This window comes from Canis aureus, chromosome 35, assembly GCF_053574225.1.
Source record: "Canis aureus isolate CA01 chromosome 35, VMU_Caureus_v.1.0, whole genome shotgun sequence".
Classification (NCBI taxonomy): domain Eukaryota; kingdom Metazoa; phylum Chordata; class Mammalia; order Carnivora; family Canidae; genus Canis; species Canis aureus.
Genome location: NC_135645.1, coordinates 1,996,538 through 3,016,183, shown reverse-complemented (window position 1 = coordinate 3,016,183; position 1,019,646 = coordinate 1,996,538). Strand labels below are relative to the sequence as shown.

At 43.2% G+C, this 1,019,646-nt stretch overlaps 15 protein-coding genes, 11 long non-coding RNA genes, 1 other non-coding gene and 6 pseudogenes across 94 annotated transcripts; 12 read left to right on the top strand and 21 right to left on the bottom strand.

Annotated features, from left to right (window-relative positions):
- The first annotated feature begins 5,422 nt into the window (after window positions 1-5,422).
- On the top strand, window positions 5,423-7,391 carry LOC144305315 (uncharacterized). The gene is made up of 2 exons (XR_013372366.1): window positions 5,423-5,532; window positions 5,615-7,391. It is a non-coding gene; the product is annotated as an uncharacterized LOC144305315 (long non-coding RNA).
- A 9,338-nt stretch (window positions 7,392-16,729) lies between these two features.
- Window positions 16,730-27,227, bottom strand: LOC144305317 (uncharacterized). Its single transcript, XR_013372367.1, has 3 exons — window positions 26,877-27,227; window positions 19,100-19,253; window positions 16,730-17,512 (listed from the first exon to the last, which is right to left on the bottom strand). It is a non-coding gene; the product is annotated as an uncharacterized LOC144305317 (long non-coding RNA).
- A 6,051-nt stretch (window positions 27,228-33,278) lies between these two features.
- Window positions 33,279-39,040, bottom strand: LOC144305148 (cell division control protein 42 homolog pseudogene; annotated as a pseudogene).
- A 573-nt stretch (window positions 39,041-39,613) lies between these two features.
- Window positions 39,614-109,413, bottom strand: SNX4 (sorting nexin 4). The gene is made up of 14 exons (XM_077884336.1): window positions 109,240-109,413; window positions 94,681-94,802; window positions 88,315-88,450; window positions 88,088-88,237; window positions 87,563-87,610; window positions 81,338-81,393; window positions 77,025-77,097; window positions 70,842-70,903; window positions 54,771-54,836; window positions 50,994-51,083; window positions 49,602-49,701; window positions 47,243-47,388; window positions 45,443-45,557; window positions 39,614-40,796 (listed from the first exon to the last, which is right to left on the bottom strand). The coding sequence occupies exons 1-14, from the start codon at window positions 109,378-109,380 to the stop codon at window positions 40,749-40,751; spliced, it is 1,353 nt and encodes a 450-aa protein (XP_077740462.1). The 5' UTR covers window positions 109,381-109,413; the 3' UTR covers window positions 39,614-40,748.
- A 256-nt stretch (window positions 109,414-109,669) lies between these two features.
- LOC144305095 (hydroxymethylglutaryl-CoA synthase, cytoplasmic pseudogene) lies at window positions 109,670-119,979 on the top strand (annotated as a pseudogene).
- An 11,104-nt stretch (window positions 119,980-131,083) lies between these two features.
- On the bottom strand, window positions 131,084-212,740 carry OSBPL11 (oxysterol binding protein like 11). Of its 2 annotated transcripts, XR_013372110.1 has the most exons (14): window positions 212,404-212,740; window positions 184,726-184,794; window positions 176,391-176,566; window positions 175,470-175,549; window positions 173,662-173,838; window positions 170,741-170,942; window positions 166,625-166,770; window positions 161,389-161,529; window positions 153,404-153,902; window positions 150,114-150,300; window positions 144,431-144,613; window positions 135,500-135,653; window positions 132,459-132,773; window positions 131,084-132,339 (listed from the first exon to the last, which is right to left on the bottom strand). XR_013372110.1 is itself a non-coding variant. In XM_077883764.1 (13 exons), exons 1-13 carry the CDS (start codon window positions 212,595-212,597, stop codon window positions 132,708-132,710), a joined length of 2,274 nt encoding a protein of 757 aa, XP_077739890.1. In that variant the 5' UTR covers window positions 212,598-212,740; the 3' UTR covers window positions 131,084-132,707. The 2 variants fall into 2 exon arrangements, 1 of the variants encoding a protein (XP_077739890.1); XM_077883764.1 differs by having other exon boundaries at window positions 131,084-132,773.
- Window positions 212,741-214,926: 2,186 nt separating this feature from the next.
- LOC144305073 (uncharacterized) lies at window positions 214,927-238,550 on the bottom strand. Of its 3 annotated transcripts, XR_013372114.1 has the most exons (6): window positions 236,594-238,544; window positions 235,973-236,034; window positions 224,776-224,952; window positions 221,885-222,127; window positions 218,215-218,320; window positions 214,927-215,152 (listed from the first exon to the last, which is right to left on the bottom strand). It is a non-coding gene; the product is annotated as an uncharacterized LOC144305073 (long non-coding RNA). The 3 variants fall into 3 exon arrangements; XR_013372113.1 differs by having other exon boundaries at window positions 218,215-222,127; window positions 236,594-238,550; XR_013372115.1 differs by lacking the exon at window positions 214,927-215,152 and adding an exon at window positions 215,180-215,596 and having other exon boundaries at window positions 218,215-222,127; window positions 236,594-238,550.
- Window positions 225,626-275,174, top strand: LOC144305074 (uncharacterized). Its single transcript, XR_013372116.1, has 3 exons — window positions 225,626-225,707; window positions 226,222-226,365; window positions 274,919-275,174. It is a non-coding gene; the product is annotated as an uncharacterized LOC144305074 (long non-coding RNA).
- On the bottom strand, window positions 273,622-363,742 carry LMLN (leishmanolysin like peptidase). 3 transcript variants are annotated; one of them, XR_013372111.1, is made up of 18 exons: window positions 363,508-363,742; window positions 350,435-350,532; window positions 349,312-349,342; window positions 348,359-348,441; window positions 347,751-347,868; window positions 344,026-344,204; window positions 340,332-340,437; window positions 336,771-336,865; window positions 333,243-333,360; window positions 330,378-330,485; window positions 326,474-326,550; window positions 309,195-309,305; window positions 301,775-301,907; window positions 299,571-299,730; window positions 297,402-297,532; window positions 289,697-289,907; window positions 281,693-287,171; window positions 277,572-281,464 (listed from the first exon to the last, which is right to left on the bottom strand). XR_013372111.1 is itself a non-coding variant. In XM_077883766.1 (17 exons), exons 1-17 carry the CDS (start codon window positions 363,724-363,726, stop codon window positions 275,616-275,618), a joined length of 1,995 nt encoding a protein of 664 aa, XP_077739892.1. In that variant the 5' UTR covers window positions 363,727-363,742; the 3' UTR covers window positions 273,622-275,615. The 3 variants fall into 3 exon arrangements, 2 of the variants coding, with proteins under 2 accessions (XP_077739892.1, XP_077739891.1); XM_077883766.1 differs by lacking the exons at window positions 277,572-281,464; window positions 281,693-287,171 and adding an exon at window positions 273,622-275,632; XM_077883765.1 differs by lacking the exon at window positions 281,693-287,171 and having other exon boundaries at window positions 363,508-363,741.
- LOC144305055 (ubiquitin-like FUBI-ribosomal protein eS30 fusion protein pseudogene) lies at window positions 315,570-320,323 on the bottom strand (annotated as a pseudogene).
- LOC144305658 (small nucleolar RNA SNORD48) lies at window positions 331,715-331,777 on the bottom strand. Its single transcript, XR_013372671.1, has one exon. It is a non-coding gene; the product is annotated as a small nucleolar RNA SNORD48 (small nucleolar RNA).
- A 3,267-nt stretch (window positions 363,743-367,009) lies between the features above and the next one.
- RPL35A (ribosomal protein L35a) lies at window positions 367,010-370,220 on the bottom strand. The gene is made up of 5 exons (XM_077884639.1): window positions 370,132-370,220; window positions 369,433-369,477; window positions 369,087-369,239; window positions 367,888-368,032; window positions 367,010-367,090 (listed from the first exon to the last, which is right to left on the bottom strand). The coding sequence occupies exons 2-5, from the start codon at window positions 369,441-369,443 to the stop codon at window positions 367,067-367,069; spliced, it is 333 nt and encodes a 110-aa protein (XP_077740765.1). The 5' UTR covers window positions 369,444-369,477; window positions 370,132-370,220; the 3' UTR covers window positions 367,010-367,066.
- DRC9 (dynein regulatory complex subunit 9) lies at window positions 369,695-416,755 on the top strand. Of its 5 annotated transcripts, XM_077884637.1 has the most exons (13): window positions 370,469-370,579; window positions 370,743-370,790; window positions 370,973-371,128; window positions 374,691-374,759; window positions 376,106-376,379; window positions 381,112-381,326; window positions 384,296-384,424; window positions 393,032-393,113; window positions 404,027-404,188; window positions 405,796-405,870; window positions 413,950-414,081; window positions 414,743-414,844; window positions 416,275-416,755. In XM_077884637.1, the coding sequence occupies exons 4-13, from the start codon at window positions 374,752-374,754 to the stop codon at window positions 416,410-416,412; spliced, it is 1,317 nt and encodes a 438-aa protein (XP_077740763.1). In that variant the 5' UTR covers window positions 370,469-370,579; window positions 370,743-370,790; window positions 370,973-371,128; window positions 374,691-374,751; the 3' UTR covers window positions 416,413-416,755. The 5 variants fall into 5 exon arrangements, with proteins under 5 accessions (XP_077740762.1, XP_077740763.1, XP_077740761.1 ...); XM_077884636.1 differs by lacking the exons at window positions 370,469-370,579; window positions 370,973-371,128 and adding an exon at window positions 369,695-370,376; XM_077884635.1 differs by lacking the exon at window positions 370,973-371,128.
- LRCH3 (leucine rich repeats and calponin homology domain containing 3) lies at window positions 414,714-538,252 on the bottom strand. Of its 12 annotated transcripts, XR_013372625.1 has the most exons (22): window positions 537,964-538,252; window positions 487,275-487,419; window positions 485,074-485,200; window positions 482,374-482,479; window positions 476,655-476,791; window positions 475,400-475,509; window positions 464,297-464,390; window positions 463,159-463,279; window positions 458,244-458,392; window positions 456,189-456,265; window positions 452,308-452,359; window positions 451,767-451,916; window positions 448,918-448,968; window positions 447,353-447,406; window positions 442,565-442,636; window positions 438,746-438,794; window positions 438,154-438,261; window positions 436,359-436,477; window positions 435,628-435,765; window positions 427,162-427,239; window positions 424,001-424,155; window positions 423,369-423,508 (listed from the first exon to the last, which is right to left on the bottom strand). XR_013372625.1 is itself a non-coding variant. In XM_077884633.1 (21 exons), the coding sequence occupies exons 1-21, from the start codon at window positions 538,217-538,219 to the stop codon at window positions 414,731-414,733; spliced, it is 2,199 nt and encodes a 732-aa protein (XP_077740759.1). In that variant the 5' UTR covers window positions 538,220-538,252; the 3' UTR covers window positions 414,714-414,730. The 12 variants fall into 12 exon arrangements, 11 of the variants coding, with proteins under 11 accessions (XP_077740759.1, XP_077740752.1, XP_077740756.1 ...); XM_077884633.1 differs by lacking the exons at window positions 423,369-423,508; window positions 424,001-424,155 and adding an exon at window positions 414,714-414,736; XM_077884626.1 differs by lacking the exons at window positions 423,369-423,508; window positions 424,001-424,155 and adding an exon at window positions 417,665-420,641.
- Window positions 538,253-542,629: 4,377 nt separating this feature from the next.
- On the bottom strand, window positions 542,630-572,963 carry FYTTD1 (forty-two-three domain containing 1). Of its 3 annotated transcripts, none has more exons than XM_077884543.1 (9): window positions 572,927-572,963; window positions 567,175-567,303; window positions 556,886-557,034; window positions 552,110-552,222; window positions 550,901-550,997; window positions 550,429-550,490; window positions 548,882-548,956; window positions 547,324-547,450; window positions 542,630-545,081 (listed from the first exon to the last, which is right to left on the bottom strand). In XM_077884543.1, exons 1-9 carry the CDS (start codon window positions 572,946-572,948, stop codon window positions 544,983-544,985), a joined length of 873 nt encoding a protein of 290 aa, XP_077740669.1. In that variant the 5' UTR covers window positions 572,949-572,963; the 3' UTR covers window positions 542,630-544,982. The 3 variants fall into 3 exon arrangements, with proteins under 3 accessions (XP_077740669.1, XP_077740667.1, XP_077740668.1); XM_077884541.1 differs by lacking the exon at window positions 572,927-572,963 and adding an exon at window positions 571,488-571,694; XM_077884542.1 differs by lacking the exons at window positions 548,882-548,956; window positions 572,927-572,963 and adding an exon at window positions 571,488-571,696.
- RUBCN (rubicon autophagy regulator) lies at window positions 571,819-636,553 on the top strand. 15 transcript variants are annotated; one of them, XM_077884539.1, is made up of 22 exons: window positions 571,819-572,264; window positions 598,289-598,442; window positions 607,046-607,132; window positions 608,722-608,881; window positions 610,495-610,601; window positions 611,836-611,992; window positions 612,625-613,158; window positions 614,493-614,537; window positions 616,593-616,688; window positions 617,392-617,507; window positions 618,436-618,646; window positions 619,285-619,389; window positions 622,001-622,075; window positions 627,973-628,033; window positions 628,743-628,875; window positions 629,521-629,666; window positions 630,251-630,315; window positions 630,805-631,043; window positions 631,593-631,654; window positions 632,110-632,263; window positions 632,991-633,084; window positions 633,316-636,553. In XM_077884539.1, exons 2-22 carry the CDS (start codon window positions 598,404-598,406, stop codon window positions 633,492-633,494), a joined length of 2,865 nt encoding a protein of 954 aa, XP_077740665.1. In that variant the 5' UTR covers window positions 571,819-572,264; window positions 598,289-598,403; the 3' UTR covers window positions 633,495-636,553. The 15 variants fall into 15 exon arrangements, with proteins under 15 accessions (XP_077740665.1, XP_077740655.1, XP_077740654.1 ...); XM_077884529.1 differs by lacking the exon at window positions 571,819-572,264 and adding an exon at window positions 582,313-582,598 and having other exon boundaries at window positions 607,049-607,132; window positions 619,288-619,389; XM_077884528.1 differs by lacking the exon at window positions 571,819-572,264 and adding an exon at window positions 582,313-582,598 and having other exon boundaries at window positions 607,049-607,132.
- An 11,117-nt stretch (window positions 636,554-647,670) lies between these two features.
- LOC144305094 (activated RNA polymerase II transcriptional coactivator p15 pseudogene) lies at window positions 647,671-652,647 on the bottom strand (annotated as a pseudogene).
- A 1,770-nt stretch (window positions 652,648-654,417) lies between these two features.
- LOC144305512 (uncharacterized) lies at window positions 654,418-662,512 on the top strand. The gene is made up of 3 exons (XR_013372518.1): window positions 654,418-654,612; window positions 660,682-660,812; window positions 662,092-662,512. It is a non-coding gene; the product is annotated as an uncharacterized LOC144305512 (long non-coding RNA).
- Window positions 662,513-666,950: 4,438 nt separating this feature from the next.
- On the top strand, window positions 666,951-678,891 carry MUC20 (mucin 20, cell surface associated). Of its 2 annotated transcripts, none has more exons than XM_077883733.1 (4): window positions 666,951-667,074; window positions 673,203-674,552; window positions 676,791-676,882; window positions 678,534-678,891. In XM_077883733.1, the coding sequence occupies exons 2-4, from the start codon at window positions 673,262-673,264 to the stop codon at window positions 678,600-678,602; spliced, it is 1,452 nt and encodes a 483-aa protein (XP_077739859.1). In that variant the 5' UTR covers window positions 666,951-667,074; window positions 673,203-673,261; the 3' UTR covers window positions 678,603-678,891. The 2 variants fall into 2 exon arrangements, with proteins under 2 accessions (XP_077739859.1, XP_077739858.1); XM_077883732.1 differs by lacking the exon at window positions 666,951-667,074 and adding an exon at window positions 668,936-669,096.
- A 7,102-nt stretch (window positions 678,892-685,993) lies between these two features.
- MUC4 (mucin 4, cell surface associated) lies at window positions 685,994-711,323 on the bottom strand. Of its 2 annotated transcripts, XM_077884245.1 has the most exons (24): window positions 708,345-711,323; window positions 707,878-708,027; window positions 706,754-706,887; window positions 705,761-705,925; window positions 705,354-705,509; window positions 704,285-704,415; window positions 702,987-703,075; window positions 700,865-701,044; window positions 700,550-700,675; window positions 699,517-699,636; window positions 699,076-699,284; window positions 698,390-698,471; window positions 697,890-698,057; window positions 697,462-697,563; window positions 696,846-697,079; window positions 695,599-695,736; window positions 693,818-693,999; window positions 692,203-692,362; window positions 691,530-691,709; window positions 691,262-691,335; window positions 690,052-690,116; window positions 689,730-689,968; window positions 687,460-687,622; window positions 685,994-686,597 (listed from the first exon to the last, which is right to left on the bottom strand). In XM_077884245.1, exons 1-24 carry the CDS (start codon window positions 711,190-711,192, stop codon window positions 686,390-686,392), a joined length of 6,303 nt encoding a protein of 2,100 aa, XP_077740371.1. In that variant the 5' UTR covers window positions 711,193-711,323; the 3' UTR covers window positions 685,994-686,389. The 2 variants fall into 2 exon arrangements, with proteins under 2 accessions (XP_077740371.1, XP_077740372.1); XM_077884246.1 differs by lacking the exons at window positions 706,754-706,887; window positions 707,878-708,027; window positions 708,345-711,323 and having other exon boundaries at window positions 705,761-706,056.
- Window positions 704,282-708,050, top strand: LOC144305430 (uncharacterized). 2 transcript variants are annotated; one of them, XR_013372455.1, is made up of 4 exons: window positions 704,282-704,403; window positions 705,658-705,945; window positions 706,147-706,179; window positions 707,055-708,050. It is a non-coding gene; the product is annotated as an uncharacterized LOC144305430 (long non-coding RNA). The 2 variants fall into 2 exon arrangements; XR_013372454.1 differs by lacking the exon at window positions 706,147-706,179.
- A 668-nt stretch (window positions 711,324-711,991) lies between the features above and the next one.
- LOC144305432 (uncharacterized) lies at window positions 711,992-716,681 on the top strand. The gene is made up of 2 exons (XR_013372456.1): window positions 711,992-714,055; window positions 714,971-716,681. It is a non-coding gene; the product is annotated as an uncharacterized LOC144305432 (long non-coding RNA).
- A 45,147-nt stretch (window positions 716,682-761,828) lies between these two features.
- LOC144305210 (uncharacterized) lies at window positions 761,829-773,759 on the bottom strand. The gene is made up of 3 exons (XR_013372273.1): window positions 773,603-773,759; window positions 764,328-764,468; window positions 761,829-762,766 (listed from the first exon to the last, which is right to left on the bottom strand). It is a non-coding gene; the product is annotated as an uncharacterized LOC144305210 (long non-coding RNA).
- A 4,863-nt stretch (window positions 773,760-778,622) lies between these two features.
- TNK2 (tyrosine kinase non receptor 2) lies at window positions 778,623-821,733 on the bottom strand. 18 transcript variants are annotated; one of them, XM_077884121.1, is made up of 16 exons: window positions 821,429-821,733; window positions 796,671-796,851; window positions 795,540-795,610; window positions 793,381-793,602; window positions 792,503-792,655; window positions 791,747-792,024; window positions 790,168-790,294; window positions 789,629-789,775; window positions 789,450-789,544; window positions 784,349-784,543; window positions 783,011-783,102; window positions 782,354-782,473; window positions 780,346-781,700; window positions 780,149-780,244; window positions 779,849-779,976; window positions 778,623-779,436 (listed from the first exon to the last, which is right to left on the bottom strand). In XM_077884121.1, exons 2-16 carry the CDS (start codon window positions 796,831-796,833, stop codon window positions 779,430-779,432), a joined length of 3,249 nt encoding a protein of 1,082 aa, XP_077740247.1. In that variant the 5' UTR covers window positions 796,834-796,851; window positions 821,429-821,733; the 3' UTR covers window positions 778,623-779,429. The 18 variants fall into 18 exon arrangements, with proteins under 18 accessions (XP_077740247.1, XP_077740258.1, XP_077740244.1 ...); XM_077884132.1 differs by lacking the exon at window positions 821,429-821,733 and adding an exon at window positions 809,835-809,962; XM_077884118.1 differs by lacking the exon at window positions 821,429-821,733 and adding an exon at window positions 805,780-805,909.
- LOC144305343 (uncharacterized) lies at window positions 803,346-810,376 on the top strand. 2 transcript variants are annotated; one of them, XR_013372381.1, is made up of 4 exons: window positions 803,346-803,572; window positions 804,851-804,959; window positions 805,794-805,880; window positions 806,185-810,376. It is a non-coding gene; the product is annotated as an uncharacterized LOC144305343 (long non-coding RNA). The 2 variants fall into 2 exon arrangements; XR_013372382.1 differs by having other exon boundaries at window positions 803,347-803,572; window positions 805,794-805,862.
- An 11,341-nt stretch (window positions 821,734-833,074) lies between the features above and the next one.
- On the bottom strand, window positions 833,075-864,702 carry TFRC (transferrin receptor). The gene is made up of 19 exons (XM_077884243.1): window positions 864,574-864,702; window positions 857,862-857,920; window positions 856,693-856,903; window positions 855,119-855,332; window positions 853,489-853,638; window positions 853,208-853,313; window positions 851,000-851,113; window positions 850,255-850,353; window positions 849,546-849,685; window positions 847,614-847,771; window positions 846,728-846,847; window positions 845,532-845,617; window positions 843,987-844,050; window positions 843,027-843,094; window positions 841,081-841,139; window positions 840,788-840,869; window positions 839,030-839,251; window positions 837,060-837,200; window positions 833,075-836,122 (listed from the first exon to the last, which is right to left on the bottom strand). The coding sequence occupies exons 2-19, from the start codon at window positions 857,895-857,897 to the stop codon at window positions 835,880-835,882; spliced, it is 2,313 nt and encodes a 770-aa protein (XP_077740369.1). The 5' UTR covers window positions 857,898-857,920; window positions 864,574-864,702; the 3' UTR covers window positions 833,075-835,879.
- A 35,347-nt stretch (window positions 864,703-900,049) lies between these two features.
- Window positions 900,050-900,783, top strand: LOC144305504 (S-adenosylmethionine decarboxylase proenzyme-like; annotated as a pseudogene).
- A 10,675-nt stretch (window positions 900,784-911,458) lies between these two features.
- LOC144305131 (uncharacterized) lies at window positions 911,459-925,847 on the bottom strand. 3 transcript variants are annotated; one of them, XR_013372148.1, is made up of 6 exons: window positions 925,406-925,847; window positions 919,521-924,328; window positions 918,825-919,410; window positions 916,353-917,627; window positions 914,576-914,698; window positions 911,459-912,299 (listed from the first exon to the last, which is right to left on the bottom strand). It is a non-coding gene; the product is annotated as an uncharacterized LOC144305131 (long non-coding RNA). The 3 variants fall into 3 exon arrangements; XR_013372146.1 differs by having other exon boundaries at window positions 917,364-917,627; XR_013372147.1 differs by having other exon boundaries at window positions 917,381-917,627.
- Window positions 925,848-928,551: 2,704 nt separating this feature from the next.
- Window positions 928,552-930,222, bottom strand: LOC144305454 (uncharacterized). The gene is made up of 3 exons (XR_013372466.1): window positions 929,838-930,222; window positions 929,534-929,723; window positions 928,552-928,990 (listed from the first exon to the last, which is right to left on the bottom strand). It is a non-coding gene; the product is annotated as an uncharacterized LOC144305454 (long non-coding RNA).
- Window positions 930,223-951,459: 21,237 nt separating this feature from the next.
- ZDHHC19 (zDHHC palmitoyltransferase 19) lies at window positions 951,460-961,886 on the bottom strand. Its single transcript, XM_077884290.1, is given in 8 exon segments — window positions 951,460-951,537; window positions 951,540-951,645; window positions 951,981-952,066; window positions 958,843-958,948; window positions 959,657-959,829; window positions 960,603-960,742; window positions 961,211-961,332; window positions 961,662-961,886. Coding segments are annotated over 8 exon segments (936 nt in total). The 5' UTR covers window positions 961,787-961,886.
- SLC51A (solute carrier family 51 member A) lies at window positions 960,827-988,145 on the top strand. Of its 9 annotated transcripts, none has more exons than XM_077884283.1 (11): window positions 960,827-962,113; window positions 962,551-962,867; window positions 970,815-970,886; window positions 971,493-971,587; window positions 981,478-981,632; window positions 983,125-983,198; window positions 983,605-983,763; window positions 984,336-984,447; window positions 984,740-984,886; window positions 986,968-987,073; window positions 987,755-988,145. In XM_077884283.1, exons 3-11 carry the CDS (start codon window positions 970,849-970,851, stop codon window positions 987,928-987,930), a joined length of 1,062 nt encoding a protein of 353 aa, XP_077740409.1. In that variant the 5' UTR covers window positions 960,827-962,113; window positions 962,551-962,867; window positions 970,815-970,848; the 3' UTR covers window positions 987,931-988,145. The 9 variants fall into 9 exon arrangements, with proteins under 9 accessions (XP_077740409.1, XP_077740408.1, XP_077740411.1 ...); XM_077884282.1 differs by having other exon boundaries at window positions 960,827-962,416; XM_077884285.1 differs by lacking the exon at window positions 962,551-962,867.
- On the bottom strand, window positions 977,433-978,481 carry LOC144305450 (high mobility group protein B3 pseudogene; annotated as a pseudogene).
- A 1,491-nt stretch (window positions 988,146-989,636) lies between the features above and the next one.
- Window positions 989,637-1,019,389, bottom strand: PCYT1A (phosphate cytidylyltransferase 1A, choline). Its single transcript, XM_077884280.1, has 8 exons — window positions 1,019,269-1,019,389; window positions 1,006,169-1,006,268; window positions 1,001,289-1,001,405; window positions 999,898-1,000,049; window positions 997,678-997,756; window positions 996,905-997,047; window positions 994,820-995,008; window positions 989,637-993,943 (listed from the first exon to the last, which is right to left on the bottom strand). The coding sequence occupies exons 1-8, from the start codon at window positions 1,019,383-1,019,385 to the stop codon at window positions 993,737-993,739; spliced, it is 1,104 nt and encodes a 367-aa protein (XP_077740406.1). The 5' UTR covers window positions 1,019,386-1,019,389; the 3' UTR covers window positions 989,637-993,736.
- Window positions 1,019,390-1,019,646: the final 257 nt, after the last annotated feature.

Genomic DNA, 1,019,646 nt, shown 5'->3' with positions numbered 1-1,019,646 from the left:
ACCCCTATGGCCTTGAACAAGCTCCTTAACCTCTTTGAGCCTTAGTTTCCTAATCTAATAACACAGCTGATAAATACAACAGTCATCTAATACATACTTAAAATTTTCTAATATATGGAATCTATGACATAGTAACTGGCACTAGCTCACATTAACACAGGTGACAATATCTTTATAAAAATAATACCTTATTTTTTTTGGTCAGGTTTATTGAGTTAATGTGGTGACAGTAAATTCATTTTTTTAAACTGTATAGTTCAATGAGTTTGGACAAATGTACACAACTGTGTAACCACATACAATCAGGGGATCAGTTCCAGTGTGCCCCCAATTCCCTCTTACCCCTTCATAGAAAAAAATCCTTACTACATTGATCTACTTTCTGTCCCTGTCTTTTTCTTTTTTTTTTTTTTGTCTTTTTCAAAATGTGACATAAATGGAATCACAGAGCGTGCGGCCTTTGAGCCTGGTTCTTTACTTCCATAATGCTTCTGTGATTCCACTCTGATTTTGCATGCATCCCGGTAGCTTTATTCTTTTTTATTGCTGAGTAGTATTCCATAGTTGAATTGTACCACAGTGTATTCATTTACCAGCTGACAGCCTTTGGTTGTTTCCAGCTTTTTGGCTATTTTGAATAAAGCTGTTATAAACATTAGCATAAAAGTCTTTGTGTGGACAGGTGCTTTTAGTTCTCTTGGAATAAACCCGTTTAACGCCAAGCATGAGACTTCTGGGTGCTATGGTGAGTGTACGTTCAACTTGGTGAGAAACCACCAAACTTTTCCAAAGTGATTGTACCAAGTCCCATCATTGATCTGCAACCTCTACAAGCTAGCTAGCACTTGGTGGTGTTGATTTTTTGTTTTGTTTTGCAACTTAATTTTTGTTATCCTAGAAAGTAGGTGGTGGTATTGTGGTTTTCATTTGCATTTTTCCTAATAACTAGTGGTGTTGAGTTCCTTTGTTTTGATTTCATTTTACAACATACAGACCATTTTGGATGCTTTAAGTCTCACAAAAACTATATTAGGTAGGTAGAAATAAAACAGCATGTTCATCCTGAGCAGAATTAAATGTATGCCTTCTCTCCACCCCACCATCTCCAAAGGGACTGCTTCCTCATTTCCCATAAGAAAAGAAACGTCTGGTTTTGGATACTCTCTAGCAACCTCGAGCTGCGGCCAATCTGCGTCATCCTCACTGTGTAATTAGAGGCTAGGTGCCCACGTGTCTCATTTTTAGGATCCTGTGGGCTACACTTGGCCCAGATTAGGTTATACTTTAGGCATTTTGCTGCATATCTCTTCTTTCTCCCTCCATGTTCCATTTCTCAGAAGGCACTTCAAAGAACAAATAGATCTGGGCTGGAGTGAATGAAGAGTCCCACTCTCTGAGGATGGTGGGGTGATAGAGACCTCCATCGGGCACATTCTCGAAGTAGGGAAGCAAAGAAAAGCAAAACCCACCAGCCCACTAGGGCGCAGGGTCCTGGCCTCAAAGCCAGCAAGAGCAAGCTGCCTTGCACCCTAAGGTCGTCAATCCATGGGGATTCCGCTTGTTTCTCTAGGTTGACATTGGCGTGCCCTCGGTGTCTGTAGTTCCTTCTCCGCCTTCTCACATAGAACCCCCCCCCCCGGTTATGGTTTGCCAGAGAAAAGCCAAGATTTGCAGTTAAATTCCAATTTCAGATAAACAATAGATAATTTTTTGGTGTAAGTATATTCCCTGTGACATTTGGAGCTTTCCTTCACTGCCAGTGTTGGAGAAGTTAGCATATTTTTATGAAGGAAGTCAAGCTCTTACTTGGGGAGAGAGACAAGCACCTATCTGATTTCTGTTAGACCTATGTTTGTTTCTGTTTTGTTTTGTTTTTTAAAGATTTTATTTATTTATTCATGAGAGACACACACACACACAGAGGCAGAGACACAGGCAGAGGGAGAAGCAGGCTCCATGCAGGGAGCCCGATGTGGGACTCGATCCTGGGTCTTCAGGATCACGCCCTGGGCCGAAGGCAGACACTCAACCGCCGAGCCACCCAGACATCCCTTGTTTCTGTTTTGTATTTTCTTCAGGGGCAGGTTCTATAAACAACTACTTATGGTCCCCACCACCGCATCAGTCATGACACTTCAGAAGCAAAAAGGACCAGAGCTGAATAGCAGTGACCTACCTTTCATTAACAATTCCTGTAAAAAGGCAAAAGAGCAAAGCTACTTCTGGGCTGGCTCTGGGTAAAGTCAGATGAACAACTGACTACCCTGCCTGTTCGCCTCACGCGGCCAGGGAGGGAAGCAAGCCGACCTCTCCGAAAGGGTCACTTAAATTCATTCCACCAATCGGCCTGATATACATTCTATTGCTTCAACATTAAACTTTTTGAGTTATTGCACTGCTTGCGTCCCCACTAATAGCAAGCCTCCCCTACAGAGAGGGCACAAGAAAATTCAAGCTCACCAGTGTCTCACACAGGTTAACAGGAGGATAAGTGCAAAGTGCAAAAAAAAAAGCAAATCCAATGAGCATAACTTTTAAAAAAATGTATCCGCTGCCTCCTATGCCCAAGTTCGTCTGTGCATCGTCCAAATGCATCCAATTTTACTGAACATACTTAGGAGTGTGTGTTATACAAGTCTGAATAGTTTAGTAATTCCCCCCAATGCTAGTGGAGTAGCTTGGATTTGAATTAGGATCAGTGTCATTCTTGAATTGGGTCCCCCTCCTAATCTACAAGCTCCTAGGCCATAATTAACTAGGGGAAAGAAAAACGTCCTAGTAAAAATGCTCAGCAGTGTTGTAGGAAAGACCTCGGTTGGTCAGCCCCATCGCACAAAGCCCGTGATTCCACCAAGTAGGCAGAGGCCACCTATGTGGCTTTGACAGTGACGTGAAAGATGGGTTCCAGGTGCCACGGCCATGGATTGTTCAAGAGGCAACCCTGGCACTCCCGTCAAGTGTCAGGACTAGATACTGAGCGGCCAAAAATCATTAACACAAAGGGAATGAAACTATCCTACAGTTTCCAGAGACCAGAGCAGGGAGGAAATGAGGAATCCAGGCAGGCAGGAAAATCCAATCACGTTTCTAGCCACTATGAGGTGACTGTGACTCTGAGGTAATGTCTGGGCCAGCCACGGCTTGGTCAGGGACCGGGACCCGTGTCCTCAGGTGTGGGTGCCAACAATAACAAGACTTACCGCTTACAAAGCACTCTGCAGGTGCCAGGCTCTGCTGCCAGCACCGAACATCTATTAACCATTTAATCCTCACAACGACCCTTTGAGAGAAGTCCTCTTATTCTCTTCCTTTTGTCCATGAGGAAACTGAGGCAGAGAGAGGTTAAATAATTTGTCCAAGATCCCACAGTAAGTGATAGACCCGGGATTCCAAGAGGATGGTCTGGCTTTAGAAAGTCTACGCTCTTCACCAGCCCCTGCTGCCGTGTGCTACGTATCTGCACCTGGCAGGAGGCGGACCCAGGGGCCCTGAGAAGGTCTGCAGAAAGGGGTGAAACTATGAGTTGGAATCAGCTTAGCAAAGGAGGGCACTGAACATGGAGGAGAAAGTCAGTGGAGAATGGCCGTGGTTAAGGGAGGGATAGAGAACGGGAAGCCACTGAGATAGAGAAGGAACCAGCAGAGGGGTGGGGAGGACATCAGGATTGTGTGCTAGCAGGGGAGCAGGAGGAGGAGGAAGCTTCGGGAAGAACGGGCATCTATGGTGCCCAGTGCTACAGGGAGCTGAAGAACAGTAGGGTGTGAGAAAAGGACCCTGGGATTGGCACTTTGAAGAAGTTTGCATCGACACGATGAGGCTTATTCTGTAAGAATATAGATTTGACAGCTGTCATAAAGGTCAGACGACAGTGTCAACTGTATTTCGTCACACAACAGGCCAGCATAAGGAGTTCAGGGCTGGGGCGCATGGGTGGCTCAGTGGGTGAGCGTCTGCCTTTGGCTCAGGGCGTGATCCCGGGGCCCTGGGATCCAGTTTGGTGTTGGGCTCCCCGCAGGGAGCCTGCTTCTCCCTCTGCCTCTCTCTCTGTGTCTTTCATGAATAAATAAATAAAATCTTTAAAAAAAAAAAAAAAGAAAGAAACAAGGCTAATAAGGCCATGCCGCCTTCGTGGGGACCCATGCCCCTTCCCACTTGTTTTGCTCTGTCATCTTGAGCAAATGGTCTCTATCTCGGGTCTGAAATGACAGTTCCCACTGTCCCTCCACAGTCTAGCCAGGAGGAAGGTAAAAAGGAAAGGGGGATAGCACGCCCCTTCCTTTCAAGGGGTGACGGAAGAGGAAGACGGCCAACTCCTGGGACACGAGTCTCTATGACGGAGGTGCTGGGTCACTCCTGCAGTTAGATGCATCTACGGGGGGTTTGCAGGGAGCGGATGGGGTGAACCGATAGAAGAAAGTGCCCCCCGAGGAGCTGGGGCGCCGTGGAACCAGGGCAAGTGAGGGGAATCTGAGGAAGAGCGGAGAGAGAGGGGGGCTGAACAAAAGGGCCAGAACTAGGTAGTGAGTGGGAAAAGGGGGGGGGATCAAGAAAGAAGAGAAAGGCCAGCTGCTGGAGAGGGTGCGGACAGCTGGAGAGGTCACGCGGACTCGCTCTCTCTGAAACCAGAGGGCAGGAGAAGGCCATGAGGGAACACAGAGACATCCTAATGTGGGGAGCAGGGAGGTAGCCCGAGCTGCGGCTCGGGTGGCCCCAATCCCGGGCATGAGGGTCCCGGCATCTGCTGGCATCACGCTCCATGGGCCCGACCACATCTGGTGGCTGGAGCTGCCCCCCCTACCGAGTTAGAGCCCTGAGGGCCCTGCTCCCCCTAACCCGGGCGGCTCGCGGTTGGTCTCAGCTGCTGCCTGCTGACCACGGCACGCGGTGCTCGCCCAACCCGGGAAGACGTGATCCACGCCCGGCCCACGGGCCCACACCTCTTCAGCTTCCCCGACTCCGCGGTTACACTGGTTCAGGGCACGCAAGTTCTCCTCCCAGCAGAGTAATTCCTGGCGGGCGGAGTCTGTCCCGGGAGATTCCACTTCCAGGCCTGCTCCCTTCCTCCCTGAAACCGGAGAGTGCGACGTTGGAGACATTGTGGATTTCGCCGGCTCGATCTAGGTCCTTTGCTATGACAGGATTTGTGAGGACCCACTCGAGGTAGATGTCGGCTCCCTCCAGTGTGATAAATAGCATCGGGGCCCCTGGGTGGCTCAGTGGGTGGGCGTCTGCCTTCGGCTCAGGTCATGATCCCGGGTCCTGGGATCGAGTCCCGCATCAGGCCTCCTGTGTGCTTCTCCCTCTCCCCCTGCCCCTCCGCCCCACTCGTGTGCACGCACTCTCTCTCTCAAATAAATAAATAAAATCTTAAAAAAAAAAAAAGAAATAGCATGAATAATAGGTGCGGGGTTTTTTTCCCCCTAAAAGGAAAATATCCATTCAGGGAAGTCCTTTGTGTGTATTTGTTTCCAAATGCCGTCCGTCCCCACGTTTGAGATGTCAGGCAAGCCAGGACAGAGCTCAGGAATCCAAGTACTGCAGACACGGAAACCACCTGCCCCAACCCCTGCACCCCCGGTTTATGTGTTCATTGTTTCTTGTCTCTGTATTTCAGGATGATGAAGTTCGAGGAAGAAAATCAGATCAGATGTCCCCTTGTCAGCCGTCGAGCCCCCAAAACCAGAAAGCCTTTTATTATAAGGTGATTTTCTGTGCTGCTGTATTCAGGACCCAACAAGACGACTGGGAACTGGGGCTGCCCTGAGTCGGGTCAGCCTGGGGTCAGAGGCCCCTCCTGGGGGACGCTCGGCCCCACGACCCCGGGGGACCCCGGCCCCCCCAGCCTCTCCCCGACACAGGCCCTTTCTGCGGTGAGATGCAGAAGAACATGCTCGCTGCAGAGAGACGCTCTCCAGGTCCAACTACTCCAACTGCAGAAATCACGTCATTTCTGACCACCCCTCGTCCCTCGGCCCGAGGCCAGGAGGCAACGGCGTGCGGCTCTGCCCCCACCCTCGGACGGACCAAGCCGCCTCGGCCTCTGCCCTCCGTGACCCCTCTGACCTCGCCTCCAAGACAAGGCATCTTGAGAGTACCCGCTAGGCCCCGACCCGCTGGTAGGAGCCGACGACAGGTGTGCGGGCGGCCAGGCCGCCTTCTTCTGGCTTCTCGAAGAAGAGTGACTTCTGAGCCGGTGGCTGGGCCACTGCCTCTGCTGCTCGGGGCCTCCTGCAGCCCCAGGCCCCGCCACTGTCTGCGGCCACCGACACCCACTATTGGTCTCAATCCCTTCCCGCCTTCCAGAGTGTTCCAGGAGCGCCGGGCCGGGCACCCCCCAGTCGCCCCATGTCACCTCTGTTTGTCGCCAGTCCGCACTGCAGAGGGACCCACGGGGTTCCTTCTGCCCCCTGCAAGGGGAGCACTTTCTTACCTTTGCTCTTCGTTACTTTCCACCGACGGACCCCCCTCCTTTTCCGTATTACAGAGACAAGGCACAGAGCAGACCACCCGTTTTCAGGATGTTGACTAGCAAAACTTACAGGGGCAATTGAACCAAAACTACAAAGTGGTAGTTATGTCTAATCCTTGGTACCAAATTGGCGCTAAATCTCGTCTGTCCTTCTCTGACCGCACAGTTCTGGCCACTGGAGATCCACACCTCCTGCAGGCCCCTGCCAGGGTCTCCGCTGCCCCAGCCTGCACCCTCCCGCTCCCCCCCACCCCCAAATCACAGAGAATCCTTGGTACATCTTGATACTTTGTGATACAACAAGGGGTGTTTCACGGCCCTTGCTTGGCTCTGGGTGTCACGTCGTGAGAAGTACATTGACAAATTTTGATAGTTTTGAGGGATCTGGAAACCATCTTACGCCGAGAATGTCAGAGAAACTGAGGACGTGGGCTAGAGAAGAGGGCACATGGGGAGTGGGCCTGGCTGGCACAAGTGCCCCGACACTGCAACAGGGCAGACGTACAGCTGAAGGGGCGTATTTGCTGTTTTCAGCTCAACCCAAGGGTGTGTACACTAACCAGCCACAGGGGTACAGACTGTTCCAAGAAAAGGTAAGTGCCTCTTTATATAAATTGTCCCAGCAAGATTAGCTGACCCTCCAGCAGAGATGTTCCCGACACCATCCTTTTGTCGGGTGAGGGCTTGGCCTTCCCAATCCATAATTGTTTATTTCTATGAAGAAGATGGAGAGAGGGCAGCCCGGGTGGCTCAGCGGTTTAGCGCCGCCTGCGGCCCAGGGTGTGATCCTGGAGACCCAGGATCGAGTCCCACATGGGCTCCCTGCATGGAGCCTGCTTCTCCCTCTGCCTGTGTCTCTGCCTCTCTCTCTCTGTGTGTGTCTCTCATGAATAAATAAATAAAATCTTAAAAAAAAAAAAAAGATGGAGAGAGAGTCTGGAGGTTTTGGGGTAACCATGAGCCCGTCAAACCTTGCTGCCTGCTTGCCTCTAGACATCAGTCAGCTTTTACCTATTATTATTATCCTTTGAAAATTCTGACACGCTCTCCAGGAATTTAAAATATTCCTTTCTGCAGGATGACACAGCTTTGCCAGCTTTAAATTTTAAACTTCAAATCTGCTTTGGAGCTAAAAGTTTGCTTTTATAGTTTTTAAAGGTTTCTAGCCACAGGAAAGGTGACTTGAACTTTGGAAATTTGCTTTTGAAACTCAGACCTATCGACCAACGTACTGGTGAGCCTGAACGTCCCCCTGGCATGTACACGTAGCCTGTTTGACTTACCTTTGCCCTCCGACAGACTAGGCCTGCCTCCCACGTAGAGCAGTGGTTCCTGAATCTGGCTGCGCATCAGCATCACTGGGATTTAAAAAACAAAACAAAACAAAAAGGTAAAGTAAATGACCAGGACCCCCGTTCAGAGCTACTGGCTTAACTGAGCGGCATTGGACTTGGGTGTGGGTAATTTTTTAAATTCTCTGGCCCATTCTAATGTGCAGCCAGAGGTGAAAAGCCGTTCTCAACAGTTTGGGGGCTGCCATTTGAGCCCATGTTCCTCTCAGACATCCCTTCAGATCAAGCCGGTTTGCCTGGATTCTAGAAGCTTAACAGTGCCGTCATATTCCAAGACACTATCCAGGAATGAATGAATTCCTTAAATCTGTTGCTTTGATCCTTAGTGGACCTCATGCCTCAAGTCCAGCAGACCCAACTATGATGGTGGAGGGACAGTGGGGTGGAGGCTGAGGGATGTTTTTACGTCTCTAATGACAAAATCGATGGGGTCAGCATCAAGCTAAACTCAGCTACCAGTGTTCTGAGAGTTTCTCCTGCGTCCCCCTTTGCCAGCACAGAGTTTCCCGATGCCTGGACGAAAATGTCTTTCTCTGAAGCTTCAAAGTATCAGACAAGAGAAAGCATTCCTTTAAGGAAGCTTTTTGACATGCTGATGCACAGCTGTTTATATTCAAGAATAGCTATCCACTCGGAAAATCACATCTGTGCTGACTATCGGAATAGAGCTGCCCATGGGAGCTGATGAGCCAGCAGGACCCATCCTTTTGGATGGTACTAAATCCATATCATCCCCACACAAAAGTAAGCTCCACAGACCTACAGAACTCACAGGTCTTCCCCACTTTTATAGAACAGCACATGACACAAAGAGGGTGCTCAAGAAATTTATTCAACGGATGAATATGTGAATAAATGAATCAAATCATAGTCAAGGCCCAGAAAGAACTCCAGAAGCTATCAAGATTGCTTAAAAATAAATAAAGTATTGATTTCCAAATTCTGGTTTCCCCAGAGCTTCACGGAAATGCTCAGGTCCCCGCAGAGCAAGACCTGAATGACTTCACATGTTAACTTGGAGAGCAACTGGGTGGCAGGACAAACAGGGGTCAATCCATATGAAGCCTTGGATCTACCTCCAAATGCTCAGCCCAAGCTCTGTCCTTGTCAGAGTTTTCTAGCCCCTATCCCCATTGGCCTGAGTATCACAGAGTCCCCCTCCACAGAGCTGCCTCCCTCACCCCAGGCTCCCTGCTATTAACTATACTAACTAACCCGCTCCACTCCAGGGGTAGCCCCTCTCAAATCTACTTCCTGTGCCCCAGGTCTCAAACCCATACCCCCACACCCTTGCACAATTCCAGTTTTAGCAGGGATAGAACACTCTGCCCTGCCCAGCTGGGTGATGCATCACCAAGCCCTCCTCAGAGAAAGCAGATTAGAAAATCTTTTTCTTTTTTTTTTTTTTTTTTTGTACCTCAAAAAATTAGAACTAGGCTTGTCCGGCCCTGGCAGTGTTAGCAATCATGTGCTAGAGAAGCATACAAATTTGAGTAAAAAAAGCCAAGCAGCTGCATTCTCTCAATCCGCGGGGCCCCAGCACACACCCCATAGAGAGTAGAGATCCTTTCCTGGAATATGGAATGTGGGACTCAGTGGAAAGATCCTGACCTAACCACCTTTCTCCTGAGCTTTCACATCATCCACCTAGAAGAGACCTGGGCATAAAGGGAAATGTTCACATCCGGTGCTTTTTAGTTTCCCTGTCGGCCCGGCCGCTGCCCACATGACTGGGCTGAGCCGAGCCGTCCTCTGAGCCTCTGACTGGTACAATAAGGAACCTTCACTTTGAGGCTCGCTCAGCTTTCTGATGAAAGGAAGTCACTCTGTCCCCGTGGAGGTGTTGCCCGTGTCATGTGCAGTTGGAAAAATCAGATGCTTGGGCCCAAGAGTTAACGCACTGAATCTCTTCTTGTCTTCGTCACACTCTCTGTTGAGGTTCAAAACGAGGGACTTAAATGCTGGCGACCTAGGCCCTGGCATTACCGGCTTCACAGATGTCCCCTCCCCGCCGCACCCGTCACACTGCGAAGGCCTGTGAATCTTAATCGAAGAGGGAAATAGTCCAGCAGCTTGATCCGTAACAATAACCTGCGCTCGCGAACTACAGGTTGTGGCCCACGAGGAGCAACGTTCAGATTTCTACTCAAGGGGCCCTTGTCACTGGGGACCGTCATTCCCTCCCCGCTGGTGCCCCGCTCTGGGCCGCTCGGAGGGAGGACGGGGGAAGCGCCCCTCTGTCTGCGGCATCCTAACCTCGGAGAGGTCGGGGCCCTGGCAGGCACCACATTGAAAGTAGCATCTAGTTAGCAGCCGCCTGAGGTAGCTTTCCCCAACTCTCCCCTAAAATACACAGAGACACGGAAAGAGATTAAAACTCTAAGTCATCCAGTCATTTAAAAAATATTCGTCTGGCAAGCACTGAGTAAACAGTCGCTGCTTTCAAGGAATTTCTGGTCCAGTCACTAAACCAAACTCTGTCTTCCTAACGATTGCTGTGTAACAAACTACCCCAAAACGTAGGGGCTTAAGACAACATGTATTTTCCCACAGTTCCTGTGGGTTGGAGTCCAGGAATGGCTTAGCTGGGTGCTCCGGCCGTAGGTCTCTCACAAAGCTATAGTCACCACCCCCCCATTTTTTTTTAAGATTTATATTTTTCTTTCTTTATTTATTTGAGAGAGAGAAAGAGAAAGAAAGCACACAGAGGGAGAGAGAGAAGCATACTCTCCGCTGAGCAGGGAGCCCAACATAAGGCTCAATTCCAGGACCCTGGGATCATGACATAAGCCAAAGGCAGGCACTTAACCAACTGAGCCTTCCAGGAGCCCCAAAGACATAGTTATCTTAAGACTCAACAAGGAAGGACCCACTTCCTCACTCATGGGATTGTTGGAGGGATTTGGCTCCAACAAATGGTCGTTGGACTGAGGATCCCTTGGGTTCTTGAACCAAGGATCCCTTGGGTTCTTGAAACATAAGCTTCCCCACAGAGCATATCACAGCATGGCAGCCTTTGAGGAGTTTAAGATGGAATGGAGTAAACCTGGTGACAAGCAGGAGCACTTCTAGATTCCCCACCCATCCCTGCTCACTGCTGAGATTTAAGGGGGGGTCTTTAATATCTCATGCCTACCCATCGGCATCTAGACTTTCTTCTTGTCCCTTCCCTCTCTGATTTTCCCATTCAGGTAATGTCATGGGCCTCTCTCTCTCCGTACCAAGAACTATTGTAGGCAGTGAGTGAACAAAACACATTTCCAATTCTTAAAGAGTTTACATTCCCATAGAGAAGATAGATAATAAATGAAAAATGTGTAGTGGACCAGAGGATAGGCGTTGTAGAAAAAATAAAGCAGAATAAGTGGGGAGAAAGTGCTAAGGAGTGTGTGTGTATGTTATGGGAGGTTTTAATGTGAGAACTGAGCAAAGCAGCACAGGAAGGTGCAGGTCTCGGGGTGGTAGGGTGCTTGGCATGTTCAAGGAACAGCAGTGAAGTCAGCGGGGCTGGAGCCAAGTCAGCGAAACATAATAGACACAAGGTCAGAGGGGTAGGTGGGTCATGGAAAGTAGTGGAGTTCACTGCACAATACTTTGAAAGGCTTCATAAACCACATTAAGACTTTGGATTTTCCTCCAAGATGGGACACAATGGGCAGATTTGGAGAGAAGCAGTAAATGTGATCTATGTAAGACCGCTTGGTTGCTAGGTTTGAGAACAAACAGTAAGTGGGGCAAGAATAGAAGCCAGAAGAGCAGTGGCAAAACTACGGAAATAATCCAGGCAAAAGTGGTAAGAAGTGATTGGATTCTGGATATATTTTAAGGAAGAACAAATAGGGTTTAATGAAAGACTGACTATGGGATGTGAGAGGAAAAGGGGGCATTAAGGACAGCTCTAAAGCTTTTGGCCTGAGCAACTGGTGCCATTTATAGGGAAGAGGAGCACTGGAGGGGGAGCAAGATGGGAAGGATTTAGAAATCAAGAATTCTGTTTCAAATATGTTAATTTGAGATGCTTATTAGACTTCCAGATGGACATGTCAAGTAGGCAATTGGATAAATTAATCTGGCATTCAGGGGAATGATTCTGAGCTAGAGATAGAAATCTGGGAGTCATCAGTTTACAGACATTATTTAAAGAAATAAGGCTTGATGAATTCACTAGGAAGTTAGGGTAGATAGAAATGCAATCTGAGAACTGCTCCCTGGGGCACTCCGACATGGAGAGGAGGATGACGGGAAAGCAGCAAAGAAGTAGCTAGGTGGGAGGAGAATCGAGAAACAGTGGTGTCCTGGAAAACAAGCGGAGAAAGTATTCCAAGTTTTTGGATCTTCCTTTTGTTTTTCAAATCTAATGTGCATAAAAATCACTCTACAGGGTTTGTACACAATGCCTTATTTACTTATTTTGTGGGAAATTTAAAGGATTTTCAAGGCACATTTTGACTTGGCTTGATCTTAGCTTGATCCCCATGTACTGGAAGGGCACAAGCACTGTGTATTAGAGTCAAGTGTCAGGAGGCTAGTTCATTGAATGTCTTTGGATTATTGCAATTTTTTAAACTGTTCACTGAAGAGAATATCAGATGCGGAAAATTAGCAGGCTAGTATAATCATATAAAAGCCTCTAGGGTATTCCTTTTTAAAAAAAATATTTATTTATTCATTCATTCATGAGAGACACAGAGAGAGGCAGAGACATAGAAAGAGAAGCAGGCTCCTCACAGGGAGCCCGATGTGGGACTCGATCCCCTGACCTGGGATCAGGACCTGAGCTAAAGGTAGATGCTCAACGGCTGAGCCACCCAGGCATCCCCCTCTAGGGTGTTCCTATCACCCAGTTCAACAATGATCCATTCACGGCCAATCTTGTTTCTATTATATTCCATTCACTACCCTACCCCCAATACCATTTTTTCCCAAAACCTTTTGAAACAGACTCTCAACAGCCTATCATTTTGCCTATAAATATTTTAGTATGTAACTTTAAAAATAAAGACTTTTTGAAAAAGATTTTATTTATTTGAAAGGGAGAGCACAGTGGGGAGGAGCAGAGGGAGAGAAAGAAGCAGGCTCCCTGCTGAGCAGAGAACCCTACTTCCAGGCTCCCCACCCCATCCCAGGACCCTGGGATCACGACCCGAGCTGAAGGCAGACACCCAACCAACGGAACCACCCAGGCGCCCCCAAAAATACAGACTTTTTTTTCCCCATTAACACAATATCATCATCAGCCAAGCAGTTAATATAATTTCTTAATATTGTAGGAAATCCCATCAGTGCTCAGATTCTCAACCGTCTGATAAATATGACTTTTTAAAACAATTTGACTCAGGATCCAGGCCATACATTGGGGATGTGTCTTTTTAGACCCTATACTTTCTCCCTTTCCCATTATATGTCCTCTGGGAAGTTATTCGTTGAGGGGAGAGGGGAGAGCTTCCCTCAGTCTGGATTTTGATGATCGCATCCTCGTGTTGGTGGTGGTGAGATGTTTAACATGTTTCTGATCTTCTGAATTTCCTGTAAAAAGGGAATTGAATCTAGAGGCTCGATCAGGTTTGTTAGATTTTCTTTTTGGCAAGACTACTTGATAGATGCTGCTGTTTTCGTCCACCAGGAGTCCCTTCAGGTCTGCGGGCATCTCTTTTTATGCGATTGTTAGCAGCTGCTGGTGATTGAAGTCTAGATCCATTATTACATTACGGGTCGCAAAATGATTATAATTCTATCTTTCCTTCTTCATTTATTGACTGTAATGCTTCTATAAAAAGAAATTCTCTACAATCTGTATTTGGTTTCTCAGTGATACAGTTCATACAGGAAAGGCAATATAAATGCTTGATTTCCTACCTTGATTTAAAATAATGAGTTGGTCTCTAGCACCCTCCCACAGAGACCAATCAGGGCTTGGAGGGGGCGGTAGTATCGTGAACTCATGGATTTAATTATGTGATGTGTTTCCATCCATTGCAACTATCTTGACAGAGGTTCAAATTATCCGTCACTGGCATTGAAAGCCCCTTCGAATCAGTTCCTGAGTCCTTCGGATGCATATAACCTTCACTATCTGGTATGACGAGAAGTTCAGGTTTATTTTGTATGTTTCCAACCTAGACCTGGAATCAGTGTTTTCCCCTAGAAGCCTTGGTTCCTTTTCATGGAAAAGGAATTGAAGTTGTTATGTACCATATGGGGTCACAGAATCAAAGAGCCAGGCAGTAGGTGTTGAAGATGTCACCTCAGTGAGCAAAGCTGTACTAGAGTCCTCTAGAACTCAGAATTTGACTGGAAACTATTCACACCAACCTCCTCTCAAGCTGTTGATCTAAGAAAAGGATGCTATTATCTCCCAAGCAAGAGATAATTGTTTCATTCAATCCAAGTAAGTAAAAAGAGAAAAAAAATGGAGCCTATGAAAAAATGCTACTGAATAAGAGAAGGGACATATCCCTTCCTCCCTAACTAACGAACAAGAAGAAGGGACAAATTCCTGAAAATGCAGGCTACTGCAGGATGAAAAAGAAAATAGAGGGAAACTGTTTAGCATCCTTGATACAATGGAGGAAGAGCGGTCTTTCACAAAACATGAGCAGACAGCCACAGGATGAAAACAAGCTGAGAAGAAAAATAACAGAATAAATAGAAAGGTAGACGCAAGAGTATAAGAATTCTCAGGGAAAACTAAAAACACAAGAGCAAAACCATGATCAGACTCCCTGTATGCACTACTGTCATCCTCACCTAACAGTGTATGAGAAACATCTTTCCAAATGTCACTGAATATTTTTTTTTACCGTGATATTCCTAATGACTGGACCGCATGGGTAATTCAATATACGAAGGGTCATACTTCATTGAACTTATCCCTTCATGTTAGAAAATTAGGTATTTTCTAGGTTTTTCTGCCATTTTGAGCAATGTGAAGAGGACACATCTTTGCATGTCTTTCCATGTATTCAGTAACTGTTTACCGAGCATCTAATGATGGGCTCAGGGCCAAATGCTAGCGCACATGGTGGTGAAAAAGATAGACATAGTTCCTGTCTCCATGGACCCTGCAGTCCAACAGGGAAACAGGGCAATTAAGAAATTTCAACAGTTTTACAATAAATCATAGAGAAATTTTATAGTCATAACGAAGCACATGGCCAGGATGCCTGAACTACTTTAGATTTTCCTGAGAAAGTGACATTGAATCTGAAAGCTGAATTATGAGAGGAAGTAAGCTAAGGAGAGTGGTGTAAATAATACCTTAGAGCAAAGGAACAGCATGAGTGTAAAGAGAGTAAGGCACACTCGAGACAAAAGAAATTCAGTGGCAGGTCACAAAGGGACTTGTCTCTGAAGGACGTTAGGCAGGGAAGTGTCACGGTCAATGTTTTTGTGATAGAAGCAGCACTCTGGAACACCGTAGACACTGGGTTGTAGTGTAGCGTGACTAATGTAGGGAGGCCATTTCCAAAGCTGCTCGGCAGGCCAGGCAAGAAAGGGCAAGTGGGCTTCCAAAGAAACAAATGGACTTTGGAAAACATTTAGGAGAGGCTGGTCCATTTGATGTGGGTGCTTAAGGGAGAAGGACTCAAAGCTGGATCCCAGATTTCCAACTTTAGCAGCCAGGTGGTACCACTTTCTAGTAGCAGGAAAAAGAAATGGGAGAAATGACAGATTCAGTTGGGCAATGTTGAGTTTGAGAGTCCTACGAAATTCCGAAGTAGAAATGTCCAATATGCAGTTGGACATACAGATCTGGAGCTCAGGATCTCTCCTGAGACCAGGACTGGAATTCTAGATTTGGGATCCATCAGCATGTGAGTGATCATCAAAGCTTTAGGAGTGTTTACAGAAAGAGAGAAAGAAAAATAATCTAGGACAGACCCCCGAGGAAGAGTGCCAACATTTAAGAGATGGGCAAAGGAAAAAGATACTTAGAAAGGGTAGGCAGTGGGATAGGAAGAAAACCAGAAAACATGCAACTTTATATAAGCCTGTGTCAAGAGGAAGGATGCGGCTAATAGCACCAGATAGTTCAAAGAAGTTAAGAAAGACAAGGGCTGAAGAGACTCCATTGGGTTGAGGGACCATCTACACACCACGACAAGGGGAGAGTCTGGGGCGAGTTGGATGTGGGAGCTAGATTTCACAGACATGAGGCAGCTGAAGGTGACGAAGCAGTCAATCTCACGCATGGCTTCTGGCCCAACTTGAGAATCACTGTCTTTTACTCAAGGCAAGCTTAACCCACCCACGTTTATTGTCCTAATGGTTTTGTTTGGGTTTGCATCTTTCATTTTGTTTTATGCTTTCTAGTTCTTATGTTCCCTTGCTATATCGTTTCTATTTTTTTCTGAGTACACCATTGTGTTTACTATTATCTCTCAGAGTAAACTTTTATTTTTTTTTAATATTTTATTTATTTATTCATGAGAGACACAGAGAGAGGCAAAGACACAGGCAGAGGGAGAAGCAGGCTCCAAGTGGGACTCGATCCCAGATCTCCAGGACCCGGGCCGAAGGCAGGCGCTAAACCGCTGAGCCACCCAGGGATCCCCTCAAAGTAAACTTTTAATTCTACTCAGTAGGGGAATGAGGACTTGAAGCCAGCCAGAACCCAGCGGAACCAGAATCTAGGGTCGAGTCCTGGCCACTGTGTTGTTACACTACATCTCTTGTGACCCAAAACATCCTCATACACAATAGCAAATTAATTTGCCCTTGAGAATCGTTACACCAGAAGGGGAATCATTTCACTTCCAGAAATATACGTTCAAGAACAAATCAGAGGTTTATGCACATAGGTATTCATTGCAGCATTGTTTATGATAGCAGAATAAGTGAATGTACATAGATTTTCCTTTTTTTTTTTTTTTAAAGATTTTATTTATTTATTCATGAGAGACACAGAGAGAGGGAGGCAGAGACATAGAGGGAGAAGCTGGCTCCATGCAGGAAGCCCGATGTGGGACTTGATCCTGGGACTCCAGGATCACGCCCTGGGCCAAAGGCAGATGCTCAACTGCTGAGCCACCCAGGCATCCCAGATTTTCCTTTTTTAAAAAAGTAATATCCAAAAAAATAAAAAAATAAAAAAAATTAAAAAAATTAAAAAGTAATATCCATCAGCTGTTCCTCTTTAGTGCTTGACTTGTCTTTTAGTCTGTGTTCATGGCTTTTTGGTCTTACACCTGAATTCTGGTTGTAAATTGATCCCATCCTTTTTAAAGCTGATTGAAAAAAAAGATTTTCATTATAATTTGTGCCCCACTCTCTTCCTGAGTAGGCTGTTTCCAACACCAAAACAAGACTTGACGTATAGGACAGGAACAGCTCAGAGTCCATCTGAAGGTGGCAGAAGGAGCAGGCATTTGCTGGCATCAGAGTTGAACATATTATAAGATCTAAGAAATTTGGTTTTAAGATTTCTGGCAATGAAGCAAAAAAGAAACACAATAAGTTACATAATTTTCATTGTCCAGTATGACAAAGAATTCTAACGAATTCTTCTGTGGAGGCAGCTTTCTCTGGGGTCTAAGATCAAGCAGCCATTGATTATGCAAATCCCCAGGTAAAGGGTATCGAAGCACCCTGCAGGCTATCTGTGACGATGTAATTCATAACAGGAAGTGTATATTTGGTCTTCATCCCCATTCCTGGCTCAGAGCTGCCCAAACCTTTGGAATTTCCTGAACTGGAAGAGAAAGAAGAGCATGTTTTGTTGTAATATTTGGTCTCTTGTCCTCAGTTTCTGAAATCACTTCAGTCAGAGCCAAGGGGTGAAACGAGGGTCTTGTTATTCACAACAAGTCCCTTTCAACCACAACCGACTTTATGTTACTGCGGTGACTTTTGGAAATCACCTAAAGATGGGGGGCTGGCTACCAAAGGAGCCAACTATCGGGGGAGAGCTTTTAGTCCCACCTCCCGACCTCGAGGAGGGGAGATGGATGGAGGGTGGAGCAGTTGCCAATGGGCAATGATTTAATCAGCCCTGTCTGTGTAATGAAGCTTCCATAACAGGTCAGAAGGACAGGGTTCGGAGAGCTTCTGAGTTGGTGAACATTTGGGGATCCAGGGAGAGTGGTTTACCCAGAGAGCATGGAAGCTCCATGACCCCTCCCATCCCTTGTCCTCTGCATCTTTTTCTCCTGGCTGCTCCTGTTCTATCCTTTCATAAGTAACCAGTAATCTAGTAAATTAAATGTTTTCCTGAGTTCTGTGAGCCGTTCTAGCAAATTAATTGAATCCAAAGAAATATGGGCAGCCCGGGGGGCTCAGCGGTTGAACGCCTGCCCTCAGCCCAGGGCGTGATCCTGGAGTCCCGGGATCCAGTCCCACGTCGGACTCACTGCATGGAGCCTGCTTCTCCCTCTGCCTGGGTCTCTGCCTCTCTCTCTCTCTCTCTCTCTCATGAATAAATAAAATCTTTAAAAAAAAAAAAAAGAAAAAAAAAGAAACTAGAAAAGGGGGGATCCCTGGGTGGCTCAGTGGTTTAGCGCCTGCCGTAGGCCCAGGGCATGATCCTGGAGTCCCAGGATCAAGTCCCACATCGGGCTCCCTGCATGGAGCCTGCTTCTCCCTCTGCCTGTGTCTCTGCCTCTCTCTCTCTCTCTCTCGAATGAATAAATAAAATCTTAAAACAAACAAACAAAAAAAAAAAAAAACAAAGAAAGATAGCTGGAACCTCCAATCTATAGCCTGTTGGTCAGAAGCACAGGTAAGAACCTGGACTTAACCTGGGCTAGTGACTGAAGTGACAGGATTGGGGGTGCAGGGTGGAAGGGTTACAGTCTTGTGGGACTGTGCCCTTATCTTATGGGGATCTGACACCATCTCCGGGTAGATAGTGTCAGAACTGGGTTGAATTGTAACACCCCCAGCTGGTGTTGGAGAATTGCTTTTTGGTAGGGGAAACATATCCCCTACACACCCACCCCCCGGAACTGGATGCTCAGATCCCTTACTATCTTTAAACAGTTTATTTTTTTTATAAGATTTTATTTATTTATCCATGAGAGACACACACAGAGAGAGAGGCAGAGACGCAGGCAGAGGGAGAAGCAGGCTCCATGCAGGGACCCCGAAGTGGGACCTGATCCTGAGATCCCAGGACCACGCCTTGGGCCAAAGGCAGGCACCAAACCGCTGAGCCACCCAGGGATTCCCTCTCTAAACAAGTTATAAAGAAATCCTGTTAAGCCCATTTGCCTGAACGGCTCTCTATGAACCTGCCATAAACATACAGGGCAAGAAAGCTGCCCTAACCTCGGGAACGTACTTATGCGAACAGCTGAGAGGCAGGGTGCAGGTGTTTTGTCTTCTGGTCATATTTTGTCTTCCTCCCCAACGTGGAGCTCTACCACCAGCAAGGCACTTGCAGATCCTGTGCTTCTTCAAGCTTTGCCATGAAAGCACCCTCACGTGAAGACGAGCTGGGGGTGGGTGAGAAGAGGTTGTAGCCCAAAAGGGCCAGCTGTAAGCTAAAATTTCTTTGAAGATTTGCAATTTATATTTAAAATTCATGTGAATTTTACAGTCTGTTTCATAATGTGTTATACATAAAAATGTGTTTCCCCCTTAAAAGTTCTAACAAAATTGGTGCTCTGGGAAGATGGGCTATATTTATCCTATTTGAGGATCCCTTGCCATGCTCCCCACCCTGACAGACACACCATTATTTTAATTTGATGTTGGGCCAGTGCTCTGAGAGTCTAGTAAACTGTTTCTTTCCAATATTAGATGTCTCAGAACAGAACATCATAGATTTTTCTCATATACAAAGGGTCTATGTACATTCTACTTGACAGGTGTTTTTTTAAGTTGACAAAACAAACAAACAAGGAGCTCTAACGAGAGGTCTAGGCCTATGTACTAGTTGTAAATTCTTCTCTATTTTTTGAGGGTTGATTGCATCCACCAAAAAGATAGGACCAAAGGGAGGGTCCTAGCCCTCTCAGAGTGTGATCTTATTTGGAAATAGGATTGCTGCAGGTGTAATTAGTTAAAACGAAGTCACGCTGGAGGAGTGTGGGCTCTAATCCAATATGACTGGTGTCCTCATAAGAAAAGGGACACAAAGGGAGGACAACCATGAGAAGATGGAAGCAATTGCGTTGATGCTGTCACAGGCCAAGGAACAGCTGGGTCTCCCAGAAACTGGAAGAGGCAAGGAAGGATCCTCCCCTATAGACTTTAGAGGGAGCACAGCCCTGCCAAGACCTTGATTTTGGACTTCCAGCCACTGGAACTGCTAGAAAACAAATTCCTGTTGCTTTAAGCCACCCAGGGTGTATTACTTTGTTGCAGCAGCCCTTGGAAACCAACCCATCAATTATCCTCAAATTGTCAAGAAAGTTTCATTGAAAGTTTGTAAGAAAGAGCTAACATTACCCTGTGACTATTTATGACTTTTGGACTTCCTATACAACCAGCAGAGCAGGCCAGCGTTGCACACAGTACAAACATCAAGAATGACCACGCTGGGCAAGAGCCAATACTTACTTCTCAAGAAGGGGTTTTTAATCTCCAGCATTGGTGATTAACCATGACCTATCCGAAGTCCCAAGGAAAGGATGCCTGGGTGGTGGACACTTGGTGGAACTGACCTCACTAGAATAACAAGGCTCTAATGAGAGAGTGGAGATCTCCAGTTGGCATAGGTTTTTTTTTTTAAGAATTTATTTATTTATTCATGAGAGACACAGAGAGAGAGAGTGAGAGAGAGAGAGAGAGGCAGAGACACAGACAGAGGGAGAAGCAGGCTCCACGCAGGGAGCCCAACGTGGGATTCGATCCCGGGTCTCCAGGATCACGCCCTGGGCCAAAGGCAGGCGCCAAACCGCTGCGCCACCCAGGGATCCCCAGATTCTGTCCATTTCTTGCACAGAAGAACTTCAAAATGGCTTCAGCGGTACAGCTCTCCTAAGAAAAATTTCCTCTCAATGAACCATCAAAATGAGTAAGCTACAAATTGCACCCCTAAAGAGCTAAAAGACGGAGCTGTTGGGTACCATTTTTAAAGGGTCATTTAAACAGGGTCGACACCAATCTTGAGCCTACACAGGCTGGCTGGTGGAAAGCCCCAGCAGGAGGGAAGGTTGGATGCTTGGTCTCCAGAGCCCGCCCTGCAGGGCTGTTGGCGACCAGCCGCTGCTTGTCTTTACCTAAGGTTACTGGTCAGGGTCCTATCAAGTAGGCCTCTCCTGCAGCTAGGCCGCAACCCCAGTTCCGGCAACTACTGCGTCTGCTGCCACTTCAGGTTGGGGCTGGTAAAGCGGGCCTGAGATGCTTCACCCTCCCCTGTTGGTTTCTGCTAAGCAGGAGCAGGAGGAGGTCAGGCCCGTGGCTGGTTCTGTCGCAAAAGTCTCCTCAACGTCTCTTCTGTCTACGTCATCTTTCCCCTGCTGGGCCGCTGACTCCAGGGCAGGCCGATGAGGCTGCCACCAGGTAGAAAGTGACTAGGAAAAAAACCCCACAGAGAACTGTACCTTGTTCTTAGGGCTTCTCCCTGCAAATGACACTTCTGTCCGTCCTTCACAGATCAAAGCAAGTCACAAAGTATCAGTCACGTGTTGCTGTATAACAAATAACCCCCAAACTTAGTGGAAAACAAGAAACATTTGTGGTCTCAAACTGTTTGCAGGGGTAGGAATCTGGCAACAGCTTAGCTGGGTTTTTCTGGCCTGAGGTCTCCCACGAGACTGCAGTCAAGACGCCAGGGCTGCAGGTGTCTGGAGGCTGGACAGGGCCTGGGGGATCTAAGGTGACTCACTAACACGCCTGGCATTGGTTGTGGGCGGCACACCATTGTTCCTTGCCACATGGGCCTCTCCAAAGTGCTGCTTGAGTGTTCTCCTAACATGGCAGCTGGCTTCCTCTGGAATGAGCAAGTCAGGAGAGAACCCAAGAAGGAAGCCCACAAGCCTTTGTTGAACTAGTCTCAGAAGTCAGATACCATCGCTTCCAGAATATTCTGTTTGTTCTAAGTGAGTCATTAACTCCGGCCCATACCATATGGGCAAAACTAAGCCCTACCTCCCAAAGGGGAGAGTGCCAAAGAACATAGGATGTTTTCAAACCATCACCCATGCCTGCACCTAACTGTGGCCAGATGAAGCACAAAGATTGGGGGAGGGTGCCAATGACTAGAAGCATCCCAGGAGATTTTATTGGCAATTTAAGAGTTAAGAAGAAGGGATCCCGGGATGGCTCAGAGGTTTAGCACCTGCCTTTGGCCCAGGGTGTGACCCTGGAGTCCCGGGATCAAGTCCCACATCAGGCTCCCTGCGTGGAGCCTGCTTCTCCCTCTGCCTGTGTCTCTACCTCTCTCTCTCTCTCTCTGTGTCTCTCATGAATAAATAAATAAAATCTTAAAAAAAAAAAAAGAGTTAAAAAGAATCTGGATCCAAGCTTTACTGTTATGTTTATATGAATATATGAATCCTTGCTAGATGAATCTTGGGGTTATGGTATTGAAATATCATTTGAACCCGATCTGGACATCCTTCGGAGTGGGGAAAGGGGCAGTGCGACATCCACACTTCCTTGACACGATGTCATTGCCAGGGCGGATCCCCTCTGGGAGGAAGAGGTTCTTCAGCTAAGAAGATGGATTATTAAATGAGGCCCTAGGCAGGAGGAGGGGGGAATCCACTTTTCCCCCAACCAGCCTCATTGTCTTGACCTCAGACTTCGCAGGTAGAGGTGGCCGAGGTGGCCCAGGTGGCATCCACCCTCCCAGCCAGGAGGTCTGGGATCAGAGAGGAACTTCTGGAGAGTCACAGGTCCGCTCTGCCTGGTGAGCCAGATGGCTGCTCCCATATTACTCTGTTCATTTCTCGTGTGTTCGCCCCGAGCTGTCGGCAAGACCCGTTCCAGTGGGCGAGGCGTGTCTCAGCTCCCGGATCGTGAGCGAAGGGTGACGGATGGATCCACAGCGGGGGCATCAAGGGGGAGCTGTGCGCGGGAGGCGGGGGCGCTGCTCCTTCACTGGCAAGAGCGTCTGCTCTCGTGAGGGGACCCTGCAGCTCGGGCTCGCATCGCACTACCGTGGCCGGCCTTCCCGGGCCACCGCTGCCCTCGCTGGCCCCGCGACCGCACCGTCAACCAGAGGCCCGGCCGGGGCCACTGAAGGCCTTGCCCCGGCGCGCAGCCCAAGGCCGGTCGGCGACAGGTGAGCGCCACCGAGACCCAAGGCAGAGAGAGACAGACCTCCGTGCCAGGGCCGCAGGGCCACAGGGTCGGAGGCAGTTTTTTTTTTTTTTTTTAAGATTTTATTTATTTATTCATGAGAGACACAGAGAGAGGCAGAGACACAGGCTCCCTACGGGGAGCCCGACGTGGGATTCGATCCCGGGTCTCCAGGATCAGGCCCTGAGCCAAAGGCAGATGCTCAACGGCTGAGCCACCCAGGGATCCCTGGAGACAGCTTTTTGATCTGATCGATCCCACGCCCGACAGAGAAACAAAAACCCTTTCTACCCCGAAGCCTTGCCCAGGACGCGGGTGAGCTTGCTGGGGAACTGCTCCTCCCCGCCACCCGCTCCCCCCCCAGAGCAAGGTCAGAGGAAGAACCTCCTGCGGGACACTTTGAGCCACGCGGGCCCCGCTGTGGCCTTGGACTGCAGGGTCGTGGCCACGTTCCAGCTGTGGAGCAGCGGTGTAGACCCGCCGTCTACCCTGGGCTCATCGTGGTACCACTCGCTGATTGTATCTGTAGGACGGACAAGCTTGGTTTGTGACTAAACTGGGTTGTTTTTTGGGTTTTTTTGGCCTCCCAGTGCCCTTTAAGCTTCTCTTCTGCTACAGGATGAAAACGGAGCCGCCTGAGCCCCTGTGCGCCCAGGTGTAGGCGAGACCCCGCCCGCAGTCCTTAGCCCTGAAGGGCATCACCAGGAGTTAGAGTCCTCCCCCCTCTCAGCAGCTGGTGCCACTGCCTCTGGGAAAGGCTCCTTCCCTGACCCACTCCGTCGCCCCCACCTCGCCGGGGGGCCCATCAGCAGATGAAGGAGAGGGCGGAGGAGGGAAGCGGCGGTGGCTCGCTGGGCACCTGGGCACCCTGGCCCCCGGCACCTCGGGGCTGGTCTAGAACAGACCTGCTGCTGCGGGTGCTTCTATGGGTCCTGCAGAGACTCTCACCCCAGGACCCTCCTCCCAGAGTTCCCTTGACCCGCAGGTGCATCTGCACCCTGGGTGGCCTCTTGTGCCATCTCACCTCGAGCCTCCCGCTGGGACCCCGTGGGCTCCCTCCTGCGTGGTCGCTTCTGACCCGCGGGAAACACTCCCGCTCGCCTGGATGATCCTGACGCCAGCAAGCCCCGGGTTCTGCCTCCAAGCCCTGAGCCAGCACGACTGTGTACCCCACTGCAGAGCAGGGGGCAGCTCCAGGCTCCGCACACCCCCTGGGCTCCAGAGGCCTGGCGGTGTGGCCGTGGCCCCGTCTACAAAGATGCCACCATCTGCCTTTGCACGCGGCCCGCTCGCCCATCCAGCAGAGGCACCTGCTCGCCTGCCAGAATCTGAGCTGGCCTGAGACTGCTGCCCCAGCAGCATGTGCTGGAAGGGACCCTGTGGGCTGGGCCCCGAACCGGCCTGGCAGCCCCCTTCCTCCCTGTGGGCGCTCGGCCTCCATGCTGTGAGGAAGCCCAACGCCACACGGAGAAGAACCCGAGCCCCCAGCCGACAACCCGGCTGACCCCCCAGCCAGGGCTCAGCGCCAGCCCACGGCCAGGTCACTGGGTCACTCTGGAGGCGACACCGTGCAGAGCAGACTGTCCCCCCTGAGCCTGGCCCGGGCTGTAGGATCACGCACAAGTCAACGGTCGTCATGGTCCTTCGGAGGCTCTGGTTTTTGCAGCGCTTTGTTTTACAGCGACAGGTACAGAAGCAGCAGGTGCAGGTGACCCCACGGAGCCTTTGTTGGAGGTGAAGTACCCGGCACCCCTGGACCTCCCGGGCGGGATGAGGGACTGGAATCCCCCCTCCCCACCCATCCGCCTGGGGAGTCCTGGGAGGTGGGGCCAGTCTTCCAACTTCTTGGTGGATCCCCAGAGGTGGAGAGAGCTTTCCCGTGAAGGCCCCGCGGAGGGAGACGCGCAGCTGGGGGCGCTGCGGCCTCGCGACCCCGGAGCCCGCACCTGGGCACCTGGGCACCTGGGCACCTGGGCACGGCGCTGCGGCCGGCAGTGGTTCCGCCCCGGCCAAGCCTTAGCAGCCCGAGCCCGCTGAGGCCGAGCCACCGTCGGGGAGGGAGTGGGGTCCACGCTGGGGCCCCCCAAAGCCACGCGAGTGCATCTGCCTCTCGGATGCTCACGCCGCTGCGGACCTCACAGGCGATGAGCCGGGCGTACCTGGCGCCCCACAACCGCGCCCCCGCCCCCCGCCCCCCGACTTGCCGGGGAGGGGCCTGCGCGGCGGCCTGGGGGCGGGGCTACGGCCGACGCCCCGCCCCCTCGGGCCGGCCGCCAGGTGGGGGCGGGGCCGCGCTGCCCGGCCGCCAGGTGGGGGCGCCCCCCGCGGGCCCCCGGGCTGGGCGCGCCACGGAGCCCACGGGAAGCTCTCGCCGACGGCTTCAGGGCTGGAGACCTGCGGAGCCGAGGGGTGAGCCGGTCGCCTCCCAGCCCGGCCATCGGGACCCCGCGGCGGCACAGGTGTCTCTTCCCAGGTGCAGAGCTCAGCTCCGTAGGGCGCGGGGTCACACGCACTCCAGCAGGAACACAGCACCGGGACGAGGGCCAGGGTGCACCCCCTTGCTCGGGCGCCCCCCGACCCCACCCTGGCCCCGGACACCCAAAGCCAGAGCCGGGACGCGGGCCTGTCTGGGGGAGGTCCCCACGCTCGGCCACAAGCTAGCGCCGTCCCAGGTCTCAGGGCCGAGCCCCTCACCTCAAACGGCTCAGGGTCCCTCGGAAGGTACCAGGCGGGGTGCCACCCCAAGAGCGACAGGTGCACGGAGGGCGCACGGAGGTGCACGGAGGGTGCGCGGAGGGTGCACGGACGATGCACGGAGGGTGCGCGAAGGGTGCACGGACGATGCACGTAGGGTGCGCGGAGGGTGCACGGACGATGCGCGGAGGGTGCGCGGAGGGTGCACGGACCGTGCGCGGAAGGTGCGCGGAGGGTGCACGGACGATGCACGGCCGGTGCACGGAGCAACACATTTCTCCCAGGCTTCTTGCCCACGGGCCTGCGGCGAGCGCCCCGGGCAGCTGGGATGCCCCCCAGGAGCCCCAGCCCGGCGCTGATGCCCTCCTTGCTCACCTGCGCCCCCGAGCCCCGCGACGCTACGTGGTCCTGAGCTGCTCCGGGTTTCAATACAGAAGAGCACCCCAGGGCGGGGGCGGCGCGGAGGGGTCCGGCCCAGCCGGCAGCACAGGTGTGACCTCCGGCCTCGGCCCCGCCCCCCAGGGCTGCGGGAGGCCCGGTGCGGCCTGCGCCCAGGCAGCTGCGGGGGATAGAGCGAGACTGTGAAGTTCCCGGGTCCTCGCGCTCCCCGGTTGCGTGATTGTCCCGAGAGCAGTTGCAGACATTTGCGCTAATTAGTTAATTTGATTGTATGCGCGCCTTGTTAGGGCCCAAATTCAATCTACAAATTCCTGGCAGCTCCTATGCAAATGAGCAGAACTCACCGTCCCCAGCCTTCATGGTTTTGGTTTTGGTTTTTAAGCAGCCCCCACAGCCCATGAACCTGCGCGGGGTATTTCCTTCTCATCTTCAAAAAAAAAAAAAAAAGAAAAGAAAAAGTGCTTCTGATTCATTAAGCACCTAATTGCACAACTCTTGAGGAACTCTTGAGGGAAGTTCCTACTAAAATTGAAAACCAGCATCCAGTGGGCCCCTCATCACTTCCACCCTCATCAACTGCTCACGCAACACTGTGCAGGGCTGACTTAACTGCCCTGCCCTGCCCCCTGCCCCTGCCCTTCGCTCTTCCTTGCAATTTCACTGTTCTCCCTGGGCCCATTGCGTCTGGGGAAGGGGTTCCAGGCTGGGTGTCAGGAGTGTGGGCTCAGCCCGATGGCTGGCGGGAGGGGGGGGGGTAGTGGGCAGCCACTTACCTCCCTCAGGCTTCCCTTCCCTCATCAGAACTTAGAGGCAACAGGACGGCTGTTTCTCCCGAAGGGAATGGGCAGGAATGAGGGTGGCCCTTAGGCCTGGGAGAGCAAGAGCCTCCTCTGCAGTATTAGGGCCCCCACTTGGGTTTTGGGAGGGCAGGGAGCGCTCTGGTGATGCGGGTGAGTTGATCCTGCCTAGAGGAGAGGGTTCCTAGCATCACTGGGCTCTTTTTTTTTTTTCTTCTGCCAGCAGGTGCAGCGAGGGAAAGTCCCAGCCTGGGGGAGGGGGGGGCTTCTCTTCCTGAGCTATGGGGGAGACTAGCACCGGCTGCCCAGGGCCTGTGTGTGGATGAGCTCAACGGCTCAGTCTCCCCGAAACACCGGCTCCGGGGAGCCCACGCTGCCCGGTGCTGCCCGTCCTGCTGCCCGGAGAGGACTCCTCGTCCCAGTCCCGGCCCCAAGAAACCCCTGCGGTGAGGGAGGCAGGCCTCGGTGGCCCACGGCTGCCCGAGGGGACGCAGCCTCACACTCGGCTGCCGGCCACCTCAGCACAGCCACTGAAGGGTGGCCCCTTTGACCTGCTCCCATCTTCTCAGAGGTCAAGTGACCAGGACTGCGAAGCACCCCGGGGTCTCCGATTGGTTTCCTACTATTAGTGTAGGATGCTCTCCTTTTTAAAAGAGTTATTTATTTATTTATTTATTCATTCATTCATTCATTCATTCATTCATTCATTCATGAGAGACACACAGAGAGAGGCAGAGACCCAGGCAGAGGGAGAAGCAGGCTCTATGCATGCAGGGGCCCGAGGCGGCACTCGATCCCGGGACCCCGGGGTCACGACCTGAGCCGAAGGCAGATGCTCAACTACTGAGTCACCAACAGGCATCCTTCTTTTTTTTTAATTTTTGATTTAAACATTTACCTCTTGAAAACTTTATTAAAGTACATTAGACAAATAAGGGGAAGGCACTCTTAATACGTAGTGTATTGGCTGCTTGGAATCACTGATTTGCGCCTTAAAAGATAGAGTCTTATTTTCATTCAAGCTGGTAAAGCAAGACATCTAGTTATTTGAGAAAATTAGACTCTCTTCTTCCTTCTGAGCTGGTATAACAAAATACCACAGACTAGGTGGCTTATAAATAACAGAAATTCCTTTCTTACCGTTCTGGGTGCCAGCACGGTCAGATGCTGGGGCAGACCCTCTGCCTTCAGGGTTGCCAACTGCCAGCTCTTTGCTGCATCCTCGCCTGGCAGAAGGGGCAAGGGAGTTCTGTGGGGTCTCTTATATAAGAACACTAATCCCGGGTCGTCTGGGGGGCTCAGGAGTTTGGCATCTGCCTTAGGCCCAGGGCGTGACCTCGGGGTCCCAGGATTGAGTCCCACGTTGGGCTCCCTGCGAGGAGCCAGCTTCTCCCTCTGCCTGGGTCTCTGCCTCTCTCTCTCGGTCTCTCATGAATAAATAAATAAATAAATAAATAAATAAATAAATAAATAAAATCATAAATAAATATATATATACACACACACACATATAATATAAGAGCACTAATCCCTTTCGTGAGGGCCCCAACCTCAGGACCAGCAGTGTCATCTCCTAATTCTGTCCCGTGGGGCATTAGGACTTCGATCTATACATGAGCTGGGACACGACACTGAGACCATGGCACAGACTGCGATGCTCTCTGTGGGCGCAGCAGCAGCAGGGGGCCGTGATCTCACGCTCTCCCTGACTCCTTAAACTGAACCACAGCCAACGTTACTGAGCACTGAGGCCGGCGGGCCGGGCACGTCCTAAACATCTGACGTGCGCTACTGTGTCTGATGCGACATCTCTGCACAGTAGGTGCTATATTAGCCACACTCTGCACCGAGAAAGCGGGCTCGGCCCCCTAGATAGATGACCTGAAATCACAGAATTTCTAGAAGGTGGAGCCAGGGGTCAACCCAGGCCTGAAACTCCACTTCAGAACCCCTGGGCTGCAGCCTAGGGCCTGCCCCCGCCCCCCCAGAGCCCCCAGCAGGGACACCCTTCCCCAGGCACGAGGCGGTGGGCCGCTCACAACCAGGGACTCCCCTGGGAGCAGCTGGGTGCCCAACCCTGGACCATCCGGGCAGAACCAGCATGTACTGGAATGTTAACAACATCCCTGTTATGCTCTATTTCTGTTGAAATATAGTACAGTTTGACAATACGAGCGTGTGCTTGTGTTCAAACGGTTTGAAAAATATGCTGCTGATCAAGCGGGGGAAATCAGAGAGCAAAACCCTCAGGCTTGTTCAGGAACTCTAAAAAGAAAAAAATTCAAAAAAAAATTTTTAAGGATGCAGAAAAATCTCAAACTGTAACTGGAAGGCTGGGGAAATGATTAGAGGGGGTTTGTGGGGTCTTAGGTCAGAAAGAGGCAGGTCAGGACGCCCGGGTGGCTCAGGGGTTGAGCACCTGCCTTGGGCCCAGGGCGTGACCCCGGGGTCACGGGATCGAGTCCCCCTCCCTGCAAGGAGCCTGCTTCTCCCTCTGCTTCTCTCTGCCTCTCTCATGAATAAATAGATAAAATCTTTAAAGAAAAGAAAAAAGAGAGAGGCAGGTCCTTCCTCCCAACCATGGATGCTAGTGCGTGGGGATGGTCTCCCGAGATCTGCGAACCCCCAGGAGGGCCCAGACCAGAGGCCCGGGTCCTAGCCCCCCGCCCAGGTGGGCCCTGCAGCCTCAATTCCTGCCGAGGTGCGTCGGGGTCGGGGTGAGGGGGGCAGCAAACAGTGGGCAGAAAATTAGGGCGCATCATGCAGGTGCGGATAACTTAGGAGCACTTTCCCCTAAGGGATTTTATTGATGAAATCTGGGCTAGAAGGGTCCAAGTTCAAAGGTCTGTTTATTATATGTTTTTTTTATCCCGAGAAATGTGGCTTCTGGGTTAATGTTTATTCTATTGAATAATCCAGTTTTAAGCATGTCAATAAGAGCCGGTGCTGCTTTGACCGGCTTGGGGGGGGAAAAGGCAGCTTTGCCCTGGGTTCAGGTGGCGGCGAGCGCCTGGCTCGTTGGGCACACTGCCACCTGGCGGCAGGTGCGCGCGGCGCGGGGCGGGGCGGCCCCTTAGGGCTCCTCTCTCTGATTTCCAGTTTCTGCACCTTCACATGGAGACCCTAATACTTACCCTGGGGTGTGGGGGCGGGGGGCGGTGTGTGATGATCAATGAGCTAACAAATGTGTAGTGCATAATGCATAGTACATGGTTTGGGGTTTTTCAAAGATTTTATTTATTTATTCATGAAAGACACAGAGAGAGAGAGAGGCAGAGACACAGGCAGAGGGAGAAGCAGGCTCCATGCAGGGAGCCCGATGTGGGACTCCATCCCAGGACCCCAGGGTCACCACCTGAGCTGAAGGCAGACACCCAACCACTGAGCCCCCCCAGGTGCCCAGTAGATGTTTAATAAACTGTAACTTCTTTAGTCTTATCGGAAAAGAGCTTGATATCCCCATATGAGTCTCTTCTCATCACTTGCATCCTGACTCCAGGGAGAAGCTGCAGAGGCCACGGAGCCCACCTTGGTGGCAGTCGCCGCCAAATCAGAGGCTGAGATATTGGCAAGTTGGAAGGGATGGGCGAGTCTAACAGGCGATGTTTAGCAGAGATCATTAAAGTTCTCAACGACGTATGTTGTCCACTAAGTGCACAGACATGAGGGATGCCCGGTTGTCAAAGACCAAGCCAAACACACTGAGGGATTTTAGGAAAAGATAGTTCAATGAGCGTCCGTTGGGTGATTTTGCCCTGAAAATTCTAATTTGACCCACAGCTGTGAAGAAGCAACACGCATGGTAAGTCATTAAGATGTTCGTATGCCATGACTTGGTAATTCCACTACTAGGAATCTACCCAGGGGCAATAATCAGAAATAACTGTATACAAAGATGCTAATCGCAGTATGATTTATAAAAAGTGAAAAACTGGAAACAGTAAATGTCTAATAATAGTGGACCAGTTCATTAAATTCTGATTTCTCCATATGGAGTATCCATATGTGTCCTCAAAATTTTCCAAGGGAACGTGCTCATTATATAAGTTGAGGGGGAGGGGTAAATCAGGATATAAATGAAAATAGAGGATCATAACGTGTGGATAAACGTTTCAATTCAATGAAACATAAGAATTAAAAGCCTGCCTACGCCTAATGGGATGGCTTATCAACTTGTGTAATATATGAACCAACAAAACTATAAGGATGAGTTGGCAAGTCCCACAGTGAAGTAGATTTTAATACGCCTTTCTCAGAGGTTGACAGATCAAGCAGATTGAAAAAATCAGTAAGGAAAAAGGTTTGAACCCCGCAATTTAAAAGCTTAATAAAATGGTCCTACGTGGTGTACCACACACGACAGCTGAAGAAGGCACGTATGTTCTTTTCAAACGCACCTGGGACATTCCTAAAACTTGGCCACACACACACCGAAACCACTAATTTCAGTGCCTGGTGCTAAATTCTAAGACGGGGGAGGAACAGGCAATTTTAGGAGCCAGAGGCTTTGGGGTTAGAAGCTCAGAGACCTCCCAGAGGTTACGGCTAAGATGGGTTTGCGAGGATGGTTCTCCGGGTGAAGGAGATGGAGCTGGGGCTGAGCCCCCCGCAGGGAGCAGCAGCAGCAGGTCCAAGGGCACCGAGACTGCCCGGAACATCCCTTGCCCTCCACGGAGCCAGGCTCTCTGAGCCCGCTTCCAAGCAGCGGCCCTGGCCTGCATATCCAGGGGCCTCACCAAGAGCTTGGTTCAGTTTCCTTCTCTACCAGGAGGCGGGGGTGGGGGGGCTTCAGTTACCTCCACGCTGGGGCACGTCCCCCGACAGGAACATGAGCTGAACGCGAGAAGAGGCCACCTGGAGCTCAGGTGTCGGGCCGGCTGGGTGAGCCCACAGCAGGAGGGAAGGTCACCGGACTCCCGAGGCTCTGCCAGCGACGAAGCCCCCCTGGCCCTCCTCCCCGGGTACCCAGCGCGCCTGCCAGGGCTCGAGGCCGGTGTAGCCCTGCTGTGCCACCCGGCGGGCCCGCGGTCCCCGGGCTCAGGCCACCTGTTAAACGCAGGCATCCCTGGCTTCCTGCTTGTCGCACCCAGGTGTCGCATGCCCAGGCTCCTGTTAGGCAGGGACTCCAGCGGTGTCTGCGACAGTAACTGTCCCAAGTCCCTGGATGGTTGACATGCAGCGTTCATCCCAAATCCTCTTTTCTTTCTTTTTTCTTTTTTTTCTTTTCTTTTCTTTTCTCTTTTTCTCTTTTTCTTTTCTTTTCTTTTTCTTTAAAGATTTGTTAGAGACTGAGAGAGCGCCCGGCAGAGGGCAGGGGCCGAGAGAGAAGCGGGGAGCCCCATCAAGACCCCAGGACCCGGGGTCACCCCCCCCCACCGCAGGCGGACACTCCCCGGCTGAGCCCCCCAGGCCCCCCTGGAAACTTCGTTGCAGCCACCTGCATTCCCAGCCACTCAGGCCCACAGGCTGGGGAGACAGGGCCGGGCCGGGCCGGGCACGCTCGGGAGGGAGCCCTGCCCCGAGGCTGCAGCCGGCGGCGGTGTGACTGCGAGCACGTCCCTTCCCCTCTCTGGTCCTCTCTCCTCATTTTCAAAATGAGACAAAATCATCTCCAAGCTCATTTCCTTTTTCTTTTTCTCTCTGTAAGTTCATTTCTAACTGAAGATTCTGGGATCCGATCGCTGGAAGACCTGGGTCTGTTCTGAGGGTCAGTGGGCAACACCCTTAGCCAGAGCACCTCCCGCCCTGACCACGGGAAGGAAAGGAGGGCGCGGCCCTGACCTTGCGGAGGCTTCACAAGGGGCCGCTGCCACCTGGAGCAGCAGCCCCCCCCGCCCCCACCAACCAACCAACACAGCGACGCGAAGGGGACACCGGGGTTTCCCTCAGGCTGGACATTTGCGAGATGCGAGGAAGTCCTACTGCGAAGCCAGGCCTCCGGGTGCGTCTATGATGCGCCCACCCGGAGGGAACCCCGACAGGTGTGGAGGGACGTGCACACCTGTAAAGGGCTGTTTCTAGAAGGACACACGGGAAAGCACAGCAGCGGTTCCCTCCGTGGGGAAAACCAGGGAGAGCGAGGGGCGGGAGGTGAGAGGGAAGGACGCAGCTTCTCTATGTAGGCCTGTCGCACGATTTGGAAAACAAATTTTTTTCTTTTTTTACCACTTTAATATATTAACTTAAAAGACATGTTAACACTGTGGAAATGTCAAGTACGCATCTCACGATCTGAAAGGGACGGTCAGGGATCCCCGGGTGGCGCAGCGGTTTGGCGCCTGCCTTTGGCCCAGGGTGTGATCCTGGAGACCCGGGATCGAGTCCCACGTCGGACTCACTGCATGGAGCCTGCTTCTCCCTCTGCCTGTGTCTCTGCCTCTCTCTCTCTCTCTCTCTCTCTCTCTCTGTGACTATCATAAATAAATAAAAAATTAAAAAAAAAAAAACAAAAAAACTTTGAAAGGGACGGTGAGCCATGCAGCACATTCTGATTCTCTTCGTGCAAGACGTTTCCCGGGGCCTCCTTGAAGGTGGCAACAGCCTGTTTCCGTTGCTCAGTCTTCCAGCTGCGGCCGCGCCTGCCCCACTCGCGGGCCCCAGGCGCGGCACCTGCACCACGTTCGCGAGGCCCATACCTCAGCCACAATCCAGATTCTTTCCGGGTGCCCTGCCCCTGAGCCCCCAGCTGCGGTCAGCGGCCGCCCGGAATTCCTCTTCACCGCACCCTGGGCGTCCTTGTCATCGTCTTTATGTTAGATCTCCTGTATCCCGTACCCCATGGCTTCCTGATCCTCGGTCTGTGTTCCTGTTTTATTTTTATTTTTTTTTAAGATTTTATTTATTCCTGAGAGACACAGAGAGAGAAGCAGGCCCCATGCAGGGAGCCCAACGCAGGACTCGATCCCGGGTCCTCAGGATCAGGCCCTGGGCCGAAGGCGGCACCAAAGCGCCGACCTATGGGCCGCCCCACGTTCCTGTTTCAGTGAAACATCCCTCAGTAGCTTCTTGAGGAAGGGTGCCGAGGGCAGGAATTGTTTTAAGAGCCCATATTCAGAAGTGTCTTTGTTCCTCCTCCCACTCCACCGACAGTTTGGCCATCGGGTTGGCTACCGTGTGTCCCCAGAACTCTGAAGGCATCACTCTATTCTTTCTTGGTGTCCAGGAAATTTTTCTTTGGAGAAGTCTGATGCGACTCTAGTGGCGATTCTTTGCATCTATTAACTGTTCGCCCGGATCATTTCACTAATGTGGGGTTTCACAGTAATGCGCAGTGGTGGCCCCTCGAGCATACGCAGGAAAGGTCAAGACCTGGACGCACAGCTTGCCGTTTCGTTCCCTAACTGGAAGCCCCTACCCCCCACCCCTTCACCCACCTTGCCCATCACCCCACTCACTTCTCTGACAACCATCAGGCTCTGTTTCTGCTTTTTGCTCACTTATGAGCTTTGCCTCGTAGATGCCACGTATGATCTAATTGCTCCTGCTGCAGACGGCCAGCCAATCCTTTCCTCGCCCTTTTTAACTTCACTCAGATCCTTCTCCCTAGTAGGCCCATTTCCTCTAATTCCTGAGTCTCTCTGGGATTCAGTTGTGTAAATCCGCTTGTTTCTCAGTAGTAGCCTCGGCTGCCGGCACGGAAGTTTCAGTGGCCACCATTTTGCTGAGTCTTTTTATCTTACAACATTTTGTGAACACTTATTGTACACACTTGTATTTTCTTCCATTGCCTTGAATGGTACTTTAAAACAAAAAACTTGGGCACCTGGTGGCTCAGGTCATGATCTCGGGGTCCTGGGATTGAGCCCTGCTCAGCTTCTCCCTCTCCCTCTGCTGCTCCTCCTGCCTTGTGTTCTGTCAAACAAATAAATAAAATCTTTAAAAACATTAAAAACAAAACAAAACTCCTTACTATCATCTTAGAAAAATTTCAAGAAGGCATGAAGAGAAACTCATGTCTGAATGACTGTATTAATGAGAAGTCTTCCATGATACTTGATGAAAGCCTCTGTAGTACTATGTTGGTTATTACCATATTATTTTCAGTCTTAATTTTTTAAAAATATTTTGTTTATTCAGTCTTAATTTTTTATCATTATTACCGATCTACACATCTTTATATCATTAAGGTTTCACATGTTTTAAATTTAGCTTTTGATATAAACTCGTAAACTTGGAATTAAGAAATCAGTGTTGCCTAATTTTTTTTTATTTTTTTTTATTATTTTTTTCTTTTTGTATAACTGCATTTGCTAAATAACTGTACCTAAACAGGTCTGGATTTGGCCAAACCATTAGCTTAATAGCTAGTGATATTTCACATTTTATATCTATCTATCTGTCTCTCTATTTGACAGCTGGCTACTCAAAGTCTGACCAGGAGCACTAACGTTAGCTGGAAGCGTGTTAGAAATGCACACCGAGGCTCCACGCCAAACTACTGAATCAGGAGTCTGCGTTTTACCTAGATTCCCCCAGCGATTCACCAGCACACGGCTTAGGTTGGAGAACTAGTCTAGTATTTCCCCGCAGACTGCCCCATTCTGTTCCCCCCTCCTCTCACACTCCTCGTAGTGCCGAAGGTACTTTCTTGTCAAATATCTTGCAGTTTGAGCATCATGAAAGTTACCTTTCCTGTCCTTCCCCCGCCCCTCATGGGTCTGTCCCAGAGCCTCTCTAGGTATCTTGACACTAAAGTCCCCTGCTTTTCCAAAAGAGGAAAAAAAAAAAAAAGCTCCAGAAAGTCCAGGCTCTGAATCCATGCTAGTCGGGTTCAAACTCTGGCTCTCCCGGGTACTAGCTGGGGGACCTTAGGGAAGTCACATCACTGCACTGTGCCTCAGTTTCCGCTCTAGTAGTAAGCATTTGATGCATGTTAAGCTGTGTCCTCTGAAATCAAGACCTTACTTAGCAACTGAGTTTTTAAGATTTTCTCCTTGTCTTCTGCTGAGTGGTGCTTCTGTCACATAGTTACATAAAAGGGATGTTTTATGCATTTGGGCTTTTTGCCGCTGAATCAACTAGTTTCACCTTCATCTGGGGATGGTTTTATGATTGTCTTCTGAATCAATAGATGCGCTAAACCTTCTGGACTTGGGATTGCTCACCTGGTGAACACAGTCTCTGAGCTTCAACGATGGGGCATCCATCAGCTTCAGAGTTCAACAAATATTGAGGAAAAGGATCAGCAATGAGCATAGGAAGCAACAGGGGATGGGGATAGTTTCAGGAAGGTTGGGGTGAAAGCTGGACAAATGTCAGCAATGATGGGACAGACGGAAACGGGGACATATACCGTGTAGTGCGCTGTCCTGTGATGGACTTGACGTTCCCAACATTATAGATGTTAAACTACAGCTTTTCCACAGGTGCCCTTTATCAGAGTACGTTGCCCTCTATTCCTAGTTTGCTGAGTTTAGTTTTTTTTATTGCAAAAACGATTTTTTTTTCGAATTTTAATCCTTAATCTTTAGTGTAACATTGCTCTTGGTACGATGCTGACGCCAGTTGTGCAGAAAGGGCTCCGGAGAGATGTGCACAGCAGCGCACAGCTGCGGCTCTTCTTCGGTCTGGAGGCTCCAGGGCAGCCCATACGGCTCCGTCAAACACACCCTCTAGGCCTTGTGTGTGAGGGCGGGGCGCTCCGCTCCTTGACGGCCTCAGGCCCCGGGCCAGCTTCTCAGCAGTCTCTGCAGGGACAGGCTTCTGTGTGTTCTTGGCAAGTTTCTCAGTCGTAGAGGGGTCATCTCGGAGATCAATTTGGGTCCCGACAAGCAAGAAAGGAGTCTTTGGACAGTGGCGAGTTACCTCAGGCACCCACTTTTCCTTCACATTTTCAAATGAGGGTGGAGAGGCCCCTGAAAGGCTAGAAATACGTCTGTTTGTGGCTAACTCAGCGGTTGTGATCTGCCATAATCCTCTTGCCCTGCAGGGTCAAAGTCCAAGGGTACATGGCTCTCACCAATCCTGTGACTGCATAGTTGACAAAAAAAGTCGGTACACACTCAAGACGGAAATTTGCGTGTTGTGTAGGATACCAGGAGACATGTTTTACCAACGGCACCATCGCCCACGACGCACTTAATTGTCTGCATTGCTGGAACAGTTGTGTATCCACTTTAAATATCTCAAATTCGATGATGACCTCAGCTTCTCTGCCGGGGCGTTTGGCAGCACTGCCAGTTTGCTGAGTTTTAAATCATAAATCAGGGTTGAATCATTTTTTCTTACATACATTAAAATGATAAAATACTTCTCTTTATTCTGTTAAGATGGTAGGTCACAGTCATTGACTTTCAATGTTAAACCAACCTTGCATTCTGAGATAAACTCTACTTGATCATGATGTGCGATGCTCCGATTGCTGGGTACAAGTAGCTCATTGTTTAACAATTTCTGTGTCTATGAGGATATTGATGTGTTACTTTCTCTTCTTGAGAAGTTCTTTGGCCAGTTTTGGTACTGTGGTAATAGTGTCCTCATTAAAATAAAAGGGGGGGAGGAAGTATTCCCTTTTCCTTATTTTCTGAAAGTTTGAAGCTTTTCCTTCCCTAAATGTTTGATACAACTCATCAATAAAGCCATCCAGACGTGCACTTTTCTTTCGCAGGAATATTTTTTATAATAAATTTCTTCGGCATAACGTTATTCAGATTTTCTATTTCATTTTGTATCAGTTTTAGTAAGCTGTATTTTTAAAAGGAATTTGTTGGCTTCATCTGATTTGATTTAAAGTTGCCCATAATATTCCTTGTTATTCTTTTAGTGTAAGATCTGTAACATCTCCCATCTCATACTTGATAGGAATAATTTGTGCTTTTTCTTTTTCCATTGAGGTTTGCTAGAGGTTTGATTTTATTAATCTTTTCAAAGAACCACATTTTGGCTTTATAACTATTTTAATGCCTTTAATTTTGCTCTTCCTTTCTTCTATTTACTTTGGATTTAATTTGCTCATTTTTTCAATAGCTTATTCCTTCCTTTTAAATATATAGGCATTTAAAACTATATAATTTAGGAAGAAAGTATAATATCACGGATTTTACCTTTTATTATTTTATTTCTCTGGGCTACTCACCCTTGAAAGAAATTCCCAAATCTTTTTTATAGGGAAAACTTTTTATGAGAAATCAGTAAACTCGACCCAGGGGGAGAGTATGCATATAAATCTAAAGAATGATTATAAGGATATAAAAAGCCTAGCATTCTTGTTACATAACTCTTGGTTTTTCGTTCCATTCCAAGCTGGGTGTGTGTTTATTCTAAAGATGCTTGAATTTTAAGAACCCGCAGTTCCTGTTTTGGATGCTATGTTGTAATTACCAGTGACTCATTCAGACATACTCAAGTTTTGGATGTAAATGAAGGTTAAGTATGACTTCAGTTAATTTTAATGCTTTGACTATACCAACTGCATCACTAGTGCGCTGTCAAAATGAAATCTTCCTCTGTTACTATTTACATTAATGTAATGAGTCATTTTTCTTCAGTCATCGCTTTTATTTTTATATTTAGCTTTGAAGATTTAAAGCTCATCCTTCTTTAATAATTCATTTTAGCATTCTGATTTTTAAATAGTGAAAAGGGTTATTGCAGATTATTTTCTTTATATTTATTCTGCATAGTCCCAAAAATGATCTCCATCATAAAATTTCTTGAAGAGTTTGTTTGGGGGGGTTGCCTGGCTGGATCAGTCGGTAGAGCATGCAATTTTTTTTTTAAAGATTTTATTTATTTATTCATGAGAGAGAGAGAGAGGCAGAGACACAGGTAGAGGGAGAAGCAGGCTCCCTGCAAGAAGCTTGCTGTGGGACTGGATCTGGGATCTTGGGATCGCGCCCTGGGCCGAAGGCAGATGCTCAACTGCTGAGCCACCCAGGCATCCTGAGCATTCAACTCTTAATCTCAGGGTCATGAGTTCAAGCCCCATGCTGGGCATGGAGCCTACTTAAAAACAAAACAAATAAAAGAACAAAAAACAAGTTTAAGAGAGTTTTTTTAGGTTGTTTTAAAGAATGATTTGTGCTGGGGATCCCTGGGTGGCTCAGCGGTTTAGAGCCTTCCTTTGGCCCAGGGTGTGATCCTCGAGTCCTGGGATCGAGTCCCACGTCGGGTTCCCTGCATGGAGCCTGCTTCTCCCTCTGCCTGTGTCTCTGCCTCTCTATGTCTCTCATAAATAAATAAAATCTTTTTTTAAAAAAAAGAATGATTTGTGTTATCAAAGGAAACTTTTAAAAAAATAAACCCAAGTCAAGGTATTGCTAAATAAACATACAACCCAAGTGAATATTTGCATGTTTTAGAAAAAATATTTTTCCTAATCCATCTTTTAAAACATAGGTAACAATGGCCTTCTCAAATTAAGTTAGCTAGTAGAAAAAAAACTAATACATTTTACATTTAGTATAAGGTTAGTTTCCGGGAGAAGGCTTTTAATTTTTTATTTCATGAGTTGTGAGATGATATAATTCAATGGAGTGAAATGAGTACCTGCAGATGATCTTTGCTTCTAACAATTTTTTTTTAAAGCAGTAAAATTTTAAAAATTGAATCTCTTTTCAGCATCTTATTTTTTGAAAAACCCAACGTTTTGGCCTAAGATAAATGTACACAACCAAACACTTCAAAATAAAATATGGCATGTATTATTTTCTCACAGGGCATCAGATACTAATATATATAGATCATTTTGTTAAAATAAAAAAATCACATGAAAATCAGCACAATACTTCATTTATTTATTGTATAAGTTTGGCAAACAGCACAAAAATCCAGCAACATTTTAAACGTGTAAAAAAGTCCAATGCTGAACAGTACTGGGGCTTTTTCTTACATAATTAGTAATAATGAGAACCCATTTAAAATACTGCAAAGCTAGCAAAATGAGGCGCTTGGCTTCTGAACATATACCGCAAACATACACACACATACGCACACACATACACAAACAATATAATTTATCTTTACAAAAATTACAGCCAAGCAATAGAAAAGAAGGATGTTAATAATGAAGATACTAACACATATGTTCACTACATATATCTTATACATTGAAATGCTACATCTTGTACCCTGAAATGCCATGTGTAGAGAGCCAAGCAGAGTAAATTTAGGCTCATCACTGAGGTTAAGAATTATTTGAAAAGAATTTAGTGCTTATAGGTAACATATTCAATTAAAACTTTCTATATAGCAATTCCTGGATCATAACAATGTGTTCCACTATATATCTGAGAAGTTGAATCTTCTTTGTTGGCAGTATAAAATTTCTGACCAGTATCAAAATTCTGGTTAAACCCATATTGAAGGCATTTTCTAGTGTATGCAAATGTTATAGGAGGCATCAATGAATGTGGGAGAAAATCTTAGATTTCACACTAAGTTTCTGCTGAGCTTTGTCAAACCAAACAGCTCAACTATAAGGCAAGAAAAAATAACCCCCTATAACAGATTAGTGGGTCTTACCAAGTAAAGATAGGAATTCAATCTTAGGGAAAAACTCCCTACATAAACAGATCAGAAACAATTGGCATTGAAACAAACAAATTACCTAACATCTTAACATTCAGTCATTGGTTCAGAAGCCTGACAAACAATCTATTGGTATATATTATCAAATTAACTTTTTGGAATCAGCACCAGTCCCCAAAACCTCAAATTATAATATTTAATATTCATTAAAATACATCCTTTTTTGTGCTATATGAACACAACTATAATCAAATTAAAGAAAGTTGAATCTATTCAACTTCTATATTTTTGTGTATACTGGGTAGCAACTTAAGTTTTTTTTAATTTACTTGTGCTTCTGTTCTGGGGCACTTTGATTGAAGAGAAATTCGTTTCACAGGATTACATCTTGCTAAAGCATTCCTTAGCATTGGTCCAAACTTGAATTCCCTTTTAAAAAAAATTTAAAATAAATAAGTAAACTTTATTTTATTTTTTAAAAATATTTTATTTATTTATTCATGAGACACACAAAGAGAGAGAGAGAGAGAGAGAGAGGCAGAGACACAGGCAGAGGGAGAAGCAGGCTCCATGCAGGGAGCCTGACATGGGACTCGATCCCGGGACCCGGGGTCAGGGCCTGGGCTGAAGGCGGCACTACACCGCTGAGCCACCCAGGCTCCTCAATAAGTAAACTTTAAAATAGGATTTTGGACGAATTCTGAAAGCCAGAGTATTTGGCTTCCTGGTATAGTAAATTTCACTTTTTGGAGTAACTAACAAGTCCAGCAAAGATGGCACTATTTTTCTGGCAATGGCTAATATAAGTCAATGTCTAATGCTTCTGAAAAAAGTAAGAGAATCACTTGCATAGCCTATCTTCAAAATGAGAAAGAGCTACAACAACTTCTTTTTTGGAAAACTGAGTTTTTCAAGGTTCATAACATAAATTTATTTACTCATATCATGTTTGCATCATTTCTATTTGTAAACCAAACAAGTTCTCAGGCACTTTCCCTATGTAATACTTGAAACAAAAGAAAAAAAAAACATTATTAGTTCAACAATAAAAATGAATAGACTTAAAAAAAATTAATGGCTTATTAAGTTTTTAGTCTAACAACTAATGTTTTGATAAAAACCAGTAACAGATTAACTTATCAAATCCTTCTCAGTGGTCTTAGCAGGCTTTAGCACAAAGTTAATATGATTGATATAATATACCTAATATGCCTCAACAACATAAAATAGTAAAATCTAACGAAGTGGTAGAAACAAAGGTATTTTTTTAACAAACAAGATTCTCCAATAACTGCTAATTTATGAACAACATTTTAATACTTAAACATTAAAGTACGTCAAGGCTTCAAATATTAGAAAAAAAATCAAGAATGTTTTTATTTTTTTCCTCCTGATGAAATACAAAAAGCAAATTTATAAATGTCTCAGACTGGCTCAAGTACTAATAGAGTATCCGTTGTCAGAAAGGATAAGAGATCTTATGCGCTGCCATAGGAAGACACCCACGAGACATCAAATGAGCAAACGAAAACAACACACTAGCACGTAACACAGTCCTGTTTCGGTGGGGAAGAGAAAAGTGTATATTTTCTAAACGATTGTGAATGTATAGAGGGGAAGAATTTTCACCTAATATGCTTTTGAATTTTTTAAATTTTTGCAATGAGAGTATGTTATTTTTGTGATAATTTTTCTGCTCTTTTCTTCTACTAATCTTGGGCTTTGTTCTTTCTCTAGTCCCTTTTGATGTAGTTAGATTGTTTGAGATTTTTCTTGTTTCTTGAGGTCGGCGTCTAACACCATAAATTTCCTTCTTTGTTTTTTTTTTTTTTTTTTTTTAATTTCCTTCTTTGAACTGCTTTCACTGTGTCTCAGATTTTGGACCACTGTACTTTCCTTTTCATTTGTTTCCATGTATTTTTTAATTAACTCTGTGATTTCTTCACTGACTCACTGGAGGTTTGGTGACATGCTGTTTAGCCTCCACCTATTTTGTGTTTTTCCAGTTTTCTTCTTGTGATTGATTTCTCGTTTCACACAATTGTGGTCAGAAAAAAATGGTATCATTTCAGTCTTCTTAAGTTTTATTGTGCTTATTTTGCGGCCTAATGTGTGATCAATCTATCCTGGAGAATGTTCCATGTGCACTTGGAAAGAATGTGTATTCTGTTGTTTTTAGATGGAATGTTCTATATATATCTGGGGCCAATGTGTCACTCAAAGATACTGTTTCCTTAATTTTCTGCCTCAATGACCTATCCTTTGATTAAGTGGGGTGTTAAAATCTCCTACTACTATTGTATTACCATCAATTTCTCCCTTTACGTCTGTTAATATTTACTTTATGTATTTCAGTGTTCCAGTGTTGGGTAAATACTTAAAATTGTTATTTCCTCTTGTTGGATTGACCCCTTTAACATGATATAGTGTTCTTTTTTGATATAAGTACTGCTACCCTGAGTTTTCTTCCCATTTCCACAGAATATCTTTTTCCATGTGATAATTTTTAAAATTTAAAAAGATAAAATAGCTTAAAAATCAATCAAGTATTTCTTAAAAGCCTCAGTCCTCCTTGATTTAACAAATTAGAAAATCACTATCAAAAAGGTTGATGAAAATAACTTAGAAGTGATCCTGACTTTTAAGTGCTGATAATAATACTTTTTATATAAAATATGTTTTGGTTTACTACTACTACAATACAGCCATTTGATTATATTCAATTACCACTTTGGATAGCTGACATTATAACAAAGTATGGCATATTTTAAAAGTTAATATACAAGTAAAATAAACAGAATATAGATACCCACATTATTCTGAGAAAAACTAATAATCTTATCTTCTTGTACTTAATTTTAAGTTTCTAAAAAATAATAAAAAAAAGAATACTGCAGATTTTCAAATATAAAAATCTTTTCAACTTAAGGAAAAGAATAAACATGATGAAACTTTATAGTATTGTTCTTGGGAAATAAGGTATACACATTTTTCTAATCTCATGTGAGTGAAGTATGGTTTACCATGGTTATCTTAGGACACGAGGAGACAAACAAGACATCCAACAGTATATCCAAATACACCTACAACGGTATTTTTTTATTCAGAAATCAATTTCTAGCACTCTCAACCATCCTACCCTAAGTAAAGTGGGGAGAATAGTTCTTTGAGCCACTACATTCTACTTTGGAAAAGCAGCAAACAGAAGATCACAAGGGACTTAGATCACAAGACTCTTATATAAGAGTCTTTTATAAAAACAAAATAAAAACAACTCTAAAAAAAACTTGTCTTATCTGATCTTTTAGGCCTCCTGAGATTAAAAAAGGCAGGTTAGAAAAAAAAGACAAAATGTGGAGCAATCTGTGAATCAGGGAGGCAGCAGGAGTTGGCAGGAAGACAGTAACAGATAAAAACATTATCAAGTTGCGGGGCTCTGGGTGGCTCAGTCGGTTAGGCGTCCGACACTTGATTCTGCCTCAGGTCATGATCTCGGGTAGTGAGATTGAGCCCCACGTCGGGCTCAGCACTGAGCATGCTGTCTGCTTAAGATTCCCTCCTCCCCTGTGCTCTCTCTCCCTCTCCAAAGAAAAAATATGGGGGCACTTGGGTGGCACAGTTAAGCATCCAACTCTTGACTTTGGCTCAGTTCATGATGTCAGGGTCATGGGATCAAGTCGCATGTCAGGCTCTGTGCTCAGCGTGGAGTTGGCCTGGGATTCTCTCTCCCCCTCTGCTTTTCCCCTCCCTGCTTGCACACTCACTCGATCTCTCAAATAAATAAGTAAATAAAATCTTTTAAAAAAAAAAAACACTATTAAGCTGTTACAATTATACTCACCTGTCAGCAAGTACAGACGGATCAGTCATGATTTTAACTTCTCTTAACTAACTCCAAAGATCCACTATGTGAAGTAACTTAAACACTTTAACTGAGGCATAAATATGAATTTGCTCAACACAAAAGGAGCCCACATGACCTAGAGTCTAGTATTTACATCTTAAAATATCTTTGTTCGATATGCTATTGCTGGTGATACCAAGTGGAAAGGGCTAATAGGGAAGTGATGGTGCCTAACCAGTAAACACACATTTTGGTTGAATTAAATCACAGATTGTTTATAGGAGTATGATTTTTCCCTCTAAGAAGGTCTTCATAACTGAAAGAAATAATCTTGCTATATATGATTTACTGAGATAATGCATGTTAAATCTCTTGGTAAGTTGTGAAGTGCTAGACGTATGTAAAGCACTGGTACTAACGAACAGACACATACAGGCAGATCGTGGGCATAAAAAAGGAATTAGAAAAAGATTTAATTATCGATTGATTGATTGGTTCATCAGAGAGAGAGAGAGAGCAAGAGCGAGAGTGCACGCGCGCACACAAAGGGGGGAGGCAGAGGAAGAGGGAGAAGCAGACTCCCTATTGAGCAGGGAACCTGCCTCAGGACTCGATCCCAAAACCCCAGGGATCATGACAACCTAAGCTGAAGGCAGACACTTAACTGAATGAGCCACGTAGGGGCCCCAAGAAGGAATGTTTTATATTTTGTTCTTACATCAGCATTTTAAAGATTTCAGCATTATCAAAACACATATTGAAACAGGATAAGCCTCCATGTTCTTATCATCTACTACGGATATCAGTCATATGAAAAAGACTTACGATGGCAACAAACCATATCATAACCACATTTTCCCCCAAACAACGTTTAAGGTATTTTCCAATCAAAGTACTACATATCACTGTTAGGACAGTATCTTATGCCCCGTCCAAGAACATCATATAATTTAAGTAATGTTGTTGGTATGTATTTTCAAATACAAGATACAATAAACAGGGCATACAAATTTGGAACGTTAGGTGAATGAAGACTCAGTAATTAACATTCTGGTTGTAATATTCTTTCAAAGTTAAGAAACCAGAAAATATTCCAAAGGATGGGGGAGAATTTTTTTTTTTCTTTTGAGAATGGGTTCTAAAACAAAAATAAACACCCTGGTTCAAATAAGAGAAATTAGTTTTAAAGGAATTTGTAAGCACTTTTGAATATACTTGTACCTTCACGTACCTTTTTGCACATACTGATCTGCATGACTGCATAGCTTATGAGGGCTTCCTTTAAATCATGGTTCTTTTGTTCTTTGAAGCGTTCAATATCAGCCCAAGCATTTTTCACAAATTCTCTGAAATAAAATGCATAATTACTATTACTCTTATTCAAATTAAGAGGACTATATATTATAAATTCTAATAACCAGTTCTCATTTGCATTGGCTTTTATTTATCTATATGAAGGAAAAAGCTATCGTCTGTATAAGATAGTTCTATTTTTCCCTTGCTAACAATTATACCACAAGAAGAAGCAGAGAGACAGTCATATATTCATCTACATTTTAATAATCAATATTTTTGCCACAAGAATCCCGGCTTCAAATTATTCCTATAAAACAGCTGTCGATGGCTCTCTGAACCGGCTCACAAGCCCAACAGATGCCATGTGAAGTTGCCTTCCAAGGGTCACTGGAAAATATACTTTTTGACAACACGGATTATGTATCACAATTATTATACATCCGCTTTAAATGATAACTAGAGCTTTAAAAATTGTGAGAGGCATTTGTCTTTTTAATTTCATTCATAAAAGTTTACTTCTACTTATTTGTTGCCAGCAGTTCTAAAACTTAACAAAATTCCTCAAAACCAGTGAAACATTCTTGGTCTGCCTTGACCTACTCATTATCAGATAAAAAAACAACAATAAGAAAAATAAGCCAAACAGTAAATTTCTAAATTCAGAAATGTTTATGGAACAATTACATGCCAAGCCCAATGCAAGATGTTGAAACATAAAGATGAAAAGACACAGCACTGACTTGGAAGGGCTCTTGGGTTAGCCAGGGACAGTCACAGAGAACAAGCCACCACCCACAACAAAACTACCCCATGCTCTTGTAGCATGAATCAAGTGCAAGGCTAGGAGTAAGCCTCACAGAGGAAGTAGCACAAGAGCTGGGCAATGAAGAATGATCAGGCTTTCGTTAGGTGATGGAGAAGAAAGGACGAAGGGAATGTGCAAAGGACAGAAATCAGGAGAAGCGCAGGAAAATAGTATTATAAAGTTGAAATTCTTTCTTCTTACTCTTCCCCCCCATACAAAAACTGTTTTTATATAACATGATTTTTAATAATTGAAATTTCTTAGGATTCAATCACTATATTTATTTTATTTTGTTTTTTTAAGATTTTATTATTATAATAATTTATTAATAAATAAATAATTAATTATATTCACGAGAAACACAGACAGAGAGAGGCAGAGACACAGGCAGAGGGAGAAGCAGGCTCCATGCAGGGAGCCCGACGTGGGACTCAATCCCGGGACTCCAGGATCACACCCTGGGCTGAACGCAGATGCTCAACCGCTGAGCCACCCGGGCTGCCCGACTATATTTTATTTTAAAAATTGACTGATTGAGAGAGAGAGAGAGACTCAGAAGCAGAATCTGCACTCAGTGCAGAGCCTGATGGTGCTCAATCCCACAACCACAATATCATGACCTGAGATGAAACCACGAGTCTGATGTTTAACTGCATCACTTAGATGTCCCTCAATCACTATGTTTTAGAAGAACCAACAGAGGGGCTCCAGGCTGGCTTAGTCAGTGGAGCCTGTGACTTTTGATACCACGGATTTAAGTTCGGGCCCCACACTGGGTGTAGGGATTCCTTAAAAATAAAACCTTAAAAAAAAGCCCTAGGAGAATAGGCTATAATGCAAAAATGTTAATGAAGATGGGAAATGGTATTAAAAAACAATCTGCCATGTAGTACATATGTGTAGCTTTGTTCAACATCTCAGCATTTTTACCTGCCTTCCAGATTTTTAGACTTTAACTGCTGTTCTCCTTCATTTATTTGTTCTTCTAGCACCTTTATTCTGGCTTCTCTCTGCTCTGGAGTTTCTTGACCAAAGAGCTTAGTGGTCATTCCCTTCAGAGAAAATGTTCTCACAGTCTAAAAAGGAAACAGAAACAGGTGAGTGGATAAATAAAATACGGCACATACATACAAAGAAATATTATTCAGCCTGAAAAAGGAGGAGCATTCTGACACAAGCCACAAGGATGAACCTGAGAACATTATACTAAGTGGAAATACAAAAGTCACAAAAAAACAAATATGATATGATTCTACTTAATTTACGCTTTCTCAAGTCAGAAAGACAGAAAGTAGAATGGTGATTGACAAGGGCTGGAGGGAAGGGACATAGCTGACATCTAATGGTACAGTTTCCGTTTTCAAGATGAAGAGAGTTCTGTAGGTTGGTCGCACAACAACATGAATGTATGTACTACCGAACTGTACCCTTCAAAATGGTTAAGATGACCTTTAGTATAACCATTCATTAACCTACGCCCTCAAAAAATTGCTCTTAATTTATATCAATGTAAATTCAATAGCTATACTAAATTTTTTCCCACTATTTTGTAAGTCTGAAATTGTAAGAGCAAAGATTATTTTTTAAACAGAAAAGTAGGAACACCTGGCTGGGTCAGTTGGTAGAGCATGTGACTTGATCTCAAGGTTGTGAATTTGGACCCTGCAATGGGTGTAGAAATTACTTAAAATCAACATAGATGGATAGATACATATATTCATAAACAGAAGAAGGAAAAGAAAAAAACAGGTTAAAAAATGGTTAAGATGACCAATTTTGTTATGTATATTTAAACCACGATTAAACTTTTTTTTTTTTTAAGGTAACAGAAAACTTTTGCCATTTCCCCCCTACCTCAGATAGAAGCATTGTAAGTCTTAAAACCAGGGGGCTCCTAAAAATGATTACTAACACTGGAATAATATAGAATAGTCAAAAAGAAAAAAGAAATTCTAATCAAACTTCTTAACCAAATGGAAAACTTCTGGGTGAAGTTATTAGGCAAGTTATTTCTTTAGAGGTCATATTTTTTGAAATTTCTCTACAACATTAAAAATAGGTAAAATTCGGGATCCCTGGGTGGCGCAGCGGTTTGGCGCCTGCCTTTGGCCCAGGGCGCGATCCTGGAGACCCGGGATCGAATCCCACATCGGGCTCCCGGTGCATGGAGCCTGCTTCTCCCTCTGCCTATGTCTCTGCCTCTCTCTCTTTCTCTCTCTGTGACTATCATAAATAAATAAAAATTAAAAAAAAAAATAGGTAAAATTCAACAGGTCACAAAGGAAATAGACCAAACTAAAATAAACAAAAAAACATTAAAATCTGCATAACACACACTGAAATTTGAGTATCGTTCAATAAAATAGGATGCTTTCCCTTGGAAGGAAGCCTCCAGCATCACTGCCTTACACTTCCTCACTCTCTAGAGTTTACTGAGAGAAACATTTTTCCCTTCACATGTAGGAGTACAGAACCATGCTCTTTGAAAATGGCCTGGAAATTTCCCGAGCTCTAAAAATAAATCAAGCCTAGTGCATACATGTTTTGTGGTCAATGGTCTTTTCCCACATGTATCTGTGACTTTTTAGGCATACCAAAATACTTGTTAACTATGAAGTGACTGATAAATGGTGGCACTGTCACTATTTCATTATTTCCAGATTGTATATTCTTAATATAATAGCTACTTTATTCCAATAAAATGGTTGGACAGTAGAAAGCTGATTATAAAAACAATCTAAGGTTCATACCATAAGATACAGAATTTTCTTCGCAAGGATTCACGGTACACCAAAAGCTCCTTCTTAGGAGAGTTGCACTGATTCTAACTGGGTAAGGCTTTTCAAAGTAAGCCAAAATTTTTATCATATACTTTGTAAAATTAAACCTGACAAAGGTCATTATTTCAATCACAAAGAATGTTTTTTCATCTGGACTTAACATAAATGAAAAGACATTTACTACACAGAGCAATGTTGGCAGAATTGTTTTGCTTTAAGATTTTATTTTTAAGTAATCTGTACACCCCATGTGGGGCTCAAACTCACAACCCCAAAGTCGAGTCACAAGTACCACCAACTGAGCCAGCCAGGTGCCTCGGTAGAATTTCTTCCAATGCTATATAATACAATGTTTACTGGCCTATGTATTTATATAAAGATCACAACCCAAAGAATTATAAATTATTACCCTATAAAAGCTACAGACATCTTGAGTATTACAGCTGCAACTCACTCCTTGTATGGCTTGCTGCAATGATATGCACTGAGACCTAAATGGAAACACTCACCCCTGTTGCCAGTTCCTCACATTGCTGCTTTTTGGATGCTAAGTCCTGAGCAGCCATCTCCAAGTCATACTGCATAAGCTCATGTTTCCTGCATACAGCCCTAGGATGAAAAAAAAGTGCTACCATTTAATTTTTGTGGTTTCTCTTTTAACATATTAAAAAAAAAATTTAGGGATAGAGGGGTAGGATTCACAATGTCTTAACAGGCTGAGAACTTGTGCACACAGGATTTTCAGGTTTAAAATGGAGTAGCCCAATATAAAAATTAAATCTAGCATGATGCCTGGGTGGCTCAATGGTTGAGGGTCTGCCTTCGGCCCAGGGCATGATCCTGGAGACCCGGGATCAAGTCCCACGTCAGGCTCCCTGCATGGAGCCTGCTTCTCCCTCTGCCTGTGTCTGTGCGTGTGTGTGTGTGTGTGTGTCTCATGCATAAATAAATAAAATCTTTAAGAAAAAGAACTATATAGAATCCACTGTATTCAGCAACTTTCTTTTGCTTGGTAACTTGAAAATACCTTGGTGAAACTCCTGACTACTCAGAGAATGAACAAGGCTAACAATGTGTGGATGTTTTTACACCAGTTACTAAACAGCTAAAGGAAAACAGGTACTCTGCTGTACTAACAGAATTCTTACATTGCTTTTAAAAGTGACAGGAAAATAACCAAAGTGGCTGTGACCAAAAGCCATCTATTCCAAGAAAATTATTCATTTTTCAAAATTGGGCAGAAAAAGTATACTAATTTCTTCTTAAATAGAACTGTGTACCAGAGAATGTTTGGCTCCGTAGGAGATACCATAAAAAGAGAAGACAAAGTGCTGATATTAAGAACGAATACAACCTTAAGAGGATAAGCAGATGTGGAAAAAACCACAGAATAAAAATGGCAACATATTGCCTAGTGACAGGGCTACATACACTCAATCTGTATTTTGCAATCAATCTTCAAACTTAAAAAAGTAGAAAGAACAACATACAGATAGACCTGGAGACTGACGAGTTTTATCAAAATTATGTTTCAAGAACAGGGCTTGTCTTTTTTTTTTGTTTTTTTTTTAAGATCTTATTTATTTATTAGAGAGACAGAGAGAGAGAACAAGCAGAGGGAGAAGCAGGGGGAGAGGGAAAGACAGACACCCCATTGAGCTTGAAGGAGGGAGGCTCAATCCCAGAACCCCAAGATCATGACCACCCAGATGCCCCAAACAGGGTTTGCTTTAAATATCTATGCTTAGCACTCTGCAATACAGAGGAATACAATGAGACCTCATTCAATACCTGGGGGGTGAATTCACTCAAAAACCACCTTACTATCTTTACTTTCTGGAAATGTATGAAGAGAGTGGTGACCAGCCACAGGGCTGCATCTGAACATTTACTATACTTACCGCAATGCTTCTGCATAAAACAGATACTCCTTTAACTGATCTGCATAATGTTCTTCATCTTCCAAAATATCATCTATAGAAGATGCATACCTATTTAAAAAACGATGCACACAAACTTTTATCACAATACAAAGTATTAATGATCAGAAGAAGTGCTATTCAAAGTGTGGTCCACAGACCATTTGCTACCCATCAGTAACAAAAGTAAGTACACAAAGTGAGAATAGCATTCAGAAATATTCATGGCAATGTTTAATTACCATAAAAATTTTACTGAATTTTACCAAAATGTTTTAATCAGCAATGGCTTGGAAATAAAAAACAAACAAAAAAAGGTCCTTCTTACAGGCAGCTTAAGAAGCACCATAAGACTATACTATCTTTTGTTCAAAGGTATTTTATGAAAGGCCTACAAAACCTGTAGAAAAAATAAGAGTTTAGGATAATTGGTGCTCAAATGTTCCTGGCAGCAACTATATACAGTAATGCCAAAAGCTACAAAAAGGAAAAATAGAGTAAAGAAGATTACAAAAAACTTGAGTAGTCTTATTTTATACTAATTTCCAATAGCAACTTCTGTTTTGACACAGACAAACCCCTCTTTATCATCCCATTCTCGTTCCTGGACTTGACTGAGTTCTTCCTTGTACAGAAAAGTGCAACTCTCCACCCTGCTTCTCCAAATCTTACAAGGACATATCTCAGCACCTCTAGGAAATCTTCCCAGACTACTTAAGTCCTTAGTCATCACTCCACTTTTAATCTTTTATTTTTTAAAGATAGTTTATTTATTTGAGAGAGAAAGAGAGAGCACACACACTCCCATGAGTGGGGGTGAGGGACAGAGGGAAAGGAAGAAGCAGACTCCTTGCTGTGCAGGGAGGGCTCAGGTCTCGATCCCAGGATCATGACCTGAGCCAGAGTCAGCCACTTAACCAACTGAGCTACCAAGGTGCCCCCCACCTTCCGATCTTTTATCAACAATTCAGAACCTAAATTTTATCACATGTCTCATGAGTTAGTTTTATTTCTTCAATCATATTATAAATTCCTTAAGGACATGGGTTATACCATGTACTACTTCTGTATGATATAATAGGCAACTTTTTTTTTTTTTCCAAATTAATTCTGATTTGTTAGCATGGGAAGAAAAGAAAAATATACCCTATGTCTCCACACCTGCTTCATCTTCTCTAACACTAACTCCCCAGGAGTTCTTTTTTTTTAAAAAATATTTTATTTATTTATTCATGAGAGATACAGAGAGAGGGAGAGGCAGAGACACAGGCAGAGGGAGAAGCAGGCTCCATGCAGGGAGCCCAATATGGGACTCGTCTCCAGGATCACACCTCAGGCTGCAGGCGGCGCTAAGCCGCTGCGCCACCGGGGCCGCCCTCCCCAGGAGTTCTTATCTTTTGATAAGCAAAATGTTTAATTTTGATAAAGAACAATTTATCACTTAAAATTTTTTTTCTTTTCATGTTCTCTTTAAGAAATCTTTACTAATTTGAAGGTTGCAACAACATTCTCATGTATTTTCTATTAAAAGCTATACTTTTAGGGATCCCTGGGTGGCGCAGCGGTTTAGCGCCTGCCTTTGGCCCAGGGCGCGATCCTGGAGACCTGGGATCGAATCCCACGTCGGGCTCCTGGTGCATGGAGCCTGCTTTTCCCTCTGCCTGTGTCTCTGCCTCTCTCTCTCTCTGTGTGACTGTCATAAATAAATAAAAAATATTAAAAAAAAAGTTTTAAAAAAAAAGAAAAAAAAAAAAGCTATACTTTTAGCTTTTATACTTATGTATGTGATTCAAATTGCATTAGTTTTTTTTTTAAGATTTTATTTTTATTTATTTGACACAGAGAGAAAGAGCGAGCACACAGTAGGTGGAACGACAGAGAAAGAGAGAGGGAGGGAGAAGCGGGCTCTATAAGCAGAAAGCCCAGTGCAGGGACAGATCCCAGGATCCCGGGATCATGACCTGAACCAAAGGCAGGCACTTAACAGACTAAGCCACCCAGGTGTCCCTAAATTGCATTAGTTTTTAGTAACATATGAGATATAGCTCTAGGCTAACTTTTTTTTTCCCATGTAGATAATTCCAGAACCCATTTCTTAAAATGCACTATTTAAAAAAAATTTTTTATTTATTTATTTATTTGAGAGAGAAAGAGAGGAGAGAGTATGAGCAAGAGGAAGACAGAGAAGCAGGCTCCCCACTGAGCAGGGAGCGCGATGCAGAGCTCAATCCCAGGACCCTGGGATCATGACATAAGCCAAAGGCAGACACTTAACTGGACTGAGCCACCCAGGCACCCCGAAATGTACTATTTAAATGCCAGTCTATTTTGGGACTTTATTCTGTTCCATTGATCTGCTTCCCTTTATGTCAATACCTATCTTGATAATTGTATCTTTATAGTAAGTCTTGAAATCAGGTAAGATATTCCAGGTTTGTTCTTCTTCAAGACTATTTTGGCTACTCTAAGTCCTTTAAATTTCCACGTAAGTTTTAGAATTAGTATACCAATTTCCATTAAAAAGTTATCAGAATTTTGATTGGGACTGCAGTTTGGGAAGAATGGACATATTAACACTACTGAGTCTTCCAACCCATGAACACATATATTTATTCTCTTCATTTATTTAGGTCTTTAAAACTTTCTCTCAGTAGCAGTTTTTTTTTAAAGATTTATTTTTTCATGAGAGACAGAGATAGTGGCAGCGACAGAGGGAGAAGCAGGCTCCATGCAGGGAGCCCGATGTTATTTATATATTAAGTCTTCAGTGTAGAGGTGTAGAGGTATTTCACATCTTTCATGAAATTAATCCGTAATATTTTGTTTTGATGCTATTATAAAAAGTATTGTTTCCCAATTTTTATTTTCCAATTATTGTTGCTAGTATATAAAAACTTGTTTTTATATATTGATCTTGTATTCCGCATCCCTGTTAAATTCAGTTGTTAGGGGCAGTCTGGGTGGCTCAGCGGTTTAAGCACCTGCCTTCGGCCTGGGGCATGATCCTGGAGACCTGGGATCGAGTCCCACGTCGGGCTCTCTGCGTGGAGCCTGCTTCTCCCTCTGCCTGTGTCTCTGCCTCTCTCTCTCTCTCTCTCTCTGTGTCTATCATGAATAAATAAATAAAATCTTAAAAAAAATAATTCAGTTGTTAGTTCTATAATATTTTTGGCTGATTCTTTATGATTTTCCATGTAAAAGATCCTGTTAACTATAAGAAAAAAAGATACTTTTAATTCTTCCTAAATTTATGCCTCTTATTTGATTTTCTTGCCTCTTTCTTGCCTGACTAGGACCTCCAGTACAATGTTTACTAGCAGTGGTAAGAGCAGACAACCTTGTCTTACTCCTTGATCTTAGGAAAAAGCATCAGTATTTCACTATTAAGTACAATATTATCTATAAGTTTTCAAAATTTCACTATTAGGTACAATAGTAGCTTTAAGTTTTAAACTGAAGAAATTCCTTTTATTCCTAGTTTGATGAGAATTTTTATTATGAGTGGATGTTCAAATGTTTTTCTACATGTATTGAAATAAATATGCATGTTTTCTTCTTTATTCTACTAATATATGAATCGGACTGATTTTTGAATGTTTTAAATTAACTTTGCATTCCTGAAATAAACTTGTGTAAGTCAGATCTGGATACATAGCGTATAATGTAAAAGTCAGCGAACTTGATAAAAACAAAAGAATCACTAACATTTCACCACTAAACTTTACCTTCGGTTTTACCTTAAATGCTCTAGGTACTTACACATCCATATGGTGACCAGCACTCTGCAGTCCATCCCCCATTTCTTTTTCTATGGCACTCCACTCACTAGGGGAAAAAAAGATAAAACCAAACAAACCATGAATTAGATATGGAATATTATTAAATGGAATATTTCATAAGGTTTTTTCTTTCTAGCTAGCTTTTAGACAATATTGGATTTGGATTTATTTTCTGTGACCCAAATATGTTGCTTTCCCCTTAAGTCTAACAACTAAATGCAGGTGAAAGCTTTAAATTGTTAGTTCAAAAACTGCTATCTGCTGCTGCTAAGTGCAAAGTATCACACAAAAACAGCTTCTGCTTATAGACAACTTTCTCAGCTAGGGTGCCTGTTTAAGTCAATTGTAGAGTTTAAGAAACTATGCATGCTAATCTTGCTCTTGATCTACTTAATCAGAATCTCTGGGGGTATGTATACTTTCTAAAGTTCCATGGATGATTCTGATGAATGCATTTCAGCTAACAACAACAAAAAAAAAATTGTCCAGAAACATTAGATACGCAGTAAAGCTTCAGTAGTTGCACTAAAATTGATGAGAAAGTCTACTAAAACCACAGATCATTTTGTTGTCATTTCTTTAAGATTTTATTTATTTATTCCTGAGAGACAGAGACAGAGAGAGAGAGAGAGAGAGAGAGAGAGGCGCAGAGACACAGGCAGAAGGAGAAACAGGTTTCATGCAGGGAGCCTGACGCAGGACTTGATCCCGGGTCTCCAGGATCATGCCCTGGGCCAAAGGCAGGCTCTAAACCGCTGAGCCACCCAGGGAATCCCAAGATTTTTTTTTTTTTTTTTTAATTTTTAAGTAATCTCTATACCAAACGTGGGGTTTGAACTCACAACCAACCCCAAGATCAAGAGTCACATGTTCTAGCAACAGAGCCAGCCAGGCACCTCTTGTTGTTATTTCTATGGAATGCTTCTCATAGAAATTCTTTTTGGGGAGTTAATTATGTATATTATAGTAAACTAAAAAAAATAAATCTGTATCCCATATCCCAAGAAGTTACATAATTTGATATATTTCCTTACAGTCTTTTTATTTACTCATTTTAATTGGCTGAGATCATATGATATGCAATTTTGTATCATGCTTTTTTCTATTCAGTGTTTTCCCATATTATTAAAACAATTTATTCTAACATTGTTTCATATGGCAACTCAATTTTTTAAAACCATTTCCTAGTATTGCAATTATTTGTAATTTTCCTCCTACCTAAAAATTACATAAGCCTCTTCAATTGTACCATATCAAAGAAAAAAATTTAAACACTATTTTGTTAACATGTAGTGTTTAAACACATTTTTGTTGCTGAAATACCAGATTATATACTTAGTGTTAGAATGCAGAAAATCTCACATGATTTTTAGTATTGTCAAAGCAAAACAAACATAAATCACCTATGCACAATATTATGGTTATGATTAAATAACAAAACAGGTAAGGCTCCCTCTAATAATGTTCTTTCCTTATATGTTTGTAACTATTCTCAAGACAGTAATAGCAACCTTTTTTTTTTTTTTTTTTTTTACTAAAGCCACATTTATAATGCTTACAGGACAACTCTGTTTTTATATACCTCTGTCATCTCAAATTCAATATATCCGAAGCCCTGTTATTCACATGAAAAAGGAGCCTATTCGTTTTGGCAGATGACAAATATAACTAGCCAAATATGAAATGCAGCACAGTAACTGTAGGTTATATGTAAGATTCTCTCTCTCCCTCTTGCTCTGTCCCTTTCCCTGTCCCTACCTCCCTCTAAAAAAAGAGAAAATAAAAAAGAACTAAGAATAGTCCAGATCAAATGTCTACTGGATATCCCACAAGTACTTCATTCATCTAATTAATCTTTGAACACCTTACTATGCACAACCAACTCAAGGCCAACATAATCAAATTTAATTCCTTTGTTTACCAAACAAGACTAAAAACTAGTTCAAGGAAGACAGAACTTACACTTTATCACATATGTATGCCTAGTAATTTATACCTAATAAATACATATTTACAGCTTGTAGGTAAAATGAAAACAATAAGTGAATTAACAAATGTGAAGAGGGAAACATGCTGGATTCTGTGTATTAGCACAAGGCCTCTCCCCTCAAGGTACATATAGTCCTAACCCTCTGCTACTCAAACTGTGGTCTAGCAATAGCATCATCTAAGATTTCATTAGAAATGCAGGATCACAGGGGTGCCTGGGTGGCTTCATTGGTCAAGCATCTGCCTTTAACTCAGGTCATGATCCCAGAATCCTGGGACTGAGCCCCAACTCAGGCTCCCTGCTCAGCGAGGAGTCTACTCTCTCTCTCTCAATAAACAAACAAACAAACAAATAAATAAAATCTTTAAAAAAAAAAAAGAAAAAGAAATGCAGGATCACAGAACCAATTCCAGATCTACTGTATCAAAATATTCATTTTACATACCTCTATCACCTAAAATTCAATATATATAACTCAAGATAGTTCTCCAGGTGATCGGTATGCCCATTAAAATGTAAGAAGCACTGCTAAAAAAAAAGATTCTTTTTTTTTTTTGAAGGATTTTATTTATTCACGAGAGACACAGACACAGGCAGAGGGAGAAGCAGGCTTCAAGCAGAGAGCCCGACATGGGACTCGATCCCGAGTCTCCAGGATCAGGCCCTGGGCTGAAGGTGGCGCTAAACGGCTGAGCTACTCGGGCTGCCCTAAAAAAAGATTCTAATCTGGGGTTCAAGGTTATGTCTAGGACTGGAAATAGAAAACGTTAACCAGTTTATTGGGGAGAGGAGGAAATCACTAACATACAAGGAACTATTAAAGGGTAGTTGACTTAGCATCAACATTATAAGAGGAATAAGGAATGCCCGGTTGGCTCAGCGGTTGAGCACCTGCCTTTGGCCTGGCGCGTGATCCTGGAGTCCTGGGATGGAGTCCCACATCAGGCTCCCTACATGAAGCCTGCTTCTCCCTCTGCCTGTGTCTCTGCCTCTGTGTGTCTCTCATGAATAAATAAAATTTTAAAAAACCGGGATCCCTGGGTGGCGCAGCGGTTTGGCGCCTGCCTTTGGCCCGGGGCGTGATCCTGGAGACCCGGGATCGAATCCCACGTCGGGCTCCCGATGCATGGAGCCTGCTTCTCCCTCTGCCTGTGTCTCTGCCTCTCTGTCTCCCTCTGTGTGACTATCATGAATAAATAAATAAAATCTTTAAAAAAAAAAAAATAAATAAATAAATAAATAAATAAATAAATAAATAAATAAATAAAATTTAAAAAAACCGAAACCATAATAACTGAATCTTAAAGTGGTTTAATGAGTAATTGTCACAGATGAACCAACCGTATCAAAAAGGGTCTTGGATCTTTTGTACAATCTGAAGACAATTATGGACTTTTTCCCTAAGAAGGAAAAAAATCATAAACACAAAATTTGGAAGAAACTTCTGACAACCTGAAGTCCATCTTCACCACTTAAGGGGCACCTAGCTGGCTCAGTCAGTAGAGCATGCAACTCTTGATCTTGGAGTTATATACTCAAGCCCCATACTTGGTGTAGAGATTACTTAAAAATAAAGTCTTAAAAAAAGACTTATGAATTATAAAAACCACCAAGGCCCCTCCTACTCCAGCACTTTACAATTCCATTAAAAGTAAGAAAGAAAAAGACTTCAAAAATGCCCAAGCATCAAAATTTAGGACAAGAATTGAAAATATTATTTTAACAAAAATAAAAAGTTTAGAAATAAATCTACTCACCCAATCAGATTTTCATTAGGGATAGAGGTACAGAGGGAAAGTCACCAGCCTAAGCAGATCTATGGTTAATAGGTTTGATGTTTACAGTGCTATAGAAGATTTCATGTAAACATAAAGTTCCATACATACTAAGAAAGGATCTGGAAATCACTCCCTATGTAATCCCAAAATTGGATATTTAAAATCAGGTTCAGAGATCTAACACTGATTATTCCAAGTCAGGCAGCTGTTCAGACGCAGACCTGAGACTAGAATCAACTGCCAATAGTGTTCTATTAATCCCAAACTATGACATTTCCTTTTTTGTTTCCTTAATCAAAAGAATTCTTTACCCCCCCACAATGCATACAACCAAAAAATTAAAAATACATGATCATTAAATTAAATAGATCCTGTGTCTGTGAGCATGCATGACAAGTGCATGACAAGTTTTGTGTATCCATGATCATGTGTCTTTGCACATGGCTTTTTGAAATAAATTTCCCAGAATCCCTTGTAAGGAATTATACCAATTAAATCTGAAAGAGATTTTTTTTATCGCTTCTATATGGATTTATAATCTATGAATTAAGACGAGTATTTTTAAAGGTTCAACTAATAGAATCCACCAATTCAGGCTATGAGCTCCTAACACCTTTCATTAGCTACAAATGCAGTTACCAGGACTGAAAACTCTTTCCCCTCTTTTTTCTAAGTCTTTTTTTTAAAGATTTTATTTTTTCACGAGAACACAGAGAGAGAGGCAGAGACACAGGCAGAGGCAGAGGGAGAAGCAGGCTCCATGCAGGGAGCCCAATGCGGAACTCAATCCCAGGTCTTCAGGATCACGCCCTGGGCGGAAGGCAGACGCTCAACCGCTGAGCCACCCAGTTGTCCCTTTTCTAAGTCTTTTGGAGAGTGAATCCCACCTATGTATTCAGTCCAATTCCGAACAAGTGGATCTGAGTGCTCACTTCGGCAGCACTGAGATCTGGAGTGGATCTTGGAGTTATATATCTGAAAGTTCCTAGCTCAGTCTAAAACTAGTGAAAATAAATGTAAGTCCTATAAAGCACCTGTGGGGAATGGCCCTTTGGCCTATCCTATATCAGATCAAGTGCTGTAATGCAGGGAGAAGCTGTAAAAAGGCCAGGAACTCAAGAAGAGCACACAAAGAACACCTGACCTACAAAAAACAAAACAAAAAACAACAAAACAACAAAAAAAGAAGTTAACAGCAATGTATGACAGAAAATATTATAAAACTTTCCCCATTTCCTTTCTGTGCACCTAATTCCTGCTTATTTCTTCCACATATTTTCACATCAAGTGCATGTAAGTCAAATAAGTGTATGTCTCATCAACTGTCTTAACCTGGACAGTCTTTTTCCACTCACAAAACAATGCATCCTGTTAGTCCATCCTCTCACTCCAATCTCTCATTTAGCAACAAGCCATAATTTTATAAAATTACTTGAGATACAGGTTGAAAAACTTTAATTAAGAAACAAAGCGGGATCCCTGGGTGGCGCAGCGGTTTGGCGCCTGCCTTTGGCCCAGGGCGCGATTCTGGAGGCCTGGGATCGAATCCCACATCGGGCTCCCAGTGCATGGAGCCTGCTTCTCCCTCTGCCTGTGTCTCTGCCTCTCTCTCTCTCTGTAACTATCATAAATAAATAAAAATTAAAAAAAAAAAAAAAAAAGAAACAAAGCTTAGGGCAGCCCGTGTGGCTCAGTGATTTAGCACCACCTTCAGCCCAGGGTGTGATCCAGGAGACCTGGGATCGAGTTCCACATCAGGCTCCCTGCATGGAGCCTGCTTCTCCCTCTGCCTGTGTCTGGCTGGGCCTCTTGGTGTGTGTGTCTTTCATGAATAAATAAAACGAAACGAAACGAAACGAAAAGAAAAGGAAAGAAAAGGAAAAGAAAAGAAACAAAGCTTATGAGGGGAGGAGGGAGGGCACCTGGCTGGCTCAGTGGGTAGAGTAGCAATTCTTAACCTCAGGGTTCTAAGTTTGAAGCCCACATGGGGTGTAGAGATTACTTAGTATCTTTAAGGGGTGGTTCAGTTGGTTAAGCACCTGACTTGTGATATCAGCTCAGGTCTTGATCTCAGGGTTTGAGTTCAAGCCCCACCTTAGGCTCCACTTAAAAAATAAAGGGATGCTTGGGTGGTTGAGCATCTGTCTTTGGCCCAGAATGTGATCTCAGGATCCTGGGATCGAGTCCCACATCGGGCTCCCTGCAGGGTGCCTGCTTCTCCCTCTACCTATGTCTCTGCCTCTCTCTCAGAATAAATAAAAATAAATAAGTAAAAAATAAAAAATAAATAGCCTTAAAAAAAAAAAAAGAAAGCTGATGAAAAGCAGCTTTATATTTCTTCCCTTCTCAAATTTCAAACCAAAAATAACAACAAATTAAGTTTTTTCCCAATTATTTAACACTCAACTTGAATTTTTTCATTACTCTTACAGGTCAGTGGCATTGAAAAAGATAAAAAACATTCCCCTATCAACTGGCATTACTCAGAGATCCTCTCTCACATTCCTGAGTAATACCCCAAACAGTGCTTTTCAAACTGGGATACTTCATAATGGATATTTGAAGCCATACGATAAACATGGCACAATTGTTCTGAAGAATGAATTTTACTTTCACATTTGAGGAGTGGAAAGTTTTACATATATATGTAAACAACTGTAGATGTTTTATGCCATAAGATGCAAATTTAGCATGTACTGATATAACTCAAGCCTTCAAAGAGATTATGCTCTTGCCACAGGTCCTTCCAGCCAATCCCCGGTGAAGCTGGTAAGGGGAAGTAAAGCATGGTACACCAGAACCTGTGTTACCAAGTTTAAGACTTCTCTGCATTTGAGAGAGACTGCTCTGTATCACTCCCCTCGAGCTTTCTAACCAAAGAATCACCTGACTTGTTCTCACCAGAGACACCTGCTTCACTGAGACAGAGGCCAGCTAATGTTGCCTCCTACAACTTAACACTCCTCTGCTTTAGGAACTCTGTATCTTCGCTGTCTTCTCTATCTACCCTTCCCCCCCGGATCCCCCATGCAAAACACAACAGGTTCTGTTTCTCCCCTTCAAGAAAAACCCCTTAAAAGTCTAATTAGTAACTTACTGTCTTCCCTTCCTTAATACTTTCCTTATTCTTAGAATTACTACAATATAACATCATACCACTTAAATAAATTGCTCTCCAAATTAACACCAAAGATTTACTTACCATTTTCCCTTTTTATCAGACTCAATTCCTCTACAGTAGGACTCTAATTTTTTTCTTTAAGCGTTCCCTTCACTTGCTTGACACTGCACACTTCTAGTTCCTCACCAATTTTCCAATGTCTCCCTCAATGGTTCTTTTTCTTTGCCTGATCCCCCAGCCCTCCCTTTTTAAAAAAAAAAAATAATCTCTATACGCAGTGTAGGACTCAAACTCACAACCCTGAGATCAAGAGTTGCATGCTCTACCAACTGAGACAGTCAGGGGCCCCTCTAACATGATCCTTGAACACAAGAGGTATTTCCCAAGGTTTGGCCCTGAATCATTCATAGACTTACTCTAAACCCTTAACATTATTACCTAACTCTACAATTTCCAATATCACTCTATTAAGATTCATCCTTTATACATAATTCATATTCTCACCAACCTCTTACACTGCAGATCCAAATTTCTAGTTGCTTGACAGAAATCTTTTTGACAGAAATCTTTAATTCAAATGCAATCTATCCAAAACAGAACCCTTTCATGGATCCCTCAACCGTGCTATTTCTCCTATATTTTCTATCACAATCTCTCTAGTCACTCAGCTGCTCACAAGTTAAATATTAGTATCCCAGCACCTACCATGGTAGCAGGAGTCCAGCAAATACGTCTACTAGCAACCACTCTGGTTCAGGCTCTTGATCACCTGTTTAAGTTACCTCAACCGTCCTGGTCTCTCTGGCTCACTTTTCATAAAATATTTTAGATCGAAAATGGTTTTCTATTAACTTATTGAGTTGGAAAAAAGACCAAACTGTACAACATTTCATCATGAGAAATTAATGCAAATTAATCTCTTTGAAATTTGATTCAACCAAGTGACCTTTTATCCACTTGTTTCTCAAATTAATACAAGTCCATTTTTCTAGTATAATAAATGTGCTAGCTTTGGGAGTATCTGATTTATGTTAAATTTTTTTTCTTGCTGGTTTTATTTTTTATTTTTTTTTAATATTTTATTTATTTATTAGAGACAGAAAGAGAGAGAGAGAGAGAGGCAGAGGGAGAAGCAGGCTCCACGCAGGAAGTCTGACATGGGACTCAATCCAAGGTCTCCAGGATCACGCGCTGGGCCGAAGGTGATGCTAAACTGCTAAGCCACCAGGGCTGCCCGCTGGTTTTATTTTTAAGCAAGCTCTACACCCAATGCAAGACTCAAACTTACAACCCATGCTCTACGGACTAAGCCAGCCTGGTCCCCCCTATTAACTTTCAAATGAGGTTATTCCCAAGCTTAACTGGAGTTCCACTCTGGGATTATTTTAAAAATCAGGGTGGATGCATGTGCATAAGTCCAAATGCAACTGTAGATAAGTCAAACATAATGAAGAAGATGACTACTATCTATCTTTCTTCCCATTATGCTATTCCTTCACGTTTAGCCATATATTCCTGTTTACATGTTTATAGTATCAATACACTTCTCTTCATTAAAAAATATCTCTTCAACAAATGGCATTGGGGAAACTGGACAGCTATATGCAAAAGAATGAAACTGGACCACTCTCTTACACCACACATAAAAATAAATTCAACATGGATTAAAAAAATGTGAGACCTGAAACAATAAAAATCCTTGAAGAGAGCACAAACATTAGTCTCTGATGTTGCCATAGCAATATTTTTCTAGATAGCTTCCTGAGGCAAGGGAAATAAAAGCAAAAACAAACTACTGGGACTACAACACAATAAAAAGTCTCTACACAGAAAAGGAAACAATCAACAAAACTAAAAGTCAACTGTCAGAATGGGAGAAGAGAGCTGCAAATGATATATCTGATAAAGAGTTAGTATCTAAAATAAAGAACTGATACAATTCAATACACAAAAAAACAAATAATCCAATTTAAAAATGGGCAGAAGACATGAACAGACATTTCTCCAAAGAAGACATACAGATGGCCATAGACACATGAAAAGATGTTCAATATCACTCAATATCAGGGAAATGCAAGTCAAAACCATGATGAGCTATTACCTTGCACCTGTCAGAATGGCTAAAATCAAAAACATAACAAACAGCAAGCGTTGGTGAGGATGTGGAGAAAACAGAACCCTCTGGCACTGTTGATAGGAATGCAAACTGGTGTAGACACTCTGAAAAACTATGGAGGTTCCTCAAAAATTAAAGATGGAAATACCATATGATCCAGCAAATATACTACTGGGTACTCACCCAAAAAATACAAAAACACTAACTCAAAGGAATATTGCAGCATTATTTATAATAGCAAAACTATGGAAGCAACCCAAGTGTCCATCAAAAGATAAATGGACAAAAGAAGACGTGGTATATATATAATGGAATATTATTCTGCCATAAAAAAGAATGAAATCTTGCCATTTGCAATGACATGGATAGAGCTACAGAGTATAAAGTGAAATAAGTCAGTCAAAGAAAGACAAATATCATATGATCTCACTCATATGTGGAATTAAGGAACAAAACAAATAGGCAAAACAAAACAAACAAACAAACAAACAAACAAAAAGAGACAAACCAAGAAACAGACTCTTAACTATAGAGAACAAACTGATGGTTACCAGAGGGGAGGTGGGTGGAGGGATGAATCAAACAGATGATGGGGATTAAAGAATACATTTCATGATGAAAAAAAAAATGTCATATAATCCTTTTTTTAAAAAAAAGATTTTATTATTTATTCATAGACACAGAGAGAGAGAGGCAGAGACACAGGCAGAGGGAGAAGCAGGTTCCACGCAGGGAGCCCGATGTGGGACTCGATCCGGGGTCTCCAGGATCACACCCCAGGCTGCAGGCGGCGCCAAACCGCTGCGCCACCAGGGCTGCCTGTCATATAATCCTAATATTGTCCCAACCTGCATTTAGTTTCAATGTACTGATCAACCAAAGACTTATGGATAATATGCTACTCTCATAAGTTAAATAAATTTGGCTCCATATCTCGTATCTGACATTCAAATAAATTTCAGACGAATCAAAAATTTATGAAACCACAAAAAACATACAAGGAATGAGAAGTAGTTTTGTAATCCATAGTGAGCAAAACCTCATTAAGACATACACAAAAACCAGAGGCTATTGTTTTTGAAAGGAGAAAAATTAATCATCTATATGTAATTGAATGTAATTAATATATTTCTGTATATCAAAAGTCACCATAAGAAAAGTCAAAATACTGGGATCCCTGGGGGGCGCAGTGGTTTAGCGCCTGCCTTTGGCCCAGGGCGTGATCCTGGAGACCCGGGATCGAATCCCACATCAGGCTCCCGGTGCGTGGAGCCTGCTTCTCCCTCTGCCTGTGTCTCTGCCTCTCTCTCTCTCTGTGTGACTATCATAAATAAATAAAAATAAAAAAAATAAAAAAAATAAAAATTAAAAGTCAAAATACATATGACAAAAGTAGGGGAAAAAATTGCAAATCATTTCACAAAGTTCTAATTCTCCCAAAAGATAAAGAACTCCTATACACCAACTAAGAAACCAATTAGCCCATCATCACTCTCAGTGCAGTATGCTTGTCCCTCTCCTTCCTCCTCCTGCTCCTCCTCCCATTCGTGCTCTCTCTCAAATAAAAATCTTAAAAAAAAAAAAAAAAGAAAAGAAACCAGCCCAATAGGAAAAAAAAAAAAAAAAGAGAGAGAGAGAGAGCAAAAAAGATAAGTACAGGCAGATTATAAATTTTTTTAAAAAGTTTGACTGCATTCATAATTAAAGAAACGCAAATACAACTACAGTGAGAAATCATTAAAAAAAAAAGCGAGAAATCATTACTCATCATCTGTCTGGTAAAGACAAAAGTTTGCTAAAACTCTTGAGTAATGGTGTAAGAAAACAGATACTAATACGTTGCTGGTGAGAGGTTAATAGCTTTTATACAGGTAAATTTGGCAATATCTACCAAAACTACAAATGCAATTACCCTTAGAGCCAGTAACAATACCTGTAGAACCCATAGAATTTTATCATACAAATATGCTAATACATGTAGAAAATGACACGAACAAGAATATTTATTGCAGAAGACTAGAAATCATTAACAAAAAGAAATTAGTTAAGTAAATCATGATCCTCCTTCTCCTCAATAAAACTCAATACAGTTATTTACTGATAACAATCTATCTTGCAGAGCGATTCTTAAGGAAAAAAAATAAAGCAAAACAAGTGAACATAGCAATGTATACAACATGCTCCCTTTTCATTAAAAAAAAAAAGAAAATGCAGGTGTTTGTATATTAATATATTTATAGTTTTAGATTTTACTAGAGGGATACATAAGAAACCAAAAAACTAGTATTAGCTGTCTCAGAGGAGACCTGGATGATTAGCAGACAAGGGAGATTTTCCCCTTGAGCTTTTATTCCTGTTGAATTTTGTGCCATATGAATGTATTACTTATTTAAAAATGTAAAATGGATCATTTTTAAATTAATTCAATCAAAAGGACTTATAATGGAACTTTAACAAGGACATTTTCTTATAAAAAAGATTCGGATAACCACTTCTTAAATGTCACCACCAAAATAAAACACAGAAAAAAATCGCAAAAAGAAAGGTTCAAAAATAACCAAAATATGTAAGCACTATACACAAGTAGATATTCTAAATTACTTTACACTAAAATTACCCCAAGATGGAAAAACTCATCTTGCAAAATCCTTCAGAAATTATAAAGTAACACCAAGAAAGAAAAAAAAAGAAAATCACTAATTCTATAAAACAGTGATTTCTAATGAAATCTTCTTGGGAATTCTCCCAACAAAGTAAAGAGCACTGGTCACTGCTGCAGAGTAGTTTCATTTTTATCTGCTCAAAATATTGGACTTGTGTTTTTTTACACTTTTAAAAAAAGATTTTATTTGTTTGTTTTTTTGTTTGTTTGACAGGGAGAGAGAGACAGAACAAGCACAAGCATGGGCAGGGGGCTGGCAGAGGGAGAGAGAGAAGTAGGGAGGCTCCCCACTGAGCAGGGAGCCAGATGTCCTGGGATCATGACTTGAGCTCAAGGCAGACACTTTGACTGAGCACCTACACGCATCAAGGATTACTTTCTCTTTTCTTTTTTTTTTTTTTTTTAAGATTTTATTTATTTATTCATGAGAGACACAGAGAGAAACAGAGAGAGAGAGAGAGAGAGAGACAGAGGCAGAGACACAGGCAGAGGAAGAAGCAGGCTCCATGCAGGGAGCCCGACGCGGGACTCGATCCCGGGACCCCAGGATCAGGGCCTGGACTGAAAGCATCACTAAACAGCTGAGCCACCCAGGCTGCCCCAGACTTCTTACTTTTTATTGAAAGAAATACTTTAAAACAAAAACTTTAAAAACTACTACTATAGGACATCATTTCAAAACAAAACTCTGATTTTTATATCGTAAAGAGCTAGTTATTTGAAAAGACAGAACTGGTATATCTTTAGCGAGACTCAAGAAAAAAGAAAAAAGAGACTCAAAATCAGAAATGAAGGAGGAGAAATAAAAACCAACATCTCACTCACTCACACACACACACACACACACACACAGAAATCAGTAAGAAAAAATTAGTATAAATCAAAACCACAATGAAATATCACCTCATACCTGTTGGAATGTCTAAAATAAAAAACACAAGAACTAACTACAAAAAACCCCCAACACCCCAGGTATAAAAAGAATTATGAGAAATTATGAAAAATCATATATGCCAACAAATTGAACCTAGGAGAAACTAGAAAATTCCTAGAAACATAGCCCTCCAAAACTGAATAAGAAATAGAAAATTTGAACAGATTATTAGCAAAGAAAATGAAACAGTAATTTTTAATAATCCCAACAAACAAAAGTCCAGGATCAGATGGCTGCACAAGTGAATTCTATCAAACACTTAAAAAAACAGCTAATACCTATTCTTCTCAAACTATTCCAAATAAATAAAAGAGGAAGGAAAACTTCCAATTCATTCTATAAGGCCAGCACTGCCCTGATACCAAAACTAGACAGATACTTCCAAAACAAAACAAAAATCTGGTATCTCTGATGAACATAGATGCAAAACCCTCAATAAAACATCAGCAAACCAAATCCAACAATACATTAAAAGGATTTTTCCCCACAATCAAACAGGGTTTATTCTAGAGATACAAAGGTAGTTCAATATTCACAAATCAATCAACATGAAATATCATATTAACAAGAGAAAGAATAAAAACCAAGCAATCATCTCCATAAATGCAGAAAAAGCATTTGACAAAGTATTACACCCATTCTTGATATTCCCCAGAGAGTACGTTTTTTTTTTTTTTCCAGAGAGTGCGTTTAAAAGGAACATACCACAATATAATAAAAGCCATATATGAAAAATCCATAGGTAACATCATACTCGACACTGAAAAACTGAGATCTTTCCCTCCAAGATCAGTAAAGGAACAAGGATGTCAACTTGTACCACTGTTACAGTACTGGCAGTTCTAGCCACAGCAAGCAGACAAGAAAAATGAATGAAAGTCATCCAAAGGTGCCTGGGTAGCTCAGTCAGTTTTGTCTGACTTTGACTCAGGTCATGATCCCAGGGCCCTGGGATTGAGTCTCACATTGGGCTCTCTGCACAGTGGGGAGTCGGCTTCTCCCTCTACATCCCCACCGCTTGTGCTCTCTCTCTCTCTGAAATAAATCAATTTAAAAAAATAATAATAATTTTAAAATGTTTTAAAAGTCATCTGAATTGGTAAGGAAGAAGTAAAAATTTCACTATTTGCAAGTGACATGACACTATACATAGAAAACCTTAAAGACTACCACAAAACTACTAAAACTGCTAAATGAATTTGGTAAAGTTGCAGGACATGAAATTGATATACAGAAAACTACTATATATTTTTTAAGATTTTATTTATTTATTCATGAGAGACACACAGAGAGAGGCAGAAACACAGGCAGAGGGAGAAGCAGGCTCCATGCAGGGAGCCTGATGTGGGACTTGATCCCAGAACTCCAGGATCACGCCCTGGGCTGACGGCAGATGTTCAACCGCTGAGCCACCCAGCATCCCGATATACAAAAAGACTACTTCATTTCTATACACCAATAACACAGCAGAAAGAAAAATTAAGAACCATTTGTAACTGCACTAAAAATAATAAAATACCTAGGAATGAACTTGACCAACAAAGTGAAAGACCTGTCATCTCTGAAAACTATAAAACATTAATGAAAGAAATTGAAGAGGACACACAAAAAAGACATTCCCTATTTATGGCTTGAAAGAACCAATATTGTTAAGATGTGCCATACTACCCAAGCAATCTATAGATTTAACACCATCCCTATCAAAATGTCAAACAGTAGTTTTTCATGGAACCAGAACAAATAATCTGTAAAATCTGTATGGAACCACAAAAGACCCCAAATAGCCAAAACAATCTTAAGAAAGAAGAACAAAGCTGGAGGTATCACAATCCCAGATTTCAAGACATATACTATAAAGCTGTACTAATCAAAACAATATGGTACTGGCAAAAAAACAGATACATACATAGACCAATGGAACAGAAGCCCAGAAATAAACACACACTAATATGGTCAATCTGCAATAAAGGAGGCAAGAATATACAATGGAAAAAAAGACAGTCTTTTCCACAAATGGTGCTGGAAAAACTACATAGCTACATGCAAAAGAATGAAACTGGACTACTTTCTTTCACTATCCACAAAAATAAACTCAAAATGGATTAAAGACATAAACAGGAGACCTAAATCCATAAAACTCCTAGAAGAAAACATAGGCAGTAACATCTTTGACATCAGTCAAAGGAAATATTTTTTTCTAGCTATGTCTCCTCAGGTAAGAGGTAAAAAAAAAAACTAAAATAAACAATTGGGACCACACCAAAATAAAAAGCTTTTGCACAGTGAGGAAAATAATCAACAAAATGAAAACTCAACCTACTGAGAGAAAATATTTTCAAATGATATATCTGATAAAGGGTTAATATCCAAAACATATGAAGAAGCTATGCAATCCAACAGCAAAAACCCACAAATAATCCAATTAAAAATAAGCAGAAGACTTGAATAAACATTTTTTCCAAAGACACAGATGGACAACAGACACATGAAAAGATTCTCAACATCACTCATCATCAGGGAAATTTAATCAAAAGCACAATGAGCTATCATTTCACATCTGTCAAAACGGCTAAAACCAAAATGACAAGAAGTAACAAGTGTTGGTGAGGATGTGGAAAAAAAGGAATCCTGCACTGTTGGTGGGAATGCAACTGGTGCAACCACTATGGAACACAGTAGGAAGGTTCCTCAAAAAATTAAAAATAGTATTACCATATGATCCAGGGATTCCACTACTAGGTATTTACCCAAAGAAAACAAAAACACCAATTCAGAAAAATATATATGCACCTCTATGTATATTGCAGCATTATGTATAATAGCCAAGATACGGAAGCAACCCAAGTGTCCCTCCATAGATGAATGGATAAAGAAGATGTGAGCTAGATATATATAAATATAAATACAAACCTAGCTCACACAATGGAATATTACCCAACCATAAAAAAGAATGAAAACTTGCTACCTGCAACAACATGGATGAACCTGGAGAGTATAATGGTAAGTGAAATAAGTCAGACAGAGGGAAACAAATACTATATGATTTCACTAATATGCGGAATTTAGAAACAAAACAAAACACAAAAGAGACAGACAAAAGAAAACCCAGACTCAAATGCAGAGAACAAACTGATAGTTGCCAAAAGAAGGTGGGGGTGGTGGGAAATGGGTGAAATATGTGAAGGGGATTAAGAGTATACCTATCAGATTAGCACTGAAAAATGTAAAGAATTATTGAATCATTACACTGTATACCTGAAACTAATAATAATACTGTATGTTAAGCTTACTTGAATAAAAAAATTAAGTAATTAATTATAACATTACATAAAAAAATAAATAAAAACTAAACTTAAACATTTCAGACCCAGAAATTTTCAAGAATTATAGTTCTCAGGCAAAAAGCTAATTAAAGCTAATCATTATTTTAAAAGTTTATATAATGCTTACCTGAAAACTCGTCCATAATTCCCATGCACTTTATATACACCATACAGTCGATCTGCTACTCGCTGGAATAAATTTTTAAAAGAAATTACTATTTGGTCAAAGTTATATACAGATTACTCTTTTAAAAAATCATCATTAAAAAAATGCTTAGTACAATAAACTTGGAAAATATGAAAAACTTAAATTTCCCAAAGTCTCATCATGGGGGGAAAAATACCTACTGCGGTCATCGTATTTATGTAATTGCTTTCATTCACACACACAAACACACATACACATATAAATACATACACATATATAAAAATAAAGAACATATATATATAAACATGTTTTAATTATTGTTTTAGAATTTCCTATATGAAAAGTGATAATATTTTTTATCTAGCAGATCAATATTATTTTTAATAACTATTACATTAAATAGCTGCATAAAAATCCACCTGGCAGTGTAAAAAATATATAAGCACTCCCTGTTGGATATTTAGCTATCCCTAATTTTTTTAGTATTATAATGTCATAATAAATATCTGAGAGTAAAGTTTTTTCTAAATTTCACATTGTTTCCTTATGATAAAGTCCTCAAAGTGAATTTACCAAGGGTAAAAATAAACATTTTCAATTTTATTGATATTTTTATACATAAATGCTGAATACATACAACATACTTCTATGCTACTTTATCAAGATAACTCCTAACCAACACATTAGATATTTTAATAAAATTAGAATTATAATTTAGATCAAGATGAAATATACTTCCTAGCTATTCACACAAATTTTACAAAAGACAAACACCACATACTCTCTTGCAAAGTGCTGTGGACATGAACTGAAGACCAAAAGGTAACCCCACATAAAACCCTAAACAGTAAAAAAAATTCCTACTATGCAAAATAAATTCTTGGTACAGTTTCTAAATGTAAACCCTGAGGAGAAATTACATCCCTGATTCCTTACTCAAATGTGAATAATCTGAGGAATTAAGCATTAACCATACAACAAATCCTACCACTTTCAATACCGTAACTTAAAGTGAATGAACCAGCATTATAAATACTTGGAACAGGTATAAGAGGAACATAAAATGTTTTCCATCCCTCCTTGGTTTGCTCTACAGGAACATATACCTACTAGACCAGAGAGCAGCACACTACAGGACTTCAGCTTGTTTCTATAAAGCATTATAAGAACATTCATATCAGCATGCTTGCTGATATGGCTGCTTTCATAGCAGAGCTGAATAGATTTAACAGGAATCATATGGCCCAAAAAGCTGAAAATATTTACTATCTGGCCTTCAGTAAAAGTCCTCCCATCCCTGCACTAGACTAGGGACAAAGCTCATAGTCTTCATTCTGCTCGAAACACTCCAGAGTTGTCCCCAGAGCTCTCAACTGATTTCGCTAGGATGTTATTTCCCAATTATTTTTTGAGTCCTATACAATGTCAAAGGTTGTTTCTTTTAAAGTTGTTTGCCAAGTAAGTCTGGGAAACACTGAGATAACAAAATTTAATACTTTTCTTTTCTGGAGGACTTTTTAGACTTTAACACCATATATGAATCGTGACTATTCAGAGAGAGATGGTTAGCACTAGAAAACATCATATAGGACTGGCATTCCACAGAATAGAAAATAGAAAATGCCATTCTACACCACTAACTTTTCTAGTTCTTTGTACTTTGAAGATCAAACCTCTTCTTGAAAGTTGAGCATTTTATCATCCACTAAGATATTAAGTATGGAAGAGAGGGAGAGCACTTATTAATAATAACCACCTAAGAACAGAAACTACAAGCAACTTAAGTACAAAATGCAGATCCAAAACAAATGGTCAAGACAAAGTTTGTAAATCCCAAGGATTTAACAGTTTATTCCTTTAAAGTATATCTATCACTCCTGGCACCTGGTAAAAGAGGAGCTTCTACCATAGTAACTAAAACTCTGAAAAATAATTTGGCCCACAGAGCATGCCCAAAAAAGGCAAAAGTCTTCCTACACCGAAAAGGTGAGCTACCTACCCAAGAACTAGACAACAGACACTCAGCAGTGGTTATGAGACCAGCAATATTTCTGGTATCAACTATTCAAGGAAACAAATGCATCTAACCAACTAAAACATGAAATGACTTGTACCTAGATCATTAGGCAGTGGGAAGGAAGATGAAACAAAGAAAAAAGTATAACCAAAAATTATCATTTCTAGAGAAAAGGAAAAGCAAAAATGGCAGAGAAATAAAACAGGAATGATTAAAACCTAAAACCAAATTAATTCATTAGTCATCGGTAATCAAGAATACTGGTATCAGGGTAAAAGTGCTGTACTCAATGGTTTAGTCCAGACTGCTACTCAATTTCATTTCTGTTGACAAGTCTTTCTTTTTGAAAACTGATCATCTGACAACTGACAGGGAAAAAGTGACACCTAGCAAATTCTATGACAGCAGAAGAAATATGACAGATTCATCCCATCATTCTACCCAACTCAGAATCATTTGGAACTGTAGGAATGCCTTTTCTATCCTCACTGAACTAGTAGCTGATTAAATATTAAAAAGGACAGTTTCCGGACATTCTATTAGATGATTCTGAAAATCTAGACATGCATAGCTTTTTCTTTCTTTTGAACTATTCTCCTAAGGATAGCTCAAGCTATCTTTAATGTCAAAGTTTCTGAAGCCTGTTCTCATAAAGTTTAGGATGGGGTGCCTGATTGGCTCAGTCAGTAGAGCAGTCGATTCTTGGTCTCGGGGTTGTAAGTTTCGGCCCCAAGCTGGGTGTAGAGATTACTTAAAAATAAAATCTTAATAAAAAGACAAATAAAATCTTTACTCCTATTTTTTTTTCTTTTTTTTTTTAATAAAATCTTGAGTGCCTGGATGGTTCAACTGGCTACGCATCTGCCTTGGGCTCAGATCATGATCCTGGGGATCATGGGACTGAGCCCTGAGCAGGACTCCCTCCCTGCTCAATGGGGAGTCTGTTTCTCCCTCTGCCCCTCCTGCCCCGCTTGTGCACTCACACACGTACACTCTCAGCTACCTCTCTCAAATAAATTAATTAATTAAATCTTTAAATAGATAAATAGAATCTTAAGCAAAAAACAAGCCAACAAAAGGCTTGGGCTAAATATCTATACACAGAATTCTCTTACTTAGGTATTACAAACTCGTTGATGACAAGGTTGTTTTCTTCAAAGGTTCTTTTCGCATATAAATTACCCACCAGCTCTCCCTGGTTGGTTATAAATTCAAGAAACAATTTATCTTAACTATAGAGAATAAACTGATGGTGTTGGGGGGGTATGGGAGGGGTGAAACAGGTGATGGGGATTAAGTAATGCATTTATCCTGATGAACACTGGGTTATGTTTGGAAGTGATGAATCAATATACTGTACGCCTGAAATTAATATAACACTGTATGTGTTAACTAGGGGCACTGGGTGGCTCAGTGGTTGAGCATCTGCCTTTGGCTCAGGTCAATCCTGGGGTCCTGGGATCCAGTCCCACTTTGGGCTCCCTGCATGGGGAGCCTGCTTCTCCCTCTGCCTGTCTCTCTGCCTCTCTCTCTGTCTCTCATGAATAAATAAATACAATCTTTAAACTAAACTAAACAAAAACACTGTATGTTAACTAGAAGAAGCAATTTAACTGTTTTTTCAGATTTTTTTTTAAAGATTGTATTTATTTATTCATGAGAATACACAGAGAGGAGAGAGAGAGAGGCAGAGACACAGGCAGAGGGAGAAGCAGGCTCCATGCAGGGAGCCTGACGTGGGACTCGATCCCGGTTCTCCAGGATCACACCGTGAGCTGTAGGCGGCACTAAACAAAACCGCTGAGCCGCCGGGGCTGCCCTATTTTTTTCCGATTTTTTAAACACAAAAATGTCAGCATATATATTCATTTGTTCACTCATTCAATGAATTATATAGTGAGTGTCTACTAAGAGTTGGGCATTATTCCAGGGATTTAGCAGTGAGAAAACAAAGCTGCTCTTGTGGAGCTCACATATACTAGTAGGGGAGATAATGAACAAGTTAATACAGAACACATCAGATAGTGCTGCTATAAAGACAACAGCAGTGACAGACTATGACAGAGGAATGCAGAAAATGATAGAAAATTGCATCTTATTTTATATAAGACACCCAGGAAAGATTTCTCTGAGGGAGGCATTTTAGGTGAGAAATGAATGACAAAAGAGAATAGGCTAAGACAGGTTCTTGAAGGTGAGGCATGTAGGAAAAGTGATACGGGCATGAGGAAGAGCAAATAAAAGTCCTAGGGCAGAAACAAGTTTGATATGGTTAAACTTTGCCATAATCTTCAAATGTGATTAAATATTAATCACATTTAAAAATATACTTTTAACAGAAAACAAGACATAATCACCATGGTTATCTTGCCTTGTAACACTTTTCTCACTTGTTCTATGAAAGCAATCATGTATACCTTCCTTCGAGCTAAATTATCTGTAACACAGTCTCACAGTAATGACAATCATGTCTCCTCTGGGTCTCACTTAAATTTACTACCTATACTTCACAGATTTTGTGAGTGTTTAACTGTTACACTCTGTTCAATTCACCACTCATCTTGGAGATTTCTAATAAATCTGATTCTAGCAGGTTTGCTGCTTTGTCCTTTAGTTTTCTTCTGGGTTGGAAAAGCTGTTTAAGGACCTCTCAATAAAAAAAAAAACAAAAAAAAAAAAAACAAAAAAAAGAACCTCTCAATAGCTGAAGTTAGTCATGTGAGTGCAAATACTACACCTCTCCCTACTCCAACTACCAGAACTGTTAACCTTCCTGCTAAACAAGGTTTTCTACAGTGTTCTCTGCTCTTCCCTTTGGATGAAGGCCTTTAAAAAGAACACAGCCAGGGATCCCTGGGTGGCGCAGCGGTTTGGCGCCTGCCTTTAGCCCAGGGCGCGATCCTGGAGACCCGGGATCGAATCCCATGTCGGGCTGCCGGTGCATGGAGCCTGCTTCTCCCTCTGCCTATGTCTCTGCCCCTCTCTCTCTCTCTCTCTGTGACTATCATAAATAAATAAAAATTAAAAAAAAAAAAAAAAAAGAACACAGCTTTCATAATCAGCCAGACCTCTAATTTTAAATCGATTCTCCAAGGTTTCTAGCATAAAAGACAAAGCTGAATGAATTATTCGTCCAGTCTTCTGGGGGTATCTCTGCCCTCCTCTCCCAACTTTTGACAACAACTGTTGTCTAATTACCTTATCAATCCAGTTTCCCAATATCCCACTCTTGATTCTAGCCTACTAATTCTCACAGGTACCTTTTCTTTTATTAGAAAGTATCTCATAATTTATTTAGGGAGTCTAACAGTATTCTGATGGTTAAACAGGAGACTGAGCCAATAAAGATACACAAAAGGATTTTTCCCCTTATTTTTTTTATACTTTCTATTATAGAAATCTTCAAAAAAACAAAAACAAAAACTGGAACACAGTAGAACATACTTCCATTTCCAACACGTACCTTCAACAATTATTAATTATATGGCCAATCTAGTTTCATCTAAAACCGCCCACTTTCCACTCCTCACCAGTAGACACTCTCATTAAAGCAAATCCCAGATAATATATTTCAAGAGGATTCCAGTCAGTGTAAGTTGTGATCCTATTCCTGGTATGCTGGTGTCTTTCAGTCTTTAGTACAGGCAAGTTCTAAGGGTTCCACGTCTACCACAGCCAAACCATATGACTAGTCCAGTGATCAGGCCTTGATTTCTAATTTTTGTCATGGCAAACCATTACCCTAAATAAGTTTATTTAGGAAAAATTAAGAGCACAGACACAGGATAGCCTAACACATATAAACTATTTCACAAACCTTTAAAAAAAAAAAGAAACCTTTAAAGTAAAAGGGTATCATTACATGTAGATCTAATCTCCCATACTTACTTAATTATATTCCAATACTGAAATGGTAGGCCTTTGACAAGACAACAGAGAAAACAATAGGCTAAAAACTTTCAAGTTGTGTATACCAGAAAACACTCCACATTTTTTTTTTAAATGCAGTTTGGATGAACACCACACCAAATCAGAATGCAATAATCAGCTATTCATGATAAATGCCATCCATTATTTAAAAACACGATTAGGTGAGAAGCACTTCCTTATAAATGTGCGTCAAAAAACTCCTGGGGACCACTTACAGCTCTGACTCGAAGAAGATGTGAGATGACAGACTGTAGTTCATCACTGTAGTGTTTTAGTTCTGTAAATCTCCTAAAAGAGGGAAAAAATAAAACATTATTTTTTCTCATGAAAACAATCAAAAACCGAAAAACAAAACAGTAGTACCTGACAATAATGAAACTGATTCTACTGAATCATACGCTGGCCTTAGTACACTCCAATAAAAATTCAAAAAACTTTAAAATAAAACAATCATACTGTCTTTTGATATTTGTCAAGATAAGAAAAGATGTCCTACTTCATAACTTTTACTGTGGAACTGAGCGATAAAACTTGTTTTATGAAAAATTACTTGAAAATATTTATGGTGCTAAACTCATGGTCTCTAAGCTCAATCAATCTGCATGCAGAGGTGAAACCGCTCCCTGTCACTCTCCAACCAAGCTTCACATATTAAACGCGGCCATTAGTAAGATCTCCTGCCAATAAATACATCTACACCTGGTGTTCCTTCTTTGCCCGAGGACCCTCCTTCTCATCAATACTCTAGATTCTACCCAACTCTCTCCCATATTCCTAACTTCCTTTCTCTGTGCAAGCTCCTTCTCGTTAGCGTATCAATTAACTCTCCTATATTAAAATTCATACACACATTCCCCTGACAACACCACCCACCTGTTAACACCTTCTCACACTCAGCCCTCCCACAGGTACAATTTGGCAAGGCATTCTCTCAACCAACAACCACCTCCCATTCACAGTGTAACCCAGGGCAATTTAGATCTGCCTCCAGCATCAGAGTGGAGAAATCCTCCTGACAAACTCACTAACTAGTCTCATGTTGCTAAAATCCAACGATATCCTTTAGTCCTCAGTCTTTCTTGGTCCTTTCAGCAATGTAACAACTGATCTCACCCTCCTCAAAAATGTGTTCCCTTGACATCAGTTTTATTTTCTCAAGATTTTCCTTTTACTCTCTGGATATGCCTGGTCTCTTCTGCAGTACTCATTTCCTTCACCCACCTACTATACCTCCAACTTTAGTGTGCAAAGAACCCCTGAAGTGTTTGTTAGAAACACTACAGAGGGCCTCTCAGCAAGAGCAGGGTGTGAACAAGCAAAACTGTACACAGAAGCCCTAGTGGAACTCAGAAAGCCGAAGGTTTAACAAGCTCAACCTGCAGGATTCAAGATGCTACTGATCCTCAGATTACACTTTGGAAAACACCCTCAAAGTGATAGCGGCACTCCTTAGGGTCCAATCCTGGGTCCTCAGCCATCTTAATAATCAATCTTTCAATCTGTACACTCTTATGTATTCATAAAGCTTCACAATTATAGCATACATGCTACTGAATTCCAAATTTCTACCTTCCGCCCAAATATCTCTCCTAAACACCAGATCTACAAAGCCAACTGACTAGCACACGTTTCTACTGGCTTACATACCCAAAGCTCAACTTATCTTCCCCTATCCCTCCCAAATCTCTCTTCCCCTATGTTCTCCAGCACTCTAAAGAATGAAACCTGGATGCTACCTGTATTTTCTGGCCCTCTCTTTTGCCCCATTCATTCTACTAATCACTCAGTCTACCTCCTAAATATTGCCAAATATTGTCTAAATATTGCCACATAAAAGTAGAAGACTCGGGGTCCATCTCCAAACTGCTCTTTAACTGTCTAGTTTGAAGAAACATATTTAAGTTCTTTTTTTTTTTTTCAGTAATCTCTACACTGAACGTGGGGCTCAAACTCACAACCACAAGATCAAATGTCGCATGCTCGTCCAACTAAGCCAGCGAAGAAGCCAGTTTGAAGAAACATGAAGCTAGTTATCATTTTGGTAAAATGATACTCAAAAAATCTTTCTAGTTTTCTACATTTTAAGAAAGGACAGAATAAAAGTATTTTAGTGCTACAAAATATTTTAGTAATGGTATGAATAATATATACTGGGCCAACTAGACCCAGTATAAAAAATATATATATAACATATAACATAGCTGGACAGAGATTCTGTAAATGAAGAATCTGTTTTAACAACGAATGATACAGGGGTGCCTGGCTGGCTCAGTTGGGAGGAGCATGTGACTCTTGACCTTGGGGTCATGAGATCAAGCCCCATGTTGGGTGTAGAGATTACTTAAAAATATGTAAATTGTTTTTAAAAACCCAATGAATGATATAGACAATCCCCTTAACTACAATTTATGGCACACAAATTCCATTGCTAATTATACATTAATTACACACTTAATAAGAACAGGAGCAAAAAACTGCCTTGGTTATATTATTGGTCATATCAACTTTAAAATTTTATATATAATATGGATATTAAAGAAAATTTTACAATCCAAGAACCTGGTTTTGACCAGAGAAGAAAAACAACATTCAATTGATAATATATTTTTCAATTTAATTGACAAAATATTAATTTAAAAAGTTTCCTCTACATGCTTGTTCCTCTAATGAATGTACATCCACCAAAGTCATAAAGCTAGCTTACTAGGTTTTTCAAAGCTTTATTTGGAGTGTGACTTAAAATTGTAGTTCTTTACCTAGAGAACATCTCTTATATATCATGCATGTTATTATAACCCTTAGAGTGGAACCTTAAATGCCTATTATTAAGTGAAAAAAGCCAATCTGAGAAGGCTACCTAGTGTATATGACATTCTAGGAAAGGCAAAACTATGTAGATCACCAGTTGCCAGGGGGTGGGAGAGAAGGATAAATACACAGATCACAGAGGATTTTTAGAACAGTGAAAATAGCTTGGGGTTTTTGTTTGTTTGTTTGTTTTAAGTAGGCTCCCTGCTCAATGTGGGGTTTGAACTCATGACCCAGAGATTAAGGGGCACATTCTCTAGGGAGTGTGCCTGCCAGGCGCCCCAGGACACTGAAAATACTTTGCATGATACTATAATGATGAATACATGTCATTATAAATTTGTCAAAACCCATAAAATATACAACACTAAGAGTGAACCCTAATGTAATGTCTTTAAGTAATAACAGTGTGGTCAATATAGGTTCATCAATTGTAACAAATGCACCATTCTGGCAGGAGACGCTAATAGTGGGGGTGACTGTGCTTGTGTGGGGGCAGAGGGTATATATGGGACCTCTGTGCTATTCACTCAATTTTTTTTGTAGAACTAAAACTCTAAAAAAGTCTATTAAGGGGCACCTGGGTGGCTCAGTTGGTTAAGTATCTGACTGGCTCAGGTTGTGATCTCAGGGTCCTGGGATCAAGCCCCGCATTAGGCTCCCTGCCCAGCAGGGAGTCTGGCTCTCCTTCTCCCCCCCTCCCTCTGTCCCTATCCCCACTCACGTTCTCACTCACTCTCTCTCTCAAATAAATAAAATCGTTTTAAAAATAAATAGGTCTATTAAAAAAAAAAAAAAACCTCAATGGTTACCGTCACAATTACCTGATCACCAAAACTTTATTTACTTGTATTTTACATTCAAAATTTATATTAAAAACCAAAGGCATTATGTTATTGTGTTCGGATTTATAAAGTCAGGCATAATATGTAATGCAAACCTGGCCTCTGGTAAGAATTTATACCACACAGAAATTAATGCTGAAGGCTTAACTAAAGATATTCTAACAGCCCTCATGAACTTGGTAGCCAAAAAGGGAAAACCTCATCTGCCTGAGCACTTTTCTAACTGAAAAAATTAGCTGAATCAAAGGCAAGGCTAGTTACAGGTCCATTACTGAAGAGCCTGAATTATCCACATAATTCAGAGAATAAGTAAAACCAAATATTAAGAAATGCCTAGGTTCCATCCTAAGGAAATTTTTTTCTGAATTCACAGACTTCTTTTATTATAGAAATGGTCTCACAAACACTAAACTGACATTAATGAAGTCAAGTAATTATCATATAAATATACCTCCAGAAATTCTTAGTATGCATTTATCTATCAAGTTTTCCTGGTATACAAAGTAGATTAGTATCAAATACATGCATAATACATAATCTTCCTGAGCTTTGGACATATTTGACAGGTAAAGCCTATTTCATATTTAATTAAAATCATTTCTCTCATTTTTCTATCTTCAACAACATTTTAATAAATCTTTCTAGGAAAAAGCAGTGGTTTAATTTTCTAAAACTTTAGTTACTTCCAATCTTAAACTCAATTAAGTTACCAAATCTCAAAATCAGTTTCAGACTGTAAGAGGATTTCACTAAATGTGAATTACTATTTAAAATAGTTAGCAAATAAAGTGCATACATTCAGAAATGAAAAATTAAATACATTGATAGGCACCATTCAAAACAACATTGTAACTGTTATTAAAACAAAACCTTACTTGTCTGGGTTTTTCACTCTGAATGTTGCATTAAGCGCTTTTAACCTGGAGTCTGCCTGGAAAAAATAATTTGTTTACTTAATACAATTACATTTCAGGGTACAAATCCAAACAATTTTACTTTCCCTTTAGAATTAAGATGCTTAATAAATATAGTTTTCTTCATATCATTTGTGTCAAACACAATAAACATATCTTAAAAACAGCTTACTTTTTTAAAATACTACAAAAACAATATTTTAATAAATTAAACTGAACACATGCCATTCAATAATACCAAAGTAAAACAATTATAAACATCAACACACTAACAGGTGTCTATGTATATATACACATACACATATACATATATATATATAGTTCTGCAGTATCACAAGTCAGAATAGGTCATGTGAAAAGTAGTTTACCTTTCTCTAAATCAAGAAAAGCAATGATAAACTAAATAAAACTACTGCTCTAAAGCAAACGCATTACTGCAGGTAGTTCTCAGATGGAATCCAAACCAAATATACACTGTTTTTTTTTCACTGTCATGATCAGTACTTAAAAAAAATATATGGAAATACCTGTACTAAATACTGTAGACTGAAGTAAACCAAGAGGACTTCAAATTACTTTCTAGTTGAAAGAAAATGTTACAAGACAACATAACTTTTTAACTATCTTTTTTCAACTTTTCAATTATTTTTACTTATTCTAAGTAATTGCTCTCAGAGGAACAGAGGGATCAGCATGAAATAATAATTGCATTTTATAAAATTTGAACTTAATAGATCCAAATCCTATCCTAAGTTCTCACAAACAAAACCAGTGAATTCTGACTGGGCACAGAAACTACAGTGTTCATAAAAGGTGGCTCAATCAGGAATTAATTTTATAATGTAGTCTGAATCTCCCAATCAGCTTGAAAATTTTAGATTATTCCAACTTCCAATCCATAATTACATAAACTCCCAAGTTAATAAAACAAACAAGACAAAACAATCCTAGGACTCCTCAAATTACTTGGCAAAGAAAATAAAAACAAATGCAACAAATAAGTTACTCCACAAACTCAGCCTCTTAGAACTTCAGATCACAAGAAATTCAAAAACCTATCAAGAGTATCTATAGAACTTGGGGCAGCCCAGGTGGCTCAGCGGTTTAGCGCTGCCTTTAGCCCAGGGCCTGATCCTGGAGTCCCAGGATGGAGTCCCACGTCGGGCTCCCTGCATGGAGCCTGCTTCTCCCTCCGCCTGTGTCTCTGCCTCTCTCTGTGTCTCGAATGAATGAATGAATGAATGAATGAATCTTTTTAAAAAAAGCATACCTATAGAAACTTAATTTATCACTTATTTCTTGGGATCCTCTTATTTCTAAAATCAGTATTTCACCAATTCTTAACCTTTCTCACTTCTCAAGGGCAAACAAGCTAGTGCATGTGAAAGTCCTTACATATAAAAATACCCATATATTTAAGGTATATATTACTCCTTCATGTTCTTTTAATTCATTAAAATAACTAAACACCAAGTGTTAAAGACTCTATATTCACATACAAAGGTTACTCTTTAAATGATGATGAAATTACATAAAAACTATGAGTAAAGAAGGATATTTTCATCTGTACCTTTTCTGGAATCTCAAATTCTTAACCGCACCAATTTATTTTTTACTTTTAATATCAACAGTTTACCAATTTAGAAGTCATATAAAATGTTAGACGTGAGCATCCTAACCTTTGCTTACCCAATATTCTGTTAGGTCAGGTCCATCAGAATACTCAACTCACAATGAGGGGGGCACTTGACGGGATGAGCACAGGGTGATATGCTATATGTTGGCAAATTGAACTCCAATTAAAAAAAAAATTAAAAAAAAAAGAATACCCAACTCAGCACGCTCACCATTTCACGAGATTTCACAAACCGGAAAGTTGCCTAAAATGTCCCCAAAGCCAGATCTCAAAAAAAGTACCTGGACTATTCCAAACCTAACAGTTTACCAACCCTCTTTCAGATTCCTCATTAAATACCTAAAGAAAACCCCGGTCCATCATTGTTTCATAGAACCTTCCTTTCACTTCCTTTAAAACAGCACTACACCAGGACACCCGGGTGGCTCAGCAGTTGAGCATCTGCCTCTGGCTCAGGGTATGATCCCAGGGTTCAGGATCAAGTCCCACATCGGGCCCCCTACTTCGCCCTCTGCCTATGTCTCTGCCTCTCTCTGTGTGTCTCTCATGAATATATATATAAATATTATATATATAAAAATGAACACTTATGAATTCTCATGAATATTATATACATATAAATTAAAAAACCAGCACTACCTGAAATAAACTTAGTTGTTTACTTGTCTCTTAGTTGTCCACTAGAACATAAGAGCCATTAAAAAGCACAATGTGAAAAAAAGAAAGCACAATGTGTTGGGGCACCTGGTGGCTCAGCTGGTTAAATGTCTGCCTTCAGTTTAGGTCACGATCTTATTCTCAAGTTCTCCTTTAGTTCCCACTTCCTTTTCCTCTCTGGTTCCTATTCCATATTTCACTTTCCTTGTCCTGGATCTTGTCTCCCCTTGGTTATTTCATTTTCTGATTCTTCTCTTCCCCCAAACTTTGCCTAGTAAACCACCACCCAGCTTGGGCCTCCAACATTACTCTTCCCTGGCTCCCAAGTTGACTCCTCTGCACGTTTCTTACTCCTGCCTCAGCTCAAATGTTATCTCTTCAACCATGTGACCCAATTTACCCAGGACAGTGCTGGTTTATGCCTGTTGTCCTAGACTCATTAATAATACTGCCCCTTTTTGCTCTTAAAAGTGTCCCCATTTGGACAGTAAGTTTTATGGTCACTTATCTCAAAATAATCCCTGGGGAAAAAAATCTCTGCTGTTATACTCTTTAACATAGATGATTTAGAACTATTTTAAAGGATATTATTTAAATGTTAATTTAAGGTCTCCAACTACTAAAATATAAGCTCCATAAGAACATGGGAGTTTACGAAGTTTTTCTGCTCATTCATTACTGTTTCCACAACACCTAGAAAAGCACCTGATACTCTGTAGGCACCCAGCATGTGGAGTCACTACAATGGCTCTCTCAGTGTTTCTGTGTAAAACAGAGATTAGCAGAGATTTTAAATGTCCAGACTGTGGACATCAGCATCTCTACTCCAAACAACAGACAGGGTTCTAGATTCCTCTGAGTCAACCTAAAATCATTTACAGTTTGGGTATATGGATGACACTTTCATGTAAGTAATTTATTGAGTTAATGGGAGTTAAAACAATATAATCTTATACTAAGGTAATTAATTTAAATGTTCATTACTCTAGATAACTCTTTCCTCTTTCACTAAATTGGTTAACATGAATATTTATATAAATATTCAAGACAAAAAAAACACCAATGTAAAGCAGTGATGAAACAGTTGTTGCTCATGTTTATATTAAACAAAGCATTGATAAAAAAGAAACTAGAGGGACGCCTGGGTGGCTCAAGTGGTTGAGTGCCTTTGGCTCAGGTCGTGACCCCGGGTCCTGGGATCGAGTCCCATATCCGGCTCTGCATGGAGAGCCTGCTTCTCCCTCTATGTCTCTGCCTCTCTCTGTGTGTCTCTCATGAATAAATAAATAAAATCTTTAAGAAAAAATAAAAGAAACTAGATTTTTGGGGCACCTAGGTGACTCCGTCAGTTAAGCATGGGACTCTTGGTTTCAGCTCAGGCCATGATCTCAGGATCGTAATACTGAGCCCCACATTGGGCTCTGCACTCAGCAGGGAGTCTGCCTGAGTCTCCCTCTCCCTCTGCCCCATTCCTCCAATCTCTCTCTCTCTCTGAAATAAAATCTTAAAAACAAAAAAGGAAACTAGATTTGTACAATTATCTTGCTGGGTATAATAATTACTCTAAAAAAACTTAAGAAATATCTAGTAGGCCAAAACTATATATTAAATTAAACGTGTGAAAAAAGGAAAATTAAAGTAAGCTGACATTTCAGTTTGAGAATGATAATCCAAAAGCTAGGGCCAAAGTCAATTTTTTTTTTAAGTAGACTCCATGCCCAGCACAAAGCCCAATGCAGGGCCTGAACCCACAACCCTCAGATAAAAACCTGAGCTGAGATCCTGAAACAGACACTTAACTGACTGAGCCACCCAGGTACCTGCCAAGGTCAAATATTCTTATAAAATATAAGTATTTGGCCTAATTCAGAACAATCTCATTTTCACAAAAATAGTTTCCAATATTCCCTTTATTTTTTAAAAAGATTTTACTTATTCATTTGATAGAGAGACAGCATAAGCAGGAAGAGCAGAAGGCAGAGGGAGGAGCAGGGGGCTGGATGCAGGGCTCTATCCCAGAACCCTGGGATCATGACCAGAGCCAAAGGCAGACGCTTAAGTGACCCAGGCATCCCTTAATACTTCCTTTACCAACCATTTTTACATACATTAATTACATAATTTATAAACAAAAAGAGAGGTAATATGGGATGGTAACATGTATGTACATGACTCTTATATACATGTTTGCATGTATGCATGTATTTACATACAAGTGTGAGGTTGTCTAAAAAAGATTCCATTTCACTGATGAAAGAACTTAAGAAACACCCACAACAAAATAAGGAATACCATAGGACTCAAGGATTTCCAAAGTCTCTTCATACATCTTATTTCTACTCTATTTCATTAAAAGTCTGGCTTTTCAAATTATTAATACTGCACGTTAAGTATTACCTTTCAAAGGCTTTATAAAAGTGAAACTGAGATTTCACCATAAGGCAACCCAAATATGAAGTATTTTAACTAAACTCTTAAATATCACCTATAAACAAGATTCAAAGCACTCAGTGAATAGCATAGTCTATATAAATGAAGAAACTCAAGAACTTTCTCAAGGTCACCAAAATCATGGTCAAAAACTGGGTTCAAAAAAAAAAAAAAACTGGGTTCAAAGACAAACAACTGTTAACTAAACTAATGTCTAAATCGATGACTATTACATAAAGAGAAGTCACCAAAACAACTATGCTTTACTTTTCTCTTTTCCTTAATATTAGCTCCTAACATCTTGGACTAGTGCCTAGAAAATCAAAATATAAACATTTTTTAAAGTTTTGAGTTACTTCAAAACCAAATCTAAATTGAAATTCCAGTATTCTGTGTGTCATTAAGTAATGAATTATAGCCAATTCTAATTTTTTCATACAACCTGTCAACAAAATATTTATATATTAGAATCAGCTTGACAGAATTAAATACTTGATTATACTTTCCATGCAGAAACAAAATTTTCTCTTCCTAGTTTTTTTGTGCTACGTTTCAAATACCTATGTGCCAATATATAAATCTCTACGGGGTGTTTCAAAACTATTGTAAAGGCATTTTGTTCTTGTTGCCTAGGTCTATTAAACTTTTGTTACTGTATTACCATGTGAATTCTTTATTGATTTATACATCAATTTACATCACGTTTTTCTACTTACCTGTTCAGTTTACACAAGAGATTGAAAATTTTCAAAACCTTACCAACAATTTAGGTTACATTACTTTTGAGGACAACAGGGAGGATAGACAGGAGTTAGGGTAGCCATCACACCATACAATGCTTTTCAATTTTTAGATAACAATTTCATTCCCAAACATGAATTATAATGATTAAATTTGAAAAGCTACATCACTAACAGACACTAATTCAAAATGACTCCTATGCCCACTCAAAGCTGATCATTATGACCCAGTAGACAGAAGAATGACACATGCCTCATCTTTCAGTCTGCTATGAATGGGAACCCTAAGCTCAATTCTTCAGAAGTGTCTTTCATATCTGATAAAGAATGAGCAAGTGTGTGGGCAAGAATGTGAGTGGGAAAAAAACAAAAAAAAAAGAATGTGAGTGGAAATGGTAAAGACGGAGTAAAAGAAAGATGTAAAATATATGAGCATACTGCAGAAAAAAATCTACAGCTCGTGTCTAAATTACTGTTTCAAAATGTTCCTTCCAAATAGAATGAAATTCATAAATATAGCCTCACTAAATTATGTAAATCCAAAGTGAATTTACAGCGTTTCTTTGAAAACCTTACTAATGACATTAGACCCAAAGTCTATTTCAACATTCACGCATTCAATAAATATTGAATACACAAGTATGCACTAAGTGTGTGGAACTGTGCTAGGAAAGGAACTTGTATAAAGGAACTTGTCAAATTATTTCATACAAATATTCTCACCTTCAGTTGAAACCCAGTTTCATTCACAGTCTCCTTCCAGTTACCTTCCTAAAAAAAAGTTAAAGTTAATTTTAGAAATCATTGCAAAATAAACCCATGAGGAATACCCAAATTAAATAAACTACATATCTATCATCCTGTTTTGTTTCAGGGAAAATGGGAGAAAGGTTAAAAAGAAAGAATTCATGTCAAAATTAAACATATAATCCAGATTCCAAGATTACCAAAAGACAGACCCAAGATTTTATAGATCTGGGCTTCAAAAAACTAAAGACTAACTTTGATTATCATTTAAGGGATGCCCCAAAATACCATCTTTAGTATCTTTAAGTATAAAAATGTTAGCCGGGTGATGTCACTCAGTAATTCTGAAATTTAAAACAGATTAAGAAACACAATTAAATGCATATACATTAATAAAACTGCTCCAAAGAGATACTTAAGCCAAAACATTCTAGAGTTTAAAAGGAAAAAAAAAAATCAAATGAATTTTTTAAAAAGACTATAAAAATAAAAGAAAAATACCTGTGTTAAAAACAAATAGAAGATTTTGTCTCTACAAAGGATGGGATGCGAGGCAACTCTCAAGAGAAAGTTTTCTAAACCAATCCTTCGTCTTTCCACAAAATCCGGGTCCATGTTGTCAGCAGAGAGTTTATGCCAAACAAATTCTGCCTAGGTAAACAAAACAATCATGAAGACTAGTCTCAAGGCTAAATACTACTGAACTATACTGCTATTTCATTTCTTACCCTTTTTTCTGGTAGAGGTGGCACAACAACATGTGGATAGTAAACTAAAAGGTAGTTTCTCAACAATTCAAATTCACTATACCGCCTCCATAGTGAGTCTGTTAAGACACTTTGGCCATCAGTGTGATCAACTGACCTGAAAAGGAACAGCAAAAGATCTCTGTTACTTTTAAAAAATACAAATATATGCACACAACCTCCATTAAAATTTGTACTCCGTTTACTAAATGCTTATGAATCAGGTACTCAGTAAACAACCTTTTCTAGATTATCTTTTTTAATCCCCTTTTTAAATTATTTATTTATTTATTTATTTATTTATGACAGTTACACAGAGAGAGAGAGAGAGGCAGAGACACAGGCAGAGGGAGAAGCAGGCTCCATGCACCGGGAGCCCGACGTGGGACTCAATCCCGGGTCTCCAGGATCGCGCCCTGGGCCAAAGGCAGGCGCCAAACCGCTGCGCCACCCAGGGATCCCATCTTTTTTAATCCTTATAACCACCCTGTGAAGCAGGGATTATTATCCCATTTTGCAGATGAGGAAGAGCCATTCTTGCTACAATCACAAAGATCTCTGGATAAAGCACTCAAATCTATCTGATTCCAAAGCCCTCACTTCTACCCACTTTTCCTTCTGTTGCAGAAAACCTATTTGTTGAACTCCAGAGAAATAGTCCTTTTAGAAACATTCTAAAAGCCTCAATGTATAATAATTCAATTTGTGTATAAATATTGATTTTACAATACAGTAAAATCTGGCTTAGCTACTATTTCATTAAATAAAAACTATTTTTAACTACACTTCTGCCACAATGAGCCAAAAACATTTATGCCACAGTCCAAGACACTGCAAAAACCTCGATTCAAAATTATAAATGCATCAGATGCATCCATGAACCTGGAAATATCCTCAAAGGCAAAACGTTAACTCAGAAAGGGCAGGGGAAAAAAGATTTGTAAAAATTCATTTCTAGTCTTATCTTTAACATAAAGAACTATAGGCAATGCCATATGAAAAAGTTCAACTTCCAGTTGGGAGAAAGTTTGCTTAAAATCACACCAAGGACATTTGAAGTTATTTTGACTTTATTTTGACTACTTAACATTTCTATTAACATAATCATTGTTAGAAAATATCAGTCTTCTAAACATTATCAGGGCCTTCTTACTTTCTAACTGGTTGCTTGATAATCTCAGGCCCTCCAAAAAATACACATATCACCACAATGTACATTTGTATACTAGGGCATAAAGGCACAGAAGCTAAATCAGTCTTAATGTAGTCTTAAGAAAGTATATACATCATGCCATGCTAAGCACAATAGATGTTTAGTGTTTTTATCATTTATATATTAAGTTTGCCACTAAATTTCCTCATTGCCTATCAATAAAAAGGAAGCAAAATATGACATTCAAACTGTACAAATGTCTCCCATGGCACATAGATTATTAAATCGTAATTCTTTTTTTTTTTTTTCGTAATTCATTTTAAAGAATTAACCCAAACATTAGCCAAAACTAATACTATTCCAATTCAGATTCTCAAACGTTAGCTCAAAAATATCTGGGTTAATATCAAGTTTCAAATTATTCAAAATTATTATCAACAGAACCCACATCTTACTAATAAGCAAATTAATGTAGATTAATATATAGAAATACACCTATAAGGCTGTTAGAAGACCTGCTTAAGTGATTTGGTTTTCTTCAAAGGCCATTTAAGGCAGTCTAGCCATTGGAGACTGATTAACCTCATAAAGAAGGCTTACTCTAGACCCTAAAAGTAACCCATTTATCCAATCATTCGACAAATATTTAATAGCACATAACTGGTTTTACATGTAGTATTTAACGCTCACAATACACTGTATCACTAGCCCCATTTTACAAATCAGAAGACTTAAGTAATGACATCATACTGCCTCCAAACCATCAAGGCATTCTTACCTATTCTAAAAGAGGCAAATTTTTTTTAAAGATTTTATTTATTTATTCATGAGAGACACAGAGAAAGAAGCAGAGACACAGGCAGAGGGAGAAGCAGGGTCCTTGTGGGGAGCCTGATGCATGACTTGATCCTAGGACCCCAGGATCACGGCCTGAGCCAAAGGCAAACGCTCAACCACTGAGCCCCCCAGATGCCCTAGAAGAGCCAAATTTTTATCTACCTTAAAACGGTTTCAAAAAAAAAAAAAGGGGGGTTCATATTTAATGAAGAGAAAAACATAAAATCTCTGGAGAAATTAAAAACCAGTGACTTTAGCCTTATTAATCTTAGCCTACAAAACTGTAACACTATGGACTTTCTACTTCTACCTAAAGAGTAGGTAGGTAAGCTAGATGATAAAGTTGAACTTTTAAATATCAAGGCTCAGGGATGCCTTGGTGGCTCAGTGGTTGAGTGTCTGCCTTTGGCTCAGGTTGTGATCCTGGGGTTCCGGGATTGAGTCCCGCATCGGGCTCCCTGCAGGGAGCCTGCTTCTCCCTCTGACTGTGTCTCTGCCGCTCGCTCTGTGTCTCTCAGGAATAAATAAATAAAATTTTAAAAATATATCAAGGATCAATAATATTCATATCTGTCCAAGATTATCTGCATAAGAATCCTATGTGATTAAATTCAGAAATTTGGGGCAGCCTGGGTGGCTCAGCGGTTTAGCACGCCTTCAGCCCAGGGCCTGATCCTGGAGTCCCAGGATTGAGTCCCGCATCAGGCTCCCTGCATGGAGCCTGCTTCTCCCTCTGCCTGTGTCTCTGCCTCTCTCTCTCTCTCTCATGAATAAATAAAATCTTTAAAAAGTAAAAAATAAGAAAATAAAAAAAATAAAAAAATAATAAATTCAGAAATTTGAGGATTCTGTAGTTGTTGAAGGTCAGTCAACCATAGGGATACTGTACTTATAAAATAATCTATTCAAAAACCGTATTTCTCAAAGTGAGTATCCATATTATAGGAAATAGGCAGAATTTCTTAAAATAGGGAAACGACAAATCATAAAGAATAAAGATAAATTTGGCTATCTTGAAATATAAAGCCTCTGTACTTCAGGCTCCCGGCATGGAGCCTGCTTCTCCCTCCTTCTGTGTCTCTGCCTCTCTCTCTATGTCTATCATAAATAAATAAATAAAAATAAATCTTAAAAAAAAAGATAATTAAAACTATGATCCAGGACGCCTGGGTGGCTCAGCAGTTAAGCGCCTGCCTATGGCCCAGGGCATGATCCTGGGGTCCTGGGATCGAGTCCCACATCAGGCTCCCTGCATGGAGCCTGCATCTCCCTCTGCCTGTGTCTCTGCCTCTCTCTGTGTCTCTCCTGAATAAATAAATAAAATCTTTAAAAAAAAAAAAAAAAGTATGATCCATGGTCTACCTGTATAAAAAACATCTGGAGCTTTGGTTAAAAATGTAAATTCCTGGACCTTACTCAAAACCCTGCAGCTTAAAAATGCTTCAAGTGATTCCTATGTACTTTTAAGTTTAAGAATCACGGTCTTAAATTTATGATTTCATGAAAAAAATTGTGGAAGATAAATAAATTTATAATGAAATTCAATGGTGAAAGTAAACCCAATAATTCTCCTGTGTACCACACATTTACCAATGATCCACTTAAATATTTATTCAGAGGATAGCTACATTACTCAAGTATGGTCACTTCTAACCCTGTTATAAATTATGATGCTCTATTCAGTTCAAAGTCAAAAGTGAACAATTATAAGTCATTCTAGAGTATTCAAATCAAGATTCTCTTCCAGCAGTAAAAGTAATCAACAGCTAATTTCATTGCTCAATTGGGTGATAAAATAACACTAAAAATAAAAATATCCTTTTTAGTTTTATATTTAAGAACTTATAGAACAGTGACTACAGTTAATACTGTATTGCATATTTAAAAGTTGCTAAGAGAAAATCTCAAGTTTTCATTACAAGAAAAAATTTTTTATAACTATATGGTGACAGACATTAAGTAGACTTATGATCACTTCACAATACATACAAATACTGCAATGTAATGTTGTGTATCTGAAACTATTATGAAGTTATATGTCAATTATACCTCAAGAGTAAAAAGAAGACAGGAAAAAATAATTTACTGAGAAAGCTAAAGTTAACACTAATTTCTAAAGTATGATTTTTTTCAAATGGCTAATTTAACTTTAAGAAAGAAAAAGAAACAAAACCCTCTAATAGGACCAAATTTTTTTAAATCACTTTAAAAATCTCTGTAAGGGATGTCTGGCTGGCTCAGTCAGCAGAGCATGCAACTCTTGATCTCAGGGTTGTAAGTAAAGCCCCATCCTGGGTGAAGAGCCTACTTAATTAAAAAAAAATTTTTTTAAATCTCCGTGACACACATATATAGATACATATGTCACAAAATGACCTAGTTTTGGTAGCAGAATGTGTTAAATAGGTGATTTAGGAGTGCACTTGTGAGGAGCACAGGGTGATATATGGAACTGCTGAATCACTGTATTGTATACCTGAAACCAACATAACACTGTATGTTAACTGGAATTTAAAGAAAAACTTAAAAAAAACAAAACAAAACCAAAAGTGACCTGATTTTAAAAAGACTGACCTTACCTCTTACTGTTCCCAAAGTTTCTATTGTACATAAATTTTCTCTCGTTTTGGGAAGATTCTTTCTCTGTTGTTTTTTTATCTTTTTGGTGGAGGAAGGAAAACTACACTTACAAAGAGAACTTTCAGAACTGCTTATAGGTTAAACATTTACCAAGATTTTAACTCTGTGTAGAAATACAGACCTGGAGAAAGCCTTAAAAAGTCACAGTGTTCAGCCTTAAGACAAGCTCAATTACTTTTGGTAAATCCATGGAAATGTGGGGCTTAAAAATTTTTTTCCTTTAAGAATGTATTCACATTAAAACATGGTTATATCTATCTATATCTGGTAGTTTTATTTTATTTTATTGGTTGTAAAAAAAATCTCACATATGTCTATATTTTAACTGAAAGCATTTTTGCTCAGTCTCTGCAGAGAGAAAGGACCAGTTAGTATACAACCTTTACATAAACTGTTTATAACTAGCAAAATAAGGGATCCCTGGGTGGCTCAACGGTTGAGCGCGTGCCTTCGGCTCAGGGTGTGATTCTGGATTCCCAGGTTCAAGTCCCACATCAGGCTCCCCGCATGGAGCCTGCTTCTCCCTCTGCCTGTGTCTCTGTTTCTCTCTCTGTCTCTCTCATGAATAAATAAATAAAATCTTCAAAAAAAAATAAGAGTCTTATCTTGACTTTCTCTAGACAAAACAGTCTAATTCCTTTAACTTTTTCCTTATGAGGTAAAAGACAATTTTCCTGGTGAGTTTTGGTTTCTTACTCTACAATTTACTCTTTTCAATTTTATCCCAGTTTAAAGTTCTAGTCTCAATCAATTCTTTCCTGTTAAATTCTTAATGACTTAAACCATAATCTCTCCTTCTCTCCTCCTAAACTTCTCTGCTAACCATCTTACTTACCTAAGTCCACTTCATGCATACCTGGGAACCTGGTCTCCTTTCCCAAAACTGTTATATCTAACAACAAAAATTCTACCAAAGCATGTGTCAAGTAACATTTCCGATCCCAAAAGTATTCTACTAACCTTCTCTCTACCTCCAACACAAGTGCATTAAAATACAGCTATCAAGAATCCTCTACCAAAAGACACAACTGTTTACCTGCTATAAAGTAAAGAAACAGGGGTGCCTGGGTGGCTCAGTTAAGAATCCATCTGCCTTCAGCTCAGGTCATGATCCCAGGTCCTGGGATCAAGCCCCACACTGGGCTCCCTGCTCAGCTGAGCATCTGCTTCTCCCTCTCCTTCCCCCCACTCATTCTCTCTCTCACACAAATAAATAAAATCTTAAAAAAAAAAAAAAAAAAGTAAAGAAACAGGGGCACCTGGATGGCTCAGTCATTTGGGTATCTGACTCTTGATTTCAGTTCAGGTCATGATCTCAGGATTGTGAGATTGAGCACCTTGCCAGGCTCCACACTCAGTGTGGTGGGATTCTCTCTCTCTCCATCTGCCCCTTCCAACTCAGATGCTCTCTTTTTTTTTAAAAAAAAAAAAAAAAAAAAGAGGGGGATCCCTGGGTGTTCAGTGGTTTAGTGCCTGCCTTTGGCCCAGGGCGCGATCCTGGAGTCCCGGGATCGATTCCCATGTCAGGCTCCCAGCATGGAGCCTGCTTCTCCCTCCTCCTGTGTCTCTATATCTATCATAAATAAATCTTTAAAAAAAAAACAATATCTAAAAAGACAATGACCTATAAACAATTCCATTATATAACATAATCTGCATCAATAGCTACCAGACAAAACTTTTTCTATCTAAATCTAGGCCTAATTCTTATCACCTACCTTGTTTCAATGAGGTAAGCAGTATATGTTTCCTGCATGTTCATGGCATTTCTTCCAGTTCGCTTTTCTGCTTCTGAAACACTAATTTCTATCTTCTTCAACCAAAAATTATTTTCAGTCATCTGGGCAAAAACAAATGGAAGAACAATAATAAAACTTTAAGACAGTATTTGAAAAAAAACAGCGACTGTAATAAAATCATTATTGGTAGGTATTTCAAGCAAATTTCTTCTATTTCTTGAGTTGCAAAGTCTTGCTAAATGATAATAGCAAATGATATATATCTCATTAGCAGCATTTTGTAGCATATCAAACTCTTCTAAAAGCTATTTTAACATGTATTACATATTTAATTATTAAAACATAAACATTTTGTGTGACCAAGAATCAATCAAAAAAAAAAAATCAATCAATATAGAAGTGCCTAAGAAAAAAAATCTAAAAACATTTTATACAAAGATGAATAATCCTCAATACTAAAATCTAGGGATGGATTGGTGGCACAATGGTTAAACATCTGCCTCTGGCTCAGGTCATGATCCTGGCATCCTGGGATCAAGCGCCACATTGGGTTCCCCCAAGGGAGCCTGCTTCTCCCTCTGCCTGTGTCTCTGCCTCTCTGTGTCTCTCACGAATAAAGTCTTTTAAAAACAAATTAAAATCTAATTTTCAGTTTTACCAAAGTCGAATCTCAATCTCTCAAAAAGAAAACACTATACATGTGCCAAAAGGCAAGATTTTCAGATTAAATTTAAATACAAAAAAAATAAAATAAAATAACAGAAGTCATTTTAGATTCAACTTTAGTTTTATTTTTTTATTATATCCAACTTTAAATTCGCTAAACATTTTGGCAGTGGTTAATAAGCTCCAACTGTGAGACAGCAGCAAGTTTAAGAGCAGACCCCTTTCTATTCCTGCTAAACCGTCCCCAGGCTTATGCTGACGAACCAAAAAGAACAATACACATACCCCTATTGGTTCAAAGGCTGTTATGTGTGCAAAGTGTGCCACTGAGGAAGGTTCTTAAAAATGCCAGCTAACTCCAAGTATAAACAAGGAAGACAAAATGAGACCATGTGATAACTGCTCTTTGGGTTTTTTTTCCCTTTGTTCTCTCTCAGAATTCAGAGGTGGGTTTTAATAAAAAATACTGCACTACATTCTAGCTGGGGGCAATTTGTAAAGACAAACATGAAAAACTGATATGAATGGAACCATTTTAAAAGGGAGCCAAGTGACCACTACAGAGAAATGGCCTTATTCCTCTGTTTGTACCAGGCAAAAACCTTTGGACTAGGCAAAACAGTAAATGTTTTAAGCAACTGCTTGATATGTCAGCAGGAGAACAAGTCCACAAGATTATGGACTTTCTGAAGACAGAATCTGTAGTAAATCTGTATCTGTAGATACTGTAGAATCTGTAGTAAAATAATGTATAATTAAGAGTTTAGCCCTTTTTTTCTCTTAACTCACGTACCTGCCCCCATCCTTTCTTTTTTCTTATAAAAGCTCCTTACTTTCACCCTAGAAGCAAGATACCATTTGGGTTTCTACTGAAACTGTATTCCCCAACTGCAATTCTTTGATCCCAAAAAACACTTGTTTGCCTCCCACTGTGGCTCTTTATTATCAGGTTAACAAGAGACAGAAGTAGAAAGATGGATGCATCAAAACATAAGAGAAAAAACTATAATAAAACCCATGGTGATGATTTATACAGAAAATTAAACCCATGTGCTATATAAGGAGAGAAAAAAGCTATGTGATACTATAAAAAATTAAATGATGAATAAATTAATGATTTAAGTGCCCCCAAAATGCTGAAAAAAAAGTGAGAAGATAAAAATGCTAAACGATGATAAAAAGGACAGAGAACTAAGAACCAACCCAATGAAATTATTAGTTGAAAAACAGAAATCACTCAGTTGTCAAGTAAGACATTTTTATAAAGTATAAGCTGTATGTTTAGGTACTGAGAGAAAACAAAGAAGTATTTCCACCAAAAGAAATTTCAAGGGGCACCTGGGTGGCTCAGCTGGTTAAGCATCTGCCTTCGGCTCAGGTCATGATCCTGGGTATTGGGACCAAGCCCCACATGAGGTTCCTTGCTCAGCAGGAAGTCTGACTCTCCCTCTCTCCCTTTATCCTTCCCCCCAGGCTCATGTGCGGACTCTCTCAAATAAATAGAATCTTTAAAAAAACAAAAGAAAGTTCAAGAAATCATATAAGCACAAAACACCCAACATCATGTTTATGAAGCCCTCGATGGTTGAGATACACATATAATTATAAATAATAACTTTGGCCCATAGCCAAACACTTTGATTTACCACCATCTACTCCAGTGAAAAATCCCTCCAATATTGTAAACACGACTGATAAAGCAAATTATCTCTCCAGCCAAAAAGATAATGCATATGAGTCATGAATTTACCCTCATGCCATCCAATTACAGAGAAGGAAAAAAAAAAAAGAATAAAATCAGCTAAAGAATGAAAACAGGAACACAACAATAACAACGTTAAGGACTTGGAAGATGATATAAATTGCTTATCCTCTCAGTAAAGCGCAGAAAGTGCCAAGAATAACCCAACTAGAAGCATAATTGTTAGGATACATTCAACAAATTTAGAGATAAGACTGACGACTGGAAGATGAGCCAAGGGACATGTTTTAAAGAGAGACAGAATCAGTTTAGATATATTCAAAGCAGATTTCTCATCAGAGTAAAGAATATCATTCAAGAAAGAGTGATGCTATACTCTGACTCAAGGAATAATGTCCCAAATGTAGATGTTTGACATGTGAGTCACTACTTTCTACCTAAGACTAAATAAATAAATGTGGAAGAGGGACATACTTAAAAGACTAATGAAATTCTTTATTTCCAACTCAAAGAATGAAAATGAATACAATCCATTTAAAGTTTTAAAAATGTTGCAAACCATTAAGAAACAAACAGTAAAAAGCAGATAAAAGTGATAAAAAAAAAAGTGATAAGAACTATAAGAACTATTAATTCAATACCATGTACCATGCCAGTCATTAGCAATGGAAAGAAACTTGATGCCTGACACTTCAGGAGTTCACGGCTTGCATGAAGAATTCTTAGCCCGCATAGTGACCTTCTTTAAGATTAAAGACAAAATGAAAGCTAACCTTTAATATAACTTTATGGATTAAATATTAAAAGAGTCAGTATTTATAGCATTTGATTTAATTTTATTTAAATCACACACTAAAAAAATGTTTATTGTTACATTGAAAATTACAGGAAAAAGATAAAACCGGCAAAAAAAAAAAAAAAAAGGCCAGTTGAGATGGAGGTTGAGCTAATCAGAAAAGAACAATGCAAAGAAAAATAAAATATATATCTGGGCAGTAAAACTGACAGTGCAAGAAATCAAGTCAGTAAAAATATGACATAGTTGAGAAGCTTCCACAGAATGGTGATGGAAAAAAAAGATCCAAAAACAGGTAAAAATGATTTAAAACAATTAGAAAAACCCCAAAGAACCAACATTTAACTCATGTTGGCTCTTAAAGAGAAATTAGAAGACAAAGAACAGAAATAATGATCACCAGGGTAATTTAAAAGAAAAAGAAACAAGCAAACAAAATCTTTCCTGGACTGAAATAAAGTTCTAAGTTTTCAAACTGAAAGGCATGTGGTTCATGTAGAATGAACTGGAAAATTTAAACATCCCAACAAGACTAAGGCAGAAAAATAAGAAACAAGACCACCACAAAAGAATAAATATCAAATCTGCCTTAGACTTCACAATAAATCCCAAATGACAAAGGAGCATCATGCACAGGACATGCTTGAAATCTTTAAACATATTAACATACTGTTCCTTCAAAAATCCTAGCAGGATTTTTTGTAGAAACTGATAAACTATTCCTAAATTTATATGGAAATACAAAGGATCTATAATAGCTAAAACAAGTTTGGACAAGTTGCAGGACTCAATTTCAAAACTTTTTAAAAAGTGAAAGTAACCAAGACAGTGAGTATAGTACTGGCAAAAGGAAAATCAATGGAACAGAACTGAGAATCCAGAGATAAACCCTTACATTTAAGGTCAATTGATTTTTTTTTTTTTTAGGTCACCTAATTAAAAAACACACACACACACACAAAGGCAAGTCAGTAGTGAATGGAGAGTCTTTCAACATATGGTGCTGAAACCACCAAAGGTCTATATGTCAATAAAGGAAAAAAGGGATTCCCTGGGTGGCTCAGCGGTTTAGCGCTTGCCTTCGGCCCAGGGCGTGATCCTGGAGTCCCAGGATCGAGTCCCACGTCCGGCCCCCTGCATGGAGCCTGCTTCTCCCTCTGCCTGTGTCTCTGCCTCTCTCTCTCTCTGTGTCTCTCATGAATAAATAAATAAAATCTTAAAAAAAAAAAAAAAAAAGGAAAGAAAGAAAAAAAGATTTAGGCCATTTAACTCACAGTATAGGCAGAAATTAACTCAAAATGGCCCAGATATAAGAGCTAAAACTGAAATTTCTAGAAAAAAATCTAGGATTTTCTAAGAGAATCTGGGAGATTTTTCTCCTAGAAAAAAATATCTTTTTTCTCCTAGAAGAAAAATCTTTGTGATCTTGGGATATGCACAAGTTCTTAGATATAATACCAAGAGCACAATCCATAAAAGAAAAAAGGGATATACTAGACCTCATCAAAATTAAAACTTTTACTCTTCAAAGGACACCATAAAAGAGGGGTACCTGGGGGGCCTGGATGGCCAGTCAGCTAGGCATTACTTCAGTTCATGGTCTTGTGGTCCTAGGACTGAGCATTACATTGGGCTCCCCACTCAGCAGGGAGTTTGCTTCTCTTTCCATCCCTCCCACTGCTCGTGCATAAGCACACTCTCTCTCTCCCTCTCTCTCTCAAATAAATCTTTAAAAAAAAAAATTAAAAGCTAAAGCAAATTTCATGTTGTATGTAGAGATTACTGAAAAAAGAAACTAAAAAACCAAACATAAATTGACCACATAACCCATTAATTACACTCCTACAAATCTTAACTCCAGAGAAATGCAAACATACGTCCACACAAAGACTGTATATGGGGGGCAGCCCTGGTGGCGCAGCGGTTTGGCGCCGCCTGCAGCCTGGGGTGTGATCCTGGAGACCCGGGATCGAGACCCACATAGGGCTTCCTGCACGGAGCCTGCTTCTCCCTCCACCTGTGTCTCTGCCTCTCTCTTCGCTCTCTCTGAATGAATAAATAAATCTTAAAAAAAAAAAAAAAAAAAAAGGCTGTATATGGGTGAATGATCACAGTTCAACTCAATTCATAACAGCTAAAAACTGAAAACAACCCCAATATCCATATAATAGTGAATAGATTAACAAAATGTGATATATTCATACAATCAAATATTATACAATATTAAAAAGGAACTCATATATGCTATAACATGGTTGAACCTCAAAAATATTGTAAATATAAGCCAGACTCAAAAGACAACATATTGTATGATTCTATTTGTATGAAATACAAAAAAACCCAAATTTATACAGAAAGCAGACAGTGGTTACCTATAGCTAGGAGTGGGAAAGGAGATTAACCACAAAGGAAAGAGGGAATTTGGGGGGATGATAGGAATGTTCTAAAACTGGATTGTGGTGATGGTTGCATAACTCTAAATTTACTAAAAATTACTGAATTAGATACTTACGAGTGAATTTTATGGTATATAAACTATACCTTAATAAAGTTATTTAAAATAAAATCTGAGTCCACTGAAATAGACAAATAGAAAGTCTGATGAGGAACAAGATATTTTCAGTTCCAATGTATGTCCTACAAAATATTAATTACAAAAGGGTCAAGAGAAACTTGATATTGAAGATGACTGGAAATAAAAGTGATTCCAAAGTACTGGGCAAATACAAATCACGTGTGAAACTCCTAAGATGCAACCAGAACACAGCATCACTTTCGTGGCAATTTCTGCAAAAGCAGCATAACCTGAATTTAATTATAAGAAAACATCAAGCAAACCCAAATTGAGAGGCATTCTACAAAATAACTGGTTTCTAATCTTCAAAAGAGTCAAAGTCACCAAAGCAAAGACTAAGAAACTCTGCCAGACTGAAGGAGACTAAAGAGACAACACAATTAAATGCAATACATGGGTCTGGACTGGATTATTTTGCTGTGAAGAAAACTACTGGAGCAACTGGCAAAATTTAAACAAAGTTTGAGGATGAGATAGTAGTCATTCATCAATGTTATTTTCCTGATTTTTGATGGCAGTATTGCGGCTACATAGGACAATGTCCTTGTTTGCCCCTAAATACAGAAAGGTTTTTAGTAATCTCTATACCCAACGTGGGGCTCAAACTCACAACCCCAAGATCAAGAGTAGCAGGTTCTACTGACTGAGCCAGCCAGACACCCCTCATACTGAAAGTTTTGGGAATGAGATGAGGGAATATGATACTGGTTCACTATCAAATAGCTCATGGGAAAAAGGATCTTCATACTGCCCTTGCTTATAAATTTGGTGACACTTCTGTAAGTTAATTTCAAAAGTTTTAAAATAATCATTTTATGCACATAATTTTTATTTCAGTTATGTTTGGGGGGAGAAAAAAACAAAGATACATGCCTTCCAAATCATTACGGAGGATAAAACCAAAGAAATTATCGCCCACAAAGGAAAAACGCAAAAATAAAACCAAAATAAGAAAGTATGAAACCTCAGAGAAGAAAATCAACTAAAAATAAAGCCAGTTAGGATAATGCAAATGTTTTAAATTCCCTATGGTAAAAGAGAGAAAGATCTAAAATATAACACAAGGCATAAAAATTACAACATGGACACACACGAGTAAACTGAAATCAAAAGAAATCAGTGTAGCATCAGACCAAGTAAGTAATCAAAATAACTGGAAATCAGAAAAAAATAAAAGTTGATGATTAGAAGAGCCAAGAATCAATTCACCCTCAGATTAAGGGCCAGTTTGCCAGAATTTGAATCCCATCTCAGCCACAGATTAGCTGTGTAACTCTGGGCTAATTTTTTAATCTCTCTGCCTCAGTTTCCTCATCTGTAAAATGGGGATAAGAGTACTTACCTCATAACATTAGGAACATTTAATGAGTTAATGGAGGTAAAGAGTTCTAAAAGTTGCCTGGGTTTAAGTTTTTTTAATTATGAAAATAATATACTCTTAATGTATAAAAATTGAAAAATAAAGGAAAAGTTACATAAATATTAATCATTTGTATCCCACAACCCAGCAGTAACCAGTTAATATACTATTGTTGGTGTACTTCCTTACAATCTTTTTTTCTAGATTTGATGCTTCTGTGTTACTGAAACAAATCAAAGATCTTAAGTTTAACAGCTACCCAAAGAATTTACTTTCCTTGGTTAGGGTATCCATCTACAATGGTCAAATGTAGCAGGTAATATGTTAAAAATAATGTCTTTACTTAGCCTAAGAGTAAAGCTTATCAGTTATAGATACTAAGAAAAATACAGTTAAAATACATGACCTGTTTTCTTGTGCTTTTTTATCTATAAAAATATGTATTTTAAAAACAACAATGGGGATGCCTGGGTGGCTCAGTGGTTGGCCCAGGGCCTGATCCTGGAGACCCGGGATCGAATCCCGCATCGGGCTCCCTGCATGGAGCCTGCTTCTCCCTCTGCCTGTGTCTCTGCCTCTCTCTCTCTGTCTCTCATGAATGAATGAATAAATAAATCTTTAAAAAAATATAACAATAATTTATAAAACATTAATTTTTATTTAAAATAAAATATATAAGGGGCACATGGGTAGCTCAGTCAGTTAAGCATTTGTCTTTGGCTCAGATCATGACCCCAGGGTCCTGGGATGGAGCCCCGTATCAGGCTCTCTGCTCAGCAGGGAGCCTACTGCTCCCCCTTGTGCCCTGCACCCTCTCTGCCAAATAAATAAATAAAAACTTTTTTAAAAAGAATAAAATACATAAGGCTGAACAATTTTCCAAACTGAGTCACAATACATTCATGGTTCATGATATCAATTTGTGGTTTGTGATCATTATTTCTTTTTAATAATAAATAGAAGAAGGGATCCCTGGGTGGCGCAGCAGTTTAGCGCCTGCCTTTGGCCCAGGGCGCAATCCTGGAGACCCGGGATCGAATTCCACGTCGGGCTCCCGGTGCATGAAGCCTGCTTCTCCCTCTGCCTATGTCTCTGCCTCTCTCTCTCTCTGTGTGTGACTATCATAAATAAATAAAAATTTAAAAAAATAAATAAATAATAATAATAATAAATAGAAGAAGGTCAGAGGGTACTACATGAAGTAATGATCAAGTATTGCCTCCTGGAACAACACTTACATATAGAAGGATATGTATGTGATTAGGATGTAGAAATTGTATTTTGAAAAAAAAAATAAAAAATAAATAAATTAAAAAAAAAGAAATTGTATTTTGTACTGTGAGTCACCTTTGAAAAAAATCTGCGTTAAAAAAAAATCTGAGAGCTACTGAGGGTAGAAAATGAGGAAAAACTTTTTTTTTTTTTTTAAGATTTTATTTATTTATTCATGAGAGACAGAGGGGTGGGCAGAGACATAGGCAGAGGGAGAAACAGGCTCCATGCAGAGAGCCCGACGCGGCACTTGATCCCGGGACCCCAGGATCACACCCTGGGCTGAAGGTGGTGCTAAACCACTGAGCCACCTGGGCTGCCCGAGAAAAAAAGTTCTCGAATGTGATTTAATCACCTGCTACTGAACAGGTATATTCTGTAACTACGCCTGTATATTTTCTTTTCCTTTTTCATGCTATTCTCACCCGCACAAGCTTCAAACCTTGCTCACACTCAGAACTCTCTGCCGCCAATGGTGAAGATGTTGTGGCACCAGTTGCACAAGAACTCTTTGCCCCCACGGGTACTCCCAGGCCTAGAGTGCACTCCCTGAAAAATCACTCATGACTCCCTCAGGCAATGAATTTTCTCTGGACAAACACTTAACTCTCAATGCAATGGAATCTTCTGGCCTGAAAAAAGTTCTCTTGCTTCCATTCCCTTGCTGTTTCATCCCTCTTCTGCCAGGACTAATTGCTACTTTCTTGGAGGTTGGATTCCTCTCTCATTTTTCCATTTTCTAAATTATTTTAAATAGACTGACAATACTTTAAAAGAAATGCACTCTTCCCGACAGGGGAGAAAGTATGAAAGGAAAAAAAAGAGACTTCTCATCCAACAATGGAAAGGAAAAGGACTGAAGGACTCACAGAAAGAAAAATAAGACTACAGAAGAGCTGATAGCAGAATTTTAAAAGTCTTGATTAGTGACATTTAAAACCAAAGTAGATTTGAGATTCAGGCAGTGATTGTTTCTATTACATCTTTGGGTTTTCAAAGTTACCCCTCGGGGCAACTGGTATAAATTACTGCTCAAGTCTGTAGTCAAAAATAATTACGATGAGGCAAGCTTTCTGCATCTCCACACACCATCTGCACAGATATTTTTGTGGTACAAAACTGCTTGATAAATCCACACATCTTTCACCCTTTTTCTCCTTAAAATTGCAACTTAAACTAAAACACTTAAATCCAGTATCGAAGCAATGAACAAATCTATTTTTAACTTTTTTTCCTTGGAATGAAGCAGCATGGCTTACTGGAAAGAGCACTGATTCCAAAGCCAGGACGACCTGGGCTCAAATCCCAGCCATACCACTGACTCACTTGTGACCTTGGCAAAATTACTTCTCTCTGAACCTCTGCTTCCCCATCTTTATCTGTCTTTGGGGGTAATTTACAGATTTTTTTTTTTTAAGATTTTATTTATTTATTCATGAGAGACAGAGAGAGAGAGGTAGAGACCCAGGCAGAGGGAGAAGCAGGCTCCATGCAGGGAGCCCAACGTGACACTTGATCCCGGGACTCCAGGATCATGACCTGAGCTCAGGTTTAGACCGCTGAGCCACCCAGGGATCCCCAAATTACAGAATTAAATGAAAAGTAGAGCTTACTGTCCATTGCACACACAAACAACAAATCTAACTTATCTTTCTGCTCAGACCACAGTCCTATCAATAACAGCAATAACATGGTAAAGGTTATTGCAATACTTCTCAACTGGAGAAGAGGAGATAGAAGAGGAAAGAGTAGGGGCGCCTGGCTGTCTCAGTTGGTACAGCATACCACGGCTCTTGATATCAGAGTCATGAGTTCAAGCCTCATATTGGGTATGGAGATTACTTAAAAATAAAATCTTAAAATAAATTTTTAAAAATTAAAAAAAAAAAGATGGAAAGGGAGTAGATGACCCTCTAGGGGTGGACTTGGGGGTTTTGACAGGAAGGAGACAAAACATACAGTATAAGTGAATGTATGTGTTTAAACTCAATTCTGAAATAATTGATTCTGAAAATATTCGTCCAAATGGACTAGACAAATCCATTTAGAATCACTAAATTAGGGCAGCCCCAGTGGCGCAGCAGTTTAGCACCGCCTGCCGCCCAGGGCGTGATCCTAGAGACCCGGGATCTCTGCATGGAGCCTGCTTCTCCCTCTGCCTGTGTGTGTCTGTGCCTCTCTCTCTCTCTGTGTCCTGTGTCTCTATGAATAAATAAAATAAAAATCTTAAAAAAAAAAAAATCACTATAGGGAACTGCTTTAAGAAACCCCATATGGGTGGCTCGGCAGTTTAGCACCACCTTCGGCCCAGGGTGTGATCCTGGAGCCCTGGGATGGAGTCCCATGTCGGACCCCCTGCATGAAGCCTGTTTCTCCCTCTGTCTGTGTCTGTGCCTCTCTCTCTGTCTCTCATGAATAAATAAATAAAATCTTAAAAAAAAAAAAAAAAAGAAAGAAAGAAAGAAAAGAAAGAAAAGAAAAGAAAAGAAAAGAAAAGAAAAGAAAAGAAAAGAAAAGAAAAGAAAAGAAAAGAAAAAAAGAAAAGAAAACGAAACCCCATAGGTTGGGGCGCCTGGGTGGCTCAGTGGTTGAGCATCTGCCTTCAGCTCAGGTGGTAATCCCAGGGTCGGACCAGAGCCTGCTTCTCCCTCTGCCTATGTCTCTGCCTCTCTCTCTGTATCTCTCATGAACAAATAAATAAAATCTTAAAAAAAGAAAAGAAAAGCCCCAGAAGTCTGGTCACTGATGAATGGTACATTTACAAACATTTTCCTAAAATGTCAGGTAATACAATTTTTACTGTAGGATAGCATCTTTGGGTTTTCAAATATCTTAAAGTGAATATACATAAGTTTTTTAATGAGGTATTTATAATCACTTTTAAATTAAGATAAACGGAGTTTATACTACAGTTGTGACTTCATGTTAATTATCTAAAGGCTTTCACCAAAAAAAATTACCAAAAAAAAAAAAAATCTTTAAAAAAATGTTAAGTAATCTCTATACCCAACGCGAGGCTCGAACTTAGAATCATGAGATCAAGAGTCACATGCTCTACCAACTGAGCCAGCCAGGTGCTCCAACAAAATTTTTATCATCATAATCAAATCAAAATTAAACTCATGATGTTGTCAACGAAAGATGTGATCCTTGCCTTTTTAAACAATCTAAAATTGCTTTTCCATATACCCAAGAGATTGGCAAACATTTTAAGGTCTGAAAATATTAAGTATTGATAAAGACAGAAAGCATCAGGCACTGCTGATGGGAAAATAAACTGGTAAGGGATTTGGTATCACCTACTAGAGTCGAATGTGCTAATAACCCACAATCCAGCAACCCCACAACTAAATCTATATTAGACATTTGCACCCAAGACATATGGAAGAAGTTAACGATAGTAATTTTTAGAAAAAGCAAGGATCTTGTAATCATGTCTGTAAACACAAAAAGAAATCAACTGCAGAATATCTATAAAATGGCAGACGACAGAGTTGTGAATATAAATGAATTAAGCCACATTTTGGATGAATCCCAAAAACATTTAGAGCTAAGAGGAAATAACAAAAAAGTTGTATCACTTACGTAAATTTCAAAACCAAGTAAAACTAAATAATATGTTGTTTAGGGATGCCTGGGGGGGATGCTAAGTGGTTGAGTGTCTGCCTTTGGCTCAGGTTGTGACCCTGGGGTCCTGGGATCGAGTCCCGCATTGGGCTCCCTGCATGGAGCCTGCTTCTCCCTCTGCCTGTGTCTCTGCCTCTCTCTCTCTCTCCGTGTCTCTCATGAATAAATAAAATCTTTAAAAAAAAAAAAAAAACGTTGTTTAGGGATATATATGGTAACATATATAAGAAAAGCAAAAGAATCAGTTAATACAAAATGCAGATTACAGGTTACCTCTGTGGTGGAGGGAGTAAGCTGTAACCCGGGAGAACACAGGAGGGCTTCAGTTATTTTGTGGAATAATTACTTATTATTTTGTGAGATACCTTCTCTGCAAGGATGATGTACTTCACAATAAAAGTTCTTTGTTTTGTTTTGTTTTGTTTTTTTAAGGGGAAACACAAAAACTAAGTCACAGATGGAAATGCATAAAGAGCAAATCACGGGGATGCCCGGGTGGCTCAGCAGTTTAGCACTGCCTTCAGCCCAGGGCCTGATCCTAGAGTCCTGGGATCGAGTCCCACGTCCGGCTCCCTGCATGGAGCCTGCTTCTCCCTCTGCCTGTGTCTCTGCTTCACTCTCTGTGTCTCTCATGAATAAATAAATAAAATCTTAAAAAAAAAAAAAAAAAGGCAAATCATGTAGGAGCCGAATTTATGAACTATGGAATAATCATACTTCTCTCACATTTAATATGCAATCCTGACCTTTCCACAAATAATTCTACATTTTGGGGGGAAAAAAATTAAATGAAAAACTTAAAATTCACCCAAAAAAGTTTTCATGGTGACCTATATGCACCCACATTTCCCCCAAGAAGGCCAAATCTTCTAACTACTATGTATGAAGTTCCTGGTTATCTGGTCTCTATAAACTTTTTAAGAGTCTTTCTAGGGCAGCCCAGGCGGCTCAGCGGCTTAGCACCTGCCTTCAGACCAGGTCGTGACCCCGGGGTCCCGGGATCGAGTCCCATGTCGGGCTCCCCGCATGGAGCCTGCTTCTCCCTCTGCCTGTGTCTCTGCCTCTCTCTGTGTCTCTCATGAATAAATAAATAATTTTTTTTTTTTTTAAAGAGTCTTTCTAGTTACATTCAGCAAACGAGTGCAAGTCCCCTTTATCCGTCTACCGTAAGAACGGGCGGCCTCGTCACAGCTCCAACACCTGCTCCCGGGGCCAGGCGCGCACCCGTGTACCCCGGCCTACCTATCCCGCGTTCTGCGTGCAAACACCCTCGCAACCCAAGCAGCCACAGACACAAAATGCTGCGTTTTCTCGTCTCCTCACCCAAGGAACACCGTAGCTGCCAGGGGCTTCCCAGGGCAGGCACAGGGCCACGGACGACCGGCCTCCACCGGGAAGCACCGGGAAAGGCGGCCCCGGCCTCCAGCGAGGAAACTGCGGGCAAACGCGGAGTTTGTTTAACTTGTGCCTCTTCTGGAATCCGACAGTCGCTTAATTCCCTGGCGGCGGCGGCCCCGAGCCCACCAGCCTTTTCAGGCCCCCACGTGGTCCGCGGGCCCCTTCCCTTCCCTTCCGCCGCCTCCGCACGACCAGAGCATCCCCGGGCCCGCGCTCCGCCGCCGCACCTGCTGCAGCCCGGCCGGCCCCGGGGCCTCCACGCGGCCGACCCTTCCTCCGTCCCGCGGCTCAGGGCGCTCCCCGAGGCCCCCCCAGCTCCCCACGGAGCCCCCCTGCTCCCCACGGAGCCCCTCTCCCCGAGGGCCTTGCTCCCCACGGAGCCCCCCCTCCCCGTGGCCGCCCTCCCCATGCAGCCCCCTCCCCGAGACCCCCTGCTCCCCACAGAGCCCCCCTCCCCACGGAGCCCCCCCGCACTCCACGGAGCCCTCCTCCCCACGGAGCCCCCCTCCCCGAGGCCCCCCCCGCTCCCCACGGAGCCCTCCTCCCCGAGGGCCTTGCTCCCCACGGAGTCCCCCTGCTCCCCACGGAGCCCCCTCCCCGAGGACCCCCCCCGCTCCCCACGGAGTCCCCCTCCCCACGGAGCCCCCCTGCTCCCCACGGAGCCCCCTTCCCGAGGACCCCCCCCGCTCCCCACGGAGTCCCCCTCCCCACGGAGCCCCCCTGCTCCCCACGGAGCCCCCTCCCCGAGGACCCCCCCGCTCCCCACGGAGTCCCCCTCCCCACGGAGCCCCCCTCCCCAAGGGCCATGCTCCCCACGGAGCCCCCCTGCTCCCCACGGAGCCCCCCCTTCCCGAGGGCCTTGCTCCCCACGGAGCCCCCCTGCTCCCCACGCAGCCCCCTCCCCACGGAGCCCCCCTCCCCACGGAGGCCCCTCCCCGAGGCCCTGATCCCCACGGAGCCCCCCTCCCCACGGAGCCCCCCCTCCCCGAGGCCCTGCTCCCCACGCAGCCCCCTCCCCACGCAGCCCCGGCCCCGAGCACCCGGCCCCGCCCGGCCACCGCGGCCTCCCCGGCCGACCCACCGGCGCAGCCCGCTAGGCCCCGACACCAGGCCCCGCGCCGCCGGCCGCCCGTCCTCCTCACCGTGCCGTCCGCGGGGCCCTCCTCTCGGGCCCCCTCCTCTTCCTCGCCGGCCGCGGCCTGCAGCCCCGCGTCGGGGAGCCCCAGCGGCTCTAGGGGCGCCGGCTGCAACTGCCGCGGGGCGTCGGGAGGTGCCTGCTCCATGGCTGCAGGTCGGCGCGGCGGCCCCACTGCGCCTGCGCCGCCGCGCCGCGCGCCCCGCCCCCGCCCTCCTGGCCCCGCCCCTCGTGGGCCCGCCCCCTCGTGGCCCCGCCCCCTTCCCGGCCCCGCCGCTGACCGCCCGCGGGCGGAGAGGCTCCCGGGGCGGGAGCTGCTCGGCTGCGGAGCAGGGGGGCGGGGGGGAGGGGTGCGGAGGGAGAGGGGGTGAACACCGAGGGCAGCCTGCACCCATCGCGGCTGAAATGGGATCTCAACAGAAATCGAGGCCGCGGAAATGGGATCTCAACAGAAATCGAGGCCGCGGTCTCACCTCCTCGCCCTCCGCCTGCGTCTCCCGCCCGGCCGGTTCCAGCTGAAAACTTGTAGCAGGTGGAGTAACACGTTCAGCAAAAAGGCAGCGCCTGCGAGTTTTTGGAGACAAGTGAAGAAGCGGAGCGCTTGGCACAAGCGGTGCTTGAAATCTGTTGAGCTTCATGAAGCCCTGGAGATCTCTGATCTTTTTCTTTTTTTTTTTTTTTTTAAGATTTTATTGATTTATTCATGAGAGACACAGAGAGAGAGAGAGAGAGAGGCAGAGACACAGGCAGAGGGAGAAGCAGGCTCCATGCAGGGAGCCCGACCTGGGACTGGATCCCGGGACCCCGGGGTCACGCCCTGGGTCGAAAGCAGGCACCAAACCGCTGAGCCCCCGGGGATCCCCCCTGAGCATCTTCTATAACCATCTCTTACCGAATTTTCAGAACCCACTTCCTTGACAAGCACTCACCATGGTTACCTAAGGGGAAATGCTCACTGGGTGCACCAGGCTGTGTGGTAGCTCGGGTTCCTTCCATACCAAGTCTGGTCGTCAATTTTTCAAGGACAGAAAGTGATCTTTCTGCCCAAATCCTTAGCTGTTTCAAGCTGTGACATTCCATTTGCTCTTCCTGGATTGCTTTTTCTGCCCCATCCCTCCACCCGGCGAGTTTCCCATTCATCCCTGAAACCTCAAGTCATAAAGTCCAAATGCTAATATCACTTTGTTAATAAATGGGTAAAGACCTTTCTCGTATTATTTTACAATTTATTTACATGTCTATCTGCCCCAACTGGAGTTTGGACTTTTTTTAAGGCAAAGGACCTGTCTTTTTTTTCCCACTCTCTGGCCATTTACTCATCTTTCAAATGGCATTTTGTCAGTTTATCAAGGATTACTCATGCTAGGCAAATTCTCAGGAAACTTTTTTTTTTAAAGATTTTATGGGGATCCCTGGGTGGCTTGGCAGTTTGGCGCCCGCCTTTGGCCCAGGGCATGATCCTGGGGTCCCAAGATTGAGTCCCATGTCAGGCTCCCGGCATGGAGCCTGCTTCTCCTTCTGCCTGTGTCTCTGCCTCTCTCTCTCTCTCTCTCTGTGTGTGTGTGTGTGACTCATGAATAAATAAATAGAATCTTTAAAAAATAATAATAAATAAATAAAAATAAAAGATTTTATTTATTTGTGAGAGGGAGAGAGAAAGGGCACACAAGAGTGGGGAGCAGCAGAGGGAGAGGCAGACACAGGCACCCCACTCAGAACTCTGGGATCGCTACCTGAGCCAAAGACAGATGCTCAACCAGGTGAGCCACCCAAGGCACCCCAGGAAACATTTTTTTTAAGATTCTATTTTTATTTATTTATGATAGACATAGAGAGAGAGAGAGAGGCAGAGACACAGGCAGAGGGAGAAGCAGGCTCCATGCAGGGAGCCGGACATGGGACTCGATCCCGGGTCTCCAGGATCACACCTTGAGCCGAAGGCAGATGTTCAACCGCTTAGCCACCCAGGCGTCCCAAACATTACTATAATTTAACATTATTATTCTCTATAGTTATAAATTTTAAATATTTTATTTATTTATTTATTTATTTATTTATTTGAGACAAAGAGGAAGAGAACACAGGTAGAGGGAGGGGGACAGAGGGAGAGGAAGAGGGAGAAGCAGACACCCCACTCAGCAGGGAGCCTGATGTGGAGCTTGATGCCAGGACCCTGGGATCACGACCTGGGCTGCAGGCAGATACTTAACCAACTAAGCCACCCATGTGCCCCAAGATTTTATTTTTAATAATTTCTACACCCAACATTGGACTCAAAACCCCGAGATCAAGAGTTGCATGCTCCACTGACTGAGCCAGTCACACATCCCTCTATAGTTACCAATTTAAGTTGATTTCAAGCTTTACCTTTATAAACAACACTGCCATGACCATCCCTCTATATAATATCTTTGTGTACCTAAACTATTAGTTCCTTAAGCTAAATAGGAATTGGGAGATTTTAAGAGAAATTGTATTTAAGCTTTGATAGTGCATGAGGAATTATTTCTGCTCTATTATAAAATACAATATTCCTCAAAAATTATTATTTGTATCCACTAGATAATATGTCTCACCTTTGGGGCTGCCTATAAGCTAACGCTCTTTTTGATAGAGATAATAACTAGTGTTTAAAAAGCCTAGGGTAGGGACGCCTGGGTGGCTCAGAGGTTGAGCATCTGCCTTTGGCCCAGGGTGTGATCCTGGGGTCCCGGGGATCGAGTCCCCACGTTGGGCTTCCTGTGAGGAGCCTGCTTCTCCCTCTGCCTGTGTCTCTGTGTCTCTCATGAATAAATAAGTAAAATCTTAAAAAAAAAAAAAGTAAAATCTTAAAAAAAGCCTAGGATAGGAGAAGAGGTGGTGTCTGCAACTTCTTCACCATCTTTTGCACAACCTGCCATGCAGTTTTATGGGTTTTTTTAATTTAAACATTTTCTTAAATTTTTATCTTATTTTATTTTAAAATAAAGCTCCATGGGCAGCCCCAGTGGTGCAGCGGCTTAGTGCTGCCTGCAGCTTGGGGCGTGATCCTGGAGACCTGGGATCGAGTCCCACATCGGGCTCCCTGCATGGAGCCTGCTTCTCCCTCTGCCTGTGTCTCTGCCTCTCTCTCTGTGTGTGTCTCTATGAATAAATAAATAAAATCTTTAAAAATAAATAAATAAATAAATAAATAAATAAATAAATAAATAAATAAAATAAAGCTCCATGCCCAACGTGGGGCTTGAACTCATGACCCTGAAATCAGGAGTCACATGTTCTACTGCCTGAGCCAGGTAGGCACCCCTGGCCTGAAGCTTTTTTTTTTTTTTTTTTTTTAATGTATATGGCATTTTAACATACATTTTCATGATGCTCCTTGCAAGAGAAACATTATTTCCCCCATTTCACAGGGAAAGAAAGCAGGCTTGGGTAAAGTTTGACACACAGCGATCAGATAAGGGGAAGACCTGAGATTCAAACCCAGACTTATAGGACATCAGTATCCAAGCATTTGGGCCATGCTGCTCTGCATGGAGGAGAGGAAGAAGAGAGACTCTTCTGGGAAAGGAGGAAAATAATTGGCAGAAATTGAGGTTTGATTTCTTACCACATAACCTAGAGGTAGAAGTATATTTCTTTGGAAGATAAAGGAAAAGTCACTCTATTCTGGCTGATACAGGGAAAGCCCAATGTTAACTCTACAGACATTTTGGATACAGATGCTCCCTATTCTTCAGATCGACAGAGTAAGCATAGCCACCCCCCCACACACACCCCTTACTGAGGGAGGGCTTGAGGTTATTCCCTCCAGGTGAATGGGAAAGGTCTCAGGAGGAGGGATGACTCACCAGGCTGGCCCTAAGGATGAGTCAACCTCTGTGGGGACACATTCCCCACGTCATCCAGCCAGAGGAACTTCAGTCTCCTTCTATCTGAATGGTGTGATCTATACTTCCACTTTGTTATGAATTTAACAAGTATGTATTGAGCTCCTGTGTTAGCCAAAGAACACCATGGAACACCTATTCTCTGCTCCTCACCATCCAGGTTCGGCTACCCACTCCCCGAGATTCCCCTGCTATCTTGCTGGCCACCCAGGGTTTCTGAAGGTCATGTTCTTCTTCCTCCAAAACTACAAACAACTTCTCCTTCAACCCTGACCAGCAACCAGCCCCAGCCCCACCTCATCTCTCACTTTAGTGTCAGTGTGGATGACATTCATCCTTGCTCACAGCATAAAATCTGATTTGCCCTTTCCCATTAATATTACCCCCTTCCTTTCTAGCAAACTCCCCATTGTGTGAAGCCTCCTTTGGGAACCAAGTCTTAGTATGTTCCTTCCAGGCTCTCACTGCAGTTGAAGAGCTCCGACTCTTCTTTTGCTACCTGTGGGCAAATTACTTCAACTCAGCCATTCGGATTCTGAAAGTCCCGGAACTTTGAATCTTGGGTCAAAAGGGATGCTGGAGATTAGAGTCACCATCGGGCCAGTCATGGTGCAAGGGTCACATTGTTCTCAAGCCATGAATTTCCTGTAGGTTCTGTGCCGAGTCTCCAGAGCTACCCTGATTCTAAAATTTTCTACCCCCAGATCACCTGCCTTAATTCTGTGAGTTCCTGATCCTTTTCAGGATTTTCTCTGTTTGATGTGACTAGTATTTGGTTTCTGTTTTATGCAGCATAGAGCCACGACTGACAGAGTGAAGCTCCTATCTATTCAACTAAGCACGCAATAAATATTTATTAGACACCTGCCCAGGCAATCTCATTGTCTGCCAAAGTGATCATCTAAACTGATTCATGGCTGTATGCCTGTGGAGAAGATTGGAATATACATGCAAAACCTATAGAACCTACCCTAAACCCCTATGGCTTGAAAAACTCCCTGAAAATTCTACAGCAAGCCAGGCACTAGAATTTTCAGCAGCTAAAAATCGTGAAAGTTGCCATGGGATAAAAATATTTCTCCCCAGGGCATCTGGCTGGCTTTAGTCAGTAGAGCATGAGACTATTGATCTCAAGGTTGTAAATTCAAGTCCCACACTGGACGTAGAGTTACTTAAAAATAAAATATTGGGAAAAAAATACTCCTCCCCCCCTCAGATTATTTTTCTATAAAGATTTTGTTTATTTATTCATGAGAAACACATAGAGAGAGGCAGAGACACAGGCAGAGGGAGAAGCAGGCTCCATGTAGGGAGCCTAGCTCGGGACTTGATCCTGCAGGCTCTAAACCACTGAGCCACCCAGGCATCCCCCTCTCAGATAATTTAAATACACTTTGATATAGGTCTTCTGAAGCAAATAGTTGTTTACAAGCAGGAAACTGAAACCAAATAGGTTGAAAGGGAGCTCTGTGGCAGGTCATCGGCCAAGGCGCTTTGGCATAAGTGAATCTAATGGTGTCCATCAGCTAATATGGGTAACAGCCTATCTACAGGGTAAATAGGATGTTTTGCAAGCTCAGAAGAGCCTGGTGAATGACTCTAGAAATGGAGGGGGGGGTTATATTCATAAGCTATCAGACCACCCAATCTTTATTTGAAATCTAGGGCTTCCTAAAAGTTCCTAAGGATTTATTACCTGATTCTGAGTGTGTGTGTGTGTGTGTGTGTGTGTTTTGGGTTTTGTTGTACTTTCTTTTTCAAAATCATACATCAATCGATTTGGGTGTTTTGTTTTTGGAGATTTTTTTATGACTTCTTTATGACTTCTTAGACAGAGGTCATAATTATTCCTCTCCCCACCATCCCAAATAAATGTGTAGAGAGTCTGCTCTGAGAAGAATAAAATAGATCCCATTCAGGGGAAATTAGCCTAGAGGTTGCAGCATTGCCGCCAGAACAAAATCTCATCCAACTATGTTTGTTTATTCTGAACAAATTTAGTAGGAGGAGAGATCTAGGTACATGCATATGTAGCCACTGTTGTAACAGCAGGAACTGTTTTATATGGTGAGACATGCAGACACAGAAACGAGTGCCATCAAAGAAATTTTTTAATGCCACAGATCCCTAAAAACAGGAGGCACAGCAATCCCAGGAATAGGGACCAGAGAGAGGCAGAGTTAGGGGGAAACACCTAGGAGCCTTTATTGTGGTATCTGTGGGAAGAAATGCTGCCGCGGAGTATAAAAAGGTTTAGGATTGGCTAGCTTAAATAAATTCAGAGGGCTCCGGGGCTATAGGGGTTTCCCTAGTTGTCTGGCAGCTGGCCCTGGGGTGGTTAGGTAGGAGAACCGTGGCCTGGGGTATAGGAGCCCATAAAGGAGATGTTTGCGGTACGGGCTCTGGTTTGGTTGGTTTGCCTTGAAGGGTAAGCTAGAAATTGGCTAGCCCTGGGAGGAGCAATCTCTCAAGGATCAGCAAGGTCCCCACGATGTTAAAGCACTAAAAATACAGAATAAAAAAGACACTATTTTCACAGACACACAAAGACACAATACATTCACAGACACACAGACTTGCACTAACATTTACAGAGTCATAGGGTTACATACGTAGTAACTTATCGGTCTACAAAAACGTAAAATCCCAATTAGATTAGAAGGAAGTTCAGAAGAAATCAAGTCCACCTTGCTCTCTGATGATACACTTCCTGCCAACAGGAAGGGTCCTGCCACCATAGGGCTATCCAGACTAGGGTTGGTAAACACCACCATGGACGAGAATTGCACTATTTCTTTTGATCATTAATTTTACTCTTGCTTCAGAAACAACATCATTTTTAAAATTCAGGATCTCAGTCAGTTGAGCACCCAACTCTTGATTGCGGCTCAAGTCATGATCTCAAGGTCAGGGAGTCCCCTCCTGTCCCTCTCCCCCTACGTGGGCGTGTGTGCATTCTCTCTCTCTCACAAAAATAAATAAACCATAATATCAAAATCCAGAAACAATCACTATCGCTATTTTTTGAACAGTCTTTCCCCACCATGGACATGTACACAAATAAAATCCATAAAAATAAGAATAGGTCTTGTACAATGTTTTGGGGCATCTGGGTGGCTCAGTCAGTTAAGCATCTGCCTTCAGCTCCAATCGTGATTCTGGAGTCCTGGGGTCGAACCCTGCATGGGGCTCCCTGCTCAGTGGGGAGTCAGCTCCTCCCTCTGCCTCTCCTCCTGCTCATGCTTAAATAAATAAATAAATAAATAAATAAATAAATAAATAAATAAATAAATAAATAAATCTTTTTTAAAAAATAAAACAATAAAAAGTCTTGCATAATGTTTTGTATGAAATCTTTTTTTTTACCCTTAATACTGTGAACACTGATACTCGGTCTTGCCCTTTGCCCATATAGGAAGCTGGATCTAAGAACAGAGGGTGCATAAATCCCCACTTTTTTTTTTAAATCTTTTTTTTTTTTTTTAATTTTTATTTATTTATGATAGTCACACAGAGAGAGCGAGAGAGACACAGGCAGAGGGAGAAGCAGGCCCCATGCACCGGGAGCCTGATGTGGGATTCGATCCCAGGTCTCCAGGATCGCGCCCTGGGCCAAAGGCAGGCGCTAAACCGCTGCGCCACCCAGGGATCCCAAATCCCCACTTTTAACAGACATTGCCCAAGTATCCTCTGAACGGTTGTATATATTGTGTATCTTGAGCTGTCTCCAGAAAAACTTCAACCACTGTTAGCTTATATTTTGACAGATCTATTTATGTAGCCTGCATTTATATTCATAAAGGATATTGGTCTAGAATTATCTCTTTTTTTTGTAATTTCTTTGTCAAGTCTTGATATTCAGGTACTACTGGCTACACAAAATGAGTTCATAGTGTTATGTTCTCTATTTTTCAATAAAGTTTGTGTAAGATTAGTGTTATCTCCTCCTCAAATTTCTCGTAGATCATCACTGAAACAGTAGGTGCGTGGAGCTTTCTTTGTGGGGAAAGTTTTGATAATTAATTAAAATTCTTCCATAATAGATATACGGCTGTTCAGATTTTGTCTCATTTTGTGTCAGTTTGGGTAAAGTTCTACTTTTCAAGGAATTTGTTTCATCCAAATTTTCAAATTCATCTGTATAAATTTATTATATTTTCTTATCCTTTTAATGTCTGCAGGATCTATACATAACTCCTTTTTAGTTCTGATATTTGTATTCTGTAACTTATATTCTCTTTTTTTTTTTTTTTTTTCTTGGTCCATGAGGTTAGGGCTTCACAACTTTGTTGGTTTTTTCAAAGAACCAACGTTTGGCTTTGATCCTTTTCTCTCTGGTTTCTCTATATTCATTTCTGTTCTTTGTTATTATTATTGTTACTAATTAATTTATTTTTCTTGTCTTGGGTTTACTTTTGCTTTAGTTTCTTGAGGTAGAACCTTAGGTCATTGATGATAAACATTTCTTCTTTTTTTAGTAGGTTCTACACCCAACATGGGTCTTGAATTCACAGCCCCTAGATCAAGAATCACCTGCTGTACCGACTGAGCCAGCCAGGCACCCCAAACCCTTCTTCTTTTTTAATATAAGCATTGAAAGGTAGAGGTTTCCTTCAAGAACTACTTTAACTATATTCTACAAAAAAAATTTTTTTAAGCAATCTCTCTGTCCAATGTGGGGCTTAAACTCATGAGATCAAGAGTCTCATTCTCTACTGACTGAGACAGCCAGGCACCCCTTATATTCTATTAATTTTTTTTGATCTATTAATTTTTTTAAAGATCTTATTTATTTATTCATGAGAGACACACAGAGAGAGAGGCCCAGACACAGGCAGAGGGAGAAGCCGGCTCCATGCAGGGAGCCCGACGTGGGACTCGATCCCAACAACCCGGGATCTGATCTGAGCCCAAGGCAGATGCTCAAATGCTGAGCCACCCAGGTACCCCTAAATAATTTTTTCTTAAGTATGGAAAGTCACCCTTTGGTATCCTTCCAAGTGGGAATGGGAGTCGGTGGGAGGAACGTTCTTTATATACTCATCTCTAACATTTGAAATGTTACAATGAGCATCAGTTGGTGTTTCCATTAAAAAGCAAGGCATTTAAAAGAAAAAAAGCGGGCAGCTAAAGCTGGTGGCAGAGGGGAGGCCCGCGTACTGCCCTTTCATGGCTCGCTCCCTTTCTGTGGTCACGGTCACGGTCACGTTGGGTGCCTGGAGGAGGAAACAGAGGGACAGACGTGGAGAGCACAGTGCTTAGTCGTCCCACAGCTCTCTCACCACGCTGGGCCCTCCCTTTGAATGCAGAAGCCTGCTGGCCAAGAGCAGTGGGAACTGTTGCCTTGGGATATATTTTCCTTCCAATATATTGATCGAGCAGAGTTGGAAAAATATGATGGTGTAGATGCTAGAAAGTCTACCCTCGGCTTGGGCCAGGCCAAGCTGGGCTTCTGCACACACAGAGAAGCTATCGGCTCTCTTTGCCGGACTGTGGTTCAGTCGTACGGAGACCCACAGCCTCTCGTAGGACTGCACTGGGCGCTGAGAAGTTGGAACAGAGAGCATCATCGACAGATCAAAACCCGTGCAGGCTAGTTTGAGGCAGCCCTTAGAGGAGTCGGGGAGCACAGGTACAGAAGGAACATAATGCGTGCGGTGGAGGCGCAGCTGCGGTCTTCAGCGCGGGTAAGTGGATTGGGTGCAGCTCCTGGATGGACGGTAGGCCCTGGGGGTTGCGGAGATGTTGCTGCATGTGCCCCAGGACGTTAGACCCACAGGTGGAGTGGGAGCTGTTGCTCGGCTCGTCGGGCCAAATGGGCCTTTAATCTTTGACCGAGGACTTGGTGGGACCCACGCAACATGCCTATGACTTCCACAGGCCTGACGTGTTTCCGGATTATCGGAAAAGTGGATGGGAAACTCCCCATGCAGCGCTACCCCGGCGCCCCGGACCGCTGCTGCTGTGTCTACCGCCAAAAGATCCAGGGGCAGAAGGAGGGAAATGATAAAGGTTCTACCTTGAATGATTTTGGTCTCATGATCTTCCCCTCACCCTGCTGTAGGCTGCTCCAGAAGCCTCTCGCTCGGCTGCTGCTGAATGACTTCCTTCACGACCAGAACAGAGATGACAATCGTGTCGCCAGTGGCCTGGAAGCCTTTGGGGATGTGAAATTCGCAGATGCCTGCCCCGACGGAGACGTGGCAAAGGCCTCTCTGGAGCCCAGAGCTGAGCCCCTCAATCAGAAAACAAAGGCATCTTTGCTCGTGTCCAATCAAAATGGAAATACGGACACATCGTGTTTCTGGCTCCCTCGGTTCAGTTCCAGCTCAGCCCTCCCCTCAGCAGCTGGCAGGAAGGAGGACTGGTGTGTTCTCTCACGGTTCTGCCTTGGCTGCCTCCCTGTGTCCCCTCGGTCACGCAAGATGCCACACCCGGGGCTGCTCTTGATAAGACAACAGCCAGTTTAGGTGACCTCAAATCGGGGCTTGGCTCAAGAACTTGTGGGGCAGCAGATGTCTTTGCTGAGAACACGAAGCTCGGGGAGGACACTCGTCACCTGGTCAGGGGTCAGCAGACTCCCTCTTCGAAGGGACCTGGTACCTCGTCGGAGTGGACGGAGGCACCTATGCCCGGCGTCCCTCGCCCAGTGGCGATACTCTGGGTGAAGGACGAGGGCCCGGACGTTCCAGCGCAGCCCCTGAGCACATCCACGTCCTGCCGAGAAGGTGCCAGGCCTCCCCGCCCGGCAGCACAACCCGGAGCCGCCGTCCCTAGGGAGGCCTACTTCCACCTCGGCGCGGGTTGGGGTCGGGGTCGGGGTCGGGGCACCTGTATGGGATCAGTTCTGGGAGCGGGACGTCTGGGGACAACTGTGAAGGATCACGTGTCGTGTAGCTTTTATGTGACTGACATGAAGCCTGGAAAACTATCGTGTTCTTGGCAGAGTCTCTGCCCAGTTTGCTCGCCCGCTTCCTCCTGTGGTCCAGCCGGGGCCACACGCTCGGGAGTGATGCTGAAGGGCTCCGCGGCCTCCTCTCCGGCCATTCGTATGCGTGAAGCTTAGCCTCCAGATGTGGTGCCTCCAGATGTGGTGTCATGAACCGTGTGCTTCAGGCGAAGAAAGCATCAGACGTTTGTATTTTGAACCAACAAGCTTACTGAAAGTACCTGTGGTTTTTGGAAAAAAAAAAAAAGTTTCTAATTTAGGGGATGTAGTCTTAAAATGTGCTATGCACATACCCTCTTTAAAAATGGCAAAAAAATAAAAAATAAAAAAATAAAAATAAAAATGGCAAGACAAGCACACTCTTTTTTTTCTATAATTTATAAATCTTCAAGAGGGAGAAGAGTTGGGATGGTAACACTGCTTCTAGAAACTGGAATGCTGCTTCACATGCAGGCCGGCAGTGTCGAGTTATTGTAATGACCTCTGAACGGGGAGATGCCAGCACCGAGCAGACGTCTGGTACAGACAGTCGTGGTACACGGACTGAGGACGCAGCTCTGGGTCTGCTTCGGGCTCGCTGGCCCAAGGTGGAGATGGCACTGCAGCGGTGTAAGGAAGTTGTTGCAATCCTTCTTTGCGCCATAAAGAATAAATAAAACATTTTTTTCTGGCTGTTTTTTAAAATTTTAAAACAAAATAGAAGGATGGGGTGCAGGACATTATTAGGTTACCTGTAATGCTTCAGTGCTCTTTTCTGGTATCTTTTCAATGAAAAGAAATAGAAGGGGCAGCCCAGGTGGCTCAGCAGTTTAGCGCCTCCTTCAGCCCAGGGCCTGATCCTGAGACCAGGGATCAAATCCCACGTCGGGGCCTGCTTCTCCCTCTGCCTGTGTCTCTGACTCTCCCTCTCCGTGTCTCTCATTAATAAATAAATATTAAAAAAAAAAAGAAATAGAAGGACAACCCAAATTTTATATAGTATGACCAGCCAAAAAAAGTATTCCATTTCAAGGTTTGGGAATAGGATTTATAAAGCATTTTTTCAGACTTTCACCTTAAAAAAAAAAAAAGACAACAAAAACCATCACATGAAATGAATAAGAAGACTGGTTAGACAGTTTTGTAGATCTTTTTGGTGCTGAACTACGACATGAGCCTTATAGACTGTAAAATAGAGATAGCTGGAACTAATGCACAGAACTAAATTTTTTAAACTTTATTTGCTGTTAAATTCTGTGAAATTTCAGTTATCTAAAATAAACATACACAAACATGAACTGTAATGTTTCAAAGGGCAAGGTAATACATAGTTTGTAAAATACTCTTGTCTAATATTAACTAGTGGTATTTTGATTTGTACAGGCATAATTTCTTAAGATGACTTCATTTTAACATCCACTGATGTAGATTAATAATATAAGTTCACATTTAAGATTAATGGGAGGGATCCCTGGGTGGCTCAGAGGTTTAGTGCCAGTCTTCAGCCCAGGGCGTGATCCTGGAGATCCGGGGATCGAGTCCCGCGTTGGGCTCCCTGCATGGAGCCTGCTTCTTCCTCTGCCTGTGTCTCTGCCTCTCTCTCTCTCTCTCTCTCTCTGTCTCTTATGAAAAAATAAAAATTTTAAAAATCTTTAAAAAAATAAAAAAAAATAAAGATCAATGGGAAAATGGTGCATGTAATACTTTCACAAGTATTGCGAGTTTGGTATGTTTCAAAAAGAGTAATTTAACTTTTGGGTGTCAGGAAATGGGTTTTCCTCAAAATCCATTCCCAGCAACGGGCAAGCCTCATAATATTGGCACAGAGCATTAACTGTACACCTTATTAACAGTGAGGTGAATAACTTTGGATAAAGTTTTAGAGAAATAAAAAAAAAAGAAAAAAAGCAATGATGATATTATGTAATAAGCATAGGAACACAGAGGAGCCCTCATCCAAACAGGAATGGTAGCAAGAGAAGGAAGAGGGAAGAATTTACGTAGGTCAGGAGGTGGAGTGAGTGGGGTGTTAAGGGTCATGGAAGCACCGTGGGAGAAGCACTAAGGCATGAAACATATATTTTGGGCAAACATGATATTATCATGTCCCAGAGTACGAGGACGAGTCATACCGGGAAATGATGGAGAGATGGCAGGAAATAAAAGAGATGGCAGGAAATGATCCATTTAAGCACAACCATTAGGCATGGTCCAGGCTCGCTGGTTATCAAATATTTAGCAAATAATATTAACTGAATTATATAGGACAAGTCTCTCCTTTTGGCCTCAGAATTCATACTCAGCTGCACGCTTCAATTCACCTCCACTATTTTTTTTTTAAGGTTTTACTTATTTACTCATGAGAGACAGAGACAGAAAGAGAGAGAGAGAGAGAGAGAGAGGCAGAGACACAGGCAGAGGGAGAAGCAGGCTCCATACAGGGAGCCTGATGGGGATTCGATCCTGGGACTGCAGATTCGTGAGCTGAGCTAAAGACAGACACTCAACCACTGAGCCAGCAAGGCATCCCTGTCTCATTATCTCCATCTCTCTCTCAAATAAATAAAGTCTTAAAAAACAAAAAAAGGTAGTCCTTTAAAACAAAACAAAAATGGCTTCAGCTTCTCAACTCCAGTCCCTAGCTTTCCTACTACCTTGAGCCAACCATGATAGGATTTTTCCAGAATTGGAATTACTTGTTTTTAGAAATATTTCAGCCTGGTATCTGGGCTGCACAATATCATCCCAATTTGGAAGAATCTACATACAACGCAGGCTACCTAAAGGTCTGCTCAGCAGAACAGGTCTAAAGGGAGTAAGTATAAATTTTCCCCAAAGCTCACCTAAATGGAAAATTCAGTTTCAAATGTTTAAGAGAAATGCCTATTTTTAACAGTAAACTTGATTAAAATTATAAAAAGTCAAAAGTTCTGATGGGCCAGACCTTACAGCTAAGAGCTTGCCCAAAGTAATAGAGTAAATACTGAAACCTAAGATTTCTGACTCCCTGCTTAAGTACTCTCTCCTTTATTGCACTTGAGGGTAGTTCTGAAAACCAGGACAATTGGAAAGTAATCATGGGGTCCCCAGGTAGCTCAGTTGGTGAAGCGTTTTTGGCTGAGGTCATGAGCTCAGGGTTACAATTTCAAGTCCTGGGGCTCCACTTGGTGGGGAATCTGCTTCTCTCCCTTTCTCTCTGTCCCTACCCCAGCTCGTGAGCCGTCTCTCTCTAAAATAAATGAATCCTAAAAATAAAAGAGGAAAATATAAAAAAATTAAAAAAAATTATAACAACTGTGAATGGAAATATAAATCTCAAGTTACCACTGCTTTTAAATAGCCCAGGGAACATGGATACTCTAGCTCTGAGCCCTGTTTAACTAGAATCTTACTATAACAAAAATAAAGTTTTTCAGAGTACATTCTCTATGATTACATTGTATGAAGTCCAAGATAAGCAAAACTAATATTCTGTGATAGAAATGAGAACAGTTACCTCTGGCAGGGTGGAGGATTTGACTACAGGGGGGCCTGAGGGAACTTTCGGAGTTAAGGGAAAAGTTCTTTTTTTATTTTTATTTTTAAAAGATTTTTTATTTATTCAGAGTGACACAGAGAGAAAGGCAGAGACATAGGCAGAGGGAGAAGCGGGCTAAGAGAAGAGTTCTATATCTTGATTTGATGTGGGTATTACATGGGTACATACAATTGTCAAAACTCACTGAATTGTACACTTAAGGTACATACACTTTATTAATAATACATTAAACCTTGATTAAAGAGAACTTGAATGAAATTCATTTGAAAACCAAGTGAAAATTGCTTACTCTGAGATGCAACTTTTGGCCTAATACAGAGCCAACCATTCGTCTACTTTAGTCCTTTGAATACGTATGTGATTGGTTCACCAGTGATTCATTATTCACCAAAGGAAGGAAGGGCTCAATAAATTTGGAGACCTGGAACATCTTTGTGTCATTTCTTCAGTACGTCTGGGCTTTGCAGGAATTCATCAAGCTTTTAGCAGTGATCTGCTCTCACAGTTGGCATGCTAATACTTTGTATATTTGAGAGATGATTTGCAGTTAAAGCATTTATTCATCCATCACCATGCTGAGCTTCAAAACACCTTATATAAGGCAGGTAAAATAAGTTTTGTTATTCTTCCTTTTACAGTTTGTGAAAGTTAAATAAAAAAGATCCCACAGCTATTATTTTTTTAAATTCATAATCGTCCCTTGTGTCCTCCCCCACACCCCCACCCAGCTATTAAAAGACAGAGCTGAAATGTCAAGTCAGGTTCAAGGAATTTGAAATTAGATATGTAGAATTTTTTCCACTATTTCATTGCAGAAAAATCTAGGTCTCTCAGAGTAAGAACTAGATTCAGAATGACAATACTGTGACTTCCAGGAACACAGTGAATTCAGTATCATAATGCAGGCAAGCAAGGTACTCAGGGTGCAAAATTTAAGAAGGTATCTCTCAGGTTAGGGCACGTACCAATCCTTCTTGGATGTTAACATAATCTTGTTGTTACCAATTTAAATATAAAGAAACTCTTAGAGGTAGGTTAGATGACTAATGTCTCATAAATGGAAAATAGCAGAACAAAACATTAAGAAGGGGACTTTAGGGAGCACCCAGGTGGCTCAGTGGTTGAGCATCCGCCTTTGGCTCAAGTCGTGATCCCAGGGGGGTCCTGGGATTGAGTCCCGCATCGGGCTCCCTGCAGGGAGCCTGCCTCTCCCTGTGTCTCTCATGAATAAATAAATAAAATCTTAAAAAAACAAGGTAGGGCTTTAAGCTTCAAATTCTACTAGGGCTACTCTTCAATAATGCTTTGTGATTTAGCCATAAGGAGGATTAAGACCATGAGGTTTTTAATTTATTATACTTTTAATAAACAATTGACCAAATGGCTTTCAAATTCAAATGCAAACTTGGGCAACAATAACCATCCAACAATTCCTTTATTTTTTTTATTTTTTTATGATAGTCACACACACGGAGAGAGAGAGGCAGAGACACAGGAGGAGGGAGAAGCAGGCTCCATGCTGGGAGCCCAACGTGGGATTCGATCCCGGGTCTCCAGGATCGCGCCCTGGGCCAAAGGCAGGCACCAAACCGCTGCGCCACCCAGGGATCCCCATCCAACAATTCCTGATTAAAAACTCTCAGCAGGGCAGTCTGGGTGGCTCAGCGGTTTAGCGCCGCCGCCTGCAGCCCAGGGCCTGATCCTGGAGACTGGGGGATAGAGTCCCATGTCAGGCTCCCTGCATGGAGCCTGCTTCTCCCTCTGCCTGTGTCCCAGCCTCTCTCTCTCTCTGTGTCTCTCATGAATAAATAAAATCTTAAAAAAAAAAAAAAAAAAACTCTCAGCAAAGTAGGAACTGAATTTCCTCAAACTGATACAGTTTCTATGAAAACTCTACAGCTAATGTCATACTTATTAAAGACTGCTTTGCTCTAAGATCAGGAACAAGGCAAGATGTCTGCTCTCTCTACTTCTATTTCATTTTGTACTGGAGGTTCTAACCAATGCAATAAAGCAAGAAAAGCAAATAAGGCATTCAGATTGGAAAAGAAGAAAAAAAACTGTCTTTATTCAAAGATGACGAGAACTTCTATGTAGAAAATTATAAGGAATCTACGGAAAAGCTATGAGGGATAATGAGTTAATAAGCAAGGCTGTAGGATACAAGCTCAATCTACAAAAATAAATTGTACTTCTTGTATATATTAGCAACAAACAAAAACTGAAAATGTTATTTTATTTTTAAAGATTTTATTTATTCATGAGATACATGGAGAGAGAGGCAGAGACACAGACAGAGAGAGAAGCAGGCTCCAGGCAGGGAGCCCGACATGGGACTCAATCCTGCGTCTCCAGGATCACACCCTGGGCTGAAGGCGGCACTTAACAGCTCAGCCACCCACGCTGCCCTGAAAAAGTTTTAAAATGTCATTTATAAAATTAAAAAATATAAAACACTTAGAGATAACGCCAAGAAATGTAAACCTGTATAATAACCACAAAATATTGTGAGAGAAATTAAAGAAGACTGAAATAAATGGAGAACTACACTGTATTCACAGTTCAGAAGACTCAATGTTGGTAAGATGTCATTCTCTCCTAATTGACCTATAGACTCAAATAGCAACAAAATCCCAGCAGGCTTTTTTTAATAGAAATTGACAAGCTTATCCTAAGATTTATATGGAAACACAAACTAGAATAGCCAAAACAACTTTGAAAAAAAAAACAAAAACAAAAACAAAACTGGAGGACTTAACACTATCTGACTTTAAGATTATGAAGCTAGGGGCAGCCCAGGTGGCTCAGTGGTTTACAGCGCCTTTGGCCTAGGGCCTGATCCTGGAGACCTGGGATCGAGTCCCACGTCGGGCTCCCTGCATGGAGCCTGCTTCTCCCTCTGCCTGTGTCTCTGCCTCATGAATAAATAAAATCTTAAATAATAAAAAGATTATGAAGTTATAGTCATGGAGATAGTGCAATATTGGTATAAAGAGAGACAAACCAATTTGATGTAACAAAATAGGGTCTATAGTAGACCCACACATTTATAATCAGTTGATTTTAGACGAAGGTGTAAAGGTAATTCAATAGATAAAGGATAGTCTTTTTTTTCTTCAAATATAATTGATATACAATATCCTATTAGTTTCAGATGTCCCTTATACTAATACAGTATCTTTTTTTGTTTTGAAGTTACTTAATTCAGTTGCTTTTCTCCTCTGATGTGTTGCTCGGGAATGTGCTTTTAATAGCTTCCAGAAAAGGAAGGACAAAATTGTCTAGGACAATTGCTAGGACAAAATAGTTTTAAAATGTTGCATGTCAGTTTTGTCTTTTGGCTGGGGATAAAATTCTAGGCAAAATTAGAGGTATTTTCCTTTTGCTTTTGAGCTTTCAGTAATGTTGAGAAGGGTTCTCTTTATTTTTAGCATTAGGAAATTTCATTATGATGTGCTTTGGTTTGGGCTTTTTTTTTCCTAGTAGGCTTCATGCCCAACATGGGCCTTGACTCATGACCTTGAGATCAAGTCACATGCTCTACCAACTAAGCCAATCAGATATTCCTGTTTTATTTTTCCCTTACTGTGTAGGATATTCATGGCATTTTCATCTGGATTCATGTTACCCAGCTCTGGAAAGTTTCCCTGCCTTCTACATATATATGATTTTTCAGTATTTTTCCTTCCATTGGTTAATTCTTTGAATCTCAGTTACTAGCTGTAGGTTAGAATTCCTGGATTGCTCTTCTAATTTTCATATTTTTCGCCTATGTCCAGCATTTGTCCTTTTGTTCTCTTTGCCGAGAGCTTTTAATCTTCTAGAACTTCTGTTGTGATTAATTTGAACTATCATATTTTTAATTTTCAAGACCTGTTCTTATTCTCTCAATAGTCCATTTTATTTTTAAAAATTATTTTTGGTGGGCAGCAAAGTTTCTGGAGTGATAGTCAGCAAAGTTTATTAAGAGTACAAAGCTCCCGGGAATCCCTGGGTGGCGCAGCGGTTTAGCGCCTGCCTTTGGCCCGGGGCACGATCCTGGAGACCAGGAATCGAATCCCATGTCGGGCTCCCTGCATGGAGCCTGCTTCTCCCTCTGCCTATGTCTCTGCCTCTCTCTCTCTCTCCCTGTGTGTGACTATCAAAAATAAATAAAATTAAAAAAAAGACTTATAAAAAAAAAAAAAGAGTACAAAGCTCCCGATGAGGGAGGGGACCCGAGAGGGTTGCCCCTGAACAGTCCCCTTTAAAGATAGTATTTTGAGAGGTGGCTAGGTGGCACAGTTGGTTGTGTCCAACTCTTGATCTCAGCTCAGGTGTCAATCTCATAATTGTGAATTAAAGCTCGACATTGGGCTCCACACTTAATGTGGAGCCTACATAAAATATTTAAAAAGATAACATTTTACTCATGTTTCATAGAAGTAAGATCATCGCTCAAGTCAGATTTAATTTTTTCTGAATTTATTTCCTACCATTTTCCAAATTGTTTCTTCAGATTTTTTTTCTGTTTAACCATTTTTATTCATGTTGGAATCTTTCCTCAAATGTCTGATTATTAGCAGTTAAAATGAGATGTCTAAGTGTCTATATATACAGTCTTTTGGTGGGAAGATGGATATGTAGTTTCTTGGTGAAAGGGTAGAGGATTGTATCTTAGGAGCTGCTGACTTGGCTTTAATTAACAGGGTTGTCAGCTGAGAATTTTTTTTTTGTTAGTGGGCCCTCCAAATATATCTGTAGGACTTTTATCTGGAGTTGTGCTCCCCAAGAGTATTTTAATATCTTGCCTAAAGGTATAAAGCCTGACTGCCAACATTTTGGGAATAGGACAGGGGAAGGGTCTGTGAGGTCTCATCCTTCAGCATGTAGACTTTAACTTGTTCCTCATTTTATCAACTTATGTTCCTGAATTGGAAACCTCTCTGGTTCACTCTCTCTAGTCTTATAGGGTAGAACAAGGGTTAGTCACCTAGTTGCATTGTTTGGGGCTTCTTAGTAGACTTTGAGCTAAACCCCCCCTTTTTAAAAAAAAAATTTTTTTAAAGTAAGCTCTACACCTAATGTGGGGCCTTGAACTCATGACCTCCAAGATCGAGAGTCGTATGTTCTACTGACTGAGCCAGCCAGATGTACCGCCCCTCCCCACAACCTCTCATTTTCACTTCAGTGATCAACTGCCTTCCAAAGTCTCTAGGTACCATGGTGCCTTTCTGGGATTTGGAAAGACCAGGTAGCCTTGCCCATGTCAACAATACATTCTCAGGAACTTAGGTTTTGGTTTCTTCCTTCACCTAAGTCTTAAGGGTAGGGGTAGTATTTGTCACATCGGAGTCCAATGCACTATCTGGCCCCAAAGGAACACTTAACAGATGTTTGTTGAAGGTCTAGCTAAGTGAATTGAAGTGAGTACAACTTTCCAAGCAATAATCTCTTCATCTGCAAAGTTGGCACAGTCATCCCTGACTGTAATTTCACAGTGTTACAGTGAATATCAAATAGAAAAAAACATATGAAAAGGCTTAGTAATAATGTAAAAAAAAAAAAAAAAAAAACAATGTAGCTTGGTTTTTGGACCAACAAGGGATTTTATGCCACTACAATATATATTTTATTAGAATTTTCATTTTCTTATTTTTTTTTAAGATTTTATTTATTTATTCATGAGACACACACACACAGAGAAAGAGGCAGACACACAGGCAGAGGGAGAAGCAGGCTCCATGCAGGAAGCCTGATGTGGGACTTGATCCCAGGTCTCCAGGATCAGGCCCTGGGCTGAAGGCAGGAGCCAAACCGCTGAGCCACCCAGGGATCCCCTAGAATTTTCATTTTCTTGTATAGGAACTTGCCTTTTATATCCCCATCTGGGAGAATCATCTTTTCTTTCCTCTTCCATCATATCTGGTGAATCACCACTCAGCTTCCAGTCACTGTAGTAGCTCTAAGGAATCCCTCCCAAGTATGGATTCCAGAGTGATCACACTGATTTATCTTTCTCTGGGGGAGCACACTGAACAGAAGTTAGTCTTCATCTTAAGGCAATATTTTAAATAAAATTTCATGCATATTTAATTCATTAATAAATCCTTTAAGAATTCATCTATAAAAGCTGGTTCATCAAGTATCAGATATTTATTATCGAGAGTAAAGAAAGTATTTGTACTAGAATTATGGAGTGAGAAATTCAATACTTTTATTCATCTTCTTTTAGGGTGCAAGTAAGCATTAGAGGTGATGTTGGTCACAATGGAGTACGATAAATTGATAAACAGATGCCTTATCTTACCCAATTCATAATCTAAAAATTACTTTTTAGGGCTTATAAACTGTCTACTTAAAATGCAACTGATTAGAGTGATTATGGACCTTAAATAAAAATATTTGACAAAAGGTATAAGGTGGTGTTGTCACCACGGGAAGAAATAAAGAGAAAAAGTCCAAAAACATGGCCAGAACATTGTCTTTCTGTCACTTCTGCTCTTGGACTTCTTACCACACAATTCCTTTTTTTTTTTTTTTTTTTTTTTACCACACAATTCTTAATAGCCAGAAGAAAAGTGCACTTTGAAAACGTTGACCTAAAAGAAAAAGATACAAATAAGTAGCAATTGCTACAAAGACTGGCCAATTATTAACATGTGTAAATAAAAAATGAAACAGAAAAGGCCTCTTTCTCTATCTGGTAGATAAGCTGCAGCAGGAAGTGAAGAAGAAAGAGACAAGGTAAAGTAATTACCCAAAGTACTATTAGTGCACTCTTTTTTTTTTTTTTTTTTTTTTTTTTTTAAATTTTTTATTTATTTGTGATAGTCACAGAGAGAGAGAGAGAATGAGGCAGAGACACAGGCAGAGGGAGAAGCAGGCTCCATGCACCGGGAGCCCGATGTGGGATTCGATCCCGGGTCTCCAGGATCGCGCCCTGGGCCAAAGGCAGGCGCCAAACCGCTGCGCCACCCAGGGATCCCTATTAGTGCACTCTTGTCAAAGAATCCACCCAATAATTTCAATTACTCATAAATGTATTGTTTTCCTGAAGAGTTTTTAAAATCATATTTCAATAATTCTTAGAATGGTCAATAATTCAAAGAAATAAATGGGTATTCAAATGGTCCAAAGAACAAAAATCTCTAGTTTTTACATTCTTGTTCTATTTCCTGTATATTTAAACATTTTCATTTTTAAGAATTCTTATTAAATTTACTTCCTTTTTCTCTCTAGGAGATTCCTGAAAGTAAGAATGTAAAGAGAGGGATGCCTGGGTGGCTCAGGGGTTGAGCATCTGCCTTCAGCTCAGGTCGTGATCCCAGGACCCTGCAACGGGCCCCTTGCATGGAGCCTGCTCTTCCCTCTGCCTATGTTTCTGCCTGTCTCTCTTTCTCTCTCATGAATAAATAAATAAAATCTTAAAAAAAGAAAAAGGACAAATATCAACATCCCTCTCAAATGAATAGGGTGCTAATTCCACTAATTATAAACTTTCTATTTCTCTCCATTCATAAAACAGACAAAGGCATTATTGTTCTCTAGTTTTATTATTTTTCAATCTTCCCAACACATGTACTATAACTCATTTTGAGATTCTTTTCAGTGCATTTCACGGCAAAAATGAACAAGGGAATCATTAAAATGGTTGTACATAAACCAGTTATTTTCTTATAATTTACAATTTGTTGAAAAAAGTTATTGTTTTGCTGTTTTCATCCTATTAACCTCTTCAATAAAACACAATTTATCAGAGCACAACGCTTAAACTTCTTATGATGATGAAAGAGATACAGCCACCTACATGGCTGATGAATAACAGGTATGTTACACACAATGATTGGAAGACCACATCAGAAGAAACAGAGTAAGGCACCACTCTTGGAAAATTAAGGTAGCTTGCAGTAACAAGTGTTGAGCACCATAAGTAGGTGCTCAATAAATACTTGAATGAATGATGAAAGCCATAATTAGCACTATCCTTTTAATTGCCAGCAATTCTTCAACTTCAATAAAATACTTACTGAAAAAAAAAATCTGTACCTGAATACAACTTCCTGATATCTTATTTCATATTCTTTCTTCAGCATTTGAGTTTCCTTGAAAAGAAAAGAGAACCATACCATACATGCACTCAGCCATATATGTAACTTCTGAATTACTGACAAATATGAATAGTTGTTTTAAATTTGAGTGAACAGAGGTAAGATGAAGCATACTTATCCAGAGGGATAGCACATAATACTGGATATTAACCTACAAGTGGAAAAAAAGGTAAGGAAAAAAAGTAACAGTTTTATTTTTTAATGTCTGCATGTTCTTTAATGCCTCAGTTTTTGAGAAAGGCCAAAATCTCATCATATTGACATGAACACATTTTAAAAAATTGTCTCTCAAGTGTAGTATTTAATAAAACTAGGTATTGAAAAATGTTCTGAAATTTTTCAAGTCAATGTTGTTTTCAAGTATATTAAAATGCTCAGAAGAAAAAATTCTCCATGGTTATAATTCTAATCAATTTATAAATATACTTTTTAAAAGAGAGTTCCAACAGAGGTGGATAATGGATAAGCTCCTCAGACACAGGCACACAGTCTCTCTGAAGGAATAGAATGCCTTGTTACTACAACCTGGTTGACTCTTTTAACACTGATTTCAGGCACAATGGCTGAATCCACTTCTGGGTCATCGTCCTCCTCCTCCTCTTGGTTTGTTTGTAAGAGTAGTGAATACTTCAGTTACTGACAGAAAGCAAAGCACAAACTCTGAAAGAGACTTCACTTTTCACTATAAAGAAATAAAAAAATCACTGAGTTCTCGCTGTTGTGTGTATCTGCCACCCCCATGTGAAAATGGGGGGTTCAAACTTAACTTTAGGAGCAGGGACTGGATAAAAGATTAATCACCTAAGAATTCACGTGAAAGGTTTTCAGATGATATTGCTCGTATCACATGAACAGATTGGTGAGGCCCATCGTGCTTCTTCAACACTTTGGTCTGCTGCAGTTCTACGGTGCCCTAGTAGATACATTCGTGTTTAGCTAGATTGAGTCTGTGCAATCAGGAAGCAGGTCACTCAGTGCAATGACTCCGTTCTCAGAGGGTTAGGGTAAACAGAGAGGAAGTTCATTTGGTCGAGTCTTAGATAGTGGGTGTCACTCTGCTGGTTGTGTTGTTGGAATTATTTTCCACAGGGGTTTATGATAAACCCAGCCATCACCCTGAAACAAGTAGAAAAGTAAATTAAAGAGCTAGCTGTTTAATACCTTCACAATCGGTAACCCAAACTAGAAGCAACACCTTCACTAGCGTGGAATTCTACTCTCACACTTAAGTTTTTTGTGACAGGGGAAAAAAAAATCTCTATGCTTAGGACATTAAATAATGCCATTGGTTTAGCTAGGATTAGGGGAGAAGTTCTGGTCTGGGGGCACCTTAGTCGATGCCCCATGATCACTTTTTTTGCAATAGTCATTTGTAGCATTTCTGCCAATTTTGCCAAGACAATGCAGCCTGAGCCTCACCCACAGAGTGACCAGCAGAAGGCAAGTGGAGCACAAAGAAACGGTCATCAAGGTACCAGCTGTTCCCTCCACCTCATCTGGCATCACTAGTATCTGAATATTGTTTTCTAGTTCGTTCCTGACTTTACTCCCCTCAGTTTTCCCTGGCTCCTGTGAATAGAAGGATACTGCAAGGAATTAAAGTTAGAGTCAGAGAATGAACTACAACCAGGAGAAGACCAAGTGAGGAAAAGAAACGCATGAAGCCAGATCTTGGGCTGCAGGACTTGATACAAACTGGAGTTCAGTCTTCACTGGACTAGGTGAACAAAGTCAGATCTGAGCCTCTCCTTAGCTTGTAGCTCCTTCAATTTATTTACATTAAAAAAAATATATATATATATATATGATTTTATTTATTCTTGACTAGGCCTCATACATGGCCTACTGAGCCCAATTTTAGCAAAGAATCCTAAGCCAGTTTACCAAGAATCTCCTCTACCCCAAATCCTCAATTTCAAAACTCCTCTTCTCCCACCCTTGATATTTAGTAAGTTCCTCTCTCCCCACCCCCATCCTTGACATCTAAGATTCTTTTTCACCCACTCCCTCACATTTCCATTTGTCCCTCTGCCCAGAGCTGAGTTCTATCCCTCTTATCTATTACAAAAGTCCTAAATGAAGATTTCCTTGATGTTTCTAAGAAGTATCAAGAGAATTTTTCTTTAATAATAGCAACCATAAGGTTTATATTAAATCACCTGGCTGATAATTCTTAACTCCTATAGTACTGATCTTTGAAAAAAATGTCACCTAATCACATCACAGAATGCTAGACTGGTAATGTTCTATCTGTCCAAGAATAAATGAGAAGTAGCAACTTTAAATGTCATGCTATTAGCAAGAATTGGGGTGCCTATTTTATAAAATTTCATAAATTGTATCTTTTTCTTTTTTTAAAAGATTTTATCCTTAAGGAATTTCTGTACCCAACGTGGGGCTGCACCAAACTGAGCTAGCCAGGCACCTTCCTATCTTTCAGCCATTATAGCCTCCTGCTCTTGGACCTCAGAATTCTCTTCTAATGATTTACAGAGGTCCTCGCTTAGAAATTCTTCTCCTAGAATCTGCTCCTGGTACATCTGCTTTCTTCAAAATGAAAAACTCCAAAGTTACCAGACTATAACTTTGAAAAATCATTAAGAAGTTTTATTTTTTCATATGAAAGAGTAGATATGTAAAGTACTTTCCCTTTATTATTCCTACCCATGAAAATGGCCAGTATTTGTAAAACCCAATGATTAGAAAAATGAAGGTAATGGAGCTACTATAATAAACTACGGATTTTTAAGGTTAATAACTATGCAAAAATCAAGATCAAAATACTTTTTGCAAATTCCTTCCTAATAGACCACTACTAAAACTCAGTGGGCTCTTTTAGACTTGGCTATTGACAAGAAAACCTTTTTATCCTCTTTAAGTAATCTCTATACCCAATGTGGGGCTTGAACTCACAAACCCGAGATTCAGAATTGCATGCTCTTCTGACCGAGCCAGCCAGATGCCTCTGACAAGAAAACTTTTCTTGACATCAGCTCTGGTCTGCTATTTCACCTTACTCTGAATTCTACCAGAAAGTAATAACCAAAACAAATATCTTTATATTTAGATAATATTCCAGAAATTATTTAGTCCAGCTGCAAAATCAGTGCATCAACGCCTTCGACATAAATCATGGTCTCATACAGGACTAACAATGTATTACTATAAAATGTACTCCCTTATTATTATTGGGTATTTTTGACTGTTGTACAATTTCTTCTTATGCTAAGCTCAAAACTCCAGGTAGGTTGGACCTACCTCGGGACTGCTACAATCTGATAAAAAATTTCTACATGATACAGCACACATATCCAAAGGTCACAACAAATGGCCCTAATTTTTTGTTTCCTAGGCTAAACATCCATTTTATTCTTTTTTTTCTTTAAATGTTGCAAAGAGTCTAGCCACTTTACTACTCTTTGTGTAGCTAATTAAGTTTCTTGTCTCCCTTTAAAATGTGTTCTCTGGAAGTGAACACAGACTTTCAGTGTGGTTCAAAAGACAATAAATTACAAATTGTACATTCTATTACTGTGATTGGAGACTATGTTAGTTTAGCATTTTTCTTTGTGGCCAATTTAATCCCGAAATCTACTTCATCTGAACTGCTGGTAAAGGATTTTACTTTGGCAAATTGTGAAAAGCTCATGAAATAGCACATGGTTAAGCTGGACTTATTTTAGAAATAAAGATGTACAAGTGATAACAATTCAAGAAAGCCAAATTAAGACTTTCACACCAACTAGAATGGGTATAATGGGTATAAGGCAGGCAATAACAAGTAAGCTAATGTTTTCCCTAAATAGATACTGAGTTTTAGTCTGAAGACCTGTAGAACAAACCTCTTTAATAAAATATTTGGTTTTCCAGGGTGTGCCTGTTTCAGTCCGATGCCTTTCTTCGGTCCTCTGGCGCTCTTCCAGGGTACGTTTATGCTCTGTGGCTTTATCAATCTCAGATTCCCTCAGAGAGTCTGTTACATTTTTCCACAATCGCCTATAATTAGAAATACCACACATCTTATAAGCATTCTTTTAAAAAAGATAATTAAATAGAACTGATACCCTTGAAATTAACAATAATTTTTTAAAATTATGTTCCTGAATCAGATATATAATTTCATATTTATGAGTTATAAGAACACTGATACTATGGTGCTGATACTAATGTCCAAGATGCTGCTGCCTCTGCTTTTTCTTTACAAATTAAAAATAGGGCAGCCTGGGTGGCTCAGCGGTTTAGCACCGCCTTCAGCCCAGGGCATGATCCTGGAGTCCGGGGATCGAGTCCCACATCGGGCTCCCTGCATGGAGTCTGCTTCTCCCACTGCCTGTGCCTCTGCCTCTCTGTTTCTCATGAATAAATAAAATCTTAAAAAAAAAAATAGCTTGTGTTTTTCCAAGTTATAGAAAGATTTTTATTTTTAAGAAACTTAGGAAGTAATAAGCAAAAAGATAAATACATTTTTTAAAGGCTGAAAGGTAAAAGAGACAACTTCTACTTTTGGACATGATGAGATAATAGGGATCACACTTACCCTCCTGCCTTTAATCAGCTAGAAAACCAGACAAAATATATTGAAATGACAGAAGCTGCAGACAGTGAGCAAAAGGCAGCATAGGACAGTGATTCCTTGAGTAGGGAAATAAATGAGGGGAGTTCTATGGGTGTTCCAACTCACTGGCCAGAGTTTATAGGCACAGAAGAGGGAGGAAAGCTCAACTAACCCCAAGCAAAAGAAAACGAAGACAACTCTTTAGGAGAAAGAATAGTCTGCTCAACAAATGGTGCTGGGACAAATGGATATCTACAAGCAAAAAGAGGAACTTAGACCCTTACCTCATAATAAAACTTTTACAAGAAGATATAGGAGAAAATCTTTGAGTCTGGATTAAGCAAAGATTTCTTAGGTATAACATCAAAACCACAATCCATAAAAGAAAACCATGGCTATTTCATATCACAAAAAAATAAAAACCTTATACTGAAATAAAACACTAAAAAAATTTTAAAGTGAACACAGGCAAGGAGGAAATATTTGCAAAACACATATCCAATAAGGGATTTGTATCCAGAATTCATGAACTCCAACACAAGACAATCACACATTTCACCAAAGAAGATACAAAAATGGGTAATTAATTAGCATGTGAAAATATATTTGATATAATTAGTCATTTGGAATATGTGAATTAAAACCATAATAAGACTTTCACACCAACTAGAATGGGTATAAGGGGTATAAGGCAGGCAACAGCAAATGTTGATAAGGATGTAGAGAACTGGGACACTTACACACTGCTGGCAGGAATATAAAATGGTATAGCCATTTTGGAAAATAGTTTGGCAATTTCCTGAAAAGTTAAATGTAAAACTTCTGACAATCCAGCAATTGCACTTTCACATATTTACCCAGAAAAGGAAGACATATCCACCTAACGATTTGCATGAGAATATTCATAGTGGTATTAATCATTATGTCCAAAACTGGCAATGTCCATTAATTGGTGAATGGATAGAGAGAATGTGGTTCTAGTCAATGGAATACTTTTCAGCAATATAAAAAAAAAGAACTACTTATACATATCATATCATAGATGAACCTCAAAAGCATTATGCTAAGTGAAAGAAGCCAGGCACAAGATATCACATATTATATGATTCCATTTATCTAAAGTGTCCAGAAAAGGCAAATTTATAGAGACAGAGAGTAGGTTCCCTGAGACTGGGGGAAGAGGAGTGGAAGGGACATTAACTGTAAATAGGAATGAGGGATCTTATGGCAGGATGAAGATTGTGAAAAACTGATTTAAGGTGATGACTGCACTGCTCAGAAAAGTTGCTAGAAATCACTGAATTACACACTTGAAACAGGTAAATTTTATAATATGAAAATACCTCTTGATAAAGCTTTCAAGTGGCAATTTTACTATTAAAGTAGAATTCAAAGAACTATAACCAGGGATAATGAAGGTCATTTCATAATGCCATGTGTCTGTGCATCAAGAGGACATACAATCCCAAATGTACATGCTCCTAATACAGGTTTCAAATAACATGAAGACTTCTATAACTACAAAGAGAAATATTCAATTATAATTGGTAATTTCAATAACTCATCTCAACTGATAGAACAAGTACACAGAAAATTAGTCATGACACAGAGTTCTAGAAAAATACTATCAACCCACTTGAGCTAACTGAGGTTTACACAATACTGTCACCTAACATCAACAGAACAACATTCTTGTCAAGTGCACTTGAAACATTTACCAAGACAGACAGAATGAATTCAGAGTCATAAAACAAATCCCAATAATATGAAGGATTAAACCACACCAAGTATATCCTTTGAACAAAATTAAATTAAACTAAAAATTAGTAACAGGAAGATATCTGGAAAATATCCAAATATTTGGAAATTAAATAATACATTACTAAATAACTTCATGAGTCCAAAAAAAAAAAAATCACAAGGAAAATCAGAAAACACATATCAAAAGTTCAAAAGTTGTGAGATATAAAGCAGACTTAGAGAGAAATATATTAAATATTTATATTAGGAAAGAAGAAAAACCGAAGGCCTCATCAGGGGTCAAACTATGGCTGGCTACTCATTTTTGTGAAAAAATTTTTATTGTAACATATGTTAGTTGTATCCATCTATCCTTCCACTGTCTGTGGCTGCTTTCATCTTCAGTAGCAGAGTAGCTGTGGTAGAGGCTATCTGGTCCAATAGGCCTAAAATATTTGCTCTCTAGCCTATTAAAGTTTGCTGATCCCTGACCTAAGCTTCCCTTTTAAGAAATTAGAAAAAGAAAAAGCAAATAAAGAGGAAACAAAAAAGAACAAATCAATGAGTAAGAATATAGAAATACAGAAAAAGCCCAATGAAACCAAAAACTGGTTCTTTGAATAAAATTAATTATTTAATCCTTTAATAAATAATCCTTAATCAAAACCTTTAATCACATTAATCAGGAAAAAATATTACCAACATAAAGAATGAAATTAGGGACATCACTAAGATCCTACACATGTTAAAAGAAAACTAAGAGAGTATGATAAACTATATGCCAATAGATTTGACAAATTAGATGAAATGAATCAATTCCTTAAAGACACACTACCACCTTTTACTCAAAAAGAAAGACAATCTCAGTATCCTTATCAAGATACTGAATTGTAGTTAAAAATCTCCTCAAAGGAAACAGGCCGATATCCCCCGTGAATGTAAATATAAATCCTTAATAAAAAATCCAGCATTCTCTCTTAAACATTTGTCTGCTTTAATAATAGCTGGATTCTTACAACTGTTTCTACATTAAATTTGTTCTATTATTTTAGTTAAAGTATATAAAGAAAATCTAGGGCCACCTGGGTGGCAGTGGGTTAAGTGCCCCAATAAAAAGAAATCTTAAAATCTGGCCTCAGGACGCCTGGGTGGCTCAGTGGTTGTGCATCTGCCTTCAGCTCAGGGTGTGATCCCAGTCTCTGGATCACGTCCCACATCGGGCTCCTTGTATGAAGCCTGCTTCTCCCTCTGCCTATGTCTCTGCCTCTCTTTCTGTGTCTCTCATGCATAAATAAATAAAATCTTTAAATAAAGAAAAGAAAATCTGGCCTCACACCAAATACACAGTTGGAGAAGAGGATATTTTAATCTATTTTTCAAGTAATTTCATTCTTTGGTATTATATCAGATTTAGCAGGTGGTATGTATGCATGTATTGAGAGAGAGAGAGAGAATATCTTAAGCAGACTACTCTGTGTGCCGGGTGGAGCCCTATGCAGAGATCAATATCACAACCCTGAGATAGTGACCTGAGCAGAAATCCAAGAGTCCAATGCTTAACTGAACTAAGACACCCAGGTGCCTCAGGCTGTAGTTTTTTAAAGGTTGCCTGCAATGTGGAAACTGAAAGATATCAATGAATTTTTTATATTGTGCTACATGGAAATTCGCTGGACTAATTGGCATCCTGACTGGATTTTTTTTTTAATTTAAATTTTAGGTAATTAACACACAATGCAGTACTGGGTTAGAATTCAGTGATTCATCACTTAATTAACAACACCCAGTGCTCATAACAAGCACCCTCCTTAATACCCATCATTCATCTAGCCCACACTCCACCAACCTCCCTCCACCAAGTCTGCTGGCTCTGTTATCGTTCTGTCCCTTATGGCATGTTTCCCTTTCTCCTTTTCTTTTCCCCCTTCCTGTAAGTTCATCTGTTTTCTTTCTTAAATTCCACATGAGTTAGAGCATATGGCATCTTTCTCTGATTTATTTCACTTAGCATAATACACGCTAACTCCATCCACATCATTGCAAATAGCAAGATTTCATTATTTATGATACCTGAGTAATGTTCCATTATAGATATCTACTTAGATAGCTGGATATCTATATCACATCTTTATCCATTCATCTTGACTAGATTTTTGAAGGGATCTTGAATGATTCTGTAACATCATTATTCACTTGAAAAATAATCTCTCAAAAAGAAAGGAAGGAAGGAAGGAAGGGAGGGAAGGGAGGGAGGGAGGGAGGGGAGGGGAGGGGAGGGGAGGGGAGGGGAGGGGAGGGGAGGGGAGGGGAGGGGAGGGGAGGGGAGGGGAGGGGAGGGAAGGGAAGGGAAGGGAAGAAAGAAAGAAAATCTCTTAGGAGATCCCTGCGTGGCTCAGCGGTTTAGCGTCTGCCTTTGGCCCAGGGCATGATCCTGGAGTCCTGGGATCGAGAGTCCCCTGTCAGGCTCCCTGCATGGAGCCTGCTTCTGCCTCTGCTTGTGTCTCTACCTCTCTCTCTCTCTGTCTCTCATGGATAAATAAAATCTTAAAAAAAAAGAAAAAAGAAAAATAATCTCTCAGATGTTGACATTTTATTATGTAATATTAAAAAAAAAATCACATTCATTACTATCATCACCAATTTCACCAGAAAACTTTACTTGGGAAGCTTTCATACTCATGTGGCAGATACAAGTTCTCCAAAAATCTGATTTTTGCCTTGAAGCTTAAATAGTTTTTCCAGTTTAATTGAGATATAATTGACCTACAGCACTGTTACGTAAGTTCAAGATGTACCGCGTAATAAGTTAACTTACATATACTGTGAAATAGCTACCACAGTGAGTTTAGTTAACATCCATCATTACATACAAATACAAAAGAAAAAAGTTTTTTCTCCTTGTGATTAGAGTTCTTAGGATCTACTCTTCTAACAACTTTCAAATATACCACACCGCAATGCTAGCTGTAGACATATTGTACACTATATCCTTCAGTACTTGTTTATCTTATAACTGGAAGCTTATACCTATTGATCATCCTCATCCAATTCTTTCAGTCTCCATCCCCTATCTCTGGTAACCTCAAATCTGATCCCTTTTCCATGAGGTTTTTATTTTGCCTAGATTTACACATAAGTGAGATCATACAGTATTTGTCTTTGTCTTTGTCTGACTAGCAGAATATCCTCAAGGTCCATCCATGTTGTCACAAATGGCAAGATTTCCTTCTTTTTAAGGGTTGAATAAAATTCCATTGTGTATATATACTACAACTTTTTTTTAAGTATAAAAAATTTTTTTAGTAGTCTCTATACCCAACATGGGGTTCGGCTTACAATCCTAAGATTAAGGGTCACATGCTCTTCCAACTCAGCTAGCCAGGCATCCCTACATACTACATCTTCCTATCCATTCATCTGTTGACAGACACTTAAGCTATTTCCATCAATCCATCCATCCATCTACCCACCCATCCATTTATTTATTTTCCACTTTCTCCCCTCTTCTTCCTTTACTTTTTAAAATATTTTAAACTTTATTTACTCATCATGGTAAGTTTACTCTTTAATCCCCATCCTCTATTTCTCTCTGCTCATTTTTTTAAATATTTATTTATTCACGAGAGACACAGAGAGAAAGGCAGAGACATAAGGGAGAAGCAGGCCCCTTGAGGGAGCTTGATGCAGGGTACCATCCTGGGACTCCACGAACATGCCCTGAGCCGAAGGCAGATGCTCAACCACTGAGCCACCCAGGCATTCCTGTTTTGCTTCTTAAATTCCACATATAAATGATACCATATGGTATTTCTTTTCTCTTACTTTGCTTAGCATTATACGCTTCAGTTCTATCCATGTCATTGCAAATGGCAACATTTCCCTCTCTTTTAGGCTTAATAATATTCCATTCCATTTTGTGTCTCTGAGTGTGTGGTGCGCACACACACACCACATCTTCTTTATCTATTCACCTCATACTGGGTTGCCTTCATAGTGGCTATTGTAAATAATGGTGCTATAAACATAGGAGAGGCATTTATCCCTCTGAATGAGCATTTTTGTATTCTGGGATAAATAATCAGTAGTGCAATTACTGGATCATAGAGTAGTTCTACTTTTAATTTTTTGAGGAACCTCCTTACTGTTTTCCATAGTGGCTGCAGCAGTTTGCATTCACACCAACAATGTAAGAAGGTATCTTTTTCTCCACATCCTCACCAACACTTGCTGTTGTATCAGTTCTTTACATATTTTGGATCCTAACCATTTATGAGAAATGTTTGCAAATATCTTCTCCCATTCTGTAGATTGCCTTTTAGTTTTGCTGTGTGAAACTTTTTTTATTTTGATGTAGTCCCCATAGTTTATTTTTGCTTTTATTTCCCTTGCCTCAGGAGACATATCTAGAAAAATGTTGCTACAGCTGATGTCAAAGAAATTTCTATCTGTGCTCCCTTTTAGGATTTTATGGTTTCAGGTTTCACATTTAGGTCTTTAATCCATACATCATTTCCATTTGAATTTTATTATTAGCAAAAAATATCATCAATTGTTTCCTTGAACTGCCATGTTCATGTGTTTCACTTGTAAGAAAAATGTCTGCCATATATAGAAATTAAAAGTTATGCTTTGTCAATCATTCTTTTTTTTTTTTAAAGATTTTATTTATTCATGATAGTCACAGAGAGAGAGAGAGAGGCAGAGACACAGGCAGAGGGAGAAGCAGGCTCCATGCAGGGAGCCCGATGTGGGATTCGATCCCGGGTCTCCAGGATCACGCCCTGGGCCAAAGGCAGGCGCCAAACCGCTGCGCCACCCAGGGATCCTGCCAATCATTCTTTTAAGCAGAAATGGTGTCTCATGAAAAGAGCAATTAGTTCAGCTTGTAATTCAAACAACTACACAAGTGCTTTACCTCCAGATAACCACCATATTTTTTGGGATCTCCCACCAATGCTTTATACATACATACTACCAATTTGTCATGTAGAATATTAAAAAGATGAGCACTCAATAGTGCAGATTTAATAAAATTAACAATATATACTTTTTTAAAGATTTATTTCCTTTATTTGAGAAAGAGTGAGAGCACGAGTAGGTGGGGCAGAGGGAGAAGGGATCTCAAGCAGACTCCACACCAAGTGCAGAGCCCCAACACCAGGCTCAATCTCACAACCCTGAGATCATGACCTGAGCTGAAACCAAGAGTTGGAGGCTCAACTCACTGTGCTACCCAGGTACTCCTGTACTGTTTTAAGGACATTTTAAGAAAAAACTTAGCATCTTAAGGGGTGCCTGGGTGGCTTAGCACTTGAACATCTGCCTTCGGCTCAGGGCATGATCTGGGATTGAGTCCTGCATCAAGCTCCCTGCAGGGAACCTGCTTCTCCCTCTGTCTGTGTGTCTCTGCCACTCTCTGTGAGTGTCTCTCATGAATGAATGAATGAATGAATATTTAAAAACAAAACAAAACTTAGCATCTTATACAAATACACGTACATGGACAGTGAAGAATACAATGACTACCTGTACAGTTGTAAGCTACTGCCTGATTACTGCTAAGCTCAGCAGTGCTACCCACCACTGCTTATGCAACACCAATGCAAGTGCCAACAGAGTGAAAGAGCAAATAACATCTTAGCATTATTATGAAAATAAAATTGAACTTGCAAGCCTCCTGAAAATCTCAAGGACAGTTGAGGGTCCACAGACCAAACCTTCAGAACCTCTCCTTTTGATTCACTGTACGGTACCTAAAACTCATTTTGCATTCTATGTTAACCATACTGGAATTAAAATAAAATAAAAAGAACGTATCCTTTAAGATAAATCCCTATAAGAAGAATTTTCCGTAATCCTTACTGTTTTATTTCTTGATGATCTGAGTCTTTGGTTAATGTATATTTAATCCCTTTACACATATAATTATAAATGGTAACTTCTAGTTGTATTATCTTATGTTCAATGCTTCGTTTTTATTCCCCCCCCCCCCTTTTTAATTGATATGCTTGGGTGGCTCAGGGGTTGAGCATCTGCCTTTGGCTCAGGTCATGATCCCAGGGTTCTGGGATCGAGTCCTGCATCATGCTCCCTGCAGGGAGCCCGCTTCTCCCTTTGCCTATGTTTCTGCCTTTCTGTATCTCTCATGAATACATAATTCTCTTTAAAAAAAAAAAAAAGAATAATTTGTCTTACTGTTCAGTTTATATTTCTTTAAATTCTAATTACACTGAATAATTTTTCATTCTTAGTGGGTAGTTTTTTCCCTACTTTTGAATTTCCTCTTTATGTTCTTTGCCCATTTTTCTATTGGAACGTCTTTTTGTTAATAATCTGTAAGCTTTTATGATAAGGATAGTAATACTTTGACTACAAACTGGGGAAGTGACTTGCTAATAAGGTTGCAAATTAGTGAAATGGCTTAGATTAAGATCCAGAGTTTCTGACTCTTTCCTGGATAGATGTGAGGATGACATACCTGGATTCAAATGGATCTTGCTTCTCCAGAGGTCTTACTCTTTTCTTTGTTACTGCCAATTTAGTCAAGTCCACATACTTTGTCTCTCCATTGCTATAAGTGAACTCAAGAACACTATTCCATTCGCCTTGCACTCTGCATACCACAGTATTGGTGATGTTGTGCTTTACTTCACCTGTAACCCTAGAAGCAGGTAAAAAATAAAGATATGCTCTAATTAGTGAAATTAGGCTTTTTTTCTTAGCCTTCTGAAACCTAAAAATTCACCTTCTGAATCCTCTTTAAATGGTTATCCAGCTTACTTCAGCTTGTCAGTGCCAAAGTCAGACTCTGTAAGTCCCATGACAGCATACTAGGTAATTTTTTTCAAATAATGTCAACTTTAATCTTTTAGAAAGAATACGGGGAATAAAACTAGAGACTAAATTACCATAAATGATCACAAAGTAATTTTTAAATGCTTGCTACAAACAAAACTGCAATATTAAAACTAAATAGAAATATGAAAAATATTAACATTTCTTTTTTATTACAGTTTTTAAATGTTACAATATTACAATTTAACTTTTTAAAAAGAACTAGTCCTATTTACTTAAAAGTCTGGAGTCCCTATATTTGAAGTTCTGGATATACTGATTCTGTATAAAAACCACATTAGCCTAATTTTAAATATAGAAACAGCTAAACCAGTAAGAGGTAGAAAAATTGAAAAAAAAGTATTAATATTCTCTTGCCAAAATAGAAAAATTAGGAGTACTGGTATACAAAAATTATCATCATCAACAGAGAACTCAGAGAGAACTTAAACACTACTGTTGTTGACATTTTAATTAAGAATAAGTCGTCTGGCTAGTTTATCAACAGACAGGATGCAGCTCAAATGAAGATCAGAATAAGAGGTCTAAATATTTTTTTTTTAAGATTTTATTTATTTATTCAAAGAGAGAGAGAGAGGCAGAGACACAGGCAGAGGGAGAAGCAGGCTCCATGCAGGGAGCCCGACGTGGGACTGGATCCCAGGTCTCCAGGATCACATCCAGGCTGCAGGCGGCGCTAAACCGCTGCGCCACGGGGGCTGCCCAGGTCTAATTATTTTTAATGAAGCATTTTGTGTTCACTGTGGGACAAAAATAACAACAGGGTCAGGTAAGAGAGAGGTTCAGGACTTCGAGAATGGCAGGCAAATGTTAGTGTCTAATCAGTGTGCCACTGACTATGGTTTATCTGGATTCAAGAGGCAATCCACCGGACCAGAGCCCACTGATTTGGGCTACAGGAAGCCTAAGTAGTGTTTGTCAGGTATAAGCCCAGGGCCTAGGAACCAGAGGGAGAAGTGAAATTTAGGAAGCCCATCTATCATTTTTAGTCAGGAGAGGTTAACGAAAGGTCTGCAAAGTCAGAACTCAAGGCAGAGATGTAGGTGCCAATAAGCAAAATGATCTGAGTCAGATTCTGCAGATCGAGGTAAGAGGGGTTTGGAATCTAAGAGCAAACTAAACATCCAAAATCAAAAGTTATATGTAATGATAGTTCACTGGACACAAGGAATACCAAGACTACCAGTCTGCTTGATTACAATACAGGTGGGAACTCAATTATACTTCAAAGCATATGAATTTATTACAATAATTCTACTGTGAAGAGTTTCTTGCCTTACTGAATGTTTCTTGTGATGTCCATGTTTCCTCTCTGACCCCACTTGACAACACTGTTCCCTTTTTTAAAAATTTGTTTCTAACCAAACAGGATACGAGGAGATGACACTAAATACTTATCTCTTCCCTTCTCCATCCACACATACCCAGAGCCAAATTCTAAGATTTAGGGACCATGTTCCTCACTTGATCTTTTACTCACAGCACAATCTCTCAAGTTATCATCTCCCTCACATGCCTTTCCACTGAAAAAGAGCAAACCCAGGCCCCTGTCATGCATGCTGGGCTATGTGGGGTTTTTGTTGCTTAGTGCAGCTATACAGCAAGAGCAACACAAAAACTGGAGCAGGGAACAAGAATCACACATACCAGAGGTATGCGACGAGGAATATGAAAAGCAACACAAGGAAGAGGAAGGGGCTCACCTCATTCTGTTTATAATAATTCTTCCTTTTTTTAAAAAAATATTTTATTTATTTATTCATGACAGACACAGAAAGAATGAGAGAAAGGCGGGGCGGGCAGAGACACAGGCAGAGGGAGAAGCAGGCTCCATGCAGGGAGCCTGACGTGGGACTTGATCCCGGGATCTCCAGATCACGCCCTGGGCTGGAGGCGGCGCTAAACCGCTTAGTCACCAGGGCTGCCCATAATAATTCTTCCTAATAGCCTAATGCAGTGTTGGCAAACATCTTCTGTAAAGGACTGGGAAGTAAACAGCAGGATTTGCAGGCCAGACTGTCATAACTACTTAACTGTCACCGCGGCATGAAACCAAGTATAGCCGATAAGTAAACGAATATCTAAATATAGGACAAGCATGGAGATCTAGAGGCGACTAGATGGCTCAGTCAGTTAAGCATTTGACTCTCGATCTCAGCTCAGGTCTTGACCTCAGGGTCATGAGTTCAAGCCCCGTGTTGGGTCCCATGCTAGGCATGGAGCCTACTTAAAAAAAAAAAAAAAAAAAAGGAGGGGGCATATAGATGTAGATTTTGTATCAACCAATAACACAGGATATGTGCCCCTTAAGATACGAAGTAAAGGCCTAAATCCTAAGTTATCATCCTACTCATCTGGTAAGTAAGCATTCTCTCACTTCCTAAACAAATGATATCAAGCCTTTTAAATAGTCTAGAGTGTCTCTACAGCTATTTGAATACCAGAAAAATCACTGGATATATTAACTTGGCTTCAACAGAAAGTTTTCGTTGATTGGGGAACCTGGCTGGCTCAGATGGTGGAGCATGCAACTCTGATCTCAGGACTGTGAGTTTGAGCCCCACATTGGGTGTAGAGGTTACCTAAAAGTTAAAAAAAAAAAAAACCTAAATAAATATGTAAAGTTTGGGGATGCCTGGGTGGCTCAGCGGTTAAGTGCCTGCCTTCAGCCCAGGGCATGATCCCAGGATCCAGTCCCACATCGAGCTCCCTGCATGGAGCCTGCTTCTCCCTTTGCCGATGTCTCTGCCTCTCTCTCTCATGAATAAATAAATAAAATCTAAAAAAAAAAAAAAGCCACTATATAAGGATACCTGCAACAAATCCCTTTAAAATTTAATAGCAAGAAAATAGTTGGTCTCTCTTGAAAAAGTGACAGGCTTCCTTTTATCAGACAATGAGAAGTATGTTGAGCATCAGGTTTCTTTTTTTACTTTAACACGAGTCAGGGGCAGCCCCAGTGGCTCAGTGGTTTAGCGACGCCTTCAGCCCAGGGCGTGATCCTGGAGACCCAGGATCAAGTCCTGCATCGGGCGCCCTACATGGAGCCTGCTTCTCCCTCTGTCTGTGTCTCTGCCTCTCTCTGTGTCTCTCATCAATAGATAAATAAAATCTTACAAAAAAAAAAAAAGTCAGAATTAATTTTTATTTTCAGGTATAATAATTACCTAATCATTTTTATATTGCTATGGTTATTATAATAATAGACTTTTATTATATATAGTATTTTTTGTAAAAGCCTTACAAACATTTCCAAAATAGGGTGCTGGATTCTAATACTATATTGAAAGCTTCTTGGAGGCAGAAGTAGTCTTTCTTTCTACTCTGTACCTCCAGTATGCAGGAAAGTGTGTCACTTAGCAGACAATTCACATCTTAATACCATACCACTAGATAGACAGAGTGCTGTATCTATTTACATATAATGATAATTCTGACTTCACTTTAGGGTATTCTATAAAATCATCAGCATCCTAAAGTAAATGTGGAAAATGGGATTAGGACACAGACAGGAGCATGAGGAATAGTTAAGTAAGCTCACTTGGCTGCATTGGAGAGAGTTGTGGAAAATGAGGGAGTAAGGGGAGACAAGTGGAAGGTAATATATTCATATCAAATGCAGACAGCAGATAATGTGTCTGCTCTGATTGCAGATAGCAGTAAAAAACTAGGCTGTCTGAGGAGAGAGGCATGGCCATTAATAAAGATGTGAAAGAAAAAAGCCTTCATTATAATATTCTGTAAAATCTGAAAAGATATGAAAATTAGAAAAGTCTCTATCTAATAGTAATCTTTTAAATGACAAATTAGGTAAAACTACCGGTCTTGGGAGAGATTAGACTGGAAAAAGAGGATACGTTAGAGTCAGCTAAAAGTATCTGTTCAAGGGATCCCTGGGTGGCGCAGCGGTTTGGCGCCTGCCTTTGGCCCAGGGCGCGATCCTGGAGACCCGGGATCGAATCCCACATCGGGCTCCCGGTGCATGGAGCCTGCTTCTCCTTCTGCCTATGTCTCTGCCTCTCTCTCTCTCTCTCTCTGTGTGTGACTATCATAAATAAATAAAAATTAAAAAAAAAAAAAAAGAATAACCTCCTCCTATATTTAAAAAAAAAAAAGTCAAAGATGAAAGAACACACAATATATGATTTCATTATAATATATAGCTCAAAAACAAGCAAAGCTAATCAATAGTGTTAGCAGGATAGTGGCTACCCTAAAAGGGAAGGAAGTGTGTATGTTTGTGTGTGTGTGATTGTAACAGGGCATGAGAAGGGTCTCTAGGAAGCTGGTAATGTTCCATGTCTAGATCAAAGCACTCAAATTTTTACTTTGTGAAAAACATCAACAAGAGATGTATTTTTCAATTAGGAATTATAAACAGAGATAATGATCCCAACTTTAGGGACAGTCAGAATAGATATGAAGGGCTTAAGGAAGAGAGTCAGTATCCTTTTGAGGATTCTATTAGACAACTTGTCTCCATGCAGTTTGGATGATCTGGACCAGTGCTGAAGAGACTGACAGAAGCTGAGAAGGGGGTATAAGAACTGGCCATTTCCTAGACGAGATGAGAACAAAGCCACTATTCACAGTATTAGTACCTAAACCCAGTGGCTTCCCTCTTTGTGCTGCCTGAACTACTTCATATGATTAGATATATTTTCACACTAACTTCTACCAACAGGTGCCTTCACTGAGGCCTGGATCTAGTCTGAACCTCTTTAAAGACAGAAATTGGGCCACCGACCAAATGTTCACTTGTTAGGAATTCTACTCTACATCTTGTTAGGGATCTGTCACTTTTAAAAACTAGATCAGGATGGGGGAGCACCTGGGTGGTGTCTGACTCTTTGTTTCAGCTCAGGTCAGGATTTCAGGTTGTAGGATGGAGCCCGGCATTGAGTCTGCTTGTCACTCTCCCTTTGCTCCTCCCCACCACTCACTCTCATTCTTGATCTCTAAAATAAATAGATAAAATCTTTAAAAAAACTGGTTCCCCTGAGTGACTCAGTGGTTGAGCATCTGCCTTTGGCCCAGGATGTGACCCCGGAGTCTCTGGATTGAGTCCCACATCGGGCTCCCTGTGTGGATCCTGCTTCTCCCTCTGCCTAAGTCTCTGCCTTTCTCTCTCTGTGTCTCATGAGTATCTAAAATAAAATAAGCCTGAAGCAGGATGTCCAGAATGCCTTGAAAAAATAAACATAAATAAAACTCCAACTCCACCCACATAAAGCAGAAAAATAAGGAGTTATAATACAAGACCAAACTGATAGAATAAGAACCAGGTATCATTAAAATGTTCTTACCGGTGTAGTTTGCCACCATAAAATGGCTTAGTATGAAAAGTGATGCTGGCTGAATATCCAGTTTTTGCACAGTTGACACTGACTTTACCACCCAGTTCTACCCAAGGAACAGTTAAAATTGACCGGGCATATGCACAAGGTAGGGAAAATGTATACTCTTCTCCATGCTCCAATAGACTGAGGATACCTGAATGTGAAAACACAAAGGTGGTTAACATCTTTTTTTTAAAAAAAGACAGTATTAAAACATCCATATTTTTTCTCAAGTCTAGTAAATAAACATTATTTTGCTGTGTTTTCATTTAACTTTGGATTAAACTAATTTCACTTACAATTGTATTTGCTAACATTCCTGGTAATAATGAATCTAGGTTACTTTCATTATGACTTTGCTATCCCTCTGGGGTTTATGGGATGAGAAAATATTACAGTGGAAATAGATCAAGATTTCCCTCTAATAGACTTAAAAAAATAAAACATTAAGTCACATCTTAAGAACATGTTATACTGCATCATGCTATGGCCTGATCATTAATACTAATAATTTTTTCAGTTTGGGAATAAATGTCAAATGCTATACAGTCACAGAATTTAGTTGTTGTTTTTTTTTTTTTTTTAAGATTTTATTTTATTTATTCATGAGAAAGAGAGAGAGGCAGAGACACAGGCAGAGGGAGAAGCAGGCTTCATGCAGGGAGCCCGACGCAGGATTCAATCCTGGGTCTCCAGGATCAGGCCTGGGCTGAAGGTGGCACTAAACCACTGGGCCACTGGGGCTGCCCTAGTTTAAATTTTTTTTTTTTTAAGATTTTATTTATTTGAGAAAAAGAACAAGTGGAGAGAGGGGTAGAGGAAGAGAGGGGGCAGAGGGAGAAGCAGACTTCCCACTGAGCAAGGGTATATTTTAAGAGTTTAATAGTAATTGCTGATTCAAGTTAGAAAAGATATGTTTTTTTTTAATTTTTTATTTATTTATGATAGTCACACAGAGAGAGAGAGAGAGAGAGAGAGAGAGAGAGGCAGAGACACAGGCAGAGGGAGAAGCAGGCTCCATGCACCGGGAGCCCGATGTGGGATTCGATCTCGGGTCTCCAGGATCGCGCCCTGGGCCAAAGACAGGCGCTAAACCACTGCGCCACCCAGGGATCCCGGAAAAGATCTGCTTTGATTACTTTTCTAAAAATATGTCATCTTACAACCTAGGTTTCTGATCTCTGATGTCTAAGAATACATTTAACATAAGCATTACATACAATATAATTTAAAGTCTGAAGAATTTAAAAATCAGTCAGTTTTTAATGTATATGAGGATAGACTAGTTAGGATAACAAAGACAAAGAATTCTAAAACCTCACTTATTTCATCATTAAATGGAATTTTTCCCCAACAAATAAAAACAAAACATGGCTATAGAACAAAATGAATTGTTGTAAGTCTCATTGCCTGATTTTATTTATTTTCTATTGAGGTGACTATAAAAATTTGATTTTTAAAATCAAATTAAAAGGCAATCCATAAATATAAAATTAGCACATAAATACTAAAAATTACCTATTTTATACCTCCTTCATGATTAATGCAAGGTTAAGATATGAATGCTTATCCTTACTTCCCAACGTATTTCCTTTCTGAAGAGAATACTATTACCAGATTTTCAGTAAGAGCTAAGGGTCTTCAGGAACAGTATGTTAAAGGAGGAAATTCTAAATCTGGCTATACCTTAACTTTTGTGACCTTGAACAAGTCTCATTACCTCTAGACTTTTTTTCATATATAAAATAAATTACTTTATGATGATCTTAAAGCTAATGTTATGAAGCTTATAACTGAAGATGGCAAACTATTTTTAGTCACATTGTTGCATTTTTAAATTTTTAAAAATTTTATTTCAATTCAATTAATTAACATATAATATATTATTTGTTTCAGAGGTAGAGGTCAGTGGTTCATCAGTCTAAAAAACACCCAGTGCTCATTACATCACATGCCCTCAATGTCCATCACCCAATTACTCCATCCCTTGCCCTCCTCCCCTCCATCGACCCTCAGTTTGTTTCCTCTGATTAAGAGTCTCTTATGATTTGTCTCCCACTGATTTCATCAAACTTTTTTCTTTTTAACTATTAAAACATGAGTACTTTCTAATGTTATAAAAATTTTGATTAACTGAAAACATTTGGAAATCAGTAAGACTCATATCACAACATATCTTAAAAATGAGGAAAACTGAAAAGGGGGGTAAAGTATTTTCATCACACTACATACAGTAACACTCAAAATGTTAGTATCATAGGCTTAATTATGCCAAATTTACATTGTAATTTTACAGTTTGAACAAATTATTCTGTGCATAAGAGTTTTCCTTTAACATTTAAATGGTATGGTTTTTTCTGCCATTATATTTTCATTAACTCTGCAATGATTTCTTTAAAATATTAACCTGCTCAGGAAATATAAATGATTAAGCTAGAAGATATTTCTATGTATTATATCTCTTTAGTTTAGTACTTTTTATATAATAATGAAAATATAAAAACTTCAATATCTAAAGAGAGGAAGCAGTTAAATAAAAGATGGTAATTATCTCATTTCATAGGACATTATACACTTACCAAAACATCTCTTAAAGTACTATGAATGAGAAGGGGAAAATGAATATTTATTGCAAACAAAAAAAGGAAACAAAACTAGAGAGAGAGAACTAATCCCAATTTTACAAAACAAAAATAAAAGTATGAACATATACACAATAGAAAAAATATAAAATGCTAAATTTAGCCTTCTCTAGATGGAGGTATTAGAGATGGTTTATTTTCCCCTTGATACTTTTCTAAGTTTTCAAATTTTCTATAATAAAAAAACTTTTTTTAAAATCAGGAAAAAAATTTAAAAACATAATTTGTATTTGTTCATAAATATGAGCCGCCTTTCCCATCATTCTGGAACATCCTAAAAAATGGAACAGGGATACCTGGGTGGCTCAGTCAGTTAAGCATCTGCCTTTGGCACAGGTCATGATCCTAGGACCTTGGGACTGAGCCCCACATCAGGCTCCCTGTTTAGCAGGGAGCCTGTTTCTCCCTCTCCCTCTGCCTACAGCCCTCTCTGCCTGTACTCTCCCTCTATTAGATAAATGAAAAACCTTAAAAAAAAAAAAAAGAAACAAAAAATAGTAGCACATACATTTCAAATTTATAATATCAAAAAACCACAAATTTATAATATCTAGTTTCCCCAAATTTAAGATTATCATTTGGTATTAAAAATTAAAGAACAGTTTTTCTACTTACCTTCTCCAACCATTGTCACGCCTATCGACATGCCTAAAAATTTGCTTTTAGTCCAAACATGTGCATTTACACACATCTTCCTCTCTGCACATTCTGCATAAAATCCTGAGACTGGAGGATGATGGGAAACCTGCTCAGCAACAAATCTGACTGTATAACAGTCTGATCCCACCTGGCTCAAAGTATCCTCCAACAGAGGAGCATGATTTGTGACTGCCTGGGTGGAAGAGCTGCTGGTAACACTGGATGACACCTCGCTTTTTGGTATCCTCCAGGAACAGTGAAATGTTTCTCCAATGATAGGATTGTACGGTTTCTTAGCAATGGCTCCCTTACGGCCTTCATGAAATGAGGTAAGGTAGTACTCAACGAAGCGAATCATTCTGTCCTCAGCTGTGGCTCCGTTAGTGATGGCTATAAATAGGTCTGGGTGAGACATAAAGTCTGCATACATTTCCAGCAAGGAACGCTTCTCTAGGATAAATGTAGGAAGCACCACCTGAAACAAAACAAAACAAAAAAAAAACAAAACAAAATCAACCAAAGAGGGAAATTTTAATCCATGTATATCTGTAAAAAACTATTCTTACCTTTCCAAAAACATTTCATTCTTGATGAGTGTTAAAAACAAAGTCACAAAAGTATCTGGTTTCATTAAAAAATAAGCATGCTTAAAAGGAAATGAAAATCAAGTGGTTAAGATTAAATACCAATTCAGTATTTCAAGAGGGCCAGGTAGAAGACATTCTTTTTTTTAAGATTTTATCTATTTGGGGATCCTGGGTGGCTCAGCGGTTTGGCGCCTGGGTGCGATCCTGGGGTCCCGGGATCGAGTCCCGCGTCGGGCTCCCAGCATGGATCCTACTTCTCCCTCTGCCTGTGTCTCTGCCTCTCTCGCTCTCTCTCTCTCTATCATAAATAAATAAATAAACAAACAAACAAATAAATCTTCAAAGAAAATTTTATCTATTTATTCATGAGAGACGAGACACACACACAGAGGGAGGGAGAAGCAGGCTCCCCAAGGGGAACATGATGTGGGACTCAATTCCAGGACCTGGGGATCACACCTTGAGCCAAAGGCAGACGCTCAAAGACTGAGCCACCCAGGTATCCCGGCAGAAGACATTCTTTAAAAAGTAAATAAATAAATAAATAAATAAATAAATAAATATCTCAATCTTAAAAGAAAAAACTCACCTAGACTGGATAAGAGTATCATCAGGGAAATGGTGGTAAAACTCAAATGCTAGTCATGCCTTTTTTCCTTTCCTACTTTAAAAATAAACAACAGATGCCTGATCAAGATATGACATATCCGCAGTTCCTGGAAACAGACTGAAGAGATCACTGACCGAAGCAAAAATTTTAACCTACACTTAATTTTAAGCACAAGAAACCGGTTTTCAAGAACAGAATTTTTGTAAGTAGGCTCCACACCCAACAAGGGACTTGAACTCACAACCCTGAGATCAAGAGTCCCATGCTCTACTCACTGAGCCAGCCAGGTGCCCCTCAAGAAGGAAACTTGCTTTTCACGAAGATGGTGCCAAAGGCGAAGAAGGAATCCCGTTCCCTCCCACCCCGTCCCCCGGCCATCAAAGCAAAGGCTATGAAGGCCAAGAAAGTCATGCTGAAAGGTGCCACAGTCACAGGCCCAAAAGAAGAAAATGTGCATGTCACCGACCTTCCAATGAATCAAGACACTGCATCTTTGAAGGTAGCCCAAATATCCTTGAAAAGGCGCCCCCAGGAGAAACAAGCTTCACCTCTATGCCATCATCAAGTTCGCCCTGACTACCAAGATAGCCATGAGTAAATAGAAAATAATATGCTTGTATTCCCTGTGGATGTCAAGGCCAAAAAGCACCAGATCAAAACGGGCTGAGGAAGCTCTATGACCTCAAGGTCACCACCCTAATCAGGCCTAGTGGAGACAGGAAAGCATAAGTTTAACTGGCTCCTGATGCTTTGGATGTTGCTGACAAAATTGGGATCATCTAAACGAAATCCAGATGGTTAAATCTAAATTCTTCCACTGAAAAAACAAAAGAAGGGTACTTTTGACCCTAAAGTCAGGTAAGTGTAAGGAAGATTTGCTTTTTTTTTTTTTTTTTTAAGATTTTATTTAGAGCAAGACCATACACACACATGGGAGAGGAAAGGCAAAGGGAGAGGGAAAGACAAATCTACAGCAGACTCTGCACTGAGCACAGGAGTCAGATCCCATGACGCTGAGATTGTGACTGGTTTGAACCGAAATCAAGAGGCTGATCCTAAACCTACTGAGGATTAGTAGGCGCCCTGTGGATTAGTTTTCTTTACAGCAGAATTAGAGGCCCTGCAAACTGGTTCAACAAATTGAGAAAGCAGTGCGCAATATTTTTCAAGAGCTCAAAGATGTTCATATCCATTTAGCCTAGTATTCATTCTTGCAGAAATAAGGCCTTAGGAAAGAATATGAATAAAGAAAAAGAAATGCGAAAATAAAATTAAAACCTATGCTTTTGGGGTACCTGGGTGGCTTAGTTGATTAAGCAGTTGCCTTTGGCTCAGGTTATGCTCTCAGGGACCTGAGATTGAGCCCTGTATTGGGCACCCTGCTCAGCTAAAAGCACAGGCTCCACCCATATGTTCAAAAGTTAAAATCAAGTGTTTAGTTTTCCCACACTTAATCATGTGCAGAAATCCAAGAAATGTGGGATTGCTGAAAAAATCTCTAATTAGGAATACAAAGACCAAAATTAAAAAAAAAAAAAAAAAAGACTTGGAAGTAACAGAAATCTCACTAAACAGGAGGAAAAAAAAATCCTAAAAATAAAAATATCTTCAGAGACTTGAGAAGACATTAGATACATGAAACAAGTATGTTTTTTGAAAAGCAAAAATTTAGAAGACTTTAAAACACGGTAACAAAAATTAAAGATCAAGAGAAGGATCAGAAGATAAAATAGTGAGATCTCACAACACATAGGAGACAGAGAAAAGAAGGTAAGAGGGCCAGACAAGGAAGTCCAATAACCATGAAATGAAGATTTCAGAGAACAGGAAAAAATGTTGGAGACAAAGTCATCAATGAAAAAATTCAAGGGAATTTCAGAGAACTGAAGAATATATGAGTTGTCATACTGTAAAGGCCCACCAAGTGCCCTGAGACAATTTCAGACTTCTGGGGACAAAGGACAGATTCTAAATTTCAGAGAAAAAAGAAATAGAACAAGTCACAAGCAGAAGATGATGAACTGGAATGACATCACTCTTTTCATCAGAATGCTGTAGCAAGGAGGCAATATTCTAGAGGAAAATAACTGCAAGTTAGAAATTCTATCTAAACTAGCAATCAAACATGAGAACAAAATAAACACACATTTCCACATTTTGCCTCCCACAGATCTTTCTCAGGGGTTAAAGGAAGATGTGCTCCACAGAAATGCCTCTCATTCACCAGAAAAGAAGAAAGGAATACAGGAGACAGATCTTGCATAGGATGACCATGAAAGGACATCCCAGGAAGAAAGCTGTACAGCAGACACAGGGAAACTGGTCCAGATCAGAGTGATGTGATTTGAGAGACAGACATGGAAGACTGTCATCCATGCGCTCCATTATGCCTCTGTTACCATCTTTTGAAACCTCGGGGCAGAAGCCTCTAGGGAAACAGGTCCCATCTGCACCTGTTTTTGGCTTCTGGTAAGCATCTGCTGAAGTGCCAACTCTCCTTTCCATGCTGTGCTGTCCGGGCTGGCTAAAGATCTTCATTTCACCTAAGCACATGTTCTGGCTTTAATCTACTGCTGAGACTTGGATGTGGGTCATGGTTTGCTTCGTGGTGGAAAACACTAAGCAGATTCTTCCCTCTGCCCACAATCCTGCTAAATGGCCAGTATCTGGCTCACACCAAATGCTCTAACTTTGTGAGTCATATATTTCACAAGACTCACTCAGAATTATGCATTCTTATTTCTTCTGAAAGGGCTCTTCTCAACTTTCTCAATAATCTATACAAAACTGAAGCCAGGGACTCTGTTTAGCTTATCTTCTCCTGGGAGCCTTCTTCTATGAATGGTAACAGAACCCTTTCTTTATACAGCTAAACTTGTGCGAGCTATTCACTTTTTCCTAAAATAAAGTAACATATACAGGTGGTAAAACTATATATATATAAAAACCAGGCAGGGAGATGACTGACATGAATGTCAAGTAAGTGGTTACATCTAGAAAACAGTAAGCAGGGCAGCCCCGGTGGCGCAGTGGTGTAGCGCCGCCTGCAGCCCAGGGCGTGATCCTGGAGACCCGGGATCGAGTCCCACATCGGGCTCCCTGCATGGAGCCTGCTTCTCCCTCTGCCTAGGTCTCTGCCTCTCTTTGTGTGTCTCTCATGAATAAATAAAATCTTTAAAAAATAAATAAATAAATAGATAGATCGATAAAACTGAAACAATCATTAGTTTAAAAATAAAAAGAAAGAAAACAGTAAGCAGTAGGGGACTATAGCCAGGAAGGGCCCACAGTGAGCTCCCAAGGTCTGGAAACGTTTCACACCTGGTATGTTGGTACATGTTTCACTGTCTTTACTGTGGTTCTTTAAACTGTTTATATACATGGAAGACTGTGTGTATAATGTTTCGCAAAGAAAGAATACTAATTGAAAAAAAGGAAATGTAACAAAATTGGAAATAAACTATATTATATGAACAAAGATTGAGAGGAATTCTCAAAACTTAGTGTTGTGTTGTTAGGGTAATGAAATCATAGATTTTTTTTCTTTTATTTTCCAAAACTTTCTGTAAACTGTATAATTCTACTAAATTCATAATATTATTTAAAAAGGAACAAAGTGAACAGTTATTACTTATTCACAACACACAGGCTAGGACCCCGGTTACCTTCTTTGAGGATATAGTCCCAGCACCTAGCACAGTGTCTGGAATATAAGAGGGGCTCAAAAAATATTTGTTCTGGGACGCCTGGGTGGCTCAGTGGTTGAGTGTCTGCTTTGGCTCAGGGTGTGATCCTGGGGTCGCAGGATCAAGTCCCGCATCAGGTTCCTTATGTGGAGCTTGCTTCTCCCTCTGCCTGTGTCTCTGACTCTGTCTCTCATGAATAAAATCTTAATAAAAAAAATTCTGTTCCACCAATGTTATTGTTATAAAAGAAGGTAGATGTGATGGCAGTTTAGTCACCAGATTTTTAAATGTTGCTCAAAAAATACCATTATTTTCAACATTTTGTGAATGCTCATAATGCATGGTTGGTCATTGTTAATGATTTTATATATAAATACTATATACGTATTTATATCTTTAATTAACAAGGAACAAATGTGGAGAAGCTATATTATATATGGTTACCATGCCTAGAGAAAGCTTTACCATCTGGATTATTATCACAGCACATTCTTTTCAAACGGTCTTATGCCTCACAAACCTGTTTTTATGTCTTATAAACCTAAATCTACTAAGGAACAGCAAACACCAAAATAACCAAACCAATCTTTCATGTCATTATTCATTTTAGCTGACTTTACAACTACTAGTCTTTTCTCAACCACTAATATGAAAATACTTCTAGAATAGAAATGATACAAAAAAAAAAAGAATAGAAATGAATAGAAATGATACCCAGTTGAAATATTATGGTTAGATGAAAGAGGAAAGGTTAATGGGTTTTTTTAATAATTCCTAAAATGTCTGTTTCTTAGCAGGCTTTTAATTCAATTCATTTTAAAAAAAATTCAATTCATTTCCTTTTAAACTCCCTTGTAATCACTCTAAGTCTAAGTAAACAAAAAAATATGTTTTGATTTTGAGATGATTCAAAGTAAATGCTAAAGGCAAAATGCTTTTCATTTAAAAGTTACATTTAAAAAAAATAAAAACAAAAGTTAGAGTTTAAGTCACTTTTAATCTACATTTTCACTATCTTCAGTAACAACAAAATCCTTAATTTGCAATATACATCCTGCTGTCAATTCTGAAATTCCATACTAATGAAAAGTAGTGTCAGCAGTAATTCAAAGTACATAATCCCACAGTAGTAATATCTGACATACATAGGTTTTTTTTTTTTTTTTTTTTTTTTTTTAAGATTTTATTTATTTATTCATGAGAAACACAGAGAGAGGCAGAGACACAGGCAGGGGGAGAAGCAGGCTCCATGCACCGGGAGCCCGACGTGGGATTCGATCCTGGGTCTCCAGGATCACACCCTGGCCGAAGGCAGGCGCCAAACCGCTGAGCCACCAGGGATCCCCCATACATAGGTTTTGAACCTAATTTCCTTTTCAAATTAACATCATAGATTGATTGCTAAAATAAATTAAGACATGCTAATTAGATAAACTGGAAATGGAAAAGACTGGCCTAAAATTAAAAATTACTGTTAGGGGATCTCTGGGTGGCGCAGAGGTTTGGCGCCTGCCTTTGGCCCAGGGCGCGATCCTGGAGACCCGGGATCGAATCCCACGTCGGGCTCCCGGTGCATGGAGCCTGCTTCTCTCTCACTGTGACTATCATAAATAAATAAAAATTAAAAAAAAAAAAAATTACTGTTAGTATTTCTCAAAGTTTATATATGAACAAAAGGCATCTTATTAAAATGTAGATCTGAGGGGGGGGAATCCCTGGGTGGCTCAGCGGTTTAGTGTCTGCCTTCGGCCCTGAGCATGATCCTGGAGTCCCGGGATCGAGTCCCACATCGGGCTCCCTGCGTGGAGCCTGCTTCTCCCTCTGCCTGTCTCTGCCTCTCTATGTCTCTCATGAATAAATAAATAAAATAAAAAATTTAAAAATAATAAATAAATAAATAAAATCTTAAAAAAAAAAAAACATAGATCTGATCCTCTATATTTGGGGTTAGGGGCTGAGATTCTGTACTTCTAACAAGTTCTCCAGCAATGGTGATGTTACTAGTCTTCAGACAATATTTTGTTTTCCAGTTTTACTAACGTATAATTGACAAATAATATTGTAAGATATTAAAAAAATATTGTAAGATATTTAAAGTGTATATTGTGGTGATCTGATATATGCGTACATTGTAAAAGAATTCCCACATCTAGTTAATTCAGACCACACTTTTAAAGTAAGCAAGGCGGGATCCCTGTGTGGCGCAGCGGTTTAGCGCCTGCCTTTGGCCCAGGGCGCGATCCTGGAGACCCAGGATCAAATCCCACGTCAGGCTCCCGGTGTATGGAGCCTGCTTCTCCCTCTGCCTGTGTCTCTGCCTCTCTCTCTCTCACTGTGTGCCTATCATAAATAAATAAAAAAAAAAAATTAAAAAAAAAAAAATAAAAAAAATAAAGTAAGCAAGGCTACAGACCAGGGACTGCAAATTATGGCCTTTGGGGAAAATCTGGCCTCTGTTGTTATAAATAATACTCTGTTGGAACACAGCCATGCCCAGCCCAACATATCATCTATGGCTGCTTTCATACTATAAAGGCAAAACTGAATGGTTCCATCAGAAACCTGCATCCACATACCCCAAAAAATCTATTACCTGGCCCTTTACAGAAAATGTTTGCTGACCTCTGTTATATATTAACACCCAACCTACATTATGCAACATGTGAAGAGTAAAGTAGAAGTATCAAGTTTTTCATGGTTTTCTGGGATTTTATCCTTTCCTTTAGATTCTCCAGTTCAGTATACCAATGAACCTCTTTAATTTGTACTGAAACAAGATTATAGGTGTTTACTTGTCATGTGACTTCCTGCTACGCAAGATAATTGTCACATTTTTTTTAATGAAATAAGAAATGTTAAGAGACTAAGAAACTAGGGGCACCTGGTTGGCTCAGTCCGTGGATCTTGGGGCTATAAATTCGAGCCCCCAACTCAGGGTAGACAGATTACTTGAAAAATAAAATCCTAAAAAAAGAGAGAGATTAAGAAACCAATTCATAAAGAATAAAAAGCCCTGACAACAATTACAGGTAGTCCTGACCTAGTGATCTCCAAAGCTAGTTTATCTCATTTACTTACTCTTGTTAAATCCATGCCCAGCTTAAGCTGTGACAAGAGATGTAGGATAACACTACGTTGCTCTTCCACAGCTCCCAGGTCATCTTCCTTATTGTCACACATATCCTCTACCTCATCATCTGCATTTATTTCTTCAGGTTCCTTGAAGTAAAACAAAGCAAAAACCTAGTGTTAGAAGTGCTTATTAATATCCATTAAGAATAAAAGTCTCGGGGCGCCTGGGTGGCTCAGCGGTTGAGCGTCTGCCTTTGGCCTGGGGCATGATCCTGTGGTCCCGGGATGGAGTCCCACATCAGGCTCCCTATGGAGGCTGCTTCTCCCTCTACCTGTGTTTCTGCTTCTCTCTGTGTGTCTCTCATGAATAAATAAATAAAATCTTAAAAAAAAAAAAAAATAGAATAAAAGTCTCTTTTCTGTCACTGTTTCTTTGTGCAAGAAGACTCTTGTGTTTTCTTTCTTTTCAATATAGGAATCAGATTAAATAGCAAGCTTTGCAAACAACAGACAGGAATGCTAATTACAGGACAGACTTCACAGTTACCTCAAAAAAAGAAAAGTATAAACAACATACTTGAAGACATTTATTTTTTTATTATTATTATTTTTTAAAAATATGAATATACCTCTGAAAAGGTACCATTATATTTGGAGTCAGAACCTAGGACACAGATTAGTAATGCAAATATAACCTTAACATTAGTATATGATACCAAGTTTACTTTGTAGTTTGGAACTTCCTCTAATGAAAATAATATTAAATAAATATAACATAATGTGGTAGAAAAATTATTTAAAAGATTACAGTTTTTGTTTTTACAAAAGTGGTCATTATTTATTGTAATAGAAAAAAAGGAATGCTATTAATTATTTACTGATTCTAAACCTTGGTGTGAATGTAAGAAGTTGGAAGCTCTCCTTTTTCTTTTTAAAAGATTTTAGTTTATTTTAGAACGCACATAAGTGTGTATGTACACAAGCAAGGCGGGGGGGTGGGGTGGGAGGGGGGCAGAGAGGGAGAAGCAGACTCCCCACTGAGCAGGATGTTCAATGCAAGGCTTGATCCCAAGACCCCAGGATCATGACCTGAGCTGAAGGCAGACATCCAAACAAATGAGCCACCCAGGTGCCTCTTCTTTCTTTTTGAAATGTCTCTTTTTAGACGTCATCACCTTTCTTAAAGAAAAGCTTAAGATAAAAGCATTACCAAAATTCAAATGAATGTGCTTGAATATATAATATCCCTACAAACCCAGAATGGTTAGCAGACAGTGGCAAGAACTCTTGAATTTCTAGGAATTCATATTTGGAGACTGCAAGGCAAAGGGAAAACACCAGTATTTCACCAAACTCATATTAATTCCACCTCTGTCCTTCTGATTTCTGACATGGCACAAAGGAACTGTGTGGGCTTCATTGTAGCCTTATTAAGATTTACTTTTCCATCACTTGGCAGCAAAATCTCCACTACTATATGTCTGTCTCCAGCTTGCATTAACACTCATATTTCAAGTAGGCAGGTATGAAATTTTTAGAAAATTCAGGTCTATTCTGATATACTTGAGTAGAGTCTAGTGTCTTTTGTAATTAAAAATAGTACCTATGTGCTTATTTCTTTCGACTTACACTAGGTGATATTTCTGGTCTATTCACTACTTCAAAAGATTTGGAAATAAATCACAATGTTCTCCTCTGCATCTCAGTGTCCTACCTTTAACTTAATGCCTCTCTAACCCCCAATATGCTTTGTATTCTCATTGAGAAGAGTGAAGATGTTAGAGTATATGACTTACAGTTTGCGATTTTCACTTGGAAATTATATCTCTAGTCTTAATCTCGCTCCAAAGCTCTGGTTTCATTATTTCTAATTGTAAACGTAATATACGTTTACAATTATATATCCTCCTCTCACATAAAATTCAACATGGTCAGGGGTGCCTGGCTGACTCAGTTGGTACAGCAGGAGACTCTTAATCTTGAGGTTGTGAGTTCGAGTCCCACAGCGGGTGAAGAGATTACTTAAAAATACAATCTTTAAAAATTCAACAAGTTCATAAACCATACCAAACCTTTCCTCTGAAAAGACTCTTTTGGGACACTCAGGTGGTTCAGCGGTTGAGCATCTGCCTTTGGCTCAGGGTGCTGCACGGAGCCTGCTTCTCTCTCTGGGTCTCTGCCTCTCTCTCTCTCATGAATAAATAAAATCTTAAAAAAAAAAAGACTCTGTCTTCCTAATTTTCCTAACTTTGTGAATAGCACCCCAATTCTACCTATAGTTGTTTAAGCTCACAAACGTGGGAGTTATCTTTCATCTAACCCAACAGGTATTCAATCACAAGTCCAACTGATTTTCATTTGAAATGCGTATTACCTATTCATTTGTCTTCATTTCTACCTCCACAGCCTTCTATCAACACTTTAATTCTAGGTCGTATCATATATATCAATCTTAAACATATCCCATGCTCATGATTTTATCATCTATTACATTAATACTAAATTCTTCTGTATGATTTTTATGTTCTTTCGAGACACAGTTTACACTATATTTTATGGAGCACTGGCTCCAGGGATTATCAATCCCCAGAGAATGCAGCACAAATGGTTATCTGGATTTGTAAAATCTAACCATCCTGTGATCACTTTCCATAAACCAGGTGCTCTGCTAAATTCATTTTATGTTCATAACAATCTTTATAAGATATTACTATCTCCACTTTACAAATGAGAAAATTGAAGCTAAGTGGTTAATTATTGGTCCACATGTCAGTAAATGACAGGATCTGGGTTTAAAATAATCAAGCAATGGGGGATCCCTGGGTGGCGCAGCGGTTTGGCGCCTGCCTTTGGCCCAGGGCGCGATCCTGGAGACCTGGGATCGAATCCCACGTCGGGCTCCCGGTGCATGGAGCCAGCTTCTCCCTCTGCCTCTCTCTCTGTGTGTGTGTGTGTGTGACTATCATAAATGAATAAAAAAATTTTTTAAATTTTTAAAAAAAAAATTTTTTTTTAAATAATCAAGCAATGGGATGCCTGGGTGGCTCAGTGGTTGAGCACCTGTCTTTGGCCTAGGGCGTGATCCTGGGTGCGGGGATCAAGTCCCACATCGGGCTCCCTGCATGGAGCCTGCTTCTCCTTCTGCCTGTGTCTCTGCCTCTCTCTGTGTGTCTTTCATGAATAAATAAATAAAATCTTAAAAAAAAACAAACCATCAAGCAAGCTTTCACCACAATAAGCATATATGCTTTAGTATCCCTGCTCTGGTATTCATCCATCCTGAGAGTATCCTACTACTCCTCTTTTCTCTTTAAATCCTGTCTTCTTTCAAAGCCTGATTCCAATTCCATTTCCTCTCCAAAGCATTCCTTATCCACTCTACTGAATACACCTCTCTTTCTTTCTCAGAATGCCCATATCCTAACACCCTAAGCCATAGCAATTAAGATGGAAAGCAAAATGCTGCTTCATGTTTATCCTCTCATTGTTTTGGTCTATATGTTATTGTGACTCCAAGCAGATTATAAGTCTCTTCAGTGAAAGAACTATGTCTTTGATTTTTTACGTCTCCTCTAATACCTAACATTGGACTTGTCTGTCATACACTAAATAGCTTAATAAATACTAGCTACTTGACTAGAAATGAGCTGGTCAAAAAGTTACAGGAGGGAAAAAAAAGCATTTCCTACTGTTTTTTTCTTCTCTCCCATCTACACTGCTGCCATTGCCTGCCTCATTAAACCAAGGTTTTGGCCAATTTTGGAAGTCTCTGTATCGTGTATCGTGTATTTTTCTTTTCTTTTCTTTTCTTTTCTTTTCTTTTCTTTCTTTCTTTCTTTCTTTCTTTCTTTCTTTCTTTCTTTCTTTCTTTCTTTCTTTCTTTCTTTTTCTTTTCTTTTCTTTCTCTCTCTCTCTCTCTCTTTCTAAGATTTCTTTATTTATATGGGGGGGAGGGGCAGAGGAAGAGAGAGAATCTCAAGCCAACTCCCTGCAGAGCACAGAGCCAGAGCACAGATCCAGGCTTGCTCCCAGGACCCTGAGATCATGACCTGAGATGAAATCAAGAGTTGGGATGTTTAACCGAATAAGCCACCCAGGTGGCCCCATGTACTTCTTTGAAGAAGTAATTTGCAAATATATAAATAATCATAAGCTGTGTGTTATTCTTGACTCAGTAATTCTACTTGGGACTATAACCTCAAGATATAACCCAAATAAAGAGGAAAAAAAAATAGACAAGATGATACAGTGTTATTTATAATAACAAAAAATAACAAAGAGCCTAGATATTTAATAGCTTATTTCAACCTGTAAAATTTTAATTATATAGGCCAGAAAAAATGCTTATGAGAAGTTTCAAATAAAAAGAGCTTAAAATAAAACTACGTAATTATGATAACCATAAAGATAACACAATAGGCAAAAAACCAATATGATTTTTTTACAGTGGTGGAACTATGACTAGAATAAAAAATGCTTTAGCATCTGAGAAATGTGGAATAAATAATACTTATAAAAACATAAAACCCTGAGACTATGCTATTTTAAGTAGAGTAACTTAAACTGGTTTGGTAGTGCTTACAACAAAAAAGACTTAATAGTAAATTTTTAAACTTGCAAATTTAATAGTAAACATCAAATAAATAATGTTACATTAAGATTTAAGATAAATAGGGATCCCTGGGTGGCGCAGCGGTTTGGCGCCTGCCTTTGGCCCAGGGCGCGATCCTGGAGACCCAGGATCGAATCCCACATCAGGCTCCCGGTGCATGGAGCCTGCTTCTCCCTCTGCCTGTGTCTCTGCCTCTCTCTCTCTCTCTCTCTCTGTGACTATCATAAATAAATAAAAAAAAAAAAAAAAAAAAAAAGATTTAAGATAAATATATTTCTTATCCTGCAAATAATTACAAATCTTATATTGCAAATCTTATTAGATACGTTATTCTCTAGAAAAATAAAAATATGCAAATTGCAACTTTTCAATACAGTTTTATCAAGCAAAAGTGAGCCCAAACTACAAAAGGCACATAATTTAACCTGAAAAACACAAAACATGCAAGTATTATACAACAGACCTCTTCTAAAGCCACTGCTACTTAAATTAGAAAAACAATATCTAGAGTCTGCAAGAATGTTGCTCTGGTGTTAGAATGACTTGCATGCCCTGACAATGAAAAGAGAACTGAACCTCCTTAGTGATTCCTAATTTTTACATCAAAACTGTATTTTCACATTACCTTACCCTTGCTAATGGTCCAGATTCTTCAACACACTGCTCTTCTGGGACCGCCACTGGTTTACTTTGCTCAGTTGCAAAAGGCTGGTCAGCTCCATTTTTATAGTGGTTTGATAAAGGTATCTTTGGTTCTAACCACTCGATTGTCGTTCCTGATGAAGTAAGAGAAAACTTTCGCTGAAACTTGCTCATAATCTGGAAAGTTCAGCAGATGTGGATTTTATTAAACAATTTTGTTTTGAGCCCACAAGACTAAAAGCAATTCAACCTGTTAAGAGACTCTGCAAAACAGCCACTTGTATCTCATTAGCATGAGCATCATGATTGGGTATGTTACAACAGAGCAAATTGCGACTTGAAATCAGATACCTTTTAAAAGAATCAACCCTAAATGGAAATGACCTTCTTCTTGGGAAATCTGTAAATGATAATGTCTTCCCACCCTAATAGTTGATTTGCTACCTTTTCTGTAAAAACACGGTCCTTCTTCCTAATGATCAAAAAGTATGCAATTAGGCTTTAGGGAGCCACACAATTACAGGAGGAGCCTGGGATTTTGAAACAGTAAAAATTTCTTCATTTTTGGAATTGAACCTTATTTTCAGTAGCAATTTTCTAACCATTCTAAATAGCCATTTTGGCCTAATATAAGTACTTTACATTAGGAATACATGTCCATTCTTGTTTTTTAATCATGTAAAGAGGTGCAGATACTTTTAAACTGAAAGGCTTTTTTCTACTGAATAAATTATAGGTGACCTAGTGAAAGACAGTGGTCACATTTAGAGACCTGTCATCTTCTCAGTTAATGACTCAAATGTCTCTTATTACCCTCAACTAGTTTAACAAAGTGGATTCTATGCCTAATCAATAATGGAAAATGTTCCATTTGATTTCAGAGGCTGATCTAGGTTTCACAGAAGCCTGGTTATTAGAGTGCTACAATAAGGGATGCTCAGACTACTACAGCAGAAATTACAAAGAGTAGGTCATTCACTCAATCTATAATGAAATGCCAGACTTCAGTATAGTGATAAATTACTAAGTACCCACCAGACTACCAGAGCATCCTGCCTCGCCACTCAGGCCAACTTCTCAGGGAATGCCCTGAGTAAGTTCAAGAGGCCAGTTTCAAAATTCCATAGAAATGAAAACATTTTGTTCCTACCTTAAAATGTTCATTCTTAATATCAAAATCTAGATGTCTTTACTTCTATTTTTTAAAAAGATTTTATTTATTTACTTGAGAGAGGAAGAGAGCAGAGAGAGTAGTTGTGGAGTGGGAGCCGGACTCGGGGCTCCGGGGACCATGGGATCACGTCCTGAGCTGAAGACAGATGCTTAACCAGGTGCCCCCAGATCTCTTTATTTCTAAAAGTAAAATACTCTTTATCAAACCAATCATCTGGTCTCATGATCCCTCTAAATCAATGATCCTTTGGATAACATACATTAAGAGACCTCATAGGACTAAAAACTAATTTAAATTTAGATTTCATTTCTTGTGTCACTTCAAAATTTGAGTGAAAGGTAATTCAGTTTCCTTTTCTAGTTATATTTTTATTCTCAAATGACTGAAAAATACATTTCTACAGACCTAATTTGGAAAATGACTATTTATAGTAAGAAATACCAATACTAGCTAATCAATTCCACCAAATACCCATAAATCTATGCCCTAAAACATAGTAATGAGGAAAAACAGCTTTTACTTTAAACACGTCTGTAGTTTATAGTCTGTACCATTTTTTAATTTGAAAAAATACAAATTTATACATGCTTGTATATGCTTCACTAAGCATGCAGCCAATCATTTAAAAATACAATCATTTAAAGATACAACTGTGTATTCTAACTCCACAAATGAAATTTTAAGAATTAGAAGAATTATATATATTTAATTAACCAAGTATTAAGTATGTAGTATTTAACACTGCGCTACTTGATGTGCTTTGTAAAAATTAAGTAGCATTAACTAAAATCAAACTTTCATTTACCTGACAACATTATTATTACAAACACCAGAATTAACCCAAATCTCAAAGTTCAAGGTAACTCATCCAATGTTCAACAGGAGAACAGTCAAGTAAACCAAAGACCTATCCCTTCAACGGAATATAATGTAGCCAATAAAAACTGTGTTTACCAAAAGCATAACAGAAGTTGGAAAATATTCTTGATATTACATGAAAAGTATAAGATAAAAACATATTTTCTAATAATAAATGGGGTTAAAACAAAAACTAGGAAGGAAAGAAAATCTGGTGGGGTATGTACTAATATTAACAGTGGCAGTTTCTGGTTAGTAGGATAATGCATGATTTCTTTTTTTGTTCAACTGTATAATAGGTCCTCAGTTTTTTATAATAGCATATGTTGCTTTATTTTTTTTTTACGCAGGATTTGAACTCACAACCCTGAGATCAAGACCTGAGCTGAGATCAAGATTTGGATGCTTATCAGACTGAGTCACCCAGGCATCTCAAGTGTGTGCTGCTTTATAATGGGAGAAAATTTATATACTACCTACAATTCCTCCAAGGCCCTGGTCCACGTTCACAACTCACAACTTATGCCAGTCTATCTCTTCCAAGCACACTCTCCTCTCTCTCCACTGGCTTTTGGAGCTTTTCTAGGCCTTTTTCCAGACTTTTTTTGTCAGAAGTATTGGTCCATTCATATATTCTCCCAAAGTATTTTGTTCCCATTGTAAACAGTACTTTCCATATTACAGTTAAGTTTATATGTTCATTCCCAAGTGGACCATGAGTTCCTTACGGGAAACATGCATGGCTTACTAGCCATTAAACATAGTTAGCTTGAAATATTGATTTAGGTAGGCATACATGAGGACAGAAGCCATATTATATCCACATCAAGACTGGACTATGGTAGGGGGTGTGTAGGTGACTCACACTCTTAGTTTCAGCTCAGGTCATGATTTCAGGGTCATGAGATCAAGCCCTATGCTGCGCTCCCCACTCAGCACACACTCTGCTTGGGATTTTTTCCTCATCCTTTTCCCTCCCCTTCTGCTTTTCCTCCAGCTTGCATATACATGTTCTCTCTGTCTCTCTCTCTCTAATAAACAAAATCTTAAAAAAAAAAAAATAGATCGGACTATGGCAAACTTCTTCCTGGGCAGACACTCAGTATCTTTCTAAATTAACTTTCTTCACAAGCGGGGTTAGTTGAGTAAGAGGACAATGAATTGGTATGAACTAGTAAGTTACTACTGTTAAAACAAAGCGATGGGAATGGGAGAATCGAGATGTTAGAGGGTGCAAAGTTACAACTAGAAGATGAATAAATTCTGGGAATCTAATGCACATCATAGTGATTACAGTCAACAATACTGTGTTAAGTACTTCAAAGCTGCTAAAAGACTAGATCCTCAATGTTCTCACCACAAAAAAAGTGATAATTATGTGATCATCATATTGGTGGTAATCATATTGCAACATGTGTATGTATCAAATCAATATGCTATACATCTTAAACTTACAGAGTTGTAGGTCAATTATATCTCAAAATGAAAAATGTGATGAGTTTACTTATCTCATTAAATAGAAAAACTCATTTTTTGTCCTCCCATACAATGGCACTATTTTCCTTGATGGATTAATTTCAACAAGTCAGTGCTCTCAAATACTGTATGTACACCGTATTTTTCAAACTGAAAAGTGACTGATCGACTTTAGTATCTCTAGCTTAAAGTGCATATAGTGAACAGTGGACTAAACCATAAGAACTGGTTCCAATATTTCTACTAAGGTCGACTGGATGAATAACAATGCCACCAATTTTAGCAGAAATGTAGGAGATGTAGGTTTTGAGCTGAGTTTTCAACATGTGAAGTTGAGGTCCCCAAAGGGATATTCAATTATATTAAACATTGGGCCTAAAATCATTTTAGATTCAAAAAAGGACAAAATAAGAGTTTAACATTTATGTAATTAAAAATCAAGAAGCTCACTGGTTTTCTTTTATATTATTATTATTATTATTATTATTATTATTATTATTATTATTAAGATTTTTTAGGAGTTAGAATTACAACAGACACAACCTTTCCATGCTTTGGCCCTTAATATTAAGTCCTGCTTTTAATCTGCAACTTACCGGAAGACAATGAGCCCTTCTGATGTGATGCATGCTGCAACTGGAGAATATGAAAGCAGTCGTTTAAGCAGTTCATAGTTGCCATGGAAGTAGCTTTGAGCATTAAGAGATCCTGGTCCAAGGAACTAAGATGGCCAGAAGCAGGAAGGCATTCAATTCGCCTAATTAAGTCTCTCTGTTGTCCTTCAGCATGAGACATCATCTAAGGAAAACAACAGTTCCATGTATCCCACTCATGATTTCTGTGTATCATGCATACATAGTTTTCATTCTCATTACCCTATTAGCTTCTGAACCATTTTTAGGATATATTAGGCTTAGAAATCTATTTTATGTTTGGCTATTCTCAATTAATGAGCACTATTTAGTAGTGCTTATCAATTGTGCAAAAGATGGTGTCTTTGGCAGCTGCACTTTTTCTTTGGAAGCAACAAAGCTCAAAAGCCTTGACAAATCTTTTAACAGTATACATTTGTACAAGTCATTAAAGAACATCCAAGATCATCTTCAACAGCAACATTAAATATTTCATTACAAAGTAAAATTAGTCCCCAGTATGGGCTCTTAACCTCTTTCTTCTCAGCACCTCTGGTCAGGCTCAATTTGAACCTACACTGAGAACATGATGGTTCTCCTGCTTCCTTTTCTCTAATCTAACTTTCTGGTCCCATTAGTCTGATTTTGTAGCAAGTACTGGATATAAGCTTTTCAGGTTAAAAGAGTTTAATACATCCTGCTTTGATCAAGAGTTCTGTTCACTTTTCCTAAGAGAGCCAACAGAATAACAATGCTTGATAAGCAACCCAAAATTTTAAAATGAAACCTGAATTTATTGTGCTTAATTACTTTATTGAATTTATTATGCTTAAATACTCAATTGTGAGCAGAACAGTCTCAGACTGCCTATCTTTTAAGCCACTATTTTAATTCACATAGAAACTATAATGAAGAGACTTTTAGCTTTCCGAGGCACTGTTCCAATTTTTTTTTAATTTTTATTTATTTATGATAGTCACAGAGAGAGAGAGAGAGAGAGAGAGAGAGAGGCAGAGGCATAGGAAGAGGGAGAAGCAGGCTCCATGCACTGGGAGCCTGACGTGGGATTTGATCCCGGGTCTCCAGGATCGCGCCATGGGCCAAAGGCAGGCGCTAAACTGCTGCGCCACCCAGGGATCCCCAGGCAATTTTTAATACGATTCATCAAAGGGCTAGTGAAAGAAAGATGCAATTATCCTACCCAACAAATCAAGTGTGTCATACATTAAAGAGCCCCTGAATACAGGTCATAGCAATGGATCGAACATTCACCCTTACCAGAGAAAAGGTTTTTAAATGAAAAGTGTGGATATGAAGATAACTATATGTACATATTTATACATGCATATATATGTGTGCTTTGTGTATATAAAATGTTTTGTATATAAATGTTAGGACTAACTTTCAGTAATCCAAACTTACGAATAGTAAAACCACTCTTGCCAACAGTTAGACAGTATTTAGCAGAGTTAAATATACAGGGTTAAATAATTATAATCTACAATTGAACAATTATACTCTTAGGTATATAACCAACAGATATGTATATATGTGTTTAGCCCCATCTGCCAACCTCTAGGGAGGAGAAAGGGGCTGGAGGATGAATTAATCACCAATAGCTGATGATTCAGTCAATTGTGCCTACCTCATGAAGCCTCCATTAAAAAAAAAAAAAAAAAAAGAGAAAGTTCAGAAGCTTCTGGTTGGTGAACATTTGGAGGTACTGGGAGGGTAGTAGACTAGAAAGTACATGGAAGCTCCATGTCTTTCCCCCTTATCTGGCCCTATGCATCTCCTCTTACATTGGCCTGTTCCTGAGTTAATTTATACCAGGTTGGTCAAAGGCACAGGTGACAACCTGAACTTGCAGCTGGTGTCTAAAAGGGGGGCAGTCTTGTGGGATCCAACACTATTTTATGTAGATAGTGCCAAATTGAATTAAATTGTAGGATGCACAGCTGTTGTCCACAGAGAATTAGAGAATTGCTTTGCGGTGGGAAAACTCCATACATTTGATGACCAGAATAAGAATACAGAAGCGTACAGTGTTATAGCAAAGCAGAGGAGAAACACAGGAGTGTTTTGCATTATAGAATGACTGTTAGAAACTAAAGATATTCAAACTTGGCATTTCCTAAAAATTAAATAAAACAAACCTATCACTTCAAAACAAACAAAAAAAGACAACAGTATTTATTGCCAATTATAAAATCTGAGCTTTATTTTTTTTTATTTTATTTTTATTTATTTATGATAGTCAGAGAGAGAGAGAGAGAGAGAAGCAGAGACATAGGTAGAGGGAGAAGCAGGCTCCATGCACCGGGAGCCCGACGTGGGATTCGATCCCGGGTAACCTGAGCTTTAAAATAAAAAATAAGGGATCCCCGGGTGGCTCAGTGGTTTAGCGCCTGCCTTTGGCCCAGGGCGTGATCCTGGAGTCCCATAGCTGGACAACTTCCCAATACTGAAAGCCTTCTCTAAAGAGATTGGTGAAGACGTTAATGAATGGGAACTTTTGATACAGTATGATAAAACAGATCAATATCTCCAAGACCTGCATAACTCTGTGAAATGATATTTTCCAAATGACTAATGTGTAGAGTCATAAAATGATGCATAGATTAAAGATACTTTCTAATTGTAAGACAAATCAACAGATTTCCATGCAACAGAATATGAAAAGTTCATGAAAAAAAAATTCATGGATTATATATTAGATTCCACACTGCATCTAATTTCTAATTTCAGAAAATGCTACTATTAAGTTTTCATGCAGTTCTCTGAGGGCCCTAGAAGACACAAATAAGATTTCAAATTCTTTTGTGACAGAACCAAGCAAGTTAGACAATTTTGTGCATTTTAATTTGACTTTAATTCATACTCACTTCTCTGACTTCCACAAGATGGTCTGGAGGTAAGTGAGCTCTTTTGTTCACTGATTGTAGTTTGGAATGTCCAACATTAAAAAAAGAAATGGCATTTTGACTTGGTCTCCTCTGGGATATAGGAGAATTACCACTAGATGCAAGTGAGAAGCTTCGTGATTTCAGAGGAGGATTATTCTATTAGACAAAGAAAATAATTTGTTTTCAAAAAATTTAGGCTAAGCCTCACATATTACATATATACTTTAGGTCTACACCATGAACAGTTTTAAAAATTAAATTCACCTCAGAACTGACTACAAGAACATTCCTGAAAAAAATGCTAAAATTTAAAACACTCAAAGTTTAAACATTTGACACATCCAACAGTAAAGTTGTAATTTATTTAGAAAATTGATTATGGGTTTGTGCTGTTGAGAATATTTTCTCACATTTTACAAATATTAGAATAAGACATTTCTAATTTCAGATTTTTAAACACCATAATTGAAGCAAAAATATGCAGTATAATACATTTTCTAATGTAACATGCAAGTATCTTTGGAACAACTAGTACCTTTTGATCACTGCCAATGACTACAATCCTGCAGTAGGAGTAAAACTTTTGTTATGAATTTCCTGAAGACTGGGCAGTAGGCCTAAATCACAAACAACTTTTTAAAATTTACTTATGGAGAAAAAAAAAACAGGAAAAAACATCATTTTTTAAAGTCAAGCTATCACAGAGGTATGGAACTCTTGAACTATACCTCTTGGATGGTTTTTAGATATCTCTAACTCAGATTTCAAGTACTCAGACCATCCTTTCCACCTTAAAAAAGAAAAAACATTCCAAAAAAGATATACAAGTGATCAGTAAGCATAGAGAAAGATGTCCAACATTATTAGTCATTAGGGAAATGAAATCAAAACAACAGTGAGATTCCATTTTACATACACAGGATGCCTATTACAGTTAAAAAAAAGTGGCGGGGCAGTAACAAGTACTGGTGAGGATGTGGGAAAACTGAACCCTCATACATTGCAAATAGGAATGTGAAACAGGACAGCTACTCTGGAAGACAGTTTGGTGGCTCCTCAAAAAGTTAAACAGAGAACCACCATATATGGCTCAGTAGTTCCACTCCTAAATACACACCTCAGTGAAATCATGTGTTCACACAAAAACCTAGACATAAATGTTATTCATAATAGCCACAAAATGGAAACAACTCAAATGTCTGACTGATAAATGAATAAACATGTGGTGTATTCATACAATATATTATTTAGCCATAAGAAAGAATAAAATGATCCATGCAATGACATGAATGAACCCTGAAAATACTATGTGTACATAAAAGACTAAAGAACAAGTAAAATTGGACATATAATAAAATTTGCTTCTAACTCTGAAAAACATCATGTGGAGTCTAAGAAGCCAGAAGTAAAACCTCATTTTGTATGATTCTATTTATATAAAAGGCTGAGAGTGGACCAACCCATAGAAATAGAAAATGGATTGGTGTTTGCCAGGGGCTTGGAAATAGTAAGTGACTGCACATAGATACGGGTTTTCTGGAGGGTGATGAAAATGTTCTGGAACTAGATAGTTGCAATGGTTGCACAATCTTGTAAATATATTAAAACGAATGTAAATAAATAAATAAATAAATAAATAAATAAATAAATAAAACGAATGGAACCACACACCTTAATAGGGTAAATTTTATGGTATGTGAATAGTCTTGCAATTTAAAAATATAAAAAGATAATAAGTAGTCTTTCCCTCATTTTTATGCATTAATATCATATAGGAATCCACATACCTTTCCGATAGCTTCAGTGTGATGTTGTGTACATATCTGAAGTCTGCTAACCCAATGTTGTCGCTCTTTAGCATCTGTGGCTGATAAAAAGAACCTAAAAGTTATTCACTTTTATATTTATTTTTGAAATACAATTGTATACAGCATGAAGAACAGATAATTGAAAACCAGAGATTGTTCCTACTCTCCCTAGAGCAAATGTCCCCCCTGGAGGGAGGGAGGGAGGAAAAAGGCCCAAACACCAACTTTGTTAGGTAACACAGTAGCTGGATATGGATGGATATTTCAGAAGGAGGATAAATTATATGCAGCTAGACAGGGATATGAGACTTAACATGTCCTAAGTTTCTCATAAAAATATGCTGTTACTTAAATCATCTTTATTAAGCATTTGATGTGTACTCAATATTTTCAGATCTCTTACAACATGCTCAGTTAGGATTATCATTATACTTTATATGCATTAATTAAATGAAAAACACAAGTTAAATTTACCTGAACAAAAGTTATATTTTAAAAATGAATATGCAGATTTTAATAAATCCCAACGATGTGAATTAGTCACTAGAAACCTCAAAAGAGGGCATGCAAAACAAATCAAGAAAAGAGGTAAAATACAAATCTGTGGCAGACACAAAAAATAAAATTTAAAGCTATGTTCTTAGATTTTTCAGTAATCAGGTTTGTCTACACAAATATTTTGCAGGGGCCAAATGTAAATACACTTGTTTATTGTGCCACTTGAGAAAATTTATTTATTAAAACAGATTTCATAAACTCATAAGCAATTCTACGATTTAGAATCTTACCTACATCATCAATGACAGTATGTTACCAAAACTCAAATGAAAGCAGAAAAGTACATCAACTACTCAAGGGAAGAAGAAAATCACACTATTAATTCTCATATCTTGATCATACCTCTAAGTTTATACTGTTCCCCACTGGCAGCATTTACAGTGAAGGTGTGGGAGTCCTCATCACTAGGTGATATTACAGCTCCTGCAAGCTGCAAAGTACCTCTGGGTTTTTGATTTCTAGATTGTTCATTCACAAAGTACTCCAATAACCCAGCTTCATTGTTTAAAACAAAAAACCTGTAATGATTCAAAAAAGAAAGTCATAATTTTTAAACATTCCCCCTTGTCAAACTAAATTTCAATCATCATCACACTTTGGAGTTTTTGCTACTAAAAAACTGAATTCCAGATGTGCCTGGGTGGCTCAGTTGGTTAAGTGCATGACTCTTGATTTTGGCGCAGGTCATAATCTCAGAGTGGTGAGATCCTCTCTCTTTCCCTTTGCCCCTCCCCTTAAAAAAAAAGAACCAAATAAATAAAATTCAAAAGGCATTCAAGAATTGGAAACACGAAGGCCAAATTTCCTTGCAATAAAGCTTATTGAAAAATTGAACGAATTTAATAATGACATAAAACCTTCAATGAGGCAGGCACTTAATACAGAAGAGGCATACCAGATAATGCAAAAAGGAAACAAAGAGTATCCTTTCAGAGGAAGATTTCTCTCCAGAATTCACTAACAGGAAAGGTAAATTACTCAAACACAAACTGTAGTGAGAATTTTTATTTAAAATTCATTGGAGGGATCCCTGGGTGGCGCAGCGGTTTGGCGCCTGCCTTTGGCCCAGGGCGCAATCCTGGAGACCCAGGATCGAATCCCACATCGGGCTCCCGGTGCATGGAGCCTGCTTCTCCTTCTGCCTGTGTCTCTGCCTCTCTCTCTCTCTCTCTGATGACTATCATAAATAAATTAAATAAATAAAAATTAAAAAAAAATTAAAATAAAATAAAATAAAATAAAATAAAATAAAATAAAATAAAATAAAATAAAATAAAATAAAATAAAATTCATTGGAAACAGGGACACCCGGGTGGCTCAGCGGTTGAGTGTCTGCCTTTGGCCCAGGGCATGATCCTGGAGTCCAGGATCAAGTCCCACATCAGGCTCCCTGCACACAGCCTGCTTCTCCCTCTGCCTGGGTCTCTGCCTCTCTCTCCCCGTGACTCTCATGAATAAATAAATAAAATCTTAAAAAAAAAATTCACTGGAAACAAATCAAAACATGAGCTCTGAGGAGAACTAGATGCTGGGTTAAGAATCAGTGAAATACACAATGAGAATAATGTCAGGGTAGAAAGATTTTGTGCATGTATCATTAAATAGGTCACAACTAAAGATTACTTTTCCTGTTTAAAAATGTAAAAGCTGCAACTGGAGATGGAGAAACATAAGGAACTTGAAACTAAATGATGAAATACTGATACGCTTTGGAAAAGAATTTGATGTTATGATTTGGTTCCAGATTAACTATTTTATTAAGATTCCAAGTGAAGTAGTTTAATAGTTCTTTTAAAAAACTCTAAAACGTTTAAGTTAAAAAAATTAATGTTTGGGTTAGGAGTAGTTTGGCGTTCTATATATTACTGAGTTCTAGAACACTAGACCATTTGATCCAGTTCACAGTCCTAGAAGATATGGTCTTAAGCAACAGGCAACCATATCCTATCAAACTGGGAGAAAATGAAATCAGCCTTCTCTTCAAGGAAAGAAAAACTGCTAAGAAGCAAGCAAAAGTTGAAAGTGATTGCCTGAGAAGGCAGATGGGAAAGCAAAGAACTATAGTTTTTCTTGTTCATCTTATAGTATGCTTCTGACTTTTAAGATTATGTTCCCATATTTAGATTAAAAAAAAATCAGCATTTTGGAGAGCTTTTAAACTTCCATTTCATTCATTACTAGAAGAATCATACACTTTTTCACGTGTTTATTGACCATCCATAATTCTATTTAGTGAACAGCTCATCACATTTGGCACATTTTTAATTAATAGGCTTATCTTTATTTCCAAATTATTTGAAGAGATTATTTGAATTAACACAAGATAGTCACCGACATCATCGTCAATTTCTAAAACATAAGCATAAAGCACAAAATACATATATGAATCTGCTATGGTCCAAATGTGTCCCCTGCGAATTCGTATGTTGAAATCCTAAACCCCTAAGGGAACAGAGCCTTTGGGAGGTGATCAGGTCATGAGGGCAGAACCCTAAGGAGTGATGTTAGTGCCCTTCTCAGAGAGACCCAAGACCTCTTCCTTGACCCTTGTTCTGCCATGTGAGAATGCAATAAGAAGTCTATGATAGGAAGAGGGCCCTGACCCAACAATGCCAGCCCCATGAGCTTAAACTTCCAAGCTCCAGAACTATGAGAAAGGTTTATAAGCCACTTAAGTCTGTAGTATTTTGTTATAGCAGCCCTAAAGGACTAAGAAATGAATCTACTATAAAAAAAATTCATCTAATAAACAGAAAAATAAACAGAAGGGGTGGGTTAGTAAGACAGCTATCTCATCAGTATACTGAAAACCATTGAGTTGTACACTTCAAGTGGGCAAACTGTATGAAATGTGCAGTATATTTCAGTAAAACTGTTAACAAAAAGAACAAACAAAAATAGAAGGAAAGTAAGAAAGAAATCTCTTTCCACTGTTCTAAATTGTAAGTACATTACAAAAAGGCAAAGGAAAATGACTGGTTTCTTCTTGTAAAAGTAATCAAAGAAAATTTAGAGTACGATATGTTTGGAAACCTCAAGTTTGCTGTGAACACATATTTCTTCTTTTTTTTTAATTTGTTTTTTTGGGGGTTTTTTTTGGTTTTTTTTTTTGGTGTGTGTGAACACGTTCTTATCCCAAAATCATTACCATAAATTTACAATAGGAGAGGCATTCACCTAGATATACAGAAAATAACGGCGAGGAGTGACTGGTGAAATCATAGAAATAGTAACTGAACAGCATAGTGTTAAGTTGATATCATTAAAAATACTGTATTACATATTTGAAAGTTCCTAAGAGAAATCTTAAAAGTTCTCATAAGAAAAATTTTTTGTAACTATGTATGATGACAGATGCTAAACTTATTGTGGTGACCACTTCACAATATATACAGATACCAAATCTCTTACTCTGTTCCCCTTCTGAGAGTTTCTCGGTATTATTCAGTATTAGATGAATGACAGTTGTTGGGTGTTGGGGGAGAAAGTTAACCTATCTTCCTTTAAGAAAGAGAACAAAATATAGTGCTAAGCCCAAAGTGACATAAAAATTTTAAAAATTAATATTCTGGGGGCACCTGGATGAGTGGCTCAGTCAGTTAAGCACTTGGACTCTTGATTTTGGCTTGGGTCATGATTTCGGGGTCGTGAGGTCAAGCCTCATGAAAGGTTCTGCAGGGGTTTTTTTTTTGCTGGAGATTCTCTCTCCCTTTGTCCCTCCTCCTGCTCACTCTCTCTTTCTCTAAATTAAATATATAAAATCTTTTTTAAAAGTTGATATTCTGGGGAACGCCTGGGTGGCTTAGCGGTTGAGCACTTGCCTTCAGCCCATGGTGTGACCCTGGGGTTCTAGGATCAAGTCCCACATTGGGCTCCCTGTGAGGAGTCTGCTTCTCTCTCTGCCTATGTTTCTGCCTCTCTCTCTGTCTCTCATGAATAAATAAATAAAATCTTTAAAAAAAATTGATATTCTGTATGTCATCTGAATATATAAGCCTTCAAAAAATTTCAAAAACCTGAAGTGAAAAACAACATGAAAAGACTCCCTTGACTTTACTTCTTTTTTTTTTTTTTAAATAAAAGATGGGAACCCTGGAGAACTGCCCTTTTTACTTCAATAGGGATGATTTCCTTCTAAGTTTTCATATCCAGCTTTGACCTGTCAAACAATCTCCAACTTCCTGTATATCACTTTTATTTGGATTACCTGATGTACTTTCAACTAAACACAAACCAAACTGCCTTCTCAGTTAAACGATCACATTTTTATCAGTGCTTCACCTATTCTTTTAAATCTTTTTTTAATAAATTATGTCCCATTTTCAAATTGTTTAAGGGAGGAAAGCAAATTCAGCTCCTGTTATTTTGTTGTGGCCAAAAGTAGAAATGTCCAAATGATATGTGAATTAGAAGCAGTATGATGATAATGTAAAAATATAGCCTTTGGAGTCAGAACTGGCTAGATTCAATTTCCAGTATTATTATTTTTTAAGTTTAAAACCAACAGTGAGATACCACTTCGTACCTATTAGGCTATTATTAAAAAACAAAAAACAGAAAATAACAAGAGTTGGTGAGGATATGGAGACGTTAGAACACTTGTATACTGCTGGTAAGAATGCAAAATGATTTAGCTGCTATGGAAAACAGTATGGAAATACCCCCCCAAAATTAAACATAGGATTACCATATGATCCAGTTAATTCCACTTCTGGGTATATACACAAAAGACAGGAAAGTTAAGACTTGAACAAATATTTGTACAGCAGTATTCACAGCATTATTCACAACAGCCAAAAGGTGAAGCAACCCAAGCATCCACTAACAGATGAACAGATAAAGAATATGTGGTACACACATGCAATAGAATATTAAAATCTTAAAAAAAAAAGAGTATTATTCAGTCTGAACAAGGAAGGAAATTCTGACACATGCTACAACATGGGATGGACCCTGAATATGCTATGCTCAGTGAAATAAGCCAGGCACAAAAGAACAAGTATTGTATGATTTCACTTATATGAGATACCTAGAGGAGTTAAAGCACAGAGAAAGTAGAATAGTGGTTGCCAAGGGAGAGGAGAAATAGGGAACTATTATTTAATGGACACAATTTCATTTTGAAAAGATGCAAAATGTGCTACAGATAATGCTACAGATAGTGGTGATGATTGCACGATGAATGCATTTAATGCCACTGAAACAAACACACATATGTGGTTAAAATGAGAAACTTTATTTTGTGTATATTTTACCATTATAAAAAAAAATAAGTTGAATCCCCCTACTTCACAACTACCAATTCTACCCTGACTTTGCTCCTTACTGACTACTTGTGTGACCTTAGACTGTTATTCAAACTCTCCAAAGTCCCAGAGAAGTTTCAGAATCCTGAGTAAAATAGGCACCTAAACACAAGTTTGTTTGTTGCCTCCGAACAACCGTAAAAGCCTAATAACTACAAGTATTTTTAAAAGCCCAGGGCAGGTGAACAAGTAATTATAATCTTAATAGTAACTTTTGTCTATTGTCAACACTTCAGAAAGTGTTGGGGAAACTGGACAGCCACACACAAAATAATGAAACTAAGACCACTTTCTTACACCATATACAAAAAACACAAAAATAAACTCAAAATGGATGAAATTTCTTCAAAAAAGACATAGATGGCCAACAGGCACATGAAAAGAGTTAGTACCACTAATCAGAGAAATGCACATCAAAACCACAATGAAGTATCACTTCACACCCGTCAGAATCAGTAGAATTACAAAGACCAGAAATAACACATGCTGGCAAAAATGTGGAGAAGAGGGAACACTTGTGTACTACTGATGGGAATGCAAAGTGGTACAGTGACTATGAAAAACAGTATGAAGGTTAAAAATAAGAAAACAAAACTGGAGGCATCATAATTCCAGACTTCAAGTTATACTACAAAGCTAGAGTAACCAAAATAGTATAGTGCTGGCCCAAAAACAGACACACAGGATCAATGAAACAGAACGGAAAATCCAGAAATCAACCCACAATTATATGGCCAATTAATCTTCAATGGAGTAGGAAAGAATACACACACACACACACACACATGCAAAGAACATATATATGAATAGAATATATATATGAATATATCTATGAATAGTATATGAAAGAAAATATATATGCCAAGAACATATATTCTTTCCTCCTCCCATTTTATATATATATATATATATATATATATATATATATATATACACACACACACACACACACACACACACACACACACACTGGGAAAAAGACAGTCTCTTCAACAAATGGTGTTGGAGAGACTGGACAACTACATGCAAAAGAATGCTACTGGAGGGATCCCTGGGTGGCTCAGTGGGGTTTAGTGCCCGCCTTCTGCCCAGGGCATGACCCTGGAGTCCCAGGATCGAGCCCCACATCAGGCTCCCTGCATGGAGCCTGTTTCTCCCTCTGCCTGTGTCTCTGCCTCTCTCTGTGTCTCTCATGAATGAATAAATAAAATCTTAAAAAAAAAAAAAAAGAATGCTATTGGACCACTTTCTTACATCATCTATAAAAATAAATTCAAAATGGATTAAAGACTTAAATATGAGACTTGAAACCATAGACATCCTACAAGAGCATAGGCAGTAATTTCTCTGACACTGTGTCTATCATGAATAAATAAATAAATAAATCTTTAAAAAAAAAAAAGAACTGATACAACAAGTTTTGGTGAGGATGTGGAGAAAAAGGCACTCTTTTGCATTGCTGGTGGAAATGCAAACTGCTATAGTCACTGTGGAGAACAGTATGGAAGTTCCTCAGAAAACTAAAAATAGAACTACCCTATGATCCAGTAATCACACTACTCGGTTATTACCAGAATAAAAACACTAAATACAAAGGGATACATGCACTCTATACGCTTACTGAAGCATTTTTTACAATAATCAAATTATGGCAGCAGTCCAAGTGTCCATCAACAAATGAAGGGATAAAGAAGATGTGATACAGGGGAACCTGGGTAGCTCAGTTGATTAAGGGTCTGCCTTTGGCTCAGGTCATGATCCCAGAGTCCTGAGAAGAAGCCCCTGCACAGCAGGGAGTCAGTCTCTCTCTCTCTCATTCTCTCTCTCTCTCTCTCCATCCCCTCACCCCCACCCCACTCATGCTGCTCTCTTTCTCTCAAATAATAATAATAAAAAAAAAAAAAAAAAAAAAAAAAAAGAGGGCAGCCCTGGTGGCGCAGCGGTTTGGCGCCACCTGCAGCCTGAGGTGTGATCCTGGAGACCCGAGATCAAGTCCCACATCGGGCTCCCTGCATGGAGCTTGCTTCTCCCTCTCCCTGTGTCTCTGCCTCTCTCTCTCTCTCTCTGTGTCTATGAATAAATTAAAAAAATCTTAAAAAAAAGAAAAAGATACGGCATACACATACACACACACACACACACACACACACACACACACACATTTTGGAGTATTATTCAGCCATCAAAAAGAATGAAATCCTGGCAGTAGCAACAACATGGATGGAACTAGAGAGTATAATGCTAAGTCAGTCAGTCAGAAAAAGAAAAATACCTTATGACTTCATTCAAACAAAACAAAACAAAAAAGAGAGAGACAAACCAAGAAACAGACTCTTAACTATAGAGAACAAACTGATAGTTACCAGAGGAGAGGTGGTTGTAAGGGTGGGTAAAATAGGAAAAAATTAAAATTAAAATTAAATAAAAATAGAACTACCATATGATCCAAAAATTCCACTTCTAGGTTTCTATCTGAAAAAAAATGAAAACACTAATTTGAAAAGACACATGTACCCTACATAGGGTCATTGCAGCATTTACAATAGCCAAGATATGGAAGCAACTAAATATACATACTTATAACTTTTTAAAAATTTATCTAAATTCGACTTAATTCACATATACTATACTATTAGTTTCAGAGGTAGCTAAACGTTTCTTGATGAATGGATAAAGAAGATGTGGTATAGATATAGATAAATGCACGTACACACAATGGGTATTACTAAGCCATAAAAAAAGAATGAGATCTTGCCATTGGTGACTACATGGATGAATTTAGAGGGTATTATGTTAGCTGAAATAAGTCAGACAGAAAAATAAATACTGTGACTTCATTTATGTGTGGAATCTAAAAAATAAAACCAACACATAAAAGAGAAACAGACTCATCGATATAGAGAAAAAATTGATGGTTGTCAGAGGAAATGAGGGATGGGAGGATAAACAATATAGATAAAGAGGACTAAGAGGTACAATCTTCCAATTATAAAATAAGACAAAAGGATATGGCATAGGGAATATAATCAGTAATACTATAACAACTTGGTATGGTGACAGATGGTAACTGGACTCACTGAAGTGACCATTTTGTAACATACATAAATACCAAATCACTGTGTTATACACCTAAAACTGTATGTCAATTATTCTTTAATTAAAAAAAATACTAACTTCTGAGGCATTTGGAGGATGCCATCTGAACAGACAGCAATTCTTCTCATCCTCTAAAAAGGAGAATTCATCAGACTCTAAATAACTGTATATCATTCTTCCTATCCATGTTTGTACAGAAGTAATATCAGAATATAAAATTATCAGCCGTATTTCTGGTCTCTTAGGAGAGGAATGTGACATAGATCATCACTTACCTGTACTGCCACCCAGTGACAAGGTTGGTGTACTTCATTAGGTAGCCATATACATTTTCCATGTGATCACTGAAAAAGATCAGAATGCACCGGTCAATGGAAATTAGAAGTATCAGGAAATTAACTCAACAGTTTTAAAAATAGCTGTAGACACATGTGTTCTACAAATGCCTCAAACTTTCTTCATAAGTAAAATTTATAGGTTAACAAAGAGGTATTTAATCCTCCAAAACTGCTATCCATAGGTCTTTATTCTACCAGAGTTCTTCAGAACAAGTATAAACTCCTGTAAGTTATATACAATATTTCAAATATAAAATCATTATATAAATATAAAACTACATAAATATAAAATGAATGCACTACAATTATAAATAAAAATATTTTATAATTCAATACTAAAGAAATAAAAGTTTTATGGTTCTAGAAAGCCAGAAAAGGTCTCTAAATTGAATAGTGCCTCCTCACTCTGGTGGGACACACAAGAGGTCATTCTGTTCTGTTTCTGATTCCTTGGGCTTACAAATAAAGGTCCTGTTTTTGATGAGATTTAAGTTTTGCCACCGGAAAAGATTTTGAGGCCTATATCATTTGCCTCTATTACAGTTGAGTTTCTCTACCTCCTACTCCCCTTTTTTTACTTACTACACATAGGTTCTACTATAGTAGGTCATACAAAATGCAACGGCTCATTGATATCTCTTTTCCAATATTTTAAGGTTCCTTATACTTATGAAAAGATCTAAAGTTAGACCTACACTGACATCTTGTTGATATATTCATTTTTTAATTTTATAATTTACATTAGAATTCCTTTAAAACCCATCTAAAGTTTTCACTTTACACTATAAAATGCAGTGGATAGTTACCATTAATTTTCTTTGCTATCCCTAAGTCACAGAACATACTTGGCAAAATTTCAGCTGAACAGCATGAAGGAAACCAAGTAAGTGTACAGTAACTGGCAACCTTTAAAACATGGATGTTAAACGCAAAGAGCAAGGAAGAGCTGACACCACTAACAGAACAAAGTTCAAAACAGATTCAGGTTGATCTCAATGACAAAACGGGCTCAAGGTAATAATTCTGTCAGGAAAATGAAATGACCTGATTATAAGACTAGCAGTTATTACTAGGGAGAGGGGAAGGGGGATACCTTAGGAATAAACTGTGTCAAGTGTCTTTCTCATATCATTTCTTCCAAGTACTTGAAAATAAAAGATCAAATCTAAACATAAAGAATTGATCCCTGGGCAGCCCCGGTGGCTCAGCGGTTTAGCGCCGCCTGCAGCCCAGGGCATGATCCTGGGGACCCGGGATCGAGTCCCATGTCGGGCTCTCTGAATGGTGCCTGCTTCTCCCTCTGCCTGTGTGTCTGCCTCTCTCTCACTCTCACTCTCAATGTGTGTCTCTATGAATAAATAAATTTTTTTTTAAAAACTCACATGCTCTACCAACTGAGCCATCCAGGCACCCCTAAGATAAACTTTCATTAAAGTATCACATATTAAAAAAAAAAAAAAAAATGATCCCTTAACTACGTTATTTTTTTTCTGTATCTTTCATTCTAAAACTAGCAAGCAATACTGTTTATTAAGTGAAACTACAAGCCCTTTGGGTTTCATAAGGTCACTAATTTTTTTTTTTTTTTTTAAGATTTTATTTATTTATTCATGAGAGACACGGGCAGAGGGAGAAGCAGGCTCCACGCAGGAGGCCGACGTGGGACTTGATCCCTGGACTCCAGGATTACTTCTTGGAACGAAAGCAGGCACCAAACCTCTGAGCCACCCAGGCGTCCCATTTAAAGTCACTAATCTCAAGACAACGGCTGTCCACTTCGAAAATGCCAACTCCAACTTCTGATAGTTATATATTATGTCATGTTAAAACTGACAGTACCAGTTGAGTTCTCGTTTCAGTATTTTCTAAAGCCCACATCTAGAGGAAAGAATTCTTCTCTCGAAACCCAGCCCCTTGGGTTTTTGCTAGAGTTCCTCTAGGAGCAGCCCCAGGTCACAGTAAAGCTATTTCTTTCAGTTCTACTGGTACTTAAAAAAGCACGAATATATTCTTCTTGTCTAGCTCCCACATCTTTCCCAGGCTTCAGTACAGTAATGTTGTGTGTTCAATTTTTAAATGTTAATATTTTGTTGATGCTTATATCTAAAGATTTAACTTTCTCACAGAAATTACAAGGGCAATACTGATATGGCTTATTTGACCATAAAGTAAAGGCAGCCCCAAAAGAACTAGAAATTCACATGCAATTAATTATAAACTGTTGCCCTGCATTTACTTCATAAAACAGACATCTAAGACTAAAAAGAATCAACTTAAGGAACATCTTATTCTTTGAAACAGCTGGTTGGCACTGTCCTGCTTTCTGTCATCCTTCCCTTTCCGCAGTCAGTACAACCAGCAGATGCGGAACAACTGTACCATCTGGTGGTCAGTATAAAAAGTTGTGTGAGCAAACATCTTTTGTTCACTCTTCCGTTTCTCCTCTCCCTCCTTATAACTGATTCCTCATATATTACCTCTAACCCTCATGCATTGCTCCCATTTAAAATGTGTGAATCTGGGACACCCGGGTGGCTCAGTGGCTAAGCGTCTGCCTTTGGCTCAGGGAGTGATCCCCAAGTCATGGGATGGAGTCCTGCAAGGGGCTCCTTGCTGGGAGCCTGCTTCTCCCTCTGTCTGTGTCTCTGCCTTTCTCTCTGTGTGTCCATCATGAATAAATAAATAAAATCTAAAAACTAAAAAAAAATTTTTTAAATAAATAAAAAATAAAATATGTGAATCTAAGAAAGGTAAGATGGCAGGAGTAAGGTCACCCCAAGCTTGTCTCCTCCCTCCAACACAGCTAGATAAATATCAAATCTTTCTGAACACCCAAGAAATTGATCAGAAGTCCTAAAGAATAAAGCTGCACTTCTACAAACAAGAAAAATAAGGGAGGGAGTTTGTCAGAGAAAAGAGCCATGGGCACCGCCTTGTGGAGGGAGCCCTGACAGTGGTGGGGAGCAGTGAGAGAAGAGGAAGAGAAAGAAAGCGCCTCCTGGAAAAGGAAGAAAAAAAAAAAGTAAAAACACGTGCTGAGAATTGCACAAGAAAACTATTCTCCAAAACCACTGATAGTGAAAAAGGAGAAGTTTACAATACTGCCAGCTTTCTATAAACACTGATGCACGTTTCAAAGTTTCAGGGGTCTAAGACATTGCCCGGTTTGCCCCTAAGGAACTGAGTGGCGCTGCAGTGGGAAAGCAGCGTTGAGCCCCAGCAGCAGGCAGCCTGAGGATCCCTAGGGTCACACGGGAAGAAGTGGTAATCCTGCCTGGAGTACATTTGGTAAAGGTGACAAGGTGTCTCCACAGGCAAAGGACCCTACAGGCACCACCATCAAGGTGTCCGACTCACTAGTACAAGAGCAAAGACTCAAACTGAGGGCTGCAGAGCCTGGCACTAGCTGTTTGTCCCAATCTACCATAAACTGAACTGCTGGGAGACTGTGCAGCTGTCTCTTGCAACAAGCTGACACTGGCCACAATGCAGGGAAATCCTCCCCTAGAGGATCAGTGTGGGTCTGTGCCCCGAGGGTCTCTGAAGGGTGGGGCTTTGTTTTGTTTTGTTTTGGAGGGTGGGTTTTTGAAACAGCCACGCCTGAGATAAAACACAGGAGTGCTGAGCCGTTTGGCAGGAAGACAGCTAGTATACAGGGTGAAGGCAGGAATCTTGATGGAAACCAGTAACACAGTCAGGGTCACTGTATGGGCATCTGTGAGGGCTTAGGCATTTCCCGGCTCTGAAAGAGGAGAGAACAGGTTAAAGTCATTTTCCTCCTCCCCTTCCCCTGCCAGCTTGATCCATCTCAGTGAGCTGAAACAGCATCACCGAGTGGAGAACGGAACCACTACACCAAACCCTGGCCCCCTTTGTCCTACAGGAGCATCTCCACTACGGCAATTCCACCTGAGAATCAGAGCAGCAGGCCCCTCCACCAGAAGACCAACACAAACACCCCTCACAAACCAAGTCTGATCACAGAGTGCTGCAAAGCTTCAGTGTTAAGGCAAACAGGATCTAGCATCCTTTGGGTTTTGTTTCTTGTTTTTGTTTTGTTTTACAGATACAGAAATAGCATTTTTTAAATTTTATACACATTTTTAAATTTTTAATCTTTTTGTTTCTTTCTACCTTTTTAATTTTTTTAAATATTTTATTTATTCACAAGAGACACAGAGACAGACAGAGACCTAGGCAGAGGGAGAACAGGCTCCCTGTGGGGAGCCGGATGCGGGACTCGATCCCAGGATCCTGGGATCACGACCTGAGCCGAAGACAGACGCCCAACCACTGAGCCACCCAGGCATCCCTCTTTCTACCTTTTTAAAAAAGATTTATTTATTAGAGAGAGAGAGAGCATGAACAGGGAGGGGCAGAGGGAGAACGAAAGAGAATCCTCAAATAGATTCTCTGCTGAGCACGGAGCCTGATGCTCGGCTCCATCCCAGCACCCTGACTGAGATCATGACCTGAGCTGAAATCAAGAGTTGTCCATTCAACCAACTAAGCCATCTTTTTTCTATCAAGCTTCTCATAACAAGTAGATCAAAACATATCTAGGACCTAGGTTCCTTTATTCCTCAATTTTTATTTTTATTTTCCTTTTTCTTCTCTCTCCAAAATGACAACACAGAGGAATTCACCTCAAAAGAACATGAAGAAATGATAACCAGAGATTTATCAATGTAGACATAAGATGTCTGGACTAGAATTTAAAACAATAATTATACAGGTACTAGCTGAGTTTGAAAAAAACATAAAAGACACTACAGAATCCCTTACTGTAGAGATAAAAGAACTAAAATCTAGTCAGGCCAAAATTAAAAATGCTGTAACTGAGATGCAATCCTAAATGGAGGTTATAAAAATCAGGATGGATGAAGCAGAGGAGCAAATCAGTGATATAGAAGATAAAATTATGGGGAAAAAATGAAGCTGAAAAGAAGAGGGAAAGAAAGGTAATGGAGGACTTCAAAGGTAGAATTAGGGAACTCAGTGACTTATTAAAGTGTAATAACATTTATATCATAGGAATTCCAGAAGATGAAGAAAGAGAAATGGGGGCAGAAGGTATATTTGGATAAATTATAATTGAAAACTTCCCTAAATCTGGGGAAGGACACAGACATCAAAATCCAAGAAGCACAGAGAACTCCCATTAAATTTCATGGTCAAATTTACAAAATACACAGACAAGCAAAGAATCCTGAAAGCAGCAAGGGAAATAGTCTTTAACCTACAAGAGAAGACAGATCAAATTTGCAGCATGTCTGTCCACAGAATGTGACAGGTCAGAAGAGAGTGGAAGGAAACAGTCAGCGGGCTAACTGGGAAAAATATGCAGCCAAGAATTCTTCATCCAGCAAGGCTATCATTCAGAAGAGAAAGGTCAGGGACAAAGACTTTCCCAAGCAAACAAAACTAAGGAGTTTGTGACCACTAAACCACTAAACCAGCCCTGCAAGAAATATTAAGGGAGGACTCTCTGAGTGGGGAAAAAATGAGGGGTCAATCATTCAAGAAGATCTAGCAATTATAAATATTTATGCCCCTCATGTGGAAGCAGCCAACAGTATAAATCAATATTAAACATAAAAAAACTTCATCGATAACAAAACAACAATAGTAGGGGACTTCAACATCCCAGTTACAAGAATGGACAGATCATCAAAGTATAAAATTAACAAGGAAACAAAGGCTTTGAACGACATACTGGACCAGATGGCCTTAACAGATATATTCAGAACATCTCATCCTAAAGCAGGAGAATACATATTCTTTTCAAGTGCATATGGAACATTCTCCAGAAGAGATCACATACCAGGTCACAAATAAAAATGATCAAGATCATACCATGCATATTTTCAGACCACAACACTAAGAAACATGAAGTCAAACACAAGAAAGAAGTTGGAAAGACTTCAAATACATGGAAGTTAAAGAACATGCTACAAAAGAATGACTGAGTTAACCAGGAAATCAAAGAAGAAATTTTAAGAAATATATGGAAGCAAATGAAAATGAAAACACAACAGTCTAAAACCTTTCAAATGCAGCAAAGGCAGTCCTAAAAGGGAAATATATTGCGATACTGGCCTACCTCAAGAAGCAAGAAATGTCTCAAATACACAGCCTTTCCTTACATCTAAAGGAAATAGAAATGGAACAGCAAATAAAACCTAAAGCCAGCAGAAGAAGAGAAATAAAAAATAGAGCAGAAATCAACGATAAAGAAACAAAAAAACCCACAGTAGAATAGATCAACAAAACCAATCACTGGTTCTTTGAAACAACTAATAAAATTGACAAATTCCCACCCAGACTTACCAAAAACAAAAGAGGACTCAGATAAAATCATGAATGAAAGAGGAGAGATCAAAACCAACACCACAGAACTACAATTGTAAGAGAATACTATGAAAAATTATACGCCAACAAACTGGGCAATCTGGAAGAAATGGTTGAATTCCTAGAAACTTACCAACTACCAAAACTGAAATAGGAAGAAAGAGAAAATTTGAACAGACCCATAACCAGCAAAGAAAAAAAAAAAAAAAAAGAAACTGGACCACTTTCATACACAAAAACAAATTCAAAATGGATGAAAGATCTAAATATGAGATAAGAAACCATCAAAATCCTAGAAGAGAACACGGGCAGCAACCTCTGTGACATTGGCCATAACAACTTCTTACTAGACACATTGCTGGAGGTTTAAGGGAAACAAAAGCAAAAATTAACTATTGGGACTTGAGATAAAAAATTTCTGCACAATAAAGAAAACAATCAACAAAGCTAAAAGACAACCTATAGAATGGGAGAAGATATCTGCAAATGACATATGTGATACAGGGTTAGTATCCAAAATCTATAAAGAACTTATCAAACTCAACACCCAAAAAACAAATAGTCCAGTTAAGAAAATGGGCTAAAGACATAAACATTTTTCTAAAGAAGACATAGAGATGGCTTAGACACATGAAAAGATACATCACTTATCATCAGGGAAATGCAAGTCAAAACCATGAGATACTACCTCACACCTGTCAGAATAGCTACAATGAACAATACAAGAAATAACAGGTTTTGGTGAGGATGCAGAGAAAGGGGAACTCTCTTGCACTGTTGGTGGGAATGCAAACTGGTGCAGACACTCTGGAGAAGAGTATGGAGGTTCCTCAAAAAGTAAAAAAAATAAAATTACTTTATGATCCAGCAATTACACTACTAGGTATTTACCCAAAGGATTAAAGAATAGATTTGCACCCCTATGTTTATAGCAACATTATCAACAATAGACAAAATATGGAGACAGCCCAAATGTCCATCAATTGACACTGATATATGGATACAAAAGATGTAGTATATATACACAATGGTCATCAGAAAAAAATGTTATCTTGCCATTTACAAAAATGTGGATGGAGCTAGAGCATATTATGCTAAGTGAAATAAGTCCATCAAAGAAAGACAAATACCATATGATCTCACCCATCTGTGAATTTTTTTTTAAGATTTTATTGATTTATTCATGAGAGACATAGAGAGAGAGGCAGAGACATAGGCAGGGGGAGAAGCAGGCTCCCTGCAGGGAGCCTGATGTGGGACTCGATCCTGGGACCCCAGGATCATGCCCTGGGCCAAAGGCAGATGCTTAACCAATAAAACCCAGGTGCCCCTCATGTGGGGAATTTAAGGAGGAAAACAGATAAAACATATGGGAGGGGGAAAAAAGAGAGAGGGAAACAAACCAGAAGACACTTCAACAGTTGAAAATAAACTGAGGGCTGATGGAGGGAGGGAGGTGGGGAATGGGGTAGATGGGTGATGGATGCTGTAATGAGCATTGGGTGTTGTATATAAGTGATGAATGACTCAATTCTACCCCAGAAATCAATATTGCACTATATGTTAACTAAGTAAATTTTAAATTAATAAAAGGGGGTGCCTGGGTTCAGTTGGTTAATTGTCTGCCTTCAGTTCAGATCATGATCCTAGAGTCCTGCAATCATGCCCCACGGGGAACCTGCTTCTCCCTCTCCCTCTAAAGCTCCCCCTGCTTGTGCTCTCTTGCTCGGTCTCGAATGAATGAATGAATGAATGGGCACCTGGGTGGCTCAGTCAGTTAAGCATCTTAGTTTCCGCTCAGGTCATGATTTCATAGTTGTGAAATTGAGCCCCACAGGAGGCTTCACACTCAGCATGGAGTCTGCTTGAGATTCTTTCCCTCCTTCTCTCTCTCCCTCTGCCCCACCCCTCATTCATGCATGCTCTAAAATAAATAAATAATTAAATCTTTAAACAAATAAAATGTGTGATGTTTTACAGGATATTTTTAATGTATCTGTTAACATGAATAAAAACTAGTTCAAGTGGGAACACACATGTCTGATTATATCATATTACTATTTTGTGTTCTTTGAAGTAGAAATGATGGTCCCAAAGACTAATACACTGAAAAACAAGCTGTGAAAAGGTTAATTTCTTTCTCAGTCCTTCAGGAACCATACCACTGAACAAACTGGGTATATTCTGATCTTTTAAACTTGTTAGCATTCCATTTCAATTAGTACTAGAGGCTGATAGTCTATAAAAACAACTGATTAACTGAACTATGCCAAGTGGCATTATTGTATTTAATGTGAGCCTCATCTTCTCTGAAATAACTCAATGATTATTTCAATTCCTAAGTCTTCATTACTATAATACACTTATTTCTTCCCCCTTCTTGATCATACATAAAAGCTTTTAGAATTAAGCGACTTTCCGTCTGAAATCCTCATTTCAGTTCAGCACAATTACTCAGTACCTTCTAAATGTCATGCATTCTGAAAATCCACTGAAAAGGATGGGAAAATAAAGAAGACAATTTCTCTCCATCCCCAAAACATAATCTAAGAGAAATATCTCTCCTTGAAGAAAAAGACAATGACAAAGTCTCTTATTGGAGGAGAGACACATTGGGACTGTTTTCAGCTGTCATACAAATTGGAAAGTTATTTCATTAAAGACATAGGATTCACTAAACAAAGACACAGGAGTCAATAGTGACTGAGGCTGAAATGACAGGATTTGACTGACTAGATGTGAAGTGAGAAAGAAATGGGAGAGTGAAAATAAGGGTGAGACAGAAGGGACAGAGCCAGCTGGAACAACTGTAGAAATACTAATACCTTCACTGGGAAGTTTTGGGTTTGTTCCAGTTTTACATGTTGAATTTCAGGGATCTGTGGGACATACATATCCAATAAGGTAGCATGATTTGGGTGGGATGTATAGATTTGGTAGTGACCAGCATATAAGCATGTAACTGATTTTGAAGCCATTAGAGCAAATAAAATCACCCAAAAAGGATTATAAAATGACAAGAGATGGAACAGAGTCTAAGAAAGAATCCTAAGGAAAAGTTTTAAAGGCCAAGGGAGGGACACCTGGGTGGCTCAGCAGTTGAGGATCTGCCTTTGGCTCAGGACCTGATCCTGGGGTTCCAGGACTGAGTCCTGAATCCGGCTCCTGCATGGAGCCTGCTTCTCCTTCCTCTGCCTATGTCTCTGCCTCTCTCTGTGTCTCTCATGAATAAATAAAAATACTAAAAAAAAAGAAAAAAAAGCCTACAGGAGTGCAGAAAAGTGATAAGAAGTAGCTGAGTAGCAGGAAGAAACCCAGGATCAAACTTAAGTAAGTTTGTGATCAAGCATGTTCAAAGCTACCGAGAGGTGAAAAGCCGGTGCCTGTCAAGCCACAGATCAAAATTCCTACTTTCTGCTAAGCAAAAACTGTCCTCCAAAATTAGCTTAGTTGTGGTTCACCCTTTTGATAGCATAAATAGCATGATGAAGGGAGAGAGCAGCCTGTTTAGCTAAAGAAAAAGTAACTGACAACAGATGGGGAGCAACTGCAACACATGTACCTCCTTCTGCTGTAAAGACATATTCTGCAGAGCAGTGACTGCTTCTTACTCATCCTCATATTCCTTGCAGCACCTAATGTATAGCCTGGGATATAACAAGTGTTCAAGAAATCTCTGTTTAATGATTTAGGCAATGAGAAGATAGAAGCGGAATATTTCTATAAAACCACAACACAATTCTGAATAGCTGGAAAAAAAAAATCAACTCACAGCCTGTATACTCAAATCAATCTCATATAAAACAAATTCTAAATCCAACTGTGTTTTAGTCTATACCTGAAAGTATAAAGTCAAGTTGAAAGGTACTCCCTTCCTGCTAAGAGCCTTAAAAACATTAATGCTCTTTGCACTGCGTAATATAGAAAATTGCTGAATCACTATATCATACACCAAAACTCATAACACTTTATGTTAATTATACTGGAATTAAATTTTTTTTTAAATGTCAACGTTCTTGGGCCCAGTATTTTACTTCCAGCCATCTGGTCTAAGAAAACGATTAGAAATGTAGACAAAGATAATATGCAACTGTGTCCACTGTAGCACTATTTACAATAATTAAAATAATAATAATAAAGACAGAAAAAAGGAAATGGAGAGGAAGACAACAAGCTAAATGAATGACATTAGGAGAATGATTAAGTATCATAGATTACATGATATGTTAACTCACTGGAATTTAATACTCTAAAAAAATAAAAAGAAGTATCCTAGAAGAGTATTCAGCAAGTAAAATGTCTATGAGTTTTGATCATTAAAACTACCAAATTTTACAGGCTACCAAATTTTATATAGCCTATAAAAAATCTGCACAGAATAAAACTATACAAAATAGAAACTATGGCGATTACCGGATGGGAAGAACCATAATTTTACTTTACTTGCTTTACTGTTTCATATTTTCCAATTTTTGATATCTTGTTATTTTTATAATAAAAATATTTTAAATGTTCAATTCTCTTGAATAGGTGGCATAGTTCAGGCATAGAGCTATTTCCATCTATTATTAGATATAGATTACATTTTTTAAAACGTTCCACTATGACCATATGACCTTTGCTCTTTTGGGTTATAGAACTGTGTTTCCTATAAGTACTTACTTCCCAAATTAAGTTACACATACCCAAAACGGGGCTGGGTGCCTGGGAGAACAGGATAAAACCAGACTACATTCTAGAGCAAATTCAGGTGACTACAAGAAGTTAAAGCATTTTTAATAAAATTCTCATGTATGTTAAGAAAAATCTTGCTCCCTCCTGACATATTTTCATGTGGAGAACTTCTCCAGGGAGCTGCTGTCCTCCCCTCCCCATCCTTACCCTGACACCTTCCACAGCTTGGCATGAACAGCGCACTCTTTCTGAGCTCTTTCCTTGAATCTGCCTCCTACCCAAAAAAGACAAATTCTCCTCTGCTCTGACAGAGGTAAGACCTGAATATTCCAAACTGCCTGTGACGAGGTAAATAAATGTGCCCAACATTATTTAAATGTGCCAACAGAGTGGAAATAGCACACCTACTTGACCACGTTAACTGCTGCTGTTTTCTTCAGTGAGCTTTTTCCAGTAATAAACTATTTCTTCACATCATAGGATGTCTATTATCAAAACCAAAAACAAACCAAAGACAGAGACAACAAGGGTTGGCAAGGAGGTGGAGAAATTGGAACCCTTCTGCATTGCTGGTGGGAATGTAAAATGGTACCGCTGCTGTGGAAAACACTAATGGTGGTTCCTCAAAAAATTAAATGTCAAATTACTATATGACCCAGCAATTCCACTTCTGAGTACATACACAATAGAATGAAAGCAGAGACTCAGACAGATATTTGTATACCAATCTTCACGGTAACATTACTCATGATAGCCAGAAAATGGAAACGCAAAAGTACATCAACAGACGAATGGATAAACAAAATGTGGCAAATACGTTATTTAGTCTTTAAAAGGGAGGAAAAATAATAAATAAAATAAAATAAAATAAAATAAAATAAAATAAAATAATAAAATAAAATAAAATAAAATAAAATAAAATAAAATAAAATAAAATGGAGGAAATTGTGACACATGCTGCCACATGGATGAAACTTGAGGACATTATGCTAAGTGAATTAAGCCAAACACACAAAGTGACAAATATTGTATGATTTCACTTATATGAGGTACCTAGAGTAGTCAAAATCATAGAAACAGAAGATGGAATAGTGGTTGGCAGGAGGTAAGGGCTGGGGTGGGGGAACGGGGAGTTTTTATTTAATGGATATGGAGTTTTAGTTTGAGATGATGAAAAATTCTAAAGAATAGTAGTGACTATGGCACAACAATGTGACTATACTAACTGTACACCTAAAAAAATAGTTTAGATGGTAAATCTTACATCTATTACAATTTAAGAAAAAAACAATAAAAAAAATTTAAAAAAGGGATCCCTGGGTGGCGCAGCGGTTTGGCGCCTGCCTTTGGCCCAGGGCGCGATCCTGGAGACCCGGGATCGAATCCCACATCGGGCTCCCGGTGCATGGAGCCTGCTTCTCCCTCTGCCTGTGTCTCTGCCTCTCTCTCTCTCTCTCTCTCTGTGACTATCATAAATAAAAAAACAATTTAAAAAAATTTAAAAAATTAAAAATTAAAAAATTAAAAAAAAACATTTAAGAAAAAACCTAACAATTGTGTACTGATTCTTGTGTCCTCTTTCTCAAGTGGTCCTGAACTTGGGATATCATTTACTGACCTCTTAAAGCAACATTATACAGAATATAAAATCATCATGAATTCTGAATACAGAAAACTCTCATGAAAGTTATACCAGACAAGGACTGCTTTAAAACACATGCTAGATCCATTTAAGGTGCCCACTATCTTCTATGGTTAAAGGAGAGTTCAGAACTAGAGGCAACTGGGTGGCTGAGTAGGTTAAGCATCTGACTTTAAAAAAAAAAAAGATTTTATTCATTTATTCATGAGAGACACAGAGAGAGAAAGAGAGAGAGAGGCAGAGACATAGGCGGAGGGAGAAGCAGGCTCCATGCAGGGAGACCAACGTGGGACTCGATCCCAGGTCTCCAGGATCAGGCCTTGGGCTGAAGGCAGTGCTAAACCGCTGAGCCACAACCCTGAAATCATGACTTGAGTTGAAATCAAGGGTTTGGGCTCCATGCTCAATGGAGAAATCTGCTTGAGATTCTCTCCCTCTCCCCATCTCAACTCTCGCTTGTGCACGCACATGTTCTCTCCCCCGCCCCCCAAAAAAGATTACTCAGGAAGAAAGTTTGAGAAACACAGCTATAAAATATTTGCCTATATAGACCAAAAAAAAAAAAAAAAAAACCCTATGCATAATTTGATTGCTATAGACAACTAAGAAATCCCTCATGCAGATAACAGGTCATTTGACAACAGAGCTTCAATGAAGATGGGACAGAAAAAATTTCTAAATGGAAAAGTAGAAAGTCCTCTAGCACTCTGAGAAAGTTAGAAAGCTGTTTATTATAACAGAAAAAAATATGGCTTAGCACCAAGCAATATAAGTATGAACTCCAATGTGACCTTAAGCAGGTAAGACCTCTGGTCTTGAGTTTCCTCATCTGTAAATGGGGATAAGAACACATATCTTGCAGATTTATAACGAGGAAAGAAAAAAAAGAGATAATATATTTCAACTCCTTTATTACTGAAGTGTATTTCAATATGGTTAATGCTCAACAAATACTGGTTCTCTCCCACTGCTGGAAGTCAATTCCTCCATAGGCAAATTCCTTTGATCTAGGCTCATTTTCTAGATCGGTATTCTAGATCTGTCTTATCTTCTTAAACCTGACATTATCAACTCAGAATGACAGGACGTAAAAACAATTACTGTATTTTCCAGTACGTATCTTGTGAAGAATAATGAAGGGTCTGAGCTGTTACCTTACTTGCAAGCTACCAAGTTAGCCCAGTTTCATGGATGCAGGCAGAAGGTGTGTGAGACTCCTGAGTTACAGACAAAAGACTTCAGTAGCCACAGCAATAGTCCCCATCACATAGAGCAACACAAAGAGGACCAGAGATGCCTGCACATGCAGGAGGTTGTGGTACAGATGAGGAACCTCGTGTACAGGGAACCTAGATCTTCTATTGGACAGTAAGTCAGCCTGACCTCTGCAGGAGGGAGACCTTATCTTTATTATACTGGATGGTAAATAAACCTGACTTCTGTTTACGAGGGAGATACTCTAGCTTCCAAGGCTGTTCGCTATATAAATTGAGGGGGGGGTGGGGAGTAAGGAACAAAGGGAGAATTGTCTCCCAATAAGTATTACTGTGTATTACATTATCAACCCTGTCTCCCAACCACCAGTTCCCCTCCTCAGAGATAAGGACTTCTCTCAATTTCTTGTGTACTTCTTTGGAGATATTCTATGCACCTGTAAGTGCGCACAGACACACACACACATTTTATTTTTTAAACAAATGGCTGCAATTATACACAGTTCTGAACCTTACTTTTCTCAGTTTTCTTAGAGATGGTTTCATACTGACACCTATGGCTCTAGCTCCTTCCCAGCATCTGCATGGTAATCCATTTCATGGCAGTATCATAAGAGTTAACCAGTCCCCCTACTCACAAAGTTTTCTTTCAAGGCTTTTATTATTACCAATAATGCTGCAACACAGTTGTACATATCTCTATATACATTTGCTAAAAGTGAAATTGCTAAGTTTGTTTTTGTAGGGGTTTTTTTTTTGGGGGGGGGGGGTAGAGAGGCAGGAGGAGCAGAGGGAGAGAAAAGAATCTTAAGCAGGCTCCAGTGCAGAGGCTGACACAGGGCTTGATCTCACAAACCTGAGATGATGACCTGAGCTGAAATCAAGAGTCAGATACTTAACTGACTGAGCCACCCAGGAGCCCCTGTTTTTAGTTTTTATAGATATCACCAACTTGCTCTCCAAAGGGGCTACAACCAATTGAACTACCATCTTTCTTTTTCTTTTTTTTTTTTGAACTACCATCTTTCAATGGAGAAAGAGGACCTATTTGCTCACCCCAGCTGAAGGCAAAAATTACTTGCCAACAAAAATAAGGTGTAGCTTTAACTACAACAGGACTTTCAGACATTACTAGTAGGTTTTTCAGTACCCCTTATTAAGGTTCAAAATTAAGTTTCTGAAACGTATTTCAAAAGTTAGTTTTGCAAGATCCCTGGGTGGCTCAGTGGTTGAGCATCTGCCTTTGGCCCAGGGTGTGACCCCGGAGTCCCAGGATTGAGTCCCACGTCCGGCTCCCTGCGGGGAGCCTGCTTCTCCCTCTGCCTGTGTCTCTGCCTCTCTCTGTGTGTCTCTCATGAATAAATAAATAAAATCTTAAAAAAAAAAAAAAGTTAGTTTGCAAATAAAGGCCACATTATATTTATAATTAAAAACTTTTTAAATAGGGATCCCTGGGTGGCGCAGCGGTTTAGCGCCTGCCTTTGGCCCAGGGCGCGATCCTGGAGACCCGGGATCGAATCCCACGTCGGGCTTTCAGTGCATGGAGCCTGCTTCTCCCTCTGCCTGTGTCTCTGCCTCTCTCTCTCTGTGTGTGACTATCATAAATAAATAAATAAAAATTAAAAAAAGAAAATCCTTTAAAAAAAAAAACTTTTTAAATAGAAAGCTTTTCTGAAATAAAAAAAAAAAAAAAAAGAAAAGCAAGCAAGCAAGCAAGCAAGCTTTTCTGGGGCAGCCCCGGTGGCACAGCAGTTTAGCGCCGCTTGCAGCCCAGAGTGTGATCCTGGAGACCCAGGATCGAGTCCCACGTCAGGCTCCCTGCATAGAGCCTGCTTCTCCCTCAGCCTGTGACTCTGCCTCTCTCTCTCTGAATAAATAAAAATTAAAATCTTAAAAAAAAAAAAGCTTTTCTGGTACAGTATTTCGTTCACATAGTAGTGTTTTCTTATCCCTGAGATACCTTCAAAAGATCTTCACAGCAGCCATTTCAATAAGACCAAGTCACCAGAGACCAAGAGAATACCGAGGACGTAGAAGCCTCACTGCCCTCCTCCCTATTTACATCTACTCTCTCCTTCTATTTTCCCATGTCTCTCTCTCTGGCCTTTCCCAAATACACTTAGAATAACATTTAATTTTTGTCTATAACTGCATAATCCAAGAAATGAATATAAAGAAATGTTTTGCTTCCTTCAGACCAATTCTTTCTAAATTGAAAATAAAGGGATCCCTGGGTGGCGCAGCGGTTTGGCACCTGCCTTTGGCCCAGGGCACGATCCTGGAGACCCGGGATCGAATCCCACGTCCGGCTCCCGGTGCATGGAGCCTGCTTCTCCCTCTGCCTGTGTCTCTGCCTCTCTCTCTCTCTGTGTGACTATCAGTAAGTAAGTAAGTAAGTAAATAAATAAATAAATAAATTGAAAGTAAAAAGAAAAAGCAGAAAAGGACTTTTCTTCCTTCATATTTGAACAAACAAGGAAAAAAAAGGTGACAACTACACAAGCCACAACAAGCAATGTTTGCTTTCATACATTTATTACCGGACTAAAAGTTCATTCTTCTTTGGAAATTTCAAATTTATGATCCAAGTAACAGCAAATTCAAATACTCAAGTATTTTTCCCCTCACAGTACCTATAAATATCAATTATTTTTTAAAAGTACAGAAAATAAAAAAGCTCTTTTATTTCAATAAAAGAAAAATCTCTTGGGATCCCTGGGTGGCACAGTGGTTTGACGCCTGCCTTTGGCCCAGGGCGCGATCCTGGAGACCCGGGATCGAGTCCCACATCGGGCTCCCGGTGCATGGAGCCTGCTTCTCCCTCTGCCTGTGTCTCTGCCTCTCTCTCTCTCTCTCTCTCTCTCTGTGACTATCATTAAAAAAAAAAAAAAAAAAAAAAAAAGAAAAAAAAAAAGAAAAATCTCTTGATTTTTTAAAATAAGTTTCAATTTTTCGTAGCAATACATACACACAGACTTTCAAACTCCCCATTACCAGGAAGTAGATCCCCTCCTAGTTATAAATATCTATATAATCAAATGATTCCATAATTTGTTTATCTATAAAATTATGTAAAATTTTTAAATATTACCTTAAAATACACATTGTACACTCTAAGATGAAAGCATATCCCTGAATTACCAAGAATCTAACAATAACCAAAAAGTTTAAGACAATTGCTTATTTTTAAACCTGATTCACTATTTACCATAATGGCAAAACAGGATAAAATCCCATTCAAGGAGCGCCCAGGGGCTCCGTGGTTGAGTGTCTGCCTTTGGCTCAGGGCATAATCCCAGGGTCCTGTGATCGAGTCCCGCATCAGCCTCAGTGGGGAGCCTGCGTCTCCCTCTGCCTGTGTCTCTGTCTCTCTCTCTCTTATGAATAAATAAAACCTTAAAAAAAAATCCCACTCAAAATTTTATGCTAAAGCCTCACTCGTAATAAGACAGAAGCAAATTAAAACTACACTTGAAACACCGTTTTTCAACCTAACAAATTTTTACATTTTCTCCAATCTAATTAACCCATTACACCGGTAAGGCTGATGGAAAGTAAGCACTCAGACACTGGCACTGTACACCCCAATAAAGAGAAATCTGACAATAACTATCTGAATCACAAACTAACTCAGTAATAACCACCACTGGGTATTTTCCTCACAGATACATTTATATGCTTGCAATATGACCTTATGTATAAGCCCAGGGCCCTTTATGAGGGGATTAGTGCCCCTTTCTCTCATTTCCTTCCTCCCTCCCCTCCAAGTGAGGACAGAACAAGGAGGAGGCCATATGCCAGGCCTGGAAGACAGACCTCACCAGAACCCAACAACGCTAGCAGCACCCTGATCTCAGGTTTCAGCCTTTAGAAAAGGTAACAGAAACAGCCTGAATTTTGTTAGAGCAGCCTGAACTAACACATACAGTATTTTGCACAGTATTTTGTTAGAGCAGCCTGAACTAACACATACTACTAAGATACCTTCTATGGTAAAACTAAAAGTGCGGCAAAACATAGATTTTATTTGCTTAATTCTTTAAAAAAAAAATCTCTGGAGGGGCACCCAGGTGGTGCAGTCAATTAAACGTTTGATTCTTTGTTTCAGCTCAAATTGTGATCCCAGGGTGATGAGATCGAGCCCAGGGTGGAGTCTGTTTAAGACTCTCTCCCTGGGGCACCTACCTGGGTGGCTCAGTGATTGAGTGTCTGCCTTCCACTCAGGTTGTGATCCCGGGGTCCTGGGATCGAGTCCCACATTGGGCTCCCTACAGGGAGCCTGCTGTGTCCCTGCCTCTATCTGTATCTCTCATGAATAAATACATAAATAAAATCTTTTTTTAAATATTCACGAGAGAAACAGAGAGAGAGAGAGAGAGAGAGCAGGGACACAGGCAGAGGGAGAAGCAGGCTCCATGTAGGGACTCAATCCCAGGTCTCCAGGATCACGCTCTAGGCTGAAGGCGGCGCTAAACTGCTGAGTCACCTGGGCTGCCCAAAATCTCTTTTTTTTAAAGATTATATTATTTATTTATGAGATACACAGAGACAGAGAGGCAGAGACACAGGCAGACGGAGAAGCAGGCTCCATGCAGGGAGCTGGATGCAGGACTCGATCCCAGGACCCCAGGATCACGCCCTGGGCTGACGGCAGGTGCTAAACCGCTGAATCACCCAGGGATTCCAAATAAAATCTTTATATATAAAAAACTCCTCTCTCCCCCTGCCCCTACCCCACCCTCTCTACCTCAAATAAATAAATAAATCATTAAAAAAAAAAAACCCTGGAAGCACACGCAAGAAGCCATTTTTAGGTAGGAGGAGCCTTGAACCAGTAGAGGATGGGAAGAGATTTTTCATTGGACACCTTCTAATTATTTTTTTTAATAAAGTGAACATATTACCTATTCCAAAAAATTACATTTAAAAATATGCTTTTCATTTATGTTAAAAATGTGAAACATCTGCAAAACTGATAATAAAGTTTTCTTTGTAGCGTTGAGGGTTTACAAGCTCAGGCAGCACTTTAAAAAGGCCTTTATCAAGGTTAAAGAAAGCTGTTTCAGAAGCAACTACTGGGGGCATTTCATCTCACTATTTACACCATTGTCATTCCCTCCCTCTCTCCTTTTCTTTCTCTCCCTGTTTCTATCTCTTTGCTCTGTCCTTTTTCTTTCCTTATTTTCCCTCTTGCTTTTCTTTTTCTCTCCCTTCCTTTTGACTAGGGCTTCCAGATGCATCCAGCAGCAACCAGACTTCAGTTTCTCCCCTCCAGAGCCCTTCCGACCAATCTCAAGATCAGCAATGGAGGGCGCCTGGGCTCAGTCACTTAAGCATCTGCCTTTGGCTCAGATCATGATTCCAGGGTCCTGGGATCAAGTTCCACATCAGGTTCCCCACTCAGCAAGAAGTCTGCCTCTCTCTCTGCAACCCCCCTCCACTCGTGCTTTCTCTGTCTCTCTCTCTCTCAAATAAATAAATAAAATCTTAGAAGAAGAAAAAGAGCAATGGAGGTAAATGGCAAAGGCAGCCAGAACTCAAGTACAGGGACATACTGAGTGGGAAATCATGCTTTGTTAAAATATCTAGTAAACCCAAAAGAAAATTCTTTCACCACCAAACTAAGTTGTTTTAAAACTCAAATGGTAATGCCAAAACAGTAATGTAACTATTTAATCATGTCATTTAGTTTTAACTTTAACCTGAATAATTCTGGACACAAATCATTTTATTAAACAAAATCAATCAATACAAGGGAAGATTCTCAGCTAGGGAAGATGTTCCCTCAAACAAGGGAACCAAAAATGTTCCCTCTGCAAAGCAGTACAATTACATCAAGAATACTCCCCACTATTTTCAAAAACAATAGTCTAAAAACAAGAGTCTAAAAAGACATAATTTCCACAAATCTATTTGCCAAGCAATTTCTTCTGGAACCTACACTATGCAATTTATTAAAAAAGAACTAAAAATACTAATTTGCATGTTCTAACATTAATCTGTTTGTATAGTTTTGATACAGTATAACTTTTTTTTTTTTTTTTTTTTTTTATTTATGATAGTCACAGAGAGAGAGAGAGAGGCAGAGACACAGGCAGAGGGAGAAGCAGGCTCCATGCACCGGGAGCCCGACGTGGGATTCGATCCCGGGTCTCCAGGATCGCGCCCTGGGCCAAAGGCAGGCGCCAAACCGCTGCGCCACCCAGGGATCCCTGATACAGTATAACTTCTAAGTAAAATATGAACTCAAGGGACTCCTGGGTGGCTCAGCGGTTGAGCATCTGCCTTAAGCATCTGCCTTCTGCTCAGGGTGTGATCCTGGAGTCCCGGGATCGAGTCCTGCATCAGGCTCCCTGCATGGAGCCTGCTTCTTCCTCTCCCTAGGTCTCTGCCTCTCTCTGTGTCTCTCATAAATAAATAAATAAAATCTTAAAAAATAACAAAAAAAATAAAATATGAACTCAAATGCACTGTATATTTAGACGTATAAAGCTAAATATAAAACACCAAGAAATCAAAGCATACCATAATAAACCAAACCTTTTTCCTCAAGATTTGGTATAGCTCTCACTAGATTTTTGGAACAGTAGTTTATGGTTTTTAGTTACATGCCTCTAAGCAGCCTTTCTCTTATTTTTACTAGCACTGACAGCAAATTTCAGATGAGGAAAACAAAAACTAGGATACAGATATATTCAACTTTTAACCCCAACAGAGAAAAAAATCAAACCCTCATGATTTCTTGAAATCAAACTCCAAAGAAGTGGTCACACCCTGAAGACAGTAAATGTTAGGTTATATGTAGGCAGATCTTTCTCCATTTGCAAGTAAGTACTTTTCCTTGTAACAAGAGTATTCACAGCAGTAAACACCAGGTCTGATCATAAAAATTATATTACACATTTGTAGACTTCTATCCATTTAATGAAACCCATAACTATTTGCTAACAAGGAAGAGACCTGCCTGTTTGTTAGTAGTTTCAAATCTAGATGACTGATGTCAATTTTTACTTCCTTCCCTCACTACAACTCTCAATCCAATCAATCACCAAGTTCTGTCAATCTTCCTCTAACAGTTTCCTTCTTTTCCAGCCTACTGCCCATTCCCTGTATTATGTCTAGATCACTGCAACTGATCTTCTAATAGCTCCTCTTATTCCCTGACAGATTCAGTCCCAAACCCTCAGCTTTAACAACAAATTTCCAATTGCCTACTTGTCAAATCTATCCCAACAGAAGATGACAATCTTTTTTTTTTTTTTTTAGAAGATGACAATCTTGAGTCTATTTATACTAACTCTGTAATAGACACCTTCTTGCATGGCTCCCAGTGATCCCCAGCTGCTGGTTTTCACACCTTGTTGGGCTGACCGTCCTCACTTACTTCTAATGAATACTAAAAAGTGCCAGGATTTCTCTTCCATGTTTAAGTTACAAAGGACTGTGACTTCCATCTTGATAGCATTCTCTTGCTTTCTCACTTCCCCACTCTGCTGAAACAAGCTGCCAAGTAGTAAGATGCTCTGTGGAGAGGCCCATGCAGCCAGGAACCAAAAGAAGCCACCAGCCGTCAGTTTATAAAAAACTGAGGTCTTTGTCCAACAGGCAAAGAACTGCACTCTAGGGACGCCTGGGTGGCTCAGCGGTTGAGCTCCGCTTTTGGCTCAGAGCATGATCCCGGGATCCTGGGATCAAGTCCCATGTTGGGCTCCCTGCAAAGAGCTTGCTTCTCCTTCTGCCTATGTCTCTGCCTCTGTCTCTCTCATGAATAAATAAATAAAATCTTTAAAAATAAACATTTCTATAATCCAAAGTGAAAGTTAAAAATACGTGTAAGAGTTCTGATTTATAAAAGTTTTTTAGGGATCCCTGGGTGGCTCAGTGGTTTAGCGCCTGCCTTTGGCCCAGGGCGCGATCCTGGAGACCCTGGATCGAGTCCCACGTCGGGCTCCTTGCATGGAGCCTGCTTCTCCCTCCGCCTGTGTCTCTGCCTCTATGTCTATCACAAATAAATAAATAAATCTCTTTTTAAAATAAATAAATAAATAAATAAATAAATAAATAAATAAATAAATAGATAAATAAATAAATAAAAGTTTTTTATATGCCTGAAAACATGTAATAAATTAAAACACAGCCAGGAAAATATTTGTACCAAGTTTAACAAATAGTTTAACTACATAAATTTAAAATGTTATATGTATGTGCATATTTATTACATAAAGAACTAATATAAATTTCTCTGGAAGTACATTGAAAAAAAATCAGTAATACATAGTGACTCCAGGAAGGGAAACTGAGTGGGTGGGACAAGTATGTAAAGTAAGCACTTCACTGTATATATTTCTTTTACCTGCTCAAAAAAAAAAAGCAACAAAATATCTTTAAAGTAATATTGATAGTAAAAACTAGAAATATCCATTGATATGTAATACTTTTAAAATATACTTCAAGTATATATTAAGAAAAATACTGAGAAAAAAATTAATAGAAAAATGAATAAAACACATAAGCAGATAATTCACAAAAGAATATAACTGATCATTAAAAAAAAAACCTCAAAATGGATCAGAGCCCTAGGATATAAACTCTTTGACAAAATCATCTGCATAAATCTTTGCAATCCTGGACTTGGCACCGGTTTCTTAGATGTGACACCAAGCATAAGCAAAAAACTAAAAGATTGATGGGGTTCATGAAAATTAAGCTTTTGTGCTATAAACAATATTAAGAAAGTGAAAAGATACTCCATAGGAGAAAATATTTGCTAATTATGTATCTGATAAGGGAAATGTATCCAAAATACATTAAAAAAAGCTCTTACAACTCAATAATAAAAGGACAAAGAATCCAACTTAAAAATGGACAAAGGATCTGAATAGACATTTCTCCAAATAAGATATACAAATGGCCAATAAGTACATAAAGAGATACTCAATGTTATGAGACATCAAGAAAATGCAATTCAAAGCCACAATGAGATACCATTTCTCAACCACTAGGACAGTCAAAATAAAAAAGACAGACAACAAGTGCTGATAAAGATATGAAGAAATTAAAACCCTAATAGACTGCTGGCAAGAATGTAAAATGGTGCAGGTGCTTTAGACAAGTCTAGCAGTTCCTCAAGAAATTAAACATAAAGTTGCCATACCAGCAATTCCATCCTAGATATATACCAAGAGACTTAATAAACATATCCACAAAAAAACCATATCCACACATAACCTGAACACAAATGTTCAAAGTAGCATTATTCATAATAACCACAAAACAGAAACAACCCAAATGTCCATCAACTGATGAATGGATAAGCAAAATGTGGTATATTCATATAACAGAATATTATTCAGCTATAAAAAATGAAGTAATGATACATGTTACAGAATTTATAAACCTTGAAAACATTATGCTAATTAATCTTCTAAGTTTGCAAAGCCAAAGCCCAGGATCTGAATCATAAGGTCTTTACTGGCTTTCAACTACTCCATAAGTCATGATGAAAAATCTCCATTTTAAAAAATAGGATAGTAGCAAACTATAGGTAGAGAGGTGGATGTATTGACTCCCAAATTCCAGAAATAGCTGAGGCTATGGAAGAGAATGAGATACGAACAGAAAACATGCATCTTAAGGAAAGATGATGGAATATCACACCAGGTTTTCAGGGAAAGGAGACAACCAAAGATACTGAGAAAGGTACAGAGGGATTAAGGAGAAACCAAGAGAGAATAACAAAGTCAAGAAAAGAGGGACAGCTGGCTGGCTCAGTCAGTGGAGCATGTAACTCTTGATCTCCAAGTTTTGAGTTCTAGCCCAACATTGAGTGTAGAGATTGCTTAAAAATAAAAATCTTGGGATCCCTGGGTGGCGCAGCGGTTTAGCGCCTGCCTTTGGCCCAGGGCGCGATCCTGGAGACCCAGGATCGATTCCCACGTCGGGCTCCCGGTGCATGGAGCCTGCTTCTCTCTGCCTGTGTCTCTGCCTCTCTTTCTCTCTCTGTGACTATCATAAATAAAAAAAAATTTAAAAAAATATTAAAAAAAAATAAAAATCTTTTAAAAATTTTTCAAGAAGAGTCAGAACAAACACACTAACAGAGAAATAAATGGGAATAAATATCTTTAAAAATTCATCATTTTTCACTCATATCCCTGGTGAGGACCGAGCCAACTGTCTTGAGTTGAGCAATAAATGAGGAAAAGGAGGCAGTTGAGTGTAAATGTCCTTCAAGAGAAAAGGATTAGGCTAGGTTTTATTATTGTTGTTGTTTTTAAAGTCTAGAGACTGAGTCTCAGGGGAAGAAGCCAGGAAAGAGAGAGCAACACAAGACAATGGAGAAAATGGCTTGATCAATGTACTAAAGGACAAAGGGACAAATGAGGCTGAGAGCTAGGTTGAAGGATTAGCCTTGGACAAGCCTCATTAAATAAAAATATGTATGTAAATGTGGTAATGCATTACATATCTGCCCCCATGGGGAAGAGCTTCATATAACTGCATTTTCCAGATATTGAAGCATCTTTTTTCAGCTATTTCTTTTGAAATTGTTCACCACTGCATCATACAGTTCTCTGCCTTCTTAAACACACGTGCTCTCCTGAATGACTTAGGTCATTGTGACTGATTACTGCACTAGGAAGTACTATCGCTGACTCTGCATGTTAATTTTTCAAATCTTCTTGGACTGTCCTACAATGCCAGTTGCCATTTTCATTGGTACATTTCCTGAGATAACCTTGTGCTTACAACAGATTCTAGTTTCAAAATTACATAACCATTAAATAATACCCTAAGTAAGGGATGATATGTTCTGAATCAAAGTACAGGAGTAAAGTATGCCGTTGTACAACTCTCTCCAGGACTAAGAGACCTGTTTCACTTTTCAATTCAATTGAGACTAGGTTTCAAAGAGTTGAAGATTTCAGAAGACCTGACTTGGAATATTACTTTATTGTGCTTCCTAAAGTCATATCAAAATATCCCTACCAAGTAATTGATAATTTTATATGATTAGTCTTAAGCCATCAAAAAAAGAGAAGATCAGGCTGATTCCCAAAGTGAGCCTCAACATCTCACAGTAACTAAACATACTCTCTTGCCCTATAATCACTAACCAATAAAAAGTTATAGTTTTCTACGTTTCATTGCTGTATGCTAATATAGGCATGTATATTTCACATATATGGATATGATTCATGATAAATGTGTATCCTTCACAAAATCTTGGCTTTAATCCCAAATTTCACACAAATTTCACAACTACAAACAGCACAGGCCTGAAAAGGACCAGAATTAGGTACACAGTTAACCAAAATTTAAGAATTCATTCCTTTGGTTTCAACCATGAAACAGACTGATTTCATTCATTCTTAAGATTCTGTGATCCAGCAACTCCATTTCTAGGAATTTATCTGGTAAAAAAACAAAAACAAAACAAAACAAAAAAAACATTAACTTGAAAAGATTATCTGCACCCCCATGTTCAGTGTAGCATTATTTATGACAGCTAAGACACAGAAGTAACCTAAGTGTCCATCAAGGGACAAACGAATAAAGAAAATGTGGTATATAAAATGGAATATTACTCAGCCACAAAAAAGGAAATCTTGCAGTTTACAACAGCATGGATGGACCTTGAGGGCATTATGTTAAATGAAGTTAGACAAAGGCATGCAAATACTGTGTGGTCTCACTTATTTGTGGAATCTAAGAAAACAAAAAAAATAAATAAATAAAATGAACCCACAGATAGATTGATTGGTAGTTGCCAGAGGGGGTGGAGGGGTGGAGGGTGAACTAGGTGATGGTGATCAAAAGGTACATGCTTCCAGTTACAAAATAAGTTCAGAGGATATAATGTACAGCATAATGACTGTAATTAATGATACTATATTGCATATTTAAAAGTTTCTTAGAGAGAAACCTTGGAAGTTCTCATCACAATAAAAAAAATATTGTGACTATCGGTGTGCCTGGGTGGCTCACCACCGACTCTTGATTTTAGCTCTGGTCCTGATCTCAGGGTGGTGAGACTGAGCCTTGCGATGGGCTCCAAGGACTCCAAGCTCAGCAGAGAAGTCAGATTTTTCTCCCTCTCCCTCCTGCTGTCCCTCGGCTCACTGGTGCTCCTACACTCTTGCATGTGCATATGTGTGTGTGTGTGCTCTCTCTCTCTAAAATAAATCAATCCTTTAAAAATACGACGTAATGATATACGCCAGATGGATGCTCACTAGACTTACTGTGATCTTTCCAAAAACACATACAAATAGGCAATCATTATTTGTATGCCTGGATCTATTAAGTCACATGTCAAACAGATCTCAAAAAGATTCCGGATGGCTACATCCCCCTATACTTTACGCATCAAAAACAAAAATAAAACCACCTTTATTTCTCCCACTCTCTTGCCTATTCCTTCCAACACTTCTCTTTCGTGTTAACAACAACAACAAATCAACAAATGTAGAATTTGGGGGATCCCTGGGTGGCGCAGCGGTTTGGCGCCTGCCTTTGGCCCAGGGCGCGATCCTGGAGACCCAGGATCGAATCCCACGTCAGGCTCCCGGTGCATGGAGCCTGCTTCTCCCTCTGCCTATGTCTCTGCCTCTCTCTCACTGTGTGCCTATCATAAATAAATAAAATAAAATAAAAAATTAAAAAAAAAATGTAGAATTTCTCAAGACACAGTTTGCAAATGGCCTGACCAACTCAAACTGAAACATCTCCAGGCTGGGTTAGAGTATGCTATTATGGGGGATCCCTGGGTGGCTCAGCGGTTTAGCACCGCCTGCAGCCCAGGGCGCGATCCTGGGGTATCCGGATCGAGTCCCGCGTCGGGCTCCTTGGGTGCAGCCTGCTTCTCCCTCTGCCTGTGTCTCTGCCTCCCCGCATCATGAATGAATGAATGAATGAATGAATGAATGAATGAATGAATGAATGAATCTTTAAAGAAAAAAAAAAGAGTATGGTATTATTAGGGCATTGGCATCTGTACCTTTGCCCCATACTCAAATTATTTATGTCTGGTCTCCCCTTCTAAGTCAGAAACTGAGGGCAAGAATCTCTTCTTATTCAATAAGGACTCCGTTCAATCGCTGGACAAAGAAGCTGGGCGCACCTAGCACTTGCTAGCCTCGGGGGAGAGCCGAGTTAAGCAGCTCCGGCCCTTCACGGTCAAGCAGAAGGAGGCAGGCAGGCAGGCCTGGGGACAAATTACAACAGAGGCAAAAACAACAACAACAAAAAACAGAAGTGAGAACGGAGAAATTAAATCGGATGGGGGGGGTGGGGGGGGTCCCTGGGTGGCTCAGCGGGTTGGTGCCTGCCTTCAGCCCAGGGCGTGATCCTCGAGTCCCAGGATCGAATCCCATGTCCGGCTCCTTGCACGGAGCCTGCTTCTCCCTCTTGCTTCTTTCTCTCCCTGTGTCTCTCGTGAATAAATAAATAAAATCTTAATCGGAGGAGGGACTGACTGTAGGGATGCAGAGGAAGGAAGTTCAAGGATCCGCTCGTGTGTTGTCCAAAAGGCCCTTCAACGAAATACCTGTTGAATGGACGCAGCAGTGAATGAGCTAAAGCCTTGCTAAGGAGAGAGGAGAGATCCCGGGCCCCAGGGAGGTGCAGACTCGTAGCTCCTGGAAGTCGGTGGTGGCTTCCCCGGTCGGTACCTGCAGACCTGCACCCTCCCGGGGTGCGGGGGGGGGCATCACCTTGCAGAAGGTGCCGTACCTGTACTGCCAGCCTTTGGCACTGCCGCCGCGGCTGCTGCTGCTGCTGCTGCTGCTGCCGCTGCCGCCGCCCGCCCCGCAGCTGCTGTTGCTGCTGTTCTTGTTGGGGGTCCCCGCCGCGGCCGCCGCCAGGCCCTCCAGCTTCCCCTCGCTCTCCGAGACTTTCAGCGCCGACACGGGCTCGCCGCCCTGCATCTTCGCTCCCGGGGCCGACCCCGCCGAGGGGCGTCCGGACGGGGGCGGGTTTAGGGTCTGCGCGCCGGGGGGAGGGGGGTCCAGGGGCTGAGTTAGCGGAGGGTCATCGGACGCGGCGGGAAGGGGCCCGGCAGCAGCGGGGGGAGCACGAGGACAGGGGGGAGGCGGCGGGGGCAGCCGGGAGGCCCGGGCGGAGGGCGCGGCCTCACCTCTTCCCCGGCGGGGCCGTCCCGCCGGCTCCACGGTTCCCGGAGCGGCGGCCGCGGGGCAGGGCCCGGGAAGGAGGCCGCCGGGGGCGGGACGCCGGCTCCCAGGGCCGCTCTGCCCCCGCCCGCGGCGCGCCTCTCGGGCCCACGTGCTCCGACGGCCCCGGCCCGGCACCTCGACCCGGGCTCCCAGGAGCCGGCGAGTCCGTTACCCTCTCTCCGGGCCCCGAGCGTGGGCGCCACAACCGCGGCCGCCGCCCCACCCACGGCCCCGCGGCGGGTCACCCGCCCGCCCACCTGCCTTCCCTTCCGGAGCAGTGTGAGCTCACTTCCGCCCGGAGCAGAAGCGCCGGGCGCCATCTTGGCGCAGGGCACGCGGCCCTGAAGGGGGCGGAGCCTCGGGGCGGTGGTGCCAGGGCGGTTGCCCCGGAAGAAGGGAAAGGGCAGAGGGGGCAAGGCGGTGGGAGACTTCCGGCCTTCCTGGCTGGGCCCTGTCTGGCATTTTAGAAAGCCGGCTTAGAAAAATAATGTCATAAGTAAATAAAATAATTAATAAATAAATGAATAAATAAATAAATAAAAATAAATTTCTATAAGAAATTACAGCCCCTCCAAGGAAACCATTTGAGGGCCCCTTCCAGGCATTTTAGAAAGCAGCCTTAGAAAAATAATGTCATAAATAAAGAAAATAATAAATAAATAAATAAATAAATAAATAAATAAATAAATAAATAAAAATTTCTATAAGAAATTACAGCCCCCCCCAAAAAAAATTTGAGGGCCCCTTCCAGGCATTTTAGAAAGCAGCCTTAGAAAAATAATGTCAAAAAAAAAAAAAAAAGAAAAATAATGTCATAAATAAATAAAATAATAAATTAATTAATTATTTATTAATAAATAAATAAATAAATAAATTTCTATAAGAAATTACAGCCCCCCCCCAAAAAAAGGAAATTACCCAAAAACTCCTCTTCATTGTAGTAATTCTGCAAAACACACATGACATTGGAATGGGGCAAATCAGTATGGAAATCAGAACTCTCAAAAATCAAAGCTGGGTACTCTTTCTGACCCCAGACAACTCTTAAACTCTTTAGACTTTGTTTTTTGTGTGTCTGTAAAGAGTAATTGGTCTTGACAGGTGATTTTTTTTTTATATCCTAATTATAAATTCTAGTTTCAGAATTAATTATAAATTCTAGTTTCTAATAACATGATTTGTGACTTGAATGTGTATACAATCACTGTAAACATTGAATGTTTACAGTATGCAAAGCACTATGGAAAATGCAAAGAAGTATTAGTAAAAAAAGTAAAGTGGTAAAATAAATGCAGGTATAGAGACAATTAAAGCTATGAAGAAAATTATAGGAGATGATATAAGAAATGAGTGAGATGGGATGGAGAATCTACTTTAGGAGAAAAGTTGAGAAAAGTAGTCTATAAGGAGATAAAATTTAAGGTGAGAAATGAAGAAAGATGAGGGAGCTAAAGGAAAAGTAAACTTCATTTGTTCTGCTAAATGGGAGACCGGGCAGCATGGTGAGCAAGAGAAAGCTGCACAAAATGAGAGTGAAAAGGAAGGTAGAGAAATTTGGATTTTATTGTAAGTGCAAAGGAAAGTTAAAAGCTTTAATCAGAGAAGAGTTGTGATCTGATCTATGTTTTAAAAAGATCTCTCCAGTCTTTTCAAAAAATAGTGCTAGGTCAACTGGTTATCTATATAAAGAATCAAATTGGACCCCTACCTCAATATTACACAAAAACTAATTCAAAATGGATCAAAAGCATCAATATAAGAGCTGAAACTATAAAACTCTTAAAAGAAAAACAGAGGAGGAGGGCGGATTGGGGTGGGAGGGCAATAAAAAAAATTTTTTTTATTTAAAAAAATTTTTAAAGAAAAACAGAGGAGGAAATCTCCATGACCTAAAGTTAAGCAAAGTCTCTTAGATATGACATCAAACCATAAGAAACAAAAGAAAAAAGTAGCTAGATTAGGGTTCATAAAAATTAAAGCTTTTGGTGCTACAAACAATACCACTAAAAAAGTGAGAAAAAAGAAACAATCAGACAATAGGAAAAGAATATTTGTAAACCATATATCTGATAAGGAACTTATATTTACAATATGTAAAGCATTCTTAACAACTCATTAATAAGAAGATAAATAATTCTATTTAAAAATGGGCAATGGAGGGATCCCTGGGTGGCGCAGCGGTTTCGCGCCTGCCTTTGGCCCGGGGCGCGATCCTGGAGACGCGGGATCGAATCCCACGTCGGGCTCCTGGTGCATGGAGCCTGCTTCTCCCTCTGCCTATGACTCTGCTTCTCTCTCTGTGTGTGTGACTATCATAAATAAATAAAAATTAAAAATAAAAATAAAATAAAAATGGGCAATGGAGCTGAATAGACCTTTCTTCAAAGATGATATACCAAAACTCAGTAAGTCTATTGAGAGAGTCTCAACATCATTATTCACCAAGGAAACACAGATCAAAACTACAATGAGGTGGTTCTTCACAACCAGTAGGATGGCTATAATAAAAAGGTAGACAATAACCAATGTTGATGAGGGATGTGGAGAAACTGGATTCCTCACACGCTCCTGGTGGAAATGTAAAATATGATATGTCCATACAATTGAACATTATTTGGTCATCAAGTGGAATGAAGTGCTGATGCATGCTACAACAAAGACTTTGAAAGCATTCCACTAAGTATCAGAAGCAAGACACAAAAAGCCACATGTTGTGCGATTTCATTTATATGAAATGTCCAGAATCAGCAAATCTGTAGAAGCAGAAAGTACATTAGTGGTTGATAGGGGCTGAGAGGGAGGAGGAATGGGAAACGACTATTATTAGGTATGGGAATTTTTGAGGAGTAATCAAAATGATTTAAAATTAGACACTTTTGGGGTGCCTGGCTGGCTCAGTCAGTAGAGCATGCAACTCTTCATCTTGGGATTGTGAGTTTGAACCCCATGTTGGATGTAGAAATTACTTTAAAATAAAATCTTATGAAATAAGACACTTGCAACGGTTGCATAATTTTGTGAATATACTAAAATCCACTTGATTATATATTTTAAATGGGTCAATTTAGGGTGCATGAATTGCATCAAAATAAAGTTCTTTTTTTGAAAAAAATTCTCTAGTTGCCATATAGTGGATTGATTTTTAGTGGGAGAAAAAGAGGAAGCAGGGAGACTCGTTAGGAGACTTTATAGAAAATGAAGTGAGAGTGATAATGGCTTGGATTAGGGTGATGGAAAAGGGGATAGGGAAGTAAGTGGATCCAAGCTGTATGGGTGTGGTAAATGTGCTGCCGAAGTGAGCACAGCTGTGCGGGTGTGGGATGACTATAGCACTGAAAGTCAGTTGACATTGAATTTGAAATAGTGCAGTAATATTCGTACAGACCTCTCAATGCCAGTCTGTTCTTCACAACTCCACTCCTGCCCCTTTGAGGGTTTTGTTGTTGTGGTGGTTGTTGTTTTTAGAGAGAAAATGTGTGGACAAGTGGGGGGAGGGGCAAAGGGAGAGGGAAAGAAAGAATCTCAAGCAGACTCCCCACTGAGCATGGGGCCTGATGTAGGGCTCCATCTCAGGACCCTGAGATCACGACCTGAGCCAACATCAAGAGTTGGACACTTAACTGACTGAGCCACCCAGGCGCCCCAAAAAAGTAAGTTAAGGCCAATTGTGCCCTTTTGAAAATCAGAACCCTTCAAAGACCTTTCATTATTTTTGAAATAAGTTCCAAACTCCTCTGTCCAGTAAGAAATGGTAATCACTATAGGATTTAGAGTTAATCGTTTTATAGTCTGATACTCTTTTTCTTTTTTTTTGTAGAAATCTAGTCGAAAAATTTTTTTTAAGATTTTATTTATTTATTTAAGAGAGAGAGAGAGAAAGCATGAGTTTGGGGGAGGAGAAGAGGGAGAGAGAGAAGCAGACTCCCAGATGAGCAGGGAGCCTAACATGGGGCTCAATCCCAGGACCCCAGGATCATGACTTGGACTGAAGGTAGGCGCTTAACCAGCTGATCCACTGAGGCACCCCTCTAGTCCAATTCTGATCAAGGTGAAGATCTCTATATAATCAATGAAGTCAGCCAGCTGTAAAAGTAAGCCACTCTAATCAATGATCATCCAGATTCCAATCAAGGAAAAGTATTGTGAATGTATACCTTCATTGGATCAATGGCTGGTGTGAAGAGGAACATGCTAAGCCAAGGACAAGAGACAACATGGAGTCTGGGAAAGTCTTCAGTTTTGGAGACCCAGGAACTATTTTGTCATTGCTCCCAGGGTGATTAAGATTTGGGGACTAGCTCATCTAACCAAATCCACAATAGATGACATGTAGCAACTGGAAAGACAAGGGTTAATAATGAAAAATGCAGTCCGGAGTGTTCAGGTTTGAGTATTTACACTTTTTGTGCAAGACACTCAACAGGATAAGCTAAATTTTTATCAGAAGTTTACATAATGTTCATGGAGTCAGAGTCAGGAAAGTTGATTGACAGATATTTTGTTTTTTAAAAGCAAAAACCTTTGCTGTACCAGAGGGTCTGAGTTTATTTCATTCAATGTCTAAAGAGAAAGGAGAGCATATGATTTGAACACAGAAGATAAGTGCACTTTTTTTGAAATCCTTCAAAAAAGGATGTGTTCATCTCTGTGAAGAGTTGAGTGTACATCCTTCACATGGAAAGAAGCTGCATAGCATAGTGATCAAGAACATTTTATTAACATTCAGCTTAAAAAGTTTTACACCCAGGGGCACCTGGATGGCTCAGTCAATTAATTGTCTGACTCTTGATCTCGTCTCAGGTCATGATCTCAGGGTGGTGAGATTGAGCCCCACACTGGGCTCTGCACTGGATGTGGAGCCTGCTTAGGATTCTCTCTCCCTTCTCTCCCTCTGCCCCCCACTAGTGCACACTTTCTCTTTCTCTTAAAAAAAAGAAAAGAAATTTGGAGATGGGATCTTTGGAGATAATTAGGTTTAGACAGACTCCATGATGAAATCAGTGCTCTTATAATAAGGGACATCACAGAACTCACATCCTCCCTCTTCCTGTCTTTTTCTCTACCACGAAAGGACTCAGGGAGAAGGAGGCTGTCCATAGGGTAGGAGGAGAGTTCTCAAGAGAACTCAACCATGCTGGGACCTTGATCTTGGACTTCTAGCCTCCAGGATTGTGAGAAAATGAAGTTCTGTTGGTTAAGGCACCCAGTTGAGGGTATTTTATTATGGCAGCCAAAGTTCAGACAATCTTCCTTTGGAGTGATTGTCAGCATGGAATGAAATGACACATGTAAAACCCTTAAACCCATATCTGACGCATGACATGGTAAGTGCTTGGCAACTGTTACCCATTGTCATTGGAATAGGGTTTACCTGCCAAGGAAAACGGATGGTGTTGTTTGGTGAGAGCACCTTTCTTCTGGACAACTCTGACAACATGGCAACCAGCAGATTTCTGAAGACATATTCCAACGTATTTCTGTGAAAGAATGCCAGGTTTGTCTCCCAAAGGAAATGGACTTCTCCAGAGGTACCCTGATCAAGAGAGATCTGCCAGCGTCTGTCAATACAGAGTCCCAGGGACATTAGCTGGAATCACCAGCACGGGGGTGTCAGTGAGAAAATGCAGGAGCAGAGGGGGATCCCTCTTCCAGTGGAATCTCACAGAGGCCTTCCCTGACCCCTCTGGGCAGAGGAGCCACCCCTCCCCACTTCATTTGATCCTGTTACCCTGTTTTAGTTAAACACCTGACCTTACAGGCTTTGCTGTGCATTTTCGGTCTCCTCACTGGCGAGGCAACTGCATAAGGAAAGACCTAGTCCTTTGTTCCCGCTCCTGTACCGCCAGGACTTGAACTGCCTGATACACCCGTCAAAGGAATGAATGAATTCACTACCGTGGCCGATAACATGAATTTGGGCCTCAGCCTTCAAATCTCAGCTCTGGGCCACTTAGTGTGTTTGACTGTGGGCAAGTTACCTTGGTGGGCTTCAGCCTTCTCATCTGTAGAATGGAAATAGGATGAAATAGGAAAATATAAAGTTTTTAGCACAGTGCTGGTATCCAGTCAGCACGGAACTGGCTATTTTCTTGTTCTAACCCTGACCTCAGGGGAGGGAAGGGTGATTTATTCCCCTGGAGCAAGAGACGGCTTTCTCTGCGAGCCTGCCACTGTGGACCAGCCACGAAAAACGGGGCAGGGCAGAGGGGAGAGGGGCAGTGCGAACAGTACTGTTCCACGGTCCCACGATAGGCACCATGAGAAGAAGGCTGCAGACCCACCCTTAAAAAAAAAGGGGGGCACTTGGGGCTCAGTGGATGAGCATCAGCCTTCGGCTCAGGTCGTGATCCTGGGGTGCTGGGATCGAATCCTGCAACAAGCTCCCTGCAGGGAACCTGCTTGTCCCCCTGCCTGTCTCTCTGCCTCTCTCTCTCTGTCTCTCATGAGTAAATAAATAAAATCTTTAAAACAAACCAAAAACCAAAAAATTAACAACAACAACAAAAATAACCAAAAATGGCCAAGAGGCTCAGGGGGAGGAAGGAAAAGGAAGGCGAATTCTGAGAGGACAAAGTGTTCACACTCAAAATAGATGTTACTAAAAAAAAAAAAAAAGAAAAAAAAAAGATGCTACTGCTGCTGTGGTGAAACGGACTTTCAGTTCAGGCAGAAACCATTTTGCAATTTCCCACTCCGCTGGGGGTGATTCTGCTAAGGGCGCCGGACGCGAGCAGTTCACTGGACACACTCCCCTGCCCAGCTCAAAGCTCGTAGTGGGAGTGAAAAACAGACCCGCTCAGTACCTTTGAGAGCAGGAGGGAAGGGGGTGGGGGGAGAAGAGAATGGAGCAGCTGCTGTGCTCACATTTTGTTTTTTGTTTTGTTTTGTTTTTGTTTTTGTTTTTGTTTTCACATTTTGATAAAATGAGATTTTTTTTTCCTCTCCCATTCTTTGGGTCCTGAATCCTGATTGAGCGTACAAGTATTTCACTTAAATACCCAGCAGATAGTAAAATTAGCTCTTAAAAGTAAAATGCTTCATTATAAAATGAAGCATCGGGGCACCTGGGTGGCTCAGTGGTTGAGCGGCTACCTTTGGCTCAGGGGTCCTGGGGTCAAGTCCCGCATCTGGCTGGCTCCCCGCATGGAGCCTGCTTCTCCCTCTCCTATGTCTCTGCCTCTCTCTGGGTGTCTCTCATGAATAAAATAAAATCTTAAAAAAAAAAAAAAATGAAGCATCTGCCTTCAGCTCGGGTCATGATCTCAGGGTCCTGGGATTGAGCCGCCCTTCCTGTCCCCCGCCCCCGTGCTCTCTCTTGCATTCTCTTTCTTTCATAAATAAAAATATTAACAACCTGTATTATAAAAGCACACACGTCCCTTCAATGTGATATGTTCATCTCGTCCATTTTTAGACTCCCTTGGCTAGTGCAGGTAGTCTTTTGCAGGCAGCAGCCCATAAAAGTGCACAATCCACTGGAGTCACATGTCCTTTTCCATCGCCAATAGTGAATGCCATAGGAAAGGAGAGTTTCCATCACCAACTAATGCTCTAGTATGAAAATCACCTAGGCATGAATTCTGGAGAGCACTCATGTGGGTCAGCGTGCAAATTTTTTGTTCCCATCAAATGAATCAGTTGAAAGGAAAACAGTGATCTACCTGACAGGACATACACCAAATATCTCTTTTGAAAAAACCATCCCATCACCAAAAGAAAGCAAAAATGAGAGTAGCGCTTTTCAATTTGTGCTCCACACAATATTGCAGGACATTAATCAGTGTTACAGGATTTAAATTTTTTCTTGCTACGATTAGATAAAATTGAAAAACACTGATTTTTTTAAAGTTATTTATTCATGAGTGACAGAGAGAGAGAGAGAGAGAGAGGAGAGAGAGGCAGAGACACAGGCAGAGGAAGAGGCAGGGTCCACACAGGGAGCCCGATGTGGAACCCAATCCCAGGTCTTCAAGATCACACCCTGGGCCAAAGGTGGTGCTAAACCACTGAGCCACCCCGGTTGTCCCAGACTGAGCTTCTATCTGGACCTAAGTACAGCTTTGCCTTGAATTAGGTTCTTAGGAAGCCCTATTTTCCATTTCACATTGCTGGATTTCAAGTAGAAAGCTCACACCTGGATCATGTGTCAGTCTTGCAAGCCATAAGATACAGACACTTCCAGCAAGGAAATCTTCCCTTGATCACTATATGAGAAGTGAGTGGTGTGTCTTTGTGGGGTTTATTAGTATTTCTCCATTTCCTGACCCTTGTTTGATCAGAAAGAGGCATGGTGAACTCTCTCTGAGTTCTTCTCTTTCTCCTGTCATCCTTAAAGTGCTATGATGCAACCATACATACAACTTTGAGAAAAGTTGCTCAATACAATAGACATGGCATCAAGGGACATTCTGCTCCTTCCTCCCATCTTTTGAGGAAATGCTGGCTTTGTCATGAGCTGTTCTCTTTACAACTATGATAGTTGTTCGTAGCTCTTTCACTTGCAACAAAATCTGCTTTAGCTCTTCGGAACTATTCCAAATGTTTTAGAATTTAATCAGATTTTAAACCAATTTCTCCTATGTTCTAGGAGGAGAACACATTCTAGGAGGTGAAGACATTTCATGCAGACTGTAGTTAAATAGCATCAATTCATCTCAAGGAAGCACCTCAAGAGAGATAGTGTCCTCAGCCATGCAGGTGTGATTCTGTGTGCTTTCCATCCTGGAGACTTCAAGCAAGAACAATTTCTTTGTTGTTTTTGGCAATTTGCCTTATCCTTTGTGAATGCAATACTGTAGGCAGGCCAGGATGCTAATTACTCGGAGCATCTGGTCAGGATGCCAGAGGCCAAGATCAGCTAGCCCTCTAATCTCCTGTCTTCAGCCTTCCCCAAACCTGAGTTCTCCATGCTCCTACAACCTGTTCTCATGATAACATGCTCCCAATTTCACACTCAACTTTTCATCAGGATCCAAAGACCCAAATGTGATATAGACTTTGCTGGTTGAACAAAAGGCAAAGAAAAAATGAAACTTACATACCTCTTCCCATTAAGGGGAAATTCTGTGGTGACCTTCTGCGAGGTAAAGAGAGACAGATTTTTGGCCTTTTTCGTTGACAAGAATCACTGATACAGATGCTGAACAGGGTCAGTAAATGAATGCAGTAGTCCAGGTAGGGACAGTAGCAAGTGGAGAATACATGCCCCATCTAAAGAAAGGACCACTTCTTTACTCCAACAGACTATTACAGGGAAGGCCCATGAAGCTGAATCTTCTAGTTTTCTAAGAGAAGCCAGAAATATGGGCTTCAATGTGAAAGCTCCTCAAGTTTCAAGTATTCACTACTATATTAAATTTTTTTTTAATATGTGGGGACCCAACAGAGCATGTTTGTAATTCAACCTGTTTGGGTCACCAGTTTGGGATCTGTGGTGTGAAGTTTGTTCTAACAGCAAAAATCTTCAACTAGGGATCCCTGGGTGGCGCAGCGGTTTAGCGCCTGCCTTTGGCCCAGGGCGCGATCCTGGAGACCCGGGTGCATGGAGCCTGCTTCTCCCTCTGCCTATGTCTCTGCCTCTCTCTCTCCCTCTCTCTCTCTCTCTCTGTGACTATCATAAAAAATAAATAAATAAATAAATAAAAATCTTCAACTAAAGAAAAAGTTTCATGTTTCTGAGAAGGATGGATGAAATCTAAGGATAAATCCTACCAGTATCCTTATAATTTGACACTTTTTTTGAGAGAGAGAGAGAGACCAAGTGAGTGGGGCAGGGGTGGAGGAGGGGCAGAGGCGGAAGGAGAATCTTAGGCAGGCTCCACACCCAGCGTGGAGCCTCATATGGGGCTCAATCTCAGGATTCTGAGACCATGACTTGAGCCAAAATCAAGTCAGACACTCAACTGACTGAGCTACCCAGGGGCCCCTATAGTTTGACATTTTGGGAAAGAGGTTTTCATAAACAAAATCTTCCATTCCTCTTTTCCCTGCCATATGTGAGGAGATGTGAAAATAGCAGGTCTACAGATCTGCTAGGGCTGCTGTAACAAAGTACCATGGACTAGGTGGCTTGGACAACAGAAATCCATTTTCTCACAATTCTGGAGGCTAGAAGTTTGAGATCAAAGTGTCGGCAGGATTGGTTTCTTCTGAACCAACCTTGGATCGCAGAGGGCCATCACTTCTCTGTGTCTTCACAGGTCTGTGTCCTAATTTTCTCTTTTTATAAAGGACATCATTCTTATTGGATGAGGCCAATATGACCTATTCTAACTTAATTACTACTTTTAAGACCCTCTCTCCAAAACCACTCACATTCTAAAGTACTGGGGGATTAAGACTTCAACATATGAATCTTGTTGGGACACAATTCAACTGTAATAGCAGGTTCTCTCTTCCATGGTCTTCCCTGGAGCGGCGCATTTTTCCCATTGCTGTCATTTAATGGAACTGGGTAGCCTGGGACAAGGATGTATTAACTCCCACTTGCCGCCCTTGTGGGAAAATTCAAAGAAAAAGAGATACAGAAACACAATCTGAGCAGAAAAAAAGCTTGGAGATCAGAGTTCTGCTCGGATATCATTTTATATCTGAGAAAATAAGACTCATAGGGGTCCTGTGACATGCCAGAAGGACAAGGCCACAGCCTCTCTTAACTGGAAGGAGTCTTGGCATCATCTATTCTATTATTCTCTGAGGGATGCCTTCCTCCCAATATGTGCCTGCCAAATGGCCCACATTCATCCCACATCTGTATGTCAGAGCTCCAGCTATTTCAAGGCAGAAGTCATGTCACCATTAATATTTTTTCTTTTAGATAAAAATCTTTGATACTAGGAAAAATAGGGAATTCCTTTGACCATTCCTTTTAAGACATGATTTCAAGTGCTTTTACTGTCCTGTGTATACCCTAATATTTGTTTTCTTACAGGGTGTGCCTAGAATCTGAGAAGTAAATTTGTAGATGTGGCCACACTAGTATCAAATAGATCAGGTCAATCACCTCCCTTACTGTTGACATTATGCTTCTATAATGATAGCTTTTATTCATCTTAGTGCATTTCTCTGTTCATGTACATGAACCTATGCTTAAGTCCTTTACATGTTTCCTATGAAAAGTCCATCTTCTCAAGCCTGTGTACTTGGCTTTTTTTGCCTGTCAACTTTCATCTTGCCAGATTCTCCCCATTGCTCCAGCCTATTGAGCTCCCTTCAGATTCTGGTTCTGATATCCTCTCTATTTACTATCTCCTCTGGCTTCACATCAGCTACAGAATCATCAGGTTATCACTATTGTACCCATTCAAGTCATGGGCATAATTTTGACCAGGACTGAGCCTGAGTAGAGTCTGCCCTCTGGATGCACATGGATCCAATCAATCAGAACTCTGGTGTGGCAGATTATATCCATTCTCACCCGGTTTGTATTTCTCTACCTATTTCTGAAGGTTTTTTTTTTTTTTTTTAAGATTTATTTATTCAGGGATCCCTGGGTGGCGCAGCGGTTTGGCGCCTGCCTTTGGCCCAGGGCGTGATCCTGGAGACCCGGGATCAAATCCCACATCGGGCTCCCGGTGCATGGAGCCTGCTTCTCCCTCTGCCTGTGTCTCTGCCTCTCTCTCTCTCTCTGTGACTATCATAAATAAATAAAAATTTAAACAAACAAAAAAAAAGATTTATTTATTCATGAGAGACACACACACACAGAGAAAGGCAGAGAGACAGGCAGAGGGAGAAGCAGGCCCCATGCAGGGAGCCTGACATGGGACTCGATCCCGGGTCTCCAGGATCACGCCCTGGGCTGCAGGCAGCACTAAACCACTGCACCACCAGGGCTGCCCTCTGAAGGATGTTTTTAGAAATTTGGCTAAAAGCCCATGGCTGTAGCATTTCTCTATCCTATGGCCTACCAGCCTTAATGTTAAATACTCACCCAACAAGTCAGTGGCTGAGCTGAAACAGTATAGTCTTTGCTGTTCCAAATATCCCAGCCCATGTGGAGATATGAGAGACAGACAACTGGAACACAGTCAAGAGGACTGGGCTCTCCTCTCCTCCATCGGTCAGGAAAAAAATAGATGTAAGAAGGGAGGGCTTCAGAATGACCTGTCTGTGAGAACATAGTTGCAAGTAGATTAAAATCTCTGGCTAAATCTGCTTTGAGTATACCATTGTCCTTTCCCATGATTTTTCTCTTCTGCAAATTAGAGAGAATGATATCTTCTTGGGGCATCAGTTGGTGGAGTATGCAACTCTTGATCCCAGAATTGTGGGTTCAAGGCCCGTGTTCAGCATAGAGATGACTTAAAAATAAAATATTTTTTTAAAAATCTTTTTTTCTTTAAGATTATATTTATCCATTCATGAGAGACAGAGAGAGGGGGAGAGGCACAGGCACAGGCAGAGGGAGAAGAAGCAGGCTCAATGCAGGGAGCCTGATGTGGGACTCGATCCCGGGACTGCAGGATCACGCCCTGAGCCAAAGCAGGTGCCAAACCGCCGAGCCACCCAGGGATCCCCTAAAAAATCTTCTTTAAGTATGGGCTGGTAGTCATTTGAAACAGTCAAACATGGATCCTCCACTATGGTTTTAAGATACTTCTTAGGAAACTTCTGTCTTCTCAGGAAAGAGAATTTTTAAATTATATGACTAGTCAGAAGAACTAGCCATTACTACATCTTCACATACTAACCTACTAGATATGAATCTTTACAGACAGTTCTAGTCTAGCCCAAGGCTCAAAAGCTTCTATGCCTGTCTTGAGTTCCATAGTCTGTGATGTCATAACTTTAGTATCACAACTGACCTCCTGTCCTTAGCCTTGTCTTTAAGATTTGAATGACGAAAACCTATCTCGGCTTTAGGTGGGAGATACTGGGGTTTATCCTTGACTATGAAAGTATGGGGAATCCTAAGATGAATCTATAAGGAAGATACTGGGAATTCTTTCCCCCTGTAGGGCTTAGGCAGAGAATTAATACTGATCTATCTACAAAACCTGAGGAAGGTGTGACCTCAAACAAATCTGACCTCTAGCCTCGTAAGAGTTTCAGTTTTTTTTCTTTTAAGATATGTTTATTCATTTTAGAGAAAGAGAACACATACATGCAAGCCAGGGGAGGGGCAGAGGAAGAGGAAGAGAATCCTCAAGCAGACTCCCTGCTGAGCATAGAGACCAATGCAGGGTTCGACATGGGGGTTTCGATTTCAGGACCCTGAGATCATGACCTGAGCTGAAATCAAGAGTTAGACACTTAACAGACCGAGCCACCCAGGTGCTCCTAGGATTTCAGTTTTTTTGAGAGGTGCTACAGAAAGAATAAAGTGGAAAGTGGTCATTGTTTTAAATCAATGACCTTCTATGATCTACTCTTGCAGCCTGCCTACAGGAGCAATGTGGTCATTTGGTGGGACACCACCTCCTGGATGCTGCCTGGACCATCAGCTTCATGGGCTGCATTGCTCTGAAAGGCTTTTCCACTTAGACTGACTTCCCTTCTTTATCACCAGATTCCTCTTGAGGTACAAGCCTTCCTAGGAAAAATATATTGCATTTCTATCACATATGCCTGGGCTTAGTCATATTTTGGCTGATATTAATTGGGCCTAAAGTAACGTTAGAGTTATCAGCTTATCCATCCTTTAATGCTCCAAAAATCTATTTAGTCATGCCAAGAAGATGGGAATCTGGTTTTCTTAAAGACTATATTGAGAAGTAATCTTTTTTATAAAGCAGTTTATTGAACATCTGTGCAAGCATATTGTTAATAATGAAAAAAATTAGAAACAACCTAAATATCCATTAGTAGGATAATGTGTTGTTCCTGGAATAGTTTCTGTATTATTTAAATTCTGGATAATGAAAATGCTTTCATATTACTTGTGTCAGGTTATCACTATAGACTTCCAAGTAGTCCCTTTCCTTTACTCTTGCCTTTTATAATTGGTCTCACTGCTTTCTCAGTGATTATGAAAAATGCAAATAGGATGGTGGCACTTTGGGAATTAAAGCTTTCTTGTGGTTTATGCCTCATTATCTATTCATTAAGTGCCAAGCTCCCTGGCATGTGTACTAGCCCTCATGATCTCTCCCTCTTCTCCTCCAAAGCCTCAGCTCCCATGCCTGTGTTCTGCTTTCCAGCCACATGTGACTTGCATCAATCCTCTGAACCTATCAGTTTCTTTTCTTTTTTTTTTTAGATTTTATTTATTCATTCATGAGAGACACAGAGAGAGAGGCAGAGACACAGGCAGAGGGAGATGCAGGCTCCATGCAGGGAGCCCGACGTGGGACTCGATCCCGGGTCCCCGAGATCACGCCCTGAGCTGCAGGCGCTGCTAAACCGCTGAGCTACCCAGGCTGCCCGACCTATCAGTTTCTTTCACAGCTACATAGCTTTGCACTTACTCTGCTCTCTGCTTTCAGTACCTCTGCCTTTTTCTCAAAATCAAATTTGAGCATTGCCATCCCCCTCTACCCTCAGAAAATGTAAGCCTGCTTGTTTCAACAGCCTCGATGGGCTCTTAGGACACTCTGCACAAAGCTATGTTCACATCTGTCTGCCCAAATAGAATGAATGTTCTTGAGAGCTGAGAGGTGTCTTATCTCATATTTACCACTGAAGCACAGGCCCTACTGGAGACTGAATAATAATAAATAGATGAATGAGTAAAGTAATGTATTAACAAGTGTACAATTCTAATGCTGTATCTATTAGTTGGTGTTTTTTTAGGCTGTACTTGATTTCTTAAAAATATTTTGTTTATTTATTTATTCATGAGCGACACAGAAAGGCAGAGACATAGACAGAGGGAGAAGCCAGCTTCCTATGGGGAGACTAATATGGGACTCGATGCCAAGACACCAGGATCATGACCTGACCCAAAGGCAGACAACCACTGAAACACCCAGGTGCCCCTGTACTTGATCTTTCAAGCCATATTCACATATATGAAAATGTTGGGTTAGGGGAAGAGAGGTCCCATGTCTAATCTCGGGCTCAAACCCCACTAAAGATGGTCCTGCTCATAATAATAAAGACCATCTACAGTCCTCAGTTCCACGAGACCTTCTGTGACATTTGGAACACAGTCAGGTACTTCAGCTGGGATATCCTATGTCTTTGGGAGATCAGAGTCATCTCAGGATTTGAGCCCAATCTCAGTACTTCGTTTTTGCCCCAGGCTGGAACAGGTGTGAAGGTTGGTATATGGTATAAACCTGTTGCCAAGACAATTTTGAAATATGAAAATATACTGAACATGATGGAAATTTGTTCCCCTAGAATGCCTCATCTGCATATGTGTGTGAATTTGCCTTAGGAATAATAGCTGATGCTGACCAAAGCAGTGATCTCTTAATGTCTCCCATGCTTCTAATGCAGCACCAATAGTGCCCTTTCAATTGGTCCCCTACAGTCCCCACTGGAAAGTAAGTCCCACAGAGCAGCTAGGTTTCTTTGATATATAGAAAATAATATATAGGAGCACCTGGGTGGCTCAGTTGGTTAGGCATCTGTCTTTAGCTCAGGTCATGATCTCAGGGTCCTGGGATCAAGCCCCATGTCGGGGCTCCCTGCTCAGTGGGGAGTCTGCTTCTCTCTCTGCCCTTCCCCCTACTTGTGCTCTCTCTTTCTCTCTCTGACAAAAGGATAAAATATTTTAAAAAAGAAATTTTATACATATTATATGTGTATATATAAAACATATATGTAAGTTATGGAGCATAGCACTATTTCTTGTCTTTCTAACCTATTGCCTGGAGAAATATGTAGCGCAACAAATATATGTTAAATATATGAATAATTCTTTTATGAGTAAGAGAACCAGAAAGACTGGCATCTCCCCGATAAAATGTCCATCAGTGGTCAGACAGGTGAAGGTATCGTTCTAAGATCGCCCCTATTAAATCTATGAAAACCAAATTCTATTCTACTTTCTAGATTTATTCTCTTCCTTTCAACCCTTTGTGAGTTCAGTAGCGTGACTCCCTCATAAAGCTGTGCGGTGGAGGTGACACAGTGTGGTTGAAAGACCATGGACTGAACTCAGACAATTCTGAGTCTGAGTCCTGGCTCTGTCATTCTATAGTTGCTCCACCCTGGGCAAACTACATACCATCTCTACAGATCAGTTCTCTAACCTATTATAAGTGGGTTATGAATACTTATCTACTCGAGTTACAGGGGATGAAAAGAAAATAACATCTCATGTCAATTGATTTCTCACATTAGGAGTGCCTGGGTGGCTCACGGTTAAGGATCTGACTCCATCTCCGCTTAGGTCATGATATCAGGGCCATGGGTTTGAACTCAGTGTTGGGCTCCACATGGATGTAGAGCCTGCTGACCCCCATCCCCAGCAAAAAATCTCACATTATTTCAAGTTAAAAAAAAAAAATCTGTTCTAAATATTTCCAGACAGGAATAATCCGATCTCCACTATTGATGGCATACTGGGAAGTTGATTAAAAGTTGTATTTGTAAAGGGTCCCCATGAGCCTGTAGGTTTCTGCTCCCCTCCTGAATTCATGTACCTTATCAAACCTTTCTTCTTACTACCTTTTTTATTATTTTTTTATTTTTTTATTTTTTTTAAAGATTTTATTTATTTATTCATGATAGTCACAGAGAGAGAGAGAGAGGCTCAGAGACACAGGCAGAGGGAGAAGCAGGCTCCGTGCACCGGGAGCCCGACGTGGGATTCGATCCCGGGTCTCCAGGATCGCGCCCTGGGCCAAAGGCAGGCACCAAACCGCTGCGCCACCCAGGGATCCCTACCTTTTTTATTTTTAAAATATTTTTTATCTTTAAGTAATCTCCATACCCAACGTGGGACTGAAACTCACAAACTGAGATCAAGTCACATTCTCTACTGACTCACCCAGCCAGCCAGCCTCATCATTACCTTTTAGTTCCATTTTTCCTTGTTGGCTTTACATTGCCTTTTACTCTTAGTGGCAGCTAATTCCTACACATAGCATCCCTGGAATCTTGTCTTTCACATATTATTGTTGAGTCACTTTGGTTTTCCCCCTGGATTGAATCCTAGAGACAAATCAATAGGTAACTATGGCTCTCTCCCAGACAGTAAAAGAAAATAGAAAAAAAAAAAAAAAGAAAAGAAAAAAGAAAGAAAGAAAAAAGAAAAAGAAAAGGGAATCCCCTGTGGGGTAACATCTCAGTTTATATTAATGCCATGTTTTTATATTCTTTTCAAAAGTACACACCATACATAATTCAAGCAGTTCAATTTGGTTCTGTACAAGCAGTCCTCACTTTTAGAATAGCCTGTGTAGTCCAAAGTGTATTTGTAAAGCCAGTTGTGTAAAACTCACAATGCCAAGTGTCCAGAGAAATGAGGTTACCTTGGGTCATCAGGTTCTCAGGGCAGTCCCCCAAAGTCTATCTAATCCTGAATGTGGCCAACCTGGCACACTATTCACCTAACTCCAGAACTCTGCACAGCCTTGATTCTGCAAGAGAGGGAGAGAGAGCACTCTGTGTTCCACCTCTGGGTGCTGGGGACATACAGCCCTCCTCTACTCCCTACTTGGCCGGGTGTGCAGCTAGGGGTAGAGCTGTGCCAGGGAGGAGGCTGGGAGAAGGGCAGAGAATCCTGGGCACTAGCACAGGAAATCTGATTCTCTGTCTCATGACATGTCTCCAGACCTTTTGCTTGCAGGAATTCTGAATAAGGAATAATAAGAATAGTAATGACGTTCATAGAGTGCTATATAGTTTATAAATGACATACCTTCATCCCTAATATTTCACTGTCTCTTTGGTTCTTTTTTTTTTTTTTTTTTTTTAATTTTTATTTATTTATGATAGTCACAGAGAGAGAGAGAGAGAGAGAGGCAGAGACTCAGGCAGAGGGAGAAGCAGGCTCCATGCACCGGGAGCCCGATGTGGGATTCGATCCCGGGTCTCCAGGATCGCGCCCTAGGCCAAAGGCAGGCGCCAAACCGCTGCGCCACCCAGGGATCCCTTCTTTTTTTTTTCTTTGTCTCTTTGGTTCTTAAAACAAACCTCTTGAGTTATTGTTGTAATCTTTATTATAATAAAAATTTATTAATTTTTATTGGACAGATAGGAAAACTGAGGTTCAGAAATGAAATGATTTTTCTAAGGCGAGTGCAGGGGAAAGATATAAAAAGAAGCTTAACTGGCACTCCAGCATGGTTGCTTCTAACTAGGTCTCCTCCCACACACCCTTGGCTATATTTTATTTGCGAAACATTTAAATTGTGTTTACTAGGTGTCAGGCACTGTCCTAAGTGTTCTACAAATATTAGCTCACTTAAAATGGCTCAGTCTCAAGTTACAATTTACCTTCTTTTTTTACTCTTAACCTGTCACTATGTAATCATCTTGACATGGATGGTGACTTTAGCAACGTTAACTCATGGCACATTTTTTATTCAGAGGCGTTTGGGTTATTTAGGTGATCTCTGACTCTCATATTTCCATTATCAGTTGAGTTACTTTCAAGAGTCAACTTCTTGGAATCCCTGGGTTGCGCAGTGGTTTGGCGCCTGCCTTTGGCCCAGGGCATGATCCTGGGGACTCGGGATTAAATCCTAGGTCGGGCTCCCGGTGCATGGAGCCTGCTTCTCCCTCTGCCTGTGTCTCTGCCTCTCTCTCTCACTGTTGCCTATCATAAAAAAAAAAAAAAAAAAAAAAAAAAATCAACTTCTTGGCCAAATAGTTTGAATATGATCTGAGATTTTATATTCTCAAATCCAACAGGTATTTCCACCACAGCTTTTCTTATTTTACGACAAAATAAACTGCCTCTAGCCAGAGCTAAAGTTTCAGCCAATGGAAATTGCCTCTTAATAAACTCTCTATTAAATATGGCATCTGAGTCTGGCAGTTTTGTGCCTGTCAGCTCCTAGAGTGCATTGGACCAGCCTGAGAGGAGAGTAGCTTTGCAGTTACCAGAAAGTGCTCTGAAAATAGACCTCTGGCTTTGAATTCTGGCTCTCTCTGTTTCTATTTTGCCCTGTCCATGCCTCAGATTTTCTCATCTTTAAAATAGGGAAAATGGGTCATCCGGCTAGCTTAGAAGAGTGTGCAACTCCTAATCTCCAGCTCATAGGTTTGAGCCCCACGTGGGGGGTAGAGATTACTTAAATAAAACAAACACACACAAAAAAACACTTCACACTATAAAACTGTAAAAATTCCTATATTATAAAACAGGGATAATAATATTACCAATCTTGCAGTGTCATTGTGAAGATTGTCCCATTCTACAGATGAGGAAATGGAAGTTCAAGAGTACAAGGCAATACAAAGGGTTTCCCCAAGACAACACAATTAGTATGTGCTGAAGCTGAACTTTGAATTTAGAGCTGCCTGTTTCCCAAGTCCATACACTACCAACTGCAGGAATGGGTTCAGCTCTTAGCCAGCTGATCAATCAAATATGCCATGTTGAGAACAACTTGAGACTGCATTGGCGCTGAATGCGAAAGAGTCTAGACACTTAGGCAGCATCTGCTGTAGTCACAGAAGGGGATATGTCATCCCCACTTGGCACAAGCACTGATAGACCCAATATGATATGTTGATTATAGTTCACTTAAGTCATTACAGTGAAACAACAGCCAGTTTACCCAACCTACCCTCTTTCTTTCTTCTGTGCCTACTCACTCTTCCTCTACTGCCCATTACAAAAGCAAATAGGTATTACCTTAAGGGTGAGAGTTTAGAAATAATATCCTTTTCTTGAAACAGAATCAGTCTGGGACCATTGATTCTGCTTTATTTTTCCTTCCTGATTTGTTTATTAAAAAAAATTTTTTTTTTTTTAAGAAGGCTCCACACACAACATGGGACTCAAACTTACAACCCTGAGATCAAGAGTCTTGGGCCAGGCACCCCCTCCTTCCTGATTTACAGAGTGGTGCAAGTCTGGAGTGTTTATTATTTCATGAGAGTCTAGGTAAAAAAGATCATGTGACTTTCATATGAAAACTGTTCTCAAAAAAACAAAACAAAAGAAAAGAAAACTGTTCTCATCTACTCAGGTGCAACCCAGTCTGAGTGCACTCTGGAGACCATTCACTTAAGAGAGTTGTTTCTTTGGACTGAAACCCTAGGATGCATCCTCAGAAAGAGGCATGTAGCTACCATCTTTGTCCTTAAATCTAAAATGGTGTTTAGGGATCCCTGGGTGGCGCAGCGGTTTGGCGCCTGCCTTTGGCCCAGGGCACGATCCTGGAGACCCGGGATCGAATCCCACGTCGGGCTCCAGGTGCATGGAGCCTGCTTCTCCCTCTGCCTGTGTCTCTGCCTCTCTCTCTCTCTCTCTCTCTGTGTGTGACTATCATAAAAAATAAATAAATAAAATAAATAATAAAATGGTGTTTATCCAGCAGCATGAGGAGACTGGCTTAGTGGTTTTTGATGATGAAAGCAAGAGACTGGGACAGTTAACTTCTTAAACTCTTTTTTAGCTCCAAGAAAAAAATTATTGATCATGTCCTATTAGCCAGATGCTATGCTAAATGCTTTTACAAGCATTGCCTCATTTAGTTCTCTTAACTGTTTTACAGAGGAGGAATCATTCCCTTCTTGTGAAGATAAAGAAATCTTAAGATTCTAGAAGGTTGGGCAGCCCTGGTGGCTCAGCGGTTTAGCACTGCCTTCTGCCCAGGGCATTATCCTGGAGACACGGGATCGAGTCCCATGTCAGGCTTCCTGCATGGAGCCTGCTTCTCCCTCTGCCTGTATCTCTGCCTCTCTCTCTCTCTGTGTGTGTGTCTCTCATGAATAAATAAATAAAATATTAAAAAAAAAGGGTTAAAAAAATAAATATAAATAAATAAATAAGTAATAAAGGTTCTAGAAGGTTAAGTGATTTGCCCAGTTTGCATAGCTAGGTTGCATAGTTTAACCTCATCTATTCAATAAATGTTTATTGAGCCCCTCCTATGTTCCAGGCACTGGAATAAACTCTAGAAATACTGAAATAAATAAGCAGCATCCCTGCACATAAGAGCTTATAGCTCAAAGACAGAGTTGCATCTCTAAGCAGGTTATAGAATCAGATGTGGTAATGGAGTTGGAGTGGTAACTGTGGAAAGGGCATCATGGGAGCACAGATAGCTGAACTTGACCAGCCTGGCAGTCAGTAGAGTTTAGAAATAACTCATCTCCTGGAGGAGATGGCGCCTAAAAGGATCTTATATGATGAGTAAGCATTAACCTGGTGAAGGAGGATTGAAAGGAGATAAATTGCATCCCAGGTTTTGGTAAAAGACAGTACAAGCAAAGACATGGAGATGAGAAGCAGTATTGTGAGTGTGAAAACCACACAGCTGGGGACTGCTGGAATAGTATAGGCATGGAGATGGGGCTGGTGTAGTAGACAGGGGCCAGTCCAACGCAATCCTTGCTGTTGTGTTTTCCCTGTGGCCTCTACTTCTCTCCTTGAAGCGTATGCCCTATGAAAAAAGAAGACTGTGGGATGCCTGCATGGCTCAGTCTGTTAAGTGTCAGAATCCTGGTTTCAGCTTAGGTTGTGATTAGGGTCATGAGATCAAGCCCCGTGTAGGGCTCTGCACTTAGCGGGGACTGTGCTTGAGATTCTCTCCCTCTTCCTCTGCCCCCTGCCCCTGCTCACATGCTCTCTCATTCTAAAATAAGTAAATAAATCTCTTAAAAAAAAAAAAAAGAAGAAAAAGGAAAAGAACACTGCGCCCAGCTGAGAATCCAAAAATGGCCCTGAACAATTACTCTTAGGTGAAGGTTTAAATCAGGTGGTCTACTTGTAGGGAAGAAGACCTGTTGCGGCAATCCGGGAAATCATTTCACCTCTAATAGGCTCCTGGGCCATCTCCCAATGTACCAAATATCTAAATAAACAACTGAGAGCTAGGAACAGGGGTTATAGTCAGTGTGTAATAGTGGGTGATTCTCCTGAGGCCCACACCTCCGCTGAATGCAGCAGTTAACTTCGACTTCCTGAGTCTCCCTAGCTTCTCCCATTCTGGCTTTCTGCTCTAGACTATCTATGCATCTCTGCTCCGTTCCTGTGTTTGTCTTTGCTGTTCCTTCTTGAGTTTGCATGAGATGCTTGTCAACACTGAGATGAACCAAATGTATGAGGTTTGACCTCCAGAATAGTGTTTCCTAATGGATCTACAGCTTCATTGGATCAGCTGTATAAGTCCTCTGTCAGGGACCCAGGATTAAGAGAGGATGAGATAGGGCAGCCCGGGTGGCTCAGTGGTTTAGTGCCGCCTTTGACCCAGGGCCTGATCCTGGAGAACCAGGATCAAGTCCCATATTGGGCTCCCTGCGTGGAGCCTGCTGCTTCCTCTGCCTGTGTCTTTGCCTCTCTCTGTGTGTGTCTCTCATGAATAAATAAATAAAATCTTTAAAAAAAAATAGAAAAAAAAATAGAGGATGAGATGAAACCTTCTAAGTGGAAAATATGGCAGCTAGATCAGGGTACCCAAAGTGTGGTCTATGGACCACTTGCATTTGAATTTTTATGATAGGTAGAGTTTTAAGGATCCCAGCCTGGCCCTATTGATTCCAAATATCTTGGGATGCAGCTAAGAGTTTGTATTTTTAAGAAGCCCCCTGGGAGATCTTTGAGTAATATAGTAAGAACAATTGCATAGAAGAGGAGTCACAAAATGGCAGCAGTAAGTCAAATTCACTTGCAGATACATATTGTTTGAGCTTTACAGTGATTTACTCTTTTTAAAGATTTTATTTATTTATTTGAGATAGAGAGAGAGAGAGAGAGAGAGAACATGAGTGGGGTGGGAGTGGCAGAGGGAGAGGGTGAAGCAGACTCCCCACTGAGCAGGGAGCTCAACTTGGGGCTTGATCCCAGGACCCTGAGATCAAGACCTGAGCCGAAGGCAGACACTTAACTTGAGTCAATCAGGCACCCCAGTCTCACAGTGTTTTAAAAAATCAGAATATTTTACTCAAAAATCTAGATTTCTGGCCTCTCTTGAAAAAATCTTAAGGAGGCAGCCCTGAGCCAATATTCAGGCAACAATCATTTACAGCTGCAGTAAGGACCATCACCTTTCAGCCAGCATGCCCTCGGTCCCCAGAGCCACAGGAGCCTTCCTTGGAGTCTCGAGTCATGTCCCTACCTTTTGACTTGAGCTTCTCTAGGACAGACACCAGGTTTTAGTCATCCATGAATCTTCAGTTCCTAAAACCAAATTTACAGAAGAGAATGAAGAAATGCGTGCTGACGGAATAAATGGGCACAAGCAATGAGGTTTCTCTCGGCTTGGATTACTTAACTGAAAGATTAAAAAAGAAGAAGAAGAAAAGAAAAGAAGCTGCTCTTAGGCGTAGGAGACCTGCTGTCTCCTCCTGGTTCTCCCGCTGATACATTGGGCTGTATCAGTCACATCTCAGAGTCTAATTATCTTAACTACAAAAAGAATTAGGAGGATGGGTTTGTCTCTATTCTCCGTCTCAATCAGTGTGGCTCCTCGGGTTGCGGGGGGCACTAGGGCTCCATCCTTAAGGTGTAGGCCGAGAAGACGCTACTGTGGAATCCAGTCGCATCCGTCTCTTCCTCCAAGCCCCACACCTCAAAAGGCCATCTGCTCACCCGGCAGCTTGGAATCCTAGCGGACCTGGGGAGGTGGCTGACTCACCGGGACCGGGCCCGGGTCCCTCTGGGAAGTCATCCTCACCACCTTCCTGTCCCCTTCTCGAAAGCCCTTAACTTTTCCCTGTTTCCCTCCTCTTCCCTTTACCTTTGCTTCGTTACATGTTCCTGCCATGCCTCTACCACAGGGCTCACTCCTTGGTATGCATGTTCCCTTCCTAGACTGTGATGTCCTTGAAGGCCTAGAAGAATCTAGGACACATCACAGCAGCACAATCATTGCACGTGGAGTGAAGGCTGAGCAGCCCTAAACCCCAGATCCGTTGAGATGAGTCAGAGAAGAGCTGACCCTTGTCCTGGGCATGTTCCCCCTTCCCCGCCCCACACACTTCTGCATTTTGAGATGCAGAGTTCCCTGCTGATATTTAGAAGGACAGATGATGTTTGCCAGCAGCTGAGTATCCCGGGTCTCCGCATCAGTGCTGCACAACGACATGGATTGCGGGGATCATGGATGGGTAATTTTTTGTGCGTAGCACTTAACCATAACAGCATGGTGTGGGGCCACGTTGCCTAAGCTGTTATGAAGAATCCTTTAATACTCTTTTGGAGAATGTAAATAGACACCGCATTAAAAAAGTAATCTGGTCCAAAAAGTTTGGGAATGTCTGAAAACTATATTCAAGTCTCAGAAAGAAATGCTACATATTAGCATGTGAAAGACTCAGAAGTCTGGTGGTAAAGAACATGGTTTAATTTTGTTTCTCCTGGTGCTTCCAAAGCACAGTGCTCAGGAAGGAACACTGAATTAGAAGTGAGAAGGCCTGAGTTCTCATTTCCCCTCTTTCACTAACGCAAATGTGTGATCTCCAACCAGACACTTCCCCCTTTTTTTAAATTATTTTTTTAAAGATTTTATTTATTTTTTTATTCGAGAGAGAGAGAGACAGAGAGAGAAACAGAGAGAGGGAGAGCAAACAAGCAGGGGGGAGCGGCAGAGAGGGAGAAGCAGACTCCCTGCTAAAAGGGAACCCGACATGGGGCTTGATCCCAGGACCCTGAAGGCAGATGCCCAACTGAGCCCCCAGGCACCCCTAGACAGTTCCCCTTCGCAGCCTTAAATTCCTCATTTGCAAATTGAAAGAATTGAAAACGAAAATCTAAGTGACATGACTGGGTTAGATGATTTCCAGCAGCCCTTCCGATCCCCACTTTCTCTCCTGCTCCAAGGGAGGAACCACTCTGGCTTTGAAGCCTTTGCTAGGACTAAAAGGTTCGCACAATGGGTCCTTAGCAACTCGGTGCAGCTCTGCCCTGCTCCACGCAGGAACAGCTGGGCAGGAGCTTGGGGGTTCTCTGACCACGGCTGTTTCTGTCACGTGGCCAGATCTGAAGGAGAATTATCTGGCAGTTCTGAGCTGGTTGCGCCAACTCCAGGGTGACCTCTAACACCGTAAGAATCAGCCGTCCACTTTTGCTAAGTTGGAAGACTGTGATTGGCATTAGGTTGTTTAAACAGTGAGACGTTTCCCTAATGGCCTCAGATGGGCTGGGCCAAGGGACAGACTTCATTTTGTGGATCCAACATGTGAACTGACTTTCCCCATCTCAGGACTTGCGCTGGGCATCACGGCAATGTCGTGTATACAGTACAACTTTCAATAGGAGTTGGGTTCAAAAGTTAATGTTTAGAGCAAAAATCAAGTATTATCAGAATTATCTTTGAAGATATTTAAAATCATCTCTGGGGGTGGTGAAATGGTCCCACTCTGAGAAGCACAGGACAGTTGAGGGACCCGGGTTTTAACTGAGGGATTATGTCATTCGCCCTACGTTTCTCCAGGCCATTGATCGACTCGTTATGTGGATCAGAGTCTTGTTTTGTTTTGCTCTGTTTTGGCTAAAACTGAATTTGTGTAAGGTAAGTATGTGTATGACCCCATTCGCTGAAATACATAGAAAAAGTCTCTACGTTCATTCTACTGATAGAGGTTACCCCCTGGGTGTGCCAGAACAAAAAAAAGGATCAAAGAGAACTTCCCTTTTTTTTTTTTTTTTGTTATTTAACAAGGAAAATGAATGTATTTGTATTTTTCTTGTGTAACATGAAAAGATCCCTGACTATAAGTCACTCACCCATTTTCAGGGAAAGACAAGCATGAAAATTAAAAAAAAAAAAAAACGATTAGATAGTGAGAGCAGTAGGCTGTGGGAGGGTGGGAGGGCTCAGGGTGGGGGAGTAATAAATTGTTCCCTGCTGCTTAGTCTCATCTCTGTCCCTTTGTTCTGTGCTCAGGGAGACGTGGTTGGATGAAGTTTTGCTTATTCTGCTTCAAGGTGACCTAGATAAGGCTTGGGCAGTTTGGCTTGTCTTGCCAGGTCCCTCCCCTGCCCCAGGGAAGGGCAGCTCTCTTAGTGTATAAGTAGGTGAGGAGCATTGACCCTACAAGGAGGCTTCTGCAGGAGTTTCCAATCTGCTATTTTCTTTTAAAGATTTATTTACTTATTTGAGGGTGGGGTGTGGGAGGAGGAGAGGAGGAAGAGGGAAAATCCACCTCAAGGGCACAGCCCTACATGAGACTCAATCTCAGACCTGAGATCACGTCCCGAGGCAAAATCAAGAGTTAGATGCCAAAAAGACTGAACTACCCAGGTGTCCCCAAATCTGCTATTTCTTTTGCCACAACGGGGATGTTGCTGAGAGGGGCCTGAGAGTGGATCACTGCAGTGTGTCGGCTCACCCGCAGACTCACCATTGGCAGTGCATTCACCTCCTCCTTGTCCTTGGTGAGGTGGAATGAACTGGAATTATTATTCTCATGTTACAGTCTTTGGAACAAAGGCATAAGACTGAAAAGCAAAGGTATATACCCAACGCTGGCTTGGTCAGCCGGCCAGTCTAGGGCTCTGTCCATCTACCTACCTTTCATGTTCTACTGACCATCTCAGAAGGCAGTTATGGATCATCAGCTGAGTGTAGAATCCTGAATCGACAGTAACAGAACCACAGAAAGCCCACTGGGTGAATATTTACATCATTTTCCTGACACAGCCTGTAGTGTGAATTCTGTCTCGGGCCTAGGGGGAAAACTCCACAACTTTTTTTCCTGGGAATGAGGATCTTCTCAGTTGAAGGTTGTGCTTGGTATAGTAAAAATTGCAGGCTCTAGACTGAGATGGAACTCATTGCATTTTACCTGTAAGATACTGGACAAGTTCCTCGACCTCTCAGAACCCCAGCTCTTTGTCTGTTGAATGGGAAAAATACTACCCACTTCATTGGATGACTATGAAGAATGAATAGAAGCCCGATGCTTGGCCCCAAGCAGGCACTCATCATACATTAGCCCCTCTCATTCTCTGGGTCTTTCCTAGCAGGGTACTGGCCATAAACATGTGGTAGGACCCACTTCGTTTCATGAGTTAGCCTAGTGGGAACAAGAAAATGTCAACTCATTTGGAAAATTAAAGTCTGCATCCATTGAGAGACTCTTCACCCAAATGTGCCTCTTTTCAGGCTAAGTGGGGCCTATAAGAATAGAAGGAAGAGGAAGAGGAGGAGGGAAAGAAATAAACTTGAGGACATTGTTTTTTGTGTGTGTGTGTGTTTCTCTCTCTCTCTCTTTTTTTTTTTTTTTTTTTTTTTGTACATGAAGAGAAATTAAGATTAGTTAGCCAGGGCTGTGGACATCCTGTACTCATCTTTTCTTTGGATACATTTCAAGAAAGGATATGATGCTTCTTTCAGTGCTTGATGTTGGAAATGACCACGTGGTGCAGTTTTCATAGACTTTCTCCCAGATGAAGGTGTTTGATGATAGAAGATTTTGGTCATCAAGATTTTCAGGTCTCTGGCTCAGCAATAAAACGAGATGAGGAGCATGGCAGCATTCATATTAAATGGTTTTCCTCTAGTGTTAATACTAGAGCTCGCTGTTCCCCGAAGATCTTTACTTACAAATTGTCTGAAGCCTTTTGGACAAAACAAAATTCAATTAAAGTTGGCCGAGGGGAAAATTGAGAATTTTATGTATATGTATGTTAAAAATGATTAAAGAAAACAATTTACATGATCCAAACAAACATTATTTAACACTTCATGAAAAAGTAGTCTCTATTCGCAGGGATCCAGAGAACTGAAAGACAGGAAGCTTTTATAGGATAAAGAATAAAGAAAAAGCAGGAAAAAATAGAAAGTATCTGATTGGCTACAGCCACATAGTTATACTCGTTTGGGGCAAAAAAGAAGGAGGAACTAGGGATCCCTGGGGGGCAGTTTAACACCTGCCTTCAGTCCAGGGCGTGATCCTGGGGACCCGGGATCAAGTCCCACATCGGGCTCCCTGCATGGAGCCTGCTTCTTCCTCTGCCTGTGTCTCTGCCTCTCTCTGTCTCTCTCTGTCTTTCATGAATAAATAAATAAAAATCTTTTAAAAATTAATAAAAAAAAAAAGGAGGAACTAGAGCCTAGAGTTGGCTTGGTGTTTGCAAATCAGCTGACTGGATATACTGTCTTTCTGGTCAAGTGGAACATTTACAGAGACATGAAAGTTATTTAAATTCCGTTTGCTGACACAGCACCCCGGCCAGGAGCAGCTCAGCTCCATCTTGGGTCTAGAAATTTATTTCAACATGTACATTTATATTCTACATACATATTCATGTAAATGTGTGTTCTATGTATGTAAATTATGTGTAAGAATATGGATAGGGCTATCTGGTGAAATTGGAATCCTAGAATATAGTAAAGCTTCAGGAAAGGACTGGAACAAGGAATTGCAAAGCCATTGGAATATCTCCTTGCAAATCTGGTGGGTTCTTCTCTCCTCTCCTCCCTCTCCCCTGGTGGAATATGGCTATTAATTAGCCTCCTGAAAAGTGATTGATACATGTCGTTCTAATAGTTTCTGAGTCAGGGCTGTGTAGATCACAAATCCCACTTCCTAACTTGGGCAATTGTCCATCCTGAGCCAATGAGCTATGACAGCCAACAGAAATGTGATACACAGGGCAGACACAGCTGCTGGAGCCCAACCATTGCTAACAAAGAAGACACAGTCATTACAATTTATGACCGAGAATTGGAGACCCAATGTAGACGGCATCAATGAGGCATAAAGAGGGATGCCTGGGTGGCTCAGCGGTTGGGTGTCTGCCTTTGGCTCAGGGCGTGATCCTGGAGTCCCGGGATCAAGTCCCACATTGGGCTCCCTGCAGAGTATGCTTCTCCCTTTGCCTGTGTCTCTGCCTCTCTCTCTCTCTCTCTCTCTCTCTGTGTGTGTGTCTGTTGCTCATGAATAAATAAATAAAATCTTTTTAAAAAATGAGGCATAAAGAAAGCAAAAATGACCAAATATGAGCAAATATAACCAAAAGGACCGGAGTCATGACTGAGAAGGATAAACAAAACAGGGGCCTTGCCTCTGGGTGAGATTGAGACAGAGAAAAAGAAGCAAAGCTTGATGGGGATAAAGGAAATAGGGCCCAGAGAAATCTTGAGTGTGATACCTGGAGGTTAAAGAGCAGGACAGTGCCACTGAGAGCAGAAGGGAGAAAGGACAGCCAGGGCCCTGACTCATACCATGGAATAGAACCTCCCTTAACTACTCCCACCTAAGTATTTTGTAATCTCTTCCCTTTCTAACATCCTGCTTCTAAATTGGGTCTGTGTCTCTGGTCTCCCATCTTTTTCCCTAATTAAAGGAAAGCATTAAAAACAAAATTGTGATGGCAAGAATCATAGCTTCCACTTACTAAGAGCCTCCTCTACCCCATCTGTTTCACATAGTTTCTCTCTAATTTTCACAACTTTGTGAGTCGAACATTACTGTCCCCATTTTATAGACATGGAAAACGAGTCTCAGCGTGATAAAGTAACTTGTCACAAGCCACAAAGCTACAAAGCACGGAGCACAGAGTCAGACCCAGGTGTGCTGATTGCTGCCTACCATGCCAGTGTCCTTGATGGAGGGATAAGGAACTGTGCTAGTTTCCTATTGCTGTTGCAACAAATCACCACAAACTAAGTTCCTAGAACAATGCAAACCTATTATCTTTAAATTCTGGAAATCAGAAATCCTAAAGTCAAGGGGTTGGCAGAAATGGATTTCTTTCAGAAACTCTAGGGAAGGGATCCCTGGGTGGCGCAGCAGTTTAGCACCTGCCTTTGGCCCAGGGCACAATCCTGGAGACCCGGGATCGAGTCCCACGTCGGGCTCCCGGTGCATGGAGCCTGCTTCTCCCTCTGCCTGTGTCTCTGCCTCTCTCTCTCTCTCTCTTTCTCTCTCTGTGACTATCATAAATAAATAAAAATTAAAAAAAAAAAAAAAAAGAAACTCTAGGGAAGAATCTGCTTCCTTACCTTTTCCAGCTCACAGGCCACCTGCATTCTTTGACTCATGGCCTCTTCTTCCATCTTGAAAGCCAGCAGTGCAATGTAATCAAATGTCTGAGTGACTCTGCTTCCTTCATGACATCTTCACTCACTTTGATCCTCTTGCCTCTCTCTTGTAAGGACCGTTGTAATTGCATTGGGCTCACCAAATAATCCGGAATAACCTCTCCATCTCAAAATCCAGTCACATCTGTGAAGTCCCTTTTGGCATGCAGTAATATAACATACTCACAAGTTCCAGGCTGAGGGCGTGGACATCCTTGGGGACCATTATTCTACTTCTGTATGAACAACATCCATCCCATTGACTGCTATATCCCCAGTACCTAACACAGTGCTTATTGCATATAAGTGTTCGAGAAATATTTGTTACATTGACGAGTGAGGAATAGTAAACCAGATCAACTCCAAATCTTATCCTCTGCTTTTGTTTTCATTTTTATTTTAGTTTTTGGTTCATCTATCTTAACATATGATAGGATCAGAGGGGCCAACTCCATGGCCAAGCAATCTATTCTTCCAGTTGGTCCTGACTTTAAAGATAGGCAGCCCTGGACACCAGAGTTTGTCATCTAAGGCTGAGTGGAGCTCTAGGTTGTAAATAAAATCTTCGAAGTGCAGACTGATTGCTTGTGACCTACAGTGGTGAGGGCTTCAAAACTTTAAATTAGGGACACCTGGGTGGCTCAGCGGTTGAGCATCTGCCTTTGACTCAGGGCGTGATCCCGGGGTTCCGGGATCCAGTCCCACATCAGGCTCCCTGCATGGAGCCTGCTTCTCCCTCTGCTTATGTCTCTGCCTCTCTCTGTGTGTGTGTCTCTCGTGAATTAAATAAAATCTTTAAAAAAAATTTTTTTTAATTAAAAATAAACCCTGAATAAACAGCCAAAAATCTAAAAATGGGCAAAGGACTTCTTTCTTCCAAAGAAAACAGATAAATGGCCAATAAACATATGAAAAGATGCTTAACATCATTAACCATCAGAGAAATACAATGAGATTACTTCTCCTGTACCATGATGTTTATAATTAAAAAAAGAAAAGAAGTGTTGGCAAAGTTGTGGAGAAACTGGAACCCTCATACACTGCAGGTGGGATTATAAAATGGTACAGCTGCTGTGGAAGACAATTTGGCAATTATTCAAAAAGTTAAACACAGAATTCCCATATTACCTAGCAATTCTGCTCCTGAGTATGATGTACAAAAGACATTAGGATTCAAAGCCAATGGCCAATAAAGAACTCTTGAGAGGTCTTTGGCGCAAAAAGGTGGTTTTATTAAAGCACGGGGACAGGATCCACAGACAGAAAGAGCTGCACTGGGTCTTGAGGGGCACAGTGATTATATACCTTCAAGTTGGGAAGGGGTTAGGGATAGTCTAAGTCTCTAAGGAATTTTGGGAAAAAGGTTTCCAGGACCTTGACGGGGCTAGCCATTGTTGGGGAAATGTCATTTATTACATTCTAATAAAACCTTAGTCATGTATATCAGTGGGTTATATGCTTGGGGGATGATTGCCAACACATATCTTGGAGGGGATAAAGGAAATTTTCAAAGGAATTTTTATATGTTAAAAATGGTTGGGGGAAAAAAAATAAAAAAATAAAAAAATAAAAATGGTTGGGGGGGAGGGTATTGTGCTAAATTGCCTGTTGCCCTTAGTGAAGTGTCAACATCAAGGCAGTTGAGTCCCTAGAGGAAGGTCACTTTGCTTGTTTCAAGGACTTGTCAATGGGCTGTAAGTAGTAAGGAAATTTAATAATTTTGCTTCTGTCTTTGTTTACCACATCATACATATCAAAAGAATTGAAACCACGGATTCAAACAGGATGTTTGTACGCCCACATTCATAGCAGCATTGTTCACAGCAGTCAAAATGTGGAAACAACCTAAATACCCATCAACAGATGAATGGATAAACATGTGACATATACATGCTATGCAATATTACACAGCCGTAAAAAGGAATAAAGTTCTGATATGTGGCACAACGTGGGTGAACTCTAAAAATATTAAATGAAATAAGCTAGACACAAAAGAACAAATACTGTGTGATTCCACTTATATGAATTATCTAGAATAGGCAAATTCATACAGAGTAGATTAGAGCTTACCAGGGGCTGGGGGAAGGAGAGTTGGGGACTCATTACTTAATGGGTACAGAATTTCTTTTGGGGTGATAAAAAGTTTTGGAAACAGATACTGGTAATGATTGCACGTTGTGATATACTGCATGCCACTGCATTGCATGTGTAAGAATGGTTAAAATGACAGGATTGAGGTTATAAATATTTTACCACCATTAAAAAAAAAACAGTAAAAAATAAGTGAATAAATCATAGACCTTTTTGTCGGGGAAAGAAGGGCTTTCAGTGAATCTGCCACAGGGTAAAAAAGCATAGGTTCTTTGAATCTCGAGATTCATAAAGGACAGAATGTGTAATTACAGGGGCTTGATGGAGGCAAAGACTCCAAGGCCTTTGTAGTGTAACATAGGGAGCAGTTAAACTGGTTTTATCAAACCCCCAGGTGGGGGACCTGGATGGATACACACGGAACTGTTTCACAATTAAAGCGATTTTAGAGTTTAATGAAACAAAGCAGGAGAAACAAAATTAGGAGGATCTTAGCAGGAGCTAACTTGAGTGGGAATATAGTGTGCTCGGGATGATAGGATCGTATGAGAAAATACTAAGGGGGGACTTTCTTTTTTATTTTTTTTAATTTTATTTATTTATGATAGTCACAGAGAGAGAGAGAGAGAGAGGCAGAGACACAGGCAGAGGGAGAAGCAGGCTCCATGCACCGGGAGCCCGATGTGGGATTCGATCCCGGGTCTCCAGGATCGCACCCTGGGCCAAAGGCAGGCGCCAAACTGCTGTGCCACCCAGGGATCCCTAAGGGGGGACTTTCAACGAGGATGTGGCAAACAGAACTGCAAAGGTCTTTGAGGCAAACAATAGAACAAGTTACATGCAGAGTCCGGAAAAATGAGAAGACCAGGTTTTGGGTCCACAGTCTGGCCTGGAAACTATCACTGGCTCTGAGAGGTTGGAGGGCTAGGTGGTCTGCAGGTGCCCCCCTGACCAGCAAAGCAGGCTTCAATCACACCACATCTGTTGGAATAGCACCAAACTCCCAGGGCCAGTCCCTCCTGAAACACCTGGCTCTTTAAAATGAAAACTGTTAAACATAAGAACAAAACAAAACACAAAACTATTTGTTTTGTAGCCGAATACATTTTCTCTGATCTTGGGTAAGGAAAAACTTGTTTAATTAAACGTTAGTATTGAAAGAGGACTTCATATTCCTCCATTTTGACCTCTAACTTCTGAATTCAGTTATTCCCAGCTTATCAGTTGAGGCAAAAGACTGCAGGCCAAGCATCTCCTGAAGGGAACTGAACCTATCCCCTCTGGCAATAAGGACTGCCCAGAGCCAGCAAGATCCCGCCCCTGACAATGACTCATTTGACCTTCATGGCCCACCTACACCACCCACCGACCTTTGTCTCACATTTTCCTTATATAAATTTGGAACTGCACTTTGCAGACAGTCTTTGGGATGCTACTCTGCTGTCTTCCCAGTGTTGGCCTCACTGAGAAAAGTTCCTTTCTTGCTTCACCACCACTCCTCTCTCCTTTGGATTTTGTCAGCAGCAAGTGGCCAGACTAAGTCTGTTTGGAACCCTTGGAGCAGGCGCTCTTGTACCCTGGGTGCCCCAGCTACAGTACGTTGTATTCTTGTAGAAAACAAAGGCAAAATGAGGGCCAGGCTGGAAGCTTTGAGAGGGCAGGGACTTGTCTGCTTATTTATAGCTGAGTCCCCCATGCCTAGAACATGACTGATGCTCATACATTCAGGAGGAGGGAATGAAGATAGAATGTGGTCTGCAGTAACCAAAGCATTCATAGGAAAACAGAGCAAGGTAGCCTTTAGGGAACAGTGCATGAAGAAAGAAAAACACAGAAGCACAAAATTTTCTGACAGGTGTCCTTGATTTGGGGGCAGGAGTCCACAGAGATGTGAGTCATGATAGTGAACTGAGCTGGACTTAAAACTCTGCTTAAAAAAACAAAACAAAACAAAACAAAAAACCCTCTCTGCTTACTAAGGCACTATGGCAAATAATAGCATTTCCATGAAGAATTTTAGGTATGTGGGGCAAAAAGGGAATATAGATAAGTAAAATCCCACATACTTGTATGCTTTATAAAATATCCTTGGTAATAAAATAAAAATTACTCTGGGGATCTCTGGTAATGGAGTTGTCTCAAAGTTTCTCTTGGATTTGTAGGGCAGGCCACTCCAAGATGGGCTGCTTTGACATAGATTATTTTGAGTTAAAAGCAATAAAAAAAATAAAAAAAAAAGCAATCAAGACGGGGCCCCTGTCTGGCTCAGTTGGTAGAGCATGTGACTTTTGATCTCAGGGTTGTGAGTTTGAGCCCCACGTTCAGGGTGGAGCCTACTTTTAAGAAACAAACAAACAACAACAACAACAAAAACAGCTAAGATCCAGCAGATTCAGGTAAAGTTCTTTTTCTCCTCCCCACCCCCCAACTGCTTAAAAAAGAATTTAGAAAACCTGCTCCAGGAAGAGAGCTACCACCACAGGTAGTAACTACATTATGATATGAACAGGTACAGCAGACAGAAAGGAGCCTAGCAAGCTAGTAAGGCCTTTTTGAGCAAAGTCCTCTCTAATGTGGAGAACAAAGAAAGGTAAAAGAAAAGAATGAAGTTTCTTTACAACTTACATTCCATTGCCAAGTACTTGAGTCGGGCCCAGTGACCTTCCTTGAGGGGCTTTAGCTATCCCAAAGTTAATACTTTGCTAGAAGCAAAAGGCAACCTCAGCTTGATATTAGCCTGACCTCCAGAATCCTGTAAAAATCCCTGTGGAGGGGCACCTGGGTGGCTCAAGGTCATGTTCCCAGGGCCCTAGGATTGAGCCCCACATCAGGTTCCCTGCTCAGCGAGGAATCTGCTTCTCCGTCTCCCCCCCAGCCCCCGCCTCGCCACTTGTGTATGCTCTCTGTCAAATAAATAAAATCTTAAAAAAAAAATCCCTTTGGAAACTTGCAAAATATATGTTAGTAATCATCCTCTAAACGTCTGGCGCACTGATATACATCTGCAGCATCTCATGACTAAGAGTTTGCTGTGCTTCAGGATTTTTCTTCAGTGCCTGTGGTTCTTGCTGACACCACTTTGAAGAATGAAGAGGTAGACCAGATGAAGACTGGTGGGCGGCAAAGTCTACCGGTGACAGGACAAAGCTCCCAAAAAGGGAGGGGACCCAAGAGGGTTGCCACCAAAAGTTTCTAAGTCTAGGGGTTTTATGAGAATGTTGGTGGGATATTTTAATCTGATTAACTCTCAATGCACCTGTCACGCAGTCACGTTTTTGTCCACGCGCCCATCAACCTATCAGGTAGTTTGTTCACGTGGAAAAGGGTGGAGGGCTCCTTCCAGGGTGGTGTAAAATCCTTTTAAGGGGAGTTACCTCTTAGGATGGGTGCCCCTTGTCCCTGCCTGCCTTTCTTCCGACTATCCTTCATTTATGTGATAGAGAAGGGCTACTGTAGGTCTGAGATTATGCGTAGGCTCAGTTGTCCAATGACTCGGGGAAACCAAAGGAACCCCATGAAAAACCGCTCTCTTCACTCCTTTCCCTGCTTCCATTCTTGCTAGGACCTACACCCCTGCCTTACACGTGCATTACAGAACAGATAATGTTATGGACTCTTTGGGAAGGTCAAGGAGTTAATGATCTCTTTGGAATCTTCCAGCACAATAGATAATATCTAAGGAGTGACTGGGTGGGGTTGTCATGAATGTTTTCCAAGACCATTGACTCATCAAGACCCCTGGCTCCAGGGTATATGTGACTTACGAGAACATTTAAACACTCCTTTGTTCCTGGATGCCTGAGAAGATATGTGGACCAGACCACAATCCTCAATGAAAACCTCAGACCCCAAGCGAAGATGAGACTCATCTTTCCTTTCCAGGTCTCCCACACACTGTGCCTGGTCCCTCTCCATGTCTTCAATAAACTCTGCTCTCACTTCCTCTCACTTCATGGTTGATTTCTATTCAGTCCAAAGCAAAATATCCTCTTGACTCATCCTGTGGTACCTCTTCTGGATCCTTGAACCTGGTCAACCTGCATCATCTAGCATCTAGTATCTTTTCTCTTTCTCTTTTCTTTTCTTTCTCTCACTGCTTATTGCTCACACTATTTGAATAGCACTGTCTCACCAAGACTGACCCAAGCTCCATTTTGACTGATGAGTTTAGGGTTTGAGGGCCAATATGACCAACATTTTACAAGTCTAAGGGCCAACCAGTGCTCCCAGACTTTTCTTTTTCTGGTCATCCTCCTTGCATTTAAAAAGTTAAACCAAGAAATTAGCTTTGAACGGGGTCTTGAACACCTGCAAGTTTCACCCTTGTAACATAAACAATTGATAGAGGCTGCCCTGAGAGTCTGGCCGCACAGTCCAGAGTGAACACTCAGACTTTAGAGAGCAGAGTTTGGTTAATTACTAAATTGTTTCTTTTTTTTTGTTAATTTTTATTTATTTATGATAGTCACAGAGAGAGAGAGGCAGAGACATAGGCAGAGGGAGAAGCAGGCTCCATGCACCGGGAGCCCGACGTGGAATTCGATCCCGGGTCTCCAGGATCGCGCCCTGGGCCAAAGGCAGGTGCCAAACCGCTGCGCCACCCAGGGATCCCCTAAATTGTTTCTTGAATTATTATTGTTAAGCACCCATAGTTTAGGTATTAGGGAGGTAAGGGTGAACTTTAATAGTTAAAGGGTCTGTCCTCATGGAACTCATGTGCTGTTAAGGGTGTGGGAAGGAGGAAAAAAATAAATAATGATGCTTGCCACTGTCTTCTACAAATGGCACTTTTCAGATTCTAGTGTGCAGTCCAATTGCTTGGTGAGCTCATTGAGGCAGATTGCTGGGCTCCATGCCCAGAAACTTATTCAGTAGGTTTGAGGTGGGTCAGAGAATGTGCAGTTCTAACAAATTCTCAGGTGATACCACTCAAAGTGTAGTTTACACAAATCATAGGACTCCAAAGTCACTCACTACTTGTAAGATGAAGGATTTAGTACCTTGCTTGTTCCTCTAAGTGTGCTTCTCAGGACTCCCTGGTGATCTTTACAAAAACTATAGAAAGAAGTGAATTCTCGGTTCTTCCCCTAAAGGGAAGTTGCTCAGTTAATAGAAAAGAAGGAATTAATAATATATGGAGAAATGACAATGTGCTGCTATGTTAAAATCTTGAAGGAATTAAACGCCAGTGAGAAATAATTTTGTTGGGATGCGGGGCAGCCCGGATGGCTCAGCGGTTTAGCGCCGCCTTCAACCCGGGGCCTGATCCTGGAGACCTGGGATTGAGTCCCACGTCGGGCTCCCTGCATGGAGCCTGCTTCTCCCTCTGCCTGTGTCTCTGCCTCTCTCTCTGTCTCTCGTGAATAAATAAATAAAAATCTTAAAAAATATTTTTTTTGTTGGGATGCCTGGATGGCTCAGTGATTAAGCGTCTACCTTTGGCTCAGGGTGTGATCCTGGATTCCCGGGATCGAGTCCCACATCAGACTTCCTGCCTGGAGCCTGATTCTCCCTCTGCCTGTGTCTCTGCCTTCTCTCTATGTCTCTCATGAGTAAATAAATAAAATCTTAAAAAAAAAAAGAATTAAAAGGTGTTTATAATAATAATATTCAGTGTTATAGAGTTCTTACATTATTGGCATGAGCATAAAGGGCAATGTGTACCAAAAGCCCTTAAAATAATGCTTTTAATTCAGTACTTCATCATTTGAAATTTTATATTAATAAACTAGTCATTGGTGTGCATAAATTTTTTCACTTTAAAAAAAAATTAAGCCACTGTGTTTGAGATAACTGTAGATTCACATGCAGTAAGAAAAAATAGGTCTCATATACCCTACTCAGTTTCCCTCAATGGTAACATCTTACAAACTATAGTACAATATCACAACCAGGATACTGACATCAATATAATTCACAATATTGTTCAGATATCCCATTTTACTTGTACTCATTTATGCATGTGTATATGTGTATGTGTTTATTTATATAGTTTTATCACAATGAATAAGTTTGTGTGTCTATCACCAGTCAAGATACAGAACAATTCCAGGCAACAACCTCTTTGACCTTGGCTGCAGCATCTTCTCACTAGACACATCTCCAAAAGCCAAGAGAAACAAAGGCAAAAATGAAGTATTAGGACTTCATCAAGATAAAAAGCTTGTGCACAAAGGAAACAGCTGACAAGACCAAAAGACAACTGACAGAATGGGAGAAGACACTTGCAAATGACATATTATATAAAGGGCTAGTAACCAGGGCACCTGGCTGGCTCACTGGGAGGGGCGTGCCACTCTTGACCTCAGGGTCATTAGTTCAAGCCCCACATTGGATGTAGAGATTACTCAAGTAAATAAAGAGCTAGTATCCAAAATCTATAAAGAAGTTATTAAGCTCAACATCCAAAGAACAAATAATCCAATTAAGAAATAGGCAGAAGGGCAGCCCAGGTGGCTCAGCAGTTTAGCGCCGCCTGCAGCCCAGTACCTGATCCTGGAGACCCGGGATCGAGTCCCACGTCAGGCTCCCTGCATGGAGCCTGCTCCTCTCTCTGCCTGTCTCTGCTTCTCTCTCTCTCTGTCTCTCATAAATAAATAAATAAAATCTTTTTTATTTTTTTTTAATCTTTTTTTAAAAAGGTAAAGAAATAGGCAGAAAACATGAACAGACACTTGTCCAAAGAAGACATACAAAGGGCCAACAGACACATGAAAAAATGCTCAACATCATTTGGCATCAGGGAAATACAAATCAAAGCCACAATGAGATACCACTTCATACTGGTCAGAATGGCTAAAATTAACAAGTCAGGAAATGATTGATGTTGACAAGGATGTGGAGAAAGGGGAACCTTCTTGCACTGCTGGTGGGAATGCAAGCTGGTGCAGCCACTCTGGAAAAGAGTGTGGAGGTTCCTCAGGAAGTTGAAAATAGAGCTACCCTATGACCCAGCAGTTGCACTACTGGGGATTTTCCTCAAAGATACAAATGTAGTGATCTGAGGGGTACCTGCACCCCAATGTTCATAACAGCAATGTCCACAATGGCCAAACTATGGAAAGAGCCCAGATGTCCATCGACAGATGAATGGATACAGAAGAAATGGTACACACACACACACACACACACACACACTGGAATATTACTCAGCCATCAAAAAATGAAATCTTGCCATTTGCAAGGATATGGATGGAACTACTAGAGGATATTATGCTAAGCAAAATAAGTCAATCAGAAAAAGACAAGTATCATATGATTTCACTCATATGTGGAATTTAAGAAACAAAAAAGAGGATCACAGGGGAAGAGAGGAAAAAATAAAACAAGATGAAATCAGAGAGGGAGACAAACCATAAAAGAGTCTTTTTTTTTTTTAATTTTTTTATTTATTTATGATAGTCACACAGAGAGAGAGAGAGAGAGAGGCAGAGACACAGGCAGAGGGAGAAGCAGGCTCCATGCACCGGGAGCCCGACGTGGGATTCGATCCTGGGTCTCCAGGATCGCCCCCTGGGCCAAAGGCAGGCGCCAAACCGCTGCGCCACCCAGGGATCCCACCATAAAAGAGTCTTAATCATAGCAAACAAACTGAGAGTCACTGAGGGGAGGGGTGGGGGGGTAACTGGGTGATGGACAGTAAGGAGGGCACGGGATATAACAAGCCCTGGGTGTTATATAAACTTGATGAGTCATAGAACTTGCTCTGAAATCAATAATATATTATATGTTGATTAATTGAATTTAAATAAAATTTAAAAAAAGATACAGAACAATTCTGTCACCACAAAGTTATAACATTTTGCCATTTTATAACCACATCTACCTCACAATGTCATAAAAATTTAGCTATAAGGATGTTTCTTGCAGTAACCTTTTTAATAGTTAAAAAATTAATTGACTTTGGGGCCCTGGATGGTTAAGCGTCCAACTGTTGGTCTAGGCTCAGGTCATGAGTTCGAGGTCATAAGATCTACCCCATGTCAGGCTCCAGGCTCAGTGCAGGCTGTTTCAGATTCTCTCTCTCTCTCTTCCTCTCCCCTGGCCCCACTTGTGCATATTTTCTCTCTCTCTAAAATAAATGAATAAATTTTAAAAAAAGAAATAACTTTAATATTTGCTAATAGGATATTGATTAATGTATGTCCATAAAATAAAATAACACATAAACTTTAAGTTTTGTAGCATGTTATCCAGTGACTTACAAAGATAGATATATATGTTTATTTATAAGATATATATATTTACAAGATATATTTATAAGATATATATATTTATAAGATATATACAATAGAATATTACTATATATACTATATAGTATATACTATATATATCTATACTATACTATATATGTACTATATATAATATATATATACTATATACTATCTATAAGATAAATATTTATATATTTATAAGAGAGAGAGAGGCAGAGGAAGAGAGAATCCCAAGCACAGAGCCTGATGCTGGAGCTCCATCCCATGACTCTGAGATCATGACCTGAGCAGAAATCAAGAGTCAGATGCCCCACTGACTGAGCCACCCAGGTCCCCTAAGGTTTATAATATATTAAGTGAAAATCTTGGAAGTGTATTTTTATTTTCTTCTTTTTTTTTATGTGTTCTTGTTTTCTAAAAGTTCTAGAATTACCATATATTATTCAAAAATTGTTTTATCATGGTAAGATACAAATTTTTAAAAAGATTTATTTATTTATTTATTTATTTATTTATTTATTTATTTTAGAGATGGAGAGAAAGAGAGAGAGAGAGGGAGTATGAGTGGAGAGAGGAGCAGAGGAGAGAGACAAGCATACTCTGTGCCAAGGGCAGAGCCCAATTTGGGGCTCGATCCCACCTCCCCAAAATTATAACCTGAGCTCAGCAGGACACCCAACTGACTGAGCTACCCAGGCACCCCACATAACATTTTGAGTGTACAGTTTAGTGGGATTAAATACATTCACACTGTTGTGAAGCTGTCACCAGTACCCATCTCTAGGACTTTTTCATCTTCCCATACAGAAACTATGTCCCCATTAAACAATAACCCTCCATCCCACTGTCTCCAGATCATGGTAACCACTGTTCCAGTATCTGTCTCTATGTATTTGATTACTCTAGGTATCTCCTATAAGTGGAATCATATTGCCTTTCTGTGACTGGCTTACTTACTTCATGATGTCTTCAAGGTTCATCCGTGTTGGGGCATGTATGTGATGCCACACTATTAATCCAAATGTAAAGTCACTTCTAATAAGCCTCATATTTGTGAGATGTTTGCACATTTGTAACCATGAATTGCAAAGCTAAAGGTAAGTCTGAAGTACCAAGGCTAAAGCATCTTTTGGACTGAATTTGGTGGGGTTGCCCTGGAGGAAGACAGGCTAGTTTAGGCTGGAGAAATGACATTCACAAGGACAGAAAAGTGGAGACCTATGCAACACATCTGGCGACAAGAAGCCAACTCATCTGGCTATGCTCAGGTGCCTCAGTAGGGAAATACTGAGAAAAACAGAAGATGCTACGGTTTGAACATTTGTATTACCTCCAAATTACTGTCTTGGAGATCCTAATGCCTGAAGTGATGGTATCAGGATATATCCTTTGGGAGGTGCTTAGGTCATGGGGGGCGGAGCCCTCATGATTGGGATTAGCACTCTTATAAAAGACATCCCAGAGAGATCCCTCATTCCTTCTGCCCTTTGAGGACACAAAGAGAAGCCTGTGACCTGGAAGATGGCCCTCCCCTATCATGCTGGCACGCTGAGCCCAGACTTCCAGCCTCCATAACCATGAGAAATAAATCTCTGTCATGTGAGCCATCTAACCTGTGGTACTTGGTTGTAGCAGCCCAAATGGACTGGGACAGATAAGGACAAAGATTGAGAGACAAAATATACATATAGAGTTTCAATGTAATAAGAGATGGCGTTTCAAGCCAGGGGGAATTGAAGCTGAGATGAGACATATTCAAATTATTGTTTAGAGAAAGAAGCACTGCTGATTTTTGTAGTCTGGATGTCAGGAGGCTGGGATGGGTATGCAGAAGAGGCACAACCTCTCCAGTTGGGTTCAGATGGGCTCAAACTTGCCCTGTAATGCTCGTTGATGCACTCACACTCTACCGTGCCAAGCAGAATTTGTTGTGTAGACTGCATGCCTAATTGAGAGAAGAAAACTGAATGCAACAAAAAAAGGAAACTGGGAAAACGGAGCAGTCGGGGGAGGTCAGGGTGAAATATGGTTTGGGAGGGCTGACCTAGAGGCAGGGTAGAGAGAACCCTTTCTCAAAATGTTTGTCCAGAGTTCTGGGGCTCCTTGATTTCACTCTGGTCTGAACGAAAAGATAAAGCCTGGAGAATTTAGGAGAGAGAACCTTGCTTCTTATGGCCGTTGCTAGGGATGGAAGCCTAGCTGGTGAGTCACTCCCTGAATTCCCACAGGAGTCTAGAGGCTGGCGCGGGAGTTTACCTGCCTAATCTTGTTTCAGTTCTTAGATATTGTATTCACTGTTGTGCAAAAACACAGTAAGAGAGCTGAGAGCAGATGTGAAGAGGAAAGGCTGGTGGGTAAAGGATCCATGGGGACAATGGGAAGCTCCCCTTTTGTTTCACCCCAGCCAGCACAAGGATATCATTCTGGATGGGGGATAGCTATCGAAATGGATAGGGAAAGGCAGACCCAGATGAAATATTTCTTTCTGTTCCCATTGGGTGACTTTTGTTTCCTTTTGGGTGACTAGGCACCTCTTTCTTGTTCTCTGTCCTTTTCCTACCTTTCTCCCCATGCTTAACCTCAGGAGCCCCTCAGCTTCATCCTACCATATTATCTGTATTCAGGCCAGCAGGGCCCATCTGCCCCTTATCTCTGAGATTGCCAAGTCCCCTTATCCTGGTCCTCATATTCTTAAGAGCAGAAGGGCCATTTTATTTTATTTTATTTTTATTGTTATTTTTTTAAAGATTTTATTTATTCATGAGAGAGAGAGAGAGAGAGGCAGAGACACAGGCAGAGGGAGAAGCAGGTTCCATGCAGGGAGCCCAGTGTGGGACTCGATCCCAGGACTCCATCTCGGGACTCCAGGATCACTCCCTGGGCTGAAGGCAGGCACTAAACCGCTGAGACACCCGGGGTCCCCCTAGAAAGGCCATTTTAAAAGATAAGGCTGTCTTGCTAATGTTGCTTAGGTAAGGAAAGTAAATTAGGACCCAAATAGTCTGAAACGGGGGCTCTCCAGGCTAAAAATAAAAGTGCTAGATACACTAAAGTGTATACTATTATTTAAGGCACTATTATGAGTTCAGGTCTCTGGTGGGCTCAGAGGGGAATCACAAACTCCTGTTTGCCATCCGCAGCCTTCAGTTTTCATATTATTGGTGCTGGGAAACCAGGTTTCAAACAGGTCCAAAATGAGTAGGATAGGATTTCAGTAAGTCTAGGGTCATTCAACAGAGGTGCTAGTATGTACACATTTGAAGCTCAGCGAGCCATTTCCCTACGATTCCCATAGCAATTGGATGTATCTTTTTGCTGAAATTCTCGTCCTCTGGGCAGGAATGAGAATGCAAAGAGCAAGTAGATGAGATGGATGGAGAACCCCAAATGACTGCACCCACAAAGGGCAAAAACTCTAATCCTCAAAATTTCCTTATGTTCAGCAGAAACCCACTTCCAATGGATCAAGTCTGCACTTTGAAGCCCAAAGAGAAAGGACCTTCTCTTCCCAATGACAACTCTTAGGCTTCTGTTCTAAAAAAGAAAAATCCCTATTTTCTTTATAATAAATATATATGATCATTCTACTAGGCCACTTTCCAGGCCTCCGCCATCCTGATCATTCTGCTCTGATTTACGCAAGCTTGCCAATATACTTTTTAAAATACGCACTGGGAATTGAGAGCATTGAGATGATTGAGATTATTTCCTCAGAAAAGAGTAGTCATGTTGCACATGCAATGTCTGAACAAGGCAGGAGACAAGAAATGGAAGTGCTTTTAAGGAAGTGAGCTTGAGGGCTAGAAAGATGGTATTGAAAAACTGCATAGTGGTTCAGATGTAAGATAATTTAGGGGTGGCTGTATTTCCTGGTGGGAAATAGGAGATACGAACCTGACAGGAGACAAGATTAGGGTCTTCAGACAAGATGTAGGCAATGGTAGCAAATCCACTGAGGAAGGGGGAAAGTCCCATTTGTGGAGAACAAGGATGACCAGACTGTGGCAGATAATTTCCCAGTGTTAATAGCATCTTCCCTTCACAGTTTTGTAAGATGGGAATCAGCCCTCACCCACAGGAGGGTGAGGCTGAAGAAAGTTAAGTAACTTGCCCAAGGCCACTGAACCATTAAGCGAAAGGGCTGGGACTCCAACCCAAGGGAGTTGAGTCTCAGGGAGTGAGTCTCAGGGAGTGTGATGAGAGCTTCAAGAACTTCTCCCCCTCCCCACCCCCCTCAAAAAAAGAACTTCTTCCCTAACCAATGGAGTCAAGTATGAATCACTGAGGAGCGCTAGTGCATGAGTTTCCCAGGTGGCCTGTGAACAGAGTGCAGATTTAGTGCTTATGAAATAATAAGGTCTACAGTTTGTTGGGAGGCTGGGTGAGCACAGAGCTTAATGGTTAGGAACAGGCTATAAAGAGACTTGGCTTCAAATCACAGCTTTGCCCCTCGTGTGTTGTGTGTTCATGAGAAAATTTCTCCACCTTTCCACCTTTAGTTTCTTTGTCTGTAAAATGGTATGAGTAATACCAACTGTAGAATTGTTACAAGGACTAAATGAGATCGTGTTTGCAATGGGTATGTGCATATATCTATGTAAGTAAAATATATGTAAAGGGTATTAAGAGGGCAGCCCCGGTGGCTCAGTGGTTGAGCGCCTGCCTTCGGCCCAGGGTGTGATCCTCGAGACCCGGGATCGAGTCCCACATCGGTCTCCCCACATAGAGCCTGCTTCTCCCTCTGCCTGTGTCTCTGCCTCTCTCTCTCTCTCTGTGTCTCTCATGAATAAATAAAATCTTAAAAAAAAAGAGTATTATGAGAAACACTCAAGTAGTAAGCATTCAACAAAATACAGCTATTTCTATGTAAATTATTCATTTGTCCTTGATACTCAACAGTGAGCCTTTTTTATTATTTAAAATATTTAAAAATAAAATATTTTTTAAAAAATATTTTATTTATAAGCAATCTCTACACCCAATGTGGGGCTCAAACTCATGACCCTGAGATCAAGAGTCACATGCTCTACAGACTGAGCCCGCCAGGTGTTCCTTTTTAAAAAAAAATTATTTATTATTTATGATAGACATAGAGAGAGAGAGAGGCACTGAGAGAGAGAGAGAGAGAGAGAGAGGCACTGAGTCACTCAGGGATCCCCACTGCCAGCTGTTCCTTGAACCTCTTTTTAAAATGGAGGATGAGTGTGATAGATTACAACGTGTCACTTGGCTTACATTGAGTACTTTCCCAAAATTCCCTTCCATGTGTGTTTCCAGTTAGGATGATCCATGAAAGATTCTTGTGGCAGATTCTTGAGAATGAGGGCAGACGTGAAGGAACGGCCATTCTGTAGCTTACACACATTGTCCTTTATTTGTTGGCTCACCTTGCTGCTGTGAGGAAGCAGCTAGGCCTAGGCCTACAACGGCTCCAGCTTCCCTGGTATCCTCCTCCAGCATCTCTGGCTTCTGGGCCAGGTGTGTTTAGCACTCTGATGAAGGGTCCCAGCTTCTGCAGGACATCCATACCATCAAGGGCAGAGCCAACAAGGGCTGTTGCAGTTTCATCTTTTGGCTCCAAAATGAGCTTGCTCTCTCCCACCTTAGATCCAGCTTCTCTTCCCCACTGCCTGCCTACTGACTGTATATACCTCTGAGTTAGCATTGTCAGAGTTAGCAAATAAAAATATGAGATGCGGGATCCCTGGGTGGCTCAGTGGTTTAGTGCCTGTCTTTGGCTCAGGGCAAGATCCTGGAGACCCGGGATCAAATCCCATATCAGAGTCCTGGCATGGAGCTGCTTCTCCCTCTGCCTGTGTCTCTGCCTCTTTCTCTGTGTATCTTTCATGAATGACATGTGTCTTTAATAAATAAAATCTTTAAAAAATAAAAATAGGGCAGCCCTGATGGCCCAGCGGTTTGGCGCCACCTTCGGCCCGGGGTGTGATCCTGGAGACCCAGGATCGAGTCCCACATCAGGCTCCCTGCATGGACCCTGCTTCTCCGTGTGCCTGTGTCTCTGCCTCTCTCTCTTTCTCTGTGTCTGTCATGAATAAATAAATAAAATCTTAAAAAATAAATAAATAAAATAAAAATAAAAATATGAGATGCTCAGTCAAATGTGAATTTCAGAGAAACAGCAATTTTTTAGTATATGTTTCTCTGTTAATTCACATTTGACTGGGATTCTGGCTTTCTGTTTTGTTTTGTTTTTTGTTCACTAATTCTGGCAACGCTAAGGGTGGAAGAGTAAGTGACTAGAGAAAGAAGATTGCTGGGAAGAATCCCGTTGAGGATAGTGACTGAGTTTATAATGACATCAATTAATACCCAGCTGAGTGCTTTTCTCCTGCAGGGTTCAGCTGCCCAGGTGCAGGTAAGGCCTAGATAATTGGGTTCCTCCAGAGTTAGCATTTTACCAGGTGGATGCTGGTAAAAAGCACAAGAGCGTTTAGGGCAGAGGTTGGCAAACTTGAATTGGCCACAGCATCACTCAGAGGATTTTGTCAGGATGCAGATTGCAGGGCCCCACCTACCCCTGCAGTTTCTGATTCAGTAGGGCTGGGTGGGACCCAAGAATGTGCACTTCTAATGAGTGCAGCACTTTAAGACCCACTGGAGTAGAATGAAATGGGGGACCATGAGATTGAAAGTAGACAAGGGGAGGGAGTGACAATGGAGGGGCTGATGGGACAGTGTATTCTCTGCCTTCACAGTGAGGAGACTGGGATGGTGACTCCGAGGGGTGGTGTTCCTTCAGTCTGTTCTTGGCTGTATAATTTTGGGCTATGTGTGTACTATCCCTGTCCTTCCCTAACAGTGGCGTCTGCCTCCCTTCTAACCAGAGAATTTTTGAGAACTCTGGTGTCACACGCTGGTGTCCAGTGTGACCTCTGAGAAGCTGGACATTACAACAGATGCACCGATGGAGGCAACATCCACCACAGATGTGCAGAAGAGAAGGTCACAGGATCACAAGGGGACAAGATCCTGCATGGAAGATGTGCAAGAAGAGAGGATAAGAGAGGAAAGAAAACGGAGGAGGGATGGAGGAGGACATGCAGGGAGCATAATGCACAAAAGACAGAATGCACAGAGAAAAGAAAAACCCAAAGAAAACTACACAGAGGTACGAGAAGTACAAATTTACGAAGGTTAGGAAAGCAAAGGGGTTAACTGCCTCAGAGAGTCATCCCAGAGGGACTGGGTGAAGGAGAACAGTAGGGCATCATGAGCCATAGGGATGATGAATAGAATCTTGTCATCTAAAAGGGGGTATTCTGGGAGTGTCTGATCATGTCTCATGTACTCATCCTATATCCTACTTAAAAGTACACCCCGGAAAACAAAATCCCCAAATTGAGGGGCTACAAGTGCGGGTGCAGGTGCATCATTTTTGATTCTTCAAAATGAAGTAATGAGCTTCATTACTCATGCTGTTTTTGCTTTTGCATGTCTCATCTACAATGGCCTGGAGAGACGGTGAGAACCATCACCAACACCATCATCATCATAGTAAGAATAACACAATAGTGACAATAATAGCTGCCATATGCCAGACACTCTGCTGTTTCACATATATTATCTCAGTCAATCCTTCCTTCCTTTCACAAACCTATGAGATTGGTAAATCATCTTCCTTCTTCAGATGAGGGTACTTGCCAGTGATGGGAAGTGAAGCGAAGTCTCCTCCCTGTATCCTGCCACCTACCCAACACTAACAGTTCAGGGCTAAGTCAACGTACTTGTCTCTGTTTTGATTACATTTCTGAAAAGGGACACTTCCACGTGAGAGGTAAAAGGAAAGGCTGGTCTGGAAAGCCAGGAAATGTGAGGTTGGGGAGTGAGGAGAAGGAGAAGTGGAAATTACTCATCTTACCTCAAATTTACTCTGATTTTCCACATTCTTCTCTATGGTGCATAAATGAGGAGCAAGGGAAGACTTTTAAGGAACTGCTCAAACCCCCTGCTTTGAAATCACTGTGATAGAAGACTGTGGCACAGGGGAGAAAGCCCCAAGGGGGTACAGAACATAAAGCAAGGGGGGTATTGGGGTGATGGGGTCAGGGCTGAGGAGGTCTCAGAAGAGGAAATCTCTAAAGGCAGATGTCAATGATAGGCAAAGGGTTCCTAGTCCTAATATGCATAACGCACTTACTTACTTGCAAGTCAGTAAAAAAAAGGAAAACACTTCTAATGGAAAAATGGTCAAAATTGAATATGCATGTCAAAAGAAGAAATATGGGGGGTAGGCAAGATGGCAGAAGAGCTGGGGTCCTCAACTCATCTGGCCCCACAAACTTACCTAGGTAACTTTCAAAACTGAACAACTACGAATTTGACCTGAGATTTAAAGAGAGACCAGCTGGAATGCTAGAGAGAAGTTTTTGCTTCTAACAAGGTAGGAAGGCGAAAAATAAAAAATAAAAAAGAATCAAGTGGGGGAGAGGCCCTGCGAGGAGCCAGGCTAAAGTGGGGCAGACAGGAAAGCCCAGCCCTGGAGAAGTGGGAACTTTAAAAATCTGTGCCAGAGTTTTCCCAGCGGGAAAAGTGCTTAGCAGGGAAATCAGGCAGGATCACAGGAGGGGCAGGGACGCCTCCAGATTCTCGGAGTCACTATAAGGGGAGGGCACCTGGAGTAGAGCTCATGGCACACTGCCGCTGATCTCGGTAAAGGGCTGGGACACCGCAGCCCTCGGGGCACCGGGGAGAAGCCGGTCGGTCAGGCCGGCTGGCTCCGGAGCTGCCTTTACCCCAGAGGCTGGCAACGGGCAGAGGTGGCTGTACTCTGTTCCCTGTTGGGAGAGGCGGCCCCCCGGGAGCGTGGGTCAAGTGGCACAGGGCCCCGGATCCCAAGGCACCCAGGCAGACACAACTGATGATCCTGCATTCCCCGGGACAGACAAGCAGGGAGGGCACAGGACAGTCAGAACCCTCCTGCCGCTGGGCGTCCCCCAAGCTGTGCAGGTCAGTGTACCCAGGCCTGACCCCAGGAGCATCCAGGCCATAGCAGACTGGGAGACTGCGGTTAGGCACTTGTGGGGAGCTGACTCCAGAGCTGGAAATCTGGCCACCATTTGTGTTTTTCCTCTTTGTTTCACTCTGTGCCTGGGAGAGGTGAGGCCGCCACGGAACAGAGGACTCACAGGATAAACAGCCCCCAATGAGCCCAGCACCTGGCAGGGGTGGGGCATCTCCGACCAGGCACAGACACCTGAGAACCAGCACAGCAGGCCCCTCCCCAGAAGAATGGCTGGAAGGACAGGGGAAGAGCAAGTTTACTGAACAAGCAGCACTGGAAAGCTCCAGGACTGAGGGAAAATAGTATATAGAACTAGAGGGTCCTTTTTCTTGTTCTTTTTTCTTTTTCCATTAGGACTCGTTTTTTGTTTTTTTTTTTAATTCCTTTTTTAAAACATTTTTTTAAATTTATTTATGATAGTCACAGAGAGAGAGAGAGAGAGAGAGAGAGAGAGAGGCAGAGACACAGGCAGAGGGAGAAGCAGGCTCCATACACCGGGAGCCCGACGTGGGATTCGATCCCGGGTCTCCAGGATCGGGCCCTGGGCCAAAGGCAGGCGCCAAACCTCTGCGCCACCCAGGGATCCCAGGACTCGTTTTTATATCAGACTAAAAATTTCCAATATTTTTTCTTTTTCCACCTTAACTACGATATTTTACCAACTCATTTTTTTTCCCCTTTTGACTTTCATATTCCTACAATTGCATGTCTTAGATATATTTTTCACTTCTGGGTTCCCTTCAACATATTCAATTTAATTTTGGTATATATACAAGATACGGTTATTTGTGTTTTGTTTTTTTCTGCCTTGTTTTGTTTTACAATGGTGGAAGTTAGTAGCTACTAACACACGACCAACATACACCCAGAACCAAGTGGAACACTGTGTTGGTTCATTCTGTGAGATTATATTCTCTCTTCTTTCCCATTCTGCCCCCCTCCTATCTTTATGTTTTTGTGGTCAATGTTGGAGCTTTATATAAGTATTGCTGGCTTATATAAATTTGGGATTGAGCATCTTCTAACATACAAAACAAAATACACTCAGAACCAAGAGGATCACCTTCTAGGACCCCTCAGGTAGACTACATTGTCTCTCCACTACTACTTCCTCACCACCAACATCCCTCCACCTTTTATTCTCTTTACTTTTTTTCTTTTTTATTGTTCTTTTTGTTTTTGGCTTTTTATTTATTTTTTATTTTTTATTTTTGTTTTTTAAATTTTTATTTATTTATGATAGTCACAGAGAGAGAGAGAGAGAGAGAGAGAGAGACATAGGCAGGGAGAAGCAGGCTCCATGCACCAGGAGCCCGACGTGGGATTCGATCCCGGGTCTCCAGGATCGCGCCCTGGGCCAAAGGCAGGCGCTAAACCACTGTGCCATCCAGGGATCCCTTGGCTTTTTATTTTTATGACTTTGTTTTAAATTTTGTTTTTCACTGTAGTGGTCCTTTTGTTTTATTTTGTTCTGTTCTTCTTTTTCTTTTATTTTCTGGTCTCTGACTTCTTTGGAATCATCTAGGGTCTATTTTACTTAGGTCATGGTTGATATTTTTGACTCAGCTCACTCATACAGCCACTCTGCACTGGACAAAATGACTAGAAGGAAGAATTAACCACAAAAGAAAGAACCAGAAACAATACTCTCTGCCACAGAGTTACAGAATTTGGATTTCAATACAATGTCAGAAATTCAATTCAGAAAAACAACTTTAAAGTTACTGTTGGCTCTGGAAAAAAGCATAAAGGACTCTAGAGACTTTATTACTGCAGAATTGGGATCTAATCAGGTTGCAATTAAAAACAAATGAGATGCAATCCAAATTGGGTGTTCTAACTGCTAGGGTAAATCAGGTGGAAGAGAGAGTGAGTGACATAGAAGGAAGACAAGTTGATGGTAAGAAAGGAAGCTGAGGAAAAAAGATAAAAACAATAGCCCCTAAGGAAAGGCTTAGGGAAATGAATGATAGCTTGAGAAGGAAGAATATACGTCTAATTGGGGCTTCAGAAGAGACTGAGAGAGAAAGGACCACAAAGTATGTTTGAACAAATAATAGCTGAGAACTTCCCAAATCTGGAGAAGGAAACAGGCATTCAGATCCATGAGATAGAGAGGACGTCGCCCCCCGCCCATCAATAAAAACCATTCAACACCTCAACATTTAATAGTGAAACTTGCAAATTTCAAAGACAAAGAGAAAATTCTTAAAGCAACTCGAGACAAGAGATTCTTAACTTATATGGGGAGAAATATCAGATTAACAACAGGCCTCTCCACAGAGACATGGCAGGCCAGAGAGGGCTGGCATGATATATTCAATGTACTAAATGAAGAACATGCAGCCAAGAATACTTTATCCAGCAAGGCTGTCATTCAGAATAGAAGGAGAGAGAAAGAGCTTCCAGGATAGGCAGAAAAAATATGTAATCACCAAACTGGCTCTGCAAGAAATATTAAGGAAGACCCTGTAAAAGAAAGAGGAAACCCAAAGAAACAATCCACAAAAACAGGAACTGAATAGGTAATAGGATGACACTAAATTAATATCTTTCAGTAGTTATTCTGAATGTGAATGGGCTAAATGATCCCATCAAAAGATGCAGGGTATTGGACTGGATAAAAAAAGCAATACCCAACTATTTGCTGTCTACAAGAGACTCATTTTAGACCTAAGGACACTTCCAGCCTGAAAATGATAGGGTGGAAAACCATTTACTATTCAAATGGTCCTCAAAAGAAAGCTGGGGTAGCAATCTTCATGTCAGATAAATTAGTTTATCCCAAAGACTGTAGTAAGAGATGAAGAGGGACACTATATCATACTTAAAGGGTCTATCCCAGAAGAAGGCCTAACAATCATGAATATTTATGCTCCTAATGTGGAAGCTGCCAAGTGTATCAATCAATTAATAACCAAAGTAAAGACATACTTAGATAATAATACACTACTAGTAGGAGACTTCAACACAGCACTTTCAGCAAATGACAGATATTCTAAGCAGAATATCACCAAAAAAAACAGGTCCTTAAATGATATACTCGACCAAATAGATTTCACAGATATATATAGAACTTTCCATCCAAATGCAACCTAATACACATTCTTCTCAAGTGCATGTTGAACTTTCTCCAGAATAGATCACACACTGGGTCATAAATCAGGTCTCAACCAATACCAAAAGATTGGGATTGTCCCCTGCATATTTTCAGACCACAATGCTTTGAAACTAGAACTCAATCACAAGAAGAAATTTGGAAGAAACTCAAACACATGGAGGTTAAAGAGCAACCTACTAAAAGATGAATGGGTCAACCAGGAAATTAGAGAAGAATTAAAAAGAACATACATGTACAGGATGTTCCCAGTAGAAACAAACTAAATAACAATACATCAACACATCAATAAGGAATTGGTGAAATAAATTATGCTATTGAAGTACAATGGAACACAATGCAGCCATTAAAAATTACAATGTTCATTATGTACACTATCAAGAAAACATGTCCATGATCTATTTAATGAAGGACAAAGATGATAAAAATAGGATATCATGCCTCTATTATATAAAACTGTGTATGTGGGATGCCTGGGTGGCTCAGCGATTGAGCGTCTGCCTTAGGCTCGGAGTGTGATACTGGAGTCCTGGGATCGAGTCCCACATCAGGCTCCCTGCATGGACCCTGCTTCTCCCTCTGCCTATGTCTCTGCCTCTCTCTCTCTCTGTTTCTTATGAATAAATAAATAAAATCTTAAAATAAATAAAAAGTAAAACTGTGTATGTATGTCTGTTGTACTTCATTTCTAGAAAAAAAATAAATACTCAGATCCCTAGTTGAGGCAATGTCTTGTTTTACTTGATTAGGAAATATATTGTCCCTTTGGCATAGAAAAGTGAAATTTCCAAATGTATTTGGTTATGCAAGGCAGAATGTCTCACCTGTTTGTCATTTGAAATACAGTCAGAAATACCACCGGTGCACCTGGCTGGCTCAGTTGGAAGAGTTTGTGACTCTTGATAACAGTGTCATGGGTTCAAGCCCCATGGTGGATGTAGATATCACTAAATAATAAACTTAAAAAAAATCTACTTCTGAAGTAATATGATAGCAATTATATCACGTTGGTTGACTAGAAATGTCTTTCTCTCCTCTCCATCTACTGTTGCATTATTAGAATTTGAATGAACTGTAATAAAATGTGATGTTGCAATATTCTTTAAAGTGCATAGGTTGGTTATATTGCCTTTAATTAACTTGGAAAGCATTTCTTCCCATGTTGGGTACAGTGTAACCAGGAAAATAATGTTATCTCACTACAACATTATTATAATGGCAACAAATCATATCTGTCTAGGAGGGAATGTGATAGTTTTGTTAAAAATGGATAAATACCTCTGTTCAACGGAGGAGATATTCACTGTATTTTTTTTAAGGAAATATCAATGTTAGGCTCAAATTTTTGTGAAATCTTGGGTCCATTTGTGACCACCTAAGATCAGTCTATTTATTTCCTAAGCATATTCTGCAAATGCTATCTCATTTCTATACATTTTATGAATAGTAGACATACTTTTATTTTTTTATTTTATTTTATTTTTTTAAAGATTTATTTAATTTATTTATTTATGATAGTCACAGAGAGAGAGAGAGAGAGAGAGAGAGAGAGGCAGAGACATATGCAGAGGGAGAAGCAGGCCCCATGCACCAGGAGCCTGACGTGGGATTCGATCCCGGGTCTCCAGGATCGCGCCCTGGGCCAAAGGCAGGCGCTAAACCGCTGCGCCACCCAGGGATCCCGTAGACATACTTTTAAATCTATACTATCAACAGAAATTTTACTTGAAAATGTCTTTTGTTATATTTTAACTTATAAGATGAATTCCCAGTATATGTATGTATAAATTGTATATGAATTTTAGTAATGAAAGAAATCAAATCATATACATTTGGAAAAATTAGCATTTACTTTTTATCAAATGTAATAAAACTTTTAAACTACTCTGATGTGACTTTTCTGAGCAAAAGTATTAAACACAACAAAATAAAAATTAAAAGTAGTTGATAAAAATAGGATCCCACGACCCATTGTGGAAAGTTGTGTGTATATATGTACGGATATAAGTGTGTAGATTTAGAACAATAACTGAAGGGATGTTTGGCAAATTAAATGTGAGTTTTCTGAGTGGCAAAGTTTTTGTTTTCTTTATTCTTTCCCTCCTTTTTTTTAAAGTAGGCTCCATACCCAATGCTGTTGTTGTTGTTTTTAAAGATTTTATTTATCCATTCATAGAGACACAGAGAGAGAGGGGGGCAGAGGCACAGGCAGAGGGAGAAGCAGGCTCCACACAGGGAGCCTGACATGGGACTCGATCCAGGGTCCCCAGGATCAAACCCCGGGCTGCAGACGGCGCCAAACCGCTGCACCACCGGGGCTGCCCCAATGTTGGGCTTGAACTCATGACCCTGAGATTAAGAGTCCCATGCTCTGCTTACTGAGTCAGCTGGATGTTCCTCTTTCCTTTGTTTAAATTATCATAATGTGCTCTTTATTTTTATATTTGGGAGGGAATAATTTTCTTTTGCAGGGGAAAAGTGTGACTCTAAGACTAAAATGCTTTTGAGTACTTCCTGAAACCACCAAAGTTTTTTAGCAAAGCCATCACTCTACCCACTTCTCTCCTGAGAAGAATCCACTGAAATTCTTACCCATATTCCTTTGTTTGACTTAATTTTGAAAGAACCATGTCATGTCTTCTATTTCTTCACTCTCCTGTTTTTTTCTTCTATTTACCTTTTCTTCCAGGGTGGGTTCTAGAATACTGAGACCCTGGGGGCTGGATTCATAGATACCCAATGCTGTCTTCTGTTGGGACACATTTTTGCCAATGTATTCTTCAGGGATCCAGTGATTCTTTCCCCTTTCCTGGAGAGCTATGGTATGATTTCATTACTACTTCACATAGTTTGGGGGTGGTGGTAGTGCAGGGTAGTGTGCAAAGTAGCCTTCTGGCTGAATACTTTGTATTCAAAAAGGATAAACACTTCCAGAGGACAGAAGTCCTAATGGGAACAGAGTCTCTGGATAGGTTGAGGACCACAGTTGTGTCTCTTGGTGGGAGTGTTTGGCTTAGCTATGAAATTCAGCCTGGGCTCTCAGCCAATTTAGAGAGGAGACTCACTTAATGGAAAACTTAATGTACTCTCTAGTCACTTTTCCATTTTTATGGCAATCATACTGAGGAGAGGTTTTGCCACCTGCAAAATATTTATGATGTGTTTCCATGATGCCTGGGGGGTGCAGAACACTATGGAGAGCTGGGACCTACTGGTTCTACGTCTGCCAGGGACCATAGTTGGGAGGAAAAAAAACAAAAACAAAAACAAAGCTTCCCTTTTAACAATAATAGGAATAAAGAAGAATTTTCTATTTTATGTTTATTAACCACCTCTCCATATGCTGGGAATAAAAATAACAGTGTTATTCAGTGTTGTTCACAGCATAAGGAGGAACACAAACTATCAAATATATGATGGCCATCCAGCATGAGAACAGAGAAGGAGAAGCCTCCATCCTACACTACAGTAAGGAGGCCAACAGGCCAGGGAAGGCTTTCTGCAACATGTGATGCCTGGGCTGAGACTTGAGACAGACTTCAATTTGGAAAGTGTGGGCTGATAGAGTGGAGTAAGGGCCTGCTCCCTGCCCCTGTTGTAATAATGCTCCTAGAGGCGCCTGGGTGACTCAGTTAGTTAAACATCAGACTCTTGATTTCAACTCAGGTCACGATCTCAGGGTCATGAGATCAAGTCCATGCTGGATGTGGAGACTGCTTAAGATTCTTTCCTTCTAAAAAAAAAAAAAAAGATTCTTTCCTTCTCTCTTTGCCCCTTCCTGCCCTCTAAAAAAAGATAATAATGCTTCCAAGTATTTATTGACCACTATGCCCTTATTTACAAATGTAGGCAATATTTACATACATATTTCTGAATGCACAAAACCCCCACAGTTTGAATTTGGTTACAGGATGGAAAGCTCTTTTCTATTGTTTTGACCTGAGTTCCTTTTGTGATTGATAGTCTTATAGTGAAGTTGTGCATATGGATTAGATTCATCATCTAGAATCACTCCTATAGAGCTGGGAAGGAAGAGATCACTTTGGATGCCTGGCTAATTTTCTGCAAGAAAATTTTTTTAAATTTTTATTTATTTATGATAGTCACAGAGAGAGAGAGAGAGAGAGGCGGAGACATAGGCAGAGGGAGAAGCAGGCTCCATGCACCGGGAGCCCGACGTGGGATTCGATCCCGGGTCTCCAGGATCGCGCCCTGGGCCAAAGGCAGGCGCCAAACTGCTGCGCCACCCAGGGATCCCCTCTGCAAGAAATTTATCATGGAGACGTGGGGTGTTGTTAAGCAGCGCTCTACCATTGTGCCTGGCAGGAAGGACAAAGTTGCTGTAGTCGTAGGAGCAGTTTCCTGATTCTCTACCTTCCCTTCCTTGCGAAAGAGACAGCAGCTCTGATGGAGCCAAGTTCTCCAGGTTGTTCTAGAAGACATTCTTACAGTACTAACACAAAGCCCCCTTCTCCAGCTCTTCCAAGTATAATGTAAACACCTCATTCCTATATTAAACCACTCTCAGTGTTAAAAAGTGGTTCCTGCTTCTTGTAACAATTTTGATAAATATTTAATGAACATTTTCCCTACTTTAGAATAGAGGCTATTAACTCCATTGAGAGAAAGATAAATTTTTTGAGCTACCATTTTTTTTTTTTTTTTTAGGAGGGGGACAGAAGAAGAGGGAAAGAGAATCTTTTTACTTTTAAAAGATTTTATTTATTTATTTATTCATGAAAGACAGAGAGTGAGAGAGAGAGAGAGAGAGAGAGAGAGAGAGAGGCAGAGATATAGACAGAGGGAGAAGCAGGCCCCCTGCAAGGAGTCTGATGTGGGACTTGATCCAGGATCCCGGGATTAGGACCTGAGCGGAAGGCAGACACTCAACCGTTGAGCCATCCAAGCATCCCAAGGGAGACAGAATCTTAAGTAGGCTCCACACCCAGTGCATGACCCCACAAAGGGCTCCATCTCACAACCCTGAAATTGTGACCTGAGCCAAAATCAAGAGCTGGACACCTAACCGACTGAGCCACTCAGGCACTCCTTGAGCTACAATATATATACAGAAGGACTCCAAGTCACAAAAAACTTACTCGGTCTTAAAGCCAGATCTCTCTGCTACCAAAGCCTTTGCTCTTATTTACCACTTGTTAAAAGACAAAACTCAAATGAGTAAATTTGAAGATCTAATTGGCTTTCTTAAGCAATTCATGAATCTGGCAGCGTCCCATCTAACAACTAGAGGGGAGTTCATGAGAAGGAAAATTATTAGCAAAAGATAAGGAAGGACTGTTTTAGGCAAGATCACCTTCTCGGATGGAGAAGGGCAGGAGGTCTTACCATGCAGATGACTTCATCTTCCTTTTGGGGGATGGAGAAGGTAGAGACAACAGATGACCTCATTGGTGCTTTTTGGAAAATTCCCAACTGACTAGTTAAAACTTTTCCTGGGGAGGTTGGAATTGAACTTAGGTTAGGTATTAAACTCTAGTTTGGTGACTTGGCCTAGCTCAAGAGGCACCATTTTGGGTCTGTGGTTTTCTTTTTAACACACCTTATGTTAACTACCAAAAAATTCACATATTACACTACTTCACATAATCTCTGCACTGGTGGATAGCAGGTTCAAATTGTCTTTCTTTTTCAGGTTTCCTTTGTTTGTCTCTGTTTCCCAAATATGCTGGGAGGGGAAGCCAGCTAGGGCATTCAGAGTATGCCTGAAGAATCACCCAGTACATAACAGTGGATAATTCGCAGGGTCAGCCCTTTAATCTAGTGTAACCACTACCAAAGGGTGCCAAGGCAGAGCTGAAGCATGCAGACCTATAGGATTAGGCCAATCTCAAAGCCATGCTGCTTTCTAATGATGAGAAAGGCATATATGAACCTGGGAAGGAAGTGGAATAATTTCTGGGAAGGGGTGAATTTTGGATTTTTATGCTTGAATTCTTTTGCACATTGGGCCATTTTGCTTTCTTTTCCAGGGAAGTATCTTCCATGACCCTTCAAAAATCTATTCCTCTTTAGAGTAGAAAGAGTTCAATAAATGACAGTAGGGACGCCTGGATGGCTCAGTGGTTGAGCATCTGCCTTTGGCTCAGGTCATGATCCTAGGGTCCTGGGATCGAATCCCACATCCAGCTCCCTGCAGGGAACCTGCTTCTTCCTCTGCCTATGTTTCTGCCTTGCCTCTCTCTCGGTCTCTCATAAATAAATAAATAAATAAAATCTTTTTAAAAAATGACATTAGAATTGTACTTGGAAAAAAAACTAAGTTAGAATCCTTCCCTCAGGCCAAATGTCAAAATTAATTCCTGTTGGGGCACCTGAATGGCTCAGTCAGTTAAGCGTCTGATTCTTGGGGGATCCCTGGGTGGCGCAGCGGTTTGGCGCCTGCCTTTGGCCCAGGGCGCGGTCCTGGAGACCCGGGATCGAATCCCACGTCGGGCTCCTGGTGCATGGAGCCTGCTTCTCCCTCTGCCTGTGTCTCTGCCTCTCTCTCTCTCTCACTGTGTGTCTATCATAAATAAATAAAAGTTTAAAAAAAAAAAAAGAGTCTGATTCTTGATTCTGGCTTAGGTCACGATCTCAGGGTTGTGAGATCATGCCCCACACTGGGCTCCATGCTGGGCATGGAGCCTGATTAAGATTCTCTCTCCCTCTCTGCCTGTTCCCCTTACTCCCCAATGCACATTCTCTCTCTCTCTCTAAAAAAAAAAAAAAAAAAAAAAAAAAAAATTCCTACCATATTAAAGAACAAAATATAAAACTTAAAAGAACCAGAATAAATAAAAAAAAAAAAGAAAAGAACCAGAATAAAATATAGGTGATTAAATAAATGATGCCACATTCATAATGAGTACCAAAATTATTATAAACTATAAGGTAAACCTAAGTTTAAAGACCTGGAAAGATTACTGTGTTGAACCAGTAAGCAATTACTGTTTTGGGTAGAGGGAGTAGAGGGATACCACTTTTATTTTTAAAGTTACATACCTAGTGTACATTTATGCATATATATAATAGTCAAATTTGAAAAGTGTTAGAAAAGAAACAACAGGCCCAAAATGAGGTAATTTGTGCTAAGTCTCACAACAGCAATACCAACCTAACCTAACTGAAGTTTCAACTTCTCTCAGGACTATAACCAACTAGTCAATCTGAATTACCTGGTCAGCACTAGTGAGGTAATCCATCTGAGAGACTCCCATCTTTCCTCAAAGCATTGTGACTTTGCCTCAATCCACTCTTTGCTAGAAACTTCCTTTCCACCCCCTTCTCCCTACGAAATCCTTCCATTTTGCACAGCTTCTTGGAGCTCCTATTTGTTAGAGGGGATGTTGCCTGATTTATGAATCTTTGAATAAAGCCAATGAGAGCTTCAAATTTACTCAGTTGAATTTTGTTTTTAGATTTTTTTTTTAAAGTAATCTCTACACCCAACATGGGGCCTGAACTCACAACCCTGAGATCAAGTCACATGCTCCACTAACTGAGCCAGCCAGGTTCTCCCTGAATTTTGTTATTTAACAAAGGATATGTACCAAACTGGGGACCTTTAGGTACCTCTGGAGGGATAGAAATGAAGGGCCCAGAAGAAGGAGGAGCACATTTACTTCTTTCTCTACATAATATTTTAAAGAGTGAAAACTATAAATTATTTCTATTATTTAAAAAAATATTTGTTAGAGAGAGAGAGAGAGAGAGCATGTATGTGTGTGTGCATGAGCACACATGAGGTTGGGGAGGAGTAGAGGTAGAGGGAGAAGTAGGCTCCCCAGCCAAGCAGGGAGCCCAATGCAGGGCTTGAGCCCAGGACCCTGAAATCATGACCTGAGCTGAAGGCAGATGATTAGCCAACTGAGCCACCCAGGTACCCCAAATTATTTTTATTATTTGTGGTCAGTAATTCTCCAAATAAAAAATCTAAACAATCTTTTAAAGTGGAAAAAAAATCCATGTAATAAGGGTAAGGAAGTTTTTCTAAGCATAACACCGAAGACAAAAACCATAGGGGAAATTATTTAAAGAGCTAAAACTCTCATCTAACAAACAATAAAGTTGTAAAAAAAGTGTTTGCAACACAAGATTGTGGTAGATACTGAGTTAGCTCTCTCAATCTCCATTCCTGCATCCCTTTGTGTACAGAGTATATAAAGCTTTAAACTAGATTTCTGACACTCCCCTGCAGTTAGGATTCTGTATGTAAATTAGGATCTGCCAGTTGGATGCACTCACAGTATTTTAGAAGCAGACCTGAAGCAGCGCCCATCTTTCTGCTGCTGCAGCTATTAGCAACCGAGATTTTTTTTTTTTTTTTAGCAACCGAGATTATGGAGACCCAAGTCCTTAGAGGCAGCTGCAGTCATACCCAGAGGTCCAGTGTCTTATCTTAAGCTTTGTGGATACTGAAGGCAGCTTTGGCTCAGGAAACAGAAAAGTAAAACCACAGAAAAGAGAACAAAAATGAAAGGAGCATAGGGACAAGAGATGCTGTTGACAACACCTTAAAAAAGACAGTGGGCAGAAATGAGAAAAGGACAAGGAAATAAAAAATTAAGGAGTAGAGAAAAAGTGCTAATAATTGAAGACAATACGTAATATTCCTAAAAGAGGAAAACTGAAAACAGTAAATAAAAAGATGAAATTAAAAAAAATTATGTGAAATAAAAGATTTGATTCTATGGACTGAAAAGGCACAGACTGTCTTCCAGGAAACAGGGACCCAGAACAGTCACTACCCAAACATAGCTCTTTGCAAAAGCTTAAGCCTTCAGTATTCTTCAAATCTCAAACCCCATTCACGGCAGACGAGGACTTCCTTTCTAGAGCCAGGGACCTAGCTTCCAGCCTCCAGACCTAAAAATGTGCTCCTGCTTCCCTCCATGTCCCATCTTACAGTGGACGATATACCTTATGGGCTGCTCTCAGTTTTTCTTTTTTTTTAAGACTTTATTTATTCATGAGAGATACCGGGAGAGAGGCAGAGACACAGGCAGAGGGAGAAGCAGGCTCCCTGCAGGGAGCCCATGTGGGACTCGATCCTGGGCCTCCAGGATCACGCCCTGGGCTGACGGCAGGTGCTAAACCGCTGAGCCACGCGGGCTGCCCTGCTCCTAGTTCCTATCTTCTCAGAGCCTGACTTTACTGCTATCTCAGTCTCCTGTATCTTCAGCCTTGCTCTCGCCCTGTCTCCCATGCTTTACATTTTATCTTACCAACTTCAAGCCTATACTTCCCTGTAAATGCTTGTTCAGTTGTCGCCATCCTTCACTGGCTCCAGGACAAAGACCATGTCTGTTGGTTTCTTGTGGACCACGGGAAGGCCCAGTAAGTGCCTGCCTGACACAGTTGGTGCTAAATGCAAGTACCCAACAAATGGTATTTCAATGTTCTACCACTAGATTCAGTTTCTCCACTGTGCATCAGAAGGCACTCTCAGTGCACGTACCCCTGGGAGTCCAGATAAAAGGCAGCCCCTTCCCATCCAACACAATGCAGTCTGCTCAGTCTGCATTTACTCGTTTCTCTTGTCCTGTTTCCCTAATCTTTCACTAATTCCAGGACTTCTTTTTCCCCTATAGATTCACCTTCACTGTTTCTGCCTCTGGACTAAATGACTTCTGCATCTATGCCTTTCGCTTACCTACCCTCCCTGGAGTTGACCCACCGTGTTCCTCAGCTCAGTGGATTCCAGTCTGCTCATTCTCATTACTATGCCTCCTGGGCCACGGTGCATGGGCAGCCACACCAGACACTGTCATTCCTGATCTGGAAACTGAATAGTGGCATGGAAATCATAAAATAGCAGGAACAGACTGAAGGGGCATAGGAGTTTCTGGTTTCCACCAGGTTAGTAAATTAGTGAGGGCTGCTGGCTCCCTCAGTCTCAGTCTTTAAGAAATGATGGATGGATGGGACCCCTCACTACCGCTCCCAGGCAATGATGCCACCAAAGAGATATGTACATATACTTGAGAAAATGGAATGTTTTAAATTGATGATGAGGAAGCAGGAGGCATGGTCCATATGCTTGGGTGGAGTGAGAGGATAAATTAGACAAAAATGGAGAAAATCCCCCATCTGTGGAAATTCAGAATGGTGCATAGTGCTGATACAGAGGTTCTGGGGCAAGATCCTAATGTGGCAAAGCCACTAACTTACCTCAGTCTGAGCACTGACCTGCCTCAGACATTTCATTTCTTCATTTTTCTTTCCACTGTGAAGATACTTATCCCTAAAGGTTATTTAGCATCTATATAGCACTTACTGGCTCCTTCTTCACTCCTTTGTCAAACCTATGATAAGAAATGCAGATTTTACAGATTTTATTTACTTCATAGCAAGCATACAATTTCACAACTAACCAAATCATTTTATTTATTTTTTTAAAGGTGGCTCCAAGCTGGGCCTCATGAGCCTGAGATTAAGATCTGAGCTGAGATCAACAATCAGATGCTTGGGGCACCTGGGTGGTTCAGTTGGTTCAGCATCCGACTCTTGATTTCAGCACAGGTCTTGACCTCAGGGTTGTGAGTTTGAGCTCTCCATGCCCAGCATGAAGCCTACTTAAAAAAAAAAAAAAAAGTTAGATGCTTAACCAACTGAACCACTCAGGGTGTCCCTAAATCATTTTAGAATAGTGGCATAACCTGTTTAAGATTTAAGACTCTGGGGGGATCCCTGGGTGGCGCAGCGGTTTGGCGCCTGCGTTTGGCCCAGGGCGCGATCCTGGAGACCCGGGATCGAATCCCACGTCGGGCTCCCGGTGCATGGAGCCTGCTTCTCCCTCTGCCTGTGTCTCAGCCTCTCTCCTCTCTCTGTGTGACTATCATAAATAAATAAAAAAAAAAAAAATTAAAAAAAAAAAAAAGATTTAAGACTCTGGGGCTTGGGGTGTCAAACTATGCTGAGACATGTGACAATAGAGCAAATTCTATTCTTTGTGGTTATCTTGCTTACATTACATTTTCATGACCTCAAGCAGATAAATCAAAATCTTCAAAATATACACATTCATATGTGTGAATGCATGTGAAAATCTCTTCCAAGTTGGTTGTAGCCCTCTTGAAATGTCACTATGAAACCTAATGGGGTTGGGGAGAGGAAGCCAGGGGGTGTTCACATACTGTGACTTGAGTATTTCCAAATGTGATAATGTCAGAAAGTTGTTGAGTCACTGTTTCTGTCTAAATTGAAAAAATTAACTATTAGTGGCATTGAGTGTTAAAGTGGCATTGAGTCTAAGATACTAATGTCTATGAATAAAACCTATGAAATAAGCTATATTTTATGAACATACCCAAAGATAAATAGTATAATATACAAGATGGAGACAGCTTTATCTTCAGTATGCTATGCAAATAATACTGGCTTAATTCAGCTACTTGAAGTAATTTATTACATATAGTTTTAGTTGCTTTTAGGAGATATTTAAAGCTTAAAAAATCTAAATATTATTAAAATTTCCCACAATCAGGTCACACATGCTATGTTTAATCAACTTCATATGGGCAGCCCTGGTGGCTCACTGGTTTAGTGCCACCTTCAGCCTAGGGCCTGATCCTGGAGACCCGGGATTGAGCCCCTCGTGAGGCTCCCTGCATGGGGCCTGCTTCTCCCTCTGCCTGTGTCTCTGCCTCTCTCTTTTTCTCTGTGTCTCTCATGAATAAATAAGTAAAATCTTAAAAAAAAAATCAACTTCATAAAATGTTTGGGTCTATGCCACTGGACGGAATGGCTCCAAGTGCACATGGTGAAAGCATGTTCAGGAGATAGATTCTCCTTTCTCAAACTACATTCAGGTTATGAAGAAGAATCACACTCCAAGACTAAAGCCACAATCTACTTGCTGCTACTCCAGAGTGTGGTATGTGTATGTGCCAGGGTGGTCATGCAAGGAGACTCATAGTCCACAGCATAAAACAAAAGCAACTGGAATAATCTGCAGCCAGAGAAGCTTGACTTGAATTGTTTTAATGTGCTCCTTTTCCTACATAAGTACTTGAGGAGGGCTACTCACTATAGCTTTACATAAGATCTGTCCCTATTCTCTAAGTAGGATAATTTACTCCATTTAAAGTAGAAATTGAATTATTTCACAATAAGCTCCTCATCTTCCCCAAATAGTGCGCATGGCTTGTGTTCTTCATCCAAGTTTTTAAAAATTGATGGTAAGTAAAAAAAAAAAAAAAAAAAAAAAAAAAAAATTGATGGTAAGTAAAGACAAGATACAGATTGGTTTCCATTTTTATTAAAGTTCTGTTTTTTTGTTTTTTGTTTTTTGTTTTTTTTTTTACTAAGGAATACATTACACGTAAAGTTCAATAACACAAATAAAGATTAGTTCTCAAATCTATTTCATTTATCAAAAATGTAAACATAAAAGAAAATAATTTACCATTCCTTTCCCTATCCTGACTGTATTAAAAAAAAAAAAAAAGTCATCCTTTCAGGTTATTTCTTTCTTCAGAATGAGTAGCACAGACGTTATTAAAATATATTCGTCCTCCAGCCAGGGCTGCAAGGACATGGCATGAATGACTAGTGCCCACTGTGAAAAGGGTCTGTGAGGCTGTCACTGACCACTGTCCATCTCCTCTACCAGGACTGCTCAAATGCCCTCAGAGATGGCTCTTCTCTCACCACTCAACGTCCAAGGACACGGACAGCGCTACGGCACTGAGCACAAGACACTGATGAACATGATGTGCAAGCTGGCATACTCCAGGACGCAATCAGAGCCAGCAATGACCTACCGAGTCTGGATGAGCGTTAGTCATAGAATATTAGAGTTGAAAGACTCTGAGAAAGCAGCTAGTCATTTTACAGTTCATCTCATTCAGTAAGTCTTCTATAATATTGAGGAGAATATTGACTAAATTTTATAGAATACTCAGGTATATTTATATATCTTCCTAAAGTCACTTAAACTTCATTAATTTGTTTCATCTTCAAATATTGATAAACTCTAAGCCAACATACTAGGCTGAAGCTAATTTCAAGCATAATTTATAACATTTTAAGAATGTCTATTTGGACTTAACAAAAATAAATATCCTTAAGAAGTAAGTAAGGGAAAAGGACGTTCTTCAGGAGAATATTAGAGGGGTCTACATTAAGACTACCCTAACTGCTTGCCAGTTTCTTTAAAGCTGTCAGCTTAAGTCTGCCTACATGGCTTTTGCTGCCTTCCTGTAAATTCTGTTCTTGAAAACCTGAGAAACAAATTCATTTGTTATTGACAACTGGGACATTAATACTATCAAAATGAACCTAAATCTGAACTGAAAACTGAGGTAGTCTAGTCAGTTTTTATATGCACTCCACACTTTTTGAGTCAGAGACTCTACTGTCTGTCCCCAGATCAGCCACTCCTCCTTCTCCTCCCACCTCACTTCCACCAGTGGCCGCAGTCTGCTAGTCTTCTCAGTGAACCACTTTTGTTAACATAAAGGGCATCCTGCCACAGGATACCAACATTTAGGCCATTTCAAATTCTTCAGTTCAAAGATGAATTCTAGCCTACTAATTCTGCATTAAAATCTCAGATTTTAAGTTTGTTTTTAGAACATGGTCATATTCTAAGTGACTCAAATGTTCCCCTTAATATTTCTTACAGGTTCAGTGGCCTTCTAAGTCTTCAAGGAGTACACTAGGAAGAATCGGTGATCAGCAACCACTCTCAAGACTCGTTGAAGAGGAAGGAAGACACAGGAGCCATTAGTTACCCTCAGAAAGTCAGGATTTCTTAGCCTCGTACTTCATCAAATCCCTTATTTGTGCAGAGAAAACACTAGGGTATCAGATTCCAAGCTTAATAAATATATATAGAAAAAATGTCATCTATAATATTTTCTTCAGAAAGTCATTAGTGCAAATATAATTATATCAATAAAAAATAAAGCAAAAATATATTTCAAGTATAAAAAGCACCATGCTCGGAAACAATACTACCTAAATGGCATTACTGCACAACAGTCAAAATATAATCAAACCTACCACTGTGAATCTCAAATATATTATCCATTGTATTTTTGGTGAAATTCTTTATACAACTTTGCAGGATGATTCATCACAATAGATATATAAATTTAGAGTTTTAGGATTTTCTTTAAAAATACACTCTACACTTTTCTCTGACTTTTAAAGTAAGTGTGACAAAGGCAGAAAACTGAGCACTGGCCTGACACCATTACTATTAGTTTCTCTTTAGCTGAAGTTGTCTATGCTCGAGACTCCCAGCTTTTTTTTACAAATACCTCCAATTTAAAACTGCATGCAAATACATATTTAAAATTTATGCATTAGAAAAAAGCGGCTTTCCTCTATGCTGGGGTGGTAGTTTGGCTCCAATACCAAATAATCAGTTGGAATTACCTTTTAGTAATTATACTGCTTGCTCACTTAACACAATCTCTTAAATGGAGCGCTCAATAACTATATGCTGAGTTAAAGAACCAATGAATGAATGAATGAGTGAAAAAAATCTTGTCCAGGAATTATGTTTATAATGCTGCAGGATTTCATTAGCTGTATAGAGAACTGGGCATTACTAATCATTAATAAATTTCAAATTGGAATTACTAAGAGGGAGTGGTAAGCTCTAGTACCAGAGCAGAATTGCTTCTGAGGATGAGAGTCTACGTGGTAACAAGAGGAGTGTCAAAAGAAGGAAGCAAAAAATTATCATCTCCTTTTACGTTGTTTGTTTTTGCCTGCCAAATCCAGTCCCTTGTCTGTGGTTTCGCTGGATAGTAGGTAGTGACAATGGGAATCTTGTTCATCCATTCATAAATGTTACTAATGAGATGACAGGGCAGTTGGCTACCTTACCAGAGTCATAGTTACTACTGCCATTTACCTGTGCTTCATTGAACTTCTTCATTTTGACATTCAGAGCACTTGGCAGAAATCACACTGAATCAAGAACATCACTTCCTTTTAAAGGACAGGCAATTTTCTGACTTCTGTCGACTGAGTTTTATGTTGTGGGTAAAGGCAGCCCTACTGAATAGGCCCTACACCCAACCTGCACTTTGCTATTAGTAAACAATTCAGACCATCTTGTTTTGACTCATATTTTTCTTCTTATATATGATTTTCAGATAGTAGAAATTCTTCTGTAACAATTTCTTAGCATACTTGCAAGTAACTGCGTATCTCCCTATGTAGTACCATAATTTATCTTCATTTGTCAAAAAGGAATAGTTCTGTTTTTGCTGGATTACAGTTGTCATAATTATTATCTGAAAAACATACAATTATGTTTTCTTCTGTTTGCATGTCTTCAATGTTCTTACAGGGCAGAGTATTTTTCTCTCTCTGCTCCCACAGTTTTTCAAGTCATTATTAAACTACTGGAGAATACACTGAAGGGTCTACCAACACATAATGGTTCAGTAGTAAACTGTCACATAGCTGGTTTGAAAAAGGCAAGCATGGTTAAATCATAAGATGAGCAAAACATAATAAAAAAAAAGCCTCTTAGAATAATGAGGACAATGTTTTAAGTGTATCATGCACAACTATTAAATTCAATATAGGTACAGCAGTGATGTAGAAACCCAATTCAATTACTATCTGTAAGTCAAAGGACAATTTATACTTTTGAGGATAGGATTCATAACTTATTATCTTGTAATAGCTGTTTTTTAAGTTGCTGCAGTATTGATGAACTTTCCCAACATTTTAGGTTAATGAAAATGCTGGGGTATGTAATCACTCTGAAAATTTCACCAATTATCCCATTTTCAAAGGCAAACTTCAGGCAGGTTATATATCTTGACAGATAAAGACATGGTGACTTAGAATTCCTTCTCCTCCTCCAACCTCTGAGGCTGTTGGGCTGCTGCTGAAGAGTGACTGCTGTGAAGTTCTGCTTCAAGGTCCGACTGTGGTCAACACTTCCAAGCCAAAGTCAGGAACATCACTTCTGCCATCTGTACAGGCTGGCACTCACCCAGATTTTGTGCTTTGTTCGGAAGAACATGACACAAAGGAATGTCTTGAGAATTCACTTTTCCACTCCTAGTGCCATGCACACAGAAGAAATCCAGCCAGCAGAGGAAAGAGATTGCCTAGCAGAAGCCAGAGGGTGGCTACGAGGCTAGAGGAACGGGAACAGAGATCTAGGGTAGAAAACAAGAAATTGACTTTCTGGAGACATTTCTGGAATAAATCATACCAACTAAAAACTGACAGATGAGTACAGGTGACTATTAAAAGGTAAACAAGGACCACCTTGGAAAAGAGAATCAAAATTAACTTCCTGAAACCTAGATATGCAAAGTCATTTTTATACATTTATGGAAAAAGAACAAAATATTTTATGGAGGAAGAAAAGATGATGTACCCACCATATCGAAGTTAGGAGCAGCACCCCCAAAAAGAAAGAAGTCTTCAGGAAATATCCCAACAAAGCCTAAGATGCTATAGAGGAAAGTAAATAGTGTTGCAATAAATTTCCCAAGATACAGTCACTTGTGCCAGTGGTGCAATGCCAGCAAACTGAAACTTAGATAACTTTTATGTTCCTCCACTTGACCAGAAACGCAATACCAAGTAAGCTAATCTTCAATTGCTAAGCCAGCTCTGGGTTCTGTACTTATTTCCTTTGTCCTTCATCTTTCTATATAAGGTCAGATATGCCACCCCAGCCAATCAACTTAACCCGGGTACTTGTTTCCTGCTTGCAGTTCTTTTCCCTTATTTTGCAGTTCTCTGTACTCTTGAGAGTGGAGATTGTCTGCTTTATGAAATTTGCTTAGATCAACTAAATTTTCTTTCTGATTAACACAAGGGAATGCGCTATTAACAATTATACCAAGACCATAAGCACATGCACTGTCCAGGTAAACATACGGCCCTGATCTCTAACTACCTACCCATCTATCTGTATCATGCCAGGCTGATACGGAAATGGTAGAAGATTCTATGGTCTTGGGCACTAGGAATAAATTTTAATTTAGCCACAAGTTGTTCTCAGGGCTAAAATGACTTCCTGAAATAATTCTCAGAATGGAAAACATTTTTATTGCAGTCAAGAGAACAGGTCAGCCTGACTTTATTTTAGAATGAGTTGTCCTTTCTAATATTTCGATCAACGAAGAATAAACCAAGATTCAAGTCTGACTTGCTTAAAAGGTGAGAAAAATAATATCAAGGCACCGGAGCTTATTCTTCTGGGCACTAGGCAGTGTGGATGAAGTATTTTTTAAAAATTGTTTTCCTGCCTATAAGCCAGGTAAATCATGGGGAATCTCTATTCTTCAATGGAATCATGCTGGTATTTGTTAAATCTTTTAAAAAATCCCACTTAGTAAGAATGGTCCTTCTCAAAGTGTAGTCCTTGTGTCAACAATATCAGCATTACCCTGGAACTTGTTAAAAATGCAAATTTGCAGGCTCCAACCCAGATCTTTTGAACCTGAAATTCTTGATTTTAACATGATTCTGATGCATGCTAAAGTTTGAGAACTTCTGACTTAGGACTTCACTATCTAATATGGCAGCCGCAGCTGTATGTGCTACTTAAATCTAAATTAATTAAGATAAAATAGTTTCTCACATTAACCACACTTTACATCTTCAACAGTCATATGTGACTAATGACTATTGTATTGGACAGTGCAAACTATGGAACATTTCCATCAACCCAGAAAGTCCTATGGGATAAATTCTGGCTTAGAGCATCAGGTAGAGTGGTTCTGGCTGCATTAAGGAATGGATCCTAGAGAGACTAACAACACAGGCATATTCCTTTATCTCTTGATTTTCAATTTGGCCCAAAGGAAACAGGAGAACTATCATTTCTCTACTGTTGGTACTAAAATTTAACAAGCTATTAAAACATTAATGGCAGTTCTGGAACATTTGTTCTTCAAAAACACTGCACTTTCTGTGCAAATACTAATTGAAATTAAAAGATTCAAATAGAGGGTTTCAAAATGAATTAGAGACAATAAGATCTGGGTTTTTATCTGAACTTCATTATTTATTAGTTCATGGATAATACATTATTTAATCTCTTTATTCCTTAGTTTTCTCATGTGTAAAACAATAATTCCTACCTCATTAGATTTTGTGACAGTTAAATGCAATGTTATAGACATAAAGCACTTGGCAAAGTGTCTAGCATTCAATAAATGGAAACAAAAACAACCCCTAAGATCTAAAGAGACTAGAAAGAAGTCAGAAATAAATCTTTCATAGTCACTAATGGAAAACTCTCTTAGGCAATACAGAACAACTATCTAGTCACACTCTAATCACATTCTAGCATTTAGAAATGACAACTAGAGAAAAGGAGAGAGAAAACAAGGAGTTCTACGTTCTAAGAGAAATTACAAATAAAAGAAAAGGTTATGTGAACTAACACCTAAGAACAACAACAATCAGAAGAATTTAGGGAGAAGAATATTTTTTACACTTCCTCCAGAATATTAGCATGTTTAATGTTTTAAAGGCATGTCTAAAAACTTAAAAACTTTCATAAAACAAATAGATTAGGGGTGATCATTTGTTTAATAAGCTTCATCATAGGTTAATTCTAATTATTAGAATTAAATGTATTAGTATTTCTCATACAAATACATTTAAAGCATCAAAATATTTTTAGAAGTTTGGGGGGTCATAAAAAAGTATTAAACAGAAACAAACTATTTACCTGAAAGAAATATCTGTCATAGTTTCTTTTTTTTTTTTTTTAAGATTTTATTTATTTATTCATGAGAGACACAGAGAGAGAGGCAGAGACACAGGCAGAGGGAGAAGCAGGCTCCATGCAAGGAGCCCAACGTGAGACTCGATCCCAGGTCTCCAGGATCAGGCCCTGGGCTGAAGGCAGGAGCTAAACTGCTGAGCCACCTGGGCTGCCCTCTGTCATAGTTTCTGACACAATGAATATTCAGTAAAGGCTCAGGATGCTCCGTGAACACATTAACAAATATGGTAAGTCAGGATATTTTAGAATTTCAACAGTGATGTGTATGTTTAAAAAGTAAGGCCTAAGGGACGCCTGGGTGGCTCAGTGGTTGAGCATCTGCCTTTGGTTTAGATCATGATCCTGGGGTCCTGGGATCAAGTCCCACTTTGGTTCCCTGAGGGGAGCCTGCTTCTCCCTCTGCCTCTGCCTCTCTCTCGGTATCTCTCGTGAATAAAAAAAAAAAAAAAAAAAAAAAAAAGCAAGGCCTAAAATAATCTATTCTTGTAATAGTTATATATTTTTCAAAATTGTAGTAGTGGGGGCATCTGGGTGGCTCAGGTCACGATCTCAGGGTCCTGAGACTGAGCCCAACATGGGGCTCCCTGCTCAGCAGGGAGTCTGCTTCTCCTTCTCCCTCTGCCCCTCCCCATACTTGTGCACACTCTCTTTCAAATAAATATAATCTTTAAAAAAATTGTAGTAGTGATTTGGCAGTTGCAACACTCTTCTGAGCCTCCTTCCTCATAGAAATGGGTAAGTTAATAGGGAAATCAAGCACATCCTAGCAGCACCATATCAGAAGGGTGACTGATAAGCAGGGAGCAGAATAAGCAGAGTCTAAGGTGCAGACTATGCAGGTGGAGGGGTGGGTGGTTTGCCATCTTTACCCCCCACCTTCTTTTAATAGATTCACTTGTCCAAGAAGGGGAAATAATTATCTCATAGCCTCTTTACCTGGTCTGGATTTCCCCTCTTTCCCAGACATTTTTCTACAGTACTCCTAAGACTCTCACCCCTGAACCAGCTGGGATAACTATTTCAACTCTAACTGCCAATGGCTCAATATCTGCTCCTCTCTTGGACAATGAAATGGTGATAGATCTTACAGTTAACTGAGATCAGGCCTGAGGATGGGAACTCCATCAGAACCACCTAACTTGTGGACTGTCAGCCCTCTTGTTCCAGCCAAAGCAATTTGACATTTACAACAAAATTAAGTCATCCTATCAGCTTCATATTAAAAGCTGGGACACCTGGGTGGCTCAGCGGTTGAGCATCTGCCTTTGGCTCAGAGCGTGATCCCAGGGTCCCTGGATCGAGTTCCGCCTCGGGTTCCCTGTGTGGCGCCTGCTTCTCCCTCGGCCTATGTCTCTGCCTCTCTCTCTCTGTCTCTCATGAATAAATAAATAAAACCTTTAAAAAAAAAAAGTAAAAGTTAACTAAGAGTATTGAACACTATTTGTACTATTTACCACACCAAAAGTACCTAAGATCTTATATAATTTCAAATAATTCATTGTGTTATTACTATTACAACTGTAGAAAACAGCTAATACCCAAAGTTCTTCTTTTTTTTTTTTTTTAATCCCCAAAGTTCTGTGAAGAAAAGAGCTAACATAGAAGGCCTGAGATTGCCATCCTTCAAAGTCCTACTTGCAAGGATGGCTTTTAGCTGGTGTCTGAGAACAGGTTCCCGCCCAACTTCACAGTAGTGGCCTCTTTCCCTTTGCTGACTGTGCCCTGTATCTCTTCACTATAACAAATCTTAGCCACAAGTACAAAGACAGCCTGAGTCCTGTGAGTCCTAGAGAGTCACCAAACCCAGAGGTGGTCTCAGGCCCCCCGGGGCACCCCACATGAACCAGTCTCCTAAAACTCACACTCTACTTATCAGTTCATGTCTGTAGAAAGCCCCCAGGGGGGATCCCTGGGTGGCGCAGTGGTTTGGCGCCTGCCTTTGGCCCAGGGCGCGATCCTGGAGACCCGGGATCGAATCCCACGTCGGGCTCCCGGTGCATGGAGCCTGCTTCTCCCTCTGCCTGTGTCTCTGCCTCATTCTCTCTCTCTCTCTGTGACTATCACAAATAAATAAAAATTAAAAAAAAAAAAAAAAAAAAAGAAAGCCCCCAGGGTTGGGAAAGAAAGGAAACTAAATCTTAGAGGTGGAGAAAGTCTGAGGTATAAATGAATGTAGCCCTCCATTTTCAACCAGACTGTGGAACAGGCAAAGGGCTACACAGTTCCATTAAAAAAAAAAAAAAAAAAACCTCCAACTGAGAAAATGAAATTGTGCATAACATCTTTATTATTCACTTCTAAAAATGTCAGACTATGATAAAATCACATAGGTCATTTAATTAAAATCTCAGAGTTATTTAATTAAAATCTCATAGATCTTAGGTCAGAGCTTTAATTGAGAATTCATGAATTCTACTTTTATAACTCTCAGAAACGGGCCATCAGTCTTAGCTTACACATCTTCAATAATGGGAAATGCCCCATTCTCAAGGCAGTTCTTTCCTTTACTCTCCTGGACTAATGATTGAAAGGATTTAACTGAAATATGTCTCCCTACAACTTTGTTCTGTTAGTCTCAATTCTACTCTAGAGTCTGAGACAATGAGAAAAAATATACCTCAGTGAAAACCACTTTGCCTCTACTAGCCCATCTTTCTTTATCACTTTGTGCAGGTGTTTTTGTGTCCCTGCACCTTTCTCTTCTTTGTGTACCGGTATGTGAATCCCTTCTTTAAGTATCTTTTCCAGTGTCTTTTCCTTTCTTCTACCTCACCTACTCGTAACACAGGCATACTTCCGAGATATTGTGAGTTCGGTTCCAGACCACCACAATTAGGCAAGTATTGCAATAAGGCAAGTCAAATGAATTTTTTGTTCCTGGTGGATTTAAAAATTGTATTTACACTGTACTGAAGGCTATTAAATGTGCAATAGCATATGTCTAAAAAAATGTACAGACCTTAATTTAAAAGTACTTTGTTGCTCAAAACTTCTAAGCATTATCTGAACTTTCTAGAAGTCTTTTTGGCTGGTGGAGGGTCTTGATTTGACGTTGACGGCTGCTGACTGGTTAGGGTGGTAGCTGCTGAAGGTTAGGGTGGTTCTGGCAATTTCTTAAAATAAGACAACAATGAAGTTTGTCACATTGATTGACCTTTCCTCTCACAAATGATTTATTTCGCTGTAGCACATGATGCTATTAGATAGCATTTTACCCACAGAACTTTTTTCAGAATTGGAATCAATTCTCTCAAACTCTGCCACTGATTTATCAACTAAGTTTGATAAATCCTTTGTTGTCCTATCAATAATCTTCACAGGAGGTGCACCAAGACTAGTTTCCATCTCAAAAAACCACTTTCTTTCCTCATCTGTAAGAAGCAACTCCCTCATCCATTCAAGTTTTATCATGAGATTGCATCAATTTAGTCACATCTTCATGTCCGACTTCTAATTCTAGTCCTCTTACTGTTTCCCCCACATCTGTGCTTACTTCCTCCCCTGAAGTCTTGGACTCTCAAAGTCATCCATGAGGGTTGAAATCATCTTCTAAATTCCTGTGAATGTGGGTATTTTGACTTCTTCTCCAGAATCACGAATGTTCTTAATGGCATTTAGAATCGGGAACCCTTGCCAGAAGATTTTCAATTTACTTTGCTCAAATCCATCAGAAGAATCACTATCTATATCTTATAAAATATATTTCTTAAATAGGAAGACTTGAAAGGCAAGATTACCCCTTGATCTGTGGGCTGCAGAATGGATGCTGTGTTAGTGGATATGAAAACAACATGAATCTCATGGCTCATTTCCCTGGAGCTCCTGGATGACCAGGTGTATTCACAACGAGCAGTAATTTTTAAAAGGAATCCTTTTTTTCTGAGAAGTAAGTCTCAATAGTGGGCTTGAAATAGTAAACCATGCTGCAACAGATGTGCTGTCATCCAGGCTTGTTTCATTTACAGAGCAAAGGCAGAGAGGATCTGGTCTAATTCCTAAGGGCCCTAGGATTGTCAGAATGGTAAATGAGCACTGGCTTCAATTTCAAGTTCCTGCATTAGCCCCTAACAAGAGAGCCAACCTATCCTTGGAAGCTTTGAAGCCAGGCCTGACTTCTCTCTAGCTATGAATGACCTAGATGGCATCTTCTTCCATTGGAAGCTTCATCTACATTGAAGATCTGTTGTTTAGTATAGCCACTTCCACTACATCTGAGCTAGATCTTCTGGATAATTTGCTGCAGCTAATACAACAGCACCTGCTGCTTGCCCTTACACTTTTATGTTACAGAGACAGCTTCTTTCCTTAATCTCATGAAACAACCTCTGCTAGCTTTCAACTTTTCTTCTGCAGCTTCCTCACTTCTCTTAGCCTTCCTAGAATTAACTGAAGAGAATTAGAGCCTTGCTCTGGGTTAGTTTGGCTTAAGAGAATGTTGTGGCTGGTTTGATCTTCTATCCAGATAACTCGGACTTTCTTCATATAAGAAATAAGGTTGTTTCACTTTTTAAAAATCATTCCTGTTTGTATTCACTGTAATATCATTTTTCATTTCAAGAACTTTTCCTGTGCAATCACAACTTGGCTAACTGACATGACTAGCTTTTGACATGCCTTCCTCACTAAGTTGAGTCATTTCTAGCTTTTGATTTAAAGTGACAAACATGTGATTCTTCCTTTAACTCGAACACTTAGAGGACATGGTAGGGTCATTAATTGGCCTAATTTCAATATTGTATCTAAGGGAATAGGGAGGACTGAGGAAGGGGAAGGAAATGGGAATGCTGGTAGATGGAAAATGTCAGAACACACAGAATTACCAATTAGGTTCACTGTTTTATGAGTGTGGTTCCTGGTGCCTCCCAAAGAACACACTACAATAATAACATCAAAGATCACTGACCAGAGTTCACCATAATAATAATTAAAAAGTTTAAAACGCTGTAAGAATTACCAGAGTGTGACACAGAGATGTGAACTGAGCCAATGCTCTTGGGAAAGTGGTGCTCAGTACTGGCAGAGCTGCTGACACAGTTGGCACACACCTTTCATTATATTTATTTGAGAGAGAAAGAGAGAGAGTGTGCATGAGAGAGAGCATGAGCAAGTGGAAGGGAGAAGCAGACTCCCTGCCGAGCAGGGAGCTGGATGACTTGACCCCAGGACCTGAGCAGATGGCAGACACTTAACCAACTGAACCACTCAGGAGCCCTCCATTTGTAATAAGTGCAGTATCTGTGAGGTGCAATAAAGTAAAGAAGAATAAAATGAGGTATGCCTATATAACTGAAATACATTTAACTGCTTTTTGCGTTTAATGAGAATTTTGTTTACACTTGATTTCAAAATGAATGGTGGAAACATTATTTTTATAATCTTGAATGAATTTTATTTATTTATTTATTTTTTTTTGCAAATCAGAGGATCTTTAGACAGAAAAGTTCCTTATCCTTGCTCTTACTGAACAGAAGTGTCATATTTACTTACCTTCAATTTCTAACAATGTGGGAAGGAGGCTTTCTCAAAACTGCAATTAGAAGAGAAGATGCTCCACCTGTTTTAGAGTTTCCTTGAAGGGAATTTCCAACATTATATAAGAATAGTCCTGGTCTTTACTCCAATCACAGAGACTACTCACCTAGTGGCAGAGCTCGGGTCAAGTTAGCAGCTGGAGGATCTCTTTCTGGAGGACAGAGCTCACAGAAGTCCCAACAAGATGGGCAGAGTAGGTTACCGTCATGAATCCAGCCATTCATCTGAATACTGACGGGGAGGACCTGTCCAGCTCGACTACACAAATATGAAGTGTTCTGAACCCAAACTGTCAGACCTTGAGGAGAACAAGAAACCTTTAAATAGGAAAAGAAAAAATCAGGTCAATAAGATTCTCGTATATGATATTATGAGCCTTTTTTCACCTACAGGAAAATACATTAGAATTTACTAAAAATGTTGACTGACTATAAAACACAATTTGGGATATAGGCATATCTTTAATCTCATATAAAGTTAAATTATTCAGGTCTAAAAGAACTTTCACTCTGGGGTAGCAGTTCTTAAACTTTTACTTTAGCACTTTCAAAAAAATCTGAGGAAAGCTATGGACACTTTTCTGTAAATATATAAGACAACACACAACTTACAATTTGGATTCATAGACCCCTGAAGCCAAGCTGTCAAGAATAACATTTCTGTAGGGGCACCTGGCTGGTTCAGTCGTGGAACATGCAATGCAACTCTTGATCTCAGGATTGTAAGTTTGAGTTCCACACTGGGTGTGGAGACTAGTGAAATATAAAAAACTTACAAAAAAAATAATAAAACCTTAAAAAAAGCATTTCAGTAGATTATAGTATCCTCATTATACTTCAGCTGAAACCTTTGTGAAAGAGCCATTATTCAGTATGTCATTTTCTCCACACGTCATAAATTTTGTAAATCAAATTTTTATTAGTTATTTTAAATTATAAAAATAATATATGCTCATTGTAAAAAAAAAAAAAAAAGGTAATACACAGAAATGTGCATAGTAAAAGTTTTTTACTCTTTTTCACTATCCCAGATCTGCTCAGGTATAAAAATGGTCCTAGTGATTATACATGGATTGGTAACATCTTTAAAGGTAAGACTCAGGACACCTGGGTGGCTCAGTGGTTGAATGTCTGTCTTTGGCTCAGGGCATGATTCTGGGATTCTGGGATTGAGTCCTGCATCAGGCTCCCTGTGAGAAGCCTGCCTGTCCCTCTGCCTGTGTCTCTACCTCTCTCTCTCTGTCTCTCATGAATAAATAAATAAAATCTTTTTAAAAAATAAATAAATAAAGGTAAGACTCATATCTTAACTGCAAGGGGTAACTAATAAAGTCAATTTTATTTTATTATTTAAGACTTTATTTATTTATTCATGAGAGAGACACGTGCACACACACACACACAGAGGCGGAAACACAGGCAGAGGGAGAAGCAGACTCCATGCAGGGAGCCCGATGGGGGACTCGATCCCGGGTCTCCAGGTTCACGCCCTGGGCTGAAGGCAGTGCTAAACCGCTGAGCCACCTGGGCTGCCCTAAAGCTAACTTATTTTTTTTTTTTTTTTTTTTTTTTTTTTGTTTTTTTGTTTTTTTAAAGCTAACTTAAAAAAAAAAAAAAAAAAAAGAATTTTTCTTTTCTTTTCTTTCTTCTTTCTTTTCTTTCTCCTTTCTCTTTCTTTCTTTCTTTCTTTCTTTCTTTCTTTCTTTCTTTCTTTCTTTCTTTCTTTCTTTTTCTTTCTTCCTTTCCTTTCTCTCTCTCTCTCTCTCTCTTTCTGAGATAGGGAGGTGTACAAGGGACAGAAGGGGAAGGGCATGGAATCTGGAGCAGACTCTAGGTTAAGCGTGAAGCCCAAAAAAGGGCTCCATCTTATGACCATGAGATCATGACCTGAGCCCAAACCAAGACGATGTTTAAACAACTGAACCACCCAGGTGCTCCCATTAAAGCTAACATTTTTTTTTAATTTAAGATTTTATTTATTTATTCATGAGAGACACACAGAGAGAGGTAGAGACATAGGCAGGGGGAAAAGCAGGCTCCCTGAGGGGAACCTGATGCAGGACTCGATCCCAGGATCCCAGGATCAGGATTCGAGCCAAAGGCAGATGCTCAACCACTGAGCCACCCAGGCATCCCTAAAGCTAGCTTTTTTTTTTTTTTTCTAAAGCTAACTTTTAAACAATTTTAAATGTCTTCTTCAAAGGTGTTTCTTTCTTCTTCTTCTTTTTTTTTTTTTTAAAGATTTTATTTATTTATTGAGAGATACAGAGAGAGAGAGAGAGAGAGGCAGAGACACAGGCAGAGGGAGAAGCAGACTCCATGCAGGGAGCTCTATGCGGGACTCGATCCTGTGATTCCGGGATCATGCCGTGGGCTGAAGGCAGGTGCTAAACCACTGAGTCACCCAGGGATCCCCATTCAAAGGTGTTTTCTTTTTCTTTTTTCTTTTTTTAAAAAAATATTTTATTTATTTATTCATGAGAGACACAGGGAGAGAGAGGCAAAGACACAGACAGAGGGAGAAGCAGGCTCCATGCACTGGGAGCCTGATGTGGGACTAGATCCTGGGCCTCCAGGATCACGCCCTGGGCCAAAGGCAGGTGCTAAACCGCTGAGCCACCCAGGGATCCTTCAAAGGTGTTTTCTAAAAAGACTTCTCACTAATTTCAATTATGCTACTTCACTTTAAATATTTCTGGAACTTCTCTCCTGGGCCTATCTTCAAACCAAGTGTGTGATTCTGAGTAAGTCTGATGGTGGCAAATTTTTACTTTGTAAGTCAATGTAATTTTTAGAAATACTCCAAAATTGCCCAGAACCAACTTTGATAAAGGTAGTTGACTAAACTAGTTAACATTAAGTTAATATGGGTGTGATGCAAAATACTACATTTGATTTTCTTAGGAGGCTATTAAACTATTACTAAAGGCAATTTCAAAAGAGGGGTTCCAAAAATGTATTTCAACAACTGAGTCATTTTTAAAATGACTCTAACATCAACTAAGTTTAAATATAATACTAATTTGGAAATTTAAGTTCTAATAAGCTCAAGAAAACAAAGTGTAACCTCTTCCGTAAGTCTGTCCCACATCTAGTTAGCACTGCCATAACTACAGTGCAATGTAATTATTCTTTTAAGTGAGAATTGCCTGAATACTGTGCTCAGTGGCCAAAAAGGATACCAAAGAAGCCCATGACACAGTGCCTGTCCTGTAACGGCTTTAACTGAGGCAAGAAGGGTGGCATATGAATCCCCCTTGCCCCCAGATTTAATAGTGTCAGACTGTTTTATGATTAAGAGTCAATGTTGGAAGGTGAAGGGACTGTAAAGTATCCTTCAAACAGAGAAGGCACTGTGAGACTGAAAACTGAAGCAGGCATCTCCATACACTTTAATTCAGGGAGGATTGGGCAGATAGTGATCTGGACAGCTGTGTAGCTTTGCTCTTCTCTGCAAAGTGCAGACTTCAGTCTTCAGATTTTATAAAGCAAGGTGACAAGCAGAAGGTCATGTAGTAAGATCAAAAGGCTCACATGCACTTCAAAGATTTCACAAGCATCCAACAGAACACTGATCTTTAATAAACCTGCGGTGCCTGGACGCCTGGGTGGCTCAGTGGTGGAGTGTCTGCCTTTGGCTCAGGGTGTGATGCCAGAGTCCTGGGATGGAGTCCCACATTGGGCTCCCTGCGGAGAGCCTGCTTTTCCCTCTGCTTGTGTCTCTCCCTCTCTTTCTCTCTGTGTCTCTCATGAATAAATAAATCAAATCTTAAAAAAAAAAAAAAAAAAAAAAAAGACCTGTGGTGCCATCTGTGAGTCAGGAGGAGGAAAGACTACGTTATCTCTAATAGATTCATGGAAGGCGAAAGCAAGCCTCCCTGCATTCCAGCCTTGGCAGGCATTTCTAAGGTATGTATATTAATCTCCAAGGGGCCTGGAACACATAACCCCAAGAGAGTTCATCAATCAGACATGAACAAGGTGGAGGGCTAAAGATGGAATCAGTATTGTCATTACTCTTACAATCAAAAAATGGTAGAAACAAGAACAATAAAGCTTAGAAAGTTTAATAGAAGAAAGAGCATTTATATCCTAAAGATGTGCATGGAATTTGGGTTGCAGTGAGGGAGAAATGTGACCTGGTGAACTGTGTTAGAATCGGGGTGGGTAAGGATGGTAGTAATCAGGTAGAGACGGGAGAAAGTGAAAGGGATGTGGACAGATCTAATAAGCACACTGAGGACAAAGAGAGCCAAACTTCCCCCCTGAGAAAGGAGTTATAAATATGGAAAGGGAGAAAACTAAGCTGAACCCTTTAGTTTTGGACTGGAATTAAAGATACTGGTACAAACTCATGGTTATATACATACACATACGGGTATATATACAAATTACACACACACATATATTTCCTATATCTGTTTACCAAGAGGGCATGGGGAGTAGCTATACCCCAGTGGCAATGAACAGTGTATCTAACAATTGATCTTAGTCTCTTAAATACCACACTCCATTAAACTAGAGCTCCTTGAAGAATTAGTTGACACAAGAGCTGGGGCAAAGAAAGTAAAGATAAATATAGAATATCTTATGCCAGAAAGCAAGGAAATATTCAAAGAAAGATGAGGAAAGGCCAAAAGGACACAGAAACCAGCCTAAAGGGGCTTCCTCTAGCTAAATCTGGGGGAACTTAAGTATCAAAATAAATAATAATAGTAATGGTAATACCTTGAATAAAATGGAATCCATGACCCACTGTTGATATAAATATGTAAATTAATAAAATGGAAGTTTGATAAAAAAAATTCATTGACATAGTTCTTTTCTACAAAATACTTATTAATTACAAAGAAAATTAGTAAGAAAAGAGTAACTGATAGTGAGGAAGCCTATTAGACACCAACAAGTTAACATCAGCAGTGAAAGGACAAATCAAGAGTGTACCATCAGAAGGACATGAGCATCACTTCTGTGATATTACTGCCCAAAATACATGACCTCAATTCTATTATGAGGAAATATCATACAAACACAAATGAGGCACATCCTAGGAAAAAAATAGCTTATAATTTTTTTAAATGTCAGGGTTATAAAAGTTAAAAGACTGAGGAACTGTTCCAGACTGAAGGAGACCAGAGACATGACAACTATGCAACATTTGATATTAGTCCAGATCCTATTGCTATAAGGACATTATTGGGACAATCAGAAAAACTTGAATAGGATCCAAGAATTAGATGTATCAGTGTTAATTTTCCTCCCCTCCCCTCCCCTCCCTTCCCCTTTCCTTTCCCCTTTCCTTTCCCCTTTCCTTTCCTTCTTTTTCTTTGATAGGATTGTGGTTATGCAAAGGGATGTCCTTGTGTATAAGAAATATACAAAGTACTTGGGGAGGAGGGTGAAACATGTCAGCAATTTACACTTAAATAACTCAAAAAAATTTTATAGCATTCTTCCAACTTTTCTGTCAAAAGAAGTAAAACAGGGCAGCCCAGGTGGCTCAGCGGTTTAGCGCTGCCCTCAGCACAGGGCCTGATCTTGGAGACCCGGAATGGAGTCCCACATCGGGCTCCCTGCAAGGAGCCTGCTTCTCCCTCTGCCAGTGTCTCTGCCCCTGCACTCCCCGCCCCGTCTCTCATGAACAAATAAAATATTTAAAACAAAACAAAAACAAAATAAGTAAAACAACAAAAAACAAAACAGCTAATCCATGTTAAGTGTTTGGAGATTATACATATTTTCCCATATAAATGGTGGTTGGTATTAAATTAACAAAATTAACTGACAACTGTAAGTACAGGGAAGCCAAGTACATTCAATCTTTATAGATGGTATTGCAAATCTGCATAATCACTTTCTGGTGCTGTGATGTTGATAAACTACTAAAACAGCCTGAAGATGGGATGCCTGGCTGGCTCAGTCAGTAGAGCATATGACTCTTGATATCGGGATCATGAGTTCAAGCCCCATGATGGGTGGAAATTTTACTTAATAAATCAAAGAAATAATAAAACAAAATAGCCTGAAGATGTCATCCTCCTATTATAGTCGCCACTGTTTTAGCTTTATCCTTTTTAATATTTTCACTTAAGGGAATTTATTTCAAAAATTATCTTTTTGTAAATGTGCTTATAAAAGCATATTTTTATCATGAAAAGTGAAAATTAATTCGATTATATAACAAGGAAATGATTTCCTTAATTATGATACTTTAAAAAGATGTAATGTCTTATGGCCACAAGGAATAACAATTATTCCTGGTTGGCTCAGCCAGTAGAGCATGCGACTCTTGATTTCAGGGTTGTGACCTTAAGCCCCCATTGCTGGTAGAGTTTATTTAAAAAAAAATAAAAAAGAATAGTAATTTTTATTATTGGAAAAATCTGGAAGAGGTGTTTTGCTCCACATAAAAAGTACGAAGTGAAGGCAATAAAACAAAATTTTATGTTATGTTTACAACCAGGTCAAAACTATGAATTCAATAAATACATAAATCTGCAATGGAATTTATCAGAAAATGGCTGCTGAATTATAGTTGTCAGATTATAACTGAAAAGTATTTATTTTGAATTGTCTTTTATAAGATTTCCAAGATGATTTTAAATGAATTGTATGATATATGAATTATATCTCAAAAAACTTGTTACCAAAAAAAGTTAATTTCATAAGTAACTTTAAAAGTAATAATTAAATTCCCAGCTAAAGAAGTCCATTTAGGTCTTCCAGCTGCAGGGAACCCTGGGAGGCTCGGTGGTTGAGTGACCTGCCTGCCTTTGGCTCAGGTCGTGACCCCAGGGTCCTGGGATCGAGTCCTGCATCAAACTCTCAACAGGGAGCCTGCTTCTCCCTCTGCCTGTGTCTCTGCTCTCTCTCCGTGTCTCTATGTCTCTCATGAATAAATAAATAAAATCTTAGAAAATAAAAAACAAAATCAGATGTGCAAATGAGACAATTAAGAAAAAATAGTTTACAACCTTTGGATTTCTAATTATAAAGGAGAAAACCTATTATTAATCTGTAGTTGATTTATTAATTCTTAAATCCATGCTTTACTCAGACCTTATGAAATAAATTGCAAATATTTTCTATGATAAAGTAATATTTGTTCAAAAAATTACATATATTCCATTATTTCCTTGGGATATATGCCCAAAGTAAAAGTACTTTTTTTAAAGCTTTTAAAAAATTTTTTATTTATTTATGATAGTCACACACAGAGAGAGAGAGAGGCAGAGACACAGGCAGAGGGAGAAGCAGACTCCATGCACCGGGAGCCCGACGTGGGACTCGATCCCGGGTCTCCAGGATTGCGCCCCGGGCCAAAGGCAGGCGCTAAACCGCTGCGCCACCCAGGGATCCCCCCAAAGTAAAATTATTATAAAACTTGTTGATAGGGATCCCTGGGTGGCGCAGCGGTTTGGCGCCTGCCTTTGGCCCAGGGCGTGATCCTGGAGACCCGGGATCGAATCCCACGTCGGGCTCCCGGTGCATGGAGCCTGCTTCTACCTCTGCCTGTGTCTCTGCCTCTCTCTCTCTGTGTGACTATCATGAATAAATAAATAAAATCTTAAAAAACAAAAAAAACAAAAAAAAAACTTGTTGATATATAACAATTACACATTTTTTTAAACAAATGGAAAAAGGTACTTTCTCTCAAAGAAATGACAATATTTTCACAAAACATAAGCATCCAAACTAATATTTACATAAATAATTATCAGTACATTACATTAAAAATATAAAATGTATTTTAAAATATAAAAACCACTGATAACAAGACAAGTTTATATAACATTTGATCATATAGTTTACCTGATAACACCCACTCCCCCAGTCTGGGTAACTCAGCTTCCTCTCACACTTTTCCATGACAAATGCTGATTTCTGAATTAGACAAACTGAATGAGGTCCATACTTTTCAGCACCATAGTTTTTAAAAAGATCTGAAGCAAACCAGAAAGCATCTCTTAAAAATTGACTTTTGGCTCAAAGAACAAGAAACTGAAGCATCCCATTCTTGTGGTTAAAAGTTGCTTTAAAGATCAAACATGTTTAATGGAAATTTTCATTAAAAAAACTCAAGGGGTCAAAAATCAAACTGGATTCTCAATAAAGGACTTAAGTGGGAGGAAATTATTATATCAAAAACCGGAGATAAAACTGGGCCTAAAGTATCTAAATTACATAAATAGAGGAAATAGCACTAAGAATCATCTTTACTGGTAGTCTAAATAGGAGTCACCCCCCAGATGACCCATGACAGATGAAGCTAACTGATTTATATAATGAAGGCTTTTTTAGAGTGTTGCAAAAACTTTTTGGAAAGTTTTCTTGTATTTTCATCTTATGCTATGTCCTAGAGGCCCCTATATAACATGCTCATCCAGTTTCAGATTAAACACAAGCATGCAGAGGTACAGGATGGATTAAAGGACTTCTAAATAGCTAATAGATGAGGGATGAGGCTCTTAAGCCCTAGTGATAGATTGTTTTCTTTACACTTAATATAACTTTCATCTTTTGAAAACACAGAGTTCTTAAAGATAGGTATTTTATGTCAGTTTTGAAAAATCTGAATTATGTAAGTTAAGAAAGAAAATATAATACAGAGTAAAAGAACTTTTTTTTTATTATTCAGGGTAAAAGAACTTAAAAAAAAACTTTTCTTTGGTATTTATGAGTATTTCAAAGTTCTTGAAAAACAAAGTGATCATCATCAAAAAAAGAAAAGGGGATGGTCAGCAAACTACAGCTCTCAGACCAAATCCTGAAGGCTACCTGTTTTTATAAATAAAGTTTCATTGGAACACTGCGATTAATTTACATTGTCTATAACTGCTTTCACACTGTAATAGCAGAGTTCAGTAGTTCCAACAGAGACCGCATGACCTACCTACCAAGTCTAAAATATTTACTATCTTTCTCTTTACCATAAATGTTTGCCAACTCCAGCCCTAAAACAATAAAGTGTGATACCATATCTTTGGCAAACCCATAATTGACAGATGTCTACATTTCTCAGCTCTAACATGGAATTGCTGAGTAGTTATAAGTTTTTAGACATTTATTAAATAGGTGAGTGATGAAAAAAATGACTGTACAAATCTAGTTAAAGCTACCATGTTTAAAAATAAAAGGAAAAATCATATGGTTATTTAAAATGTAAATAACAGAGTATGTAATGAAGTATGGAATAAGGGGGTAATAAAAAGGACCAGGTTAGAAATTTTGATGACCACAGAGTTAAAAACTACCTATTGCTCTTTATTAACATACCAGGTGTGATAACATTTTGTTTACAAAGGTGAATACCGAACTGTCATAGAGTTTATGGGTTTTAAAAGGGAATAAATAATATGGCAATACATCTTATTAGCCATGGGATAACAGTATTATTCTGGTATCTGGAGAATGACATGTTACTTATAATTACATAAAATGTACACTCTTTAGAAGAGAAAAAATAGGATACCTAATATGATTTAATAAAAAAGAGCTCTGCATTGGAGGATCTTACACTGGCACCAATTAACTGTATTACTTAGTGTCTCTGCTCACCTGTGAAATTCAATAATATGTTCTCTGTCTCTCACATCAGGGTTTTAGAAGACTAAAAGGAAATGATAAAAATAAAAGTGCTTTGCAAGTCAAAAGTGTCATGCAGATGTAAGGTACAACCAAAACGTAGCATGTGCACATATGTGCAAATGTATCTAGACAACAATCCTTGTTATGTGTCATAGTTCTAAGCATTTGCTATGAGAATTCATTTATTTCTCACAAGTACTCTATAAGACAGGTATTATCACCTTGGTACAGAGGAGGAAACTGAGGCACAGAGAAGTTAAGTTACTTCTAACAAATGGATACCAGTGGGATGACAACAGAAATTCAATCTGGCTCCTGGGTCTGTGCCCTTTATCCCTTTTTATATTGTTGATATGTAATTTTACACAACATTTCATTTCATAGACTACTAACCTGGTTGATTTTCCAGTATTCTACAATCTGAGCTGCGCTGATATTCACCACTTAAATGCCAACTGAATTCCTGACTGAAAGGGCAGTAGTCAGCAATTTCTACTGAACCACCATAATAAGGCAAATCTTCTGCAGGTATTCCGCTTAGTTCATCGAAGTACTACAAAAAAATTATTAGGAAAACAGGAAAGTAAGAAATATTTTGTATAATCAAAACAAAGTCCACAATTTATAGCAACCCTTTAAGGCTGCATAATATAAAAAAGATATTATTGTACTTTTCTTCATATATAATAGAACATAAAGACAGTAATATACAACCTGTGGGGTATTTCGAGGTTGTTATAGTTACTTTTCTTCATATATATTAGGACATAAAGACCATAATATACTACCTGAGGGGTATTTCGAGGCTGTTATGGTTTTAGAAATAGGCAAGGTAAGTATATTGGTCTAAGTTTTTTAATTAGATGACAAATTTGACTAATGTTTTAACAAGATAAATAGGAAGATTTTCAAGAGTTAACAAAACACAAAACTAATCCAGAGAATTAAGATATTTTAAACATAATGTACTTCAAATGTTTTTAGAAGACTTAATTTATGTGTTTTGACAAACCTGAAAAAATAAAACTGTGATAAAATGAATGAGATCATACTTAAAAAATAGTTTGGGGGTGCCTGGGTGGCTCAGTTGGTTAAGTGTCTGCCTTCAGTTCAGGTCATGATCTTGGGGCCCTGGGATAGAGCCCCACACTGGGCTCCCTACTGGAGGGGTCTGTTTCTCCCTTTCCCTCTGTCCCTTTTCATCACCCCTGCTCATGTGCATTCTCTTTCTCTCAATAAATAAAATCTTTAAAAAAATACTTTGAACACCAAAAGAATAAGTCATCAGATAAATTTTAAAGATTTCATATTTATACCAACTCCATGAATTATATTACTATGCCTAGAAATACAGTTGCTATCTTATGGTGTCTGGAAGCATTCAGTGGGGTCATAAACACAGATAGGAAGCTCAAAATTTACCAGCTATCATTTTAAATTATCTTCTGAGATACCACTTCTGACTACAGAATCCTTTTTTTTTTTTATTTTTTTTTTATTTTTATTTTTTTATTTATGATAGTCACAGAGAGAGAGAGAGAGGCAGAGACACAGGCAGAGGTAGAAGCAGGCTCCATGCACCGGGAGCCTGATGTGGGATTCGATCCCGGGTCTCCAGGATCGCGCCCTGGGCCAAAGGCAGGCGCCAAACCGCTGCGCCACCCAGGGATCCCTGACTACAGAATCCTTTTAAATGGCAGGCAGAAATGAGGCGTTTTAGAGATGGCCACTGCAACAAAAAACTTAAAGGTCCAATGAGAGATTCAGACTGAATATGTGGGACCATTTCCTTCACCATTTTTTTTTTTAAGATTTTATTTATTTATTCATGAAAGACACAGAGAGAGGCAGAGACCTAGGCAGAAGAGAAGCAGGCTCCTTGCCCAGGGAGCCCAATACAGGACTCAATCCTGGAACCCCGGGATCACATCCTGAGCTGAAGGCAGACAGACACTCAACAGCTGAGCCACCCAGGCGTCCCCCCCTACCCCCCATTTTTTAAAGAGACAGAGAGAGAGGAGGGACAGATGGAGAGGGAGAGAGAATCTTAGGCAGGCTTCATGCCCAGTGTGGAGCCCAACACTGGACTGTGTCTCACAACTCTGAGATCATGACCTGCGCTGAAATTAAGAGTTGGACGCTTAACTGAGCCATGCAGGTGCCCCTCCTTCATCTTACAGATACCATGAGTTAAACCTTTTCTAATGCAGGACTTCCAAGACTTCTAATTAATTGGATTAGAGTACCTCAGTTATTTTCTTTGAAAAACCTTGTTTTCTGTGTAAATTAGATGAAATCAAAGATGAAGACTTTGGAAACAATTAGAAAAAAAATACAAACCACTTAAAAATAGATCCAATAAATATTCTAAATACCTTTTACCATTACTATAAGGCATTCCTGGATATTAATTGTTGTTGATTAGCTTATTGACTTTAAAGAATTCTAAGATTTCTTCATTTTTTCTAACTTACAGAAAACAAATGGAGCCTTTCACAAGTTGAAAAACTTGAGAATTCATTCTTCTATTTCAAAATGGAGACTTCCTCTTAAAAAGTTGAACTGATTTCTAAAATAGTGCCCAAAACAAGTGTTACCTGGTACTCTTGAGGTAAAGGTTTTGAAAATTTCTGCAAATTACACACTGCAACTGCTCTCTGGTCCTGTCTGCAAGTTAACTGCAATGGATTACTTCTGAGTGTGTCACAGAAAGGGCTCAGCATCTGCCTCCTGCACACAAAGATAAACACCACTGTATCAGAAAATATAACAAATCCATTTTAGACCTTGTCTTTTCTATTAACATTGCAGTTTGTTTTAATAGCTTAATACTAAGTGCTGAATCAGGTTATAAAGTTATTTTTATTTATTTTTATTTATTTTTATTTTTTATTTTTTAAAGATTTTATTTATTTATTCATGAGAGACAGAGAGAGAGAGAGAGAGAGGGAGAGACACAGGCAGAGGGAGAAGCAGGCTCCATGCCAGGAGCCAGCCGCGGGACTTGATCCTGGGACTCCAGGATCGTGCCCTGGGCCAAAGGCAGGCGCCAAACCGGTGAGCCACCCAGGGATCCCCATAAAGTTATTTTTAAAAGGGTAAAAAGAAATACTTAATATAGATATGAAAGATTAATGCTACATGCATTTTAACATCATTCCACCATTATTAAACACAATTCTATTTATCTCTTTCTCCACTTTTGCCAGGAAAATGGAGTTCTGCAGGCATGATCTGCAATGTTTAATGAAAAATAATGAAATTCCTGATGCTGCTTAGAAATGCAAATCTTCATAATTAATATAATGGAGTCTCAGAAAGAGATGGAGGTGATGCCTTTCTGTCCTGCAACTACAAAGAGTGAAATTTTTGCTATGCCTAATCTAGTTCAAAGACTCTTTTTTGACAGTTTGTTAAACTGAAAACATTCACAAGACATCTTGTTTTCATGTACAAAATGAAGACTGTATATTGTATATTCCTAATTATTACAAGTTGTTCTGTTAAATCTAATCTTGAAAGTACAATTTGGAAAAAGATGTCTTGTAATTTTTCAAGGACATTGGAATCTATTGCATTGTTCTATATAAATAATCTTCAAATTAGTCGCCTTATTGATAACTATAATATAAATTAATGTCATAACAATAATGTTATAAATGAAATTCCAGTATTTTTTTTTAAATTCCAGTATTCTTAAACAGTATAAATCCTATTAAGACTAGCTGCCAAATTGTGATAGGATTACTGCTATTTTTCCTCTTCTCCCACATGCTTGTTAAGGGAAAAAAGCCTAGGATAGATTTCTATTTTAAAGAAAACTGGTACTTGCTTCATTTAAGTTAACATAGTATAGCAATAAAACATCTCTAGGGGAATTACAGCTCCTTGAGATAAAATGTGTAAAAGACCTGCCACAGTCTTTGGTAAACTTGAAGCAGCACAGTGTAATAGGAAAACAAAGGTCTAGAAGTCTTCACACAGGTCTAGAAGTCTTCACACAGGCTTGGTTTCAAATACCAGCTTATTTGATGTTTACTTAATTTTCCTGAGCTTCAACTATAAAGTACGCAGTGTCTAGCACATACAAGTTAGTCAATAAATGTAATTTCACTGTCCATATCACTTTTTATAAAATCTTTATATATGGCAATTTTATAACTTTCTATGATGAAGTTTCCACTAAATATGACAAGTAGTTCTTACTCACTCTTTTTATTTTTATCTAAAATAAAACAATATATAATTAATTAAAATATGAATTTTGGCTGAATGGATAAAGAGGAGTAAGGAACTTAAAAAATACTGATTTAAAAAGCTCCAAAGTTAGAGTTGTTCAAGATTCATGGGATATGATTCTACAGCAGAATGCCTAGTAGAACTTTCTGCAATGCAGCTATGTTGTCCAACACACTAGCCACTAATCATGTAGTGGCTATTAACCTCTTGAAATGGAACTAGTGCAACTAAAGAACTGAATTTTAAATTTTATTTAACTTTAATTAATTTAATTAATTAAATATAATTAATTAATATATAATATATAAATTAAATAATATAATAATATATTAATTATTACATAATTATAATTATAATTATATATTATAATTATAATAATATTATAAAATTATATTATTATATAATATATAATATTAAAATTATATAATATATAAATTAATATAAATTGATACAGCTACATGTGCCTAGTGGTATCATACTGGACAGTGCAGCTTTAGAGCTGATAACAATGCCAAATAAACTAGGAAGAAGAGTTAGGTAATAATACACAAGTTGTCTTAAAACGCAGAAAGAACCTTATTTTGTGTATACATAGATTCAGATGATTCAAATGAGTAAGGCTCTGCCAATGCCCAACTGTTCCCTTTTCACACCAGTCACCCAACAATAAAAGAGGAGAGGTGTCACAGCTGAAGTTAGGCACCAGTCCCCATGCTCAGTAATGGTCACACTGGAATCGAAGACAACTCAGGGATATAGCCTCACTGAGCCTACAGAGCCAGAAGCTGGCTTCTGTACTGTAAGGACTTCTGAACATCGACATTTCAAAAGTGGGACATTTGAATGCTTATGACAAGGATTAGCAAACTTTAACTAAATTCTAGGCCAAATCCTGCCCTTAACTGCTTTTTTGGTATCTGTGTTTCTCATTACAACCTGCTTTTGTAAATAAAGTTATTACTGGAACATGGCCATGTTCATTCATTTTGCCTATGGCTGCTCCTGATATACAAAAGCAGAGTTGAATAGTTTTAACAGAGACTGTTCAACTCTGAAGAACTAGGAAGAGGAGTTAGGTAATAATACACTAGTTGTCTCAAAACATAGAAAGAACCTTATTTTGTGTGCACAAAATATTTGCTAATAGGCCCTTCACAGAAAAGTTTGCAAACCTCTGGCTTATGGCTGAAAGGACAGAATTCAGGGGACCAAAAGTTTTACTTTTGGAGAATGGAGAAGAGGAAATTCCCTTCAGTTTTTGGTTTTAGGTAATCCTATAATCGGGACCCAAAGGGGAACAAAGTGGCAGCTGTAAAAAGAAAAAAAATCTCTAAGCTCTTGCAGCTGCAATGTTAATTATATATTTCCTTTATCACAGTGGAATGGCAGTTCTCAAACTTTGCTGCAAAGTGAAATCATTAAGGGATCTCTAAAAACAATACCAATGCCTGGTTCCCACTTCCAGACATTCTGCTTTAATTGGGATGGGCTGTAATGTTGGCATAGAATTTTTAAAAAAAATTCTAGATGATTCTGATGTGTGGCAAAATTTGGGAACTACACTAGCAGACAAAAGTTGTAGTGCTGGATATAACTACAGCACTGTCCTCAGAGTGGCTGCAGGTGCTTCCTGATACTCTTTTCACAGCAGTATTACAACTCAGATGTCAGACTCCTTAGTAGAAACTAATGCTTTGAGACTTAACCCAGGGGAGAAAAGATAAGAATAACACCTTCACAAGAAGTACCTGTGATTTAGTGGATAAGGCACTGGACTTGGAGACAGAGAAGCTAAAGTCCCTCAGCAGTTATATGACCATAGGCAAGTAACTTGTTTCAAACCTTTTAAACTATCAGTAAAATGAACAACATATTGAGATTCTAAAGACATGCTGAGAAGGAAATTTATAGCATTCAATATATATATTAGAAAGATACAGCATCTCAAATCAATAATCAAGAACCTAGAAAGAGAAGAATAAAACAAAAATGAGCATAAGGAAGGGTATAATACAAAACAGAAATATACTGGAAACAGAAAAACAATAAAAGACATCAATGAAACAAAAAGCTAGTTCTTTAAAAAGACCAATGAAGTTAACAAACCTCTAGCAAAACTGAAAAAGAAATGGAGAAGATGCAAATTACCAAGATGAGGAATGAAATGGGATCTCGCTATACCCTTCAGACATTAAAACAATAGTAAGGAACTACTACAGACTACTCTGTACACATAAATCTAGTAACTTAGACAAAATGGACAAATACCTGAATGACACAAATTACCAAAGTTCATCCAATATGAAATAGACAAATATCAATACACTGTAAATGTTAAGGAAGTTGAATTAATACTTTAGAAATTCCTGAAAGAGAAATCTACAGTCACAGGTGGTTTCACTGGAGAATTCTACCAAACGCTTAAAGAATTAACACCAACTGTATACAAATCCTTCCAAAAAACAGAAGTTGAAGAAATACTTCCAGATTCATTTTATGAAGCTAATATTACCTTGATACAAAAAAAACAAAGATAGTACAAAAAGAAACAAAAACATATTCTTCATGAATATATACAGAAAAAAGCCATAATCATTTTTTTTAAGATTTTATTTATTTATTCATGAGAGACACACAGAGAGAGGCAGAGACATAGGCAGAGGGAGAAGCAGGTTCTCTGCAGGGAGCCTGATATAGGACTCGATCCCAGGACCCGGGGATCATGCCCTGGGCCAAAGGCAGACGCTCAACCGCTGAGCCACCCAGGCATCCCCATAATAAAATATTTGTATGTGGAATTCAGAAATACATAGAAATAATTATATACCATGACTAAGTGGGGATTACTTCTAGCAACACACAACTGGTTTCATATTTGAAAATCAATCAATGTAATCCATCATATTTATAGGCTAAAAAAAAAAAAAGATCACGAGTATATCAAACAAACCAGAAAAAGCTTTTGACAAAAGTCAACATCTATTTGTGAAAAAAACTCTCAGAAAGATAGGAATACAGGAGAACTTCAACTTGAAAAGGAGCATTTACAAAACACCTACAACTAACATTATACTTAACAATGAAAGACTAAATGTCCCCCCCCACCATTGTGTTGGGGGTTAAAAAACTCAACAAAGCTAAGATCTCAATTCTCCTAAAATTGCTAATAGATTTAAAACAATTCATAGAAAAATCTCAAGAAGACTTTTTTGTAGACAAGGTTATTCTGAAATTTATATGAAAGGCAAAGGAACAAGAACAGTTAAGATGATTTTGAAAAAACAAAGTGGGAAGAATCAGTTTACCCAATTTTATTTTATTTTATTTTATTTTATTTTATTTTATTTTATTTTATTTTATTTTATTTATTTATTTATTTATTTTTATGATAGTCACACACACAGAGAGAGAGAGAGAGAGGCAGAGACACAGGCAGAGGGAGAAGCAGGCTCCATGCACCGGGAGCCTGATGTGGGATTCGATCCCGGGTCTCCAGGATCGTGCCCTGGGTCAAAGGCAGGCGCCAAACCGCTGCGCCACCCAGGGATCCCAGTTTACCCAATTTTAAAACATAATATAGCTGTAGTAATCAAAGACTGTGCAGTATTAATAGAGTGCAGACTCATAGATCAATGGAACAGAATGGAGAACACAGAAATAGATCCATATAAATACACCCAACTGATTGACAAATGCAAGAAAGCAATTCAATGAAAGAAAAATGGCTTTTTCAATAAACAGTGCTGGAGCCAAATGGACATCCATACATCAAAAAAAAAAAAAATTAACCTTGACCTAAGTCTTCCACTTTATATAAAAATTAACTCAAAATGGATCCCAGACTGCAATATAGAACATAAAGCAATTAAAGTTTTGAAAAAAAAAAAAATACAAGAATATCTTTAGGATTCAGGGCTTCACCATTGATTGACCTGAAAGTACGACTCCTAAGAGGACATACTGTTAATTTGGCCTTCACCAAAGTTAAAAACTTTTGTTCTATGAAAGACCCTATAAAGAGAATAAAAAGAAAAAGTACAGATTAGGAGAAAATGTGTGCAAACCACATAACCGACAAAGGCTAGTATTCAGAATATATAAAAAACTCTCAAAATTCAACAGTAAAAAACCCAAAATAAACAACCCAATTAAAAAACTGGCATAAGACATGAAGAGATATTTCACCAAAGAGGATATATAGACATCAACAAGCATGAAAAGATATTCAACATCGTTAGCCATTAGGGAAATGCAAATTAAAACCACAATGAGATATCACTACTATCTTTCAGAATAACTAAAATAAAAAATAGTGACAACATCAAATGCTGACAAGGATGTGGAAAAATTGTTATGACTCATACATTGCTGGTAGACTACAAAATGGTATAGCCATTCTGTAAAAGAGTCCAGCAGTTTCTTAGGGAACTAAACTTGTAACTACCATATGACACAGCAACTGCACTCCTGGGCATTTCTCTTGGAGAAATGAAGATTTATGTTCACACAAAAACCTGTACACAAATGTTTACAGCAGGTTTATTCATAATAGTCCCAAACTGGAAACAACCTAGATATCCTTTAGCATGTGAATGCTTAAACAAACTGGTAAGTCCATGTCATGGAATATTACTCAGCCATTAACTTGAGCAAACAACTGACATACCAACCACCTGGATAAATCTCCCAAAAATTATGTGGAGTGAAAAAAAGCCAGAACAGATTAGTGGTTTCCAGGGGCTTTAAGAAGGGCTAGAGTGGGAGGCAAGTGGGTATGTCTGTAAAATGACCCTTGTGGTAACTGAAATGTTATGAATCTGATTATATCAATGTCAATATCCTGGCTATGTTTTTGTACTATAGTTTTTATAAGATGTTAACAACAATCAAGAAAACTGGATAAAGTGGACAGGGAATCTCTGAATATTTCTTCACAACTGGAGTGACTCTATAATTATCACAAAATAAAGTTAAAAAAATATATTTATAAGGCCATCTGGCTGTCTCAGTCCATAAAGTATGAGGTTCTTGATCTCCAGGTCATGAGTTTGAACTCCGCATTGGGCACAGAGCTCACTTAAAAAAGTGTGTGTGTGTGTGTGTGTGTGTGTGTGTGTGTATCTCCCAAACTTGAAGAATGTATTTTTTAAAAAGTTTGCTAGGTGGGCAGCCCCAATGGCTCAGCAGTTTAGCGCCACCTTCAGCCCAGGATGTGATCCTGGGGACCTGGGATCGAGTCCCACGTCAGGCTCCCTGCGTGGAGCCTGCTTCTCCCTCTGCCTGTGTCTCTGCCTCTCTCTCTCTCTCTCTCTCTCTCTATGTCTCTCATGAATAAATAAATAAAATCTTAAAAAAGAAAGTTTGCCAAATGATTTTGATATTTATCTAGATCTGAGAACCATTATTCAAAAGTATCTTCATGTTTTTGGATACTGAATAAGCAGCTGCTTCTATGTTTATATGAGTGCATTCTCTGATGAAAACAGTAAGAATGATAAAATATGCTAATTTTTATAAAATATAAGTTAATTATAAACTAAACAGGAATGCTTATGGTTCTAGTTCCCACATTATAGATTCTTTTCATATATGATTTAAAACAATATTGTAGTTACTTATTAGATTACCATGAAGCACCATAGATGGTTTTCTGTATATTTTGAAACTGAACTGTTTAGACCACATTTTCAAAATAGGAACAATTTTAGACTCAGGATAAAGAATAAAATCAGAAATCAACTGTGTTATGAAAGATATTATTAGGAAATGTGTTCTTACTTTTGTTTCTGCTGATCAATCCAGAATTTACAGCTCTTCCTGACAAAGTCACAGCCCATTCCTCGGCCCCAGTCTAGCTTCTCGGCCATGCTGTAATTAGCCTTATACCAGCTGTGAAAATAATTTAAGTAAAGCACTTTGTATTACTGTTATTTTAAAAACAATTCTAGCATACCAATGATAAATCTCACTAATGAGCAAACTAGGACCTCAAGACAGAGGAGCATTTAAAAGCAAAGCCTTTGCTACACAGGAATTGCTGCGTAGAGTCACTATAATGAAGAGTAGGAAACTTGTCTTATGCTGAGGGTATTATCTGAAACAAAAATCAAAATCAAAATAGGTTGTCAACTGTAATTTTCAAAGATAGTAAAAGTCAGAGTAGAAAACAGTTACGGTGTGAGACAAAGGGATTAAGAGACAAAGAAACAAAAGAGAATGAGAGAAAAAGACAAGGGAGTAAGTCGAGGAAGAAATAGTGCAATTACTAGTTGGATAAACTTTACCCAAAATGATTCAGTTGGCCCTAGTTTCTTGCTTCTCTGGCCTCTGCTTGTGACTAAAAACAACACCGTTATAATAAGACATATGAATATTATGTCTAATACTTTAAAAATGTTCTAATTTCAGGAAAAAAACCCCACATTTATTTGGTTTCCTAGCAAATTTAAACAAAAACTTGGAGCCTACTTTTATTGGTTTTTCTTCTTTATTCTTAAAAATAAGATTTTGGGCAGCCCTGGTGGCTCAGTGGTTTTGCGCCGCTTTCAGCCCAGGGCCTGATCCTGGAGACCTGGGATCGAGTCCCACGTCGGGCTCCCTGCATGGAGCCTGCTTCTCCCTCTGCCTGTGTCTCTGCCTCTCTCTCTCTCTCTCAGGAATAAATAAAATACTTAAAAAAGATTATTTTGTAAAAATTATAAAATTATAAAAAAAAGTTTAACCTTTTAAAAAATAATTGAGAGAGAATGAGAGACACAGGAATGTGTATGTGTACACTAGGGGGTGGGGCAGAGGGGTAAGGAGAAGGGGGAAAGAATCTCAAGCAGACTCAGTGTGAGCCTGACACGGGGCTTGATCTCATGTTCCTGAGACCATGACCTGAGCTAAAATCAAAGTCGATGCTTAACTGACTGAACCACCCAGGTGCCCCAGATTCTAACCTTTTTGTATTACACCTTGTCCCTTTAGCATTACCAAAACAGTAAATAAAAACATAGTCTCAAAGGCTGAGGGAATGACAAGACTTATTCCCTTCATTACACCTACCATCCCACAAAATCAAACACAAACAGAAATATGTGATACAGAATCTTTTTTTTTCTTTTTTTTTTTTCAGAATCTTTTAAAACCTTATCCCTTAAAATTTTTTTTAAAAGATTTTATTTACTTATTTGAGAGAGAGTAGGAGCAGGGGAAGAGGGAGAAGCAGACTCTCCCTACGCAGGGAGCCCAACCCCAGGGCTCGATCCCAGGACCCCAGGATCACGATCTAGGCTGAAGGCAGATGCCTAACCAACTGAGCCATCCAAGCACCCCTCAAAATCTTCTTTTTGTTAAAGGACAGAACTCTCTGAAAGAGAAGCTGAAGACATGAATCTCAGCACTCCACTAACCGAAATGCCTGCAACCTCTACAGCTTATAACGTGACTCATGTTAAACAGCTCATGTATTCTCACAGCAGGTCAAGTTGTCTAGGTAGTAACAGATCAGTATTGCACACTAGCAATTATTTTAGCAGTGCCTAGGTTAGGCAATCCTTCTCCCTATGGACAAAATGTAAAGCAATTAGATTCCCCTGGGAATTACCATATCTAGTCTAGACTGAGTATAGAGCATAGTATCAGCACTATGTCACTCAATCACCAACTAGGCATTCCAGCTACATTTCGTGAAAGCTTCCTGACACCATCTTTGCAGCTCTTCCTATGAGTCGACAGTTATTAAGCACTTATTAGGCACTTTGTTTAATGAGAAGGCTACACCAATGAATAAACAGAGTTCCTTCCCTCATGAAGATTAAAATCTAGTGGGGAAGGCAGATATTTAAAAAAAAAGTTACAACTGGGATGAGGGCTACAGAGGATAAGTATAAGGTGCTAACAGCAGCATATTAATAGGGAAATCTAAGTCTGGGGAATTAGGAAAGGTTTGTTTGAAGAAACATCTTTTAGTCAAACCCAAAGGATGAGCACAAATTAGCTGAGGGAGGAGGCGAAGCACTGGAAACAGAGTTCCTCAGTGGCACTGGAGGTTTGTGAAGTCAATTTACTGTATCTTAACATTTATTTCTCTTTCTACTAAAATCAATAGAATAGAAAAAAAGGACTGCATTGTTGGTAGTAGGATAAATATTGTTCCATGAACTTTGGTTCGGTTTTGTATACAAGAGCTAATACCTTAGTTGGTACTTACATGTGCAAACACTGTACTCCTTACATATATTAACTAAGTAAAGTCTCAAAAACTCTATGAGGTAGATATCTCATTTTATCCCTATTTTACAGATGAAAGAACTGAGGGAAAGATACAGCAAGTAGCAAAGATGGGATTTGAATCTCCGGTTCTGGCTTCAGTGTCAGTGTGCTGTATCAAAAAATGGAGATACAATTCACATCCTATGTATGAATTGTAGACAAATACACCCTTATAGTTTGTGTGATTCAATGTCTTTAATACATTCACAGGGTTGTACAACCAATACCACGACCGGCATACCTCATTTTCTTGCATTCCACTTTACTACACTTTGCAGATACTACCTTTTTTTTTTTTGTCATAAATGAAGGTTTGTGGCAACCTAGGGTCAAGCAAGTCAACTGGAACCATTTTGCTAACTTCCTGTCTGTGTCACACTTTGGTAGTTTTCCAATATTTTAAACACTTTCGTGATTATTGTATTTGTAATGGTGATCAGTGATCTTTGATGTAACTATCATAACTGGGGGCAACAGGCACCACACGCTCAACAACAATAAACGTCATGTGCATTCTGACTGTTCCGCTGACTGCTCCTGTCTCTCTCCCTTTTCTCGGGCCTCCCTATTCCCTGAGACACAACAATACTGAGATCAGGCCAGGTAATACCCTTTGGTGAGGGCGTCTGGGTGGCTGAGTCGGTTAAGTGTCCAACTGCTGATTTCGGCTCAGGTCATGGTCTCAGGGTCCTGGGATCAAGCTCCATGTCAGACTTCAGGCTCAGTGGGGAGTCTGCTTCTCCCTCTCCCTCTGCTCCCGTCACATAGCTCTCACTAAATCAAAAGCTAGAAATGATTTAGTTTAATGAGGAAGGGATGTCAAAAGCTGAGGCAGGGCTCTTGCACCAGTTAGCCAAGTTGTGAATATAAAATAAAAGTTCATGAAGAAAATGAAAAGTGGTATTAAAGTGAATACATGAACAATACAGAAAGTGAAACAGCCAGCCAGGCACTCCAACCAATAAAGTATTTCTAAAGATTTTATTTACTTATATTTTAGAGAGAGAGAGAGAGTAGCACAAGTGGGGGCTGAGCACAGAGCTCGACGTGGGACTTGGTCCCAGAACTGCAGGATCATGAGCTGAGCCAAAACCAAGAGTTAGATGCTTAACCCACTGAGCCACCCAGGCATCCCATATTTTTAAATTATGGTATGTACATTGTGAGGAGCCTGGCTGTACAGCATGCAACTTCTTATCTCAGGGACATGAGCCCCACATTTTGTGTACAGATCACTTTAAAAAAATAAAAAGGTATGTACATTGTCTTTTTTTAGACATAATGGTATAACACACTTAATAGACTATAGTATAGTATAAATGTAACTTTTACTGGGAAACAAAAAAAATTCATTTGATTTGCTTTATTCCAGTGGTCTGAAGCTAAACCTGATTTCTAAGGCATACCTGTATCTAATTTCAGAACATTTCCATCACCCCCTAAAAAACTATGTCCCCATTAGTAATCACTAATCATTATGGTCACTTTGTACCCATAATTAGTCGCTAACGTCACTAAAGCATGACCGGTAGTCCCTTGCAACCAGTAATCTACTGATTTGCCTATTCTGGACATGTCATAAAAATGAGATCTAGTCTTTTGTTTCTGAAGGCAAAATAAAATGAGTCACTTTTGTCAACGGTTTTTACTGTAAGCAATTTTTAAAAAAAGATTTTTATTTATTCATTTGAGAAAGGAGAGAGAGAGAGAGAGAGAGAGAGAGAGAGAGAGAGAGAAAGCATGAGTGGCGGGATGGGCAGGGGGAGAAGCAGGGAGCCTGACATGGGACTCGATCCCAGGACTCTGGGATCATGACCTGAGCCAAAGGCAGGTGCTTAACTGACTGAGCCCCGCAGGTGCCCTGTCAGGGGATTTTAAAATGAAGCCAGGAGGCCGTTAAGGACATGGGCTTTAGGGCAGCTCCGGTGGCTCAGCGGTTTAGCACCGCCTACAGCCTAGGGCGTGATCCTGGAGACCCGGGATCGAGTCCCATGTCGGGCTCCCAGCATGGAGCCTGCTTCCCCCTCTGCCTGTGTCTCTGCCTCTGTGTCTGTCATGAATTAAAAAAAAAAAAAAAAAAAAAAAAAAGGAGATGGGCTTTATGCACATCCTTACTGGGTGGAACTATGAACTTCTGAACTGGGCCAAAAGGCAAACACTCTAGGGATTCTGCATAAACACTCATAACTTGCAACAGTCAGCAACAGCCTGAGCAACCAGTTCTGTTCAGCCAAGGTTTGTTTTCTGCTGCCAAAAGTAAACAAAATTCTTTTTATGAAACTTGTACATGCATTTACTTTTTATTTTAAAAATACTTGACTTCTGCTCCCTACCAGGACACTATTTGGGTTGCTGTCCAATCTGTGTACTCCAAATTGCAATTTTTTTATCCCAAATAAACACTTTTAATTACTGCCTCCTGACAATTTTAGGTTGACATGTGTCTGTTCTCTTTCACTTAGCATAATGTTTTCAAGGTTTATACATGTTATAACATGTATTAGTCCTTCACTTCCTTGTTTAAAAATATTTTATCAAATTTTCTGAGTACAGTTGACATACAAGGTCACATTAGCTTCAAGTGTACAACACAGTGATTCAACTTCTCTATACATTATACTCACTGTAAGTGTAGCTAGATTTTATTTTTTAAATTTTATTTTTTGAGAGAAAAAGAGAGAGAGAGAGAGAGAGAGAGAAGGAGAAAGTATCCCAAGCTGACGGCACACCCAACAGGAAGCCCGATGCAGGACTTGATCTCCTGATCCAGACATGATGACCTGAGCCGAAATCAAGAGTCAGACACTTAACCAAGTAAGCCACCCAGGCTCCTCTAGATTTTATTTTTTGGTGCAGTTTTAGGGTCACAGCAAAACTGAGTGTGAAGGGCAGAGTTCCCATATATCTCCTGTCCCACAACACATATACCCTCCCTCACTATCCACAAAGTGCTACGTTATTACAATCAATGAACTTACACTCCAAGACATAGTCAACATTAGGGTTCACTTTTGGTGTTGTCCATTCTATAGGTTTGGACAAATGTAGAAGATGTATTCTCCATTACAGTATCATGTGGAATAACTTCACTGCCCTTAAAATCTTCTGTGCTCTAATTACCTCCCCTCCTCTTAACCCCTGGCAACCACTGATCTTTCTACTGTGTCCATAATTCTGCCTATGGTGGAATCATACAGCATGTTAGCTTTCCAAACTGGTTTCTTTCACCTAGTAGTATGCATTTAAGGTTTCCTCATGTTTTTCATGGCTTGATAGCTCATTTATTTTCAGCTTTGAATAATATCCCACTGTCCAGATGTACCACAGTCTATTTATTATCTATTAGCATACTGAAAGACAACTTGGTTACTTCCAAGTTCCAACTTTACTTCCAACTTGGAAGTAAAGTTGTCTTTTATGAATAAATATAAATTGGCAATTATAAATAAAGCTGCTATAAAATCCATGTATAAATTTTTGAGTGGACACCAAGTTTTTAATTCATTCGATTAAATACCAAGAAGCACAACTGCTGGGTTGTTATGGTAAGAGTATGTTTTATTTTATAAAAAAAAAAAACAAGGGATCCCTGGGTGGCGCTGCGGTTTAGCGCCTGCCTTTGGCCCAGGGTGCAATCCTGGAGACCCGGGATCGAATCCCACATCGGGCTCCCGGTGCATGGAGCCTGCTTCTCCCTCTGCCTATGTCTCTGCCTCTCTCTCTCCCTGTGACTATCATAAATAAATTAAAATTAAAAAAAAAAAAAAACTGCTAAACTGGGGCACATGAATAGCTCAGTTGGTTAAGCATCCAACTCTTGATTTTGGCTCAGGTTGTGATCTCAGGGTCATGAGATCGAGCCCCGCATCAGGCTGCTTCAGATTCTCTCTCCCTCTCCCTCTGCCCCTCCTGGCTCATGCTCTAAAATAAATAAATCTTAAAAAAAAAAAAAAAGACAAACTGTCTTCCAAAGTGGCTGTACCATTTTGCATTCCCACATCTTTAGAAGCATTTGGTATTGTCAGTGTTCCATATTTTGGTCATTCTAACAGGTGTGTAATAGTATTTTATTGTTGTTTTAATTTGCATTTCTCTGATGACATTTTTAAAAAAATTTATTTATTTATTCATGAGAGATACAGAGAGAGAGGCAGAGACACAGGCAGAGGAAGAAGCAGGCTCCATGCAGAAAGCCCGATGTGGGACTCGATCCCAAGACTCCAGGATCACACCCTGAGCCAAAGGCAGACGCTCAACCGCTGAGCTACCCAGGCGTCCCTCTGATGACATTTTTTCCCCTGCTTTTTAATACAATTGCTATCTTACATGATATATTGTTAGGTGACTTCTTAATAGCATCTAATTTACTTTTTTTGTTGCACCAGTCAGCATCCTAGGGTAGAACTCTTATTACCACTCATGTTCACAGAGTACTGTCCTTAAGTACAGGATAGCTAACTCATGGTTGGGCCATAATTAATGGGTAGTGGTATTTTCTAAAAATGGATTAATGCAATCATCCAAACCACATTAAATTTTCAACTTAAGAGTTCATACATAGTCCATTTCCTTCCTTTAGCTGCTATTACTTCAAAATGTAGTTTTGAAATCCAAGAAGTGGGAAGAATGTCTCTTTGTTGTTGATGCTTCTTTGTTTTCCTTCCTTCCTTTCTCTTCCTTCTCTCTTATTCCTTTCCTTCCTTCTTTTCCCTTTTTATTTCTTTCTCAATAAGAAGATGAAATGAAATGGTTTATTAAGGAAATCAAAATCTAGTAAACATTAAAAACTTACAGAATGGTCACAAACTATTTTTGTATTGATGTTATAATTACTGACAATATGTTTTTGCATTAAAATATGGAGCATCTTTTCATATGCTTATCTATATATCTTTTTTGGTGAACGGTCTGTTTAGATCTTTTGCTAATTTTTAATCAGGTTATTCATTTTCTTATTGTTAAGTTTTAAGGTTTCTTCATATATATTTGGGTAATAGTCCTTTATCAGATGTGCCTTTTACAAATATATTCTCCCTGTTAGTAGCCTATCCCTTCATTCCCTTGACTTCATTCCATTTAATGGCTGAATAATATTCCATTGTGTGCATACACCACATTTGGTTTATCCATTTATCAGCTGATGAATATTTGAGTTGTTTCTACATTTTGATTATGATTTAAAGTTGCTGTGAATATTCATTTACAGGTTTTTGTGTGGACATGTTTTCAATTCTTTTAGATATGCAACTGGGAGTAAAACTGCTAGATCATATAATAAATTTGTTTAACTTTCTGAGGGACTACCAATCTGTTTTCCAAAGTGGTTGCACCATTTTACATTCCCTCAAGCAGTATATGAGTTCTAATTTTCCCACATCCTCATCAGTACTTGCTATTGTCTTTTTGATTACGGTCATCTTATTGGGTGTGAAATAGCATCTCATTGTAGTTTTGATTTGTATTTCCCTAAGGCCTAATAATGATGCTGAGAATCATTTCATGTAGCTAGGGGCCATTTCTGTATTTTCTTCGGGAAAATATCTATTCACATCCTTCGCCTATTTTTAAATCATGCTGCCTTTGTATTGTTGAGTTATAAGAGTTCTTTGTATTTTCTGGGTATACTAGACCTTTATTAGATAGATGATTTCCAAATATTTTCTCCCGTTTTGTGAGTTGCCTTTTCACTTTCTTTTTTTAAAAGATTTTATTTATTTATTCATGAGAGACACAAAGAGAGAGGCAGAGACACAGGCAGAGTGAGGAGAAGCAGGCACCATGCAAGGAGCCCGATGTGGGACTTGATCCTCGGAATCAAGGATCACACCCTAAGCCAAAGGCAGATGCTCAACTGCTGAGCCACCCAGGCATCCCAGCCTTTTCACTTTCTTGATAGTGTCCTTTGAAGCACAGAAGTTTTCTTCTTTCTTTTCTTTCTTTCTTTTTCTTTTTCTTTTTTTGGGCTGAACTAAGTGGCTTTATTGGGGAGAGCCAGGATTACAACAGACTTAAGAGTTGGCATTGGGGCCTTTCTTCTGACCAAAGGTGGGCACAACATTGACAAAGCACCAGTAGTACTGTATTTGCCACTTGGTTTGGCCTGTCTTCTTTCTCTTTTTCTCTGTTTGGCCACCTTGGGAGTCTTCCCTCTTACTTTCCCAGCACAGGCCAGGGAACCATGGACTTCACCCTTCCAAGCATGCAGCTGGCTACCTCCAGGGTGGAGACACCACACTGACCTAGAGTAGCCTCATCCTCTAGGGGCAGGCCTGCCAGCAGCAGGACTTGATCTTCTGGAAAGATGCCCTCCAGCGAGGCTACATGAGCCTTGATCTGGGTGACCGGCCAGGAGATCAAGGTGTGTAGCTCCTGATTGACAAAAAGCTGCATTTTGGTGCTGAACCACAGGCACCGCAGCCACTGCCACAAAGATCGAGTCGAGAAATAGCCAGAAGTTGTTGTTTTTTTTTAAAGATTTTATTTATTTATTCATGAGAGACACAGAGAGAGAGAGGCAGAGGGAGAAGCAGGCTCCATGCAGGGAGTCTGATGTGGGACTCGATCCTGGTACTCGATCCTGGGACTCCAGGATCACACTCTCGCCTGAAGGCAGGCACTAAACCACTGAGCCACCCAGGGATCCTGAGCCAGAAGTTTTTAATTTTGATGAAGTGTAATCTATCTAATCTTTCTTTGGTTGCTCATGCTTTTGTTATCATATTTAAGAAATCACTGCTGGGTCTCCTGGGTAACTCAGATGGTTAAGCATCTTACTTTGGCTCAAATCATGATCTCAGGGTCCTGGGATCGAGCCCTGCAACAAGGAGCTCAGTGGGGAGTCTGCTTGTCCCTTTCCCCCTGCCCTTCCCCATCCCTTGCATGCTCTCTTTCTCAAATAAATAAATAAAATCTTTTTTAAAAAAAATCACTCACTGCTTACCCCAATATCATTAAGATTTACATGATTTATGATTCTGAGTTTTTAAAATTAAATTCAATTAATTAACATATAATGTATTACTAGTTTCAGAGGTAGAGTTTAGTGATTCATTGCATTCCCTCTTTAATGTCCATCATCCAGTTACCCCAACCCCCTCAGCAACCCTCAGTTTGCTTTCTATGATTAAGAAACTCTCGTGGTTTGTCTCCCTTTCTGATTTCATCTTGTTTTACTTTTCCCTCCCTTCCCTTATGATCCTCTGTTTTGTTTCTTAAATTCTATATATGAGTGAGATCATAGGATAATTGTCTTTTTCTGACTTACTTTTATTTAGCTTATGCTAAATACCCTCTAGTTCCATCCACGGTGTTGAGAAAAGCAAGATTTCATTTTCTGATGGCTGAGTAGTATTCCATTGTGTATAAATATACACCACCTCTTCTCTATCCATTCATCTGTCGATGGACATCTGGGCTCTTTCCATAGTTTGGCTATGTTTGTGGACATGCTGTTATGAACACTGGAGTGCAAGTGTCCGTCGATCACTACATTTGTATCTTTGGAGTAAATATCTAGTAGTGTAATTGCTGGGTCGCAATTTTTCAACTTTCTAAGGAACCTCCATACTGATTTCCAGAGTGTCTGCACCAGTTTGCATTCCCACCAATAGTATAAGAGTGTTCCCCTTTGTCCACATCCTTGCCAACATCTGTCATTTCCTGACTTATTAATTTTAGCCATCCTAACCTATGCAAGGCGGTATCTCATTGTGGTTTTGATTTATATTTCCCTGATGCCAAGTGATGTTGAGTATTTTTTCATATGTCTGTTGGCCATTTCTATGACTTCTTTGGAGAAATTTCTGTTCATGTCCTCTGCCCGTTTCTTGATTGGATTCTTTGGGTGTTGAGTTTGATAAGTTCTTTATAGATTTTGGGTACTAGCCCTTTATCTGATATGTCATTTGCAAATATCTTCTCCCATTCTGTCGGCTGTCTTTTGGTTTTCTTGACTGTTTGCTGTACAAAAGCTTTTTATCTTGATGAAGTTCCAAGAGTTCATTTTTGTCTTTGTTTCTCGCCTGTGGAGGCATGTCTAGGAAGAAGTTACTTCGGCCAAGGTCATAGAGGTTACTGCCTATGTTCTCCTCTAGCATTTTGATGGATTCCTGTCTCATTTAGGTCTTTCATTCATTTTGAGTCTATTTTTGTGTATAGTGTGAGAAAACGGTCTAGTTTCATTCTTCTGCATGTGGCTTCCAATTTTCCCAACACCATTTGTTGAAGAGACTATCTTTTTTCCATTGGATATTCTTTCCTCCTTTGTGGAAGATTAGTTGATCATAGAGTTGAGGGTAATATTTCTGGGTTCTCTATTCTGTTCCATTGATCTATGTGTCTGTTTTTGTGCCAGTACCGTACTGTCTTGGTGATTACTGCTTTGTAATAGAGCTTAAAAGTCCGGAATTGTGATGCCACCAGCTTTGGTTTTCTTTCTTTTTCCTTAGTCACGATTTTATTTATTTTTTAACTTAAATTCAATTAGCCAATATTTGGTACATACTTAGTTTTAGATGTAGTGTTCAGTAATTTATCAGTTGTGTATAACATCCAGTGCTCATCACATCACATGCTCTCCTTAATGCCCATCACCTAATTACCCAATTCTCCTACCCACATCCCCTGCAGCAACTCTTACTTTGTTGCCTATAGTTAACAGTCTCAGGGTTTTTCTCCTTCTCTGATGACTTCCCATTCAGTTTTCCCTCCCTTACCCTATGATCCTCTGTGCTGTTTCTTATATTCCACATCAGTGAAACAATATGACAATTGTCTTTCTCTGACTGACTTATTTTCCTCAGCATAATACCCTCCAGTTCCAACCACATCGATGTAAATGATAAATATTCATCCGTTCTGATGGCTAATATTCCAGTGTGTGTGTGTGTGTGTGTGTGTGTGTGTGTGTGTGTGTCTACACCATATCTTCTTTATCCATTCATCTGCTGATGGATATCTTGGCTCTTTCTACAGTTTGGTTATTGTGGACATTGCTGCAATTCTACCAAACATTTAAAGAAGAAATAAAACCTATTCTTATGTAGCGGTTTCAAAAAATAGAAATGGAAGGAAAACTTCCAAATTCCTTCTATGAGGCCAGCATTACTATGATCCCAAAACCAAGCACCTCATCAAAAAGGGAAATTAAAGACCAATATTCCTAATGAACATGTATGTCAAAATACTCACCAAGATACTAGCCAATAGGATCCAACGGTACAATTAAAAGGATTACCACAACCCAGTTTTGGTTTTCTTTTCCAACATTCCTTTGGCTATTCAGGATCTTTTCTGGTTCCATACAAATTTTAGGGTTATTTGTTCCAACTCTGAATAAATTGCTGGTATTTTGATAGGGATTACATTGAATATATAGATTGCTCTAGGTAGCATAGATATTTTAATAATGTTTGTTCTTCCAATCCATGAGCATGGAATGTTTTTTCCATTTCTTTTTGTCCTCCTTAATTTCTTTCATGAGTGTTCTATAGTTTTCTGAATACAGATCCTCTGCCCCTTTGGTGAGGTTTATTCCTAGGTATCTAATGGTTTTTGGTGCAATTGTAAATGGGATCAACTCCTTAATTTTTCTTTCTTCTGTCTCATTGTTAGTGTATAGAAATGCAACTGATTTCTGTGCATTGATTTTATATCCTGCCACATTGCTAAATTCCTGTATAAGTTCTAACAATTTGGGGGTTCTAGCAATTTGGGGGTGAGTCTTTGGGTTTTCCACATGAGTATCATGTCATCTGTGAAGAGTGAGATTTTGACTTCTTTGCCAATTTGCATTTTATTTCTTTTTGTTGTCTGATTGCTGAAGCTAGGACTTCTAGTGTTATGCTGAACAACAGTAATGATAATGGACATCCCTGTAATGTTTTTGACCTCAGGGGAAAAGCTCTCAGTCTTTCCCCATTGAGAATGATATTTGCTATGGGCTTTTTATATATGGCTTTTATGATACTGAGGTATGTTCTCTCTTTCCCTACACTGTGAAGAGTTTTAATCAAGAAAGGATGCTGTACTTCGTCAAATGCCTTTTCTGCATCTATTGAGAATATCATATGGTTCTTGTCCTTTCTTTTATCAGTGTAGTGTATCACACTGATTTGCAGATGTTGAAACACCCTCAAAAACCAGGAATAAATCCTAATTGGTCATGGTGAATAATCCTTTTAATGCAATGTTAGATCCTATTGGCTAGTACCTTGGTGAGAATTTTTGCATCTGTGTTCATTAGTGATATATCCTTTTTGGTGGTGTCTTTGTCTGGTTTTGGGATTAAGGTAATGCTGGCCTCAAATGAAGAGTTTGCAAGTTTTCCTTCCATTTCTGTTTTTTGAAATAGTTTCAAAAGGAAAGGTATGAATCCTTCTTTAAATGTTTAGTAGAATTCCCTTGGAAAATTATCCAGCCCTGGACTCTTGTTTGTTGAAGATTTTTTTAAATATTTTATTTTTTAAATTTTCATTTATTTATGACAGTCACAGAGAGAGAGAGAGAGAGACCCAGGCAGAGGGAGAAGCAGGCTCCATGCACCGGGAGCCCGACGTGGGATTCGATCCCGGGTCTCCAGGATCGTGCCCTGGGCCAAAGGCAGGCGCCAAACCGCTGCGTCACCCAGGGATCCCTTGTTGAAGATTTTTGATTACTGCTTCAATTTCCTTGTGGTTATGGGTCTGTTCAGATTTTCTACTTCTTCCTGTTTCAGTTTCGGGAGTTTATACATCTCTAGGGATTTCTTCCAGATTTCTAATTTGTTGGCATATAGTTGCTCATAATAAGTTCTTTTAATTGCTTGTACTTCTTTGGTGTTGGTCGTGAGCTCTCCTCTTTCATTCATGATTTTATTTATCTGGGTTCTTTTTCTTTTCTTTTTGATAAGTCTGTCCAGGAATTTATCAATCTTACTAATTCTTTCAAAGAACCGGCTCCTCGTTTTTTTGATCTGTTCTAGTGTTTTTTTATTTTGGGGGGAGTTTTTGCTTGTTTTTGTTCTTTTGGTTTCTATCTCATTGATTTCTGCTCTAATCTTTATTCTAATCTAACCTAATTCTCTTCTCCTCCTGGGTTTAGGTTTTATTTGCTCTTCTTTCTCCAGCTACTTTAGGTATGTTAGGTTGTATATTTGAGACCTTTCTTGAGAAAGGCTTCTATTGCTATATACTTCTTCCTTAGGACCGCCTTTGCTGCATCCCAAAGGTTTTGAACAGTTTTCTTTTCATTTTCATTTGTTTCTATGATTTTTAAAAATTCTTTAATTTCATGGTTGACCCATCCATTCTTTAGTAGGATGCTCTTTAATCTCCATCTATTTGAGTTCTTTCCAAATTTCCTCTTATGATTGAGTTCAAGTTTCAAAGCACTGTGGTCTCAAAATATGCAGGGAATGATTCCAATCTTTTGGTACTGGTTGAGACATGATTTGTTGACCCAGTATGTGATCTATTCTGGAGAACATTCCAAGAAGAATGTGTATTCTGTTGCTTTAGGATGGAAGGCTCTGAATATATCTGTGAAGTCCATCTGGTCATTCAAAGCCCTTGTTTCCTTGTTCATTTTCACTTAAATGATCTGTCCATTGTAGTGAGTGGCATGTGAGGTCTCCTGCTATTCCTGTATTATTATCAATGTGTTTCTTTAATTTTGTTATTAATTGGTTTATATAATTGGCTGCTCCCATGTAAGGGTCATAAATACTTACAATTGCTAGATCTTGTTGGATAGACCCTTTAATTATAATATAGTGTTTTTCCTTATCTCTTATTGCAACCTTTGGTTTAAAATCTAATTTGTCTGATATAAGGACTGCTACACCAGCTTTCTTTTGATGTCCATTAGCATGATAAATGGTTTTCCACCCCCTCACTTTCAATCTGGAGGTGTTTTTGAGTCTAAAATGAGCATCTTGGGCAGCCCAGGTGGCTCGGGGGTTTGGCGCGCCTTCGGCCCAGGGCTTGGTCCTGGAGTCCTGGGATCGAGTCCCATGTCGGGCTCCCTGCATGGAGCCTGCTTCTCCCTCTGCCTGTGTCTCTCTCTCTCTCTCTGTGTCTCTCATGAATAAATAAATAGAGTCTTAAAAAAATAAATAAAATGAGCATCTTGCAGACAGCATATTGATGGGTCTTGCTTTTTTATTCACTCTAATACCCTGTGTCTTTTGATTGGAGCATTTGGCCCATTTACATTCAGAGTAACTACTGAAAGACATGAATCTAATGCCATTGTATTACTTAGAGTCAGTTTCTATATATTGTCTGTTTCTGGTGTATGTTACTTTTGGGTTCTTCCTTTGCTTAAAGAATCCCCTTTAATATTTCTTGCAGGGCTGATGACAAATTCTTTTAGTTTCTATTTGTCCTGGAAGTTTTTTGTCTCTCCTATTTTGAATGACAATCTTGCTGGATAAAGTATTCTTGGCTGCATATTTTCCTCATTCAACACTGATATATCATGCCAGCCCTTTCTGGCCTGCCAGGTCTCTGTGGATAGGTCTGCCGTCAGTCTAATGTTTCTACCCTGTAGGTTATGGACCTTTTGTCCTGAGCTGATGTCAGGATTTTTCCTTTTCTCTGAGATTGGCAAGTTTCACTATTATGTGTTGAAATGTTCACCTAGTTTCATTGATTTTGAGGGGGGTTCTCTGTGCTTCCTGGACTTGAATGCCTGTTTCCTTCCCCAGATTAGGGAAGTTCTCTGCTATAATTCGTTTCAATATATCTTCTGCCCCTCTCTCTTTCCTCTTCTTCTGGGATACCAGTTATTCTAATATTATTTTGCTTTATCTCAAATTATCTCAAATTCTTCCCTCACGACCCAGTAGTTATTTATCTCTTTCTCAGCATCTTTATTCATCATCATTTTGTCTTCTGTATCACCAATTCTCTCTTCTCCCTCATTTATTCTAGCAGTTAGAGCCTCCATTTTTTATTGCATCTCATTAATAGCCTTTTTAATTTCAATTTGATTAGATTTTAGTTCTTTTATTACTCCAGAAAGGTATTCCCTAGTATCTTCTATGCTTTTTCCAACCCCAGCTAGTTCTTCATAATCATTGTTCTGAGCTCTAGTTCTGACATCTTACTTATATCCATGTTGATTAGGTCCCTGGCTGTCAGTACTGCCTCTTGTACTCTCTTTTGAGGTGACTTTTTCCATCTTTTTCCATTTTTGCAGAAAATGGTCGCTTTTCTATTTGTAGAATTGCAGCAATTCTTTTCTTGATCTCCAATTGAGTTCATACGTGTTCAGAATCATTTGATAGCTATCTAGCTGAATTCCTGGGACCAGACAAATCTAAGGTCTCCTACTCCTCCGCCATCTTGGGCTCTTCAATTCTAAGAGTTTCATAGTTTTTGGTCTTATATTTAGGTCTTTGATTCATTTTGAGTTAATCTTTATATATAATCATATGTAGTAGGGGTTTATTCTTTTGCATGTAGATACCCAGTTGTCCCAGGAGTAACTTTTAAAACTATTCTTTCATCAGTCAATGGTCTTGGTACCTATATCAATGTCTTTGCTCTTAACCATTATATATGTATGTGTGTACTTTGGTCATGATACATATCCTTCTTACTGTGTGAGACACTATACAAAAAAAAAAAAAAAGGAAACTTCTCAAGAATACTTGCGCAGAATATGTGAAAGCCTTTGGGCAGTAGAAAGGACTATTTAAAATGCAGGGAGACAGATAAGAAAAAGCTACTACAGTAATCCAGGCAAAATATAATGGTGGCCTTGATAACGGCAGTGGTGACCAAAAAAGTAGATAGATTCCTGGATAACAAAGCTAAAAAAAATTTTTTTTTTTTTTTTTTTACAAAGCTAAAAATTACACAAGACTTTTGATTGACTGGATTAAGAGGTGTCGAGAGGGAATTGTCAAGGATAATTTCCAGGTTCCTGGATAGATAAATAATAATGTTTTTTACTGGGAGAAGCAACTTAGTTAACCTAAACTTAAGTCTTATGGGTTTCTGAAAATTAATTTCCATGTCTATAACTTTAAAATACTGTCAGATATTTAGAAACACCTTGCCCATGTTACTGCTGTGTTGCCCTAGAAAAAGGAATAGTGGTATAAAATTCGCCAGTGCCATGATTTCACAAGTTACTTTACAAACTCCACAGTGTTTCTGTACCTATTGGTATCTTAAAGAAACTAGCATTGTTTAGAGTCATTTTAAAACAGCATCCTACTACTTTACCAGAAAGCTCTACTGCTTTAAAAACGAGGAATCTACACATCATCAATTTCATTCACAACTTTAAAGATTTGTTTAGTCTTTCCTTTATAGTAGCGTGGCCTCTAATGCAAAATACTCATTACAAAATAAATCTCACAATGCTTGGAATTTTGTTCTGTTCATTACTATACCTCAGGGCCTCGAGTATTTATTAAATTAATGAGTAGAATTGGTATAGGTTATGATAGCTAACTGCACAAAATTCAAATATTTTATTTCAGTGTAAAAAAAAATATATATTTTAAAGATTTTATGTATTTTATTTATTTGACAGAGAGAGAGACAGAGAGAGCACATGCACAAGTAGGCAGCAGAGTGGCAGGCAGAGGGTGAGGGAGAAGCAGACTCCCAAAGGAACAGGGAGCCTGACTCAGGGCTCAATCCCCGGATCCTGGGATCAGGGCCCGAGCCAAAGGCAGATATTTAATGGCTGAGCCACTCAAGTACTCATATATTTTCTTAAACTAATACTCATTTCATCTTAATATTCAACTTAATGTTTGTATCATTTTAATAACAATTCATATAATATTCTTACAGGTGTCTTACCCAGTGTCTTCCATTAATGCCAGAGTGATTCGAGAGAAGACTCGGTTCTGGGTGTGAGAACCAGTCATTGCTTCATTCTGAAAATCAACAGATTTTAAATTAGAAAACTGGACTTTCTAAAACTCCTAATAATTCCCATGATTACTTTGATATATATGTAAAATGTCTCAAGTATAAGAGGCTGACTTATTCACTTAAAGTAGTGAAATATATAAGCCTTCTTTAAAGTGACAATGATGCAGCTCAAAACCAGATCTGTTTTCTGTATTGTATTGTATACAATTTCCTAAAATGGCAGACTACCAGCATTTAGAACTCTGATGAAATTGAGGACAAATATATGGAAACAGAATACTATAAAAAATATTACACTATCCAGACAATGTAAAATGAGTGGTTGAGACAGATGCCCATAAAATATTTGAAGGGTTGGTTATTTGCCTAAATTACAAATAAATAAACAAATAAATAAATAAGTAAATAAATAAATAAAAATCCAATTTTATAACCCTCAACCTTAGTATCACAGAAATATACATTAATATGCAAATCAAGTATTACAGAATCATAGGATCAAAGGAGTTACATGAGGGACCTAAAATGTCATCAAAGTCTACTATCTACCCAGTGTTACAATTCATATCATAAAATTCCTACAACAGCTCTGATTATTTTTCAGATCCTTATGGTGAATGCTAGATGGTCATCTCAAGTACTTTAATATCATTTAAAAAAGTGGTTCAGGGACACAAAGTTGATTTCAGAGAAAGGCAGCCATTAATGAAATTAATACTGTCAAGTCTCTACTGTAAAGTAAATAAATTTTCATATGTGACTAACCTACAGTTTTCCAATGGGAATCACTTGGGAAAACTGCTTAAGGAAAATTAAAAAACTGAAATTTCCATGGGAGAAACAAATATAATGTGCCTTTCATAAGTTCCCATCACTATTTCTTTGTGGTTACCTAGATAAGAACAGACTGTAAAGCATTAATGTTTTACACTCAGTGAAGCATTAATCTCACTCTTCTCTAAGTATGAAACTGATTTGGAATTTTTTCCTATGTGCACTGACTCTTATGGGGATGTCCCTTATACAGATCTGGAATTTATGTCTATGGAACTGTTAGAAAGAAAACATATTAGTTCTCATTTGGGACATAGTATTTCTAAATCAGGCTGGTTCTTGTTTTTTTAATACTTTATTTATTTTTAACTTATTTATTCATAGAGACACAGCTAGAGAGAGAGGCAGAGACACAGGCAGAAGAAGCAGGCACCATGCAGGGAGCCTGATATGGGACTCGATCCCCGGTCTCCAGGATCACGCCCTTGGCTGCAGGCGGCGCTAAACCGCTGCGCCACCGGGGCTGCCCAGTCAGGCTGGTTCTTAAGCCCCTCTGTTATGGCCTTATGCTCCTGTATTTGAGCTGGAGTAGGGAAGGGAAGAGGCATGGATGACATCCCCTACACTGCTATGTGGAGCATGAGAAATGCCTGAATTTTGCCAGGCTCCAGGCTGTGCATTCTTTGTTGTATTCTTCCAAGTACATTTTTCTTTTTTGAGATTTATTTATTCATTCATTCAGAGAGAGCGAGAGAGAGGCAGAGACCCAGGCAGAGGGAGAAGCAGGCTCCATGCACTGGGAGCCCGACGTGGGACTCGATCCCGGGTCTCCAGGATCACGCCCTGGGCTGCAGGCGGCGCCAAACCGCTGCGCCACCGGGGCTGCCCCAAATACATCTTTCTTCAATGCGGCTTGTTAGGTCTTGTGAATTTGAATGCTTATTTAGTTGAACCTAAGAACATCCACTGAAATGCCAATCCTGAAAGGCATCACGAATATAAATAAATTGCTCATCACATTTTTAAAAAAGATTTTATTTATTCATTCATGGGAGACAGAGAGACAGAGACAGAGACACAGGCAGAGGTAGAAGCAGGCTCCATGCAGGGAGCCCGATGTGGGACTTGACCCTGGGACCCCGGGATCATGCCCTGAGCGGAAGGCAGATGCTCAACCGCTGAGGCACCCAGGTGCCCCTCATTACTTTTTTTTTTTTTTTTTAAGATTTTAAAAAATGTATTCATTCATGAGAGAGATAGAGAGAGACAGGCAGAGGGAGAAGCAGGCTCCATGCAGGAAGCCTGACATGGGACTAGATCTCGGGTCTCCAGGATCACACCCTGGGCTGAAGGCGGCACTAAACCACTAAGCCACCTGGGCTGCCCACATAACAACATTTTTAAAATAAAAAATTTAGGGGCCCCCGGCTGGCTCAATCAGTAGAGTGTGCAACTCTTGATACCAGGGTTGTAAGTTCAAGACTCACGCCTAGTGTAGAAATTACTTAAAAATATAATAAAAATAAAATAATTAAAACACAGTTGTTCAGTAACACAAGATTGTTATTACATTCACATAATACTACGTAGCTGTTAAATCATGTTGGTTTATAATGACTTTTCCCCGGATTTTAATATTTTGTGCAATGGAGCAATAGCAGCTAAATATAAAGTACACTAAGACAGGTAAACACAGCAATAGATAAATGCTGTCCTGTGCATTCATTCCATGTTCTTCCACTTGGTTTAGTATGGCCAGAGTCTGTTTTAAAAATGCTAACTGCATGACTCCAATTTTTACATTTTACTCTTGCCCTCATTAATTAGTTTATAAAATCTCTCTTCTGACTACCATCACTTGTTGTTGTTTAAGAAATATTAGAGTAGGGATCCCTGGGTGGCGCAGCAGTTTAGCGCCTGCCTTTGGCCCAGGGCGCGATCCTGAAGACCCGGGATCAAGTCCCACATCAGGCTCCCGGTGCATGGAGCCTGCTTCTCCCTCTGTCTATGTCTCTGCCTCTCTCTCTCTCTCTGTGTGTGTGACTATCATAAATAAATAAAAAAAAATTAAAAATATAAAGAAAAAAAGAAAGAAATATTAGAGTAGGGCAGCCCAGGTGGCTCAGCGGTTTAGTGCTGCCTACAGTCCAGGGCATGATCCTGGAGACCAGGGATCAAGTCCCACGTCGGGCTCCCTGCATGGAGCCTGCTTCTCTCTCTGCCTGTGTCTCTGCCTCTCTCTCTGTGTGTCTCTCATGAGTAAATAAAATCTTTAAAAAAAAAAAGTTCTTAAAAAAAAGAAATATTAGAGTAAATATAGGAGGTTATCTATTGGAAATATGTTTAAAATTGAACTAGTACTTTTATTATGACTTACTGCTTTAGTTAGTGGTATAATGTTTTGTTTTTCCCACAAGTCTTCTTATTTTTAGTGTTTAATTTTGAAGAGATTTTTTTAGGAAAGCATACATTGCATTATCACAGGAGCCCTATACTGCTTGGAAAGATATCTAAGACGCATTATTAAGTGGAAAATAGTTGCATAAATGTATAAATCCATTAAAAAAACAGTGTATTGGTATGTATATCTCTACACATATACAACATTTCTGGAAGTGATTACATCTAAAAGTGGATCTGGAGCGATGAAGGGGAATAGGTACAAGAAGTCCCCATATGTTTTTAGGTTTATGTAGGGTCCATCTTATGGAAAAGAAAGGGAAGTAAGTTGGAACGAGAAGCAGTACTTATTTTAGGGACTGCTTATCAAACATTGGAGTCTTAAAAAGAGGCAAGGAGTTAACAAACAAACAAATAAATAATAACCAAGGAGGTCAGGTAAGATTCATTCTAGTTCACTATTGACCTGAATTTAATAATGAGAAATTGCTTGTTAAGAGAAAAAAAAAACACACACACACAAAAATAAAGAAAAATAGTAATTTTACTTTACAATCCATTATACTGTTTGAATAATGAAGAATTACTTTTATTAAAAAAGAATTACTTTGATTGAAGAAAAAATATGTCTAGTAAGATTTAAAAGTAAACTAACCTCTAATAACCTCTTTTCCCAGTGGTTGAGCTCAGTGCCCATACCACCTTGATTTTCGAGTTCCATTCCCTCCAGAATTGGACAGTTAAAATGTTTTCGGGCTTCATCCTAAGAATCAGAAAAAAAATAAATAAACCCTACAAAAGTACAATATGATAATGACATTCTTTTTATATAAATATAATAATCATTAAAGAATTACATGGTGAGAAGTGAGGACATCCATTAAAAATATGATTTTTAATATAATTAAAATATTTTGATACTATTACACTCTTCGCTGCTAGTAAATTACTATTTCTCTTGATATTTTTTCCCTCTATTTGAAGAGTTTGGCTTTAAGTCATATATATTTCAAAAAAGCTATAGCCTGGGACACCTGGGTGGCTCAGCAGTTGAGCATCTGCCTTTGGCTCAGGGCATGATCCTGAGTCTGAGGATGGAGTCCCGCATTGGGCTCCGTGTGGGAAGCCTGCTTCTCCCCGACTCTCTCTCTCTCTATGTGTGTGTGTGTCTCTCATGAAAGCTATAAACTAACATGACTACCATCTGTAAAAACATTATATCAACAATGTTTTTAAAGAAGGCATAAACTGCTTTTAGTTTAGATACAGTCTTTTAAACAAAAATAAGTTTTTCATTAGAATACAATTTTGCTTATTTTTTTTTTTTTTCCTGTTCTTTGTTTAGAAATTTCCAGTGATGGGAAATACTCCAAGAGCAGTCCAAAAGTTCAGAAGGCAGGGGCACTGGCTTCGGTCAGTAGAGCATGTGACTCTTGATCTTGAGGTCTTTTTTTTTTTTAATATTTTATTGGAATCCTTTTAATAAAAACAAGTATTCATATTAAATAAGTCTACTTGGTCTAAAAGTATTTAAGCATCTCAAAATTTCTGGGCAGTTTCTTTCCTCCAGTAAGTTGACAGCTGCTCACATAGATTAATGCAGGGAAATTAGATGGAAGTTCCTAGGATCTGCCCAATACCAATCAGATAGGAGGTATCCTCTGCATGAACAAAACCCATATTAGCCAAGGAAAAAGGACGTGACTCTTCACAGCCTGCAGGTTCGAGTGGCACGAGCCATTCCAAGGGTACAGACACCTCAACGGCACTGATCCAAGAGTGTGAATTACAAACTTCAGCCCTTCAGTATCTGATTAGTACCTAACCTTTGAAAGGGCACTGCCCCAGGTAGGCTTCCAGAATAATCAAGCTTGAATCAAGGGTAACAGCGGCGGAAATCTTCAAACACCTAATGGGGAATCAAACAGGGATTCATCACTAGTAAAGGTTTCTGGGCCCTCCGCTTTCTCCCCAGCCCAGCGGTGGGGGGTTAGTCAGCTTGCTGCAGTGATGGCGTCAGTGAGACACTCAGAGTCACTGGGGTTCATCATCACTCCCTCTTTTTTTTTTTTTTTTTTTTAAAGATTTTACTTATTTATTCATGAGAGACACAGAGAGAGGCAGAGACACAGGTAGAGGGAGAAGCAGGCTCCACGCAGGAAGCCTGACAGACTCAATCCCAGGACTCCAGGATCACGCCCTCAAAGGTAGATGCTCAACTGCTGAGCCACCCAGGAGTCCCATTGATCCTGAGGTTTTAAACTTGAGCCCCACATTGGGGGCAGCGTTTATTTTAAAAATAAGAGGATGGGGTGGTTAATTTTATGTGTCAACTTGGCTAGGCCACAGTGTCCAGATATTTGATCAAACATTATTCTGAATGTTTCGGTAAGGGTGTTTTTGGGGGAGATTAATGTTTACTTTAAGTATAGCAGATTACCCTCCAGAATATAGACAGGCCTCATCCAATCAGTTGAAGGCCTTAAAAGAACAAAGACTGACTTTACCCAAGCAAGAAGAACTTCTGCAAGCTTACTGCCTTTAAACTCAAACTGTTAGTTACTCTTGCCTCTGAGTTCCGGCCTGTCAGCTTATGAGAGTTTGGGCTCTCTAACCCTCCAAAACTGCATGAGCCATTTTCTTAAAATAAATTTCCTTCCCTTCCTCAATTTCTCCCCCTTTTTCTCAGTCAACACATTCTATTGGTTCTGTTTCTCTGGACAACCTTGACTAATATAGACTGCATGATCAGCAATTATGCAAATAGTAGCAGTGATCTTAAGAGGTATGACAGTAGAGGAGCACTTGTTTACAGTAATGAGTCGAATGGAGCCAGGAAGAGTTATTACCAAATTTTTATTTATTCAGATTTCTTTTGGCTTGTAGCTTCACTGTACTGCCTTTATATTGGTTTTCTTATTATAGGCTCTAATCTTAAATTTTCCTTCCTTCCTTCCTTCCTTCCTTCCTTCCTCCCTTCCTCCCTTCCTCCCTCCCTCCCTCCCTCCCTCCCTCCCTTCCTTTCTGATTTTATTTATTTATTCATGAGAGACACAGAGAGGGAGAGAGAGAGAGGCAGAGACACAGGCAGAGGGAGAAGCAGGCTCCATTCAGGGAGCCCGACGTGGGACTCGATCCCAGGTCTCCAGGATCACACCCTGGGCTGAAAGCAGCAAGCGCTAAACTGCTGAGCCACCCAGGCTGCCCAAATTCTTTTTTTAAAAAAATTTATTTATTTGAGAGACAGAGAGACAGTGTGCATGCACAAACAGGAGGAATGGCAGAGGAGGAGAGAATCTCAAGCAGACTCCACACTGAACACAAAACCCTATGTGGAGATCGATTCCATGACCCAGAGATCATGACCTGAGCTGAAACCAAGAGTTGGACATGTAACCAACTAAGCTACCCAGGTGCTCCTGATCTTAAATTCTTAAGCAATAGTGATTAGTAAAGAAAGAACTATAAGAAAGAAAAAGAGCAGATGGCCCAGGAAACATGAAGCAGTTTTGTTACGTACGACAACACGAGGTGTTACTAGAAGATACACAGTGTGAGGAACGATCTTATTATCGCGAACATTCCATAATCTCTCCACTTTTCGAACTACTTTATCACTCCATTGATACAATCCAAGACTGTAATTAAAGAATAAAAGACAGTCATTTTACATATTCACCACAACTTTAAACAGTAAAAGTACTTATGAAAATCAGTATGAAATTAAAATATTTGAGTTACTATGCACCAAGTCCTTTGCAAGTATTTGCCATTTTCTAATTTAATCTTTTCAACAATTTTATGAGATTATCATCACTATTTTGCAGATAAAGAGACAGAGGCTTAGAGAGATGAGTAACTTGCTTAAATTCACATAGCTAATACGGTTCAGATGACAATGAATTAATTCCTTTTAATAAGTTTATTGGATAAAACAAAAGCAAGTCCAGGGACATATCCAAGGATATAAAGAAATTTAATAAATAACAATAACAAATGGCATTTTGTTTTTGTTTTTGGTATTTTAATTTAGTACAGAAAGTACAATTTACTTAATAACTGTGCTATAAAACTGATTATCCATCTATGAAAAAAGTCAAATCCCTTTATCATCCCATACATAGTAATAAACTCCAGGAAGATATTAGCAAAATAGCAGTCCTCTGAAAATTCTCTGTTCATGAAAGCAATAAGGAAAGTGGCAAAATGCCTAAATCAACTTTTTTCAGAACTTTGGAAATTAACTAAAGACTTGCAGCAAACCAGGAAGCATTTACTTTTTAAAAGATGGATAAATTCATTAAGAACATAGCAAGCTTTGTGGCATTTTCCCATGTCCCCTCTCCAATTATGTGGCAGCCCTTAATTAAATTAAGCCCACAATCATGGTGAAAGCCAGCAGCCTGGCAGCCTGGCTTTCAGGGCATAGAATGGGGTGGACTGCAAGAATGCATTTTTTTAAAAAATCCCATAATCCAACTATGTCTATAAGAAACAAAGTTCAGACTCAAGGACACAAATAGGTTGAATCTAAAATAATTAAACAGATGTACCAAGCAAACAGTACTCAAAAGAAAGCTGGAATGGCTAGATCTTCTGTATCAGACAAAATAGACTTTAAAACAAAAATTGTTTATAGAGACAAAGAGGGAGATTTTATAATGTCATATGAAGAAAGGCTCAATCCACCAAGAAAATATAAGTTATAAACATATATGTACCTTTCAAAAGAAGCCCAAAATACATGAAGCAAAAATAAATTCTGAAAGAAATTAGAGCTATGAATGTAAAATATTCAAATAACAATTTACTAGAAAACATTTAGAATATTTTTATAATCATTGGAGGGCAGAAATTTCTTAAGCAACAGACAAAAAAATAGATGAATTTAATGATACAAGATTTTAAAATTTTTTGTATGAAAAAATATGATAAATGAAGAAAACTAAATGAGATAAATAATAATATCCGTAAATCATAAAGTACTCTAACAAAACCATTAGAAGAGGAAAATAATCTAGGACTGGCCAAAAAATAGGCTATATATAAAGAGAAAATTCAAATGGTTGAAAACTTAGTAGTAGTCCTAGAAATACAACAAGATACCACCTTTTACCAGATTGGCCTAAAAAAAAAGATCTATACTATCCAGTACTGGTAAAGTAAGCATTCATATATCATTGGTAGGATATAATGACATCAGTTATAATGGACATCAATTTTGCTTTTTCCGTATTATCCATATCACTTTTTTTGTTTTTCCTAGATTACTTCTATCATTAACCCTATGAACCTCTCATTTTCACCCATAAAAAGAATATAAAGGAGCTATATTTTTCCTATTGTTTTATGAAAATTTTAAACATACACAATGTTGACAGAATTATAAAGAGAATACCTGTATATCCCCCATAACCATCACTCTGATTGCACAATTAACATTTTGTTAGATTTGCTATCATACATCTGTTCATCTACCCATGCCTTGAAGATGTTATTCTTAATTCCTTTATCTTTTTCCATGGCAAAGTAATGTTTAACCATCCATAGTGATCAAAGGCAGCCAGAAAATAAACAGCTTTTATCTTATTAATAACTCCCAATATCCTCTATACTATCGACATGTCAAGACAAATAGTTTCTCCAAATAGATATGGTAGGAACAAATCCAACTCTTCGTATGTCTATCAGTGGAATTTCCTATTATTCTATTACCTCCATTTATACTGTAAGATTTCCTGCTTTTGAGGAATGTCCTGAATACACAAAAGCTCTGCAAATTATCAGCTTAACAATAGTTCTTCATGTGGCTGTCTCTCTCCTCCGTATGTACATCACTATGTAGATGATGCCTATCTCACCACTTAGGTTTCCCATAAAGACCACAATTTTTAGGAAAGACCAGACTCTTACATTACCAAATGAACACAAACTAAGATGGAAAATATCTATTTCTAATTAGAATTTGTTTCTTCACATGTACTATAAAAATATAATAAATAAAATATTATCTGCATCAGTATTTAATTTTAGCTATTTTAATAGAGATCTCTGTAATTAAAGTAAAATATATATAAAGTGAACAAATTTTAAGTGTAAAGATTGTTTATTTCACATCCATATACCACTAATCTGATAAAGACAGGGAACATTGTCAGTGCCCTTGGAAGGTTTCCTTGTGCCCTTTCCCAATCTATACTCACCTTGTATGCCATTTAACCCCTTGGTCTTTCAAGTAAAACCACTTATCCTTTCATCATTGCTGTTTTTTAAACTCCATACAAATGAACTATATGACTTCTTTTTCTCAACACTGTATCTGTGATATTCATATATGTTATTGCATGTAAAATTAGTATGTTCTTTTTTAGTGCCTTGTAGTTTTCAATTATATGAATATATCATAACTTATTTAGCCATTCTTCTAATGATGGATCTTTGGATAGTTTCTATTTTTTGGCAATTAATTACAAAATTGCCAGAAATATTCCTGTGCATGTCTTTTTGTGGACATATCCTCTTAATGTAGAGATTTATTCTTTATATAAATGTATGCAAATAGTTACAGTTCTGTAATTTGATATAAAAAATTCTTGATAAATTTTTTTAGTGTTTCTTAATATTATTTTAGGCCCTGAACCTATACACTGCTGCTAATATGCTATACTAAATACAGTATCAGTTCACAGGTAGATGTTCCCATGATAGGCAATAATTATTAATAAGCCAAAATATAACTAACCCACATTTTCCCATTGCCTAACTACATTGCATAGTAACACAGATTACAATGTGGTGGAAAACAGCTCTGCTGGCAAGAAGAGTCCTGGCCTTTTGGGCAAGTCACTTAAATTTTCTGCATCTTAACTGCTTTGTCTCTAAAATGGAAGGGTAAAGCTAAAAGACTTCTTTTATCCTGTTTTAATAGCTACAGTTTTTTTAGGCTAGGCATGAACCCACTGTTATTTATGGCACCTACCTGCCATGATTCTCAGATGATAGTCTTAGCACCCTCCCAAAAAAGAACAAGAACAAACATAACAAATACCTATAATTAAAAGGTGGGAGACCATCTGCAAATCTTGAAGTTAGAGGATTTCCATCTTTATCATGGTAGAATGCAAATAGGCCAGCAGAGAAACCCTATAAAAAAAGTTCAAAATGTCTCAAAGTAAAAAATATCAAGTCTGATTATACACATCATAACATGCTATCAAAAGAGAACACTTATAGAACCTCATAAAAGCACTTGGTGAATACTTCTACAGGAATTTGCCATATATTAGAATTGAACAAAAATTCAGGATTCCATCTTATGAATTTAAATTTCAATTACTTGAGATAATTGTAGGTGAAGAAATCCAAAGTAACAGTGACAACATTCTTTGGTACTGGTATGAATAGAAAATATATGTGTTTAAGAATGTATTTATCACAGTTGATCCTCTTCACATGAACTTATTACTACATAAACTCTACAATTGCTTCCAGGGAATGTTACCACTGAGAACAATTAACAGTAGAGTTTCGAGTAGGGTGAGCAATCAAGTGTGCTCCTAAGTGCACTCATAAAAATACAAAGTTTTTGATTCCAAAGTCCAAATTTTAAAAAAAAGATTTATTTATTTATTTATTTATTTATTTATTTGTTTATGATAGACATAGAGAGAGAGAGAGGCAGAGACACAGGAGGAGGGAAAAGCAGGTTCCTTGCCAGGAGCCCAACGTGGGACTCGATCCCGGGACTCCAGGATGGCGCCCTGGGCCAAAGGCAGGCGCCAAACCGCTGAGCCACCCAGGGATCCCCCCAAAGTCCACATTTAATATATATCTGTACTTAGCAAGACTAGAAATGTGTGTGTATGAACACTTAGGAAAAAAATAATGGAAACATATATCAAAATGTTAGCTGTGATTCTTTTGATGGTAATGTGTAAAATCACTCATAGCGTCCCAGTTTTTTTGCAATGTGAATTTAATATAGTCACAATTTAAATACTATTTTTAAGAAGTCTTCAATTTTAATGAGATAATACATACTTCACATAAAGGTATTAAAATTCCCATTCTCTATCCTTCCCCTCCCAAAATAGATGAGAAAATGGGTACACATACAAAATATTATTGTCATTTGATATCTCCTATTTCATTAGTAAGATTTCCTTTCTTGCTGTCTTTCCTAATCTAGTAACTAAAACAAAGCACTTTTGTAACTACTTCTTTATGTATGTTTTATATATTGAGAATATGCTATAGCTCATAACTAAACAATCACAAATGATCACTTAATTAACGAATTTCTTTGGCAAATTTCTTGCTTACACAACTGGGGCCTCTGTGTCACTCAAGGCTTGCCAAAATGATTAATGGAATCCAGATTATTCTTTTATTCCTGGATTTCTTCTTCTTTTTTAATCTCTGAAGATGCAAAGGATACTTGATTGAGTTAGCTAAGAAAATCTGAATAGTTCTTAATATACAATTCACTGAAGTTATACAAAGCTTAAAATAGTATAATTTGCCTCATCCTTTATAACATTCTAAATACACATATTTTCCCACTCTATCAGCTTCAAAATTCTTCTAAACACTCACATCTCAGAAAGCTTATTAGGTATTCAAAGTCCCATAGGTAACCGTCATTGATAGCTATGAGAACAGACAACTTAATGGGGAATCTGTGTTAAACATTTAATTCTTAGCATTGTCCAGCATGGTTTTTGAGACTTAAGCTAATATTTAAAACTTCTTAGGTTTTTATAGTTTTCAAAATAATTCAAATATAAAAAAAGTAAAAAAAAAATCTTTAAGAGTATTTAAGATGTTAATTTTACCTTATTTTCTTCAAACGTTTAAGAAATAAAACACTGCAGAAGCCCCATTACCTAACTCCTTTTCCTCCCTCACTTCCCAGAAGTAATCACTACCTTGAAGTCAATGTACATAACTTTCATACATACTTTTATAGTCAATGGTATGCATCTAGCTTTAATTTGAGATTCCTTGACTGCTAATGTAAGTGTGAATACTTTCTCATACATCTCTTAGTCAGTTGGATTTTTCCTTTTGTGAATTGCCTAATTTATCTCATGCCTGGTACTTCTGCATTCATGTTCACTTATGTACTATCCTTAAAACCTATTGTTTTTCTTTGTTTCTTTCAACATCAAGTATTTATAGTTTTTAGATATTACTTAAAATGATCCTTGCCTTTCACCTCAATTAGCAGTTCAGCTTAATTTTTTTAAATTATAAGAAAAAGAGATGATTCATTTTATTTTATTCTTATTTATTTTTTTAAAAAAGATTTTATTTATTTATTCATGAGAGACACACAGAGAGAGAGGCAGAGACACAGACAGAGGGAGAAGCAGGCTCCATGCAGGAAGCCTGATGTGGGACTTGATCCGGGGACTCCAGAATCACACCCTGGGCTGAAAGCAGGCTCCAAACCGCTGAGCCACCCAGGGATCCCGAGATGATTCATTTTAGAATCCTCTTACTTAAAGGACATAAATACTGTCTGATTACACTCAAGTTTCACTAAGTATTCAATGCTGATTTTAAGACTAAGGCTTGCATTCTAAGGTCATACATGACAGCTCACTAAGACTAAGAAATAGTTGCCACTAATTCTATTACACCTTACTATGTATATAGCACAGTGAAGGGCATTTCTGTTTTATCTTATTTAATCTCCAAGAAAAAAAAAAACTATTATGTACTACTGTTACCTTCATTGTAACAAATGAAACTAAGGCTTACAAAGGCTAAACAAGTTGCACAATATCCCAAAGATTTCCAGTGGTAGAACTAAGAAGATTCACACCTAAATCTCTGATCCATTCTCTCTCAATTACCGCATTTTACTGCCATCTATTTTCTAAATACATAAATGGCATTAAGAGAACATTCCCTAGGGTCTTAGGTAACTTTATTTAATTTTCTGGATATATCATAAAAGTTTGCTATTCTGGACAAATTGGGAAAAGGAAGGAAAAGTTCTGAATCAGTATATTTAAATTTTAGAAAGCCTAAGCAGATCAAGAGGCCTTTTGAAATCAGATCTCTGTAAAACATAAGAAAGATCTATAATTAGCATATCAATTATCACTTTAGAGAAAAGTAAATTTTTCTAAATTGCTAAGTTTTTTTTAAGTAATCTTTTTCTCAAAACACCTATATCCCCAATGAATTTACTCGTTTATTTATTTTTTTAAGACAATGAATAGTTTATTTATTCACGAGAGACACACAGAGAGAGAAGCAGGGACACAGTCAGAGGGAGAAGCAGGCTCCCTGTAGGGAGCTCAATTCGGGACTCCATCCTGGATCCCTGGATGGCGCCCTGAGCTGAAGGCAGATGCTCAAACACTGAGCCACCCAGGCCTCCCCTGAATTTACTTATTTAATTATTTTAGGTAATATAACTCAATCTAGTCATTATCCTGATCATTAAAAATTCTCTTTGGCAGACCTAATCATCTAGGTTTTACTGACATAAATCTAAGAATCCAAAAATTTAACATATACATCAACATGAGAGCATAGTAAACAGAAAATCAAAGCACAAAGAAATTAATTAATAGTAATTAACAGTAAAATTTACCAGGGCATGAATAATCTCATGTTTTACTGTGGACAGCATTCCAATAAATTCCTGAGGCTGGGTAGAGATCATATTTGGACACAGGTTAGCATATCCTGCTATTGGCCTGTTAAAATAGACATTGAATTTTTTATTATATTCCAGAAAAATATGGATTATATTTACTAACCTACACTTGTATTTCTCCCCTCCCCCAAGATTTTGTTTAAATTACAGCTAGTCAACATACAGCGTAATATCAGTTTCAAGTGCTAAACTATACATTTCAATAAAAAATTAATAAAGGTAAGAAAACTCTTTTGTTAAATATCAAATGTCATTTTATACCATAACATTTAACTCACTATCTTCTACTTTTAAGACCTATACCTCAGTTTTCCTATGGTGTGGCTAATTAGCACCTGTCCTCACAGAAGGAAAGTTAATATAAATTACACTTCAGTGTGAATTTATAAAAGATGTCAGTATTATCAAAAGGTAAAAATGGACCAAGACACTTAAATTCTAATACTAGTTTGCTTGCAAAATCCATTTCTGACTTCAGCATTTCATTATATTTATAGGCACAGGGATGAGCAGGTCAGTAGAGAGGGCAGTGAGATATACAATAGGACAATGAGCAAATCATTCAGGTTGCTTTCTGATGTCCATCTTGCTATTCCCTTTCTCCTGCCATAACGTTGCCCTCATTCACATAAAGATTTTTTTTTTAATCTTCCCATCATCTTCTTTCATAGTCTATACTTTCTAGAGTCTACACAATTCCATCACTTTCTGAGCCTAGAACCGAAGCGTCCACGAGCTTACTAGCACATAGCATAGTTCAGTCAGTTCCACCAAGCACCCACCTGTCTTTCAAAAACTGTGGCAAACAAAACAATAAAGAACTCCGAAGTCCTTTCTCTCACCACTACCTTAACATTTTTACCACTTAAAATGTAATCACATTTTACCAAGTAACCTTTGCCTTATTTAAGTAAGAAACACATGGCATATTTTGTTCACACTTGAGAACAACAGCCTTACATGTAAAAGTATGAATGTAATTCACTTACCAAAACACTGCCACACTGACCTCTAAAATATAAAATGGATGTCACTGCATGCCTTAAAACCCATCAGAGACCTACAGCATTTAAAATAAAATAGCCCTGTCTCTCCAATGCATCTCCTTAAGCTCTTATCTTCAAACACAGTGTCCACAGAAGTGGCTTATAACAGCAACAGGCAAACATGGATTTTCCTAACATAAGTCTTTTTCAAGCTCTTTATTTGGCTGAAGCTTATCAATGTTCAGGTTGAAGTTTCACTCTTTCAAAGAGGCTGTCTCTGTCATAATTTAGATTATGTTTCCCCCTTTTTTCTCTTTTATGTTACAGCACCCCTTTTTTCCTACAAAGTATTTATCACATTTTGAAATCATTTATTTGTAAGTATATTTAATATTTGTCTCCCTCTGTAACTTGTATGTCCCGTGATGCAGGTACATGTGTCTATTTTGTTCACCTAGTCTGCTGGTAACATATTAGGCACTCAAATATTCATGGAATGAACTAATATGGCAGTTTTGAAGGTAAGTTTCTATATCATCTTAAAAAATTAAAAAAGAAAAAAAAATTAAAAAAGAACCACTGAAGATACTTTTTCTTCCAACACTGACATCAAAAGAAACCAAATTCTTTTCCCAGATGGAGAAGACATATATGAGTAGCTTCATATTCACTGATAGAAACAAAATACTCTTTTACTCAATTATATAAAATGTGAACCACAAATTAAAGTGTTTTAAACAAACATACTAGCAGTTCAAAGAAAATGAAAAAGCCATTATACAGCCTCATCTGTGTAATGGTTCCTATGTCGGATTTTCTTACCAAAAGACAACTAGATACTCTAGGTATATTCAGCATTGTCAGATGCTGACAGGAGATGAACTAGTCTAGACCTGTCTCAACATGGGATTTCATATTCCTCCCCCGACTTTCCTAAGGAAGCCATTCTGTTCCTAATATATAACATAAGACTTTAACATGTCTCTTATTAAAAAAAAAATAAAAGCTCATTGTGAAAAGGTATAAATCCAAACATAGAAATGTATATAGAAAAAAAGAAGAAATGTACAAAGAAAAACATGAAAATTCTGTTTTATATAAACTTCCCCGCTAATTCCACTATCAGAGGTAACTGCTATCAACAATTTGGGGTGCTTTTAGTATAACCAGTCATTTCGATCTGCCCAAGACTGAGGGGTTTCCTAGGATATGAGATTTTCAGTGCTAAAACAAGGCAATTTAGTTGGGATGGTTGGTAACCCTAATGATTTCTTTTTCCTTAGCACATTCAAGTACCTATACAAACTTTAAAAAAATATGTAATCATATCACATATATGCATGTAAAACACTGTTTTTACAATGTTCTTTAACACTCAACAGAACAGAATATTGAAAATGAGATTGTGTGTATGTGCACAACCCATGTAGTTTAGTTCAAATTAAGATAACCATGATTTTGCAACACTCCTTTTTTTTTTTTCAGCACTACTATTATGAAGGTGTATTTCACATAGACATCTACATTAAGAAAGTATCTCATTTAATGAAGTAACTTATTCATTTAGCACTCTACCACATTTCCTTAATACTGAGACACCATTAATTATAAAATATAAATTTCATGACAACTTTTCAGGGAAAAAGGAACACTCTATTAAATATATGTATTTTTACTAAACAATTCTACACACACACACATATATATACATACATATGCAAAAACATATAGCACTTTCTTTTTCAGTAATACAGTAAATCATTTGACTCTAAGCTTTCCCAACATTTAGAAGCTAAAGATTTTTGAGTAGATTTCACAGATCATCAGTTACATAGCATCATGGTAACAGATTGTTTTTCATAATTCATGATGCTGATTTTGACCTTTTTGCCACCTTTAGAACAGTATAATTCTAAAGTATATACCGGTGTTTCCTTTGTATTGCCTACGTGGTTCTTTAAAGTCATTTAGTCTTGACAGATAGATGAAAGTTCAAGACCTCAGCAATGGTCCTAACATACATGTGAACCCTTCATATTAACTCTCCTAGATTTAAGAGTGTTAATCTATCTTGGAATGTGGCAATTTCTACTACTTTTGATTAATTTGTTTGGAGTGTGACAGGCAATCTTCTGCATATACAGTAACACTTCATTTCAAGCCTGCCTCACTGGGCAATTAAAAAAAAATCTTTTGTAAACATAAAAGAGCCTCCAAATGTTTAAGTGATAATTTAAGCGAAGGACATAGCAAATAATATGACAATTAGATGAACAGTTATTTTTAACATCTTAGATTTAGCAGAGGTGCTAAAATCCAAGTTAAAATAGTTTCATTAGAAGTATTTACTTCCAAAGAAAATTCTCTCCATAAAAAAAAAAAAAAAAAAAAAAAAAAAATTCTCTCCACAGTATATTTTCCTTGGAGTTGTTATTGACATTGCCATATGAATGACAGTTCTATCACCTGACACTCTCCCCGCCCCCATGCCCTACTGTCCCCACTCCCCAATCCAAGCCGTATACACAGTTTCTTACTACTGGAATCAATCTGGAAAATGCAAACTTCTTGTACTCTACACACTTAAGACCTAAGAGTTCTTATATTAGATCTTGGGAAATAAGTCTCAGGGGAAAGTTTACCTGTCCATTTTTGCTTCCTGCTGGCAATAGGCTGCATAAGAGATGATGTTTTCATGGCTGCACCTCTCGGTGGCCAGAGCACCAACATACAGAACAAAGTCTGCATCCCGGACGCCCTCTTGGTCTTGCACACCCACTGCTACACAGGACCACTTACCCCCACGGCAGACCCTGCATCGCTGCGCCCATGGTGGGCAACAGAAAATCAGACCAGAGACAAGGTTAGCTGTAGGGACTTTTATTTTATAGTGAATCCAGACTCTAAATTTGTATGATTTAACATTTGTTACCCTTTAACTTTTATCAAAATCCATTCCTACCTCTACTCTGTTCCTATCTCTAATTTTGGATTTATTTATTTTCCTAAAATTTCTACTTTATAAATGAATATAAATCTATAATCTTAATTAAAACAATCGTTATTTTTAAGGGCAGTCAATCAGGATGCAAAAAAAGACAAATAGAAAAAATTTAAAAATTTTAAACTTTGAAACTAGGTGAAAATCACAGTGGACCTTCTTTTGTGTGTGTGTATATATATTGCATATTCCTATGAACCTATAATTATTTCAAAATCTACAGTTATTTCAAAATTAATCTAGTTATTTAAAAATCAATTAACCTACAGTTATCTAAAAATTAATTAATAAAAAGCTTTTTATCTAATGGAAATATATTTTCTATTATAAAGTAATTCATGTATTTTGTCAAAAATTCATATAATACAAACACATACAAGGTAAAAAGTTAAAGTCATCTTTACCTTTTAAAGACGAGTTTACAGGGTAAAGTTACCTCACCATCCCCCTTATTTCTAGTTTTCTAATTGAATCTTTGCCCTTGTAACATCTGCTTTTTAGAGAACTTCTCTCAAAGCAATTGTTTTAACAATTATAATCTCCAAATTATAAATTTAAAAATCAGTAAATTGTGATTTAGGTGTAAGAGATGCTTTTATAGAGAGAAAAAACAAAAATCCTCATTTCATTTCATTATTTACTCTTGTTTTTCTAACACATGTATTTATAATTTTTCAGTTCAATTACTTTTTAAATAAAAAAATTTAAAAATTGATAGTTGGTAACTTGTAACCTATTAATAGTTGGTGTAACAAAAAGTTTTAATTTTCAAACATTCTTTTTCATGATCTCTCTTTAAAAAAAAAAAATCAAGATACCCCCCTCAATCCATCAAGATGTAAGAAGCAGAATTTGGAAAAGCCAAGCAAATTAAAAACAAAAAATATCTTAGAAAGAAAGCAAAGAAATGTGTTTGTCTTTTTTTTTTAAAGATTTTATTTATTCTTGAGAGACACACAGAGAGAGGCAGAGACAAAGGTAGAGGAAGAAGCAGGCTCCTTCTGGGGAGGCCAATGTGGGACTTGATGCGGTGACCCCAGGATCACGACCTGAGCCAAAGGCAGATGCTCAACCACTGAGCCACCCAGGTGTCCCAAGAAATGTCTTTTTTGAAATGATTTTATTTTTAAGTACTCTCTACACCTAACGTGGGGTTCAAACTCACATCCAAGAGATGAAGTCACATGCTCTTTTGACTGATCATCATGTGCTCCAAGAAATATATCTTAAAAATTCCTCTAAATTTCTTGGGAAAAAAGCTGGATGTGTAACTAACAAATTGTTTTAATTTTTAAATGTGTCCCTAAAGCCTTTTATACATTCTCAAAAAATCTGAGAAAAGAAATGAAAGCTGAGTTAGTGGTATTAGTGCCAATAATATATATATATATATATATATATATATATATATATATATAGGTGTCTAAGAGCCACACTGAACTTCATATAACTTAATAAAAAAAATTACAAAGTAAACTTTATCTAAACATATTCTTAATTTTGGTTACAAAGTAAATGTTCAGTAATATATTCATTTTCTAGAAGTAACCAGAGAACAGAGTTCAATAAAGAAAAACAGCTAAGGCAATAATATTTTCAAATATATATGCATAATAAATTGGTTTTCTGGTACACATGTTTAAAATTTTTTTAAATTTTTATCTTTTCCTGATAAGTAATATATGCTTAATATGAAAAATCAGAACATTATAAAAATACATAACTTAGCAACAAAAAAAGCCCCCCACACTCCAACTCTTAAAGAAAGCCATTAATATTTAGGTATGACTCCAGATTCTTTAGTATGTGTATACCTTCAGATTATTTTTTATTGTGTATATAATACACTTTTTAATTTTCTTGTTTTAATTTCAGTTTTATTAAGTTGAATTATTAATTCTAATTCTTTTTTTAAAAATTAATTTTGGGCAGCCCCGGTGGCACAGCGGTTTAGCGCCGCCTGCAGCCCAGGGCGTGATCCTGGAGACCCAGGATCAAGTCCCATGTCCGGCTCTCTGTGTGGTGCCTGCTTCTCCCTTTGCTGTGTCTCTGCCCCTCTCTCTCTGTCTCTATGAATAAATAAAATAAAATCTTTAAAAATAAAAATAAAAAATAAAAATCTAATTCTTAAATAAAATAGGCTAACTACACATACTGGTTTCCAACTTTTTTTTAAGAGCTTAAATATCTTTCCAAGTCAGTATATAGAGATCTTCATTCTTTTTTTTTTTTTTTGAGATCTTCATTCTTTAACAGCTACATAGTATTCCATTATAGGATTATACCATAATTTAATACTAATATAGGCATATCTATAGTTTTGCAAAGAATATCCTTGAACATAGATTGCACAGTTCCAAGTACTTTTATGGAACACATTTCCTTTTTTTTTTTTTTTTTAATTCAGAGGCGGAGACAGAGAGACGCAGGCAGAAAGGCAGAGACACCGGCAAAAGGAGAAGCGGGCTCCATGCAGGGAGCCCGATGTGGGACTCGATCCCAGGTCTCCAGGATCACACCCCAGGCTGCAGGTGGCGCTAAACCACTGCGCCACCGGGGCTGCCCTATGGAACACATTTCCAAACTGGGTTGAAGCATACCATACGTATTTTTTACTTTAGGAAATAATGTCAAATTGCTCTTAAAAAATACTGAATATAGGGCACCTGGGTAGCTCAGTTGGTTAAGCAGCTGCCTTCAGGTCAGGTCATGATCCTAGGGCCCTGGGATTGAGTCCCGCATCAGGCTCCCTGATGAGCAGGGAGCCTGCTTCTTCCTCTCCCTCAGCCTCTCGCCCTGCTTGAACTTGCTCTCTCTCTCTCTCTCTTTCTGTCAAATAAATTAAAAAATAAAAATTCTGAGTATATATCTACTAAAGGTTGTTTTGGAAGACAAAGATGAAGTTCTTAGCTAAAATGATTCAGCAACCCCCTCAGAGATAAAGTGAAAAAAGAAAAAAAGAGAGGGCAGCCAGGGTTTAGCGCCACCTTCAGCCCTGGGTGTGATCCTGGAGACCTGGGATCGAGTCCCCCGATGGGCTCCCTGCATGGAGCCTGCTTCTCGCTCTGCCTGTGTCTCTGCCTCTCTATCTGTGTCTTTCATGAATAAATAAATAAAATATAAAAAAAAAATTATCCAATTGTTAAAAAGAAAAAAAGAGAAGGTATCAATAAATTCTTTTGAAAACCAATGAAAGAATAAAATCAGCTAAGATTACTTTTTTTTTTTAAGATTACTTTTGATAGAAGAATGAAGCTTTTGAATTTAAGTCTATAAAAACTTCTTGGTGACATTCACAGATTCAAAATCTCCCTCTCTTAGTTTATCCTAAAGAGTAAAAACATTGCTAAGAGCAAGGTGAATTACCTGGAGGTGCTCCTCAGGCACTATAACAGGGCCGCATTTTGTGTGCTCTGCAAATTCCCCGGTACAGTATCTATGGGGGTCATTTTCCTTCTGTAAGTATCGGTTTGTTGCACGTTGTCTTCAGTTCATTTGTATATCAAAATTTAATTACAAAAAAAAAAAGAAAAATAGTTCACATCAGTTAACATTTTAAAAGACTAGCAGCTACTATATTAGTTCATTAATAATGATTACTATTTTTGTTAGAAAAGTAGACTAAGAAAAAATTTTGGTTTCATGGAAATTCTCCTAAGCTAGGTTTTCAGACACTCAAATACTTCACAAGTCTCTGCTGTAGACACATGAAGGGAGGAAGGGGATGTGGGGAAGAGGCAACAAGTACACCCTAGGAAAAGATCTAGCAGGTCACATCATAATGGAAAATCAGGGAAAGAATGATTACATAACAAGTGCTTTCTTATTCCTTTTAAATATCTTTCAGTTTGGTCTCTAAGGACAAACATAATAAAATATCCTAGTATGAGTTTCATAATATGCCACACTGACAGAATGGGGAGGTCAGAGTACTGAACACCTGAAGAAAACGACCTGTATTGAATGTAACATACCTGCTAAGTAAGATAGTGCCCGCAGGTCTACGAACCTGAAAAGTCTTCTCTAAATAAGAAATAGCTTGTGGAAAAAGTTTGTTCTAAACAAAAATTGGAAAAAAAAAAGTCAGAATTATAATTAAAGGACAAATATATTTAAAACAAGTAAGCACAGGATATTAATGACTGAAGGGAAAAAAGGAAAAAACCTTACAATCCTGGAATACAGGTGCTAGTCAAAGGTTGTGTGGCAAGAGAATGAGCCTAGGAGCAAAAGAATTTTCTTATTTTCTTAGTTGAGTTTGGGAAAAGAGAATTAAGTGAAAAATTCCTTCCCTATCTCCACTTAAATAGAATATTAGCATATATAAATCTCAACTATTAATCTAAATTATTTCAAATTTGGGACTGCATTAGATGATTCGAACATTAAGGTAAGTTATGTTAAAGAAAATCTTATGTTTAGAAGATCCACTTTAATCTCCCCAATTTCTGTGACCCATAATGAATAGGTTCAATGTATATGTGTGACTCTGTAAAGCTAAGAAATTGTTGAAGTTAGGACCTCTATAAACAACTTTGGCATATCATATAATCAGATAAATCCATTTCCAGGAGAATGACTATTTCCACAAGACAATGGTGTTCTCAATGTATTTCAAAAATTGTCTTTTTCACCGTCTTCAGCATGTTCTGCTCCCACAAAACAAAGAGAATAAGAAAACAAGTAGACTGATTTACTATTAAATTGTAAAATGAAAAGATTCATTTAGCATCAAATAAGGACAAAGTTTTGGTGAATGCATCAGAGATGCCTTTGAAGAAAAATAATAAATACATTCACTATCAACATCTTTTATTCATTCATTCATTCACAGTCATGCATATATTTTCTTTATTGAAGTACAATTTACATAAAGTGCACCCATTTTAAAAGCAGCAAATTCAAGCCATGAGTATTTATTACATACCTTTACAAGGTATCTTTTCTCAGGGAGCAATCTGAAAATGAAGACATAAAACATAAGAATTGCCATGATGGGCAGCATTGTCTCATTTTTTCAGAATATATCTGGCAGGAGCCCCAAGGAATGCTTTGTGGAAGGATCTAGTATCAATCCCCTAAAATCTCAATTTACCTCAATGAGCATTTGAGTTTACCCTGTACCAAAGCACAATGCTAGGCATGACCATGTTATCTCATTCATTTGGGAAATTAAGGAGAGGGAAACACAAAAATTACTCCTAATAGCTCTTCATATATAACCACAGACACATAATTTATCTATTTTCTGGCCCTCTCTTACACTAAATGAAAGATTAGACTATCATTCACTAAATGAAAGATTAGACTATCATTCCTCTGGCTAACGATTTTATAAGTATTCTTATTGTATATAATAGTACTTCCTTTTATTTTTCCTCCACATACTTATTGAGGATGTGCCTTCCAGGTATGTTATGACCACATCCAAGTAGATCCATACTTGTTCTGTTTAAATTGTTAATGATGTATAGATTTTTTTAAAAGATTTTATTTATTTGAGAGAGTGAGAGAGCGAGAGAGAGAGAGGGAAAGAGGGAGAGAGAGAGAAGGAGCAGGGTGAGGAATATAGGGTGAGGAAGAAGCAGACTTCCCGCTGAGCAGGGAACCTGATGCAGGGCTCATTCCCAGGACTCTGGCAGACGAAGACGAAGGCAGACGCTTAACTGACTGAGCCACCCTGGTGCCCCTATGATGTACAGATTCTAATCATATCCCATAGTCTTTATCTTTCCAGACTAAGAAGTATTTTTAGCTTAATTCCATCTTGAAGATGCATTAACATGTTGCTCCATCTATGGATCTTCAGGTAACAGATGAAAATATCTTTAATATTTGGATTCTTAATTTTATTTATTTGAGAAAGAGAGAGCACAAATGGGGGGTGAGGAGGGAGAAGCAGGCTCCCCACTGAGCAGGAAGCCTGACATGGGGCTTGATCCCAGGACTGCGAGATCATGACCTAAGTAGAAGGCAGAGGCCTACCTGACTAAGCCATTCAGGCAGCCCTGATTCTTAATTTTAAAAACACAAAATAATGTTGTACTTACTCGTCAATACTTTTATCATACACAGTCTTGATTCTTAAATGTTCATCAACATCTCTTTTTACAACATGATTTGTCTTAAGATGAACCTTATTTATGACCTGAAAAAAATAGATTTGAAAAAAATTTTTAAAGGTGTTGTATAGATTAGCCAATTCAGATTCTAACCTAAAATTAATGAACTAAGTTTTAAGTGTAACACCCAGAAAATAATGAAAGAACTAAATAAATGAAGAGACATTTCACATTCATGGATAGGAAGACCCAATATTATCAGGATGTTGGTTCTTCCCAATTTGATCTATAGATTCAAAGCAATCCCAATCAGAATCCCAGCAAGTTATATTGAAGATACCAAACAAACTGATTCTGAAGACAATATGGAAAGGCAAAAGACCCAGAATAGCCAACACAATGTCAAAGGAGAACAAAGCTAAAAGACTGATAAGACCTGACTTCAAGATTTACAGTGATCAAAACATGTGGTAAAGCTACAGTGATCAAAACATGTGGTACTAACAAAAGAGGAGTCAAAAAATTTATTGCAGCATTATTTAAAATAGCCAAGAGGGCAGCCCGGGTGGCTCAGCGGTTTAGAGTCTGCCTTCGGCCCAGGGTGGGATCCTGGAGACCCGAGATCAGGTCCCACAACGGGCTCCCTGCATGGAGCCTGCTCTCTCCCGCCCCCCACTCTCTGTGTGTGTCTCTGATGAATAAATAAAATCATAAAAACACAATAAATAAATAAATAAATAAATAAATAAATAAGTAAGTAAGTAAGTAAGTAAGTAAGTAAGTAAGTAGCCAAGATATGGAAGCAGTCTAAGTGCCCATTGACAGATGAATGGATAAAGAAGATAACGTATTACACAATGGAATATTACTCAGCCATAAATGAGAGCAGGAAATCTCACCATTCATGACAACATAGACTTAGAAGGTATTATGCTAAGTGAAGTAAGTCAGAGAAAGACAACATGATTTTACTTATATGTAGAATCTAAAAAAACAAAAACACAGGGGCGCCTGGGTGGCCCAATCGGTGAGCATCTGCCTTCAGCTCAGGTCATGATCTCAGGGTCCTGGGATCGAGTCTCTCTCATTGGCTTTCTTGCTCCACAGGAACCTGCTTCTTTCTCTGTCTCTGCCTCTCTCTCTCTCTCATAAACAAACAAACAAACAAACTTAAAAAAACAAAATAAAAAATAAACAAAAACCAAAAAGCAGACTAAAAAATACAGAAAACAAACTGGTGGTTGCCAGAGGAGAGGGAGGTGGGGAGATAGGCAAAATAGATGAAGGAGATAAAGAGGTATAGACTTCTAGTTATATAAACAAGTCACAGGGATAAAAAGTACAGCATAGGAAATATAGTCAACAATGTTGTGATAACATTGTATAACGACAGACGGTAACTACATTTATCCTGGTGAGCATTTTATAATGTATATAATTGTTAACTCACTATGTTGTACACCTAAAACTAATATTATATATTGACTATACTTCAATTAAAACTTTTCAAAAAGGAAAAAAATAGACCAATAGATCAATGGAACAGAAAAGAGAGCCCCCAAATAGGCCCATATAAATACAGTCAACTGATCTTTTACAAAGAAGTAAAGGTAATACAATGGAGCAAAGAAGTCTTTTCAACAAATGCTACTGGAACAACTGGACATCCACATTAAAAATAAAAAAAGAACCCAGAGACAGACCTTATGCCATACCTTCACAAAAATTGACTCAAGATGGATTACACACCTAAATGTAAAATGTAAAACATAAAACTCTTAGATGATATCATGGGAGAAAACCTAGACAATGTTGGGTACGGCAATGACTTTTTAGATACAACACTAAATGGGGTGCCTGGGTGGCTCAGTCAGTTAAATGTCTCACTCCTGATTTCAGCTCAGGTTATGATGAGCAACAAGCCCAGCATCAGGTTCTACCTTAGTGGGGAGTCTGCTTGAAAATTCCCTCCCTCTACCTCTGACTCATACACATGCTTGCTTGCTTGCTCTCTCTCTCTCAAATAGATGGATCTTAAAAAAAAAAAAAAAAAAAAAAAAGATACAACACTAAAAGACTGATCCAAGAAAGAAATAATTGATAAATCTGAGTTTATTAAAATTAAAAACTTATGCTCTATGAAGGATAACATGAAGAGAATGAGTTTATTAAAATTAAAAACTTATGCTCTATGAAGGATAACATGAAGAGAATAAGAAGATAATCCACACACAGACTGGAAGAAAATATTTGCAAAAGACACATCTTGGTAAAGGACTATTACACAAAATATACAAAGAAGTCTTAAAACTCAGTAAGAAAAAAAAAAAAACTCAGTAAGAAAATGAACAGTTCAATTAAAAACTGGGCAAAATATCTAAACAAACAAGCATATGAAAAGATGCTCCATATTATGTCGTCAGGGAAACGCAAATTAAAACAATGAAATTCTACGGCCCATTTATTAGAATGACCAAAATCTGGAACATGGACAATATTAAATGCTGCCAAAGATGTGGAGCAACAGGAACTCTCATTCATTGTTGGTGGAAATGCAAAATAGCACAGCCACTCTGGAAGACAGTTTGGCAGTTTCTTACAAAAGAAAATATCCTCATCAGTACAACTGAGCAACTGTGCTCTTTGGTATTTACTCAAATGAGTTAAAAATTATGTACAAAGACATCTGTATACAGAAAACCTACATACCAATTGTATTTGTCCCCCATCAAGAAATGTATCCCATCAAGAATGATCATAATGTGAACTATGAATTCTGGGTGATTATAATGTGCCAATAGAGGTTCATCAATTGTAACAAAAGTACCACTCTGGTTGGGGATGTTGATAATGGGGGAATCTGTACGTGAGGGGGAACACGGTGTTTGGGAAATCTCTATACCTTCTTCTCAGTTCTGCAGTAAAACTAAAACTGCTCTAAAAAGTAGTCTTTAGGGCAGCCCTGGTGGCGCAGCGGTTTAGCGCCGCCTGCAGCCTGGAGTGTGATCCTGAACACCCAGGATCAAGTCCCACATCGGGCTTCCTGCATGGAGTCTGCTTCTCCCTCTGCCTGTGTCTCTGCCTCTCTCTTCGCTCTCTATGAATGAATGAATAAATAAATCTTTAAAAAAAAAAAGTAGTCTTTAATTAAAAAAAAAAATAGAGATCAGAAGACAGTGGAACAAATAGTTAAAGTGCCAAAGGAAGTCCATATACAATGAAACTACCCTTCAAAAATGTAGAGGACATAAATATATTTCAGAAAAACAAAAATTAAGAGAATTCATCATCAGCACATTTATTTCCCACACTGTAATTTTTTTTTTTAAATTTATGTATGATAGTCACAGAGAGAGAGAGAGGCAGAGACACAGGCAGAGGGAGAAGCAGGCTCCATGCACCGGGAGCCGACGTGGGATTCGATCCCGGGTCTCCAGGATCGCGCCCTGGGCCAAAGGCAGGCGCTAAACTGCTGTGCCACCCAGGGTTCCCTATTTCCCACACTATAAAAAATCTAAAGGAAGTTCTTCATGGTCATGCAAATGACACTAAATGGTATCTTGGTTCTTATTTCAGGCTGCTATAATAGAATATCATAATCTAGGTGGCTTATAAACATCGGAAATTTATTTCTCACTACTTTGAAGACTAGTAGGTCCAAGATCAACGTGTTTGAAGATTGGGCGTCTGGTGATGGCCCCCCACTTGTTTTCTAAGGCCATATTCTTACTGTGTCCTTTGGCACAAGAGGCAAAGGAGCTTTCTGAGATCTCTTTCATAAGAGTATTATTAATTTTATTCATTATGGCTCTGCTGTCATGACCTGATTACCCCACTTCCTAATCATCACAATGGGAGTTAGGATTTTAACATATAAATTTTGGAGGGGACATAGCATTCAGTCTTTTGCAGATCTTGGAACATGAATGGTAATCAGTTCCCTACATTGATATAAAATTTCCCAAAGTGATAAGATAGGTTCATTGTGCCTAAAGTATTAATAGAAACAATATAGTTTATGCTGAACACTTGTTTACTCTTCAGAGTGAAATTTTAGTGACTGAAATTATGACGTGCCAATCTCATACAAAAACCCTGGACTCATAGGCTCAGATGAGCTTCCTTGTCAGACAACATTTTGTGCTTGCAGTTAAAAGTTACAGCTGAAGGAATTAAGCATATCCTACATGACTCAACTAGGAGAGGACTCTTGTAAGCCTGTGCCTGCTTTCCTCCAGTCTTTGCTCTATGAGCTTTTTCTCTTTGCTGATTATGCTTCGTATCCTTTCACTGTAATAAATCTTAGCTTGAGTACAACTATGTGTCAAGTCCTGTGAGTCTTCTAGCAAATCACGAAACCCAAGGTGGTCTTGGAGACCCTCAACATAATAATACACATACTTATTTTCTTTTTTGTTTAGAGACATTAACTTTTCAAAATTAAAATTGGAAAATTGTAATTTGAGATTTATAATATGTAGAGGTAATATATAACAATAGCAAAATGGTGAAATCTAACCAAAAGAAAAATGATTAAGCAAATAAACAAAAAGCAGAATCAGACAGGGGCTCCTGGGTGGCTCACTCAGTTAAGCATCTGCCTTCATATCAGGTCATGATCTTGGGGTCTTGGAATCAAGCCCCTCACTGGACTCTATGCTTGGCAGGGAGTCTGCTTCTCCTTCTCACCTCCCTCTGTGCTCTTTCAAATAAAAAAATAAAACCTTAAAAAAAAAAAGCAGAATCAAACTGATGAGCCAGACAGAAAGGGGGTGAAGAGATGGGCAAAAGGGGTGAAGGGGAATGGGAGATATAGGCTTCCAGTCATAGAATCTATAAATCATAGGAATAAAAGGTACAGCACAGGAAACATAGTCAGTGATATTCTAATGTGTTGTATGTGACAGATGGTAGCTACACTTGTGGTGAGTTTAGCATCAGGTATAAACTTCTTAAATCACTATGTTGCACACCCAAAACTAATGTAACACTGTGTGTCAACTACACTTAAATTAAAAGGGAGAACCTGGCTGGTTCAGTCAGTAGAGCAGGCAGCTGATCGCACAGTTGTTGAGTTCAAGCCTCATGTTGGGTAGAGAAATTACTTAAAAATAAAAATCTTAGGAAAAAAAAAAGCAAAATGACCACGGTGCAAATAAAACTATAGTATTTTAAAGTTCCTAGATTTAACATGAATATTAACTTTAAGTAGATGCTATAAATACAAGACTACTAATCTAATCATGAGTACAAATATATCGCATCTTATTGTAGTTTAATTAAGCTTCAAATTAAAAAGTAGAGATATAACTAAAAAGTCAACAGAAGAATCAAATTAGAATATTAAAGGAGAACAGAGAAAACAAAAAGGTGAAATAGAGAAAATAAGTAGCTAAATTGCAGACCCAAATTCAACTATGTGAATAATCCCATTAAATGTAAATAGACTTGGGACACCTGGGTGGCTCAGTGGTCGGCCTTTGGCTCAGGGTGTGATCCTGGGTCTGGAGATCAAGTCCTCCATCAGGCTCCCTATGAGGAGCCTGCTTCTCCCTTTGCCTATGTCTCTGTCTCTCTCTTTCTGTCTCTCATAAATAAAAAAAATATTTTTAAAAAAATGTAAATAGACTGAACATTCCCATTAAAAAGCAGAGATTGTTAGAGTAAGTAGCAGAGCAAGATCCAACTATTTGCTATTTTTAAGAAACCTATTTTAACTATAAAGACCTAAAGGGGTTGAAAGCATAAGAATGGAAAAATACACATCATAAAACATTGATAAAAAGAAAGCCAGAATATTATTAGACAAAGTATACTTCAAAGAAAGGAATATTATCAGGGATAAAGAGAGACACAATTCATATTGCTAAATGGGTCAATTCAACAAATCAATTAACTGGAAAACTAAAAGATAACAGAGAAATCAATAAAACTAAGAGCTAATTCCTTGAGAAGACTAATATAACTGATAAACCTCTAAGCAGACTGACCAAGAGAAAGAGATAACACCAACTGCCAATATCAAGAATGAAACAGAAGACATTACAGACTTTACAGACTGTGATAGTGTGACTTACAATAGGAAATATTTTTGGTTCTTGTCCCATTTCTGGCACAGAGCTCTTAAACTCTTCAAATTTCCTAAGTTATAAGAGTAATAAAGATGTCTTAAAAAAAAAAAAAAAAAAGAGGGATCCCTGGGTGGTTCAATGGTTTAGCACCTGCCTTTGGCCCAGGGCGTGATCCTGGAGTCCCAGATCGAGTCCCACATCAGGCTCCCTGCATGAGCCTGCTTCTCCCTTTGCCTGTGTCTCTGCCTCTCTCTGTGTGTCTCTCATGAATAAATAAATAAAATCTTAAAAAAAAAAAAAAAAGATTAAGAAAAAAAACGATTTTCTTTTTAAAGTTGAGAGAGAGAGAGAGAGAGAGAGAGAGCAAGCATGTGCATGAGTACAAGGTGGGAAAGGGCAAAGGAAGAAGCAGACTCTCCACTGAGCAGAGAGCTTGATATGGGTCTTGATCCCAGGACCCTGAGGTCACAACCTGAGCCAAAGGCAGATGCTTAACTGACTGAGCCACCCAGGCACCACAATAAAGGTGTTTTTTGTTATGTGAATGAGGTGACTTTTGGAAAGCATCTGAGGATGGGACTAGCTGCCAGTGGAGCTAACCATGTGATCAGAGAGTTGGAACTTTCAGTCTCCACTCATTCCATCTCTGAGGAGAGAGGGGTCATAGATTGAGTTCAATCCCTAATGGCTGATGATTTAATCAATCATGTCTAGGTAATGATGACTCTATAAAACCCAAAAGGATGGGGTTTGATGAGTTTCCTGTTGGTGAACATTGTTACACTCAGAAATAAAACTGCTGGTTATTCTTCCAGCAAAAATGGGTTTATTTGGGAATAGCAGAGAATTGCAATCCAGGACAAGCATGCTACAAGAAAACCATAGGCAAGTCTGAAGAACAAAAGAGGAATACTAGTCTTTTATAGAGTGGAAAAGGAAACTGGGAGGGTGTTATAAGCAAAATGTCCACTGGAATAAACTGGAAGTTTGAAATATAATGGCTTTCCATTGGCTTAGTTGTAACAATCTCTCATTGGCTGGACTATTGCAAGGCAAGGAGGAAAAACATTCTTCTTCCAGCTGGGATAGTAAAGTAGTATCCACATGCAAGGCCCATCACTCACTACCTGGTAGGTCTGCAATTGCCGATGAGTGCTAGGACATGAGAGCTCCCTCTTGCTGACCTCCCTGCTCCATTCTAAATGAAGTTTCCTTTTATTAATTTTCACATCACTTGAAAGAGATTCCTGGAGAACAGAATGCTCTGATGGGGGGAAACTCCTCACCATTTCTCTATACCTTGCCCTATGCATTTCTTCCATCTAGTTGTTCCTGAATTATACTTTTATAATAAACCAGTAATCCACTAGTAGATTTTTTCTCTGAGTTCTGTGAGCTGCTCTATCAAATTAATCCAACCCAAGGAAGGGGTTACTGGAAACTCTAAAGTCATTTGATCAGAAGCTCAGGTGACAGTCTGGATTTACAATTGGTGTCTGAAATGGTGGAGTGGGGGCCAGTCTTGTAAACTGTGGAATCTGATGCTATCACTGGGTTGATAAGTGTCAGAACTGAGTTTCAGCTTGTGTAGGAGAGTTGCTTAGTGGTGTGTGGAAATCCCCTCATACACTGGAATTGGTACCAGAACCCTTTGTAGACATTTAAAAGATAAAGACAATATTAAGAAAAACTTTATATCCATAAATTTGTTAACTTCAATGAAATGAAATTATTTGAAAGATATAACTTTTCAAAACACAATCAAGGGATGCGAGGGTGGCTCAGTGGTTGCGCATCTTCCTTTGGCTTAGGTTGTGATCCCCGGAGACAGGGGACACAGTCCGCATCTGGCTCCCTGGGGGGAGCCTACTTCTCCCTCTGCCTATGTTTCTCTCTTTCTGTCTCTCAAGAATAAATAAAATCTTAAAAAAAAAAAAAGAGCAACTGTTGCCTGGAGTATCTGGATGAATGGGAGACTGGCGCAGGATGGGGTAGGGATCTTTCTGAACACATGGAAATGTTCTATATCATGTGATTGCAAGTTTCACATGGAAGTACATGATTGCAATTATTGCATTTCAATATATGTAAGTTTTACCAGAAAACTTTTAGGGGCACCTGGCTGGCTCAGATGGTAGAGCATACCACTCTTGATCCTGGGGTTACGGTTTAGATCCCCATGTTGGTCATGGAGATTACTTCAAACAAACAAACAACCTTTTAAAATAATATTTTTTTTAGAGGGGAGAGCGGCAAAGGGAGTGAGAGAACCCCAAGCAGGCTCCACTCCCAGCAGAGTCCCATGTGGAACTTGATCTCACAACTCTGAGGCTGTGACCTGGGCTGAAATCAAAAGTCAGACAAGTTATTAATCACCTGAGTCTCCCAGTGTGGGACCCAGGAAATCGAACAAAATCCCCTACCCCTGGACAAGCAGAGCAGGACTGACTCTATTTTGGACTGCACCCACCTTGTGCTGACCTGCTTATTACTTAGGGCACTGCCCCGCCCTAATCAAAGACCAGGGCACACCCTAACCGGAAATCCGGCTCAGCGGACCAGCCTGACTGTGCAACTCCTGTGTATCCCATGGGCCACTGGCCCCTATACAGTTGCTAAGCCTCTTAGTCTCGGGGTCCAAGTCCCTGCTCTGCTGCGTTGGGTGTACTTGGACCCAGGCTCGAGCTTGTAAATAATCCCTCGTGTGATTGCATCGGTGTCGGCTCCTTGGTGGTTTCTCGGATTTGCGATCTTGGGCACAACACCCAGGTGCCCCAACAACAAACTTAAAAGTAACAATAACAAGTGAGAGGATGGAGAATGGCTGGAAGTAAACAAGAATGAGAGAATAAAGTAAGAGTTAAAGCTCGGTGATAGGTCCACGGGAGTTCATTATACTATTCCATTTTTTGGTTTTAATTAACATGATTTAAAAAACGAAACTTAGAGGTTTTAGTTGAAAACAAGTTAAATGTGTCAAAAAAAATTTTTTTGAGTAGGTTCTAGATCTAACATGGAACAACTGAGAGACCAAGAGTTTCAAACTCTACCAACTGAGCCAGCCACCCTCACCTCCGTATTTTTTTTCAACATGTTTTGTACTTCCCATCACAATAAAAAAAAAAAAAAGTGAATTTCTTATAGCATTTAACAGAAGTGTAGTCACTAGTAGGAGTACAATGAAGAATTCTTGCTTATACTTTTTTTTTTTTTTTTTAAGATTTGGTTTATTTATTCATGAGAGACAAACCGAGAGCGAGGCAGAGACCCAGGCAGAGGGAGAAGCAGGCTCCATGCAGGGAGCCCGAGTGGGACTCGATCCCAGGTCTCCAGGATCAGGCCCTGGGCTGAAGGTGGCGCTAAACCGCTGAGCCACCCAGGGATCCCTTGCTTATACTCTATATTTAGGTAAAAGCTAAGGCAATGGTTAGAGGGACTTGCTATTACATAGTCTATGAAGTACTAGGAATATTTACTAAGGATAAGAAGTCTCAAAAAGTACCTAATAGATTGCTTTTAATATCTGAAGCACTGTCACTATTGAATTTGTTTAGCCAAGAGGCATAAATAGGAATAGTGGGTGGAAGTTTCAGGAAGAGTTTTCAGCTCCATAAAAGAAGAACTTTATACTGATGATCTTCAAAAAGGAAAGGGGCTGTCTCTGGCAATAATCTCCCTATCCACGGAGATATTCAAATATAGATTGGAGTTTTGAATGCCGGCAACCACTAGAAGCAGCAGCTATTTAGGTTCCCTCTAGTGGAGAGATTTTGCAGTTCTTGGAATAGATTTCTCTTACCGTAATCTAAATTCAAAGAAAGCAGCACAGGGTTTTGCAGGAATTTTTTTTTAAAGATTTTATTTATTTATTCACGAGACACACACAGAGAGAGAAAGAGGCAAAGACACAGGCAGAGGGAGAAGCAGGCTCCATGTAGGGAGCCCGATATGGGACTCGATCCGGGGTCTCCAGAATCATGCTCTGTGCTGAAGACTGTGCTAAACTGCTGAGCCACCCGGGCTGCCCCCCTTTTTTTTTTTTTAAGAATTCATCAGGGATGGAAGAATTGGGGATATATTGTTTAAGGGTACAAACTTGCAACCAGTAAATAAATAAGCCCTGGAGTAATATATAGCATAATGACTATAGCCAACAATACTGTATTATAAACTTAAAAGTTGCCAAGGGACTAAAAATAAATAAAATTCAGCCAAAATGCAGTGTCATGATAAAAGCTGGAATACAGCTACAAGCTCCAAACTTAATATTTTGGCGCATATGGTTATGAACAGTCATGTATAGAACTTTTTGTAAATTACACAAAAATGAGTGGTCTTGGGTTTCTGGGCTGAACTGGAAATTTCTAGGTCAGTCTTTCTGGATAAAGTAATAAGATAAATCATAAATTCAATCAGAACAGGCTGCCTTGCCCTAGAGACTCTATCACCTTTCCTCAAAGAACACTGATTATTATGGGCTACATACTGTGGAGGAATCAAAGACATAAACCACCTCTGAAGGAACCTTACAGTTTGAACTACAAAAGCAAGACTACAAAGAAATGCATGAGAAATACCCCCCCTCTCCCCAGCAGTGCGTGGTCAAGCGCCAGAAGATAGTACAGGTAAGACACACTAGGAAGGGTTTAGAGCACTCCGCTAGAGTCTTGAACGTAGGGAACTTAAGTGAGGACTGAAAGGAGGTAGAGAGGGAGGCAAATGGAGTGTAAGGTGGTCAGCACCTGCAGGGCAGGAGAACAGGTAAAGCTGGTGACGTGGTCAAGTAACTTGAAAACAAGCCTGAATTTTGTCTTCAGAGAACCCCCGATATCCTCTCCATGCCTGTAGCTCCCCTATCAACTTCTTCCCGAAACTTTTGATCAGTAAGCCCCAAAGTGTGGTCTCTGGACAAGTTATCATCATCAACTCCCTGGGCAGCAAGTTATGGTCATCAGCTCCCTGGACAAGTTATCGTCATTAGCTCCCTGGACAAGTTATGGCCATCAGCTCCCTGGGCAGCAAGTTATAGTCATCAGCTCCCTGGGCAGCAAGTTATGGTCATCAACTCCCTGGGGAGCAAGTTATCGTCATCAGCTCCCTGGGCAGCAAGTTATGGTCATCAGCTCCCTGGGCAGCAAGTTATGGTCATCAACTCCCTGGGGAGCAAGTTATCGTCATCAGCTCCCTGGGCAGCAAGTTATGGTCATCAGCTCCCTGGGCAGCAAGTTATGGTCATCAACTCCCTGGGGAGCAAGTTATGGTCATCAACTCCCTGGACAGCAAGTTATGGTCATCAACTCCCTGGGGAGCAAGTTATGGTCATCAACTCCCTGGACAGCAAGTTATGGTCATCAACTCCCCGGGCAAAAAGTTATGGTCATCAACTCCCTGGGCAGCAAGTTATCATCATCAGCTCCCTGGGCAGCAAGTTATCGCCATCAGCTCCCTGGACAAGTTATCGTCATTAGCTCCTTGGACAAGTTATCGCCATCAGCTCCCTGGGCAGCAAGTTATCATCAACTTCCTGGGCAAAAAAATTATGGTCATCAACTCCCTGGGCAGCAAGTTATCGTCATCAGCTCCCTGGACAGCAAGTTATCGTCATCAGCTGTCTGGGCAGCAAGTTATGGTCATCAACTCCCTGGATAGCAAGTTAATCGTCATCAGCTCCCTGGACAACAAGTTATCCTCATCAGCTCCCTGGGCAGCAAGTTATCACCATCAGCTCCCTGGACAGCAAGTTATGGTCATCAACTCCCTGGGCAGCAGGTTATCGTCATCAACTCCCTGGGCAGCAAGTTATGGTCATCAACTCCCTGGGCAAAAAGTTATGGTCATCAACTCCCTGGGCAGCAAGTTATCGTCATCAACTTCCTGGGCAAAAAATTATGGTCATCAGCTCCCTGGGCAGCAAGTTATCGTCATCAGCTCCCTGGGCAGCAAGTTATCACCATCAGCTCCCTGGACAAGTTATCGTCATCAACTCCCTGGGCAGCAGGTTATCGTCATCAACTCCCTGGGCAAAAAGTTATGGTCATCAACTCCCTGGGCAGCAAGTTATCATCATCAACTTCCTGGGCAAAAAATTATGGTCATCAGCTCCCTGGGCAGCAAGTTATCGTCATCAGCTCCCTGGGCAGCAAGTTATCACCATCAGCTCCCTGGACAAGTTATCGTCATCAACTCCCTGGGCAGCAAGTAATCGTCATCAGCTCCCTGGACAAGTTGTCATCATCAACTCCCTGGACCCGCCAACTCTGGGCGCCGCCGCAGACCCCACGAGCCCGGACGGAGGGGCTGGGCCCGCGATGTGCCGTGGCGAGTCCCTCGCGCCATCCCGACGCCCCGCGAGACAGACCCACCGGGGCACCAGGGTCCGCACCGGCCGGCCGCCGCGCTGGCGGAGGGGGGCGAGGGGCGGCTTCCAACCGTACCCGCGGCCGGGCCCGGAGGAAGCCCCGCAGGAGCACGGGCGCTCGCTCCCCGCAGCTGCAGCGGCCTCCGCTCGGGCTGCCGCCGGCCGCACCGTCCTCCGCCGCCTCCGCCAGGGCGCCTTCCGGGACAAGTAAGGGAAGACCACGGGCGTGACCCACGTTCCCGGGGGAGCAGCCCGCTCTAAGTCGTCCTCACTTCAAGAGCGGCCTGGTCCCCGCCTGCGGACGACCGCCAAAGACGGAGCGACCCGGGGCCAGCAGGCTGGGCTCCTCGGCGCGCGCTCGCCTCGGGAGCGCACTGGCCCTTTAAGAAACTTTCCGGCCGCCGCCGCCGCCGCCGCCGCCCAACTGGGCCGCGGGCCGACCCCGAGTCCCCAGCGACACCCGGGAGCGGCCGGGTCGCGGCCTCGGGGCCCGAGGCAGCCCTCCAGGAGCGCAGCTTCCGGGCCGGCTTCGCGCTCCACTCCCCCCAACGTGTTCCGGCAGCTGCCTCCGCCTCGGCCGCGCCCGCTCACCCCACCCTCGCGGCGCCCGCCGCCGCCCCTCCGCGCCCTACCTCGGCCTCCGAGGGGACGTGGTGCCGGCAGGGAGGGGAACTGTGCAAGGAGACAGGGACAGACGTGGAGCTAGCCCAGAGGCCGCCCAACAGGAGTAGCACGCCTCGGGCCCACGAAGACCGGCGCCAGCGCCGCTGGCTAGGGCCGGGCCCCGCGCCGGAGGAACCGGCGACTCCCTCCCGCCCGGCCGCCATCTTCGGGCCGAGCGTCGTTACCATGGAGTGCGTGCGGTCTCCGCCCCGGCCCCGCCTTCGCGGAAAGCCGGCCCTCGATTGGCCAGCATGGCCCACAGTGGGCGGGGTCAGAGCCGCGTCACGTCCGCCGCGTCTCCGGGCGAAGCCCGCCCCTACAGGCCGCCTAGCGGCACACGTGGGTTGGGCTGGAGACGACTGGGGGTGGGGTTGGAGGGACGTCACCTTGGATGGGCATCCGCTAGGTGCCGGGTGGCTTAAACTGCGGGGAATCCTAACGGTTTAGCCCTCTGTACGAAAGATGAGTGGAATTCTCACTTTTACTTTTTACCCTCAGTCACCAATTTTAGGCCCATTTCTTAACTAAAGTCATGTTATAAAATCAAAGTTTTCCTTTTCAACTCCATCCCTTAACTTCTATTAAAACAATTAGGGATGCTCAGCCGGCTCAGTCAGTACGGCACACTCTTGATCATACACATTGGGTGTAGAGCCTACAACCCTGCAAAAAAAACAAGAATTGAAACTGCATTTAACCCAGGAACGGACCAGGTGGCTCCTTGACATTAAGGAAACTACCTTCAAACTAGGCCAGGAGTTAACTATAAAACATCGAATATTGGAAAATTTCCTCAGGCCCATTAAGCTAATAAAATTAGTGACTGGAAGCACTGAATTGGAACAGTTGTTTAACCAGAACTGAATACTATAAATTACTATATTAGGAACTGTGGGGATAGGAAAGAAAGGATAGCGCCAAGATTGCACTGTTCAGAGCTCCTGGGTAGGGCTCGGTCGGTTGAGTGTCCGACTTTGGCACCGGTGGTAATCCCAGGAGTGGTGACCCCAGGATCATGGGATGGAGTCCCACATGGGGCTCTCTGCTCATCGGGGAGTTGGCTTCCCCCTCTGCAGCTCCCCCCAGCTCATGCTCTCTCAAATCTCAAAAAAACATATTGTACAATTCATTGGTAAAAGATCATGTACTCAAATTCAAGGGTGGGCAGTCTACCAATTAAGGCTCATTACCTAAGAAGTCTATCATTCCACAACTAGTGGAAATTGGGATCCCAAGCCAAATTTATCACTTTCAGGATGTGCTTTTTCGACTACAAGACCACAAAGAAACTGAATTCTGAACACAAACCACCACCGGTCAACATCAAGCTTAGTTTTGACAGTAGTGTCATACTGGGGCTGTTTCATGACCCAGCCAACCAACTGCTAACCAAGCTCATTTCTCTGAAACAGGATTCTCCAATGGTACCTTTGGCTTCAGGACTCTCACCAAAACTCATGGCAAGAGAAATACATAAAGCACCCTCTCCCAAGTGCTGTACTAAATCAGCTGAAGAGGATGAATTTGTGTGCAAGGCTGTATTGCCTCTGCATTTACTCAAGTCATAAGGAGTCTCAGCCTTCTCTTCTCAAATGCCCACCACTTCCTGTTTATCTACCTCTATTACCCTACCATCATCCTACTCACTTAACTCCCACAAAGGTTACAGGCTTTATGAGCTTTCCTTCTCTCTATGACTAATTAGACCTAGATATCCATCTGCCTTCCTGGACCTGTTCACAACTGAGTATCCTAGTTTCCTCAAACTCACCAACATCCCCCCCCCCCCCCAAGATCTCCAACTTTGTAAATGCACCATTACCTACCCTGCAAAGCTAGGAACATGTCTAGGAACATGTTATCTTTGAAGACTGCTCAATCGATTGGTCTTTAAATTCTCTTAATCCTTAGTACCATACACAAGACCGTGCATAATCTTAATTTTTCTATTTACTTTCCAATTGCCCACAATAGGTTTCAGATATACTACATAATCTAGTTGAAGATTTCGTCAAATGCCTTCTGGTTTCACATAAATCCTGAAGGCCAGTTTTTCTGAAATACCTCCCCAAACATTTCTTCCCTATTCTTGGCCACCCCAAGAGTACTGACACATCTTTGCAGCATCTGGGTGGCCTAGTTGGTTAAGCAGCCCACTTGATGGGGCAGTCCCGGTGGCGCAGTGGTTTGGCGCTGCCTGCAGCCTGGGGTGTGATCCTGGAGACCCAGGATCAGGTCCCACATCAGGCTCCCTGCATGGAGCCTGCTTCTCCCTCTGCCTCTCTGTGTCAATAAATAAAATCTTAAAAAAAAAAAAAAAAAGCAGCCCATTTGATTTGGGTTCAGACCAAGGTCTTGGTCACGAGATCTGGCTCCAAACTCTCCTTTCCATTTGTCCCTGCCGGACCCCCAACCTGTGCACTCTCAAAAAAAAGAAAAAAAAAATACTGATACGTCTATTTAAATAGCACAACAAAATACTTGTAAATTGTTGTTTTTCAACAATTAAAATCGAGTAGCTCTGAAACTGGTACTTCCTGCCATTTACCAGATTTGTCAATGTCAATTTCCTTAGGGTTCTAGTGACTGTATCATGGCCATGAGAAAAACACGACTAATGCTGGACCAAGCTGCATCTAACCCACCCACCTCATTTGCCTTGAAGCCATTCTTCCTAAATCTGCCCAAATGGGTCTGGCACTACAAACACAAAGCTATTTCTGTGAAAGCAGATTTTTCCTTCCAACAGCAACTTTGGCTTGAGGGCCACCATCAGACTAAGCACACCTTTCTTAGAACTGCTGTATGCTACCCAATCCTTTCCTCTATCTCCTTCAAACATCCTTCTCACCTGCCCCCTACCACCCTATACATATTTAGCATGCTAATTGTTTCTTGGCATCTGCTTCTTAGAGAAGCTACCTATAACTAAAAAGGGGGCAGCACCTGGGTGGCTCAGTGGTTGAGTGTCTGCCTTTGGCTCAGGGTGTGATCGCGGGGTCCTGGGATGAGTCCTGCGTCAGGCTCCTCTGCTTATGTCTCTGCCTCTCTCATGAATAAATAAAATCTTAAAAGTGAGTTATAGATCCGTTTTGATGTGGAAACCTGGATGAATGTCATGGTATATATCTGTACTGGCTAATATTTCCGGCTTCTGTCCTTCCTGGAATATGTAGTCTCCATTTGCAAAAAAGCTTTTCAAAGAACATGATGTGCTCCATCACTTCAAACCTTCCAACACACTCCTTCCCACTGCTTCCAATCAAAGCTTGTTTCCTTCCCCCATCATGTAAGAAAGGCCTTGTATTTAAGATACTCTATCCTATCCTCATTAAAACTCTCCTATTGTCTACATCTCTCTAATTGCCATTACATATAGCTCCCTGGCTTCCTTGTGCTCTGAAAATGCTGGATAACCACCACCATTTAAATACAGCAACCTGTATTTAGGAAAAAGAAAATGTTAAGCCATTTAACAAAAATACAAGAGAACAAATCTACACCTTTATTTATTTACTTTTCATAAGTTTAAATCCTTGAGGGGTACAGCATCTAGGAAGAAAATAAAGAAAACAGCATAATTAGATGGATGTTACATACAAATCTATAAACGTTACTGAGTACAACAATGTGGATAAAACTTCCCATTGTTCCACTACTCATCTCTAAAATGGAGAGAACCAAGTTCTTCTTGTATCTAGATAAACACATTTTAAGAACCAGTACCAGGAGCATTGAAAATCCATTTAACTTTGTTTCTTCCAGGGACAATGTAAAAACCTCCTGATGAAAAATTTCAATGGCTCGGCAGGGTTCAAAAGTACCCTAGGACCCCAAGAATATAGCCCTGTCTACTATAAATGAACGCTAACTAAGGAAAACAGTAACTATTTTAGAAGACCACAGGATCTAAACTCAAGGACTTGAGCCAAGTCATGGGACCTAGAAACATGAGCATCAGTTTTCTATTAAAAATAAGGCTAGTAACACCTACTGTAACAAGACTGTCATGATGAAGAGATGAGAATATCCTGAATTATGCCAGGAAGAGTGAATTTTTCTAATAATCACTTCTACGTCCAATAAATTGTTCATTTACATACTATCCCCCTCACCCAAGCTTTAGCAAAATCTGAAATCTAGGTACAATCCTTTTGAACACATTGCATTCACTTTTCCTTCTACTGCCATGAATCTGTTTCATAATGTATCTACACAGTAGATGATTTTGAAGCACAACCCATTTAAAATGTGACATTTTAAAATCACATTAGTTTTTAGAGATCAGAGCCCAAACTCCTGAGCTTAGTTTGACTCAACAATTTCATACTGCTAATAACTGTACTTACCACGCGGATTCTGTGGCCAATGGCTTTCGCAGGAAGGTTGCTTCGGAATTTGGCACGAACCATGCCGCTGTTTCCATGAGCACGAGTTACTTTTCCCCAGATTACTCTGGTTTTGTTTGGTTTGCCACCAGGAGTTACTGTGTTGCTGGTTTTAAAGGAGGATGAAAGAGGTATGAGAACCCAGGCAGCCAGTATAGTGTAACACAAATTCAAGGTGACTTCTAGTCAGTGGCTCACAACTGCAGTTAGCCACTAAGATATCAGAGAAACTAAAATACCTGGGGCATCATTCATTCAACAAATATTTGAGTACCTATTGTATGCCAGACACTTATACAAATTAATTTTTTTAAGTCTGCAAAATACAAAATAGTAGTTTACAAAATAAGTCCCTTTCGGATAACCCAGTAGGTAAGTAAGATATATAGAATGTAAGATAGTAGCTGCAATATATTTTTTAAAAACACAGAAAGGCTGAAGGTATGGAGTAAATCCTAGCTGGGCTAAACGGTAGAAATAGGGAGCCCTGAACGACTAGGGTCCTAAAGCCTCCTTAATGACCCGTTTTTACTAAAGGCAGAGACAGTTGGAATCTGAGCAATATACAGATGACCTGAGTTATAATTTTAAAGTATTATTCTCGTTCCAGGAGGAATGGCGGGGGGGGGGGGGGGGGGGAATGAAAGCTATGTCCCCAGAGATTTTCACTGGTTTAATGAATTTAAGAATCAAGGCCCAAGAAAGCGACAAAGTGAATCAAGGTACACGAGATAACATAAGGAATCGGTTCCTTCCTTGAAACAGTCAATAGCTGAAATCTTTCTAAGTGCAGAGGATACCTAAATCCAACACTACCCAGACAAGTAACAACCTTCTGTGACCTCCTATGAAATTCCTTAAAGATTCAAAGTACAGGGCAGGGATCCCTGGGTGGCCTGGGATCGAATCCCACGTTGGGCTGCCTGCACGGAGCCTGCTTCTCCCTCTGCCTGTGTCTCTGCCCCTCTCTCTTTCTCTGTGTCTCATGAATAAATAAGTAACATCTTCAAAAAAAAAAACAAACAAAAAAAAAGATTCAAAGTACGAAACACAAAAGTACCAACTGCTTTGCCAACATCTTTTGATTCTTCTCCTTTGAATAGGAAAATGCGACAAATCTCAACTAAAAAATGCAAGAGGCATTAACACTATGAACTTACTTCTTTGCTTTGTAGACATAAGCACATCGCTTGCCGAGATAGAACTCAGTTTCATCTCGAGCATAAACACCTTCGATCTTAAGTAGAGCTGTGTGCTCCCTCTGGTTCCGGAGACCCCGTTTATAGCCGGCAAAAATGGCCTTGGACCAAAGCCTGAGACAAAATACAGAGTGACCATAAGTCGTGCAAAGATCTGGTTTCACTGGAAGAGCTCACCTGTAACGAGCTCTACTCAAAAGTCACCTGCAGCGAACATCTAACCCCCCCCCGCAAGTTTACAGCAAACGTTTTTTTTTTTTTTTTTTTACAGATGCAAAAAAAAAAAAAAAAATCATAAAGTCTGTACCTTCCAGACATAGTCGTCGCTTTAGGAGTCCTGGTCCCAGCAGGCCTTAAAACAAAAAGAACCAGTTTAAAATCTTGCAAAAGCACGTTTCCCGCCCAGTCCGCTCTCGGTAGCGCTCGGCGTCTGACAGGAAGTCTCTCCGGTGGGAGACACCTCGGGCAGGACGGGCTTCGTAGTCAAGGAAACAGCTCCTGGAGACGCCGAAAGGATGCCCCGAGCGGACTCAGACCACGCCGGGTAGGAAAGGGGGGGGGGGGGGGAGGGAAGGAAAGAAAAGCGAGGAATCGGAGAAGCACACAAAACAGAGGCGGAAGCACTGAATGGGAAAAGCAAGGCTGAGGAAGGGGAGCTCGTAGACATAACCAGGTCTGGAGTGGGAGCGTCTTGACGGAAAAATAAAATAAAATAAAATAAAATAAAATAAAATAAAATAAAATAAGATAAAATAAAATATAAAAAGGGCTCATCCTAAGGGAGCCACTGCCTCAAAACGGGCGAACGGCCTTTATCCCTCCGCTAAGGCCCAAGCAGCAACGGCGATGACGGGAGCGCCGGTTCTCCGGGAGTCCGGGCACCAGCACCATCGGCCCCGCATCTCCGCCATCCTGGCCTCCCCGCCGCTGGAATCCACGGCGCTCGCTCGCTGACACAGCCTCCGAGCCGCACCGGCGCCCCGCCGAAGCACAGGGCTCGTCTCACCGCACTTAATCGGCCCCCAAAGTTCAGGAGCGGCGGCTCTCCTCACCTCCACAGGCTCCAAGATGGCGGAAAGAGAGAGGCGAGGCCCCGCCGCGTGGCCTTGTGGGATAAACACCTCTCCGCCCCGCCCCCCCCGGTTTAGGCGTCTAACGCAACCGCCCAAAAAAAAAAAAGAAAAAAAAGAAAAAGCCTCAGCTGTTGTCTTTGACTGAAAGAAACGTCTACATTCGAGAGCACTCTTACAGGTCTTTCTCTGAGTGTTTTTATCTTTGAGAGTTGTAATATATGTGGTATTTGAAACAGAGGGAGGCAAGAGGATAGCCAGCTAAAGGAGGACGAGGAAAGGTCCCCGGAGCTTCGCGTTGCCATAGAAACAGCAAGGCTTGGTTCCTGCAGCCCGGTGCAGGCTGCCGCCCCGCCTCGGGGACCCCAGACTGGATTCGCTCACGTGGGAGCATCTTTCTCTCTTACTAGGAGTAGGGAGGATGGAGACTCTCGGGTCCTAGCGCGGAAGAGAAAGGGCAGGAGCACGAGGGCAGGAGGAGCTCTTCTCTTTACGCACCCCCCCACCTCACCCCTTTCCTCCTCCTCCTCTCTTTATCTCTTTGCAGAAACGTCCTCCAAGTTCCTAACCTGCAATCCTTCGTTTGGACTCCAGAGTGAGTATTGCCGCCTTTTAAAGAGCAGCTGCACGGGTAGCTGTGGGGCGCCCAAGCACCGCGCCTGCGCGAAGTGGGTCTCTAGCAAATCCTGGCAGGTGACGGGAAGATAGGCTAGTGGGCGTCTGACCGTTGCAGGTTTATTTGGGTTTCCCTCCGGGTTCATTCATTTGTTTCAGCAGTTTATTGAACGACTACTATGTACCGAGCTCTGGTCTTGGCTCGGAGGACCCTGCAGGAAACGAAACCACGGAATTCTCTGCCCTCTTGAGCTTACAGACCTGTCCTAGGAAGGGAAGTGAGACCCTAAGCAAGCACAATATATGGCACATGAGCAGGTAACATGAGAAAAATGTTCTCTATGGAGAAAAAAAGAATGAAGCCAGGATGCCACTGTAAAGAAGGCTTTAAAGATATATATATAATTTTAAAAATGAAGAAAAGAAGGCTTTTACTCTGAGATGAGAAACCAATTTGAGCAGTTCTGTATGGAGGGGAGACTCAATCTGACTTCCATTTTAATAGGGTCATTCTGTTGAGATGGAAGGGAAGCAAGAACAGCGCGGAGATCCATTAGGAGGCTCTTGCAATGATCATGATAAGATCATGGCTTGCAGACAGGGGTGATAAGTACTGGACTTCTGAATATATTTTAAATGTAACGCTGATAGGATTTGCTGATGGGTAAGGAATGGGAGAGAAGAGTAAAGGATGACCCCAAAGCTTTATGAGATATCTATAAATCATATTTAAGGTCCTCTCTTAAATACATCAGGATAGGGGATCCCTGGGTGGCTCAGCAGTTTAGCGCCTGCCTTTGGCCCAGGGCGCAATCCTGGAGTCCCGGGATCGAGTCCCACGTCAGGCTCCCGGCATGGAGCCTGCTTCTCCCTCCTCTTGCGTCTCTGCCTCTCTCTCTATATATCTATCTATCTATCTATCTATCATCTATCTATATCATAATAAATAAATAAATAAATAAATAAATAATCTTTAAAAAAAATACATCAGGATAGAGTGTAGGTACCTTACGACCCACTCCCTCTATCCAGTTTTCTCTGTCCCAGAAATATACTAAAAATCTCACTATTAAATGTGCTAGAAATCCAAATGTTAAGTAGTCCTGAGAGGAATAAAACCTTAAAGGTGAGTTTCGTTCCTTTGTTCATTCATTTGTTCTACAAATACTTCTTGAGCACAGTGCTTGAAACAGGATATAACAGTGAGCATCACTATCACGTTCCTGCTTTCATGACACGTAAAAGCCTAGTGGGGGCAAAACAGTAACATTACAAATTGTGAAGAGAGCTCTGTAGGAAAATAAAAGTGCAGTGATTGACCAGAGGACTCCTGATCCAGCCTGATGAATGAGGGAAAGTGTCACCCGCAGAAATGTCCTTTAAGGCATTTTTCAAATTGCAGGTGTAGGCCCAGTAGTAGATTGTAATTATAATACTTTTTAGGCAAAATATATGATAGAATCAAAAGTATCAGAATATGGCACATGTTTTTTTTCTTTTTTTTGTTTTTTTAATTTTTATTTATTTATGATAGTCACAGAGAGAGAGAGAGAGAGGCAGGGACATAGGCAGAGGGAGAAGCAGGCTCCATGCACCGGGAGCCCGACGTGGGATTCGATCCCGGGTCTCCAGGATCGTGCTCTGGGCCAAAGGCAGGCGCCAAACCGCTGCGCCACCCAGGGATCCCAGAATATGGCACATGTTAAACGTAAATTGGTATATGAAACTTGTTTCAGTTATTTGCCTGTATGCATACTTAAGTATATGTCTGTGTGTGCACAGTGTATATAAAAATCTGTGTATATAGGTCATTGCATCAGTCAGTGTTGCCCTGGATGGAAACAATGATAGAGTTCAGAATTTCATAAAGGATCTGTGTACAAACCTGTAGGCAAGAGTGAAATTCTAAGGGATGACATAGTCTCCAGGGACGTAGGGCAGAAATAGTTACCCAAGCCCCCAAGCAAGAGCAACGTAGAGAATATTGCCTGACTGGTGCCATGGCCTTTGACAGAGAAACTTAGCCCAACCAATGATGATTTGGCAGGGAGGGAACTGGGAGGATAAACACTTGATCTCACTCTCCTACATTTATGGAACCTCCTGTTGATGTGCCCCATATGGGTCAGTCTCTTGGGGTATAAGAAATGGTGAAGATTAGATTTAGAAATGACAGATACCTAGCAAAATGCCACTGATTTAGGCTGGTACCTGATGGACCAGTGGGACTTTACAAGATGAAGAGTGAGGGGAAGAGTGGTCCAAATAGAAGGAATAACGTGTGTAAAGACCCTGAGTTGGAAGGGGGCATGATTCCATAGAAGAATTGAAAGAAGTACATTGAGACTGGAGCCATGAGAGCAATAATAGGGCAGTGCCAAGTGGATATCTGAAGAGAGGAACAGAGCAGGCCAGACCATGCAGGCCTTATGGGCCAAGTTTAGAATTTTTAGCTTTTGTCCTAGGGCAATGGGAAACCATGGAAGGATTCTAAGGAAAGACAGGATCAAATTTTTAGTTTAAAAAAAAAATGATTTTCAATTTTAAAAAGATCACCTCCAATTTGGGGGCTGTTACAGTTGTTCAAGAAACAACAGTCAGGTCCAGCATGGTGTTGGGGGACATGGAAATAGAAGATAAAATCCACAGGACTTAGTGATGGTTTGGATTGGGAAATGCTGGGGTCAAGATGAAGGAGGAATACTCCTAGATTTCTAGCATTGAGAAATGGGAAACCAGAAGAGCATGAACTTGCTGGATACTGCATTAGCATAGCCCTGTCTTACCTGCATGAAGCACATTTACCTATGCCCCAAGCCTAAAAATAGGGAAAATAGAGAAACAACAATAACACATCAAAAGAACAAAAATCTTTATACCATGGTACTTCCTCTTAACACTGCTGTTGTACCAGAAAATTTGGCTAGTTTGGAGTATCTTTTTTTTTTCAGTTTGCATAAAGATTCTGTTTATATGTTTTCACTTTTACATAAGAGACTTCTGTTGTATGAGACATGTTTGTATCAGCCTTCTTAGGATCACCTTATTGTGGACAAAACCATACTGGAAACGAAACTATTTATTATTCATTTAGCCTAGAGTAAAATTCTTCATATGGCATTGTCATCATAAAGCTTTTTCAAGCAGAAAGAATTTTGGCTTATGGAGGGGTAACATCTTGGTAGTAACAGCGCAGTGATTTTCAGGAGAAATACAGCCTTTCAAAAAAAAAAATACAGCCTTTCTAAATACAGTCTCAAGTGTTCTTTTAAGTCCAGATGCAATTAATTTTGCTGTCTGGCAGACCAGTGAAATGGAATGCTCAAATTAAATATTTTAGAATCAGAATAACGGAAAAGTAAATCTATTACATAGATATTGCCAGTTAAAAATCAGAATTTAATAAAAATACGAAACCCATGTTGTATATTAATTTACCATGAGACTCAAAGATGCATTTATCAATAATTGTATTTGTCAATAATTAAGCTGACTACCTAATAGTCCTGCATCACATGATGCCAGAGTTTCTTCCATCTCTGGCACTGCTCTAATAAGCAAAAAAGAAAGGATAAGCTGAAGCTCTTTTTTTTTTTTTTTTTTAAATTTTTTTTAATTTTTATTTATTTATGATAGTCACAGAGAGAGAAAGAGAGAGAGGCAGAGACATAGGCAGAGGGAGAAGCAGGCTCCATGCACCGGGAGCCTGATGTGGGATTCGATCCCGGGTCTCCAGGATCGCGCCCTGGGCCAAAGGCAGGCGCCAAACCGCGGCGCCACCCAGGGATCCCAAGCTGAAGCTCTTTTGAAAGGGTATGGAAATAATTTAAATGTCATTCAACCCTCTCTTAAACTAATCTGTGTTTTCTTCCCATTTTAGGTGACTGCATTTTTTGTGAAATTGTAAATGTACCATTGAAGTTACAACTAATTTAAGAAGAATGGAAGAGTATGTTCAAAATTCCAATTTATTTTGTATACGTATTTGTTTATTTATCTATTATTTGAATTGTGCCTTATGTTAAATTTATTTATCTATTGCTGGGAACAAAGTACTCCAAAGCTTAGTAACTTAAAATATCAACTTTTATTATTTCACATGGTTTCTGTGGGTCAGGAATTTGGGAACAGCTTTGCTGGATGGTTCTGGGTTATGGGTCTGTCATAAGGTTGAAGTTGGCCAGGGCTTCAATCGTCTGAAAATTTGGGGCTGGAAGATCCACTTCCAACATAGCTCATTTACAAAGCTGGGGAGTTGATACTGGCTGTTGGCAAGAGGCATTAGTTCCACACCCTCAAAAACTTCCCCAAAGAGCTGCTTAAGTGTCCTCATGACAAAGCAGCTGGCTTTTTACAGAGTGGGAGATACAAGAAGGAGAGTAAGGGAGAAGCTGCAATGTCTTTTATCACCGAACGGTGGAACCCACAGTATCTTCCTGGTTACATAGGGTAGTTAGTCCTATTAATGTCGGGGAGACTACAAGGGTATGATTACAAGAAGGTGAGAATCATATGGATCCATTTTGGAGATTGACTACTACATACTGTTTTTGTTTGTTTGTAAAGATTTTATTTATTCATGAGACACACACACAGAGAGGCAGAGACACAGGCAGAGGGAGAAGCAGGCTCCCTGCGGGGAGCCTGACGCGGGACTGACTGGATCCCAGGACTCCGGGATCACACCCTGAGCAGAAGGCAAACGCACAACCACTGAGCCATCCAGGTGTCGATGTTTTTATCTTTTTTTTAAGTAAACTCTGTGCCGGACATGGGACTCAAACTCACAACCCCAAGGTTAAGAGTCACATGCTACACTGACTGAGCCAGCCAGGTGCTCCTGCCACATTCTGTTTTTCATTAATCATGAGATACTTTTGATTAGCATTTAAAGATGTTGCTAGAAAAAAAAGGTAATTTGGGCTCGAATTCAAATTGGCTAAGCATGGCCAAATAGTATGGTTAGGTTAACACAGAGTTACTAAACAGTAAGTGGAGGGACGCCTGGCTGGCTCAGCCGTTGAGCGCCTGCTTTAAGCTCAGGGCGTGATCCTGGAGTTTTCGGATGGAGTCTCACATCAGGCTCCCTGCAGGGAGTGGCTTGCCTTTGGTTAGTCAGAATGTCACAGGAAGATATTTAGCAGAACCACATGTAAACTCCTTCTTTTGTTCGTTATCTTGGTTATTTGACAATGTGGACTTCACAGGAGCCCATCTGTATGATGCCCGTGCTTTTTAGTTGAAGCAATTTTTAAACATTTGGTGGCTGACTTAATTTTTTATTTTTTTCTTTAGAGGCCAGTTAGAAGCCTCAAATCTTCCAGCGAACATCTGGCATTCTGAGGTGACAGTGTCAGTGACAGGCGAGCCACCCAGTGCTGTAGAAGAAGAAAAAGAAACAGCTGAAGAAACAGAAAAAGAAAAAGAAGTCCTCCCGGAAATCGTAGAGCCACTCTCCATTCTAGATGTGCTGAGGATCTCTGCAGTTCTGGAAGATACTGCAGACCAGCTCTCTATTCTAAACTATATCATGCCAGTTCAGTATGAAAGAAAACAAAGTGTCATCATGGTATATACACTCGTCATTATCTAGTTCTTGCTTTCTTTCCTCTTTATTTCTCTATCATTTACAGTACTTACGCCATCAAATTTAACTTGGGAAATAGCATCTTTAACTCAGATAAAAAGGGCTATAATAATTACTTGAGATACATACTCTGAATTGATGGAATGAAATAACCATAGCTCAAGATACATTGACAACCAGAATATCCTTTTCTTCCAACATGTTGGCATTATTCAAAAAGGCCTATAGTAAATCAGGATAAATACAGTATATGCACTGAGAGTAGCCAAATTACTGACTTGCCCCACCTATCTTGTAATTCTTAGCTGCTGAAAGCTAACTCAATCCTCAGGGGAGGAAATTCAGTTGGACCTTCTCAACGTTTCTTCTAAAATAACTTTGTTATATTGTTGAACACATTGCACCCTGCCTTTGTGAACATCCAGCCACGTCATTATGTCAGCCATTACATTCCCAGGGGACTCCTCAAAGTGCTATCGAGTTATCAGAAAATTCAACTTGGTACTGAGCAAAACCTTTATAAATTCTTTATAAATCCTTAAGCTCTTGTAAATTTTTAAAAAGATTTATTTATTTATTTATTTGAGAGAGAGAGAGAGCATGTGAGCTGTGAGAGGGGCAGAGGAAGAGGGAGACCGAGAATCCTCAAGCAGACTCCATGCTGAGCACAGAGCCTGACTTGTGCTTGATCCCAGGACCATGAGATCATGACTTGAGCCAAAACCAAGAGTCAGCCCCTCAACTGACTGAGCCACCCAGGCACCCCAAGCTCTTGTAAATTTTAATAACTTAGATTATAGATATACAATGAAAAGAACTTACTATTTTTAGAGAGAGAGTGAGAGCAAGCAGAGAGGAAGAGGTGAGAGGCAGAGGGAGAGAGAAAGCATCTTAAGCAGGCTCCAGGCCCATCATAGACCTCGATGTGGGGCATGATCTCACAACCCTGAGATCAAGACTGAGTTGAGGGAAAGCCCTGGGCGGCTCAGCGGTTTGGCGTCTGCCTTTGGCCAAGGGCGTGATCCTGGAGACCTGAGATCAGGCCCCACGTCAAGCTCCCTGTATGGAGCCTGCTTCTCCCTCTGCCTCTCTCTCTGTCTCTGTGTCTTTCATGAATAGATAAATAAAATCTTAAAAAAAAAAAAAAAAAAAAAGACTGAGTTGAAATCAAGAGTCAGATGCTTCACCAGCTGAGCCACCCAAGCGCCTCAGGAAAGAACTTATAAGTACAAGTAAAAGTTGCACAAAATTCTGATAGAACACTGGATTTGGAGTCAGGAGATCTTTGTGGTTTAGTTGCGTACCATGAACAGTTCGTTTCAGTTTCTTGGTCTTCGTGTTCTCGTTTGTAAAATGTGATGGAGCTTTTTATGTGTGGGAGTTTTTTCAAGATTTTATTTTATTTTTTCAAGATTTTATTTTCCATACGCAACATGGGACTCTAACTCACAACTCCAAGATCAAGGGTCACATGCTCCACTGACTGTGCAAGCCAAGGGCTCCTAAAGTGTAATAGAGTTTTAACCAAGTGATCCATATCATCCCTTCCAATGCTAACATTATATGGGTTTTGGGGGTAGTTTTAAAACAACATTAATGGGTATTATCAAGAATTTTGTAACTAGTTAATTTTTTTATCAATTTATGAAAGGCAAAGAGATTGGAAACCCAAGAACTAAGCTTTTCCATGAATTTAAAATAAAAGTAATTCGTATGTTAATCTTGTTAATAAATAGTAAAGAATAGTCTAGGGTTTCCTTCTTATTTATTCATCTCCTTCAGTAAGAATAAAAAAAGATATTTAGGGGCAGCCCGGGTGGCTCAGCGGTTTAGTGCCGCCTTCAGTTCAGGGCGTGATCCTGGAGACCTGGGATCGAGTACCGCATCAAGCTTCCTGCATGGAGCCTGCTTCTCCCTCTGCCTGTGTGTGTCTTTGCCTCTGTGTGTGTCTCTCTGTCATGAATTAATAAATGAAATCTTTAAAAAAAAAAAGATATTTAGTTAACAAGATAAAGTCTTGTGATACTTATCAATGATACTTACTGTGTCAGGCTGAAAAGGGTAATTTACCTTCATAGAAACACAAGAGAGATGGAAAACCCAAATTAATTTGTTAATTTATTTACAAAGATTATGTTTATTTATTCATGAGAGACACAGAGAGAGGCAGAGCCATAGACAGAGGGAGAAGCAGGTTTCTCGAGGGGAGCCTGATGCAGAACTCGATCCCAGGACCCCAGGTTCATGCCCTTAGCCAAAGGCAGACACTCAACCACTGAGCCACCCAGGCATCCCGAAAACCCTAATTTATAAACAATTCAGCAGTGGTCACCACTTCAGTAAATTGAAGAACAAAACTTTTGTGCTATTTTATTCTGTTTTTTTTTTTTTTTTTTTTTTTTTAAGATTTCATTTATTTATTCCTGAGAGACACAGAGAGAGAGGCAGAGACACAGGCAGAGGGAGAACCAGGCTCCGTGCAGGGAGCCCGACGTGGCACTCAATCCCAGGTCTCCAGGATCACGCCCTGGGCTGAAGGCAGGTGCTAAACCTCTGAGCCTCCCGGGCTGCCCTTTATTCTGGTTTATGATAGTAATCTTCACCCACAAAATTTTCTGACTTAACAGAGGCCCTGCTTATGATTTCATAGTATTGCATATAACAAAGGCTTACACTCTTAACTTTTTTTTAACCCCCCAATTCTACTCTTATCTCCATTAATAGAAGCTTAAAAGCCCTTCTCTCAATATGTTATTAGTTCCACAACTTTACAAAATTGCAAATATCATTAAATAATTTCTTTTTTACTTCATAATACTAGTTGTTCTAACTTAATGAATTTTACAATGCAATAAGGGCATAGGAAATTTATTTGAAGTATTTAGTATGTGGATATTTTCTTTAAGACTTCATATTGTTTAGCCTTAGAACAATTTTGGGATGAAAGTTTAGTTGATATTATCCCTCTTTAATGGCTATTTTTATAGCTAAGGACATCTCCAAATAGATTTTCATCGGTAAGATTACGGAATAGAATTATGGAATAGAATGATGAAAAATATACTAATGTACCAGACTCTACCAGAAGTGGGAGTAATTGGACCAAAATTTGGGGAGAGCTCCCCTGCAGGAATACTGTTTCTCTTACCTTTTCCCTTAAGATTTAATACCCTACCTTGTACATAGTGTGTGTTATATAAAAATATTTTTTAGTGAATGGACTAAAACACTTAGCTAGTTCCTTTAAGTTTACTCTTTAAAAAATTCACGTTTATTTGTAGTAATTAGTAAATCAGGCTGCTTGACACATTTGCCTCCTTTTCCAGATGCCCAAGCATAGAGGTAGAGGAAAAATAGGGAAATAGATCTTCGTAGGCCTTGCACTTTCCCCTCTCCTACCTAAGGGAAAATCTGAAATAATAACCATTCTTGAGGTTTTCCTTATGTCCAGGTAAGTTTCAGTGTAATTGTTGAAATGCTACTTTTCTGTTCTCTTTGTAGCCAAATTAATTTTAAAGGATCATCTTAAAATTTAATTCTTGTTTAAGACGGCATTTTGTTTTGTTCTTCCCTACAAATATTTTCCTCAGATCTGAATCTTTGCTTATTGTTGATGTAAAGAAAAATGCAGTTAAGTCTGTGTTTATTAATCATTCATAGATCGTTTTTTAACATTTCTAGGCTAGTTGAAGTTTAGCTAAGGAAGACCAAGGTTTTATGTATCCATATGCAGATAAACTTTTCTTCTGTGCATATGATCAGTACCAGAATTTAAGTAATTTTAACAAGTGCAGAACTTACATAGTTCTATGTACTGTTCTAAATGCTTTATGTATATTAATGTATTTAATCCTCATAATTCTAAGAGGGCAGTTACTATTATCCCTATTTTACCAATGGGAAAATGGAGGCATAGGGATATTAAACAGCTAAGTCAGTATGGTTTGGTAAGAAGTAAGGCTAGGATTCAAATGAGGAAGTTTGGTTTCAGAGTCCACAGGCATAATCTCTATGCTATATGGCCTCTCAATAGCTAAAGCTTTTAGCAACAGATTAAATAGGAATTCTTAATTTAAGAGACATATGTTTTTCCTGTAGTTGATGCCTACCCCTCAAGTGTTCCAGTTTGGGTCTGAAAAATGAATTATTTTGGCTTTTCCCTACATGACCTTCGAAATCTATACCACGCCACTAATTTTACCAACTTAGGCTCTGTGCTATGATTTTCTTTCATTCTTTATATTCCATATTCATTTGTTCAATGAACACATAAGTCTTCTATGCCCTAGGCATTGTTCTAAGCAATGAGACTGTAAAGATGGCCACATTTATTATGCAGTCTTGTTCCAAAAAGAATTTGAGGTGAACCATGATCTCTAAGACACTGTCCCTTCCCTCATAGAATTTACAATCTCCTGGAAACACTTATACAAATAATTACAATATGGTAAATATCTGCTAATAGAGAGATTTCACAAAGAACTTTATCTTTGATCATGGTCTTAATGTTTGCCAGGTGGTAAGTTGAGGAAAGAGACAAAAGGAATGTTGTCTAAAGGCAGGAAAGCACATAATAGCTGGACGTGATTTGTGTGGCTGAAGGAAAGAGTAATTTTCTTGTGTGTCAAGTACAAGTGGCAGAAGCCCTGATATAACATTGTTTCTTTACTCTTTTAAAATCTGTCTTACATAAGACATCATTTCTTGTTTTTAGAAGAAAAACAAGAGCTTAGAAAAACTTGCAGAGGCCCCAAGAACCTCAAGATTGTCCAGTCCATTCTTACCTAAAGAAGAAAGCAAGTTGCCAGAAATCAAAAAAGGAAGCCAATTTACCGATGAATTTAACAAATTGCAAGATCTTGTCTTCAAAAAACTTACAAGACAAACCATAATGTCTACGGAGATACTGAAGAAAATTCAGATTGATAGGTAAAGAAGGAGAGCATATTTGGAAATGTAATAATATATTTATCATAGATGAAAAACGGGTGCAAGGGGGGCTGGCTGCTGTCCTCTCTTGTAGATTGGTCATTAGATACACATGTACTGCTGATAATAGGATTAGTTAAAGACTCCCTAGAGGAAGTGTGTACAATTTGAAAGTATGGTGGTTACATGATAAAGGGCAGGTTGTTGAGCCTTTGTTTCCAGTTTTTAAAAGTGAAAATAATTATAGCAACTTTGCAACTTTTCTAATGCTAGTGTGAGGATTAGAAATTAGCCTGCAGCCTAGTGCCTGGCACAGATGGTAGCTATTATGATGCTTTCATCCAAGAGGAAGAGATAGACCCATCCAAGTAGCCAGCTTTTTTTTTTTTAAATTTTTTTTAATTTATTTATGATAGGCACACAGTGAGAGAGAGAGAGGCAGAGACACAGGCAGAGGGAGAAGCAGGCTCCATACACTGGAAGCCCGATGTGGGATTCGATCCCGGGTCTCCAGGATCGCGCCCTGGGCCAAAGGCAGGCGCCAAACCGCTGCGCCACCCAGGGATCCCCCCAAGTAGCCAGCTTTTAAACTGAATTTTAATCCTGAGAATTTCTTTTTTTTTCTTTTTTTTTTTTCCTGAGAATTTATTAAAGGCCTTCTCAGTTTCCATTGTCTCATTATTCAGTTTTTTGTCAGGCTTGCTAACAAGGAAGCCTCTTAAGTTTAAAAGAGGATGTAGTATTCTGGTAAAGATTGTTGGTAAATGAATGTTTATAGCAATTACCCAGGGCTACTAGCCAAATACAACCTGTAGTCTGGTTTTAAAAATAAATTTTAGGGACACCTGGGTGGCTCAGCGGTTGAGCCTTCGGCCCAGGGGGTGATCCTGGGGTCTTGGGATTGAGTCCCACATCGGGCTCCTCGCATGGAGCCTGCTTCTCCCTCTGCCTGTGTCTCTGCCTCTCTCTCTCTCTGTCTCTCTCTCTCTCCCTGTGTCTCTCATGAATAAATAAATAAAATCTTAAAAAAAGAAATTTTATTAGAATACAGCATTGCCTATTTGTTTATTGTCTCTTGCTGCTTTCATGCTATAGCAACAGAGCCGAGTGGTTGCAACAGAGAATTTATGGCCCACAAAGCTGAAAATATTTACCATTTCCCCCTTTATAGGAAAAGTTTGCCAACCTCTGCATCAGAGGGGTAATGTTTCTTGTGAAATCAGTTTGGCTCAGATTTGCATACATGACAGAAAGGTGTCCTGCTTAAAAACAACCAATCTAGTTAATGTCCTTTTCATTCTCTGTGGGATGGCTCATATCTTTTTTTTTTAAGATTTTATTTATTTGAGAGAGAGCAAGAGAGCACAAAGCAGGGGGAACAGTAGAGGGAGAGGGAGAAGCAGGCTCCCCACTGATCAGGGAGCCTGATGCCCGGCTTGATCCCAGGATCCTGGGATCATGACTTGAGCTGAAGGCAGATGCTTAATTGATTGAGCCACCCAGGCACCCAGCTCATATCTTTTCTTTTCTTTTTTTTTTTTTTTTTACTTTGGTATACTTACTTTTTTCTTAGTATAGTTATTGAATCTTTCTGTTTGAACTATTGTCAACAAATTGTTATATGGGCAGCCCTGGTGGCACAGCGGTTTAGCGCTGCCTGAGGCCGAGGCGTGATCCTGGAGACCCTGGATCGAGTCCCACGTCAGGCTCCCTGCGTGGAGCCTGTTTCTCCCTCTGCCTGTGTCTCTGTGCCTCTCTCTCTCTCTGTCTCTATGAATAAATAAATTAAAGAAAAATCTCAAAAAAATTGTTATATAAAACAGTGAATGTAATTCTTGCGGACCTGATATGAAAACATTAAATAGCTGTTTTTAAAATTCCCTACCTATGAGAATATTATAAAAAGCAATGGACTAGGAGTCAGGAAACCTGGGTCTACCTCTTTCTCAAATTAGTTATGTGGCCTTGGGCAAGTCATTTAACCTTCCTGAACCTGGGTTTACTCATCTCTAAAATGTATTTTTTTAGCTCTTTTAAAAATGTTTTAAATAATTTAACTTTTGTAAAATTATGAAATATTTTTAAAATACAGAAAAAAATATTAAGAATGAAATAATGAATACCTATGTGTATAACCACCAAATCTTAACATTTTACCATGATTGCTTTAGAGGTTTTTTTGGTTTTGTTTTTTGTTTTTTTTTTTTCAATAAAATACTTAAGATACAACTGGAGCCTCTGATGCTAGCTAGCTCCCTCACTCTTCCCCCAAAGACAAACTCTCTAATGAATTTGCTGTTTATTATTCTCTTACATATTATGATACTTTTATTAGGTATCTATGTGTTTTATTTAAATAATATATACAGTTTTATATGTTTTTAAATATTATATACATAATATCATACTGTAAATTCAATGTTTGTTACTCCTTAGCGTGTAAACTTTGTCTGGTTAAGGGAGTTCTCTTTTATTTCTAATTTGCTAAGAGTTTTTGTTGTTTATTTTCAAATGAGTGGGTACTGAATTTTGCCTAATACCTTTTTTGCATCTATTGCGATAGCCATATGGTTTGTTTCCTTTTGCTTTTGTTTTTGTTTTGTTTTGTTTTAAAAGATTTTATTTATTCATGAGAGACACACAGAGAGAGAGAGGCAGAGACACAGGCAGAGGGAGAAGCAGGCTCCATGCAGGGGGCCCAATGTGGGACTGGATCCTGGGACTCCAGGATCATGCCCTAAGCCAAAGTAGATGGCAGACGCTCAACCACTGAACCACCCAGTCGTCCCTCCTTTTGCTTTTGTTTATGTGATGAATTCTATTAATAGATTTTCTAATGCTAAACTATTCTTGCATTCCAGGAATAATTCCAGCTAGTCATGCTTTTTATCCTGGGTCTTAACCTGTGTGACTTCTGTAGCCCTTTGTATATATACTTTATTAACTCATCCTTTTGTGTCTCCTTACAGGCAATTTTTCAGTGATATAATTACAAAGACCATGCAGGAGTTAGAAGAGTCAGGCACTTTCACCAGTCTTCTGGAAGCTCTGGGCAAAGAAAGAGAAAACAAAATGCATTTCTATGATATCATTGCCAGGTCCGAGTAATATGTTTATTTGCTGTGTTGTATTTTAAAGTGCTATTAGCCTTTCCTAGAAGTCCTTGATTTCTAAAGCAAATCAAATTTGTGATTTCCAGGGAAGGTAAATAGACCTCAGAAATTTAGGTGCTAATTCAGATTTCTGGGCTTTAGTTATGTGTATCTATAATATGTCAAAAGTATTCTTCCAAAAAAAAAAAAAGTATTATTCCTATTGTATAGTAATCTTTTTTTAAAAAAAAAAAGTGAATTTCAGTTAGTTAACATTATTTAGTAGTATTATTTTCAGGTGTACAATATAGTGATTCACCACTTCCATGCAATACTCGTGCTTATCATGATAATTGTACTCCTTAATCTACATCATCTGTTTAACCCATATCCCCCTCCTCTGGCAACCATCACTTTGTTCTCTATAGTTAAGAGTCTGTTTCTTAGTTTGTTTTCCTCTTTTTTTCCTTTGCTTGTTCGTTTGTTTTTTCCTTAAATTCCACATATGAATGAAATCATATGGTGTTTGTCTTTCTCTGATTGACTTATTTTGCTTAGCATTACACTCTCTAGTTCCATCCATGTTGTTGCAAATGGCAAGATTTCATCTTGTTTATGGCCAAATAATATTCCATTGTAGACATACCACATATTCTTAACCAACTGAGCCACCCAGGTGCCCCTATACCACATATTCTTTATCCATTTTTTAATCAATGGACACTTGGGCTGCTTCCATACTTGGCTACTGTAAATGATGCTGCTACAAATGTAGAGATGCATGTATCCCTCTGAATTAGTGTTTTTGTATTCTTTGGGTGAAAACCTAGTAGTGTGATTACTGGATTGTAGGGTAGTTCCATTTTTAACTTTTTAAAGAAACTCCATACTGTTTTCCACAGTGGCTCTATCAATTTGCATTCCCACAAAGAGTGCAAAGGGTTCTGTTTTTCTCCACATCTTCAGCCAACACCTGTTGTTTCTTGTGTTGTTGATTTTAGCCATTCTGACAGATGTGAAGTGATATCTCATTATAGTTTTGATGTGTATTTCCCTAATGATAGGTAAGTTTTGATGAACATCTTTTCATGTGTCTAGTAGCCATCTGGTGTCTTCTCTGGAGAAATCTCTGTTCATGTCTTCTGCCTATTTTTTAACTGGATTATTTTTAGGGGTGTTGAGTTTTATAAGTTTTTTGTATATTTTGGGTACCAACCCTTTATCAGAAATGTCATTTGCGGGCAGCCCCCGTGGCTCAGCGGTTTAGCACTGCCTTCAGCCCAGGGCCTGATCCTGGAGACCCGGGATCGAGTCCCACGTCAGGCTCCCTGCATGGAGCCTGCTTCTCCCTCTGCCTGTGTCTCTGCCTCTCTCTCTCTCTGTCTCTCATGAATAAAGAAATTTTAAAAATCTTAAAAAAAAAAAAGATTTAAAGTATTGTTTACAAAGTTATAATAACGGGGGAAATGTTTATGTCACAATTTTAAGTTGAAAAAGAAAGGCTGGAAATAATAAAGTATTATCCCATCTATATAATAAAACTGAAAAAAAAAACATGAATAGAAAATGAAAACTAGGGGATCCCTGGGTGGCTCAGCAGTTTAGCACCGCCTTCAGCCCAGGGTGTGGTCCTGGAGTCCCGGGATCGAGTCCCACCTCGGGCTCCCAGCATGGAGCCTGCTTCTCCCTCTGCCTGTGTCTCTGCCTCTCTCTCTCTCTCTCTCATGAATAAATAAATAAAATCTTTAAAAAAAAAAAAAAAGAAAAGAAAATGAAAACTGAAAGGGAATATACCAGTGTGTTAATAATTTGGCTGTTTTTTAAAAAAAAAAATCTTCAGTATTTTCTAAGTCTTCACCTTACTAAGAGAGAAAATAAACTTATGTTCTCAAAGATTTTATTTATTTATTTGAGAGAGAGTGAGGAGGGGGAGGAGCAGAGAGAGGGAGAAGCAGACTCCATGCTGAGCATGGAGCCTGTCGTGGGGCTCGATCCCATGACCCTGAGATCATGACCTGAGCCAAAACATGCGTTAGATGCTCAACTGACTGAGCCACCCAGATGCCTCTTGTAAATAAACTTATTAACCAAAAAACTAAATAAAATACATATACTCTTTGACCCAACATTTCTACTTTGAAAATATAGGAAAAAATTAGCTCATATTATATATATATATACACAAAATATTCATTGTAGCATAATGGTAAAAATCTAGAATTGTATAAATGTCCTTTAATAAAGGAATTCTTGAATAGTTGTTAATTTTAGGAAATAAGAAACATGCAGCTGTTAAAAAGAATAAATTAGAGGCGCACCTGAGTAGGTCAGTCAGTTGAGCATCCAACTCTTGATTTGAATAAATGAGAGCTCTATGATTGATCAGAGGAATTTTCTTCATATGCAGATAAATGGAAAAAGCTACAGTATTATGTGTATAATATAAATTTTTATCTTTTTTTTTTTTTTTAAGTAGGCTTCATGCCTAGTGTTGAGCCCAACATTGGGCTTGAACTCATGACCCTGAGATCAACACCTGAGCTGAGATCAAGGCAGCTGAATCACTCAGGTGCCTCTGCAATATGATTAAAAAAAAAATCTCATCCATATATGTAAGAACATAGAGAAAGATGTGGGAGGATATACATCAAAAGATTTAACATTGCTTACTTCACAGGAGGGAATTGGACGGGATTCCTATTCAGTTTTGAAATAATTCCTATTCAGTTTTGAAATATTACAATATGCACTTGTTACTTAGTGATTTCAAAAAAAGCTAATCAAGTAAGAAAAAGAAAAAAGAAAAATATGTACTACTATTTGGAAGGGAGAAGATAATCTCAATGTAGATAGTTTGCTAGTGATTGATTTTCCATATGATTACATAGTGATCATGTATGATAATCTCTTCTTTTAGTTTTTCTTCCAATTAGATAGGCATCAATTTAGATCTATTTAAGTTAGGAAATTATATATAGATTTGGGCAAATCAGTAACAAATTGTGATTGACGCTTTTTAAATCACATTTAATGATAGATAAAAGAGAGAAAAGATTTTCTATTTAGTTCCTTGAATGAGAGCTCCATTGAGATAAAATTTATATCTTGTTAAATACATTATTCAGACCTGTTAAAATGGTGAGGAAGGCTTTATTCAGGACTACTGTAATAGGGAGAGAGATTAGGCTCAACTCTGAATACAGTAAAGGCAGCTGAGGGTTTCTACCAGTGAGAACAGTGAGGGTGTCAGTGGGAGGGTGTCAGTGGATGGAAAATCACTAAGAGACATAAAGAGTAGGGGATTCTTGGTAAACTAAACAGGATTCTTGCTGAAAGCACACCAAAGGCGTAGACATCAAGGGTTGGGGATGAAGAATTTGATCAGATATCCAGGGTGATCAGATGTCAAGGGTGAGGGATTCTCTCTAAACTAACTTAGCAGAAATCTTGCTAAACTTGGTGATGCAGGCTGAAGGCAAGGAGAGGAGCCAAGGTCAAGGCCTACTAGAGAGGAAGGCTCAGAGAAGCCTGATTAGTTTGGTCAAGGAAAGAGTCTGTCAATGCCATGAATGAATAACATTCATCCTCTTAAAGTGTACAATTTTGTGGTTTTATTCACAGTTGTGCAACCATCACCACTATCTAATTCCAGAACATTCTCATTCCAAAAAGAAAGCCTATACTCATTAGTACTCACTCTCCATGCCTCTCAGCTCATCTATTTAGTTTTATTTTATTTTATTTTTTTCTATTTAGTTTTAAATGAAGCTTCTCTTAGTGATAATTGTCTTCACTAATAGTAAAATCTTACAAAATAATAAGAAAAATACCAGTATGTAAAAAAAAAAAAAAAAAAAAAAAAAGGATAAAAATAATGAGTGAGTCTTGGGGAAAGCCCCACATAGGGCCTGCCATGGAATGATTTTTCCTTCTTCTAGGAGCAGAGAGTACGAAAGACATGCTTATGCATTCTACTCGGGACATGTGTGCATATATGCCCCTGAATAAGAATTAAGAACATAAAAATCTTCTGTTTAAATTCCGTTTGGTTAAGAATTTAAGAATCATTTTCACTTTTTTTTTTTTTTAAAGTAATCTCTATACCCAACGTGGGGCTCAAACTCACAACCTCGAGATCAAGAGTGGCATGCTCTTCTGACTTGAGCCAGCCAGCTGCCCCTCACTTATTTTTTAATATGTATCCCACTTCAGTATTATTCAGGGGAGATACACCATGTGTTTCAAAAGCAAAAGAAAGGAGACAATTTGCCAGGTTTTAAGGCCTTTTGACATTTTGGTCAGAAAGGTCAAGATGTATGAGGTATCAGTTTCATCATGGTCACTCAGGCTCTACTCTAGAAAGGTAAACAGCCAGAACAGCCCCTCTGCTTGCTGAAGTGATCCCCTGGGTGCTCCTTATTGGAACTCAGCTCTAGAACATAGGTCACTATTAAGGTGCAAACCACACCAGCACTATTCCCATTGGTAGCAGAAGGGTGTACATAACTTAGATACCATGTCAGTATTGTTCGGGCATTGCTTTTTTTCTTTTTTTTTTTTTTAATAGAATTCAGTTTTACATTTATAGAAAAATTGAGCTGAAACTAGAGTTCCTGTATCCCTTTTCATTAACATCTTAGATTAATGCAGTGCATTTGTTGTCATCGATGAATCAATATTGATACATTATTATTAACTAAAGTTCATAGTTTACATTGGGGATCACTCTGTGTTACACATTCTAAGGGTTTTGACCAATGTGGTGACCTGCATTTACCATTACGGTTTTATACAGAATAGTTTCACTGCCCTAAAAATCCTGAGTTTTGCCTATTCACCCCTCCTGCCCTCCCCCTGGGTCCCTGGCAACCACTGATTTTTTTTTTTTTTTTTTTTTACAGCCTTCATAGTTTTGCTTTCTTCAGAATGTCATGTAGTTGGAGTCATACAGTACGTAGCTTTTCCAGATTGGCTTCTTACATTTAGTATTATGTGTTTAAGTTTCTCCCATGTGTTTTCCCATGCTTGACAGCTCATTTCTTTGTCAGCACAGAATAATATTTTATTGTCTGGGGGCACCTGGGTGGCTCAGTTGGTTAAACTCTGCCTTCAGTTCAGGTCATAATCCCAGAGTTCTGGGATCCAGGTCCACATGGGGCTTCCTGCTCCACAGGGAGCCTGCTTCTCCCTCTCCCTCTCCGTGCCACTCCCCCTGCTTGTGCTTGCTCGTGCGCGCACTCTCTCTCTCTCTGTCAAATACCTAAATAAAATCTTTTAAAATAATAATATTTTACTGTGTGGATATACCACAGTTTATTCACATACTGAAGGACAACCTGTTTGCTTCCAAGTTTTAGCAATAACTCAATAAAGCTACTTTAAACATCTACATACAGTTTTTTTTTTTTTTAAGATTTATTTGTTTATGAGAGAGAGGAAAGAGAGAGAGAGCTGGGGGGAGAAGGGCGGGGGCAGAGGGAGAGAGAAACTAAGCCGACTCTGCACTGAGTGTGGAGCACAACGCGTGACTCAATCTCATGACACTGAGATCAGACCTGAGTCAAAACCAAGGGTGAGATGCTTTAACTGACTTCACCACACAGGCACCCCTCTGTGTACATGTTTTTGTGGGGATCTAAATGTTTAATTCGTTTGAGGAAATACCAAGGAGCATAATTGCTAGGTCAGCATTTGGTGGTGTCAATCTTTGGGTTTCTGCCATTCTATTCAGTGTGTAGTGGCCTTGCTGCTGTTTTAGCCGGGCATTGCTTTAGAGAGAGAATGCAAAGTGGGCTGACTGGTCTGTATCTCTCAAGGTGCTGAAATTTCCTTTCATTGTGATGATAAAGTGCAGTCTGATCCAGAGAGGTGAGACATCCTTTGATTTGGCCTATCTAAAAATGACAGGAAATGATAGGATAGACCGTTCACTGAGGGGCCAGTGAACGGCCCCTATTGGCCACTAGTGGGCCAATAAACATAAAATAAATGTTTACCTTCAAGTCATTTTTCATTTCTCCCGCTGGCCAGTTTTCTTCTTTATGTCAAACAACACTAGTGGGTATATAGTTTTAGATGTAATCTATTGGTTTTTTTCCATTCCCCTAGAATAGTTAGAGCATAATTTTTGGTTAAATTAATACTTAGTATTTTGATGATGATTATTTTTTATAAATAGTCAAAAGAGGGGACATACAATATATATAATGATTAAATTTTCTTCCTTGAACAGCTTTTTTTCTCCTAGAGTTAAATCTTGTCATTTTTTTTGTCTGTTTTGACATTTCTGTTCCAAATCCAGTACCCAACTCTTCACTAGAGCCCTGAAACTCTTTAAGTGTAGTCATACATATTAAGTCTTCCCTTTTTTTTTTTTCTTTTTTTTCCTTTTGAGACTTTCTTCTGTTCTTTCTCCCCTATTTGTTACTGTTGCTCCTAGGGCCTGCAGCATTGCTATAGTTTTGGGCCTTCCCTTCATCTCCTGAGATTTCCTTTTGATCCTGTTTTCTAGATCCCCATTCCTCCTCTTTTTTATGTGAATCTTTCATTTCATTGGAGCATGTCTTTCTGTAACTTCTTGAGCAAAGGGTGCATGGAATTTACATATATTAAGATTTTACATGTCTGAAAATATCTTTTTCTGTCCTCATACTTTGACTAAGTACAGATTTTTAGATTGAAAATCATCTCATAATTTTGAAGGCAATAAATACTCTACTAATTTCTAGTTTCCACTGTAAATAACATTTATTTAACTGAATCTACCCTCAGGTTCTGAATTTATTATTAGAGAAATATTTTTCCTCCTTCTTATGTTTCTTGTAATCTGTAAATAGTAATTACATAATATATACTTCTGCAATTGACAATCTCAGTCTCATGATTCTGGTTAAGTACATGCTTTGTAAACATTCCTGAATAGCAGTACTTATCTAGATGATATTTAGTGGTAACATGTCTTGGTTGTTGCTGCAGATTGAATGTTTATGTACTCCACCCCTGCCTCCAACTTATTTGTTGAAATCCTAACCCTCAATGTGATGGTATTAGAAGGTGGGACCTTTGGGAGGTGGTTAGGTCATGAGGGTGGAGGCCTCATGGATGAGATTAATGCCCATATAAAAGAGACCCCAGGGAGCTTCTTCTCCCCTTCCATCATATAAAGATGCAAGTGAAAATGATAATCTGTGAACCAGGAAACAGTTTCTCACCAGACACTTAATCTGATGGCACCTAGATCTTGGACTTCACAGCCTCCAAACTGAGAAATGAATTCTGTTATTTATAAACCATCCAAACTGGGCAGCCCGGGTGTCTCAGGGGTTTAGCGCCGCCTTCAGCCCAGGGCCTGATCCTGGAGACCCGGGATCAAGTCCCACGTCGGGCTCCCTGCATGGAGCCTGCTTCTCCCTCTGCCTGTGTCTCTGCCTCTCTCTCTCTCTGTGTCTCTCATGAATAAATAAATAAAATCTTTAAAAAAAAATAAAAAAATAAGCCATCCAAACTGATAGATATATTTGTTTTTGTTTTTGTTTTTTTAAGATTTATTTATTTATTTATTCATGACAGAGAGAGAGGCAGAGCCGGGATCCAGACGCGGGACTCGATCCTGGGTCTCCGGGATCAGGCCCTGGGCTGCCCCTGATAGATATATTTGTAATGGCAGCCCGAGCTAAGATAGGTTTTATTTTGTTTATTCTTACTTTGTTTTGTTTGTTGTTTTGTTATTTTGTTTTTCTTTAAACCTAGATAATGGGATTACTAGAGATCAGCAGAATTCTGAGTGCAAACAGAAACAGTAACATAAAATAGTTATGTTCTCATTGGGACAGTACTGAATTTGAATCCTGCTTTGCCATCTACTGTTTGTGTGATCATGGCAAGGGCGTGAAGTCATGTCTTCTGGGAGATGCCAAGATGACATTATTCATGCAAAAACTTTATCAGGGGAAACACCTGAGTGAGAGATAATATGGAGGGAGCCTTCAGACTCAATGCGGAACTGACCCCAAGTGAAGGAGAGGGAAGATTACATGGAAGAGAATGCCCTGCCCTTCCTTTTTCCCTTCCTGTTCCCCCTCCTCTTAGCCTTTTCTCGGCAGTACCTATTTTAGATACAACACAAAAACCAAAAAAATCCTCTTCTGGTTTACTAAAACAAATCGCAGTCTTCTGTAAAGTGTTGCTAAAAGTGTTCCATGGACCAACACCATTAGCAACATCTGAGAACTTGTTAGAAATGTGAATTGTGAGTTGTGGGGCACCTGGGTGGCTCAGTTGGTTTGGCATCTGCCTTGGGGTCAGGTCATGATCACAGGATCTTGGGATTGAGCCCCTGCTTCTCCCTCTCCTCTCTGCTTGTGCTCTCTGTCACTATCTCTCTCTCTCTCTCTGAAATAAATAAATAAAACCTTTAAAAAAAGAGAGAGAGAGAGAGATGAAAATTGCAGGGCTCCATCCCAGACCTACTAAATCTGTTTTTAAACATTGAGAATGAAAAAAAAAAACAAAAAAAAACAAAAACAAAAACAAAAAAAAACACTGAGGATGAGCCTTGTGCATGCTGGAGTTTGAGAAACAAACCTCTAAACAAATCATTCTTATTTCTTCTAGGGAGGAAAAAGGAAAAAAACAGATAAAATCTCTTCAAAAACATCTATTTACTGTCAAAAAGGAACGGCAAGCTGAAATACAGGTAAGAATCACCTGGCCAACACTGGAACACTGGAAGTTACTGAGCTAAAACAGCTATGTAGAAGCCATCTTTCCTAAGCAAAGAAAAATTACATATGAGAAATTGTTGTTTCTCCCGGAATGCCTTTACTACTGAAAATATAAAGAGAGTAACTAGAGAGTTGCCTGGGATATATAAGTCAGACCAGGATAGAACTCAGGGAGACCCCAACCCTCTGGAACTCCCCTCCCATCCCACTCAATCAAACCACCTACCCCCTCCCTACAGGAGACCTTGTCTCAGGCAGTCTCTTGTATTCCAGCATCCCACATGGGAGACTGTAGTCCCAGATGGGACATTAAACACACTACAAACCTCCTTATACATGATGGTTCAGTGTGATGTCAACTGTATTATATTCCAAGTACAGAGTAGATTTAATGGGCTTTTATGGTCATTAGGACCTAACCTTATATCTAATTTACCTCTGTAAGAAAATGCATCCTAAGTTTTAAGCAATAGACTTGTAAAACAATGTTTGGGCTACAGCATAGGTAGTTAGAAATTAGTTCTATTAGGATGTCTAACACTATTAGCAGTTTAGAAAGTTACAAATTATGGCTTAATATCAGCTTTTGCCTAGCTATTTGGACAAGTTTATACTTCATATCAGGGAGTCTTCATTATTTCCTATATAGAAGTTAGAAGACTTTTTTTAAGAAAGATTTGATTTACTTATTTCAGAGAGAGAGGGAGGGAGAGAGCATGAGAAGGGGGAGGGCCAGAGGGAGAAGCAGACTCCCTGCTGAGGGAGTCCAACATGGAGCTGGATGCAGGACTCGATCCCAGGACCCTGGGATCATGACCTGAGCCAAAGGCAGACACTTTAACTGACTGAGCCACCCAGGCACCCCAGAAGTTAGAACATTATTTAAAAAATATATTTGGAAGAACTGTCTACGAAGGGTCATTAGCTTTTCTTCCAAGACTCTATCTTTATGTCTTGTGAGCAAATTGCTTAACGTAAGATAATAAGAGACTTATTTTCTATTTACTAATTATAAAGTACCTTTGGTAATGACTTTTACATCATTATCTCTGTTAACCCTCTGCTTATTGCTTACTTTTTTTTGAGAAACATTTTTCTTTTCTAGAGTTTCACAAAACTTGGTGTGAGCTTAGGTTTTCTAATGAATAGATTTTTTTCAGAAGTTTCTTAGCTTTTTTTCCCTGAACAAATCTCTGATTATTTAAAAACTTGCATTTCTTGACTATTAAGATAGAAGATATTTATATTAATTTCCTTTTAAGCATCTGTATCAGATAATATGAAAAGAAATCTCAGGTTTGGCACTCTGCCAGTTAACTCCCTGATGTAACCATCATAACCACTTTTTTCCTCTTTCTTTAAAAAATTGTTGATGAAGTAGAGTTTTCCAGGCAACCTCTAACACTTATTTGTGAAACTTATCCTCCTGGATGACATCACAGCCATTACATTCAAGCAAAGTAAAACTAAAGCAGAATATCACTCAGATATTTTGATCATCAGCAGAGGAATAAACCAAGACTGAAGATCCAAGGCAAACCTTTGTGGTTTTTTTAGATTATGATTTTAATTTACTTAGTAGTCTTTTACCTATACCCCTTTTTATTTTTAAACAAATGGTTGCTCTAGGGATTTCTTTTCACGGTCTATTTAGCATTAATACTGTACCACTTCACATAAAATGTAAAAACCTTCCACCCATATATTTCCACTATTTCCTCTCCACCACTATCCTTTATTCTGTGTCTGTCATATACATTACATTTAATGTATATTACAAAGACAAGACAAAAAAAAATCAGGTTTTCATCTTAATTTATGTGTTTTTAAAAATGAAGAGGAAAATGGTTGTCTTACCCCGATATTTATCAATAAGCTTCCATCTGGTGTCATTTCCTCTCAGCTTAAAGAATAGTAAATCTTATTCCTTTACTATTTATTCCAATCCATGTTTGCTATAAACAAGTCCTCTTAATATTCTTTTACCTAGAAATGCATCTATTTTGCTTTTGTTCATAGAGGATATTTTCAATGGGTATAGAATTTTGGTTTGACAGATTTTTCTTTCAGTACTTTAAGGATTGTCACTATCTTTTGGTCTCCATTATTTATTTTGAGAAGATAGTAGTTATTCAAATCATTGCTCTCCTGTATATAATGGGTTTGCTTTTGAAATTTTTATTTTCATTAAAAATTTTTTTTAGATAGAATGAGTTCATGAGTTGGGGAGGGGTAGAAGGAGAGGGAAAGAGAGAATCCTAAGGAGGCTCGATGCCCAACATGGAGCCCAACAGAGGGCTACATCTCACGGTCCTGACTGAGATCGTGATCTGAGCGGAAATCAAGAGTCAGATAGATGTTTAACTGACTGAACTATCCAGGCATCTCTTGAATTTTTTTTTAATCTTTAATTTTCTGCAGTTTGATTATACTGTTCTTAGATTTGCTTTTCTTCATATTTATTCTGTTTGGGTTTCACTTAGATGCCTGAATATGTAAATTTGTGTCTTTCACAAAATTTTTGAAATTTTCAGCCCTTATCCTTTTTTCCCTTAATTTTTTATTGTGGCAAAATACACATAACATAAAATATACCATCTTAACCATTCTTAAGTGTACAGTTCAGTGGTATTGAGTATATTTCATTGTTGTGCAACCACCACCACCATCTATCTCCAGAACTCTTTTCATTTTGCAAAACTGGAACTATACCCCTTAACCAGTAATCTACAATACCCCCACCCTTTAACCAGCCCCTGGTAACTACAGTTTTACTTTCTGTCACTATGATTTTGACTACTCTAAGTACCTCATGGAGGTGCAATAGTACCGTATTTGTGTTTGTGACTGCCAGCCAGTAAATTTTCAGATAGTTATAAATTTTCATTTGCTTGCACAGATCCTACTAGAACCTCAATTATCCCTATTGGACTTTTTTTTTTTTAATTTTATTTATTTATTCATAGAGACACAGAGAGAGAGAGAGGCAGAGACACAGGCAGAGGGAGAAGCAGGCTCCATGCAGGGAGCCCGATGTGGGACTTGATCCCGGGTCTCCAGGATCACACCCTGGGCTGCAGGTGGCGCTAAACCGCTGCGCCACCAGGGCTGCCCCCTATTGGACTTTTTTATATTGACCTGCAGGTCTCTCTGTTCCTTAAAATTTTTTTTCTCTTTGTTCATCTGATTAAATAATCTCTATTTGTCTATTTTCAAGTTCACTGACTTTCTATCTCCTCCATTCTGCTGTTAAGCCTTTCTAGTACTTTTTTAAAAATGCATTTAGGGTAATGTATTTTTTAATTTTAGAATTTCCATTTAGTTCTTTTTTTTATAGTTCTCTTTCTCTGCTGAGATTTCCTGTTTTTTTAATTTATTATGAGCCTATTAGTGTTTACTGAGTTTTCTTTAAAATCCTTGTCCTCTGGGATGCCTGTTTGGCTCAGTCAGTAGAGCCTACAACTCTTAATCTCAAGGTTGTGAGTTCAAGCCCCAAGTTGGGTGGAGAGATTACTTAAAAAGAAAAAAAATTTTTTTTTAAGATTTTATTTATTTATTCATGGGAGACTGAGAGGCACAGACACAGGCAGAGGGAGAAGCAGGCTCCATGCAGGGAGCCCGATGTGGGACTTGATCCCAGGTCTCCAGTATCACACCCTGGGCTGAAGGTGGCGCCAAACCACTGAGCCACCCAGGCTGCCCCACTTACAAAGAAAAAATTTTAAAGAGATTTTATTTATCATGAGAGACACACAGAGAGAGGCAGAAACATAGGCAGAGGGAGCCTGATATGGGACTCGATCCTGGGATCCTGGGATCACGACCTGACCTGAAGGCAGACGCTCAACCACTGAGCCACCCAGGTGCCCCTAAAAAGAAAATCTTAAAAAATCCTTGTCTGCTAATTCCAACATTTTAATTTTAAGGTTAATCTCTCTTGAGTGTGGTCATAGTTTTCTTTTTCTTCAAAATGGAGTAATTTGGGGATGTGTCTTCCACTCTGTGAATGTTATGTTGTAGAGACTCTGCATTGTGTTCTATCTCCCAAAGTGTACTGACATTTTTGTTTTAGTGGTCAGTTAACTTGGTTAAATTAAAGCTAAAAACTCTCACCTACATTGGGCAGTAGTTGAAGTCTCAGTTCACTTTCTTTTATTCTTACCAGGACTGCCTGCATTCTTCTTGGCACCTGTGTGCCTCAGGAATCAACCAAAGATTTGGACAGAATTTATTTACCAAATGTGAAGTTTCCTTTCTCTTGTTCAGCATTATTGAAAATTATTTGGCTGTGATTGTCCAAAATCTGTTTTCTGGTTTTTCGTTATAAAAAGTTTTCACTGCTTCACACATGCCACCACCACCACCCACTGCATAGTGTAGTGCTGACTGTGGTCTAATCGACCTCATAAAAAGTTGGAAACTCACCACATGCTGTACCCTACTTACAACTGTCTCCTCCTTCCAGAATCTGCCTGATTTAGTACACTCTCCAATGTTTTTATGTAATTTCCTTTTGTGTGAAGTCTAGAGTTTATAATTATTAACTGTGTAAGGGTCATTCTTTTAAGAGTTTATTGGCAATAGTGAAAGTAGAATTTCTAAATATTCAGTTAGGAGATAGAACTTGGGATATATAAGGAACTGAAGGAAGGCCAGTTTAGCTGCTAAAGTTTGGAAAGAAAGGGAGTGAGTAGCATAGATGAACCTAGAACAGGAGACAGGGAACAGATTATGGAGGGCCTTTTAAGCTACACTTGTCTGGGCAAACATCATCAATGGTTGCCATCTAGGTAGGGGAGCCTCATCATGTAAGAAATCTGTCTTCTCCCTGGGGAGTCAGGGTTTGGACCATGTTAAAATTCTGGGTTTGTAATCTTTGTTGTTATGCTTCTTAGGGCTATTTCTAATCTACTCCAGACCCATGGCTTTATGCTGACCTGGAGTTTCTTTAAGCAGTTACCTTTACATCATCCTGCTGCCTCTGGCACGTACAATAAAGCTTTCCAGTACTGGAGCTGCCACTGAGATATTTAGCCTGGGAGACAGTCTCAAAACAGGGTGCCAAGGAGGATTTATTTTTCTCCTGGGCCTAGGGCTTCTCATTTCCCTTAAGTTTATATATGTATTTACATATGTGTGTGTGTGTGTTTGTGTGTGTGTGTGTATACACATCTCTTTCTCTCAAATAAATAAATTCATTTTTAGAATAAGTACTTTGTTTTCAAAATTTTATTTATTTTAGAGAGAGAGAGAGCAAGCATGAGTGGGAGATAGAGAAAGAGGGAGCTCCACTGAGCAGGGAGCCCAATGCGGGGCTCACTCTAAGGACCCCAGGATCAGGGCCTGAGCCGAAGACAGGTGCTTAACCAACTGAGCCACCCAGGCATCCCACAAAATTTAAAAAGAAAGAAGAAAGAAAGAAAGAAAGAAAGAAAGAAAGAAAGAAAGAAAGAAAGAAAGAAAGAAAGAAAGAAAGAAAGAAGTAAATGAAGATATAGAAGGCATGCTTGCTAATTTGCAAGCAACTCAAAGCTGGTATATGATAAATAATAGACATCAGAATTCAGAATCTTGTTGATTATTAGAACACTGAACTGATTCCAACAGGATGCAAAAGTGAAACGAAAGGCCTTATTTTGTTCAAAAGATTCTTATAAGTTGAGAATTGTGAAGACCTACTTGTCTTCAATAGTTTTATTAGGTGCTTAGCCAGGTTCTAACATGAATCCCTGAAGTGGGGCTTTACCACTTTTTGTTGTAGTAACAGCATTATTTATTTATTTATTTTTAATTTTTTAAAAAAGATTTTATTTATTCATGAGAGACACACACGGAGAGGCAGAGACACAGGCAGAGGGAGAAGCAGGCTCCATGCAGGGAGCCCGATGCGGAACTCAATCCCAGGTCTCCAGGATCACACCCTGGGCTGAAGGGAGCGCTAAACCGCTGAGCCACCTGGGCTGCCCATAACAGCATTTTTTAAAAAAAGATTTTATTTGTATATGTGTGAGAGAGAGAAAGGAGAGAGAGCAAAGCAGGAGGAGGGGCCAGAGGGACAAGCAGATTCCCCAATGAGTGTGGAGTCCCATCCCAGGGCCCTGGGATCATGACCTAAGCCGAAGTAAGACATTTAACCAACTGACCCACCCAGGTGCCCCATAGTAATAGCATTTAAAAAATCTTTTTTAAGAAAATATTTTTAGTAATAGCATTTTTAAAAGGTACCTGCCTTCCCATCTTCTGTAGATATCCTAGAGTCTTCCTTTTGCAGTGCTGTTTCTACTGAGTCGCGATCAGGACCCTGACAATCATGACCACACAGTCTTGTGAAAAGCATTTGAAGCGCTTCTTTGTTTTGATTACCATAGTTTGCGGCACTGTTTATACAACAGGGGAAAAAATACTCCCCTGTCCTCTGTTGCACTTAGACATTTATAATATTGTGTATAGTGTTAGGCATTACATTTAAAGGAGTTTACTCAGAAGAGATCAGTCAAGATAGTGAGTAGTGAGATGTATGGAAACGTTATTACAAAAGGAAAGAAAAGAAGTTGGTACAATTGAAATGGGAATAGTTCAAGTGGAAATGAAGTAATGGGTGGAATTGGGGCCTGAAACTTTAGAAGTTTGGACGTGACTGTGTTTCATCTGCATCTTAGAAGGGGTGACTCTGTAGCTCAGAGTGTATTGGGAGACCGTTCCAGAATCAGCCAGTATTCTTAGTCAGACAGAGACAAATACAGATGTTAACTTCATACAGAATTTTGTTTTTCTGTGGCTCTTTTTACTTTAATAGACCACATTCCCATTTTCCTTTTTCCATCCAATCAAACTCTCATCTCAACTTTGTGTTCAATTATGAAAATGGACACTAGCATTAAAATTCTTTGGCTCACACTTTTGTGGCAGCCATCAGAGCCTTATTAACTATAATTGGTTGACTGCTTGTTTCCATTACTAAATCCTGTTCTTCTGAATTCAAATAACAAGTACTGATCTGAAGGCAGTTCGAGGATTTGTAAGTAAAGTTTGCTCTGCTACGAAAACCCACAAATATGCTGCCTCAGTCCACAGACCTTGATCACGGGGAAGGTTGCAGACACCCTGGACAAGCAGGGTTATGCTGGTGGGTTGTGGTGAAGACAGATCTTTTCTTAGGGAGCAACTTAAAAGGAGTTCATACAACGGACAACGACCCTGGGCCCGTACTCCACTGCTTGTAGGCCTCCTCTCTTTTGTATACTGCAGGTGAAGATCCGGGGTGACGCTGCAGTGCACCTGGTATGCTTTGATCAAGATTTGACCATCACTAGTCTGTCCATATTTTACATCTTCTTCTGTTCCCACATGGTCACCACAGGAGGCCACAAGTTGTGCCGAACAGCAGTAAGGAGGGAATAATCTGAGGCGCATGACGACGGCACAAAACCAGATGCCTTTGGCTTGGCACAGGGCAGCTGTAGACCAATGTCAAATGACCTTACTAAGTTATATAATGCAGCACCTTTTGCTTGCCGTAGGCAGAAACTCCTAGAGTTTTAACTCTGCATTTCTGATCTTTGTATTTTTACTCTGAAAGACTTAATATTCAGCTTGAAAAAGACAACTGACCAGAACATTTTCTTGAGTTTTTGAAAGTGTATCTTTGTATGGATGCTATTTAATGAATACCTAACTGTTCCACATGGTCAGGTTCTGTGAGAAACAAAATCACGATTATTTATATGGGCTGAGGTTTTCTAGAAAAGGCTTTCTGGACATAAGTGGTATATAAGCAGGGCCTCAAAGAGAGACTGAGTGGTTAAGCAGGTGTACAGATTCCGGCCAGTGAGGAAAGGAAGCCATCCCATTCCACTCTAACTGAAGCCTTCCAAAACTCCAGACTTGGTCGCCAACCGCCTTACAGCTTGAATTAGAAGGGAGCAGAGAAGCAAAATGGCAAGAGACGGGAAAGGGAAGTGTAGAGAAAAGGAAGGGGCAAAAGTGAGCCCCAAAAGACCCCTCTAAAAATGAGTTTTTTTTTTTTTTTTTTTTTTTTTTTTTTTTTTTTTTTTTTTTTTTTATGAGAACCACAGAGAGAGAGGCAGAGACATAGGCAGAGGGAGAAGCAGGCTCCATGCACCGGGAGCCCGACATGGGATTCGATCCCGGTTCTCCAGGATCGCGCCCTGGGCCAAAGGCAGGCGCCAAACCGCTGCGCCACCCAGGGATCCCTAAAAATGAGTTTAATGCACATTTGTTGGCTTGTGAGAAGTGCTGGCAGGATTTTACTATTAAGAGCCTTGGGTTAAATACATCGCACACAAGCCTGCAGCCTGTAGCAGGTGGAGAAGGACTGCCCCGTGTTACCACCCGGGACTGTGGCTGTGCGGAGCTCGGCGTGATGGGGTGACTCTGCGGTAACCCCAAGTCCGACAAGACGAATTGGGGCCTGTGGGCCTCTATCTAACCATGTTTGCTTTTCACTGTGGATGATCTTTTTTATTTTTTAATATATATATTTTTAAAGATCCCAGAGAGACAGAGAGAGAGAAAGAGAGGCAGAGACAGGGAGAGGGAGAAGCAGGCTCCATGCAGGGAGCCCACGCGGGTCTCTATCCCGGGACCCCGGGGTCACGCCCTGGGCTGCAGGCGGCGATAACCACTGGGCCACCCAGGCCGCCCTCCCCGGGAGGATCTTGACCGATGTGTGCTCCGTCTCCGCTCCTGATGCTTAGCGCTAAGCTCGCCCGGCTTAATTCTGACAACAGTTGCATATACATGTGTAGATGCACATTTACATTCTGTAAGAAAGAGGACCTGAACTCGAACTCTTAAATCATAAAACATCAAATGGCCATATATCCACCAAACAACTTATAAATAAATAAACAAACAAATAAATAGTAAAGTATTTATAAAAAAAAAAGACAAACCCCCCCACCGGCGCACAGGTGTGGGCCGCTGTGTCGGGCCGACGCGATGCACCTGCTGCGGGGCCCGGGGCGCCGCCTCCCCGCCTGTCCGCTTGGCAGCTCGGGCCCGAAGAATGCCCAGCCCTCTGCGGCCCCACGACTTGGACCCGTATTTTCCCTCTTCCCTAGACTCCTCCTTGGCCCCACTTTGTGTATTACCTGCATACTCACCGCTCAGGCGCCAGACCCAAAGTTCCTTTCTCAGGGAATCCTCCTCTCACCCCATCAGAGGAGGGCACCGCCTGTTACCCTGCGATGGGGCCTGTGGTCCTGGTCCTTAGTAGTGCTTTGCATCTCTAAAGAAAGGTGTGCGGGGATCCCTGGGTGGCGCAGCGGTTTGGCGCCTGCCTTTGGCCCAGGGCGCGATCCTGGAGACCCGGGATCGAATCCCACGTCGGGCTCCCGGTGCATGGAGCCTGCTTCTCCCTCTGCCTGTGTCTCTGCCTCTCTCTCTCTCTCTCTCTGTGACTATCATAAATAAATAAAAATTAAAAAAAAAAAAAAAAGAAAGGTGTGCGGGATGCCCGGGGCGCGGGGCGGGGGGGGGGGGGCGCTCAGTTTTGGAGCCTGTGCTTTGCCCCCAGGGCATGACCTAGGGGTCCCGATAGAGACCCGAGTCTTCTCCCTTCAGGGAGCCTGCTTCTCCCTCTGCCTGTGTCTCTGCCTCTCTCTCTCCCTCTCTCTCTGTCTCTCAGGAATAAATCAAATCTTTAAAAAAAAAAAGCAAGCTTTTTTTTTTTTTTTTAAGGTTTTATTTTTTTAGAGATTGATTGATTTGAGAGACCGAGAAAGAGAACAAGCTGGGTGTGGGGTGGAAGAAGGGCAGAGGGAGAGAGAATCCTGAAGCAGACTCCCTGCCATGCAGGTCCCCCTGCCCCCAACACGAGGCTGATCCGACCCCAAGATCATGACCTGAGCTGAAATCAAGAATTGGCTGCCCAACTCCCTGAGCCACCCAGGTACCACCTAAGGTGTTATCTTTAAGTAATTTCTGCACCCAATGTGAGCTCAAACTCATAATCCTGAGATCCAGACATTCCACTGACTGATCCAGCCAGGAGCTCCAAAAGGTTTGTTTGACTTTGTCAATTTTCTAGAAAAGGCTTTTGGCTAGATCGTAAGCTCTGTGGGGGCAAGGACCATGTCTATTAGGTCTCCACTGTTTAACTTAGTATGGTACAGAATGAATATTTTTTTAATGAATATTGAAACCTTAAAATTGCCGAGCACTTTGTGACCTGCCAAGGGTTTTCACTTACTCTCAATTAATTCCTTCTAATCGCTTGCTGAGATATTCCAGGCAGGGCAGATAGTAATGAAGGTAAGACTTAGAGAATTTAACTGACTTGGCTAATACAGCTGTTGGGGGCTTGGGTGGGAAGACACCTGATTCTCTTGATCATTTAGACCAGTGCTCTTTCTACCAAAATGAAGTAGTAATGGGAAATCTTTATGCATACAGACGACCCAGATAGTGCACCTAGGAAAGAATCTCCCATTCCTGATGCTTAGAACTACTTCTCTTTCATTTTCATCTATACTATCCATGATTATTGGCTAAGTTTCCTACAGTGCAGAAACAGAAAAATAGATTCAGTTTCTTGTTGATTTATAGATACAAAAGGTAGGCTTCAGTCATTGGCTGAACTGAATGGAGGTAGAATGTATTTTATTTATTTTGTTATTTTTTTAAATTTTGTTATTTTTTTAAAAAGATGTATTCATTTTAGAGAGAGAGGAGAGGCAGAGGGAAAGGGAGAGAGAGTTTTAGGCAGACTCCCTGCTGAGTGGGGAGCCTGATGCCAGGCTCCATCTCACTGCCCTGAGATCATGACCTGACCTGAAATCAAGAGTTGGATGCCCAACCGACTGAGCCACCTAGGTGCCGCCTGAATGTATTTTAATTTCGAAAACTGGGCTTACCTCTACAGAGTCGGAATGAATATATTGCTCACCTCAAGGACCAGTTGCAAGAGATGAAGGCAAAAACCAACATGGAAAATCGCTATATGAAGAGAAACACTGATCTGCAGATCTCCCAGACCCAGAAGAAATGTAACAGAACCGAGGAGCTCTTGCTGGAGGAGATAGAGGTAATCACTGCATTTGGCACGAGCATGGTGCATGGCATGTGGGCTTTCACTCTTCATCTGCCTCAACTGACAGAGGAGGGAGGAAGAGGAGATTTTCTTGATCTCTGCTCCATCTCTCCTGCAACTCTCACATTTGAGATTAGAAATAAAAACAAAACAAGGTCTGGTGTATTTGCAGGCAGAGATTCTGATGGGCTGTAGCCTACATCTTTTTGTAATGATGTCGAAAATCAATTGTACTTTCTTTTTTTCTTAAGATTTTATTTATTTATCCACTTTTATCCACAAGAGACACACAGAGAGAGGTAGAGACATAGGCAGAGGGAGTTGCAGGCTTTCTGCGGGGACCCCAACCTGGGACTCGATCCTGAGACTCTGGGATCAGTCCCTGAGCAGAAGGCAGATGCTCAACCACTGAGCCACCCAGGCGTTCCCCACCCCCACCCCCCTTTTTAAAGATTTTATTTATTTTCAGTTGTACTTTATTTCTTTGGTCACTTTATCTGTATCTTATAAAACCACTTGCCATTTTTCCTAGTAATTAGGGCGAAACAAGATACTTATTAAGTGTGGGTTTTGCTGCTGCCTTCCTCACCCCACCGGTACCTTTTGTACCTCCAGTAAGAAATACAAAGTCAAGAGAGCTGAACTTCATTCAAACCTAAATTTATAAAGATGAGAAGTCACAGTGGAAAATATCAGGAGAAAGACACAAGGGGTAGACCCTCCTTAGAAAAGGAAGGCTAAAATGGCTAAATGAACAATGGGTTGGTGAGAGGGAGCAAACATGGGAAGTGCCCTCTGTGTGCAGGAGGACTGCTTTCTTTGGGCCCCTACTTAGTGGAAAGCTTACTCCCCAGGTATGGCGTAGGACTCGGACTACAAACCTTTCTTGTATCCTGGAATTTTCTTTTCGAGGCCTAAGAACCGTGTGCCCTTGAAACATTGTTTCTCTCCTTATCCAAGCCAGCAAATCGTGGTCCTTTTGTCCTGGGCTCTGGCATGTGTCCAGCACAATGCCCGACACATGGCTCAGTGATGTTCTTGAACACGAACTGGGTGGAAGGGAATTGATTTGCCACCCTAGTGCAATACAACAGGATTCTTGGGATCCCAGCTGGTAAAGAAAATCTGAGGGGCGCCTGGGTGGTTCAGTCAGTTAAGCATCTGCCTTTGGCTCAGGTCATGATCTTAGTTAGGTCCTGGGATCGAGCCCCATGTGGGGGTTCCCTGCTCAGCAGGGAGTCTGCTTCTCCCTCTCACTCTGCAGCTCCCCCTGCTTGGGCTCCATCTCTCGTTTTCTCTCTCTCAAATATATATATTTTTTAAGATTTTATTTATTTATTCATGAGAGACACAGAGAGAGGCAGAGACCCAGGCAGAGGGAGGAGAAGCAGGCTCCCTGCAGGGAGCCCGATGTGGGACTCGATCCCGGGACTTTGGGATCACGACCTTACCTGAAGGTTAATAAAATCTTAACCAAAAAGAAATAAGGAAAGCAGCCAGGCAGCCAGCCTGAGATACTGTCACAGCTACACCTCTAATCTTGAGAACTTCTCATTCTGAACCGTGCTGGCAGGAATTCCTGATATTTATCGTTTTCACAGAAACTGAGGTTGAAAACCGAAGAAGAGAACAGGATTCATATGGAGATTGAAACGTTCCTTAAGAAGGAGCAGCAGGTGGGTCACCCAAACTCCACTTACAAAATACCATGTATGGCAAAAAAATTGTTTTTAAGGAAATAAATTATTTGAGGGATAAAAAAATCAGGGCAGCCCTGATGGCGCAGCGGTTTAGCGCCGCCTGCAGCCCAGGGCGTGATCCTGGAGACCCAGGATCGAGTCCCACATCGGGCTCCCTGCATGGAGCCTGCTTCTCCCTCTGCCTGTGTCTCTGCCCCCCCTCTCTCTGTTTCTCATGAATAAATAAAATCTGAAAAAAAAAATCAACCAGAATTTTACTGGCCTAATGAATGAGCTTTAGACCATGTCTTGTCTCACAGTTACTCATCTGAATGAACATTTTATAAAGCTGTAATTTGAGCACAGGTAAAATTTTGTCTTCTGCCTTTATCAGCTAGCAATATATAACAAACTTTTCTTGCTCCTATATTCCTCATAGTCATAATTTTAAATTAAAATTTACTGATTCTTAAAATTATTAAAATAACATAATCTTAGTTGAGGGAAGTTTTTTTTTGTCAGTTGCTTTTTGCCTCATTTTTTTTCATGTTATTATAGTGTCTTCATAAAAATAATTTAAAATAGCTTTATGTTCTATTGAATGGTCATGCCTTAGTTGACTTGTTACCCTTTATTTTGGATATTTAGATTATTTCCAAGGTTTCATTATTATAAATAATGCAGTAATGAAAGCTTTGCCAAAAAACTGTTTTCCTTCACTGTAGTTATTTACCAAAAATAAATCTGAAACATGACAGTATTATGTCAGAGAGAATGGTATTTTGTGACTTGATAAATATTACTAATACTTTCTAATCTACACTAGCATCAACAATGTAAATTGCTGACACTTATTTCAAGGTACCATCAACCATTCTAGGCATTTTAGTTATTTTAAGGTTCTAACTTAATGACTTGTTTTATTTTGCCTTTTTTTTTGCTAATAGAATTGAAAAATTGGCCATTTCCATATATTTATTTATTCATCTTATTTCTTCTTGTGTGAATCATATGTGACTGAAATGTTTCAATTTATTTCAAATACTAATGACAAACCAAGCTGAATGGAATTAAAAAAAATCCCTGTTAAATGAATAAGGAAAAAAATGTCCAGCTTATGATTCAGTCTACCTTTGAGAAGGCTACTGAATTTTCAGTAAACAATTCCAAGTTTATGGTTAAAGAAAATAATTTATAGATGCTATCTCACAGGACTTTGCTGAAAAAAATAAATCTGGTAGGCTATTAGGAACAGAGACTTCTATCCTGGCAATTTAGGGATTATGTACCATGTTACCTATTCAAGTGTTAGACACATAATTAGCAGGTGTTTAATAACAATCAGATAAGTTGGTGGATAAATGGACAATGGATGGATAAAGTCAGTGTTTCCTAGATCTTCAGCCCAGTAACACAAGCAATACAGAAATACTTTTCAGTGAGAAATTTGAAACAGCACAGAAATTCATAGATTTTAAAAAGTGAAAAGTGAAAGCTTTCTTAATTACTCCAAAATGTTCCAAAATTTCTTCCACATATTTTTCTTTGATATATGTACTTTTGTATGTACAAAATACTTATATTTTTTAGTATTTATCTATCCATCTATGTCTATTTATTTATATTTGTGACATAAACATGATCATACCATATATATTATTCCAGACACTTTTTTTTTCTTTTAAGACCTTATTTATTTATTCATGAGAGACACACACACAGAGAAAGGCAGAGATGCAGGCAGAGGGATAAGCAGGCCCCTCACAGGGAGCCCAATATGGGACTTGATCCTGGGACTCCAGGATCACGCCCTGAGCTGAAGACAGATGCTCAACTGCTGAGCCACCAGGCATCCCCAGACACTTTTTTTTCTTAATTTACTTTATCTTATGTTTTCTATGGCAGAACAACTACTATAGAATATGCCATAGAGGGGATATACCAAGATTTAGTTAACTATTTTTCTGCCAGTGGACTTTCAGTTTGTTTCCAAGATTTGCTAGTATAACAATGCTAAACATTTTGAGATATGTCTCTAAATGCATAGTATACGGAAAGGCTATTCATTTTTACATATCAGTGTAGATCCCTTATGTCCCCTCATATTAGTTTTAATGGCTTTTCAGTTAATTCATTTAGATTTTCTAGATTGAAGATAGAAAATCTTATTGAAAATAAAATCTTTTAAAAAAGGGTGGGGGGATACCTGGGTGGCTCAGCGGTTTAGCGCCTGCCTTTGGCCCACGGCGTGGTCCTGGGGTCCTGGGATCTAGTCCCATGTTGGGGGACTCCCTGCATGGAGCCTGCATGGAGCCTGCTTCTCCCTCTGCCTGTGTCTCTGCCTCTCTCTCTTTCATGAGTAAATAAATAAAATCTTAAAAAAAAATCTATTGACAGCAAAGAATAATTTTATATTTTCCTTTTTGTTATTTATATGTTTATTTCCATTTTGTGGCTAATTGTATAGCTTGAGGGTCAAGTGTAATGTTGATTAGTAGCAGTGGTAAGGGGGCACCATTTTTCTATTATTAGTTTTAATGGTATTTTAGTCAGTATTACACAGGAATTCATAGTAATGCCAAGTTTCTCATGTGCAAATTAGGTCACTCATTGGGAAATAATAGGACCCTGAAACTTGGAATAGGAATATCTCGATGGATTCAGAAGCAACTAATAATCTTGAACTCCTAAGTAACTCTGAATTTCCCTTGCCAGTGGAAGTATTATGCCTTCCATGGTCTGAAGAGTTTAGCCTTTCTTTCTCTGAAAATGCCATAGTAATAATTTCATCTGAATCAGATGCTCACTCTGAAGACCCAGCACAATCACTCCTATTGCCCCTGGTTCTATAACTAGAGTCAAATCTCAGCAAGTTCCAGGGTACAGATAACTCAGATAACTCTAATTCAGAGGGAAATAGCTTGCAAACCTACAGAATTACAAGACTTTGCTTGTAATTGGGAGACCTGTGGGGATGGATTCTAAGGGTATTAGAGCGATGAGGATGGAATATAACACTAGATTGAATCACGTTCATTGATAAGGGTATACTTACTAGAGATTCAATGTGATAGCTTGTGAAGCTGGAGGTGGCTAATAGTTCACTTGAAACTTGGACTCAACAATTCAACAGTGGCCCACATTTAATGAGGTGTATATGTCAGAGCTTCCCTACTTTGATTTGGAGGAGAGAATCCAAAGACTTAGGAAAATAGGAATATCAGAGTGAATTTGTGTGACCTACAAATCTGCCGTTGAGTACCTATATGTAATGAGTTTCTCTGAGACATTTCTTCCCAGAAGACACTCCTATACTAAGACATTGAGAAATACATTAATGAGGGGAGCACCCCATATCCTTGAAAAGGTCTTTGGTTGCTTTCTTTTGTAGGCCAGGTAAGATCATGGGTGATATCACCATTGAAATGCTGATAAAGAGATCCTGGAGAACCAGAGAATATGTGGCAGCACTTGACTGCCAAAGACGGGTGACCACATTTACCATGAAGGGCAGCAGGCATGAACTGGAAATCAGAATGCCTTTGCCCATGAAGGGTATTTGGCGATGGCTGATTAACCATGGTACTCCTCTGAACAAAACTGATGAGCAGCCTGATAAAGAATCACTTGATGTATATAACAGAAGAAAGTCCAAATCTGGTACCAAAGCCCTGATTTGAGTCACCACAATGAGGAGTCATGGTTTCTCCTCCAATTTCCAGAACTAAGTCAATTCAAAGACCAAAGTCCCTTAATTGAAAGGGCCAGGTCCCCCTGAGGATGAACTGCAGCATTACTGCAGGTAGATACCGTGAATCTTCCTCTAAGCCTACTCAGAGGGACGTGTGGTTATTTATTGGAATTCCTATACACCGGAAAACAGGCTTTTTCAGATTACTAAACATTGGCTCTAAATTGATACTGCCTCCTGGGGACCCAAAACAACATTGTGGACCCTACTCAAAAAGAGGGATTATAGTGCTCAGGTGATAGGTGGAGTCTTAAGTCTGATTTACTCTGGGCCCACTCGTTCTATGGATCCACCCTATAGTTGTTTCCCATATATTACATATGGACATATAATTGGAATAGATGTACTTGGCAACAGACTTTCCACATTGGCTCTCTGACCTATGGAGTGAGGGCCATTATGGTAGTAAGGGCCAAGTAGAAGTCTCTGGAACTTCCCCTTCCAACCAACATAGTAAATCATAAGCAAATGCTGCACCCCAGCTGCAGCTGCAGCAATTAGTGCCAACAACAACAAGCAGAGGTTGTGATACTTATCACAGCCCCATTTAGCTCAGCTGAGTAGCCAGCTGAATGGGTAGTGACTGTGGACTACTGTAAATGTAATCAGGTGATGACTTCAGTTGCCGCTACAGTTCCAGATGTGGTATCTTGACTGGAGAAATTCTTCAAAGGCCACTGGCACTTGGTAGGCAGCTATTAACCTCCCTCTGACCATAGCCAGTGTCTCCAAACTAGTTTGGAAAAACCTCCCGAAACAGTTTGCTTTTACCTGGCAGGGCCAACAATATACTCTCACAGGCTCACATCAGGGTTGTGTCAATCCTCCTGTTCTCTGCCATAATACAGTCTGAAGAGACATTGCTTGCTTTGACTTTCTACAAAACATGGTAGTGGTCCATTGCATTATGTTGATTGTATCTAGTGAACAGGACGTAGCAAGGACCTTGGATGCCTTAGTAAAACATATGAAAAGGTGGGAGAGGAGCTATTTTTGGTACCAGTTTTGAATCATGCTTCAGTTGGGTGACAGAAAACACACCAGTAGTTTCAGCAGGCAACATTTAACAAAAGAATCATTAACAAACAAACAAACAAACAAAAGGATGAAAGAGAACTCTAAGGAATATCCTCAGGTTGAAGGATGTATCCAAGGAAGGGATAAACTGATGTTTGCCTCATTGCCCTGGGTTAGAGCAGGTTCACAGCTAGTGGGATAAAGATGGCACACTGGGAACTGTGGACTCTGGTAAGCAAGAATCCTCCCGTTGTGTCAACAAAACTTGTTGGTGAATAAGTGGCACAAGTGTCCCACACACATGCCACTGTCAGCCTCACCCCAGGAACAAAAGAGGAAGGACACTGGACTGAGCAGAGCTTTCCTCTCGTGTCCCTCCAGTGCCCTCTACTGACAAAGGTGATCATTGTGTCAGCTGGCAAAAGAACTAGGCTGTAATTGTCACTCCTTTCCAAATAATTTCTAATTTATTTTTCTCTCAACATTCTGAGTGTTTCCAAACATATGCAGAGTTGGAAGAATTTTATAGTGAACACCCATATATCCACCGTCTACTGGTACATGCTACTATTAACATATTTTTATTCTTGCTTCATCGCATTTCTATGTATCCTTCCTCCATTAACCCATCTTACCTTTTTCATGCCTTTTGATAAATTAAACATTATAATTTGTAGTTTATAATTTGATATTTCCTTAGCCTATGAGTTGTTTAAAAAAGCGTATTTCTTGGGGATCCCTGGGTGGCTCAGCGGTTTAGCGCCTGCCTTTGGCCCAGGGCATGATCCTGGAGTCCCTGGATCGAGTCCCACATCGGGCTCCCTGCATGGAGTCTGCTTCTCCCTCTGCCTGTGTCTCTGCCTCTCTCTCCCTCTCTCTGTGTATCTCATGAATAAATAATAAAATCTTTTAAAAAAATAAATAAAAGCGTATTTCTTAAATGTCCAGGAAGTTGGAGTTGGAGAGGGAGTGTGAGGCTTTCTATCGCTGACAACCCTTTGAGATCTACACTCTTACAGTCTTCCACCACGGTCTCATAATGTGACAACGTAAGGGTTAGCTCGTTGGAATTTGTTGAGCCCTTTGCTTGTGTTATGTGACTATTCCACGGGTATTTGAAAAAAAAAATGTGTATTCTCTAATGGATACAAATTTGTATAAATGTCTAACAGTCTGTCAAATTCTTCATATTATTTCCTTTGCTCTTCTTGACCTATTTATTTAGAGAAGTGTGATAGATTGTGGATCTGTCAATTTCTTGTATTTCTAATAGTTTTTACTTTATATATTCCAAAATGGCATTAGAATATAAAAGTTTATAACTGCAATATCCTTATAATAAAGCATGTCTTTTCTCAGGATAAAATATTCCTTTTTGTCTCAATTATTTTTGTCTTGAATTCTATTTTGCCAGATATTAATTACCAACCCTGCTTTCTTTTTGCTTTGATTATATTGTATTAGCTATGGTTTTTATTTTTTATTTTTTATTTTTTTTTTTAATTTTTATTTATTTATGATAGTCACAGAGAGAGAGAGAGGCAGAGACACAGGCAGAGGGAGAAGCAGGCTCCATGCACCGGGAGCCTGACGTGGGATTCGATCCCGGGTCTCCAGGATCGCGCCCTGGGCCAAAGGCAGGCGCCAAACCGCTGCGCCACCCAGGGATCCCTAGCTATGGTTTTTATAAATAGTTCATAGGTTGATTTTTTTCAAATCTGAGGCTCTTTATTTTGATAGGGAAATTTATCTCAATTTATTTTTATTGTGATTTTCATTTGTTTATACTTACTTCTTCCACCTTGTTTCCTGCTTTTCAAGCTTTCTAGTTGTTTTTTTCCTTCTTTTTATTGTTTGATTTCTTGCTCTCTTGTGCAAACTCGTTATTTGCATACCACTTTCAGTTTTGTAATATCTGCATACCATCTCGTTATTCCTATTTCATACATAATTACCTCGACAACAAAATTAAGATTTTTATATTACTGTAAAAGAAAAACCTGTAAAAGAAAAAAAAGAAAAGTATCATTTGCCATAAGTAGAAATTAATATAAATAGAAGTTCAGTAAATACCAAATGATGTTATTACATTTTAGTCAGGTCTTCTTGCCTGCCTGGAAGCTGTTCTCTTTTTGTTTAGAAAAGAAAAAAAAAACATGCTAACAAGAGTTAGAAAGGTGTTAGATGTGATTGCACTAAACTGGTATGTTCTCTTTAACTTAGAATGATGAATTGAATCACATTTTTAAAAAATTCCATGTCAATGGAATTTTGATGTCTCTTCTTGATGTCTCATTCTTGAGGTACATGAGTTTGGAAGTCATGCATTATGTTCTTGGAGTGGTAACCTTTGACATTTCAACATATGTATTTATACTTTGTTCTTCCTCTAGAAGTCTGTAGAGTCAGTATCTATATCTTTTGGCCATCATTAAAGTAGAGCTTTCACTTGCCTCTTCTCTTCTCCTATGTCCTATGTTGAAACCATTCGTTATTTATTTCCATTTTATATATGAGGGGATGGAGTCTTAGAGAACTTAAGTTCACTTAAATTGAGTGCCAGAGTTGGGAGCTGTACCTAGGCATTCTGCCTTTAGAGCCTGTCTGTGCTTTTCCATGAGACTATCCTAATTTGGGATTTCAGTTCCAGATTATGATTTATTTTTAAAAAGTCTATTATGTAGCTCAACTGTACATTTTATTGTTTCTCATACATACTATCTCTTTCATTTTACTTTGTTAAAATACACTCTTGAGTAACTCTTAGAAAGACCAGGTATATTCTTTCTTTCTCTCCCATTTGAATGGTAGGTTTAGCTAAATATAGAATCTTAGATTCAGATTTATTACTTTTTAGGATTTCAAAGACATTGTTCCCTTCTCAACTGGTATTTACTATTAATGATCAAAGCAATGTCTGATGTCATTCTTTATCCTTCAGAATTTTCTTACCCATTATTCCTTTCAAACTGCCCTAATCCAGACACCTAAAGGCCCTCTTCCCCACTTTTAAATTGAGTAATAATATTAAGTATATAAATATTAGGCATATAGTTTAACATTTGCATATATACTCCTATAATCACTACCCAGATGGAGATGTAGAACACATTTACAGCATCCTAGAAGTCTTCCTCGTACCCCTTCCTGATCAAGTCAAGCAGCCCACCCCTCGAGGTAGCTACGATTCTGACGTTTATCACTATAGAAAAGTTTTGCTTGTTCTCGAGCCTTATGTAAATGATTTCATACAGTACATAAAATTTTATGTCTGGTGGAACCCATGTTTTAATGTACTTTCCAAACAGAAACTTGAGGAGAAACTAGAGTTCTGGATGGAGAAATTTGATAAGGACACAGAAATGAAACAGAATGAACTAAATGCTCTCAAATCTGCTAAGGCCAGCGACTTAGCACACCTTCAAGAGCTTGCAAAGACGGTAAGGAAGCAGTCTGAGGAATGGGTGGTAGCTGAGCTGTAGTAGCTGGGTAATGCTATTCTGGTGGCAAGGAGGAGGTGTGGCAGTCTTCCCATGATGATGATGATGATGACATCAATGATGGGGCAGTAATAGCAGCAACCGACACACTTCCATGGTGCTTGTTCTGTCCCAAGCACTTTGCTAGCATTCCACATAAAGAACTTATTTAACCCTGACAACAACCTCTTGAGATAGATGCTATTATTTCTACTTTATGGTCTCTGAAAATAATATGTAAATTATGATTTTTAAAAAGCTTCTGATTATTGCTTCATCATTGAATAACTAAAACTAAATTTCTCCTTTAAAAGATAGTAATTTGTACATGTACTTTCTACGAGTTAAAAAAATATTACTTTCAGGTCATTAATCACACAAGTTAGTAGTTCATTTTTATGCAGTATTTTTATATCAAATTTGAATGATTGAAACTGCAAATTCTTTATAGCTAACACATATTAATAATATGAATACTTACAATGTAGGAATCCACTTAGTTTTTTCTTTGGTTTCTATTTGGCATGCTTTGTTTTCAGATTTCCTATTAAAAGTTCAGGGCTGGGTGGGCCACACATTGCCAAGACAGTCTTCTAACCCAGATCCGTGTCTACCTCTGTAGATACGGGAGTATGAACAGGTCATCATTGAAGACCGGACAGAAAAGGAGAAGACCAGAAAGAAGATAGAACAGGAGGACTTGGAATTAAAGAGCATCATCAAGGTAGAAGGCCAGAGCTGGCATCTTAGGGCACATTTAATTCAACAGCTGGGCTAACAGTTACCAAGGAACAGAGTCCATCTCATGCCCTATGGAAGCCCAGGACAGATCTTCAAGGAAGGATGGCCTTCTGCTATTGTTGGAATTAATCTACAGTCCTGGGAGCAGGGAGACAGTTAACATAGCAGGACCTAGAACTTGTGCCCAGAGGCCAGATTTAAGATACTATCTATAATCAAAACAGCTCTTGGAGGAGCTGCTGCTGCTGAGGCTGCTTTTTAAAAATTTATTTTCTTAAGTCAATTCAACCCCCGGTGTGGGGCTTGAGCTCACCACCCCAAAATCAAGGTCACGCACGTGCTCTACTATCTGGGCCAGCTGGGTGCCCCCTGGAGGAGCTTCTTAAAGTCCTATTTATAGAAGTTAGCTCAGGCTAGCTGCTAGGTTCTGATAAGAGCTGTTTTCAAAAAAAGGTGAAGAGAATAAGTAAGCAGTTTAGAAAAAAAAACATCATCTTTTATCAACTCATGTATATTAGTGAAGTTGAAACTGGTCAGTCAGATTCTGGGAAGTATTTTCAAGCAGAAATAACATCAGCTGGACCAAAACTGTTGTTTAGAGGATTGCCTTTCTCTCTGAAAGAAGAGCGTCTGCTGAGATCCTAGTGTGCAAACAGTAGTTGGTGAGGTGTATTATGAGGTGAGTTAAGAAAGCGTGAAAGTACTTCAGTACAAATATCCAAACCCAAACATGAGCTTTCCATTAGGAGACAGTCTGATATATAGTTAGCAGGGATTTATTGAGATTTGTGGTGTTTTCTATTTGGCAGGATTCCTTGATTTAGAGCAAGGATGTACGGACTAGCTGAAGACTATTTTTGTTTTCACTAATGGATCTGTGCTTCCAGTCGTTAGAGCTTAGTCTGATTTTAAAGCAGCCCACACTGTACTCAGAAAAGTTCTAATGACGAAGATATTTAAGAGAGCTATCGAAATCCTTTTTGAAAGAGTACTGATCCTTTAATCATTAAAGCCATGAAATGCACAAGGAAACCTATGAAGTCATCTAAATTATCTGCACATTTTTGAGTGCTGGCTTTTGCCTGTGACCTAGCTTGCACATCCCTTTTGCGGGGTCAGATTTGGAATGTGGATGTTCATAAAGAGGGGTAGGGTAGTAGAAGGGAACCAAGTTTCTAAGTGTAAAGATTCCTAATCAGATTCCTTCTTTTTATGTTTACTCCTTGAGAGCTTCACTGTAGAGTCCGTGTACCACAGGGGAGCATTACTGTAGGGAGAGCATGGTTGGCCACTTCCACATTTCAGACAGACACCATTCTTCAGACAGAAGTTACTTTATGATAAAACAACTATCTCATGCAGAAAGGATGCAGGTTGTCAGGCATACACATTTTTTATCCCTTTTTCTTCCAGCTCCAGGCCTGGTGGCGTGGCACTATGGTAAGGAGGGAAATTGGTGGTTTCAAAATGCCTAAGAAGGACAAAGATGATGTCAAGGATTCAAAAGGTAAAGGCAAGGACAAGAACAAGCGGACAGGCAAGAAAAAGTGATGGAGTTCTCTCGTCTTTTCCTCTGGTATTCTGGAGATGGGAAGGAGGACTTGAAGGGAGGGAGGAAGAAATATGTTAGCAGTACAGAGAATTTGTATCTACAGGTTGTTTCTTATTGGACATTCCCAGGTACTGCCTGGTTCTTTCACTTTGCCTGTTGTATTAATTTTCAAACCCTGATTTAGGAGTATACCATCGACTTAGGGCTTCTTCAGATTTTGAAAAACTTTTGCTGGGAAGTATTTCTAGGAGCCTTGCAAAGATCCCTCTTGCTTTTCCTCACCAGAAGAAAGTTCACGGGCTTAGTTATTGTGATGCATTAAAACTTCAGTAATTTCTGTAATGTTTTGGATTCTTTTGTCTATAGCGAAAAAAACTCTCAACCAAAAGTAAAGTGTTCATTCGGAATTACAATTATTACAAGATAATTTAATAATATGTCTAGCATATATGGACATAGTAAAGTTCCAAAGGTTGGTTCCTTCCTGCATTTATTTAAGATTTTATTTGAGAGAGAAAGAAACAGAGAGCATGAGCAGGGGGAGGGACAGAGGCAGGAGAAGCAGGCTCCCCACCGAGCAGGGAGCCCGACATGGGGCTCGATCCCAAGACCTGAGATCATGACCTGAGCAGAAGGCAGATGCTTAACTGACTGAGCCTTCCAGGTGGCCCTCCTCCCGCCTTTTAGATTTATTATCACTTTAATAAGTTTTTGTTGGGGTGGTGGGAGCATGGAATACATATCTTATTATAAATAAGTTGGTTTAGCTCCTTTTCTGGGAAATAGCTAGGAATATAAGTAATAAATTAAAACAATAAATAATGAATTAGAATAAACAGAAACATTAGGATGTACAATCACGCATGGTGAAGGTGGGGACACAGGCTGCTAGAAGACTAGCTTGGAGAGATTTTTGATCAGTGAGACACCAGGATATGCGCCTGCTTTGCTTCCTCAACAATTCTCACCTTGCAGGATATTACAAGTGTGAAGGGCAGAAGGTCTTACATAGTTGATAATTCCTAAGAGTGTCCAAATATGTCACATGTATTTCACAAATTAAGCCTTATATGTAATTGCAAATACAGGGCAAAGCTGGTATCTATACTTCTTTAAAAGAGTGAAAAACAACAACAACAACAACAAAAAGTGATCTGAAGGGCCTGTTCAGAGGACCCAGTTTCTACTGATGTTCCTTCGGGGAACTAAATAAATACCCCTTCACATCTGCCAAGGAAAACATGCTTTAGGTATGAACATTTTCAAATCAGCCTTTATTTCATGCGATTGAAGTGTAGGCTTTTATTTTAATGTCAACGTGTAAGGTGGCATACAGGCAATTTAAAATAACACATGATATTGACATATTTATACTTAGAACTTATGCATTATATTTACAGACATACAAATATAGGACAATGTTTTACAAAATCTTTTACTAATTACATGTTTACAACATTTTCAGAAATAAAATGAAATCTGCTGTAAACCATCTCACTGCAATACGTATATAAAAAGGTTTCTAAATATCCATGTTTTCCTTCATTTCTATCACCATTTTAAGCACTTAGTTGTTAAAAATTCGTCATACTCATCGGCAGTCACACGTCATTAGTCACTGCTGAGCTGTAGCAAGTAAGAGAAATCAGACTCCTTGATTAGCCGTGAGGCTGTATTTTAAGAAGCTGTTAGAGAGAGTGACCTACTAATAAGCCCCCTACCCTGTTCTAGCTGCACAAAGGCCCCTCCGCCCACGAGCTGCTTCCAGAGAACCTGCTGACTTACAGACTCCAGGGGCCGTGGTGGGTGGGCACTCAGCCTCCTCCTGGTTCACACTTCACACGGGGCTGGCCACTGCTTCATTAATGGTCAGGTGGAACCACTACAGCATCTTCATCTTACACTGGAGTCTAGCCAGGCTAAATGTTAAGTTTTCTTTCCAGTTAAAAAAAAAAAAAAAAGGTACAAACCAAACACTGAATACAAAAATTTTCTAGCAAAAGCATCACGAGATGTTTTTGCATCTTGACTTAGAAAATGAATTCAATATATTTGATATTTTTGTTACCAACCAAAACTGCACACAGATTTTTTTCTAGTAATTCAAATATAAATTTGAATTAGTTTGATAAAAATACGTTAATAAAGTTTCACGTAATATGTAAGATGTGAAATAAGTGGAAATTTCCATTTATTCCCATGGGATCATTAGTTGCAAAGTTCCAAATGTTGCACTGTCCACATTTTCTGGAATTATTCTTTGTGTAATAGGTACAAAAAGTCCTGTTGTTTGCTGAGTTTCACTTCAAATGGCTTCTATTATTTGGAAATTGTACTGAGGTTCAATGTTGACTAGAAGGAGAAAGATCTATAGTTTAGAAATGCACATAGCTGAATTTTTTTTATTTTTTTTCCTGAATTTTAATAAACAAGTTGCTGGATTGGTGGGTCTGTTTAGAACTGTAAATATAATGGGGTCTGGCTCAAAGCACTTGAAAGACATTTTACTTTTGTTCTGTAAAGTCAGTGAAGGTTAGTAGGCTCTGAGGCCAGGTGTTTTATGTTCTTTAATTTTAAACTTGGACAAAGTGACAATGTCCTGCTGAACTTATCTCCCTGTGAGAACAGGGAGAAAACACTACTTTGACCAGATAGTCAACATTATCTTACCGAGTTACTTTTAGATGTTGCATCTACATGATAGAAAACATTTTGCTGAAATGCACGCATTGATAAAGAAAATCTAGAACAGTTCACCGCCTGAAAAACCCCAGGTAACTGGTATCTTCACGTACTCTATTTACTCGGTTTATCAAGACTGTGAATACCAAAAGATATGCTGACAACTCAAAGGGGTTCAAAATATAGGGTAAGAAAGACCTTGGTAGCTTAAACTTGAACAAAGGCTCCTGGCTTTGTGTTCCAGGAGCCCTTGGGCCTTCTTACTCAGCCCACGATTGAGTGAGGAAGGCACTAGTGGTGGTCAGATGAGCTAGATACAGAGACATCATGCTGTTTTCTAAGATGCCACAAGTGCCTTCAGTCAGCCATGGAAACTGGCAATTACTTGAAAGAAATTAAGAAACCTGGCTTTGCTTTTTATTCCTTTTGCCCTGTTTTCCTAATCTTCCATTAGTCAGGGAACTGGAAGTGTATCTGCTGTGAGTGGAAGGCACTCACAGGTCCAGGTACCTGGGAGCAGCATGGGGGCAGCGGAGCAGGGCTCAATGCAAATAATGCAGAGTAGTGCATTTACCATCCTAAGGATTTGGAAGCTCTGTGTAGAGTGCTACACAGATAATAGCAGGCTGTCTAATGGTTAGATAATAGCAGGCTGTCACATATGAGAACCAAGCTTTAGGTGGTGGCAGACAGAAGTTGGGGGAGGCCTAGGACGCTGGCCTTAAATACAACTTACCTCTCTCATTGCTTTACTATGCAGAAATCTAGGCCTTCTATGTTGTAGTTGTTTTGCTTTGGACAGATAACCCCAAGTAATCATAATATAGCTTTTGATTTTAAATGTGGCTGACAAACATAGTGGGGTCATTACACCCCATGTCATACAAAAATACCCAGCTTGGGAAAGTGATCTCACTCTGTCGAAAATACAGATACCCAGGCCTCACTTTAGACCTACTGAATGAGAATCTACATTTTAAGAAATGCTCATTAGAAGAGATTCTAATGAACAACCAGCTTTGGTAACCTGTGGATTCCGGAAACAGGAAACAGGTAAAGACAATAGCATGTCTGTGCTTTCCAGAAAGCTAAATATCCTTCTGAGAAGCTTTCTTTCTGGTATGGGAGGCAAGCCAACTCTCTAAGAAAGCACAGCCTGTTTAGGCTTCAGTGTTGGGTTCTCAGTAATGACAGAATTAAGTTTCATTTGCGAAAACCAACCATGTCTTCCTAAAACAATTCATTGGAAACAGATATAACCTCCCCTAAAATGGAGAAATGAAGCAAAATATTCCTGTTAGGAATCATGGAAACAGTCCCTTTTAAGAACACGTAAGAGCTTTGTGTAAGCAGATGGCTGGCAGCAGCAATCACGTTGTCCTGCTCCGGGATGGCCGGGCCAGCGCCCAGGTGCTGGGGGTCCTTATGCAGCAGACAAGTGGTGCTGCTGCTTGGGTGGGGCAAGCTCCAGGAGAGCCTGCACCGTCACTGCGACCTGGCTCAAACCTTTCTCTTCTAAAATGTGCAGAGGCAAACATAATTGCTCCTGAAATGGGACAACGTAACATAAAAACAAACAAAAGAGAAAACAGGATCAACATCAACGAATTGAAAAGAAAAAATAAGCATCTCTTTTCTCCCTCATAACAGTCAACCGAGATAGGACAGGTCAGCACCTGGGGAACTGACCTCTGTTAATAGGAGTTACACAGAGATGGCATTGGACACTGTCACTTTATTAAAACCAAACACATATACAGGTCATTTTGAAAACTGGAATATGGACAAGTTACAGACACTTAATACATACAACAGAGGATAACAGAATACGAGACAGCAAAAGCAACATCCCCAATAAATAAAGAGTGATGCAGATCAGTAAAAGGAGGCAGGGAAAACAGAAAAGCGGTTTCAAGTTACCGGACGGTTCAGGCCTGACAGGTCTAACAGTGGAGGAGAGTGTGCTCTGGAAATTACATACCAGAGGAATGCAAGATGGGTTCATGCCATAAGTCAGGCTGCATGAGGGAGTGAAGCCCACCAGCTGCATTCTACTCCTGATTTTGAAAATCAGAGTTCTCGTCCCAGGCAGGGAACACAGGAAGAAACAAGTATTTCATAACCTGGTACTTAATGGATTAAATTATGCTGGAGAACGGTGATACGAGTTTATTCAGGGACATCTTAATTACCGTATATTTGAAGGGTGTTTATAGGTTTGCTTAAGGAAGTTAAAATACTTCTTTCGTGTCTGCCTCATTCATGTTTGGTTAATCCTTTCTTGAAAGAGAAAAAGGCAGTGTTTAAGAACAGCACCTATCACTGGTTTTTAAGACTAAATATTTGGAAAAATAGATACTGCTCACAAAGGACAGACAGTAGAATTCTGATTTCAGTAAAAGGGAGACTGACTATACATGTTTATTAAAGAAGATAACTAGACTTTTCATTGGCACTTTATTATTAGGAAGTTTTACAAAATTAGTTGCAATAAAAAATATAACATTTATTTTGAACAGTTATTGGTACTTGTGCTTCTTATTCAAAATTTTAATACTTATCTTGATAAAACAAGGTAATTGCAACCTTTTGACTATAAAACTAGCAACTTTGTATAAATACTTTGAGTGCCACTGTCAGTACAGATTAATTATTCTAAAATGAACCTGCAGGGTGTTTTGCTCTTGAGAGAGGCATATTTTCTCTGAAGCCAGTTCCCTCATCTCTTCTCCATCGTGCCCTGTGCTGCGTGTGATTGGACACCCCTCGCCCCCACTGAGGCTTATGCCTTCCAGATGCACATTTACCTTCCAGGAGGCTTCAAGGGAATGCCGTGTGCTCTGAAGAGAATGTGCAACTACTCCTCCCCAAACCACACACAAGACCACATGTTTTTTTTTATTTCCTAAGGGGACAAAACCACAAAACTGTATGATCTTTGACGCAAGACCTCTTAAAATCAAAACAAAGCAAACCTCCCAAAGTCTGGAAGGTAGTGCTACTGTATAAAACTGGCTTTCAACACAGTGTTCACTGTTTCAGCACTAACAGTAAATAGTTTTTTAAGGTGTTAAATAATTGTCTCATTTGATACGGAAGAAAACCAAAGCAATCAGACCCTCAGGCTGACTTCTACAATAGGGTGTTGTGTTCTCTGCAATTCCCCTTCATATTTGAGTTCAGTAGATTCCAGAATGTTCAGAAACCCTATTTATGAGAACTAGAATCTGAATGCAAACATAAAATAATTTCAAGCATCAAGGCTAGCAACTTAACTATTAAACGTTCTGACAATACTCACTGCCTTGGGTAAAGAACAGAGACTGCTGCCCAATACTTTACCTGCTGCTACTGTCCAGATATAACCTACTTAACAGCCTAATTCAATGCCAGCTCACCAACTAAGACGGTTCAAGTATATTGGAAATTACATACATTTCAATTTTAAAGTCTAAACAGGATTCTAGAGGTGAAGCTCAGCTATGATAAGAACAAGCAGAGGAGAGCTGGACAGGTGCCTACTCCTGAACAGTCAGCTCCAGATCATGTGCTTGTTGTGGACTAATTTACACGTACACACTGGGCTCAGAATAGCAATCTAAGGAACCTAACTGATCTTTGGACTGAACATTCGAATCAAATGAAAATTATTAAGATTACATGGCCTGAGCTTCCAGATGTGCAGACAGTAAATGCTGAGGTGGCCCTGTGCCTACCAATACAGGGAGATTTCAGGATTTTAGGGCTCAGCTCGAAACAGAGATTTAAGTGACCAGGTACCTCCCCAACCTCCCCAAATAGGGTACAACTATTTTCCTTAAGAGCAGCTGTTGAAGAAGTTGGAAAAATGGCCGCATGGGAATTTTATTATGTCATTTAGAAATAAAAATCTAAGTCATATTCTAAGAACAGGTTCAGGATTGTATCAAGACACCTCAGCACTTATGATAAGAGAAACAAGGCCACAGGCCAGGAGAATGGACAAATCACCAGGAAAAAAAATGCTGGTCTTTTACTCTTTGTTAGCAATCATCAATGTCTACTAATGGGATGAGCTGGACATGAGAACAGGATTTATCTTCCTTACTGGTTAGCTCTTTGACGGCCAGAAAACAAAACAAAACCAAACCAAAAACCCTTTGTAACAAGAAACAAACCTCCTTTACCAAGCACAGGAATGGTGTGGAAAATCCTTGGAGTACGATCTTTCAACTAGAGGGAGAAGACCCAGTAATACAGCAGACAGAGAGTTAACATTAAAGTACAATAAAATGCCACAAAACCCAAAAGCTGGAGAGACAGAGAGACAAAACTGGATTCTTCTGAATGTGCCCCAAGAGAAAGTAGTGTTTCAACAGTTCTCTTAACGCTGAGGTTTAGCTGAAGGATGTCAGAAGGGGAACAAAGATTGTCCTGTCCAAAGTGTGAGCAGGAAAGGAAAACAGAAAAACAAAGTTAGTGGATCAAAAATACAGATTTGAGTATAGAATTCAACATGATCATCTCAATCATACTTAGAGAAACACATCCTACTAACATTTTTTACTATGATGAATGAAAATACTGAAAAACAAAACTACAAAGACTCCTCTACATGCTGAGCTTGATTTTACTACTAGAATAAAATTGGCTTGTTGGTGACCAGTACAGATACTCAGGATACAGTAAACAAAACTGGGTGCTGGCTCAGGGTTGTGGGAGGTCTCAAAGTGGTGAGCTCAGTGCCAGCCAACCTTTTTCCTGGCTCATTCTTCTCTATTAACAACAACAACAAAAAAGAATGGGCCAGTGGGCAGGACCCCCCAAACCTGGGGGTGGGCTGAGGAGAGGGAAGTGTTTGGAGAAAGCCAAGTTAATCAGGGAGGGTCACAGAATGAGGAGAGCCTAATAAACAAGGAGACTTACTGCCTGAAGGCCAGGTATATTGACTGATTTGATGTTCCTCTCAAAATCATGTCGAGCCCATCTGCACCAAGTCCAGGTTACTAATATGTACAAAACGAATCTAGAGTCGTAAGGGGCCTTAGAGATCACCCAGACCCTCTGGCCCACAGAAGAAACTGAGTAAGTAAATGAAAACACAATTGGACCAGAGAACAGGAAAATATTCTTCAACACATAACATGCAATAACTCCAGGACATAAGATGCTAGACTCAACAGACATTTTTATCACCCATTATAGTTTTCTGAATGTAACATACTTGATAAAAGCATAATAATAAACAGAATACCCATATGCTCAGCCTTATCAGAGGTTTTCAAGAGTTCTCTTATTTTTTAGTGATTCATTCAGAACTTTTAAACACTTCAAAAGTTAAACTGAGAAGGGAAATTGTTCACCTTTATAGTCTTTGGACATAAAATCTGACAAATATTTACAATTCAAGATTTATGTTACACATTTTCAAAAGTGACCATTATTATATCCCTGATTTTCTTTAAAAATCAAAAAGAAGTGGGAGTGTTTAGTAAAGGTCAGAATGCCCAGAAGTAGGGGAGAACAAAGGAAGAGGAGGAGGTACAGGTTTTTCTTTTTTTTAAAGATTTTAATTTATTTATTCATGAGAGACACACACACAGAGAGGCAGAGACACAGGCAGAGAGAGAAGCAGGCTCCATGCAGGGAGCCCAACGTGGGTCTCGATCCTGGGACTCCAGGATCACGCCCTGGGCCAAAGGCAGACGCTAAACCGCTGAGCCACCCAGGGATCCCCAAGGTACAGGTTTCTGTTTTCCTCTAGAGGCAGAGGGACATGAGAAGGCTCCTTGGACCTATGAATTTATGTATTTATTCATTTTCCATCACTTTGTTCTAAGCTTATAACTTTTTTTTTTCTTTTTTTTTCTTTTCTTTTTTTTTTTTTTTTAGCAGAAGTATCAGCGTAACAGGAACCTGTCTAAAAGTGGTTGGGGTGGTGGTGATGGTGGTAGAGACTCCGGTGGAAGGCAGAATGGGAGAGAAGACGTGGTCTTCAGAGATTGTCCACTTCCTCTTTCAGATGGGGGAGACTGAGAAGGAGGAAGGATGTGCTAAGAACCCCAGTCTAACCACCCTAGAAAAATACCCAGTCTTTTAAATTTTTTTTTTTTTTTCTGTTTCCTGCCTTCAAATAGCACAGCTCTGGTCGGAACAGGGACAGGCTGGCCCACAATAAATCCTGTTAACCATTGCTTGGCAAATGCTGAATTATATGTACATCTTAAGGCAGAATGTGTTTTGCTGACTGTTGGCAGGTACATTTTGGAAGACTTTCAGTATATGGACTTTAAATCTGAGACAGATGATGGTTCTCTAAAGCCTGGGGCATATGTATAATGACTGTAAAGCTGGTAAACAGGGAATGCCTGGATGGCTCAGTGGTTGGGCTCTGCTTTTGGCTCAGGGCGTGATCCTGGAGTTCAGATTGAGTCCTGCATCGGGCTCCCCGTAGGGAGACTGCTTCTCCCTCTGCCTGTGTCTCTGCCTCTCTCTCTGTGTCTCTCATGAATAAATAAAATCTTAAAAAACAAAAAAAAGTTGGTAAACAGTATTTTTAACAGGTTTGACACTGGCTAAGTCTGCTCACATGTCTTGCTGTATGGGGATGTTTCAGCACTCCTCTCTAGGTATGGCAGTGCCTCTTTGTACTCTCATCTTTCCTCTGGTTCCCATGCCCTGTACTAACCCATGCTACATTCCTTTGTTTCAAGACATGGTGTCAGGCATTGGGGTGGGTCCTGGCATGCTTGTGTAATGTGATGATCAGGTGGGAAGCACCGACTCACTGTGAGTGTGTACATATGAATATCAGAACCACTTATTAGAATGCAGAAAATGCATGCTATTTGCTTAGAAACCTTACTATGGCCCTCTTACTCCATTTAAAAATGGGCTGTTCTAAAAGAAATGGTGAGCCTTTAGAAAACAGTATGATATAAAAATGAAAAATCGGCTTTGAATTTGTCCAACTTCGTTCAGGGCAAGTCCTAAGATTTTAGATACTTGCATTTCTGTCATGAAAGCTGTTAGGACAAGGGCTTAAGTTCAAGAGCAATACGGGTTGAGCCCAGGGGCAAATCCTTGGGTTCTGACAGGAAGGTGATAGAAAATTAAGAAGGTGATGCCTAAGAGTCATGTTTTTCTTCTTGGAGGTTGGATACTACATATGATGACAGGAACCGTAAGGGTTATGGCTAATGAAAAAAAAGTATCAAATAGCACCAAGTTGTCATTTCTTTAAGTGTATCTGCATCTCATGTCATTAAATATAGTATTTTTTAAGAGTACCATGTTTAATTGGTTTAACCTAATTGTTTTTAAAAGGGTAACAATAAAAAGTGTATCAAGTTCATGTCTCTTAATCATCTACAGTTTAACTATTTGTACTATTAGAGGGCAAGAAAGCTGTAACTGAGGAACCTGGAGACAATAAATCTCAACAGCACCTAGAAATGCCCTCTTGTGGGCTAAATTCCAAAGTATTAGAGCTGAGTGAAATCTGACCGAAGTCTGGGGTTTCGTGAACAGCACCGTCCCAGTGTCTGTCAGTGTGGATGGCACACCATGGTTATGCAGTCGATGTTACAGTACTGGAACTTGTACACAGTAGCACAGGCAGTTACTATTATAGATCTGTGCTGTTTTTGCAACATTTTTCTAAGTCTAAAATTATTTTAAAATAAACATTTTAAAAAAGAAAGTAAATGTTAAAAAACCTGAAACCAATAGAAGCATTCTCAGTCTGAGATACACACATTTTGAAGCACAGACTCTTGTGTATGAAGATGTATACAAGTCAAATGGCAAGTAGCAATGTTTTAGAAAATGTAAAAAATAACTATTTTTGATTACTTAGTATGATAATATATATTTAAATTTGTATGTGTCTCATTTCTTTGTCCTTGGAAGTAATTAAGGAAAACTGCCCAGAAGTATACTGACTCTAGTAACACAAAATGTTAGTAATTACCAACTTCGTTTAGGCCAAGTCCTGTAAGATTTTTAGATACTTGCATTTCTGAAAAATTTTAGAAAAATAATACCCAAGTCTATTTAGGCAACATAAGAAATGAGAAATTTATTACCTGAGGTACACCAATTTTTCTGCAAGCTTCTAGGAAATTCTCCACATTCCGCCTGCATTTTGCCATTGTTAATTTAGGCTGTAAAGGAAGGAAAATGTGGTGTTACTACTAAAGTTTAAAAATACCCTTGTCAACTGCTTTGTAAATTCAATAATCTAGGCCACAGGATCAGCAAACTTTTTCTTAAAGAGTCAGATAATAAATATGTTAGTCTTTAGGGCCATGCATGATCTGCTAAGAGCTTGAAAGCAACCACAGACAATATGTAAGCAAATAGGTACTCCAGTAAAAACTTCATTTACAAAAATAGGTGCTGGCCTTGGGCCATAGTTTGCCACTCCCTACTTTATTTATTTATTTTTTATTTTAATTTTTTTGCTACTCCCTACTTTAGATATTTTACTTTGATTTTTGTAAAGCAAGTACAAAATACAGAGAAATTTTGGGGAAACAGTTTTTTTTTTCATCCACTCTTTAACAGACAATTTTTTAATTTATTTTGAGAGAGAGAGTGCACGAGGGAGGGGGAGGAGCAGAGGGAGAGGCAGAAGCAGACTCCCCACTGAGCAGGGAGCCAGATGTGGAGCTCGATCCCAGAACCCTAGAATCATGACCTGAATTGAAGGCAGACACTTAACCGACTGAGTCACCCAGGTGCCCCCCCTACCTTTTTTTTAAATCCATTTAAAACAATATACACTGAAGACAATTTATAGTAATAGAAATTACTCACAACTTTGTCATTCAGATATAATCACAGTCAACACTTTAGTTCATTTCCCTGCAGTCTTTATTAAAAAAGGTAACAAAAAAATAAAAATTTTAAAGGCAAATAAAAATTTTTTTAAGATTTTATTTATTTGACAGAGTGAGCAGGAGAGCACAGGCAGGGGGAGCGGCAGGCAGAAGAAGAGGGAGAAGCAGACTCCCCACTGAGCAGGGAGCCCAATGCAGGGCTCATCCCAGGACCCTGGGATCATGACCTGAGCCGAGGGTACAGATGCTTAACTGACTGAGCCACCCAACTTTTGCTCATAAATATAACTACAGAAACATCATGTCTCTACTCTGTGGTAATACTGAAATGTTTTTAAACATTCGAATTTTAAAAGATTGGATTAAAGAAGCTGTGTTCCAAAGGGTGCAAATTTCCTGTAGGAAATTTTCCTAACTTCTAATTAGTAACCTTGTTTTTCTAGAAAGGTCTCTTACTAATAACAATTGTGTCATGTGACCTAAAGTCCTGAAAACCTTTTTCTTTTTAAAAGATTTTATTTATTTCTTCATGAGAGATACAGGCAGAAGGAGAAGCAGGCTCCATGCAGGGAGCCTGATGCAGGACTCAATCAAGGGACTCAACCACTGAGCCACCCAGGTGTCCCTAGAGAAAGTTTTTCACCTAGTAGGTTATGTATGGGTTATAATGTAAGGAAGAAATATGAATTCCATTTCCCAGAATGATAAACAAATTCAAATGTTCAAAGTCATTGGCTGGTTTCTTTCTTTCTTTTTTTTTTTTTTTTAAGATTTTATTTATTCATGAGAGAGATTGAGAGAGAGAGAGAGAGAGAGAGAGAGAAGCAGAGACACAGGCAGAGGGAGAAGCAGGCTCCATGGAGGGAGCCTGACGTGGGACTCGATCCTGGGACTCCAGGATCATGCCCTGGGCCGAAGGCAGGTGCCAAACCGCCGAGCCACCCAGGGATCCCCCAGTTGGCTGGTTTCTAATATGTTTAAGTATCAAGCATGGAATCCAAATGTCTGCATGAACTCTGCCTTAGAGTTTTTACACAGGTAAGCAGATTAAAGCCTGTATCACCTCTAGAAAAGAAAGATTTCACTTGTGAATACTTGGGTTTTCTTCAAAGATGGAATATGATACTCTATCATGAGAAAAGGGGAAACGAGATAAATATATAATAGAGTTTGAGGTACTATAGTCTTGGCCTGAGAAAGGTAGCATGGGCTAGAATTGGCTTTATTATAAAAAATGAAAAGGTGGGATGAAAGGAAAATAGTTTAAAATTTTTTTCTTTTTTTTTTTTTTAAAGATTTATTCATGAGAGACACAGAGAGAGAGAGAGAGAGAGAGAGAGAGAGAGAGAGAGGCAGAGACACAGGCAGAGAGAGCAGCAGGCTCCACACAGGGAGCTCGATGTGGGACTCGATCCCAGGTCTCCAGGATCATGCCCTGGGCCAAAGGCAGGCACTCAACTGCTGAGCCACCTAGGGATCCCCTAAGAAAAATTTTTAAAGGGGTGGCCAGGTGGCTCAATCAGTTAAGTATCTGACTCTTGATTTCAGCCCAGGTCATGATCTTCAAACCCTGTATGGGGCTTCATGCTCAGGGGCCAGTCTGTTTGAGATTCTCTCTCCCTTTTCCCCTCCCCCTACTTTCAGGTGGGCTCTCTCTCTAAAATAAATAAATCTCTCTGTGTGTCTCTAATAAATAAAATCTAAAAAAAAAAAAAAAAAAAAAGAAAAAGGCAGCTCTAGTGGCTTAGTGGTTTGGTGCCACCTTCAGCCCAGGGCGTGATCCTGGAAACCCGGGATTGAGTCCCACGTTGGGCTCCCTGCATGGAGCCTGCTTCTCCTGCTGCCTGTGTCTCTCTCTCTCTCTGCCTCTCTCTCTCTGTGTCTCTAATAAATAAAATCTAAAAAAATTTTTTAAAAGAATATTTTATTTATCCATGAGACACACACACAGAGAGAGAGGCAGAAACACAGGCAGAGGGAGAAGCAGGCTCCATGCAGGAAGCCTGATGTGGGACTCGATCCTGGGTCTCCAGGATCATGCCCTAGGCTGATGGCAGCGCTAAATCGCTGAGCCACCCGGGCTGCCCTAAAATTTTTTTTTAAATAAATAAAACTTAATAAAAAAGTTTAACTGAAAATAAAATTTTAAAAATTCTTTTTAAGATTTTATTTTTAAGTAACCTCTACACCCTATGTGAGTCTTGAACTCAGAACAGTGAGATCCAGAGTTGCATGCTCCACTGACTGAGCCAGCCAGGCATCCCAATAATAATTTTTAAATTTCAAATAGAAAAACTTTCAAAAAGGTCCAGAAGGAGGAGAAGAATTAGGTTTCTAGGAAAGCAACCATTCTTGCCTCTGCCAAGTTCTTAAATCATTGGGGTAAAAAAGGTTTGTTTGTTTTTTAAAAAAGAGAGTGAAACATAAATAGTAAAATGATGATCTACTTGACAGAAGAAGAAAAACCCCATCAGGGCTCACACTGGCTAATTTACACTAAAGCTGGGGTCCTTCTCTTCCACTTTTTACAAGTGAAAGAGCAGGTGTTCATTGGACAAGTGATGCTGTGGTCTTCTCAACTCCTGGCTAACGAGGGAGAGATACAGTAAACTGAGGTACAAAGGAAAAGTCACTGTGGTGAAAGCTATTAGGACAAGGGCTTAACTTTAAGGGAAGTTGGATAAATAAACACAAAACAACTGCTTTTTACTTAAAAGAATTTTTCATTGGCTAGAAATTCCCTCTCCCTATACTAGTTTCCCTTTCTGTCTGTAAAAATGGACATAGAAACAATGCAACTAGCTTCTCTTATTGCCAAGGGACCTTAGCTAAGCAAACCAGGATGTTGATCTGAGTTTGAGAGAAGGTTGGCGGGTGTGTGAACAGGGCACAATGGGCTTTGTCAAAAGAAAGGGATTGAGCATTTCATTCCACAAAATGACGACCCTTAAATTTCTGAACCTCTACTATTCAGATGTCAACATCTATGGGAAGGGAGAATGAAATAGCTCTGACTGTGTAGGAAGAAAAACAACTTTGTTTCTATGCAAAAGAAAGGCTGAAAGGATGGAGTTCATGCTGCTAAGTTAAAACTGGTCCAGGTATTACCACAATCTCAGAAAAAAAGAAAAGGTTCAGAATAGTGATCATGGGAACTAATTCAATATTACCTCCATGAAGGCTACTAGTAACCAAGACAAAAGATGTCTCTGTGTTTGCTGGGGGTGTGGGTATGGGTGGGGAGAAAATGTCTTCTGAGATTTCTCTTGCAGACAGCAGGGTTCTCTGACTGATGAAGGTGAAGAGGCAGGAGGAACAATCAGCTCTTTTCCCAGTCATTTTTTGCATTAGCATTTATCCAAGTTCTAGGGATGTAGGACAGTATTTTATAAATGGGATCAAACTCCTAACAGTCTGATGAAAGTTGTGAATCTGCTCTCAAGAAGAATACACACACATGCAAATTAGGGTGTTGTGGAGCCCGAAAAGCCCTAGGAGCGCTTGATTCCAGGCTACAAATGTGTCCCAACAGAATGGCTAGTCTAAAGGACCTACGCCGTAGACTCCCTATCACTGGAGTGCAGAAGGACTCATGATTTTGCCTTAAGTCTCATTGAACCTGCTATCCCCAAAAGCTTTTCCAGAAGTTTGGATGATATAACATATAGTTTTGGATAGCCATGTATAGCTTGTTCTAATTCTTTAATATACAGCGTGATCTGAATAAAAAGTCTTATGCAGATTTGGAGAACAAAGTTAATTTCAACAAGAGCATAATCTATACCAAAAGGAACAAGAAATACACTGTTTCACACTATTCTGAAATTAGAAATGATTTGGAAGTTTTTCAGGTCACCTACCTTGGTGATATGGTTTATTCAGTGAGTTGTCATATTACAATATTTGTAATGATTTTTTTTTTTAAGATTTTATTTATTCATGATAGTCACACAGAGAGAGACAGAGAGGCAGAGACACAGGCAGAGGGAGAAGCAGGCTCCATGCACCGGGAGCCCGACGTGGGACTCATCCCGGGTCTCCAGGATCGTGCCCTGGGCCAAAGGCAGGCGCCAAACCACTGCGCCACCCAGGGATCCCATGTAATGATTTTTGATATGATTCACTAGTATACTTCTAAGAATGTGAACTGTACTGCCTAACACCTATGCCTTTTAAACCAAACAGCAATTTATCAAACTTCACTGACTCTCCCAAAATAACAAAGAAAGATGAATTGTAACCTAATATTTTGCAAACACATATGCCTTTCTGAGTTTCCTCTGAAATGCTTGGACATAAGACCTCCCCTTATAATGAGTGGTTATTTTTTGAATTGGGGAAAAGAAATCCTGGTTCTTAGCCACTTTTCAATGAATTGCAATAAATCACCATGCTTTAATGCAGCCATAAAGAAACTGCTATGGTTTTTCATTAGTGTATGGCTTTATTTTTTAAATTTTATTTTTTTAAAAAATTTATTTATTCATAAGAGACACACACACACACACACAGAGGCAGAGACACAAGCAGAGGGAGAAGCAGGCTCCATGCAAGGAGCCCGATGTGGGACTTGATCCCGCGACCCTGGGATCACGCCCTGGGCCGGAGGCAGTCCTGCAACTGCTGAGCCACCCAGGAGTAAGTGTATGGCTTTAATTTTATATTCTCCTCACAAAAAACCTTCTACTAAGAAAGTAAGTTACCAAGCTTTCTGTATGGTCAGAAGAACAAAAAGGAAGCAATACAGTCTAATACAAAGTGTTCTGGTAATCAATGTAAAGAATCTGTCACCCTTACTCTCAAATTCCACTTTCTTTTAGCTGTTTGCTACTTCCTATGTATTTCCCCTGGAAATGAAAAATGACAGATTTTCCTTTTTTCAACAATTAGTAAAACAATATTTTTATCTCTTAACTAAGTTGACAGAAACTGGGAAAAATGCATACTATGAATAAACCCTTCCCTTACTGGTGTTGCCGAATAGCACGTCAATTTCAATTCTCTTAATCACCACCTTTAGGACCCAGACCAAGCCTATCTAGTCTGGGAGCAAAGCGGACTTTGGTAGGGCTACTATTCCTCTCTGCCTTTCCTATGCAAAACTGAAGGCCTGTTTTCAGAGGTCACTAAATCAAAAGTGGCTACTTATTTTCCTTAGAAGCAAATGCAACACTATTTGTGGATGTGCCAGAGGGGATAGGACCACATCATCACTCTTGGGACTTTGGAACAAAGGAGCTTTTATAATTAGAAGAATACAAGGTCCTAGGGAGGGATAAATGATTTGTATCTGGAGAGGTAGCAAGTTGAATATCCAAAAGTAGCCATCTATAGGCCTAGATACAACTGCAATTTCAGTAAAGAATTTGTAACAGGAAGTGCCTGCTAAATAATAACAAATGACCGGAAAATCAGATGAGGTCAAACCTTTTGAAAGGTTAGACAATGTTTTAAGCATGTTACAAACGAACAGCATCCTTGGGAACCTTGATTATATTCTGGTTGTGTGTGTGTGTGCTGGGCTGGGGGAGAGGAGGAAGCATAGCTAAAAAATATTATAACAATTGGCAAAATTTGAAAACAAAAACAAAAACAACTAGGGAAATTTGAATACAGCTCTGGATGCGTTGGTGCTTCACCCAGTAACACTTACTCCAGCCTGTGAATCCATCCTTACCTGCTACCTGCACTCCTGCTGGCTGCTAGTGGCTTGCTACATTCCCTCTTCTTTCAGCCTGATCCCACAGAACACCTCACTCCCACCTCAATGCAGGAGGGCTCAGCCCCCATGTCAGTCAGTCATTGGCCATAGGTTACAGACAAGAGCAAGGCTGCCTAGGGCAATGCTCTGAAATATTTAGGGGATAAAGTTTTATATTATCTGCAACTTTTAAGTAATGCAATTGAAACACAACACACACACACAGCAAGACTACAAAATGAAATAAATGTCAGATCTAGGTAGATGCTTTCAAAGTGTTTTTTGTATTATTATTTTAACTTTTCTGAGGGTTTGAAATTTTTATAATGAAAATTTGAAGGGGAAAAAAGGAGAGTGTATCAACCCCAAACTTGCTCCTTCTTTTGTAGGTTACCATCCTGATACTGACTTCTAGATCTGACCAGCAGTGTAAAGAAAACCTGCCAGGCATCCTGAATGCATATTCTCCCTCATTTTACATCCAAGGTTGGTCACTAGATCATGCCAATTCCACTTCCAAATAGATTCTCATTCTAAACTGCAATTATAATCACATTTTCCTCCTCAGATTCCTTCACTGTTTTTTCATTGTCTACACTATGATAAACTTCTAACTCCCTGACATGGTACGCAATGCCCTTATCACATGGCCTTTGGGTTACCTTTTTTTTTTTTTTTTTTTTTGGGTTACTTCTTTAGCTACATCTCCCACCATTTACAATCACACTTTGTGCATCATCTGTTCTAAACAACTTAAGAATTCTTTAAATATGCCACAATTATCCCTATCTTTTGCATCTACGCATATTATGCCCAGGATGCCTTTCCCATTTTTCTGTTATGCTGGCAAATTTCTTAAAAAAAAAAAAAAAAACACTTCTGAGTCATTTAATTAATTAATTAATTTTTAAAAAAATTATTTATTTATGATAGTCACACAGAGAGAGAGGCAGAGACATAGGCAGAGGGAGAAGCAGGCTCCATGTACCGGAGGCCCGACGTGGGATTCGACCCCGGGTCTCCAGGATCGCGCCCTGGGCCAAAGGCAGGCGCCAAACCGCTGCGCCACCCAGGGATCCCTCATTTAATTTATTTAAGAATTATTCATTTATTTTATTATCTATCTATCTATCTATCTATCTATCTATCTATCTATCTATCATCTATTTATGAGAGAAACACACACACACACACAGAGGCAGAAACATAGGCAGAGGGAGAAGCAGGCTCCATGCAGGGAGCCCCATGTGGGACTCGATCCCGGGTCTCCAGGATCACAATCTGAGCCAAAGGCAGACGCTCAACTGCTTTCTCTCTGGGTTTTTTTTTTTTTTTTTTTTAAAGTAATCTCTATTTTGATGAAATATCAATAGTTCATTTTTGCTTTTATTTCCCTTGCCTCTGGAGACATGTCTATGTCTAGTAAGATGTTTTTATGGCTAAGGTCAAAGAGGTTGCTGCCTGTGTTCTCTAGGATTTTGATGGATTTCCGTCTCACATTTAGATCTTTCATATATTTTGAGTTTATTTTTATGTATGGTGTATGAAAGTCATCCAGTTTCATTCTGCATGTTGCTGTCCAATTTTCTCAACACCACTATGCTCAACATGGGGCTTGAACTCACAACCCTGAGATCAAGAGTTGCATGCTCTATTGACTGAGCTAGTGAAGTGACCCTATGCTGGCAAATTCCTACTCATACTTTAAGAATTAGTCCAAATTTTACCTTTTCTGGGCAAGCTTGCCTGAACTCTCCAGGCAGAATTAAGTGGTCCCTTTTTTGTACTCCTACAACCTCTTATATTTCTCTCTTATAACAACGGTTATTAATCATTGTTTACATGCCTATTTTTTCTCTAGTAGAAGTGAGACCTGGGATGATAAGGACTAGACTATATTTGTATCCCAAGTATTCTGCAGAATGCCTGTCATTGTACATAATAAATGTCTGATGAATAGCCAACGCTTTTTTTTTTTTTTTTTTTTTTTTTTAGCATAATATACTTACCACAGCTGGTGAGGGGACATGGATGCTTGGGACAGATCGAGGCCGCACGTGATTGGCCAAATGGCAAAGAACAACACCATCAGTTAGAGCTGCTCCAAGATCACAAGGCAGTGATACTTTCAGCCGGTACTCAATATGCTAAAAAAACAGGAAAATGTGTAACATGTTAACTGAGGGTAGCCGACACACAGGACATAATGTGAGTTATAATAAAATATATTTAATTAGGAATCAAGATAAAAAGCAAATAACTTAAGTACCACAATCCCTATTTTATCCTAAGTCAGTAACTTAAGGAGATCTAGTACATACATATGGCAGCCAGGCCACAGTATATGCAAAATACATAAAAAATTTATTTACATTCCTCTATTTTCTGATTAAAAACAGAACTAGATTCTCTCTTCATTCCAAAATAAACACTACATGTGATGTGTTACATGTATATCTTTTTGTGTACATACTTATGTTATTATTACTCTTACAAGATTTCCTTACATAAGACAGAAAAAATTTTTTAAATGAGTAAGGCCAGGGACTGAGCTTTATAGAATAACCCATCTCATTTTCCTAGTAAAAGCTGAAAAGAATGTTCAGCAAAATCCCTTTTAGGCTTATCATACAATGGGCACTTGTTGACTCTCTTAAAAATTTTAAGTCATATAAACAAGTGATTGCAGGGTTATGGGTTAGTAATAACACTGCAAAAGTGTAATTCAAAATGTACACACTTTCCGTAGTTGATCTATTAATTCTAGCTCTTCTTCTCTCTGTCTTGAATTCGGTCTTGTTAGGGGATCTGCAGAATCAGTGGTAAGTGCAGAGGATGAAAGAAGGGGTGAAGCATGACCTAAAAAAATATGAATATGTAAGACAGAAAGGCAATTGCTAATGCTGGAACCTGATCACAGGTTCCTCACAAGTATAGCACTTCCCACTTCTGGACTGACTCTTAAAAAACAATTTTTATTATGAAAAGTTTCATATATATGGAATAATAGGGAAAATCATATTAGAAACTACCAAATGTCTATTACCCATTTAATTCAACTAGTTTTGATTAAAAATGTTTTTATTGAAAAATAACACACACACAGAGAAAATTATGCAAAACAGCTCAATGAATTATCACAAACCAGATACGATCAGGTCAATAAAATGCAACATCACCAACACCCAGAAGTCCCTCTCATGCTCCCTACCCGCCAGTACCTATCGGTCGCTTTTTTTTTTTAAGATTTTATTTATTTATTCATGACAGGCACAGAGAAAGAGAGAGGCAGAGACACAGGCAGAGGGAGAAGCAGGCTCCCTGCAGGAAGCCTGATGTGGGACTCGATCCCAGGTCTCCAGGATCATGCCCGGGGCTGAAGGCGGCGCTAAACTGCTGGGCCACCGGGGCTACCCTCTGTCGCTTCTAATAACACAGGTTCTACATCCTTCCTGACCTGTAGTGCCTTAGAATAGTCCTGTCTAGTTTTGAACTTTCTATAAATGAAGCTATACTGTATGTACTCAAGTATGTTTCTGTGTTTGGCTTTTTCTGATTGACACTGTTCTAAGATTTATCCATACTGTTGTATATATTTGTTCACTTTTACTTTACACAGTATCCCATTATACAAATACGCCACAATTATTTATCCACTGTATCACTAATGGACACTTTGGGGCTATTATGAATAATGTTGCTATAAATATTTTCATACATATTTTGGTATACATGCTTACACATTTCAGAAGGCAAAATTGCTGGTCATAGGATATACAAATGTTCAACATTATTAGATAATATAAACAGTTTTCCAAATTAATTTACAATACCACATGCAGTGCATCTCTGAGTTACACTAAAAGTAGTTACTTTTGACCTGAAATGTTTGTTCCTACTTCCAGGTAACTTTTTTGGAGGCCAAGCAGATGTATGTCATATTAACTAAAAAACATTAGACTCAGTTGATGTTTTTAAAAAAGAATTACTTGGGCGCCTGGTGGCTCAGTCAGTTAAGATCTGACTTTGGCTCAGGTCATGATCTCAGGATCCTGGGATCGAGCCCCACATCAGGCTCCCAGCTCAGCAGGGAGCCTGCTTCCCCCCTCTCCCCCCTGCTCATGCTCTCTCTCTCAAGTAAATACATAAAATCTTAAAAAAAAAAAAAATTACTGATTCATTTCTTTAAGAATAAAGAATAAGAATAAAACAGCTTTTATCAACAGAAAAATCTAAAAAAAAAAAAAAAGAGTTCATTACAGAGAGGAAGAACATGCCCTAAAGCCCCAAAAGAGTATTTTGTTTATTGTTTATCTATAACCTCCTACAGGTGGTACTAAGAAACGAGTTAAATGAGTTAAATTCAAACAAGATTCTCCCTTTTTAATGTCAGTAAGATCACAGACAAATGCAGAGTTTAAAGCTTTTGCCAAGTGATGTCTCAGGGTAGAAATTTAAAAGCATTTAACAGTTAATGTCACTGTATAAAGTAGCACCCACCCCGTGGGCCCTGCTTTTTAGTCACTGTGACCTACCTTTATTTGCTTCTGCCCTGACAGCTGCTCGGAAAAGGAAGCTTTCAGGGCGCTGGGCCTGGTTTCTCTGAATAGCAGCAGGAAAAGAATATGCAGGGGAATGATGAACTATATCAGCATGGAAAAGCAAAATAAGATTAAAGGAGATGGAAAAAAAATGTAACAACAGACACACGTTACAAAGTTCAATAAATGGTATAAAGATCAAATTAAACATGGTAATAAGATGATAATTTTGTTTATTAATACAAAATCTGGTACAGAAAAGTGACCTTGAAATCAGGAAGGCTGCATGTATTTTTAACTGTCATGTTATTTTTGGTATATCAATAAAGGCAGAATGAATGTTACTATATTGAACAGACTCTTGTGAACCTACAGCCCTGCTAGCTTATGCTCATAGTTCGTATCAAATGGCTGAATAAACAACCAGTTGAATTAAAAAATGGAAAATGTACAGGAAGTTCTCAATTTGGGGTCTGGTTTTTCCTCTCAGAAAAGGAAGCCACAGCTAGCTAAGAGGTAATTTATCAAGAAAGTCCTGGTAAAGAATTATTTTTGATGTGGTTAATGGTACTTTTGTGTCTATTACCTGTTTCTGTTGTAGGTGAACTTGTTATGGCATTAGATCTGTCATCATTCTATGGAGAGACAGAGATATATCAATACTTATTATTCAAGAAGAGGTACTTTCAACATTTATAACTACCCGGGATAAAAGAAAAAAAAAATCATGCAACTCTCCTTTAAAATTAAGTCTAGAAATGAGAATTCGGTGTAAGGGTTAATTTTGTACATTTTTTTAAGGCCAAACTTTTCATTTACTTCTATATGATACAAGATTTATGTAATGCATTCTCAAAAGACAGTCCTATTATATAACAGGTCTTTCCTAAGACTATGAAAAATGATAATCCTAGGGCAGAAAATTTTTTTGTGAAATGTATAGGGGAGACTAATTTCATTTCCTGGTAGTTTCTGAAGTATTTTTCTCCCCCTAGAGTAAAATTTAATGTATTAAGAAAAAGTGATGAGGTTTCTTCATTTTAGTTAGGAAATAAGATGTTTGATAGGTCAACAATACTGAAGACTTGACAGGAGAGTAGAATCAAGAAAAGCTAGAGTAACAGTCTTTTAGGCCTTGACATCTAGACTTAATAAATTAAACATAACTTGATGATATAACTTAAGACATCTTTTTTTTTTTTTTTTTTAAATTAACAGAATGATTTTAAAACACACAGGTACATACATCTGCTCCCATGCTCCTTTTCTCCCTTTTGGTTTTATTATTTTCAGAAATCTTTTATCTCTAGTTGGGGTTTAGGCAGATGAAATTAATGAAGACTGAATTTTAACTGCTAACATTCATTCATACATACATACATACATACATACACAGAAACCATGCTGTTGATAAGATTCTTGGACTGATCCTGGAAGATAATTTTGTGGTAACAATTCCTTGGTTTGATACTCTTATGCTGAAAATGAAAACTGACTTAAACAGTAGGCTGAGCTGTTTTTGTTTGTTTTTTTTAAGATTTTATTTACTCATAGAGACACAGAAAGAGACAGGCAGAGGGAGAAGCAGGCTCCATGCAGGGAGCCTGACATGGGACTCAATCCCAGGTCTCCAGGATCACAACCCGGGCTGCAAGCGGAGCTAAACCGCTGTGCCACCAGGGCTGCCCTAGGCTGAGCTGTTGAGTGAAGCAATGTATAACCTCTTTAGTAGTGAAAAAAAGATCCGTTCATCAAGTTTATAAATGCGAATAAACTAAGTTTAGGATATTGAAAAGAAACCAACATTTAAATAACAAACTTAAAATAAGAGCAACAAGACCTAATAAAAAGAACAAACAAGCAAATGAAGTAAAATCTGGATATCTTCACAAGGAAACAAGAGTATCCTAATTATCAAGGATTAGGAGATAGGAAAGAGAAAGCTAGTTAGCTGAACAGAGACCTGGTCAAGGACCAATGGTACAAACAGGAAAACATAAAGAGTAAACATGAAAAATATTTTTTATAAAGACCAAAGAGAAGTTAGACTAGAAATTTAATATTCAGAAATCAATAAAGTGAATAGGCAACTCTATTAGATGGGAAGGAAGAGCTGGAACAAATCCCACCGAATAGCAGCAAATGTTCTCCACCTCTACGAACACCAGAAGATAATACACAGTTGGGTATAATGAAAAACAAAGAGAGAATAGAGGCGACTTGTAGAATGATGATTTTTAAAATGTACTTTTATTGAAACTGGAAATCTAAGTTACTTGCATTCTAGGAAATGAAGATAATTAGTTCAAATCACTTGGAGGCCATGGACTGTATTTGAGAACTCTTGGAGGACTGGAGCAAAATACAGAAATTGACAGGAACTCCACTTTTACTTGCCTGCTGTAATGTACCTGGGATATCAAAAAATAATCTTTTCAAACTAATCATTTACACTGCAGCAGGTCTTGACAGAAAGATAGACTTACCATACAATGGTTCGCACATTCAGATTTGATCTTTTTTTTCTTTTTTTATTCCTTTTTAAGATTTACTTACTTACTTACTTACTTATTTATTGAGAGAGAGAGAAGGAGCAGAGGGAGAGGGAGAAGCAGACTCCATGCTGAACATAGAGCCCGACAAGGGGTCTGCTCTCATGACCCTGAGATCATGAGCCTAAATCAAGAGTCGGATTGAGCCACCCAGGCACCCCTGGATTTGGCCTTTTTCAACTATGATTGTGGGAAAGAATAAATCCTAATGCCCTAAGATACCCACCGATGTAATGAATTAGCTTCTCTCCTATACATCTCCTATACTCGTTATACACCTTCCTTGAGAGAATTTTCAAGGAAGAATTTTCAACCCCAATTTTCTGTTTTGTCATTCAAATAAGGATCCTAGCTGAAAAAGGCTAGCAAAGGGTTAACATAGAAGAGAATTATTATAAAGTTTTTTCAGAAGTCATCCAGGTATGTGTAGCATCTTCAATAACAACTAGAGAGAAGGTTTATCAGGTTTACATATGTTAAAAGTTGGGGTCAGCATTTAGAAGGACATGATAAAAGAATTTGAAAGTATTCTAGTAAATCAGAGAAGTAAATGTTCAAAAAGCAAAATTAAGTATTTAGAAAAACAAAAGATACAAGATGTGGGAATTAATAATCATTGAGGAGTATGAAGGAAACATCTGAGAATTACAGTGGATACCGAGCAAAATGAGAAAAGCCAATCTAATGCTCAGAGTATGACGTGAAAAACCCAATTTCATGCTCAGCACCAGATGGGCTCTAATGAAGGATGTGCTTCTGGTTGGGGACTGTAGAGCCAAAAGAAGGCAGAAAACTTGAGAAAGCTCAAAAGGATTAACAGACTAAGAAAAGCATATAAAATGGCCAGAATTTATATAGTGAGAAGACAAAGGCAACATTGTAATAGTTTTTCAAATATAAAAATTCTTACAGAAAGACTGTTAAATAACTAGAAAATCTCTACAGCAGAAAGAAAAGAAGAAATAAGTGTACACCACAGGGGGATAGATCTAAGTAAGATGAGGGGAGAACCTTTTAACAGTGAAGATTACTAATAATTTCTTATATATCTTATAATAGCGAGTATGGAATTACCATTCCTAGAGGCCTTCAAAATATAAAATACCACAAGGTCTTTTTTTTTTTTTTGTATATATTTTTTTATTGGAGTTTGATTTGCCAACATGTAACACCCAGTGCTCATCACGTAAAGTGCCCCCCTCAGTGCCTGTCACCCAGTCACTCCTCCCACCCACCTCCCCTTTCACTACCCCTCACAAGGTCTTTATTTAGGCTTGCAGGCCATATTCCAACTCTACTAGTAAGCCTGAAAGCAGCCACAGACCATAAATGAACAAATGGGGGTGGCTGTGCCAATAAAACTATTTACAAAAACAGGTGGCCTAGCGGCCATAGCTTATTGACCTCTATTGTTTTTTTTTTTTTTTTTTTTTTATTTTATTTTTTTTTTTATTGACCTCTATTGTAAGAAGGTTTTGCAGTGACACTTTTGAGGACTGGGACTGAAATTATTTTGCATGCACATTAGACAACAGAGTTAATTTATCAGCCAAAGTAAAATGACTCATGACAAAAAAAAAATAACCTTTGATAGGAAAATTAGAATGACATTTTAAACAATCTCTATATAAAGAATTTGAACACGGGCTGTGTGTTTCTGGCATGGTAAATCTTTCAAAAATTTCAAGCAAAATTAATGTTAAACTCACAAACATTTTTTAAAAAAATAAGCTTACAGATATTTCATGCACTCCTAGATTTTACATTGTCCCTGGACTGATCTATTAGAAAATTTAAGACTTCCCATGCACAACCCTTCCCCCAAAGTTCCTAATGCAGTAAACAAGAGATACCTTAATAGGCATGAAGGCAGAAGAATGAGGCAGGGTACCAGCGCAGCCCACTTGATTCAACCCTGACAGCGACTACATTTTAAAAGAGAAAGAGAAGAAACAGATGGCAGCATTTATGTTAGCAAAATGTCAGGCAGGCAGGGCAGATCGGGTCAATGAAATTAGAAAAGGAAAGGTCATGGACAAACTTAAAAGGTTTACTAAAATACCGATAGGGCACAAAGAATACTTGGGGGAAAAAAAACCCATAACTTATAAAACAGTTTTCCCACCTGTATAGTTTAAACTATTTTAATAGTTCACAGCACATTAATCAGGAAATGAAAGGGCTTTTAGCTGTCGGATTGGAGGAGGCCAAGTCGCAACTCTTTTTGGTGGTCTTAAATCTGGGTTCATCTGACGCCAGCTGCCTCCACCATGCCACCTAAGTTCGACCCCAAGGACATTAAAGTCGTATAGCTGAGGTGCACTGCTGGGGAAGTCAGTGCCATGTCTGCCCTGGCCCCCAAGAGCAGCCCTCTGGGTCTGCCTCCAAAAAAGGTTGGTGATGAATATGCCAAAGAAACCAGTGACTGGAAGGGTCTGAGGATTACAGAGCAACTGACCAACTGATTTTTCAGGACAGATGGGCTCAGATGGGTACCTTCTGCCTCTGCCCTGATTCTCAGAGCCCTCAAGGAACTACCAGGAGACAGAAATAAGCAGAACAATATAAAGCAGAGTGGATACCACTTTTGGTGAGATTGTCAACACTGCCTGACTGATGTGGCACTGATCTTTAGCTACAGAACTCTCCGGAACCATTAAAGAGATCCTGGGGACTGCCCAGGCTCTGAGCTGCACAGTGTTGATCGCTGTCACCCTCATGACATCGTAGATGACATCAACAGTGGTGAAATACCCAGCTAGTTAAGGACTACAAAGGAAAATATTTTCATAAATTATCACGTGACACCCAAAAAAACCCTAAGCAGGCATTTATTATTATTATTATTATTATTATTATTATTATTTTTTGCAGGCATTTATTAAAGGTGATTTTATGCAGAACTAAAACTGAGAACATCAAAATTTTTGAGCATAATCACTTTAGAAACTGAACTAGTAGTAAGTCCTATGCTCTTCCTATGATGGGGAAACAAATCCAGCCAAAGAGTTCATTTTAACTGAGCAGAAATGGCATAAGTAAGAACAGTATTTTTTCAATAGTAAGTCAAATTAGACTTATTATAATTCAATGTAACACCTCTGAGATGAGAAAACAGACATGAGGCTTCTTTGTCTTGCCTTAAGGATGAACCACCATTTCATTTCTGCCTCTGTGTCCAAATGACCTATAAGAGGGTGAATGGGATTTTCCTTTTCTTTGAATCCTTTATCTTTCCACCAACCTACATACAAGTAGAAATATTTGCTATACCTATTAGGTAAATTAGAGGTATATAATTAAGAAGACAGTCTTATTAGTCGAATGTATTGTACAGAATTTTGATTACAGATACAACTGATCAAAACGTGGGAAACCCGGGTGGCTCACTAGTTGAGCATCTGCCTTTGGCCCAGGGCGTGATCCCAGAGTTCCAGGATCGAGTCCTGCATTGGGCTCCCCTCAGGGAGCCTGCTTCTCCCTCTACCTGTCTCTGCCTCTCGCTGTCTCTCAAGAATAAATAAATAAAATCTTAAAAAAAAATTGCTCATAATGTGACAATTACTTAATTTGGTAAAGAGCAGAAAGCAGAGAAGACAGGACTTTTACGAAGGGCACTGGATAAGACTGTATGTATGAAAACAACAAAATGCCAAAGGCTTAAATATATTAAAGCTTTTAGAAGTTAAATAACATTGAGAAATGTAAACTAGCATCACAACTATGTGAATCATAGAGTAAATGAACTTAAACTTAATATGTGGGTATTCAGACAAAGGTGTGTAGATGAGCAATAAAATAGATTATTATTTTATTATATATTATTTAAAGAGTTGATAGCAATGTTTCTTTTTATGGGGGGTGGGGTGGGAAACCTAATCTAATTTAAGGCAGAAAAAAGTGAAAAAGGAAATGTACCAAAGAATAAGACTGTGACAACAGTCATACACTGTGTATGCTTCACCTCTTCAGTTTTCCTGGGCCTCTTTACAATCAAATGTTCTGGAATTACTGTCAATCTCAAAAGTAACAAGGCTGAAAACCACTACATTGTCAAGGGAGGAAAAAAGGAGTGGAAGGAAGAGGAAGTGAAATGAGCCTAGATACTCTAGTTTCTAGAGATGAGACACAGATGCAATGGGATATAGAAGAAAGCAACAGACACCTGAAGGGCAGCCCTACGAGAATGTTAATGTCAAAGATATTAAACACTACTAATACTTATTTCAAATCCTATACTTCAAAGTCTTTAAATGAAATCCAATATTTATACCTTGCCGTATCGTCAGACCTTTTCATCAAGAAACTATTTAATGAGAGATTATTACATACATAGCATATATGTGTTCATTCAGGAAATATTTATTGAGTACTTAATACATCCCAGGGATAATTGGGTAAATAATGAATCCCTGAGTATACACAGGTAATTGCAACAGAGAATAACCCTGTGCCTTACAGCTTATAGTCTAATAGGGAAGCGATATAAAATAATAAATGCCCACCTAAAAGTACTAGGATGAGAAAAAAAAATGGAGACAAATTTGATTTGGGGGTTGTGGGCTGCAGAAAGGCCATTTTAAAGGTGTGACATTTAGGCTGATACCTGATAGATGAGGAGGAATTAACCAAGGGGTATATGCAGGGAGGGAGATGCATTTCATGCTGATGGAAACCACATTTGCAAAAGGTTGTGAGGTGCAAATGGGCTTGCCTTATTTGAAGAGCTGAAAAAATGCTGGTATAGCATGAGCCCAGGGATTTGAGACAGAGTGTGCAGGAACTTGTAGGCTATATTAAGAAGTTTGGATTTTATTCTAAGGAGTTTCTTCATGCCATGTTAAGAAGTTAGGACTTGGGGCACCTTGGTGGTACAGTTGCTTAAGTGTCCAACTCCTGGTTTCAGCTCAGGTCATGATCTCAGGGTCATGAGATTAAGCCCTGAGTCGAGACCCTTGTTGGGCTCTGTGCTAGGTGTAGAGTCTATTTAAGATTCTCTCACTCTCTCCTGTCCCTCCCACACTCTCTCTCTCTCTCTCAAAAAAAAAAAGTTAGTACTTTATTCTATCATATGAAGACATCAGAGAGTAGTCTTGAGAAAAATCAGAGATATGATTTAAAACAGACTCTTTTGGCACAGTGTTGGACACTATTTGGCATACAGAAATATGTGAGACATGGTCCTTGCTTTTCAAGGTCATCTCATTTAGGTCAAACATGAATACTGATAAAATGCAAGTGCATGTGTTTTGAAAATGGCTAAAAGCCATTTCAGATTTCACACTGAGGGGATTTTGTTGTTTTTCCAAATCCCATTTTTTTCCTTGACAAAGAAGTGTGGGCATGCAGGCTTCTATCACTTACTATATGTGTTATTAAATCTCATCTTTAGTCTCCTAAGTTGTTTTCAATTATGAGAGGCAATACACCATGGTGTCTAAGGCAGGTATACTCAAATCAGCCAGATCTAGATTTGAACCTAATCTTGTACTTACTTAAGCTACGTGACCTCGGACAAATTGCATTCTGGACAAAACATACTGTGCCTCAGTAATCATTTGTAAAATGGTGATATGTTTAACTTTAACTGTTAAGATTGCTGTGAGGAGTAAATGAGATCATTCTGGTAGTATCTGGATCATCACAGGCTCTCAGTATCTTTCAGCATTAATTTATTTGCTTCCCATGCCAATTAATTTCTAGTACAACTCCAGAGGGTGGTGGTTTTATTTATGAGACTGCCCAGTTAAAATGTTCTTTATCCATCTCTAAGGAAGTGACAACTGCAGAACACACAGAAACACTGACAATGGAAGTCTACGTTAAGAAGACTCTCATGCTGAAGTATGCAGTCCATGCAGCAGTTACCAGCACGTAAGACAGGAATTGCTACACACACTAGACTTTTGAACTACGAGTTTTCAACATACTATAAAAAATATCATAAAACATGATAGGAAAAGCTGTAAATGTTAGAGTTCTCTTGCAAGACTGACAAAACTAAGATTTTCACTACAGCTCCTATGTTATACTCATTGTCAGCTGATGAAAGATAATAAAAAGTAAACTAGTGTTAAAAATGATCAGTAGGTAACATTCCAAGTTAATGTTTCCCAGGGTTTAAAAAATGGGCATGGAGGGATAATCTTGAGATGTAAGTATTTTTTAAAAGTTCGGGATTTGCAGTAGCTTAAAATAGATAATAAAATAGAATGGCAAATATACAGTTGTATAATTAGTGTCATGGACTAAGGAAATTCATTTAACACACAGGTGACTAACGAGCCAATTAATGATTAATACAGTAAATGCACTTGGAATTAGAAATGACATTTACAAAACAAATATATTATGCCCTCTCCTCCTAACCCACATACAAAGCCAATGTGGATCGCTATGTGAATGTTTTACTTTTGGAAACACTAACAAAGGTATTTGAATTATAGCTGCAGACCGCTGGGACATTGGGTAAATAATGAACAGTAACATAAGGAAATTGTTCCAGCTATTTGTAAAGCATTTAGTAATGATGCTTATCATGTTTTATGGTATTTAGATAATTTTTGAATGAAAAGTATATTAACTATTCTCCAATCTCAAGACACAGCAATATATAGCTCCATTTCGTGCAAGGCTCTTACCACTAACAAGGCACTATCATCAGTGTGCTGAGACCTTCTGGATGGGAAGGGACACTGGAGAGGTGGAGAGAAATGGAGCAATGTCAAAAACAAATGATGCACACATGTGACATATTTCACAAATACACAAGCAAAGAGGTATATTAAGACATACTGAAGATGCTAACATATGGGATTGTATTCACAATCATTTTGAATTCATGGATCATAAGAGGTAATAAGTTGATTCTGAGTCATGATTTTCTTCTAAAGAGCTTAAACAACTTCAAATATGATCCTATTGCTTAAAAACTGACTAAAGCAAGGAGGGAATAGGGATTATTTTTATTCACAAAGAATAGAGAGAGAGCTGAAATACAGAAGTAGCAATAATAAAGGATTTGTGGTTATTTAATGAGTCAGTGACAAATTAGAAACAATAAACCCAAGAGTCATGAGTTCTAGTCATTGCATCTCTTCGTTACCTTTCTCAGACAAAATAAGAATACAATTGGAAACTTAAAAACTGTACACCTTATTTTCCCGAGAAGTTTTAATTTTTAAATAATGAATTTACTCCAGCATGTTCATTAAGAAGGAATTTTGGGGGTAAAAAAAAAAGGAGACAGTATTGACTTTGTCTGTGAAAGGTATGTACCTTTATTATTACCACAGTAAGAAGAGACAACTAAAAAAGCTGAGTTACTCTTTCTGGTACTATACAATGCATAAATTCTGAGATAAGTAGTGACTATATGTCCACTCAGATAAAGAAAAAAAAATTTATAATGGATAATTTAAAACATTTCAAACAATGCATTTTACCACTATTCTGGAAACACTCGTGCTTTAAAACCTCTGTGCTGAAACTTGATGCTTGTAAAGCCCCGTGTGTTAGGTTTTCAAGTAATTTACTTTACAGAAAGCAGATTTAAAATCCACATAAAAAATACCCTTATGCATTTTTAAGGACGCAATGATCATAAACTGAAAAACTGAGAAGGCAAAGATAAAGAAAAATGGCTTTTAATAAAAAGGCCAACTATAATAAAAATATTTAGTACATTTCACTTTAACAGATCAAAACAGGTGCATTTAAAAAAACTTAAGCAATTAATTTTACATTTTTACTTGTAATGAAAATGTACTACTTAATATTACAAAACTACTGTGTACACTGTAAAGCCAATAACATATTCAGGAAGTGAGCCGTGGAGCTAAAATATATGTAGTTATCTTTTAGTTCAATACCAATACCATTTACCCCTGTCACATACGGCTCTCAGGACTCCCTCTCACTACACACTATGCTTTGAAATGGATGAGGGAGATGATACTGCTGGTGGGGATAGGGTAAAGGAATAAATAATCTCCTGATGAATTAGTATAGATTAAAGAACTCCTGATCTGTAGACTTGGATAAACTCCCTTGCCTATGTCATCTTCTCTCAAATAAGTAGAATTTTGTGAGGGAAAAGGAAAATGGCAATATTTTCATCACCGAAAACATGATAGTCACATGCAAACATTTCATTTCCATTGCAACAATAAAAAATTCCAAAGAAAAAGTGATTATATAGACTTACCTCGCCATCTAAGGGGGGTTGTTGTTTTTGTGGACTTTGTGATGCTTTTTGCTATACACCCCCAAACCCCCCGAAAAAGGGAAGCTGGTTAGAATCTGGAACAGTGGAAATGATACCAGATAATCATCCACATTAATTTCTGTATCTCTCGTGTAGCAGCACTTTTCTAGATTTACTGGCTAGAAGATGCTGCCCTTTCCCTTAAACAGCATACAATTTAAATGAGGAGAGCAATAAACAAAGGTCTATAAGCATCTATAAATCAAATATAAAAAGTATGGTTTTTATATGTACACACACACAAACACACTCATAATCAGAATAGTGATCTCTCACTACTGTCTCTCAACGAGGCTCGTTTTTTGTCTAATACTGGCACCTTTAGCTCTCTCCTATCACCCAATTTTCAGGTTTGCATTTTCAACTGCCTGTGGAAACTCTCTATTTGGAAACCCACTTTCACCTTGTGTTCAACATGCTCAAAAACAAATCCTCAAATTTCCATACTAACTGGTTCTTTTCCCCAATTTGCTAATTTCTGTTATTATGTCAAATAATAATATTATACCATCTCTACAGTAAGTGTTTTACAATGTATTCTTAAACACATTATCTTAAATAATTCTTCTTATTCTTGGAGATACACAAACATCATAATCATATTTATTTAAAGACAAAAGAATTAAGGACAGAGAGGTTATATGATACGTGCAAGGTCACAAAGTAAATCTGCATAACTGAGATTTACATCTCCATTGTCTAACTTAGAATCCTATATTCTTTCCACAAGGCTAGCCTCCTATTCAAACTGTACTTTTAGCCTCAAAATCTTGCTTTGGGATCTTTTTTTCACTTATCTTCAAAGATGTACTCAACATTCACAACTTCTATATATAAAACACAATGATGCTTCTCTTCAAATCACTAATTTATAAAATCTATTGTGGTAAGGAGGATGGCACTCACCACACTAGTAAAAGTACTAGATGCACCCATAATAATTCTGAGTTAATATTTAAAAGTTAAATATTACACCTATGAGGAAATAAAAGGCACAGAATGATTCAGTAATTTTCCCAAAGTTGAGCACATAATGAAGAGCTAAGCTGGATTCAAATTCTGATCCTAAGCTCTTATCACTGTGTAACACTGCCTCTCCTTAGAAACCTCAGAGATCACCTGGTTCTATGCCTTCATTTTGTACCTTAGTCTAATTACTGCAGTTACTCTCTATTTCATTATCCTTATCTTTCTAACATTTTAACACAAGTAGATTAGTATTTTGGAATTATCTTTCACTTTTTTTCTCCTGCTTTAGAACTTCTAATTGTTCTCTTCTACCTAATAGATTCAAGATCAAACTCTAATTTAGCATTTAATCAAGACCATCTCCAATGTAATTACTTCTTACTAGCTATGAGGCATCTATAGAAGGCAAACTAAATGAATTAATTAATGTAGAATGTACAAAACAGCCCTTAGGATTCAGTATGTGTTAGCCATCATTATTTACTGATAGTCAATATAGCTCGTGGTTGCAGATTAGGGTTTGGAGCCAGCCTTCTTTTTAAAGAATTTTTTTTTTTTTTTTGCCAGCCTTATTTCTACTTTCTGTTCAGCTTGTCTTGAGCAGAACTGTGTTCTGCTAGTAACTATTTGTGTATTTAACCTGGACAAACTGCCACCCTCTCTAAGCCATCAGAGATCATCATCATGGGCTAGATATACTTGGAAAAAAAAAAGAGAGAATTTTATCACATTTATGTTACTTAAAGAAGATTGTCTTTGACTAGAATTATGAAATATAAGAGAGAAAGCTTTAGAGGACAAGAAGGGATCTATCAATTCATTCAATCCTTTAACAAATATTTATCAAGCTTTACTATGAGCTAAGACCTGCTACGATCTAGGAATGTAGCAGTGAATAAACAAAACAGACATACTCCCTGTCTTTATGGGGTTTACAGATAAATGGGAGGGATAGACATCAAACAAATAAAAATAGAAATACTGGGGATCCCTGGGTGGCTCACAGCTTTAGTGCTTGCCTTTGGTCCAGGGTGTGATCTTGGAGTCATGGGATCGGGTCCCACATCAGGCTCCCTGCATGGAGCCTGCTTCTCCCTCTGCCTCTCTCTGTGTCTCTCATGAATAAATAAATAAGATCTTTAAAATAAATAAATACATAATAATAATAATAAAAATAGAAATATTTAGTTGTGAAGAGAAAAATCCAAGGTGATTTCCAAACAAATAAGACTTGAAGTGATAAAAGCAAAAAGAAGCAAAATACAAGCAAAATATAAGCAAAATACAAGCAAAAAGAAGAAGTATTAACAGAGGTTGTTACCTGAATAGGTGTGGAGAGAAGAGGAAGACATGAATCAAAGATGACTCTAAGTATTAAGCCTGTTAACCTTGCAAAATTCTGGTGCTTGACAGAATGAGGAAGTTAGAAACAGGCTTGGATAACAATAGTTTACATGTGCATGGTACTTTGAGGTTTACGTGGCACTTTCATGGTCTTACTGATCTTTATTAATGTACTAAAGATTGAGAAAATGGAGCTGGACAGTAAAGTGAGATGTTTGAAGACAGATTGCTAATTAAGAGGAAGAAACTACTGTCCCAAGAACAAGATGATCACTTCTCAGTCTACCTAGAGGAGGACAATTCAGCTAATCACAAGTAGGGGACAGTTATACTATTTACTCAAGATTCCCTACAGTGAGAAAAAAGAAAGGAGACATTTTATGATTAAGACAAACACTGAAAGCCTCCACAAAACAAATAAGCACTTACTTCTAAAACATTTTAGGAATTTCAATGAAATTTGGCAAAAATTTCACCTTGACAAAGTCCAGGACAGCATCTCTCTGAATCTGCTTGGTCCTTATTTTCTCCTCCTCATACTGTAGGGCAGCCAGTTGGGCCTCTCTCCGAGTTCGCTCTACTAATTGTTCTCTTCTCCGATGAAATTCCACATCTGTATGTGACAACTGGAACAAAAATATTTTGCACATGCAAGTGGGGATAAAGGTCAACTTACCAATATTCCTAATCAATTCAGGAAACTACTGCAGACCCAAGCAATTTCAACTCTGTAGTCACCTAGCAATTTTTTAAAATGTCTTTACTGTTATTCTTTTTCACGGTATTCTTATATGTGCTATAGAGCTATCAGATCAGTAAAGATTTATTTTCTGTCTGGTGTTTAAAACCACTGTTAGTTAAGTATTAGGTGCACATGTTATATTAACTGTATCGTGGAGGAGACAGGTAGTGAAGTTTACAGATATCTGGCAATTATTGGTAATCTAAGTATTATAAAAATAGAAAATCATCTTAGTTTAAAAAAATAAAGCTAAAACTGTAAAAATTCTTTTTTACCTGATTGTGAGTTGGTGATAGTGACATGAGAGAAGATGGCTCAACTGGAACCCTGATCCAAAAAAGGAAAAAAAAGACAGAAAAAAATTATTTGATAAGATAGGCAGATATATAAAAAGAAAGTAAGATTTTATTGTTAATGTAACTTTCTATAAATCAATAGACAGACCGTCTAGTCAGCAATGAAACACTGACTGTATTTTGGAAACCTGAGTCTAAGTCATTCAATTAAATTAAGCTCCTGGAATACCTGCTGTCTCCAACTCCCATTTCACATGATGGTACCACTGATCAAGCTAGATAGCCAGTGCTGACCAGACAGATATTTGAGGTCACTTTTCAAACAGTATCTTTATAATACATACATAATTATTATCTTATTTATTAGCATGATTGAAACAAGATATATTTTATATACAAAGTCATTTTATCAACAGAAATCTGGGATATGGCAAAATCTGACAACCATTCTTGTAAAGCACTTCTACTCCCATTTTCAACTGATGTAGCAATTTTAATACAAAGAGCAAAAATTCTGTTAATTTTATTTTTAAGAAAAAGATGGAATCTGATTTGATGCTTAAAAAAAAAAAACAGTAAAAACTGTTTCTCAGTTTTATCAGTACTAAATTTTAAAATTTGGTATTTATCTTTTTCCTGAATTAGATTTAGTGTTTCAAGTCTCTGTTACTCATTTGTGTCTAAACAATGTTGGGAGCAGTGATGTTGTGACATTTAGGACCTGAAATTTTAAATTATGATTACTCTCTTGTCAGGTTGATTTAAATGCATTAAATCAATGTGTTACTAGGGAAATAAAAACAAATCCCCCAAAGCTCCAGCAGTTTCTTATTACCAAGTAATAAGAATAACAAATTCTTCACCTGGCTTTCAGGACTCTCACCCCATTTAAGAAACATATTCACTATGGAATCTTTTCTCTAGCAAGATCTCTTCAGTTACCATATATTAATTTCTCACTTCAATCCTTTTCTATTAAGATTCCAACCTATGGAGATCTTCTTAGAAAAGGCCTTTTTTAGAATCTTCTTTTTCTTTAAAATTGGGACTTTTCCTCTAATGTCCGTGTGTAATCAATACTTCTTTTGCATTTATCAATTATGATTTGTGTCATTTTTTGGACATTTTCAGAGGCACATAGAGACGAACAATCTTTGAGCTCCTACCATATACTACATATTTCCCATGAAGTATAGTATACACAGTGTTTCTTAACTATCTTACTCCTTGTGTAATCTTAGGAGTAACAGCTATTATAATCCTCATTCTACAGTTGAAAAGTTCAGGCATGGAAGTTAAGTAATTTTCTCAAGGTGATGCAGCCAGTAATCCTCATCTATCTGGTGTGAATTCTTATCTGACTCCGTGGCAGTCTGCTCTCTCATCTTTTAGGTGTGCAGTTTCTGAGAACTGGAGGTACTTCAGAAATCATGGAGTTCATGTTACTAACTTTATAAGAAAGAAAACTAAGGCCTTCAGAGGTTCAGTGATGTCTACTAGGGGTAGAGCCTGGATTAGAATTTAAGCCCCCTGACTTGGAGATTAGTGGCTTCTACTATACCACACTTCCTTACTATATAGCAGCAGAGTGTAGGAAGGAGAAAGTAAAGAGCATGGAGACTTAAAAGCATATGGGCACACACAGAGAAAACAATTACCTGCAATGGCAAAAACTAAGCTGTGAACAGTTAAAGATGGCGGCAAAGAGTGAAGCATGTAAGAGAATGAAAGTAGCAGTGGAAAAAAAAAAAGACAGTAGCAGTGAAGAAGCCATCTGTGAATGGACAGCTCCCTCATGCCAATCACCAGAGGCTAATGTGTGCCCATCACAGCTTGGCTGCTCCTTGGTGCCACCATGCTACTTCATCTACGGCCTCTTCATCTATGAATAGGTTTCTCAATAGGAATGGCATAGCATTTCAGATAATTTTTTTTTAGATAAATTTTTTTTTATTGTACAAGACTGCCCTGCACAAACTACAGGTAGTTTGGCCTCAATGCCTGCCAGTAACACTTGTAGTCATTTTGGCAACCAATTCCCACATCAAATAAATATGTTCCAAATATCCACTGAAGACTGGTGCTACAACCTACTGAGAAACATTAGCGTACCTTATATTTCCCTAAATTAAAAAAAAAATGTAATATGTAAAAAAGCAAAACTTAAGCCACACTCTTGTTTTCTTTCTTTCCAAGTTTCTTTTCTTATATTGGTTCCACATCTTTGTGAAGTATATATGACATTCTTTTTTTTAAATTTCCAGGCATCAAAAGGTAAGTTTTAAAAAACTCTGGTTTATGTGACTTCAAGAGTATAGCCATATTTCTTACTTTTACTAAAATAATTAAACTACCACCCGCTAAAAAGTTTTAAGAGAATAAATTATAATTTTTTTAAAGGTATAGAATAAATTGCTTAGTAATTCCCCCAAGACAAGGTTTAAAATAATACTGAAGCTGGAAAAAAATATTTCCTTAAATTTTTTACTAATCCTTCCCACCTTTATCTGATTAGCACTCCTAGTCAGTATATTCTTAGTCAAAAATTTTCAAGAGAAGAGAAGCATGGGTTGGTAGGGTAAGATTTCTGGCTGGGATATAACCAATAAAGAATGAGATACAAGTGAGTCCGGTACCTCGAGTAGTCTGGAGAAGCAACACTGTGTAGCGGGTAAAGTCATGGACTTTAGAATTAGTCATAATTGAGTTTGAATCCAGGGTGTGTCACTTAATAGTGGTGACTGTGAATATAAATGGAAAATGACTAGATCTGGAAGCATAGGCTCTGATAAGGGAAGATTCCCTCAGCGCTGGCAGAACAAGAATTTCTAAAAAGTAACAAAAACAGAAATGCTGGGTTTAGATTAGAGAGGCAGATTTTTGGCCCCTATGATCTCTATCTCCTGGTGTTATTTCAGTAAATATGTTATGTGTCAAAAAGGCTTTTGCATATGAAATTAAAGTTACTAACCAGTTGACCTTAAAATGGGAAAATTATTCAAGTGGCCTAATATAATCATGGGAACCCTTAAAAGCAAAAGAGGGTGGTGGGAGGGCAATTGGAAGGAGGTGGTCAAAGCTACAAATTTCCAGCAGTAGGATAAATAAGTACTAGGAATGTAATGTACAGGATGACTATAGTTAGCACTGCTGTGTGATATATGAGAAAGTTGTTAAGAGGGTGAACCCTAAGAATTCTCATCACAGGGAGAAAAATAATTTTTTTTATTGTATTTATATTGAGATGATGGCTGTTAATTAAATCTATTGTGGCGATCATTTCATTATATATAAATCAAATCATCATGCTGTATGCCTTAAATTTATACAGTGACTTATGTCAATTATTTCTCAATAAAACTGGGGTAAAAAAAAAAACTGGGGTAAAAAACAGAAGAGGAAGGCAAGAGAGTTTGTGGGATGTGACAGAAAAGGAAAACAGAGAGACTGAAAATGTGAGAAGAGATTTAAAATGGCTTGCCACTGCTGACTTGAAGATGGAGGGAGCCATGAACCAAGGAATGTGGGCAAACCCCAGAAGTGAAAAAAGAGTCCCAGTTTCTAGCCAGCAAAGTAACAAGGACCTCAGTCCTATAACTATATGAAATAGAATTCAGCCAACAACCTGGATGAGCCTGGAAATGGGTTCTCCCCCATGGTCTGCAAGTAAGAATTTAGGCCAGCCAGTACCATGATTTTGGCTTGTGAGACCCTAAAGGGAAAATGAAGGCAAGAATGAAGGCCTGCCCACACTTCTATCCTACAGAACTACAGATATTATGTTTGAAGCCACTGAACTTCATGCTCTTACTAATGAGTTTTAAAGACAGAAACAAATGAGGAGAATAGGTTTTTCAAACCTATTTTGATGTGAATATCTTCTCATGTCTTCTGTTTTTTGAAACTCCCTCAGAGGTACTGGCTTTATGGGTGAACCCTGGGCCAAAAAAGCAGAAATAAATCAATTTAACATATGTATCCACAACACTTATTTCAACACCAAAAATAATCATTAAAATGGGTATTCTTGAAGGGAAAGAAAACAACCTATCCAAAAAAGGTCTCTAAAAATCAAATGTAAAACTATTTATAGTCTATCTCCAGGGAATATGTAATTACAGAGAACTAGAAAATCTTTGGTGAGTTACTACAAAGGGCTAAAGCAGACTCTTTTAAAGTCTGGGCATGAGGATCAAACAAAATGAGACATAATTCTAGAACCCTGATCAAAGAACAAGTATTCTAATTTCAGTGACTCTGGCTTTTTAAAATAAATAAAAATCTCTCCTAGTATGTTAACATCGGTGACTTAACACCTTGGTTTTACAATACTGAAATCATTTAAAATTATTGCAAGAGGTACATGAAATTTTCATGTCTAAATAAATGTGACATTGGTTTAATTTTAAAAGTAAATATAATACCCTATAAATGTAAGCTATACCCTATTTTATCATAAGATCTCTATCTATGAGAAGTATTATAACAGAATTAAATAGTAGCAGAGTATTTAAAATCTCAATAGATTTTAACAACTCATTTTTAGATTGTATTCAAGAATATAACACTTTAGGTGGTTGTTAAACCATCTAAAATAATGCTGCTTCATCATATTTTTATAGATGCCAAAATTTAGAAAACCTTATGACACAGAAGTCAGAAAGAGGATTATGACACAGAATCTTCAAGACTACCACACAAGTGTAGCTGGAATTAAAAAAAAATTACAAATAGCAAATATGAGGGATTACAAAAATGATACAATAATTTTCCACTAGTAGAAATACCTCATCTATACAGTCTACTCATAAAATGACCAAAGAGAAAGACCACAAGGAAAGAAAAAAGACTCCCTTTACGATAGCAATGGGCATTGCTAATTTTAATATTTTGCAAAGTAGTTGCCCTTTGTTCTAAAAAGAATGTTTATACCCTGAATCACACATAGTTTCATTAATCACCTGGTACACTGCTATTTCTGGGCCGCAGAACTTTAATTTATATAACTTTATCCGACTTTAAATTATAAGAGCGTCTTCTGAACACCAACAAAAATTACTGTGTTCAAAAGTCTTGGGACAGGAAAACTGAAGGATTTTTTTTTTAAAGAATGATAATATTGCTCCACAACATGTCCCACTTGAGTGATTATCCTCTTTTCTAAAAGACTAGCTACATCACTCTCCAAAAAGGCCCCAAGTGTTTCTCAAATAACCCCTGCTCAGAGCCTGGGACCAACTCCAGACATTAACATCACACACACCGAAGCGGAGCCGTTTCATTATGCTGACTAGATATGCTGAAGAATGCAATTTCCACTGGAGACCCTTGGGGGATTGGCAGTGATTCTACAGTGGGCTGAATGCTCATTTGTTTTCTAAGGCAACTCAATGCTTCAGTATAAGAGACACCCAAGAACTATAATGGCAAACAATTTATATTCTGTGTGACTTAGCATAAAAGCTCCAATATAATTAAGTGCATTATAAAATTTCTATGGTTAAGTCTGTAGGTTGCTCCAAAGTTGGTAGTTTGGTTTGATTCTTGTAATAACTAATCAAGCTATGATGTACCAGTTACTAACAATAAAAAAGCAGTAAGAACAACATTAAATGAAAAACATTACATTCATTTCCTTTTTTTCAAAGGCGTAGGAATATTCTCAGGACTCCTCCTATTCCTTCTTCAAAATTCTGAAATCTTTTTATTTGAAAAATAAAGCTAAATGTTACTTGAGACTACCGTCTGATTTTTTATAATATATCTGAAAAATTCAATCATGAAATTGGTACTGGACATTATAAAACAAATAATCAGGCCTAAACAAACAAATCACTGATATGACAAATTTATATCACCATGGACTGTTTTTACTAGGGGACAGCAACATATTTAGGCTTAAATGTGTGTACTACCTCATGAGAGATTCGGCGTTGTTCAATATACGCCATAAACTGGGAACTGAGGCTGTCTGGTTCCAGGCCTTTGGGCTGTCTCATCTCATCCTCTTCCTCCTCTGCAGTACAGCTGTCGATGTAGTCAATCTGATCCAGATCATGTTCCCCTGTCCACAACACACACACACACACCCCAGAAGAGAATACTCAAATTCAATATCCAATAAACACATTCAGTTGCATTCTTTCCTGAGAAGCGTAAATTAGGTAAACCTTTCTTTTAAAGTCCATGGCCACTCACAAAAATAGGTTCCAGAAAAATCTTAGTCCTAATTCACTAAAGAATGCAGTAATTGGTAGTAATTGAGATTACAGACTTCTAATATTTCTTTTTTCTTTGGATAGCTTTTTACTGTTTTAAACAAGACGGTTTGAGTTTGTGAGACAAAGCAAGAATAATTTTTAAACATTGGAAGGTACATCTTTTAGATTTTTCCTTCATGTTTAAAGTTTGGGGCTTAATCCTATCTCTTCGAGGAACTGGGAGGTGAAACCTAACAAAATCAAAATGAAACAGAAAGGATAGGAGGAAAGTGGACTTAGAGATAAAGAAACAGCTACTGATCACTGTTTCTCTTCCTGTAACTGTTGTCCATTATTAGAACAATGCTTTTCTATTTAGAAATGTATTTTCTAGAGGTCAAGGAGTATAGATATTTTGTAGCAGTTTGGGGATGGAAGGGGATCATTTGGGAATTTCTGCTTCTCAAAATGGCAGATGAGTAAGATAGCCACATCATTATTTATTCTCATAAGATTGGGACTGCCTCATTATTTTAAGTTTAAAAAGAGGCTTTTTATAAAAAGATTTTATTTTTAAGTAATCTCTACACAACATGGGGCTATAACCCACAACCCACAACCCTGAGATCACGAATTGAATGCTCCATCAACTGAGCCACCCAGGTTCCTCAAAAAGTAACTATATGTAAAAGCTGGTTAAAGTGGCATATGCAGGGGAGGTGGTGGTGGTGGTGGTGGTGGTGGTGGACTTGCTACTAAGCCTTCTAAGGTCTCTCCAGTGAACCCCAGCCATTATTGTATGATGTTCTACAGAGTACCTAAACGTTGCAGTTGCTGAGAATAATGAACTCAGAAAAGTCTATTTCTCTGTTTTCAATTACTTATTTTTTTAAAGCTTTTATTTATTTATGAGAGAGAGAGAGAGAGAGAATGAGCAGAGGGAGATAGAGAATCTCAAGTGGACTCCACGCTGAGAGCAGAGTCAGACGCAGGGCTTGATCTCACAACCCTGAGATCATGACCTGAGTTGGCTCGTCTAGAGTCGGACACCCAACAGACTGAGCCACCCAGGCACCCCTCAGATTTACTTATTTCTAAATAATTCCATAATTACAATTAATATAAAAAGGATTTCTGAATTACCAGAGTTATAACAGATAAAGGATGAAAAGGTTTTAAGTCTATACCCACATTAGAAGCCAAGTACATAAATGCATTGTTTTCAATGTGCTGCAATTTGTGTGACTAAATAAATGGTTCATTTTATGACTACTTCCCAAAAAAGCAACATCATCTTTTCATCCTATATAGACTAGTATAGTCCAAGAGAAATAGAAGGCAAGCCATAAAAGTGAACCACATAAGTAATTAAAAATTATCTAGTAGCCACATTAAAAAAGTCAAAAGGTGACATTAAGTTTAATAATATATTTTACTTTGTCTAGTATATAAAAAATTGTGTCATTATAGCATATAATTAATATAAAATATTACTGATATTTTATATCCCCTACCCCCCCGTGTAAAGGCTTCAAAACCCAATGTGTATTTTTTAATTATAGCACATCTCAATTTAGAAAGGCCTCATTTCAGGGGCGCCTGGCTGGTTCAGTAGGAAGAACATGTGACTCAAACTCAAGGTTGTGAGTTTGAGCCCCATGTCAGGTATAAAGATACTTAAGTAGAGAAAACTTTTAAAAAATTGTTAGGCCTAATTTCAAATGCTCAATAACCACATGTGGCTAGTGGCTACCATATTGGATAGCACAGATCAAGACAAAAATGTTTTAAGTCTGAAATGAACTAAAGGGAAAGACATGTCATGTAAGCAAAATTAAAAAGAAAACTACTAAAATATGAATGGAATGGTAAGTAACAGAACTACAAAAGAATATAAAAAAGGAAAAAAAAAAAAAAAAAAAAGAAACCAAGCTACTTAAATGAAATTATCATTCAAGGAAAAAGCTCTTAAAAAGACATCCAGATGGCCAAAAGACACATGAAAAGATGCTCATCATTGCTCATCATCAGGGAAATGCTTATCAAAACTACAATGAGCTATCACCTCACACCTGTCAGAATGGCTCCAAGTCAACACAAGAAATAACAGGTGTTGGCAAGGATGTGGAGAAAAAGGAACACACATGCACGACTGGTAGGAATGAAAACTGACACAGCCACTGTGGAAAACAGTATGTTGGTTCTTCAAAAAGTTAAAAATAGAACTACCTTATGATCCTGCAGTTGTACGACTAGGTATTTACCCAAAGAATACAAAAACACTGAGTCAAAGGGACACATGCACCCCTATGTTTATAGCAGCATTATTAATAATGGCCTCATTATAGAAGCAGCCAAGTATCTATCAATAGATAGATGAATGGATAAAGAAGATACGGTGTATGTTTATATATATATATATATATATATATATATATAAACACACACAATGGAATATTATTCCTCCATAAGAATGAAATCTTGCCATTTGTTATGACATGGATGGAGCTACAGAGTATAATGCTAAGTAAAATAAGTCAGAAAGACAAATACCGTATGATTTCACTCACATGTGGAATTTAAGAAACAAAACTAACAAAGGGAAAAATAGAGAGACAAATCAAGAAAAAGACTCTTAATTATAGAGAACAAACTAATGGTTACCAGAGGGGAGGTTGGGTAGAGGGATGGGTTAAATAGATGATGGGGACTAAAGGAGTGTACTTGTGAAAAGCACAGGATGATGTATGGAAATACTGAATTACTACACTGTACATCTGAAACTAATACAGTATTGTATGTTAAGTAACTGGAATTACAAAGAAGATGAAAGCTCTTCTCAGATGGACTTGTAGAAAAATAAAAAAATACTTCCCTTATACCTAGCCTTCAATATTTAAACATTAGGATTTGGGGGGCACTTGGATGGCTCTGCTGGTTAAGCATCAAACTCTTGATCTCAGATCAGGTCTTGATCTCAGGGTTATGAGTTCAAGCTCCACGCTGGGCTCCACAATGGGTGTGGAACCTACAGTAACTAACTAACTAACTAACTAACTAACTAGCTAAAATTAGGATTTGGGAATTCAAACTAAACAAGATTGAATACAATGTTAAAATCAAGGGATCCCTGGGTGGCGCAGCGGTTTAGCGCCTGCCTTTGGCCCAGGGCGCGATCCTGGAGACCCGGGATCGAATCCCACGTCGGGCTCCCGGTGCAAGCAGAAGCCTGCTTCTCCCTCTGCCTGTGTCTCTGCCTCTCTCTCTCTCTCTCACTGTGTGCCTATCATAAATAAATAAAATTAAAAAAAAAATTTATAAAATCAAGAGTCTTCCTACGAGGAAGCTTCCTATAAGAAGCTCAAACAAACAGAAATAGTCCTGCTTGTTAATGAACTATAAAAAAACTACAATTAAGTAAAACATTTAAATTACAGATTTTTAAATACCAAAATAAAGAAAACTTAAATTCAGATGCCCTTGAAGAATACAATTCAAGATAATGAAAAGGTAAATGTCAAGAAATACAGTGAATTCCTGTAAGTGGTCAAATAATGACCACAGAGAGAATCTTAGAAAAGGAGAAGAGTACTTCAAAAGAGAATCACGATGAAATCAAGATTAGCAAAGATCTATTCCGGGTAAACTATCTTTTATGAAGTTTGCTCCCAAAACAAAAATAATAAGGAAACACTGTATTTTATCTGCAAGCTTGAAAACGGAGAAATTAAAATTTATTCCATTGGAAAACAACTCTTTTCCAATCTTGTGAGAAGAGGAAGTCTTTAAAAGAAGCACTGGAGGGGTGCCTGGGTGGCTCAATCAGTAGAGCATTTGACTCTTGATCTCAGGGTTGTAAGTTTCAGTCCTAAGCTGCATGTAGAGATTACTTAAAAATAAAATAATCTTTATTCCATTTTTTATACTTTTTAAAAAAATTTTTATTTATTTAGTCCTGAGAGAGAGAGAGAGAGAGAGAGAGAGGCGCAGAGACACAGGTAGAGGGAGAAGCAGGCTCCACGCAGGGAGCCTGACGTGGGACTCGATCCCGGGTCTCCAGGATCAGGCCCTGGGCTGAAGGCAGCGCTAAACTGCTAAGCCACGTGGGCTGCAACCCCCCTTTTTTAAAATAAAATCTTGGGTGCCTGGATGGTTCAGTTGGTTAAACATCTGCCTTCAGCTCACGTCATGATCCCTGAGTCCTGGGATGGATCCCCATGTCAGGCTCCCTGCTCAGTGGCAAGTCTGCTTCTCTCTCTCTCTCTGCCCCTCCCCTCTATGTGTACGCGCTCTCTTTCTCAAATAAAAAAAATAAATAAATAAAAATAAAAATAAAACAAAACAAAACAAAAAGAGCTGGAGAGGATGTGAAAATGATCACTTAAAAATGCCAGAGTGGGGATCCCTGGGTGGCGCAGCGGTTTAGCGCCTGCCTTTGGCCCAGGGCGCGATCCTGGAGACCCAGGATCAAATCCCACGTCGGGCTCCCGGTGCATGGAGCCTGCTTCTCCCTCTGCCTATGTCTCTGCCTCTCTCTCTCTCTCTGTGACTATCATAAATAAATAAAAATTAAAAAAAAAATGCCAGAGTGACTATGAAGACTCCAGCTGCAGTCGGGAGTACCACTCACCTCCACCATTTGTTACTACTAAACTGCTGCGAGTCTCCTGGTACTGACTTTCTCTTCGAAGTCTTTGTTCCTTAGTGATTTCCGCTACTCGAAGAGGCAGATCTGAAAATTCATCTGTAGGCTTAAAAAAAAAAAAGCACCAACATTTAAACACATTTCAAACTTTAGACAATATTGAAAGCATGAATATAATATAAACTCACTAAAATTTATATTTAAGAAGAAACAGCAAAAAAGTTCTGGAGATGAATAGTAGTGACGGTTTCTCAACAACACGAATATACTTAATGTCACTGAAATGTACACTAAAATGGTACATTTTATGTTATGTATATTTTACCACAATTAAAAAAAAAGATGGAAGGCTATATATTACTCTACAAATCGGAATTTAAAGTATCTACATATATATATTTGCATGGATACAGATATGATTATATACACACCCCCTCATGCATACACAAGCAATTCCAAATTACAAATGGGCTGTGGTCTAAAGTTAATTTGCATTGGAATGAATGAAATAATGTTACAAATGAGAGGTTATCGATCTCATTAACAAAAGCGTATTTCATCATTTAACCCAATTTAGAGCTAAAATATCCTACCTTCTAACTTAAAAAAGGGAAGTATAATAATAAACACAAGAGAAAAAGGAAAAAAAAAGAGAAAAAGGATATAATTAGCTAAGAAAATTATTTATCTTGAGCATGTTAATAGTCTTCACTAAGGTTCCTGTCTCATTACCCACAAGACTGCAGTCCTATTTTCTTACCTTGTAGCACCCCTTCTAGCACCTCTGCTCAAGGTGACCCAGCCCTGCAAACTTTAGGCTTCAGGTGTAATTGGCTCGGTTCCTATTTGGCTTTCAATGATATTAAAGTATTTATACAAAACAGTAAGGTAATAAACATGTAACACACATGGTGAAAAGACAGCAACACAATTATCAGAATAGAAAAAAAGACAGAAACAGAATATCATTTCTGGATGGTAACACTCTGTGGGATTTGTACCCATTCCTTGCTTTTCTATGTTTTATGTAATGAGAAATTGAATCCAATTAAGATACTTTCCATTTTCATCATATTATCTCTTAATTAGGAGTTACAACATGCAGAATAGAAAAAACACTTACTTCATTCCCTGACCATCTCTTATCACCACTGTCCACACTATTGAAACCTGAATCAAGAGCTCCATAAGGGCGACCTGAGTACAGTTCTTCATGGCTGCCAAAAAAGAGACTCTAGTTGTTACCGGATAGTTTGAGGTTTTTTGTTTTGTTTTCTGATTGATTTTATTTATTTATTTATTTATTTATTTATTTATTTATTTATTTATTTATTTAATTCATGAGACACACGGAGAGAGGCAGTGACATAGGCAGAGGGAGTCACAGGCTCCCCACAGGGAGCCTGATGCGTGACTCAATTCTGGGACCTGAGCCGGAAGGCAGATGCTCAACCACTGAGCCACCCAGGCGTCCAGTTTGAGGTTTTAAAAATTAACATTTGAAATAAATTAAATGCAATTTTACTAATTAACATTGCCATGGCACTTAGTGTTTTAACTTAATTAGAATTAAATGGGCATTCTTTTGACTTTTTAATATGAAAAATTCCAAACTAAAATAAATAGAATAGTATAATGTATAGTAGTATACTTAACTAATATAATAGCACTCGTCCAGTTTTAAAAATAATCACTGCCATTCTTCATTCATCTATGCTTCTGACCCATTTACCATGCCTCCCAATGAAGGCCTTGAACTCACTGCCCAGAGGTTGAGACCTGAGCTGAAATCAAGAGTCAGACACTTAACCAACTGAGCCACACAGGCGCACCCGCTCCCCCTTAAATCTCTCTTTTTTTTAAGACAGAGAGAGTGAGTAGGGGAGGGACAGAGGGAGAGAGAGAAAATCTAAAGCAGGCTCCACACAGCATGGAACCCGACACAGGCTCAATTTCATGACGCTGAGATCATGACCTGAGCCGAAGTCAAGAGTCGGACACTTAACTGACTGAACCACCCAGGTGCCCCCAACAGAATTTTTATTTATTATTATTTTTTATTTATTTTTTATTTTTTTATTTTTTTCCCAACAGAATTTTTATTTTTTTTATTTTTCATTTTTTTAAAATTTTTATTTATTGATGATAGTCACACACAGAGAGAGAGAGAGAGAGAGAGAGAGAGGCAGAGACAGGCAGAGGAAGAAGCAGGCTCCATGCACTGGGAGCCCGATGTGGGACTCAATCCCGGGACTCCAGGATCGCGCCCTGGGCCAAAGGCAGGCGCCAAACCGCTGCGCCACCCAGGGATCCCCCAACAGAATTTTTAAAGGTAAAATTCATATGCAGTGAAATGCACACGCTTTAGCTATATATTTGACAAATGAATATGTCTTTGTAATATACATCTCTATCAGGTTATAGGACATTTCTACTTTGCCAGAAAATTCCCACACATCCCTTTCCTAGTCAATTCTCCTTACCATGTGCTCTTAAGAGATAATCACTATTCTGACTACTCTGATTTTTTCACCTTAAATTAGTATGGAAGGCAGAATAACACTCACCAAAGATGTCTAATATCTAATCCCTGGAACCCATAAATATGTTACTCTACATGGCAAAGGGAAACTACGGTTGAAAGTAAAAATAAGGTTGTTAATCAGCTGATTTTAAAATAGGGAAATTATTGTAAACTATCTGAATGGGCTCAATGTAATCAAAAGGGTCCTTAGCCCAGCAATTGCACTGCTGGGGATTTACCCCAAAGATACAGATGCAGTGAAATGCCGGGACACCTGCATCCCGATGTTTATAGCAACAATGTCCACAAGAGCCAAACTGTGGAAGGAGCCTCGGATGTCCATCGATAGATGAATGGATAAAGAAGATGTGGTCTATGTATACAGTGGAATATTCCTCAGCCATTAGAAACGACAAATACCCACCATTTGCTTTGATGTGGAGGGACCTGGAGGGTATTATGCTGAGTGAAATAAGTCCATCAGAAAAGGACGAACATTATATGGTCTCATTCATTTCGGGAATATAAAAATTAGTGAAAGGGAATAAAGGGAAAGGAGAGAAAATGAATGAAAATATCACTGAGGGTGATAAAACATGAGAGACATCTAACTGGGAAATGAACAAGGGGTAGTGGAAGGGGAGGTGGGCGGGGGGTTGGGGTGACTGGGTGACGGGCACTGAGAGGGGCACTTGGCGGGATGAGCACCGGGTGTTATGCTATATGTTGGCAAACTGAACTTCAATTAAAAAAATAATAAAAGGAAAAAAAGGGTCCTTAGAAGCACAATAGGGAGGGAGAAGAGGAGGTCAGTATGATACAATGCTGGCTTGAAGAGGATTCTTGGTTAAGAGTCAAGGAATGCAAACAGCTTCTCTCTAGAAGTGAAATGTATCCTACTCCGAACCTACGATAAAGAACAAAGCTCTGCCAGCATCTTGATTTTAGCCCAATGAGTCCAAGACTTAGACTTCTACCTACAAAACCATAAGATAATAAATGCGTGTTTAAAAATCTAAGTTTGTGGTAATTTGTTATGGCAGCAATGAAAACGTATTACAATTAGTTTTCTCTCTCTCTTTCTGTCTCAATAAATAAATAAATAAAATCTTTTTTAAAAAATTTAAAAAAAAAAAAGGGGAGCCCCAATGGTGCAGCGGTTTAGCGCCGCCTGCGGCCCAGGGTGTGATCCTGGAATCCCAGGATCGAGTCCCACATCGGGCTACCTGCATGGAGCCTGCTTCTCCCTCTGCCTGTGTTTCTGCCTCTCTCTCTCTCTGTCTCAATAAATAAATAAAATCTTTAAAAAATTAAAAAAAAAATTAGTTTTGCTTATTCTGGAACTTAAAAAATAGAATCATATGTAATTTTTTTAACCTGGCTTTTTTTGCTCAGCACTGTGTCAGTGAAATTCTTGATGGTTTTAATATTTTCAAGTAGACTGGATAAATTATTTGCTAAGTATAGGCGTAACTTAAAAAAAACCAAACACCTACCGATCTGTTTTTGAAAGTAGCTATACCATTTTGCATTCACATTAGCAATATATTTGAGTTCCAGCTGCCAACACTTGTGTTGTCCATCTTTAATTTTAGCTATTCAGCTGAGTGAAAAGTAGTATCTCACTGTAGTTTTAATTAGTGTTTCTCTGATGACTAATGATATTGAGTATCATTTTGTGTGGGTTTTGGCCATTCATTTATCTTCTTTTTGTGAAAAACGTCCATTCCTTTGCCCATTTCTAAATACATCAGTAATCTCAAGAATGGTTTGCTAAGAAGCCAGACACAAACCACTACATAATGCTTGATTTCATTTATATGAAACTGAAGAAAATGCAAAAACTGACCAAGAGCAAATTAGTAGTTGCCTGGCGATGAGTGAAGGGGAAAGCACTTATCTACTATAAAGGGGCACACAGGTGATGAAAATGCTATCTATCTTGATTGTGTAATTTCATGATTGGATCCATTTACCAAAATTCACTGAACTGCACACTTAAAATGGACAAATGTTATGATTTGTAAATTATATCTCAATAAAGCTGTTAAAAATCTGCCAGATTCTTTTGTCAAAGTGAATGTCCCATTTTACAATTCTGTAAGCAGTGTATGAGAGTACTGGTTACTCCACAACCCCACTAAACTTCTGGTGTTGTCAGTTTTAATTTTAGTCATTCTAGTAGGTGTGTAATAATGTCTAGTACACTAATTTACATTTCCATGATGATTAATGATGTTGAGCACTTTTTTGGGTGTTTATTGGTTATTTGTATATCTTTCTTTGTCAAATATCTAATCAAGTCTTTTGTCCAATTTTTAATTGGGTTGTTTTTTAGCATTAAATAAAAATGCTCAGGGACGCCTGGGTGGCTCAGTGGTTCAGCATCTGCCTTGGGTTCAGGGCGTGATTCTGGAATCCTGGGATCGAGTTCCACATCGGGCTCCCTGCATGGAGCCTGTTTCTCCCTCTGCCTGTGTCTCTGCTTCTCTCTCTCTCTCTGTCTCTCATGAATAAATAAATAAAATCTTAAAATAAATAAATAAATAAATAAATAAATAAATAAATAAATAAATAAGCAAGCTCTGATTATGAAGATCCAAAAATACAGGTACCTTCTGGCTATCTTCCTTATTTTCTTATCCTCCCTCATTAAAGATCATTTAGCAAAATAAGTCTCTCAGCAGAATTCTAAAATTACTTTTCTAGCAGTTCCTGGCTGGTTTAGTTGGAAGAGCATGTGACTCTTGATCTGGGGGGTCATGAGTTTGAGCCCCATGTTGGATGAAGAGATAGATTACTTAAAAATAAACTAAAAAATAATAATAAAATTACTTTTCTAAAAGTTAATTTCTCCCAACTTTTTACTTTGGAAAAATTCCTATCTATTTAAGAGTTAGGAAAGTAAATAAATATCCATTTGCCCTTCCTTTATATTTTCCAATTATTATTGAAATAAAATATTTTATTAATATTATCTATGTGAGAGGTCTGCTTTTATGCTCGTTTTAGAGTCCAGATCTTATGCATAGGTACTGTATATGTTTTATCACAGCAAAGTCAGGCCAAGGTGCCTAATTTTAAAAGTTTTCTAATGAAATTATACATTGAGCCACAGTTAAAAAATTCTGCAGCTGCCAAAAGAAGTATATTTCAAGATTTACTGAAAAATATTTAAAAATATTATTTTTTTCAAATAAAGATTTTCCGATTTCTAGAGGATACTGTTCTATAATAATGTTTATTTTATCAAGCGGCCAGTTGAAATAAGCCTCAATTTACTGTGATATTTTTCAAGTGGGTAACATAAACAGAATTAATAGAATCTTTGCATTAAGCTATCATTTTATTTTTTGTTATTTTTTAAAAGATTTTATTTATTTATTATTATTTATTTATTTTATTTATTAATTATTTATTATTATTTATTTATTTATTTTATTTATTATTTATTATTTATTATTAAGAGAGAGAGGCAGAGGATATAGGCAGAGGGAGTAACAGGCTCCCTGTGGGGAGTCCAGTGCAGAACTCGATCCCAGGACCCTGGGATCACGACTTGAGCAGAAGGCAGATGATCAACCACTGAGCCACCTAGGCGTCCCCAAACTATTATTTTACTTATCTCCTTTATTTGTTACTTTCACATACTCGCTTTCTCAGAGTTTAAACTGATAAGAAAATGTGAGGCATATGGGTCTACCAATTCTTGAGTTTCCTCAGGATTTTCTTCATTTTAGAACTTAAAGTCCTGTGTCCCAGGAAAACCTTAGGCACAAGCAAACCAGGACAGATGTTCACCCAATGTATAAATATGGCCTTCAGGAGGCCTAGCAGAGTTCAGCCATGCTCCAGCTATGCCCTGTCAGAAACTCTAATCTCCTTAATAAACCACCTAGCATAACATGGACTCAAACGTATAAGTGTCTTTTCTTTGAGTCAGGCAGTGAGGAGCATAAAACACGGCAATTTTTATAGTTTAACAGATCTGGACTGACAACTTGGCACCATCATTTACTAGCTATGTGACTTCAATTAACTTGCTTAACTTCTCTCAACTTCTGTTAAAGGAAAAAAAAAAGATTAATAACATCTACCTCATAGATTTACTATATTGAGAAAATACAAGGTAAGGATTTGCACAAATCCTATTACAAAGCACTAAATAAAAGTTATTATTATCATTTCTATGAAGAATGTATACTTAAGAGAGCATTTGCTGTTATAACAAGTCACTACATCTGCTTTGTTTGGGTTTAGTTCCCCAAATATTTATTGAATGCCACACAGTGTCCTAGATGCTAGGAATACAAATATGAATGAAGGATGATCATTGTTTCCACCAGCTCAGGCTTGTTGGAGGGAATTAATCCTGTTACTGGGGTTAAAAAGCAGGACTTTTCTTACCAGTGGCTTAATTTTGGTTCACTGCCACATTACCATAAATAAATATATCTAATCTGTAATATAAAGCTGGTCAGCAAAAAAGCATAGGCCACTATAGATCACTACTGAAAAATACATATACCATTGTATAAAACTTAAAAGTTATCACAACGGTGCAACTTGCTAAAAAGAAGCTGCTAACATTTATATCTAGAAATGAATAAAACCTTTATAAAATGACTTAAGGAAGATTGAGTGTAGTTCTTATATTATGCAAAAGTATTTAGAAAGTTACACCTAAGGATTGAAAGTACCACAGCATCTCATTTGTACTGAATACCTGAAGAGCTACAGAATTAATAAGAATTCTCTTTAGCAAGGCAGAACTCTTAGGACTAAATTGGTCCTAAATCATAGCAGACAGCTAATAACTATAATGCCTAATATTTACATGGGACTTTATAGTCAGCCAAGCACTTTGAATGACCAGGTCATTCAATCCTCAGAACTACTGTTAGGGTATAAATGGGGTAAATAAATACCATGTTGAAGAAACTGAAGTCCAGAGAGATTAAGTGAATTGCCCAATAATAGAGATACTCAACAGTACAGTCTGACTCCATGGCAGCATTTTGAATAAAAGTGCTGCTAACTACAATGCAATTTCACTAATCCATACCTCAACAAAAAAGACATGAAGTTACAATATCACATTCACTGCTGCATGAGGAGTTGAAGGAAATATTTTATGTATATTAAATAAAAAATAATTTCTAGGACTTTTTAAAAAAGTATTTATGTGTGCATAAATACTTGTATTTATTCATGCGAGACACACAGAGGCAGAGACATAGGCAGAGGGAGAAGCAGGCTCCCTTTGGGAAGTCCGTGTGGGACTCAATCCCAGGACCCTGGGATGATGGCCTGAGCCAAAGGCAGACGCTCAACCACTGAGCCACCCAGGCATCCCTTTCTAGGACGTTCTAAAACAGTTACAAATGAAGTAACATAACTCCAGAAAAAATGGAAAATATAAAATACAGATCAATCTAGTAAGCATAGTGAGAGATTATTATATGGACTGGAAGACATCAGATCTATAATTACTAATTCCTTTGGAGACATGACATGTTTGTGTTATGGATACATTTTGGATACATTTCTCCATGGACTCAAACCTTTTTTTATTTCTTAGCAAATACACACACACACACACACACACACACACACACACACGTCTCTTCCCAGGCTTTTTTTTTTTTTTTAAAGAACTTTTACACTTTTAAGGTATTATGATGAGGATTTCTGTATTAAAAAAAAAAAAACAAAACTAGATCAAGACCAACTAGTCCTCAAGACTAAGGAAAGAATGACAAAGAGAAACAGGTTCTGTAATTAGCGCTATAGGACTCAAGCAAAGTCCATTATTCTTTTTTTTTTTAATATTTTATTTATTTATTCATGAGGGACAGAGAGAGAGAGAGAGAGAAGCAGACAGAGACACAGGCAGACGGAGAAGCAGGCTCCATGCAGGGAGCCCGATGTGGGACTTGACCCCAGGACTCCAGGATCATGCCCTGGGCCAAAGGCAGGCGCTAAACCGCTGAGCCACCCAGGGATCCCCAAAGTTCATTATTCTTATATGTGCTAGTGCTTTCTCCTTAGTCTTTGGACATACCCTCACATACATGTCCCCAGTAGTCACCATTAACTGCCTGACACTCAAAGCTCAAAGAGAGCAGTAGCAGTTTATGTTCCTATTCTGGTATTTTAAGAGAGAAAAAATTTTTCTTAGAAAAGATTAACTCGGGCAGCCTGGGTGGCTCAGCGGTTTAGCGCCCCCTCAGCCCAGGGTGTAATCTCGGAGACCTGGGATCGACTCCCACGTCAGGCTCCCTGCATAGAGCCTGCTTCTCCCTCTGCCTGTGTCTCTGCCTCTCTCTCTCTCATGAATAAATAAAATCTTTTTTTTTAAGTTTTTTTTAAAATTTTTATTTATTTATGATAGTCACACACAGAGAGAGAGAGAGAGAGAGAGAGAGAGCGCGAGCGAGAGCGCGGCAGAGACACAGGCAGAGGGAGAAGCAGGCTCCATGCACCGGGAGCCCGACATGGGATTCGATCCCGGGTCTCCAGGATTGCACCCTGGGCCAAAGGCAGGCGCTAAACCACTGCGCCACCCAGGGATCCCGAATAAATAAAATCTTAAAAAAAAAATAAAAAGAAAAGATTGACTCTAAGGGAGAAAATCAGTTAGTATAGATATAAAAGCTTTATTTGTTGTGCATCTTTCAAGAGTACAGGACTAGAACACACTTAAAGAAAATTTTAAATAGGAAAAACAAAACTTTTTTTGATAAATAAGACCAGAGTTCTCTATCCTAAGCAATTTACTGAGGTAGGAGAAAAAAGACTTGAAGAAAGACAGGATATAATAGAGAAAATTTAAAAATCCTTGGCATTATGCTTTGGGTCCCTTCATAATCTCCCTACTGTCAAAGTCATTTCTCTAAGAGAGGCCTAGATCTAGCACAGAGTATGCCAGACCTAATCCCTAATCCCCATGCCACACCTGTCAAAACCTTTTATGTCTTCCTTAACATCACATCCCTGCTTTGGGTCTTCTCAGAGTTAAAAATGTTAGGACTGAGACACTCTGTAGGAATCTTTTATGGGTAATGCATGGTATTGGTTAATTTCTCCTTGGTATTTGTATAAATATACTAAAATCTTGAATGACTGTATGCTTAAACAACCAGATTAGAGTTAGTATTTTTTTAAATTTTTATTTATTTATGATAGTCACACAGAGAGTGAGAGAGAGAGAGAGAGAGAGAGGCAGAGACACAGGCAGAGGGAGAAGCAGGCTCCATGCACTGGGAGCCCGACGTGGGATTCGATCCCGGGTCTCCAGGATTGCGCCCTGGGCCAAAGGCAGGCGCCAAACCGCTGCGCCACCAGGGATCCCTAGAGTTAATATTTTAAATACCCTTCGTAGTGTCTGAAACTCTTCAATCTAATAGCTGGATCAAAAACACCCAGAATGTCATTACAAATTTGTTTCTGGTCACTTTAAGCAGAGGAAAGTTAGGAGGAGAATAACATTGTGACCAAACTGACTATTCATTCCTTTAATATATATTTGAATATCTACTGTGTGTGCTAAATACTCAGCTGAACTAGGGATATAGTGGTGAAGAAGAAAGACACAATTGGTGGCAAAGGGCAGAAATCAAGTCCCTTTGGAGTAATACTTAAGAAATCAGGTTCTGGGGGTGCCTGAATGGCTCAGTTGGTTAAACATCTGCTTTTGGCTCAGTTGGTTAAACATCTGCTTTTGGCTCAGGTCATGTCCTGGAGTCCTGGGATCAAGCCCAAGTTGGGCTCCCCATTCAGTGGGGAGTCTGCTTCTCCCTCCCTCTCTCTCTCTGCCTCTACCCAAGCTCATGCTCACTCTCCTGCTCACTCTCTCTCTCAAATAAATAAAATAAAAAAAAAAAATCAGGTTCTGTATTTTTAGATAGCTTAAGATTACTCCTTTAAACCATAAACACCTAAGTACTTAATTCTAATCATTTATGATGAAAAAATTTAAACTGTTTAAAATTTAATTGTATTTAAAAAACTTAAAATTTAAACTTAATGCACATTTCCCTTTACTAGAAATGATATACCTAATACACTTTAGCATTTTATTGATGAGCATCAATTATGTACTGTGCTATATATAACAGAACAATAATTTAAAACATTACTGAAGGGAACCCTGGGTGGCTCAGCAATTTAGTGCCTGCCTTCCACCCAAGGGCATGATCCTGGAGTCTCGGGATCAAGTCCCGTATCGGACTCCCTGCATGGAGCCTGCTTCTCCCTCTGCCTGTGTCTGTGCCTCTCTTTCTCTCTCTGTGTCTCTCATGAATAAATAAATAAAATCTTAAAAAATAAAATAAAATAAAACATTACTGAAATATGGAGAGTTCTTGGCAAATATGCCTAATGGCATCAAAGCTGCTATGTTTTTAGAGTGTTATTGCTTTTAAATATCTTGTTAGAATTATTAAATATAGCATATAGATAAAAAATGAATATAACAGACACAGCTTTTAAAACGTGAGAAGACATTAATACCCTTTAAAGCCCCCAATACCTCTTTTACATTGTATTTTCCTTCCTCTCAGAGTTATCCATTAACTTGAATTTTTTAATATGTGTCTGCTTTTAACAGTTTTTTCTTTTAAATTACTTTCTGTACTTTTAACATGTCTGCTTTTAGAAACTCTACCAAAACAGAAATTTGTTCATCTGTTTTGGTCTAGGATACTAAGAAGCTAGCTCATTAGGACTATGCTTTTATTAAAGTAAAATGTGACAAGTTCTAAGTGAAGGCCAAAGGGGTTCTCTTTTGAATAAGGCCTATATGTATTATGGCATCCACACTGAGACATGTATTTTGCCTGTTAAAAGGCCTTTTGAATGTAATTACTGCTAGTTAACATTGTTCCAGATGGTTGGGAATGCCAAGGAGAGATAACCTTTTAAGTTAGGTGTCATGGGGCAGCCCCGATGGCTCAGTGGTTTGGCGCCACCTTCAGCCTGGGGTATGATCCTGGAGACCCGGGATCCAGTCTCACATCGGGCTCCCTGCATGGAGCCTGCTTCTCCCTCTGCCTCTGCCTCTGTCTCTGCATCTCTCTCTCTCTCTGGGTCTGTCATGAATAAATAAATAAAATCTTTAAAAAATTAAAAAAAAAAAAAGTTAGGTGTCATGTAGATGAAGGATGCATAAACTAAAGGATCCTGAAATGACATTAATGGTCATCAAATCCAACCTCTTTAGTCCCTAAAGAAAAAATGAACCTCCAAAAGTTTGAATGACTTGCTTTAAGTTACAGATTTAGTTAACAAATTTAATGCTAACAAGGTTAGCATTCAAGTCACTGAGACCATTGGTTTTCAAGTCAGGATCCCTCGGGGAATATTTGGCAATGTCTGGAGCCCTTTTTGTTTGTCACACTGGGAGACATTCCTGGCTACAGAAGCCAGGAATACTGATAAACATCTTCCGATGTACAGGACAGCTTCCCACAACAAAGAATTATCTTCCCCAAAATATCAACAGTGCTGAGGTAGAGAAACTCTTAGAACTACACTTTGTCAGATCTCTGGAATCAACTGTTTACTTAATATAAACATTCTGAGAAAAACAGTGTCAGAATAGGTTATTTCTCTTTAGTTAAACATTCAGGTAGATTTATGGATCCATTTTGATTCCCTATGAGATGGAATACATTAAATAAAAAAATAGAATATACTCACCAGGAGCCAAAACCCAAGGGTCTCCTATCATAATCTGGCAGATCTGGAGCAATCTTACAAGCCTGTATGTTCAGGTACTTAAAAATGTGGATTTTGCCTTTTATACATATCTAAAAAAAGTAACATATTTGAGTTACCTACTTAACTTATTGTTACATATGAGTAACAGGTTATTACTCATTACTCTGAAATAAAATCACAATCAGCTCTTTACTTTTTATATATTTGAAACAGAAGATATTTCTATCAATTACATAGAGATATTAAAAATTAAATACTCATTATATTACTTGTTATCTTATGTGTTTAAGTGATATAAATACAGACTTTTTATTTTCTAGTCAAGAATAAATTTCAGTAACATATAAAATAAATAATTTATGATTATAAACACTGATAGAATACCAAAGAAACTTATCACACTGATTAATTAGGCATAGTCAGGGATTCAAAGCATTGTTCCCCACAGATTATACTGACAACTTTTACTTTTAGAAATCCAACAATTATGCACAATTATGTTTTGAATCCTACTTTTTGTAAGGGTTTGAAAAGCAGGAAATGATTAAATATTGAAGTTATACTTCTGTTGACAGAAGTCAAACTATAAATTCTTTAGGATTATGAGATCCTTCTATAGCTATGAAGTTTACTCATAAAGTTTTATAGTTGCTATCCAGAGGCTTGAACAAGACCATCATTAACTGTAGAGTTCAAATGCTACAGTGAAAAATATAGGCTGGTAAAATTCTTCAGATTATGGGATGCCTAGAATCTGTACATAGTCATCTTATAATTATTATTAAATTGCTTCATATCAGTCACTGATAAATGATCAAACTAAATGAGGAATTTAGGATTTTAGAAAATAAAAAGGTACAAAAATGATCATCAGAAGATGTGCATTGATAATCTTTAGTTCTGAAAGCCAAGTATTTTTATTTGTTTCTAGAATTTACGTTGCCTACATTCGAGTTTCACTAGAAAGAAATTAACTTAAATTTTATTTAAGAACCTTCAAGAAGAACCCCTTAACTTAAAAAATAAGTCAATTTAGTGAAAGGGAAAACACTTCTGGAAACATTACGGGTCCTTCATTCCATTAATTCAGGGCTTCTGAAAGAAGTATATTTGGATGAATTTATTTTAAAAGAACTTCATTTTCAGCAAAAAGATACATGCAGAGAACTCCAAGTTTTAAATTCACCCTTTGTCAAAAAAGTTCACCACATACTTCAAATCCACTGGAGCTTACCTGTGCAGGAGGAGACTGCAGTGGATTGTTGTCTAGAGTGATCATCTGCAGGTGCCTGAGGTTCCGATAACAAACAGGGATCGTTGTAATTTTATTGCAGGAGAAGTCTAACCGTATCAAAGGCAACTCTGCAAGCTCTGCAGGGTGATAAAATGGAAATGAACAATTAATGACATTCCAAAGCTAGACAATTTGTACAGGGGTTTCAGTTAAATATAGTGAATTTAATGTATTTATCTTCATTCATTCTTAATGAAGAACTGATACTGTGAAATGAAATGTAGTTGCTTACAGATGGGAATATGAGTGAAAAGCAAGCTGTCTGATCCTCACAGAACAAAACTGGAGGTCTGACGCCACAGGAACACAGGCATAACCAGCGGATTAGATGATCGTCTGTACAAAGTAGAAGTTAAATGCCTAAGCCCCCAACCTCAATTCATGCAGCACTACCCCTCTCCAATCACCACAGGAGTCAAGACGTTATTCTTTAGTGAAAGTAAATCAAAAGGCTTTGAACTCAGGAATCTTAGGCACAATGGGAAGTCAGGATGACTTGCCAGTTGGAAATGGAGGATTTGTGTTTTTTTTATTTTTATTTTTTAAAAAGATTTATTTACGCATGAGAGACACAGAGAGAGAGAGAGAGGCAGAGACACAGGCAGAGGGAGAAGCAGGCTCCATGCAGGGAGCCCAATGCGGGACTTGATCCCGGACCTCCAGGATCACGCCCTGGGCTGAAGGCAGGTGCTAAACCACTGAGCCATCCCTGGAAATGGAGGATTTAAAAGGAAGTCTACACAGTGAGGAGACCTCAGCACTTTCCTACCCAAACTCCCATCCCATCCCCAGCTGTTGAATGCCAATAGAGTAGTCAGTCCCCTCTTATCCATGTAGGATATATATCAAGACCCCCAGTGGATGCAGGAACTGCAGATAGTACCAAACTCTATATATACTGCGATTTTTCCTATATATACATACATGTATACTTATACATGAAGAAGTCTAATTTATAAATTGGGCATGGTAAAAAATTAACAATAATAACTAATAATAAAATAGAACAATTATAATAGTGTAATTAAAATTATCAACACCCTTTTTGAACTCGGCCACAGTAACTTCTTGCAAGATACATCCACGAAGGCAAAAGAAACAAAAGCAAAATGAACTATTGGGACTTCATCAAGATAAGAAGCTTTTGCACAGCAAAGGATACAGTCCACAAAACTAAAAGACAACCTACAGAATGGGAGAAGATATTTGCAAATGACATTATCAGATAAAGGGCTAGTTTCCAAGATCTATCAAGAACTTATTAAACTCAACACCAAAGAAACAAACAATCCAATCATGAAATGGGCAAAAGACATGAAGAGAAATCTCACAGAGGAAGACATAGACATGGCCAACATGCACATGAGAAAATGCTCTGCATCACTTGCCATCAGGGAAATACAAATCAAAACCACAATGAGATACCACCTCACACCAGTGAGAATGGGGAAAATTAACAAGGCAGGAAACCACAAATGTTGGAGAGGATGCGGAGAAAAGGGAACCCTCTTACACTGTTGGTGGGAATGTGAACTGGTGCAGCCACTCTGGAAAACTGTGTGGAGGTTCTTCAAAGAGTTAAAAATGGACCTGCCCTACGACCCAGCAATTGCACTGTTGGGGATTTACCCCAAAGATACAGATGCAATGAAACGCCGGGACACCTGCACCCTGATGTTTATAGCAGCAATGGCCACAATAGCCAAACTGTGGAAGGAGCCTCGGTGTCCACTGAAAGATGAATGGATAAAGAAGATGTGGTTTATGTATACAATGGATTATTACTCAGCCATTAGAAATGACAAATACCCACCATTTGCTTCAACGTGGATGGAACTGGAGGGTATTATGCTGAGTGAAGTAAGTCAGTAGGAGAAGGACAAACATTATATGTTCTCATTCATTAGGGGAATATAAATAATAGTGAAAAGGAATATAAGGGAAGGGAGAAGAAATGTGTGGGAAATATCAGAAAGGGAGACAGAACATAAAGACTCCTAACTCTGGGAAACGAACTAGGGGTGGTAGAAGGGGAGGAGGGCGGGGGGTGGGAGTGAATGGGTGATGGGCACTGGGGGTTATTCTGTATGTTGGTAAGTTGAACACCAATAAAAAATAAATTAAAAAAAATTATGTCAAGGTGGTCTGTCTCTCTCTGCTAGAAAAAGGTGGAATTAGCCACAGGTACATAAAAAACTAAGCAAATAAAAGAGGAAAACAACAACAAAAGTAAGATATATAAAAAAGAAATATAATCAGAAGGCAGCCTGGGTGGCTCAGCCAGCGGTTTAGCGCCGCCTTCAGCCAGGGTGTGATCCTGGAGACCCGGGGGATCAAATCCCACGTCAGGCACCCTGCATGGAGCCTGCTTCTCCCTCTGCCTGTGTCTCTACCTCTCTCTCTCATGAGTAAATAAATAAAATCTTAAAAAAAAAAGAAAAGAAAAGAAATATAATCAGAGTACATCAAATGAATTGGCAGGGCACACTATTTATTTTGAAGATTTTATTTATTTATTTGAGAGACAGAGTGTGCACATCAGCATGAGTACAAGCTGGGTGGAGGGGGGGTGGCGGAAATGGGAGAAAGGGAGAAGCAGGCTCCCCACAGAGCAGGAAGACCGATGTGGGGCTCAATCCCAGGGTCCCAAGATCATGACCTAAGCCAAAGGCAGATGCTTAACTGACTGAGCCCCTTAGGTGCTCCAGGAACCATAGCTGTAATAATAACATTTTGATCAAAAGCCATGATAAAACTACACTGGGAAGATAGTAGGAGGGAAGTAAAGGTATGATTGTGATAGTGTGTAAGGAAATTAAATCCTCATCTACTATAACAGGAAGCTGACATAAGTATCAAAACTGAAAAATCCAGCAAAGCTGTTAAAGCACGTCATTTAGAAATATGTCAGCAAATGCCAGTGGAAAGAGTCAAAGGTAGAGAAGGTAGATGATTCTAGACACTAAAACTGGGAAGGTAGAGGGGTGCCTAGATGGCATAGTTGGTTAAGGGTCCAACTCTTGATTTCAGCTCCGGTCATGATCTTAGGGTCATTAGATTGAGTCCCAGGTTGGGCTCCAAGCTCAGCAAGGAGTCTGCTTGAAATTCTCTCTCTCTCCTTTTGCCCCTCCCCTGTGCACATGTGCATGCACACACATTCTCTCTCCCAAATAAATCTTCAAAAAAAAAAAAATTCAACTGGGGACGGGAGGAGGACAGTTGAGAACAGGGGAATGCTATTACTGATTTTGAGCTTTTTATACTCAACTTTCTGAACGACATCTATATTTATATACTATTTGACTTTTTGAGCAATATATTAATAACAATTAAAATTTAAAATAAAAATGGCAATATAATAAAAGACATACTGTTTTATCTACCAAATTGGAATATGTTAGAGACCACCAATTAATGAACATGAACTTCCATACTAACTTAGGTAGCTATTGGAATAAAGCTTTCTTGCCATGCAGTTTAGCTAAATATGTTAAGAGTACAAGATAAGCTGATAGAAAATCATTTAAAACTATTTGTGGACTGAGTGAAGTAGGACAAACATTATATGTTCTCATTCATTTGGGGAATATAAATAATAGTGAAAGGGAATATAGGGAAGGGAGAAGAAATGTGTGGGAAATATCAGAAAGGGAGACAGAACATAAAGACTCCTAACTCTGGGAAACGAACTAGGGGTGGTGGAAGGGGAGGGCGGGGGGTGGGGGTGAATAGGTGACGGGCACTGAGGGGGGCACTTGACGGGATGAGCACTGGGTGTTATTATGTATGTTGGCAAATTGAACACCAAAAAAAATAAATTTATTATAAAAAAAAAAAAAATAAAACTATTTGTGTGACTCACTTTTTCCTTGGTAACACACATTTAAAATTAGAGAAATAAATTAGATGATAAAACTTTCAGACTGTAATTGTCCTCTAAAACTCTGAATTTTCATTTTCACTAAAATCCCAATGTTTTCATTAGTTTACTTTACATTAAGTCTGTATTATTACATTAGTAAGCCTTTAAAAATCAATCACAGTAGGTGAGTCCTGTGTAGAAGGATAATCCTAGACAGAAATTTGGGGTTCTAAGGCCTGTGCCATGATTTGGTCAGTTCTGCTGGGGCCTTCATTCACATCCCTGAGGGGATAGAAAGGAGACCTAGGAAGAAATGAGGAAGGGCTCTGAAAATAAAAGGTGTGAAGGTTACTGGGCAAGCGACTGAGAGGAAAGCTATGCAGGATTTTGGCTAGTGTGACTGCAGTTAGTGTGTAAAAGTGGACTGAGGGATGCCTGAGTGGCTTAGTGGTTGGGGGCCTGCCTTCGGCTCAGGTCGTGATCCCGTGATCTGGGACCGAGTCCCACAACTGGCTGCCTGCAAGGAGCCTGCTTCTCCCTCTGCCTATGTCTCTGCTTCTCTCTCTCTCAGTCTGTGTCTCTCATGAATAAATAAATAGATCTTAAAAAAAAAAAAAGTGGACTAAAAAATCACTTATTGAGACATTCTGATATCCAAAATGTCAAAGTCGCACTAGCATATGTTAGAACTTAAAATCAGACTGGATCATACTGGTGTTAACATTTGGATTCCACAGTGAAGCAAAAATTTCCTTAGTTATTAATTGAGTGTTTACTATATACTATAAGTCATGCTTTGTAGAAGAACCCAGAACATCATGGTCATGAAAATACCTTCTAAAGGATACAGGTAAGGGAAAGTGGATGGGAGGATAGATGACACAGGAGTTGCCAGGAGGTGATAACTGCTATAGCTAGAGGATTCACTGCTCTCATTTATATATGAAATTTTCCATAATAAAATTAAATATATACTCTGATCTAATAAAATAATAGTTCTCCCCATTTTCATTTCCTTTTACAGCTTCTTTCATGAATTTATATTTTGAAAGATTAATTATACTTAATGTGTTTAATCCTTTTTATCATTCAGATACATTAACCAGAGCCCACAGTGACTCTATGATAACCAACCTCTTAGTACTCCATTCATTATTCATTCTACACATCACTTCCAACCATTAATTAGCCTCTATCTGAACATTTCCAGGGAAAGATAAAGCAATTAAGTTCAAGTCAAGTCCATTTTTAGTCACTGCAAATTGTAGGAATGTTTTTCATTATGCTAAACTATTTCCTTATCAAAACTATGATATATTTCTCCCAAGTAGTTGCACTTACTGAAACTTCCAGGGACTCTACCTTGAGTTATTAATTAATTCTGTAAAATCTAAAAAATACAATCACTGGTTAATAGTTACTGGAATTTTTCAATAAAGAATCTAACTTTTATTTTTATTTATTTATTTTTAAAGTATTTTATTTATTTATTCATGAGAGACACAGAGAGAAAGAGAGAGGCAGAGACACAGGCAGAGGGAGAAGCAGGCTCCATGCAGGGAGCCCAATGCGGGACTCAATCCAGGGACTCGGGGGTCATGCCCTGCACCAAAGGCAGACGCTTAACCGCTGAGCCACCCAGGCATCCCTACAAATCTAACTTTTAAAACCCACAAGGAAATGATAACATATAGTAATTGAACCATTATATCTCAAACACTGGTTGTAACTCTTAAGCATTTTTGCCTTGTACCTAGAGATCTTTTAAGCAAAAAAATTATTTCCCAGTTTTCTTACCTTCAGGCAAACGTACTAAGTGGTTTCTTCTTACATTAAGGTCTCTCAAGGCCTCCAAATTACCAATTTGGGAAGGTACTGTTTGAATTTCATTGCAGCTCACATCCTATTTAAAAAAAGATACAAAGTAAAGAATTGTTCTAATATTACAAACTTGCCTGCTTTAAACCATGTGTAGAATGAAGTTTGATAACACCTGTGGTCTGTTTTAATTGTAAAAAAAAAAAAAGATTGTGTTCAAGAATAATTCCACAGTCTGTACTAGCATTTAATTCTAAGAACTTATAGGCTGCTGACTGATTTTATAAATTTTTATATTGATCTACACTAATTTTATGAGTAGAACAAAAATTAAATGACTTATGTGTAGACAGAAGGCCTAGTATCAGATCAAATGAAAATTCTAGTGAAAAGGTAATTTAGAAAAAAGTATAGAAACATCTATTCAAGACAATATTTTATTTTATGAGTGTTCTAATGAAACTAGAAGAAAAAACAATGATAAAAATTATAATGAAAAAATTAATTGAAAGGAAATTAGATTTTCAAAATAACAGCTTGCTTGCTCAAGAATATAAAATAAAAATGCATTGAAGATGACTCAATTCTTTATTAAACTAAAAGTGAGGGGAAAAAATAATAAAGTACATATAACTCATAGGCCATGGAAAAGATACTGCCTTATTGGCATCTGATCAAGCTGGTACCAATACATGTTTTATGTAGGCCTTTTGGTATCTTGGTCAAAGCTTGATTCCACTGATTCTGATAAGAGACTGACCACAGATTCCAAGAGCGACAAATTCAGAATTCCATAATCCTGAAACCAGCCAGAAAAATGTATAAATCTATGTGTAACAGCAGGAAGTTGTTTAGGTTAACAAAAGCTCCAAATGCCACACTAACACTTAGAACTCCTCCAGTATATGAGTAAAAAGACAATTTTAATGGACTATTAGAAAAGACCACTTACTAAAAACTTCAATAAGCTTCAAACATTATTTTTAAGTTTTCCCATAATATTCTTAAAGAAAATATTATTTTTACTTTTCATAACAATTAATGACTGAAGTAGAATCAGTAGCTATGTTCTTAGTCCAATGCTCTGAGTATCAAAGTTAAAAGGAAAAGAAGTTGAAAGGATAGGGAAAATTGAACATGAGCCAGACGGTAACAGTAATCTATAATATTTCTCTCAAGAGAATATTATATATATATTATATATATCTCAAGATATAAAATGTATATCTTGAAAGACAAAAGTTTACTCTCTCTTAAAAATGAAGGGAAATATAGGTGGCCTGGCTGGCTCAGTTGAAGGACCATGTGACTCTTGAACTTGGGGTTGTTAGTTCAAGCCTCACTTTGGGTGTAGAGATTACTTAAATAAATAAACTTTAAAAAAAAAAAAAGAAGGAAAATAAAAGGAAGAAGCAATAAAAATGTTGTGAGAACATGTTCTATCACATGGGAATCAGGAGCTTTGGGATTATTAATTCTCACTCTGACACAAACTATTCGTATGACTGAGGTTATCAATTTACCTCTTTTGTAGAAAGCTAAAAGCTCCTTCTACAAGACATATCTTTTAGGTATTTATGACTTGATACGCAGAAACAGAAAGTTTAAATGATTTGAAAACCAGAATCTGAATCACAAGTAAAATTAATATTAATTCATGGTAATAACCCAAGTTCTGAACAAATGCTAACATACAAATATTTTGGACCTTATATCCTAGATGTAATTGCTTCTAAATAAATAGTGGTTTAGTATCTAGACTTCAGATTTAATATATTTGTGAATTTTTGCATGTGACCTTTTATATTCATAATCCACCTGAAAAAAAAGAAAGAGCTAATGTGTGGTCCAGTTAAATTATATTTATTTTTTGTTTATGATGTCTATCTTTGTTAATAATCCTACATGCTACGTGGAACTATCCTCCCAAATCTCAATGGATAGGATATAATTGGACTTTATCATTTCAGAAATATGAAACATGGGCTCTGAAGTTAAGGTAGACTGGTTTCAAATTCTACTTCAATTATGGACCTTGGGCAAATTACTTATCTAAGTGCTACTTTCCTCAGCTGTAGTATGATGATAATTATAATACCTAATTCATAATGTTACTGTGGTGATTACAGGGGAAAAGTCTCATTCCCACGCCTAGAACATAAGTACTAAAGAGTAACAACGAGTGGTAAATGAAAGTTAAGCTTCTTAGAAAACATAAGACAGCAAAGAATAGCTTACTTTAGAGAGGGAGAGAGGTGCTAGAGATAGCATGTGAGGCAAAAAAATAAGGCTGATCTTTGCAGTGCCCATTTCCCTATAGGGGCTAACCAAAAATCAGAACACTGATGCTATTAAGATTTAACTTGAAAAATTTTAATGCATTATTAACTTATATCTCAAAAGTTTAATAACATAGAAATCACTTAATATTGGTTAAAATTTAATTCTAATGACTTTCTCCCATTCCATGTGGGCCTATTAGACTTGTACTTTCAGTTCTTCTTAACTCTATGCTGAAGCACCTCAGTACTGATCAACCAGCAAAACTTTACTATCCATACTTGAAAAAAACCTCAAAAACATACCTTAATAATGGGTCTTAACCCCATAACACTATGGTATGACCATGGATATACATATATACATGTGGGACAATAAAGAAGTAAAACATTAACTTACAAGTTCTGTTAAATGTCTGAGATGTCCAATTTCTTCTGGAAGTGACACCAATTTGTTGTTACTAGCAATTAAGACTTTCAATGGTAAATTACACAAGTGCACTGGCAATGTTGATAATTGGTTCCGACTAAATATGTAAATAGAAAAAGAGAAGAGTCAGAAGCTACCACTTAAGAAAAAAATTCTATCTTTCCTATTCTATACTCAGTAAAGCGACAAACAAGTCTTGGAAGGAACAAAGAGGGTAAAATGTGGGTTTTAGCATCCATTTCCTCACTTATCATAAATCTTTGTAGTTTTAGGCACAGTATTATCTGTTTTTTTTTTTTTTTTTTTAAGATTTTATTTATTTATTCATGAGACACAGAGAGAGAGAGGCAGAGACACAGGCAGAGAGAGGAGAAGCAGGCTCCCTGCACGGAGCCCGATGCGGGACTCGATCCCAGGACTACAGGATCACACCCTGAGCCAAAGGCAGATGCTCAACCACTGAGCCACCCAGGCGTCCCTTATCTGCTTTTTATACAGATTCCTTATCTGTATATTGAGGATTTTAAAACTTCCTCCACCTATCCTAGAGGCCCCTGTACCATAAAACTCCTTTGTAAATAATGATGTGCTACATAAATACAATATTTCATTAAAGTTAATCTTATGTAAGATAAAGTGATTTTAAAAATAGGATAGATGATGATTATCCTCTCTCCTTGTCTTCCAAAGAAGAGTTATAAACATAAAAGTAGTTGTAATCTACTTCCCTCATCCTACATACTTTAAAATCAAATGTACATAAATGAACCAAATATAGTTCTGTGGAAAATAAGTGACAGGTTGTGATTTTAAATATATCACATCAGCTGGAGTATAGGTATGAAATCTTTTATTCATACAAAACATGCAAAATTAGAACTAAAAGCACACATCTATCATTAGGAAAAAAGTAAGTTAAATTTTTACTTATATAGATTTAACTTTTTTTTTTAAAGATTTATTTATTTATTTATTTATGATAGACATAGAGAGAGAGAGAGAGAGGCAGAGACACAGGAGGAGGGAGAAGCAGGCTCCATGCCGGAAGCCCGATGCGGGACTCGATCCCGGGGCTGCAGGACTGCGCCCTGGGCCAAAGGCAGGCGCTAAACTGCTGAGCCACCCAGGGATCCCCTAGATTTAACTTTTTAATCTCTAGTGTCAATTGGCCCCCTTTTCAAGAGCTTTTGCTGATTTGACTAATATAGATCATGAGCCTTTACAATTTTTTAAATCAGTAATAATTCTATTCCTAGACATTTACCTTAAGAGAAAAATAACATTTATATATAAGAGTCTCTGCCGGTATTAACTTTTATCATGGCAGAAAACTGGAATAAACTAAATATGTGAGAGGGAAAATGAGTTTTAGAAGTGTATAAACTGTACAATAAAATGTTTACTATAAAAATATTTCCAAAGAGTATTTCATGCCAAGGGGAAAAACTTAAAAATCTGACTGAAAGCCTGGAGAAAAGGAAAATATCACCATAAATTAAAACATATACAACATTTGATGAATTTTCTTTATACTTTTCTACATTTGCTCATTTTCTCCAATGAACATTTTTAACTTTTTTTTAAGAAAATTTTTTTTAAAATTTTTATTTATTTATGACAGTCGAGAGAGAGAGAGAGAGAGAGAGGCAGAGACACAGGCCGAGGGAGAAGCAGGCTCCATGCACCGGGAGCCCGACGTGGGATTCGATCCCGGGTCTCCAGGATCGCGCCCCGGGCCAAAGGCAGGCGCCAAACCGCTGCGCCACCCAGGGATCCCAATTTTTAACTTTTAAAATAAAAAGAAAACCAAACCAAAACCAAAAAGTAGTTCTCCAAGATATGAAAAAATAGAAAGGAATTAAACAAATGCATTTACACATTCAGAACTTAGTATACAAAAATACAAAATCACAAGAATGAAAGTACTTTCAGATCTGTCCTCATTTGATAAGCTTATTTAAAAATGTAATTGGAGAATCATAGCTACAAGACTACTGCAAGCCTATCAGGCTAATGACCCTTACAGTCTGTTAATTATTGCAAAGCTAAAAACAAAGGGAGAAACTAGAAGGATATAGGAAATATTTTTAATTCAGCCTAAGAACATGTATAAGATACTGCAGATATGAACAGAGAATGTAAATTAAAAAAAAAAAAAGGAACATCCTTACCTAATATTTAAGAATGTTAGAGCTTGTAGGTTTAGAATCGCCTCTGGTATATACCGAATACAATTTTGGTATAAATTGAGATTCTCAAGAGAAACGAAATGACATGCTTCTATAGGAATTTCTGAGAGACGATTTCGTGACAGATCTGAAAGAAAAAATGAATTAAGTTTAAGGTCAATCCTTAGAACTTATTTTGAAATGTTAGGTAAATAAGCAGGTTTCATGATTGATTGAATTCCGAAGAGTTCCCATTGTGAAGAATGGTCCAGAGTAAACATTCAAATATTTATTAATCAACTGAAAAAACCATTTTAACATATACCTCTCCATCTTCTTGCTGGGGAATACTGATTCTTTCTGAGTATCTACATATACCTAAAAAAATAAAACCAGTATTTTTTGCAAGTAACACAAATTCTAAGGCATATCGGTCTACGATTACACCAAAGATCATAATCAAATATCCTAGGACACAAATGGATCTCTAAAATCCACCTTCCCAAAAGCACAGACAACATTCTGAGGGTTTTTAAAAACTTTTATTTATTTATTTTTTTAAAGATTTTATTTATTCATTCATGAGACAGAGAGAGAGAGAGAGAGAGAGAGAGGCAGAGACACAAGCAGAGCGGGAAGCAGGCTCCTCACAGGGAGCCTGATGTGGGACTCGATCCTCGGACCCCAGGATCACTCCCAGAGCCAAAGGCAGACACTCAACCACTGAGCCACCCAGGGGTCCCCATTCTGAGTTTTTTTTTTTTTTTTAAAAGCAAAACCAAACTAAAAAAACAAAAAACAAAAAACTCTGCCCCTTCCTTTTTAAAAGCTTTTTTATTTATTCATTTGAGAGAGAAAGCGCAAGTGAGAGCATGAGCAGAGAAGAGGGTCAGTGAGAGAGGGAGAAGCAGACTCCCTGCTGAGCTGGGTGTCTGACACAGGGCTTGATCCCAGGACCTCAGGATCATGACCTGAGCTGAAAGCAGACGCTTAACCAACTAAGTCACCCAGGTACCCTGCTATACTGCCCCTTTCTTTACTGTTAAAGATTATCAGCGTCACGTCAAAAGGATTCAGGAAAGATTTTTGCTTCCACTGGCCAAAGATGAGGCAATCTGAACTTCAAAAAAAGATAATAATTGCAAAGGACTCAAATCCATCACATATTTTGAATTATACTAGTGTATAATGACATCTCCTCCTCCCTCCCCCAAGATAGAGAACCAATTCATTACCTTGTAAACTAATAAAGGGGAAAACATTTAACTTGCCTTCCCTATATGAACTGTATCACTGAGTAATCAAACAGATGAAAATAAGCATCTCTGTTTAAGTATTCTAGCTATAAATGAAAAATGATGTTAGCATTTTGCAACCTTCAAGGAATTAATGGATCTAGAACTGGGTCTAAATGGCTATCTTAAATTAAGACAATCAGAAATTGTATGCCTCCCTCACGGTCTTACCAGCGGGACAGACCTGCATCTAATCAAGCTTTTGCAAACTTTCAGGAAAGGCAGAAGACAAAGGAATGTGCTGAAATAGTCATTCCATCATTATCCATTTAGATCATTAAATATACTGTGAGATTCATTTGCTTACCACTGTTTTCTCTCCTGCCCTATCTTAAAGTCTCTGTTGGCAATTACTTGGTGAGAATCCTTTAATGGAAAACTTTTCCTGTATTACTGCATATCCACAACTATCTTGCTTTCACCATAACATCTGAATAATAGTTGGCTAGGTACAGGCACAGTTCCTCTCTTAGGAACCTATAGATGTTATTTTAGCTTCCAGTGTCACACTGAGTAGTCCGGCACATATCTGATGATTTTTCCTTTGTAAACAGCTTGTTTTTTTTGTGTCTCCCCACCATCCTTAACACTCTGGTCTACAACTCTGTGGCTCTGTTAGTCTTTCTTTCTTTTTATTTTTTTTAACAATTTATTTATTCATGAGAGACACACACACAGAGAGGCAGAGGGAGAAGCAGAGTCCACGCAGGGAGCCCGATGCGGGACTCGATCCCGGGTCCCCAGGATCATGCTCCAGGCCGAAGGCAGCGCTAAACCGCAGAGCCATGGGGGCTGCCCTGTTAGTCTTTCTTTAAACCAGAGAAATGCTCCCCTATTACATCTTTAGTTGTTCTACCTTCTTCATTTGGGGCCTATCTATCTATCTATCATCTTGCTGCTTCTCCTTCCATGTATCTATATAGGTGGCTATATATATATGGAAGGAGAAAGATTTATATATATCCACCCTCCCCCCCCAACTCTACTGCTCTTGGTATACTCTTTTACTTAACATTCCATACCAGGAATTTAAGTCTCAACACTAATCACCCTTTCCACAAATTAATATATAAAAAAGCTCTCCCTTTTTTATATAGTATGATTAGAGTGCCTCTTTCTCTTGAAAATCTAAGATAATTTATTTTGTTTTGCCTGTTAAATCTGTCATCTATCTCTTCCAGTTTCTATTTTTGTTCTATTTCACTGAAGTCACTTGTTATAGATGCAATCCTTGTTCATCTTGTCTCTGGCTGCTGGAGTTCCTTTAAGCGAATTATTTTCCTTTGTCCGTTCATGGCTTGCCTCATCCTTAGGAGCTCATTCTTCAAGCTACTAAAGTTTTTGAAAGGCAGTTATCATCAAAATAGCACAAGTAATCTCTAAAATGCACTAAAAGTAAGCTTCCACTTAGGGGAACAGTTCTTTTTGAAAACTCAAAAATTTTTATAATTGCCCCAAAGGCTTTTGCCTCTTATTTCATTTGGATCACAGTATATTCCCCAAACTCACATATTACCTCTAGGCCCCTTGAGCTTGCAATCCTCAGAGTTGTTTCACTATGGAAGTGGTAGTTAGTAATTGAAGTTGGGAAACAGATCACCATCTTGCCAAAATGCCTCTCCATATTGTATTTATTAGGAAAAAGTTAAAGCCCTGGTTAACAGAGATCATCAAGTACTTAAGACTAAAAATTTCCTATAGAATCACACTATAAACAATTTCTTTAATACTAAATGCAACAAGAGTTACTTTTATCAATTCCTGTTTAAATTATACTGGTATAACTTTTAAAGTTGAAGAAATGAGGTGTGCCTGGCTGGCTCAGTTGGAGCATGTGACTCTTGATCTCAGGGTCTTGAGTCTGAGCTCACATTGGTTGTAGAGAACACTTAAATAAATATACTTTCAAACTAAAGTTGAAGAAATGAAAGAAATTCGCTGCAAACTGCTACTTATTTAAATTTAAACTTAACCCTCCGAAAAGTCAGCTTCATGTTACAAATTAAATTTAAGCAAGGGGGCAGCCCCAGTGGCTCAGTGGTTTAGCGCCACCTTCAGCCTAGGGTGTGATCCTGGAGACCTGGGATCCTGTCGCACGTCAGCCTCCCTGCATGGAGCCTGCTTCTCCCTCTGCCTGCGTCTCTGCCTCTCTCTCTCTGTGATTCTCATGAATAAATAAAATGCAATCTTAAAATAAAAAATTTAAGCAGGGATTATTATTTAAAGTCAGTTTGCTTAAAATTTTTATTATAGACTAAATTACTTAAAATCTAGGTGGACCTCGGTGGCTCAGCCCATTAAGCGTTAAGAGTCTGCCTTTGGCTGGGGTCGTGATCTCCAGATCCTGGGACAGAGCTGTGTCATGCTCTCTGCTCAATGGAGAGTCTGCTGAGTCTGCTTCTGATTCTCCCCTGCTCATATGCGTGCACTCTATCTCTCAAATCAATCATCAATCAATCTTTAAATTACTTAAAATCCAGAAAAATGAAATAACTTCCATTTTTTAATACCCATATTAAGCACAGAAAAAAAAAAACAGCAAGATATACACTAGGCTGAGATGCATTTCAATAAATGGGTGTTCTTTAATTTTTTAATATTTAGCAAATTTAAGGCATAATCTATTTTTGAAACCAGAGTTTGGGATAAGGATTCTTAAGTTCTTCTATTTAAATTGTATTTTTATTTCAATTTGGGAAAACAAGTAGCTTCTTCCTTATGTTAACTGAGTAATACTTTTACATGCTATAAATTCATGAAAGAATCATTTAGGTCATTGATCATATTATGGAAACTATTGCAAAGTACCAATGGCTTATAAAAAATATTTTTTGCCATATTCCCTCAAGGAAGAAATAGTTTTATAGTTAAAGAAGTGTGATTTAAAAAAGCCTTTAGGGGTGCTTGGGTGGCTTACTTGGTTAAGGTTTTGACTCTTAGTTTCAGCTCAGGTCATGATCTCATGGGTTGTGAGATCACTCAGTGGGAGTCTGCTCGAAGATTCTCTCCCTCTGCCCTTACCCCAACTTGTGCACTCTCTCTCTCTTTCTCTGTCATAAATTAATTAATTAATCAATCAATCAATTAATTTTAAAAAGCCTTTAAGAAATAACCTTCAGTTTTAAAAAAATTATGAGTGTGTATTATTCTTAAAATTCTTTTTCTGGTTATAAAAGCAATGATGCTAACTTCGTAAGTGTAAAGGACTACATAAAACCTATATGCGTTCAAATAAAGAAAATATTGCCAGCATCCTAGAAGCTCCAATGTACCACTTGCTGATCATAACCTCTTCCCTCTCCAAAAGAGAACTCAATCTACTGATTTTAGTGATAAATATTTTCTTGGTAGCTTTAACACTTTAGAATTTTTAGCATTAGTTTCCTATTATTGTTGTAATAAATTACCACAAATTTGGTGACTTAAAACAATACAATTTCATTAATTTACATTTCTGGAGCTCAGAAATCAGCAATAAGTCTTACTGGGCTAAAATCAAGATGTGTTGGCAGGACTACATTCCTTCTGGAGCTTTTAGGGGAGAATCTGTTTCTTCTCTTTAATAGCTTCTAGAGACGATCAACATTTCTTGGCCTTGCCCCATTCCTCTGTCTTCCACTCAGCATTGTGAGGTGGAGGCCTGATGCTGGCTGCCCTCTCTGGTTCTCCTGCTTTTGCCTCCTTGCACTTTTAAAAATCCTGTGACATGTTAAGGATCCTGTCCACCTCACCTTGCTCCCCAGCTAAACCAGGATAACCTTCCTATTTGAATGCTAGCTGATTAGCACCTTAATTCCCCTTTGCCATGTAACCCAACATATTCATAGGTTAGGATGTAAATATTTTGGGGGGGCCATAATTCTGCCGGCCACATCTAAGAACTTCTAAAAGTAGGAGCATACTGTATGTATATTCTTTTGTGATCTTCATTCAACATTTGAAATTTGATAAGGCATAGAAGCAGAAAAACGAACACCTTAACCCAGAAGGCTAATCTACAGCCTGCAGTTTTGATAAGGGTCAAAAATGAGCTGGTTCCTTCATTCTTAGAGGGTCTCATGACTGCCTGTATATCTTAGCCAACGGTTTAATATCAAGCTGAATGATAAGCATCAGAGAAATCTTGCAAAAGTAGTTCCAGCTTCATGCAGCAAAAGTGTAGCTTTTTTCTGCCCATAAGCCCTGTGTCCCTATGCTATAATTAATGCACCTTTTTGTACCAAAAATGTCTCAAGAATTCTTTCTTTGACTGCTTATGGCCCCACATCAAAATTCACTTATGTAAGTTGTATCCTGGAGTAGTTCGTTCATTTTCACTTTCTTCATAGTTTTCTTCTATATGTGCATGCCACAATTTATTTACTTAGTCTACAACTGATAAACATTTCAATTATACATGGATCTAGATAAATATCCAGGAGTGAAAATGCTATATAATAAGATATTTAGATTTTCAACTTCACAAAAGAATGACAAAAAAGTTTTCCAAAGTGGTTGTACCAATTTACACAGCAGTGTTAATAGTGTTCTTGTGGTTTCACTTCCTTGTCAATACTGGTTATTATGAGATGTCTTAATATGTTTCTGTTTTAAAGATATTCACAGTGGCATTTCATTGTGATTTAAATTTTTCATTTCCTTTATTATTAATGAGGTACTATGGCTTTCCATATGTTTATTGGCCATAGATTTCCTTTCTTATAAAGTCTTTTGGTTTGTTGGAGATCTTTATAAATTCTGAATATGAATCTGGTGTCAATTACATGTGTTGCAAATATCTTCCCCCACTCGTGTGGTTTTAAGTTTCACAGTCTTTGTGGTATTTTTGATGACAGTCTTTAATACAGTAAAATGTTTTATTAATCTTTTCCTTTATTGTTAGTGGTTTTCACAGCTTTAAAAGAAAACCTTCCCTACTCCAAGTTTATAAAGATATATTCTTCTAAAAGTTTCGTAGTTTGACCATCACATTTACTCTACCAGGAATTGATTTTCTAGTATGATGTGAAGTAGGAGGCCAATTTCAATTTTTCCTACAGGAATACCCATTTATTCCAGTGACTGTTATTAAAAAGATCATCTTCCCTCTTATTATTTGCCAGTAACACCTTCCTGCATCTATCAGGTGTCTATATGTGTATAGGTCTGCTTGAAGGCTCTCTAATCCACTACACTACTTGTCCATCTTTATGTCAACATTACTCACTCTTAATTACTATACCTTTATAATAATTCTTGACATCTAGCAGAGTGATGTATTCTTAAACTGCTAAGGTATTCCTACCGCTTGGTTCTTCATGTGCTTCTTGGCTTTCTAGGTCCTCTGCATCTCCTTGTAAATTTTAGAATGGGCTTGTTCAATTTCATGAAAACACTTGCTGGAGATTGCACCAAATCAAACATCTATTTAAGAATAACACCTTTACAATATTGAATCTTTCAATCCATGAACATCTCCATTAATTCATAAAAGCAGCCTTTAATTTGTCTATTAATAAAGTTGTTATATTCCTCGGAAGGGTTTTACATATTGTTTACCTGCTTTGTCCCCAGGTTCTTATTATTTTATAAATGACATATTTTTAAAGTTTTACTTTCTAACCACTAGTTACTAACAGAAATAAAAGTGATTTTTATATATTGATTTTGTATCTGGCTTTCTTGGTGAACATTTTTTTCATTGATGTAATTCATCTTGTACAGTCTTAGATAGTTCTAGATCCATAATTACATGGCTATATGAATATTTAAAACTTTTTTCCCTCCTTTATGATCCTTATTTACTGAATTATCCTACAATGTTGGCTAGGATCTTCAGTATAATATTGAATAAAAGTGGTAATAGGTATTTTGTCTTGTTCTTAATTTCAAAGGTTTTCTGTAGATATTCCTTATCAGATTAATGAAATTCCTTTCTATTCCTATTTTACTAAGAATTTTTATCAGTAATAGATGTTGAATTTTCATCAATCTTTTTCTTCATCTATTGAGATGATCATAGGATTTTTTTTTTTTTAATTTTTATTTATTTATGATAGTCACAGAGAGAGAGAGAGAGGCAGAGACACAGGCAGAGGGAGAAGCAGGCTCCATGCACTGGGAGCCCGACGTGGGATTCGATCCCGGGTCTCCAGGATCGTGCCCTGGGCCAAAGGCAGGCGCCAAACCGCTGCGCCACCCAGGGATCCCGATCATAGGATTTTTATCTTTTTTCTATTAATAAGGAATTAGCTTTACTCCTTTATTCCATTGTTCTTTTTTTTATTCCATTGTTCTTTCATTCCATTAGCATAGAACTGATTTCTGTCCTCCTCATGAAACCTTTATTACTGTGAAATTATTTTTTTTAAGATTTTGTTTATTTATTCATGAGAGACAGAGAGAGGCAGAGACATAGGCAGAGGGAGAAGCAGGCTCCCTATTGGGAGCCCAATGTGGGACTCAATCCCAGGACCCCGCGATCATGACCTGAGCCAAAGGCAGACACCCAATCATTGAGCCACCCAGGCACCCCTAATACTGTGAAATTAAATTGACTTTCTAACATTAAATTTTGCATTCCTGAGATAAACTCAATTTAGTCATGGTGCTTTATCCTTTACATTAGCTGAACTGAATCAGTTCAATAATATTCGGTTCAAGATTTTTTCATTGATTTCTAATAACTTCATTATAGTAAAAGAATATGCTTTATGTTATTTCAATCCTTTGGTATTTGTCTGCATTTTCTTTATGGACCAGCATATTGTTCATTATTAAAACCATTCTGTGTGAGTCTGAAAAGAATGTTTATTCTACATTGGACATAATGTTCTGTCTATTAGTTCCTATTTGTTTGATTGCATTGTTCAAGACTCACCTTTACTTTTTTTGGCCAGTTTTTTGTATCAAGTGCTGAGAGGGTTATATTATAGCCTTACGATTACTACTGCTATCTAGTCTATTTCTTTCCGTAATTCTTTAAGTTCTTCTTTTTATATTTTGGGATTCTGTTTTTAGATTCCTTTTTTTTTTTAATTTATTTTTTATTGGTGTTCAATTTACTAACATACAGAATAACCCCCACTGCCCGTCACCCATTCACTCCCACCCCCCCGCCCTCCTCCCCTTCTACCACCCCTAGTTCGTTTCCCAGAGTTAGCAGTCTTTACGTTCTGTCTCCCTTTCTGATATTTCCCACACATTTCTTCTCTCTTCCCTTATATTCCCTTTCACTATTATTTATATTCCCCAAATGAATGAGAACATATAATGTTTGTCCTTCTCCGACTGACTTACTTCACTCAGCATAATACCCTCCAGTTCCATCCACGTTGAAGCAAATGGTGGGTATTTGTCATTTCTAATAGCTGAGTAATATTCCATTGTATACATAAACCACATCTTCTTTATCCATTCATCTTTCGATGGACACCGAGGCTCCTTCCACAGTTTGGCTATTGTGGCCATTGCTGCTAGAAACATCGGGGTGCAGGTGTCCCGGCGTTTCATTGCATTTGTATCTTTGGGGTAAATGCCCAACAGTGCAATTGCTGGGTCGTAGGGCAGGTATATTTTTAACTGTTTGAGGAACCTCCACACAGTTTTCCAGAGTGGCTGCACCAGTTCACATTCCCACCAACAGTGCAAGAAGGTTCCCTTTTCTCCGCATCCTCTCCAACATTTGTTGTTTCCTGCCTTGTTAATTTTCCCCATTCTCACTGGTGTGAGGTGGTATCTCATTGTGGTTTTGATTTGTATTTCCCTGATGGCAAGTGATGCAGAGCATTTTCTCATGTGTATGTTGATTCCTACAAAATTTTAAATTATTAAATCTTCCTGGTAAATCAAAGTTTTATAATTCTTTTTTTTTTTTTTAAAGATTTTCAGTTTATATATTCATGAGAGACACACAGAGAGAGGCAGATACATAGGCAGAGGGAGAAGCAGGCTCCCTAAGGGGAGCCCAATATGGGACTTGATCCCCACATCCAGGATCATGCCCTGAGCCAAAGGCGGATGCTCAACTGCTGACCCACCCAGGCACCCCAAATTTTTATAATTCTTAAGTTATCTCTTTTATTCCTAGTATTGTTCTTTGCTTTGAAATCTCTTTGAATGGTTTGGTGGACTGACTTTAATAGAATTACCATGATCCCTGTTCATGCACTTATATAACAGCCCCTCCAAATCAGTTTAAGTGGGACATCATAAGTAACCAATATACAGGTGGTCCCTGAACAATGCGGGGGGAGGGGTTAGGAGTGCCAATCCTCCAGTTGAAAACTGGGTATAACTTTTGACTCCCTCAAAACTTAATTCCTAATAGCCTACTGTTGACCAGAAGCGTTACTGATAGCATAAACAGTCAATTAACACACATTTTATATATGTATTATACACTGTATTCTCACAATAAAGCTAAAGAAAAAAAGAGTCCTGGAGTCGAGAACATTTGGCTAATCACCAACAGCAAGACATTATTTTCCTTAAGAAAATCATAAGGAAAATACATTTATAGTACCATACTATTAAAAAATCTGCATATAAGTAGACCCATGCAGTTCAAACTCATATTGTTAAAAATCAACTGTACTTCTCTTGGTTAGACTTGGCTTTAACCAACAGAATATTGCAAAGGAGATGTGATGTCATTCCTGTGGTTGTATCTACCTGTCTCTCTCTCTTGCCAGCTTTGAAGAGGCAAGGTAACATGAATTCTACCACTGAAAGGAAATAAATTCTGCCAACAATGTGAAGAAGCCTGGAAGAAGACCCTTCCAGTCAAGCCTCTAGATGAGAACTCAGCCCTGATTAACATCTTGATTGAAGTCCTGCTGCAGACCTAGCTAAGCCGTGCCTGGACTCCTGATCCAAAGAAACCATCAGGTTCTTTAAGCTACTCAGTTTGTGATGGATTATTATATAGCACAGGAAACCAATACAGTGAATATACCTATAGAATATCCTCTTTTCTTTAATTTCAACCCTTCTGGATCATTGTGTTCTGAATATGTTTCTTATAAACAACACACAGAGTTTGCTTTCTTTTCACTACAGAACAATCTGCATCTTTTAACTGAAACACTCTATATTTAACATAATTACCCAATGTATTTGGATTTTTAAAAGGGTCATGTTATTTCTGAGAGATGTAGCCATTTGATTATCTACGTTCTTTTCTTCTTTCTTTACTATTAGAATCTCAATTATGTTCAAATAGTGAAGTGCTCAGCTAGACCACAGACCAATATTTTCCCATCTTTTTAATCACTAAAGTTCAAACTAGCAAAATATGGATGCAGAATTTAACTATATTTGACTTAGTGACTGACTAGTGTACGAAAATCTCATTTATAGGCAGTGTCCTGAATCCTGTATATAAACCAAAAGCTTCAAAAATTACCTCATGTTTTTCTGTAGAGGAAAAAAGACTTCTTAGCTTTGAGAACCACCTTTATTATCTTTTTTAAAGAATGCATTTTTTTCTGATTTCAAGTTTTTTTTTTAAGATTTTTTTTTATTTATCCATTTATGATAGAGAGAGAGACAGAGAGGCAGAGACAAGGGAGAGGGAGAAGCAGGCTCCATGCCAGGAGCCCAACGTGGGATTCGATCCTGGGACTCCAGGATCGTGCCCTGGACCAAAGGCAGGCGCCAAACTGCTGAGCCACCCGGGGATCCCAAGAACCACCTTTATAAAATAATGCCAAAGAAATGCTATATATCACTTTTAGAGTATTTTCTATCTCATGATGGAAACTCTTTTGTCTATCCAGTTGCTTAAGACAGGATTCTGGAAGCATCCTTTCTCTTTTTTCCAATCTAACCCTATCAACAAACACTATTAGTTTATTAGTCCAAATGTATCTTGAATCCATCCATTTCTTTTTTTTTAATTTTTATTTATTTATTTATTTATGTATGATAGTCACAGAGAGAGAGAGAGAGGCAGAGACACAGGCAGAGGGAGAAGCAGGCTTCATGCACTGGGAGCCCGACGTGGGATTCGATCCCGGGTCTCCAGGATCGCGCCCTGGGCCAAAGGCAGGCGCCAAACCGCTGCGCCACCCAGGGATCCCCATCCATTTCTTTTTATCAACTTTGTCACTGCCTCTTAGGATTAATCTAAGAATCAAATAAAACAATGCATGGAAAATTACTTCATATACTATAAATGCAAAGAGGCACACATAAAGTCAGTCTTCTCTTACGGAAAGGAAAGGGTTGAGAACAACACAGCAAAACCAAGTAATAAAACTTCCAAAATTCTATGGAATTGTATTAGGCAATAGAATATAGCAGAGTACAATACAATAATTTATGCTCTTTGGTCACCAAAAAGAAGCAATGTTGCATTCAGTATACCCTATTTCCAGAAGGCAAAAATGAAGAAAACATATAGTGATTTACATTAAAATGCTTAAAACAATTTCCTTATCTTTCCCTGAGGTTAAATAAGCACAAAGGTTAGTGTATCTTTACGTTACTAAAGTAAGCTTTTGATTTCACACATACTCATAAGACTAGTTATTCCTAAGTTTCCATCTCTGTGTCTGTGTATTCAATCCTAGGTTGTTTTCTAGATTGTAAACTCAACAGATTTTTGCCAAGTACTGTGAAAAGCCACAAACTGGAAAATAAAAACTTTGCAATTAAGCTATTAAGTTACTTCTATGTATCATATCCTGAATGTGGCCTTGGTCTTTCACCAGCCATTATATTTTCTTCTAATACTAGTGACATGAGCCAACAACTATACCACTCTTTGGCACAGCCCTTGGATATATTATTTAGTTGAGCAAAGCCTATAAAAAGCCTATTTTGGCTTGATAAAAATATGAGAAAATTTTTGACTAAGCAATAAATCATGGAAGTCTCAATTAACTAATATAAATGCTTCAATAAAAAATGTTCTAAGGCATTTTGTTTGCAATAAGGTGCCTAATTGTTCTCCATATTTACAAAAGTCTTACTTTAATGCCAAATTCACCTCAGAGATACTGTTAAGTTTTAAAATAATATGTTAACAAAAAAGCCTAAAACATAGTAAAAAGCATCCTCAATATTAATAGAGGGGGTATATAAGAATGATCACTCTAAAAAAAAAAAAAAAGAATGATCACTCCAGGGATGCCTGGGTGGCTCAGCGGTTGAGCATCTGCCTTCGGCTCAGGGCGTGATCCTGGGATCCGGGATTGAATCCCATATTGGGCTCCCTACAGGGAGCCTGCTTCTCCCCCCACCTATGTCTCTATTTCTCTCTCTCTGTCTCTCATGAATAAATAAATAAATCTTAAAAAAAAAAAAGAATGATCACTCTAGATTCAAACAGCAAATACTTAATGAGTCTCTTATGTTATAAGGGTAGGGACTATGTCTACTTTGTTCAACACTACACTTGGTTCTTAGTAGTGCACACAGTACAGTGCTCAATAACATATTCATTAAAAAAATGAGCAAATAAATGGATAAAATAAATGCTGTCAACTCAGAAATGAGTAAGAATCCTGTCCTCCCTTATCTATAGAGCTTCAGCTACAGTAACTGGAACATAATGAAAAAAGACCAAATCACAACTTTATCTTGATAAATTTTGTCTTAAGAAGTATTCCATAACCTGGATTGAAAATAATTTATTTCTAAAAAAGTAAGTACTTACATAAAATGAATCAAATCCAACTATTCAGGGAAAAACTATTATGATTATCAAACTACAGATAAATATTCTATAATTTTTTAAAATATTTGTTTGAGATAGAGAGAGCACACGAGCAGGAGGGGCAAAGGGAGAGGGAGAGAAATCCTCAAGCAAACTCCCAGCTAACTGCGGAGCCCCACATGGGGCTCAATCCCATGACCCTGAGATCACAACCTGAGCAAAAATCCAGTTGGATGGATATCCAGGTACCCCAAATATTTTATAATTTTTAAAAAGTTGAAATAGGTTACAACTGTAAAAGAGTGCTTTAGGTATATAAAATAATAACACTGGACCTTTGTTCCATTCTGACATATAAAATATTTTTAGTTTGTGATATTCCCCTTCTTCCTATTTTTTTTTCCTTCTTCCTATTTATAAAAATTACATGCACATAGATTTACAGTCCTATTTACTATATGGACTCAGATTTTCATTTTACTCAAAGGCTTATAATCCATTATAACCCAGATTTGATTATGAGAATTCCTGTATCTTTTTGGTATGCCATCTTCATTTTTTTGTTTTTAGCCATTTCCTCATATTCTAGCACAAGATGTTCCAGGCTGATCTTGCAACCTTCCATGTCCCAATTCTGGAATCAGCTATTTCTCTCTCACCCCTGTGTAAAAGAAACTTCTGTAGCAAGTCAGATTTGGAGGATGGGGTAGGAGACAGAAGGGAAAGCCGTCAACCCCTAGGAAAGATTCAGAATAAATCATTGTGTTTTTTTGTAAGCCACTAAGCTTTATAGTGGTCTGTTACACAGCAATAACCAAGCAAAACAGAAATTGGTATCTGGAACTGAAGTGCTGCTCTAACAAAAACTAAAAACATCTGCATTGGCTTAGAAGGTGGCATCAGGCAGTGGCCCTTGGCAGAGCATGTTAGTGATGCCTAGAGGGCAGTGAAAAAATGCTACTGAAGCCTGAAGAAAAGGGCACTCTAGTTCCGGTTCCGGCAGAACAATTAAAGGTAGAAAGCCCCCCCCCCCCCAAAAAAAAGAAAGGGTCCCCAGTGGGTTTAAATTTAAATCATCATAAATATATGTGGCTATCTGTAGTGAAACATGTTAAAGTTAAGAAATATGTAACAACAAAGATCAAGAAGTATTATTAAATCTTATGAGAAAGGGGTGCATATATTTACAACACATATATATTCCTATAGTTTTCTAAATTTCTCCCCTCCCTATTTTTAAATATCACTTAAATATATTACACATTTTTTCCTTTTCAAATAATGCAGTGAAAGCAAAAGATATCAACCAATTTAAAAGACCCTTTTTGCTCACACAGGAAAGAACATGAATTTCTGCCTAAAATGGATTCCAGTTTCACATAATATCAGAAAACAAACTCAATTATTTGGTCAATAAATATCATCCTTAACTGTGATCGGATTCTTATAATACAGTTGACTGTTGAACATGCGTTTGAACTGTGCAGGTCCACTTACATAGAGATTTTTTTTACAGTACACTGCTGTAAATGTATGTTCTCTTGTAACTTTTTTTTTAAGGTTTTATTTATTTATTCACAGAGAGAAAGGCATATGGGAGGCATAGGCAATGGGAGAAGCAGGCTCCTCGCAGGGAGCCCGATGCAGTACTGGATCCCAGACCCTGGGATCATGCCCTGAGCCAAAGGCAGGCTCAGCCGCTGAGCCACCCAAATGTCCCTGTTCTCTTATGACTTTAACATTTTATTTTCACTAGAATATAGAATATAATACACATAACATGTAAAATAGGTGTTAATGGACTTCATGTTGTTAGTAAGGCTTTCTGTCAACAGCAGGGGATTAGTAGTTATATTTTGAGGGAAGTCAAAAGTTAGACATGGATTTTCAATTGTGACTGGTTAGTTCCTCTAATCCTCATGTTAAGAGTCAACTGTGCTTCCTTTCATCTTAAAATATTATTTATCACACACTCTGCCACCAAAGGTTTTCAAAACCATATCCGGAAACAATAAAATTTAGAGAAACACTATCATCCTAAGTGAGACATATAATACAGATTTTAGCCCTAAATTATACCATTTATCACCATCTTAATCTCTAGAATGTTTCAGAATCTCCTATTTTAACACTTTCAGTGAGATGCTTTCAATTATTTTAACTTTTTTGCAGTTAAGAGGCATGCTAAGAGGTACTTTTTCCCAAGTCTACCTTTCCTATTATCTGTTTAATAACTTTATGAATTAGGAGTGATTGATCTACTTTCTGGGGACAAACTTGAAGCCCAAAGACCTAACAGTAGTATGGTTCCTTAAACCTGAAAAAAGCTTTTTGTGAAACATTTATTCATTTTCCCTCAGCTAATTTATTAACTTCCCATTTCTGTGAAATGAGAAAGTTTGAGACTGTGAAAGTCACAAGATTCAGAAAAAAGAACACAATTATTTTACTAACATAGAATTTATTGCTCATTTCTGCTAAGGTAGCAAAAAGAAAAATCCCTAACTCTTTATAAAACAAAAACTTGTTAAGAATAACTTAAATCTCTTAAAACAACTGTAAACATCTAGGTGGTATTGCAAATGTTCAACAAATACTCTGCTCTTAGAAGTCTGCTCAGTTTGCCCCTTCTTTCAAACTATTACAACTCCCATTCTCCATAGAGGACACTTCTTAGAGTAGCCCAAAGCCCGACACAACCTTCTTTCTTCTCAGATTAGTGTCTGACTTCTATTCTAAGCTGGCTGGGGTCATTTCCTTTGACCTGCCAGATCTAATTCATTCTCTTTTCTGCTCTTCTGTTCTTCTCCCTATTCTCACATAAGGTATCACAAGAAAATAATGTGGTGGCATATCTGTTAAAAGGAGCCAGTTACCTTAATCACAATGAAAGCAAGCTAAATTCAGTTGAATCAATTAACACAAATATCTTGAATTTAAACTTCAGCTTTCCATATCATGACAGATTAGCTTGAACTTAATCAATTCTATATAAAATTTTTTCAAGTGTTTCTAGCTCTTATGCATGAACAGGTTACCTAAAGCACATGGAGGGGAAAAGGGAATGCCTGGGTGGCTCAGTGGGTTAAGCAGCCAATTCTTGATTTCTGCTCAGGTATGATCTCAGGGTCCTGGGATAGAGCCCTCTGACAGGCTCTTTGCCCAGCAGGGAGTCTGCTTGAGGACTTCTCTCCGTCTCCCTCTGCCTCTACCTCCACTCACACTCTTTTTCAAATACGCTCTCTCTCAAATAAATACAATAAATCTTAAAAAAAAAAAAAGAAAAAAAGACACACAGGGAAAAGGGACCGAAGAGTATCTTTCCCAAATTTCTCTTTTAGAAAATATGCTTTGGGGGTGCCTGGGTGGCTCGGTAAGCATCTGTCTTCAGCTCAGGTCATGATCCTAGGGTCCTGGGATTGAGCCCTGTGACAGGCTCCCTGCTCAGTGGGGAATCTGCTTGTCCCTCTTCCTCTCCCCTCCACTCGTGTTCTCTCTCTCTCAAATAAATAAAATATTTTTAAAAAAATAGATGCTTTGGCTATTGTGTTCTGCTTATTAAAACACATACATATATATGCACAGTAAGACACTTTTTAGGGTGTTTGGGTGAAGATTTTATTTATTTATTTGGGGGGGAGCACAAGCACAGGGGAGCATCAAAGGGAGAGGGAAAAGAAGACTCCCCGCTGAGCAGGAAGCCTGATGTGGGACTTGATCCCAGGACCCTGGGATCATGACCTGAGCTGAAGGTACATGCTTAACCAGCTGAGCCACTCAGACACACCAAATTAGTAATTTCTGAATTAAAAAAATTATTTGGTAGGTAATTAGTTAATTTTTTAAATGTGGGCTCCATGAAGAGATTCGTAAGAAAGGATCCTTAGGGGATCCTCTATTTAGTAGAAGAAATATAGGAGACATACCTACAAATAAGGTCAAATTACAACCACCTCACCACCAACTTTCTGCAGCAGGATTTAAAAATAAAATAAGTAATCTGATAACAGATTAATATCCAGGATATATTATTAAAAAATCCTAAAACTTAATAACAAAACAACAACCCAATTAAAAAATTGGGTAAAGGACTTACACAGAAGATATATAAACGGCCAAAAAGCACATGAAAAGACAGTCCACATCACTAATCATTAGAGAAATGCAAACCAAAACCAAACTGAGATTCCACTTCACATCAATTAGGATGGCTATTCTTTTTCTAAAAGCCAGAAAATAAGAAGCATTGAGACCAGGGGTTAACTGGAACCCTTATTCTTGCTGGTAAGAATGCAAAACGGTAGGTACAGCTGCTGTAAAAACAGCATGGTGGGTCTTCAAAAAATTAAACATAAAATTATCTAGCAATTATATTTCTGAGTATACACCCCAAAGAATTAAAAGCAGGGACTCAAACAGGTATTTACCTATTACCAATATTTGTATCAGCATTATTCGCAATACACAAAAGGTAGAAACAACCCAAACATCCATTAAAGGTAAGTGGATAGGGATCCCTGGGTGGCGCAGCGGTTTGGCGCCTGCCTTTGGCCCAGGGCGCGATCCTGGAGACCCAGGATCGAATCCCATGTCGGGCTCCCGGTGCATGGAGCCTGCTTCTCCCTCTGCCTGTGTCTCTGCCTCTCTCTCTCTCTCTCTCTCTGTGACTATCATAAATAAATAAAATTTTAAAAAAAATTAAAAAAAAGGTAAGTGGATAAATAAAATGTAGTAAATGCATAAATAGAATAACATTCAGCACTAAAGAGGAGTGAAATTCTGATACAGGCTACAATGTAAATGAACCTTGAAAAAATGTGCTAAATCAAAGAGGTTAGACACAAAAGGCCAAATACTGTATGATTCCATTTATATGAGGTATATGAGGTAATAGTTACTGTTTAACAAATACAGTTTCAGTTTAGGAAGATGAAAAAGTTCTATAGGTAGCTATAGTGGTGACGGTTGCAAAACAACGTGAATGTACTTAACTGTACATTTTAAAAACAGCTAAAATGGGGATCCCTGGGTGGCGCAGCAGTTTGGCGCCTGCCTTTGGCCCAGGGCGCGATCCTGGAGACCTGGGATGGAATCCCACGTCGGGCTCCCGGTGCATGGAGCCTGCTTCTCCCTCTACCTATGTCTCTGCCTCTCTCTCTTTCTTTCTCTGTGATTATCATAAATAAATTTAAAAAATTAAAAATAAAATAAAATAAAATAAAAACAGCTAAAATGGTAATAAATTTTATGTATCTTACCACAGTAAAAACAAATCAAATGTGTAGTACTCAAAATAACAAAATCAATGTAATCTGCCTCTACTTAATGATTTGTACCTTAAAAATCTCTTTATAAAATTATGAACTTTTCTCAGCAATAAACTAAATACAGAAATGAGAGAAAAAAATTCCAAATATTCTTGAACATCAAGTCTCAAAAGCTAATCTTTCCTTCCTAATTCCATTTCTCTTTCCCAGGGAGAAAAATGTCCAATATAGTTATGTAATTATGACAGAATTTATTTCTTTAAATCTCAAGAGCCAAGCCAGGAAAACCTAGGTTCATTCTAGTCTAAACAGAAATTAATGTTTTCAACACTTTGGCATTTCTTAAGAAATGCTCGTAGTCAAAAGTCCTATGTTCTTCTAATAATTCCTCAGGCCATCCCACGCAATGACATCATCCTTACTAGATAAAGCCCATTATGCAATACCACATATACAGTACTATCACTTATTATGAGTACAGTCACTATTATGAATGTTAAAAGAGACTGAGACTCTGACAAATGTTCTCTGTAAAGAGAATTTTTAACAATGTACAATGTAAACTTTAACAAGATTTTATAAGAATAATAATAATATCTTTTAACATATAAAGAAATGGTAAACACAAGCTATAAAAAATTTCTAACATGCATATTCAAGAGGAAATAAAAAGATCAAGTCTCTAAAAAATTACATAAAAGGATTAATTTTAAATGTGATTTGATAACTATTTAACAAAACACTAATGATACTGTTCATGGTGCTTCCCACAGACTAACAAATACCAAGGAGAAAGACCATACACAGTTGCCCATTAATTGAAGATACTGTGATATCTGATCAAAGTTTGTTACACTTTTGAAACCTTCTCTTTAAATTTGCCACATTAAAAAAAAATACCCTATACTTAGGTATTTCCTCTATGTTTTCAACTATGTCATTCTTACGAAAATTTTGTTGAGAGAGAATACTATAAAAATGATTTTATTTTAGCTATTAGTAAAATTATGTAACCCAGGGAAGTCAGAAATGAGGATATTTTGTTTTTCATTCTAAAGTCACAATATTTGTAAATAATCATGGGTTTTCTTTTTAAAATTGTTTTTAATTTTAATTTTTTACCAAAGGTAGTAAATTTATACAATTTTAAACGCCAGGTTGATTTTTGCTTCCAGGAAAGTAGAACAGATGTATTTTTCCCTAATTCCTCCTGCTAAATGCTAGTAAAAACCCTGGCTATTATATCTAACACAAACATAAGAAGACTCTAAAGGGTTAAAAGAAGACAACTACAGACACTTCAGGACCCAAGGAACAACATAGTGATCAGTTCCCTAGGTTTTCTCTTCGCCTCATTTATCCTAGGACTTGGAGCTGATGTCTCCAAGTTGGCAACCCAGAAATACCCATGGGCAGAGACCCAAGACAGAGGAAGAAAAAGGTTCCAACAAAAGCCTGCTCTCTCTAGCCAAAGGACCAAGAAAGGGGCAAATTAGACAGTAACTGCTCTACTCCGGCCAAATACCTCAGAAAAAACTGCGGCATCACCCCACCCATGCCAAAGAGGCTGGTGGAAGCCTAAACTGAATTTCCACCCTTGCAGGACTAGGTAACTCAGCATTTCTATGGCTTCTCTCCAGTTCCCACTGGTGTGGTCAAAGGCCAGGTAGGGAGCTGGAAGCTCATGTGGCCCCCTCCCCACCATGTAGAATCAGTAGAGACCACATGGGGAACCTGAACTTCTACCTCTATTCAGCAGTAATGAGGCAACTCCACCTTCCTATTGGCATGACGTCAGAGGAGGACCAGTAAGAGTAAAGACTTTGACCACTGTCCAGTAGTTGGGGAGGCAGAAAGAAAAGACAAATGGCCTCTTCTAAGATTACCATTCCTTTCCAGAAAGCAAGGACCATGAAGAAATCTCAATCCCTTAGAGGAAGAAAAGAATGGAAAGCGTACAGGGTATGTAGCAAAAACGTTAAGGGCTGAACATTTTTCAAAATCTCAATTCAATGCTAATTTTAAGTGTTCTGCATTAAAGATTAAAAATTCAGGGTATCCCTGGGTGGCGCAGCGGTTTGGCGCCTGCCTTTGGCCCAGGGCGCGATCCTGGAGACCCGGTATCGAATCCCACATCGGGCTCCCGGTGCATGGAGCCTTCTTCTCCCTCTGCCTGTGTCTCTGCGCCTCTCTCTCTCTCTCTCTCTCTCTCTGTGGCTATCATGAATAAATAAAAACTTAAAAAAAAAAAAATTCAGACCACCATGACTATGATGTCATTACATCATAAGGTGGGGGGTGGGGAATGAGAGGCACATTCCAAAAGAAAGTGCCACTGAGTCTATTCGACTTCTGAGTGAAGCAAATACTTTAACAAGATCCAGTCCCTATAATTCATAACCACCCCCAAAAATATAAAAAACATTTTAAACTAGAAGGAGCCAGGAATTCAATGATGGAAACGCTGATAATCAAGTTCTGAAGCAGAGTATCAGAAACAGTGAATTACAGAAAATCCATTAACGTCTTTACTTATAATAATGAAATTCATATTGAATGATGATCACTTAATATGACTAGTTCAGGGAATATCTATTTCTCTTCGAAAGCTATGAATTTAACTATCACATTTTCCTTGTTTTATTTTCATAGAGCAGTCTTTACAGAGATACCAAAATGTGCCTCAATGTGACAGGTCTTAGTTTTAACCAGTTAGAAAATAAAAGGTATATCTTATGACCCAAACAGCCATATTTTTAAAATGATACAACATAGCTTTATGTTTAACAGCACCTTGGAAGCTAGAACTTCATGAATACTCCGAACAAATTTATTACAATCTCATCACAACAAACTTTAATGGCAACACGTCTGGGCTACTTCACTGCGGCCTTTGCTAGGATTAGAAAATCTGGTCATTATACTATAAAAACTTTCTTTGCAACGAGGTCCAATTTGTTGTTAACAGGTATTTGTTGAAATTAAGATCATCAGATTAAATGAAAATCTGTCATTTCATTGTCAGATCTTTTTAACAGAGTAAAAATCTTTTTAAGATTTTTAAATCTGTCAAATCTTTTTAACAGAGTAAGATATCAGAAAAATAGTGGCAACTTGTCTTCCCATTTAAAAATATCTGTGAATATTATAATATATGACTTGTACATGTACATCTGAAAATGTAAAATACAGAAACCTAAGAATTTCTATATATTCCTTTTTTATTAAAGACTAATGCATATTTTTGGTTATACAGATTGATCAAGTGTCTAGGTTACTTGAGAAATCTGTTTGTAGTTGCATGTCTGCTTAAGAAAAAGGCTTTTATGGGGCACCTGGGTGGCTCAGTCAGTTAACTGTCTAACTTTGACTGAAGTCAGGATCTCTGGGTCCTACTGTGTAGGGCTCCCCGCTCAGTGGGGAGTCTGGTTATATCTCTCCCTCTTCCTCCGCCCTTCCCCCTAATTGTGCTCTCCCTAGCTCTCTCTCAAATAAATAAACAGTCTTTAAAAACAAAAAAGAAAATGGCTTTTGTTGCTACTGCTATTGTCTTTTTCTTAGCGTAAATCAGAATATTTATGACTTACAGAGTCTGTGTCCTTTGGTCTGTTGATGGTATACTTTCATCTAAAATATGAATATCATGGGGTACCTGGGTGGCTCAGTTGGTTAAGCATCTGCCTTTGGCTCAGGTCATGATCCCAGGGTCCTGGGATCGAGTCCCACATCAGGCTCCTTGCTCAGTGGGGAGTCTGCTTCTCCCCCTCTCTCTCTATCACTCACCCCTGCTCGGGCTCTCTCTCAAATAAATAAATAAATGCTCAAAAAAAAAATACTGATACAGTATCTTGTTAGTGGTACAGGTAAGAAAGGGAAGAATTTCCAAAAAAAAAACTGGTAATATATTTAAGTGCATAGGATTTGATTTATCTTTTATGGTATGTTTAAATCTATTTTCAAGTCCCATATTTACACCTAATCACATAGAAATTTCTTTTTTTTTTTTTTCACATAGAAATTTCTTATTGGGTATGTTATATCCTCAACGAATAGCATAAAATGAAAATCCTTAACTCTCACTTCAGACAATTTTATGCAAACATTTTTGACAATTTCAGTGTGATGAATTTCAATTTCAAATTTATAATTTTATAGGATTAATTTGTCTACTACTTGAGGTTTTTTCTTTTTTTTTTTTTTACTACTTGAGATTTTATCATCAGCTTTCTTTCATAATGGTATTAGTATTCTGGGTTAGTATTTAATTTGAACACATATTTGGCCACACCCCATCCCACTCTGGTTTTTAAATGCCTGGCCTTATTATATTATCATAACTGCATAAAATAAGCATTTGTTCAAAACAACATTCATGTAAGACTCTCTCTCTGAAATGTATGCAGAAATTAAATCTTGGTTAAATGTATTACCCTCTTTATAATTTTAATTGGTTTTCCAGAAATGATTTCTTCATAATATAATTGTAAAATCAAATTGAGGATCTTGGCCAATAGATACATGAAAAGATGCTTAACAGCACAGATCATTAGGGAAATGGAAATTAATGACAGTAAGTTATCACCCCACAATTGGCAGAATGGCTAAAATAAAAACACAAGAAACAACAAGTGTTGGCAAGGATGTGAAGAAAAAAGAACCCTTGTGCACTGTTGGTGGGAATGCAACCACTGTGGAAAACTGTATGGAGTCTTCACCAAACAATTAAAAATAGAAAAACCATATGATCCAATAACTCCACTACTATTTCCCCAAAGAAAATAAAAACACGTTAGTTTGAAAAGATGTATACATCCCTATGTCTATTACAGCATTATTTATAATAGGCAAGATAGGAAGCTACCAAAGTGTCCATTTATACATGAATGGATCAAGAAGATAAACATACATTTATACACACACACACACACACACACGTATATGTAATGGAATATTACTCAACCACAAAAAAGAATGAGATCTTGCCATTTGTGACAAGATGGATCCAGAGGGTATTATGCTAAGTGAAATAAATCAGACAAAAATACCAAATAATTTGACATCTACATGGACTCTAAACAATAAAACTAGCAAACAGAAAGCAGAAACAGACCCATAAATAAAGAGAATAAACTGATGGCTGTCAGAAGGGAGGGGGTGGGGGAACGGGAAAATGGGTAAATGGGGGCGGGGGAGGGCGGTTTCCAGTTGTGGAATGAATAAATCACAGGGATGAAATGTACAGCATAAGGAATATAGTCAATGTTATTATGATAGGGTTATATGGTAATGGATGGTAGCTGCACTTGTGGTGAACATAAAATAATGTATAGACTTGAAATCACTTTGCTATATACCCCAAAGTAATGTAACATTGTATATTAACTATACTTGAATTTAAAAATATTTTAAGAGCAGCCCCGGTGGCTCAGCGATTTGGCACCATCTTCGGCCCAGGGTGTGATCCTGGAGACCCTGGATTAAGTCCCACCTTGGGCTCCTTGCATGGAGCCTGTTTCTGCCTGTGTTTCTGCCTCTCTCTCTCTCTCTCTCTCATGAATAAATAAATAAAATTTAAAAAATAAAAAAATATTTTAATACTTTGGCTATCGTAGACATTGCTGCCATGAACACTGGGGTATGGTGTATTTTTACCTTTCTGAGGAACCTCCATACTGTTTTTCAGAGTGGTTGCACCCAGTTTGCATTTCCACCAACTCTAAGAGGGTTCATTCCCCTTTCTCCACATCCTTAACATCTGGTTTCCAGAGTTGTTCATTTTAGACATTCTAACCAGTATGAGGTAGTATCTCATTGTGGTTTTGATTTGTATTTCCCTGATTCTGAGTGATGTTGAGCATATTTTCATCTGTCTGTTGGCTACTTGTATGTCTTCTTTGGAGAAATGTCTGCTCATGGCTTGTCTTCTGCCCATTTCTTGACTGACCAAGTTTTTTTTTTTTATTCCAGTATTGTTAACATACAGGATTACATCAGTTTCAGGTGTAAAATACAGTGATTCAACAACTCCACACATCACTCAATGCTTATCACAAGTGCACTTCTTAAACCCCATTACCTATTTCACCCATTCCCCCCCACCATGTCCCCTCTGGTAAGCATCAGTTTGCTCTCTATAATTAAGCATCTGTTTCTTGATTTGTGTGTCTCTCTTTTCCCCTTTGCTTCTTTGTTTTGTTTCTCAAATTCTATGAGTGAAATTATAGGTATTTGTCTTTTTCTGACTGATTTATTTTCCTTATTAGCATTATAGACTCTAGCTCCATCCTTTTTGCTGAAAAATGGCAATATTTCATTCTTTTTTATGGCTGAATAATATTCCATTGTATATATACCACATCTTTTTTATCCATTCTTCATTCAATGGACACTAGGCTGCTTCTATAACTTGGCTACGTAAATAACACTGCAACAAACATAGGGGTGCATATATCCCTTTGAATTGGTGTTTTGTGGGTAAACACTCAGTAGTGTGATTACTCGATGGTAGGGTGGTTCTATTTAACTTTTTGAGGAAACTGTAGTTTTCCAGAATGACTGCACCAATTTGCATTCCCACCAACAGTGCACAAGGGCTCCTATTTCTCTGCATCCTCACCAACATTTGTTGTTTCTTGTGTTTTTTATTTTAGCCATTCTGACAGGTGTGAGGTGATATCTCATTGTAGTTTTGATTTGCTGTTCCCTGATGATGAGTGATGTTGCGTATCTTTTCATGTGTCTGTATGTCTTCCATCCATTGTGTTTGGCCATCTGGATGTCTTCCTTCGGAGAAACATACAAATGGAAAGTTTTTAAAAAGAAGCAACTATTTTATTTTTGCATGCTTATTAAATCTTTTAGATCAGACTGACAATCATCAGCTTTTAATATGTGAGTTCCTATTGCCTGAGTAAAGATCTCATTTTTATAACACCATGAAGCATTGTATTTCTTCAGACCCTTCCATCCAACTTCTGTCCACAGTCTGGAAGATGAACCCAGGGCCAGCACCTGCCTGAGCATAGTCAAAGTTTGGAGCTGGGTGCTTAATAAACAAAGTCTTACTGGAAGAGCTACCAACAATGTCTAAGTCATTAGCATTGCTTATTAGTATTATAATAGCCACCCGCGGGGTGGCACAGTGGTTGAGCATCTGCCTTTGGCTCAGGTTGTGATCCTGGGGTCCTGGGATCAAGTCCCACATCAGGCTCCTTGCAAGGAGCCTGCTTCTCCCTCTGCCTATGTCTCTGCCTCTCTCTGTCTCTCATGAATGAATAAATAAAATCTTAAAAAACAACAACCACCAATGTCTAAGAAGTCCCACATATAATGCTTTATCAGTTTATATACATTTGCTCAGGAAAATAATGTATACTGAATGACTTGAAAAACAGCTTTTCTCCCCCACGGTTATGTTTTTCACATATCCTAGAAGAGTGGGATGCTGAAAAATGCATGTAGGCTGACAAAATTTTGGTACATAGTTCCAAAGCTAGACTGTGAGGAAAATATTAAAGAAATTTAACAAGAGAAATGAAAACTTAAAATAAACCTTGAACTCTACATTAATTTAGCTAAGAAAACTATCCTTGTATTCTGGAGATCTGAGTTCTACCCTTGTTTTTTTGGTTACATGTGCTAGACTGGGATGATACACAAGTCACCTCATAGTGTGAAATGTAGGAATTATGGATTGAAAAAAGATGAGAACTCTGTTTTTTGGAAAAAGTTATAAACAGAGGCATTATTAATGATTGAAATTTTGTTGCCAACATAAAATTATTTGACAACTTCTCATTTTAAATAATAAAATTCTAAAGATAACTAAAATAATTTTCCTGGAACGCCTATGTGGCTCAGTGGTTAAGCCTGACTGGCTAGGGTCGTGATCCTAGGGTCCTGGGATCAGGTCCCACATTGGGCTCCCTGCAGGGAGTCTGCTTCTCCCTCTGCCTGTGTTTCTTTCTCTCAGTGTCTCTCATGAATGAATAAATAAAATCTTTAAAAAAATATATCTCCAGAAGTTTTCAAAGAAAATCTTAAAATGATAACCAAAAAGACAAAGTAAAGCAAAATTCTTAAAGCACAATTCAAGGGATCCCTGGGTGGCGCAGTGGTTTAGCGCCTGCCTTTGGCCCAGGGCGCGATCCTGGAGACCTGGGATCGAATCCCACGTCAGGCTCCCGGTGCATGGAGCCTGCTTCTCCCTCTGCCTGTGTCTCTGCCTCTCTCTCTCTCTCTGTGACTATCATAAATAAAAAAAAAAAAAAAAAAAAAAAAAAAAAAAAAGCACAATTCAAGAGGAAATTAAATCATACATTACAAAAAATGACCAACAAGATACTTGGGGAAAATATGATACCAATTACCAGTGCTAACAATCTATCATTTTACCTTCTATATTGGGGGAGGGGAGATATGTCAATTCAGAACCATAGCAGTACAATGTACCAATTTAATCCTGGTGTATGTAGGTCTGGGATGAGACACAATTTTTCTGGTGATGCTGCTGCTGCTGGTCTAGGAACCATACTTTGAGAACCAATACTCTTCGGTAAGCTAGGGATATGCCCAACAGGATTGTGTATTTGCAGAGCAGGCCTAGAATCAAATTTTTAGTCCAAGACAATAATTTGAATGTTTACAACCAAGAGCAATAGGTTTTTTTTTTTTTCCTTTTTCTTTTCTGAGAGAAGCTAAAAGATTGGTGTTCTATAATTATCTTTGTTTCTGTGTTTGCCCGCATTTGGAAAATACACTAAGGAACCTGAAACACTGTATTACTATAAAGTTGCAACTGTGACACAGCTGTATGTGGCAGTAAAGTTTCTTACTCCAGAAATAAATGAGAATAATAATTCAAACTTTAGATACATGCTCTAATGATAATAGCAACACAATGATTTAGAGAAAAATGGAAAGTTATGAGTCATACCAAGAATCTGGCAGAGTAAAAAACTGCCTTTGGGACAAGACAACATAACGTAAGTTAGCAAAAAATATATTGTATTCTGCTAAAACTGTAACTGCTCACAGAGGCACAGATTACATGAAATAATTCAATACTATTTATTCTGGATAATAATATTTTATATTGAATTTTAAGTAAGAGTTTTAAAATTACTTATTGGGATCCCTGGGTGGCGCAGCGGTTTGGCGCCTGCCTTTGGCCCAGGGCGCGATCCTGGAGACCCGGGATCGAATCCCACGTCGGGCTCCCGGTGCATGGAGCCTGCTTCTCCCTCTGCCTGTGTCTCTGCCTCATTCTCTCTCTCTCTCTCTCTGTGACTATCACAAATAAATAAAAATTTTAAAAAATATATTTAAAAAAAATAAAAATAAAAAAATAAAATTACTTATTATTAGTTTAAATACCTTTTGCTATAAAGTCATTATGCATATGGACTATAAATATTCCTTTCATTTAAAGAAAGAAAACCAATATTTTTGAAACTGGTCTTGATTAAACTGCTGGATATATACATAAAATTTGACTTAATGTTGAGGAAATTAAGGAAATTAAAATCAGGAACCTTCAAAATATAGTTTCAGTGGCATCACACAAATGAGATTTATTGAAAATGAGCAGTCACAAGTTGGCATTTAAATGTCTAAAACTGGGCAGCCTGGGTGGCTCAGCGGTCTAGCGCTGCCTTCAGCCCAGGGTGTGATCTTGGAGACCCGGAATTGAGTCCCGCATCCGGGCTTCCTGCGTGGAGCCTGTTTCTCCCTCTGCCTGTGTCTCTGTCCCTCTCTCTCTCTCTCTATGTCTCATGAATAAATAAATAAAATCTTAAAAAACAATAAAATAAATGTCTAAAACTTTTTAAAAGATTATTTATTTGAGAGCGAGAGAGCAGAGCATGCAAGAACATGAAGAGGGGAGAGACAGAGACAGAGGGAGAAGCAGGCTCCCCACTGAGCAAGGAGCCCCACAAGAGTTCAATCCCAGGACCCTGGGATCAAAACCTCAGCTGAAGGCAGACGCTTAACCAAATGAGCCACCCAGGCACCCCTCTAAAACTTTTGATAGTATTTTAAATCAAAATATAGTTTGGTATAGTAATAAATAGTAACACAGTACATAAAATTTGATTATACTGGGCATGAAAGAGAGGAAAGGCTGTTAATTCAGATTAAAACATAAGTGAGAATCAACTGAAAGGCTTTAATATTAGAGTAAAAGAGGATTTGGTCAGATGAGGGTTAAAATTGTTCACAGTCATGAAAGGCTCCTATTCCACCACATAAATTATCTAAGCTATCCCTGATGCCAACCTATCTTGTAGCAGTTGTCACGTGAAATGATATAAAACAAGGCTCCAGGAGACAGGTTGTAATCCTGTATGACGCTGCTCACTAAAAGGAACCATGGCTCCTTAAGGATAACAAATGCTTTCATGGGGGAGGGGGAAACAGTATGGATCTAGAATATCTATTCTTTTTTTTTAATTTTTTAAAAAGATTTTATTTATTTATTCATGAGAGACAGAGAGAGAGAGGCAGAGACACAAGCAGAGGGAGAAGCAGGCTCCATGCAGGGAGCTGGATGTGGGACTCGATCCGGGGTCTCCAGGATCACACTCTGGGCTGAAGGCGGTGCTAAACCACTAAGTCACCGGGGCTGCCCTATCTCTCTATTCTTGAAATGTGAGTTTTAAGTTCTTGGCAGCAGTGCTGGCACGGGGGAAGAGGCCTGGCCAAGAGGAGGGTCCCCACATATGAAAGATGTAGGCAGTGACATGAATATGGAATACATCAGTTAGAGACAGTCACTTGTAAACATCTTTAATCTCTAAGAGATCCTAAGTCCATAAGGATCCTGAAAAGGAAAGATGACATGCAGGGTGCTGTGAAGAAATCAATACATAATATGACAAATTTTCCTTCTTTTTTGACAAAAGGAGAGGATAATCAAGACATACATTCTATAGAAAACGTCTGTCATTATCTTACGTTGGAAAACAAAGAAGTGTCTACAACTGCATGTACTATGATAAGACAGAAAATTAATAAACCTATGCTGGTCATTGTTGATCTGTTGATCTCAAGAATATTTAGCTCCTGTTATTAATGACTCCATAAGCAAGATAAGCAATTGAGCTAGTAATGATTAGGCTTCTAAATAGCAAGTGTAAGAAACAAGTATATATACCAATGAAAATTAAAAGGCTGCTACGGTGTAATCATTTTGATAGAAAGCCCCAATTCTCATGCCAGATGTAGGGACAAAGTAACACAAAGAAAATTGAGTTCTGGACACAGACTGGGGTTTTTCCACCTATTAAGATGGTGTACAAAGGCTTTTTTTTTTTGTAACCTCTTCAGCTTAACCTTGGCAAGGGCCCAGCTAAGCCAAGGCAAAGTTCAAAAGGATTTGCTGATATCACAATCAACTCTAGCCATATACACATTCATGATATGACCAGATGATGAGCATATATATCATTTCCTAGGAAAAGCTACCTGGTGCCCTAACTTTGTTCTCTGCCTATTGTACTCCCCAAAAGAGTCATTTTCCTCTCCTTTTAAAATAGACTGGTGTTAAAGGGCTCAATTTGGTCAGCCTATGTGGCACAGAGCAAAACTGAGGTCAACTATTTAGAGAACTTCTGGGAATGGAGAGCAGCAACCTCAGTTACCCGATTAACTTTAAAGCAGTGCTTCTAAAACTGTAGTGTTCTCAGAATCACCTGAGGATCGTATTAAAATGCAGATTTTAATTCTGTGATAGGGTCTGAAATTCTGCATTTCTCTTTCTCTCTCTCTTTTAAGTAGGTTCCACACCCAGCATGGAGCCCAACATGGGGCTTGAACTCATGACCCAAGAATCGGATGCTCAACCAACTGAGCCACCCAGGCACTCCTAAATTCTGCAATTCTTTTTTTTTTTTTAAAGATTTTATTTATTTATTTATTCATGAGAGAGACAGAAAGAGAGAGAGGCAGAGACACAGGCCAAGGGAGAAGCAGGCTCCAGTCAGGAAGCCCGATGTGGGACTCGATCCAGGGACTCCAGGATCACTCCCTGAGTTGAAGGCAGGAGCTAAATCGCTGAGCCACCCAGGGATCCCCTGCAATTCTTTTAAGATCCTGCGTGAAACCATGTTGCTGGTCCATAGACCATACTTTAGATAATAAAACTTTAAAAGGACCATAGAGCTTCCTGAAAATTTCAAAAGAACATTCTCTATGTAGTAGTATCTTAGGAAAAGCAGGATAGAACAATTTAAAAGAATCATCATGACTCTGAATAGTATTTATCAACTAAGAAAACAGAAAGAGTTCTGTTGCTGAAACCAAACGACTGAGAATTTTCAGTCCACAGATGCAAGAGGCTCAGCAAATCTCAAGTGGGATAAATAGAAAGAAAGCCACACCATGATCAGACTGCAGAAAATACATGTTATCTTAAATGTATCATTAACAAAATAAACTGAATTCTCAATGTAAATTATAGAAGTCAGAAGACAATGTACTGACCTATACTTTTTAAATGCTGAAATGGGGAAGAGGGGAAACCCTGCCAAGCAAGAATTCTGTACCCAGTGAAAAAAGTGAAAATTGTGATTTTTCAGACAAAAGAAAAATTCTGAATGAATTCAATGCCAGCAGACCTAGACAAGTTTATGATACTTCAAGAAATGGATAGTAGTGTCATTTATAAGAAGAACAGGACATCAATTTTTCTTCACTCCATCTCTCTCTTATTTTTTTGGTGGAGGAGAAAGTAGGAGCAGCAAATCAAGAGACCTTTCTGTTCAAGGTAAATCTGAGAGGGCCCCCCCCTTTTTTTTTTTAATTTTATTTATTTATGATAGTCACACAGAGAGAGAGGGGCAGAGACACAGGCAGAGGGAGAAGCAGGCTCCATGCACTGGGAGCCTGACGTGGGATTCAATCCTGGGTCTCCAGGATCGAGCCCTGGGCCAAAGGCAGGCGCTAAACCGCTGCGCCACCCAGGGATCCCTGAGAGGCCTCTTAAAACATCTAGTGGCAATATCAAGTAAGCAACTTGATATAAATAAAATAAACAACTTATATAAATATGTAAGACTGGAGCTCAGGCGCAAAGTCAAAGCTAAAATTATTTTTGGATGAATATACCACAGATTCAAAGTGACTCTAGCTGAAGTCAGTCTGGGGGAGAGGGCACAACTTAACTCACATCCATGCTAAAGCACAACCTCTGAGGAGATTCCTCAAAACCCCTAGATCTCCTAAATCTTAAGAACTTCAATCCAGTCTACCCTTTTTATTTTCTAAATGAGGAAAGCTAACAAAGACTATCTAAGCCAAACAACCAACAGTAATATGTTGAGGCTAAAACATGCAAATCTTATTCCTAAAGTTACATCGCCCCTACTGCACCCCAGCCCATCAAATCCGTGGAGCAGCTCGGCCATTATTATCTCATCCCCCACTTCATATACACACTGGTTTGTTTCACAGGTGCTATGCAAGGAGTCCCTTCTCATATACAGCATTGCTTCCAGACATTACTCCAAGCTTTGTCTTCTCATATCCTTTCCCTTTGAACAGGTTACAGATCTCTATTCTTGGACTCCATATCTCAAACTGTCTCCCCCTTCCCATACTGCCTCAAAGAAGAGCCTACAATGTTTTCAGATACTTAACATTATATCTCCTCTCTCCTACCTAAAGATCAATAAGAGGCTAAGCACTGTTTGAATCAACAGTCTCCAAGAGAGGAGAGTGAGACTACTATCCAGAGGATACCCAAAATGATCCACTAGAGTATGAAGTACAACGTTCATTTCTATTTATATTTAACTTCTCTTTTAAAATTTTATATTTTATAACACATATAGTTTTAGTACTTTAGTACATGTATATTATACACACACACACGTCAAAAAAATTTTTTTTACCATAGGGACCACTAAAATGACAACAGCATACTGTCCCTAGGTATTGAGATTAGGGACACTGCAGACATCTATAAGGATAAGAACTAGGCAACGCTGTTTATCTTTTGTCTCCCCAAATTAATGCAGACTAAAAAGATATTCAGGATGCTCTCCAAATAAAAAAAGAAAAACTGAAGTTACTGTGGAAAAAAATCTAATTACTAAATCTTTCCCTCCTCTCTCAATTGGACCAAGAAATACAAAGTTTGGCTTAGAAAAATTATAATAATTACAGTCAGTAAACTGCTTATCATTTAGTGCTTGCTTAGTGTTCATTATAATAATTATATACTCTACTAAAGGCTTACTCGGTCACTTGATTTTTTTATTAAACACAACTTGTTAGTAGACACATGCCATTTTTTAAGGCTACTCGGATTCTAAGCACTATTACTATGTTTGGGCAATCCAATACTTTATGAAATAGAGTTTTTTCCTCAACAAAAGGGGAAAACTGCCCCCCCTTTTTTGTAATCTCCATGCCCAATGTGGGGCTCGAACTCATGACCCCAACATCAAAGTCACAAGCTCTAGCAATTGAGCCTGGCAGGAGCCAGCTCAAGTGAATTTGCTTTCTCAGCCTCTCTTAGGGCTAGAGGTATGGGTACATAGTCCAGGTTCCCCCAGACAGACACATCCTTCCCAACCTTGACTTGAAAACAAAGTAGTAATAATACATCCCACTTTCCAGAGGCAGTGGCAGCAAAAGTTGCAGTGCTGGTGGATAGTGTCCATTATCACTGGTGTTGGTAGAACAAACTGAGTGGTCTACCCCAGTAGCAGTGCTAGTGGTGTCTTCAAAGGAAAAGCTCTGCCACATGATTCTGGGTATTATTTCTGGTTACCTATCCTTCAAGCTTGGTTCCCCAATCCTTCCACAGATTTGGTAGGCTACTAACAACTACAATTGATTTCTGTTGCTTGTAATAAGAATACTGAGTAATTGTACATGTTTAATTTTAATAGTCTATTTTTAATGTAATTTGGTTATCTATTCATAAGTTTGACAAGACAGTTTTTCAGTGACACTTCCTTTAAAACAAACCAACCTTCAAGTGCTTACTTTGTACCAAAGTGCCCAGTTTTGCAAAATGTTTTATACTTTTAGAAAAATTAATTTCCCCAAAAATTCAAAAAGAAAATTAAAAAATTCAGGGAGACAAATGAAAACGGAAACACAATGGTCCCAAATCTTTTGATGCAGCAAAAGCAGTTCTAAGAGGGAAGTTATAGCAAGAGAGAACTACCTCAAGAAACAAGAAAAATCCTAGTCTAACCTTACACCTATAGGAATTGCAAAAAGAAGAAAAAAATCCAGAAGTTAGTAGAAGTATGGAAATAATAAAGATTAGAATGAAAATAAATGAAATAGACTTAAAAAGCAATAAAAAAGATAATGAAACCAAGAGCTAGTTCTTTGAAATAATAAACAAAACTGATAAACCTTTAGCCAGACTCATCAGGAAAAAAAGAAGAACTACTCAAATAAGAAAATCAGAAATGAAAGAGAAGAAATACAACCAATACCAAAGAAATATAACAGACCATAAAAAAATACTATGAAAAATTACATGCCAGGGGCTCCTGCCAGGCTCAATTGCTAGAGCATGCGATTTTGATGTTGGGGTCATGAGTCTGAGCCCCACATTGGGCATGGAGATTAAAAAAAAAAAAAAAGCATCTATACTGGTAAGAAAGAAGTAGAACTATTTGCAGATGACATGATACAGATGACATGATAACTCAGTATAGTTTCAGGATACAAAATTAACATACAAAAATCTTTTGTGTTTCTATACACTAATAACAAAATAGCAAGAGAAAGTAAGAAAACAATCTTACTTACAATTGCACCAAAAATAATAAAATACCTAGGAATAAATTTAAGGGGGTGAAAGACCTATTCTCTGAAAATTACAAGACATTGATAAAAAAAATTGAAGATGACACAAATAAATGGAAAGTTATACTATGCTTATGGATTAGGAGAATTAATATTGTTAAAATGTCCAACAATATTGTTAATATTGTTAAAATGCCTGGGTGGCTCAGTGGGTTCAGTGTCTGCCTTCGGCTCAGGTCACGATCCCAGGGTCCTGGAATCAAGTCCCGCATCAGGCTCCCTGCTCAATAAGGAGTCTGTTTCTCCCTCTACTCCTCCCCTTGCCCTCTGCTCCTGCTCTCTATCATGCACATGCTCTCTCTCTGAATAAAAAAAAAAATCTTTAAAAACTAAAATAAAAATAAATAAAATGTCCATACTATCCAACACAGTCTACAGATTCAACAAAAAATACCAATAGTAATTTTCACAGGATTATAAATAATCCTAAATTTGTATGGAAACCAAAGAAGACCCCAACTAGCCAAAGAAATCTTGAAAAAGAAGAACAAAACTGAAGGTATCACAATCCCAGATTTCAAGATATACTAGAAAGCTTCAGTAATGGGCAGCCCCCGTGGCGCAGTGGTTTAGCGCCGCCTGCAGCCCAGGGTGTGATCCTGGAGACCGTGGATTGGGTCCCACATTGGGCTCTCTGCATGGTGCCTGTTTCTCCCTCTACCTGTGTCTCTGCCACTCTCTCTCTCTCTGTGTCTCTATGAATGAATTTAAAAAAATTAAAAAAAAAAAAGAAAGCTACAGTAATCAAAACAGTATGGACTGGCACAAAAACAGACACAGGAATCAATGGAACAGGTTCAAGAGCCCAGAAATAAACCACACTTAAGTGGTCAATCAATCTATGACAAAGGAAGAAAGAATATAGTGGGAAAAAGACAGTCTCTTCAATAAATGGTGCTAGGAAAACTGGACCACTTTCTTCCATCATACACAAAAATAAACTCAAAATGGATGAAAAATCTAAACGTTTAAGACACAAAACCATAAAACTCCTAAAAGAAAATATAGGCAGCAATCTCTTGGACATTTGGCCTTAGCTACATATTTATGGATGTTCCCTCAGACAAGGGAAATAAAAGCAAAAATCAACTACGGGGACTGCACCTAAATAAAAAGCTTTTGCACAGCAAAGAAAACCCATCAACAAAACGAAAAGGCAACCTACTAAATGGAAGATATTCTCAAATGATATACTTCATAAAGGGTTAATATCCAAACTATTCAAACTATTCATAGAACTTTACAACTCAACACCAAAAAAACTAATAACCTGATTAAAAATGGTCAGAGGACCTGAACAGACTTTTTTTTCCCAAAGAAGACATACAGATGATAAAAAGATACTCAACATCACTAATCATCAGGGAAATATAAACCAAAACTAAAATAAGCTATCACTTGATACTAGTCAAAATAGCTAACAACAAAAAGATAAGAAATAATAAGTGTTAGTGAGAATGTGGAGAAAAGGGAACCCTCATGCACTGTTGGTAGGAATGTAAATTGGTACAACCATTGTGGAGAACAGTATGAAGGTTCCTCAAAAATTAAAAACAGAAATACCATACAACCTAGTAATTCTACTACTGGGTATTTAAACAAAGAATATGAAGATCTTAAATCAAAAAGATATATGTACCCCTATGTTCACTGCAGCATCACGTATAATAGTCAAGATACGGAAGATCTAAGTGTCCTTCAATAAATTAATGGATAGAGAAGATGTCTATATATATATATATATATATATATATATATATGTATATGTAAATATATACTTATAAATAAATTACTCAACTATAAAAAAAGATCTCATCATTTGCTACAAAATGAATGATAGAGGATATTGTGCTAAGTGAAATAGGTATGAAAAAGATAAATACTGTATGGTTTCAATCATGTGAAATCTAAAAAAACAAAATGAACAAATAAAACTGAAACAGACTCATAAATACAAAGAACAACTGGTAGCTGCTAGAGGAGAGGTGGGTGCAGTGATGGGCAAAATAAGTGAAAGGAACTAAGAGGTACAAACTTTCAGTTATAAAATAAGTCACAGGGATGAAAAGGTACAACAGAGGGAATATAGTCAACAATACTGTAGTAATGTTGTATGTGACATATAATGGCTACTTATCATTGTGAGTACTGAGGAATGTAGAGAATTGTTGAATCACTATGGTGCACACCTGAAACTAATACAGTGTATATCAACCACATTTCAATTAAATATTTTTCAATTGAATAAAATCTTTGGTTTATCTAACAAAGACATCTTTAGGATGTGAAAAAATCCCATTTTCCTAAATGAGTAAGGTAGCAAAGTCTAAGGAAGAGTTTCTCAAGTGGTAGTTCTTAGGTAGTTCACACAGATGTCCAGAACAATCAGGGATGCCTGTTAAAAATGCAGCTTACTGAACCCCACCCTAGATCTCCTGAATCAAGCTCTTTTAAGGGTCTGCATCCAGGAACGCACATTTTTAAAAAATATTTTACTTATTTATCCATGAAATACAGAGAGAGAGAGAAAGAGAGAGAGAGAGAGGCAGAGACACAGGCAGAGGGAGAAGCAGGCTCCACACAGGGAGCCCGATGTGGGACTTGATCCCAGGACTCCAGGATCATGCCCTGGGCCAAAGGCAGGAGCTAAACCACTGAGCCACCCAGGGATCCCCAGGAATGCACATTTTTAAAGTGCCACATGTGATTTTACCCACATTCAAGTTTAAGAATAGGCTACTGTTTGTCACTTGATGATAGATGGCTAGAAATCACAATGTTACTAAGAAAAAGCATCACATAGTTATTAGGCTAAGGTTTTCCTTAGACAACTGAGACTCGCATAATTATCAAAGTTAAAATGCTGAACATATATGGAAAGGCTACTTCACTGCAAGAGGTTTAAATTTTATTAGCAAATCAATATTCTACTTTGAAATTTCACACAGACCTGCACATTCTGCCACTGATTATATTTTGAAGGACTTTTATTTTCTTAAAGATGTATTCATTTATTTGAGAGAGAGCGAGCGAGCATGTGGGTGGGGGGCAGAGGGAGAGAGGAGAGAGAATCCTCAGACTCCCTGCTGAGCACATAGCCCAACAGGGGGCTCAATCCCAGAACCCTAAGGTCATGACATGAGTTGAAATCCAGTTGGATGCTTAACTGAGTCATCCAGACGCCCCAAGCACATGTAACATCATCTCTCTTATCCTCTATGACCCAAATAAAGTCTGAATACTTGACTTTTGATATCAAAGGAAAGTATATTCACTGGTATTACCCATGAGAATTTTTTTTTAAAGATTTTATTTATTTATTCACAAGAGACACAGAGAGGCAGAGACCATAGGCAGAGGGAGAAGCAGGCTCCATGCAGGGAGCCCGACATGGGACTTGATCCCAGAACCCCGGGACCACGACCTGAGCAAAAGGCAGATACTCAACCACTGAGCCGCCCAGGTGCCCCAGCCCTTGAGAATGTTTTGATTGAATTCTACTTTACCTCTAAAGTCCCAAGGGTGTCCATTAAACCTAATCACACAGAAGTCAGTTGTCATTTTCAAAGCTAAGAAAGTGAACAGACAATCGTTCCTGTTTTACTTTCTCACTCATCCATTAATCCATCCATCCATCCATCCTTCTATCCATCCACTCAAATAAATTCTCAAAGGGCATTTGGCATTGTACTAGGTGTTGTACAATAAAAAGAGAGAAAGACGGAACTCTCTATGGTAGGCAGAATCCTAAAACGGTGTCCCAAGATTTCCCACCTGAATAGCTGGGACTACAAATATAAAATATACTGATTATGTTCCATATGTGGCAGAAGGAATTTTGCAGATATAAACAAAGTTACTAATCAACTGACTTTGAATTAAACTAAAAAGAGATAATCTGGCTATACCAGTCTCATCACATGACCCCTACGGCTGCTAGCAGATGTCAATGATTCTAAGCATGAGAATTTGACACAACATTGCTGGCTTGAAGGTGGAGAGGGCCACTATAAGGAACGCAGCCTCCAAGATGCCAGAGTGACCTGAAGCCAACAACCAGCAAGAAAATGGAGACCTCAATTTTGTGACTGTGAGGAACTGAATTGTACCAAACCCTGAATGATCCTGGAAGCAAACACCTTCCCCAAACCCCCAGATTGACATTGATTTTAGCCTTGTGAGACCCTGAGTAGGTAACTCAGCTGAGTTCAGTCTTCTGACCTATAAAACTGTAAAATATTAAGTCAGTGTTGTTTTATTTTTTTAAAAGATTTTATTTATTCATGAGAGAGAGAGAAGCAGGCTCCATGCAGGGAGTCCGATGTGGAACTCGATCCCGGGTCACCAGGATCACACCCAGGGCTGAAGAGGGCGCTAAACCTCTGGGCTACCGGGGCTGCTCGTCAGCGTTGTTTTAACCTAATACATTCTGCTATACACACACACAAGTTTCTTTGGGGTATACATCTCAGAGTCTGGAATTTCTGGGTCATAGAGTATGTGTATTTTCAATTTTGCTAAGTTGTTAAGTATTTTTCAAAGTCAGTGCATCAATTAACATTCCCATTAGCATTGTATTCCCAATGCTTTACCTTTTTCCAGTACTTGGTATTGTCAGTGTTTTGAGTAGTACCTCAGTTTGGTCTTATTTTCCATTCCTTTGATTACAAATAAGGTTGAGCACTTTTTCACATATTTATCAGTCTTCTGGAATTCCTCTTTAGTAAAGTACCAGTTTAAGTATTTCCTCAGTTTTCTACTGGGTTGTCTTCTTGTTTGTAGAAATTCTATGCAAATTCTAGATATCATTTGTTTGATGTGTTTATTGGAAATCTTTTTCTTACTCTGTGATCTGTCTTTTCACTATGATACACAGATCATTTTTAAAAACCTGTTTTTAATGAAAAACATCTATTACCTAGTTTTTGCAAGAAATAAGTTTAATAAACCAGTTAAAATCCTTAGTTTAAGACTTTCTTCAGGGAACTGGGTGGCTAGGTCAGTTTAAGTGTCTGACTCCTGATTTTGGCTCAGGTCTTGATTTCAAGATCATGAGTTCAAGCCCCATGCTAGGCTCTATGCTGGGTGGAGCCTACTTAAAAGAAAAAAAAGAAAGAAAAAAATAAGACTTTCTTCAAATAATAACTCTAGAAATTTAAAAGAGCAAGGAAAAAAGCTAAAAGTGAAAAAGGAAATACCTTAAATTTTTAGAGCTAGTTATGATTCTAAAATTAGTTGCATTGCACTGGATATTGCTGGCTACTTCAGGAATTCAAAATAATGTTCCTTGGTATGAATTACCATATTTATCATATTTTTTCTAAGCTTGAATGGAATAACTGTTTCATAAGTAAATTGAAAAAAATAACGAACATGTATAATACCACTCAAAAGTCGTATTTCATATTACAGCATTTGATCAATATTAACCATCCAGCCAACAAATACAACCACAGTAAAAAGAAACAGACTCTAAGAAATCCTTGGCCCCAGCGCTGCTGCCATTCCTCTAGTTTCAACATTGATTTTGTGGTAATCCAAGACATATCTTCCAAACCCATCTGAAGGTGCCATCCTACAATTTACTCTTCCTACTTAAATAAAAATGCCAGTAGAGTTGAGTCCAGATTTCCCCCTTGAAACAAACTTCAGTCTTATTTCAGATGCTTTTATACCCAATAGCCATGATCCCCCCCTTGGTCTCTGCCTAACTATATAAAGTACACACGCCTGTGTGCATATGTTAATAAATAACAGAAGTCTTTTTACCTCAGTCTTCCCTGTTGTTTTTTTTTTTCTAAAGACTTTATTAGAAAGAGACTGTGCATATGTGAGCAGGGGTTGGGGTAGAGGGAAGGGAAAGGGAGAGAATCTCAAGCAGACTCAGTGCTGAGGACAGAGCTCCATGCAGGGCTCAATTTCGTGACCCTGAGATCATGCCCTGAGCAGAAACCAAGAATCCTGGACCCCTGGGTGGCTCAGTAGTTGAGCGTCTGCCTTCAGCTCAGGCGTGATCCTGGAGTCCCAGGATCGAGTCTCACATTGGGCTCCTTGCATGGAGCCTGCTTCTCCCTCTGCCTATGTCTCTGCCTCTCTGTCTCTCATGAATAAATAAATAAATAAAATCTTAAAAAGAAAAAAAAGAAACCAAGAATCCAACGAGTAAACCAACAGCCATCCAGGAGCCCCCTCAGTCTTCTCTACTGTGTTGGTATGATATAAGATTTATGCTACTTGTTAGGCAGAAAAGAAAGGAAGAAGCATGTGGATGAGAATATGTAAAAGCTATAAAATTTCTCATTTCAAATGGAGGTAAAGTTATAAGAGGGATATGAATGTTATTTCCTGACAAGTGTTCTCAGTATTCCACATTCCAATTCAATATACAGATTTTCAAAGAAACTTTGTTACAAAAGCCAGTAGTATATATAATATTATATCCATACTTCTGAAACTGGGATATACATTGGTGGGGGGGGGGGTGTTAACAGAAAAACAATAGAATAAATGTTATAGAAACTTATTTGGTTTGGTTTTTCCTAATGGCTGGTAATTTGAAGCCATAGATTTGTTATTAAAGCAAGCATGAACAGGGGTGCCTGGGTGGTTCAGTGGGTTAAACATTGGCCATTTAAAAGTGGAATTCTTTTATTCATTTATTCGTTCGTTCGTTCATTCATTCATTCATTCATTCATTCATGAGAGACACAGAAAGAAAGAGAGGCAGAGACACAAGCAGAGGGAAAAGAAGGCTCCATGCAGGGAGCCCGATGTGGGACTCGATCTCAGGACTCCAGGATCACGCCTTGGGCTGAAGGCAGGCTCTAAACCACTGAGGCACCCAGGGATCCCCTAAGTGGAATTCTTAATAAAATTCTAAGACTTAAAATTTCAAGTTCCCCAATGAGGCAATTTCAAGCTCTCCACCCCAAATCTTCTCTGAAGTTAGAGGTACTCCAATCTTTGTATATGGAGAGATATGTGGGAGACCATAGATGTTAAGTATAAACAGGTTTGAGGGAAGTCTGACTGGCTCAGTGGTTGTCTGCCTTTGACTCAGGGCGTGATCCTGGGGTCCTGGGATTGATCTTGCAGGAGGTTCCCTGCAGGGAACCTGCCTCTCCCTCTGCCTGTGTCTCTGCCTCTCTCTCTCTCTCATGAATAAATAGTCTCTAAAAAACAAACAAGTTTGAAAGGCGAGTTAAGCCAACTTCCATGTTTTGGAAAAAAATCTAGGTTTTTGTGTGTGGCCTATAAACTTAGCCAGGCTACATACAATATATAACATTATTTCTAAGAGGAACTGGTTTTGAAATTTTGTTTGTAAACTAAGTTTTTAAAATTGCATATAATTTGTTAAAACAATACCACTTCTAGGAATTAGCCCAAAGGAAATAATAAGAGATGTAGGCAAAGAATTATATTTTAAAATGTTCATAGTGTTATTCATAATAATATTCATAATGAAAAATTTGAAATAGCCTAAATGTTCAACAAAAGGGACCTAAGTACAAAGATTTAATTACATACTCTGAAGCTATTACTTTTATAAGTACTTTTATAAGAAAATGATAACAGACATGACATGGTATTTCTAATATGCTGTAAGATGGAAAAAAGTAAAATACAAAAAGCTGATACCATGTTTTTCAATATATATATACATGCATTAAAAAAAAAAAAACTGGGATCCCTGGGTGGCTCAGCGGTTTGGCGCCTGCCTTTGGCCCAGGGCGTGATCCTGGAGTCCCGGGATCGAGTCCCACATCGGGCTCCTGGCATGGAGCCTGCTTCTCCCTCCTCCTGTGTCTCTGCGCCTCTCTGTCTCTCTATGTCTATCATAAATAAATAAATAAATCTTAAAAAAAAAAAAAAAAACTAGAAGAAAAAAACAAACAAAAGCCTGGAAGAATATGTCAAAATGTTCACAGTGGTTTTATGTACGGTAATACCAGGCCTTTTTGCCCCCTTTCCTTCCCTTGTGTATTGTTTTATCAGATCTTTTACAGTAAACATATATTACGCTTACAAATATAAATGAATTCAAATTAAATATGTAGGATTATATATAAGCATGAAGAGCTCCCAACTGTTTGTTACCAACTGGTTCTATGACACAAGGAAAAATAGAAAAAGTAAGTCTTTTCTCTCTGAATTAAAATACTTTTTCTCCTTGTACAAAAAAATTCAGATGCACCAAAACAGATTGAGATATCCTCTCTCACCTATCAGAATGACACAGATCAAAATGAATGAGAAAATCAGCAGGTGCACAGTAACGACAACTCCATCACTGCTGATACAAATCTAAGCTGAACAATCCTTCTAGAAGGACAATTTTACAGTGTGTACATAAAAAAGCCCTAAACTATGCATACCTTTTAGCCAACCAATTATATTTCTAAGAATTTATCCTGAGGAAATAACTGGACAAGTTTGCAAATATATACATACTCGACTATTCTCAGGAATACCATATGTAACAGTGAAAGTTGAAAACAATCACAATGTACGTTAAGAGGGCAAATTAAATGACAGTGTATATACAGTATACTACCATTAAAAATTATGCTACTGGGGGTACCTGGGTGGCTCAGCTGGTGAAGAGAAGGACTCTTGGTTTCGGCTCTGGTCATGGTCTTAGGAATGACAAGATCCAATGCCACCAACTCCATACTCAGGGAACTCAGGGTGAAATCTGCTAAGTCTCTCTCTCTCCCTTTGCTCCTCCCCCTGCTCGTGTGTGGGTGCACATGCTCACTCTCTCTCAAATAAATAAATAAAATCTTAAAAATTATGAGGGCACCGACGTAACTCAGTATGCCTTTGACTCAAGGTCACGGTCCCAGGGTGCTGAGATTGAACCTGTCCGACTCCCCACTCAGCAGGGAGTCTGCTTCTCTCTCTCTCTCCCCCCCTTCTGCCCCTCCCCGTGTTCTCTCCCTCTCTCTCTCAGATAAATAAAATATTTAAAAATTTAAAAAATTCTAAAAAATTAGCTACTTATCTCTATTTTCTGACATTGTATCTCATATAATGAAAAAAATTAGGTGAGAAAACAGCCTTTTGTGATCCCATTTTTATATTTTAAAAAGAATGTATATATACATATTTTTTAAGATTTTATTTATTCATTCTAGAGAGAGAGAGAAAGAGGGTGAGCACAAGCCGGGGGAAGGGCAGAGGGGGAGAAAGAGGGACAAGCTGACCTACTCCCAACCCCACTGAGTGCAGAGTCCTACGTGAGACTTGATCCTGGAGATCACGACCTGAAAACAAGAGTCTGACGATCAAACTATCAAGCCACCTAGGAGACCCAAGAATGTGTACATTTATGAAGAAAATGTTTGGAAGAGTTCCAACCGGTGTTCACCACTAAATTCATCTCTGCTAAGTGGAATTATGATCTTTAATGCCCTTTTTAAAACTTTTCATACCACAATGAATATGTAAAACTGTTAATATCAGAAGAAATTATTTTTATTTATTTTTTTAAAAGATTTTATTTATTTATTCATGAGAGAGAACAGAGAGAGAGAGAGAAGCAGAGACACAGGCAGAGGGAGAAGCAGGCTCCATGCAGGGAGCCCGATGTGGGACTCAATCCCAGGACTCCAGGATCACGCCCTGGGCCGAAGGTACCGCTAAACCACTGAGCCACCTGAGCTGCCCAGAAATGATTTTTAAGTCTACTAAACTGAACTAGTCTCATTAATCAAATAAAATTAGTTTTACTGTTTTCTACTTTTTCCTCATTTCTGAGGCTCTTAAGACTATTCTTCCTGTTTTGAACACCTAACACTCAGTGGATGGCAAATGTGTCAAATATATATTAATGCCTCTATTAACAAAGATGGCATACTTAAAAATGGCAGGCTGTGTGAACAAGATTTTATTTCTAAAAGAAAAAATTACATATCCCCCCAACTCTGAGATGCTCCCAAGGATCATACAATTATGATTGGACCCCATTTACTGACACGTCCTCCCTTTGCCTCTGCCTTCTGACCGTTATTGCAGCGTTTTCAGCTCTAGACACCATGGGCTTACTGTCTTCATCAATCAGGAAAAACCTTGCTAAAAGAAATATGATGCAGAAAATAAATAATATAGAAAACAAATTTCTAGTCAAAAGTATATGCTCCAACATTACTGTCCAATATAACTTTCTATGATGATGGAAAGGTTCTACTGTCCGTGCTGTCCAATATGACAGGAAGTGGATCTATCTAATGTGCTGTGTCCAATATGACACACTTGGCTACTGAGCACTTGAAATGTGGCTAGTGTGACTGAAGAACCAAATTTTTAAATTTTAACCTTATTTTAATAACCACCTATGGCTAGGAGCTACCATACTGGACAGCACTACTCTAGAAAAATTCACAGTACATACACTGTGGTTGATTTAAACTGTACGTAAGAATCCAAGAACAATATGATTTCCACTTAAGACCTGGCACTCCAGTGCATATTTCAAAAACAAACAAAATTATAATATTAACAGATTGTTATCTTGAAAAATTACAGACTGTCTCCATGAAAAATTAAATGGCCTTTCAGCAATCCTCAGTCTTTACCTAAAAAATAAGCATCTGTTTCTTGAACGTCTCAATTCCTGTGGTTTTAGTAACACTGCATTATCTTGGCTCACCCACTACATCTCAAATTTGTTTTCTTTTTTGGTATAATCTTAGTCTCTCTCTCCTGCCTTTACTATACATTTTCCCCAAAGCCGAGTCCTTAATTTCTTTTCTGTCTTCTACTCAGAAACTTCTCACAGCTTCAACTCTAACCCTTATGCCTTCAGCAAAACAGCACCATCTCACTATATAACCTTAAAAACATCATTTAACCTCTGAGACTGCTTCTCGTTTGTAAAATAATTTAATGGCTATCATGGTTCCTTTGGCTTTAAGAGTCTCTGAATTCTAGTAAAGGCCTAGTTATGGAACTTTGTTCTCAGGCTGATTTGACTTCTTGCCTTTTGTTAAAATTATAATTATTATTTATTTATTTATTCATGAGAGACACACAGAGAGGCAGAGACATGGGCAGAGGGAGATGTAGTCTCCCTGCGAGGAACCGGATGTGGGACTTGATCCCAGGACCCCGGGATCACGCCCCGAGCCAAAGGGCAGAAGCTCAACTGCTGAGCCACCCAGTTGCCCCTATTTCTTGCCTTTTTAAATGCTGGTTATCCCACGGCTACGAGTGACAAACTTTTTCACTCTCCACACTTTCTCTGAGCAGCTCATAAATTCTTCATTATGACTCTCTCAAACATATGGGGTAACCCGGACTTCACTCTTAAAACTCTAGATTTAGGGACACCTGGCTGGCTTAGTCGATAGAGCATGAGACTTTTTTCAGGTTATGAGTTCAAGCCCCACTTTGGGCAGAGTTTACTTAAAGATTTTTTTTAAAAAAAAAAGCTCCAGATCTACATTTCTATTCATTGAACAAGATTAACTAAATGTGCTAACAACTCCTTTAAAAGTATCAAGAAGGGAAGCCTGGGTGGCTCAGCGGTTAAGCATCTGCCTCCGGCTCAGGTCGTGATTCTAGAGACCCGGGATCGAGTCCCACATTGGGCTCCCAGTATGGATGGAGCCTGCTTCTCCCTCTGCCTGTGTCTCTGCTTTTCTCTCTCTGTGTCTTTCATGAATAAATAAATAAAATTTATAAAAAAAATAAAATAAAAGCATCAAGCAAGCCAAAGAAACTACATGTAGCAAACTTCTTCGTCAGTGGCTTAGCGATCAAAAACACAAGTTTTAGGATTAGATGTATCTGAATTTGTCACTTAGTAGCTGTGTGACCTTGATCAAATTAATGTCAAGTCTCCATTTCTTCTTATGTAAAATGAGGTTTATTTTTTTTTAAAGATTTTATTTATTTATGCATGAGAGACATAGAGAGAGGCAGGGACACAGGCAGAGGGAGAAGCAGGCTCCATGCAGGGAGCCTGACGTGGGACTCGATCCCGGGTCTCCAGGGTCAGGCCCTGGGCTGAAGGCAACGCTAAACTGCTGAGCCACCTGGGCTGCCCTAAAATGAGGTTTAAAATAGTGTTTATAGCTCATATCATTGTTGTATGCACATATGTTTATATATAGAGCTTGAAACAACACCTAAAACATGCTAACAGCTCAATAAATGTTAGCTATTATTATCAAAAGCATCACCATCTTAGTCCTCCAGATTTAACAGTTCAGTCATTTTCACTGCATTCTGTCCTTTAAAAAATAAATTCAACCAGCATTTGTACATTTTCATTTTCCAATATGATCTCTAATTTTCATTCCCTTAGTGATTTAGATTATTGCAGCCATCCAATCAGATTACTAGGTTTCTTAATTCTGATAGGTTAAAACTTCATTTATTTTTTCCTTTATATTGGCTAGTATAACGCCTTATACGTAAAATTTTGCTATTAGTAGACAAGTCAAATGATCTTTACATTTACTTATTTATTCCTCCATTAGATCCCTTGAGTTTTTTGAGGGCAGCAGGTGTTGGTCCTCTCTGTATATCTTCACCTATCAAATTCCTTAGCAAATGTTTGTTCAACAAATGAATGTTGATTAGTCCTCCTTATCTCAATCCCAATAAACCTATCCTCAGTCTAGTTTCCACATATGCAAAAGGCAGCTCATATATTTTCTAATTCAGTCATTTATTCTGACGAAACTGGCCTGACCACAACATTATAAAGAGCAGTCTCACGGTATTAGAACTCTTGATTTTGGAACAAAAAATTCTGCTCAAATTAAGCAGAAAGGGGAATTTATTAGCTTGTATACTTTGAAATTTCAAGGACAGCACAAACTTAAAGCCTGGCTATTGGCTTTAAAGGTTCAAACACTATCATCAGAACTTGGCTACACTCTTTCCATCTTTTGGCTCTGCCTTCCATTTATTGGTAAGTTCCAGGCTCACACTGTATTATCTCAGCAACCCCAGTATCCAAAGCATGCCTCTCTCTCAACAGCTCCAATAAAAAAATTCAGAATTAACAGTCATGTGTGCTGACTGGAAATGTGCCCATTTTTGAACAATCACTGTAGCCAGAAGGATGGACTACATTGATTGGTGAGACCTGCCTTACTCATGTGCACACCCTTGTGTTGGGATGGGATATCCATGAAATTGAAGGGGATGATTTAATAGGAAAACTGGAGTATGAAAGAAAGAGGGATGCATAATGGACTGGCAAAATTAACTGATGTGCCACATACTCTAGGATTTTTTGCATGTTGTCCACTAATGCCTGCAATGGCTTTCCTTCTTATATCTGCCTACTCAAATCCAAGCTACATCCTTTCTACCCCAAAGTCTTCTGTGATTTCCTTCTAAGATTTTCCTTGTCCACTGGACCAGGTTACCTATTCCCAAATAAATATTTCCCTTTTCCTAAAGATCTACCTTTTTAAACAAACAAGAGTGAAAAACCTCAAGAAAACATTCCTGATAAATTCTAATCACGTCAAATTATAAACAGTATGGGTAATATATGCTGTTTCTTAGAATAAATATTATAAAATCTATCGATATTATACATATAGGTATATATAATACTCAATTTTCCTGGCTTTAAATTTTAAGTAGTCTAAACAAAACATTTTAACTAACATAAGTCGTGTCTGAATTCATCAAAGTACTTGATATAACAGGTACACTATGGTTTTGGAGTTACCTCAAACTAAGCTCAAATCCTGGCTAATACTGCCTTTCCTGGCCTTTAGCTACAGATCTTCAAACAAATTATCTAATATCTCCAAACCTTAATTTCACTATCTGTAAAAACAGTAATAGTAATACCTATCTGTACATATGGAGGCTATGTTGTATAGCAGAGAAAAAAAGAGTCAGATGGACCTGGGCTGAAATTCTCCTAATACTAGTTATGTGACCTTCTCCGAGTGATTCCTCATCTGTAAACTCTGAGTGCCTCCTCATATGTAAAGGGGAAATAATAATGCTTAGTCCACTGGTTGTTTTGAGCATTTAACAAGGCAGTGTGTTTTAAAACATCTAGCACAATGAATAGCAAACAGTGTATACTCAATAAATGATGATATCCACACTAAATTATCTGTTTAAAATAATTCCAAGGGGCACCTGGCTGGCTCAGTCAGAAGAACATGTGACTCAATCTCAAAGTTGCAAGTTTGAGGCCACAGTGGATGTAGAGATTATTTAAAAATAAAATACTTTAGGACTCTTGGGTGGCTCAGTGGTTGAGGGCCTGCCTTCAGCCTGGGGTGTGATCCCGGAGTCCCAGGATCCAGTCCCGCATCCGACTCCCTGCATGGAGCCTGCTTCTCCCTCCCTGTGTCTCTGCCTCTCTCTCTCTGTGTGTCTCTCATGAATAAATAAAATCTTAAAAAATAAATAAATAAAATATTTAAGGGGTGCCTGGGTGGCTTGGTTAAACAACTAACTCTTGATTTTGGCTCAGGTCATGATCTCAGGGTTGTGAGATCTAGCCCCACCACAGCTCCACGCTGGTCGTGGACCCTGCCTAAGTTCTCTCCCTTTCCTCCCTTCCCTGTCCGAAAATAAAAAAATTTAAGAATCTAAAAATTTAAAAATAATTCAGAGCACAGAAAGGGAAAAATTCACTGGGATTAGTTATTTTTCTTCACACATAGCTTTAAGTTTTCTTTGTTAATAAAAAATTTCTTAAATGCAAAACATGTTGGTCTTAGAACTATTTAAAAGCAGGTAAGAGAATGACCAGATACACCCCTGTAATCAACTTGTTCTTTAGCTGCAGGCTTAATGCAGTAGTCCTGAAATGACTCACACCAATATAAAATCACGGCATTACCCATCTCCTGACCATCCTAGGCCATACAGCCATCTCCTGAAAAGAATCAGGAAATCAGGGGTGTGACTGACAATTTTAGATGCTGTCTATCAGAACACATACAAAAGGCAAGTGGGGGGCAGCCCAAGTGGCTCAGCAGTTTAACATCTGCCTTTGGCCCAGGGCGTAATCCTGGGGACCTGGAATCGAGTCCCACATTGGGCTCCCTGCATAGAGACTGCTTCTCCCTCTGCCTGCGTCTCTGCCTCTCTTTCTCTCCGTGTCTCCCATGAATAAATAAATTAACTCTTAAAAAAAAAGGAAAAAAAGAAGGCAAGTGGTTGTTCATGCTTATCTCAGCAATAACGTTTAATTTTAAGAACATTCACTAAAAAAATACAAATGATCTTCAGTACAACTGTTTCCAAAAAAGAGATTAAATAATTAGACATTGACTTTCTTCCGTTTTACAGGAAGAATGAAAGTTTTTCTGGAAAGAGGTTTCTTGGAGTGGTTTAACAGTTAACGTTCGTTTTTCTAGCGAGCGAATCGTACGTAATACTCCCCAATCTTTAATGAGCGCGCAGAGACTTAATCAGAGAATTTAAAATAAAATGGAGTGACTATAAGACGCAAAGTACTACTCATTCTTTCGTCTCCACAAAGAAAAAAAAAAAAAAGAAAAGAAAAAACACCACGGTATATCAAAATAAAAAACTACATCATACTATACAAACTTGTGTAAGGGATTTTTTTTCCCCTCCTTTGTGTAAAACATGAATAGGCTCGGTTTTTAACCTACTCCCTGAGGAAGCTGTATTTCAAACACAAGAGAAACATATTATGTCGAACGCCTCAGTCACCAGACATTGTTCTCCACAACTAAAAAAATAAAATAATTAATAATAATAATACCCCATTCCTTATTACCTTTCCTGTGTTCAAATTTATGTATAAAACAAAGCTTTTGGGATGCCTGGGTGGCTCTTTGGCTCAGGGCGTGATCCTGGAGTCCCTGGATCGAGTCCCACGTCAGGCTCCCTGCATGGAGCCTGCTTCTCCCTCTGCCTGTGTCTCTGCTTCTTTCTCTCTGTGTCTCTCATGAATAAATAAATTAAAAACCTTAAAAAAAAAAAAAAAACACAAAGACTTTTTTTTTTTTTTTTTTTAAAGCATTAACTCCAGCGGCGGCAGGCAATGCATGGGTCCGCTCTCGTCCCCACGTTCCAGGGAGCGCAGGAGGAAAGAGAAAAGTGACAGGAGCCTGGAGGCTGGCTCGCTCGTTGTACAAGTAACTTGCGTGTAAGTCAACTAGATAAAAGGAGAGGGGAAAGTCACAGCCTAGGGGTCCCATTTTTTTAAAAAATTTTATTTCGTTATTCATGAGAGACCCAGAGAGGGCGGGGCAGGGGCACAGGCCGAGGGAGCAACAGGCTCCCCTCAGGCAGCCCGACGCGGGCCTCGACCCCGCGCCCCCGGGGTCACGGCCCGGCCCGAGGCGGCGCCCCACCCCGAACCCCCCGGGCGCCCCCGAGCCCCCCGCAGGAAGCGCCCGCAGGAGCGTCAGCGCTCGGGGGCCCCATCCCCGCGCCGTCCGCCCGGCACCCGAGTCGAGGGGCGCCCGCAGGCCCCGGCGGCTGACGAGTTAGTCCCTCAGGGAGCGCGGCCCCCGCGCCCGGGGCTCTTCCTCAGGGATGCCGCCGTCCGCCGCCTCGCCCCGGGCTCCACCGCGGGGGGGGCGGCTGGGCCCCGTCCCGCGGCCCCGTCCGGCGCGGCTCCGTGACGCCCCCGCCGCGCCCCAGGCCCCGCCGCCAGCACGGCCGCCCCCGGCCCCGCTCACCCGCCCGGGTGGTGTCCGTCAGGTCGTGGTTGGCCGCTCCCCGGGGGAACTCCCTCAGCTTCCGGCCGCTCAGGCTCAGCACCCCGGTCACGGCCGCCTCCTCCAGCGCCCGGTCGAGGGAGCGGCTCCACGGACCCGGGCCCGGGCCCGTCCCCGCGCTGGGGCCGCAGCTAACGCCGGAGAGACCACCTCCCGAGGCGACCGGGCCGCAGCACTCCGCAGCGGTGGCCACAGCAACCAGACCCGCGGCCGCCATTTCCCAGCCGCCAGCTCTCCGGCCGCGGCTCGGCGCATGCGCAGCCAGCGCCGCCGGGGGGCGGGGGCGGGGGCGGGGCGGCCGGTGCCCCGGGGGAGGGCTGCGGGGCGGCTCCGCCCACGCCGCGGGCTTCGGCGAGGCCGAGGCGGAGCTCACGCGTCTGGGGCGGCCGCCCCCTCCAGGCGTGCAGGAGCATTTTTATTTATTTCTTAATTTTTTTTTTTTTTTTCCAGTAGCATTTTTAAAATGCCTCAGATGCCCAGGGCGTGATCCTGGAGACCCGGGATCGAATCCCACGTCGGGCTCCCTGCATGGAGCCTGCTTCTCCCTCTGCCTGTGTCTCTGCCTCTCTCTCTCTCTGTGATTGTCATAAATAAAAAAAAATCAAAAACAAATAAAAAATAAAAAATAAAATGCCTCAGACAACGCTCCCCGCAGGAACTTCTCTGCCTCCCTCCCTCCATCTGGAGGAGAAACGTGAAGGTTCGCCACACGGCTGCGGCCAGAAACGCAGGCAGGGAGAGCGGGGCGCCCTGGGGCGCGCCCTACGGAACGTCTCCTCCCCGCGCCTGCCGTTCCATACACCCAGCGATCTAAACGGAGACGTGGATTCGGGCTCCCGAACTCCATCCTTATTTGACCAGGATTACGTGAACGTGTGTGTTGGGTCCTCCTTCCCTTTTTATAAATTAGCTCTTAACAAAAATAAAGCAAACACTTTAAATAGCATTTTGTCCTTTAGTCAAGATTTTTATTGAACAAATCAGGATTGAATGGCATTAAAGTCTTTAAAGTTTTTGTCTGGAACCAAAATTGGGGGGGGGGGGGGGAAATGACCGGACCATACTCTAAATGTGGGAATTAGAAATAGAATGGAAGAAAATGATAAAAATCACTTAGGGACGCCCGGGGGGCCCAGTGGTTGAGCGTCTGCCTTTGACCCAGGGCCTGATCCTGGAGACCCTAGGATCCAGTCCCACATCGGGCTCCCTGCAGGGAGCCTGTGTCTCTGCCTCTGTGTCTCTCATGAGCAAATAAAAACTTAAAAACAAACAAACAAACAAAAAAAAACCACACACACACACTTACTGAAAACCTGGAAAATACTTCATTTTAAACCAGTTAGGCTTTCTTTACATTGCCACCAGACTGCAGCATATTCTTTTACACATTTAAGCCGTTCCTGCTACAAGATGTAAAATTCCCTACAACCAATTGACTAGTATTTCTGGGAAACAGAAAAAGCTGCCAGTGCTTTTTTCCTATATTAGAATCTAATAATCCAAATATATAGAAGTTTGATTTTTAGTATGTTGTATTTTGATATACGACAAAACTTTTAGTATGTTGTATTTTGATATACAACAAAAAAGGGCTGAATAGGGGTAGTGGGGTTAATCTATCAGAATTTAGAGAAAAGGAACCTGTATCATGGATGGTTTTAAATCAAATCTGACTAAAACCATAATCATATATTCCATGTTAATGCTACAATGCTACAGGTTACATCTTTATAAAACGCACCATTATATCATCTGAATTTGATTACCTATTACCTTCCATATCTACACTAAATTTTTCTAACAAGTTCTCCAGAATATGGCCTCATTCTTCCCACCTACCTACACATTTATCTCATTAGAATTGCAACATACCACGCTAATCTTGGCCTCTGAACTTCTGACCAAGTTTATAGATTGACATTACTTTGTCAACTAGATTTTAAGGTCATTAATATGTTAAACTCTGTAATTATCTTCCATACCCCAGAGTTGAGTATTTTAGTTGGAGCTAAGTAAGAATGAATGGAAGCAGACACAGAAGATGTGTTGTGCACTAACACTGCAGATGTTATCTACTACTAGGAGAAAAAGAAGTTTGGGAGGAAAGAAAAAATTTTTAGAACAGGGTAGATAAATCTGTAAGTACTTAAAATCCAAAAGAAAAGCTTATGGATTGGAGAAATGAAGATTCTGTATATACCACAAGAGCAAGACCTAGGTAAAGAGAGGCTGGAAGAAAAGATAACTCAGAGTTAATTTTAAGACTTTTAAAGATTTGAGGTCTCATCTACAAAGGTAGAAGTCTCCTCCTACTCCCTCAATCTTCCCCATAAAACAAGAGTATCATCCTGTGAGAGATTAGGAAATGGAATCACTGTGAGGATTTCACTAATGTCCAATGATGAATAAAACGTGTTGAGAAACGGTTGCAAAAAGGCTATGAGCAAAGGAGCTACAGGGGCCTGTTACTTATTCTACAACTGTCTGTGGCCCGGAAATAGCTGAAAAAACTAGGCAGTGAGGGTTATTGAATGTTAGGAATTGATAGAGGACTTCCCTGCTACTTCCTGTTTATTTTATGGCTAAAGTAACTCATTGAATATCAGGGGCAATAGTTTCACTCAAATCTCAAGAGTTTTCCAGCTCTGTTATCTCCCTACACCATGCAGAAATAAAAAGCTTTCCTCTTTCTACTCACTAAGAACATGTGGTCACTCCTTTAAGACTCCATTTTTATAAACTCAGAGCAATGGGATTAAAATCTTCATCAATCTTATGCTCTTCAAATGGAAAGCACAGAAACTGGTTTGGTGAAGACATTCAATAAATGTTCGGTTCTTCCCTTTCTGACTCCTTTAATAAGACGCACTAATAACTTTTTTAAACTTTATACAAGAAAAATTAGTATGATTTTTTTCTCATTAAAGGAAAGTGGAAATAGAAGTAGAAATCAGACACATACACACTATGGAAATAGTTTCCTATTCATCTTTAAACATCAGTAAACCTCATGTAAAATACATTTCAGAACAAGGAATTTCAGCTCCAGCATTGTACTACTTCCTTGTTTCATCAAGATTTTTGATGAAGATTTGATAGAATTAACGTCAGAGGAAAAAAAGAGGCGTTAGTAAGAAAATTAAATTCCTTATTAGCGGCCCACAATAGTCTAGTACTCCGTTGTAAATGCTTGTGGTTTATTGTTAACACTTTTTAAAAGGGAGTAACTTCAAATTGAGCTATGTAAAAAGAACGGTCTTTAAAAGGAAGCTAACGGACACCTGGGTGGCTCGGCGGTTGAGTGTCCGCCTTTGGCTCAGGGCATGATCCCCAGGATCGGGATCAAGTCCCACATGGGGCTTCCTGCAGGGAGCCTGCTTCTCCCTTTGCCTATGTCTCTGCCTCTCTCTCTCTGTGTCTCTCATGAATAAATACAATCTTTAAAAAAAAACTTTTTTTTTTTTTTACAGGGGCAACAAATAATTTTGATGATGCTTTGTCAAATACACTACTCAAAAATGACGAAAACATTTTCTGCTCTGATAGTGCCTGTATTCAGAAGGTATGGTATCCATTCTTTGCAGTGCAAAGTCAGCTATTTTTTTCTCTTATCTCATTATAGCAATGAATCTGAATCAGGACAAAAATTACCCCAGTATACTAAGAAACAAAACAAAAGAGCAAAGGGGAAAAAGAGAAAACTAAGAAACAGACTATTAACTATAGGGAAACTGATCGTTACCACAGGAAAGGTGGATGGAGAGATATCATGGTGAAATAGATGATAGGGATTAAGAAATAGATGATAGGGATGCTGGTCATGATGAGCACTGGGTGATTAAAATAAAAATATAAAGAAATAAAAATTAAAAACTATCCTGACACTGTGTATGCTGTGTTAATTATAAAGCTCCTGACAGCAAAATAGGATATATATATATATAGTCTAACAAAAAATTATCAGTGGGCAATGAAGCCTATAATAGGTTTCTTCATACTTAAAAGTATTTTATGATGTGCTTGTAATTTAAATTGTGAAATTTATGCCTATTAGAAAAAAATGTCAAAAAAAAAAAAAAAAAAAGAAAGAAAAAAATGTCTAGTTAGCAACTCTGGCCTTAGCATCTCCATAGCTTTAATACCGAAATAATGAAGTCTCAATAATCATGGTTGAGTAGATTTACTTAGCATGCTACAAATGCTAAAGCATGGCTAATTACCGTTTCTTAGACATCTGACAGCTACTTTCTCTGGGTGTTCAAGTCACAGCAGCAGTTTATTATGAATTGAGAATTAAAAGACCTGAGCTCAAAAAGTGAATCTGCCATATATAAATCTTGAAAAGCTGAACCTCACTTAACTAAGATGTAGATAAGAGAAGTTGAAATGGATGATGGAGAAAGGTTCATCCAGCTTGAAATTCTGCATTCTAAGTAAATTTGATTCTTTAACTCCTAGCTATTTTGCTTCCTGGTTGGAGCTTATGAATGAAATGGTCAAAAGGCAGTGAGAATGAGTCTAGACTGATTTACCAATTTAATTGGTAGGTAGTTTTTCAAACCCTAAAAATTATAACCACTACAAAGTTCTTTGTAGCACAGAACAATCTAAAAACCACAACTCAATCTTTATAGCTAAGAATAAATGTGAGACCTGTAACATTTTATTTGTTAAAAATGAACAGCTTCAGAATAGATCTAAATTTGTAACTTTTCCAAAAAACACCAAAAAGTACAGTGTAAAGCATCTCCTCATTAAATACAAACTTTCATTTTGTGATGCACTGCATCAATGTTTTGCATACACCTTGATGCAAAGGAAATTTTAAGTTGTATTTTGTTTAAAAAAAATTTAAGAACTGAAAAAGGATGACTACAATCACATTCCAAGAAAGGAAATTTTCCTCCAACAAAGCATATTCTTTTGTTTATATACAACATGTTACCACTCAAGAATTTTAATTTAGTTAACAAAGGCAAAATTTTATATTTAAAAAGAAAATGAAATTAGAGATGCATGAAGGAGCAAAAGTTTAATACACCAAAGACACTTTGTTGTTTGATGCAATTAATGTCAATATTTGGGACAATTTTTAAGGTTTTCAAGAAAAATGGCATTAATAATAGCTCTGTACAATATTTAAAATTAAAAAAATGAAAGCATCTTTATACCATATTTTCACAAACTGTTCTAAAGACAGCAAATTTGTGCTCAGTTGTTTTTCTTTTGCTTTAAAATAAGCTACCAGTGACTCTTAACCAGTCTAAAATAAAATGGACTGTTTATGGATGAAATCTAAGCATTTGTACTTGCAAAAATGTTTTGCAATGAGTCCTTGGCCAAAGGAGACTAGAGTTTATTTTCAAATTGTGTGACTGGCTTCCAATAATCCCTTATGAGTAGACTCACTGGCAAAATACCAGATATTAAGGATCAGATCTAATTCTTTGGTATAAGCATGAAACTGTTATTGATACTTTTCCGTGGCTAGCATAAACCAAGTAACCCAAGGAGCATGAGAGAAAACAATGACGTCTGATATACAATGCAAGGCAGGCAAGAGTGATAACTTAATGTTTTGTTTTGTTTTACAGGGAAAATCAATACCAGTACACACTAAGGAAACCAACACTTACTTAGAAGTTTTAACATTACAGCAAACCAAAAGGTTAAGCTTCAAAATGGCTGAACTTGTGGCTGGAATATTTTGCTGCATTTTGCCATGATACTGTAACTTCTAGTATACAACCCTCTGACAACTTTTAGCACTAGCTTGGCACAACAGATTAATTTCTCCCACCCCTTCAGAGCATGGAAGAAAAAAAAAAAAACCATCTTACCATAGATGCCTGAACTTTATACAAGAAAGGTATAAAACAAGGTTATAATGTAACTCAATTACCATTTTGCACTTTTTTCTTTGTGACATTTACAAGTATACTTTTGATTTTGAAGCTGTATACTGTTTAATTAGCAAGCTTAAAAAGCTTATAAAATTCAACTTTTTGAGTAAGAAATCTAGGACTTTATGGCTATTGATTTAACCATCAACATATCTAAGGGACTCAATACATTTTGATAATTAGGATTCTTCTAGATATCATTTGAAGAATTCTTCATGGACATTGGATTCAAGACTACACTAAATTCAAACAGTATACCTATGTCTTGGGTTTTGAAGTTTTTACCTCAGTTACCTATCTTCAACCTGCTACTTACTTCCTCTCCTGCTTTCTTCATTTACTAAACACAATTGTCAGGTTTTTACATTGGACCTTCTCTTCCAAGGCTCTATCAGGTAATTCTGTAAACACATTTATTTATAACCTTTAAACATCAATATTTTAAACAAAGACTAATGCCTAGAGTCATATTTCTTATTAAAAGTTCAGTATTAAAGATTTATAACTCTGGAGGATTAACCTAACATTATCTGAAAAGTGACCCAAATTCCAGGTATTCCCATAAATCTCAAAACTCAAAACTGGAATTCTAGTGATTTTTTAATAACTCTAATGAAGAAAAGTCAACTGCACTTATTACATCCACACTTATTAAAGGATAGGTGACAACAACAAAGGGACCTACTCATATCTCTGAAGACTAAGATTTACCATGGCAAAGTGTAAAACACAGGCAAAAGTGATGAGATCCTAAATACCACTATCATAAAAATAATCAATTTCTATCTTTGTGTCTTCTTTCTGCTTCATGAGGAACCAAAGAAGTCAAATAGAGAATTTTTCTGTCTGGGCCAACCATGGAATCTTAAGAACAGATAGGTATATTCCCTGTTATTCTTTCAGGGCATTATTTATACATGTTTAAAAAAAAACAACGAAAACAACTTCAAAAATAAAAATAAGATTTAGCCTTGTGAATATTCGGAAATAAAGTTTCTTGAATTTCTGTGATGAACTCTTCAAGCAATTCAACTTTTAAAACAGAGTCATCACTCAAAAGTCCCTTTGACATGGGATCTATCCCACGGTTACAAAACGGCTTCCTCCTTTGTTGAACGTGAGAGTGGCTCTTTGTTCCTTCAGGATCCCAAATCGCTCATTCAAAGTCATCCCTGTCTAGAGAAAACAAAACAAAAAAATTAACAACTTGACTGTTAGCCGTTATTTCCTTAAGAACAATGATGTGATCATGGTAATTCAAAGTAACAGCAATATTTCCTAAACATTTAAGCATATGAACTCACTTAACTCTAACAAAAACCATACGAAATAGGTAAATTTAGTGAAGTTTAGAGAAGTTATAGTTAATTTACCTACTTAGAGCTCCAGAATTTCAACCTGATGGTCTGATTCACAATCTCTACCTCCTAACCACTACAAATGCCTACTTATATACTATATAAAACATGTCCACAAGTCATACATGCAGGAGTTTCTCTATTTGAATTATTTTTAGGCTCTACAAACATTGCCACAAATTCTAGTGAGGTCTTTGATAAACATAATCATTATTTACACGTGAACATTTATAACAATTTTCTTGAATTTCTCTGAGTTTTTGGATTTGTGTGAGTTCCTCAGGGAAATTCAAATCAAACTCAAATCAAAATCTGGTTTTTAATTAACAACAGAAAGCACACCCAAATTATACTTCACCCTTTGTGAAAGTAAAGCAACCATGACAAAATAAAAAGAAGTAAAACAAATTTGGTCTAATTTCTGTCCATATTTCATATTTCCAATTCCACACATTCTTACATCAATGGATACCAAAAAAAGCATTTGATAAAATCCAACATCAACTCATGATAAAAATTCTCAATTTTTAACTCCCTCAAACTGATATAGAGAATCTACTAAAAACCTACTGCTAACATCATATTCAATGATGAAACATTTAATGCTTTCTTTTCACACTTGAGAACAAGGCAAGCATACCATGCTCTGTTTCTATTTAACACTGTGCTATGCCCTACGACCCAGCAATTGTACTGTTGGGGATTTACCCCAAAGATACAAATGCAATGAAACGCCGGGACACCTGCACCCCGATGTTTCTAGCAGCAATGGCCACTATAGCCAAACTGTGGAAGGAGCCTCGGTGTCCAACGAAAGATGAATGGATAAAGAAGATGTGGTTTATGTATACAATGGAATATTACTCAGCTATTAGAAATGACAAATACCCACCATTTGCTTCAACGTGGATGGAACTGGAGGGTATTATGCTGAGTGAAGTAAGTCAGTCAGAGAAGGACAAACATTATATGTTCTCATTCATTTGGGGAATATAAATAATAGTGAAAGGGAAAATAAGGGAAGGGAGAAGAAATGTGTGGGAAATATCAGAAAGGGAGACAGAACGTAAAGACTGCTAACTCTGGGAAACGAACTAGGGGTGGTAGAAGGGGAGGAGGGCGGGGGGTGGAAGTGAATGGGTGACGGGCACTGGGTATTCTGTATGTTAGTAAATTGAACACCAATAAATAAAAAAAATAAAAAATAAAAAAAAATAAAATAAAAATTGAAAAATGAAAAAAAAAAAAAAAAAAAAAAAAAACAAAAAACACTGTGCTAAAGGTTCTAGCCATCACAGTAAAGAAAAAAAAAAGAATTAAGTTTTAAAGACTGGAAAAAAATTTGGAGGATGACAGGATTGTTTATAAGGAAAATGCTAAGGAACCTACAAAATTACCAAAAATAGGTAAATTTTAGCAAGGTCATAAGACACAAAGTTAATATAAAAAACCACAGTGAGACATACCACTTCACAATGAATTGCATAGTTATAATCAAATGACAGAGAATAACAAGTATAGATGAGAATGTGGAGAAATTTAGAAGTCTCATACATGCTGGAAGGAATGTAAATACTGCAGCCACTTTGGAAAACAAGTCTGGCAGTTGATATGACCTAGCAATTCCACTTGTAGGTTTTTACCCAGGGGAAATGGAAACATATACTCACACAAAAAAACATGTACATGAATGTGCAGATGAGCATTATTCACAATAGCCACAGACTGGGAACAGCCCAAACCAAAATATCAACTAATGAATGAATAAAATATGGTACATTCATATGATAGAACATTATTCAGTGATAAAAAGATCATGCACTATGGATGAACCTTGAAAACACTATGTTAAGTGAAAGAAGTCAGTCACAAAAGATCATATATTGTATGATTTTATTCATATGAAATGTCCATAATAGGCTTATCTATAGAAACAAAGCAGATTGATCAGTGGTTTCCTAAGGTTCAGGAGACTTAGAACACTGTATTTAATTCATTACACACTTTTTAAAAATATTCTCAACGAATGGCCCAAAGAAATTAAAAAAAAAACAACTTACCTGTTTTCCAACACTATTTATGTCAAATTGTAGGGGGACACCTTTAGGAACTTTCTTTACATCAGATTGCTCCCGTTTTGTCAAGAATGAGGGTACAGCAGTACGAGTTAACCGTGGTTTCTGAGTTCTAGTATAAAAAAATAAAAATGAAATCAGACAAGCTTGATAATCAAAAGAAGAAAAATAAATCATTTGGTACAATAAGATCTTGACTTCTACACATGTTCCAAAGTATTAGGGCTACACTGTGTCAAAAAAAGTACAACAGTCCCCCCCTTATCCATGGACTGGCCCCTACTCAACCAGTAGATACCATACCTGAAACGGCAGATAGTACTGAACCCTTACAAATACTATATAGTTTTTTCCTATACATATATACCTTTAAATTATAAAGTTTAATTTACAAATTAGGAATGGTGTGAGATTAACAATAACTAATAGTAAAACAGAACAACTGTGACAGAATATTGAAATAAAAGTTATGTGAATGTGGTCTCTCTCCCTTCCTCTCTCAAAATATATTATACTTACCATGTAACATTATAAAATGCCTACATGAGATGAAGTGAAGTGAATGATGTAGGAATTGTGATGTAGTTGTTAGGCTACTACTGACCTTCTGACAATACATCAGAAGGAGGACCATCTGTTTCCAGAGCACGGTTGACTGGGTAACTGAAACCATGGAAAGTAAAATCACAGACATGGGGGTAATATCGTACCTGGTTCTTGACTAGAGATGAAAATTTATAATCACTCAAAGAATACCTTTTTTAAGTAAACCTAACTTTTCAATAATTTAGAATGATTAGAGACTTATCCTATGTTTTGTTCATTTATTAAAATGCCTGAAGAGATCAAAAACTACACAAACCTAGAAAGTTTAAAATGCAATACATAATGGAATAGTTAACTAAATTAAGGTCATTCCGATAAAAGAACACACTAGGAGGCCTTTAAAAAGAAAGTAGAGGGATGCCTGGGTGGCTCAGTGGTTAAGGGTCTGCCTTCTGGCTCAAGATATGATCCTGGAGTCCTGGGATGAAGTACCGCATCGGGCTCCCTGCGGGGAGCCTGCTTCTCCCTCTGCCTGTGTCTCTGCCCCTCTCTCTGTGTGTCTCATGAATAAATAAAATCTTTAAAAAAATAAAAAGAAAAAAAAATAGAAAGAAGGTAGATCTGTATTACTGAAAAGTAGAGATGTCCAAAATATACGGGGGGGTAGAGGAGAAAGCAGCAGGTATATATATATATATACCTGCTTCCCTCATTTATTATTATACATAAAAAAAATAATAATAAGTGTACATGTACCAATTTTTTTTTTCAAATAAAAACATGAAATTGTTAAAAGTGGCTACCTTGGAGCTATAGAACCAGGAATTAAGAGAACTTTTACTTTATACTATACTATTTCCACTTTGTACTACAAGTATTACTTTGATCTTTGTCTTAGTTTATCTTAACTTGGACATCATAAGCAGAAGTCCAATGCTTTTCTATTACCAATTATACTGAGAGGTTATAATTTCTGCACAATAAAAAAAGGACTTACACTGGGCACTGCACTGCTCCAGGATTGTCAATAGAGACAGTCAAAATTCCTCCATTTGTGGTGGAAGTTCGCCATCTAGTTTCAAAAAACCAAAAACTTCACTAGAAATGGAAGTTCATAAATCATCTAGTGTATTCCACATAAAAACATACATTTTAAAGTAGCCATTACTTTCTCTTGCTTTAAAAAAAATACTAAGCTCCACAACAATATAATTAATTAGCATCTTGGGTATAGGAACTAGACACTTGAATTTATTAAGTATTTTTCAGTGTAACACATGTAAATTAAATAATACAGAAAGGCTTCTAATGAAAACTAACAGTCACCACTATTCTCCCCCACCTTCCTGCTCCCCAATGGCACCACTTTTAACCTTTCCTGCTTTTACTGCTTGCTAGTTCACTATATAAGACATGTATGTAATATTTTACTATGATGTTTTAGTTCATCACACTATCCTCTAGTTTCCCTCCCACCTCTAAACATTTTGATAGCTATTTCACCATTTTACTTCCACTATAACTTTAATTATACTTAAATCTTTTAGTCTTTTAAATCTTTCAATCTTTGACATAATCCCCCTATCCTGACTTTGTATGAAAAGAGAATACTTCTAATTCCTTCCTTTTACCTCTTCTTTCACTTTGTACTTCTCACTTTTTATCAGCTTTTATATTCACATTACTCAAAATCTGACATTTTCACCATATTTGTTAACCAAATTAAGTAGTATGTGCTTCCCCCCCCATAGGTTGATTCTCAAAAGTTCAACACAAAGAGCATTTATATTATCACAATTGTATAAACACTGTTCATTGCAAAAGCAGATAGCTTATGATTATTTCTTTCCTTACGACTTCCAATGTCATGACACTCATGCAAAAGAATACTGTCAATGTCAAGTTCAAAATAGTTTCTTAAACTCTGCTCAATTATAGCTGGGATCATATCTGTACCAATACCATGTTTTATACATTTTGTTTTCCAAAAAGTTGCCATATTTTAAATAATTTAATCTCAAAACCTGATCATATTGATGGAATTACAATGTTACACCTCACATGTCAGAGGTGCAATTCTAACAGACAAAAAATGTAGTTTTAAAAAACTTTTATGGAGTTGGGGAAAAAAGAATATGTGAAAAAGAAAAACATCCTATTGTTATTAAGGATTTACAAGTTTTCTAAAAGTTCTATTGTGTTTTCTTCTATTTATTCCCTGAATAGGTTGACTTATATAAAAGCAGTTATAGAAATAAAGATTTCATTAAAATGGAAAAGGCCATTAATTTTTTTTTTTAAATAGAGTGATGTATTTGTTGCTAAAATTTCTAACACAATGACATGTGAAAATGCAAAGGGCTTTTGGGGAAAAAAACAAAATGAATTTATTTCAGGCTCAAGGGTTAATATACTTTGGGTCTCATTAATTCCTTCTGGACCAGAGTACGTATTAATGTGGGTTGCTAGTATTCTGGGAATTTTTTTTTTTTTTAAATTCTGGGAATTTTGAAACGACATCTTGAAAAACAAATTGAGACTTACTGACGAGTTCTCTTTGCTACTACATCATCTAGCAGTTGTTCTGTGTTCAACTGGGCCTGAACCTGAAGGGGAAAAAAAAAAGGCAGTAGATCCCACAGAAAGCAGAAGATTTGAATCCAAAAAGCGATCCTGGCTCTGTAACTTTATAACCCAGTGTGGTATGTGTGTATGAATGCAAGAGAGGCATATGTCTATTCTGGTTAATACCTCTTTGTTGGGGTTCCTATATCAGAAAAAGTAGTAAAACAAATTTATTCATAAGTAATATGTTAAACTCATAAGATGTTGCTATTAATGGCAACAAGAGAGAATAGAAAAAATAAATAACATAAAGAACTAATCTAATGTCATAGTCTCCATATCACAAATCTAACCCCTACCTCAACCATGGGCCATGCCTGTGATTGAGGATTACTACTAAAGGTAGATGTTCAAGATAAAAGTAAACCACCAACAAGGGTTTTTTTTATACCTTTAGGCCTCTTCTGAAAAGAAAAGTTGCCTGACGAGTATCTTTCTGATGACTTAATTTATTTCCACTCCTGGTAAAATTGGCTGGAATGTTATTTCTGCAACAAAAACACACATATCATGAATAGTCTCAGCCATTTAACAACTTTCAAACATTATTAGAAAATATAAGCAAAAATAGTTAATTTATAGGCTGGACATTTAAGATACACTAAACAAAGACTCTGAATTATTTTCTTATTTACACAAAGCTATTGAGATTCTACTTATAAATATCTTTCTGTAGCATACTACATAACAACCTAATTAATGCTGAACTAATTTATTGTCCAAATATTCAACTCTCTAATATTCCAACAAGATCTTTTCTGAAGATAATAAAAATAACATTTTTAATGCTATTTTCTAAATTTGATGAAAAACATACATATATAGATTTATTTACAGGTTTAGTATAAAGAAAATCAAACAGGCATATCATAGCCAAACTGCTGAATAATATCGATGGTTTTCTCTTCCATCCTCACTCTGAAACCATATATATTTATAGGAGCCCCACATATAGATTGGACATAGAGATTACTTTAAAAAATTCACCTTAGGGACACCTGAGTGGCTCAGCAGTTGAGTGCCTCCCTTCAGCCCAGGGTGTGATCCTGCCGTCCCAAGATCGAGTCCCACACTCAGTTCCCTGCATGGAGCCTGCTTCTCTCTCTGCCTGTGTCTCTGCCCCTCTCTCTGTGTCTCTCATGAATAAATAAAAATCTTTAAAAAAAATTAAGCTTAATTCTTTATAGTTTGCTTTTTCCACAAATATACTGTTCTATTAAATCACTGAGACTGAATAACAATTTTAGCTTTCAGAATTCCCAATTTTGAATAATTCCTGCAGAGGTTGCTTTACCTAAATAATCACCTTTTGTAATTTTATTCTATATGTAAACAGATAAAGAGGCAAACTGATGATTTTTTAAAAGTTTATCATTTGTTAAATTCATCAGTAATACTGGGTTTAAGGAATAAGAAAGCCAAAAAACAAAAAAAAGAAGAAAGCCATTACTGAATACTTCCATGTTCGATGATCATATAGACATCCCAGATATCTGTCTTGAAAATAACCAATACAAATACATTCATTTGATCACTTAGTGCAAGAAGTGTATCTTTATTTATCCAGGATAGCACAGCATTATCATATTTGGTGACTTACTTTCTATTTAACTGGTTAGGTCTCTTGAGAACTGCGACTGCTTTTCTCTGTACTTCGTTTTGTCTCAGAAGGTTGGCCTTCCTTTTTAATGCTGGAAAATATCGTTCTATATTCTTTCAGAAGACAAAAAAATATCCTTCTGTTATTAATCAGATTGCTTTTTGTTATATCCCCTACTACAGTACACATTTTTGAAGCAGAATGGACAGAGACTTCTTAGATGTGCATGTTGGAGAAACAGAGAAGCTAAAATGACCTAAGTGTTTCCAGAAAAGACAGCAACCACATCATACTTAAAATATTTCCAACAAAAGGAGAATTCAAATAGAAAACTGAATTTTTCTATTTTGGATTGTTCAGTTTGAGGTGCTCTAAGGAATGCACAGATTATGGGGAAAGATGGCCCTGGAACTCGAACTCAAAAGAATCAGGAAACCAGAAATGTGAATTAGGGGATCATTTCCCTAATTACTTATATACACGATTTTTGATTGCTAAATGAAGGAATAAGAGGGCCAAGCTCCAAAACAAATGTGTGAGAAAAAGGAGGTTATGATAGCAAAGAAGCCTGAGTAATGTTATAGAGAAAAAAGGATTCAAGAAAATAAGCATATGAAATGTCTCCTCCTTCTCCCTCCAGCAATTAAAGCCTAATTCAGATTTCCAAATTTTCCATGAAGCTTTTTCAAAAGTTCTTGGCAATATAAACCATATCTTAAACTTAATGTAGATTATTTTGTATTTTTTTAAGCAGGTGAGAAGAATTTCATAAACATCAATTGACTAAAATATATAAAAATTTTAAGTCTTCATTTTCATGAACATTTGGAAAAGAAGTAAATGTAAAAACAGGGACAAAGGACATCAAGAGTACAAGGGTGGGATGCCTGGGTGGCTCAGTGGTGGAGTATCTGCCTTAGGCTCAGGGCGTGATCCTGGGGTCCTGGGATCGAGTCCTGCATCAGGCTCCCTGTAAGAAAGCCTGCCTTCTCCCTCTGCCTATGTTTCTGCCTCGCTCTCTGTCTCTCTCATGAATAAATAAATAAAATCCTAAAAAAACGAGTATAGGGGAAATGCCATGAAATTAGACTAAACACCCATTCCAAGCTTTGTGTTTTATCTTTAATAGTAACACCAAATATTATCATATAGGTAAATGTAAGTTCTCTCTATACTGCTGTCAATGTTTTTTTTCCTTCAAAGTACTTCCACGTAACTATACTATTATTTGTGTGATTATTTGATGTTTATCTCAGTTTTCCATGAGTGATTTTCTTTTCTTTTCCTTTTTTAAGATTTTATTTATTTATTCATGAGAATACACAGAGAGGAGAGAGAGAGAGAGAGGCAGAGACACAAGCAGAGGGAGAAGCAGGCTCCATGCTGGGAGCCCAACATGGGACTTGATCCCTTGTCTCCAGTATCACGCCCTGGGCTGAAGGTGGCGCTAAACCGCGGAGCCACCGGGGCAGCCCCCATGAGGGATTTTCAACTGAGTTACTGTAGAATTCCTTGCATCTAGCACATAGTGGGTACCCAATCACGTTAGTTAAATGATGAAAACATAGACTAGAATAATAATCCGCTAATACATGCTGAACGCATTCCATGGATCTAAGGTTTGTAAATATGTATCAATGTGTTTTTAAAAGTATAAAGATAAGTTTTTCTTTTACAATAATATAAAAAAATATATAAAAATATATAAAAAATTGTTAAGTGGAAAAACCTAAGGTATTTAATTTTTATGTTAATGTTACTAAGACATTATTTAATATATACATTGTTATATGTTAAATATGTTAAATTTAAATTATATTAAACACTAATTTAATATATACATTAAATTCACAATTTGATGAATTTGAGTAATTACATATGATCATGTAACCACATTATAATCAAGATATAGAAAAAGTGCCCTCACACTAAAACATTTCCCTGTACCCCTTTGGAGTTAATTCCCTTCCCAGTTAATTCCCTTCCCTGACCGGACTCCCATCCCAGGCAATGACTATCTGTCACTACAGTTTAGTGTTTTCTACAATTTCAAATAAATGGAATCACACAAGACACAGTGTTGTGTTTTCCTTTTGCTTAGCATGATGTGTTGAGGTGCATCCATGCTGTCTTACAGATTAATTTATTCCTTTACTGCTCTATAGAATTCCATAGTATGAAGACATTTATATTATTAAAATCAGAAAAACAATTAAAACTACCCATTAGTGGAAAATAACTGCTATACATATATATATATATATATATACAGCAGCAACAACACAATTTTTTTAATTCACAGAAGTATTATAAATAGTTTAGTATTACCAAAGTTAAGTTAAAAGTTCTATGGGCCTGCTTCTCTCTCTGCCTAAGTCTCTGCCTCTCTCTTTGTGTCTCTCATGAATAAATAAATAAAATATTAAAAAAAAAAAAAAAACGGGCAGCCCGGCTGGCCACGGTTAGGCACTGCCTTCAACCCAGGGTGTGATCCTGGAGACCCGGGATCCAGTCCCACGTAGGGCTCCCTGCATGGAGCCTGCTTCTCCCTCTGCCTGTGTCTCTGCCCCTCTCTCTCTCTGTGTCTCTCATGAATAAATAATTAAAATATTAAAAAAAAAAAACCCACCTAAACACAACTTTTACTTGACAGATATTTAAAACTGACTCTCAACAATAACAACCAAAAATTCATTCCTGAAGTCAACCATTCCCGTTAGTACAGCCACTTACTCTCAGTAAATACTAGTTATATATATGAGTGTGCTATCTTTCCCATTCAGTCATTCACTTTACAGGTAAAAAAAACAAAACAAAAAAATGTGTATTTTTATTGAAATAAAATCTCACTAATTCACATCAACTATGGAAAGTGAGAGAAAAAGTAACAACATCTAATCATGGTCAGAATTTTTTTTTTAAGATGTAAAATTTTTAAGTACATGTAACAATCCAAGGCCAATTAAGTTCTTCCAATAACTTGTTTAATGAATACAAAAAGATAATGAGTTATTTATATGTAAATAGGTTTCTAATTTGCTGGAAAATAATCTGCTTCACAAGTACTATATTTTGTCCAAATCAGATTATTAATATGTATTCAGGTTGAGGAAAAGATTTTAAGAAACAGCACTTTTCAAACCTTACCTTTGCCAAAATCATTCAACTTGAATAAATGGATCTTACTATTCAGTACATTCTTAGCATTTTAATTAATATTTTTAATTTTCACTGTTTTCAAACAACTCAAAAGACTAACACATGTGGTAATTTAAAAATTTTACTACTCTGCCTCTCTCTATCATAAATAATAAATCTTTAAAAATAAAATAAAATCTTTGGGCAGCCCCGGTGGCGCAGTGGTTTGGCGCAGCCTGCAGCCTGGGGTGTGATCCTGGAGACCCGGGATCAAGTCCCACATCAGGCTCCCTGCACGGAGCCTGCTTCTCCCTCTGTCTGTGTCTCTGCCTCTCTGTGTGTGTGTCTATGAATAAATAAATAAAATCTTTAAAAAAAAAAATATGTTTTTTACTAGATCGGGGGCACCCCGAGTGGCTCACCAGTTTAACGCCACCTTCAGCGCAGGGCCTGATCCTGGAGACCTGGGATCAAGTCAAATGTCAGGCGCCTTGCATGGAACCTGCTTCTCCCTGTACCTGTGTCTCTGCCTCTCTCTCTCTCTCTCTGTCTCTCTCATGAATAAATAAAATCTTAAAAATAAAAGAACTGAAAAGTTATAGAACCTAAGACAGTTGTGACTCTTAACCAAAATATGTATATTAAAAATAATTTAAGGAGGGACGCCTGGGTGGCTCAGCAGTTGAGTGTCTGCCTATATACATTCATCACATCAACATTATTTATAATATACAAAAAGTGAAAATAACTGAAACGTCCAGCAATTGGTAAATGAATAAATAAAATATGGTATATCTATATAATGGAATATTAAACAATGATTAAAAACAGAATCAAGTACCGATCCATACTACATGATGAACCTGAAAAACACCATAACTAAACACCAGACCACATATTATCTATGATTCCATTTATAAGGAATGTGTAAAAAAGGCAAATTTATAGAAAATCTACAGAAAGTACATGGGTGGGTTGCCTAAGGTATATGATGAGGTATGATTTATGAATGAATGAGACTACAACTCTAAATACAACTCTAATTTTCTTCATTTTTTTTTAAAGATTTTTATTTATTTACTCATGAGAGAGAGAGGCAGAGACACAGGCAGAGGGAGAAGCAGGCTCCATGCAGGGAGTCTGATGCGGGACTCGATCCTAAGTCTCCAGGATCATGCCCTGGGCCAAAGGCAGGCGCTCAACTGCTGAGCCACCCAGGCATCCCACAACTCTAATTTTCTAATTAAATAATACAACTCTAAATTTTCTAAAATTCGCTGAATTGTACAGCGAATTCTGTACTATAGATGAATTCTGTACTATATGATGAATTCTGTACTATAAAATTATACCTCAAAAACCTATTAGAAATTGTATATACAAAAACACACACAGGTAAAGGAAATCAGGAACCTATAAAAAAATTTTACACAAATTTTATATAAGAATGTGGAAATTTAGGTATTCTTCATGAAAGACATGATTTTTATTTTTTATATAAGATGCAAAGCACATTAAAAAAAAATCAAAACGTTCAAATAAAATTCTCTCCCAATGAAAATATCCTACTCATTCATGGAAATATTAGTACAAGTAAAGGAAAAGCGTATCTGATGCAGGGTTAAACCATCATCCTACCTTATCACTAAGAGGTGGTCGATTCATAGGACTAATTCCTTTTCGAATTCCAGTTGCTTTCCTAGCTGCAAGGCCAGTGATAACTCCATAAGGACGTCTCTTTCCAGGCATTACCCTTCCTCTACGGCTCAGACTATTCTTGCCAAAACCTGTAGAAGGTTTAAAAAAAAAAAAAAAATCAATCTAAAAATGCAACTGAAAGGCACACAGGTATTCTATTTCTTAAGCAGGGTGGAAAGTATGAGTGTTTTATTTTTCATTTATTTATATAATCTTTTTTATCATATAATATTGAATTATTTACATGTATTTCTTTTGAAGTTATGTATGTAATTTTTAAATTTTATCTTTTAAAGATTTTATTTATTTCTTTATGAGACACACAAAGAGAGGCAGAGACACAGGCAGAGGGAGAAGCAGGCTCCCCCTGTGGGGAGCCCAATGCGGGAACTGATCCTAGGACCCCAGGATCACAACCTGAGTGGAAGGCAGATGCTCAACCATTGAGCCACTCAAGCACCTCTAATATTTCATTTTTAAAGAGACAATAAACTGCACCAGCAAGGGTTCTGTTCCTATAATGGACTGCAAAGGACTACAAGATTCTCATGTTTCCCCTGCGGCTATCCTCTCTCTCTTGCATTACTTTCTCATTGAAGAAATTTTCCTGTACAATGTGGTATCCACTAATAACATGCAGTTACTCAATACTTGAAATATGACTAGAGTGAACTAAGATGTAATAAAAAAGTACAATATTTCATTAATAACTTTATTAATTATATACAGCATTGTTTTGGATATATTGGGTCAAATAAAATATATTCTTCATATGTGGCTCACATTTCTATTGAATGACAATGACCTTGAGTGGGTTACTATCTCAAGTCCCATTTACTTAGTATGTTGCAATTTGGTTTATTTTCATTTCTACTGTATTTAAACTGTTGTCATTAAAGACCCCTTGAACTCTAATGAATGTATTTTAATCTCTGTGGCACATGAAATAACCTGACTTTTGCCTTTTCACTGTGTGTCTTAATCTATTTAAATATTTTGTTTTTATTTTTTTTTTTTATAGATTTTATTTATTTATTTGACAGAGAGAGAGTCTGTGCATACACAAGCAGGGGGAGGGGCAGGCAGAGGGAGAGGGAGAAGCAAGCTTCCCCCTGCGTAGGGAGCCAGACATGGAGTTCTATCCCAGGACTCTGGGATCATGACCTAAGCTGAAGGCAGACGCTAACAAGACTGAGCCGCCCAGGCGCCCATATTTTTAAAATATTTTCTAATCATGAAAAAACAAACATGTTCACTGCAGAAATCTTAGAAACATATGAAGTCCAAATGAAAAAAGTCACCCATTATCCCATCATCTTGGGATAATCACTAACATTCTATCTCTTGCAGGTCTTTTCTTTTACTCCTACACATTTTAAAAGGATATATTTTTAGTTTGAACTATTTTTAAGCAATTCAAAAGACTATCACAGAGGTAATTCACAATTTTGTAGTACCAAGTGCCTAGAAGGTACACTGAATCAATCACCCTGGCAACCATATTTCATAATCTTTTTTTTTTTTTTTTAAGATTTTATTTATTCGGGGATCCCTGGGTGGCACAGCAGTTTAGCGCCTGCCTTTGGCCCAGGGCGTGATCCTGGAGACCCAGGATCGAATCCCACATTGGGCTCCCAGTGCATGGAGCCTGCTTCTCCCTCTGCCTGGGTCTCTGCCTCTCTCTCTCTCTGTGTGACTATCATAAATAAATTTTAAAAAAAGAAATTAAAAAAAATTTTATTTATTCATGAGAGACAGGGAGAGAATGGGGCTGCCCCCATTGTATTATTTTTTAATGTGCCATACTTGATCCAACCAATCTCAAAATGATCATCTTCACTTACTTCTAATGTTAAACTATTATAAGTAACATTTTGTGTGCGTGTGTGTTAAACTTTTATTTAACTCATTAATAAGAGCATAGCTGGGAAACCAATCTAGTTTCAAAGGAATTTCAAAAAGCTGGATTTTATATTCAGTAGCAGAAAAAAACCAAAGTTTAAATTATAGCTCTTTTAGACATAAAACTGGTAAATGTCTTACAGGGGGAATTTTCAGGGTTATCTTTTCTACTGGACAATTAAAAACTACCAAGTATATATAAATTTACTTCTGATTTTACAGAGTTGCAAAGTATTTGTAAAATGCACTAAAAACAATATAAGAGGGGATCCCTGGGGGGCTCAGCGGTTTAGCGCCTGCCTTTGGCCCAGAGCATGATCCTGGAGATCCGGGATCGAGTCCCATATCAGACTCCCTGCAAGGAGCCTGCTTCTCCCTCTGCCTGTGTCTCTCTCTGCCTCTCTCTCTCTCTGTGTCTCTCATAAATAAATTAAAAAAAAATCTTTAAAATAAGGATCTCTGGGTGGCTCAGCGGTTGAGCGTCTGCCTTCAGCCCAGGGCGTGATTCTAGAGTCCCAGGATCGAGTCCCACGTCGGGCTCCCTGCGTGGAGCCTGCTTCTCTCTCTGCCTGTGTCTCTGCCTCTCTCTCTGTCTCTCATGAATAAGTAAAATCTTTAAAAAAAAACTTTTATATATATATATATGAACATATGTTTAACCAAGAGTAAATAGCAAGTCAAATTTACATTTCTCTAGATCTCTAGAGCTATTTTCACTTCCATGATTATTCCTTCAAGATACAAATTTCCAGAAATTGAAATGCTATACTATAAAAAATCTCCTCTAGAATGACCATACTTATTCATATCCCCAGGAACAAAAGGGTGCCACTGTGCCTCTATCACTGACAATGCTGAATATTCTTTTTAATCTTTATCACTTAGATTTTTGGAAAAAAAAATGTATTCGATAGTTTACTAATGAGAATGGACATTTTCCATGTGTTTTTGGCTATTGCTATTTTTCCATTCATGAACTGTCATGTTCATAAGTAGGTTTCCTGAGGTCAAGTTTTAATATCCTTCGATGCTTTGAAAGAATATTAAATTTATAATTAATTTTTCAAGAACTGACAACTTTACAATATTCGTGAACACAGTATATCTTTCCACCTATTCGAGGCTTGTCACTAAACTGACTCAGGAAAGCTTTAAATTTTTCCTCACGTAAGTCTTACACATTTCTTGTTAAGTTTATTATTACGTATTTTTAGATTTAGTTGTCACAAAAAAGGAATCACAAAAAAGATTCCTTTTCAATAATTATTTTCATATTGTCATTCCTGGGATTATCAAAAGCTATTGAGATTTTTAGTTAATACTTTTTTTTCAAAAAAAAAGGTTTTACTCATGAGAGACACAGGGAGCCTGACGTGGGACTCGATCCCGGGTCTCCAGGATCAGGCCCTGGGCTGAAGGCGGCGCTAAACTGCTGAGCCATCCGGGCTGCCCTGATTGATACCTTTTAATCAGCCATCTCACTAAACTTACTTTTTAGTTCCATTAAGTCTTTCAAATTATTTTCCTGGGGAAAAAATGAATTATTTTCTTGGGATTACTGAGCAATAACTGTCTTCTTTCCAAAAACTGCACCTCAAATTCTTTTATTTCTTAATGCAATGGCCAGAAATTCCACAGAACCTTACTAGGTAACAATTGTGATATTGGGCATTTTTAATTTGGAATTCTAATTTTGGAGAGAATGTCTTTAGAATGGTATCCTATATAATACTACACACCTGCAATATGGTAACAGGTCTTCTAACAGAAAAGTTTCATGGCCAAACTAAAAAAAGTTAAAATAGTTTTCTTTACCATAGGATTTCTGAGAACAAATGTGTGTGATGAATTTCTAAGTTATGGATAGTATTATATGTTTTCCCAAACTTACTAACTCCAGAATGCTTTTGTGTAATGTACCTATTTTGAGAACAGAGCCCAACAAGACAGGAAAACTTGTTATAATGGTTGAACCATTTACTAATTTACTGCCTTTCAGTTCCCAATTCACTCTTTACTGCCCTGTTTGTTACAGGAACATTTCTCTTACTAGCTGGCACAATGTTAAGCTTTCTAAGTAGAGGGCACTGGAAAGACCCCGAGAAAGGATTTTTACTTTCAGGTTCCAGTGTACACCTCAAGATTTATTCTGCGGCACAGAACACCTACTGGTACTCATCATCCCTTCCCTGCAAGCTGAGACTGGTAAAGCAAGAGAAGCATCAAGGGCACAAAATCTGAGTGTGAGTGATCCCTTAAATCTGGGCCCTAGGCATCTGTCCAGACGTAGTCTTAGGCGTCACTTATCATCCATTGAATCTAACTTGCATCACCCCTATAGATAGCTTCCTACTGAGTTCCATCAGAATGGCAAATCCATGTCATAGGGAGTCCTTCCAGGTTTGTTCCTTTCTTGGGTACTCTGCCTCAGTCCTACAGTACTGATTACTTTTATAATCTGGGGAAAAAGCAATAGATACAACTTTTTAAATTGTGAAAATTATTGGGTTTTTTAAAGTTTTATTTACTTAAGTAATCTCTACTAAGTAATCTTAAGTAATCCAATGTGGGGCTCAAACTCATGACATCTCAAGATCAAGAGCCATATACTCTTCTGAATGAGCCAGCCAGGTGCCCCCAGAAACCAAATTATTGTTCTGTGTGTGATTTCCTTCTACAATTACAACCAAATAAAGATTAGGGGAACCTGTATATTTAAACTAAATCTACAACTACTTGCTATTTTTATTTGTATTGAATATGAAATAGATACCACTATCTCTGTTAACATACTTTGCTAAGTATTTTAAATGAGAATTTGATGGGGTTGATGCTAACATCTTAGCAGGTGAGCAAAGTGAGGTTAAGAACAATAACTACCCAAATGTCAGTTAGAAAATAGCAGAGCCATCAATCTAAGTGCAAGTTTGTGTGGTTCCAAAAATTGGAACACTTTACAAGCTGTAATATAAAAATTAAGTAAAAGGTAAAAAACGTAATCTAGGATACACTTCCAAAGAGAAAAAAAATATTACAGAAAAAGTGGGCTTTCAGCTAGGCATTGTAAAACAGACAAAATCTGATTAGGGAGATAGACATAAACTTACAAGTACAAAGACATGGGTAACCACAGCATATTGAGGCACAGTCTAGGGAAAAGAATAAATAGTAAATGGATGTGGTAGCCTCAAATCAGAAGACTTTATATAGGAATAAAGAATACACTTGACAAGGAACGAGGAGTTACAGAATTCATGATCAGTTACATCAGTCTAGAAGCAGTATCTTAGACTGAATGGAAGAGGGAGAAAAAAGGCAGTGAGGCCATTTCAGATGCTACTTTGGTACTCAAACATGGCATGATAAAGGATAGGGAGTGGAACAAAGAAATTTGAAAGTATTCCAAATGAATGAATAAATTAGCAGAGCAAAGAGAAAGATTAGAGAGAGGAGGAATAAAAATAAATAAATAAGAAAGAAAGAAAGAAAGAAAGAAAGAGAGAGAAAGAGAGAGGAGGAATCATTATACCAAAGTTTTAAGCTTGGATGAGAAAGACTCATGAGAGAAGTCTCATTAACAAAAATAAAACTGATTAAAAGAATAAAAAAAAAGCATAAGACAAAATTCTATTCCTAAGTGTCTACTGACTGCTAGGTCATTGTTCCCATACTCATTATCCTTTCCACTTTTATTTCTATAAGTGGCTTCTCTACTTTCTAGAAAGCTTACAACATCCGTTCCCCCTCCCTCCCTTTGTACCTTTGAACAAACTTTACCAGCTGTACCTCAATTTTAGCAATGCTTCTATTTTTCACCCTTTCACTGTCACATTTCGTAAGGAAAGAACTATACATACTATTCCAATTCTCTCTATTCTGGTCTTCTATAAGTGCCTTATATTCTAAAAAGCATTATAAAGGCGTACTAAAGACATCACCTAATGCAGTAAGTTCTTAGCTTTTAAAAAATTATTTAGGGCAGTCCTGTTGGCGCAGCGGTTTGGTGCTGCCTGCATCCTGCGGTGTGATCCTGGAGACCCGGGATCAAGTCCCACATCAGGCTCCCTGCATGGAGCCTGCTTCTCCCTCTGTCTCTGTCTCTGCCCCTCTCTCTGTGTTTATGAGTAAATAAATAAAATCTTTTAAAAAATTATTTAAATTCTATTTGCCAACATATAGTATAACACCCAGTCCTCATCTTGTGCTTTTTTTTTTTTTTAAGTAAGCTCTATATCCAATGTGAAGCTTCTGCTTATAACCCTTACATCAAGAGTTGCATGCTCTACGGACTCAGCCAACCAGATGCCTCATCTTTTATTAGTTTTCATCCATTTCAGCCCCTCTAGAAAGTTCTCTTGTCTTTCCAGAGTATCTTCATTCTCATTACTTCAACTACTACCTCTATGAAAAAACTTTCACATTTTCAGCTGTACTAGAGCAGGAGTTTAACCCTAGCCATGTATCAGAACCACATATGGAGCTTAAAAAAATCCCTAGGCCTAATTTCTGCAAATTCTGCTTCAGTAGAAAAAGAATGCAGCCAGAACATCAGTCTAGCTTTATAAAAGCTCCGCAGGTGTGACCAAGGTTGACAACAGTTAAGACTAAAGATGAGAATTTTCATCTTAGTTTCAAATCTTAGCCCAATCTCTTTGTGAATTTCATATACTTATTGACTTGCCTCAGTAACTTTGGGAGTCTGATCACTTACACAACGATTTGAGGGGTTTTGGGAAAATGCTGAATCACAAAGTGAATGCAATCAGATCACTGGCTCCTTTCCAAAGTAATATACAAATATTCCCATCTCTTCTACTTTTTTTTTTTTTTTGAGATTTTATTTATTTATTCATGAGAGACACACACAGAGAGAGGCAGAGACACAGGCAGAGGGAGAAGCAGGCTCCATGCAGAGAGCCTGACGTGGGACTCGATCCCCCGTCTCCGGGATCACACCCTGGGCTGAAGGTGGCGCTAAACCACTGAGCCACCAGGGCTGCCCTCTTTTCTATCTTTAAGAAAAACATCATTCTCCAACGTTTTGGCCTCAGGACCTCTTTATATTCCTAATTATTGAGAACTCCAGGATTTTTGTTTCTGTAGGTTTGTTTATGGATATTATCATACTAGAAATGAAGAACAAAACATTTAAAAACGATTTCATTAAAACAACAATAATAAACCCACAACAGGGCAAATAACATATTTTTAATAAAAAATAACAATTATTTTCCCTTAAAAAGCCCAAAAATATTTAAAAGGAAGAACAACACTGTTCTGTATTTTGCAAATCTCTTTGGTATCTGCTTTAATAGAAGACAGCTAAATTCTCATATCTGTTACCACAATTTAATTACCACACATCAGGTTCTAGAAAACTTCCACTGTACATTTGTGAGAGGCTAATAGTGAAAATATAGGTAATGTCTTAGTATTATTATAAAAGTAATTTTTTAAAGATTTTATTTATTTATTCATAGAGAAACACACACAGAGAGAGAGAGAGTGAAAGGCAGAGACACAGGCAGAGGGAGAAGCAGACTCCATGCAGGGAGCCGGATGTGGGACTCGATCCCGGGTCTCCAGGATCACACCCCGGACTGCAAGCAGCGCTAAACCGCTGTGCTACCGGGGCTGCCCTATAAAAGGGACTTGAGTGTTGGGGATTCCCCAAGACCCCCAGACAACACTTCAAGAAATGATGCTGTATACTATTCTACCACTTAAGAATATTTAGATTGTTTATATATTTAATGAGTGACTAAATCATATTTTGGGCAGAGAATTAGCAAGACTTTATTCACTTAATTGTTCAGCCATCAAAAATATTTGATTAGGGGGCACCTGGCTAGCTCAATCAGTAGAAGATGCCACTCTTGATCTCAAGCCTCAAAGTGGTGCAAAGATTACTTAAAAAAATAAAATCTTAAAAATAAATAAAAACAATTTATTGAGAGTCTGCCAAGAACTCTCTATCTTACGTGTTCTCTTACCTCAAACTAACATTCTCACTGACATTACAATGTGGAAATCTGAACTTCTAGCCAATCAGAATTTGAGACAATCTTCTATTTCTCTGAACATTCAGTGACAGAAGCAGATGTTCTATTTTAGGCTCTGTCACATGTAACTGGAGAACAAGCACAAGTTCAATCTTATAAGATCCTAAGCTGCCCCTAGGTATCATTTATCTTAAAGCTCAGATGATAAACCCCATAAAAAGAAAGCTTTTCTGGTCCTTCATGGACCAGATCCTATTTCACCTTATCCATTAAACCACTGATTTTCTTAGCACAAAATCTATCTAAAGTCCTTTGGTACTACTGGAATTTCTTTCATGACATTTCTCAACTCCATGTTGTCTGTCTTATCTCTGTTACTAGAAATTCCTTGAAGTAAAAGATCACATCTCTAAAAACCCTAAGAACCTAGTCAGTTCAGGGCATTTATCATGTATTTAACATAGAACTAGCATAAACAAATACATTTCTGGCTTCTGTGAACTCTGAAATTAAAGCAAATGTTTAAAATGTGGTATGCTGAATAACATCTATAGGAATTTTTAAATATAAATCATTGGAATTAAATATTCATTTGCTATAGGTAAATATCTGTCACAAAATTTACTTGCTTGGGTTCCACTGTTTAAGGTATTATTAGAAGGGGTGCATGGGTGACTCGGTTGAGTGTACAATTCTTGGTTTCAGCTCAGGTCGTGATCTCATGGGTCGTGGAGTTGAGCCCTGGGTGAAATCCCTGGTGAGGCTTCCAGTCTGTGCTCAGCAGGGAGTTGGCCTGGGATTCTTCCCGCTGTCCCTCCCCCTACTCCCACATGCACACTCCTTCTAAAACAAATAGATAAATCTTTTAAAAAAATAGAAATGAAAATTATTAGAGAAGAATAAAATTCTTTGTAGAGTCTAACCTCAGTTACAGATATGTTTAGAGAGTATGAAGGCATATTAACTATTATATACATAGAACTAATTATAATCATGGAACCCACTGGTAATTATTTTTTACGTTTTTTAACATACAGGATAAAAGTCACCAAATGTTTTTTACGTGTGTAAAAAAGATCTAGTTTTTTAATTTGAACAAAGGTTCTTTTTTTTTTAATTTTTTTTAATTTTTACTTATTTATGATAGTCACAGAGAGAGAGAGAAGCAGAGACACAGGCAGAGGGAGAAGCAGGCTCCATGCCGGGAGCCCGACGCGGGACTCGATCCCAGGACTCCAGGATCGCGCCCTGGGCCAAAGGCAGGCGCCAAACCACTGAGCCACCCAGGGATCCCCACAAAGGTTCATTCTAAAACACTGATATAACTGCTAAAAAAATTAATGAGTCATATACAATTAATAGGGTTCAGTAACCACCTTAAATCCATTTTGGAACAACATGGTTATAAATCAATCAATAAGCTTCCACAAAGTGCCAAAAAATACGTGTATATGTAGAGTTCCAAGATTATTATATCACATCTAAGGCACTCAATTCTGAGTGTTCCCTTTAGAGGATTTAACAGATCCTTAAGAGCCCTAGATGATAACACAAAGAGCCTGGAAGTATTTTCCATGCAGAATAGTCTCACATATTTAAAAAGTTCTCATATAGAAAAGAGAGTTTGCTTCCTGTAACTCTACAGAGTTAACAGGTAGGCACAATTTAATTTCAATTAAGAAAACTTTCTAGTAAATAGTTATCTCCAATAAAGGAGTTGTCTTGTAAAGTGGTATGCACTTTCATTGAATATATTTTATGCATGTGGGAGTTATGTAATTATCCACCAGACTATTAAATACCTAACTGGAAAGGAAATAAAACCTCTGCTTTGTAAAATCCCTTACAATACTGTAGCCCTAAATATAATTTATGCTATTTACATACAGAAGGTACTTTAAAAATGACTTAATGTTTTTAAATTTTTTTTTTTTTTTCTTTTTATGATAGTCACAGAGAGAGAGAGAGAGAGAGAGAGATAGAGAGAGGCAGAGACATAGGCAGAGGGAGAAGCAGGCTCCATGCACTGAGAGCCCGACGTGGGATTCGATCCCGGGTCTCCAAGATCGCGCCCTGGGCCAAAGGCAGGCGCCAAACCACTGCGCCACCCAGGGATCCCGACTTAATGTTTTTAAAAAACAGGGTTATCACCTAATTAAAGCAACTGAAAATGCTTACCGGATTTCAAGATTAAACAAAAATCTGAGAAAATACAAATCACAAAGGGTACTAATATATTTCTTCCATATTTTAAGTATGTACTAAACATAGATGCTATGAATCTACAAATAATAGCTCTTTCTTAAGTTTACTTGTAAAAATTACCAGAATTCTGTTGGATTCCCCATCGCACTCTCATCCTGAATTGCCGGGCACTGCTTTGCTGGAGTTTTCTATTTAGTCTCGGAAAATTCTGCTTCTTTCCTTCCTTTCTATTCAATTTGATGATATCATCTGTGATATACAAAATGTGATGATTATTAACTTATAACTTAACTCATTTTAACTTAATAATTAATTACTCAGCCTCATTTTCTAGTTGACAGATTTCTTACATCCCTAACTTCTTTGCTACTTTGAAAGCACTTTCGTAAGAGGATAATAATAAGATAAAAATTCAAATCAGCCAATATACTTTCAGCATTAAAGAAAGGTTTTATAGGAAAAGCTCAAATCAAGAGCTCAAAGCAAATCTACCAATTAATGAAGATTTCTATTTCTGTTATCCACCATATTTCTTTAATGCATATAAATAAGCAAAAGCCTATTTACAAAAATTACTCATATCTACTTTCCATAATCACAGAAGTGTCCAGTTTTTAAAGATGACCACCTTCCAATGAAACCATAGGCAATAAAAATAATAATAATAATAATAAATCATTCAACTAAAAGAGTACATTTCTAAAGAAGTTCATTTCAATTCGGCAAATATTTATTGAGCATATGCTGTGTGCAATGAATGTATGTGGCAGGTTATGCTGTAATGAAAACAAACAAAAGTAGAGTATGGTCCTTATTCTCAGGTAAGTTTAAAATCATTGATGGAAACAAGTAAATAGCAGCTATGAAATAAAAAGCACATAGTAAAGGTATAGCATAAAAAGAAAATAATTGGGTTCTTCACTTTTCTAGCAGAATATTCAGAGCTACCTTCCTTTCTGCCTTCTACACTCATTGTTTTCAACACTTTTAAACTCTCCCAAAGTAATTTACAAACATCACATTGCCCTAATACCACAGCACAACAATGTGAAAATCAGGAAACTAAACCAACTCCAGATTTCTATTTACAAATGTCAAAAGAAGATTACTAGAAGCCAAAAAATATTCATCTAAGAAATAGCCAAATACTTTGTCCACATCCCAACTTCAATATTAATTTTGATGATTGATAAAGCAAATAAACTGGTCAACTTAAAATCTCACAAAACTAATGAACTTCAATTATTTTTTCCAAATTGCTCTAAACACAAGAATCTAACAACTATATTAATATAATTAGTCTTTTCTGAAATAAAAGAGAAATTATATATTATAGGAATCTTTCCTTACATATTACTACTCTACCTAACCCATCGGTAATTTTTAAGACTCTTAATCACAAATATTCATTAAAATAATTCAAATATCCCCAAAGTACTTTATCTTCTTGAGGTCAGTCCTTCAACTATACATAAATTCATCCAATTCAAAGACACTCAAAAACATTTGCCTTTAAATAAAAATATTTCATGAAATCAGATACATGAACATGTTAAATTCTCAGGGGGCAGAAAGGGAATATTTTTGAACACTCTTGAAACACTACTTTTGGGGCAGCCCAGGTGGCTCAGGGCCTGATCCTGGGGACTTGGGATTGAATCCCAGTCGGGCTCCCTGCATGGAGCCTGCTTCTCCCTCTGCCTGTGTCTCTGCCTCTGTGTGTGTGTATGTCTCTCATAAATAAATAAATAAATAAAATCTTTAAAAAAAAAAAAAAAAAAAGAAAGAAACACTACTTTAGCATTTTTTTTTTTCTTATTCTTCACCACAAGTCTGAAATCTCAGAGCCATGAGAGTACACAAAAAAATAAATTTTCTGGGGACCATTAAAAAAAAAGACTAATTTTGACTAACCAGGTCAATTTTAAAATAAAGCATTATAAGGGATAACCATAACAAAATTAAAAATAGCAAAGCGTATAAAATATAAATTTGCTTTATTTTTAAATGTGTTATTATCTAAATCCTCAAGTTAAATGATCAGCTGTGGATTTTTCCAATCTAAAAGAAGAAAACGGCTTTCTCCTACTCAGTGAGGTAGGGTATGTAAATTGGAAAAAAAAATTCCATTACGATGAGCTACTTTTATGAAAAAGTTTCTTCCATGACACTAGGGGTATATATATAGTAATATAAACAGTAGTAACTGAGAAGCCTTGTTCTCACAAGTGTTCATTTAATTCTCACAACAATTCTGTAAGATAGTATAATGCCCATTTTCAAATTAAGAAACTGAGTCACATCACACCTGTCAGAATGGCTAAAATAAAAAAAAAAAAAAAAAGGAAAAAGAAAAAGAAACAGCCACAATGAGACCAGATCTTGATAACTGGTAGATATTCTATATCAACATTCATATAAATCGGGATCCCTGGGTGGCGCAGCGGTTTGGCGCCTGCCTTTGGCCCAGGGCGCGATCCTGGAGACCCGGGATCGAATCCCACATCGGGCTCCCGGTGCATGGAGCCTGCTTCTCCCTCTGCCTGTGTCTCTGCCTCTCTCTCTCTCTCTGTATGTGACTATCATAAATAAATAAAAATTAAAAAAAAAAAACATTCATATAAATCATACTGTCAAAACTTAAAAATCAGATTCTAAACCTCTGCCGACCTGATAAAACGGACTATTCACAAAGCGTAATAATTGTTTAAAATAGGTATCATCTTAGGGTGCCAGGCTGACTCAGTCGGAAGAGCGTTAAGACTCTCCATCTCAGGGTTGGTTATAAGTTCAAGCTGCAGGTCGGGTGTAGAGACTACTAAAAAAACATTAGGGAAAAAAAAATAGGTACCATTTCTTCTTCCCATTTCTTTTTTTAGAAAAAAAAAAAAAAAAAAAGGAACCTCAAAGAATGCTGTATATTCTCCGAGGAGAGAAAAGAGAACAGGGTCTATCTTAACTACCATAGCATTTCGTTTCTGCCTTCAAAGAGAATTATCCCTCCATTTTCTTCACTTGAACATCCTAACCACCAAACAAAATACATAGAAAAAAACCTAGAAACTTAAGGTCTCGGCTATGATTAATACACGTTTGACACTTCCGGCAACACCTACAGGTTTTTTTTTTTTTTTTTTTTTTTTTACTTGTATGATTTGGGCCAAGTTCTTTCTCTCCGTCTCAGGTTTTGTACAACAGGAACCACCACCATAGCTTCTATAGTGTGCGCATGGAAATACGATGCTTCTTTCTAGGTCTACCGGGCGCTTTCCTACGCAGCTATGCACGCCTGTGGACTCACGGCAGCACCTGTCGGAGGCAGATGAGCGCTGTGACTGTGGGTCACGAAGCGCTGAGAAATAATTCGCCTGTGACCACGCGGCCAGTAAGGGGCAAAGGATCCGACCTGAGGGCCGTGTGGCGCGGGATCCCAGGCTCTGACCGCGAGGAGCACGAGGAGCACGTACCGCAGTTACCAGGAGGCTGGGCACGTACCGGCTTGGTGCCTGCCAGGTCGTAAGCGCTCAGCGCACGTTCCTTCTTAGTCTCCTTGGCCTTAGCTGAGGAGACTCCCTGGTTTTTTGTTTTTGTTTTTTTTAAGATTTTGCTTATTCATGAGAGACATACACAGAGAGAGGGGCGGAGACACAGGCAGAGGGAGAGGGAGCGGCAGGCTCCGTGCAGGGAGCCCGACGCGGGACCCGATCCCGGGTCTCCAGGGTCCCGCCCCGGGCCGAAGGCGGCGCTAACCGCTGGGCCACCCGGACCACTACCAGCAGCAGCAGCAGCAGCAGCAGCAGCAGCGAGGCAGGCTGGAGGCCCAACGCCTTCGTCCTGAGCATTTGCTCAGTTCGCGGCCCCGGGAGTCCTTGACCCTTGACTGACCCCTCGGCGGAGGGGCCGCGCACACGCGAAGCTCCGCGGGCGCCCGTCGGGGCTCCCCCGACACCGGCCCGAAGCACGACGGGCCACAGCGCGCGCAGGACCGCCTCTGAGGGCCGCGACCCGCATCGCGACGCCCAAGCGACGGGCTTTCCGGGCGGCGACCCGGCCTGAGGGGAGCCGCGCCGTCCCGCGCCTCACGGGGTCCCCGCCCGGCCGCCCCACCTCGCGCGTCGGCCTCTCCGGTGGCTTCTGCCGCTTCCCCGCTTCGCCGACGTCGGGGCCCGGGGCGGCGGGGCCTCCGCACACGCCCCGGAGACCACGCTGGGAGCGGAGCCCGCCGACTGCGCCTCACAAAGAGCCGGGGCGGCCCGCGGGGGGTGGGGGAGGGGAGGAAGGAGGGGGCGCCCCCGCCCCCACCCCGCCCCCGGCCGCCGCCCCGCCCCGCCCCCCGGGCCCCCCGGGCCCCCCCGCGCCCCCGCCGCCAACCGCCCCTGCCCCCGCGGCCCGCGGCGCTCGCCCCCCCCGCTCGGTCCCACTCGGCGCCGTACCCAGAGACATATCGATTTTGTCCAGGTTTTCATTGCTGCGGGCTTTCGGCGGCGGCGGCGGCGGCGTGGCCGTAGCTCCCACCAACCGGGTACCAAACCGGTTCATGGCTGGGGGCGTCGCGCGGGGGCCGGCGGCGGAGAAGGCCAGACGCCGAGCCTGCCGCCTCCCACTCACGCACGCAGACGGGCTGCACCGAGGCACGCACGGCGCACGCGCGCGGCCGGCGCTCTCGCGCTCCCACCCGCGGCGGCGGCGGGGCGGGGGGGCTGCGGAGGCGGCGGCGGGCGCGAGCGGCCCCTGGCGGCCGGGAGGAAGCATTGCACGCGCTGCCCGGGCGCCGGCCGAGCCGGCTCCTCTCGCTCCCCGCCGTTCCGCCCCAACCGGGCGACGCTGCACCGAATCGCGTGCCTGCCCCGCGACTGTGTGCCCGGTGTCCTTCCGCTTCGTCCTGCGTCAGAAAGGCCCCCTAAGCTGTGCTGCGCACGAACCTGTCACGCTCTGCCATGAAGCCCGGGGGCAGCACGGACCCCGCACGGCTTCGCCTGCGGAGCTGCGCCCCAGCTCCCCTCTCCCAGGCAGCTCCTCCACCTGCAACAGGCGAAGTCGCCACGTCGGGATGCAGAGCCAGAGCTGCAGGGACAGGGCTGGCGTCACCTCGCCAATAAAAGCAGGTGCTGCCGGTTCCTGTACGCGGACCGCCTCTCAACCGGCACCCTCAAAACATTTTGCACGGTACGAGCTACCTTCACATCATCTCATCTTCCCTTAGGAGAGGGGTAAGTGCCTCTACTCGTTTGCATTTTCCTTGAACTCATTTGCGTTGGCAATTGATAGGAGGATTCGCTTTTCTAATCAATCTTGTGGGGAAACTTCTTAATATTTTATGAATTCCTGCAGAACTCCCCCCCCCCCCCCATTTACAAAACATGATATTCCCTTTCTTCGTACCTCTTTCTCCTCCTCCAAAACAACTGTGCTTGTATGGAAGCATTTAGGTTATATCACCCTCATAACAACTTAAAACTATCTGAGACATTTGCATCTAAGGGAAAAGCCTGGGACAGGTTGTCTGTCCATTTAGAAATCTCTGCCACCTTCTCCCGTCCACTTCCTAAAATTTCTTTTTGCGTAGAAATAAACCAGTGATCTGATGCATCTCAAAACTACGGTAGCCTGTACTTAATTTTTAACCTAAGACAAAAATATAACCATAGAAGAGTGAATCGGTCCAAAACACACCTATGAAGGGGTACAAGAAAGTAGGGTAAAAAAAAAACCCCAAGAACAATAGTTGGCATGTCAAGGAGAGTAGCACAATGTGCTTGATTTTGTTACTATTCCATCCAGCAACCCCCACCCCTCTCCTGACTCCTAAAAACTAAGGAAAATGGGTTATAGAAATAAAAGAATAAGAGAACTAAGTTTTACTGAGTGGTACCTTTTTTATTCGCTTCAGTCATGCACTGTGAACTTGGTAGGCTGCCTGGGTCTCATACTCATCTGCAAAACAAGAAATAGTTATACTAAACGCATACATTATACCTAATTATTCTTGGATTCTAACATCTTCTAAGCAGGAAACATGTTTCTCCACACTATCAGTCTCTTCCTAGAAATAACTTCTATAATCTCTGCTTATTTGTGGGAGCAATCTGCAGAAAATAATATTAAGTTCTTAATTTTATGGGAGGGAAGTAATGCATTTAGAGTTTGGATGCATTTTGTACTTCAGGTATTTACAGGACAGATAATAAAAATCCCAAATGTATAAAATCCTACCCACCACCAGTATATATAAAGATTCCCTTTGGGGATGCCTGGGTGGCTCAGCGGTTGAGCATCTCCCTTTGGCTCAGGGTGTGATCCTGGAGTTCCAGGATCGTGTCCCACATTGGGCTCCCTGCATAGAGCCTGCTTCTCTCCCTGTCTATGTCTCTGCCACTCTCTGTGTCTTTCATGAATAAATAAAATCTTAAAAAAAAAAAAGATTCAAAAGATTCCCTTTTATCCTGATCTTCTCCCCAAAAACTGAAGCTCTACTCCAAATCTCCTTAACTTTAAAGGGAACATGCCCAATATTTCATTAAGCAGTCCTAGCTGTTGCGTTTCAGACTTTGAGATTTCCCCCAAAGGCTAAAGGTTTGAGTGTCAGAGCAGTCACCCAGATTCCAAAGACAAAAACAAGAAAATGATAAGCATTGTATAAGGATAGGTCAGTCACACACAAGGTACTAGAAAACAAAACAGCAACCCGAGACACCTACGGCAAAAGTGGAGACACTGAAAAGGTGGGAGACACTGAGAAATCAGAACTGGGGCCTAAAAGGTTGAGCATCCAGCCACAAGGGCTGGAGTTAAAAGGTCAACCCTGCATTTTTTGGAGCACAAGAGGCAGTTGTTCACTTAATCATATATCCATTGAGCACAAGGCATTGTAATAGGCTCTGAGGATAAAATAATTAGTAGAGTTAGATTCAGTCTCTATCTTCATTCAGCTTGCAGAGCCAGAAAACAAACAAACAAACAAAAAATCTGAGGACCTACTGTGAATAAGTACAGTACTGTGCTGGACAATGAACATATGTCCATTGTCTAGAGTACAGCAGTTCAGCAGCTTCCTCTATGTCAGGATAAACACAGACTTCAAGTGGCTGCCTTTTTTAGAGGCTTGATTTCATACACTATATATATATATATATATATATATATATATATATATATATATATATATATATAAGTCAATGTCTAGGATGGCCAGATGAAATACAAGATTGGTTACATTTGAATTTCAGATAAACAATAAACAGCAAATTTCTTTACTACAGGATGCTGCATGCAATATTTAGGATATATTTATATTAAACAATAATTCATTATCTGAAATTCAAATTTAACTGGGAGTCTTATATTTTGATTTCTGCTAAATCCAGCAACCTTAACATCACACTTTTCTATCCACACATTGTGGCTCTCTTTTCAGTGTGCATAGAGATCTATATTCTCTTCAAAGGTAAGCACAATTCATGTATTTCACCCTTCTTTAAAAAAAAGATTTAAAAGATTTATTTATTTATTCATTCATTCATTCATTCAGTCATGAGAGAGGCAGAGACATAGGCAGAGGGAGAAGCAGGCTCTCTGCGGGGAGCCCGATGCAGGACTCGATCCCAGGACCCCAGGATCATGACCTGAGCCCAAGGCAGACACTCAACCACTGAGCCACCCACGTGTCCCTGACTTCTTAAAACTTTATTAGCTTGATATTCCTTCCAAGTCCTCCTTTTTTCAGCTTTATTGAGGTACAGTTAATAGATAATAAGACATGAATTTAAAGTGTGTAGTTTATATGGGTGTATAGTGTACAGACCTGCGAAAATACTACTGTAAAGAGGATAATAAATATCTCTCTCATCCTGTTTTCCTGTGCTCCTTTAGAATCCTTTCTCCAACCACTACTTAAGTAACCACTGATCCTACAGTTTAATTTGCATTTTCTAGAATCTTATATAAGTAGAATCATACAGTATATACTCTTTTTTTAATCTAGATTATCTTAGCATAATTGTTTCCAATGTGTATGCCTTTTATTCTTTTGCTTGCCTGATTGCACTGATTGGGAACTCCAGTACTGTATTTATTTATTTTTTATTTTATTTTATTTTTTTTTATTTATTTATGAGAGTCACAGAGAGAGAGAGAGAGAGGCAGAGACACAGGCAGAGGGAGAAGCAGGCTCCATGCACTGGGAGCCTGATGTGGGATTCGATCCTGGGCCAAAGGCAGGCGCCAAACCGCTGCGCCACCCAGGGATCCCCAGTACTGTATTTAAAGGAGAGGTGAAAGCAAAGATCTTTGCTCATGACAAACCCCAGGGGTAAAGGATTATCTTTCACAGTTAAGTATCATGTTAGCTTTTTTTGTAGATGTATTTTATCGGGTTGAAGAAGTTCCTGGGTTTGTGGAGAATTTTAATCATGAGTGAATGTCAAATTTTATTTAATATCTTTTCTGCATCTATTGAGATGGCCAAATGGGGTTTTTTCATTTTATTTTTCAAATGTTGAACTACCCTTGCATTTCTAGGAGAAACCTACTTGGTCAAGGTGTATGATCCTTTTTATAAATTGCTTGATTTGGTTTGCTGATGCTTTGTCAAGGATATTGTTTTTCTTTTCATGAGTGATACTGATATATAGTTTCCATTTCTTGTAATGTCTGATTTTGGTATCAAAGCTTGCCTTTCAGAAAAATATTTTTGTAATTTTGTAAATTTATAAAATTTATATTACACTGGTATAACAAGGGAATTAGGTATAATTTGTGTCACCTGTAGGTATAGTATTAGGTATAACTATTATCATTATACCTAACTCCCTTAACTTACTTGTATGCACAGTGGTCTTTCTTTTCTGCTCAGTTCTTCTCATTCTACCCCATTTGCCACAGTAGCTTCTTCTTTGCCACTTTGCTGTAGCTTCCTGTTCCTCTTTTTGTGTCGCCCTTTTTTCCTTTGTCCTAAGCTTTACTAGCTGTTCTTGTCTTCTGCCTTTTAATCTTAGGATTCATTCATTCATTTGTTCAGAGTTTGAGTTCCTGCTATGTGCAAGACACTGCTATAGCACAATGTGACAGCAGAGCAGTACAGCAGATCCATAGCTGGATCTGGCATAGCTGTTGCAGGCGTAGCTGGAGGCATTACTGGGTCTCCAAGTCCCTGACCATCAGTTTCTCTGACTACAGAGCTTGCTCTGGGTAGACAGGGGAACTTCATTGAAGGGGCATTCTTCCTGGACTCAGGGGTTGGATCTCTAGGTCACTCCTTATTAGGCTTTGTCTCTCTGGTCAGGGTAGGCATCCTGTCAACCAAGGATTCTAGTCAATTCACTGAATGACTAATTGTGGAATTTTCTAAAGCTACACAAATCTATTAAGTCACATAGTTTCTCCTTATTTATACCATGGTTTCCTTTAAAAAATATCCTTGATTTGTACTAGATAGTTTGGTAGTCTAGGAAGGTTCTGGAAAGCCAGGATTCTAGAGTCATGGGCTTTTAGGCATTCTGTCTTTGCCTCATGCTTCTTCTCCCTTTGCCCTGGCCTCCTTGTTCTGAGATGAAGAACCCTGGCTGGACTCTCATCTCTCTTTCCCTGAGGAGAGGATCCTTTCTCTGATACATTTACTTCTATTATGCACTCATACAGCCATTTGATTTTTCATTTTCAGTATTCAATACATTACATGAAATATTCAACACTTTATTATTAGATAGGCTTTGTTATATGATTTTGACCAACTCTAGGCTAATAATGGTAGTGTTCTGAGCATGTTTAAGGTAGGCTAAGTTATGATGTTCAGTAGGTTAAGTGTATTAAATGCAATTTCAGTTAATGATATTTTCAATTCATGATGGGTTTAACAGGATGGAACCCCATTGTAAGTGGAGAAAGATTGGTATCCAGATACAAAGACGGCTATAATTCTTATTATTTGTTGTTTTTGGATAATCCGAGAGTAAATTGCAGACATGATATAGAATATATTTCTAAGGACATTCTTTTATATATGTATGCTAAAATGATCAAACCAGAAAATATAATGTTGATGCAATTCTATTCTGATGTATACTCTGTGTTTAAATTTTACCATTTATCCTAATAAATAATTATTCTTTATAACAATCTTTTTTTCCAATCTAGGATCCAATCCAGGTTCACATGTTGCATTTCTTTGTCCTGCCTCTTTTGTCTCCTTTAATCTGATAAAATTTGTTAGCTTTTCTTAGTTTTTTTATGATACTTTTGAAGAGTGAAAGCAGGGCAGCCCCAGTAGCTCAGCGGTTTAGTGCCACCTTCAGCCTGGGGTATAATCCTGGAGACCCAGAATCAAGTCCCACATCAGGCTCCCTGCATGGAGCCTGTTCTTCCTCTGCCTGTGTGTGTGTGTGTATGTCTCTCTCTCTGTCATGAATAAATAAATTAAAAAAAATTTTAAAAGAGTAAAAGCACTTATATAGACTGTCCTCCAATTCGACTTTGTCTTATTGTTAGCCTGTGATTAAATTCAGGTTATTCACTTTCGTCACGAGTACTATGGAAGTGACATTGTGTCCTCAGAACTTAACATTAGGAGGCACATGATGTCATTTTGTCTTATTGGTGATTTTAAGGTTATGTCTGCCATTGTAAAGATACCTCTCTTTTTCCATTTCTAATGAGTAAATGATTTGTGGGGAGATAGTTTGAGATGGTATAAATATCCCATTTCAGAACAAATTTCACTAATGGCTTTAGCATCCGTTCATGATTCTTGCATAAATCCAATTATTACACTGTTATTATAAAATAATGATTTTCTGTCATTCCTATGCATTCATTAGTTGACATTCTACTGTAGAAAACAGCTTCCTCTCCCACCTTCCTTTCTTCCCTTTTCTATTTATTATTTGCACACTTATATGTACATATAAATTTCCATAGAAATTCACTCATCCTGCGTTCAGAAATTCTCTTTGAAAAGCAAGGGGTAGGGCAGCCCGGGTGGCTCAGCGGTTTAGCGCTGCCTTCGGGCCACGGCCTGATCCTGGAGACCCGGGATCGAGTCCCACATCTGGCTCCCTGTATGGAGCCTGCTTCTCCCTCTACCTGCGTCTCTGCCTCTCTCTGTGTGTCTCCCATGAATAAATAAATAAAATCTTTAAAAAAAAAAAAAAAGAAAGAAAAGGGGTAAAGAGTGCTTGCCTTTGAAGATACTGTTGATATGTATACATTTCGTGGATTACCTCTTTTTGATGCTCAAATTGTTTTTGACTTGACCGATAGGAGCCATTCCTTAGCTTTTAAATTTTGAGTATTTTTTAAAATGCTGTTAAGAGTAATTTTTGTGAATACAGTAAAAAAAAAACATGTCTATGATATTTGTTGAATATATTTAAGAAGAATACTTCTAAGATGAAAACAGAGGGAGGCAAACCATAAGGGGTGGTTAACTCTAGGAAACAAACTGAGGGTTGCTGGAGGGGCAGGTAAGCGGTGGGATGAGGTAACTGGGATATGGACATTAAGGATGTAATGAGCATGGGATTTTATATGCAACTGATGAATCACTAAATTCTACTCCTGAAACTAATAATATATGTTACTTAAATTGAACTTAAATAAGAAATAAAAAGCAGACTACTTCTTAAAACCAAATTTTGCAAATTGGTGAATGTAATGAGCTTTAAAAATCCATTATTTGAATAACTGATTCTTGAGTCAATTTGGCTTTCTGCCATTGGTACTCTAGGACCTATTACTATTTGTATGAAAATAGCATCCCAGTGATCTTGAAAACAGATTGATCAAGACAAACATCTTCAGGTTTTTTGACTTTTAACATATTACTTCAGCAAGCAGTACTAAGTAAGGCCATTACACTTATGTGACTTATTGAACCCTCATACTAGATCTTTTTGCGTATTTGTCAATTTTTGCATTTGGGCCTCAGAAGCACAACATTGGATTAATCACAATCCTTGGTTCATGACATACTCTCCTCATTTTCCATGCATGGCCCATTTTCATTTGGTTATTTTATTTTATTTTTGGTCATTTTAAATAACTAATTATAATTAGTTATGACTTTTAACTAATTAGTCATTTTGAAAACTGCATCTATAAACCCACCACTCAAAACAAAACTAGAACAGAAAATAACCCTATGACCTACCAATTTCACTTCTTGGTATGTACCCAGGAGAAACCTTTGTTTATATACAAGAGGACACATGTAAAAGAATAATAGTAGCACTATTTATGATAGCAAAAACCTGGAAACCCAAATGCCTATCAATCAAAGACAGCATGAATAAACTGGTGTATTCACATAATGAACTATTATGTAGGAGTCAAAATCAATGAACTACAGTGACATATGATAATGTGAATAAATCTTATCAATGTAATATTAAGTAAAAAAAACAAAGGCCCCAAAGAATAAATACAGCTCAATACCTTTTTTATAAAGCTAAAACACAAAAATTAAAAATAATACTTTCTAGGTCTATAAATTGATGCAAAAAAACATATATAAAGGAAAGTAGTGTAATCATAAGGCAGAGATTCAGGATATGACCATCTGGGGTGAGGCAAAACAGAAAATGGGAGGGGGGACACATGGCTAATGTAGGTTATTATCAATTTATTAACTGACTGCTTTCAATATATGTAAACCCAGACTTGGATGTAACTTTTCCGAGAACTTTTACTACAGAACTGAGACTTTTTGCAATTTTAGTTCTAGAATTTCCTGATAAAGCAGACTGATTTTCATGTAAATATGCTAAGATCATGTGGTATTAATTTGGGATTACAATATATGCTAAAATATTAAGATCATACATTTGTATAAATAGAAGGGAGTGAAATCCCAATAACATTGCCCCTTTGTAAAAAAAAAAAAAAAAGTATAACCCTTTAGTAGGAAAATATGAGAAAGTTTGAACGAAGAGTATTTTTTATATAAATGGAAGCTGGAAATCATAACTTGCATTAGAAAGCTCCTTCGTTTCACTTTTAATTCACAAAAAAAAAGCTTTCTCAAGTCTGAAAATTCCTGGAAGTCATATATTATTTTTATTTATTTTTTTGAAGATTTTATTTATTTATTCATGAGAGACACAGAGAGAGAAGCAGAGACACAGGCAGAGGGAGAAGAAGGCTCCGTGCAGGGACCCCAATGTGGGACTCAATCCCAGGTCTCCAGGATCACTCCCTGGGCCGAAGGCGGCACTAAACCGCTGAGCCACCCAGAAGTCCTCTATATATATATATATATTTTTAATATTTTTAAAAATTTATTTATTTATTTATTTATTTATTTATTTATTTATGATAGACATAGAGAGAGAAAGAGAGAGAGGCAGAGACACAGGCAGAGGGAGAAGCAGGCTCCGTGCAGGGAGCCTGACGTGGGACTTGATCCCGGGTCTCCAGTCCAGGATCATGCCCTGGGCCAAAGGCGGCACTAAACCACTGAGCCACCCAGACGTCCTATATATATATATTTTAAAGATTTTATTTATTTATTCATGAGAGACACACACACACACAGAGTGAGAGAGAGAGGGGCAAAGACACAGGCAGAGGGAGAAGGAGGCTCCATGCAGGAAGCCCAACGTGGGACTCAATCCCGACTCCAGGATCACGCCCTGGGCGGGAGGCAGGTGCTCAATCGCTGGGGCACCCAGGGATCCCCGCCATATATCATTTTTAATAGAGTAATTAGCTTTCCATGGAGCTAACCTAGATCCCCCCATCACTGAGTAGTACTGATTCTATCGCTTTACCATTGCACTAATCTCAGCCTCCTTGCTCCCTACCATCCTACTTCAGGCCTGGAACTTGCAGACGAGTAACCCAAAGGCACATTTAGCCTACAGATGGACCTTTTTTTGGCCTGTGTCATGTTTACGATCAAAAAAAAAAAAAAAAAAAAAAAGTCACCAATATTTAAAAACTGGAAGTCGTACTTAAAAATGCAGACTCTGCCTTCTCTTGCAAAAGCAAGAATATCGAGCAATTTCTAGTCCAGGCCTGTATGCCCATTTTGCAACACTGGTTTTAGAAAAGGTGATAACTTGTCTTCTTGGATGAGTTTTCCGGCTCAGAGCGTTTCTGCCATTCTCCTACAAGCAGCTCACTTCGCTCCTTGGCATTGCCTGCTTGGCCTCTATAGGAATTTCCAGTCTCCCCTCCTATCCATTCTTCAGCTCTTAGATCTCTGGCAGGGTTCACACCCCATTCCCTCTCCACATCGTCAGAAGCAGTTTTCAAAGCAGGTTTGGTCAAATCGCTTCTTGATTAGCTCCCAACTGTCCTAAGGGTAAAATCCAGAGTCCTCAGAATGGCACGTCCTGATCCAGGGTGCCAGCTCACCGACCCCGAGCATCCTGTTCCCCACCTCCTTCCCAGCTCTTACAATTGGTAACCAGTACTTCCCAAACCGGCATGCTTCCTTATGCTACTGTTTCCACTTTCCTCCTCCTGGCCAATGCACACTTATCCTTAGAAACTCGACTCTGACATCAACTCTGCAGAAAACCTTCCCCCAAAGCCCTTCCCCCTCCTGCTCTTCCTTTGGGATCCCAAAGCAACCTGTGCTCTTAAGTTTGCGAGCTCTTCATTACAATGTTTAGGGTCCCTAAACATACTACCGACGGGAGGTAAGCTGGGGCGGGCTGAAGTTAAGAGCCGCGTTATTGGGGATCCCCGGGTGGCTCAGCGGTTAGCTCCTGCCTGCAGCGCAGGACGTGACCCCGGGTCTCGGGATCGAGTCCCGCGTCAAGCTCCCTGCGTGGAGCCTGCTTCTCCCTCTGCCTGTGTCTCTGCTACTATCTCTGTATGTCTCTTATGAATAAATAAATAAAATCTTAAAAAAAAAAAAAAAAAAAGGAGGGGACACCTGGATGGCTCAGTGGTTGAGCATCTGCCTGCAGCCCAGGGCGTGACCCCGGGGTCCCGGGATAGAGACCCGCGTCGGGCTGCCTGCGTGGAGCCTGCTTCTCCCTCTGTCTCTCTCTAGGTCTATCATGAATAAATAAAATCTTAAAAAAAAAAAAAAAAAAAAAGAGAGAGAGAGAGAGAGAGACCTGCGTTATTTCCTAGCCTAGACTCCGGCCTCCGTCAGGTTCCAAAGGTGGAGACGTTCACGCCCGGGCGCGTTCCCGGGACTAGGTTACGGCCGCGAGCACGCCTCCGGGATCTGCGTGCGCGGCCTCGGATTGGACGGAGCGGTGGATGCCGGGAGCGACGGAGCCTTTCGAAGTGCTTGCCGGGAGTTGTAGTTCTCGGAGCCGGAAGTGGGGGTGGCAGGGCTGGAAACCGCAACTGAGACAGCAGTCCCCGCGCCTCGCTGTCATGTCAGCCCCGGCGTAGCGCAGCGCCCTGAGCCCACCCTCCGAGGGTGCCTCCTCGGTTCCGTGGTGGGGGAGGGGCTTCGGGAGCCCCGAGGGACGAAGTGGCAGAGACGCCTGTGTTCGGGGAGGAGGCGACGGTCGCAGCCCCGGATGCGACCCGAGGGCGCGGGAATGGACCTCGGCGGCTGCGAGGAGCGCCTGCCGGAGGCGAGCAGGTGGGCCCGGGGCGGGGCGGCGGGGGCCACGCGGGCATCGCCCCTCCGGGAGCGCGGGGGGTCCGGAGAGCACCCGCGATGGACGCCAGGGCGGCTGCTTCGGGCCGCTTGTTTGGGAAGACATTGGGAGAAGACGGGGATGCAGGACGGACGAAGGCGCGGGTGTGATGAGGGTGACGGAGGGTGGGGACCACACGGAGGAGGTGGGTGTGCAGGGAGCCTGGGTGACACTACAGGTGGGAGAAAGGCGCGCGGTGCACGGCCCGGGGGGCCCGCGGGGACGAGGCTGGCGTTGCGAGCGTTCCCGGGCGCAGAGGTGGGGCGTTACGGGCCGCCCCGAGAGCAGCTCGGGGCCGGAGACAGCGACGGGCGTGAGCGAGAAGACCGGGAGGAGGGCCCGTGTCTGAAAGTGGACGATTGTGAGTAATGGCCACGGCGTGGGGCGGGGCGGGGCGGGGGGGGCTTGCCGATGAGGCCCCAGGTGCGGTGCCCGCCTCTCCCTGTGGTTTCCTTTTCACCCTAAAACCCTGCAGTCCTTCCCCCACAATGCGATTAAGCGATTTCGCATTTATTTATATGCAACGGTTGTCACCCAGTTCGTGCCCTTTAGAAACGGACGGTTTAAGATTCTACAAACTACTTTGTTGTTGTTTTTTAAGATTTTATCTATTCATGAGAGACACACAGAGAGAGAGAGAGGCAGAGACACAGGCAGAGGGAGAAGCAGGCTCCATGCAGGGAGCCCGACCCCGGGACCCCGGGGTCATGCCCTGGGCTGCAGGCAGATGCTCAACCACTGAGCCATCCAGGTGTCCCCTCCTTTTTTTTTTTTTTTAAAGAGATTTTATTTATTTAATTCATAAGAGACACACAGAGAGAGGCAGAGACACAGGCAGAGGGAGAAGCAGGCTCCATGCATGGGGCCCGACGTGGGACTCGATCCCAGGACCCCAGGGTCACGCCCTGGGCTGCAGGCAGGTGCTAAACCGCTGAGCCACCCGGGCTGCCCATCTACAAACTACTTTGACTCAAACGGCGACTTATTCCCAGTCGAGGTGCCTCCCAGATTTAGGGTTTGCGTCAGCAGGAAATTAATGAGATGTTGTGCCCAGGTGAAGACCTGGCTGTTCTTAAATTTGACTCCTTTTTTTATGTTGTGCACGGTTAGCCCGTGGCCTGCTGTACAAGACGAGGACTGACAAGACCCGGCTCCTGCTTGAGATGCATGAATGATGAGTTCAGTGAAACTGAACGTCTTACTTCTCTTTTCCATGGTTCAGTTTCTGCTTATGCATATTTGGCTATTTATTCTTCCTCCAGATGTCTGTCAAGTGCTTCATGTAAAAGCCCCATATACATTCTCAAAAGGGTTTTTGGTTCATTTTCCTTTTTTCCTTTTACCAGGTCATGTGGGACAGGCTGGGTTGGAAATTCAAGTTCACATTTCCTCCCCATCTAGCTGGACATCTAGCTGGGTTATTTATTTAATGTGTTTAAACAAATACTTATTTCTCACATGTCAGGCACTGCTTAAGAGCCTTGTAAGTATTAATTTATTCACTCCTCATGACGACCATATGAGACAGCTATTACTGTTATCGCCATTTAATGGATGAGGAAGCTGAGACATGAACAGGACAGATAACTTGACAAGTTCATACAGTGAATCCTGGTGGAACTGGGATTCAAGCCCAAGCAATTTGGCTCCAGATTCTGCACTTTTAATACACATACTCTGCTGCCTCCTATTATGCTAATATACTGGGACAAAGAAATATATAAGATAGTGAGCTTTATGGCATTCTTTGCCAGTCATTCAGGCCAGTAGGACAGCTCCTTTGCAGGTATATCTTTCTATTATTTTTTCTATGCTTGCCTCTTTAAAAAAAAAAAAAAGATTTATTTACTCACTTGAAAGAGAGAGAAAGAGCTCACATGACCAAGAGGAGGGGGCAGAGGGAGAGGGCAAAAATCCCAAGCAGAGTCCCCTCCGAGTGTAGGGCCCAACATGACACTTTGCTCGATCCCACAACCTGACCCGAAACTAAGAGTGGGTTGCTCAGCTGACTGAGCCACCCAGGCGCCCCTCCAATGCTTGCCTCTTAACCAAGCAACTCTAGTCAAAATTTAATTTCTGAGGACACCTGGGTGGCTCAGTGATTGAGCATGTGCCTTTGGCTCAGGGCGTGATCCTGGAGACCCCGGATCGAGTCCCGCATCAGGCTCCCTGCATGGAGCCTGCTGCTCCCTCTGCCTGTGTCTTTGCCTTTCTCTCTTTCTGTGTCTCTCATGAATAAATAAATAAAACCTTTAAGAAATTTTAATTTCTGCAGTGGGATTATCACCACAAGGTCACTGGTATTGTTGCTATAGCCTACTCTTTGTTGATGGCTGGTTAACTGAGAATGTGGTTTTTTGTTTTGTTTTGTTTTGTTTTTTGTTGTTGTTGTTGTTTTTGAGACTGTGTTCTTTAATGAGGTTTCATGGCACCAAAGGTCTCAGCTCCAAATAAGACAACTGTCATATACATACCTGTGCCTGAGAATTGAGGCATTGTGGTTGGGTCATTACTAACCTGACTTTCTACGGTCAATAAAATACTCAATGCAAAAAAAATCTTCATGATGAGATGGCATCCTTTTTATATATAAAGGATAAGCTTAACATATTTTCTGAAAGTAGTTGATGTAGTGAAATGTGTATAAGCCTTAAAAGCCAGAGAGACCTCCATTTGAATCCTAGCTCTACTGCTTAATTTGGCTCATCCATTTTAGTGGGAAAAATAATGCCTTCCTAACTAGTAAGTTGTGAGGTGTTGATAAGATAATGTGCGTGAACCTCCGCATAGAGTGCCTGGTATGTACTAAGTGCAAAAAATGTCTACTTCTGTCCCCTCCCCAGTTTTCTTGAAATAAGGGGAGTGTGTGCTTTTTTGGATGTTTTTTTCAGTTGTACAGCTTGTTCTTCCTTCTTCCATGGCTCCTTTGTGTTCAGCACACTGAGGATTGAGGTGTTAGCCTAGCTTTTCACTTTATCCTTGGAGTGTAGTTATTTCGTGGGTTCCCTTAATTTTCATCTAGCTAGGTAATCACTCTAGCAAAATGCTATACTGCTTAGAGATGGTGCTTCTCTTTCTTTAGTCAGGTAGTAAATGTCAATTGTTTAGAGGTTGTCTGTTGAAACTCATAAACAATAAAAGGAATGAATTTTCTAACATTGCTCTGCTATTCCAGATTGCCTTGGGCTATGTAGTCTGAACTTGGAAGCCAGCTATATGCAGTTTCCTTGTGCAAGGATCCAGTTAGAGTCAAAATTCAAGTATTAAAATACTTTTTAATATCTCCAAACTGAGCTCAGTCCATTGGCTAAAACCTTTTCATCCTCTGTTCTCTATCTCAGTTAATAGCATCTTTCTTTCAGCAAACCCAGAAGCCTCAAAGTGAAATTTGATATTTTCTTTTTCATTTTCCATATCCAAGCAATTACCAGGTCCTATGAATTTTGTTCTTGATTTTTCTCTGGAAGCTTTATTTTTTTTCTCCACTTCCAAATATATTTGCTTATATTACTAAAATATCCAGGGAGTATAGCATTGCTTCAGGCATGACCAAATGTAGGTGCTTAAACAAGAATTTGGGGATCCCTGGGTGGCGCAGCGGTTTGGCGCCTGCCTTTGGCCCAGGGCGTGATCCTGGAGACCCGGGATCGAATCCCACGTCGGGCTCCCGGTGCATGGAGCCTGCTTCTCCCTCTGCCTGTGTCTCTGCGCCTCTCTCTCTCTCTGTGACTATCATAAATAAATAAAAATTTAAAAAAAAAAAAAAAAAAAGAATTTGTCCCTATCCATGGGCTCCTCTTCTCTATGTGGTAGCTTCATTCTCAGGCAGACTTTTCTACAGGATAACCCGAAGCAACTTCAAGTTTAAGATCCCAACCAACACAAAACTAAATAAAATTTAAAAAACAGAACAAAAGCAATCCCAATAGGTAAAACAAGCAAAAATTTGGAGGCTGACTATTTTTGGACTGACCTGAGTTATGTTCCCTTTTTTATAATCAGGGTATGGACTATGCTGCTCAGTCAGGCCTAACTTATGTGTCCAACCCTAGATCCTGAAGCAAGGATATACTTTCTTGGAACTTCATGGACCAGAGTAATTGGCAGAGGGGTGCTTCGCCTGTGGAAAAGGAGGATTCTGTTACCAAAAGAAGGGAACATATAAACAATATATTCATCGAGGACCCTTATTATCTCTATCTCTCATTGTGGACTCAGGCCCTCCCAGTCTGAACTCTGACCCTAATTCCAAACATCTGCCACACTGCCACCACGTTAATTTTTTTTTCCACCACGTTAGTTTTTCAGAAATAAAGTTACTCTAGTATTTTGCTCAGAAAAGTTCAGTCCTTTCTTATTGAAAATAGAAAATAGTCAAAACTCTTCTCTGACATTTAATCTGTACTTTAATCTCTACAAAGTTCCCAGTTACAAAACCATGGCATTCACTCACTCTTACAGGTCCTTCCCCACCATTCTCATTCTTGCTTCTCCACCTTCCCTGCACTCCCTCCTCCTTTGCCTGGAAGGCTATTAGTCATCTTGTAAATAATGCTCCTTTAGAAGGCATCCTTGACCTGCCCTCCTCCTTTTCTCTTTGGAGCACTTCTCTCTGCATAGCATAGTTATGTAGGTGCCCATTTCCTCCTTTTCATTCTGAATACCTTGGAAAATGGGGACTTTTCCCCTTTAACCACTGTAAGCCCAGCGCCCAGCACAGTGCCAAACATGATCGATGTTCAATGAATATTTATTCAAGGAATGGAAACGTTAACCATTTGGTCATGCCTCTTATAGTTGGGCAGGTGCCAGTGGTACTGTTGCCATTGGAAGGGCCTCTTTTTTCCCCTTTCTCCGTATCCACTTTTACTTTTTTTTTTAAGTTTTTTTTTTAAAGATATTTTTTTAAATTTTTTTATTTATTTATGATAGTCACACAGAGAGAGAGAGAGAGAGGCAGAGACACAGGCAGAGGGAGAAGCAGGCTCCACACAGGGAGCCTGACGTGGAACTCGATCCAAGGTCTCCAGGATCACGCCCTGGGCTGAAGGCAGTATAAACCGCTGAGCCACCTGGGCTGTCCTCGTTTTTACTTTTTTACATTTATCTTCATTTTCTATTTTAGTATATGTGCTGCCGAAGCGAGCACTTATCTTCATTTTCTATTTTCTTCCCTTTCTGTCTCTTTTTTTCTTTAACCATGCTAAGGGTTGACAGTTTATATAGAACTAGTAAGTAAAGCAGGAGGATCAAATAATTTTTGAGCAATCCCTACTGCTAGTCCAGTTATTAGTACACCTACCCCCATTGCCCACTGCTCCCCCCTCCAATATACCCTTGAAGCTTTGGAGGAAAAATGCTATTGTCAGAACCCAGCAGAGGGAGGCCTATCAGCAAACAGCAGGAACCCTAAACTGAAGCTTTTCTCAATATCTATCCTCCCGACAGCTCTTCCTGTGCTTTTTTTTTTTTTTTTTTTTTTTTAAGACTTAACCATTTATTTTAGAGAGCGAGAGAACAAGCAAGCTGGGGAAAGGGCTGAGGGAGAGAATTCTGAAGCATACGTTGCTCTAAGCCCAGAGTCTGATATGGGGCTTGATCCTAGGACTCTAAGATCATGACCTGAGCCAAAACAAGAGTCAGCTGCTTAACCAACTGTACCACCTAGGCACCTCTGTTTTGTTTTTTATAGCTGCTTTACCACTTATTAAAAGGAATCGTTTTGTGTGTGTTTTGTAATCTTTCCTCCCTAAATTTCACCAGCCTACCTGAATGATTATAGACCAGCTGTGTCCTACATAGTAGCCACCAGCCACATGTGGCAATTTAAGTTTAAATTAATCAAAATTAAATAAAATTTAAAATTTCAGTTCTTTAGTCATGCTAACCAGATTTCACATGCTTAATGGCCAGTGTGGCTAGTGGCTGCTGTATTGGACAGCACACATAGAATTTCTAGAATCAGAAAGTTCAATTGAACAGTGCTGTTACAGATTTAAATCTGAGTTTTTCAGGAAACAACTAGGTCATGCTTATATGTTTTTAATTCCTCTGCATCAGTCTCATTTGAAGTTTAACCCACATTTGATTGAGAGGAAAGATGATTATTTAAAGGAAATCATAAATTATTAGTGACTAGGGACTTGACAAACTATCCTCAAAATTTGTAGGGCCATGAAATTCACAGAAAACCTGCTAGATTGTAGGAGTGAAGAGATGATTGGTTTTTTTTAAATTAGAAAATAGCAGAATCCCATAATTTCTAAAAGATTCTAAGACAGTCTATGACTGTCTATGACTCACTTGGAAGCTTTTGCAAAGGAAGCTTTAAGATCCATAACGTCATTCACTCTCCACCCCCTTCAGTACCATGACTTTTATTTTTGCCTCCTCAAGAGTCCTTTGAGAGTTTTAAAATTTCCAGGTGTTTTTTTTTCTTTTTTTTACTTATTTGTTCTATTTTTGTTATTTGCTCACTTTTTTTTTTAAAGATTTTATTTATTTATTCATGATAGACAGAGAGAGAGACAGAGACACAGGCAGAGGGAGAAGTAGGCTCCATGCCAGGAGTCCGATGTGGGACCCGATCCCGGGTCTCCAGGATCACGCCTTGGGCCTAAGGCAGCACTAAACCGCTGAGCCACCTGGGCTGCCCATTTGCTCACTCACTGTCTTACTGCTCTTGGGTCAGAGAATATTCCTGTACTGCTTTGGAGGATTGATTGACTTTTTTTACTGTGTGTACCTTAGTACAAGGCTAGTTTTTGTGAATGTTCTGTGCTTTAAAAAAAGTGTTCTTCAGGATGTAACTTTCTAGATTTAAAGAACAACTTTATTATATGTAATACTATTTAGCTTTTCTAATCACTTTTTTACTTTTGGTTTTCATGATCTGAAAATTAATCTCCCATTACCATTGTTTTTTCTTTTCTATTTTCAGTTTTCATTTTTTAAGATTTTATTTTTTAAGTAATTTTCCACATCCAAAGTGGGGCTTGAACCCATAACCCTCAGATCAAGAATCCCATGTTCCACTGACTGAGCCAGGCAGGTGCCCCTCAATTTTCTTTTTATGTTTTCTGCAGTTTTTGTTTTGTATGTGTTCTTTCATATATATGTGTATTTTAAAAACGTTTTGTTCACTTGAGAGAGAGTGTGCATATGCAAGTGTACACACAGGGTGGGGAGGGGCAGAAGGAGAGAGAGAATCTCAAGCTGACTCCCCACTGAGCACAGAGCCCAACTTGGGGCTGGATCTCAGGACTCTGAGATCATGATCTGAGTTGAAATCAAGAGTCAACCATTTAACCGACTGAGCCACCCAGGCGCCCCTGTTGTATATATTTTGAGGCCATGTTATTAGATACATAAAAATTAGTGAGAGCTATCTCTTCATTATGACTTGTCTTTTTTAATGATTCTTGCCTTGAATGCAACCGTGATGTAATATCATAATTTCTGCTTGCCTTTTTGTTTGATTGGCTATTTTGTTTTAAATAGTTGAGTTTATTTCATTGACTTTTATTTTTAGTTCATATCTGTTTAATATTAATTCTGTCATTTATTTTTTTAAAGATTTTATTTATTTATTCATGAGAGAAAAAGGCAGAGACACAGGCAGAGGGAAAAGCAGGCTCCCTGCACAGAATCTGATGTGGGACTCGATCCCAGGACCCTGGGATCACATCTTGAGCCAAAGGCAGATGCTCAACCACTGAGCCACCCAGGTGCCCCGATTCTGTCCTCTTTTAAAAATGATTTTTTTAGGGCAGCCCCAGTGGCTCAGCGGTTTAGCGCAGCCTTCGGCCCACGGTGATCCTGGAGTCCCAGGATCAAGTCCCACGTCAGGCTTCCTGCATGGAGCCTGCTTCTCCCTCTGCCTGTGTCTGTGCCTCTCTCTATCTCTGTGTCTCTAATGAATAAATAAAATCTTTAAAAAATTAAAAAATAAATAAAGATGATTTTTAAATGTTCTTTTGCTCTTTCTTTGCCTCAGCAATATTTAAGATAATCTAGTTTTAGTTGTAATGATGATTAGCTTTTACCCTAAAATAGTATCCCTGAAACTGGAGACAACTGAAGCACTGTCTTTCCTCCTGTGCCTTTGCTATGGAAGGGGTGGTGGTGTGTCTCCTTTACCTTGCTTATAAAGCACCCTGCTACCCAGACAACATAAGATGTGACTGTAAGGTAATGAGATTGGCTTTCTTCTATGACTCATGAAATTAACTTTATTGTTTTGCAATAAAAGCTTATGTTTCTACCATTCTATCAAGTAAGCAGATTTGAGTCTCTGTTATATACAAGGTACCTCCAAATCTGAGGAAGTCTTCCTAGCTTTCCTGTATCAACAAGAGTACCCTGAGCATAATCAGGCCTTGGAATCTGTGCTTACTGAGAGGAGACTTGACCCTAGTTTAAAAACAGTTGAGATATTCTTTAGATGCAGAGCACAATGACAAGTCTTAATTTGTGTTGCAGACTGTCCAATCCTAGATAGTTTTTGGTAGATTTTTCTCTGAGGCAGAGTGGGTAAGATTTTATTCAGGTGCCCCTTCTGATATAGTTGGATTTATTATACTTATGCAATGGAAATTCAAAGAGGGAAAAGGACAGAGAAAAGAGAAGGAATATTATTATGTACTCTGTGATGATGCTTCCTATAGATCATCAATTACACTGAAGGAACTGAAGCTTAAAGAATTTAAATGGCTTACCAAAGGATGCATAGCTAGTTTGTGGAGATCTAGGATTCAAATTTAGGTTGCCCTGACTATGAACCTTGTTCTCTTTCTGATGCATGACATTTTCTACTTCCTTCTTATTTTTTTTTTAAGATTTTATTTGTTTATTCATGAGAGACACACAGAAAGAGGCAGAGACATAGGCAGAGGGAGAAGCCGGCTTCCTGCAGGGAACCCGATGTGGGACTTTATCCCAGGACCTCAGGATTACAACTTGAGCCAAAGGCAGACGCTCAACCACTGAGCCACCCAGGAGCCCCTCCCTCCTTATTAAAGCACAAAAGAAATAGAAAAGATACAATCTCTGTCCTTCAGGAAACAAACCGCATTCAATAAAAACAGCAATTTTTTTAAAGGATCATCAGGAGGAATGGTATATTGACAGCATTTATTATGAGGTTTCTAACAAAGGAATTATAGCTGGTCAGATTATTTAGAACTCCTTAGGAGAAGGTTGAACTAGAGCTGAACCTAAATCCCTGAATGAGACAAGAAGAGAAGCCTTTAAGTGGAAAAGTCTGCATAAATAAAATCATGGAAGTAGGTAATGAGGTTGGCATGTTTATAATAGAGTTTCATAAGGAGGGAGACTATTTCAAATTGAGGAGTACTGAGTGGGAAAGTTGGTATTTAGATTGGGGCTACATGATGGAGACTTTTTGAACTCCATATGGAGGGGTTACATACTCAGTGGTTAGGTTTCTGACAAGGGATTTCCCTTTTGGTAAATCTGCTCATTGTTGAAATTCAATAAATTTGATATCACTCTAATGTTGTATAATTGATGATGTCTTTGTTGAATAGATTTGGAGTTACAGGCATGTCTAGGAATACTACTTATTCCCTCCTAGACATTAAGATTCTGCTGTCAGCCATTAAAGAGATGGGACTATCCAATGGTTAGATTTTCCTAGGTCCCCCAGAGCTGAGAGACTATAATAACATCAAGTATGGCGTTTTTTGTTTGTTTTAAAGATTTTATTTATTCATGAGAGACACAGAGAAGTGGAGACATAGGCAGAGGGAGAAGTAGGCTCTCTGTGGGGAGCCTAATGCAGGACTTGATCCCAGGACCTTGAGATCATGACCTGAGCCGAAGGCAGACACTCAACCACTGAGCTCAACACCCAGGCGTCCCAAGCATGTTTTTTCTATAAGCATATTATTTACTTAACATCATAAATATTTAACTGCATACTCTATAAGTTAAACACTGTATAATTAAATCCAGAAAATATGGAGCCAGATAAGAAGAAAATTAAACATAAATGTGGTAGTCTCTTGGCTACTTAAGTGTTACCAATAATTATTTCACTTAACTATGTTTTCCTCTACTTTAAAGAAGGAACTTACTGCTTCTTTTCAGGGAGTGTTTTTTGGTATTAAAATTCCCAGGTGTTTGCCTGACCACAGTCTTTCAGCACAAGATGCCCTTGCCACTTTGGTATTTAAAAAATCCTTGATGGTACTTTCCAGCCTCTTGTTTGCTCCTAACATTTTTTAGATTACTGATCTTTCTTGAATTGCTAGAACTGTTTAAGAAGAGCTAAACAGTTTCTCTATACTTCCCTCATACAACCAGAGGTAACTATTACATATCTCTTATTTCTCTCAGTATTTTTTTAAATTTTTATTTATTTATTCATGAGAGACACACAGAGAGAGAGGCAGAGACACAGGCAGAGGGAGAAGCAGGCTCCATGCAGGGAGCCCCATGTGGGACTCGATCCTGGGTCTCCAGGATCACACCCTGGGCCGAAGGCAGGCGCTAAACTGCTGAGCCACCCAGGGATCCCCTTCTCTCAGTATTTTTATGTGAGATCATAAATATAATTTTATATTCTGCCTTTTATACTTTGTTTTAAAGGTATTTCATTTAATTTCAAATTGTCGACATATAGTATAACACCCAGTGCTCATCTCATCATGTGCCCTCTTCAGTGCCTGTCACCCAGTTATCCCATCCCCCGCCCCCCGTCCCCTTTGCCTTGTATACTTTAACATGTCGTTAACTTTGGAAACTGTTCTTAATCAGAAATTTTAATGGTTTCCTGATATTCCACCATTTAGATGTCACATACCTTTCTTCACATTTCAGGGATCAAATCATTATCTGACTTGGGACAACCTGACCTTCAGTCTTGATTTCAGGTAGATACCACAAGTCATTGCAGATAAATGGCACACTGTGGAGGGGATATGCCAATAAGTTGAAGCTATTTCCTTGTACGACTAAAAAGGGCACTGGGGATCCAAGATATGCTAATATATATTTCTTGGATTGAATCTCACTTTACAATTGCTTATTGTGTATTTACTGTTTGTCATAAATTTCAGTTATTTGTAGTGATTCTGAAAATTTTTTACTTATTTATTTTTTAAGATTTTATCCATTCACTCATGAGAGACACAGAGAGAGAGGCAGAGACACAGGCAGAGGAAGAAGCAGGCCCCCCTGCAGGGAACCAGATGCTGGACTTGATCCCAGGATCCTGGGATCACACCCTGAGCTGAAGGCAGACGCCCAACAACTGAGCCACCCAGGCGTCCTTATTTTTAGTGATATCGTGTTAGTTATAGGGCATAGCACTTTTTATTTTATTTGTTTATTTTTTACTTTTTTATTTAAATTTCAGTTAGTGGGCAGCTCTGGTGGCTCAGCGGTTTAGCGCTGCCTTCAGCCCGGAGCGTGATCCTGGGGTCCCAGGATCGAGTTCCACGTTGGGCTCTCTGCATGGAGCCTGCTTCTCCCTCTGCCTGTTTCTCTACATCTCCCTCCCTCTCTCTCTCTCTCTCTCTCTTTCTCTCTCTCTCTCTCTCATATGAATAAATAAATAAACTCTTAAAAAATAAATAAATAAATTTCAGTTAGTTACATAGTGTCATATTAGTTTCAGGTGTACAGTCTAGTGATTCGACACTTCCATATATCACCTGGGGCATAGCACTGTTTTAAAAAAATAAAATTTGTGGGGCACCTGGGTAGCTCAGTTGGTTAAACATCTGACTCTTGATTTCAGCTCAGGTCATGATCTCAGGGTCATGAGATCCAGCCCTGCACCAGCTCTTCACTGAGCATGGAGCCTGCTTAGGATTCTCTCTCCCTTTTCTTCTGTCCCTCCCCACCCTTTGCATGGCACTCTTTCTCTCAAATAAATAACATTTGCTTGTACCTTTTCTGTTTTCACCTTGAGTGTTACCTTTTTAAAATTCTAGTATAGTTAACTACAATTGTTATATTAGTTTTAGGAATACAATATAGTGATTGAACAATTCTGTGTGTTAGTGCTCATCGTGATAAATGCACTTTTTAAAAAAGACTTTATTTATTTATTCTTGAGAGAGAGAGAGAGAGAGAGAGAAGCAGAGACACAGGCAGAGGGAGAAGCAGGCTCCATGCAGGGAGCCCGATGTGGGACTCGATCCTGGGACTCCAGGATCACGACCTGAGCTGAAGGCAGGCGCTTAACCAATGAGCCACTCAGGCATCCCAATAAATGCACTCTTAATCCCCTTTACCTATTTCACCCATTCCTTCCACTAACCTCCCCTCTGGTAATCATCAGTTTATTCTCAATTAAGAGTCTCTTTTTTGACTTGTCTCTTTTTGTTGTTGTATTTGTTTTGTTTCTCAAATTCCACATATGAGTGAAATCATATGGTATTTTTCTTTTTCTGGCTGACTTATTTTATTTAGTGTTATACTCTGTAGATCCATCTGTGTTGTCATAAATGGCAAGATTTTTTATGGCCAACTAATATTCCATTCTGTGTGTATGTAACTACATCTTCTTTATCTATTCATCTGTCAGTGGATACTTGAGCTGATTCCATAATTAGGCTATTGTAAATAATGCTGCAATGAATATAGGGTTGTATATATCTTCTCAAATTAATATTTTTGTATTCTTTGGGTAAATATCCAGTAGTGGAATTCCTGGATCATATGGTAGTTCTATTTTTCATTTTTTTTAGGAACCTCCATATTGTTTTCCACAGTGGCTGCTCCACTTTGCATTCCTACTGACAATGCATGAGAGTTCCTTTTATTCCATCTCCTCACCAACACTTGTTGTTTCTTGTATTTTTAACTTTAGCCATTCTGGCAGGTGTAGAGTGATATCTCATTGTGTTGTTTTTTTTTTTTAAGATCTGATTTATTTATTAGAGCACAAGTAAGAGAGCACAAGCAGGGGGAGAGGCAAAGGAGAGGGAGAAGCAGGCTCCCCATTGAGCAGGGAGCCTGATGTGGATCTCAATCCCAGAACCTGAGGATCATAACCTGAATCAAAGACAGACACTTAATCGACTGAGCCTCCCAGGTGTCCCTTCACTGTGGTTTGATTTGCATTTCCCTCATGATGAGTGATGTTGAGCATCTTTTCATGTCTGTTGGCCATCTGTATGTCTTCTTGGAGAAATGTCTATTCATGTATTGTGTCCATTTTTTAATTGATCATTTATATTTTTGGTGTTGCGTTTTATAAAATTTTTTAAGTTTACCTTTATTCTGTATGAGCATACAACAAATATAAGTGATTTATGTCGTTTATATTCTTATATCTTAGAATAAGAGCCACATTCTTTTGTAGTTTTGGTATCTTAGGGACACTATAGTGTGGGGAAATAAAGTTCCTTAGCTTTGTCCAGAAGTTGGTAGTAGATCTGAATGCTTAGGTTTCTAGGATTCCAATGCTCTTTACATAATTTTGGAATCAAAGCCTTAGGATGTTAGGGTACTTGGTATTTGCTTTCAGAATTTATCATGATGTTTTTTGACAGTTAAGCTTTTTTTTTAAAAAAAGATTTTATTCATGAGAGACAGAGAGAGAGAGAGGCACAGACACAGACGGAGGTACAAGCAGGCTCCATTTCATGCAGGGAGCCTGACGTGGGACTCGATTTCGGGTCTCCAGGACCACACCCTGGGTTGAAGGCGGTGCCAAACCGCTGAGCCACCGGGCTGCCCATACAGTTAAGCTTTTAAGATCAAGAATAAATCAGAAATATTACTCAGTCATCAAAAAGAATGCAGTCTTGCCATTTGCAAAGACATGGTTGGAATTAGATGTTTTGCTAATAAGCAAAATAAGTTCATCAGAGAATGACAAATACTATATGATTTCACTCATATGTGGAGTTTCAGAAACAAACAGAAGAACATGGAGGAAGGGAAGGAAAAATAAAATAAGATGGAAACAGAGAGGGAGGCAAGCCATAAGAGACAGTTAACTCTAGGAAACAAACTGAGGGCGACTGGAGAAGAGGTGGGTGGGGGATGGGGTAACTGTGTGATGGCCATTAAGGAGGACCTTGATGTAATGAGCACGGGGTGTTGTTTTGTTTTTTTTTCCAGTTTTAAAAGATGAATTTTATTTTTCTTTGAAGTACATCATATGCTTTTTGTGCTAGGATTTTTTAAAAGTTCTTTTTAATTTTGTAATAGTTTTACTAAGGTACAATTCACATGACATAAAATTCACCCTTTTAAAGTTATATAAATGGGTTTTAGTATATTTACAAAATTGGAGCACGGGGTGTTATATGCAACAGATGAATCACTAAATTCTACCCCTGAAATTAATAACAGAATATATGTTAACTAAATTGAATTTAAATAAAAAATTAAAACAAGAATAAATCAATATAAATCAGAACATAGATATGCAAAGTCACTTTAGGAAGTGAAAGTGATGATTGTTAAGTAAGTTTATTGTGATAATCATTTTACAACATCTATGTATATCAAATTGTTATGTGATACACCTTCAAGTAATATAATATGTCAACTATATCTCAGCAAAATTGGGGAAGAAATGGAACAAGTGAGTTTGGTGTCTTGAATGTTGAAAAATGTAAGGTTAAGGAAACCTGGTATCTCCCAGTTTGAATAAGTTCTTGGTGTTAAGGCCTTGAGAGCAGAAGACCAGTTTGAGGTTTATCTGGCTTTCTCTTTTTAGAGGACACTCTTATTCTGGACCTAGCTTCATTCATTTTATTTTATTTGTCTTTACTATACTCATCTGCTTTTAAAAATGACTCAGAAAATGTTAGTTTTGAATACTGATAGGATTAGAAAGGATTTCAATTTAGGACCCTTCTACTTCTTTAGGTATTTACATGATGTAAAATAGTTATGGTGAAAGTTCCCTGAAAAAATTATGCCCATGACTGTCCTTGAAAAGTAAAAAGAGTAGTATTTATAAGAAATGGAAGGGCAAAGTAAAGTGTGCAGTATGACAATTTTTAGACTTTTCCTCTCCAGTACTTCACATGGTCCAGAAGAATAAGCCAAAAGTTGACTGATTTGGGGGCATGTCCCAAAGTGGCTCAAGTGCAAACAAAGCATTTTTTATTAATTTTAGCATAAAAACTATGGGGAGAAGTCATGAGAAATTTGTATTCTTAACCATAATATTGGTATGCAGGTATGTGTACTTAGTACATGGAAATATAGTGATTAAAAATTCATTTTTTACTTTATTTGGAAAGATATTTCTGGTTTTGAGCAAATGCCCTCATTTTTTCATATATTGCTCATATACTATCATTTCCAGAAATGGATCTTGATGGGTCACATTCCTGGAAACGCAGGGTTATAGGTTACTTGTATGAGAATTAAATGAGATAATAGATGAAGATAATATGCCACATTAAGAGTGAGGGTTGGTTGGTTGGTTTTTAAATCTTAGTGTTCTTTACAACTTAAGTTCTCTCAGAATTGGGTCTTGTGCCTAAGTAAAAAATTAATAAGAGAAAAAAAAATTAATAAGAGAGAAAATGTTAGGATGTGGGGCAGGAGGCTTCTTGGCTTAGACTTTATTTGACATGATTAGGATCAGGTGCAACAAAGTTAACTAACCATTGGTATAATTGATGCCCTTGCAGGAGGGAGCACTGGCAGTTGCTGGGTAATTTGAAGACTACTGTGGAGGGTTTGGTGTCAGCCAACAGTCCGAACGTCTGGTCCAAGTATGGTGGCCTGGAGCGGCTTTGCAGGGACATGCAGAGCATCCTCTATCATGGGCTCATCCATGACCAGGTACGTAAACCTCTTCTTTTTTGCCAGATTGGCTGTGTCACTTGTTGGAAAGAAACAATTGCATTAAGTTGTTGGCAGGGAGAAGATGAAGGCCACTGGTCTGTGAGCGCTTGAGGGTAGGACTGTAATATGATGATGATGATGAGAACAATAAGGACAATAATGATGAATCACTAGGATTTTTCTCTTAGGAGCACCCAAAGACATATCTGAGAAGTATTTACAGAATATTGTCAGTTTTACAATCCCCCTGAGCATCATTTTGTAGGTAACTGGCTGATTCTTGGGAATGGTAGTTTTAGTTATAGCTTAATTTTTTTAATATAAACTTCATTGATGTTGAGTTTCTTTTCTATAAAATATCTTCAAACACTCCAAGAAACTTTGAGTATTGATAGAGTGGAATGTAATAATACTTAATGGTTTTTGTTCCATCTTTTGCAATTACTCCATTTGCAGTGTTTTGAATCAGCTTAAGATCTGGATAAAATTGTCAAGTGAGTCATTGGCTCTGGTGTCCTCCTACATTAAAAAAATCAGACCTCACAAATATGTGCATAGTCATGTGTTTCCAAACAGTCATGCTCATTCCATGTCAGTGTCCTTGGAGCCAAGCTTGCTTGTCTTTTCCTTTTTTAATGAGAATTTATTCTCAACTAGACTAGCAGTCACATAAAGAGCTAGTCAAATAAATAGCATTAAGGTATTCAGAGTTAATAGGATTTAATATGCTATCTTCCCTTCTGCAAATACATGTATATTACTTCTGAAGTATCTTTAAACTAATATTCCTATTGGATATTTTCAGAATTCAGTAGAGTTGTCTTAGGTTAGATTTTCTTTATTCAGAATAAGTTCTGAAAGTGATGTGCTCTCAAAGAGTTTCTTAATGGTTATTATTCTTTAAACACCAGTCTAGGAATTTGGAGGCAGCATTGTGTGGTAGACTGATAAAAGTCTTTGGAATCAGATAGAACTTGGATTGAAATCTAGACTCATTGCTTAGGTCCTTGGGGAAAAAAATGACATAGTAGTTACATCCATAGACTTCTGAGTCAGACTGTTCATATTTTAATCTCAGCCTCAGTACTATGTGGTGTTGGGTAAGTTACCTCTTTGTGTCTCTGTTTACTGATTTGTAAAATAAGATAACACTAGTACCTACCTCATAGGATTATTGTGAGGATTAAAGAAATGATATACATGAAGAGCTTTAAAAAACATAATTTGAGGGCAGCCCCGGTGGCGCAGTGGTTTAGCGCCGCCTGCAGCCCAGGGCGTGATCCTGGAGACACTGGATCGAGTTCCACGTCAGGTTCTCTGTATGATGCCTGCTTCTCCCTCTGCCTGTGTCTCTGCCCCTCTCTCTCTCTCTCTCTGTCTCTATGAATAAATAAATAAATAATCTTTAAAAAAAAACATAATTTGACAGGTGATCTTAACTATTAGGTAATATTAACTTTTGAGGCTTGCTTTTCCTATCTATAAAAATGAGGATAATATTATTTACCTCATAATGTTTGATGGAAAGATTAAGTGAAATAGCATCACATTTGCCTCGTGCAGTTTGTGGCATACAGGAAAATAACACGTTTCTTTCATTTTTTAAGTTTTAAGTTACATGTAGTCCTATGAAAAAAATAATTATGAAGACTGGAATTTATAAAACAAAGAAGTTAACCCACTGCATTCTGGTTTTTGCCTATACCACTAGTGATCTTGCTACTGAAGTTTAAGTAAAATGATGTCCACATTACCAGATCCATGAACATTTCTCCTTTGCACAGGGTCTGAAGTTCTTTACTGTTAACCATCATCACACCTTGACTTGTACCGCATTATTATCTTCTAATGATGTAGAGTCCCTCTTCCTCTTTTCTAAAAATTAATGTTAATTCTAGGTACATTGTACCTAGAATGCTTTCGTAGTTTGCTTCCCACTTAATATTTTATATACCCAAACTTTCATTTCAGGTCACTCCAGAGCTTTCCATGTTTCCCAATTTTTTTTTAAAGATTTTATCTATTTATTCATGAGAGACACAGAGTGAGAGAGGCAGAGACACAGGCAGAAGGAGAAGCCCCCCTGCAAGGAACCTAATGTGGGACTTGATCCCCGGGATCACACCCTGAGCCGAAGACAGACACTCAACAGCTGAGCCACTCAGGTGTCCCCTAGAGTCCTTCTTCTACTTCTGTGACCATTCCTTCTTAATTTCTTTCCCTGGAATCTCTTCTTTTTAGATTTTAGCTTTTAATGGGATTCTGTCCTAGGTCATTATTTCTTCTTACTTTGTATATTTTCCTGGAACAGCCTCCTTCACTTGCATTGTGCTGAAGACCCCCAGCTAAGACACCTCTGCTGAACTCCAGTTCCATAAGACTAGCTGTCTGCTGTACATTATCATCTGTCTGTCTGTCATACAGGCCAAGCACAGCATGACCCAAAAGACAAACTTATTTTCTTCATGAGATTTGCCCTTCCTCCTATTTTTAACACTAATTTGTGGCATTGCCAGCTACTCAGTCACCCAAGCCAGAAACTTGGGAATCATGCCCACGTGTTTTAAAAAACTCAATGCAAGTTTCCCAGACAGATGACCAAAATAACTACTAGATTAGTGTCGCCACAATTTAGTGGTTAAGCACTTGCATCTTGATAGCAAAAAAGGTCTTTTCTTGGCTCTGTTACTAATTTTATATTGTTAGCTAGAGTAATCACTTTACCATATTACAGGACAGTTTCACCATCTGTGCCAGAAAGAGAAAATGTCCTAATGAAATAATAAAGTCAGTGGGATTCCAAGTGAGGGATGATTGATAAATTCAAGACAGTATTAACATAGCTTGTTACAATTATTAATAAATTATATCTGTGAAAGCATGCGGTCATCAGAATGAAAATTATTAAAGTATATGGTTATCTGCAAAATAGCAGTGTTAATAAGTGAAAACAGAGTGAATCAGGCAAATCTGTCCTACACACTTTTCAACTACAGGCGCTAATGGAAAGAATTGTAACCAGAACATCCATACCCATTTCACTGCTGCTCTATTCTGCTTTGTGAAGACCTAACAATTAATGTCTGTGTTAAGGACTTATTTTTCCCTTTCATTTCCTCCCAAAAGATTAAGGCTTTCAAAGGCTTCTGGCTGCTGCGTCATCATGAAGCTATTCTGGGTGTTGTGCCCTTGGAGAGGGGGAAGGGATACAGTGATTCATGCTGGTCATATCTATTCTGTGCTTTCATAAGGACGTGTTATGGAATGTGAACTTATTTTTTTTTAAACAGGACCTTCTGAAAGCTATAACATCATGACCATATTTTTAGAGGGCTCTCATTTTTCCTGACAGCCTGAATCTGGGCTACCTTTTAGTTTTCCCATAAGGAAAGGCATATTTGATCTTTTCTTTTCTGCTGCTTAGTTATGTGGAGACACTCAGTCCCTAAGATTCCTCATCTGAATGGGAGAAATAAAAAGAGCCCCCTCTTTTCCACTACGAAGAAGAAACCTCTTCTTGGCAATATAGGCAGCCTGATTTTTAAAAATAACAATAACAACACAGAAAAAGAACAGTTTTTCTTTTCTGAATGTATAGGTAATATATTTTTATTTGTTGAAAATTTGGAAAATACGAAAAAAAATTTGAAGAAAGTATCACCCTCAAGTCAACATCAAGTATTATCACTCTTTAACATTTTGTAGATCTTATTTTTTTCAGGACGCCTAGGTGGCTCAGCAGTTAAGCGTCTGCCTTCAGCTCAGGGCATGATCCTGGAGTCCTGGGATCCAGTCCCACGTCGGGCTCCCTGCTCAGAGCCTGCTTCTCCCTCTGCTTGTGTCTCTGCCTCTCTGTCTCTGTCTCTAGTGAATAAATAAGTAACATTTTTTAAAAAAGATCTTATTTTTTTCTATACACTTATGTGCTTTTTAAAATATTAAGATTGTATTATATTTATCATTTTGTAACTTTAAAATATTTAATTTTTAAAGTAAACGATACATTTGTATGGTTAAAAAAAACATATATTTAGTGAAATATCTTGTTTCCTTCCAGTCCTGTAGGTAACTACTGTTTACTAGTTTCTTCCCAGAAAAGTTTTGTTTATAAAAGATTTTGTGAATAGTTTTCTTTGCTATACCTCCTGATTTTTTAGATAAATAAAAGCAATTATAAATTGCTATTCTGCACTTCTGTTTTCTCACTTGATGTATCTTGTAATTCATTTCAAATCATTATGAAAAGCACTTTTTCTATTTTACAGCTGTCATTTTATAATATTCCATTGTATGTATGTACCATAATTTATTTAACCAATCCCCTAGTAATGAATTTTTAGATTACTTAAAATCATTTGGAGTTAGTAACAGTACTACGGTGAATAAACCTCGTGTATGGGTCATTTTGTCCTTTACCATAGGATATTCCTAGAAGTAGAATTTTTAGGCTAAAGGGTATGTGCATTTCAATTTTGAAAAATATTGCTGAATTGCCTTTGAGGAAGTTACATCTGTTTAAACCCTCACCAATAATGTATAAGAGTATTTGCTTCTCCATACCTATACCAATGTAGGGTGTTATGAAACCACAAACTATTGGCAGTATGAGGGTAAAAAGTTACATTTCTCCTATTCTGAAAAATGTTTATGTGGGCCTTTTTTTTTTTTTTTTTTGGTGAACTTTTTCCTATTTCCCCCCATTTTTCTTATATTGTTAGTCTTTTCCTATGGATTTATAGGAGTTATTTATTAATGGAATTAATCCTTTGTTTTAATGTGAATTGCAAATATTTTTTCCTAGTTTGTCATTTGCCATTTCATATGGTGTTTTTATATGCAGAAATATCTAATTTTGGGAGGGGAGCAGAGGGAGCAGGAGAAAGAGAATTAATTAATTAATTATTTATTTAGAGTGAGTATATGCATGCACACATGATGGGGAGGGGCAGAGGGAGAAAGAGAATCTCCAGCAGCACTGAGTGTGGAAACCCACATGGGGATCGATCTCACAATCCTGAGATCATGACCTGAGCTGAAATCAAGAGTTGGATGCTTAACTGACAGCCACGCAGGCACCCCTCTGATTTTTATTAAGTCAAATTGATCATTTCTCTCAGGACTTCTAGGCTCTGTATGATGTTATGAAAGGGCTTTCGCATTTCCCTGTACAATTATTAAAAATGTTTCTCCATAGTTTCTTCTATTAATGACTTGATTTTTCTATTTAAACCATTTCATCTGTAGTTTATCTTGAATATACTTAATTCCTTTAGCACACAGATCTATTTCTGTTTTTTTATTATGGTCTGTTGTACTTTGTGTGCCATCACCACTCAGTTTTAATTATTTTAGCTTTTAATTATGGTAGAAATGGTCCCTCACTGTACAGCATCTTTTGTTGTTGTTAAACACCCCCCCCCCAATGTTCAAACATTTGTCATTTTATTTACCATGTAACTGCTTCATTTTTTTTTTTTTTTGGATAAAGACAGAAAAAGCCTTCTTATACAATGTGATCTGAATCATTAGCTGATTAAGTGAGGACAATTAAGGAGTCATTCAAACATTTTATTTTATTTTAAAACATCTAAATTTACATTTGTTCAACAGTCTTTGGATATAGAGCCAGAACCTTTGCTAGGAATATGGATCCACTGGTGGAGTTTCATATCATCTTTTTTGAATAAATTGTACCCATAATGCATGGTACAAGACTTCCAGTTTTATTTTCTTTATACTGGACTAGCAATTTAAGATCCTGTAATATGAGTGTAAACCCTACATTTTTAGGTGTTTGTCCTTCTCACTTTGAAAGTTGTCTTGCCTCTACATAATTTAACATCAATTTTTTATAGAAGCTTTTGTGTGGGCATAAAATTTTAGCTCCTTTGGATAAATACGAAGGAATGTGATTGCTGGATCATATGGTAAGAGTATGTTTAGTTTTTTAAGAAACTGCCAAACTGTCTTCCAAAGTAGCTGCACCGTTTTGCATTGTTACCAGCAATGAATGAAAGTTCTTTGCTCCACTTCCTCACCAGCATTTAATATTGGCATTGTTTTGGATTTTGGCCATTCTAATGTAGGTATATAGTGGTATCGTATTGTTTTAATTTGCACCTCCCTGATGATATACGATGTGGCACATCTTTTCATGTGCTCATTTGTTCTCTGTATATCTTTTATGGTGAGGTGTCTATAAAGGTCTTTGGCCCATTTTTTAAATCAAATTGTTTGTTTTCTTATTGTTGTGTTTTAAGAGTTCTTTGCGTATTTTGGATAACGTTCTTTTATCACATGTGGCTTTACAAATATTTTCTCCTAGTTTGTCGTTTGTCTTTTCTTTCTCGACATTTTTGGTCACAGAGCAGAAGTTTTTAATTTTAGTGAAGTCTAGCTTATCAGTTCTTTGCTTCATGGATCATGTTTTTGGTCTTGTATAAAAAAGTCATCACCGGCGGTGCCTGGGTGGGGCTCAGTGGTTGAGCATCTGCCTTTGGCCCAGGACATGATCCTGGAGTCCCGGGATCGAGTCCCGCATTGGGCTCCCTGCATGCAGCCTGCTTCTCTCTCTGCATGTGTCTCTCCCTCTCTTGCTGTGTCTCTCATGAATAAATAAATAAAATCTTTAAAAAAAGAAAAGTCCCCAAAAAAAGTCATCACCATACCCAAGGTCACCTAGGTTTCTTCCTATGTTATCTTCTAGGAGATTTATAGTTTTGTATTCTTCATTTAGGTTGATGACTCATTTTAACTTAATTTTTGTGACAGGTATAAAGTCTGTATCTAGATTTATTTTTTTGGATATGGATGTCCAGTGTTTCAGCACCTTGTTGAAAAGACTATCGTTGCTCCATTGTATTGCTTTGCTACTTTGTCAAAGATTAGTTGATTTTATTTATGTGTGTCTGTTTCTGAGCTCTCTATTCTGTTTCACTGATTTGTTTGTCTATTTTTTTCCCCAATACTACACTGCCTTGATTACCGTGCCTTTACAGTAATGCTTTAAGTCAGATAGTGTCAGTCCTTTTTAAAGAACAACTTTCTAGGCCCAGTGCTTTTGGTTTTGGAAAGTTATTAATTGGATGTGAAGGCGATCTGGCTGCGACATCTGTCACCCCATTGATTGCCAGGGTTGATTCGGCTGATCTGGCTGGCTAGGCTGTGTCCCCTTCCTCCCTCACCGCTCCATGTGCGTCCCTCCCGAAGCTGCGCGCTCGGTCGAGGAGGACGACCATCCCCGATAGAGGAGGACCGTTCTTCGGTCAAGGGTATACAAGTAGCTGCGCTCCCCTGCTAGAACCTCCAAACAAGCTCTCAAGGAAAGTTATTGTTGATTCTGGGTTTTTTTGTTTTGTTTTTGTGGGTTGCTTTTAGTTTTGGTTTAGTTTTGTCTTATTTTTAGGAGATAAGGGCCTATTCAGATTATCTATTTCTTCTTGGTGAGATTTGGCAGATCGGGTCTTTCAAGGAATTGATCCATTTCACTTAGGTTATCACACTAGTGAGGCATACAATTGTTAGTAATATTCCTTTGTAATGTGGTATCTGTAAGATGTCCCCAATTTTATTTCTGAGTTAGCCTAGAATTTTGCCTAAAGAAAGGAAACCAAGTTTAGGTCCTAGTCACATAGATGTAATTAACCAGGAGACATACCTGAGTTGATATTCCAGTGCTGCCTACCCCTGGCCACTCAGTGTCCACTGAGCCACAGAACAGGGGCCAGAAACACTGCCACATGCTGCCAAGATATTAGAGGTCTTCATGACTCCAGTTGACAAAAGAGCCTGTACAGCTGACACTTATAATTGTCACTGATATTTTTCCAGTCTAGGTGAGAAACCCACTGACATTTGAGATGCCTTTTGGGTCATATATTAAGTTCTGATAGAAGGACTCTTTCTAAGCTATTTATTTTGTTCTGTTGGTTAGTCTGTCTCTTAATGCTTGTGCTAGGTCTGTACTTCTAAATTATTTAGATTTCAGTTTTAACCTGTGCCCAATAATCTCAGAAAGGATTCTCAAAAAATAAGAAATAGGTTTTCCTAGTATAAACATTTGCCTTCTCCAGTTCATTCTCCAGTTCATTTCCTAGTATAAACATTTGCCTTTTCTAGTTCAGGCCTTCTCTAGAGTGAAACTATTTATCTGGAATTGATCATTTCTTTGACTCTAAATGCAGCCCTTTCCTGACCTGGGTAGCATGGGAAAAGCAGGTCTTTCCTTACTTGATTTTGCTGTAAGAACTGAAGGCATTCATCTCGGATTCTTAGCAAATAACTTAAACTCTTCACCAGTTTTAAGATTTACCTTCTGGGGCTAAATGGTAGAGAGATGAGGGAGAAATCAGATTATTTTCATTGTATAACTTTCTATATCATATGCTTGCATTGCCTGTCCAAAAGAACAGTTAAAACAATTTTTAACAATTATCCTTAAAAAGAATGAATACATATATATATATCCTTTTGATTGCTGCTGAGAACCTTTGTTGAGGCAAGGAAGGTTAGGCGTTTTTCCTCCTCTCTTTGAATGTCAACACCAGAGCTAAATTTGATCTAAAATGGTAGTGATTTCTTCACCTTCTGTGTTCTCACAGCAGGTGTGTTGCCGCCAGACTGATTACTGGCAGTTTGTGAAGGACATCCGCTGGCTCAGTCCCCACTCAGCCCTTCATGTGGAGAAGGTAAGAAGTGAAAAGTAACCGGAAGGCTGTGGTGTTTGATGTTCTGTCTGAAGGGTTTCCTAGGCTAGAAAGACGGTGTGTGTCAAGTTTCCTGTTAACTGAGGAAAGAAAGTTATTCCTATAGGACTAATTTGGAGGGAAGGATTATTTGCTTTAAAACATAAACCATGTAAAGCCATTGCTTTAGGCCATTTTCTCTCCGCTGGGGAAGGGGGTGAAAAAAGTTTTGTTATTTTCAGAAGACCTGCAATATTAGGACCAGAATGAAGCTGTTCAGAATCCTAGGAAAATGGCACGAGGTTCCCTACAGTGCTTGGGGAAGTAAGATTGGGATGCTTAGCTCAATGTAGTACCTTTGATTTCCAGTTAGGGAAATAGCTCATGGAGGCTAGTGACTTGGCCAAAGTTACACAGCTAGTTCCAGATCAATCACTGCCAAACATATGTATCTATTTATTTAATTCTTCATTATGGAAGATTTCAAATACATAGAAAATTAAAGAGAGTAATGTAATGAACCCTCAAAATATCTATCACCTGTCCTCAGTACGTGTCAATACAAGGCCAGTTTTGTTTCATATATATCCCACCCACTGCTAGGTTCATTGCTGAGATGATGTCAGGAAAAGTACTTTGTTTTCAAACGATCAGGGAACCAAATCGCAGGGTGTCAAACTGGCCTCTTTTGTGAGAAAAATCCAGAGCCCGGTGGTTTTCTTACATAGACTTTCTTTGTCCTTCTCGCGTAATTTATCTTACCACCACTCTCCTTTACCTCCAACTAACTTCCTTTTCTAAAATATATTGCTGTAGTCATTTCCACTTACAAGCTGCTTAGGAGACTTTGCTTTTAGAAACAGCCAACTAGAAGGAGGTTCCAAATAGAGGTTGCTCTGACTAGGGCCAAAACAAGATGCTCAGATGACCTCTCTGTGGTGGAGAATCTTTTTTTTTTTTTTTTTAAGATTTTATTTATTTATTCATGAGAAACACAGAGAGGAGAGAGAGAAGCAGAGACATAGGCAGAGGGAGAAGCAGGCTCCATGCAGGGAACCCGACGTGGGACTCAATCCCAGGGCTCCAGGATCACACCCCAGGCTGAAGGCGGTGCTAAACCACCGAGCCACTCAGGCTACCCTCTTTGGTGGAGAATCTTCTTCCTTGTCCCCAGAAGAAGAAGCATCTTCCTTGTCCCCAGATTTTTGTTGCATTATTTTCTGGAGGCCAACTGAAATGAAGAACTCTGTGAGAGAAGCCAAGAGGTCGAGTTCATCCTTCCTCTGAACACTCCAGGCTAAATGTCTCTTTGGAGTTAGGACATAAAGAGACAGATGTAGCAGCTTTGTTCTCTCTTAGAGCCGCATATCAGGTCTTAGCTGCTTCATTCCTCTTCAGTGATCCAGTGCAGCAGTGGAACCACTGATCCCTTGCTTCCCCTCCTCCCTCAGTAACCTCTAGATGCTACCCAGAGGAAAAATCCTACTCATCACTTCCTCTTACCCATCTCCATTTAGTTTTCTGGTCATTAGGCCTCAGTCTTGCTGTTTTTACCAGGATGCATGTTGTGACCCATCCTCTTTGCCTCCCAGTTCATCAGCTTACACGAGAATAGCCAGAGCAGCACTGATGGTGTGAGTGAGCATGCTGTTGCTGAATTGTGGCTGCAGCACAGCTTGCAGTGCCACTGTCTCTCCGCCCAGCTCCGACCACTGCTCGGGGACAAGCAGTATATCAGAAAATTCTACACAGGTACGTGACGGTCACTTAGCCAAGATTGTTGCATATACTTTTTCATCTCTTCCACATTCCTCTTCCTTTATAGACTGACTCTCCCCCCAGAGCCCCATATACTTCACTGGGTGCCCTAGAGATTCTAATCAGAAACATGCGTCCAGTCTTCTCCTTTATGTGTAAAACACAATCCAACTTTATGCTAAGGTACTCCCCTGCTCCCAGGGATATAAACCGATAAGAATAACCACCATTTACTGAGCATTTCCTTTTTTTTTTTTTTTTTTTTTTTTTTTTTAACTGAGCATTTCCTATGTGCTAGTCATTGTTACATACTTTTTATGCATATACTCTTCCCAATAGGCCTGAGAGCTGGGTATTAATACCTCTGTTCTATGGCGGAGAAATACGGAGGCAAAAAATAAGGAAAGAAGGTGTCACCTAAAAAGAAGTTATCAAGCTCTGGGAGCTACTGCTCTCAGTGGGCAGGTTTCAGCCAGCAAGGCACTAGCAGGAGATGGGAGGGCATGAGCAAGGGGAGAAGTCAGAGGATTTCTTCCCCTCCCTGACTTCCCCAGTTGGATACCAGCAAAAAGGGTCTTGGGAAGACACTACTTTTAGGACTTAGCATCTCTGTGGTACAGGAAAAAAAAAAAAAAGAAAGAAAGAAAGGAAGCAAGAGAAGGAATGGATCAGTGGGCAGAGAGGCCTAGGATTAGTCCCTGAGTAAAAGTATTTCTGTAAGAAACTTGAGATAATAACTCAGATAGATTGCTTTTGGCTTGTCTTACAAATCAGGAATATACATGGGGGAACTGGCAGGAAGTCCATTTTGGCTGTAGTTTTAAGCACAGAAGCTATTCTTTTAGCATTTCTTGCTGATAGATTTTTTAATTTTTTTGCCAGGCTAACTTTTGTATCTATTCCTTATATTGGTTCAAGATAGGAGGGAGGAGACGGGGGCCTTATCAACCACCAAAAATCTTCAACAAGTAATTTGATCATGTTTTGGGTATGCCATTTGGAGTCTTGCCAGTTGTAACAGCAAGAGATCTTTATGGCCATAGAGAACTATGGAATCTACAAAATGTGGAAAAAATATTGGACTATAAAGCAGAGTGAAATAATATATCTAGTAGTAGCCTTCTGTGCTTCTGGAGTTCTTCCTTCAGCTGAGTGACATCATCCTCAAATTCCTGTCTGTTACTGATCTTGATGCCTGACCTCAAACATTGCATGGAGAGTTATCACGGTTAATCTGATGGCATAAACTTCTTTTATAATAAAATAATACAAATGTAAAGATAATAATGATAATACACCTGTTTTCCAGTCAGGGAAGCAGAGCCCAATGAGGTTAGGTGACTCGGCTAAAGTCACCTAGAGACAGGATTCAAATCTGGGACTTTCTGACTTTGAAGCCCCCTTGTCGTGGCCTATTACACTGCACATTACTTAGCCTCTCCTATACTTTATATGTCCCTGATTCCGCTCCCCTGCAGCAGCATGAATCTCCTCAAGACATTTTTACCTTTTGTCTCTTTACTTCCCTGAGCCTCTCCCAGGCTGTACAGGGATGCTAACAATCTCCCTGTTGGGCTCCATCACAGCAGTAGCATTTCTCTCCCCAGATACTGCTTTCCTGCTAAGCAACGCCCACGTCACGGCCATGCTCCAGTGCCTGGAAGCAGTTGAACAGAACAACCCCCGCCTCCTGGCTCAGATTGATGCATCTATGGTAAGGGGGCAAGGAACCATCTGTGTCTGTGCTGGGCCCTGGACCTTACCGTGATATAACCCTTTGTTGCAGGCTATTTCTTTGCTTAGGCAGTTGTGAACTGAAAGGCTTTCATTTAAAAAACAAAAAACAAAAAAAACTAAAACTTGGAGAAGAAGGGGAGGTACCATTAAGTATCTATTGAAGTAAAAGGTCTAAGATCTGCTTAAGGAGGGAAGTGTCTGTTTTTTAAACCCCATTGTAAAGAGGAGCCTTGACAAACTGGGGGGAAGAGGATGATTTTGCATCAGAAGTAGGATTTACAGTGTCATACCTAGTATGACCTAGTGTTACACAGGGTTGGATCACCTTCGTCCTTGAAGTATAAAGAAAAAAATTTTTTTTTAATTTTATTTATTTATTCATGAGAGACATAGAGAGAGGGAGAGGCAGAGACACCAGCAGAGAGAGAAGCAGGATCCAAGCAGGCTTGTGTCGGGAGCCCGACACAAGACTTGACCCCAAGACTTCAGGATCATGCCCTGGGCCAAAGGCAGGCGCTAGACCACTGAGCCACCCAGGGATCCCCTAAAGAAAATTTTTTTGCTTGATATTGCTTATCAGCAATCCTCCAATTCACTCAACCCATCAGTAATATCAGTGCCTCAGCTAGAAAGGAATCACAGTCCCCACTCCTTTACAGGAGGGATTCCCTGTGTCTCTTGGTTTTTAAATTTTGATTCTTAGTTACCACCTGTTAAACACTTTCTGTGTTACAGGCTTGATTTAGGCACAATACATGCTTCATCTCATTTAATTCTCATACCTCTATAAGATCGACATTAATCTTATTTTATAAAGGAAGCCAGCTGGAGGACAGAATAGAGATGTCTCTTGCTCCAAGTTTGTAAGTGGTAGAGCTTGGATTTGAACGCTGATCTATCTGATTTCTGATTCTGTGCATAGTCTTAAGAATTTTGTTGTACTGCCTCTATGATAAAGCACTTCTGGTGTACTACCTAGGATTCCAATTTCAGAGGCTGTGGTGTATGGCAGGACTTCGAGATTTCAAAGTTGTAGCTCTGATAGAGCAGTAGAGTTGTATGTCGTACCTATAGGCTCTGGCCGCAGTCCAAGCCTGCTGCCAGAGGTCAGCTTCTACTAGCATTTCTGTAGTGCTAAATGCTCCTCCTCCGAGCCCCCCCCACCCCCCACCCCCGCCCAGCCTCAACTCTGACACACGTTTCTTTTGTAGTTTGCCAGAAAGCATGAGAGCCCGCTGCTGGTAACAAAGAGCCAGAGCCTGACAGCCCTGCCTGGTTCCACATACACCCCTCCGACCAGCCATGCTCAGCATTCCTACTTTGGGTCCTTCTCTAGCCTCTACCAGTCCGTACCCAACCACGGCTCAGGTATGGGGACAGGAAGGGGTAGTCATGACATGAATGCCCAACCCTGGAAAGTAGGGGACTTTGTGGGTGCACACAGGAGGTATAGACAGAGCCGTGGGTTGGTGCAGTTTGTCAACTTTCATGTCTTTAATGGACATCTTAAAAAGTTGGATGGTGACTAGCCTAAGATCAGCAGAATCATTAAAGTAATAGAGGAAAGAGATGTTTTTAGATTGTCCTGGATCTCTAATCCATATTGCAAGAAAGCATTTCAATAATAGTAGTAATAATAAGTGAGGGCCTGCCATGTGCCAGGCTCTGTTAGAGTCAATTTATATGTATTACTTCATTTGATCCCCAAAACTGTCCTACACAGTAGGTGTTGTTACCATTGCTCATTTTACAGATGAGAAATGCATACTAATAAGCGATGAAGCCACTGTGTCAAGAGCCCACGCTCTTACCTTACCTTATGCGGCTTACCTGCTTCTAAGCGATTTTTGCTTACCTCGCATGGTGAACCTTTTCTGAGGTGATACCACGTGTCCTGGGCACCTAGTAATGATAGGGAGTTTGGTCCTCAGTTGTAGAGAAACCCTACATATGTACCAAGGATTCCCAGCTCATCCTTTTCTTCTCTTTCTATATCCTAGAAAGAAGATCTACTTCCTTTTCACTCTCTGGCCCTCCCCGAAAACCTCAAGAAAGCAGAGAGCACGTCTCACCAGCACAGGATCAAGCCTTCCAAGCCTCCCTGCTTCCAGTCTCTGCATTAGCCAGGGATTCCTCCTCAACCCCAAATGAGATGAGCTCTAGCACTCTGACCAGCCCCCTAGAAGCATCCTTGGTCAGCAGCCAGAATGATTCCCCAAGTGATGCCAGCGAGGGGCCCGAGTACTTGGCCATTGGCAACCTGGACCCCCGAGGCCGGACTGCCAGCTGTCAGAGTCACAGCAGCAATGCTGAGAGCAGCAGCTCCAACTTGTTCTCCTCCAGCAGCTCGCAGAAGCCAGATTCTGCTGCTTCTTCCCTAGGCGAGCAGGAAGGAGACGGGCAGAGCCAGCTGTCCAGCATCCTTCGCAGGTCCAGCTTCTCGGAAGGGCAGACACTCCCTGCCACCAGTGGAACAAAAAAGAGCCACACTCGCTCCCATTCGGATACCAACATTGCCTCCAGAGGAGCCCCAGGTAATGCTAGTCACCAGCCCCTAGTTAATAAGTTATGTTTCTGATGACATGATGGGGTGTCCTGCTTGTAACGAAAGAGAGAAGTTCCTCGTGTATTATGAATACCCAGGAAATCTCTCTGAGAATATCTATGTTTGTGCCTCTATACGTTGCCAAATAGTAAATGTTTTCCTGGGTTCTTTCACCACCTCCTTAGCATCAGAGGACAACGTGACTTGTCACAGTTTGAGTTTTTAAAGTTTCTCTCAGAGGAGAAATGCTAATGAATAATCCCATTCCATCCCTCTCCTTTCTGTGATTCCTGAGAAGTGTGGTCAGATGCAATAGCAGTATGAGAGAGGCAAAGTGGTATTGGGATTTCCTTATGAAAACTAGGGATATACTAGTGTGGGAACAAGTAAGCGGGGCTGATTGCTGCTTCACTAATTCTGGTTGGAGGGCAGCCCTGTAGAGGGGCCCTGGTCACCTCAGCCTCCCTCACACAAATCCCAGCAGCTAGCAGAGGGCACCCTCGGCACGGGAGAGGTGGGGCTCATTGCTTTTGCCATCTCCCTGCCATCTTCTGTCATGGGTTGTTAGTTCCAGCAGGCTTTGGTTGGGTTTCGTTTGTAAGAGAACCTCCACAACAGCAAGTATAACGTGGATCTCTGTGCTTAAAGCCAGTTCTGGGTAGAAAAGCCCCAGAAATAAAATATAAAAAATTGTAAAAAAAAAAAAAAAAAAAGGAAAAAGAGGGAGATTTCCTTTAGCAGCTGGAGCTGCCATTGATTTCTCATTGTAGTTTCTAGAAAGATGAGAGCTGAGGCCCTCACCTGAAACTTGCAAGTGACAAATTTTTTTTTCCCCGTTTTTCTACTCAAGATGTGGTTTGGCTTTTGGAACTCTCTAGGAAAAAAAAAAACAACAACTCCAAATCAAAGCCTGTCTTCACACAAGCTTTCTTAGATGTGAAGAGTACTTGAGTTAGCTCCTTGCTTCACATCAGCTGCTGCAGGCCTGCTGTCTGCTGTACTCTAGGCCACTGGGCTTTGAGCATGGAAAACCTCCCTGCCCCCATTCTTGAATCCATGTGGATTCCAGAAACCACAGTAACCTGCTTCGGAAAAGGGAGCCAGAGAAAACCTAAGCCAAAGGGTCTGAGGGAGAGGGGGTCACGTGTAGCTCCTCATGAGTCAGCTACCTCAGTTCAGTTGCTGAGTTCTTCAGCAGTAGGGTTCCCCTCTTGGCAGTTGAGTCCCCACGTCTGCTAGATGAAAGGATGCCCTTTTTCTCACTGTCTCTATTCTCATTTCCTCTGTTTGGACTCTCCTCTGCACCTGTCTGTCTACGTACAGGAGGCCCCAGGAATATCACCATTATAGTTGAAGATCCCATTGCAGGTTTGGGAGCCAGTCCTTTCTGTCCACCACCTCCTCCTCCTCTGTGACCATCTTGCTTAGTTCAGAACCTCCTTTTCCATTCTGGTGTCAAATCAAGTCTGGCTAGTCTGGCCAATCCTGCTGTGATTCTTGGACCCGTCTCTAAAATGGCAGAGACATTTTGCATAATACGTTTCCCACCCGTGACTTTCAGATGCCGCATTTAGTCTCCCAGCAGCTTCTGGGAGGCAGAGTCCAGATTTATCGATCGTGTTTTGCTCAAAGGTGAAAGCAAAGCCCGCTCTTTGTCTAAGGCATCATGTTGAATCAGTGTCAGAATTTTTTTTATGACTGAGTACTTACTGTGGATTACTTTATTTTCCTTGAATTAACACCAGAATGTGTTAACACCTTCCCCTCCCCCCGTCCTGTGGTCTTGGATGTGGATGCATGTTTTTTGCCTCTCCCAGAGTCCCATTTCCTTTTCTTTCGCCTGCCTTCCTTCCTCTATAAGTCCCATCCCACCCCCCATTCCAGTCACTGTACAGGCTTTTTCTAGTGACTTCGGTCGTTTCTTTCGTTTTCACGGTGGTGTTGAAATTAAATACCGTGTTCAATTCTGGGTTCGTGGAGATATTAATAGTAGAAGACAGAGTGATCAGGAGAACCGAAAGCTCCGGCCTCCTGGTGATGAGTGAAGCCACCGAGTATGTTAGCTCGGAAAAGGGAAAGTTAAAGAGGAGGTAGGACGGCTGTTTAGAAGGGCGTTGCTCTTCTTAAGGAGATGAGAAATTGTAAGAAGACCCAAGAGAATGTGAGGAAATCTAAGAATTAGAGCTGTTCATTTGAATGGGCGACATCTAGAGGTAGTTAGCTCAGTAAGCGAAGTCTGGGTGGCCTTTACGTGCCGTGAGGAGCGGAGTGCTGGAGTTGGAGTTTGTGTTGTGCATTGGATTTGACTCAGGACCTCAAAGGTCCCCTGCAAGTCATAGTTTCTTAGCGAGGCATCCTGGTGACTCTGGCTTGTCTAGAGTTCAGTAGTGAGGAGGAGAGCCCAGTGCCAGGACCAGCAGAAATCTCTGAGACCCTAGGAAAACGCAGTTACCTCTTACCACATAGTAGGTAACGAGAGGAGCAGCTGACGGGCTGGCACCATCTGTGGGGGGTATGGGTTGGGTGCAGCTCAATCATTCACTCTCCCAGAGCATCCTGCTCACTTCCCAGGCACTCACCGGCTTTTCTGCCTTCCTTCTGTAGCGCTGGGAGTTTAGTGTTTTCCTTTGGAGAAGAATATCAGTTTCTCATTTCCTGCAAGCCCTGCCTGCTGCTATTTCTCTGCTCCTCGTTGGTCCTTGAAAACTTCTACGCGGCCACTCCTACTTTGCCAGGCTTCTCTTGAAACCTCTCCCTCCCTTCTCCTGTCAGGCTGGGCCCACAGCCCTGTGGCCATCTGAGCCCTGTGGCTGCAGGGCCATCGTCTAGGCTTTTCTAGCATTGTCTGGATGCTTCTCTTAAGGACATTGCTGGATGTTTTTGTTTTTCACCTAATTCAGAAGTGGGTTAAATATGTAAGTATGACAAACTTCAGGTTCAATAGAGGCTTTATCCCAGTATTCCTAGTGTAACCATTCTGAGACTATTTAAAAGCCCAGTGTCCAGGTATCAGAAAAGTTCAGTGTGCTTATCTTTGTTTTACCATGTGAGGACTGTTTTCTACATTGGTTTTTGTCAAGAGCATGGAAATTGGCTAATATTCCTAGCCAACATTTGGCAAGAAGACAGAAGAAAAAAGAACTAAACTCATGAGTTCATTTTGATTTGATTCTTTTTCACCTTTGTGTTGCTGCATTCTGGGTCATAGTTTCTCTTTATTCTTAGAATATAGGGACTCACCATCTCCTTTCCTCCATGTGTTCCTGCATTCTTGGACTGTTCCCTGTTGGTGTGCCACCCCTCTCCTGTTTGGGAGGGCATCGGGAATGGGAGTATTTAAATGTTGAAACTCCACAGTTGGGAATGTACATTGTTGCTCACCTCGTATGTGTGTTTTTACTCCCTGGTGGCCACTGACACTAGAATCCTGCAATGATAAGTCGAAGTTGAGAGGCCCCTTGCCTTACTCTGGCCAAAGCAGTGAAGTCAGCACACCCAGCTCTCTGTACATGGAGTATGGTGAGTACTAGGAAGGCCAGGGCTGCAGCTGTGTCTTTTCTCAGCTCTCCCTATGTGCCTACTAAGCTCTGAGCTGTCTGGCTCATGTCAGCTCCGTGGAGGGTACACACCGTACAGTCTCACCCTTCCTCTCATTATTTACAGCCCCCGTGCTAGAAATCACACTGTCTTGCCATTTCTCTTGCTCCTTTCTGAATTAGGGGTCCCACCCTCTCTTACGCTGTGGGTGTTATCACCATGACTGTCTATTGATCCAAATGGATGGCTGTCTGAGTGGGTGAGAGGGACCATGAAAAGAAGCCTTTGGTATCGGGCCAGGATTACCAGAAGATAAGCTCTATGTGGAAATCATCCACAAGAGGAAGCTATTTGTTCCCTTGTCAAGGTTCTCAGCACTGGGTTTTTGTTTTCTTTTTTGTAGGGTAGGAGGGCAAGTATGTCATCTTTAAATTTTGATAGTGTAAGGATAGTCTCTGGGCTCTCTTCATTTATTCTATTCTTTAACCAAGAGGCTTAGTGCTCTGAGATTCTGAGATTCAAAGAAATTCCTTTAGAAGGTAGACGTCTTCTTTCCAACCTGCTACCTGGGCAAACTTGGGAACATCTTTAGTGGTGAAATCATCAGCCTTCTCAAGAAGCTTGTCTATTACAGATTTGCTTTCTAAGTCAGAATTTTTCACATTCACATTCTGTTTTCCTACAGAGGGTGGTCAGTACCTGTGCTCAGGGGAGGGCATGTTCCGAAGACCATCAGAAGGACAGTCCCTCATCAGTTACCTATCGGAGCAAGACTTTGGGAGCTGTGCAGACCTGGAAAAGGTGAGGAATCTAAGGGGCTACTGAAGAGTTTGCTCATGAGTTGGGACATCTGGCCTAAGGGGCTGTGCGGCCATTTGTTTGAAAGAGGTTTTAGGTACATAGTTAGAACATGAGCAAAGACTATGGGTGAAGTAAGTTCAAAGTAAAGATAAGCTCAACACATTCAATCTCTAGAGAATTTTTCAGGGAGTATATGCTCCTCACTGAGTCCAAAATATTACTGCTTTTGCATTAGCAGCTACCTTGGGCGCAGGAGTACTGAATTTTGGCCACATGGTTATTGTATCCTTGGCCCTTGAACCTTAGGTAAAAGATGTTTCCAGAATTAACATCTATATTTTGTTATAAGGCTCAGATATGTGGGACGCCTGGCTGGCTCAGCGATTGAGCATCTGCCTTCAGCTCAAGGCGTGATCTCAGTCTGGGATTGAGTCCTGCATTAAGCTCCCTGCGAGGAGCCTTCTTCTCCCTCTGCCTATGTCTCTGCCCTTCTCTCCATGTCTCTCATGAATAAATAAATAAAATCTTAAAAAAAAAAAATAAGACTCAGATACGTAATGAATAATGACCCTATAGCATTTTAGCACTTACAAACACTTTATCCTGAGCTATTCCATTTACTTTAATACTTTATTTATAGGGGTATGGCTCTAAGAAAGACCCTGATATTAAATTCTGGACTTCTTCTCTATCATATTTTCATGTAGAAAGCAGGACAGGAAGGCCAGGCATGGCAGGTTTGAGAATAAAGAGAATATAGAACAGGTTTTCTGGCCGTCAGCTTTTCTTAGAGTAGAAGTGTTCATTTCAGCTGAATAAAAGCAGTGCATGTCATAGAAGCTGTACTTGCCAGCATTACAGTCAGTGAGATGTTCAACACATCTAGCCCCTTGCTAATCAACTTCTTTGGTGCTCTCCTGCCCCCCAGGAGAATGCCCACTTCAGCATCTCAGAGTCCTTGATTGCTGCCATTGAGCTAATGAAGTGCAACATGATGAGCCAGTGCCTAGAAGAGGAGGAAGAAGAGGAGGAAGACAGCGATAGAGAGATCCAGGAACTGAAGCAGAAGATCCGCCTTCGTCGCCAGCAGATCCGCACCAAGAACCTGCTCCCCGTGTACCAGGAGACAGAGCATGGAAGTGAGTGAGGCTGCGAGCCCCTCAGTTCTGCTTCTGCAGGGCTTCAGGATAAGCGTTGGTGCCTAGTGAGCTTCCTTTTGTGTCTCACTTGGAGATATCATAACCAAGCCAAGGGCTCCTCTGCTATCGCAAAGAGTTTTTTATGCTGTTCTAATTTTTTTCCTACCAGACCCAGAGCTCTAGAGTTCATCCATTTCTTACCTCAGAAATACCTTCCAAAAAAATAGATTTCTTATATGAGAACTAAGACTGCTGGTCCCAGAGTCACTTCCCAGATAGTAGTACCTTCTATTTATTTGAAACTTTCAAAATTTCATAAATAAAATGAGGAACAACTGACAAGAAGAGCTAGTGCCCATTTCTCCCAGCATCTTCCTGGCCAAGGTTCCCAGTCATACCAGGCCCCTTTCATTGTGACCCTAGGAGTAGGAGACCTCTTTCTGTCCTGTTTATTAACCAACCTTTCTTTCTTTCCTTCCCTTCCTTTTCTTTTCTTTCTCTCTTTCTCTCTTTCTCTCTTTTTTCTTTTCTTTTCTTTTCTTTTTTCTTTTTCTTTTCTTTTCTTTTCTCTTTTCTTTTCTTTTCTTTTCTTTTCTTTTCTTTTCTTTTCTTTCTCTTTTCTTTTTCTTTCTTTATAGCAGGCTTTCGGGTCACTTCTAGCAGCTCCCAGTTCAGCTCACGTGATTCAACACAGTTCTCTGACTCCGGCTCTGCTGATGAGGTTGATGAATTTGAAATCCAAGGTAAGGAGCTACCCTTCATTTCAAGCAACTTTCATTACCTGTTTCTTTCAGTTTGAAGTCATTGACTGAGAAGCTTTCCCCTAGAATAGAGAATCTTCAATATGGTCCATTTTGGAATGTTGTCAGTAATTGTAAAAGATGGCCTCTCTAGCTAGAAACAAAACCCCTTTAGTAAAATTTAAGCAGAAAAGAACAGTGAAAGGCAGTGCTTCAGAGTGGTCTGAGTGCTGAAGTCACCTTGATGGGTCTCAATTGCACCTTTCTCTTGGATTTTTACTTTGATTCCTCTTGCTAACAGCCTATGACTAGCCCATACCTGCTTGCAATTAGAATCCTATTCCTTTGTGTTCCATGACACAATGGAAATTGTTTCAAAGGGTTTGAAAGGAGTTTTGTTATAATCCTAAGAGAAAAGGACAAAAAGAGTCATTGGTGGGAGAAAAAGCAAAAAAGGGAAAAAAAATCAAGTTTACAAAATAAAGCTTTATTCTATCAGCACTAACTTGCTTAGCAGAATCACAGACCCTTGTTTTGTTGTTGTTGTTGTTGTTGTTGTTGTTGTTGTTGTAAGCATATGCACGATGAAGAGGGGGGTCTCTAACCTGGGATGGCAATTGTGTTAAAGCAGGTTAACCTGTGATTAATGGATTAGTCCATTCCTGCAAATCATAGATTTTTTTCAAGTTCCCATGAGCACAACAAACTGAAAAGCTAGGGGAAAGCCCCTAGCTTTCCCCCATGGGTGAAACTAAGAGTTATTTTCTTGTAGGTGAATTGTATCTGTAATTCTCCATTGTAAGATGATGATGAATAGATCTTTTTTTATAGATCTGTTTATATCAATCTAGAGGATTGACGTAATTCACTTTTTACCTGCACAGACCTCCAGTAGTAATTGAAATCTAGTGGTAGCTGGATTTTTTTCCCCTGTTCAGAAATGCAATTTTTACACATATTTTTCCAGGTCTCTAGGAAGGCTTCCTCCTTTATTCTCTTTAATTTATGTGATTTCTATTCGTGACAATAGCCATTTAAAACTCCTTTTTTTTTTTTTTTTTTTTTTGGTTCGTTTGTATGTGATTTTCCAACAGCATTTCTCCAATTATCTGACACCAACTGACTATCTTGACAATTCAATTCTGATGTTAATTCCTGTAGTTAGCTTAGACCCCACAGGTTAAGGACTCAGTCCCACAGGATACTCCATTTCAGATGGCAACCACAAATGGGGTCACCACCACCTGCTCTTATCCTCAGCCAACTACAAATTCAGGAGTTCCCATGACCCTACCAGACACATACACACCCGCCCCCCTGCCGCCCAACTCAGGTTCCATAATTTGCTAGAATGACTTTCAGAACTCAGGAAAATACTGTACTTAAGATTACTGTTTATTGTAAAGGATACAAGTGAACAGTCACATGAAGAGGTACTTTAGGACAAGGCCCCAAAGTTTCCTGAGCATAGGGACCTCTGTGTCCATGCAAAGATGTGCTGTACTACCAGTACATCAGAATGTTCACCAACCACCTAGCTTTCCCAAACCTCATCACTATAAGTGTTTTATTAAGGTTTCATTGCAGAGGTAGGCATGTGTGCTTAAATCATTGGCTGTTGGTGATTGACCTCAATCTGCAGTCCCTCTCCCTTTTTGGAAGATTGGAAGTGGGACTAAAAATTCTAATCCTCTAATCTGGTGGTTGGTTTTTCTTCTGGCAACCAGGCCCAGCCTAAAGTTATCTGGATGCTCCCGAGAGGCACCTCTTTAACATAATAAACTCAGATATAACGGAAAGGGACTCGTTATGAATAACAAGACACTCCTATCACTCTGGGATTTGCAAAGGTTTTAGGAGCTCTGTGCCAGGAACTAGGCAGAGACCAACTCTGTTGTTTGTTGTAACACAATCTATGATTGACTTGACCTCCAAATTCAAAGAAAATAAAAGGGTTCTGGCCTATCTCTCGGATCAAGAGAATTTCTTGAGGGTAATATTAAGGTAAATTCAAAACACCACCTCATTGGGTATGGAGCAGTCCACTTGATTACTAAGTGTTCCTTGCAGCATAGCAAGGAGCCAGGGGAAGCTGTTCAGTCTGGAAGGAGTCAAATTTGAAATAGCCTGCCTGGCAGTGGCATGAGGTACACTCCTGTGGGGAACTGTTGTTGCATTTCTGGTTCCAGAGGAGTTATTTAATCAATTAACTCTAGTCAGCTCAGGATGGAAATCCTTGAAGGGAAAGACCTCCGGGGACGGTTTCTTAAACTCTAGGCCAAATAATCCTTTGTTGTAAGAGACTGTCCAATGGATTGTTGAATGTTTAGCATCATCCCCGGCCTCTGGTCAGGTATTGACAAGGGTGCATCTCCTGGTTGAGAACCACTACCTTAGAAGCCTTTAAGGTCAGGTTGGTTTGGGGAAGCAGCAATCACTATCTCCCAAGCAATACTGAGTGGCATGTAACTTCCTAAGAGCAGTTTATCTTTTGGAGCAAAGTCAAGTCCTGATTCCTGGAACAGGAATAGAACTGTGGAATAGAACTGTCATTCTCATTGATTTACTGCCTGTCTGAATACTAAAGGGCCCCCTTTTATAATCATTATCGCAGATGGTAGCGAAGGATCTAACCTGACTCACATGTCAAAGAACGGACTCTCAGTGTCAATGGCCTCGATGTTTTCAGGTAGCCTGTGTTGGAAGTGTGGGTGTGCTCATACATGCATGTGTGTGAATGTTTGCATCAGCTTTCGTACAATCTTTATCTTGTGACACCTGTCTATAAGATTTAGAGAACTAGCTAGGAAAAAACAGAGTTGAGCCAGCTAAGAACATTTCAGATACTCCTTTTCTTCTTCACATGACCCCTAATAATCCTCCTTGCCAAGATAATCCTTGTGGATCTTTCCCTACAGTGATATTTATAGACTAAGTGGTCATTGTAGCTGATGGAGGTAGTAGGCAGTTTAGAAAGCATTGGTCAGGTGAAGAAATTGTCCCTCAAACCAACAGCTAAGCTACTGCAAAAGTCAGATAGAAAATGTAGTATCTTCAGAGTTTTGAATTTGCAGTCAGTTTGCAGAAAACTCTCTCTTCTTGGTATTTTGTATACAATTAGGATTTACTGCTGCAGATGTTTTTGGCCTTGGTAATTGCTTTGTGATTCAAACCAGTAGGCTTTCCATAGGTGGGGTTAACTGAAAGTACCAATTTTCTACTCAAAGGGGCTTCAAAACACATAACAGCAAAACCCAGGACTTTTTATTAAACAGTTTATTTTAACTGCTAATGGTGTCAGCTACTAGAATTTGAAATAATGATGTAAGATTAGATAAAGATGTGAAGAAGTAGAAGTATTTAGTTTCCTTTTTCTCTATTCCCAAAGAGTTGTAATTTATTCTAACATCATCTTCTCTTGCTTGAGAAGTAATTATCCTATCACTTTTTAACTGGTTTCTTATGTGTTTACGACCACAATCCTTTTGCGGGTACATTTATTGACTGCCAGCCATTTCTCTGTCAGAGCATATTGAGTCTGTGTTAACCATAAGGCAGACCTTTATTTGGTCTTCCTGGCATCTTTTCTTCCCCATTTTGGGAGTTTAAAGTTTTTTTTATACATTTTATATATATATATGAAGCATTTTTCAACTAGAAAATTACTTTTTCTTGTGACCACAGTCTTAGCACATTATGGGAGTTATAGGCAAAGCAATCAGAACAAGTTCTCTCAAAAGTAGTGGCTTGATTCTTATTTATGAAAGTATAATTTACACTTCATCTTTCTTTACTCTAGATTTCTTTTTTTTTTTTTAAAGATTTTATTTATTTATGAGAGACACAGAGAGAGAGAGAGATACTCTAGATTTCTTTTTTGCATCCTGTTCCTTTTCATCTGTTTCTGGCTTATTAATGGTACAAAATTCATCTTTAGCTATCTTCCTGATTACATCTAGTGGTTTATAGATGTATTTATTTTTTGTCATCATAAGTGATTTATGCCTTTGAGGAACCTCTGTGGATACTATCAGAGGAAGATCATTAAAATCTGCAGTGCCCTTGGAAAAATTTAAGTGCTTAAACATATTATGGATATCATCTATGATGACAACTCTGCATAGTATAATACTCTGCTTGATGTAATCACATTTCTTAGATCCTGATTTACCAAGTAGACCATATGGAACAGAAGTGTTTCTGAAGCAAATGGATTTGGAAATTACTTCCTCCTAGCAATAAAGTGAATTTAAACCTTGTGATCACAGAAAGCTTATTTATAGAAAGCTTTGTAGTCATTAACCCCTTTTCCTTTCAATAATTTTTAGCAAATTTACCAAGTTGCGTGTCACCATAATCTAGTTTTAGAACATTTTCATCACCTCAATAAGATTCCTTGTGCCGATTTACAGTTAATTTCTGTCCCCACTCCAAGCCCCAGTCCGCTGCTCATCTGCTTATGTCTGTATCGATTTGCCTCTTCTGGATACTTTATATGAGTGGAATCAGAGAATATGTGATCTTTTGTGTCTGGCTTCTTTTACTTGACCAATTTCTTCTGATGGTATCTGCCAAATTGGTATGAGATCATTCATAAGCTCCCAATCCCAGACAGTCTTTTCAGCTTCTTTAGTTTTAGGGTTTATTCTCCACCCCTCCTCCTTCCCCTTTTATTACAGCTTCATCAATTGTTCTTTATCTTCCTTCGTTGATTCTTCTAGAATTTCAGTCTTCCACATACATGTATCTAGTCATGGGCCATTCAGGAGACAGAAACCACAGAGTAATTTGACTAGGGAAAGTTTAAAATAAAGAATTATTAACTGTCATGGGGGACTGAAGTAATGGGAGACTGGCTCATAAGGAGTAAAAGCAACTCTAAAGAATACAGGAATAGCAGATATAGGTAGCAATCGGTATCCCTAGGGCTTGAGGTAGAACACCTAGGGAGGAACAAGTGTAGAAGAGGACCACATTCTCAAGGCTGAGATCCAGACCTCCTTACTCACTAGAGGTGAATAAGTTCTCTGAGGCTGCAGAGCTGCCCTAAGACAGTGCCCAGGGATGCTGTCCACAAGAAGTACCATGCCAACAGCATCAGGAAACCCTTCTGTGGGGTGCTGGCGGAGGCTGCCCCTAGGGAAGTGCTGTGCCTCAGAACTCAAGAGATGCTGGGGGAGGTGGCACATGGGAGGGGCCAGGGGAAGCTGTTTATGAGAAGTACCGCTAGTGGCACTCTGCTGTAAGGCCACCTTCATGAAGGCATGCTTCCCCAGGGGAACATCATGTCACGCCTGGAGGAGTCTGCCTGGAGGAGCACACCAGACTCACAGGACAGACGCCTTCCTCCTCTGGCGTCCCTCCAGTGCCCTCTACTGGCAAGACTTAACATGGTGCCAGCTGGCAGAGGGCCGCTGTTTTTGAGTCCAGTTCCATCATCATAGAGCAGACAAAAAGAAGGGCAGGTTTGGAGCTGAAAGGCAATAAATTGATTAATTGGCACAATATATAAAGACAGAAGTTCATAAACTATGTTTTCTGTTTTCTTACAAGTTTTAAAATTATGTCCAATTCAAAGTAATCAGTTGCTTCTCCCCACACTGCCCTTTTAAGTAAATTTCTTTTTTAAAAAGCAGAGCAATTGTGATTCTCCATTTAAAAATGTTTCCTCTCTAGTCAGCACTACAGAAAAGCCATTGGAGTTGGATCTCCAGATGTGTTGGGAGTCACCTTATCTGCCAGAAGGAAAGCAGGAAGGAAACCAACGTCAGACTGGCCAGTGAAGTCTGAAGTTGATTCTCTTCCTGTGCCTCACTTTGTTTAAAAATTTGCAGATTTTGCCATGGTACCGAGGTTTTAACCAATTCTTCCCCGACCATCCCGATACCAGTGTCTGGACATGCAAAAATTCTTACAGCATGTCATTTTTAAATTGTTTTTGTTTTTATATTTTTTATTTTTTTCTCAGTTCACAGTAATAGCCTTACCTAAAGCATCAGAAGCATTTGAAATCAGTTTTCTTAGGAAAAAATATTTGCCAAAGAATCAAATAAAAGTTTCATAATTAATTGAATGGCCTCCTCCTGTCTCTTTACTTGTTAATTTTCTGTCTTAGACCCTGGTCTACTTTTACCCAGATCCCTTGGCTAGTGTTCCAACCACATTAACTTAATGATATGCTTGAATTGACCAGAAAGTCAGCAATACAACAGAGACCCAGTACCCCCAAGGCCTTCGCCAGTTTTGGGTGGCATGTCTCGATATCAAGTGCTGCTTCTCCTGCTCCACTCCCAGGGTTAGATCGTCCCAGCCAAACCGGTGTGGTCCTCCTCACTGGAAGTGTTCATGATTGGCTAGGAAGTCATTGCATCTCTGGTAAAAAGAAAAAGAAAAGAAAAGAAAAGAGAGAGACATGATGGTAAAATAAAGTATGACTTGACTGTATTTTCCAAAGAGCAGAGAATGATTTCGTTTTCTCTCAAAGAGAAAATGACCTTTTCTCTGTGAAATGGAAGAACTACTAAATAGTATTTTGAAGACAGTGGTCTCCTTGGCAACCTTGAAGTGTCACCACTGTTCCTCTCTGATGTGCAGGGTTTTCTTTAATAGCCTGGCTCTATAGTAGCAACATTGGTTAACTCTTTTTTTTTAAGATTTTATTTATTCATGATAGACATAGAGAGAGAGAGAGAGAGAGAGAGGCAGAGACACAGGCAGAGGGAGAAGCAGGCTTCACACAGGGAGCCCGACATGGGACTCAATCCTGGGACTCCAGGATCACGCCCCGGACCAAAGGCAGGCGCCAAACCGCTGAGCCACCCAGGGATCCCCCTGGTTAACTCTTTATTCAAAGATATCTAAGATTTTCTCTCATTTTTTTTTCTATTTTACCCAACAGGCCGATACTTGCTTTTTTTGCTTTTAGCCAGTTAATCATTTATTTAGGAAATACTTTCTGAAAATCTATTATGTACAAAACAGATTATAAGGGCAAGACAAGACTTCTGTACAGATTCAAGGCAGTACAAGTATTATTCAAATAAATGCTACAAACCAAATGGTCTATGGAGGTCTACTATTGCCTAGAATTTCTTTTTCACTAGCACTATTTAGAATGGAATAAATAGCTAGCAATGTATTGAGATCAGGATTTTGGTGGTACAAGTTCAGACATAAAATATAATATACATGAACTTCTTTGTTAAATAAAATAGGATTTGCTATTTACTAGTCAAAAATTTTGTTGCTGCCCTAAATTTTTCTCTAAAGAGCACATGAAAATTCATTGACAGATTTCAGTTCTGTTCCCTTGCTTCCACTCACTCAAACTTTGAAAACATTGATTTGTTAGGAACATTACTTGAATATACAGGGCTTGTATACAGAGCCCTGTGTTAAATATTTTGTGCCAAACAAAAGAATTAGACATGCTCTCATTTCCTCACAAGGATATTTTATGATCTAGTGGCACATGCAGAAAACATATATACAGAGGAAACGTGAAGAACAATTGAGCTACTTATGGCCAACTGCAGAGTGATGTCATATAAGCTCTAGTGCTCTTTTGAGGGGCTCAAATGCAATAGATTGATCATTGTGTAGCTTTAATTAGGAAAGGAATGTCTTTTCACTGGGCATCAAAGGAAATGAGGGATGAGACGTCAGAACAGTCTTGTTTTCAGGACTTGAATACATTCTATCTGCCTTTCTTGAACATGAGTGCTGTATTCCACATTTTCTCCATCAAACATTTCTGGAAAGACGAGGTCCCTGGAGGTTCAGGCATATCGTTACTAGAAATCCTTTAGCAGAAATAGGCTTTGGAAAGTCCACTGTAGTTTCCAGTGATTATGATTATGTTCTATAGAAAAGATCATGTTGAATATCTCCATGAAAATTTGTTGGTTATCAGGCATCTCTGGGGAGCTGCCTAGTCAGAGAGAAGTTCTATTCTGTCCCGTGCCACCAAACAGAAAGGAAATCTTTCCATGCAGCTTTTATACGGACATAGAAGACTTCTCACATTCGGGAGCAATAGCAATAGCAGTCAGATGTTAGGAGAAAGGTTCCAGTTCCACATAACATTTAACGAGTAACCTCTGTGATCCAAGTTCTGTGTTAAGTACTGATTTTGATATAACAAAGCTAGATAGAGTTCTTAACCTCTGAGAGTTTATCATTTAAGAGGGCCTGCGATTTAGAGAACAAGGGAGAGATTGGAGTAATTGTTTTGTGTTTCTGCTTGATAGAGGGTGTGTCCCTGTGTGCCTTAGGATGCTTCCTTTTCTCATTCACTGTTTTGCACCAAATATGAGTTTGTGTTCCCACTTGGATTTGTAGCCATTTTGGTCGTCTCCATGCTGTGCATAATGTCACTAATTCGACCTTGTTGTGAACTTGAACAGAGCCAAACTATAAATTGTGTGTAGAGCTTTACCTGGTCTCTGCTCCTTATCCCGCATAGAATGTAGCTTGTAGTTGCTACCTAGAGTGCTGAGCTGGCAAAAGCTTGGAGTGGTTTCCATTATTATCCCTAACCTCCTCCCTTCCCATTTCCGGCCCCCCTTATCTCTGGTTTCCATTTAGATGCTGACATCAGAAGGAGCACAGCCTCACACAGCAAATCCTTCACTTCCTCCCAACCCTTGTAAGTACTTTTTTTTTTTTTTTTTCCAATAAAACTTTGGGTGTGTGGAGAAACAAACCCAACTTTTGGCATTTGGATGGGAAAAGTATCCAAATTCACAAAGAGACATGATTAAAGTGATGGGCCTGCCTGATGGTGGCAAGCCCCCGGGATCATTGGTTCCACTCTGGTGGAGGCAAAGCTCGTAGTATGGATTGTTCCTTCTATGCTGACTCTGATTATAACAGAGGCCCCAGAAGATCAGATACCAAAAGAGAGAACAGTGATCATGATTTCTGAGTATGAAATCTAATTGAACCGGTTTCACATTGTAGGTCCAACTAGGGGAAATAGTAGCTCATTTGGGAGCAACAAACAGTTCTCTATTGTTCACAAGGCAGTTATATTCAACTTATTTTGTAAACAGGTGTTATAACCCCCATTTTTGCAGTTAAAGGAACTAAAGAGTAGAGAAGGGAGGTGATACAGAACCCCTACCTAGCAGTGCCATGTAATGCTATTAAGTGGGATTTGAGCCCATGTCTTTGGACCATAGGATCAATGTATTTTCCTACGTGTGTAGGAAGATGAGAAAGGAAGCCAAGTCAGTGAGGGTGCTGCGAGTGTTCTCAGCCAAGAAGTCACCGGGTATAATATCAGATCCTGCAGGGAAGGCTCCCATCTTCCTGTCTTTTCTGTATGCTCAGCCTTCCTTGAATCTCCTTTCCAGCTCCCACTGCTTCCTTCACTCCACATCTGCAGAGGCAGTGGCCATGGGACTCCTGAAGCAGTTCGAAGGCATGCAACTCCCAGCTGCCTCAGAGCTAGAATGGCTAGTTCCAGAGCATGATGCCCCTCAGAAGGTAGATTTCTTCGGCATTTTTTTCTCCACCTGCTGCCAGCCCCAGGAGGCTATGAGCGTTTCTGATGCTGTTCTCCTTTGTTGCACGTCCCTCATCTAGAATGAGCTTTATGTTTCCTAACTTACAGAAGACATTCATTGCAAATGTGTTGAGTGAGTGAGTGAATGAATGAATGAATGAAAATACATGCTTTCCTGGGTTTTCCCTGGCAGTGGTCAAAACAGGAGATAATGGCTCCCTCTTCTTATTCCACATGACCGCTTACTAGACCCAGAGGTGGAACTTGTGTAGTGTGACCGCCTTTGAGACACTGTGGAAAAAGTGAGCTGCTCATAATCTGCTTTGCTTTACAATTGAGTATAGCATAGCAAGGGTTCTGGGGTGGGCTCAGAGACAGCATCAGCAATGGGTGCCATCACCCTGGAATGCTGTTTCTGTTCCTTTTGCATCTTGGAACACAAGGACCTCACTTCCAGTAGCCTGATGCCTTACTGGTATGTGCTGAGGGCCGAGGTTCTTTGCAGCCTTTACCCGAGGTGTTCCTGGAATATCTTTCATTAACTAAGTTTCTGTTATAGCCAAAGGGCCAAGCATGTGTTCCCAGAGACTGTCCATGTTAGATCACCCTGTGCTTTTCTCCCACAGCTCCTGCCCATCCCAGATTCACTGCCCATCTCACCAGACGACGGGCAGCACGCTGACATCTACAAGCTACGGATTCGTGTTCGTGGCAACCTGGAGTGGGCCCCACCCCGACCTCAGATCATTTTCAATGTTCATCCAGCCCCGACGTGAGTAGCCAGGATCTCCGCCCTTTGGGAAACGGATGCATGCTCCTGGTTGTCGGGGCTGTCTCCTCGCTCCTTGTCTCTGCCTCCACTGGTAGCTCCCACACAGTTCTAATCACTTAACAGCAGAGGGAGAGGATTATCCATCTGGTTGCGAGTCTTACTCCTGATCCTCCTGTTGCTTCCCAGAGCTAACTGGAAAGAGGTCTTCTATCACTGGCCTTCCCAATCTACTGCCTTCCTCCCAGTAGTTTTGTGGGCTTTCTGGTTTTTCTCTTAAGATGAATGGTTGCTTTTCTTTCCTCTTGTTCTCTCTTCTGTCCTATTTTCTCCTCTCTTACATTTGTACAGGAAGCGTGATTCAGGGCTGGAGGCTGTCCCTGCCTAGACCTAGATTCTGACCTAGTAACCCTCAGTTTGAATCGGTTGTCCCAGTGCGTTCGTTTGGTCCAATTCTAAAACACAATAGGTGAACTCCCCCTCTTCTCATGCTCAGCAAGAGCCCTGTGTCTGCCTCCCCCTGCTTTCTAGTCAGAGGCCTTGTGTAGCTGGTATCTACTAAAGCCCTCTCCTTCCCCTCTCCTCAGGAGGAAGATCGCTGTGGCCAAGCAGAATTACCGCTGTGCCGGGTGCGGCATTCGGACTGACCCTGGTGAGTGTCTTCTCCTGCCCGCACAGCGCCTCCAAGAGCTGTACCGGCTCACACTCAGAACAGGGGCCTGTCAGAGACGGAGTGAGACAGAGTGAGAGGGAAGGGGGAGGAAGGGGCCCGGACCCGGAAGGCAGGGCTAGGCAGGATCACTGAATCGGAGGGAAGTGATTTCTGGGGGCACGTTGCCAGCATAGTGTACTGTAGAAAATCGGGTATTTTCGGCCAGGTGCTTGGAAGCTGGATCTTACCCACTCTGCAAGGTTTGCTTTCTCGGTGGCCTTCAGAGGGGACACAGCAAACCACGGGCCCCACTCTGCGGGTTCCTGCCAGCTTTGGGAGTGCACACAGAGGTGGATGGAGGTGGATGGAGCTGGGCAGCAGTCCCTTCCCGTTCTTTGGAGGAAAAAAAAAAAAAACATCAGGAGAGCTGCCTCAGCAGCTTAGAGATGGGAAAGCCACATCTGACCTTTGACCTTCTGGTTTGTCCAGATTACATCAAGCGGCTCCGGTACTGTGAGTACTTGGGCAAGTACTTCTGCCAGTGCTGCCATGAAAATGCCCAGGTGGTCATCCCCAGCCGCGTTCTGCGCAAGTGGGACTTCAGCAAGTACTATGTCAGCAATTTCTCCAAGGACCTGCTCATCAAGATCTGGAATGACCCTCTCTTCAACGTGCAGGACATCAACAGTGCCCTCTATCGGAAGGTCAAGCTGCTCAACCAAGTCCGGGTGAGAGCCGTGAGAGGCCCCATCTGAGTGCCTTCCTCGCTCCTCATCCCCTCCCTCTGTTCACCCGGGCTCTGCTGTTCATACCGCACTTCTCTCCGTCACCATGGCAGAGCTGGAACCGGCTCCTCACTTGTGCTTTCTCTGTGCACTTTCTCAGTTCCCCGGCCCTTTCCCACCTATCTGTCTAGTCAGCTGACTACGGCAGCTCTGAAGCCAGAGGTGGCGCTCAGTGACAAAAGCAGGAGTTCCCCATACGCTGAAAATATACTGAAGGGACAATAGGGAATCAGGTGGGAAATTCAAATTCTGAATTTCTCAGCTGTGTATGTGATTTGGGAGCCCAGCCTAGCAGAGGGGCCCTCCCTGACAGGAGGTCATTTCAAAGCAAGTTGTTGAGTTAAGTAGTAGAGAATAGTTTGGCTCTGGCTGCTGCATGCAGAGCTTCTAGACCCCCACAGTTTAAAGGTGCTGGTCATTCTAACAGGTGTTTCTCTCCTCTTCCTACCTGCCCTTACCCCCACTCCACCACCACAACGTCTTCCGCTTCAGCTGCTGCGGATCCAGCTGTATCACATGAAGAACATGTTCAAGACATGCCGACTGGCCAAAGAGTAAGTCTTGTGTTGCGGCTAGCGGTCTCTTGCTAGGTTAACGTCTCTGAAAGAGGCATGCCCCAGCAGTTGTCCCTTGTTATGTGAAGAGGGAAATTGGAGAAATTTGCAGAAAAGTCCAGAAATGGTAAATGAAAAGCCTACAGCAGTAACTGTGTTTGTATCTTCTCTTTGGAGGGGACAATCTCTGATTTTCTATCAAGAACAAACCTACCACTCTTTGCAAGCTGGCATGAATCACTGTGCTGAAGGGTATAAAAATCACTTTTCCTATCCAGATACCCAGTAGTGTGGAGGGTCTGGGGGTTCTGGAACACCTAGGCTGGCTGAGTGTTGCCCACCCTCATTGACTCTTCTTTTCCCTATCTTGCTTCTGGATAGAGATCCTTCTACGTTGATGTGCCACACCACATGTTCATTTTCTGCACCTCCCTACTTCCCCTCGTTTCCTGTAGGCTTCTGGATTCCTTTGACACAGTTCCCGGCCACCTGACCGAGGATCTCCACCTGTACTCACTGAATGACCTGACTGCAACCAGGAAGGGGGAGTTGGGACCCCGGCTCGCTGAGCTCACCAGGGCAGGGGCTGCCCACGTAGAGCGATGCATGGTGAGATAGTCTCGCTTGAGCATGTGACTGGGCTTTTGCTCAGGGATATGGAGAGTGGGGTGGACCTGGGTTCTTGCCACGCAGTTCCAGGAAGCTGACATGGCCTATCAGCACTGTGACAGAAACTGGGCAGGATTGCTGGCCCCTGGGTTGGTAAATGGCTGAATCATCCAGATCTGAAGAACCTGGAATTTGAAGAGGATGTGGTGCTGGCATTGCCCCTGGGTAACGGGCAGGACTGAGCAGGCCTTCACTCTAGAATCGTCCTGATGTGGGAGGAGAACCCTGAATTGGAATCTGGAGAGAGTCTCCACTTTATCACTTTATCATTTTCAATCACTGTGACCAAAGAGAATGCTTTGCTCTAACCCGACTCAAGGCTGGGCATTATTTTAGAGAAATACCCTTGTCTTCACATTTTATCTTACTGACTGTGGTTCCCATTTCAAAATAGAGTCATCGCCCACACTGGAATTTTAACGTTAGGAAGCCCTTTGTGGCACACCATGCCTTCCTTCTCCATCTCTGCACCAGAGTGGTTGGAGTTTCAGAAACTCCCTTGTACGCACCGTAAGGCTTTGTGTAATAACACGGCCTAGTCCCGGCCGCAGTTTGGCTCTCATGCCCCTGAATCCAGCTCACTCAAGTCTTAATTATATCTTGCCCCACCCCTCACTTGGGTTCATCCCTTTGTTCCCCTGACCTTGCTGCCTCCCTTCCCCCCCAGCTCTGCCAAGCCAAGGGCTTCATCTGCGAGTTCTGTCAGAATGAGGAGGACATAATCTTTCCTTTTGAGCTCCATAAGTGCCGGACCTGTGAAGGTAAGGACCAGTGCCAGGTATGGAGTGGGCAAACAAGACTGCACCCCAAGCCTCTGTATTCCCCTCTCAGCCATCCCTGTTCACAGGAGTAGAGTTTGAGTCAGCAACTCCCTGTTTTCAGCACGGGGGCACCAAGCGTGGGTGGCGACAAGGGGCTGTAGGAGTGACTTACTTCCAGTTTGAGATAATACACGTTTTCTCTTTTTTTTCTCACCTTCTCAACCTGAATAGAATGTAAAGCGTGTTACCATAAAGCTTGCTTCAAGTCTGGAAGCTGTCCCCGGTGCGAGCGGCTGCAGGCCCGGCGGGAATTGCTGGCCAAACAGAGCCTGGAGTCTTACATGTCAGACTATGAGGAGGAACCCACTGAAGCCTTGGCCCTCGAGGCCACTGTTCTGGAGGCCACCTGAAGAAAGCACACGAAGCCCTCCTTCTAGGGGCTGGGGTCACACATAATGCAGAACTGAGCCACCCTTTTAAGGACTTTCCCCATTTTTTTTTCTTTAATTATTATCATTATTTTTTTTATGACTTACCTAACGTCCATATATAATCAACCTTTGTTAGGTTGGTGGGGTCCAGTCTGTTGTGACAATTTGTAGGTACTAGATATTTCCATCAGAACTGACACAGGAGTCATTATGTGAAGCTTCTAGTGCCTCTGTCGGGGGAATGGACGATGAGACCCAATTCTTCTGACATCCATGGCCTTCTGTACTTGGACCAGATCTGGTTTCAGCTGCATTTCAAGTATCATTTCCAGTTTTATTTTGTTTTAGTTCTGGAGCTTTTGAGTCAGGCCTTTCTCAACCAACTCACTTCTCCTTTGCTGCTGAAGTAGGAGGATGGAGTTTTCTCTCTCTGTCCTGGAATAGAGTCAGACTGTGCCCTGAGGAGAAGGAGAATGGGACTACACCATGGGCATTCTGTCCAGCTAATTATTAAGGTATTTTTAAGGCCATGGAAATAGCATTCTTACCTGGAATCCTCAGAGACCTCAAGGAGGCCACCATGACCTTCTTGTGTGAAATATTCTAGGCATCAATGATGTCACAAACTGACTTTCCTTATCCTGGCAGGCTTGAAACAAAGAAACAGAACTGATGCTTAAGCCAGGCCCCGTCATAGCCTTCCACCGAGCATAAGTGAGGCTGCAACTCTGTGGCTTTAGGAGCATTGATTCAGTCAGAGAAGCTATTGGCCTCCTCTTACATGATAAGGTCTCTTAGTCAACCTAGCTTTGGTGCAGATATGATCTTTCAAGCTCAGGCAGGTCCCTGATGCCATCCTAGGCTGAGGACAGAAACTGCATCCACCATCTTATTTATGGATCTTTTGCCCCCGTGTCCTCTGTTAGGTGGTTATTTTGGTTCTGAGTGAAAGTATGGCCCCACTCGATTCTCATCCTCTTCCTGCAACAGAGCTGGGACCTTCCCTGGTGGCTGAACTCTTGCCTTAGTTTCTTTTGTTAAAGTCAGGGTGGGAGCGGGGAGATCTCTGCTATTAGTGGGGTTAGATAACTTAGCAATTTGTGGATATGAGGGTGAGTGTGAATGTTCCTGTGTTCTTGGGATAACAAGAGCCTTTATACCTATTATGCACTGAACTCTGTAGCCTGGTGATGTCCATATGTTCAGTCGTGTTTTTCATATTACTAATTTTAACACACACATACATTTTCTTAAAATGTGCATTTTGATGGGACCGTGGATATGTTTGTGGTGTTCTTTAAATTAAGTTCTTTAATATAGACTCCTGACCCCTTCCTATCATACTGGTCAGGGTCACTGTTCTGAGGGCTGGCAGCTCTGTGAACAAGAGCCCACAGCATTTTTTTTCTGGGACTGACTTCTTGTATACCTGTCTCTCCATAATTGGTTGCTAGTAGAAAATACTAAGTGTGGACGCTGCCCCAAGAAGCTGAACAGAAAGTAGCACATGGTTGGGGGAAGCTGATGAGTGGCTGAGCTGGAGGCAACCAGGAGTCTCACAGGGAGTAGAAGGGGCAGTAAGGTAATAGCCAGAGCTGAGGCTTTACTTGGGCAAGGGGGAGCAGAGAGGGATTGACCCATGGTGTTGGTCTCTCTGCCTCAGACTTAGGATCAGGCTGGAAGACCCTGAAGCTGTTCTCCTTTCAGTTCATGGGAGAGGCTCTGAGAGCCAAGCCCAGCCCAGTTTTGAGGGGCTGACTAGGAGCTCCATTGTCCTTCAAGGAGCTTTGGGAATGTCCCCACAAAACTCAAGGCTTTCTAAGGGTTAGGCCTCAGATTCATACTCAGGGGTTTGTAAAAACAAAACAAAACAAAACAAAACGGTGAGCTCTGTGTCCAGTTTTGGTATAAGTTACACAGCTAGCTAGCTCTTCACTCTAAGTCACTACACTGGAGGAGAGATGCACTGTCATTCTTGTCCTGCCTGTTTCATATTAGCAGAGGACCAAAGGATGGAAAATGCTAACAGTTTCCAAAGCTGAGCTCAGCAATCTAATATGCTCCTGGTTTTTCACTTATTTTTCTCCACGTTCCCCATTCCATCTCCTTAGATTGTGTATCTGTTTTAGTGACCCTGACACTCTGCTGTCATCACTGTCCAAATACCCATTTATTTATTTATTTGAGAGGAAAGAGAGAGAGGAAAGAGTATGGGATGTTTTGAAAGCACTTTGCAACTTATACCAGTATCTAAAAACCTCCTGCTGTTGTAGGGGGAAAGCTTTGAATGCACTGAAGAGCATTCCTTCTGAGTGAAATGGGAGGGAAGAAGTGTTCTTTTTCATAAATAAAGGGAAAAAAAGTTAAAAGTTTGCTTACAAGGTAGAGACAAGATTCAAGACAAAGCAGAAGAGTGGAAGACAGATATCTTCCACTTAAATGAGGCTTTCTCTGCCAAGACTTTAGAGCTTTTGTTGAATTAACATGAAAGGAGGAAGAGTCTAAATAGAGATGATCTGTTCATGTGCAACTCGTGTTCTGAACTGGATTTCTACTCTCTGTAATTCATACATAGCCTAACAGTTTATTATCATCTTTAATAAACTAAAGGAAGTGAAATTCCTGCCTTTTATTTGTTTGCCTTGACTATAGGAAATGGTATTGAGTGTCCACTGTAAAGCAGGCATGTCTAAAAATTCAGGAGGTTTCTGAATTATAATGCAAAGAAAACTGGACCTTCCAAGTCAGGAAAACTGGGTGAGAATGTGAACTTGAGCAGATCACTTTGGTTCTCTGGATTTCTGTTTCTTCATGTATAAAAGATATGGGCATTAATCATTTCCAGTGCATGAGGTGTGCGCCCTACCCGTCCTCTTGATGTAAGTATCTTATTTTAAAGCGAGGTTGGGGCGCCTGGCTGTCTCAGTGCAACTCTTGATCTTGGGGTTATGGGTTCAAGCCCTACATTGGGTGCAGAGGGTACTTAAAAATTTTTAAATCTTTAAAAATAAAAGAAAATAAAAACAAAGTGAGGTGAATCTTTCTCTGTACAGCATCTGAATTGTATCCAACGCTTTGTTTCTCACTTCTGTGAACAACTTGCTCTGAGTTTCTGTCTTATGCTCCTGGCCCACTGAGGTTCCACTTTCACCCTACAACTTTCTGAACATGTCCGCTTTGATGTCCCATGGTCATCGCCCACTGATATGTCTAAAACCAACATAGGTATCATATTTCCTCACACCTAACCATTAGTCACCCCAGCTTGAAAATTGGGCTATCTTCAACTCCTTCCCTCTGAGTCAGGTGGCATGTTCAGCCAAAAAAACATGATCTCCTTCCTACTACCTGTCATCAAGTTCTATTGATTCTTTTCTCTTTAAAATAAGTATTTCGGGGATCCCTGGGTGGCGCAGCGGTTTGGCGCCTGCCTTTGGTCCAGGGCGCGATCCTGGAGACCCGGGATCGAATCCCACGTCGGGCTCCCTGGTGCATGGAGCCTGCTTCTCCCTCTGCCTGTGTCTCTGCCTCTCTCTCTCTCTCTCTCTCTGTGACTATCGTAAATAAATAAAAATTTTTAAAAAAAAGTTTAAAATAAGTATTTCGTTCCTTTTCTATCATTGGCACACAGATTCAGGTTCTTACATCTTAGCCATCCCTAGCCATGCCAATCTCTTCCTATTTAATCATCCATCAGATATTTGGGTGCCTGCTGGATGCCAGTTTCTGTGCTAGGCCCTATGCCTATTGCAGGGAGCAAAATGGAGGCAATCCGTATCCTTAAGGCACATAGAGTCTTGAGGGGGAGACAAGCATTGCCCCCAAAGTCACCAAAATTAATATGTAATTACAAGCTGTACTAAGAGCTATGAAGGCAAAGAGTAGATGCTATTAAATTAAAAAACAAAACAAAACAAAACAAAACAAAACAAAAAACAACCCTAACAAGTGGACCTAATTTAGATGGGAGACAAGTAAGGCCCCCAATGAGGCACAGAGTTGGGAGAAAAGAGCTCCAGATGAGGACCGGCATATGTGTTGGTGCTGAGATGGGAGGAGTTTGGGTAAGGAGATGCAAGAACTGAACTACAAATTTTAGATTTTATTTTTAGCACGTTAGAAAACCACTGAAGAGTTTGAGTCAGAGGAGTGACTCATCTGGTTGAAATGTCAGTGTGTACTTTTCAGAGAATAAATAGAGTAAGGCAATAGTAGAAACACTGAGATCTTCTAGAGGGTTGGCTGTAGTCATTCAAGAGAGAAATTATGTTGATTTGAGCTAGAGTGTGGAATATTATCATCACTATCCGCTCATTACCCCAGACCTCTGAAAACAGGATGCATTCCAAATGTTCTACAATGACTCGGGGCATTTTGAATGAGTGAACAAAAAGGCTGAGGGACAAGATATTGGAAAGATCCTGGGATACATGACAGAAGCCAAGGAAAATGAACAACTATGGCTCAGGACGTGCAGAGACCAGGGTGGCCCTAGGAACCTCAGCTGCAGGATTTGCAAACCTCTTGAACCTGCTGCCAGTGAGGCAGGCCAAAGAGTAACAGCTGTGTTGGGGACCCAGCCCCGAGTAGTAGGGCACACCCCAAAGAAAGGGGAGCTGTGAGTTGGGCAGTGATGTATTGTGGCATTGGCTATGTTATTCATCATTCCCTGTGGCCCCAAGCGTGTGTGGATTTGCTATATCCTCTGATGGTGTGAAGAGTAGGCATAGTCTTTATAGCCTCTTGGTTACAGTGAGGCCCAAGCCTGCTTCCTTTTCCCTATGAACTTCTGGCTTAGAGTATGGGAAAAAGGGATCACTGTGCCCGGCATACCCTGCTGACTTTTCTGTTCTGATCAACATTAGTCTTCTCCCATATCCAGTCTCCAGGCTATCGAACTGCCTGCTGTTAAAATTTTAGTGAGAGCAGCTACCAGGTGGCCCAGGCTTACCCATTGCTGAGATTGATGTCGTTGGGATCGAAGATTTTTTTTTTTCCCCGTGAGCACGGCCACAGCGGTTTTTAATTTGCCTAAAGAAAATATGTGATTTCAAGATGCGATCGGGGAGCAGCGTTCCCGCGGTGAACAGAGCACGCACGCGAGCCGCTGGCCGTCTCTGAACAGGACTCCGAGCTGGGAAGCAAATGGATCGAAGATTAATGTGATTCACGAGGAAAGAAAATCTGCCTCGCACTACCCCTCCAGGAGCTTGGAGAACATGAGGCTGAGCTTTACCTATTCCCTTGCCTGTCTCTTATCTGGACTGCTAGGCTCCGGCTTTGGAGGTACATCAGAGACTTAGTCATTAATTTTCCTTGGATTCGGTCATTTATCCCAATATATTAACACCGGGCCAGTGAGGTGAGGGCTAGAGGGTTAAGATAAATAAATCAATCAATCCTGAGCGGTGGGAGGGCTCTAAGGTAGATGGAAATTTTAGCGACCAGCCTTCTGAGAGGCTGCAGCAGACCAGTAAGGTGCAAGTCTGTGTGTGACGCAGCGGGGCAGCACGGATGACCTGCAAACTTTTGGCAACTTATCATCTTAGGTACTTCCTGTCCTTTTCTGTCACTGCCCTGGGAATTTTTCACTTGTTTTCCTTTCAAACAGCAATGTTTGTAGTTCTCAGCCGGTTTCTCTCCCCCACTGGCCCACGGCAGGAACAGAAGCTAGCCTCCCAGCTTCTCCTCCAAACCCCTGTTCCCACAGTGAACACACGACTGCTTTAGCACTAGCAGCAGTGAGGGGAGAACAAGCAAGTAAAAGGCGCCTTTCTCTCCCTCCTCACCTCCTAGCCTTTGCCACTTAAAATCTGAGGAAAGAAATTCAGCCTGGATACCAACAATAGATCTCCCTGTGCTAAAAGAAAATTTGCATGTTTCTCCCGTAACCACTGGAAGCCCTGTAACCACCAAGCTAACTGAAAGAAAGTCCTGACAAGATGAACAGCCGGGATGAGGCCTGCAGAGGAAAAGGGAATGAAAAAGAGCTGCTTCTCTCTTATTTATTGAACAGCATTTAATTTCTAATACGTTCACATGCTTAAAGACCACAAAAAAGTAATCAGTGAGAAGTCTCCCATTTCTGTAGCCATGTGCCCAGTTTTGCCACACCTCCTTTGGTAGCCCCTCATTACTTTAACATTTATCCTTGAGAGAAAATTCTCTACCTCTGCCCTTCCCCCTCTTTTAAGAAGATTTTATATATTTATTTGAGAGAGAGAGAGCACGAGCGGATGGTGGGTTGGGGGGGTGCAGCAGAGAGAGAGGGAGAAGCAGACTACCTACTGAGCAGGGAGCTGGATGTGGGACTCCATCCTAGGACCCTGAGATCAGGACCTTAGTGGAAGGCAGACACTTCACTGACTGAGCCACCCAGGTGCCCCCAAAATATATACTTCTTATTCTTTCCCCTTTTAAAAAAATTGCCATATCATATATACACATTTATGTACCTTGCTTTTTAAAAAATAGTATCTTAAAGAATTTTTAGTATTGGTACATGGAGAGAGTTTCCTTATTCTTTTTTATAGTGGCACATTTTCCATTGCATGAATGGACAATATTGGATTCACCCAGTTACCTATTGATGGGTTTTTAAGTTGTTTCCTATCTGTTGTTAATACAAACATTGTCACAATGAAAAACCTGGTCATACATGATTTCATATGGGTGCAAATGTATCTGTAGGATAAATTCTCCAAAGATGAACAGCTGGCACAAGAAGAGTGTGCATTTGTAAATTTTGGTAAGTATTGCCAAATACCCCTCCACCATGGGGATAAGGAGATTGGGGCAGGGGAGGGGATGGAAAATAGGACTGTGGGGCCATACTCCTTTCCCTAAAACTCACCTCTACTTCTCTCTATAAGATAAAGTTTGGTCCCTTTCCCTGGCACATACAGGATCTTCAATACATGGCCACACTTCAGCCTCCTAACTTCATCTCCTGCCATTCCCTGAACTACTAGCAGTTTCCCAACTACACCTTCATCCTTCTTCCTTCGAAGAGCTAACTTGGCTACATCCCCGCTTTCTCTGATTTATTCTCTACCCATCCTCTGTGAGCCCTTAGCACTCTCTGTACCTCCTGTTAGAACACTTCTCACAGTCTTGTTATTTAGCATTTTCTCCAATAGCACAGCAGATGAGTGAATGAATGAGATGAATGCATGAATGGCCAGGTGGCCATTCGAATGTAAGGAACTGCTTGTTCTGCATGGGAACAAGAATGATCAGAAGTACACTGTGGGACAAGGAACAGGATTGTTCTGACTTTGCCTCTGGCTGCCACCCGTCTTAGCTCTCTTATCTCTTTCCTTGGCATCAAATCACTCCATTGGGGATCCCTGGGTGGCGCAGCGGTTTGGCGCCTGCCTTTGGCCCAGGGCGCGATCCTGGAGACCCGGGATCGAATCCCACGTCGGGCTCCCAGTGCATGGAGCCTGCTTCTCCCTCTGCCTGTGTCTCTGCCTCTCTCTCTCTCTCTCTCTGTGACTATCATAAATAAATAAAAAAAATTTTTTTTTTAAATCACGCCATTGGTCACTTTCCCAAATCTTAAAGTGGTAAAAATACACTCCTCTCCCTTTTCTTCCCTTAGCTACTTTGCAGCCGTTTCTGTTTTGTTCTGTCCAGCAGCCATTATCAGAGAAGGTAACATTCCAAATGTCCTTTACTCACTTTATTATTAAATGGCCAGCCTTTCCTTGCCAGGGACTAAACTGGGAGATACGATGACATTTATATGCCCTAAAAACACCCCAGGAATTTAAAAATCTTCATGTCTACAAGGTAGGCTGAGAAAAGAATGATAAAGCCATGTAAAAAACTGCTGAAGCTGTTAAAATATCCAAATGTCTTCCAACTAGAGATAGAAAAATAGTACAAAATCTTACTTGTTCTAATGACCTTTGTTTATTGTTACAAACTGGTTCACACGAAGTCAAAGCCTGATTTACAGCAAATTCTGAAGCTTGTCTTCCCAACATTTAACTTAGACTTGAGATCTCCATAGGCTAAGCTCAAGAACACTGTTCAACATGGAAAGAAAGAATGCCAGACCAGCATCCATCCATCCATCCATCCATCCATCCATCCATCCATTTACCCACTGAACTTACTATGTTTCTGTGTTCCAGACATCATGCCAGAGCTGAAATACAATCCTATAACATTGTTTCAAAAGGTGTTTGCAGCATAATTTATAAGAGTTCAAAGTTAATAATGGAAAATATCCCAAAAAATAGATGCAACCATTAAAATCATGATTGTAAAAACCATGATAGAAACAGAGAAAAAAATCGTCTAACTCAATGCTATATGGAAACAAAACAAGAAAAGTATATATCAAATATATATGAATCTTTACTGATATGAATAGATAATAGAATAAATAAATGAATAAGAAGAGACAAATCCTCCTCACAGAATTCAAACAATATCTGCAAATTATCTCTCTCCCCTTGAAGATGGACTAGAATTAGTGATTCACTTACATAGGGAAGAAAGGGGGGTGGGGCCCCTGGGTGGCTCAGTCAGCTGAGTGTCCAACTCTTTTTTTTTATTTTTTTTATTTTTATTTATTTATTTTTTTTTGAGTGTCCAACTCTTGATTTCAGCTCAGGTCATGATCCCAGGGTTGTGAGATAAACCCAGTGTCAGGCTCCAGGCTGGGTTTGGAGCCTGCATGAGACTCTCTCCCTTTCCCTCTGCCCTTCACCCTCCCCAACACCCCCCCCCCAAAAAAAAAAATACAGAAAGAGAAAACAGCTGGTTTACAGTGGAGAAACCTGGCCAATACTATCTTAATCAAGGGATCAAGTTAATACCGCCAATGATAACATCTGGATATTATGCATTCTGGATATGATGTAATGAGAAGAGCACATCACTTCTGTGATATTCTTTCCCAAAACCCATAACCTCAATCTAATCATGAGAGAAACAAGACAAACTCAATTTGAGGACCTTCTACAAAACAACTGACCAGTACTCCTCAAAACTGGCAAGGTCATGAGAAACAAGGAAAGACTGAGGAACTGCCACACATCAGAGGAGCCTAAGGAGACACAATTAAATACAATGTTCCATCCTGAATTGGATCCTGGAACAGAAAAAGCACCTTAGCAGCAAAACTGGTTAAATCTGAATAAAATCTAAAGTTTGATTAAATGTAATGTACCAATGTTGGTTTCTTAGTGTTGAAAAATATAAGATGGTACGTAAGTGAAAAGTGAAATTTTCCAGAACTATCATATCTTTGTAAGCTTTCTGTGAATCTAAAATTATTCCAAAATTAGAAGTTTAGGGATGCCTGGGTGGCTCAGTGGTTGAACATCTGCCTTCAGCTCAGCGCATGGTCCTGGGGTCCTGGGATCAAGTTCCACATCAGGCTCCCTGCAGGGAGTCTGCTTTTCCCTCTGCCTGTGTCTCTGCCTCTCTCTCTCTGTGTCTCTCATGAATACATAGAAAAAATAAAATCTTTCTAAAAATGAGAAGTTTATATATTAAAAGTATATATATAAGGAGTGCTCTTAGGATGAGCACCAGGAGATGTATGAAAGTGTTGAATAACTAAATTGTACACCTGAAACAAAAATTACACTGTACATTAACTAACTGGAATTTGAATAAAAGCTTTTTTTACAAAGTATATAGGGCAGCCCAGGTGGCTCAGCGGTTTAGCGCCACCTTCGGTTCAGGGTGTGATCCTGGAGACCCTGCATGGAGCCTGCTCCTCCCTCTGCCTGTGTCTCTGTCTCTCTCTTCCTCTGTGTCTCTCATAAATAAATAAAATCTTTTTTAAAATAAATAAATACAAAGTATATATACATTGTTATAATTATTGGAAAAATATCCTTGGAAAGAAAGAATACGTAAAGAAGGAAGGAAATACAAAAAATAAGTGTGGCTCTATTAAAATAGTGGGATTATGGAGTAATTTTTCCCCTTTTCCATTACATATTAAAATATCTGCAAGATGGTCATATTAAGTTTTAGAATGTAAAGAGCTTATTTTGATTTGGTTTGGGCTTAAAGACAAAATTTCTTTCCCTTGAAATGCAGAGGGAATGTACAAAAAACATATAGATATTAAAGAACAGTCAAGACAGCTATTGCTTTAAAATACTCCCCGAACGTTCTTTAGCACAAGATAAGGTAACCCAAACTGGCCCAGAAAATGTCCAGGGCTCCTCCCTTCTTGGTCTCCTAGGCTAGTGCCCAGTTCCTCTGAGAACAGTTGTCTCTGTCTAGGCTTTCTGTCATGAGAGCACACAGGGAGAGAACACCTTGGAGTTCCCATAGATGATTTGCACATCCAGTTCTTAGGATAGAACTTTGGTTTCTATCCTTGATGGTTTGTAGGATCCCCATCATTACCTTCATCCTGGAGGAACTTTTAGTACTTTCCAACTAATTAGGGTCCCTAGGAAGGCTGGGGCAGGATGGAGTGGGGGCAGAGACAGGACTAATGGGACTCATGACTGCCAGGTTGTAGAGTGGAAGGTCCAGGGCATTCCATCAAACCAGTTTTCCAGAGATTTGCCAGATTCTAGCTATTGCAAAGACTATTAACAGCCCTATTTGACTCTGGTGTGGGGCTCCCATCATAAGCAGAAACTACTATGTGCAGAAACCGCTCCTTCATTTGCACTCACTTGCCCTTAACGTGCCCTATTTGGACCCAAGTAGAAGTAAAGTCTTAAACTAAAGATGACTAATTTACCAGCCAAACAAATATTTATCCAATCTACATTCTTTTCACAATGTACCAGTCAACTCAGGAGTCTTAAAAGTCTTCTCTTTAATCCTTAGTTAATATCTTTCCCCACAAAAACCTTACCAGAGTTTTGTTTTTAACCCCCTGACCAAGGGGTGGGCACCTGGCTCAATCTGGATTGCCTGAACTCTTTCCCTAGACTTTGAACCTTGGACAAGTTAGCCAAAGACCAAAAAAGTGGGCTGGCGCTTATTCATTCAGGCATGGTGGTGAGATGGTCCCCCCTGCCTCTCAGACTCTGGGACTGCCAGTTTCTTAGCCTGTTCTGAGTCTAGTTTTTTAGCCTTGCCTTAAATCTTTTTAATATATCCCTTCGTTTCTTAAGTTAGCAGGAATAGGTTTCTGTTTCTGACCAAGAACCCCGGTACAGTTGGTGAACAGGTAAAAGAGAAGGCAACGATGGGAATAACCCACAAATTATGCAATCAAATACTGACTTTATTTGTCTGATTTAAACTGATCCAACACACCCAAATCATGAGTGTGTGGTTCTTTTCATCTACTATGTGTATAAATCAGTGCTTGGATACAGTTCCTGCCCTTTAGGAACATACAATTTAGTTATAAAATAGGACTGCACAAATGAAATCATTAGATATGGAATATTTACTGTGTGCTGAGCACTATGCTGAATTCTTCACATGGATGACTCATTTAATCCTCCCAAATACCTTATAAAGTAATACCATTATCTTTTCCATTCTATGGAAGAATTAATTCAGGCACAGAGTAACCTGCCCAAAGTGACATTGCCTAGTGAACGGTGGAGACGGGATCCAAACACTGGCAGTCTGGCTCCATAAACCCCTCTTAACCACTGTGTTATGCTAGGATGAATGTAAGAGTTCTGGAAGGTCAGAAAGGGGGAGATGAATGCGGCCAGGGTGATTAGGGGAGGCCTCAAGGGCCTCTTGCTTCTGGAGCTGATTCCCCTAGGCTGGGTGGGATTTCATGCTGAGAGGGGAGAGAAGAGCGTCTTGGGGAAGAGAGGAGGGTCTGTGTGGCAGAAGCAGAAACACAGAGCTGGGACTGAGAAATAGACTTTAGACGGCTAGGAAACAGGAAACGTATAGAGAGAGGGTCCTTTGTTCATTGTTCAAGGAACAATTGGGTAATTACGAGGAAGGTCAGAACATAAACAGTCTTGAAAGACATGTCAACCACTATGAGCTGAGTTTAAAAACTATGAGTTTACCTTGCAGTGAGGAGCCCTGTGGCTTTTACAAGAGTAACAGCTGAGAACTTCATTTTATTATAGAAAATTGCAAACATCTACAAAGATATGGAGGGTAGTATACTAAACCCCCATGTACCTTTTTTTTATGACAGTCACACAGAGAGAGAGAGAGAGAGAGAGAGAGAGGCAGAGACACAGGCAGAGGGAGAAGCAGGCTCCATGCACCGGGAGCCCGACGTGGGACTCGATCCCGGGTCTCCAGGATCGCACCCTGGGCCAAAGGCAGGCGCCAAACCGCTGCACCACCCAGGGATCCCTCACAACTGTGTTTCATCTATATGCCCACCCACTACCCCACCAAGATTATTATTATTTTTAAAAAATATTTAATTAAAAAAATAATTTATTTATTCATGAGAGACAGAGAGGCAGAGACACAGGCAGAGGGAGAAGCAGGCTCCATGCAAGGAGCCCAATGTGGGACTCCATCCCAGAACCTGAGCTGAAGGCAGATGCTCAACCCCTGAGCCACCCGGGTGCCCCCTGCCAATATTATTTTGAAGTAAATCACAGGCATCATATTATTTCATCATCATACATATTTCAGTATATGTAGAAAATCCCAAGGAATCTATTTTTAAAACCCTATTAGAACTAATAAGTGAGTTTAGCAATATTGCAGGATATAAAATAATCGTACAAAAACCAATTGCTAAAAAAAAAAAAAAAAAACAAAACCAATTGCTTTTCTATTTACTAGCAATGAACACCAAAATTGCAAATTTACAATCACTTAAAAAAAAAACCACTTAGGTGTAAATCAGACAAAATATGTGCAGGATTTGTATGCTGCAAGTACAAATTGCTGATGAAAGAAATCAAAGATCAAAAAAAACAAAACAAAAAAAAAAAACAAAACAAAACAAAAAAATCAAAGACCTACATGAATAGAGAGGTATGTTATGTTTGCGGATCGGAAGACTCAACATAGTGAAGATGTCTCTAAATTTATATGCAGATTTGATGCAAGTCCTATCAAAACCCCAGCAAGATATTTTGTCTGTATGAACAAGATTATTCTAAGTTTTATATGAAAAGACAAAGAAACAGGAATAACTAAAATAATTTTGAAAAATAAGAATAAAATAGGAATCAGTCTACCTAATTTCAAGACTTATTATGTAGCTACGGTAATCAAGGATTGCATGATATTGGTGATTACACATAGATTAATGGAACAGAATAGAGAACCCAGAAATAGACCCACACAAATCCACCAATCTGATTTTTGACAAAGATGCAAAAGCAAGTCAATGGAAGAAAAACAGCCTTTTCAATAAATGGTGTGGAAGCAATTGGAAATCCACAGGCAAAAAATGAAGCTCGATCTAATTCTCACACCTTCACAAAAGTTAATTTAAAATAGATCACAGGGGACGCCTGGGTGGCTCACTGGTTGAGCAACTGCCTTTGGCCCAGTGTGTGATCTTGGAGACCCAGGATCGATTCCGCATCGGGCGGGCTCCCTGCATGGGGCCTGCTTCTGCCTCTGCCTGTGTCTCTGCATCTCTCTTTCTCTGTCTCTCATGAATAAAATCTTTAAAAAATAAATAAATAAAATAAAATAAAATAGATCACAGACTTAAATGTAAAATTATAAAACTTGTAGGGAAAAAAAGAAAATCTCAGAATCTATGGCTAAACAAGGATTTCTTAGATTGGACACCAAGAGCATGATTAATAAAAGGAAAAACTGATAAATTGGACTTCATCAAAATAAAGACTTTTGATCTGCAAAAGATCCTGTTAAGGATGAAAAGGCAAGCTACGAATAGGGAGAAAATATTTGCAAACCACACACCCAACAAAGAGCTACTATCTAGAAAGTACTCTCAAAACTCTATAGTAAATGTTGTATGTCCATGACATCTCCATTTAAAAGAATTAAAGAAAAAGCTCAACAGTAATAAAATAAGCAAACCAATAAGAATATGAACAAAAGAAGAGACATTTCACTGGAAAGGGTATACAGATGGCAAAAACAAGTACATGGGAAGATGTTCAATATAATCAGTCATTGGGGAAATAAAAATTTAAACCACAACATATCACTATATATCTATTAAAATCACTAAAATAGATTATAGTAAAAGTACTAAATGTTGGCAAGGATACAAGGAAACTGTATCACTCATTCATTGCTGGTGGGAGTATAAAATGGGCTAGTCAATCTGGAAAACAGTTTGTCAGTTTCTAGTAAGACTAAACATGCAACTACCATGTGACCCATCAATTTCAACCTTACCCAAAGAAATGAAAGCATATATTCACCCAAAAACCTGTACATGAATGCTGATGGTAACGTTATTTGTCAAAAACTGGAAACAACCCAGATATCCTTCTACAGCTGAATGGTAAAACAGACCATATAGTACATCCATACTTCAGCATACTACTCAGAATTAAAAGGAATAAATTACTGGTACACACAACTGGATGAATCTTCAGAGAATTATTATGCTGAGTGGAAAAAGCCAATCCCAGGGGTGCCTGGGTGGCTCAGTTGGTTGAACAACCCACTCTTGATTTCAGCTCAGGTCAGGATCTCAGGGTCCTGGGATCCAGCCTCTCTTGGGGGGAAAAAAAAATCCCTGCTCAGCGGGGAGTGTGCTCAAGGGTTCTCCCCCCGCCCCCCTCACCCCCTTTGCTCCTCCCCCTGCTCACATACGCGCTCTTTCTCTCTAAAATGAATGAATGAATGAATGAATGAATAAATGAATGAATAAATAAATAAATAAAGGAAAAAGCCAATCCCAAAAGGTTACATTCTACATGATTCCATTTATATAACATTCTTGGAAATGACAAGATTATAGAAACAGAGAACAGATTAGTGGTCGCCAGAGGTTAAGGAGGGGTGGGGGCAGGAGGGAAGTGAATGTGGCTATAAAAGAACAGCATGAAGCATCCTTGCCATGGCAATGCTCTGTGTCTTGACTCCTTCAAAGTTAATATCCTGTGTGTGCTATTGTATTAAAATTTTCACAAGATGTTATCCTTGGGGAAACCGGGTAAAAGTACAAGGACTGTCTCTACATTATTTCTTACAATTGCATGTGCATCTACAGTTTCTCAAAATAAAAATTTAATTGAAAAAAATTAACAGTATAAACTGCTTTGAGAAAGAATCAGTGGATGCGATGAGAAAATTCGCACCCCCAGCTACAGAGAGCAATGTGAAAGAGAACTCAAAATTGACATGCAAATGTAAACAGCTAAAAATAGCCAAGGAAATTCTAAAGAAGTATAATGTTGCTCTAACAGATATTAAAATGTATTCTAAACCTATCACTTGTATAGGGAAAGACAGACAAATTAGAACAATGAAGCAAAATGGGAAGTTCATAAATGGATCCATACATGTATGGAAACTTGATGTATGACAGAGGTGGTATCACAAATTAGTGGGGAAGTGATGCATTATTGGGCACATGACTGTGCAATAGTGGTTGTCCATATAAAAAATTATCTTATTTTTTTAAAGGTTTTTTATTTATTTATTCATGAGAGACAGAGAGAGAGAGGCAGAGACACAGGCAGAGGGAGAAGCAGGCTCCGTGCAGGGAGCCCGACGTGGGACTCGATCCCGGTTCTCCAGGATCACACCCTGGGCTGAAGGTGGCGCTAAACTGCTGAGCCACCCAGATTGCCCATATAAAAAATTATCTTAAATCCACACCTCAAATTGACCCCAAAATTAATTCAAGATAGATTAAAGACTTAAATTTGGAAAATAAAACTTGAATACTGTTGTGGCTTAAATTGTGTACCCCAGAAAGGTATTTGAGTTCCAGTCCTAACCCCTGGGTACTTATGAATATGACTTTTTGAAAAGAAGTTTTTGCAGATGCAGTAAAATTGAGGTCCACCAGAGTGGAGTGGGCCCTGAAACCAAATGACTCATGTCCTTATATGAAGAAGAGAAGAGACAGAGACACGCCAGGAGAACACCATGTAGCGACAGAAGCAGAGAGGGGACTGATGATCCTGTAAGCCATGGAAGGCCAGGGACTGCCACCCACCAGGAAGAGGCAAAGAAGGATCCGCTCCTAGAATCTCCAGAGTTTGGCCCTCCCAGGCCCTGATTTCAGACTCCTTGCTTCCAGAACTGTGAGAGAATACATTTTTCTTGTTTTAGGCCATCCAACTTAGTAGTAATTTGTTACAGCAGCTTCAGGTAACGAATACTAATACTTTTAGAAGAAAATAGTTAAAAAAAATTAGAAGTAGAGGAACATTTGTTTTTTTTCCTCAAAAGACTTTTAATAATGCACATTAAAAAAAAATGTTCATCTTACAAACTGCTCTGCAACCCAAATACAATAGCTTGGAAAACAACATTTAGAAAACAAAAGCCGGGGGGCACCTGGGTGGCTCAGTTGGTTGAGTGTCTGCCGTCAGCTCAGGTCATGATCCCGGGGTCCTGGGATCAAGTCCTGCATCAGGCCCCCTGCTCAGTGGGGAGCTTGCTTCTCCCTTTCCCTCTGCCTTATCCCCCCACCCCCGCTCATGCTTGTGCTCTATCTCAAATAAATAAAATCTTAAAAAAAAAAAAAAAAAAGGAAAGAAAGAAAGAAAAAGAAAACAAAAGCCAATGTAAAAAGACAGACTAAAACAGCTAGAACAGTACAGGTTTTTACGGCTCTGATTTCAGTTTTTCCTACTGCATCATCAATGTCAGAAATCTGCTCTTTCACCTGGCTCAGGATTTTTTTTAAAAATGCCTTTTTTTCCAGATTTCATTTCACCTTCTGGATCCATCCAATATTATCTAATATCACTTAGGACTTTCCTTCTAAAGTCCCGAACACTGACGTACCTCATTTTCCCCTATCTGAAACCTTTTCATGTCTGCTGCTGCTGGTCTGCTCAGAGGATGCCAGGGCTCTCGAAGTTTCATCCGTCTTTTGCTTGTTCACAGGTTTTACTGGAGTAACTTGCTTTTCCTTCTTTAACTTGTCAACCTCATTGTCAGAATCACTGCCAGAAGCTTGAAGAAACAGGTTCCTTTGATTTAGGCCTTGCTCTGTTCCTGCAGCCGAACTGCCTTCTGCTTGCCTGCTTGCAACGGACAGGGAACCGGGAGTCACGGAAGCCCCTAGAGAGAGATTTCTTTTCTTTTTCTTTTTCTTTTTTTTTTTAAGATTCTACTTATTTATTCATGAGAGACACAGAGAGAGAGAGAGATAGATAGGCAGAGACACAGGCAGAGGGAGAAGCAAGCTCCATGCCAGGAGCCCGATGCGGGACTCGATCCCGGTGCTCCAGGATCACACCCTGGGCCAAAGGCGGTGCTAAACCGCTGAGCCACCCAGGCTGCCCCCTAGAGAAAGATTTCTTAAAATAATTCACAAAAAGCACAAACCTCAAAAGAAAAGATCGATAAATTTGCCTTAAATTAAAACATAAAGCTTCTGCACATCAAAAACAACAACAAAAAAACAACAACAAAAAAACAAGAGGAAAAGGCAAGCCAGACACAGGGAGGAAGATATTTACAACATATGCAACGCACAGAGGGTTAGTAACTGGATTTATAAAGGAGTTTCTTACTCTCAGTAAGAAAAAGATCACCTCATATAAACTCATAAAAACAAAGTGATAAACATGAGCAAAGGATAGGAATAGGCAATTCCAAGAAGAGAAACCTAGATGGTTAGTGATCTCAAACTTAGTAGTGATCATGGAAATGCAAATTAAAGGTAGAATTAAGTATGATGTCACACCCATCAGATTAGGGGGACGGGAGTGAGAATAGCAAGTGTTGATGAAAATATGGAACAGGGGACGCCTGAGGGGCTCAGCGGTTGAGCATCTGCCTTCAGCTCAGGTCCTGATCCCAGAGTCCTAGGATCGAGTCCTGCGTGGGGCTCCCTGCAGGGAGCCTGCTTCTCCCTCTGCCTGTGTCTCTGCCTCTCTGTCTCTCCCTGTGTCTCTCATGAATAAATAAAATATTTAATAAAAATATGGAACAACAAGAAATCCTTCTGCACTGCCTGTAGGAAGACAGATCGCTACGACCACTTGGAGGACCTTTGATCACACTTAGGTGTTGAAGATGTGACTGGATGATCCCATTCCTAGATGGTGAAGGAGGGGGAATGTATAAGAATGTTTATAGCATCATCGTTTATAATTATGGAAAACTGGAACCAATCCAAATGTCTATCAACAAAAGAATGGCTAAATGTTGAAAACTCAATGCAGGGCCGTGTGGGTGGCTTAGTCGGTTAAGTGTCAGAAGTGTTAGATGTAGGGGTACCTGGGGGATTTTGTCAGTTAGGTGTCTGACTCTTGGTTTCTGCTCAGGTCATGATCTTGGGTTGTGGGATCCAGCCCAGCATCAGGCTCTGCCCTCAGCATGAATCTGCTTGAGATCGTCTTTCCCTCTCCCTCTGCCCCTCCCTCTGTTCACTTTCTCTCTCTCTCTCTGTCTCTCTCTCTCTCTCTAAAATAAATCAATAAGGGATCCCTGGGTGGCTCAGTGGTTGAGCCTCTGCCTTCAGCTTCCGGGGTTCCGGGATCGAGTCCCGCATCGGGCTCCCTGCGTGGAGCCTGCTTCTCCCTTTGCCTGTGTCTCTGCCTCTCTCTGTGTCTCTAATGAATAAACAAAACCTTAAAAAAAATAGAAGAAATCAATAAGATCTTTAAAAAAAAAACCTCATAACGCAATAGATTTTTTGTGATAACATACACATAACATAAAATTTACTATTTTAACTATTTTAAATGTACATTTCAGTATATTAAATACATTCACACTTGTTTTTGAAAATTATGGTTCCATTTATCTTAGTTTATTTATTATTATTTTTTTTAATTTTTATTTATTTATAATAGTCACACAGAGAGAGAGAGAGAGAGAGAGGCAGAGGGAGAAGCAGGCTCCATGCACCGGGAGCCCGACATGGGATTCGATCCCGGGTCTTCAGGATCACGCCCTGGGCCAAAGGCAGGCGCCAAACCGCTGCGCCACCCAGGGATCCCTATTTATTATTTTTTAATTGAAGTATGGTTGGCATACAATATCATATTGGTTTCAGGCATACGACATAATGGTTCAGCACGTATATACATCACGAAATGCTCACCACAGTAAGTGTAGTCACCATCGGTCACCATACAGTCCTTACAATATAATTGACTATATTCCCTGTGCTAAGTATATTCACGTTGTTCTGCAGCCATCACTACCATCTGTTTCCAGAACCTTGTTATCACACCAAACTAGCTATTCAACAGTAGCTCTCCTTTACCCCGCCCCCCAGCCCCTCAAAACCACAGACTATCTTCTTTCTCTATGGATTTGACCATTCCATGCCTCATCTAAGTGGAGCTGAACAATATTTTCAGCTTAGATGAGCTGAACAATATTTTCTTGTACGTGGTTATTTCATTTAGCATGATGTTTTTAAGATTTATCCATGTTGCAGCACATATCAGAGTCTTCATCCTTTTTAAGACAATAATATTCCCTTGTATGCATATACCACGTTTTGTTTACCCACTCACTACTGATGGATATTTGGCTATTGTGAATGGTGCTGTTATTGTTCAAATAACTGCTTGAGTCTCTGCTTTCCGTTCTTTTGGTATATACTTAAAAGTGAAATTGCATCATATGGCAATTCTATTTTTATTTTTTAAAGAGAGAGAGAAAAAAAAAGAGCCACAGTACTGTTGTGCACAGTGGCTGTACTATTTCACATTCTTCTCATTAATGCCATTCTATATAGTAATTGAAATAAATGATGAGAATTAGCTATAGAGCATGAAACCTACACAGGTCATTCCCTCATCCTTGAACCTTCTCCCTTCCTGCTTGGTGCTCCACCTGAGTAAATCCTACTCCTCTTCTGAGTTTTGGCATAAGCAGTATCCTAGAAAGTCTTTGCAGCACTCCCACCCCCACTTCAGAGGCCCCCGGTAGGTCCCCCTCCTCTGCTTCTCCCTCTCGTGGTAATCTTGTATTATAATTGTCCATTTGTGTGTTTCTTACTACTAGACTGAAGCTTCTGGAAGGCAGAACCGGGTCTGTCTTGTTCATTGTTGAATCCTCAGTGTTCGCTTCGTATAGGTGTTTAAATAGTACTGTTAGGGATCCCTGGGTGGCGCAGCGGTTTGGCGCCTGCCTTTGGCTCAGGGCGCAATCCTGGAGACCCGGGATCGAATCCCACGTCAGGCTCCCGGTGCATGGAGCCTGCTTCTCCCTCTGCCTGTGTCTCTGCCTCTCTCTCTCTCTCTCTCTCTGTGACTATCATAAATAAATAAAAATTTAAAAAAAATAAATAGTACTGTTAAATCAATTAATGAGTTTTAAAGATATGACAAAGTGAGAGAAAGCATTTATAGTCCTGAGAACCCTTGAGTCTTTCTGTGTCCCCCACGACAGAGGCTGTTAGAAAGGGAAAGGATATTCCCCATTTCATAGCATCCAGAATCTCTGAGATGGAAGGAACTTCTGCAGCTCGCTGTATCCAGCCTCCCACCGGGCGCAATCTCCACCATGGCCTCCCTGAGAACTGGTTTCCCAGCCTGGTCTGAGAGCTTCCAAATAATCACCACGTGGTTAGGCTTTCACAGCCGCATGTTACAGAAATTCCGACATCTCTGAATACGTCCACTATGTTGTGGTTGGAGGGACACTAGAGTAGGAGCCAGGAGGTCAAGGCTCTCACCTCAGCTCTACGACAACTGAGCTGCGTGAACTCGTGGTGCTTCTTGCCTTCTCTGGGCCTCAGTATCCTTATCTATAAAATGGCAGTGGTGGGGGTGGTTGGGGGTGGTGGTAATTCAGATTGGATGATCACCAAAATCCCTGACAGCAGTATCATTCTGGTTTCTCTGATTCTAGCTTCTCTGCTCCTCCCACAGGTCTGGAAGCCCCAGGAGATGGGGAAAATATATATATATATATTTTTCCTCTATTACCTCTGCTTGGACAGGCTATTCCAAGCAGCCGGGACACCTGTGCCACTGTCTTGGTGCCACACCCCTGCCTTCTGCCAGTGGCTGCCCAGGTGTTGAGCTTCGCACCTCCCCAGGGATGCAGATACCAAACGAGCTTCCTGGGATGGGTGAGTATTAAAGACTTGGCCTTGGTCCTTGAAACACTCTGTCTCTGCTCAGTGCCTGCAACCATGTGTCTGGTTCTCCTCCTGCTGTGGTTGAGCCCCGTGGCCCCAAACCGGGAGACAGGTGAGGAGCCTGTCTAGCAGGTCAAAGAGACCTCTAGTCCCTTTCATTCATTTATTCATTCAGTCATTTGTGTTCCTGGCATGATTTGCCTCCTAGGGGCTAATGTTCACTAATTCATTAATCCAATAATTCATTTCCTCGGAACCTTCCTGTGCTTTAATGTGGCTTCTCTGTGAATCCAACCACCTTCATATTCCTAAGATGTCCTTGGCTGATTAGCTTGGGAAGGTTGGGGAGTCAGTGGAGTGTCCCAAAGAGATTCCTGCCAGTAGAGGCAGCAGGGAGTTCTAGAATGTGCACTGAGGCGGGGAGGCAGGAGGGAAGGTGCTGTGACAAGTCTAGACCCAGACTCAAGGGGTGACTGCCAGGCACAACCCATTTGTTTTGCTATAATATCCGGGAAATGTGATGGGACGATAAAGTTGTATTTACTAGAATGTCTTTTGTGAGGAAACAAAATGCCACTGGTTAGAATACTTTTGGTGGGAATGGGTGGGGGGGCATGCTTAAGTAACAACGGATAGGTCATTAAATTGCTTTATGGAAAGGACTTCGGGGAAGGGCGGGGCTACAGTTTTCCTGAGCAGAATTCACACATGTGGGGCTGGAGCAGGATCACTGGGAACTGCAGAGCGGAGGAGGCTGCCTGGGGTCTCCTTTCCACGCCCTTCCTCAGCACACTTGCTCTCTTCTCTATAAAATTGTTAGATACTAGATAGTTTCCAGAATTGCTGTGGAGGGGCCCAAGCTCTTAGCAGGTTCCATTATTAGGTTCCTCACCCACGACTGTCTGGGCCCCACAGCCTGTCACTGTTACGAGCCTCTTGGTCTGAAGCCAACAGGATGGTCACAGAGTCACTTGAGCTATCGCCTCCTCACCAGAAGCCGGTTCCCGATGGGCTCACTGCTCCTCCACCAAATCCCGTGGCTCTCTCCTCTTACCTGTGGTACAGCGTGGCGATGCTCTGGTTACTCAGTTTGATGATGCTGTTCACTAGACTGAACTCCTGGAAGGTGCTTCTTGGCAGGGTGTCATGGGGCAGGGCACTAGAGTACATGTCCATCATCCACCGTGGTACCTGGTTCAGAGAGTCACTCAATAGAATAAAATGAATGAGTGAATGAATGAATGAATGAATAGGTATTTGGTCTCTTATTATGCGGTCGTTGTTAAGATAGAACCAGTCAGGACTGGTTGCAAGCTATAACTGTCTCCTGACCTTGGACACTGTGGGAGCCCAAGTGCAATTCAGATCTTTTATTATTTATTTTATTTTATTTTATTTTATTTTATTTTATTTTTCAGATCTTTTAAATCAAATTAAATTTAGATTATTTGACTAGAACTGCAGTGACGCATTTCCTGCTTTGGATGGGCTGGTAGGGAAGGCAGACATACACCTCCAGAAAGAAGGCTGTAATAACAGATAGGGATTAATGCAATGTTAAAAGCTAAAATCAATAGGTTTTAAGAGTAAAAGGAAAAAGTTAATCCCAGTAAATGTAGTTAATCCCTTCCCTCCCAGTTGGGGGCATGTAGGAAGGCCTCTCAGAATAGATAAAATTTATTAAACAAATTTTTAAATTATAGAAATGTTTAAATACACAGAAAGAATAGTAGAATAAACCCAATATTCTCATTGGATAATTTAAAATTATCAACATGGGCAGCCCCAGTGGCCCAGAGGTTTGGCACCACCCGAGGTGTAATCCTGGAGATCAGGGATGGAGTCCCACATCAGGCTCCCTGCGTGGAGCCTGCTTCTCTCCCTCTCCTTCTGCCTGTGTCTCTGCCTCTCTCTCTCTCTCTCTCTCTCTCTGTCTGTCATGAATAAATAAATAAAAGCTTTAAAAAAAATAAAAAGTAAAATAAAATAAAATAATCAACATTTTGCCTAACTTCTTATCCAACATGTTAAAAAATATAACCACAATACCTCATGAAAGCTGAAATAATTAAAATAATTACATATACTATTTAATACCTATTCATATTTCTCCAATTCTCAAAAAGACGTTTTTGCAATTGGCTTATCCAATCAGGATCCAAACAAGGTCCACAAGTTATATTTAACTGGTATATTTCTTAAGCCCCTTCAAATCTATCAGTCCCCTTTTCCTTTTTCTTCAAGCTGTTTTTTTTTTTTTAAATTATTGAATAAACCAGGTGATTTGTTCTGTAGAATGTCCTACACTCTGGATTTATCTGATTGAACCCATGTGGATGCCCTCTGTCCCCTGCATTTGCTGAAACCTGGTAATTAAGGTACATTTCTTCTGTCAAGAATACACTATTCTTCCTGTTGCATCCCAAAGAAGACACCCGAAGTCCAGTGGTCCCACCTTACTATGTTAACCTTGATCTGCCAGATGCATCTGTTGTAGGTCCCTTATAAACATTCCCCCGCAACCTTTCTCCAGTGGTTTTAATCCCGGCGTTGATTGTTGCTTAGATCCAATTTTCTTATGGGTCACCGAATGCTGGCTTTCTAGCTCTGTCACTCCTTCTGCATTTCTTAGCTGCAATTCTTCTATAAAGACTTTTCCCTTGTCAACTACTTGGCTTGTATGGAAAGGCTGGATAAATGTTTAATTCTTCATTTACCATTTTCAGGATAATGAGCCTGTTCCTTAGCAACCCAGGGAAGAATGAATTTAAACATGACCTTGAAGGAGAAGGATGCTTTCCTTTAGTGGCTATGGGAGGGAAGCGCTCACACAGAGGAGACAGCTTGAGCAAAGACTCCAGAGCAGCAGTATGCAGGGTGGTTTTGTTTTGTTTTGTTTTGTTTTTTAATGCAGGGTGTTTAGAGAGTGGCAGAGATCGGTAGCAAGTGTAACAACAGGTTGTGTGAATGAGAAGCCCGGTGCGGAAAAAGCAGGGAGGCAGTCAGAATTGTCGGTTCTCCTCCCAGCTCTGTCGCCCACTCAAGCATGACCTTTGGAAAACGGCTTTTCCATTTCTAGATCAGTAGCTTTCAAACTTTTCTGGCCACAATTCACATTAATGAATATATTATACACGGTGATTCAGTGCACACGTACATGTATATAAAAACAAAAATTTCAAAAAAGAACTCCAAATAACTTATAATTATATATATGATGTATGTGGATATCTTCCATTCCATTCCATTCCATTCCATTCCATTCCATTCCATTCCATTCCATTCCATTCCATTCCATTCTATTCCTTTCCATTCTCTTCCATCCATTTTGCTCCATTCCATCTTACTAAAATAAATGCCAGTCATGACCACTGAATTGATTTCTGACTCACATATGTGCTACAACTCTTTGTTTGGATAATCTCTAGGGCTTTTTTCCATATCCAGCCCTCTTTGATCCATCCTGGTATTGGTGACAACCTGGCACTGAACCAGGAACTTGGGAAGAGGGATGATGTGAGAAGGGGAACTAATCATTTGCAGGAGGCTCCTTGCCCAACAAGAAGCAGAAGCCAGGCCAAACTCAGAGGCCATCCCCCCCAACCCCCCCAGCCTGGCCTGCTGTCACCTTGAGAGGTCTGACCTCCCAGGCTACTGCTCCCCTCTCACCGGACACCTGCTGGTGCCTGTTTCCATAACAGGCCAGGCTGACCACACCTAGCCCCACATCCTCTCAGGAGCCTGCTCCTTGTTGATCTTGTCAACTTTGGAAGGCCCTCAAGTTTATCCATAAACAAAGCCCCGCAGGTGCTAAGCTGACAGGAGGTGACTGGGTAGGTCAAGGTAAAGCAGAGAAAGAACAGCACTGAGAGTCCTGGGTGTGAGATCCCCTGGGGCTTGTTCCCCCCTGAGCCACTGACTCACCACCTGGGCCACATCCCTACCTGCCAATGCCTTGCTTTCCCCTTCCCTTAAAGAAGATAACCCCCCTCACTCTGTAGTGGGTAGGCAATAGCCCAGATATGATCGAAGTGAGCAACTTGGGAAAATGGTTAGAATTAGGGTTGATGAAACCGCTTTGTGATTAGGGACCATGGCGACCTTCCTCCAACTCTGTGGGGTTTTCCTCTGTCCCTCTTGTCACACTTCTGTCTGTTGTTTACTTTATTGCTTCTCTTTCTTCCTTCCCGCCACATCCCTGCCAGCCTCCTCTTGTCTCTCTTCTCTCTCCTTCCCTCTTTCTCTCAGCTCCGTCTCACTCTTGTGCCTCTCTTTAATAACAGCTTTCCTGAGATATAATGCCTGTAACATCAAATTCATCCTTTTAAAGGGTACACTTCAGTGGTTTTTAATGTGTTCACAGAGTCGTGCAAAAAAACACCATTGTCTAATTTCAGAACATTTCTTCACTCCCCAAAAGTGGCCCTGTACCCTTTAGCAGTCACTCCCTGTTCCCCATACCACCTGGCCCCTGGCAACCATTAATCTACTTCCCGTCTCTATGGGCTTTCCCGTGGTGGACATTTCGCATAAATGGAATCCTACAATATGTGGGCATTTGTCACTGACTGCTTTCACTTAGCATTTCGTTTCTAGGTTCATCCACGTTGTCGTGTGTCTCAGGACTCCATTTCTTATTATGGCTGAATAGTATCCCACTGTGTAGGGGTACCATAGTTTGTTTTATTTTTATTTTATTTTATTTTTTAAAGATTTTATTTATCTATTCATGAGAGACGCAGAGACACAGGCAGAGGGAGAAGCAGGCTCCCTGCAGGGAGCCCGGTGTGGGACCCGATCCGGGACCCCAGGATCACGCCCTGAGCCAAAGGCAGGCGCTCGACTGCTGAGCCACCCAAGCGTCCCCCATAGTTGTGTTATCCATTCATCAGCTGACAAACATTTGATTTGTTTCCACTTTGGGGTACTTATGAATAATGCTCCTTTGAACATTTATGTACAGGTTTTTATGGGGACTGTATTTTCATTTCTCTTCTGGGTTTATTTTCATATACTCAGAAATGGGCTTGCTGCATCATATGGTTTTCACTCTGTTAAACATTCTGAGGATCTGCCAAACTGTTTTTTTCTGTTTTCCAGAGTGGCTGCGCCATGCTTCAATTCCAGCAATGTGCGGGGTTCCGATTTCTCCACATTCTCACCAACACTTGTTTCCTAAGGGTGTGAAGTGGTACCTCATTGTGATTTTGACGTGCATATTCTTGATAACAAATCTTGTTGAGCATCCTTTCATGTGGCCATTGGCTACTGGTATATCTTCTTCAGATACATCCTTTGCCCATTAAAAATTGGGTTGTCTTTTTTTTTTCTTGGTTTACATATTCTGGATAAAATTCTCTTATCATATGTGTGACTTGCAGGTAATTTCTCCCATTCCATGGACTGGCTTTCCACTTTTTTGATATTATCCTTAGAAGCACAAAACTTTAAAATTTCGATCGAGGGCAGACCCGGTGGCGCAGCAGTTTAGCACTGCCTGCAGCCTGGGGTGTGATCCTGGAGACCCGGGATCGAGTCCCACATCGGACTCCCTGCATGGAGCCTGCTTCTCCCTCTGCCTGTGTCTCTGCCTCTCTCTGTCCCTGTGTCTCTCATGCATAAATAAATAAAATAAAAATAAATAAAAATAAAAAAATAAAATTTCTATCGAGTCCATCGTGTTTTTCTTTTGTTGTGTGTGCCTTTGGTGTCATATCTGGGAAACTATTGCTTAGTTCCAGGCCCTGATGATTTACATCTACATTTTCACCTAAGAGTTTTGTGGTTTTAACTCTTACATTCAGGTCTGCGATCCACTTTGAGTTATTTTTTTTTAAGATGTATTTATTTATTTGAAAGAGAGAGAGCAGATGGAGGGGCAGAGGGAGGAGGGGGAGAGGATCCCCAAGCAGACTTCCTGCTCAGTGAGGAGCCCAACTCGGGGCTCGATCTCTCTACCCTGAGATCATGACTTGAGCTGAAACCAAGAGGTGGACGCTCAGTTGACTGAGCCACCCAGGCGCCCTACATCTGTCTCTTTCTCATGTCCCTTCTCTGCAGGCAGCTGCTCCCAACCCCGCCCATCTGCTGCCCGGATCAGACACCATCGCAGGAGAGGAAGCTGCTGTGTGACGAATCCTGCCACGTGGCATCACACTGCTGCCCAGGCCACCGTGCCCTCCGCCACCCAGGTAATCACACGCCAGCTCCTTCCCACCCGGCGGGGCTGGGTGCTGTGATGGACAGAGGCGGCCCGTCCACGCGCCTCAGGCCAAGGCCCAGGTGTGGACTGGAAGGCCCCGGAGGTGCCTGACAATTCTGGGATCCTGACATTTTGTCCATTTCATGTCAAAAGTGCCCACGTTCCTCCCAGCTTTGTCTCACCCCCCACCCCACCCCACCCCTGCTGCTCCCCTCTGAGCTACTTTCCCAGATGCCCACAGGGAGAGCTTAATCTGGTGGTTGGGGATCAGGGTGGGAAGTGGGGCGATGGGGTTCCCCCCAACGGCCCTTCCATCTCTTGAAATACAGATGCCTCTTGACCTGCCCATGTAGACTTTCGAGGGGTTTGCAGAGTGGGAGCTGAGGAGGTTAGGCAGCCGGAGGGGGCGTGGGAGCCCCGGGTGGGGACAGGAGCTGCCGCCTGGAGTTTCTCAGCTTCTCAGAACCCCGGGTGGTGCCGCGGGTGGTGCTGAGGCCGCAGAAGCCCGCGCCCTGGGAGACGCCGTCTGGGCCGACGCAGAGCGCGGGGAGGGCCCTAGACGGTCTTCCAGACAGGGCGGCGACAAGCTGCCCCTACCCCCTGGCCTCCAGCCCCCAAAGTCAGGGATAACTACCAGTCAGGAAAAGAGACCCGAGTGGGGCAGAGCCCTGCAGCAACCATGGTTTTAGGGCCCGGAGCCGTGGTTCCGGGCCGTGGACACTGACACTGGCATTTTATATAATTTTCATGTGTCATGAAATATTCTTTTGACTTTTTTTCAACCACTTAAAAGCGTGAAAAGCATTCTTAACTTGTGATCTGGACCAAACAACCTGCAGCAAGCCCGATGCGGCCGCGGATTGTGGTTTGCTGCCCTCTGCGTCACCTCTAAATCGTCCTTCGTATTTCTCTTCTGTGCCCGGGCTTCAGCCCTGGCTTGTCCAGAGCTCTCTGCCCGGCACTGGAACGGAGGCCTCAGCCTCCACTTTATTGTGAACATGGGGCAGAAAGAAAGGCAACGTGGGACAATGGAAGGAGCATGGACTTGGGAGCCGAAAGTTCTGGGTCCAGATCCCACCTCTACCACGTGTTACCTGGAGGAACTGACGTACCTCCTTCTCGCTTCCCTTTCCCCATCTGTGTCCTAGAGCTTGCCTTGCAGAGCTGCTGCCAAGGAGCCTTGTTAGGCGTACAACAAGACATAGCTGTCATTTGGGGACATGAAAATAAGCTGGAAAGGTACAGCCTTTTCTTTTCTGCCCGCTTAGGTCCACCGGCTTCTCCAAGCCAGCCTCCCAGGGCTGCCCCTCTCCATCTCCATGAAGAGGATCAAGAAGATCCGAGGTCCCCTGAAGCTCCTCGCTGCCCCGTGATGCAGAGCCCACCCTGCCCCCCTGGGCCAGCGAGGGCCTTATCACTGGATCTGGTGGGCTTGTCTCCTGGCTTCTGTTCTGTGTTCTTCCACATTGGCTCAGCCAGAGGAAAATGGAAATCTGTGATTTTTGTAAACACATTTAAATCAGCCACACAGATTATAAAACATAAATTTGGGGGATCCCTGGGTGGTGCAGCGGTTTGGCGCCTGCCTTTGGCCCAGGGTGCGATCCTGGAGACCCGGGATCGAATCCCACGTCGGGCTCCCGGTGCATGGAGTCTGCTTCTCCCTCTGCCTATGTCTCTGCTTCTCTCTCTCTGTGACTATCATAAATAAATTAAAAAAAAACACAAAAAAAACATAAATTTGGCTCATGGAATTCATCGTTTGTGGTGGTTACAATGAATAGAGCAAACATTTCTTGAAAGCGGAATATGAGAACCTAGCACTTGTTTGGCTAAGTGATCCCTGCATCCTTCCTCAATATTCCTTCCCAGGCACCATATCACTGCCTGTAAGTCCCAAAATAGCCTGGTCTGAGCCCTGTGGCCTCACGCCTGCCCACCTCTCTTCCTAGAGTGAAAAGAGAGGGAAGGGGGACCTTCCTCTGGTGGGTTGGGACTGGCCTCCCAGGAGTTTCCTTGTGTGAGGATTTCATAGCTCCGGGAGGGTGAAGCCAGGGGGCTTTGGGGTCCGCTGAGCCCGTCGCCTTCCCTCTCAGACCTACTCCTCCTCCTGTTCCATGAATAGATCCCTACACTTCAGCTTCCTGCACTCCAAGCCTCGGGATCTTCTTTTAATTCTCTCTGCCTCTGCCCTTCCTCTGCAAGGTGCCAAGTCTTTCTAGTTCTCCTTCACAACACAGTTCCCACCTGTTCCTCCTAGAGTCCCAGTGCCAAAGTCCCAGGTCACAGCTGGTCCTCCCCTAACTGGTCTCTGCCCACGTTGTACTGCCCAGGGAAGAGCTCTGGTGTGGCCAGTTCCTCACTCAAAAACCATCACTGGCTTCACATTGTCTTTAGAATAAGGCTAACCTCCCACGCGTGGCTGCACAGTCGTCCATAGCATGGCCCCAAGGCACATTCCTGGCTTTGTCTCCAGTTAAACCTTTTCTCCACCTCTATGTTCCATTATCCCTGTCCATGCATCCCTCCAGGCTTTTGCTCATCTGAACACTAGGTTCTAAGTAAATGCTTATAATAAAGGAGGCCTTGTCAGAGCTCAGTTATTGGCCAATGGTTCTGTTTTAGCCTCTTTTCTCTGAAAGCAGAGACTGAATAATTTATTTGGGAACAGGATTCCAAGGCGCAGGGGTGAGGGAAAAGGGCCGCATTACAAAGATGCATGATCCAGTTCACCCCTTATGACTAAGTGGTTGGTTGATCCTGTGGGATCTTCTAAAAAGTCTTATGAAATGTTCTAGAGAACCATCTGTCCTGGGGATGGAACAGTCCCATTCTCACAGTTTATGGGTTGCTCCAGTGCATGCTAATTCTCTCAGTTCTTTGTTGCTGGTGAGCAGAGCAGCTCCCAGAAGCATCCCGAGGCTTGGTCTTAGGGAAAACCTGGGAGAGAACAAATGGAACATGGCAAGGCACTGCCCCGTCACTCCTGGAAAGCTGGACACTGGAGCAGTTCCTGGAGAAGGAAGCAAGGCCAGAAGGAGGTGACTGGTGCACAAAAGATAATTCCACCTGCTGGCTTTGAGAACACAGGCTTTATCACTCCCGCTCTTCCAACCCCAGATTTCTTCTCCTGGCCTGGGACTGAGGAGCCTGAGGGAAGAGACAGCTCTGGGCCCCGTTTGGAAGAACGTATCTCATACATCAAGAGCCTGGCAGCTCCCGTCCTTGCTAGAAAGCACTTTTCAAGTGAGGTTCTACGGGATGTGGCGTCTCCAGTTGGGCCTCATAACCCAGAGAGGCTGATTTGTGGGCTCTTTTCCCTCTCTTCCCCCAGTGCTTATTTTCCTTCCCAATGTCCAAAAACTCATCTCTTCTTGTCATTTCTGTATTATCCCTTTATTCCAGCTACGGTGCCCATAGTTAGCTTTCTCCAAACTGAAGGCATGGTTTCTGAGACATTCCTTTTTTTTTTTTTTGTATTTTTTTTTTTATTGGTGTTCAATTTGCCAACATATAGAATAACACCCAGTGCTCATCCCACCAAGTGACCCCTCAGTGCCCGTCACCCAGTCACCCGGTCCCCCCGCCCACCTCTCCTTCCACCACCCCTTGTTCGTTTCCCAGAGTTAGGAGTCTCTCATGTGCTGTCTCCCTCCTCACTGATATTTCCCACTCAGCAATTGCACTGCTGGGGATTTACCCCAAAGATACAGATGCAGTGAAACGCCGGGACACCTGCACCCCGATGTTCATAGCAACAGTGTCCACAATAGCCAAACTGTGGAAGAAGCCTCGTGTCCATTGAGAGATGATGGATAAAGAAGCTGTGGCCTGTAAGTACAATGGAATATCACTCAGCCATTAGAAACGACAAATACTTGCTTCAACGTGGAAAGTTTCTGAGACATTCCAATACTGGTACCAATTCTAAACCATCTCATTTAAACCATCTGCGCATACTGAACATTTTGAACTTGTAGGGCCATGTTCGGACCTCAGAGTTGGTATAAAGATATTTTAAAGTAGAAACATCTGAGCTACAGAAGATGTAGAAAGAAATGTTATCTGAACTTCTCTCTTAACTGACTAAAGCAGAACTTTCCAAAAATATAGCTACCATTAATCTCCCTCTGAGTGATTTTCCAGCCCATTCAGCTGCCATGGAGACAGACCGCCTAATAGAACCTTCTATACTTTCCCAGCAAAGCCCTAAATCCCCCACCCCCTCAACTTCCATTCCTTTATTACGTTTGGTATATAAACCTTGATCTCCAGTTATTCAGTGAGTTCCTCAACACCGAGCACCTCCCCGGGCCTATGTCAATAAACTAGGTCTTAAATAAAATAAAATAAAATAAAATAAAATAAAATAAAATAAAATAAAATAAAATAAAATAAAATAAAATAAAATAAAATAAAATAAAATAAAAAATAAACTAGGTCTTTTCTCCTGTTCATCTCTCTGTTTTCAGTTAATTTGCCCGCCCTCAATCATTTGACCCAAGTTAGAGGAGAAAAAAAGGTTTTCCTTCCAACAAGCCCAGAACAGCTTAGCTGAGGCCTACGGTGCTAGGCTGCGTCTCAGTGGTCTAGCAGATTTACAACCTTGAATTTCAAGGACATTTGACCGAGTTGACTCTTTTATCAGACTCTTGGCAGGCGGCTGCTGCTTTGGGCTTTACTTGAAGATCCTTGTCCTAAGTCAGATTCATGCCTACAATAGGCACTGGTTTCATTGTGGGGGGAGGGGTTCTAAATACTCTGATGAAAGAGCCAGACCCAAAAGGCATTGAAGACAACTCCATCCTTCCAGTTATTCAAACTGAAAAGTTTATACTTTGGTTTTCTTTTTTTTAAAAGTAGGTTCCACACCCATCATAGGGCTTGAACTCACAACCCTGAGATCAAGACCTGAACTGAGATCAAGAATCAGACACTTAACCAACTGAGCCATCCAGGCACCCTGAGAAGTTCATACTTATTCTTGACTTCTTCTTCTTTGACATCCCACAGCAATCTGGCGGGAAATCATGTGGACCTTATTTTCAAAATATATCCAGAATCTGACCAGCTCCCACCATCTCCTCTGCTACCCCCACAGTCAGAGCCACCCTCAGCTCATTGTCGTTATTATTATTGTTTTTAAGGATTTTTAAAAATTTATTTGAGAGAGAGATAGAGAGCGCACAAATAGGGGGTGGGGCAGAAGGAGAGGGAAAAGCAGACTCCTCGCTAAACAGGGAGCCTGGTGTGGGACTCAATTCCAGGACCCTGGGATCAGGACCTGAGCCAAGGCAGGTGCTTGAAGGACTGAGCCACCCAGGTGCCCACCACCCTCATCTTCTGTCTGGACCTCAGGAAAAGCCTCCCATTTTTAGCACAGCTGCCAGAGGGATCCTCCTAAAGTTAGATCCCGTCGCTTCTCCGCTAAGAACTCCCCAGAGGTGGTTCCCACCTCGCTCAGAGCACCAGCCCCAAGGCTGGCAAGGCTCTTTATCATCTACCCCCCACGAGTGTGTCCCCCAACTCTGCCCCGTAGTGTGGCTCTAGTCACACAGGCCCTTTGGTGCTCCTTGAACATGCTCCTGCCTTAGGCCTCTGGACCTTTCTCTAGCAGTTCCCGCTGCTTGGAACGCTCTTCCCCCAGTACCCACCGGGCTAACTTCCTCACAAATCCCCACTGTCAGGTCTCGTCATGCTCTTTGACACAGCAAACTGCCCTTCTCTCCTGTCTTCCACCAAGTACCAGGTTTCTCTTGTCCTTTTCCCTTCTTTTCCCCACAGTATTGAGGAATACTATGTAATTCACTTATTTATTATGCTTATTGTTTGCCATCTCTCTTCACTAGGGTGTTAGTTCTTCGAAGTCAGGGATCTGTTTCACTCAGTGACATATTCCAAATGCCTGGAACCGTGGCTGGAATATAGTAGGTGCTCCATCTATGGTGGTGAGCTTCATGAAACCAGCCTCCAATGCTCGTTTAGGGTGAGATCTGAGTTTGGCTGGGAAAAAAAAAAAAAAGGTCCAGAAACTTTCTGGATTAGATTACTACGACCTAAGGGCCAACAGTCATGTGCTCAGGCTTGGAAATTCCCCCAGATGTAGAGGGAGATGGGTGGGACAGAACTCAGCAAACCTAGGGAAGCTCAGCCCAGTGGCTTCAGGTGGCTTCCCAGTTAGATCCCATCATAGGCAACTGGGCTGGAGCTGAGCTGTTGATCACTGAACTGATGAGAAGAAAAAGGAAAAGGTGAGGAGTCCGTGGTGGGCATGAGAAAGGCACCTGGAATACCTGAATCTGGATTACAGGGCTGTGGAATGAGGAAGTCCCCTCCCGGGCGGCAGAGGCAGCCAGTGGGAGGGAAGTGGCCCAAAGGAGCTGCAGGCTGTCTCGGCTTCTTTTCTTTCCTTTTTTTCCTTTGTTTCATTCTCGTGACTGATTTATTTTATAACTGGAAGTCTGTGCTCTTACCCCCTTCCCTTTACCCAGGCCCTCATCTACATTCCTCTGGCCACCACCTGTTTGTTCTCTCTATTGACTTAAGGTTCTGTTGGTTTCTGCCGGAGTCCCTTCCGTCTTCTCTGGGGGGCCCCACCCTGGATCTCACGCGGTGGCCTGCGCCCAGCAGAATCCAGGTCAGGGCTGTGGCCTGGGACCTCCCCAGGGGAAATCCCCCCTCGTGTCTGATGCAGTGAAGGATCGGGGCGGAATGGGGCGGTGGAAGGCTCAGCCCGGCAGGAGGCCCTAAGATCAGCTGTGTTTTGGAACTGGCCTCCCAGATCCCCGACTCTGTGCGGTGGACAGTGTCCCTAGGGCAGCCTCTCAGCCTGTTCTCGCAGAGGCTTCCCCCCACGTCTGGGACGACCCCCTCCTTCTTCCAGGCAGTAGAGGTCTTCATCCCAGCACAGGGGGAGGTTCTAGAAGACAGTCTCACACCCAATGCAGAACCTGTGTGGCCAGAGGACCTTGTTGACGGAAGCCCAGGGGGAGGCAGATACCTTTTCCAAAGTCACGCAGTTCCTGGGCCCCAGTTAAGGAAGGAACTGGAAACAGAACTTAGGTTTTCTGATTGCATTTTGCAGTTCCTTCCAGCGGCCACTCTACGGTGGTTTTCATCACAAAGCTGTGGCCCTGAAATCCCCACAGGGTACCTTGTCTGCCACTGCCTGTGGCCATAACAGCACAGTCCTTGGCCCCTGGAGGGGGTAAAATTCTTTTCTAGGGCCTTTGGAAGTAGATCCTGCAGCCTCAACCCCCTTCTTGTGGCCAAATCCCATAAGCTTCCCTAAATCTCAGCCTCGCACTCCCCTCTCCCAGGCTCTGGGGCTGTGGCCTCACACCCCCCTTCCCTCCTCCCCTGGTTGTGGTTGTGACACTGACAAGGACGCAGGATCACAGGAATCACTGGAAAGATGCTAGAGATCAGAGTCCTGCCCGCACTGTCTGCTGCGGACCTTGGGGGTCTGTCCCTTCTGTCGCTTGAGGATCAGGGTAGATGGCTGGGCTCTCACTTATTTGTTTGTTTTCAGCTGTTATCTATTCCTTTGCGGGGGAGGCAGGGCAGGGGGGAGCCAGCCTTCCGCAGACTCTGCAGAGTGGAGCCCAGCGGGGGCTCAGCCTCAGGACCCCGAGACCCCGAGGTCGTGACCCGGAGGCTGTCACTTAGGGAGCCTCGAGGCGTCCGTACTCCGTGACAACACGTGTAGGCTGTGCGGCAGCTTGGCTCCCCGCGTGACCCCCCAGGCGGCCCAGCCGGTCGGGGTTACACCCATTTTACGGATGGGGAAGTTGAGCCCAGGAAGGCTCTTTAACCGCCTAGGACCCAGAGCGAAGAAAGGCTAAGGTCAGAAAGGCCCGGGCCTGCTCCAAAAGCCCGAGTCCCTGCACTGGGGGGGGCCCGGGGGGGTGGAGGGGGGAGAATGGGACCCCCCAGCTTCCGTGCTCCCCCTGGCTGCGGGGGGCGAGGGGCTGAACCTCTCAGGTGCGAGGTCCAGGGAGGCGGGTCCCTGCGTCTCGGGAGGGCGGGGCGGGGGGAGGGAGGGGGCGCGGCCTGGGCGTGCCCACCTGTGGCCCGTGTCCCCGCGGCCCGGCTCACCGGCGCATCTGGAAGCGTCTGGAAGCCCGGCCGGAGCCGAGCCGCGCAGGAAGCAGGAAACCGGGCAGCGCGGGCGGCGCCGGCTCCGAGGATGCGCTTCCCCTGCGGCCTGGCGCTGCACCTGCTGCACCTGCTGCTCCCGCGCGGGCCGCCGGGGGCCCCCGGGGGCGCTGCAGGTGGGCGGCGGGGACCCTCCCCACGGGGGACCCTGGGGGTGGGGGGGCTGCAGGTGGGCGGCGGGGACCCTGCCCGCGGGGGACCCTGGGGGTGGGGGGGCTGCAGGTGGGCGGCGGGGACCCTCCCCACGGGGGACCCTGGGGGTGGGGGGGCTGCAGGTGGGCGGCGGGGACCCTCCCCACGGGGGACCCTGGGGGTGGGGGGGCTGCAGGTGGGCGGCGGGGACCCTCCCCACGGGGGACCCTGGGGGTGGGGGGGCTGCAGGTGGGCGGCGGGGACCCTCCCCACGGGGGACCCTGGGGGGTGGGGGGGCTGCAGGTGGGCGGCGGGGACCTTCCCCACGGGGGACCCTGGGGGGTGGGGGGGCTGCAGGTGGGCGGCGGGGACCCTGCCCGCGGGGGACCCTGGGGGGTGGGGGGGCTGCAGGTGGGCGGCGGGGACCCTCCCCACGGGGGACCCTGGGGGGTGGGGGGGCTACAGGTGGGCGGCGGGGACCCTCCCCACGGGGGACCCTGGGGGTGGGGGGGCTGCAGGTAGGCGGCGGGGACCCTGCCCGCGGGGGACCCTGGGGGGTGGGGGGGCTGCAGGTGGGCGGCGGGGACCCTCCCCGCGGGGGACCCTGGGGGGTGGGGGGGCTGCAGGTGGGCGGCGGGGACCTTCCCCACGGGGGACCCTGGGGGTGGGGGGGCTGCAGGTGGGCGGCGGGGACCCTGCCCGCGGGGGACCCTGGGGGGTGGGGGGGCTGCAGGTGGGCGGCGGGGACCCTGCCCGCGGGGGACCCTGGGGGGTGGGGGGGCTGCAGGTGGGCGGCGGGGACCCTGCCCGCGGGGGACCCTGGGGGGTGGGGGGGCTGCAGGTGGGCGGCGGGGACCCTCCCCGCGGGGGACCCTGGGAGGGTGGGGGGGCTCTCGGGGGGAGAGGGCGGGGGGGGCCCAGGCCGAGGCCCCGCACGGGTGGAGGCGCTGCGGACACAGCTGCTGAGGCCAAAGAAGGGGCCCCCAGGATGCTCACCCCGAGTTGACTTCCCGGCCCAGGCTGCCCCTGAGCCCGGGGCTGTGTGACTGTCACACTGGTCGCCGCTGGTGGGGGGAGGGGGGCGCCTGGGGAGAACCCACCTGGATGGTCACAGCCACCAGGCTGGTCACAGGCAGTGTCTTTTGTTTTTTTTTAAATAGACTATTGTAGAGCAGTTTGGGTCACAGTAAAATTGAGCAAAAAGTGGAGAGATTCTCGTATGACCTCTCTACTGCCCCCCAACATAGTCTCTCCTGCATTATCTTTTATTTTATTTTATTATTATTATTTTTTTTAAACTTATTCATGATAGATGTAGAGAGAGAGAGAGAGGGAGTAGCAGGCTCCATGCACCGGGAGCTGGAAGCGGGACTCGATCCCGGGTCTCCAGGATCGCGCCGGGGGCCAAAGGCAGGCGCTAAACTGCTGCGCCACCCAGGGATCCCCTTGCATTATCTTTTTAAAAAAAGACTATTTTTTTAGAGGATTTTTAGTTTCATGGCAAAATCAAGAGGAAGGTACAGAGATTTCCCACAGGCCCCTGCGCTCTTTCTAACCCTCAATCACCCCATGAGGGAGACACAAGTCTTACTCCTACCCACCCCCTGCCCCCAGAGCTGGTGGGACTGAGGCTTACCAGGATTTAAAAAGTTATCTTTAAAAAAGCCAAGATTTGGGGCGCCTGGGTGGCTCAGCGGTGGAGCATCTGCCTTCGGCCCAGGGTGTGACCCCGGGGTCCTGGGATCGAGTCCCACATCAGGTTCCCTGCACGGAGCCTGCTTCTCCCTCTGCCTCTCTCTCCATGTCTCTCATGAATGATTAAATAAAATCTTAAAAAAATAAAATTAAATTAAAAAGCCAAGATTTCAGTCCTTGCCTAGTCCTTGCCTAGGAGACAACGTGGTCTCCTGTAGGCACTCATGATCCGCTAGGCTTGTGCTGCACGTTTTACACTTGGATTGATTTACTCTTCACATCCCTGTGAAACAGGTGCCCTTAGCTCCATTTTACAGATGAGAAAGTGCAGGCTGGGAGCCAGGAGACCTGGCCAGGGTGACATGGTTGGAAAGCAGGAGAGCAGGGATTCAGACTCAGGCCCCAAAGAACACGCACCTTCCTCTCTGCCAGTGTGATTTGAGGAATAGACCAGGAGAGCTGCCACATTCTAGAGTCGTGCGGGCTGCGTGGGCTTTGCTGTGTCTGAGAAGACCCCTGCTGGGTAGGAGACTTGGGTGGGGGGGCTGTGAGACCCCAGGGTGGGGGGGTGAAGAGGTTAGGGGCTGGGAGGCATGAGGAGGTTTCACAGAAGGATGATATTGTGGGGTTCCCGGATAAAGAAGAAAATACTTCAGGGGAGGTGGGTGGTCAGACCCCAAGAATACCTCTGTTGGGGCCTTAGCTTGTGTGGGCTGACACAGAAAGGCTTTGATTCCACCGGGTGGGGATTGAGGAAGCTCAGAGAAATGGCTTGGGCTTTGAAGTGGGGAGAAGGAAGTATATTCCCGTAGAAGCACGATTCGTGAACAGCTGAGGAGGGTGAAGGCCGTGACTCACCTGATACGCATGTGGGGCCAGCCTGACCTTCTGAAGGTTGTGTGCTGTCAATGCCTCTTTGAGAGGACACGGCTGGGGAGGGGTGCTTAGTGGCCCCTTGCAGGCTTTGGAATATAAGACTTTCCCGTTCCCCTTCCCCTCAGGCCCTCACCACGGCAAGGCAGGTCTGGTAGGTAACCCTGGTTCACGAGGGCGGCCCGGAGGGGCCTGGCCGGTAGGACGCGGAGTCAGGATTTGAGCCAGTCATTGGACTCCAGAGCTAGTTGGCAACAGGCCTAGGGCCGGAGCCCAGTCTTTCGCTTCCTGGTCCAGTGCTCTTTCACTGCTCAGGGAGAGACATGGGAGGACAAACTGAGGACCTGGGGCCCTGACAGGTAGAGGTGACCACATGGTCTCGTACTTCCGTTGGGTCCTTGGGTACTTTGGGGCCAGTAGACCTCAGTAACGACCATCTCAAACCATTGGAACCCCAAAAGGAGGGTTTATATTTTGATTCTTTTCCTTCCAAGAGGAAGGTTCCTGGATAAAACCTGGGACATCCACTTACATTTGAATTTTTAAAAATATTTTATTTATTTATTCATGACAGAGAGAGACAGAGAGGCAGAGACTTAGGCAGGGGGAGAAGCAGGCTCCCGGTGTGGAGCCCGGTGTGGGACTCGATCCCAGGTCTCCAGGATCACGCCCTGGGCCGAAGGCAGGTGCCAAACCGCTGAGCCACCCAGGGATCCCTGAATTTTAAGTAACAGAGTTTTTTTCTGTAAGTGTGTCTCAAACGGTACATGAGAAATACACATACAGGGGCACCTGAGTGGGCAGCGAGTGCCACCCAGCCCAGCACTCATACAACCTCCAAGGGTCTGTCGAGTGGACAGGGCTGCGTCCCTCGGCTCCGTTACCCGTGGCACGTGGCTGGGCCCTGTTCCTGCGGCCCTGGGGTCGGGCGAGCAGCGCTGGGAAGCTTGGCCCTTCCCCCAGACTCACCTGCTCCCACCTGCTCGGTCTGGGTAGCTGCCTCTCCCCTACTCCTCCCAGCTACCTCTAAGTACAAAACCACAGATGTTTCCTGTATTTGAAGGGTTTTTACTTCCGTGGGGAAACACCTGCTGGATGAGAGAAGTTTCGATGGGCAGGTGACAGGGATTTCTTCCGAAAATTCTGAGAGTCCTGGTCCCTGCTCTGTAGTTCTCGGCTCACTTAGACTCCTGGCTTCTTTGCCCCCCATCAAGGCTGCGTCCTGGCCCCAAGCCTTCCCTCTGATGGCTTCAGACCAATAATCAACTCGATTCTGAGGCCTGCTTGTCTCAACAGGGTCATCAGAGGACATCAGTCAGGGGATCCTAGTTCCATGGTTGACCCATGGGGCCGGTCTTCTGATACACCTCCTCCTTCCTTGTATGTGTAGATGAAAAATGAAATAGAAGCAACTTCCCCTCCCCACCCTCCTCCCAGGGCGCCCAGGGCATAAGCACAAGAGCTTGTGCGAAGTCAGCCCACTGGGACTCGTGGCTTACAAAGCTGGTCTTACCCAACACAGGCCCCAGCACCAGCAGACCAGGTCCTGTGGTGACAGCAAACCACGTAGAAGAGCCTGCCATGACTCCAGGGGTCAGGACAAATTCAGAAGGAGCCTTCCAGACCGCTGACCTTCTTGAGACCTCTGTGCCAAGCCACATGCCTTTGGAAACTCAAACCCTGAGCCCCCAGACGTTTGATTGGACCTTAATCCTGGCCAACACCAATTCAGAAGCAGAGACCAGGGACACCAAAACCACTTTTCCTGCAATGGAAGGCAGGGCCTTCACCAAAATGACACCTTCCAAGTTCACGGTGGTGATCACCACTCCTATGGAGGCATCGGCCACCAGTGGCAACCCCGTGGGAACTGGGATGACCACAGTTGAGACTGTTACAGGCAGTGATCTTGCAAAATCTGTCTTCGATGCCCTTTGTACTGATGACAGTTCGGAAGAGGCAAAGAGGATCACAATTGACGTCTTGACATTGGCTCACACTTCTGTGGAAGCTGAAGGCCTGGCCTTAAAGAGCAGCGCCTTCTCCGACAGCTCAGTTCTGGCCATCACCGCCCCACGGGCCCTCGCACCTGACAAGAGCACTCCGGCTAAGGGTTTGTTTGCCTACAGCATCACTGACATTGAGGTTGCCAACTGCAGCATTCTAGAAATAGAAACAACTGCCACCACCCTTGGGACCTTGGACATGGATCTCAACCCCACAGGGGGAGAGGTCCTATCTCCCCCTGTGGTGTCAGCTTTGCTCAATTCCACTGAAGCAGAATCACACGTCACCGAGACCACACCATCCGCGGAGACCTTGTCAGCAGCCAGTGCCACAGAGGCAGCCACACCTGATACCACAGTTGAGACCCCACTAACTGCCAATAGCCCTACAGAAGGAGAAGCAACAGCAGCTACGACCACCACCCCCAGCACAACTTTGGTCTCAGTCAGCATGAACCCCTTGGAAGAAGCTTCAGTCCTCTCTATTGAGACGACAAGCCACACCAAGGTCTTGGGAGCGGTGACAGTCTCCACAGAGGCTGGGTTAACAGTGGGGAAAGCGACTTCACCTGCTGGGCTCTCAACTATGGCCCACAGCTACAGCCACATCGCCACTAGCAAGAGCACCACCCCCTCACAGCCTTCTACCGCGGATGGCACAACCAATGAGTCTGTCCCCATCACCAGGAGCCCCGCTCCTTCTGTCCAGCTGACCAGGGCCAACAGCAGCCAAGAGGCAAACATCACCTTATTTAGGACCACAGCCTTAGCAAAGACCTTGAAGACAGCCAGCGTGGCTGGAGGGAAGACCCCAACAGCTATGCCCACCGCGGTTCAGACAAGGTGGACCACAGAAGCCACTGCGGGTAAGTGGCTCCCTCGGGTGTGAGCTTGGGGATTCAGGGTTTGGACTTGCCAGGATGTCTACGTGCTCAGGGGGTGGGGAGGGAGGAAGGATCTGGGGCCTATTCTGAGCCCCATCTCTGATGCCCCCCTTTTCATGATCTTCTAGTGATGCTTCCCAAAATCAGAAACAAGGACAGTTAGGGAGGTGTATGGAAACACTGTGGGGCTGGAAGTCTGGAGAAATGTTTGAGATCCTGGTTTTTGCCCTTAACAACCTAGTGACCTATGACATCAACCGTTGAGTAACCACAATGTGCCGAGTGGTGAGGCCCCAACTTTTATTTTTATTTTATTTTTATTTTTATTTTTATTTATTCAATGGGGTGAAGGATTGGGGGTTTAAAGCTACGTGTCTGAGACAACAGGTACTTCTCAGGGAAGAAGCCCCTTGTCAGAGGCTGCGTGTCAGCCCAGCTCCTGGCCAGCCTGGAACCTCCACCTCCACCTCCACCTCCACTTCTGACACTGTCCTTGGGCCTCGTCCCTGTGGTATTATCCTCAGCTGGCCCTGGTCTGTGGAGACGTGAAATAAAAATATCCATGACAGCCGCCTTACCGAACATCACTCATGTGCCAGGGAGAAGTGAGAGAGAAACCCTCAGGACCGGCTGCGCGTGCTCGCTGACGTCAGGCAGTAACATGCGAGCTTCGCAGGGGTTACCCCTTCTAATTAAACCTTCAAAACCACCTAAGGAGGCGGATAATATTTTTAAATAATTTTTTAATTGTTCATTTGAGAGAGAGGGAGAGGGAGGGCACAAGCAGGGCGAGAGGCAGAGAGACAGGGAGAAGCAGACTCTCCGCTGACCTGGGAGCCCGACGTGGGGCTCGATCCCAGAACCTAGAGCTCATGGCCTGAGCCGAAGGCAGAGGCTTAAGCGTCTGAGCCACCCGGGTGCCACTGAGGTGGGCATTGTTACCCCACTGACAGGTGAGGAAACAGATTTAAAGATGCTAAAAATATAGCAGTGGGACTCCAAATGGAAGCAAGTTTGATTCCAACTCGTAGTCTCCTATCGTGCTTTTATTGTTAAAAGCTCAACTTATTAATATATTTTTCCTTTATTATTATTTTTTTTAATTTTTTTATTTATTTATGATAGGCACACAGTGAGAGAGACAGGCAGAGCACAGGCAGAGGAAGAAGCAGGCTCCATGCACCGGGAGCCTGACGTGGGGTTCGATCCCGGGTCTCCAGGATCGCGCCCTGGGCCAAAGGCAGGCGCTAAACCACTGCGCCACCCAGGGATCCCTATATTTTTCCTTTAAAACACTTTTCTTTATTATTTGTTGGTTAGATGATACATTGACATGATTTAAAATTCAATAGGTACAAAAGGAATCAGCATAAAATGCCTTTCTTCCACTGCTGTTCCCCAACTGCTCAGCTGCCTTCTTCTTATTTTTTTTTTAAGATTTTATTTATTAATGAGAGACACAGAGAGAGGCAGAGACCCAGGCAGAGGGAGAAGCAGGCCCCATGCAGGGAGCCCGACGCGGGACTCGATCCCGAGACCCCGGGGTCACGCCCTGGGCCGCAGGCAGCCGTCAGCCGCTGAGCCCCCGGGGACCCCAGAGAGATTCACGCTGACACGGATACAATATCCGTTCTGGCATCTCTATGAATATTGAAGCACAATTCCAGGATCAGTTCCCAGAGCATTCCGCTAGGCAGAAATGCCTGCAGGTGGCAGGTGGAGGCAAGGAGGCTGGGCCTCCATGGAAGGCAGAGCTTGCCTCTGGGGGCTGGATTGAGACCTCCGCCAACTTCGGGCTGGACGCACTGGCTGAGGCATTCCGCCCCCCCGCCCCCTCCCCGGGAGCCGGCCTCTCCCTATCTGGGCCCTTCCCCGACAGCACACCCGGGACCTCCAGGCCTTGAGAACATTCTAGATCTCCGTTTCTCCTTCCTCACACTTCTCCTCACATTACGTATCCAGATATGGACGGGACCTTTAGCCATCCTTACCCTCACTCTTGTTGGGAGAGCACTACAAGGACCCCCGTTATTGAGGAGAGGGAGTCCTCCTTTCTCTCTGCCGTGAGTAATGTAAGATCCCATGTTAGCACCGACACGTTTACACCTGAGAGCGGGCACATAGGTCAGAGGTGGGGACCAAGGCCGGGCAGCAAGGTCGCGTCACGATTCCTGAACGGACTGACCCACGTTCTCATCTCCTGCTTTCCTAAACCCGCAGATGGGGATGGAGGCTTTTTCCTCCTGCGGCTGAGTGTGGCCTCCCCAGAAGACCTCACTGACCCCAGAGTGGCAGAGAGGCTGGTGCAGCAGGTAAGGGAGCACTCTCGGGGCCAGGAAAGAGGAAGCGAGTATTAGGAACTAAATCTCTGCTTGGCTTGGCTTCTGCCTATTTTTCCTGAGTTGGGAATTCCCCTTCTGTGCTACGTAAAAAGATTCTTTCCCTCGCCCCCAATTTCCTCAGGCCATAGGAAGTTCGGGCCTTCTATCCCTTGGGAGAAGATCAATGATATTAACGGGCAGATAGGCAGGACTTTGGTTATAAGGAGCAGACACCCAACTCATCGTAGCTTATACAGAAAAGGGAAGGTAGTGGCTGAGACACCTAGAAGTGACTGTTCAAGCTTCAGTTCTGGCTGGATCCAGCAGCTCAGATGCGCTCATCCGGGTTTTCTCTTTCTTTACCTCTCTTAGCTCTTCGTTGTTCAGAATCTCTCTCCATATGTAAGGAAAGTTGGCTGTGACAGCCCGAGTCATAGGCACCTCCCTCTCCCAAGATCTGCATATTATACTAGGGAAAGACTGATCTTACTGGTCTGCAAGGGCCACCATGACTGACAGCTCAAAATGAACCACGTGGAATGAGAAGGACAGGCCTCAGAGGCGCTGGGGATGCCAGGCAGAAAATACCCATGGATGCATGTTCTAGATGAGGACCAAGATTGGGACATATTTGTATAAGTTGGGAAAATTCCCCTAAGACCCAGATCACAGGACAAAGGTCCCAGGGTCCGAAATCCAGGGGCAGAGCTTTTGGGAATGGTGTGAGTCAGTGGGGGGTCAGACTAGCGCAGCTCAGCCTAACTCTGTGGCCACATCTTGCTGCCAGGGGATGAGAAGGGGGAATAACCGGGCCCTTGAAGTTCTCTTAGTGGAAAGGGGCCCGTCGGGACTCCCATAGTAAGAAGCGCCCTGAACGCCGCATGGCGGCTTTGAAAGTGGACAGCAGAGACATGACCAATGCCTACCGCGCACGATAATCAAAATGGGAAGTGTGAACCCTCGCCAAGGAGGGAGGCCAGAGGGGCACCCGGGGGTCTCAGTCACTTAAGTGTCCGACTCTTGGTTCCAGCTTAGGTCATAATCTCAGCGTTGTGAGATCACACCCCGTGTTGGTCTCTGTGCTCAGCACACGGTCGGTGTGAGCTTCTCTCCCTCTCCCTCTGCCTCTCCATCTCCTTCTCTCTAAAATAAATAAATACATCTTAAAAAAAAAAAGGAAGCCAGAATGGTGCCAGATGCGAGCCCCCTAAACTGGAAACCATTTCAGGAGTCAGAAAGGGGCCAGGGAGGAGGAAGCAGGTCAGAAGCTGAAGTGCAAGCACCATGCGGGTGCTGGGTGTGAGTTCTCGTTGGGAGTAGGACACAGACCCAGGGCTCGGGGCTCTGGAGCCATATGGATCTGGGGGTGAATTCCACTTCCTGACTCTGTGAACTTGGGTAGGTTGTTCCATGTTATTTTCTTCCTCTATAAAACGAAGGTACAGCACCTGCTTCCTAAGGTTACAGTGAGGTTGGATGACATAATGTGCGCGAAGCACAGTCCGGGCCCAGGCTGGGGCGCGGAGACTGCTGCTGGCCTCCCTGTGCGTTTGCTCCCACTGTCTCGTCCTGTCCTCGGCCTGTGGGGAGCTCACGGGCCACATTCGGGCTGGAAGTACCTTCTGCTCCTTTTGCCCTCCAGCTCTGCCGTGAACTGCATGCCCACCTGCCTCCCGCCCGGGTCTCTCTGCTGCATGTCACGAGGGGCTGAGGCACATCAGCTGCAGCCAGGAGTGGCTGTGGGCCCAAAGGGGCAGCGCTGCCGGCGGCCTGGGACCCCCCCTTCCCGACTGGAGCTACGCTACAGGCTGCATGTACCTGGAAGCTTCCCCGAAGGTCAGCTGCCTAAGGCCTTGCCCCAGACACTGCAGCGGGACCCTGGCCCACATATGCCAGGTGTGTGTGTCGGGTGGGGGGGCTTCCCTTGTTCCAAAGATGCCCTTGGACTCCCTCTGGCACATGTGTCATGTTGCAGTAAAGAGTGATCTGATCACCTGTCACCCTCGTTGTGCTTCTCTCGGACATTAGAATTCTGCACGGTGTGGCCCAGAGGTTATCTGTTTGAGCCATATAGGTTGTTTGGTTAAGGTTTTTTTACGTTTTTATGATACAGGGATTTTGTGCATCCTCCCTACAACCGCCCTCCTCATTCTCCCCTGGTTCTTGGTTTGGACCTTGATTACGGCACTTACGGAGGCTGGCCCTGGAGTCTGTTGAACTTTGAGCTCCTTCAGAGCAGGGACGATATTTTCTCAGTATCCCTTGAACCTAGCAGAGCGCCTGGCCTGTGGTAGGATCACAGAGAATGCCTGTTGGATTGACTTGAATTTCAAGTTCTGGACATAAGCAGATCACAAGAAAGTCTGCAGTACTCAATTATTCCTCTCCTCTAGCTCGTAAGTCGAGTTATTATTATTATTATTATTATTATTATTATTATATTTTAAAATTAAATGTGGTTATGGGGCTCCTGGGTGGCTCAGTCGGTTAGTGTCTGACTCTTGATTTCAGCTCAGTGATGATTTCAGTGTTGTGAGATCGAGCCCCACTTCAGGCTCTGTGCTGGGCGTGGAGCCTGCTTAAGATTCGCTCTCTCTCGCTCTCTCTCTCTTTCTCCCTCTGCCCCTACCCCACCCCTAAAAAGAAAAAATTAAATGTGGCTAATCTTTTTTCTGTTGTAAGAAACCTTGCTTGTGAGTTCACGATTTTGAAAAAATCAAAAGGACCGAGAAAAAAAAAGGCAGAAAGAGAAGTGGGAGAGAAAGAAAAACATCTGTAAGCCCCACTTCCTATACACAGCTACCGTCCGTGTAGACATTCAACCTTCCTGCCCGGTCGGAGACTCCTACATTCGGTACGTCCAAAGCCAGAGTCTTAATCTGGATCCCAAGCCGGCTCTGCCTGTGTCCGCTCCCTCCTGGCAGCCACGTCCTTCAGTTGCTCAAGCCAAAGTTCTCAAAACCAGTCTTCATCCCCCTAGTTCCCTCACTCTTTACACCCAGCTCGCCAGAGGATTCCACTGGCTCTCCTGTTGTCAAATTCTCCAGAGTCCGGCCTTTCTCAGCCTCTCCACTGCCCCCCCTCCAGGCCCAGCTGCCACCGTCCCTCTCCTGGATTCCTGATACCCTCGCGGCTCTCTCTTTCCACCTTTGCCCCCACGCCCGGTGTCGTCCCAGGCTCCGCTCGGCGGCGGAAGCCCTGTGCCCCCTGCACACCCTCCCAGCCCTCTGCCCCCTGCACCTCCCCAGCCCTGTGCCCCCTGCACACCCTCCCAGCCCTCTGCCCCCTGCACCTCCCAAGCCCTCTGCCCCCTGCGCACCCCCAGCCCTGTGCCCCCTGTGTGCCCCCAGCCCTGCCCCCTGCGCACCCCCCAGCCCTGTGCCCCCTGCACACACCCCAGCCCTGTGCCCCCGTGCACCCCCCCCCCAGCCCCCTGAACTTGCTCACTTCACTGCAGCGACGCTGACCCCTTGGCGCCCGGGAACCCATCAGGCCTCGCATGCACTGCTCAGTTTGCTCAGAGGCCTTCTCCTGCAGATACCGACCTGACCAACAGCTCCACCTCCTTCCCCCTCTCGGTGGGGCCACCCGACCACCTCCTCTGCTTTGATTTTCTTCTTAATGCTGATTCCAACCTAACATAATACATATTTTATGTATTTGTCTTATTATCCGTCTCCCTCAACTGGAATGTGAGCGTTCGCTCACTCCGGCTCCCTAGCGTCCCGCACAGTGCCTGCCGCATGAAAGGTGCTCGGTAAATATTAGTTAAATGAGTGGAGGAAACCAGACAACTTCGACTATTGCTGTGCATAAGGGCAGTACGTGTATTCAGCTGATCCCCTCCCCCTTGCAGGGTGAGGCAGGGTGAGGTTTATAAAGTAGGTTGGACAAAAATAATTCAATCATCCTTCCCAGCATTTTTGCCAGGCCCTGCAACAGAAGAGAGGCATGGTGTGTGCCATGGGGGGTTATTCGCTGATGTCTCTTCCCCACAGGGGCTAAACTTTGTAGGGGAGGGTGGACATATACAGAAAAAACAAACCAAAAGAACTTATTTACACCATATATGGCAAAACCAGAATCTCCTTAATATACAAAGAGTTCTTACAAAGCAATAAAAAGGGAAATATGCCAGAGGAAAGTAGGACTATAAATGTTTTCCAAAAGCAGGAATATATCTTCCTTTTTGGGTAAGAGCTGTGTTCAGATGAACCCCACACCACAGATTTGAGAAATAAAAGATGTGCAAGGCAAAAAAACAAAACAAAACAAAACAAAACACAAAAGCAGGAATATAAATGTTTTCCATGAAAAAGAAACCAGTAGGAAAAAAAAAAAAAGGCAGAAAGAGAAGTGGAAGAGAAAGAAAAACATCTGTAAGCCCCAAAGTAAATTGATACAGTGAGGTATTCTAACTATGTGCCAATAGGTAAGGACTTATAAAAATTATAATTTCCATGATGAGGGTGTGGAGGGAAAGGATAGTCTTAAACACTGTTGGTGTGAATGAAATCGGCACAGCCTTTTGGGAGGACCATTTGACTATCTAAAGACTTAAAAATGTGCATCCCTTTAACTGAGCAATTTCATTCCAAAGGGTTTATCTTAAAGAAATAATTAGGAATCTGTGCAAAGACCAATAAATCAATGTATTCATTACAGAACTGTTTATAACAGCTAATAAAGGAAAAAAGACAAAACAAAATGTCTCAGTGTAGTCATTTGATTAATAATAGTGGGGTGTGTGTGTGTATGTGTGTGTGTGTGTGTGTGTGTGTGTGTTCCCAAGTACCTTTCACACTGTCTTTAAGGGCTCCCTTTCCAAAAGCTAGTCCTGTTCCTACCAAAGGAACAAAACTCCCAGCCTTGTATATCAGGGTCCTCGTGATCAGGGTTCCCAGCTCTGTGTCTCGTAGACCCGCCTGCTATGTCTTATGTTACTTCCACAGGAAACTTCTCACTACTTCCCTGTCATACCTGCTTTGATCCAGAGAGTTTGTACATCATGACTCTTGCCCCCAGGATGCTCTCCCGCTCTCTGGTCCCTCCATCTGGAAAACTTCTGTTCATGCTTAGAGGCCCAGTTCATTCGGTGCCTCCTTGTGGTGGCTTTCCTCAAATTCCCTGAGGAGGGTCTAGTTTCATCGTCCCTTTATGTTTCTGTTATGACACTTAACATACTACATCCTGCTTCATTCGCTTATGAGTTGGTTAAGTCATCTGTGCTTCAGGACAGGTGCCATGCGGTACTCCTCCCTGTAGCCACAGAACCTAGCGCAGAGCTCTGTACCTGGAGGATACTCAGCTGTTCGCTGCATAACTGAGAGGATGGGCCACGTGAGCAGGTGACCATGAAATATGGGCACTGGGCTCTGAAAGGTGAGAAAATCGTATTTAATATTGAAATCTAACAAAATATTAATTTAACGATATCATTAAGCTACACTATAGTTAGGCATGAATGGATTGACATAAATCCCATTTTTTCAGATTTATTTATTTTTTTATTTTTATTTTTTTTAAGATTTTATTTATTTATTCATAGAGACACAGCTAGAGAGAGAGAGGCAGAGACACAGGCAGAAGGAGAAGCAGGCTCCATGCAGGGAGCCTGACATGGGACTCGAACCCGGAGCCCCAGGATCAAACCCCGGGCTGCAGGTGGCGCTAAACTGCTGCGCCACTGGGGCTGCCCCAAGATTTATTTATTTATCCGAGAGAGAGAGAGAGAGAGAGAGAGAGAGAGAGAGAGAGAGACACAGGAGGAGGGAGAAGCAGGCTCCCTGCGGGGAGCCTGACGTGGGACTCGATCCCGGGACTCCAGGATTGCGCCCTGGGCCAAAAGCAGGCGCCAAACCACTGAGCCACCCAGGGATCCCCATAAATCCTATTCTTAAGTAGTTTTTCTTTTCCTGCTTTGCATTTATTTGAATCGAGGATACCTGATAAAGTGGATAATTTATTTTAATTACATGCATATAAGGGCATATATGTACATGCAATGCTTCCAATAACATGATTACTGTTATTGGAAGCCAAAAATTTTGTAAAATATAGGCTATGCCAATTAGAAGCATTTGGGAACTAAAGTGTATAATTATGTGTGTGTGTGTGTGTGTGTGTGAGAGAGAGAGAGAGAGAGAGAGAGAATTACTGGAGATGACCAGAATTAGCAGAACTAATGCAAGAACAGCAGCAAGAACCCGAAGGCCTGGGGAAAATTCTCCAGTTATTTAAGACTTAAAGGTGTGTGTGTATGAGGTGAAATGGCACATATTTCATGAAAATGGAGCGGGGTGTGGACTTAAACAAGATAGCCTGGCTAAAGTCACCTGTGACAGCACAAACACACAGGCAAAAACACAAGGCCGTGACGAAGACAACGTGAGGTGGGACTATTGTGACAAGAGACTTCAGCTGAAGCTCCCGCCACAGCCAGTCCTTTGTTCAACCTCTGTAAGGGGCGGGGGGGGGAGCGGCCACCAGTGAGTGGAAAGCACTGAATGGCAACTGATCCCACGGGTGTACCCCAAATTCAAATGAGTGGGCGTCATTTTTTGGCATCAATAAATGTTTACATTGGTCTACGCTGCCAGTTATCCATTGTTTGCTATCTTGGTCTTTAAAAGCTGCTCATCTTAAGCTCATGGGGATTTTCTGGAAGGTTCCTTGGAGAACAGGGAAGGATAAGCATGTCTCCAGACAGCTCCCTTTAAGGGTGCCCCGGGCCCACTGAGGGTGTTTCAACTGCCTGCACCAACTGGGAATGGGGTGGAGGCTTCTCCCCCTCTGCCAGGCTAACACGGGCCTGGAACCCTGAAGAAGGGTCCATCAGTTCTTCATTCTAGGTGCATAAGCAGCAGAATCCACATCACACAGATTCGGCGGGTGGGCTGATCTGACTGCACCACTCACCAAGAGGCCTTTCCTTCCCACACAGACACCTCCTTACTTTTTCTTCTTCTTCTTCCCTTTTTCTTTTAAAAATGTATTTATTTAAGAGAGAGAGTGAGCCAGTAGGGGTAAGGGAAGAGAGAGAGGAGAGGAAGAGAAGCAGACTCTCCGCTGAGCGGGAGCCCCATGAGGGGCTTGATCCCATGACCTGACCCAAAATCAGGAGCTGGATGCTTAGCCTGCTGAGCCGCCCAGGGCACCTCCTTCCTTTTTCATGACACCCTCTCTGCACACTCAGTGCCTCAGCCATTCTGACCAGGTTGCCAGGCAAAATATAAAACCAGTTAAATGAGAATTTCATACAAATAATGAATGCTTTTTTTTTTTTTTAAGATTTTTTATTCACTTATTTGAGAGAGAAAGAGAGCAAGCAAGCACAAGCAGAGGGAGGGGCAGAGGGAGAGAGAGAAGCAGGCTCCTCGCTGAACAGGGAGCCCAGGGTGGGTCTCGATCCCAGCACCCTGGCATCATGACCTGAGCCAAAGCCAGATGTTTAACCAACTGAACCACCCAGGTGCCCCACTGTAGGTTTTGTTGTTTGTTTTTTTTTTCAATCAGGCTGAAGAAGTTTCCCTCTGTTCTTAGCTGGCCAAGAGTTTTAGTGTTTGAATTTGTCTAATGTTTTTTTTCTGCAACTATTGGTATAATCATATGATTTTTCTTCTTTATTCTGTTGATGTGATAGATTGCACTAATTGATTTTCGATTGTTGAATCAGCCTTGCAACCTGGACTAAATGCCACTTGGTCATGGCATGTAATTCTTTTTATTCACTGTTGGATTTTATTTGCTAATGTTTTGTTGAAGATTTTTGCATCTATGTTCATGAGAGATATTCCTGTAGGGTTTTCTTATGGGTTTTTTTTTTTTTTCTGGTTTTGGTATAGGGTAACGCTGGCCTCATAGACTGAGTTAGGAGGTATTCCCTCTGCTTCAATCTTCTGAAAGAGATTATAGAGAACTGAAAGAGTCTCTTCCTGCAGTGTTTGGTAGAACTCACCAGTGAATCCATTTGGGCTATGTACTTAATTCTTGATAAATGAATGCTAGGATTAAATAAATGTGCGCATGTGTATGTATTTTAAGTAGGCCCCACCCCCAACATGGGGCTTGAACTCATGACCCCAAGATCAAGAGTTTCATGCTCTACTGACTGAGCCAGCCAGATGCCCTAAATAAATGTGGTTTTATATGGAAGCTTGATTACACTTTGGGGTGTTTGAGGGTAAAGTCACAACGTTGCATGTATGGGAGGGGCTTCACCTACTGTTAAGAAAAGCATAGTTTAGGGTCTGCTCAGGTCAGAGAGCACGTTTCTCCTGAACTTCCTCCAGCACCACTTGCTCACCCACAAGAGTGAGCCTGAGCACCAGGATCATGTCATGTGACCTCCTTTCCTACCCTATGGTCCACACTTGTTTGGACCAGTGAGAGACAATTGACATAAGCTGGACTAATCATATTCTCCCCTCAGGGAGTTGGGATTTAGGAGCAAGAGGCGGCTCTCTAGTTTCTCCATAGAGGTGGAATTGAGGTATTCTAGACCTAGGAGCTGTGGACCAGTTTTTGTTGGACTAGTTACACCAGATAGGTGTGACGTTCTTTCTGCTAGGAGAGAAGATGAGGTGGAAACCGATCATGTGGCTGGGAATGGGCAGAGAGGGACCAAGGGATCATGGGGTGAAGAGACTCAGAAGGCTCCAGTGGGGCTCAGGAAAGGACAGAGAGAGTATATTAGGATTGTGTGCTCCAGGTCTAAGGAGGGGGTGGGTGGCACGCTTCTCAAATTGGTTCTTGGAAAGGGAGGTGTAAGCCCTCCTCCAGGGAACACAGTGGGAGCAAGAGCAGATAGGTAAAGGCACTGTGTATTTACCCTCTCGGAACTGTTAGAGGGTGCCCGGGTGAGTCTGGGCTACTCCATGTGGGGGTGTCTCTACTGTCCTCTTCAGAAGGCCAGGCTTTGGCTTGCATTTCTTCCCCCTGGGAAGGGGAAGAAGGTGACGTGGAGGCGGAAGCAAGGACCCCGGTGGGCTGGAGCAACAAGCTTCCCAACAGACCGTGGCTGGTTCCAACCCACCTCTCCCCTCCGCTCCCTGTACCTAGCCTGTCAGCCACACAAGGAAAATCACCAGTGGAATTCACAGCTTTGGAAACACAAAGTCAGAAGGATTTTACTTAAATAGACTTCAACTAGAAGGAAACTGGAGGGTTTTTTTATACAGATGAATTTTGGCTTTTAACTTGGAGCCATCAGCCCATTAGTAACTCTGATGTGTGTGTTTGTGGATCGGTATCCTTGTGGGTACATCTGTGAGAGAATTCATCCGGGTCTTTATGGCTCCTTCCTGTCTGTCTCTGTATTGACTGAGAAGGTGTGGTCTTGTCTTTATTATTATGTATTTCCTTGAAGAATCCTGAGTCACCTTTAAGCACATTTTTCTGAGTCTCCTCAAAGGATCGGTGCCACCTGCAAGTGTGTGGGTGAGGCTGGGGTGGGTCCTGAGGTATCCTAGGTCACAGCTGCCCCTTTGGGGCCAGGCCTCAGCCTTCTGAGTCCAGGCGGTGGGAGTAGTGGTTCCCGGGGGAGTAGCGCCAGAAGCGCCAGAAGTACAGGACCGCAAACCCCACAGCCCCCAGCAGCAGGAGGATGAACAGGGCTCCAAAGAGGATTCCGAAGAAGGCACTGAGCTTCATGCCCAGATGCTCACAGCGCTCGCCCCAGGGCGTGTAGATGGAGAAAGGCACACAGCTGTGGACAGAGGGAAGGGACAAGGTCAGCAGTGGGGAGGCCCCAGGAGGTTTCCCTCCACAGGCTGGGACTCTCCTCTGGGGAAGGAGGCAGAACCGAAGTGCCTACTGGGTAGGGGAGACTGGCAGGGGTGACTTCACCTGGACTAAGCTTCCCCTGGCTAGCGGGGTGGGGCTGGCTGCAGGTAAGGGGGTACAAGCTGAGGCCCTGGCTCCTCCCAGCCCTCCTGGGACCCTGGAGGGGAGACAGCTGGGTGGATCTGGGGCTGCAGGGGGCACGAGGGTGGACACAGGGCACTGATGGGGTGGCCCTGCCCTTCTCCTCCTTGGCAAGCCTGTAGACTGAGTGCACCCCCCTCACGGGAGCTCCTCAGACTACTGATGAACCAAGAGGACAGAAGATGCCAGCTTGAGAGGGCCTCCCCCGGCCGGTACTCCTATGGAGGGGCAGGGCTGGGCCTAGACCCAAGGCAGTGGGTGCCTTCCCGCAGAGACAGCAGAATGCCTGCCCCAGAAGCAACACTGGGTACAAGACTTTGCCTTTGGAACCCATGTTCTGTTATTTAACCTCCTGGCTACCTGGGCAGATTCATTACCTACCTCTTCTTTAAAAGGGTCATACTACCTACCCAGAAGCTAAGTGTCAGTGTTAGAAGTCATGCAGCATCTTTATCCACACAGAGTAAGTGCTCACACATCTTTTCTATGGTCCCTTTTTCTCTGATCCCTGCTCTCTGAGTCATCAGAGAACCATCCTAACTTCCAGACACCACCAGGTACCGTGGCATTTCTACGCCCCTTGCGGTATCTGTGCCCGGCCTGGAGTCTCCGGCTCTGCTCGTCCTGCCCTCTCCCCGACTCACCTGCAGCGGGGCCCTTGGGGCAGGTGCTGACACTGGCCTCCGTGCTTACAATAGCCCTCACTGCACGGGGACACGCAGGTGAAGCCGCTCTGGGGGCTGTAGACCAGGCGGTAGTCCTTGTAGCTGTTGCATTTGAAGTAAGCCTTCAGCGTGCTCACGTTCACTGTCAGGACACAGATGAACATGGAAAGCAATCAATAGCACCGGATCTATACCTCTTCAATCGGGAATTCTGTTTTCAGGCATTTATCCTGAGAAATCCTTGGAAAAGCATGCAAATCTGTATGTTCATGGACGTCCAGAGCAGCGTGGTTTATAATAGCAACAGTGTTTAATAGGTGAGGTTTTGTTAAACAAGGAATACTGTGCAACCAGTAAGCACATGGTGTGGAAAATGCATTGGTTAAGAGCATACACTTTTTTTTTTTTTTTTTTTTAAGAGCATACGCTTTGAAGTAAACCAGACCTACGTTGAAATTCAAGCTCTACTACTAACTAGTTGTGTGCTTTGGGGAAATTTCTTTTTTTTTGGGGGGGGGGGAATTTCTTAACTCCTTCAGCCTCAGTTTCCTTATCTTTGTTGATTTTATTTTTTATATTTTATTTATTTATTCATGAAAGACACAGAGAGAGAGAGAGAGGCAGAGACACAGGCAGAGGGAGAAGCAGGCTCCCTGTGGGGAACCTGATGGGGGACTCGATCCCAGGACCCCAGGGTCACAACCTGAGCCAAAGGTAGATGTTTAATCACTGCCCAGTTTCCTGGGCAGCCTGGGTGGCTCAGTGGTTTAGCACCACCTTCGGCCCAGGTTGTGATCCTGGGGTCCCTGGATGGAGTCCCACGTCGGGCTCCCTGCATGGAGCCCGCTTCTCCCTCTGCCTGTGTCTCTGCCTCTCTCTCTCTCTCTGTCTCTAATAAATAAATAAAAATAAAAATAAAAAAATAAACAAAATAAAATACAGCACACTGGGGGCACCTGAGTGGTGCCGTTGGTTAAGCATCTCATGATTTTGACTCAGGTCACGATCTCAGGGTCTTGAGATCGAGCCCGTCATCAGGCTCCATGCTCAGAGCGCAGTCTGCTTGAGATTCTCTCCCTCTCCCTCTGCCCCTCCCTCCTCTTACTCTCTCGAAAACAAATAAATATTTAAATAAAATATAGCACACCACATTAAAATGTATGATAAAATAATAAATGGGAACACATATACAATATACAAGGTAATATGTTCACAATTGCTTAAGTAATAAGGTCACCAAACATTAGGTACTACTTGATCCCCTTATTATAAAAAATATTGGTATGAAAAAAAAAATATTGGTATGTGTGAAGACTCCTAATGCATAAAAGAAAATTCAGAAGGATAGGTGCAAAATGGACTTGTCTTTGGGGCTTGGAATTACACGTGATTTTTTTTCTCTCTTCCTTTTGTTAATCTGTGTCTCCTCAAGTTTCTACAATAAACATATTGTACTTGTATAATAAAAACTGTGGGGTTTCTTGGTTGGCTTTCTTTAACAAAAGGCACAGTCAGGTCTAGGGGAGTTGTGTCCGTATGCCACCCCTAACGCCCTACCACACATACACAAAGTAGTTTGGAGGATTTCACATTGTTGCCCCCAGGAGGGAGGAGGCACTGCCTGGATTCAATCCCACCCTCAGTGACACAGCGGCTTCCGCAGGGTTTGGTGTGGTCACTGCCTCACTCCTAGGATAGGGTGGTCTATTCCTTTCCTCCTCTGGCAAGCTTACCAACTGATCCCATTCTTGTTTTGGGGTAATCAGGGATCATCACAGCTGACGGGGACCTCAGAAATCCCATCTATTTTTCCACATGGGGGTGTCAAGCCTTGGATGGGGGATGGCTTCTGCACAGGGTCACCCTTCAAGGAGGGGAAACCTCTGCCCCTAGGTCAGGTCTCCAGCCTTCAACTGAATTTCCTCCAGCTGGAGGGCAAAGGCAAAAGGGATGTCCCTGTTTATGTTTATAAAGCGCAATGGTTTTTTAACAAAATCATTACCAATTTCATCAAAAGAAAGAAAACCGTCAGCAGTGATGGTCAGGAAGGTGGCAATTAGAGTAATTGGTCTGTGAAACCATATCCCTGGGGACTCACCAAGCAATGTTTGGTGCTCTGCTCTTGAGTCTAGAAAGCTGGTGGGTGAAATGTTTAACGATTTCCCTCAAAAATGATAAAAAAAATCTAGTCCCCCTGTTCACCTGCCCCCTTGGCTGTCTCTGTGACTATGGCCAGGAGAGTGACTCACGAGCCAGCACACTGTGCACGTCTTCCCTGGAGATGGAGTGGAAGTTCACGTCGGTCCTGGGCCTCCCACTTCTGTTCTTCCTCCACCACGAGGCCTGGGGTAAGAACGCTTCCACCACTGCATCCAGCAGCTTGGTGTTCAGGAAGTCGATGACGGGACCCTGAGGAAGGTACTGGAACTTCGAGAAGACTCTCCAGTGTCTACGTAAACTTCCCGAGGCCGGCGCTGCACTGGAATTGCTGCGTGGGAGGGGCACCGTGAGGTGGTAAGGGTGCAGGTGGAGGGGGGAGACGCGGGGGCCGAGGGGGACAGTCCCACTTACATCTGTAGCACTTCGGAGTTCTGGAGAAAGGCCCGCACATTCAGGTTCCCCAGTCTGTAGGCCACCTAGGGCAAGGATGGGGGTGGGGGCGTGGGAGTGAGGCCCCACCCGAAGAGGACACCTCTCCCACTTGCATGTACTTATTTGTCCACATCTGGCTCCGTTTTGCACACGAGCACCAGGACCCACAGACTGCTTCTCACCATCTGCATCCCCACGCCCCAGCCTAGCCTGGTGGCCCTCGTGGGTCCCTGCTTACTGAACGTTTACTGGGGAGTCAAGGACTCTGCACACCTCCCTGCCTCCCATGACAAGGGGGGAATCTGAAATGAGTGGCCCCTACCTTTGCCTCCGCCCCCTGACTCACGCTCTCGTTCTCGCCCCACGTGTTTTTAAACATTGATTATGTCCAGCTAGACCTAGGGGATGGTCGGGTGCTGGGGGTCAAGCTGACTCAGGAAAGACCCCTAGTTGGTGAAGTAGACAGGCGTCAACAGACTTCCCCTTACAGGGTCTAGATGCTGTTGTACCAGCAGTAGGAATAATTATTATCATTATAATTTTTGAGCACTTGTATTTTAGGCACCATGGTAAGCGCTTTACATACATTATCATTTAAACCTTGACACAACCCGTTGACACAGGTATTATGGGTATTTCTACTTTACAGATGAGACATCAAATAGTTTGTCTAATTATTGCACCTGTTCTAGGGAATGATTATTGCACCTGTTCTAGGGAATGTTCTAGAGGATTAGAACCCGGGTATGTATGACTCTGGAGCCTCAGCGCTTCAGCTATTGTGCTACTTGGCGTGTGGTTGAGGGATGGACAGGGGCCTACGGGGCCAAGAGGAAGGAGCTGCTGGTTCCCTCTGGGAAGTCGAGGAGGGCTTCCTGGAGGTGAAATACCTTCCTGGGGTTGAAATACCATATGACACCCAAGTGCAAGTCTCTAGGGACACTCAGGAGGGAGGCTGGGGTGACTCGGCCACCCTACACCCGAGTTATTCCAGTCCCCTGGGAGGTCACTGTCCTGGGCTTCCTGCCTTCCCCATCCTTCCGCCGGCCCTCCTGGGGGCAGGAGGCTCTGGGCCTCCTCTGGCAGTCAAGTCTCGATGGGTGGCAGATGTGGAGCCCGGGAGCAGGGCTGGGCCCCTGCTTGCCCCCTGCCAGGCCACCTCCCCACCCCGCTGGCCTGCAGCACCGACCGAGGCGTTGACATCGGCCACGGAGGCATTTTCTTCTTCACTGAGCCAGAGCTGGATGAGCCTCACGGGAAGCCCTGGAAACGGGAGACGCAGGCCACGGTCACCCCCGGCCCCGGGGAGGTGGCTGGGCCTGTCGAGGCACCTTCCTCTGGCGACCCTGCGGCCGCAGCCCAGTGCCCGTGGCCCGGCGACCCGCCTCCCGCCTGTGGCCCACGGGGTCACCCTGGAGCCCCTCCCTCCGGGGCGCAGGCCAGGCGGCCGGTGGTACCTGCAGGGGCGGCCGGAGTGAAGGGGTTCCCCGCCACCAGGCAGCGGCTGTCCGAGAAGGCGGGGTGGCAGGTGCAGGCCGGCTGGCAGTCCCTCTCGGGGGACACGTGGCAGTGGCCCCGGTTGTAGCAGTAACTGGCGGGGCAGGACCGGTTCCCACAGTGCAGCCCGGGGGCCAGAGCTGCGGAGGGAGGAGGCGGGAGGCAGGGAGGCCCAGGATCCTCGGCCCAGGGGCCCCCCCAGGACGCTCGGGCCCCCCAAGCCCTCTCGGCCTGCCTAGCAGTCCCCGACCCCTGAAGTCTCCCCCTCCCTTCTCCTGGTCCCCTGCCCGAAGCCCTTCCTCTGCATTTAGCAGACCTGCTGCAGCGGGAAGGGACCCCAACGCCGCGGAGGGGGGAGCCCCAGCCTGCTTGTCTCGCCCCCTCCCTCCTCCCGCCCCATCCCCTCGGCCTCTGCTCAGTCGGGCCCGTAAGGCCTCAGGTGGTCACCGTGGTCACCGTGGTCACCCTCTGCCCGCCCAGTCTCTCGGCCTTCAGCCTCCCAGCTCTCCTGGCATCCTCACCTCCGTCCCTCCCCACCATGGAGAAGGGAGAGAAGGTTGGTCCCAGGCCCCAGGCCCTCCCGGTGTCAACTGTCCCCAGGCCGTGCTCCTGCCAGGGCAGGTCCCCGCTCACCTGCACAGTGACGCCCGTCGCCCGTCAGGTGTGGGGGGCAGGCCTCGCAGCCCCTCCCGGGGACGCAGGCCACACCCGCGAAGCACGGCGCCTCGCACTGGTCCCTGGAGCGCTCGCAGTAGTGGCCAAAGGTGCTGGAGCCACACCTGCAGCGGGCCACCTGGAATGGGCGGCTGGTTACTGCGCAGCCGGGAGACCGACCGTGTTTCTGCGCCCCCCACCCCCGGCCTGGGAACCTGCAGACTCCGAGTCCCCGTCCCGATCCTGCCAGCACGTGCCGAGCGCCGGAGCCCGCTGTGGTCCTGCTCCGAGCCCCCTGGGCCTCGCTGGACGGTTCTCTCCCCGACCACTCTGCCCGGTGCCAGCCCTGGGACCCCAGCCGCACCACGTCTCCTTGCCCGAACCCCTTCTTAGAGTCTACCTACTTCCAGATCTGGACATCTGGGGACACCTAAACTAATACATTGATGCCAATCTCTGTTTTTCCTTGTCTGTGTCTTGTCCCCTCTCTGCCCCCCGGGCTCCTCCACCTCTACCCCTTCCCGGTGGGAATGCTCGATCGTGCTTCCCGAGAAGGGCGCCTGTAGGTGTAAGGAGCGAGCGGGGCGGTGGGGTATCGCCAGCCAAACACTCCCCTTTATGGCTCCTGCTTTACAACCCAAACAAAACAAAACAAAGTTTTTAAAAAAGCAAATGGGGCAGGATGGATAGACTAAGGCCAAACTGTCGTGGTTAGAAGCGGCATGCACCAAGATAGTCTCTAAAATGAAAAGATCCTTCTTTTAGCTGGAAGGAGACAGTAGAAGAGAAAAACGAAGGGGTGTAGGGGCGTCAACATCATAGGGGACCTACACCCCTCTTCCCAACGCCACAACGAGGAGAGCCCAGAGAGAAATAGGCGTGTGGTGCTTGTAGGCAGACGCAGCCTAGGGCGCCTTATAAAAGGTGCCCCGTGTCTGAGCAAAGCACCGAAGCCATGGAGCACCTCCCTGGGCCTGAAGAGGAGGGAGCACGGCGCCTGTGAGCTGTGTAGGCACGTGCCCAGGGACCACAGGAGGCCTCCCTCCCCCACCTCTCCATGGTCCGGGCTGGGGGGCTGCCCGGGTGGCTCAGTCGGTTAAGCACCAGACTCTTGATTTCAGCTCAGGCCATGATCCCAGGGTCGTGAGCTGGAGCCCCCATTGGGCTTGCTGCTCAGTGAGGAGTCTGTTGAGATTCTTTCCCCCTCCCCTGTTCCTCCCCCTGCTTGTGCACGCACCCCCTCGACACGCGTGCACCCTCTCTCCCTCTCTCTCTGTCTCTCAAATAAATAAATAAATAAATCCTCAGAACTGTGGAGCTGGGGCCCTCTGGGGAGCCTTAAAGGAGGCTGAGGTGGATGTTTCCCGTCAGCCTGGCAGAGTGGGAGCTAGGGGATTAAAATTCGGTTGAGCGATAAGCCGTGAAGACAGCTCTGTTTCTTACACACGTAAGTTCATGGCCTGAGATTGAGGTTGACTGTCCTCCCCTACCTTGGTTCCCAACACATACAATTCCCACCGAGACATTGCTTCCGTTCCCACTGCCTTTCCCCTCAACAAGGAAGTCTCCCTCCCACCCTCCTCCTGACACTCACCTCCAGGGAGGAATTGCCCATCCAGCCCGTCTGATTATATAGACACTGGCTCCTGTCCTTGCAAGCGCAGACCACTGTCCTTGGCTGGAGCACAGATGACAAGTTGACTTTGACATTTCTTGCTAGAATCTCCAGGGTGAATGGTTCCAAGGACTTTGGTGTCCACAGCAGTGTCCCGTTCTCTGCCCCAGGGAAGACAAGACCGTTAGGGCTGGGGGCCTCGGCTGCTTGCTGTCTGACACGTCCTGAGAGCTGATGTGGGCCTTTCTCCGCCTCTCTCAGGCCACCCCTCAAAGTCATCAGGCATTTCCTTGAGCTCGGCTGGCTTCCTGGAGTGATCTTGGTCGCACCCCACGCTGGAGGTAGCATGAGCCCCACTGAGTGATTGCAGGTAGAACTCCAGAGAGGGAAGGCAGTTGCCCCCTGAAGAGGTGCAACCCTGCCCAGGCCTGCACCGGGATGGGACATCCAGGAGGGACAGAGAATAAGGCCCCAAGGCTAGGATCCCCTTGATGCTTCCCCAGGCTACCCTGTAGGCAAAACTGGCTTCCCCTTCACAGCAGCCCCATCCCTGGCCCTGATTTCTTGCCCACCCTCCTCCCGCTTCTTGCACCTTTGACCTTCAGACACCAGACTACAGTGAAACGCTGCTACGTATCAGCAAGGACTCTTCTGATCCAAAGGTGTCTTATGGTTTGTCTCTTACGGAAAGTCTCCTTAAAACAGCAGGTTGAGAATCGTTGATAGTAGGGGACAGACAAGAGCAGCTCCCAGACTATCACTCTTCAGGAGAGGAGCCCAGGGAGGGAGAAAAACTCCTGATTGGCTGGCACCTGGGAGGCTGCCACCTGGCGCCAAAGGGCGCAAAGAGAAAGAAAGAAAATGGGCCAGAGAGAGGTGCTCTGAGCTCAAAATAAGGTCCCTAATGGCTTTAGTTTAGCAAAGAATAGTCTTTAGCATAAGTGGTGCTGGCAACTGAAGGGAAGTTGGGGACGCCCGGGGGCTCAGCGGTTGAGCATCTGCCTTCTGCTCAGGGTGTGACCCCGGGGTTCCCGGATGAGTCCCACGTGGTCGGGCTCCCTGCAAGGAGCCTGCTTCTCCCTCTGCCTGTGTCTCTGCCTCTCTCTCTCTCTCTGTCTCTCATGAATAAGTAAATAAAATAAAATTTAAGAAAAAAAAAAAAAGAAGGGAAGTTGCATCCTGTGGGCTTTGACTTTTCCACCCAGGTCACGGTTTTAGGACGAGGGGTCTCCACACCAGTACTGACAGGCAGAGATGAGGCTTTGCTTGGTCCCAGTACAGAAGAGCAACAGGGAGAGACAGAGTTGGGCAATCGTGGTTGACCGACATAAAAATAATGAGAACCACGCTGAATGAAGCTATTTATACCTTTAAATCCTGTTCCACGTGATAGCCTTCTTTTAATAGATTTGAAAATGCTTTAGATCAGTATTTGTTAAATTGTTACACTCTATTCTAGTAATTCGGTGACCGCATCAAGCTGGTTAAAGATGATCGTGTTACTGGGTTTGGTGGAATGACCTTTGAATCACTTGCGCGGGCCCGAGACAGCTTTGCTCGCTGGCCAGACTTCCAGAAGGCCATCGCTGCTGTTCACTGGGGGCACCTATCTGAATCATAGGGATCATTCTCGGAAATGCTGGTCCTAGATATTCCGGTGGAAAAGTGACATGAAATTGCCCAGGGCGTGATAATGCAAAATTACCTTAAAAAGCTTGACTCTGAGCTCATCCCTTCCACCCGCACCCAAGGGCTCTTACCGAAGAGCTTGAAGTCCCTATTGCTGTTCCTCAGAGTGAATGTGACGTGCTCAGGGTGGCTGGTGTAATGAACCAGCGTGGTCTGCCCCAGGTAGGCTTGCACCGCCTGTGGACCCTCGATCGACGGGGGGTACTCATCTGAAACACAAACAGGAGATTCGGGTTTGGGGGCAGGACACTCTCTTGCCTCATGGGCCTCGTCTCTCTCTGTCTAGTCCTCTGGTTTGTGGGAGGTGTTCTCAGGGCTAGGACCCACCTCTGGAAGCAGGAATTACTCCATGTACCTGCTTTCAGATTTCTGTAGAGCAGGTGGGGGTTGAATTGCCCACCTGGCCAAATCCTTACCTTCGCTTTATCTCCCCTCCCCAGACAGGGTTCAGGTCAAGCTCTCTCCTGATCAGAGCGCTCTGCTGGGCGTGGTACAAAGTGAATCAGGAACCAGGGTTATTCAGACCATCACAGAGTTTTGCCCTTGGAAGAGGGCTAGGAGCCACGAGGGTGATCTCCAGATGGGCATTGCATTTGCCAGGAAATAGAGGAACACGGTGGACATGCAATTTCCATTTCCCTGTTCAGTCATTCGGTCAGTCGCTGAACACATGCACTGAGCGCCTACCGTATGGCTGGTAGGGCTCTAGGTAGTGAGGACACAGCAGTAAACAAGTACTGAGAAGGATACCTATGGAAACTAGGAAATATGCTAGATAGTTATAAATGCTGAGGAGAAAAAAACAAAGCAGGGACGGCAAATAGGAAGTATGGGTAAATGTGAGATTTGGGCAGGCCAGCCAAGAAGGGCATTGCGGAGGAGGCGACTCTGCTTGCTCGCAGCCTTGGAGGAGGAGAGGGTGAGCCTGGGGCTGCCTGGAGGTAGGGTGTCAGGGCAGAGAGGGCCATGGATGGAGCCTGGAGTGAGGAGCGGGCCGCTGTGGTTGGTGAACACGGAGAAGCCAGGAGGGCTGGAGTGGAGGGAGCAGGGCAGGGAGAAGGAGAGGGAGAGTTGGAGAGCTTCTGGGGTCAGGTTGGAAAGGGCTGTGAATGTCATCACAGAGTGAGCCTGGGAGTCATGGGAGGAACAACCTGAGCAAAAGAATCTGTTAAAATTTTAAAGGAATATCATGAAAAGAGGGCAGCACGAGTGGCTCAGCGGTTTAGGAATATCATGAAAAGGGTGGGGCGGGAGGGGGGCTCCTAATCTGCCACCTAACTCTGCAAACGTCTCCCCGCGCGCGCCGCACGCCACTTACTGAGGGTGGCGTTCATCCGCTGCTGACTTGCGAAGAGCATCCTGGTGTTCAGGCCCGTGTCTGTGTTTCCTGTGGCCAGGCTGTCATAGATGCACCGCTCATCTTCATGACACTTGGAGAGCAGCGTTTCATTTAAGGTTTTATTTTTCTGCAGGCTGGTAAGGAAATCGGGGGTGAAGTTGGAAGGCGGATGGTCACCTCTCTCGCCAAGGAGTCCCGTATCATTGGTTTTCCCTGTAAGACACAGGATGCAATGGCGGTGGCACCAGGGATGGTCTCCAGCTCTACTCCCTCCCCTCACTTTATGTGCCTGGGGGTGAGCGAGGCAGATGCGGAGGGCTGGAGTGACTTCTGGCTTCTGAGGCCGGAAATGCCTACTCTGGTCAGTGAGAGCCACCCCTGCCCTTGTCTCCTCTTCCAGGTAGAGAAGCGCAGATGGGATGGGAGTGGGGGGACAAGTCTGGGACCGCACCAGAATCCTCAGCACTTCCTCCTGGCCTTTCCACTCCTCCCTCACAAAGGATGGAGGTCCGGTCCCACAGGCCTGAGGGACACGACGCTTTCCATCCCGCCCAGCCGCACCTGCCCCGAGGACCCTCAAGCCCTCCTCACTCACAGGTCATTCCGTAGTGAAAAAGTGAGGCCTCGCTGCTATTGCCGGGAATGCTGGAGCCATTGGGCATCCTGAAGTCGTCACCTGGATTGCCATTCCAAACTCCTGAGGGACAGAACAGGAGGTTGGCCATCCTGGGACTGTGGCTCCCCCCGAGGGAAACCCCTTCCAGTTGCATCTGTCCTTGGCCCAGTCCTTCCGGGGGAGGAGAGAGGACCGTACCTCCTAGCCCACCCTCTGTCCCGGGGATGAAGAGGGGAAATGGAGGCGGGGGTGGAGGAAGAAGGGGCGCGGGAGGGAGGGCTTCCCAGAGCCCATCCTCCAAGCCCCCCTGGCTGCCCTGAACCGGAGCTTTAGGAAGCCAAAGGCTCACAGGGAAGCTGAGAGGTCTCGTCCCCGCCGCCCCGGGCAGGGTGGTGCCAGCTTCTCACCCAGGAGGCCCTCGGTGCGCCCCCAGTACTCCGCGGGGAGGCCGCACGAGGCGTGGAGGATGTTGGACAGGGCCCTCACCGAGACGGCCACCGCCCCGTCGAAGGCGGCCGACACCACGGAGCCCGCGCGGGTCACCGTGACGCCGGTGCTGTTGAATGTCTCCCGGCCTGGACGTGGGGAGACAGATGGGGAGCCTGGGGCCGGGACCCCGCGGCCCAAGACTTGGGGGGGAAGGGGCAGGGGCGAGGCTCCAAGGGCCGCTTGGGGGCCTGGGGCCTGGGGATGCCTTTCCCAGGGGCCCCGAGCCAAGCCCACAGGACACCCCTTCTTCCCGGGGATGGGGAGCGGCGGGGAGGCCCGAAGCCTGGCCCGGGTGAAGAAGCTGCCGGCTGGCGGCCAGAGGAGGGGGCGTGAGGCGAGGCTCCCGGGGTGGGTGCCCCCCAAGCCCCCCAAGCCCAACCCGAGGAGGCAGGGGAGCTGACGGCTGTCCCCAGCCTACCTTCGTGCTGAGTCTCAAACGTCACAGTCTGGTTGTTGACCTGCACGCGGACCGTGTCATTGGGCTCGAGGAGCCATCGGACCTGGGAGAGAATTGGAGGAGGCCTAAGCCGGACCCTCGGGTGGGCCCAGGGCCTGAGCATGGAGGCCACAGAGGGCCTGGACCCGAGCCCCGAGGACGAGGCGGGTGGGCCTGACGGTGAGGTTGCGCCGCCGACAGCGCTAGGGCGCGGCATGGGCCGGCTGAGAGCGCACGTTTCTCAGATGATCTCATTTAAAGCTCACAACAGCCCCGTGAGGCAATATTGTCATCCTCAGTTTACTCCAAGAAAAGGGAGGCAGAGGCGCCCGGGTGGCTCCTTGGGTGAGCCTCTGCCTCGGGCCCAGGGCGTGATCCCTGGGTCGTAGGATCGAGTCCTGCATCGGGCTCCTGCAGGGAGCCTGCGTCTCCCTCTGCCTGTGTCTCTGCCTCTCTCTGTGTCTCTCATGAATAAATAAATAAAATCTTAAGAAAAGAAAAGTGAGGCACTGGAAGGTCAGTAGTTCCTCCAGGATCACACGGCTGATGGAGCCATGACCCAAATGGCACCGTTCATAGGGTCGACTCTCGACGTGTCCCCCGCCCCCGGCACCCCCTCCCTCTGCTCCCTCTGCCTCCTCCCCTCCTTGGAGCACCCCCTGGCTCACCGTGACGGGGCTCAGGCTGCGGGCCTCATAGCTCGCTGCAAAGGCAATGAAGTTGGTGGCCCGGGCGGAGCCGGTCTGGGCGGTGCGACCCAGCAGCAGGAAGGAGGAGTTTCCGTCCCAGGCCCGGACCAGCTGGAAGTCACCCAGCCCATTGAACGTGTAATTGGCACCGTCCAAGGTGGTGATGTGGGGGTCCCCAAACATCCAGGCTGGAAGAAAGGAGAGGCCACGCTGGCGCGGCTGGCGGGGTGCGGATCCCAGCCCCCCACGGCCTCCAGGCCAACTCAGGCCCGCGAGATGCTCACGGAGTAGAGAACATCCCCAAAGGCCCCCCCCCCCCCCCCCCCGCGCGCCCAAGTCACATCTACGGTTGCTTCGGCCCCCTCCCGGTGCCACCCACAAGGCCCCTCGGTTGGGCCCCACCGCCCTGCCCAGGCTCACCGGGCCTCGGGGGCCGGTACCCGGCGCAGCCCACGCGGGGCCGCCTCTGCTGGTACAGGGCGCAGAGCACGGGCCGGTCGCTCCAGCGGCAGCACCAGTTCTGGGGCTCCAGTTCTCGGCCTGTGGAGGAGAGCACATGTTGCGGGGAGACGCAGGACCTGCAGCACCCAGCTGGGGGTTTGGGCAACGGCGCCGGACTCGGGTCCTGCCCTGCTTGGTGACCTCGGGCCGTGGACCGGTCACCATCTCCCTCGCACGCTTGCTGGGGCAGCAAAGCCCCAGGGGCCCGAGCTCGTGGCTGTGGCTAAGGGGCTTGCTTTCTTGAAGGGTGGCGCTGGGTCCCCCTGCCCCCAAAGTGCAGGAGCGGGAGGGTATGACCGCCGGTCTGGGGACCCTGGAGGCTGCTGTGATGGCCGGGGGCAGAGCAGTGGCAGGGGGTGGAAGGAGGACCCACGCTCTCCTAATTTAAGACAACTGTATAGGGGTCTCATATTTAGGATGCTGCTGCTATTGATAAAGGACATTCGGGCACCTGATAGCTCAATCAGTTAAGCATCTGACTCTGGATATCAGCTGAGATCATGATCTCAGTGTTGTGAGATTGAGCCCTGGCCCCCAGCCCCGTGCTCTCTGGCTCTTCTGGAGGGTCTCTGTGGGAGATGACTCCATGTCTCCCCCGAGACAGCCAGCTAATCTGGGTCCTGAGGCACAGGGTCAGACTGGGGCCCCCTCCTTCCCCAGAACATGGCCCCATTCTTGTCTGGGGCCCTGTGGCCAAGTGAAGATGGGGCAAGAGGCACTCAATCATAAGTCCCTAGGATGGCAGCTGGAAGGGCTGCTGGAAGCTTCCCAGTGTTACAACATGAGGAAATCAGTGGCCAGAGAGGGTAAGGGGCTGGGAGGGAAGGGGGGCGAAAGGCTTCTTTCTTCAGATCCCACTACTTGGCTCGGAGGCCCAGGCCTGGTCTCTGACAGAGAAGGGTAGAGACTCCAGAGAAGGTGGGGGGTGAGATGTCCGTGAACACGCACGTACCAAACTGCCAAGGATCGTGCACCCTCCAGCCTTGGAGAAGCTCGCCCCAGGGCCCGTAGCTGCAGCACACGCCCCCGCGCCAGGAGGAGAAGCTGCACAGCTGCCTGCTGCCGAGGCCCCACCAGCCTGCAACGGGTACAGACACGCTCAGGCCCAGAGGCCCGGGAGCGGGGGAGGGACGGGAGGCTGGGGGGGACCCTGGGGGAGGGGCCGAGGGTGCCCTGGAAGGGACAGGTCAGGCGTGACCGGAGGGTTGGTGGGTGGGCTTACGGGGGCGGTGGGCATGCCCCAAGAGGCAGGGAGGAGCTCTCTTACCTATGCTGCTAGGCTGGAACCGCAAGTCCCACAGTCCCTGCTGCCAGGAGCAAGGGCAGGAGACCTGGTTCCAGCCCCACGTGGGCCACTGAGGCTGTGTCTTCAACCACTGCAGGCACCTGAGACGGTAGTTGGGCCTTTCTTCCTGGTGCAGGCTGTAGAGCTGCAGGCCCCGGAGGCCTAGCGGAACAGAGGAGGGAGGGATGCTGCTCCAGGGCCACAGGGCCGCACGCTCTGCATTAGCGACCGAGACCGACTCACAGATGCACCTTCTGCTACCGCCTCTGCCTCTCGGGACAGCCAGTCCAGGGATGGGACCCGTTTCAGTCTGGCCCCTTTATGCAACTTCCAGAAGCCCCTGAAGCTTGGATCTTAGGGGGAAACTCTGGGACAGTTGCCGAGCAGGAGGCCTCAGCCCCGCGGAGCCAGCCCCCATCTTCAGTGCACCAGTCCTCCACCCTCCCATATTGCCAGTCTGAGTTCCAGTACCTTCCAGTCTCCCCAAACCAATTCTTCCTCATGCATCCTCTACCTCACTAAGTGGCAGCCACCAGCTCAGACACTTGGCTTCCATCCCTGACCCCCTCCGCTCCCCCAACACAGACGTATCAGTGGCCAAAGTAGCCAGGACAGAGGCCGATGCCTGGAAGCCAGCTGGGGAGCCACAGAGAAGCTGACATGTGAAGCAGGGCCTTGCTCCAGTACCGTGAGGCCGAGGAAGCTTCCTCTGAGCCAGGATGCCATCCTCGGAAGGGAGAAGTAGGTGGGGGCAAAAACCCTGCTGGGGGGTCGAATTTAAATTGACCTTTAACTGGAAGTTGCATAGTGCACACCCCAACCTCCAGGAGCGAGTAGGGGGCTCTCAGGTCCAATAAGACACAACGGGACATAATGTTTTGGGGTTTGACCCTGTTCCCGCACAAAAGAAGAAATTATCCAGATAACTACAATTTGTTAAGGTTTTGAAAACAATAATTATTGTTTACGGGTTATCTGTTCACGAGTCTTCTCCACAGTGGCCTGATATCCTGGGCAACGAATCAGATATTCTCTCCCAACACCCACGCACACACACTGTCATATTGTGCCCCCGAGGCCGCAAGCAGCTGCATCTCGATGGAAGGGCCCCGAATCTGACCGGGCAGCTGTCTCCACGAGGTGGCACCCGTGATTTGACTTAGCTGCTGTTTCCCAGAAGTGTTTGTCGCAGAACAAATAGCACGTTTATGTTTCACCATCTGCGTGGCTGATGTCTAACGCTAAACCATCCTTCGTTCTATGCACATTTGGGGAACTGTAATTTCTTTCCTCTTGGGGCTTCCGGACAATAGATTGAGTCACGTCCATGGGGCCTCCTGATACTGAAGCACCGGCCTTCCTAACAGCTATTTGAGAGCAAACGTAGGCAGTCTGCTCCTTTTGTTTTTCTTTTCTTTTCTTTTTTTTTTTTTTAAGATTTTAAACATTTACTTATTCATTCATGAGAGACACAAAGGGGGTGGGCAGAGAAGCAGAGACCCAGGCCGAGGGAGAAGTAGGCTCCCTGCAGGAGCCAACGTGAGACTCGATCCTGGGACTCCGGGGTCACGCCCTGGGTGGAAGGCAGGCGCTCAGCCACTGAGCCCCCCCGGGCGCCCCCATTCCTCCCCTTCCCACTCCTGGCTCTCAGCACAGCGTGCAGCACGCAGCAGGTGGAGACGTGCTTCCGTGACGATGACTGCACGTCAGGCTCCTGGACCTCCTGTTGGTAGGGTCCCTTCTGGGATCTCACCCGGACTCCCTCCAGCTCCGCTCGGCCACCTGGAGTAGCGGCCTAACTGCCCACGCATAGCCCCACCTCCTGCGCGGCCCCGTTGTCACCTCCAGGACCCGGCCTCCCCGAGAGCTGGGTTCGGCTGGTCCCCGGCGGAGACCTCGCCCCGCCCAAGATGCCCCACCCGAGGGCCCAGAAGGTCCTGGTGTCCCGGGCAGGGGGCAGGTCCTGATCACAGTGGGGCCGCCCTGTCCGGGGACCCCCGTGGGATGGAGGAGACGCCGGGAGCCGCAGCTCGAGGACCCCCGCGCCGCGTGGCGGAGGACAGAGGGCATTTAGGGTCCAGCCAGGTGTGCGGGGCGCTGTTACCTGTGTGGGTGTTCAGGAGCCGGTCGGGCTGGTACCTCTTCCACGTGGGCCCAGAGGACAGCGCGCTGTGGCCGCAGAGCCCGTCTCCGCTGCGGGCGGGGGAGAAGCCAGGCTGTCGCCGCGGTCCCGCCGTCGGGGCCCAGCGCCTGTGCCACCCCAGCGGCGGCAGGTGGCGGCCTGCACCCGTCGGCGGGCCGCCCTGGGAGCAGGGAGCCCTGAGCCACCTGCTTCACCTCTTCCCGCCTCAGTTTCCACATTGGGGGAAAGAGGGGACGGTTGGACCCGCCTCGCTGTAGTGTGGGGACCGAGTGCGGTGACATCCGTGGGTCCCTGTACACCTGCCATGAGGGGCACCCCCCGGCGCTTCTCTGGGAGGGGAGCCTGCAGCCCCCCACCCCCTGTGTGACACGGGCCAGGCGGGCCACACGGCGGACACCTGCCCAAGGCCTACTCGGGACGTGCGACAGCCCTCGCGCCCCAGCGAGCCGGCCGATTCCAGCCCTTTGCCCCTCTAAGCGCATCAGAAAGAGAGCGAAGGCGGTGGAATGACGGGGTCAGCCCTGGTCACAAGCCGGGGGTACGGGACGCGCCCTTCACAACTGGTGGCTCACCCGAGCAGTGTTGAGACCCGCGGTCAGAGACTGAGTCACCCCCACACACAGGAGTCCGCGGCGCCCCCGCAGCCCCTTGCCTGCTCTGTCTGCCTTTCCCCCCACCGGACCCCGCCCAAGCCCCCCGGGTGCCCCGGGTCACAGGCTGGTGCTCAGCCCACCAGGGGTCACGAAGGCAGAGCTTGGCCTCAACCGGCGGGGGGCCAGTTCCTGCTTGGCCACCTCCAGCTCTGGGACTTGGGGCAATTCCAGATCCATTTTACCTCCGCTTTCCTATCTGTAGAATGGGCAGTAAAGAGTAGCCCCTTCATGGGTGGTGGTGATGATTAAATGAAATAATGCATATTAAGTAGTTAGTGTAATAAAAGGTGGCTATTATTATTATTACAGTACTTGAGAGGTCGAGAGAGGTTAGCTAAGGACAGTAGAACTCGGGGAAGTCAACGCTCCGGGAATTATTATAAGGCATGAGTACTGGGGTGGGAAAGAGAATGGCCCGGTGGATGGGTATCTTTTCATTTGAAACAGCAAGAAGGGGGGATTGGAGCAGGTGTGGGTCAGTAACGTCAATAAGAAGGATTCATACCCTGTCCCGGGGGATGGGAGTGGGTGTGTGTGCCTCAAAAACCTGACCCTGCCACCACCTCCCATTACGTGCTCAGCGCTGGCCGTCCATCCCTGTCCTACCTGGAGAAGCCCATGAGCACCGGGTTGCCTGGGCGCTGGGTCACATCCCACTGCATGCCGCCGCTCTGATAAAGAAACAGGGCGTAGGACCTGCTGCCGTCTGTGGAGAGGATGGCCTGGTAGGTGCTGGTCTGGAGGTTTGTTGAAGACAAACACAGGGATGCCTGTGAGCGATCTGGGGTCTCCTCCCCAATGTCCCATCACCCTCCCCACAACCCTGCCCCGATACACACATCCTCTTTCCCTAGCCTACTCAGAGCAAACTTGGGATTGTGCAGGGCAGCTTTCCCCCCCCGGGCTGTCAAAGCATCTACCGTGGTGGACCTGCCTTTTTTGTGACTTCTGTCCAGGAAGGGGTGATAAAGCGTTCTGGTTTAGGATCCAGTCAGAAGAGAGTTTGTGTGAGAAAGCCTCAGGACTCAGAAAGATTAGCCACGACCCCAGAGAGCCGAGGGAGGCCTACTTAGCTTCCTCTGGGATATTTGTAAGGACATTGTTCAAATGTCCCCTCAACCTAAATATCGTGGATGGACCACAGAGGTGGGCCTGGAGGCTCTCTGAAGGCAGATGCCAAGCACTGTGCTTGTACAAAGTAGGAAACCAATGAACTTGTTGAACCAATGAGGAAACGAGTGACTTTAGACCACACACAGGGGCTGTAAGAGCGGAGTCCCCGGGCGGAAGACTGAGGACACTGTGTGCTGTGACCATGGCCACTGGCTGGCTTTGCAGCTGAGAGCTGGAGTTGGAAGTCAGAAAGCCTCCATTCCAAGCCTGGCTTTGTCACTTACTAGCTGGGTGACCTTGAGCAGATCGTCTAACCTCTCTCACCGTCATCCTCCTCATCTCTAAAACGTGGATAATAATATCAGGTTGAGCCATCTCAAAAATGGCCGGCTACTGGCAGCCACTTCTGACTTACAAAAATTCCATTTCCTATGTTTTAAACCAGTGAGTATCGGTGAGTGCTCAGCAAACAGGGTGGGGGGGAGGCAGGGAACCCTGCCTAGGGTTCCAGGACGTATGACTTCCAGATGGTTCGCAGGGAGTTGTCCTTTGGTCCACTCACCCCGAAGGTCCGCCCGGCAGGATAGGCAGGGGCATTGACCCAGGTGACCTTTAGGGTCCACTCGGCTTTGTAGTTCCTGGTGTCAGTGAATTTATTAATCCAAGACTCCACCTGCTGGACTAGCAGGTTGTGTTCATGATAGAGCGTGTCATATTCCTGGGAAAGGAAGGCAGAGAAGGCAAGCAAATGAGGGTCCCACCTGCAGGTCACCTCATGGCTGTGAGGGGGGATTCCCGAGTGTATGTAGCAGCCCTGCTCTGTTTCCTCCCCACCCTCATATTTAAACATCACTCTCTGCCCACAGGGAGCCCAGGCTCTGACAGCAGTCACGCTTGCCCACGTTCACACCTTTGTCTCTCCTTGCTGGCTGCTGGGAGATCCTGAATGCTGGACTTTGAAAGGCTCACCTGGTAAAATATGGTCCCCTGGCCACTGGAAAAATCAGCATCGTCCCAGAATGGAGCCACCATGGCCACAGGGTCCCTGCCTGTGAAGCCTCTAAGGGGAGGATTGGGGTAGGAGAAAATCTGGTACTCTGACTCCGGGAAAATGATCTGGCCATTATCTGTGAACTGGGAACACAGAAGTTCTGGTTAGTGTCCAGGGAGGGAGGGAGCGGGGGAGGCAGGGAGAGAACGTCCCAGGCGTGGGCCGGTTCCTCAGAAGTGTGATCCCCAAGGACCTCTCTGGGTGGAACTTTAGGGATGTCAACAACCACTGCCAGGTCGTCCCATTCGTCCCCGCCTGCTGGGCTCCCTTGCTTAGTCCTCACACAGATGCTCTTCACCTGCAGGACACTCCTCTGTTTTAAGTCCTTCCTGACAAGGTAGGTTTTGCCCTGCCTCGGCGGCCAACCCCATCCATAGCCGGCCCCAGCGCGGGGCGGAGCCCTCTGGGTGGATCCCCACGGAGCCTTCCTGAAGTCCAGCAGCATCAGATGGGGCTAAGAGGATTGCTCCCCTGGGCCCCATCACGGTGTTGCCCTACCTTAGGGTGTCCTGCCTCAGCCCGCCACCCCGCCCCTGAGGGCTGCAGGGGCCATGGCTGCCATTCCAACTCTCCTCCAGGAGACGCGGCTACTTGGCCTGAGGAACCAGGAAACATTCATAGAAAATGTACACAGCATTAAAAGGCAGTTTCCCAAATAGAGCTTTCTCCTCATAAAAAGGCCCTGAAAATAGTGGAGAGCTTACTGGACCCCGAGACCTCTATAGTAAGGTAAAGACACTTGTCCCTGAGGGTAGGAGGGCCTTGCCTAGCTCCCAGTTGCTTGTCGCATACTTCCTTCCTCTGGGCCATGGTCATGGTCACAGGGCCATCGTCAAGCCCTAGAGAGAGAAGTAGAGTCTGGGAAGCACAGGTCACAGGTCCTGCCCTTTGGTCTACACCTGGGGACTCACATAGAGGTAATCCCGGAGAGAGGAGCCAAGAAGGAAGCCAATCTGGGGCCTGAAGAGTGGTGAGGTGAAGTCCGTGGTCCTCTCGACAAACTCCCTGTCTCCAACACTTGGCCCGTAAGGGAAGAGGGAAACGCCTGGGCCAGCAGGACAAAGGAAAGTCGGTATTTGTCCAGATACACGGGTAGATACCCCTCCCCCCTCCGAATTTGTCCTTGGACCCCTCAGATGTCCTTGGGTTCTAGCTTGAGAAAGCTTGTCTTAAATATTTCTCAAACGAGTCTCCCCCTTTCGTTCTTGGCAGCCCTCCCTGTTGGCCTGGATACCACTGCATCTCATAGGGCCCACTCGGCCTCCTGGAAATTCACCCAACACCCCACCCACCACGGCACCATCCAAATATAAACCTGGCCGGGTCCTACCTGATTCCATCACATGACGGCCTCATTCTCAACATTCTTCACCTGGTTTCCACACCCCCAAGTGTCTTGGGGGTCTCCTCCCCATGCAATACTGGGACTCCTTTTCATGTCTACACTTTTTTTTTTTTTTTTTCATGTCTACACTTTTATTCCAGTTCTTCAAGCCCTCTTGCCTCCTTGGGATGCTTCTCCTTCTCCAGCTCCTATTCATTCTTTCCAGGAAGCCGCCTCTTCGCCTTGAGCATACCCCGACCTCCCCTGGGACCTTCCATTGTGTCTAATACCCTGCATTTATTCCTCTAATCGCACCTATCAAGGCAGCAGGTCCGTCTCTTACTAAACAGTACCGTGGTCACTTCTCTCCACCTCCCAGCCTGGTGCCATGTACAGAGCCAGCCCTCCGCACCCAACTCTGATGCTGTCCCATAGCCCACTGTGGGAGTTGACGACCCGAGAGAGTCTATGAGCAGGCGGGCTGAGACGAGTCTTCAGTTCCATCTCCCCTCTAAAGGGGGTAGGGGAGCAGCTGGACTACCGATGGCCCAGAGGAGGCAGCACACATACCCACAGAACCAGCTCCCCCTGCTCCCCCAAAAGAGCCCTCACTGGTAGATCTAATCGAGCTGCCAAAACTACAGCATCCACATCTAGCTCAGATCTCTATATCCCAGAGTGGAGGGACCCCACCTCTCCAGGGACATTTACCTTTCTCTGGCTTGATGGGGACTGGGGCAGCCGTTGAGTGTGCCGTGGATGCTGCCGGAGGGAGAGTAGTGAGCGTCCGCGAGGTTGTTGAAGATAGTGATGTTGTTGTGCTACTCTGGCTGCCTATCGCCAGGGAAGTTACCGTGGTTCCTGGGCATATAGGAGAGAAGATTGCAGTGGGTCTTATTATCTGAAAGTAGCAAACAGTGTCACAGATTTCAGGAGATGGAAGAAACTCTCTCGTCCATCTTCTGCTCAAACCCAAACTGCTCCCGACAATAAGAAACAGTCCTCTGGGGTAGAGTGGATGGTCCGCCTGTCACTCTCCACACTCGCACTCAATTCGTCTTCTAGTGGAACTGCCCTCAAACTAGGCGAACGCACCATCATCGCTCAAGCCCTCCTCTAGGTCGAACTGAACGAATGAGGCCACAGTGAGAGACAAATATCCCGGACTCCCGGCCTACCTGACGTCTGAGTGCTCAGAGTGCGGCTGGAGAATGCTGTTGAGTGTCGCTCTACTACAGTTGTCATTGAGCCTGTTGAGCTGACTGGGGTAACACTTCCCGTGACACCTGGTGGCATGAGCCCTGTGTTGCCAGCAGTGCTGTTTCCTACTACTGACTCTGTGGGGACGTGTGATGTTGTTGCTGATGTGTTGCTTTTGCTGGAAGATGATGAGGTGTCACCAGGGAAGGCTGATGGTGTGGGTATTTCTGCCACTGCGGAAGGTGTGTGGCTGACACTGGAAGGGGACAAAGTGCTTGGTGTGCCAGACAAGGCCGTGTCCATGTCCTGGGTCGTGCCATCTGTAGGTGTGTCTTCACTTTGGGAGGATGAGGGAGAGGATGTGATCCCAGCTGAGACACTGCTGGCTCCAGACTCTGTGCTGGTCTCCATGGTCTGGGTCGAGTGACCCTGAGATGACGCTGTTGTCTCTGGAGTAGAAGTCAGGGAAGAGTGTGCTGTTGAGTGTCCCCCTGGTCCACTTGTCATTGAGTCTGTTGAGCTGACTGGTGTAACACTTCCCGTTTCAGGTGGTGACGTGTGTCCCGTGGTTCCTGCTGGGATGTCTGATGCAATCAGTGTCGTCGGGACCTGTGATGTCATTGGTGATGTGTTGCTTCCACTGGAAGATCTTGAAGTGTCCCCAGGGGAGGCTGATGGTGTGGGTATTTCTGTCACTGCGGAAGGTGTGTGGCTGACACTGGAAAGGGATGAAGTACTTGGTGTGTCAGACAAGGCCATGTCCTGGGTTGAGTCATCTGTAGGTGTGTGTTCACTTCGGGAGGATGAGGGAGTGGATGTGATCATCGCTGAGACACTGCTGGTTGCAGACTCTGTGCTGGTCTCCATGGTCTGGGTCATGTGACCCTGAGATGACGCTGTTGTCTCCGGAGTAGAAGTCAGGGAAGAGTGTGCTGTTGAGTGTCCCCCTGGTCCACTTGTCATTGAGCCTATTGAGCTAACTGGTGTAACACTTCCCGTTTCAGGTGGTGACGTGTGTCCTGTGGTGCTTGCTGGGGTGTCTGTTGTAATCGGTGTCGTCAGGACCTGTGATGTCGTTGCTGATGTGTTGCTTCCACTGGAAGATGATGAGGTGTCACCAGGGGAGGCTGATGGTGTGGGTATTTCTGTCACTGCGGAAGGTGTGTGGCTGATAGTAGAAGACGATGAAGTGCTTGGTTTGCCAGACACGGCCGTGTCCTGGGTTGTACCATCTGTAGGAGTGTCTCCTCTTCGGGAGGATGAGGGAGAGGATGTGATCATCGCTGAGACACTGCTGGTTGCAGACTCTGTGCTGGTCTCCATGGCCTGGGTGGAGTGACCCTGAGATGACTCTGTTGTCTCCAGAGTAGAAGTCAGGGAAGAGTATGCTGTTGAGTGTCCCCCTGGTCCACTTGTCATTAGGCCTGTTGAGCTGATGTGGGTAACACTTCCCATTACCGGTAGTGACGCGTGCCTTGTGGTTCCTGCTGAGGTGTCTGTTGCAATTGGTGGTGTTGTCGGGACCTCTGATGTCGTTGCTGATGTGTTGCTTACACTGGGAACCAATGAGGTGTCACCAGGGGAGGCTGATGGCATGGCCATTTCTGACACTGTGGAAGGTGTGTGGCTGACACTGGAAGGGGACGAAGTGCTTGGTGTGTGAGACAAGGCCATGTCCTGGGTCGAGTCATCTGTAGGAGTGTCTCCTCTTCGAGAGGATGAGGGAGTGGATGTGATCATCACTGAGACACTGCTGGTTGTAGACTCTGTGCTAGTCTCCATGGTCTGGGTGGAGTGACCCTGAGATGACACTGTTGTCTCTGGAGTAGAAGTCAGGGAAGAGTGTGCTGTTGAGTGTCCCCCTGGTCCACTTGTCATTGAGTCTGTTGAGCTGACTGGTGTAACACTTCCCGTTTCAGGTGGTGACGTGTGTCCCGTGGTTCCTGCTGGGGTGTCTGATGCAATCAGTGTCGTCGGGACCTGTGATGTCATTGGTGATGTGTTGCTTCCACTGGAAGATCTTGAAGTGTCACCAGGGAAGGCTGATGGTGTGGGTATTTCTGTCACTGCGGAAGGTGTGTGGCTGACACTGGAAAGGGATGAAGTACTTGGTGTGTAAGACAAGGCCATGTCCTGGGTCGAGTCATCTGTAGGTGTGTGTTCACTTCGGGAGGATGAGGGAGTGGATGTGATCATCGCTGAGACACTGCTGGTTGCAGACTCTGTGCTGGTCTCCATGGTCTGGGTCATGTGACCCTGAGATGATGCTGTTGTCTCTGGAGTAGAAGTCAGAGAAGAGTGTGCTGTTGAGTGTCCCCCTGGTCCACTTGTCATTGAGCCTATTGAGCTAACTGGTGTAACACTTCCCGTTTCAGGTGGTGACGTGTGTCCTGTGGTGCTTGCTGGGGTGTCTGTTGTAATCGGTGTCGTCGGGACCTGTAATGTCGTTGCTGATGTGTTGCTTCCACTGGAAGATGATGAGGTGTCACCAGGGGAGGCTGATGGTGTGGGTGTTTCTGTCACTGCGGAAGGTGTGTGGCTGATAGTAGAAGACGATGAAGTGCTTGGTGTACCAGACATGGCCATGTCCTGGGTTGTACCATCTGTAGGAGTGTCTCCTCTTCGGGAGGATGAGGGAGAGGATGTGATCATCGCTGAGACACTGCTGGTTGCAGACTCTGTGCTGATCTCCATGGCCTGGGTGGAGTGACCCTGAGATGACTCTGTTGTCTCTGGAGTAGAAGTCAGGGAAGAGTGTGCTGTTGAGTGTCCCCCTGGTCCACTTGTCATTAGGCCTGTTGAGCTGATGTGGGTAACACTTCCCATTACTGGTAGTGACGTGTGCCTTGTGGTTCCTGCTGAGGTGTCTGTTGCAATTGGTGGTGTTGTCGGGACCTCTGATGTCGTTGCTGATGTGTTGCTTACACTGGGAACCAATGAGGTGTCACCAAGGGAGGCTGATGGCATGGCCATTTCTGACACTGTGGAAGGTGTGTGGCTGACACTGGAAGGGGATGAAGTGCTTGGTGTGTGAGACAAGGCCGTGTCCTGGGTCGAGTCATCTGTAGGAGTGTCTCCTCTTCGAGAGGATGAGGGAGAGGATGTGATCCCAGCTGAGACACTGCTGGTTGTAGACTCTGTGCTGGTCTCCATGGTCTGGGTCATGTGACCCTGAGATGACGCTGTTGTCTCTGGAGTAGAAGTCAGGGAAGAGTGTGCTGTTGAGTGTCCCCCTGGTCCACTTGTCATTGAGCCTATTGAGCTAACTGGTGTACCACTTCCCGTTTCAGGTGGTGACGTGTGTCCTGTGGTGCTTGCTGGGGTGTCTGTTGTAATCGGTGTCGTCGGGACCTGTAATGTCGTTGCTGATGTGTTGCTTCCACTGGAAGATGATGAGGTGTCACCAGGGGAGGCTGATGGTGTGGGTGTTTCTGTCACTGCGGAAGGTGTGTGGCTGATAGTAGAAGACGATGAAGTGCTTGGTGTGCCAGACATGGCCATGTTCTGGGTTGTACCATCTGTAGGAGTGTCTCCTCTTCGGGAGGATGAGGGAGAGGAGGTGATCATCGCTGAGACACTGCTGGTTGCAGACTCTGTGCTGATCTCCATGGCCTGGGTGGAGTGACCCTGAGATGACTCTGTTGTCTCTGGAGTAGAAGTAAGGGAAGAGTGTGCTGTTGAGTGTCCCCCTGGTCCCCTTGTCATTAGGCCTGTTGAGCTGATGTGGGTAACACTTCCCATTACTGGTAGTGACGTGTGCCTTGTGGTTCCTGCTGAGGTGTCTGTTGCAATTGGTGGTGTTGTCGGGACCTCTGATGTCGTTGCTGATGTGTTGCTTACACTGGGAACCAATGAGGTGTCACCAAGGGAGGCTGATGGCATGGCCATTTCTGACACTGTGGAAGGTGTGTGGCTGACACTGGAAGGGGACGAAGTGCTTGGTGTGTGAGACAAGGCCGTGTCCTGGGTCGAGTCATCTGTAGGAGTGTCTCCTCTTCGAGAGGATGAGGGAGAGGATGTGATCCCAGCTGAGACACTGCTGGTTGTAGACTCTGTGCTGGTCTCCATGGTCTGGGTCATGTGACCCTGAGATGACGCTGTTGTCTCTGGAGTAGAAGTCAGGGAAGAGTGTGCCGTTGAGTGTCCCCCTGGTCCACTTGTCATTGAGTCTGTTGAGCTGACGGGAGTAACACTTCCCGTTTCAGGTGGTGACGTGTGTCCCGTGGTTTCTGCTGGGGTGTCTGATGCAATCAGTGTCGTCGGGACCTGTGATGTCATTGGTGATGTGTTGCTTCCACTGGAAGATCTTGAAGTGTCCCCAGGGGAGGCTGATGGTGTGGGTATTTCTGTCACTGCGGAAGGTGTGTGGCTGATAGTAGAAGACGATGAAGTGCTTGGTGTGCCAGACATGGCCGTGTCCTGGGTTGTACCATCTGTAGGAGTGTCTCCTCTTCGGGAGGATGAGGGAGAGGATGTGATCATCGCTGAGACACTGCTGGTTGCAGACTCTGTGCTGATCTCCATGGCCTGGGTGGAGTGACCCTGAGATGACTCTGTTGTCTCTGGAGTAGAAGTCAGGGAAGAGTGTGCTGTTGAGTGTCCCCCTGGTCCACTTGTCATTAGGCCTGTTGAGCTGATGTGGGTAACACTTCCCATTACCGGTAGTGACGTGTGCCTTGTGGTTCCTGCTGAGGTGTCTGTTGCAATTGGTGGTGTTGTCGGGACATCTGATGTCGTTGCTGATGTGTTGCTTACACTGGGAACCAATGAGGTGTCACCAGGGGAGGCTGATGGCATGGCCATTTCTGACACTGTGGAAGGTGTGTGGCTGACACTGGAAGGGGACGAAGTGCTTGGTGTGTGAGACAAGGCCGTGTCCTGGGTCGAGTCATCTGTAGGAGTGTCTCCTCTTCGAGAGGATGAGGGAGAGGATGTGATCATCGCTGAGACACTGCTGGTTGCAGACTCTGTGCTGATCTCCATGGTCTGGGTGGAGTGACCCTGAGATGACGCTGTTGTCTCTGGAGTAGTAGTCAGGGAAGAGTGTGCTGTTGAGTGTCCCCCTGGTCCACTTGTCATTGAGCCTGTTGAGCTGACTGGTGTAACACTTCCCATTTCAGGTGGTGACGTGTGCCTTGTTGTGCCTGCTGGGGTGTCTGTTGCCATCAGTGTCTTCAGGACCTGTGATACTGTTGGTGATGTGCTGCTTTCACTGGAAGATGATGAGGTGTCCCCAGGGGAGGCTGATGGTGTAGGTATTTCTGTCACTGCGGAAGGTGTGTGGCTGACACTGGAAGGGGACGAACTGCTTGGTGTGTCAGACAAGGCTGTGTCCATGTCCTGGGTCGTGCCATCTGTAGGTGTGTCTTCACTTTGGGAGGATGAGGGAGAGGATGTGATCCCAGCTGAGACACTGCTGGCTCCAGACTCTGTGCTGGTCTCCATGGTCTGGGTCGAGTGACCCTGAGATGACGCTGTTGTCTCTGGAGTAGAAGTCAGGGAAGAGTGTGCTGTTGAGTGTCCCCCTGGTCCACTTGTCATTGAGTCTGTTGAGCTGACTGGTGTAACACTTCCCGTTTCAGGTGGTGACGTGTGTCCTGTGGTGCTTGCTGGGGTGTCTGTTGTAATCGGTGTCGTCGGGACCTGTGATGTCGTTGCTGATGTGTTGCTTCCACTGGAAGATGATGAGGTGTCACCAGGGGAGGCTGATGGTGTGGGTATTTCTGTCACTGCGGAAGGTGTGTGGCTGATAGTAGAAGACGATGAAGTGCTTGGTTTGCCAGACACGGCCGTGTCCTGGGTTGTACCATCTGTAGGAGTGTCTCCTCTTCGAGAGGATGAGGGAGAGGACGTGATCATCGCTGAGACACTGCTGTTTGCAGACTCTGTGCTGATCTCCATGGCCTGGGTGGAGTGACCCTGAGATGACGCTGTTGTCTCTGGAGTAGAAGTCAGGGAAGAGTGTGCTGTTGAGTGTCCCCCTGGTCCACTTGTCATTAGGCCTGTTGAGCTGATGTGGGTAACACTTCCCATTACCGGTAGTGACGTGTGCCTTGTGGTTCCTGCTGAGGTGTCTGTTGCAATTGGTGGTGTTGTCGGGACATCTGATGTCGTTGCTGATGTGTTGCTTACACTGGGAACCAATGAGGTGTCACCAGGGGAGGCTGATGGCATGGCCATTTCTGACACTGTGGAAGGTGTGTGGCTGACACTGGAAGGGGACGAAGTGCTTGGTGTGTGAGACAAGGCCGTGTCCTGGGTCGAGTCATCTGTAGGAGTGTCTCCTCTTCGAGAGGATGAGGGAGTGGATGTGATCATCGCTGAGACACTGCTGGTTGCAGACTCTGTGCTGGTCTCCATGGTCTGGGTCATGTGACCCTGAGATGATGCTGTCGTCTCTGGAGTAGAAGTCAGGGAAGAGTGTGCTGTTGAGTGTCCCCCTGGTCCACTTGTCATTGAGCCTGTTGAGCTGACTGGTGTAACACTTCCCGTTTCAGGTGGTGACGTGTGCCTTGTTGTGCCTGCTGGGGTGTCTGTTGCCATCAGTGTCGTCAGGACCTGTGATACTGTTGGTGATGTGCTGCTTTCACTGGAAGATGATGAGGTGTCCCCAGGGGAGGCTGATGGTGTGGCCATTTCTGATAGTGTGGGAACTGTGTGGCTGACACTGGAAGGGGACAAAGTACTTGGTGTGTCAGACAAGGCCGTGTCTTGGGTCGAGTCATCTGTAGTTGTGTGTTGACTTTGGGAGGATGAAGGAGTGGATGTGATCGCAGCGGAGACACTTCTGGCTGCAGACTCTGTGCTGGTCTCCATGGTCTGGGTCATGTGACCCTGAGATGACGATGTTGTCTCCAGAGTAGAAGTCAGGGAAGAGTGTGCTGGTGAGTGTCCCCCTGGTCCACTTGTCATTAGGCCTGTTGAGCTGATGTGGGTAACACTTCCCATTACCGGTAGTGACGTGTACCTTGTGGTCCCTGCTGGGGTGTCTGTTGCAATTGATGTTGTGGGGACCTGTGATGTAGTTGGTGATGTGTTGCTTCCACTGGGAAACGAAGAGGTGTCACCAGGGGAGACTGATGGCGTGGCCATTTTTGACACTGTGGAAGGTGTGTGGCTGACACTGGAAGGGGACGAAGTGTTTGGTGTGTGAGACATGGTCGTGTCCTGGGTTGTGCCATCTGTAGGAGTGTCTCCTCTTCGGGAGGATGAGGGAGAGGATGTGATCATCGCTGAGACACTGCTGGTTGCAGACTCTGTGCTGGTCTCCATGGTCTGGGTCGTGTGACCCTGAGATGACACTGTTGTCTCCGGAGTAGAAGTCAGGGTGGAATGTGCTGTTGAGTGTCCCTCTGGTCCACTTGTCATTGAGCCTGTTGAGCTGACTGGAGTAACACTTCCCGTGACACCTGGTGGCATGGACCCTGTGTTGCCAGCAGTGCTGTTTCCTACTATTGACTCTGTGGGGACGTGTGATGTTGTTGCTGATGTGTTGCTTTTGCTGGAAGATGAGGTGTCCCCAGGGGAGGCTGATGGTGTGGCCCTTTCTGTCACTGCGGAAGGTGTGTGGCTGACGGTGGAAGGGGACGAAGTGCTTGGTGTGCCAGACAAGGCCGTGTCCATGTCCTGGGTCGTGCCATCTGTAGGCGTGTGTTTACTTTGGGAGGATGAGGGAGTGGATGTGATCACAGCTGACACACTGCTGGTTGCAGACTCTGTGCTGGTCTCCATGGTCTGGGTCGAGTGACCCTGAGATGACGCTGTTGTCTCTGGAGTAGAAGTCAGGGTGTTATGTGCTGTTGACGGTCCCCTTGGTCCACTTGTCATTGAGCCTGTTGAGCTGACTGGAGTAACACTTCCCATTTCAGGTGGTGACATGTGTCCTGTGGTTCGTGCTGGGGTGTCTGTTGCCATCGGTGTCGTCGGGGCCTGTGATGTTGTTGATGATGTGCTGCTTCCACTGGAAGATGATGAGGTGTCCCCAGGGGAGGCTGATGGCTTGGCCGTTTCTGTCACTGCGGAAGGTGTGTGGCTGACACTGGAAGGGGACGAAGTGCTTGGTGTGCCAGACATGGCCGTGTCCTCGGTCGTTGCACCTGAAGGCGTGTGGTCACTTGAGGTGGATGAGGGAGTGGATGTGTTTGCTGCTGAGGGACTGCTCTTTCCAGAGTTCATACTATCCGTGTTAGTAGTGTTTATTGTTGTAGAAGAACCTGCTTTCCCTGGAATAGAAATGAAGAGTGAGTCTCGAATATCTGAGTGACACACATTTCATTGAGTCTTTTGATGTAATTGGAGTAAAATATTCCATTTCATGGTGTGGTGTGTGTTTTGTGTTTTCTGCGTTGTCATTTTGCCTTTGCCATCCACTTTCTCATGTTGTCAGATTGGTGTGTTGGCATTTGAATAGGATTGTCCCTAAAAATATACTTGGTAGAGTCTGTTCACCTATGAGGGTTAGTGGATTGTCACCTTAAATGTAAGATAGAAGGGCTTATGGGACATGAGATTCTATGCCCGTGAAATTGTAGAGTGTATAACTGCTTTTGCATATGTCCGTCTGTATATCACGTTGCTCCAGAATAAATGGCAATAAGTTTTAATTATTTAACCACGGCTATGATTTCTACTCACATAGACAACAACGAATCTTAAATGATACGGTAGTGAATGTTCGTGGTAGAATTTTGTCTCCATTAGCAATTATTTAAGAAGGATATTAAGGAATAGTGATGGAGTTCACCTCCTACTTTCCCAGTACAAATTTAGAAGCCATCACCCATGTGCTTCAGATTCAGATCATTTTTTTAAAGGTTTCATTTATTTATTCATGAGAGACAGAGAGAGAGAGAGAGGCCGAGACCCAGGCAGAGGGAGAAGCAGGCTCCATGCAGGGAGCCCGATGTGGGACTCGATCCCGGGTCTCCAGGATCAGGCCCTGGGCTGAAGGTGGCGCTAAACCGCTGAGCCACCCGGGCTGCCCAGATCATTGTTTTATTTAAAATACACACACAGTTCATGTACTCAACAAATTTCAAATTGTCACACATCCTATACACATATTTCTCAAACACTACGAAGGAGACGGGAAGCCTTCTCTTCTTTTTACAGACTCTTTTTCTTTCTCTTAATCCAGCGTTTATCCCTCTGGTGTCCTTCTCAATCTGTCTCTTAATCTCATCAAAACTTTTTCCAGTTTTCTCCCCTACTGATAATCTTGTGATCTTCTTTTTCTCCTTCATTCCTCCCCATCCCCCCCTCTGAAACATGCAAGATATTTACTGACTTATCAGAAGCTTCTCTGGAGAGCCAGGATGGGTAAATACGTTTGAATTTGTATGTTTGAATCCCTGACATCCCTAAATACATATACTGTCGACAGCAAACGTATCAACCACTTTAACTGTCTTGTTTATTAAGTATTAAGCATTTGGAAGTACACTCAGGAATACTAGAGAATTTAGGAGGACTCAAGTTTGAAGTGACTCCTTCTCTGGAATAATGTGGGTTTCTGTCATGGGGGTGGGTATCCTGTCTCCTATTTAATAGTGACGTTTATTTCATTTCACTCTCCCTGAGGACCTTCCTCATGAGTGGTCCCTCTACCTACAATCCAGAACTTTCCCTTCCTACTTTAATTTTTCTTTTTAAATAGGAGTGAATTCATTCTGTTTGCTTTCCAAATTATGTGGGTTCTTGAACACAGGTCATCCCCCTTTCTACAAACCTCAGCAAGCTGTTTCTAAAGGCACCGCCACCCCACAATTGCCATCTGGGCCATGACCTGGGGCCTAAGCTACTTTTAGATCAACAAAACTGTTTTTATGTTCTTTTTTTTTTTTTTTTAAAGAATCTGAAAGGGAAAAAGTCAATGTAATTATAATGAATATGTAATAATTAATCCATCCTTGGCCACATTTGTCTTTAGTCCAATATGGTTATAAAATAGTTTTTACATTTTTTAGAAAGTGAGGGGTCCAGGATGGCACAAATGTCTAGGGCCCATGAAAATCTTTGTGTGGGATCCCTGGGTGGTGCAGCGGTTTGGTGCCTGCCTTTGGCCCAGGGCGCGATCCTGGAGACCCGGGATCGAATCCCACGTCGGGCTCCCGGTGCATGGAGCCTGCTTCTCCCTCTGCCTGTGTCTCTGCTTCTCTGTGTGTGTGTGTGTGTGTGTGACTATCATAAATAAATAAATAAATAATATTTTTTTAAAAATTAAAGAAAATCTTTGGCCATTTATTCAGATGTCTCAATAAAAGTGTGGACTCATTGGTAAAGAGATAGGCATCATTGGAGTTCATTGATGACAATCTAATTTCATTTAATATTTTGCATTAGTTCAGTAACTTGAATTGTTTTTTTCTTCAAAAATATCTTTAGCTAAAAAAAAAAAAACTTTAGCTCCCCCCAAAAACATTTCCCCCATTCAGTTATTGAGATTCAACAATGAATCTAGTTTTAAAAATTTGAAGTATTTAGTTCTTTTGAAAACCCTTTCCCATTTACCAAGAGATGTTGTTCTCCTAAATATTATGAAAATCAAGACTAAGATACTGCTCCTTCTTTGAAAAGAGTTCTTTTCTCCAAGGTGACAATAGCCAATTTCAAAATACTTACCTGGAAGAAGGAGATTTTTCACGATTAGCCAAATTCAAAATCCTCAAAGCATTGATAAGATTAATGTTTAGAAGAAAGGGCTTCTCTATGTGGTTGAGGGCTCTAACATATATAGTCAGGACCCCAACAGTACATTTGTCAACTACATATGTTAATTTTTTAAAATCCTGTAGTGTGAATGTCCTTCTCAAATGAAAAAGACATTATCAATTTTTTCAAGAAGTTTAGAATAAAATTAAATTTTCGTATTTTTTATTTCTTTTGAAGTGGCCAGTCTTTCTTGCAAATATTTCTACCCTTAAGGCAGTCCTGAGAGGTTCAAAAAGGTGAAGACCAGTTCTATCCCGATGGAGAATAAATAGTGCCTATGTAGAAGGAAGACATTCAGTCCCTTAGCACAGTGTGCATCTCTGAATAGCGAGGCAGCACTGAGGCTAAATGAGGCCTAGGTTGAGTCTAGACAATAAAACATGCTTCATGTCGGGAGATTTAGACATGCCTGCAGGTAAACTTAGAGGAAAATTCTGCAACAAGACTAAAGGGTGGAGGTGCAGGATTCCTACAGAGTAAGGCACCTGATCAGGACTGCTGCAAATTGTTACAAAAGAAAAGATTTCAGAAATATAACAACACAGCAGGGGATCCCTGGGTGGCGCAGCGGTTTGGCGCCTGCCTTTGGCCCAGGGCGCGATCCTGGAGACCCGGGATCGAATCCCACGTTGGACTCCCGGTGCATGGAGCCTGCTTCTCCCTCTGCCTGTGTCTCTGCCTCTCTCTCTCTCACTGTGTGCCTATCATAAATAAATTTAAAAAATTAAAAAAATTAAATAAAATAGTATGAAATGAAAAAGGGAAAGAAAAAAAATAACACCAATAAAATTATTAAAAAACAAAACAAAAACAACACAGCAGTTTTCCTTATGAAGAGGAGGACAAGGTTAGACTAGAATGGTTACCAGACTGTTTTAAACCCCTCAGTGGGAGACAATGTTAGCTCTTGCAGAACTAGAACATTTTAAAAATAATAATAATTAAATGTCTACTTCCCCCCCTCATCTTAAACATTTGTTCTAGCAGAAACCTAAGGAGTAAGTGTACATATTCTATCTCTCATCATGTCATACAATGTTAATTTAATTGATCATGTCTATTTTTTCCCCAATTTATCTGGTAGGCAGGATATTTAAGTATCAAATTGTTCGGTTTAAAATATTTGTACTCCCACTAGTCACTAGTCACAGACAAAGCCTCAGTCAACCAGTAGACCCGATCATCCCCCTGAATTTTACCTTTAGGGACTTTGAGTCTTTTAAATCAAAGAAGAAACCCCAAAACATTGAGTCTTTTTGTGTGTGTGTGTTTTTGTTTTTTGTTTTTTTTTTTTAGGAACTTACTCTTTTTGGTTTTCATTAGCTCCCTAGCTGTATTCAAACATTTTTTTTTTTAACCTCAGTGTTCATGACTAGTTAGAGATGAGACGCTGGTGAATGTCATCAAAAAGACGTGACACGCTCCCTTCCCCTACTGACGGGTGAACTGGACCTGGCGGCTCACAGGCTCCTCACCCCTTCCCTTGACCTTAGAATGTGGGTTTTGCTTGCCTTTCCCGCTCCTGGAGGCTGCTCCAAGGACAGCCTTCAGAGGGCGATGTAGTGTTGAAAACACCTGCAGGATATATGTGACTGAGCCCAATTAGGGCCTCTTTATAAGCTTTTAAGATCTGGCAGGCAGGTGGAGGGATCTATTCCTCTTGTTGCTGCCCAAGACAAGCCTGCATGTAAGTTCCCTTTACTATTATTAAAACTGCCACCTACCAACCCGGAGTGGCCTCCCTCTTTCTTGGGTCTCCTTCTGCCCTCTGAGTACAGGGGCCAGTTTCAGATTATACTTGGGAAGCTCCCAGGAGGGTCACAAACCAACAGATAAAGTTCACAGAAAGACAAACTCCCAGAGAAGAAAGTTTGAGTGCAGTTCCTGGAGTTGACTATAATTCCACCACTTTCTCTTCTTAAGAAAGCAATTTAGGGTCTCTTGGGTGTCTCAGTTGGTTGAGGGTCTGCCTTCGGCTGAGGTTGTGGTCCTGGGGTCCTGGGATAGAGCCTCGCATTGGGCTCCCTGCTCAGTGGGGAGTCTGCTTCTCCCTCTCCCTCTGCCTCTACCCTTCCCCCTACTCATGCTCTCACTCTCTGTCATATAAATAAATAAAATTTTTTCAAAAATTAGAAAAAGAAAGCAATTTAGACTTTCAGGTTAGTGAGAGTGATTATGAGTCAACTCTAATTTTTTAAAATATAAGTGACTCATTTGCAAGCTCCTGTACTTTGTTAATAGTAATTAATGACAGGTGACACACTTCTAAGCTGGTGTGAACAAATGCACAGGTTGAGCTCCAGAGCTGAGTTTGGGGGTCCTTGGGTCCCTACTTAACACCCAAATAAGTCTACTTTAACCTTAAAAGGAGACTTCCTTTATTCAAAATAAGTAGATTTGCTTATAGGACTTCCAATTCTATGCTTAAACCCTCTTCAATAAAGTTCCAAAATTTGGTTTCTCCAGATAACGTTTAGGTTAGAAACATTCCCTACACAATTATCATTAACCTTATTTCATTTTCCTGAGAACATAAATAAAAGCATTCTCTATTATCAGACTTTGAGATACCAGCCAGAAGCTATAGACATGCCAAACTTACTAAATTTATTATAGATTCTTTTTTTTTTTTTTTTAAGATTTTATTTATTTATTTATTCATGAAAGACTGAGAGACAGAGAGAGAGAGAGAGCCAGAGGGAGAAGCAGGCTCCATGCACCGGGAGCCTGACGTGGGATTCGATCCCGGGTCTCCAGGATCGCGCCCTGGGCCGAAGGCAGGCGCCAAACCGCTGCGCCACCCAGGGATCCCAATTTATTATAGATTCTTGGCAATTAATATATTTTCAGAACTTGCATCACCTCTGTTAAAATCAGTATTAGCAGCAAAAGTTTCATGATAGCATAGTCCACTTTTTAAGTAAATATTTTTGTTTGTTTATAAGTGATACAACTCCATTTCTAGCAATATGGCAGAAGAGATAAGCCTTTAATCACAAAACCTGCAAATGCCAGATAATGTGTGCAGAGTTGAGACCAAAAGAAAGGAAGGGAAACAATCAGGGGCGAGGGAGCTGAAACCTGAGCTGGTAAGTCAGGACTCTTGCGGGATCTGCAGACCTTTGAGATCTAGAGTGTTGAGTGTTTTGTTTTTTTTTTTTTTGTTTTTTTTTTTTTATTTTTATTTATTTATGGTAGTCACAGAGAGAGAGAGAGAGGCAGAGACACAGGCAGAGGGAGAAGCAGGCTCCATGCACCGGGAGCCCGACGTGGGATTCGATCCCGGGTCTCCAGGATCGCGCCCTGGGCCAAAGGCAGGCGCCAAACCGCTGCGCCACCCAGGGATCCCTAGAGTGTTGAGTGTTAAGGGCTCCATGGAAAAGGAGACACATTCTTAGATTAGGACACTGTAAATTGAATATCTTCTGCATCAATCTGTCACCCTTAGAGAAAAGGTGAACCAAAAAATCAGAAAGAAGAAAGGAAAAGAAAGCTTAATGAAGGATATAATTAAGAAAAGGACATAATTAAGCAGAAAGAATTTAAAATAGAATCAAAGCCAAAAGTTGATTTTTTGAAGATATGCTAGACAAACTTTTGGCAAGGTGAATTAAGGCAGAGAAAGAAAGAAAGAAAGAAAGAAGAAAGAAAGAAAGAAAGAAAGAAAGAAAGAAAGAAAGAAAGAAAGAAAGAAAACAGAAAGGAAGAATATTAGGAATGAACATAACTTTGCAACTAAAAAAAAAAGAAAGAAAAAGAACAAACTAAACTCAAAGCCAGCAGAAGGAAGGAAATGATGAGCAGAGATACATGAAATAGAGAAGAGACAATCAATACAGAAAATCAATAAAACCAAAATCTGGTTCTTTGAGAAGACCAGCAAAATTGATAAGACTGTAGCCAAGTGGACTAAGAAAAAAAGAGAGCAGACTCAAATTACTAACCTGAGAAATGGAAGTGGGGAATTCTACAGAAATAAAAGGATTATAAGCGAGCACTGTGAACAGCTATATGCCAACAAACTGGATAACCTCCATGAAATGGTCAATGTGTTTCCTAGAAACATACAACCTGTCAAGACTAAATCATAAAGAAATAGAAAATCTGAATAGATCTATGACTTGTAAGGAAGTTGAATCAGTGATCAAAAATCTCCCGACAGGGGCACCTAGGTGGCTCAGTGGTTGGGCGTCTGCCTTTGGCTCAGGTCGTGATCGCGGGGTACTGGGACCTGAGTCCCGCCTCGGGTTCTCTGAGGGGAGCCTGCTTCTCCCTCTGCCTATGTCTCTACCTCTCTCACTCTCTCTATTTATGAGAACATGAATAAATAAATAAAACCTTAAAAAAATTCTTCCGACAGAGAAAAGTCCTGGACTTGATTGGCTTCTGGGGATTTCTACCAAACATTTAAAGAAAAACTAACACCATCCTTTTCAAATTTTTCCAATAAATTAAAGAAGAAGGAACACTCCCTAACTCATTCTTTTAGGCCAGCATTACCTTGATACCAAACCCAGATAAAGATACTACAAGAAAAAAAAAAACCCACTATATCCCTTATGACCAATATTTCTTATGAATATTGTTGCAAAAGTCCTCAACAAAATAGAAGCAAACTGCATTCAGCAGCGTATTAAAGGATTATACACCCTGACTAAATGACATTTATTCCTGGAATGCAAGGAGGATTCAACATACACACCTTGATCAATGCAACATATCACATCATTAGAATGAAGGTGGAAAACAACAGTCATCTCAATTGATGTAGAAAATGCATTTGACAAAATACAACACTCTCTCATGATAAAAACACTTACTAAACCAGAAGCAGAAGGAAACCACCTCAATATAATACAAACCATATATTAAAATCCTACAGTGAACATCATATTCAATGGTGAAAGGGTGAAAGCTGTTTCTCTAAGATCAGGAATAAAGTAGGGATTCTTGCTTTCACCACTTCTATTCAACATAGTACTGTAAGTTCTAGCTAGATCAGTTATGAAAAAAATAAGAAAAAAAATAAGAAAAAGAAAAGAAAAAGAAAAGAAAAAAAGAAAAAAGAGATAAAAGGCATCTGAATTAGAAAGAAAGAAGTAAAATTATCTCTGTTTACAGATGATATGATCTTATATATACAAATCCTAAAGGTTCCACACAAAAAAATTGTAAAACTAGTTAAGTGAATTCAGCAAAGTAGTTGATACAAGGTCAACACACAAAAAGTCAGTTGTGTTTCTATACACAAATAATGAACAATCCGAAAAGGAAAGTAAGAAAACAATTCTGTTTATAATAGCATCAAAAAGAAAAACTTAGAAATTAACTAAGGAGGTGAAAGACTTGTATAATAAAAATTACAAAATATTGCTGAAAGAAATTAAAGAAGACATAAATACATAAAAACAGCTCCCAAGTTTAATAGACTTAATATTGTTAACGTGTCAGTACTATCTAATGTGACTTACAGATTCAATGCGGCCATCCCTGTCAAAATCCCAATGATATTTTTTTGCAGAAATAGAAAAATTCATCCTAAAATTTGTATGGCATCTCAAAGAACCCTGAACAGCCAAAGCAATGATGAAAAAGAACAAAGCCAGAGGGCTCATATTTCTGATTTCAAAACTTACTACAAAGCTACGATAACCAAAACATTATGGTACTGGCATAAAGACAGACTTACAGCCCAGTGGAATAGAACAGAGGCCCAGAAATAAACTGTTGCACATATTGTCAAACGATTTTTAAAAAATATTTTATTTATTATTCATGAGAGACACACTGAGAGAGAGGCAGAGACACAGGCAGAGGGAGCAGCAGGCTCCATGCAGGGAGCCCGATGCGGGACTTGATCCCAGGACCCCAGGATCACACCCTGAGCCAAAAGCAGACGCTCAACCGCTGAGCCACCCAGGCGCCCCTTGTCAAAGGATTTTTGACAAGAGAACCAAAACTATTCAATGAGAAAAGGACAGTTTGTTTTTAAATAAACAGTGCTGGGAAAACTAGATATCCACTAGCAAAAGAATGAAGTCAGGCCTTTGAAGAGGTATTTGTATACCTATGTTCACAGCAGCATTATTTATAACAGCTAGAACGTGAAAGAAACCCATGTGTTCAAAGAATGGATCAGCAAAGTGTAAGTACGTACAATGGAATATGATTCTGCTTGAAGAAGGAACAGAATCCCGACATATGCTGCAGCATGAATGAATATTGAAGACATTATGCTCAGTGAAATAAGCCAATCACAAAAAGACAAATATTGTACAAACTCCACTCATATGAATCATTTAGAATAGTCAAAACCATAGAGATAGAAAACACAGTGGTGGTTGCCAGAGGCTGGGAGGAAAATAAGGAGTTACTGTTTGATGGGTATGAAGTTTCAGTTTTACAGATGAAAAAAAGTTCTGGAGATATGTGGTGGTAACAATAGCAAAACAGTATGAATATATTTCTTGTTTGTTTTTAAATGTGGTGTGATTTTTTTTTTTTAAGATTTCATTTATTTGACAGAACAAGAGAGCACAAGCAGGGGCAGCAGCAGAGGGAGAGGAAGAAGCAGGCTCCCCGCTGAGCAGGGAGCCCAATGGGGGGCTGGACCCCAGGACCCCAGGACCATGACCTGAGCCAAAGGCAAGATGCTTAACTGACTGAGCCACCCAGACTCTCCATCAAGAATATATTTGACATCACAGGATTATAAACTTAAAAATGGTTAAGGTGGTAAATATCATGTATGTGTATTTTACCATGATTAAAAAATAAGATGACTTGAGAAAAAATAGAAACCTGATATAAACTATTTTAAAATGAATAAGGAGTTAAAAAATAAACCCACAAACAGTAGGTCAAGATGATATTATAGGTAATTAGATAATTCCAAGTTTATACAAACTCTCCCAGAGCTTAGTAGAAGAGGGAATGCCCTACAACTAATTTTGTAAGGTTGTTATAACTTTAATGCCAAAACCAAAGACAGTATAAAAAAAAACTATAGATCAATAAATCTCAGCAATAATACAGATGGAAATGTCCAAAAAATACATTAGCAAGCCAAGTTCAACATTGGATTTATTTTTTTAAAAAATTCATCATGACCGAGCTGGGTTTAAGCCAGAAATGCAAAAATATAAGACTTCATTAATGTAAGTCATCATTTAAACAGAATCAAAGGGAATACATAATCATCACAACAGTTGCAGGAATAGCATATGACCAAATTCAATACTCATTCCTGGTAAAAATCCTAGCAAACTAAAAATAAATGTTGACTCTTAACCCGACAAAGGATGTCAATAAAAAACCATTAGTAAATGTCATACTTGAAAATAAAATATTGGAAACATTTTCTTTAAAATTTGGAAAGAGTCCATGATGTCCAGTGATAACTACTTCTACTTGACATTATGGTGGAGGTCTAGCCAGTGCAATAAGACAAAAAAATAAGAATAAACAGGGACATGAAGGTATACAGAAGTTCTTTTTGGTATGGAAAGGAAGGAACACCCTGTGATCATTTGCAGATGATATAGTTGTTTACATATAAAGCCCCCCTCAAATTTCAAATTATTAGGAAAGTTCTACATATATGATCAAAAATGTAAAAATAGCTGTATTCCCATACATCAGCAAAAGAAAATATTTTTAAATGACAGTGTTTATGATACTGTCAAATATAAAATACCTAAGATTAAATCTAATAAAATATGTGCTTAATCTTGGTGGACAAAGTTATACCACTTCATTGCAATATATTAAAGAAGATCTACTCATTATTTTAAAATTGCAAAATAGGGATCCCTGGGTGGCGCAGCGGTTTGGCGCCTGCCTTCGGCCCAGGGCGTGATCCTGGAGACCCAGGATCGAATCCCACGTCGGGCTCCTGGTGCATGGAGCCTGCTTCTCCCTCTGCCTATGTCTCTGCCTCTCTCTCTCTCTCTCTCTCTCTGTGACTATCATAAAAAAAAAAATAAAAATAAAATAAAATTGCAAAATAGAGATAATTGAAAGATCCACACCCCATAATATCCCTACCCAGACAACCACATTATTTTATTTTTATTTATTTAAATTCAATTAACTAACATATACTGTATTATTAGTTTCAGAGGTAGAGGTCAGTAATTCACCTGTTGCATACAACACCCAATGCTCACTACATCAAGTGTCCTTCAAGCCCACCACCCAATTACCCCATTCCTCCACCCACCACCCCTCCAGCTACCCTCACTTTGTTTCCTATAGTTAAGAGTCTCTTATGGTTTGCCTCCCTCTCTGATTTTGTCTCATTTTATTGTTCTCTCCCTTCCCCTATGATCCTCGCTTATACAATGGAATATTACTCAGCCATCAAAAAAAATCAACACCTTACCATTTGCAACGAAGCGGTTGGAACTACAGGGTATTATGCTAAATGAAATAAGTCAATCAGAGAAAGACAATTATCACGATTTCACTCATATGTGGAATTTAAGAAACAGACAACCACATTATTATGTGTCCTTCCAGCAGTACAAATCTTTTATGCCTCGGGTGCTAGTTTTTTCTCTCCTCCCTTTTGGAGGTGTGGCAGTGTTGGCTGGGGGCAGGGGCTGGTGGAGCAGGGAGGAACTGGTCAGCTAAGCCCACCAGCAAGATCTTAGGTATTGTATGAAAAGTTCCCTTGCTGAGCTCTGGAGGCCCCTTTTCCCAACAAAGTCATTCCCTCCGCCAAGAACTTTCTTTCTTTTTTTTTTTTTTTTTTTTTTTTATTTATGATAGGCACACAGTGAGAGAGAGAGAGGCAGAGACACAGGCAGAGGGAGAAGCAGGCTCCATGCAGGGAGCCCGATGTGGGATTCGATCCCGGGTCTCCAGGATCGCGCCCTGGGCCAAAGGCAGGCGCCAAACCGCTGCGCCACCCAGGGATCCCCGCCAAGAACTTTCATTGTCACCAATTCCTTGCAAATGGTGTGGCACTGGGGCAGGCCTCTCTCTGGAGCACTAACTTCAGTGTGCTTACTTAGCTCTAACCACCCCTCCGGAGATAATGAGAGCTCAAGGATCATGTTCACTCTGCTGGGTCTTTGCTTGTAAGTTTTTCCCTGACCTTCCTTAATGCTTGTTCCATGTGTTGCTAGTAGGCCGGTGTGATAGAGTGTGTGTGTGTGTGTGTGTGTGTGTGTCCATGCCCCTGTGGAACATTGGACATTGCCTTTATACATTAAATAATGTAAACGCTTAGACTGTTTCCAATGTGTCATTATTATAAATAAAGCTTTGATGACTGTCTCTCCGTATAATATTTTGTGGGGTTTTTTTTTTTTTTTCAATATTTCAGCTCATTTCCTTCACATAAATTTCTTAAGTGGACTTACTGGTTAATGCTGTTATAAAAACTTTCATGTCATTAATTCCTCCCGCCAAACTTCTTGGCGGAGAAGTCAGGCTAACCATTAGCAGTATATGAGAGAATACCTACTTCCCAATACTCTCTCCCTTCGGAAAACATTTGTACTTGGTAGTACCCATTTTAAATCTTGTCAAACAGGGCTGTATCCTCCTTTTGAATCTTTGTTTAAAAGACTTGCCAGTCCTGGGCTGAGTTGATGAGACCCTCCTGCTCCAGTGAATAGGCAAGCAAGTGAGCCCCTCCAGGCTGATAACTCAGTTTTATGCTGTAGGGAGGTAGGCACAGTCTTAAATCCCTAATCTGTTGGACTTGCTGTTAGGAGGAAGAGATTCGCATTAGTTATATCAAAACTGCAGTAAGGTGTTTGTCTTTCACCACCATTTAAACAGTAAGTCTTAAGCCACTCCTTCAATGGATTAGTCAGCAATTTAGAAAAACAGTTCGCTAAACTCGGGTGGGTTTTTCCTCTGCAAGAAATCCTGGTAGGGCAGAGAGCCATAGAGGAGCTCTTTTTGGTAAGAAAGTGGTTCTCAAAAGATAGGGTGCGCCCAAATCCCTGCGGGAAACTTGTAGAAGTGTATTTTGGGGCCCACCACCAGAGTCTGATTCCCTACATGGGGCGGGGTCCAGGAATCTGTGCTTAACACATGTGCTGGGTGGTTTTGATACCCATGATCTATGGACCACATTTTAAGGAACACTGCCCTTAAAATAAAATGATAGTATCTGCTCTTAAGATCTTTTTTGTAAGCTAAAACCACCTTATCGAGGTTGTAAGGCACTGAAATTTGGAGTCTTGATCAAGCTTGGTTCTCAGGATTTTCCCAGCCTTATTCTTGGTGCTCAAGGTTTGCTGGAATGAACAGATCTTGTCGTTTACGAGAGCACTCCCAGCTCCTCAGCTCCTAGCAGATTGTTAGACAACCAAGGCCTGTCGTTCTTGCCCTGGCCAAACCCATGACATATTTGCAGAGCTGAGAGCTATGGATTTGACTGCGAAGAGCTGATATTTGAGAGAAATGGGTTTTTCCTCTCTTCTCCTCTCCCTCCTTTCTCTACGACAATTCATCTTCTACATCACTGAAAAGACCATCTAACTTGATCTACATCCCAGAACCCTCTCCACCAGGAAACATCTAGGCCTTCACAAGGTCCCTCATCCTGCCCCAGACAATGGTCCGAATCTCTACCAAAAGGCTACACACACACACACAGACACACACAGACACACTCAGGGCCTTGTCTGCTCCCTTTCTCTCTTCTCAGTTGGCTTAGCCCATCACTTCTCTCTGAGAGTCTCCTTCTCTTCTGCTGACAAACACATCTAGATTTCTCTTGACCTAAAGTAAGTCCTTCATCCATCTTATGTCCCCCTTATCCCCTATCATTTATTTCACGCATGAGCATCCTGAAAGACAGGTCTACACTCTCCATCTCTTTTTTATCATCTATCTACTCCTTACATTCTGCCCTCCACCCCAACCCCACTCACCTCACCAAAAACAGTTTTAGTTTTTTCCTAAAAAGTTACTAAAAACAAAAAACAAAAAACAAAAAACAACTCCTTCTTCATCACCAAAAGCAATTTTCTTCAGTCCCTGTTAGTCTCTGTGAAATCTGGCATGATCCAACCATCTGGTCAACAAGTATTTATTGAGCGTCCACAGCAATGTTCACCTCAGCCATTGTCCCCTTAATATCTGCATTACCTTGTCTTCCTTGAAGCTGAACAATTCTGCTCATCCGGCACTCTCCCCATTCCTTCTGCTCCCTGGGTGATTTCTCTTTTCTTCTCAGCTTCTAGATGAAGTCGGTCTTCTGGGTGTCCTCTCCAGCCTTTCCTTTCTTTCTACACTTTCTTTCTGGCTAGACTACATTTACTTTCACACCTTACAAATCTATAATTCTACCCTGGCTTCGCACCCGTTTTTCCAGACTCACCTTTCCAGTGATTTCCTGGCTGGCCTGTCAAATGCAACACGCCAAACTTTTCCTCAAACTGTTTCTTCTATCTTCCTTAAGTTAATTGTAACATCAGTCCCTCAGGTACTCAGGACAGAAACCCCCTGAGTCATCTCTGATTCCATCCTCTTCCTTGTCCCCAGCATCGGTTTGGCACCAACGATTATCTCTCTGAATTATTGCTCCCATTGTGGTCTCTTGTTCACTTTGCTGTGTTAACCTTATTACTCTGACCGATGCAGCAGCCTCTAACTGCTCCTCTTGATTGCTCCACTCCCTGCCTTCACCCGCTGCTGGCTTGATCTTCAGCTATGGGAACCACAAAGGAGAGTCTCTCATCACTTCCTTAGCAGGGATCTTTGAGAGAATGCCTGTATTACCCTCCCTGGAAGGCAGGCGCTTGGATCCTGAGGGCATGGGTCTAATTGTCTTATCAGGGTCATGAAGACGAGTGACTGGAATCGTTCCTATCATCCTCTCACAACTGTGATAAGAAAATCAGGATCCTGAAGCATGTGTCCTTAGGGGGAGGCTTTTTGGTTCTGGCTGATTCTCATCTGTGGCTGAGAAGCATGTTCAATAGTCTTGTCCTTAGGTCTATCTGTACTGTAGAGTGCTTCCTGGAGGGAATGCCCATTACCAAGACGTTTCTGTTGGAGACATTGTCTCCTCTTTGAGTTCTTGAGTGTCAACTGACTTGTGGCTAACTTGTCCATACAGTTGGGAATAGGGATTTCTTTTGTACTTGTCTCACTAGGTACATTTTGACTCTATAAATAATAAAAATGTTGATGCCAAATATTTGTATTGTGCTTTATCGCTCCTTTTAGTTAATAGGACCCCATTTCACAAGAGAGGAAACTGAGACTTGGAGAGGCTGAGTGACCTGCATGCCTTGTAAGTGGCAAGGCAGAGGCTCAAAGGTAAGAGTCAAGGCTGGGAAACTGTGAGCTATTGTTGAGCAGCAGGACTGTCACCGAGGGCACGGCCTCTCCACAGTTTGGGCTCTTCTAACCCTTCCTCAGGAGAGCTGAAGTAGGGGATGGAGAAAAGATGACTGCCCTGCCCTGAGTCCTTAGTCTCCCACAAGCAGAGTGGTCTGAGCCCTGGGGGAATTCAGCACATTTTCAGGGGCAAGTGATGTGACACCAGGTTATTTCTGCCAATTTTCCTAGTATCTCCTTTTCTGTGATGATGTCAGTGAGTTACAATGGTTGTTGACCCCTTGGGGTGATAAAACTACTGTCAGAAGACCCAAGTGTGATATAGCCTAAGATGGAGAGTTCAAAAGAAGCTCCCTCAGAGAGGAGGAGCCTGCATCAGGAGCCAGTGAGAGCACCAGGGCCGGTATGAGATAGGGCATTCCTCACTTGGAGTCCTGGAACTCTCCACGGGTTTCTTGGCTACCACTGCAGGGAGAGAGCTCTCAGCAAAGCAGCTATTAAACTGCGTCTGGTGGGAGGTACCTAGCCCTCGTCTGAGTCCTCTCAGGACTGCAGGGAAGGCAGAGGTTGATGGTGTTGATAGAAACTGTTTCTGTGGCCCTCTGGTTACTCCACAGGTATGAGGAGGTGGTGGGCGTGTTGTTGACTCAGCTGAAGGAGTGGTGGCCGCAGTGGTGATGCTGATGGAAGATAACATTCCCACACCACGGTAAATCACTCCTTAAAGAGAAACAAAGCCTATGTCTTACATGTGTGCATTGTGGGCAGAAGTTTATTCTTAGTGCCTGCTCTGTTTGTCTTAAGTTATTCCTGGAACTGGAGGTGAGGAACCCATGAGCCATATCACCCACAAAGTTTCACTTTTCTGCTGTTATTTCCTGATTGGTGGGACTCTGCCAGGCTGTGCCTGGGGCCGTGTAGAGCTAAGGAAGCACTCAACTGTGAGGATAGCCTTGAAGAGAAAATTGACTCATGAATGGGCAGCAGGTGCCCTGAAAGCTAATAAAGAGATCGGCAGAGAGAGGCAGGACCCCCCGCCTGGCCTCCCTGTTTGGGAGCCAAGAGCCATCTGTACATCTGTCAGCCGCAGCATAGGCACAGCTGTTACCCTCATGGTGGTAACCGGGCTTTGGGTACTCCCTCAGCCCCTCTCCCGGAAGAAGAATTAGGTCATGGAAACTGTTGTTCACACACAGCTGGGTCTGTGCTTCTCAGAATTGAAGACTGGCGTTCCCTCAGAAATTCTTGGTGACCAAAGAGTGAAATTTCTGAGCAGTTCCTGGGCTGTGGGGGATTTCAGTGGTTAGTGTTTAGGAGCTGGAGAGTTCCCAGAGCTGCCCCGCAGGGACCTTGTGTTGGTATGAGATGATAGACATACTATGGCTGTTGGAGCCATGGCTGAAGGGACTATGACAGGTGACAATGGAGGCGGTAGCTATGGTTTGTGTTTCTACTTTTATTTTAGAGGAAACAGGAACTGTGACCAGTATTGGGTCTGTTGAGTAATTTCCTCCATTGTTCCTAGAATTCGAGATGAGGAAAGATGCTAACTCAGGTTGTCCTTAGGATTACTGATCTTACGATATCTTCAGCACCTAGAATGGTGGCTGGCTTACAGAGATCGCTTCATAGATATCTGTTGAATAAATGAACTCATGTGTCCCCGTCCCCTGGTCTTTGGTTCTTTCAGCTGAGGTTTGGAGAGAGTGTGAGGTGGTACCTCACACTCACACTGTCGTAGTTACAGTGGTCCCAGGGCCAAGAGGAGGTTAACGCGATGGCTGCAGCCTGGGAGGTTGAACACAACTGTAGCAGAAGGTGGCCAAATTCCTGAGGGCAACCCTAGACTAGGAGGGGTGCCTGCCTCGGAGGGGAGCCAGGGAGAGATGAGCTCTAAACCCAAGCCTAGAGAAGAGGAAGGGGTGGGGAAGAGAAAGCCAGAGCTGTGCTTGTGAACATCTGGTTGAAGCTGGATTTTGACACTGCTTGGCTAGGTTCTGGAGCTTCTGGGATTTTCACCAGGGTAATCTTGGTGCTGCTACACGGATGACCTGTGATGGCATCCAAGGTGAAGTGACACCTAGTTGATAGGTATTGTTTGTAATGTGACTTCGATGGGTATAGTCAGAAGGAAAAGATAAAGTTCTTGTCTTGGAGCCAACTGTGAAGGGCAGATTCTAAATTTTTCCCCCACAGTGTCATTGACCTAAACGTTTGAGATCAGCTCAAAGGAGGTGGCTCCTACTAATGAGGGAAAGGAGGGAGATGCCCGAGGAAGCTATAATGATGTCAGTTATAGTCATTGTCAGCAACTTCAATACCTCAGTTCCCTCAGCTCACAGGTCAGCTGGTCTTTGACTCGGGGAGAACGCAATGAAGCAAGAAGCAAGATTGTAGTAATTACTATGATTTAGCGTTTGCTTGGTTGCGTTAGCTGGGGCTCCTCAAAGACATGAGGAGGGTGATCCCCCCAACTGGGTCCTTTCTGGGTCCGACATGGACAATTAACAGCAGAATCTGATCAGGCCAGGGAGTGGCTAAAAGTGTGGGTTCTAGAGTCAAGCTGACCAACATTCACTGTGCGACTTGGGCAAGTTACTTGACCTCTCGGAGGCTTGAAATCCCTGTCTGTAAAAGTGGGATGATGGTAGATAACAGGCCAATGTGTGTGATGCACGTGAAATGCTCCGCTCAGTATGTAAGCTCAATAATGGCACCTTGTGCTGCCCCTTATCTTGGTCGTTACGAAGTTCTGAGCTCGTGGTGAAGGCAGCAGTCTCTGTGGCTTACTGCTGTTTCCTCTTGTCTGTTCCCTTCCAGATCGGCTCTGCCATGGCGCCTTCTGCCTGGACTCTTGCAGCCTGCGGTTAACCAGTCGCCCATTTCACCCTTGTCCACTTCCAACCCATTTTCCTCTACTCTATTCAGAGTAATCACTCCAAAATTCAAATCTGACTATGTCTCTCCTCTACCTGAAACCCCTCGCTGTCTGCCCCTTCTAGTTCCTTAAAACCCACAATCCGCTCCATGGCTCACAGGCCCTGCGTGCTCTAGCCCGTGCCTACCTCTCTCAGATCCTTCCAAGTCAAGCCTTCTCCCGCCCCTGTGCATCTTCCCCTGCCTGGCTGGTGCTTCTTCACTCCCCTGCCCCCATCTGGCTTACAACTCAGCCTTCTCCTCTCAGCTCAAAGAAAAGCACTTGGTCAGAGGCCCTCCTGGACTTCATGATCTAAATGAGGTCTCCCTATTTTACTCTTATCAGATTACTTGTTCAATGTGATACCACATTTGTAGTTGGGAATTTGTCTGTAATTATTTTATGTCTTTCTGCGTATTAGATCTTAGCTCCAGGAGGCTGGGCCCTGTCTGTTCCGTCCCTCACTGTGTACACACAGTGCTGCTCTAGAACAATGTTGGGCGCTCCTTAAATAGTTTAAGTAACAGATGTGTGAACAGACAAGTGAATGAAGGAACGGACGAATGGATGGATGAATGAATATCTCAACAGGGTTGTAAGCGCTTCTATTCCTCCTCATTGATGGGCTGTGCTGGTTTGTAAACGGTTTTGTTATGCGGTGCAAACCCAGTAAATGAGGAGTCAGGAAATTTGGATTCTAGTCCCAGTTGCCCTACTTACTGGCCGTGTGACCTTTAAAAAGCTTTGGAGGCAGGAACGACACATGACTTATTCATCTTTGTGTCTAGAACGTTTGGCATGAGTAGAAGTTCAACAAGTGGATGAACAACTGCAAAATCTTTCCTACCCTGAGGTCCCCAAAGCCCATTGCCAACAGGACTTTTGGGACTCAAACTGCTATTTTAGTCGGGAGCATATAGAGAGAGAGGATATCTATGCAGACCTTAAAAGCACACACTGGAACGTAAGCCAGGGCCCTCTGTTTGAGCAGGGCCGCGATTGTAGAGGCCTCATGCACATGCACAGACCCCCAGTTCCCGGGGCCTCTTCAGAGTCTCAAGGAAGATGCCAAGCATCTGGACCCCTACAAAGTGCCAGCAAATGGAGTTTGTTTCAAGTCATCTCCTCAGCGCGGGGCTGGGGAATAGGCACAGTGTCTGCTTGCCCTGAATTCCACCTACTAGAAGGAAAGACAAACAGTGGAGGAGAAAGTTTGCAAGTAGGAGGAGAGACACCTCTAACGTCTTCAGTCTTGGCCTTCAAAGAAGTGGCCCCAAGAGCCACATTCTGGGCAGACCTGAAGCATTGAGGGGTGTCACAAAACCAGGGAAGAGACTGCACAACCACTTGCTGGAGCACATAAAAAGCCAACTGCCTCTTGGCCTCCTGGTAATGAAGACAATCACTGGCACGTCAGACGCTGCCGGGACAGCCTCGGCCCCCAGGGCCACCGCCAGGAATCGAGGCTGGGGAGGGGATTTCTGGGCAAGGCCCCCCGAGAAGCAGTGCCCTCAGCTCCAGCGGGCGCTCCAGCTGACGGCAGAGCCGGCCTTCGGGGACGCTCACGCAATGAGCCCCGTCCTACTAAGTCACGCCAGCCTTTGCAAACCCACAGGAAAGACCGGGGTGGCCTTTCAGAGGCTCAAGAATGCTTGGATGAATGGAAATGCCTGAGCCAACAGATGTGCCTTCCCCTCCTGGCTTCGCCCTCCTCACCCTCGAAGTCCCCAGCCCTAAGCGGGAGCAGTCCCTTCTCTCAAACAAGATTTTTACGGCTCTTCCACTTTACAGCAGACACTACCTCGTTGTATCCTCACCACGATGCTTCCCACTTAACTTATTTTGCCAATAAAGTCACCAACCTAAAGGGACTCTCTTCTCATGTCCCCTGGGCTGCCTAAGTGGCAACATTCACTCAAGGTTTTCTGATTTGAAGTTCCTGCTCTTTGCTGTACATTTTGCTGAACCACTGACCTAAATTTGATCTATCTTCTTACTAGGACCTCTTGTTCAGGGGTTCTCTCCTTTTGGGTGTCTCCAAGCACAGCGAGAGTTTCCTGGGGTGGGAGTGGGGGAGCAGATGGCCTGTGCCCTTGGTGGCATCTGGGTAGGCCTCTCCCAGACTGCCAGACAGCCTAGAGGTTCTCTGAAAGAGGGAGAGCAGGACACCCTGCCCTCCGGGGCCCTCTGGGGTCCTCCGTGACGGCGGTCATCTCTGGCCTGCACTTGAGGCAGCCCCGTAAGCTCCCAGTAATGGCCCAGGGCAGGGCAGTGGCCCCTCGATTACTGGGACACTGATAGTATTGGAGACTGGATTTGAGTTTGACCCAGTTTCCTCGCCGCAGGATATGGAATCAGGCTTCTTTCCAACACATTCTCAGCGGGAGCCGCTAGTCTCCACTGGGCTTCCATCAGCTCCCTGCCCAGCCCACGTCTGTCCACCCTCCTTCTGCTTTTGACTTTTGACAGCCAGGGATTTTCTTCCAGGAAGTCCTTACTACTGCAGCTTCTTCATGGAAACCACAGGGCTTCCCCGCCGGCCAGACACACGGCTGGGCCTGGACCATGCACTGGCAGCAGGGCTGGAAACAGGCAGGTCGGGCCCTCGGCTGGGGCGGGGAATGGGCCTGACCTGTCTCCTCTTGCCCAGAAGCTCCCTGGGACCCGGGGGGCTAGGTAGTGTCCTGCGGAGACTGTTTCCTCCCTCCCATGTCCCCCGAATGCTCAGTCACGTGCTTGGGGCAGCACTTCCCCCCACGCCCCCGTCCTCCCAGGTCCGGCTCCGTCTTGTCCCCTCAACAGTGCACAGGCCCCAGCACCCAGGCCGTCCCTGTGCCTCTTCCAGGTCCTCAGCTTCATGGTCCTTTACTCCTTCTCTTGCGCGTGCCCTGTGGCCCCCGGGGCTGTTCCTGCCCACCCCAACCCCAGTTCCTGCTCTCTGGGCTTTTCTCCACAAACTCCCTGGCTCCTCTTGTTCAAGAGACTCCTGAGGCAAGGCTAAGTGCAGAGCTGGGGCTGAACACTTTTTCTGTTGACTTCACATCCCAAGATAGCAAAACTTTAAGAACTCGGGAATCCAGAGGTTATGCCACTCATCACCCTACTTTTTATATAGGGGAACCAGAGCCTGGAGAGAGAGGGGACCAGAGGGCCCGGACATAGCAACCAGATCAGTTAGTGGCACGGCCAAGTCTGGGCCCCAAGGCCCCTAAATCCAAGTTACCATCTCCCCATTGCCTAAGGCCAATGCCTAAGGTCACTTATCCTAAGTGGCTGGTCACCGCAGGCCCTGGAGCCTCCTTCTGGCCTTACTCTGAGCAGGCTGGCTAGGGACGAAGGGGGCCTGTGCGGTGGAGGGCTGGAGGGTCGGGGAGGCCGTAGCTGTTTCACTTGCTCTCAGCCAAGCCCTTATGCATTTCGAGGAAGGCAGGACACTCCTGCACCAGCACTGCGTCTCCTACCAGCTGGAAGAGCATATTCCTTCCGACCCTCTCCCAAGAAAGGAGCCCTTGGGTGAAGGCTTCCCCAGGCCCGTCGAGGAGGGGAACGAGCTGCCATTATTTCTTTGATTTGGGCTTCTGGCCCCTCATCCTCTCTGGGCCGCCAGAGCCTCACAGAAGACCCTGACACCGGAAATACACCCCCCTCTGGCCTGGGGCGCGGGGGCGGAGAGGGGCTCGGCAGGTGGAGCTTCCCCAGCGGCCTTGCTCCCAGCCCTCACCGGAGGGAAGCGGCCCGCGGGAGGCCAAGACCAACAGAGGCCTGTGCGCCCTGCCCCGAGGGCCGCAGCCGGGAGGAGGCTGCTCAGTCCCAGGTCAGGGGCCAGAAGCCAACCGCTGGGCGCCTCAGCGGGCCTCTGTCCCGGCCTGGTGGCGAGCCCGCTGCCTGCGCCCTTCTTGGCCTCTCCCTCCAGGCCTGCGGCCTCCTCTCTCTCTCTCTCTCTCTCCCCCCTCACGTTGATTCCTCTACTTCTCATCTGTCTTTTCCTCTGACTCTGCATCTTTTTTTTTTTTTTTAAGATTTTATTTATTTATTCATGAGAGACCCAGAGAGAGAGGCCGAGACCCAGGCCGAGGGAGGAGCAGGCTCCACGCAGGCAGCGCGACGCGGGACTCGATCCCGGGACCCCGGGGTCACGCCCTGGGCTGAAGGCGGCACTAAACCGCTGAGCCCCCAGGCGCCCCTGACTCTACATCTTTTTGCCAGTTTTCCTTCATGTCCCCTCCTCAGCTTTTCTGTTTTGTCCGGCAGCCTCCCTCCTCCTCTCCCGCCCTCTCTCTGCAGTTGCCCCTGCGGCTCTTTCTCAGCATGAACCCTGTTTCCCCAAGACTGCCCGGCCCCTGAGCGCCGCCCTGCTCCTCGCTGTCCCTACACCCCCTTTGCTGGCTCTTCACCGGCCTCCCGCTCTCCCCCATCTCGTCCCTCGCCCCTCCCGCCCTCCCTCTCCCTCGCCCCCCCCCTCCCCCCGCCAGCCCAGCCCCCCGCAGGCAGCCATCCCCTGCCCCAGGCGCATCACTCACCCGGGACCACGGGCCAGAGGAGGCAGGAACACAAGCAGCTCAGGAACACCCAGGGGACCCTTCTGCCCCGGGCCCCCCTCATGGTCCAGCAAGGTTCCCTCGGGCCCCCCGGGCAAGCTCCGCAGCACACAGCAGGTGTGAGGAGCAGAGGAGAACTGGCGGCTCAGGCTGGGGACAGGTGTATTTCCCTGAGGGGCCAGAGTATCAGGGGAGGAGGACAAAAGAAGGCGGGGCCCCCTGCCAATCAGCCTTGCCCGTCTTTTCTTTCCTCAATCTCCAACCGCCGCCGTTTATTCCCCCACCAGGAAAAAGAGAAAACCCTGATCCACCTATTGATCTGCTCCCGGGCAGCCTGAGCTGCTTAGGGGGACGGTCAGACACCAGGGCACACTGGCAGCCAGCGGGCCACCCTTCTGCCTGGAACCCGTGGGCCCTCCTGTCCCTCCCCAAGGGCTGCCCTGTCCTGCCAGGGCTTCGGGCTGCTACCAAGGGAGGCAGTGGGGTGGTTTCAGAAGAAAGGGAAGGGGAGAACGGAGAACACGGGGGCCGAGAGGGAGTGAGTTTGGGGCTGTATGATTTGGAGAAGGGTGAGCTTTGAGGAGACCCTAAGGAGTCTCACAGGGAGTGAGGGGACAATGCAGGCTGAGAGGTAGGCGTTGGAGATGCCCTGGATGCAGGGGCGCCCGGGTGGCTCAGTCCATCAAGCTCCTGTCTCTTGGCTTTGGTTCAGGTCATGATCTCAGGGTCATGATCTCGGCCTCCCCAGCTGAGTCCCACTTTGAGCCCTGTGCTCAGCACGGAGTCTGCCTGAGATTCTTTCCCCCTCTCTCTCCCTCCCTGTCTACCCCCACTACACTTGCTCACTCTCTCTTGCTCTCTTAAATAAATAAATGAATAATAAACAAATACATGAAAAATAAATAAATGAAAGAAAGAAAGAAAGACCCTGTATGTAACTTTTGGAAAGGCGTTGGGCTCAGAATATCTGCTTAGCACCAGACACACCATAGTGTCTCACCAAATGGTGGGTTTCTTCTTTCTAAAGGAGGGAACACAGAGCTGGGGTCCAGAGAGCCCAAGACAACCTGGGAAAGTGGCTTTAGGTATCTGGTATGGGTAGAGGGATTGAAGGTAGAGGCTGGGGAGATGTCCTAGTGACCCTACAAGAAACTATGGGATTCTCTTCTGGAAATCATAAGGCTCAGGTCACTCCATTTTTACGTTTTGGGACTTTCCCACAGCCAAGAGGGAACAGGAACCCCAGACAGGGTGTGCCAGGTATAGTTATGAGGGCGGGAAGTGGGTGTAGCTCCACAAAGGAAAACAGTGGAGATCTTCTCCCACCCCTTGCCACAGCATGAATCTCTCCCTCTGGTTCCTCAAGACTTGGTTCCCTGTGGGGGGTGGATCTATGGAGTGATTGATCCCAAAGCAGGGAGTTCAGGATCTCAAACACAGGCCCAGCCCAGGACAGGAATTAGCATTTCCACATTCCCAGGTGGAACGAGCCGTATCCAAAGAGGAGTAAACGGCCAATGCCATGATGCTCTCAGAGGACCACGAAGGCCCCACCACCCTGTTGGCTTCTTACTTGCTGAAGCTTAAAATCCAATTACATCCAAGGCATGAAGGCCAGACCTTCCAGTTATAATGCGGATACTGCAGGAAAGTAGCACGGTGTCTCTATCAATCCTTTTACCTCCGCATGGATGAGCCGATCCCATTCTCTCCCGGGAGCAGGAAATTCATAAAGGCAAAGGGGGATTTCAGGCAGAGAGTATCTAGACAGAACAGGAGGAGGATATCACTGAAGAGAATTTACAGATACCAAGGCCCAACTTGGTCTTCCTAATCATTTGTCTGTGTCAGGTCTTGCTCACGTGTTTTCCCTACTAACTCGCTGTGTGTTTTGTTTGGTGACACTCTCTGGACTGCAGTGTCCATCTACAGAGTAGAAAAAAAGCATTACAGGTCAGACCAAAGTAAGAGTTGGACATATTGTTGACCTGACCTCGCAGATAACCTCCCACTATCCAATGCAAGGAAGACCAGAGGCGCAAAATGTTCTTCGGAGGCCACTGCAGAGGCTGAGATTCCGCTGGGCATTAGGACACCTGGGCTTGAATCCCAGTTCTGCTACCCAAACTAAGTCACAGCCTTTTTGAACCTTATTTTCCTCATCTATGAAACAGGGATAATACATCAAAGAAAAACCAGCTGGACAGTAGTGAAAGCAGTAAAAACAGATTTTATTCAGGACTCTTGCAGTAGGGGAAAGGACTTCAGGATAGAACCAGGCTCGACTCTGAATATAGCATGGACAAGTGAGTGGGGCGCAGAAGAGGGTCAGTGGATGGAACACTATGAAGAGAAAATATCGGGGGAAAGTGGGTTTCTAGCTAAACCAACCTAACTGGGCTCTTGCTGAAGACAGGCCACCAGGGTCATCAGATACCACCTGGGGAGTGGGGGGTGAGGAACCAGATCAGAGATCGAGGCGCTCAGATATTAAGGATGGAACACTCTTGCTGAGCTGAATTAGCAGGGTTCTTGCTAAAACTGAACTTTACAAGGAAGTGCATAGATGGGCCTAGAAGAAGGTTTAGGAGCTTAAGATCTAATCAAACAAAATATCTGTCAATTCAACACCCGCCTCGAAGGTTGTGAGCTCATACATCATCCCTAAAGTTAGAAACACATGACAGCAGCCAAGGGACAAGGAGCAGTCTGGAAAAGAATTTCCAGGCCCTTCTGTGTGCTGGGGTCTTTGCTGCATCCCCATAGGGTTTACAACCCCCATAGGGTTTTTATTCATTCATTCATTCATTTATTTATTTATTTATTTATTTATTTATTTATTTTAAAGATTTTATTTATTTATTCAGGAGAGACACACACACACAGAGGCAGAGACAAAGGCAGAGGGAGAAGCAGGCTCCACGCAGGGAGTCCGATGTTGGACTCGATCCCGGGACTCCAAGGATCACGCCCTGGGCTGAAGGCAGGCGCCCAACTGCCGCTGGGCCACCCGGGCTGCCTCCCATAGGGCTTTAGACATCGGTGTGTGCACACCTCATTCATCTTTTCTCTGCCTGCCTCCACTTCCCCTCTCGGTTGCCCTTTCTGCCCGGCTCCTTCTCAACTGGCTCCTTTTCCAGAGCTGGGATGGCTCCTGTGTCTCTGCAACAAATGCCTCTGTCTTTGTCTGTTTGTCCTTCCTTCTCCCCTCCCAAGGCATCCGATGGGGACACAGAGGGGAGAGTAAGAGAGGAGGCCATGAGTGGATTCTCTCCGTCCTGTTTGGTGGAGACCTCCTAGGCCTGCAGACCATGGTGCTTACTCACAGCAGGAACCTGAAACCAACTTTACACTGATGCTTCATGGGGACATCTAGAAAGCTCCGTCTGGATTTGCGGTATAAGTAAATTGGACCAAGGATAAGATTATGACCTTCTCAGAGTTGGCTGAACAGACTCAGCCTGGGTTCAGGGCACTGGAGTCAAGATCCCAAAAGGAGATTTCTCTTCTAAGCTAACCAGAGTGGGAGGGCCTAGGAGGGTTTTTGGGGGGAGGGGGTTGCCAAAATTGCTGACATCCTTATAATATATGCCCTGATAGACAGTCAGGCTGCTAATTACGTTCCTTCTCACCAGACCTACAGTACCTAGATGAGATGGGGCAGGAGGAGCCCCTGGTGGCTCAGGGGTTGAGCATCTGCCTTCAGCTCAGGGCGTGATCCTGGAGCCCCGGGACTGAGTCCTGCGTCGGGCCCCCCGGAGGGAGCCTGCTTCCCCCTCTGCCTGTGTCTCTGCCTCTCTCTGTGTGTCTCTCATGAATAAATAAATTTAAAATCTTAAAACAAAAGAGAGAGACGGGCAGTTAAGTCAGACATCGGGAGTGCCAGGTCCTGCGTGTGTCCCCATAACCCTGTGAGGTGCATGTGTCCCCCCCACCCCCAGCTCACGCGGGAGAGCATCCAGGTTCAGGGAGATGAACAGCTGTAGGGCAGCCCAGGCGGCCTCCGGGCTCAGGAGGGGACGGAACCGAGCCCAGTGCTCCACGGAAGGGCGCCGGCAGGGAGGGCTGCTGCCCAGCTGCACAGGTGTGATGAGTTGACACCTTCCGCTTCTAGCTCCTTCGCGGTGCACCTCAGCTCTCAAAACCTCGCGCTCTTCTGAGTGAGGCAGCGGGGCCAGACCTTGGCTTCTCTACGCAGGTGTCGCGTCACTGCCGAGGGGGTCATTGAGGTGATGAAGGGGAAGCTCTGCTCCAGAGGCCTCGGCTCCCAGACCCCGGGGAAAGTGGGGGCCCTGGCGTTTGGGCCACATAAAGGCCCCCATCATTCTTCCAAGATGGGGTTTCTCAGCCCACGTCTTTAAAAGTGCCGAGCAGCGGGCACCGGGTGCTATACTACATGTTGGCAAATCCAGCTTCAATAAAAAATTAATAATAATAATAAAACATTGATGCAATAAGTAAATAAAGTGTAGAGCATCTTCATGCCAATTAGCTCAGTTCCTTCTCATTTGACTTCTGAGGCATTGGGGGGCGTAATGCTTACCCCAGCAGCATCTTCCTGCCTGGGGTCTCTGTGAAGGGGAAGCCGCCCTGAGTGTGCAGGCAGAGATCGAGGGGAGATACTGACTCAGGGGCCCCCAAGTCTGCATTTACCCATCCACTCAAATTTATTTTTTTTTTAAGATTTTATTTATTTATCCATGAGAAACACAGAGAGAGAGGCAGAGACACAGGCAGAGAGAGAAGCAGGCTCCCTGCGGGGAGCCCGACGTGGGACTCGATCCCAGGACCCCGGGGTCACGCCCGGAGCCGAAGGCAGACGCTCAACCCTTGAGCCACCTGGGCCCCCCTCCCAACAAATTTAAAGGGAAGAAAACCAAGGCCAGGAAGGTAACCACAGGGCTAAGTCAAAAACCCAGCTCCTTGGGCCCCAGATTTGCTCTCCGTGTCCTACACTTAGGTTTCTCTCTCTAAATTCTGAAAGACAAAGAGAACTCAGCGTCACTTTAGGACTGGAAGAGACCTGGGCGATCGTGTGGTCACACTCCCCATTGTACCCGGGAGGACGTGCAGGCCCAGAGGGAAGGGAGCGTCCGAGTTCACAGAGTCCATGAGTGGCACGTGTGGGTCCACGTTTCCCGTGCTCATTTGGCTTTGCTGTCCGGCTTCCCACGTTTATCCGGTTGTTCTGGCACATTCCTGGCACCCTGACCAGAGACCTTGCCCCTAGTGCCAACCCCGTGCTCACAGGCCACACTCAGGCCATGAATAATGGCGACTGTCCCGCTCACGCTGGACGGCCAGCTGACGCCTCCGACCTCAGCCTTCTGACGGAGAGTCCTGGCCAGCCTAAAGACTCTTTTAAAATAAAGCTTACCAGTTGTTGGGTTTTTTTCCCCATTATAAAAGTAATATAGGCCCATTATAGCAAATATGGAAACTATTTCAAAGTAAAGAGAAAAAAAAACCATCACCAATGATTCACCACCGAGAAAAACCTGCCTAAATACATTGATAGGTTTCTAGCCTCTTCCCCATGAATGGCTCGTACACACAGTTTTAATCTATCATATATCATGGATACAACACCACGTAAGGTTAAACCCGAGCATTTCTTCCTGTCAGTATGAACACGTCAGTCACGTACAAATTTCTCATGACATTCCATCGAGTGGACTCTACCATATGTTGTTTAGTTATGTTCACAGTTGTCCTTATTACGAGTAATGTAGAATTGAGAGTCTTGTGCCTAAAGCTCCTTGCATATCTAAGCTCTTTGGATTAGGGTCAGGCTTTGTGTGTTTTTGTACACTGCTCTGACCTTCCTTCTAGAGCAGGAAGTCAATGAACACGAATTAGCTTGTCTACAGGATGTGGGGTGCATTCTTGAACACTTGGGGCCCATTGAGTCTCTAATGCTGACAGACTGATGGTAGAGGTGAAACCAACAGAAGGAGGGACACTTGGGTGGCTCAGTGGATGAGCGTCTGCCTTTGGCCCAGGGCGTGATCCTGGAGACCCAGGATCGAGTCCCACATCTGGCTCCCTGCATGGAGCCTGCTTCTACCTCTGCCTGTGTCTCTGCCTCTCACTCATGAATAAATAAATAAAATCTTTAAAAAAAAAAAAAAAAAAAGAAACCAACAGAAGGAGATAATGACTCAGGTGAGCTAAAAATGATGGGTGGATTAAGGACTGCAGGTGGGTTGAGGAACAGGTGGAGTCCCTTAAGGAGGCCTTCCTGGGTGGGCTCCCAGCCCTGATCCATGACCAACTGCCACACTTCTCATTTGAATATCTGAGGTTTGATACATAGCCCAGGAGGCGATTCTAGGGAAAGTGATTCAGAAGGAATTGGAATTAGCCAGGGGGTCAAAGCAAAAGAAAATGGAAATGGTCCAGAAACAAAATCTAGCTGAGCGAGGCCCGTGCTCCCCTAGGGAAAGGAACTAGGTAACAGGGAAGGCCACGCGGAGCAAAGAGGAGCAGAACCAGGGAGCCCCAGCAAGCCCTGCTCCCCAGCATACAATGGAGCAACAGAACCCGGACGGAGCACTAGCCTGGCCCTCCAACAGCCCATTTACCCTGTGAGCTTGTGTGCCGGGCACTGTGCCTGGCCCAGGGGATGCTGAGATGAGCAAGGCCTGCCCCTGTCCTCACACAGTCACATTCTAGACGGATCTAGACCTGGGTGGAGGGGCATTTGGGGGCAGGCCCTCTGGGTCTGTGGCCCTGAGCTCTGGGGGGGAGTTGGGCAATGGAGGAAGCTCACTGAGGGCCATCGAAGAGGATCTCAGTATCAGTGTCCTACGGCTGCTGTAACAAAGCACCGCAAACTAGGTGGCTTAAAGCAACACAGTTGTATTCTCTCACAATTCTGGAGGCCAGAAGTCCTAAATCAAAGCGCTGATGGGAACATCCTCCCTCCAAATCTCTAGGGGAGAATCCTTCTTTGCCTCTTCTAGCTGGTGGTTGCTGGCATCCTCGGTGTTCCTTAGCCTGCAGCTTTCGTCCTCCCATGGCCATCTTCTCCTCCAGGCATCTGTGTCTGTTCACTCTTCTTATAAGGACACGAGTCATTGGAGTAGAGCCCATGCCAAGCCAGCGTGATCTCCATTTAACACAACTGATCATATCTTCATTCAAAGAATCTGTCTCTAGGTAAGGTCACAACGAGGTTCTTGGTGACATGGATTTTGCGGGGACACTTATCCAACCCAGTATAACCTCTGAAGAAAGTTTGGGAAGGGTAAATGTACGAGTCGTTCCAATAGATGACCTCCACAGGGAGGCCCAGCAGGTGAGCCACTTCACCCTGGCTGGCCTGGAAGTCCCAAACCCCTGCCTCGGTCACTACTGAGCTATGAAGCCAGTCGGGGTGACCAAAGGAAACGTCTGTACTCGATCCCTTGGTCAAACTTCCCAGGGGTGGGAGGCTGGGCAGGCAGCAGACCCAGGAGCTCCCCACCCTGTCTCCTTATGTCCCGCTGCCCAGGAGGGCTGGAGAGAAGTGGTGGAAACAGGGGGGCGACCCAGCTGGAGCTCACCACACCTGCCCCTGCCCTGTGATTTCAACCCCGTTCTTTCAAAGGCGGACTTACACTACAGCTGAGTGAAGGCCTCGTACTTCCTGGTTTCCTCTTGAATCCCAAGAAGAGAACAGGGTAGAATACTTACCTGGCAGGGGAGATACCATGATCACAAGAACAGGGTAGGCAGGTGGAGAGGGACAGGACAGTAAAAACATAAAGGAACCCTACCCTGTGACCCAGGCATTCCACAGCCAGGCTTGGAGCCAACTCTCCACCCCCCACACCAGACCCCTCCCTGCTCTCCGGGGTTGGGAAAGAACCTACACGTCTTCCCCTCTGCTCACACAGTCCCAGACTCTTCCTTTATAGGAAAAAGTGACTTCTCACTTTGCTCTGTCCCCCTTGAAATGCCTTCTTCCGAATGTGCCTGGAACGTTGTCTCCCCCTAGCCCTCAATTGCCACCCACACTTCCTGGAGCCCCGGAGAGCTGGGGGTCAGATGGGAGAAGGAGGCAAGAGGATTGTCATCGCTAAGCCTGCGTCCCATGTCCCATGTGGGGGTGCGGTACTGCAAGATGAGGTTGGCTCTGAGGTGAGCATGAAGCTTCGGGGCCAGGAGGCTGTGTTAGCCGTGAGGTGCCAGGTCAGGGGAGGGGCCCTGAGGGAGGGGCCACCAGCTGGTTCTCTTTCCAATGAAGGGGAATGTGAGGGGGAGCTGCGGCCAAGCCCCAGAAGGCAGAGTGGGTGCTCCAGGGGAAAGAACAGGGCTTTGGGGTCACCATGGGCAACCTGCTTTCCAGTTGAACCTCAGTCTCCCCATCTGCACAATGGGAATAGTAATGATTTCTATTAGGTTAACACATAGAAGTTTCTTGACTTTCTCTGTATCAGTGTTCCCTCCCCCTGCCCCACCCCCCACAGAAAAAGAGCCAAGGAGTTGTTTAGAGCAAGAGCCTAGGTCTTTGGAGGGCGGGGTCAGCTCTTTGAGGGGATTACAGTATAACTGGAGTGGAGTGACTAGCTGGGGAAGGGAAATAGGGCAGAGAGGCCTGGCTATAGGGCTCAGGAGCCTACTATCCCCACCAGGCTCCTGGTAAACTGGGAGGTGATCTGCTGGGCTAGATCACGTGAACTGATGTTCACTGATGAGGCTTGGAGACTCAGAACCAGCGGTACCGAATCAATCTGCTAAAAAGCATAACATGCAAAGGCAAGGAAGAGGCATGTCCTGGGCAGATATTTTCGATTCAATCGAGTTTTTTATCCTGACACTAGACCATCTCACAGGAAGCCCGCAGACCCTTGATGCCCTGACTGTGTTGGGAGTTCAGATGTAGACTCCAATATCTTATTAGAATAATTAATATGTAGTATAATAAATATTGCAACATGTGATAGAATTAGCATATTTTATATAGAATTATTGCATTAGCCTAATTTGAATGTGAGATTGGTTCTTAAAAATGCTTTCAAAGTTTTCACGACTGTTCTTGCCTGGAGAGCCCCTGAACGTACGATTCTCTTTAGCAGGTCTGCAAGCCAAAGCCCAAGCCCCTGGTCCCTCCGAGGCTATCAAGCCACCCACCCTTGTTAATTTGTCCCTCTGCCAAGACAGGTACCCGCTGCAAGGCCCTGGCTTTCTGAGGACACTGACTATGGGAAAACCTACCCCACTGCACCCCGGGGCCATCAGAGTAAAGATCCCTGCATTTACTTAAAGTATTAAGAACATGAACCCAACCCTGTTGTTTGGTTTGAACCTCTTCCTTCTCCGCCAGCCCCACGTAGGAGAAAGAGGCAAGATTAACATTTGCTATGATTTCATTCATCTCTTGAGTCTGTGTTTCTGTATAAATGGCCGATGCATTAAAGAAAAGACTCCTTGTACCCTTCTCAGGGCCGAACATGGCCTTTCATCAGAGGAATACAGGGGGTGAGGAAGGCAAGAAGGAAATGGGGAGAGCAGGCGGGGAGCGCTGGACAAACTTACAGGCCCGCTCAGGCGTCTGCTCAAGGCCACAGGGAAGGCCGCTGTGGGCAGGGTCCCTGGGGCACAGGACAGGCCTCCTGATGGGGGCAGACAGGGAGTCCAAGCGCTGGGGAGGCAACTCTGGGGTGCGGGTGAAGGGTGTGCCTGTGGGGAAGCCAGAGCCCTTGTCAGCGCACTAGGAGTTTAATGTGGCCTGAGTGGCACCGTGAGAAATGTGAGGAGTACTGGGGGCTGACTCACCCAAATTCCTCCAAACGGGAGTAAAATCTGTCCGGGCTCTGCTTGGAATCCAGGACACCTGCCTGAGGGGGGGAGCCCCAGAAGGTGGAAATTGCAGAGAAGAATCTGAGGAGCCAACGGGGCTCCAGGGGCCTGCTTTGTAGACAGCAACAGCACCCACCTCACTGTGCTGGGAGCAGGTGGGGGGGTGCTTTGTGCAGAGGGCGCTGGGGTCTGCGGGGTTTGTAAGGCTGGGTGTCGCTGTTTCCCACCTGGGATGGAGGACTTGGAATTTGTGGAGGGGAGTGAGAGAGAGAAGGTGGGGGAGACCATGGGCAGCCCGGGTGGCTCAGCGGTTTAGCGCCTGCCTTCAGCCCAGGGCGTGATCCTGGGGTCCCGGGATCGAGTCTCACGTCGGGCTTCCTGCATGGAGCCTGCTTCTCCCTCTTCTCCCTCTGCCTCTGCCTATGTCTCTGTCTCTCTGTCTCTCAAGAATAAATAAATAAAATCTTAAAAAAAAAAGAGAGAGAGAGAGAGAGAAGGTGGGGGAGAGCCGGAGCGCGTGAAAGTCCTCATCTGGGGAGGAGGCTTTCTGCAGGAAGAGCTTAGGCCAGAGACTTCCAGCTTCGCCCTGGTGCCCGAAGATGCTTCTGGCTTTCAGGCCCTTCGTCTGTGGCTCTGTGCCCACCTCCCACCCACCACCCAGCTCCCAAAGCTCTGATGAGGCCCCCAGAAAACCTCCAGGTACCTGCTGCTGGGGAGGAGGCCAGCCCTCCCGCCGTCCCAGGGGATCCTGCCTCAGCCTGCTTCCCCCCACAGCCAGGGCTCCATCTCCACTCCCCCAGGTGCTCACAGGTGCCTCCGGTGCGCTGCGCTGTGCAGAGGCTTGTTCATCAGGCTGCAGCTTTTTCTATCTTCCAGGCACCTTAGCTTCCTTACCTGCTCAGGTACTGGCTGCAGCCCCCCAGGTGCCCAGAGCTCCCCTTCGCCTTCCTCTTCCCCCTCCCAGACTGTCCTGAGCACCGCGCTTCCCGGGCCATTTACTGAGCTGAAAAGACATACCTGCCCGTGTCACTGACAGGGCCTGCCACAGTGTCACGGGTGCTGGCGGGAGACCTGAGGAGAGCTGAACCTCGGGTCGGGTAGTCGGGTGTCGGCCGCCTTGAGCCCCCAGAGGCCACACGGAGGCGCCGGCCTGGGCTCTGCACACACCGTGCTTGTCCCAACTGAGAAACCCTAAGCTTAGGACAGTCGGATCTTTTTAAGAGGCTGCCAGGAAACCTGCCCAGCGTTTCCTTGGAGGTAAACATCCTCTTTATGATACGGGACAGCCAGCAAATCTGCTTCTGTCTCTGTCCCTCAAAGCTGTCCCCCACCCAAACACCCTTGAAAAGATAGTCTAGAGCAAAAGGCCAACGGTATTTCTGCTCCTGAGACTTGTAAAAACATGAGACTGGTGGAGGACTGTCTCCCAACATCTGAGATCCGGCGGGGCCGAGGCCCGGGTCCGCGGGCGGGGTCGTCACCTGCACCCCGTCAGCTCCGCCCCCCACGCCGTAGGTGGGCCCGGTGACTCCCTCAGCACCACACCCCCCTTCCCGGGTCTCCGCACCAGCGCAGTGCCCGCGCCCCAGTAGACTCTCAATAAATTTTTGTCGGATGGATGGATGAATAATTGAGACTTTACAGAATTTCTGCCTTACAGCCTGAAAATGACTGAAACATTTTTTTTTTTTAACCACAAAAGCAATGACAACTAACATACGCTGAATATTTACCATGTGCCGTATGGTCAGTTCTACTGTCATCAGAGCTGGGTCAACTCCCTCCCTCCGTGTCTCTCTCTCTCTCTCTCTCTCTTTCAAATAAGTAAATAAAATCTTTAAAAAAAAAATCACTTCTAGGAATTCATCCAAAGGAAATCACAGGCCGCGTAATACCCGAACGTGGGGACTGCCTAATGGCTCAGTACTGGCACGTGCTTAAGTTCTTATGATGCAGCCGTACAACAGACCATAGTGCATCCATTCAAGATGATCAGGCGGAAAAATACACAGCGGCCAGGGGAAGTCAATAAAACATCGTGAAGCAAAATGTTTATAAAATGGTTTACATGTTTACGATGGTCCCTATGTGATCCAAAAAGGTAAGACCTTTTTAAAAACCTAAAAAAAAAAAAGCCAAATACGATGGAAAGAAAGAAAGAAAGAAAGAAAAAAAAAAAGAAGAGCCTGGAATGAAATACCTGCAAATGCTAAGCCTGCCATTGCCCGAGCGGTGGGTGCCTTTCATTCTTCTCACTCAGTGGTATTTTCTTTTCCTTTTTTTTTTTTTTTTTTTTACTCGGTGGTATTTTCAACAAGTGTTGTTTTATAATAAAAGAGGCAACATTGGGATCCCTGGGTGGCGCAGCGGTTTAGCGCCTGCCTTTGGCCCAGGGCGTGATCCTGGAGACCCGGGATCGAATCCCACATCGGGCTCCCGGTGCATGGAGCCTGCTTCTCCCTCTGCCTGTGTCTCTGCCTCTCTCTCTCTCTCTCTGTGTGACTATCATAAATTAAAAAATTAAAAAAAAAGAGGCAACATTCTGTGAGTTCTTTAAATGAAGATTTGTCTTCCTACCCGAGTTCTCCTCAGGTGAGTCCTGAAAGAGTCTGAATCCCTTGAGCAAACAGCCCCAGAGCTGCAGGCCTGCCATGTGGGCCCAGCGGGCGCGGCGCTTGCCCCAGGTCACGCCGAGCCGAGCGCCGGGCAGGGCGTCTAGGCAGCAGCGGAGCCGTTGTCGTTGTCGTTGTAGCTTAGAAACATGGTGTGTGCCCTGGGCAGACCCAGCCCAAGCAGTAGTTATGCGTAGGCCGCAGGCTGAAGAAACATTTGCGGGGGCCCAGAGGGCTCAGCTGGTTCAGTGTCCAACTCTTAATCGCCGCTCAGGTCATGACCTCTGGGCCGTGAAATCGAGCGCCTCCGGCTCTGTGCGCTGGGCATGGAACCTGCTTGAGATCCCCTCCTCCTCTCATCCCTCCCCCACCCCCACTCGCTCTCAAAAAAAAAAAAAATCTGAGACAAAGTGCTCTACAGTAACGCCACCAAGTGCTGCTCAGCCCCAGGTGGGCCCAGTGACGGGGAACTCACTACCTTTGTGCTGGTTCTCGACGGCGCCAACCGTCAGATGGATTTCCTTACATTTCACAAGCTCTGGCTTCTCCTCGTGCCCAGTCACCCCAACTCCCGCGGCTCCAGGCAGCACGCCGGCCACCGGAGGGCCGTCACCACACCACGCCTCAGTCCAGCCTGGCCACCCCCTACTCAATCCTTAGCCACACTCTACTTCCAGGTTCCGAGGGCCTTGTTTTCCGCTGCCTCTTCTGAAGTCATCCTCTCTCCAGCCCCCTGGCTCCGTGACACCCACCACCCTCTCCCAGGACCGAGGCCACCATGCTGGGCCATCTGGTGAATACGCTGAGGCCCAGCCCGGGAAGCCATTGACAGGACGGCCTATGTTACGTCGGTGAGAAAAACTGTGGCCCTGGGCCCGGGGAGGGTGCTGAGGAGGGTGCTGGGGAGGGCGCTGGGCAGGGTGCTGGGCTGGATTTGTCAACAGGCCAGGGTGGTCCTTGCACACGCCAGAGGTTCTGGGGTAGCAGTGACCCCTGTTGTCATCAACCCCTTGGAGTCAGGAGGCCAGACGAAACGACCTCTGGGTTTTGATCCCAGAGGTTCTCCGTGTGGGTGTTTTCTGGCTCAGGGAAGTCACAAAGTTTCCAAAACCTGGACAGTCACCGCTGTGTGACCTTGGGCAGCTACTCCCCACTCTGTGCCAGGGTTTCCTCGTGTGTGAAATGAGGTTGGACTAGTCAGCCGCTAAGGTGCCTTCCAGCTCTGCCGCCGTCGGACTCTGAGTTTCCTGGGTGCGTCCCTGATTTCAGAGGGTGCTGGCCCACTGGGCGTTTTGGGCCAGGGCGGCAGCGACCTGGGTGCCAAGAGGAACAAGGAAATAAGGGAATGTTTTGAATTCAGTTTCATTTTGGGCTGGCATGGGAACTGCACGCGGGAGTCACGGACTGTTCTAGCTCCTGCGCCCGGGGCAGCGAGGAGGTGGCCGTGAGCTCAGGGCCCTGGGCGGGCAGAGGAAACAGAACTGGCTGCCACGGCCCCCGGGCCCCGGGCCCAGGTGAAGAGGGCGGCCCCCAGCGCAGGAGGCTGTGCCGTCTCCACGGGCCTATGGCGACTCCCTCTCCTCTCATGACAGGATGGGCCGGGGCAGTGGTTGAGGACAGGGACATCGATGGGAAGAGGGGACGTGGGAGGCTTGGCCCTCAGTTCCCAGAGCTTTCTTGCCACCGCCCAGAACCCCAGCCAGGCCTTCACCCTCCACTGGCCCCTTCTCCGCAGATACGAGCGCTTGGAGCAGGTGCCTCCCCCGGGATGGCCTCCTCGCCCTGTCCATCCTTGCGGAGCCACCCCGTGGCCCTACAGACCCACGGCCGGCCGTCGTGCATGAGCTCCTCCTGGCTGGCTCCCCAGGTCGCCCTGAAGTCGTGGCGAGGCCCAGCCCGGCTGCTGTGACCTCTCAGCCCCCATACCTCCTCCTTCCACTGTCCTCCAGAACTGGGCACCTACCAAACCCCTGTCAGCGCCTGACCTCACCCCTCCCTGACTCATCTCTCTGCTCCCTCGCCCTACTTCCCCCTTTTCCCATTACTCCCTCACTCACCTCTGGGTGTCCCATTGCTGAGGGCCCAGGCCCGTGATCACACCTGTGGCCCTCAGCAACTTTAACATTTATGGAAGACCCACGATTCCTAAAGCCGATAATTCTAGAGTTGGGAGGTGCTCAGAGGGAGGTAGCGGGGAGCCCATAGACCGCTTGGCCTTGTGCCCGGAGCAAGTGCTGGCCTCCGGGGCCATGATTCCTGCTAAGCGAACCCATGGGGGACAACCCATAAGCCAGCATGCCCGCTTAGTGCCGAACACAGAAACCAGGGCTCCCGGACCAGCTCTTGATTTATTCCATCTGTTCCAGCCTGTTAGTCTCCGGCCCGGGCGCTCCCTCTCCGAGGATTAGAACGCCCGCCTCTGGGGTGCCTGGGTGGCTCTGCGGTCCAGTGTGTGCCTTCCACTCAGGGCGTGACCCCGGGGTGCCGGGGTCGAGTCCCACGTCGGGCTCCCTGCGTGGAGCCTGCATCTCCCTCTGCCCGTGTCGCTCTCTCTCTCTCTCTGTGTCTCTCATGAATAAATAAATAAAATCTTTAAAAAAAAAAAAAACTCCCGTCTCTGATTACAGGGTGTCTGTTCCGTTGTTCACACCTGGGAGGTAGGTGAAGACTCCACCGAGGCAGCCTAGCATCGAGTCTGAAACCAGGATTAGGGGAGGAGGGAGTGGAAAGCGGGAAAGCGCGGTCCCCCAAAGCAGAGTCTGAGACAAGGACCCTGCAAGTGAATGGGGTTTGGAGAAGGCCGCTTCGTCCCCCGGCCCCCCGAAAGTCACTACGTGTCGGCCTAATCGAGGCTCCGACGGGAACATCGTGGTACAAGTAGTTTTCCACCTTTAGCTGACTGCACCACTGTCCTCCCCCGTGCTCCCCAGGACACTCCCCCGGCCGCTCATGCTGGGGTGTGGGCCACAGCAGCTTCTGGAAGGTGGAGAGCTGTGCCCCGGCTCCCACACCAGCACCCACAGCCAGGGCCCCTCCCCCGCCTTCAGCCTCCTGGGCCCCCTTCCTTGCGCTCCTCTGCTGGTGAATTCTTCCTTTATCCGTGTCCTTGGTTGTCTCTGGACTGAGAGCGGCTGTGGGTGGCTGTGAGCCGCTGTGGGCGACTGTGAGCGACTGTGAGGGCCTGTGCAGGACTGTGAGCCGCTATGGGCTGGAGCCGCGCTCTGGGGCGCTCAGGGCATCATCTGGGCCAGAGACGGCAGCGAGGGAGGAGAGCACCATGCAGAAGGGCTGAGGGGACTGAGACAAAGCCATCAACCTCGGTGCGGAGCTAAGGCGGGAAGGCGGGACCCACCGTCCTGGAGGGATTTAGAAATGCGCTGGGCAGAGCAGGCCTGAGCTGGGGGTGAGGCCTGGGAGACGGACTGCTCCGTCGTACGCAGCGAGCAGAAGCTGGGAGGCAGGGGAGAGCTGGACAGAGGGAGACGGAACAAATAAAAACGCGGGCTGTCCAGTTAGATTTGAATTTCACGTAAACAACAACCACCTTTCAGCATATCTCATGCAATATCTGGGACATACTTCTACTGAAGACTATTCTTTGTTTATATAGAATTTTTTTTAAGATTTTATTTATTTATTCATGAGAGACACGGAGGGAATGAGAGGGGCAGAGACACAGGCAGAGGGAGAAGCAGGCTCCACGCAGGGCCCGACGCGGGACTCGATCCCGGGACCCCGGGGTCAGGCCCTAGGCCAAAGGCAGACCCTCAGCCGTGCCCCCCAGTCCCGTTTACATGGAATTCAGCTGTAACTGAACGTCCTAAACTTTATCCGGCCACTCTGCAGAGGCAAAGGGGGTGGCCTAGTTGCCTGCGGAGGCCATAGGAGGACGGCCTGCCCTGCAGGGACAGCAGCTATTTGCGCAGCGTGGTCAAGGAGGGGCCCTGGTCGGGGCCCTGCTGCAGGTGGGCACCGCATGGGGTGGGGAACGTGCTCACCGATCAAGGAGAGAAAGGCCTTTCTCACATTTGGGTTGACAGAGAGATGGAGACAAAAGCACATCTGCTTTGCGTACAAGAAGCCACGAGGCAGGAAACCAGAGTGGGGTGCGGGTGCGGGTGGGGGTGCGAGTGCGCAGACACAAGAGCACCACCTCCACCCACCACCAAAGGGCTCTCAGTGCCTGGGGGGAGCACTGGACTTGACCAGGGAGGCGGGATGGGGCCCCATCCAACTTTATCTCTAGTCTCCAAGGACCGGATGACTTTGGTTGACATTTGGGTCACACGTATTTATATGCGTTTGTGTCTATGTGTCTGATCTTACCTCGTATGTGTTAGTTTTGCTGCTCCGGCTCTCAGAACCCGGGTGCCACCTTACTGTTATCCTTAAGGGGGGCCTCAGAGACCAGTTATGTCAGGGCCCCACGGCAGACGTGGAGAGCTAAGGCCCATGGCCGTGAAATGGCTTGTCCAAAGCCACGCAGCTGAGCCCCAACTAGAACCCCCCGCGCGTGCTGCAGCCCTTTCAGCTATTCCAGGCTCTCTCTCCACGGTCACAAGAGAAAATTCTGTGCGTCTGGTTCCTCCCCTGTAGGATGTAGACGTCACGGGATCATTGTGAGGATTGACTAGAGTGATTAGACGTGTCGACCACTGCCACATGCCCAGGGAGGGTTGAAGGCTGTTCTCGTCATCTGCTGACACGTGTGTGGTTTCAGTCCTCGGAAAGGCTGACGCCCGTGGCACCATCAGACACACGGGAGGTCTATGTCTATGTCTACGTAATTTAGTCTTTATCAGAAAGAAATGCTTCTGACAGGACAAGGGGAGTTCTCTACCCCTGCGCAGCAAAGCTCTCCGTAACTCAGTGGCTGAAACGACGTTTTTATGATTTCCCACAGTTCCTGAGGGTCAGGAATCTGGAGAGACCCAGCTCGGTGGGCCGGGCTCAGAGGCTCTGGGGAGGCCGCAGCCGGCGTGAGCAGGGGACCAGCGGCGACTGCAGGCCCCAGCTCACTCGTGCGGCTGTTGGCTGAAGGCTTCGGCATCTCCATCTCGCCTTGCAGCCTGGAGCGGCTCAACAGTTTGGCAGCTGACTTCTGAGACAGAGAGAGAGAGAGAGAGAGAGAGAGAAGAGACACGTCCAGGAGGGCTTCCTGCGGGAGGTAACGCCCGGGCTGACGGCAGAGGCGAGTACTTCTGACAGACACCGTGTGGCGGAAAAGTTTGCCAAGCTCTGCTGTGTACGATGGAACTGGAACAAGCTCAAAGCGCAATGAAGGGTGTCTAAATTACGTAATTTAGTCTTTATCAGAAACCACACCCTAGGTAATCATCGCGTGTTGATGATCACAAAAGAGCTGTAAACACAGCCTGCGACCTGAAAACCGAGAGGGACGCCCGGGTGGCTCAGCGGTTGAGCGTCTCCCTTCCCCCGGGGCGTGATCCTGGGGCCCCGGGATCGAGCCCCGCGTCGGGCTCCCTGCATGGAGCCTGCTTCTCCCTCTGCCTGTGTCTCCGCCTCTCTCTGTGTGTCTCTCATGGATAAATAAATAAAATCTTTTTAAAAAAATAATTTATTTAAAAAAAAAAGAAAAGAAACCAAGACCTTGACGCTAGGCCTACCCACTGCTGCTTCGCTGTCTCTCGGGCAACACAGAAAGGAGGTGTGTGTACACCAGCCCACATACACATACGGATTCAGGAATGTCCTTGCCCGGGCCTTCTGTATGGATATAAAGCTCGCACGATTCACACTGATGTGTCCGACTCCAATCCATTTGCACGCGGATGCTTCTAGGCCGCCGTCAGAATTCTCAGCCTGCACCTCCGTGACGAGGAACTATGCTGCTTCTCTGTCTTTGGTCTTACATGCTTCGCTCATTTGCAAAGTTGCTTATCTTGGCACCATTTCCCCCACTGCCTTTAGTAAGATCCTTTTGTACATTTGCGACACGGTTAGACAGTTTTATCACATTATGCATTCCACCCTGGCCCTCCCGCACCCCCAGATGGTCCTTGTTTCATTCCCATGAGTTCCCTTAGCCTCCATGAAACTGCGCAGGTCTTGGCACAGGCATGGTGTCACGCACGCACCATTACAGAATCATCCAGAAGAGTTGCACCGCCCTAAAACACCCACGTGCCTCACCTTCTCAGTTCTGCTCAATCTCCTCTCCCTCTCCCCCTTAGCAACCGCTGATCATGGTACCATTGCTCTACTTTTGCCTTTGGCAGAAACTATTGTGTGATGTAAAAATACTGATCTATAATGAATTGATTTTTTTTTTTAACTTTTTAAATGATTTTATTTATTTGGGAAAGAGAGAGTACAGGTCCAGAGAGGGAGAGAGAGCATGAGTGGGGGGAGGAGGAGGGACAGAGGGAGAGGGAGAAGCAGGATCCTGGCTGAGTAGGGAGCCCAAAGTGAGGGGCTCAATCCCAGGACCCTGGGATCATGACCTGAGCTGAAGGTAGACTTTTAACAGACGGAGCCATTCAGGTGCCCCTCTAATGAATTTTTTTTTTTTTTTTAAGTTTTAAACCTGGGATCCCTGGGTGGCACAGCGGTTTGGCGCCTGCCTTTGGCCCAGGGCGCGATCCTGGAGACCCGGGATCAAATCCCACGTCAGGCTCCCGGTGCATGGAGCCTGCTTCTCCCTCTGCCTGTGTCTCTGCCTCTCTCTCTCTCTCCGTGTGACTATCATGAATAAATAAATTTAAAAAAAAAAAGAAAAAAAATTAAAAAAAAAAGTTTTAAACCTGATTCTTCACCACAGGTAGTTTGTTTGTTTGTTTATTTATTTATTTATTTATTTATTCATGAAAGACAGAGAGAGAGGCAAAGACAGGCAGAGGGAGAAGCAGGCTCCGTGCAGGGAGCCCGACGTGGAACTCGAATCCAGGACCCCAGGATCACGCCCTGGGCCGAAGGCAGGCGCTCAACCACTGAGCCACCCGCGTGCCCCACATAATGACTATTTTTAAAGCCACAAATCTGAAGACCCTTTGCAGAAGTGGAAGGCCCCCATACCACTGCCGAGCCTACTTAGCCTGACTTCCTCCTCTTCTCGGAGACCCCTTCTACTCTGACCTCACCCTGGCTCCTCCCTCACTCTCTCACTGGTCCTTTGTCTACCTATTTTCTGCTTCCTCTTCCTCTTCCTTCCCCTCCCAACTGTGGGCTTTCCTCAACACCTGGGGCTCAGGTCTCTCCTTTGGCGTGTAACGTGCTCCTCGCGATGGTATCTCGTCCCTCCGTGTGGACAGCTCGCAGGCCCATCCTCCCACCCCCTGCAACCTGCTGGGTCCTGCTTGGAATTCCCCATGTGCCTTCAAACTGTGCGATGGCCGACCAGTGGCTCCCAGCAGTTAACGGGGTGATCGCAAACTAGATTCGTAAGGACCACAAACTCACCGTGTTGAAACCTCGTTATGGTATTTTCACACAATTGTATACTCCATGTGGCCAGGAGAAGAATGAGGCAACTTCGTATGTATTGACTTGGAGCAATTTCCACAATATGTTACGTGGAAAAAAATAAGATGTAGAGTCTTGTGCAGAGCGGTGCTGCCCGGCAGAAACATAACGGAAGCCGCACGCGTCATTTTAATTTTCTAACAGCCACATTAAAAGTAAAAAGAAGCAGGTGAAATTAATTTTAACAATATAGTTCATTTAACCCAGCATATCCAAAATAGGATCATTTCAACATATTGATATGAAAAATTACTAATGAGGGGCGACTGGGTGGCTCAGTGGCTGAGCGTCTGCCTTTGGCTCAGGGCGTGATCCTGGAATCCTGGATTCGAGTCCCACGTCGGGCTCCCCGCGGGGAGCCTGCTTCTCCCTCTGCCTGTGTCTCTGCCTCTCTCTCTGTGTGTCTCTCATGAATAAATAAATAAAATCTTTTTTAAAAAAAGAAAAGAAAAATGACTAATGAGATATTTAACATTTTTCCTCATTGAAATCTTTGACACCCTAAGCCTCTGAGGTATCCTTTGTAGGTCTCCGTCTGGGCTGGCCGTGTGCCGGGTGCTCAGCAGCCACGCGCCCCAGGAGCTGCCCTCTGCGCTGGGCAGACCAGGCGAACGGCAAGCACACAGCAGGAGACAACCACGCACCTCCACGTCCCCAGCCACGTACCTCGCTTGAAGGCTCTATGGGGTGGGACCTGGTGACTGAGCATGGGCCAAGGGAGCAGCTGGAGGACCCCTTAGATGTGTTCTCTAGATCCCTCCCTGCCCGCACGGCTCCAAAGGGCTGCCAGGAAGATTCTTCCCATTTTTGCCCAGACGCTGTCTCCCCGAGGAAGCAAACCCGCCCTCATCCCAACCCCATTTTCATCATCCTCTCCATGAAATTGGTCAAAATCAACCAATCAGCCAGTCAATCCACAAACAGTCCTGGGCGCTGACTTTGTGCGAATTTCTTGCCAGGCTCTGGGCGCGTGAGACCCCTGGTTCCCGCCGGCCCGGAGCTCCCAGTCTACTGGGCAGTCTCTCCCCAGGCCTCCCTCCCCACCCAGTCCCCCTACCTGCCCTCTTCTTCCCCTTAATCCTCTTCCTTCCTCCCTGAGAGCCCCGGTCTCTGTCCTGGGCCCCGTGGACAGTGACAGCTGGCTCCCCCCAACGTGCCAACCACACCCTTTGGGGCTTGGTCTCCATTTCAGAATTCAGGCTGGTCTGTGCTCTTCCTGGGGAGGTTTCTGTGTATTAGTCACCTGCCCAGGGAACATGGGAGGGCCGAGATGATGGGGTCACCAGGAGGCCAGGGAGGGAGTCTGGCCTGCAGAGTGAGGACCTCCCAGCCTCTGAGTTGCTCTGTGATGACCAAGGCCAAGCTCCCTTGGAGAGAAAGGAGAGCGCAGGGGGAGGTGGTGCTGGGCTTCAGGGCTGGGCAACTGAAGGGGCTCGGGGACTGAAGGCCTGCCTCTGTGGGGGTCCAGGCCTGCATTAACTCTTTCCTCCTTCAAGTCCAACAAACCAACATACTTCCTGCGGGCACCCGGTTCAGGCCCTCAGACCTGCTCCCTGTGGCCACACAGGTGGCCTCCCTAATCATCCTCCCGCCTCCCCCCTGGTTCATCCTGCACCAACCACTACATTCACCTTCACGACCCTCCTCTGTGACATCTGCCACCGATGACCCAGCTGGATACCTGGCCCGGCCTCCACCCATTAACGCAGCCCTGCCTTCCCAGCTGCTTGTCCTGCTAACCCTCAACTGATGGGATGACCCCCAAGTTCACCCCCCTCCCCAGACTCCTCCTGGGAGGGGTTCTCCAGGGAAACGGAGGTTAGAAAAAATAGAGATGCGGGCTCCTGGGTGGCTCAGTTGGTTGAGCATCTGCCTTGGGCTCAGGCCGTGATCCTGGGGTCCTGGGATGGAGCCCCACGTCAGGCTCCCTGCTCAGTGGAGTCTGCTTCTCCCCCGACCTCCCCCCTCTCATATTCTCTCTCTCTCTCCCCCTAAAATAAATAAAATCTTAAAAAAAAAAAAAAAATAGAGACGCTGCCAGTGCAACAGGGCACCACCGCGGTTGTTACTGTCGATGTGGGCGAAAGAAAGGACTGCGGGCCCTGGACGGACACAGAGGCCAGTGTGCTGTGTCCTCTCCTCCCCGCAGCTTCTGGGGTGTCCTCACGGCCCCACGAGGAGGGAACTGAGAGCCAGGCGGGTCGCTGGAGGTGTTGTGCCCAAGATTGCGAATCCGAGAAACCACCACCGAGGAGCCGATGCAAACACTCGAGGGCTCATTAACAAGCTCGAACTTGGGTCCAAGTGACACAGGGGAGCAGGGACTCGACCCGAGGGGGGTTCCAGCTGAGTTTTAAGGGCTGGTCTAGGGGACCAACAGGAGCGGGGAAGGAATTTCTCAAGTTCTGTTCACATTCTGATATGGGGCCTTCAAGGGCATTGAGCTCTGTTCTCATGCTGATATGGGGCTTTCTGCCCTGGCTTGGGCTGCTCTCATTCTAATATGGGGCTTTCTAGGGCGTTAAGCTGAGCTGTTTTCTTCCTGTAACTGAAGTAAGGCAAAGTTCAGCCCTTAGCCACGGGGCCTGGGAGGGCTGCACCGGTGCTAACGCTGACCTTGAGGTGGTGCTAACGCTGACCTTGAGGTGGACTGGCCTTGATTTCTCTGGGCCTCCACAGGAGATTGATGGAGTGTGTGCAGGCGCCTGGAGCGCGGGCTGGCCCCCCAGCTCCCAGGCAGCCACCGGCCGTGGCAGGTTGGGGACCCCATTCCCGAGGGACTCGGGGCCCCAGGACCCCCTACACCCTTGTCAAGGCCCCCGTGGAGCCTGGGCTCTCCCTGCCTCTCGGCTCCCTCCCTCCTCATTGCCCCCCACAGCCCCCCAAACCCTTGAACATTCACCCCAACCCTCCCCCACACCTTCCCCACCCACACCCGGCCAGCCTCCTCCCCGCTGACTCCAACAGAAGGAAACAGAAGGAAGGGGAGAGGGGGAGCTCCCCCGATGCCCCCCACATCTCCTCTGCTCCCTCAGGGCAGCCAGGAGGAGGAGGACACCCAGCACTGGGCAGGGCAGAGCCACCCTTACGGGGCCCACCAGCCGCGTGCGTGTGGACATCACTCGTGCACCTGGTGGGGGGGGGCCCCGCCAGGCCCTGGGGCCCGGCCGCTCGCAGCCTGAGCGCCTGCCGTGGTTCTGCGTGCGTGGGGAGGTCTGTTCTCTGTGATCAACAAACCGGGCCACCGCCTGGAGGCCACGCAACGCCAAGAACTACCAGCGCAGCTGAGCAGCCTGTAGGGAGACACCCGGAGGCGTGGGTTCAAGTCTTGCTCGCTTCCCACCGACGAGCTGTGTGAACTGGGCCAAATCACTGAACCTTTGTGCACTTGGTTTTCTTGGCTAAAGAAGGTCACGCCAACACTTCCCCCCCAGCCCCTTGGGAGGACTAGATGAAGAACACGTTAGGGCCCCGCCCAGGGCTCTCCCGGGGGACCAAGGCTGGCAAGGAGGACGGTCATGACCCGGGAGGGCGGCTGGGGACGCGCTGGAGGCCGTTTCCGTGTCCCCGGGCCTCCGGCCACCAGCGGAGAACGCCCGCAGGACACTGAGCCCGGAAAGCACGAGGAAATGTCCTCTATTCCACGCAGCCCAGCAGGTGTTTGCACAATTTTAAGACACGCAGAATTTTCCAGGAAAGCAACTACTGGGCAAACTAAGGGGATTTCAGAACGTGTCTTGTTTGGCTCTTACCGAGAGCAGGTCACTGGTTTAGAAAATCCTCCCACTTGCGGTGTCTGCGCGGCCAGGAGGTGCGCCTCGCGTGGCCTGCTGCGCACACGTCCCCCTCCCCCCCGGACCCCGCCGCGGTCCCCGTCCACCTGCAGGTCCGAGGCAGGAGCTGAGGCCCCACGGCCCCCATGCCCCCGGGGGAGGCCGCAGGGTCCTGGCGCCTCTGCAGCCGAGTGGGACCCCAGAGAGCTGCTGGATTCCAGATTCTTCTTCTTGCGATCCTCTTCATATGACAGGGCACCGTCGCAGGAGGCGCTGCCCGGGAAACAGACATGTGTGTGTCACGGGGTGTGTTGTTGGAAGCATCCGTGGGGCGTGGGAGCGCAGGCTGGGGCAGGAGAAGGGGTGCCACCGTGCCGTCCCCGGGGAGGCCTCCGCTCCTCCCTGGGGAGCTCAGGCCCCGCGGCGGCCCCTCAGGGAGGTGTCACGCTGAAACAGGAGGGGCTGGCTTTCACCCCACATCAGGCAGTCACTGCAAGGGATCGGGGCGCACCCTTGGCTCTGGCGTCGGCGAGTCCTAGGGGGCCTCGGCGGGGGCCCTCCGCAGCCAGCACCCCTCTCCTGGACCAGGGATCCGGGCAGGACGCCTGGCAGCCTGCATGGGCCGTGCTTAGAGTGTTTAAATAGTATATGGGAACAGATTGTATTATCTGTGAAATGTCATTTTAAGACATAAAGAGGATGTTTCCAAAGACTTGTAGGAAGGGAACTTTGGGTTTAATTTAGAACCTTTGAACAGAGTAGTTGGCCGAAGTGTCTACTCACAGAAACCAAACCTGACGCACATCTCCCGGGGGCTTACTCCGCGCCAAGCACTGTTTTAGGCACTTAGATCCGTCAGGGTTGTTGTAACCTCCGTGGAGGTGACGTTCTAGCAAGCGCCAAGAGGTTACAGACCAGGCCCTCCTGCAACCCGTGCCGGCCAGGGGGCACCTGGTCCAGGGGGCAGCCTCTGCTCGCTCCCTGCCCCATCCCGGCTGCCCGCACGGAGCAGATTCTTGTCCATTTGGCTTCATCTCTCACCTCCGTCGAGATCTCCTTACCAGAGGCGCCCTCAGCCTCCGGGCGGGCGAGAGGGCCCCCTGCTAACCGGGTCCCTGCCTGCTGGCGCCCTAAGCACCCTACAAGGGAAAGTAGGAACGCTTCTTCCAGGAAGATGCCATCTGAGGCCTCTGGTCCCTCCACGCCTCAGCAGCCACCGACCCTCGGGCGTAGAAAGAGCCGCCCCCCCCCAGGTGACGGACGTGGTAGGACAGTAGATGATAGGAGAGACCCACAAATGATCCCAATATTGGGGGCGCTATTCAAGGACTTGAGGAGAACGCTGATTACCAGGTGGAGGGAAATGGGGGGGGAACGGATTGGGGGGGCAGCGCCCTGGTGGCTCCGCGGGCTACGCATCCGCCCTCGGCTCGGGTCCTGGGATCGAGCCCCGGGCTTAGGTCCTGATCTCAGGGTCCTGGGATCGAGCCCCACGTCAGGCCCCCAGCTCAGCTCCGGAGTCTGCTTCTCCCTCTCCCTCTGCCTGCCGCTCCTCCTGCTTGTGCTCTATCGAATAAATTAATGAAATCTTTTTTAAATTAATTAATTAATTAAAATAAAATAAAACGACTGAGGAGACTCTCCAGAAAGCCAGGACTGTGGCCCCAGGCAGGACTGTATGGAAGGTGTAGGCTGTTGCCTTGGGGGAGGGGAGGGGGGAGGTGATAGGTTTTATTATTGTGATAATAAAATGATATTTTCTCATTCTATACTAAAATGTGATAAGCTTTATTATTGGCCAGGTCTTCTCTGCTCCTCCCAGCATCATCCTTACCTGGAGCCCCTGTTGCCCTGTGACTTGCTTTTCACCACCGACGTGGAAGTGAAGTATATGTGTTTCGAGGCAGCAGTCTCGGGGTGCCGTCGCCCACCCCCGTGAATCCGGTACGTCCAGGTGAGGGGATCCTCCATCAGCCTGGGGCCCACAGGGGACAGAAAATAACTTTGTTTCTGCAACGCTGGTGGAGGTGGCTCAGGAGCGGGTCAGTCTGGGCTCCCGGGGAAACCTGCCGGGGTCCTGCTCTGACGCTGGAGGGCTCTGAGGCTTTCTTGCCCAACCTTTCATTCACTCATTCATTTATTCATTAAATTCTTACTAAGTGCCTGAACCCAAAGGTGCCGGAAAACAAAGATGACTAATTGGGTCCCTGCCCCCTTGTACTAAATGGCAGGGCGAGAAGTAAACAGCTCTGAGAGCCCCCCCCAAGCTGGGGGGCAGGAGGCCTCCTTGAGTCAACGCAAATAATGTGATAAGAAAACAATAGTAAATAAGATAATGACCCGTAAATCCTCCTAAATCTCTTGCACTTCTGCCAGTGGTTATGTAGCTGTCCCCAGCATTCTGGAAACATCTGAGGGACACCTCGGACTGTTTCCTGAAATGCCGAGGGCCTGGCCAGAAAAGGGAGGTGCCCAGAGCCACACGGCGTGGACCCAGTGTGAGTGGAGTGTCACACGCTCAGTGTGAGTGGGGAGTCACTCGTTCGGGAGCTGCGGCAGACTACGGAGCAGGATGACTGTCGTGCCAATGGGTTTAGGGGAATAGAGGACACTTCCCTTTGATGAAACGGCAGTACCCATTGCTGGGTGAGCCCGAGGCCACCTTGTGGGTGTCTCAAAGCCCACTTTAGGCCTCTTTCCCTCTGTGGCTCTCTGTCCACCATATCATCCTGCACTCAGGGCCTCACGGATTTATTTTTAGAAGAGACGTGCCCAGCCTAGAGGAGCTAAAAAGAAGGTCTCAAGCAGGGGGCCCTTCCATGGCAGCTCTTGGAACCACTGGCCCTTCTGTGGGGCAATCCCTATTTCTGCCCTGAATCTGCGTCTTCAAGGCTCAGTCTCAGTCCCAGGACCTCAAGGACGGCCAGGTAAGGCCCAAGTCAGGGGACAGAGCAGCTATCTTTGTAAATGAACGTGCACGCACTTGTCTGAATTTTTCTGAGAGTCTAGGAGCTTGGGTTTCCAGCCAGGCTCCTCCATAGACCGCCCCCCCCCGCCCCGCCCCAGGGAATCAGCATCTATCAACCTCAGATAATTTTCCAACTCACTAATAAACACAATTCTTACAATGGGTCTATTTCTATAATGCTTGACTTCCTTTGAGTACAAAATTATACACACGCATGCACACGTACATGATTTAGAAAGTTGAAAAACTGAATATATATATATATATATATGAAGAACTAAAGATTACCCACAATTTGTCCACCCACAGTCAGGCACCACCAAGTCAGGATGAATAACCTGCTAGGTGCTTTCTTTGCAGTTACAGTAGAACTCTCAATACCTATGACAGCCAGGGCTGCATTCTTTTTTATTTTTTAAGATTTTTTTTTAATTTATTCATGAGAGACAGAGAGAGAGAGACAGAGACAGAGACACAGGCAGAGGGAGAAGCAGGCTCCCTGCTTGGACTCGATCCTGGGACCCCAGGATCACGCCTTGGGCTGAAGGCGGTGCTAAACCACTGGGCCACCCGGGCTGCCCCAGGGCTGCATTCTTATTAAGACCTTAGCATTTGTTCAGGGAATATGTGTTTAAGCAACAATACTGTTCACCACTTACGGCCCCACTGGGGCAATGAGCCCCCTCCCAGGACCCTCTTCTGCATCCCGATTCTCCAGCTTCTCTAACCTGCAGTTTGTGCCAAGTGCTTTACATTCTTATTTCATCGAATCCCTACAACCACCTTAAAATATAATTTATTATGCCCATTTCATGGATGAAGACATTAAGACTCAAAGGAACTAAATAGTCTGCCCGGGTGGCAAGTGGAGAGCCTAGGTGTGTGGGTTCCAAAGCTCATGCCCTCTCCACAGCAGCCTGCAGCCTGCTGGAAGCCCTCTGGGATTGCCCTCACCGGAGGAAAGGCTGAGGGAAGATTCAGGAAACATCTTCTGACCCATGCAGGGGTTTGACTGGAGGGGCAAGGGCCTATTCTGTCCTGAGGACAAGGCCAAGCATACGGCCAGAGGCATGGCTAAGCATCCCCCCATGGTAAGTGAACTCTATTACGAGCCAGGGTCTGTACTGGGAGGCTTTTGAGAGTGAGAAGTGATGCTACTAGCAAGATGGAGAAATAGGCATGCGCGGGAATGTGCCAGAGAAACTGGGATGCTGGTCACCCCGCCTACTGAGGGCACTCTCATAGGGGGTTGCCCAAAAAGCCAGAATGCGCCATCTCATTCCCTCAGGTGTGCCCTGGGCACAAGGAGAGCTTCTAAGAAGTCACGTGGTGTCTTTGGTTGTCCTCTGACTCATGATTGGGTTCCCAGGATCCAGCCTGTTGGCAAGCTGGGTGCCTGGCTGGTAGCGAGGTGGGTGATGGAGTCACCAAGATCTGAATCTAGTCCCATCTCTTTCCGTGGTTTTGAAAAAAAAAATCACCTAACCTTTCTGAGTCTCCGTTTCCTTGTCTGTAAAATGGAACAAATAAAATCTAATTTGTGGGCTTATTGTGTGAGATGAGATTAGGTCTGTGAAGTGCCTACGATTTAGCAAATGCTCCATGGAGGTAGTGGAGTCTGTGGGTGGGTGGGCCTGGGGTCATCAGGGGGATGCTAATTAAGTGATGGGGCCAACGTAAGGGATGAATCCTTGATTGGCCCGTGGCTTTCTCCTATTTGTAGACCCTCAGGAGTGCAAATCTGAGAGGCAGATCCTGTCCCAGTGTGAAGTCTGCTATTTGAGACTCTGGAGAGTAAACGGTGGCAGGTGAGTCGATAAGGAACTCACAACCTGAAGTAACAGCAAACCAGCAACGACACTGGATGTCCTTTCTGGCATCCCCCAGCTTGGACTCAAACATAGAGGAAATCTGGAATTGTGGCCTGGGGGCAGCCAGAAAGAGTTCCAAAAGAAGCTATTTCTGGTCCGAGGAATAGAAAAGGGACTCCTGTGGGTTCAAGTGAGTGGAGGAAATCCACATTCATTCTTGTTCTGTCCCCCACTCCCTGGCAAACCCACACCAGCAGCGGCAGCAATGGCCACAGAGGCAACAGAAGCTCTGGGGAGGCTGTCTCTGACCTGACAGCCTGTGGTCCCAGAAGGATGAGAGAAATCCCCATTGCCTTCACCTCTCTCTCCGTTCTCTCAGAGGAATGGTCAGAGGCAGCTGCGGTCATGGGAAGTGTATGGTGAGGAAACGATTCAAGTCCTGCCTGTCACGACACCAGAAAACCAGAAAGGAGGGCCTGGGGTTTTAAAAAGTGCCAGGGAGATTGTGAAGAGGAAGAGGCTCAAGGAATCAACCCCATAAAGGGGTATATAATTTCCTGGGCCCATCCCCAAGCTGCCCATGCATGGGTCTGGCCCTAGAGGACACAGCAAAGGCTCTGGAAAGTGAACTATGGGACAGACTGCCAGCCGGGGCCCGAGCTGGCCACCACGCGATGTATGTGTTGGGCCGATGGGAAGAGCTCACAAAGCCCTGCAAAAAACGAGAGGCAAACCCATAGGGGAACCACGGCCCACAGAGGGTAAGTAGCGGCCTGTGGCCTGAACCTAACTGAATCAATTACGTGCAAAAACAAACAAAACTACATCACCCCTAAGCTTTATAAGACCAGAGCTTTATAACAGAATTTTCACAATGTCTGCATACTCAAAAATACTCAGTGTAGGAAGAACCCCCAAAATCTAACATCTCAAGGGAAAAAAGAGAGTAGATGCCAATCCCAAGATGAGGCAGATGTTGGAATTATCTGGGAGGCTTTTTTTTTTTTTTTATTCTTTTTTTTAAATCTGGGAGACTTTAAAGCAGCTGTTATAACCATGCTCCAAGAAGTAATAACAAACACTCTTGACCTGAATAAGAAGATCACCTCAGGAGAGAAATAAAAGATTAAAAGAACCAAATGGAAATTACAGAAGGGAAAAATACAATCACCTAAATAAAAAATTCCCTGGGTGGGCCCAATATCAAAGTGGCCACGAGCCTTGGGCTCTACAGATGTGCAGACTAGGGTAGACGCCCCAAGTCCGGCAACAAACCAAGCAGCTTTGATCTGGGGACCCTTGGGGAGGCGGCCTCCGAAGCCTACACGTGTGTGAACCCGCCGGGTTCCCCCACTCCCCAGGCCAGGCGGTGCATACTAGCTCCCCACCCTTCCAGGCCCCATTCATATTTGCCAGAGCCACCTCCCCATCCACTAAGCTCCCTGTGGGAAGGGCCTTATAATGCTCTGCACGCAGCAGGAGGCACACGAGGGGAATCTGGCTCACCTCCAACTTGGGCCGAGGGGGAGAAGCAAACGTTAGTGGGTAATCAGAGCTCACTGCTGGAAGCTCTGACACCTTGACCCTCACAATTGCTCGCCCTCATCTCAAGATGAGGAAACTGATGCTCCTGAGAGATTAAAAGCCTGAAATGAGGTGGCACTGGAGCGGCAGCCTGGGGCACCGCCAGGGCTTCTGTCTGGGGGCCGGCCCCTCACACACGGTGAGCAGTGCAGGCGGCAGCAGAGTGAAAGCATCCGCTCCTCCTCCTTGGGCCTGGTTCTCACAGACCCTCTCTAGTGGGCCCTCTTCTAACCCCTTCTTCTTCTTCTTCTTTTTTTTTTTTTTAAGATTTTATTCATTCATGAGAGACACAGAGAGAGACAGAGACACAGGCAGAGGGAGAAGCAGGCTCCCTGCAGGGAGCTCAACGTGGGACTTGATCCTGGAATCCCAGGATCACAATCTGAGCCAAAGGCAGATGCTCAACCCCTGAGCCACCCAGGTGCCCCTAACCCCCTCTTTTATAGCCCATGAAACTCAGGCCCAGGAAAGGACAGGGACCTGGCTAAGACCATACAACCAGCGGCAGAAATTCCTCCATTCCTGAACTCTCTGTATTTTTTTTTTTTTGAACTCTCTGTATTTAAGGGGAATTAAGTACAATAAGTAAACCTTTTCAAGGTTTCAGTAAGGATTTCCTTTTTGCCAAAATGTGTGCCATTTAAGGAAAAACTTTCTTAGGTGTAGATGTGCTTAATCAATACCTTGCAAAAATAGCATGGGTAATTATTTTGCAAGGGCTGTACCAGATTAAATGCTAGGCACTGAGAAAAGTTGGTTAAATAGAAAAGAAGTGGGAACTCCGTCTCTGCCTGACCAAAGGAGAATGAGTAAGAAGGACACTGTGGCTTGGATACTCAGCGGACTGAGTTGATGGTTGTAAGATGAAGTGAACACAGTGGGGGAGAAAATAGGACCAACGTCAAGATGGTAAAGGGATTTGTATTCAAGCGCCAGACTACATATGAGCAAAACACTTTATTTCTTTATGTTCCAGAAAATCTAAAATGAGACTGTTCTTTTGGCAAAAAAGGACATGTGTTTCTTGGGAAGAAAAAAAAAAATCCTCACTCTTTTTATTTTGGTAAGGGGCCTAGCGGGAGCAAGGCTCGTCTGACATTAAGTGAACGCCAGGTCTGGTGGCCCATTCCTGTCTGGCTCCTGCCTGTCCCTCCAGCTCCTACATCAGGGTCTGGTACACAGCCGGAAAGCAGGCAATGTTGGCTGAATAAATGGATGGATGACATATTTGGGAATATTTGATATCTGACATTTTAAAATACCTAGTAGAGGGATCCCGGTGGCGCAGCGGTTTGGCGCCTGCCTTTGGCCCAGGGCGCAATCCTGAAGACCCGGGATCGAATCCCAAGTCAGCCTCCCAGTGCATGGAGCCTGCTTCTCCCTCTGCCTGTGTCTCTGCCTCTCTCTCTCTCTCTCTCTCTGTGACTATCATAAATAAATAAAAATTAAAATTAAAATACCTAGTAGAGACATAAAGGAGTTGAAAATAATAATTATTCCAAATGGGGGGGGCACCTGGGTGGCTCAGTCGGTTAAGTGTGTGCCTTTGGTTCAGGTCATGATCCTGGGGCCTGGGATTGAGCCCCTCACTGGGCTCCCTGCTCAGCAGGGGTCTGCTTCTCCCTCTGCTCCTCACCCGTGCTTGTGATCTCTCTCTCTCTCTCTCTCAAATAAATACATAAAATCTTAAAAAAAAAAAAAATCATTCCAAATGGGAACCCAAAGGAAAACAAATGCACATGAGAGGAAGCTGTTAGCCTCCTCCCCTGGGTGTCAGGCTGTAGGGAGACCAGACAAGACACAGTGTCACAACCCTAGCCCTGCGGCCGCCAAACCACTTCTCCCAAACAGGCCAGACATGGATTTCTGCAGCTCTTAGCCTCCCTCCCTGACCTGCTCTCCCTTTCCTCCGCAGCCTGAGGAGAAGCCCATGAGTGAGAGAGGGGGGCAGCTGACAGGCCATGGAGAATGGGGGGCAGGGGTGCCCCTGAAGCCTAGTCTCCAGAGGCCTGCCCCTGACACAGGGGTGCTCACCCCACCCAGCGGCCTCCCCGGTGCTGGCAGGGGCGGGAGGGACTGGGGAGTTAGTGATTTGCCTTCGCAGACAGGATGCCTTACAGGCCTGGGATCAGGGTATCTTTAAGTGCCCACCAGTAGCCCCTCACTGAGTTCCAACAGGGAGGGAGGAGGGAGGGAGGGGGAGGGAGAGAGGGAGGGAGGGGAGAGGGAGGGGGAAGGAGAGAGGGAGGGGAGAGGGAGGAGAGAGGGAGGGGAGAGGGAGGGAGGAGAGGGAGGGATGGGAGGAGAGGGAGGAGAGAGGGAGGGGAGAGGGAGGGGGAAGGAGAGAGGGAGGGGAGAGGGAGGAGAGAGAGGGAGGGGAGAGGGAGGAGAGAAGGAGGGAGGAGAGGGAGGAGAGGGAGGAGAGGGAGGGAGGAGAGGGAGGAGAGGGAGGGAGGGGAGAGGGAGGGGGAAGGAGAGAGGGAGGGGAGAGGGAGGAGAGAGGAAGGGGAGAGGGAGGGAGGAGAGGGAGGGATGGGAGGAGAGGGAGGAGAGGGAGGAGAGGGAGGGAGGGGAGAGGGAGGGGAGAAGGAGGGAGGAGAGGGAGGAGAGGGAGGAGAGGGAGGGAGGAGAGGGAGGAGAGAGAGGGAGGGGAGAGGGAGGAGAGAAGGAGGGAGGAGAGGGAGGAGAGGGAGGAGAGGGAGGGAGGGGAGAGGGAGGGAGGGAGGGAGGAGAGAGGGAGGGGAGAGGGAGGGAGGGGAGAGGGAGGAGAGATGGGGGAGGAGAGAGGGTGGAGACAGGGAGGAGAGAGGGAGGGGAGAAGGCAGAGACAGGGAAGGGAGAGGGAGGGAGGGGAGAAGGAGGGAGGAGAGGGAGGGAGGAGAGGGAGGAGAGGGAGGGAGGAGAGGGTGGAGAGGGAGGGAGGGGAGAGGGAGGGGAGAAGGCAGAGACAGGGAAGGGAGAGGGAGGGAGGGGAGAAGGAGGGAGGAGAGGGAGGGAGGAGAGGGTGGAGAGGGAGGGAGGGGAGAGGGAGGGGAGAAGGAGGGAGGAGAGGGAGGAGAGGAAGGGGAGAGGGGGGAGAGGAAGGGGAGAGGGGGGAGAGGGCGGAGACAGGGAGGAGAGAGGGAGGAGAAAGGGAGGGGAGAGGGAGGGGAGAGGGAGGGAGGACAGGAGAGGAAATGCAAATGCTAACCTGGAAAACAAAGCAAATAACTGCCGCCTCCCTGGAGCCAGAAGAGGGAGTAAAGCTACAAGGCGGCTGAGCCGGTGAGCGCCTCCCTTCAGCCCAGGGCATGATCCTGGGGTCCCCGGATCGAGTCTGCATCTCCCTCTGCCTCTGTCTCTGCCCCCCTCGCTCTCTCTGTCTCATGAATAAATAAATAAATCTTGAAAAACGGGGAGGGGGCAGGTAGGGCGGGGATGGGTCCTGGGGTGGTGGGTGGGACAGGGCAGGGAGCACAGCCCTGGCCTAAGAGACCGGCTCCGGCGGCCCAGCAGCTTCTCAGGATCAGAGCAGAGCTGCCCCTAGCTCAGGGCTTTCCGCACTAGATCACTTCCATGTCCCCTGGGAATCTTGGTAGAACAGATCCAGTCCAGCAGGTCCAGGATGGGGTTCAGGGTCTGCGTTTTTAACATGCGCCCAGGTGACGCTGGTGTGGCTGGCCCTCACAAGGCCTCGGGATAAAGGGTGAACACACGGGAGGGGGCCTGTGACAAGGCTAGTGACAGGCCTGGACATGTTTCCCTCAGGATTTGCTTCTGTGGTTTCTAAAACTCTACCTTGACTGAACGTCACAGCGGCCAGCAAGAGAAGAGGGTTCTAGACACTGCGCCAGAGCCACAGAGGCAGAGGTCGCCCACGCCTGGGGGCCACCCTGGCCGTGTCACTAGGAACAAAGAAACCTGCAAGGGCTACTTCCGAGAAGACGGGGGACAGTGGGAACGTCCTCAGCTGGAGAATGCATGCATTCTTGCTTCGCTTTTTATTGTGAAAAGGAACAATAACCCCTCGCACGCCATCAACAGCTTCCACTATGATCAACGAGTGGCCCGTTTCTTCCAACCATCCAGACTCGACTCAACAGATCACTCAAATATTTTAAAGCATGTCTCTAGTCTATAGGTCCTCTTTTTACTGATATATATGCTTTGTTTCAATAAAGGAGATAAATCTTTCTAGAAAGCCATTTATTTATTTGTTTGTTTATTTATAAAGATTTTACTTATTTATCCATGAGAGACACACAGAGAGAGAGGCAGAGACCCAGGCAGAGGGAGACACAGGCACCCTGCAGGGAGCCTGATGTGGGACTCGACCCCAGGACCCCGGGATCACGCCCTGGGCCGAAGGCAGACGCTCACCCACGGAGCCCCCCAGGGGCCCCTCTGGATAACCACACAGCAGTATTTGTTAAGATAATTTCTCATAAAATAGGAGCACCAAGGTGGCTCAGACGATTGAGTGACTGACTTGATGTCAGCTCAGGTGGTGACCTGAGGGTCATGGAATAGGCTCCACGTGGGATCCACGCTCAGAAGGGAGTCTGCTTGAGATTCTCTCCTCTGCCCATCTCCCAGCTCTTTCTCTCTCAAATAAATAAATAAAACTTAAACAATAATTTGTTACAAAATAAATATATTAACATTGTATTAAATAAAATCTCTGCATTTCATTTCTGTAGAGTGAAAACCATGCAGTGTTATAAATTTTGACACTTAATGACATTTGAGAAAATGAATTTGGGTCACCTGGGTGGCTCAGTCAGTTAAGCATCTGTCTGGCTCAGGTCATGACCTCAGGGTCCTGGGATGAAGCCCCGTGTCAGGCTCCCTGCTCAGTGCAGAGCCCGCTTCTCCCTCTCCTTCTGCCACTCCCCCTGCTTGTGCTCTCTCTGTGTCAAATAAATAAAACCTTTAAAAAAAAAAAAAAGAAAATGAATTTTAAGATATAAAAAACTGCCTGTGGTATAAAATATTAAGTAAAAAAGAGTGACACAGGACACTTGGGTGGCTCAGCAGTTGGGCATCTGCCTTCGCCCAGGGCGTGATCCTGGAGACCTGGGATCGAGACTCAAGTCCTGCATCGGGCTTCTGCAGGGAGCCTGCCTCTCCCTCTCTGTGTCTCTCATGAATAAATAAATAAAATCTTAAAAAAGTAAAAAAATAAAAAATAAAAAGGGTTACAGAATAGTAGAAGCAGGATGACCTTAATTTTATAAAACTACAATACACACAATATATATGTGCACGGGAAAGAAATTGGAAGAAAATATATAAAAGTTCCAGGTAGCTTTCTGGGTAATTTTTTTTCCAAGATTTTATTTATTTATTCATGAGAGATGGGGGGGGGGGAGACACAGGCAGAGGGAGAAGCAGGCCCCACGCAGGGAGCCCGACGGACTTAATCCCGGGTCCCCAGGATCACGCCCTGGGCTGAAGGCAGCACAAAACCGCTGAGCCCACCAGGCTGCCCTTTCTGGGTAATTTTAATTTTCTCATTGTGTTTTTCTGAATGTTCAATGAATAAGCATGTATGGCAATCCTAAATGTTAAAAAACATAAAAAAAAAAAAAAATACAGTAGTGGCTGGGGCTTCCCAAAGGGCCTGGTGTCATCCTAGGGCTTGTCACTGGTGCGTGACTGCCTGCGCTCCCTGAGCCCGCAGCATCCCAGGCGCCCAGGTACTTTCCTGGATTTGGGGGTGGCCTTCACAGCCGCTGCCCAGTCCCCTTTCCCCGCATTGGATCCTAGCTGCCTGCCATTTGGCTCCAGATGGTGGGCAAACCGGTTCCCTCCCCTCCCAGATTCCCGGGGACGAGTCCCCTGAAGCACCCATGGGCTTGGGCCAGCAGCCTTTGGATTTAAGGGATTTATTGGGCAATGGCTTTACACAATCTTCTCTCTGCACCATCGGAAACGCAGCCCGCCTGCAAGGTCCTACTTGGCCGACAGGCGGTGCTGCGGACACAGGCGCCCTCGGCCCCAAGGACCCTAGATTTCAGGGACCCTAACAGTAACTGCCTTGCACGGCTGCATGAGGGCATGGGGACAAATCGACCACCCGCCACCACCACGGCCATCACCACTCAGGAATAGCCGTTTCAATACCAAAAGGTAGGAAGACAAAATCTCTGAATAAAGGCAGTCCTCGGACCTGATTACATTTTAAGAAAAACTCCTCTGTATTATTCTTATTCTTGTCATTTCAACTCAGACCCATGAAAACTTGTCCCCAGACCAGCACTGGCCTTTGGGAATCCCAGCTCTAGCCAGGGGTTCTAGGGGTTGGTGATCCCTCCATCCCCCAAGGTCAAATTTCCATAAAGATTAATTTGCTTCTAATTAAGAACACCTTTCGGTTCCCAGCGTGCAGCGAGACACACTTACTCCATCGCTCCTCACTCGAGGCTAAAGTGGAGCCGCTTGCCACGGTCACGCAGGGCTCTCGCTCGCTCTAAAAACACACACGGGCCGTGTCAGTCCCCTGCCCACCCTCCGCGGCCTCCCTTTGTCCACACACTCAAAAGGACTCAGGATGTCACACCTGCCACTTCATGACACAGGCCTGCCCCACTCGCCGGGATCAGGATCGCACTCGGCCCCAAAACACAGCAAAAGGATGGCTTCCAGCCTTAGCGAACTTCAGGCCTTCCACCAAGTCTGTTCCCTCCACCTGCAGTGTTTGATGCCCCTCACCTTCCTGACACACGCCTCTTCGTCCCCAACCAGTCGGCACAATGTCACCTACTCCAGGAAGCCACCTCCTTTGCCCCCAAGGCTCCTGGCACATAAGGATCTTAAGAGTACTTGGCCCCACGTTCTGCTGTCAGTCCTCTGGGCAGACTGTCCCTTCAGCTTGTGTTCCCTCTTCAGGACTTGACTGAGGTCCCCAGTGAATCCTTGATTGATTTTTAAAGATTTTATTTATTTATTCATGAGAGACGCAGAGACACAGGCAGAGGGAGAAGCAGGCTCCACGCAGGCAGCCTGACGTGGGACCCCGGACCCCAGGACCAGGCCCCGGGCCGAAGGCAGGTGCTCAACCGCTGAGCCACCCAGGGATCCCTGAATCCTTGATTTATTGATTGGCCTTGTTGGCAAACAAGCCCGGACCAGCTTTTTCAAAATCCTCCCTTAAGATCTTTTCAATAAACCCCGGAGATGCTGGCAGGCTGGTTAGAGTGAAACAAATAGCAGGAAGCCCTCGGACTTAGGGAACTGAGTATCTGGCAAAACTACACTGGGTTTCCTGATACTCTGAGGAGCCCCTGCTCCTTTGCGGTCACTCTTGCAAAAGCTCCTTCTGAGATGTACTAGCTCTGCCACCGTTTACCAACAAACATTTTTAAAAAATGGACTTGAAAAAAAAAATGGACTTGAACATGTCCATGACCTATAAAAAGGAATGACTTTGTTGCCAAAGAAGACATTATTTCAAAAAAAAAAAAAAAGTGAAATTAAGGGGAAATGGAAAGAGAAGGCAAGTGTGCACAGAGCTGTGGTCGGTGAGTAATGCAAGCTGATTGATACAAACAGCAGGGACGTGAAAAAATGTACAATGATTACGCTTTATTGGGCACTTGTCATGGGCTGTGTACCAAGCAGGATACTTGGCCTACACAAGCTCATTTAATCCACACAACCGCCCTAAAAAGCAGGGATGACTAGCCTCCCAGTTTATAGGCTCAGAAAGGCTAAGTAACTTTTCCAAGACCCATACAGCTGAGAACAGAATCCAGGTCTAACCGCAAAGCCCCAAATTAGCTTTATTTATTTATTCATGAGAGACACAGGGAGAGAGACAGAGACAGAGAGAGGCAGAGACCCAGGCAGAGGGAGGAGCAGGCTCCATGCAGGGAGCCCGATGTAGGACTCGATCCCAGGAGCCCAGGGTCACACCCTGGGCCAAAGGCAGACGTCCAATCCGAGCCACCCAGACGTCCCTGGTGATATGTTGTGATTATACTTTCTAGGGGCGCCTGGGTGGCTCAGTCAGCCAGGCCTCCGACTTGGGGTCAGTTCCCCACCTGGGGTTCCTGGGATGGAGCCCTGAATCAGGGCTGAGCAGGGAGTCTGCTTCTTCCTCTGCACCCCCTGCCCCCCCACCCACCCCACCCGTGTTCTCAAGCACACACACGCTCTTCTAATAAGTAAAAACTTTAAAAATATTTATTTTTAATAATAGTATATTTTTTTTTTTTTAGATTTTATTTATTCATGAGAGGCAGAGACCCAGGCAGAGGGAGAAGCAGGCTCCATGCAGGGAGCCCGACGTGGGACTCATCCCAGGACTCCAGGGTCACACCCTGGGCCGAAGGCGGCCCTAAACCGCTGGGCCCCCGGGGCTGCCCAGTAATATTTTAACTAGAATTGAGCTCTTGACTTGGCACACAGGGTGCACAGAACAGGCCTGGATCTGAAGGCTCCAGATCTCCCAGGCCCGAGGGCCCCGGCGGGCCGGCCTGGAGCAGAGACACACGGACCGCGCCCAGCTCCGTCCTAAATGGCCTTGGTGTTGCTTTTAGCAAACCTAAACCGTCAGCTTCGTCTCTCAGGATCTGAGGAGGAGGGCAGCCCCCTCCAGGGCAGACCCTCTGGCTCTCCAGACACCGTCCTGCTCAGACGTGGTGAAGCTCCAAGGGCTAATTCCTTTGCTCCGGTCGTTTCCCAAGAACCAGTGACAGACTAATAATTTGCCTTTTTTTTTTTTTTTTTTTTTTTATGATAGTCACAGAGAGAGAGAGAGAGAGAGAGAGGCAGAGACACAGGCAGAGGGAGAAGCAGGCTCCATGCAGGGAGCCCGATGTGGGATTTGATCCCGGGTCTCCAGGATTGCACCCTGGGCCAAAGGCAGGCGCCAAACCGCTGCGCCACCCAGGGATCCCAATAATTTGCCTTTTAAACGGGCCAAGGGTATTACCAGGCAGCTCGCAGAAAAGGAAATGTAAACGGCCCGTGTCATTTTTTAGGTTTATTCACTCATTAGAGAAATGCAACTTCAAGCCAGGGAGACCTGTCTCGCGGGCGAACCCCGGAGGCTCCGTGAGCCGTGGGAGGCCCGGGTCGCTGCGGCTGCCCGAGACCGTGCTCCACGGAGGGGCCCAGCGAGCCCCGTGGTTGCTGCACGCGCTGCGACTCGGGGCTCCGCTCCCGGGAACCCGTCACCCGTCCTCCAGGCTGGCTTCGGCGGGGAAGACAGCCGCCTGCCATCTGCTGCAGCAAAGGACTGGGCAAGACTCAACGCCCTCGGTCCACGGGGTGACGAGGTACGTCCACGCGGCCCCAAACGAGAACGGGACGCTCGTTCAGTGCGACTATGAACTCTGCCGAACAGTCTAAGCGAAAAACCCAAGACACCGATGGTGCAGGCGGTCCCTGGGGAGGGGAGGTGGCTTCACTGCGGCCCCAACCCCCTCTGAATTCTGACCCATACGAAATACTCAGCAAAACAAAACTAAGACACGCACTGAAGCTCTCCTTGTTCGGACGTTGCCTTAGCTCCAGCTAAGTGAGCTGCTCCACCCGCTCCGGCAGCGCGTCCTGCCCTCTGGAGCTCGGAGCAAGAACTCGGGGGGCTGGGGGTGAACCCCGAAGGGGAGAGCACCCTGAGGGTCACCCAGGCCGCACTTCCCCCCTCTGTCCACAGGGGGCGCCCCGAGGCCTGCTGCCGACTGATGCTGTCCCCCCACCCCCCCCACCCCCCGCCGGGGGACCTCGGGGACCTCAGGCTGTTGCCTGAGAGGCAAAGACACAGGCAGGGACAAGGAAGTAACATAAAATAGAAACTAGCTTTATTTCTCTGGAAGAAGCAGGGATCCATAGCCGGGGCAGCAACTTTGGTGGCAGACGCTGGCAGGAAAACACGGAACAGCACAGGGGAGGAGCTGGGTCAAAGAGGAAGCGCTGGTGTCCCTCCAGGGCAGCTGCCCCCTTGGTCTCCTTCCAACCCTGGGGCCTTGGGCCCTGGTCCCTGCCAAAGAACAATCTGGCACCCTTGCTCTGCTTCCTCAGCCACCTAGGGCTATTTCCAGGCACAAGATCCTAAGACCTGCCAAGTCCCGTAACGTATCCATGGTGTGGCCACAAGTCACATTCTCTCCGACATCCCAATGCCCACCAGGAGATCCCTGGAGAAGGGCGCTGCCCTGAGGGCCTGCTGGGTGCTGGCCCCCTTCTGTGGGGCCAGCACATCCTCCCGGCATGGGTCAAGCCTGGCTTCCCCGGCGGCGGCAGGGCCTGGGGACACTCTCCCGCCCCAGGCCCCCACCAGGGGCTGGCGCAGAGGCAGCTCGGCTGCAGGGCCCGCGGAGGCCGCCCCCAGGCCCGCCTTCACAGGGCTCCTTCCTACCCCTTGGCCAGGGGCACCAAGAGCTGATCCAAAGTTGCAGGGACAGCACTGGGTGAGGGGGGACGGCAAGGCGGGGCTCCCAGTCTCCTGCTGCCTTGGCCTTGCTCCGCCACTAGGAGCAGCAAGTGGCAGCAGGTCCTCCGGGCTGGGGGGGGACCTCCCCACCCTTGTCAGATGGACAGACTCAAGTGATTCCTTCAGGACAGACCCTCTGGCTCTCCAGACACCTCAGCGCCTACAGGAGGGGAAACAACCAGAAAGCCCCTCTGTCAAGGGCACAGAACGGCTAGTGCGGGTGGGCACGAGCGGGCCTCCTAGTACCAGGCGAATCTAGCTGAAGAGTCAGCAATAATTTTGGAATTTACCACCCTGGGATATGTTCTAGCTTCAAAAAAAAAAAAAAAAAAAAAAAGACAGCAGTGCTGCTGCTGAGACGGCCAGAGGGCGGCGGGCACCGTAAAGCCTGAGGAAGCCCCCACGGGGCAGGGGCTCCTCGGACCCCCAAGTTCATCCGGACCAGGTGCTGAAACATCTAAGCGGGCTTAGAAGAAACTTCTTTCACCCGGAACTGCCTGCCCCGCAGCATGGGCCGCCATCCCCCCCCAAGCTGGGGGACCCCGGGGCCGAGTGGGGGGGCGCTCACTCACTTGTGGTGGGCAGGGCCGCAGGAGCCCAGCAGGTGGCAGCCAGCCTGCTCCAAGTTCCAGTCGCACATCTCCAGCACTTTGTGGCACTCGCTTCGCGGCCGCAGACCCAACCCAAAGAGCTGCTCCACCTGAGGAGCAGAGGGTGGTGCCATGGGACACGCTGGGGCTGAAGGGCACCAGCCAGGGTGGGGGCAGAGGAGAGCCAGAGGCAGGATGGCAGGGAGGGGTCAGGGGAGGTGAGAGCGGCAGAGCCAGTCTTCAGGGTCCCTGAAAGCCAGAGTGGGCGGGAGGTGGGGGTACCTTCAGATACTGTGCAGCCCTCTGCACGCTCCAGCTGTGGCTCTGCAGGGCTGCCTGGCACTCCTCTGTGGTCACCCCATGCACCATGGCCTGCAGCTGGGCACACCCACCCACCTACCCGTCAGCACCGCCTGGGCCCATTCCTCTGGGGCCCTCAGGCCCCGCCCCTCCGCCCAGCAGCCGGGCCTGGTGCTCACCATCTGGACCTTGTCTGCCGGCCGTCCAGCCTCCGGCCCGTCCCCAGGGCAGCCCCTCTGTGGCAGCCGAGCAGCGGCCCGCAGGGCTGGTGGCCGGGGCCCTGGATTACTGTTGTTGGTGGAGAAGTTGGCCTTGGGATCGGGGGCGGCCTGGGGCATCGGTCGAACGGTGGCAGTGGGGGCAGCAGGAGCCGGGGTGCTGGGCGGGGGCAGCAGCAGGGGCACGGGCAGGGGGGCCGGCTCTTCAGGGCTCTGAGCCTCACGCAGGAAGCGCTGATAGCGTTCCAGGTAGGGTGGGCGCTCGGGCAGCAGGTAGTAGTGGGTGCTGCTGACCTTCTTGCCGTCGCGGACAATGGGCAGGATGCAGGGACCAGCCCGCGGGCCGGGTGCCTGGATCACTTGGGGTGTGGCGTACTTGGGGTCTGAGGCAAAGCTCTGGGTGGTGGGCATGGTCTTCCCAGGTGAGCTGGAGAGCCGAGGTGGCAGCGGGGAGCCGCCGGGTGGAACCAGGGGGCTAGGGGTCCGTGAGCCTTGAGGGGACAGGGGCTCCCGGGGAGGCACCCGGGGAGGGGAGGCGGGTCCAGGCCACCGCCCTATCTCCTCCTCGCCTGAGGGGGCTGGAGACAGCTCGCCCCGTGGGCGGGTGGGCCTCGGGGGGATGGGCACGCGGGGGGGCACCTGGGGCTTGTCCTCACCCACTGGGGCCGGGCCAGGAGGAGGGCTCAGGGAGCCAGCCGGGACCTGCAGCTGCCGCATGCACTCCTGCTGCAGCGCCTGGAAGATCTCTGCGGTCTGGGCCGAGTTGGGCGGCTTGCTCCCACCCTGGGGTGGGAGGAACAGATTGTCCTCCAGGGGAGGGAGCAGCTGTGCCTGCTCAGGCACAAAGGCGTAATTGGTTTCGCCCTGGCTGGGCCCAGTGCGGACCCCTGCACCCACCAGGGTGCTGTTGATGGAGCAGACCTCGAAGTCATCCTCGTCCTGGGCCACATCGTCGTAGGCAGGAGGCGGGGGCAGCGGGCGGGCGTCCCAGTCCACCACGGGCGTGGGGTGCAGGGGCCGGGGCAGGGCCCGCGTGGGGCTCTGCGGCGGGGTCTTGTCCAGTAAGGAACAGGCATCCATGGCCAGCTGCGCCAGTGAGGGCGCGCAGGGCCGGGGGGTGGGGACGACGGGCTCCTCGCCAAAGTCAATGAGCGTGACCTCGCCCCCACCGCCACGACCCGCCTTGGTGCCGGGCACCCGAGCGGAGGGCTTCGCGAGCCACAGCCCACGGGTCAGGGCTGGTTTCCGGAGGCCCAGCCTCTTGAAGTCGCTGGACAGGGGGTCCTGGTCCTCACTCACAGGGTCATAGGTTGGCTCTAGGAGAGGGAGGGAGACCCCACCGGGAAGGCAGTGTCAGGCAGGGGGACGGGGAAGAGAGACAAGTACCCTCCCCCGCCCCCCACTCCCAACGCCCCCAGAGATTAGCCCCTCGGCTGCCAAATTCCTCCACGCACGCCAACCCTGTTCCAACAGGAGGACAGAACCTGCTCCGGACACTCAGTTCTCCACATGGGCTCATGGACCCCTGCCTCCATCTCAGCTAGAGCAAGCGGTACCTCACAGCCATATGATACCCCGACACACAAGGCCCCGAACGCCCCAGACTCCTGGGCCCCGGCTGGTAACCCCATATCCCCACCCCATTACGCACACCATTAGTGCAGGCGGGGGCCACGGACAATCCCCCACCATCAAGGGCAACAGGAGCTGTCCTCGGAGAGCACAGAGCTCCTGACCAAGCACCGTGAAGCCCCGACACGGCATCTGCGGGTCCCAGAGGGAGCGGGACCAGGCCGCGTGACGGTGGAGAGGCGGGCGCCGGGACCACACACTTGCTCCAGAAGCCTGGGCTTTGGGGGGTCGGGGGAGAGGCAGGCATGCTGGGCCAGGTCAGCAGCCAAAGCTCACAGCACACACAGCATGCCCCCCCCGCCCCCCGCCACCCCGCCAGCCCACCAGGGCGCTGTACCTTCCAGGAGAGGAGGAATGAGAGGAGAGAGGGGGCAGGGGCAGGGGCCAAGGCTTCGAGAGCGGCCCCACTTACTCTGAGCGAAGATGGCAGGCTGAGGTGGGCGAGGTGGAGGCTCCCCTGCAAGAAAGGCCATGCGGAGAGCAGAAGGGACAGAGCGGGCGAGACAGGGGAGAGAAGACAGACAGACAGGAGGGCAGCGTGGAGAGAGACAGAGAGAGGGCGGTGAACAGGGGCCGAGCCAACAGTACAAACCCAACAGCAATGGGAAGCAGTGGGGCGGCAGGATGGGGGGAGCCCGCGTTCCAGAACGACAGGCACAGGATCCGGGAGGTGGATGAGGCTCCTGGCCAGCGTGAAGCCTGCGGGGTGGTTTTGGCTCGGGAGAGGACAGCAGGCTTAGGGGGAGTGAGGAAAGGCAGGATCTGAGTGCGTGGGGAGGAGAGAGGGGGACGCTGCGGCGGGCAGGCCAACACGGCCAGCCGGGGATGCCCACCTCAGCGGATGCAGCGGCCTCTCGTCTTGCACCCACGGCCAGCCGGAGCCAGGGCACAGCTGTCCCCCTGCAGCCCTGACCCCACTGTCCCGGAGCCTGGGCAGCCTGCTACTGGGCAGCGGACGCACAAGGGGGCTCCGGGAGGGAGGCCGGACTCTTACTTTTCAGCCTTCCTAGATGCTGGGTGGGCCGGGGGGTGCTCAGTTCCACGCTCAGCAGGTCAGGAGGATCCATGGGGTTTCCCAGATACAGTCTGTGGGAGGACGACCGGGTCAGACGGTGGGGCTGGGGGAGGCACGTGGAGCGGCCCCAGGGGGAGGAGATGCCCGGGGCCAGGCCGAGACCAGAACCCTGAGTGCACGCAGAGAACCACCTGAGCCAAGCCCCGCCAAGAACCTGGGTCGGGAGCCCAGGACCCCCAACTCACGGCAGCTCCCTGAAGACTACACGGGCCGGGAGCTGTGGGGAGGGCAGAGACGGAGCTCCTGACCCCGACCCCTGCAACTGCCGCGGCGCCCCAACCCACGCCTGGCCGTCACCTGCCCACACGTGCTCTTCTGACCCACCGGGCCCAGAGGCATCAGGCCGCACCACGCCGTCGGGGGCGCAGGAGGCCCCTCTTTCCCCCGCCAGGCAGAAGGGGGGCTGGGCCACCTGGCTTGCTCCCCGGTCACCCTCCCAGCCCCCGTGCGGACTGTCAGGCCCTGGCACTTAGGCCCGGGGCTGAGGAAAGCCTGGAGGACCGGGCTGGGCTGGCCGCAGCACGCCAGGAGCGGGCCAGAGGGCCTCTACACAGCTCACCCCTTCCCTCAGGCTCGTGCTGGCTCCTGGGACGTAGGAGGCAGCGGCTGCTCTCCCAGGCTCCGCGTTGGGGGGCGAGGGCGAGGGCGAGGGGGACGGCCTGCCTCCCTGTGCCCCAGAAGCCAGAGCAGGAAGGGCTGCCGGGAGCCCCCGCTGCCAGCAAGGAGGCATGAAGCGGACGCTCGCTCAGGAGCTGCCGGGAGGCTCGCTGGGGCAGGGTACCCGGGAAGGGACTACTTCTCTTCCTGTGTCCTCCGGATGCCCCCCCAGGGACCTCCTCCTTTCACTTAAAGGACACTGAGCCCCCCCGGGGCCCCCCAAGTGCAGAGTGAGCAGGCAAGCAGGGCAGCTGCCAAACCTTCCCTCTGGAGTCTCCCCACAGGGAGCTCTTTGTCTACGCCCCCCTCCCCAGGACACAGCGGCGTGTCCCCTGGGCCTGTGTGCACCCCCAGGGCTTGACCCAGGAGGCTGGGTCTCCAGGACCGTGCGGGGTAAGCAGGGCCACTACCGCCCCAACACCAGGGAGCGTGACACAGGCGTTCCTGCTGAAGCCCTTCCAAAGGTGGTTCCGAGACAGGTGGGGTGGCACCAACCATCCTTGGGCTCCCGACACCGCCCCCCCCTTGAGCCTGCAGGGACGGCTTCTGGGGGCTGCAGACTCTGGCGCCACAGGCCACAGCCCACCCCGGCGCACTCACTCGTCAATCTTGTCGGGGAAGCCCCAGCAGTGGCGGGGGTCGCTGTCGCCATGTCCCGTGTGGATGAAGCTGTTCTGCAGCGGCTGACTGATGTCCTGGGCCGACAGGCCAGCCACGGAGGTCACCACGTTGCGAGGGAAGGGCCCCACACACAGCGTCCGCGTGTTCTGGCCGCGCCACCAGTAGTTCTCCGCCCTGCCCAACAGAGACCACGCGGTGAGCACCAGTGCGCTGGGGCGGCCCCAGGGCGTGGGACCCTCTCCAAACCCAGCTGCCTCCAGCCTCGCTGCCGCCTGGCCACCTCGGCACAAGGGGACCGGAGGGCGTACGGCCCGACACCAGGGTGGTCTGAGTGCAGGGCCCGGCTGGCCGCACACACCTTACCCTCAGATACCGAGGGGGGTCCCACAGTTTTTTCTACAGTTTACAGATCAGGAAACGGGTTCCAACAAGCGACCAGGCTTGCCCGGAGTTCCCAGACACATCGCAGCAGACCCAGGATCAAATTCTGTCGTTAGTCTGCAAGCCGGCTCCCTTCCTACCGAGCCCCTCACCTCCCTCCTCCTGGCAAGGCCTGGACCCCCAGCCTCTGGCCACCGGGCCCTGCTCCTCAGCCCAGGATCCAGGCATCCCGAGCTGGAGACGCCAAAGCAGCACGACGGCCTTGCACTAGTGGCCTCGCAGCCAAGCCCTCCGGCCACACTCGCCGTGGGCACGCAGCCCCTGGTGCATTTGGGAGCGCTCGGAGCAAGCCACGCCTTCCCATCACTTCTGTGTGTCCAGGGCCCTTCACAACCTCCGGGCAGGGGTGTGGGACACCTGCCCTTATGCCTGTCCATCTCCCGGGGAACTCTTGTCTTAAATACGGGGTCTGGAAGCGGCCTAGCTTCCCAGTACAGCCGAACCACGGGAGCTCCTGCTCCTCACTCTGATCTCAGACACGAAAGCTCTGCTAATGTAGCCTAAGCCCGGGTCTGGGGTGGGGGCCGGGGCAGGAAGGGGCCCCCCGGACACTCTGAGTGGCAGGCTGCAGCTCCTGCATCTGCGCTGGGGTCGCCCACAGCTGACCACACGGGCAGGGTCTGAGCCGAGGCAGAGGCGGTGCTGGCCTCACGCCGCCGTGGTGGGCGTGCACACACCCGGCCAACCCCCGGCCGCATGCCCCGAGCGCCGAGGGGCCCCTCCAAACTGCAGCCGGGCTGCAGGGGCCGAGGGGGGATGGAGGCCGAGCTCCTGGATCCTCGTCCGTGAGGGGACGAGGCCCCCGGGAGCGGCATGACCTCCCACTGCCTGCCGTGGAGACCGCAAGTGGAAGCCCACGAGCACAGCAGCGCTCGGGAAGCCAAGGGGGTGGGGGGTGAGCCGGGAGCCCGGCCTCCCCATACAGAGCCGCTGACCAGCCCCCCGGGGTGGGAAGGGCGGGAGGCGAGGGAAGAAGGCAGGACGACACCCAGGGAGGGACGGCGCCCACCGCGAACGGCAGGGCCACTCCGAGGCGAGACGTCGCGGGACACTGCGGCCCAGGGCTGGCTGGGGCTGCCGTGCTCCCCTGAAGCAGGACGAAGGCGGGCGCCCGCCGCCGGGGACCCCGCCCCTGCCGCCCCGCTGCCCCCCCTCCCCACTGGCTCCCTGGGTTCTGCGTGGCCCTCCGGGGACCCTCTCGGACACCCCCGGGCCGGACGGCGGACTCTGCCCTCCACACCCCCTCCGACGTGCTCGCCAACCTGGCTGAGCGGCAGCGGAGGCGGCCGGCGGGTCCAGAGATCGGGCCCGCATCCAAGGCCGGGGCCGCCCCGTGACCACGTCCTCCCTGTGGACCCTGAGCAAGGCCACGCTGGCAGGTCACTGCCTCCACTCCTTCCCCGAGCACAGCCGCAGCGTCATGCTGGCTCCTCCGGACACGCTTCAGAGAGGACAGAGGCCAAGCCACCTCCCTTTACTACAGGTGCGGCCGAGGCAAGAGCCCCGGGACTGCCTGCGGGAGTCCCGACGTCATTTCCCACCAACACTTTGCTACTGGGGAGGGGGAGTTGGGGGTTCAGGGCACGTGTAAGGGGGAGACACTCATAGGGCGCCCAGGGGCTCCGCAGTGGAGCAGCTGCCTTCGGCCCAGGGTGTCACCCCAGGGTCCTGGGATCGAGTCCCGCGTCGGGGTCCCTGCAGGGAGCCTGCTTCTCCCTCGGCCTGGGTCTCTGCCTCTCTCTCTGCATCTCTCATGAATAAATAAATAAAATCTTAAAAAAAAAAAAAAAAAAAGAGAGGGGGGACACTCTTGGGAATCACATCCCAAGCACACTCGGAAGCAGCATCCTCCCGACCAGGCTCAAACGTATCTCCTGAGACGGCCGATGCCGCCCTGCACCACCTGCCTAGCCCCCGAGGTGGGGGTGGGGGGACCAGGTGCCAGCGGCTCAGAAAGGCCTGAGGCTACCCTTGCCACCTGGCCTGCACTGGCCACACCCGCTCCCCCTCCACAAAAAGGCCAGAGTGTCCACAGCAAAGGGAGAGTCGGGCCCACCGAGGGCAGACACCACGACGCGGACAAGTCCCTGGGGGAAGAGAAAAGGACCCGCGTCTCCAGCACGGACTTTCTATTTCCTGCGGCCCCGTCAGTGGCCTGGGACAGGCAAGAGGTGGGCGGTACCTGGGAAACTGAGGTCTGGGCTGAGAATTGCCTAAGGCTGGCCCTGCTCTATCGGGGACCGGCTTCTGGAAATTTCAGCGCCCTGTCCCCGTCCCGGCCCACGGCGGTCCAGTCCAGAAGTGGCTGGTAAATGTTGCTTAGACATTCTGCTCAAGACACTGCCCCACTCACTTCTGAGTGACCCGGGCGGCCCCTGGTTTTAAGGGACAACACGGGCCCTTGCTTCCCCCCCACCTACCACTGGAAGCAGAGGCTCCGGGGATCAGGCCAGGCCAAGGCCCCGAGGAAGGATTTCAAATCCTCAGTCTCCTTTCTCTGGTTCTCTAAGAACAGAGCATGAAAATGCTGCCGGCTGCCCCAGCTTCCAAGTCAGACCCCCTGGAAAAGACCAGTTCGTCATCCATCCCTCCATCCAGACGCCGAGTCACAAGCCCCAGGCAACATCGAGCTGTCCTCTCTGCCCGGTGCCCGGTACCCTGAGAGGCACTGAGCCTCCAGAACCAGCCAGAGCCGGGGGCCAAGGGGTCCCAGACTCGACCTGGAAACAACGCCAGCACCTCTGAAGCAAGAGGAGCACAGGGCCAGTGGAGGAGCAGAAACAGAGCGGCGAGCCAGGCTGGGGAGACGGAGAAGCAGAGACGCACACGCAGGAGCCAGACCCAAGAGACCGTGAACAGAGCCCGTCCACCGGAGGCGGGGAGACCGTGAGCCAAACACACACAGAGACGTCTGGGTGCTGAGGAAACAGGGGCCCCGCACCCAGGCCCACCCCCAGGCCTCACCGGCCGCCGCGGCCTCTGCCCCTCAGCTCCCCCCTCCGAGCAGCTCCAGGAACGCGAGCGGGCGCCGTGGCCCACGCCGGCCCTGGCCCCCGAGGAGGAGCCCAGCGAGCCCACACTGGCAAGGCGGCCGCGGAGCCAGCAGCTGGGGCCAACGGGAGCCCGGGACGCCGGGGCGGGGCACGGTGCCTCCAGAGGAGTGGCTCCCCCGGGGCCCCACCTGCACCCAGGCCACCAGCTCCAGACACACGCCCCCGAACCAAGAAGCAACTGAGTCACTCCCTGGGGAACCCTGGGGCCCCACTGACAGCAAGGGACGGGCGGAGGTAAAAATCTGGGGCCATGGGGCATGAGCGGGGAGGCGCAGAGCTCGGGCTCCTGGCCGTGGGCACGGATACAGGCCCAGCCTCGGGCTTACGGGCCCGTGTGCGCCCCCCTCCAGGCAGGCCTCCGCTCTCATCTTCCTCTTTCCAGAAGGCTCCCGAGAGCCATGCCTACGGTCCCGTCTGGCGCCTCAGCCCCAGACCCACAGACTATCTTCCTCCCTGACCCCTGTGCCTCTCTCCTCCTGGAAGCTGTTGGCTTCTCTCCCCCACCACTAACTCCCCAAACCGCTACCCCCGCACCCGACCGAGATGTCATTCGCGCTCCCAGATCCGGGGCCCAGAGTCTAGGGGGCCCCGTGCTGGGGCCACAGCGAGGGCAGGTCACGTGTCTGCAGGACCGCAGGGGCTCCGGGCCTCCCCCATCACCCTGACTCACCCAGAAGCTCCCCAACGGACGCCCGCGAGGCAGAGGATTTCACTAAAAGCCCCAGGCCCCTCGACCTGAGGTCTAAGCACAACGGGCTGTGTGGGAAGTGACCCCCAGCCCCAGCCCCCACCCCGCCCGGCTCTGAGTCACAGGAGCAGGGGCACCGGGGATTTCCTCCGCCTTGCGCCTCTTCCTGGTCCTCTGGGCTCACCCCTACCCCAAAGGCACCTCAAGCCTGCCCTGCCCCAACCAGTTCCTCAGCCGCCCTGGGGATCAGATAACAGAGGGTGGGGTGGGGGTGGTGGGCCTCCTCGGCAGAAGGCCCTGAGCAGGGGCCCCAGGTGGGAGCCATGAGTCAGGAGATGCCGCTGGAGGCAGAGACAGACACCCAGGTGTTGGGGGGGGGGGGGGGGGGAGTCAGGAACAGAGGGCCCGGCATGGGGATGGGGCGGAGGAGCCCAGGGGGCACCCCAGCGGAGGTCGGAGTGGGGAGGGGGCCCCGGGATGGGGACGGGGGCTCAAAGGGAGGGCAGAGGCTGCTTTGGGGGCTACTGCTAGGCACTGGGGGGCAGTCAGGGCCCCTGTCCTGGGAGGAGGCGGGAAGGGGAGGGGAGGGGAGGGGAGGGGACGGGGAGAGGAGGAGAGGAACGTTCAGGAGCTCCAGAGTCCCTGGTGGTGGCCCTGGGGCCAAGCCGAGCCACTTCCTACGCGTCACCCCAACGGCAGTTTGGCTCCGACCCACACAGCCAGAGCCGAGCCGAGTGGGAAAAGGGTGAAGGAGGTGGTGCTGTGCAGGGAAACTCTGAGCCCGACAGTGAGGCGAGGCCGGCCCGTCCTTCCCCGCCGCCCAGCGCTGTGAGCCGTGGCCCTCCACCCGCAGCCCGCACCCCTCAAGGCCCTGCAGGCCCGGCCCCGTGCTCCCTACCTTCCCTCGATGACGGTGATGACGTCGTTCATCTGGATGTGCAGCTTGTCTGGTTCCTCAAAGTCCTGAAGGGCACGCATGTCGGTGGGCTGGGCCTGGGGGCAGAGCGGGGTCAGTGCCCACCCTGGGACTGAGCCCCCGCATGGGCACCCCAGCCCCGGGCACAGACCTGCCCTCACCTCCAGCAGGAAGTCCCGCAGAGCCACGAACGTGGGTCTGTCCTCTGGCTTGTGGGCCCAGCACTGGACCATGACGTTGTAGACATCCTGGGGGCAGTCCTCCGGCCGCGGGAGACGCTCCCCCTCCTTGTCAATCTTATGCAGAATCTGGCGGTGGGGCGGTGCAGTTGGAGCACAAGCAGGGCACCCAGCCCGTCACTCCCCACCTTCCCTCAGGCCCATGGAACAACGGGAGCTGTGGGCCGCCGTGCCTGCACCCCGAAGAAAAGCTGTGTCGGGGAGCCCAGCCCCGGGCCTCCGGTGGGGGCCTCTGGAGAGGTGGCCGCGGCAAGGGAGCAGAGCGCGAGCGAGCCTGGGGCGGCCCCGGCCGGAGCACTGCGGGCCCCTCTCTTGGCTCAGCGGCTCGAGAGGTCATGAGACGCGGGGCATGGGGGACAGGGATTCCAGCCAACGGGAGCCAGTTCCAACGGGCCGGGTGGGAGCCAGGAAGCAAGTCAATCCCCGCCCGGCACGTCGGGAGCACATCTCCGGCCCCTCACCTGACTGCCATTGAGGCCGATCCAGGGCTCCTGGCCGTAGGTGAACATCTCCCACAACGTCACTCCAAACATCCAGGTGTCACTGGCGTGGGAGAAGGTGCGCGTCTTCAGGCTCTCAGGGGCACACCTGGCAAAGGCAGGGGTCAAACAGAAGGCCTCTCAGAGCACAGCCACCCCCATCAGCCCGACGGTCACAGAGCAGCCGCTCAGCACATCGCAGCCCTGTGCGCCAGGCTCAACGGTAGGTGTTGGTGACACACGTGAACAGGGACAGGACTTACTGACTATGGGATGCACAGACTCGGAGGACATCATCTACGCTCCTGTCTTTATTCCCATGGAGCCCGGGCGGGAGGAGGGTGACGTGTGCAGGTCAGGGAAGCAGTCGGGGGAGAGGTCAGAGGCTCCAGAAATTGGTGAGGGGGAGGAGAGGGGATAACATCTCAGGCTGTTTTCTAATTGTGGTGGGAGGATGACGATTTCCGGATTTGGGGCAGGATCCTGGGATTTGGGTCATTTCAGCAGGAAGGTGTGGGTGGGAGATTTGGACAGGGTTTGGGGAAGAACTGACATGGATGGAAACCGTTTACACTGGCTTCACCCAAATACCCCACACTCCCTGTGGGACCCCCTTTTGGGTGAGCCAGAGAAATGCCCCCAGTGCAGCGGAGCCGGCAAAGGGGTGTCCCTGGGTGGGCCAAGGTGCGGAGTGACAGGGAAGCTGACCTGACCGAGAACCAGACTCTCTCCTGGGACTGGAGAGCCGGCCTGGCCACTCAGGTGGGGGGCGAGGGGGAGACGCTGCCCAGGGACAGTCACTCAAGACCCGCAAGCCCGGTGTTCCTCATCTGGGAAACCTAACAACGATCTGCTGGCTTCATGCTGCCGTAAGGGGACTCTATGGTTTACCACTCAAACCAGGATGCTTGGGTATGAAGGGGGTGCTATCAATGACCCCAGAACAACACAATCCGGAACGTGTAGTCACCCTACGTAAACGATCGACTGTGAGCGGGGCTGTGTATCCTAGGTTAGGAGGATTTTCCGGCAAGAACACGACCTACTCGTCGCACCCCAGAGCGAGGAGACCACACACCCCCTCGGGTGCCTCCAGAACCAGTGGATCATGACGGTCTCACACCAGGGCCGGGGCCAGGGCAGGGCCAGGTACCACCCTGGTGAGGTGAATGTCCCTGGTCAGCCTACAGGCCCTGACGTGGTCTGGCCCTGCCCGCAGCTAGCTCTACCTGGAACATACTTGCCCACCAGTGTGCCTGCCTAACTTCTGATAAAGTCTGGTATTTGGGGAGCTGACTATGACAGAGTCCTCCTGGGCAGTCTTTCTGGGCCCCCACGGCACTCATCCCTGTGCATCTCAGTACCTGGCACCCGGGCCCAGAGAATTCCCCCGGGCGGATGAGTGAATGGACTACACACAAGAAGGGTCCCCGGGCCCAGGAAAGACAGAGGCTACTATGGGAACCGAAGCCCCGGAAACTCTGAGGCTGGGTGTGCAGGGACCGGGGCGGGGGGGGGGGGGGGGGGCAGGCCCCGTGAGCCAGCAGCACCTGTCCCTCACCAGGCAAAGGGCACCTTGCGATGCTCTTGCATGACATAGTGGTCGTCATTCTGGGGTAGCGCACGCATCAACCCGAAGTCCCCGATCTTGACCAGGTCACGGGTGGCCAACAGCAGATTTCGGGCAGCCAGGTCACGGTGAATAAAGCGCTTGGACTCCAGGTAGCCCATGCCCTCCGCCACCTGCACAGCGTAGCGGCTCAGAGTGCCCAGGAGGAAGTGGCCCTGGTGCTTGCGCAGCCGGTCCAACAACGATCCTAGCGGCGCCAGCTCCGTCACCTGGGGCCATGGAGGAGGCAGGAGGAGTAAGTGCCACCGAGCCCTGCCCCTCCCTCAGTGCCCCATGCTGGGCTCCCAGTCCCTCTCCTGAAGGCCTGAGCCTGCCCTCTGGGGACCTCTAGGACTTCTACAGCCTTCCCCAGCCTCTCCCCATCCAGGTCGCACGGGAACCCGAGGCTCAGAGAGAAGCAACCCACAGAGGCTCAGATTAGAAATTCTAAAAACGAAACTCTAGGGCCGGCCCCTCCTATGAGTGCAACCCTCTGCCAAGGAGCACAAACAAAACCCAAAGATGGACTTGGGCTCCGGAGGACAGAGCACCAGGTTAGGCCCCGAGGAGCCGCTTTGCCACAGCAGGTGGAGGACCAGGGCCCCCTTCACCTGGACGGAGCGCGAACACAGCACCGACAGGGGGACGGGCCCCTCTGGGGGCGCAGAGACCCCACCTGAGCACCCACCCGCTGCCCGCAGGGCTCACCATCTTCATGGGCGGCGTGAGCACCACCCCATAGAGGCGAATGAGGTTGCGATGGTCAAGCGAGTGCATGGCGTTGACCTCCCGGATGAAGTCGTCCATGGCCTCTGGCTGGCTCAGCACGTCAGGCTTCAGGCACTTCACAGCCACACTCATCTGCCCGCCGCAGGGATGGGGATGGGGATGGGGATGGGGGGGAGGAGTCAGGACAGACCTCAGGCCCCAACACTCTGAGCCCACCTGCTCCCCCTCCAACTCAGTCCTAATAGCCCTGCCCCGGGGCTGCTGGTCTGGGCGGGTGAACGTGCCCCGGGGGCCTGCGGCCTGGCCTGGGCCCCCCTTCCGGGCGGGTGGGGAACGCCCAGGTTAAACAGCAGCCATCACTGTGATGACAGACGTTCAAATGTCGTCGTAAAAGTGGAATACTGAAAATGTTGTAAATATAATGCCAAAAAACGAATGTACGGCGGCAGGCGGCAGAAATCCCCGTAGTGCTTCCCTCGGAGGAAGAGGAGACTAGGGGGAAGGGGCAAGAGCTCCCTCCTGGGGATGCGGGCGGGTCCTGCCTCCCATCCCTGCTTACACTGCTCCGCGCGGGTGTAAAAATGCACGAAGCCGAAATACTAACTGTGCTTCCTCTGAGTCGTGGGATTACAAACGCTTTTTCCTTATTTTTAAAAACAATTTCCAAACCTTTGTAATAATTATTTTTATAACTGAAGAGAGTCAGACCCGTCTAGTTAACCTGAGCGTGGCGTCCAGAGCAAGCCCCCCTCGAACTGCGTCCAGCCCCGTCCACATCCCGGCAGAGGGGGGCACCTGCCAGAGTACCTGAAGAGGCCTGTCCCTCTGCCACACCCCACAGGACCCAGAAAGCTCACCGTCTTCCCCGAGGGGGCATCCCACTCGCCCCTGCGCACCACGCCAAAGGAGCCATCTCCTAGCTTCTCGAATAGATGCAGGTCCTTTTCCCCAATGAGGCAGGTGAGGCTCTGTAGGGGCCCCTCCCCTGCTGGGCCCCCCGGGGTGGGTGAGGTCTTCCGGAAGGTGCTCTGAGAGTGATGAGGGGGGAACTCAGCCTCCAGTCGCTTTCCACTGAACACCTGTTTGAAGGCAGCCAGGGGCTAGATGGAAGCCGGAGGCCCCGGGGCCGGTCCTCAGTCCTGCCCCGCAGGGTCGTCCGCTAGGCCTCCAGAGAGCTCCTGGCGTGGCCAAACTGCCAGGGTGCAGACTGGCTGGAGGCCCACCCCTCCTCCAGACCACACCCTCAAATGGCAACCCCCAGTCTCAGTGTGGCCTCAGGGTGTGGGCCAGAAATGGCCTGACAGCCGTGCAGCTTGTGACGCCTGTGACCCCACGCCCAGCTGTGGGGCCAGGGGGAGCCCAAAGCCACTCTAGACCCATCCTCTGCACCACCTGTCCCCCCGTCCCCCTGCCCAGCACAGACTCTGGCCCCCAACCCAAGCAGATGGGCAGGAGCCCGAGGGGCCCTCCGCAAACACCTCCCTTTCCATATTTAGCCCTGGCCCCTTCTCTGGGTTGCCCATTTGGCGCTGTCCGTCTCCACCCTCCCTGGGGAGCTGACTGCCCTTCATCCTGCCAGGGGGAGAGGATAATTTGAGCCTGAGGTTGGACTGTGAATGTGTGTGCTGGCGGGGCTGGCGGGGGGGTTGGGGGGGCGGTGTGTGTGCAGATGAAGCAAGGCCTTGCTGGGCCAGGGCCTGGGAAGACAGCTGGGCGGCTGGAGGGGCGCCGAGAGCTGTGAAAGGAAGACTGGAGGGGACTCTGCAGCCCAGGCTGTGGAGGGAAGGGGCCCAAGGCCAGGGGACAGGAGGCCCTCAGGAGTGGAGGTGGCCCCATGGGTCGGACTCGGCCACCCCCACTGGGGCATCCGGGCCTTGGCCTCAGACTGCAGACTCCGTCCGCTTGGGCCTCTGCCCCGCACAGGTTGGCAGAGCTGATCTGCACAGGGCAGGGGGTGTCTCCAAGCCAAGGGCCCCTTCTAGCCACCGCTCTGCCCTCCTCTCCGTAACTGAGCTCCCTTATGTCTGCGAGAAGTGCTCGGCTGACAAGGCCCTCACAGCCTTTATCTCGAGGGACCCTCTCCACTGCCTCGTGAGGTGAGCTGGCCAAGTGCCCCCGGCCTTCTACCTGAAGACAGGCCTCAGGTCTGGAGAGGTTCACTGACTGACCCCAAGGCCTCCTGGGTGGTGGATCCGCGATCCCTGAATCCCAGTGCAACCCCTGAATCCCGGGGCGCTGCACGGCTCTTCCCTCCTGCCTTCACCCCCCCAACAAACCCATCCTTCCTAAAACCTGGGCAAGGGACCAGGACAGTGTCCCCAGAAAAGGCCACAGGCTCCCAAGAGACAGCCCCTTTGCCAGATCACAGCCAGGAAATCTCGGCTGCCCAATCCCAGTCCAGCTGTTCTGCCGTAACGCACCCCCCACCCCAGCCTTGAGGCCAGGAGTGGGGAGGGAAGGCCCTGGCTGGTTCACTTCCTCTTGCATTGTCTTCCAGACAATGGGCAAAGTTCCACTGAGTCAGACCAGGGACTCACCACTCCACGGACCCAAATTAGGGCAAAGGGGGGGTGGCGGGGCAGGCTTGGGGAAGGAAGCTGTCAGCAGGCCAGAGGTCCAGAGAAACCCCCTGAGGACCAGGGATTGGGCGGGGCGGGGAGGGGGGGAGCGAGGCAAAGATGTCCTGGGTCCAGACAGTCCGCACCATGCTGCCCTGGACACTGGCCCCAACAGTCAGACAGGGCACGGGCTCAAGTTACGGTGCACTTGTCAAAGAGCGCCTGCACCGCAGGAGGGGACACGAAGCCATCGTGGCACACGGGCTACTCACGTGCCATCTCTGGTGGGTACAAGAACCAGGCGGTTCTACAAGCACCCTGCCCAGGGAGACCCCCGGAGGAGGGAGGTCTGTACCAGGTACAGATGACACCCGCCTGGGAATGGAGGAGTTTCCTAGGCCTGACCTCAGAGGGAGGCCTGTGAGGCTGCCCGCCCCACTTGCTCCTCGTCCACGCACCTTGCTCATCCAAGACTTGCGTTTGCACATGGCCTTTCTCCTCTTCACAGCCTCCCACAACCGCCGCTGACCTGCGGGGAAAGAAGGGGTTCCGATGTTGTTAAGGCAGCTCACGTCCCCCAGAGAAGCCACCTGCCTGCATGCTTCCTTGGTCCCCCGGGGTGGGTCCGGCACTAAATACTGCCCAGCACAATGACACCAAGGAAACACCATTCCAACCAACCAGGGGCCACAGCTAACGGTCACGGCATTCCACTTCCAGGCAGTGGTTCTTGAACTAGATGGAGGTGTTTAACCACCAAAACTGAACAGCAGTGATCTTTTTCCAACTCAAAAAAAAAAAAAAAAAAAATCAAGGTAATGGATAGAATTTGCTCAGCTGTTTTTTTTTTTTTCTCCCATAAAATTCTATTACGTGCCTGGCATCAGATACCAACTATCCAAGCCCAACTAGCCTATGTCGATGTCTGATTTAGCAGGTTATTACTTATTTAGCTATTATAAGCTGACTGTGTGAACAAATTTCTAACGCTCTACATGGAATACCATGGCTTCTAGATGTTACGATCAGTACTTTTAGGATAAATACGTGGAAAAGAAAGGAGTTCAACTTCTACGGCAGACCTTGGTGCATGGGAAACAGAATGAGTTCAGTTTACGGCAGATCTTTGTGAGAAAGAGACAGATGAAGGGCAAATTGGCAAACCATCCGAGGGTGTTCATACAGATCTCTGGATGCTGACCCCCTGGTGTTGAGAATGGTGAACAGAGCAAACTCACTTCCAGTTTATGGCAGAGGAGAGATGGAGGAAACCCATCCTACAAATGTCTGAACAAACCAAAAAGGGGTGTATGTTTAATCCTGAGTATCCAGAGCTCGAAGACTTCACTCTCCTTAAACTCCAGTTCACCTTTACAACTGCCAGCTGTTCTCATGCACTCACTGTGTGCAGCATGTACTGATGCCCCTCCACCCCACCTTGGGGGTTCCTGGACAGGCAGCGAGAGTTCTCAGCTGTGCCACCCCATGGAATGAGGAGGAGGGCTCTTCTATGCGGTGGGCAATCCTGAGGATAGAGGAGGTAGATGGTCAGTGGGGAAGCAACAAGCACGGCCAACGTCCCCACCTACCAGGCCGGCCCATGCCAATCTTCTCCAGGTCCTCATTCTTGACATACTCAAAGTGGGACAGGCGGGTAACATTGAGGTCATCGCGGAGCCGCAGGAAGTACTGTTGCAGCTGCACCTCGGACAGCAGCTCCAGCAGCCAGCCTGTGCCCTCCTCCGGCTGCATGCTGCTGCTGCCCAGCCTCTGTGGGGAGGAAGAAAGGCTCAGGGACTAAGGGGTGCAGGCAGGTAGTGAGGGACTCTGCCCTGAGTGCCCTGGCCTCACCCACATCCTACTAAGCTGCTTCAACGAACCCAAATCACTTTCTTGTTTCCCCCCAAACAGCCGTAGAGGATGGCCTGTACCCCTGTGCCCCTCTTCCCACCAGGAACGACGACAGAACTCGGGCAGTTGGAAATCAGCCCGGGCTCTGGAGTCGGGGTCTAAAGTCCACGCTGTGGCCGACTGACCGGAGATCAACCTCTCTGTTCTCAGACAGTCAACAAGCCATTTGAGAAGCATCAAAACTATCGGTTGTGTCTCCAGGAAAATATACACATTCTTAAAGTTTTCATTTAAAAATTGGGGAGGGGGGATCCCTGGGTGGCGCAGAGGTTTGGCGCCTGCCTTTGGCCCAGGGCGCGATCCTGGAGACCCAGGATCGAATCCCACATCGGGCTCCCGGTGCATGGAGCCTGCTTCTCCCTCTGCCTGTGTCTCTGCCTCTCTCTCTCTCTCTGTAACTATCATAAATAAATAAAATTTTAAAAAAATTAAAAAATTAAAAAATAAAAAAAAAAATAAAAATTGGGGAGGGGCACCTGGTTGGTTCAGTAAGTAGAACTAGTGACTCTTGATCTCAGGGTTGTGAGTTCGAGCCCCACACTGGGCCTCATGTTGGCTGTGAAGCTTACTCAAAAAAAAAAAATATATATATATATATATATACTACTTTACATATATGTATCTTTTTAAAGGTTTTATTTATTTATTCATGAGAGACACGGAGAGAGAGAGAGGCAGAGACACAGGCAGAGGGAGAAGCAGGCTCCATGCGGGGAGCCTGATGCGAGACTTGATCCCAGGACCCCAGGATCATGACCTGAGCCAAAGTCAGACACTCAACGACTGAGACCCAGGCGTCCCTATATATGTATATAATCTTAATTGGGGGGGAGGGTGCAGGGTCCCTTGAGACCCATCCATAGGTTCCGCAGACCTGATGGGCCCCAGAGAAAGCACTGTGGACCAGATGAGCTCTAAGTCCCACCCAACACCTGACATCACCAGAGCATCGCTCCCCAAATCCAAAGACCATCCCGCAGGAGACCACTCAAGTGCCGGGCTGTCAGGACCACAGTGAGTGGAAGACAAAAGAGGGGCAGAGGCTGGGGTGGGCTTTCCGATGCCGGCTCAAAGAGGCAGCACTACTTAGCTCCATCAACGGCTGTCACCAGACTGCTGCCCAGGGTTGTCAAAGCTTTTCATTTTTTCAAGAAATATTGGAAATCTGGGAATCCCTGGGTGGCTCAGCGGTTTAGCACCTGCCTTAGGCCCAGGGCGTGATCCTGGAGACCCGGGATCGAGTCCAGCATCAGGTTTCCTGCAGGGAGCCTGCTTCTCCCTCTGCCTGTGTCTCTGTGTCTCTCATGATTAAATAAATAAAATCTTTTAGAAAAATATTGGAAATCTGAATCTATATGTGAAATCTCACCATTTTTGAAAAGGTAATATATGCACATGGTAAAATATTCAAAAAGGCGTTCTTAAACAGAGATGGATGAATGAATAAGTCTCATTCCCTGGGCTGCTGCACAGCAAGCCACCTACCCCCCGTCCCCAAAGCCACCTGCCATAAACGACTTCTACATATCCTTCCAGACTGTTTTGCCCCCACACAAATATTCACCCATCAACCACACCATTCTGTTCCTTGTTTTCATTTCACATTACATCTTTCTCCTGACCTTTTTTTAAAGATTTTATTTATTTATTCATGAAAGGCAGAGAAAAAGGCAGAGACACAGGCAGAAGGAGAAGCAGGCTCCATGCAGGGAGCCCGATGTGGGGCTCGATCCCGGGACCCCAGGATCATGCCCTGAGCCGAAGGCAGATGCTCAACCACTGAGCCACCCCGGGATCCTATCCCTGAGTTTTTAATTATGTCAACGAATTCAAGTTTGCGGTACACATGCACGTGTGCGCACACACATGTTCCGTGCTGGCCAAGCAAAACACATGTGCAGGCCAGAATCAGCCAACGGGGCCATGGGTGAGTGAACCCTGACCTACACACTCTGCAGCCCAGAGAAAGAGGACGGGGCACCCCTTGAAACGAAGCAGCCTGACCCACTGGACCCAAACCCATTCCTGTCCAAGTCATACACCTCAAAGCTGAGGGCTTGCCCAGGGCAGCCCCTGACCCGCGTTCCGTCCCCAACCGAGGATGACCAGCTGCGCCTCAGCCTCCCACCGAGTCCGAGGTGGCCGTGGGCCCCAGCTCCCATCACAGGGCACGGTAAGGGAAGCAGACACTTGCAGCTCAGGCCTAGCGTGAGCCTCCTGCCTCCACAGTTCCCAGCGGTGCTGAGAGCCCAGTGCCAGGACTTCAGACCCTCCCAGGCAGCTCAGGGCAGTACAAAGAGCGACAAACGGGATGAGAAGCCTCAGTTCAAACCATGGCTTAAAAAAAAAAAAAAAAAAAAACCCTGGCTCCTCCACCAAGGCAGCTGGGCGATGGGGAGGGTTTTTTTTTTTCCAAACTTCAAGCAGTGACCCTTTACCCAGATGGTGCTCATGAGGGCTGTACGGCCCCCTAGGGGACATTCTTGGTTGTCATCATGTTGGGGGCCAGTAGTGGCATTTAGTGGGTGATCAAGGGACAAGAACACAAGTTATCCTACAACATGCAGGGCAATCTCACTGTCCCAAGTCCTGTACAATGTAATTCATGCAGGTGGGAAACTGGCTTATAAGCATGCGAACCTAGAACCAAATTCCATTTTACGTGCGAACAAAATCGGATTTTGCAGTTTCAATACGCACCGAGAATGAACAAGTAAACGGTGGGGGGGGGAGGGGGACTGGCCTTTGTTTTATCCAGAACTTACCAAAAGTTGTTTGCTACTTAGAAAAACATCACTGAAGGCAACCCAACTTTATTGTTTCAAAACTCCCCTGTGGGTCAGCACTTGTAGACGCTGCCTCCCCGGCGGTTCTACTGGAGGTCCTAGCGCTGACTACCTCATCAGGTCAGAGGGCCCTGACGTATCAGGAAATGCTATCATCACCGTCCTTTCACTTCTCCTTTCTTTTTTTTTTTTTTTTTTTTTTAAAGATTTATTTATTTATTCAGAAAGAGAGAGAGAGAGAGAGAGAGGCAGAGGGAGAAGCAGGCTCCATGCAGGGAGCCCGACGTGGGACTCGATCCCGGGCCTCCAGGATCACACCCCGGGATGCAGGCAGCGCTAAACCGCTGCGCCACCGGGGCTGCCCTCACTTCTCCTTTCAACTACAGGTGACATCCCGGTGACTGACAATATACACACACGGCAAGAAGGTTATATTTCTATTAATTTTACTTGAGAAGAAAAACAATCGCCCTAAGGCTTCGACTGTATTTACCATATGCCAGGCACGAGTCTAAGCAGTTAGCTGTAGTCACTCACTTATCCTCAACGACAGTAGCTGTCACACACAAAGGAGTGTGGACAGGACGTCGCTGCTTTCCAGAAGGCGGCCCCAAAGGTGCACCGTGAAAATCACCGACCCAGGCTGCGCGTCTGCCGCCGCCACTCCCACCACCACGGCACCCCCTGCGTGCCCCAGGGCGCGGCCTGCCAGCAGGGCCAGCAGCCTAGAGACCCCCTCCTCTTCCTGCCCCGTGTCCAAGTCTCAGGGCGCCAGGCTCCCCACTCCCACCCCCGGGTGCTCCCAACAAGAGCCGAGGGCCATGCCCTGGGTGCGGGGACTGCGCGGACACCAGACCCGGAGCCCTTCCCCTGACGCCGCTCAGAAAGCACAGAGTGGCCTGGTTCTTTTCGCCAAGACACCGGGAACAGCCCTGCCTGCCCAGCTGGACACTCCCCCCAGCCCCAGGGACAGGGCTGCTCTGCGTGGGGGTGTGCGGGGAACTGGGAACACTGGGACCGCAGCGAAAAGCCACCAGGCCCTCAGTCCTGCCCCCCGCCAGTCCCAGGGTGACCCTGGACAAGCCCCCGCCCCCCCACTCCCCGTCCCCTCCTCACCAGGCCTCGCTGGCCCGGAAGCACAGGGCACGCACCGCATGCCCCTCCGCTCAGTCCCCGGCTGGAGGGCCCCGGCCGCGGTCCCCACCTGTGTCTGCCGCGGCGCCGGACGGCGTCCCGTCCCAACCAGGCTGCAGCAGTCCAGGGCAGAGGCCCGGAGCCCAGCGCCCCCCTCAACCCTCAGCCCCTCCCAGTCCCACACTCTGCCCCCCAGTGACCCGCTGGCTCCAGGGGCCGACCCCAGCCCCAGCCAGTCCTACCCGCACCCCGGCCTCACTCACTGTGTACAGGCGGCGCCGCAGTCTGGCCAGGAGAGGGAAGGAGAGCTCTAGGCCAGGGAACCGACGAGCTGCGGGCATCTCCACGGAGCTGGACCCCCGGCCCCGGCGCTGGGGCTCTGGCCCAAGGGGGGGGAGCAGGGGCTTTAGCTCCTGAGCTCAGGGTCCTGCCCAGAATGGGAGCTGACCAGAGGTCGGCCCCAGGAGTCCCCCAAATCCCACACAGGGGTGCGGAGTGGGGCAGGAAAACAGGGTGGACCCCTTTTCCCGGCTGCACAGCTGTTTCCCCAGCTGGCTAGTCTGGCAGGGGCAGGTTAGCTCCCCTCGGGCTGGGGGCTGGGGGCTGGGGGCTGGGGGCTGGCTGCGGCCGGTCCTCCGTCCTGCTGCTCCGACTGCTCTTCAGCGCAGTGGTCACAGCTCAGCCCTACTCCCTGGCTCCCCCGCCTGACCGCCCGCCCGCCCTCCTCCCTCCCTCCCCAGCTGAGCAGCTCTGACACTGGCTGAAAAAGGACCTTTCTGAATCACTGCCAAGAGGGTGGCGGGAATAGGGGGACTCTTCCTCCCAGCCACCCGCGCTGGCCCCCCTGTCTCCCCATACACAAGGCCCCCTGTCTCTGGCTTCCACCCCAGCCCCCATAGCTGCAGACAACTCCTGGGATTTTAGGGTGGGGGCTATGGGAATCGAGCAGCACCGTACAAAGAGGGGTACAGACTCCCATATGGGCTTGTCTGGGGCCGTGGGGGCCAGAACACAGCCTGAGTTGGGGGCCTCGGCCCCAGTCAGTCATTCCTGGGCCCCGGAGGCAGACCCTTCAGAGACCCTCCCCCATCTCCAAGTCCCAGCCTTGGCTGGGCGTCTCCTGGCTCAGGCCCTAATGTGGCCCTGTTACCCTGGTGCCCGACGGAAATAGGAGGCCGGCAGCCTGCCAGAGTGGGACAGTCCGGCCAAGAGCGAGGGGGGTTGGGGGGGTGAGGAATCTCCACCCCCTCCCCTGGGGTTGCCTCACACTGCCCGCAACATCCAGGGTGCCTCCTCCCCCAGACCAGCTGGCTAAGATCCAAAGCCCCCTCAAAACAAACAAATATGCCCCTACTCTCTGCTGGGATGCCCCCACCCCAAAACAATAGGGTTCCAGGCTATATAGGAGGTTTCTCATATAGCACCCCCACCCACAGACAACAGCCTCAGCTAAAGGAACTAGAGACACTCCATCAAGCCCCCATAAGCCCCCCATGTTCCTGCAGCTGACAAATGATCCCTCTGCCCCTCCTCAAGAGTGCCAGCTGCTCTTACACCCCCCTCACTGCGGCCCCCAGACACACCTGACAGCTGCAGGAAGTCCTCGCAGTCTCCCTCGGCAACCCCTCCCCCCTCTGCAGCCATGCCCGGGGAGCCCGCGTCTAGTACGTACACTGCTCTCTTGTCCCTATCCAGCTGGCTACTGGCTCCGGGAACCCCAGCTGGTGGGGGGGGGGGGGAGGTGGGGGGCAGGCAGCTGGGTGAGAGTTTGGGGAGCCAGCATCTTAGGCTCTCTTTCCAGGACCTCTGTTAGTGCTCGAACATCCTAGCAGAGAGGTGGTCACCTGAAAGGTCAGCCATTTCCTGCTCTGACCCCACGGCCCCCTGGCAGGGGGATGACACTCCCAGCCCCATGTCATCCACCGCCCAAAGCCTGTGGCACCCGCCAGGTACTGCCTCCTGTTGGTCCAGTGAATCACGGTCTGAGGCTGGGGTCAGAGCTAATGGACAAGATGAAGTCAGGCTGAGGTCACCCTGGAAGTGACTCTTCCCCCAAACGCTGCCAGACAATGCCCATGGCTCAGGGAAACCTACTGCCTATTTCCCACCAGACCCCACCCTCTAAGGAGCCCCAGGGACCCAACTCTAGGGAACAATTTAAGGAAAAATTACTTCCTCTGCTGTAAGACGGGGGCTGCTGGATCAGAACAGCCAGATTAAAATTTCTGGCTGCCCCCAAAAGACGAGCCCCAAGTCCATCAAAACCCTATGCCGGACTCTTCCCCTAAGACGTTGCATAGGAACAAGCCTCAGCAGCTTGCTCAGCAATCCAGGAAAAGCAAAGCCCGGTCAGAGGTGGGAGCTCAGGCCAGTTCTAGGACCCCTTCTGCTCGCCCTAGAAAACAGCCTCCACCTTTTCTGCCCCCCTTTGCCCTGTCAGCTGCCGCCCTCTGCTGACCAAGAGAGAAAGTGCTCGATCTCCAAGAAGGGAAGCGGCCCCATGAATGCAGGGATTTTTCTCTAAAGCAAACAAGGACATTTAGGTTAATGTGCACATTCTCAAGTGAGCAAGAGCGCCGGGAGGCCGAGGCCGCAGCGCCCCTAAAACACCGAAGCAAATCCTGGCGCCACTCCTGGGGGCTCCCGCGGAGGGCTGCAGTGTAAGTGGGTCCCAGGGAACCCAGGGACACCGAGGCAGGGGGCCCCGCTGACTGGCCGCGCACCCTGCACACGCACACACCCGCAGCCCTCCTCCCCCCAGATCCCCCCCCCCCGGGTCTGGCCGGGGCCCAGGGGCGGGCACCCCTCACCCCGGGAGGCCTGGGGCTCTGCGGGCTGGGCCCTGTGCTCCCGGGCAGGTGATGGGTGTGGGGCGCGGGCGCCTGCCTGCCCCCCCCCCCAGCTCCTCCCGTTACCTGCGGGCCCTCCTCACCCCCAGCAGGCGCTGCTGCGCGGATCTCGCCCCGGGGCACCCACCCGGGCCTCGGCCTGGCAGGGGCAGGGCCCTCCCGCGCCCCCTCCCGCGCCCCGCGGCGTCACCGCCCTGCGTCCTGGGAGGCCCGGCCTCCAGCATCCTGGGGGGGGGGGGAGGCTGGGGCTGCTAGACGCCCCCCCAGGGTCAGCCCGGGGGTCCCCCGGGGCCGCCCCCCCGCCCGCTGACCCCCGGGGAGGCCCGGGCCGCCGCACCTCCACGACGGCGGGGCCAGGGCTCCCCTCGGCCCCCGGGCCACCCCCCGGACCCCACTGCCCCCAGTCAGGCCCCCGGACTCAGCAGCCCCCCCCCCCCCCCGCCCGTCCCGGCGGAGGTCCACGGAGACCGCCTAAGACGCACCGCATCCATCCCGCCGGGACCGAGACCCCTCCCCACCCCGCGGGGCCTGGCGCCTCCGCCCCCACCCGGCCCACCCGGCCCACCTGCCCGCACCTGGCCGCCTCCGCTCCGCTCCGCAGCGAGCCCGCGCCCCCCGCCGGCCGCCCACCTGCCGGGCTCCCCGCGGCTCGCCCCGCCCTCCTCGGCCCGGGAACAGGCCCCGCCCCGCGCGGAAGCCCCGCCCCCACCGCCCCAGCCACGCCCCGCCGCGGAAGCCCCGCCCCCACCGCCCCTAGCCACGCCCCGCCGCGGAAAGCCACGCCCCCGCCGCCCCAGCCCGACCTCGACAGCGGCCTCCCCCGCATCCCCGGGCTGCCCGGGCTAGGTGCGGGGGGCTCAGGGCGGGGCTGCCCTCCGGCTCCCGGGGGAGGTGCCCCAACACGTGCCCACGCGGGGCCCTGCGCGCAGCTCCGGCCGAGGAAGCCCCACCGCAGGGGCTCCTCGTCTCCTCCAGCCCTGAGGGCCCCACGGGCCCCCCCACCCGCTCATTCTGCTGGCATCTGAAGCATCCTCGGACTCCTTAGTACCAGGTATTTAGGGCTGAGCTCAGGGAACCCTCCCCTTCCAGGGCTGAGGCAGAGGAGGACAGAGATGCTGCGGGACACCTGCCCCCCCCCACCATCCCCCCCAAAAAACTCAACCTCAAGACCGAGGAAAGAGCCCCCAGGAGGCTATAGGTGAGTTTCTCTAAGGCTCACGCTCCTCACGGGCTCCTTCTCCATCCTGAAGCATGCTGCGGGGGGCTGACCCCCGGGGAGCAGGGTGGGGGCGGCTGACCCTGCCAGGCAGGGCAACTATTCCCGGCAGAAGTTCCTGGGCATCTTACCCCAGCTAGAGCAGAAACTAGTTTTGTGGGAGGCTGCAAGAACCCAAAGTCAGGAGGCTATACTAACCCAAAGTTAGAGGGGAAAAAAAGCTGAAAATATCAGGCCCATCCATTCTTCCCCTGGCTGGATGAAGGGTGTGATCCAAACCATTCCTCCCTCCGTTTTCTTCTTCCCTCCCCCACCCATAACCCCCCTGCTTCCTAATGCCATCCTGCTATAAGATAGCTGCAGGATCCAGACTGCCTCTGGGATTTGGAGGGAACCTGCCCTCCATGTGTACCCCTCTGGTCTAGAACCCCCATCTCTACAGGGAGCTGGGAGTGGCCAGGAACCAGCTCCTCTCGGCTGTCCACTCCCCTCCCCCAGCCTCTCCGGCAGCATCAGTGAAGTGACAAATCCACACTGAGGAGCAGACATGACATGTAATTTCCGGCCAAGAGATTTTTCCAAAACAATCTACCGTATTCTTGGGAGTATATGCCAACCTCACCTCCAAGCCTGCCCCCTCCATGCAGCCCCCTCCCATCCCTGCCGTCCCCTCTTCTGTAAGCCCTGGAGGGAAAACAACACACTGTGGAAGGGGGGGGGGGCCTTAAAGTTCCTCCCCCGGCCAGAGGATTATCTTGCCTCCACATGCCAGCCCTGCCAAGCCCACACAGCCTCAACTCACCCCTCTGTACGCAGGCCCCAAGCTTCTGGACAGAAGCCAGGCTGGTTCCCCTTGGGACCTCATCGCAGAGGGAACTGCACCAGGTAACCCCACGCCTTCAGGTCAGTCCAGATCTGACATCACACTGGTCTGGGGAGGAGGCTGGCCTGAGGCCAACAGAGACAGGAGTGATTCAGACGTGCAGCATGGCTGTCCACACCCTCTCCATCTCCAGGACACAGGGGCCCAACCCCTTCCAGGAGAGTTGGGCAAGCTGCAGTTCTGAGGAGAGGCAAAGCTGAGGCGGACTGGCTCAGTGGTGCCAGGCCCACAGGCCCCAAGTCCAGCCCTGCAGCCTCTTCTCCCTTCGCCGTAGCTGCGGATATTTTCCGAAGACTTCTAACTCTCCCTTCCTTCTCTTCCCAGTGGATGCTCTGCTGAGCGTCCCTTCCTCTCCTCACAGGGCTCCAATTATCCCGTGCCGTCGGTCTCCATCTCTGACCTCCTGAAGCTCTAGGCCCATGTTTGCAGACATTTCCAGGACAGTTCCACCAGGAGGATGCATGGGTACCACAAATTCTGTTATATCCAAACTGAGCTTGTCATCATCCCCTTAAAGCTAGCTCACACAGGCTCCTAGATCCTGACCAAAAATATCACAAGCCAACATGGGCCACCCAGGCTAGAAACCTCACCCCAGGGCCTCCCCCCAACTGTAACTTCCTACCTTCCCCACTGGGCAGGCCACAAAATCTTGTTTCTGCCTCCTCATCATTCCTCCCATCAATACCAATGGGATCAAGAATCAGACGGATGTAAAGTCTTAAAAAAAAAAGAAGAAAAGAAAAGAGAAAGAAAAGAGAAAGAAAAGAGAAAAGAAAAGAAAAGAAAAGAAAAGAAAAGAAAAGAAAAGAAAAGAAAAGAAAAGAAAAGAAAAGAAAAGAAAAGAAAAGAAAGATGCCTGGGTGGCTCAGCAGTTGAGTCTCTGCCTTTAGCTCAGGGCATGACCCTGGGGTCCCGGGATCAAGTCCCACTTCGGGCTCCCCACAGGGAGGGAGACTGCTTCTCCCTCTCTGTGTCTCTGCCTCTCTCTGTGTCTCTCATGAGTAAATAAATATAATCTTAACAAAAAAAAAAAAAAAAAAAAAAAAGAATCAGACAGACCTGAGTTGAAATCTTGGCTTTGACACTTCCTAGTTGGGCAACTTTTGGGCAAATGACTTAACTTCTTTTTTTGTTTTGTTTTTTTGTTTGTTTGTTTTTTTTATGACTTAACTTCTATGACACAATTTCCTTATCTGTAAAATGGGAATAAACAGCACCTCCTTCACAGAGTGCAGATTCAATGAGATCATGAACGGCACACTTAGCACAGCACCCGGCCCACAGCCCCCTATTGCTATTATTGTATCCGAAGTCGCTCCCCTGCTTATATCCTTCTATAACTCCTCAATAAACCAAATACAAGGCCCTTCAGGACCCACTCCTTGCCTATTTGTCCACCTCCACACCTTATCATTTTCTTCAAATGACTCCATGTTCCAACCAAATCAGATACTTGCCCTTCCCTAAATATACTCCCTTCTTTAGTTTTAATGTCTCTGAGCGATCCCCTTTGTGATGGTCCTTCTTTTGTTCTACATGATGAAAACTCTACACATTCCTCAAGATCCATGTCATCTCCTCTGTAAACTGCCATTTCCTACCCCTAAATGGTTATTTTTGACATGCTTCCCATATTACTGTTAAAATAATATTTGAAAAGAGGAATGGTATAAAACATAATACAGCTAACTCTTGGGTTTGAATAGTACAGGTCCACTTATACATGGATTTTTTTCAGTAAACACTGTATGGTACTGGAAATGTATTTTCTTTTCTCCAGTTTAGAGTTGTAAGACTACAGTATATAATACATATAACATATAAAATATGTGCTAAGTGATTGCACATATTTATCTTAAGTTGTTTAAGTTTTCCGGTCAATAGAGGCCATCAGTAGTTAAGTTTTCGGGGAGTCAAAAGTTATATGCAGATTTTTCAACTGTGCGAGAAGGGTCAGCACCTATAACCCCAATGTTGTTCAAGAGTCAGCTACAGGGGTGCTGGGTGGCTCAGTCAGTTAAGCATCTGCCTTCGACTCAGGTCATGATCCCAGGGTCCTGCGATCGAGCATGTTGGGCTCTCTGCTCAGTGAGAAGCCTGCTTCTCCCTCTTCCTCTGCCCTTTCCCCCTGCTTGTTCTCTCTCAGATAAATAAATAAAATATTTTTTAAAAAGAGTCCACTATAGGGGCACCTGGTGGCTCAGTCAGTTAAGCATCAGCCTTCGGCTCAGGTCGATTGTATCCCAGGGTCTGGGGATCAAGCCCTGAATCGGGCTCCCTGCTCAGTGGCGAGCCTGCTACTCCCTCTCCCTCTGCCATTCCCCCTGCTTGTGCTCACTGGCTCTCACTATCTGTCAAATAAGTAAATAAAATCTTTAAAAAAAAAAAAAGTCAACTACAGTATAGTGTATGTGGAAAATAGCCAAATGAATTTAAAAATTAATAATCCATCACGATCTGATCCATAAAGGGTCACTATTCTTATAACAATCCGTATTAATATAGAATTCTACGGAGAGAGTTCTATAAGCAAACCTCTACTGTGGTTTGTATCTTGTAACTATCTGTTTTTATCTGCCAGTTTGAAGCCAGAAGCTGGCAAGGTAGTTGGTCAAGAGAGTTTGCTAACAGGACTTCAAACCCATCAGACGGACACTGGAGAAAGGAGGGTTGCCTACTCCCAGCGGACACCAGGAATAAGCTCACTGCCTCCCTGCCTCCACCCACCCGGGCTTTGCTCCCAGTATTTCTAATCCAGAAAGCAAGCACCTTTGTGGAAAGAGGGGCTGCCAATCTCATTACAGCCACTCCTGTCCCAGAGCCACTAAGCTCCTTTGTCCCCACAAAGCCGTTTCAGCACCCGGGAGGACCCGGCCAGTCCCTGAGACCGACGGAGCCCTCGAGGGCGGCTTCTGCAGAGGCTGCGTCTCACCGGACCCCGCAGGGAGAGCTGGAGGACAGACACCACAGCTTTGAAGCGAAGGAAGTCCAGTTTTGTCAGGCATCCCAGCCTCCCATCCCACCCACCCAGCGTGAGGGAGGGACAAGGTGGGGAAGGCCGGGCACAGAAGCAGGGGACCAGGTCAGATATGGGACCTGCTACGCCTCATCTTCTTCGACTCCAGCGGGGGAGGTGTGACTTCAGAGAAGAGAGGCAAGAATCTTAACGAAACACCACTACACAGACCCACACTGAACTCCACACCGCCCCACATGCACCAAGCTGGTCCTGAATATATTCTGTTGCCGTTTCATGATCCCGCAGCTCAAGACTGGCATGCCAACCCTGACACCCAGAGACAGGACGCCGAGAGCCCCAACACATTCCCGGGCATTCCTCCCACCAACAAAACACCACTCGTGTGTGGCAGAGGATAAATTCCAGCAGCTGTCTGGGTTTTGTGCACACGCACACCAGGCATGCCTTGGTGCCAGGCCTGGGATGCAGGGCACTGCGGAGAGCTGCCTCTTGCCAATCCTCTGGCCCAGGCATCATCACAGCACTCAGTGATGCAGAGCCTCCCGGGAAGGGAGGAAGGAGGCAGCCCAGCTCCCCCACCAGCCACTCCCAGAGCTCTTCCAGGGCTGGGCAGGGGCTGCCCGGCTGGTCTCCTGCCTGCTGGCTCAGGCCTCACCCCACCCCCACCCCTTCAGCAAGAACCTAGAGCTGAAGGGGCCTATTGTTGAGGCTGGCGGTGGGGTGGGGAGAGAAGCCAGAGCTGTGACTGGTGGAGCACGGATTCTGCAAGAGGGACTGCTCATCCCCTCTAGACCATGTCTACACCAGACCCCAGGAGCTAGCAACTTCCGCGGCAGGACAGGCTGCAGGGCCCAGGAGAGGAAGGGTCTGAAACTGGAGTGAAAGAAATGTTGGACCACTCGCCACCCACTATATCCTGCCTATCCATTTTAGCAATAAAGAAACTGAAACCCTAAAAGGGGAAGGGACTTGCCTGGCGCAACACACTTACAGAGCGCCTGTCTGGAACTGGAGATCGACGGCTCGGAGGGGCGGTGATCCTCTTCCAGCCAGAGCGGGGCAGCCGTGCCAAGGTCAGGGACGAGCAAAAGGTAAGGGGCCAGAGAGCAGGCACAGCACATGGGCGACAAGCAGAGACAGGAAGGACCCGGGGCTCTCACGCCCAGCCGCAGCCCTCGGCTCCGGGGCTCCCAGAAGGCCCCGCTGCTGAAGGAAGAGACCAGGCCAAAACTCTCGCGCCAACCCCGTCCCCAGTCGCTCACCACGTACCTACGATGTGCTCCCCCTGTGCTGCGGTTCTGGGGACATAGGAAGGAGAACTTATAGTCTGGGTCCTCAAGAAGACACTATGGGCAGGTTCTTTTTTTTTTTTTTTTTTTTTTTTTTAGTAGAAAGCAACGGGTTTTTAAAAATTCATTCATTGATTCATTTTTAGTGAGCTCTACACCCAAAATGGGGCTCAGACTCAAGACCTCAAGATCAAGCATCACATGCTCTACTGACTGAGCCAGCCGGGTTCTTTAAAAGCTTTATTAGGGCTGGGAGGAGAGGGAGATGGGGGGGGGGAGAGGAGGGGGCTGGGCAGTTCAGTGGGTTAAGCATCAGACTCTTGATCTCAGCTCAGGTCTTGATCTCAGGGTCATGGGTTCAAGCCCTGAGATGGGCTCCACGCTAGGTGTGGAACCTACTTCAAAAAAAAAAAAAAGCTTGGGACGCCTGGGTGGCTCAGCGGTTGAGTGTCTGCCTTCGGCTCAGGTCCTGGAGTCCCCAGGAGTCCTCCGGTGATCCTGGAGTCCCGGGATCGAGTCCCACATTGGGCTCCCTGCATGGAGCCTGCTTCTCCCTTTGCCTACGTCTCTGTCTCTGTCTCTGTGTGTGTCTCTCATGAATAAATTTTTTAAAAATCTTTAAAAAAAATAAATAAATATAACAGCTTTATCTTCATTGACTGATTAAAAACCTCCCCTTACTATCCCGCATGATCCCCGTTTTACAGGTGAGAAAACTGAAGTTTGGAAAGGTGACCAGGGTCCTGCAGAGAGTAAGACAGAAAGCCAGGACTCAGCCCGTATACAACTGCACATTGAATTTCTTGGCTCATATATGCAGGTCCATGGAGGGCAGAGCTGGGGTCTTATCATTAAATACAAACTGAATGACTTCAGGGATTCTGTGAGGAAGTTTAAAGAAAGGATAAAGGTTCCCGGAAAAGACAGCAGATTGCACACACACATACACAGTTCCACTCCTTCCTGAAACTCCACCAAACTACAATATTAAAAAGAAAAAAAAATTTTTTTTTAAGAAAAAAAAATTTTAAGAGAAATTTTTTGTTTTGTTTTTAAAAGATTTTTTCATTCATTCATTCATTCATTCATTCATTCATTCGAGACAGAGAGAACAAGTGAGCTGTAGAGGCCCAGGCAGAGGGAGAAGGAGGCTCCATGCAGGGAGCCCGATGTGGGACTCTGGGATCACACCCTGAGTCAAAGGCAAATGCTCACACGCTGAGCCACCCAGGCGTTCCTAAGAGAAATTTTTTGAATGGCAGAAGTCTCTAGGATGGGAAGAAGAACTACAACAAAACTTTGGAAGTTGGAAAGCAGATGGGCCAGTGACAAGAGGGAGCAGACTTGAGAAAAATCATTAACTCCCAAGAGGAGAAGCAGCTGACTGACCCCAGAGAATCCTCAAATGGCCTGGGAAATGGAAGCCCCAAAAATCTATACAAGAAGTGGTGGCAGAGAAGTGCTAAAAATATAGAGTATTACTTAAAAGCTATTTAAGAAGCCATAAGACCCCCTTAGACTCCTTCCCTATTGGGTGGCTATCCCTCTACCACCCTGCAAAAGCCAGGGATTTCCCTAGAAGGGATAAATGGGACCTCTCAACTGGACTGTGGGTTTGGAGAATGGGGGGCAGGGAATGCTGGGGGAGGAGGGAGGTGTGTGCTCTATCCTAAACAAAGAAAGCACACCTAGATGTTGACATCCCAATTCCCTCCTCTACTTGCTCCTGGAACATGAAGCCAAGCTTCCACCTCTTGGTAGGAGATAAGACTATCTTGTCTGATGACTCTGACCAGGCCAAGAAAGATATAAAGATACCGACACCAGGAGTTCCCAACAAATGGCCCATCCCAGGTCACCACACAAAGAAGCTCCATCGACAAGTCTATCCAGTACTGTAGTTTCTTACCCTTTGGCTGCAAACAGATAACACAAAATTACCAGACACCCAAGGCAAGCCTCTAACATGGAAGAGAGAATGCAAAATACAAAGAAAAAAGCAACCAAGGGGAAACCAACTATGAGGGAAACTTAAGACAAAAAATACTCATTAATATATATTCAGAGAGATAAGATTTTGTATCCACAAAATAAGCACAAGACATTATTAGGGAGAAAGATCACAAACACAGTAGGTGACAGACAAAATTCAACAGATCCATCCCCACCCCACCCAGCAGAGTCTGGCCCACAGCAGGTCTCATTCATAAATATGTTAATGGATAGATGAGGTAGTGATTCTCAAGCTTTAATGCACATACAGATCACCTGGGATCTTGTTAAAATGCAGATTCAGATTCCACGGACATGGGGTAGGGCCTAAGAGTCTCCATTTCTAACAAGCTCCCAAGTGACACGTGTTGGTCCAGTAGACCTTTATAAAGCAAGGACCTTCAGGAGGTGCTCTGTGCACTGGCGATGCATTAAAATCCTCGGAGCTAGGGGAGTGTCAACGTGTAGGCGCCACTCCCGGAGGTTCTAATCAACTTGGCCGAGGTGAGACTGACGCGTCGTATCTTTAAAGCCTCTTCAGATGAATCCAGACTGGAGTTGAGAACCACTGCTCTGGAGAAAGCCTGGAATCATGCCAATCACTTGACCTGGCCAAAACAGTCCTGTTCTCACATATTCTCTCCCATTGTTGACACTGACCACTTTGCAGAAGGTCCTTCTCATCATGAACATCAGTCTCTGGGACTACTTATACTCACGATGCCTCTCAATTCTAAGTCCCATTAATGTCAGTGGATGGAGAAATCATTCCAATGAATTCCCAAGCAATTCATTCTGAGAATATTCTCCTTATTAGATGCTCACACTTATCTCAACCTTCCTAATTTCTTTTTTACTCCGGACCTTAAAACTATCAGGTTAAGCCCTTTTAGGGAGGAATTTTTTGGGGTTTTTTCGTTTGTTTTAGTGAAATGTGGGTATTTCCCTATCAAAAGTCCTAATTCATTTTCCCAATGTTTCTATTACTAAAGCTGAATTTAGGAGTTTTGTGTCTATTTCATCCTTGCCACACATGGGGTACAAAATCACATCAATAGAGAGGTGCCTGGGTGGCTCATTCGGCTAAGCATCTGCCTTTGGCTCAGGGTCATGATCTCAGAGTCCTGAGTTTGAGCCCCACATTTGGGTTCCCTGCTCAGCCAGAAGCCTGCTTCTCCCTCTCTCTCTCTCTCTCTCTCTCCTGCTCCACTCCCCCTGCTTGTGCTCTCTTTCTGTCAAATAAAGAAACAAAATCTTTAAAAATAAAATAATATCGGGCAGCCTGGGTGGCTCAGCGGTTTAGCACCGCCTTCAGCCCAGGGCGTGATCCTGGAGTCCCAAGATGGAGTCCCACATCAGGCTCCCTGCATGGAGCCTGCTTCTCCCTCTGCCTGTGTCTCTGCCTCTCTGCCTGTCCCCTTTGTGTCTCTCATGAATAAATTAAAATAATAATAATAATAATATCATTAGAAATTTACTGCTATCAAAATTGCTAAAATTACAATAGAAGGGATGGAGCATAAAGTCCAGGTCTTAAAAAAAAAAAAAAAAAAAAAAAAAAAAAAAAAAAAGTCCAGGTCTTCCAAAATAAAGAGCAAAAGACAAAAGATGGCAAACAGGAGAAAAAAAAAAAAAAAGAAATCCAGATGATCAGTGTAAGAAGGTCCAATATCTAAACAAAAGGAGCTTGGGGGAGGGGGGAATGAGGGAGGAAAAAGACCAAAATAATACAAGAAAACTTCCCAGACCTGAACTACAAGTTTCCTAACTAAAAGGGTTCACTGAGCATACAGCACAATATAAAAACAGACCCACAGTGAGCCAAATAATTAGGAAATCACTAGGAAACAGAATACTGGCGAGAAAGAGAAGATCTTACACACTCCAGAGCAAGGTAGAGGGTACCGCACAGGTCCCACACAGGATATGGAGTGACTTCAGGCTTCAGTGTTAACTCTAGAACCTAAAAGCAATAGCTTCAAGATGCCAAAGGAAAGCAATTTCCAACCTAGATCTTTATATTCAGCTGATTGAGTATCAGGCTGGCAAGGTCTCCAAATAATCTCCCATCCATACGTCCTTCACTCTCAGGAAGCTACTAAAGGACAGGCTCTACCAAAACCAAAGAGTAAACCAACAAAGGGGAAGACATGCACACAGGAGATCCAACACAGAAGAGCAGTGAAGGAGATGCTCAAAATGCTGAAAGGAAGTGCCGAGAGGACAGCTAAGCATCTGTGATAGAAAGCAACCAGACCATGTTGCTGCAGGGCACAAGGCTCTGAAGGAGACTTCTTCAGAAAAATACGTTTGATAGAACACCTAATGGAACTGACATCTTGAGAAATGTAGACAGCTACTGGAATTTGGCTAATTAAAAGATGCGCAGAAAACTAAGCAAACAAAAGCAACTCCAGGGAGAACAAAAAATTGTGCAGGACAAGAAAATTCATTACAGTTTACTACACCATAACAATATAAACATAGAGAGTAGACAGAAAGGAAAATGAGACACTTCTAGAGTGGACAGACTGAAAAATCAGAAGGGTGGCAATGAGGGAAATAAACTCAAATTCTCATCTTGGCCACGATGGAATAACGAGGATCAGATTTACTCTCCTGACTCCAACAACAACAACAGAAGATGGACAAAATATACAAAATGGTTTTGAAGACACAAGATATCAGGGAACAAAAGACAGTGACACCTATCACAAGAAGTCAGCCCTATGGTTGAGTTTCCAAGCTACAGCACAGAAAAGGGAACCAGTCAGACCCAGAAGACTACACAAATTGAGGAAATAGAGCCGAGAGTCTGGGGAGTCTCAAGGGGGCAGAGTTCACAGAACAGAGCATCAGAGAAAAGAGTACCACAGTCTGTAAAGGGACTCCTCAAGTTTTGTTTTTTTTTTTTTTTTTCAAGTATTTAACTAAACAGTAATCATCAAGTGAATGTGCAGAAATTACCCAAGGCTGGGGAAAATAACTATCTGGATTAGCAATAACAATGCCTGGTGCTCACAGGCCTGAGAAAAATGCCTGTTTCCACCAGTCAAATGGGAAAAGCTAGGCATTGGGTAGAATTCAGAGATGGGTCTTGCTTCGGCAGGAGAATTAGTAGCCCTACATTGAGCATAGTTCTGGTACTACCTAACAAGTCTTAAAAACAAAGCCTAAGATAATGAAACTGTTTCCAACTCACTGCATCCTAGAATAAAGCTCAGAAATAGTTACAGAAATACAAAAAGCACCTAGCAAAAAAATCAGGTAAAATTTACACTGTCTGGCATCCACTAAAAAATTATTAAGCATGCAAAAAAGCCAGAACTGTGACCCATAATGAGGAGATAAAGCAATTAATCAAAACCAACCTAGAGGGATCCCTGGGTGGCGCAGCGGTTTAGCGCCTGCCTTTGGCCCAGGGCGGGATCCTGGAGACCCGGGATCGAATCCCACGTCGGGCTCCCAGTGCATGGAGCCTGCTTCTCCCTCTGCCTCTCTCTCTCTCTCTCTGTGACTATCATAAATTAAAAAAAAACAAAACAAAACAAAACCAACCTAAACCTGACACAAATGTCAGAATCAGCAGACAAGGACATTAAAATAATTAAACATTTAAAAATCACTAAAATTATTACTATAAAACTGTATTACTATTAAAAAATAGGTGTGTCTGTATATGTTTTTTTTTTTTCTTTTTTAAAGTTGGCTCCATGCCCAGTGGGGAGCCCAGTGCAGGGCTTAAATTCATGACCCAGAGATCAAGACCTGAGCTGAGATCAAGAGTCCAATGCTTAACTGACTAAGCCACCCAGGCGCACCTAAAAATATACTTTTAAAAAGAGTGTAATTGGGACACCAGGGTGGCTCAGCAGTGGAGCATCTGCTTTTGGTTCAGGGTGTGATCCTAGTGATCCCAGAGTTCCAGCATCGAGTCCCACATGGGGCTCCCTGCGGGAAGCCTTCTTCTCCCTCTGCCTGTGTCTCTGCCTCTCTCTCTCTCTCTCTATCATGAATAAATAAATTAAAAAAAAAAAAAAGAAATGAAGCACTAGAAATAACTATATGGGTAAATAGTTAAGATTTTTTTTATTATTTAGATTTTTTTTTTTAAGATTTTATTTATTTATGCATGAGAGGCACAGAGAGAGAGGCAGAGACACAGGCAGAGGGAGAAGCAGGCTCCATGTAGGGAGCCCAATGTGGGACACGATCCCGGGTCTCCAGGATCAGGCCCTGGGCTGAAGGCGGCGCTAAACCGCTGAGTCACCAGGCTGCCCTATTTAGATTATTTCAAAAGATAAATTGACTGTGTAAACAAAAAAAAGATCAGTATAGTGTAGGTTTACAACATGTATAAGAGTAATTTTTGACCAGAATAGCAAAAACAGTGAAGAGAAATAAAAATATAGGTTTTTATACCATTATCTATTTATACTACTATTATTATTAAAGGATAGGTATTTATATTTGAAGGCAGACTATAAGTTAAAGAAGTATATTATGAATCCTATAGACAGTATAAGAAAACTGTCCTCATAAACATAGATGCAGGGATCCCTGGGTGGCACAGTGGTTTAGTGCCTGCCTTTGGCCCGGGGCGCGATCCTGGAGACCCGGGATCGAATCCCACGTCGGGCTCCCGGTGCATGGAGCCTGCTTCTTCCTCTGCCTGTGTCTCTGCCTCTCTCTCTCTCTCTCTGTGTGACTATCATAAATAAATAAAAAAATTTAAAAAAAAAAAAATAAACATAGATGCACTGTTAACTATGGAAACAAACTGGGAGTTGCTGGAGAGGCGGTGGGAGAGTGGACATTAAAGAGAGCGCATGATATAAGGAGCACTGGGTGTTTTATGCAACTGATAAATTACTGAACTCTACACCTGAAACTAATGATTCATTATATGTTAACTAATTGAATTTAAATAAAATAAAATAAAATAAGTGCAAAATTCTTAAATTCTCTAGCAAAGAGAATCCAACAATGCATTTAAAGAATAATACATCATGACAAAGTGGAATTTGTAAAAGAAAATCCTAGAATCACAGAAAAAAAAAAATTTTACAAAAGCAAAATAGGAATAGAGGGAGCTGCTTCAACCTGATAAAGATCACATATGAAAAATCTACAGGGACGCCTGGGTGGCTCAGTGGTTGAGCATCTGCCTTCGGCTCAGGCCGTGATCCCGGAGTTCCAGGATCGAGTCCCACATCAGGCTCCTCGCGGGGAGCCTGCTTCTCCCTCTGCCATGTCTCTGCCTGTCTCTCTGTGTCTCTCATGAATAAATAAAATCCTTAAAAAATTTTAATTAAAAACCTACAGCTAACATCACGCATAATGGTGAAAGACTAAATGTTTTCCCCTGAAGATCAGGAACAAGTAATCTTATCTTCTATTCAATCTTATACCAGAGGATATAGCCAGTGCAATTAGACAAGAAAAAGAAAGAATTATCAGGCATAAGGATCAGAAAGGAAGGGGGACCTGGGTGGCTCAGTGGTTGAGTGTCTGCCTTTGGCTCAGGTCATGATCCCAGAGTCCTGGGGTCTATTCCTGCATCCGGCTTCCTCTGGGGAGCCTGCTTCTCCCTCTGCCTATGACTCTGCCTCTGTGTCTCTCATGAATAAATAAATAAAATCTTTTTTAAAAAATCAGAAAGGAAGGAAGAAGTAAAACTGTCTTTATAGCAAATGACAAGGCAGTCTATGTATAAAATCCAATGGAAACTACAAAAAAGCTACTAGAATATATTTAGAAGGTGGTAGGATTCAAAGTCAATATACAAAAGTCGGTTGTGTTGGGCAGCCCCGGTGGCGCAGCGGTTTAGCGCCGCCTGCAGCCCAGGGCGTGATCCTGGAGACCCTGGATCGAGTCCCACATCGGGCTCCCTGCATGGAGCCTACTTCTCCCTCTGCCTGTGTCTCTGCCTCTCTCTCTGTCTCTATGAATGAATAAATAAAATCTTTTTAAAAATATCAGTTGTGTTTATATATATACTAACAGCAAACAACAGGAGATTGAAATTTTAAAAAAAGACCATTTTATAGCAGCATTACTGACAATAGCTAAAAGGTAAAAGCAACCACCACCAGATGAACAGAAAACAAAATGTGGTATATTAGTCTAAAATGGGTTTTACAACGGGTTATTAGCCTAAAAAAGAAGGAAATTCTAACACATGCTACAACATGGATGAAACTTGAATATATTATGTATGGTAAATGAAAAAAGCCAGTCACCAAAGGACAAATACTGTATGATCCTATTCCTATGAGGTATTTAGAATTCATAAAGTCAAATTCATAAAGACAAAATAGAGTGTGGTTCCAAGGGCTGGGGTGGAGGGGGAATGGAGAGCTACTGTTTAATAGGTACAGAGTTGAGACGCCTGGGTGGATCAGCGGTTGAGCATTTGCCTTTGGCTCAGGGCGTGATCCCAGCGTCCTGGGATGGGGCTCCCTGCATGGAGCCTGCTTCTCCCCCTGCCTGTGTCTCTGCCTCTCTCTGTCTCTCATGAATAAATAAATAAAATCTTTAAAAATAAATAAAATTAAAGAGACTGATCATATCAAGTGTTTACAGAGTGGATGAACTAGAACTTTTTTAAAGAGTTTATTTATTTATTTACTTTATTTATTTATTTATTTATTTATTTATTTATTTATTTATTTAAGAGAGCGAGACAGCACAAGCAGGGGGAGCAGCAAAAGGAGAGGGAGAAGCAGGCCATTATGGAGCAGGGAGCCCGACTCAGGGTCCCAGCCCACGACTCTGGAATCATGACCTGACCTGAAGGCAGACGGAGCTTAACCAACTGAGCCACCCAGGCGCCCCTGAACTAGAGCTTACTTTCTTTTTTTAAAAAGATTTTATTTATTTGACAGAGAGAGAGAGTGAGGGAGCACAAAGAGGAGGAGTGGCAGAAGGAGAGAAAGAAGCAGGTTCTCCTCTGAGCAGGGAGCCCAATGGGCACCCAATCCCAGGACCCCGCGATCATGACCTGAGCCAAGGGCAGATGCTTAACCAACTGAGCCACCCAGGTGCCCCCCTGAACTAGAACTTTCATACACAACTGGCAGGTATGGTAAAACAGTACAACCACCTTGGAAAACAGCCTGGCAATTTCTTTAAAAGTTAAATGTATCCCTACTGCATGACTCACAATTCCAGTCCTAAGGATTTACCTAAGAGAAATTAAACATGTCCATAGAAAAACTTACACATAGGTTCACAGTAATAATCCTTTGTTCGCAATAATTCTTTGTAATAACCAAACACTTAAAACAACCCATCAACAGGAAAATGGACCGACTGCGGTATATACATATAATGGAATGTTACTCAGCAATAAAGAAGAATGAGCTGTTGAAATACATAACACGAATGAATCTCAAAATGACTATGCTGAGTGAAAAAAAAGCAAGGCAGAAAAAGAGCCACACGCTGTCTGATTCCATTTACATAAAATTCCAGGTAATCTGAACTAATGTAGAGTGACAGAAAGCAGACCAGTCTGTTGTCTGGGGAAAAGGGACAGCAAAGGAAAGACACAAAAAACTCGGGGTGGGGGTGGGGGGATAATAGGTATATTCATTATGTTGATTGCGGTGGTGGTTTCCCAGATATGTACATCGATTAAAACTTATTAAACATTTTCTAATCACTGTATGTCGCCTCAATAAAGCTGTTATTAAAAACAGAAAGAATAAACACTTCGTTTTCCAGAATAAAGCACAAGGCAGAGGATACTCATGGACTCGGGGAGCAGAGGGCAAGGTCTGGGAGCACGGACACCCCCTCCCTGACGTGTGCGGCCACCAGATGCCCCAAGGGATCTGAGCCCTCTGCACTCAGGGCACCGCAGGAAAGACCAGGAGTCACTGCACAGAAACTGAAGCCCAGAGTCATTCTCTTGCCCCAGGAGGTTACACGCTAGCAAGTGGTTTAAACCCGGATCTTTGCTTCTCTTCCTCCACCACAAATTCAAAAAAGCTGATCTGCAATAGGATCAAGATGTACGCCGCGGGTTTAGAACAGGCCACTCTCTCGGCTGGAGCCAGAGAGCCAGAACCTGTCTGGCCGTCCCAGAGGAGCCAGGCATCGCGGACACAGCAGCTGAACTTCCGGCAGGAGTGTTTGGGGTGGCAGTGTGACAGGCAGGCGTGGGACGACGCTGACAGTCGGTCTGGGGTTTGCCCGAAGGAGCGGACTAACCGGCTCCTCCAGCACAGCCCAGCAGCTGAGGGCCTAGGGCTCCGCAGCCACTGCGCCCGCCCCGACAGGAGGGGGCTATTTCCACGACACAGGCTCAGACAGGGGTCCGGGGGCCAGGGACTCAGGGACCACTCCTGCAGCTGAGTCAAAGACAGGACCCAGCGGAGGCTGAGGCGGGCACCCGCCCGGTGCCAGGGAAGGGCTGAGCGCCCCTAGGAGGATGGGGTGACGGGGCCAAGCAAGCCCTCCGGGCCAAGCACGAGCAGGCCTGGCGCCCAGGCCTCGGGGGAGTCAGCAAGAAGCCAGGTCGTCCCCAGCCCTGCACCCCCCACCTCTAGGCCGGGCTGGGGCTGGCCCGCACTGGCACAGAAGCCACCGCACTGCCCAGCCGTGGGCCCACCTCCTCCGGGCCACGCAGGATGCCCAGAGCTCAGCAGCACAGACACCCCATGCTCAGCCGCCGCTTTCGGGGTGGGGGCCCTGAGAGCCGCAGCAGCAGGAGGCGTCACCAGTACTTCTGCCCTCTGCCCCTCCTCACCCTTGGCCCTGGACCCTGGGCTATTAAGCAGCTGGGACCAGAAGGTGTGACTGGAGGTCAGGCTCAAGTGCTCAGGTCACCAGCCGCCACCCTCCTGTCACCCCGGGTCACGCGGCTAGTAGGGCTACTAGATAAGGTCCCCGCGGAGCGATGCGGCCCCTTCCCTTTTACGGAGTGTGTTTTGAAGACCTGAGGAGACCTGTGCTGGTTGCACCCGCCCAGCCCGGGCCTGGAGGCGCCCCACCGACAGGGGCGAGGGGGGGGGGCACTGCCTCCTCTGCGGCCTCCCGCCCAGGCCCGGCAGCCACCCAGCAAGTCTCAACTCCAGTCTAGACTCCAGGAAATGCCCCATCACTCCGGTGGGCACTGCCCGCTGTCGGGGGAGGGGTCCTGTCTGGCCGTTGGAAACCGCTCGCTCCCTCCGTCCCTCCCTCCCTCCCTCCCTCGCCAGGTGCAAACCGGAGCGCGGGCCGCCCTCTCCCGCAACAGCTGCAGCCCCCGCTTCCGCACACCCCGCGTCTCGCGCCGAGGGCCACGGGCTCTCCTTACCTGCTGCCCTGGGCCGCCTCCCTGCAGACGCAGCTTCGCTGGGGTCCGGGCCGCGGCGGTCGCCGACGATCCCGGGCGGCGGCTCCCGCGCTCCGACCCCCGCGCCCCTACATCGCGCGCCCGCCGCGGCCCTGGGAGCGCCTCCGCGCGGGGCAGCCGGCCTGGGCGTCACCACCTCCGCCTCCGCCGGCGCCTCCGCGGCCTGAGCCCCTCAGGGGGGCCCCCTCCGCGCCGGGCCCCCTCCTCCGCCCCCAGGTGCGTCTCCTGCACGGCGCGCACCGCCTGCCCCTCCTGCACCCCGGGCAGCCAGTTTGCTTCCTGCACCCCCAGGCGCCCCTCCCCCTCGGGCCCCCGGGGCCCCACGGGCCGGGCCCTGCCCGCGACCTCGAGCCCCCCGCGGCAGCGCTCCCAGGACGGCGCCCCGCGCTCCGCGGAACTTTCGGGCCCCTCCGCGCGCGCCCACGGGCGGTCTCCGAGCTCGGCGAGCGGCCCGGGCTGCTGCGAACGCCGGCGGCCGCCCTCCCCCTGCTCCTGCACCCCGGCGCGGGCCTCCCCGCGCTCCTGCACAGCGGGGCTGCCCCCGCCCTCCTCCTGGTGCTGCCCGCGGGGCCCCAGCCCCTCCTCCTGCGCCACCGGCCAGCCCGCCGAGCCGGCCCACCGCGCCGGGCGCCCGCAGCCCGCGCCGTCCGACGGGCCCCACCCGCCCCCCGGGCTGGGCTCGCGGCCGCGGCCGCCCCGCTCCTGCACCCCCGGGCCCACCCCGCCCTCCTCCTGCACGGCCGGCCCCGCGCCCCCCTGCTCCTCCACGCCGAGCCGCAGCCCGCGGAGCTGCTGCGGGCCCCAGCTCAGGCGCCCGACCCGCTGCGGCCGCTGCTCCGGCAGCGCGGGGCTCAGCCCGCCGCGCTCCTCCTGCGCCGCCCCGCGCGCTCGCCTGCCCCCGAGAGGCCGCGCGGTCCCGCCCCTCCAGATGGTGCCGCCCCCGCCGCCCCCCGCCCAGCCCCGCCCCGCCCCTCCCCGCCGAGCCCCGCCGAGGCCGCCGAGGCCGCCGCGGGCCGGCGCCCCCGCTCCTCCGCCCCCGCCGCGCCCCGCGCCCCGCGCCCGGCGCCCCGCGCCCCGCAGGTGCAGCGGCCCCGCGCGCCCGCCCGAGTTCCCGGAGCCCGCCTGCGCCTGCGCCTGCGCCGTCCGGGGGGCGTGGCCCGCGGCTGGCCCCGCCCCTTAGGGGGCCGGGCCTCGCTGGCTCCTCCCCTCGCCTCTCGCGGGTGGAGGGGAGGGCGGGGGGCCGCCACCCACCCCCCTGCTTCACTGGGGGGCTCCCCACCCCAGGCCCACCTTGAGAGGAGAGATGGAGCCGACGGCAGGGGGGTCACCCTGAGGCCGTGCCCTCGCCCCGGCTCCGTGAAGGAGCACTGAAACAGGAGTCTCCAACTCTCAGCAGCAGCAGCAGCAGCAGCTCCACCGCGCTGACCTCCCATGGGACACTGTAAAGAGCCCCTTCCAGCTGGTCTCAGCTGCTGTGTTTCTGAAACGGAGAGGTTGATTGGAAAGTCTCCAAGGCCACAGTCAGGGGAGTGTTTGTTTGCAGACAGGGACTCAAGTCCTCAATCTCTCTGCGAGAACCACCCCCCCCCCCCAAGGCCTGGAAACCTGGGACACCTCCATCCTTTCCCTGGGATCAAAGGAGGACATTTCAGCCCGGGACAGGTGGTTTTAGGCCGCTGACACTTCCTTCTGGGAACGCAGGCGGAAAAACGTCCCTTCCTCCCTCTTGGGTGCTCTCCTCCCTGCACCCACAAGGAAGGAGAGAATTCAGAGCTCCCAGGGACCCCACAGCCCTCAGACCAGATCCTAGCTAGTTGAAGGCAGCCTTAGCCACGGCGCCTAGAACCCTGTTACCGACTACCTCATCCATATAATGGGCACAATAATAAAACAAGTCCAGAGAGAACTGTCCCAAGGATAGGACATCAAAGAACTGTGTAAGGATGGCGCTTAGAGCACCCCTGCTGTCCAGCATTGGGCCCAAGGGCCCTGGCCAGAAGGCAGTAGGGCAGTGAAAAGAGAATGGGTTCCAGGCACCTGTGAGGGTCGGGACTGGTGGATTTGGGTCATGGTGTCTTGCCCTGTGAGGTAGGCAGGGCCACTTTCCACTAAATCGCTTTTTTTTTTTTTAAGATTTATTTATTTATTTTTGAGACAGAGTAGAGCATGCGCAGAGGGAGGGGCGAAGGGAGAGGGAGAGAATCTCAAGCCCACTCCCCACTGAGCGCACAGCCCAAGGCAAGGCTCAATCGCATGATGCCGAGATCCTGACCTGAGCTGAAATCAAGGGTTGGACAGTTAACTGACTAAGCCCCCCAAGTGCCCCTCCACTGAATTATTTGATAATAGTATGTGGAGCAGCTTTCCTTAGTCAGGAAGCGGGAGCCACCAAGCAGGGGGTGAACATGCCCTGCCTGGCCCAACAGAGGGTCCAGGGCGGCCAGGACAGACTCCACCTCTGGGTACAGCCTCCTTCCCCCTGTTGCCTGCTTTCAGGGGAGAAAGCCGACAGGAGGGCATCCCAGAGAGTCCCCTCCCAAGCTCCTTGACACTCCCTCAGTGAGGCCCATTGCTAAGGTTTCCTGTGGGTAAGAGCCTGCTTGGCATGTATTCTCATCTAACTGCCACCACAATCGAATGAGGTACACATCACCATCCTCATTTTATTTATTTATTTTTAAATTTTTATTTATTTATGATAGTCACACAGAGAGAGAGAGAGAGAGAGGCAGAGACACAGGCAGAGGAAGAAGCAGGCTCCACGCACCGGGAGCCCGACGTGGGATTCGATCCCGGGTCTCCAGGATCACGCCCTGGGCCAAAGGCAGGCGCCAAACCGCTGCACCACCCAGGGATCCCACCATCCTCATTTTAAAGATGGACTTGACATTGTTAAGTAACTTGCTCAGGGTCATACAGCTGGTGGTATTAAAGCCAGGATTCAGATCCAGTTTTTGACTCCAACGTCTCCTCTGAACCATGAACACACAGGAAAGCAATGCCAAACCCAGGAGCCTCACCTTGGGATGCATCGGGTCTGACTAGATTTGGGGGGTCAAGAGATGCAAACAACTGATTTGGAGCAAGCTTTCTGCCTGTAAATCCAGCTCCAAATCAAACAAAGCAAGAGGTCAAAGCACTTGCATCCTGGTTGGTCCCGCCAGGTGTTTTTCTTAGGGAGGCCAGCTCTGATTCCTCTGCCTCCCGTCCAGGCGCCCACAAGAGCCAGAGCCATGCCTATTACATCCCTAGTGCAAGGTTATCTGGAGCTTTAGTTTCACAGAAAAGAGGTCTGCTCCTTTCCCCCAGCCTGCCCCACCTCCTAGACCTGTCTCCACCAGCGCTCTGAGCACCGGGGGCTGTGCTGAGAGGTCTCTAAGGCCGTCTGTCTCCTCCTCTGCATTGCCCTTCGAATCCAGTACGGGTAACCTGGAGCCCCCGAGTGAGGCTGCTCTGCCCCTAGGGAGCTGCCAGCACGGGGGAGGAAATGAGACACAGGCCTGAGCATAAAGCCCAGGAGCTCCAGCAGGTGCCGCGGGGATAAGCCCCAACCCGCTAACGTGCCTGTACCAGTCTCTTCCCAGATCTGGAACTTGAGGAGAGTTGCCCACAGCAGACTGACTGCAGGGAGCAGGCCTTGCCAGGTCTAGTTCTAAGTGGAGGCGGACCAAGCTGCTTGAGGGAGGCTGGTGGGTGCCCTTAAGAATCTCCACTGTGGGTAGCCCGGGTGGCGCAGCGGTTTAGCGCCTGCCTTTGGCCCAGGGCCTGATCCTGGAGACCTGGGATCGAGTTGCATGTTAGGCTCCCTGCATGGAGCCTGCTTCTCCCTCTGCCTGTGTCTTTTCCTCTCTCTCTCTCTCTCTCTCTCTCTCTCTGTCTCTCATGAATAAATAAATAAAATCTTAAAAAAAAAAAAAAAGCCCCAGTCTGGTGACCTGGCCCAATGGATGCCATTAAAAAAAAAAAAAAAAAAAAAAAGAATCTCCACGTGAGATGGCTGCACTGCGGGGTATATGGGAGGGCAAGGAAGCAACTGTGGGGTGCTGAGGGCCACCTGGCTCATACCTGCAAACAGGTGCTCAGCCAAGAATGGTGGATAACGCTGAGTGCGCTGAAGGGTTTTTGTTCTTTAAATAGAGCAATATTATTTTAAGATTTTTATTTTTTTTATTCATGAGAGACAGAGACACAGGCAGAGGGAGAAGCAGGCTCCATGCAGGGAGCCCGATCGATGACTCAATCCCGAGACCCCAGGATCATGCCCTGGGCCGAAGGCAGATCTCAACCGCTGAGCCACCCAGGCGTCCCAACTTCTACAGTTTCTATGCTCAGCTTCCCCCTACCTGGGTCTTCTACATTTTGAATAGCAAGGCTTTGGACTCAGATTGTTCATAATGCCGCACACAGAAATCACATGAAAAGCTTTTATTTATTTTTTTTTAAAGATTTTATTTATTTATTCATGAGAGAGAGAGAGAGAGGCAGAGACACAGGCAGAGGGAGAAGCAGGCTCCCTGCGGGGAGCGAGCATCATGGGACTCCCAGGGAATGGGATCCTGCCTTGGGCCCGAGGCAGGTGCTCCACCCCTGAACCACTGGGGCGCCTGAGAAGCTTTTCAAAACACTGATGCCCGGGGGCGCCTGGCTGGCTGCAGCACTGAGCATGTGACTCTTGATCACAGGGTCAAGAATTCTAGCCCCACACTGGGTGTGGAGCCTACTTAAAATAAAAAACAAAAATAAAACTCTGATACCCAGGCTCACACCACCCCCCCCCCCACCCCCGCCACCGGGAATCACTGCATTAGGATCCTGGGTGAGGCTCACACAGCTACCCAGGTGACCCCCGCAGGCAAGCGGGGATGGCAGGGGCCAGGTCCCCTGTGCAGCGCAGGGCCTGGAACAGCCCCAGTGAAGGGGAGCGGGGAGGGAGCTGGGGGGTCCCCGTCTGGCATACGAGCAAACGGTCCAGTTTAACATCTGTTAGTCCAAAGGGGCCGGCTGGTACAGGGGAGGCGGCGGGGGTCATTTCCAGGGGGCCCCCGGGGCTGAGAGCACCCCACGCATATGGCCCCCGGCAGCGTGGCTCCCAGGCCTCGGGGAAGCAGGGGCGCACGGGAATCTGCGGCCGGGCCTCCCCGGGATTGGCCGCACTAACCCCGGGCTCCCCTTAGCGGCAAGGTCTTACCCCCTCCAGGTGCTCTCCTTCCCTTGGGGGCCCCTGCGGGCTCGCCCGGCCCAGGGCATGACCCCGGGGTCACGGTCAGTCCCTCATTGCTCCTCCCGCAGGAGCCTGCTCCTCCCTCTGCCTGGCTCGTCCTCTCCCTGTGTCTCAGGAGCAAATAAATAAAATCTTTTAAACATAAAAATAAAACCTCTCCCCACTGGTAGTATAGACCCAGCACAGTCCTTTGCCGCCTGTTCCTTTCTGCCCCTCCCTGCGCCGACGATGGCCATCCCGGAGAAGGCCCTAGAAGCCCCTGAGGCCCTAGAAGCCCCTGAGACAGCCCCAGCTTGGCAAGCTCGTGTGCACTCACGCACACGCCTCACACGCGTTGGAGTGGCGAGGCCTGCGGTAGAGCCTCCTGCCTCAGTGCCCGGAGCCTCGGGAGCGCCCAGGGGTGCTCTCTGGCTCCCAGACACTGGGACTCAGCCGGCCCATCTGAGGAAGTGGCAAGGAGTCCAGCTCCGTCCCTTACTCCCCGGGCTCCTCCTGCATGCCCAGAGGGCAGCCCCGGGTCTTTGGTCCCCCAGCACCCTCTGCAGACCCCAACCCCTGCAGGGGCCCACCCTCCTGCCTCCTCTCCTAGCTTCCGCTCATCGCCCCATCAGTGCCCTTACGAGGACCTGAGCCCAAGGCCACCTTCCCCACACCGTTTCTTCATTTATGACCAGCAACTTTGAAATGCTGCGTATGGAACTCTGCATTCACGTCCCTGTGGGGCGGAACAAACCCTTTCATGGGGCGGGCCTCTAGCCCCCTTCCTGGGAGACTGCGAGAACTGGACGCGATGATACTGTGATAGCTGGATCCCCTTGAATGGCGTTTTACCCTAAATGTCCTTTCACGACCTTACCCACTTCAGTCTCTTTGCCTCCCTGTTAATTCTTTGTTCATTTTTCTCAAACACCTGTTAATCACGTTACTCCCTTACTCAAGAACTTTTCATTGCTCCCCAGTTCCTCCTAAGTAGTCTGCAAATCACAGCAGGTGATTTTCATGTATATAGACAGGATCTTGCTGGGTACACTGACTTTTTTTTTAAGATTTTAATTATTCATGAGACAGAGAGAGACAGAGAGAGAGAGAGAGAGAGGCAGAGACACAGGCAGAGGGAGAAGCAGGCCCCACCCAGGGAGCCCGACCTGGGACTCTATCCGGGGTCTCCAGGATCAGGCCCTGGGCTGAAGGTGGTGCTAAACTGCTGAGCCACCCTGGCTGCCCTATACACTGATTTTATTAACCCTACATTCTTGGAATAAATCTTACTTGGGTTATTTTTTTATACATTGTTGTTTTTGATTTGCTAGCATTGTTGAGGATTTTTGCATTTATATTCATTATATTGTCTTGTAACTATTGGTCTATAGTTTTTGTAATGTCTATTAGGCTTTGGTACATTGTATTAGCCTCAACAGTTTCCTTCCTGTTTTCTGAAAAAGTTTTAAGATCCGTGGTATTCCTTCCTTGAATGTTTGGTAGAATTTACCAGTGAAACAGAGTAATTTTGTTTTTGGAAAGTTCTGATACATTTCTTTGGTATAGTCATTCAAACTTCCTGATTTTTGTGTTAGTTTTGGAAAGCGGAATTGTAAATAAATTTCTCAACTTTGTGTAAGTGGTCTAATTTGTGGGCATAAAGTTGCTCATGGTATACCTTTATTCTCCTTTAATGTCCATAGGACTTGCGATAATTTCTTTTTCATTCCTGATGTTGGTGATTGTTTCATACATTTTTCTTGATCAGTCTAGGGGCTTTTTGGTTGTACTTCTCATTCAAAAAAATCAGACTTTTGGCTTTGTTACCTATTGTCTGATTTCTACTTTATTGATTTTTGCTATTATATTTCCTTTTTTTCCCTTTCATTTGGGCATCCTTTTTCTTTCTCTAACTTGTTAACGTGAAAACTGAGGTCATTGATTTTAGATGCTTCTTTTCTAATATTTAACTCTACATTTCTCTCTAAGCCATGACTAATAGGACTTTCTACAGTGATGTAAATATTCTATTTTTGCTGTCCACTACAGTGGCCGCTAGCCATATGTGCCTACTGGGCACTTGAAATGTGCCCAGTCTGAAGAATTGGAACTTTTAACTCTAAATTTAATCACATGCCTAGTGGCTACTGCATTAAGCAGTGCATCTTTAAGCACTGTTTTACCCGCATCCACAAATTTTATATGATCATTAAATTCAAATTTGCCTAATTCCTCTCGTGATTTTATCTTTGACCCATAAAGTACTTACAAATACGTAACTTGATTTCATGATGTTCTGGGGTTTCCTGGATATCTTGTGACTGATTTTTCACTCCACTGTGGTCAGAGAATACAAGTGTATAATTTTAAAACCTTCATTAACACTTGCTTTACAGCCCAGACTATGTTCTATCATGCATACATGAAAAAAAAATATCTTGCAGTTGTTGGAGGTAGTGTTCCATAAATGTAGATTGAGGTGGCTGATAAAGTGGTCTAAATCTTTTGTCTTGATTTGTCTAATAATTCTGTTGACTGCTAAGTGGGTGTTAAAAGTCTACTATAGGGAATCCCAGGGTGGCTAAGCGGCTTTGTGCCTGCCTTCAGCCCAGGGCATGATCCTGGGGACCCGGGATCGAGTCCCACATCCGGCTCCCTGCATGGAGCCTGCTTCTCCCTCTGTCTGTGTCTTTGCTTCTCTGTCTCTCATGAATAAATAAAATCTTAAAAAAAAAAAAAAAAAAAAAACCTACTATAGCAGGGTGCTAACTGGCTCAGTCAGTACAGCATGTGACTCGATCTTAAGGACATGAATTCAACCCCCACATTGGGTGTGGAGGCTATTTAAAAAAATTTTTTTAATCTATAGCAAAATTGTCAGTTTCTTCCTTCAATTCTTACACTTTTTATTCATGTATTTTAAGGCTGTTAGGCACATATTCATACTATCTTCCTGATGAACTGTCCGTTTTATCAATATGAAATGTTCCTAAGTTTTACCTATGGCAATAATCTTTGTATTGAAGTCTGTTTTTTAAGATTTTATTTATTCATGAGAGACAGAGGCAGAGGGAGAGGCAGGCTCCACGCAGGGAGCCCGACGTGGGACTCGATCCCGGGTCCCTAGGATCAGGCCCTGGGCTGGAGGCAGCGCTAAAACACTGAGCCACCCGGGCTGCCCCTTGAAGTTTGTTTTTTCTGGGATGTAATATAGCCACTCCAGTCTAATGCTAATTTGCATGTTCTATTTTTTTCCATCTTTGACTTTAGACTCATCTGTGTCTGTAAAGTTTCTTATAGGGGTCACCTGGGTGGCTCAGCCGTTGAGCCTCTGCCTTCAGCTCAGGTCATGATCCCACGGACCTGGGATCAAGTCCCACATCAGGCTCCCCGCCGGAGCCTGCTTCTCCCTCTAGGTTTCTACCTCTGTGTCTCTCATGAATAAAATCTTTAAAAAAAAGTTTCTTATAGGCAGCATATAAATGAGTTTCTCCCCTAACCCACTGTCAGTCTTTTAATTAAATGTTAATAGGTCAATGTGTTAATTATTGATATGGTTGGACTTTGGCATACCATTATTCAGTTGGTTGGTCTCCTCTTTTTGTTTCTGCCTAACACTTCAGGTTTTACTCCAGTGTTTGCCTTTGTTTTTAAAGCCCTTGGGTATTTTTTCCCCTATTTTAACCAGTTTATCATTATAAGCAATGGCAGAGTTGGGTTGTAGGGCTTACATCGTGATAGTGGAACCAAACCACCCATGTGTGCTTTTATGAAGGTTTCATGGACATTCTCACGAATGCATAGACTACTTTAAAAGTATACACAAGAAATTGGGGGTTGTGAATTCGGGGAGAAATTGTGAAAAACAAGAGGGAAAACTTACCTTTCAATACAGACCATCCCTCTGTACTTTGACCAGTAGTATGTATGTATTTTCAAAAAAGGGTATTAACTAGTCAAAGTAGTTCCATGTGGGATGGACTAAACAGTAGGTAAAGGACAGATGTAGCAAACAGCAAAGGCTCTAACCTCATCACTTAGAAAAGTAAATCTACTGGTAGTCACAAGAAAGATAACAGTATCTGAAGTGTGATATTCCAAGTGAAAGTCTATCTTGCGGATAAGCACATCTTTAAATATTTGTTTAGGTCTGCCTCCTGGCCCACCATTTTTCACATAGGCACCTTCCCCTGTAGAATCCAGCAGTTTAGCTATCGTTATGCTTCTCTGCAAGGGTATGCATGCAGCTACTCATTCTCACGGGAAAATCTGGGCAATCAAAAAGCTTCCCTATTCTAGTGGGGGCAACTCCTGCAATCCTACTGAAGAGTCCTGGCTGGCACTTGTAGTGATGAGATTAAATCATATAATGGCTTTTTTGGTAACTGTATAGTAGAAAGCCTATATTAAAAAAAAAAAAAGCCAAAAACCTTAACAATCATGCCTTTTGCTATAGCAGCAGTGTCTGTTAAGTCGCTATGGAGATCTTGAAATGTGGGTATTCCAAATTGAGCTGTAAGTACAATGGATTTTGAAGCATTACCCTGAAAAGAGGAATATAAACTATTTTGACATTAATTTTTAATGGATACATGTTGAAATGATAGTATTTTGGATATATGGAGTTATATATAGAAAAATCTCACTGTTTCTTTTTAGTTTTTTAATGTGGCTATAAGGACATTTCACAGCTCATATTTCTGGGGGGAGAATCTTAACTAGAGTATTCCTAACAAAAACTCATGACCAGTTGGACATCCACGTGTAAAAAAATCTATACAGACTATAATACCCTTTACAAAAATGAGTTCAAATGTAAAATGCAAAACTTACTGCTTCTCCCTCTGCCTGTGTCTCTGCCTCTCTCTCTCTCTCTCTATCTGTGACTATCATAAATAAATAAAAATTTAAAAAAAAAAAAAAAAAAAAAAAGGATCCCTGGGTGGCGCAGCGGTTTGGCGCCTGCCTTTGGCCCAGGGCGCGATCCTGGAGACCCGGGATCAAATCCCACGTCGGGCTCCCGGTGCATGGAGCCTGCTTCTCCCTCTGCCTGTGTCTCTGCCTCTCTCTCTCTCTCTCTCTATCTGTGACTATCATAAATAAATAAAAATTTAAAAAAAAAAATGCAAAACTTACAAAGGCATCGTCAAGAGAATAAGAAACCAAACCACAGACCAGGTGAAAATATTTGCAAAACACATTATCTGACAAATGAGTTATCCAAAATATACAAAAAGTTCTTAAAGCAATAAAATGAATCTAATTAGAAAGAGGCAAAAGACCTGAACAGACACCTCAAAGATATACACTTGATAAACATGAAAAGATGCTTAACATAATGCCAACAGCAAAATGGAAATTAAAACAATGTATCACTACACACCTATTAGAATAGTCAAAACCCCAAACGCTTGACACCACCAAATGCTAGCAAGTATGCGAAGCAACAGGAACTCACTCACTGCTATAGGAATTCAAATGGTAAAGCAACTATGGAAGACACTTTGGCAGTTTCTCACAAAACTAAACATGCTATTACTGGATGATTCAGCAACCGCACTCCTTGGTATTTACCCAAATGAACTGAAAACACATCCACATAAAAACCTGTCCAGATATGTTTGTAGCAGCTTTATTTGTTAATTGCCAAAACTTGGGAACAACGGAGACGTCCTCAGGAGATGAATGGATAAATAAACTAAGTTACATCCAGGCAATGGAATAAAATTCAGCACTAAAAAGAAGTGAGCTATCAAGCCATAAAAATACATGTAGAAACCTTACACACATATTACTACGAAGTGAAAGAAGCCAACTTGAGAAGGCTACACACTGTGCAATTCTCTAACTACGTGACATTCCGGAAAATTCAAAAGTATGGGGACAGTAAATAGACCAGTGGTTGTCAGGGATTAGGGGAGGGAAGATGAAGAGGCAGAGAAGAGGGTTTTCAAGGCAGTAAAACTATGATTTGTCCATACTCATAGAATGAACAACACTGAAAGTAAACCTTAATGGAGACTATGGACTTTGGGCCATAATGATGTCAATGTGTGTTCATCAATTGTAACTTGTATCCTACTCTGGTGGAGGATGTTGATAGTGGGGGAAGCTGGGCCAGGGTGTGTAGGCAGAGAGTAAATGGGAACTCCATCCTTTTTCAATTTTTCTGTGAACCCAAAACTGCCCTAAAATAAAACAAAACAAAAAAAGGACACCTGGGCAATTCAGTGTTTAAGCGCCTTTGGCTTGGGTCGTGATCCCATGATCCTGGGATCAAGCCCTGCATTACACTCACTGCAGGGAACCTGCTTCTCCCTCTGCCTATGTCTCTGCCTGTGTGTCTCTCATGAATAAATAAATAAAATCTTAAAAATAAAATAAAACCAATTTTAAAAAATGACAACTCAGTGTTTCAAGCATTTTATTAAGTCAGATAAGGAACTTCCACACTGTTGCATATACCAGCTTGGACACAATTTTAAGGGCATATCACTTGTTTACAAAGATACAGACGAGCAAAAGGTTGGCCAGTCTAATAAGCCATGGTTAGCCAACTAAAATTTCAAGAATATTCAAAGAGGAAACATAGTAAAGGTCATGCAAGTTTAGAATAGCGAGTCATGATAGAGCTCACTTATTTTATCCTTTACCCTCAAAATGCACTTGATATCTATAATCAGAAAAAATCTGAAGTTCAGCAGGTTGTCACTACTCAGATACACATTTCATTCAGGAATATTAAGTCTCTTACCACTTACTGGCTTTTTAAATTAGAAATAACTGAATCCTCACCATAGACGAGGTTTTTGAAGAGATTTACTGCTGTACATGGATGCCCATTATTCATATGATGTCTTCAAGTTCTGGAGCTTTATCATTAAAGTATGAGAAAGCATGATACCCAAACCAGGAATCCCAGCTATGACCTTTCTGCTTGGCTACACTAAATACCAGTTCAAGATAAAATGCTGTGAAGACTAAAAAGACCAAAAGCAGTGAAGCTGTAATAATCTATGTCTTCTAGGTTAGCTTAAGCAGGTGATGCTAAGTCTAAGAAACGTAAGAGACTCTACGGACTTTTTCTTAGGTGTTGATTTCTTCAGGGTGAACTGTCCTATGACAAACAGCTGATTATCAAGTTTATAATGATGGTTGACTAGAAAATAAAGTCTTTAGTCATGTAGCTTCAAACTCATTTGTTCACATCTATATTTAACTTAAAACCACCACATACTAATGGGTAGGTAGAAATGATCAAAGATCCTTTTGCAAGCTTCGCTTCCCTACACCCTTCACCCCCCACCCCCGCCCCTCCACGAGCCTTGCAGGCAAATTTCCCGATTTAAGCTAAAAGGTCAATTCTGGATTCAAAGTAATATAAACTAAGTTTACAGGAAACAACATGCAAATAAGGGGATAAAGTTAAATTCATTTGTCAACAGCAAACATTATAAATGTATACTACTATCCCGCTAAACAGAAGACCTGGAGAAACCACAAGTGAAATACTACATTAGGTTTAAAAACAAAGAATCTTGAAGGAAGTAATTTTATTTTATAGTGGTTGAATTCACTCACCAAATGTTTAATGACCATAAAATGTTTCTGCAACTAAAACTAAAAGAGAATTACAGGGAGCTGGGAATACATGTTAGATACTAACGATCTTCAAGCTTTGAAGATGTCATTGCATGAAGAAAATTATGGGAAACACTGTTCCCGATAATTACGTACACCCTTAGTGTAACATATGGAGATCACTGTCTCCGATATAGACACTGTGGTAGGCAAAAACTACCTTGTTCTTTATACATTATGGAAGACACTGCTCCCGATAATGTGAGTTAGGTTTGTGACAAAGGTACTGGAAATTTTGCAAAATTCGAATTAAAGTTACACCATGGATAAACTGAGCGGTAAAATTTCACACATAGGAGTACTATCACAGCCTTTAAGTGACATTAATTTATAACTTGGTCACAATTCCTTTCCTTTAAGAGAACTTCCACTTTTATCTGGTTGGCTAAACAGAAGTCTAACTTGATTAGCAACTCCTAATTAAATGGAATTCTTCACCGATATTTAGCTTTATAATTTTATTTGGCTTGTGGCTGTTTTCTAGAACCCTCAAATGTTGACCATAAATGCAAAACTTCCAGTATCTGTTGGGTTTTATTAGCAGATGCTGCTTTTATAAAAAAAAACGACAGTATAACTGTCATAATTATGGAAGGCACTGCTTCCGATAATTATCTTCTATAAAAAAAACACCATTTATAGTGAACTCTGTCACTGATAAATAAACAATAAATATCTCAGTGCCAAAATGATAGAAAGCTTTTCCAAAAAATTAACACTTTGGCCAAAATTTGGCAGTGTGTTCTTTAACGTCTGACAAACTGAGTTTGAAATTAAACACCTGAAGCTGGTTCTCTTTTAAAAAATACTTTGGGAAACACAAAAACCACAAAAAACTAATAAAGGCTTATGGGGCAGGGGCAGAGGAAAATAAAATATAGGTCTTTGGCTTCTGGTCTCCCCTCTCATAAATAACCTTGAGGTTAACGCATTAAGGCCTTATTCCTGTGATAACGGTTGAACCTCATCTTATCCAGCTGAAGGACCTGTTTCAGATCTCCTGGGCAAGAAAACAAGTCCCATCTCTTCTGAAAGTTAACTGTTTCATTCAGGGATATGGAAACCAGCTAAATCCTTAAAGAAGGCATATATCTCGTTTGGAGAATGAGGTCTTAACACCTGGTATCTCCTATCCAGCTTCAGGTGAAGGTAGAGGATCACACTAAGCTACCATTTTCAACCTTTAGCAGATACCACCCTCCTACTCCCCCTTAGAAGATACCAGTTCACGTCCTTAGGATTTAGAGCAATAGTTCATGTAACTGGTTCTTACTTTTTCATAACTGTAACAATAAAGAGGCAGTTACCATACAAAGCATTTAAAATTTTAGAGATAATCAGAGAAGATTCTATCTTGAATATCTTTAAGTGGTTATGCACTTTAACTTGAAGTACAAGTACCTACCCCCGTATGAAAAGCTGCTGCCTAAAGACATCTAGGAGTATCAAGGTGGTTGGGTAGAAATTTAACGATATTAGGTTTTGTAGTCCTACTAAAAATTGAGCACAACCAGCACAAGTCTAAAAGTCACACTACCCTGATGTTCTTATAGAAGTGATGGGCATCACATTTAAAGCTCATTGTCAATGTCCCATATGTCACCAGAGAGGGCATTTGCAGCTCCTTGAATAGTCCAAGTTGCTAGAGCCAACTGATTTCTCAACAGTGTTTCATTAAAAGCACTGTTATTTTTCTGACGCAGCTTCAAATGCTCCACTAAAGCTGGCAGAGTGTGAGAGCCAGAACCCCAGAAGATATGACGGAAAGGAGAATCTCTTGGAGACACATAGGGTGACAGGAAGTTATGTTCCACCTACAAAAGCAAAAACACAAGAGAATTTACACAGATTTCTTGCTGTGAGGGAAGGACCTGATATCAGTAAGACAACTGTCCTTCTCTCACTTTAAATGTTAAAATCCCCCACATTTAAGGATGTGGAGAACCAGGCTACTAATCTTCTAACATTAAAATTATAAACTGTCAATTCCTTTGTAAAAGTGAACTAATTGCATTGTTTTTTTTTTTTTTTTAGTTGCAGCATATATATGGAAGATTTACAATTTCCCATTGTAATCAAGTCTTCTACCTCCTTCCTAGCAGATTAAGATAAAAGCTGTTAAGGGCTGAAAACAGGAATACAGATAAAATGACAGCTAAAAACCATTAGTGATCCTTTCCTAAAAATGTTTTTAAAATCTAAAAAGGTTATGTCTAGGTCAAATGCCTCTTGTATTTCTACTTTAGATATGTCAGTTCAAGGTCTTGCTAATAAGAGTTAAAAAATCTGTGCTCAGGGCGCCTGGGTGGCTCAGTGGGTAAAGCATCTGCCTTTGGCTCAGGTCATCAACCCAGGGTCCTGGGATCGAGCCCTGCGTCAGGCTCCCTGCTCAGCGGGGAGCCTGCTTCTCCCTCTGCTGCTCCTCCTACTCTCTCTCTCTCAAAAATAAATAAATAAAATTTAAAGAACATTAAAAGAAATCTGTACTCAATTTTCCCCCCCCCAAACACACAAGGGTTTATTTACAAGCTCGAGCTTGGGTCCAAGTATACCCGACACAGCAGAGCAGGGACTTGGACCCTGAGGTGGGTTTCAGCTTAGTTTTAAGGAATGGTCTAGTCTGTACTCAATTTTAAAGCAGCACAGGATTCTAGGCTCCTGGAGTTACTACTCTAGTTTTTAGAAATGCAAGATTTACCAATTAAAAATCAGCATACTTTTCTTTTCAGTTCTCTTTGGGCATTTACTTACTTTCATGATACGGTCATTGATCTCCCTCATAACAAATCTGTTTGTTCTCTCTGCGTTCTTATAATCTGTTGTTAGTCTGGAGGTGGCTCGGAAAAAGTCTCCACGAGCAGAATACAGCCACTGTAGGTTCAGACCCATCTCCTGAAGGAGAAAGACATTAAACTCTCCATTAGATGTTCTATTTCTAAGGATGTTATTCCACGTTATCTTTCTAATTTAGTGGTTACAACTGCAATGATTCTGATAAGGGGATGACTCCTGGACAAAGCTCAAGACTCCAAGAATGCTAGACTTAAACACCTTACCTAGGAGGTCCCAGACTCTACGAACTTGAATATATTTGTATCTAGGGACGCCTGGGTGGCTCAGCAGTTGAGCATCTGCCTTTGGCTCAGGGCCATTATCCTGGGGTCCCAGGATCGAGTCCCACATCAGCCTCCCTGCGTGGAGCCTGCTTCTCCTTCTGCCTGTGTCTCTGCCCGCCCCCCTCGTGAAAAAATAAATAAAATATTAAAAAAAAAAAAAAAGAAATACAACATAATTTACTCAATACATAATTCCTGTACCATATATTGTTTCCAGTCCAATTTCCCTATAGGGGAAATTTTAAACATTTTGGCTCAATGAACTTCAGAATTCAGTGATTTGTCTCCAAAGTCCCATTTTCTAATCAATTACAATTAGTTTCAAGTTTCAAGAAAGCCATAATCATTAAGATTTATCAGTGATTTACTTCATTTAAGGGATCCGTTATGGATAACGGATCCATATTAATTCCATAACGAGCTGGAAACTACATACTAATATTAACTTCATTTTGTCAAGCATTTGAATATAACACAGCAGGATCAACACTATAACTATTGTTATTTGGGGGATCCCTGGTGGCTCAGTAGTTTAGCGCCGCCTTCGGCCCACGGCGTAATCCTAGAGACCTGGGATCGAGTCCCACATCGGGCTCCCTCCCGCATCGGGAGCCGGTTTCTCCCTCTGCCTGTGTCTCTGCCTCTCTGTGTGTGTCTCTCATGAATAAATGAATTAGAAAAACAAAAACTATTGTATTTGGGTATAACTATTGGCTATGTTCTATCTCCATTTGTGAGATCCCTGGAAGGCATATATGACATACGTCCTGAACTCATAGGTTCAGTCATGGTTCAAATTTTTATATTCTCTGGGACCTCTTTATAAGTTGCTTGAAATTACAAACTTAACATATCTTGGCTAATTAGACTCCAAAATACTTACTGTGGTGTATTCTAGATTTATAACCCACCACTTCTCAGCTTTCCTTTCAAATGAGTTACAAATTCTAAAAAAAATTATACATTAGTTCACTTTGAAACATACTTCAGCTACCAATCATGTCCTTCCTCAGGAACCACTAAACATCGCTCTTCAAACTGGTATTTCAGCAATGAGAACCTGATTTTAGGGCATCTGGGTGGCTCAGTGATTGACCATCTGCCTTTGGCTCGGGTGGTGATCCTGGGTTCCTGGGATGAGTCCCGCATCAGGCTCCCTGTGAAGAGCCTGCTTCTCCCTCTTCCTATGTCTTTGCTTCTCTCTGTATGTCTTCTCATGAATAAATATTTTTTAATCCTTTTTTTAAAAGATTTTATTTATTTATTCATGAGAGAGATAGAGGCAGAGACACAGGCAGAGGGAGAAGCAGGCTCCATGCAGGGAGCCCGATGTGGGCCTCGATCCCGGGTCTCCAGGATCAGGCCCCAGGGTGAAGGTGGCACTAAACCACTGAGCCACCACCCGGGCTGCTCTTTAAAAATCTTAAAAAAAAAAAAAAAAAAAAAAAAGAAAGAAAGAAAGAAAGAAAGAAAGAAAGAAAGAAAGAAAGAAAGAAAGAAAGAAAGAAAGAAGAAAAAAAGAAAGAAAGAAAGAAAGAAAGAAAGAAAGAAAGAAAGAAAGAAAGAAAGAAAGAAAGAAAGAACCTGATTTTAATTAATGCTCACCTTTATGTCTGTCCTGAATTGGTTCATATCCCTCACAAATGAAAGTATTCTGTCATTATACATCTCATAGTTCAGGTTCAATTCAAGATCATAGGTAAGTTTCATTATAAGCTGACCAGCTACTTCTGCTGCTCCACGTGCCATTTTGTTCAACTGAGGAATTTTCTGATTCAGGTTCTCATAGAGATCCATGGTAGTACCCAAGTAAGGATAATCTGTGTCCTGAAAAACAAAGCTAGGTGAATGGACTCACAGGTGGGTCATCAGAGTAGGAGCCTCACATTTGTCTTACCATCAAGGTGATAGTAGTTGCGATTCTTCCTTGCCCACTATTCTGGTACCACTTTTGCTACTTCCTCTGAACCTAACCTACTTCTAGAACGAGCGCTTTCTTCTAGGTCCTATAGAATTCTTATTCTATTGCATTATATACCCTGAACAGATAGATCTCTAGCCAAATTTCTTGAGGTTATATCTTTGTTTTCTTCTCTCTGAGAAGTTTGGCTCATTAAATGACGAAAGAGGACAGCATGCATGAAGTGTGCTTTTAGACTAAACTTGACCTTTTTTTTTTTTTTTAAACTTGACCTTTCTAATGATTCAGCACTCAATCCATTCATACATGTTACCTTTCTAACAAGAATGTCTTAAAAAAAAAAAAAAAAAGAATGTCTAATGCTCACATGAAGTTCTCTACCTTCATTAGACAAAGTATTTCTTCAACTCTATTTCCTACCATTGTCCTCGGTGACAATCTCACTGATAATCTTTTGATCTGACCTCAATTCTTTGACTATATGGTTCTGTATTACCTGCTAGATTTTTGACATCTTAGAAATCAGTAAGAAAAGAAGTTTTTAAAAAACCTTCCGGAGATCAACAGAATTCACCCATAAATCTCCTCAACCCTACCTAGGACCAGACATTCAGTTCTTCCTAGTAGACTAAACAGAGAACTGTGATCAGCTATTTCAATGCCATCCACACTGCTGTTCTAGCGGAAGGTCAAGAGAGTTCCAGCTATGTTCAACTCCAGATCCAGAGCTTACATCCACTCAGACCTTTCCCTCCCTAGTCCCAGGCCAAAACACCCAGTGATAAGAAGTCACATGAGGCCCTGGCCTCTGTGGAATGAATAATTTGATGCCAAAGCCAACGGCTTCCACCCTGACCTCCTATACTAATTCTAAGATCTCTTCACCCCTTAGAGCCCACTCCAGGGCTGGCTTTCCAACTCTAGCACTTTGGCACAGAAGCCTTCATCATTTGTTTACTCAGTAGCTTTCAGTGCCTCCAAACTGGCACCTAAAACAAGGTAATCTTGCTCTCCTACAACTTGGTCTCATAAAGTTGTCTTATAACAACAACTTACATCTGTTTGGCTTTTCTGCTTTTTACTTATAATCCCTGTTTAAGAGATTAACATCTCTGGACAAATGTCTAGAACCATGTTTTAACACCTATCAAGAAAAGCAATGTCCAGGTGAACCTTCCGTTTGGTGGAAATATTCTGTACTTGCAGGGTCCAGTAGGTAACCTTGTTATTAAAACTCATCATACCTAATTGAAAAGACATTCCAGCAAACAAATTCAACTGCTAATTAAGCTAATTGAGAAAAAGTCTACATTAAGACTGGTAATAAGGGAGCATACAATAACTACACATGTCTAACTTCTTAAAACATCTTAAGCATTCTAGGATACTCAAAATCAATCAAAAAAGATCTAAGATATAACTTTAGAGTTCTTTAGACTTACCTCACAAAAACAGAAAGAAACTGCTGGGATTCCAGAATACGCAAGGAAAGGGAAAGCAGCATTATCCAAAGACAATTTCTCGCTGCAAGGAAAGCAAAAATGTGTCTAGAAAGTTTTCTAAAGAGCACTGTGCTATCATGCAACCCCACCCCATCCCCAAATAAATTCTTAAATTGACTCTAAGTATAGGTAAGCTCACTGCAAGGGGAGGGTTAGATTTCTACCTACCACAGCAGGTACTACTGGATGATTCTGCTTTTCTATAAGCTGTTCATTCACTTTTCTCAACTTACACTTTGTTGATCCAGTTGCTGTCCCGATAAAGAGACTGCCCAGTAATCGGATGTTTCACCTATAAAATAAAAAATTAAAAAAAATTAGTGTCACTAAAATGAATCTTTCTAAACATAGTTATTCACAAACATATTTAAGATCTATAAACATTATAAAAAAATTTATTGTATCTTCTTGAAAAAAATTTAAGACCGTTAAAACAATCTCAACTTTCTAAAGTTATTCCTACTAAGCTCATGGTATCAATTCCTTTAGTTACAGGGAGCAAAAAATGTTCTCCTTTAACCATTTTAAAAGTGGCTTAGCCACAATTTCAAACACCCTTTCTAGCATTCATGATATGCCTATCTTCTTTCTGGTTTTTTCCTTGTAGCACATTTTAACTACCACAACCTAACCTGCAAATACATTACAGCCTTGTTGGAGACGCTACAGCAATTCCTAATTTCCCATAGGATCAACGCCAAGTACTCTGACCCTTCTTCCCTCCGTCTTTTTTTTTTTTTTAATTTTTTTTTAAATTTTTATTTATTTATGATAGTCACAGAGAGAGAGAGAGGCAGAGACATAGGCAGAGGGAGAAGCAGGCTCCATGCACCGGGAGCCTGATGTGGGATTCGATCCCGGGTCTCCAGGATCGCGCCCTGGGCCAAAGGCAGGCGCCAAACCGCTGCGCCACCCAGGGATCCCCTCTCCGTCTTTTTTTTTTTTTTTTTTTTTAATTTTACTTATTAATGATAGGCACACAGTGAGAGAGAGAGAGAGAGAGAGGCAGAGACACAGGCAGAGGGAGAAGCAGGATCCATGCACCGGGAGCCCGACGTGGGATTCGATCCCGGGTCTCCAGGATCGCACCCTGGGCCAAAGGCAAGCGCTAAACTGCTGCGCCACCCAGGGATCCCCGCTCCGTCTTTAATCGTTCCGCAGACACCTGGGTGGCTCAGCAGTTAAGCATCTGCCTTCAGCTCAGGTCATAGTCATAATCTCTGGGTCCTGAGATCAAGCCCCAAGTCAGGCTTCCTGCTCAGCAGGGAGTCTACTTCTCCCTCTTCCTCTGTGCTCTCTCTCAAGTAAATAAAATCTTTACAAAAAAAAAAAAAAAAAAAATCCAAGATATGGCCTCTAAACCTATTAGCTAAACCATATCCCTCCTTATTGCCAAACTATGGTCATTCACATGCCTGTCTTTACCCAATGAATACTGCATCTGGCCTTCTTGTTTAAGTATTAGGTATAGTTCATTTATTAAAAAAAAAAAATTTAAAGACTATTTTTAAGCAATCTCTACGCCAAACATGGGGCTTGAACTCACAACCCCGAGATCAAGAGTTGCACTGCATACTCCACTGACTGAGCCAGACAGGTACCCCTCCAGTTTAAAGCTTCCGTAACATTCTAACTCCATAGACACCCCCCACTGAATACCCATAGTACTGCTTAAGCCTCAGGAAATTCTGCAATGTTCCAAAACAGACTACATATTTTTTGACATCAGAGCCCTTCATGTACCACCTCCCTCACCTTATATTTACTGAGAGTAAATATGTTGTTTACCCTCACCTCACATGGTTCAATAGAGCAAATAAGCCAAGAAATGACTTAAATAATGCTGCTAAAGAATTTATTCTAAATTCCTATACTTGAAAAAAAAATAAATTCCTCTAATTGGTTACACTTCTGATGGCTTAAATATCATTTTCCATCTTTTTGTAAATTAGATGAAAACAGGGGAATCCCTGGTGGCTCAGCGGTTTAGCTCCTGCCTTCAGCTCAGGGCGTGATCCTGGAGCCGTAGGATCGGGTGGGCTCTCTGCATGGAGCCTGCTTCTCCCTCTGCCTGTGTCTCTGCCTCTCTCTATGTCTCTCATGAATAAATAAAATCTTAAAAAAAAATTAGATGAAAAATTAAAAGTTACAAATTTTGGAAAATTAGGTATATACTCACATCTTTCATCGTTTTCTCAAGAAGTGAATATAACAGTGGGCTTGCAGAAACCTTGAAGTTGCTGGTACCTGCAAAGAGATTGTTTTAACATTGTCCCTTCTTAAGTAATTTTTACATGGCTACTTCTACAACTAAAAGTACTCGACAAGAAGGAAGGCAATAATCTAGATGAGTGGCCAAATACAACTATCCTCTTCAAGTAGACAAAAGTGTGATTTAAGAGTCAAGGTTTTGGCAACTGCTAACCCTAATTTGACTCAACTGAAGCTCTTACTCCTAAATTTGCAGATGTTAATGTTAATGATTTGTTTTTTGGTACCTTTCTAGTCCACCTATATTAGGGCACTCATCTGCTAGCTACTGTCAACTTCCCATACTCCATACATTCTGCTGTACAGGTAAGAGGGCAATAAAGATTTAGTTCAATTTTAGCTCCTTCCCTCTTTCTTTCCAGTGAGATATTTCACTATTCTCAGTTCATCCACTGGCTTACGTTTAGAACATTCAAACTCTTTTAGAAGTTTGATTACCTGGTATTTCTATTCGTGATGTCACCATCTAGCTAAATGTGAATGAATTAGTCTCTAGAAAGACCATTCTATATGGTATGGTTTAGTTACTTCTGGTCTAAAAATTAGTCCTGACTAGTGGTTCTCAGACTTTAGTGCATCAGAATCACTCAGTGTTTGTTAAAATACAGTTAAAACATAGAAGGTCTGAAATTTTACATTTCTAACAGTTCCCAGGTGATCCTAATGCTGCTAAATGAGGACCACACAGGGAACCTGCATTAAACAAAGCAATCTGCACCCATTCCATAATTTAGTGGATGACTTAAAGCTAAGTCAGTCTTAATCAGGGAATGGACTATGTAAATTGTAAAAAATAATCAGTATCGTTTTAGAGAGTTTTCTAAATAGTTTATCTGAATTCATAAGTAGCTGACGAAAAGATACTTACCAAGAATAGCTTTATCCAGATTAATGTAAGTGAAAGCCTTTAAATGCAAGGAAGAAAGGTATCCCTAGAAGAGAAAGAAAAATACTAAATGTACCAATGTGTTAATCTAATTGTCACATAGAGTAGCTATTACTAGGGACATCTTTTAAATTTATAGTCAATTGAGACTAAATATACAAAGGCAAAAATGATATACAGTTGACTTCCCTAACACAGGGGTTATGGGTGCTGAGCCCCCAACGCAACTGAAAATGCACAATGCACATGTAACCTGACTCCCCCAAACTGAACTACTAATAGCTTACTGTTAACTGGAAGCTTTATAAAAAAAAAAGTTGATTAATGTATATTTTGTATATGAATTATGTACTATATTCTTACAATACAGTAAGCTAGATAAAAGAAAAATGCAAGAAAATCATAAGAAAGAAAATACAGGGACTCCTGGGTGGCTCAGCGGCTGAGCATCTATCTGCCTTTGGCTCAGAGCATGATCCCGGAGTACTGGGGATCGAGTCCCACAAGGTGTTCCCTGTAGGGAGCCTGCTTCTCCCTCTGCCTATGTCTCTGCCTCTCTCTGTGTCTCTCATGAATAAATAAGTAAAAATCGAAAGAAAGAAAGAAAGAGAGAAAGAAAGAAAAGAAAAGAAAAGAAAAGAAAAGAAAAGAAAAGAAAAGAAAAGAAAAGAAAAGAAAAAAGAAAAGAAAAGAGAAAAGAGAGAAAGAAAGAGGGGGGAGGGGAGGGGAGGGAAAGGGAAAGGGAAAGGGAAAGGGAAAGGGAAAGGGAAAGGGAAAGGGAAAGGGGGGGATCCCTGGGTGGCGCAGTGGGTTGGCGCCTGCCTTTGGCCCAGGGCGCGATCCTGGAGACCCGGGATCGAATCCCACGTCGGGCTCCCGGTGCATGGAGCCTGCCTCTCCCTCTGCCTGTGTCTCTGCCTCTCTCTCTCTCTCTCTCTCTCTCTCTCTGTGACTATCATAAATAAAAATTAAAAAAAAAAAAAAAAAAAGGAAAGGGAAAGGGAAGGAAGGAAGGAAGGAAGGAAAAGAAAGAAAGAAAGAAAAGAAAGAAAGAAAGAAAGAAAGAAAGAGGAAAAGAAAGGAAGAGAAGAAGAGAAGAGAAGAGAAGAGAAGAGAAGAGAAGAGAAAGAAGAGAAAAGAAAAACTACAGCTAGAGGACTATACTGTATTTTTTTTTTTTTAATTTTTATTTATTTATGATAGTCACAGAGAGAGAGAGAGAGAGAGAGGCAGAGACACAGGCAGAGGGAGAAGCAGGCTCCATGCACCGGGAGCCCGACGTGGGATTCGATCCCGGGTCTCCAGGATCGCGCCCTGGGCCAAAGGCAGGCGCTAAACCGCTGCGCCACCCAGGAATCCCGAGGACTATACTGTATTAAAAAAAAATCCACATAAGTTGACCTGCACAGTTCAAACCTGTGTTGTTCAGGATCAACTCTAATCAAATCTAAAAAAACATGGTTTCTGGAGGACAAATTAAGTCAAAACAAGTCCAGCTGCCCACTCTAGGTAGTTCAAATACACTACCTCTAGCCATTCAGTGGCACCAATTGCTCCAAAGTCTCCAGCACTCCAGCTGGCAAAGACAATGCTTCTGCTGGGTTTAAAGCCACCTAAAGGATAACAAAAAATTAGTTTTATCTTGGGAAAGGTTATAGGTAGGCAACTGACTTAAGATGAAATCAGAAATTTCTAATTCAAGACAGCAGATTCAAAAATACTTCTTTCCCTTTTGAGACCCCAGGTGAAAGAACAAAAAGAATAAAAATAACATTTTTTAAAAGTAATCTACCAAAAGAAAATTAAAAGTAATCTACGAGGAACAGGATAAATCATTTTCAAATAAGACTTCAAACACATAGTAGGCACCAAGTTTCTACAGGAAGTCACTTTTTTTCAACTCAATTCTTTGAGCCCCGTATCTTCTGAATCAAGAGATACTTGGAAATCATGGTGTAACTACAATGTGTGCCTTCACCGAAACAATCTGCATATATGTTAATCACTTAAAATACTCGGTTACTTTACAAACAACTGTTATGAAAGTAAAAATTCACAAATTTAAGTTATAAGAGTTTTCAGAGAAAACATTAAGACAGCTTCTTTGGGGCTGTGTGTGCCACTGCTCTCCATTTCTCTCCTTTCCTTGGATATATATTTTTCTGTATTATGTGCTTTTGCATAGAAGTTAAGCACTACAACTTACCCTATGACCCAGACTCAAGAATGTGATGGGGGTTTGCATGCATGGGTGTGTGTGTAGAGGAGTGGCATGTACTAAGAGAGAAAGGCTTGAAAGTTAAGTGTGAATATATTATAAATATATATGAACATATCCAGTATTCTAAGTATAATGTATAGAATTACATATTATAACTTTATAACAAAATTATAGAAAATAAGTAGAGGTATACCACTGCTTCCTTCAAAATAGATTCCTTAGAGACCATGCTAGATTTGCCCTATTATTCTGAATCTGTCAAATTAAGAATTAGAGTCCAGTACAACACTTTTTCGGTATTTCAAAGGAGTTGTTTCCCAGTGCAATGAAGACACTGCATGGAAAGCTGTTTCAAAGTCAAAGGCAGAGCCAACAAAAGACAACCTACTTCGTACCTAAGAACTCAAGAGGCCGGCACAAGTGAGCCATAATAATATTGGTAAAAGTAAGAAAGCATATATATAACACATAGATCTTCAAGTTCACAAAATTTGTACTCTACCTTTTAAGACCATATCAGAGAATATCCGGGCAAGTTCCAATAGGAGAGCTGTTCCTACGCTAGACTTTGCAGCTCCAGGACCCCAGGCATCCCTCTGAGCCCCTATCACAACATAGCGATCTTAAAAAAAAAAAAAGATAAATTATACAGTTAGCTCTTTTTACCTGTTTTCTAATATTGAACTCAAGAATAATCATGTTAGTAAAAAGGATAAAAATACAGTATATGTGCTAAGGATAAGGTACTTCATCAAATCTGACTTAGAACTCTGGGAACCAAAAATTCACACGACAAAGAAAAATATTCACGTGACAATACTAATTTATTTTTCCTTATTAGTATTGCTACTCTTTTTCCAAATTACCAGTTAAGTTTACTCATCGACTACTTATTTGTGCCCTCTAATTATTCAATAAGCAACCTAAGTCCAAGGGCTTTCCTCACTAAATGGCAGGACTATTAGCTTCTGCTTAAATAGGTAGATGGTCTATTCGAGGGGGTCAGTAAATCACAGCCTACCTGCGCATTCAGTACATATCATTTATGGCTGTTTTCATGCTACAACGTCAAAGTTAAGTAATTGCAACAGAGACTGTATAGCCTGCAACATCTTTATCATCTGCCCCCTCTAAGAAGAAATGTGCTTACTGCTGATCCATTCAGTAACTTAAAGAGAGATTACCTAGTCATAATGGTCAGTTTTTGACCAGTTTATTTCCTAGAACCTATTATCTTCCAATAAAACTGACACTTAAACAGTTCGCTTCAGGACAGACAAGAGTCAGCATCCACAAAACCAAGCCAAAGCCAGCTTGCCAGCACTCCCTCTTCTGGCCACATTCTTAAGACAAAAAAAACAAAAAACAAAAAAAAAAAGGGTCCTTACCAGGTTCTTCAAAACCTTTAATAACTCCAAAAACGTTAAAAATTCTTATCTCTTTCAGCACATTGTTCACAGTGAGCTTCACATTCTTGTTTGAGGACGTTTCCAGCCTACACGAGGGGTCTATTTCCCAGGCAGAAGGACAGTCTCCTTCCATATTTCTAGAAAAATACAGACATCAGAGTTTTTTGTTTTTTTTTTTTAATTTTTATTTATGGTAGTCACACAGAGAGAGAGAGAGAGAGAGAGAGAGGGGGGCAGAGACACAGGCAGAGGCAGAAGCAGGATCCATGCACTGGGAGCCCGACGTGGGACTCGATCCCGGGTCTCCAGGATCGCGCCCTGGGCCAAAGGCAGGCGCCAAACCGCTGCGCCACCCAGGTATCCCTCAGTATACATTCTTTTTTTTTTTTTTTTTTTTTAAACTAAATGGTGTCCTTATCAAATATGTATTTGACTCAAAGCTAAGGAAATAGTCTTTTTTTTTAATTATTTATTTATTTATGATAGTCACACAGAGAGAGAGAGGCAGAGACACAGGCAGAGGGAGGAGCAGGCTCCATGCACCGGGAGCCCGACGTGGGATTCGATCCCAGGTCTCCAGGATCGCGCCCTGGGCCAAAGGCAGGCACTAAACCGCTGCGCCACCCAGGGATCCCTCCCTCAGTATACATTCTTATCCTAGTTATAAAATAATATTTTCTTGCTGCTGATGGTTAGGTCTATCTTCCCCTAATTCCTCATGTTACCCGAATAATGAGTGCTCTACTTATATGTCAAAACATAATTACTCCCCACTTTACAAGGGTAAGATAGGGAGCTGGCTTCACGAGTTAGGGAAGACTTGTAAGTGGTGATAAGAATGATCTGATTTGAAATTTAAGTAAAAGTCAATAAAAATCACCTATTAAAAAGGCCTCACAAATAGCATTTTAATAGTCACACAGTATTAGATATGTGTTCTTACATGTAGATGCTCTTCGTTTGAAACCAATCACCCTGTTAAGTAGAATATAGTTTAACTATCTAGGGATCCCTGGGTGGCGCAGTGGTTTGGCGCCTGCCTTTGGCCCAGGGCACGATCCTGGAGACCCGGGATCGAGTCCCACGTCGGGCTCCCGGTGCATGGAGCCTGCTTCTCCCTCTGCCTATGTCTCTGCCTCTCTCTCTCTCTCTCTCTGTGACTATCATAAATTAAAAAAAAACAAAAACAACAAAAAAAAACAACTAATTAAGTTAAAGAAATGTCATCAGCGAGGTTAGAGTAACTTGTTCTAGGTCACACATCAAATAAATGCTCACGTTAAGTGTCTGAGAGTAGGTCTATATCCTATGCCAATGCCAGGGGGGAAATACGTCCAGATCAAAATAAAAACTAATGATAAGTACTCTAATCAGACTGGGTTCTGATTAGAGGGAGGATAGGATACCCAGGACTAATGAGTGTAAAGCATCTGGAAACTGTCACGAGATCGGAGGATAGTCAATCTACGAACCAGAAAACCTGAATTATTCTGTTGCTAAGAGAAAATCTAGAACTAATGGGTCTTATAGGGAATAAGATTTCATCTCAACAATGAATCCTGTCAGATCTACTCCAATAACTGAACAGGTTGCCATAGGCAACAGAGTGCTTTACCTCAGAAGTCCTCAAGCAGAAGCTCTGCCAGGAATAGTACCCAAGGAATTCACTGGGTAAACTGAACAAGGAACCACTGAGCTTATATATCAAATGTCTAATTATTAAGATTACTTTATGGAGGAAAAAATTCATGTTTATGTACAGCAAAGTAATAGCTATGCACCCAAGATATGCCAAATAAGGAAAATTAGAGCCAACTGTTTTAAAATCTTATCAAATTAACTGAAATGATTATTATTCCTTTCTAGTCATAAAATCAGTTTTCAAATAAAAGCTTTTCAATAAGAACTTACTCAAACAACTTTTCTGCAGCAGCTCTGGAAATTGTTTGGACAGGTATGCTGGGCAATCCTGACGACTGAGACGGTGGAAACTGAGTGTGATTGAATGACGGGAATCCAGGCGTGTACGGGTCACCTGTTCCCAGGTGAGCCTGTAAAACAAAAGAATAATGTGCTCTGTCAGGCATTTGTTCAAGAAATCCCCAGAAGATTGAGATTCAGTGTAAGGATAAAGCCTAAATTTAGTTTAGCACCTCAAAGCCTGAAGGCCTGAGTGTCTCTACATGTGACTCTTGTTTTTATATGCCATATACCCAATTCTCAATTCAAGACACTGTTGAAAATTTCTGTTAGCAATTAATAAGTAGGTCCCTGAATCACATAATCCATCTTTTTTGTTAATGCTAAGGCCCTCCCAGGGAAAAAATTTTAAAAGAGTGTATTTAAGGAAGGAATGTTATACTTCCACTAATGCAGATGGAACCCAGCAATTTATAGAACTCAAAAACTCAGGACCCCTGGGTCGCTCAGCTGTTTGGTGCCTGCCTTCGGCCCAAGGTGTGATCCTGGAGTCTCAGGATCGAATCCCACATCGGGCTCCCTGCATGGAGCCTGCTTCTCCCTCTGCCTATGTCCCTGCCTCTTTCTCTGTCTCATGAATTTAAAAAGAAAAGAAAAGAAAAAACACAAAAACTCATTTACTTAAGAAATAAGAACTCACATGTCCAAAGAATGGAATCCGTGCATTAACAATTGGAAATCTAGCCTGGTCCATGTATATCAAGACACCAAGTGCATTATAACTTTGAGCGTTTGCAACCTAAAAGGAAAACAGGTAAAGATCAGAAAATCCAGATGTAATCACACAAAATTAGAATACATATTGGGCTTTATGCTATAATAAAGGGTTACAGAGGACTATACTGAACCCCCCCCAGTGTTTCAAGTGTTTCAGATACTTTATATATGTTTGAGATAAAAATTCTTGCCTTAACTCATTAAGGGGTTTCAAAGACAAGAGAAATAATAAAAACTCATCCAATACAACCACTGTCTTTTGATATTTTCTATTCTAGGCCCTTACAGAGGTTTGACTTAAGTTTCCTTTTTATAAAACAGTTATAACTAAATTCTATAAAATTCAGCTCTATGTAACATAATGAAGCACCTTAATTTAACGGTCCTATATAATAGGATATTGTTGTTTTAAACTTAAACTGCTTTCACTTAAGCATTTCTGATTACTTCATTTTCACTAAAAGACAGTGACTGCAGAATATTCCAAGTGGTTATACCATAGTTTTAGAAGTGTTCTATAGTTTAATTAGAATTTATTTGACCTGTTGAACACTTCAATAAATTGTTATTAGGTATGAGATTTTAAGACTGACAGCTTCCAGAATGTAAAAAAAAAAAAATTTTAAATGAAGAATGGAATGATACAAATGTATTTAAATAATACTCACCTTTTCAGCAAAAGTGATTTTCCCTGCTCTAGCGATCACTAAAGATCCATTCACAGGAGATTTTAAATTCTCGAAGTCTTTTTTGGTGCCAAAATTAACATGGACCAGTCTACCCTAGAATAAAGACAGGGTTAGTGAGCATTAGAGTCTGAGATAGGATGGTTTTACAGATCAAACCTAAGAGAGAAAACAGGGATTAAAAAAAGAGGCCAGAGCCTAGAATGAATATAAGAGAGTTCTGGTCAAACTGGTCAGAGTATTCAGGAGTGAATCAAGACTTCTGGCCTCCTATATTCACATCTTGTATCATCACACACTGTCTTTAATTTGCTTTGACCTATTGACATTTAATCTCTTTTACATTGCTTCCAGTATTTTAGGGGGAGAGAGAGCTAACAGGATAGGATAAACAGAGACATATACCAATATAAATACTGTAGGGACACCTGGGTAGCTCAGTGGTTGAGCATCTATCTGCCTTCAGCCCAGGCCATGATCCTGGAGACCCGGGATCGAGTCCCACATCGGGCTCCCTGCATGGAGCCTGCTTCTCCCTCTGCCTGTGTCTCTGCCTCCCTATGTCTCTCATGAATAAATAAGTAAGTCTTTAAAAAAAAAATACTGTAGGCTAGTCCTAGCAGCACCAACTACATAAACTTCCTAACATCTGAATGCTAGATAATTGAGGACATATGAAGGAATAGGTCTTAACTGAAAATTCTGATAATCTATGTGAAAATTGTTAAACACTGTTATAATTGACTTGCACAGCAACTTTTAGATGTTTATAAAAGCGGTCTCACCAAAAATAAAAAAAAAATAAAAAATAAATAAAAGCTGTCTCATAATGTTCCTAAATTCTATTAATAGAGCTATAGGCTAAAACTGACAATCAAATATCTAATATAGAAAGTTTGTGGGCCAACTAAAAACCTCAATGTTCAGGGTGCCTGGATGGCTCAGTGGTTATCAGTGGTCTGCCTTTGGCTCAGGTCGTGATCCTAGGGTCGTGGGATTGAGTCCTGCATCAGGCTTCCCACGGGGAGCCTGCTTACCCCACTGCTTAGGTCTCTGCTCTCTGTGTCTCTCATGAATAAATAAAAATCTTAAAAAAAAAAAAAACCCTCAGTGTTCATTTTCTTAAAATTTAAAAGAGCAGGGTGGGGCAGAGGTAGAAAGTACCAAGCAGACTCCACACTCAGTGTGGAGCCTAACACAGGGCCTGATCTCATGACCTGAGATCATGACCTGAGCTGCAACCAAGAGTCCGGTGCCCGATTGTGCCACGGCACCTCCAAACCCTCAATGTTCTTTGCCAGAACAATCTACCCACTTTCAAACCCCTAGTTTGTAGACAGCCAGGGAAAGTGATACAGCACAGGTAAGACTTCATCTAGCTTGGAAGGCATCCACTAGGTAGACCCCTGACATACAAACATATGTTTTTTAACCTGAAAAACCTAGATCTTTTTAATTTCTTTATTAGTTTGGCCATATTTGCCTACATTTTAAAAAATCAAGCATTAAAGATTCAGGCTAAGACTAGACTTCAGCCAAGATAGTTACTTATATCTGTCCTCACATGGAACCTTGATATTCACATTCATCCAGCAAACCCCACCATGAGTCACCATGCGTCAAGCACTGTCCAAAGCTCTGTGACATAGCAGTAAATGAAGCCAACCTCTAGCCCTTCAAGTAGCTTATTATTTTAATGTGGAAAGAGATAATGTCAGGTGTGTCAGTGAAGAAAAATAACACAGGATAAGGGGAAGTGATTGGAGGAAGGCTATTTTTAACAAGATAATCAAGGAAGACTTCCCTAAAGAGGTAACAGTAGAGAAGAGACTTGCACAAAATGAGGAAAAGGTCACATTGATATTTAAGGGAAGAGTTTTATAAAGGCCTTGAGGAAGGAACGTGCCTGTGTTTGAGTGTTTGTTTGAGGAACACCAGGGAAGCTGGGGTAGCCAAAGCACCATGAAAGAGGAAGAAAGTAGGATTACTTAGGGCCCTGCTGTCCTTACAGGAGAACTTGGGGATTTTACTTTCACTGTGGCATAGGAGGGTTGAAAACAAGAGTATTTCATCATTAGTCACATTTTACAAATAAATTTATACCAAAATTCCTAAGAAAGGTAATGATAAGGAGTTTCCTGGGCTATTCAACAGGGAAAAAAGTCTCATGTACGGTTTTGCCTTACTTACGGTAACTGTCGTTGCCTTACTGTATGCCACGTAACCCTCAGGACTCTCCACCAGGTATACCAAGCCACTCTCCATACCCACTATGGTCACCGTGTTTTGAGCATTGCTAAAAAAGATTAAGTTAAATTAAGCTGAAGCTAAGGACAACCTTGGGGAAATAAATTAAATGACTAACACATTTAGCATTTTACTTACATTATTTATCTTGAAAGTCTCTGCTATATTAGCACACCTGAAAGTAACTACCTGTATAAAAATCAGTTTACCATCTTTCAACATACCTGCTTTTGACCTGGATCTTAACAAAATGTTCATCACGCCAGGATTTGCTAAGTTGAAATTCACGGAATCGATTCTCAATTAATAAAGCAAGGCTTTCATCTTTTTGAGATCCAGCCTCACGAGGCACATACGAATTTTCATTCAGCCACCTAGAGGAAAAAAGGTCACTGTTAATAAACAATGAACTCAAATAGTAAGCAAATTTTCCTTTAAGATTCTATTTATCTGACAGAAAGAGCACAAGCAGGGGCAGAGGGAGAAGCAGGCTCCCCACTGAGGAAGGAGCCCAGGACCCTGGGATCATGACCTGAAACGAAAGCAGATGCTTAACTGACTGAGCCGCCCAGGCGCCCCAAGCAAATTGTTTTAAAAGCGTAACTCAATACTATTCATCACAGTTAAGCTAAATTAACTGTGACCCAAAATTTCTGGATTGACTAGAGACAAACTTAGAAGGAAAAAACCTGCCAAATATCTGAAGAAATTTATGACATCAGCTTGTTAAAACCTCCTTATCCAAAGTAAACTAGTCCTTCAAGAGAATCATCATAAGGGAGTACCTGCCTAGGGTAGTTTTAGGGAAAGGAGTAGATTCTAAGAGGATCCACTGTAAGCAAAATGAAAGATAGCGTTACTGTTGGTGAGTTCAGGTATGGCTTTAATTTTCACCTACTTTGAAGCAAAACTACTTCTTGTCCTGATCTCCTATGTCTCATTGTAAATACATATATATGTAAGATATAGGTTATCTGATTTTTTTGGTAAACTCCAGTCTCATTTGATCCATAATGCCTGGTATAGAGTAAACACAAGTAATTGATGAAATAAAAATGCCCAAGATTCCTAAAACTAAGACTAAGAATTATTGTACAACTGAAACCGTAGGAAGCCAGCTTATAGGTAAAAGAATAAATTCTTAAGAGTTAGGTATGTCTAAGGAAGATCTTAAAAACCAAAGGACAGAAACCTTAAGGACACTTCTTAGGGTGTGGATTAATGAAAACCAGAAGAAATCAAGGAATACTATTATGTCTCTATATCAAGCTGAGCAGTCAAGTTAGTCCTGATCTAAAGAATACATAAGGCGGGATCCCTGGGTGGCGCAGCAGTTTGGCGCCTGCCTTTGGCCCAGGGCGCGTGATCCTGGAGACCCGGGATCGAATCCCACGTCGGGCTCCCGGTGCATGGAGCCTGCTTCTCCCTCTGCCTGTGTCTCTGCCTCTCTCTCTCTCTCTGTGTGACTATCATAAATAAATAAAAATTAAAAAAAAAAAAAAAAGAATACATAAGGCCTTATGGATAGTAGGAAAGGATGCCCTTGTGGATAGCAGGAAAGCTCAGCGTGACCTGCAAGGGGTAAGATAAAAATATCAAAGCAGAAACAAGTCTGATAGCAAGCAACAAGCTATAAAGAGCCAGATGACAAAAGGATCAAAGACCTGCGGAATTTTTTAAAGAAAAATGAGTGTCCTCTCAGAAATTTTTTTCACAAACATAGTTTGAATTCCTTATTGTTTACCCACCCCTTAACTCTAAGAAGTCTTCCCTCCAGATTGTAATGTTTGTTTTGTAATCACTGCTCTGAATAGCCACTATGTGTTTAGATACTGTGAAGCAGCTCAAGCTTACCTCATGGTGTTGGTGAAATCTGTGTTACTCAGTCTCTCTGACAACATTGTTTTGAGGTCCGTCCAAAATAAGCGAGAAGGTGTTTCAGGGAAGTACTCTTCTGTTTCTGAGGGTTCTGTTCCCTCTGTCCCCAGAGCCTCTGTTCCTGTTGGTCTTTCACATTCAGCTTTTGGTTCTACACGTTTACAGTAGCCCAAGTAGCCAATCATAAATCCTAAGGATAAGAAGTTTCAGGGCTGAACTCATAGAATTTCATTGATGATATATTCCTATAGGAACTGTTAATATTTTCAGCTAAGCCTTGAAAATACAGGTTTATTCAAATTATAAGCAGTTTCAAAGTAAATAATGAGTCTCAATGTTGTGTTATGTTAAACCATTCAATCGGGCAGCCCCGTGGCGCAGCGGTTTAGCGCCGCCTGCAGCCCAGGGCGTGATCCCGGAGACACAGGATCGAGTCCCACATCAGGCTCTCTGTGTGGTGCCTGCTTCTCCCTCTGTCTGTGTCTCTGCCTTTTTCTCTCTCTATTAATAAATAAAATCTTAAAAAAAAAAAGTCTTTAAACCATTCAATTTAACAAATCATACAGTTGACTCCCAAACAGTGTGTGTGTGGTGGGGGAGGGGGGTTTAAGGGTGTAGTACAAATTCTGCATGTAACTTTTGACTCTCCAAAAACAAATAGCTTACTGTTAACCAGAAGCCTTATGATGACATAAATAACTGATTAACACATATTTTGTATATGTATGATATACTGCGTTCTTAAAATATCCTTTTCTTAGTTTTTTCAATATTTCTAGGCTACGCAGTTGGTCTTTTCAAATTGCCACAAATCTCCAAAAATTTTTCCAATATATTTATTGAAAAAAAATCTGCATAAGTGGACCCACACAGTTCAAGTCCATGTTGTTCAAAAATCAACTGTATAATAACTTTATTTTAATTACGTTACCTTTTTATTTGAAGTTTATTTAAGTAATCTCTACACCCAACATAGGACTTCACCCATGACTCCAATATCAAGAGTCACATGCTTGGGCAGCCCTGGTGGCTCAGTGGTTTAGCGCAGCCTTGGGCCCAGGGCATGATCCTGGAGACCCGGGATCGAGTCCCACGTCGGGCTCCCTGCATGGAGCCTGCTTCTCCCTCTGCCTGTGTCTCTGCCTCTCTCTCTGTCTCTCATGAATGAATAAATAAAATATTAAAAAAAAAAAAAGTCACATGCTCTACTGACTGAGCCAGCCGGGAGTACCTAAATAGTTACCTCTTTAAGAGATAGGTAACTTTTCTTCCCAGAAGCCTTCCTTGAACCCTTAGGGCAAGCTTCTATGCTACAAATATCCTGTGTGTACTTCTAGTATAACATTTGCACATTACAATGAAATGATTCATGTCTCCCTCTCCCCACCAGGCTAAACTCAAGGCAGGCCTAGAATCTTAGTCATCATTATATTCCTAGTGCCTAGCATAATGGCACATAAAAAGGTACAAAATAAACACTGCCTTGACTAAATTAACAGACTTTCTAGAGTCGGTGACAAGGAACATTAAGTTTTGAATGGCACTCTTACCAATCAAGAAAAAGAGGACTACAGCAATAGTCCCATAGCAGATAAATCCATTACACCTTTTTGGTTTTGGGACACTGGCATGATTACCCCTCATGTTATTGTCAACATTTTCTTCTTCATCTGCAGCTAGTTTCATCTCCACATGGCTGTTATCACCATCTACTTGCCGTGCCAGACTAAACCGGGTATAGGACAATGGTTCTCCACCAAACTGAGATTTGGAGAAAAAAAAAGAAAAGAAAAGAAAGCATTATGAAAGAAAAGAAAGGGATGAGGAACATTTACAAAGAGTTTGATTAGGGGATGCCTGGGTAGCCTGGGTAGCTCGGTAGCTCAGTGGTTGAGCGTCTGCCTTTGACTCAGGTCATGATCCCGGGGCCCTGAGATCTAGTCCCACATTTTTTTTAAAAAGATTTTATTCATTTATTCATGAGAATACACAGAGGAGAAAGAGAAGCAGAGATACAGGCAGAGGGAGAAGCCGACTCCATGCAGGGAGCCTGATGTGGGACTCGATCCCAGGTCTCCAGGATCACGCCCTGGGCTGCAGACAGTGCTAAACCACTGAGCCACCAGGGCTGCCCTCTAGTCCCACATTGATCCTGCTTCTCCCTCTGCCTGTGTCTCTGCCTCTCTGTGTATCTCTCATGAACGAACAAATAAAATCTTAAAAAAAAAAAGTTTGATTAGGTACTATACTTATTATTAGGCCAATACTAGGACTTGCTATATATTCTTAAGGAAAAAAGTTGCTCTTTCAAAGCAACCTTCTTCCCTATACCCAGTTCTGTCCGTGGCAGATGAGGGCTAGAGCACACATTGGCCTTCTTCATCTCATTCAGCCTTTTCATTCAGGGTGTCTGTTATGTATGTCTATTTACATAGGTATACATTTTGATCAGTGTTTTCTTTAGTTCCTCTTATCTACTTGGCTGTACTCCCATCACACCCAAAATATCCTGAAAGTTCCTCAAGATTTTCCAAGTTAACTCACTCAAGACTGAATACATCCTTCCTTTGTGGGATCCATTACATCTCAAGACCACCACTTCAACATAAACAAATACTGATAGTTTTGAATAATATTTCATGTTTACTGGGTGAGTCATACTTGTATTCTTCGTATTCTCACAAACTGGCAACCAGAAATACAACTTAAAATATCTTACCAAGGTAGAGAATGCTGATCTGGCTTGATCCATCATTCTGAGCTGCCACACAGAAGAGCCTAGTGTTAAAACAGAAAATTAATATGAGATGGATACCAGTGTAGCAGATAAGTGAGGGCTTTTCATTACCACACCAGGTTATACATAACAAGTTTACTTTTTTTTTTTTAAGATTTTATTTATTTATACATGAGAGACACAGAAAGAGAGGCAGAGACACAGGCAGAGGGAGAAGCAGGCTCCTTGCAGGGATCCCGATGTGGGACTCGATCCCAAATCCCAGGATCAAGCCCTGAGCATGAAGGCAGACGCTCAACCGCTGAAGCCACCCAAGCGTCCCAGTACTGTAACTTCTGTAACTTATTTTAAACAGCTCAGTTTTTAAAAGTGTATAAGAAATAAAGCAGGGGCGCCTGGGTGGCTCAGTAGTTAAACATCTGCCTTCTGCTCAGGTCCTTATCCCAAGTCCTGGGATGGAGTCCCACATTGGGCTCCCTGCAGGGAGCTTGCTTCTCCCTTTATGTCTCTCTGCCTCTCTCCGTTGTCTCTCACGAATAAATAAATCGAAAGAAAAGAAAAGAAAAGAGAAAAAGAAAGAAAATGTGCCAACTGTTAATTGGTGAATCAGTAAAGGATACAGAGATATATATTGTACTACTATTATCTCAATTTTCCCTATAGGCCTGAATTTTTCAAAATAAAAAATGTGGGCTAAACCACCCAGCCGCCTGGGTGGCTCAGTCAGTTAAGCATCTAACTCTTGGTTTTGGATCAGGTCATGATCTCAGGGTTGTGGGATGGAGCTCTGTGGCAGGCTCCACATTCAGGGAGGAGTCTGCTTGAGATTCTCTTCCTATCCCTTTGTTCCTCTCCTCCCTCCCCCTCTAAAATAAATCTTTTTTTTTTTTTTTTTTTTTTTTTTTTTATGATAGGCACACAGTGAGAGAGAGAGAGGCAGAGACACAGGCAGAGGGGGAAGCAGGCTCCATGCACCGGGAGCCCGACGTGGGATTCGATCCCGGGTCTCCAGGATCGCGCCCTGGGCCAAAGGCAGGCGCCAAACCGCTGCGCCACCCAGGGATCCCTAAATCTTTTTTTAAAATGTGGAAAACTAATCAGAGTATCATCCACATTAATAGATTTAAGTAACTTAATAGTCAAAGAGACAAATACAAAAAAACGACAAAAAAAAAAAAAAAAAAAAAACAATAGACAAGCATCGGAAAAAAGAAATAAAGTATAACTAAGCCAAGAATGGTCATGCAACAAAGACCAGTAACAAAGCACCTCCAATAAAAGTGAAAACCCGATCCTTCTGATTAAATGAAGTTCTTACAAATGATAGATCTTTGATGCAAAAACAATAGACAAAAAGAAAAACTCAGTATGTGGTTTTAGGAGAAGGTCAACTATCTGAGATGTTAAATGTCTTGTTCCAGGCTGAAAACTGATAATCCAAAACTGAAGTTCAGTAAGTTACTGGATTATAAAAATTGTGTTTTCAAAAAAAAAAAAGTTCTCATCTCCAGAAATTTAAGAAATTAATCTTAACCTCTGAATCACCGTTGTATGCCCAAAGCTAGTATAATATTGTATGTCAACTATACATCAATACATCAATTAAATAAATCTTAAAATAAATGACAACTATTTTACAAGTGTTTCTTATTTTCAAGTAATCTCTACACCCAATGTGAGGCTTGAATTTACAACCCTGAAATCAAGAATCACACACTCTACAGAATGAGCCAGCCAGGCACCCTGACAACCATTTTAAAAGTAAAAAATACCTCTGTAACCAACAGAGTCCTATATTAAGTTAAAGCATAGGTATTAGCTGAAATCTGGATTTTTCTAATGAATTTGGTTTGAGTGCATCTAGATGTTTGAAACTGATATATTGAGATATAGAGGGATCCCTGGGTGGCGCAGCGGTTTGGCGCCTGCCTTTGGCCCAGGGCGCGATCCTGGAGACCCGGGAATGAATCCCATGTCGGGCTCCCGGTGCATGGAGCCTGCTTCTCTCTCTGCCTGTGTCTCTGCCTCATTCTCTCTCTCTCTCTGTGACTATCACAAATAAATAAAAATTAAAAAAAAAAAAAAAAAAAGAGAGATATAGAGTGGTCACTTCTTTTTTTTTTTGGTCACTTATTTCTTACTATTTTAAGGCTTTTTCTGTACTAACAATTGTGTACACTTACAGCGCATTTAACATCCACATGGCATAAAGCAAACCAAGTAAACACAGACTGTAAAAGACATCATATAAACTGGCGTTAGAAAAGCCTCCTAAGGAGGGTGCATGGGTGGCTCAGGTCATGATCTCAGGGTCCTGGGACAGAACCCTGCATTGGGCTCTCTGCTCAGCAGGGAGTCAGCTTCTACCTCTCGGTGCTCAGGCTTGCACTCTCTCAAATAAATAAAATCGTTAAAAAAAAAAAAAGTCTCCTATCAAAACCACTTAACGACAAAAATTTAATCCCCAAGCTTTAAAGACTAGAGCTAAGAAGCAAGACATCATCTTAGAAGCACAGTCTCCTGCCCTATCTGGTGTCCAAGTTTATCACTATCCCTGCACCAGAACCGTACAAACCCAATCACTAAAACCAGAACTAGAAGACTCCACCCTGAACCAATTTTAATCATCCTTTTCTAGGAAAAAGCAGCTTAGAAGTTTAATATTCATCTGAACCAGCCATTCCTCAAAGTTTCCAGTTTTAATTTTTAGACTAAAGTGATGCTTTTAAATAAATGATCTAAGGATTTAAATAAATGATGAGATTTAGTGGATTGCAAGTCTGCAAAAACAAAGATATAAATAGAATGTAATTATGATTTTGTATAATTAAACTCTAAATACTAGTTTACTGAAAGAACTAGTATGTTATTTCTATTTCAATAGCCAGACACAAAATTAAGATTATAACATAAAAGAAATCAAATCAGAGGAAAAAACTGACCAGGAAATTCCCATTTTAACCTCATAATTTAACCCCACATCTAAGAACATGATTAATTCTATACCTATAAAAGTTATCCCTCAAGTTTTATATAACAAATTTGAATCATTCTTCCAAAATGACCTCACACGCAGTAAAGCTCTGTATTCAAAAGAACCCCTTAATAAATTTTCTTCCGACTGAAATCACTCTAATTTACATGCTCTAAAAGTGTGGGAGAAACTTTCCATAGTTATAACTGTCTATAAAGAGGTAGTTCTGTTAAGACAGCATCTAAAAGCCAACTTTTCTGACTTATTTCACTATGTCACTACCACCACTGCTGATAATCTGTTAACAAGAGACAAACCGAATATCACCTTCCTTGATTTTTATGCACATTAGCACCTTGTATACATTTGCTCAATCATAACTGGAAAACCTATTCAGTTTCTCACATTAATAATGAAAATAAAGGTTCACATATGTTTAAGTTCTTCTTCCTGCTTTTGAGGTTCTGTTCTGGAGAACATCACTACCTAATAACTGCTGCCCTCTACTTTCTACAAAATGGGACAGAAACTAGCTCCCGCCTCTACTAACAGTCTTTCTTTGTGAACTTCTTTCTTCCTGACTCAGCTCAGGGAACGTCTTTATGAAACCTTCTCTGGCGATTTCCCTACCCTATATTTGACATGGAATTTACAAAAAATAATTAAGAATAAAGATATTTTATTTTTTTAAGATATTTTATTTCTTAACAGTATTGAGGCATGCTTAATGTATATGAAGTTCACTTTTCATATCATTTAGAAATTACATTAAAAAATATAATTAGAGGGGCAGCCCGGGTGGCTCAGTGGTTTAGTGCTGCCTTCAGCCCAGGGTGTGATCCTGGAGACCCGGGATCAAATCCCACGTCGGGCTCCCTGCGTGGGGCCTGCTTCTCCCTCTGCCTGTGTCTCTGCCTCTTTCTCTCTGTGTCTCATGAATAAAATCTTAAATAAATATATATATAAAGCATGAAAACCTTGGACCTGGAATCTTCCCCCATCCCTGTCAGTATTCTGGTTTATCCTGGAATCACCGGGCAAGGCATGGATAGTAGGGAAATTTTAAAACGTAGAAAAATTTTAGGGGGGATCCCTGGGTGGCGCAGCGGTTTAGTGCCTGCCTTTGGCCCAGGGTGCGATCCTGGAGACCCGGGATTGAATCCCACATCAGGCTCCCAGTGCATGGAGCCTGCTTCTCCCTCTCTCTCTCTCTGTGTGTGCGACTATCATAAATAAAAATTAAAAAAAAAATTTTAGGGGCGCCTGTGTGGCACAGTTGGTTGGGCCTCCAACACTTGGTTTAGGCTAAGGTCAGGATCTCAAGGTCACGGGATCCTGACAGGCATCCAGCAGCAGAGCTCTGAGCTCCACGCAGAGTTGGCTTCAGATTCCTCCCTTTGCTTCTGCCCTTTCCCCCACTCCTGTGGGCTCTCTCAAATAAGAATCTTTAAAAAAAAAAAAAGAAAAAAAAGTAGAACTTTTAAAGGCTACCTGGTAGGGCTCCAAGATCTTAAGCAACTGATTACGGATATGCTTTTTGCAAACTGTTTCCCTATTCATTTGCAGGTGAAAATGAAAAGGTTACATGAATTTGCAAAACTCCTGCAGGGCCCTCCGGACACATAATCGTGCACACCCAGGACTTATAAAGAGATGGTCAAGATCCCTCTTAGCTTTAAGGGTCTAAAATGAAAAGGCGGTGGGGTGGCTCAGTCGCTTAAGCGTCTGGCTCTTGGTTTCGGCTCAGGTCGTGATCTCCTGAGTGGAGACAACTGAGCCAAGGACAGGCTCAGGGCTCAGCAGGGAGTCAGCTTGAAAAGTCTCTCCCTCTGCCCTCCCCACCATAAATAAATCTTTAAAAAAAATTTTAAAAATGAAGAGGCCACGGAGGAAAACAAGGAGAATCTTCGTTCCTATTTGGCTTTCTGTAAGAAGACTGCCCGACTCCAAGAAGTCCCTGCACGGTGCTCATGTGAGAAGAGTGCACAAAGGCACACACAGGGAAGAGTCCCAGAAGGTCTCAGAGGATCATTTTTGACCAGGTTTCATTGCTGTCTGATTCAAGTTTCACTGGGAAACCTTGCTCCATGACTACAGAGAGAGAGAAGTACACTATCGGAGGCAAATAACCGCCACAACTTAGGGCAGAGGGAGGCGTCCCTACCCAACAATCTTCAGCACACCACTTCAACAAAAGACATTCCAGCAGAGCAAAGTGAAAAGGGTGGCCGTGCTGTATGTAAATTTTTGGAAGAAATTTCTTATTGGTATCAAAACTTTTAAATTCTACATCTTCTTGTGAAGTATATTGAGTTCATTACAACCCAAAACTAAGAAGAAAAAAAAAAAAAAACCAGCATGGCTAACAAGTACTGTAGAGAGCCTAAACCTGACTTTTTTTTTGCAATACAAAACTAACTTCTGGAAATCACCTTAAATATCAGTCAATAAGGTCAACCCCCCCCCCCCCCAAACACACACAGCTCAGTGGCAACTGAATCAGCATCTACTCTTCCAACTCCTTTCTAAAGCCCAGAATAAAGGTGTCAGGTATCCAAACACGGGCAGAGGACAATTATTAACCACTTCAATTCTCTTACCCCACCCCCTCTGCAGGGAGGGAAGCAGAAGCAATGAAGTTCCCCGGTCTACCCAAGGTCGCTGGGAGTAGAGGGAAAACTGTTAATTGGGGGAGGGGGGGGGGAATAGGGCAGCCCTGGTGGCTCAGTGGTTTGCTGCTGCCTTCAGCCCAGGGCGTGATCCGGGGGACCTGGGATCGAGTCCTGCATCAGGCTCCCTGCGTGGAGCCTGCTTCTCCCTCTGCCTGTGTCTCTTCCTCTATTTCTGTGTGTCTCGTGAATAAATATTTTTTAAAAATAAAAAATAAAGTCACAAAATAGGTTCTTCCCTACTCCCCTACGCCCTGCCATCTGCAAGAGCCATCCTGTAGGAGCAGGCGCACAATGGGGCCTGTACGGCAGCTGTCAACGCAGCACGGCCCCTTGGCCATAGTGCACATTTCCCCCAAGCAAAAGCCAGTTCCCACCCGGCTGTTACTCGGCCTCTAGACTACAGCTCCCACCAACCGAGGTCTCCCGGCTGCATCTCCCGCCCTACAGCGAGCTGTCGGAACGCGCTGCAAGCCGGCACCTGCGGCGTCCAGGCGGCGTCTGCCTGGAGGAAAACGGGGGAGCCCCCACGCGACCCTGGGGGGCCGCGATGCGCGGGGTTCACGCGCGCGGCTCGCGGCACCCGCCCCGGGTTCCCGGGACAGCAGGTCAGGGCCCGGGCAGGCTCCGCCGGCGCAGGGCTCGCGGGGCTGGCAGCTCAAGGTCACCCCGTGCACCCCGACAGCTCCCTGGGTTCACTTCCCGCACCGGCCACGTGCTCGGCTCCACGCGGCCCGGGCCGTCCCACGGGGCCCCCCCGCGCCCTGTGAGGATGAGCGGGTGGCGACGGGGGCTCCGGGAGGCCTCCGGGGGCGGAAGCAGGGTGCGGGGCGCAGAGCGGCGGTGGGGGCCGCCGCCCCCGAGGAAGCAGGGGGCGCGCCGGGGTCGGCCCTCCGCACGCAGCAGCGCCCAGCCCCAGCCCCAGCCCCAGCCCGCTGCACCTGCAGCCCGCGGCCCGCTCCAGCCCGCCGCCCCCGCTGCAGCCGCCGCCGGGCCGCAGCGCGGGAGGCCGCCCCGAGGCCCGGGCACGCGAGCGTGGCGCGTCACTCACTCGGGCCCCCGCTCCGGCCGCCGCCGCCGTCCCCGGACGAAGCTGACGCTCTCTGGGGGCCGGCCGCCCCCGACCGCCCTTTTATAGCGCGGCCCCGCCCCCTCCGACCCCCTGCCAGGCTTGCGTCACTTCCTGCCGCACGTAGCCCCAGAGGTGCCCAGGGAATGGGCTGCCGGGGGCGACGGCGCGCACGCAGCGGACCGGACTGCGCGGGGGGCGGGGCCTGCGCGGGGGGCGGGGCCTGCGCGGGGGCGGGGCCGAGCGGAAAAGGCGCCAAGGCTGCAGGTGCCGGGAGCTGCCGCCCGAGCCCGCAGCCCAACCTTGACCGACCTCCGGGCCCTGCAGCGCCGAGGCCGATGCCGTGGGCGCTCGGTCCTGAGTGTGGGAGGCCAGACGCGGACATAATGCCTTGAGTGTGCATCTTTGCTGGAGGAGTAGGGGAGCCCCTAACGCCGTGCTGTGAGCCATTGCTTTGCAGCCGCGGAAGTACCTTGGGATAAGCCCCAAGGAAGAAAGAGTGAGAAGCAAAATGCAAAATTGTGTTCAGGGTGTGCAGAAGCGGGCCTGGCGCGGGGCTCGGCGCGGTGCTGGACGCAAGAAGGAACGCAAGGGGAAGCAGAAGCTAGTGGGGGAATTAGGGGGACATTGCAGACGGGCCTTGATGCTCGTCCCCAGCATCCCCAGCATCGTTATCACGGAGGTGTGCAGTGCGGAACAGATGAAACAGGGTTCTTAAGCTCCTACCAACACTTACACCTTCTCCCTGCCTCTGGGCGGCAATTTACAGCCCTTGGAGGGAGACAGGCAAGTTTACAAAGCTGCAAAGGAGAAAAGCAGTAGGGCCGTAAAAGGGTTACAGAGAAAGGAAGGGCTTCCCAGGTCAGAGCCCCGAGGGACACAGAACCGTCCTTTAAAAATGCAAATCATGGGGATTCCTGGGTGGATCAGTGGTTTAGCCCCCAGGGCATGATCCTGGAGTCCTCGGATCGAGTCCCGCATCAGGCTCCTGGAGCCTGCTTCTCCCTCTGCCTGTGTCTTTGCCTCTCTTTCTCTGTCTCTCATGAATAAATAAAGTCTTAAAAACAAATAAAAATGCAAATCAGGGGAGGGGGGATAAAAGATTAAAAAAAATAAAATGCAAATCCCTTTCCAGGTTTGGGGCTCCCGCTCTTTACCTAATTCTGCGATGTAGGAGAGGAAATAACATGGGGTTTGCACACCGCTCTTCACCTTGCCCCCCGATTCTTTAAAATCTTTAAAATCTCTCCCCAGGGAGAAATAAATCTTATAAGCAGAAGCATCAGCGCATCTTAGGGGATGTGCACAGGAAAAAGTGAGATGGAGGAATGGGATGGAGGGGCCGCCTTGACATTGGGACAGTGGACGGGCTGAGTCTCTTTTCCCTTTCCTTGGTTTGCTGGGATCTTAAAAAAAACAAACAATGCTAGAATCCAGGTGAAAATCTTTTTTTAACCATTTGAAGAAATGGGCTTAGGAGACCAAGGTCAGGAGGAAACCCGTGAAAATCCAAATTAAAGAATCGACATCCATTGGTGCAGCCACTGGAAAACAGTATGGGAGTTCCTCAAAAAATTAACAATGGAACTACTAGAAGGCCCTGTAATGGTATTTACCAAAAAAAAAAAAAAATCTAAAAATACTAATTCAAGGGAATACATGCACCCCTATAGTTATTGCAGCATTATTTACAAGAGCCAAATTATGGAAGCAGAGCAAGTATCCATTGATAGAAGAATGATGTAGTTTTGGAATATAGGTGAGGTTTGGTGGGGTGAGGTCCAGAGTCAAGGACCAAGAAAGAATTATTGAGACGTCTTTGGTGCAAAATGGTAGTTTTATTAAAGCACACAGGACCCTTGGGCAGGAAGAGCTGCTGCCCAGGGGTTGTGAGGGGTGGCTGATTATACACTTGGGAGTTGGGGGACGTAAGGAAAAGGGAGGTTTTTAAAAGGATTTTTGTATGCTCAAAAGGACCTACAGGATTTTGGAGGCCTTGCCATTGTCAAGTTAAGGTTGTTTTTCCCTCTAGTAAAGCATTAACATTAAGATAGCTGGGAGTTTCCTTCCGCAAGTTAGGTTATTGATAAGAATGCTTTTTTTCTTTTTGATCACTAAGACATTTTGTGAACTAAAACAGATTCTTGTTCTTGTCTATAGGACTATAATCTCTATAAGTTAACTATTTGTTTTTCCTTTCCCTTAGCTTTAGGGCAGCCAGGAGTGCCCAGGAAGGTCACACTTATCCCACCAGCAGTCGGGGTGGGGCTTTGCACTGTGTGAGCTTGTGCTTTGTCCTCAGCTAGTCTTCCCTTCCCCATCACTCACCAAGATGAAAACTAAAAATTTTTTTAAAAGGTATCATGAAAAAAAATGTACATTGACAAAAATGAAACAATAAAGATGAGACTACTTTAAAGAGCAAGTCAAGGGGATCCCTGGGTGGCACAGCGGTTTGGTGCCTGCCTTTGGCCCAGGGTGCGATCCTGGAGACCCGGGATCGAATCCCACGTCGGGCTCCTGGTGCATGGAGCCTGCTTCTCCCTCTGCCTGTGTCTCTGCCTCTCTCTCTCTCTCTCTCTCTGTATGACTATCATAAATAAATAAAAATAAATAAATAAAGAGCAAGTCAATTATATTTTTAATTTCATACCTCCTATTAGTAATAATGGGCACTATGTAATTAAATTTACTTTCCTAGCCCTTTCTCCCTTGAAACGTTGCAGGATTTCAAGAAGAGGGAACTCTTCTGCAATTTCAAATAGATGACTATAAATTTGTCTTGCTTTGTTGCAGAATCTGTACTATACTGAGAGGCAATTCTGCTTTGTCTGGTAGTCCATACAAATGTTCAAACATTTTATTTTTTATTTTTTTTTTAATATGATTTTTTTTTTTTAATTTATTTATGATAGTCACAGAGAGAGAGAGAGGCAGAGACACAGGCAGAGGGAGAAGCAGGCTCCATGCACCGGGAGCCTGACGTGGGATTCGATCCCGGGTCTCCAGGATCGCGCCCTGGGCCAAAGGCAGGCGCTAAACCGCTGCGCCACCCAGGGATCCCAAACATTTTATTTTTTTAATCTGATCTTCATCGTCATCACTGTCGTTGCCATTACTACATAGCATGACCTCCCACTTCTGGAGACCCAACATTGGATGCTTGCCATTCAAGAAGCTTTTGGTAACTAACCGTTATTTAAATTATCTGGCATAACTGAAATGGCAACTATCAAGTTCCAGTCTTTCTCAGACTGTTATATAAGACTTAAACTAGAATTAAAATTCTTGCAGTTTTGGGGAAAATTATTTTCCCCCTCTATCCTTCTAGGTTCTTTGGCTGGTAAGTTGATATAAAACAGATTAATAGGAGAAAAACAAAAAACAAATGTAATTACAAATATAGGGAGCTCCATCGGAATACGAGACCCAAGGACAAGTTGGACAATTGAGGCTTATATGCCATCCTGAGCTAAGGAATGGGATAGCGGCCTGGGGCTTTCAAAGAGAGGTGGGGGGCACCTGGGTGGCTCAGTGGTTAAGCATATGCCTTTGTTGTTGTTGTTCTTTAAGATTTTATTTATTTATTCATGAGAGACACACAGAGAGAGGCAGAGACTCAGGCAGAGGCAGAAGCAGGCTCCATGCAGGGAGCTGGATGTGGGACTTGATTCCGGGTCTCCAGGATCAAGCACTGAGCCAAAGGCAGGCGCTCAACTGCTGAGCCACCCAGGCATCCCTGGCATCTGCTTTTGGCTCAGGGTCCCGGGGGGGAGTCCTGCATCAGGCTCCCCATAGGGAACCTGCTTCCACGTCTGCCTCTCTCTGTTTCTCATGAACAAATAAATAAAATCTTTAAAAAGGGGTGGGGGGTGGGGAGGAGGATAATTCACAGGACTATACGAACAGCAGATGTTTAGTAGTTAAATGTTTGCCCTGCCATATAGATGAATCGTTCAGACAACATTTATCTCTGGCAGTAACTTATTCGGGGAGAGACCCCCAGTTTAGATTCTTCATGGTAATTAGGGGAGGGGCACCTTTCTCTTGAGCCTGCAGGTCTCACTTGCCTTCAGCTCAAAACAATCCACATGCCCAAATGTTATATTTTGGGGTCACATATTCTGCTTCCCTTCACGTTCTTCCAAAAGGTACGCAAAAATTTTTTTTAAGTCATATATATTGAAATGTTGCATAAAGGAAGCTGGAGGTTGGAGAGGAATCTAGTGTACTTTAAAAAGAAAACAGAGAATCTCTTCAGGTCTAGGGGAAAGAGCACACAGTCAAGGAACTGGAGTTCTCAACTTTCATGAGCCTGGGCATCAGCACTAAAATGGGATTGGGGCGCCTGGGTGGCTGAGTCCTTAAAGCAACCGACTCTTTTCTGCTGAGGTTGTGATCTCAGGGCTGTGGGACCCAGCCCCATTCCAGTCTCTGCAATCAGCGGGGAGTCTGCTTCTCTACCTCTGCCCTTCCCACCGCATGCATGCGTGCTCTCTCTCTCTTTCTCTCTCATAAATAAATAAACAAACAAATAAATAAATAAATAAATAAATCTATCTTTAAAATGGGATTTAAAATACCTGCCTTGGGGATCATTGGGTGGCTCAGTGGTTCAGCGCCTGCCTTTGGCCCAGGGTGTGATCCTGGAGTCCAGGGATGGAGTCCCACTCGGGCTCCCGGCATGGAGCCTGCTTCTCCCTCCTCCTGTGTCTCTGCCTCTCTCTCTCTCTCATAAATAAATAAATAAATAAATAAATAAATAAATAAATCTTTTTTTTTTAAATAAAATAAAATAAAATACTTGCCTTGCAGATTTCCTGCGGAGTTGTAAGCTCCAAAAACCACACAGTAAACTGGTACAGAGTAGACTTTCCAGGCCTTGGTCAAGTCAGCCTGGGTGGGATGGAGCAGAGTCAGGCAGGAAAGCAACATGGAAGATGTCTGCAGACCAGTGTAGGATTTATTTATTTATTCATGAGAGACACAGAGAGAGAGGCAGAGACAGAAGCAGGCTCCATTTAGGTTAATCAAGAGGAAGAAATGAGGCCTTCACCCTAGGAGAATGGCTTGCCTGGAGACTTGGAGGTGAGAACCAGCCCGTGGCATGCCATGGTTAAAAGATCCTACTCTACAGAAATACCTGATAGCTACTTCAGAGGAATTACTGGTGGAAGCATAGGTACAGGAGTCATGAGCTGTAAGGTCCCCCCTCTTTCACTTTTTTCTTCACCTGGAGATGAGGACTCAGGACTAGATGAGGGAACAGAGGACTAGCTGAGGACCAAGCACATTGACAAGTCCTTGAACCAGGCAGAGGGACCTTCCTCTACAGACTCAACTGCCTCAGTGTTCATGCCTTGCTAAGGGGCAGCAGGCAATCTCAGCCCAACCCCCAGGAGCCTATAAGGCTACTTTAACATTTAAAAATCCCTTTGGAAATGTCCTTTATCTCTAAACCCTCAAGATCCATGTTGGCAATCATCCCCAAGCACATGGCCCACCGATACACACCTGAAGGGGCTCATGACTCAGGTTTGATTAGACGGTAAAAAGTGACCTTTTCCCAACAATAACCAGCTCCCTCCGGGTCCTGGAGACCTTGCTTCCAAAATCCCTTAGAGAGGACTATCGGCAAACCCCTCCCAACTGCCAGGTATAGAATCAGGCACCCCTCACAGGCGGGGGGCTGCAGCCCTTCCTGCCCACGGGTCCTGTCCCTGGGCTTTAATAAAACCACCATTCTGCACCAAAGACGTCTCAAGGTTTCTTTCTTGGTTTGGCTCCGGACCTCAGCAATATTCTACAACTTCATCATTTGGGGCCCAATGCGGGGCTTTGAGCCTTTACACCTGGACTCTGAGCTTCGAGCTTCGGTGCAGAGTGGGCGAGCACTTTCTCTTCTTCCTTTTACTCTCATTCCAGGGGCCCTTCCAGGAGCCGGGCCTTGGGGGGCCCTTCCAGGAGCCCAGGGTTGGGGGGACCCTTCCAGGAGCCCGGACTTGGGGGGCCCTTCCAGGAGCCGGCTTTGGGAGGCCCTTCCAGGAGCCGGCCTTGGGGGGCCCTTCCAGGAGCCCGGCCTTGGGGGGCCCTTCCAGGAGCCGGCTTTGGGGGGCCCTCCCAGGAGCCGGCCTTGGGGGGCCCTTCCAGAGCCGGCTTTGGGGGACCCTTCCAGGAGCCCGGACTTGGGGGGCCCTTCCAGGAGCCGGCTTTGGGGGGCCCTTCCAGGAGCCGGCCTTGGGGGACCCTTCCAGGAGCCCAGACTTGGGGGGCCCTTCCAGGAGCCGGCTTTGGGGGGGCCCTTCCAGGAGCCGGCCTTAGGGGGCCCTCCATGCCATGGCTCAGGCTGCAGTCGTCTGGGCACGGCCACTGCGGGGAGCAGAAAGCCTGCCTGCCGTAGGGAGGTGCCCACCGGGCCGGGCTGGTAGCAATACCCCGAGCCTCGATGGCCTCTCTCTGTTCCCGTCCTTGGACAGTGCTGTCGCCCGCATAGCCGCCGGCGCCACCAGAACGGCCGCCAGCTGAGTCCCGCGTGAGGCTCCCTCCCGAGGGGTCAAGGGGACGCCCCATCCCTGGGCCTCCACTGGGGGCCGGGCCGGACCCCACCACTGAGCGCGTGGCCCGTGTCCTGGGGGAGCCCGGCACCCCGTCGGGCTCCGGCGTTTGCTGCCTCTGTCACTGTGCCCCACCGACCACTGCTACAGAGCTGGGTGACCTCCCTTTGGGGACTTCCTGGTGCTCCCAGAGGGTTCCACAGGGCTGCTCTGCCTCTAGGCCAGAGCTTCACCACCCGGCCTTCAAGGCCTGGGATTTGGGTGCATACACTGGCACCCACCGTATGCTGGCACCCACTCATACATGGCACCCACCATATGCTGGCACCCACTGTACACTAGCACCCACCCGTATGTGGCACCCACCGTATGTTGGCACCCACTGTACACTGACACCCACCCATACGTGACACTCACCCGTACGTGGCACCCACTGTATGCTGGCACCCACTGTACACTGGCACCAACCCATACATGGCACCCACCATATGCTGGCACCCACTGTACACTAGCACCCACCCGTATGTGGCACCCACCATATGCTGGCACCCACTGTACACTGACACCCACCCATACGTGACACTCACCCGTACGTGGCACCCACTGTATGCTGGCACCCACCCGTACGTGGCACCCACCATATGCTGGCACCCACTGTACACTAGCAACCACCCATACGTGGCACCCACCCGTATGTGGCACCCACCCATACGTGGCACCCACCCATAGCCTAGGAAGCGATGTAGCCGCAGGGGGGACGCAGGCCTCCCTCCCACAAAGGCCTTTACAGCCCTCTTTACAGCCGCGGTGACCTCTGCGGCTCTGAGCAGGGGACACCTCGGGTCGCCCTGACACTAGGAACCTCTGGCCGATCCTGCATGTGGGATGCCACCCGGCGGGGGGTCCTCAGAATGGACCTCTTACTCTTCTCTGGGAGCATGGGAGCTCCTCTCTTGGGTCCCCAAGGACTCTCCCCTGGGGCCCCTTTCACCCACTGGAGACCATCTGGATGGCAACATTCCGGAAAGGCCTGAGCGCTGACGCTGCCCTGGGGATCCCCCGTTAGCTCCACTCTGCAGAGGCCAGCTGGCCCCGACGTGGGCTCCTAACCTCCCTCCTGACGCTGGATAACAATGATCCAGACAGGCCTCCTCCAGGTAAACCAGGGTGTGGGAGGAAGCACAGGCCTTCCCAGACGAAGGGGACCCTGACTCGTACTCTCGCTGTGCCTCTTAACAGATGTGGGGGTTTCTCCCTTACTCATTCTGTGGGTTAATGCCAACAATCAGGGCCACCTGTGGTTAGTCTCCCTCAGGACGGGGACTTCAAGGAACATTCCCAAGCAGCTGCTGAAAGTCTCTGTTTCGGGGAGATTCCCGGTCTTCTCTGGCCTGACACGGACCGCCTCGTTCCACTTGGTGGTGGAAGGACATGGTGTTTACTCATCTATGCAAGAGGCCGAGCTCTAGAACCAGGAACCCCTTCTCTGCCTCCTGGCTGCACTTTGCCCCTTCTGTCCGTCCCCCCCACCCCCGGGCTTCTGCACCACCTCGGGTGCAGCACACGTAACTGGCTTCTATACCATCCTTGATGCCTCTGGCACCATTGGCTCCTACCCTCTCCAACAGGGAGCAAGAGGAGCGCCCCCGGACTTAACACTGCTCACTCCAGATTTCCCCACCACAGTCACAGGTAAAAATTGACAATGGGGAACAAAGTGACTTTAAAGAGTGGGCCCAGCTGAAACATATTCAATATCTAAACTAACTTAAGTTCATTGGTTTAAGGTAGACCTGTCTTTAAATATGAAATTTTTGGGATCCCTGGGTGGCGCAGCAGTTTGGTGCCTGCCTTTGGCCCAGGGCGCGATCCTGGAGACCCGGGATCGAATCCCACATCGGGCTCCCTGCATGGAGCCTGCTTCTCCCTCTGCCTGTGTCTCTGCCTCTCTCTCTCTCTCTCTATCATAAATAAATAAAAATTAAAAAAAAAAATGAAATTTTTATTTTATCAAGGTTATCTCTTGCAATTTGTTAGGAAAAAAAGATAACTTGAAATGATGGTTAGTTGTCCGTCTCAAAGTTTTTACAAGTAATTAAGACAGCTTTCAAAGTCTTTGGTGTGCTGGCTTCGGCAGCACATATACTAAAAAAGTCTTTGGTAACTTGAAACTTCTTAAAGTTTTGCTTGGATAATCACCCAGGTCTTTTCCAAATAGGATAGAGTGCTAAAGCATTGATTACTGGACCTTTGACTTCTTATTGAAGAAAAACTAAAGATATTTGCCTGTTGGTAAACATGCTCTGTGCTTAACAAATCCATAAATTTGCCATCTAAAGAGTTTGGTGTAACACTTCACAATTGGTTACTATTTAGTTTTCACTGGAGACTAAGACTTCAAAGATGGAAAAATCTGCTAAATGTAATTAAGACTGATGGAGAATAAGGGAAACAACTCTGTATGTAGAAAGGTTGGAGATATGTAAGAAAGATATAGGAATGGGAATATTATTTTTGTGAAAGGTAAAAGAAGGTAATTTTGTCCTAAATGAGACTGGTTGTTTGAGAAGAAATGGCTTGGGACAAAATCTGCATGCAAAAGGAAGAGGTCTGTGAAGGGAAATCTTTGGATAGGAATTTTAGATGTGGTCAGGATGGACTAAGGTTGAAATGAATGGATTTTAAAAGTACACAGGTATAAGATAAAAAGTCTACTTTCTCTCTGTTCAAAAAAAACAAGTTCTCTTGAATTATTGATCTGTCCTTGATAAGAAAATGTAAACAGTTGTTTTCTCTTTGCCTGCCCAGACAAACCAGTTTCTATGTTTTGCCTTTATCAGGTCTTTAACATCCCTAATCCTATTTAGGCATTCGCTTTAAAAGTTTCTAAGGTTTTGGGACCCCTGGGTGACTCAGCGGTTCAGCGATTGCTTCTGGCTCAGGTTGTGATCCTGGAGACCTGGGATCGAGTCCTACATGGGGCACCCTGCATGGAGCCTGCTTCTCCCTCTGCCTAGGTCTCTGTCCCCCACCCCCACCCTCGTGTCTCTCATGAATAAATAAATAAAATCTTGAAATAAATAAATAACACTTTCTAAGGTTTTAACAAACTTCCCAAGATTTGAGTTGTAAATGGAGTCTTGACTCATTAGGCCTCTTATTTGGTATGTTAAGTTATTCTGAAAATACTGTTAAGCAAATGATAAGACTTAGGTTACATTTAGGTAAATTCTATAACTATTCTAGAGATGATATGCAATTCCTAAAGTTTTAACATGTTTTCATATAACGTCACTTGATATTTTGATCATTGAAATGTTATAAGTCACAAATAACTTGAATTTTTCAATTGCATCATGATTATTAACCATAGCCATTTCTAAGTTTTTGTCATTTGTAATTGTTCTCATTATCTTGCAAAATGAGTTTCATCTTCAAGGAGATTCATAAAAAATCTTTAGGTATTCCATGTCTTTAAAAATCCTAAAACTGGGCAGCCTGGGTGGTTCAGCAGTTTAGCACCACCTTTAGCCCAGGGCGTGATCCTGGAGACCCAGGATCGAGTCCCGCATCGGGCTCCCTGCGTGGAGCCTGCTTCTCCCTCTGCCTGTGTCTCTGCCTCTCTCTCTGTGTGTGTGTCTCTCATGAATAAATAAATAAAATCTTTAAAAAATAATAAAAATAAATAAAATTCTAAAACTGAAATAGATAAGAATTTCCAGAACTAACTAAAGTTGCATTTAAATTAAACAATAGTAACTAAAAAAAAATAATAAAATAAAAATAAAAAAAATAAAATAAACAATAGTAACTGGATAGTTTTGTGTCTCTTTGTTTGAACCACTACTGGTTCTGTTTGCTCTCCCAAGTTAAAACTTTCTCTTAAGATATCTGACTTACAGAAATGTGATAGAGTATTCATTTGTAAACAAATTAAAGCATTAACTTTTCTCTCTACTTGAACCCTCTGAAATTTAAGTTATCTCAGTGAGTGCTCTTTCTTCCATGGCAATCATAGTCATTCGCATAAGTTCAAATAAGAGTCTGTTTTTGTAACAGGACACCATTGAAAATATTAGTTATTTTACCAAGGCTTTGACTGGAATGTCATGTTTGGGAGATATGCATAGACTCAGATATGACCAAGCAGCTTTAAGGAACTAAGGTTGACTTTATAAAACCTGGAGCAATAAAGCCACATGGAAATGTTGGCCTGATACCTTGCTTACAGACTGCCCAGCAGCCTCACCACGTGAGTAAAGAATGTCACTTCCTGGCAGGTGCAGGAGCCTCAGAATACTTTGGGGTCCTCATGAAGAGGAATCCGCCCAAATCTACAGGTATTGCAGGCACGTCTGAGGGCAAGTACTTGAATTGGCTTGGCTTCTGCCCTGGAGAAACTATAAAAGGTCAACCTAGAGATTCCTTATAAAAAGTTCCAGCAAAGCAGATTCTAAAAGATAAATATGATCAATCAGTATTCTTGCTGAATTTATGTAAATAATTAGGCCAAGTTGTTAAAACTGGACTTGTTTTGCAGACAGGTCAGTCCTGATGTGGCTACCTCTGATTAAAAATGAGGGTTATTGTAGAGAGAACCTATGTCACAATAACACATCTTTGCGGATGTTTAATTATAGCTCTGATCATTTTAAATGAATGATGTTTGCTTACACTAGACTACTTGAGGTAAACTTCAGAAAAATAGCTTTTCTATTTTTACACAATAGCTCAGGCATAGACAATATTCTTGTTATTTTGTGGGGATAACAGGACCCCATGGGCATATGAATATTTAAACAGTTAACAAGAAAAAAAGAGACTGATTCCCCAACAATTGTATAACCCAGCTAGCACTCTAGCCAATTCTCTGTGGCTGGGATGACAATCAGTTCCCTAAAAGCCAGAACATACCCCACTATAGGGTTAACTATGGACTTATGGAGGTAATGGATGACCCTGCTTTATGATTGGATTGGATGACACATTTAGGGATGTCGGAAATCATAGGACTGTCTTCTTTTTTTTTTTTTTTTTAATTTTTATTTATTTATGATAGTTACAGAGAGAGAGAGAGAGGGAGGCAGAGACACAGGCAGAGGGAGAAGCAGGCTCCATGCACCAGGAGCCTGATGTGGGATTCGATCCCGGGTCTCCAGGATCGCGCCCTAGGCCAAAGGCAGGCGCCAAACCGCTGCGCCACCCAGGGATCCCCATAGGACTGTCTTCTAATGTGACCCAATGACTATGCCACTCCAATTCGTGGCCTTGGCTTCAATAGGCCACACTGGATAGGCCACTGTACTCTGGGCTTTTTATTTTTGTTTATTTTTTTTAAATTTTATTTATTTATTCATGAGAGACAAAGAGAGATAAGCAGAGACACAGGCAGAGGGAGAAGCAGGCTCCATGGAGGGAGCCTGACGTGGGACTCAATCCCGGGACCCCGGGGTCATGCCCTGGGCCGAAGGCAGGCGCTAAACCACTGAGCCACCCAGGGATCCCATTCTGGGCTTTTTAAAACAGTGGATGTGTTTTTATGTTTCATTGTTATGACCAACTAGCATCTATCTTTGTTCCCTCTTTGAGACCAGAGGATGTTGTTTGGAACATGGAACCTCTTAAGTACATGGTCAAAACCCTAAATGACACTCAATGTAAAACTTCTCTATTAAATACTAAAGTAGCACAAATGCATGAAGCAGTTTTACAAAATAGAATGACATTAGGTGTTTTAATGGTTGCATGAGGTAAAACTTGTGCTATCATAAAAACAATGCTATGTATACATTCCAGATGACAACAAAAATATTTCTGGGTTTCAGGGATCCCTGGGTGGCTCAGCGGTTTAGCTCCTGCCTTCGGCCCAGGGCTTGATCCCAGGGTCCTGGGATGGAGTCCCACATTGGGCTCCCTGCCTGGAGCCTACTTCTCCCTCTGCCTGTGTCTCTGACTCTCTCTCCCTCTCTCTCTCTCTCTCTCTCTCATGAATAAATAAAAATCTTTTAAAAAATATATTTCTGGGTTTTTATCTAACATAAATACTCAAATTGGTGCTTTCAATGATCTCTCTTTATTTTTTTTTAAAGTTTTTTTGTTTTTTATTTATTTATGATAGTCACACAGAGAGAGAGAGAGAGAGGCAGAGACATAGGCAGAGGGAGAAGCAGGCTCCATGCACCGGGAGCCCGACGTGGGATTCGATCCCGGGTCTCCAGGATCGCGCCCCGGGCCAAAGGCAGGCGCTAAACCGCTGCGCCACCCAGGGATCCCAATGATCTCTCTTTAGTGATTGTTTTAAACTCCTGGAGTAGAGGAAAATTATCAAAGATCAACTGTCAAAGGTCTTCACTTTCTCATTATAATATTAACCTTAATTTTGTTATTTCTGGTGTCTCCATGCCTACTGTGAAGACTCCTTCACTGCCATAACTTCAGCTGACGGATGATCCTTTCTACTCAAGGAGGTTCATGTGTTGTCCTCTTTGAATTCAGCTGCCTTCTCCTTTTTGTAACTCCCCGATATGTTCCTCAACTGACCAATATTGACTCATAGGTAGGAACATCTTTATGCCCCTACTCAGCAGGAAGAAGCTACAGAAGATAAGACCTTCCACCTTCAACAACCTTAAAGACTTAAGGGTCAAAATTGTTCAGAGGAGAAATGATGAGGGAACAGAGGACTAGCTGAGGACCAAGCACATTGACAAGTCCTTGAACCAGGCAGAGGGATCTTCCTCTACAGACTCAACTGCCTCAGTGTTCATGCCTTGCTAAGGGGCACCAGGCAATCTCAGCCCAACCCCCAGGAGCCTATAAGGCTACTTTAACATTTAAAAATCCCTTTGGAAATGTCCTTTATCTCTAAACCCTCATGATCCATGTTGGCAATCATCCCCAAGCACATGGCCCACCGATACACACCTGAAGGGGCTCATGACTCAGGTTTGATTAGACGGTAAAAAGTGACCTTTTCCCAACAATAACCAGCTCCCTCTGGGTCCTGGAGACCTTGCTTCCAAAATCCCTTAGAGAGGACTATCCGCAAACCCCTTCCAACTGCCAGGTATAGAATCAGGCACCCCTCACAGGCCGGGGGCTGCAGCCCTCCCTGCCCACGGGTCCTGTCCCTGGGCTTTAATAAAACCACCATTCTGCACCAAAGACGTCTCAAGATTTCTTTCTTGGTCGTTGGCTCCAGACCTTACCAATATTCCAAAACTTCATCAAAAGCAGAAGTTTTGCTATTCGGTGAAGGAGAAGTTGCAGGAAAAAACAAACCAGAAAAGCCACTGACTTAGTGAAAAAGCATCCCAGCCTAGAAGTCAGCAACTGGCCTCAGCGCAGTTACCAGTTGTGATGCAGAAACATGGGCTTAATGGCTCCATGCCTCTTTTTCCCCATTGGCCAAATGGAAATAACACTCCCTTTATTTCCTTCACCAGTGAATGAAAAAGTAGGAAAGTTCTTTAAACCACACAGTTATACAAATATAAGGTGCTGCTAGTTCAGAGCCCAAGCCAAGTGAGTAAATGTGGCCAGAGCAGGAGAAGAAGCCTGGAAACGGTAAAGTTCTAAATTAACTATTGCTTAAGAAAAGGAAACAGTCTTCAATGGCTTTCAATACCCTGATTCCAGGGGAGTGGGGGAATGACTCATTACTGATAATGGCTGAGAATAAAAGGTAATTAATTGCTGTCATTATTAACATTTACTGTAGTGTGGTGTTCAGGCAAGGACAGGTAGACAGATCTGAAACAAATCTGTATCCCTGAAAAGACAACATAGCTGGGGAAACAGAATTTATACTTAAATAAATTAATTTAACAGATAACAAGGATGCAAATGTTGAATACAAGCAAATATAAAAAGCAAACCGGGGTCTGTGATAGCTGAATGTCCAGAACTGAAAAGATCTGTAAGGCTTAGGCGTGTCCACCAGGGCACACCTGTGGTTCTCTAAATCCTGTTCCAAATTATAGGCCTATTTAGATTCTAGTTAATCTTTTGCTTAACTGTTTTCTAATAATCTGTTTTTAATGTAAGAGGACAATTGCTTGAAAACACATTCTCCTCTCTAACTCAGTCACAGATGCAAGAGAGAACTCAGGCTGCTCGGCCCATAAGATGAAAGTCAAAATTTATCACCCCTCTTACCTTAGTTACAGACCAGGATCCTAGGAAGGAAAATAAAAGGGGGCAAGTAGGGGAAGGGCAGGGAGACATTGTAAACCCAAACATGCAAGATGATGCAAACCGGAGGTGGGAGGTTTTTAGTTTTAGTATTTTGTTCCTCACATTCAGAAACATTGATCTGCTTATGTCATGTGTATTTTGTCACAATTAAAAAAAAAAAAAAAAACATCAATATGCCAACTCAGTAATAGAGGATCCAAAATCATTTGCTCTTTCTGGGGTCCTATCTATGTTCCAAATGCTAAATGGAGTCTCTTAGGGCCAAATATTTTTGATGGCACTTGATGGTAAAACATCCATTTTACGTCACGACTCAGTATATGTGTGTGTGTGTATGTGGATATGTGCGTGTTCACATGAAACAAGTTGCATAAAATAATATTTTTGCTATGTGCGAAACACTGGAATTTTCCATTTAATTTTTAAAATGCTGATTTCAGCCTATTAAATTGATTTCTCAATGGTCTGTGACCTCTGTTTGAAAACCGCAGTCGGAGGCCATCTCCCGTCTCAGAGCACAAGTCTGTTAGTGAACAGGACAAATGAACAGGACATTAGTGAACAGGACAAATGACTTGCTCAAAGTTAAATTTCAACTCCCAAGGTTTCTCCCTGTTACTTTGCCCAATGTTTCAACTTTCTACCACTCTATACTTCAGCAAATATTGATTGAGGTTTTATGAGTTGGGAGGCAGAGTTAGAAAACACAGATAAAGTGTTTTCAAATGCTTTCAAATTCCGGCACACATTCTGGTCAATCACGGCAGAGCTCTGCTGCCGCGTAGTAGGTCTTCATGGCAACCCCTGCAGAAGCCAGTCTAGCCGATGTTGAACACTGACCACCCTTCCTATTTGACAAACCGTATCCTTTTCCGTTACCTTGGACTCCTAAGCCTAGGGCGATCACTTTAGGACCAGAATCATAAAATTAAAATGTGGGCCTCTGCACATTGAAACAGGATGCATTCCAGAGAATGGAGGTGGACTGTCAGTTCACATATTTGAGGTTGGTACTATTTTCCATTTTCTTTTGCATTCCTTTTTTTTTTTTTCCTTTAAAAATGTACTTGGGAACCTTCAGTTTCCTGTCCTAATACTGCTGACTAAATTATTCCTTGTTTTCCCCCTTTCTTGTACTAAAGGGAAGCTTACACAGGAGAACATAGAACAAGAGCAATATCCAGATTAATATGGAAGAGTTTGCTCCTATTTTCTAGCAAGTGACAAAAGTTACTTGGGGCAAGGAAAGAAGCATAATTAATTTTTAAATTGATTATAAGGATGCTTATGCCAATGAGTAGAGTTTATGCCAATGAGTTGGAGTTTTGAGCAGGATATGAGATTCTATTTAGTTTCATTTGGACGAAGTAGGACTGAGTTTGGAAGGAACTTGAAGTCCTATGCCATCCCTGGCCTATGATAGATGTTCAGTAAATTTGTGTTGAAATCACTGAGTAAAATCCCTATACTTCATCTTCTCAAGTGCTTATCTAGCTTCTCCTTAACCTTTCCAATGAAAGCAAATCTATTGCTTTCCAAAGCAAAGAGCTTTGAATAGTTCAGATGGTTAGAAAGCTTTTCCTTAAAAAATAAATAAACAAATAAATAAATAATAAAAAGAAAGCTTTTCCTTGTATTAAACTGAATTCTCTCTCTCTCTCTCCTTTAGAAATTCGTTATTGCTTGAAGACTGCACCCATGTCCACACCTATCTTCTCTTCTGTGGCTAAATATTCTATTGCCATCTAAGGACTCTCACAAGACACAATTCCACATCTCCCCACCCACTGGCCACTTTTGGAAGCATGGTTTGACCAATCTAGGTGGAACAGGGTCATATTTCTCTGTTCTAGAGGCTACAGCCTTTACTTTTTTTTTTTTGGCTACAGCCTTTACAAATGTTATCTGTTCCACCAACCCATTCACTACCCTAATGGTAACTGCACATTGGCAGCTCACATGTAGGTTTCGACAGGGTTCAACAGGAACGGATTGGCCCTTGGAGCACAGAGACCTGAGTTCAAGATCTAGTTTTGCCATGTACTAGCTAATTGTACTAGTAGGTCATATTTCCCTCATTTCCATGGATAATGTGATATCCAGATATTTTTGCAGTCTGATACATGGTACATAGACTGTATGTCCCAGTTTATCACCAGTCCAGCCAGCTCATGGTGGAAAAGAGTCTGGCCTACTTGGCTGGGAACACCCTTGCTATTAGCACTGGATGATAACACAACGGTAAGGAGCAGGATTTCTTGAGCGTCTACTGGGTGCTGGGAACGATTCTAATCCTTTTACAGTGTTAGTTCCTGTGATCCTCATAACAATCCTTAAAGATAAGAATTCATGTTATCCCCATTTCTCAGGTATGAAAATTGGCATTGTACAGAAGTTAAAGGATCTGCCCCAGATCACATGGCTAATGAGTGGTGATAACCAGAATTCAAACCTAGGCAATCTAGCTTCCAAATTCAGCCCTAAACAACTCCACTCTGCTATCTCTTTACAAATCTACTCATGGCACAGACTGACTTACCCATGGCATTCTCTCTAAGATAGAATCTTTATTAAAGAGCTTCAGAGGGGCAGCTCGAGTGGCTCAGTGGTTGGGCACCTACCTTCGGCCCAGGGCATTATCCTGGATCCCGTCGGGCTCCCTGCATGGAGCCTGCTTCTCCCTCTGTCTGTGTCTCTGCCTGTCTCTCTCTCTCTCTCTCTCTCTCTCTCTCTCTCTCTGTCTCTCATGAATAAATAAATAAAATCTCAAAAAAAAAAAAAAAAAAAAAAGAGCTTCAGAGACTATCCAAATAGGACAACTTGAGAAGATTCAGTTTGGGAGAGGATCAATTTATTTTTCATTTCAGCTTTAATTGCATTTCAGAATTTGGATTCCTATTCATGTTGAGGAAGAAATCTCAGATAATCCTAAATACAAGATTTCGTAGTATAACTGATGCTCCAGACATCTACGTACATGTTTAACAGAATTGCAGTGTGCTCAGATTGTCCTTCTAAGATCCTGGTTTCTTTAAATTCTCCCAATATACACTACCTTTGATAAGGAGAGTTATTGAGTTAAAAGAGTTCTGTTAACTTTGTTTCCAAAATATCAGTGAGTCAGTTTAGTTTTTCTTATTTAGATCTTCCTCTTTCAACATCTGTAGTTTGCTATTCTTTCACTTGTGTCTGAGTTTCTCTTCCTCTATGGAGTACATCTGGCATCTTAAACAGTAATACTTGGGATAAACTGTATGCCATGTGGCCAAACATTGCCTAAATTGAGGACTTTTTTTTTTTAAAGGCTAAAAAGAGATTTTTGAAATAACATCATGGCATGCTGAGTGGCTGCTGACATAAACAGGGAAAATGAACTTATATGTAAAGAAAGCACTGGTAAACAATTAAATCTAAATCCCAAGTCAGCAAATCCCATGTTCAGGAAAAATGCCATATCATCAGAAACTTCTTGATTTCTGCTTAATATACACAAGTAGACAAACATTCCCTCGGTTTGGAAAATGATTCTGCCAAAATTTTTATTTCTCACATATGTGGAAATGTGGTCAAGGAGGCAACCTTTTGGTGGTTACAATGAAGGATAGTCGGGTGGGGACAAGAGGCACACACCCGCCCCCTCCCTGTCCTAGGAGGAAATTACCCTCAGAAGGAAAAAGACCCCATCCTGTTATTCTAGGCTTTACTCAGTGCCCCAGCTTTTAGTCTTCCTACAGTGAGGACTTACAACTTGATCACAGAAAGGAAGGGAATGGCCTTGGGTGTCCTAACCCAGGCCCAGGGCCCAGCTCAACAGCCGGTGGAATATTTAAACAAAGAGTTTGGGATGCCTGGGTAGCTCAGTGGTTGAGCATCTGCCTTCAGCTCAGGTAGTGATCCCAGGAACCTGGGATGGAGTTCCGCATCAGGCTCCCCACAGGCAGCCTGCTGCTCCCTCTGCCTGTGTCTCTGCCTCTCTCTGTGTCTCTCATGAATAAATAAATAAAAACTTAAAAAATAAATAAACAGGGATCCCTGGGTGGCGCAGCGGTTTGGCGCCTGCCTTTGGCCCGGGGCGTGATCCTGGAGACCCGGGATCGAATCCCACGTCGGGCTCCCAGCATGGAGCCTGCTTCTCCCTCTGCCTGTGTCTCTGCCTCTCTCTCTCTCTCTGTGTGACTATCATAAATAAATAAAAAAAATTTAAAATAAATAAATAAATAAATAAATAAATAAATAAATAAATAAACAAAGTGCTTGATCTGGTGACCTGCTGGCATGAGGCTACAAAACACACCACCCTGGAAGGAGCCCCCCTCCCTCCCACTCCGTGATTAGTAAATGACAAAAACCTGATTGAATGACAGGCACATGGAGGGTTAATCAGATTAAAACAGCCCACACCAAAGATCCCATAAAAACCCCTAGATTTAAACGCCAAACTGACTACCCTCTCGGGTCCCCTCCCTCGTCGGGATATTTGTACTGTATCCCCCAATAAATTTTGCCTTGCTGCCTGCCACTCTTCATCAGGTCTGCTCTTCATTCTTCGAAGAGGAGTGACCAAGAACCATGGGTACTAAAGGAAGAGAAATCCTACAACGGTTACACCTGTGAGGGCTGGTCTACCTTCCCCCAATTCATCTCACAGTCTCCTAAATGCTAGGGAAGCTGTGTCCCAGAGCCACGGTTCCAGAGCTAGAGTTCCTGTGTGTCTCTCAGTCTACTGACATTCACTGAGCCCAGACCCTGTCCAGGTGCTGGGCCGTGTCACCGAGTCTTAGCCTCCCAATGATCCTGTGAAATAGACACCATACCCGTTTTATAGGTGGGCTGGTGGAAGTGCAAAGAATACAAGGCAATTGGTTTCAAGGGCCACAAATTTTATTATTATTTTTTAAGATTTTATTTTTAAGTAATCTCTACATACAACGCAGGGCTCAAGCTCACAACCCCTAGATCAAGGGTCACATGCTCTATAAAAAAATAAAAAATAAATTAAAAAAAGGGTCACATGCTCTACTGACTGAACAAGCCAGGTGCCCCAAAGCACCACAATGTTTAAATGGCATAGCCTAGCTAGAGATCTTTGAGGTCTTCTATCTTAAAACCACCGGGCAGCCCGGGTGGCTCAGCGGTTTAGCACCTGCCTTCGGCCCAGGGCCTGATCCTGGAGACCTGGGATCAAGTCCCATATCATTGGGCTCCCTGCAAGGAGCCTGCTTCTCTCCTGTGTCTCTGCCCCTCTCTCTCTGCCTCTCATGAATAAATAAATAAAATCTTAAAAAAAAGAAAACAACAAACCTATCATTACATCTCAGGTTGTCCAGCAGGCAGACAGTTGAAGTTTATGCCCAGAGCAGAATAATTTACTGCCGGGCTCCAGCCTGGGCCTTATACCCATACCCATTTTCGGAAAGTTTGAGTCCAGTTTATAATTGAATTTGATGTTACTGGCACAACATAAAAGACCCCAAACACAAAGACAAGCTCACTAGGTGCAGCGTGCCTGGGGTAACTATCTCTCAGGAGGCTTTCTAGAAGTATCTATGCTAGAGTGAGATTTTGACTTTTCTTAAATCATGACATGAAGGTCCACAGCCCACAAAGCAGCCAAGCTAAAATGTAGTTATGACAAACCACCTCTAAACTTTATAAGACTGCTGCCTCTGAAACTGGATTCAAAGAAGCATTTGAAGGGACCCACCGGCTTGTGTAATAATAAGGTCTAACACGGGACTGGAAGGTAAGCAGGGCCGCTGGAGAGTTCCAGAGGGAAAGAGAAGCCACGGAATGAGAGGCATTCCTGCTGAGCCCAGGGCTGTCTGCATTTCTGGTGGGGATCCAAGGTCCTGCCGTGATTTTATTAAGGGAAAGGCGGGTTCCCTGCAGGTGCTGAAATGAATCAAACTGGAGTGAATTTTGAGATCCATGCGGAGCCTACACTCTAGCCTTGAGTGCTTTCGAGTCTCCTGAGCATCTATTAAAATGCAGACTCTGGCTCAGAAGGTCCCCATGGGGCCCTGCGACTTGACGGTGCATTTCTAACAAGCTCCCAGGGGATGCCCGGGCTGCTGGGCTTTAGAGCACGTTTGAGTAGGTTGGAGAGGAAAGAGAGGTTTTTGTTAACAGCTCCTCCAGCACACCCCGCAGGCAGGCAGGTTGCGCTGTGTGGCCAACTGGCTTGAAAGTGGTTTCTGCTTGGCAGCTATTTTTCTGTGACTGTAGTGGCCTATATTTTACAGAGCTTGTCAGTGGCCAAAGGCAATTCTGGGGCTCTCACAGCCTAAATAAAATAGCCCTTAAGACCATTCCGCTCCTTTGCTGGGACTCCACAGATTGCCAGACAACCCACTCATCCTAATTATTGAGCAGACACTAGGCTCCAGTATGAAGAGTCAACCCTGACAGCAGTTCGCTGGCTCTACACAAATTAATCGATAGGCCCCGTGAATCAGTGTTTTGTGCCCTTGGGTAGCAGATTTCCTCATGACCATAGGTGAACTGATAACATGGAGTTTCTGAAACTGAATTAGGGGAATGACCTCCTGTGAGCTTCACTGAGTACTCCAGGGAAGAGCAGCTGGAGAGCCAGTCCCCGCAGACTGCCCAGGGAGCCTCCCCGCCCGCAGACCCAGCCAGGGCTGGAGCAAGGGTAGGGTTTTTTTTTTTTTAAATGATCCAACACCACCATCAATCCCTCTCCTTCAAACAAAACAAACAAAAACTCTTACTGAGAAACCAAAAGGAAGAAAATATTAAATCACTCCTCCCTGCCCCCCTCCGACCCGTTCACACACTCACAAGAAATGGAGCAGACCACAAAGTATGCATTTGGCAACCTAATTTTGGAGTCTAGTTAAAGGTTGGCCGAGTAGGGCACCAGCCTTGACCTGCCTCCTTTTCTTCACCTCTCTGAGTAGGAAAGAGGAAGGTGGCTTCTGACCAGGGCACTCATACTTGGAACTGCAGATGGCTGGGCCTGGCACGGCGCAGGGGCATTGTTGGTCCTTGCCTGGGAACTTGCTCTCAAGACTAGCCTTTCTGCCCGGGGTAGCCTAGACCTAAGGCGGCGCAGGCCCACCAGGCCCCGCAGACGCCGAGCCCGCAGACACCGCTTCAGCCTGTCTGGAATCTCGGTGCAGCCAGCTCCTGGGAGGCCGCCCTTGCCCTGACCCACTTCTCTCTGGCGTCACAGCCCCAACCCAGCATTCCTCCTGGGTGCCGGGAGGCACTGATCTGGGCTCCTCTGCATGGTATCAGCTCCGTCTGCAAGAGAGACTGTGTTGTCTCGTCCTGTGTCTAAGCCTGAGCCTGCTCTGGGGCCATCTGTCTGGTCCTTATTCCCTGTCTGGAGGATGCTTCTGGTTTCCACGTGGTCACAGAATAGAACCAGTCTGTGAAGGAGTGAGCCTTTATGGTTCCTGTTCCCGTTCATCTCCTCCTATTGATGACGTATTTAATGAATGTTTATGGAGGATGTGCTGTGGGCCAGGCCCTGTGCAGAGCCCCGGGGACAAACAGATGCCTCAGAATGCCTCCCTGGAGCTCCCGCTGGTCACTTACCCGTCTCCCAGAGCCTATTATTGCATTTCTACAGCATTAAAGCCTTTGAAACATTACAAGAAGCATCCTTGTTTCCTGTTTGGTTATCACTTAAAACAGACCAATGGCCATTACAATGGATCTATAGCAGTGCTTCATCGTTATCTAATTTCTTCTTTTTTTTAAAAGATTTTATTTATTTATTCATGAGAGACACAGAGAGAGGCCGTGACACAGGCAGAGGGAGAAGTAGGCTCCCTGTGGCGAGCCCAATGCGGGGACTGGATCCCAGGAGCCTAAGGCTTGTGCTCAACCACTGAGCCACCCAGGTGCCCCTCATTATCTAATTTCTAAGAGGTCTTATAAAAACAAGCTGGTCAATAGATATGCAAATGTTGTGAATTGCCTGAGAGAAGGTGTGTGATGAGTTGAAAGTCGGGTACCCACACTCTCCCACCTGGGTCTCTGCAATGAGGGTCCTTCTGCCCACTGTACAAATACCAGTTTGTGTCCCCTCTAAGTTCCAGATCTTTATTCCCACGTGCCCAAGGACACCTCCGCCTGGATAACCCCCTCAAATTCAACCTGTCCCATAGAGAACCCGGCATCCTCCACCCCAAAGCTGGTGCCCCTGCCTCCTGTCTTCCCTGCTCTGGGACACTCACTGGGTTTTACAGATTTGGGAGACGTCCTGACAGTTGTGGGGATTCTCCCCCGAGCCACCTGATGGGTGCTCCATAAATGTTTATGGGTGGAGCTTTGGCATCTGTCTGTTCCTGAGCTCAGACAAAGCCAGCTTGTTCATCAGATAACTTTTCCAAACCAGTTGGCCTGAAGAAGAGATGATCACCAAGTGGGTGCTGCAGGTGACTCGCACAGAATGGATTCTCGAATCTCGTCTTTGTTTTTGTTCTTCCTCAGAGCTCACTCTTGAGAGAGTTTCAAGTTTCCCCAAGAAAGGAAAGGAGATACTGACACATCCCGCTTCGAGATCTCAGCCTGTCATCCCAAATCCCTGTCCCCGAGGGAGAGAGCAAGGGTCTCACCGTGGCCAGGGGCCACGATACGTGGCCTGTGTTCAGAGAGGGTTTCTCTCAGCCGAGCACCAGGCTAAGCTGTGTGCGGAGGCCGAGACACACTAAACAGAACTGTGTCTCTGGAAGTATGTGGATGTGTACCTTAGTGTGTAGAAAACAGTCAAGAGGGAGACACACCACACTACCACCACACTACCAGACACACACTTCTACCAATAATAGGGGAAACTGAGAGTGGAAGCTATTCAGGAACACTGTACTGTACTGTCTTTACCACATTTCTACGAATCTAAAACTGTCCTAAAAAATAAAGTCTATGGTTGCCTGGGTGGCTCAGTTGGTGAAGCGTTGACTCTGGGCCTCAGCTTGGGTCTTTTTTTTTTTTTTTTTAAGATTTTATTTATTTATCTGAGAGAGCAAGAGAACAAGGGGGGAGAGGGGAGGACAGAGGAAGAAGCAGACTCCCCACTGAGCAGGGAGCCTGATGCTCCATCCCAAGACCCTTGAGATCATGGCCTGAGCTAAAGGCAGACACTTAACCCATTGAGCCACCCAGGTGCCCTGGGGTCCCAGTTTGGGTCCTGACAGGGTTATGAATTCAAGCTCTGCATTGTGCTCTATGCTGGGCATGAAGCTTGGTATAAATCAATCAATCAATCAATCAATAAAGTCTATTTGAAAAGGAAAAAGATTAGGAAAAAAAAACAAATGAAAAAGCAGACTGTGGGCAGCACGGGTGGCTCAGCGGTTTAGCACCTGCCTTTGGCCCAGGTTGTGATCCTGGAGTCCCGGGATGGAGTCCCATATCGGGCTCCCTGCATGGAGCCTGCTTTTCCCTCTGCCTGTATCTCTCTGTCTCTCAAGAATAAATTAAGTCTTAAAAAAAAAAAAGAAGAAAAGAAAAAGCAGACTGTTAGAAGTTCAGAAGTTGCATAATAAATGCAAAAGCTGCAACTCAAGGCAAAATGTGCTTGCCAGGGAGCTATTGACAAAGACTAGTGGGGGTCAGAGGCAGGGAGATTGGCTACACACATCCAGGGGAGCTCCTGGAAGAAATGAGGCCTGGGGAATCCAGAAGGTTCCATCTGGGCAGACTGAGCACTTTGATATCCCCCTGCCTAAGCATAGAACGTGTTCAAGAGCCCACAGAAAAAAAGAAGGTACCTTGGAACCAAACAAACCTGGAGTGGAATCTCAACTTAAGCTAAATGTCTTAGAAATATTTATCTCTAAAGTATCTTTAAATTCTCTAAACCTCTAAATCATCTCTTATCTGTAAAATGTGAGTAACGGTGCTCACCGTACAGGTTTGCATGAAATAATGAAGTGCAGTGTTTAGGACAGGTGTGGGCACCTATTAGTGTGTTAGCTGTTGCGGATGCTGCTGTCAAAACTTCAGGTCTCAATGATTCCTAGACTAACTGAAGCCCCGGGTTCTTCTCTCCAAGCTTCTCACTCTCAGCTTCCACTCAGGTCAGACGCCAGTTGTTCTCCCCTCCTGACTTTCTAGACTGACTTCCTGTCTCTTTCTTCTTCTCTACCCCCTCTGGTTCAAGCACAGGGGCCTCTCCACCAGGCGGATCACCCACCCCTGCCATGGGCTCCTTCCTTGTTCCCCAGATAAGTTCTTATTCTTTTCATCTCTCCCATCACTGGTCATCCTGACCCCCTTTCCCCAAACTTGTCCTAGTACCTGTCAGTCCCACTGAGTGCCACTAAAGCTAGGACTCCCCATGCCATATTTATTTGCCCCTGTATTTAAGATACATCTCTAATTGGAATTCAAATATAATAAAAAAGGGACCAATTTACCCTAAGACATTCAACCCAAATGTATACTTTTTCTCCTATAAGCAGCCAAATCAAAAGGGATAGCTAAGGCATTTTTTTAAATAGACATATATTATCTGTAGTTCCCTATAGCATTGAACTATCAGGATTATTGGGAAAGGGTGCAAAATATACATGGCCTGGGGGAAATCTCACACAAGAGATTGAGATTATCAGTTCAGTGAGGAAGGAACTTTTCTCCTCTCTGACTATAGCCCTTTACTGTTAACAGAATGAGATGTCCTTGGACATCTGGTGTTTATAAGGTTAGCCATTGGCTGAGAGATTGATAAAATGAATTAAAGGGTCCATACCTCCCAAGCACAGTTTTTGATCCATCAAAGCAGCAAAGAGCAAGATTAATAGAGGGCCATAAATTTAAATTTGGAGACTTTTTAGCTGAAAAGTCCTCTGTCATAATGTGTAAGAATTTTCATTTGTTGCTGGTGGGAATACAAAATGGTAGAGCCGCTCTGGAAGACAGATTGGCAGTTTCTTATAAAGTTAAAAATAGTCTTTCTTGCTATTCAATCCAGCAGCCACACTCATAGGCATTTATTAAACAGCTTTGAAAACTTATGTACACAAAAATCTACACATGAATGTTTAGAGCAGATTTATTCATGATCTGCAATAACTGGAACAACCAAGATAGTCCTCAAAAGGTGAAAGTATGGGAAAAAAAAAAAAACTATGGTACATCCATACAATAGAATACCACTCAGCAATAAAAAGTAATGAGCTATTGATTCCTGCAACAACATAGAAAATATTGCTAAATGAAATGCATATTCCTAAGTGAACAGAGCCAATCTTCAAAGGCGATTCCATTTCTAAAACTTTCTGAAAAATGTAAAAGTATAGAACTATAAAATATAACAGTAGTTGCTAAGGGTTTGGGGGGTGTAGAAGGTTGAAGAGGTGAACTGTGTTTTAGGACAACAAAACTATTCTGTATGTTACATAAGACTAGGCATTTTTCAAATAAATATATTTATTCATCAGAGACACAGAGAAAGAGGCAGAGACACAGGCAGAGGGAGAAGCAGGCTCCATGCAGGGAGCCCGATGTGGGACTCGATCCCAGGACTCCAGATCACACCCTGAGCCAAAGGCGGATGCTCAACTGCTGAGCCACCCAGACATCCCAAATAAAATAAAATAAAATAAAAAATTCCCATAAATAAAAGCTCAGGCCTAGATAGCTTCACAGGTAAATTATAACAAATATTTAAAGAATGAATAGCAATTCTTTACAAACTCTTCCAAAAAATAAAAGTGGAGGAACACCTTCCAACTCACTCTATGAGGTTAGTCTTACCCTGATACCAGAATCAAAGACTTTACAAGAAAAAAACAGAGCAATGTCTCTTATGAATATAGATGTACAAATTCTCAACAAAATACTTGAAAACTGAAACCAGCAACATGTGAAAAGGACTCTACACTATGACCAAGCAGGATTTTTCCCAGGAGTGCAAGCTTGGTTTAACATCTAAAAATCGGTGAATATTATATACCATAATGATAGCATAAAGGACCAAACTCACATGATCATCTCAATAGACATAGAAAAAGCATTTGGCAAAATCCAGCCCTTTCATTATAAAAACACTCAAAAAAACAAAAAGAAACTACCTCAACCTGATAAAGAACATTTACAAAAAACCCACAGCTAACATCATACGTAGTGGAAAGATGCTGAATGCTTTCCCCTAAGATCAGAAACAAGACAAAGATGCCCATTCTCACTACTTCTATTCAACATAATGCAACGAGGCAAGAAAAAAGTAATAAATAAAAAGTACCCAGATTGGAAAGGAAGAAGTGAAACTATGTCTATTTGCAGATAACATTTTGTCTGTAGAAAATCCTAATGAATTCACTAAAAAACTATTAGTATTTACACGTATATTTCTTAGTTCTGTCCACTGAGAGGGCCCAGAAGCAAGAACACGCAGGTACAATGAGCATCCCCAGTGCCCAGATCTTGGTTTCTAATACCATTCCTCAATAGAAAGAAAGTAGGCTTCTTGTGGAAATGTCTGGGGAGGGAATATACGACATAAATAGAGAGCGTTTTCTAGTGCGGAAAGTAAGGTAGTGCTCAAAGAAAACCTATAAGGATATGTCCATGGCACAGGAGCCAACTGAAGGAGCTTCCAAGAGCCAAAATTGGAACAATGTTAGCAACAAAACAAATAGCATAATACTGGATTATAACTCAAAGTATAAAATACATATCCATGAGATGCCTGGGTGCCTCAGCAGTGGAGAGTTTGCCTTTGGTTCAGGCGTGATCCTGGGGTCCCAGGATCGAGTCCCATATCGGGCTCCCCACATGGAGCCTGCTTCTCCCTCTGCCTGTGTCTCTGCCTCTCTCTGTGTCTCTCATGAATAAATGAATAAAATCTTTTAAAAAAATAAATATCCATGAGATCCTATTACTGAAATCAATAAATTATTGACTAAATAAATAAGTAGAAAAAAGTCAAATCTCCTATACAGAAGAATTCCAAACAATATGTAGATGGTATTTCATTAAGGAATTGGAGATTGACTTCCTACCCTTAAAGTATTGGCTGTGCATAGTGACCTTTTTCAAAAGAATATGGTATGGGGTTGGGGGAGGAAACTTTACAAATAGTACCTCAACTAGGTGATCAAGGTCAATACCCACAGTGATAAGTCATGTTGATACTACCATTGATATGTGTGATAAGATGGCTCTTTACTTCTGTGGTTATCCTTCCCCAAACCCATTACCCCAGTCTAATGATGAGGAAAATATCAGATGAATCCCAATTGAAAGAAAGACATTCTACAAGATACTTAACCAGGACTTCTCAATACTATTAAGTCCACCAAAACCAAGAAAAGTCTCAGAAACTCTTATATTCTAGAGGAGTCTAACAAGACATGATCTTCGCATGTAATGTGGTCTCCTGGATGACATCCTAAAACAGAAACGAAACATAAGTAAAAACAAAGAAATCCAAAATCAGTATGGACTTCAAGTAAGAGCAATGTGTTGGGGTGTCTGGCTGGTTCAGTTGGTAGAACAGCAGACTCTTGATCTTGGGGTTGTGAATTCAAGAGTCATGTAGGGCATAAAGCTTATTTATAAAAAATAATTTATCTATGTTCAATAGTTTGATAAATGGTTTCTTTATGTACCACAATGTACCACAGCAATGTAAGATAACAGTAGGAAAGACTGGGTGTGAGGCATATGGCAAGTCCCTGTATTATCCTTGTAACTTTCCTGTAAACCAAAAAACATTTTAAAGTAAAAAGTTTATTAAAAAAATATATATGGGGGCGCCTGGGTGGCTCAGTTGGTTAAGCAGCTGCCTTTGGCTCAGGTCATGATTCTGGGGTCCTGGGATCGAGCCCTTCATTGTGCTCCCTGCTCAGTGCAGAGCCTGCTTCTCCCTCTTCCTCTGCAGCTCCCTCTGCTTGTGGTCTCTCTCTGTCTCTCTGACAGATAAATAAATAAAGTCTCTCTCTCTCTCTCTATATATATATATATATATGTATGTATGTATATATACATATATATATGGATGAAGGGGGCAAAAGGTATAAACTTCTAGTTATAAAATAAGTAAGTTCTGGGGACATAATGTGCAGCATGATGACTATAGTTAATAATAATAATTGAGGGATCCCTGGGTGGCGCAGCGGTTTGGCGCCTGCCTTTGGCCCAGGGCGCGGTCCTGGAGACCCGGGATCGAATCCCACGTCGGGCTCCCGGTGCATGGAGCCTGCTTCTCCCTCTGCCTGTGTCTCTGCCTCTCTCTCTCTCTCACTGTGTGCCTATCATAAATAAATAAAAATTAAAAAAAAAATAATAATAATAATTGAAAGTTGCTAAAAGATACACACATATACACATAGTTGTTGGTAAGGAATAGAAGAAAAAACTACCAAAAAGTTAATAGATAATTTTTGAAACTTTTCTTTTTCATTAAATGTTCCTTAATGAATATGTATTACTTTGACCATTAAAAAAAAAAAACCTGTCATTTTCTCCCCAGCTTTGAGATATAGCTAGCTGACAATTCAAAATTGTATATATTTAAGGAGTACAGTTTGATATACATGTGCAGTGAAATCATTACCATGATTAAGCTACTTAATGTATCTCTCTCCTCCCATAGTTAGCAATTTCTTCTTCTTTTTTTTTTTTTTTTTAGATTTTATTTATTTATTCATGAGAGACACAGAGAGAGAGGCAGAGACACAGGCAGAGGGAGACACAGGCTCCCTGCGGGGAGCCCGATGAGGGACTCCGGGTCACGACCTGAGCCGAAGGCAGGTGCCCACCCACTGAGCCCCCCAGGCGTCCCCCCCCCTCCATTTTCTTCTTGTGGTGAGAATGGTCAAGATCTACCCTCTCAGCAAATCTCAAGCATATAAAACATTCTTATTACTCATAGTCATATTGTTGTACATAAGCTCTCCAGGGGTTATTCATCTTGCAGAACTGAAATTCTGTATCCCTTGACCAACGTCTTCCTGTTTCCCTCCTCCATCACATTTTTTTAACCATGAAAAAAGAAAATGATTATTTACTTAAAAATAAACCCTGGCTTTCTCACGTCTATATTATGTCCACTTTTATTACATAATAAGAAGAACACCTCTCTCTCATGCCGATCACAGTGCAGATAATAGATTCCTGCAAATAGCTGATTCATGCTGAGCACATACAATGTGTGCTGCGCTGCGCGTACATTGTGTCAGTCAATTCTCAAAACAAGCCGATGAGGTGGGCCCTTATGTAATCTTCATGCCCATTGTACAGCTGGGAAAACTTAGAGTGGTTAGGAATTTGCCCAATTAGTCAGATGTACAGCTAGAATTTGAATCCAGGTTGACTGACTCCAAAGCCCACACTGGCCTGGCCTAGGATGTAGCACATGTGCTGAGGGCTGCCTGGTTGGCTAATACCCAATATTTGGGGGGCTTTCTGGTCCCCCCACCCCCGCCCCACAGCCCAACCACTGCCGAGCCTTGGGGCTGGAGTGGAGCCTTGCCTTCCCTCCTCAGCAGAAGGCCCCCTTCTTCCAAAGAGAGAGTGGGGAAGACAGGGTCTCTGAACAATAGTCACGTCTGGGGGTGGCGCTCCCTGGACTTGTGCAACTTGTAGGTTTGGTGGTTGGTAGCACCGTCTGTGAGAAGGGACTGCGGCCTCCAGCGAGCTGGGATGGGGCAGGGCAGGTGGACACAGGCCCCCCAACCACGAAGTCACCCCATGCCCTCGGCATGTGTATGCAGTAGCAGCTTCCCTATGGCAAGGGGTCTAAGCCCAAGAGCAATCCCATTTGGGAACCCTCAGGAGCACTGCGAATGACAACTTTTTTTTTTTTTTTTTTAGATTTTATTTATTTATTTGAGAGAGAGAGCGCGCATGCACCAGGATGAGAGTGGGGAGAGGCGGAGGAAAAGGGGGAAGCAGACCCCCAGGATCCAGACCTGAGCCCAAGGCAGGCGCTGAACCCACTGAGCCCCCAGGCGCCCCCATGAGTGTCAGTTTAACAATGAGAAAGGGAACCCAGAGCTCTGCCTTGGGACCACACTGGAGCCCTCTCAAGGCTTCACCAAATCCTTCTCTAGCCTCAGGCTGCGGCCCTCACTGAGGGACAATGAAAAGTCACGTGAAACTCCATACGGATCAAGCTCCTTGTAGTTGCTGTGAGGGAAGACCTTTCAACACATCACACACAGGATCTGTCCTCTACGGCTCCGGGAATTTTTCTAGGGCTTCAGTACCAGAAAAGGCTTAACTTCTGATCAACTGGGTTGTTGTATTTTTGGCAAAAATTTTGATGATTTTTTTATTCTTAAGTATAACATGCATATACTAAAGTGCACAGCCCTTAAGTGTATGATTTTTAAAAAATGTTTGTACATACTAATATCTGTATAAGCAGCTCCTAATTCACAACGCAGGGCATAGCCGGCACCCAGGAGCCTTCCACCTGCCGCCTCTCAGGAGGTCACCCACAAAGGTAACCGCTGTTCTGACTTCTTCCATCACAGGTTTGCTTTTACTGCTGAGGTGCTGCTGGGAACCTTGTTCCTAATTGTGTTTCTGTCTCTACTGCTGCCCCAGGAACTTAGAATCAATCCTGGAGCACTAGCCCAGGGACTGTGCAGGACTTCAGGGCATGCTTTTTTTTTTTTTAATAGATCGGGACCCTACCCATCTGGTTGCATCTTATTTCCCCTTCATCCTCAATAGGACAAATGGTTAAAGCAACAGCCTTGGAGGCAGTCCAACCTTCTGCATTTTGGTTCACCAACCGTGGGGCCTTAGGCCCCCTAACCTCTTTCCGAGCCGCCTCTGAGCTAGCCTCTCTCCTACCGCCCTCCTCCTCTGCAGGTATTCATCCCGAGGGCATCTTCGATAAACTTCCTGTGTACAAATCTCCCTCTTGATCTGCCTCCCAGACGCCCTACCTGCGACAATGGTCCTCATCTATAAGATAATATTATACCTACTTCACAGGGTTGTTCTGAGGATTAATAAAATATTACATTCGAGCCCCGCATCCGACTCCCCGCATGGAGTCTGCTTCTCCCTCTACTTGTGTCTCTACCTCTCTCTGTGTGTCTCTCATGGATAAACAGCCCAGTACACAGCCTAGGGGAAGACTAAATAAATGCTAGCTAATAGAAGAATGTAAAAGTTGTATTGACCTCCATTGCTACCTCAAATCCTCTTTTGAAATGATAAAAGGGTAAAACAAGTATAAAGAAAAACTCTAAGGTAGTCCAGACTTGTCCCATGCAACTCTGTGGGATATTCTTTTCCTATTGAAAAAAAAAAAAAAAAAAAAAAAAAAAAAAAAAAAAAACAGAGGTCATGGAAATGTAATTGGAAAAGTGCGTGATAGAATGGATTTAAGCCAAGAGAAGTCTCTCTCTGGAGATACCCAAGACTGAAGAGACCTGCCTCATGTCCTCCCCATGGAAAGCGTCACCCAGCTCCAGAGCTTCTCGTTCTAGGATTGGCTGAGGCCTTAGCGTCACCTGCAGCCCAGGCCAACCGCTCCTGACCCCGCTACCCTCCCTCCTCTGCAGGTGTCCTTAATGCCTGCCTGTGTGCCAACCTTCCTCTTGGTCTTCTTCTCAGACACCTTATCTGTGACAATTGTACGGTTTGATTATGAAACAGCCCCGACTCTGACAGTCTACTCTATTTGTCTCTGCAATTGGCATGTACCTTTCTGCGGCCCCTGACAGGACACCATCTCCTCCAGACTTGGTAATCTGTAGAAAATGATCAAAGCTAGAGACTGGGAGAAAATATAAAAGTCCTAATGTTTCATCCACTCCTAAGCAAGTGAAAACAATGTTTTTTTTAAACAATCCCACAAACCACCGAAGAGGAACAATCCAAATCATACTTCTCAGAAGTATTTGTCATTAAACTTGCTTCACTCTGTAAGGCTCCTTAGTAAAAACCGCGCTTTTGTTTTTGCCCTGAAGTCTCAAGTTAAGCAAAAAGGAAAAACCCACTGTTTGTGCTGAGTAAGAAAAGGGGCAAAAAATCTTCAAGACTAATCAAAATTTTAAGATTTTTTAAAAGATTCTTAAAAATTATTTTTAAGCAATCTGTACACCCAACATGGGGCTTGAACTCACAACCCCGAGACCAAGAGTCATGCGCTCCTCCTACTGAGGCAGCCAGGTGGCCCAACAGTTTAAATTTTTTAATAATGAGTTCCTTAATGGAGTCCTAACAGGAGGGATTTACGGAAAGAGGGAAACAGAGGTGTCAAATTCCAGCTTGCAAAATGAAGCATGCCCCCTGAAAACACCAGGAGAAGTAATGCTGGTACTCCTGGGTACCTGGCAGCTCACTGATTCAGCTGCACAGATTAGAAAGAATGCATGAAAGTCTATGGGACTCAGGGATGACTCTCCTACGTTTCTCTTTTTTCTTTTTTCTTTAGATTCAATTTGCCGGGATGCCCTGGTGGCTCAGCGGTGGAGCGGCCGTCTTCAGCCCAGGGCGTGACCCCGGGGTCCCGGGATTGAGTCCGAGTCGGGCTCCCTGCAAGGAGCCTGCTCCTCCCTCTGCCTGTGTCTCTGCCTCTCTCTGTGTGTCTCTCATGAATAAATAAATAAAATCTTTTAAAAAAATAGATTCAATTTGCCAACATATAGTATAACACCCCAGTGCTCATCCCGTCAAGTGCCCTCCTCAGTGCCCATCACCCAGTCACCCCATCCCCCCACCCACCTCTTCTTCCACAACCCTTGGTTTGTTTCCAGAGTTAGGAGTCTCTCGTGGTTTGTCTCCCTCTCTTAATTTTTCCCATTCAGTTCCCTTCCTTTCCTTTATGGTCCCTTTCACTATTTCTTATATACCCTGTATGAGTGAAACCATATGACTGTCCTTCTCTGATTGACTTATTTCACTCAGCATCATACCCTCCAGGTCCATCCACCTCGAAGTAAAAGGCAGGTATTTGTCCTTTCTGATCCTGAGGAATATTCCATTGTATCCATAGACCACATCTTCTTTATCCATCATCTGTCGATGGACACCGAGGCTCCTTCCAGTTTGGCTATTGTGGACATTGCTGGTGTGAACATTGGGGTGCAGGTGTCCCAGAGTTTCACTATATCAATATCTTTGGGGTAAATACCCAGTAGTGCAATTGCTGGGTCATAGGATAGCTCTATTTTTAACTTCTTGAGGAACCTCCACACTGTTTTCCAGGGTGGCTGCACCAGCTTGCATGCCCATCAACAGTGCAAGATGGTTCCCCTTTCTCCACATCCTCTCCAACATTTGTTTTTACCGTCCTGCATTTCTAAGGAGAGTCATCAGAAGTCCATGACACCGTTTATAAATGTGTACACATAAAGAGCCGACATGTCTTTAAATATGTATTTTACCACTTTTGGGGGGCCATAGTCATAATAATAGTAATTTAATCGGGAAAAATTTCCCAGTATGTATTATTGGGGTGCAGAGCAGTTGCTAAAGTGTGGAGCAGGTGAGAGAAGCTCTCTTCTCACTGGAAATGGCTATGTTTCCTCTGGCCCTGTCATCTGGATGGCCAGTTTTAGCTTTCTTTATTTTTAGAGACATATGGTGTTGGATCTGTTGACCAAGCTCGTCATGATAATCTATTGTCAGATAAGAAACGTTCTGGATTTCCAACTGACGTTATATGTGATAGACACCAATTTCGTGCATAAAACTACTCTAGTTATCAAGATCACATTGGTTTTATTTTGATATAACTTAATTTTATTATTTGCTTTGACTTCTACCAGAAGCAAATATTCGTTTACTCTTCCTGTATATGCTCCCCAGGGTGCTTACTCTTTAAGTTGGATGGCATATCAGCCATTCCTGTAAACTACATACTTTATTAAATATCAAAATAGGCTTACCTTTTCAAGAATTTATTGCTAACAGTGCCTCTACTTCAGTCTGTTTTTGTTGGTTATTTTTTTTAAAAACCTTCAGATTTATGCCCATAATTATATTTATTTGCCCACATAGGAAGATCCTTAGCACTCATCTTATCCCTCCCCTTATCCAGATGCGTGGAACTGAGGTCCAGTGAGTTCCTTTGAAGACGGGGTAGTTGCTGGTGCAAGATTTTAGAAATATTGTAGTTGTTGGTAGGATTAATAGTGCCTACATTTTTCTCCTGATGATTTTTAAATAATAGAATCACCTTACATAGATAAAGCAGGACTTGGAATTTCACCAGGTGAAGCAAAGTTTGCAAACTCGATACAAAGAAAGGGCCCCTGTTGAGACAGAGGACCCTGGGGCTTCTTGCTGAGAGACTGCCTTGCTGTCACTTGGAATTTAGTGCACTGCATTGATAATTGTTTGTACTTTTTAAATTAGCATTCCTAATATTTGTCTATAGGGCAGTCTGATGCATCCGTACATGCATACTCTACAACTATTTAAGAACAAGGTGGGCTTTCACAGTAGGGCCAACGACATTAGCTAGCACTTGCTCTACTCTCTCTAGAGGGGAAATAGAAGACTTACAAGATGGACTGTATCTGCTTCTATTTCTAACAGACTCACGTTCAACTCTCACTCACAAAAAAAAAAAAAAAAAAAAAAAGTCCAGGAAAATCTTATTAATCCTTTAAAAAACAGTTAATGTAAAATTATAGCAAAAAAAAAAAAAAAATAGGAACCTGAACTTTAGTAACACAGTTGGAACAATCTGCAGCGGTGGGAGAAGAAATTTAATTTAGTTGATTTTCTGTGGTTGGCGGTTGTTCGCTAGTCTCACGGTGATGGAAGCTGCACATTTTTTTGAAGGGACCGAGAAGCTGCTAGAGATTTGGTTTTCCAGGCAGCAGCCCGCCGCCGACCAAGGAGCAGGAGATCTTCGCACCGTCCCGGGATCCGAGGGGGACATACTTCTGTAAGGTGTGCATTGTCCAATCCTGAGTGTGACAAAAACTGACAAGCAGGAAGCTTATACACTCAGCGAAAGTAGCATGTTTGTCTCCAAGAGACATTTCATTTTGAAGACATGTGGTACCAGCCTCTTGCTGAAAGCACTGGTTCCCCTGTTGAAACTTGCCAGGGATTACAGTGGGTTTGACTCAATTCAAAGCTTCTCGTATTCTCGCAAGAATTTTCTGGAAGTTTCTCACCAAGGGTATTCACACCTGAATTTCCAGGAAGAAATAGAATTTCTTAATGCAATTTCCCCCAAATGGAGCAGCATATTGGGACGTATGAATTCTGAGTGTTGGTACTTGTCTGGTTTGGATTTCCCAGAGACTCGGGTAACCAGTCAGCCAGATCTAACCCCGGAAATTCCGCCCCAGCAGTGTGGGCCCAGTTCTACATAAAATATGGTGTTACCATGAAGGCTGTCACTTGTAAGAGTGGAATTCATGACCTGAGCCCAGGTTCTGTCATTGTTGCCACATTGTTCAATCCCCGGGGGTATTGGATGAATGGAATGAAATCGGATGGAACTTATTGGACTATTCACATCACTCCACAACCAGAATTTTCTTTTTTTTTAAGATTTTATTTTATTTATTTATTCATGAGAGACACACAGAGAGAGGCAGAGACCTAGGCAGAGGGAGAAGCAGGCTCCATGCAGGGAGCCCGATGCGGGACTCGATCCTGGGACTCCAGGACCATGCCCTGAGCCAAAGGCAGACGCTCAACCACTGAGCCACCCAGGTGCTCCTTAAAAATAATTTCTGAAATGACACTTGTTTCTGATAATGATTAGCTCTAGGTAGGAAAGAGGGAAAGAGAAATTTGTTTTCTTTCTTTCTTTTTTTCTTGAGAGAGAGAGAACAGAGCAGAATGAGCAAGAGAACATGAGTGAGGGGAGGGACAAAGGGAGAGGGAGAGGCAGCTCCCCGCTGAGCGGGGCTCAGTCCCAGGACCTCAGGATCATGACCTGAGTGGGAGGACTCAGGTCCCTTTAATGGACTGAGCCACCCAGTGCCCCAAGAAATTTATTTTTCATTTTAAAGCTTTCTGTAGTATTGAGATACTTTCTTCCCTTTGTAAGTGCCATTTTTTTTTGTGTGAGGAGTTTGGCTGCAAAGGCCTTCCAGGCGGCTTTGCTTAAACCCTCACTACAGTGACTTTATAATAAAAGGAATTTTTCATATTGGATGACAAAGAACTCCTCTAACTACCTCCGTTCTACAAATTCAAGCATAGTGGACTACCAGCTTTGAGTGGTTTCTCTAGAAACCAATGGTGGGTTTAATAGTAAGCCAATTGTTTGGGCTGGATGACTGAAACGTGGCCCAATTGATCTTAACCATACTAGCTTTTGAAGCACACAGCCACATGAAGCATTTAGTTGTTCATAAACACCTCTCTCTCTCTCCTTATGGAAAAGTAGAGGATCACTGTAGGATCTCAAGAAGAATTTCTGGACCATAGCATATCCCTGTGGAGAAATATAAGTAACAGAATGTGAACAAAAACCCAAGGATTACCACACCACACCAGTGCTTACCAGACTCACTTCACACTTGATCTTAGCCAAATGGCCAAGAAGCCATCACCAGACTCATTTCAAAGGAAGTGGGTTTGGGAATCCCCAGTGACCCACAGACCCATAAACTATATATACCCATGTGAAAGCAATCAATCAGGAAGCTAAAAAATATGTGGTGTTCTCAATAAATTCCTAATTAATGATTCAAAACATTAGTAATCTGGGCAGCCCTGGTGGCTCAGTGGTTTAGTGCCGCCTTTGGCCCAGGGCATGATCCTGGAGACCTGGGATGGAGTCCCGCATCGGGCTCCCTGCATGGAGCCTGCTTCTCCCTCTGCCTGTGTCTCTGCCTCTCTCTCTCTCTGTCTCTCATGAATAAATAAATAAATAAAATCTTTAAAAAACAACACAAAACTTTAGTAATCTGTAATTTCCTTTTATCCCTATTCAGGACCTGCTTCTAGATAGGCCCACAGTAGGTACTAAATAAAATCTTGTAAAATTTAACCAAAAGAAGGAAGCCTGGTTTGTGTAGTTCCTGTGTGAGTTTTTTTTTTTTTCCTGTGTGAGTTTAGAGACCACACACACATACACACACAATGTCTGTAACTTAGCACATCTTACCTAATGCTTCAAAAAACCCTCCCAAAGACCCCCCAAAAATAAATAAATAAAACCACCCCATACAAAAGATCTCTAGCTTGTTTAAAGATACAAAGATGAAAGGCCAAACTAGAAAACAATATAGAAAACAATCTTTACAAATTTGGAAAAGAAAATGAGTTTTTAAGTATGCTATGGAAGGCGCAAATCATAAAAAAAAATATTGATAAATTCTATACCATTTGGGGGCACCTGGGTGGCTCAGTGGTTGAGCGTCTGCCTTTGGCTCAGGTTGTGATCCTGAGATCCTGGGATCCAGTCCCTCATTGCGCTTCCCGCAGGGATCCTGCTACTCCCTCTGCCCATGTCTCTGCCTCTCTCTCTATGTCTCTAATGAAAAATAAATAAAATATTTTTAAAAAATTCTATTTCATTTAAGCTATGAATTTGCTTTTATTAAAAGAATTCATAAAGCCAAAAAAAGCTACAAACATATCACTAAACTGTGTAACCAATGTATTATTTGTATATAAAACATATGTTGAAAAAAAAACTTATGTTGTAATGCATTACATCATTTATATGTGTATATATACTATTTTTAAAAAAGATTTTATTTATTTGTTCGTGAGAAACACAGAGAGAGGCAGAGACACAGGCAGAGGGAGAAGTAGGCTCCCTGGGGGAGCCCGATGTGGGACTCCATCCTGGGACCCCAGGGTCACACCCTGGGCCTAAGGCAGACGCTCAACCACTGAGCTACCCAGGCGCCCCAGTATATATACTATTTTGAGAACATATTTTACAGTTAAAAAAAAAAAATCAAGAACAACAAAATGCAGACTTGGAGCTGGAGGGAACTAAGTCCCTGAATATCCTCAACTTCAGTTATGTCATGTTCTCTGTGACCTTAAGAGCTCTGCCCTTGCAGGGCTCCCAGACCATTATTTATTTATTCTCCTAGAGCTTTAAGTGACAGTAAGTGTAGAACACCTGACACATGGCAAGAGTGCAACAAATGGTTAATGATTACAACTATAAATAAATAATAGTGTCAGAGCAAGACTGGAATCAAATTCAGCTTCTGATCTAAAACCGGACTGTTCCCAGAATGCTGGCTGGAGTCAGGTGGCCCTAGCTGTGGAGGGCAGGGGGAAGCAGGGCCTGCCCCAAGGAGCTGGGCCGCTAGGGACCTTCCCACTGCTGGCTCTGAAGCCTGAGCTGTGCGCCCTAGACACGGCTGCCTCTTGCAGTGAGTCTCTGCCTAAAGCTGCCAGCTGGGCTGGGCCCAGTTGGGGGAGGAGAGGTGGGGTGGGGTGGGGTGGGGTGGGGTGGGGTGGGTGGGACACCGGCAAACATACTCGGGGTGGGTAGTCACCTTACATTTTTAAATTGAAGAAACCAAATGTAAAGCTCATGAGGCCCTGGCTCAGCCACACTGAAACCAGGAGCCCTTAACTCTAAACAGGCCTCTGAGACAAATTCTCCCAGACTCTTGGCCCATTAAATTATCTATTTTGTTTACACACTTCGAACTGTCAAGTAAGATCATGCAAGAGTGAAAAACAAGGGACTGGCCAAAAAAAGAAAGAAAGAGAAGAAAGAAAGAAAGGAAAGAAGAAGAAAGAAAGAAAGAAAGAAAGAAAGAAAGAAAGAAAGAAAGAAAGAAAGAAAGAAAGAAAGAAAGGCCTGAGTGATGCTTGTTTTGATGCTGATGCCTGAGACGATTGGGGCCAGGCCAGCAGAGACAGCCCAGAGCTCCAGGGCCACTTGGTTCTGGAAGATCCAGAATCAGGACTGCTCCCTCCCTGCGGGGTCCTTGGAGTCAGGAGTCCCCTCCTCCAGACCTTTGCAATAGGAAGCTGGGTGTTCGGTGGCTGGGGTGGATGGAGCAAGTGACTTCCATGGAACGAGCAGACCGCTCCGTTCACACCACAAATAAGCCACAAATAAGTTCTTATCTGATCCTCTATCTGTACGTTTTATTCCAAAAGTATATTCACCATGAACCTTTCATTCTAGGGCTTTTTGAGGAATCATTTGTTTGTACAATGAGAGCTTAGGTCAAGGGAGTTTGGTTCTTCTCCAAAACACTGAGAGAAAAATGGGCTTATTGTGAATGGCCCAAGAACTGTCCCAAAGGGCACAGACCATGCAGTCCCAGTGCCCCACTGGCCATGGTTGGGGGGCAAAGGGTACAGTGGTCCCATTCACATTGTCCCATGCTTAATAGCCAAGGGTTCAGAGAACTGGGGTAGAGTCAGCAGAACCCAGGAGTGGGAGCCACTCTGGATCTGCCGGGCTATAGCTTGGCAGGAGGCTTCAGCTGGGACCAAGTGAGGCCCAGAGCTGACACTCAAGCAAGTCCTCGTCCTCCCCTGTGCCCTGACCCTCCTTCTAACTGCCACTTTGGCCCCCAGCCTAGGCAACCCCTGCACAGAGCAAGGGCAGACGCGCTAGAAAGAAGAGGCATCCAGACCAGGCCTCCCAGAATGGCAGCTGGTCCAGGAGGTCAGGAGGCCCCAAGGTGAGGAGAGGAAAGATTCACCTGGCAGAAGACTGATAGGGCTGCTTTGGGGAATTTCATGAGAGGAAGTTGATCCACATAGGCATGGTCTGGTAACTTCCTTCCTGTAAGCTGCTGCTAACGTTTTGCTGCTCTTTCAGTCTTTTTTTCTTCAGAGACCTGTCCCTGGTTCACAACCAGATGAGTTCTAGGTCAAGCTCCAAACATAGAACAAGTGATACACGCAAATGGACATTTTAGGGAGGTACAAGTAAAATCTAGAACTAGACTAGAATATCTGTAGAACTATCCCTCATATTCCTCCCAATGGATAATTTCTATGATGGTTAAATTGGAGTGATTCCAAGAGTGCACTATTCAAGGATAAAGCCATCTTTGGTTTCAACCCTCTTTGCTTGGAGAAGTTAAGTAGCTCTGGGGCAGTGCTGTTCAATAGATATATAATGTATTTTAATATGTAATTTTAAACCTTCTAGAGGCCACATTAAAATAAAATAAAATTAAATTAAATAAATAAAAGAAACAAAAAGAAACAGGTAAAATTAATGGTAATAACATATGCTGTTTGGCCCAACATATCCAAAATATTGCAATTTGAACATGTATCTACATAATCCTAATGAGATATCCTACATTCTTTTTGTCATACAAAGTCTCAAGATACAAATACAAATACAAAAAGATGTATTTTGCAGTCGCAGCATATCTCAGTTCGGAGTAGCCAGGTCTCAAGCGTTCATAGCCACAGGTGGCTGGTGGAAACCATATTAGACATGCAGGTTTAGAGCGTCAAGTCTGAATTTTACGGCGTGGCCTTCCAGGTCCTTTGTAACCGGACCCCCATTCAGTGAATCAGGTGCATTTATTTTACTTCGGAACAGAGGGAAGGCATCTTAGAGAACTTCCCTCATCTTACAACTAGTCCCTTGTGAGCCCAGACATGGAAAATGAGCTGCTTGAGGTCACACAAATATTTAGTGGCAACACCAAGGACTTCCTGACTCCTAGAGCAAGTGGAACTATTGGAGCCAGTTAGCAGAGCACAGTCATCCATTTAAAAAAAAAAAAAAAATGTTCCTGGAGAGAATGAATGAGTGAACCACACCTGCTCTGCGTTGGTGAGGGCTTTAGTTGACTTCAGTTTCTCAGAATTACTCACCCGCCCCAGCCAGTCCCATGACTGTCTCAGTGGCACAGTGGACTGCCCTTCGGATGGCCTGGGGTGGGGGGGCTTGAGCTCTACGTGAAAAAGGAATTTGTGGAAGGTCCCCCAGGGGTTAAGCGAGAGGTTCTACGGAAGGTGCGCACCAATTCCCTCTTCCAGGCAAATGCAACGCATGGCCAAGGTCTCCCATGTGCCCCCACCCCCCACCCTGTCCCGTTGGACTCAAGCCAGAGGACGGGAAAAGGGAGTCAGGTCCACAAAGACTTGCAGAAAGCCGGGGGCAGGCTGGACAGGCCTCCCTAGCAGGCAGGAGGGAGACAGCCCAGCAGCTCCAGAAGCCCCGGCCTGGAGACCCGAGGGCCAGAAGATCCCTGCCGCAGACGGGCCGAAGCCCTCCACTTAGAGATGCCTTCGGTAGTCCTTTCAGGGGCCTGTCTCAGTGCTCCTCAAACTTGAATGCTCACCTGAGTCCTCTTGAGGATCTTGCTAAAAATGAAGATTCTGGCTCAGTAGGCTAAGGGTCGGGGCTCGGATTCAGCCTCCGTAAGCAGCTCCCAGGTGACAGTCACTGTTGGTCCAAGGACCACACGGAATAGCAGGTGAGGGGCCGGTGAGTGGGGAGGCCCAGTCAAGCTAGATACAGCTGGGTTCTTTCTCCCCTCCGAGATTTCTGGAACGGGCGCTAACGAACACCAACAAAGCGCAACCGTTGCTCTGGGACTTACCCCCAGCTCCCTCCCTCCGTCTTCACAGCAGCTTTAGGAACTGGGGACCACTACCGTCCTCATTCATGGAGGAGGAAGCCAAAGCACCGAGAGAGTAGGTGACTTGCCTCCAGCTGGTAGGTGACGACGTTGGGACCAAAGCCAGCTGGCCTGCGCCGCCCCGCACACGAGGGCCTTGCACCATGAGCCAGTCTTGACAGACCGAGGCCCCTGCATGTTCTCTGGGCTGGGTGCTGCCCAACGTGCCTGTGGTCTCACGCAGAAGCCTTTCAAAGTGTGATGAGCTCTCCGAAGTTTGTTTCAAAATACGTGGAAGCCATCCCCTCACCAGCCTTGGCCCACAAAATACTTTTAATCTTCAGATGACTTCAAAGCTTGTTTGTTGTTGTTGTTGTTGTTTTTACAATAAAAGTTTCTTAGGAATTCTGAGAGGCTCTTAAAGGCAATCGGTGTGGCTGAAGGAATTTTATCTTTAACTTCCTCACTCTGGGGGACAGGCCCTATTAATATGCTTCAAACGTTGGTCCGTCTTCTTTTTGTTTGAGGGAAGGCAGGGCTGTGTCATCCTGTTGGACCCGGTTTTCTCGTCTGTTCTCTGTTGGATCCGTGGCCACTTATAGTTACGACTGGAGTTGAGGATGGTGGGGCTGAGCACTAGTCCTAGGGCCAGGCTAACCAGGTTCCAATCCTGCTGTGCGTCCAGGTGGCCGTGTGGCCTGTCGGCTCCGTTTCTCCATGTGTTCCACAAAGGGTCTAGCCAGATGCGCCAAGTGCTAGTGCCTGGTATGTTCTTTCCCAATTAGCAATAATCATGCCTCAGATAAACCTCATCAGCTGTTACCACCAGTGTGCAAAGCTGGGACGTTTGAGAGTTCCTGACCTTTATAAGGTTTTTCCCAGGAGTTGCTGGTGTGACTGACTGTTCTCACCAATGGGGTGACGGTTCCTACCAAACAAGCAGTCCCCAGAGAAGGCCCAAAACAAAGGTGAATAATTCTTTGGTAAAAAATTCTTGGTACTGCATCTGGCTCCCTCTCTCCCTCTCCGTAGTCTGGGTCCCTTTGACTCCTCAGCGCTCACCCTTCATTGTGGATATTTGGCTAGGCCTGGTTCAGGTGCCCACACTGGCTCCCTATTGCCTGCTCCACAAGTCCGCACTTACCCTGGCTCACAGTCCTCCAGATGCCTTCTCACATCCCAGCCCTCTCAGTGACCCCTCTGGCCTGCACCTTCCTTCCTGCCTCCATGCCTTTTACACGTGCTACCCTCTGCCTGCCATGCCCTGCCTTCCCCTGCCTGCCTAGTAAGCTCCTACTCATCCTTTAAGACCCTCCTCAATGGTGTTTTCTAAGAAGCTGGTTGTGATCCATTTGGGTAAAACAAGCCATCTGCCCTTTGTGCTTCACTGTATCTTCCGCAGCCCACCACGAGGTGCTTTCATTTAATCCGTGTGTAGGCACCCGGCTGCAAGTAGCAGACACAATGGCTTAGGGCAGCCGGGGCGGCTCAGTGGGTCTGCGCTGCTTTCAAGGCTAGGGGGTGATCCTGGGGTCCCGGGATCGAGTCCCACGTCGGGCTCCCTGCATGGAGCCTGCTTCTCCCTCTGCCTGTGTCTCTGCCTCTCTCTCTCTCTCTATGTCTCTCATGAATAAGTAAATAAAATATTTTTTCTAAAAAAAGAACATGATGGCTTAAACAAGAGAAACATTTCATCGGCTCTCCAGCAACTGATGGCGGAGATGGTGACTCTCCAGGGTTGGTTCAGGGACTCCGCTCTGTCCTCAAGGACCTAGGCTCCTTCCCTCCTGCCGTCCTCAGCATGTTGGGCGTGACTTGCCTCATGGTCAAAAGATAGTGGCTGTAGCTCCAAGCATCGCGTCAGCACGCCTCGCATCCGAGAGCATAAAATGTCCCCTTGACTCCTCCACTGATGATGGCTGTTGTCTCCTACCCCCTGCTCCCTGCGCTCCATCAGATGCTCCAGGTTTAACTACTCAACCCGACCAGGCGCACCTAAATATCTACCCTCAAGGCCTGACCTTTCAAGTACCTCAGCTCACAGACCTCTTTTGTCCTTAAAAAAAAAAAAAAAAAAAAAAAAACAACACTCCCACAGTCTGAAAATCTTGAAAGGTTTTGACAGGCCATTTATTCCCTCGTGAATAGCTCTGTTGTACGTGTGGCCTTTGCTGTGAGCCACCTCACCTAGGTTTTGGAAGTAGGTGTGGTATAAATAATAAATAAATCAATGAATATCTGGAAGTGTGGTTGTTTTTATTTTGTCTTGGGAGAGCGTGGTTAGCTCTGTGATAAGTCCCTCTGGCCCAGAGTAAACAGGATGGCATGGCCCCTGTCTAGAACCTAAAAGCTGCCCGCTGGTGTAGGGGGTAGGGCCAGTGGTGGGTGGAGGTGCGGGCGGCTGTTTGGCACTTGAGCTTACTTTTTTGTGTAGCTAGTTGGACGCTAGTTTAACTAATTTATTTATTCATGGGAGACACAGAGAGAAAGAGAAGCAGAGAGACAGGCAGAGGGAGAGGCAGGCTCCAGGTGGGGAGCCGACGCGGGACTCGATCCCGGGACCCCGGGGTCACGACCTGGCCTGAAGGCAGCCGCTCAGCGGCTCAGCCCCCCGGGCGTCCCGCTGTTCCTACACCTAGCCAGGTCTGGTCCCCACCAAGAAGCTGGCGCGCTCCCCGCTCCCCGTGTCTCTCCAGGCTGAGGGTGGCCGGGATTCCTACGGGGTAGAGTAGTGCTGGGGGAGCCGGCAGCCCTGTCCGGGGTACCCTCCAGGCCACCCGGCACCTCCCGAGCGGGTCGGCCACATGCACAGTATAATCCCGGTCCCCGGTCCATGGCTGAGAAAATCAAGGCTCGCCGCGACCACTCGCTTCCTGTTGTTTCCGTCCCGGGGCAGCACAAGGTTAACAGCTCAGGCGTTATCTCCCGCCCGGTCAGACGGCAGGACAGGCCGCAGCCTGCACCAGCTGATCCCCTGCTCGGCTTCGCAACACCAAAGTCAGCTGTGGCAGGGCTGGGCTCCTTTCTGGAGATTTCGAAGCTGAATCTGCGTCCAAGGTCAGCTAGGCGGCAGGAGGCCTGGCCCCGAGGGCTGCCCCCCACCCCCACCCCCGCCTTTGCAGCTCCCCTCCTCCAGCCGCCTGCAGCCTTGGTGGCCGAGCTCCCTCTAGGTTTCAAAGCTCCCCGCCCTCCCCTCGGGCCTCATCTCCTTCTTCATTCGGCCACAGGACGTCCTCTGCCCCTGGAGCCGTGTGATTAGATCAGGGCCACCCTGATGACCCAGGACAATTTCCCCATCTCGCCTGTAAACCCGAATCCCCCCAGGGAAGTCACCTTGCCAGACAGTGTAGCGCACCCACGGTTCTGGGGGGGAACCGGGGGGATCCTTCCGGTGCAGTAAAGTTTCCAAAGCTAGGGCTCAGCGAGGAATCGGCAGAGGCGGGACCCGAACCCACATCCTCGGTCCACAAAACATTTGCTCTCCCCGCCACGTGCCAGCTGTCTCGGGAACTTTCACGGCATCATTGAATTCACCCCATTTCTTGCAGGTTAAGACGCGGCCGCCCAGCCGGGCTCAGGAAGAGAAGGATGAGCAAGAGAGAACGGCGCGGCAGGCCCCGCGCGGGGGGCTGGGTGGCGGCCCGGGAAGTCCCCCGAGATCCGGCCTAACAGGCTGCAGACGGGGCTAGGGCGGGGCGGGCACACCACCTGGTCCCCTCCGACACCTCCAGACACTCGTCCCTGCACAGCAGGCAGGGGACGAGCTCCAGATCCCGAAACTGGAAGCTCAGGCCGTGTGCAGCTCTGGCCCCACGTAAAGGTGCACCTGCTCTTCCCCGCAGGAACTTCCTCTCAGGAATCTAAGCACCCCCTGTTCAGGCCGGTCCGTACCTTATCCTGCTCCGAGCCGTAGACACTCAGACCTATCAGTGAACAAAAGGGACGAGGTCCCTGCCCGTCCGGGGCCTACGTGCCGGGCTGGGGCGGGGGTGGGGGGGGATCTGGACAGTAAAAACCAAATGTAATAAACGAGCTCGTTATTAGATTGTTGGAAGGCGAGAGAGCTATTGAAGGAGGCGCACAGGGCAGCGTGGGGTGCTGGAGGGAAGCAGCTGCACTGCCACACGTGGGCACAAAGTGGGCCTCACTGAGAAGCGGACGTTTGAGCAAAGGCTTGACGTATCGGGCAGCTGAGGGGAGAGCCTCCTAGCTGGAGGAGGCCGCCGGGCCAAGGCCCCGAGGCAGAAGCCTGCCGGATGCTTTTATTGGAGGAACCTTCGGAGCCAGAGCCAGGGGAGCAGAAGATGCCCTTGTAAGGAAAAGACTTAACTTTGAGTGAAGTAGGAAACCACCCTGAGGTTTTTGATCAGAAGAACAACTTGTGAAAGAATTTGCACCTCCATGGAGTGTGTTGCCGGCAGCCAGTTAGAAAGGAGTTTGCGGATTGTGATGATAAACCAGAGGCAAGAGATGTCTGGGGGCTCAGCTGATGAGTGTGTGCCTTTGGCTCAGGGCGTGATCCTGGGGTCCCGGTCTGGGATGGAGTCCCACTGTCCGGCTCCCTGCAGCGAGCCTGCTCCTCCCTCTGCCTGTGTCTCTGCCTCTCCCTCTCTCTGTGTCTCTCATGAATAAATAAATAACTTCTTTTAAAACAAAACAAAACCAGAGGCAAATGGCTGAATTGGAGTAAACATTTTATGTTTTGCATAGTGTAGCCTTGGGGGAAGTAAGGGAAGCTGAGGAAGGTGGGCCCTGGCCTCAGGCTAGCTTAGTGGGCTTAGGGGTAGGTCGCCAGGCCTGTGTAGACCTCCCTGGTGGGGCCCATCTAGGGCTCTGTGTCAGCCTGCATGCTCTGGCATCCTGGACGGGGAGGACAGACACGGAGACTCTCCAGGGTCTCAAATGTGAGCAAGGCCCACAAATGGCCCAGTGCTCAAGCCGGTGGCCCTGTTCCCAAGTCAGAGAATGAGCGGCAGGCTGAGCTGTGTGAGAGGGATGCCTCTGACCTTCCTGCGGGTCACCAGCAGCAAAGCCACGCAGAATCACGATGGTCTCTCGGCAGCTGCGAGGAGGAGCCCGCAGGACCTGCTGTGTGAGTGAAGGATGCAGCCCCACGAAGGTGGTCACGGCGTCCCTTCGTGGAGGGTGCTGCCTCGATTATTAATAATATCAATTATTATATATAATGATAATTAATTAATCATTAACAAACAAGAAAACATGATTATAGGGAATTTTATGGTCTTAATCTCAACTCTGTGCCTTTCCTCTCCACACGTTGTTCCCTGAGCATTCAGTCCACGGTTGAGAGTCTTGTTCCTTGAGGGTTTTCAGGATCTACACTGCAGGCCGCAGTCCTCAGGGCGGGTCCAAGCCCTGTCTGGGGAGCCGGGCCCAAGGAGTGGGGCCAGGAGGCCTTTCCCTGGAAACTGAGGAGTCTGTGCTCTTGATGGTAAATGAAGAGATCAGGATCCCATGGGCAGGCCACGGGGGATGCCAATATGCCCATGTATATGAACTGCGGTATAGAAGGAAAATTAACTAAAAAAAAATATCTTAGGGGTTCAGGTTTATCAATCACGTTTTTCTTCCGCGGTATACATTTTTAGTTATATATATATTTTTAAGACAGAAAAATTTTACTTTTTTACATTTCTTTCTTTAAATTTATTTAAAGATTTATTTATTAATAAAGATTTATTTGAGAAAGAGGGGGGGAGAGCACAGAGGGAGAATGAGAGGGAGAAGCAGCCTCCCTGCTGAGCAGGGAACCCAAAGTGGAATTCCATCCCAGGACCCCGAAATCATGACCTGAGCTGAAGGCAGACATCCAACCACCTGAGCCACCCAGGCACCCATACACTTATTTATTTCTTAGTAATCTCTACACCCAACGTGGTGCTTGCACTCACGACCCTGAGATCGAGTCGCAGGAACCAGCCAGGCCCTCAGTACAAGGGTCAGATACCCCAGCACCTGGAAGGGCTGGCACTTGCCTGGAGGCCTGGCGTGGAGCTGGTGCCTGCGGACACCCCCTGTGGCCCTAGAACCAATCTTGCTTTTCTAATCCCATTATCCCCACACCTGGCACGCTATGCCTTGAGCTGAGGGTAATGGAGCTGATTAGCGCTAGTTGACTGGGTTTCAACACCTGCTCTGTTTGAGGAGGGTTCCCTGTTCCCCCTGAGGATCCCTGGGGCCCGAGGTTTCTCCCCTGGGAATATTGCTCCCTGGGAATCCCAAGTGCTTTTCCCTTTAGTCAGTTTACACCTGTCAGATCACACTACTAACCTCCATCCCTAGAGGATAGTGTAGATCTTATTTATTCTGATTTTCTTTTCATGTTTATTATCCGCACCAGCTATATTTATCGCAGGAAATTTTTCAAAAATAAGCAAAAAAAAAAAAAAAAGGAGAGAGTGACAAATCATCTGTAGGCCCACCAACCAGAGCTAACCAATGTATTTTTTGTCTCATACTTAGATATAAAATAGTCAAAATGAAATGTCATCAAACACACTGCTTGGAAATGTGGCTTTTCGTGCAATATATATCTCGAGCACCTTTTCAAATCTGTAAGTACGCAGGTCTCCACATGCCGTTTAAGGACTACATACCATTTCATCATGTGACTCAGGCCTTAGGAACCATCCCCCTGCGGTTGGGCAGGCTTTTTGCGGCTTCTGGCCTTATCAACAATGCTGTAATGAAAATCCTTGGACTCACCTTTGCTCTCACTTGTCATTATTTGCTTAGGCCAAATTATAGGAGATAAACTGCTGGTCTGAAGCATACACAATCTCTTTGGCATGCCTCTTTAAAACAGGGTGTTTGCCTCTATGGGCTCAGAGGCTCCCTGTCAGGCCCTCTGGGCCTGGTTTCTCTTCAGAGTCAGGGCTAAGGCCAGGATCTCTGCCTCTAAACCCTCTGGTTATTGGTCCGTTGTCCTAGTCCCATCTCTTCTGGGTTTGAAGGATGTTGACAGTGTGATCTTTGGCCAAAGAAGCACATCCCCCTCCCTTTCTCAAACTGTCCCACATGCGACTTCTTGACTTCTCTGCTCTCTTCTCCTCCTCCTGAAATGATCCCCTTGGTTCCCTGCTCTGCTCAGCTCTGCAAGTGTCTATCATGAGGCCTACAACGCTTTCATTCATTCAGATGATTCAGTGAACAGTAAACATTCATGGAGCATTTACTCTGTGCTAAATCCTGGGAAATACAGAGGAAAGTGAGGAAAATAGAGTATTAAAGTGAATGTCTTCACTTAGAATTAACCTTTGTTATCCTGTTTCAAAACCAAATGTAGAATATATTTCTGAGTCAGTTGGGGAATAAGAGTATGGGCTGGTTGTTAGATGATGTGAAGGCACTGTTGTTAACTGGGGGGGAGGGGGGCACGTAACAGCAAGTAAATGTGTAATTTTAAAAATAAGCTTAACAATTAAGACGCTTACTGGAGCATTTACAGGAAAATGCATGTGAAATCTCAGATTTGCTTTTAAAAACCCCAGGACCAAACAAACAAAAGATGGAGAAAATTGGATAAACTAAATTGGCGCAATGTCAATATTGTTGAAACCAGGTGATGTATAGGAACTCATTTCATTGTTCTCTCTGCCTTTGCATATCTTTGAAATCTTGTGGGATGAAAAGTCTAAAAACATCGTCTGGGGGGTTCTTGCAGGCTCCCCTACCTAAAATTCCCACTCCATTTAAGTGACTCTCATTTCGTCCTTTTCATCCCCAATTTTTGTTTTCCCTCCATGGCATTTTACTACTATCTCCCATACTCACCATGGTCTTATGCCATCTGGTGAATTGGGCTTGTGACCCGTCTCCAGCTGGAGTGTAGACTCCATCAGAACTTCTGTTTCATTCACTGCTCTTCCAGTCAATAGTGACTGACTACTCAAATAACTGGAACACAAAAAAATCACTGGTAACATTTCAAAATTACAGATATTCATTTCAACTTAAATTTAACAGAAAGAAAAAAGATACTGTGGTAGAATGAGGGCATTGCTGAACATCAGGTCATCATTCCTAAAGGACTCTTCTAAAGAAAATTTGGACAAAAACTATCGAGGTTGGAGATGTTAGGTTTTTGTCTTTTTTTTTTCCTGTTCATTTTATTTTTTAAGTGCCTAGCATGGGGCTCGAACTCATGACTCAGAGATCAAGAGTCAGATGCTCTACCGACCCAGCCAGCCAAGGATCTCTCTGCTCATTTCTTTTCTTTCTTTTTTTTTTTTTAAAGATTATTTATTTATTTGAGTGAGACAGAGAGAGAGGGAGAGAGAGAGAGAGAGCAGAGGGAGGAGGAGAAGAAGCAGACTCTCGGCTGAGCAGGAAGCCTCATGCAGGGCTTGATCCCAGGACCCTGAGATCACGCCCTGAGCCAAAGGCAGGCCCTGAACCGACTGAGCCACCCAGGTGCTCCTCTGCTCATTTCTTAATGGGCATAAATTTCCAGGCAGTAAGACTTAATAACTGCTTCATCAACATCAGCATAAATATTACTGATATTTAAAGAAACAAACACACCTTACTGTTTTTACTTACACATACACCAAGAGCAAAGTGGAAAACATATGCCTCCTTTTAGAAGGACTCTCGGGGTGCCTGGCTGGCTCAGCTGGAGGAGCACATGACTTGATCTTGGGGCTGTAAGTTTGGGCCCCATATTGGGTATAGAGATCACTTAAAAATAAGATCTTGGGGCGCCTGGGTGGCTCAGTTGGTTAAGCCTCTGACTCTTGGTTTTGGCTCAGTTCATGATCTCATGGGTTGTGGGTGCTCAGCAGGGAGTCTGTTTGAGATTCTCTCTCTCCCTCTTCCCCCCACGCCCATCTCTCTCAAAATAAATACATAAATCTTGAAAAAAAATAAGATCTTAAAAAAAAAAAAAAGAAGAATGGACTCGCTAGACAAAACAAATAGGGAAAGGCTGATCCGTGAGCGAAAGCCCCTATGAAATATCCCAGCTGAGGGGAGAAAGCCACCTGTTATGAAGAAATGATTAGAGCTACCGTGTTTCCTTTGTGGTTCTTTTCCTTATTTTTTGAAAGACTCTGTCCCAGGTTATCAGTCGCTAGGCAGCCTGGAGACAGGTACGTGGGCAGACCTAGTCAAGAGGCAGGTGAAAGGGCCCTCTTGTTTCCCCCTTGAGCCAACTTCCTTTGGCTTCTTCCCCACCTTGGGGAGCGGAGTCTTCCTTCCCAAAGTGCTCTCCGTCCTCGGCTCTCTCTGCTTCTTCCCTCGCTGACACACTGGTTTCCAGGCCCAGGGGGGCGGGGTGGGGGTCAGGCCCACCAGAGAAGCTGTGAAAACGCATCCCCTATTCCGCCCTCCCTCCCTGGCCCCCTCTTGTAGAGCCTGCCCCTGCAGGTCTGCGTGGAGGTTGGGAGGCTCTTTTTTGAAGCCCTCCACGTAATTCTGATGCTGTCACCCATTGGTGTCTTTCATTCCTTATTACATGCCCCAGAGGGTACCACCGTGCCTGGCAAATTGTAAGTGCTTAATAAATATGTAACAAATGAACCAAAAAATGCAAGTTTTAAAGTCCACGTACTAGAGCACCTGGGTGGCTCAGTGGTTGAGCATCTGCCTTTGTCTCAGGCATGATCCTGGGGTCCCGGGATCGAGTCCCATGTCGGACTCCCTGCATGGAGCCTGCTTCTCCCTCTGCCTGTGTCTCTGCCTCTCTCTGTGTCTCTCATGAATAAATAAAATCTTTTTTAAAAAAGTCCATGTGCATGTGTACAGGAGTCAGTGTCACCTCTTTGGATTTTCACAACCATCTCATGAGGCAGAGAAGACAATGGATGGTTCCTGTTGCACAGCAGCTGAGAGATGGAGGAACTTCCCCCAAGGTCACAGATGGAGGACCCGAGGCTCAGGGAGAGGGCCAGAGCCTAAGGAGGGGACAGAGGAATTCCCCTCCCCATTACTTGGTGCACAGAGGGGAGCAGAGGCAAGGCGGAAAAAGAAGAAAACAAATAAGGGACCAGAGAAGAAGTAGAGGAAGGTTAGAGGAGCCTCAAAGTATGGACACTTTCAAAAAAAAAAAAAAAAATCCCCAGAAAAGCAAGACCCCAATTCAGGCAGAGGTGGGGAGCTTGTAGGATTACGAAGGGGCGGGGAGTCAGGAGGGGGTGAGGCCACACGACCTATTTCTAGGGGGCAGGCATGTGCCACTGGCCCCCAAGTCTGAGGGTTCCCTTGGGGTCAAAGCGCTTGGGGCGAACATCCCCACGGAAAACACATCCTTCATCCTTCTGCTGACCGCAGCCTCCGCCCCCAGCCTCCTCCTCCTCCAGGACTGTGTGTGTTTAGGCAGCCGCACTGCATTTTTAGAACAATTTTTAACTTGCAGGCTGTACCTGTGGAACCAGAATGTCTGGTCAAGACTGGTTACATAATGCCCTCAGCCCTTCTGGGGGCCCAGGGCAGCTGCACTCCGGCCCCACGCAGGGGTGGTCCGGGCCTCGTCAGAGGGGCAGGAGGTGGAAGGAAGGGGTCCCCTTCCCACCTGGAGACCTGAGCCCCCACTGCCGGAGCAGGAAAGTTAAGTGGGACAAACCCAGGTGAGTCTTGTACCCAGGAGCCCGGAGAATGTAGCTTGTTCTGGTCTACGGCTTCCTGAAGGATGCGGGGGAGACCGAAGAAGGAGCGTCACCACTGAGCTGGGCAAACTGTTGCACGGAGGCTTCTGTGCCGATTAAGGATCCCTGTGATGCACGCCCAGAGCAGGGGTGGGTGCCCTCCGGAGGACCGGTCCCCTGCGGCTCCTGGGGTTCGGGTGGGTCCAGGCGGGACACCCAGATCCTAGGATCCAAGTGCTGGCCTGGGAGAGATCAAATTCCAAAAAAAGGTCTGCAGGCTTCAGACGGGGAGCCAAGCTCCCTGCAGTCCCTGCAGCTCTGCAGGGCAGGCCTGAGCAGGGCCAGGGGGTCAGGGGCTCACAGCCCTCGGGGTGGCAGGCGCAGGACCTGGGGAGCCGCCACCGCAGGCCCAACCCATCCCCTCGGAGAAGTGACTGAGGAGTGATGCACTTGCCCGCGGTCACGTAGAGGAGAAGGCAACGAGGCTGCTGGCAGATGAGTGAGGTTAGGTCAAGGCCTCAAGGTCTTTCACGGGCCTCAGGAGGGCGGGGTGAGTCTGACCGTGGAGTGGGATTGAGGGAGGATTTGAGAAAGCCCTGGAGGGTTCTACAGGCTCTGGAGCTGAGCCTGGGGGCTCCCACACCAGGAGGCATCCAGAGGCCTGGAGGAAGCACCACAGGGCCACCTGCGGCCAAACCGGGGACCCAAAGGGGTGGTGGCCATCCCCACCCTGACCTTTCCCCCAGGCTCCCATCGCTACTGGCTCCCCCCGCAAAGGGAGGCCAGCCTCCAACAGGCCTGGAGGCCCCTCACTCACATCAGGCCCCCCACGGGCCTGGCCTCCCTCAGACGAGGGGCTGCTAAAGCACCAGTCTGCTCGCCCGGCTCTCCCGGAAGCCAGGCCCGGCCCCCGAGAGCCCCAGGATAGCACTCCGCAGAGCCCCAGGATACGCACCCCCCGGAGCCCCAGGATAGCACCCCCCAGAGCCCCAGGATAGCACCCCCCGGAGCCCCAGGATAGCACCCCCAGAGCCCCAGGATAGCACCCAGAGCCCCAGGATAGCACCCCCAGAGCCCCAGGATAGCACCCCCCGGAGCCCCAGGATAGCACCCCCACAGAGCCCCAGGATAGTACTCCCCAGAGCCCCAGGATAGCACCCCCAGAGCCCCAGGATAGCACCCAGAGCCCCAGGATAGCACCCAGAGCCCCAGGATAGCACCCCCAGAGCCCCAGGATAGCACCCAGAGCCCCAGGATAGCACCCCCAGAGCCCCAGGATAGCACCCCCCGGAGCCCCAGGATAGCACCCCCCAGAGCCCCAGGATAGCATGCCCCGGAGCCCCAGGATAGCACCCCCAGAGCCCCAGGATACGCACCAGCTCCCCGGGGCGCGGGCAGGCCCTTCAGGAGCGGTCCCCCCCACCGGGTCCTGCACTCACCCTGCCCGGGGCTCTGCTGGGCAGCTTCCAGAACCCACTGCGACGCTTCCCACACCTGGCGTTCGGCATCTTCCCGCGGCCCGGGATGCTCTCCCCTCCGGGTGCACCTGGGCTGCGGCCCGCTCCTCTTTGGGGTGTCCACAGCTGCTGCTCCCGGAAGCCCTTCCTGCCTGTCCCCTGGGAGCTCCTGCGGCCGCCGCCCTCGCCTCGCCCAGGGCCCAGCTCGGCTGGTCACCACCTGCCCGGCCCGGAGGCGGCTCTGGGCGCGGGCCCCGCCCCTTGGGGTCTGTCCGGGCAATGCCCTCGCCCTGAGGCAGCCGGGCCTCGGAACCTTGTCACCACAGGGCCCGGCAAGGTGAAGGGCTGCCACCTCCGAGGCTGTGTGGCTTCGGGTGGGTCGCCCTCGTTCGGGGAGGCCGGGAGGGCCCTCGTGCTGCGGGCAGAGGCCTCCAGGCCGCAGTCGGGGCGCTCGAGGGGGGCCGCTGCTGAGTCACCTGGAGGCACAGGCTTCGTGGGTCACGGCCCCTCGTGCTGCGGGCGGCCCCCGGCCCAGCCGTGCCAGGTCCCGGACCCCTGGGAACTGCCCCTGCAAATGACTGTTGCTCAGGCCTTTAACCTCCGGGGAAGTTTACTACACAGCGGCGGGCAACCCCGACACATCCTCCCCGCGGGCCTCGACCCCCCCCAGGGACCCACCTGCTCATCCTTGGATCTGCTAGGCCCGCTCACTGGGGACAACGAGAAGACGAGTTTCGAGGATGAAAACAACTTTTTCTTAAATCAGTGACATCAAGGTAGCATGAGAAGGGCTCCTGAATCAGAATGGCACCAGCTTTCTCAGCAGTGACCCTGGAAGTGAGAGCACGATGGAACCGGACCTTCCAAATTCTGAGGAGAGCGATGTCTGACCCGCAGCAATTAAGTGGGAACATGAAACATTTTCAGGAAAGATCTCAAAAATTTGCCCTCTGCGCACCTAGCCACTGTCTCAGGAAGCCACTCAGGGTGTGCTCTGCCGAAACAAGATTGTAAACTGAGAAAGAAGAAGGACTGGGACTCAGCCGGAAGCCAATAAAATGAGGAGCAAAGGGACTGTCTAGCAGTTGACGAGGGAAGGCCCAAGCCGGCAGCTGTGGCCAAGGCCTGGAAGGGAACTAGTCCAGATCGGAGTGGGTCAGAAGGCCGACCAAGGGACCAAGGGACGGGCCCGTCCAGCACGACGCAACCTTGAGAGCAGCTGGTGTAATGAGCACATTGACTAGAGACCTACACGCAAACGGGGGTGGTCAGGGTTGAATTATTAACAGATACATAGAATACTCAGCAAATGGGGATCCCTGGGTGGTTCAGCGGTTTGGCGCCTGCCTTTGGCCCAGGGCGCGATCCTGGAGTCCCAGGATCGAGTCCCACGTTGGGCTCCCAGCATGAAGCCTGCTTCTCCCTCCTCCTGTGTCTCTGCCTCTCTCTCTCTCTATGTCTATCATAAATAAATAAATAAATAAATAGTTTTTTTTTTTGTTTTTAATAAATAGTTTTTAAAAAATTAAAAAAAAATAGAAGTCTACCACAAATTCTACATACAGAAGATGCTCAATCAGTGTCAACCATTACTATTCCCTCGGCATGACATCTTCATCAGACGCCTTGCCATACTCACAGGTGGATGTGATGTGTTAGGACACTTGACTGCAGATGAGGGAGCCTCAGCTCAAGCTGGTGAGTGCATAAAAGAGGATTGCATTGCATCGCATCACAACAAGCTGCAGTCATGGCTGGATCCAGGTGTTCACATGGCGCCAGCAGAGATCTTTCTGTCTCCATTTCTTGGCTCTATTTCCTGTGTTGACTTCATTCTCAAGTGGGCTCTTCTCACACCTTGGCAAGTTGGTCTCACACCCCAGCTATCTGGGCTTCTATCCTGCCAGCTTTGTGATCCTAGGGGAAGGAGAGCGTCTCTGCCTGGTATAGACACTAACTGATCTGGCTTGGGTCCCATGCCCATCCCTGAACAGATTACTATGGCTGAAGAGATAGAGCACAATGATTGGCTAAGCCTGACTCATGTGCCCACCCCTGGAACCATGGACAAAGTGAGGCGGAAATGGTCTTGTAAAGGAATTCCGGGTGCTGTTACTAGAAAAAGAGAGGATAAACGCTGCAAGACCAGTAGCTGTGTCCTAGCCTGAAGCCCGAGACTGCTGCTTGCCATCATCAGCGAGGAGCAGCTAGTTAGGAACCCCCTCTCTGAATACTATATAACTGGCCTGGGTCCCTTTACATCACAAGAGCCATTCAGTATTTCAAGACATGTCCCATGTCCCCACATCTTGTCTCCAGGGAAACAAGCCTAGATCCCCTGATCTTCCTTGCACGACTGTTTCTAGGCTCTTCACCTCCCTGGCTCCCTTACCCTGGACGCTGAGTAGCGCCAAACACTAAAGTGTGGTACCCAGAGTTGAATGAAGCTCCAGATGTGGCCTGACCAGTGGGTTGCTCTCTCATTTCTCCTGGTCAATGGAGCATCTTAAAGGGGCATTAGTTTTTATAGCAACTGCAATGACTTGTTGGCTCGTACTCATCTTTGGCCAACATATGTGAGCTGCCATTAAGCCAGAGCTTCCTTGTTCTGCAGTCATGCAGTTGGTTCTTTGAACCAACTAAATAAAGGAATTTGTCTTTGGTAAACTTCAACTTATAAAATTTGGCCCATTATTGCAGTTTCTTCAGGTGTTTTTGAATATAGATCCTATCTTCAGTGCTAAGCATCTCTCCAGGTTTTGTATGACCTACCTATTTGATTGGCAGACATACTCCTGATTTTCATCCAAGAGAACAATAGGATAAATTAGGATCAAGGATGAAGCCCTCTGTCCTACTACCCAAGTCCACATGATATCTTGTGATTGTGCAATCAGCTATGGAGCAACCCAGTTGTTTTAGTTTCCCAGGGCTACCAAAACACATTACCACAAACTGAGTGGTTTGAAACAACAGAAATTCACTCTCTCACAGTTCTGGAGGCCAGAGATCCTAAGTTAAGGTGTCACTAGGGCCACATCCCCTCCAAAGACTCTAGAGAAGAATCCTTCCTTGCCTCTTCCTAGTTTTTCTTGATTGCCAGCAACTTTTTTTCTTTATTCATTTGTTTTTATTGAAGTTCAATTTGCCAACATATAGTATGACACCCAGGGCTCATCCCATCAAGTGCCCTCTTCCTTGTCCATCACCCAGTTACCCTAAATCCCCGCCCTCCTCCCCTTCTGCAACCCTGTGTTCGTTTCCCAGAGTCAGGAGTCTCTCATGGTTTGTCTCCTTCTCTAATTTTTCCCACTCAGTTCCCCTCCTTTCCCTTATAATCCCCTTTATTATTTCCTATAGTCCATGTAGATTGTCAGCAATTCTTGACATTCCTTGGCTTTAGCTTGCATCCCTCCATTTCTGCCTCCATCTTTACAGTGTTCTTCCCTCGGTGTGTGTCTTCCATGTGTTTCTGTGTCCAGATTTCCCTCTTATATGGCTACTGGTCATCGGGCTTAGCGCCCAATGCCCTGTTCCACTATGAGTTTGTTCTAATTAGATTACATCTAATTAGATTACATCTACAGAGACCCTATTTCCAAATAAGGTCACATTTACAGGTACCAGGGGTGAGGACTTCCAATGTATCTTTTTGGGGGACACAATTCAATCTACTACACAAGTGGTATCAGACTTCATCTTTTATATCTCCTTCTTGACCTCCCAGCTCTATCCAGATGGCCATGGGAGTCCATGCACCCCAACCCCTGTAAGCCGCCACCGTGATATACTCACCCAGGTTGGAGTGGTATATATGGTTGCTCTGTCCCTTTCCGCCTTTCCAAGATTCTGACAGACTATTCCCCTGGGGGAGGCCAGGATCTCCTGGACTGGGGGTAGTTGGAGGAGGGAGGCCATAGACTAGCATGGTTCAGAGCTTGGGCTTTGGAATGAGACAGACCTGTGACTTGGGGCTAGCTCACTCAACCTCCCTTGCATCCCCTTTTCTTCACCTGTAAAAAGTGAGTGATAAAACGTCCCATCCCTAGGAGGATTAAATGACATCCCTGGATAGAAGTGGCTATTACCATGGTTCCTGCTGCTCCTGCTGCTGCTCCGGGTACCTGCTTGGGATCCAGGTGAACCTAGATCTGAATCCATATCTTCCGTGTCCCCTGAGGCACGTTCCTTGACTCTGCTAATCCCTTTTCAGGCTTCCGCATCTGTAAAATGAGAAACCTGCCTCTCTGGGTGTTGTGAACTCTGAGTACACCGGCACACAGCCTGGGGCACAAAGCAGCATAAATCTTTGCTTCTTTCTCTCCCCTTCTGTGAACAAAGGAGGTAATGTTAGTCCGACATGACCTATTCTTAAGAAACTCACGGTGGCTCCTTTATAATAGCTCTATTTTCTCCGTCCTTGGGGAGAGACCTTGGATTTTATTTGAGACCGTCTTTGTAAAGACTCAAAATTGTTTTTAAAAACAAAACGCTAATTATAACTAGATATATATACTTTTCTCCAGCGGGCCACTGAGTTCTTTAGGAAGCCCCATTGATTGGGGATCCCTGGGTGGCCCAGCGGTTTAGCGCCTGCCTTTGGCCCAGGGTGCGATCCTGGAGACCCGGGATCGAATCCCACGTCGGGCTCCCGGTGCATGGAGCCTGCTTCTCCCTCTGCCTGTGTCTCTGCCTCTCTCTCTCTCTCTCTCTCTCTCTGTGACTATTTACTAATTTATTTATAAATAAATAAATTTTAAAAAAATTTTTTAAAAAAGGAAGCCCCCTTGATCACTGTTTTTATCTTTATGCCCGTTTACCCAAGCGGTAAGTAAAGGCAGGGGATTAATAATGGCCCTAGTGGCCAGATGGAATCAAGGGGTGATGGGGTGGAGCAGAGCTTCGATCCCCAACCTCCGACTCCAAGCCCTATGCTTTGCCTTTACACACAAAAGATTAGATTTCTAAAAATAAGCTGAATTACATATGTAAGTTAATTTTCTTTAAAAAAATTAGAACATTACTGCTAAACCTAAAGTTTCTTTGTCCATCACTTTCTATTAGAACTTGTCCTTGTCTGGGACGCCCGGGTGGCTCAGCGATGGAGCGCCTGCCTTCCTCAGGGCGTGACCCTGGGGTCCTAGGATGAGTCCCACGTCGGGCTCCCTGCGTGGATCCTGCTTCTCCCTCTGCCTGCGTCTCTGCCTCTCTCTGTGTGTCTCTCATAAATAAATGAAATATTTAAAAACCAAAAAAGAACTTATCTTTGTCTCCTCATCCCCAGGGGTTATTATTTATGGGTTTGATATGTACGCCCTAAAATTTAAAAAAATATAGACATTTCCGTTCCTTTATTTATGTATAAACCTACACAAAGTCTATTGTAACGTGTTTTGGGAGGAGTGTTTTCACGGAGATGGCATCATGTATCCCACAAGGTTTGGCAACTTGCATTTTTTACTCCACAGCGCATTTTGCGAGTTCTCCTGTTGAAACACATAAATCTGGTTTGTTCCCTTGGTCCCCGGGATTCCATTGAAATGTGCTATGCTTGGCCTTCCCCTGATGGGTGCCCCGAGCCCCCCGCCCCATTTCCCACCGCTTCTGAGGGCTGGAGGCTCTGTGGAGTAGGTCCTGAGCGGCTTTCTGGAAGCCTCCTAGCTCACACACTTGCTCAGCTGGCAAAGCCAAAATCCTGCGGAGGTCGCTTTGAAAGCAGGACCACCCGCAGACCTTAAGTGTCTGGAAGTCAAGATCAAGGGCTTCCCCCAGGCCACCTGCTGCAGAAGTAGGAAGGCCCAGCAGAGCCCCAGGAGCTCGAGCCCAGCCTCCGCAGCTCTGCTTGCCAAAAGGACCTGCTAACAGTGTAACATAAAAAGAGAAGTACAATAAACACGATAACCAGGCTGCTACTGAAGAACATGGCAGCAGTAAAACAATAAAAATAAACCAGCTAACTACGGAGCAAATACAAAAACAAAGACAGATTAGACCGTCTTTGACTAGGCCTTGATCTAAATTAGGACTCCCCATGAGCAAGGCCTGAGGTTGGTGGCGGTGAGCACCTCCCTGCCAGAGGATTTCCTCTTTCCTGCAAGAATCCATCCTTCCTCCTTCCTCCCAGAATTGAGTCTGGGGTCCTGTTGAGCCGTACGTGTGTACCTATGGGCATGTAGTCCTCATTAGGGGACTCCCAGCCCGGACTTCCAATTCGAATCACCCGGGAAGATCGAAAACAAACAGATAAACCACCACTTTGTCAGTGGTTTGGGGGCAAATCAGTGCGGGAGTGGTGGTGGTGGTGATGGGGTGGTGGAGAGCTATGAGTTCACACTCCATTAATTTACGGTTCTTGCTGATTTCCAGGGTGTAAATACTACCGCCCCCCGCCCCCATTTAAGTTGCTAAGCTGGTTTACCAACTGGCTTGCAAAACCATTCAGTCAGCATTCAAGACAGTGGCATCAATTTAGAACTCTTTGCAGCTTTTCTTGCTTTCCAAGAATTTCCAATATACACCGTGGTCCCTGGAAAATCAACCAATCAAATTTCAATGCTACTTACAGCCAAATCACTTACAAAGCAACTTCCTTAAATCTCTTTTGGAAAGTTTACAGCAGAAAATATTCAAGGGGGGCTGCAGGCGTGTTTTATCGTGTTTGGTGTGATCCGCAGGGACTGCCATGAGGAAGTGCTTCCGGGGCCTACGAAGAGAGCAGGAGAGAAGGGAGTCCCCACTGTGCGGATGGACGAAACCAGCAGCCCCCTGGCTACAGGAATCCTCCTCTGCACACACCTGCCACCTGCCACCTGTTCCCAGGGCACCTTCACAGGGTGGGCGGCTTCTGAGATTCTGAGAGGTAAAGCAACTTGCTCCAGGCCAAATGGCCAGGTCTCAACCCAGGACTTGATCCCAGAATGAGGCCTCCCCACAAAACACACGTGGAGTCCGAGACCTCGACTCAGGTCCAGAAGCTTTAAAGTCGGGGTACTCCCTCCCTTTGCTCCTGTCTGGCCATTCAGCCATGCCCTGCAGGGGTTGATCCACTGGGAGCCCACACCTGCTGACACCCAGGAGGAAGCCTTCACCACCCAGCAGGCTCCCAGCTGCCTCCCTGCAAGGCTTCCCAGGCTGGGAGGGGTGCCTGCGGGGCAGGAGTCAGGGGTGCCAGGAAAGCTTCCAGACCTTCTGCGGAGTGAGGAAGCCGCCGGGTGGTTTGAGTCAGAGCTGCTGATCCCCAGGCCAGGCCCCCACACAGGGAGCTGTTCCCAGCAGCCCAGGTCGCCAGGCAGGTAGCCGGTGCTGCATAGGTGGGGGGCTCCCCTACCCCTTCGGTGAGCTTCGCCCCCTGGAGCTCCTTACAGACCACCCTTTCAGCGGCAAAGCCACCTTCCCCTTCTTGCACTGGGTTGGGGACCCTCTGCCTGGTCAGGGTCTCCTTAGCCAGAAGGAGGCATCCCCAAATAGCAGCTCGGGATGTCCTGGGGTCCTGGCCTCCAAGGTCAGCACTGCCGCTGAGGACCCTGGAGAGGCTCTGCTCTCTGACCTGGTCGCATGCGTCCCCGGGGGCAGGCCAGCTGGGCTTCGCTTGGAGGAAGACAGGGCGGCCCCCCGGCACTGGTGAGGGTGTCTGCTCCCCGGGGCCCCCGCACCTGCCCCCCCACTCTCAGATGACACGCCATGAACAACACTCTGGCAAGAGCAGATGGAGTCGGGCAGACGCATGGTCAGGACGCTGGATTTCAGCCCAGTGGCTCTCCTACACCGAGAAGACGCAGCAGGCAGAAGGGGGGGAGACGTGTGGGATGAGGGGGTGTCTGTGTTGGTGCAGGTGCCACAGGATGCGGAGGGGACGCTGACTCCATGCGTGTGATCGGAAGGTGGGCGTGCAAGGACTCATCCAAGGAAATGAGAACCTGAAGTCAGGACAGATGAGGGACCTGAAAAGCGGGGCCGGGTCTGAAGGCTGTGGCGCCCCCAGGCTCCCCGGCCCGGGGTGGGGGGTGGGGGGCTCTTGGCCCCGCAACTGCAGCCCCAGGGGACCCTCCTGGCCAACATCTTCCGTGAAGATGCAACTAATGTTGCCAAGTCTGAGTCGAGAGTCCCCGGGAAAGAGCGCGGCCCCGCCTGGAGGATGGCAGGCCACGCGTGCTGCCACCGCGACGGTCGCCGGTCTACACAGCAGCCGCCCCGCGGCGATGCTCGACCTGCCCACCTGCAGGCCCGGAGGCGCAACGCTTCGCAGGAATAGAGTCAAGACTGCACGGGGGCTCTGATGCACACATTCCTCAGCCTTTGGGTCTGCAACTATTTGCTGCTTACGTGCCTGGGGGCTCAGGTGGTTAAGCGCCGCCTTGGGCTCGGGTCATGACCCCAGGGTCCTGGGATGGAGCCCGGCTAGGGCTCCCTGCTCGGCGGGCGCCTGCTTCTCCCTCCCCTTCTGCCCCCCCCCCGCCCCCCATCTTACCTCCCCACCCTAGCCCCTACCCGACCAGCAAAGAGGCCTTTGAAGCCAGACAGACCTGAGTGCAAATCTCCGTTCTTGTACTTGTCAGCATGCGGCTTTGGGCAAGCTCCTGAGCTCTCTGGGCCTCCTAACCGTGAGAGGTCTTAGGGTGGCGTGGACTGTGCCCTAGGGCACCCAGCCCAGTGCCTGCAAACGGCAGGTGTTTGATAACATCCGTGCCTTGCTAGAGACACAGCAACGTGGAAATTCAGCCGTGGAGCCCCTCCGGTCTTGCATACTTCCCACTTCCCACGCATTCTCCTGACAAAATCTGACTCTATCATCAGGGGTCCCCTGTTTTATTTTCCTTTGCCGCTAAAGCACTGACTCGGCGTGAAGTCCCCGGCGGTTACTTCAGCTAACACGGAGCACCTGCCATGTGCTAGGCACCGCGATGCTCGGAGTGGGTCCTTACCCACTGCGGGTGACGGTCTAGCCACAGAATGGCAAGCAAATAGTTCTAAAACAAGGCAGGGTATAGTGAGATTCAAGATGCTAGGACTTAGGAGGCGGCGGGCGCCATCTGGGCATGGTGTGCTCCTACCATTCCTTCCCCGAGGAAGAGTTCTGCAGGGCTCCCGTGGAAAAGGCAGCTACGTAACTTGCTATATAACTTGCAGGGCCCCGCATTAAGAAGATGAAGAGTTTCAGTGATAGCAGAGCCTTAAACCAAGCGTGGGGCCAGTGTGAGCACAGGGCCCCTCACGGTGGTACAGGTCACAGGCCCACCAGCCAGCCCTGAGCACCACCTCTCCATGACCCCCGTGCAGGCCCCTAGGATCCTGCAGAGACAGCAGCAGCTGCCTCCAGGAGAGCTGGGCACCGGGCAGACCCTGTGGGCGATGGGCCCGCAGGAGGCCAAGCTAGTGATCATGCGTCACGGCTCCTCACTTCTCCCTGAGGAGACTCATTTCCGTCTGATGAGAGTCACCGGGGGTGACGCTGGGTTTCCACAAGCTGAAATGGACAGCAATTTCCTCGCCGTGAGAAAGAGCCACCCTGCAGCTGTCTCGGGGTGCTTGACGATGGCCTGCCCCTCACTGTGTCTTCTCCCCGTCACCACAAATTACCAGCCCAAGGTCAGGAGCCAGGAAAAGCGATGGGAGCCACTGATGCTAACAATCCCTAACGTGAAAGTTCCAAGGACACTCTGTCCTCAGACACAGATGCCATGCACGGAAACTGAAATAGGACCGTCATAAATAATACACATAAAATACATAAATATTTATTTGATACCAGCATAAAAGTGAGATATCAGGTGACATCCTTGTGCTGCTGGTTGGGCCCTCCGAAGGTCAACTAGGCCATCCCTCTGCCTCTAGCTATTTCAAGGCAAAAACAGAAAATTCTGTGATGCTCCACCTTACTGGGGCAGTAGTCGTCTGGGAGGCCATCTCACAGGTGCGGGGATGCACGGGGCTGCCGTTGCTGCTTCCTGCCCGCTGCTCTGCTGCCCATTTCTGACTTATTTGACCCTCTTCAGAGCCCAAAACAGGTCCCTGCTGATGCCTCAGTTTGGTTGAGGACCTTTTTTTTTCCGTGCACTGCCTTTGGGAGCAGCTGCAGGCAACCCAGCTCCACTTCTTTTGCTCTGCCAGACGTCAGGCCAGAAGGACATACGGCTAGGCATGGGATCCTCCTGGAGTGACGCCACACGTAAGGAAACAAGAGGCGTACCATGTTTAATCATGCTGCACCTGCCAGGTCAGTCCTGACCTCTGCCCTCTACAGCCCTCACGTACAGAAAGGGTTATAACCCTGCTCTGCAGCCTCAGCTCTGGCATGAGGACATCCTGAATGCCCCTACTTTGAAATGAGTTTAGGGCACGCAGCCAGGTCCCTCCAGTGGCATCCCGAGTGATGGCTCACAGCCAAGACGGGTCTCCTGGCTCGTCTATAAGCTGCAGGGGAGCTGGACGCTGGGGCTTGTAGTGAGCCTCTGTGTATCCCCTTTGTGTGCAGCCCGGGAATCAGCATCGGGAACTCAGAAGGTAAAGGTAAGATTTCAGCGTGGCCTGCCCTCTTTAGAAATGACATTTTTTGGCTACTATCAAAAACCAGGAAAATAACATGTGCCAGAGCGTGGAGAGAAACTGAGCCCCTCGTGTACCGCTGGCGGAATGTAAAATGGTGCAGCTGCTACGGCAAACAGTACGGTGGTTCCTCGGAACATTAAACTTACCATATGACCCAGCAATTCCATTTCTGGGTATGTTTCCAAAAGAACTGGCATCTCGAAGAGATATGCGGAGACCCATGTTCACAGCAGTAAGATTCACAAGAACCAAAAGGGGGAAGCAACTCAAGTGTCCACTTCGACACAAATGGATAAACCAAATGTGGCATACGCATACAGCGGAATATCATTCAGCCTGAAAAGGGAAGTAAATTATGATACACGCTACGACAAAGATGAACCTGGAAGACATTACGCGAAGTGAAATACTCCAGTCGGGAAAAGGCCAATACTGTACGCGTCCACTTACATCAGGTACCTGGAAGAGCCAAAGTCCTAGACGGAGGGTACAACGGTGGTTGTCAGGGGTGGGAATGGAGTGTTCTTATTCAATGGGTACAGGGCTTCAAGATGAAAGGGTTCTAGAGATTGGTTACACGACCATGTGAATATGCATCATGTCACCGAACTGAACAAACAATCCTAAAACTTCTCTGGAACCACAAAGACGTTGAATTGCCAAAGCAATCTTGAAAAAGAAAAACAGGGATCCCTGGGTGGCGCAGCGGTTTGGCGCCTGCCTTTGGCCCGGGGCACGATCCTGGAGACCCGGGATCGAATCCCACGTCGGGCTCCCGGTGCATGGAGCCTGCTTCTCCCTCTGCCTGTGTCTCTGCCTCTCTCTCTCTCTCTGTGACTATCATAAATAAATAAAAATTAAAAAAAAAAAAAAAAGAAAGAAAAACAAAACTGGAGGCATCACAATTCCAGATTTCTAGCTATATTACAAGACGGTAGTAATTAAAACAGTACGGCACTGGCATAACAATAGATGCACAGATCAATAAAATCAATGCACAGATCAGAAAATTAGAATTAAACCCACAATTATATGGTCAGTTAATCTTCCACAAAGGAGGAATGACTATCCAATGGGAAAATACAGTCTCTTCAACAAGTGGTGCTGGGAAAACCGGACAGCACATGCAAGGAAAGGAACCGGACCATGTTTCTTACACCACACACAAAAATGAACTCAAAATGGATTAAAGACCTAAATGTGAGCTCTGAAACCATAATAATCCTTGAAGAGAGCACAAGCAGTAATTTCTCTGATATCAGTTGTAGCAACATTTTTCTAGACATCTATCCTGAGGCAAGGGAAATAAAAGCAAAAATAAACTATAGGGACTACATCAAAATAAAAAGTTTCTGCACAATGAAGGAAACAATTAACAAAACTAAAAGGCAGCCTATGGAATGGGAGAAGATATTTGTGAATATCTTTTATCTTTCTTTTTTTTTAAGATTTTTTTTCTTTTAAAGATTTTATTTATTTGTTCGTGAGAGACACAGAGAGAGAGAGAGAGCACGAGAGGCAGAGACACAGGCAGAGGGAGAAGCAGGCTCCGTGCAGGGAGCCCAACGTGGGACTCGATCCTAGGTCTCTAGGATCGTGCCCTGAGCTGAAGGTGGTGCTAAACCGCTGAGCCACCCGGGCTGCCCCTATCTTTCTTTTTTTTAAGATTTAAAAAATTATTTTACAGAGAGAGAGAGCACAAATTGGGGGAGGGCACAAGGAAAGGAAGAGAAAGAATCCTCAAGCAGACTCCTGCCTGAGCAAGGAGCCTGATCCAGGGCTTGATACGAGGCTTGATCCCAAGACCCCAAGATCATGACCTTTGCCAAAACCAAGAGTCGGCTGCCTAACTGACTGTGCCACCCAGGTGCCCCTGCAAGTATTATTTCTGATAAAGACTTAGTATCTGAAATACATAAAGAATCGATATATATAAAACCAAATAATCCAATTTAAAAATGGGCAGAAGGCATGAACAGATATTTCTCCAAAAAAGACATACAGAGGGCCAATAGACACATGAAAAGATGCTCATCATCACTCATCAGGGACATGCAAATCAAAATTATGCATGAGATATCATCCCACAATTGGCGGAATGGCTAAAATAAAAAAAAACACAAGAAACAACAAGCGTCGGTGAGGATGCAGAGAAAATGGAACCCCCATGCACCGTTGCAGAGAATGCGAATTGGTGCAGCCATTGCGGAAAACAGTATGGAGGTTCCTTAAAAAACTAAAAATAGAGCTACCTTCCAATCCAGGAATAGCACTGGTGGATATTTACCCCCAAAATAGGAAAACACTAATTCAAAGGGATACACGCACCCTTAGGTTTATTGCAGCAATATTCACAATAGCCAAGATTTGGAAGCAGCCGATGTCCACTGATCGAAGATGTGGTATATATCACAATGGAATATTTTTCAGTCATAAAAAAGAAAAAAATCTTGCCATTTGCAACGACATGGATGGGGCTAGAAAGCATAATGCTAAGGGAAATAAATCAGTTAGAGAAAGCCAAATAAGCATATGACCTCACTCCTGTGTGAGATTAAGAAGGAAAACAAACAAGCAAAAGAAAAAAGAGAGGGATCCCTGGGTGGCGCAGCGGTTTGGCGCCTGCCTTTGGCCCAGGGCGCGATCCTGGAGACCCGGGATCGAATCCCACGTCGGGCTCCTGGTGCATGGAGCCTGCTTCTCCCACTGCCTGTCTCTCTCTCTCTCTCTCTCTCTCTCTCTGTGTGACTATCATAAATAAAATTTAAAAAAAGAAAAAAGAGAGACAAACCAAGAAACAGGCTGTTAACTATGGAAAACAAACTGATGGTTACCAGAGAGAACCTGGTGGAGGGGACAGGGGACGGAGGAAATAGATGATGGGTATTAAAGAGCACACTTAACTGTGATGAAAAAAATAAAATAAACAAATAAACATAACAACAGCAAAAGACACTACTGAACTCTACATTTTAGAAGTGGTTAAGATGGGAGGCAGCTGGGTGGCTCAGTGGTTGAGTGTCTGCCTTTGGCTCAGGGTGAGATCGAGTCCCGCATCAGGCTCCCCGCCTGGAGCCTGCTTCTCCCTCTGCCTGTGTCTCTGCCTCTCTGTGCCTCTCATGAATAAATAAATTTAAGAATCTTTAAAAAAAAGAGGGAGTGGTTAAGACGGTAAATTTTATGTTGCATTTTACCACTATTAAAAGTATTTGCCACTATTAAAAATAAAAATATCAACAACATTCTGTTGTTTCTGCATATAAAGCAAATATTTATTAAAATTCTTGACCTGGGATCCCCAGGTGACTCAGCGGTTTGGCGCCTGCCTTTGGCCCAGGGCACGATCCTGGAGACCTGGGATCGAGTCCCACGTCGGGCTCCTGGTGCATGGAGCCTGCTTCTCCCTCTGCCTGTGTCTCTGCCTCTCTCTATGTCTATCATAAATAAATAAATCTTTAAAAATAAATAAATAAAATTCTTGACCTTATACAAAGGTTCAAAGAGACAAAGATGCAATATATCCCATATATTACATGAAAAAACTCAGAATGAAATAAAAAACTACTACAACCCCACTACCCAGAGACAACTGCTTTTGATAACACGATAGACCTCCTTCTGCATTTGAACATATACATGCGTATACATCTCTGTCCGTCTATAATTTACAGCATTCAATAGGTATGATTACATATGCCACCTTTTCACTTAATGCATCCTAAGTATTTCTGAAATCTCCTATAACATGACGTCTTATGGCTTCCTGATATTTTAATCATATGGACATAACCACAATTTATTCAACTGTTGTTCTATTTCTGAGCATTTAGGTTGTTCCAAGTTCTTCAATATTTTAAACAATATTGTGATAAACATCCTTATGTATATACTGTTGTCCAAATTTGCAGTCATTTCCTTAGAATCATTTCCCAGAGGTGAAGTTACTGAGTTTAAGGCTGAGTGTGGGGGATCCCCAGGTGGCTCAGTGGTTTAGCGTCTGCCTTTGGCCCAAGGCATGATCCTGGAGCCCCGGGATCGAGTTCCATGTCGGGCTCCCTGCATGGGGCCTGCTTCTCCTTCTGCCTCTCTCTCTCTCTCTCTGTCGTTCATGAATGAATAAATAAATAAAATCTTAAAAAAAGAAGAAAAAGGCTGCGTGCGTTGAGCCTGGTGGTGGCACCCCCCCCCCCCACCCCGGGCCCTCCCTCACAGCCCTGTCTCGGCTCCCAGGGCCAGGGCTCACCCTATGCTCCCCGCTGTCCCTGCCAGGGCCGCCGAGACTGGAGACTCTCTCTCCTTTCACTTCTACTGGATTTGACTCCTGCAGGTGCTGGGGAACTAGATGCTCTGGGATTTCGGCGAAGTAAAACAGGACCCCTGTGTCACTCTGGGCTTAACTTTGTAGGTTCAAACATCTTACAAAAAGTCCAGAATCCGTCGTGGGAAGGGACTTAGAGAGATGGCCTCATCCAACCCTGTCATTTTACTGAGCAGGAAAATTAGGCACACAAGGAGGATGATATTCCCTTAGCTCGATGGACAGTTAAAATGGAACTTGGCCTATCGCCCCAGCGAGGTTTGGGGTCACAGCAGGGAGCAAAATCTGCAGCTCACTGCATTGCCAGGCTCCATAACAGCTGTGGGGGCAGCTGAGGCCACCTTCTGACAGCCTGAGTGACAGCTGCCTGGTGACCACTCAGGAGCCATAAAACTCTCTCCAGGACAGCAGCTCGGCCCCCCTGCAGTCAACTCAGGGAGCCAGGTCCCAGACGGATGACACTGGCAGCCCTACATGGGCCGGCCTGTGGCTGTGGGGTCTGCACTTGGCCAGTGAGGAGCAGAGAGGACCCAGGCCTGCCTGTTCAGGACACAGAGCAGGGAAGGACAGGGACAGGAGGCCCCATCGCCGAGCAGCTGCCGTGGGCCAGGTCCTGGTTTGCCCCCGACCCGAGCGCGGCCCTTCCAGGCAGGCATTTGCCCCGTTGGCAGATGAGGCTCGGAAAAGGTCAAGAACTCGAGCAAATGTCGACCTGAGAGCAAGTGAGGACCGCGGCGCCGCTGGCCCTCCGACAGCGCAGTGTTCTTTCTTCCCCCATAGGCTCGTTTATTTATTTATTTTTTATTTTTTAAATCAAAATAACTTTCTGTTGAAGTCGAGTTGCCACGCGTTGCATTAGTTTGAGGCATACACCGTGGTCACTTGACAGCCCTGTACGTTGTGCCCTGCCCACCGCAGGTGGCCGCTGCCTGTCACCACAGCGCGGGGACAGAACCTGGAGGGCATCCGTGCGCTGCTCCGTCCCCCCCGTGGTGGCCCCCGTGTCTGTGCCCTCCCGCTCATCGCTCATGAGGACCCCAACACACGTCATAGAGTAAAAGAGACACATGTGATCACACACACGTCCGCAGGCGGGTTTCAGGTCACGGTGCGGGGCGAGCGGGCGCAGGTCAGTGGAGGACGTCAGGAGGTGGCAGCGCGGTCCCCGAGTCCTGCTGGGACAGGGACAGGCCGGCCGAGGGCCGATCCGCGGTGGGGAAGCACGACACATGGAGCTGGCGGCTGCGGGCTGAGAACCAGCCCGGAACCACTGCACCCCCCCGAACCCAGCCCTGCACGACAATGGGACCTGCCCTCATTTTCCTCCAGACACCACCCGGTTCCTCCAGGGCAAAATTCCTGCAGAGTTGTCTAAGCTCTCCTCCAAGTCCTTTTTTTCTGATTCTATTTTTAAAATGTGCCCTTATTAATGAATTACTGCCTTTTTTTTAAAGATTTTTTTTGAAATTGTATTTATTTATTCATGAGACACAGAGAGAGGCAGAGACCCAGGCAGAGGGAGACGCAGGCTCACTGCGGGGACTTGATCCACGGGATCATGACCAGATCAACCCCTGAGCCACCCAGGTGCCTCCTCTCCATTGACCTTTTAGGTATTTATTTATTTATTTATTTATTTATTTATTTATTTATTTTTTACCTTTTAGGTATTTAAGGATCCCTAAACTTCTTATAAAGGGCATCTCGTTGTAATGTGTTCTGGCACTTTTTTATTTGGTGTGGATTGAATTGTGCCCCTCCCCCCAAAAAAGAGTGCTGTGAGTCCTGTGCTCACTACTCCGGAGAATGTGATCTGTAGAAGATCTTTTACAGAGATAGGGCCTTTGCAGAGGTCACCGGAGTGGGCCCTACACCAACATGACTGGTGTCCTTATAAAAGGGGGACATTTGGACACAGAGACACATATAAGGGGAGAACGTCCCATGCAGACTGGAGTTCTGGCCCAGGTGCGACCAGAAACCAGGAGATCACGGTGGGACACATCCGTCCCTGGGCCCTGAGAGCGAGCGCGGCCCCACCAGCACCTTGACCTTGGACCTCTGGCCTCCAGAACCGTGAGAGGGCACCTGGTCCGTGGTACTTTGTGATGGTGGCCCCAGGAAATGAATACGTCATCCGCTACCATATTCTTGACATGCACTTGTTAACGAATGAGGCTGAACAGGGCCCAGGGTTCCTCGTTTCCCCTCCCCGTCCCATTATACGGTATTACCCGGTTTATCCATTTACCCTGAAAAGCTAAATGGCTCACTTACCGGCTCTTTGACGGCGCAAAGGGCAGCGGCCCCATCCCCGATCCCGCCATGCGGGGCCCTACAGGGGACGGGCCCTTGGGTCCTGGCGCAGCAGTCAGAGCAGCAGCACGCGTGGCGAGGCCATCCTAACGGCTAAACCCTTGGCCTGCCTGGTGGTTGGAAAGTGGTATTTCCTGGTGTCTTCAAGTTGCATATTCCTGATTCCTAAGGAAGCTAAACATCTTTCTCCGTGTTGGCTGACGATGTTTTCTCTTGCAAAACACATGGTCGCGTGTTCCTTGTCTTTTCTTCTTACTTACTTCCAGTTCTTCATGTATTCTGGACCCTAATCCTACGCTGATTTATGTGTTGCTAGGATGTTCTCTTATTTCACATTTTTTGCTTTATTTATGAGTGTCTTTTAAAAAAAAAAGATTTTATTTATTGGTTTGAGAGAGAGAGAGCACAAGAGCAGGGGAGAAGGAGAAAGGCTCCCTGCTGGGCAGGGACCCCAGTGATGCGGAGCTCCGGAGCTTGACCCCAGGGCGCTGGGGCCATGACCTGAGCCCAAGGCCGATGCGCCCCGAAGAGGCTTTATTTTCCAGGGCAGTTTCGGCTTTACAGAGCAGAGGGTACAGGCCGTCCCACACTGCACCCAGACCACCGGCGCCCCCCCCCCCCCGTGGTGCATTTGTTACAATCCCTTTACCCACGCGGGCACATCATTACCAGCTTCTCAGTTTAACGTGGAGACGTGTTCCCTGTAGCAGTCAGCGCTCTCCCTCCGGAGATCCTCGTGGGAGCCACGGCCTGGCTCCCGCTCGCTCTAGGCTTTGTCTTCGCCCCTCGCAGGCCCGCCCGCCGAGCTGGGGCTCCCTTCTGGGGCTGCTGCACCCGGGTCATTACGAAGGTCAGAACAGGGGGCACGAGCAGAGACGGCGGCCCCAGGACTGGAAACAACGCACAGATGCGGCTCATCTCACCGGAGGGAGACCGAGCAAGCCCCGGGCTGCTGCCCACCCTTAACCGGTGGCGTGTTGGGTGGGCCACCGCCAATAGGCCGCGCGGAAACCCGACGGCTGTCCCCCTTCTGAGCAGAGGACACGTGTGGCCTTTGCAAGAAAGCAGGTTCCAGGAAAAGAGCTCGGTTGGTCTCCCCCTCCACCCACGCCGCCCGCTGCACCTGCCACTTTACATGAGCGGACGATGCTGCAAGTCTGGCCTGAGTCATAGGGAGAAGATTGAGTGACGCTCAGGAAATGCTGCTCACGGAAGCGCTAGAGTGGTGAGAGCCACGGAGATGTCTGTCAAAGGCGGCCCACCAGCGAGGCTGCCGCACCTCCTCGCCATCGGGCAGCTCCCTCCCTGGGCCCGCTCCACCTGCACCTGCACCTGCACGGGCAGCTCCCTCCCTGGGCCCCGCTCCACCTGGGGCAGCTCCATCCCTGCGTCCCACTCCACCTAGGGCAGCTCCATCCCTGGGCCCGCTCCACCAGCACAGGCAGCCAGAGACCTGCTGGCACCTGCCACCAGGGACGCCTGCGGGCTTCCCAGAAGAGGCCACAGAACCCGAGGAGGGGGGAGGCAAGTCCAGGGAGCAGGGAGGGTGGAGGGGGAGGGAGAGGCAGATCTGGGAGGGCCGAGAGCTGGAGGGACAGGAGCAGGCCCACTGGTCCAAGAGCAGAGGCCGGAGCTGACAAGATCGAGCGCTTTGACCCACAGGTTTATCTTTCGTGCTCCTTGAAGCACCGTGAAACAGAGCCAGGGATGACATGGGGCCCTGGCCGGGTTCCTGCCAACACGGGCGGGACTCCCCGGTTCAGGATGTGAGCCCTGGGGTAGGAGTGGAGGGAGGCAAGGCTACCAAAGGGGCTCGGGGACCGCTGGCGGGCGCTGCACATGCGCTGTGTCTTCATTGTGGCGGCAGCTTCCCGGACCTCCGCGTGTGGCAAAACTTACCAGATTGTTCATTGTATTATTATTAATTTATTACTTTAAAGAGAAAGAGTGAGAGAAAGAAAGCACAAGCAGGAGGGGCAGAGGGAGGAGGAGAGAGAATCTCAAGCAGACTCTGTGAGGCGTGTAGAGCCCGATATGGGGCTTGATCTCACGACTCTGAGATCATGACCTGAGCAGAAACCAGGAGCCGGACGCTTAACCGGCAGCACCACTCAGGCGCCCCAGATCGTGCACTTTAAATATGTCCAGTTTAGTCAATTATATTTTTTTCTTAAACATCAGTGATTTCTTTCTTTTTGTTTTAATTTTATTTATTCATGAGACACACAGAGAGAGGCAGAGACACAGGCAGAGGGGGACGCAGGCTCCATGCAGGGAGCCCGACGCAGAACTCGATCCCGGGACTCCAGGATCATGCCCTGGGCCAAAGGCAGGCGCTAAACCGCTGAGCCACCTGGGCTGCCCAGTCAATTATATTTCTAAATAGCTGTTAAAAATGATGAAACAAGGGGTGCCTGGGTGGCTCAGTCAGTCTTGATTTTGGCTCAGGCCATGGTCTCAGGGTTGTGAGAGTGGGGAGTCCGCTGGAGAGTCTCTCCCCCAACCCTGCTCTGTCTCCTGCGCACACACCCTCTCTGAATAAATAAATAAATAAATAAACAAACAAACAAACAAACAAACAAACAAATAGGTTTCTTTTTTAAAAACTACAAAACCTGTGTGGTGGCGATATTTATTACATATGCCTCTTGATAGACGGAGGAAAGACGGGAAGGCTATTCCCCAAAGTGTTACCAGTGATTAGTTCTGGGTTGTGGGATTACCGAGAACTTCCATTTTCTTCTTTTCTATACTTTACAAATTTTCCAAAATAGGTACGTTCCACTTCTGTAGTCAGGAGAAAAAAGCGTTTCCGTCGCCATAAGAGCCGTCTCCAAGTTGCGGGGACCTTGGGAAGAGGGGCGGCGGGGGAGCCTGAGGCTGTGCGTGGGGGGGATGCTGGGTGCTCGGGGCTGGAAGAGCCCGGCCCGGAGGGAGCACCTGTCGCACCCCAGCTCTGCCCTTTGCTGGCTGAGGGGCCCGGAGCCGGGGACTTGAGCATTCGGTGCCTCGGTTTCCCCAGTTATGACACGGAGAGGACTCCCGCAGCCTCCGCCGGCGGCCAAGGGATTCCGGCCCGGGCAGGCGGCTCCCAGCGGCCTAGGCCCCGCACGGTGGAGACCCGGGAGCGGCACCTGCTGCTCCCCCCATCCTAGCTCCCAGGTATTACAAAGAAGAGAACTGACTTAAGAAAAGCTTTTTTACTTTTTTGTTTTTGAAGATAAAAATAAGGAGGGTTGAGTAATCTCTGAAACCAAAAGCTAACTCTGGAACTGAAGGTTTCGGGAGGCTTCTCTTAGCCGGTACCAGAGGTCCCTCTCTCCCAACCAAGCGCAACCCCCTGGCCTCCCGCCCGCGCCCAGTGCCCCGCCGCTGCACCTGCGCCCCGGCCTCACCGGGTCGGGGTACCGGCCGCTGCTCCTCCTCCAGCTGCTCCCCCGGCCCGGGGTAACCTGTGCCTCCCCGGCCCCGGGGCCGTCTTCCCTTGGCATCCCCTTGGGGGTCCGGGCGCTGGCCGAGGGCCTGAGCCGGTGCCCAGGGGGTTACCACGCTTCCCGGCCTCGCGCCCCTCATCTGTCTGGGGGCCCCTTACCCCGCCCCCCGCACGCGGTGTGCAGTAAGCCTTGCACACAGGCGTGCCCTCGGCCTCCCGGGAGAGGGGCCGTGGCTCACACCCTGCCCTCGCCTGCAGGTGCCTCCGGGCCGGGGCGTCGTGCCCTCGGTTATGACCCCTCCGTGGCCTGTTGCCGTCAAACCTCCCTGCAGGTGGCTGGCCGCGGGCGGTCACCTCGGGCTCCTCGCGCAGGCTCCCCGTCCTGGCCCTCAGGGGCTCCCCGTCCCGGGAGACCGAGGCTGCCCGCGCTCGGGGCTCGGCCCCGGCTCTGGGAGCCTGTCTGCGTCCCGGGCAGGTGCGGGGCGAGGCGCGGACATCGGGCAGGTGAGCACCGTGCGTGCCCCAGGCGAGAGCCCTTGCTGGCAGTGTTTTCAGAGGCACCAGGCCCAAGGACTGTGATGGCTCTTCCAGCAGGAAGGTCCCCGCCCGAGCCCCCCGGGGGTGTGCGGGTGCCGTCCCCAGGACGGCGTGGGGGAGCCCGGCAGGTGGGGCGCACCTGCGCAGGTGCAGCCGCCCGGGCCTCCAGTCCTCCCACCCGCCGTCGGGTCAGCTTCGGGGAGCCCCGCGGCCCCCTCGTGCCCACCACCCTCGCGGGCCGCTCTGCCCCAGGCCCTGCTCGCGGACCAGCCCGCCGGCACCTGCCCTGGCTCCGCTGGGTCGGGCCCCTCACTCCCTCGCCCCGCCACCGGGCAGCCGCCACTCTGCGCCCATCCTCGCCCCCGGGAAGGGGTCGACGACACATCCTCCCGATGCTTGAGAGCATCGCATGGAAAACAGCATTTCCCCGACTTGAGACAGGGTTTCCATACCTGCACATCACCTGCTCTACCTTGCACTTGGGATGCGCCATCAAATCAATGTTAAACCACCTCATTTTGTGGGAAAATATACTTTGCTAAAGAACACAGAGCCTGGGAGGGGGATGGGGGGAAGGGGCACGGGGTGATGGGCATGAAGGAGGGCACGTGATGGGATGAGCACTGGTGCTATGTAAGCCGGATGAGTCACTGACCTCTACCTCTGAAGCCAATAATACATGATCTGCTAATTAATGGAGTTTAAATTTAAATATATATATTGGAAAAAAAACCCACAGAGCCCACAATGATAGGTTAATATATGCAGCCTCTCTTGTTCCTTTTAAATAACCCATTTAAAAAAAAAAATAACCCATTTAAAACTCCCACTTTGGGACATCCAGTGAGCTCAGCAGTTGAGCATCTGCCTTTGCCCCAGGGTGTGACCCCCGGGGTCCTAGGATCGAGTCCCACATCAGGCTCCCCCGCAGGGGGCCTGCTTCTCCCTCTGCCTGTGTCTCTGCCTCTCTCTCTCTCTCCGGGTCTCTCATGAATAAATAAAATATTTAAAAAAAATAAAAAAATAAAAATAAAAAACCCCATCTCAAAAAAACAAACAAAACTCAGTCTCCAAATCCTTCTATTCTTGGTCAAGGCAGGCCTCTCTTGAGCTAGATATGTATTTTTCTCCCCTGGCCATTACAATAAATATTTACCTATTGAAATCCAAAGTCCTCTGGGGGAGAGACGAGCGGGCCGCGGCAGCACGCTTTGGGAGACCCTGAGGTAAGAGGTGGGCAGCTTAAGGCCACACCCACTGCAGCAGGTGTGCAGGGGCTGTGGGCAGGAGGACCTCTGCCTGGAGGACTCACTGGCTCCCCGCTGGAGGCCAAGGACCAGGTCCCCCACTGCTCCACTGGGAGAGGGGTGCAGAGGACAAGGCTAGGGCCTCACTGTGCCATGAGAAGTCAGCTCATCCTGGGAGTCCTGCCTTCAGGCCACCGTCAGAGCACGTACCTCCTGCCAGTCGGTGAGCTCAGAACTTAGGACATCTGAGCTCCGTGGGGCCTGGCCAAACCGGAACTCAGGAGCTGGGCGCTGGAGGGCACCTGGGGGGCTCAGTCGGCTCAGACATGTCTTTGGCTCAGCTCATGAATTCAGGGTCCTGGGGTCAACCCCACGTCGGGCTCCCTGCTCCGTGGGGAGTCTCCTTGTCCCTCTCCCCCTGCTTGTGCTCTTTCTCTCTCTCTCTCAAATAAACAAACAACATCTTTTTAAAAAAAGTTTGGGGACTGGAGCTTTAACTCTTTAAAAACAGGTCAGTTGGGGATCCCTGGGTGGTTCAGTGGTTTGGCACCTGCCTTTGGCCTAGGGCGCGATCCTGGAGTCCCTGGATCAAGTCCCGCGTCGGGCTCCCTGCATGGAGCCTGCTTCTCCCTCCTCCTGTGTCTCTGCCTCTCTCTCTCTCTGTGTCTATCATAAATAAATAAATAATCTTTTTTAAAAAAAGGTCAATTAAGTGGTGCAATGGGGGCACGCATATCGCAATTTCTTAATGGTGCCCTGCACCTTCAGCATAGAAAGTACGTCCACACCTTGTGCTTGGCACCTCACTGCCACCTCTGAAGTGGTCAGAGCCACTCCAGGACTGTTGACCCGGTTCACATAGGAAAAAGCTGGGGTTCAGAGAGGCTCAGGCCTGAGCCCCCAGGACAGCATGCAGTGGTGAACAGCGTGGGTACTTTACTCCCTAGAACAGTATCCTGAAGTCTGGATGAGCAGCCAAATAAGCAAGGTTAGGGATCCCTCCCAAGACGTAGCAGATTTGAACTTGTTAAGAATTAACAGGCACCCCTCGAATTCCAAGTCGATTGTATTTCAAGGTGGGGTCTAAAGACGCTTCACCCCGAAACAGGATTTGTAGGGTACGTAGGTCCTCGGGTTAGCCTGACGAGGGCCGGTTAACCCGCAGACCCCTGAACGCCCGCAGCGGGCTTTCAGAAAAAATATTACTGGTGCCGGAGTCAAAACAGGAAGGTGATCGAGTACTTTTTATTTCTCTCCAATGCCTGCCTAAGATCTGAGGCCAGATAGGGGAATGCACATAATTTCCCCCTGCCGTCCTATTTTAGAATCAGAAGACAGAGGGTGGTGTGGGGGGCAGGGAGCAGGCTGGGGAAGCAGACAGTTGGGAAGCAAATAGGGAAGCTGCGAAAGGAAGCAGCAGGTCCCTGGAGCCAGCTCAGCGGGAGGGGGGTGGCGGGAGGGCTGGGGACCCTAGATCCTCTCCCATCCAGGAGGCTGCTTTCATCACAGAGATGACACGAGAGAGGACCTGCTAACTGCGGGGGAGTCTGGGAGACTCAGAGGCTGCAGAACAAAGAGGGGAGAAGCAATTCTGACAGTGGGATTTTCTAGGGGAAGACAAACGGGTTTGCAACTGGCGTAATCAGAAATGGGTTTAACCCCCTGCTACTGTCTGCAGACAGCCGGAGGGGACCCCCTGCCTCGGCCCAGGGACCCCCTGCCTCGGCCCAGCTCTGCCACCAGCCTCACCTGCTGCTGCACGAGGGGATGGTGGTAACTCAAACCTCCCCGCGGGGCTGCGGTGGGGAACGAATGACCCGGACAGTGGGTGTCGGGCACGCAGGAGACACATACACACACCTTCCCCTGGCCTGGCTGGTGCCTCACCTCCTGACAGAGGCCTCAAGGCCACCAAGGCTGTGAAGGCAGCCGCTCTGTCACCCCCCCCCTTGCACCCAGCCTTGAGGCCACAATTGAAGGATCCGGGAGGCCTTTCATGATTCAAAATGGGGCTAAAGAGATAAGGGGTGTGATTCCTTTTTTTAAAATTTATTCATGAGGGACAGAGAGAGACAGAGGCAGAGACCCAGGCAGAGGGAGAAGCAGGCTCCATGCAGGAGCCCGACGGGGGACTCGATCCAGGGACCCCAGAGTCACGTCCTGGGCAGAAGGCAGATGCTCAACCCCTGAGCCCCCCCGGGTGCCCTGAACACATTTTTTAAAAAAATCATTAAATGACCTCCTGAATACACTGTAGTTATTCAGTATTTGCTGAATGAATGAAGTTTTAGTCCCACTATCCCAGGTCTGGCCTCGGTTTTTTGGTTAGTTTTGTTTAGCAGCTCTTCCCTGGATGACAGCGCCAAGCCCTCAGCTAGTTTCCCCTCTAGAAGCTCCTTCACCCGGACCCTCCCTCCGCCCCCCGACAGGGACCCTGGAGGCAAAGAGGGCCAATGAGGCTGCCCAGAGGTTTCCTCCCACTCTGCTCCCTCTTGCTCGAGGCCAGCTATGGGACACCCTCTGGATTCGGCTCGGGAACAGGCGGGGACACCCAGACGCCGTCTCCGGGGATCCAGGCCCTGGAACCCTGCTCAGTTAGCTGTTCCCTCCGGCTAACAAAGAGCTCCTCTCCCTCGATGGCTGACTTCGTCTTGCCGTTCTCTCCTGTGCCCACTGTGCCGGGATATGGAGAGGCCCTGAGCCTCTGGTGGGACCCCAAGGGAACCATTCGACCGGAATAGTTTATTCATGAGAGACACAGAGAGAGAGGCAGAGACACAGGCAGAGGGAGCCCCATGTGGGACTCGATCCCAGGCCCCGGGATCACTCAGTCGGAAAAGTAAGGCCAGTTCAATGGGGAGAATCCTTTTACAGTGCAGGCAGATCAGAAACTACCACGTTGTACACTCTGAATCTTATAATCATATCTGTCACCTATATATACCCCAGGAAAGCTGGAAAAAGGAAAAGAAAGGAAGGCCGGAGCCGGGGCACAGGCAGGGTCAGGGCTATGGAGGGCAAGGGCGTGAGCTCTGCAAGAGGGGGCGCCGGACAGAGCCTGGTAGAGGTGAGCGGGAGGCAGAGCCGGAGTCGGGAGGAGGCAGGTGTGTCCACTCCCCGAGGTCAAGGATAAAGGGAGCGTTTTCAGGGAAGAGGGCATGGCCAAGGGTGCCGACGCGGCGGAGGATGGAGGCAATTGCCTCCGCTTCCTGAGCTGGGTGGCCACGGTCCGCCCCTGGGACCACGCGCGGGGCCAGGCCCTCTGGCTGGATCCTGTACTGCGGAAACCTCCCGGTGGGGCTGGACGGGTGGACCCAGGAGGGTGCGGACCCACCACCCAACCCCAGGGACGAGTCCCTGAGACCCTACTGAGCAGAAACAGGGTGGGACGGAAACTAAACAAATTGTTCCTTTAAAGTCACCTGATATTTACGTCTCAGTCATGTTTGATTTTTGGCTTCTCTTTCCTGTGGCAGGATATTCAAAGAAAACAAATCTTTAGAAGCTTCAACTCCAAAGCAAAGAGGCCTCTGTGTGCCTACTTCTGGTCTCCGCTTTAGGAACAAACCTCCTTTGCTCTTTGGTCTGAATTGTGTCCAAGGCAGACAGAGCCTCCTGGCCAAGACGGGGTGCAGCCCGAGTGTCTGCTACAGCATCAGAGAGCCCGGCCGGACCAGACCTTGACACCTTGCCCGGGCTTCCACTCCAGGGGCCCAGACGGACCGACGGATGGTGGTGCCAGCTGGGAGCAGAGAGCACGGGGCCACATCCCTGCCCCAAACCGAAGTCCTGCCAGCTCGCCCCCTAGGGACCAGATACTTGGTGGGGAAGACAGGGAGCTGAGAAGTCACCCAAGGAAGGCAACCCAGGCTTTGCCTGGGATTTGGAAACAGGTGGTCCATTCTTGGCTGTGGTCATTTCCAAATGACCCAAAAAGCTAGAGAAAGAGGCCCAAGGAGGGGAAATGGAGACAAATACTGGAGCCTAAGCAGGCCCTCCTCCTGCTCTCTTGACAGCAACCCCACAGCCGCTGGGTTGTGGCCTATGCTAGGTGGGGACCATCACCACAACGCCGCGAGGTGCCTTCAGATACAGGACCAGGGGCTCCGAGAGGCTAGAGGCTTTCCAGGGCCACAGGACCCTAAGCAGCAGGGCCTGCTTTCCAACTCAGCCCCCGGATGCCCAGCCTGTGCTCTGTCCATTGCATCGTCCCACTGCCCGGACAGCAAGAGGGCAGGCAGGACAGCCTTTCGGGTCTTGTCAGTGGCTAAGGAACAGTCATCTAGTGAACACCGGGCAGGGGATTTTTGCAGAGCAGATGGCCAACGGTCCTGCCCAGGGATCAGGACCCTTGTTTGGTGACCTAATGCAGCCCCTGCAACGGGGGGACAGATGAGTTTCAGGTAAAGGACCCTAATGTGTCGTTCAAAAAGCCCTCCCAGGGGCCCTGTCCACCTCAGGGTTTGTCCCCACGCCAGGGACCCTCCTTCCTGGTCACTGCGTCATAAACTGGAGGTCAGGGCAAGAGTAGCCCAAGGAGCCTCCAGAAAATTCTGTCCTTGTAGACAGGAAGACAGAGGCCTGAGGCCCAGGGTCACGTCCACAGACGTAATAGCAGCACCTTCCTCGCAAGTCGTCTAAGGATTGAGACCCTGCAAGCCGAGCAACCCGCAGTCAGCCCGCCGCTGTCCCTGGTGTCCTCACGATCTTGCCCACCGGAGCCACGGCCCTAGGGCTCTGGAAGGAAGGGTGCCTCCCGCTCTACAACGCAGGCCTCTGACCCACCTGGCTGTGCAGGTGGGGTGACAGGAGGAGTCAGAGGGAGGAGGGCTGGAACCCGGCCTCACCTGCCTCTAGGTAGGAGGCGACCTGGGGGTGCCCTGCAGAGCCCCCCCCCCCCCACCTGGTGCTTTGGGTTTCTTCTGGGAAATAAGCTGGCCGTTGAGGAGGGAGCCTTCGGGGCCGGGAGCCTCCAGCTGCACAGCGGGACTGCCCTGACCCGGCAGCTGAGAGCGCGGGCCTGGGGAGAGGAGGGGGCCCCCCCGCCACACTGCCGAGCCCCCCCACCCCGGGCTGCTCCGCCCCTGGCAGGGCCCAGAGCCTGCGGGTTCCCCACCCGCCGGGCTTCCAAGAATCACAGGCAAAGGTGTCACTTGACAGTTGGCAGACAGTTAGCTCTGTGTTCCTGGAAGCTGCAGTCCAGGAAGGGGGGGGCGGGGGGCAGGGGGGTGAAGGGGGGGCAGGGCAGAGAGGGGCACGAGGGGAAAGGCAAGAAGCAGGAGCGAGGAGGGCTGAAGCCAGACTGAGCCGCCTGCCCCGTGTGCAGAGGCTGCCGGGAGAGGAGGCCAGGCCGGGCCGTGGCCCTGAGCAGCCCCACAGGGGGCGGGGGACTGAGTCCTCGGCCTCCTTCTCCTGGGCCACTGGTCACAGAATAGGAGCAACGTGGCGTCAACGGGAGACCCCGCAGCACAGGAGGCAGGGCCCGTGGGGGCCATCCTGCCGGTCCCTGGAGACGCGCAGGCCTCCCCTCCTTTGGCCCAGACACACCAAGGCCGGCTGCTCCCCAGGGGGCACCGCGGACGCCCCTGCAGCCGCCAGCGGGGAGCCCACAGCCGCCCGGCCGGCACATCCTGCAGCCTCCCCCAGCCTCCTACAGCCTCCACTGGGGAGGCCGTGGTCACGCCTTGGATCAAGCACCTGCGGGGTGCTGAGCCGGCCCCACCCCTGCCCCCCGGGGCCGGTCCCCAGGATGCCCCCCGCTCCCCAGCAGGGGACCAGCCCAGTGGGAGCCACAGCAGCAGCATCCTCGTCCGAGGTCGCGGGGCTCAGCTGCCCGGGCCAGGGGCCGGCAGGAGGCCGCATAGCCCGACAGCAGCGCTGACGCCACCGCTCAGGCGGCCTCGGGGGCTGACCCCAGCCAGTGGGACGGTCTGCGAGACCCGGACGCAGCCCGGGGGGCCCTGGGTGGTGGACACCCTATGGCTTGTAGGGCAGCCCCCCCGCGGAGTCCAGGGCCGGGACCACCCGGTGGGTGCCCCCCCAGCCCCGGGCCCGCGTGTCACGGGGCAGCCACCACCCCAGGAGGCGGCCTGCTCCCCCATCTCCAGGCAGCGGGGCACCTGCGGGGAGCTCGGGGTTGGGGCACAGGCCCGGACGGGGCACTCCTGCCGGGGCCCTGCACACCGTCACCCCGCGCTCCGGGCTGGGGCTCCAGGGGAGCACCCCTGGGTGCCAGGCTGCGCACCTGGGGCCCGGCAGGCCCAGCCCGCCCCCACGCGGAGGAGCCTCCGGCGCCCAGCACCCCCCTCAGCGGCAGGCCCCGGGCGGGGCGGCGGGCACCGTTATCACCCCCGGCGCAGGGCTGCGGGCAGGGCTGCGCCGGGCCCTCTTATCGCTCCCCAGGCCCTGCGCCGCAGTGCACTGCTGGCCCCGAGGATGGGGGGCTGCAAGGCGGGGCCCGGGTGGCTGCCCAGCTCCTTGCTCTTCTGGAACGGTCCCCGGAGCAGGAACGCGCCAGGCAGTCTGGCAAACAGAGGGAGCGCGGCCCGGCTTGGACACCATGTCATTATGGGCAAGCCCTTCCTTCCCGGGTCCCTGCCTGTGAAACTGGGGGGGTTGAGGAGGGTCACCCCGGAGCCCCGTGCGTCTCTAAAGAGTTAGGGTCCTACAACCAACCACCAGGGAGGAGGCCACGCAGAGGGAAGACACTCCATCCTGTAGCAGACCAGCTGGTAGCAGAGTGGCCCCCAGCCCAGTGTGCTTCCCGGCCCGACACCCTGACCTTCTAGAAGGCCTGTGGAGGAAAGGTTTGCAGATGAAGGGATGGCTGCTTCCGGGCTCCCCATCCCAGATCCGATCCACACCACCAGGCTCCAGGTGTGGACTGGGAACATCTCAGAGGGGCTCCAGACCCATGGGGACTTGGCACCCTACTGGGTGGGCGCTCACTCCTTGGCTCCTGTCCAGGGACGGCAGGGCTTCCTGGGTGTGTGGAGAGCTGGCCCCAGAATTGGGCCCAGATAATAGCCCTGCTCTTATCAGTGGGCCAAGGGCTCCAAGGGGGGTGTGTCTGAGAATCAAGGGCAGGTTCAGCAGAAGAAGGAAGGGGGTGCAGGCCAGCTGAGACCTCCAGCCTGGAAGGAAGGACTCCCTGAGGGCACATCCAAGGCTTCAGGGACTGGCGTAGTGGGAGTCAAAGGAAGGGGCAACCTAGGTCCCTTGAGGAGCAGGGAAGCCTGATCCAAGGGGCCTTCCTAAAGAAATCCTAGGCACCTCAGGTTGGGGGGTTGACACAGACCCAGAAGCTACGTCCCAGAGCAGAAGGGGTTATGGCCACCTTTGAGAACCTGAGAAAAGTTATGATTCTGTCCTTGCCCAGTGGGGAAACCAGGGCCCAGGCTTTCTGGGAGATGATTCACACTTGGCTTAAGCCTTGGAAGACCCTGGGGCACCTGGGTTGGCTCAGTCAGTTAAGCGGCCGACTCTCGGTTTCGGCCGAGGTTATGATCTCAGGGTTTTGGGATCAAGCCTCACGTCAGGCCCTATGCTCAGTACGGAGTCGGCTAAAGCGTCTTTCTTCCTCTCCCTCTGCCCCTCCTCCCCGCCTCCCATCTGGTCCAGCTCACGCCTGCCCTCTCTCTGAAATAAATAATCTTAAGGAAAAAAAAAAGACTTGGAAGGCCCTAAGTCTTGGAAGGCCGAGTCCCCTGTGCGGCTGGAGGTGCAGACCCCGTTGGCAGAGTCTGATGACCGGTCACAGGGCTCTGAAACCCGGCAGAGCAGCAGGGAGAAGGCAGGAGGGCCAAGCAGGACCAGGCCGAGGGTCTGGGGCTCCAGGCCGGCACCCCCTGGGTACCCAGCCAGCTGCCTGCACATCTCCCCATCCAGGCCTCGGCCTGGGTTCCTGGTTTCTCTTTCCCTCTGGCCCAGGCTCAGACCAGCCCAAGGACGCCCATCTGGGAGGGAGCCTGGGCCTGTCCTCACTGCTGGGCCGCCTGAGCTGAGCTGCGTCCTCTGAAACCCCCCAGCCAGGTGACAAACACAGACATGTGTGCCATCCTGGGGTCGGGGGCTCGGGAGGCCTCGCGCCCTCTTCTCCGCCTGCAACCGGGGACGGCAGGCTCTCCAGACACACAGGACGGCTTCCGCTTGTAGCGTGGGCCCAAGCGTTTTAAGCAGGCGGCGGGAGCTGCTTGGGGCAAGGCCGAAAGCCAGGCTGCCTTTCCGTAGGCCGGGGAGTACCCTGCACCCCTTCCGGAGCCCAAGAACCCGAGTTCAGCGGGGAGGAGAGCTGAGGAAAGGCTTGAACGTGGAGGGGCCTGGGCACGGAGAGGCCCTGAGACCAGGGCAAAGAGGACAGGAAAGAGCTGGAGGCCCTGGGCTTGGGTGGGGAGCCCAGACAGCCAGAGCCAAGGAAAAGTGGGGGCTGGAGAGGAAGGGCCGAGGCTGCCAGGAACATTCCAGGTGGGAGCAAGAAGGAAGGGCGGCCTGGAGGGGCCCCCGCACACGGAACACCGACGTCTCCGTCACGGGTCACCCACCTCTCCAGGCTGGGCTGACGCCCCCGGAGGGTGGGCTCCTGCCCCTCACCCCCATCCCAAGCACGAGCACGCGCACGTAGGCACACGCGCCACAGGACATGATCCCTCGGCGACATCCCTTCCTCTCACCGTCACCACACCCTGATTCCACCCGGACACCAGGGTGGCAGGAAGCAGTGTGGCTGCTCTGGAACTTCAGGGTGGCAGCATCACAGGGGCCCTTGACAAGACTTCAGATTCGGATTGTGCCCCCCCTCCCCGAGATTCGGGTCAGTGTTCCAGGGACCCCGTGATTCGAGGGCGGAGGCCCTCGGAGAGCACGAGCACCCTGTTAGCTGCTTGGCGGAGCAAAGGCCACAGCCACAGCGCTGCGTTCCCTGTGTGCCCACCGCACCCCTGCCGCTTGGCGCGCCCCCTGCTTTGTCCTCTGATGGCCTTCCAGGAAGTGCCACCATTTCTATCCCCAAAGTCACACACTGTCCGCCAGAGAGAAGCCTCAGTTTGAGGTGGTTCCTGCCCCTGAGCCCGCTTCCGACCCGGGGGCTTGGGACCTGTGCCAGCGACAGGACCGGGACCAGCAGGTGACCCCCCGGCAGGAGGCAGCCATCAGGATGGCACCACTGGCAAGAAGGGCTGCAGAACTGTCCTGCCATGGAGAGCCCCCACCCAGGGATGAGGAGCCAGGGCCCCCCCCAGGGATGAGGAGCCAGAGGGTCCCCCCAGGGATGAGGAGCCAGGGCCCCCCCAGGCATGAGGAGCCAGGCCCTCCCCCAGGGATGAGGAGCCAGAGGGCCCCCCCAGGGATGAGGAGCCAGAGGGTCCCCCCAGGGATGAGGAGCCAGGGGGCCCCCCAGGGATGAGGAGCCAGAGGGTCCCCCCATGGATGAGGAGCCAGGGTCCCCCCCAGGCATAAGGAGCCAGGGCCCCCCCAGGGATGAGGAGCCAGGGTCCCCCCCAGGCATGAGGAGCCAGGGCCCCCCCAGGGATGAAAAGCCAGGGTCCCCCCAGGGATGAGGAGCCAGAGGGCCCCCCAGGGATGAGGAGCCAGGGCCCCCCCAGGGATGAGGAGCCAGGGGGCCCCCCAGGGGTGAGGAGCCAGAGGGTCCCCCAGGGATGAGGAGCCAGAGGGCCCCCCAGGGATGAGGAGCCAGGGCCCCCCCCAGGGATGAGGAGCCAGGGGGCCCCCCTAGGGGTGAGGAGCCAGAGGGTCCCCCCAGGGATGAGCCAGGGGCCCCCCCAGGGGTGAGGAGCCAGAGGGTCCCCCCAGGGGTGAGGAGTCAGAGGGTCCCCCAGGGATGAGGAGCCAGAGGGCCCCCAGGGACAGGCACCCAGAGGGCCCGCTCCCAGCCTGAGCCCCCCCACCCCAGGGCCCCTTGGGGCGAGGCGGCCCGGGGCGGCGAGTTCCCGGCGGCGGGCGCCCCCTGCAGGCGGACGGGGGTGCGGCGGGGCACAGCGGGGGCACCGACCCGGGCCCCGCCCCGCCCCGCCCTCGCCGCGACCCCGACACCCCCCCCCGCCCGCGGCCCGGGCCCCCCAAGCCGCCCCCCACGGCGAGGGCCTGGCGCCCGCCGCCCGCAAAGGCCCGGGGGTGCGGCGAGGGGCGGCACTGCCTGCAGGCGCCCCCCCCCCCCCCCCCCCCCCCCCCACACACACGCTCCTCACCTCCTGGAGGGCCGCAGCCTCACCACTCCCTGGGGGACCCGTCCCTGGCTTGCAGAGACCCGGAGGTTGGGCCTGGGGGCCAGGCCCGGGCCCTGGGAGGGCTGGGGGACGGAGCGCCGAGGGGCACAGTGGCACGTGCAGGTTCTGCTTGGGCACCCAGTCGGACCCCACCATCCTCTGCAGCCAGACAGCTTCGGCCATGTACCTGGGGAGCAACAAGCCAGATGAGAGGGGTCATGGCCCCCCCGCCTGGTCCCCCTCAGCTTGGGGAGCACACAGCCCAAGGCGTGGCCCTGCAGAGAGCTGGGACCATCTTATCCAGGCTACAGTGCCCCTCTACCCCACAACCTGGGGCAGGAACCCACAAGGGCAAGGAAGCGGGGATCCCAGAGGCTCTCACATTGCCCTGCAGAAAACCCTGAAAGAAGAAGGGCATATAAGGGCCTGGGAGCTGGGCTGAGGGCCAGGGGAGATGCCTCGGCTTCATCCTGCCCCCCAGCCCCAGGGGCCACCCCTCGGGCCTCTGGTCAGCCAACTCACTTGGGTCCCAGCGGTGCACAAATCGTTAAATACCAGTTGTTGGCACAGCCGCGGTCGAAGGGGTTGTATCCCTGCAGGTATTGGCCCTAGATGGGGGCAAGGGCCGGAAGGAACTCAGATCCAGCAGGACTGGGCAGCCCCCCCCGCCCCCCCCCCCCAGGGCTGAGAAGCAGGGACAGTGAGCCAAGGGCTCTGTCAACCCACCTCTGAGTAGCTCTCTGCAGGCACCCACTTCTCCTGCCTTCGCAGGGCCCCTGCCCCGTCACCTGTACCCCCTTTTGCAGTATCCCCCCTTTTTTGTTTCCTTTGGCCACACCATGTCCTCCTGCTTCCAGATGTACTTTCAGATCTTTCTTTTGTTGCTAAACTGCTCCAAAGACAGTTGCACCCCTACCACAACTTCCCTACTTGCCCACCTCTCTCTCTCTTTTTTTTTAAAGATGTCATTTACTGGGGTGCCTGGGTGGCTCAGTCGGTTAAGTGCCTGCCTTCAGCTCGGGTCATGATCCCAGGGTCCTAGGATGGAGCCCCACATGGGGCTCCCTGCTCAGTGGGGAGTCTGCTTCTCCCTCTCCCTCTGCCCCTCCCCACTGCTCAGGAGTGAGAGCGGGGTGCCCGAGAGCACATTCAGGGGAGGCTGCAGGCAGAGGTGGGGGGAGCAGGGCGCCCCATGCAGGGCTCCGTCCCAGGACCCTGACATCATGACCTGAGCCAACTGAGCGACCCAGGTGCCACCCCCCCACCTCTCATTTTTTCCAAACGTGTGTCTTCGCTGAATTTCACTATCTAGAAGGGCGGTTGCGTGGGGCCCCCAGTCATACTTCCCTAACAAAATAACTTGGCCCTGGAAATCTGGACTGAAGTTCCTGAGCACCAATGCAGTGAAGGGCAAGGCCAAGGTCAAGTCCTCTCCTGGACATTTTTTTTTTTTTAAAAGATTTTGTTTATTTATTCATGAGAGAGACACACAGAGAGAGAGAGAGAGAGAGAGAGACATAGGCAGAGGGAGAAGCAGGCTCCACGCAGGGAGCTCAATCCTGGGACCCTGGGATCACGACCTGAGCCCAAGGCAGATGCTCAACCACTGGGCCACCCAGGTGCCCCTATCTCCTGGACACTCTTAACCAAGTTCTCCCCCGACCCACCCAACAGCCTCGCCCTCTTCCTCTTCCCCAGCACCAGCTGATTCTCTCCCTGACTTCAAGAGCCTCAGCTACAAAATGTCTGTCACAGGCCACCCCCAGCTCCCCCGTGTCCCATGCCCCTGTCACCAAGATTTTGACCTTCACCACTATTCTCCACGAAAACCAGTCAGGACCTCATGGAGAGAACATGACACCTACGGGAGGAAAAGTCAAGATGCCTCCACAATGTTCCACTGCTGCCAAAAGGCAGCACTAACCATTGAGATACTTTGAGTCCTGCCCACTTTAACATGTTTAAAGCATTTAAGGGAACCTGATATTCTATTTGCAATTTTAATTAAATGGTTAGAAGAGTTTGATTACATTTACCATTAGGATTGTAAATTTAGAGAAAACTTTGACTTATTAGATGTACATGAAGTTTACAAAGGCATTGACTGTTCAACGTTTAAAGGAGTGACAGACAGTTGCCTAAAGAACTCCTTAGAACTCACTGAGAAGGGCAGCACTTTCCCCTCCCTACAGGAGAGCCTCTCAGATGTGAACAGAATCCAGCAGCTCAGAAGTCCCCTGACTCTCCTCTCTCACTGGCTCCAGACCCAGTTGTCCTGCTCCGGGTCCCCACCTCAAACGCGCTCGCGTCCCACAGGACAGTGACCAAGGTGGGCGCCTTCTCGCCCCATGCCCTGCGCCTCCGGGCTGCCTCTGCTCTCCGCCTGTCTTCCCCAGGATCAGGGCCTCAGGCTTTCCTCTCTCTCTCTCCCTCACTCTTGCTCTCCCAAAGCAGTTACCAATTTCTTTGTGTATAGATTCACCCATTTGCTCATAAATATTCTGGGGCCTCAACAGTGTCCGAGGCATTGCACTGGGGATGAGGACACACCATCAGCGGGGGAGTGATCAGGGCAGCGCGGAGAGGGGATGAGGGAGAGGAGCAGGGAGCCGGTGCCAAGACTCTAAGGTGCAGGCAGAGGAGCAGCAGCCCTGGAGAGTAGAGAGCTGGGCCCTAGGGGGCTGGGGAAGGGCCCCGGCAGGTGCATGCAGCACCACACTGCTGTGTGCAGCCTGGAGAGATTAGTGTTAGAGGCTGGGGAGCACTTGGAGAGCACGGCCTCAGTGTGCCCCTGAGCAGAGGAGGAGCCGCAGGGGCTGGAGAAGGTGACGAATGATGCCGGTGAGCACAGCCGACTCGTTCAAGAAATATGGCTCTGGGGGCACCTGTGGTGGCTCAGCGGTTGAGCATCCGCCTTCAGCTCAGGGCGTGATCCCAGGGTCCTGGGATCGAATCCCCCATCAGGCTCCCTGCGTGGAGCCTGCTTCCCCCTCTGCCTGTGTCTCTGCCTCTCTCTGTTTCTCTCATGAATTAATGAATAATTAGAATCTTGAAAGAAGAAAGAAAGAAAGAAAGAAAGAAAGAAAGAAAGAAAGAAAGAAAGAAAGAAAGAAAAAAGAAAGAGAAAGAAAGAAAGAAAGAAAGAAAGAAAGAAAGAAAGAAAGAAAGAAAGAAAGAAAGAAAGAAAGAAAGAAAGAAAGACGGCTCTGCTGGAGGGGAGAGCGCAACAGCTGGAAGGGAGGCTTGTGATGGAAAGGAGTGTTTGGTTTGTATTTAAGATGGAGAGACATGAATGCCTGTCGGTGATGACGATGACGGGAAGGAAGGTAATGACAGCAGCGATACAGAGGGCATTCGCTGTACTGGCCTCTGTTGTGTGTGTCTTACGCTTATCCACCCACGCTGCTGCCTTTTACAAATGGGACGACTGAAGCACCAGGCGGCTGAGTAACAGACCCAAGATCTCCCTGCTGCTGGGAAGCTCTGGTTTGAATTTCTGTAGCCTGGCTCCAGAGCCCTTGCTATCAACCACCAAGCAAGCGGCCCCAGGAGATGTGGCTCGAGGATGGAGGTAGGAAGGGAATGAATGCCTGAAACGGGTTCTGCGGGTAACAGGAAGGAGCCCTGAATGAATGAATCCCATTCATTACAGAATACAGTGACTCACAGAGTGAGACCACATTTAGATTTCTTAAGACTGGAGATCATAGGGCAGCCCCGGTGGCTCAGTGGTTTAGCGCCACCTTCAGCCCAGAGCCTGATGCTGGAGACCCGGGATGGAGTCCCGCATCGGGCTCCCTGCATGGAGCCTGCTTCTCCCTCTGCCTGTGTCTCTCTCTGCCTCTCTCTCTGTGTCTCTCATGAACAAATAAAATCTTAAAAAAAAAAAAAAAAAAAAAAAGACTGGAGACCACAGACTGGGAAAGCCCCATGATGAGCAGTGGAGAGAGGGCAGGCCAATGGTGTGACCAGGGACTAGAAGGCCCCTGGGATTTGAGAAGGGAGAGTGCTGCCCCAGAGAGGCTGAAAAGATGGGCTGGGGCTGGAGAGGGAAGGCTGCACAGAAGGTAATGAGTAGGGCTAATGTGTTAGAGCAGAGTCACAGGTGGGCTGGGAGCCAACAGGGGTAGGTTGGAGTGATTGGGTGCTGGCTGTAGGGATGGGAGGTGGTAGGGCAACACCAGTGCCTCTGTCCTTTCAGCTCTCACCGTCTTCAGCCCCCCTCCCCCATCAAGGCAGCTAACTACACTCTTCCTAAAACAACCTTTAGTTGGGGCACCTGGCTGGCTCAGTCAGATCATGAATCACACGACTCATGATCTCAGGGCTCAAGCCCCACGTTGGGTGTGGAGCCTACTTAAAACAACAACCACCGTTAGTCAAGTCATTGTCCTGCTAAAGGAATCCTATGGCAAGGATGTTCACTTTTATTACTCCCACTCAACACCGTACTGGAGATCCAAGACAGTGCAGTAAGAAGAGAAAAAGAAAGAAATCCATACATGTTGGAAAGGAAAAAATAAAACTGTCCTTATTCATAGGTGACATGATTTTCTATGTGAATCAACAAAAAAGCTATTAGAGTGAGTCCAGCAAAACTGCAAGATTCAAGACCAATAAACAAAAATCTATTGTATCTTTTACAATAATTAACATATACACATGAAATTTAAAGACATTTATAATAGCACAAAAACAAAATACTTAGAAAAGATCTAACACAATGTACGCAAGATCTATATACTGAAAACTACAAAACGCTGATGAAAGAAATCAAAGAAGCAAATAAGTGGAAAGGGGTTCATGGGTTCAAACACTCAATATTGTTAAGATGTCAATTTTCCTAATTGACCTATAGGTTCAACATAATCCAAATAAAAAGCAAATTGTGGAAATTAAGCTGTTTCTAAAAGGTAAAAAGAAAATCAAAGGACCTGGGATAACCAAAAGAACTCTGAAAAAGAAGAACAAATTTGGAGAACTCACACTGTGTGATTTCAAGACTTGATACAAACCTACTGATCAGGGGTTCCCTGGGTGGCGCAGTGGTTTGGCGCCTGCCTTTGGCCCAGGGTGCGATCCTGGAGACCTGGGATCGAATCCCACATTGGGCTCCCGGTGCATGGAGCCTGCTTCTCCCTCTGCCTGTGTCTCTGCCTCTCTCTCTCTCTCTCTCTCTCTCTGTGACTATCATAAATAAAAATTAAAAAAAAAAACCCTACTGATCAGGACAGTGAGGTATTGGCAAAAGAGTAGGGAGTCCAGAAATACACCCACAACTATTTAGTCAACTGATTTTTGACAAATGTGCAAAGGTAAATGGAAGAAGGATAATCTTTACGGCAAATGATGCTGGAGTATGCAAAAGTAATAAATCTTGACCAATACCTTGCATCCCATACAAAATTTAGCCCAAAATGAATCATAGGCCTCAATATAAAATCTAAAACTATAAAATTTCCAGAAGAAAATATGAGAAAATCTTTGTGACCTCGGGTTAGGCAAAGCTTTCTTAATTACAACACCAAAAACGCAGTCCATAAGAGAAAAAAAGCAACAGTGCCCTTCATCAAAATTTAAAACTTCTGATCTTTGGAAGACACCGTTAAAAAAAATTGTGATGACAAGCCATAGACTGGGAGAGAATATTTGCAAAATACGTTTCTGAATCCAGAGTAGACCTCGTAGAACTCAATAGTTTTAAAAATCCCAACTTTTTTTTAATGGGTAAAAGATTGGAACATTTAGTCAAAGATATGTAGATGGCAAATAAGAAAGTGAAAGGATGCTCACAGCATCACTCTTCGTTAGGAAAAGGCCAATTAAAAAAATCACCGTGAAGTATCACTTCACATTGACCAGGCTGGCTAAAATTAAAAAACAAAAACAAAAAAAACCAGAAAATCTTGACAATACCAAATGTGAGCGACACTGCCTCTAGGGACGGGAACCCAGCACCATGGGAACGCACCCACTTTGGAAGACACTATGGTGGTCTCATGAGGTTTAACATACAGTCACCATAGGACTCGGCAATGCCACTCCTAAGTATTTGCCTAAAGAGAAATGACAACCCGCGTTCCCGTGCCTATCCACCGACGGTTACAGCGGCTTTATTTATAATCCCCCAAACTGGAAACCACCCACATAGCCCTCAGCCCGGGAAGTGGATCAACAAGACACTAGCCACAGGGATGGGGACCGGCAGCACTCGGATGGCCGGCAGATGCTGAGCCGGAGAAGCCAGACTCAACAGGCTACGGCTGCGTTCACAGGAGTCTCGGGAGAAGGAAAAACTAAAGGGAGAGAAAACAGACCAAGTGGTTGCCAGGGGCTGCGAGCAGGGAGAGAAACTGAGGACAAAAGGCCCTGAGGGAGGGACTCCTGGGTGGCTCAGCGGTTGCGCATCTGCCTTCGGCTCAGGTCATGACCCTGGGGTCCCGGGATCGAGTCCCGCTTCCGGCTCCCTGCATGGAGCCTGCTTCTCCCTCTGCCTGTGTCTCTGCCTCTGTCTCTCTCTCTCTCTCTGTCTCTCATGAGTAAATAAAATCGTTAGAAAAAAAAAAAAAGGGTCCTGCGGGAATATTTTTTTGGGTGGGTGGAATTGTTGTAAACCTTGACCCTAGTGGTAACTACAGAGCAGGGCTGTGCGTTGGTCAAAGCTCATAGAGCTGCACTGAAACAGGGTGAATTTTACTGCATGTAGAAAAAGGAAAGGAAAGGGAAAAAAAAAAAAAAAAAAAAAAGTCCGGTCGTGGCTCCCAGGCTTCCCCTGAACCAAGACTCTGTTCTCCACCTGACTTTCCAGGCGTTTCAGCTCTGGCCAGTCCCGGGCCGCCGCTCGACCTCCCAGGCCCGTCTGAGCTCCCGTGAGCACCGTGTCCCGCCCCGCAGCCCGCAGCCCGCAGCCCGCAGCCCTGGGGACCTGGGGGACCAGCCCGCCCGCGCTGCTCCCTGAACTCCGCCCAGCACACGCCCTTCCCCGAGCCCCACCGCGTCGGCAGGGGCTCTTCTTCTTCTTTTTTAAAAGATTCTATTTATTTACTCATGAGACACAGAGAGGCAGAGACCCAGGCCGAGGGAGCAGCAGGCTCCACGCAGGGAGCCCGACGCGGGACTCGATCCCGGGCCCCGGGGTCACGCCCTGGGCCGCTGGCAGGTGCTCAGCCGCTGAGCCCCGGGCGCCCCGGGCAGGTGCTCCTCCGATCGCACGGTCGGCGCGGACAGACACCTGCGCGCCCAGAACCAGGCCCGCGGGCGGCGCACCTGCTCGAGCTCCCGGCAGGTGGGGCCCGAGGCGCGTCTGGGTGCAGCAGCGCCCCCGAGGGGGTCAGGCCGCCGGGGCCCAGGGCGGGGAGGGCCGGCGGGGGCGGGGGCCGCGTACCTTGCCCTCGTAGGAGCGCTCGGCCGCGCTCACCGACGCCGCCTGGATCAGCAGCAGCAGGGACAGCGGCACCAGGAAGCCGGCGGCCGGCACCGCCACCACGAGGCTGCGCCAGCTAAGGAGCAGCGCCGCCCCCGTCCTGGCCCCGCCCCGCGGCCCCGCCCTCTGCAGTCCCCACCTGCAGCCCGGCCACCTGCAGTACCCCCCAGCTGCAGTCCGCCCCCCTGCAGTCCGCCCCCCTGCAGCCCGCCCACCTGCAGTCTGCCCCCCTGCAGTACCCCCAGCTGCAGTCCGCCCACCTGCAGTCCCGCCCCCCCTGCAGTCCCCCCCAGCTGCAGTCTGCCCCCTTGCAGCCCGCCCACCTGCAGTCCGCCCCCCTGCAGTCCCCCCCAGCTTAAGTCCGCCCACCTGCAGTCCCACCCCCCCTGCAGTCCCGCCCCCTTGCAGTCCCCCCCAGCTGCAGTCCCGCCCCCCTGCAGTCCCCCCCAGCTGCAGTCCCGCCCCCCTACAGTCCCCCCCAGCTGCAGTCTCCCTCACCTGCAGCCCGGCCCCCTGCAGTCCCGCCCCCCTGCAGCCTGCCCCCCTGCAGTCCGCCCACCTACAGTCCCCCTCATCTGCAGTCCCTCCCCCCTGCAGTCCGCCCACCTGCAGTCCCCCTCACCTGCAGTCCCTCCCCCCACCTGCAGTCCCCCCACCTGCAGTCCCCCCCACCTGCAGTCCCCCCCATAGTTCCTCCCCCCCTCCCCCACGGCCACCAGGGCCTCTGCCCCTGACTGCCCCCCAGCCGCTCCCTGGGAGGCTCCCCAGAGGATACGCCATGGCTTTGTCCAGGGAGAAAGGCAGGTGGGTCGTGCGCCCCAGGAAGATGAGGCAGGTCACCAGCATGGCGCCCGAGTAGAGGCATAAGGACAGGACCAGCAGCAGGAAGAAGCGGAAGTTGCGGTGACCAATGCAGTTATTAACCCACTTGCAGTGGTGGTCAAAGTCCTGGGTAAGAGGGAGGGAGCAGGAGTGGAGGGCACCCCCACATCTGAGACCCTACCCCCTCCCTGACCCCTGTTCCCAAAGGCCACCTGGCCTTGGCCCCCAAACTGGCTCCCATCCCTAGGGAGAAACCCAGCCACAGGGTCCCTAAGGCCAGCACTTCTATTACAGCGCTGCTGTCTCTGGGGCCCACGAGGGCACGCGGCAAGCGGCCTTTGGACGCAGAGCCTGCCTGGTCTTCTGGGGGACACATCCCCGTGTGACTGGGCTGGACATAGAACATCTCTGGGTTCTGTTTCCTCATCCATTGAATGAGGGTAACAGTACCCTTCCCAGCCGGCCTCTGGTTGTAGGGACCGGAGAAGACAGCACATCTGCAAACCTCTGCGGGCTGTGACACGAGACAGACAAGCCCTCAGAGCCCAGGAGAGCCTCTGGCCTGGACGCGACAAGAAGCCAGGCGAAGCTTTCCTGGCCAGGCCTCCAGCCAGCCCGAGGCCCTCGGGCAGCCAGTGCCAGCAAGCCTGGGGTACGACGGGAGTGGCCTTCTGACCCCCCTGGACTGAGCAGGCCCCGCAGAGTGTCATGCGTCCGTGAGTGTCAGCATGTGCACAGGCAGGGGCTCACCTCCCTGGACAGGTGCAGGTGCACAGGTAGTGGCCTGCACGAGTGACCAAGAGCGGTTGGGAGTTACGGCCCCCCTTGGCCTCTAGCCGTCCTGGGAGTGGTTCCACACTTGCCTCGGGCCCCGGGGTGAGCATGAAGAGGGCACTCACTTCCACACAGATGTTGCACCAGGGACAGTGGTAGGTCCGGGGCGGGCAGTGGAAGCAGCACTTCTGGCACCATTGCAGGCGGAAGGCTCTGTGGTTCACCCATACCACGTGCACCATCGTGGGGCCCTGTTCGTTGGAGCCTGGGAGGGAGGAGGACAGCGGCAGCAGGAGGCCCTCGGGTCAGTGTGCTGCTGGGGTAGGGAGGCCAGCTGGGGGGGGTGAGGGAGGTGGAGGGGGGAGCTGGGCGGGGTGTCCCGGTCCCCACTGAGCAAGCTGCCCAAGCGCAGAGGGCATCAAAGGGACGGTAGGCCTCCAGCCGGGAGAGTTCTGTGAGGACTCAGCCCCTCGAAACTGAGTCGGTGCGGTGGGGAGAAGGAAGGGGGAAGTGAGGGTGTCGGGGCGCCGGCTTCCCGCCCCAGCGGCCGCGAAGCCCCGGGAGAACCTCCCGAAATCTGTTTGGCCGAGTGGCGTGTCCGTGGCTCACAGCAGGAAGTGCCAGAGGCGGGGCCCCGGCATATGAGGGTGTGCGGGGAAGGGTGCTGAGGCCGAGGCGGGCGGCGGCAGGAGCCCCAGGACGGGCCACCCCCTCCGCAGGCCCAGCGCCTCACCTTGGTGCAGGATGCCGGGGTCTGAGAAATTGAGTGAAACCAGACTGAAGACCGTGAGGACGCAGAGGAGGCCCGTGACCAGGGGAAAGGCCCACTCCCCGTTCTGGGCCAGCCACCTGCAACTGAGACCAGCGCGGCGCTCAGCCCTGACCCAGAGGGCCTGAAGCCCCCCAGCCCCGGACCCCGTCACTGGGTCAGAACCCACACACGCCGGAGCCCGCTCCAAGTACCCAGGCTGGTGACAGATCCCTGGACACCCCACCGATCGTCACCGGCGGAACCGGCACCCGCAGCTCCCGGGGGTGCAAGCAGGGCCCCCAGGCCTCTGCACATGCGTAACCCCGGCCTGGAGCACCCCCTCCCCTCACCCCCTCCCGCACTTCCCCTGCCTCCCTGCTCCCATTTTCTGCCTCGGTAGGGACCCCGCAGCCTGTGGGGGAGGGAGGCTCACGGGAAGGCGAAGAAGAGGCCACTGAAAATGAGCAGCAGCGCGACGTTGAAGGCGGCAAACAGGCTTGGGAGGATCCAGGGAAGCGGGGCCCGAGGCGGCAGATGGGGCGCCTTCAGGAGCGGCATGGCCCGACCGCCCTCGCCTCCAGGGGAGACCAGGGCCACCAGGCTCCCTCGCCCCCGCCGGCTCTAGGAGCCCCATGGCCACAGCAGCCTCAGAAGCCACAGCCTAGGGTGGAAGGGAAGAAGTTCCAGTGTGACGTCACAGAGGCCAAGGAGAAGGGAGGCCAGGGCCCTCGGCAGAACCGCCTGCAGGCTCCGAGGGCTGCTTCCAAGAGCAACCCCCCCGCCACCGTCACCACTGCACCCCCCTCACTTGTGCCAGGGAGTGAGAGCTCCCCCTGTGAGGTTGGCTTTGAGACGCCTGAGATCAGGGGGACACACGGGGAGCAGGTGGGTGATTGTACTCATCCTCCCAGGCGTGGTGCCAGCCAGAGCGACGGTGGTTGCTGTTCACCCTATCTCCGTTGTCTTCCTTTTTGTCATTACACCATGGAGGGGCAGCTGAATAATTCTCCAGGTTCCTTCGTTTCCAGGGTTGGCATCATGACACAATTCTGGGCAAGAGACATGATTAGAGGTCTGCTGAGGATTTCTAAAAAAGCTTTGCCTTGTCCCTTTCTTCTGGTCTTGAACCCACATGTGCTGGCTGGCGGTACCATCTTGAACCCATTAGGCAACGGCAACGGCAACACGGTACACAGAATGGCGTGGATGACATCGTTGAGTCCCTGGCCCAGACTTAAACTGGCTCTCTCTGGGCTACTTATTATATGAGAGGATAACTGGGTTTTCTGTTACATGCAGCCGACATTTGTCATTTGTTTTAGCTACTGAGCATCTGAACCCCTCTGTGCTTGGGGAATTCCCCGCACTGTACGTCTTCATGAAGGGCAAAGACCATTCCCCGTATCAATTGGAGCCCAAAACTGCCAGATACTCACATTCAAAGCCTCTCCTGCAGCTGGGGAATAGCCCTGTGACCCGGCGCCACCAATTAGCCTCAGAACTGCCACCACCAACCAAGTTGGAAATCTTCTAAGATCCAGCAAGTGCACATATTTTCAGAGCTCTGTGTGTTGAAGTGTAATGGCCTTTTTGAAGGTCACTTCAATTTCAACAGTGATTGTGCTATTCTTCAACATGGGTAAGAGATGCAATGCCGGGGGTGCCTGGGTGGCATGGTCCGTTGAGTATCTGGCTCTCGGTTCCTGCATCAGGCTCCCTGGGGAGTATGAAGTCTGTTTGGGATTCTCTCTCTCTCCCTCTGCCTCTCCTGTTCATGCTCTCTCTCTCTCTCTCTGTCTACAAAATGAGTAAATATATCTTTAAAAAAATATGCAATTCTAAGAGATCTACTTTGGACTAAGTAGGAATTGGACTAAATGAACTGGAACATTTTGGGAAAATTAATTTGACTAAAAACAGAGCAAAAGTCCCTCGTCAATGCACAATTATTGTTACTTATATTTTCTTGTCTATAGAAACATAGTTTTTCTTCATGACATTCAAATTACCGGGTTAAAATCAATGTAGTAAGAATGCTATTTTTTAAGGGGCACTTGGGCTGGCTCGGTCAGAAGACCGCTGACTTTTGGTCTTGGGGTTGTGAGTTTGAGCCCCACCTGTGGCATAGAGATTACTTAAATAAATAAAACATTTAAAAAAGGGAATGTGGGCAGCCCCGGTGGCTCAGGGGTTTAGCGCCGCTTTTAGCCCAGGGCGTGATCCTGGAGACCCGGGATTGAATCTGCACCCGCCTCCCCGCATGGAGCCTGCTTCTCCCTCTGCCTGTGTCTCTGCCTCTCTTTCTCTCTCTCTTTCTGTGTCTCTTATTAGTGAATAAATAAAATCTTAAAAAAAAGGAATACTATAATATACTTGATTGTATTTCAAATACTATGGTTTAAAATTTTAGCTATTTTCATTTGTCTTAATTAAATATAACTGTATGTATGCACATTTAAAATACCTACATATTAATATATATTACAATTAATTAATTTTTTACCAGTATATCTATAATAGGAGAGAATTGAGCTTGGAAATGATCTTTGCATAACAGTCTGTTTTCTTTTTTTTTTTTTTTTTTTTTAAATTTTTATTTATTTACGATAGTCACACACACACACACACACACACACACACACACTCACAGAGGCAGAGACATAGGCAGAGGGAGAAGCAGGCTCCATGCACTGGGAGCCCGACGTGGGATTTGATCCCGGGTCTCCAGGATGGCGCCCTGAGCCAAAGGAAGGCGCTAAACTGCTGCGGCACCCAGGGATCCCCTGTTTTCTTTTTTTTTTAAGATTTTATTTATTTATTCATGAGAGACACAGAGAGGCAGAGGGAGAAGCAGGCTCCCCACAGGGACTCGATCCCAGGACCCCAAGATCATGACCTGAGCCAAAGACACTCAACTACTGAGCCACCCAGGTGCCCCAACATGATGTTTTCAACATGATGCAATAAAAAGTTATTATGTGCTTTCTGCCAAACTTACTCAGTGGTAGAGAATCATGATCTCACCTAACCTAAAGGAATGATTTAATGGGGTCTATTCACTTATATGCTTTTTTGTTTGGGGGAATTTTATGACCATTGACAATTATAAGCAAATAAATAGAATGATAGGAGATTGCTCAGCTCTTAAAAAGACTGAAAATGCTGTCATGTTACCTTCTGCTATGCCATGTAAGACTGTTAGTCTGATTAATAATATAGCAAATACTATTTATTTCCTATCTCAGGCACCTGTACTCTCATATAGCAACAGTTTTTTTAAGATTTTATTTATTTGAGGGCAGCCCGGGTGGCTCAGCGGTTTAGCGCCGCCTTCAGCTCAGGGCGTGATCCTGGAGCCCCGGGATCGAGTCCCACGTCAGGCTCCCTGGACAGAGCCTGCTTTTCCCTCTGCCTGTGTCTCTGCCTCTCCCTCTCTCTCCTCTCTGTGTAGTCTCATGAATAAATAAATAAAATCTTTAAAATAAAAAAATAAATATTTTATTTATTTGAGAGAGAGAGAGAGTGTAAGCGGGGAGAAGGGGCAGAGGGAGAAGGAGAAGCAGGCTTCTCTCTGAGCAGGGAGCCCAAGGTGAGTGGCTCAGTCCCAGGACCCCGGGATCATGACCTGAGCCGAAGGCAGACGCTTAGCCAACTGAGCCCCCCAGGTGCCCCAATTATCAGTGAAGTCTTCATGGAACAGTTGTGGGGACCCATCACTTCTGTAGCTCACCCCAGTAGAGATTCCACTCCCCTCCATTCTTTTTTTTTTTTTTTTTGGAATAGCTCCTTTTTTTTAATTTTTTTTTTTTTTTTTTTTTTTTTTTTTTTTTTTTACTTATTTATGATAGTCACAGAGAGAGAGGCAGAGACACAGGCAGAGGGAGAAGCAGGCTCCATGCACTGGGAGCCCGACGTGGGATTCGATCCCAGGTCTCCAGGATCGCGCCCTGGGCCAAAGGCAGGCGCCAAACCGCTGCGCCACCCAGGGATCCCCCCCTCCATTCTGATAACATTAGCTGCTAGAACACGTTATCGTGCCTTGTCATCCACATACGGTTTCTCTGCTCCTCTTATTTTTGTCTGAAAGTCCCCGCTAGAAGCTGCAGAGCAGAAATCAGGTCTTCTGGAAGGAACAACAAAGAAGGACAGAAAGGGATACAGGGAATAGACACAGGATTACAGACTTCCTTAGAAAAAGCTGACGTGACCGGCAGGGCAGACACCTCGCTGTCAGAGTCAGTCTGTGGATTCCTTCCTCCAAAAACCCGCTTCTCGGGATCCCTGGGTGGCGCAGCGGTTTGGCGCCTGCCTTTGGCCCAGGGCGCGATCCTGGAAACCCCGGATCGAATCCCACATCAGGCTCCCGGTGCATGGAGCCTGCTTCTGCCTCTGCCTATGTCTCTGCCTCTCTCTCTCTCTCTCTCTATGTGACTATCATAAATAAATAAAATTAAAAAAAAAAAAAAAAACCCGGGATCCCTGGGTGGCGCAGCGGTTTGGCACCTGCCTCTGGCCCAGGGCGTGATCCTGGAGACCCAGGATCGAATCCCACGTCGGGCTCCCGGTGCATGGAGCCTGCTTCTCCCTCTGCTTGTGTCTCTGCCTCTCTCTCTCTTTCTCTCTCTCTCTCTCTCTCTCTGTGTGTGTGTGACTATCATAAATAAATAAAAATTAAAAAAAAAAAAAAAAAAAACCCGCTTCTCCCCCAGCTAATTACTGTTCCTCCCAGTAATTAGGATTATATTCACCCTATTGTTCAGATCAAACCCACCAAGTCGCCTGACTCCTGGCTTTGTCTCACGTCCCACATCCAGTTCACCAGCTCTGCCATCAAAATAGAATCTCACAAGTCTAAGCCACCACCCTTCCTTGCCTGGGTATCGCAATAACCTCCTAACTGGCCTGGGCCTCTTCTGTTCTTGGTCTTTATTATTATTATTTTTTAAAATATTTTATTTATTTGTTTGAGAGGGAGCACATTCAGGGAGTAGGGGCGATGGAAGAAGGAGAAGCAGACTCCTCACTGAGCAGGGAGCCCGATGCGGGACTTCATCCCAGGACCCTGAGACCATGACCCCAGCTGGAGGCAGACGCCTAACCTACTGAGCCACCCAGACACCCCTGTCCTTGGCTTTCAGTAGACTCTGGAGTGGTCAGCACTCCTTCTAGAACTTAGATCATGGCCTCTGGTCAGAACCCCCCAACTCCTGCCCACCTCACTCAGAATAAAGTCCAAAGTCCTTACAGCCGCCTTCCCTGACCTGGCTCCTCTAGCTTTCTGATCTCATTTCCTAACACCCAGCCCCTTGCTCGGGCACACGGGCCTCCCTGCTGTTCCTGACACACCTGCAGCTCCCATCCTGGGTCCTTCACACTTCCTCTCCTGTTTCCCTGGAGTTCTGCAGCAGAGCCTGCTAACTCACTTCACCCAGTGCTTTGTTCTCCCAGCGCCCCTATGCTGCACCGCCCCCTGCCCCCCCCCAGCCCTACAATACACTCCTCACGGCTGGATCTCCGGTCAATAAATGTGAACAGTTAAAACATCTTTTGCATAATTTGCAAGATGCTTTCCAGAAAGTTTATACACGTTTACTGTTATGAGCATAACCGTATCATAACACAAACACAGTAAATAGTAACATAAAGTAAGTTCTCAAATTTTACATGTGACAAATGACACCTTGATCTTTTCATTTATATCTCCTTGAATTACTTATGAAATTAAGTATTCTCCTACAACTGGAGGTCATTTCCTTATAGTTGTTTTGTGAATTGCCCTTCTACCTCTTTTGCTTGCTCACATCTCCATGTGGAAGGATTGGCGTACTTTTCTTTTTCTTGTGTGATAAATATAGATAACATAAATTTTACCATTTTAATCACTTTTTAGTGTCCAGTTCTGTGGCATTAAGCACATTCACCATGTTTTTTTAAGGATATTTATTTATTTATTTTTATTTTTATTTTTATTTTTTTTCATGAGAGACACAGAAAGAGAGAGAGGCAGAGACACGGGCAGAGGGAGAAGCAGGCTCCATGCAGGGAGCCTAATGTGAGCCTCGATCCCAAGACCCTGGGATCACGCCCTGAGCCAAAGGCAAACACTGAACCACTGAGCCACCCGGGGGGCCCTAATAGATGGTCCTCTTAATGCAGAAAAGGCATTTGGCAAAATCTAATACCATTGCATCATTAAAATACTGCATAGGCTAGGAACAGAAGGGACCTTTCTGAAAGAACATTTATGGAAAACGCAGAGCCTAACATCATACTTAATGGTGAAAGACTGCGAGCTTTCCCTGTAAGATCAGGAACAAGACAAATACACTTGCTTTTATCACTTTCATTTATTTACATTATACTGGAAGTTCTAGCCTGAGCAATTAGATTAAAAAGAAGAAGAAGAAGAAGAAGAAGAAGAAGAAGAAGAAGAAGAAGAAGAAGAAGAAGAAGAAGAAGAAGAAGGAGAAGAAGAAGAAGTAACTACCCACACTGCAAACCTTCACCTGCAGATGACACAAATCTGTGTATAGTTAGCCTTAAGGAATACACACACACACAATCAGAGCTAATAAATGAGTTCAGGAAAGTAGCAGCATCATTCGTAACAGCCCCAACGTGGAAAGAACCCAAATGCCCATTAACTGATGAACAAAGAAACACAATATGGCCTAGCCACACCGCGGAATGAGGGGAGCACAAAGAGGGGAGCACGGCTGTGGCTGTGCGCTCCAACATGGACAAATCTTGAAAACCTGCCGAATAAAAGAAGGCAGGCACCGAACACCATGTGTTGTGTGATAAGTGTCTATTTAGATAAGTGTCTGGAATCAGCAAATCAATGGAGAGGAAGTAGATTAGTGGTTGCCAGGCAACGGAAGGGGAAAAATTGGAACGGAGGAGGTTTCTTTTTGGGCTCCTGGAAATATCCTGCAATTAGATGAATGGTGATAGTTGTACAATGTTATGAATACAGTACAAACCCCTGAATTATAGACTTTACAACGACTCAACAGGTGAGTTTTATGTTACCTGAATTTTGTCTCAACAAGACATTTTTTAAAAAAGAGAATGGCCTTTAAATATCAAATGATTGGCACGCCTGAGTGGCTCAGTGGGTAAAGAGTCTGCTTTTGGCTCAGGTCATGATTCCGGGGTCTTGGGATCAAGCCCCACATCGGGCTCCCTGTTCAGTGGGGAGTCTGCTTCTTTCTCTCCTTGCTTGTGCTCTCTCTCAAATAAATAAAATCTTTTTTTTTTTAATTTTTATTTATTCATGATAGGCACACAGTGAGAGAGAGAGGCAGAGACACAGGCAGAGGGAGAAGCAGGCTCCATGCACCGGGAGCCTGACGTGGGATTCGATCCCGGATCTCCAGGATCGCGCCCTGGGCCAAAGGCAGGCGCCAAACTGCTGCGCCACCCAGGGATCCCTCAAATAAATAAAATCTTTAAAAATATATGTCAAATGGTGAGGACCCCTAAGGAAAACGGATGAAATTTATGGGCTTTTAATTTTTGATTTTTCACAAAATGATCCTTGCACTGAGAGGGCCAAAATTGAAGTGACAGGTGTCCTATCTATGTAATCATACAATTTTGTGATTTAAAGTAAAAAAAAAAAAAAAAAAATGAAGAATGATTCATTCTTCTTGGGTCTAAAACTCAGTGTTTGAGTGCAGCTGTCCAAAATTTAGAAGAATCTGAAAATTAGAAGATGTCCCAGCTCATCTTCTCCAGCCATACCTTAGCTAGGGATGGGCCGGCCTTGCATCCTGGCCATGATGGCTCTGGACTAATCTGTGGGTCACACCTTCTGGAAGATAGAGACTCTGCATGCGGCAGAAGTACCCCCTCAGAGGAAAGGTCCTCCCTCTCACCAACACCCCTGTCGCTCCTCTCTCCACCGTCATCCAACCTAAGAAGTAGCCTGGGCCCCCCTCCGCATGCCGCGGCCTCCCAGCTTCTGCTGCCCAGTTGCAGACACAGAGCGTCTGTCCTGCCACCTTTCCTTCCTGCCTCCCTCTCTTCCCAATTCTGTCCTGAAGAAGTTTCAGAGAACATCCTTGGCGCCCTGTTATCTGCTCTGGGAAGTCTAAAGTTCAGGGCTTGGGACAATTAAGCTCAAGGCCTCTCACCAAGCCAGAGATGAATGACCCAGGGAGCAAGTTGAGGCAGCTGAGTCAGCCTGAGTCTGTCGGGGTGGGGCCAAGGCGAGCCATCCTTGCTGGGTCAATGCCCTTGATTTCCTTAGGGTGCCCTCCCCCCCCCCCCCGACCTCGGGAGGTATCCAGGACTCCTGGATCACTAGACTGTCCTGTCCTGAGACTTCTGCTTTGGGAGGAGGGTAGAAGAGGGGCGGAACCCTGCCCGACCCTTGGGAGACATATTAGGTGTCTGGGGACAGGAATGAGTGTCCCCTTGGTACCACACCAGTAACTGCTTCCTCTGGTTTTAGCTCCTCGCTAGCCCACAATCCACTCTCTTGACCCTCTCAAGGGCCCTTTTCTTACTCCCAAAACTCTTACCTGAGTCTCAGCAGAGCTCCTAACCTGGGTCCCTTCTGCCTCTCTCTACACTCTTCGTGGCTTTCTACCCAAGCTGGCGTTAGAACCTCTCCAAGCCTCAGTTTCTTTACCTGTAAAATGGGAATAAAGACAGTACTGATGTCCCAAGAGCAGTTGTAGGGTTTCCACGAGATAAGGAATACGCTGCATTTTCTACAGCACTGGGGGCACCCAAAATGCTCAACAAACATTTGCTACTGCTGTTAAGCTTTCACTAGTTCATCAGTCACGTGGCCTCTTCTAAAGAGCACTCCGTGGGTATCGGGCCCTGTGCCAGGAACCCAGGGGTACTGTGCTTGGGCTCAATGCTTTGAATCTACTTGGGGAGAGAAGAGAAATCACAAACAGGTAATTTGGCACAGCTTTTCGGAATCTGTCCAAAAGCTCTGAAATCTCACTCAGCAACTCTGCCCCTTACGTACACCTGCAGCTTTGCTACATACTTGGCTGCTGTTGGGCAGGATAAGCCCATCATCGAGATGAGGAGGGCTGAGATTTGGGAAACCCGCATGGGCCTCGTCTGGCTTTTCCAGCTGGTTCTCCCCTCTGCATGCCAGAACCACGGTGCCAATGCCACCGGGGATTTGGCATTGACTCAGCCAGGTTCTGGGAGACCGGATTTGAGGGCTGGTGGGACTGTAGGGAGGATAGACAACTTCATTCTACCACCACCCTAGATGATTCCTTAGAGGGGATGTAGGATGAGGGCTGGCAGGTGGCAAAGGGTGGCCAAAGGCACTCGTGGAGGGAGGAGGAAGGACCACACCTCGGGAGAGGGAGGAGTCAGGAACCAGGGAACTCAGCCAGCCAAGGGGATCAAATTCCTCTGGGGTGAACTCTGAGACAGTCTCTAGAGACCTGTGGGCAGGCGAAGTTTGAGAAAAGAGAGCCAGAGGGGAAGATCCTGTCTTTGCACTTACACGTGGCCCAGGTGTCGCTCTGACCAAGGCCAGCAGGCAGCAGGACCAGCGGGAGCCTCCCTCGGGGCCCTCACCTGCCTGCCCCTCCTTGCCCCTCAGAGCTTGCTGGGAAACCAGAGAGGGAGAGAAGACCATGGAGCCAGACAGGACTCAGATAAAGCTTGACCCCAGGTGAGTGAGGCCGGCAGGCCCAGAGCCAGGAGCCGGTTGCTAAGCAGTGGCCCCTAACACGCTGGCCGGTCCCTATCTCCTCGTCAGGGCCTCTGGTTCTCAGGACACAGAATGAGGCCGACTCAGAGTGGTCTGGCTGTCCTTGAGGTCCTGCGGGCCGGAGTGTGATCCTTCAGAGCCTTGGCTTTGCATCTCAAGTGGGAAGAGGAAAGCTCCAGAGGCAGGGGTGGTGTGGGGCAGGCACAGAGCCCCAGGCAGCAGGAGACTCAACCTTGGTGCTAAGGGACCACTCTTCCTCTGGGGCCCTGCTCTTTCTGGTCAGTCCCTGCACTGCTGCCCCAGTGGAAGTGGAGAGAACGGACTGTGGACTCTTTGGGCACCAAAGCCAGGCCTGTCATAGCCTGGGTGGCACCTGCCTTACACACTAGCCTGAGCTAATTTGTTATTTCCTCAAGAATTGGGGTGTCGAGGGGAAATGTACAGACACCCTGAACTCAGGAGGCTTTGAGGGAGTGTCAAATAATTGGTGTTCCTTCCGGTACTCCCCCACTCCCCTGTCCATGTCCCCAAGTCCCCATATTCTAGTGTAGGCTGGTGTCTCTACAGGTACACAGCAGATCTTCTGGAGTTGCTGACAACCAATTACAGCATCCCCTCCGCCTGCTTCTCTCACGCTCCCACTGCAGCCCAGCTTCTGAGGGGTGAGTCGGGGGCCCTCCCCAGAGGGAAATGAGAGATGAGCATCCCAGCAGGAAGCCAGGACAGTGGGATGAAGCTGAGGAGAGGTGGTCCTGAGCTGGCCAGCCTGGACAGGGTCTATCTCTCATGGTTGAGGCCTCAGAAAGAGGACCATGGCAACCTAGCCAGGGAGACAAAGCTGCGTGCTGGACCTCCCATGAATCCCAGCCTCAAGGCTCATTCACATTGCAGACACTGGCCTGGAGCATTTTTCAAACTCCAGAGCCATCCAGAGGATTCAAGATGGTGTCCATATGATCCAAGCCCCAAAGAATCTCCTTGGGGCCTGCATATAGCCTCTTCGGGAAAGTGTCCACATCATTCTAGAGAGGTGGTTTTTTTTTTTTTAAGATTTTATTTATTTATTCATGAGAGACACACACATACACAGAGGCAGAGACACAGGCAGAGGGAGAAGCAGGCTCCATGCAGGGAGCCCGACGTGGGACTCGATCCTGGGTCTCCAGGATCACACCCTGAGCTAAAGGTGGCGCTAAACCGCTGAGCCACCCAGGCTGCCCTAGAGAGGTGGTCATTATGAATAATGTTCTTAAAACAGGTGAACCTGGGGGCACCTGGGTGGCTCAGTCGGTTAAACATCTGTCTTCGGCTCATGCCATGACCTCGGGGTCCTGAATGGAGTCTGGGCATCAGGCTCCCTGCTCAGCGAGGAGCCGGCTTCTCCCTCTCCCTCTGCTTCTGCCCCCTGCTCATGCTCTCTGCTTTCAAATCAGTCAATCAATCAATCAATAACATCTTTTTTAAAAATTAGGTGAACCTGTAAAAGTATTCTGACAGTGTTGGCCAACTAGATCTTATTCTTATACTGAATTGCTTCTGAAAGTGAAAAGCAGAAGATGGGACCCAGTTTATTCCCTGGCCACCTATATGACAACCAAATGACCCGAGCATCTTCACAACTGTGGCTCCCATCTAGATTTCATTTTGTTTTCCTACTGCGTGATTAAGCACCTCTTAGACGTTGATGAATAAGAGTCTATGTCTCTATGGTATCTTTTTTTTTTTTTTAAGAATTCATTTATTTATTTGAGAGAGAGAGGGGAGCCTGATGCGGGGCTGGATCCCAGGACCCTGAGATCATGACCTGAGCCAGAGGCAGATGCTTAACTGACTGAGCCACCCAGGCACCCCCTCTACGGTATCTTTAACGTTTTTTCCCAACCTCCTTCCTGATGTTGTCACCTCAGTGAGCAAGCAGACTTTCTGAAACAGGATGTGGTTGGTCGAATCAGGAGGCAGGCACGGGCATGTGCTTGGACAACATTCAGTCTGGTTTCAGAGTGAATGACAACTGCCAGTGTCCAGAGAGGCTTTGCAGCTGTTCAAGGATTTGTGCCAGTAGGTAGCTGCTATATCCAGCTCTAGGAACCTCTTGCTTAGAGCGCAGCTTGTGGTGCAAGTGCTCCCTTACATTAGCAGTTGTCAACCAGAAGTAAATTTGTCCCCCAAGGAATTTCTGGCAACGGCTAGAGACCGTTTCAGTTGCCACAACTAGAGGGTGCCATTGGCATATAGTGGGGAGAGGCCCTGGATGCCGCCATGAATACAATGGAAAGCACCCCCCCACCCCAACCATAAGGAGTTACCTTGGCCAACGTGTCCATAGCGCTTTTTAGCCCGAGAAACCCTGCCTTACGCAGTAAACATGGATGTCACATTGCTTTGCTACAGATCGTGCAAATAGAAGCACCAGGGATGTTCAGGGCAGGGAGACCACTGTGGGTCTGATAGTGTAGCGAGCTGGGGAAGCAGGGGACAACCTGGAGGCCTGGCCAGGTGAGGTGCGGCCTGATGCGCGTCTGGCAGAGGGGCTGTACTTTATCCTGTAGACGGAGGGAGCCGCTGAGGGCCCTGAGATTGGGAGCGGCCGGACGGTGCTTCAAAATAATTAATCAGTAAACAGGGTGGACGTCGGGGAAGAGGGGCCGTGAGAGGCAGGGGTATACACTGGAGGTTGTCGCCCCAGCCCAGAAGGAGGAACAAGAGTCTGAGCCGGAACAGTGTCAGGGAAAGGGAGGGAAGGTCGGAGGACACAGGCAAGCCAAAGAAAGGGCAGGCCATCTGGGAAATAGCCAGATGGGGTGAGAGCGGGAAGGGGAGACTGTAAGCAGCACCCTGGGGATGTGGGCAGGGCGAGGGCAGTGGTGATGACCCTGAGAAACAGGAAAGCCAGGAAGATCTGAGGCTTTTGCCTGAGATCTGGCAAGACTAACCGCTGCACCTTAAATCAGATGCCATTTAAGGAGGAGCTATGGCGGGGGGAGGACTCCTGAACCTGTTCCTGAAATCCCTGTGATATGATTGCAATTACAATCCCTACAGGATTTTTTTTAAAAATGGACTCATCCAAACATTTCTGTGAAAGAGTGAAGTGCCAAGGAAAAGCCAAGACAGCTTTGGAAAAATGTTAAGGAGGGTACCTGCTCCACCAGGGATTAAGATTTATAATAAGACTAAGCAACAAGCAGTAAGTGCAAGAGGCCTAATAAGTAGATCAATGGAACAGAACAGAGTGCCTGGAAATAGAGCCCACTCGGGACGCACCCTGTGAAGGGATGCCACACACACTAGAGGGCAGAACAGACACTTTTGAAGCGATCTGGACAATTTGTGCCTATGGCGAATAAACCAATGTAAAGATAGCTCCAATGGCAGCTTTAATACGGGCAGCGAAAATACCTAAATGTAAAATGCAAATGTTTTTACAAAAGAAAATACAGAAAGATATCTTTATGATTGGGAGTAGAGAAAATGTCTTAAATAAAACGCAAGGAAGCACAAATGATTGTGGAGATTGACTCCGTAAGCAAACAAACTTCTCTACAGTTAAAAACACTAGAAGCAATGTTAAAAGCCAAACCACAGACTGGGAGAAGGTATTTTCAAGCCTAACTAACAAGGGATAAGTAGACAGTGTAAGAGAAATCACCCAATGCAAAGTGTGTAAAATATGGGAACAGACTGTTCAAGCAGAAGAAACCCAAATGACCAATATATGTACAAAAAGATATTCTAGGGGCACCTGGGTGGCTCAGCGGTTGAGCATCTGCCTTTGGCCCAGGGCGTGACCCTGGTCCCGGGATCGAGTCCCAGGTCCGGCTCCCCGCAGGGAGCCTGCTTCTCCCTCTGCCTGTGTCTCGGCCTCTCTCTGTGTCTCTCATGAACAGATAAATAGAATATTAAAAATAATACTCTATTTGGTTAGGAATTAGGGAGCCGTGCATGAAACAATATTTCACTACGGTGAATCTGAGGTGACAGCGAGGGCTCACGGACCACTGGTGGGAGTATAAGTGGGAGAGCCACGCGGAGAGTGATCAGTTCTCTGCAGCACTAGAGTCTCATCTCCTCCAGCTCAGAAAATCTGATTTTAAGTGTCCACATAAAATAACTCTCCCATATGTGCTAAGGAGACACGTCCAAGAATACTTATTGAAGCATTTGTTTGTCATAATGAAAATATATCATTATGAAAATAGATCATTATAATGATCATAATGAATATCAGAATATAATGAAAATAGTATCATGAAAACAATGTTGGGTGGAAAAAGCATTTTGCAGAATGAAGCCATCTAAGCAGAATCTTTATTTTTTTATTATTTATTTATTTATTTATTTATTTATTTTTTAAGCAGAATTTTTTTTTTTTTTAATTTTTATTTATTTATGATAGAGAGAGAGAGGCAGAGACACAGGCAGAGGGAGAAGCAGGCTCCATGCACCGGGAGCCCGATGTGGGATTCGATCCCGGGTCTCCAGGATCGCGCCCCGGGCCAAAGGCAGGCGCCAAACCGCTGCGCCACCCAGGGATCCCTTAAGCAGAATTTTTAAAGAAGGTTTTATTTATTTACTTGAGAGACAGAGAGCGGAGTGAGAGAGAGAGGGACAGAGAGCACGAGTGAAGAGAGGAGCAGAGGGGGAAGGAGAAGCAGGATCCCCGAGGAGCAGGGAGCCAGACCTGGGGCTCCATCCCAGGGCTCCACCCCAAAACCCCGGGATCCTGACCTGAGCCTCCAGCAGACTCTTAACCGATGGGGCCACCTAGGTGCCCCCATTTATGTAGATTTTGCAAAATGCAAAGCAATATAGCATGTTGAGAATGTACCTATGTTGTGAAAATTAAAACATAAGCAAAGAAGATACACACCACCTTCAGAACAGTAGTTCGCTCTGGGAGGTGAAGTAGGGAAGGGAAAATGATCCAGGAGGTATGTACGAGGGCCCTCAAATATATCTGTAATGTTTTATTTTTCTAAAAATAATTGTTGAAGCAAAATTGGCAACATTGTAACACTCTTTAAAATGGGTCACGGCAGGACGCTTGGGGGGCTCAGCGGTTGAGCGTCTGCCTCGGCTCAGGACCTGATCCCGGAGTTCCAGGATCGAGTCCTGCTGCTTTGGGCTCCCGAAGTATTGGGCTCCTGCATGGAGCCTGCTTCTCCTCCTTCTGCCTAGGTCTCTGTCTCTCAAGAATAAATAAAACCTTTAAAAATAAAATAAAATGGGTCATGGGCATATTCCCCCATGCTCTATTATTCTTTTTGAAATTTTTGTAACTTAAAAATTAATTAGAAATAATCATTTTTGACAGGCTGTGATGAAATGCTAGTTAAAAATGTACACAATTTTATAGTATAATTGCAGTAATACAATAGGTATGCCCTTTAACCAGGGTGGTTTTTTTTAAAGTTACTTTTTATTGAACAAATAATACATGCCAAGTGCTGTGCTAAGAGGTTAATGAGAGGATGAATAACCTGTCCAAGGTCAACAGCAAACAGCAAGTGGGACTTTAATTTGAACTCAGGCGTCTCTGACTCCAGAGCCTATGCCCTTCACTCCCATGAGGACAAATGTGCAAAAATGAAAATAACTTTTGGTTAGGAACTGACTGGCTGGAATTATGGGTGATACTCTTTCAAAATTGTAATGCTCTAATATTGTTTTCATTGTTTTAAAAAAAGTAATCTTTGCTATTTCTGACACAGTGGGAAATTTGCTAGTTGCTGAAGGTGTAATTGAATTCAAAATGGTCAGTTAGACAAGCATTTCCCAAAGTGTATCCCTCGGGATACTAACCTCAAGTAGTGCTTCATGAACACAGCATCTATCGAGATAAAAGTTTTGTAAAAGCTGTATTCTATAACTTCCACTAGGAAATTACAGTGTAAATCCGATTAAAAACTTGAGCATGGGAAGAAGCAGGTTTAATTTTGTGTAAGGAACTTCCAAAAATCCTCTGGCCATAGGATACTTTTGTCCCATAAAATCTGTTAAGATGCAGAAAACATAAGGTAGGGGACAATCTTCAAAGAAGATAAATGAGCTTCATGGAGAAGAATAGCATCAGGCTATGGATGCTAAGAAACTTCTCCCTTTCTTAGCCTTCCTGCTGTGGCAGTGGATATTATGTCCTGTAGATACTACAAAGAAGAGAACTTAGAGTGGCACAGCCAGCAGTTATAAGAGGCTGCAAAACCATGTCTGTACTGGACAGTCACATATGCCCCCACCCCAGCTTCATAAACTTGAACAACTTCTTAGGGTTGCATTTGATTGTTCCACATTTCCTTCCATAGCTATGTGAACACACACCAAGGGCTAGTGTGTCAAACACTTAAGAAGATGGGCTTCGCCAGAAACTCCTGCATTCAAGCCCAGTCCCATGACTTCCAGACTGAATGACATGGGCAAGGTGCTCAACTCTCTAAGCCTAGTTTCCTGGAAAAGCCTATGAAATGGAGATGACAATAGGAATTCTCCTTTTTTTTTTTTTTTTTTGACAGATCAACAGTTTTTTTAGTCGTCGTCGTCGTCGTCGTCCTCCTCCTCTTCCTCTTTGTCTTCTTCATCCTCTTCCACCTTTTTCCGGGCAACTTTTGCGGGACCTTTTGCACCATCAAACTTCCCTTTAGACTTATAGTCAGCGACATCCTTCTCATACTTCTCCTTCAGCTTGGCTGCCTTGTTGTAAGGCTGCTTCTCGCTGTCACTTAAGTTATTTCCACATCTCCCGAGCTTCTTCGCCACAACTCCAATGGAGATTCCAGGGTTTGTCGATTTGCTCTTGGGGCGGGATTCTGAGCAGAAGAGGAAAAATCCAGATGGTGGTCTTTTGGGGGCATTAGGGTCCTTCTTCTTCTTGCCTCCCTTAGCGGGTCCATAATCCTTCATTTCCCGATCATAGCGCACTTTATCTGCCTTGGCCATTTCATCAAATTTCGACTTCTCCTTTCCAGACATTGTCTTCCACCTCTTAGAGCACTTCTTGGAAAATTCAGCAAAATTGACAGGAACCTCTGGGTTTTTTCTTCTTATGTTTCTTCTTAAGTGTGAGGTTTATGTTTTTGGTTTATTTGGTTTTGGGGGCATCGGATTATATGTCCAATTGTTCCAGGACCATTTGTTGAAAAGACTTTGTTTTCCACTGAATTTCTTTTTGTATCTTTGTCAAGAATCAATGAGCCAGATTTGTACGGGTCAATGTCTGGACTTTCTCTTCTCTTCCATTGATCTGAGTCTCTCCCTTTACCAATACCACATCATCAAAGTTACTGTAGCTTGTATCCATCTTAAAAATCTATTAGTGTGATTCCTGTAACTTTATTCTTCCTTTTCAAAATTATTTTAACTTTTCTACCAATTTTGTCTCTCCATGTAAGATTTAGAACGAGCTAATATATACACAAGTGTTGTTGGGATTTTCATTGGAATTCCATTAAATCTATAAAGTTTAAGGAGAATCACGTATGATAGTGAGTCTTCTAAACCCTAAATGTGACTTGTCTCTCCATTTAGTTACATCTGTGGCTTCTGTCATCAGCATTTCATAGTCTAAGTATACAGATCCTGGACAAATTTTGTTGGATTTATAGCTAAGTATTTATTTTCTTGGAACTATTGTAAGTGGTATTGTTTTTCTAATTTTGGTTCCCAGTTGTTCCTTGCTGGTCTTGCTGGTCTACAGAAATACAATTGATTTTTGTGTGTTTAAAAAAAAAAGTTCTTTCATTCAACAAATGGCCACCATTGCTGTTCCAGGCACTTGGAGGTGGAACAGAGACCAAACAAGATTGACAAAGTCCCTGCCTTCCTGGAGTTTACTGGAAGGGGAGGACTAGGGCTGGGCAGCAGAAAATAGGCACCTAAATAAATATGTAACCAAACTCAGTGTTGGGGGCGGATGGGGGGCAGTGTCCTACTGGGCACTCAGGGAAGGCTGGCTGAGCAGGGGCATGTGAGCAGAGAGCTTGATGAGCAGAAGCCAGCCACTGGGAGCCCAGGGAGAAAAGCTGAATGGGCAGAAACCAAGTATCATCAAGTTCTGGGGGTGGCACAGCTTACGTGATTATTGGGAGGCTGAAGGAGTGGTAGGGAAATCCTCAACCTCAATAAACAGGGAAGAGCTGAGCTGCCGTCTTTGAGATTGAGGAGCACAGGGCGTGGGAGAGGATGAGGGATCAGCCCAGGAGACCAAGGGTCAGAGCCCAGGAGGGGGACTGTGGTTCTGGCAGTGGAGGGGGGTCTATGGCCATACCACCCTGAACGTGCCCGATCTCATCTGGCAGTGGAGGGGGGCAGCTTTTCAAAGAGGAGGGAGCAGTCAAGACAGTGAAGACTGAGAAAGTCTCTGGCCTTGAATGGCTTTGGAACCGCTCTCCTTTTACTCCTGGCTCTCCCTGAGCTGGTGAGGACAAGGGTCAAGCAGGGGTGGGCAAGTCCCTTCAGAAGAGGATGATTCAGCCTTCCCACAACAGACAGTGGTTTTTAGAAATCTGCTGAATTGGGGCACCTGGGTGGCTCAGCTGGTTGACCGTAGGACTCTTTTTTTTTTTTTTTTTAATTTTATTTATTTATGATAGGCACACAGTGAGAGAGAGAGAGAGAGGCAGAGACATAGGCAGAGGGAGAAGCAGGCTCCATGCACCGGGAGCCCGATGTGGGATTCGATCCCGGATCTCCAGGATCGCGCCCTGGGCCAAAGGCAGGCGCTAAATCGCTGCGCCACCCAGGGATCCCTGACCGTAGGACTCTTGATTTTGCCTCAGGGCTGTGATTTTAGTAGTGAGATTGAGCCGTGTTGGGGGGGGACGACTCCACACTCAGTGGAGGGCGGAGCACCCTCCGCCCCTCCCCACCTCGTGTGCTCTCTCTCTCTCTCTCTCTCTCACTCTCTCTCAAATAAATAAATATATTGTTTAAAAAAATCTACTGAATTAATTTGGGTTTCTGCCTATCTGGACTTACCTTTTGTGTGTATTTTCTTAACTAAATATTTTTATTGTAAAAATAATTCAGGTACAGTAAATCTGAAAATCCAGAAAAGTAGACAAAGGAAAAAACTATATTCCCATCACTCAGAGAGAGGCACTGCAAATATCTTGATGGTATTTCTTTCTTTCTTTCTTTTTTTTTTTGCTTTTACTTAACATTAGTCGAAATCATACCATACCTCCAATTTTATGTCTTGTTTTTGCTTTTTTTTATGTTAAAGATTTTATTTATTTATTCATGAGAGACACACAGAGAGAGAGAGAGAGAGAGAGAGAGAGGCAGAGACCCAGGCAGAGGGAGAAGCAGACTCCATGCAGGGAGCCCGACGTGGGACTCCAGGATCCCAGGTCTCCAGGATCACGTCTGGGCGCTAAGCCGCTAAGCCACCCCGGCTGCTCCCAATATTCTTTTTTATCTGCCAAAGAATATTCAATTAGCTCAGAACCCTTTCTTGAAAAAAAAAATCTTTTTTTCCCATAAATTGTAGGAGAATTTTGTCATAAGTCAGATGACTATATATGTGTGGGTCTATTAATAATTTTTTTGTTTTTTGAGTGCTAATGAGTTTTTTAAAAATAGTACACATTCTTCACAAAGATTTTGAGGTAGCATCTCTGAGGGTAGGACCTGGACACCTAGCTTTTAACAACTGCTCCCTGCTCAGTGAGGAATCTGCTTCTCCCTCTGCCTCTCACCCTGCTCATCCTCTCTCACTCTCTCTCAAATAAATAAAATCTTAAAAAAAAAGAAAACTATTCAAATGATTGCAATAAACACTAAAAAAAGTTACTGGACCACATTTAATGTAAGACTAATTATAAGGCCAACACGAGTCAAAAGTCCTTGGAATCTTTACTTGTATCCATTTCTCTTTTGTTAAAATCCCTTCCTAATGTCCCAGTTTCATGACATAATTTTTGTAATCAAATTTAAACAGCTCTAAAGTATACCATTAATTACATTCTGCTTTAATTATAATGTTAATTGGTCCACGTCCGCTAGCATGACACCTTTCACTGGGAAGTAGTAAAGTTAAATAGGCACTGCCAACCTCTTAATTCAAAAAAATATTTTTTTAAAGATTTTATTTATTTATTTCTGAGAATACACAGAGAGGAGAGAGAGAAGCAGAGACACAGGCAGAGGGAGAAGCAGGAGCCATGCAAGGAGCCTGACATGGGACTTGATCCCGGGTCTCCAGGATCAGGCCCTGGGCTGAAGGTGGCGCTAAACCACTTGAGCCACCAGGGCTGCCCCTTAATTCAAAATGTTTGCTAATGAAGTGAAAGCTTGTTGGGTGTCTATCTCCTGGTTGAACTAAGCCTTACCATGCCTAGAATTAGTCTCTCATCCATGTAGAAGAATGACTACTTTTCAGCTCCGTGTTGGATACCCTAAGTCTAAGAGAATGCCATTCTTCTGCATGGGTGGGAGCCTAGACCAGATAATTCTAGATACAGCAAAGCAATTTAGATCCAAATGAAGAAGCCCATATCTGCTTCCCCTCAGTCCTGGACTTTAGCTCAGGAAAGTCTGCCCTTTCTTCCCGCTTTAGCACTGGGCCCTGAGGAAATTGCCCTGACCATCATTATGACTTTGTTCACCCTGGGCTCGGTCGTCATCTTCCTGGAGGATGCTGTCTACCTATACAAGAATACCCGTTGCCCCATCAAGAGGAGGACTCTGCTCTGGGGCAGCTCTGCACCCACGGTAAGGGCCTTGTAGCTGCCCTTTGGGAGGAACTCAACAAGACAGAGCAACCATTTTGAGAATTCCTCTAAACTCAGCAATTCAAGTTGGCAAAGGGTTGCCTGCTTTTACCCTCTTAGAAGGTTAAGAGGAGTTGTAATGTGATTTCCATTTGCAGTCAGGACCCTATGCTTGGAAGGCCAACGGGCAGTGGGACAGGGAGCTTGAATTCTTAGAGCCAAGAGACAGCTGGAGAAGCTGCTCAGCCACCAGCAGCCGCACTCACTACTTTCCACCACACTATTACTGTTAAAAGCAGGCTTCTTTCCTGGACAGGAAAGCAGTGTTCCTCAGAGGGGAAAGAGGGAAAGATTTTTTTTCCTCCATGGGGACATATTCAGCTCTCCCCTTACATAGTAGATCTTTTTAACTCACTCTCACAGACATTATATACGTCTCTGGCTTGCTCCCAGGCCATAAGACTGGATTTCGTTTCCTCCGTGGTAAGGTCTGCGTGTGTGTGTGTCTGGGTTAGAAAATGGAGCCCATGAGGTCCTTTTTTTTTTTTTTTTTTTTTTTTAGCAGAGGACACTCAAGTCCTCAGAGATGCTCTAGTAACATGCGATGTTGAAATGGAAGGGTTGGATCTTGACTCACTCCCTCCTAAAAATGAACTTACCTACACTACTCCAGGGATAAAGGATGAGATAGTCTTCAGAAGAGTGCGTGACTTGGAACGCCTGGGTGGCTCAGCAGTTGAGCATCTGCCTTCAGCTCAGAGCGTGATCCTGGAGTCCCAGGATTGAGTCCTGCATCGGGCTCCCTGCGAGGAGACTGCTTCTCCCTCTGCCTGTATCTGTCATGAATAAATAAATAAAATAAAAATCTTAAAAAACAAAAAAGAGCACCTGACTTGAGGTGACCTGCTGTCTCTAATCCTAGATATAGAAGACACTGACCACTGAATTTTTTTTTTTTTTTTTTTTTTTAGGATTTTATTTGGGGCACCTGGGTGGCTCAGTGGTTGAGTGTCTGCCTTTGCTCCGGGAATGATCCTGGGGTCCCGGGATCAAGTCCTGCATCAGGGTCCCTATAGGGAGCCTGCTTCTTTCTCTGCCTGCATCTCTGCCTCTCTCTCTCTCTCTCTCTGTATGTCTCTCATGAATAAATAAACAAAATATTTCTTATTTATTCATGAGGGACACACAAGAGACAGAGACATAGGCAGAGGGAGAAGCAGGACCCCGGGGATCACCTTCTGAGCCGAAGGCAGATGCTCAATCACTGAGCCACCCAGGTGCTCCCTGAACACTGAATTAAAAATAAATAAATAAAAACAAACCCAAAACTTAAAAAAATTAGTTGATTTATTTTTCCAGCTGACCACTTTTAAGTAATGATGCCTCACATGTTCAGGTTTTGCCTCCTTGAGCCCTTGCCACAAAAGGTTTGAGAGGGTGAGCACAGAGGCTCCCTTCTTGCCACAACCAGCTTCTTGCTTCTCTCCAAGTAGGTGGTGTCTGTGTTCTGCTGTTTTGGTCTCTGGATCCCTCGTTCCCTCATGCTCGTGGAAATGGCCATAACCTCGTGAGTGTCCTGCCCCGCCCCCAGCTCTGAGCTGGGTACCCTTTTGCTCCACACTCACCCAGGACTCCAGAGTCCATCTCTTCTTTTATCCCAGATCCCTTCCACAAATCCCTGCAACCACTGGGATGGAAACTTGCTAATCAGGTTGAACTTCTTAAACTTCTGGTGCTCTCCATCCTGTCAACCATTTTGCTCCTATGGGCCCCAATTCCCCTCTCTCTCAGCCCCTAGACCCTGTCCTCTCTCTCCCTCTTGCTGGGTCACATGGTCTGAATGCGTGAGCCCTACTGTGACCCCCTCAGTGAGCACCCCCTCTGTTGCACCCTTTCCAGTCTCTTGGTGTGTGGTGTCCTCTCAGCTGGCTGCCACCTCCCACTCTGTGAGGCCACCTCTGCTCCCACTCCAGGTTTTACTCGGTATGCTTTTACTTGATGATGATGGCCATGGTGGAAGGCTTTGGTGGGAAGGAGGCAGTACTGAGGACACTGAAGGACACTCCAATGATGATCCACACAGGTCCCTGCTGCTGCTGTTGCCCCTGCTGCCCTCCACTCATGCTCACCAGGTAAGGTGGGAGGGAGAGGCTCCTTCAAAGAACAGGTTGGCCTCTACCTGCACTCTCCCAAGAGCCTCTCCGGCCCCCTCAGCCCTGCTTCAAGCCTCTTGGGATCAGGCTTGTATGGAACAAAGCCGGTGATGAAAGGGTGGGCATCCCACAGCCAGCATCCACACATTGGGCACCCGTTCAGGGGTGAGGATGGCAGAGGGAGGAAAGAGAACTCCAATTTCCATCATTTAAGCTCACTGCTGCCTACAAACTTTAGCTACATGGAGTAAAGTGGACTTTGGTCTACATACTTGTCCCTGCTGTCCATTTTGGTTGATGAGGCTGGGGTCAACATTCTGATAGTTCCTGCTCAAAAGGCAGAATTCTGGTCTGGGGCTGAGGGGGAGGCAAGACGAGGGTTCCCAGTGTTCTCAACATTCCGGCTTCTTCCTATATCCCCATCCATTTAGCCATTTTGTTATCTATTATGGCAGCCAAGCCTCAGCTCAAGGAGCCCAGGTGAGGGAGGTGGAAGGTGTTCTTGAGGTGCAGTTTGTGGGTTCATGTTTCTAATTCTCCTTTTCCTTCAGGAAAAAGCTTCAGCTGCTGATGTTAGGCCCATTCCAGTATGCCTTCTTCAAGATAACACTGAGCCTGGTGGGCCTGTTTCTCATCCCCGATGGCATCTATGACCCAGCAGATGTAAGCCAGGAGCAAGGGGCAGCAAAGTTCCAGACTCACTTAGTACCTCTGAGCTCTGGAAGGAAGAGCCAGAGCCAACATCCCCTGCAATGGGGCCCCATAGACAGGGGAGGCCCCGCAATGTGTGGTTGTGGAAAAGTAGAGGCTTGGAGACTCTGGTGGGGGAGAAGAGTGTGGAATAGGCCAAGGCTTTGGGGCTTTTTTCATTACCTTTCCCACTGTGGAAGAGGAGAAATAGGAGGAGGAGAAAAGGCTTGCCTCCCTCACGGACTACTTTCTGATCTGCCACCAGATTTCGGAGGGGAGCACAGCTCTGTGGATCAATACTGTGCTTGGTGTGTCCACCCTGTTGGCTCTCTGGGCCCTGGCCATCATTTTCCATCAAGCCAAGATGCACCTGGGCGAGCAGAATATGGGAGCCAAATTTGCCCTCTTTCAGGTAATTATACCCTGAGAGAGAAAAGATGGGTAATTTTAGAGCTACGAACAATTAGGGTTAGGAGGTGAGACTAATAAAGACCAAAAGTGGGTCTGGGAATCTTCTTAAGCCCAGGTTTTCTATGAGATTTAGAAAATGTCGCCTGTTCCTTCCCAGTTTTTGCTTTTCTGTGCTGTAGTAGTTTCTTGGTGCTGTCCTCACAAAGTATCACAAACTGGGTGATTTAAAACAACAGAAATGTATTGTCTCAGTTTTGGAGGCTAGGCGTCCAAAATCAAGGTGTCCACCAGGCCATGCTCCCTCTGAAACGATAGGGGAGATTTCTTCCTTGCCTCTTCCTGACTTCCAGCGGTTTGCCAGGAATCCCTGGCTGGCAGCTGCATCACTGATTTTGCCTCCATCACGACATGGCATGTGTCTCGTGTCTCTTTCTATCTTCTTATAAGGACAACAGTATATCAGAATAAAGATCCACTCTCCTCCAGCACGACGTCACCTTAACTAATGACACCTAATTATGCGGTTTCCAAATATGATCACATTCTTGACACCTAATTATGCGGTTTCCAAATATGATCACATTCTGTACTTAGGTACCGGGGGTTAGGACTTCAACATACCATTTCAGGGGACCCACTTCAACTCATAAAATGTGTCTTATCGACCTTAAATTTTTCTACCTTTCCTTTTTTTCTTTTTTCTACCCAGTACTTCCTAAACTCATCATAGTTATGAACTACCCACACCACACGTTAGGGACTTTTCATACCTTACATCTAAATTTTCACAATAATCTTACGAGTCATTATTATTTCTATTGTACCAATGAGCCTTGCTCAAGGTACGTAGGTATGGGGCTAGAATTTAAACCTCCATCTGTCTGACTCCCAAATCCGCATTCCTTATCAGGTTGCCTCTTCACCTGCACACCTTCTGAAAGTTCTCTGCAAGGCATGTTTGTTCACTTTTGACACTTTCCATTCTCTAAGCCCAGAGAACTTTCACCAAGTGCGATGCCTTCTGGCCCAATCTTGTTTTCCTTCTCTCTCTATTCCTTCTGTTCCTTTGCTAGGCCCTTCTATTCCCATGGCCTAGTGACTGCGCTATAGTTAACAGTGTGATTTCGCATAAATTCTCATTTGATCTATGCAGATGCCTCTGAAATGTGGATTTCTGGGCAAATAGTAGGTAGAATTGAAGAAGAGAGAGGCCAGAAGAGCCAAAATGAGACAGGGACTGAAAGGGCAGAAAGGATCTGGGCCCCAGAAGCTCTTAGGGTCACGCCACAAGGTCAAAGCTCTGTGACTGCCGAGCCCGCCAGTGACTATCATGGGGAAGCCTGCACATGCTGAGTCTGCCTTGAAGAGGCTGATGCTTCAGAAAAGTGCACTCAGCGAGGGCAAGTACTAAGACAAATGGTGTTGCTGGAGCCTCTGGACAGATTCTTTTTCTTATTGTATTAAAATACACATAACATTAAAATATATATAAAATTTACCATTTTAACTATTTTTAAGTGTACATTTCAGTGGCATTAACTGCATTCACATTGTTGTTCAATCATCACCACCACCAACTTCCAGAATTTTTTCGCCTTCTACACAGAAACTCTGTACCCATTGAACATTAATTAATTCCCCTTCCCCCTTCGGCCTAGCCCGTGGCATGGTAGAGATTTTTCAAAGAGCACCTTCATGGCCAATTGCCCATCATTCTAGGAGCAGGGATCTCAGGTCCTTGAGCCAGATGGAAATAGTCTTCTCTAACCATCTACCTTTTTCATCCATTGAGTGACTATTAGTAGCCACGGCTGAGATAGGGAAATAAACATGGATCCCCGATTAGTCATTGTTTCTTGTCACCAATTCTCATAAAATATTGGGTAGAAGACAAGACTGTAATTTGCCTACAGATTAAAACTCCACAAAATTTTACTCAAGTGAGTTTCAGCCCTCTGTAAGTACACAGACTGCAAGTCCAGCAGAATGGATTGTGGAGAGACAAGCACAGCAGAGGGGCAGCTGGCCCCAGTGCCACTGGTACTGGGCCAATCCTGCCCTTGTTTCTCTTCTGTTCTGCAGACGCTCCTCATCCTGACTGCTCTGCAGCCATCCATCTTCTCCGTCTTGGCCAGCAGCGGGCAGATTGCTTGTTCACCTCCCTTTTCTTCTAAAATCAGGTCTCAAGGTGAGCACATGAGTTCCTCTCATTCCAGAATGAGAGAAGGGAGGGTCAGGGAAGAGATGACCTTAGAATAGAAGCTGGGCAAGCCTGGTTTCTGCTCAGAATACTCAAAGGGAAATCCTAGTGAGGTTATAAGAAACAGTGACTTCTCTGACCACACAGAGGAGACCAGCAATCCCATAGCTTGAGGCCAGTCCTCATGTGCAACCCAGGAAGCCATCCTCAGCTTCTGGGAGAGTAATGGGTAGGGTCTGAAAGCAGGAAGTTATACTGATTGGGGTGCCTGGGTGGCTCAGTTGGTTAAGTGCATCTGACTCATGACTTCAGGGTTGTGGGATCAAGCTCCATGTTGGGCTCCACACAAGCATGGAACCCACTTGGGGTTCTCTCTCTCCCTCTGTCCCCCCACTCACTTTCTCTCTCTCTAAAAAAAGGTCACGCTGATAAAACACACCAAAAAATGGGGCTTAATGCTAGCCTCAGACTGCAGAAGTTAAAGCCAAGTTCTGGTTCTGGCTCTACCATTAATCTGCTATGTTACTTATGAAAGCTTAATATCTCTAGGTTTGGTTTGAGGACAAATTGGAGAAAGTGTTGCTCAACTCATATGCCAGGGCTACTAGTGGGATACCATCTATACAATTTAGCATAATTCATATTATATCAATTCATTGCATGCTACAGTGATGAACTGCCACCTGCTCGTACTGGAGACTTTTCTAATGACTGTGCTGACACGTGTGTACTACCGAAGGAAAGACAGTAAGGTTGGATATGAGCCTTTCTCTTCCTCAGACCTGGATTTGACCTCAAAGTCCAAGATAGATGGTTTGGACATTGAAAGAGACTCTACACATTAAATGGGCACAGGATTTCCTCACTGTCCCTCAACCTTGACCAAATGGAGATGAATTCATTTTCAGCACCAGCTGGCGGATTACATTTGACTATAGGGGCAAAGGAGAATTATGGAATAGGAATTCCATAATAATAGGCAATTATTTTGGATCTTGCCTGGAGAAGTTATTTTAAGTTTTATAATAAACAGGATAGAGTTTAAAATTCTATAATTGCATACATTGCCTCTGTGGGTGATACTATTAGCCTTTGATGCTTATATATTGAAAGGTCACTCTGAATTTTCCCAAAGCCAACAAAGGGGAGAAAGTATACAGTAGTTTACCTGTTATAAGAACAGGAATAGAAGTCAACCAGGCAAACCTCTGTTTATTGTAGCATTATTTACAATAACCAAGACATAGAAGCAACCTAAGTGTCTATCAATAGATGAACAGATAAGGAAATGTGGTATGTGTGTGTGTATATAATGGAATATTACATAGTCACGAAAAAGGATGAGATTGTGCCATTTGAGACAACGTGAATAGACCTGGGTGGATATTATGCTAAGTGAAATGAGTCAGCCTGAGATAGACAAATACTATGATGCCACTCACAAATGGAATCTAATAGAAAATGAGTAAACAAACAAAGAGCAGAATCAGAACTATAAATACAGAGAGTTGATGGTTGCCAGAAGGGAGGGGGTAGGGAGCTGGGCAAAATGGGTGAAGAGGAGTAGGAGATTCAGGCCTCCAGCTGTGGAATGAATTAGTCGTAAGAATAGAGTATAAGGAATACAGTCAATGAGGGGCACCTGGGTGGCTCAGTCAGTTTAACATCTGACTCTTGAGTTTGGCTCAGGTCACAATCTCAGGGTCATGAGACAGAGCCCTACATCGGGCTCCATGCTAAGTGCAAAGTCTGCTTAACACTACTCCCTCTCCCTATGCATATATGCATATTCTCTCTCTCTCTCAAATAAATAAATAAAATCCTAAAAAAAAAAAAAGGACTATAGTGTATTATATTGTAATAGCAGTACAATGGGACAGTTGGTAGCTATACTTGTGGTGAACATAGCACAATGTATAAACTTGTCAAATCACTAAGTTGTACTCCAGAAACTAATGTGACAGTTTGTCAACTAAAAAAATCCAAAAAAACAACAAAAAGCCAACTTAACCAGGTAAAAGTAGTACAAACCTAAAGTCTCAAAAGAAAGCAGACTTTTGAAGAACAGATGGAAGGTATTCTTTCCCTTACAGATGTGTCATTAGGGCACTGATGACATTACACCTCATAGATCTGGATCAGCTTCCCTTTGAGGGATGATGGCTTTTTGAGCCTTCTGTGCAAAGCTGCAAAAAGATTTCCCTGATAGGGCAGCCCCGGCGGCGCAGCGGTTTAGCGCTGCCTGCAGCCCAGGGCGTGATCCTAGAGACCCTGGATTGAGTTCCACGTCAGGCTCCCTGCATGGAGCCTGCTTCTCCCTCTGCCTGTGTCTCTGCCTCTCATTCTCTCTCTGTGTCTCTATGAATAAATAAAATCACTAAAAAAAAAGAAAAAAAAAAAAAAGGATTTCCCTGATAATATGGTCATGGAATAGTTTTGAGGAAGATAAATTAGGATGCAAAAGCAAAGGAACTGAGAGTATAGGTAAAGGCCCCAAATACATAAAACATATACACATGTATACCAGGTCAGAAACACAGGAAATGGAACATTAGGTAAAACCACTTTGCCTTTATTTGGCTAAATGACAAAGGCCAAAATAACTGAACCAATTAATAACATTCACATGGAAAACAATATACTGAACACCGATTGAGGAAAACGCCCTGTGGATGCTGGCACTGGGGGTGGGGCTAACATTCACACCAAGGCCAGCGTTTCTTCCCAACAGCTTTTTTTTTCAGGATAATCAATACAAAACCACCCAACCAATCAAGTCTCTGTGTTTAAAACAGTCAGTGCCCCCCTAAGAAGGGTGGGAAAACCCTTTTTAAACCTAGAGGAACACAACCTGAGTCATCCTAGTGTTAAACCTAGCACTTTTTTGTTTTCTACCCCAATCTGAGTATTAACGTAAAACTTTGGCAGACAGAAAATCTTTCTTCTTTCTTTTAAAGAAAATTAACATTTAATAGTATAATCCCAAGAACATGTTCTACTTAATTGGAAAAATAGAAGCTAGGGACCACTCTTTATCCCACAACAATCTATTCTATGAGCGAAAACAAGAACAATCATCGTATGACTTTGAAAAATACAACCTTTAAAAATACTTATATTGGTAAGCTTAAAAAAAATTACCATTAGTTAAAAACATTGTTAAGGGAGCTTTTTTTTCCTACCTGTATTAGTTCCACTTCTGGTGAAAGTGTGAGCTGACAGAAAATGTAGACACTACGTATGGCTTTTAGGGAATTAAAGAAAAGCAGCAAAATAGAATTGATTTGGAAGGATTTTAGACAGGAGATCTGAAACGGTAAAAAAGGCAATGAGCTCAGAATAACAAAAGCTACCCACAAATCAAGATAACCCAGAGACACAAAAACACTGTGAAGAACCATCGCAGAGGGAACATCCCGAGGCCGCCTGACCAGTTGTGTGATCCCAAGTAAAATAAGAAAAATCTAAACAGGTGCTGGGTTATCAGCAATCAGAAAATGTCAATAAGTTCTCTTGACCTCCTTCATATTTTTTCTTATTTAGGATCTTCAGCCTCCTCATATCCCCAACCTTCTTCCTCAAGCCTCAGCGAAATAACAGTCTTTGGCTCTGGCTACCAGAGACAGCTGCAGCAGACAATCTGTTTCTACTCCTCTAAAGTTTCAATCTCTATTCATTAGTGTTACTAGTTAGTATAAGAGAAGAGCAAACTTTCTGCCCAGCCATCTCAAGGTAACTGAAGTGGCACTTCTTCAGTGCCAGCTGCAGCGTCTGTCTCCATTCTTCTGTCTTGCAAACTGAGCTCTGAAGCCAACCAGTGTTTAAGGCTCCCCCATCTCTGCTACATTTGGCCTATTGCTTTGTGTGGGGGATTCAGGGAAATAGCTAATTAATAGTAATATTAGAAATCAGTATTAACAGTTAATATTAAAATTAATATTAGAAGATTTACAGATCACAGGCATGGTCATGGTAGGCAAACCACTAACTTCATTTAATTAGGCACAAATGATCAAATAATACATCATCCCAACAGCTTCCTCCCTCCACCTATCCTTGGCTAGCACCTAAGATCACATTTATCCCAAAGTAGCTCATGTGCCACACCATTAAAGTTTGACAGCTTGAAGTCAAAATTATTTGAAGATGCACTAGTGTTAGAGGAGCGTGAGGCCAGAGAGGTTCACCACAAGGGGTGAGAGGGCTTTCCAAGAACATGTGCACATGCGGGCCGGGCAGTCTCACAGAGCTGATCAACACAGCAGTTATACTCCAAGGGCAGCGAATGCCAAAAGTAGCCCACGGACAGAGCGGAGGCAGCAGTCCCAGACAGTAGACTTGAGAGGAGTGATGTGCAGGGAGGAAAACCACATTCTGAGCATCTCCCCTGCCAAATACACTTGGCTAATATGTTCTTTGAGGGAACAGGTAGGTGAGCTTCAGTGATGACTTCCTCACCTTTCTGTACGAGGGAGAATAAAGCAGAAATACGCAGAATTCCCAAAGAGGGAAGACTGAAGCAGAGAAGTTAAAGTATGTGATCCTATGAAACTGGTTAAAGTAGGAAAACAGGGCAGCCCCGGTGGCGCAGCGGTTTAGCGCCGCCTGCAGCCCAGGGCATGATCCTGGAGACCCAGGATCGAGTCCCACGTCAGGCTCTCTGTGTGGTGCCTGCTTCTCCCTCTGCCTGTGTCTCTGCCTCTCTCTCTCTCTCTGTCTCTATGAATAAATAAAATAAAATCTTAAAAAAAAAATGTAGGAAAACAGTGATTTGAACTGTTCCCAAAAAAGGATTCCAAGCCAAAGCTCGTGTAAACTGAATCAGATTTGATAGCAAAGATAGCACTTCATACGAAGAATCAGAAATGTAGTTTTCCTAAGCCACCATGACAACTAGAGATTTCCCTCTCCTATGTCTCTACTCTCTGGGTGATCAGAGTTTCAGGAAAGTAGGTAGTCCTGCTGTGCAGGCAGGCAGTGATTCTAGCCTCTGATCCTCAGGCAGAAGAGCAGGTTTTACCAGAGTATTTAGGGAGGAGGCTATGAGATGCTCACAGCTCTAGCAGAGGGGCAAAAAAAGATAAAATGTGGTTTTCTTAGCTGAAAACACCAAAACTCCACCCCCACAAGGGGTATTTATGAGTGACAGGGTGGGGCCTGGACATAAGCAATTTTCCCCTAAACGTAGCTACAGGATTATTATTATTTTTTTTCTTTTAGCTACAGGATTATTGAAGATAGTCTGCTCGGTCACGTAGCTGCAGGATGCCAGAGGCTTAAAATGAGCTCACAATCAACTGCCAAGTGAGCAGCTTAGTATTTCTGATGTGAAGAATCCCCCTGGGCAACCTAACAGGGGAAGTGGGACCATAACCACTAGGCACAAGCGGGAAAGCAAGAGAACCTGCCGTACTCTTGTATGTGAACCCATGCTTTGTGGCCTGCTTAGCGGCAGCAGAGGGAGGTCCCTGCCAGCTGCAACTCTCAGAGGAAAAGAAACGTGACCTGGAGCACTAGTTCTAGTCAAAAACATTCTTGAGAGGGACAGAGTTCAAGATAAGGCTTTAGAAAGGGGGGTGTTTCCTTATACTTTTGTGTTTAAATTTTGTGCAAATCTAAATATTCAACATGGCTTTGAGCAACATGGATTAACAGATCATATCCAAACTGCAGACATTTACAAAGCATACTCTGTAGAAAGCTAGGTAATAAGCATTGAAATTGCAGGGCCAGGGACTTACTCCCAAATGGGAAAATTAACCTAACCTGACCCTGTATAGGATTGAGTATCGTCCCACTCTCCTCCCCAATCACAATAAACCTGAAAGTGTTCCTTCCTTCAAAGGTAGACTATAGGAAAGAGATTGACAAGAGCTCCCAAATAACTGGGCAACAGAGTTTTCTGAGAAGATGAACACAGCAGAAAACCGCAGCTGATGCCATGTGGTCTGGTTCCATCCCCATCAGTGTCTTCCATGGACCCCATTGGGTCCAACAAGAAACTCCTCAGGGAGTAAGAAAAGTTAGGCTCAGATCTCCTTCTCATAGCCACATTGACACATGGACTAGCAGTATATCTAGGGGATTCGTGACTGAGTTTACTCAGCTTTTCGTTTTTTTTTTTAAGGACACCAAAATTATGCTATTTCCCTTCCCCCTGAAATCACTCATCAGCATGGCTCATTGCTTGAAGGGCTTGGCAAGCCACTTTGCCTCAGAACAGAAGGCAAACACTATAGTATATCAGGAAGAAAAGGCCTCTGGGTAATACATCACGTCCTTCTGCCCACTCCTCAGGGGCAAAAAATTAGTTCTACTTACAACATTTGAAAGATTAATTTTTAAAAAATTAATAAAATGACAATTTCCCTGTCAAGATCACATGAACATAAACAGTAAAGCAAAGTCTGTAGGGAGGGCATATGGATGCAAAACAGGTTTCTGAGGTGTAGTCAGCTTCCTTCTTGGTGTGGATGGGTGATGGCTCTTGGAGGATGGGTTGTCTGAGCCCATCCTAGGTCCTCTTGCCCCAACTTTCTTTCCTTTGTAGCTGTCCTTAGATTTAGTGTTGGGATCACAATTTGAAATTCAACAGAGATCTTCCGAAGGTGATGGGACAGAGGGAGGGGAGGGGAAAAGAGGGATGAAAACTTAGTCTTCTTCATCCTCACTGATATCATAGGCTGCAGCCTTGTGCCTGGAGAGGTTTGCTGGGGAGGAAGGTGGGGAAGTCTTGCCAGAGAAGGGCCATCGGAAAGATGGGGAGGGGGAGCGTTCCCGCGTGGGGCTGCTGCTGGGACTCTGCTTTGGACTGATGGCCTGCAGCATCCGGCCTTTCCCCTCTTTCAGCATATGTTTCTGGGGAAACCAAAAAGAAGAATTAGAAGAAACCTATGGATCCTACTAAATCATCACTGGAGGTCTGATACTTCAAATTTTCACAAGTGCCCTGTGCAATGTCAAAAGTGATCAAATAGATACGGGAGGGACATATCTATAATTTTAAGCAATTTCATCCCTAAAGCAGCACTATACTACTTATCTAAGGGTTCCCACATACTATCCACGGTCACCCAATTCTCAACTTCTATGTCAAAGGAATTCTTAAATGGCTACTTGGTCTGCAGCCCAGGCTCCAGGCAAAAATAAAAAAACTAACTCAGACAAAAGGGTACCTATCCTAGTTCTAGAGCTTTCTGAAAAGGAAATTCAATATTCTCCCTGAATAATCTATTCTGGTATCAGACTCTTTCACAGTTAGATTCTCCCTGATATCTTAGGACTAACTTGCTAACTACACTTCACCTTCTATTTGGTTTGAAAAGACCTTGTCACTTCTCAAGGACAGAACTCTCACCTTACCCAGCAGCTCTGCAGCAGCTGTTTGTAGTGGAAGCAGCTTTCTCTTTACTGTTCTTTGTTCTTTCTTTTCCTTTAATTAGAGCTATAATATAGAAGCAAGCTGGGCAAGGTTACTTGCTTACCACCAGATTTGGAAGTTGACAAAAGCTGGCAAAATTATTTAGGAGAATGTGTAACCTCTTTCTGTAAAGACTTCAAACAACTTTTTGGGGGTAGTTGAAATATAGTTCTGCCCAGTATAAGGAACAGATTAGGTAACTTCTTAGTGTTGATGTCCTTTTCTACAATGCTATAATTCTTCCCACAGCATGAGAATTTCCCTAAATTCTCCTGAAATTCCTTCCCAAAATTGTCCAATAGGAAAGAACATACCAGTGCTCCTTCTGGACCAAACATTTCCAGGAAACTTCCAATGAATTCTCGGGATTTCTCCTCCCATTTCTGAATGAGATCAATGCTTTTTTCCTCGACCTTCTGAACAAATTCTTTTGACTTTTCCTCCACGTCTTTCACTTTCTTCTTTACTTTGTCAACCCGCTCCTGCAGGTGATATTTCTTCTCCTAAGTAAAGAATTAATTGTTTTGAGAAATAATACTCTGACCTCCATTCCAAAGAGAGGAGAAAAAAAAAAGTTTTGGCACTCTATTGACACTAGACTTCCTATCATTAGACTTTCACTTCACCCTAATCTATCCCTTGTTTCTCTAGCATAATAACAGATTAAATATACTGGATGGTCATCTTACACAAAAGTGTGATAATTTGAACATTCTGGAAGCCCAAACTGAACTAAATACATAAAGCAGGCTCAGTAACCGATGGGCATATAGCCAAATGAAGTCAGATTTTTTAAAGACAAAACATACACTTGAAACATAAACATGCCCAAAATAACCCAAACCCCATTCTAGATGAAGATATATAAAGAGCCACAGGATTATTGCACAGTATTTGCCAAGAATAAGAGAGCTATAATAGGTTGAAGTAGCAGATCTTTTACTTAATTTGTCTATTGTACTGGATTGTTTTCCCTCTATCATTGGCTTACTCTATGACTTTAGAAGAGCTGTTTGTTTTATTTTTTAATATTTGGAGGTCTGTTTGCTCATTTGCAAAATGAGGATGATGCTTTTTGGTCTTACAAACTTTTCTAAACAGAAGAGAAAACGGTATGAACCCTCTGGGGATGGGGAAGATGTTTAGCCAAAGGAAAAGTCTTTTCATACACAATTTCCAGATCATAAAGGGGGAAGTAAATAGGTTTGGTATTTCTAAACACCTGAAAAAGATTTCGTAGTAGGTCGTTAACAAGAGCTAGGGTTTATCTACAAAGATAAATCATATTTAGATGAAATCACTTCACCTATTCATAATTCACAGAACTGGCAGCAGGTAAGGGAATATGGTAAACCACTTATGTAGGAGATATAATGAACAGCTTTCTTCTTTTAAAATCAACTTTATTAAGATACAATTTATATACAAAATGTATAGCAGTTTGTTTCTAAAATGCAATCTTGGGATCCCTGGGTGGTGCAGCGGTTTAGCGCCTGCCTTTGGCCCAGGGCGCAATCCTGGAGACCCGGGATCGAATCCCACGTTGGGCCCCAGTGCATGGAGCCTGCTTCTCCCTCTGCCTATGTCTCTGCCTCTCTCTCTCTGTGAATGACTATCATAAATAAATAAAAATTAAAAAATTAAAAAAAATTAATTAAAAAAAATAAAATGCAATCTTAAGCTAAGATAGACTTTGCTTTTATAAATCAAATTTTAGGGGATCCCTGGGTGTCGCAGCGGTTTAGCACCTGCCTTTGGCCCAGGGAGCGTTCCTGGAGACCAGGGATCGAATCCCACATCGGGCTCCCGGTGCATGGAGCCTGCTTCTCCCTCTGCCTGTGTCTCTGCCTCTCTCTCTCTCTCTCTCTGTGACTATCATAAATTAATTAATTAATTAAAAATTTAAAAATAAATAAATAAATAAATAAATCAAATTTTAAAACGTAGGTCCACATGCCATGAGAAATTGCATGTAAAATGTGTCACTATCTACCCAGGGGCAGGATCTATAGCTTTCATTAGATTTTCCAAAGACCATCCAATTAAAAAAAAAAACAAAAAACAAAATGGTCAAGAACTGCTGTTTTAAATATATTTGACATAAACACTGTACTATGTAACTTACATATTTTTTTTTTTACATAACTTACATATTCTTACATAATTGGGTGTGTGTCTTTATATCAATGTGTTGATACTAGACCATAAAGGCAGAGAATGCATGCCTCTGTTTTATTCTTTGTAAAGAGCTTAGCACAGTGTAATCAGCAAAGAGGCATTCACTGAATTTTGGAAGTGATAATTACAGCAGACTGAAAAGCAACTTTAGCTCGGATGAATTGGGAAGCAAACATGTGTCCTATAGGACCAGGGAAGTCTGGGATGAAGTTGGAACTCACATTTATAAAGCTGACATTGAGCTCCTTTGCCGTGTAGCCCCTCTGTAGGTTCCGTCTGGCATACACATCATAGTCCCGGACGATTCGGGTGATAATGTCTGATGTAGAGATACCTTCTGTCCTCTGTGTTGGAGCAAACATGCCTAATCCAAGAACATATACAAACACTGTGACATTCTGGTTAACTCAGGCAGTAGGACTAGATGGAAACTGGGAGCAACATTCTTTTCCTCAAAAAATAATCTTCTATTACTAAGTGAAGTTTGGAGATACTGACATACAGGAGGAGGACTGAATCTAACACTAGGAGTAAGGAAGGGAGGAGCTATATGGCCCCATTATTAAGAAAAATACGGGCCTAGGGAGAGTTTCCTAAAATTAAGAGATAGGGCGGCCCTGGTGGCACAGCAGTTTAGTGCTGCCTGCAGCTCAGGGTGTGATCCTGGAGACCCAGCATCGAGTCCCACATCCATCCTTGCATGGAGCCTGCTTCTCCCTCTGCCTGTGTCTCTGCCTCTGTGTGTATGTATGTGTGCCTCTCATGAATAATAAAATATTTTTAAAAAATTTAAAAGAGATATCAAAATTAGGTGTTTAGACTGAGAATTGATGGATGTCAGTACTATGCTCACCTAAACCTCTTATCTGATATGCAACTGAAAGTAGATGTTGAATTTCTAAGGTATACATTTTCCTCTATAACATAGCGATGTTGAATCTCTGTCGCTGCCCCTGAGACTCCGTAAAGTGAGGATGTACATCAGCTTACTCACCTGCTTCCTTGATATGCTTATAAACATCATCACTCCCAGCAGAAGAATAAGGGATGTCATCATGGGCTACAAAATCAATCTGAAATAAGGAAACATCATTTAAAACCCAAGATCACTGCCATCAGAAAGAATAAGTAAATATTCCCCCCAGAAAAAACTCTCCCAGACCCAGACAAAGGACAAGGAGATGCCAGGCCTCAAATGGACCTTTTTTTTTTTTTTTAAATCTCTCTTTGCTTTGCTTCATAAATTCTGTGATTCATTCACAAGCCACCTAATCTAATTATTTATCACTCATAAATATGAAGTTGACTAGTTTCTTTTTTTAGCTAATTTTCCTGGTCTACTAGACGTGCTACCCTCACACTGCACACCAGTCACCATGCCGTAGTAAATGACTGAAAGATTTGCTGGTGTGTTAGTTAGTTAGTTAGTTCCTGAGCCAGAGCTGAGGAAAGAAGAAAGGAAATCACCCCATCCTCCTGGGTCTATAAGGATTGGTCAAATAAGGGTTTCTAAAAATAGGCAAAAGAGGTGGTCACTTCTTCCTTAGCTGGTTTCTCTCTCAGTCCATGAGATGAGTGGAAATATAAAAATAGCAACCAGGAGCCCTTTAAATAGAATAGAAACATCTATACTCCTGACGAATGTAAAACTCCAAGCCATAAAAGACCTTCAGGTCTTGGGCTCTATCATTTGACTACTGTCAATACCTTTTGCAACAGTAAGAAGAGATCAATAGCACTGGGATCAAGAATCTTTCAGAGAGATATGCTAACCTTACTTAGTCATTCCTGAGTAGGCTATATTCCTTTCATTAATGTAATTGCTAACACGACTATATCCAATTCCCAGAAGCCACTGTACTCTGAAGGATGCCAATCAGGACTGTGTCAGAGACTCTTGGCTAATATCCTGATTACCTATGAACAATCTGTCAGGGATTGATAGGCAACAAAGTGAAAATAACAATGGTGGGCAAATAAGAATACTGGTTGAGGATACACTGCTAACAAGGAGAAAAGGGAAGTTAAAACTTCCTTTAACCTCTTGTGCCTGGGCCGGCCTGGCTGCGTTGCTGAGAATAATCTTATTCATCACTTTTGGTACCACTGGCTGCCAAGTATTGATATGGTCTTAACAAATATCCTCTAGCTTCAGGTCTACCCCCAAATATTGCTTTTGAAGCACTTTGACTACTTTTGTTCTTTCTGCCTCATTGAACAACTCACCTTTAACATTCCACACACTCCTCCTGAGAACTGACAATATGCTTGCTTGCTGGTTCTTCAACCTTAGGAGCGGGGCCTTGGACCTGACCTAATAAATCCTCACCTTTTATACCTGCCTTTTATAGGAAACCTGTTTCTTTAACACATGAAAATTAAAAGGAGGTGAGGGGTTTTATTTTACAATTGTAGCTCAGTGAGTAAAAATGAGAAACCTCCCAGTTTCTTTTTCTTTTCTTTTTTTAAAGATTTATTTATTTATTTATTTATTCCTGAGAGACAGAGAGAGAGGGAGAGAGGCAGAGACACAAGCAGAGGGAGACGCAGGCTCCATGCAAGGAGCCCCATGTGGGACTCGATCCCTGCCTCCAGGATCACGCCCTGGGCTGAAGGTGGAGCTAAACCGCTGAGTCACCCAGGCTGCCCGAAACCTCTTGGTTTCTGATCCCACACAGCTTCTAGCCCAAAATCAAAGCCCTAAAACTAGATTTCAGTCAATACAAGAAAAGTCTGTGTTTATGTCTTATTTCCTTGGGAGCATAACTGAGGCTCTGCATATCCTAAAGGACTGGTATGTTAGGAGGATGGACACATCCACAGTGTGGGGGTATAAAAATCACTTACCCGAAGAGTTCAATTTCTAGCCTTGCTAGAATGTATCCTGGATCAGGTTATTTGGTTTCTCTGGCTCTGTTCTCATATGTAAAGTAGAAATAATAGCTACCCAATAAGACTGTTTTGGGGAGCAAATGAAATATAGTGTATGGAAATGTGCTTATAAACCACCAAATCCCATATAAATGTTAGGGATATAAATGTCATTAGTAGTATGAATATCAGTAGTCGTCATATCACTGTCATCTCTTCTATATGAAAAGTACATAGAAGGCAGAAATAAAATAAGGGTAGCAGAAAAGTACTCCAAGTCCCAGAAGTCATGAGAGCTGGGGGGTTCCAGAACAGGGATGGGAACGCATGCTCAGCATCTTACCCGGTGTTCAGCCAGGAACTCCGGCGTCAGGGTCCAGGGGGCGTTCCTCACCACCTCATCCACGTAGCGGCAGTGCTGCACTGCATCATAGCGCTCATTTTCATTCATCACCGTGAAGCCTTTGAAGTTGTGTGTAAGCTCATCACTGCAAACTGAGTTCACCACATCATAAAGTTGTAAGTCCAAGTCCCCTTTGCTTAACCATTCCTTAGTCACCAATCTCTCCCATTTCCTAGAACTGTAACCAATCGCCCCACCTAGAGAAGGATTTTCTGGATATAGCTCAGTCTGGGGTAACAATGCTTTTCCTAATCCAAGATACACTTTCAGGAACAATACTCACTAAATAGTATGTTCACACTTTGGAGAGGAGAGGATACAACAAGGGACTAAGGTCCCTTTGAAATTAACCTGTTGTGAATTTCTGCATCACTTAAGTTTTTAAAAATGTTTTATTATATTTTCCTAAGACTGTACTAGACCACATCACATTTGCTTAACAGACTTCTGTACTTCAGCTAATTCAAAATGATAAACTGAAGGATGCCTAAGTGGCTCAGTCAGTTGAGCATCTAACTCTTGGTTTCAGCTTGGGTCATGATCTCAGGGTCCTGGAATTGAGCCCCGAGTCAGACTCCAGGCTCAGCACAGAGTCTGCTTGTCCCTCTCTCTCCCTTTCTGCTTCTTTCACCCCTACCCCCCTCTCTTTCAGATAAATAAATAAAATCTTAAAAAAAAAAAAAAAAAAAAAAAAGATAGGGGCGCCTGGGTGGCTCAGTGGTTGAGTATCTGCCTTTTGCTCAGGTCATAATCCCAGGGTCCTGGGATTGAGTCCCACATCAGGCTCCCCATAGGGAGCCTGCTTCTCCCTCTGCCTATGTCTCTGCCTCTCTCTCTCAGGAATAAATAAACAAAAATTTTTAAAAAAGAAAAAAAAATGATAAACTGAAATCTAGAATAAATGCTGTTCTTAAGTAGGCAATAGAAACAGCTAAAAACACAGATAAAAACTGGACATCTCATGTCAAAGAGCTTGGAGCTTCATATACTTCATGTTTTAGAGAGGCTATTCTATATCTCTTATTTAAAAACCAAAATAAGGGGACGCTTGGGTGACTCAGCGGTTGAGCATCTGCTTTTGACTCAGGGTGTGATCCCGGGATTCCGCGATCGAGTCCCACATTGGGCTTCCTGCATGGAGCCTGCTTCTCTCTCTGCCTATGTCTCTGCCTCTCTCTATGTGTCTCTCATGAATAAATAAATAAAATATTAAAAACAAAACTAAACAAAAACAACCAAAATAAAAACCAGTATTTATGTTACAATAGGAGAAAAATGCTACTATAATTTTTTTTCTGGAAAGCACCTAAAGTCATAAGATGTTTTCTTACCTCCTACAATGAGGTATGTATTAGGGAAAAGGTTCTTGGCTTGCATTAGAGCCCGGGCATGACCACAGTGAAATAAGTCAAATATTCCATCGGCATAAACTCTCACAGGCCGATCACCTAAATCCAAAGGAAAGAATGTATCACAAAACCACACTGAGATTCAAAACCTCTTATTTGACAAATGGAAATGGCACTGTGTTCCATCCTTGCATACCTCTCTCTCAAGGTGTTCTCTAGATATTCACCCTAATGGAAGGATTGGTTGGAGTTGTGAGGAGTAACATCACAGATTTTTTTTGGCTACAAAGACCTTTTGACATCACATCCATTGACTCTGTTAGCCTGATTTCACCAAACTGCTCTGTAACTGGATTTCACGATTGCTTTTTCTTGAAGTTAGAAGTCAGTGAATGGGAACAGTTACATATGTGTCCTAAACTTCAAAATCCTCACCTTCAGCTTATGTTTAAATTTCAGTCATGTTTGAAAAGAGTATAGTTAAGCTATTCTCTGGCTGCTTGCTCTCTCATTTTCAGGCTACCTTAATTACTAATAACTAAACTTTGCTTTGAAAATAAACCTCCCCTCAATTGCCCAGTGAGTAAGAAGTGATCCAGAGCGGTGAGATAGAGAAAAAGGGTAGGTTACCAATTTACTGCTTCTCAGTCCCAGATTCACCCTCAATACCTGTGGTTACAGATGGGATTCCTTCAAGTATTTCTCCTGGACAGCGAGCATGATGTTATACTTTCTCAGTAGAGGGTGATATACTAAGTATTTGAAAGTCAAATATAAATATTATAGGACTTTATATTAGAGTTTTTCCTCTTCTCCTCTCCCTTAGTAGGAATAATAGAAAACAGATGGCCAATTTATTTTTAGTAGTAGTGGACTATGAAAGAAAGACCAGGAAATGATCTCTAGGGGTACAAGACTAATACCAAACCCAAACAAATACGTTGAGAATGGAATTGACATAATGGTTCATCGTGTTTCAAATAATAAATCTAACAAGTCCTAGTAACATATTTCCGTATGTGAATAAGAGTATTCCACTATAGCAGCAGAAAATAACAGAGCAGCTACATCATTCTGGGAAAGAAGGGGAGCCTCATCAAATATACCATACTGAAGGTAGGGATAAGATACATCTTCTCCCTCCTATCTTGAAGACAATGAATCAAGGGGGAGAAAACTGGTTCTCAGAAGGTATGTGGACTTCTCTTTCCAGATATCTTTAAACTGTAGCTTTTAAACTGAGGAATCATACACTGGTGATAGAAATAAAATTAGTACAATTTTTAAGAAGGGCAATTAGAGAGGTACATGGGTGGCTCATTGGTTAAGACTCTGCCTTTGGCTCAGGTCATGATCCTGAGGTCCTGGGATCAAGCCCCTCCTTGGGCTCCCTGCTCAGTGAGGAATCTGCTTCTCCCTCTCCCTCTGCCCCTCCCCCTCTAGCTCTCTCTCAATCTTAAAAAAAAAAAAAAAAAAAAAAAAGGTGCAATTAGACAATATCTCAAAAGACAAATAAATGCTTTTACCCTTTTTTTTCTGCAAAGTACCTAAAGTCATCAGATCTTTTCTTATCTTCTACAATGGTCCAACTATTCCAGTTCTAGGAATTTAACTCACAGATGTATTTGTAAATATGTATGTTATTCATTGCAACACAGTTTATAATAATAAAATTTGGAAACAACCTAAATATCATTGGAAGGACTGAATGTACCATGATACACCTACTATAAGGGTGGGAGGGAGGGATACTGGGTGGCTGTGAGATAGTGATAATTTCACTCTGTACTCTGTTTGTACTTTATGAATGTTAGGCCATGGGAATGTGTTGGTTTTATAATACAGGAAATAAAATTTTTAAATAAAACAGATCTGCCAATATAATGAAAAACAAATAATATAAAATATTTAAGAGTCAGAAAGGTTACAGTTCCAACTTAATAACCAGCCTCCTTCCTCTGTAATCTTAACCACTGTAAGACTCAGTTTCCTTATTTATAAAACAAAACAAAATCTGAGGAAAATAATCTGTCTTGTACATCCTAGAAATCATGACCACAAAGTAACTAACATACTTCTATCTTTCTGAAACAAATCAGCATGACTATGATCTTACTTTTTTTTATCCTAAAAGATAAAGCATAGAATACAAAAATTAAGAATATTTTGTTATTGTTTCTTTGACAATAGTGTCAAAGGGGCAGAGCAAGATGGGGAGGTGGGTTTAGCTCCATAAACACATTTACAGGATGGCGGAAATAGTACAGAATGCTGTTGATCAACTGGCTGTTTGCCAGCGTGAATTCTCCGTATCAGGCCAAGTCACCACCAAACCCTTTATCAGACCATCTCCAGACATACTTCTTGCCTTCTTCAGTGTTTCCCCAGCCACCCAAATTCTCAATTCCCCATGACTTGCCTCCCGCCAAGTCTTTAGCAAATCCAGGCTAATATAGTAAACAAATGGCCAGGAGGGGCCACTGTTAAATGAGAAAATGTAGGGACAAAGCACAAGTTATCTATTCTCTTACCAAGTGGCTAACTGGCCAGGATGGCCACCCAAACCCTGATTTATATGTTGTCTCACATAGTGTTAAGAGCAACCCTCTTTCATTTTCAAAATGGTCCTGATTTGTATAAATTATGGGCCTTGCACTACTGCTGGCTAAATAAATATATGCTCTTTTTTAGGCAGAACAGACCTGTGTTTCAGTTTACTGTATCTTTTGATATATTCTCTCAAATATCTATCACCAAAACATTTTGTCCGTAACAGATTCCATTGCCATTCAGATTTTGCCTTTTTTCCTTTCTCCTAGAAAACATATAGCTGACTTTTTTCTTTCATCTTCCAAAAGAAATAAGCTTTTCATCTCTCAAGCTGTATTTGTTTTTTCTCTGGGTAGTGAGTTTTTTCCCAGATTATACCAACTCCTTTCTTGTATTCCCTTAACCTCCCTAGTGAAAACATGGGGGGGAGGGATGCCCCTTGTACTAGTTATTGGTTTAAAATTCATGAACTATGGCATGTGTAGATTCTTTATTGGTTTACTCCTTGTCCAACACTGGCATGAACAGACACTTGGTTATTTAACATAAGACTGGACAGACGGAACGAGATATAGGAGAAAATCTGGAGATAAATTAGACCAGCAAACTTTACAAGTTAATTTGTGACTTTTTGTTCCACTTAAAATGCAATCAATTTGCTGATGGTTCTTTATTATTTACAGTTAATGTCTAAAAAGAGCAGCATCACTCCAGGGTAAAAAGAACACAAAGATGCAAAAACTTAAGATTTTAGTTTCAATTCTATCACTATCATTTGTTTTACTATAGGGGAGCTTTCACTTCTTAGTTTTTATGAACTTCAATATCTTCATGTATATAATGAAGAGATGATACACAGTGGATATCTCAAAAATGACTTATTTATAAAATTCTATTAATTCTAAAATTTTAAACATTAGATTAGTTAGTGCTTGTTAATTATAAGCTTTAAATCTTGGGAATAGTACATATGTACACACATACATTTTATGTACCACAGTGATCTTTGTGGATAGATTAGCAAAAAGCTGGGTAATATGGCTAATGCAATCAGATCTGGGTGAGGTACTGCATTCTGAATGTGTGTTATTAGAGAGCATATGCAAAGATCTTGCCTTCAACAGGCTCTATTATCACATCTGAACGTGATCCTTGAACTGTTTGATGGCATTGTGAAATTTGACCTGCCACCACTACACTGTTTTGTTGTCATTTTACCGTGCCCCGTTGGCCTGCTTATTACTCAAGGGGAGCCAAGCCCAAGCCCAAAATAACCTTATTGTGAGTCAGAAGGTTTGTGATCAATATAAGCTACAGCTAAACACTTCTGTAAAAAGAAAGCATTCTCTGGAATTCTGAGGACTCAGAAACTATGCTCCATATAGCCAAGATATAGCTAAGGAGTATTGGGATCCCTGCCTGAAATTGTCCAGTATTCATGTCTACTCATATTTCCCTACTCTTCAATTACAACCGAGAGCAAACATACTAACACATTAAGTATGTGATTAAGAAGTAATCACAAATACCTTCTACACACTGGAAATGCATAGATTTGTGGAATAAGTAAGGACAGCTACCTATAGGACTTTGTATTCCTAACACTCAAGGAAGTTTCTCTTTAGGATGATCCCTAAAGCTACTTGTCCAAAACAGGAAGAGTATCTAGAACACATCTTAATAATTCATGTAGTCAAAAATTGCTAATTAATGATGTAAACTAGGCATGCAAATAGAGAAACAGGGTTTAAAAATAATAAAGTGAGTCTTTGGAAAAAAAATCCTAAAAAATTGTATCAGTAAAGTTAAGTGATAAGCATCTCCCCACTTAGGATATTTTTGTCCTCTATAAATCAACAGCATCATAGCTAGGGTAGTAACCTATAGAAAGGGAGATCTGGAGGACAATTCTGAAGGTTATTAAAAATATGACATCCTGACATATTATTTGGACCTTTGTAAAAAAACAGACAAGATTTTAATTCAGCTTGGCCTCATATCCTATTATATCTCTGTTCCACTATACCTCATAGCTATTTACAGTAGCCCAGGAAGCAAGTGTGTACAACTATAGCTCTTAGCTGTAACAACATCCTAGGAAACAAGTTTATAATAATAAGAAAAAATGAAACTTTATGGAATACAGTTATCTTCCCAAATAGAATAGCTGGGAGATGGGTGGAAACTGCCCCCCAACTAGCCTTTACAGGTAAACTGAGAAAAGAATATTAAAAGTACATTTATATTTGATAAAGTACAACTGAATGCTACAAACAAGAGTAAAACAACAAAATAATTAGGCATTTACTTACAAGGAGTTCCTCTGCTGGCTTCTTCCATAGTTACCCTGACATAGGGCTTACTAAAGTCTACTTCAATTTCATCAGAAAAAGGAGCTGGCTGCTGTAAGCCCTTAAGAAGAGGAAAGTGAAGGAAAAGAAAGTTAAATTCAATGGTACAGACTGAAATACTAAAAACATGGCAGCTTTAAAGTACAATCAGTTATTCAATATGTTGGTGATTAGATTCCTCCTAAAACTGTAACATACAAAAGAAAAAAAAAAGAATTTCAAAATGACAAGTGAAAGTTGCAACCTTTTACCAAATTAATAAATTGGTAAATCATGATATGGAAGATAAATAAGTGCCTTGCTGATGATTTGGGGTAACACTGAGCAAGGTGGCTGGGAAACTAAGCATAATCTCAACTAACTGGGTCCAGAATAATGGCTCCTTTGCCCTACAGCAGAACATCCGACCCTGTTCTACGTAATGAAATTGCCAAGGTTTTTAAGTACATTTTCACACCACGTCAACTAAGGAAGGCAAACGGCACTTGTATGCTTTATTAAAGTATGATTATCATTGTATAATCCTTTACACTGTAGATATGTTCTAATGCTCATAACAGCCCTGTGAGGCAAGAAGTACAATAATTCTCAATTTAAAGGTGAGGAAAACAAGGTTCAAAGAAACTTGAATTATATGAATTACTGCATATGAATTATATGCAATTACTCAGAGGCAAAGATGAAATAAGAATGCATGGTTCAGTGGGTTAAGCATCTGCCTTCGGCTCAGGTCCTGATCCCAGGTCCTGGGATCAAGCCCTGTTGGGCTTTCTGCTCAGTGGGGAGTCTCCTTGTCCCTCTCCCTCTGTCCTTCCTCCCCCTGTTTGTGCTCTTTTCTCTCACTGGCACTTTCTCTCTCAAATAAATAAATAAAACCTTTGTGAAAAAAAAAAAGAAGGCAAGAATGCTCTTTCCTCTGTAGAGGAAAGACTTAAGAGTTTTTGTTAAATTTAATATTTTATTTGATGCTATTTTGAAGGGAATTGCTTTTATTTTTGGATTGTTCCTTGCTAGTATTTTTTTTATTATTCATTTATTCACAAGAGACAGAGAGAGAGGCAGAGATAGAGGCAGAGAGAGAAGCAGGCTCCACGCAGGGAGCCCTGTGTGTGACTCAATCCTGGGACTCTGGGATCAGGCCCTAGGCCAAAGGCAGGTCCTAAACCACTAAGCCACCCAGGCGTCCCAGTTCCTTGCTAGTATATAGAAATGCAAACTGATTTATATGTGCAAATGTTGTATCTGTGTGTGTAATTTCAGATGATTTTTGTATATTGACCTTATGTCCTTGACTTTACTAAACTCAATTATTAGTTCTAGCACTTTGATAGATTCTCTAGGATTTTCTACATATGAGATCATGTTATCTGTGACTAAAGACGTTTTATTTACTCCTTACCAATCTGGATGTCTTTAATTTCCTTTTTATCCTTTATTGCCTTACTTGGAATCTCTACCACAATGTTGAAAAGAAGTAACAAGGACAAGTATCTTTGCCTTTTTCCCAATCTTAGGGGTGATCTATGAAATTTTCTACCACTAAATATTCTGTTAACTGTTGGGCTTTTCTGGATGTCGTTTATCATAAAACTGAGGAATTGGCCCTTCTTTTTGCAATTTGTTGCAATTTGTCTTATAAGTAGGTTTTGGATTTTGTCACATGCCTTTTCTTTGTTACTTATGGTATATTAGATTAAATTGATTTTAGGATGTTAAACCAGCTTTGTATTCCAGAGTGAAATCCCCCTTGGTCATGCTATATAAATCTTTTTATATATTCCTGAATTTAATTTGTTAATATATTGTTAAGGGCTTTTGCATCTAAGTTTGTGATAAATTTTGAACAATAGTTTCCTTTTCTTGTGCTTTATTTTTGCCTGGCTTTGATGTTTGGTTTCATAAAGTGGGATAGAAAGTATTCTCTCTTTTCTGAAACTCTTCAAAATAGGAAACTATTTCTTCCTCAAATGTTTGAAAGAATTCACCAATAAAGCATCTGGGACTGGTATTGTCTTTGTGAGAAGATTTTTAGAGACTAATTTGATTTTTTTTTTTTAACCTGGGATAGGTCCATTCAGATTTTCTATTTCATTTTGGGTTATTTTTGGTAATTTGCCTCTTTCTAGGAATGTCTATATCATTTAAATTGTCAAAACTCACCAATAAAAAATAAATTTATAAAAAAAAAACAAAAAAATTGTCAAAACTTTTGGTGTTTAGTTCATATTCTCTTATAATTCTTTTAATTTTTGTTGGGTTATAGTGATGTCTGCTTAAAATTTTTAATTCTAAACAGATTACATCATGATTGGGCTGAATCCAGGCACTAGGGAAACACTGTTTTATTTTTAGATAAGGATGAATTTTTAAAGATTGGGTTTTAGATTTATTTATTTGAGAGAGAACAAGTGTGAGTCGGGGGAGGGGGCTGAGGGAGAGAATCCTCAAGCAGACTCCCTACTGGGTGCAGAACCTGACTGCAGGTTTGCCATGAGATCATGATCCAAGCAGAAACCAAGACTGAGCCTCTCAATTGACTGAGCCACCCAGATACCCCTTTAAGATTAGGTTTTAGGGCAGCCTGGGTGGCTCAGCAGTTTAGCACTGCCTTCAGCCCAGGGTGTGATCCTGGAGACCCGAGATCAAGTCCCGCGTCGGGCTCCCTGCGTGGAGCCTGCTTCTCCCTCTGCCTGTGTCTCTGCCTCTCTCTCTCTCTCTCTCTCTGTGTCTCTCATGAATAAATAAATAAAATCTTAAAAAAATAATAAGATTAGGTTTTACAATTTAAACAGATTTCTTTTGGGGGGACCTGGCTCAGTCAGTTGGGCATCCAACTCTTGATTTCAGCTCAGGTCATGATTTCAGGATTATGAGATCAAGCTCCATGTCAGACTCCCCACTCACAGGGTGTCTGCCTAAGATTCTCTTTCTCCCTCTTCCTCGGTCCCTCCCCACCATACACACACTCTCTCTCTAAAAAGAAATAAATCTTAAAAAAAAATTTCTTTTTAAAAAACACTTATAAGTTTAGTTTAAGATACGCTAAAGTTATAAGAGAAAACATTCATTTTTAGGAGACATGGGTACATTGTGTGTGTTATCATTTTTAAGAACATTTTTAAAGGAGATAAGAATAGACCGAGGACCCAAAAATATAGTTTTCTGTAGTTAATAGAGATTTCTCTACAGATTAGAGAAGACAATTTATCCTCTAGAAGTTAGTACTCAAATAGTTGCTTAACAGTAGTTTGTGTTTCTAAAAGCATATGGTATTCACAAAATAATAAATTTATGATTCTATCTATATAAAGCTAAAAAACAGGCAAAGCTAATTGATGATGACTAGAAGCCACAGGAAAAGGAGGGAGTTTAGGGAAAGTAGATAATGACAAGCAGGGATGTGAGAGTCTTCTGGGAATACTGGTGATTACATGGATATATACATACATAAAAATTTATTGAGCTTAAGGTTTATACACTATACTTAAGGTTTATATACACTTAAGGTTTATGCACTATACTTTATATAAGTTATACTTCAGGAAAACAAATGACACCTGGGTATAAAAAAGAATGTGATACTGATACATGCTACAACATGGATCCTGATATCTTGAAAACATGCTAAGTGAAAGAAGCTAGCCACAAAAGACCACTTATTGTATGATTCCATTTATTTTTTTAAAAGATTTATTTATTTATTCATGAGAGACAGGAGAGACAGAGAGAGAGAGACAGAGGCAGAGACACAGGCAGAGGGAGAAGGAGGCTCCAAGCAGGAAGCCCGACGTGGGACTCGATCCCGGGTCTCCAGGATCATGCCCCAGGCTGAAGGTGGCGCTAAACCGCTGAGCCACCCGGGCTGCTTGGATTGCACACTTTAAATGGGCATGTAAATTATACTGGTAGTGAATTATCTCTCAATAAAGCATATATATTTATATATAAATCAGGTAAAAATCTGTAAGACAAATAGAAAAAAAAGTGTTTATTAACAATAGTACATGTAGCTCAAAGATGAGCTTTATTGTGTCTCTGAAAGTTATCAGTAATGGTGTACTGGAGTTGCCTGTTAAGTATTCAGGAATTTTATGGAGCAGTTATTAAATCATTGGTAGTCTGAACTCAGCCACAGAAATTGGCAAATGCTACATTTCAGAGTGTTTTCCCCCCACAGGGAGCCACTTTATTATTATTTACTATTATTATTATTTTGCAGACTTAGACCAGTTCAAGAATTATTATTGGGAGAAGAAAATGAACTTTGTGAAGGAAGAATGGCTAGGACATGGTAAAAAGAAAAAAAGTTGTCATTTGAATTTGAGAAGAAGCATTTACAATGAATTTTTGAACTGAAGAAAAATAAGATTGTAGTATCAGTAGCAGGAATGGGGAAGTTTTTTTTTTTTTTTTTGGTAAAGATTATTTATTTATTTATTAGAGACAGGGAGAGAGAGAGAGAGAGAAGCAGGCTCCATGCTGGGACTCGATCCCGGATATCCAAGATCACACCCTGGGCTGAAGGTGGTGCTAAACTGCTAAGCCACCGGGGCTGCCCAGAAGTTTTTTAAAAAGGACTTGAGATCAAAGAAAATGAGAACTGAGAAGTCTTTGAATTTGGAGATTCAAATGACTATTAAGAGATCTTCTAGAATATATTAATAAAAGAACACCAGTGCCTTTAAGAAAATTAGACGAAAAGGAAATAGATTAGTAATAATCTCTCAGTAGAGATGTGCATCCATAAAAGGAATGAGAAAAACTGAAATGTACTTAGGAAGATCTAGTGGCATTTTTTTTTTTTTTAAGTTAAGGAGATCTGTACATGTCAAAGACAGAGGAAAAGGAGCCAAAGGGATTGAAAATATCGAGAAGGAAAAAATAGATATCTAAGGAAGAAAGAAGAGTCTAAAGAAATGGCAGGAAACGGCTTCAAAAGAAAGCAGTGGGGAAAGTATTAGCCTCAGAAATAAGAAAGACCACCGTTTTCTAAAAGCAGAATGAAAGGTGATAAAAGGACAATGTTAGATGTAAAGGAGGAAAGATACACAAATGTGTATCTGATGTCCTTGATTTTAACAGTATAGTAAGAAGGACATAAATGTCCTATGGGAAAAAAATGTCCTATGAAAAACAGGTAGTTTGAAATGAGATTGGATGCTTGAGGAAAGTAGGAAATATGTGGAATAGCTGCTGTGAGAAATGTACCAGAGCAATACCAAATGACTAATGGAACTACTGAGTTTTGTTTTGTTTTTCAAGATTTTATTTATTTATTCATGAGAGCCACAGAGAGAGAGAGAGAGAGAGGGACAGAGACACAGGCAGAGGGAGAAGCAGGCTCCATGCAGGGAGCCCAATACGGGACTCGATCCCCGGTCTCCAGGATCACACCCTGGGCCAAAGGTGGTGCTAAACCACTCAGTCACCCAGAGATCCCCCGGACTACTGAGTTCTGTATTAAGCCTAGATCAAGGTAGAAACATTAACCTAGAGAAGGCTGAGTTAACAGGTCTAGGAAGAGCAACTATGAAAGATCCTAGGTGAGGCCATGGAAAACAAAATGGGAGGGAGCAAAAGGATCTTGACATTTCTCCAAAGAAGATATACTAATGGCCAAAAAGCATGTGGAAGGATGATCAACAACATTAGTCATCATGGAAAAGTAAATCAAAACCACAATGATACCACTTCACACCCACTAGGATGGCTATGAGCAAAAAGACAGGCAATAACATTGACAGCAAGAATGTGGAGAAACTGGAACCCTCATACACTGCTGCTGTGAATGTAAACTGGTGCATAACTTTGGAAAACTTCAAAATGTTAAACACAGAATACCATAATGATCCTGAAATTACACTCCTGGGTATATAACCAAGTGGATGAAAACATAGATTTTTTTTTTTATTATTTTTTAAAGTAGGCTCTAGTGAACTCATGACCTTAAGATCAAAAGCTACATGGTCTACTGACTGAGCCAGCCAGGCGCCCCTGAAAACACATATATATTTTTAAAAACCTGTACATGAATAATGTTCATAACAGCATTATTCATGATAGCCAGAAAGTGGAAACAATCAAAATGTGCATCAATTAATGAATGGATAAACAAAATGGCACCTCTATATGTAATATAATTCACTTGTGAAAAGGAATGCAGTATTAATACATGCTACCACCTGGATGGACCTTGAAAACGGTATGTTAAATATAAAAAGCCAGATACAAAAGGCCACATACTGTATGAATGATTCCATTTATATGAAATGTCCAAAATAGACAAATAAATACTTAGAGACAAAAAGTGGATTAGTGGTTGCCAGGGAGTAGGTTGAGGGGACAGGGGGTGACTGCTAATAGATATGGGGTTTCTTTTTGTGGTGATGAAAACTTTCTGGAATTAGTGGTGATGGATGCATAATATAGTAAATACACTAAAAAACCACTGAATTGTACACTTTAAAATGGTTTAAATGGTGAATTTTATGTTATATGAATCTTATCTCAATATTAAAAGATTCATATAAGTATCCTATCTTTTGGGGTACTGGGTAGCTCAGTCAGGTAAGCATCCAACTCTGGATTTCGGCTCAGGTCATGATCTCAGGGTTCTAGGATCGAGCCTCATATTAGGCTCCACAGTCGGCACAGAGTCTGCTTGGGATTCCCTCTCTCTCTCTCTCCCTCTATCCTCCCTACCTCCTGTCTAAAATAAAAAGAAAGTTATTAAAGATAGAACATTTAAAAAAATTTTTTTTAAAGCTTTTATTTATTTATTCATGAGAGACACAGAGACACAGGCAGAGAAAGAAGCAGGCTCCATGCAGGGAGTCCAATGTGGAACTCGATCCAAGGACCCCAGGATCATGCCCTGGGCCGAAGTGAGACGCTCAACCACTGAGCGTCTCCTCAGCCACCCAGGAGTTCCTAAAAAAAAATTTTTTTTAATGTCCTATCTTTAATAACTGTTTCTTCAATCTTCTCTGTATACTATGTATGTTCCAAGGCAGAAGGCAAATGCAGATGTCCCTCCTGGCTAAGGTTTCAATTCCTCCTAAGTATAGAAAATGAAACCTAAGGTTCAACTACAACAGATCAGCAAAATCTTTCTCTGTCTAGAGTTGCCTCCAGTTAGAATGAATAGTATTTCTAAAAATATCTTTCTAAAAAGTGTTTCTAGAAGCTAAGCCTTATAAAAGTAGGACTAAGTATTTCTACTTAATTCTCCTAAAACATACCTCCTTCATTTTAACCTCAAGGGAATCTTACAGAATATTATTTTCAAGTCATTTGACTATCTGGTTGTGAAGCATAAATGAAAGGGCATAGATTGCAACTTGAAAAAACTTAGATCTAAATCCCAATTCTATCACTTACTTAATAGCTATGGAATCACAGCTTTCATCTTCTATAAAATGGAAAATACCTGCCCTATAAGGTGAACTACAAGGATTAAATAAAAGACCATATGCAAGTAAGTAACTACCATAATGTTTCACATATAGTGGCACTCAACAAGTTTGGGTCATCATCAACATGAGCTCGTTTTCTCTCCTGTTCTGTGGAACACAGGTTTCATTATGCCAACAAAATTAACTAAATTGTATTAATCTAAGAGGTTAGATTCTAGATGCTATATAAAGTTTCTAATTCTATATAAATTATAACTGATATTATGATTAATGATCATCATCCCCAAATTATGAATGATTTTCTGAATGCAATACTGCTATCATAAAAACTTTTCCTGATTATGTTCACATATATTAACTACATATTCCTCCAAATTCCAGTGAAAGAGATGAGATTCTGGCATCCTTAGGAATAGGAAATGGAAATAACTCAGAGTAACACCATTATTTGATACTGGCTTCCTAGTACTCTATTTCCAAGGATTCTTAAACATTTTTCAGCAAAAGCTTTCAGAACGACACAGAGGAACATTTCCCTTTTACCAAACATGCTGCATAAATGGTAATAGGTCTTACTGAGATCCAATTTTTTTCCATAATGTTAAAGGAAAGGCTGGCTGTAAAGTAAAAAGGAATACCACATGGTATGAGAAAGAAAGGATAAGGAAAAGAGCAAAAAGATTCCACTCCCTGGGGGAGGGAAGAAAGGAGGGGAGAGAGGGAGAAAAGAAAACAATTCTCCCTGACTCCTACTGCCATTTCAATGAATGTAAACAATGAGCTCATCTATCTAACCAGTATTTGGATATCTCCTAAGATTTTTTTTTTTAAGATTTTATTTATTTATTCTTGAGACACACACACACAGAGTGGCAGAGACACAGGCAGCAAGAGAAGCAGGCTTCTTGAATGGAACCCAATGTGGGACTCGATCTTAGGACCCGGGGATCACACCCTGAGCTGAAGGCAGACACTCAACCACTGAGCCACCAGGTGTCCCTCTCCTAGACTTGTAAGTTGAACTTGTACTAAATTAAACTCATCACCTTTCTCCTAACCCAGCTCTTCTTTCTGTATTTCTACATTAAGTAAGAAGCACCCCATCTACACAATCTACCTAAGACTGAAATCTAGGAGTCATCTTCAACACCTCTCATCCTTTACAAGTTTCCAAGAATTGTCTATTTTATTCCTTAAAATTTCAGTTTAAATTCTCATTATATCCAATCTGGATCATTACAACAATCTCACAACTAGACCTTTGGTTTCTGTCAATCCTTGTTTCAAATTATCCTTCCCCAAACAATCAAGACGACTTTCTAAATTGCAAATCTGATCACATTATCCAAAGGATAAAATTTAAACTCCTTAGCAAAGAATACAAGATCCTTTATAATCAGGCCCTTGCTTACCTATGTATTGCAGGTTATTTTTCTGAACTTTAAACGCTAGTAATATTACTCGTGGTTTACTAAACATACTATTATTTCACACTTGAACTTGTATTCTATCTCTTGTCCATTTCTTGGATAAATTATTATTATTATTATTATTATTTTTTTTTTTTTTTAAAGTAGGCTTCACAACTAGCATGGAGCCAAACTCACATCCCTGGGATCAAGTCCTGAGCTGATATCAAGGGTCAGATGCTTAACCAACTGAGCCACCCAGGCGCCCCTTGTTCATTTCTTGAATTCCTATTTATCCTTCAAAGTTCAGTTCAGAAATAATCTCCTCAATGAAGCTTTTCCAAAACCACTATCTCTACCCCTAGATCAAAGTTAATCTGTTGCTCCTCTAGGCAGCCATTGTACCTCTAACTTTCTTCTACTTGCCCCTTTTCATTTTCTATCTTTTTTTCTTTTTTTAAGAGACAGAATATGCGAACAGGGGAGGGGCAGAGGGAGAGGTAGAAAGAGAATTCTCAGCAGGTTCCATGCTCAGCACAGAGCCTGACATGGGGCTCAAACTCACAAGCCTGATATCATGAGCTGAGCTAAAACCAAGAGTTGGATGCTTAACTTACTGAATCATCCAGGCACCCCTCATTCTGTATCTTAATTATTTATTGATTTCCCCTGTCTGTGAGCTTCTTAAGGGCAAGGTCATCTTTTCATCTTTGCACCTACAATGCATAGCAACTGGCACACAGATTTTCCCAATATATGAGACTGTGCGCTCTATCTCCATTAGCGGAACTGTTTCCAATTTGTGACTTATTCATACATATGATAAATATTAAGATAGGCTAAAAGTCTTATTCTCCATATTTTTGTGATTTTTTTTATTGTACCTTTAGAAACATCTGTATCAGCAAATTCTTTATACTTATAAAAAAAACTAGCCATAAAGTTATCCTTTCATTTTTTCCTCTTTAATTCTTTTCTCTCTTCTTTCCAATTCATTCTGACCCACCAACCCAGCTACCTAATATTTGCTGATCCTTACAATTTCTCTCTCCTTTGCCTGGAAAAAAAAAAGCCTCTTCTGAGCTTTGAGCTCCATCTTAGGGTCACATCTCTCAAAGGGAAGGTCTTATTTATATTTATACTGCTAGCATCTTCTGGCCATGTTGACACATTTTATGTAATAAAATCTTGGTTGGTCAACTCAAATGTCAACTAAGGAGTGGGTAAGTAAAATGTGGTATGTGGAATATTATATGGATAGTGATGGATTATTAGATGTCAACAAAAAGAAATGAAGTACTAATACATGCCTACAACACTAATGAATCTTGAAAACATGCTTAGCAAAAAAAGCCAGCCACAAGACTATGCATTGTATGTATCCTATTTGCATGTAATGTCCAGAACAGGCAAATCTTTTTTTTTTTTTTAAGATTTTATTTACTTATTCATGAGAGACACAGAGAGAGAGAGAGAGAAAGAGAGGCAGAGACACAGGCAGAGGGAGAAGCACGCTCCAAGCAGGAAGCCCATTGAGGGACTTGATCCCGGAACCCTGGGATCACGCCCTGAGCCAAAGGCAGACGCTCAACCACTGAGCCACCCAGGCATCCCCAGAATAGGTAAATACAGATACTGAAAGAGTGGTTTCAAGAGGCTGGGGAAGTTAGGAGGTAATGTGAAGTGACTGCTAATGGGGATGGGACCTTTTTTGGGGGGGTGATGAAAATACTCTAAAACTGGTTGTGATGACTGTTGCACAACTCTAAATATGCCCCAAACCACTGACTTGTACAGTTTAAAAGGGTGGACTATATGATCTCAGTAGAGTTGTTATAAAAAAAAAATCTTTACTTTTGCTACAGAGCTAAACAGGAATTAGAGATAGAAAACACAAGTATACAATGGAGATGACAGACGAGTTTATTTAGCAGACACTCCTTACTAGGGTTGGTACAGCTTGTTGGGTGAGTGAATCTTTGACCATTAGCCCATGCTAAATAGCCAGTGTGTACTAGAGAGGAATGTGCAATAAGTAGCAAGTCACTCAACTGATTTGTGACATGAACATATAAAGCAAAGTAATTTAAAGCATTGAAATTCCGAGCAGCCCTGGTGGCGCAGTGGTTTAGCGCCGCCTGCAGCCCAGGGTGTGATCCTAGAGACCCGGGATCGAGTCCCACGTCAGGCTCCTTGCATGGAGCCTGCTTCTCCCTCTGCCTGTGTCTCTGCCCCTCTCTCTCTCTCTCTGTGTGTCTCTCATGAATAAATAAATAAAATCTTAAAAAAAAAAAAAGCATTGAAATTCCTAAATTCTAAGGACCAATAAATTTAAGTCTTTTCAGAGACCATTCCACTAAGACTGACTTAGATTTTGCTCTATCCCTGGCTATTGTGACTGTCAACAAGTATCACCTACTTGGTTATAACTTGTCCCTACTCCAAGACTGATTGCTGAATTGGTGCTTACCACTGATCTCCTTAACCTGAATTCTCTAAGAAACATTCAAAAATTAACAATGTTCTGTTTTGTTTACAGCTGAATGATTTTCTGAGTATACTTGCTACAATGTATAGAATAATATAGAATAATGATCCCCTAAAGATGTCTACATGTTAGTCTCTAGAACCTGTGACCAAATTACCTTACATAGCAAAAGTGGCTTTGCAGATATGATTAAATTAAAGGACTCTGAAATAGGGTGATTATCCCAGATTATTCAGGTGTGTTCGATGTAATCACAAGGGTCTTTGTAAGTGAATGAGGGAGGCAGAAAAGTTAGAATCAGTGAGATGTGATGACAGAAGCAGCAGTCAGAGTGATATGCTTGTTGGCTGGCACCACGAGGAAAGCAATGAGGGCAGCCTCTAAAAGCTGGAAAAGACAGATTGAAAAAAACAGATTCTCCCTTAGAGCCTCCAGTCCTATTGACACTGATTATAGTCCTCTGAAACCCATTTCAGACTTCTGACCTCCACAACTATCAGATAATATCTGTATAGTTTTAGGCCACTAAATTTAGTGCTGTTAAGCAGCAATAGGAAACTAATACACTTGCCCCTACCGTCAATATCATCATCAATATCAGGCCTAAAGCATATGCCTCCTATTGATGGAGTCCAAGTGCTTTTATTGCTCAAGATAGAGTACTGATTTGGAACAAATATTAATTGTGTCAGAGTAAAAATGTTTTTCCCTTTGCACTACACAAAGCTCCAGAACTAACCAGTGGAAACTGCAGTTTGATCAATGGCGAATGGTCAACATGGGTAAAGAAAACACAGAAACATATAATCCTTTCACTGGAATTTTAAAAGATGGATTTCATTTTATTAACAATGACATATATTATCATTACGTATTATCATATATATTCTATAAATTATATATTAGTAATATATATTATATATTAATAATAACTTCAACTATATATGTGTTCTTTGACATGTTTTTTATGGGAAGCTTTAAGGATACCAAACTGGGGAATCCCTGGGGGGCTCAGTGGTCTAGCACCTGACTTCAGCCCAAGGCGTAATCCTGGAGTCCCAGGATCAAGTCCCACATCGGGCTCCCTGTATGAAGCCTGCTTCTCCCTCAGCCTGTGTCTCCGCCTCTCTCTCTCTCTCTCTGTGTCTCTCATGAATAAAATCTATAAAAATTTTTAAAAATTAAAAAAATAAAATAATAAAATTTAAAAAAAAGAAAGATACCAAACTGAGACAGGATGAGCAGTTTGGAGTGGGGTCTTTCATCGAAAGCTTGGCAGTAGTTAGCAAATACAAGATACTATCCCAGGAACAAAGAATTACAGGTAGGCAGTAATAGAAAAAGGCTTTCATCTAAGACATTAGCAGTAATAGAGTGAAGGAATGATACTGGAGAAAACTAAACACCATGAGATGATACTGAGATCAGATGACTGCTCCAATTTCTCTATTCCATTAGTTTTAATTTGATCTTTAGCCTAATATATACACAAATTCCAAATTTTCCCAACATTCTTTTTTTCCCCTAACATTCTTTTTCCCGTCCCAATGTAAAGCTCTCTCATAACTGAGCTGGGAGCTACAATTTGGTAAGAAAGCATAACATCTCCAACAACTGTGAAAATACTATTTACACTATTCATTCTTTCCATTATCTTAGAAGACTTGTCATACTGACATCATCAATTCTATATCAGTTTCTACCTTCCCTTGCAAGGTTAAGTGTTCAACAAAGAAATCTCTTCCTTACAATTGCACAGCGTGGCATTTTTGAAGAAATTCCATCTTCTTCTGTTGCCCCATTGGGTCCAGGTACCTCTTTTCTCCTCTTTCTTGTGTTCATTTTGGCTGAACTCTGTGCATCCATCTTCTTTTAACTGGTCATAGAAAATGAAAAAATTTTTTTCTCACTGAAGTGGAAAAAAAGTCTGTTACCAGTATTTCAGAGATGTTAACACAGATACACTCAGCAAATGATAGCACATATTTCACAAGATAAGCCAACTGCATCTGGCAAAAACAACAAAGCTTCACAAAACGCATGCTCTAATAGAAACACTGAAATGCCTCTCTGGAACAAGAGCCAAAATTAATCACTTGACCTTGGAAATTATTACCTTGACCAACA

Coding starts and splice junctions, on each gene's coding strand:
- PCYT1A (XM_077884280.1), bottom strand. CDS start 1,019,385: ATGGATGCACAGAGTTCAGCCAAAATGAACACAAGAAAGAGGAGAAAA. Junction 1,001,406..1,006,168: donor AGCCAGCAGAGGAACTCCTT/GTAAGTAAATGC, acceptor CTTTGGATTTAG/GTGATCGGCCTGTGAGAGTT. Junction 995,009..996,904: donor TCAATGTCAGCTTTATAAAT/GTGAGTTCCAAC, acceptor TTCTTTACTTAG/GAGAAGAAATATCACCTGCA.
- TFRC (XM_077884243.1), bottom strand. CDS start 857,897: ATGATGGATCAAGCCAGATCAGCATTCTCTACCTTG. Junction 853,314..853,488: donor AAGATCCAGGTCAAAAGCAG/GTATGTTGAAAG, acceptor AATCTTTTTTAG/CAATGCTCAAAACACGGTGA. Junction 843,095..843,986: donor TCTGGATAAAGCTATTCTTG/GTAAGTATCTTT, acceptor ATCTCTTTGCAG/GTACCAGCAACTTCAAGGTT.
- SNX4 (XM_077884336.1), bottom strand. CDS start 109,380: ATGGAGCAGGCACCTCCCGACGCCCCGCGGCAGTTGCAGCCGGCGCCC. Junction 94,803..109,239: donor AGGGCCCCGCGGACGGCACG/GTGAGGAGGACG, acceptor GTTTTTGCCCAG/ATGACTGAAAATAATTTTTG. Junction 70,904..77,024: donor ATCTTCTTCGAGTCAGAGCT/GTAAGTGGTCCC, acceptor AATTTATTCCAG/CGAGTAGCAGATCGACTGTA.
- MUC20 (XM_077883732.1), top strand. CDS start 669,012: ATGCGCTTCCCCTGCGGCCTGGCGCTGCACCTGCTGCACCTGCTGCTC. Junction 669,097..673,202: donor GGCCCCCGGGGGCGCTGCAG/GTGGGCGGCGGG, acceptor TACCCAACACAG/GCCCCAGCACCAGCAGACCA. Junction 676,883..678,533: donor CAGAGAGGCTGGTGCAGCAG/GTAAGGGAGCAC, acceptor TTTGCCCTCCAG/CTCTGCCGTGAACTGCATGC.
- MUC4 (XM_077884245.1), bottom strand. CDS start 711,192: ATGGGAAGTGTTACCCACATCAGCTCAACAGGCCTAATGACAAGTGGA. Junction 706,888..707,877: donor CCCCATCAAGCCAGAGAAAG/GTAAATGTCCCT, acceptor CTGCTGGCCCAG/GCGTTTCCCTCTTCCCTTAC. Junction 691,710..692,202: donor CGACGGGCGTCACTGTGCAG/GTGAGCGGGGAC, acceptor CTCCCTCCGCAG/CTCTGGCCCCCGGGCTGCAC.
- TNK2 (XM_077884117.1), bottom strand. CDS start 801,253: ATGCCCGCAGCTCGTCGGTTCCCTGGCCTAGAGCTCTCCTTCCCTCTC. Junction 784,544..789,449: donor ATCACCGTCATCGAGGGAAG/GTAGGGAGCACG, acceptor TCTGTTGGGCAG/GGCGGAGAACTACTGGTGGC. Junction 782,474..783,010: donor GCATCTAGGAAGGCTGAAAA/GTAAGAGTCCGG, acceptor CCTTTCTTGCAG/GGGAGCCTCCACCTCGCCCA.
- RUBCN (XM_077884526.1), top strand. CDS start 582,534: ATGCGACCCGAGGGCGCGGGAATGGACCTCGGCGGCTGCGAGGAGCGC. Junction 614,538..616,592: donor AGTTGAAGATCCCATTGCAG/GTTTGGGAGCCA, acceptor CACTGACACTAG/AATCCTGCAATGATAAGTCG. Junction 616,689..617,391: donor CTCTCTGTACATGGAGTATG/GTGAGTACTAGG, acceptor GTTTTCCTACAG/AGGGTGGTCAGTACCTGTGC.
- LRCH3 (XM_077884623.1), bottom strand. CDS start 538,219: ATGGCGGCCGCGGGTCTGGTTGCTGTGGCCACCGCTGCGGAGTGCTGC. Junction 464,391..475,399: donor CCCTTGGGTTTTGGCTCCTG/GTGAGTATATTC, acceptor CTTTTTTGGCAG/CCATGAAGAACTGTACTCAG. Junction 452,360..456,188: donor AGATATTCACATCAAAATAG/GTTTGAAAAACC, acceptor TTTTTGGATCAG/GGTTCCAGTTGAGCCATCTT.
- OSBPL11 (XM_077883764.1), bottom strand. CDS start 212,597: ATGCAGGGCGGCGAGCCCGTGTCGGCGCTGAAAGTCTCGGAGAGCGAG. Junction 184,795..212,403: donor GCCAAAGGCTGGCAGTACAG/GTACGGCACCTT, acceptor GATCTTTTTCAG/TGATCACATGGAAAATGTAT. Junction 144,614..150,113: donor TATGGTGGCAAACTACACCG/GTAAGAACATTT, acceptor ACCTGCTTCTAG/GGTTACAGGTGAAGTAAAGC.
- FYTTD1 (XM_077884541.1), bottom strand. CDS start 571,593: ATGAACCGGTTTGGTACCCGGTTGGTGGGAGCTACGGCCACGCCGCCG. Junction 552,223..556,885: donor GACCACCTCTTAGTGATAAG/GTAGGATGATGG, acceptor GTCTTCTGAAAG/AATATAGAACGATATTTTCC. Junction 547,451..548,881: donor GGAGCAGTGCAGTGCCCAGT/GTAAGTCCTTTT, acceptor TTTTTATACTAG/AACTCAGAAACCACGGTTAA.
- SLC51A (XM_077884285.1), top strand. CDS start 970,849: ATGGAGCCAGACAGGACTCAGATAAAGCTTGACCCCAG. Junction 983,199..983,604: donor GTGGAAATGGCCATAACCTC/GTGAGTGTCCTG, acceptor CTCCCACTCCAG/GTTTTACTCGGTATGCTTTT. Junction 987,074..987,754: donor TTCTAAAATCAGGTCTCAAG/GTGAGCACATGA, acceptor TGCATGCTACAG/TGATGAACTGCCACCTGCTC.
- DRC9 (XM_077884636.1), top strand. Junction 414,082..414,742: donor TTCAAGAGCTTGCAAAGACG/GTAAGGAAGCAG, acceptor CTACCTCTGTAG/ATACGGGAGTATGAACAGGT. Junction 414,845..416,274: donor AATTAAAGAGCATCATCAAG/GTAGAAGGCCAG, acceptor TTTTTCTTCCAG/CTCCAGGCCTGGTGGCGTGG.
- RPL35A (XM_077884639.1), bottom strand. Junction 368,033..369,086: donor TATGTCTACAAAGCAAAGAA/GTAAGTTCATAG, acceptor CTTTAAAACCAG/CAACACAGTAACTCCTGGTG. Junction 367,091..367,887: donor TTGGCCACAGAATCCGCGTG/GTAAGTACAGTT, acceptor TTTTCTTCCTAG/ATGCTGTACCCCTCAAGGAT.
- LMLN (XM_077883765.1), bottom strand. CDS start 363,726: ATGGTAACGACGCTCGGCCCGAAGATGGCGGCCGGGCGGGAGGGAGTC. Junction 344,205..347,750: donor TGCCTGAGGAGCACCTCCAG/GTAATTCACCTT, acceptor CCATGGGCGCAG/CGATGCAGGGTCTGCCGTGG. Junction 281,465..289,696: donor GACCCGAGCTCTGCCACTAG/GTGAGTAGTCTC, acceptor TTTCTACCCTAG/ATCTCTGTTCCCGTTCCTCT.